The 1,133,001-nt window shown below is 39.2% G+C and overlaps 5 protein-coding genes and 1 pseudogene across 17 annotated transcripts; 3 read left to right on the plus strand and 3 right to left on the minus strand.

The window, feature by feature from the left end:
- The first annotated feature begins 1,091 nt into the window (after window positions 1–1,091).
- Window positions 1,092–119,373, plus strand: VCL (vinculin). Of its 4 annotated transcripts, none has more exons than XM_043983335.1 (22): window positions 1,092–1,459; window positions 44,222–44,292; window positions 61,013–61,163; window positions 61,861–61,969; window positions 63,884–64,006; window positions 72,998–73,158; window positions 81,854–81,947; window positions 83,710–83,857; window positions 86,546–86,699; window positions 87,875–88,050; window positions 93,286–93,476; window positions 99,222–99,421; window positions 100,216–100,344; window positions 103,078–103,227; window positions 105,031–105,139; window positions 106,239–106,541; window positions 107,643–107,767; window positions 109,234–109,419; window positions 112,061–112,261; window positions 114,438–114,641; window positions 115,061–115,165; window positions 116,676–119,373. In XM_043983335.1, exons 1-22 carry the CDS (start codon window positions 1,292–1,294, stop codon window positions 116,820–116,822), a joined length of 3,405 nt encoding a protein of 1,134 aa, XP_043839270.1. In that variant the 5' UTR covers window positions 1,092–1,291; the 3' UTR covers window positions 116,823–119,373. The 4 variants fall into 4 exon arrangements, with proteins under 4 accessions (XP_043839270.1, XP_043839271.1, XP_043839272.1 ...); XM_043983336.1 differs by having other exon boundaries at window positions 1,093–1,459; window positions 81,857–81,947; window positions 116,676–119,372; XM_043983337.1 differs by lacking the exon at window positions 112,061–112,261 and having other exon boundaries at window positions 1,095–1,459; window positions 116,676–119,370.
- Window positions 9,974–10,433, minus strand: LOC122740728 (annotated as a pseudogene).
- A 3,590-nt stretch (window positions 119,374–122,963) lies between the features above and the next one.
- On the minus strand, window positions 122,964–143,092 carry AP3M1 (adaptor related protein complex 3 subunit mu 1). 2 transcript variants are annotated; one of them, XM_043984753.1, is made up of 9 exons: window positions 142,957–143,092; window positions 135,604–135,879; window positions 134,721–134,892; window positions 129,834–129,971; window positions 129,045–129,130; window positions 128,478–128,611; window positions 127,450–127,657; window positions 125,547–125,691; window positions 122,964–125,057 (listed from the first exon to the last, which is right to left on the minus strand). In XM_043984753.1, exons 2-9 carry the CDS (start codon window positions 135,874–135,876, stop codon window positions 124,957–124,959), a joined length of 1,257 nt encoding a protein of 418 aa, XP_043840688.1. In that variant the 5' UTR covers window positions 135,877–135,879; window positions 142,957–143,092; the 3' UTR covers window positions 122,964–124,956. The 2 variants fall into 2 exon arrangements, with proteins under 2 accessions (XP_043840688.1, XP_043840689.1); XM_043984754.1 differs by lacking the exon at window positions 142,957–143,092 and adding an exon at window positions 142,820–142,933.
- A 296-nt stretch (window positions 143,093–143,388) lies between these two features.
- Window positions 143,389–751,412, plus strand: ADK (adenosine kinase). 2 transcript variants are annotated; one of them, XM_043984755.1, is made up of 11 exons: window positions 143,389–143,583; window positions 214,884–214,958; window positions 230,307–230,360; window positions 360,948–361,026; window positions 466,448–466,620; window positions 472,367–472,475; window positions 599,784–599,954; window positions 681,257–681,292; window positions 690,324–690,438; window positions 731,161–731,247; window positions 750,611–751,412. In XM_043984755.1, exons 1-11 carry the CDS (start codon window positions 143,519–143,521, stop codon window positions 750,733–750,735), a joined length of 1,089 nt encoding a protein of 362 aa, XP_043840690.1. In that variant the 5' UTR covers window positions 143,389–143,518; the 3' UTR covers window positions 750,736–751,412. The 2 variants fall into 2 exon arrangements, with proteins under 2 accessions (XP_043840690.1, XP_043840691.1); XM_043984756.1 differs by lacking the exon at window positions 143,389–143,583 and adding an exon at window positions 200,505–200,681.
- A 59,560-nt stretch (window positions 751,413–810,972) lies between these two features.
- On the plus strand, window positions 810,973–1,050,829 carry KAT6B (lysine acetyltransferase 6B). 5 transcript variants are annotated; one of them, XM_043985361.1, is made up of 18 exons: window positions 810,973–811,035; window positions 827,984–828,053; window positions 831,057–831,932; window positions 958,229–958,337; window positions 969,423–969,538; window positions 969,816–969,897; window positions 971,574–971,706; window positions 975,211–976,142; window positions 977,114–977,235; window positions 979,392–979,507; window positions 981,439–981,580; window positions 985,429–985,590; window positions 988,557–988,650; window positions 1,038,294–1,038,525; window positions 1,038,846–1,039,005; window positions 1,039,621–1,039,932; window positions 1,043,124–1,043,412; window positions 1,046,734–1,050,829. In XM_043985361.1, exons 3-18 carry the CDS (start codon window positions 831,312–831,314, stop codon window positions 1,049,229–1,049,231), a joined length of 6,120 nt encoding a protein of 2,039 aa, XP_043841296.1. In that variant the 5' UTR covers window positions 810,973–811,035; window positions 827,984–828,053; window positions 831,057–831,311; the 3' UTR covers window positions 1,049,232–1,050,829. The 5 variants fall into 5 exon arrangements, with proteins under 5 accessions (XP_043841296.1, XP_043841295.1, XP_043841294.1 ...); XM_043985360.1 differs by lacking the exon at window positions 810,973–811,035 and adding an exon at window positions 811,256–811,384; XM_043985359.1 differs by lacking the exon at window positions 810,973–811,035 and adding an exon at window positions 812,326–812,544.
- A 6,813-nt stretch (window positions 1,050,830–1,057,642) lies between these two features.
- Window positions 1,057,643–1,106,653, minus strand: DUSP29 (dual specificity phosphatase 29). 4 transcript variants are annotated; one of them, XM_043986417.1, is made up of 6 exons: window positions 1,106,539–1,106,552; window positions 1,093,604–1,093,648; window positions 1,087,739–1,087,857; window positions 1,086,512–1,086,723; window positions 1,071,079–1,071,299; window positions 1,057,643–1,058,833 (listed from the first exon to the last, which is right to left on the minus strand). In XM_043986417.1, the coding sequence occupies exons 4-6, from the start codon at window positions 1,086,685–1,086,687 to the stop codon at window positions 1,058,592–1,058,594; spliced, it is 639 nt and encodes a 212-aa protein (XP_043842352.1). In that variant the 5' UTR covers window positions 1,086,688–1,086,723; window positions 1,087,739–1,087,857; window positions 1,093,604–1,093,648; window positions 1,106,539–1,106,552; the 3' UTR covers window positions 1,057,643–1,058,591. The 4 variants fall into 4 exon arrangements, with proteins under 4 accessions (XP_043842352.1, XP_043842350.1, XP_043842353.1 ...); XM_043986415.1 differs by lacking the exon at window positions 1,093,604–1,093,648 and having other exon boundaries at window positions 1,106,539–1,106,653; XM_043986418.1 differs by lacking the exons at window positions 1,093,604–1,093,648; window positions 1,106,539–1,106,552 and adding an exon at window positions 1,095,617–1,095,633.
- Window positions 1,106,654–1,133,001: the final 26,348 nt, after the last annotated feature.

The raw sequence follows: 1,133,001 nt of genomic DNA on the forward strand, positions 1-1,133,001 counted from the left end.
GTTTCCCTCCAGTGATTAATATCAAAAGACTGAGACCAGAACAAAAGACAAGGAGATGTGTGTGCACCAATGTCGTGGAAGACGAGAGTCCAACCAGAAAAGGGATTTCCTATAGATGGTGAGGCCCTCCAAACGCTATGTGTAGAGGGCATCCTTAACTCTTGCAGTCTCCTAAATTAGAACTATAATCACCCAAAAGGGTTTGACTTCATCATTCACATGAGAAAAACCAAGGGGATGAGTCTTGTCCATTGGAAGCTGAAGCAGAAGGGAGACTGGGAAGCTCTTTTTCTTGACATGTTTAGTTTGAGGTCATTAGAGCTTGAAGGGACTTTAGAAATTATCTAATAATATTTGACAGCATTTTAAAGGGCCAAAATGCTTGACTCTCACAGCAATCCTGTGAGAGAGGTGTCCTTATCCCCGTTTACAGAGGAGGAAACTGAGGCAAGTGATTTACTCAGATAAGAAGTGTCCGAAGTACTCAGGTCTTCCTCGATCCAAGTTCCAAACTCCAGTTGCTTCTACTGCAGGTATTATTCCTGTTTTACAGATCAAGAAACGGAGTGACCGGTCTTGGGTGTAAAAGGGGAGGGGGTCTGAGGGCGCATTCAAACCCGTGTCCAAGACTTCGGGTCCAGCATTCTATGCAACACAGCAGGCTGACCAATGCCCTTACTGGACAGATTTGGAAATTGAGGCCCAAGTCTACGGGGAAGGGCCTGGTGGTGAAGATTTTATTCAGTAGGAGAGGGCGTAGTCTGAACACGGAAAACCGGGCTTCCCGGCAGGAGCGGCTGCAGCTCCACTGCGCTCCTTCTAGGGAGGGGGAAAGGGGCGGATCCTCGAAAGGGGGGCGGGGCCAACAATCTCCTTGGGCGCTCCGCTCCCACTATGCCCTTATAAGGCGCGCCCCCTCGCCAGAGCTCGGGAATCCGGCCTCAATCCCTGCGGCGCAGCCCCTCTCCTCGGCCCCGCTCCGCCCCCATTCCCGAGGGCGGGGCCGAGGAGAGGGGCTGAGGCCGCGGCGGGAGGGAGGGCGGAGTTTCCTGGAGGAAGTCCAATGAGAATGGCCTCCCGGATCTGAACGGATCCGCGATTGGGTGCGGTGACGCGAGGGGCGGGGCGGCCTCGAGATCGGTTACGCTAAGGGAAGCCTGGAGTCGGCAGTCGCAGCCTACTTCGCCTCCGCCGGCAGCCGTCCCGCAGCACTCTCTAGCTCCTAGTCGCCGCCCGCCGGCCGGTCTCCGTCGCCCCTAGCCCGCGGTCCGCCGCCCCGCCCGTCGCCACCATGCCGGTGTTCCACACGCGTACGATCGAGAGCATCCTGGAGCCGGTGGCTCAGCAGATCTCGCACCTGGTGATCATGCACGAGGAGGGCGAGGTGGACGGCAAAGCCATCCCTGACCTCACCGCGCCCGTGGCCGCGGTGCAGGCGGCAGTCAGCAACCTCGTCCGGGTGAGCGCCGGCCCTGCCAGGGCGGGAAGGGAGGGAGGGAGCGGGCGGCGGGTGGCCCTTTCCCTGTCCGGGAGCGCCTGGGACCCCGGCCCCGCCGCCTTCCCGGCGCACGGCCCCTCCTCTGCCCCTACCCCTGCCCTGCCGGGTGCTGCCGCCTCCCGCCGGATCCGCCTCCGCCCCGATCGCGCTCCTGCTCAATTAACCCTTCGTGTCCCGACCTCCCCTGTCCCAGGCCCTCGCGCGGACACCACCCTCCATCCTGCCACCAAACTTACTTGGAAGCCCCGTTGTCACCCTCCACCCCGCCTCTGAGAGTCCACCCATCCTTCTGGAATCTTGGTCCAGCTTACCTCACTTTACCCTTTATGCTGAGCCACCTTCCCAGGCCCATCCATGGTTTTCACTGCTTCTTTTTCTTCCCACCCCGGGGCTCCCCCTTCTCCTTTCTTCCCTTCTCCTTCTTTTCTTTCCTCCCTCCCCCTCAACTCCCCTTTTCATTTCCCCTCTCCCCACCTCTCACTTTCCTTCGTTTCCTTCCCTCCCCTCCTCCTCCCCCCTCCGATCGTCTTCCCCCCCTCCTTTCCTTCCCTCTCCTCTCCCTCTCCCCTTTTCTTCCCTCTCTCTTTCCCCTCCCTTTCTCCTTTTTTCCTTGCCTCTTTCCTCCCCTTCTCTTCTTCCCCCTTTCCTTCCCTTCCCATCTCCCTCCCCTCCCTCTTCCCCCCAACATCCCTGAGTCAGTTTCACCTTTCTTCCCACTTTGAGCATATGTAGATCCAGTATTGAGTCGGTGTTGAGTATGCAGTCAGCCTGTTCCTATTCCGAGATTCTCCTCCTTATCTTCTAAACCTTCTCATCCAGGTTCCCTTTTACCTGCTGTCAGACTGCTTCCTCCCCCTCACTGGCCTTTCCCAGACCCGGGTCCCTCCCACTGTTCCTCCTCCTCCTGGCAGGAAGCAAGATGGAGCTGCTTGGAGAGGCCTGTGGGAATGACCAGCGAGGCTCCCTGAGAGCAGGAAGGAGGGGAGCCCCTGGGTTATAGCAGCCCTTTTGCACGGGGGAGCAGCCCACCCTCTCAGCTAGCGATTTGATTTTTCCAGATGCCATGACTAATTCCCCAAGTGATCGCTGTGGGAGGCTGAGCCCACTTAGGAAGGGGGGTGGGGAGAGCTGTTGGCTGCATGACACACAGGCACTAGTGACTGATGGGACCAGGGTTCCATAGCCACTTGCACACTTTGCTCTCTCTTGTGCCAGAGAGGATAGATAGGTTTTTCGATTCTTGTGAAAAACCGCTATGGACAAAAATGAACTCTCCCACAGAGGGGTGTGTTTGAACAGCCCTATAAATGCTGAAGAAGAGCCCAGGGAGGGTAGGCAGGTTGAGAAGCCTGGGAGCTGGGTGGGGCTTTGATTACTTATCTGATGGGGGATACTTACCCACTGTTTGTGTCAAGACTGCCCCTGATGCTGGTTTAGTTAGGGCAGTACTGTCCCTTTAGCTGCTGGCAGTCCTGTCAGTAAATATGAAGTGCCTACTATGTGCAAGGCAATTTAGTGACGATCTCTGAATTTAAACAATTCAACACAGCAGCATCATAACTAGGAAGACTTAAGTGGTTACCATGTGTGTAAGCCAAAGTTCTGAGGTGAAGTCCTTATTTAGCCACAAACTCTTAGTGTATCGATGAACCAAGAGTTCCAGCATTTGGTGAGGCAATTGGGGTTAAGTGACTTGCCCAGAGTCACACAGCTAGTAAGTGTTAAGTGTCTGAGGCCGGATTTGAACTCAGGTCCTCCTGAATCCAGGACAGTGCTCTATCCACTGTGCCATCTAGCTGCCCCTGAACCCAATTTGTGTACACAACCTAGCTTCCCAACTAGATTGAAAGCTTTTGAACAGCAGAGACTGTGTGTACTTCATAAGACTCTGTATTCCCCTCAGCACCTCATCAATGAGTATTTAATTACAGAATGAATGGACTAGAGGCCAGGGGAACCACTCCAGAAGCTTTGTAAGGAGATTTCACACAAAGGAAGACAGTGATGTGGAAATGGAAGAAGATTGAGTCAGAAACTGTTGAAGAATTAGCAGGATTTGGGGATGAATTTGAGAGTGGGCAGAAGGGGTGCTTAAGTTTTTTTAAGGAATAAAATGCATGTGATTACTTAGAAAGTAATGAGACTTTTTCTTTGTCATTGTTCAGTCATTTCAGTCATGTCCAACTTTTTGGGATCCCATGTGGTTGCTTTTTGTTGTTGTTGTTTGCAAAGATGCTGAATGGTTTGCCATTTCCTTCTCCAGCTCATTTTACAGATGAAACAACTGAGACAAACAGAGTTAAGTGACTTGCCCAGGGTCACACAGCTAGTAAGTGTCTGAGACTGGATTCGAACTTGGCTCTAGGGTCAGCTTTTAAAAAACACACGTGTGCCACAACTCCTTTATGCAAATTAGTAATTTTTTAAAGGATTCACCTTGGGGGAGTATAAATATGTAAGTGCTACAAAAGTTTTTTGGAGTTCCTTTTTTTTCAATTGCCTTTGGACCAGTTTATGAACCACACACACACTCTCACATTCTCATTCCTTTACAGTTAAACCTAGTTTTTTATCCCAAAGGATGTTAGTTTGATCACCCTCCTAATTAACCAGCTTCAAAAGACTTTTTGGCTGTTTATAGGCATCACATCCCCTAGAAAAGGATGACAAGTTTTCTGACTGGAACAGTGCTCATTTGGATATTGAAGTCACTTATTCAGTCACTTCATAGTAAAGCTATGAAGAGACCTCTTGTTACTTCTCTTTGGTTCTTTACTCCAGCACTCAGGGAGGAGGTGGAAGAGGAATATTTATTTACTTGTTCTTTTCCTCAATCCCTGTGCGGTTTTAATTTGAATAGTATTTCTAATGGAGCAGTAAAAAATAGCAGGGGGAGGTAGGAGTGTTCAGAGTAGGGTGGGCAGAAAAGAATGGGTGCAGAAACCTGGGAGGGGCAGCAATGTCTAATGTCACAGGCCTCCGTTGATAATTTACTACTGTGTTTTGCAGTGTGGCATATATTGTAGTTTTGTCTTTTTCCTCTGAGGAAAAACCCAACAACCTTTAGCCATTAATCTCTGTTTTGACAGTTTTAATTCATAATTCAGAGAATTTAGAGCTGTATGAGCCCTTCAGAGGCAGCTAGGTGGTGCTGTGGGTAAAGTGCCGGCCTGAGTCAGGAAGACCCTGAGTTCAAATCCAGTCTCAGACCCTGGGCAAGTCATTTTACCTCTGTTTGCTTTAGTTTCCTCATCTGTAAATATGGGGATAATAATGGCACTTATAATAATAGCACTTTCCAGGGTTGTTGTGAGAATCAAATGGGATAATAATTGTAAAGTGCCTGGCATATTGCTTGGTACTAAGTAAGCAGATAAATGTTAGCTGATACTGCTACTTCAGCCTTGTCAATTACAGATCATTGGACCATACATTTATTTCAAGCTAGTCATTCTGTCTAGCCACTTCATTTTACAAATAAAGAAACTGAGGCCCATACAGGCCAGGTGATTATTGAGACAGTAACTGGGTTTGAACCTTGGTCCTCTAAATCTGGTGCTTTTTGCCATAAGCTACTGTTGAGGCTCAGGGAAGTTAGGTGACTTCCCCAAGGTCACTGAGTATCTTCTTTCCTGATTTAGAAATTTAGAAAGTCCCTCCCAGAGGGCAGGGACTGTCTTGCTTTTCTACTTAGCCCAGTGTTTGGCTCAGAGACAGCATTTAATAAATGCTTTTACATTCCATTCTGTCCTGACTCCAAATTTTGTATGGTTTTTATTCGTTTTAAGGCATTTTGCTTTACATCTTTGTATCTGATATCGTGTTTTAATTTTAACCCTCTCTAGACCCAGGACATTTTAATTTTATTTATTTTTTCCTTTTGGTCATGACTTGAACCACATCCAAAATATCTAGTTTTCTGTTAGAGCCAACTCTGGGATAAATGACTGCCATGCCATACAACTTTAGGGAAAGAGTGCTTATTGATTTTGTTTGTTTGTTTGTTTGTTTTTGCAGGGCAATGGGGGTTAAGTGACTTGCTCAGGGTCACACAGCTAGTAAGTGTCAAGTGTCTGAGGCCAAATTTGAACTCAGGTACTCCTGAATCTAGGGCTGGTGCTTTATCCACTGTGCCACCTAGCTGCCCCCGCTTAATGATTTTTTTAATAAAAAAAGCAGAGTCGGTTGTTTATTACCAATTTAAAAACCTGAAGTTATTTTAGTTTCAAGTTGTGCTTTCTTGTTAGGGGAAATAGGAGAATTTATGCTAATTCCAAAGTTATGAGAGTTTTTGTTGTTGTTGGGTTTAGAAGTGGAAAAATAGGGGCAGCTAGATGGCACAGTGGATAGAGCACCAGCCCTGGAGTCAGGAGGACCTGAGTTCACATCTGGCCTCAGACATTTGACAATTACTAGCTGTATGACCCTGGGCAAGTCACTTAACCCCAATTGCCTCACCAAAAAAAAAAAAAGTGGAAAAATACATTGCTAGTCCAGTCATATTTTTTGTTCCGGTTTTGGCTAGTTTACCTGTTCTGAGTCAAGTTTTGGCGTGGCATAAAAATTACTATATGAAGGGAATTATATTAAAGTAGCATTCTATTTTATTTCCCTTCCCTTCCCTTCCCTTCCCTTCCCTTCCCTTCCCTTCCCTTCCCTTCCCTTCCCTTCCCTTCCCTTCCCTTCCCTTCCCTTCCCTTCCCTTCCCTTCCCTTCCCTTCCCTTCCCTTCCCTTCCCTTCCCTTCCCTTCCCTTCCCTTCCCTTCCCTTCCCTTCCCTTCCCTTCCCTTCCCTTCCCTTCCCTTCCCTTCCCTTCCCTTCCCTTCCCTTCCCTTCCTCCCTTCCTCCCTTCCTCCCTTCCTTCCCTCCTTCCCTCCTTCCCTCCCTTTCTTCCTAGTTTTAGAGTGTTGAGGCATGCACACAAGCATTTTAAGCCTGCATGTGGTTGCTGAATTTGACACCTTTTAAAACTTTGTAACACTTACATCAGATATGTTGTGACTTTACAAATCAGGGAAGTTAAAGCTTTGGCCCAGAGCTAAGAGAGAGGTGTTAGAAGAGCTAGATGGGTTCCACATACTCCTTTAATAACCAAAATTCACTTATGTGGATAGATACTTGTGGGAATTAGGTTCATTTAAAAGTTTCCTACAAATTAAGTGTGAATTTAAAAGTTTGTTCATCTTGATCTTATTATAATGCTGTGCTCTCCTAAAGCTATTTCATAGATCAGCATTTCCCAGATGAATCTGTCCCAGAATAATTGCGGACTCTTAAATCAACAGAACCTTTTCCTCATGGCCTGGGTGTAGATTGTTTGCCTCTAGCATAAATCTGGGTTGGGAAAACTCTGATGTAAAAGAGAAGAAATGAAGTCTATTTTCAGTCCTAAGAATGACTTCATGTATTTTTGATATCACAAATTCATATTGTAGTAGGGAAAAAACCCACTAACTTGACATTTTCTCACAAAGCCCCCTTCTTATTGCATGAAATGCCCCAGGGGGCTAGGAAGCACAGAGTCTGAAAGGATGACAAAGCTGGTGATAGGGGCACAGTGCTGTGGAGCAGGGCCAACGAGCTGGAGGAAGAAGCACCATGGCCAACATGTAGTAGCAGTGTTGTTGCCTCTGTACGTGCACCCATATGTGTTTTCTCCTCTTTACATCATAATGACAATTTCTTTATATATATTTAAAGTGAGGCAATTGGGGTTACGTGACTTGCCTAGGGTCACACAGCTAGTAAGTGTCAAGTGTCTGAGGCCAGATTTGAATTCAGGTCCTCCTGACTCCAGGGCTGGTGCTCTATCCACTGTGCCACCTAGCTGCCCTGCAGTTTCTTTATAATAAACTTTTTGCAGCCCAGACATTTGATACCATCACATTCTAGCACAGCTAAGAAGTTTTAAATTTGACATGTTTTACTACACACACACACACACACACACACACACACACAAAGACACAAACACACACGGGTTGGGCTGTCCAATATTGAGGATTTTAAAAAGGGTCCAGTCTATTTGGAGTTGTGGTCCTTCATTTCACTTTCATTCCAACTCTGAGGGGCACTTATTAAATTAACAACAGGAGAGTATCTGAAAATGCAGGATTCTACATCTTCTTGATAGGAATGTCTTTTTTAGGGTAAAGAAACATAAGCCAAGTAACTTTTTTTTTTTTTTTTAGTGAGGCAATTGGGGTTAAGTGACTTGCCCAGTGTCACACAGCTAGTAAGTGTTAAGTGTCTGAGGCCCGATTTGAACTCAGGTACTCCTGACTCCAGGGCCAGTGCTCTATCCACTGCGCCACCTAGCTGCCCCCAAGTAACTCTTGATAAAGATATTAGATTCCTTGAATTTTGTGTCAGGAAACAAACAGAAAGATTGGGTATTTTTTTTTAATGTCAGCTAAGGCATTCTAGCCAAATGTGGCCAAACTTATTCATTAATCTCTGTCAAGAGGATGATAGTGGGGTGAATTTCTGTGTAACAAGCTATCATTAGCATTAGAGCAATCTAAAAGACTCAGTAATGTTCAGTGAAGCATATACAGGTTTTGAATTGGCAGTGTCCCCAGGTTTGTCCCTAAGATAATAAAACATATACTCATAGGCTAAGTTTAGGGGCAGGAAGGAACCTGGAAAAATCATCTAGGCAGTCACCCTACATTTAGGTAGGGGCCCCATAAACTAGAATAATACTACTAGCTGACATTTATATAGTGCTTCATGGTTTGCCCTTTATATAAATCACTTAATTGGCTCCTTTCCACAAGCTTGTGGGCTAAATACTATGTATATTATTATCCTTTTCTTAGTTGAGGAAAATGAGGCTTAGACAAATTAAATGATTTTCCCACAGTCAAACAACTGGTCAGTGTGTAAGGCAGGATTCAAACTCGGGTCCAGCCTGATTAGCATTGGAGTCCTTGGGGCAGCTAGGTGGTGCAGTGGATAAAGCACCAGCCCTGGATTCAGGAGGACCTGAGTTCAAATCCGACCTCAGACACTTGACACTTACTAGCTGTGTGACCCTGGGCAAGTCACTTAACCCTCACTGCCCCACAAAACCAAAACAAAACCCAAAAAACCAAACAAGCAATGGAGTCCTCTTTCCGTTATTCCACTGTGCCTCTCCTTCATAAAGATCTCTAGGGAAAGGGATTGCATAATTATCCTTGCCAATCCATCCTAATGTTCAGCCAGCCCACATACACTGTTAGGAAACTCACTTGGCATTTAGTTCCAGTCCTTCATTGTAGGCAGGATGAAAGTACAGCATGAGACTCAGGAAACATAGAGAAGAACATTGACTCAGATGTTTTTTGTTTAGGTTTTTTTTTTTTGCAAGGCAGTGAAAGTTAAGTGACTTTCCAGGGTCCACAGCTAGTAAGTGTTAAGTGTCTGAGGTCGGATTTGAACTCAGGTCCTCTTGAATCCAGGGCTTGTGCTTAATATACTGTGCCACCTAGCTACCACTCAGATGGCTTTTTTTCTACTTATTTATTTTTCTATTTACTTATTCATTCATTCATTTATTTTTGTGGGGGCAGTGAAGGTTAAGTGACTTGCCCAAGGTCACACAGCTAGTAAGTGTCAAGTGGCTGAGGTCGGATTTGAACTCAGGTCCTGGTGCTTTATCCACTGTGTCACCTAGCTACCCCATCAGATGGCTTTTTTAAAAAAAGGAACACTTCTGTTTTAAAGTCTGTACTTCTCCAACCATTGGGACTCCAGGGTTGGCTTGGCAGCTGCTGATCATACAGGAGTGTTCGTGGTTTATCAGTATTGGGGCTGCTTTTCCTTTGACTGCTCTCCATGCATATGGCCATTGGAATGGAGCATGCCCATTCCATCAAGAAGAGTGGGGAGGGAAAGGAAAGCTGCCTCTTTTTTCTTTACAGTTTTAGAAGAAAATGAAAACTAATAGTGAAAAGAGAAGTGGGTGTGGAATGAGAAGACCTGGGTTCATTTCTTGGCCATGCCACTTTATGCCCTTGGATAAGGCACTTCTCCAGGGACGTTAGTTTCTTCATCTGAAATCATCTCATCCTACTTCAAAGAATCCTCATAATCCTATGATTATATGTGGATTAAAAAAAACTTAAAAGAGAACGTTAAAATATACTAAATAAACTATACAAATCAAGCAGCAATATTCATCTGCCATTAGGAAGACATGAGTTCTTTTTCTAGAGGTGCTGGCCATTACATATACATACATACATATATATGTGTATGTGTGTGTGTGTGTGTGTATACATATATATACATATATATATATATTAGGAGCAGTTAGCAAATTTAATTTGGTGAAAGCAGAGAGCAGGTAGGCCAAAGAGGACATGTGGTGGGGGTTGGAAGGAAGGATGTTGGTAACCCTGACAATGTAGTTCGATGCTTCAGGGGTGAGAGGATCATTTTCACACTGAGAAAGTTAGGGGATTCTTTGTGGAAAGGGGACTTTTGTTCTTAGCTGTTCAGCACCATCCAGACTAGCTCTTCATAGTGGATACAACCATTGCTGTTCTCATGCCCTGCCACCAACACTTCCACTTCTTCCTCAGTCTTCTTCTCACACAGAGTGATGAGGACATGCCGTATTTCAGCCCCCATGACTGCCGTTCCCTTCCTTATCAAACACCCGAAGCCCCTCTACATAGTCTTCATATGTGCCCTGGTCCTTATTCTTTGCTATGGTCTGCAGCATTGGCAGAAAGTGTTCAAAGTTCAGCACCTTCACATTCATCTCATCACTCTTGGGATTCCCTAAGACCTTGAGCACCTCAGCATTGGTGGGATTCTGGCCCAGGGCCCACATCATGTCCCCACGCTCACACTGACTGTATGAAATCTTTCCATCCCCCGTGCGGTCAAACAGATAGAAGGCCTCCTTGAACTCAGCAGTCTGGTCCTCCATAAAGTCACACATCTTGGCCATGCAGCTCTGTCTCCATTGCTGCCTCTGCTGCTGCAGCTTCTGTTATATATAATGGCTCTGTTGGCTATTATATATTCTTTTTTTTTTTCATTTTTTTTTTTTTTTTAGTGAGGCAATTGGGGTTAAGTGACTTGCCCAGGGTCACACAGCTAGTGAGTGTTAAGTGTCTGAGGCCGGATTTGAACTCAGGTACTCCTGACTCCAGGGCTGGTGCTCTATCCACTGCGCCATCTAGCTGCCCCCTACTATATATTCTTAACTGGACTTGTTTGGAGATATAGCCTCTGAATATGGAGTTAAGTAAAGCTAAGGTGAATAGGCCTTAACAACTGTTTGCCCTCATCAGCACTGTGTTTTTTTGTTTTTTGTTTTTGCTGGGCAATGGGGGTTAAGTGACTTGCCCGGGGTCACACAGCTAGTATGTGTCAAGTGTCTGAGGCCAGATTTGAACTCAGGCACTCCTGACTCCAGGGCCGGTGCTTTATCCACTGCGCCACCTAGCTGCCCCTAGCGCTGTGTTTTAACTTACTATTATCCACTCTCAGGTTGTGAGCTTGCTGTGAGAAAACAGATAGAATATTACTTTCCTTTCCTTCTGGACTTTCAACCATAGAGTTTACAAGTATGAAAATAAAAACATACATATACATATAAAACCATGGACACACGCCAACCTAATTTCCTTTTTTTTCTTTTGGCAGGGAAATGGGGGTTAAGTGACTTGCCCAGGGTCACACAGCTAGTAAGTGTCAAGTGTCTGAGGCCGGATTTGAACTCAGGTCCTCTTGAATCCAGGGCCGGTGCTTTATCCGCTACGCCACCTAGCTGCCCCTAACTTCCTTTTTCTGCTTAGAATCTCATTAAGAAAAAACCAAATCCCAAACTATTTCATTGGCTTGGTCAAGAATTGACAAAGAGGAGTGGGGAAATCCATCCAGGCTGTTGCTACACCTAAAGGTTATTTTTATGATGCATGTTGGAGAGCCAGTGCCCTAACTTAAAGAAACGCCAGTTGGTTAGTGCCATACAGAGTGAAGTAAAGAGACATCTAGGCTCTCCTGGAACTCCCAAGTCATTGGGCTGGTTTAAGATATTCATATTATCAAGCCAATCTGTCTTGAGCAACCACGCAAAATGTGCAGCCTTGTTCAATGTAGAGTATATACATATAATAGAGGCAAGGGAATGAAAATCCAAGTGAGTGTTTAGTTCCAGACCAGTTGAGACTGGAAACAAATTGTCACTTCATTTTCACTTATTTGGAATAGGCTGACTTTTCCAACAAATACCAGACTGAAAAATTCTGGTTGTGCACTTTCTCAGATAAGTTATCTGGCTATTTAAAGAAGAAATATTTTCGAATCTGGGCAGTTGTGATGACAATAATAATACCCTAGAGTTCTGAAGATGGAAGCCATTACAAATAACGGATGCTACCAGGAGACTTGGGCCAATATAAAAAACCATTTGGCTGGAGCTTCTAGACCATCGGCCCATGTTTCTGAGCTACTTTGTCAATCAGCTTTGTTGTCCTTGAGTCATTTCAGTCGTTTCTGACTCTTCATGACCCTATTTGGAGTTTTCTTGGCAAAGATACTGGAGTGGTTTGCCATTTCCTTCTTCAGCTCATTAAACAGATGAGGAAACTGAGGCAAACAAGATTAAGTAACTTGCCCAGGGTCACACAGATGGTAAGTGTCTGAGACTGGATTTGAACTCATGATAGTCTTCCTGAATATCCACTCGGCCACCTACCTAGCTGCCCATGATCAAACGGTTAGCCATCGTATAATTGAGTATAGATTTGGAATTATTTCTCAAAGATGAGAGTAGCATACCTTTTTTTTTTTTCTTTTTTTCCTTTTTTTTTTTAGTGAGGCAATTGGGGTTAAGTGACTTGCCCAGGGTCACACAGCTAGTAAGTGTTAAGTGTCTGAGGTCGGATTTGAACTCAGGTCCTCCTGACTCCAGGGCTGGTTCTCTATCCACTGTTCCACCTAGCTGCCCCCAGTAGCACACCTTGAAATGTTTAATCTCTCTCTCTCTCTCTTTTTTTTTTTAGTGAGGCATATGGGGTTAAGTGACTTGCCCAGGGTCACACAGCTAGTAAGTGTTAAGTGTCTGAGGCCGGATTTGAACTCAGGTCCTCCTCACTCCAGGGCTGGTGCTCTATCCACTGCGCCACCTAGCTGCCCCATGTTTAATCTCTTTTGCTACCACCTTCAGATATTGGTATTAGAAGGTAATGGGAAAAGGACTGAACTGGGTTGTCATAATTATAATAGCTAGCATTTATATAGTGCTTTAAGATTCATAAAAGTGCTTTACAAACATTACATAATTTGTCCTTATGATAACCCTTGGAGTAGGGGCTGTTATTATCTCCATTTTATAGATTGGGAATCTGAGGCAGACAGGTTAAGTGACTTGCCTAGAGTCACACAGCTAGTGAGTGAATGAGGCTAGATTTGAACCTGGGGCTTCCTGACTCTAGGCCCAGGGCTTTGCCCACCTGGTATTGCCTGGCTGCCTTAACTATATATGTGGTTTTTAGTTTCAGCTTTTCCACAATCCAGTTTCTTATCACCTTGGGCAAATCACTTTACCTCTGGGGGTCTGTTTCCTTATGTGCCAAATGAAGGGATTGGATTAGATGATCTATAAGGTTTTTCACAGCTCAAAGATTCCATGATCCAAATGCCCATATATGTTCCATAGTCATTAGTTTTACTAAGCTCCTGCTAGTTAGAGAACATTGCTTTCAATGAAATCTTATTGTTTTGTTTTTGTTTCTCTAAGACTTAAAACATTTTAAGTATATCCCAACAACAGCTAACAAAGTGTGGCCCACAGAATTGTGGGGAGGGAGAGAGAATCTTAGACCTTAAATGTTTTATAAATATTGTCAAGTTGTAGGAAATGGAATCCATGGCCTACTGTATCAAAAATTTTCCACCCTTGTAGTTTTCCACTGAATGACTCAGTGGGAAAGTGGTTAAACTCTACTGTGACGAACACCCCCCCCCCCCAATAATCCAAGTCAAAGCCATAGCCTCCCTTGAAATAAGCTTTAGTTGATCTCTTGAGTAAGGATTACATGGAAGAAGGGAAATGGCCCACATCATTTCTAAAAATGGAGGACCTCTGTTCTGACTTATCCTCATTACAAACCTCCCTCTTCATTTGAGGGAACTGTCTCCTCACCTTGGGAGGCTGGACTCTGTGATAGATACTTTAAGTAGTCATTGCCAAAGGCAGTATTTTTAAAATGGCAGGTACAAGGAAGAAGAAACCAAATTCAGAGGAATTAAGTGATTTGCCTGAAGTTAGTATTCAGTCACTAGGACTAAAAAGACAGACTTGGCTTTCCCCACTATCTCTATTATTTGGAAATGAAATGAAATACATTTCTCTAGTTGTAACTCCTAATTCCAGGAACCTATGACTAAGGTTAAGTCACTTATCCAGACTCTTTAGTAGGCCTGAGTTGTCAAATAAAATAGGCAGGTCCCCAAACCAAATTAAAATGTAACGGGGAAATATTTAGCAAAGTAAAAATATTGTAGAAAATAGAGAATGTTAATGTGATATCACTACACCAGGCAACTCTTTTAGACTTTTAAGTTACAGAGCAGGGGCTAACCCACATTGGTAGAGGGAGTTTGCTCAGCTGGTAATTCCCTGTACTAATGAAAGGATAGAACTAATTCTTGTCTTCTGTCCAGAGATATATTATTTAACTTAAGGAACAAGAATTGTCCAATGCAGTTGTCGATCGTCCAAATTACCTGCCTATTGCAAAAACAAACAAGCAAAAAATCCTGGACATCGCTCCCTCCCGATCTAGCCTCTTTTGGAACACTTACATTGGTGAGGCAGCCTCTGGTTATTGAACAGCGGGGCAGCTAGGTGGCGCAGTGGATAGAGCACTGGCCCTGGAGTCAGGAGGACCTGAGTTCAAATCTGGTCTCAGACACTTAACACTTACTAGCTGTGTGACCGTGGGCAAGTCATAACCCGAGTTGCCTCACCAAAAAAAAAGAAGAAGAAGAAGAAACCATGGTTATTGAACAGCTCTGATTGTTAGGAAGTTCTTTCTCTTGAACTATACTTTGACATACCATTTTTACCCATTTGACCATATTTTGGATCACTAGAAATCTTTTCCCTTGTTTATTTGAGAGACAATTCTTCTAGTAATTGAATATAACCATACTATTCCTCCTAGATTTTCCCTTTCTCAGCTTCTCATATGCCTAAGACAGCTTTTTAACTTTTATCCAGTAAAGCAGATTGCCAATGGAAATTTTCAGCAAAGTGGCATATGCTGTGGGATAGCAGTGTAGAAAACACCATTCAGCCTTTTCAGGATTACTCCTTTGCATGGACCAATGGAGGCAATACCCACACTAGGATTGGAGTGCTGGTTATTATTCACAGTAACTAGCCTCATATAATTGTGAGTGACTCTCTTCTGTGGAGCACTTGCAAGAAATGTTTCCCCCCCCCAAATTGCTGTTAGATGTCATTTTGGGGGGGCAGGGAGGTGGGGTTGGGGCAGCTTAGAATTTTTTTTTTTGGTGGGGCAATGAGGGTTAAGTGACTTGCCCAGGGTCACACAGCTAGTAAGTGTCAAGTGTCTGAGGCCGGATTTGAACTCAGGTCCTCCTGAATCCAGGGCTGGTGCTTTATCCACTGCGCCACCTAGCTGCCCCTTATAACTTTTTAAAGGAATTATACCTGATGGATGATTTAAGGGATCTTAAAGAGTCAGCAGGACTACCCACAATTTTCTTATACTCTGATCTAGAACCCTATCTCCACATAAGATGTGACTGCTATATTAGAAAAGGTCAGCTTTAGGTAATATAAACTTCCAGAACATGTGGTCTTTCTCCCCTTAGATTTATATTAGGCTCCCTAGAACCTTCTGGTCTTGGTGTTTATTTACAGGTTCATGGGTTTAGAGCATCTCAGAAGTGGCCTCTGAGGTCATCTAATTCAGCCCCCATTTGAACAAGAATCCTTTCTTTGATACCCTCAGTAAGTGGTCTTCTGCCCTTTGCTTCAAGAGCTCTCTACTGAGGGGAATCCACAAACTCTCAAGGCAGCCCTTACCATTTTTGGACACCTCTAAGACAAAGTCTTTCTTTCAAGTGGAATTGTAACTTTGACTCATTGTTCATTATTCTCCTTTCTGAGGCTGAGTAGAAAATGCCTCATCGCTCTTCTTATGTTTCCCCAGTAAGACCTTTTTTCCAGTTCCTTGAAGGGATCCTTAGATGGCATGGTGTCAAGTCCCTTTGACACCCTGGTTGCTTTTTTCCTTCCTTCCTTAAGGGTGGTACCCAGGACTGAAGACAGTATCTCTAGGGATGATCTATCCAGGGCAGATTCACATGGAGTGGGACTGAACATCATTGCTTGACTCTTTTTTTTTTTTTTAATTTTTTGTGGGGCATTGGGGGTTAAGTGACTTGCCCGGGGTCACACAGCTAGTAAGTGTCAAGTGTCTGAGGCCAGATTTGAACTCAGGTACTCTTGAATCCAGGGCTGGTGCTTTATCCACTGTGCCACCTAGCTGCCCCTTGACTCTTTGTACTAACTTTTTTGGGGGCTGTCCTATACTGCTAATTGTGTGTGCTAGGGTATGAGCTATCCCTTACCACTTTGTACCTTCTGCAAATTGGATAGACAGTCCATCTCTGCATTTATCCAAGTTAGTGACAAACAGGTCAAAAAGCCCAGGACAAAGGAGAGGTTCCTGGGGCATTCTACCATCCACTTTTCTAGTTGACATCGAGTCTTTCATGACAACTCAGGATCCTTCTGGTCACGCCATTCTGCATCCATATACTAAGGCTGTTTAGATGTTACTTCCTTTATTTCCTTTGTGAAGCCACCACGAGAGCCTCTGTCAAAAGATTTGCTAAAATCTGGGTAGACCTTTGGGCTTTCCTCTGATCTGCCTGTTTTGTAAATGTCAAGAGAACAAATGAGGCTGGCTAGTCTGACCTGGCTTGTTCTTGAAGCTAAGCTAGCTGTTCATGACTGCTGCTCCCTTAAAGCTGTCTCTTTAATAAGAGACTATTTTTTTTTCTTTCTTTGAATCAAAGTTAAGTTCGCAGACTTCACTTTCTTCCCTTATTTGAGAAATGGCCAGTTTTTCCTTCTCAATTCCTGTAGCACCTCTCCCATCCTCTGTGATCTTTCAAAGATCACTGGCAGTGGTTTAGCAGTAAAATTCACTCATTCTGTTATTTCCTTGAGATGTGGTATGTTTGGGGTTGGTGATGTGAACTCCTGGGGAAGTTAGGTGTTCTGTTACTGTCTCCCTAAGCCACATATGTCCTTTCACTTTCAAAGATCATTCTTTCTGGTAGAGAAAAGAGAAGCAAAATGAGTTGAATTCTGCTTTTGTTCTCTCACCTACTATGATTATGCCATCCATTCCAAGCAGTGGTACTGTCTTTTCCTTATTTGGTCCTCTTTTCTTTAATAGGACTGAAGTGCCTTTTTTTTTTTTTTCCCCTCCTTAAAGCATTACTCAGCAACTGTAGCTCTTTTGGTCCTGACACTGGCTTTATGTGCTATGCTATACTTCTGTTTTCAGCTTCAGTTACTTGCCTTTCCTTTCATCTTCTCTATAAGTCTTAAAAACTAATCTATGTTGGTTGAGTTCCAAGTGTATCCACATTTATCTATTTGTCTCTTTGCCTAGCTTCCTCACTTCCTCCTAATTACAACTGTTTCTCCTTGGGTCTTCGGAATTTCATTTATGAGAGCTTTCCATCCATCTTGGGCTGATGGCCCTGAAGAATTTTAGGCCATGGGATCTAATAATAATAGTAATAATGATAACAATAATTAGCATTTATGTAGTGCTTACTATGTGCTAGGCACAAATATTATCTCTTGTTATCCTCTGTGAGGTAGGTGCTATTATTATCCCCATTTTCCGGTTTAAGAAGCTGAGGTAGACAGTGGTTAAGCGACTTGCCTAAGTGTCTGAGATAACTGTTTCAAGGGGTGCAGTAATGATGATAATAATAGCAGAGGCCTTCTCACTGCCCTCAATTCTAGTGCCTTCCCCCTGTTGTTTCCTGTTTATCCTGTATATAGCTTGCTTTATATATATTTGTTTGTATGTTGTCTCCCCCATTAGATTGTAAGCTCCTTGAGGTCAGGGACTGTCTTTTGCCTCTTTTTGAGACCCTGGCACTTAGCACAGTCCTTGGTACATGATAAGAAGCTTAATAAATGCTTATTGACTGATTGCTTACTATAAGCCAGGCACTGTGCTAAGCGCTTTACAATTACCTCATCTGATCTCACAACAGCTCTGGGAGGTAGGTACTGTTATTATCCCAATTTTATAGATGAGAAAACTGAGGCAAACAGAGTTAAAGTGACTTCTCCAGGGTCACACAGCTAGCAAATGTGGATTTGAACTTGGGTCTTCATGATTCCAGGCCCGATGCTCTATCTACTGTACCTCGTGGCTCTTCAGAGTATGCAATATACTCTTGCCTTATTTCCGTCTTCTGAACAGAGGGAGGTGTGCTTCATTACCTCTTCTTGGTATAGGTTTTTCATAGTTACTTAAGAGTTTGGCTTCCTTTAAGTGTTTTTAAAATTTATGTTGAAGTAATTGTGTATATTTTGCTTATTTCATTCTGCATCAGTTCAGACATCTATCATTGTTAAATTTCTCTTATTCAGCCCTTGTTACATAGCAGCGCTGATTTGACCCTTCTCAAAATAGGATTTGAATCACCAGAAATGGGTAATAGGCCTTGGGTTTGTCAGGTTCTCGAGAGATGTCCCTGGAAGACAGCCGGCCACTCTCTGGTTACTATCAAGTGGATGGATAACAAGCAGTCGTTCCCCCCCTCCCCCAACCCTGCCCAATTCCTCAGCACAGGTGCAGACCCCTGGCTGCTCTCCTTTCTTTCACTCTTGCAGGGTAATTTATCTCTTGAGGTCATCTGTGAATCCATAACATTATTCTTTGGAATGCAAGCAGCTGTTTCCTTCTCTGAAGTCCTGGTTTTCTCCCCAGTGGAAAGAGCTTCCTAGTTTTCATTTATCTCCAAATGTGCAGTTCTTCCTCTTCTTTCCCTTCCTTTTCTATGTTACATTTTCCCCTCCTCCTCCAACCTCCTGATATAGGTTGAGTTTTCCCCTCTGCTCCTTTCTTCCACTTTTAAAACAAGGAACACCATTCTCCCTGATAATCCGAAGAACAAAGAGGCCGTTTACCTTCTCTTTTAGGTGGTAGACTAACCTGTTCTTCCAGCATAGATTGTACTTGATTTCTGTATCCTAACAATATTTAGAATTACAGTATACGAGTGGTAATTTACAAATACCATGATTTCTACTAACAGTAGTAATCTGACAAGGCAGGAAAAGTTAGGTATATATTCTGACTTATTAGCAGTAAGATTTTCAAATTCTAAGGAATGATATATGTTTCTAATTTTAGTTCAGAGAAGGCTCTGATGTCTCTCTGTCTTCAGATGAATATGTTTTTTTGCTTATTTGGGATGACTGCTGACAATTTCAAAGGTTAAAAAAAAAAAAAAGCATGGTCAAAAATAGCCAGTGTCTCTAAAACCATAATTTCTTTTGTATGTCTGCAGCAGAAACATAAATGCCACATAATGAGTATTAAGAAATTGATTTAAATGAGTTCATTTTACTTAACAGGCATATTGGAGGGTTAAGTTCTTGGATTCATATTTCCAAGATAGGTGATCAGTCTTCCTTGTACAGTTCTTCAGTCATTTTGTGTAGGGTTGTCCTCCCTTCTTAGAGTGCTCTCCTTTCTCATTGAATCCCTGACTCCCTCGAAAGCTCACCTTGCGTGCCACCTCCCATACCAGGCTTTTCCTTAACCCCCCCTCTGCATCCCCTGGTGACTAGTTCTCTCTCTGGGTCCTGAAATTACTTTTTCTTTGCTTATTTGTGTGTATTATTGTTCTTTCCAACACTCTTCCACCCCCACCCCCCCCAAGAAAGGGACTGTATCTCTAGTGTTTGGTCATTGCTTTAGGACATAGTAGGCATCTACCATTTGTTGGTTTGAATTGATGTAAATTTCAGCCAGTTGTTACTATCTGCTGTGCTCTGGAATTCACACCATTTCTCCATCTCTCCATTGCCTTTCACCCCCTCCCTCCATCTTAGGATCCTTGTCTTCCTTTGAGGCTTAGCTCTCAGATGCTTGCCTCTTCCTTGAAACCTTTTCTGATTCCCCTGATGGCTGGTGTTTAAATTAGCGTTATACAATATTGAAGTGTGTGAATGCTACATTCATCCCTGTGCATACTTCTTGAGGGCTGGGACTAATTTGCTTTTTGTCTTTTGTGTTCTTAGATAGCCTAATAGGCAACCTTTGATTTCATTGGGCAGTTCTCTATAATTAATAATAAAGAGCAGTGATTCTCCAACCTTTTAGTCTCAGGATCCCTTTATACTCTTTTTTTGTTTTTTTTTGGTGAGGCAATTGGGGTTAAGTGACTCGCCCAGGGTCACGCAGCTAAACTGTCTGAGGCCAGATTTGAACTCAGGTCCTCCTGACTCCAGGACCACCTAGCTGCCCCCCCTTTCTTTTTCTTTTTCTTTTTTTTTTTTTTTTTTTACTTTTTAGGGCAATGAGGGTTAAGTGACTTGTCCAGGGTCACACAGCTAGTAAGTGTTAAGTGTCTGAGGTCACATTTGAACTCAGGTACTCCTTAATCCAGGGCTGGTGCTTTATCCACTGCGCCACCTAGCTGCCCCACCCCCTTTCTTTTTAGAAATAAATTTAAAAGATAGGTTTTTGTTACTATTGCCTGTTCTTAAACTGCCTAGATTGCCCTTTGCATTCCTCTTCCTTCTCTCTTCCAGAGTCTTATCTCTTATGACAAAGAATTTTGAAGAAAAAAAAGGAAGAGAAAAAGGTTAAGTGAAATTGATGAACATTTTGAAAAAATCTGATGTATGTAATGTTTGCCACCATTGAACCCAACCTCTGCGAGGAGGGAAAGAGGACATGTCTTCATATATGTCTTCTTGGGGGCCAAACTTGTTCTTTATTATTTTACAACAAAAGTTTTTGATTGTTTTGTGGTTGTTTTTTCTATTTACATTATGTAAATTATTGTAATGAGTTCCAGCCCGGTGCAGATGTACTGCATGACCTGGAATAATGCAATTGCCTGATAGGATTCTTTGTTTGCACTAAACTAGACCTAACTGTACCTTGTTGTAGTCATGTTTGAGTATTCTCTTGGCTCTGCTTATTTTACTTTGCATTGATTTATGAAAGTTGATCCATGCTTGTCATATCTTAGAGCACTGAAGTACCCCATTTATGGTCACGTGCCACCATGTATTTCTCCATTCCCCATTTGATGGACATCTGCTTTGTTACCACAAAAAGGGCTTCTATAAATACTTTGGCACATAAGGAGTTGAAAAAAAAATTTTATTGTTCTTTTGTTTCTCTATTGTCTACCTTTCTCAATGAAAGGATCCTGATGCAATCCCTTGGGGCCATATTAAAGCTTAGCTACTCACTGATGAAGTTGACTTCCTTAGTTTGATTAATGGAGTGGATTCATTCAGCCTCTAAGAAAAAAAGGGGCATCTTGGGGCTACCCGTAGCTGTAGTACTCAAGGGCAGGAAATGATAGTTTAGAGTTATGGTAAATTCGACCTTAACAAGAATTGTGTCCTTATATTAAATCCACTATCTAAATATCCTTAGGAAATACCTGAGTAATTTAATCTCTTGGACCACAGACAAACTGCATCTGTTGGTTTTCTGAGGTCTGGCCTAGCTGTTAATAATAATATTCATTTTTATATCACCATAGGTTATTTTATTTCATCCTCGCAACAGCCTTGTAAGGCAGGACCTGAGCATATTATTTCCATTTTATGGAAGAATTTAAGAATGAGAGGTTGTGTCTTGTCCATGGACACACAGCCAGGCAGTAGAAAGCAAGATTTGAATTGAAGATTTTCAGACTGCCTACCGAAGTTCAGAGAGGCTTATCAACTGGTTGGCCACATTTAGTTATAGCCACTCTAGGAGACTAAATTCCAGAGTGAGTGGGCTTTGGACCTGTGGAGTCAGTATTTACATCCATGAAACTGAATAAGTTAAACTGTTGTCATTTCAACTATAATAATTAAAACTATAATCAACTCTTAGTTATCTATGATTCCCTTTTTAAAGGCTACTTGTTGAGTTGTACCAGGCACTAAAGTGATTAAAGAGTATGGATGGGTCTCTTCATTCCAAAGCTGTTAAAATAGTCTAAAATTGGATTGCCTTCATGAAATTTACCCTCTACCTTCTGTTAGCATGAATGATTTAACATTGATTGTGTACTGTAATTGAAAATTTTAAATTAGTTTTCTATTTAGAGGAAAATGGAGTTAGCCCAAAGTTTATTCTACCTTTGTATATGTAAGCAGCAATACTATAACTTCACATATAAATTATAGACATAAGAAAGGATTTGGGGAAATAGCTTATTTTTTTTCTTTTTGCCTTCAGATTAGGGTCTATTTAAGCCTACAGAATAGAAACTTTAGTTATTTCTCACAGTGTTTCAAATCTTTTCACTGTAAGTTTACTTAGAGGAAACACTACAATTCTGTATAATTAGTGGATTGAGTACTGGAGTTTAGCAAGGAATTTGATATTGTGAACAAGATTAAGAGGTAAAGTCTAGATGTTAAATTATGGGCTATATTTAAGTGAAATCAAGATTGGTCAAACACTTGAACCCAAGGAATGTTGACTAATATAACCCCTAGAGGAGAGTGCTGCAGGGCTCTGTCCTTGGTCCTGTTCTGATCAATGTTTTTGTAAGTGATTTAGATGAAGACATGACTGGCATGTTTATCAGATTAACAAATGACATGAAGCTGGGGTTGGAAGGCTACTATATTGGACAACAGAATCACTATCTAAAAAGATCTCAACAGACTAGATAAATGAACCACAGCTAATAAGATGAAATTTAATTAGGAATAAGGGTAAAGTCTTGTTTTGTTGTTGTTCAGTTATTTCAATTATGTTTGATTTTGTGGTCCCATTTGGGGTTTTCTTGGCAAAGATACTGGAGTGGTTTGCCATTTCCTGATCCTCCTCTTCTTACAGATGAGGAAACTGAGGCAAAACAGGGTTAAGTGACTTGACTAGGAACATACATAGCTAGGCCTGATTCAAACTCAGGAAGATGAGTCTTCCTGCCTCTGGGCCCAGCACTCTAAGTGTGTTACACTTTGCTTCCAAAAAAAAAAAAAAATCAAGTGCCTGATGGGCAAGACATGTCTAGGTTCCTGTAAAAGAACTAAGGTTTTTGGAGGGATGCAGGCTGAACATTGTGATGGCGGCACAGAAAAGCTAATGTGACAGACTGCATTAAAATAGGCCCAGTCTTCAGAATGAAGAAGATCCTCTGCTTTGGTTATATACAATCTTGAGGTATTGTGTTCGGTTTTTTTTTTTTTTTTTTTGCGGGGCAATGGGGGTTAAGTGACTTGCCCAGGGTCACACAGCTAGTAAATGTCAAGTGTCTGAGGCCGGATTTGAACTCAGGAACTCCTGAATCCAGGGCTGGTGCTTTATCCACTGCGCCACCTAGCTGCCCCTATTGTGTTCATTTTTGGGTGCCCTCTTTTAGTTAGACCTTTGTCAAGTCGGAACATGTCCAAGGGAGCATCATCAGGATGGGGAGGTGACTGGAGACTATGCCACATGAAGATCAATTGGGAGAACTAGGGATATTTAACTTGGAGAAGATATTTAAGGGAGACATGCCAGCTCTCCTTAAGTATTTGAAGAGCTATCATGGAAAAGGGATTAGATTTTCTTCTTGGCCCCAGAAAGCCAAATTTAAGCAATAGATGGAAATTGCTAGAGGTAGATTTTGGCTTGATTTACGGAAAATATTTCTATTATTTAGAACTTTCCAATAATGGCTGGGGCTGCTTCAGGAAGTGGACAGTTCCCTTTAACTGCAGGTCTTCAAGTGGAAGTTAAATGGCTGGTTGCCTGGGATGTTGTAGCAGGAATTCTTATTTAAACTTTGGACTTGATAACCTTCTGCTTCTTCTAACTGCAATTCTGAACCTCCAAGTCTGAAGTCTTTCCCAGGAGTATCTAAATGGCCCATGGATTAGGTGTCATGATGGAGACCTGGGTGTAGCCCACACTTAATGTATTGATATTTGTGACTAAAGCATAAATTGTGTTTTGTTGTTGTTGTTGTTGTTTTTGTGGGGCAATGAGGGTTAAGTGACTTGTCCAGGGTCACACAGCTAGTAGGTGTCAAGTGTCTGAGGTGGATTTGAACTCAGGTTAAAGTATAAAATTTTAATAAACAAAGGCAGCACTGTGTGTATGTGTGTGTGTGTTGTGTGTGTGTGTGTGTGTGTGTGTGTGTGTGTGTGTGAGAGAGAGAGAGAGAGAGAATATAAAATTTGAAGTAGGAAAACCCAAGTTTTAATTCTGACTACCAATTACTACTGCTGTGTCGCAGGTTTCATAACAAAAAAAGGAGGACTAGATGATCTCCATGTTCCTTTCCAACTCTAAAAGTCCCTCAGTTTTAGTTCTTTTTGTTGGTCATTTAGACATTGTCTTTATATAGGTCTCCCTTGCGTAGTGACATTCGGTATTTTTGTCACTGATGATTTGTGTTTTTCTCTTCCTTGTTGCATCATTGGACACTCAGGTCTAGCAGAGATTATAGTGAGAGAAATGATTATTCATTTTTTTTTGGGGGGGGCAATGGGGGTTAAGTGACTTGCCCAGGGTCACATAGCTAGTACATGTCAAGTATCTGAGTCCGGATTTGAACTCAGGTACTCCTGAATCCAGGGTCAGTGCTTTATCGACTGTGCCACCTAGCTGCTCCCCGGAAATGATTATTAATAACCAGTGATTTAGGGAGATTCCTATTTCCCCCTTTTTCTTTTATCCTCATTTCAAGACCTCAGTATCTGAAGGTTGGGCTAACCTTTTCCTCTATCCAGACCCCAAGCAGGTGGGGAAACCATTGTTCTCTGTTCAAGTTTGGGTGGGAATAAACTCTTGAAATAAATGACATAATCAAAGTTCAGGCCCAGCCCCTCATTGTAGTGTTCATTCTCTCATTAACTGTTATCCAATCATAGTTGATTGCCACCCTAGGGAGCACCCCTTTTTCAATATAAGTTGTGAGCCCACTGCCATGATTGTCTTTGGTCTGAGAGAGATGGCCAAATGACCATCTTTTTATTAAAATGCTGACATTAGTAATAAATAACATGATAAAATTACCCAGAAATTGTCTCTTAAACCTTTTAAAACACCACAGCCACACGTTCACACCCTTTTGATTTTGTGCAATTCTTGTCCATGTCTTTATGTACATCTTCAAGAGAGGATCTACTTAAGAAGCCCTATGGGGTTTTTCATTTTGTTTTTTTTTGCTTCTATAGTAACTATGTAGATCATTTTAATAGGTTTAATTCGAAGCCTCTCTAGGGATAAGGATCTATGATATAGACATAGGAAACTTCCATGGGAGGAAACTCCATCTACCAGTGCACTTTCTCTGCAATTTATAATCTTAAGGAATTGCCTAGGGTACTCACAAGAGATGTGTCCAGACACATAGCCACTATGTATCCTGGCCCTGAGGCCAGCGCGCTCGCTTTCTCTCTCTCTCTCTCTCTCTCTCTCTCTCTCTCTCTCTCTCTCTCTCTCTCTCTCTCTCTCTCTCTCTCTCGTGCCTGGCTGCCTTGCCTCTAGATAAGCAGGTGGATTTCTTTGACAGTTTACAGAGAAGTAAGCTGTACAACTATAATCTTCATTGAATTTATGGGCTTTTTCCAGTTCCGAATAATAACATGCTATATTATGAATAAAATGATAGTTTACTTTTGCATATCATTTTATGATCACACTGTGCTTTCTCAAACACCATCTCATTTCTCTTCCGAACAGCTTGATGAAGTAAATAGTGCCAATGTTACCATTCTTTTTACAAATGAGGTAACTGAGACTCAGTCCATTGAAGGGCCTTACCTCCAGTCCCATGGCTGGTGGGGGCTTCCTGTTCACAAGTCAGTGCTTTCTCCATGCCTCCACATTGCAGCTCTTTATAGCTTTCCCACCATCTATTGAAGATTCTCTTTCTTGGGTTTTGGGATTAATTTTGACAAACTTGGATGTGCCAACCATCAGCTTTCACAGCTCTCAAAGGCATGTGCATACATTAAGTTGATATTACTCCCAAATGTTTGAATGCTATTTTTTTCTACGCTTTTTCCAGGAATACATTATAGAAGCAGACTGCTCAGATGTAAAACATGGGCATTGCTCTTTTATTTATTGTGAGTAAGTAGTGAGCATAGTTAGCATGTTATTATCACCTTGCCCTGGTAGATCACCAGAGTCACTTAGTAGATAGCCAACATGCACCAGAAGTAGGGGGCTCAGCAATGCTTTGGGCTTCTTTTGGCTGGGTTTCTATCCCTTTCTTCTCTTCCTCTGAGCCCAGTTTTAGAGCTTACATGATTGCATCAATTTTATAAATAAGTCCTTTTTTTTCCTTAGTGATATTTTTTCAGGTATAGTCCTAGTAATGGGATGCCTAGGTCAGAGAATGTTCACTTTTTTAACTCTTATTTATAATAATATTATCATGACATATTAGGATATTGCTCTCAAAAATAGTTGCCCCAGTCTGCAACTCCCACCAAAAATAATACATGGCAGATTTTTCTGTCGCACGTGCCAAGAATGCATTTTATCTTTTGTTTCTATTTTTATCTAGGAAAGTGATATTTTGAGGTTGTTTTGATTTGCATTTCTCTGACTATTAGAGAATTTGACCAGCTTTTTATGTGGTTATTAAGTGTATTTCCTTTAAAATTTTCCCTTTCCTTTCAGGGGTGCATAAAAGGGATAGCCATCCCTCTTTAAAGTTTTTTGAATAAGTTTTTATTGAGGTTTCTTTCAATCATCATAGTTATTCCAAGTATCCCTCTCCTCCCCCTCCTAGGGGGCATTCTTATATAACAAATAATATTTTTGAGAGACGAAAAAAAAATCAGCACAATTGATTGCTACATTGAAAATGTCTGAAAGCATGTGCAATGTGTAGCACCTGTTGACTCCCCACCTCCAGGAAGGGGTAGGTTGGGGGTGTCCTCTCATATTTCTTCATTTGAATCCTACTAGATCTTTATAATTTTGTTACATTTACTTTTGATTTTTTTTTGGCATGTCATTTTCTACATTTATGTTGTTATAGTTACAGTGTATATTGTTTTCTTGGTTCTGTTTACTTCACTCTGCATCAGTTCATAGAGATTTCTCTAGGGGTAGCTAGGTGGCGCAGTGGATAGAGCACCGGCCTTGGATTCAGGAGGACCTGAGTTCAAATCCGGCCTCAGACACTTTACACACTTACTAGCTGTGTGACCCTGGGCAAGTCATTTAACCCCAATTGCCTCACCAAAAAAAAAAAATGAGAGAGAGAGAGAGATTTCCCTGCTTCTCTGTATTCATCACACACATCATTTCTCTCGGCACAGTAGTCTTCTACTACATTCATGTACCACAATTTGTTTAGCCATTCCCTAATTGATGGACATCTCCTTTGTTTCCAATTCTTAGCTACACAAACAGTGCTGGTCTAAATATTTTTTTTAGATAAAAGTATTTTATTATTTTCCAGTTACATGTAAGGATAGTTTCCAACATTTGTTTGTTTTTTCTTTTTCTTTTTTTTTGGTGGGGCAATGAGGGTTAAGTGACTTGCCCAGGGTCACACAGCTAGTAAATGTTAAGTGTCTGAGACTAGATTTGAACTCAGGTCCTCCTGAATCTAGGGCCAGTGTTTTATCCACTGTACCACTTAGCTGCCTCCTCAACATTTTTTGGGGGGGCAAGGCAATGGGGGTTAAGTGACTTGCCCAGGGTCACACAGCTAGTAAGTGTCAAATGTCTGAGGTCAGATTTGAACTCAGGTCCTCCTGAATCCAGGGCCAGTGCTTTATCCACTGCGCCACCTAGCCACCCCCTCTCTATTAAATTTGATGATCATTGTAAGGTTTCTTTACCTCAGCTCAGCACCTGAGGAAATGCATGAATCCTGAGGAGAGAATTTAGATGTATGTTCTAATGAAGGTTCCCGAATTATGTGATTTAAAAAAACCCCAAAAAACCAGAACAATAAACCCCAGGTATCCTTGTTTAAAGGGATTTCTAGAAAGGCATCTGTTAAGGAATGCGTTTGAACTTGAAATTCATGAAGCAGCTCCTGACAATGAAGTTTTATATTCTTTATTAGTCTCTAAGGATTCTCTATTGTTGTATCCTTCATCTGAGCTCCCATCTTATAAGTTTTTTCCATATGTGAACCAGTTATTATATAGCCTTTTGCTAGATAATTAGCCATCTGGAGTAAGCTAAGGAGTAAAGATAAAAAGGAACTTAGTCTAGTGAATAAGTGCTTTGCTGGTATTAACCTTAATTTTTTTGTTTTTTGTTTTTTGTTTTTTGTTTTTTGTTTTGCAGGGCAATGGGGGTTAAGTGACTTGCCCAGGGTCACACAGCTAGTAAGTGTCAAGTGCATGAGGCCATATTTGAACTCAGGTCCTCCTGAATCCAGGGCTGGTGCTTTATCCACTGCGCCACCTAGCCGCCCCCAACCTTAGTAATTTTTGAAAATTTTTCGTTTACTAAAGGCTTAATGGATTATCAATTTTGGCTAATTTTACCCATCTTAGAATTGGCCATTCTTTGGCCCTCACTTTTGTGTTTAGTTGTTGTTGGAACTGACTGCTCATCCTCCAGTCTTCAGCCTTGCTCTTCTGTTATAATAAGAGAAATTGAAGAAAAGAAAACCCCACAATTGTTTCTTCTACTTTAGGCTAAGGCCGGATTTAATATTCAGGTGTTTGACTGTAAAGCAGTGAGACAGCCTAGGCAGCGTCAGGCTCAAACACAAGTTGTTTTGGCTGGTATGGCTTAGGGCCTCTTAATTTGTACATCTCTGCCAGTTTAGACTGTAAATGTCGCAGCTGTTCTCTGATTTCACTTTGCATCAAGTTTAGAAGTGGGCCTGCTTTCAGTCTGGTTGTAGATACAATGTGTTTGTGTATGCAGCAGTTGAAAAGGAAACAATAAAGGTCTTAAAAATTGTTCCCACCTTCCTCCCCTTCCTTCTAAGCAGGATAATTAAGAGCAAAAGTCTTGGTTCAGCATCGGTTTAACAGATAGGAAACTTGATTTTCTGAGTAATAGTCTGTGAAGGTTCTTCATCCTAAATCCCTAATTCTGTGATTAATGATCTTTGCTCAGCACAGGGAGCATTTTGGGGTGAGTTGGGGAAGCCATTGACATGATGTAACATAATAGGACCCAATTTCATGACAGCCTATTTGCGAGAAGGGTTTGCTGGCACAAATCAGGAAACCAGCACTAATAGTTATATATTTTTACTGGCATGGACCTAGGTGATGGGTCAAGCTACTTGTTAAAGCCTGGAGCCAAATCCACTTAATATATTGTGAAAGTGGTACTCAATAGCCTCTAATTAGCAAGTAAGGGCCTTCTAAAATTAGTAACAGGAGTTAAATTAAACCGGAGTTTGATCCCTTTGGGCATTAAAAAAAATTATACCACATCTGTAGTAGAAAAAGACATATGTTTTGTCATCTTGTGTCTGGTCGATTGGCTGGATGTATGAATAAGGAACTTCATTCAGAGTTCTAGTCCAATACTTAAAGTAAACAGCCATGTTTTTGCTGAGCTTAGTATAATAGACTGTAGTTGGTGTCAGAAGATCTGAGGCCTTCCTCTGCTACTTGTTCATTTCATTGTTGCATTTCAATCATTTTATTGAAAGGTCTGTTCCTTTATCTAAGCAGAGTGTACTTTATTCCATTTCTTCTGCCCACAGGAAGTTGATATTGCTGAATTGGGAAGGAAATTCTTCACTGAATCAGGTGTTTGAGAGTAATAGAAGGGTTTGACTGCAAAGCAAGTTGTCCTTTGTCCATTATCTTAAAAGGGATGTTTGACCTGCTTAATAATAGCGACCATTTCTATAGCACATGAAGGTTTGCAAAGCCCTCTGCAAGCACTTCCCATTTGTAGTCATTTTAGAAGTTACATTGTACATTGCACTGATGCACCATTTGTAACCCTCTCTCCCTATCTATAGAGGTTCCATCCTTAGATCTTCAGCTAGATGCTGTCTTTATCATCATTCAGTTGGCAAACGGATGTTTGTTGATCACTACTACGTGTTGGATATTGCGGGGGGGGGCCGGTACAAAACCACAAATGAAACAGTCCTTGCCCTCAAAGCACTTCAATTCTGTCCGCAGAATCAGTAACATTTTAACTTACCCTTTGCTCGAATTCAGAAAAGCAACACCCACTTTGGTCACTCTAGGTTGTTTTTTGGTCTAGCAACATGGCTGTTTGTTAACCTTATGGCAACATTAATCTATGATTAAATACCCCACCTGTGTTCCTTTAAGTGTAAAGCTCTAAATGAAAAGGTTGTTTCACACTCAATAGTAATCGTTTTATAAAAGCTCTACTATTAACGTTAGCATTTGTTTCTTGAGCAGAGTCCATTTGAAATTTCATGTGGGTAGAGTGACAGTTGCTTATACAATGTCGATTTTTAAAAAGGGTTTAGAGATTGACCATACAAATTTTTCCACATAGAACTTTGTTATTCTGACAATGATAGGAATCTTGTTTCCTAGGATAATGTCTGAAGATCACCTAAATTGAACAGGTTGATTAATACCCTTTATAGGATCTTGCAATAAAATGTAAATGTCATGTGTCCAACCAAACTAACAATCATCATCGAATGATTTAGAGTTAGAGCCATGAGGTAGTTTATGCTGTTGTAAGGACTCATAACCTCAACTTTATATGGAAATATATAATTTTGTTTTTCTGAAGTTGATTTGCTTTGAAGGAAACTTGCATCCCAACTCAAATCATACTGAAGCTTGCCTTGTATCAGTTAAGTAAATCAGACTTTGCCTTCAAAATCACCTAAAACCTATAACCTCATCCAAATGCAGGTCTAAGTTCACTCTTGTTTTTCATCTCTGTCATTCTAATGTTAAACTTTCACATTTGTATTTTAGCTTTGACACATGCTTCAGAGGATCATGATTTAGTTCTAGTAGTATGTTTATGACATATCAGTTTCTTATGCTGGTCCTACCAATCCGAAAACAACAGTGTTAACTTCCTTGCTATGTTTTAGGCTTCACAGTCTAAATAGAATCTGGTTCTTCACTGTAAGAATCCTGATGAGGCCCGGTTTCAAGAATTTCTGTAAGATGGGCTATTTTCTAACAGTTCATCAACTTATGCATAGTATGTCTAAACACCATCCATTACAACTTCCAAGCAATTGGCAGAGGGAACTTGTTTCGGTATTTAGTTAGGCTCTTGCGACAAGTTCCTGCCAGAAGCTCAGAGCCTTGCCCTTTGTTTTGTAATGTTTTTGAAGACATTTTCCTGAGTGAATTTCACATTTTTGCACTTGAATCCTTAGCTATAAACAGTGCCAACACAGAACCATGAGATGATACTATCCTTGATGATGGAGAGAAGGCAGCTCGCTCAGCCTTTGGACTGTTGTCGTTGTTGTTGTTCAGTCATTTCAGTTGTTCTGACCCTTCAGGACCCCCTTTAGGATTTTCTTGGCAAAGATACTGGAATGGTTTGCCATTTCTTTCCCCAGCTCATTTTACAGATGAGGAAACTGAGGCAAATAGGGTGAAGTGATTTGTTCAGGGTCACACAGCTAGTAAGTATCTGAGGCTAGGTTTGGACTCAGGAAGATAATGGATCTTTCTGACTTCAGGCCAGCACTCTGTCCAGTGTGCCACCTAGCTATCCTAGGGGGTTGGTACCCTAGATAAAAAAGGAGGTTGTAAGAGACTACTTGCTTGTCCTTGATGAGTTCAGAACACCTAGCTTAAATATGCACCACATCCCTGAATTGGTCAGATGGTGACGGCTGAGCCACTGTCAACAAGCTTCCAAAGATGGTAAAGAACAGGAGAGAGACGTCAGGATTGGAAAAGGCCAAATGTTTATAGTTCAGTCCCCTCGTTTTCTGGATGAGGAAACTGAGATCTAGGAAGGTTAAGTGACTTACTTACTCAGAGGTACACTAGTTAGCAAGGAGAAGAGGCAGACTTTGAATCCGGGTCCTCTGATTTCCTATCCAGTGCGCTTTTCATTGTGCTTTGAGAATGGACTCTAAAAGTCATGGGGTAATATGTATGACATTGATTCCTGGCAAAATTCTAGAACTTCTTATTAAACGGCTCGGGTTGGCAACATCTAGAAAAGGAAGAATTGGTTACAAAAGGCTAGCATGCTGTCACAGACGAGTGTAACGATTGGAATGACGCCACCTGCTGGAGACTTACTGTAGAAGAGTTCCACCCATGAAGCGAAGGTTTTTGAGGGCAAGACCAGGAGTCTTTTCTTTGGCGTCAGGAAGTGACGCGGGCGAGTGGGAGGAGGAAGGAAGAGACTGGCGCTCGGTCTCACGCTCTTTCCTAAGGACTCTGGTGGAGAGCGGAGCTAGAAATGTGCTCTCCCTTTAATAGATAGGAATCTAGGCCTTTCTCTCTCTTTACCAAATTCTTATTCTCCTTAATAAATGCTTAAAAGTCTAACTCTTGCTAAAGCTTATAATTTATTGGCGACCACTCATTAGATATTTTAGACAGTATAGCTAGAATTTTAGCCCTTAACACAAGTCATGCCAGACCAGCCTTATTTGCTTTTCTGATTACTCACCTTTTCAATCTGGGGAATGTTGTAGGTCAGAGGTATCAAGCACAAATTGTGACCCAAAGGGGAACACACCCTAATCAAATTAAAATGTAATTGGGAAATATTTAACAAAATCAGCAAAGATACAATTGAACATAGACAATATTAGTGTGTAATTTTCTTTTTTTTTCTTTTTTTTCTTTTTCTTTTTTTTTTACATATAAGGTATTTTATTTTTTCCATTACATGTAAAGATAGTTCTCAACTTTTGTTTATACAAGCTTTACAATTTCAGATTTTTCTCCCTCCCTCCCCTCCCTCCCCCCCTCCCCTAGACAGCAGGTAATCTGATATAGGTTATATCTATATATCTATATACATATACTTATATAGATATATATATATATATCTGTACACACACATATATATATAGTTTGTGATTTTCTAACAGGAATTCTCATGTGTGGTTCAGTGGCCCTGTTTCTCTTTAAGTTTGACATCACTATTTCAAGCAATGTTTAATTAGGTTTTAGCAAAGCATTTGACAAAATAATTTGATTCTTCTGGAAAAGATGAAGAGATGTGGGCTAGACGATAGTATAATTGGGTAGATTTGGAATTGATTGCTCAGTCAGACTCTAGGAAGAGTCATTAATAATTTGATGTTAGCCAGGAAAGAAATCTTTACTACAGTGCTACTAGTGATCCATACTTGGCCCTGTGCTATTTACCATTTTCATTAAGTGACTTAGATAATGGCAAAGATGGTGTGCTTATCCAGTTTACTGATGATCTGAAGATGGGAAGGGTTGTTATCATAGTAGATTGTCAGAAGCAAAAAAGATCTTGAAGGTTAAATTAATAAGCTTACCTTGAAACCAGAGGCTATTTTCATCTTTTTGTCTCCAGTGCCTAGGATGGTGTCAGGCATAGAGGTATTTCATAAATCCTGATTGAACTGAATCTGAGATGAAACTTAATGGAGATTAACTTAAAGTCTCACCCTTTAGTTTTACAAAGCCAATTTCCCAAGATTAAGATGGTGCAAGCTTGTTTGGCTCATCTGAAAAAATCTGGGGGGGCTTTACCCCCATATGTAATCCAGTTGAAGGAACTAGAGATGTTTAGGCTGGAGAAAAGATTTGAAAGGGTATGGAAGGGAACTAGGCATGATAGTCGTCTTCAGTATTTGAAGGGTTCTCCCATGTAAGAGACATTGATAATGCATGGGAGTTGCAAAGAGACAAATTTCAGTTTGATGTGAGAACTATCCCAGAGTGCAGTGGGCAGCCTTGGGAGGCATTCGATTCCCCTAGCTGGCAGATCCAGTGGATAAAGCCCTGGTCTCAGAGTCATGAGGACCCAAGTTCAAATGTGACCTCAGTCACTTACTAGCTGTGTGACCCTGAGCAGGTCATTCTAAGCTCTGTTTGTCTTAGTTTCCTCACCTGTAAAATGGGGATAATAACAGCCCCCAGCTCACGTCTGCTATCTTCTCTGAATTACAGATGGAGGAAAGCTCTTTATTTCCTCTCCAAGAGAAATTGTCTAAGATTTCAGGTGCACAGGAGCTACCACAGGACACACAAAGCACTGAGATAACTCTTGGCACTTATGCCCCCATTGGGAAAGGACCACTTGGGGGGATGGCACCATGGATATTTTGCATCCACTGAGTTTCATTTGCCAAGCAAGTCATAAGACCTGTCAGCCAGGGCATTGCTTGTGTTCTTTTCTTAGGAGAAATGTGTTGTTGTGGAAATTTAGCCTCCCCTCCTGTCCCCGGGCAGCGGGTACCTGATTTAGGAACCCTTCTCCTGACGGAAAGGGCCATTTTTCAGGGCTGATTGTTGCTCACCTATACCCAGGGAAGGAACAGAAAGGCAGAAGCAGGTGGCCAGGGACTTGGCCTTCTCCAGGCAGGCACATACTTGGGCTACAAGTTGCCATTACCATTAGAAGGGAGGATGCCGAAGAGAAGTCTTCTCTCTTTCTTGCTAGAAGTCCAAGGAAGAGATGTATACAGTGGGAGAGTGGTCTAAAATAGTGAGCAGAGCCATTTCCAGAGCTCTTCTAGCCTGATTAGAGTCTCTCCTTCTGATTCTTGTGTCCCATCATCATCTCTGCCAGCAAGGAGCCAGAGAATGGGTGGCCATCTCCATGTCTTCATGAAAGATGACCCTTTCTGACAAAGGACTGTGCCCCGGAATCTCATCAGGTGAATAGAGGGGCTCCTGATAACCAATTCCTTTCTCCCCTTCCTACTCTCCCTTCCAACCCTGCCCCCCCCCCCAGCAAAATTAGGATGCTAAGTGCCACTGTCCCATAACAAGAGAAGCCTTTGGGTTTTTGTGACATTATAAGAATATGGTCATTTTTTGTTTTCTGTTGGCCATAGTTGCAAATCATTACCATGGCAGAGCTTGAAACTGATGATAGATGCTCGCCTTGTGTGAGGTTGCAATCTGAGGCTGATAGGTCAGCAGCCCGTATTGTCATGTGAAAATGGAAGGCAGCATATAGAGTTTTGTTTTTTGTTTGTTGTTGTTTTTTTGCGGGGCTATGGGGGTTAAGTGACTTGCCCAGGGTCACACAGCTACTAAGTGTCAAGTGTCTGAGGCCAGATTTGAACTCAGGTCCTCCTGAATCCAGGACCGGTGCTTTATCCACTGCACCACCTAGCTGCCCCCAGCATATAGAGTTTTAGAATCATAGAATGTTAGAGTTGAAAGGAATCTTAGAAATGATATTATCCAATTTTCTCATTTTATAAATGAGGAAAAGAAGGCTCTGATGATATTTGCCCTCAAAGTCACATGGCAGAGTTAGCACTAGAACTCAGATCTTTGTTGGAAAGAAACCAAATCACTCTTCGTTATTAAATCAAATCCAATAAAATAGAGGTAAGGTTTATATTTGAAATATCATCAGCAACAGAAGATAAAAGGCTTCTTATTGAATTTTGATGATAAAGTAAAAATTACAAGGTGTCTTTTTTAGAAGAGTTGGGAATCATGATCTTAAGCTTAATCCATGCTACTTACTGTTAGTTTATATAATGAGAGGCCACAGCAGGGGATTAATGAGGCCACAGTTGGTTCAGTCTTTTGTAGGCCACTTATTTAGCTTGGCACTTTCCATGGTCACATTCTCCACACCTAGATCTGGCCAGCTGCCTTGCAAATGTATGCTCTGGGAGCAAAGGTGGCTCAGTGAATATAGTGGTGGGGAACAGCAATCTGTCACATCACTGCTGCTGATTGGTAACTCAAGCACTTGTTCTATTGCTAGTGAGACAGTAGAACCCCCTTCTTAAAAAAAAAAAAAAAGCTTCCATTCCTCTTCTTGGATCAGGCCCTGCTGGATAGGGGACAGTTTGTGTTTAGGGTAATTGATTTAGGGCCTGAGGTTTGATTGATCATTCTAATCTGCAGTTGACTACATTCATCTTTTGTTGTACCAGACTCCTGAGCCAAAAGCAGGCAGGTGATCTGCAGGCTCCTTTAGCCAGAGAGTCTGATGGCCTTTTAGCTTGATAGTGATTGTGCTTGGGTAATAGTGCCAGACTAACGGAAGGAGATTGAAGGCTTGTGGGTAGAATCCAATTCTGTTGTCTGAATATGTCAAGAAGTCTCCCAGTAGAAGAATTAAACAACTCTGGGCATCCCCCTATTCTTCCCTGCCCCAGCCCTCTGCATATTTTTTGTTCATCATATCTCTCATTTTGGTTGTCTACAGTCTGATGATAACCAATATTATGCAGGTCTGTAACTTGAGCTGCTACTTCTGCGTTTTGTGTTACTGTTTTCTGTATTCTCTGACTGAGGAAGACATCTACATTAGCATATTTTTTAGTCTGGGGAGAGGCTTAAACGAAGCCAGACTTTGTTGGAAGGAAACCAAGTCACTCTTTTTTACTGAATCAAATCCAGTAGATAGGGGTAAGGATCATGTTGGGAGAAGTGATAACAGCCACAGAAGACAAAAGGCCTTTCACGCTGAATTTTGAACTAAAGTCACATCTTGAACAAAAAATATTTAAATGAACTGCTCAGCCAAGCCGGAGCCCTTCCAAAGAAACATGGGTTCTTGCCAAGATGCCTCCAAACTTCTTAATCACTTGGTACCTTCAAGCCATTTTAATGTTTCTTTACAAGCACCAAAAGGAACTAACTCTGCAAGCCTAAGGACTTTGTTATTTCCCACATTAATCTCTTTTTAGGTTTCAGAGTTATGAAGGCAGTTCTTTGGAGAAGAGAATGAAGCCACAACAATGGATCTTTGACTTAGAAGTGCACAGAACCAGTAACTCTGGGTTTCCCTTGTCACTGGTACAAAATTTAAATGCACATTTGCATTACCATTGATTGAATCCCTCAGAAAAGATTTCTTTTTACTTATTGTGATTAGTCTCTATTGCTTAACTTGGTCAGAATTTGTTTTATTAACTGACCTTTCCCTTTTTTCTTATGGGCCCATTTCCCTCTTAACTCCTAGGTCTGCCGAATGTGGGAATGAAAATGCTTTTTTTTTTTTTATCTCTTTTGGAGTTAAAGAATTAAATATTCAATTTTTAGTTGATTAACATAATGACAGGGTACAGAGAAAATATACAAGAAATAAGCGTTATAACTGAATGTGATGATACATTTCAGGAACGAAGGAAGGAAGGAAGGATGGATGAGTGAATGTGGCTGAAGTGAAATACTCTTCAGGAATACCACTAAGGCTACAAGTTCAATTCCTCTAAGCATATGTTAAAAGTATAATTTAACCAACACAAACACTTGATCTGGAAGCCTGCACAGTGATATGTACTTTTGAAAATTGATGTGGACCTGTTTCAACACAGACCTGTATCTCATATTACATATCATGCTTCCTCCTATCCCTTATGATACTTAACCTAATAAAATATTTCCCCACCTGTCAACTATGGTGACCTATACATGCTAATTCAGTTATCAAGATTATACCAAAAAGTATTCAAAGAATGAATTTCTCTTGGTTGTTTGCCACACAACCTTTTGTTTGGAAAAGAGAGGTGCTATAGAAACAGTATCTGTTTTGATAGTTTTGGAATACGTATAGCATATGTTTCCTGGCAGCTAATAACCAATTGGATTAGAAGTCTGAAGCTCGGCCTTGGGTGTCTTATAACACTTCTGCCAGTCAGTAGCAGGGAGGAAATCTCCTTCCTTTTTTGTAGGTCTTCTGAACTTGGCTCCTTTGGGAGTTTTTGACTTGGAACTGTTAGTGATAAGACAAGATCTATATTTCTTAGCCAGTCACATTCTCTTATAAATAGAAAGAGTAGCATATGCCAGGACCTGTGGAAATCTTGGGCATGCATGCCTGCCGAAAATGGACAATATTTGATTTAGGATTTTTGTTTTAATAAACACTCCTGAATGAAACAATTTTTCTTTCACTTTAGTGAAATGAATTTCACTAAAAATGAAGAGATGTGGCATAGATGACAGTATAATTGGGTGGATTTGGAATTTATTGCCCAGTCAGACTCTAGGAAGGAATCTTTAGTACAGTGTTACTAGTGATCCATACTTGGCCCTGTGCTATTGACCATATTCTTCTTATTTATTTTTTTTTAGTTTTCAAGATTTGTTTATATAAGATTTCAAATTTCAATTTTTTCCCTCCCTCCCCTAGACAGCAGGCAATCTGATATAGGTTAAATATACATAATAACATTAAACATATTTCTGCATTAGTCATGTTATATGAGAAGGATCATAGCACAAAGGAAAAACTTGAAATCAGAAAACCAACAGCATCAAAAACAAAAGAAATAGTATGGTCCAATCAGCATCCATATCCCACAATTCCTTCTCCTCTTCCCCCCCCCCCCCCAGGATTTGGAGAGCCTTTTCCATCATGAGTCCTTTGGAACATTCTTGTTCCATTGGATTGGTGGGAAGAATCTAATCTATTACAGTTGGTCCACACATAGTGTTGATGATACTGTGTATAATGTTCTTCTGGTTCTGCTCATCTCACTCATTATCAGTTCATGCAAGTCTTTCCAGGTTTCTCTGAACTCCTTCTTCTTATTTTGTATTCTGCTTTTAAAGTGTGCTATCTCTCTTGGTCCATCAATCGGTGGATCACTCCAGTTACTGGAGGAACTGAATTCCATTCAACAAACATTTATTCAGTTTTTATCATATGCAAGGTATTATGCCAAATGAGGAGGATATAGCCAAAAAAATGGGAGTCCTGCTCAAAAGTCTTTGTGCTACTTTGTTGTATAGCCCCAAATTTAAACTCTACCTGGCATTTAAATCCTACAGTCTGGTTCCTACCTGCCTCACTTAATTCATAGTACTGGCCTTGATGTTAGATATGTTTTACACAGACAAATTCTCACTTGCTTCCTCACACTTGGCCTTCCATCTCCTCCCTCTGCTTTTGCACAAATTGTTCCTGCCCCCCCCCCCCCCGCCCCCAACAACTTCCTTGTCATCTCTGACTCTTGAAAATTACCACCTTGAATGTTCAGGTGTGTTCAAAAAAGTCCTTTTGGCTACGTGTAGAACAAGCTCAGCAGTCAACAGAAGAGTGGCTGCTTGATTATGGCACCCTCACCTGGGAGTCAGGACACTTGAATTGGGGACCTGCTGCTGCATTAACTATGTTACCTTAGGCAGGTCACCCACCCCATAACCTCAGTCCAGGGTCTGCACCTTGGTTTCCTACATGAAGAACATTCACAGAAGTTTGCAGAGTTTATAGTTTTATAGCAAATAATACGTGTTAGAGGTATAGAATAATACTAATAAAACCAAAATAAGTAAATGTCAAGGAAATAAACAACTCTAGGAAATTATAATAAATTTTCATCTTTTTTTGTTTTGTTTTGTTCTTTACTGAGTCAATCAAAGCAAAACAAATGCTATAAATTTTCTGCTCATATGTGACAACTTTCAGGTGACTGGGTGGGGGAAATTCACAGGTTCTTTTGGAGAATGGCTGGGGCTTGGTCCAGTTCTGAAATTAGGTCATTCCAATCCAGGGAATTTGAGGCCACTTTTTAGACAAGGGAAATCTATGTGTAAGTCCAGGGCCAGGAGAGATGAGCAACAAGCTGACCTAGGGTGGAAGAGAAGGAGGGTTTGCCAAGGCTGGCGTGCTGTCATTGTTCACTGAACTGCTACCATGTCTGGGCTGCTCCTATCTTTATGGAGCACCTCCCTCTCTCCCTTAGCTCTTGACTTCTAGGACAGCTGACTTTTGGGACAACTGGGCTACAACATCTTTCATTACAGTCCTTGTTCACTTTCATCAATCAATGTAGCAGGACAGGGTTAATATGAAAATATATTTTGGAGATAGAGAAAGGTTTTAGAAGTATTATAATCACTTGAACTTAACTATTCACAAATGAGTAATTTCACAAAAACACTGAAAACATTCCACCTTTGGTGGATCTTTTGAGTTAGAGGATATGATTAGAAAAGTCACGGTCAATGTCACACAGCTAGAGAGGGAAAGGAGGGGGAGAAAAAAGAGTGAGCAGCTAATGCCAAGCAAGGTACAGCTGCTACAGTGTAGAAGAGAAAGCAGCAGAGATACCCATACATTCACAGGATGAAAAATCTAAGAAGGAAGCCAATGACAAAAACCCATCAGTGGTAAGCAGGGTGGGCTAGAGATCCCAATTCAAAGAAACACACTTAACCTCATTTTACTGAGTATTATTACTGAAATATTACTGAAGCTTTGAGGGATGAGGCCTATGACTAGTGCGGTTTGCCTTATTTATAGGTATTAGGGTTGTTACTTGGATTTTCTTTTCTTTTATATGGGGATTGGGGGGCAGGGAAGGAGAGAAAATAATGCTTGCTATTTCCCATTAGTTGTGAGCTCCTTGAAGGCAAGGGACTATCTTTTGCTTCTTTTTGTAACCCAAGTGCTTAGCAGAGTGCCTGGCATATAGTAGGCACTTATTAAAGGTTTATTGACTGTCTGATTGTTAATTGAAAATATAAGTAAATAGGGGGCAACTAGGTGGTGCAATAGATAAAGCACTGGCCCTGGATTTAGGAGGACTTGAGTTCAAATCTGGCCTCAGACACTTGACACTAGCTGTGTGACTCTGGGTAAGTCACTTGACCCTCATTGTCCTGGGGGGGAAAAAGAAACATAAGTAAATTTAAAAACCATGAAAAAAATATGAGAAAATTTAATAGAGAATCAAAAAGTTTATCAGGAAATGTTGAGAGACAGCATGGGATAGTGGATAGAGAGCTGGACTTGGAGCAGAAAGACCTAGGTTCATGTCTTGCCTCTTAAAACATCTCATCTGTGTGACCCTGGCAAGTCACTGAACTTTCCTCTGCTCCAGGCATCACAATAAGATTTTTTGATACAATAGTTGTTGATTTGAATTGGTAGAAAGAATTTCATCGAGCTTCCTGCACCAATGAAATCACAGGTCCAGAACCCTAGACTAAGAAAAGGGAAAAATTAAAGGAATTGGCATCATTTAATACTTTAGATCAAAAGGAGAGGAATGATGTTATAATTTCAAGTGTTCCAAGGACATTTGCAGACATCACTTTTTTACATTTCTACTTTAGACTGATTATTAAGAAAAAAATTTTTTTTTGAGGGGCAATGGGGGTTAAGTGACTTGCCCCCAGGGACACACAGCTAGTAAGTGTCAAGTGTCTGAGGCCGAATTTGAACTCAGGTCCTCCTGAATCCGGGGCCGGTGCTTTATCCACTGCGCCACCTAGCCGCCCCAGAAAAAATTTTTTTAAAACTATACTGAGAGGGATAATGCCAGTGAGATATAAAGAATACTTTTATAGTAGTCCAAATTGTCAACTAGTGGAAGGAGTTACCAGAGGAGGGTGGGGAGTCTGCTTCTCTTCATATCTTAAAAATCTACTAGGTTTTAATTTGTCTAGAGCTGATGCATGTGTCCTAGTTGAAACTGGGAGCATGAACTCGATGACTTTCATGTTTCCCTCCTGGTCTTCTAATTTTTAGAAGTACTTTTTAGAATAATTCTATTTGGTATGCTCAATTTCCATCTCAGGGTCAAATATATTACAGAGACAGAGAGACAGAGCAATTCCTTTGGGAACAATAGAACCATTTAGGTACAGAAGAAACAAAAACTTAATAACTTACCAAGAATTATATTATGTTACTTAAAGCAGACACTCTATTTCATGATTTTGCTGATATCCATTTTAAGTTTTCAGAAGCTAATTATAGAATATAGATTGAGGAATCACAGGATTTATTTTTCTTCTTTCCCTTATACCAATCTCCTGTCCTAGTAAAACAACATTTTTCACTCCCAAATACTCCCATTTTAAGTGTATCACTTGATAGCATCATTCATCTTATTTAATGTACTACTAGGCCAAGTCTATTAAGGATGGACAGACTTCTTTTTTCTATCACAGGCATTCTTAGAATTATTAGGTACCAATGGATTATTCAACGTTTGCCTCAAATTTAGTGTTTAGCACTTAAGTTTTTTGTTTGTGAGGCAATAAGGCTTAAGTGACTTGCCCAGCCAGTAAGTGTCACATATCTGAGGCTGGATTTGAACTTGGGTCCTCCTGAATCACTGTGCCACCTAGCTGCCCCATTTAAGTTATTTTTTAAACAGCCTTCTAAATAAATACCTCAAGTAAAATAACCTCTAAGTGTAGTCTTATTCTTTCTCTTTCCTACCACACCCCATTCCCAAAGACAGATAAATAATGAATTAAAAGGATCATAATAATAACTTACATTTATGTAGTGCTTTAAATTTAAAAAAGGGTTTTTCTTACAACAATTCCATGAGGGATAATTATAGACTCCCATTCTCAGGAGAATTAAAAATTACAGATAATGTAAAGAGCAATGGAAAGACACCTGGGCTTGAGTAGGCTGAAGTATATTAATAATGATAATGCATGTGAGAAACCACTTGTGAGATACTGTTGAAGAAATTCCTATCTAGAAAAGGAGGCAGGTTGATCATATAATGAGAATGAGAGACAGCAGATTGGATAACTCCAAAGGGGGCAGATGGGCAAGTGGTACTAAAAGTGCAAAAGGAAGAACAAGATGGGCAGCTAGCTCCTCCATAGAGGATTTATGAGAAAACAAGCATAAGAAACCCATAGGACAAGAGAGCATGGAAAAGTGGAGATGTGCACTGGTGGAGGGAGCTCCAATACTGCTGTAATCATCAAATAATGCATTTCCTCCCCATTCTGGGCCAGTAGCCCTTTGAAAAACTTCTAAAAGTATTTATTTCAATATTGGTTATTTTCTTTTCTTATTTTTTAAAGATCCATGCCTGTGAGTTCATTACTATAGGGAACTCATAGCTTGGAAACCCCCAGTGAATGGGCAGCTTATCCAATAATATTCAATGTAAGAGACTTGCTTGGGCTCTCTGATAAGTGATATCTCCATGTGCCTTAGTCACATAGCCAGTATATTTCAGAGGCAGAATTTGATCTCAGGTCATATTGACTTCCAAGGTTGCCCCCCCCTTATTCACTAGACTGTTTTGTTTGTCAATTGTTTTGTAATTTGTTAAAATTTTTATCTTTATTATATTTGAGTTTTACCACTTCTTTAATCGTTCAGCAAATACTTAAGTGACTATTTGGGGAAGAATTTGTGAGATAAACATTCTTTCATGTAAATAATTCTTTACATGCATACATGTCTTTCTTGGTCTACTCTGCTTATGATGAAGCAGTGATTGGTATAGTCCTTTATACTTTGTGTATGAAGTCAGTGGTCTCTTGAGTGGTTTATTTCAAGAAACTAGAGTGAACAGTACATTTGGAAATACTGTGTCATCTTTTGGTCTGGGAAGCTCTGAAGAACCAGCTGTTGACTTGAAAGGCTTTCATTGTGACACAAAGGCTCTGTTGTATATGAGAGCAATGGATATCACACAGCAGAATATGTCTGTTTCCTCATCTATTTCTAAGATGTTCATTTAGGAGATAAGAACTTGGATCCATTGACTTACACATGACTCATATTGCCCAAGAATGGTTGGTTATGAGTGTTTTAAAGATAAGATTGCTGTCCATTTTAAAATGTCATTTTTCTTTTCTTCTTCCTTCTCTCTTAAAAATCATTACTAGGCCATATGGTTCAAGTGGCAGATTTAAGGAGTATTGACTTCAGGGATCAAAAGCACCATAAGTCTGTGCCTTAAAAAAAGTTGCATTCTTACTTTACATTAAATGTATTATAACTCAATTATTTATAAGATATTTGTACATTGTAGTAATTTATTATTATACAGGGCTTTGTACAGTAAAAGGTAGAATCCAAATCCTACATGGCTGTATCATAATATTCTTGAATAGAGTAAATTTATAGATATCATATGTTTAATAAATACCTTATGGTTGGGTTATCGTGGCTTCTAATCGTTTGGTTTTAGTGTTATCTAAATTTATTATTTATGGAATTGGTGGGTCACTGATATTTAAAATTCATGCTGTTACCTTGTTGGATAGTTTGTACTTAGCTTACAAGTGATAACTTATCATAATTTAAAAATTAAGTATCCATATGGAAATTTGGCTATGTGATACAATCAAGGACCATTATTTAATATGACCAACTCACTGATTTTGAGGTAAATTGGTGGTAAGAGACATTAAATGTTTCATTGCTGTTAAACCAAACTAAGATTTCATTGCTTTTATAGCACTCCCTACCTCTTCCCCATTTCCATGCTGAGTTTTTATGGGAAGTGTTTATATACAGAGACTTAACAATTTTAACTGATTTTACGGAAGTTTTCTTTGACTTGAGAGCCGTTCTAACGCTAGAAATTTTTATATTGCCCATGGAATGTGTATGTGATAGTCAGATTTTTTGAGGATTTAGAATTCTAGATCTGAAGGGCTAACCAGTGCTCTTTATTCCTCTCTCGCAGGTTGGAAAGGAAACTGTTCAGACTACCGAAGATCAGATTTTAAAGAGAGACATGCCGCCAGCATTTATTAAGTGAGTGACTAAAAGTTCTACTCTGGTCTAAATACTCTTGCTAAGTGGAAGCTTCAATCTTGGCATTCTTAGGAGGTAAAAATAATTGACCTAAGAAGCAAAAATTTCTTTCAGTAAGTCTTGTGTTGAAAATAGGAGTCATAACTTCTTTTGATTCTCAGGTTTGATTGCAGTCATTAACATTTTTACCATTCATGAGTTTCTGTGAGTTTGTTTTTCAGCTCAAACTATGCCAGAATCCCACTTGGTGTCATGAGTAAAACCTGAATCCTACACTAAGTGCTTTTGCAGATGGTCTGCTTTGTTGTAGACATATCTTAGGAAAGCTGACTGAAGCTCTGGAGACTGCAGAAGAGCTTTATATTGTTGGTTAACATTTGCCTTGTGACTCTAATTTGTAACATTCAGATTGTCTATTGTCCCATTGTAGACAAGACTTAAAAACAAGAGTGTATATGTCTTCTTCTACACTGTCGGACTTTAGTTCCGATTTCCCATGGGCTGTGGAGACAATACGCATTTTTCCAATAATTAAATAAGAATGATTTTTTTTTACTGAGAATAAATTATTTTTGCTTGTTTGAATGGGTCCTTCTGCAATATCATACTTAAGACTATTTAATTTCTGCAAGCTTTATTCTTCATGTGTTAGAAACTAAGATACAAAAATCATTGGTTTTTACTGAATTCTTTTTTTTTTTTTTTGGTGAGGCAGTCAGGGTTAAGTGGACTTGCCCAGGGTCACACAGCTAGTTAAGTGTCAAGTGTCAGAGGCCAGATTTGAACTCAGGTTCCTCCTGACTTCAGGGCTGGTGCTCTATCCACTGCACTATCTAGGTGCTCCTTTTTACTGGATTCTTTTGACATTCTGAACAGTGTTCTTTGGTTGGTCTCTTTAAAGAGATTTCTTTCTGTTCTAACATTTTATGATTCAATTTTTTTATGTGCTGTTCTGTCAGCTTAGTAACTTTTAAAAATGGTCCTTGGAGTCTAATAGATTGTAATTTAATTCAACTGAACAAGTATTGATTAAATACCTGTATATGCAGATCACTGTGCTGTGAAGTGATGAGGTGCTGGGGGGTGCTGGGAGGAGGATGTGAAGATGAATAAAACATAGTTCCTGCTCCCAAGGAGTTTATAATCTAGTGGGAGATGTGTACAGCATAGTCACAATACAGAGTAGAATGTGGTCATTCCACAGGAGAAATTGGAAAGTGTTATAAGAGACAGAAGGAGGAGGGATAGCTTACTTTTGACAGGGAAGGTATGTGTGTTGTGGGGGGCAAGGTGGAAGATTAAAGGAAGCTTCATGAAGGTGGTGGCATTCATTTTGCATCACATACCTTTCCATTGTACCCGGGGGGTGAGTCTATTTTAATTTAAATTAAATTAATTAAAGCAAATTAATTAACTAAATTAAAATTCTAAATCAATTAAATTTAAAGTACCTAAAGCAAAAGCTTGGTTTAAGAGACTTGCATTTTATCACCAAAATACTACAAATGCAGAAGCTGTTAGTAAACTGCCATACCGAGTGGTGGCTTATTTGCAGGCCTTTTGCAGAATTTAAAAATTGTTTGTACCCTAAAAATTCTCTGTGAAGTTATTCTGTATCTCTCTAATCATGTCATTGCTTTGAGGCAAAAATCTTGGCTCTTTTTGTCTATTGACATAAAGTTCCTATTTTGGCTTATTGGCTTTGGAAGCCTACATTGCTTCCAACCTAAAACACCTACAGGAGAATGGTCAGGGGGCTCAAAAGCCTGGAGATGGAAGTATCCCTTTGAGGTTGACAGATGTGTATATCTATGCCAAGAAATGACAGAAGGGATTGTTTCAGCAAACTTGGGGAGAGTTGTATCAACTGATGAGGAGTGGAGTGAGAAGAACCTAGGGAACAGTTTATGCAATTACACTAACAACAATGTAACAACTAACAGCCTGGAAAACTTTTAAGAACCTGATCAGGACAGCACATGTATATGCAGGATACCGAAACCATCATTTCAGGGAACTGATGGTGAATGATGATGATGAGAAGAAGTAGAAGAAGCCCTCCTGACAAAGAAAGTGAGGGACTCAAGAGGCAGGTTTGAGCCACATTTGTGAACTCGGCTGATGTGGGAATTTGTTTTGACTATTCATGATTGTGTGAAGGGTTTTGGTTTTGAATTTTTCAGTAGGTGGGGGAGGTTGGAAGAAGAGAAAATAAATCCTTATTAATTGAAAAAGAATAAAATTAATAAAGAAAAAATGCAAAGAAAACCATGTAAGATACTTAAAATCAGAACCCAAACTTGTATCATTCCTAATATTAGGGAAAGATTTATTTATTTTTTATTTTTTGGGTGAGGCAATGGCGCGTTAAGTGCTTGCCCAGGGTCCACAGCTAGTTAAGTGTCAAGTGTCTGAGACAAAATTTTGAACTCAGGTACTCTTGAATCTAGGGCTGGTTGCTCTATCTACCTAGCTGCCCCAAGAATTCTTTTTTAAAAAGAATCTGAAACTAGGGGCAGCTTAGGTGGATCAGAGATGGGACTTGAATCCAGGTCTTCCTGGCTTGGAGGCCAGCTTTCTGTCTACCATACCATACCTGTCTGGGTCTTATCTGCAAATAGATGATGATTCAACCGATAGGAGCTGATGAGGTCTCTCAGAGAGTGTAGAGAGAAAAGAAGATGGCCCAGGACAGAGACCTTAGGATGTGAAGGTGAATAAAAGTACGCCCGTAATGAGGAGTCATGATATGGATTGTACTTCAATAAGGCAGGCTATGGAATGGTCAGACAGGAGGAGAACCAAGAGAGAGGATAGTGTGAGCAACTGTCCCAGTGCAAGCAGAAAGGTCAGAAAAGATGAGGACAGAGAAAAGAGCCTTGGATTTGGAAATTAAGAGGTCATGGGGGGGGCAGCTAGGTGGGCGCAGTGGATAAAAGCACTGGCCTTGGATTCAGGAGTACCTGAGTTCAAATCCAGCCTCAGACACTTGACACTTAACTAGCTGTGTGACCCTGGGCAAGTCACTTAACCCCCATTGCCTTGCAAAAATTAAAAAAACAAAAAACAAACAAAAAAAGAGGTCATGGGATGGGGGGGGGGCAGCTAGATGGCACAGTGGATAAAGCACCAGCCCTGGATTCAGGAGGACCTGAGTTCAAATCTGGCCTCAGACACTTGACACTTAATAACTGTGTGACCCTGGGCAAGTCACTTAACCCTCACTGCCCTGCAAAAAAAAAAAAAAAGGTAACTTATAATAAAGTCAGAAACCAGGTTGCTGAGGGTTTTCAGGAGAGGGGAGCAAATAGAGACAGTATCACTACAGCAACAACTTCCTCACCAACTCACTTATCAGCTCTTGACCAAAGCAAACTTTCTTCAATGATCTCTTAATTGCTAAAGCCAAGGCATCATCCTTCCTTGACTTCTTCCCCATTAGAATGTAAGCTCCTTGAGGGCAGGGACTGGTTTTTTGCCTTTCTTTGTAGCCCCCAAGTCCTTAGCACTGTGTCTGGCACATAGTAGGCACTTCATACTTATTAACTTGCTGATTGACCATTTCCTCTTCCCATATGCTTTCTCTTCCTGTCACTGCTCTTTTTTGGTCCTCCTCTTACCTATCCTGACTCTTCTGCTCCTTCTCAGTCCTCCTTTGCTGGATCATCATCATCTTCCTCAGTGCTGCTCTGTATTAGCTACTCTTCTGTTTTCCTTCTGCACTCTCTCTTTTGATGATCCCGTTAGCTCCCATTGGTTCAGTCATCATCCTTATGGAGATGACCTACAGATCTTTTATACCAATCCTGACCTTTCTCCTAACCTCCAGGTTTGCATTACCTACTGCTTGTTGGGCATATTTTGCTTGATGTCCCATAGGCATCTCTAACATAACATGTCTAACAGAACATATTCTATTTTGCCCTGATTGTGTCCTTCCTCCAGACTTCTACTTCTTTTAGGAGCAACCACCATTTCCCATTTGTTCTGGTGGGCAGTCTTCTTGACTTCTTCTTGGCCTTTGGCACCCCTCCCTCAACATCCAAATACTTGCAAGTCTTTCAGTTCTACCTCCGTAATATCTTTTATGAGTCTTCTTGTCTCTGCCACTGTTTGTCAGATTTTCATGATCTCCCCTCTGGTCTACTGTGAGAGATTCCCAATTCATTTTTCTGCTTAGTCCCCTTCCTCTCTATTCCATTTTCCACATAACTGCTAATAAATAATCTTCCTAAGGCACAGGTCTGACTTGTGTAAAACATGACCTTTACTAAGGCTAAACTCTTCACATTGGGGCTCGCTACCAAAGTTTTACTTTTTATAGTCATCTTTCTCCCCCAGGTATGGCTCTAGCTGGTTCAGCTTCATTTGATCAGTAATTAATAAAATCCTTATTCAGACAAAAGCTGTCATCAACTTTCTTGTAATTATTATAAGAATTTATTATCTCTTCTACCAATTGTTTGCCAACAAAAAAGAGAGGAAGAAAGAAAGAAAAAGAAAACCTTCATGACAAACATAGTTCAGAAAAACAAAATCCCACATTGTCTGTATCCAAAAAATGTATGCCTCATTTTGCAAAATAAGTCTATAATGTTTCTGTGAAGAGGTGCAGATGTAGCATGCTTCATCTGTGGTCTTCCAGAGCTGTGGTTTATCATTGTTATTGGTTAGAATTAAAAAGCTTTTCAAATTGTTTTTCTCTGTAATGTCATTGTATAAATTATTCTCCTAGTTCTGTTAATTCTGCATCGGTTTATAAAGGTTTTTTCCTGTTTCCTCTCAAATTGTTCCATTTCACAATTATAATTAAATATCTCATTACATTACATATTATTTTTCTATTCCCCAGCAGGAGGACAACCCCTTAGTTTTCATTTTTTGCTACTATGAAAAAGAACTATATAATATTGTACAAATGGGGGACTTTTCATCTTTCTTTGGTCTCATTTGGGTATGGACCTAGTAGTGGTATTGCTGGGTCAAAGGGTATTGGGCAGTTTACTGACTTTTGGCCATAAATTTCAAGGTTGCTTTTCAGAATGGCTTAGATGAACTTATAGCTCCAGCAACAGTGCATAAATTTGCTTGTTTTCCCACAACCCCCTCAAAAATTTGTCATTTGTCTCTTTTGTCAATCATTTTAAGCCAATCTGGAGGTGTCAAGTAGAAATCTATCTATGGGTTATATTACATCTTTCACCTTTTTTTTTTTTTAAGTGAGGCATTGGGGTTAAGTGACTTGCCTAGGGTTACACAGCTAAGTGTTAAGTGTCTGAGGCCGGATTTGAACTCAGGTACGCCCTGACTCCAGGGCCGGTGCTCTATCCACTGTGCCACCTAGCTGCTCCTCTTTCACCTCTTTTTACCTTTTTTCCTCTGATTCAGATTTCATAGACCTCCTCCCATTTGCATCTCTGCTGTATTGCCTATATTCTCTTTATATAATCAGCAATCAAGTCTTATTAATTCTATCTCTACTTTCTTTCACATCCTTTTCACTTTTTCCTCCTTTTCCTTTCAGGTTTCATGATCTTTGTTCAGGTTTTCTCCCTCTCCTTTTTTCTTTTCGTCCCCCTCGTCCATCTCTCTCTCTTTCTACCCCTCCCTCCCTCTTCCTCTCCTCTCTCTCCTTCCACCCATCCTGCACATCTCTGCCAGAGTAATGAAGAGATATGATCACATTACTCAGTATTCAGAGCTGTTCAATGGCTCCTATTAACTTTAGAATAAAGTATAAATACTTCAGTTTCAAGATTTTCCAGTTTGGCTTCAGCCAGATCCACCATTTGTGTATCTCAGACAAGGCTTTATTATCCTGCTCCCTCTGGCTTTCCACTAAAGGCTTTGAAGTTTCACTCTATCCTACACAACTTGACTTATCATAAAAATAAATACTTAATCATAAAATAAATGCCACGGAGAAAAAAAGTTTTGTGGCATTACAAGTAAAAGGAATCTAAGGAAGGATCCCATGTCCCCTTGTATGTTGTGCTGTCAGTGTCCGGCCTCTAGCCCTGGCTCTAGTTGGAACCTGACATTCCGGTTTATTTCCAACAATTCTCCACATCAAATTTGCTCTTCCCCCAGCAGGCTCTTTATTCTCCACTTTCTTACTTGTTTTTTGTTCATGTTGGTCACTGGGCCTTAAATGTACCTCCTACCATCTCCTATTAAAACTACCCAGTCTTTAAGGCTAGCAAATTATATTACTATTCTAAACTGTAAAATGCTTTCATTTTTAGCCTCAATATTCCTCTAAACAGTGTCAGTTGATTCTTTCTTGAATTATTCTGGCTGTTTGATAAAGGATTTTACTGAATGTTTGGATTTATAGAGTATATCACTATTGAATGATGCCATACATAAGCTACATTTCCTAGTGACTGGCCTATTTCAGACTTCTAATTTTTGTTTATCTTTTAACACGATTACAATATAATTTTAAACCATCGTATTTCCATTCTTCAGTTGCTAAGAGAACCTTGTAACAGGATTAAAACATACTTGTTTTGGCTTTCTTTTAACTTGAAATAATAGCCAGTTTTCACATATCTTAGCTCCTGCTATTATCTTTTTCTTCTTTCAGTGAAATCATAGGTCCAAACTAAATAAACAAATTGAAATTAATTGTGGCGAAATTCACATTTTAAAATTCTCCTGTAGGTTCTTTTGTAAAAGACAAGGGAGTGTCTTTATTTAGAATTCATTCTCATGGCCCCTATAAGCACTGGCACTTAACTGTGTGCAGAAAGAATGTGCTGTACGTGTGTGTGTTTAATGTGAATCTGTGACCTTTTCTGTTACTGGTATAATAAAAGATACTGTCCCCAAATTCCTGTGGCCAAATTTTCCTTAAATATTCATTCATGTTTGACAGCTGCTTCTGCATTTTTTGACCTGGAGCAAGCTCTCAGGCTTTAAATAGTTCACCTTTGAGCTTTCCGCATTGAGCCCAGTTGGATGCCATTGCTTTTCACAAACTTCCCCAAATAAAACAATTTATGAAATCTTAAATATGATCTTCCCTCTGGTGAACTCTGAGTGATCTGAACAACTTGGAAAACATTTCTAAGTAGCTTGGTGATGAAGAAATCATTCCTGGCTTATTTCTTCTACTCTTCACTTTTAAAAAAGAACCTTTGGTGGAGATCTTTAATAATTAGGTTTTCAGAGCAAGGAGGCACAGAGACATTTGATTCCTTTGAAATTTAGAAGGACTTGGAGGAAGACTTCTAGGCTCATCAATTGATTGATCATGCAAAACAAGAAAAGTTGGAGAAAACTCACCATTGAGAGGCAAACACAAACTCAGATGAGGACAGTACTCCCAAATTGCCTCAGTGTGAAGCCTCAAGAAGGAATATGAATTGGTTTCAAGAACAAAAAAGCCTTCTTGGAAGAGCTCAAAAAGGATTTTAAAAATTAATTGAGAGAAATGGGGAGAGAAATGAAAGCAACACAAGAAAATTATGAAATTATGAAAAAAGAAATCAGCAGCTTGCAAAAGGAAGCACAAGATTGACTGAAGAAAACAATTCCTTAAAAAATTCATTTGGCCAAATGGAAAAAAAGTGCATAATCTCACTGAAGAAAACAATGCCTTAAAAATTAAAATGGCAGGGGGGAACAGCTAGGTGGCACAGTGGATAAAAGCCCTGGCCCTGGATTCAGGAGGACCTGAGTTCAAATCCGACCTCAGACACTTGACACTTAACTAGCTGTGTGACCCTGGGCATGTCACTTAACTCTTACTGGCCCCAACCCCCCCAAAACCCCTATTATTAATAATTTGGGGCAGCTAGGTGGTGAAGTGGATAGAGCACCAGCCCTGGAGTCAGGAGTACCTGAGTTCAAACCCGGCCTCAGACACTTAACACTTACTAGCTGTGTGACCCTGGGCAAGGTCACCTTAACCCCAATTGCCTCACAAAAAAAAAAATTAAAATTGAACAGTTGGAAGATAATGAATCCATGAGACACCAGGAATCAGTCAAGCAGAATCAAAAGAATGAAAAAATAGAAGAAAATGTGAAATACCTCATTGGAAAGACAACTGACCTGGAAAAACAGATCCAGGAGAGACAATCTGAGAATCATTGATTGTCTGAAAGTCATGAGGCAGAAAAAGAGTCTAGACACCATATTCCAGGAAATTATTAAGGAGAACTGCCTTGATATTATAGAATCAGAGGATAAGATTGTCTTTGAAAGAATCCACTGATCACCTCCTGAAAGAGACCCCAAAAGGAAAACTCCAGGGAATATTGTAGCCACATTCCAGAATTATCAGGTGAAGGAGAAAATACTCCAAGCAGCCAGAAAGAAGCAATTTAAATATCATGGAGCCACAGTCAGGATTGCTCAGGACCTGGCAGTTTCTACATTAAAGGATCACAAGGCTTGGAATATGATATTCAGGAAGGCAAAGGAGCTTGGATTGCAGCCAAGAATCTATTACCCAGCAAAACTAAGCATTCTCTTTTGGGGGAAAAGATGAAATTGGGGACTTTCAAGGTTTCCTGATGAAAAGACCAGAACTGAATAGAAAATTCAATCTTAACATACAAGACTCAAGAGAAGTTTAAAAGGTAAACAGGGGGGAAAAAGTTACTCAAAAAGGTTAAACTGTTTACATCCCTACACGGGAAAATAATACTTATAACTCTTGAGAACTGTATATGTATTTGGGCAGACAGAAGGATTATACACAGAGGATATAAATATAAATTGTCTTTGATGTGATGATACAAGGAAAATTAAGGGGTTAAAAAGGGAGTTTATAGAGAGAAGAGGAAAGGGGAGTTGGAATGGGGTAGAATTGCATCAATGAAGAGGTGAAAAAAACCTGTTACAATAGAAAGAAGGGGAGGGGTAAACATTGTTTCAACCCTACTCTCACTAGATTTGATTCAAAGAGGGAATAACATACGTTCATTTGGACAAAGCACTCTGTGTGTGTACAATATATAAAGTGTCTGTGTGGATATACATTATTATATACATGTGTATATATATACATATATGTTCCATTTTCATCTTCATAGGTCTTTGAGGTAGATAGTGTGGTTGGCCCAGTGTTTCTATTTTGCAGATGAGCAAACTGAGACACCAAGAATTTCAATGACTGGCTTGTGTTCACTCAGTTTCTAAATGGCAGAGCTAGAGTTTGCATATAGGTTTTCTGATTAAATTCAATGCTTTATCTACTGATTTCACAGGTGAGTTTATATTATAGAATGTTGTTTCTTTTTGTTGCCATTTCTTTCAGTTTGTCAGGATCAGATGTCTTCCCTGGTTGAAGCAGTTTCTAGGGGTTTTTTGTTGTTTGTTTGTTTTTTCATTATGGCTGTTGAGTTATATTGCTTAGACTTAGGAAATGGTGAGTTTATATGTCAATACCCATTCTTTTTTCATTTCTATTGTCAGTACCAACAGCTTGTTTATATCTTGTTAGAGTTGCCTCAGTTGCTTGCCATATATTTGAATTTTTTTTCTTATGGTTGGTTTTGATTTTGGCCATTTCTTTAATAAATCAATGGTTTGCTTGTATATAGACAGTTGATTTGTTACTATCAGCTAGTCAGCCAGTCATTTCCTGTGTAAGGGCAAAATTTAGTATGGGAAGAGTTAATTGGGCAGGCTCGCTGTAGTATTGGGGTAAGAAAAAGAAACAGCCTCTTTCCAAAACAAAACAGGTTTATTAATGGGAACACAAGTGAGATTAATAGAGCTAGGGTCAATGGGAAAGAATTTAAATCTCTGGGGTTAAAAAGGCCCCAGGCATCCTGAAACCTGCTCTAGCCTAGCTAGATCCAAAAGAGCTAGCTTTGCATAAAAAAACACAAACTCACCACCAACCTGAAATCTGTAGCTCTAATGAGAATTAGCTTGCAGTCTCTTCTGTTTTTGTCTGAAGATCAAACACCAACAGCTCCTCTGTCTACCTTCTTTCCTTCCCTGTCTCAGAACACTCTCTTCTCAGAATCTAACTGCCTCTAACTGTCTCTCCCACAGGAAGGGGCGGTTTCTTAGTCATGCTGAGTCTCCAGTTGGCTTAGCACACCCACATGGGCTGTCCCCATTATAATCTGGTGAGGCCCATGTGGGTGTGGGGGAGCTATTAGGGGAGGCTTAGTTACTTAGTTTCAATAAATGTTCCCTGTGGTAGAGTTCCTCTTGTTTGCTCAATTATCTCCCAAAGTACACACTCATCCTCTCTTAGGCTTTTCAAGCCTACATTTTTTTTTTTAGTCTGACTATAATGAAGCAAAGACAGGGCTATGAAAACCCCAAATCACAATTAATTCCTTACACCTGTATGTTAGAATAAGATTAACTTGAACTTTTGTGACATTATTCTTTATTCAGTGTGTCCAGTGTGTTCCAATTCTCCCCTTTCCCCACTCCACAGCTTTCTTTAAGTGAGTATTTAAAATATATGGGAAGGAGGTTTTTGTATAGACTACAGGCTGTTTGCCACTCTCCTTTCTTATTCCTGAACCATACTTTCACCAAATACATTTTTCAACATTTTCCCTTTGCAGTGAAGTAATTGAATATTGAATAACAACATGTTGATTTATTGTGGAGGGTACAATCAAGTTCTTTCTAGAATTCCTCTACTTCTCTATCCTTGGTAACAGATGTTTGTGTAAGCTGACCTTTTTGCAAATGCATATGCCGAGCCCTGTACTTATGATGGAGTGCCTCATGTTTCCTTTTGTCATTGGAAGCCCAGTAAAACCATCTCTATCAGCTTTTTGTTTGTCCTTCCTTCCTTTTATGTTCTGATTTCATTAATAGTGAGAATGTCCATATCAATAGAATTCGGATCCTCCTGTAGTATGTATGTTGGTTAGTCGCTAAATTAGGATTTCACATTGACAGTTCCCCCAGTAAAGCAAGCAGATATTCATTCATAGTCTGAAAATGGTGTGATTATTAGTGCCTTCTGCCTCCCCCTTTCTACCACTGGAGGGGGTCACACAAGAATGAGAATCATTTTGTATTTTTTTCTTTGTTTCATGGGTTGATGTGGCCAAATAATTTACCACTGAGTTTACTGATGAGGGCCTACACTGCTTCCTGCCCATCTTATGCTTTACTTTACTTAGACGCTTAAACCAGATCTGTCTTAAGAACTTGTTCTAGTTTGAAATGAATTATTTTGATGTAATTAGTGGTGGGTTTTTTGGTGGCTTTTGTTTTTTTGTTTATTTTTGTTTAGGTCTGTATCACCATGTACATGTCTTGGCAGGGAGAATGAGTTGTGCTCTTATGTGGTTTTGGATGCTTTCAGTATGACTCACTGCTTTTTTTTTTTTAATTTCTTTTTTTTTTTTTTTTTTGGTGAGGCAATGGGGGTTAAGTGACTTGCCCAGGGTCACACAGCTAGTAAGTGTCAAGTGTCTGAGACAGGATTTGAACTCAGGTACTCCTGACTCCAGGGCCGGTGCTCTATCCACTGCGCCACCTAGCTGCCCCTGACTCACTGCTTTTTAATTCTATTTCCAAGCGTACACATACAGGTCTTCCCACTATCACTGTTTGACATTAATAGAATGAGGCCTCTTTGCAGTGTACTGTACAGTTTGAACAAATCAAGAAGATATTCACTGATGAAGCCAATGGTACTTTTAAGTTTGAGAGCAAGTAGGCTGGAACATTTTGTTTTATTTGTTTTACATGTTACTGTCTGTCCTGTTGAATCTTGTGTTGTACACTTGCTACATGGTAAACTCACTCAAAGCCTATCAAGTGTATACATACACCATGTTCCCAATTACTTGTGGGCCTTGTTTCTACAAATTATAACTGTCTTAGTGACTAACTCTCCAGCCACCATTTCTGTGAATCATAACTGTGGGGGTGGCTCCAGCTCAGATTTCCAGATGACTAATAGGCCAAGATCTTTGACCTTTTTCAGAATGGCATCTTCTTCTGGAGTCAAGTATGTCGGTTGGTACTATAATACCAACAGTACGATTTAAGTGTTTCTGTTAAAATAAGAAGATAAATACTAACTGGGAAGGATACAGTGTCAGAAGACAAGAAGTAATTTCTATATGGCTTTGTTCACAGCTGTCCTGTGAGCTAGATCAGTGGTCTCAAACTCAAATAGAAAGAGGGCCTTGAAACTGTTCAGAAGGATTTCTGTCAACCGCATATTTACTTAGAAAACCACAAATTAATCTTAGGTTGTATGTTTATTTTCATTTTGACTCTTGTCCTGCCATTGGACTTTCGTGACTCAGGAAGAGAGTGAGACTGATGATTCTAGCAGCTCTGCCTCCCTTAAATCCAGTTTATGCACAGGTGTTAAACCTTTTCCAATGACAGTTTAATTTGGTTGGGCCATGCTCTATCCTTTAACTGGCTACTTAGCCCCTGGGCCTTAAGTGTGACACCTCTGAGCTACATAAAAAAGTACCATTATCACCATTTTACACCTGAAGAAAACAAGATTCTATGAGGTCTCTAAGGGTCATATCCAGGGTCCTACACTTCCATCTGACTTAGAACTCAGATTGGCTTCAGCACCAATGTTTTTTCTTATTTTATTCTGCTTTTCAATGAGAAAATATAATTTTATATTCAAATGGCTACTTTAGACTTTTAAGATATTTGTCTGTTATTTATCTTCTTTAAATTTGAGGTAGACATAATTGGTCTCCCTGCTTCATATTTCCCCTTTATAAGTCATTCTCCAGTCATCTGCTAAATTGATTCTCCTAAAGCACAGATCAGACTATGCTGCTACCCCATGAACTTCACTGGCTCCCACTTGCCTCTAGGATCAAATGTAAACTTTGTCAATTTAAGCCCTTTACAGCCTAGCCCCAGCCTATATTTCTGGCCTTATTATCAATGATTCCCCTTCATGTCCTTTACATGCCAGCCAAACTAGCCTTCTTGTTTTTCTCCCTGCTGCATGTGTCTGTGTGATGTGCACTGCTCCTCAGGCATGCAGGGAAAGTTCTCTCCCCACATCTCAACCTCTTGGAGTCTCTTGGTTTTTTTGTTTTGTTTTTTCCTCCTCAGAATTCAGCTTCAATACCACTATTTCCACAAAAACTTTTCTGAACCCCCATGCTACTTGTAGATTTCTTACATTGTATTTTTTTTTTGGTGTTGTTACTTAAATATGTATGTGTCTCACTTGAAAGACTCTGTGCTCATGGATAGCAGAGACAATTTCATTTTTGTCCCTGTAAGCCCAGTACCTGGCACATAGGTGCTTAAAAGATGCTCATTGGATGGTTGAAGATTACATATGAAATAGGGATTGAGAGGCATTTTGATCCAGTGTAAAGAGTGCTGGATTTAGAGTCATGGGACCTGGGTTCAAATTCTGGCTCTCTTGCTTACTGTCCATGAAAACCTTGGGGAAGCTTCTGAGCCTCACTTTCCTTATTTGTGAAATGAATGAAATAGTTGATCTCTAAGGCCTCTTCCATATCAACTCTATGATTCTGTCATCCTTCTGTCATTCTGAGTGGGTACAGGGTAATGAACTAGGTAGCCACTCATGATTGAAAAGGTTCATGGATTGACTGTTGACTGGTTGTGGATGTCTGAAAATCCATCAGAACTCCATTCCCAGAACTTCCTGCTCTCTGTAAGGGGCAACACAGTAAGCCTCATCAGTCATATATATATTTTAGCATGAATTAAATCATCAGATCCTTTCCAGAACTTGATCCCAGGTTTTGATAGAAAAGAAGACAGAAGCATTTGTTTCCAGAATTAGGAGGAGAAGGCTACAACAAGGGAAGAGAAGGCTGCTGAAAGACAAGATAGTGGCCCCCAAAGACAGATTTCACCCATTTAACAGTTTTGCCAAGAATGGTCCTGCTTGGAAGTGTTGGTAAGGCTAGTAGTTGGTAGGGCTAGTTGGAGTACAGGGTACATAACAGCAAGGAGAATTATCTCTTGCTCACACTTTTCCCCTCCTTCCCTCCCTTCTTTAATTCTGCCCTCCCCCTTGCCCAACAAAGTCTTGCTTTTAATTAAAAGCAGTATCTAAATGAGTAGTTATGATTGTTATGATGGTGTAAAGGGATAAGTATGCACGCTGACAGAATTTGTATAAAGAAGAGGTCCCAAAGTATGAATACCCTTTGTTCCTGGGAGTATTTGACTTCCATGGACTTAGATTTTGATAATGTTCCTCTCAGTAACACTTTTGTCTCTTACAAATATTTTTATGACAACATCTGTAATCTAACTGGATAGAAAATAAATTGTCAGTTTTGAGCTTCTTCTCTCCAATTGTTTACCTCAGATCCCTCCAACACTATTCCTTATTCTATCCTCCTTTGTTCCAGTCTTGAAGGAAGAGATTGCTTTTCTTGCCAAGACACGCCCCCCCATTTGTGCTTTTGATGTGAGCTAGAACTACCTCAGTGTCACAGGGGTCCCACCCTAGATACCAGCTTCCTACCCAGCCTAACAACTGGGCCATTTCTTTCTATCTTCTGCTCTTTCCTCTGGTCTCCACCTTCTATCCTTCAGTGATCATTCAGCCCATTTACCTATTAACCTTTTCATCAGGGTAGGGTCGGGGCAGACCCTTCTCTCTTTCTCTTTGCTGCCTCCTACTCCCCATAGCCTCTCAGCGTTTCTTGGCCTGGGGACCTGCACCAGCCAGGTAGCCTTCCCTGTCTGTTACTGTACCAACCCAATACTTAACTCTGTACCAGCCTAGTCAGGATGTTTTTCTGCCTTCCATTTTCTTGTCTTGTCTGGAACTCTCCTCTGTGTGGGGCTGTTGAAAAAATTGCTGAAGTTAGAATCCTGAAATCGCCTACATCTGAATCCTGGCTCTACCACTTAACCCTGTGAATGGCTCACTTCATCCCTGTGGGCCACAGTTTTCATAATTCTGTATAAAATGAAGGGCCTGGATTAGGTCTTGTCCAGTCCCAAATCTACGATCTAGATCTCATGTTCTTTGAGTTTTTGGTATTTCCCGATAGGGAGCTTTCTCTTGGGCAGACCCCCTGACATGCAGAGCCAGGAGAGGAGCTAGTATGCTCTTGGCTCCTTCATGATACTTTTAGCCCTCCCCTTGCCACTGTCACCTGGAGACCACCTTTACAATTCTTTCCATCTGTCCAGATCTTTGTTATTGTGCCCTATATAGACGTTCAGGTTGTTCCTCCTTCCTTATAGGTACAGTACCTGACTCATACTGAACTTAGTGTGGTATGAGCTATGTTGGCATCTTTTCTGCTTCGTACCCTGTTCCCTTCAAATGTGTTGGTCTGTCAGGTTTTTTTCCCCTTTTTTCTTCAGCCTCCTCAACTCCCATGAACCTCTGTCTCCAGGTTATCTCAGCCATAGACAAGTGGTCATACATTACATTCCTTTTTCCTAGACACCTCCCCATAGAGACACACTGAATTAGCACTAGATACTAGAATTCCCAGTTACAGTGTTGCCCTTGGCCTTAATCCTCTTCCATTTGGGGGAACTTACCCCTTTCATCACTCTAATTGTATTTTCAAACTCTCTTTATCCATTGGCTCCTTCCCTGCATCCTACATACATGCCAAATGTCTTCTATCCCTTAAAAAAATCTTCACTTGATTCTTTCACCCTCACAAACTGTTATCATTTTTCTCTCCCATCCTCATTGAAAGTGTTCTCTCTCGGGAGGTAGAAAGAACCATTATTAAAACTCACAGGATGGTTCATGGACATGGGCAAAAAGGCACCAAGCACTTAGCAAGATTCAGGATGCTAGAGTGGAGACTCATAGGCTGGCCGAGCTAGAAGAGACATCTGAAGGCACCACTTTGTCTGTGCCCGAATAAGAATCCTCTCTTTATAGTAGCCTATGACAAGTTTACCAATATCTCAGTGGCTAAATTCTTAGTCATCCTCCTTTTTATCTCTAGCTTTTCACACTGTTGACCTCTCTCCCCATTTCCCCTTCAGATATTGCATCCTTCTTTGGTTTTCATGACAAAGCCTTCTTCTGGTTCTCCTGTCTGTTTGATTGCTCCTTTCTGCTGAATGTTATTTGTGTTATCATCTATGCCCTGCCCCTAGCTTTGGCTGCCCTCCAAGACTTTGCTGTCTTCTTTCTCTCCCTTGATGGTTTCACCAGTTCCCTTGAACTCAATTATCTTTGTGTACATGACTTCCAAATGTGTATATTCACCCCAGTCTCTTTCTTGAGCTCCATTTCCGTATGAGTTTCCTGCTTGACCTCACCACATGGATGTTTCCTAGGCATCTCAAACTCCACAGGTCCACCTAGTCAACTAGGTATAGTTTGTTTTGTTTGGTTTTGGTTTTGGTTTTTGTGAGGCAGTGAAGGTTAAGTGACTTGCCCAGGGTCACACAACTAGTAATGGTCAAGTGTCTGAGGCCAGATTTGAACTCAGGTCCTCCTGAATCCAGGGCCGGTGCTTTATCCACTGCACCACCTAGCTGCCCCCTATGTATAGTTTCTTGACAGAATTAGTCACCAGTTGTGTTGTGGTACCTACCATGCTTCCAGTTTCCCAGGTTTACAACCTCAGCCATCCCCGAGATGGTGCATGAGTAAATGTTTGTTGAATGAATAAATGAGCAAAAGATTGACTGTTGGGCTTTCTTTTTTCTTCGAGTGTACAGTAAAAGAATGAATGATCATTTGCATTTGCACATGTTCTTCCTTTTGGCATCAGTCAGAGAGTATTATTAATTGCCATTCTACTCTACACAGGGTTGAAAATGCTTGTACCAAGCTTGTCCAGGCAGCCCAGATGCTTCAGGCAGATCCTTACTCCGTGCCAGCTCGCGATTACCTGATTGATGGGTCAAGGGGTATACTTTCTGGAACATCTGACTTGCTCCTCACCTTTGATGAGGCCGAGGTAGGTATCTTATTCTTGAGAACATTGTATATTTTCTTCCTCCATAGCAGAAAGGGTGAATTATTAGTGTCCATAGCAGGAACTCAGTACACCAAACAATTAGAAATATTTAGGTCCTCTCTCTTCCCAGCTCCCTTAATTAGCTATTTGGGGGTCAAAGCCCTTTTCTTTTTGACCTCTGATTTTCCAACAAAGCAGGGATTATGTTTGCCACCCACTTTCTAAGGCGCTGTGAGAATGAGCCGATTATACACACCCACTCCGAAGTTGATCTTAAAGTTATTGGCTTTATTGTTAGGGAATTTAAGTTTATTTAATGTGGTGATGAAATGTTAATATCTATATATCACTATCATCATCTGTTTAACTTAGTAGCATTTCTTTGCTTAATTCAACACACTGACTTTTCTTTGAAGGGCTCTCAGTTGAGACAAGGTTAGACTCGTTCTGATTGGTCATAGAGGAATAGTTACAAAGGAAAGCTGTTTCAGGGAGGCCTATTTAGGCTTGCTATAGGGAGAAACTTCCTTACAGTGCCAGCTATCCAAACATGTGGTGGGCTGCTTTGGGAGGGAGTGTATTCCCTTCAGGAGAATTTTCAGGTGAAAGCTCAATGACCACTTGTTTGGGATTTGTGGCCAGGTCTACACTGAATTAGGTGGGTCTCTGAACGAACCTTCTGTGATTCTCTTTTTAGGTCCGCAAAATCATCCGTGTGTGCAAAGGCATTTTGGAATATCTAACAGTGGCAGAAGTGGTAGAGACAATGGAGGATTTGGTCACTTACACTAAGAATTTGGGACCAGGTTTGACACTCATAGTTTTCTCCACATTATCTCTGTTTGATCAAAATGTGGTAAAAAGTTTTTAACAGTCAGTTAGCGATAATGGAGAGACGCCAGTTTTTGAAGGACCACCCTTTCGGGGAGGAGACCGTGCCGTGTACTCCAAAAAGAAGATTGGACTCTTTCCCTTCCCTCTCAAGCTATTTGTGAAGAATGTGAAAATGTAAAAAGCAGAAAATAAGGGTTGTATGTTGCATTCTGTTGGGTTTCCATGTCTTCTTATTTTGATGATGGAACCGCTGAAGATGGTTCACTGTGTCTGAATGCTGAATACATTTTTTTAAAACCCTGCTCCCGTTTGGTGAAGTTACCTTAAACCACACATGGCAAATGTAGCCTGAGAATGTAGGAAATAGTTTTCCATTGCTGTAATGCTGAAGGCCACCCTGAATTTTGACCTCTCCACTCTACATTACATAGCATTCCTTCATTGTTTGCCAGCTGGCCCGTGGCCCTTTATGACTCTTAGCTTACTAATGAGTCCTCCTACCACCAATGGCTCTTTGGTAGCCCAGGATTGAATAATCTAATGAGACTTAAAGAGAACTGTGATGCGGTGGTTGTCAAGGTTTATAAAAAAATTCCCTATGCAAATAAAAATGAAATTTTAGAATAATAAACCAAGGAGGAGGAAATTACTTTAAAATTAGAGCTTAAACACTCATAGTATGAATCCAGTTTTACTTGATGACAGGGATTTAAGCCTAGAGGAGAGACCCTGCCTGCTGAGGTCAGTTATATTACACAGAAGCATTCACATCACAAACCCCAAATCTTGAAAACTGGACTGATGTGACATTGTCTACAAGCGTTTTCTTTTCAGCATAACTCTGCTCTTGGGAGTCATGTCATGTAATGAGATCCTTTGGAGATCTAAGTAACTAAACTTCCCTTTGTGCAGATACCCTAGACTGAATGGGCTTGATAAGTGTTACTTTGAAGTTAAAATGTTGTAATTATGGAAATTTGTGTCTGTGAAAGATTACCATAAAATGTTTTTCTACTTTGAATTATCCTGGAAGAGTATAGGCAGAGATTACTTTCCTTAAGTTTCTTAGTGACTTAAGGAACCAAGACATTCTTTTGATCTATCCCACCAAAATGTAAAATGTTAAATTGTAGATGAAAAGATACTGGGTGTCTCCTGGTATTATCATTATTTAATTCTTAACACTTTTACATATGAAATAGGAATTGAGAGGCATTTTGATCCAGTGTAAAGAGTGCTGGATTTAGAGTCACACGACCTAGCTAGGGTCAATGGGAAAGAATTTAAATCTCTGGGGTTAAAAAGGCCCCAGGCACCCTGAACCAGCTCTAGCCTAGCTAGATCCAAAGAGCTAGCTTTGCATAAAAAAACACAAACTCACCACCACCTGAAATCTGTAGCTCTAATGAGAATTAGCTTGCAGTCTGACTATAATGAAGCAAAGACTGGGCTATGAAAACCCCAAATCGCAATTAATTCCTTACACCTGTATGTTAGAATAAGATTAACTTGAACTTTTGTGACATTATTCTTTATTCACTGTGTCCAGTGTGTTCCAATTCTCCCCTTTCCCCACTCCGCAGCTTTCTTTAAGTGAGTATTTAAAATATATGGGAAGGAAGAGAAATTGTATTATATTGAGTCAGTGGGTAATCAGTATTTGTAGAATTTATTATATGTTTGTATATTGTGTATATATTTACATAATCATTCAAGAATTAATTATGCATACACATATACAATACATCTATGTGTTTGTATCTGTAGAGAGATTGCTTGATTCTCATTATTATTGCATTATTTTCATGAGAATTGACCTGAACCTAGACTATGAATCTAGGGCCCATCCAACTACGCCTAACAGATGGTTTGCTTTTATGAATTAGGAATGACGAAAATGGCCAAAATGATTGATGAAAGGCAACAGGAATTGACTCACCAGGAACACAGAGTGATGTTGGTGAATTCAATGAACACTGTGAAGGAGTTATTGCCAGTCCTCATTTCAGGTATCTATTTTCTGTATTTTCATTAGAGGAAATTTTAAGTGGATGATCTGAGCCTTTAAGTTAATTCTGTTGTGTGTGTGTGTGTGTGTTGGATTTTGTATTTTTCTTTTATATTTCCTTAACTGCACACCACTAACTGCCTTCCTATCTGTCTACTTGTACAAAAGCAAGAATGATTGATTTGGTAACTAGACTTTGTTTCCAGCCAGGTGGCTACAGATTCAGTTGGTGCTACTAGTGAGTGTGGAAACTCAGTTGGCTCCTTGTTTTCTCCTGTCTTTCTCCCTCAGCTGTTACCTGAAATCCTTTTACCCTTTGGGCCAGGGATATTTTCTTAACTTCCATAAAGACTGCCCCAGCAACTGGTACTTTCTACACTAACTGGTAAATATCAGATACCCTGGGCTCAGTTTGCTGGTTAGCATCTTTCCTTATTGACCTTCTCGTGGAAACACATGGTTTTTTGTTGGTTTTTTGGTTGTTGTTGTTGTTTTTTGGTGAGGCAATTGGGGTTAAGTGACTTGCCCAGGGTCACACAGCTAGTGAGTGTCAAGCATCTGAAGCTGGATTTGAACTCAGGTCCCCTGACTCCAGGGCCGGTGCTCTATCCACTGCACCACCTAGCTGCCCCGACACATGTTTTTTATTAGAGATCTAGATTAAAAACTATAGAGCAGTATATGCTAATATACTCTTCTGAAATTTTTTTCCAATTAAAAAAAATTCTGAATTTATCAATTAATAAAAAGAAATATCCATATAGAAAATAAAACTGAAAAAGAACATTGTACATGAATCTCTCTTGTAAAATCAAATGCTGCTTGCTTTTCCCTTTAAGTATGTAGTAAATTCAACATTTAACTTTCAAAGCTATCCTACTTGTCTGTGTTTCCTTTTGGCCTTCCTTCTATGCTTTTTGTACATTTAAAAAAATATTTCCATAGCACATGCACTGTATCTCACTGTCTCAACTCCCATTTGCACTAGCAGGTTGAGGATCCAGAGTTTGGGTGGCTTTTTCTTATCCCCTCAGAGTCTAGGAGCATTAAAAGGGTTGAGGGGTGGTTTTCTAATGCTTTATAGCTAATGAGCCTAAAATGGTGTGCTTCCCCCATGACTGTTAGTTGACATTAATTAGCTAGCCAGACTTAATTATTATTTAGAAAAGGGTATTTTACTAACTTGATATGGTAAGAACAGTTGGTTCAAAACATCTTCCCTCAAAACTCTGGCACACTCTCTTACTAGTACATATAGAGTCTAGGGAAAAGTACTCAGGTTTAGCGAGCACATGTGGTAAAGAGGTAACTCACTTAGAGTCCTTTTCTCCCTCTCATGAGGCATTTATGCAGCTTCTGTCAGGTACAGTCGAGCTTTCCTGCTGGATTTCATGTGGAACTGTGAAACTGCCTTCCCTGAGCATCACTAGTTTATCCTTAGCTTCTGAGGCAGATGTTATTGGCAGTTAGTGCTAGGATGCTGAAAAGTCCAAATCCTCAGGTTCTCTAGGTTCAAGAGGTCTCCTTCTGGTTAAAGTGTGCGGGGGTGAGAAAATGGGGGGGTTGAGGTAAGGGAAGATTTATCCTCTCTTCTGTCCCTCTCCCTCTAATCAGTTCCTTCTCATTGACGTGGCTGGAGGGCTTCTACTCCTAGCTTAGTGCCAAATGCTCCAATCCCCTGGGTTCCAAATTGCCTCGTTATTTATTTTAAAAAGTAAAAGACCCAGGGCATTACCAGCCTCCTCAAACAACCTGAACACAGTCCTGTGTGACATAATTTCACTTCATCCAGTGGCTTTCAAGGACTTCTTAATTGATCAAGGACTTTTCACAGTACTTAAAATGTCTTTGATTGATTAACTGATAGATTCAACAGAGGTGTTCTCACTGGGCTAAGGAAATGGAATGCAGGGTCTTGTCATTTACTCTGTATGAGGTGCAGGTGATTGGAATGACACTTCAATTTTCCGTGAAAATTATTTGAAGTGTGGAGTTAATTCATGTCTACTGAAAACAATTGTTGCTAGGCTAGATTTGTAACAGATCTAAAGTAGACATATCAGCTAGGTTCATATCTCCTTAGAAATTCAAAATCAGTGCCTGCTTTGTTGCATAAAATACAACTTAGTGGCATGAAGGCCTTTGGAATTGTGATGGAATCTGGGGAGAAGAGGAGGGATTTGAGAAGGAAAAGGAGGATTCTGGGAGGAGAAGAAAAGTACTTGAGCAGATGACCTATGGAAGGAGTCAGAGAGAAGGGCTCGAGGTGAACAATAAGAAACACTCAAAGAGAGAGAAATGGAGGAAGAGAAGGACTCAAAGAAGAGCTGTTGTGAAAAATAGGCTAAATATTCTCACAAGAAGGGTCTCCAAGAACCAGAGGAGGGAAACACGGTGGGCGAGGGCCAAAGGAGGCAGAAGCAGAAGTGGTGTTGTCATTGGAGCAAACTCTAGATCACCTGGACTGAGAGAAGAAATTGGTGGAGAGTTCAGGAATCACAGCATAAGCCTGATGCCTAGATAGGATATAAAAGTGATGGGGATCTCTATTATCTGGACTTCAGCAGTGACTTTCTCTCTGTCAGAAACAGCAGATAATAATATCTTGCCTTTCTTTCATGATCATTTTATCCTTCAAGAGGTATAGGAACTAACAAAGAACATTTTGAAGATTTTTCTCATCAATATGAAAGAACTAGTTGCTGGGGTAGTAAATATGGGAACCTTTAGGGGGAAGTGATTGTCCTATATTTGTTTTGTTTTTGATGAGGCAGTTGGGGTTAAGTGACTTGCCCAGGGTCACACAGCTAGTAAGTGTTAAGTGTTTGAGGCCAGATTTGAACTCAGGTCCTCCTGAATCCAGGGCTGGTGCTCTATCCACTGAGCCACCTAGCTGCCCCAATTGTTCTATATTAAAATTCATTATAGACTACAAAGGGAAAACCAGGAATAGTCTGACATACATCCTGGATTTTGGGAGAGCAAATTTCAAAGGATTCAAAGAAATTATTGCATAAATAGAATTCCACAGATTACAATTCTACAGGAAAGTCATTCACTTGGAAGAGATCATAGAATTATGGATTTAGAGCCCATGTCCTTCAACCTTTTCATTTTACAGATGAGATAAATGAGGCTCAGGAAAGGTTCAGTCATACATCCAAGGTCACTCCAGTAATAAGTGGCTGAGCCAAGACTTGAGCTTATGTCCCTTGATTCTAAAGATATCCAAAAAAATGGAAGCAAGGGCAGGTTAAGGGAGAAGAAATATGAAAGCATTGACACAGATGTACAGGAATAGTGTTAGGTGCATCAAGCTCAGAATGAGCTAAGGAAGACTTAAGGGTAATGAGATTCTTGTTTTAAAGCTTTTTTTGGAGAACATTTTTTGTGGGTTGGTAAAATAGGATTACAAAAAGAAAAATGGAAAAGATTTTTTGTTTTGTTTTGTTTTTTTTAGTGAGGCAATTGGGGTTAAGTGACTTGCCCAGGGTCACACAGCTAGTAAGTGTTAAGTGTCTGAGGCTGGATTTGAACTCAGGTACTCCTGACTCCAGGGCCAGTGCTCTATCCACTGCGCCACCTAGCTGCCCTGAAAAGATTTTTTAAACTTATTTTAGCAAACTTTTCATAATCAAGGATAATGGAACCATCACACTTGGGCCCATCCATCCCGGACCCTGAGGTGCTTGCAGAGAAAGTAGAGATGATGCTAGAGAGAACAAAGTAAAGCAGCCTCATTTGGAGCAAGTATGTAATGAGTCTGGAGGAGAGATCTGTGCTGGAGGTGATAACATTGTGAGGGCATTGAGGGAGCAATTTTCTAGGTATCTAAAGGAGTAGAAGCAAATACAGCTTTTTTGGAAACTGGAAGCAAAAGAAGAGTGCAAAGCAAAGAGTGGAAGCAAAAGCTAGCAAAGGAGTGGAGAAAAAATCGTGTGCCTTATTGATGAAGAAAATAACTACCACCAACATGTATATGTGTGTACTCACATTTTTCTTATCTAGACAAAAGCTTTTTGAGGGTCATATGTACAAAACTGAGTGCATCCCTAATGAGGATATTAGTAAAGAATAACCAGAAGGCTTTTGCCAACAGTGTTCAACTATGGATTGCATCTTCACCACTTTGCAATTGATAAAAGATGTAGAGAATAGGGCAGCTAGGTGGCGCAGTGGATAAAGCACCGGCCCTGGATTCAGGAGGACCTGAGTTCAAATCCGGCCTCAGACACTTGACACCAGCTGTGTGGCCCTGGGCAAGTCACTTAACCCTCATTGCCCCATCCCCCCCAAAATGTAGAGAATATAAGATCCCATTGTGTTTATTTTTTGTTGATAATTCAGAATCAGACAGCTCAGTAGAACAAAATGCTCCTTTAATAGGCTCTTTTACAAGGTTACTACCATCCTTATATCAAGATCACTCAAGATTCCTTGGAAGATGGAACAGTGGAATAACCCTGTTCAGTAACTGCCGATAAGCATCAGGTAATAGATGTTCACCAGAAGTATTCATCACTATCATGGAGGAAATCCGACACACTGTCCAGGTCAAAGAAGGATTCCTAGTGGATGCTGAGTCCTCCATATGCTCCTGTTTATGTATGAAATTATGCCAATTGCATTAAGCCTCAAGACATTGGAGAGTCTCTTGGAAGAGATCTGTGATCACTCAAAGGAGCTTGGTCTATCTGTCCTCCCATGAATGAAGAAGGCTTTTTGCCCAGATTTCAGCAATCATCCAGTAGTGCATATATCCTGGACAGACAATACAGGCAGATCCAGAGTTTAAAAGGAGGAGAAGGCTGAATTGCTGTGAGGAAATTGTAAAGCACTTTAACATACTCAGAAGTGCCAGCTCTATAGATATCGATTTTCTTGGTGTTCTATATGCTTGTGAGACCTGGAACACTACTGCCTTCAAGGAACTAAAGATGAGCATTACATCCAGAATAATGGAAATGTGCATGAGAAAACTGAAGTAAGATGAGAAGTAAAGTGTGTTATTGGGAATTGTTGGTTGCAACAGTGACAGGTAGAGTGCCAGCTAGCTCCACAGGGACTTTTTGTGATGCTGAAAGAAAGTGGGGAGGGCCTCCGTCATGCTGGGTGGGTCTCCTGTGGCTGTCTTTTGGGTGAACATGGTCGAATTGCTCAATCTGGGCAGGCCTGGGCGGTTTAAAATTTAAAGTGTTATAGAGAAGTCCTGAGTCACTGAGAAGGAAGAGGTCAAGGAAGGGAGGTAACAGAGAATGCAAAGCTGCCTCCTTACTTTCCTTCTGTCTTCTCTGCCAGTACCTTTGTACTGGAGAGCACAGGCCAAAATGCCTGCTGGATAGGGAGTTGGTATGAAATGGGTCATCTGTAATTTCATCAACTTGGGAGCTCTCTCCAGTGGTTCAGGGAGTGGATATTTAGCTAAGTAAGGAGATAGTAAGGGAGTGTTACGATCAAGAAAATATAAGTATAAGAATAAGGAGAAAGAAAAGGGCATAAGGAGAAAGGAGATAAGAAGAATTCAAGTTGGCTCAGATGAACTCCAGCCCTGGATTTTAAAACAATTGAGTTCATTATCATCCATACCTGAGAGATTGTGGAGAACAAGAGAGATACTACAGGATAGGGGAAGGGCAAGTGCTTTCCTTATTTTCAAAGAAGGGAAAAGATTGGAACCTGCAATCTATATACCAGTGAACTTGTCTTTGATTTCTGACAGAATGCTAGAGCCTATTATTAAAGGGATTATTAGTGAATATCCAGAAAAGCAAGTGATAACCATAGAATATGCATAGTCACTGGCTATTCTCAGCAATACAATAATTCAAGACAACTTTGAAGGACTTATGATGAAAAATGTTATCCATTCCCAGAGAAAGAACTGGTGGTGTCTGAATACAAATTGAAGCCGACTTTTTTTGGGGGAGAGGGGGCAATGAGGGTTAAGTGACTTGCCCAGGGTCACACATCTAGTAAACGTCAAGTGTCTGAGGCTGGATTTGAACTCAGGTCCTCCTGAACCCAGGGCCGGTGCTTTATCTACTGTGCCACCTAGCTGCCCCCCAGACTTTTTTTTTTTAACTTTATTTTTCTTGGTTTTTTTTTTTGTTGTTGTTGTTTACATTTTCTTTTTCAACATTACTAATATGGAAATGTTTTGCATTACTACACTTGTGTCAAATTGCTTGCCTTTTCAGGGCAGAAGAGTAAGAAAGGGAGAGAATTTGGAACTTAGGAGTTTTAAAAATGAATGTTATAAATTATTTTTATATGTAATAATTGGGAAAAACAAAATACTAAATAAATTTAAAAAAGAATATTCATAGTCACAACAGACTAACTTTATTACCTTTTTTTTTTGGGGGGGGTACAGTTTACTATTCTGGTCCTAGAAGGGAATACTATAGATATATTTTAAACTAGATTTTAGCAAAACATTTGACAAAACACTCTCATGCTGATCTGCAGAATATAGAGGGATGTAAGTGTAATGATTGGAATGACACCACCTGCTGGAGACTTACTGTAGAAAAGCTCTGCCATGAGGTGAAGGTCTCTGAGGGCAAGACCATGTGTCTTTTTTTTGGTGTCAGGAAGTGACGTTTGCTTGTGGGAGGAAGAAGGGGGAGCTGGGCGCTCTGACTCTCTCTCTTTCGTGTGCACTCTGGCTGAGAGCGGAGCTAGAAATGCTCTCTCTCCCTTTAATAGATAGATGAATCTAGGCCTTTCTCATTCTCTTCACCAAATTCTTATTCTCCTTAATAAATGCTTAAAAGTCTAACTCTTGCTAAAACTTATAATTTATTGGCGACCACTCATTAGATATTTTAGACAGTATAGCTAGCATTTTAGCCCCTTATATAAGCCAGATAATGATCTAGTTAGGTAGCTTTGAAATGACTTGAATGATTGATTGGAAACAATAAAGTAGTCTGTAGTTCAGTGCCCGTTTGGTGGGAAGTCTCCAGAGATGTATTTCAGGAATATGTCCTTAGTTCTGTGTTAGGTAACATGTTGAATTAGCTACTTGGATGAAAGTATAGATGACATGCTTATCAGAAAGTTGGGATGATCAGAATTCAGAAAGGTCTTGGCAGGCTAGAACATTGGGCTGCTATTCTAGGAAGATGACAGTAGGAATGAATTCAGAGTATTACACTGAGGTCTTATGAAGATGAGAAAGGGAAATCCATATGGCTGGACATCAATGCATTAAAAAAAAAAAATCTCCAGATTTTAGTGGGCTGAAAGTTTCAAATGGTCAACGTCATGGTGTAGAAGTCAAGAACAGTAATTGCATTAAGAGTGGCATAAGGTCCAGAACTAAGGGGGTGATGTGATTAATTTTACTTTGCCCTTTTCAAACTACACCCAGGAAGAGCTCTGGTAAGCTTCAGAGAATAAAGAGGCGATGGTTGCTTTGAGTTTATGTTATGAAGATGAGTCAGAGGAGCAAGGATGTTTAGGTTGGAGAAGATAAAGCTTGGCTGGGGAGGGGTCAGGAAATAATAATAATTGTTTAAAATTTTTGATTAGCTGCTGTAGAAGAAGGAATAAATTTGTTCTGCTTGGCCCAGAAGAACAGAAGGTAGAAGTTGCCAAGAGCCCAGTTTAGGCCTAATTTGTAAGGAAACAGCCTTCCTAATAATAACTCTGCAGGAGTGGATTGGGCTCCCCTTCATTAGTGGGCTTCAAGTAAAGGCTGTATAGCTGCTCTTTGGGTCTGTGGTAGAGGCTCTTCTTGGTTAGGTATGAGTTGGAACAAATGGCTTCTGAGGGTCTTTCCACCCCAGAGCCTCTGTAATTCCTGTTTTCACATTGACTTACTGGGGAATGTGTTCTGACTCTGGCTACACCTCATTCCAAAAGTTTTCACAGTAGAAACATGGCATAGGGGTTGGAGAAAAGATTCTTTCTCTTCTGAATATTGTAATGAAGTACTAATTGTTATTATTGTTATTATTATTATTTATTCATTAATTAATTAATTTATTTATTTTTGTGAGGCAATTGGGGTTAAGTGACTTGCCCAGGGTCACACAGCTAGTAAGTGTTAAGTGTCCGAGGCTGGATTTGAACTCAGGTCCTCCTGACTCTAGGGCCGGTGCTCTATCCACTGTACCACCTAGCTACCCCATTTTTTTGTTTGTTTGTTTTAAAGTAAAAAAGTTCTTGTGGGAGAAATTCTATCTACCCCATTATTCTACATCATTATGCTTTATTGTTTTTAAAAGGGTTGAGGAAGCCAGGGAATAGGGAATGGAGGAGAGACCCTAGATTTATAATCTCTACTATCTTATCTCTGGCTTCATTCTTTATGAAGCTCAACTGTGGTTAGGATCAGTATCCTCTGGCTCTCTTCAAGGAGGCCTGAGTACTTTGTGGCTGTGAGTTTTGGAGTTGTACATACCAAATTATTTCCTTAATTTATGAGTGGTTATAGTGACATTTTGTATGTTTAGTTTTCTTGTGATGAGGGATTTCCAAGCTGGAAATTTTTATTTACCCTACTTCTACTCCTTTTAAAGGTGATTATTGCACATCCTTAATGTCTTTTGCACTTGGTGTGTCTAATCTTATACAATGGAATTCAATTTCAGGCATAATTTTCCAACTTCTTTTTTTTGTTGTTGTTGCTTTTTGTGGTTTGGTTTTTTTGACAGGGCAATGAGGGTTAAGTGACTAGCCCCAGGGTCACACAGCTAGTAAGTGTCTAGTGTCTGAGGTCGGATTTGAACTCAGGTCCTCCTGAATCCAGGGCCGGTGCTTTATCCATTGTGTCACCGAGCTGCCCCTGTAATTTTTTTTTTTTTTTAGTGAGGCAATTGGGGTTAAGTGACTTGCCCAGGGTCACACAGCTAGTAAGTGTTAAGTGTCTGAGGCCAGATTTGAACTCAGGTATTCCTGACTCCAGGGCCGGTGCTCTATCCACTGCGCCATCTAGCTGCCCCACTGCCCCTGTAATTTTAAAATTTCTAATGTGTTTTTACAGCTATGAAGATTTTTGTAACTACGAAAAACTCAAAAAACCAAGGTATTGAAGAAGCTTTGAAAAACCGCAACTTTACTGTGGAAAAGATGAGTGCAGAGATTAATGAAATCATCCGAGTGTTACAGCTTACTTCCTGGGATGAAGATGCTTGGGCTAGCAAGGTAAGTATGAATTTGGGAGAAAACTGGTGACTAGTCCTGGTGGGGAAGGGGAGGGTTGGTTAATTTGTAATTTTTTATATATATTCTTGAAATATTTTCACGTGTAGTACAAGACATGTCAGTTTTTTATTTAGGTAACTTCTTTGCTTTTGAGGCCAGCTACTTGTTGTTGTTGACCATGATAGAATGAATATACAGCCCAGAGTAATATTCCATTTACTTCAAGACTTCAGGCCATGACTCCCTCTGGTGTCCTGGATGGGAGAATGCTTTTATAATGGATACTTCCTTCAGGGAAGGATGGATGAAAGAGTCCTCTTGGAAATGGTTTTTATACCACTTTTTACTGGTAGCTATTGCCATGAAGCTACCATCTTGGTCTTAGTCAAGGCCAACCTTGAATATAAGATGCCTCCCCAAATGACATCTCTTTGAGAGGAACCTTTTACATAGGTATGCCACTGAAAATCTGATTATAGCTTCACTAGGTCTCCATGTAAGCCAGATTTGGAGTGAAAGTACAGCTTCTATTTGAACCATTATAATAAGTTAAATCAGGATGCATCCTATTCAGGAATCTCATGGAAAACTTTTTCCTCCACTAACCTTTGATCTTGAGGTAATAATGAAAAATTTTGGCATGTGTCCTTCAATCCTAGTAGAAAAAATGTAAAACTCAACTGGGAAATTTATTTTCATAAAAACTCTCTGGTTTTAGGGGTTTTCTGGCATCTCCTTTTTTTCTCTTGTTTTCAACTTTGTAGATAGATATTTCCCCTGTGCTTGTTAATTGTGGCCTTGTGCTGCGGATTGTCCTGTTTCTCCTTGTAGTGACTATGACAGAGGCATCTGGACTGGGGACTAGCAATATGTTTGAACTTCCAGAGCCTTCTTACTGCACAACAGATACTTTTGACCAGGGTCCTGTAGCCCACCGCAGAATTGAATTGAGAACATCAGCCTGATTCCCAGGTGGAATGTCTCATCTTTTTCCTAATGGTGTCAGTTCTTTCCTCTCCTAAGCAGGGGCCTGGAATGGACTGCCCACCCCCCCCTTTGGTGGTGCGTTAAACTGAACAGGCGAGGCTAATTTTACCTGAAGATTTGTTGAGGGAGGTGTTTGCCCAATTCATAATTAGATTGTATTTAATTTCTGTATTGAAACCGTTGACATCCTTTAGAGTTAACTTATCTTTGCCTTGAAGTACTTTACCACTCTGACTTCACTGTTATGACTTCTTTCTGCCTTTTGTTTTTGTTCTTGTGTTTGTTTTATTCTTTTCTCACGTTTAGAAGGTAAGCTTTCTCCTGCCATCTAGTCTATTTTGCATTTTTTTCTTTTTTCTTTTTGGCTAAAAGAGAAAAAAGCATGTCTGTGAGGGTTTGTGTCTTGTGCTGGCTGTGTGCAGTGAGTGCCTCCTTCCGCGTGCCAGTGTGTGGCACTGTGCTCGAGCACGCTTTAGAATGCTGTTTAATGAGGATCTCTGGGCTGTGGCAATCTAGGCAGTTCTAATCTGGGTGTTTATTTTACGTTGCTCATTTAAGAAACAAAGAAAAGGCAACACTGTGGTGAATCAGACTTTGTGGGTTTGGTGGACACATTGGGAGAAGGTTCCAGCTTCCTGTTTTGGCTTGGTCATTTCCATTATTCATTCTTAGAGTACAGGACTGTGTGGGAGAGCAGGGTGTCATTGGAGTTATCTGTGGACTGGCTGTTGTGAAAAATTCCCCTTGGTCATTTATGCTACTTCTTTCCTTCCTTCCTTCCTTCCTTCCTTCCTTCCTTCCTTCCTTCCTTCCTTCCTTCCTTCCTTCCTTCCTTCCTTCCTTCCTTCCTTTCTTTCTTTCTTTCTTTCTTTCTTTCTTTCTTTCTTTCTTTCTTTCTTTCTTTCTTTCTTTCTTTCTTTCTTTCTTTCTTTCTTTCTTTCTTTCTTTCTTTCTTTGTTTTTTACATTTTTATTTAAAGTTTTATGTTCCAAATTCTATCCCTCCCTTCCTTTTTTCCCCTCTTCCTGAGATGGTAAGCAATTAGATATAGGTTATACATCAGCAATTATGTAAAACGTTTCTATATTAGTCATTTCGTACAAGAAGACTGGAATAAAAGAAATAATAATGAAAGAGAGAACATGAAAAACAGCAGTCTTCAGTCTGTGTTCAGTTGGTATCAGTTCTTTCTCTGGAGGTGGATAGTATGCTTCGTTAGTCCTTTGGGATTGTCTTGGATCATTCTGTTGCTGAGAATAGCTGTCATTCACAGTTCTTCATCATACAATATTGCTGTTACTGTGTACAATGTTCTTCTGCTTCTGCTCACTTCACTTTGCATCAGTTCATGTCTTTCCAGGTTTTTCTGACGTCATCCTGCTTGTCATTTCTTATATAGCTATTTCTTTCTGTTACTTTCTCTCTCATCATTCTCTTCTGGAAGGACTGGAATATTGCTTTGCTAAAGCTCTGTCTTCATTTTAAAATGTGATCTATGGTTACTAGAAGCAGCATAGTTGAGAGTTGAGTGTTGGGCTTAGAATCAGCAAGACCTGGGTTCAGATATCAGCCCTGAGACTTACTCACTGGGTGACTCTAGGCAAGTTACTTAATCTAAGGCAATTTCCTATGATTTGTCTTCTAAGATAGGGTTGGGATGCTGCTGGATAAAAATCCTATACTCGGAGTTCTCTACAATGAGAAGACTTAATGAATTTATGTTTTGAATAATACTGTTCTTAGTATTGGCCCTAGGCTTCAAAACCTAATAGTCAATGCAGCAATATCAAAGAAAGGATGTTTCCAAACTTTAATTGAGCTGTGAACATCCTGTATGTCCATACTGGAAGGAGGATTCTAACTACCTTTGGTATTCCCAAGCTTCGTCCCTCTGGTCCTCACTGTTAACACTTCTCTGCTTCTTGAAGGTAGCAGACATGGTGGGAGGGAGCAGACCTTTCAATCTCTGCCTTTTCTTTTTTCCAAGTAGTAGTTGAAAGACCTTGTGCTGATGTGGATAGTAATCAGCGAAATTGCCCAAGCTAATTGTGGTGGAGAAATGCAATGTGGAATGATAAAAAGTGAATTAGACCAACTGAGCTAATTCACTGATGTCATCATGGACAAAAATTGTTTATAGATGTTTTTAGCCCAATGTTTCACCTCAATGTAGTTCCTTTAAATAGAAAATGGCGAATAGGAAATGCACGTTTAGTACATTTGGTATCTCTCATTCTCCCCCCCCCCCCAAACCAAAAGTAATTAACCTTCTCTTGCCGTACATGTTGCCTGCTTCTCCATTAGCACGGGCTTCTTTCTCCTGGACATTGATGGTTCCTCCAAAAAGTGGAAAAATTTATTGGGGGTCAGAGTAGGTCTTGCCTAATGAACCCATTTTTAGGGAGACTCTACTATGGTTAGTCATTGTGCCTTTGAATCTGAATCACAATGACAATACTAAGAATTTTCAAATGATTTCCCAAGCTTATACAATCAGTCACTCAGAAATTCTACCCTTCTTTACCGATAGCTTCTTGTTGAACACTGTAGTTAGTAAAATTGTTGGAACACTGGTCAAATCCAGCTCTTTGAAGCTTCTCTGCACTGACCTCGCTCATGTTCATAAGGAATCATCTGAGTGCTGCCAGTCTTCGTTGTGACCAGTTTAACTCATCCTACTGGGGAGGAAGTGAGAGGAAAGAAAAGGCAGGCCCTCCATGACCAGGAGTGCCCACCCCCTCTAGGCCCTTCTGTTGGTCTCACTCACATGAGGCTCTTGGTACTGTTATGTGGAAGCTTCTGCTGCAGTACTTTGTCATGTGCTACGATTGATACTGGCCGAAAGTGGTGATGAAACCAGTGGTCCTGCCAGACTTCACTACACATGACCAAAAGTAGAAATATCAGCTACAAGCTGCATCACTAGAATACTTACCCTTGCTGCAGAGATTAAAAATCCGAGGGCCAAATTTTACATGAAACCCCCCTCCCCCACCTCCCAAAAAAGTGTGTATATTTCTACAAACCATTTAGTACTTTTCATTAGAAACACTATTATGCAAGATAATAGTGCATAATAGGAATTTGGGTTAGCCACTTCATTTGTTTGTTGTATTTTATCACTAGGAGAAGAGAAACCATTCAAATGTTAGTGAAATCGGCTTTTTCCCCAGACCAGAATGAACTCTGAACATCTAGTTGTTTGGTCTTATTATTTATATCCTGCCTGTTATAAGAGCTCATTCTAGCAAAAGAATATCCTTTTCAACAAGTCTCTTTGTTTTTTTAAGCCTTTTTTTTTTTTTTTGAGTAAGGCTGGACAGGAGGTATTGGGCCAGGGGCAGGATGAGTGGTAGTAGGTGGTATGGGGAGGTAGAGTGGCAACAGGGAGCCCTCCTTTGGCCCATTTGTCAAATTATCAGGCACCTTGGGGGTCCTGATGATGTCTCTGAGCTCAGTCTTTGGTTATTTTGGGGTGAAGCCATTTCTACTTTAAAACAGTGCTGTGACTGAAAGTGAATTTCATTGTTACTGGAAAGGTATTTTAAAGGGCGTCTTTCTGTCTTCTGCCTTTTGCTAAGTGGGAACAATGCCAAATCACCCAGACTTTCCTTTTTTACACCATCTTATATGTTCATGTAAGGAATTTTTGAGAGAGGGAAGAAAAGCCAGCTGAAAGGACCCTGCATTTCCCACCTATTTCAGCCTTCCTTTGACAGGAAGTTGAAGGGTGTAGGTGGAAGGTAATTGGATGCAGGTGTAGCTTTTTACTTTATTTAATTAGAGATCCTTCTAGCTTATACCCAGATCCATCTTCTTGAGTGCATATACTAATTATTCTCCTTTACCATTGCTTTTCTTCCATTGTATCTGAATTTTTATCTTCTATCTAAATATAACTTATACTATAGACAATGCTACTGTAACACGTCATACCATAAATGGAACATGGGATTCTTGGGAGATTAAAACACCAAGACCTATAATGACATTAATTTTTTTTTATAAAAATTAACTTTTGAAAGTTTGTTCTTTTCAAGTAACTGCTAAAAACTGTATGTGATCTCCAGACACCTGCCCCTTTAGAAGCTTTGTTAACTAAGCTTCAGAGCAGTCTCCTTCCACATTTGCCACGTATTTACGTGAGGGAAAACAAGCCGCTTAATTTGAACATCTTGATGCTGCTATCTCTCCCACTCAGTTGTAAATTACTCATTTCACAAGCATAACATTTTCCTCTTCCTTCTCCCAACATATTCACTGTCCTACTTTATTAGGGAGAGGAAGGAAAGGTTTGTGAGGGTATTGAATAGCTCTCTAATTGATGTTTTGGGGTTCAGTTTTTTTTTTAAGGCAGTGGATACAGAAATCAGTCATCTCTCTAGGTCATTGATGATTAAGCGATGGAAATTTGACTTTAGAGATGAATAATTCAGGGCAATGTTCTTATGTAGGTATGTTTTTGAAGCTGAAATTAGCCCAGTAGAAAATTGTTGGTGATTCTCATACAAAATCATTGTAAGCCCTGAGAATTCCCTGTCCTTCATTCCTACAAGTATGCAGGCTCCTAAGTTCTCATGGCCTGGAGCCCCTCAATATGGTATATGATACAGTGCAATACAACATGAGGCTGGGACTAAATAGTTTACTTAACTTTCAAAATGTGGCTTTAGGCCCCTGATACATTTAGATAGCCATAGGTCTCTTACTGAATACCTCCATTTATTTTAGTGAGCAAATGTGTTTTTACACTGGCAGAAACTCCTATCCTAGAGAGAATGCTTTCCAAATAAACTGTTGAGAAGCTCTTTGGTGGTGTAGAGAGAGCATAGCTCTTGGAGTCGGGGGCTTTGCTTCAGATCTCAGCTCTTCTGTGATTAGGAGCTGGAGACAAGTCATTAATGTTTTCTGAACCTCTGCTTCAACATTTGGAAAATGAGCACATTCGTTATTTCTAATTTTTATTTTCTGCCTTATTTCATTATCTATCTCACTGGGCTGCTGGGAGGAAGACACTTTGCAGACTAGAAAAACTGTATAAAAGGGAAATTTATCATTAGTTCTGTTCTCGACTTGGTTAGATTGGCCTTTAATAAAGTTGAAACAATTGAATTTTTGAGTTTGAAACAACCTTTGTTGTTCAGTTGTGTCCGATTTTTCATGACCCCATGGACCGTAGCATACCACTACTGTCCATGGAGTTTTCTTGGCAAAGATACTGGAGTGGTTTGCCAAACAGAGGTTAATTGACTCACCCAGGGTCACAAAGCTCTAGTGAGTGTCTGAGAACAGATTTGAATTCAGGTCTTCTTGACTCCAGGCTGAGTGTACTCTCTACTGAGCCACTAGCTGCCAAAGAACTTTAGAGATGGTTTAAGCCAACCCTTTCTTTTTTTTTTTTTTTGGCAAGGTAATTGGGGTTAAGTGACTTGCCCAGGGTCGAACAGCTAGTAAATGTTAAGTATCCAAGGCCTGATTTGAACTCAGGTCCTCCTGACTCTAGGGCTGGTGCTCTATCCACTGCGCCACCTAGCTGCCCTGCCAACCCTCTTTTTATGATGAAACTGGGGCCAGGACTTAGGCAAATTAATGGCAGACTCAAGACCCAGGCCTCCTCTCTTTCAATTTAGTGCTTTTTTCACTGCTCTGCTGCCTTCCCAAGTTGTAAAGGGCCTTCACAGCAGCTCATATCACAACTACATGTCCTCAGGAGCACTATGAATTTATAACATAATTGAGGTATAGGTTACCTTTTTACTAGGAATGAAAGAGAGACTTTGCTACGTGAGTGAACAGTGTAAACAAGATTAGAAGAGTGACATTTGCATTATTTAACAATAAAACAAGGTTTAAAGCATTTTACTAGCATATATTACTTCCTATTAATGTAGTAATTACTAATCGGCCCATTAAGTAGGCCTCTATTCATCCTCAGACCTCTGCCTTTTGTTGGAGTAACGTAGGTTTTTGGAAGTAACGGCTGCTTTAAGAAATTGTTTAATTCATTTTAAATATCACAAACTCAGTATTTTGTCATCTGTAATTAGTCTTAACGAATGAGACTTTGCTATGGATGATTACAGGGAGAAGTAAGTGGTGCAGTGTAGATGGAGGGCACTGCGTGGGGATAGCAGGCTTGAGTTGTTAATGTGGAAAAGGGGATGGTGAGGCAGTACCCCCTGTGCCTAATTGAGATTTGCAGACTTGGGCTTCCCCTGGTGCTGTTGGCTTGCTTACACAGGTTTATAGTATGAGGCCTCTGTTGGGCAGCGCCCCCGTGTGGTAAGATCCTGCAGAACAACAGGGACAGTGAAAGGACTGAGACCATTAAGGATGAACATTCTCTGGAGTGTCAAGGACACCTTGGTTCCTCTGGGGGAGCTGGGATAGCTAGGCCTCCTCCTACAGCAGAAAGAAGGTGGATTTTAAACAATGCTCTTAGAGATACTGACGATAGCTTTAAAAAATGACTTGTCAGTATCCTTATAGAATAGCCTGAAAGATGAAGTTATCATTGTTATTATTCATGTCGTCATTGTTATTATGGGTAACAAAATGTTCAATATTGTGCATTCAACCCAAGATTCCCCACACAAATGGAGAAGAACTGAAACTTCAATGCCTGAGGCATCTCAGATTATAATATCTGCATGGAGACTCCTTCCATTCTTGTAGAGTTTAGCTTCTGTACAGCACCTAAGCCACTAGGACACTTACTAGTGTCTGAATATCATTATTAATAATTAGCATCAACAGTAATTATACTATGAACTTTTATCTCGCACCCACGGAGCTAAGTGCTTTCCAATTATTGTCTCATTTGATCCTTACAACAATCCTAGGAGGTTAGTGTTGTTATTGTCCTCATTTAATAGATGAAGAAAGTGAGGCAAACAGAAGTTAAGGCACTTGACCAGGGTCATGTAGCTAGTGAATCGTGCTGGATTGGGACTCAGGTCTTACTGGGTCTTTACTGGGTCCAGGCTTGGCCCTCTATCCACTACCCCGCCTTGTTGCACAAGTAATGCTCATGTTACTTAGTGTGAATTTCTAGTGGTGGGCAATTCATTGAAACCTATTTTAGCCTTCCCCATTTTGGGGGTTGGAGGTAAGGAACCAGTGGTAGATGGGATTAGGGGATGAGGAGAAGGGGAGAGAGCATGTGAAACACCTAGATCTTAAATACCCTTTCTCTTACGATAACTTTCCACTAGAGTTTAGCATTTTCTTCTGTAGAATTCTACAGAACCTGTGAAATTAATACTTTAAATTTTTAGGAACCATTCATTCAGGTTCTTGTGGTTTTCCTAAAGCACAGCAAAGGCTTTTGTGTTTTAAAATGCAAGATGTAAAAGAAAAGTTTCTGTGGCCCAACATAATCATGAGTCTCCCTTCGATTGGAAAGGCTTCTAACCACCAGGACTGTGCAAGGTGAATGTTGTCAGGTAGAAAGATTGCTAATAAAGATTGTGGCAGCAGGATTTTCCCAGTAAGGGATAGCAGGAAATTGAATGTAATTAACAGAAGATTTGCATGCAAGGTATGCTGCACTTTGAGGACTGAAGTAAGAGTTGTTGTGTGAGCAGTATCTCTAAAAAGTAGAGCTAACGCAGGAGTCTCCTCGCTGTGTTATGTTACTGCTGTATCTGTCTACTTTGTATTGTATGAACCTAATTTTGGCAAGAAAATCACTAGGACTTTCTCTTCTAAGGACACTGAAGCCATGAAGAGAGCCTTGGCCTCCATCGACTCTAAACTGAACCAGGCTAAAGGCTGGCTCCGTGATCCTGCTGCCTCACCAGGTAAGACTTTGGTTGTACTTTTGTAGCTTTGGCAGTACTGGGTTGAAAAAAGAATCATAATATTTGTACACTCAGCCCAAGAGGTCCCACAAAATTGAGAGAACTGATTATGGACTTCCTTTCATGTAGCTTTTAGCTGCTCTGTAGCACCTAGGCAAATAAGTGGCACAGTGGATAGAGCTCCCAGCCTGGAGTCAGGAAGACCTGAGTTCAAATCCTGCTTCAGACTCTTACTGGCTGGGCGACATTGGGCAAGTCACTTAACCTCGATCAGTCTCAGTTTCCTCAACTGAGAAACGGAAATAAGAATAGTACCTACCTCCCAGTGTTGTGAAGATCAAATGAGATCATAACTGTAAAGTGCTTTGTAAACCTTGAAGTACTGAGTGCTAGCTATTCTAGATACAGTACTCCAGAGCAGATGGTCTTCAAGAGCTGCCATGTCTGAAAGTTTCATTCCGTGGCAGCCCGAGTTTTTCCAGATGTTCCTAGGCTGGTCCTCCAATAATAGATATGGTTTCTTCTAACTAGGTCAACACTCTTAAGTCTGTCCAGTTTGGTAGGAGTGATCTAGTTGTCCTCCTTATAGGAATAGTCTTAGACTCATAGACTGCTAAAGCTGGCATGAGCTTTACAGATCACATATTTAATTTGTCCATGACAGAGCCATGGTCTACACAGGTGAATTGTCTTCTCAGACGTACACAGCTCATCAACTGTGCCTAAGACTCAGGTGTCCTTCTAAGCCCAGGATTCTCTCCCCCGTGAGGCACTATCTCTTTCATTCACCTGAGACCTAGTTTTATCCCTTCCTCAGTCTCCTTTTACAGTGCCTGACCCAGGAACAGAATCAGCCCATATGCCCTTCACCTTATGCCCGAGTCTGTTCATTGTGAATCTGTGTTGTATGTAAAATTAAGGTCACTGATTTGATCATCTTACTCCCCTGCAACTTTTAGTCATCCTGGATGGGTAGCCAAATAAGAGGACGAAAGGACTGTTAGAAGCAAACATCCTGATAGCAGCAAGAAGAGATGGTACACACTGAGTGAGGAAATAGGCCATAGACCAGCTAAGGAAGCCCAGTAGTATGGCATTTTCTGATGTAATGCCTAAAGAACCTCTTTGGGCATCATTGTATCATAGTATAGTTCAGTAAAGTAATTAGTGTTTATAATGATGCCATGGAGTCATCAAGAAAATACTCAGTATACTCTGTTTTTCTGAGGCAGGGAAATATGTGTTTTAGAAAATGTTCCAGTAAATGCTTTTGTCGCTTCAGTTATGTGGGGGATTAATTTATTTGGGGCAGTGCTTGAAGATTCCAGAAAAATGAGACACGACTCTACAGAGCCCTTAAACAGAGTAGTTGAAGTCAGTGAGAAATGGGAGAACTGGTCGTATTTTCTATAAAAGTAGGGGCCGAATAGGCCGTTGAGCTGGGCTTCATGGATTCCTTAAACCAGTATTTATGAAGAAGATTGGTGTCCCTAAATGTCCCCAAACAGTCACTCCAGTCTTGTCATCCCCAGTCTTAAAACAGGCTTCTATATGTCTCCAAGTGCTTTTGGTTTTAAGAACTCCCCACAGGAATCCCTGTGGTTCCAAGGACATATTTGGCTACTAGCTATTGGACTGATAGCCCTTTCTCCTCTAGCACCAGTGGATAAAAATATAACAACAAATGTTTCATCTTGCCAGTGAATGAAGTGACTTGTGACATCATCAGTGTAAATATTGACTATCTTGTAATTGCCTATAGGCGATGCCGGGGAGCAAGCGATCAGGCAGATCTTGGATGAAGCTGGCAAAGTGGGTGAACTCTGTGCTGGGAAAGAACGCAGGGAGATCCTGGGAACCTGCAAAATGTTAGGGCAGATGACTGACCAGGTGGCTGAACATCGAGCCAGGTAATCCACTTCTGCTTTCAATAAGCAGCTTCATGGAGAAAACCCAGTAAGAACTCTTGGCTTATTTGGTTTCAGGCTTTTCAGCATAATTAGAAATAAAGTGAATTTCAGTAGGATTAATAAAGAAAGATACCTTTCCACAGGCCAGACAACACTTTAGCTCTTACACCAATGCTTACTGGCTCTTCATATAGCCCGGGGCGGGGGGGGGGGGGTGTTCAGAAAACAGTTATAGGCTCTACACACCATTAAAGTTAATGCAATTGTAGCTGAGCTTCCTGCTTAAAAAGAAGTTTCTTAGCCTACAGATGTTCTGCAGTGAAGTCAATATGCAGCTCTGACTTTACCTCTAAATGCAACTTGGAACTGAATTGAGACTTATTGGGACTTTTTCAATTTCTAGATGAAGATTTAAAAGAACTTTTGTAAAAAGGAAAAACTGCATTGCTCCAAAAGCCAGGGAATGGGGGGGGGGGTCTTGAGTCCTCCTTTAAGAAGAGGGAAAGGGATCATGAAGAGAAATGGCTCTGGAATTACTTTCCTGGCAGTTTTCTTCCTAAGCCAGTGTCCTGGTTACACTGGTTGGCATTTTCTGATTCATCACTTCTTAAACATTTTTCTATACTACACCCTGTCAGCTTTCATTTGATTAGGTGATTGTCCCTTTTCTGCTTCCCTATAACCCTCGGCTTTTAAGGGGGAAAAAAGTATAAACCTGGAAATAACCCTGTTTTCTCAGGAACAAAATTCATTGTAAAGCACTTCTGTTTTGGAGCATATCCAAGGGAATATATAGGTACTGAAGTACAGAAAAATTCTTCTTTTAAGATCATTTCATCCATCAGACAGTAGCTTGGGCCGAAGCTCTAGTGTAGGGCGTTTAATCACTAATTTTGTTATCAGAGTGCCTTGAAAGACGATGTAAAATGTCACCAAACAGGCTAGGGACCATCCTAGGTATTATACAGAACTGGAAATGCAGTCATCACAATGTATTGCTTACTTCATTTACACGATAGAACCAATTCTTTTGTACCTTAAAGGGAATAAAGGACACGGAACATAAATGTAACCTCATAAATCTTAGCAAGCCTTTCTTTTTTTTCCAAAAAATCACTTTTGTGTCATGAATGTAAATGGATCTTTGTATAAAGGACAAAAGTAAGTCCTTTTTCAATCTTGAGAAGTGCTAAGGAGGTCTGGAAGAATTGTGGGCTCCCCTTTCTTTCCTTTTGCTAATATCAGATCTTTCATCTCCCCCCAAAAAAGATTTTGATGTGGAGTTCTCAAAGGTGCTCTTTTGTGGCTGAATGTGTATATTTGGCTTTTTCTCAATAAGGAGAGATTCACAATATCGAGTAATCTAACTGTTACAGGAGGAAAAACTGAAAATATCAAGATTCTTTCATTTGGAAAGATAAAAGCTTTAGAGGATTGATTTGAAAGATCAGAGTTTAAATTACAAAGACTATTCCCCAAATCCTGGAATACTAGAACAAACCTTGTATATCCTCAAGATTTGAATGAAAGAATGGACTATTTTACACAGTAGATAATAAATTTTTCAAATATACTGTTCAGAAACTAATACAGTGGAATGTAGAAAAAGTTCCCAAAAAGTTGTGATCACTTCATAAATGACAAATTCATAATAAATTATCAAGTGAAACCATCCTGTTAGAAAAGATGGGACTAGGGGCAGCTAGGTGGCACAGTGGATAGAGCACTGGCCCTGGATTCAGGAGGACCTGAGTTCAAATCTGGCCTCAGACACTTAACACTTACTAGCTGTGTGACCCTGGGCAAGTCACTTAACCCCAATTGCCCCACACACACACAAAAAAAAGAAAAAAAGAAAAGATGGGACTAGATTAACCAAAGATCTGAAGCAGTGTGGTAGTTCTTCTGACCTGAAAAATTCTCCTTGACCTGCTAAATGTAACTACTCTTTATCCTGGTCTTGCTGAAAAGAAATCCTATCAGATGAGTTTGGGGCCCTTTGTCACTTTCACTGTTTTATCTAATAATAGTAAATGAGAGTTCTTATGACAGTAGCACCACTGAGCTGTGAGAAAATACCGGTTGAATAATTGCTTCTTTAGGAGTCCTCTTAGTAGAATAACCTAACGTCTATTTAATGGTGTCCATAGTTTCCTGCAGACATGCTCACTTTTTTTGAACCACATGCCTGCTGACTGGCCTTGCTTGGTATGTGTAGGTCACATAGAAGCAGAAAGTAGAGATTTTTAAATGAGACTATTGACTACTTTATCAGAAAAAGTGAGGTCCTCTGCAAATGTACACTTGCTAAAAAGTAGACATTTCTCCAGAGTGCGCCGCTATGGTAACAAAGACCAGTGTCATTGGGAACACACTTTGGAGTTTAGAGTGGATTATGTAGTAATCACCAAGAGAAATTAGGATTTCCTAGCGTTTCAGGGTTTTTTGAGGTGATTCCTTTTGTGGCCCTGGTTTTCCGAGTAGCTTTACCTCTCCTCTGAGCTGATGATGTATTCTTGAAAGCAGATGCCTTGTTTTGTTTATGATGATTGCTCTTCCAGATTTATTGGAGAAGGGGAAGGATACAAGTACATGAACAAAAATGACTCGTACTTTTCTGTTGAGTGGAACATTTTGCTACAGCGTATTTGCGGGGGCACAATAACAGCATGTCTCTCTCTTGAATAGAGGACAAGGAGCCACACCCATGGCCATGCAGAAAGCCCAGCAGGTGTCTCAGGGTCTAGATATGCTCACAGCAAAGGTGGAGAATGCAGCTCGAAAACTGGAGGCCATGACAAATTCAAAACAAACCATCGCAAAGAAGATTGATGCTGCCCAGGTACCAATGATGGTTTGGGGAGTAGGGGGGTGGGATAGAAATGCATTCTGTAATTATTCCGGGTTGTCCTTTCTCTTTTCCTCACAGTCAGGAGAGGATGATTTATCTTGTTATCAGTCACAAGTTGGAGGGGTATGTTCCTGTCCAGGAACTGATTCTTAGCTTCTGAAGGTTAACTTTGAAAAGCACACAGCTTTAAACTAACGCTTTGATATTTTAGAATCAGAATCTTTATTTTAAACAGTTTATATTAAGCATTGTACTGGGTGCAGAAAGAATATAGTTTTGATGTTGAATAGAGTAGACATATGATCTTTCATTCCAGGAAATGTTTCTGTATTTGTTCAGAGTAAGTGATTTTTAAGGAAGCATTTAACAGGGGCAAGCAAATGTAAAATTTGTATGATTGCAAAATTAATCAGGCTTGCCTGACCCAAAGGCATGTTAACTCTCATGAAAATACTCTATTCTCTTTGAAGAGGAATGGTACTATTTTTTTCTTTGGAAATACGAGGGATTGACTGGTTCTTAGCAAAGTACCCTTGTAACATTGTATGGAAAAATGTTAGGTTTTTTTTGGTTTTTTTGTGGGGTTTTTTGGGCGAGGCAATTGGGGTTAAATGACTTGCCCAGGGTTACACAGCTAGTAGGTGTTAAGTGTCTGAGGCCGGGTTTGAACTCAGGTCCTCCTGAATCCAGGGCTGGTGCTCTATCCACTGCGCCACCTAGCTGCCCCAAAAGGTTAGTTTTTTAAAAAGATGACTATGCTTGTAATCCTATGGAAATAGGTCCTGTAGCTTTGCTAGACACTGTGGGTTTTTCGTTTTGTTTTGTTTTGTTTTTGTGGGGCAATGAGAGTTGTGACTTGCCCAGGATCACACAGCTAGTAAGTGTCAAGTGTCTGAGGCTGTATTTGAACTCAGGTCTTCCTGAATCCAGGGTCGGTGCTTTATCCATTTCACCACCTAGCTGCCCTTTTTTTAGAGTTTTTTTTGTTTTTGTTTTTGTTTGTTTTTACGAGACAATAAGGATTAAGTGACTTGCCCAGGGTCACGCACCTATGCTAGACACTGTTAACAAGGTATAGTAGTTCTTAAGATTCTTTAAGTAGCTCACTGTAGACCTCATTCATTTGTTGATTTTGTTTTTGTTTTTTGCCATTTCTTTATATGAAGAATTGGCTGGCAGATCCAAATGGGGGCCCTGAAGGAGAAGAACAGATTCGAGTTGCTTTGGCTGAAGCTCGGAAAATTGCAGAATTGTGTGAGGATCCTAAGGAAAGAGATGACATTTTGCGTTCGCTTGGAGAAATCTCTGCTCTGACTTCTAAATTGTCAGATCTGCGGAGACAGTAAGTAATAAGTTTCTATTTGAAGGAGAATTTAGCATTTAATTAATATGTGTGCACAAGCTTTTTCAAAGTTAAGTAATTTCTTCCAAACAAAACCAGTTATTCAATGAACAGAACAGAATCATGTCCAAACATTCCCATATCCTTTAAACAATTAAGCAAAACACCTTGAACAAGTGACAGTGAATGATTATAGATGCAGCTCCAGGCTTCTGTTATTTACTGTTTGATAAATGAAGACCACGTGCATTAACATTAGTATTCCTGTTTTCCTATAGCCCTTTCAACAATTGTAATTTTCCTTTTTCAAAAATCATTGTTGATAGATTTCATCCTGTGGGGTGGAATTTAAGAGTTAGTTGCTTTAATTCACATCTCTCTATTTATAAAATTATTTGGAGCATTTTTTCCCATATATTTGTTGATAGCTTAGATTTCTTCCTTTGAGAACTGCTTGTTCATGATTTATCTATCGCATAATGACTCTTTTCCTAATATATTTGCGTTAGTTCCTTATATATTTAGGATACCAGACAATTATCAGAGAAGTTTTCTACAAAGATATTTTTTCCCTTGTTAACTTTTGCCCGTCCAATCTTGTTTTGTTTGTGTAAAAACTTAAAAATTTTATGGAATCAAGATTGTCCATATTTTCTTCCATGATCTTCTCTATTCCTTGTTTGGTCTTCAGCTTTTTCACCATCCATTGATCCAAGGTAATTTTGTTACTTGTTCCTTCAAGTTGTTTATAATGTCACTCTTTATGTCTATGCCATGTATCTGTTTGGAGCTTAGATGATGTGAACTGTTGGTGTACCTGATTTATGCTAGATTGCTCACCAGCTTTCCCAGCAGGTTTTTTTTTTTTTTTTTTAGTGAGGCAATTGGAGTTAAGTGACTTGCCCAGGGTCACACAGCTAGTAAGTGTTATGTGTCTGAGGCCGGATTTGAACTCAGGTACTCCTGACTCCAGGGCCGGTGCTCTATCCACTGTGCCACCTAGCTGCCCCACCCAGCAGTTTTTTTAAACTAATCCTTCAAAAAAGGAAAATGGGGGCAGCTAGGTGGCACAGTGGATAGAGCACCGGCCCTGGAGTCAGGAGTACCTGAGTTCAAATCCGGCCTCAGACACATAACACTTACTAGCTGTGTGACCCTGGGCAAGTCACTTAACCCCAATTGCCTCACTTAAAAAAAAAAAAAGGAAAATGTTAGATGTTGGAGGGGATATGGGAAAATTGGGACACTAATCCACTGTTGGTTGAGCTGTGAATGGATCCAAGCATTCTGGACAGCAATTTGGAACTGTCCAAAAGGCTATAAAATTGTGCATACCCTTTGATCCAGCAAAACCGCTGCTAGGTTTATATCCCAAAGACATTCTCTAAAAGAGAAAAAGACTTTATTTGTACAAAAATATTTATAGCAGCTTTTTTGGGGGATGGCTAAGAATTGGAAATCAAAGAAATGCCCATCAGTTGAGGAAATGGCTAAACAAGCTCTGGTATATGATTGGGAAATGACAAACCGGATGATTTCAGAAAGGCCTGGAAAGACTTATATGAATTGATGCATAGTGAAGTGAGCAGAACCAGGAGAATGTTGTGCACAGTAACAGCAACATTGTCTGAAGAACTATGAATGACTTAGTCTCAGCAATTCAAGGATCCAAGACAGTCCTAAAGGACTAATGATGAAGCATATTATCCCCCTCCAAAGAAAGACTATTATTGATTGAATACAGACTGAAGCATGCTGTTTTTCACTTTGATTTTTTCTTTTATTCAAGTTTTCTTATAGTAAATGACTAATATGGTAATATTTTACATTTTTAAAAAAGTGAGTTCTTGCTCCAGAATTTGGCATCTTTGGGTTTATCGAGCCCTGTGCTCCTTTGTTCTTTTATGCTTTTGAATGTTATATTCTTTGAGATTTCTGACTTTTTCTTTTTTCTAGATGAATTTCCATTATTGATTTTTCTAGCTTCAAAAAATAATCTTTTTGCATCTATTGGAATGGCACTAATAAATAAACAAATTTAGGCTATTTTTATGCAGCTAGATGGCATAATAATTCTACGAAGGAGGTAAGATATGGTCATCTCCACTTTGCTGTGGGGTAAAGAGAAGCAAAGATAGGCAACAAAGATTGGCCCAGTGGAAAGAGCACTGGATTTTGAGTTGGGAAGACCTGAGTTCAGATTCTGCCTCAGCTTACTGGTTGTGTGAACCTTTCAGGTGACTTAACCTCTCTCAGCCTCCATTTCCTCATCTATAAAATGACGATGATAATAGCACCCACCTCCCAGGGGCTGTTGTGAAGATCAAATGAGATAGCATAGGTAAAGGCTTTGTTGACCCTAAAGAGCTATATAAACACTGGCTATCTTAGCTTGGCTGCCCTATGAGCAACAATATTTTTCCAGCTATTTAAGTCTGCATTTCTGTAAATGAGTGTTTTGTAGTTGCATTCATATAATTCTGATGTGTGTCTTGATAGATAGACTTGGAAGCATTTTAAACACTCTCCAGTTATTTTGCTTGGCTCTTTTGTTATTTCAAAAAAAAAAGCCAAAATTTATGTGTGCTTTAAATTTTGCGAAAAAAAACCTTAATTTAAGTTGTATCATTTGATATTTTCCATGATCTTAGGACATAGGGACCAAAGGTATTAGTGTCAGAGACAGAATTCAAACCAAGGTCTTTCCCACTTCAAATCTCATATCTTTGCAGTAGATCTTTTCCTTTCTCAGCATCATGAGAAGAATAGAAGTTGTATGGACGTACCTATCGGCCAGATGTAAGAACGGCCAACCTCTCCTTCCTCGGCCTGCCCAGTCTTTAGTAACAATTGTAAGAAAATCTCAAGCTTTGTTTTCCTGGGGGATATCTCTTTTAACAGCTTCAGCATCTCAGTTTCTTCCCTTGAAGGACCACATCTCCCATGAAGCTCTTTGTGACTGTCTAGAAAAGAGGTCTTACTCTTTTTTCCTCCCTTTTCTTGAGCATGAAATTTATTTCTTCCAGCCTTCCTAATTAGGTTGTGTCAGTTGTCCTGGTGCCTTCCCCATCGAGCAGCTATTTGTATTTACCTGAAGTACCCTGAATGTGCAGGGTTTCTAGTATGGGGGCAATGGAGGTGAAATCAATAGTTGGTAAATAGCATTTTTGTGTGCCAGGAGAAATACTGTCTCTGCTGTTGAGCTTACAACCTAATGGGGAAAGACAGCCCACAAAAGGAAGCTGATAAGAGGGGGAAAGTACCCGGGGAAGGGCCATGGTAGAGAATCAGAACTGAGCAGCCCAGTGAGAAGTGAAGAGATGCTGTAGCTGAGCTCTCTTCCCAAGTGAGAGGTTGGCATTCTTGGCTCCACTTTTCAATCAGAGGGGCAAAGGGTGGTGATGAAGTGGAATTCAACACTGATGGGGTCTTGCAGGATGATGAGGCTTTCCCAGTAATGAACTTCTTGGTGCATGGGGGAGAAGTAGAAGAAAGGAGGTTTGGAAAGAGCTGCTTGTCAGCATGAGAGGATGTAACAGCTGTAAACGGCTTTGAAAAGACAAGTGGTGCCAGAATACTGGACAGAATGGGATTATTTTCATTTAGCACAATAAAGTAAAAGCAAAATCTATTAAATGCCTTACCGACACCCCTGTCATCCACTGCAGGATAGGTAAATTTTCCAAACTATCCTCAACTGTGTGCGCCATGGCCAGCTGAACACCCCTACCATATACCCACACCCTTGGATATCTCCATTTATACCTAGGAGATGGGTGTGCTTTCTCAGCTGTGTGGTCAGCCTCTAGGATTTTGACCTGATTTGTAGTTTCACACATCAGTGTTGGAGGCTCCTGGTGAGGAACTACCAATACAGAGCAGCACCTTTCAGGCAACTTTAGAGAGCTGTCTGGGCAAGACAACCCAGGTTATCAACTGTGCCCTGTTGCTTCTCCATTCCTGACTTTAAAAAAAGTTATCCCTGTTAATTCCATCACTTTCATGTTGTCAGCTATTGTCAACACATCTGCTTATCAACATAGGGTTATGCACATGTGGTCACATACAGCACAGTGTTTCTTATCCTGACATTGCCAGGCTTTTCACCCTCTTGGATCTGATCTACCTTTCTAGCCTTATCTCCCAGTATTTCTGTACATCATTCTTTACTTCAGACCAACACTGGTCATGTGCATTCTCTCTTATGTATCTTGACTCTCTCTCTTCCCCCTGCCTGAAATGCCCTTCTCACCATCTCTCCATTTATAAAAATCTTATTCATTCTTTAAGGCTGAACCCAAATACCTGATCTCGTCAGCCTCCAGTGTACTCTCCCTCTTCTATACTCATGAAAACATGTACTATATGTCCCATCCTTGTGACACCAGATTCTACTTCAGGTTGTTATTTCTCTTTTTAGGTTTATATCCTTTGTCTTCCACTAAATTAGAAGCTCCTTTGAGGGTAAAGATCTATTTGTATCTCCTCTAAGTGCCAAGCATAGTTTCTTGAATATGGGTGGCAATCATTAAATATTTCTTGCTGATGATACAATGTCAAAGACAATATTAGTGAGTGTATGCCTTCTCTGTGATCAGTTATGTGTATCCATTCTCTACCAAAATCTGGTGCTGAGAACATAACCAAATACTTGGGAGCCAACGTGGTGGGTTTCAGAGAGTAAGATGAATAACTTAGAGATTGCCTAGACTTCCAGTGAAGAAAGTTACAGAATCCTAAATCTTAGTGACCTTAAGTAAGCAAGCGACCTTAATTGGAACCTCTAACCCATCCCTCTGCCTTCAGGTTTTTAAGGCATAGGACAACCTCTGCTGAAATTGTGTCTTCCTAATGCTGACTTAGCTTTAGCTACAGAGTGGATCAGGATCTTCAAGTGTGATTAGAAATTAAGTTATCTCTAATGAAGTTAAGTGATTAGAAATGAAGCCTCATGAATGGTTATCTGCTTTTGACTGTATTGTGAATATTATTTTATTCCCATATTGTTGTAATTCTTTAAGTAATGGCCTGGTGCTGTTTATAAACAGCTTAGTGTCCTGGGCTATATGATGCCCATGATGGTAAGGATGAGTTCAATTTCTTAGTCTTCTTGGGAACTCCCCTTCTTTTGGGGGGGCAATAGTTTATGTATTATTTTTAACTATGGTCAGTAGTGGTTCATTGTCTTAATTTATCTGGAATTTATGACTTCAACAGCTATTCTTTTATCTTCAGGGGGAAGGGAGACTCTCCTGAGGCCCGAGCTTTGGCTAAGCAAATTGCCACAGCCCTGCAGAACTTGCAGACCAAAACCAACAGGGCTGTGGCCAATAGCAGACCCGCCAAAGCAGCTGTCCATCTGGAGGGCAAGATTGAGCAAGCTCAGAGGTGGATTGACAACCCCACGGTGGACGATAGGGGTGTAGGTAAGGCATTTAGTAGATTTTCTTTTCACTCTATTGTACAAAATGAAAACTAACCCATTTTGTCTCGAATTCTGGTACCATTTGTCTTTAACAAGGTTTTTGTTACCATTGGTTAGTGTCATTAAACTTTGGCATGTTGTTTGTCTTAACACCTCCTCTTGTTACAGTTGAATTGAGGGGAAATGGGATAAATGACTTGGCAGCATATAGGCCATCACAGCACTGTTCATCTTCTCCAAATGACAGTTTTGATCCGCAGTATTGAGCATTCTGTTTTTCATCTCTTTACTATTTAACTCCTCCTTGTCTTTGCAAAGTGTCCACTTGGGTATAATTTTGGTAAATGGAAACCAGGCCTGTGGACTTCTAGGAAGTAGCAGCAAGAAGTTAAAAGGACCTGTTCAGTATCCCCCTGAAAAACAGTAGTTATAATGCCAAAATGCCAAATTGGACAAAGAAAAGTTTTAAGAAATTATTCTAGACATAGTAAACACCAACAAAAACATTCACTTTTATATATAGGAATATATGCTGCCATAGGTTTGTATCATTTACAGTTTTTAAAGGTGTTAAGGGCTAAAATTCTAGCTAAACTGTCTAAAATATCTAATGAGTGGTCGCCAATAAATTATAAGCTTTAGCAAGAGTTAGACTTTTAAGCATTTATTAAGGAGAATAAGAATTTGGTAAAGAGAGAGAGAAAGGCCTAGATTCCTATCTATTAAAGGGAGAGCACATTTCTAGCTCTGCTCTCCACCAGAGTCCAGAGGAAAGAGCCTCAGAACAAGCGCCAGTCTCTTCCTTCCTCCTCCCACTATCCTGCCTCACTTCCTTTTCCAAAGAAAAGACTCCTGGTCTTGCCCTCAAAGACCTTCGCTTCATGGGCAGAACTCTTCTACAGTAAGTCTCCAGCAGGTGGCGTCATTCCAATCGTTACAAAGGTATATGTTAGCTTTTTTTTTTTTTTTTTTTTTTTTTTTTTTTAAATTTTTATTGATGTCTTTTATTTTATTTTATTTTATTTTTGCAGGGCAATGAGGGCCAAGTAACTTGCCCAGAGTCACACAGCCAGCAAGTGTCAAGTGTCCGAGGCTGGCCTTGAACTCAGGTCCTCCTGAATCCAGGGCCGGCGCTTTATCCACTGCACCACCCAGCCGCCCCTCCATATGTTAGCTTTAAAAAGAGAGTAATGAAAACATCCCTGTTTGCCTCCTTATCCCCATCTGAACTCATTATATTCTATGTATCTTCCCCCTTTTGTTGCCTTTTTTTTTTTTTAAACTCTATCACTTCCTATGTAACAGCATTTCTTTGGAAGAATAAATAGACAAGACTGTCAAGGAGAATAATGGGGAAAAAGAGGAAAGGGGTCTCTGACCTTGCCATATCCAATATCATTAAATAATGTAGTAATTATCAAAATTATCTGGTTCTAGATAAGAAAAAATGGGAAAATGGATCAAAGGAACAGAAAATAATCCAAAAGTAGAATCAGAATACTAGTATCTGATAAATCCAAGACGGCAGAACAATAAGGGTTGAAATTAGCAGTTTTTTACACCTGGGTAAAGTATATTATGTGAAGAGAGAGCGAGAGCGAGAGCTAGAGAGAATGTGTGTGTGTGTGTGTGTGTGTGTGTGTGTGTGTTTGTAAAGCCCACCTGGGGACTAAGTTCAATTGTTTCTATATTGCTGAAGGCCTGAAAATTCTATTTTCACCCTTCTGAGTCTGCCATCCTGGGGCTATGCCCTAGTGGGCTCCATTGTAGTTTACTACTCTTGGATGTATTGCTTTTAAAAAACAAACAAAAACTGTTGGGAAAATTGGCCAAGAATATGGCAAAAAAATAGATTAGAGCCACTTCTCTTGCCAGATATCATGATGCCTACCAAATGGATAAATAATATAAATTTTTTTTAAAAAATCATTAAAAAGAAGGAAATGAACAAAAGTTGAGAACTATCTTTACATGTGACGGGAAAAAAATAAAATACTTTATTAATTAAAAACAAAAAAAAAAGAAGGAAATGAGAAGATTAGTTTTATTGAACATGAGAAAACAGAATCTCTTTCCTATTCAACAAGTAGAAAAAAATCATTGGTAAGAAGATTTTATTATATAAAAATAGTCTTTTTGCACAATAGAAAGCAATGCAGCTAGAATAAAATGGAAAAGATTGGGGAAAAATTAGCCATATTTTTCATAAAAATCAGAAATTAAAAAAGAATTTATAAAGAATTATCACAAATGCATAATAGAAAGACCATCACTCAGTAGATATAAGTGGTTAAAAGATATGAACCAGGTAGTTCTTTAGAAAAATAAACAAGAATTATTAATAACCACCTGAAAAATCGTTCACACTTTTATAATCAGAAACATAAATTAAATCTGAGAAATCACCTTACATCCTTTACATTGCTAAAGTTAGTTAATAAAATTCCTTGCTATTGCAATTTTGTTAAATGAAAACTAGGCCTGGTTTTGCAATTGTAGCAAAATAGGCATATTACCATACTTTCTGGAGATGCCATAAATTTGTGTAGTCATTTTTTCTTTCTTTTCTTTTTTTTTTTGGTGGGGCAATGAGGGTTAAGTGACTTGCCCAGGGTCACACAGCTAGTACATGCCAAGTGTCTGAGGTCAGATTTGAACTCAGATTCTCCTGAATCCAGGGCCAGTGCTTTATCCACTGCACCACCTAGTTGCCCCCATGTGTAGTCATTTTTTTTTTTTTTTTAGTGAGGCAATTGGGGTTAAGTGCCTTGCCCAGGGTCACACAGCTAGTAAAGTGTTATGTGTCTGAGGCCGAATTTGAACTCAGGTACTCCTGACTCCAGGGCCGGTGCTCTATCCACTGTGCCACCTAGCTGCCCCTGTAGTCATTTTTTTAATACTATTTTATTTTTTTCAGTTACATGTAAAGATAGTTTTTAACATTAATTCCTATAAGATTTTGAGTTCCACATTTTCTTTCCTCCCTCCCTTCCTTTCCCAAAGATAGCAAGCAATCTGATATAGGTTATACAGTACAATCACATTAAACCTATTTCCACATTAGTTATGTTGTGAGAGAAGAATCAGAACAGAAGGGAAAAACTACAAGAAAGAAGAAACAACAACAAAAACAACAACAAAAAAGGGAAAATAGTATTCTTTGATCTGCTTTCAGATTCTATGGTTCTTTTTCTGGACGTGAAGAGCATTTTCTATCACGGAGTCTTTTGGAATAGTCTTGGATCATTGTATTGCTGAGAAGAGCTAAGTCTGTCACAGTTGATCATCTGTGTAGTCGTTTTGTAAAGCAAAATGGTAGTATCCAGTAAGATCTATGAAACTGAACTCTTGTACTCAATGTTCCCATTAGGAAGCTCTTTACAGAAACATCTATCATAACATTAATCATATTATCTAAAACCTTGGAAGCAGCTCATGTATCCAGTAACTGGGGAACAGCCGAACAAACTGTAGCACATGAATGTATTACAATATGTCACAATATTACAGATATTAAAAATGCACAGAATATTTAGAATTTAGATGAAGAATAAGCAAAGCAAAAGACAGCAGAGGTTTATAAGAAGGAATGGGAAACTAGCAGAAGCTACCTTGGAGTCAGAGCAGCTTCAAGGAGTAACTGAGCAGTAACCAAGGAGAATTTTTTCAAGGTGCAGTGAGATGATAATAATACACTGAAGGAACTAGAGGAAGAAATGGAATTAGCCTTCCCTCTATCTCCCTGTCCCCCCAAAAAAGAAAAAGAATAAAGAATTGGACTTACCTGTAGAATTTTAGAACAAGATAATGATGAAATTGTTAACTAAAGGACAGAATGGCAAAAGAAACAAGAGCAGAGAAACAATCCCAGAAAGTCATCAAGTTGGAAAAAGGATTTGGGTAGAATGCAGATGAAAGGGAGGGATCTGGGCAAAGGGAGAGTAAATCTAAAGGTTACTGAATTTTCCCAAAGTGTAAGAAGACTCTTACCATTTTATTAGGATTAATTGACCCTACACATATTAAGCTGTACTGTATTTAGACCAGTAGGCTGGTTACTGGAGATCCAAAGAAATGGCCCCTGCTCTCAAAGAACTAACCTTCTCCTGCAAGATACCCCTGATCTTGTGTCCAGATAGAGAATTAGTCATTGGAGGTGGAGGAGAGAAGGTGGTAACCAGGAAAGGCACTGTGGAAGAGCTGGCACATGAGTGAGAAGCTGAGGTGTTAACAGGAGTGCATTCCATACATGGAAGATGATGTGTGTAAATTTATCTAAGTGTATGGTTGGTTACTGAGCAAAGGGAAAACTTATTTGCATTTGCTGGAAGGAAGCATGGGAGCCAAACTGTGTGTGGAGAGTCTTAAGTATCAGTATGAGGAGCTTGAGTCCCATCCTGGAGACATAATAAATAGGGAATGACTGAAGGAAGGCATTTGAGCATGTGATGTTTAAAATCTAAATTGTGGTCGCTTTAAATTAGAAGCTTTAGCACCAGTCCTTGGACATTAAACATTTATTAAAGCATACATATATTTACAAAGAGTTCAGAAAGTTAAGAAAAAAGCCTATTTAGCCTAGAGTTCCAGCCTGGTCTGGTTCTTCCTCAAGTCCTCTGCCACAAGCCTGCTTCAATCACGAACTCTCTCCAGCAAACTGATTGTGGAAGCTTTTTATAGCTCTGGAACAGAGGCAGTCCTTACACACTGCTTCAAGCTGATTGGTTGGCATCATCCAAATCCATTGGTTTTGAAGGTGTTCTCAAGTTGAGTTCACAGTCTAGCTTCTGAGAACAATACCTTCTTAAGGGCTGGCCAGGTGTGATTACAATCCAGTTAACTTGAAGTAGGCTAATCAGCAGTCAATCACTCTCACTTGATTCAATCAGTCTAGATTAATCTCCAGGTGGGTCTTTGAGTATCTGCGAAATCCCATTATTTCATCACAAGCGGGAGAGTGCTACTGGTAACATCTAGGCCTTAGGAATATTACTTTGTCAGCTCTTTGAAGGATGGATTTGACAGAGAGCAGACAAAAGCAGAAAGACTAATTTGGATATATTTAAATAGTTCAGGTAAGCTATAAAAGTCTGAGGATGGGGCCTTTGTGATTAGAGAGAAAGGAACACATGCAAGAGAGATTATGGAGGAAAGAATCGTTAAGACTTGATAAATGATTGACTGTAGAGATGAGAGATAGGGAAGAGTCAAGGGTGACTAATATAAATCTGGGTAACTGAGAGGGTGGAAGCATCTTCAATGGAAACATGGACGATTGGAAGAGAAAACGGTTTATGAGGGGGAAGATAATGAATTCCATTCTGGACATGTTGGGTTTAAAATGCTGACAAACATCCAGTTGGAGCTGTTCAGCAAGTAGTCAGCAATGAGAAGCTAGAGTCCAGGAGAGGGATTTTGATCCATTACATAGATTTGGAAGTTGTTTTCATAGAGGTGATAACTGAATCCATGTATGCTTCTGAGATCACTAAGGGAAAGAATGGGAAGAGAGGAGAGAATGTGTGGAAAAGAGCCTTGGGAAATGCCTTAGATATTAGGAATAGCACCTCTGAGAAGCCCATACTGCAATACGAAGCCCAGCTCTACTGAGTGCCACTACCCTCTGAATGTGGAGCTGAGGGTAGTAATGAAAAAACACTTGATTGGACTTTCTGGCTACAGCTCCACTTGAGCTCCCTGCTCTCAACTAGTTTAAAGCAAAGTTTATGCTTCTTTTTTGGCTTAGGTCAGGCTGCAATCCGGGGGCTTGTGGCAGAAGGACATCGTCTTGCCAATGTTATGATGGGGCCTTATCGCCAAGATCTTCTTGCAAAATGTGACCGAGTGGACCAGCTAACAGCCCAGCTTGCAGACCTGGCTGCTAGGGGGGAAGGAGAGAGTCCACAGGCAAGGGCTCTGGCTTCCCAGCTCCAGGATTCCTTAAAGGTGAGACTTACAAGTAATACACTGTTGACTTAATATTGGAAAGAGTGGGCATCTTATGATGTATAGCATCTTATTATGGATAGTTTGCTATATTTGATATAAAAAGGCCATGACAAAGGAAAAAAGAAATCTGTGGCTAGCAGAAAATTCTTGTATCTGGCAAGAAATTTGGAAAATTCCATTACAAAATGAATATTAGATGGTACCAGATTAGGTGCTGTAATTGTAAGAAATGACAGGATTAATGAGAGAATAAGGAATTTTTAAGTACCCACTCTGTGTAGACATTCTCCTAGGCACTGGGGATGCTAAAAGAAAAACAACATGGTTCCCAACTGCAAGGAACTTATGGTCTATAGATTGAAACATTATATAAGTAAATACAAAATAGATACAAGGGAAATCCAAAGTAATTTTTGTGTGTGGGGGAATAGAAGCTTTAGCAGCTGGAAGCATCAGCAAAGGCCTCCCATAGGAGATGAGGCTTGAAGGGAAGGAGGGATCCTATGAGGCAGAGATGAGGAGGGAATGCATTCTATCATGAGTCTTAACCTGACCCAAGTATCAGGAGAATATCTAGTTTTACCTGATGTGTCTTAGGTTTTTCCTTTATTAGACTGTAAGCTTCTGGAGGTTGGGAACCATGGTTTAAAAAGTATCCTTTGTAGTTCCTTGCATGTAGCTAGGTGCTCAGTAAATTGTTGAATGAATGATGTAGGAATCTTGATTTGATAAACATGCTTATGGTTGGATAATCCTGGGGGCATTTTCAATTGGAAAAAAATATTTTTAAGGATCTGAAAACAAAGATGCAAGAGGCCATGACTCAGGAAGTGTCAGATGTTTTTAGTGATACCACAACACCCATCAAGCTGTTGGCAGTGGCGGCCACCGCACCCCCTGATGCACCAAACCGGGATGAGGTAGGTATCTCTCTGGCTTTCTCTGTCCTCCTGGTTAGGTGCTGGCTCTGGATAGGGCCATCCCTCGAGGGAATGAAGGACTCTATCTATCTATCTATCTATCTATCTATCTATCTATCTATCTATCTATCTATCTATCCATCCATCATCTATCTATCATCTATCTATCTATCTATCTATCTATCTATCTATCTATCTATCTATCTATCTATCTATCTATCTATCTATCTATCTATCTATCTATCATCTATCTATATCTCCCAGACCACTAAGAAGAAGAAGCCTCTGAGCTTTAATCAGTGAGGGATTAGTTTTTATTGCTTGGGAATTAACTAGACAACAAAAGGTGATACCAATTAGGGAAATAGGAAAGTAGAAATACAAATGAATAATCTTAGATCTAAGCTTTAGTCTATATTCCTTTATAAAACTCACCGAATCCCAAACTGCCTACCAGGCTGAGAACCAGCACCGAACACCAAACGTGTGCGCTGTCACCACTAAGCTGAAAAGCCAGAGCGAGAGAGAGTGCGAGAGAGAACGAGAACTTCCGTTCCTCCCTCAGTTTTAAGCTGGCATGCCAGAAGTTTGTTGTGGACTCCTCCCCAAAAGGGAGGTCCTTCAAAAGCCGCTTCAGTAGCATGCTCTCAACTCTCAAATGATTCAGCTAAAACTTCCGTTTTTTACCGCACTTTGGTTTTGCTAATAATATTTACTCACCCACCTTAGTCATGAGTTTCTCTTCTGCCATGAATGACTGGGAAACTCACTTCAGAGTTTTCCAAAGTCCCAGAAGGACCCATCAGTAGCAGTGATACCGTTGCTGCTAATTCTGCTGCTGCTACCCTGCACTTGTGTGGCTTCGGGCAGACCTTGTGTAGAAAATGAAGAGCTTGCATTGCGTGATTTGTAAGGGCTTTAAGTACTAATATTGTGTGATTCTATAAAAAATCAAGGCAAAAAAGAGGCCATAGTCTAAGCAAAAGGATCTGTGGAAGAAGTACAGGGCACCATAGTAAGAATGGAGCCAGATAATTGACCTACAGGCCTTCTGAGGCTAGAGTTGTTTATGCTTCAGGCTTTTACTGTGTGTGTGTCTGTGTGTGTGTGTGTGTGTGTGTGTGTGTGTGTGTGTGTGAGAGAGAGAGAGAGAGAGAGAGAGAGAGAGAGAGAGAGAGAGAGAGAGAGAGAGAGAGAGAGAGAGAGAGAGATGTCATGGGTGAAAGCTGGTTGTATACATAGTGTTACAGGAGATCGAGGAGACAGAAGCATAAGATTCCTGGGATTGAAGCATTTTACATATCTGCTCTGATGGAGAGTAGTTTTTTTGTTTTTTGTTTTGGTGGGGCAATGAGGTTTAAGTGACTTGCCCAGGGTCACACAGCTAAGTAAGTGTCAAGTCTTGAGGCCAAATTTAAACTCAGGTCCTCCTGAATCCAGGGCCAGTGCTTTATCTACCCACCTGCCCCCTGGAGAGTAGTTTATACATTTTCATATATAGAGGTGTATTCAGTAGAACTCCAAACAGCTATTAAACATATCCTGAATTTTTTAAGCCATGGGTCTGATCATTTTCTTCAAAAAGAAAACAAAGGGTTCATGATAATAGCTGGCATGTCCACTTTGATGTTTCATCCCCCACTGGATCTTCACTACAGTCCTGTGAAGCTATTTTACTGATGAGGAAAATGGAGGTCAGGGAGGAAAAGAGAGTTGCTCAGAGTCTGCTGCTAATAAAGAAATAGGCTGAGACTTGAAACCATTTCTTAGGAATGATCAGACTCCACTATTTTGCTTCCTATTAGTAGGAATTGGAGCTTTTGCTGTGCTCATTTGAGCAAATAACTTGCCTTTCATGGATTGTATAGCCTTGCATCCCAGATGCCCATCTTGCTCTGCTAGACACGAATGAACTTAGATTAGAGAGCTGGACTTTTCAGCAAGATCTTGCTGTTTACTGTCATCTCATTTAACAGGTTAGCATTTGCATCCAGTAAGAGCTCTTGAGCCTCACTGATATTTCAGGCATATCAATGAATACACCCTGTGAAGAAACACATTAGGCAGATTGCTTACATGTTACTATGAGGATTATTTGTGGTAGTATTTTGTATTTTGAAGACCCGAGCACAGCTTTGAAAATCCATGGACCATCCAGAACATGGAGTTATTTTTAAAATGAATTGCATGTAGGGCAGCTAGGTGGCCCAGTGGATAAAACACTGGTCCTGGATTCAGGAAGACCTGAGTTTAAATCTGGCCTTAAACACTTAACACTTACTAGCTCAGTAACCCTGGGCAAGTCACTTAACCCTTATTGCCCCACCCCCCCAAAAATGCATTGCATGATTTGTCTGTCTTCTCCAAACTAGATTATCACCTTCTTGAGAGTAGAGACTATGTCTTCTTCACAATTCTTTTAAGTTCCCTATACAAACAAGGAAGTTAGGAGTGCTTTGAAAATCAACAAGGTAAATTAGGGGCAGGTGTGTGTGTGTGTGTGTGTGTGTGTGTGTGTGTGTGTGTGTATGTACATACGTACATGTGTGTATGCGTGCATGCGCTCCCATATATATGACCAAACTTGTCAGACCCAAAGGAATGAGTGCTAATTTTCTTTTAGGCCCATCAGTCTTATTTATCGAGATTTGGGGCAGTTCTCCCAAACTTTACATTGGAATAACTCCTCACAGGCCTGAAGAAATAAAGGGTCAGAATGTCTTTTCTCCCTAGGTTTTTGATGAGAGGGCAGCTAACTTTGAAAACCATTCTGGAAGACTTGGGGCTACTGCAGAGAAGGCAGCTGCTGTTGGGACGGCCAACAAATCAACCGTGGAGGGTATTCAGGCATCAGTGAAGACAGCGAGGGAGCTGACGCCCCAGGTTTGGTTTGGCTCATTTCTCATTTAAAAATAAAGACAGACTGTGACGAGGCTTCAGAATACTTACTCTTGTCTCCTTCCTCCTCTCCTGTAAACCCATTCGCTTGACATTCTCAAAATTAAACTCTGTTTCATGCCTTGACTCACCCTTTTCATATTACTTTACTGTCCATCCATTAGGTTTTTGGGGAGAATTAGAGAAGACATAAGTCAGGCTGAATTAAAGTCCTAAAATATATTCATGAATCATCAGTTAACTTGATTTAGTGTCTCAGGTCAAGGGGATATTTTCTAAGTTTTGGGCTTTTCCCCATTCTACCAGATTCAAGTTACTTCAACACAATGTTCATTCAATACCTATGGCATGTAGGTTACTATCCTTGCTTCTCGGATTTTATAGTTTAGCAGGAGAGATGGCATAAATAACTGCAATCATTAGCAAGCATTACTATAAAATATTATATTGAAAAGTCCCTTGAATGAGGTGTGGACTAAGAGGCTATGGGGAATACCTGGAGCTGGGATTTGAAACATAGATTCAGCCAGCCACGGGAGCAGCAATGACATTCTGATGAAGAGAACAATGTAAGCTAGTCTTGGAAGCAGTAAAATGTAAGGGCAATTTGGTGTCCCCTTGGAGGAGGGGAGCATCAGATAGGGGCATGGAGAATAATGCCAAATGGAAGAGTTTGATCTTCCCTCTGTAAGCAGAGTGAGGACATGATTTGTTCTGTGTCTGATGAAGATTAGTCTAGCAGTGTGGTGGATGGGTTAGTGAGGCAGAGAGTGAAGACTGTATAGAAGCTTCTGCCCTAATCCAGGCAGGTGATAAGGAGATACTGGCCCAGGATGATGTCGGTAGCAGAGGAGAGAAGATATGATGGCTATTTATTCTAGAGGTGGTATGCTAGCACTTACTTCCTGGTTATGAGAGGTGAGGGGAGAAAGGAGATCCAAAGGTACCAGCAGGGTTTCAGTCATGGAGCCTGACTGATTGATCATGCCACAGACAGAAACAAGGCCATCAGAAGGAATGACAAGCTTATGGAGAAGGGTAAGAGAGTCCTTTGTACTCCAAACCAAAGACTTGAAGATTTGTTTTAGAGTGAATAGAGGGGGTCAGCACCCCCACTTACTGCTTGTAAGTAGCTGCCTTAACCTTTTAATTGGGTTAACACTGCCCCCTCCCATCTGGGCACAGAACTGTCACCTTGTGTTTATGCCTAGCTTTTTAGATCACGTGGAATAGAGAAATTTGTCCGTGTTTAAGATATAGATAATTTCCCTGTTTGTGGTACAGTAGCTAGTTTAAAAATTGAAAGCTACTTCTTAGAAGTTCACTTCATAACTCAGTTCCCAGTGACTTCTTTTTGTGAATAGTGCCTTTCATAAAGCACATGATTGAGTGCAGCACTACTTCCTACTGGAGTTTCAGTAGATATCGGTTTTCTCCTTTTTTCCTTTTCTTTTAAAGGGGTTTGTGTTGACCAGAGCTTATCCCAAGAATAACGTTATATCTGTTGTTAGCATTTTTTGTTTGTTGAAGGGAGACTTTGACTGTAAAATATGGGAGTTAGGGCCTGACCGTAAAGTAGAATTGTGAGTATATACAAGGAAAAAAGTATGAATTTAAGCAAACCATCTGTGTTGTGACTCCTCAGTGCACAGGTTTTGGCTCTCTAGGGTGCACACTTGGAGCAAGAACAGTAACCTATTTCTCCCCTGGCATAAAGCTGCATATCCTTCAGTTTATATCTGGGCATGGCGATCACTTGAGGTTTAAACATGCCTTTGCTATTGGCAGGTCGTCTCAGCTGCTCGCATCTTACTGAGAAATCCTGGAAATCAAGCTGCTTATGAACATTTTGAAACTATGAAGAACCAATGGATCGATAACGTGGAAAAAATGACAGGTAAAGCCTGTGGAAGGTGGTGGCTGTCCTTTGCTCTGTTCCCTAGGGTTTGGAAGAAACCTGAGCAGGAATGGAGATGCAGCCCGGCAGTAACTGGATGAGCGGGGAGTCATGTGCTGGGCCCGCCACTTGGCTGTGCTCAAGCCACTGAGCGGCTGCCTTGCATTCAAACCTCCCTGCTGGGGCTAAGGGGGGGCCCTTTGAGGCTTTCTTGTCTTCAGGCTGCCCCGGGGGTGCGGTAGCCATTGTGGAGGCTCCTGTCTTCTCTTTGAATAGTGTCCCTGCTTGCCTTCAGCCTGGATCTGGTTTCAGTGGATGTGAGGGAGCAGTTTGTGGCTACACTGAGCACTCCTGTCATTTTCAGGGGATTCAGGTTTCATGGAATTACAATAGCGACAGTTTAGCACAACTCATCTCAGTGTTTCATCTGAGCTCTGTAGTGGGTTGTTTGTTGTTTTTTTAGTAACCACCACCAAACCTGAGGCTGCCCAATCGAAGTGGCACCTCCTAGTCGTCTTCATTCTGAGCTGAGGGAGGGATGGGAGAGAAGGGAGGAGATGTGGGCATGAGGGCCTTGTGTTTACCGGCAGCACCTCCTGTGACAGGGTCCCCTAGTAGCCAGAGATGAAAGTGGAGCTCGTGAGGTGTTGGAATCAAGGAAACAGAAACAAGAAGCAGGCTCTTAGGGATATTGGAGCGCTCCTCATGGCTCATCGCGGAAAGGGGGAGCTGCCAAGGAGCAACAGATGGCTGGGCAGTGAGAAGGACAGAGAGACCACACTCTTAGCAGATAGTGTGAAGGTATTGTGGGGATAGTCTCAGATGCATCACTCGCTTCTTCTGGATAGCAGTGTGGTTTGGCTGCCGACATGGAGACTCAGAGGCCATCAATGACTTTCCTTATGGAAGCTGTAAGTTGGTGCGGACTCTTGGCACAGACTACCCTTTCCAAAGGCTGCATTCACTTGGTAGCTTTCGATGCTTGGGAAGACCTTAGAGGAAGAAGAGAGTTTTGAGTGCTGAAACTTCTGTAAAAATTTGTGTGGCCCATAGGACTTGGGAGAGCAGAATCTCATTGTGGTTTCCCTTTCTCTGGTAGGGCTGGTGGATGAAGCCATAGATACCAAATCTCTGCTGGATGCTTCTGAGGAAGCGATCAAGAAAGACCTTGACAAGTGTAAAGTAGCAATGGCTAATATCCAACCTCAGATGCTCGTTGCTGGGGCAACCAGCATTGCTCGGCGAGCCAATCGGATCCTGTTAGTAGCCAAACGGGAGGTGGAAAACTCTGAGGATCCCAAGTTCCGGGAAGCTGTGAAGGCTGCTTCTGATGAACTGAGCAAAACCATTTCCCCCATGGTGATGGATGCAAAAGCCGTAGCTGGAAACATTTCTGATCCTGGTAAGCAATAAGTGACTCATTTCATCTATTAATTTCAGGTGTTATTAGAGTACAACTAGAATCCACTTGCCCCACACTTAATATGCTATAAGCCACAGATTCACCTTGAGGATAAAAGATGGTGCTTTCTTGGGCCACTATCAAGGATCATGTGCTTTTCCTTTCCCAGGCCATCTTTTCTCATGGAATTGAAAAAAAATGTTCTCTCTGCTCTCAGAATATAGAATGCCTTCAGACTAAGTAGCTCTAAGTACTCTGCAGTGATTTTTAACTTTGACCACATTCCCTCCCCAGTAGATACTTAGCTAAAAATTTCATTTGTCAAATATTTACCATATATAATTGATTTGACTTCTCCCACTCTCCTCATGTAGTAAAATGTTTGGATCTCCTTTGCACCCTTTTCATAGAGTCATCTGGCAGACGTAGGGGTGGGTAGTTTATGTGAGATGGCTTTCCCCAAAGGTGCATAACAGTCGTCTTTTGAGCTCATGGGCCTTGTTTTCATTACACAAAATCATGTGACTTTGCCTTAGCTTGGATTTGGTATTCATACCTTCTGCACTACCAACATGGATTTTTAAATATTCACAGTTAGAACTGTATACCCATAGCTTAGATATGTCTGGGTTAGTCTGAGATCACACATTTATGGTCTAGGCAAGTGTAGAGTCTGGTTAATGTTAGGAAAAGAGGCAGGGGGCTGATGCCACAATCTCACTGCTTTCATCTGTCCTTGTCCCCAACCTCCCAGACCTGGGATGTTCTTTGATGCATCCACAGCCAACTCTCCCTTCTGAGCATGCCTGGCTCCAAGCTGGAACCTAGGGAAGCTTGGTTGGGGCACTTCAGGAGAAGAACTAACATGCCAATAGCTAAGTAGAGCAGATAGAGAAATGCGAGAGGGTTGTGGGGCACATCTGACCAATGTGAATCAGACCTTGTATGTCCCTAATCCTGGTGTCACTAGGCATGCTCCACAATCAGGTTCACCTCCTTCAGCTTTCGGTAACACAAACCAGTTCCTCTTCAGGAGATAGGCTGAGAATCCCAGGCTGCTGACCCACTTGTTTGGAAGGTAAGGGTGCTTGTTGTCTCTAGGCCTACAGAAAAGCTTCCTGGACTCGGGATATCGGATTCTGGGTGCTGTGGCCAAGGTCAGAGAAGCCTTCCAACCTCAGGAGCCTGACTTCCCTCCCCCTCCCCCAGATCTTGAACACCTCCGGGTAAGTCAATTCAGTTTTACGACTAGTGACCCCGCAGAGCGTTTATGATTTCAGTGATAGTAGGGAACGTGTGTGCTGTGAGATAGCTCTGGCAGGGAGAGGAACTGTTGGTCGTCACTTTGATTTTGCATAAGGTGGAGTTAGCAGCAGATTCCCTGTGGAAAGGGAGACTAGCTAGAGGGGACCTGTTGTGAGTTTGCTGAATGAACATCAGGTGCCAGGGACTCGTTTTCTAGTCTGTCTCTGGTTGTCAGCAGCACTCATCAAACCTGTGTATCCAGCACACAATCCTTCTCCTGGCTGAATCAGCCTTTCCACGAGTATACCTTGATGAGCAACTTTTTGTTTCCCTTTATCCTCTCAATTAGAAGCCGTAACACTTTAACCTAGCCTCATGGACTTCTGGGAGAGTTGTTTCAGACTAACTGATGGCCTATTGATTACCAACTTGGGGTATCTAAAATTTTTTTCATGAGGACAGAACACAAAATCTGTAGCTGTTTCACTTTGTAACTGGAACCAGAAAAAAATATTAATAATGAAAGTAATTTTTTAAAAACCTGTTGAAGCCACCTGATAGACAGTAGAAATAGCATTCTGTAGGTTAAAACTTTAGGATAGTGGTTGGGCAATAACTTTTCAAGCAAGATAAAGAAATAAGTAAAGTTATTATTTTTTGATACATAAATTCTGAACAGCAGCTTCAGAAAAAGCATCCACTCGGGTTTGGCCCAGTCATTGAAAAATAATAATTTGATTGCTGTCCAAACCCTGCATTTAATTTTGGCATAAAATATAATTTTGTAAACTGGTATAAGTCACATCAGGCTAGATTGAATTGTTTGCTGGCAGTGTCTCTAGGAATGGACCACTTGAATCCTTCCAAGTAGGCTTTTGTCAGGAAGAACTGGGAGAGAAAGGTATTCCTACATGGTGGCTCATCCTAAAGCCCTGACTGTCCTGGAGTTGGAGAATTTTAGAGCAAAACAAATGCTTAGAGGCCATCTGGGCCAACTCTTTCATTTTCCAGAAGTCTGTGAAACCCAGAGGGCTGAGGGAACTCATCCATTCCTTCATGCAGCTTCTTAGTGATGCGGCCGGCCCTGGGACTCAGGTCTCCTGCTTTTAGTCTAATGTTCTTGCTACTAGACAGCCCAGGAGAGCATCCTTGTACTAGTGATGTTGGCGTTGGCATTTGCAGAGCCGAGCTGAACTGAAGCGATTTTTTGGGTTTTTGTGGGGAAATGTGAAAGAAAATTTGCCTCTGCTTTATTTATGTGAGTGGTTATATGGATAGGAGTGAATGGGGGTGTTCGTATGTATGGATGTGAGCGTAGGTCATGTTTGTGGAGTGGCTTTTTCTTTTTGTGGTGAGGGTGGCTATTTAGTCAGCTGGTGGAATTAGAGGAAGGAGAATGCTCTCCCTTGGGACTGCAGTTATAATAGAGTGATTGTCTCTCGCCTAGCTGACAGATGAGCTTGCTCCTCCCAAACCTCCTCTGCCCGAGGGCGAGGTTCCACCACCCAGGCCCCCTCCGCCAGAGGAAAAGGATGAAGAGTTCCCTGAGCAGAAGGCCGGGGAGGTGATTAACCAGCCAATGATGATGGCTGCCAGGCAACTCCATGATGAAGCTCGAAAATGGTCCAGCAAGGTAAGTGTGGAAGGCCCTTCCCAGGCATTCGTAAGGATCAAGATTCATGCTTCAGAGCCTAAGAGAAAGTATCCATGTTGTCAGATTGACTTACATAGCCATTTTCTCTTTCTGATTTTTGTGGTCCTAGATGGGGCCGAATATGCTGAGTAAATTTGAAAGTCTTTGGTGACTATTGGTTTCCTCTTTTATGTGCTGGAGTTGAAGAATGGAATGCATGTAATTTGAGGAGGTGCCTCCTTGGGAGGACATTGGCCCTCACACTGGATAAATCTGGTCCTTCAAAAATCGTCTGTTTATAGGATTATCTTCTTCGTGTGTGTAGGGTGTGCCTGGATTCACTTGCTCATTATTAGTGCCCTGAAACACGGAGCTATTTCTTGGGCTCTTCTGTGGCTGTTCAGATAAGATGGTTCCCTTTTCTTGGGTGTTCTGCAATTGGGGTGGATTGGGCCAGAGAAACTTCTTCTCAACCTTATATCATACATCAGCCAATCAGCTTTAGGCTAGCTTTGGCACAGCAAATGTGGAAATCCAAGTTTTATGTAGTTGATGAGGCTGTGACTGTCCAGTGGACATTCCTGGTAATTAATTCTCGCCTGTTTCCCAACCTATGAAAAGGGAGTCATCTTTCTGGGTAGAAAAACAAGGTATCATTTCTGGCTTGCTGTGAAATGCATTTCTGACCCACATGGAAAACATTAACAAGTCTGACACTGTGGTTTTATTTCATGTCTTGAGGTTTTCATTTTTACACCTTTTCACATTCCTGCCTCTCGAGAATTCTTAGGGAGTCATAGTCCCTCCAGCTTATCCTTCTCAGTTGCTATTCTCCCAGGCTGAGGAAGTGACTTTGTTTTTTTGCCCACTGTTTTCTTAAGCTCCTAGATATGATATCATTGTTGAACAGGCTTCCTCTACCCGATCCTTTGGTTTCCCCAGTGCTGACTGTTGTCAGAGTTTTGGGAGGCAGGAATAGTTGACTTTGAGGTATCTGAATTCTAAGGCTGGTGCTGTTTGCTCTGATTAGGTCATGTGACCAGCTGGGTACATGGGAGGGGGAAGGAGAGCCATAATACCCAACCTGGATACTGATGCTTTGAGAGCCAGTCACATGGTTTTAATTCATGATTTCACTCTTCACAGTCCCTTCATGAAAATGATTCAGCCTCGTTTTTTCCCCTGGTTGTCCTTCATATGCAATACCAGACATTTTCCTAGTGTAGAACTTTCCCTAAACATTCTTTTGCTATTTTGGATTAGCGCCTCCTCTAGTTTGTGGGGACTACAGGCTAATATTTTGTGTTACATTTTTTGTTTTTTTTTTTGGTTTGGGGGGGTTGTTTTTTTTTGCAGGGCAATGAGGGTTAAGTGACTTGCCTAGGGTCACACAGCTAGTAAGTGTCAAATGTCTGAGGTCCGATTTGAACTCAGGTCCTCCTGAATCCAGGGCCGGTGCTTTATCCACTGCGCCACCTAGCTGCCCCCACTACAATTACTTTGGGGGGGGGCAATGAGGGTTAAGTGACTTGCCCAGGGTCACACAGCTAGTAAAAGTGTCAAGTGTCCGAGGCCAGATTTGAACTCAGGTCCTCCTGAATCCAGGGCCAGTGCTTTATTCACTGTGCTACCTAGCTGCCCCTTGTGTTACATTTTTGAACTCTTCTGAGGGCCCTAGTGGGACCTAAACTCATCTGCAGCCTGTTATCAAGCTAATGTGTTGCTTTATCTGTGAACTGGATAGATAAGGTCTGGAAAGAGTGACTTGTCTGTTTTGGACAAGAACAATTTGAGTGACACCTAAACTTTCTGTTATTTATCACAAATGAATAGTAGTACTTGATGTGTTTGCAGATGATGGAATGTGTGTCCCTGAAAATCTTATCTTGTATGACTTAAGTATAGTATGACTAGTATACTTAGAAGTCCATAAAAGCCCAGCTTGGAGTTGGGGGCTCCATGCAGTCCCTTCCAGAGGCATAATGGTTGATGGCATGGTGATCCAAGTCTACCCACGTAACTCTTTCCCTTTCTGCTTTTTTGCCCGTTAGGATTTGATATTTGGTGCTGTCTGATGTGTATATTCTTTGTATTCTGGGCTTCTGTTAACTTCTCTTTTTATTCCTGAAGGAAACAGCAATCCATGCCTGGCAGCTGCTGAGCTGACCTGTGCCTCTTCCTGGTCTTTAATGCAGAACAGTGTCCACATGATCCAATGGAGGGGTCACTTTGTTCTGCTCAGAGCAGCTTGCTGACCAGTCTCAGCCTTCTGGGTGCACTCATTTCTTTCATCTAGTGTCATTTTTGAGTTATTGTTATTTGCTCCTCAGAATGTTCTATTGTGAGTGTTGCCTTTGGTCCATTTAACTCTGGCAATAAGTATATGAAAGATGAATATTGTTTGCTTAACTACTTCTATCAAAAAATCTTACCCTTTTGCATGGTTCTGTAGGGTTGGACGCTGAATGCTCCCTTTCCACAAATCTGTGGTTCATGCCCTGGAAATTCTGATATTTTCTTTCCAACTTGGTGGAACTTTGGTTACTAAATCTGCTGAGGCTCCATTTCACACTAGTCTCTCAAGTCTTCCTGCTTATACTAACTCTGTCCCTGTTTCTCATCCTTCCTGCTACCCGAAAAGCCGGGTAAAGAAGCCTCGGAGAAAGGTGTAGATGTAGCTGAGGCGGATGTTGCTGATGAGGTTGGGTTTCCTCTCCCCTCTGACAATGAAGATGATTATGAGCCTGAGCTGCTGTTAATGCCAACCAATCAGCCGGTTAACCAGCCCATTCTGGCCGCTGCTCAGTCTCTACATCGAGAAGCAACCAAGTGGTCTAGTAAGGTACTCGTTGGTATCCCTCCCAGTGGGGGATTGCTCCAATTGCATCCGGCCATGTTCAGCACTGACACATTGCATCACCTGTGATCTGCGAGAGCCCCAGGAGTCTGGATGGGGTGGTCATCTGTCTGTCTGCACCTCATTGTCAGAACTGAGAGTGGCTTCACAAGTTCATTAGGTTTGCCAGTGCCAGATTAATTAAACTGCATTTGTATTGGGGAATGGGTTGGGGAGAGGCTAAGGGGAGACATCAGCTCACTTTTGAAAGGCTTCCTTTTTCCCATTTTTGTCATTTTTACCCCGCTGACTTCATAGCACTAGTTAGCATTTCATAACTACTTGCAAAGCCATGGGCAAGTCTCTCAATGAGTTTCCAATCAGGAGCCATTGTAGACTAACGAAGAAGTCACTGGACTGAGTCTTGTGCTTTGTGCCTCTGCTATTTTCATCAATGGCTCAGAGACCAGAGTGAATCTGGACAAGGAATGGCTTTGTATGGCAGAGTCTTTGCTGCCTTGCACTTGGCTGTCTTGCAAATGCTGGCCTTGACTGAAGGCCATCCTCCCTTCATTTGTCCACCTATCATTCACTCCAGGGGGAGGGGCTTGATTCTGTAGGGCAGAACCAGCCAAGCCTTGCACCTGGGGGACTATGTGCAGATATGTATTTGAGATACTGGTTACCAACTGGTTTTATTTTCTCTTTTTTCAAACTGTTATGCTGCAAAGTGTAAGGTGTTTGGTATGTGATAACTAACACTTGGCTGCAACATTTCCTAACCAAAGTCATAAAATGCTAGGATGATCATGGGTCTGCATTTAAGAGTTGGCCCCTCTGGTGCTCATCTGACATGTTTCTCTGGTGTAGAATCCATCCTTCCCATGGTCTGTGTGTGAGTGTTTGTGTGTGTGCTCATGCGTGCACGTACTTTTTTTAGCCACCATCATTTGTCTAAAGTGGCCCCCTTTCTAACTTAGATGACCAATCATTGGTCAGTAGAACTTGTGACCTCTTACATTGCACTTACTCTTTTAGGACCCTGCAGTGACATGGCTTGGGTACACAAAACCCAGCTTGAAGACTGAGGGGAAAATTACTAGATCTTGGCTTTTTGGAGGTTTTTAGTGTTAACCTTTCCATTTTTGCTCTTCTGCTATTTGTGGGCATCACTAATGAGATAAAAGCAAAAAATGAATTATTGGGTAAAATCCAGCCCTACTTTTCCTGTAGTGAGTCCCATTGGGTTTTATAGAATGAAGATGCCCAATCCAAGGACTAAGTGTTGAGCAAAGGGTGATGGGGGTCTCTTTTTTGGCAGATGGCAGTTGATCTCTGGGGTCTTTTCAGGACCTGTTTTAATTCTCACTCATGTTATGTGATTCCTGATGAATCTCCAAATCTGATTTTGTCCGTCTTGAGTTTCCCACCCTCTAATTGGACATTTTGCTTTTACTTTCTTGAAGGAACTGTAGGATTGACAAGAACAAAGAGGATTGACCTCCTTGAATGTGGAAATTTAAAAACAGTTCTTTTAGACACTGTGACTGGCAAGAAAGATGGGAGGCAGAGGGGTGAGAGCTGTAGTTGTCTGCTCAGGAGGCAGTCTCTTTCCCCTTGCACAATACCACCCATTGAGGATGCAGAGTTCTTTGAAGTTTTAGAACTTCTGGCTTAGCAGGGAGAGTGCATAACTGCAGCCTCAAAGAGAGGGTCCAGCAGAGCAGGGTCTTGGGTGAATGGTGGCAGGGTTTGAGGCTGTCCTCTCACTTAGTACTTTTCCCCTCAGGTCAGCTCCCCTGTTTAACCCCCGTACCAGGGTGAAGTGCCCCTCTAACCAGTCGCTTATTTATCAGTGTGATTAACTCAAGACGCTGATGTGCTCGTTAACCACCCTCGAAGGGCAGTCCTTGCGTCAGACTAACACCCAGAGATCATCTCTTTTCAGCTGTGAAGCTGGTTCCTTCCCATTGTTGAGTGCTGGGGAGAGGACCCCATCTCACTAATCTCTTTGGTCCATTTCCCCGGTGCTGTGCATGTGGCTCTCGAAAGGTTGATTTCCTTTCCTTCTGTCCCCTCAAGCAGCTGACCGACTACCTGGTCTTTCCTCCGTGTACTCTGGCCTTCTTCCCTGGTCGTGCTGGCTGGCTGAGCTTTACTCCATGCTTCTGCTTCTCCTTAGGGCAATGACATCATTGCAGCAGCCAAACGAATGGCCCTGCTGATGGCTGAGATGTCCCGGCTGGTGAGAGGGGGCAGTGGCACCAAACGGGCGCTGATCCAGTGTGCAAAGGACATCGCCAAAGCCTCTGATGAGGTGACGAGGTTGGCCAAGGAGGTGGCGAAGCAGTGTACTGACAAGCGGATCCGAACCAATCTCTTACAGGTATGGGAGGAGGAACAGGGAGCAACAGACTAACACAGGGTGTGAGAGGAGGAGACATGAGGCTATGAGTCTACCAGAAGGATGGAGAGATTGGGGGAGGTGGAGAAGGATGCACTGAATAGTTTATCAGATGAGGGAATTTAAATGAGTCCTTTTCTGACCAAATGGACAAGTGTCCCAGGCTGAAGGGACATGGTGGGATGTGGGCCCTCCTGCATTTTATTTTGTATTAACAAGAATCTCCCAATCTCTAATTTTAAAAGCTGGAAATCTCAGGTTATCTTTGAGGAATCAATTTGGGGCACCAGCTGCAGGGTAACCGGTGGGTAGGAATAGTCCTGAGCTGTCATTATAGACATTCCTCTTAACTATGGCTCCTAACTGAGTAGTTCAAGTCCATGGCCGTTTTTTCTCTTCAGGTGTGCGAGCGAATTCCAACCATCAGCACTCAGCTCAAAATCCTGTCCACAGTCAAAGCCACCATGCTGGGCCGAACCAATATCAGTGATGAGGAATCAGAGCAGGTGAGTACTAGACCGGCTTCTCTGTTTGCCAGTACACTTCGCCTCTGGAATGATGAATCCTGGAATGTTCTGCCACTGGTTTACTATTGGGGAGGCTCTGAACCTTCTCCCTTCCATGTTGCTTCCACCACAGACCGGGAATGAGGGAGTTAATAAAGAAATAGGGGTTCAGTAATTCAGAACATCATAGCACCTTATTCAGTGACAAAGCACTTGCTGAGCATGTTCTTTAGCTAAGAGCTCTGGGCTGAATGCTGGACAGAGGACGTGTGGCCCTGAGCCTTCATCATCAAGGAGCTCATAGTCTTAGTAGGAAGATATTTTATCATCTTATTATTCATTTTTCATGTGGATTAGAAGGAAGTTTATGAGGACTAAAATGCTCCTCAGCCCAGACAGGGACTGTAGGAATCCAACACCATCACTGAACAGTGTGGAGCCAGTCTTGGGTCTTTCTTACGTAGGTCTTATTGGTGTTGGCCCCGAGACCCCCACTATAGCATAGTGACAATAGTAGGGCAGCAGTAATTATGTCTGGGAGGCTGGGTATGGTGGTGCCAGCAGGCCTGTGATTTTTTTTTCCCCCCATTTTAATTTATTTTTTTTCTGTTACATGTAAAGATAGTTCTCAACTTTTGTTTATACAGACTTTCCCATTTCAGATTTTTCTCCCTCCCTCCCCCCTCCCCTAGATAGCAGGTAATCTGATATAGGTTGTATATATATATACACATAATAACATTAATCCTATTTCTGCATTAGTCATGTTGTAAGAGAAAAATCAGAGCAATGATGAAAAACCTCAAAATAGAAAAAACAACAGCACCAAAAACAAAAGAAATAGTATGGTTCATTCAGCATCTATACTCCACAGTTCTTTTTTTTTTTTTCCCCTTGGATTTGGAGATCCTCTTCTATCATGAGCTCCCTGGAACTCTTCTGTACCATTGCATTGGTGAGAAGAATATAGTCCATCACAGTAGATCAACACTCAATGTTGATGATACTGTGTACAATGTTCTTCTGGTTCTGCTCATCTCACTCATCATCAGCCCACACAAGACCCTCCAGGTTTCTCTGAACTCCTCCTGCTCATCATTTCTTACAGCACAATAATATTCCATCGTATTCATATACCACAACTTGGCCAGCCATTCCCCAATTGATGGGCATCCCCTCAACTTCCAATTCCTTCAGGCCTGTGATTCTTGCTGCGAGGGGAGGCTGAGGCTGTTGGGCTACTTATGTTAAAAAGTTCCGAGGTATAATAAGGCAAACCCCAACACTGCTGCACCCCTGGGAGTGGAGCTCTGCCTAAGGAGGAACAGATGTGCCCCTGGTTGTAAAGGTGGTTTTCCTAACCAATCAGCTTTGGGATCAGGCCTTTCTAGTCCTGGGTGAGAGACTAGTCTGTGTCTCTCCATCTCCCTTTCCCCATGTAATCACACCTCAGGATCGTGCTGCTAGGTTGTCATCTCTGAACTGAAGGGCACTGTCTCTCTTTTTCCAGGCCACCGAAATGCTGGTTCACAATGCCCAGAACCTGATGCAGTCTGTAAAGGAGACTGTCAGAGAAGCGGAAGCAGCTTCCATTAAGATCCGAACGGATGCTGGATTCACTTTGCGTTGGGTTCGAAAAACTCCCTGGTACCAGTAGCTCCAAGGGCAGCCATCACCCACCTCCCTCTCCCCCATGCTCCAGTACCCCCTTCCTGGCTCATAGACTCTTCTCTAAGCAGGAGGGAATGTGTCCTGAGGCCCTGGCAGCTGCTGGGGGTGAGGGCTTGGTATCTAAAACCCAACATTTGGCCTTTCCATGTTAGATGTTTGTATTCTCCTCTGCTTTGGGGGATGTATGTAATGTCTCCCCCTAGAAAAAGTCTGTATTCTATTCTCAGACACCCTTGTGTACTCTTCTCCCTGTAACCAGCCTGGGACTCTGGCTCTTGGACTATTTACGTAAGCTCACAATTCAAGTAGGAACACTACCCTTGCGTCCTGCCGGACTATCCCTGGATAGGAACCTTCTTTAATTGCAGTCCCCCTACCCCAAGCCCTGTCCCTGTACCTCACTCACACGCTCTCCTCTCTGAGGCTGTGGGGCTGAGCAGGCAGCCCACAAGAAGGAAGTCACTCTGCCTCTGACGATGTGTTTGCTGCTCTGGAGACTGCTGGTGATCCCATTCAACCCCAGAGCCGGTGCTCTTGTTCTGCGTTCTGTGGGGATACGAAGCCCTTCTGAACGTGGGCTGGCTCTGCTGTAGGAGAGGAGCCCGGGCCCTTGCAGAGACCCGAGGCAGATGGCCCTAGCGCCATTCCCTTCCCCCTCCACCTTTCCTTTGCTAGTTTCCAAAAGCACAAACTTTACGATTTCTTTCTCTTCTGAGTAAATCATGGAATCACATGTAATGGTATGAATCATGCTCTGAAGTGACCCATCTATTCCAGGGAATCTTTGGAGCCATTCCAGGGGGTGGGGGGTGGGGGCATGCGTTTTCCCCTCCCAAACACTGTGTGTCCTGATGCTCTTGACTCTGCTGTTTTGGGGGCAGAGCAGCCAGGGCATTGTCCAGTGGGGCCATACCTGGGCACTGCATGCTTTGTCACTGCCCCGCAGAGGACTTTGCTGAGGCCTTAATGAAATGCTGCATTGGAGTGTTTGGCCTAATCGTGTTCCCTCCACTAATTTTTCTCCCTCCCTGATGGATGTGGAGGACATTTAGGTGCTTGTTTCTGGAACTCTGAAACATCCCTCTTTCCTAACTCAACCTCGGACTGACTCTTTTTTGCCCCAGTGTCGATTAGTGTGGAAGAAGGGCCGTCTGTGCTGGGGCCTCTCCAGCTTGAGAGATGAACCCACAGACTCAAGCTTTTTCTGGTCTGGCTGTGCAGGAGGCTGACAGTGAATTACTGATGGGTGTCTTCCACACCTAAAAATTACTGCTATGACTAAACCGGAAATAGGTCTCCAGAGGTGCCTTCAGTGCAGGTCAGGGGACATAGCAAGAGGGAGTGTGTGGATGAAGAGCCAGCCCCTTCTGCCTCCCCACTTTGCACTGTGTCCTGAAGAAGGAGCTAAGTGGGTAACATTTCATTCATTACCCGTGTCACCTGTTTCCTGGGATCCCTGCTGAGTATCGAAACACCTGCCTGGTACATGAGAGAAAATCAGATGGTGAAAAGGACTGAGTGAGAGCTTTAACCTGAAGGTCCTTGCTTTTCTTCACTTGGGTTGGATCCCAATGTCGAATGTGTAAACTCTGTCTTAAGTTAGTACTGTACATTTAAGCTTCCTCTTTTTTCTTTTTAACTAATGATGATGGGTGTTCTTGAGGTCCTAAGAGTACTTAGTACTCTTAGCACAGTGCCTGGCACATAGTAGGCGCTTAATAAATGTTGATTGATCGATTGATGGATTGATGATAGAATCTTAGAGTTGGGACCTCAAGCCATTTATCTAGTCCAGCTCCATAACTTCTTTAGTTGCTTATGTGATATAAATGCAATATTAATGCCTTTAAAAATGACTCTATGCCAAAGATCACTTTTTGTTTTATTAAAGAAAGATTGCTTAAAGAAACTAGGAGAGATCATGTTTGCCATTTCAGTTCCAGGGTTCTAGCCATGCTGCAGGATACTTTGTGCTGGTTGTGGTTTTCTCCCTGCCGGGGTTCCAGATTGGGTGAAGCAGATTCAGAAATATCCCCTGAACGCTGGTTAGAAATATTACCACTAAAATAACTGTGTTTATATAAACTAGGATTTGTTATATGCAAAGATTTTCTGCCACCTCTTTTGTTCTCTTAAAAATAAATAAAATGAATTTGTATAAATAACTGAATAGATGTGTTATTTTAGTAGTACTAATTTTGAGGTAAGGCCATTGGGAGATTTGCACAATTAATCTGTAAAGTGTTAATATTCTGGGTTAGATTTGAATTTATTTAATTCTAATACCTCATTGCAGTATGTCTAGGAACCAGCATCATGTCAAACGAAAGTTTGAGCTAAAAAGCACAATGCCTAGGTGGTTGTTGGTTCATTAAAATGGACAGTTCTTGAGTTTGTTACAATCATAAAGTGTTAGAAAAGGTGGGAATGATGGAGATTGGCAGCTGGGGGAAATCAGCTGGGAACACTATAAAGCCAGTTTATTGAGGTCTATTTCTACCCAGGAGGTTTGAAATCCCACACTCGATTGCTTCAGTTTTTACAAGGGATTTATGTTAACAATTGGTTCAGGTATCATGTAAAAAGATTTCTGAATTCAGTCCCAAGATCTGGGTTGGGAGACTCAAGTCTGCCTTACGAGTTTTATTAGTTGGGCAAATGTCAACCTGAGCCTGTTTTATTTGCAAAATGGAGATAGTAATATTTCTACTATTTGACTGCTAGGGTGTTTGTAGGATTAAAAGAGACAATAATGAGATGTGGATTGGCTTTTGAAATTGCAGTGTTAGATGCTATTTTTCATAAACAGGAAGTGCAGGATTTGAATGAGCTGGAGGGGAACTGGGCAAACTCAGAAAGGAATTCCCACTTTAACATACCCAACAAGTGATCACCTGGCCCCTACCTGAAGACCTCCGAAGAGGAGGAGCCACTGCTGGTCTGGGGAACACTCTTGCTCCCAAGACTTTTGAGCTCACAGTCCTGGACCATCTCCATCAGGATCTGTGGGAGGAAGTGGTCAAGATGGTTGTGATGGTTGACCGGCCTGGCACATTCTTGTCTTGCTTTGTAGGAGGCAGTGGGTGGGGATGGCTGACCCCTTTTCCACAGAGGGAGGCGGTGGTGGTGTACCTGGCACCTTACTACCGCCTGTCTCCAAGGGTACCAGCTGCTTCAATTAGGCTGACCTGCCTTCTCTGTAGGTGACTTTTAGACAATTATATCTTCCTGGTCCTTCCTGTCTTCTCTTCTCCTGATGAAATATACCAAACTCCTTCAGCTTATCCTCTATTACATAGATTCAAAGCCCTTTGTAGTCTCGGGGCTGCTCTCATCTGGACAATAGATGCTTGTGTATGTCATTCAGTAAGTCAACAAGCTAGGGCACTGGATAGTAACGTTACTGTGTGCCAGGCACTGGTGCTAGGCTCTGAAAATACAATTACAAAAAGAGTCACTGCCTTCAAGTAGTTTGCCTTCTAAGGAGGGAAGACGACACACAGAAAGGTACCAGTTAAATGAGGGGAGAGGGAGATGGTGCAGGGTCATGGCAGAGGAAAACTGGAGCGTAGCCTAGAGAATGAGATATGGCTATCCCAGGCATCCTCCTTAAATGGAGGTTCTGGGAAAAGCTGCAGGAGCAGAGGGTGCTTAGAACATGTGAATTCCTGGCCTGGAATGAAGTGTCAGGATAGAAGAGGGAGTCTGGAATGCAGGCTGGAGAGGAATGTCCTGCAGCTGAGATGTGACTGGGGCCTAGTACAATGGGATCATCACCTTATTAGCTACTCCTTGATTAATCAGGCCCATGACTGCAGGTGTTTTGGATGCCACATTATACTGAAGTTCATTCAATCTCCCAGAACTCCTTCAAACTGCTAGCTATATCTCCTCCACCCTGTACTTATGAAACTGACTTTTCACATCACAGAGTTTAATTTATCCCCATTGACTTATCTTACTAGATTTAGACCAATACTCTAGCCTGCCAAGACCTCTTGGATTCCTAAATCTATCCTCTGGCATTAGCAATGCCCTTCAGCTTTGGGTTGTCTGTCCGCACATTTGAGAAGATACCATCTATGCCTCAATCCAAGTTATTGATAAAGAATGCTGAAAAGAGGACCCTGAGCTATTCTACTGGAGAACTTCTACCATGATGACTCTAACCACAAATGACTACCTTCTGAGTGTAGCCTTCCAACTGGTTTTGAATCCATATAATATTAGCTACTCCTGTAGTAGTAGTGAGAATCAGATCCAGAACAGCCCTTCCACTTTGTGAAAGAAGCGGTTATCACTAAGGGATGCTACTAGCTCTCCTTTGGTAGAGAGCTTTAGTGGACACCTGGATAATGGAAGTTCCTCAGAACTGCTTTTATCATCCACCAAGCTTGTGATGTGTTTCTCAAACCCCTCTATTTCCTCTTTCTGTGCAGTTTGTCCACAGTATACACAATGACAAGACTTTTGTTTGTCCCTCTGCTGACTTTCATCCCAATGCTAGACTTCCCCACTCCTGGCATTTTTCCTACATCAGTACACCTTGGTATATATCACTCCTCCCACCTCTTTTTAACTTAGCCTGTTTTTTTTTTGTTTTTGTTTTTGTTTTTTTTGCAGGGCAATGAGGGTTAAGTGACTTGCCCAGGGTCACATAGCTAGTTAAGTGTTGAGTGTCTGAGGCTGGATTTGAACTCAGGTCCTCCTGAATCCAAGGCCAGTGCTTTATCCACTGCACCACCTAGCTACCCCCAAGCCTGTCTTTTTTTTTTAGTGAGGCAATTAGGGTTAAGTGACTTGCCCAGGGCCACACAGCTAGTAAGTGTTAAGTGTCTGAGGCCGGATTTGAACTCAGGTACTCCTGAATCCAAGGCCAGTGCTTTATCCACTGCGCCACCTAGCTGCCCCCAAGCCTGTCTTTTTTAAGAAAGTCTACCCCTCCAGAGCCATATTCGGGTGCTGTGTGATCCCAGTAAATATGCACTACCTAGGAGGTCAGATTCCATTGTACATTGCTTCTGGACTTGCCTGGGGCTAGCAGAAGTGGCTTCCTCTAGGATATGAAGGAATCCTCAGTCCCTTTTAAATCAGCAGAAACAGCACTCCCTGCTGCGCCGCCGCGCCTCCCCCCCCCTCCCCCCAAGAGTTGGGCCTCCAATGCTTTTACCTGACCAAAGTGCCTTTCCTACCAATGAGTATAAGGTTGAGAAGAGTGGATGGAAATGACCCTCTAGCTGAGGCTCTTGATGACGAAGTCAGAAGGGTGTCTTCCTGTGAGATTGTTTTTGTCTTCTCTGCTTCCTGTGCTGACTCCTGTATACTGGAGAAAGCCCTTCCAGAATGATCTTACTTTTGGCCTTTTCCCTCTGGGCTTGAAGTTCATCTGGACGAGGGGCTTGGAGGAGAACTTGAAGACAGACACCTTTCATTCATTTCTAATCCTGTGATTCTGATGCTACCAACTCAACTCAAGGAAGAAAGGAATTCTTTACTTTTACTCCATGTACTCTGGTGCTTACCTTCAGCTAGAGGTGTGGTTTGGTTACTTTGCTAAAACCATCTGGTGCCTGTATCTTTCTAATCAGAGCTGTCTGTCCAGATGACCCTAGTGTATCACAGGAGTGTACACAGCAAGCCAACCTTTCTGGGAAGTTGTGAAGCTAACTCTGTAATCTGTTGGAATCCGTGTTAGGAAAAAAAATATATCTATATACTAACTACAAAGAGCCAACCCATGATTTGTTTTCAGGACACACTCCTTTACAAATATCAGGAAACTGAAGATTTTTGGCTTGGTTTGAACTATGTGCTTTAGAAATCTAAGTGCTATTTTTAAGTTCTGAACAGGGCTTTGTATTTTGTGGGAAGAGTGGTTTTAATTACCTTCCACTACTCAAATATCTGCGGTCAGAAAGGTGACACTTGTTTTTAGGAGAGATAATATGCATGGCTGTTGACATGTCCAGAACTGGTGTTGGCTAGTGAGAATTGGGCAGGAGGGGATGTGTAGTTCAATTTGACAGCTCTGAAGAATGAATTGAAATGTAATCCTGTTTAGAGCAAAGCTAGCCCTGAAGCCTGGCACATCTGAAAGTTCAATCAATGCAATCAGTCTGTACAGTCATCTTGTTGCTTTCGTCTCTTTATTAATAGTGCAGCCAGTGCTGGCAAGGTATGTAGGAATCAGATCCCCCACCTGAAGAGTTTCTCCAGTTCTACCAAACAGTACAATAATTAAATAAAACAAAAGAGTCCACCAGGGAAAGGTTTGGCAGAAGGAACTTCTAGAAGCAAGGAAACTGCTTGCATATCATGGGATTCTATAGAAGAGATGCCACAGAAAGAAAAATGCCTAGTTCCAAGTTAGAGAAGATGAAAACTAATTAGGAAGGATTCCCATGGAAGAAAGGAGTCCAATTATGGGACTCTGACAAAGGATGAAAAGAGGTTTGAGGGATGACTGGACAGAGAAGCTGGAAGAGGCAATTGAATTGAGGTAATCTTAGACATGGCAAGCAGATAATTATGATTTGGCAGTATTGTGATCACCTTAGAAATTTAAATATAAAGATGTAATAAGTCTGAACTAGCATCTATGGTGCCACTCCCTTTTCTAGCTAGCTATCCTACTTTTGGGTTGAAAGTCAGGTTGGAAATATGAATGTACTTGTCCTCAGAGGACCCCAAGGATGAGATGAAATAGCTATGTGTCACCGTAAAGTTAGTTAGTTAACCAAGTTAGTTCCATGAGTCAACTCCTATCCCTAGATGTTGAGTGGCAAAAGTACTGTTACTGATGGGATAAGGAAACAGTTGGGAAGCTGAGAGAGGAAAGAATCCAGAGGGAGGTGCAGTCTGATTATACAGTTTGACTGGCAACATGTGAAAAACAAGCAATAAGACCACAGCCCCTGAAACTTCCTCTTCCTTCAAATTTAATAAAACAAAACACTATGGTTGGGTCTTTCAAACCCTTATTGTTAGACAAAACTCTACTTGGCCTTTGGCAGCCTGAGATGTCAACCACATCAACTCATGTCTGTAATATAAAAGACTTTTTAATCTCAGCTGAATGTTCGGCTAAATAAATAAAAAAAGAAGTTTAACTTCTTCCATGACAATTTCCATTTTTTCTGGGAAGAACTTGATGTGGTGGACATGAGGCATTCGAGGTTAATTGTGGCACAAGGGTTGTTTTGATAAGACTTAGGAAATATGAGGAGTGACAAATGTTACAATTTGAGTTCTCTGTTGCTATTTAGTTTCTAGTTATTAGTTTGCTCAGAAGCTTGAAGTCTTGTGCTTGCTTTAAGTAGTATTCCCTTGTATTCTCATTAAAGCATTTGTCCCCTTTAATACAAATGATTTCTACTGTGCTAAGAGCTGAATCTGTGGCCCATAATTCCAGTGGCATTTACTGCAGCAAGGTCCCTGTAAATCAAAGTCTGAGCTTTACGTAAAAATGTCCTTTATAAAAATACAAAACCCAGTATTGTGAAAATGAAGCTGTCGTGCTTCCCCCCAGGGTTGTATGGGAAGGGGCTTTGCTACCATGCTTGCTTAATGGCACAAGTGAAAAGCTGAGTAAGGCAAACACTTGAAGAGGCAGTCTGCTGTAAACTGTTTGGGGAGGGAGAAGACTGATTTGGGATGATCAAGATCAGTGAGGACAACATTTGGCTACAGCTATCATATGACAACAGAGTCCAGCCATTGCCCTGGGATCCTCATGCCTCCTGCAGGCCAAGGTCAGGGCCAGAAGTCAGGGAGGTCTGAGGATGATCGCCCGCCTGCCTTGGCTCTGCTGAGTGCAGCCTCCAAACCATTCTGTGCCTGTGCAAACAAGCGCTGTTTGCTTGTTGGCTCCGAAACATTTCTTAATGACAAGTTTAAAAATAAGCTAAGTTATTAGAAAAGAGTTCCTTAGCTTAAAGCTGTTTAAGAAATCTATTCCAACCACTAAGCTACCTTTTTAGAGAAGGCGCTCTACACAAATGCTGTAAATAATGAGTATTTCCCACCCACTTGGTACCTAACAGCAACCTAAGTCACTAAGCAGCAGATTGTAATGACACTTGGAAAACAGACACTGATCTTATGGGATTTATGGCCTCTTCTCATGTCCTCACTTGGAATTTTCCAGCTTTCGTGATGTATTTGACTCCTTTAAATGGCTTATATTTCTCTCCATACATGTCAAGGCGATTTACTTTCAAGCCTGTGTGAAGAGGAAGAAGGGAACGGAAAGAGAGTGACTATCATGTCAACATTCCCTCTTCATAAATGTGCAACATGGAATAAATACCAAAAAAAGCAGTTTTTATAGGTTTAAATAAACTGCACCCTAGGTGTTCCCCCACCCCGCCAGCCCCTCAGAGATGATGCAGCCTCAGCTGGGCATTTGCTATTCACTCACAAAGTAAATAGGGTTTTCAGAAATATATTCTTTGCTTATTTGTTACATATTCTGCTTTTAGGTGCTTGAGCAACATGGACAGGTCAATTATTGTGATAGTCCTCCAAAGAAAAACTAAGTTGCTAATAGCGGTGTTGTTACTTATTTGTGGTACCTAAAAAATTACAGTATACAGTTTAACTTAAAGAAAAATTGAAGTGTGACACATTCTGGAGAAAGCCATCTCAGCCATTGATAACTGAGCTTAGCATCTCTCACCTTCCCCAAGACACAGGACAACTTGACCCTGACCTGAAATGGCAAGTTGCTGAATCTTGAATTGAATGTTGAGGCTTGGATTTTCTTCTGGTTTGGGGGCTCCGGACTGTAAATTCACCAATCCTTTAAGACTTGGAAGCTTCTGGGGGGTGATTTTCCCAACATCCCATGTTAACACCTTGTTTAAAAAAACACCAAAGTACAATAGCCATGCATCAGTCAGAGATATTCCCAAGTCAGAGTAATAATGCCAGAAACCTCCTTTGTATAAGGGTACATGCTCCCTGAAGTACAATGCAGGGGATGGAAACCTGGATTCTAGACCTGGCTCTGTCACAAGCAGCTAGACCTGAAACAAATGTTGGGGGTTGTGGGCTACTTTGTTCATCTGTACAATGAGGGAATTGGCAGATGTGATCTTTAAAGCCTTCCTACATCATTCCTATCTTCAAGTCTGGCAGCTCAGTGACGAAACTATTGAAATGCACCAGACTCCTCATAAATAACATGAGGCAATGAATCATTTTTATATTCCCTGTTACTCATACGAAAACCACATTTCTACAATAAGGGGCTTCATATCTCAGAGGGGAAGAAAAGTATACTCTGTGGCAACTGATAGAAATGACTGTAATGAAGTATTGTGAAAATGAAGCTGTTGTGCTCCCCACCAGGGTTGTATATTTACACAGTACTTTTACATCTTAACAGTGTGGCTTTCATGTCTATTATTTTAATCTAGTGAATGCTGGAAATCTGGGGAGTCAAATGGTTTTAAGTACAGGTATTTTGTCTAAGGACCAGCTTTACCTCCATAAGGCTCAGCCGTACCTCTGCCATTTCTTCTGCTCTTCATTTCCTCTCTGCTTCCACACTGCACCCTGCCCCCCTTTCCTCTTTCTGCCAAGTAGGTGCTTGGCACAATGTGAACTCTGGCCTTAAAGGAGGAATAACATGCTTCCTTATAGCTTTCTGGAAACTGACACATTTGTATTTCTAGGCTATGATAACTGTTATAGTTAGAGTTTCATTTAGTGAAAAACTGGATTTGTAATAAATCTCCTGAAAGAAGACATAGTCACTAGCTGTGTGACCCTGGGCAAGTCACTTAACTCTCACTGCCTGGAAAAAACAAAACAAAACAAAACACCAAGTACAACCTTCTTTGGGGCAGCTAGGTGGCGCAGTGGATAAAGCACCAGCCCTGGATTCAGGAGGACCTGAGTTCAAATCCAGCCTCAGACACTTGACACTTACTAGCTGTGTGACCCTGGGTGAGTCACTCAACCCTCATTGCCCCACCCAAAAGAAAAAAGAAAAACAAACAAAAAACCCCCCAACATAGTCACATTCCTGTTTCTCCTTTGCATTTACTAAGGCAGTTTTCATCAACAAGTAGTAAAGGGGGGCAGCTAGGTGGTGCAGTGGATAGAGCACTGGCCCTGGAGTCAGGAGTACCTGAGTTCAAATCCAGCCTCAGACACTTAACACTTACTAGCTGTGTGGCCCTGGGCAAGTCACTTAATCCCAATTGCCTCACTTAAAAAAAAAACCAAAACAAGTAGTAAAGGAATAAAGTTCAAGTTGAATCTTGCTAATGACCAAGGTTTTCTCTCCTTTCTGTAAATAGTTTTTGTTATAAGCCCATAATCAGATTAGTAGATGTTAGCTACTTTGAAAATGGTCACAATTTCAAGCAAAAATAGCCCAAAGAATAGACAAAGCATGGATTCCCCTCAGGTCCCTCAAATAGTTCAGTCCGATAAGCACCTTTTTTCCCCACAGAAGCTTCTGTGGGCAGCAGCATTCTCAGCTTACACAGAGGCCAAAGAACTCAATGAATGAGAAATTTAGGTTGGAAGAAGATGCTGCCATGGGAAACATCTTGGTGCCTAATCATTCATGACTATGGATGAATTATAGAGAAGCACCTTACCTTGGTGACTGGATCAAATGTGTAGCTGCCTTGGGTAGGAGTTAAGTTCATGTTCAAGACGACTTTGGGCATGTGCACAGTCACTGTGATGCCTTCAATGGTCTTCCCCATATTCTGCTTTGGTCCGATTGTAATATCAAATCTGCCACAAGAGCTGTTCTCCTTAAAGCTGATGTTGTGTTTCACATACACTGGAATTGCCACTAAACTAGAGGTGGGAAGGGTGGGGAAGAGTAGGGGAAGAGGGATTATGTGATCACATGAACACATACCCAAGATATCTTCCTCTGCTACCCACTGTAGGACTTTAACTCCCAGAACTTCGACTTCCTCATCTATGAAATGGGGTAGTTTGAATGGCAGCTGCTCTTGTACTGCAGTGCTGGGGACCATATTGGGAAATAAGAGTCAAGAACAAACCCAGTAACTTGGGACAATGCACCCATCCCCATCCAGTTCAAGGACATGTTGATTCCACAGTCAGGCCTTAGAATTCTAAATGTAAAAGCTCTCCCCTCACATAACAGGCAAGTCCCTGTTAGCAAGTTCTGTCCTGATGTTTCTCATTTATCTTCTGCTACTTTCAGGGGAGGAATCCCTGAACTAACGAACTACCCAGAACCTTATTTCAAAATATTTCATCTCAAACTTAGCACAGGGGGAAATATTGGGAAGTTTGTTCACCAGAGTCTTTTTGGGGACACTTCAGGGAATCCAAGCTGCTGTTAGCCTGCAATGGGAAAGGATGCTAAGGGACCAAGGGAAGACTCTCAAGATCTCCTCTGCCTGTTATACAATTAGAAATATTAATGCCCATGTACAGACTTTTTGAAAGCCTTATTTTCCCTTGGTTTTGCTCTTGATAAAAACTAATCTTTCTGACTTTTCCCAAGTCTTGCTGCTTGCTTCCTCATAGTGCATGAGTGAAAGGAATCTTTTAACACAAAATATCAACCAGCAGATTGAAACAAAAATGAGTTCAACCCAGGCAGATTAGTACGCATAAAGTCCCTGTTAAAACAACATACTTTTGTGAGCTGACACGGTAGGAAATGAGTCGGAAGTTTCCATCTGGAGGAATAAATGACAGGACTCTTTCTGACTCCCAGCGTTTGAAACGAATGCAGGGGTGGAAGCTGACATCATCTAGAAGCCTTGGGTTCTACAAGAAAAACAGAAAGATATTTTATATCCATTAATTCCTATAGATGAAAATATAAGGATGAATTTTAGGGAGAAGTGAGAAAAATTAAGTGGTTCTAAGTAATTCAAAATGTCAAGCATCTTTAATGAGTAGTAAAGCTAAATCATTATTACATAGTGAAAATGACACTTAAAAAAATCCTGTGGGGCTCCATAGCCAACTTCAATTATGTCTAAGATTCTCAGAACCTTTTTCTTGAAGGCCAGTAACCAGGCAGGTAACTACTTTCTGAGGAGCTGCTCCAGAATTATTTCAGTGAGATGCCATTTGTAATTACTGCTGCCAGGACCTGGGAACCACTCTCAATATTTCCTATTTCACACGTCAATCTGGGTACATTAGGATTGCTTGCCAAGGACACAAGACTTTGGATAAGGAAAATAAAACTTACCATGAAGGAAAGGGAGAGATCAGGCATTCCAGAAAGCTTAATGCAAGCATCAATGACCCCCTGAATTTCTGCAAAGACTGTGGAACCTAAAGCAAGGGAAACAGACTAAACAGCACAGTTTTACTAAGATCCTTTGAATCTGGGTCCATCCGGGGGACATTACTGTATCTACAGTAACTGGAGATACCCTATGGGTGACAGGCTCAATGAAAACTTTACACCTCAATAACCAGATCAATGAAAAGAAGATCCATCACATGGCTTCAGCTTCCTGAATGCCATGGCCTCTTCCCAACTTTGTCTTGGAAGCAAATGTTTCTGAGGAATATCATACTTATCATTTTATTCCACCATAATTGTATAGGGCTGTTCTACATGGGGGTTACAAATCATCTTCAGAACCAATCTCTTCATAGGATGGGTTATACTATCACCTCATGAAGCCAATGGTCATGAAGTATGAAGGTATCGTAACAAGTAGCCCTTAAAAAAACAAGTCTGAGAAATGGAGAAGAAAGACCTCAGGGAACACTTGGGAGAATAGAGAGGGACAGGGTCATATTAAAGCTAAAAAAGCGTAAGGTAGATACTAAATTACTCATTCTCAATAGCTTTTAACTAATGATTCACTAAAATTAAAGTAGAATTCTAATAAAATAAGAATGGATTTTTAAAAATCATTAGAATAGGATCAATGCCTTTTACCAGATAGCCTGGGGCATCCCAATTCTGCATTCCACTTATATCGATTGCTTTATTTTCCTTCTAATTAAGTTCAGAGGCACTTACCTGATTTGTCTATAATTGCATCTATTTCTTCAATCACATCAAAATAAGCTTCATTGTTTGTGTATTTCACACCTGCACGACGCCATGGGATGTTGGAAAGCTGCCCTGTGGGGAGCGTGTCTCCAACGTTACTACTGCCTGGAAATCAGGGGAGAAGGTTAAAAGTACCTGCACAGAACTGTCAGCAGAAAAACCTTCTTCCACTTTACTTTACAATAAACTATTAACAGAACATATACTTCAGCATTTAATCCGTGTGTGTGTGGCCTCATGAGCTAGGGAAAAAATGAGGGGAGTTTTTGGAATGATTGTTGAAAACATCCATAAATAAATATTGATTGATTGATAAAGTAAAAAAAAAAAGAAGGAAAAAAAAGAAAACATCTATAACATGGATCCGATTTTGAGAGAGCAGAAAGAGGTCATGTGATCCTCTGCCCTCTGCCAAACAAGATTGTATGCCTTTACTTTATATCTCCTCCTTCCTGAGTTTAACAGTAACCCTAATCTGATTCCTGGAGCTAAACAAAATTAGTTGTGTGATTAGTCACTGAACCCTGTTTGCCTCACTTTCCTCATCTGTAAAACGAGCTGGGTGAAATGACAAAGAAATCACTCCAGTAACTTTGCCATGAGAACCCCAGATGGGCTCATGAAGAGTTGGACATGACTGAATCACAACAACAATCCTGATAGTTTGAAGCGCTGTTGCTGTTACTGGCAATGTGAAATTTAATCACTAGATGACTTGGAGTCTGAAGTACATTTTTCTTTTTTTGTTATGCCAATTTGTAGTTTCTTGATCAGTGCTGTTTTTATGTGTATTTGGGAGTTGTAAACTGCAGCTAAAGCTAATTAAGCTAGCTAGCTCATATCCAACCTAACTTCAGTCAGCCAAGCTAGAAGTGGGGAATATTATGAAAGGTTTAATAATGAACGTAAACCCAAATATCAGAACACATACTCTCCAGATAGGAACTACTTACTGTTCAGTCATTTGGAAACAAGCAACATCCAAGGACCAACATGTAACCATCTGTAATTTGTTACTGAAGTTTTTCTTGGCCTCATACTGAACAAGGAATTTCAACATTCCTTCTCTTGTGTCCATTCCTTTTCTTCCCTTTTCTTCTACCCTTACCCCTCTTCAGGCCATTATCAACTCCTCACATCAAGACCAAGACTTCTGCTTCATAACTGATAACTGGCCTTCAATCTCCCCAAGGCATCTCATCCTATTGCCAGAACACTACTCTGATTGAGAAATGTTTCTGAACTAAAAAAAAAAAAAATTCCAAAGGGTTTCTGCTGCCTTTGGCCAGGGATTGACAACTTTATATGGGAGAAGAGACATTATTTATCCTATTCTTAGAATAAGTCTACCTCTGTGAAGTGTCGTTTTTTTATTCGTGGTGTGGCACACACTGAGATTTGAAGGTGATGCTGGCTTCTCTAAGGCTATGCCAGGAGATCACAAGCTCTGAAAGGGTTTACCAGAGTGGAAAGACTCCAAGTGTGACTTTGGACTGTATGCTTATTGTCTGAAGACCAGCCCAGCTAAGTTCAGAGAAGCTCATTGTCAGGTTAGATGCAGGATGATATGGGGATTTTTTTTTTGTCCTTAACATCTCCTGAATAGTATTTACTGAACTGTAAAGATATTATGATCTACACTGGCAGAAGTATCCAACATAAAACCACAGATCCTCGAAATACACTATTTATTAACATGTGCTTTTCCTTTCAATTGATGTCAAAGGTGTTTGGGATCACTTGGTTTATACTTTTTAAAAACTGCATTTATTTTGTACACATTAACATAACCCACAATTACTGACTCACATGTATACTTCTGTGCACCATCATGAGGAGTAAGTATTCTGCAGGAAAGCCAGGAGAGAAGGGACTGGCTTATGAAGGCCATTTTCGATAGAGAATCACTAAATCTTTAAAGTCACACAATGACAAGTAAAATTGTTTGTAATTGGTTTTTAAAAAGAATGACCCCAAAGAGCAAAGTGCCACTGTGAAGAAGGGTCTCCTCAGACAAGGTCTAGCTTATGGGACCTTCCACATTACTGCAGACCCTATGATGAGGACATTGCCAACTCTGCTCAGCTCTCCTCTGAGTACAGAGCTCATGGGAGGTGCCAGAGAAGGAAATGGGACACCAGTATTCCCCAAGGTCATGGAGAAGATCCTACATATGGTTCAAACAAAACAAGGATTTCCTTCTGGTGGTGAGGGTCTCTAAATGCTCCTATTTGCCAAAGACATAGTAATTACACTGAGAATTCAGAACCCTCCAAAGACTCCACAGTGAAAATGAAGCAAAAGATACTACTCTGTCTACATTTGAGAAACAAAGATGAAAACTCATGCTGTTCAGACTGTGACATGCAGCTGGACACAGTGTACTCAGTCCGTTTATCAATACATGTATCTTAGGTAAGTGCTACAGATGGATAATGAACTAAGCCTGGAAGAAATGATACTGGATTACAATATGGGATACTACCCACACAGACGCAGACACACACCTCTTTTAATGATTCCCATGGTGTTCATACTACCAAGTTGTTTGTTGTTTAGTTGTTTCATTGTATCTGGGGTTTTCTTGGCAAAGATACTGAAGTGGTTTGCCATTTCCTTCTCCAGCTTATTTTACATATGAGGAAACTGAGGCAAACATAGGTAAGTGACTTGCCCAAGGTCACACAGTTAGTAAGTGTCTGAGGAGATTTGAACTTAGCACCCTGCCTGGGTGCTCTGTCCACTGTGCCTCACTACAAATGTACACCTTTAATGTCAATTTGTGATGCTATAAAAATAAACAGCAAAATCTCAGAATAATCAACATTTTAAATAATACAAAGGACAATGGAAATATCCACCGTGGGTCTTAAGCTGGCTATCGGATTTACTAATCAATACATATGCTCCATGTCAACAAGTGATGTTATGCTAGGAAAAGGAGATAGCCTGGTCATGTAGTGAATGTCTTTTTTTTTTTTTTGTGGGGCAATGAGGGTTAAGTGACTTGCCCAGGGTCATGCAGCTAGTAAGTGTCAAGTATCTGAGGCCACATTTGAACTCAGGTCCTCCTGAATCCACGGCCAGTGCTTTATCCACTGCGTCACCTAGCTGCCCCCTGGTCAAGTAGTGAAAATGAGAAACAGAGGGAACTGGAGACATTTTTTTCCCTAAGCCATTTTTACATTATCAGAACATAAGCTCCTTTTTGTGATTGTGTCTATCTACATCATACATATGCATATACTTATGAATATGTATTCAAGTACTATGTTAAGGCTTAGCAGTAAATAAATGCTTTTTCATTCACTTATCCATCCTATTGCAATTTTGAGTTTAAAAAAAAAATCTCATGTTGCTAATTCATTTTTAACATGTTTATGTCTTCCTTATTAGATTTTAAACTCCTCTGTGTAAGAGATCACACCTTAAAACTCTGACCCAAATACAGTGCTTTGAACATAGCGGGTTATTAATAAATATTTACTGACTGATCAGGCCAAGACTTTTAAAAATAACAATAATTTTAGCCCAAGGTACCAAGAATACTTTTTCAAAAAGTGCTTTCACAGTGGTCTAGCATATTCAGTATGACATATGCTGCTTGATGAAATCCTTGTAGAGGTATCTAGGTTTCAAAACCCTTTTGTGAAAACATTTCCAAATGAATGTAACTACCTTTGCCTACATACAAGAGTTAAACTAATCAGATATAAAAGCTTCTAACATGATTAGGGTCTCAGGAATGGAACAAGGTTCCTATTTATTTCTTACTATAACTTTTGCAAGGATAAAACACTGTATTAACTATAGCATACTAGTATATTATAGATAGGCTCATTAAGTATTCTAGTGTAGTGAGTATTTAATATGGTGCCATGAGATTAGGATGTCTACTTTTTATACAAATGAAAGAAGAAAATATTAAGAGCCTACTATGTGACAGGCACTGTGCAAAGAGCTTTATAAATATTATTTCATTTGATCTTCACAACCACCCTGAGAGGAAGGTGCTTGCTTTTATTATCCCCACTTTACAGTTGAGGAAACTAAGGCAGATAGAGGTTAAATGACTTGCCCTGGGTAGTTTTGAACTCAGGTCTTCCTGACTCCAGGTCCAGAGTTCTAACCACTGTGCTACCTAGGTGGAAATACATTATCTAATATTTCTTCTAAGAAGTCACATACTATAAGGGGCAACTAGATGACAAAGTAGATAAAGCACCAGCCCATGATTCAGGAGGACCTGACTTCAAATTCTGTGTCAGACACCTGACACTTACTAGCTGTGTGACCCTGAGCAAGTCACTTAACCCTCATTGCCCTGTCCCCCCCAAAGTCGCATACTATGACCTACATCATCCTTAAATGCACTCTCTGAAGTTCTCCCATAATAGTTCTAATAAATTTATATAATAGCATATGAAGGAGAACAAATGAATTTTACTTTTGATGGACTTTAATGAACTGCCTATCTAAGGACTACAATATGGTGCCAATAGTAATTAGTGCTGTAATGTTGGAAGAGACTAGGATGGATAACATCCAATTTTACAGAAACTTTTAAAAAGAAACACCAAAAATATTTGGTCAGTATGAAAGTAAGCTCCTTATACAAGGTATAAGGATGCTGAATTGAATTAATTTCATTCAATACAACACAATATTCCTAAAAAGATATCTACCTCTGCTATTGCGTATATAGGACCAGTATTTTGGTCAAAATATATTTAGCTTAAAAAAAAATATATATATATATATATATATATATATATATCTTTAATACTGTTCTATGTTTCTTTATATTGTAGAATTTTTTCATTATATACCTTTTAGTAGAGTACTTTAACATACCTGTAATAGAATTGACAACAGAGCGAAGAATTGTGGGTGGTTTAATCAGTTCTTTCAAGATGTTGGATTCAGTCGCCAGAGGAAATCCATTGTCTAACATTTCTTCCAAGAGCTCATACACTATGACCACATTATCTTTAATTGCAGCCTCTGAACACTCCCCAAAATAGTCCTAATAAAATTAAAATGTAGACAATAATGTAAGAAGGAAAACAAATTCATTTTACTTCTAATAGATAAGCTTACTTTAATGAACACAAATCCCTTTCTGAGGAATGTAATAAAATACAAGACAGATGAAACGCCTTTAGTTATGATTCTATGTACTGTTCTCATCACAAGTAAAATTTTTGTCGTATTTTCCAGATGAGTTAAGACAATTAATTTCCATTAAACCTCACAAACTATATTCAAGTTATATTTTATATATAAGTAAAGGCTCATATATAAACAATATTCATGCTAAGGGTTATTTTTTTGGGGGGGAGGGGTGCACATAAAAGAAGCGCATGTATAAGCAGCCTTATTTGCTGGACTCTTTAATAGACAAGAGGGATAGGGCCTTGACCTGTGATTCCATTGGTGTATGGAGCTCTTGGTGAGAACCTTGGCTACCAGTACAGGTTCGCATCTTCTCTGTCAACTTAGAACTTTAGAAAGTTGCCTAAATCACAAAAATTTTAGATGACTGGGTTGGAATGCAAGCCCTCCTGGGTTTATTGCTCACTAAGTCTCTAACAGAAGGTATAAATAAAGGTTAAACAAGACTCTAGAGCAGAAGCTTAATAACTGAGGAACATTACCAATACTTAGCTGTCTGTATAGCCCGCGTCTATAAAATCCTCACTATAGCAATTTAGGACAGAAATGATCAATAACCAACCTGAAAAGTGTCTGCAACTCGATGTAGAAACTCGATGACAAAGAGTGGTGGCACCTCAGTCTGTATGACGGATACAAAGAAGAGTTTGTCCCTGTAGATGCTGATGAGGTAGTGGTGAGGTGTTGAGATGACAGGTGGCACATTCTCAACATCAGCAGCTTTTTCCTGGGCTTCAAAAAAATAGTCACAGACAGACTGGCTCACGACACTCTTCCAATGCTTCTCCAGGAAGATGTCCCCGGAACAGTTTATGAGGAACAGACTGTGGATCATGTTCTGGGGGAGGAAGGTTTAAAACTCTTTTCATCAAATGAAATTTACTGAGGGTTTACTTTCTTTTTTCTAGCTGAAAAATCCCATTATTATACAGACCCTTATCTTGTCCAGTTATTTTATGGGACATTATCTACCTAGGAAATCACATGAAATATAATGCAGGTTTCTCAGGAAGGTCTTAGGAATGGGACAACAGTCCAGTCATTTAGCTGAGCATTACTGAATGTTAAATCACAAAATATTTAGCACCAGGAGGGACATTATAGATCTAGCCTAACCCTGAGGCCTCGGTAAGTAGAATAAAGTTGTTCACATAAATTTTGTTTCGTTTAAACAATACTACTTCATTTTTGTTGGTCCTTATTCATGATTTCACTGATAGGGAACTCCCTGTGAAAATTCCTTCTACCAGTGAAGGTTGGCAGACTTTTCTGGTGGCACTGAGTCATTAATTAACTTGCTCAGGGTCACAGAGTTTATGTCAGAGTTAGAACATGAACCTTCTGATTCTAGGCTATTTCTATTCACTTTCCATTCACAATATGGCCTAGCATATTTTGAATAGTTATCAAGTAACACTTAACAGTACAATGACAATTACAGCTTCAGTGACCATGAGATGTTAATACATATGTATAATAGCAACTAATAGTTTAGAGGGCTTAGCCATTAAGAACAATGGCTTCATCAAAGCCTGTAGAATGGAAGAGATTAACATCAGCTACCTGCTAAAATTTTCCACTTGATCCAGTCAGAAGGTTTGTCTCTTAGGCTTGCTTTCAGATAGAGTCTCACATTTCTGTTTGGGTGTCAAAATACTAGAGTGGCTCTGGAATACATAGGCTTAATGCAGAAACTAATTAGTCAAGAGTTTCTATCAAAAAATTTATGGTTCATATTTTTTTCTTTGTGGAAAACCTTGGTTGATGATTATTTCTGCTTTTTGTTTCTTTAAAACAAATATTCTTGATGAAAGATACATTTAAATGATAAATTTTATAAAATCTTTTGATGTAACACATGCTAAATCATAGAATCAAGCTAGAAAGGAGTTTGGAAGACCTCTTGTCTAAATTTCTCATTTTAGAAAAAAAAAAAAACAGAGGCCCAAAATAATTCACCCCCTGTATATTTTAAAACCATACAAGATTACTTCAAAGATGTCATAGGAGATTACTTTGACAACTCATTCATTATTCATCATATCAAGTCAGGCACAAAACAGACATGAACTTGCAAATGATATTTGCCAGCAGAGTCCAAGTGGAAGAGAAATTCTCTATAAAAAGTGAGGCCCTCTAGATATTCCTTATAGCAGATTATACTTGGTAGATTCAATGAAGACCTAGAAAAATGCAGAGCATTTTCAAACCATAATCACTCAAAAAGAGTATAGCTAGAACATGCACCAGGAAAAATCAAGTGGATGTAGAATGTCTCTTGTTCAGACTGACACTATTTTTTTTTTGGTGAGGCAATTGGGGTTAAGTGACTTGCCCAGGATCACACAGCTAGTAAGCGTCAAGGGTCTGAGGCCACATTTGAACTCCGGTCCTCCTGACTCCAGGGCCGGTGCTCTATCCACTGCGCCACCTAGCTGCCCCTCAGACTGACACTATTGACATGCAATAGCACATTCAGACAAAATGAACTGGTCTATCAATATGTATTAAAATGGACAATGAACTTGGCCTTAAAAAATGGAGAAAGAGAATAGACTAGATTGTCTCTGGGCCCTCTGGAGTCATTAAAAGTACGGTACAAGATAAAAAAGATGCTCAATTGGCATCTTTTGTTCTTAAATCAGCTACATTCCCACCTACCACTCTACCCTCTACTCTGGGGCTACCTCTTATAATAATAAACAATAAGAAAGAGAAATAAAAACAACTCAACAAAGCTAATCATTAAATGAACCAAGTTCAACATTATATGAAGTGTTCCATATCCAAATCTCCTCCCATCTCTCCCAAGAAGGGAAGGAATGCTTTCTCATCTTTTCTCTGGGGTTGGGACCAAGTTTGTTCTAATCTATAATTTCATATTGTTTGGTTTGTTATTATTATTGTGTTTTTTATAGTACTTGCTTGTGTTACAGCCTGATCATTTTACCACCAACATCCAAGTGATGTCATATGCCTACAAAGCATAGGATACTGTATATGAAGTCAAAATTAGGGTTCACTCGGAGATGCGATGGAGAAGTGGGTGTAGATGGGCTGTGGCATACTAGCTATAAAGAAATATACATAAGAAGTGGCATAATAATATCATTTAAGAGACATGTGACCAGAAGAAGATATGCACTCACTAGTCATGTAGTGAGAGGAAGGGAAAGGCAGATACAGAACTCTCGTGTTCACTAGTACACAAGGAATGAGTGATTCCAGAGCAAAGATTCTTAAATCATCTCTGTATCACAGACCCCTTTGGCAGTCCGCTGACACCTATGTAATTCTTCTCAGAATTTTTTTTTAGTGGAAGGAAAAGCTCAATTTCAGTTGTAGGATAATGAAAATAAGTAAGTAGGGCCTTCCCCCCATCCATATTAATGGGCTTCATGAAATCTATATTAAATGGATCCTATCAACAGAACCCAGGTCAAGAACCTCTGCCCTAAAGGAACCTTCCTCCCCCCCCCCCCAGCCCACCCCCAATCATGTTGAATACTGAAGCATGTTGTTCTAGCTTCCTTGGTCCTAATGTGGCTGGAAAAAATAAACCCTCCTGAAGGTCAAAGAAGTTCAGATTTGGCTTTTATCCTAAACATGGTTGAGAATCATAAGAATGATGCTTTAAACTTACTACTAAGGATAACAGTGATAAATCTGGACTGTTTGGCTGTATTGTACTCTGCAAAGACCCTGAATAACTGCCAATAAAAACAGCTTTTATGTTAGGAAGATTTCCCAGGAAGGAATCCTTTCACTACAAGATTAAAGTAAGAGAGACGATAGAGCTCTGACCCTAAACTGAGAAACTCCAGAGTTTCTTTAGTGCACACTGTGGTAAAAGAAGCATGGATCCATCTGAAGACCACAGTTTGGTTTATGTTGAGTGGTTAAGCAGATATACCATGTCAGATTTTGCAAGTATAATTCCCACTGGAGAATGTATAAAAAACCTAACAAACACCAGAGGTTATGTTCCAAACCACCTGAACATCTGTAAGATAGATTGCTGTAAATCTTAAAGTGAAATGGCCACAGTGAAGAGTATCTATGGTAACTGGCTATTTTTCACTCAGCTGATTTTTCTGGTGAAAATAATCAATGAAATAATTCTGTGGAGAACTAGGCTCCTCAGAGCCTATGCTGATACCATGTCATGGTGTAGAGGTAAGTCTGGGCTCTTGCGTGCTATGGTAACAGGGCACAAACTTCGGGAGGTCTTACCAGGCTGGAAAGGTTTGGGGCTTAACAATGTCCATCTGAAGGTGAACTTAGCCAAGTCTGGAGTGGATCACCTCAAGAAGGCTGGTAGGTGATACCTTTTTTTCAGCTACAGAAACATATGAAGATGGTATATGGTATATGAAGATGGGTGAGGGCTTACAATTTGTGTTGGTAAATAGGAGTAACCACATCACAAAAACAGGATTTTTGAAGTACTGAGTTGGTATCACTTAATAGAATCAGCAGGTCCTCATCTGTCTAGAAAGGTGAAATCTACATTTTCCACTCCTTCTTCCAGGCAGTTATCTCTCACATTAAGTGATACTGAATATCCCACTCCAGAAGGAAAAATGTTCAGATTATCAATTCACCAGATTTTCCCTAATTCTCTCTACGGATTCTTTCCCTCACATGCTCTCCAGTAGATTAACTTTCCAAAGTTCTGTTTTATATTTTACAGTATCGCAAATAGGAGCTCACAATTTTGGTGTTCTAGAGTTTAAAAACCAATTTTAGCCAAGGTTCACAAACAATTTCTGTTAACAGTTCATAAAAGTTATATGAACTTGATGGGGTACTTGCAATTTTTATCCTTTGAAATAATGTTGAACTTGGAATCACAGAACTTGAATTTGGATTCAAACTCTGTCCCTTATTAACTTTAAGATCTGGATCATCCAGATCCTATGGGGGGGAAATCGAATAGTGGACACTTATAAATTAGAAACTGTACAATAATCTTGTGGCAAAGGAGAGTTTAGTCATTAAAGATAGTGAACAAGATGACATGACACATAATTGTGCTGTGAGAGATAAATATGAAGAATTTCGAGGTATTTAAGATTCAGATAAATGAGAGTTTAAAAAAAGCATACCCAAAGAAATATATACATTGACTAGAACCATATGAATGAAAAATAGCAACAAAACTCAAACAAGGGACAATGCTGATACTATTTATTAAAGTCTTCCTTTCTTTTCACAAGTGGCAAATTACAAAGATGTATGATTGTTATTTTGGTGTTGCTTTACTGAACCTTTTAGGTGTATGTATTTCTCTTTGTGCCTCTTTCTTTACTCTGTTAAAACAGAATATCAATATAAAGGAAGATTTTTAAAAATCCTCTTGCAATGTCACTTATCTCTTTTCTATTCCAACTGCCGCCACTTTTCAGTTCAAGGCATTAGCCTCCCACTTAGTTTCCAAACATGCAGTCTTCATACAGACCAGGTCCATCTTCCCAAACACAACTGTAGTCACATCACTTCAATGGCTACTCAGTGCCCATAAAATAAAGTTCAAGTTCACTAGATATAGAGTCAGAAGACCTGGACTTAAATATCAGCCCTGTCATCTACCACCTACATGATCCCGAGCAAGTTATACAGCATGCTGTCCCATGCTGGAACTGTAGCATTGGGGTAGTAGATAAAAACACTGGATTTGGAAGACCTGGGTTTGATTTTTATTTCTGACACTCATTAGTGCGACCTTCTAACATGAAACATTCCTGTGATCTTACCTTTCCAATTTCTACTCTGATCACTCCTCCAAAAAGAACTACTAGCACAACCTTGTTTTCCCCTGTCTCCATTCAAGAATAGTTCCCTCCTCTTACAAAACTACCCATACTTCAAAGGCTCCCTCTGAATCATTTAACAGGGTTCATTCACACTGCATACAGGGCACCTAGCATATCCTGCCTAATACTACAAAAAAACACAGCATTTTAAGAACTTGAGTGCAGAGCACTATGTACTCAATAGGAAGATATAAACTTTAGATAAAGACAAAGCCTGGCCTGCAAGGAGTTTATAGTCAAGGGGATAAAAGAGTAACAGACAGACAGAATAGGCCATACAGTAGAGTAGAAAGAATGCTGAACTCAGATGTATGAGAAGTCACTTGTCTGAGCCTCAGTCTCCTCATTTGTAAAGCAGACATAAAAAATACTTCTAGTACTTTATATGTTAAAATATATAAAAATATTTTGTAAAACTATCATAATAGATAATTATGTAATAACTGCATGTAATGTTTGAGAACAAAATGTTTTTGATAGGCTTTTAAAAGATGGGTGAGAATTCAACTTGGGAAGTGGGGAAGAACTTTTCTGGTGCCTAAACAAAGGTACTTCGTTCTAACAGTGCAGGTGCCTTTGGATATGTGTGTGTCGATGATGCTGGGTGTCAGAATTGTCCGTTGTGTGTGTGTGTGGGGGGGCCTCGGAAGTGGGAGAGACTGAATTTTCCTTCCCAGGAAGATTTTTGAGCAGAAGAGTGCATTCCGGCAGTCCTATTTTAGGTCTTGGGAAGGAAAAGTAAAGATCTAAAGGCCAGTATTGCAATAGTTCAGGTTTTCATATCCATCCAAGCATCTAAGGAAAGCTTACCTGTAAGGGCAGGTTGCCAAGTCCCCTGGGGATGCCCTCATTCTCCCCATGAGGAGCAGGCACTACATTCCTCTGCTCATCCTACCCCCCCCCCCCAGGCACTCTGCCCTGGAGCTGGGCTGCTTTGCTGGAACCCAGGCTACATCTAGTCACTTCCAGATCATGCTTCACATGTCACCCTGCCATCCCCAGGACCCCAAGTACTTCCACGGCTGGCATCCATTTTCTTGGAGTACGGACAACCCTGTTAGTCGGTCAAGCATTTGTCACGGGCTTACTCTGTGGAGAACCTGCTTCTAAGCGTAGTACAAGTATTGGCATAACATCGAGCAAGCATGCACCAGTACCAGCTAAGCTCTGTGATTTTGGGCAAATCACTTAAGATTCTCTGAGCCTCAGCATCTCTATAAAATGGAAATTCGGCCCCAACCCCCCCCCCCCCATCCAACAATATAATTAACGTGCTGCTTCTGAAACTGTAAAACGCTGAAAAAAATGTAAGGTGTATGTAGGGGTTTTACATGATTTCAAGGGGACTCGAGAATGACTCGACTTAGCATGGGGCAGTGGAAAGAGCCCTTAGCTGGAGCCAAAGGGATGAGACGGACATCACTGAGAACCCTGGCTGGGGATACACAGAGAAGCACAAATTAAGGGCTCCTCTGGAGCTTCCCCTCGAAGTCCCCAGACTACAAGACCTTCGGATCCCACCCCTCTAAGGCAAGAGGCGGCGCAGGGGAGAGAACGCTGGCACTGGCCTTGAGTTCTAATCCTCCCGTGACTCCGAGCAATCCCCGAACCTCCCAGCTTCCTCGTTTGTAAAATGAGGAATATAACAGCATCCATCACCCGGGGTTGTTGCTCTGTAAAGCCCCGTATAAATGCGGCGATAATGATAAGGGCGAGAAGAGCTGTCAACATAGTCCCCCATTGCCAGCCTGACTTCCGAACCGTTCTGGTGCCCCAGGAACCGCGCCCGGTATGCAGTTGGCGCTTAATAGGCGCTTGCAGGTTGGCTCATTGAGGCACAGAGGTCGCGGGAAGCACGTCCCCTGGCCGGGCGGGCCCGGAGGCCGCGTCGATCGGCCGGAGCCCCGGCGCTGGCCGGGAGGAGGTAGCCACGTCCACAGCCTTCGAGACCTCTCTCCTCACCTTCCCGGGGCGCGGCCCTTCCCGGTCCCGCAGGAGCCGCCCCGCCCTTCCCCGGAGGCGCTGATGAGGGAGTCGGAGGAAGGGGCGCCGCCCCCGGCCCCGCTACCGCGAGCCCTGGCCCGAGCTGCTTCACTTACCCCGAGGACCCGGGCGGCCCGAGCTCAGCGCCGGACCCGTTCCGGAAGGAGGCCGCCGGCTCTGAGGCTGCTGCTGCGGCGGCGGCAGCGGGGACCTCACGGCCCGGGGTGTCCTGTTCACTGCCTGAGGGAGGGCTTCAGCGCCGCCGCGCTCGGATCACCTCCTGTACTGGATGCCTGAGCAGAGCAAAGGTCTCCGAGGGCCTAGGGTGGGCCCCATCCCGAGGCAGAGGCTTAGGGACCAGAGTCCGCATGACTCCCTGCGTTCAGGCGCCATAGGCTGCCGGTCTCAGTGTTCCTGCCCCTCTCCAGCCAAGGCCCCGCTTATGGGGGGCGGGGCCAAGACGGCCCGGGAGGCCTCCTGACCTGGGGGCGGGGCCAGCGCCGCGGGGCTGGGAAGGGAGGGGCTCACGCTCCGGGCTAGACCGAGAAGAGGGCACCCTGGGCCGGCCCGCGGGAAGGCCGGGGGAGGAGGGAGAAAGGGGCGTGACTTGGGCGTGGCCTCGGGGAGGTGGGACGCTTCTGTGGCGAGGGGCGCGGGAGACCAGGAGTGAGCGCGAAGATGGCAGCGGCGGACGAAGAGCCTCAGGCTAAAAAGCCGAAGGTGGAGGCGATGCCTCAGCTGAGGTGAGCGCAGCCGGGCAGGGAGGGCTGGCACGTGGGGGCCGGGATGAGCCGGGCCGCGGGCCGGCCCAGCGAGGCCCCGGCCGGCTCCGAGCCAATCAGCGCGGCCGTCCGAGGGGAGGGGGCCAGGCCCGGCCCCACGTGGGCGCCCCCGCACAGCGTCCAGTCCGGGCCCGGCACCCCTGAACTCCGCGGGAGATCCGCTGGTTCTGGGACCCCGGGGGAACGGGACGGGGACGCAGAAGAGCCAGAGGACGGTCCGCGCGTAGTGAAGGTCGGCGTCTGTGCAGACCCCGGCCCGCGCTCGGGTGCCTTGGGGCAGAGTCGAGGGGAGCGTGCGGAGCAAAGTTCATTTCTGTTCGGCCGCAAGTCGCTGTAGTGCTACACTTGTCTCCCATGTAATCATGGTCTTTGCGAAAAGAAAGTTAGTTATTCACACGCTCTTCAACAATAAACGGGATGTTTGGATCCTAAGGCTTCTCCACGTCGAGCTCCCTGTGCACCGGGGCAGTGACTTGGAGCTAAAAACAGGCCCGCCTGACTATTAAGAATTATCCACTCTTCAAGGCCTGTACATACGTGTACATGCATATATATGAATGAATGAATGAGAGGAGACTTTACAGACCCCCCTCACCACCACTCACCTCTATGCTCGTCATCCATTTAGCCACCCATTGTCCCTCAGGCAAAACTCTGAACTGGCAAACTTCTGGGCTGAAATATGTTTCCAAGCAAAGAGTGCACTTCACAAGCGTGTTCTAAGTCCGTGCTAAGCATCGTGATTTTGGCAAGTCGATTAATTTTTCTGAGCTTCAGTAGACCCCAGATGGGAATGCAGCCTGCTTCCCTCTCAAGAGGTGAGGGTCCAACGAGAAAAATGCCAAAGCACTTGGAAACCATATGCCTTACAATTGTAATCGTTCAGTCGTTTCAGTCATGTCCAAATCTTTGTGACCCCATTTGGAGTTTTCTTGGCAAAGATGCCGGATTGGTTTGCCATTTCCTTCTCCGGCTCAATTTTATCCATGAGGAAGCTGAGGCAGTGACTTGTTCTGGGTCGCACAGCCCGTGTCTGAGGCTAGATTTGAATTCAGGAAGATGAGTCTCCCTGACTCCAGGCCCGGCCCTCTAACCACTTGAGCCAAAGAAGGAGGGGCAATGTTAAATGATTTGATTTTTGTAGGCTGTGAGGGTGATTTTGAAAACTTAGCGCTTGGGCCCATTGGAGGTGCTTAATGAATATTCATTGACTGATTCAGTATAGGGTCATTGGAAAAGAGCACTGAACCTTCCTCTTGAGCACAGAGTTATTCGGGTCTCCCGAATTAGAATCTTAGTTCTGCAGTGTTTTTTAATCTTTCTGGTCACAATTTCCTGTTCCTCAAAATGAGGAGGTGTGGACTAGGTGACTTCTTATGGATCTTTACAGTATTAAGGCCTTCTGCGGTGTGCATTTAATATTTTCGATTAACTTTTTTTTTTTTGTGCAGGGCAATAAGGGTTAAGTGACTTGGTCGCACAGCTAGTGAGTGTCAAGTATCTGAGGCCTGATTGGAACTCAGGTCCTCCTGAATCCAGGGCCGGTGCCTTTATCCACTGTCCCCTAACATTTTTCGTTGTCATGAGCCTCTTTGGCAATCCGGTGAAGTCTAGGGACCTCTTCTTAGAATGATGTTTTTAAATAATTGGAAACAAATGCTGAATTACAGTTACAGGTTAGTGAAAGTACTTAGATTTTTTTTTTCCTCATCCAAGTTAACAGACCTCCTGAAATTTATCCATGGACCACTTTGGGTGGGGAGGTCTGTAGACCCCAGGTTCTGAACCACTGATTTAGAGAGTTCCTATGCCTTGCTTACACCCGGGGAAAAACTGCCACCATCCTGCAATATTTTTTTAAAAGGATTTGGCCAAATACATCCCCATAAATCTGATACATTCTAATTCTATTAGGTTGTGGGTGGTCTGGTCTTCTTCATATTGTTCAGGGTAATGCTTCTATGCTTGTAAAGCCTTTCTGTGCATATGGCTGAACCTTATTTTTTAGTTCCCATCTCACAGAAAGATGCCTGGCAATGACACCAAATCCCTATGACAGTTACACATAAATCTACCAGACAGAGTTTACAAAGGCCACGCCCTGGCTCTGGTTCGAGGCCCTTGTCATGCAAAAATAAGAAACAAACTTTGAATTTTATTTTAAAGGGCAGTTTGTTTCCAGCACCCTTGTGTTCTCCCTATGATGGTAATAAAGAGCTTTTTGTGTGGAAATTTGTCTTTAACTGCTTCTTTTTTTAATCCACATCAGGGTTTCATCTTTTTGAGTTTTTTAAAGTCAGTGTAGTGTGGAAGTTTGCCATCATTGGTCTGATTATAATGCTTTCTTCTGTAGGGAGGCTTCTCAGTATTGCTCCCTCCAAACCACCAGTGATCTCAGTATTGTTCTGACTCAGTGCCTTGGCCTGGACTTCCCCATCTTCCTACAAAGAGGCAGCAAAAATCTCATCAAATGCAGGTGGCTTTTTCCATTTCTCTCCCCCACCTGCCTTGTGCCTTTCCTCTGAATTTACTTCCATCTATCCCCTATATCTTAGATAGCCATCATTGTTTGCATGTTGTTTCCTCTCTTAGAAGATGAGCTCCTTGAGGGAAGAGACTTGTTCTTGCTTTTCTGTGTGCTTAGCACAGTTTCTGGCCTTCAGTATAGTATCTCTTGGTTTTCTTTAGTCTGATAATTAAACTCCTCCAGGTATGTGGCTGCTTAGGGAGTCTAGCTGCCAAGGTAGCCTGATAAATTTGGGTTTGTTAGGACATTTGAATTGTTCTTCCAGAGCTTAGCCTGATGTGGAGTAAGTGCTTAAATGCTAGTTGACTGTTTGACTTGGCCATCTTCTCTTTTCTCTCAGTTCTCTCTCACTTGGTGATCTTCAATGACATGTCCCACAGTGGAACGAAGTCTCTTTTCCTTCCCCACACACCCCACTGCCAAACTTCACCATTACTGCCAAGAGCCCCCTCATCTTCCCAGTCACTCAGGTTCCCGACCTTAACAACCTCCTTGACTCCTTTCACTTACTCTATCTAGGCAGTTGCCAGATCTTGTAATTTCTTTCTCTACAACATTTCAGCATTTACAACACAGAGCTGCTGAAGAGATTGTACCCCTGGCACAGGTCTGCCCTTTTCTCTTTTTTCCCTACCCTCTTCATAAATTCCAGTGGCTTCCTACTACTCCAAGGGCCAAATATAAAGCCCTTGGACATTTGAAGTTCCTAACAACCAGGCCCTCCCCACCTTTCCAGGCTTCTTACTTCCTGCTTTCTTCCATATACTCTACAATTCCGCCATCCTGGTCTGTTTGCTGTTCCTTGACTGTGAAGCCTCATTTCCCAGCTCTGTGCCTTGCACTGTCTGGCCCCCATGCCCTGAGTGCTCTCCTTCCCAACCTGCAATTCTTGGGATCCTTGACTTTCTAGAATACTCAGCAGAAATTCTACTTTCCTATTTCTCCCTAGCTGGTAGTGCCATTCTCTCTAAGGTTATCTTCCATCTCTGTTCTAAACTTGTACATATTAATGTGTGTGTGTGTGTGTGTGTGTGTGTGTGTGTGTGTGTGTGTGTGGTTGTTGTTGTTGTTGTTGTTTCCTCCATTAGAATATAAACTCCGGGCAGCTAGGTGGCGCAGTGGATAAAGCACTGGCCCTGGATTCAGGAGGACCTTAGTTCAAATCCAGCCTTAGACAGTTGACACTTGCTAGCTGTGTGATCCTGGGCAAGTCACAACCCTCATTGTCCTGCTCCCCCCCCCCCCCAAAAAAAATAATATAAACTCATTGAGGGCAGGGATTATTTTTGCTTTTTTTTTTTGATGGGGGGAGGGTCAGAGGGAAACAGTCATTTATTAATCAACTAGTATGTTTCAAGCACTGTTAAATGGTTTAAAAATATCTCATTTGATTCTTACAATAACCCTGGGAAGTAGGTGCTATTATCATCCCCATTTTATAGTTGAGCAAACTGAAGTGGAAGTTAAGGAATTTGTCCAAGGTCACACAGTCGGTCAATATCTGAGGCCACATTTGAACTCCCATCTTCATGATTCTAGGCCCAGCAGCTCAGTCCACTTCTCTACCTCTTTGTATCCCCAGAACTTGGCACAGTGACAGGTGCCATAGTAAACACCTAATAGAAGCTAGGTGTCAAAGTGGGTAGAGTACCGGGTCTATAATCAGGAGGACCTGAATCCGAATCCAACCCCAGACACTTACTCGCAAATCACTTAGCCCCGTTTGCCTCAGTTCTTCATCCATAAAACGAGAGGGAAATGGCCAACCACTCCAGTATCTTTGCCAAGAAGACCCCCAAGGGGATTTACAAAGAGTGGGACATAGCTGAAAATGACCAAACAACAAAATGAAAGCTTGTTGGTTGAGTTATCATCATGATGAAGATCTGCACCCTTTGCTTCCAGAGATTTCACTTTATTCCAACTTAATTTCCCTTCCCTTTTTGCCCATTCTCCTTTCTGCTAAACTTAGCGTGTCATTGTCTGGTCTTGTCTAGCCTATTCCTGCCTCCCAGATTCCCCTTCTATTTAGAATGATCTCCTTGATTCAGCCTGCCAAATCTTCTGTCTTTAAACAGTCTCTTGAAATCCTACCTCTTCCCCAGGGCATTTGCCATCTAATAATAAATAGCTGCCATGTGTATATGGCTTTGTGACCCTGGGGATATCCCTTAACCTTTAAGTGTCCCAACCAACTTTAATACTCTCAGTTGCAAAACAGTTTTTGACCTGCTTTGGTAGAGGAAATTTCTTTATCCGGAGCTCACTGTGAAATCACAGTTCTAGTCTCTCTCTCTCTCTCTCTCTCTCTCTCTCTCTCTCTCTCTCTCACACACACACACACACACACACACGAACATCTGTGCAAATGTGTTTACAAAGTACTTTGTGTCTGCTTTTGTTTGGATCTCACAAGCACCCTGTAAGGTAGGTACCCTATTTAACAGAAGAGGAAATTGAAGATAGAAGTGGTTAAGTGACTTGCCTAGGATCACAGAGTAAGTGTCAGAGGTTGCTTTTGCTCCCAGGTATCTCACCTGGCTAGTCTGACACCTTTTCTATTATGCTGTGGTGCCTTTAAGCAAAAGACGGTAGTTTTCACCCCTCTCTAAATTTTGCAATTCCTAAATTTTCATTGTGGTTCAACACCCCAGAATTTTCTCTTTGCTTTTATGTAATACTTTAAAAGTGTATTTTGAGTGTGTTTATTTTTTAATCTTTTTATGTCTTTCACTGTGCTGTCAAGTTTTAGACTTCTATGCAACTGAAATGTAATTCATTTTCTACAACACACCCCATAATTCCACATGCAGAGAGGTACTGACATGCTTTCATGATGAAAATAGGTTAGAATGATGTATTAAAGAAGAAAAATCCCTTTATTTAGTGGAGAGAACACATTGGCTAGTCCTACTTCCATTCAGGAGAACTTGACAACTGATGGTAAGGAATACTGAGAGAACTGTTTATCACATGGTTTATCAGTTGGCATCTTGCTTGACAGTTAAGCAATGGCCCTCAGGCTTACGTGAATTTGAGAACAATGGTTCATGATGACAGAAGGCTTTTTAGCTAGTATAATCCTATCCATTTGGCTGGTAAATCCAGTATAGAACACGTGCAGAGGAATTGACTAGGTATAAACATAGCTGACAAAGGAAGAATTTTATTATTTCTGTGGTGGTTGACTAATCTGAGCAGTGTAGGGAGGCAAAGCTAGGTACACTTACCGGGTTGTCCCAGTAATTTTCTTCTTGTCCAGATTGCACATTTAGATAGAGCAGAAGCTAAATTACTCTAGGGAGAAAAGAAAGCTCTTGAAAAGGTACTAAAAAATTGGTCCTCTGAAGGTCAAAGGACCAGGCAGTGGGCAGCATGTCAGGGTGAATAGAATACTGAATTTGAAGTCAGAAAGAACTGGACTCAAATCCACTCTCAAATAATAACTAAGTTGTGCAATTGTGGACAGATTACTTTTGAGCCCCAACATCATCATCTGTGAAATGGGGATAATACTAGCATCTAACTACAAGGTGTTTTTTTTTCTTTTCTGCAGTTTATTTTTTTGGTAAATGATATTATCTTTTTTTTCCAATTGCATGTAAAAATCATTTTAAACATTCCTTTTTTTTTTCCAGTTTCCCAAGTTTTATTGCATACTGTGGGTGACCACAGAGAGAGAACCAGAATATTGGAAAGGTATCTCTCCTAAACATTCCTTTTTTTATGAGATTTTTGAGTTCCAAAATTTTCTCCCTTCCTGCTCTCCCTACTCCCAAGACAATAAGCAATCTGACATAGGTTATATATGTGCAATCATGTTAACCATATTTCCATATTAGTCATGTTGTGAAAGAAGACAGAGCAAAAGGGAACAGCCATGAAAAAACAAAAAATAGTGAAAATAATATAATTCGATCTGCATTCAGACTCAATAGTTCTTTCTTTGGATGTAGAGAACTTTCTCCATCGTGAGTCTTTTTGGAATTGCCTTGGATCATTGTATTGCTGAGAAGAGCCAAGTCTATCATAGTTAACCATGGTACAATGTTGCTGTTACTGTTTACAATGTTTACTCAGCATCAGTTCATATAAGTCTTTGCAGGTTTTCCTGAAATCTACCTGTTCATCATTTCTTATAGTACAATCTCACTAGGTTTTTGTAAGGATTAAATGAAATAATGTCCATAAAGCACTCTATAAACCATAAACCATTCAAAAATATGAGTAGTTATTAGTGGAGTAAATTTTTGGTACCTTTTACTAAATTATATCAACTAAATAATGTTACGTTCATATGTAATGCTACTCATCTGCCATTGGTTGTAAGGAATATACTACAGCAGTTTTGTTGTTGTTTTTAAGTATTAATGGATTTTCACTGAATTAGGTGCATACTCCTGCTTGTATGATGTGCATTTTATGATATCACCTGACCACTGGGATTAGTGAGACAGCTTATGTTCATGTATTGGTATAGAGCTAAATGAATCCCATGGACATCAAACCAGTATTCTTGGACTTTAGGTAACTCTACACAACCAGTTGAAATAGCTACAAAAATAATACCTTATATAAATCGATCCTAAATTTTGATTTAACAGCTTGAGTACTCTTGTAATAGGCTAGTAGGACTGAGTAGGACCGAAGTCCTTTAAACTGAAGTCCTTTACAACCTCACCATTAACTACTAGGTTCTTGAAAACCCCAAACTATCCTTTGCCGTCCTACTGAGGGGAGCAGCTAGGTGATGCAGTGGATAAAGAAAGCACTGGCCCTGGATTCAGGAGGACCTCAGTTCAAATCCAACCTCAGACACTTGACACTTATGAGCTGTGTGACCCTGGGCAAGTCACTTAACCCTCATTGTCCTGCAAAACAAAACAAAAAAAGAAAGACTTCCTACTGAGGCTCAGAGAGCTTCAGCAATTTGTCCAAGTCACATAGAGCCAGGATTTGAACTGAAGTTCTGTGATTCCAAATCCACTGCTCTTGACACAAAACTATGTTGCCTTTCAGTCCTCCAGGATTACTCTCATTCCTTTTTGAACTGTTTGTTTGGTCAGTCTTGAGGTACAGAGGTCTTCCTCCTGAGGATTCTCCAATGAGGGGAGCTAGTGTTAGACCTCAAACAACCTCTTTGAATACCTTAGGAAGGCCTTGAGTTTGAGTATATAGGGAAATAATCCTGGACTTCTGTCTCCTTCCTGAGTTTATGGATTCAGATTGTGTATCCTCTCAGATGTTGTCTGCCAGACGTAAGTCTTGTCACTATAATAATAACATAATTTTTTAACACTTTATGATAAGCACTTTTTTTTTACAACAACTGTGTAAGGTGTTCAAAGTCACATGTTGAAGAGCAGCAGAGCTAAAATTAGAACCATTGGTCTCATGATTACTAATTGAGTATTTTTTAATCATAAAAGTATTTTATTTCCAGTTACATGTAGAGATAGTTTTCAACATTTGTTTTTATAAGATTTCTAGTTTGAGATTTTTCTTTCTCCCTCCCTCTCCTCCCTCCCCCCTCCCCAAGACAGCAAGCAATCTGATATAGGTTATATATGTACAATCACATTAAACATATTTCTGCATTAGTCATGCTGTGAAAGAAGAATCAGAGCAAAAGGGAAAAACCTCAAGAAAGAAAAACAAAAAAAGTAGAAATAGTACGTTTGGTTCAATCTGCATTTAGATTCCACAGTTCTTTTTTTTTCTGGATGTGGAGAGCATTTTCCATCATGAGTCCTTTGGAACTATCTTGGACCATTGTATTGCTGAGAAGAGTCAAGTCTATCACAGTTGATCAACACACAATGTTGTTGATACTGTGTACAGTGTTCTCCTGGTTCTGCTCATCTCACTCAGCACCAGTTCATGTAAGTGTTTCCAGGTTTCTCTGAAATCTGCCTGCTAATTGAGTACTTTTAATAATGGGCTTTAGCTAAAACGTGATTTCATTAATTGGACTGATAACTGAGGCAACATGGTATAATGGAAAGTGCTCTTTTGAACTTAAAAGTCAAGAGGGAAGTGAATGTAAATCCATTCCTTGACATTACCTGTGTGACTGTTATAAATCATTGAAACTTTTTGAGCCTCAATTTCCTCATGTATATAATGGAAGTAATACCCCAAATAACTATTCTCTAGAGGGTTGTTGTGAGGCTTTAACAAGAATGCTATTTTAGTAGTTATGTAGTTAGCTATGACTTAACTAAAAAGCTTCCTCAAATTTGTCCCTTTCATAACTTCCCTCTTTTTTTGTTTGGTTTTTTTTTTTGGTTGGTTTTGTGTGTGTGTGTGTGTGTGTGTGTGTGTGTGAGGCAATTTGTGTTAAGTGACTTGCCCAGGGTCACACAGCTAGTAAGTGTCAAGTGTCTGAGGCCAGGTTTGAATTCAGGTCCTCCTGACTCCAGGGCCAGTGCTCTATCCACTGTGCCACCTAGCTGCACCAACTTCCCTCTTTTTTAATGGGGTATTGTCAGCCATTGAACTACCCAAATTTGGAACTTCTGAGTCATCTTAAGTTCATTCTCTTCTTCCCACATTCAGTAACTTGCCAAGTTTTGTCAGTTGTACCTTGGCAATACCTTTTCTTTTTTCTTTCTTTCTTTCTTTCTTTCTTTCTTTCTTTCTTTCTTTCTTTCTTTCTTTCTTTCTTTCTTTCTTTCTTTTTTTGCGTGGGGCAATGAGGGTTAAGTGGCTTACCCAGGGTCACACAGCTAGTAAGTGTCAAGTGTTTGAGACCAGATTTGAACTCAGGTTCTCCTGAATCCAGGGCCAGTGCTTTATCCACTGTGCCACCTAGCTGACCCCAGTAATACCTTTTTCATCCATGCTTCCCTATCTGCTTATATCACTAATACCCTATGTTCAGATCTTCCCTGGACTTAGTACCTCCTAATTGGTCCCCCTTCCTCATGTCTCTTTTATCTTTTATATAGTTGCCAAAATTATATTTTTAATATACCTAGTCAAAAACTTTCAATGGCTCCTTATTACTTATAGGAATAAATTATGAGTTCTGTAGCCTTGTGTTTGAGGTTCTCCAGTTTGTCTTCAATCTATCTTTCTGAATTTCTCATTTATTTTCATGAATGAGTGATTGCAGCCAAATTGAACTGCTAGCTGTTCCAGATCTGGTCTATCCCTTTTGTTTTTAGACAGACAGATCATCCCCTGTATCTTGAAAGTCCTCCCTATACTTTGCTACCTCAAGTCAATAAGCATTTATTATGTGCCTACTATTTGCCAGGCACTGTATAAACACTGGGGTGTTGGGGGATACAAAGAAATGCACAAAATAGTCCCTCCCTTAAGAAGCTTACTTTTTTTTTTGGTGAGGCAATGGGGGTTAAGTGACTTGCCCAGGGTCACACAGCTAGTAAGTGTCAAGTGTCTGAGGTCGGATTTGAACTCAGGTCTTCTTGAATCCAGGGCCGGTGCTTTATCCACTGCACCACCTAGTTGCCCCAAGAAGCTTACCTTTTAATGGTGACAACATGTACAACAACTAGGGATATACAAGATATATGTATAGTAGATGTAAGGTATTCTGAGAGGGGAAGGCATTAGCAGTTGGGAGAGCCAGAAAGACCTTTAGAAGTTGAAATTTGAGCTGAATCTTGAAGGAAGCTAAGAGGTGGAAGGGAGGGGGCAGAATATTCCAGGTATGGAGGACAGCCGGTCCAAAGGCATGGAGACAGTAGATGGAAAGTTGTGCTGGTATGCAAGTATGCAGGTTTTGCTTGGTTGTAGAGTATGTGGAGGGGGCTAAAGTGTAGGAAAGTAACAAGAGGCCAGATTCTGAAGAGATTTAGTGACAAATAGAGGAGTTGATCCTGGAGATGGTAGGTAGAGCCGCAGGAGCTTATTGAACAGGGCAACAGAAGCCTCTCCCTTTGAAGCTACCCTGACTCCCATTCCCCAAAATGGAAGTGATTTCTCCTTCATGTTCTTGTACCACTTTGTACCTCTCCTTTTCCCCCATCACAGTGTCTTATTTGTTTACTTTTCTCTTTGCTCTATTAATTACATTGTTTTCTGAGAACAAGACTGATGTTTTTTCCTGTAGAATTTCAGAGGTAGAAAGGACCTGTGAGATCATCTGGTCCAACTGATTCATCCCTAAGGATTCCCTTGGCAGTAGCCCTAACACATGGCCATCTAGTCTTCATTGGAAGACCTCTCTTGATGAGGAACTCACTCACTCTTTAGGGAGAAGATTCCACTTTGGACAGGTTTAACTGTTAGATAATTCTTCCTGACAAAATTGTCTCCCTGTAACTTCTAGTCTTTGCTCTGAGCTTTGTGCTCCAGAGTGAAACAGAATGAATGTAAATCCTCAACATGACAGCCTTTTAGAAAGGTGAAGTGCCTTACTAGGGCTACACAGTTAATATGTGTTGGAACCTGGATTTGAAGGATAGGGCTTCTACTACAATAGGCCTATTGTATACCATTATCTTTCTTTCTTTTTTTTTTTTAGTGAGGCAATTGGGGTTAAGTGACTTGCCCAGGGTCACACAGCTAGTTAGTGTTAAGTGTCTGAGGCCAGATTTGAACTCAGGTACTCTTGACTCCAGGGCTGGTGCTCTATCCACTGTGCCACCTAGCTGCCCCCTATTGTATACCATTATCAGCTACCTCCTTTCCTCAGACAGTGGAGAGGGACCTTCTCACTAGTCTGGACAGGTGGCAAGAAATAGGCTAGATTGGGGGCAGCTAGGTGGCACAGTGGATAAAGCACCAGCCCTGGATTCAGGAGTACCTGAGTTCAAATCTGGCCTCAGACACTTGACACTTACTAGTTTTGTGACCCTTGGCAAGTCAGTTAACCCCCATTGCCCCACCAAAAAAAAAAAAGAAAAGAAATAGGCTAGATTTTAACCAGAAGAAGATTTGATAACACAACTAGCATTCATTTGGCACCTACTGCATGCCAGACACTGTGCTAAGTGGTTTATTATCTTATTTGATGCTCACAACAACTTTGTGAGGTAGGTGCTGTTGTTATCCCCATTTTACAATGATGGAGAGTGAGTCAGATAGTGGTTAAATGACTCTGGTGAAAAGGGGTCACAAGTGGAAAAAGTTTAAGAAGCCCTGTTCTAGACTATGGCTCCCCTGCCTTCCTTTGACCTCTTTCTCTTTGCCTTTGTATATTTGCCTAAAGACCAGCTGCCATCTTGTTCAGATTGGTTCTTCCTTTGAAGGAAGCTCTTCAGGTACCTCACTAATGATCATAGGATCATAGATTTAGAGCTGGGAAGGAACGAAAACATCATCTAAATTAGTGATTCTCAAACTTCTTGTTTTCATGATCCTTTAATTTTTTTTTTTTGTGGGGCAATGGGGGTTAAGTGACTTGCCTAGGGTCACACAGCTAGTAAGTGTCAAGTGTCTGAGGCTAGATTTGAACTCAGGTCCCCCTGAATCCAGGGCCAGTGCTTTATCCACTGTGCTACCTAGCTGCCCAAACAAGTGATTTTTTGGTGGGGCAGGGCAATGAGGGTTAAGTGACTTGCCCAGGGTCACACAGTTAGTAAGTATCAAGTGTCTGAGGCTAGATTTGAACTCAAGTGCTCCTGAATCCAGGGCTGGTACTTTATACACTGCGCCACCTAGCTGCCCCAATCTTTTTACATTCTTAAATTTTTTTGAAGACTTTAAAGAACTTTTAGTTGAGATTTATTCATTTATTTATTTATTTATTTTGTGGGGCAATGGGGGTTAAGTGACTTGCCCAGGGTCACACAGCTAGTAAGTGTCAAGTGTCTGATGCCGGATTTGAACTCAGGTACTCCTGAATCCAGGGCTGGTGCTTTATCCACTACACCACCTAGCTGCCCCAAGAACTTTTATTTACATGGATTATGTCTAGGCATGTGCTGGAGCCATCTCATACCAGCTCTGATTGTTAAGTTTTCAGTGTGAAGATTTACACTTCTGCAATTGGCAGACATTACAAATTAGGAAGAGCTTGATTTATTGTTTTGTTGATTGTCTAGACTTTAAAAAGTGGTAGAGAAAATACCGATAAAGTGCAAATTAAACTAAAAAAATATGTCATGCATAAATTCTTTTCCAGAGAGCTTGTTGTTAAACATTTATCAGCATGTCCTCAGTTATATGTATTAATATTTAGTGTCTTAGAAATTAAACCTATTAAAAATTTAAAATATTTATTAATTCACTTAAAAATAACAACAAACCCATTACAGTTTAACATGACATATTTTTATGAAAAACAACTATAGTTGTGCAAAATCTTGTTGCTTCTATATCTGTTCCACCCATCCCCTTTTCTCCACTGACAGAGCCATCACCGTCGTTTGAAACCTCATTGACTCTTGCCCAGTTAGTTGGTCTGTGGCATGTAAGCTGCCTTAAGACGGTCCCTACTCTGATCTGTTCTCTACACTCCCAAGTAAAATGCTGAAGGTACAGATCTGACCATGTCACTCCCTCAGTAGACTCCAGAGATTCCCTATTGCCTGTTTGATTAGATAGAAACTCTGCCCAGCAGAACCAAGCCCTATCCTGCCTTTCCAACCTTATTACATCACTTTCCTTTATTTAGACTATGGTCTAATCACTTTGTCCTGACACAGAGCATTGGGTCTCCTGTCTCTGTGGTCTTTGGGCTTTTGATTTGGGTGCCTCACCCCTTCCCTTCCCCCCCAGCCTGGAATGCATTCCCTCCTCACAGTCACCTCTTAGAAAATCCTTAGCTTTTCAGATTTTAGCTCAGCGGACATGTGAAGCCTTTCCCGATGCCCCTAGTTTCTAATACTTTCCCCTTTACATTATTGTCTATATAATTTATATCTATTTTGCATGAGCGTGCACACAGACACAGACACACACACACACTATGCTGTCCCTGTTGAGGAATTGATAGCCCCATTGATATTCCAAAATGGACATGTTCTCTCCTCCTCAATAGATTTGTAAGCTCAAGAGGGAGAACTGTTTTATCTTTCGAATTAGTGCTTTTTGGTTAAAGTCAATAGTTATCGAGCTTTTATTAAGGGCTTATTGTGTGTCAGGCACCATGCTAAGTGCTGGGAATATTAATATAAGCAAAACCAAAGCTAGTTCTTACCTTCAAGGACCTTACATTTTATTAGGGGAAGACACCACATAAAAGGGAACTCAGAGCAAGGGTGGGCAGGGAAGGTACCTTTGGAACATGAGTTGGGACATGGAGAAGTCTAGAATTAGGAATGGACTCTGGAGAAGAGTGAAGGAGTAAGCTTGAGCCTGCCCTGGGCACTTGCTCAAAATAGGTATTCTGGTAGGAACTCATCAGCTAAAGGATGGGCCACAGGGTAAAGGAATCTTCCAGAGTGAGAAAACTATAGCTTTAGAGGCATCTTCCAGGGTAATGTTAAGGGCTAAAATTCTAGTTAGTCTGTCTAAAATATCCAATGAGTGGTCGCCAATAAATTATAAGCTTTAGCAAGAGTTAGACTTTTAAGCGTTTATTAAAGAGAATAAGAATTTGATAAAGAGAGAGAGAAAGGCCTAGATTCCTATCTATTAAAGGGAGAGCGCATTTCTAGCTCCGCTCTCCACCAGAGTCCAAAGGAAAGAGCATGAGACCGAGCGCCAGTCTCTTCCTTCTTCCTCCCACTAGCCAACGTCACTTCCTGATGCCAAAGAAAAGACTCCTGGTCTTGCCCTCAAAGACCTTCGCTTCATGGGCGGAACTCTTCTACAGTAAGTCTCCAGCAGGTGGCATCATTCCAATCGTTACAGTAAGAAGGTTGTTGGAGAAGGGAGGAGAAAGCTGAGAGGAAGGTTGAGTGAGTGAGGAAGAATTGGGGAAGGAAGAGACTCACCTTAAATCACACAGAGAATAGTGGTGGAGCTGGGATTTAATATGACAGGTCATCTGATATGACAAAACTCATGTAATTTTCATTGTGTTGTTCAGTTGTTTAGTCTAACTCTTTTTGACCCCATGGGCCATAGCTTGCCAACACTGTCCATAGGGGTTTCTTGGCAAGATACTGGAGTGGTTTGTTATTTCTTTCTCCAGTTGATTAAGGCAAACAGAAATTAAGTGACTTGTCCAGGGTTACCACACAGCTAGCAAGTGTTTGAGGCCAGATTTGTTTGTTTGTTTGTTTGTTTTTTTGTGGGGCAATGAGGGTTAAGTGACTTGCCCAGGGTTACACAGCTAGTAAGTGTCAAGTATGTGAGGCCGGATTTGAACTCAGGTCCTTCTGAATCCAGGACCAGTGCTTTATCCACTTTGGCACCTAACTGCCCCACCCCCACCCCCTCGGTCAGATTTGAATTCAGGTCTTCCTCACTCCAGACCCAGTGCTCCATCCATTGAGCCACTTAATTGCCCATTTTACTTGTACCATTGCCGATTTGCCCAGATTTGAGCTTAATATCTGTGGATGAGACCATTTTCCTTGGAAGTTGAATGCCAGTTATCAGTTCCCTTGTCTCTTCCTATTTTCACTCAACAAGTTCTTATTATTTCTCTGAGGCATTCCTTCAAACTGTAGCTGGTGGTGGGGCAGAGATTTCTGACAGGAGACTCAGTCCTCACCTGACAGAGGTGAGTAACTTTGCCAGGCCCACTCTCATGAACCCACAATCCTTTCTTGCAATTTTAGCAGCTCTGGGTTTGAGGAGATAGCTTTGGTAGGTGCTGTCAGTGAGGAGAAAAGAGCCTTCCCATAAGATTTTTAAGAAAAAAAAAATTTTGATCTGTCTGTCATTTGTTGAAGGGCAATGACTATTCGTTGTTGTTGTTTTTGTCTCTGGAAGAGGCAGCCTATTCCAGTGGCGATAGCCCTGGGTTTGGGGGGTGGAGGTGCCCCTTTTGAATGTTGGGTCCACCATTTGTAGTATGGGACATGGGGCAGGTCATGATAAGCCACAGTTTGCTCTTCTGTGAAATAAGAGGCTAGATTAGATGATGTCTGAGGTCTCTTTGAGCTCTATATCTATGAACCTAGGAGTCTATCTCTAGCACATACCAGGTGCTTATTAAATGCCTTTTGAATTCAGTGGAATGTATATTGAACCTTCATTATTCTTATGCCCTATCCTTTTATTCACCACCTTCTTGCTGGGCATCCTGGAGCAGTCAGTCAGTTACAGATAGCTCCTTCTCTTTCCATCTTTCAACTTCCCACTTCTTTCTGACATAGTCCCAAACATAACTCCCACAGAAAGATATATTAGAGAGGAAGAAGGAAGGAAGGTCATAGAGATAGCCTCCCTCTCTGACCCCAGGTTCTACTTCCTTCTCTCCATATGTTGCTTACAGACATACTACCCATACAGATACTGTTGACTGAGAGATATTACAACAGCTGAATATTGTAGATATAATTTTAAAAAACATTTATTTATTTATTTTTCGGTTACATGTAAAGATAGTTCTCAACTTTTGTTTATACAAGCTTTCCAATTTCAGCTTTTTCTCCCTCCTTCCCCTCCCTCCCCCCTCCCCCAGACAGCAGGTAATCTGATATAGGTTATATATATGTATATATTAGATATAATTTTTTAATATTGAAGTCTGGAGACTCAGCTTTTAAGAGATACACACTGCAGAAAAGAACTGAGCAAGGGACTAGGACTTGTAGCCACTAGACTGTGGCAGTTACTCTACACAGTTATTGGTGGCTCTAACGAGCTACAAGGTGTCATCAGTTGATAGGTTAGTGGAGATATTACACACTTTTCTATTGCTTATCTTTGAAATATTTTATTAAACACAGCAATAATTAAATAATAAGAATAGGACAAATTTAAAAAGATGTCAGCAGCCTTTTTTTCACCAATAAAAAGGGTATAAAGGTAAAGAAGAGAGACAGGGGAGGTGGTGGTATCGTAGTCCTGAGAGGCCAATGATAGAAGGTTAGGGGAGGAAGGGAAGACTAGGGCAGGAGGGCGTGTGTTTGGTCTGAGGGAGGGAGCATCATCTTTGTATCCTCAATGTCTGGCTCACTGGCTCACGTAAAGTATGTGCTTAAGAAATGTTTATTGAATTGAAGACAACACAGTGTAATCAAAAACAACCCAAAATATCATTTGAGCTCATTATAAAAATATATATATATTTTTTTACATTTTGATTTCCAAGTTGTCTCCTTTGCTCCCTCCTAACCTGCATTAGGGAAGCCCCAAATTTGATATTCCTTTGTATGGGGAACCATACAACACATATTTCCATACATCAGTTCTTTTTCTGGAGATGGATAGCATTTTCCTTCCTGTCTTGTGTAGTTGATTTAAATGTTCATATTCCTCAGAATAGCTTAGTCATTCACAGTTACTCTTGAACAATATTACTGTAATTGTATACACTATTCTCATTTCATTCTGCATTATTTCAAGCAAATCTTTCAGTGTTTTTCTAAAATCAACCCACTCATCATTTCCTATAGCACAGTAGTATTCCACCCCATTCATATATCACAGCTTATTCGACCATTCCACAGTTGATGGATATCCCCTGTTTCCAGTTCTTTGCCACCACAAAGAGACTGCAGTAAGTATTTTAGAATGTATAGGTTTTTTCCTTTTTCCCTGCTTACCATGGGAAACAGACCTAATAGTAGTATTTCTGGGTCAAAAGGTATACACAGTTTTGTACACTCTTTGTACATAATTCCAAACTGCTTTCCAAAATGGCTAGTTAGATCAGTTCTCAATTCCACCAACAGTGTGGGTGGGAGATGACTCATATTCTTGTAGATTTGACTCAGTTCTCTATATATTTGATATAGGAGACCGTTAATGTATTCAAAATTACCCATTTCTATAATGTTCTTTATATCTTGTTTATTTATGAATTCTTTTCCTATGCATAAATCTGAAAGGTAATATGTTCCATGCTCTCCTAATTTACTTATGATATCTCCCTTTATGTCTAGATCATATATCCATTTTGACCTTTTCTTGGTAAATGGTGTAAGATATTGATCAATACCTAGTTTCTGATAGATTTCGTTCCAGGTTTCCCAGCAATTTTTACTAAATAGTGAGTGCTTATCCACAAAACTTAGATCTTTGTGTTTATCAAATACAAGATTAATATAATCATATGCCACTGTGTATTGTATACTTAATCTATTCTATTGATCCACCATTCTTTTTCTTAGCTATTACCAGATAATTTTGACAATTATTGCCTTATAATACAGTTTGACATCTGGTACTGCTAAATCTCCTTCCTTTATATTTTCATTAATTCCTTTTATATATTTGACTTTTTGTTCTTCCAAATGAATTTTGTTATTATTTTTTCTAGCTCAATAAGATTTTTTTGGGGGTATTTTAATTGGGATGAAATTTTATAAGTAAATTAGGTTAGGTAGAATTGTCATTTTTATTATATTGGCTTAGCCCACCCATAAACAATATTTTAAAAATTATTTAAACCTGATTTTATTTGTATAAAAAGTGTTTTATAATTGTCTTTCTATAGTTCTTTGGTTTTTCTAGGCAGGTATACTCCCAGGTATTTTATGTTGTCTATGGTTATTTTAAATGAAATATCTTTTACTATCTTTTGCTTTGGGGCTTTATTGGTGATGTATAGAAACGCTGATGATTTATGTGGGTTTATTTTCTTATTTATTTGTTTATTTACTTTTGGCAGGGCAATGAGAGTTAAGTGGCTTGCCCAGGGTCACAGCTAGTAAGTGTCAAGTGTCTGAGATTGAATTTGAACTTAGGCCCTCCTGACTCCAGGGCCAGTGCTTTTACCCACTGCGCCACCAAGTGGGTTTATTTTCTATCTTGTTACTCTGCTAAATTTGTTTCAACATTTTTTTAGTTGAATCTCTAGGATTTTTCAAGTATATCCTCATACATTTGGAAAAAGAAAGTTTTATTTCCTCATTTCCCATTCTGATTTCTTCAATTTCTTTTTCTTTTCAATGCTATTGCCAACATTTTTAGTACTATGTTGAATAATATTGGTGATAATGGATATCCTTCTTTTACTTCAGATCTTATTGGAAAGGCTTCTAGTTTATTCCTATTATAGATAATGCTTGCTGATGGTTTTAGGTAGATGTTTCTTGTAATTTTAAGGAAAAATTCTTTTATACCTATGCTTTCAAGTGTTTTTAATAGGAATGAGTATTCTAATTTGTCCAAAGCCTGTTCTGCATCTATTGACATAATCTTATGCTTTTTGTTGATTTTGTTATTTATGTAATCAATTATGTTAATAGTTTTCCTTATATTGAACCAGCCCTGTATTTTTGGTATAAATCTCACTTGGTAATAATGTATAATCTTTGTGATACATTGCTGTAGTTTCCTACTAAGTATTATTTAGGATTTTTGCACCAATATTTAGTAGTGAAATGGGTCTATAATTTCCTTTATCTGGTTTTGCTTTTCCTGGTTTAGGTGTCAACAACATATTTGTTTCATAAAATGAATTTGGTAGGATTCCTTTGACTGTTATCCCAAATATTTTTAAAATACTAGAATTAGTTAATCTTTAAGTGTTTGGTAGAATTCGTTTAATAAATCCATCTGATCCTGATACTTTTTTACTTAGGAAGCTCACTTATGGACTATTCAATTTCTTTTTTTCTAAAATAGGCTTATTTGGCTATTCTATTTCTTCTTTTGTGAATCTGGGCAGTTTTTGTTTTTGTAAATGTTTTTTCTATTTCAATTAAATTGTTCAATTTATTGGTATATATTTGGACAAAATAACTCCTAATAATTGCTTTAATTTCATCTTCATTAGTGGTGTAGTCACCCTTTTCATTTTTGATACTTGGTGATTTGGTTTTCTTCTCCATTTAAAAAAATCATATAAACCAATGGTTTATTTTATTAATTTTTTTCATAAAATCAGCTCCTAGTTTTATTTATTAATTCAATGGTTTTCTTACTTTTAGATTTATTCATCTCACCTTTAATTTTCAGAATTTCTAATCTGGTGTTTAATTGGGGATTTTAGATTTGTTCTTCTACTTTTTAAAATTGCATACCCAATTCATTGATTTGCTCTTTCTCTATTTTATTGATGCAAGCATTTAAGATATAAATTTACCTCTGATTACTATTTTTGTTGCATCCCATAAGTTTTGGTATGCTGTCTCATTATTATCATTCTCTTAAAAAATGATTTATTATTTCTTTGATTTGTTCATTGACCCATTTATTCTTTAAGATTAGGTTATTTATTTTCCAATTAATTGTAATCTGTGTTTTCACGGTCCTTTATAAGTGTATTTTTTATTGCATTATGATCTGAAAAGGATGTTTTTAATATTTATGCTTTTCTGAATTTCACTAGGTTTTTATGCTGTAATAGATGGTCAATTTTTGTAAAGGTGCCATGTACCACTGAGAAAAAAGATATATTTCTTTCCATTCCAATTGAGTTTTCTATCATATTTGTCATATCTAGGTCTATTATATCTAGTTTACCTAAGATTGTATTCCTCTCCTTGACTTTCTTTTACTTATTTTTTGGTTATGTTTATCTTTTTCTGAGAGGGGAAGGTTAAAGTCCCCCTGTATTACAGTTTTGCTATCTATTTCAATGTATAATTCATTTACCTTTTCTTTTATAAATTTGGATGCTATAGCATTTGGTGCATATATGTTTACTATTGATATTATTTCATTATCTATGGTACCTTTTTTTTTTTTTTTGCAGGGCAGTGAGAGTTAAGTGACTTCCCCAGGGCCACACAGCTAGTGTCAAGTATCTGAGGCCGGATTTGAACTCAGGTCCTCTTGAATCCAGGGCTGGTGCTTTATCCGCTATGCCATCTAGCTGCCCCCTGTACCTTTTAACATAATGTAGTTTCCCTGCTTATCTATTTTAATTAAATCCGTTTTAGCTTTTACTTTGTCTTTGATTATGATTGCTATCCCTGATTTTTTTTACACCAGCTGAAGCATAAGTTCTACACCAACCCTTTATTTTGCTTCTGTGTATGTCTCTCATTTTAAAATGTGATTCTGGTAAACAACATACTGTTGGGTTCTGGTTTTATATTCATTCTGTTATCTGTTTCCATTTTATGACTAAGTTCATCCAATTCACATTCAAAGTTATAATTACTAGTTGTGTATTTTCCTCTATTCTATTTTCCTACACGGTTTATCCTTCTCTTTCTCTTTTTACCCTATACTTCCTTGGAAGTCTAATGCACTTATTTTTTTTCTTAAATTTTTAAATTCATTTTTTCTCTTAATATATTTTCCCCCAGTTACATGCAAAAATAATTTAAAATATTTTTTAAAGTTTTGAATTCCAAATTCTATCCTTTCCTTCCTTCTCTCCTCCCTTCTTGTGATGGTAATTCATCTGAAATAGGTTATACATAGACAATCATGTAAAACATATTTCTATATTCCAATTTACTTCTGACCACTGCCTCCCAAATTGACACATCCTTCTGAGTCTCTCCCCATATCCTATCCTTTTGCCATCCTATTTGTCTGTAAGTTAAGAATTTTGTACCCAACTAGATGTATATGTTATTCCTTCTTTAACCCAATTCTGATGAGAATAAGGTTGAGCTCATTTTAAAGCACACTCTTCCTAGTCAAGGAAAGTTTCAGTTTTAGATGAATAATCAGATTTAGAGTTGGAAAGGATGAGCCTTACAGATCACTTAGTACAATCTCCTTAGTGGATTGATGTGGTCAAGAGAAGGGAATTAGCTTGCCCAAAATCACACAGGTAGTAGAGGCATGGGTATGTTATTCATTATAAAGCAGATACAAAATTTCAACATTACAAAGTCAGTAGACAGATTTGTTTGTTTATTAAAGTTAGTTAAGGCAGATACTTGTAAACTCCTTTAGGTCAACTATCTCCAATTCAACAGGTTAACATTTGTGGAGGATGTCTGTTCTATTAGGTTAGTAGCAACTATGCCGAAGGAAGGAATTTTGTATTTAAACTTTAAATGGCTAGTAGAGTATAGCTATTTTGTTTTAGGAATAAACAAAAATTTTTAAAGCAAAACAAGGATTTCATAAATAACATTTGTTTCTTAAAAACTTTCAAGCAGGTCAACAGGAAAGACTTAAAATATTGGGCTGTGCAATTAACTTTCAGCCCTTTTGTTTCTGTTTATATATGGGTCCCAAAAGACAATTCAACTTTTAACTCTAATAGCTTTTTCTGCAGATATACAAAGAAAGCCTGCCCCTGCTCCTTTGAAATAATTCCTTCTAAATTGAGGCAGTCTGATATTATGGACTGCAGACTAAGCTTGGAGTTAGGAAGACTGGGCCCCAGACACCTACTAGTGTGGTGACGGGTGAGGTGCTTCACTCTTGTCAGCCTCCATCTCATCTGTAAAATGATGATGTTGGACTTGATGCCTCTGAGTACCCTCATAGCTCTAATCTATGAGAGTATGAGCTTTCACCAAATATTTTTAAAAAGTAAAGAAAGCTTTGTCCAACCCTTCATGGACTAAGGAATCTAAATCAGGGAATCCATGGATCCCCTAATGGGACTATGAGTAGATTTTAGGTGGTCTGTAAAATTGGATGTTGGAAAAAACACCACACCATTATTTTCTTTTTTTCTTTCCTTCTTTCTTTCTTTCTTTCTTTCTTTCTTTCTTTCTTTCTTTCTTTCTTTCTTTCTTTCTTTCTTTCTTTCTTTCTTTCTTTCTTTCTTCTTTCTTTCTTTCTTTCTTTCTTTCTTTCTATGCAGGGCAATGAGGGTTAAGTGACTTGCCCAGGGTCACACATCTAGTGTCAAGTGTCTGAGGCCAGCTTTGAACTCAGGTCCTCCTGAATCCAGGGCTGGTGCTTTATCCACTGCGCCACCTAGCTGCCCCCCACACCATTATTTTCACTAACCTCTAACTGAAATTTAACGTTTCCTTCAAGTAACATAGATTTTTTAAAAAGTCATTTATCCTGAGAAAGGTACATAGGCTTCACCAGACTATCCAGTGTCTGTGACACAAAAAGGTTAAGAAATGATCAGAATGCTTAAAAAACCTTTTCCAGTTTGTTGGAGTGAACTTTTTTTTTGTTTGATTGTTTGGGGTTTTTTGAGAGGCAATTAGGGTTTAAGTGATTTGCCCAGGGATATATATGGGAATATATATTTGCCAGTAAGTGTTAAGTGTCTGAGGCCAGCTTTGAACTCGGGTCCTTCTGAATCCAGGGCCAGTGCTTTATCCACTGCACCACCTAGCTGCCCCCTGGAGTGAACTTTTAAATACTATCATCAACATTCTTTGAATGGTTCATTCTTGACATTTGACAGTAGTTGCTATCATGGGAAGAATTGTCAAATGGTGAATGCCAGTGTTAATTCAGTAGATAGATTAAGCACTTATCATGTGCTAGGTACTGTGTGTGAGGTTCAGGGGTCACAGAGGCAAAACTAAAACATTTCCTTGTCCTCAAGAAGCTTCTGTTTTCTTCAAGGGGATCACTACTCTGCAGAAATGGAACCTTCACATTTGTAATTCTGACATAAAAATATTTCCAGGGCTCTCTTTGGAATAGGGAGTCTTTATTCTAAACAGCTACAGAGAACAGAGCTAGGGCCAATGTATGGAAATCACAGAGCCAGATTTTTAGCCTAATCTAAGAAAACTTTTCAGTTGTTTGAACTATTCCAAAATGGTATGTACTGCTTTGTGAGGGAGGGAGAACCCATTATTGGAAGGTTTTAATTAGAGTCTGGATGACTACTTGCCAGAGATGTTACAAAGAAAATTTATTCATTAGACTTGATGACCTAAAGTTTATCCCTGCTCTTAAAAAGACCCAAGGGAGAGGGATGCTCAGAAACAGGGACAATGAGCTTTGGGTTAGAATGGGGAATGCAATTAGAAGTTGAAGAGATAACCCAACCTTTTTCTTCTCCCACTTTTTCAAGCCTCTCCTTAGAGGGAGAGGCAATATAGTATAAAAAATAGAAATATGAATATGGGAATATATATAAATAACATAAATAGAAACATGAAAGAGCCATACATTCTACTAGAAGAAAATTTGAATTGTTTTAGGGAATACTTGAATAAAGTATAGCATATGAATGTAATGAAATATTATTTGTCTTAAATAGGGACAATGAAGAATTCAAAGAAATATGGGAAGACTTTTGTGAAGTGATGCAGAGTGAAGAAAAAAGGACCAAAAGAATTTATATATTGGCTTTGTTGTTGTTCAGTTCTTTCAGTTGTGTCCAAGTCTTTGTGACGCAATTTGGGGTTTTCCTGGCAAAGATACTTTGTGATTTGCTATTTCCTTCTCCAGTATATATACTGGCTGCAATTATGTAAATAAAGACAACCTTAAATAGCCATAAAATCTGTCTTAGAATCATTGGACAACTTTGTTACTGCCTTGTTAAAATGAACAGACAAGGCTTTTGTTGCTTTTAGTAATCAATAAATAATAGAATAGATGCAATGATAGATGACTGGCTTTCAAGAAAGGAAATCTTGGACTCAATATCTCTGATGCACACTAGTCACGTGACCTTGGACAAGTCATTTACCTCTCAGTGATCTAGGCACTGTCTTTATTTTGGATGTAATTGGGATTAAGTGACTTGCCCAGGCTCCTAAGTGTCTGAGGCCAGGTTTGAACTCAGGTCCTCCTGACTTCAGAACTGGTGCTTTATCTACTGTGTTACCTAGCTACTTCTAAGGCACTGTCTTTTTAAGATAATAAGTTATGGGTGTTTTCCATCTGAACTGATGGAGGGAGCATCCACATTGAGAGTTCCCACCCAGAAATGAAATTATACATATAGACAAAGACCTCTGCCCCTCATGTCCCTTCTTATTCCTTTGAAATTGAAGATTAATCCCAGTAACTGGAATTTTGGAATAATGGTGAGTAATAAGTTGAAATCATTGGGTGTTTGAGTGCTTCATATAGGTTAGATATTGTCTGAGTTCATATGACATTTTCTCACTGAAGGAGTTTATAATCTTATCTATGGAGAATGGGAGTTGAGATGAGGAACATAACTGGGAAATGGATAACAGTATAAGACATCAAAGGAACAGTTGCCAACATGGATGATGTAGAGTCCTTTTTGGGGGTCAGAAAAGGAAAAGACAATTGGAAGTCATTGAAAAACCCTTCAATGTTATTTATTATTTTGTGTCCTGCCCTCCACCACTTTTCAGTATTTCTTTCTGTTACTTCGAAACTGTTAGAGGAAGATGGAGAACAAAGAACAGAGAGAATGGAGGGAGGAATTGGGGTTCAGGTTAGGAAGATGGAAGAGAGGACATAGAAGGAAAACAGGGGTGGTTTGTTGTGGTAGGGGGAAAGAGGGCAGTATCAGAGGGACACTTTCATCTTAAACAGTGGGGAAGTTTACATATTTATTTTTAGCTAGCATTTATATATTGCTTTAAGACTTGCAAAGCATTTTACATGTTAATTCATTTGGTTTGCAAATATTTGTAAAACAGTGTTAGTTATATAAAACATAGGAATTGTGTTTAGTGTTTGTTAAGATAATTTTTAAAAATAGGTCCTGTTCCCTTCTGACAAAACAGTAATTGAACAAAGTATGATAAGATAATGGGATGCTACATCTCTTACTATGGAGAAATGGAAAATTCTTAGCTCTATGACAAAGAGAAGAAATTATGTTTTTAAAAAAGCTAGATATCAAGGAAGCACATAAAGTTAAAGAACTTTTACACTGTGAGAAAGTAATGCATACAAAATTAAAAGGAGACAGGAAAAATCAGTACTAAAAAGATTTATAGTAAATATCTGACATTTAACAACTATAAGGAACTAACAAATTTATTAATCATTCTTTTTTTTTTTTAGTGAGGCAATTGGGGTTAAGTGACTTGCCCAGGGTCACACAGCTAGTAAGTGTTAAGTGTCTGAGGCCGGATTTGAACTCAGGTACTCCTGACTCCAGGGCCGGTGCTCTATCCACTGTGCCACCTAGCTGCCCTAACAAATTTATTAAAGTGTAATGCATTATCCTGTAATCAAAGGATATGAGTTAAAAGGTAAATAATCAAGGACCATCTGAAAATGTTTCCAAGCTCCTGATTAAAACATCAGATTGTAAATCAGTGATACTGCTGTGCACCCATTAAACATGCACTGACTGCTAAAAATGAAGATTCAGTGTTGGCAGGGCTGTGGGGAAACAGGGGCACTATTAAACTTTTTGGTGTCCCTGTGCATTAGTGAGATCTTTTTGGGAAGCAATATGGCACAATTCAGGAAGCATTATAAAGCCTCATGATCCAGTAACTCCCCTCCTACCACTGCATCTTTTTTTTTTTTTTTTTTTTTTTTTTTTTTTAGGCAACAGGGGTTAAGTGACTTGCCCACGGTCACACAGCTAGTAAATGTCAAGTGTCTGAGGCCGGATTTGAACTCAGGTACTCCTGAGTCCAGGGCCGGTGCTTTAACCACTGCGCCATCTAGCTGCCCCCCTACCACTGCATCTTAAACATGTTTTTGGCAGCAGGAAAAAGACCTCTCTGTATAAAATATTCCTAGCATCATTCTTAACAGCAACAAACTGGAAACAATCCATATGCCTGATGATGGGAGAGTGACTAAACAGAATGTTATTTTATTTTTTAAAAGAATTTTACATAGCCAGCTTTGCCCCAACAATTAAGGAAGCATCATCACATTTCCATGGTCATATCATAGCTTAATCATTCTAACTTTCAATTCGTTGGTTCCTACGTAACCATGATGGATGCTGACATCCCAAATTAAGGTCTGCTTGTTCTCTAACAAAGCCAGGAGGGGGTCACTTGAGAACAAAAAATAGCAAAGTACTTACCTCACATGCCCTCATGGTCTCTTTTGTCAGGTTTCTGAGGGTAAGCTATATTGTCCTTGTATTGAAGTGGCTATTAAAAGCTTCTGTGTCTCTGGGTAAACAAACTAAATGAAAATGGTCTTTCCTAAAGGTAGAGCCAGGGAAATTTCATGTTCTTTGTAGATATAAGCTCATTGTAAATTGTCCTTTCTCAACAGTGCAGGGATCTAATGTATCCTTTTTGCCTTGTGCTTGTTTTGCAGACTTAAGTTATTGAAAGAATAGATTTGTAAGATAGAAAATAGCCGATCGTGTGTGCATATTCCAATTTTTGCTATATACTTTACCACATGCACGTGATCCTTACATCCTGTGAGATAGATAATGCAATTAGTAGTGTCACCATTACAAAAATGAGGAAACAACGTAAGTAACTTACCTAAAGTCTCATACTACTAAATAAGTGCAAGAAGCTTCAGTTGAACCAGGTGCTTTACTCCTCATTCTGGACTCTTCTCCTTATGTTACTGCTGTCTCCTTAATGACCTGTGTCTTAGACCCTTTCTCAGAATCAAATTTTAAACATATAAAACAAAATCATTAGGATTACAAGGGAAAAGACATTGAAATACAGTTATCAAAATATTGGTATTTTATTATAAAATGTATATGAAATATATTTATGTAAATATAATTATTTAATATAAAATTTATGTTAAATATTTTAAGATTCATGGTCTCTCAGTTAAGAACTCCTGTAGAGCAGTTGAATTTAAGCTCCAGATTTCTAGAATTGGGGTCCCTTTTAAGCCTGAATTATATGATATGATCATATTGGTCATGTTGATGATACCTACTGCTTTATTCTGTTTGTTTTACTTAGCACTTGGTTAACTTAATATGTAGAAATGGTTTGTCTGGATTTTTTTTTTAAGTGAGGCAATTGGGGTTAAGTTACTTGCCCAGGGTCACACAGCTAATAAGTGTTAAGTGTCTGAGGCCGGATTTGAACTCAGGTACTCCTGACTCCAGGGCCGGTGTTCTATCCACTGTGCCACCTAGCTGCCCTGTCTGGATTTTTATGTGAAGATATTGGGTGATTAAATTAGATAATACTAAATATTTCCCATTTTTGGAGTGGCATTTGACTTAAAGAAAGGGAATATTATATCCTAATTAGCTGAAGGGTCCTCTTAAAAATTTAACTTTGGTGCATTCATTGCTGTATTGTTATGTAAAGCACTGAGCCCAGTGTGTAGTGCATTTGTTATGATTGTTGTTTAATCATTTTCAGTCCTTTCTGACCCCTTGTGACTCCTTTTTGGAGTTTTCTTGGCAAAGATACTACAGCAGTTTGCCATTTCCTTCTCCAGCTCATTTTACAGATTAAGAAATTGAGGCAAACAGAGTTAAATGACTTGCCCAGGGTCACTTAGCTAGTAAGTATCTAAGGATAGATTTGAACTCAGGTCTTCCCTACTCTAGGCCTGGTTCTCTGTCTACAGAGCCACCTACCTGCCTTTATATCATCATCATCACCGCCACCACCATCATCAACCAAAAATCCTATTGAATGAGATGATTAGTTGGCTTATAGGCTTAAATCATAGAATCTTCTAATTGGAAGCTGTTTCATCTGTTTCTTTCCCTGGTTGATTGAAGGCCTTCCATAGCATCCCTAGGAGAGAATCCTCTAACCTGTACTAGGTAAGGTGAGACTATACAAATTTACAGAGAAGGGTATTGTTGGCTTTTTCCGTTAGAAGAAAGAACATCTGCCTTCAAGAAATAAAGGTAGCTATAAAATTCACCAGAAACCTCTGATCTAAACCCCAACCCAAAATTAGGACCCCAAATCTTGAGAGAGACTGTCAAAATTCTATGGCTGCCAAGTCAGGAGTAAAATGCTTTCAATGTTTTATAATGTTAAAGAACCAATCTTGTGTGGCTAGAGTTACTCACCAGTCTAGAAATCATCTGACACCTTCCTGTTGAGGAACTACTTTTGATTTCTCCAGAGTTTACAATTCACAGATTAGCAAGGATGGGGAGATGCTGAGAATGCAAGTTGGTGATGAGGAAAGGGGAGGGGGTGTTGTGCAAGTCTTTATATTCCCTGGAACCAAAGAGGGTAGCTGAAACTGACTTAGACATTGACCAGATACAATTTTAAAGCCTCTTGATAGATCGTGAGCAGCATTCAGGGGCTTACTGTGTGTCAGGCACAGGTGCTGGTTGTAGAAAGACAAAAATAAAAACAGTCCTTTTCCTTGAGGACCTGACATTCTAAAGGAGACCTGTGAGTTGGAGACCCTTGGACTCATAAAGAACATGTTTGTGCTGTATGGAAAAAGAAATGTCAAGTTCCCTTTTATTCATTCAGAAAAAAAAAAAAGTTTTCCATTGATTATCTCTGTAAATGTCATTCCCTCAAATGATGTATAATTAAATTTGTTTAAATCATTTAAAATGGAAGATGGAAGGATTCACCTTAAGGATAATGTGTTTTCAGGGGAACAGGATAAGCATTTATATCACACCTACTATGTTCCAGGAATGGTGCTATGTGCTTTACAAATATTTCATTTGATCCTCACAACAACCCTGAGCAGTAGGTGCTGCTAGTGTTCCCATTTTACACTGACTTGTCCAGGGTCACAAACCTAGTAAATGTCTCAAGGGTAGATTTGAATTCAGGTCTTCTTGACTCCAAGCCCAGTACTCTACCCACTGCACTACCTAGCAGCACTCAAGGGCCACTGAGTAATGTCTTTGATAATTATAAATTGGGATTTTCTTCTGTCAGGTTTTCTTTAAAATATTTCACATATGTAAGTAATTTCTTCCTCTGAGAAGCCATCTGTCAGACTATATGTTTGGAGATGCTTTTAAATGGATTGCCTAATTGAAGTTGAGTTCTTAACAATTTAGTCTTCCCAAAGAATTTTAAATTTAGATAAAACATTTTCACTTTTCTTTGTGTTAAAAATGTTCTAAGCAAGGAAAAAAAAGTATAATTAAGTTAATGGATTTTATTTACTATATTGGCCTGTATTTTTCCCCTAGCTCCTTATTGTACAGCAGAGGTGTTAAACACTGGGCACCTGAAACATATGAAAAGGTAATTGGGAAATATTTAACAGGATAAATAAAATACAATAGAACATAGATAATGTTAGTATGTAGTTTCATAAGTCCGTATGCTGCCAGCAAGGATTCTTATGTATGGTTTAGTGGCCTGTTTCTATTAGTTTGACACCAGCTCTCTACAAAACCCAAGTGAGGCACTAATTCAGAGAGTGAGAGAACAGAAACTCCAGGGATGAAAGTTGAGAGTACAGTATCAATGGTGAAAAAAGGGAATAAGATATTTGTTTGAATTGGAAGAAATGTGAAATAAAACTTTTGATATTGAATATTTATGTATTTTATGTTGTAATATAGAATAATTGTGTTTCAGTACATAATGTATTTTTTTCCTCTCAAAGAGAGAGTTTATGGGTTTCACCTGTATTCAGGGTCAGCCTAGAGTTAAGTCAATATTGCTGTTTTTGTTATTTCATTGAATAAAGAAAACAGTGATACAAACTACATTTATCATTTGACATGATTTATTTTTATTGTAGTGTAGTAAGATTAACACTGTTACACAGGTCACTAACCTTACTTGTACAATGTTCTCCTGGTCCTATTCACTTCACTTTCCATCTGTTCATTTAAGACTTTCCAGGCCTTTCTGAAATCATCCTCCTTGTCATTTCTTAAAGCACAATAATATTCCATTATGATCATATACCACAGCTTGTTTAGCCATTCCCCAATTTATGGTCATTCCTTTGATTTCCAATTCTTAGCCACCACAAAAAGAGCTGCTATAAATATTTTTGTACAAATATGACCTTTTCTCTTTTTGGGGGATGTCTTTGGGATGTAAACCTAGCAGTGGTATTGCTGGATCAAAGGATATGCACAGTTCTACAGCCATTTAGACTTAGTTCAAAATTGCTCTCCAGAATGGTTGGATCTTTTCACAGCTCCGCCAACAGTGGATTAGTGTCCCAGTTTTCTTGCATCCTCTCCAACATCCAACATTTTCCTTTCTTGTCATATTCAGGCTTTTGTATTTTTAAAGCAGCAGTAACAATTTCAGTACCCTCTGTTGGATTCTGGAAACAAAGGACCTATTTCTCTTGGAAAGATACAATGGAACACTGCTAATAGTAATAATAATTTTATCAGGTAAATATAATATGTTAGTAATACTATTATCCCTAATTCAATTATAATTATTCTAATAGAAGAATAATACATGTATAATATCAAAAAGTTCAAAACAACATGCAATTCAACAGTGAATTACAGATAGCTAAAGGAGTAACCACTTCAGCAATATCATACTGTGAACTATTTATAAGTAGGAAGGTTCTAATTCTCTTTTGACCAATTCATATTTCTCTATCTGTACTTATTGATGTCATAGGGGTGAGCTGTTAATGTTTTAAAATTTGATGGACTGTGGTTCTAGGCAAGAAAGATCCCACATCTTGGTTCTGCACCTTCCCCTTACCCCCATCTGAGCAGAGATCAGCATCCCTCTGACTTAGGCAAAGTGATTGCCTTTTTCTACTGAGTATCTAGTTTATTTGAAGCATCACCTTTGTTGAGAGTTCTCTGTGCTGTCTAGGAAACAAACTGGTTTTCAACCTTCTTGAGTTGTTTCAATGTAGCATTTCCCTTTAAAAAAAAACTTCAGTGTAGTTACTTTGTGCCAAGCAGATGGCTTGTTTCATTTCATGTAAAAGTAGGATTTTGTTCAACATCCTTTCTCCATTTCCTTCTTCAGCAGAGATGTTTCACATTTAAAAGCCCTTTTATCTGTTTACCAAAACTCTGTTTAATTTCTGTTTTAAATCTCTACAATATTCTCTAAACACCAAAGTCATTTAGCAAAACTTTGTCATCTTGTTTCAATTCTTGAAAACAAACTCAGGCCTCATACTGTTGCTTGCTTCTTGGGACTGGTGCTTGGGTATCAGCTTCCTTCAGTGACAATTCTCCTCAAGTGCATTTGAAATATTTATGGTTTTCAAGTCCACATTTTTCTGAATTTCTTAATGTTACTCATATCAAACTGTGTGATCTAAATGATGATAAGGTGATTCTTACTGCTTGGGGGAATCCAGGAAGAACCTCTTACCTAGCCAAAGCTTTGTTTCTTAATGTTGATTCTTTGGAATTTATCTTCTTAAAATAGCAGTCTGCCATTCCTCTTTTTAATGCATTTGTAATAATAACCATAATGATGATGATGATGAAAATGATGATAGCCAACCTTTACTTAGCACTTTAAGTTTTGCAAACTTCTTTATGAATATTACTTCATTTGATCCTAACAAATGGTCAGTGCCATTATGATCCTCATTTTACAGATGAAACTGAGGGAGGTTAGGTGACTTGCCCAGGGTCACATCACTAGTAGGTGTTTCAGGACAGATTTAATCTCAGGTCTTCCAGACTCTAGGCCTGTGGCTTTAGTTCTCTGCACCATGTAGCTGTATCTTCATTGAGGCCAAAGTTGTAACAATATATTTCTGCTCTTTTGCTCATGCTGTTCTCGTGCTGCTCTTAGAGCTTACTGTTGTAACTTTTGTTCTCTTGGTCATTTATTTTCACAAATGGAAAAATTTTCTCTACTATTCTATCTTTCTACAAATTGTTTGTAAATGTTTGTCTTCAAATTTGTGTCGTTAGTGTAATTCTCTTGCTGGGTGACTTTAATGCAAGAGTAGACACAGACTACCAGACATGTCAGGGAGTCCATGGGAGGAGTGGAGTAGAAAACAGCAACAGCAATGGTTTCTACTGAAGACTTGTACATCTCGTGACCTTCTCATCACCAACACTATTTTCCATTTACCTAAACATAATATAACTTTATAGATGCACTCTCACAACAAACATTGTTATTTAATAGACTATGCCGTTGTAAGGAGAAGAGACAGACAGGATGTGAGAGTGACAAAGATGACGTGTGGCACAGAGTACAGGACCAATCATAGACTTATCCTGTCCAAGCTAAACATTCTCATTAAACAAAATTAGTGGCCTCAAGGCAAGATTATTACTAATATTACAATAGAGTGCTTCTTCATGTGTGAACAGTTCCTTGCTAACTTGGAAGGAAAGGTGAGCCAACACATCATTGACAACAGTGGAGTAGAAAAGGAGTAGGCAGTTTTAAGAGATTTGGTGTACAGCACGGCATTTACTCAATTGTGCCAGAACAATCACAAATATAAAGATTGTCTTTATGAAAATGATGGGGAAATTCAGAAGCTACTAAGGACCCCCCTCCCCCAAACCAGAGAACTCCACAGTTACAAGTAGGATACTTTGTCTGTCTATAAGAAGGCAAGATTTAACAACATTAAAAGTAAAGTGCTGGTGAAGCTTAGAGAGATGCAGGATTTGGGGCTCAGTAAGAAGGCAGATGAAATTCAGTTTTATGCTGATAGTTAACAATTCAAAATGATTTTATGATGGCTTGAAGGCTATTTATGGACCAAAGATCTAAAGTACATCTTAACTACTTGGTGCTGATAGAGCCACATTGATTAATGATAAGGACATGATCCTGGAGAGATGTGATGAATACTTCCACAGTATTCTCAACAGACTGTCATCAGCCAATGTTGAAGCCTTTGACCATATACCTGAGGTTGAAGTCAATTCCTCTCTAGCTGAATTTCCAACTGAAGAAGAGTTTTTGAATACCATTTGGCTCCTCTCTTGTGGCAAAGTGTGTGGTGCTGAATCTATTACAGCTGAGATTTACAAGGCAAGGGATCCACTGATCATACAAAGGTTGATTGAAATCTTCTGGGTTATATGGCAAAAGGAGGTAATTCCCCAGGAGTTCAAAGATGCCTCCATTGTCCATCTCTGTAAAGGAAAAGGAAACAGGTTGTCCTGTGACAATCACAGTGGGGTCACTCACTTAGTCATTGTTGGCAAGATTCTTGCCAGAGTCCTCCATAATAGGCTAATCCTCATTCACCTGGAAGATGGTTGTCTGCCTAAGAGCTAGTGTGGCTTTAGAAAGGGCCATGGACTGTTCAATATGGTATTTGCTATCTGGTATCTCCAGTTGAAAAACCAGAAGCAGAACATTCATCAATCTGACCAAGACCTTTGATACTGTCAGTTGTGAGGACTTGTGGAAGATCATGACAACATTTGGTTGCCTAGAGAAGTTCATGAATATCATATGCCAGTTCCATGCTGGCATGTTTGCATAGGTTCTATATAATGGACCATGTTTTTGTGCCTTCCCAGGCACCAATGGAGTGAGTCATTGCTGTGTGCTTGCTCCCTTGCTTTTTAGTTGAGGTTTTCAGTGATATTGTCAGATGCTTTCAACAAGAACAAAAATGGCACCAAGGGAAGTTACCACACTTAGGGTAAATTATTTAACTTGAAAAGGCTACAAGCCAAGACTAGAGTGGAGAGAAAGTTGGTACTCAACTTTTCATTGGCAGATGATTGTGCACTCAATGCAGCCTCTGAGGTTGAGGTATGACAGAATGTGGATCAGTTCTCTGTTACTTGTGCTAATTTTGACTCGACAGTTAACACCAAGAAAACACAGGTTCTCCACCAGCCATTGGTTATAGTGAACGGAGATTTTTTAATGCTATCACTTAACTTGCCAGTATACTTTCCAGGGATGTACACATAGATGATGAGGTTGATGTATGCATTGCTAAAACTAGCTTAATGTTTGGGAGGCTCTGAATGAAAGTGTGGGAGAGAAGAGGTAGTAGGCTGCCTACCATATTGAAGGTATACAGGGCTATTGTGCTGACCTCATTGTTGTATGCCTATGAAACTTGGACAGTATGCCAGCACCATGCCAGGAAAGTGAATCACTTCCATTTGAATTGTCTTAGGAAGTTTCTGAGGATCACCTGGCAGGATAAGGTACCAGGCACTGAAGACACTTGTTTTGACCTGAACTGCTAAGCATTCAAACTCTACTGCAGAGAGCATAACTCTGATGGTCTGGCTATGTTGTTTGAATGCCAAATGTACATTTGCCTAAAAGACTATTTTATGGAAAACTCACATAAGGGAAGGGCTCACATGGAGGACAGAAGTGATACAAGAACACTTTCAAGGTCTCTCTAAAGAACTTGGAATTGATTGTGAGACATGGAAGACACTGGCACAGGACAGCCCAGAGTGGCATGCCTGCATCAAAGAAGGCATGTACTCTAAAAGTAAAGCAGAGGGGCAGCTAGATGGCGCAGTGGATAGAGCACCGGCCCTGGAGTCAGGAGTACCTGAGTTCAAATCCGGCCTCAGACACTTAACACTTACTAGCTGTGTGACCCTGGGCAAGTCACTTAACCCCAATTGCCTCACTAAAACAAAAACAAAAAAAACCAAAACAAATAAAAGTAAAGCAGAATTACAGAAGCTCAAAAGAAACATGAGATGTGCAAATTTAGAGACATCTACACTCCAAATGTTTATATGGACTATTTGTGCTGGACCTGGGATAGAGACTTCCAACCTCATATTGGCCTGATCTGTCACAGTTGGATACACTACCTTGACCCCAACATATTGATGTCATTTTGGTTCTCTTTGAGTACAAAGGTCAACCACCAATCTTTTCCCCTTCTCAGGTAAACTCCTTGAAAAAACCATCTACACTGGGTACCTTCTCTTCCTCTTCTCAACCCCCAACAATCAGTTTCTCTTGGAACCTTCATTTTAAAGAAAGTGTCCAAGTTAGCCAAGTTTACATTCACTCCTTCATTTCTCTCTGGGCTCTGTGGCTGACTTTCCAGGCTTCTTTCTCTGACATGAATCCACCCCAGTACCTTTCCCCTTCATTTCCCTTTTATGTTACTTTCTTCCATTATAATGTAAATCCCCTGAGGGTTATGGCCACCTTTCTTTGACCTTACATCTGTGTTTCTAGAGTTCAGGCACAGTGCCTGGCACATATTAAGCACTTAAATGCTTGTTGACTTGACTTGAATCTGGCTTTTGGCATCATCACTCAACTGAAAGTGCCTTCCCTAGAGCTGCCAATGATTTCTTAACTACCCTTTCTTAATCTTCCTGTGTAATATGAGGTGGTTGAACTAGATCCTTCGCAGTTTTACACCCATGATTCTATGGTCCTATTTAATCTCTGGCTTAAAAAAATTACCTTAAAATTTACACACAGTCTTGTGTATACACTCATATATTCTTTTTTTCCTTCACATTAAAGTCTGATTTTAGTTATTATCCCTGTGTTCATTCTTTCATTACGGCATTGAAGCATGGTGTAACCCTTAATCTGTACCCTTTAATAACATATTAACTATCTCTAATTGTGCCTATACATGTTGTATCTGACAGGCACTTGAGGCTGGTCCCCCCTTTTTTTCTGTTTAGAATTTTATTTTCCAAATTACATGCAAAAACAAATTTTGACATCAATTAAAAAAAAAAGCCTGTTCTTGGGGGCAGCTAGGTAGAGCAGTGGATAAAGTACTGACCCTGGTTTCAGGAGGACCTGAGTTCAAATCTGGCCTCAGACACTTGACACGTATTAGCTGTGTGACCCTTGGCAAGTCACTTAACCCTCATTGCCCTGCAAAAAAAACCCCAAAGAACCCCACAAAAAAACCCCACAAGCAAACAAAAAAACAACCCCCCAAAAATCTTTGTGTTCCAACTTCTCTTCCTCCTGCCCTTCCCACTCCCCACCCCCAAGAACTCAAGCAATTCAATATAAGTTATACATGAGCAGTCATGGAAAACATCTCCACATTAGCTAGGTTGTGAGAGAAAACAGATAAAAACAAAACTTCAGATTAAGGAACTGTCAAAAAAATAGATGCTTCGCTCTGTTTTCAGATACCATCAGTTCTTTCTCTGTAGATGGATTGCAATTTTCATAAGTCATTCAGAGTTATATTGGATCATTGCCTTGCTGGAAAAAAACACATGCTTCCAAGCAGATCATCTTACACTATTGTTGTTATTTTGTATACAGTACATTTCACTCTGCTTCAGTTCATGTAGGTCTTTCCAGGTTTTTCTGATAGCATCCTGTTCATCATAACTTTTATATAGTACCTTAAACTTGACAAAGAATTTTCTTCACAATAGCCCAGCAAAGTAGGTACCATACATTTTGCCATTATAGTCAATCATCATAACCATTTCCTCTATCCTATTCCCTTCCCATGATATTTACTCTATTTTCTATCTTCTTTTTACCCTATTCCTCCTCAAAAGTGTTTTGCTTCTGACTGCCCTCTCCCCCACTCTGCCCTACCTTCTTTCACCCTTCCCTCCTTATCCTCTTCCCCTCCTACTTTCCTGTAGGTTTAGATTACTCCTCCCAATTGGGTGTGTGTGTTATCCCCTCCTTGAGCCCACTCTGATGAGATTAAGGTCTTTCAGTTAATTCTGTGTTCTAAATTTTCTTCTTCCCTCCCACTTCAACCCTCCTTATGAAATCAAGCAATTCAATATAAGTCATACATGTGCAGTTATGCAGAACATCTTCACATTCCTCAGAAGTGTTTTGCTTTTTGCTGCTCCCTCCCCCAATCTGCCCTTCCTTCCCTTCTTCTCCCCCCAACTATCTCCTTCCCCTCCCACTTTCCTTCAGGGCAAAATATATTACTATACCCATTTGATTATGCATGTTATTTCCTCTTTGAGTCAATTCTGATGTTAGTAAAGTTCACTCTCTCCCCAACTTCTCCCAAGTCTCCCCTCCATAAGCTTTTTCTTGTTTATTTCATGTGAGCTACCTCTTCCCAGTCCACTTCTCCCCTTCCCCCTCCCCCATTCTATTCCTCCTACCCCTCAACACTATTTTAAAGATGCCATTATGGGTTAGCTAGGTGGCACAGTGGACAAAGCATCAGCCCTGAACCCAGGAGGCCCTGAGCCCAAATCTGGCCCCAGACATAAGCCACCCCACCCTGCCTACCCCACAAAAAACAAGGATAAACAAAAAAAAATAAATGCTTTATAGATATCACCCCTTCATATTCAGTTCAGACCTGTGTCCTCTGTCTAAGTGTATTCCTTTCAGCTACCCTAATACTGAGAAAGTTCTTATGAGTTCAGAGTATTATCTTCCCATGTAGGAATGTAAACAGTTTAATCTTTTAATATCCCTCATGATTTCTTTTTCCTGCTTCTCTAGGGTCTTTTATTTGAAAGTCAAATTTTCTATTCAGTTCAGTCTTTTCATCACAAATGCCTGAAGGTCCTTTTTTTCATTGAAGTCCCATTTTTTTCCTCTGAAAGATTTACGTAGTTTTGCTGGTTATGTGATTCTTGGCTGTAGTCCCAGTTCCTTTGCCCTTTGGAATATCATATTCCATGCCCTCCGGTCCTTTAATGTAGATGCTGCTAGATCTTGTTTTATCCTTATTGTAGCTCCACAATATTTGAATTCCTTTTGTCAAACTGCTTGCAATATTTCCTCCTTGACCTAGGAACTCTGGGATTTGGCTATAATATTCCTGGAGGTTTTCCTTTTGGGATCTCTTTCAGGAGGTGATCAGTGGGTTCTTTCAATTTCTATTTTACCTTCTGCTTCTAGAATATCAGGACAATTTCCCCTGACAATCTCTTGGAAGATGCTCCAATGATTTTCAAATTATTTCTCCTGGATCTATTTTCCAGGCCAGCTGTTTTTCCAAGGAGATATTTCATATTGCCCTCTTTTTTTCTTCTTTTAAAAATTCATTTGGATTTGCTTTACTGTGTCTTGGTTTCTCATAAGGTCACTAGCTTCCATTTGTTCAATCCTAATTCTTAGGCAATAATTTTCTTCAGAGAGTCTTTTTATCTCCTTTTCCATTTGGTTTTTCAAGCTATTGACATTTTTCTCATGACTCTCCTGCATTGCTCTCATTTCTCTTTCCATTCTTCCACCTCTCTAAATCTTCCTTCTATCTCTCTTACTTTCTCTTCAAAGTCCCTTTTGAGTGCTTCCATGGTCTGAGATCAATTCATATTTTTCTTGGAAGCTTTGGATGTAGGGGCCCTGAGGTTGCTATCCTCTTCTGAGGGTGCACCTCAATCATCCTTGTTGCTAAAGAAACTTTCTATTGTTCTCAACTTTCTTTGCTTGCTCATCTTGCCATCTTTTACTTGACTTTTAACTCCCTCTTACAGTGGGGCCCTACTTCCAAGCTACACTGTCCCAAGATTCAGAGGGTCCCAGGTGTTTTGGTTTGAGAGAGGGCAGGTTTTTCTCTTGCCTGGCCTGTTCTCTGGTCCAAAGATAACTTCAAGCCTACTTGCTAATTACCCAGACAGCAGAACTTTGTGTGCTGTGGATTTTAGTTTTGACAGGCCTGTGCCCCTCCCCCAACTGGGCCTCCTGTCACTCAGGATTTCTTCCTGGTTCCCTGCTGGGGTGGGATAGCCTAATTCCTCCTTAGGTCCCACAGACACCTCTGTATTTTGCTTCCCGCCGCCCCCCCTCCCCCCAGCCAGCTGTTCAGCCTTCTCACCTGACTGTAAGCTTAGTTCCAGAAGATGCTGGTCCTGCAACTGATTTGGAGGCTGGGGGGTAAGTTCCTCTTGCGCAGTGTGTCTGGGTTCTGTGTTGGTGCAATTGTGGGGTTGGACTCTTCTTGCAGCCCATCATGGCCCCCTCTAATCTGTCTTTGGCTGGAAAATAATCACAACCCATCTTTTTGTGGGTTTTTCTGCTCCAGGAGTTGTTTTATTGCTGTTTTGGGGGTAATTGTGTCAGGAGCCCCTTGCATTTAATGTCTTTCCTTTGCCATTTTGGCTCTGCCCCGGAAGTCACACTCATATATCTTTTTTTTTTTTGGTGAGGAAATTGGGGTTAAGTGACTTGCCCAGGGTCACACAGCTAGTAAGTGTCTAGTGTCTGAGGCTGGATTTGAATTCAGGTCCTCCTGAATCCAGGGCCAGTGCTTTCTTTATCCACTGTGCCACCTAGACGCCCCTCTAGCTATAATTTTTTTTTTTTTTAGCGTTAACTTTTTAAAGGAATTATACTTTACCCTGATGGATGATTTAAGGCATCTTAAAGAGTCATCCGGACTATCCATAATTTTCTTATACTCTGATCTAGAACCCCACACTCATATTCTTTTTAAAAAATTTTTTTTTTTGCAGGGCAATTGGGGTTAAGTGACTTGCCCAGGGCCACACAGCCAGTAAGTGTTAAGTATCTGAGGCTGGATTTGAACTCAGGTACTCCTGAATCCAGTGCTGGTGCTTTATCCACTGCGCCACCTAGCTGCCCTCCCACACTCATATATATATATATATATTTTTTTTAAGTGAGGCAATTGGGGTTAAGTGACTTGCCCAGGGTCACACAGCCAGTAAGTGTTAAGTGTCTGATGCTGGATTTGAACTCAGGTCTTCCTGACTCCAGGGCCAGTGCTCTATCCACTGCACCACCTAGCTGCCACACTCATATATTCTTAATGAGTGTTTGGTAAATTATATTGAATATCATTAACCAAAGTTAATCAGTGAGGAGAAGGTGCTGATGCTATGATGGTTCAAGGAGAGTTGTTTTAATGAAGGAAAAAGGAAGGAGAAACTGAAGCTTTGGAAAGAGGAGTGATTGATAGAACTAGGTTTTACAGTAAGTAGCTGAGGAGGTAACAGGTACAGATGAAGGGGTTGCCCTTTGCAGGGAGATCAGCCTAAACATATAAGAAGGCAAAATAAAAAAAGCAGTTCTGATTAGTATAGTCTTAAGAGGAGATGTTTAGAAGAGATATAAATGATTTACTTGGCCTGGAGGTTATATTTCTGATTGTGATTTCTAGATTTTTCAAGATACCATTTTGGAAAATGGAGAAGTACCATGTGGGTGTGCCTGGGAGGGAATTAGGCTAACAATTCCTTACTAAATAAAGTTCAGTCAATCAAATGTTCCTTCTCTTGTCAAATCCTCTTTAGAAATAAACCATCAGATTCAATTTAAAAATTTCATTCCTGTTTGCATATTCAATGCTAAGGTGAAGAAAAAAAATCATAGAAAATGCAGTTTTAATTAAAAATGAAATCAAGATTAGAGACTTACTGTTAGATCTTTGGCAAAAAGCATTCATAAATTTAGCAAAGACTCTCCTTGCCCAAACTGAGAGCTGATTAAATTTGTATGATATGCAAACAGGGTAGCTCTGAAAAGGACATAGATAGGACATAAAACATAGCCAGAATGTATTTACTCTTCTAGTGTCAATTCATTATTCTAAGAAGAAAAGAATTACTAAAGTTTTGCTCAGAAAGTCCAGGAAGACAGAATTACTTACTAGTAAAAGCTGGTAGTAGATTGAAATCCTGTTTCTCATCCCTACTAGCTGTGGTACCCTGGGCAATTTACTTAACCCCTTAGTGCTCCTGGCAACAACTCTGAGACCAAGCAGATGATCTCTCTGATGATGGGTTTGGCTTACGAGCATTTCCATTCACTGATGAAATCACAGGTCTGGAACCAAAATATGGTGTTGAGTGTGTGGGATGTGTATTTGGGGAAATGGTGGTGAATCAACTCTAATATCTTTCAATGAAATTTTTCTAAAATGTCATCTCTAAGGTTCATTAAAAGAGACTCTCAGAGATATTGTCTTGCTAAAATAACTTGCAAAGGTATTTTATCTTCTGGAAAGGCTGTATTTATTTTGAAAAATAGAAATTTTATAATCTCCCACATGAAGCTATGCCAGAAATGTTGCAACCCCATACCTTCCATTTTACAAGACAGAGAAGTGACTCTTGGTAATATTACCCACTCTCATTGGTCCAATTGGTATTTACATAAGTAATTCTCCTCCAAATGTAAGGTCCATGTTAGCACCAATAGGGACTGTAGCATTACTAAAATTAATTTTAGGATCATTGTAGTCAGGAAAACTTTTAATAAAAAGAAGGGCCATAGCAGCATGGTTTCAAGACAACTCAGGGTTACTCATTTTCTTCCTTCCTTCCTTCCTTCCTTCCTTCCTTCCTTCCTTCCTTCCTTCCTTCCTTCCTTCCTTCCTTCCTGCCTGCCTGCCTGCCTGCCTGCCTGCCTGCCTGCCTGGCTTTCTGCGGGGCAATGAGGGTTAAGTGACTTGCCCAGGGTCACACAGCTAGTAAGTGTCAAGGGTTTGAGGCCAGATTTGAACTCAGGTCCTCCTGAATTCAGGGCCAGTGCTTTATCCACAGCAGCTGCCCCCAGGGTTACTCATTTTTAGCAAAATCCATTAATAAATAAATCACCTGTTCTGTGGACTTGGTCATTATATTCCTGATGAAATTATGTCTCTTGGATATGTTGTATTATTTAGCATAGTGTAGTAGAAAGAGTCCTAGACTTAGAATTTAGAAAGGCAAAGGTACAAATTTTGTCCCTGTAACTTAGGGTAAGTCACTTAATCTCTCTATGTGAGCCTCAATTTCCTTATCTGTAAAATGGAAACCTGCCTTCAAAAACCTTAAAGTGCTATTGTCATTTACCATTACCTATTGTTAGAGTATTGGCTATGTCAAAGGTATTATCTTTGTTGTAGGTTCTTCATCATGAGTTCTATGGTGTCCCCTTTAATATTTACTTAATATTCATCTGTGAATGGTAAGACTAGTGATGGTAAAATAGCCTGATTTTCAGAGGGAAGAAGACGTATTCTCTAAAATATTTATTTCATAAACTGTGCTACAAGGAACTCTAACACCTCAATTTTTTAAATGAATAATATATTATTTATTAATAGGCAGCCAGAATAATGATTTTTAGCAGATTTTTGCCATAAGGGTTTTGCCCAAGTTTTGTTTAATATGAAGGATTTAAATTATTTAAAATTATTATAATGAAGAAGGTAAGGCTAAATTAACACCTTTGTCATAGCCTACCTCCTAACAATAAGTAATAGTAAATGACTGACATTTATTTAGCACTTTAAGTTTCTTGAAGGCAGGCACTATCTTTCACCTTGTCTTTGTACATCCAGCACTTGGCATAGTACCTAGCCCCTCACAGCAATCTTATGAGATAAGTAGTAGAGGTGTTATTATCTCTGTTTTCTAGATGAGAAAATTGAGGCTCATTCAGAGAGTTTAAATGACTCACTCAAAGACATAACATATGTAACTGGCTGTGGAAAATTTTGAGAACCACTGCTTTTAACTATAATTGATATACAATGGATCATTTAGGTGAAGTTGGATAGGCAGTGGAATACGTGGCAACTAGCATTTTGGGAGAGATATTTGGGTAGATTATATGGATTTGGGAGTCATCTGAAAAGAAGTAATCATTGGACCCATGGGGGCTCGGTGATATTACCATGGGAGAGGGCATATAAAGAGGAAAGAGGACCTAGTACAGAGCCTTGGGGGATGCCTATGTTTGGGGGCACAAGGAGGATTGTGAATCTGTGAAGGAGGCTGAGGAGTGGTCAGATAGCTAGGAAGCAAAGGGGAAAAATACTGGGTGATAGTTGGAGAGGTCAGCTGGCTAAAGGGAAGGTTTTTTAAGGATACAGCAGGATACATAAGCATATTTTTAGAAAGCAGGGAATGAGCCAGTTCAAGGGAGTGGTAGCAAGGGCAGGTTAAGGCTTTAGACTTGGCAAGGAGAAGGACCACTTTGTCCTGAGTCTTGAGCAAAGGAGAAAAGGATAGCTGAAGAGATAGAGTGGTCTTGAGATGTGGAGGGCGAGAAGTGAAGAAGCTTACAAAGGATCTCAGTCTTCTCCTTTAGGCAGATGAAGTCATCTGCGGAGACAGAGTGAAGGTGGAATAAGAGGTTGAGAGGGAGTGGTTTGGAATAACTACTGTGGTGAGTGTAAGGAATGATCCAAAATGAATAAAAGAAGTAATGTAAAATGTAACTGATGTGCAGCCAGGAGGATCTAGTTAATTATTGTTTCACTGGGAAAGAAAAACTTCCTAAGAATTAGGGCTGTCCAAAATTCACTGTTTCAGGGTGTGGTAACTTAACTATTAGTGAAAGTCTTTTAAGTGAAGAGTGTCCAAGTATTTGTTGGGGATTTTGCTGGAGGATTGCTGTTCAGATCCCTTCTAATTCTGAGATTTTATGATAATGATATGTACTACTCTCAATTGTTATTGTTGAAGATTGTAGGTCATATAATTCCATGCGTCCTGCCTCAATTTAAGGAAGTCTTATGTACCAAAGTCTCAACTCAGAATAACAAATTATGAGGCAATTATATAATAAAAAAGATTCTTATTTTATAAAAGGACTTATTGCAGCATTTCTTTAGAGAGTGCTCCATAACTCTCTCAAAATATTATTTTACTTAACATATTTTCCTTAGAAATTGTGTTCCAGGGGCAGCTAGGTGGTGCAGTGGATAGAGCACTGGCCCTGGAGTCAGGAGTACCTGAGTTCAAATACAGCCTCAGACACTTAATACTTACTAGCTGTGTGACCCTGGGCAAGTCACTTAACCCCAATTGCCTCACTTAAAAAAAAAAAAGAAAAGAAATTGTGTTCCAAAAGATAAAGTACTTGTGTACATTATTATATGTAGTAGCTCATAACCTTAGGAAAACAGTGTTTGTACAAGAAAATAGTGTAGAACAATAGAAAAGGCAATTGTTCTGGAGTCAGGATTTGAGTTCAAATCTTGCTTCTGGTTATTATTACTTGTCTAGCCTTGGACAAATCAATCAACCTGCAGAACCTTAGTTAACTTATCCCTCCCAGTCTTATCTATGATACTGTTATTTGAAATTCCACAGTTCCCATTGTTATTAAGACATCTTTGGGAACAATATGGCAGATGCAGTAGTTCTACATCCTTGTATTATTACTAAGTACTAGGGGTACAAAAAGAAAGTTGAGTCACTTTCTCCTCTTAAAGAACTCATTCTGTTTAACTGTACTAACTGAGGTAGCTAAGTTGTGCAGTGGCTGGAGTACTGGGCTTGGAGTCAGGAAGACCTGACTTCAAATCTGACCTCAGACACTTATTAGCTACATGTCACTGGTCAAGTCACTTAACTTCTGTCTGCCTTAGTTTCCTCACCTGTAAAATGGGGATAATAACAGCATCTACCCCGCAGGGTTGTGAGAATCAAATGATGTAATAATTATAAAGTGCCTAGCCCAGGGCCTGACACATAGTAAGTGCTTTTCAAATGTTAGCTATTAGTGCCTCCCAAATAGTGGGCATTTAATAAATGCGTATTCCCTTCCCTTACAGACATAGTAGGGTTCAGCTTCAGGGTTGATAGAAAGGCCAGGTAGTCTTTAGGATATAGTGGCTAGCATGGATTAACAACAGCAATAGAGTCTAATTGATTTTTCAGTGGAAGAGATTGCTGGATTTAAATCCAGAGGAACTGGATTTAAATCCTGGCTCTTCCACTGAGTGCAAATTTGACCTTGGAACTTGACCACTGTGGTCCTCAGGTTCCTCGTCTGCAATATATGGATTTGATGACCATCAAGCTCTTACATTTGTGACCTGCCAGCCCAGGATCTTATAAAGATGGATGCTTTGTTATAATTGACCTGGATATCTTTTTGACATAGTTGTTTTGATTTCATTATTGAATTGAAGGACACTTGGGTTAAAATTTTAAAGAGATTCATTTTTCCCATATGGTCCTTTGTCTAGTTGTGGAAAAATACTCCAGTTCTTATAAAAAGAACTGATATTGTAGTGAATTACCGACAGAATAAAAATTGTTAAATATTTTGACTAACTCTATAGGGGTAGAATGTATATATGTGGGGATGCGCGTGGCCACACAGAAGTGTAATACAGGAGTTGGGGTGTGTGGCGGAGTAGAAAGGGAGCCTTTCTTTACCTGGAAAAATGAATACTCTAGAGTTGGATCTCTGTTTCTGCTATAAATCACGTCAAAAACAGATTGACCACAAAATTTCTTCTGAATATTTTCTTTCTCCAAATTCTGAAGTGACCATTCTTAAATCCACTCTGGCCAAGAAAAAAATAAGCTTTTGAAATTTTTGTGTAGACTAAGGAAGAATATTTGTAGGAAGAGTATTTGAGTGCAGCGTATCCTCCCAAAAGTATGTTTGTGTAGGCGGGGAGAGGTTATTTAATTTTTTTCTGAGGGGAAATGGCTTCAATTTGATAAATTTTTTGAATATTATGCACGTGTATTCTCAGATTTAATGTTTATTTAAAACAATTTTTAAAGAGTACAGCTTCTCTTTGCCTTTTTTTTTTTTTTTTTTTTGCTTCTCATAATGGTAACATCTTGGTTCTCATTTCTGTAGCACTCAGGAAATGGATTTTGTCATCCTAACAAGAGTAATGCTTCATAAACTCTGAGGAGCTGATTTATTATTACTTTATAATGGGATTAGAATTTATATTCTTTCTCTTGAATTTGTAATCTATCCTTACAGTGATTTAATGTTCATGGCCACCATATAGTGGATCCCTTATTCATTGTCAGAATATTTGGGGAAATTTTATATATGTGTGTGTGTGTGCGTGTGTGTGTGTGTGTGTGTGTGTGTGTGTATAGTCACATATAGAAGTTATATATTACATATAATACAATATATTTCATATTATACAAGAAATGGAGTTTGTGCATAAAAATGGAATCATTAACCAGAAAATGTGCTTTGTGAGCATGAAATCAGAATAAACAAAGTGGGATGGGCTTGAGGGTGATTCATCTAGGCTGTGGGTAGATCTTGGAAAATTCTTGATTCAGTCAGTCACTAAGAATTGATTAAGCATCTGCTATGTGTGAGGTACGATGCTGAGCCCAGGGGATACAGAGCAAGGCAAAAGATAATCCTGGATCTCAAGGAGCTCTCAGTCTAATGGGGGAGTCCATGCAAAGAGCTACATACAAACAAGATAGACCCACCAGGATGACTTGGAGATGATTCCTAGAGGGAAGCCACTAGCAGGAAAGGCTTCTTAGAGAAGAGTGCATGTTAGCTGGGACTTGAGGAGAGGAAGAGGAGGGAGAACACTAGAGAAGATGCCTGCAGTTGGGAGATGAATCTTTTGTGATGAATTGCAAGCCGACCATTGTCCCAGGATCACAGAGCACATGGGAATCTGGACATCTATGTCTGTCATAGAAATTTTCTCTCTTTCTTGAATAGTGCTGGATGCTTCCATGTTCTTCCTCTTGGAGAGTCTATCCGTTTAGAGCAATGTGATCTTGGCCAGTACCATATGAGAAGTAGGGCATAGATTTCTTACAGCACTTACACTTTTTCTGAGAAAATACCCTTGTTCTTCTTTGGAGACTGTTTAATTGAGTAGTCAGAATTTGTCAGTTACTCATAAAACAATTTGATCTCAAGTTATAATACAAATCACAATGTCTTTTTCCCTCTGTATGCTTTAGAATGATTTCTCCCTGAGAGTGGGGTGGGGAGAGCTATGGAAACACTTTAATCCTATCATCAGACCCATTGTTCCTGCAGGTATTTTGGGGGTGGATTATTTCTACATCTGGCAAAGTTTAATTTATGTTCAATTGTAAACATTTAAGTGTTTGCTATATACTAGGTACACAGAGTGCTGAACTTGGAGTTAGGAAGACCTGAGCTAAATTCTGTCTCAGACATTTAACAACTCTGTGATTCTAGTCATTTAATCTCTGTCTACCTCATGTCAGTGTTCTCATCCATAAAATGGGAATAATGATAAGCTATCAAGAAATTTATAATCTGACTGGAGATGTATGCTGTGTACACAGACTTATTTATTTGATAAAGGACAGTATGTGATAAAGGTAAAGACATTGTTTTCTTTAAGCTGGACCTTCAAGAAAAGGACTCAACAGGTGGGGATTTTAAGAAAATAGCACAGCCATGGAGAATGGCCTACTTGAATGGATAGGCGCCATCTAGGGCAGGAGGATATGAGGGAATAGTTACCAATCCAATTTGGATGGATGCAAGAGTGTGAAGAGGAGGAATGAATGTAAAATTCAACCTAGAAGGATAGGTTGGAGCCTGTTTGGGAAAAGAGAGATTGTAGAAATAAAATGCATAGGCCTTGGAAAATAACAAGCTATGGGGGGGCGGGGTGAGGATGACCCTAAAGTTTTGAGCTAACTGGCTGGGTGAAGATGAAGAGCAAAAGCATTACTGGCATTAGGGAAAGCCAGTAAACACGCACAGTTGGAAGACAGAGTCTGTCCTACCAGAAATAGCAAGGAGGGGGTAGTATCACAGGAGGGGAGGGAATAAAGTGTGAGAAGAGTAGAAAGGAAGAAGCTAGGTTATGAAGGGATTTAAAAACCAAACCAACAGTTTTATATTTGATCCTGGAGATAATGTGGAGCCATTGTAGTGCAGGTGTGTATTGGGGGGGGTTGACATGGTCAAATGTGTGCTTTAGGAATTACCCTAGGATCACTTTGGTAGCTGAGTGGAGTATAGACTAGAGTAGGGAGATACTTGAGGCAGAGGGGCCAAGCAGAAGGCCACTGCTATTGTGCAAGAGTAAAGTGATGAGGTGCCACACTAGAGTTTGTAGTGGCAGAGGAGAGAGTGGGGGATATATAAGAGAAGTTATGATAGAAATGATAGGACTTGGCAGCTTGGATAGGGGGTGGTGGTAAGAGAGTGGAGAGTCAAGGATTGCACCTAGGATGTGGGAGGATGGTGGTGCCCTCAGCAGGTATAGGGAAAACAGAAATAGGGGAGGGTTTGGGGAACAGGTAATGGCTTCTGTTTTGGACATGTTGAGTTTCATATGTCTATGGGACATCCAGTTTGAGATGTCCAATAGGCAATAGGAATTTTGGTGGGAAGAATGAAGGCACTAAACAAGGTGGGGGAGGGGAATTAGGGTCAGGAAATAGCTCTGGTAAGAAGTGTCTCTTGATCTGAACCTCGAAGGGATCCAGGGATTTAAAGAGAGATAGCATTCCGGGAGGATGAGACATCCCAGGCTGAGGCACAAAGAAGGGGAATAGGGCGGAGGAAAGAAAGGTTTTTGTGCAGGGTATGTGAACAGGAATAATTCAAAAAATTAGTCTAGAAAGATGATTTGGAACCCGATTATGAAGGGTTCCAATGATGTTCTCTATGTTCTCTGTGTTCCTACTTCATGCTCACTGGCATGGTTGCACTTCATAACTAAACCACCTGTAGGAACCTTAACTTGGAAATTCTACTCCTTGACTACAACTGTCTGTGTTTTGACCTCTCTTATTTTCACTAAACCTGCTTTTCAACCTCATTATTTCACATCATTCCTCTTCATGAACTTTACTTTCCAGCCAAATTAGCCTACTTGCTATATATCTTGAAGTCAGCATTTGAATCTCCTGCCTCTGTGCTCTTTAACATATATTAATATATTTGTATGCATATTTAATATATGTATGTCTATATGTATATGTATGTATATATGCACGTATAACTAGATAATTACCTTTTGTGTTTTAACATCCCTTCTATTTCCATACAGCATTTCTTACACTCAAAGAACCATCCCCTCATATTAAAGATTAAAAGAGATAAAGCAATTCAGTGAAATTAATCAAGACATCACCTGAACCGAGTGTGTGCAGTGTTCTAAAATCAGTCTCTCACCTCTGCAAAGAAGAGAAAGAGGCATGGTCTCTTGTTTCTTTTTGGGGAGGCTGTTTATTCTTTATAATTTCCATGGCTTTGTTGTTGACCATTTCCATTGTTGTAGTCATTGTGTATTTTATTTTCCTGATTTTGTTTATTTCTGTATCATATCATTTAAGTCTTGCAATGCTTCTCTGTTTGTTTCATATCTCACAATCCCCAAAACAAAACATTTAAATTATTCCCTTTGGCTTTATATTAGTCATTTCCCATCCTTCCCCTATGACAAAAAAACAAACAAACAAACATTGGAGCAAAAATATCTCATACCTATGCCTCACTATTCTGTGGTGCTCGTCCCCTGCTTCTCTGTGGTGAGGGCATCACCATCTTTGCAGTCCTTCAGGCTCACAACCTAGCAGCCATCCTGGACTGCTTCCTATCCTTCTTCAATTTGTTTCCCGAGCCTGGTGATTTTATCTTTGCAACATCTCCCAAATACAACCCCTTCTCTGCTCTGACACCATTACCCCTCTAATGCAAACCCTCATCACCTCATTGCCTGGATTATAGCAATAGCCTGCTGTTGACTCTGCCTCCCTCAAGGCTCTCCTCTCTCCATTTCATCCTCTATTCAGCTATCAAAGTGATTTTCCTAAAGTGCAGGTCTGACCATGTCACCTCCCTACTCAATAACCTCCAGAGACTCCCTCTCACTTCCAGGACCAAATACAACATCCTCTTTGGGGCAGCTAGGTGGTGCAGTGAGTCAGGAGGATGTGAGTTCAAATTTAGCCTTAGACACTTGACACTTAGTAGCTGTGTGACCCTGGGCGAGCCACTTAACCCCAATTGCCTTAAACATCCAGGACCATCTCCAGTTGTCCTAATGTATATCTTGCCACTGGACCCAGGTGGCTCTGGAAAAGACAATGAGGCACTCTTCCTCACTTAAATCTAATTTGGTGCAATCATGATATCACCTCCTATGTCATGGTCCTCTTTTGAGAACAAAGGACAAAAAATGGCATCCTCTGTTTGGCATCCAACCTTTCATAACCCAGCCCCCTCCTACCTGTCCAGCCTTCTCTCTCTCTCTCTCTCTCTCTCTCTCTCTCTCTCTTTTTTGCTTTCTTTTTTGTTTGTTTACAGGGTAATGAGGGTTAAGTGACTTGCCCAGGATCACACAGCTAGTAAGTGTCAAGTATCTGGGGCTGGATTTGAACTCAGGTCCTTCTGAATCCAGGGCTGGTGCTTTATCTACTGTGCCACCTAGCTGCCCCCAGTCCAGCCTTCTTACATTTGACTCTTTGATATGTCCTCTTCCATTCAGCAGCATAAGCCTCTTGGCTGGTACACAGACAATATATTCTCTCTCTCTTGGCTCTGGGCATTTTCTCTGGTTGTTCCCCATGCATAAAATGCTTTCCCTCCTCCACTGTGACTACTGACCTCTCTGGCTTCCTAACTAAATCCTAACTAAAATCCTGTCTTCTACAGGAAGCCTTCTCTAACCCCTCTGAATTCTAATGCCTTCCCTCTTTTAATTACTTCCTATTTAACATATATATGTATCTTGTTTGTACATAATTGTTTGGCTTCTTGTCTTCCCCATTCGATTGTGAGCTCCTTGAAGGCAGGGATTGTCTTTTGCCGCTTTTTGTATCTTCAGTGCCTGGTATAATGCAGGACAACGCCAGGCACGTAGTAGACACTTTATGTTTACTGACTGGTAAGAGAGAAATTGTTTCCTTATCTCTCCTCCATGCTCTCAATGAGCTTTTCCATTACTCAGAGTTAAGTTTGCTTTTAGTGAGTTTTCATTTATGTCATTGTAATAACTGCCCATTTGTTCTTTTGGTTCTCCTATCCATGCTAATGTTGTTAGAGAAAGTTACAAATAGAATTAATTTTGCTAGCTATGAATTTATGGTGCTTACCACAACCATTAGACCTTCATCACTGCTGCTTAATCCTCCTCTTATTAAGTCACAAACTATAGTTACCAACCATCTCCTCTGTCCTACAGTCCCCATTCTCACTATCAACCCTTCACATTTACAGTCTTAAACTTTATGTAGAAGATTTCCCTCAGTGTCCATCCCTCATTCCTTTCCTTTGTTCATAGAAGCATTCTTGTACCTTTTATTAGAAAAAGCTTATCTTGCTATTTATTTGATCCTCCTTCCTCATCCTGGAATCATCTTGCTTCTAGCAATCATCCCTTTACATGTGTCTTTCTCTCTCCACAGGCTTCTTCCTATCTTCCTATAAACATGCTCAGGTCTCCCTGACCCTTAAAAGACCTTCCTTTTACCCTTCCACTAGTTAATGCTCCATCTTTCTTCTCCCCTTTACCACCAGACTGAAAGTCTGCCTCTACTTTTCACCCACTCTCCTCCACCATGTAAAATTCAAAGGCCCTAAATCTACCTAAACAGACATTGAAGTGCCTCCTTTGTGCACTGGTCCCAGTCCACGTGAATCTTAATGGAGTGAGCATTCAGCTGTGCTGAATCTTTTTGGATACTTTTTTCTTTCTAAGTGTCAAAAAGACCCTATACTTTTTTCCTTTTAACTCTCTGCTTCTTTTCTATTTCCTTTGCTATCTTTGCCTCTTCCCTCTCTTTAGCTTTTCATAGTGCATCAATTAACAAATGCCTTCATTTTTCTCTTCAGAATCTCTCTTGCACCTGGCCTCTCCTCTTAGCGAGCACTGCTGGCTCATTACCATTTGCTTTCCTCCTAAATAGTCTTCACTCTCTCCTTTTTCCTACCTAGCTTTCATACCATATATATATATTTTTTTAGTGAGGCAATTGGGGTTAAGTGACTTGCCCAAGGTCACACAGTCAGTAAGTGTTAAGTGTTTGAAGCCGGATTTGAACTCAGGTACTGCTGACTCCAGGGCCAGTGCCCTATCCACTGTGCCACCTAGCTGCCCCTGGAAGAATAATATTTTACATGCTGAAATCTGCTGATGTCACTCCTTTCCTCAAAAATTTTCAGTGGCTCCATATTGCCTTTGCAATACTTAAAATACATTCAAGGTTCCCTTTCACCTGGCACCATTCTACCCTTCCAGTCCTTTTATCATATTGGCCTTCTCCACATACTCTAGGCTCCAGCCAGAGAGGACTACTTTTTGTCCCAGAAATATCTTCTAGAATTTATTCAGGAAGGACAGTACAGTTTGCATATCTTCCTTTCTCTTTACCTGTTGACTTTTTAACTTTCTTTTGAGTCCCAATCCAATGTTTCCTCCTTCATGAAGGAGATCTTCCTTAATTTCTTTCACTCCAACTATCATTCCCTCCTCCCCACCAAGGATCCTTGGACTCTCCCCCTGTAATTTTCCCAAACTCTGCCACTTGAGCTTTTGTCTTATGCCTGGAATCCATGCTACTTCCTGGGCTCCAACTTTAAATCCTCTCCTTCCTTCTAGCTCCTCTCTATTTATTACCCTCCCCCAATTTCTACCTTTCAATTCCCACCTGTGGTTCTGGGATTCCAGTGGGAGCTCCTGGAGGGGGAGAGACTGTCTCCCTTATTTGTATTTTTATTCCCAATGCTAATTAGCACAGTGCCAGGCATAGAATAAATGCTTAATAAATGCTTTATCCATCTACCTAATCACAGCACTAGATAATGCCCTCTCTCATCACCTGTCAAGAGGCAGCTAGATGGCTCAGTGGATAGGGCACTGGGCCTGGAGTCAGGAAGACCTGTGTTCAGATGTGACCTAAGAAACTTACTAGCTTTGTGACTCTGAGGCAAGTCACTTAACCTCTGTTTGACTTAATTCACCACTCCAATATCTTTGCCAAGAGTTGGATATGATTGAACAACAATGCCCTATCCAGTATTTTAAGAATTATAATTCTGTGTATGTCAAATATTTATAGAATGTAAATTCCTTGAAGGCAGGGGTCATCTGATAAAATTTTGTTTTCCTCCAAACAGCTATTGCTCAGTGTTTATTGAATTAAAATAAAATATCAGAAGTTCAGAGGAGAGATCAGGGCAAGAGAATTCATTAAACAACAAGTATTTCTTTTTCTTTCTTTCTTTTTTTTGCAGGGCAATAAGGGTTAAGTGACTTGCCCAGGGTCACACAGCTAGTAAGTGTCAGTGTCTGAGGCTGGATTTGAACTCAGGTCCTCCTGAATCCAGGCCCCATGCTTTATCCACTGTGCCACCTAGCTCCACCTAGTTGCCCCCCCTCCCCAAGTATTTCTTAAGTTCTTACTGTGTGCAGATACTGGGTTATCAAACCTACCAGAGTGGATGATATTGTCAAGAGAGTGAATGTAGAATGAAAAGGGGGAAATAGAGTCTTGGAAGATGCCTACACTTAGTGAGCTAATAGAAACGTTGTCTTTACATGCTCAGTGAATGAATGAGCAACTAACTAAATAAACAAATAATTAAATAAATGATTAAATAAGGATCGTTGAACCCAACCAAAAAAGAGAGAAGTGATCATGGAAGCCAAAGGATAAAATAAGATACCAAGAAAGAGGGGAGGGATATATGAAGGGATCATAGTTGAATCTTATCCTTTTAGAGTTGAAGAAGGGTCCTACAGAAACCCAAGGTCACACATATAGTAACAGGCAGGATTTGAACACAAGTCTTCTGATTGCAAATCCAGTACTTTCTTCTCTGCAAGGTCAAAGAGGATTAGACCTGAGATAACATTACTGATTCACTTCTTTTTTTTTCTTTTAAAAAAATTTATTTATTCATTCATTCATTCATTTATTATTTTTTGTGTGAGGCAGTTGGGGTTAAGTGACTTGCCTAGGGTCACACAGCTAGTGTCAAGTGTCTGAGGCCAGATTTGAATTTAGGTCCTCCTGAATTCAGGGCCAGTGTTTTATCTGCTGCACCACCCCTTGGTTCACTTCTTTCAGATAAGGTCATTGTTCAACTTTGAGGGAGTAGTTAGAATTTAGGGAGTTGAGGAATGTGGATAGGGAGGAAAATGGAGGCAAGACCTTAGACTGCCGTTTTTAGAAGTTTAGCAGTAACTGGGAGGGGATAAAATCATAGCAGGAGGGGACAGGGTCCAGGGAAAATTTCTGGGAATAACATTTACCTGACCTCATATCCAAATTCTAGGGGTACACCCTGGTTGGGCTCTGTAGCCCTCTAAATGCTGTGACTCTTTTTTTTTTAATTTCAGTAACCTTTTATTTCCTTTGTAGTCCTATGATTTTTATTTTATGGATTTAAAACCTTCATTAAAAGAAGGGGTCCATAGGCTTCACCAGGCTGCCAAAGAGCTTCATATCACAATATTGTTCCTTTATAAAGGAGAGTTAAAACCTCTCTCTCAAATACAGAAATGGAATTGTAATCTCACTGATTTGAGATTTCTCTTTGAATAAAGCAGATCACAACTCCTCTATGAGTGCGTATCTTGTGTGACTCTGTTACATGTCTTCTTATATAACTGATAAAGGAAAACGGTCTACCCAATGTGGTAGAGGGCTTCCTTCTTTCTCTCACTGCTTACTCTGCCTACCTGTCATCCTTTCCTCTTGCCACATGATCGTATCATCTTCTCTTGCCATTGTATAATTCCTGTTTTTCAGAGTTACTTTAAATATTCCAAGTTAAAAAAAAGTGTTGCTTTCAGCATTTTTGTTGCTTATTCATGTCTAAGTTTTTTTTCATTTATATATATTTTTTATTGAATAGAATTTTATTTTCCAAAATATATGTAAAAACAAATTTTAACATCGATTTAAAAAAATCTGTGTTCCAACTTCTCTTCCTCCTCCATTCCCACCCCCCACTCACACTAGAACTCAAGCATTTCAAAATAAGTTAGTTATACATGAGTAGTCATGGAAAACATTCCCACATTAGCTAGGTTGTGAGAGAAAACAGTCAAAAAAACCAACCCCCAAAACTTCAGATTGAGGAATTGTCAAAGAGGAAAAAAAATTTTTTTTTAATGTGTTTCCAGGGGCAATGTTGTGACTCTTTAGTTCTATAATTAGCTGTTAAAATATCTTCAATTGCTGTAGGGAATGTTGGAACATGTACAATATCAGCCAAAATACTTGCTTCATTTTTCTGGAGTCAGCTTTGTTAGTCTTTTGGTAAGTGAAATAATATTTTTAATAGACTTTTTTTAATCAAGCCTGATCATATTAAACATTAACACTTTAAGAATGGTTCCCAAGGATTATTAGTCAATAAATTTTTATCAACATGGATCCTACTTTAATATCACCCAGAGACTTAAAATGGAAGCTTAACTGAATTACTTGGCATCTCTGCTTTAAACTACTATTTGATAGCTCTTTGGTTCAGTTCCTGTGTCTTTGTTCAGAAAAACAACTGACTTATTTGTGGACAGTTTGGTTAAGCTTATGCCATGGTTAGCAAGTCTAGCTTAGTGGATTTCCACCCATTGTCCATGACTTTATTCTGGGTAGATATTTTCTAGAAGAAAGGTAAGTAACTATGCCCAAAGCAACATTTTCTGAGGAAATTTGGAATGTTGGATTATAATGTAAAATTGATGCTTTAAGTGGTTAACAGTGAACCCCAGGATTGCGCAGTCTAAGAGGACTCTAACCTCATGGCTATTTGTGAGACATAAGCATTGAGTCACAGTTCCTTGGGAGTCTAGAGAGGAGTAGCTTTTTTGGAAATTAAAAGGAAATTTAGATTTTCTCATTCTAGGTGCTAACAATTTCGTTCAGACTTGTTCCTTATGCCTAGAGTTCTCTCCGTAGTTCTGCTGGTTGTCACCTCTTAAGGGGATTGGCATTCTGATTTCTCTATCCTCTAAACCCCACTTCAGTTGTTAGCTCTTCCCTTGGAAAATTACGTTGTAATTTAAATGCATTTTGCATTTATGAATTACCAGTTTCGGGAGGCAGGAAATGATTACCTTTTTTGCGTGTCTTTTCCTCCTCCCTTAGGGTCAATTACTTGGTAGGTGCTTGGAAAATGCTTGTCTAATTGAATTGGTAAAGTAACTTGAATAGGCCATACCGGAGGGCAGGAACAGGTGGTGCAGTGGATAGTGCTAGGCCACAAGAGGTACAGTCCTGCCTTGGATATTTTTTTAAAAATATACATTTTTTAAAAAATCATTTTTTGGGGCGCGGCACTGAGGGTTAAGTGACTTTCCCAGGGTCACACAGCCAGTGTCAAGTGTGTAAGGCCCGAATTTGAACTCAGGTCCTCCTGAATCCAGGGCTGTTGCTTTGTCCACTGTGCCACCTAGCTGCCCCCCTGCCTTGGATATTAACTGGCTGTGTGACCCATGACAAGTCACTTAACCCCTCCTTGCCACAGTGTTCTCTTCTATTAAATAGGGGACTTGGCCTCCGCATGTTTTCTGAATAGTTCTTTCTTCTTACAAGTATCCCTAGAGCCTAGCATGGTGCTGGGTTCCCAGTAGGCGCATAATAAATCTTTGTTTGACTGATGGGGAAGATGCGGGGAGATTGGGGTTCTAAATGGGGTCAGTCCTTAGCCCACTTTCTGGAATTGAGAGTCCCCCGCCCTGAGGTAGGAGGACCCTCTGAATGGAGGGTGGCGCCCCACGCTGGCTCTGTGCCTCTACCCTTCCCAGCTCTGGCTGGAGCGAGGTGCGCGTGCAGGTGTAGGATGAGGCCACGTGATCCGCGAGACCATTGCCCAATGGGGCGGCCATCTTTGAGGCGGGCACACACCTTAGGCCCTCCACGCAGGGGGCAGCGAGAGGTTGAGGGGGAGGAGAGCAAACCCTTGCCAGCTTCCAAGATGGCCACCGCGTATCCTAGCCACCGGCTCGCCCGCGGGCGGCCGCACGAGGTCGGCTGGGCTGCGAGCCCAGGCTCGCTGGCTCCTAGAGCTGGTTTGTTGCTGTTGTCCCTCCCTCCCCCCGCTTCCCCTCCCTGACAACCGCGGGCCCGCCCCCTGAGGGCGCAGCCAATCAGCGCGCGGGGCCGGGCTCCGCGGGGGCTGCCCGGGCGGCGGGCGGGCGGGCGCGAGCGTGTGTGAGCGCCAGTGTGTGTGTGAGCGTGTGTGTGCGCGCGTCGGTGGGCTGGGGACTAGCGCCCGGCCGAGAGTGCCTGAGGACGCGCCGGCGGTAGCCGGGGGAGTAGCGGGCCTGCCGCGGTGGGGCGCTGCTGCACTTGGGGCCGAGGGGGAGCCATGCAGTCCGTCAGGTAGGTCACTGGGTTGTTGGGGGGCGCTCTCCGCGCGGGGCAGCCCCGATCGCGGTCCCCCCCCCCCAAACCCCAGCCCGACCTGGGGAAGTCGCAGGGGGCACCGGGGCCACGCGCCCACGTGTTTGGGTGCGGGGACAAACTTCGCTAGGGGCCGTCAGTCAGTCCGTCTGTCTGGGCGGACTCGGGCGAAGTTGGTCGTGCCGGGTAGGCACCCCTGCCCTTGGGCTGGGACCCGGTGCCCCCAGCGTGTCCGTTCGCACTCGTCTTCGCACCTCCTTTTTAGCGGGGCGTCTAGGAGCCTAGAGCCGGGGGCTTGGGGGAGATGGTGGGGAAGCCAGCGGATGGAGAGGTTGGAGCGGGGAATGGGCGGGGGTCGGAGGGGGGGCCGCCCCTGCTCCTGTGGGCATCGCAAAATTCAGAACCTTGATTTCTCCCCCCGCCACTCACAGAAGTCAGACAAGGATCTAGCCCACCCATTTCGTTCTGCAGAGACGAGAAACTGAGGCCCAGAGAAGTTATGCAACTTGCCCTAGGTGATAGAGCCTGGACCCGAACCCAGGTCTCCTCACTCCCACCCCCGTGCCCTTGCCGCCAGTGCCGGACATGAATGGTTGTCTGTCAGTCTCTCCCTCGTAGACGGAGACGCTGGAAGGAATAGATCAGTTTTCCCCCTTCTCCCCTTCATCTGATTGCTTCTGCAGAGAACAAAATAGAAGCATTGAGAAGATGATTATGAACTTACCGTACGTTTACATAATGGGGACGTATAAGGCTTGTCTCCTATGGTTCAAAATATGTTACTCCAAGCTGGGGTTGACTCCTGCTGTCTCTAACAGTAGGTGAGTTTCCCTCCCACTCCTAGCCCATTTCCAGTTACTGAAGCTGTGAATTCAGCTATTTATGGGGGAGGGAGGAGAGCTGGGAATAAATAGAGAATTTAGGCTAGGGTGGTGATCTCTTGCCAATTAGCAGGCAGCAGGACAAGGTTCAATTTATAGGTTGTTAGAAGTTAAAAGTTGATTTTTAAAGAAGGAATTCAGTTCATCTCGAGTTTTGTACCTTTGGTAAATCTGCCTGAGTGTGCACACGGTTGGAGATGGAGGGGTGGTGGTAGAATCTTAGCTCTTTTGAGCTGTAGTCACAAAACCACCTGTCCTTGTATAAACAGGCTGAAGGCCTTTTCTGTTGAACAATCTGATAGAAGGTGCTTTTTGCGTGCTTTCTAAAGGCATATTTAAAACTTGGGAACTACCCTGTTCAACTTGTAACATTCAACAAACATTTAAGCATCTACTATGTCTGAAACGCTTTACTGTCACCTTGAGGATACCAAGGCAAAGTTAACCATGTCCTGCCCTCAAGGATGCAACATGTGCACAGACTAGTAAATATAAAGTGATTTTGGGGAGGAGGGCACCAACAAGTGGGAAGATCGGGAATGACCTTGAATAGGAGGTGGCGCTGGAGTCGAGTGATTCTAAGGAGCCACAAGTTAAGGGGCAAGGCATTCCAGTTTGGGGGGACAGCCTATGTAAATACACAGAGGAATGGAAGGGGCTGAGAATTGCAAGTAAGCCAGTTTGGCTAGATTGGACTTTATAAAGGGGTATATTGTGAAGTCAGTCTGTCAAGTTAGGCTCTAGCTAGACTGTAAAGTGCTTTAAATATCCCATAGAGGGTTTGTTTTGTTGTGTTGTTCTTTTAGAGCCATATTGGTGTGATTAATAGAGTTAGGACCCTGGCCAAATCCCTGAGCCTCAGTTTCCTCACTTCTAAGGGGTTAGTCTGAATGACCCCATAGGCCCTTCCAGCTCTGAAGCTATGATCCTCTGTGTTTGATTTTTATTTTAGAAGTATTAGGGAGCCACTGAAGCTTCTTAAGCAGGGAAATGACATGCTTGGTCAATATCGCAGAATATTAATTTGGCATCTGTGTGGAGGATGAATTGCAGAGCCAAGGAAGAGGAAGCAGGAAGAACAATTGGACTGCTATTCAGGCATCAGGTGATGAGGACGTGGCCATGAATTTGGCTGGGGCAAAAGGGATAGTAGAGAGTAAAATACTGAACAAACCAAGTAAGTGCTATAGATCTTGTGGAAACAATTGACAAGACTTGGAGACTTAAATGGGGGGAGAGAGCAGGAAATCAAGGGTGACTCCAGAGCAGTGAGCCTAGGACAGGGCAGTAGAACCCTTTACCCAAATGGGGAAGTTAGGAGGGGGGCCAGTTTTAGGGGGAATTTAGGGACATGTTGAGAAACACCCCACCCCTTGAGGAGCTTACATTCTATTTATAATGTTTCATTTTTTATATAGGATTACCCTCCAGTGGTAGTCTGAATCTTAGCTAGCAAAGGGTCCATAGATCATAGGATAGATTTTTTTTTTTTGGTGGGGCAATGGGGGTTAAGTGACTTGCCCAGGGTCACACAGCTAGTAAGTGTCAAGTGTCTGAGGCTGGATTTGAACTCAGATACTCCTGAATCCAGGGCCAGTGCTTTATCCACTGCGCCACCTAGCTGCCCATAGGATAGATTTTAAGCTGGCTGTAACCCTCAAAGACCATCTTCATCTTGTTCAGTCCCTCATTTTACAGGTGAAGAAACTGAAGCTAAGGCATAGAGATGGGAGAGCTGAGATTTGAACTTGGGCCCCTTACTCTAAATCCAGTGCTATTTATACCATGTACTTTTTTTTTTTTTTTGGGTGAGGCAGTTGTGGTTGTGACTTGCCCAGGGTCACACAGCTAGTAAGTGTCAAGTGTCTGAGGCCAAATTTGAACTCAGGTCTTCCTGAATCCAGGGCCGGTGCTTTATCCACTACACCACCTAGCTGCCCCCTATACCATGTACTTTTTACTTCCTGCCATGGCATTGGAAAAGCTCATTTTGTGAAGTTTCCAAAGATATTGAGAAGAGTCTCTTCCATAAATGCATTTAAAATCCAGTTCCACAGCATGTCTACTGATGACTTCTTAACCTTTCTTCCTGGTATGGGTGCTTGAAGGGCCATTAAGCCAATTGGCATATGAAAAGTGTAATTATAGACTGCCCTTAAATTTTTTATAAATTGTATTTGGGGCAAGATTAGCCTATATTCAGATGAATATGGCCCATTCCCCCCTTATCCTCCAGAGTACCTGTTGCCTCAAAGATGAGGGATTTCTGATGTATAAGCACTTTTTGATGATTTTCAGGAAATGTATCTTGATCAAATCATAAAATGTCACATTTCACAGTATGGATTGGATTTCAGAGCATTTTCATACATGTGAGAAGCACATTTTTCCCCAAGAGCATTTTCTTACTATTTAAAAAACAATTTAGCATTGTTTAAAAAAAATCAGTGATTCGTAACTGCAGTAATATATGTACTCCTTGTATGTGGTGAATACCAACAATGTAGATGGGAAAGGTGGAGCTCTTTTTTTCTCCCCCCCTTTAAAGATCTTTCCTCAGCTTTCCAATTTGGGGCAGGATTGTATCGACAGCAGGATCACTTGGTGGGGTTTTTGTCTGTATTTTACCATTTTGAGTTTTGTTTTATAGGCAAGTCTCTTAAAGTCCCTGAGTCTCAGTTTTCTTAATTGTAAAATGGGGGTAATACTTCTCTTCACTACCTCAAAGTATTTTGTGCAGGTGAAATACAGCCCATTACAGATGTCATTCTGCTGACTTGATGTGTCCTTTTCCCTTACTGTCTTAAAGGATTGTGGTTGAGTGAAAGCTCTCTAAGCTTTCTAGAGAAAGATGTATAAATAGAAATGTTGGAATCATAGCCAAAACTTCAGAGCTGGAAAATGACTCTAGAGATCATTTATTCATGTTATTTATAGTTGTCCATGTTGCTTCTTCTCCAGTAGAATGTAAGCTCTTTGAGAGCAGAGACTTTAATTTTGTCTTTGAACTTTCCACTCCTTAGCACAGTATCTAGCATATAGAAGATGCTTTAATTCATGCTTGTAGTCCAGTTCACATTTCTCCCCTCTCCTCTGTTCTCTACAGTAATGGTCACTTAACCTTTTAATAGCATTTTGGCAGCTAAGTAGCACAGTGAATGGAGTGCTGGGCCTGGAGTCAGGAAAACCTAAGTTCAAATCTAGCCTCAGATACTTACTAGTCCTGTGACACAGGGCAAGTTACTTAACCCAGTGTGCCTCAGTTTCCTCATCTACCAAGAAAACCCCCAAAAGGAGTCATGAAAAGTCAGACATAACTGAAAACGACTAAATAACAAGCAAGAACAAAATCCTTGTCAGTAAACATTTTTTGAGTGAGTGCCCCAATATGTGTATATGTACTTTTTTTTACTGTATTAATTACTATGCACATCATAACATTTAGAGAAAATGAAAGTTAAAAAAGGATGAGGTAGAGGTGAACTAATATTTGATCTTAGGGACATTAGGAGCCTCTGCAGCTTAATGAATGGGGGAGGGACATGGTTAGACTTGAGCTTTAGGCAGATCTTTTTTGACATCTGGGTGGAGGATAGTTTAGATCAGGGAGAAACTTGAGCAGGGAGACCCGTTAGTTTAATAATCCAGTTAATAGATGATAGAGACTTGAATTGGGGTGGTTACTGTGTGATTAGAGAGAAGGGGACAGATTGAGAGAGGCTATAGAAGTAGAAATGACAGAATTTAGCCACTGATGGGATGTTTGCAGTGAGTGAGAAGTTGAGGGTCACACCAAGGTTATGAGCCTGCATGGTGGTGCCCTTGACTAATAAATAAATTCAGAAGAGGAGTGAGTGGAGTTGGGGAAAGAAAATAATGAACTGTGCTGTACACTTCAGATTGTAACCTATGCAGGCCTACTCAATTCTGTGTGATTCACTCTGCTCACAGAAAATGAGAAGGTGTGGGCTCTTTCCATCTCCTGGCCCAGAGCAAAAGAACTAGCCAAGGGGCATTGAGCCAGCTAAAAGGTGTCTGCTGAGGCCATGCTGGGATCTGAGGTTGGGGTTGGGAGGAATGGAGAATACTCTGGGATAGAGAGGATTTTCCCAAGGGCATGAAATTGACTTTGCACAGTGGGGAAGGGGGGCAAGTGGGATAGTGTTGGTTTGATAATGGATGACGAGGGTGGTATGGATATGTTGCAGATAAACTCCACTCAGGTGGGTTTCCACCCCTTTCCCCATCTGTCAGTTGGTTGATCTGAAAGCTCTTAGAGTCATGCCACGATTCCTTAATTTGGGGACCACTACTTTACTAGCCCACATTCACCATGTCTGATGTTCTGGATGACATACTGCACTTCTCCCTACTTATGAATTTCCAAATGCTGATTTAATATAAGTAGGCTCATAGTTCATAGCATCATAGATTTATAAGTTTAGAGATTATCTAGTTCAACCCCCATGTTTTACAAATCTGGTTGGTGAGGCACAGTCTAAGTGACTGGCTTAAGGACACAAGAATAGTAATTGGTAGATGGGGAATTGAACTCTGCTGACTAAATGCAACATTCTTTCTAAATGTATCAACACTTTTTGGGGGAGGGGTGAGGCAATGAGGGTTAAGTGACTTGCCCAGGGTCATACAGTGAGTAAGTGTCATATGTCTGAGGCCAGATTTGAACTCAGGTCCTTCTGAATCCAGGGCTGGTGCTCTATCCACTGTGCCACCTAGCTGCCCCTATCAACACTCTTTAAAAAAAAATCTCTCATACTTAAAATGAATTTAACTTAAAATGTTTAATTCTTGTCAGTCTCTGTGTGTGTATGTATATTCTTCTTCATCTGATAGTTATCAGAGGAAAGTCTAAAATCACAAATTTCATGATTAATTCTTCAAGAATGACCATTTCATCCTTGTCCTTAAAGTACACCATATCCCAACAGTGACTTTAGGAATCCTAGCAAACCAATTGTTGACAGAATTGATGCCGTTGTTGTTCTTTGGTTGGTCTTTGTTGCTGGGCAAAGTTAAACCATGAGAGAGACCTCTATGCACAAAAGGAGCCTGAATATTCCTTTGTTACCCTAACTGCATTTTGTAGTCTGTTGTGACTTTATGCTAGGGAGAGCTGTGAAAATTGGAAAAACTTACTTTGATCAGGTGTGGCCCTGGTGCTCCCTATAGATCTGTGTTAGGGCAGGACCAAAAGTAATCAGTAATCTTTGATCTGAGATATTCCAGACTCAAGACCTTATGCTGAAATTTTGGGGGTCTCATAAAAGTAGAGCTAGATATATCCCTGGCCCTTTCCCTTTTCCTCTCAGTATCTTGATTTAGCTGTCAATCAGCATTAGGCTATTCAGCAAGAGTATGAATTGGTTGTTAAGCCACGATGACTGCATTGATGTTTATTAACAGGTCGACCAGTAGGTCGGTGGGGATGCTTGGATTTGAAAGGAAACTAATCTGCCCACCTCCCTTTCTCTTCCACTGATTCAATGCCAGCATAAGGTCCCTGGCAGATGTCAGAGGAGGCAGAGTATAGGCTGTTCCTAAAATGCTCAACAAAATACTGTTGACTCCTGAGACCACTAATTAGTGTCAGTCTCACCACTTTGGAAGGAACTGGGTGGGAATAGACTTCCAGCTGGGCCAGGGCATCTCCAAAAGGGACAGTTTCCACAAATGCCCCGTTGTGATTAGGCTTCATGTTGATTCTGCTTACTCTGTAGGCTCTGGATGATGAAAGATGTGGTTCAGACCAGACCAGACTTTGCAGTTAGTCAAAGTTCTTGGGTCCTGGCCACATCCCTGTTTTAGGCTGGGCCTAATTTGCTAGGTTTCTTTGGGTAGATAGATGGGTGTGGTACTATTGGCTGGAGTATTTTTCTTCGAGCTCTTGAGGCTTTTAAGTTTTGACCAATGCATGTTAATGAGGAATAAAGATCTCAGGAAATAGGAATATAAGACTGAATAATAAATGAATTAACAAGTGCCATTTATTTCTTTAAGATTTGCAAAGTACTTTATGTTGATTATCTCTCTGAGCCTTCCAGGAAGCCTGAGAGGTAGGATCTCCAGATGATACTACCTCTATTTTTCAGATTAGGAAATTGAATTTCAGAGGCTGATTTGATCATGATTATATTTTAAGTGTCTGAGGCAGGATTCTAAGCTAAATCCATTGACTCCTGAGTGTAGTGCTCCATACCCATCTTCCTCTCTAGCTGAATGGCCTCCTTATGATAGGCAAACTTGAAATTTGGAATTTCTAGACTATGTTAGGACATTTCTTTAATGAGTACTCTGTGTCAGACATGGATGGGATCCCCTCTTTTTATTGATGAGGGAACTGAAGCATAGAGAGGGCGAGTGACTTGCTTCTCAAAGGTCATACAGCTAGTAAGGGGTCAGGGATGAGATTTGAACTTCGGTTTTCCTGACTCCATTATACCACACCGTACTACTACTTTTTAAAGTGTGACAGAAAAGTGATGCAAATTAGCTTTTAACATGAACTGATTTTTAAAATTATTTCTGAACTGCCATAGAGTTCTAAAGTTAGCAATCTTTCATGGCATTATCATGCTATCATTTAGCTATTAATGCTCATATTTATAAGCAGGCCATTGCTGAGGAAGTCTTTTTTCTTTTAGAACTCCAAACTTTATGAGTTATATCCATGTTTGCTCTTCTGCTAAAACTCTGCTTAAATCTTTTGGAATATTGTGCTTAATCACCTAATTGATGTACTGCTCTAGATGAAACCTTTCAACAGAAATATATAAAGCCTTGGTCAGGTAAGCTTTAAATCCAGAGTAAAATACAGCTTTTTTGGGGGGCGGGGGGAAGCACCAATGTAAACCAAGTTCATATACAGGGGTGTCCCAGAAGTCAACTCTAATAACTTAAAACCTCTCTAAGATTTTTGGGACACTCTGTATGCCTGAACCCCTTTTCAAAACTTGGCACATAAAACCCAGGAACATATATTAATGAATGAGTAGGCGAAAAGCTTTTATTTAGTTCTTGCCAGTGTGCCAAGCCTTGTGCTAAGCACTGGGACTACAAATATAAATTCAAGACAGTTACTGCTTTGAAGGATCATTCTAATAGGGGGTAAAACTATGCTTACTGATGGACAGAGAAGATAGTTTTGTTTTGGGAAATCAAGGGATCAGCTAGTGGAACATTAGGAGAATTAACTGACCTGTCCTTAAGTGCCTACTATTTGTTGCGTCATGTGTTTGATGCTTGCAAAAAGATTAAAGTTAGGGGCAGCTAGGTGGTGCAGTGGATAAAACACCTGCCCTGAATTCAGGAGGACCTGAGTTCAAATCCAGCCTCAGATACCTGAAACTTACTGGCTGTGTGACCCTGGACAAGTCACTTAACCCTCATTACCCTGCCTCCCCCCCCAAAAAAAAGATTAAAGTTGTTTATTTAGTGACTCTTTACAGGAGAATTCAATCTTTTACGTTTTTAAAGTTAGACTTTTGTCCTAGGATTTCACCCATACTTAGATTTCCAAAAGACTATCCACATTGTTTTATTGTATCAGATGTTGCTTGAAATCTGTAAGCTTTTGACTAAGTTTAGAAATCTTTTTTGTTTAGGGATTTTTGTTGTAGTTAGAATTGAATTATACACCTCATTCACCTTTGTTTATCAACAGATCTTGTACTGAAATTTTGGGTCTTTTTAAGTGGTCCAAGAGAGATTGCTGCTTAAAGGAATACTATTATGAAATATTTTATAAATTGCCAAGGTCACCTTTTTGTATAAAATTGGATGCCCATAAATGGGAAATTGTGACTTTTGCTGAAAATAATATTTTGGGCATCTGTAAATTTTGGTTGCATCTTATTTTCTTTTGACAAAGTAAATGCTTTAATCGACTTAATACTTTTAATGACTTAGAAGGGTCCTTAATTTTCCCTGCTAATATTATTTGATTAAAGAGGTTCATCAGGGAATGTTTTTATTCTAGGATTTCATCTATTGCTAGTTGTTACAAATGATAATGTTACTAATTAATACTTAGTTTGTAAATGCAAGATAAGTCCTAGTTTCATCAATGGAAATTTAAACTTGTTCTCATGTATCTTGTAACATCTTAATAACAACCAGAAATCAAGCCAATGTGGTATGGTGGGGGAACATTGGATTTAGAATTGAGTTCCTGGGGACTTGGATTTGAGTTCCAGATCTGCCTTTGTGACTTTGGGCCAGTCCATCCATTCTTTAGGCCACAGTTTGCTTATCTGTAAAAAGAATGGGTTGAAGTAGGTGATTTATATTTACATTCCCTTCCAAAATCCTATGTTCTTTACTAAACTAGACTGTAAAAGTCCCTGTTACTTTGTTACAGGATTGTGACACAGGCAAGGGTGATAGTGTGTGTATTACAGTCCAGTTAATTTTTAGTTACTTTGGGGTTAAAGTCTCCGTTTTCTTTGCAGATGTTTTTGTTTTTCAAATCCTTCTTTCTTCAGGGTTCCTTTCCTGGTCACCCCTGCCCCTTGCCCCTTGCCCCCAATAGTGCCTTTCATCTGAAATTGCTCGTGTACAATTTTTTGCATATTTTCTCCATTACATTGTGAGCTTTTTTAGGGCAAAGATTATGTTTTTGACTTTCTTTGTACTATCAGTGCTTAGTGTAGTGCCTGGTGCCTAGTAAGTGCTCAATAAATAAATGGTTGTGTACTGTGTTTTTAAAAATTTAAGCTAAAACTGTCTTTTGTGAATTAATTGCTATTGCTGTGTTTTATAAGTTAATTTGCTATTTTACCAGTTTTGGCAGTAAGCATTTATTATTAATTAATATTATATATACCAGTAAAGGATTGATCACATGGCAGTTAGTACGAGTTTTAGCTTCAAATCCTCTCTCAAGGAGAGTTCAGAAGACCTACAAAACCTAGACTGTCTTAAGAGGAAGAGCTCACCAAGAGATCCAGGCCCTGGTGTGACCAAGGGTTTTAGCCTCTTGATAGAGGCAGGTCATTATACATTGATCAAAGTTAATGGTTAGCATCATTCAATTCCATTGGTTGACATGACTTGAGGGTGGTCTGAATTAAAATGAACTCTACAGATGATATCAGGGAAAGAATGTAAAAGGCCCTTCCTGAAGGGTAAAGGCAGAAGTCCAGTATCTAGGTGTGGTTTGCTCCCCAACCAGTTCTTCACTGAGCTAGGCCAAAGAGTCTATCTCCATTTCTTTTGTTCCTTTGGGTTTATCCCAGAAAAGATCTGCTGAAGTTCCTCAAGAACTGAACTTTATGGAGGAGGGAGGCAAAGGGGGGAGGAGAAAGGACTGAAACAGATTTTTTGATTCCCCCCAAGAAATCCATTATTAATAATTATTTTCTTTCCTCGTTGTATAAGAGTAGTGGGTTATAGGAATTTAATATTAATTGGCACAGTGCTCTGGAATTTTAAAAAATGTGACTTGCATTTATTTATTTATTTATTTATTTATTTATTTATTTATTTATTTTTTTTAGTGAGGCAATTGGGGTTAAGTGACTTGCCCAGGGTCACACAGCTAGTAAGTGTTAAGTATCTGAGGCTGGATTTGAACTCAGGTACTCCTGAATCCAGGGCCGGTGCTCTATCCACTGCGCCACCTAGCTGCCCCGACTTGCATTTATTTTTATCAAATTGTTGTTGAACTTTGTATTCAGACAGCTCACAGTTATGCACACATTAGTTTTATGCGCAGATCAGTTTTCCTTGCTTCCTTGGACACTTCCTGGACCACTTGCCTTGATTTATGTTCTGTTCAATATGTTTTCAGGGGGTTCTAGACCAATCTTAACAGTTTTAGAAAGACAGAATTGGGATAGCAAAGTTTTAAAAATCATTGACTTAAAGTCTTAACTTGGATTAAAACAATCTCCATAAATGCAAGAGAGAGAGAATTGGCTTGGAGACTCATGGGACTGCAGTGGGTTCAGTGTGAGCAAACAGTGTGATATGGTAGGTCAAGAAACTACTGCTCCCTTGAGCTTCAGCAAGAGAGACATAGTTTATAGGAAAAAGACAGATAATCATTGCACTCTGACCTAGTCAGACCATATCTGGAGTATTGTATTCAGTTGTAGGTGTCCCAGTTTAGGGAAGATAATGACACTCTAGAGTGTCCAGTGGAGGGCTACTAGGAAGGTGAAGGGGGTTTTGAATTCATGTCAGGTGAAGGCTTGTGGAAGGAATGAGGTATTTTTCTTGGCTGAAGACTGGAGAAGAAAAGACTCAGGTAGACTATCCTCCAGTATTTATTTGAAGGGCTGTCATGTTGGAGTGTGATTCCATTTGGCTTCTTAGGGCAGCATCAGGAGCAGTGAGTAGAAGTTGGAAAGAGCCAAATTAAGGCAAGATTTCCAAAAACACTATCTCATACCCAGAATTATTCAGAAATGGAATTTGAGAAGGGAGTAATTCCCCCTCTTGTCTTCAAACAAAGGTTGGATAATCATTTAGTTATGTGGTTGTAGGAATTCTTTTTTGGGTGGCTTGGAACAGATGGCTACTAATATCTCTTCCAAGTCTGAAATCATGTGATTCGATGATATAAGTATCTCAGGGGTTCTTAATCTTTTCTGTGTCAGTGACCTTTTGGTGGTCTGGTGAAGCTTACCCCCTATTTTACCCCCTATTAGAATGATCCTTCAAAGCAGTAACTGTCTTGAATTTATATTTGTAGTCCCAGTGCTTAGCACAAGGCTTGGCACACTGGCAAGAACTAAATAAAAGCTTTTCGCCTACTCATTCATTAATATATGTTCCTGGGTTTTATGTGCCAAGTTTTGAAAAGGGGATTCCTTCTCAGGATCATGTTTTTAAATGCATAAAGTACAATGATTATAAAGGAAAACTACGGTTAATAAAAATAAAGATGTACCTTTTTTCCCCATCCAAGTTCATGGACTTCCTGAAATCTATCCACACAAACCCAAACCCCAGATTAAGAACCCCTGGTATATTGTAAAGTTAATTATGGATGACTTTGATATATCCATGTTACTTTCCTGTTTGTTACTGTGAATAATTGGGAGATTATATGTTTTTTATGATGTGTTTTCTGTTAGAAGCCATAATTCTTTTTAACTCAGCAAAATCCTCATATAAGAGCTTGACAGTCTTGTGGTCAATTGTTGCTGTATTATATCTGCCTTTCATGGGCTCAGGTGCATCAGCATTGCAAGTGCTTTGTACTATTCTTCCTGCAGTAGAGATGGGTTTTTGCTGCAGTCAAGGCTACATGTAAGCTGTGGCTGTGTAACAGAATAGTCAGTGGATCCATGGAGGAATCATTATTTTGTTAGAACAGTTGACAGCTTTTGGATCGGGGCAAATAATGGATTTATTGGAGAATCTTTTTATTTCTTAGTGATTTTTTTTTTTCAGAATGTCTCATTCTTAACAATAGTTTTAGATCTTTGGTAAGCATGAATTTAAGAGGTGTTTTGTAGTTGTAATATACTTATTGCCTAAATTTTGCACAAGTGTGTACAAGGGCTATTAATGTTTGTTTCTCAACAGATTGACTCATATAGTTAGCATATGAGTGAATGATCTTATTTGCACTAGCAATGTTTTTCCATTTTAAATTTATTTTTCCAAATTGTTTTGCATTTCCTTCATTGCTTGGCAATAGATTTCCACAATTTGGACTGTATTTCCAGCAATTTGTACTCATCCCAGTTATTTCCCTGTGGAATTAGTGGTAGGCCACTGGCCTAGTCTTATAAAAACTGCTAATGAGTACTTAGTAAGATGCTAAGAGGTTCTTTTGCTCCCATTCCCTTGGGCAGGAGACTTTGGTAGTATGGGACAGTTTGAGGGAGTGGCTATTTTGTGGAAAATTATCTTCTCTGGTCCATATTTCTGACTAGAATGTTATTATACAATGTACCAAGACTATTAAAATGTTATTATATAAAGTACCAAGACTGTTAACTAACTTCAAACCCCAGAGAGATCTCCACACTGAGACCCTGCTTTAGAGATGAAGGGTTCTGGCCAGTTTAGTAGGAGTCCCATCTATGCTCACTTTTTAAATAGCTGTTTTGTTAAGCCTAAATCTCCTTTCTAACTTTCAGCTCTTGATCTTTCTTCTGTCCTCTTGGACCAAATAGAACCAGTCCCCTCTCTCTTCTGAGAAAATGGAGACCTTGATTTACTTGAGTCTCCCGGTTATCTTCTTAACCAGAACAACTGGATGAGAACTGGCTGCATTGGCTAACATATCAACAGTCCTTTGCTTGACCAAGAGTAAACCTGGCTGAATCTTCTGGGAATCAGTAACTCAACCAATCAAAGACTTATCTGACTGTAAATATGGGACTATGGATATATCCAGTTTATGGTCTTTTTGGAGGCAAACTTATCTTCAGCCACTCTCTTAACTTTGGAATAATCCTTTTTTTTTTCCTGAGGGATCATCTTATCAAGACATCTCCTTACAGGGCCTTGAACTGAACTGTGGAGCACTAAGAATGCCTCCTGATTTGTGTATCAAAGGCCACATCCTTGACCTCTGGAATTCCTCACTTCCCCTCTCCTTGGGAATGGGACCCACTGACTCATTCCTTTCCAAGCCCACCTTTCCTCGCAAATTCCTCACCTGCCTTTGTTTAAACTGTATATAAATCCCTACAATCTGTTACTTGGCATCCCCTTCATTCTTGGACTGCATAGTACCCCATGCATGTTAAATTTTCTTCCCTGCTTAACAAAATCTTTCTTTAATTTTCACATGCATTGTCTTTCTCTGGTTTCCTTTCCTTTTAGGAAGAAGTGGATTTAAATTTTGAAAACTGGCCTTTGAATTCTGTTCTCTGGAGAACTGGCTTTTGTGTTCTCTGGTCTTCCACTTTGGGGAAAGAGAGATCTAAATTCCATTAAGAGAGTGTTTGCCCCAGTTTACACTTAGAACCCATCTCCAGCCTCTCAGTCCTGCATTACTTCGCTTCCTGAACTCATGGGTCCAGCCAAGCCATCCTCTGTACTGTTTGTTACAAACACCAGTCTATCTCCAGAATCTTTACCATCATCTAGTTGTATTTGTCCAAAGGCAGATTTGATAATACCAGCTAACCAGTGCATCTGAGTAATTGATAAAAGTCTAAAGCATCACTAGGCCAAGCGCAGATACCTGTGGACTCCACAAGAGACCTCCTTCCAAGTTGACATAGTTTTCATCTGGTTTTGAATCTACTTACCTGTTTTATTGTTAGATTAACTGTGCTACAGAAATGTCTAATTTGTGACTGTGCTTCCTTTTCAGGGAAAATATTCTTTTTGGAATGGGAAATCCTCTTCTTGACATTTCTGCAGTTGTGGACAAGAATTTCCTTGATAAGTAAGTATCAAAAGCTTTGTATATGATGTGAAAAATGGACTAGAGGAAAAATGTGGTCAAAATTTAGAATGGAATGTGCTATACAAACAACCAAGAACCCCTGCAGATCATGGGGACTGGCCCTGATGACACTGATGCTGTAATGGCTCAGTAGCTGGTCCTGCTTCTTGCTGATGGAAAGCCTTTGTACAATTTCATTTATAGTTTTATTCTAAATGAAATGAGTGGTTTCCTTAATGTATTATTTTCCACAGACTTGTTACCACTACTGACCTCCTATGATATCTGTATTAAAATGATCTCAAAATGGAATTCAGGTCAAACCTTCTTGTTTGTTTTATATTGACTAATTTTCATCTAATATTGGCTAGCCATTGTTTCATTTCCTTTGCTTCAATAAATATATATCTAGTATAATCCTTGATATTGTTGTTTCACATTTCTGGAAATTAATGCAAAATAAACTACATTTGACTTGGATCTGATTGGTTGAGCAATAACTTAGTGAGCTTCCTTCCTTCCTTCCTTCCTTCCTTCCTTCCTTCCTTCCTTCCTTCCTTCCTTCCTTCCTTCCTTCCTTCCTTCCTTCCTTCCTTCCTTCCTTCCTTCCTTCCTCCCTCCCTCCCTCCCTCCCTCCCTTCTTCTCCCCTTCCCTACATCCCTCCCTCCCTCCTTCCCTCCCTTCTTCTCTCCCTCCCTCCCTCCCTCCCTTCTTTTCTCCTTCCCTCCCTCCCTCCCTCCCTTCTTCTCTCCTTCCCTACATCCCTCCCTCTTAATTTATCCTGCTAGTTCTTGACTAAGCTTTGTTTAAAATAGAGGATTTGGCCTAGGGGAAAATTGGTTAGTTTGGGGTAACTTGCCGAAAAGGACTTGGGAAACAGGTTGGTGAAGAGGAAGTGTGTAAAAGCTAACTGCATAAATCTTTTTTAATGCTAAGAATAAATTTATATCAACTTACATCATTTTAATTTGTATACCGACATAACATGATTTTTTTGGTAAATAAGTCTCCCAGTGTTTTTTAAAGGCCACTTAAATAGTAGTCTGGGGATTGTTGGCCTGGCATCTATGTGTTGGCATTGTTGGGAGCTCCAAGCAGCTTCTTTGTCTTAGGCACAGCAGATCCCAAAAGGCTAGCTGAAGGGTTTTTAATTGTAAGCTGCCAGAAAGCAGAGAATGGGTGGCACTAGTGGTGTGATGTTATGGGCAAAAACTTGGCCATCAGAATAATGGGAGCAGGATAAAAGAAACAGATTAAAGATGGAAGGCTTTTAACCCTTCAGGATTTGGAGGGAAAAAATAAGCTTTGGGCATTTTAGCTATGAAGAATAGACATTTTTCTTAATTTAAAAAAAATCTCTTTATAGTTGATCTTAAAATAAATTGGGTCCTGATTATTGTGAAAAATGAATCCCATGAAATGGCTGATTTGTAGCAATTTTGTACTGTATATTTATATTGGCCTGGAGGAACAGTGACCATATTTTACATAATTATAACTCCAAATTGTGCAAACTCAAATACATCCTACTGCTGTTCAGAATTCGAATTTTTTTCCCCCAATCAGGATCTGGCTGTACATTTAAAACTTTTATGAGCTGAACTGGTTTAACTGGCTTTTCAGCCAGTCTTAAGGAATGTATAACAGGAAAATGTAGAATTATCATGTGCATGATTTAGGAAGCTCTGGGGTTTGGAGCCCTCCAACTCTTAATACTAATTGTGTAACTATGGGGGGAAAAAACACAGTGTCTTTGGCCCTAAGTTTCCTTATGTGCAAAACAAAACTAATTCTTGCAGCATACACTTTACTTCAAATGAGATAATGTCCTTAAAATCTTTTGTAAATTTTAATGTGACATAAATATTAGACCTTCAGTGAACTCCTTGACAAGTGAATTGTGTTAATACCACAATAAATTGCTAAGAAACAATTGACTACTATACATAAAACACCAAAAGATTTGTACTTAATGTTTAGGAGCTTGCACAGTGTTTATGACAAATAATTTTTGGCAAAATAAGTACAAGTTAAAAACATGTAAAACATTTGTGCAGTAACAGGAAAAACATAAAATACGTACTCAGAATTCTAGAACTGAAAGGACTTGGTTTAGAGTTAAAGAAGCCACAGCATAGCTTGGTTACTGGTCTTGCCCATTGTGACCCAGCTTGGGGGTGGGGGTGGGTGGGGCAGGGGGTGGTGGCAGGAGGGTCCAATTGGGCTTATCCTGCCCTTCTCCCCCTTTTGATTTCTGACCCCAGGTTCCAGCTTGCCTCACTCCTTAACTAAGTACTGTGTTTAAATGTTCCTACTTGTTAATATGTTCCTATTCCAGTTTAGGTTAAATCTAGGGCTTTAAATATACTTAATCAAATCCTCTGGTTCCCACCCTGCTCTTAAATTAAAGTTGCTCACATTCTTACCCTTAGTTATTTTCTTAACAGTTTATAATTGAAATTGAATGTCATAGAAAAACAAGTGCCTTATTTGTCCCCTCTTGTTTTCTTCATTCCCATTAGCTCTTTTCTGTTCTTTGTTACCCTGTTATTTAAAATGAAAATCATCGGTGTTCCTACTATACTTATGATTAAGTATTTACCATAGAAGAATCACTGCATGACATTAGTAAACATTGATGAAGAGAAAAAACCAATTTGGTCATAACGTCCTTTCCTATTGAACTGTTGAAACTTGATGGTAAGCCCTTTGTGAACAGAGGTCATTTTTAATTTTTTTGGCCATTAATACTTAGCATGGTGCTAAGCATATAGTGAGTCTTCCATGAATAATTGTTGGTTGATGCAAGTAAACTGTTGAAAAAAGATATTTAGCAAAATATATGGTGAAAGTTTTCAAGATTTAAGGGTGGTTGGGAGGCAGTTGGTGTGTTTTTCTTTTAAAATTGTGTTTTCTATCAAATTTTCAGAATTATTCTCTAAAACTTAAGTTATACTGACAGCAGGCTGGAATAATTTACCTCTTGATAATTTAAGTTGCATCTGCACAGAGATCAAGAAGAAAAAAAATTCACATTTTTATTCTCATAACACCCTGAAGTTGAGAAACACATGGATTTTTAAAAACTGATCTCCCCTTCCCTTCAGTTGTGTTTAGACATCACCCAAGTGAGAGGGGAGAGAGGCAGTTTCTGGTAGTTATTTATGCTTCCCAAACCATCAGGAAGTTAGTTTAGTTCCTAGTAGACATAAATAAATCAGCCAGTCCCTTTATTAGGATTTGGGAGATGCAGGAATTTACTTGTTTAATGAGGGTAGAAAACAAGGAGAGCCTGAATTAGAAGAGCTTGGTCTGTTGCCTAGAGCTGGACTAGTTCCACCATGTGGAGAACCTTGCCACCATGCAGCAGGATCCTGAGTGCAGAGCATTTATCTCCAGAACCCAAGGCTGTGGGATGCTGTGGAGCATCCTCTTTTGTTTCCACAGAGATTGCCAAGACCAGTTTCTGCTTTGAAGAATAAAAATGAAGAGATTCCAATGAGAACCAAAGTCTGTCAAAGAGATCCATGCTGTTTGTGAGAGTTTGCAGGATTTTAAAGTTAGTTTAGGTACGGTGAAGTAGTTAGGAGAATTCTCCTCCAGGGATGTGGAAAAGAGAGTCCTGTTGTATTTATTCTTTTGGTTTCAGCATTTTGTGATTGCCCACTTCTTATTTTGGTTAAGTAGTCCATTGCTTTGGCAATAATTTCAAGCCAGCCATTTCCTTGATCAAAACCCCACTGTCAGAAGGTACCCGGTATAATCTGCAAGGGTTTAAATTAACATGCACCTTGAAAATCCTTATTGCTGACCAGAAGGGGAATATACTCTTCAAGGCAGTAGCTGATGAAAATACCAGATGTTGAATAAAGGTCAATTAGTTATTTCTTTTGCAATGTTGTACTGAGGGGTGGATGCAGCAGCCTCTTTTGTACTTCCTCACCTAAGCTTTTGTTGATTGATTGTTGACTGGGAAAAGGAAACAGAAATGTGTGTTATCCTTGTATTACCTTGTCTTTTGTCTTTATGCTTTTCTGCCCATGAGATGATCAATTAATTATGTGGTTCACTATGGCATTCCATCTTTGGCACAGTGATTGTGTGATTTCACTTATTGATGGCATTTCTACCAAAGTTCATCTTGTTGAGGACTGAAAATAGAGGGTTCCTATCCGTATTCTAAAATCAAATTGAAAACAGGTTTCAAACAACACAGTTCCATAGGTCTTAGTGAGGGATAAGTTTTAATCACTTTTGAAAATAGGAAAAGAAAAGGAGCTTTCGTGATTTTTATAAATACAGATACTTCCTTACCATCTCTTGCTGCAACTTTCCCAACGAGTAGTCACTGAATGACTGGCATGAATCTCTGGCAGTCACAGAAAGGAAAATGAACTAAAGGGAAAAAGTGAAACCCTAAGTGGCAGGCCGAGGGAAAAGAACATGGATCTGCATCCAACCTTTCCTGCCTTCTTCCTGACTTCTGTAAGCCACTTTGCTTGGGCTCAACAGAACTCTAGACCACAGGAAAAAACATTTAAATTCTCTACCACTGACCACTTGGATTAATGAGCTAGGAGGAGGCGGGGAGAATGGGCTGTAGAGATAAGGAATATGTTTTTTAAGTTTATAGATTTTTTTTTGGTGGGGCAATGAGGGTTAAGTGACTTGCCCAAGGTCACACAGCTAGTAAGTGTCAAGTATCTGAGGTCCGGATTTGAATCCAGGGCCAGTGCTTTATCTACTGCACCAACTAGCTTCCCCCTAAGTTTATAGGTTATAGGTTTTAAGAAGATTTTATTACTTTTATGTGACTCAGGTTTTTCAGATAGCTGACTATTTGCTACTGACCCTGTGGTTAGGGAATGTGTAGATCACAGAGTAGTTAAGCCATATTGAAAATATTGTTTCTGGGGCAGCTAGGTGGCGCAGTAGATAAAGCACCGGCCCTGGATTCAGGAGGACCTGAGTTCAGATCTGCCCTCAGTAATAGCTGTGTGACCGTGGGCAAGTTACTTAACCCTCACCCCCCCCCCAAATATTGTTTCTTCCCAATTGAGGTATTGGGGTGCTTTGGTTGTTGCATTGCCCAAGTGCCTCCAGGGGTAGCCCTGTGGTGTTCTTGGGGCAGAAGCTGCCAGGGCCTGCTACAGGAACCTGTGGTAGCCTGACCGTCACTCACCAGGCACTGGTTCAGTAGTTAGACATCCAGGGAAAATCAGGGATTGTACACTTAGGAAAGCCACTCAGAGTTACAGAATGGACTCAGTACATTCTGTACCAAGCCTGAATTTAAAGGACTTTTAGCCATGCTGGGTATAGTTTTGTTATGTTGGGGTTATTTGATGAGAAGTGATGGCCACAGTCCATCTACTGCTCTAAGGAAAGTGAAATACATTTTTCCTGGAAACGAATTACTTAATTATGTGATATGAATGGCATCACTTAGTAATACATTCTGTCTAATGAGATCATTTCACTCATAGACAGGCAAATAATTTCCTAGGTAGAAGCTTATGCTGTTAAATTGTACTTCTCATAGAATGAGTTGTTATTTTAAAATATAAGCATTGCTTTTTAACTGCCTCACCCCCCTTTCCCCTTCTCCCCTTTTTGATAAAGAAATTGGCAAAGGTACCAGCTCATTAGATGCTTTCATGGCAAGGATGCAAGGAAGAAGGAATATACAGGGAGGGATGAGAGCTATGAGGAGAATCTGATTTTCTATAACATTTAAGTGTGTTGTAATTCTTTTGGGATGACTCACGATCAATTTGAGCCTAAACCCATCCCACATCATTTTGACACTGATTGGGAAACAATTTTAAAGAGGGCTGGAAAAATTAAAAATGAAAGTGAGGCAAAGGGAACGGAAAACCACCATCAAAAGCCAAAGACTCACATACCTTGTGAAGAAAAAGTATAGTAACTGAAAGCCTGGTAGCACCTCTTAGAGGCCGTGGCAGAACTATGACTCTCCTTAAGATCAGAAACTTTCTTTTAATGCGATCGTTTTTTCTTCCAAGTGTAACTGTGTGCAAGAGTAACCATGGATAAGAGAAACTAACCTTTTGTTAGTTTCTGCTACCTTATTTTGTCAGAGGAGTTGGTTATAAGTTTTAATGTCCATTGTTTAATGTTAGTAGTTTACAATACAGGAGAAGCATAGCCCTCCTTGGAATTAGGAAGACCCTGGATCAAGTCTTGTCTCCATTATGTGCTGCTACCTATGGGACCATGGACTAGTCACTTAACTTCACAGTACCACAAGGCAAACTTTCTAAGACATTAAATTACAGAGGAGTTAATAACTAGTTGTTAATTGCTCTTATGAACGAAAGTACATCTATACGTACATAGTTGTGAGTATGTTGGGGGTACTTGTGACCTGGATTGGGGGGCTAGCTCATCCAAAGAATTTTATAAAATAAAAAGAGATTAGGAGATAGGAATATATGGACTGGAAAACTGTCCTACCTTTGTGAGAGAAGACAAAGGGGAGGGAAGGGCAAGATAACTGGGAGGGGATTTTTGAATAATGGGCTATCAGTAGGATATGCAACATTAATCCATATTCTGCATATCACCTTGCATACCTTGGTATTGCTTATTAGCATACCAGGGGCTTGCTAGGTAACACTCATTCCTGAGCTTTCCCTCCCCCAGGAAAGTTAAAGGATTCCTTGGGTGTTGGGGTCCATCATCCCACAAGAAGTATGCATACACATATATACATATATGTGTATGTATGTGTGTGTATGTATGTGTATATATATATATATATATGTATATATACACACACACACACACATACACATACACACACATATAAAAAGGGGAAAAGTCCTTTAGGTTGTATCAAAATGGAATTTAGGGGGCGGCTAGGTGGCACAGTGGATAAAGCACCGGCCTTGGATTCAGGAGTACCTGAGTTCAAATCCAGCCTCAGACACTTGACTTACTAGCTGTGTGACCCTGGGCAAGTCACTTAACCCCCATTGCCCAGCAAAAAAAAAAAAAGAAAAGAAAAAATGGAATTTAGGAGTTGGGAGGTATGATCCCTGTAAGATTCAAGACCAGAATTTGTTTAAAATGAGTGAGTGTGGGGTATTTCAACACTTTCTAAATTAGCTAATTGTATTAACCAGTTAATATGTTATGTGGCTGCAAATCATTGAATACCTTGATCTCAGAAAAAAAGCTGAAATTTCAGGTGACCTTAAGGCCAGTTTACTTTCGCATGATAGATGTAAGTAGGCAAGCAGTAACATCTTACTAATTATGATTTGCATACTAGAAATGGTGGAAAAGACATCATCAAAGACAGGAATGACAAAAACAGGAGGACGACAAAGTGTAGTCCTATATAAAACTTATTATGACTAGAACTTTTAGATATGCCCAGAAGGTCATTAAAGAGTGGGGGCATTGGGGGAGTCTCAAGAAGTTGATGAATCAGAAAGGTAGCCTAGGCTATATATGTTTACAGCAGTACACAAAATCCCTAGAGGAAGACAGAGCACAGTTATATGCAGTTCCTTTTCCCCCATTTTCCTTTCCAAGGGTTGACTTTCTGGGAATACTTTTGAGAAATCTTTATAATGTAACTCTACCTCCTTTCTGAACCTTGAAAATTTATCTAAACTTGAGTTTCTATAAGCAACTAAAACTACCACAGGGCCACACAATTGCAGCTGGTCTATTATTACTGACATTAGGTTTTACTTTTTCTCTTCCTTAAGTCCCCTCATATGCTTATTCCCATGATGGTGGCAGAATTCTGTGGTTTAACTGTCAAATGAATGGGCACTGCTTTTCGTCATATTGCTGATTCACTTCATGGTGCCAGCTGTGTGAAGGATAATAGAGATGCCAAATATTGCACTGGTATCCCCAGCATATTAAAAGGAAGCATGGAGGGGGAAACCTAAGAGCAGAAGAATGAAGCAACCAGCCTTTGTTGGAACAATCAAAGGTTGGAGTCAAAAAAGATGTTATCTATCTTTAGCAAACAAAAAGGGACTGGATTTTGTAACTATGCTGGGGTAGAAAGAGTCCATGGTCTGTTTTTTTGTCTTTTGTTTTTTTTTCCATGGTCTGTTTTTATTTTAAGATATTTGAATGTTGGAAGTTTTAGCTTTGTTCAGATCTTTGAACTGAACATCTTTTTTTCCTTTCCAGTTTAATTTTTGTTTGAATCATCTTCCAACTGATATTTGACCAATAAATAGTTTGTTAAATGTTGGGGTATCACTAATTTCTGAAAATGATGGAAAAAAGTTCTAAATAGCTATTGATCAGAGAAATGCAAACTAAAACAACTCTGAGGTGCCACCTCACACCTATCCAGAGTGGCTAATATAACAAAAAAGGAAAATGTTGGAGGGGATGTGGGAAAACTAGGACACTAATGCATAGTTGGTGGTATTGTGAACTGATCCAACCATGATGGAGAACTATGTTTAACTATGCCCAAAGGGCTATAAAAGTATTCATACCCAAAGACATCCAAAAAAAGGGGAAAAGACCTATTTATATAAAAATAATTAAAGCAGCTCCTTCTGTGTTGGCTTAGAATTGGAAATCAAAGGGATACCCATCAAATGAGGGATGGCTAAACAAGCTGTGATATGATTGTAATGGAATATTATTGTGCTATAAGAAATGACAAGCAGGATGATTTTAGAAAGGCCTGGAAAGACTTCTTTGAACCAATGTAGAGTGAAGTTAGCTGAACCAGGAGAACATTGTGCACAGTGACAGCATATTATTTAATGAAGAACCATGAATGGCTTAACTGTTCTCAGCAACACAATGATCCAAGACAGTTTCAAAGGACTAAGGAAGCATACTATCCACCTCTAAAGAAAGAATTGATATTGATTGAACACAGACCGAAGCATGCTATTTTTCACTTTCATTTTTTTCTTTTCTTCGAGTCTTCTTATACAAAACAACTAATATGGTAACATTTTACATAATTGCACATACACATTCTATATCTGATTGCTTACTATCTCAGGAAGTGAGGGAGGGAGAGACAGAATTTGGAACTCAAAACTTTAAATAAAGGTTTACTAAAAAAAAACAAATAAAATGGAGATAATATTAGCCAAAAAAAAAATTTATAGAGATTCATTTTCACCTCCAAGATTAAAGTAAACACTCCTTTGGCAATGAAAATCTGGCACCAGCCCACTTTTCCATACCAAATTTCATGCTATTCCATCTTAGACACTCCACAGTCCAGCCATAATTGCCTACTTGCTCTCCTCAAACCCAAAGTGATGTCTTCTGTTTCCCTGTTTCCTTCCAAAGGCTGTTCCCTGAAATGCTCTTCCTCCTTTTTGCCTTTTGTAAACTCCAACTTCCTTCTGGGCTCAGCCTAAGGTGCTGATTCTTGTGGGAAGTGAGAGGCTGCATGGAACATTTGCTAGAGAGCTGTTCTTTTTTTTTTTTTTTAAGTGAGGCAATTGGGGTTAAGTGACTTGCCCGGGGTCACACAGCTAGTAAATGTTAAGTGTCTGAGGCCGGATTTGAACCCAGGTACTCCTGACTCCAGGGCCAGTGCTCTATCCACTGCACTGCCTCTAGAAAGCTGTTCTTAAAGCCAGGAAGACCTGGGTTCAAGTCCTGCCCCTGCCACCTACAGACTGTGTGACTGGGCAGATCATTTAACTTCTCGGTGCTTTAGGCAGTTTTCTAAGACCTCCTCAGTTGTACAAAAGGTGCGGATCTATATACACTGGTAGGAGTTCCCCCATTCATAAATGGCCTCTGTCAGTGAAATTACGGGTCCCTTTCCTATCCCTGGCCTTCTTTTGTGTGTGTATTGTGTTTACTTCTCCGTGCTTTTGTGGTATTCCTGTTGTACAGTGTGAGCTCTGAGGGCAGAAGCTGTTGTGTTTTGTCATTGTATTTCTAGAGGGCATCCCATGCAGTCCACGCTTCATGGATTCAGTCAGTTGTCCTGCCCTGTGAAGTCAAAAGCTATCACATCCTCTCCTTTCCATTTCCTTTGCCACCACCCTAGACCAGCCCCTGACTATTAAGTGGACTATTGTAATAGTCTCCTCACTGTACTTCCTGCCTCTTATCTCTCCTTTTTCACTTCATCTCTCTTACAGCTGCCAAAGCTATCACACTAATGGATGGATTTTAGGGCATCATTTTCCTGTTCCTAAGCCTTCAGTAATGGTTCCCCATTGCCTCCTGAATAAAGTAGAATCTCCTTATCCTTTCATTTAAGGCCTAACCCACTCTGGCTTCTTCCTGCCTTTTCAACTTTATTGTATTCTGCTGCCTGTTGTGTCTTCTCTATTCCATCTTAAATTAGACTAGAGTCAGCTCTTAATCTTGTCCTGTTCCCACCTCCACACATTCACACAGCCATTCCCTCCTCATTTCTTCCTGCTGAAATTCTTTTCTTCCTTTAAGATCCACTTTAGCAGCCACCTCTTCCATAGAGCCTTGGCTCCACATTCGCTCCATTCTCGTTTGTGATATAATTATTTTACGTTCATGAGAGTGTAAACGTGAGTGTAGGGACTCGATTGCTCGTCTTTGTATCCTTAGTCCTAGAACAGCGTGCCACACACACTAAGTGCTTAATAAATCTTCACTTAATTAAATTAGACATTTAGTTCGGTTCAGTTGAACAAGCATTTGTAAAACACCTGTCATATTCCCAGCATTATGATAATTGCTAAGGTACTTGAACAGGTCTAGATTTTAATTTTTGTAAACTTACTGAATTTCATAATAGAGACTGTTCTCTAAGAGATACATGCATGTCTAAGAAGTAAACATGGTAATTGTTTTGTGAGATTCTAATAACTTAAAGAGTAAGTGGCAATATATGTGTAAAAGAAGGAATAATGGGAAAAGATAGTTGGAACTGTTAGCAAATTCACAATGGTTTTTGTACATTTCTTTTGTCAAGGTGAGCCATTACTGCTTTATTCCAAATTGGACCACCTGAAACTTGTGATCTTGGTATAGAAATTAAAACACTTAAACATTTACTTATGGCTATTTAATAACCCTAATGAGGTTGTGCTTCTGATTTAAATAATACCAACAGTTATAAGAGCAGGCTTAATAAATTTAGCAATTACTTCAACGGATTACAAGTGTATTTTTCACAGGCAGACTCCTAGCTGTCACTATAAAGTGTAATGTCTGAAATATGAATAAATACATGAATTTTATTAACTAATTTTCAGAATTTAGGGTTAAGGCTAATATAATGAGAAGAATGCTGAAGTTATGAGATCAAATGAGTTAATATAGACATCTGTTTGTAGACTTTAAATGTCAGCTAATACGATTAGTTTGGAGCAGTTCTTAATTATTTAAGGGTTGTTCTTCAGGATGTTTTTGTTCTTTCCATGAGAATTCTAAACTATTAGAACTTGAAATCAAGTTGTACCACAGTTAGAAATTTTTCTATCATATTACATTAATTAGCTTGCATTTATATAATGCTTTAGGATTTGCAGATTACATTTGTTAACTCATTAGCATTACATATTAATTTGGATTCTTTCATTCTGTCAGAACTTGTTTGAGTGAAAGCCTATCCCAATCCTTCTCATTTTTTCATCAGTGGTACACTTTATGCATTCATAGCTAACTCATAAAAGACTTTTTTTTTTTTTTAAGTGAGGCAATTGGGGTTACACAGCTAGTAAGTGTTAAGTGTCTGAGGCCGGATTTGAACTCAGGTACTCCTGACTCCAGGGCCGGTGCTCTATCCACTGCGCCACCTAGCTGCCCCATAAAAGACTTATTGATAGAGTTATGAAGGTAGGTACACGGTTTGGTAGTTGTTGAAGCCTTAAGATAGATTGCTTTTATACATCAGTCAATTAATGAGCATTTATTAAGCACCTTTTATGGGATAGCCACAAGTATGGAGACAGATACAAAGATGCAAGTCTCTTCTCACCTTCCATGTTGTTGCTTTTGTAGAGTGTAAGTTCCTAAGATGAAGACAGTTTAATTTTTGTCTCTGTCTCTCTAATCTCTAGCACATTGTTATGTGATACGATTTACAATAATTTATTGAGCACAAAGCTTCATCTGTTATAATTCACATACACAGTCTTTCCTAGTTACCTTTTCCCTGGGATGGCCAACTCCTGATAATACCTAGGTAGGTGGTCAGTATGCACGTAAGACTGAAGTTTTAATTTTGATAGACTATGTTGGAAGTCCCAGAAGACCCAGCAGTTCTTATTTGCGCTTGTAGGGCAAGTGAAGATCACACAAAACCAGAGTCATCATCATCTGGCTTTTTGCCCACAGTGGTCCAAACCAATCCTGCATTGTGTCTTTGACCCCATTGATTTGGTGATGCTGTGATTATTACTGTAGTGTGTACAGTCTTATATGGCCTTCCCTTCAGCACATTTTTATGGTTTGATATGTTCTTCCCATCCCCAGAAATCGTCACCATTTAGGTATTTATTCATGCCTTCACAGGATTGTAGAATTTGGATTATGAAACACCTTGGCAGTCATCCTTCCAACCTCTCGTTTTGAAGATGAGAAAGCTGACATTGGGAGAGATGAAGTGACTTTTATCAAGGCCACCGGGGGGGGTATGGCAACAGGTGATGAGTCCTAAGTCCAAGGCTCTCATATCATCTATACTCTTGGATTGGGAAAATTGGATGTATGTGCAATTGAACTAATCTTTGATATTTACACGTCATATAAAAGAATCTGTTTTAATTCGGTGCTGCACTTACAATCACCATGAAAGTACTTCATGATATTCATAGCTAATAATGTTACATACTCGATGTTTCATAGTATAAGTTTCAGTCACTCTCCATTACCTCTGAATGTTTCAGATGTGGTGCTCTCCCCTCTCCATGCCTTCATACAAACTCTCTTCTATACACTTTCTCCTCCCTCTGCCCATCCCTTAGAATCCTTAGTTTCCTTCAAAGCTCAGTCATCTTCTACATGATGCCCCCAGTTGCTAGTCCCCTGCCTTTCTCTGTTCCCTACTCTCCCCCAAACCTCAATCCCCTGTATGCATTTTTATAGAGATAAAGACTGGATAGCTGGATAGTGAACTTCCAATGAGGAAACTCCTTCCACTAATGCAGGGTACCATTTTTTCTGTAATTTATGGTCTGTAATTTACTTTCTGTAATTTACAGAACACTGAGAGGTTATTTTACATGCCCAGGGTCACACAGGTCTTCCCAGCTTCAACATCAGCTTTCCAAACTCTACACCATGTTGCCTCATGTATTTTTATGCACATACATAAACACACATACATACCTATCTATATACGTACACTCATATATATGTGTGTGTATATGTATGTGTATATATATATATATATATATATATATATATATATATATATACATACATACACACACACACATACACACATACACATACACACATATGTTATCCCCGCCTTGAGGTCAAGAACCAGTTTCATCTTTACTTTTGTATCACCAGTATCTCCCATGATGCTTTGTACATAGATACCTAATAACTGCTTGGGTATTGATTAGTGTGTTTAGGATTTTAATTTTAAAAACCTCTTGCCAGTTAAAAAAAAATACAAACACACACACAAACCTAGTATCAGATGTCCAAGGTAAGGAGTGAATTGCTACATGATACACAAACAAGAGTCATTTTATTGGATGTAAGTTGTCAAAGAAAATTGACAGAGGATATGCAAGCTCTTAATAGCTATATTGAAAAAGTTCTCCAAATCACTAATAAAAAGAGATGCAGATTAAAACAAGGCTTCACTTCACAGTTATCAGGTTGGCAAAAATGACAAAAGGAAATGGTAAATGTTGGAAGAGCTTTGGAAAGATAGGCATAATCCTGTCATGTGGTTCAAATTGTGATTTGGGCTGCTCATTCAAAAAAAATAAGAATATTATTACTTGTGAACATCCCTTTTTCAAAAATATTTAAATTAAAAAAACTTTTTTTTTTTTTAATATATCTCACTACTAGGCTTGGACCTTAAGAAAATAAAAGAAAGCACAGACATTCCTATAGTGGCCCATTGCATAGAATGTTGGCCCTGGAGTCAGGAAGATCTGAGTTCAAATCTAGCCTCAGACACTTAGTAGTTGTATGGCTTTGGGCAAGTCACTTAAATCTGTTTGCTGAATTTCCTCATCTATAAAATCAGGATCATAATAGCACCTACCTCACAGGGTTTTTGTGAGGATCAATGAGCTAATATTTGTAAAGTGCTTTGTGCATAGTAAGTACTTTATAAATACAATTATCCAAAAAATATATAAGAAAACTTTTTGCCATAAAAAATAAAATTAAGATAAATAGAAATTAATTTCCAGCATGATGTTCACTAGTAACTAGGGTCAGAGGACCAGAGATCATTTTAGTCTTCTAAACTGTGGATTTCGATGGGGTCATGTAAGTGAATATGGGGGTCGTGAAACATATGGCAACAGTAAAAGGTTATATATACCAATTTTATACCCGGGATCACATAAAAATTTCTGGGGCCAAATGGACTTATGAGTGGAAAAAGTTTAAGAAGCTCTAATGTAAAGGAAATGGCAATTGATCTAAGCTTTGAAAAAACCTGAGATTTCTAAGTGGCACAGGTAAAGAGGGATTGTGTTCCAGGTTTGGTGGACAACCTACATAGAACCATGAAGATGAAACATATTAGGTACTTAATAAATGTTTATTAACTGATTTGGTCGACTGACTAGATTGATAATGTTGTACATGAAGAACTGTGAGTAAGCCAGTTTGGCTGTCTCGATAGCCATTTTCCATTTTTCAGCTCCAGCAGCTTTTTAAAGTAGTTGAAATCGCTTTAATTCAATGCTGTGTTATATATTTTTTAATGTAATAAGCATTTTAATTTATAATTTTGAGTTCAATTTTTTCTGTAACCAGTTGGTGGTCTGACTACAATAGACAGATGATTTAGAAATGGCTTCCACATCAGTAATAGCTCTTTCTTTCCTGTGGGTTAAAAATAATCAGTTTTTTGGGGGTCATTTGGTGTTCACGATATCCAGCACCTACCTTAATCTCTTCTGGTATAAAGTATGCGTGCTATATAGGCAGGGAGGCCTATGTTGTAGCAGTGAAAGGTAGAATGTACCCCAGGACATTTGTTAAAGAAGGGACAGCTAAATAGGATGTAAAAATTTTGTCGGAATACAGTTGTCTTGTCTATGTCCTATAGTGAGATTTGTAAAATACTGTGATCTATCTTTATTCAAAGACTTATTGGCTGGTCTGTTAGACATATATTTGTGTATTTCCATGACTGGTTTTTTAAAAAATAAATTTTATGTCTGTTATAGGTATGGTCTGAAGCCTAATGACCAAATTTTGGCAGAGGAGAAACACAAAGAACTGTAAGTATATGATAGAACATTATTATACTTGGCATTTTGTGCTTGTCTGTAGTTAGCATATTAATGCACAAACTGATTTAATAGTTATATATAGTGTAAACAACACTAGATTTAATTCTATTGGAATCGAATTTAGGCATTCACTGAACAGTTAATTTAACCCTGTATTGGAAATAATTGCTGTCATTGGTACATTGAAAAATAGCTATAGAATGTAATTATATATTTAGTCATTCAGAGTAGCAATGTGGATTGTCACATTCATTTCATTTCCTTTTTCCAGATAAAATGGAAAAATTAGCATTTTTAAAACTGTTAATCTTTTTTGAATGACCACATTTTTTTTACCCTGTTCCTGAAGAAGCATCCACTTTTTTAGTAAATACATTCTTTTTTTTGTGGGGCAATGAGAGTTAAGTGACTTGCCTAGGGTCACACAGCTAGTAAGTGTCAAGTAGTATCTGAAACCGGATTTGAACTCAGGTCCTCCTGAATCCAGGGCCAGTGCTTTATCTACTGCGCCACCTAGCTGCCCCCATCCACTTTTTTATAATTAATTTGCTGGTATATAGAATTGATGATGTGAAGAGTCAGTGTTGCACAGTGGATAGAGAGCTATCTTTGGAGTGAAAAAGTTCTGTGTTCAAGTTTGGACTATGACACATACCATGACTCACTTGAGTGTAACTGGTCAAATTACTTGCAAATTACTGGTGGCACAGTAGATGGAGTGTGGACCTGGAATCACAAAGATTCAAGTTCAAATTTGGCCTCATACACCAAGTAACTTAATTTTTGTCTGCTGGCCAAATGAAAAAAGCTGTACAAAGATTCGCTGATGAGAACTCCTTAAAAAGTAGAATTGACTAGATGGAAAGGGAGGTACAAAAGTTCACTGAAGAAAATATTCCTTAAAAATTAGAATTGTATGACTAGAAGCTCATGACTCCCATGAGACATCAAGAAACAATAAAAAAAAAAATCAAAAGAATGAATTGAAGAAAATGTGAAATGTCTCACTGGAAAAACCAGTGACCTGTTAAATAGACCCAAGAGAGATAATTTAAGAATTATTGGACTACCTTAAAGCCATCATCAAAAAGATCCTTGACATCATATTTGAAGAGATTATCAAGGAAAACTGGCCTGTTATCCCAGCACCAGAGGATAAAATAGAAATTGAAAGAATCTACTAATCACTTCCTTGAAAGAGATCCCATAGGGGCAGCTAGATGGCGCAGTGGATAGAGCACCGGCCCTGGAGTCAGGAGTACCTGAGTTCAAATCCGGCCTCAGACACTTAACACTTACTAGCTGTGTGACCCTGGGCAAGTCACTTAACCCCAATTGCCTCACTAAAAAAAAAAAAAGAAAGAGATCCCAACATGAAAAATTCCAAGGAATATTATAGACAAATTCCAGAGCTCCCAAGTCAAGGAGAAAATATTCAAATATTGTAGAGCCACAGTCAAGATAACACAAGATTTAGCAGCTTCTACAAATAAAGGATCAGAGGGCTTGGAATATGATACGTTAGAGGGCAAAGTAGCTAAGATTAAAATCAAGAAAACTGACTGTAATTCTTCATGGGGAAAAAATGGACTTTTAACCTTTTTTTTGATGAAAAGACCAAAGCTGAATAGAACATTTGACTTTCAGATGAGACTTAAGAGAAACATAGAAAGGTAAACAGGAAAGAGAAATAATAAGGTTAAAATAAATGAGGTTAAACTGTTTACATTCCTATAGATGATACTTGAAACATCTAAGAACTTTATCATTATTAAGCAGTTAGATGGACTATACATAGAGTGCATGGGTATGAGTTGACTGTGATGATATGAGATCTAAAAAATAAAATTAAAGGGTGACAAAGAGGGATAAGTATGATGGGATGATAGCTGAAAAAATTTAAAGGATGAGAAAGAGGGATCTTTTGAGAGAAGTGAGAAGGGAAAGGTAGCATGGGGGTAAATTATCTCATATAAGAGATGTAGAAAAGAGCTTTTATAGAGGAGGGGAACATAGGAGGAGGAGGCGGACAATGTTTGAACCTCATCAGAGTTGGCTCAAAGAGGGAATAACATATACATTCAATTGAGTATAGAAATCTATCTTAATGTACAGGGACGTAGGAGGAGAAGGAGAGCTGATAGAAGAGAGGACAGATTGGGGAGGTGTTAGTCAATAAAACACTTCTGAGAAGGAACAGGGTGAAAGGTGAGAGAAGAATAAATGGGAAAAAATAGGATGGATGGATGAAAACTTTTTTACAAGAAGTTTGTAAGATAAAGGCCTCATTTCTCAAATATATAGAGAAATGAATCAAATATATAAGAATAAAAGTCAGTTCCCAGTTGATAAATGGTTACAGGATATGAATAGGCAGTTTTCAGATGATGAAATCAAAGTTATTTGTACTTATATGGAAAAATGTTCTGGTTCAGCTAGGCGGCACAGTGGATAGAGTACTGACCCTGGATTCAGGAGGACCTGAATTCAAATCCAGCCTCAGACACTTGACACTTACTAACTGTGTGACCCTGGGCAAGTTACTTAACCCCAATTGTCTCACGAAAAAAAAAAGTTCTAAATCCCTAATGATTAGAGAAAGACAGATTATATAAGCCTTGAGGTAGCACCTCATACCTATTAGATTAGTTAATATGTTGGAAAAGAAAAATGAGAAACGTTGGAGGGATGTGCGAAAATTGGCACACTAACTCACTCTTAGTGGAGTTGTGAACTGATCCAACCATTCTCGAGAGTAATTTGGAACTATGGCCAAAGGTCTATAAAACCATGCATATACTTTGATCCAGCAATACCACTACTAGGTCTGTATCCCAAACAGTTAAAAAAAAAAAGGAAAATGACCTCTTTATACAAAAATATTTATAGCAGCTCTTTTTGTGGTGGTAAAGAATTGTTTAGGGGATGTCCATTAGTTCGGGAATGGCTGAACAAGTTGTGGTATAAGACTTTTTAATGGAATACTATTGTGCTTTAAGAAATGGATGAGCAGGATGCTTTCAGAGACACCTGGAAGAACTTACATGAACTGATATAAAGTGAGGTGAGCAGAACCAGAACAATGTGTACATAGTAGCAGCAATGTTGTATGATGATAAGCTATAATAGACTTAGCTCTTCTCAGCGATACAGTAATCCAAGACAGTTTCAAAGGACTCTTGATGAAAAATGCTATCCACCTCCAGAGAAAGAACTAATGGAGTCTGAATGCAGATTGAAGCATATATTTTTTAAACTTTATTTTTCTTGTTTTTTGAGGTGGGTGGGTGTTTGTGTTTTCTTTCATAACATGATTAATATGAAAACAGGTTTTCCCTGACCACACATGTATAAATTGCTTCCCTTCTCAATGAGGGGCGAGGGGAAGGAGAGAGGAAGGGAATGTGGAACTCAAAATAAAAACAAAAACAAAAAAACAACAAATGTTAAAAATTGTTTTTACATGTAATTGGAAATATATACATATATATATATATTTTTTTTAAAGAATAAATATATTTATCTCCCCCACCTATTTTCTGGCCTGCTTATCTTTTTGACAAGATGGAAAAAGAAAATCTTGATATGTGACATTGAAGGTCTTTTATGCCTTTGTACATAGACTCTTAGAACTGGAGACACCTTGTAAGGTTATCTATTTGCCTTTAGGCAAGGCCAAGTTTAAACAAGATCTATCTCACTTTTAATGATTACAGAAAGTAAATTTCATGCCTTTATTTGGGAACTTATTATAATGTTCTCTCACTATTAAAATTTTGGGGCAGGGGCTAGAGTTTAAGTCTGTTCTTTAGATGGAAAATAGCAAGCTGCCTTTTTTTATGGGACAGTTCTTCAGTTACTTAAAGGCTGTTATTATTGTATTGACCAGTTTGCCTTCTCCAGATCCTAGCTTTGTTTTGCCTTAACTGTAGCTCTTATTTTTTAACATTGTTCTTTCCCAAATGACTTCTGGGTTTGGTTCTTATATTGAAGAAACCCCACCTAAATACAATCCTATATTTAGATAGTTTGATGAGTCTGTCATTTTATTGATTTGGGTATTCCCTCCAATAGTAGACAGAAATCCATTCATAGCTTTTTCAACTGGTGTGACTTATGTCTGAGGTGGATTTCTCCAGAATTCCAGGGCCCTTCCTTTAGATCTCTTAACATTGCTTAGATTCTAATGGGGCATGAAAGTTATTCAGCACTTACACCTAATATTTGTTACACATCTGTACCTATCTAGTTACAGACCATTCACTTAAGAATTAGCTGATTGTGGATCTTTAAGTAGTTTTTATGCATTCTAGTCCACTTGTGTTTTTACTTGTTCCACTACACTTTTGATTCATTGCCAGCTCTTGATCTCTCTTGATCCATAGATTTTTGTTATGCCCGTGGTCATTCTTTAGTAAATCCTTAAGTGTCCTTCAGATTCAGTATTATGTCTGTCCTCTTCACTTCCCCTTCGCTCTGAGTCACCACGTACACTATTTAGCAGCTAGCATCTTACTGACTCCTTGCATTTGATTTCATTACATATTCTTACTATTTGGCTCATATTTTACCTAATAGGATCATAAAGCCTCAGAGGCCATCCACTGCAACCTTTTTATTTTACAGATGAAGAAACTGAGGCCCAAGGAGGTTAAGTCATTAGTCCAAGGTTATATAAGCAGTGTTAATGGTCAGCATTTGAACCCAGGCCCTTTCTTCTCAGAGCCAGTGCTTTTACAGTATTGTTGTTACACTGTAGACTTTTGGCCTAGTTTTTGGTGTTCAGTTGGGTTCCATATGTGTAATTAGTGAGTCAACAAGTATTAAATGCCTACTATGTGCCAGGCATTCCACTTAGGTATGAGGTTACAAAGTATGAAACAACTTTTGTAAGCAAGGGGCTTACATTCTAATAGCAGAGACAACAAATATACCCAGGATAAATATAAAGTGAATAAAAACAGATACATATTCAAAGCAGCTAAAATGAAGTAGTTTGGGAGAAGGGTAACCGGTGGCAGGGTCGGGGAGATCAGCAAAGTCTTCATGATGAAGATGGTGTTGTACTTACTAGATCCACTCTACTGAACTTCACATTGTTACATTTATTTACACAAATTATTTGATATACATTATACATGTGTAGTGTTGCAAAACACAGAAAAAACCTTCTAAGGGGGCCGCTAGGTGGTGCAGTGGATAAACCACTGTCCCTGGATTCAGGAAGACCCGAGTTCAAATGTGAACTCAGACATTTGACACTTACTAGCTCTGTGACCTTGGGCAAGTCACTTAACCCTCATTGCCCCCCCCCCCCCAATAAATAAACAAATTAAGATACTACAGCTTGTTTAATCATTCCCCCAATTGATGAATATCCCATCCTTCAATTCTTTGCCACCACAAAGAACTGCCATATTTTGTACAGATAGATCCTTTCCCTCCTCCCTCCCCTTTTTTTGGTGATCTCTTTGGGATATAGACCTAGTAGTGGTGTTGTTGGGTCAAAGGGTATGAATAGTTTTATAACCCTTTGGGCATAATTCCAAATTGTTCTCTAGAATGGTTGAACCAGTTCACAACTCTACCAATAGTACATTAGCATCCCTATTTTTCCATATAGCTTTCAGCATTTGTCATTTTGTCACATTAACCAATTGGTGGCACCTCAGAGTTGTATTAGTTTGCATTTCTCTAATCAATAGCTATTTAGAGTATTTTTTCATGTGACCATAGAAAGCTTTGATTTCTTCATCTGATAACTGCCTATTCATATCCTTGACCATTTAACAAGATGAGATTTTTAAACTCCTAAAAATATCACCTATACTAGTAAACGCAATGCAGTTGTCCTAAGGATAGGTCCAGTTATCTTTTGGAAACTATTAATAAGATATGGGTGTACACAGCTTAAAAAAAATTCATTAAAGATGAGCATGCTCCTTTTTACAGAACCAGTGCTTACAGAACGAGTGGCAAATGTCTGTTGTTGTGTTGTCACTTCCCTCATTGTGGCATCAGTTCAAAATTTGCTCAATTTCTTTGACAGCTGGTTCTCTTTCTTGTGGTTTGCTGCCCACATCCTGAAGAAAAACTCTGGTATGACATGCCACACTGAAAGCAGTATATCCACTCTTTCACTGAAGCTCCAGAGATGTCTGGTTTTAATTTTTAGCAGACATCCTAAAAAGAAAGTTTTGTAGCATTGCCTCATCCTGATCTTTTCCTTCAAATGATATGCTTTGGATATTTTTGTACTTACTTCGTTTCACAAGAAGGAATAATAGAGACCTAATCTAGCTTTAGAAACTATCAAAGGAGGAATTACTTATATATTATGTTAATTACATCAGAGATTTTGTGTTAAGCACAACTCAAGTGAGAACCTGTTTACTAAAGTGCATAGATGTTTTATTCTCATCATCATCATCATAACTAACATTTAAATAACACCTACTGCATTTACATTTTACATATAGCTCATTTGATCCTCACAGCAACTCTGGCAGGTAGGCAGCTAGATTAAATGACTTGCCTAGGGTCACATAGATAGTAAGTATCGGGGGCAGGATTTGAACCCAGGTCTACCTGATTCCAGGTCCAACTTTTTATCTACTTTTACCCACTAGTTGATATTGTGTAAAGATTGTATCATGGTACTGTATAAATAAGTAAACTGGCACTGATTTTTTGGTCTGATGTTCTAAATCCTTGTTTCTATAATTTTAGTGGTGGTTATTCCTTTCAGAGTCACAGACCTCATTGTCTCCTTGCCTTCTTGTCTTGTGTGATTCTTATTGCAGTTTTCCTGTACATCTTTGAGGTCTTCACACAGTGGGATGGAGGTAGTGATTTTGTTCTCTTCAGACTTGGGGATACTAGCACAGCACCTGGACTGTCCATTTGTTATCCTTTCTTCTTAGTAGTGTGACCGGCCTCCTCTTATTTTGGTTCTTCTCTCTTCTCCCTAGGTTTTGGGAACACTGCATTTACTTGTTTATCCTTCCACCTGTCTGACTGCTTTCTCCGTCTCCTTTGGTGGATATTCTTTTAGGTCTCACCAGCAAATTGTGGGTATCCCCCAAAACTCTGTCTCGGGCCCTCTTCTCCCTCAAGATATTTCTTTTGGTGAACTCATCATCTTCCCTGAATTCAGTGACCATCTTTATGCAGATGATTCTCAGGTTTATTTAGTCCAACCCTAATCTGCCTCCTGACCTCCTGTTGGTCATCCCCAACTGGATGCCTCATATATCCAAAACGACTCATTATTGTTCCCGTAAACCTTTCCCCTCTAAACTTCTTTTAGTGGACCACTTACCCTCTTCCTCCTCTTTTCCATAGCCAATCTGTTGCCAGGTCCTGTCTATTTGACTTCTGTAACATCTCATGGAGGCCCACTTCTTTCCTCTGATGCCGTCACTACTCTGGTCATCACCTCATGTGTGGACTATTATCATAGTTCATTGGTTGGTCAGCCTGTCTAAAGTCTCTCTCCACTGCAGTTCATCCTCCACTCTGCTACCAGTGATCTTGCTAAAAGCACAGCTCTGACCATAACACTCCCCTATTCAGTATGAAATCTTGTATTTGTCTTTTAAAGCCCTTCATAACCTGGCCCCTTTCTACTTTTCCAGTCTTCTCATCCCTTACTGCCCTCCACATACTCCATGATACAGGCGAACTGGCCTCATTGCTGTTCCTTGCACAAAATATCTCCCAACCTCAGGCACTTTTTACTGGCTGTCCCCCATGCTTAGGCTTTTCTCCCTGCTCATCTCCACTTTCTCTGTTCCCTGACATCTTTCAAGTTTCAGATAAAGTTCCACCTTCTACCAGAAGCCTTTCCCAGTCAGTCCTCCTTAATTTTACTGCCTTCCCTCTGAAATTATCTCTGATTTATCCTGTGTATGTCTTGTTTGTACACAGTTGCCAATGGTGTAAGTTCCTGGAGAGCAGCGACCATTGCTTTTTGTTTGTTTGTTTGTTTGCCTTTCTTTGTGTACCTCTGTGCCTGGCCCATGGTAGGCGCTTCAGAAATTTTCATTGCCTTGCCTTGACCATACATGTCTTCTATATTAATTTATACCACTGTTTGTGTTCGAGTCATCTTTCTTGATACTCTGCAGCTTGCTTATGCCCACCGTGCATCATTCTGTTTCTTTTTGGTTCACTAGTAATTTTGATTATTTCAAACTGGTAGGTTCCTATTCTGTGTGACTGTGTTGCATCACTGGATGAATACTGATGGTTAAAGAGGGGAGCTTTGTGCAGCAGCCTGCAGTTGAGGATTATTTAAAGCACTAAGCCATTTCCTAAATGTAATCTGACCAGATAACCTCTGCTCCCAAAGATGTGGGCTTAGATCTTTATTTCTTTGTAAAGCCCACTCCAGATGTATTTTTTAATTAGGTATAGGTATAGATACATACACACACTATCTCTATGGGCCACCCATCCCACTGCCTATTCCTGTTTGGGAAAATAGGCATTTTTAAACTCTACATTGGGAGGACAATCTTTCACTTGTGTATTTCACCGAGGAGGCTTTTGTACCATTCTAGGGTTCAGTGGGGTTAGTACAGTGTCATCTTCAAAGAGTAGTTCTTGGAGATCTTTGCCATCAGTTTCAAGTCCTTCTTTTGTTTAAATTCATGTGGAAAATTTTCCCCAGTCACAGGATTATAGAGTTAGGCCTGGAAGGGGACTTTAGAAGTCCCCCCACCCACACCCTTCATTTTATAGATGAGTTAGGAATAGAGGCCCCAGCTCACCCAGGTCATACACGATCTGTATGTGTCTCTTTGTTCTTCGCTTAATTTCATGTCACTTCTCAGAAAACCATGAAACAGAGTTCTCTGCTGTTCCATTTGTCTTAGTTCTGTTTGGGTGAAGAAAACTTTTCAGGATGCATTTTGTTTTTTATCCAAATACTTAAAAAAAAATCAGTAAACTCTAGGTATTAGTAGAATCTTATATTCTCTGCTTGTAGATCATTTGTATGATTGTAATGATCACCCATTGTGGAAAACTATTTGTGAAAAGCTGTTTTTAAATTGACTTCAAGGGTAACCTTAAGGTATATATAGATCATTCTTATAAACATTTTATAAACATCTTATAAACACTGTACTAACCCCACTGAACCCTAGAATGGTACAAAAGCCTCCTCGGTGAAATACACAAGTGAAAGATTGTCCTCCCAATGTAGAGTTTAAAAATGCCTATTTTCCCAAACAGGAATAGGAGATAACAAAATAAGTGTGTAGGTCAGTTGGCCCCAAGTACCTTTTTTTTTTTTGTAAAAGCATCATTAGTCGTATTTCATCTCAGCTTTTCTTTTCCATTTTAAATCTCCATTTAAAATTATTAAAATAAAATCCATTCTTGAGTGTTTTTAAGTTGTGTTATCTCCAGCATGGATTTAATTTGAACTCATTTGGCCAGATATACTCAAGGGTATGCTAGGTAAAATATTTGATAATTGGCTCTCTGAAAAAAAAATATACACTTTTAAGTCTTAATTGTATTAATAACATTTTCTTCATCACTTTTAAAGTTTTACAAAATCAACAAAATAAATTGAACCCTGATTCATAAAGTTTGCTGTTTTCCAAGGTGGAAATACTCATAGTGAAAATTTAAGTCAGCTCCAGCATACATCATTTTAAATGCCATTGCCTCTTCCTTGCATGTGTTTTTTTGTTTTGTTTTGTTGTTTTTCAGGGTTTTTTTAATCATAAAAGTATCCTTACATGGTGTTTTTTTGTTTTGTTTTTTTGGTGAGGCAATTGGGGTTAAATGACTTGCCCAGGGTCACACAGCTAGTAAGTGTCAAGTATCTGAGGCCAGATTTGAACTCAGGTCCTCCTGAATCCAGGGCCGGTGCTTTATCCACTGTGCCACCTAGCTGCCCCCATGTGGTTTTAATACAGAGGTAGTAGGGTACAAATATGATTCTATCCTTGCTGATGAATTAGTCAATCAACAAGCATCTAATAAAAACCCATTATATATCAGTCAATAGTGTTGAGATAGAAATAAAAAAATTAAAACAGTTCCTTCTCTCAAAGAGATACAATCAGGGAGAGTAAGGACAGTAGCTAAATATATACAGAAGAAATACCAAATAAATGCAAGGTAGTTAATTTCCTGAGGTAGCTAGGTGTCACTGTGGATTGAACCCCAGGCCTGGAGTCAGGAAGGTTCATCTTGATGAGTTCAAATGTGACCTCACACACTTACTAGATGTGTGGTCCTGTTCAAGTCACTTCACCCTGTTTGCTTCAGCTTTGTCATCTGTAAAATGAGCTGGAGAAGGAAATGGTAATTCCCTCCAGTATCTCTGCCAAGAAAACCCTCAATGGGGTCATGAAGTTGGACAAGAGTGAAAACAACTGAACAATAACAACTAAAATCAATTTCATCATCTAATCCAGCCCTGAACCTCTAGTCTAAGGCCTTTCTTTAGACCGTTCTTGGAGGATGCTGTCTAGGCAGCAAAATGGAGAAAACAACTGTCTAGTCTCTACTTCTATTTTGCAAAGAGGGAGGTGGCAGCCTCTACACTGACCTGTAAAAAATTGAGGGTGTGGGTCATCGGTTTAACCTCTTCTAATCTATCAATGATTTTGCCTTCCCAGATTCAGGGGATTCTGAAATGAATACTGTACTTCTAACTGATTGTGGCTTGCCTGTCAAGATGAGTGTTAGAAATGGTACAAGACTTTGTGGGCAGCTAGGTGACGCAGTGGACAAAGCACCGGCCCTGGATTCAGGAGGACCTGAGTTCAAATATGGCCTCAGACACTTGGCACTTACTAGCTGTGTGGCCCTGGGCAAGTCAGTTAAACCTCATTGCCCTGCAAAAAAAAAAAAAAAAGAAAGAAAAAGAAAAAAACAGACTTTGGGTGTATTGCCTCTACCACTGATACCTCATTGACCCTCAGTTTTCTCTTCTGTTGAATGGAGTTAACAATATAACATATTTCACAGTACAAGGATCACATTAGCAGTGTTTTGCAAAACCTAAAGCTCATTATAAATGTCAGATACCATCACCGTTCTTTGTTCATCTGATTTTCATGATTTGGGGAGTGTTCACCATAGCCATTTCTTTCCAACTCTCTTCTTGAAAAAAGTATGCATGATAAATAGGTTTGAGACTTTTGAGTGGTCCTTGACTTCTTTGATTTCATAGTATAGACAGTGGGAAGGGATCTTAATCTACTGTTAACCTAATTCTTTCATTTTAGTGGAACGTGGGATGTTTCCAGTGCTATATAGTTAGTAGAAAAGCTCCACAGCTAGTAAGTGTCAAGCGTCTAAGGCCGGATTTGAATTCAGGTGCCCCTGATTCTAGAGCTGGTGCCTCATCCATTGCACCACCTAGCTGCCCCCAACCCAGATCATTTTTACTCCAAATGTGGCTTCTCATTTTCTAGTATAAACCATACCATGCTCCCTGTATGCATATTCATGCTAGCCATCATATAAAAATGTATGTTAACTTAATTTGGAGAACCTTAATAAATTTTTCACAGATTTTATATATTTTGAATTTTGGCACAAGACGTTCAGAGATTTCATGCTGGGCTATTTCAAATGCTCCTCGCAAGCCCTGAAAAGCGAGAGGACCAAATGTATAAAAAATTACTATTTCTTGTTATGTTGGGCCACACAATGAAACAGTTTCTTTTCTTCTGGCTTCATGGATAGCAAGAATGTCAGGACAGGTGGCCTTCACTCCCTCAGCAGTGGGTCAATTACTGGTCAAACACTTGATGTTAAGAAAACTAGTTATTAAAGAATGTTCATAGATCTGTAATTCTTAGCACTCTGCTGCTGCTAGTGTAGAATTTAAAGGAAGAATCCTGTGGACTGAAGGCCATTTAAAAAATTCCTTAGTTTCATGCATCTTCATGCTTCAAATAACCCACCATCTGGTAGACATCCTTCTGGTGATGAACATCCGTACAATTAGTTAATTCAGAGGCAGCCTGATATATTGGATGGAATGCTGGACTTGGAGTCAGGAAGATATGGTGCTGCCTCTGACATGAACAACTGTGTGACCATGGGCATCATGTGACCTCTCTGAGCCTCAGTTTTCTCCTCTGTGGGAATGGGAATAATAATACTTGCAGTGGCTCCCTCCCATCATTATTGTGAGGCTCAAGGGAGATTGTGTATATTTGTGCTCTGCAAACTTTAAATGGCTGAAAGTCAAAGCCTCTTTACTATTATTGTTGCTATTGTTGTTGTAATTCTTAATCTAATCCTCAAGTGGCAAACACTGTAATCAGGCCCATGCTGGGTTTTAAAAAGACACTCACTTTTTGTAGGTAGGTGCCTTAGCTCTAGCTGATAATCATATTGCTTTAATTATTTTGGTGTCTCTGGGTGTGCCAACCATTAAAACCGTTTTAATTAAAGAAAAGAGTCTTCAGTCTTTCACATCTGATGATTCAGTTTCCCCATAACTTTAGTCACTCACAATTCACAGTCCCACTTGTTTTTCCTATATCTGTGGGTGGATGAATATGGAACAAAACAGGAAAACTTTGGTCAGCAATGTCTGGTGATTTGGCCATGGCTCTATTCCTCTAAGCACAAACATCTTTCTTCAAATTCCTGTTTTTCTTTCTGTCTTTTCAAAAATCCATATACACAGAAGACAGTTTTTGGAGACATTTTTTAAGTTGGAAAAGCTTAAGAATTAAAACCATTTTTTTCCTGTATGTTTTCTCATTGGATCCTCACAACCATCTTGTAAAGTAGTTGCTATTCTTACCTCCATTTTATAGATGAGAAAACTGGCCTTTGGAGAACTGAGGTGAGGGCTCCTGCAGCAGCTAATTTTCTGAAGCTCCACCAGAAGTGCTGCTTTCCCAGCCCTCACTATACTGTCCCACACTGCTTAAGAACTCCTACCAAGTGTGTCGTCTCTGTTTGCACTCTGTGCATTTTCAAACATTGAACTGAATTTTCGCATCTTACCTGCTGTCTGACAGCTGTATTAAATGCCAGTCCGTGTCTACAATTACGGCCGATAGACAGGTCTCAGCTTAGAAGACCTGGTTTCAAATCCTGCTTCTTCACTTTCATTGAAATGTTATTTAGATATGCAGATAGAACTTCCCAGGGGTTTGGGGTGGTCAAATGAGGTAATAATGTACCTAAAGTGATTTGCAAACTTGGCAGACTTGACAAAGTTAGGCAAAAGGCCAAATGTCAGTGATTGTGATTTATGACATGAATAATTTTTTTTTTAATAGACATAGCTTTTTCTTTTTTCTTTTTTTTCTTTCTGGGGCAATGAGGGTTAAGTGACTTGCCCAGGGTCACACAGCTAGTAAGTGTCATGTGTCTGAGGCTGGATTTGAAATCAGGTCCTCCTGAATCCAGGGCTAGCGCTTTATCCTCTGTGCCCCCTAGACTTAGCATTTTAAACTCCACAACATCCATGAAAAGTTATGAACCTTCACAAGTTCACAAGAACTCCTCTACTGATAAAAACTTGAATACAGACAGAAATAAACATTAGTCAAGTTTTAGGAATATATTAAGTGAACCTATTTTAAATGATGAACAAGTATTTTTAAATGGAATGATTTTAAATGTATGTTTGAGGCAGAACTTGAATCCTGAGTAAGCACTGCCTCATTTAAAGTTTTAAAGATTCGGCATTGTGGGTAATTGAAAGAACACTGGATCTGGAGTCAAAGCTCTGGGCTCTATTTATCGCCTCTGTGGTCTTCTGCAAGTCACTTAACTTTTGGGTGGGGGTTTCTTCAACTGTCGAATAAGAGAGTAAGAATAGAATCTTGTTACTAGCCGAATTGATAATACTGATATTTTTCAGTGGTGTCTACCAGCAGTTGTCAGAAACAAAGCCCAAGCCAAAGTAGAACACTGGCTGTTCCCTGAATCCAGTACTGCCTTTCCAGATCCTTACACAGGCCGTACCCCTGTAGGGGCCTAAAATGCATTCTGCCCTCATACTGCCCTCTCAGAATCCTTGTGTGGCATTTCACCCAGGTGCCACCTCTTTTTCTGTGAGCCCATCCTTGTTCCCTCTAATTATCAGTTCTCTCTCCTTCCTATTAGACTTGGTGTACATGTTCTAATGTGCTGAAAAAGGTTTTTTGTACAACCTTGGCATTGGCTGATTTCTTTTATCTGTGGATCAGCCTTGTTAGCTCAGTGCAGTTCATCACTAGCAAGTTGGCATCTCAGGGATGAATTCTTTGGTCACAGTAATTTATTAAGTAGAGAAAAATACAAAATGTCCCTTAGTATTACATAATTCCTCTTCACAGTACTCTTGTGGTGGCCAAAAGTGGTTCTTAGTCCATTGACAAACATTAGACAAGCCAAGTCAACAGATGTGTGTTCAGCACTTCCTGTGTGCCAGGCACTGTGATAGGTACTGGGAATATACCTTTCCAGTGCTTAGGAGTTCACAGTCTTATGGTAGAAGAAAACACACAAAAGGAAACTGAAAAGTGAGCAGGTGAAGGTGGAAGGGGGGTGGAGAAGTTTTCTGCTAGGGTCCAGTGGAGAAAGGAGTCTAGTGAGCAAGAGTGGAGCCCAGAGAGGAACAGAGTAGTGAACAAGAGTGACCTGAGCACTTAGAATGGAGATTCTGGGGTAACTGACCATTCAAAGGAAAAAGACAAAGGAATGGAGGGGTCTTGAGAAGGCTGCTAGGTTGTGGAGGACAAAGAAGCCCAGAAAGAAATGAAAAGCCGGGCATTAATTTAACTTGATGCACTTATGCGTCTCAGGTCAAAATTTCAGAATCTCAAATTTGAAAGGGATATGGAGTTAGTTAATTTAACTGAGTAGGAATTGTCATAATCAGTCTTTCCTACTAGTAGTCAACCAATTTCTGCTTGAAGACCTCAAGTGAAGAACACAATTACTTACTTGGCCTACAATATATTACTGTAGCTTGGCATTTTATCTGTTCTTTTCTCACCTTTGTACAAGCTCTTCCTTCTTCCTGAAATGTCCTTCCTTTTTACCTCTATTTCTCTTTAGCTTCCCTCAAAACTTAGTTTAGGTGTTACTTAATAGAAACCTTTCCTTACTTTGTCATGTTCTCTTTGTTGTAGTTCATTTGTTTTAGTTGTGTTGTACTCTTCATGACTCTATTTGGGGTTTTCTTGTCAAAGAAACTAGAGTAGTTTGCCATTTCCTTCTCTAACTCATTTTTGCTGATGAGGAAACTGAGGCAAACAGGGTAAGTGACTTGCCCAGGGTCACACAGCTAGTAAGTGTCTGAGGCTGGATTTGAACTAGAGTCTTCCTGACTCCAGGCTCAGTATTGCCACCTAGCTGCCCTATGTTCTCTATTATCTCAAATTATCTTTCATTTTTTTCCTTCCAGCTGACCCTTCCATTTCTCCATGAAAACCCCTTGTAAGCCAAGAGTTGATCTGTCTTGTATTGTTTTTTCAGAATCATGAGATTTATTTGCCAATTACAAACAGAATGCCAATGAAAGAAAATAAAAACTTTATGTGACAAGAAGGTAAGGGGTATGGACAGAATAAAAAATATATTCTCTCATAGAAACTCAAGCAACATCACTCTGGGCCATGAAGAAGTAACAGAAAACTGTTAGGGATTTAGTGTGAGAACATTCTGACTCCTTTCAACCCTCCCTGGAGGGAGAAAAATTACCTATAGGGTGTATATATTTGTGTTTTGTCTTATATCTTCTATCATGCATTGAATTGTTTGTAGAATAGTTAGCCCAGTTCTTAAAAATACTCAACTATAAGATATAAAGGCTAATTTCGTTTGGAAAGAATCAAGAGATGAGCTTAGGCCCCATTTTTTGATGTTGTTTAGTTGTTTCAGTCATGTCCTACTCTTTGTTATTCCATTTCGATTTTTCTTGCCAAAGATACTGGAGTGGTTTGCCATTTCCTTCTCCAGGTCATTTTACAGATTAGGAAACTGAGGCAAATAGGGTCAAATGACTTGCCTGTGGTCACACAGCTAATAAGTGTCTGAGGCCAGATTTGAACTTGGGAAGATGAGTCTTCCTGACTCCACTGTGCCACTTAGCTTCCCTGGGCCCCAGTTGGTTGTAATTTTATGAAACAATTTCCTTTAAGATTTTGAAAGGATAATGTTATTTAAAGTAATATATTATTGTCATTGTCATTTACTTTAATGTTACAGAGACTTTCATAAGTGATCACTCTTTAGTGTTTGTTTAATTTGTTTAATTGGACATATTACAAGTTTTGTTGATAAAATCAACCTTTTAGCATGTCAGTTAGTTATTGAAAGGGTAACATAAATATAGCTCAGTGAAAAAAGCCATAGACCTTCGAGCCAGAGGAGTTTAATTTAAATAACTGGCTATGCCATATTCTAGTCTCTTCTTGTCCTCAGTTTCTTCATCTTTCAATGAGGGATTTGAATGGCTAAGGACATAGCGATACCTGAATGTGTTGTTATATATTGTGTTGTAAGAAATGAGGAATATAGGGGCAGCTAGGTGGTATGGTGCATAAAGCACTGGCCATGAATTCAGGAGGACCTGAGTTCAACTCCAGCTTCAAACACTTGACACTTACTAGCTGTGTGACCCTGGGCAAGTCACTGCCAAAAAAAAATAATTAAAAAAATTTTTTAAAAAGAAAGAAATGAAGAATATAAGACATTCAGAGAAACTTGGGAAGAATTATTTGGACTATGTACGAACAGAGTGTGAATAAATGGAACCAGGAAGACAGTATGCATAATGACTATCACAATGTAAACAAAAAGAATGATACAGTGAAACTGAATGTTAACATAATTATATTGGCCAATTTTGACTCCAGAGAAGAGACGAGTAAATGGGAAATATTCCTATTCTCCTTTTGTTGGGGGCAGGGGGAAACCAGGAACATGGAATATTATGTATATTATCAGGAATGTAGTTTGGTTTTGCTGAGCTTTTCCCCTATTTTGTGAAAAAAGGAAGGCTCAGTGAGTAAGGGGGAGTATATTTGGAAATGAATGTGATAAAATTTAAAAAAATATTAAAATAAAAACAAAACAAAGTATTTGGACTCAGTGTTCTCTAAGGACCCTTTTATCTCTAGCAATAGTCCTCATCTTGATGAATGAAAGACTTAATTGAAATGGTATTTACAAAAAAATATTCTGTTCTTTAAATGTATTCTTTGATGTTAGCACCCTCTGTAGAGTGTAGTTAACATTGCAGTTTGATTTTCTCTTGTTATCAGCCATACTTTAATATTCTCTGATCTCACCTTCTCTTTCTCTACTGCTGGGTCCAGAGCTGGGAGACCACAAGTTTCAGCCATATGCTTTTTCCTTCATGAGGGTAGTAGCATAGCAACAGTAGTTCTGTATTGTCTTTCTGAGTGGCATGGAAAAGCCAATGATTTCATTCTGTTCCCACCCCTCTCCAAAGATTCTTTTGAAGCAGAAAGTGGCCTTTTTTTTTTTTATTAGAAAAGGCTCTGTTTAGGATGTAACTTTTCTATATCAGCCATGGGATGTTTCATTATAGTTTAATTTAAAAATTGCAACAGATATTTTTTTGCCATTTATGGGATATAAATTTTTCCCCCCTCAAAATGTGCCAATCAATAAACATTATTAAGTGCTTACTTACTGTGTACCAGGAACTATGCTAAATGCTGGGGGTCCTAAGAAAATGCAAAAAAGAGCCCCTGTTGTCATTCTAATGGGAGAGGCAACATGTTTAATCAGAACAAAATAAATACAGAATGGATAGAAGGTAACTGTAGAGGGGATAACACCAGCATCTGGTAGGGGTGGAGGAAACTAAGAAAGCCCTCCTGGAGGCGGTGGCTCTTGAGCAAGTCTTTTTTGGGGCAGGGGGCGGGTAATGAGGGTTAAGTGACTTATTGCCCAGGGTTACACAGCTAGTATGTGTCAAATGTCTGAGGCCTAATTTGAACTCAGGTCCTCCTGAATCCAGGGCTTTTGCTTTATCCACTGCGCCACCTAGCTGCTCCCTTGAGTAAGTCTTAAAGGGAAGCAGAGAGTCTAAGCATTTCAGGCATGGTAAACATCCACTTTGAAGGCCCAGCCATGGGAGATGGTATTCTGAGTGAAGAATACTTAAGTCAGTATGGGCTGAATTGGAGAGAGAGAGAGGGAGAGAGAGACAGAGAGACAGAGAGAGAGAGAGAGATTGATTGAGAGTGTGAGTGTGTGTGTAAGGGCTCTGTTTTGGATACAGTGTTTCTGGTGCCCATGGGTATCTTGGGAATTCTTATCCAGGCACAGGTTGGGCCTCTCAGTGCTTTCTGTGAAGCTTTCACTAGTCTCTCTGTACCCCTCTCCCTCCAGAGCCATTACTCAGTTTCTCTGCCTCAGACCCCATTGAGCACTTTGATTGTACCTCTCTTTGGTACCTGAGTTGTTGGTAATTGGCCTCTTTGCTTCTGGGCTCTCCCCCAGTCTTTCCTCCACAGAACTGCCAAATTGATGTTCTTAAATCATAGGATTCACCATGTCCCTTCACTACTCAAAAATCTTCAATGATTTTCTATTTCCTTTTGGATAAAATACAAACTCAGGCTGGCATATAAAGTCCTCCATAATTTGACTCACTTTTTCAGACTTCCTTCACATTCCTCTTATCTTCCAGTCAGCTTGGCCTACTAGCTGTTCTCCCAACTTGAGATGTCCCTACCTCGATCTAGGCCTTTGTACAGGCTGTTTCCCATGCCTGGAATGCAGTCTTGCCTTTCTCCTCTTGCCTTTCTTCTAGCTTCAGCTCCTCTTTTCTGTTAACCAAGGGAAGCCTTTTTTGATCACCCAGTTACTTAGTGACCCCATTTTTTATTTCTTTTCCATATTTTTTTAAACGTCTTTTAGTGTTGGATAATTTTTTTTTTGTGGAGTCTTTGTATCCTTGGTGCCTGGCATTGGAACATAGTAGGTGCTTAATAAATGCTTAGTGAATGATTAAATGAATTAGCATTGGCAAGGAGAAGGCCCACCTCTTTATAAGAAATTGAAGCAAAGAAGTTGTAGAGTGGAAGGGCTGGCAGGAGGGAGAGAGGCAAAGAGGGAGAAGAGAGAGGTTTAGGTAGGAATCTGTTGGGAGGGAGAGCGAGGGGGAGTCTGAGTATCCAGCAGCTACACAATTTACCAGGTGACTGTGATGATGCTACTTAATGTCTCAGTTTTAAAAGAGGTTTTTAACACTTTAAAAAGCTAAGACTTTTAGGTTGTAGCTCAGCTACTTTAGGCAAATTGATTCCTTTGGGCCTCAGTTTCTCTAGCTATAAAATGAAGGAGTTTAGATCAAGTGGTTAAGAAAGCTCTTTCTTTGGCTGAAAGCATATATTATAATTGAGAGATAAATATAATTTAATTATTCACTTAAATATGAAAATGGATGAATATAACGTGATTTTATATTTAAAGATTTTTGGAGCAAATTTTGAAAGAAATAAAAGTTATCAATTTATTCTAAGCCTCATTTTTTGCTCAGATACTAATGAGGTTGCTTCTTTATAACTCACTCTTTTCCTAGCTGCTAGCTATATAATTCCTTCTGGGCTAGTCCTCAGACCTTCCAGCTGCTTGATGTTCAAATGCCTCTGGCTACTTATCTCTCTGGTGCCAGCCATGTGTATTTCGGTTTAGGAATCATTCCCATATTGCCTTCTTTTATAGCTTGCTGCTTAAGTAATGCCCTACAGATTTTTAGATCCCTTTCCTCAGAGCTTTTTCCTCTTTTCCATTATGTGCGGTGGGAGATGGTGGGGAAGAGGGAGGTAGAGGGGCTGCCTTTTTCCTGAGGAAATGCATATATTATTTTCCATCCCGGCCCTACCCCCATTTTCCCTTGGTTTTTCCACCAGGAATTCTCTTTTTAGGAGAAAAAGGGAAAGACCCTTTCTCTTTTCTTTAGACTAGAGTTGTTTACATTAATTTGTATGTAATTTACTTAAAAGTCTTGACTAAGTTGCCTTTAGAATATTCATCAACCTGGAGATACCCATGATAGATAACCTTTACTAACTGTCTCAAAAACTGTTCCCTGGAAGAGCCTTTTATTCTTGTAACAGAACATATTGAAAACAATTAAGACAAATCTTTTGAACCATGGTTCACTGTTTTTAAAGCAGGAGAGCATTATCTGACCCTCCGGTTTGAAGAGGAAGGAGTATGCATGCTTTTTCCTAGCTGTTTTTTTTTTTTTCAGTGCCATCACAATTGACAATTGGCTACTGATTCCATGTACTCTTTAGTTTCACCAACCACTAATGATAACTTTTAAAAGAATATTACTTGTGATCTCAAAATAGGGGAAAGTGTGAACAATAAAACCGTAGAAAAGCAGTTTTATCCACTGCTTTGGCTGGGGCCTTGTAGTCTTCTGAGGGATGATACTGACTTTCACCAGCTTAGATCCAGAAGACTCCTGAGCAAGGGGCGTGGCAGAGAAATTAGTCTTGCTGCTCCAGCTAACTTAACTTTTCGTTTATTTCATTTCTTGAAGTATTTTGAATCAGAAGCAGCATAATGGAGTGGTAGAATTTTTGAGTTAGAAGGGACTTCTAGTGATCACTTAGTCCAAGCACTCCCTTCTAAAAAGGCCCTGGGAGCTTAAGTAATTTATTATTCTACTGTCTCCTGGCTGGTTTTAACCCTATTGAAATGTAAGTGTAATAATATTCCCAAAGGAAGTATAAATTATTTTTGCATTATTTGCTCTTTTGTATTATCTTTAGTGCTACAATTAGTTAATCAAGAACTATTTGTTGAGTATATATCCACTTTGATCAATAAAAGTCTGTGTCAAGTGCAGTGCTTGGCAGATGTATTTAATTTCAGGTAGAACAAATGACACAGAAGTGTAGCTGTCATCACTTGCTCTTTATTCAGGATCTAGGCAGAATAAATTGCTTTCTTCTTTTTTAAAAATGAAGAGTTAATAGTGATGTTAATTTTTTGCTAATTTTTAAGTTGCAGTTTAAATGAAGCAGCATTGTATAATAGAGAAGAGTTGTAGATTTTCCTTAATGAAGGATATTTCTTCTGGAGATTTCTCCTGGATGTGTATAACATATATACATACATATAACACATATATTCTTTTTGATGTGATTTTGTGGTTAATCCCCTAAATCAGGGGTTCTTTAACTGTTTATTTAATCTGGGGTCTGTAGACTCCAGGTAAAGAATTCTTGCCCTTTCCTGTTTTAAGATGGGCAATTAGCATGTTCTGGTTTGGAAACATCGTTGTTCCAGGAGAAAGTATTTTATTGACTAATTGCTGACTTTAGCCTAGAGTGAGAACTACTGTACCTGTTAAAGTTATGTTTCCTTTGTTATATCCCAAGTTTTAATGATATTGTAAGCTAGGACTTAGAAGAAACACCAGTGAGCATGTTTATCTCTGGTATGATGAAATAGTTACCTTTTTATTAGGACATTTAAGCAATGCCTTTTGAATGTGTTCATATATGTAATAAATTAAGTAAAATACTTTATTGCAGAGAATAAACCTCCTTTGCTCTTGTGATAACTAGTCTGGTCTGGATTACAATCTCTGTGGTGTGGGGTTGGGTTCTATAGTTCTCAGTACCTCAGTTGCTTACAGCCATTTTGCATAAAGACTATTTTGTGTTGAAACTTGAAAATGCTTGATTGGACCAACTCAAAAGTTAGAAAAGTCTGTTATTATTAGATTTATCCATAAGGTGGCGCTTAATCTATGGCTTTCTATAATAGCAAAGAAAATGCTGCCAGCTCCTTAACTCTTTGCATCTGAACTGGAAAGGGCCCTGGTCCCTGGAATCACTTGGTCCTGTGCCCTAATTTTCTAGAGGAGGATACTTGCCCGGTGTTTCATAGCTAGCTAGTGACATAGTATTAGAACCCAGATTTTTGGACTTTTAATCTGCTGTTCTTTTCATCTCACCATGCTTTATGCATTTTCTAAATTTCTGCTCTATTGTATCATATTGACTTTGGGGGAACATTTGCCATTTTAATCAGAACTACAGAATTATTCACTGCTGGCCAATAATGGATGTTCAGATACAAAACAGTAATAACCTTAGATGGATTTTGGACCTATGCCTAGGAACAGATGTTCTGTGTTCTGTCCTAATGATGATCTCTACCTCCCGTTGTCTTGTGACACCTCTATGAGGTATCAGTATTTTCTTCACTGAAAGGGCAATGGCAATAAAGTGACTTATTTAACATCATAGAGTGAGTCCTTGTTAGAAATGGCTATAGTTATAGTCTTAGAATTGTTAATTTGAGGTGATCCTGCATTCATGTGATACTTTCGATGCATGTTTCTGCCTTTTTAAATACCATATTTTTGCCTTCTTTTAAAGAAATCATTATTGTAGCTTTGGCTTACCCTAAAATAATCTGCTTTGTTAGGATTAAGTATTGAAAAAAGGGAAAGATTTTGATGAAATATAAACCGATTTAAAAAAAAATATGGTTGTCTTTCAATTGTCCACAGAAAAGTTTTAGTCTGGAGTGAGCTTTACTTGGTTATACAGCTTTCCTCTAGACAAGAGTTCTTAACCTGAACTTGGTTTAAAAAAATTGATAACTATTTAAGCATTTTTAGTTTCCTTTCTAATCCTATGTATTTTATGAATTAAAGAATGTTATTGTAAGACGGGGTCTGTGGGCTTCATCAGACTGCCAAAGGAGTCCATGGTGCAAAAGGTGAAAAAGCCCTATTCTATGCAGACTTTTCCATGTTGTCATTTGGTTCTTGCTGAAGAAATGGAAACTAATTTTAGAATTATCCTATGTAAAGCACAATTTAGGGAGGTCAGTTGCACATGATGTGTTTCAAAGCACAAATGTCAGCTTTTTATTATCTGCAATATAAATTCCATTTGGTGCCACAAAAAGTGAACAATTATTCATTCTCATAACCCTTCTATGTTAGATAAGACTTGTACCTTCCAGGGAGAGAAGACAAAAATTACCCTTTGTGGGAAAATTACTTTGGCGATTGTTTGGTAGTGTGACACATTGGCAATTTGTAATAATGCCTAATTTCTAAATTATACGGGTAATATTTTATTTTGTACTCAGTATTTCAGTGAATCTGTGATGGCATCACTCTGCCTTTGAAGTGAGGAAAATGGTATCTCCTTGTGGTCATGTTATTCCTTACATTATTGAAGTATGAAATTCACCCATACCTTCATTCTCATCCATCTAATACCTGTGCAAGAAACTGAAAACATTATGGGTCTCGGTGCTATTTTCATGGTTGCCATTGACCCAATGGCAACGGCTTCAGAAGGTAAAGACAAGTTTGGGAAGTGAATTGGTGGTAATCTGCTTGGATTATACTTTATTGGACCAACTCAAAAGTTGGCAGAACTGGATTTCTCAACCATATTTTAACATATATGAATAATTGTCTCTTGGCCAGGTTAGATGAGTGTACCATATAAGGACTGGTAAAAGTATGTTTTCCTGAATTCTTGCTGACTTAATCAAAAGGTACTTTAAATAGACAAAGGAGAGGAGAGGGAGATAACTGCTTCCATATAAGCTAGATACTATTGATAGTAATTATATTATAGGAAGAACAGCAGTAGCTTAGAAATTCACAGGCAATAAAAGCCAAGAAAGAACTCAGTAATGATCTCATGTTCATTTGTGTGTATTTGACTATCCACAAATGAAGAAAAGTATAGGTAATAAGCAAGATGAACTGGAAGACATAATGCAGTGGATCAAATTACTGTCTTTGGTATCACTGAAGCTTGGGGGCTTGTGTACTGTATCCCCAAAAGGCTGTATTTCATTCAACAGAAGCAGAAATGGTAAAAATCAGGGAGGAGAGGCAGAGTAGCATTGTATATTTCAAAAGGTAAACTGATAAGGGAAAAATCAGAGGAAGGAAGCATAATGGGAAGTATAAACATATATGATATGTATACGTGTGTGTGTGTGTGTGTGTGTGTGTGTGTGTGTGTGTGTGTGATAATCTATCCATATTACCTGCATAGAAAGAGGAACTAGATGCTTTGTTTTGGAAACAGTATAAGCCTGGTACTGAGGCATGATACTGCTGCAGTGCCGGGAGGATTCCATTATCAATTGAAATTCACTCTGCCAAAGAACAGCTAATAATTTTTTGGCTTCCCGGAACAATAGTGTCATCTCATAAGAGGTAGAGGACAAACAGATTGCATTGCTATTCTAGGTCAAACAAGGAGAAGCTTGTTATAGAAATAAATATGATGGGAACCTTGTGGGAAAGTGACCACTCCATTTTACTGTTTGTGATAGAAAAGGCAAAGGAAGAAAGTCAAGTTTAGTTTGGTATACACTGTAGGATTTGGGTTCAGATTTCAAAGGGTTCAGAGAAAAGATATAATATCCTGTAGGCCAGAATTCTACCAGGAAAGTTAGCCCAGAAGAAATGGGAAGTCTTCCAGTTTGAAATTCTGAAGACTCAAAGAGATGTGATTCCATTGAGGAGGGAAAAAGGGAACTGCCAGAGGATACTGATGTGAGTCTATAAGAAACTCATCCATTAACACAGATTTGAGATAGATGTACTCAGATGTGAGTCCACAGAAGTGAGGGTGAATAAAATAGTGATCTTGTAAGAATGGCATCAGAAATGTGAATGGTCAACACAAGTGGAATTTGGTGCTGGAAGTCTAAGGAGAGCAAGGGTTTTGTTTAATTGTTTTATTTTAGTTATATTGGAGAAAGGAGAAAGGTCAAAGAAATGATAGGATTGAAGTTTGGGGTGGGTGTGGTGATCATAATTGACAATGGAGAAGAGACCAAGATATTTCAATCTTATTTTGCTTCTGATTTTTTGTTTTGTTTTGTTTTTTTGTTTGTTTTTGCAAGGGTGAATGCTTCTTCAACTGTAAAAGATAGAACAAAAAATAAGAAATTGAAATGTGGGAGGAGAAAGAGAGAACAAATCTAGCTACTTTTGATAAATTAGTCAGTAGGCCTAGATGAACTACATTCTAGGGTGCTGGAAGAACTGGTGGGTATGACAGGAGTCATTGTAGTGATCTTTGAAAGGTAGTTGAGAATGAGAGGAGTATCATGGGACTGGGAAGGGCAAATATCCTCTTACACAAAACTGAAGTGGTAAAGTCTGCAAATCTGGGACATTGAGCTTGACTTTGATTCCTTATAAAATCTTAAAATTAAGGGGATGATGAGTGAATTGTTAGAAAAGGAAGTGGTCATAATAAAGAGCTGGCATATGACTTCATTAAAAATAGCTCATGCCAAACTAATCCCCCCCCCATCCCCCAACAGAACTATTAGACTGTTAGGGGAATTGCAGTAGATGAAGTTTACCTAGGTTTTAGGAAATACCTTTTGCAAAGTGTGTTTCATACTATTTTTTTCTGCGAAAGGAGAAGGAGAGGTAGGCAAGAGGATAATATAGTTAAATGGTTTCAGAACTGGGTAAATGGTTAGACCTACAAAATAGTTTTTGATGCTTTTATATCATCTTGAAAGCAGGGCTACAATTGGGCATCTTAGGGATATATGCCTTTAATAACGGGTAAAGAGGCATGCTGATCAAAGCTAAGAGGGATAACTAATATGTAGGAAGATAGATTCAAGGTCCTAAAAGGTCTTCTTAGGCTTAAATGATGGACTAAATTTAATTGTAAGTAATTTAAGAGAAATAAATGTAAAGCCTTACAAGTAGAAACATGCAAATGGGGATGGTAAGACTTAGCAAATTTGAAAAACATCTGGGAGTTGTAGTGGATTGTAAACTCAATATGTGAGTAGGCTGTGGTGGTGCTAATCCATTCTTGGGGAGCATTTAGGTGGGAGGTCATGCTATCTTCTGCCTGGATCAGACCATCCTTGAACTATTGTGTCCAGTTCTGTTTAGAATTTACATTTACCAAGGCAGTGGCTAAAGCAGCAGTCCTGGATTCAGGAGGACCTGAGTTCAAATCCGGCCTCAGACACTTGACATTTACTAGCCGTGTGACCCTGCACACTTTAACTCTCATTGCTCTGCAAAAAACCAAAAACAACAACAAAAACACCCCAAAAAACCCTTATATTTACGTAAGCTCCTTAAGAGTGAGTAGGTACTGTTCCAGTCATTGTATTGTTATCTCCAAATACTTGTTGATTCTGGTTGCTGCAATTAAGGAAAGAAATCAAAGAGCTGGAGGATATCCAGAGCTAGGACTCTGGGAAGATGAAGGACCTTGAGACAACGCCGTGTGAAAAGTGGGGGAAAGAAATGGAAATTTTTAGCCTGAAGAAAAGAAGACTTAGGAGGGACGTCATAGTTGTTTTCAGATATTTTAAAAGTGCTAAGATTTATTTTGCTTAGTCTCAGAGGGCAGAAGTAGAAGCAGATAAGTGGAAGATGCAAAGAGACAGATTGGCTTTTGAGGAAAGGAAAAATTGAACAATGAGCGATCCCAAAGTGAAATGGGTTGCCTTAGAGCTTGGGGAGCTGGACTTTCGATTCCTGCCAACCAGGAGTTTGCATAGTAAAGGTTGGATGGCTGACGTTTTGTCAGAAATGTAGAGGGATTTATTGCCAAGTCATCGGTAGAATTGGATGCTTCCGTGGTTCCTTCCGGGCCTGAGATGTTTTTCTGTCCTCTTACATATCCTTTATTGAACATCCATCAGAGGTTTTGGATCCCCGTAAAGCTGCCTGCATTTAAAGTTCACCTCATCAATTTATGGGACTTAGGGGTAATTAAGTTCAAATTACCTTCATGTTACAGACTATGCTCAGGGATGGTGTCCCTTGTCCCTGTTCACAGCGTTTAATTGGTTTCTTTGGGGGGCTTTCATATGGGTTCTTCTTACTTCTGTCCTAAGTAGTATTCTTCCTACTATTTGTTGGATTTATATCTCTGTCAGTTAGCTGCTAGGAGTTATAGCATCTCAACAGCATAGCTGAGAACCAGGACATTAAAAATAACAACAAAAAGTTGTTGTTGTTTTTTTAAAAGAACTTTTAAAATATGCCACAAAATCCATGTCTTAATGATATACTTTGGGAAGAAAGCTTCTCAGGCCTTCACTCAGACCATATTTACTCTTACTGGATCTATTTGTCCAACAGATTTTCAGTATAGCAGATGGATAAGAGCTAATCAAGGGTGTGGAGAAGAGGAAGAGAATTCTTTATGGACTGGCACAGTGATCACAATATGTACAGACAGTTGAGCTCTGGACATAAAGCACTGTAAAAAACAGGCGGAGCTGCCGAAATATGCCAGGAGCTCCGGCTGTCCAAGCGATGCATAGCTCTTGTGCACTCCTTCCACTGCTGGACAGTTTGGTGCTAGATACCAGATGATGTTATTATTACATCCCAGTAGTAATAACATAACAGGCCATGAGTGCATGTAAACATGAATAATCAAATAATTGATATTCAATGATAACCCACATTTAGAAAAGATTCACTGCTTTTAAAGAAGGCATGGAAGCGGGAATACATTTTCTAAAGGTTTCCATTTAGAACAGCTTTTGGTGCTTCTACTTGAATACTTGGCCATGCAGCATCTTTGAGTATTCTGAAGAGCCTGGTTTTATACTGTGCTCTTTAGCGTAAAGGGATACATCCCCACTATCCCCACCTCCATTTGTAACAATCATAGCTATTGGCTAAAAACAATGAAGAATATATATTTAGTTGCATTTTTTCCTATCCAGAGTTCTATTTTACATAGTATTCATGCTGGAACTAATGTCCTGATAGCAACGAGCAGTTTCCTTTCTTGTAACATGGGTCTAATTTTTTGGAACTGCAGGGCTAAATTTCCAAATATCAACACTTCATAAATTAGGCTTTCTAGGCTTGAAGATTTAAATTCCAAGAGTTCTGAATTTATGTTCTGTGAATTTGTTTTAAAAAATATTTTGATAATTATTTCAGTGTAATTGGCTTCATTTGCAATCCTATGTATTTTATTTTATGCATTTGAAAATATTATAACGAGGACGGACGTATAGACTTCACCAAATTGCTAAAGGCTTCCATGACACACACAAAAAGATCTAAGAATCGCTTTTCCTCTGATTTAGAATATCGTACCACCAGATGGTGCTGTTTCTCCTTTAAAAAATAAATCTTTAAACCAGCAACTGAAGGGGTGACAAATGACTTCTCTAAAATAGCAATCTTGAGCTAAAGAAAGAACTGCAAGTATTATCAGGCCATGAGACTATTGGAGGAGATGAAGGAGCCTTGGGAATAGTCATTTTACGTAACTCTGCCTCTTAAAGGCTGAACAGAAACCTATTTGAAGGCTATTGATTTGTAAGTTTGCCCAGATGAGATGTAAAGTCTAATTTTCTAACCATAACAATTTGGCAGAGAGCTTTCTTTGATCTAAAAAAATTAAGTGGCTGCTTTTTCTTGGGCTGGCAGGTGGGGATATGTAAATCAGTCAGCCATATTAAAAAAAAACAACACCCAAATCCCCTGCATATTCATAAAAACGAATTATTTTCTAAAAGAGGTGCTGAGTTGTTGAAATTGTGATTTCTAATGCTTTTCTAACAAAGGTGCTATCCTTTCAAAACAGCAGGGGTTACATAGTTATCTATCATTACAGATAAATGTTTTGACTGTTTTATGTAGTTGTATGCATTACCCCATATAAAAGAAAGTCTAATTCAGCTTTGAAAAGTCATTTTATAAAGGCAAAAAGATGATTTTTTTCAGATATAAATTTGAATTTCTAGTAAGCAGTTGCACTGACAGACATTCACTTAAAGACTGTAATGTAATAACAGTCTCAGTTGCAAGTTAAAATGATTCTTGCATTATAAACTAAATATCTCAAGGTGTGAGGTATTAAAAATTCAATGCACCCTTAAGATAAAAATGATTTAGTGCATTTAATGTACTTGCTTAGTCCTTTTCATATTTGAATATGGCCATTGGAAGTGCTTTGTAAGATATATAGCAGCTTCTATATGTATATGCAAAATTGAATAGTTTGTTGCCAACAACAACAAAGAATCAGCAGAGGAACTTCCTTTTAAATGTTTTAGGCATTTCCCAACTCACAGGATGCACGTCTCAGAAGAGGCTTCTTGGTATATTGAATTCAGTCCTCTAGTATTCAGATCACAGATTTCAAAACTTTATGTTTTTGCATTGTCTGCTGTGTGGGGACATATTTTCATTTTTAAAAATAAAATCTTGCTCTTAGAAGTTTTTTCTTTGGGGCCTTGAATCTGACTTCTGATATCTGTTTACTGGTAGACATAATGGGTATTTAAAGGATATTTGTTAAATTTAATTGAATTGTATGTGGAATATTCCATAGAGCCCTGACCTTAGAGTCAGGAAGACTTGAACTGGAACTCTGGGATCATCCTGCCCCTGACACATCCTGGTGATGTGAACCTGACAAAGTAACTTTACCTCTCAGTGGCTCAGGCAACTTTCTGACACTGCAATGTGCAGAACAGGTGTTGAGCAGTTGGTAGGGGGAGTTTCCTAATTGGAGATTTCCTATAGCAATTCAGTCACTGGTCTGGTCCCAAAATCTAAAAAGCATCAATATATATATATATATATATATATATATATATATAAAATTTATTTATTTTTAGTGAGGCAATTGGGGATTAAGTGACTTGTCCAGGGTCACACAGCTAGTGAGTGTTAAGTGTCTGAGGCCGGATTTGAACTCAGGTACTCCTGACTCCAGGGCTGATGCTCTATCCACTGCGCCACCTAGCTGCCCCCGTATATATATATTTTTAATGTGAACACAATGATGGATTCTTCAAGTCCATGTTGTTAAATCTTCCTGTTTTATATATGGAGCATCCAAAGCAGAGGAGAAAGTAACCTGGTCAAGGTCATGCAGTTAACCAGTTAGTCATCTTAATATTTATCTTTGGATTGCTTTGCATTAGCCCAAATTTCAAAATGAACCTATTTAGTATGTTGCTGTCCCTTCCTTCTCACAACTTTCACACTGAATTCTTTCTTAAACAAACTGTACTTTAGTTTGATGTGGTGGCTGTTAACTTTATTAAGTACACGAGTAAATTGAGAACCTAGGTTTTCAGCAACAATAAAATGGTGATAGCTTCCAAGTCATAAAATGTCTAGCTACAGCCCAGCTATAAAGTATGAACTTTCTAACAGAAATGGGGAATTGATACATGAAATAGGATAGCCTTGGTGTCAAACAGTGAAGCTAGAGGCAAGGAAGCAGCCCCTTGTGCTTCGAAGATTTTTTTTAACATCTCCTTTATTTGCTTACAAAATAGACAAGAAAGCAGTGGCCATTTATAGCTCGCCTTTCATAGAAGCACAAGGCTGTATAGGCTTCTGAAGAGTAAGGCAAGAGCACAGTAATTATTTGGTGCCCTTTGGTGGGAATATTATTAAATAGTGTTACTCTTGTGTTGAAGCTGATAGGAAGCACTCTTCTAAATGGCTGCCCACTCAGCCCCTGTCTTTTGTGATCACCCACCTCTCTGCTGAGGTTCACCTTGATGAAAATGGTTAACTACCACCTGTCCTCAGGTTTATGCTGTGAAGCAATCATTTTGTTCCTCTTAGGTTGGTGTTTTATAAAACCGTGGTTCTTGAAAACTTCTTTGCTAGGTAAATTAAAGACATAAAATTTGTGTTAATGTCATTAGAGAATATCAGAGAGACTTATAGAACAAAGAATAGATTGCTGAAATTATCTTTTTTTTGTTGTTTGTTTTTTTGAGGGGCAGGGCAGTGAGGGTTAAGTGACTTGCCCAGGCTCACACAGCTCTGAGAGAGCAGAGTCAAGAGAAAACCCTAATGAGGGTTAAGTGACTTGCCCAGGGTCACACAGCTAGTATGTGTCAAGTGTCTGAGGTCGGATTTGAACTCAGGTCCTCCTGAATCCAGGGTCGGTGCTTTATCCACTGTGCCACCTAGCTCCCCTGAAATTATCTTTAAGGGAATTATTTGGAATGACTAGTATACTAATTGAAAAACTTATTGGATAAAATTTATGTAATAAACACTTAAAACATTTTTTAATTCACCAAGTGAATTTCATTATAATCCAATTCAATATACATTTATTAAGCACCTACTATTTGCAAGGCACTGTCTTAGGTCTTGGTAATTCAAACACAAAAATGGAATAATCAAAATCATAGTTTTGGAGCTGGAAGGGACCTTCGAGGTCATCTAATCCAATATCCTCATTTTAGTGAGACACAGAGTAAGTTACTTGTTTGAAATCACACAGGTAGTTAGTACGAAACCTCGGGTTTTAACCCAAGTCCTCTGACTGACTGTAAGTTCAGCTGTTTTCCCACTGTAATGTACAACAATCCTTTTTATCCTCAAGGAGCTTAATTTCTACTAGGGGGACACAGGAGATAAGGAAATATGAAATATGCACAAAATAAGACCAAGTAATATCAAGAGAGTGTTAGCAAGTGGAGGAGTGGAAGGTGTGATCTCCTTTCTGAGGCAGTTGTTGAGCTTCATCTTGAAGAAAGTTATGGAAGGAAAGAGGGAGCACTCTATAGATTGTCTTTTTAAGAAAGCCGTAGATTTGCCAGAGACAAATACCCTTTTCTCCCATTCACCCATGAAATTGATAAAAGATTCCTCAAAAGATAACATTAAAGAAAATCCCCTTCTCTTCTTTGATCATTAATATTGTTGTTGTTTGGTTGTTTTAGTCGTGCCTGTCTCTTCATGATCTCATTTGGGGTTTTCTTGACAGATACTGGAAGGGTTTGCCATTTCCTTCTCTGATCCATTTACAGATGAGGAAACTGAGGCAAAGAGAGGGTTAAGTGACTTGTCCAGGGTTACACAGATAGTAAGTGTCTGAGGCTAGATTTGAACTCAGGAAGAGGAGTCTTCCTGACTTCAGACCTGGCACTCTATCCAGTGTGCCACCCTAGCTGCCCTTATCATTAATATTAGGGAAACCATAAAATCAAGAGTTGTGTGCTTGCCAAAAGCATTCACCAGTGTCATGAAGAATGTCTATTTTAGGCTCCAAGTGAAGGAATTCTTCATTTTGTGTGTATCATGGATCCCTTTAGCAATCCGATGAAACTTTAGGATCCCCTCTCAGAATAATTTTTTTGAAATTCATAATTTAAAGGAAAGCTAAATCTCATTTGGGGGTTAATGGAAATAAAGATGTGGGGTTTTTTTCCTATCCAAGGTCACATACTCTTTGAAATCTGTTCATGGATTGTAGGTTGAGAACCCTGTGCTATAGATGGTGAAGTTCCCTAGATTCTCTTCTTTGCCTTTGACGTTATTCTGATTTCATCAAGCCTGGGAACATTGCAGAGCCACCTAAATGAGACACATGACCACTCAAAAGAATTTATTCTAAGTGTCTACCTGGGAAAAATGAAGTCGGTAAAGAGTGTCTATTGAGATTATGTTAGATATTCAAACTGTATAGTGTGTGTGTGTGTGTGTGTGTGTGTGTGTGTGTGTGTGTGTGTGTGTCTTGGACAGGCACTTCCAATGAACAATGCATTGGGCCCAGAATTGAACAGGAGAGGGAGAGCAGGCTTTTAGGAATTGATAAACTTCTTTTAAACAAAGGCCCATTTTTATGATACTAGTTTTCTAACATTACACTTTCTGAAGAATTGTCAATGGGTTTCATCAGAGGGCAGTTGAAAAGTGTGCTGGGGACATGAGTAGGCTGCAGCACATTATAAAAAAAAAGTTATGAGAAACAGTAAAGGATGTCATTAAAGACTATCAAGAAACAAGAAGATAAGCTTGAAAAAGTGACAGTTTAGGGTGAAAACAAGTGACCACTGATAGCAAGCCTATGTATTCCACTGGTATTGTCATGATTTCCAGAGAGAATGAAGAGTTTGCAGCACAGCTGGTATGCTGACGGGTAAGCTGATGGGTAGATGTGGACAAGTGTTGCTTAGGATGGGCAGGCATATTTGGGTTGCAGTCTGGATTGCTGGAGCAAACATCAGAGGCCCCTTTTTTTTTTTTTAAAGTGAGGCAATTGGGGTTAAGTGACTTGCCCAGGGTCACACAGCTAGTAAGTGTTAAGTGTCTGAGGCCGGATTTGAACTCAGGTACTCCTGGACCGGTGCTCTATCCACTGTGCCACCTAGCTGCCCGCCAGAGGCCCTTTTTATTTGGGAAGAAGACTCCTTTTCCAGTGCAGCTCTCTTCTAGTCCCCGTGCTTTTGTACAGGTGGTCCGCTGGGTCTGGAATGTACTGTTTCCTCACCTGAATTGACTTCTTGATAGATTTTACCATCCTGGTTCTGTCCTCTGCAGCCAATGGAGCAAGTCTTATTTCCCTTCTTTCTATAGGTCATCTTTCAAGTACTGAAAACATGTTTTATTTTTTCTATGCATCTTTGCCAGGCAAAATATCCCATTCTGGGAACTCTCGTCTCCATGCTCTCCTGCATAGCGATGTCATTCCTATACTGCAGTGCCAAAAGAACTGAAAGTACTGCCCACATGTGGTCTGGATTGGGGAGAGTGCAGCAGGGCTGTCCCTTCTCTGCTCCTGGATGCAGCTGGGTGGTACGGTGGAGAGAGTGCTGTGCCTTGAGTTCAAATGTAGCCTCATACACTTCCTAGGCAAGCCACTTAACCTCTCTATGCCTCAGTTATCTCAACTGTAAAATGAAGATAATAAGAGTACCTAATTTGCAGGGTTGTTGGGAAGATCAAGTGAGCTAATATTTGTGAAGTGCCTGGCATATACTAGGTATTTAATCCTTATTCCTTTTCCTTCCTTTTCATTCCCTCTCTCAATGAGTTTAAGATTGCATTAGCCTGCCCTCCCTCCCTCCCTCCCTCCCTTCCCATATTCCATTGCTAACTCATTGACTAAAAATCCTAGATAGTTTTCAGAAAAACTGCTGTTTAACTGCTTCTTCTTTGTGAAATCAATTTCTTGAACCCATCTGCAAGACTTTACATTTGTCCTTGCTGAATTTCATCTTAATAACTTTAACCCTGTGTCCTTGTTAGGATCTTTTTCAATGCCTATTTTGTCATCCATTATTGGCTGTTCTTCTAACTTTGAGTCATCTGCAGCTTCGATTAGATTATGACCTGTGCCTTTAGCAGTGCCATTAATGCAGATGTTAAACAGTACAGGGCCACATACATATTTGTGGGGGCATCCCTCCTTCCTCATTCATTAATACTTCTATGCCTTGGGGGAGCTAGGTTGCGAAGTGGATAGAGCACTGGCCCTGGAGTCAGGAGTACCTGAGTTCAAATCTGGTCTCAGACACTTAACACTTACTAGCTGTGTGACCCTGGGCAAGTCACTTAACCCCAATTGCCTCACTAAAAAAAAAAGAAAAAAAATACTTCTATGTCTCAGCCACTCCTCCAGTTGTGACTCTATAGCACTGTAATATACGCTGCATCTTTCTGTATCCATAGCACTTATTTGAGTTATCAGTTACACAGTCCTGTCCAAAAGAACACGACTTTCTGGTGTGATTTCTTCTTGAAAAAGCCATGCTGCTGTTTGTGATCCCTGCATCTTTCTCTAGAGATTCATTCAAGAGATGGTTATCTCTTTATAGTTATGCTGGAAATTCACATGAAGCCCACTTCCCTGTAGTTTGTTGGTGATATGGCCTTCTCTTTTTTAAAAGGGACTTATACCCTCTGCTACTCCTGGGCCACCTTTCCCATTCTTAGGGACCTTTCACATACTCCTGCAAGTTCTTTCAGGAACCCATCTGTGCCCAGTGACCTGAATTCATGAAAGGTGACAAAGTGCTCCTGATTTATCTTGGATATCATCTCTGGATTAGCCTTTTTGCTGTCCTTGTCAAGGTCATTCTTGCAAGAAAAAGGATACAGCACAAGGACTATACCTTTGATTTAATTGATAGAGAGAACTCTTGAACGAGCCAGTTCCCTCCACTAAGTCAGGTCAGCACCTTCTAACTGTCTTAGAGACTTACCTAAAGCACTGACAGCTAAGTGACTTGCCTAGGAAAATATCAGAAGTAGGATCTGATCTCTAACTTTTTTGGTTACAAAACCCTGTAATCCTTCATAATGTGCTGCCTCATGTGGAAGTGAAATAAGAGTTGAGATCTTCACTTCATCATGTATCTTATTGTGCTCTTTCCTTCATTCTCTTTTTTTTCCCCCAAACTTAGCTTAAATTTAAAATAATTATTCTTAAGAATAGCTTTCATTTTTACTTTACCTCTGTTTCCTAAAATATCCTTTCCCTATGATGGAGAGCTGTCCCTTAGAATGAAGAATAAAAAGGACAAAAACAACTCAGAAAATCCAATATTGAAAAAGCCTGGTATTATATGCATTGTCCCATACCCACAATCTCCTACTTCTGCAGAGATGACAGGATTGGGCTTTTTCATATTCCTTCTTTGGGGCCACAGTTAAGCATTACAATTTTATAGCATCCAGTTTTGATTGTTTTGTTATTCTTTACATTTATATTTTTGTAATCATTGTGTCTAAACTTTTCCTGATCTTGCTTCCTTCATTTTTTTTTACCAGTTTATGTCTTCCCATGGGTCTCTGAACTTATATTCATCATTTCTTACATTCCCACAATCTTCCATTTCCTTCATGTACCTTAGCTTATTTCACCTTTCTCCATTCAGTGGGCATCTTACATTCTTTTCAGCTGTTTGCAATTACAAAAAGTATAGTCATAAATATTTTTACCTCTTTAGGGCCTTTTTGTGGTTACTGATCTCCTTGGAGTGTATGCCTACCAGTCTCTGGGTATGAGAATTGTAGTCCCCTTCACATAATTCCAAATTGCTTATTAGAATTGTTGGACCAATTCACAGCTCTACCAGTAGTATGCCCATCCCTTCACAATTCCAGCCATGAGAACTCATTGTTTGTCATCATTGCCAATTTGCTCAGTGTGAAGTGAAAATTCAGAATTGTTTTGGAATGTATTTCTTTTATTGTTATTGATTTGGTACATTTTTTTTTCATACAGCTATAGCTTTAAAACACCCTCTTTTTAAAGTCTGGAGTTTTCATTGACAGCCTCAACTCAAACTTAGCATTAGTACTGTTAACACTATTCTTTTTTAAAAACACTATTCTTATGATACCATGTCACCCTTTGTAACCTGCTCTTGCTTCCATTTTCTGTACGCTTTTTGAAAAATATAAGTTGTCAGCAAGTTTTCTGATTATCTGTGGGTCTTTTTAGATACCTCCCATTGTTTCTCTTTCCATCTTAAGAATTTTAATCCTGAGAGTTTCCCATCCCCCTGAACTGATTTTTTCCTGTAGAATTTTATTGGATAATTGTAGTTCCCTATCACCACTATAGCTTACTTTCAAAAAAGCAACTTATAGGATCTATTCCTTTTTTTTTTTTTTTTTTTTTTTTGCTGCAGGGCAGTGGCGGTTAAGTGACTTGCCCAGGGTCACACAGCTAGTAAGTGTCAAGTGTCTGAGACTGGATTTGAACTCAGGTACTCCTGAATTTAGGGCCAGTGCTTTATCCACTGTGCCACCTAGCTCTTCCCTAGGATCTATTCCTAATCAAGTAGAGATGTATTCCTGACCTTTTACATTTTTACACTGTAACCTAGAGCAAGTTCTTTGTTTTGAGCTCCCAGCAATAATTTTTTTCAATCTTAATAGCATTTTATTTTTTCCAATTATATGTAAAGAAAATTTTCAACATTTTTTGGTAAGATTTTGAGTTTCAAATTTTCTCCCTTCTTTCCCTCCTCCCTCCCCCAGAGAGCAGCCAATCTGATATAGGTAATATATGTTAAATAACACATTTCCTCTTTAGTCCTGTTGTGAAAGAAGAATCAAATAAAAGGAAAAACCTCAAGAAAGAAAGAACACAAAACAAAACAAAAATGAAACTAGTGTGCTTCAATCTACATTCAGATTCTGTAGTTCTTTTTTCTGAATGCGGAGAGCATTTTCCTTAATGAGTCTTTTGGAATTGCCTTTGATTGTTGTATTGCTGAGAAGACCTAAGTCTATCATAGTTGGTCATTGCACAGTGTTATAACATTATGCTGTTACTTCTCTTGGTTCTGCTCACTTCACTCAGCATCAGTTCATGTAAGTCTTTCTTCTCCCTGCTCATCATTTCTTATAGCACAACAGTATTCCATCATAATCACATAAAACAATTTGTTCAGCCATTTCCCAATTGATGAACATCACTTTAATTTTCAGTTTTTTTGGCACCACTGAATGATTTTACTACTCACTAAAAGACCTGTTATAAATGTTTTTGTACATGTGGGTCCTTTTCCCCTTTTTGTGATCTCCTTGGTGTACAGACCTAGTAGTGGCATTTCTTGATCAAAGGGTATACACAGTTTTATAGTCCTGTAGGTATACTGCCAAATTGCTCTCCAGAATGGTTGGATCAGTTCACAACTCCACCAACATCTCTTATACTATGTCTTGACACTTTGGTCTTTATAGTTATTTAAACTTTACATTACTTTTCAGTTTTTTATGATTTTATATCATTTTCCCCAACTCAACCCTATACTTCTAGTTCCTTTTCTTCCTCTTTTGTTAGATAGTTTCTAAAATGTATATTATTTTACATAAACAATATGGAACTAAAACCCTGATTGAAAACTACATTACTACTTTGCATTGATTTGTTTTTTAAGCTTATGTTCCTCTTATATCTTGTTTTATATTTTTGACCACTCATTTTTCCTCTATTTCTTTTGTGACTTTATTACAACTTAAGGACAGATTCTTAGAACCGTCTCTCTAATTTTGTAAGGAAAATTAGTGGAATAATATGCTATACAGAATTTTGCTTTCCAGACAATATTTCAACAATGGCTTTATTCCATTCATAGGTGGTTAGATATAATGATAATGGGGATTCTTGTAAAAGGAACTTGTCAAATGACATAGATACTTGAAATCACATAGTACTAGGTCAGGCTTTCTTTCTTACCTTTTTAAAAATATCATTCCTCTTAGACAATTAAAAGTCTTATTTGTGAGGGTTATCATCTTGTTTCTACATTCAGTATTTATATGTGTGAGAGATAGTATATCTTACATTCATGCATACATATACATGCATACGTAGCTGGCATTATAGTCAGCAGGATTTCTGTTTAAGTCTTGCTTGTCTTTGACACATAGCTCCTGACCATGGGTAAGTCAATTAACATTGAGTGCCCCAGATAGCTATTTAATAAATACTGAAAGTTTGAGTTGCCAGTGTGTATCATTTGAGGGAGAGTTCCCAGTAATAAGTCACAGTTTCTGACCAATTTAAAAAGTCTAAATGTATGTGAGCATACCTAAGAGGTGCTCAGAAATATATTGATGTATTAGGAGAGCAATGACTTTGCTTAACAACAGAGATAATATATTCATTCTTTACCTTCTAGGTGAGGATGCGTAGCAGGGATAAACAGGCATATGGAATGCTACATTGTACTACTTTTTCATAAATATTTTAAAAGTATGCTATGTATTTCTAACACTTTTACCTGTTTTCCATAATTTTTTTTTGTCAGGCTTCAAAATATAAAATTACTTGTTAGATAAAGGATAGTAATGTATTTGTACTCACTGAATAAATGAATCTCTCTGGCTTATTCCTCATGTAAAATGTTGTATCCCACGAGTACAGGGATTCTTAACCCTTATTGTATGTAATAAACCCCTTTGGCTATCTAGTGAAGCCTCCAAACATTTCAGAAGACTGTTTGTAAATACATAAAATAAAATACATAGGATTACAAAGGAAATCAATTATGTTGATGTACAATTATCAGTATATTTAAAAAACACAAACCAAATCCATGGACCTCAGGTGAAGAACCCCTGCCATAGTAGAATGTAAGCTCTTGAAAGCAGGGATTCTTTCTTTCTTTCTTTCTTTTTTTTTTAAAGTGAGGCAGTTGGGGTTAAGTGACTTGCCCAGGGTCACACAGCTAGTAAGTGTTAAGTGTCTGAGGCCGAATTTGAACTCAGGTACTCCTGACTCCAGGGCCGGTGCTCTATCCACTGTACCACCTAGCCGCCCCGATTATTTCATTTTTTGTTTCTGGTTTCTGCCTATCCTATTTGGGGAAAAATCTTCATACTTTGAATATTTTTAAAGAAATGCATTTTTTGATATGCACAAGTAGTTATTAAACACAGTAGACAAGCTAATAGATAAATGTTAATTGATTTGAGGACTACCATTGCCTCACTGTGTGACTTAAAATTTTTTGATTCTTAATTCCTTATCTGCAAAATAAGGTGCTTAGAGTAGTTGGTCTCTAAGGCTTCTTCTAGAGGATCTGCCTCTACTCACACCCAGTTTACATAATGTTTATTTTTTTTTAAATCTAAGTCTCCCCAGCAATACCACTGCTATCCCAAAAGAAATATCCCAAAGAAATAAAAAAACAAAAAGGAAAAGGACATATATGTACAAAAATATTTATAGCAGCTCTTTTAGTGGTGGCAAAAAACAATTGAAAATCGAGATGATGCCCATCAATTGGGGAATGGCTGAACAAATTGTTTCAGTATTTGATTTGAAAGGACTAAAAATTTTAGTGGAATAAATTACATTAAAGCTTTTATTCATTAAGTGAGGGATATATTCTAGAAAAAAGGGAGAAACCTCTTTGTATATAAAATTTCTCACCTAAGGATTTGGTATTCAAGATATACAGACAACTAACAGAAACACATATAACAAAAACACATTTCCCAGCAGGTAATCCCCTCAACATGACTTTACCTACTATAATTTTATTGATTTGATTCTAAGTAGATTGTGTCTTAATTTAATTCAACAAGTATTTATTATGTATCTAATAAGTGTTACAGGGCAGCTAGGTGTTGCAATAGATAGAGCACCTGCCCTGGAGTCATGAGGACCTGAGTTCAAATCCAGCCTCAGACCCTTGACACTTACTAGTTGTGTGACTCTGGGCAAGTCATTTAACCCCAATTGCCTCACCAAAAAAAAACAAAAACAAAAACAAGTATTAGGCATTCTTTATACAAAAAGAGAAACAAACCATTCCTTTCTCTCAAGGAACAAATGAATGATTTTGCCAAGAACATTTTACGTACAATGATGACAACAATGTCAATTTTTAAAAATAAAAAACATTTTTATTTAAAATTTTGAGTTCCAAATTCTGTTCTTCCTTCCCTCCCTCCTCTCCCTCCTACCTGAGGCAATAAGCAATCAGATATAGGTTATACATGTGCAATTATGTAAAACATTATCATATTAGTTATTTTACACAAGAAAACTTGAATAAAAGAAAAAAATGAAGGTGAAAGACAGCATGCTTCATTCAGTCTGTGTTCAATCAATATCAGTTCTTTCAAGGTGGAGAGCATGCTTTCTTGATAGTCCCTTGGGATTTTCTTGGATCATTGAATTTCTGTGAATAACTAAGTCATTCACTGTTCTTCATTAAACAATATTGGCGTTACTGTGCACAGTTTTCCTGCTTTTGCTCACTTCAGTATACATTAGTTCATAGAAGTCTTTACAGGCCTTTCTGAAATTGTCCTGTTTGTCATTTCTTATAGCACAATAATATTCCATCACAATCATATACCACAATTTATTTAACCATTCCCCAATTGATGGACATTCCTTTGATTTCCAATTCTTAGCCACCATAAAAATGAGGTGCAATAAATATTTTTGTACGAATAGGTCTTTTTTTTCTTTCTTTGGCTGTCTTTGGGATATAAACCTAGCAGTGGTATTGCAGGATCAAAGGGGTATGCACAGTTTTATAGCCCTTCGGGCATAGCTCCAAATTGTTCTCCTGAGTGGTTGGATCAGTTCACAACTTTATACCAATGGTGTGAGATGTTGGTCTATACCTAGTTTCTGCCATACTATTTTCTAGTTTTCCCAGCAGTCAACAATGTAAATTGAAAGAAGAACAAAAAAGGAAAAAACCCTGAATACTTTTTAATCATAATGATCAGTCTTGGTCCTGCCTATGTCATGAAAAAATGCATCCCCTTCCCTACTTTGCAGGACTTCCTGTTTAACTTTTAAAGCTTTTCACAATATTACTCCAATATCACTCATTCTTCAGCATCACTGCGCATTACTCCTATTTTCCACACTCTAAATTCCAGTCAAATTGGGCTTTGCCCTTCCCTACACAATACTCTTGTCTTGTCTCCATGCCTTTGTACTAGATGTCTCTAGTGCCTTAAATGCATTTGTTTACTTCTGCTTCATGGAATTCCTTTCTTCTTTCAATCATTCCTTATACATGAAGCTTTGCTTGATCATCTTAATTTCTAGTGTCCTTCCACCAGCTACCTTGTATTTACATATTGCATTTATTTCTATTTATTCTTTATAGACATATATATATATATATATATATATATATATATATTAGTTCCCTCATTAGGATGTGAGCTCTTTTGGGTAGGGATTGTTTCTTTTTTTTTTTTGTATTCATATTCCCAGTGCTTCGTACAATGCCTGGCATGTAATAGGTAGTTAACAAATGCTTAGGATTTGATTAATTATTCCTGTGGTCATTATCTACTTAAATATCACCTTCTGCCGAAGGCCTTGCTTTGTCCAGCCCCACCAGCTCCCCTCAATCTTTTCTCTGTTCAGATTTCTTTCATCTCCTTTGTCTATTACCACATTTTTCCTAGCTATATCCATGTTACCTCTTTAGATTGTATGCTCCTTGGGTCTAGGAACTGTTTTTTGCTTTTCTTTTGCTTTTTGTTTGTATTCTCAGCAGTTAGCACAGGTCCTAGCACACATTAAATGCTTTATAAGTGCTTGCTGACTAGCTGACTAGTCCATTTCAGCTGTATATCTATCTTAAGGCTGAAGTTTTGCTGATGTTAGGAGTCAATAGTATTTTAATTTGTTATATTTTAATGACATTTAATGAAGCCTCTAAAGAGATTTTTAAGTATAAATTCTGTAAGAAATACCTATATTCCTTGAATTAGTAGGTCTTCTTGTTGAATTGAAAATCAAATTGTAGTTTATTTTACTGATCTATGTGTTTGCTAATTTTTGTGTGTGTGAGGCAATTGGGGTTAAGTGACTTGCCCAGGGTCACACAGCTAGTAAGTGTTAAGTGTCTGAGTTCACATTTGAACTCAGATACTACTGACTCCAGGGCCAGTGCTCTATCCACTGCGCCACCTAGCTGCCCCTTTGCTAATTTTTAATACTTATATTGAAATAGAAAATTTATATTCATTATCTGTAGGTTTGTCTACTACAGCTCAGTTTATAACTTGAATTCTTATATATTTCACATCTCTTTCTTTCCTTCCTTCTCCAATAAAGAAGTGAAGTGGAATTAAATCCTTCATTGAGTAGGAACCAGGCTATTTCCAGTTTAATAGTACCATACACATTTTCATGTACTCTGTAGCTGTTCTTATCTGAGTTATGTTTTGTACAAATGGAGAAATGGGAAGGGAAAAGCAAGAGGCCAGGATGTACTACACCATCTTTTCTATAAACACTATTGACCTTATTCTCTTTCAGATTGCTTGATTTTCTAGTAGTTTACTGCTGATCAAGAGTAGTGCCTTTTTGATAGCATTGGTCTGGTAGTTATGAAAAATGTTTCCTATTGCCATCCTTTAAATTATCACATGGCACTTTAAGATTGAATTTTGAGGTATTTTTTTAGGTTTGTATTCTGCGTGTAGGAAATAAAGCTAAAAAAGATCGGAGGATTTGAATTTTTGGTGAATTTGTTAAGGCTAAAATTCTAGCTAACCTGTCTAAAATATCTAATGAGTGGTCGCCAATAAATTATAAGCTTTAGCAAGAGTTAGACTTTTAAGCATTTATTAAGGAGAATAAGAATTTGGTAAAGAGAGAGAAAAAGGCCTAGATTTCTATCTATTAAAGGGAGAGCACATTTCTAGCTCCCTTCTCCACCAGAGTCCAGAGGAAAAAAGAGCCCGAGACTGAGCGCCAGTCTCTTCCTTCCTCCTCCCACTAGTCCGCGTCACTTCCTGACTCCTGGTCTTGCCCTCAAAGACCTTCCCTTCATGGGCAGAACTCTTCTACAGTAAGTATCCAGCAGGTGGCGTTATTCCAATCGTTACAGTCCCCCCTGTTGTTCCTCAAGAAACAAAATGTTTCCTTGACGGAACAGTAAAAAGAATATAATAACTATTGCTAACTAATAATATGTGAACAACAATATAGAAAAGGAAGAGAGGAAAGTTTTGTCCAGAGGGGTGATTTTTTTTTGTCCTCATGAACCGACGCTTTGACATTAGTCTTGCAAAGGGAGGGCCTCTGCAGAGAATACATATTACAGATGGTGTATATTATAACAGAAAAAGAAAAGAGAAAAAAACAAAACAAAACTATTCATTTAAAGTCTCTGAAAGTCTTTTCTCAGATGTCCTCTAGGTGTAGTCATGGAATGGAAGTCTTTTCAGGGGTTGAGGTATGGATGCTGGTAATCAGCCAGGAAAATTTCCTACAAAATTGAGCTTAACACAACTTTAAAATAGCTTTGTCAATAATCAAATCAAACAATGAAAGTTCTCAAAAACATGTCTAAGGGAATTCAGAATCTTAGTTGTTACACATGAAACATATAATAAAACAAAAATTGAACCATTCTTTAAAATTATAATATTACTATAGTCCCCCCCTTATGGAGGGTAATTGAGAAGACAATTGCTGCGATATTAATTATTAAAAATAATTTTTTATCTTTGTTTCATCACTTTTTGCATCATCTGCCTAATTATCCTCATGCCATTATGAGAAATTAAAAAATCTAATATAATTGGTAACAGGTGTCAAGGCCAAATTCAACACTGTATTTATCATGACACCTGAGATAATTATGGGGGTTACCATAAAAGAACAGAGAAATGATGGGATATGAGCATTCCCACACTTGAGCAGTATGTACTGTCCATGCAGTATGCCAGGCTTAAAATAGGTGGATGGAATATATGTCCATGCCACCAAACATATTGGAGGAAACTGAGTCAGACTTAATCAGATGCATGGGATTGAGATGTTCCATGGCATCAGGCATATAGGAGGGAGCATAGAAGCCAGGTGTAGAAGTGAGATGGGTGGGATGAATACTTCCAGCCATCTGTACAATATTGTGGGGAAAAATAAAATAAAATATTAAACCAAGAGAATCCAACCTCAACATTTGTCAAAAGCCGTTCCCTTGGCCATACCTTGACTTCATGCATGTCTCCCCTCATGTGACAGTTCAGTGTCTGCTCTTGCATGTATTCCTCTTGTGATTGGATGGCATCTTGGCCAACTGGCATCTGATAACTCAGAATAAAGGCAATTAATGTCTTAAATGATAAGTTCCCATAATCCAAGTCTCATATGGATTTAAAATTGAGGATAATAAATGATTGCAAAAAATGTGAATACATCTTGACTCAAAATATAATATATAATTATGCAACAATTTCAAATAATACCCCTTTTTTGTACTTAGTATACAATTACTTTTGTGAAAAATCTGAACATATTTAAATACAAGTTAAAGCACAACAGAATCTCAAAGAAAACTTTTTTTAAAAAAAGAAAACTTTTACAAATGTTCCCCTCTTTTTTTTTTTTTTTTGGAGTATGCTTATCAAAAATAATACTTCTAGAATCAATTTACACTTGCCATGGCAACCAATTTGCCAGGGAAATGCTTTGAAGAGTTTGATCAAATAATCAGTTGAGAAAAAATAACAAAAACAAACAACTCAGAACATGGAAGCACAATACTCCTAGAATTAACATTGTATTATGAAATCAAAACCATCTTGCAATTTTTTCAAAATTAGATAAATGAATAGAAGAAAATACACATGGAACAATAAAAGACAATGAAATTCAAACTAGGGAAATCTAAATGAATATGAACTTAATATTAATGAGTCTTATAAAATATAAACTTGATCACAACTATAAAAAGCTTTTACAAATATTCTCCTTGTTTTAAAAACTAAGTATAAGACACAATCTCAAAAGCCTGAAAATCTCTATGAAAATAAACCCATACCATTAATTTCAAAATGTATATATAATAGCATAGAAATCCTATGTAACCTCTGAACTGACATTAATACTCTGAGTGAATTCAGAACACTTTTGATTCCGATATCTAAAATCCCCAATACTCATATCAATACCTTGCTGCTTACTTCTACATTTCTGTAAAATATATACCCTTCCATGGCAAAAGAAGCAGAGTCTTGAACTATGTTGATTGTCATTCTTATTCAGCTTAAGTTTTTCTTCTTTAACCCCTCTATATTGTCTGTCGGGCTTTTCACCATACAAACGCTTTATAAGATTACTAATTAAAGACAAAAGCAGGTTAGCAAAATTATGAACAAATCGAGCATATCTGGAATTTAAAGGGTTTTCTAAAGTTGTCTCAGAAGCACAGCCAGGCTGGGGAAGGGCTGAGCCTGAAGCTGCAAATGTAGTTAGAGAAAGTTGCGCATGAGCATTAGATTTCTGGACTTCCCAGGCCAGGGAAGCAATGGGCTTGGCCATGGGAGGAGTAGAGGGTGGGGTCTGGAGAGGAGGGGAGGGACCAGAGCAATTTGAATCAGACTTGATTTTGAACTCAGGCCTGGATTCCTCTTCCCCCACTTTGCCTCCAGGTGCTAGGGGATTAAAAGCTTCAAGAGGGTGGGTCATTGCCTCCAGGCATGCAAAATTAGAGCAACAATTAGTGTTAGAACTGGGAAAAGCTGCAGGAATCTCTTCAGGTTTCTCTGAAAAAGCATGGTTCTGAGAGGGAGAGATATTTCCTTGTGTGAGTAAGTTGCTGGCTCTTTTAACAAAAATAAAAAGAAAAATAGAAAATCCACAAAAACAAAGCATTAACATGATCTTATCTCCCATTTGTCTGGTTAAACAGACTAAAATCAAAAATAGGGTAATTAGGGAGTTTAAAAGTTCCATTCGAAAAAATTTAAAGGGAAAACACAGCCAGTACACCAGTACTTAGTAGGGGAAATTTCTTACCCAACCAGAAGATCAGAAGACTGAGGTTTAGCTTTCCTCTTCGTGGTCAGCCATCTGTTAAGGCTAAAATTCTAGCTAACCTGTCTAAAATATCTAATGAGTGGTCGCCAATAAATTATAAGCTTTAGCAAGAGTTAGACTTTTAAGCATTTATTAAGGAGAATAAGAATTTGGTAAAGAGAGAGAAAAAGGCCTAGATTCCTATCTATTAAAGGGAGAGCACATTTCTAGCTCCGCTCTCCACCAGAGTCCAGAGGAAAAAAGAGCCCGAGACTGAGCGCCAGTCTCTTCCTTCCTCCTCCCACTAGCCCTCGTCACTTCCTGACTCCTGGTCTTGCCCTCAAAGACCTTCCCTTCATGGGCAGAACTCTTCTACAGTAAGTATCCAGCAGGTGGCGTTATTCCAATCGTTACAAATTGTTTTATATTTTTCTTATTAATCATGAGATGAGTTAGTTAAATGATGAAACTTTCAGAAAATTGTAGCTAGATGTCAAAATGTTATATGAAGTCTTAAGCAGTAGAAAACTGACCTACTTTTCATGTAGCTAGAAAGATTGATGGTTTATTTAGATCTTGCAGTGAAGTATAGCATTTTGACCCTTGCCTTTTCTGTTCCTTCTTAAGATTTCCTGAAGGTTCAGTTGTTTTTTACTTTAAACCATTATGTTCTAAACTTGTTTAAATTCTTGGTGTAATCATGGTAAGGTCAGTGAAAAGCTCATTTGTTAGTTTGCTATGGAAAGACATGCTTATCATAAATTACATGCATCAAATTGATTTGAAATTAGCCCATTTGTTACGTTGATTTAAAGTGCCAGAAAATTGATCTAAATTTCATAATTCAAGAATGGAACTAGTTTCTCTTACTTATAGAAGGATGATTTATTTAGAGCCTGGCTAAAACAAATGATTTCGAAGAAAACAACGTATGCACATAAAGGATTTCTCAGTAGAATGAAGGAATTATGTTAATCATAGTATGTTTATAGAATTCATATTTTATTTTAATTTTTTACAATTAATTGTTGTTGAACCACACCTCAAATAGCTTTGCTTTTCAAGGATCAGGGGGCTGTTTTTCAGAATTACAATTGTCAAATTATTGTTAGGCCTTGATATATTTCCATTTATTCTCTTTCCTTCTGTAGAGGATTCAGCCAGTATTATTCAAGTGAAACTCAGTCTTTCCTGATTTTTCCTGCTGTTGTGGTGGCCTTCTTTACAAAATTACTTTGCATTTACCCTTTCTGTATTTTATATATAATTACCTATGTTACTTATAAGCTGTCAGGCCAGATATGTATCATTTTTGTCTTTGTATTCAAAGGTGCTTAGTACAGTGCCTGGCATACAGTTGGGATTTAATAAATGAAGTGAATTATTAGTTCCTTAGCATGAATTCTATAACTATGTACACTAAACCCAATGCAAACAAGCATACATTATGTATTTATTAGTCTTCTTTCATCAGGAGATGATTGCCATCAGATTGATCAGTTCTTACACAGTAATCTCTATAAGTAATTTATGTATCCACTCAAAGGAGTTGATTATTAAAATTCTATATGATTTTTCCTTCCCTCCTCACAATAGCCTTGTGAGGTAGGTACTATTATTGTTATTCCCATTTTGTGACTTATCCAGGATCACCCAGGGAACTAATAAGTGTCTGAGGGCAGATTTGCACTCAGGTCCTCGTGATTCCAAGTCCAGTATTCTAACCATTTGCATTTGAAGAACCTGCATAATATTTTTTCTTTCATCAGATTTGAAATAAAGTTTAAAATAGCAAAATTGCACCATTCCAAGCACTAAGAAATTCTCATTTTAAGTATTGTATTTATTTTGGAGTATTTGGTGCCCCATGTTTTTATTATGGTTGGTAGCTCATTGTACAAGTCACTGCCCCTCCACACTTTCTCTTGTTGTATTACAGCGAGTGTGCTATGAGCCTTCCTCTGCATAGGGAGGAAGAGTTACAGCTTCCATGACTGAGTGGAAAGATCGTCTAAGCTGGAGCCGGAAAGTCGAGCTGAAGTTCTAGTGCTGCACTTAGGAACTGTGTTAACAAACTGGACCACTCTTCAGAAAACCTCTTTGAACCTTAATTTTAAAAAAAAATCTGTAAAATGGTAAAAGTTCTTTAAAGAAAGGCGGTGTGCTGTTACAGAGATTGTGCTTTGGAGTCAAAGACCCAGAAAGCTCTTGAGTTCAAGTCTTTCCTCTCACACACAACTAGTTCTATCAACTTGGTCAAATTAAATTCTTAAACTCTCAGTATTTCAGTCAACTAAATTTTAATTTGTAAAGCAAATGCTGATGTCTACTAGTTGAAAGGATTGCCCTAATGGAAATTCTCTACACCAGTGGACAATGAGGAGGACAACAACAACAATACTCTTAGCTTTTAAGGTTGTGAAGAATCTATTTGTTTAAACCGTAAGACACTGTAGAAATATGAAGTGGCATTATCTCAAAAGCTTAAGTCCTTGTCCTACGTATTCATTGTAGTCCACTCTTCAAATATTTTTGCTTTTTTGTCTAAATTTTTAAATTAAAATTTTCATATTTATGCAAGCACTCGATATGTTTTCTTTATGTTTTTTTTTTACATGAGGGAAGTTTTTTCTGTTGCCTTTCATACTTATGCCACACTTCTTGTGGCATATGCCTTTAATCAAAGATTTCTTATTTCTGTCGTGTTTATATTATTTCTCACTGATTCACATTATAACCCTTTAATGACTTGGCTTTAAAGCAATTCTTTTGGGGGGGGGCGGGTCAATGAGGGTTAAGTGACTTGCCCAGGATCACACAGCTAGTAAGTGTCAAGTGTCTGAGGCCGGATTTGATCTTAGGTCCTCCTGAATCCAGGGCCAGTGCTTTATCCCCTGCGCTACCTAGCTGCCCCTCTAAAGCAGTTCTTTTTTAATTTTTTTAAAGCAGTTCTTAAAGACAGTTTATTAGAGTCAAAAATAATCACCATTCAGCAAACCTGCTAATGAGCCTATCTAGATTTATTTATTTAAATATACCATAGTCTTTGAGAACCTAGTGTTCCTTCTGTGAAGCAGTAAGACATTGGAATAGTCTTCCCTTCCCTTGGACTCCTGTATCCAAGCAATTGTCTTATGTCTCTCTCCACCTGCTGGCAAAATGTTATGGCTGTAGCTTAGTGATAGGGTGGATGGTAAAATGCCAAATGAGATTGGGATAACATGTTCCATGGTTATTTCTAGAAGAGGCTAATGAGCTTTGGCCAAATTAGCTTTTTCCCTAGTTGCTTCTACTTTTGTATAACATGTGCAAGAAAATGGAATATTTTGGACTAAATAATAAAGCATAATAGTGGCTATAAAATAGTTTCAGTAAACGTTTCCCAGTTAATCTTTTCTCATTCCAGTCCATCTTCTACTCAGTTGCCAAAGCGATCCTTCTAAGGTGCAGGCCTAATCGTGTCCATACGTTCCACTGGCTCTCTGTTGCCTCCAGGATTGAATATAAAATCTTCTGTTTGGCATTCAAGGCCCTTCATAATGCAGATGTTTCCTGCTTCCCCCTCTCTGCCTCTTTTTTACACCTTATACCTACCTCTGTACTATGCAGTGCAGTGACACTGGCCTTCTCACCACTCCCTGAACAAGAAAGACCCTCCATCTCCTGACTAGGCATGTTCAGTGGATTTCTCGCACACCTTGAATGCTTTCTTTCTCATCTCCACTTCTTGCATTTCCTTTTTCTTTTCGAGTCTCAGCTAAAGTCTTACTGCTTCAGGACCTCTTTCCCAACCCCCCTTTATTGTGGTGCCTTTTGTCTGTTTCAGTATATCATATCTAAACGTTTTTTTGTACATAGTTTTCATGTTGTCTTTCCTTGGAGTGTTAACTCCTTGACAGCAGGGACTATCTTCTAACTTCCTTTGTGTCCTATCCCTTCACACATTTTCTGACATATAGGAGGCACTTAAATGTTTATTGACTGACTGAAATTAGTGTTCTCGCTGCTTAGAGGTCTGTTTTGATTCAAAGTCACAAAGTTTGCTGAAGCACAGGATGGGATTCCCAGGACTTTGTTTTGTTTTGTTATGAAGCATTCCTCCCAGTTTTAGCCAAATGTTTATATGAAGTCCGTGACCTTACATTAGGGTCAGATCTTTTACATAGTCATTGACCGGTTAACAAAACTTCAGGCAGAAAGCCCTTCATTATATAACATTCACCAGCTTATGAAAAACATCTTGATAAATTCCTTCCTTCCAGCTATTTTCTGCCATACTTACAAGTGGTTGTGTCTTTGTAACATTTTCTCTCATTTGATAGGCTGGATTTTCAACCTAAGTACTTAAAGGGATTTTTATTTTTATTTTCTAGGCAAAAAACAGCTTAGAGATATCAGCTTCTAGTTAGGACATACTGTTACCATGTCTTAACAACATGGTTGCAGTTATTCCTTGGTTATGTTCTTTTCAACTAAAAAGAGCTTTTCGATAGGCCTGAATAACTGAAAGAATCACAGTTGATTTTGTCTACTCAGTTCTTCTATTTTATAAACAATAAGACAGTTATTTTATTGATTAGAGTTAGAAGAGCCCTCAGACCATATCTAATCCAGTTTATACCTAAGACTTCTTTCTGCCACATTTATTTTGCTAATTTCTAATTTGAAAAAAGTACTTAATGCAATACAGTATCATGAAAAATACACTTAGATGCAGGTAAGCATCTTATGCTTTAGTCTTCTAACTGTTAACAATATATGCTTTAACAAATCCTTGTGGTCTCTTAAAATGGAATAGAATGCTTTTTTGGGATTGATTCTTAATCTCTTACCTTAAAGTTGGAAACGTCCTAGGGGATAGAAATTGCCTTCAGGCTTCAGGGTAATTTAGTGAGATGGTACCCTTTAGAAAGGTGTAGCTTCTTTTCATTAATGAAGTCTTTCTTTACATGTGCAGAGTCTATATAGCCTATTTGGCTAATGAGGCTAATTAAATGAATGTCTTTATTATTCCTTTACCTTGTCTATCTCTCCCCCCTCCATCCTAATTTTTTCATGCATAGGCATAAGCATAAACAGGAAATGAAGGGTCACAGTTAGTAGTTATGTGTTTACCATAGGTCCTTGGCAAATTTTTACTGATCCATAAACTATTTACCTCCATTCCTATTTATACTTTAATACTTGAGTAGTTCTCAGTGATATGGCAGTTCCTCCCTCCCTCCCTCCCTTCCTTCCTTCCTTCCTTCCTTCCTTCCTTCCTTCCTTCCTTCCTTCCTTCCTTCCTTCCTTCCTTCCTTCCTTCCTTCCTTCCTTCCTTCCTTCCTTCCTTCCTTCCTTCCTTCCATCCTTCCATCCTTCCATCCTTCCCACCCTAATAGCATTTCTGCCTTTTGAAATCCTACCCATCTTTTATCGTCCCATTCAGATACGCCACCTCCTTTATGAAATTTACCATGATCTCCATAGTCAGTAGTGATCTGTCCCTTCACATAGTACTTCTTTTTTATTTCTCTTATGAGAATTTCTTAGATTATTTCATTACAATGACAGTGTTGCATAGTGGATAGAGTCCTGTGCCAGGAAGACTTGTGTTCATATTCTGACTGACATTTATTGGCAGTATGGGCAAGTGCAAGTCCCTCAGTCCTCCCAAGATGATTTCTTCATCTTTAAAAATACTTGTAATGTAAATACCTGTAATGCTTCCTTCACAAGAGGATTAAAGGAATTAACAAATGTAAAGCAAAACAAAGTGCTGAGTGTCAGCTTATCATTTTTATTATCATCATTTTCATCTTGTTTGATGGAATTCAGATAGCAATGGTACTGTGTCAAGTTGCTATCTTGTGCTTTTAATGTTTGTAATTCTTCTGACTGTTGCATACAGTGACTTTTGTTATTGACATGGATCTTATCTTCTTTGGGCTCACAGAACATACCATCAAGCCAACTCTAGTTCCAGGCAGGTCAGGAGGGATAATCATGCTTTGTTTCTCCACATTGATTTGATTTCTTCTTAGGTCTCTATATTTCCAAACCTCTGACTCAGTCTTCCTCTCTAAGACTATCTTGTGCTTGCTTTCTTTGTATCTTACATACACCTGTGCATGTAACAGGTGGACATCGTGGCTCTTCCCATTACAGCAGAAGTTCCCCTTTTATCTTTGCACCCCTTTCTCAGCAGAGTGCCCAGCACCTTTCAGGTGTTTAAAAAATGGCTGTTGATTGATTTGTCCATTTGTCCTGTCTTCTTACCAGGCCACAAAGTCCATGAAAGTCGGAACTGTGTTGCACTTCTTCTTTGATTGCCTCTTCACGTAGCAGGGCCATCATAAATGTTCTTTGAAATTGAAGTTTTGTGTTTGTCATTCCTGGGAAGAATTAGGCAAACCACTTATTTCTCTTACACAGTTAGGATTGTAATTATTTACTCTTCTGTTTGATGAAGTGAGGCAGCTTTCATCCCTGTAGTGCCATTGATTCAGGACATATGGTCCATTACTTCCTGTCTCTAGAAAACAAGTGGGATAAAGAAAAGGGAGGTGGCTTAAATTTTTCCTTGCTATATTTTTAGCAAGCCAAGGAAGAATTGATGTCTAATTTGAAATGTGAGGTTCTCATCGAGGATGATGATGATAAATTATAATGCTTGAACACTAGTGTTTTTCCTTTTCAAAGGACTTAACAAACATTACCTAATTCATCTTCATAACCCCCTAGTGAGGGAGATAAGATGCCTTAGTGAGTTGCTGTTTTTTTATTTCCAAGAGCTTACTTTGCCAGATGATTAATCTGAGGTCTGAGCTGAATCCCAATCTCCTCTTGGGAGGGGGACATTGATGAAACACCAAATTGTGGAATTCCACAGCTGCACAAAAGGAAGTAAATTCCACATTGAATTAAGAAGGATTCTTGCAGCTGCAGAATTTCCTGGGCCCTTAACCTGTGGATTTTTTCTATTTCTGTATCAGATGCTAAATATTTTGGATGCTGTCCATAAATATGCTGACCTATCTAATACTTTAGTTTTTGTTTTGGTCAGTTATAGATTTTTTTAAAAATTAGCTAATTTATAACCTTGTGGATGATGTTATGTAGATTATATATTATCCTTATTTGGACCTTTGACATTAGAAGGGAACACCTGTTTTTTGGGGAAAAAAAAGTCTTCATAGTTTATTGCTATTTTAAAATTTCATGGAAGATTCTACCCTTTAACAATGCCAACAATTTGTATGTAAAGAGAAACAATATTCATTCATTTCCCCCATGACTACCAGATGCATGTCATTTGGGATGCACCTGCATATTAAAACAATCTTTTCTTGGAGATAAAATGTTTTTCAAAGGCATCATTGTAGAAACACAAAAAAAGAGTAATAGAAGATTTTTACACGACTGATTTAGAGATATTGAGATCATGGTAATTCAGGTGCATGTTGACACAAAAATTGCAGTAATAGGTATAAGTTGTGAGATGAATTATGGCAGCTTTTCACTAGAAACAATCATTTTTAAAAGGTTTGAAATTAATTCATCTCAAATTTGTTAACCTAAATCAAGAAACAGCATCATGAAAACATTATGAGAGTAGGTGAAGATTGAAGACAACCACTTTACAAGTCATTTGATTTGAAGTAAAATTTCTTCGATCTATTGATCAATCAACGAGCACTTACTGAATCCCTACTGTGCGCCAGGAACTGTGCTAAGGCTGAGGATATAAAGACCAAAACAAAATAATCCCTGTTCCCCAAAGAACTTCCATTCCATTGTGGGGAAACAGGCCAAGCAAATCCAAGGTGATTGGAGTGAAGGGCTACTCCCAGCTTCTGAGAGAGAGGTAGCATCTTGTAGGAGGTACTTCTTTTCCTAAGCTTGGAAGGAAGCCAGGGGTTCTAAGAGCAGAAGGAAAAGCATTTCAGGCAAGGGGGACAGCTAGTGGATAGATAAGTGTTTGCATTCTAAAGACCTCAAGTAAATCAGTTAGTTGTACTTAAATGTCAGGTCTTCCTAGTTTATGCCTGTGTTTTTTTGGTTTTGGTTTTGGGTTTTTTTAAGAAGAATGATACTGATTTAAAAAATTTTAGTTAGAAAAATACAAAGGTTGCCAATGTACTTCATGGCTCTTTCATAACAATTTTGTGTAATGAATTTATTCTGAAAAAAAAAAAGTTAAGATAATTAGAACTTTTGTAGAAGACTTTACCCCTGTAGAATAGAACTATGGTTTGGGCAAACTGATCTTCTCCAATTCGTTGTTTCAATATGAAAATTATACTATCAATATGTAAGGCTATGTCTGGTTAACATTATTACCATTTACAGATATTAAATTAGACTTCTAACCTAAATAGTTACTGTTTATTTATGTAGTAAATTTAAACTGTAGAAAAAAATGCAGTGTAACTTGTACTGTAAATAAACTGTTAGCAATGAGCATCACAGTGAGACCTGGCAGTGTATGAATTATTCACTGTAAGCTTATTATCTCTGTGTCATTAGCATGCAAGATAATGAACCTAATTACTATGGTGTTATACTCATGGGAGCAAGCAATTCGTGTGTCGAATGTTCTGGGCTGTAGTTACCACCCACAGGAGTACTGAGAAAACTGCAGACAGTGCTACAGTGTTTTGTGGCTGATAGCTTCTTTCTCCTTTCCTTCTTTGTTAATATATTGTTCCATTTTCTACAACAATAAATTATATTTATTTTCAAGGTAGATTTTCCTCTACATTTAGAACCTTAAAAATGAGTTATTGCAGCATGTTGTGTGTTGATTTGTGCTCATTTTAATGTGATTCAGTATCATAATTGGACAAAACGAAAGGAATATGGTATTGTTTCATTTTGTAGACTTACCCACATAAGTATATAGCCTATTCTAGCAAATTGCCATAAATAGTTTAATTGCATCAAAATCAAGGCTAAAAGGTTAATCATTGGTTTGCCCTTATTAAAAGACCTGGCCTGATAGGATTTGCTCTTTAATTATTTGGCCAGCCTTTAGAATGTAACCCTTTTTAATCTATACGATTGTCGACCTGGTCTTAACTTAAGCTTTTGATGAACCTCTTGCTTCTATTTTCTGTTTTATATTATAGTGTAAATTATCTGTAATAAGCCATCCTAATTAGAGTTGGTAAATCTACAACTGCTTCAATTACACACTAATCAATTACACACTAATTTAATTCTACTTAGCAGGGTACAGTACATCATTAATCAGCTTCAGACTTAATACAACAGATTTAGTCATAATCAAAATTTGGGGGTGGTTACTTGATTAGAGAAAAAAATGAAGGGTTCATAATGTCACATAATGCACACAAATATCATCCACTCTGATCCCCTTAAAGCTCTATCTTTCAAAGGAGCAGCTCAGCTGAAACCTATGCTCCTTAGTGCTGTGGGCCCAAAGTACTAATTGTATAATGTGTTCTGATAGCTCATAGTGCATATTCAGGGCACTCTTCTTAATTACCTGGTGTTGAGAATCGGTTTATTCTTTAACATTGTTCAAGTGAGCAACTGTAAATGTAGTGTCACAGAGGTTACACCTTGGCAGCTGAGCTGTGAAAGCTATTGGTCAGTTAGATTTTATCATATTCATTGTAAATCAAGTACCCTTCCCTTCATTTCTCCTGTGCCTTTTTCTAGGGATTTTGGCATATGTCATATTTCTGGAATTTTAAAGTTGTTTTCTCAATATTGTAGTTTACCTTAATAGCTCTTTTTCATGCATTTTAATGCTGTTAATCGTGGAAGACAACTAGGTTATAAATTAAGAAAAAATGAAAATGAAATGCTCATCAAGAGCTCTCTCCTCCTGTTTTTCAGCTTCTTTTTGTATTTTGTCTTCCCCTGTTTGTAAGCTCTCTGAGGACAGGGACTGTTTTTTCTTATTTTATATTCTCAGTGCTTAGCACAGTACCTGGCACATAGATGTACTTAATAAATATTTGTTGAATTGAATCAGAAACTGGCTTCTTTCTTTGCTTATATTCTTTAAATTTCTTTTAAATAAACATTTTAATTTAAAGTTTTGAGTTCCACATCCTATCTCTTCCTCCCCATGCCCCTCCCTGAGGTGGTAAACAATCAAATATAGGTTATACATGTATAATTATGTAAAACATTTCCGTATTAGCATTATATAAGTATATATACACATATTTCTGCCTTATACATATTTCTGCCATATATATACATATATATAAACAGCATAAGAATACTTGAATAAAAGAAAAAGAAAGTGAAAAATAGCATGCTTCAGTATGTGTTCAATCAATATAAATTCTTTTTCTGGAGGTGGACACTATGCTTCATTGTCAGTCTTTAGGATTGTCTTGGATCATTGAATTTCTGAGAGTAACGGAGTCATTCACAGTTCTTCATCAAACAGTATTGCTGTTACTGTATACAGTGTTCTTCTGGTTCTGCTCACTTTACTATACATCAGTTCATGTAAGTCTTTCCTGGTTTTTCTGACATCATCCTGCTTGTCATTTCTTATAACAATAATATTCCAATACAATCATATACCACAACTTGTTTAGCCACTCCCTGATTGATGGGCATTCCTTTAATTTTCAATTCTAAGCCAACATGAAAAGAACTTTGGATAATCTTCTTGCAGGCCACTTCATCTCCTTTATCCATGTAATTTTTAAAGGATATAATTTTTATTTTAAAATTCTGAACTTAAATGCCAAAAAAGAACATGTCCTTATATATAGTAGAACATGAAAATAAAAAATTGAATATCTGTTTCATACTTCTTGCTTTAAAAAATACATTTCATACATTGCTTTCAAAATTATCCTCTGTTCTGTATTGTGGTTTGTTTTTGTTTTTGTATTGTATATATATTTTTTAAATATTAGTATCCCTGTTTTTTCATCACTATTGTCAACCCCTTCTTTCCTTCCTCATTTAATCAAGAGAAAGAAAGGAAAAAAACCACTTTTTTTTAAAGTGAGGCAATTGGGGTTTAGTGACTTGCCCAGGGTCACACAGCTAGTAAGTGTTAAGTGTCTGAGGCCAAATTTGAACTCAGGTACTCTTGACTCCAGGGCTGGTGCTCTATCCACTGAGTCACCTAGCTGCCCCCAAAAAACACCTTTTAACAAAGGGTTTTGGGGTTGATGGTATATGGGTTCTTAATGTCCCAGGACACAAAACCTTGCAGTTTACAAATATCTCTGCCTTGTCTCAGGTTGGGCTGAGATGTTACTCTTTCTACTGGCTTCTGGCCAGATTAAAATTTTTATTGTAGTTTAGGATTGAAGAAATTATTTACTATTGTTTCTCATTGGGTTTCTTGATCTTTATTTGGTCTAGTATGAATGTTATGTTTTTGCTGGAGTATGTGTGTGCAAGCTGCATGGTCAGCCTCCTGTTGAAGCAGCACTCTTGGCGGGAAGGACTGTCTTCCATGCTTTTGTTTGCTTCAGCACCCCCCCCCCCCCAGCCTTTCTCTCCTTTCTCATTTCTCCTGCTTAGAATTTTAAGTTCACTGCCTCTTTCTTAGATCCTTGTTAGTGTTCAGCTTCTCTTTCCTCCCCAGTTACTTTGTCAATATTTTGTATTTATCCATATATATATTAATAAAAGTGTTTTCTTACTAGCAGAATTAATGTACTTGAAGGCAGGAATTATTTTCATTTTTGTCTTTGTATCCCTGTGCCCTGGTAAATGCTTGTTGAATTACATTCTAAACTCTGGTATTGACCATAAATACAGTAGGCATTTAGAGAAGGGTCAGGTTGTCTTGTTTTAGAGAAGAGAGACTGAGCAGAGTAATTGGTAGAGCTCTAAATTCTGCTTCTGACACTTAGGAGCTATGTGACCCTGGCAAGTGACTTCCCTGGACTTCCATTTACTTACCTGTAAAATGAGAGTCAGACTCCATGCTTTCCAAAGTCCTTTCCAGCTCTATATGTATGTTCCTATGAAAACTTCATGCAGAGCACAAGAATAGACTTTGGGGGATTGGTAGGATTTATCTGGGTGATAGAGTAGTAGTGAAAAGAGGGTAGAACAAAAGTAGGCATTGATGCAGTAAAAAAGTAAAAAAGCCATGGTTTTACTTTTCAAGAAAATAAGATTCAAACATAAGGTTTCATTCTTGATGGTTTTATTAATATATGTAAAAATTTTTCAGAGTCACAGACAATTTTGTGGTGTACATCTTAAAGCAAAATAGAGTGTCTTCACCACTGTATGGGTATATATTTGTATAGATGTATGTAGGGGTCTGTATATATTTGTTTTGGATCTGTATTTATGTCTGTGTAGAGAACTCGGTAAGTGTGAAAACTAGGGACATTGAGAGATGAAATGGCTTTCAGTGTCACACACCTAATATGGCCTGATCCCTACCACTTCTAGTGCCCCACACCCCTTTACTTACTTGCATTTCTTCTCTCTACACTTACATATGTACTTGGTTTCTCTCCAACAGAATATAAACTTCCTGAGGACAGCCATTTTCATTCTAAGTATTTGTAGCCCTAGTGGCTACATGGTAAATACTTAATGTTGGTTAATTGATTGGTTTGTCAGAAGCAGGACTTCTACCTTGATATTAGTGCCTGTACCCAAAGGTACTTTTTTTTTTTAAATCGTGTCTTCATCATAGCCCATTAGTATGTGAGCCGTAGTCACTTACGTGGAATATAGAACTGGTGGAATGCACGAACATTTTCAGTATATTTGTAAAGTTGCATTTTGTTCTTTGGACTCATTGCGTCCTTCAGCAAAAATATTGGACTTCAGAATGTGAAGTGGCTTTAGGTTAGTTATAGCCTTCTTTCTCTCTGCTGCAGGATTGTGGACCCCCCATCAAAAGAGTGTAAAATTTGTTTGGAGACAAGAGAGACATCAGCTCATTTGTCACCTGGATGCCTTTGTTTGGCACTTCTTTGACTTTTCTGACTGCATTCATTTTGAACTTTTATTTTTACTTTTCTACTATGTCCCCAGTAAACATGTCATTGAGAAATCTCATCTTTCAAGATTCAAACACCCTTGGTACTCATACCTCATCAGTGTAATCTCTGCCCCTCTGATTAGAGGGTACAGCCAAGAGTGCTTCAGCCTCCAATTAAGGAGGAGAGAAAGGAGAGACATGGCCTCAGACATCTACTTATAATTTCCCACATGGCAGCACTTATTTTGGATTTTTTTGACCTCTCCACTATCCCCTGTGGGTCTTCCCTCATTAGATGGTAAGCTCCTTGATAGCAGGGCAGGGACCATCTTTCTTTTTTGTATTTGTACCCTTAGCACAATGACTGACATATATTGGGAACTTAATAAATGTTTTATTGACTTGACTGTTGAATGGAAGGCCATATATAGAGCAAAAAGAATGAAAAGAAAACACAACCTCTAAAAATTTTTTTTCTATCTTCTTTTGTGGTTTTAGTAATTCACATACTATAAAATCCAACACACCTAGCATTTATACAGATTTTTGCTATGCTTTGGGTCAAATCATAACTACATAGATAGTTCTGCTATCACATTTAGTCTGAAGATTAGTCCTCTCCCCCAACTAGCTTTTATAGAGTTTCACCATAGTTTGAGATACATGGACTGATTTTAGGCATGTTCTTTGAATAGTTGTGCCAGTTTTATATTGAGGATTAATCAGAGTTATTCCATCCTGTGCCTTGTTTAAATTTTCAAATGAAAGCATTTGCCTTTTCTCCTGTATATCCAATAATGTTTATTTCTGTATTTCAGTGGAGATTTCTTGCCAGTAACAGTAACTCTAGCATTCATTTTGTCTAAGTCTCCCCTCCCACCCTGCCTTGGAATTTAGATAAGCATGCCTTCAAAAAACCAAACCAAAAAAGAGGAGATAGTGATTATTCTAGTTGAATGAAGCCCAGAAATTTGTTTTTTGGGTACTCTCCTGTTTTAGTACCTGTTTGTTTTTGCTGACAAAAGATATATGTGGTAATAAAATATTTTAGCAGCCAATAGGAGAAGATATTTCAGAAGGGAAGAATCAGTCTGAGGTATTGAAAACTTGGCGCAGATCATTCAGTCAGCAACCATTTTGAAGTAACTTTGTGGAAATTGGTGTGCTAAGTGCTAGTGGTGATACAGAGTGTTGGCTTTGCCTCCAAATAACTGTGTAACTTTGTATAGCTCCTGGATTTTTATTTCCTTGGCTGTACAATGACGGGGTTGGACTGGGTGATCTCTGGGGTCCCTTCCAGCTCTGACAATGTATGAATACAAATTTGAACTCCTCTATGAAAGGTGCTTGTGCTGCTGTCATTCATGCTGATTACTCCACTTTCTGCTGACTTTTAAAATTGGATTTTTATATCTGTCTGCTACGTTTAACGTCTCATCATCATAGCCCTCATAGTTTTCTCTTTGTATCTGTTGGCTGAGATAGCCATCCATTCTCTTGATTCTTCACTTTTCCTTAACAGAATTGAAAAATATCTTAATATTATCCTTTCCTGTCTTGTTTTGTAAGCCATTTCCTGTCATATCTTTCCTCATCAATTTTGGGCAGAATATAACCTTGTCAGTTTTTTTTACAAAAACAAACTTTTATTGATATAAAACAGTAACTTCTGGAAGGCCTTTGGTGAACTCACCCGTGTAACAAAGGAATATAGTTACACAGTAGCACCTGATATACAATGACTACCTCTGACAACGTATACAACGTTCTGCCCTCATGGCCCACAGCCTTGTTTCTTGAAATCGTCTCTCCATCTGATATAAGGGTGTGTGTGTGTGTGTGTGTGTGTGTGTGTGTGTGTGTGTGTGTGTGTGTGTGTGTGTGTGTGTGTGTTTGCCAAGGACACATCAGAATAAGGAAAACATCTGAGAGTTCTGAATAATATGGAAAGAGTACTCAGAAGAGGGGTAGGACAGCAGGATTCTGGTTTTAGATCTGCCACTAACTACCTGGGTAACCTTGAACAGATCATTTAACATGGTTTTACCAGGTTGTCAGAAGGATCCTATGTGAAAGGACTTTTGTTCACTCTCAAAGAATTTCCAACGAGGACTGGATTTTTTTTCCACATGTCGTATTTTTAATACCATTGGACTGTTGTTATCTGCATGTAAGAGAGCTATTTAAACTAATAATTCAGTGATGCTGAAAATCATGATAATCCTAATCAGAATTCAGGTTCACAATTTCATGTTTGTTAAAGAGAAAATTATACATAGACTTTCAAGGTCTAGATGTTCTTCAATTCAAATTATAAGCCTATTACTAAGGTGCACTTCTCACTTTTTATGAAGGTTTCCAATTTTTTTTTTTTTTTTGGTTTGGCTTAACACAAATTGGACAGTTTTGTTTCCATCTTGTTTTGTTCAGACAGTGATGCCATTGTGATGATATCACGTAAATTGTTTTCAGAATTGTGTCTTCAGAACCCTTTAAAAATCTCCCTTAGTTGGGAATTCATTGTTCCTTTAGCTTATGGTATTTTTATTAAGTAATCCTTTGTATTACATTTTAAAGAATTTCACAGTTACTGATATATATTTTACTCTTTCATATTCACTTTAGCCTGATAAAATGATTGCAGATGACAATTTATAGTACTTTAAGGTTTTGGGCATGCTTTACACATGTGATTTCATTTGAATCTTAAGTATTGTAATCCCTTTTTGACAGAGGAAGAGCTTGAGGCTCAGAGAGATCCAGTAGTCATAGAGCTGAGTAAAAGTCAGAGACAAGATTTGTTCCCAGGTCTTCCTGCCTCCAAGTTAAGTGTTCTTTCCACTGTACTATACTGCTTCTTTGCACTGGGTGAATAGTACTTCTAGGTACCATAAATGTTGGAAAGATGTTGATCAAGTGGAAGCATATCTAGGCATTTCTTACTTAACACAACAGTAGCCTGTATTACTGAGGATTACAGTTAGGATGGCAAGAAAAGTGCTAGAGATGATGCCATTTGATCTTGGGTTGAAGGAACTGGGGGGCAGCTAGGTGGCGCAGTGGATAGAGCACCAGCCCTGGATTCGGGAGGACCTGAGCTCAAGTCCGGCCTCAGACACTTAACAATTACTAGCTGTGTGACCCTGGGCAAGTCACTTAACCCCAATTGCCTCACCAAAAAAAAAAAGAAGAAGAAGAAGCAGCAGCAACTGGGAGATGTTTAGTCTAAAGAGAGATTGAGTGAGGTCAGGATAGCTGCCTTAAGGTATTTAATAGGTTGTCACTTGAAGGGGGGATTAGAACAAAAGGAAGAGAGAGCTGTTCAGTATTCTTCCTTAATCCTGGGCCCATAGCTGCCTGTCACTTCTCATCTGTACGTAGATACAGAGCTGTGTTGTCTCCATCACTCTTCCAGCGTCATGGAGAAATAAAACTCCCACACTGCTCCTGACATTCCACGGTGCAGGTTTAGAAGACTGGAAGAGTGGGTCAGGGCTCTAGCAGCTGCTTGGCAAGCTCAGCATCTAAAGCTAGAAAAGCAAAGGAGGTCTTCACTGTTCATGCCACCTTCCCATCAGCTGAATCACTTTATTTACCCTGTATTTCCCATACAGAGGAGCTCTATTAAGAAGCTGAAGGAAGAGAGGTGTTGTAGGAGATCCTAGATTCCTGGTCACCTTGTAACCACATGACTTTGAAGAAAATAGAAAATCCTCTCTAGAGAATGAGAGGGAAAATTTCAAAGTTAAATGAAAATTACCTCTCTTACTAATTTTAGATTGAAGCTTTGAGTAGTAAGGAGGCTGAGTAAATTCACACCTGTTAGGAAAGAAAATTCCTTTTCCCTTGTATTTCTTAGGGCTATGCCATGTACAATTGGTTAGCTGTTTCTGAGGCCCTACTACCCCATGCATGTTAGGCTAGTTCCTTTCTTCAAGAGGTATTAAAACTCTCCTTGAGACTTGATTGGCTAAGGGGATTGATTGGCTCAGGAAGTTGACTTGGCTTTGGGTCTTCTATGTAAAAAAAAAGACTTACATGACCTTTATGTCATGTTAGTGCTTTGAAATGGATAGGTTGTAATCTAATGAGTAAATTGGTAATGTCAAGCTTCAAAATGATGGAATCAATGACCTAAGAACATTAGGGCATGGAATATTTTATTCTTAAAAGGGACTGATATCCAATTTTGGTCTCCCCTCCCCCCAAATACATTTAAAACCTTTTTATTTTCAAAACTAGAGTAGAAGAAAAGTTCTTGTGTTGTTTGGCTAAAAAACACAATATGTGGGGGCAGCTGGTGGCGCAGTGGATAAAGCACCAGCCCTGGATTCAGGAGTTCCTGAGTTCAAATCCGGCCGCAGACACTTGACACTTACTAGCTGTGTGACCCTGGGCAAGTATCTTAACCCCCATTGCCCCACAAAAATAAAAAAAATAATACATTAAAAAAAACAACAACACAATATGTCATTCTTGTTCTTTCCTCAATGGCTGTCATACGTAAACTTTTAATAAAGAGTCGGGAAAGGTAGATTAAATATACTTTAAAACTCATGACGATCACTGACTGTATATGATTCAATCTATAGATTCTCAAATCAAGTCAATATCCCCTTAGTATTTGTATAGTGAAGAGCTTTCCTGGCTGAAATGCTTACTTTTTTACTTTCTATTCTTCTTTTAATCCTAAGCAGTGGAAGTCATCAACTAGTTAGTTGTAAAAGAATGACAGTGAGAATCTCTCTTCACTTCCCCCCACCCTGTAGAGCTATGATATTGATTTAGGTTCATCTGACAGTATTGCAGATTGTAACCAATACGAATCAAATCTCTTCATGATTCACTCCTGTCCACATCCTACAGGAACCTCCAGAGCCTTCTTGTCATTTTTTGATAGTATGTACACGCCATTTAAACACCATTATTTCCTTCTTTTGGCGGCTTGCCTGGATCACCTTCTTTTCTAGTTACACACATGTATTGTGATTTCCTTTATTTAATTTTTCTTATGCAGTTCTTAATTCTTAATATGATTTACTTACCTGTACCCTTTATCTTACTGTTGCTTCTGAGTGACCCTCAGCTTAGAATGTTCAGTTTTGGTTGTATGTTTTCACCAGAATCATATTCATCTTAAAAAGATGGGCTTTGTTTCAAAAAGTCTTTGGAGTTATTAAAAGCAGAGCTTAGTTTTCCAAAGGCGCAATCCATTCCTCTTTCGATTTAATTCCTAATTCAGCTCATTTTGCATTTGCTACATGCATCTGCAATATGTGTGCTGATGGACCCCAGTATTTGAGTTATCCATTTAATTACACATCACAGACTGCACAGCAGGGCACTCTGTGTGTTCGTTTGTGTTTTTTTTCTTTTTGAGTAAGCTAAACTCTTTTCGATATTGTAGATTGCATTGAACAGTTTTTATATACTTTGCAACATGATACAAGCTATAAAATGTCATTTAGAAACAAGAACATCTGGATCATCTCATCCTCCGGAGGGCATTCTCTTTTTATTTGGACTTTGGCATTAGATAGGACAGTAGACAGTTGCAAACATCTTTGATAACCACGTATCTCCCATTTTTATGCCCTGCTTGCTAATAATAATAAGAGGTTCATCAGTTATATCTCTTGTTATCTCTATCAATAAACATTTGTAAAGCAAGTACTATGTGCCAAACATAGTACTAAGTCTTGAGGATACAAAGAAATTAAAAAACTTCATTCCTGCCTTCAAGGAACTTACAGTATAATGGGGAAGACATATCAAGAACTGTATGTACAAGGTATTTACAAAGTAAAAGGAAGCACTAGCAGTTGGTGGGGACAAGAGTGACCAGGAAAGACCTCCCACATAAAAGCTGGTATTTTATCAGAGTCTTGATGGAAGCCATGAGGTAAAGGTAGAGATGGAGAGCATTCCAGACCTGAGAAACAGCCAGTGCAAAGTTAGGGAAATGGTCAGTGCTGTGTTAGAGTGGTGGCAGATAGGCCAGTGAGGCCAAGTAGAGTCTGCAAAGGGGAGCCAAGTCTAAAAAACCTGGAAGGGATTAGGTTGCTAAGGGCTTTCCATGCAAAACAGTGGCATGTATGTTTGATCCTAGAGGCAACAGGAAGCCAATAGTTTACCGAGTTCATATGAAAGTGTGTTCTTTGACTACTTCAGATGAAAGTGAGGTTTAAGTGTCAGCTGCTACCCTCACTCCCTTCTCCAGTTTTCACCTGTTCCCACCCTGTACACAGTATCCTGCTTTCAATTTGGAACTTCTCTTATGGTGGCAGGTTAGAGATAAAATGACTGAAGAAGCAAAGGTTCAAGCTTCTGTGCTTTTTGATTTATTAAGCAGTACAGGCCAATTGCTTAACCAAATGCGATCAGTAGACTTCCTTAGTTTTGGCACTGGACCAGAATACAAGGGGAGACAGACTTTTATACATTAAAAACAATTGATCAAATAAGACCAATTAATTAAAAGAAAATGATCAGGATACATTAGGTAATCTGATTTCTAATTAGAGGAAAGATTAGGGACTTTCCAAGTTGGAACAGGTAGGGAGAATGGTGTAATTCCTGAATTTAGTAAAAGAGGTGTCCCACTTCCCCACAGCATCTGTCAACAATCAAAGGAACATGAAAACAATATCTGATTAACTAGTACAGAGCCAGTTTTTAAATAAGACATATGAATTCCTTGTGATTTACATTTATGAGAAAACTCCTTGCATCAATCTTTGGATCTGAGTTTCTGGTTATCATAATCTAGGTCCTTAGTTCAGGGTCTCTAAATAACAGGTAGAGGGGGTTCAGCTTCTCAGTCATGCAGGGCTATGTTCAAACAATACAATAAAGTTTTCTCCCAATTAAATAAAATCTTCTCATGAGACAGAAGTTGGACTAAACTCATAATTGAATAGAAAGGGAACTGAGCTAGCTCCAGAATTCAGTCACAAGATGGAGTCAATGTGGTTCACTCAATTCCCACAATTATCTACTTGCTGTCCTAATCCCCTCAATTTCCCCTTTTGATTCATGGGGGAGTGGCAGCCCCCTGCTGTGCCCCCCAATCACTTTATCTACAAGCCAAATCTATAAGGATTTTCATATATGTATAATCAGGTCAGGTTAAATCTCAGACTACTTAGAGGGCTCACAGTGGACTTATTTTGAGAAGGGTGATATACACATCACCAAGGAAACCAAGAAATTTAAGCATAAACACCATGAAAGAAAAAAATCAAAGCAATACAATAATCATCAACATTAATTAACATCGTCTCTTTATATTCATTCCTAATAACCTGCTTCTCATATTCATTTAATCAGCACATTTTGAGTCCCAGATGTCCCATGTTATCTACTCTTGGTCATTCAGGAGCAGGCCTCATTCTCAGGACCGTATATTAGTGGTTGGTTGCAAGGAATAATGAAACACATAGGAATTATCCAACATATAAATAGATCACATTCTATTAAAAAATGTTATATTTGAGTTTGTAGGTTAGTCAACAAAAACCTACTTAACTTAAAAATATAGCTGGATTATTGACCATTTGTTAGTTAAGTAGTTCGTGGAATACAATATTTATTCATCAGGATGATTGTAACTTCCACTAATGCAGATCACAATTTCTCTAGGCTTTTGAAAATGGCTTTCCTAAAATGGTTTGGCCATAAAAATTAATCACCTGGAGTCCATTCTTCTGTTTTTACCCTCTTCTCGGTTATCTAGACTGGGCAACAGACATATAATTTATTTCTGGGCCCATTCTCCACCTTTCCCATTTGTTATGACCTTCTAGAAATTGGTCTCTACTTTTATATTCAGATGAAGCATTGGTGCAGGAGTTTGCAATGAAAAATAGTAGAAAATTATATTTAATGTTAGTAATTGGGCAAAACTAAAAGAAGCCCTTAATATGAGTAAATTAGATAAAGTCCCTCTTTCTCCTCAAACCACCCCCTTTCCCCTTTCATCTTCAATGGTCATGCTTAAGGAAGAACAGCTTTAATTAGAAAAGATAGGGGAGATAGACTCTTTTGTAAAAGTTCGTGACAGGATTCGGGGTACTTTCAAGGACATAAGAGATTAATGACTTGTTATTATGCTTAATTCCTCTTCAAATATGATGGCCTCTCTTTCCTTTCCTTTCAAGATGCTGCAGCATCTTGATGCAAGTGGCTTACTAAATTTTGGCTCATAGATGGAGCTAAGATGGAAAAACATAATGGACTGGCAAAAATTAGAAGAGATATTTGTTAAAGAGGTTAGATGTCTATATGGAAGAAAACAAATTGCCTCACATTGAATAATTGAATTATGAGCTGTGAGAGAGGAAAAGAAGGGTCAGCTCTCCTGAGAGAGTAATGGGAAAGAGCCAGTAGGGTGGCTCACTTCTTTCTTCAGTCACTAGGTGGTGCCACTGTCCCAGAGAGCGGGGTAGTAGGAGCCTGGTTAGCCAACTAGTTAATATTTTGAGATATGGGTAAGTCAGTTATATATTACTTTGAATGCATTCGTATTTTAAGGCATAATGAATCCACGGGTCATAGCATTTAGAATTCCAAGCTACCTTAGAGATCATTAAAATAACCTCATTTTACAGATGAGGAAACTGAGGATCCTAGAAGAGAAGGGTTTGTCTAAGGACACTGGGGAAAGAAGTTAGGGGACCTTGTTTTTATTTTGTGGGTTCTGTTTAAAATAATAGAAATCTGTTCAACATTGAGATAGGTAGGAGACAATTGAGTGGATGTTCTATGAATCAGCAGAATCATGTGTCATTTTTCTTAAATCTTCTGATGGTGATTATTGGCAAAAATGAGAACCACAGAGCTTCAGAATTGGAGGCTACCTTAAAAGCCATCTAGTTCAACTAGAGCTGAAAAATAATTCCTTAACAACATACACCCAAAGTGACAGATATCCATCTTTTGCTTGAATACTTTTATTGAGGACAATCCAATATTCCCTTCTTCCTACTCACCCTGGTTTTGGTTAGTTTTAGTTGTTAGAAAGTTTTTCCTTACATGAGGCCTAAATTTACTTTTTTTTTTTTACGAATTCTTCCATTGATCCCAATTTTGTCCTCAGGCTTAAGCAGAATAATTCTATGTCTTATCCCTTTTTCATATAATTGCCCTTCAAATGCTTCAAATGATCAATTCAAATCATAGGGAGGGTCATAGAATTAGAGTTGACAAGAGATTGAAAGTGATCTTTTCTGCTAAATCTTCTCTTTAAGTTATACTCTTCCTTCAGTGGATCCTCATAGCATGAATTAGAACACCTTCAAAATCCTGATTGTTCTTTCCATATTGCTTTCCATTTTATCAGTGTGTTTTCTAAAATTTGGTGCCCATAGATGAACACCATATTCTAGCTTTAGTTTCAGTTTGGGTCTATTATATCAGGATTATCTGCTCCCTGTTCCTGTATGTTCTGTCTCACAGTTCAGTATACGCTTGTTTTAACTTTTGTTGACTGCCATATCATACTGCTAAGTTGTTGAGCTAGTAATCCACTAAAACCCAAAGATTTTTGAAAAATGAAATGTTTAGATACATGTCCCTTGCAAAGATTTGTTTTGAACTCAAATTTAAAGGTTTTGCATTTATTCCTATTAGTTTTCATTTTATTAGATTTGGCCCAACGTTTTAGCCTGTCCACATCTTTTTGGATCATGAATTTTATCATTCAATATCTTAGGTATCTCTCCTAGTTTTGTGTCATTTCCAAATTTTATGCCATCTATGCCTTTATCTACATCATTGATTAAAATGTTAAATCAGTACAAGATCAAATACAGGGCCCTGGGCCTTTATAATTAAAGACCTCTTCCAAGTTGACATTAAGTATGTTGGGTCCAATCATCCAACCATTTTGGAATTCCATTTGTTACATTATATCACCCAGCATGCATCTCTCCATTGTGTCCACAGAAATTGCCATTTCTTTTGCCAACATCTGTTAGAGTCAATAAACTTGCAATACCACTGTTAACAAATGTTGTCACTCCCTAGAGTTATGGCTGGTTTATCTAGCTACTAAAGATAGATTTTTGATGATTTTTTTCATGGGTGCTGAATTAAGTCTTCTGATGGAGTCTTATGGATTCTGATACTTGATGTTCACTGGGGAAGAGACTTGTAAGTGGTGTAGTTTATACACGGCACTGGATATGTATACATCGAGTGTTCAACACTTGGGTCTCAACAATAACAGCATTTCTAACTTGCATTGAAGGCACAGTAGAATTTTAGAAATTAGAGCTGGAAGCAACCTTAACAATTATCTAGTCCAACCATCATCATTAATAGATGGAGACATCGAATGAGGTGTCTGAGATCACACAGGTGCAAGTAGTTGGGATCAAAGCCAGTCTTCTAACTTTAATTCCCATACTCCTTCCATCTTACCCTATCCACTTGCCAAATGACTTTGGTATTCTCTGTTAGGCCATGTAGTAGCAGGGCCTGGTGCTCCACAAGCTTAAAGGGAAAATATCCAAAGTCACTGAGACATCTGAACTGTGCACGAATGATGTTTCTTTGTAGCAACCAAGTACTGCCTCTCTCTTTTCTCCTCTCACACCATGAATTGGGAAGTGGCATGCCATAGTGGCATAACACTGCTTTTGTCCTTTGAGTACCTGCCTCTGAATTGCAGCTTAGCTATTTATTGTCTCTTTGACCTTAGAGAAATCACTTAACCTTTCTGGTCCACAGTTCCTTACTTTGCAAAATGAGAAAGTTGGAGTAGTTGACCTCAAAAATCCCTTCTTGCTTTACATCTGGGTGCTTGTCACTACCTCAGGTGGCTTGTTTCTCAAAGCTCTTCCTGGAAGTTGCTGCCTTGCTACTCTGTCCATCATCTCAACTGTCTTGATTGACTTGCTAAGTTTATAGTAGTTCCTAGCAGAAATGAAAAATCAACTCTGTGGCAGTGTAATACTTTGAGGTTGTAGAGGCCTCAGAAATTGGCAAATTCTTTTTTTGATGTTTTGTTTTGTTTTTCCATATAACTTTTTAAAAATCACTTTCCAGTTGCATTTATTTAGAGATGGTTTTCAACATTTGTTGTTATAAGATTTCTAGTTTCAAATTTTTCTTCCTCCCTCCCCCTCCCCAAGACAGCAAGTAATCTGATATAGGTTATATATCTACAATCACATTACAAACATATTTCTGCATTAGTCATATTATGAGAGAAGATTCAGAGCAAAAAGGAAAAAACCTCAAAAAAGAAAAACAATAGAAATAGTATGATTCAATCTGCATCAGGATTCCACAATTCCTCCCCCACTCCCCCCGCCCTGAATTTGGAGGGCATTTTCCATCATGAGTCCTTTGGAACTATCTTGGACCATTGTATTGCTGAGAAGAATCAAGTCTATCACAGTTGATCAACACATAATGTCATTGATACTATGTATAATGTTCTCCTGGTTCTGCTCATCTCACTCATCATCAGTTCATGCAAGTCCTTCCAGGTTTCTCTGAAATCCACCTGCTCATCATTTCTTACAGCACAATAGTATTCCATTATATTCATATACCAGAACTTGTTCAGCCATTCCCCAATTGATGGGCAACCCCTCAATTTCCAATTCCTTGCCACCACAAAAAGAGCAGCTATAAATATTTTTGTACCTGTGGGTCCTTTTCCTTTTTTTATGATCTCTTTGGGAAAAAGACCTAATAGTGGTATTGCTGGGTTAAAGCATATGTACAGCTTTATAGCCCTTTGGGCATAGTTCCAAACTGCTCTCCAGAATGGTTGGATCAGTTCACAGCTCCACCAACAGTGCATTAGTCTTCCAAGAAATTGGCAGATTCTAAGAATTTATAATGACCTTTTCTGTTTTGCCTGTAGCTCTTTCAAAAAATCATTATTTACAAGTTTAAAAGCAATTAACAAATTGGTTTTTAAGGTAGTTCTTTTGAGTGGAGCGAAATTTGTTTGGCCAAAGGTATGATTTAACAGTTTTACCAGGAAATAATTTTGACTCTGTTTTGTTGTTTTGCATAAAATACTAATTTTGTTCCATCTTACTGTATTTCTTGCCTTTTTAAACATAGTTATAGGAAACATAGCTTGGGATTTTATTGTTGTTAAGTGGATATAATTGATGCAGATTCTATGATAAATGAAAATGGAAAGTTAGAATGATTAGTTTAAAATTGTACATTTTCTTTTATTGATTCCTATTTTCAGAGCTTTCCTTGGATACTTGATGGATATCCAATCTATTATTGTCATAGCTGTATTTAGACTTGTCTGGAATGTGCAGATTTTGCTCATGGAAGATTTTCATAATTAATCTGTTTTGGGGAATATGAATTCTCTTTAAAGGGTACCAATAAATATACTGAAACGATGATAAATGATTTCATTGTTTGGGGAAATAATATAAACTGCATCTTGTGTTTGTGAAGAATGGAAAAGAGTTGGCAGCAAACAAGAAAGATGATGATTAAGTACAGTTTAAATTCCTTTTTTAATTAAAGTACTTTATTGTTGTGTATAATATTCAGTATTATATATTAAATATAACATTAATTTTTCAATTACCATAAATCTTTATTAGAAAATATTGCATGTATTCATCATGAAAATGTGTTTTTCACCTGCTAAAATATGGGTTTTGTGCTTAGTTTAGGCTGATATGTGGTTTCAAGAAAAGCCATTACTCCAAATAGTATTTTCCAAAATAGCAAATATTACTTGCTTTGTATATAATATATATTTTCAATAAGGTATTTATTATAATTCACTTGAATTTTTTCCTCTCCTGAGCAGTATGTCGCTGTGGTAGATAGGGTTCATAACCTAGCTCAGATTTCCTTTTCAGATAGATATACATATAGATATATATGAGCCTCAATATTTCTGCCCTGTTACTTAGTTCTTTAGTCACTTTTCCCTTTATTTCAATTTTTGTTGACCTTATCAAAAATAATTATTCTTAAAAGGTTCCAAGTTGGGTAAAGTAAGAAAAATGCTATTCAACTGTACTAGGTATATTTTAAAGCCATTATCTTGCTTTTTAATAGCATTTTTTTCTTAATATTTAGAAGATTCTAAAATTCTAGATTATCTGAAAACTACTTGACATCATGTCATTGTCTTGAGGAAACTATTGATTATGCCCCCCCCACTCTCCCCCCCACTCCACCCCCTCCCCAAATACTTGTTCCAAATAGAAACAAAGTGTATTGTATCATTATTGAAATTAAATTACTGCAGAGATTTAACATGTGCAGAAACTTTAATTATCCAAAATATATTTCTGTTGTGATACAGAGATAATTTGTTTGCTGTACTTAATGTAATTCAGTTGAAATATATGTAGTTATTTGCATAAAGAAGTGTTACTAATAACTTTGGCAATTCTGAATGTTACATGTAAAACAAATTTTCTCTGTAATAGACTTGTACAGAATTGCACAGAATCTGAGTTGGAAGTTCACCCTAGAGCCATTTACTTCAACTTATAATTTAAAAAAACTTCCTTTACAACATTCCCAAGAAGTCATCTAGCCTCTCTCTTTGAAAGCAAGCCTACTACTTCTTAAAGCAGGCCATTCCAGCTTTGGACAGCTCCAGTGTTTAGGAAGCTTGCCATTACATCAAATTTAAAATTTTCTTTTATGACTTCTAGCCCTTTGGGTCCAAGCAGATAAATTCAATTCCTCTGACAGACTTTGAGATACTTTTTCCTCCCTAAGTCTTTTCTCTATGATTAACACTGTCAATTTAGCATCATTCTGATTCCATCTTCTATCCCCTATAGCTTTCTCTGAGGATTCCTCTCTTCTCCACCTCCGTTTTGTCATCAGCCTCATTGCTTCAATTTTCATATTTTCTGATGACTTCAAAATCTCTATATTCAGCCCTAATCTCTCTTCTTAACTAGAATCCCACATTATCAGTTGCCAAAGGACATCTCCTCCTAGGTGTCAGGGACTTCAAATTTATTATGTCTAAATGCAATATATTTCTCTCTATATATATGCAATCTATTTCTCTATGTCCATCTTTCTCTAAATATCTCTATCTTTCTTCATTTCACTATTATCCTTCTAATCACTTAATTTTTTCTTCTTCAGCTCCCAAATTCAGTCTCTTCCCATATCATGCCATTTTTCCCTCCTCCATAGCCTCTCTTGCTTCCTCTTACCTTCCCACCATCCTAGTTTTGTCATGCGAGGCAGAGTTAGTTTCTAGTATAATAATGAGATAGTGGTTGCTAATCAGTTCATGGTCCAAGTCATCTCCATCACTCCTTTCCTAGAGATAATACATTAAGTAGCACAAGAGTGGTTGGCTGTGATTGTTGATGATACTTTGAAGTTAATCCTGTTAGTGTAGTAAGAAATTGATAATTCCCATAAAAGAATCTTGCTTGTGTATGTGTATCTTCAAAATCCCATTTTGAATAAACTTCTTAGTAGGCTGCATGTAAATATGTCATAAACAGAACATTTACTCTATTACTATGGATTTTTGTTTTACTTATAATTTTATATTAGTTTTATTGTAAGTGCTTACTTTTGTAGTCCCCAAATAGAATTTCTTTGGTTCTATTGCTTAGCAAACCCTCACCTCCTCATATCTCAATTCTTGTGATACTCATTTGCTTACTTCTTGAAGACCAAATGGTTCTCCCCATTTCCTGCTGCTTGTTCTTCCTGGATGGGTGCGTTCTAAGGGTCTTTCATGGGATATCTTTTCTTTCTACATTATCTCTCTTTGTAACTGTATCAGCTCTTATAGTTTCAGCTATTGTGCTGATGATTCCAATATCTATAAATCTAATGTTCTATTCTCCCTTCTGAGCTCTGGATATACTTTACCAGTTTTCTTTTGGATGGTTTGAACTACACATCACATAGACATCTTAGAGTCTACATGCACTAAACCGAATTCATTCTCCCCAAATGTTTCCCTTCCCCAAACTTCACTATTTAAAAAATATTTTATTTAAAATAATTTTTAATATTCATTTTTGCAAATTTTGACTTCCAAATTGTCTCCTTCCTCCCCTCTCTCCTCCATGAGACAGCAAGCAGTTTGATATAGGTTATACATGTGCAGTCCTGCAAAACATTTCCGCATTGGTCATGTTGTAAAAGAAAATACAGGCCAAAAACCATGGAAAAAAATAAAGAACATGAAAAATGATATGTTGTGATCTGCATTCAGACTCTTATCTCTTCTTTCTCTGGATGTCCTTGCATTTTTCGTTTGGAATTCCTTCAGAATTGTCTTAGATCAACGAATTGCTGAGAATAGTTGTCATTCATAGTTGATCATCATACAATATAGCTGTTACTGTCTATATTGGTCTCCTGGTTCTGTACACTTCACTCTGTATCAGTTCATTTAAGTCTTTCCAGGTTTTTCTGTTTGTTTGTTTTTTACTGAGGCATTTGGGGTTAAGTAACTTGCCCAGTGTCACACAGCTAGTAAGTGTTAAGTGTCTGAGGCTAGATTTGAACTCAGGTACTCCTGACTCCAGGGCCAGTGCTCTATCCACTGCGCTACCTAGCTGCTCCCAGGTTTTTCTGAAAGCATCCTGCTCCTCATTTCTTAGAGCATAATCATATTTCATTCATTCATATACCACAGCTTGTTCAGCCATTCCCCAGTTCACAAGCATCCTCTTAGTTTCCAGTTCTTTGCCACCAAAAAAAAAAGTGCTGTTATAAATATTTTTGTACAACAGTGGATCCACCCCTGTTTGTTTGTTTGAATTTCTTTGGGATACAGACATGATGGTGGTATAAGCTTCACTATAATTGTTAAAGGAATTTCCATCCTTCTAGTCATGAAAGTTCCCCATCTCATGGTCATTCCTACTTTTCTCACTCTATATATCTGTTCAGTTGTGAGATCTTGTTGTTTCTATTGCCAAAACATTTCTTTCCTGTGTTTTCTTCTTTCTATGCAGTTGGTTGTAATCAGATTAGGGGAAGCAAGGTGACACAGTAGATAGGGCCTTGACCCTGAAGTTTGGAGGACTCGAGTTCAAATTTCACCTCAGACACTTAGTACCTGTATGACCCTGGGCATTTCATTTAACCCCAGTTTCCTCAAACATCTGGGGCCATCTCTAGTCATATTGATATAGATCTTGCCACTGGTCCTAGATGGCTCTGGAGGAGAGAGTGAGGTTGGTGGCCTTGCACAGCCCTCCCTCACATAAATCTAATTCACTACAAGTCATGACATTACTTTCTGATGTCATGTTCCTCTTCAAGAATGAAGTACAAACACCACCAGGAACATCAGATTATTTAGTATGTCGAGGTATTTAAGCAGTTTCAGCCACAATTTCTTTATCAAATGGAGATCACAATATCTGCTTTGCCTTTTTAATACTCCTATTTTAGGAGAGTAATGGAAGGAGTGATGCTGCTTCACTTTGAGCAGGTAATAACTTTTGTTTTCTTTATAAAATAAGTTGACTTAGATGATTTGTAAGATCTGTTTCAACTCTAAAATTACAATGATGATCAGAAGTATAAATGGATGCCAGAGACTTTTCCAGTGGCAAAGAACTGCGGGAGAGTAAGATAACATGTATTAGCCTGAGAGCTCCTTAATTAAGGTCAAGTCCTTTCCCAAATAGGATGTCACCGTCCCTTTCCCCCTTTGTCACCTTTCCTGCCTGGTGACTTGGACATACTTTCTCGACAGGTTTCCTCAGGGCATTGGAGAGCTTGAGTACACTACTTACAGTGGAGGCAGAGGAGGGAACAAGGAAATGGAGGAGAAGGAATGTAGTAGCACAGTGAAGGAAAGTGTTTGGGAACTGTAAAGTAGGGAGGCCTATTCTCCTGTGTGCTTGGTAAAGGGAAATTTCCCTCAAAATGGCTGATAAAAAGAAAAAGCAAAGCTTTGTCAATGTTTACAACCTGCTCCTCTAAGGGAACAGTCGGCCTTGTGACTGAGGGGAATTCAATTCCACAAACATTTATTTGAAGACTTTGCATTTTGTGGATTTAGGATCAAACTCCATTGTGTGCTTTTGAGTTTGTTTACAAAAAATCTTTGAGGCTTTTTGACATATGACAACTGGTGAATCATCAAAGGATGAAAAATTCAGAACAAGGGGGAGCTAGTTTATGCATTTTAAAGACAGGTATGCTTTATGTAAGAACACTATGCTGATGTTGATTAAATGTTGATTCAAAAAAGCAGAATCCTTTCTGTTGGTGGAAGGCCATAGATGTAAATAGTCTGTTTTCAAATGCTTTGCTAATGGGAAAACTTGCAGTGTATAAAAAAGTCCCTGCCTTCAGGGAGCTTACATGATACTGAGCTATTATATGTTATAACCAGTCTACAGATGAGTAAATCTGGGTTAACTGGAGAAATGAAACAGCACACAAGGAATCAGGAAAAGACAGTGCTTGGGAAGTGGTGTCATTGGACTTGAGCTGTGAAGCACATTCTAGATTTTGAGAGATGGAGGTCAGGAGAAGAGAGGACAGTTCAGCTGTGGGGATGACCTATTTTCTGGCAAACAGGCAGTCCTTTTTTTGTTATAGCCTCACAGTCAAAACCCTTATCTTTACTTGAGTAATCTTCATTTATTCCAATGAGAATAATATGAAATCCATGTTCTTACACGAATTTGTGCTTTCAGAAGTAAAAATTGTTCAAGATGAATTTTCATTTTATCCAACATTGGTTAAGATCAATTTGAAGGTATTTCAGTAGTAGTTCACATATTGCTTGAAACTTTTGAGTTTTGGCAGTTCCATGGAAAAGGATCATAAAACATATATCTATTCTGGATGGAACCTTAGTGGCCATCTAGTCTAATCCTCCTGTTTTTGTTTTGTTTTTACGGGGCAGTGAGGATTAAGTGACTTGTCCAGGGTCACACAGCTAGTAAGTGTCAAATGTAAGTGTCTGAGGCCGGATTTGAACTCAGGTCCTCCTGAATCCAGGGCTGGTGCTATATCCACTGAGCCACCTAGCTGTGAGTCATCCCTTCTCTTCTCTCTCCCACCTTTTTCTTTTTACAGAAGAGAAAACTGAGGTTAAAGTGACTTATCCTGGGTCACAGGGCTAAGAGGCTTTAGAGGCTTTAGCATCTAGGAGATTGTATAATGATACTTGGTACTAAGGCAAGCTCTTGCTACAACCTCTTCAAATCAGTGAGGTCAGTTAGGGTAAACTGGCTATGGAAACTGATTACAGGTTGTCCCCCACAAATATCTAGGACGGGTTACTGGGGTGCTAGAACCAAGAGGCCAGACATAGGGGAACTGCTGAAAATGAACCATGCACAGCTCAATCACAGGCAAGCTTTTTTTTTTTTGCTGATGTCCAGTGGTATGTGAACTCTTGCTGCTTATAGTCTGTCCTGCTGCTTTTACCCCTGTGATAGTATGGCAAACTTTGGCCCAGACAAGGTGAAGTATATTAGGTTTATTATAGCATCATTTTATTTTATTTTAATTTTTCTCTTGACCTTGCAAATCTAACAATTTTGTGGTTTAGAGCTAGAAGACACTTTAGAGAGGTCATGTATTTCAGCCCCTTTTCTTTTGTCTTGTCTTGTCTTGTCTTTTCTTTTCTTTTGTAAGGTATAAAATTCTAGCTGTGATGTCTAAAATCTAATGTGTGGTCACCTTAAATTAGAAGCTTTAGCAAGAGTTTAGACTTTTAAGTATTTTGTTTGTGGGGTTTTTTTTTGTGTGAAGCAATTGGGGTTAAGTGACTTGCCCAGGGTCACACAGCTAGTAAGTGTTAAGTGTCTGAGGCCGGATTTGAACTCAGGTCCTCCTGAATCCAGGCCTGGTGCTCTATCCATTGCGCCACCTAGCTGCCCTCTAAGTATTTATTAAAGTGCATTAGAAGTTAGTGAAGAGGGGACAGCTAGGTGGCACAGTAGATAAAGCACCGGCCCTGGATTCAGGAGGACCTGAGTTCAAATCCGGTCTCAGACACTTAACACTTACTAACTGTGTGGCCCTGGGCAAGTCACTTAACCCCCCATTATCCTGTGCAAAAAAACCAAAACCAAAACCAAACCAAAAAAAAAAGAAGTTAGCGAAGAGAGAGAGAGAGAGGTAAAACAGCCTTTGTCAAGCTATCTCTAAGAGCCAGCATGTGTCCTCCTGCCAAGCCCCCAGTCTTGAACTGAAAAGACCTCGCTTCCTCGGTGGCTTCTCCCAGAAGCCTCCTGTGAAACAGGAAACAGGGCCATCCTCACATACAGCTCCAAGCTAATTGGTTGGTAGCACTGATTGACACGACTAACAGGCGGCATAGACGACCTGTTACAAACTCAGAAAGGTCACTTTTGGATACTAAGAACATGCATTCTTTTTATGGCAGAGCTTCCCTGCAGTATCTTTCTCAACAGATTGGTAGCACTCTAATTCTCACAGTCCCCCCTGTGCTTCATGCAATGTTACAGACGCCTGTGACTAACAAAGTAAAGGGAATGAAAAGAGAGAAAAAAAGAAACTGAGTGATGCATTGACAAAGGCTAAAGAGGGCACTCTCCTATTAGCAGCTGGACAGTACAAACAGAAAAAGTAAAGGCGGCACTCCCCTTTAGTAAGTGGACATTATAAACGGTGTATACAGTGTGGAAAAGGGAAACAGGAAACTGTCCATTTAAGTCTTTGGAAGTCTTCTCTGATGATTCTTCGGATGTCCTCTGGATGTGGTTGTGGAATGGAAGTCTTTCAGGTGTCTCAGATGCTGGTAATCGGCTGGGAAATTTTCCTACAGAATTGAGCTTAACACAACGAGAGTTCTCAAAAACATATCTAAGGAAATTCAGAATCTTAGTTTGTTACACATAAAACATATAATAAAAACAAAAAATTGAAACATTCTCTAAAACTTAATATTACTACACTTTTCTGTGTGTGTGTGTGTGTGTGTGTGTGTGTGTGTGTGTGTGTGTGTGTGTGTGTTTTAGGGGGTGGGGCGGGGCAGAGCAATGAAGGTTAAGTGACTTGCCCATGGTCACATTACTGCTGCCCCCTCTCCATTTTATTTTCAAGAATACATTCTCTTGATGCTTTTTGTTTTCAGGAAACTAATGTGATGAAAAAACAAATTAAGTCAAAAATATACAATTATTTAAAAAACAATTCTTTTAGAGATAAGGAAATTGAGGCCACAGGCATTAAGTGGCTTATGCAAAGTCTTTTTCTTGTGATTTGGAGAGCCTGGATTCAAATTTGGTTTCCCTGACTCCCAAAATGGTGCTTTTTTTTTGGGGGGTGTGCTCCCTTTCTTTGTCTTTTCTTATGAAGACTCTGAAAGTTGTTCAAGTGCTGTGTCAAACTGATGATTCTTCTCTTTGCTCAAGAAGAACAATTCAAGAACATGAATTTCATTTGTCTTTCTTCCTCTATAGAAAGGCTTAAATTTACTAACAAATGTTGTGGAGAACTGGTTATTTTAAAGTTAATTATAATTTAGGACTAGAAGGGATCATTTTCTAGTTAAGTTTCCTATCTTCACAGAGAGCCCCATGCACAGGCTGATAGTTTGATTCCAGGGAAGGGCATCAAGGCTAACAAGTTAACCAGTGCCCTAGGGATTGCAGGTGCTTAATGAATGTTTGAGTTAAATTGAATGGAAGGCCCCGACCCTGGATCTAAGATTCTTTTTCTGTGGCTTAAGCCTTTTTCATTTTGCTTAGTCTTCCTGGAAAATGGAGCAAACATGAGCATGCTATGTATTTGGGATAAGAATGCTTGCAGAACCTTAGTGTTAAAAGGGTCCGCCGGCCATCTCATCCAACAAGAATCAGAACCAGAATCCTCTCCACATTATGACAAGTGTTCATCCAGCCTAGGGTAGCCTACTGCTTCTCCAGGCAGTGCATTCCATCTTTGCATAGTCTTGATTGTTAGGAAGTTTTTCCATATAACAGGACAAAATTTACCTCTTTCAAGTTTTCAGTCACTGCTCCTTGTTTTGACTTCTGATGTCAGGCAGCATAAGTTTAATTCACTTATAGGCACAGCCAGCTATGATGCCTTGGCTAAGACTTGTCTTCTTCAGGATAAACATTTCTACTTCCTTTATCTGCTTCTCTTTTGCCATACTCTTAAGGCTCTCTACCATCTTGTGTGCTGTCCTCTGTACATTCTTCAGCTTCTCAATGTTGAGAAGAGTAAATCGATTCTGTTTCATTTTTTGAATTGATCCTATTAATAGTTGATTGATTTTGTCCCATAACTGCCCAAGTAATGGTTCTTTGTCTCTGAACTTAGTGCAGAAAGTTAGTAGTTCTATAATGAGTTAGGACACCTAATTCTCCTGTTTATCACTGTTCTATTCTTGCCTCAAAGAATTTGGGAGGAATTCCTTGGAAGATGCTGTGTGGTGTCAGTATCTTTACACCACCACCAAAGCATGGCTGGTTTGTTATCCAAAGAAATCTGGGCCAGTATATTTGACCTTTCAGGTGAACTCAAACATTCAGCATTTCTGAGGCACAGGAGAAAAAGAGGGGGTTGTTGTTAGCCCCCAATTCCCAACTTCCAACCAATCATATTGTACCTCACACCTCAGCAATGTAATCTCCACTATGTAACCAGTTATGTTGTCCTCAACCCCATGATGTCACCTACCCTGTTTTTTTCTTTGTTCTAACCTTATAAAAATGAGGTTAAGTCTTTATCTTGGGGTCTTTTGGCTAGCTAGGGCAGAATCATTGATCCATTCTATTGACGGGTAATACCCCTGTTAATAAAATATTATTTTGCTCAGAAAATGTGCTTCAGTCCACTGTTTTTGACTTTTACTTGAGAGAATGTCCCTCTTAAAATGCAAACTGAAGATAATACTCCCAAATGTGGTCTGAATGGGACAGAAGAAAGTACCTGGAAACTATGTCTTTCTTAATGAAGCTTAAGATTGTATTAGTTTTATTCTTTGCTCTATCATGTTATTGACTCGTGTTTAGCTTGTAGTCCCTGAATACTTTTAGATCTTTTTCAGCTGACCCTGCCATTCCCCTGCACAGTAAACTATGGTACCTCTCTCTTTTCCTCTAGCATTAAATACAGTCTCTTCAGTTTGACATTTAAAGCTCTTCAAAACCTGACTCTTACCTAATTTTGAAGCCTTATTTTATATTACTCCCCTTCATGTAGTCTATGTTCCAGCCAAACTGGACTTTTCTTTTCCTTACATGAAGGTCCATGTACCCTCTGTAAGTCTTAGGTTTTTCACCAGTTAGTGTATTTTGTGTCCTACTTAGTACCATCTGTTCCCCAAATCTTTTACCTCAACCTTCTTGTCTCCTTGGCTTCCAGAGAAGTTTAGTTATAGGTAATCCAATAACCAATGGGGCAGCTAGTTGGCAGAGGCAGGAGAGTGCGGAATGAGCCTGGAGTCAGAAGTCCCGAGTTCATATCTGGTCTCAGACATTAGCTTTGTGACCCCCAGGCAAGTCACTTAATCCTTTTTGCCTCAGTTTCCTCATCTCTAAAATGAGTTGGAGAAGGAAGTAACAAATTACCATCATTGCCAAGAAAACACCAGATGGCATCAAGAAGAGTTGGATATGACTGAAAATAACTAACCAACAACAATGACTAAGAAAGAGTTGACCGTAGCCCAGCTCCATATGAGAGGGTATTTGGATTCCAGTTCATTATTAATAAGAAGGTTAAGGAACAGTTGGGAAAGGAAGCACTGGCTCTAAAGACCTAATGTTGCCTCATCTTTATAGATCAGGCTAGAATCACTTTATTTGCTTTTTTTTGGTCAGTGTCATTTAAGTAGTAGGTCTGGGGAATGCTCCAGCTATAGTTTTATCTACCTGTAGCAAAGCTTTTGATAAAGTATCTCATGTTGTTCTTGAGGAAAAGGCAAAGATACGGATTAGGTAGTAATTGAATTCCATGGAACTGGTTGACTGGCTAGCTGACTGAACAACAGTCATGAATGGTTCATGTTAGCATTGTAGTAGATGGCTGCTGCAGTTCCTGAGGCCTCTTGGTTTGGCCATGTGACATTCAAAATTTTCATCAGTGACTTGAGATAAAGGTGTAGATGGCATGCTCATCAGTGCTAATGGCTGCAGACAGTGAACACACCAGATGGTTCAGTTCCAAAGATCAGTTTCATAAGTATAAGATAGCAGAAGTGTTTATTAGTCAGCAGTGTATCTGAAAAGATCTAGGTTTCATAGGAGAACACAGGGTCAATGCAAGTGAGCATTATCATGTGGCAGCCAAAATGGTGAATGCAATAAGAGCACTGAGAGTAGCAGTGCTTCCAGCAATAGGGAGATACAACAGTCTTATAGACTCTCTTTGTCCGATGACATTTGGAATACTGCAATCAGTTTTTGGCGCCACAGTATGATAAGGAAATCAATAAGGTGACAATGTGGAGAATACAGGGCCTCATCCATTTTACAGTAAGCAGAAAGAATAGTTTAGAAAAGGGAAGACTCCCTGGGGCATATGGTAGCTATAGCCACATATTTGGAGGATTTGCAAGTGGAAGATGGATTAATATTATTTTATTTTGCTCCATAGGGTAGAACCAGGAATACCATGTGAAAAGAGACAAATTTAAGCTTGTAGTTAGGGGAAGACATTTCCTAATGATATGAGCTGTCCAAAAATAGAGTGGGCTGCCACAGTAGATTTCCCTTCATTTAAGGTCCTCAAGCAGAGCGTGAAGAGCTACTTGATAATATGTTAAGGATTTATTTCTGGCATGGTTGGGCAAGCTGGGCCACTGAGGTTTCTTCCAACTATTAGAGATCTTGGGATTATGTGGTGAATGTAGGCAAGTTGACTTACTTTTCTAGACTCAGTTTTCTTTTTTTGTTTCCTTTTTTTTTTTTTTAAAGTGAGGCAATTGGGGTTAAGTGACTTGCCCAGGTCACACAGCTAGTAAGTGTTTAAGTGTCTGAGCCAGATTTGAACTCAAGTACTCCTGACTCCAGGGCCAGTGCTCTATCCACTGCGCCACCTAGCTGCCCCTAGACTCAGTTTTCTAATAGGAAATACAAGGTTTTTGTTTTTTTCTTTTGTAGAAAAACATATTTTTCACTTAAAGAAATCAATCTAATTTGTTGTTAAAGCAGTGTGATGCTAAGACCTGATAGAACATGGGATGACTCATGCATGTTTGATTGACTTCTCAGTTTTAGCTTGAACAAATGCTTTCAAACATCTGTGTAAATGAATGGATTGATAGATTGACTGGAACAGATACTTTTGCATTTTAAAAAACTTGTCTAAACTAGGTCATTAGCAATGTTGGCCTCTCTGAGTTTGTATTAACCACTTGAAAGTCTTAGCTGCTTGAAGGAAGAGGCTTGATGTTTCCTTGGGCTATTTATAGTACTTAACAGTAAGTGTGCTTAATAGAGGTTAAAAAGTAATCATACTAATCTAAGTGAAAATCCGCTGAGTACTATGTAACTCCATTAAGAATCTCAATTCTTTGCAGAATAAAAATGCAATAAATATTTTTGAGTGCACAGTTATGTTCTTTGTATTGCAACAATGATGCTGTTTCAGTTGGAGAAACTGAGGTTTAATTATATTGCTTTAATAGAAAATGTCTACTGTAGGGGAAAAAGTTAAATATATTTTGAAGATTATGACTGTCCAATTTCTTTGAGTACCAATGATTTTTAATTGGTAAATTTAATAGCCTCTCTCCCCCGCCCCCCCCTCCAATTTCCTTCCTTCTCAAGCTTTCTGTAGCAGTGACCATCACCTCTTTCTGTATATTTGCCCTGCCTTTGGTTTTCTTGACATTATTCCTCTAACTATTGCTACTCATTTGCATTGATAGATTTTCAGTCACGTTCCCCTTTATATGTGCAGGTGTGGCCCCAGGCTTGGGGTGTAGCTGTGTTCAGGTAAGATTAGTACCACTGGTATGAGGGCTGCAGAGCCCTTTTCAGGGCTGCTTTCCACCTTTGGTGTCTACCTGAGCCACCTAACTCTCACCTGTGGCTCAAGAAGAAGCTGTAGCATGCACAGTGGTCACACCCTAGTAAACCATTTTGACAGATGGGCTAAACCAGCTCGAGAGGAATGGAGGAATCTCAAACTCTCAGTGACTTAGTGGGGTGTCTACCCTAATGTGAAGGAAAACAATCCTCTTCTCAATAATTCTCGGGAACCCAGCTTCGATGTGACAAAGGTTTCTGACAAAGGCTCATTTATTTCCTTCTTGTGAGAAGGAGGCACCCTAGTGTGCAGCAAGTGGGTACAAAGAAAGGAGGCTCGAAGGCCCTGTTTTAAACCCTAGTCCCCTAATGCAAATGGAGCCTCCCCTTTTTCATCATTGGTCTGATTACTCAAGGGTTACAATCTATGCACAAAAACTGATCAGAATGCAGTATTCCCATCCCTAATCAGTTCTTCCTTATATGGGCATAACTCAGGAGTGGACCTTATTCTTTCTTATATGGACACAAACTGTGGAGCTGACTTTATTGAGACCAGGGCTCCTTGAACCATGTGATTTTGTTAGCCAGAGTGGGAGGAGGGGATCTGAGATGTCCTAAAAACAGGTCAGGAGGAGTATGATTGACTGTTATTTCCTCATTGAGAGGAGACAACTACCCATTTTCTCACACCTGGAGAGGAAATGGTCAACCACTCCATTATCCTTTGCCAAGAAAATGGCAATTGGAGTCATCAAGAGCGGGGCAAGAATGAAAATGGCTCAACAGCAACAAAGGGATAGGAAGCACAGGGTCTTGGGCTTCAGACACTAAGCAATGACATAGCGTTGTGGGGTGAGATCCAGTGCAGTGTGAAAGCTTCTCCTGGTGGAATGGGCCGATGAGAACAATTTCTTCGCTGGGAGTACCTAGAACTTGGTTAGACATTGAAGATGCCAAAGCCATCCACCACATTTACAACCCTCACCAGTTGTCTTGACTCTGTCTTGCCACTGGACTGGGATAAGTCTTGAAGAGGGAGTGGGGCCAATGACACATGCAGCTCTGGCTCACTTAAATCTAACTTAGGCAGGAATCAAAAGACATCACCCATACTGTTTTACCATTTTTACTTATCAAAGTCCTTTGGTGATAAGCAAGTGACAAAGCAGTAGGTGTGGATACACTGGGAGCTATAGTCCCAACCCTTTACACAGGCAGCCCAGGCCATAGCATTGTTTTCTCACTGGAAGCAGCAGTGGGATTTGGCAGCCCCCTGGGTGTCTGAACAGCCTCTTAAGGACTTCACTGCTCACCTCCTGGTGAGAGGAAAGGACTAGAAAAGGAGCCCTAAAATTTTTCTGCTTACCCAACCCTGGCCAAAATCATATGGTCCATCTCAGCCACCCAGTGTTGATGGAGCCACATTGATTAGTGACAAGGACATGATCCTTGAGAGATGGGCTGAAAACTTCCATAATGTTCTCACACAGACCATGATCAATGCTGATTACCTCATGTTAAAGTCAACCCCTCTCTAGATAAATTTCCATCTGAATAAGAGGTCTTGAATGCAATTAAACTCTGCTCCAATGGCAAAGCACCTGGTGCTGATTCTATTCCAACTGAAATTTACAAGACTGGGGGTCCATTGCTCATACAAAAGTTTACTGAAATCTTTCAACTTATATGGCAAGAGGAAGTTATTCCCTAGGAGTTCAAGGATGCCTCCATTGTCCATCTTTCTAAAGGTAAAGGAAATAGATTGTCCTGTGACAATCACTGTTGGAGGGGGTGCCAGCTTTCTTCACCATTAAATTTCAGTTAATCTGTTTTGAGAAACTCATAGGGGGCAGCTAGGTGGCACAGTGGATAGAGCACTGGTTCTGGATTCAGGAGTACCTGAGTTCAAATCTGGCCTCAAGCACTTAACACTTACTAGCTGTGTGACCCTGGGCAAGTCACTTAACCCCAATTGCCTCTCCAAGAAAAAGAAAAAAAAGAGAGAAACTCATATAATGTGGATCCTAAGTTTTTTTGTTATGTGTGAGGCAATTGGGGTTAAGTGACTTTACCAGGGTCACACAGCTTGTAAGTGTTAAGTGTCTGAGGCCGGATTTGAACTCAGGTCCTCCTGAATCCAGGGCTGGTGCTTTATCCACTGCGCCACCTAGCTGCCCCAGAGAAACTCATATAAATTAAGCAGGCATGCAGAGAGGTGGGTTTTATCCCCCTAAATACTCACCTTTTGTTTTTTTTCTTTTTACTGTAATTCTGTGGCAGAGTCTATATGAAAAGACTTAAACTCTACCTTCATTGTTTTTCTATCTGTTCTTACCACTGTCACTTGCTTGTATAAATCTAATTATTGTTAATCTAATTATGATTGTGTACAGGATTGGTTAATAGGATTCTAAAACAATTTAATCTCCACATTTGTATGGAAGTTATAATGTCTGTACACTGTATTGATTACTGGGTACTTTCAAAGAGAAATTCAGTCAGTCTACTTTGATCTGTATAACACTTTGTGGTTTAGGAGTTGGCTGTTTGAGAGATTGCATCTATCTTAATGAGCCTCTATGGTGGTTGAGAATCATCTGTTATATGTTAGGCTAGAAATCTTCTGTAGAGGGACCACAGCTTGGAGCTTGCTCCTGCTGGTCTAAAAGTCTGTTTCTGTTTTCTTCCACATCATAACACAGGGCCCATTTTTGCTTGGGCTCTTTTTTTTTTTTTTCCCTTTGCTTGAGTGGCAATATTATGAGTCACTCCTACTGAGCATTGTGAATGAGCTCAAAGGGTGTTCTGCAACATGCCCTTGCAACATACACCAAAAAATGGTTGTCTTACAGTGGGTAGGCAAAATCAATCACATCACTCTTCTCTCTTCTCTCTTCTCTCTCTCTCTCTCTCTCTCTCTCTCACTCACACACACACACACACACACACACACACACGCACACGCACACGCACACATGCACACACACAGAGAGCTCAGTTAGGTTATCTCCATCTGCCATAGTATGTGTTACCATTTGTTTTTATATTGAATTTCTTTTTATGGGGCTTTTAATGTTGTTTGTTCTAATCATGCTGTAATTGCTTATGTGCTGCTTTTGGGCACCTTGGGCATGGGAAGTCACTTCATAAATATTAGTCCCCTTAGGATCCATTCAGTTGCTATTCTGACTTATTATCTAGTAGGAGCTAAACTTTTTTGTTCTCTCTGTGGACTCTGGAATAATCTGCCTCATTGCCTTGAAATTTTTGCTTTAAAGTTTCTGTTGTTCTTCCATAGCTGGGCTACTTTCATTTCAGTTCCTTGAAATAAAGAGGTTCTGCATTTATCTAAAAAAAGTAATGTCTGCCAAATTGAATTGAAGATGCACTGGGGGCACTTTAAAAATCTTTGTTTTGGTTTGTTTTTTTTTTTGAAGATTCTTCTTGAAAAAAATTCCCTTCTCAAAGTTTTGATAACTTTTGTAACTGGCATCTTATTGAAATAATTGAATACTTTAGCATGGTGTTTTCACCATTGCAGAAACTCTGTTGTTAATAAAGGGCTGAGTAAATATTTCACACTTTAAAGCTGATGAGTTTTCTCAAGATTCCTCCACCTTCTCAGATCTAGTATCAGCTTCTCAAACAGATGAATCAATTAGTATTAGATGTTCTGAAGACTCTTCTTCATAGTGAGACTTAGGACCAGAGTGACTGTAAGGAGGGAGAAAGGCAACTTCTAGCCATGACACACATTCTTCACTCATGTTTCATTACTGTGTGGTGGGGCTCCACACAAGTCTTCTGGGATTTCCCTGGGCTTCTTGAGCTCTACCTTTTTTAAAAAAAAGGGGGGTGGTGTCTATTGGATTATATCCAATATTCTGTCTAGCTAGGGTCTAACAAGGGCACTAAGAGATGTTGGGTTTATATGTGATCTCATTTAGTAAGGTTTTTTTGTTTGCTATAATAACCTCTGTTCGTGGGTGGCCTTTCTTTTCTTGATATAGACTTTAGAGATTTTTTATCAAAGTTGGCAGGTTCAATAGCAACACCTCATTAACTGCCCAATACTTTCAAGCTTTGGTTGCTTTATTTCTAGTAACATTGAAGTTCTGCAAGGTATTTTTTTCTCACCCAAAATTTTGGAGCAATTGATGTTGCTAATTTGTAATATGAGTTAACAGAAAAAAACATAACAGCTAGAATTTATCTAGCACTTTAAGATTTACAGAGTGTTTTATAAATGCTGTCTCCTTTGAACCTCACTTTAGCCTTGTGAGATAAGTGCTAATTGTCCCCATTTATCAGACGAGGAAAGCTCATCTGACAAATGACTTGCTGGGGCTCACATTGCTATAAAGTATCTGAGGCCGGATTTGAACTCTTCCCTTCCTGACTATGTCTAATACTTATCTCCCTTAGATATGTTTTTTTAACTTAAGTTTTAAAGAGTTTTACAAAAGTGAATAAGTTTCACAAGCTCTTCTGAGTTTGCGGGGCACTTAAGCAGGTCCTAAGTCCTCCATCAAAGGCCTATTCCTTGCCTTTACGTAGTTTAAATATGGACCTTGAGTTCTATTTAAAGAGCATCACAGTTCTAGCCAATTGTAGAAAGTTAGCCTGTTTTCTGTGCCAACCTGGAGTAGGATTAAGTGCTTCTTTTAGGACCACTTTGCCAAGTGTGGCTCATCTCACAAGATGGTGGTCTTTTGGTTGCTGCTTCATGACAAAATAATAAAGGAATTCACTTGTTGGTTCCCATTTCCACTTCCAAGCACAGTTTAGTAAAGGATGGTGATGGCGAATTCCCAGGAAAGAAGCTGTCATGTTCAAACTCTGGCCTCTGTTACTTACTTCAGGGTAAGACTTTTATAAGTTACTTTAAGGTTTACACACTCCTTTTTCCCACAGTTCTATGTAGTAAGAAGAAGAGAAAAGGGACCTTGTCCCTGGAGGGCATCAGTGGAAAAGTGGAGAAAGGAAGAATAGTGAAAATCTATTTGGAAAACAGAGTTCTGGATCTGTAGATGAAAGAGTTCAAACACTTACAAACTACTTAGAAACCTCATGCCTGTACATCATGAATGCTTTTTGAAGAGAGGCAGAAAGCATTGGTTTTGACAAGCACTAAACAATATAATAAAAATTGAGATTAAATAACTGCATCTTAACAGACAGGAAATGACTTGTTAGAAACACATCAGTCACTTCAGAGTTAACTCTTTGTGTGCATCATTGGCATAAGAGGCTTTAAAAGCCCAACAGCATCTTTTTTTCATAGTGGAGGATAGGGAAGCCCCTGTTACTAAAAATAGGGTGTTTGATGAATGTAGGGTGATGTGGTCAGACCTGTGTTTTAGGAATTTTGTCAGCCAGTTGTTAGTCATTTAAACACCTATAATGTACTTGGCATACAAAAAGACGCAAAAGATCACACTTGCCCTCAAGGAGCTCACAGTCTAATAGAAGAGACAAGTCAACAAATGTCTAAAGCATGGGAAAACCTTCCTGTCGAAAATGGCTTTTTGACGAAAGCCAGGGAAGTAGTTAGTAAGTAGTAGTAGTATGGAGAATATTCCAGAAATCGATGATAGCCAGGGAGAAGGCCCAGAGCCAAGAGATAGAGTATCTTGTTTGTGGAAGCAAAGATCATTTTGACAGCTGAGTGGAGAATGAACTGAGGGAGGGAGAGATTTTAAGCAGGGAAAACCACTACCAGATTATTGCAAAAGTTCTGATATGAAGTAATGAAGTTTTGTCACCAGCTTGATGACAGTGACAGACAAGGGAAGTCTGTCTATTGGAATGACATTAATTACTAGGGTAGAATGAACAAGATTTAGCATCTGATCAGGTTTGGGGGTGGTGAGAGAGAATGAAGAGTTTAGACACTAGTTTGTTATCCAGGGTGACTGGGAACTTAGTGATGTGAAAGAGTAATATGAAAGTGAAGAATAGGAGAGAGTTTTCATTAAACAGTATGCTGATCAGGTTAGACACACATTGGCCCCCAACAACTCCCTCCACAACCCCATCCCTCCTCTCTCCCTTCAATATGTGGTTATATTTTAGCATGCCATGTGTATTTTAACTTGTTTTATAAAAAAACTCTCAATGTGAATCATATAGTTTCTCTTTGTAGGGTTGATGGGAATATGAAAAGCACATCAAAATATGGACTTTGCACTAAGAACTTATTTTGCTTAATTTCAAACTTAAAGAAATAAACAAAAATAATTGAATAAAGGAGTTGTCTTACAGGAAAAATCAAATATAAATTTTCATCCACTTTAAAGAACAACGGTTAAATTTGTAAATATTCAAGTTACAGTCTTGCATATGGTTTTCTGTAGCTAGGAATAATTAGGCATACTTAAGGTAACACAACCAATTACTCAGATAGTTAAACTGTACTGCAGCCCGACTTTTCCTATGACTTTGGAGGAACTCGATTTTGGGGGCAGACCAGAGTCCAGTTCACTAAACCTGTGCCCTCTAGGCCCAACCTATCAGGTCAGTGTTGATGTACAAGCTTCTTAAGGACCAGGATCCATTTCAGACTGCTGACAGTGCATTGTCCAGCTTCTGATAATATCATATGACACCCCCCCCCTTTTTGTATATTAGAAATCATGTCACCCCATATTCTGGATTTCTTTTTTCAAAAGAAAAATGGAAAATCATTGCCTACTATTGTTAGTGTTTCATGTGATTCTCTATTAACTTACATTGGATTGGAGATTAATGAATATCCCTTTACCTTGTACTCTTTATTCTTTCTGATGATTCAGATGTTTTCACCCTTTGTTTTCCTATGACAGGTGTTTATTTCCATCCAAGAAGCATTTATTAAGCAACCACTGTGTACCTGAGTCTGCTAGGCATTAGGGATACAAAGATGAGAAACCAAAACAGTTCTGCTTTCACAGCACTTACATTTTTCTTGGAGGGTGAAATACATAGCATGAATGCGTTCTATTTATAGAAATGTGCATATTTCTTTCATTTTTTTTCTATGACCTATATGTTGTCTCTGTTGTTAGTAATTCCAAGGCTATAAGGAGGCATACTTTTTGATACCAGGTTTAATATTTCCAATTAATTTTTAGATTTGAAAGTAGATGGTATAGTTTGAAAGATTATTATGTTTGCAGAATAGTCTTAAAAACAACTTGCAGTTGGTTCCATTTTACAATAAAGGTTAATCTTATATGTTTTCTGTTAAAGTAATGTTACAAAAAATCTCTTATTGAACTATTTGTGGTAAGCTTTTTAAAGATGTTTAAGATTTCACATGCAGTTTAACTGATCACAGATGAAGTTGTAAATTAATACCTCATGAGTGTATTTGACTGCAGGGCATTGTTTGTGATTCAGAACTGCTTTGTTTCTACAAACTATGAGGAATGAAGGTTCAGGCACATGGAGTAAGATTGAATAGTAATTCCAATATACTTTTGAAAGAAAGACACTCTACTTGGACCAGTTAAAATGTATTATACTATTATGAATAGCCAGAAAAATGTAATAATTCTGCCAACCTTAAGCCCTTAAATATAGTGAAACTTAGTTTTATTTCTTTCTCAAGATTAGCCTCTTTATGTTCTGTTGCTTTATAAAGTTGAACATAGTTATAGGACCAACTGTTGAAATAATGAGTAGCAATCACATATTTTTCTCAAGTATTTATGATTTTTCCAAACCATCAGAGTGATTTTGTCACACTAGCTTGTCACACACATTCATTAGACTGATGCTATTATCAGGGAGTTTTGAATGGCTAATTCCTTCTTTGATATTTTCTACATACAATTAACAACTTTGTGGAGATCGGTACGGACTTTGGACCTTTTTTTTTTGGTAAGCACTGGTGATAATCCACATTATAGAGAATTTGTGTTTGTTGTCATGATGATGCCTATTAATTGCTTACTAACAAAATATGAGTAGGGGATAAAATGGTAGCGATAGAGCAGACTGAAGATTGAATAGTGGAAAATCGGCAGGTAGACTTTTGACTTCTAGCTTAAAACTACAAAGGGTTAAAGACTTCTCCTGGGAACGTGACTTACATGTTGACTTAGAAGTTGATTGTGCTCAAGAGAGGATAATGAGAAGCCTTTGGATTAATGAGTGATTCCAGCAACTTGAGTTTTCAGGGTATAGGCCCAAAGCACTTAAGAGTTTATATAGTAAAAACCCTCCCATTTCTATGGTTTCATCACACTTAAAGCACAGGGCTTTCGTGGCCAGAGGTCCAGTTGTTAGTATGGAATGTCTCAGTAAGTATTACTAAGACATAATGCATGGGCTGTATCAGAATGGGAGGAATTTCTTTGAATACTGTTTACATATGAACTTTTGTTATTACTTGTAGATTTCTGGTTCTCCAAGGATGATACCTGCAACAAATATTTGTTCCTTTGTAAGTCTGGTTTGGTCTTTTATCTATCTTTCAGTGCTGTCAGGCTTCTTCCTCAAATTTCAGATCATTGGGCATAACCAGCAATTATATATTTTGGGTTTAATGTATAACAACTCCTTTAGGATTTAAGGAAATAAAATTCAAGATGTCTATAGTGAAATGGTTTCACCTTCTCATGTGATGTAATTTCCTTTTGTTTCATCACGTTCTTTTCTCTTTCCTTAGGCCTTTGTTCTGTCTCTTTCAGTCATCATCATTGCCACTGTGCCTTACTTTGAGGAAACTATACTTACCATATAGAAAAGCAGTGGAAATTAGGTAAAGTAAGGTATAATTATTTTTATTATGCAAGGATTCTTCAGACTACAAAAGTATTTTCCAAAATTTTTTTTGTCTTTTCCCACTAGTGGGCTTTTGTTTAAAAAAACAACAACACCACACTCAACCTCAAGTGAAAAGGAAGAAAAATAAAATTTTAAATCCTGAGTTCCCTTCTGGGATGTGTGATTGGTTTTTTTTCACTTTTAACATTTTGATGAATACTTAGGGCCTCTAGTTTTAGGTAGAACTAGCAAGGGAAGGGGACTAAATAAATCCAAATTGTGAAGTGTTCTATGAACACATGGAATATCTATGAACACATGGATTATGCAAACAGGATATGGATTAGGTATTTTTTTTGTTTATAAATGTTTTTGACTGACGTAAATGTAAAGAAGTTTGCTAACCAGGATGTTGTTAACTTACAGTAGAGGTAAAGAAATCTATTTATGCTAATCCACATTTAAATTTAGCTGTTTGCATTCTTAATAGTACTATTTAATAAAGTTGCTGGTCCTTTTAGCCTGTTCAGGTCTGTGATATTTTACATGTTAATGTCATAGGTTACATGTTACATGGTTTTCTTTTTCTTTTTTTTTTGCCGGGCAATGAGGGTTAAGTGACTTGCCCAGGGTCACACAGCTAGTAAGTGTTAAGTGTCTGAGGCCAGATTTGAACTCAGGTCCTCCTAAATCCAGGACCAGTGCTCTATCCACTGTGCCACCTAGCTGCCCCCTTACATGTTAAATGTTACAAGAATTTCTACTGAACATGATTCTTATACTGGATTATAAATTGTAGAAATTTTGATTGTAAATCAGATCTAGAAAGAATTGGTACTATATGTAAATAATAATAACTAGCATTAGTATAGCATTTGAAGATTTATAAAGCACTTCACATATATTGTCTCATTTATATTCTGTGAGCCAGCTGCTATTATTGTCCTCATTTTATGGAGGAGATCTATCTGGCAAGACTTGGAAATGTTCTCCTTGAATATTTGTTGTAGAGGTTTAATTTAAAGTTGGAAAAATGGAAATACAGTCTAGTAATGGAGTAGTTTGGAATAGCCAACCTTACTCTTTTGGGGGGAGGGGCGGGGCAATGAGGGTTGAATGACTTGTCCAGGGTCACACAGCTAGTAAGTGTCAAGTGTCTGAGGCCCAATTTGAACTCATGTCCTCCTGAATCCAGGGCTTGTGCTTTATCCATTGCGCCACCTAGCTGCCCCCTCAACCTTACTCTTTAAGGTGGATATTTAAAATTTGTAACTGAATATTTGAGATTTCCAGCTCCCTCAGACTTTAAACACTGTATTTCTAAAGATTGTTAGTTTATATGTTTTAGAGAGGATCCCAAAGTTACTAAAAGAACTGGCTTATAAAGGAACAATACATTTACAAACATAAACTTAAGTTTGTACTTAACTGAGATCTCCAGAGTTGGGACTTTCTTATCTTTCCATGTTTGTTCTGTTATACTTGAAATACCTTTCTTCTTCCATCCTGCTTATTAAGACTTTATCATTCTCGTCTCTGTTCAAGGCCCTTCTTGTATATTAAAATAAATTTCTGCAAAATTTGTTAAATACCTATTATATACAAGATGCTATATTATGCTGGAATCAATAATACATAGTTCTTGACCTTATGGGACTTAAAATCTAATAGAAAGAGATAAAACAAGTACCTACAGAGAGATTGTATAATTATAAAAGAGAATTCCAGACAAAACGCAGTTAGATATTTGAGGGGGGAGAGGGTTTTTTTTCACCTTGGTTTCATGAAGAAGATCATATGGCATCTGAGCTGAGTCTTAGAAGAGAAGGATCTTAATAGAGATGTGGATAGAGAGCAGTCTGCGTAAGGGGAGAGACAACATGGTGAAATTAAGGAACAACCAGGAGTCCAAATTATTTGGTCTATAGAATGTGGTAAGGGAAGTTGACGAAAATGATTCTGGAAATGTTAAACAGGAGGCAGATTGTGGAGGGTCTTGAATATCTGGGGAAGGAGGTTATAATTCTCCTGTTTGAATTGAGAGGACCACTGAAAGTTTTCTGTCATGGATGTGACATAATCAGATACATTCTTTGGGAAATCATAATTAGAGACATTTAAGGAAGTTAGAGTAGCATCTAGACAAGAATTAATGAGAGTTTGGAATTATGATGGTGACAATGTGCATAGACAGTAGAGGTGTATATGAATGATGTTGCTGAGGAGTATCACAGAATCATCAACTAATTGGTTGGAGATTCTAAAGAGAATGATCTGGTAGTTACAGGCAACAACATGTTTGTTTTTTAATTTATATTTTGGCTAATTGGGAGGATGAGGATGCCATCAAAAGAAATGGGAAGTTGGTAAGAAGTAGTTGCGGGAAAATGTGATGAGTTCGGCTTGAGACCCTGTTGAGTCTGAGATTGCCAGTGTGACATCCCGGTGGAGATATCTAGCAGGCAATTGGAAATTAGGGATTGTTGCTTAGGGGAGTGATTTGACTGTCATATGCATAGAGGTAATATTATTATTAAAGACATGGACACATGTGGTTTTGGAATTGGAATCAGTAATTGTTATCACTGTGACTATTGCTAAGTCACATATCTCTCTAGGATTTAGTTACCTCATCTAGAAAAGCAAGGTATAGAATAGGTAATTTCTAAGTTCCCTTGTTCCTCTAAATTGTAAAAATTGTGGTTTGGAGTCGGGGTCCTTAGAAACACAAGTAACAATGGCCCAAATCTCTGAATTGTTTGGGGAAATGAGTTGATTAGTGAAATTGATTTACATATCACATATGGAACAAATATTTATATGAAGTGAAATATATTTTGTGAAACATTTGTTAGTCATTTTACCCACGTTGTAGTGTTTGGTGCTAGGTGGATAAAACTTCATAGGCGCTTTACCCAATCTGTTTATCCTTTTCTAGAGCACTCAAGCTTCTGTTATAAAAGGTGTCTATATACTTCTGTTATACTATATACTTCTGTTAAGTAGCCTGCACTCAAATGGTCTAAAAATCTGGTGATATTTTATTTTGATGATCACTTTGAACTTTCATAGTGCTTTTTGTCTGAAAAGTTCATTTTACTTTGCCAACATGGACAAAATAGTAGATACTCTTTTGAGTTTGGGAAATATACCAGAAAGATTCCTTCTCACACCTCTGGGCTGGAATCTGATAACTGTTTAACATAGTAGAGTAGTTTTTCATGGCCTTTGAGGATAGAAAAACACAGTGCCTTTTCAAACTTGAAACTACAAGGGAAAATTAGGTCAGTTGACTGTAATTACTTAAATTGGAATTTGGCCAGCACCCTGTAGTTAAAGCTTCTCTAGTCTCTGCAATCTTCTTAGAAAACAATTGACCTTGATTTTATATCTTATTTGAAAGGGGGCATCTATTCTCATACCTACATGACTGCTTTTACTATGCAGGGTGGTTTGGTTCAAGACTGACTCAGAGGGAATTGGTGGTTAAATTGAATTGCCAGCTCTCTTTAACACCTTTGAAAGTCTTTTCAAATTGTGCCTGTGCTTGATTTTGCTTAGCTAATGGGGGCAAAGGCTGGTGAAAGTCACAAGCAAATTGCTAAATAGCTTTTTAATATCTAATAATAAGTTTTAAGAAACTTAAAAGAGACTATTTGACTTTTCACTGAAAAGGTAACAATTCTGTCTTGCATATGCACACGTATCTTGCTTCTTTAGAAAGACTGTTGATATCTTCCAATTATTTCAGTGATAATTAGAAAATATTAAACTTTCCACAATTATTTACCACATGCTATTTATATATGATATGATAGAGCCCTTGCGTAGATAAGAAAGTGAATGAAATGCCTTCTAATTTAGGGTTTGTCATAGTGTTTTGAATAACCTTGCATAAATCATATGCCCTCTCTGCTGCTAGCTCATTGTTTTCATAAATATAATAAAAGAATCTCCAAAATGATTTCTAAGACCTTTCCAATTAATGGCCAATCCTTCAAAGCATAAAGAAGACTGTTAGCTGGAAAGAGACTCCTGGAAGAATTTGTTTCCTGCATGGCTACAGGGATGACCATTCAACTTAATCCCTTCTCCACCAAAATGGGATTATTTTTGGCAAAGACAAAGCAAAATCGACTTCAGAGCAACATGTCATACCTTCTACCAACACAAACAACATATGAATATGTGACCCACATATAAAAGTTCATGCCATAAATAGATTTAGAGAAACAAGAAAGAAATTCCTTTCAGATATGATAGAAGAGACAGACACACAAGCAAATAATTAGCTCTGAGGAAAAACTTTGCAGCAGTTTCTCTGATAAAAGTCTTATTTTCAAGACATATGAGGAATTTATTCAAATTATAATAATAAAAGTCATTCCATAATTGATAAATGGTTTAAGGATTATAAACAGGCAATTTGCAGGAAAATAATTCAATTTATTAATTCAATCTATTAGTAACCTTAAGAAAAATACTTCAAATCACTAATAATTAGAGAATCTGGCAAATGGCACTGCATTCCGATTGAATGACTGCTTGGGTAAATCTCTTAACATACCTTATAGATCTTCTATTTGGTAATGCTGACCTTGTGTGATAATTCTTTGTATCCATCCACCCACTGATTCTTTATATAGGAATTGCCCCAGAGTTATCACTTTAAAAAAATTACTTATGTCTTGAACATCTCTTAAATTTATGGCTTTTGGTTATGCAAAAAATAATTGCTTATCTGATCATTTTGAAATTCTAATCAAGTTTTCTTAGAATTTGGATAGGTTTTCATAGTGAGGTAACAAATAAAGGTGTTGCAGTCTATTTTTAAGCCTTTATTTCCTATGTACTTTTTTAGCTGAAATCCTTGAACTCACAAGTATTCTTCAGTGATCAGAAGGTTCCTATTCCTGGTTTAATGGAAATGATAACCTCTTCTGTGAAACCTTCCATAATCCTCTCCATTATAGTAATTCCTCTCTTTACTGATCTCTTATGACACTTTGTTTTTTATCTCTCCTACATTCATATCAGATTGTGATTTGTATTGATTTGTAATAGTTATTTCAGTATTTTTCATCTTCTTAACTACTTCAAAATATCATTGAAAGGCATTTCATGATACCATGTTTTTGGATCTAGCACAGTACTATTGTGCTCCTCAGTTTTAGGTTGGTTTGGTTGAGATGGTATCAGAAAAATAGCTATTTGGATTACATGCCTGGATGGCATCATAGCCAGTGGTCCTGTAGACCATTTTGTCCTTGTTTATTTTGAAATATTTCTATACACCTGATTAACTTGTGACTTTCTTTGAGTTAAGTTTATTGATAGATTTCATTTTCACATAATATATACAAGCCCTCTTATGAAATGCATGAGATGAAAACAAATCATTTCATCTCTTATCAGCATACAGGAGGGCTACATCGTTTAACATTGACAGTACTTTATTAAAATTTACTACTGTTGTATTTGATTAGAATTTTGTTTCTTTCCTTGTTGACTTTATTTACAGTGTGTTAGTCTTCATTTCCCATTTGGGTTTTTATACACATTTTATGCACAACATTGAGCATTTAGAGCCAAGTTTCATTTTATTATTTGTAGCCTATTTTGTTTTTTACACCTAAGGGTATTCAGTATTGTAGTGATGGTACTTAAACTTTATTTGTTTCATAACTAATATTTGTGGTGATTGTGTTTATTTGCCAAGATAGAAATAAGGTAAAAAATAGGCAATTTGTTCCTGAATGATGAAGAAAAAATGATCTTGGGGTTCTTGTAATTTATAAATTTAGCTTCTGCTCTTTTTTTCTTTTAATATATTTTCCTTCTCCTTCCATAGTTGTAGATTTTTTATTCCTGGTTTTCATCTAATGTGTTATGTGTGTTTTGTAAAGGTGACCCTTTAAGATTACTCTTATAGAATAAAGAAATGGACTGAATTTTCTAACATTGTGGGAGAAGTTATTTTTAGCCATTGGTATTTCAAGTTGGAACACTTCATTCTGCCATGCGTGTTAATGAGTCATCTGGAGAAAATGGGCTGCCTCTTGCTTTTAGAAAGAGTCTGTAGCAAATAATAATAAGCCAAACACTGTGGGAGAGTTTCTCTTAAATAACCAAAACTTCAAATAGAAAACTTTTATTTAAAATACTTTTTAATGTCCATATGTAAAAATATAAACAAGTAGAGTGACCAGGCATGTACATGGATGTCTTTATCTAATGACAAAAAAACCTTTACTGAAAAACAGTGAATTTAAAAAAATATATATATATATATATATTTACAAGAGTGTAATGGAGACCTATTGTATCCATTGCAAACATGCAAAAATAATAAGGCCCTTAATATTAAAAGCTCTGTAAAATTGCATTATTGGTGGCATTCAGACTAGAGTTCAAATTCGGATCATGAGTGTTATTAGGCTGGCTATGGAATTTTTATTCTAGCCTGTGAGTGGACAGGAATAGTGTTCTGATAATTAACATGATGTTTTTAAAGTGACTTTTCTAAAGAGATTGCCTTTTTAATCAACTTATTTCGTTTTGAATTTGTGCACAACATCTCAGTTTGGTGGCACAGGATTCAGAAGGACCTGAGTTCAAATCCAGCCTCAGATAATACTATCTGTGTGACCCTGGGCAAGTTACTTAACCCTGTTTTCCTTGGTTTTCTCACCTGTAAAATGAGCTGGAGAAGGAACTGCCCCCCCTCCAAAAAAAAAAGGGGTCATGAAGAGTTGGACACAAGTGAAATGACTCAATAGTAACACAGCATCTCTCATGTACTTCCCTTTCATTCACAATATGGTAACCCTAATTCAGATAGTCATTGCTTCCTGCCTGCCTTCTGGTTGCTCTCCCTGCCTCAAGGCTTCCCCCAGTGCGGTCCATCCTCTACTCAGCTGCCATAGTGATTTTCTGAAAACAGGAGCCCAAGCAGGCCCCTTCCTCTGGCTTCCTGAACTGTATTGGCTTCATGTTCCATCTAGGATCAAATCCAAAGTTTTGGACATTTAAAGATCTTAACTTGGCCCCTTCCTCCTTTTCCACCCTTCTTTTACCTTACTCCCCTCCATTCAGTCCAGCTCACTTGGCTTATTTGGGATAGCCACATGACCCTCTGCAAGTCACTTGATCTCTGTTTGCCTCTGTTTCCTTATCTGAAAAATGGGGTTAATAATAGCACCTCCTTCCCAGGGATGTTGTGAGGACCAATTGAACTAATATTGTAAAGATCTTATCCCAGGCCTGTATAAATGTTAGATCTGATTATGATGACGACAACTTGCGTTCTCACACAAGACAGGGCCATCTCCAATCTTGTACGTTTGCCCTGGCTGGCACTCATGTTTTGCTCCCCTCACCCTGGCCCCTTAGTTTTTCTGGCTTTCTTCTAAGACTCAAATTATGACTCCTATTAGGAGGCCATTCCTGATTCCCTCAGCTGCTAATGACTTCCCCTTTCTGGTTACCCTAGTCTACTTTGTATATATCTCATATAGATCCAGTTAGCTGGATGTTGTCTCCCCCATTAAGGTATGATCCTTTGGACTGGGATTGTTTTTTTGCCTTCTTTTCTATCTTTAGTCCTTTTTCGGGTAGCCAGCACATAATCAGCACTTTGGGAAGTGTTTGTTGTCCACTTGGTTTGAGCATATTGTTAAGCAAGGCAAATTGATTAAGGCTTCAGAAGGCCTATATTCTAGTGTGAGGTCTCATGTGAAATGGAAAAACTTGTTTTGTCTTACTTTTTCTCAAGCATTAGTTGGGGAATATAAGGGGGAAGAACGGTTTTCTGTCTTAGAGTGCAAAATCCAAAAAGCCTTTTTAAAATACAGTGGCCAAGTCACCAATGACTATGAAGTCTGCTTTGTCTGGTGAAGACATTCACAGTTGTGACCTAGATGAACAGTTCATTCAGCAAGCACCTTTTGTGAGTTTTTTATTTGTCTTGTTTTGTCAGGACTATAACAAAATGTAGTCTTAATATTATGTATCCACTCATGTACTGATGAGGGGGTCATGGAGAGACTAGAAGGCTTGGGTTCTCAAACTTTGTTCCAGGATTCTGAATTTTGGCCCTCAGTAACATAGACCTGGGAGTAAATAGGTAGATTCATGGCTTAGAATCTTTAATATCTATATTTCTCATTTTAAAAAATATTCTTTGATCAATAGGAGTCTGATTCTTTTTAGTTTATATTACATTAAGGAACAATGATCACAGCAAATTGTGGTGTAAAAGACAAAAGGCAAGAATAATATGTAAAAGGAAAAAATAGACATTAGCCCTACACCAGAAGTAGCTTTCTGTTTTTATTTTCTCCTTCCCTGCTCTATGTAAATAGACATTTAATAAGTTCAAAAGGGGATCAGGGATCTGTGAGCTAAATTTTCAAGCATTTTGCATTTAGAGAAACCTGCAAATGATTTCATGTGGACAGAAGTTATGTTTTAATTAAAATAAATTTTCTCTTTATGATCTAAAGTAGCTTGATGCTTTGGTCAACTTCAACCTGACAATGACCATTTACTATAAAATTATTGCCAGTTTATACTTGTTTACCATGGTGATAATGAAAAATGTTTCATGTGTTATTTCATGCTTATTATGTAATTAGGCTTGAATTCAACCAATATTTTCTATTTTTAAATCTAGTTTCTTTAGATTTTTGAAGAGGCCTTTGTGCCTAATGGGAAGAATGCTTAACTCAGAAGAGGTTTGAATCTCACCTCAAAATTTTATTGGCCAATTGGCCTTGAGGAAGTCATTTCACCTTCCTAAACACTCTTTTGTCAGGAGTATAAATGGTACTATTTAAATTACAGAGCCAGTGTGGGAAAATCATAACCTTAAAAAGTATTTTACCAGTAGAAGTTTAAAAAAAAACAACCCATGCATTTATTTTTTCTCAACAATCACTGTTGTCAGATAGAATTGTGCAGATATAAACTTTTTGTACAGATATAAACTCTGCCCTGCAGGCCTTTCTTTCATATGTACTTTTGGAGGACCTGGGATATTCCCTAGATGTTTTAGACTCCAGAAAATTTGTGGTTTCTTTCTTTGGGATTTTTTTCTTTTAGAATTAGAATAGATGAAAGAATCCCCTTGAAATACTTGGATTTTTGTATATGAGTTTTAGTGCATACTGCCACAAGGAGAGACATAAGGTTTTGTAAAACCAGTCTGATGGACTTCCAGGACCTTGGAATTGTAAGATGAACTATATCAAGTGAAAATTATGTTAACAATGGGAAAAATTCAGCTTGTGTAATATATAATTTTTGCCATTCGATTGGAGTCTAGTCTGTCAACTGTTCTGTGTAGGCAATGGAGGATCTCCTTCCTCCAGGAGCTCACAATCTGATGGGGGAGCAGACATACCACAACTATGTACAAACAAGCCATAGACAATATAAATTGGGAGGGGAGGAGGAAGTCATCTCAGGGGGAAATCACAAAGATTAAGGAGAATTGGGAAAGGCTTTTTGCAGAAGCCTTTAGAATTGGAGTGGAGAGAGATGAGCAAGGAGACCAAACAAGGCTACTACAGGAGTCCAGGTGTGTGAGATTATGAGGGTGCACTGTGAGAAAAAAGAGAGGGACATATAAGAGAGATTTTAAAGGTACAAATGACAGTACTTGACAATTGATTGGATATGAGAGGTGAGAGTGAGAAATCCAGGATAACACCTAGGTTTTGAGCCTACATGACTGTTATGATTTCATGTTTTTATATATTGTGTCAATCATAATAGTGTGAGTAGTAAACCAATGTTTGAATATTTTCCAAATATAGTGATAAAAATTGGGCTATAAATTTTCTTAATATACTGTCCTTTGGTGCAATGTTTTTACAAACCAATTTGATTTTCCATTCCATCAAGTGTGGGGTTTGGTCAAAGTTCTGCACTGTGTTGCTTCAAGAACATGTGGGCAAATTTTATATTTTTGGCATCATTAGAGTATGTACCTAGTAGTGATTTCACAGGGTCAGAAAGTATTATGCTTTACTACCTTTCCTAGTATGATGAGAAATTATTTTCTGGAATTTTTCTTTCAGTAGTGCATTGGTGTGCTGGCATTCTTGGGCCCTTTCATCATTTATTGTTTTCACCTTTTCAGTCTTGTGGGTATAAACTTAAGTATAAAGTTTAAAAAATTATTATATTATTTTGAGTTTGTAACATTCTTTCATATGGTTTATTGATACTTTGCATTTCTCATTTGAAATTTTCCTGTTCATATTATTTGACCACTTAACCTGTTAGGGAATGGATCTTTTTTTAAAAAAAAATCAGTTCCCTTTATATATCTTGAACATCAGAACTTCTTAGAGATTTTCTACAAATATATTTGCACTCAAAAGTTTCTCTTATTCCAGTAGTATTGATTTTGTGTGTGTATGCATGTATGAAAGTTTTTTTTAATTTATTCAGTTGGAATTTTATGTATGATCACTACTATCCTTTGGTTAAGAATTTTTCCCCTGGGGGCAGCTAGGTGGCACAGTGGACAAAGCACCAGTCCTGGATTCAGGAGGACCTGAGTTCAAATTCAACCTCAGACACTTGACACTTACTAGCTGTGTGACCCTGGTCAAGTCACTTAACCCTCATTGTTCTCCCCCCCCCCAAAAAAAAAACCAAAAACAAGCCCATATTATTTCTGAAGTTGTTGGATTCATTTTTTTCCCTGTTGAATCTCAAATAGATTCTAAGTAAAACATAATGTTGACAAATAAAAATAATTTTACCTCATACTTATTTCTCCAATTTATTTTTCTTTTATTTCTACAAGTAGCCTTTGTATAACTTTTTAATATTTATTTATATTTAAAATAATGTTGTTGACAGTGGACATTGTTGTTTTACCCCTTATATTATTGGAAAGGCTTCTATCTAGAAGCTATATTATACATGCATATGTGCTATACTATAAGCATACTTATAAAAAATGCTGTATGTGTAGCTATATAAGTATTTACTAGTTCATTATAATAGATATGTCTATCTATTATATTAAAGGAAGTCCTATTATTCCTAACATATATTGTTAATATAACTGCATGTTCTATTTTGTTGAAGGATTTTTTTTTTGCATCTACTCATTTTTGTTTTGTTTTAATATTAGTAAGATCTCTTTGATATTCTTAATATGAAATATTTATAGTTTTCCTAATGTTGAACCATCTATGTATTCCTGGTATAAATACAGATGATTATAGTGAATATGTTTTGACTGTATTATTTTAGTCTCATTGCTAATATTTTATTTTATATTTTTGTATCAATATTCATTATGATACTAGTCTATGTTTTTCACTCTCTGCTTTATCTCTTCTTTGAGTATCAGGGACACATTTTTCTTATAGAATATAGTAAGGTATCTTTTAGTTTGGTTTTTACAAATACTTTATATAAAATATATATAAAATAAGAGTTAATTGAGCTGTAAGTGTTTGATTAAATTTGTATGACCATCTGAGAGTTTTTTCCTTGTGAATTCATTTATGAATTTATAAGTTCATGAATTCAATCTAGGAGTTCATTTTCAATTTTTGTTTCTGAGATTGAGCTGCTTATATTTTATTATTTTTAATTTTCTCAAGTATTCATCATTTCATATTGTTTTGTTTCTTTGCATATAATTAAGTATACTATTTTAAACAATTTTTATTTTTTGTTGTGTTTTCCCTTTTTTATTTGGAAAATTAAAGTTTAGATCAAAATAATGTATCTTATTCGTAATTTAGATATAACTTTTAGTTTTAATTATCCTTGCAATCATTTTTCTATACAATTTTATTTCTTTAACTTTGAGAATTTTGTTATTTGTTGTTGCTTATTCATTTAGCTATATCTGATTCTTCATGACCCCATGGACCTTCTTTTGGTATCTCCTGACATCTTTCCCAAACTCATGTTCCTTGCTTCCATTACACCACCTATCCTCTGATGTTCCCTTTTCCTTTTGTCTTCAATCTTTCCCAGCATTAGGGTCTTTTCCAAACACTCCTGTCTTCTCATTATATGGCCAACGTACTTAAGCTTCAGCTTCAGTATTAGTGCCTTGAAATGAGTAATCTGAATCAAGTTCTTTAAGTTTTGGAGGATTTGACCTTCTTGCTGTCCAAGGGACTCTCAGTAGCATTTCCCAGCACTTCAATTAAAATCATTGATTTTGAGGTGCTTGGCTTTTCTTGGCCAGCTCTCACAGTCATCGTAGCTTTAACTATATGGACCTTTGTCAGTAAGATGATGGTTCTGGTTTTTTAGCATGCTGCCCGGATTTGTCATAGCTTTACTTCCAGGGAGCAAGTATCTTTAATTTCATGGCTGTAGTCCCTGTCCATAGTTATCTTTGAGCCCAAGAATGCAAAATTTTGCACTACTTTCATTTCTTCTCCCTCTGTTTGCCAGGAAGTGATGGGACCACTTGCCATAATCTTAGTTTTTTCTTTTGTTTAAATGGTGGGCATCAAGCCTGCTTTTAAACTTAATTCTTTCAACTTCATTGAGAGGCTTCTTAATTCTTCACTTTCTACCATTAGAGTGCTATCATTTCCATATATGAGATTGTTCATATTTCTTTTGCCAACCTCAGTTGTGGCTTCTGATTTTTCCAGCCTAGTGTTTTATATGAGGTACTCTGTTAAATAAGGTGACAATATACAGCTTTGTCATATTCCTTTCACAGTCTTAAACTAATCAGTTGGCCCATGTTTGGTCCTAATTGTTGCTTTTGACCTACATCCAGGTTCCTTAGGAGACAAGTATGATTTTCCGGTACTCCCATCTCTTTAAGGACTTTCCACATTTTCTTGAGATCCACACAGATAAAGGCTCACTGTCTACTCAGTGAAGCAGTAGATGTTTTTTCTGGAACTCTCTTGCTTTCTCCATAATCCGACAAATGTTGGCAATTTGGTCTTTAGTTCTCCTGCTTCTTTGAAAAACTTTTCTACTTTTCTGGTCATCCTTGGTTCGTATGTCGCCGAAGCCCAGCTTGCAGAATCTTAGGCACGACCTTTCTGGCATGTGAATACAGTTTTTCAATAATTTGAACATTCTTTGGCATCACCCTTCTTTAGGATTGTAATGCAAACTGATCTTTTCCAATCCAGAGGTCTCTGTTGAGTTTTCCAAATTTGTTGGCATGTTGAGTGAAGTACTTTAATAGCATCATCTTTTAGGATTTTAAATAGCTTAGCAGGAATTCAGTCAGCTCCCCATGCCTTATTGCTAGCAATGCTTCCCATGGCCCACTTGACTTCATCCTCTAAATCAGTAGCCACACTAGCATTCTTTACGTATACTCTTGATCTTTACCCTCCAGTGATACAGCTGGCCCAGCATTCATGCCCTCTGATCTTATGTGATGCTCACATTCCCCCAATATGAATTAACCTTCCAACAGGAAGGATGGAAGAAACCAAGCATTTATTAAGTGCCTGCTGTGTGCCAGGCACTGTGCTAATAGCAGCTTTTGCTGGGTGGTTCTGTTTTGCATTGTCTTGTAATTGACAGCATACTGACAGAATACATAGTATTTCCATTAATTTTTTGTCTCATTATAACAACCTCACCAGAACTTTTTTGGGGGGTGTTATGTTTCTCTTATGACATTAGTATTCATTCATTTCTACAGCAATTCTTTCAAGATTTAGGATCCAGTGTTAAGTGTTTTTACCAGTGAATGGAATCATTAACCTATTAAGTATAACAAAGCTTATTTGCATGTGCCATGCCTGTGTTCTAGTTCACAAAGAAAAATACAAATCTAATGCTTAGTTTAAAAAAAAATTAAGCAGAATTGATTTTCTTGTTTACCACTTAATTTTCAGTTGTGAATCTAATTATTATTATATTAGAAAGATAGTACATATATCTTTAAAATCAGTAGGAAAAACCCGGAAAACTTTGGACAATTTGGAATACCACAGACTTATCAGAGAACATATTCATAAAATTACTTTGCCAATGAAATTAAATGTAGACGTTCGAGTAATGTCTTTAAATCACAGGTCTTAAGAGCTGATATTTTAACTTAGTTTTTTGGAATGACTGTTACTTTTCCATCTTGTTTTAATATACTTAAATATAAACACATGTGGAAAGTGCTCTTTTGGCTTTTATCAAACTGACATTTAAGTGCATTTTTTCAACCTCACTAACATTTGTGGTAAAAGATTTCAAAGCTATGAATCTTGCAATTTGCCTATGCATTTTCTTCTTTCCTATATTAACATTTGGTGTTCATAAGTATAACCTGTTTGGAATTACTGATTCTTTTTTCATATGCTGTTTGCTTGGATGAGGCGGTCAAGGAAGAACTTCATGTGGAATCCTCATTTGCAGTAGTAAATACTTCCAAGAAGAGTCATTATTTTACCCACTTCAGTGGAAGTGGGGAAAATCAAGTATATTGAACAATACTGTCTGCTATCTTTCTTAAAAACTTAGACTTGTTTGCTCTTTTAATTCTATATTGTGGTGATTTTTAATATAACACTAAGCCTTTGGGTCTTTTTCTTTGACTTTTCTGTTCTCAGAACTTTCATTTTTCCTGAAAGTCATATGGGAAGGAGAAATTTTTAGTTTCTATTGAAGTGAAAAATGAATATATCTCCAGCAAAGGCTAGGAATGATCGAAGGGCATCTTACATAAGGTTTAGCTTTTGTAATTCTCATATTCCTCAGATTTTATTTTTGAGAAACTTCCTCAGTCTCTTCATCCTCCCTCTCTCCCCCCATCAAGGAAACACCAGTTGTAAGGTTATAAGCTGATAGTGAGGGAAAGTTCTAAGATAATAATGTGAAATCACAGAATCATTTGTTTCCTATCTTAAGCAGAAATTATTTCCTCAGAAATAATATACTAGAATACTAATTCGTTGTTACTCAACTAGCTTTTTTCTGATGTAATTTCATTTCTCTTATAATCTGCTCTGCATTTAAAAATACTTGTGTCATAGAAGTAAATTGGCTTCAGATGTCTTAATTAAAATGTTATGTGTTAATAACTTTTAAATTTATTTTTGTAGCTCTTTAAGATTAACAAAACCTTACATCTGTGTGACATAGATAGTAAATATATTATTTATTTCCAATTTGTAGATGATGAAACTCTCTCATACTCTTATATGTTAAATTAATTACCCATGATCACATTACTAGTAAATGTCTGAAGAATAATATGGACCTATATTACATGTTTGAACTGCCTCCTCCAAACCGAATCTTTTACAGAAAATATTCTTTCCTTGTTTTGTATGTGATATTTAGACTTTTTCCTTATCAAGTAGGTTCTCTAGTCTTCACTTTGTCTTTAGATATTTGTGTTTTAACCATTTGGGGCATAAATGTTTTTTTTCACTTATAAAATGAATACAATTATTGTTGCCTTGCTCAAGACATTTATGACTATCAAATGCATTAATATGAGAGATTTATACAGATAGAAAGGGAGAGAATATGAATGACCATTTCTTAAGTCCTTACTTTGTGCTCTGAATTAATAGGGATGTGGAAAGTCTTCCTGTAGAAGGTGGCATTTAAACCAGGACTTTAAGAAAGCAAGGAAGCAAAGATGAGGAGGAACATTCCATACGTGAGGAATAGCCAATGAAAATTCAAGGAGTAAAGAGATGGGTATATATTGTTTGAGGCAAGGAAGCTAGCACATGGCAGGAGCAGACATGTACATGCCCTCTTTATCTAAGAGAGGAATCAGTGATTACTGTTTTCCTACATCCAACTTCTATAGAGGAGAATTTTTTTTTTAACTTTTTGTTGTTGTTGAGGCAATTGGGGTTAAGTGACTTGCCCAGGGTCACACAGCTAGTAAGTGTTAATTGTCTGAGGCTGGATTTGAACCCAGGTCCTCCTGACTCCAGGGCCGGTGCTCTATCCACTGCACCATCTAGCTGCCCCCCCCCCCTTTAAACTTTTTAAGCAGCTTAATCTGACAGATGAAAGGAATTTTCTTAGGCATCACCACCTTTGGAAGTTTTTCCTGAGATCAACCCCAAGCATGAGGATTTGGTGACAGAGTCCTCTAGACAGAGAAGGAGATTTCCTAAGCATCATATTTCTTAGAGAAAGGAGATCACGCTTTTATATGGGCCACCCCTCTGTCCCAAAGGCACATGATGTGAGGGAGAGGTGAAATAGCAGATCTAGACCCATGGCACATCCGCTGATATTACAGTGGAATTATTTGGTCAGTGCAGATCTGAAGGGAATGTGGTTGCCTGCCTACCAATTCCAACATATATTTGGCTTCAGGAGGGGGTAGTACAAACCCTAAGAGGAAGTAATGAATTTTGGATAGGGTATGTAAAGATTATATGGAAGAACCAAGGATTCACTGAAATATCAGAGTAGAATCCTAATAATGTTTATTAGTTTAGTTCCTTGTGAGGGGAAATGTTTGTTCTTTCTCTTTTCTTTCCTTCCATTTCCTGACTACTTACAGCTTTCGGGGAATACTTTGCATCTTCTACATTTTCTGTGTAATGAAATAATCCCTGTCCTAAAGTAGATATTAATTTGTTACATTGAGCTATTTTATACACACTAAGTACATTGTTACCCATAATAGTTTATATTTGGTGGAGGTTTTTTTGGAATAAACTCCCAAGTGTAGTCAGTAACTCCAGATGAAAAAAAAAAATTCCTTTTTTGGTCAACTTCCAAGAGTATCCTTGGTCTTTGTGAACCCAGAACCATGGAGAATCCTTAGCATCAGGTTACATTAACTGTATTTTATACAGTTAATGTAACCTAACTGTTCATGTTGCCTCACCTCAGGACAGGAACTGTGTGTTGTTGTTGGTGGTGGTGGTGGTGTTATTTTGTGTCCCTGACACCTCAAGCATTGTCTGATTAGCTGCTTCATAAAATGCTTATTGAATTAATTTAAAGCTCTTCTGAAAACTCATTTTGGGGCTTGGTTCTTTGTCCATCTTCAGTGTCAACTCTGTGTGCTGTTTATCTGGTGTGCCTCTCTTTTACTGTTTTAGTATAGCCAAGTATTTTTCTATGTATTTGCCAAGGATTTCCCTGGCTAGGATTTATAATTTCCCAAGTTCAATGTTGTTAGTATGTTGTAATCTTTGAATGGACCATCGTTATCAATAGTGAACCCTTTTGCTTTGAACTCTACAGCATATCTTCCTTGAAAAGGCCAAACAGCTCAGGTGAACATGTTTAATGTCAGTGCTCAGATTATTGAACAAGATTTTTCGAAGTTTCAAATGTTATAAAAAAATCTCTTATAATTTTATTGTATGTATATGAGAGTATTAGTTTGAGGAGAGTCTTCAGAGTTCTGTTTTGTTCAAATTCTTTTAAAGAAATCAACAAAAAATACACTGTAGAATTTTATATTCTTTACCTCTCACAGTCAGTTTGGGAACATAAAGATGTCTCTGCTGTCGAAAATTGCCTATGGATACATGTCCTGCTTCCCTTCTTGCACTTTCTTCAAGATCACTATTGAGGCATGAAGGGAGAAGTCTCAAAAATTTCAAGAGATGAGAAAATAGGCACATGGTTTGGTATCTTCTCCTCTGTGGTTTTGTTTCGATTTGTTTTCTCTAGCCTTCTCCCTTTATCCTTTTAACAAAAATGTCATTTCTTCTTATTTAGTGTCTTCAAATCATTTCTTGTCTGACCAATTTGTGTTGGTCTTTCTTCTGCTCCTTCCCTTCATGAATTTGTTGATGTTTCTGATTTGGTTTGGCTATTCTTGCTAGTCTCTTCTTCTTAGGTGCCAGGGACTGCCACTTCTTCATTTAATTCAATGAATACTTAGATGTTGTGTTCAAATGTGATTATTTCACTATCGTTGCTAGTGAGAAGAGATCACTGTAGAAAAATGAGTACATCAGATAAATCCCTTTTGAGTTATTTTGGTTTTATCTTCAAATCTGGTTGTTGGTTTGTTGTTGTTGTTTTCCCTTGCAAATGTTTGTGGAATAATCCAATTTAGCTAGATTTTCTTGGCAGGCTTGGAGTCTCTTTGAGTGCATTTCATTGTTTTGTGATCAGCCAACTTTTGAAAAAATATTTTTCTTTATTCCCAATGGCTAGGTAGCCATTGAAAAAAATAAACATTGAAGCATGCAAACAGTAATAAAAATATCCATACCTGAAATTGCTCACTTGTTTCATTTGTTGTAATACTGTACTGCTAGTGCTTATGCACTGCTTGGACTAAAAAACATGGATTCACTTTTATGTTACCTTGAAGATTGAGAGTAGGGTCTCTGTAGACATTTGATGATGATTATTATTATCATTATATTTTATTTTATTTTGGGTGGGGCAGTAAGGGTTATGTGAGTTGCCCAGGGTCACACTAGCTAGTAAGGTGTCAAGTGTCTAAGGCCAGATTTGAACTCAAGTCCTCCTGAATCCAGGCCAGTGCTTTATCCACTGCCACCATAGCTGCCCTGACATTGATTTTATTAACATATTTATGTCATGTTATTATATCTAGGAGAGAGAGTGACAAACAGATGCAGAAAAAGTAAACTGCTTTAAAGATATAGGGTACTTCAACAATGAAAGGTTATAAATATGATAAAGATGGATAAGAAAGATAGGGCTAAATTACTCCAAAACTTAGTTTAAAAAAAGGTTTAGGACTTTCATAAGTAACCCTTATATCTTATTTCACGTTTGCTAGTTTGGTGTGTAGTGTCTGGGCTCTTGGGCTCTCTGGTTCCACTGATTACCTATCATGCCACTGGTATATGGCGCTAGCCTCAGTGACTCCCCCCCTTCTCTGCTCAGAAAAGGAAAAGCTATAGATATATTGAGTAAATGAAATGAAGGAATGCACTTGCTTTTTATCAGGCACTGTGCTAAGTACTAGAGATTCAAATAGGAGCAAGGCAGACCTGAAAAGATATGCCACTGTTCTCATATTATAATCTCAGTAGATTGAGAGGTACCATGGTGTGGTAGATGAATGGCTTCGGGAATCACAAAGACCAGTATTCAAGTACCATGTCTGGTATATATTGGTGGTGATCTGCAAAAGTCACTTAAATTCTCAGTGTCTCAGGTCTCATTCTAAGATTATAAGTTGAAGAGAAGGTACTGGACAGTACTGGTTATGAAAACTCTTTCCTCATAAAGAGTCCTTTAAAAACCAATGAAATCAAAGTCTAGTCCATTCTCCAATATATGTAGAGTACAGTAGGAGCCAGGACAGCTTTCTATTAGAAAATCCAAAAAAATCTGTCTCTGAGGGTCAGAAATAAAAAATTCTCTTTGATTCTGTTAATATTGACCATGTACTTAATGTGATATAATTGCTCAAGATGAGCAGTTTGATATGCTTATCAAGAAATTAAATCAATTTAATTTTCAAAGGCAGAAGAAAATGACAATCTGTTTAGTTACTTGAATTGTCTTTTAGGTATGTAAGAAAATGAAAGCAGCTCTTATTTTCAGAATTGGTTAATAAATTTCCCTAAGGATATCCTCATTTATTTACATTTTCCTTTCATTATTTTTGTGCCAGATGACTGAGTATTGTCAGGAATTGGATAATTTATATAAGGTTCATAAAGATTGGTTTTGAAAGCTAGGGAGCAAACTGACTTGTCACAGGGAGCACTAAGTGTCCTATATGTATTTTCTCTTTTTGACCCCTGCAGATTACTTAACACTTGGGTTTATTAATCTCCAGCACATGGGCTGCCATAATGTTGTTGTTGTTTCTGTGGTCCATTATTATTATCCTTATCCTTCCCTCCTAAAAATGCATTTGTGTTTTTTATCCTCACTTTATAAGCAGTTCTTATTTACTTTCATGTAGCGTGACTGGCAGATAATGTTTAGCTTTCTGAACTGGGCAAACATTGATTCCATGGGATTTTGGTTAAGATTTGTATTCTTGTATATCCATTGCTAATGTTTTCAAACTCACTGAAGAAGCCCTGATCTTTCTTTCCTCACTCTGTAACATGAAACAGTGATAGGAAGCAGTATGAACTGTACAGTGTATTTGAATGGCAAACAACAAATCTACCATCATTCCTCTTTAGTTTGGCACATTACACTACTCATCAGTGTTCTTCTTAATAACCTTAATTAGTCCATATGATGGTTAATGCAATTAAGGTTCTTTTAAAATGTATCTCATGTTAAGAGTTAGTCTGTGGCATTAATTTCAATGAGCAGTTTAGCCCTTGACAAGTAGTACTCAGAACTCTTTTATTTTAAGGGAAGTTCATTTGTTACTTTTCCTTTATCTCATGGTTGAACATGTATTTGTTGAGGCAGCTAGGTGGCGCAGTGGATAAAAGCACTGGCCCTAGATTCAGGAAGACCTGGGTTCGAATCTTGCCTCAGACACTTGACACTTACTAGCTGTGTGACTCTGGACACATCACTTAACCCTCATTGCTCCCCCCCCCCCAAAAAAAAAACAAAAAAAAGAAAATGTGTTTGTTAATAGGGCTGTACTAGACAGAATTTTTTTTTTTAGTTTTGAGGTAGTGATATTTTTTGTCTTGAAAAGAAATTTTACCACATGCAATTCCTATGAAGTTTTGAGATCTTTAATTTAAAATTTTATTATTTAAAAAAATTCTTACACTTAGTGATTTGAATAATAATGAGTAATTAATACTTGTTGGATAGCCCAGTTTTGGTTTTAGCCTCAGTTAAGTATTACTTTTAGTGAGCTGTATGGAAACAAACTGTGTAGAAAAGAGCTGCTGCTTCCTTATTTGGAGGGCAAAGGTATATGGGCTTAGGAGGAAAATTGACCTCTGATAGGTATCACTGAGATGAAACCAGTGACTGGATCATTGATTCTTTTTTTTTAGTGAGGCAATTGGGGTTAAATGACTTGCCCAGGGTCACACAGCTAGTAAGTGTTAAGTGTCTGAGGCCGGATTTCAACTCAGGTACTCCTGACTCCAGGGCTGGTGCTCTATCCACTGCACCACCTAGCTGCTCCTGGATCATTGATTCTTGATATGGGTAGCTTTGTATATGAATAGATATACTCATGCAAAGCAATCCAGGAACCAGGATGGAAAGCATTATGGTGCACATTTGGATATAGGTCATTGGAGGAAGAAACAAAAATGGTGTTATTGTAGTATTCTACAGACTTCCTCTACTGAAAGGCAATTGATGGGATGATTGGGAAACAGATCACAAGTCTGATTCAGAGGTATGAATGATGAATATGAGATCAGGGTGGATACACAGGGAATTCACCAATCAACTGAGATTTTTAAAAAGAAATTTCAAAAGACAAAAGCAAGGCCAGTTCACAGGGAATGAAAATAAGAGAGGCATGGTCATCTCAAAAGTGTTCAGAATGAAAGCCTCATGAAGGGTTTTTTTAAAAGCCATATTGGGACAATGGGATTACAGAAGTTACAGTTCCTTTGCTTGGGATGGATAGAAAGAAGAGAATTCACAACAAAGAGGAGGCAAATCTGCTCAATTTCAGTTTTGCTTCTGGTTCTCTGCAAATGAGAATGACCCTTTATACTCAAAATGACTGATATTAAAAATGAGAAAGGAGATAGTAAGAGAGTATCTGGTTATACTTGATATATTTAAATCACTGTCCCTGATGAACTATATCCTCCAGTCCTGAAAGACATGGAAGATACAATTATTGTCCAGTATAAATGATATCTGAAAAGGCATGGAAAATGGGAGAGGTCTTAGTTTTCAAAAAGAAAATCAGATCCTACAGACTCTAGGTTTACCTTCAATTCCTGGGGATGTTTTAGGCAGTTAAAAATGTGCATGGGATAGAATATTGGACCTGAAGACAGAAAGTTGTTGTCGATTTGTTTCAGTCATGTCTGAGTGTTTGTGACCTTATTTGGTGTTTTCTTGACAAAGATACTGGAATAGTGGACATTTTTTCCCGGGAAACTGAGGAACACATGGTTAAATCACTGGCCCAGGGTCATACATCTGTTAAGTAACTGAGGCTGGTTTTGAACTCAGGTATTCCTGACTCCAGGCTATGCAGTCTATCTACTATGCTACTTAGCTGTCCTGGATTCAGAAAGATTTAAGTTCAAATCCTGCTTTAGATACTTATTAGTTGGCGGATTCTGGGGAAGTCTTCTACCTGCTTTAGTTTCTTCATTTGTAAAATGGAGATAATACTATCTATTTTCTAAGACTGGTGAGGATTGGTTGGGATATTATTTGAAAACCATAATGCATTATGTAAATACCAGCTATCCTTATTATTCATATTTTAAGACAAATCATTAAAGAAATGTCTGGCATATATTTATATAGGAAAATGGTGATTCTAAAGAGCCAGCATGGCCTTATCAAAAACAGATCATACTATGCCACATTCACCTCTTTGGACAGTATTTCTAAAGTAGTCGATAGGGGGAATATTGTGAATATAGTTTACCTGGATTTTGGAAAGGCTTTTGATAAAGTTTATGATTATTCCCATGGAAAAGATGTAGAGATAGGGACTAACTGATAACCTAGTCAGCTGGATTGTTCAGAAGGCCAAACTCAAAAAGCAGTTGTTTGTTAATGGCTCAGTGTCTCCGTGGTGTCCAGTGGAGTGACTTGGATTCCCCACTTATCCATATACTGTCCACCGTTGTTATCCATGAGTTGGTTAAAGACACAAGTGGCATGATCATCTATTTTGTGGATGCTACCAAGCTGAAAGGCCACCAAACACATTGGAAGACCTAAGATCCAGAAAAGTTGAACAGCTACAGTATCGAATTAAATCTGTTAATATAAAATTCAATAATCACTCATGTTAATTCAGTAGGAACTTGAGGATCAAAGAATCAACTTCCTAAGCGTAAGATGAGTGGGCTGTGGTTAGGCAGCAGTTCTGAAAAAAGGATCTAGAGGTTTTAAATAGATTTCAGAGTCAATCTGATGGGGTAGCTGAGGAGTCCTCAGCTACTTTAGGAGGGAAGGATCCCATCATGCTTTGCTTTCCTCAGACCTCATCTGTGTTATTGTGTTCAGCATCTTTAATTTAAACTTTAGTAACTTTACTTTAAGAAAGACAATGAAAAGTTTGAGAATGTCCACAGGTGGCCCACCAGGATGGTAAAGGGCCTTCATTGCATGGCATTTGAAGACCCATTGAAGGAATTGGGGAATTTTAGCATGTAGAAAAGGAAATGCATATAAAGGGGGCAGACCTAATGGTTGCCTTCAGGTATTTATTTAAAGGCCTGTTATGTAAAGGAGAGATTAGATTTGTTCTAATCAGCCTTAGAACACTGAGGGAGACAGGGGCACTGGGTGAAAGTTGTTGGGTGAAAGTTGTAATGAGATGAATTTTGGTTGGGTGTCAGGAAAAAAAACAACAACAAAACTCTTCATAATCAGACCTAGTCAGAACTGGAGTGTGCCACTTTGAAGGTTGGTAGATTCGTCTCTCTTGGAGGTCTTTAAGTACAAAGAATATGTTACAAAAAGTATGTGTTGAGCTAGATGGCCACTGTGGTTCCTTCAAAATCTCAAATTCTGGGACTCTGCCTCCAGATTGTATCAACCTTGTGGACTTCCCCGTACAGGGTAATTTTGAATGTTTCAAAAAATATTTTTCTTGGACTGACTTGTCTGTATGACAGCAATCATCTAGTAACTACTTTCTCGAATAAAGGTAAATGTAAATCATTACTCTGTTTTTATAAATGCTTCATTATCTGAGAAAACTCAGTACTTATCAGGCATTCCTTTTTTAAGGGAAAATAAAAAGCAAGGCTAAGATTCCAAAGACCTAGGTTCTTAAACCCCGATCCTGACACATTTGCTTGTGTGACTGTTGACAAATCATTTGTCACTGGTCCCTAGTTTTAACAGATTAAAAATGAAGGACTTGAACTTCATGATTTCCACAGTTCTTTCCCACTCTAAAATTCTACCATAACTTTATGAATGTTTTGTTATTGTTACAGAACATACTCTTTTTATTTGTTGCATTTCTTTCACTCCTCAGAAAAGAATTGATTTTTCTTTAAATATAATCACATAATAAATTTATACTAATTTAGGTGATCTTAGAATAGTTCTGCTAATTGATAACCTGCCTGGTTGAAGGTGTTATTTTTAGTTTTCTTGCTGCTCATATTTATATCCACTGCAGACTTAAAAGCAGCATACCACCTTAGGATCCTGTGCCTGAGAATAGTGTCTGGATAGATTAAAAATGTAAGTGAATACTTTTTGAGGATTTCTTCAAAATTATTGGCTCGGGTTTTTTTGTGTGTGGGGGGGGTTTTTGTTTTTTTGTTTTGTTTTTTGTTTTTTGTTTTTTTTTTGCTTCTCATTAGAAGCAGCTGTCAAGAAATTTATTTTTACTAATATTTTCCCTCCTTTTTAAGCTAAGCTACTTGCCATCAATTGAGGTAAATTGTCTGACATCAACAAGGTAGATAATTAGTAGTGTAGATATCTGGGAAAAGCAGGTGGGGTAATTTTGTTCTTTTTTTCTTAATTGCCTTCCCAGGGATAGTGTACTATGGCAAGTATTCATACATTAACTAAAATGCATTACAGAAATAAACATTCTCATATCTATTCTTTCCCTTTCCTAGATAGATAAAATCAGAATATGAATTTATTTAACTGAATGGATTATGTGGCAAAGGTGCTAGTGGCTACAAAGAAAGTTGTAGAAATTGACAGATTAAAGTGACACCTCATTAGGGGTGACAGCCTGCCTTTTACATATTTGAAATGCTTAGCAACAAGTATGTGTATATGTCTTTCTATTAAGGCTATAAAAAGCTGCCTGCACTTATTCTACACCCCCACCCCCACCCCCACCCCCTGCAATTCTCACATACTTTTCAGCCACTTCCAGTCTGGTTTACATTCTCATTCCTCACCTGAATCTGCCGTCCCTATCCCCTCATTGCCACATCCTAAGGCTTTTTCTCAAGTCTCATCCTTCTTGTATCCTCTGCAGGACTGGACATTGCAGACCACCCCCACACCTCTTCTCTTGGATTCTTCTCTCCTCTGCAAGTTTTTATAACATTATTTTTTCTTGCGTTTTCACCTACCTAAATGACTACTTCACCTGTCTCCTTCTCTGTACCATCAAGGTCCATATCCCGTCTTCTAACTTTCCCCTATCCATCTGTGACTCTCTCCCTTCCCCATCTCTCTTTTTTCTTCTTTGCTTTATCCTCTCCCCTTCTCTCTTCTTTCCTTTATCAGCTGACATGGATTTAATACTCATCTTTATGCAGATAACTCCCAAATATTTGTATCTAGCCCTAGTCTCCCTCCTGAGTTCTATCTGTCTAGCTGGTATCTCCAACTTCTCATTGAACATTTCAAACAAATAACCCATAGACATCTTGAGTTCTGTGCAGAACTCATCTACTGCTCCTTAGCCCATTTCTTTTCTTAACTTTCCTATACTTGTTGCCATCTTCCATCACAGTAATTTAGGTTAGCAAACTCAGAATCCCCTTTGAGTCTTCAGTAGTCTCTGATCCATATATACAGTAAATTGTCAAGGTGTTTTTCCCCTTTGACAACTATTAGGTCTGTTTTCCAAGATGATCAGGGAGAAGAGAAAAGAACCTTTATATTCTAAAATATTTCTAGCCTCTTTTCTTTGTGGTGGCAAAGAACTGGAATTTGAGGGGATGTCTGTTAATTAGATAATGGCCAAACCAATGCTTCTTGAACTGCAGGGTTGCACCCCCATATGAGGTTATGTAACTGAATATGGGGGATGTGAAAAATTTGGCAGCAGTAAAAGGTTATTTATATTGGTTATATATACCTGGGGTCACCTAAAAACTTCTTGGGCAAAAAGGAGTCATGAGTGGAAAAAGTTTAGCCCTGAGCTAAACAAGTTGTGATACATTCTTGTGATGGAATACTACTGTGCTCTAAGAAATGATGAACAGGTTCATTCTAGAAAAACATAGAAAGACTTTCATGAAATAATGAAAAGTGAAATGAATAGAACCAAGAGAACTTGTATATAGTAGCAGCAATATTGTTTGAAGAAAAAGTGTAAGCAACTAAGTTATTCTCAGTGTTATAAATACCCAAATTGGCTATAAAGGACCTATGAAGGAAGATGCTATTCACCTCCAAAGAAAGAACTGATAAATAGAAGTATGTATGAATTGTATGGTTTTGCACAGGCAGACATGTACACACACTTCAAACAGTGCCTTCTCTAGTTCAGATTAGGGACAGAAGGAGGAAGACAGTTCAGAACTTAAAATGTAGTTTAAAAATTTTTTTTAAAACACCAAAACACTTGGAAAGGGGTGGAGGCCATTAATAATAACCCTTGCTTTAAGGAGTCTCTTCTTGGAGATTGAGGTGGACCCTACCTCCTCCCAATGCAGTTCATTCTACTTTTAGGCATTGCTGATTGTTAAGTTTTTCCTGACATCAAACCAAAATGTACCTCTTTGTAATCTCTACCCAGTGTACATAGTTCTCTCCTCAGAGAAGTCCTTCCCAGAGCTTGATGGAACTTTAGAGGCCATCAAATCCCATCTCATCAAATGAACAGAACCAGGACAACATTGTACACAGTAACAGCAATATTGTATCATGATCAACTGTGAATGACTTAGCTATTTTCAGCAGTACAATTATGTAAGAAAATTCTGAAGGACTCACAGTGCTCCAAAGAAAGAACAACAGTGTATGAATGCAAATTGAAACACACTTTTCTTACTTTCTTTATTATTATTGTTTTTTGGGGTCTGTGTTTGTTTTGCAACATGACTAATGGAAATATTTTGCATGATTACACATGTATAATTTATATCAAATTGTTTGCCTTCTCAGTGGGGGTGAGGGAGGGGAAGGAGTGAGAGAATTTGAATCAGCATTTTAAGAAGTGAATGTTGGGGCAGCTAGGTGGCTCAGTGGATAAAGCACCAGCCCTGGATTCAGAAGGACCTGAGTTCAAATCTGGTTTTCAGACACTGATCACTAGCTGTGTGACCCTGGGCAAGTCACTTAACCCCCATTGCCCCACAAAAAAAAATTAAAATAAGTGAATGTTAAAAATTTTTGTTTACAAATAAGTGAGAAGAAATTAAAATACATTTTAAAAGATTTATTTTTATATTCATTTATTGTCTGTCCCACCAATTGCCAACCCCGCTCTCCAACTGATTTAAAAAAATAAACAAAATAATAAAGTTCTTATGAACATGAATAGTCCAGCAAAAGAAATTCAGCAAAAAGGCATTTTTCTACATTTTCAATCAATAAACATTTTTGAATTTTTAATTTAATATTTTAAATTTTCCAATTATATGTTAAAACAATTCTTGACATTTGTTTCTTGAAATTTGAGTTCCATATTTTCTCCCTTCATTTTTACCTTCCCCTTTATTGACAAGGCAAGGAATTTTCTATAGTTGATACATGTGTAGTCATACAAAATACATTTCCATATTGGTCATGTTGAACCCCCACCCCACCAAAACAAAACAAAAACCAACCCAAGACAAATAAAGTTTACAAAAAATATGCTTTATTCTGCATTCAGACTAATCAGTTCTTTCTCTGGAAATGGATAGTATTTTTTTTTAATAATAAGTCCTTTGGAATTGTGTTGGATTGTTTTGTTGAGAATAGCTAAATCATTCACAGCTGATTACTGTACAATGTTGCTATTACTCTGTATGCTATTCTGCTGGTTGTGCTCATGTCTTTCCAGGTTTTTCTGAGAGTATCCTGCTCATCATTTCTTATGGTACAATAGTATTCCATCATAATCATATATCACAACTTTCTTTGCCATTCCCCAGTTGATGACATCCTCTCATTTTCCAGTTTTTTGCCACAACTATAAGTGCTGCTATAAATATTTTTGTACATATAGGTCTCTTTCCTCTTTTTTTAAATCTCTTTGGGCTATAGAATTAGTAGACGTATTGCTGAGTCAAAGGGGATGTGTGTGTGTAGCCATTTGAGCATAGTTTCATGTTGCCCTCTAGAATAGTTGAATCAGTTCATAACTCCACCAACAATGCATTAGTGTCTCAATTTCCCCAAATCCCCTCTGAAATTTGTTATTTTCCTTTTCTTTTATATTTGCCAATCTGACAGGTGTGGGGTGCTACCTCAAAAATTATTTTAATTTCCATTTCTCTAATAAATAGTGACTTAGAGCATTTTTTCCCTGTGACTGGCAATGCTTTTGATTATTTTGTCTTCCAAATGCCTGTTCTTAACCTTTGACTATTTATCAATTAGGGAATGGTTCTTCTTTTTATAAATTTGACTCAGTTCTCTATATATTTGAGACATGAGGCTTTTATCAGAGTTACTTGTTTTAAATTTTTTTTTCACAGTTAAGATTACTGTATATTTCCCTTTTATCCTGTTTATCCTACACTCTTTCTCCTCTTACCCTGTCCGTCCTCAAAAATTTATTACTTCTATCTTTCCCCATCTACCCTCCCTATCAGTGCACCCTCCCTTTTTCTTATCCCATTCTCTTCCCCCTTTCCTGGAGGGTAACTGAGTGTTTATGTCATTCCCTCTTTGAGCCATTTCTGATGAGAGTAAGATTCAAGTGCTCCTGAATATCCTGACCCCCCCCCCCATCTTCCCCTCCACTGTAAAAGCCCTTTCATGCCTCTCATGTGAGACAAATTTCCCTATTCTACTTCTGCCTTACCTCTTCTCCCAGTTCATTCCTCATCATTTATTTTATTTTTTAGATATCTTTTTTTTTTTTTTTTTTGGTGAGGAAATTGGTGTTAAGTGACTTGCCCAGGGTTACACAGCTAAGTGTCTGAGACGGATTTGAACTCAGGTCCTACTGACTCCAGGGCCAGTGCTTTATCCACTGCACCACCTAGCTGCCCCTAGATATCATTTTATCATATTCAACTTATACCCCAGCCCTCTATGTAAACTCCTCCTAATTGCCCTAAAAATGTGAATGTTCTTAAGAGTTACCAAATATCTTTCATGTAGTTTAACCTTATTGAATTCCTTAAGATTTTTCTTTCCTATTTACCTTTTTTATAATTCTCTTGGGTCTTGTATTCTAAGTCAGATTTTCTATTGAGCTCTGGTCTTTTCCTTTCTTTCTTTCTTCTTTCTTTTTTATTTTTTGTGAGGTAATTGGGATTAAGTGACTAGCCCAGGGTCACAAAGCTAGTAAATGTCAAGTGGTCTGAGGCCAGATTTGAACTCAGAGCCCCCTGAATCCAGGGCTGGTGCTCTATCCCTGCCCCAACTAGCTGCCCCAAGCTCTGGTCTTTTTATCAGGAATGCTTCAAAGTCCTCTGTTTTCACTGACTGTCTAACACAACACCCCCACCCCCACCCCCCACCCAAAATATTATGTATACTCAGTTTTGCTGGGTATTTGATACTTGGTTGTAATTCTAACTCGCCTTTGCCCTCTTGAATGTCATATTCAAGCCTTCTGATCTTTTAATGCAAAAGCTGCTAAATATTGTGTTATCCTGAATTGTGCCTCCACAGTAATTTTACTTTCTTTCTTTCTGACTGCTTGCAGTATGTTTCTCCTTGATGTGGGAGTTCTGGAATTTAGTTATAGTATTCTTGGGTGTTTTCATTTTGGTGATCTCTTCTCAGGAATTGATTGTTGCATGCTTTCAATTTCTACTTTACCCCTGGTTCTAAATATCAGGGCAATTTTCCTTAGAATTCATTTGGGCGGGGGGCAATGAGGGTTCGTGCTTGCCTGGGGTCACACAGCTAGTAAAGTATCTAGTGTCTGAAACCTGATTTGAAATTAGGTCCTCCTGAAATCCAGGGGCTGGTGCTTTATCTAAGGCACCATCTAGCTGCCCCTGATACTGTCTTAAAAGATGATGCATAGGCTCTTTTTTTTTGGCTGGGCAATGGAGGTTAAGTGACTTGCCCGTAGTGTCACACAACTAGTAAGATGTCTGAGGTCAAATTTGAACTCAGGTCCTCCTGAATCCAGGGTCAGTGGCTTTATCCACTGCACACAGTTAGCCGCACCCCCCTAGCTGCTTTGTTTTGAATATGGCTTTCAAGGTAGTTTTCTTAATGACATAGTTTATTATTTTCTTCTGTTTTTCCATTCTTTTGATTTTGTTTTATTGCTTCTTAAGGCTCATGAAGTCATTAGCTTCTACTTGCCTTAATTCTATTTTTAAGGAATACTTTTCTTCCATGAACCTTTTTTACCTACTTTTCTATTTGATCAATTCTCCTTTTTAAAGTAGTCTTTTCTTCACTGAATTTTTGTACCTCTTTTTCATTTGGCCAATTTTGCTTTTTAAGGATGTTCTTCTCTTTATTGGATTTTTGTTCCCCTTTCCCATTTGGCCTATTCTTTTTTTTTTAAGGTGTAATTTTCTTCACTTTGTGCCTTCTTTTACCAAGCTGTTTGTTTCCCTTATTCTTTTTTTTGCTGGGCAGTGAGGGTTAAGTGACTTGCCCTGGGTCACACAGCTAGGTAAGTCTCAAGTGTTTGAGGCCGGATTTTGAAGTCAGGTCCTCCTGAACTCCAAGGCCAGGCTTTATCCGCTGTGCCACCTAGCTGCCCTGATTCTTTTATTCTTAATTTTCTTGCATCATTATCATTTCTTTTCCCAGCTTTTCCTCTCTCTTAAATTTAATTTTAAATATCCTTTTTTGAGCTCTTCAGGGAATTTGTTTTGGGCCTGAGGGCAATTCACATTCTTCTTTGAGGCTTTAGATGTAACAGTTTTAACTTTGTTGTCATCTTCTGAGTTTGTGTTTTGATCTTCCCTGTCATCGTCATAACTTTCTATGGTCAGGATTGTTTTTTGTTATTTACTCATTTTTCCAGCCTATTTTTTGACTTTTAGCTTTATATTAAAGTTAACCTCTGCTCCCAAGATGGAGGGTGTACTGTCCTAAGCTTCAGATTTTTTTGGGCTGCAGAGCTAGTTTGGGACATCTGTAAGCTTTCACTTCTTCCAAGGTTGTATGATATAAGGAGAGATGTGTTTAATACACTCCCTACCTGTGTTCTAGTCTAAGAGTGACCAAAAGCAGATCTTCTCTACTTTGGCATTGTGACCAGGATCTCTACTCCTCTGTAGCCACAAGCTCTAATGTATTAGTTCTTCTCTTCATCCTGGGACTGTAACCCAGGGCTGCACCCAGATTTGAGTATGGGCAATACAAAAGAGTCTTATAGCCAAAGCCAATAAAGGGACTTATGTAATCTCCTACTGACCAGTTACATACTCTCTTAATGTCTGGGAACCAAAAGCTCCAGAAGCCACTGGTGCTACAGCAGATTCAGTCCCCCCTCATGACGTGCTGTTGGTTTGCTGGTGTAAGGCCTGTGCTGGTGCGGTGTGGGGCTGTACTATGCTCCGTTCTCTTCCCATTTCCTGCTGACCTTCTAAGTTGTCTTAGGCTGAAAAAGTGTTTCACTCCATACTTTTGTGTGTTCTGCCACTCCAGAATTACTTTTGAGGCTTTATTTAAATCTGTTTGGAGGGGACTGTGGGAGAACTAAGACAAATCCCTGCCTTTTCTCTACCATAGTCCAATAAGCCTTTATTAAGCACCTTTCAAGATCTCTCCCTCCCTCATTATTATCTTTTGGGCATCTAGGTGATAACATGGATATAGTGCTGGGTCTGGAGTCAGGAAGACTCATCTTTTTTCAGTTCAGATCTTTGACACATACTAGCTATGAGACCCTGGGCAATTCATTTAACCATTTGCTTTAGTATTCTCATCCATAAAATGATCTGGAGAAGGAAATGCTGCAAACCACTCTAGTATCTTTACCAAATGGGGTCATGAAGAGTATGGAAAGTTTAGTAATTTTTGTGGAATAGTTCCAATTTGTTTTTCAGAATGGCAGACAATTCACAGGTCCACCAACAGTATTCTCTTGGTGCCATATTTTAAAGAGCTTTTAAAAAGTAATTATTGTGTTCACTCACATGGTATTTGTAATTAAATACTTAACAAATAAGCACATCATATAGCGAGTTAGGCTATAATTACACAGAATTTACTTTGTCATTTCACCCATATTAATGAAAATAGTCCAGCTTGTTTGCCTTAAATTTTGTGCTTATGTTCTTTTTTTTCTGTTTATATTCTTTAAGTATTTTTCTTTACATCCCCTCTTTTAATTTTATACATTTTTATGGATATATTTTGTTTTTCTATCACCAAAATACTTCCCTTACTTTTCTCTCTCCCTTTTTAGGAGTCATCATATATAACAAATGATGTTTTTTCAAAAGAAAACAAAAATCAGGAAGAATTGTCAGTACATTGAAAAAAATCTGAAAATAAAAAATATTTATTAAATACTGACTGTGTGCTATTCACCGTGCTAAGTGATTTCTTTAATAAATATTATTCCATTTGATCCTTAAGACAACCTTGGATTGTAGGTGCTATTGACGCTTCCATCTCTTAGGACTGTCATCTCATTTAATTTATTTGGGGACACACCTATTCTTTGTAACTTTGTAAGATTTAATTTTTATTGTTTTGTGGTAGTTTTTTTCTTTACTTTTATATTGTTGTTGTTATTGCGTATATGATTTTCTCGGCTCTTCTTCATTTTTCACCAGTTCACGTCTTTCCGTGCTTTTCTGTATTGATCATATTTGTTATTTCTAAAGGTATAGTCACCTTCTATTGCATTCCTATATCACAGTTTCTTTAGCTATTTTGTGGTGGTTGGATCTCTGCTTTGTTTCTACTTCCATGCTTCTACAAAAAGAGCTATATTTTGCTCCATGTTTCATAACAATGGTTGTTGTTGCACATATACCTGCTAGATAAATATGAGTCAGTGGATTTCAACTTTCTAATAACTTTAGTTGAATAATTTCAAATCTCTTTCCAATACGGTTGTACTGATTCACAATTCCAGCAAAATGCATTAGTGTATATATTTTCTCACAAACTCCCAACTTGACTGTTCCTATTTTTTGTCATCTTTGCCAATTTGTTGGCTTTCATCTCCAGCAAGAATGTCATTGTTAACTTAGTCTAGTATTATGTTAACTTATTTGATGTTGTGGAAAGTTCTCCATTAAATGATTTAGCTCTAAACGGTCTGTGGCTGTAATATTGGTATTATGTTGCTTTCTGATAGACAAATAGTGTCCTTTGAAAGATCAAAATTGTGGCTAACACAAAGGGCAATGGTGAAATGCATGGTCGGCATAAAATAAGGTGAGGCATATTGCAACAGTGTGTTGTACACAAGATGATATATAAAATATGCCATTTGGTAAAATGACTAGAACATCAGATGGGCTGGTGATAAAGTAAGAGTGAGAAATAACATGAACAGCTTTAGTATTGTTTTGTTACCCATATAAAGATAGAGCGAAAAACTGCCAACACATGTAGAGAAATTATGGATGGAAGTGAATGGAAATCACTATGGAGGAGAAGGTGTGGATAGGCTGTAAGTTGATGGAAGGGGAGTATCTATATTCATAGTTTCACATTTCCATTGAAGAAAATGTGATTTTCATTAGTATATCTCAAAAAATATATTATGTTGTAGTAGTTGAGGGATTAAAAAATGTGAAGCAATTACAAGAGAAAAAATTTCTTTAGTAGATTAAATTAAAAATTATTTATATTTGAAATGAGACACCTACGCAGTTCAGGATTTTAGTACTAATGAATATTTTAGTATTAGCATGAAAAGGAGATAATAATGGGGAAAAGTATATTATATTTTAAATCAGAAGTCCTGGCTTTGAATCTCTGCTTTGCTTTTTACTTGGTGTGACCGTTGGCACATGGTTTTAACCTATTTCTTTTTGACTGAATTTCCTCCTCTCTAAAATGAAGTTAGGCTAGATCATTTCCAAGCTTCCTTCCAGTTTTAGACATTATGAACCCAGCAGTTTTCCTTTTTAATAATCCAACTTTCAGCACCATTTGGCTAAGGTATGTGTGCACCAGCTTTTAAGGTGTGTTCATCCTTCTTTAGCACTGCAAGTTAGGGGATTGAAGACTGAAAATTTTTGCTGTGCACTCCATATTAATGACTTATTGGAAAATATTGCAAATGATTCTATACAGAAATGTATAGAAGTCAATAAGTGTTCTAGAAGTTTCTGCTATAATATTATTTATGGGAAAATGCATGAGAACATTTTTGAATATTTAAAAATGTGAAGTTGTCTTCATCACAAAGGACAAAAAGCCATTTTCTGACTTTGAAAGTTTATATTGGGTTAACTGTGATATTAGGAGTTGAGCTAAGAGATAAGTATATAAATGACATGAAATTCAAGAATTTTCACTCTTATACACTATAAAATAATAGGAATTGGACTGACTTGCAAATTAAAGAATGTAATAATTTTGTTCCTAAAACATTGGGACCTACACAATAGACATCAGTTTTTCATGTAATATATTTATATATTTATTTATAAAATAATAAACAATATTAGAGAAATGCTTAGACTAGCTTTTCTCTAGATGCCAGTAGCACTAAACTTAGAATGGATTAATATAGAACAATATAGACAAAGGGGGCAGTAAGGTGGCACAGTGGATGAAGCACCGATTCTGGATTCAGGAGGTCCTGAGTCAAATGCGGCCTCAGACACGTGACACTTACCAGCTGTGTGACCCTGGGCAAGTCACTTAACCCTCTTTGCCCCACCCAAATAAAATAAAATAAAATAAAATAAGACAGAATTTAAACCAGGCAGTTAATTGCTGTTTGCTGTGTCAAATTTAAGCATATTAAATTTTGTTTAAAAAATAGAAGGGATCAGAAATTAGAATTATAATCATTACTTTGCTTGTTCACAAGCTATCATGGATTTTATCAATAATTCCTAACTATTTAACTATAGCAAGAAATCTTTCTTCAAAACAAAACTTAAACATTCTAAATTGGGTAGTCAGCAAGGCTGGTTTGTGATTTAACAGGTGGTTAAGATGATTTGGGAAAGTTCCATTGTGAAATAGTAGAAATTTGTCCTAGCATACCTAGAAAGTACTGCAGCAAGAAGAGGCACTTTTACATTTTTCCCAGAAATAAAATCAATCAAGATTTGTGGATAAATCCCATTTTCTCTTCTTCTGGGTACCTCAGAATTGTAAAGAAGCACTCTTCTTTATTTCAAAAGAAAGAACTTTTTCTCAGCATACTTAAATTGTGTGCAAAGAATAGTGACATATTTTGAATAGCCTAATTATGGCACATGTCATCATGAAAATGGAATAATCTCCTACATATCCTTGAAAGGACTGTATCAAGATGTCCAAACCTCTAAATTGATAAAGAATCCTATGTTTTTCTTTTCATTCTCATATAAAGGAAACTTGATTCGCTGAATTGCAAGTTGCTGGAATAATGATTGTTTTGAAACAAGGAAACATTTAATGGCTTCTCACAGGTTTTGATACTATTGCCTGGACATTAGGAAACCTTTGTGATGTTATAAAAGCAGCATGTGCTACTCTAGCAGTTCCAGATTTTGTCGTGGTCATTACATATATAAGACATAGATTTGAAGTCTCTAATGAGGGTTAGGACTTCATAGTTTTTTAAAAGGAAAAGAAACAAAGTGTAGTTATAGATGGAGCTCAGGCTATAGCGATGAAAGAAGGTCTCCTGTTTTAGGAATCTTGTCTGTACCACTTACTTTATTGTGTATATTGAAATGATACTTGTGGGAAAATATATTCGAACCATAAATAGTAGAAGTGAGTTCGTGGGCTTTCCAGACAATTTGTGTGAATGGCTTATCAGTGAAGGAATTTGATTCCAAGTACTTGAAGAATCAATGGTACTTGAGTTCTCAAAGTAGATGGCTTGCTCATGGTGAAATAAGAAATAATGGAAGTACATAGCAATGATGAATTAGTTCTTTCACTTTGTGTCATTTTTGTATATCATAAATGTCCATCTATGGAATTTTTTTCTATGCTCTTTTATGTTTAAACTCTAACTTTTACCGTTCATTTTGATGGGCTTGTGAGATTCTTTTGTGTCTCATCTTTGGTAAAACCCTCAAAGTTAAAATATTTTTGCCCACCCCCAATTTTTGTCTATCCTTTTTATAGATTTTTGGGGCAGGTAGGTGATGCAACAGATAGAATGCTGGGCCTGGAGTCAGGAAGGCTCATTTTCTGAGTTAAATCTGGCCTCAGGCACTTAAAAGCTGTGTGACTTTGGGCAAGTCACTTAACCCTCTATGCCTCAGATTCCTCATGTGTAAAATGAGCTAGAGAAGGAAATAGCAAACCACTCCAGTATCTTTTCCAGGGAAACCCCAAATGGGGCCATGAAGAGTTGGACAGGACTGAAAAAGGACTGAGCGACAAATATTGATTCATTGTTTTCCATTTTACTTTTGGTCTGTGTCCATGACTTTTTAGTGAAGGCATTGCCAGTGCAGAAACTCTTCCTAATTGTGATTAGTTGTCATTCTGGGCCCCACAGGCCGAGTGAGCTGAGCAGACCCCTGCAGTTAAACACAGAACTTGAACCCAAGTCTTTCTGACTTTGAGCACAGCTTTTTCTCCACAATATGGCTGCCTGTAAGGTTGCATCTATTAAATTATAGCTGTTTTAACTAAAGGATATTTAGCAAGCCGTATACTAAGGAGATAGTGTCCTTGTATTTGCTAAAGTCCAGTCTATATTCTCTATAGATCTATATCTCTTACTGACTTTCTGTTCCATTTCCATAACAGCTGTTTTAAACCTTTACCTTAAGCCCATAACTCTCCCCCAGCCACACACAGCTTCCTCTCTTTACTGGGAAGTTTGAGGTCATCCATTAGAAACTATTTCTAATCCTTTCAGTAGTCTGCCTCAAAAAAAAAAAAGTCTTCTGCCTCTATTCTTTTCCCCCAGTTTCATGTGAAGTTCTGATTGTTGTCCTTGTGAAAGGGAACAGCTTCACTCCTACTAGGGATTACTTCTGGTTCCTTGATTATTCCCTTTATTTTATATTTCTTTGTTCCCTCCCACTGTCCTTGAGCTGTCCCTTTGGCCTCTCAAAGATACTTCCGTAGTTTTATAGCTTTAAAATATCAATAGCTAAAAAATATGCAGAAACCTCCTAGAGCTTGCAACTCAGTCCCTCTTTCCCTCCTTCTGTCCCTCTCCAAACCGGGAAGGGGCTGTATGTATTCCCTGGCTGTGTTTCCTAACCAGCTTTTCACTGCTTGGCAATTTAGACATCTACTTAAATAGGTCATAAAAGACCTCATCACCAAATCCAGTGTCACTTTTCCCGTCCATATCCTTCTTCTTTTCTTTCTAGAGCAATACTTCTCAAATTTTAGTCTCAGGTCCCCTTTACACTCTTAGAAATTTTGCCTCCGTCAAAGAGATTTAGTTTGGCTTGGTTTTATCTATGGGCACTTAAATATATTAGAAGTTTAAATGTCTTCATGTTATTATGAAAATAATTTTGACCTTGCAAGATCTCTTCAAATGCTCTTGGGGACCCTCAGGGAGAACTCCAGCTCTTGAGCACTGTATTGGGGTTCATAATTCTTGCTTTTGACAGAGTCATTCACTGCTTAATTTTGGTCTTGAATAAGTACTTCATCCCCGCTAAACCTTCATTTTTAGATGTCAGATGGTGGGTATAAAAACCAACCTTGTGTATCTTCGGGTCCCTGAAAGCAGTAAATTCATGTACAAACTACACACACTTAAGGCATTTTGATTATCTCCCTACGTTGGGAATCTGTTTACAGTGTTGAAGCCCCATTATAATTCTTGGTCAACTATGTCAAGTCTGATACATTTTCTGAAGTCATTGAATGATAATATCGTGCCTACTAGTGCTAAAACAGCTTCCACTATGACACGATTGTATTCATTTGTTATCCAGATTTCCAGTGTGGTATTTCAAGGAACCTAATCCAAGTTTTTCTTCTGTTTTTGTTTTTTTTTAAACAGGTTTGAAGAGCTTGTAAAAAAGTTCAAAGTTGAATATCATGCTGGTGGTTCTACGCAGAATTCCATTAAAGTGGCCCAGGTTAGTTAATCATTTAAATAATTCTGAAGAAAGGCGATCCAAATGAAAAGGATTAACTTTGGCATCACATTTTTCACTGGAATAAGACTTGTCCATGCAGAATGGGTTCTTTCATTAATCTTACATTGAGATTTTTACTTTAAAGGAAAAAAATCTTAATGTCTTTTCAATAAAAATTTTTTCCTGAAGAATTTACAGCTCAGTTTTCACTTCTCAAAATAAATTCTCAGTGTTTACATGTTGCTTCTTAAGTGTCCCTAGCATATCCCCCTGATATCTCATCTTCACAGCTAGGCACGCTCATTTAGAGGTTCCCCTTATAACAAAATCTACAAAGCCTTTAAGGGACCCTGGAGAACCAGACTTTCAGAGCTGAAAAGGGGCTTCCGAGGCCATTTCGTCCCAACTAATACTTGGACAATGTTCCATTCTACAAAATACTTCATCATTGATTATTCAGTATTTGCGCTCTTGTGAGGAGACTATTAACCCCCACAGCATCCCATTCTAAATTAAATAAATACAACTATTGAGCTGTATTCCTTTGTAATAATATTAGCTAATAGCAAGCAGTTATATAGTGCTTACTATGTGCTGGAAATGGAAACTGTGCTAAGTGCTTTACAATATCTCATTTAATTCTCACAACAACTGGGAGGTGGGTGCTAGTATTGTCCCCTTTTACAGATGAGGAAACAAACAGAGGTTAAGTGACTTGCCCAGGGTCAGCCAGCTAGTAAGTGTCTGAGGCTGCATGTGAACTCAGTTCCTCCCAACTCCAAGACTTGTGCTCTATTCACTGGGCCACATAGATGCCCCTTTGTATAAATCTTAAATCTGCCTTTTTACAACTTCTGCTCATCACTTCTATTTCTTCCCCTTCGGGCCAAGATAAGGCTTAATCCCTTGTCTACTTGATATAACCCTTCATCTCCTTAAAAATAGCTATACTAAACATATCCAGTTTTTTTATTTCATGAGTAACATCAGGGGATTGGATGAGGTGGCTTCTGGGGTCCTTTCCATCTCCAGAACTGTGATTGTAGGAACTGATTCTCATCTGGCACTATCTCAAGGCCCACCAACATCCTTGTTAACCTCCTCTTGACTCTTTCCCATTTATCAATGTACTTCCCAAAGTGTGACCTCCACAAATTATGTCAACAAGCTTTTATTTTCTACCTACATGCCACGTTCTAGACTACAAATACAATAAAAAAGAAAGTCTCTCTACTCAAGGAGGTTACATTCTAATTGCAGAAAGTAACACTTAGAAAAAAGTAAAAAAGATTAGGGAGAGAGGAAGTAGAAGGTACTCAGGATGGGGCAGGCAGGCAAATTCCATAGAGACAGTGCAGTAGCTGAGAAGGGAATGAAGCTTGACTGATCTGGGCACATCCCTCAAATGGGAGCCCTGGCTGGAATTCACTCATGGGAAAAGGGTGAGGGCAAGATGGAGTGACATCCCAGAGTGAAAGGTTCTAGGCATCGAAGAACTTTTTAGGGTTGCAACACAGCTGAGTTATGGTGGAAAAGTTGATATAGCCAGGATAAATAGAAAATAATTAACAGAGGGATGGCACTGTAATTAAGAAGGGTTGGGGAAGGCTTCCCGTGGAAGATGGAATTTTAATTAGGATTTGAAAGGACGTCAGCAGGGTTTATACTTGGAGCAGGGGAGGGAGGAGAACGTTTCAAGCATGCAGTACAACTGGCTAGAAGCACTAAGTTTACTATTTTAATTGTGGTATGTCCCAAAAAGAGTACCTTTCCTAGTTAGGCACACTGTGCCTCAATTAATATACCTTATGTTGCATTTTTAGTTTAGCATAATTGTGTTCTATCATCAATCATACATTTGGAATTATTAGAGATTAAGAACACCAGTTTGGAAGTCTAATGCCTAAAAAATAACAGCTTACATATTTTTAAAGAGTGGAGAGTTGGCCAAAATCAATTATGCCATTCTCCTTCAATTGAATGGCTTGAGTAAAGAAAGAAAGCAGTGCAATGAATTTTTTCTAATCTTGAGAGTTTTGATGAGCAAATAAACAAGATCTGAGTAAAGGATGATAGTAGGCAGTGTTTTCTCTATACTTTGAACCTCAAAGGCCAAATGGAAAAATTTAAAGCCATCCCTTTTTTAATGGTGTGATTTTTTTTTTAATTGACTCAAATGTCAATCTGCTATTACCACAAAATCTGGGGTGCTTAAGCGATCTTTCTTTTATATTTTCTTTGGTCATTATTGTCTTTTCATAATGTTTAGCATGAACTTTTAAAAACATTATTTAAAATTTTATTTCCCCCAATTACATTTAAAAACAATTTTTAACATCCATTTTAAAAATTTTGTATCCCAAATTCTCTTCCTTTTTCCTTCACCCCTGCTGCCCCTTTAAGGAGGCAAGCAATTCAGTATAGGCTATACATGCGAAGTCATGCAAAACATTTCCATTATTAGTCAGGTTGTGAAAGAAAACAGACAAAAAGCCCTTCAGAAAAATAAAGTAAAAAAGAAAATATGCTTCAATCTGGATTCAGACACCATCAGTTTTTTCTTTGGGGATGGTAGTATATGTCATCATAAGTCCTTCAGAGTTGTCTTGGATCATTGTATTGCTGAGAATAGCCTAGTCACTCACACTGATCATCTTATAATTTTGCTGTTACTTTGTACACAGTACATTTCACTTTGCATCAGCTCTTGTAAGTCTTTTCAGGTTTTTCTGAGAGCATCCTACTCATCATTTCTTATAGTACAGTAGTGTTCCATCGTAATCACATACCACAGTTTGTTCAGCCAACAGAAAAGAGCTGCCATAAATATTTTTTGTACATATATGTCCTTTAGCTTTTTGTTTTTTATCGCTGGATAGGACCTAGTACTGGTATTGCTAGGTCATAGAGTATACATGGTTTTATAGCCCTTTGGCCATAGTTCCAAATTAGCATGAACTTTTAAAAAATGAACACTAACAACTATGATAAATGCCATCTTCCAAAATATTCAAGTAAATAAACTCATTTTAGAGATAAACACATTAATTCTGTTTACTTCTAAAAGCAGTTTGATTTCATGTTAATGAAATATTTGGGATGTTAAATATAAATTTTTTTCAGAATAAATTCCATACAGATGCCCAGATTTGAAGAATGTATTTATTGTAATTATATCTTTAATAACTTCTACTTATTTTTATATCATCCTGCCATTTGCTTAGTGGCCTCAAGTTTTAAGCCATGTTTAATAATGTTTTCTTAAACAGAGTTTGTTTGTTATAAAATTCTCTGTATGAAAATCTCCAGAAATCCTTTGGGAAGCTGTTAACTACAGGTTTTGGCAAATCTGTTCACATTCTATCCCTATGTTTTATGTTTTCTTCTTATCACTGGACTATCGCAAGTAATCCATTAGTATATCAATAGAAAATGTGAATTGTGTTTGGGTCAGTTTTGATGAAAAGCTCTGTTGCATCAAATACTTACACAGAAAAAGTTACTATTTCATTAATAACTATAATTAATAGTACTCTACAATTCCTGGTGGTTTTGTTTCTTAACAAATATTTCTTTTCTTGTACTAATTTCTCAGCTAAAATCCAGGGTGGGTTTTTTGTTTTATTTTGTCTTTTAAATCTACTTGGTCCCTCCTGGGAGTTGCATTTAATATTAAACAAAAACATGTCAATAGATTAAACACTAAGTATGTAATGATTAGAATTATGCTTGTCATTGGGAAATCTCATTTTTTTTGAGCTTGAATCTCCCAAGTATGCTCACCTCATCAGTATCCACTGTTCTTCTCGTTAGACTCAGTGACTAAGGGCAGGGCCCTCCGTCCTGAGCCTCTGTTTAAGAAAGGGGTTCAGCTCATCTTCTCTCCATTGTCCACCAACTGTGCTGCTTTTGGGCTTCTCCAGAGGACTAAACCTGGGTATCTCCTCCCTTTACTTTTCATCTTTCTTTTATTTGTTGTTTTCCACCTTTGGATTGTAAACTCCTTGTGGGCAGGAACTATGTGTTGTTTTTTTATTAAACTTATATTTGTATTCCCAGTACTTATAACACTGCCCAACATATAGTAAACCCTTAATAAATGTTTATTGACTGAGTGACTAAAAGTATCGTATTGAACTCTGTGTTCTTGCAAATCTTAGTCTTTGGTAAGCATTAAAGTACCTAGAAAGCTACTATAGTTACATTTCAGTTATCTGGCATTGTTGTTGAATGAGGTGTTCCGTTTAAGCTAATTTTGCTAATGAAAGCATTTAAACAGTCTACATTGAATATATTTTTACTCTCATGTTATCTTAGACTCTTTGGAATATCACTTACTATAGAGTTTTGTAACACAATTCTGACCTTATGGCCTAATGAAATGTATTGGGTTGACTCCTCACCCAGTCTCCTCAGACAGCTTAGCCAGCTTTAGTTTTTGTGCCATTCTTTCTATCTTTATTTTATTTTTTCCAGTTACATGTAAGGGTAGTTTTCAACATTCATTTTCATAGGATTTAGAGTTCCAAATTTTTTTCCCTCCCTCCCTTTCCTCCCCCTTCCAGAAGACAGCAACCAGGTTATATATGTACAATCCACAAGTGCTCTTTTTATCAGTTCTTTCTATGGGACTGGATAGTATGCTTCATCATCAGTCCCTTGGGATTGTCTTGGATCATTGCATTGCTGAGAGTAGTTAAGTCATTCACAATTGCTCACTGAGCAGTACTGCTGTCACTATGCACAGTGTCCTCCCAGTTCTGCTCACTTCACTATACATCAGTTCATGAGGCTTTCCAGGTTTTTCTGGGATCATCCTGTTTGTCATTTCCTATAGCACAAGACCATTCCTCCACAATCAGATACCACAGCTTCTTCTGTCATTTCTCAATTGATGGACATTCCCTTTATTCTCAATTCTTAGCCACCACAAAGAGTTGCTATTGTAAGAAATTAATTGGGATTTGGGGTTTCCATCACCCCATCTTTGCTTCATTATGGTCAGACTGAAAAGATGTCATCTTGAAAAAGCCTAAGAGAAGATAGGTGTGTACTTGAAGGGATTATAGAAAAGAACAACTAAGTATCTAAGCCTCCTCTGGTAGTTCCCCATGTCCACAAGCTCCTCTCTCCCACAGGAAGGGGAGGTTCTTATCCACAGCTCCTCTCTCCCTCTCTTTGATATTCTCCTCTGGATAGATTTTGGGGCCACTACTCTTTCCTGGCCTTCTCCTACCTACCTGCTTCTTCTCAGTCTCCTTCGCTAGATCCTCATTCAGGTCTTGCCTGTTAACTGTAGGTCCTCCAAGGCTCCTTCCTAGTCCCACTTTTCTCTATACTGCTTCATTTGGTGACCTCATTGGCTCCCAGGGATTCACTTGCCATATTTATGCAGATACTTCTCAGATTTATTTTTCTACCCTAAACTATTCTTCTGACCTTTAGTCTTGTATCTCCAGCTGTCTGTTGAACTGCTTAAACTAGATGTCTCCCTGACATTATGTTTAGTATGTTTAAAACTGAACTGAACTTTCTGTTTAGTTGCCAAGTTCTGAATAACAAGGACCTTGACTTCTCTTACTGGCCTAAATTTATTTGCATAAAAAGGCTAAGGGAATTTTCAGAATTTTCAACCCTAATTCATATAGTTATCTAGGCAAAAGGACTCTGCTGCCAAGACTCAGGTGTTAATTAAAAAAAAAAATTAATCTTTCCTGGAGGGCAAGGAGACAGCTGTATGGCAGAAGACAACTCTATGTAGTATATAAAATGTTGAATTTGAAGTCAGAAGACTTTGGTGTTTACATGCTCACTCTGTTTCTTCCTGTGTGTCTCTAGTGACGTCATCTCTCTTGGCTGCAGTTCCAACTCTAAATCTATAGTAGAAAGCTTCCCCCCCCCCCCCCCCAGAGTGTGATATCTCTAAACCTTTGGGTATACAAATTGCTCTCAATCAGTCAATCTGCATGAAGCACATAATAGGTACTAGGCATTGTGTTAAATCCTGGGGATACAAAAAGAGGCAAAAGACAGTCCTTGCCTTCAAGGAGCTTTCAATCTAATTGGAAAAACAACATGAAAACATATCTGCAAAATGAGGTATACACAGGATAAATAGAAAACAAATTAACAGAGGGAAGGCACTGAAATAAAGAAGGGTTGGAGAAGGCTTCCTGTGGAAGGTGGGATTTGGGTTGGAATTTAAAGGAAGTCAGCCAGGTTAATAGTTGGAGCAGAGGAGGGAGAGCATTCCAAGCATGGGAGACAACCAGAGAAAGTGCCCAAAGCCAAGAGATGGAATGCCTTATTTGTGGAACAGTCAGTAAGCCATTATCACTGGATCAAAGCCAATGGAGAAATAGGACAGCAGCAACCGTTATGAAGGGCTTTGAATGCCAACATCATTTTATGTTTTCTCCTTGAGGTGGTAGGGAGACACTCAAGTTTATTGAGTAGTGAGTGACATAAATTGAACCTGAGTTGGAAAATCACTTTGGTAGCTGAATGGAGGATGGAGTGGAGTAGGGACACTTGAGGCAGGCAGACCCAACAGCAAGCCTATAACCATTAGAACCAAGTGTGAGGAGAGAAGGGATGTATTTTAGAGATGTTCAGTAAAATCGACAGGTCTTGGTACCAGATTGCATAGCCTTATCACAGAGAGGGGCTTTCTAGGTACCAATACCCCAAGAGAGTGGAGCTAAGATGAATGGTCCTGAAGAAATGAATTCCAGAAACATGTTTTCATTGAGTATGACCAGCAGTAGTGATGAGACCCCCAGAATGATATGCCCGAGAAGGAGGGACACTGGGAATAGTATAGAAACTACTGGGGAGCCATGGAAATTTCAAGCTCAGCATGGAGCAGGCTCAGCAAGAGCAGTGCATTGGAGTCCCTGCCATTGGAGTGCCCAAGAAGGCCTGAGTGTCACTGTATCACTGAGACAGGAGATACTCTTCCCAACGTGTACTGGACACACATCCCTCTCTATGTGATCCCTATTCGTATCCATTCTTTGCATTGATCATATGTGTGTGTTTTGGTGGGATAGTGTGCTTCAGTTTTATTGGAGGAGTTTCCCAATTCCCCTTGTCTTGCTATGCTTTGTTATTAATTGTGTCCTCTAACTAACTAATGAATGTAAATAACTTTGTGGAAACATTTATAGAATTTGTACCCCCTAGACTACCTCGATTCTGGGTTAGGGTGTTTTGGGGTTTTTTTGTTGCCCTCCCCCAACAGTTGGACATCTTGATGTTACCAATTCCCTGTCAAGTCTGGCACTCACCCCACAATACCAGAACGTTTTCCTTCATTACATGAAATACCAAAAGAATATAAACTTGTCGAGCATAGGGACTGGTAATTTTTATATTTTGTCTCCAGCCCTGACTACAATATCTTAGACATGTTTAGTAATTGTTTGTTGAATTTAACTGAGTATTTTTTAAGTGTTAGTTTTCTTTATTACTCTTTTATGTCTGTCAGTCCCTCAAAGCTTATTGTGAAGAGCTTATTCAGAATGCTTTGTCACCTCTTCTAGTGATTTTGCCTAAAGTAAATGAGAGATTGTGTTTGTTGGGGGTTGAGGAGGGATGGGAGAGAGATGGTTTTGGAGCATGATCCATACCTGTTGTGAGGTCATGTGCCTACACAAGGAAGGCCCTAGGAGGTGACTGTACAGCCTTAGCTCTGAGAGTTGGGGTGTAGGGAGAGCTCAACAGAAGGCAGTGGTGGAAAGTTACCAAAGCCAAATTTTATCATTCTGAGAATTTCACCTCTCATATCCTGGACCCAGAAGAGAAAAGACCTTTCTTCTCCTGCCCTTCTTGATCCCCAGTTCTTCAACTAATTCAAGCTAGTAATTGCTGGTATCACAATTTAATTGCATTATGGGTGAAATAGGATTTTGTGGACTGACTTGGTTCTTCACCTCTGTTAATTGTTTGTATTTGAAAAATCTATTCTGATTTTCAAAGTGTTCCACAGCCAAAATTTAAAACAAAACTTATTCTCAAGTTGGCAATTCCTCATATTTAAGGCTCAAACAATTAGTCAAGGCAGGAAGGGGCTTGTGCTTGACAAGAGAATGTTCAATCATGTTATTGGGGTTTGCTTCATAGAAAGGTAGGAATATGACCTAGACTCCAAAGATTGAACAGCTATGTGTTTTGGTTAGGCATTTTGGGGTAAGATATCTTTCATGTTTGCTGTCTGTCAGGATAGCCAGTAAAACTCTTTTGGCCATTGTCATTTAGAATGTAAGGTTCTCAATTTCCATCTGGAAAATTGAAAGGTGGGCAGGAATAACTTCCATCTGCACCCTCATCTTCTAGGAAATATTTTCTATTTCCTCCTGTTCCTGTAATAAGAAAACCTTCGTCTTTTCTTTTTACCTGATTATTGAAATTCATTTCCTTTAGAGCCTCCTATAGTTGTTGTCTTGTTCATACACGTCATAAGTTAAATGTGGTCATTTTCTGACTGTGTGTATAATTGGTTATATATTAATTTTCTAAATTAATTTAGATGTTTGGTTTAAAACTAAATTTTTTAAGCATTATAGTACAGTTATGAAACGGATTTACCATCACATTCCTAAATAGTGTCCAACGGAATATGTTAGAATAGGAATAAAAGTGATTAAGGGTCTTGTCGAATTTCAACTCTTTTTCCTATCTTCATCATTAACTTGCAGTATATGTAGCCTAAGTATTTAACCTTCATGCTTTGCTCCCCGATTTGTAGAAAAGGATAAAATTCTTTACTTAAGTGTGATTATTACCTATATTTGCTAATTTACTAATCTGATGGATTTTTGTAACGGGAATAAAAATGTATTGTGCTAGATGGTATGGTGGCAAGAGACACGAATTTGAATTTAGATCTTGACAAAGTCCTTTATTCTCTAAAGGCTTGTTTCCTCAACTATTATGATAGGGTACAATCACACTTCAGGAAACAAACAATTTTTATCTTCTTTCTACTTAGCTGGCAGAGTCTTTCTGAGACTCAATCTGATAGTGGATCTGTAATACTTTGTAATTATAAAGAACACATTGATATTTTTAGATTTAGTTTTTCCCCCCTCCTGCTTAGGTTTGGACCAGGAAGGCACTAGCTAGATTCCTAGTTCACATCTAAACTGACTTTCCGTCTTCCTTCCCATACTTTGGTACATTTGGGACAATAGTATTATGGCCTGCAGAGACAGGAAACAGACCTGTAATCAGGAGATGAGGGAGTGGGGAAAATAGCTTCTGGACCTCCTTTCATTAACCCTTTATGTGGCAGATACACCCATCGCTTTCTGTTCAGAGAATCCTCTATTGGCAACAGTTATTTCTATTTTAAAGTAGGGGAGAAGGAAAGAGGCATTCATTCTATTAACAGGAAAGTTTGTTCTTTATTTCTGTCTCAAAATGTACAATTTTTCTTCAAAATCTAAATGCATTATTAAGATAATTGTAAGGATTTTATCAAAATATGCAAAATAAAATTTTGTAATATGCTTTTATCAATTTAATTTATTTTACAACATAAAATGCTCACTTTCCTTTTCAAATATAGTCGTTCAAATAAGTTATTATTTTGTAGCAATTGCATTCTTCTGAAATAGTGTTGGTAAGGGTAATGTTAATACTCTCATTCATTAGACATATAAATTCTATGGAATTCTAGTTACCATAAAAAGGTTGTAGCACTGTTGTTTTAACAGCCTCCTAAAAAGAGAAAGAATACTAGAACATGGAAATTAGGTTTACTCAGTTCTAATAGCCCATTACCTTGTTGTTTGTTATCAATGATCGAGTTGTGATTTGGTGGTGATATGGGCAAAAGTGCTTTTTTAAATGTTTAACATCTTGTAACCCTTTTACTTAACTTCTTTGAAGCTTCTGCCTGTACACACACACCACCACACACACACACACACACACACACACACATATCTTACTTTTGATAACTTGTTGCTCCTAGCATTTGTGCTTCTTTGTCCTAATTTCTGGTCAGTTATATGTGTGAATTCAAGGGAAGCTAAAAATTTCTCTCTGAGGATGGTTCTTGTTTTGATCTATTCATATATTCAAACATTTGTATTAAAAAGACTGACTTAAGAACTTGGTTGTTGATGTTTATAGGTTTGGGGTTTTATTTTTTGGGTTTGATCAATAAATATCTTTTCCTCCGTATTAGGAAATATGCTGTTTTGTTTATTACTTTGCTACACTTGAGCCGTTACTGTTCTACTATGACAAAGCTACTATTTGTAGCTTTTTTGTTTCATGTTTAGACAGGAATTACTAAAAATAATTTCGTAGGTTTTTACAACTTTGAGTAATAGTGACTTACCTATTATTTTCTAGTGAAATTTGTTACTATTCATTTGCCCAGAGGTCCACTGCTTTCTCTCTCCACCCCTTTTAAAAGAGTATAACGGTCTTTAAATTCTTTATTAGCTCTTTTGTCATTTCCTCTAGGCAGCAACCAACAGAGGCACTTAGGGGGTAACTAACCAGCTTGACAGGTCAGAGGTGTTATGTCTTCCTGTGTTGCTAGATTTAATAGTCTCAGAGCCTTTATCAAGAAAAGCGCCCACCACGTTGCTTTTAGGCAAAGAACTTAAACGTACACACGCGTGTTTGTGTGCTTCTTACGTACAAACACCACGTGTGTATCTTATTGGAATGAGTGTGTGTTAGAGCCCGAATTCAAACAAATTCCCTGTAAAAATTGAGCATGTTCAGGTCAATGAACTTTATCTTTTTACAAGATGTAACTGACATCATTTTCTTTAGAAAATATAATCAGTGGGTGGGAATATATTGGTTTTGTTGTTGTTTTCAGACTGACTAAAATGGTCTAGTGCAATGCAAACACATCTTTTTCATGCAATCGATAAGTATATTATCTTGTTAAAGAAGTAAATAGTTTAGAATTTCTTGTAAAGCTTATACAGACATTTTGTAGTCCTTTCTTCCTAGGGGTCAAGTTCAACCTGCACTTAGTGTAAGGAATTTCAAGGACTGAGACTTTTCTCTCTGTATCACAAGTGCCTGGCTTAAGGCTTCTTGAATTGAATTGAGCCAAACTAACATAACCATAATTTGTTATAATTTATCTAGCAAATAGATAAATCATTTGCACATCTTAATAGCATCTTCCTTGGCTCAGTCTATGATAAATTGAATATGTAGTACTTGAATGTATCCTTTTTTGTTGATCAGCATTATCATCATTAATATAAATTATTATTATATACAAACCAGGTGGGGATCCTCACAAGCAATCACAAATGTCTACAGTTCTTAACAATGGTACAACATTAATGATGATACCTTACATTTGTGTTGATTTCCCGGCTTTCAAAGGCCTATCAGATAGATTCTGTCTTTGAACTTGACAGTGAAGAGAGGTGGTATTATCCCAGTCAACATTAGAAGAAACTGAAATCCCCTAGAGGGTCAGTGGCTGGCCTCAGGTCCTATGGCTATTAACCCAAGTCTCCTTCATTCATAACCCCGGTCCTACTTCATTGTTCAGTTTGGTTGTTCTTCTGGCCCTTCCTGTATGATCAGCTGTGACTTCCATGTGTTTTGGTTTATAGTGTCTCCTTTTGGAAGATAATTGTTGCTTTTATTATGTTCTTTAGCTATAATTTGTTTTTCACACTGATTTTTTGGTTTGGACCTATGATTTCATCAGTGTAAGGAATTCCTGTTGAGGAAACTCCCTCTTCCAAAGCAAAACTACAAATGTTACTCATTTCGTAATCTTAGATGCGTAGGGCCTTCAGAGATTGCCTTGTTCAGTATGACACAGCTAATATGTCAGATATTGTTCTTGAACCCCACACTTTTCTACTCTGAGGCCAAATTTGAACTCAGGTCCTCCTGAATCCAGGACCAGTGCTTTATCCACTGCGCCACCTAGCTGCCCCTGTTTTTTTGTTGTTGTTGGTGGTGGTTTTTTTCATCTGGTTGCCTTTGAATTGATTTTCCCTAGGCCTGAAATGTTCTTCTTATTCTAAGAATCCCTAAGAAAAATCTCTAGTTTCCATCTCCTTCAGGAAGGTTTTCCTGGTCTCTTCCCCCACCAGCTGCTTCTGCATTCCCTTTTAAGGCAGTTTCTTTCCATCTATTCTGTGTGTATCTTATGTATCTCTCTCTGTCTCTCTTTCTATATATACATACATACATACATACTACATACATAAACATTCTTGTTTTCTCCCCATATGAACTCCAGAACTTAGAATGTGAACTTCATGAGCGACAGGGACTGTTTGTGCTTTTTCTTTTTGACTCCAGGACTTAGCACAGTGCCTGAAACATAAGCACTTAATGAATGCTTATTGATGAATTTATCCTGGAATAACCTGTTTCACTTCCTGTACCAATATCTGTGGCCATGTCTTAAATAATAGAATAAATGTTTGGCTATATCTGAAATAATTTCTTTCTAATAGAATATTTTTTCTTCTGACTTGAAGAGGTGTTAGGGTGAGATTTTACTTCTTTTAGAACTATAGTGCAAATAATTACATGGAGAAGCTAAAATTTGCAGACATTCTCCTCTACATTTTCTTCTCTTCCTTATTTTATGACGATGACTTTCTTTTCCTATTAAAGACTTTCCTTCCTTGACCATCTATTCTTTTTTTTTTTTTTCCAGGCAATGGGGGTTAAGTGACTTGCCCAGGGTCACAAAGCTAGTAAGTGTCAAGTGTCTGAGGCCGGATTTGAACTCAGGTCCTACTGAATCCAGGGCCGGTGCTCTATCCACTGCACCATCTAGCTGCCCCGACCATCTAGTTCTTAACAAATTGATTAATTCATCATTTACATATGCTCATAATCTTTTTATTTCTGCTTTAGACATCACCTGACTTAGACCTAGTGCTGTTATTTAATTTTTAAACTTTCTTAGCAGATCACATGCTCTTCCATTTTTAGCATATCAAACCATTAAAGGAGGCAATCTTCTTTAGCTTACCTTATGAAAGTCTTCCTTGGTTTCTCTTCAATGAATTGTGCATAAATTGTTTGAAGCCAATATACAGAAATAATTTAGGTTTTCGCAGAAAACTTTTTTAGAAAGCTTTTTCCCCGCCTTAATTTCTCTTGACTGAGTGTATGGCAATACAAGGATATAGTTTGAGAACTGTGTCTTAAGCTTTTTTTTTTAACACAAAAATAAATTTTTCTGCTGAAAATCTGAGACAAAAGATTACTTTAGGACAACAGGAAACTTGCTGAATTAAAGTGAACTTTGAATATGATAGAATATGAATAATTTATAACAGACTGTTTTCTAAACAAGTAAATTTTTTTGAAATTCCAAGAACTATTTAAATTCCCTTTAAAATTATTCCAACACCTCTTACTTGTTATATCATAATTCTTTATTTATAAAACAACAGTGCTCAGGCCTAGTTATCTTTTGAGGTGATCTGTTTTACTTGGAAAAATTAGTTGGGGGTTAAAAGTCTTTTTTATTAGGTGTTGTTCTGGGAACTTAGGAACAGGCCAGATCTCCTTAGATCTAAAAAGAACACTAGAATGATCAAAGAGAATTATCTGTTCTAATGGCTCACACCTGGAAGAGTTGTAGAAATGTCAACAGCATAACTATATTTATAAATATCGGAACAGTATGTGGCAGATGGGGATGCAGCACAGAGTTTACACCCTATCTTCCTGTCATTAAACAGAGTGTAATATTTGTAAGGTGCCTGTTAGTACCAATTTTAAAATTAATGAGTAGTTTAAGCAACACCAGTTTCAGGAAATGAAGGCTAAATAGACTGCTCCATTTCTGGTTTCTCTCCTGAAGTTTATATAATTTGAGAATGTAAGAGTAAATACTGAAAATGCTTTAATTATGTTTTTCCTTTTTATGCTTAAATATTTGGATGGAAGCAATGAAGGTGAAAATATCAGTGCATGTTGTCATAAATTCCTATATTTATAGTAGGAATATACTGTGGAAGAAAAGGGAATTTACCATGTCATATCATCATGATGTACAAATGCAAGGTTATACCAACAAGGAGAAAGGCATGTGGAGAGAGTATATCACTTTACAGAGAAGGAAGCTGAGGCAAGCAAAGATGGCGGTAACTTCTCCAGGGTCACAAAAGTCGTTAGTGGGAGAAATCCAGTCTATCAATGATCATCTGAAAAAATGATCCAAATCCTAATATTTAAAGAAATAAAGTTAAAGTACCTCTGAAGTTTCACCTCACTCATCAGATTTGCAGTTGACCAAAAAAAGAAACAACAAAAAAACAAGTGCTGGATAGGCTGTGAAGAAATATGTATATCAATGTACTGTAACGATTGGAATGACGGCACCTGCTGATACTTACTGTAGAAGAGTTCTGCCCATGAAGCGAAGGTCTTTGAGGGCAAGACCAGGAGTCTTTTCTTTGGGAGGAAGTGACGCGGACTAGTGGGAGGAGGAAGGAAGAGACTGGCGCTGACTCTGGGGCTCTTTCCTCTGGACTCTGGTGGAGAAGGGAGCTAAAAATGTGCTCTCCCTTTAATAGATAGAAATCTAGGCCTTTCTCTCTCTCTTTACCAAATTCTTATTCTCCTTAATAAATGCTTAAAAGTCTAACTCTTGCTAAAGCTTATAATTTATTGGCGACCACTCATTAGATATTTTAGACAGTTTAGCTAGAATTTTAGCCCTTAACAGAACTATTAATGGAACTATGTTTTTCTGGAAAGCACTTTGAAACTATGCCCCCAAAGTTACTAAACTGTTCATATCATTTGATGGAGCTATATACTAGAATTATACCCCAAAGAAGGAAGAAAGTATTCATGTACAGAAATATTTATAACAACTATTTTTGTGTACCAAAGAACTGAAAGCTAAACAGGTGCTCATCAATTGAGGAATAGCTTAACTAATGATGGTGTATGCATGTGATGGAATACTTTTTGTCCTGTAAGAAATTATTAAAGGGATTTATGACAGGGCAGATTTATTTGAAATGTGAGGAGCAGAACCAGGAGAATCAATTTACAAAGTAATAATATTATGAAGACAAACAACTTAACCCAAATTCCAGCCAACTCATGATGAAACCTATTACTCACCTACTGAAAGGTTATAGTTTCAGGGTGCAAGTTGAGAATATATTTTTGGATATGTCCAGTGCAAGGATTTTGGTTGTTAGACTCCTCATATTTTTGATGAGTCTTTCTTTTTCAGTGAGGTAATGAGGTTTAAGAGGGTGATTTTAGTTTCTTGAAAAAAATAATTTTTTGAAAAAGAAAGAATTATACATATTTATCAACACTTTTGGCGTATTTGGCAAAAACTGACCATATATTATGGCATAAAGCTTCACAAACAAATGAAGAAAATGGTAAATATTAAACATAGTCTTCCTGACCGCAATGAAATTAAAAAAATATTCATTAAGGGGACAATAAAGAAAGGATTAAAAATTAAAGATTAAGCAATTTAGTCCCTAAGGAATTGATGGTCAAATAACAAATTATAGAAGCAATAGACAATTTCATCAGAGAAAATGACAGTGAGCAAATATACCCGCATTTTTTTGGATACAGCCAAAGTGGTCCTTAAGGGAAAGTTTATAGCACTAAAATCTTCACCAAAACAGATCAATAAATTGGGCAGCATATAAGTTTTTAAAAAAATTTAGTAGACCCACAAAATTAAAAAAAAAAACCCAGAACATAAAATCGAAAATCTGAATATCAAAGATAAAATTAAAATTGACAGGAAAAAAAAATCCTTTGAATTACTAAATAAAGTTAGGATACTTGTTTGTTTTTTTAAAAGCAGTTAGTTTGGGTTAAAAAAAAACAAAAAGGAGATTTCCCAATAAATAATACCAAAGGGAATTATTAAAAACTAATTTTATTATATTTTGGCAAAACCAAAAATGTAAGTAAAAATGGATATTTTAAAAATACAAAATATTTAGATGAACAGAACAAGGAATAGAGAAGCTATATAATCCAATCTCAGAAAAAACAACACACAACCTTCATTCATGGATGAATTCCCCAAGGAGGGGAAGCCAGGAATAGATAGATTTATATACATTCAGAGAGTAATTCATTCTATCATAAGAAAAGGTATAGACCTATCATAATACAAATATGATCTTCATATCTAAATCAGAGAATTAAAACAGAGAAAGAAAACAATAGACATTCCCTAATGAATATTGACAGCAACTTATGAAAAGATTATCCATTGTGACCAGGTCTTATTTATCCCAGGAATTCAAAGTTTATTTAGCATTGAGAAAAGTATAGAAGTATTAGGTCACATTAATAAAAAGAACAATAAAAACCATCTGAGTATGGCAGTAGTTGCAAAAACATTAGAAATCATAGGAATAAACTGACCTTTTATTAACTTAATAAATAGAATTCATATTTAAAACTCAGAGCTAGCATTTTATGGAATGGGGATAAATTAGAGGCCTGTCCAAGAAGATTAGGTACAAGAAAGGGTATTCATTATCACCACCACTCTTTGGTATAGTGTTAGAAACAGTAACTATGGAAATAATACAGAATAAAGCAATTAAGAGAATAAGCATAGGGAAAGAAGAAACAGAATTAATAGTTTTTGTTAGTGATGTGATGCTTTACTTAGTAGAGAGCCATAGAGTCAACTTAAAGATTATTTGAAAAAATAATTTGAGCCAGGTTGCAGGATAGAAAGTAAATTCTCATGAATCTTCAGCTTTTTTGTATAACAACATCAACAAAACCCAGTAGTAAGATTCTTATGGACAGCTTCCATTTAAAATATCTATATAATGTATAAAATGCTTGGACAACTACTTATCAATAAATCCTGTTACTCAAAATAAGATGACGTAAAATACTTTGCAAGCTTTAAAATACTATACAAATGTCAAATCTCATCAATTGCAATCCATTCTTCATGGAAATATTTGTCTTAATAATTAGAGAAATATTATTGCTCATGGGTAGGGCAGATACATTTAGTCAAAAGAACAATAATCCCTAAGCCAATTTGGTTATTCACTAACAGATCAAACTACCCAAGGATTTTTTTTTAAAGAATTAGAAAAAATAATGAAATACTTTTGGATTAAGAAAAGATCAGTAATCTCAAGGTAATTGATGAGAAAACAGTAAAACAAAAGAGTGCTACCCACTCTTTACAGTAGAAAAAGTAAAGGAGAAGAAAGCATGGTATAGTGTAATAGACTCCAGGGCTTCTATAGAAATGAGCATGGGTTTGAATCTCAGCTATCTTCTCCAGTCTATCTTGATTTCAATGCCATCGTTCTCTATTGTACACGCATAGAAAGCTGAGAATAGTTAAGCAATTCTCCTGTGTTCATATAACTGGTGTCAGATAGCAGATTCCTGGACCTTGAGTTCAGTTCTCTTGCCACACTTCCCTTAGGTTATAATGAATACTCTAGCTGATTATATAGAGTGATATTAAAAAGAATATGTAAAGGTTGATGCAAACCCCTTTTCCCCAACACTTTTGTTTGTTATGTTTATTGCTCAGAGTTGTGGGTTGTTTTTGTAATGATACTTATGGTTATTACAGTAGAAATTTCCCAATAAGTACCAAGAGTAAAAGAAGTAAGTATGCACATTCTCTCTTAAATACAGTTATGGTAATGTTGACAAATAAAGCAAGACAAGAAAAAGAGATTAAAGTCGTAAAAATTAGCAGTAGATAAATTATCTCTTTGTTTATGACATGATAGTTTATTTAGAAAGTCCTAGTGAAGTAAGCAATGAAACCTATTGAGTCAATAGCTTTAGGCAAAGTTGCAGGTTACAAAACAACTCCAAAAATCATCACTATTTCTATATAATAATAACAAAATAAAAGAAATAATAATATAAAAGGAAAAAACCTATTCCAAATACCTAATAAATTTATAATAATATTTAGAGATTCAATCTGGCCAAAGAACACTTAACATTTCAATAGATCGTTATTAGTGTGATTTTTGAAGAACTACATAACTAGCCCAAGTATTTACCTGCTCATTTTGGGGCTTTGCCAATATGACAATACTACCAAAATCATTTATAATTTTTATCCTATATCAAATTGTTAAAGAATTCTTTACTTCAATCAATAAAATAACAGAATTATTTGAAGGAACAAAAATTACCTAGAATATCAAGAAAAATATTGAAATGTAGAAATGAAAAGAGAGTAATCCTTGTGGACCTAAATCTGTATTTGAAAACAGCAATAGTGCAAACCATTTGCTCTTGGTTAAAAAGCAGAAAAGCAGGTCAGTGGAACAGACTAGATGAAAGAATCAGAAATATTGCCACTCCATCACTCAATCTTCAATAAACTTGACAGTATAAATTATTTAGAAAGGAAAAAAAACCTCTTTTCATAAGAATTGCTCAAAAAATGGAAAGCAGTCTTGAAAAAATTGGGGTTTAGACCAGGTTTTTCAATCTGAAGTCCTTGCTCTCCCAAGGTGTCCATATTCAGGGAGTCTTTGAACTTGCTTTTGCCAAAATTATATCTTTCTGTTTAATTAACTAAATTTCCTTTTCATTTACTATGTATTTTATTTTAAAGCATTACATGCATGATTCTGAGGAGTCCTAGTCCATATGTGTCACCAGATTGCTGAATACGTCCATGACATAAAAACAATTTAGGACCAGTAACTTAGACTGTATTCCACAAAAAATAAAAATGGATACATGCTCTAAATTAGAAAGACTTATAGTTCTTTTAAAAAATTGAAAGAGAAGCAGATCCTCTACTTCCATGGCACTCATATTCTTTAAAAATATATTTTTCCAATTACACAAACAATTTTTAACATTGTTTAAAAAAAAATGAGTTCTAAATCTTCTCCCTTCCTCTTCTCCCCCCTCCTTGAGATGGCAAACATTTGATGTAGGTTATACAATGTGCATTCATGCATAACATATTTCCATATTAATCATGTTGTGAAAGAAAACATAAAACCAAAACACTCCCACCGTACAAAACATAAAGTAAAAGATAATATGCTTCGATCTGCTTCAGACTTACATGTTTTCTGTTTAATTGATTATAAACTCTTGGACTGAAGCATTTTTTGCCCCCTCTCTTTTGTATCTCTCACACTTGGCACAGTGCCTGGCCCATAGTAGGTGCCATATAATGTTGATTGAGTGATTGATTTGGCTAAAGCCTGTGAGGATACATTCACGGAAGTCCAGGACAGAATCACATGGGACAGAATTGAATGCCTGTCTCTTCTGATATAAGGAATGTTTTTATTGATGAAATTACAGTTCATTCAAGTATATAGTTTTTTACATTGGATTTTAAAAATTGAAATTCTTTAAAACATGTTGTAGCTTATTCATAAAATCTTATATTAAATTTAATTTTGCCTCTGGCAACTAGTGTAAGACAACATGGATCGGTGGCTTTTAGTTTCAAAAAGATCCAGGTTCTAGTTCTGTCTTCTAGTGACGTGGGGAAGTGAATTACCCTCTATCACTCAAATTTCCTCACCACTAAAAGGAAGCGTTTGATTAGTGTCCTCCAATACGCCTTCAAGATTTAATGCTTTGAGCTTAATCAGAGATTGCCATCTAACTTCAACCTAGACAGCTTCTTTCTCATTTTCCTCACCTGTTTTCTGCATCAGTGGAATTACAGTTTCCTTCATTCTCCCAGAAGAATCTTATTCATCATAAATCTCCCAAAATTGTATTTTTGATGAAAATGATATTTTAGTACTTTCAAATCAGAAGGCTCTAATAATAAACTCTTGGAAATCAGATAAGGGTAGTTTGGTGGTGCAGTGGACAGAGTGATGGGCCTGGAGTTGGGATAACCAGAGTTCAAATCTAGCTATATAACTTTGGACAAGTCACTTAACCCTGCTTACCTCTGTTTCCTCAACTGTTAAAATGAGCTGGAGAAGGAAATAGCAAACCCTTCTAGTATCTTTCCAGGAAAACCCCAAATGAGGTCATGAAGAGTTGCATGCTACTGAAATGATTAAACCACAACAAAAGCCAGATAGGGAATGAATCATCATCAATGTATTCGAATAGGAATTTCTGTCTCCTGTCTCTGGTCCCTACTGCTACCATGGGAAAAGTGCTACCTCATATATGCTATCTGTACTCTAAGTGGCAATTAGGAGGACCTAATTTCATGGCTCAGGAAATTTTGAGTCAGACTCAGGTTATTTCTGAAAGGAGAAAGAGGAGGAGTTAGTTGAAGCAATCAATTTAGACAGTTTTTAAAAGACTTTAAAAGAGACGAGTAATACAGCATTTTAGCTTCGAGATCATGATAAGCTGTAATGCTTTTAAGGAACACTTGGATATATTTGGAGGGAATAGGTAAGGAACCTAGTAGTAATGAAAGATTACTAAAGAAACTAGAATAGAGCCTGTAGGGTAGCTTAAAAGAAAAGAGAGGAATAAAAATGTCAAGGATATAATTAAGGCCAAGTGGTGAAGAAAACAAAGGGAAAGAAAACAAATCCAGAAGAAGAAAGACAGATGGCAAATGATCACCATAGGAAAGGGGTGACATCTTGTTTTGCATTATCATAAGTAATATTGTGTAATAGACAGCTGGTTTTGGAATTAGGACCTGGGTTCAGATTCCTACTCTGCTGCTTACTGTTTGTCGACCTGAGTTTGATCACTTCTCCCTCTGGACCTGTGAAATGAGGTATTTTGCTAAACCCAGCTGTAGTGTTATGGCCATATGATTTGTGATTAATTCTGTGTACCCTTTAGTTTTGAGAATTCCTTTATGGAACCTCTATACATTTCTACATCTAGGTAATTTAGATCTGCGTCTTAGATGTGGAAGTTGCTGAGATACCTATATGCAAAGTAAGTTTCTTGCTAGTGATCAGGATAGTTTGCACTGGAGGCAGGAGTCCTCTTTAGATTCAGGCAGCCTTTCCCGAAAACAATGAAGTACATTAATAAAAAGCCAGCCAGATCCTTTAAACATTTAGGGATCAAAGGCACTCCCCCAATCTTCTTAAGTATCTCTTCAAGATTTCCAGGTCATATGACCAATAAAAATAGAGGCCAAGGCATCTTCTTCCATCCTCAAGACGTCTTCAGACGTCTCCAAAATAGGAATAATGCAATAGATACAGAGTTTTTTTTCAACTTCCCTCCATTGTCCAGGAGATCCAAAGAAGGGTAACAGCCTGATGAAACTAACAGCAGAGCAACACTAATCTGTAATCCCTGAATACTTTCTTGGCATATTTCCCGTCCCCTCCCCACCCAGCCCAACTTACTCCAATTTCACAGCCAATCCACAGGCTTAAAATAGATCATATTGATTACTTGAAACTGAATAGTTTTTGCATAAACAAAATTAATGTGCCTAGGATAAGAAGGAAACAATTGAAAGGGGAGAGGTTTTTTTTAAATCAATTTCCTATGATAATGATTGAGTATCCAAGGGTAAGCAGTTAACTGGCATGCATAAATGCATGCATACATATATACTATACCAATATACATCATTTATACATACATGTAAATGGCCAAAATGCATTCCTTAATGATCAAAGAATATATCAGTTCCCCAATAAAATTGAAAAACTATTAACAACCATATAAAAGAATGCTACAAGTCACTAATAATGAGATAAATGTAAATCAAAACAATCTTACAGTTTCACTTCACATACTTCAAATGGCAAAGATAAGAAAAATGGAAAGAGTGAATGCGTTGGAGGGATTTTAGAGATAGATACACCATTGCATATATGGGTGTAGCTGTCAGTACAACCATTTTGGGAAACCATTTCAAATTATGCAAATAATATGTTTATAATCGTCATACACTTAAACTTAGAGATTCTATTTCTATGTTATATTCAAGGAGGCCATTGATAAGAAGAAAGTTCATATTCACCAACATTATTCACACCATCACTTTTCATGATAGGGAAGAATTGGAAACAAGTAAGCCCATCAGTTGGGAAATAGCTAAATAATTTATGCTATATGAATAAAATGGAATACTTCTTTGCAGAAATTATGAATGTAATGAATACAGAGAAACATCTATATGACCTGTTGTAGAACCAAGTAGAGAGCCAAGAAAACAATATACACAATGAAGACAAAAAAGTAAATGAATGAATAACCACACACACACAAAAATGTACCAGAATTACAAAGGACAGGGGTGGCAGAAAGAAAGAATCTTAGAACACTCTAATCTCATGCCCTTTCATAGGTCAGAGATCCACAAGAGATAAGAGCTTTACACTGCACATGTTTTTAAAATTTTTTTCTATCTGTTGATCAGCTTATGCTGATTCTTCCTTCCTCCCCCCCACCCTCCGTATTTGTTTTTTAAAAAATACTATTTGTTCTATGAGATGCTTCTCTGAAGGGGAAGGAGAAGAAGGGTGAATTATGGCTTTGTAAAAAAAAATCATAAAATACTTAATTAAAAAAATATACCCCTTGAAAACTTTCCATCTACTTTTTAATTGTCTCTTCATTAAACCCACTTTTCCTCAAGCTGACAGCCCTTTAAGATGAATAGAAATTAGTCTTTATTGAATTTAATTGCTTTTTTGTTTTATTAATGGTGTTATACCTATATTTTTTCCTACATTTTTCTTCATTGTAATGAAGCAATATTTCCGATACTTTATAGCCTTGTGTTTTTTGTGAACTTGCCTGGGGAAACATAACTATTCACTCTTTTCTGTAGAAAAGCACAGTCAAATTTTGTTGAAAAGTGAAACTGTTGAAACCTATTTATAACCAACAGAGGTTTTTGTGGGTTTTTTTAATAGACTGAAAGGTGTTTTATTTTTATAGTTCTCAGAAAACTAATGTTTTGATTTAGCTTTCATATTCTATGTTTCATATTTTAGTTCTGCTCTGCTTAGATATTGCTACCTATTATAAGAATAAATATATACATATACATAAAGAGACAGGAGGGAAAAAGAAAGATAGGTTTCTTATCAAATTTTTCATTTGACATCCTATGTATGCCATAGTCATATAAGATGGACATATATATATTAGTGTTAAACTTTCCCCCTTGATTATTTGAACAAGCTTATCAGTAAGTCTCTTAAAGAATTCAACACATTGGTGGAAAATGCATATGTCAAGAATATAAAAACATTTTTGGTATTTTGTATAATCAGAAATAATTGCGGCTATTAATTGGCTCTTTGCAGTTGCAGTGTTTTGGCTTTCCTATCTTGAAAAGTCATTTGGGGTTATGATTGTTCTGGGTTCACCCTTCATAAGAGTTTTAGGATTTTCTCATTCCTCGTTCATACCAGTATGTTGTCTAATCTCTCAAGGTGCCCTTTATTCTTTTATATTGTCAGTCAATAAGCATTCATTAAATACTTATTTACATGTAGCTACTGCTGCTAAGCACTGGAAATACAAATGGAAATAAAAAGAGACGAATCGCCTGCCCTCAAGTTGGTTATATACTAATTGGGAAGATGATGCATAAAGGAGGAGAAGAACCTATCCATGCCTTTGCTATGCTGATGAAGTCCTTAGAGTCAGTAATTGGGCCAGGCTAGCCTCCATGCTTCCTCAAAATAGAAGTTCCAGCAAGAACTCCTGGAGCAGAAGGCAGAATGATCTTTCAGGGTGAGATGGCAGCTGTAACATGGTGGCTAAGACCAGAGAGAGAATCAGGAGTGGGACCACGTAAAGTAAGCCAGTATTAATAATAGTATCTTGGAGTTGAACCTGCCATCCATAGTGTAATTAGCTCAAGGGGTTGCTAGAATATCTAATCTAGCAGCCTCTTTATTTCTGGAATTCCCTGCCTCCCATAGGTCCCTAACACACTTTTCCTAAACGTCTAGAGTAGTGACTGTGGGGTGTTTTTTGTTTTTTGTCATTTTATAATTTTATTGGTTTGGGGAACTCCCTAGTCCTTTTGGTTATCCTCTCAACTCTTCTCCCTTGATAATACGAATTATGACCTAGAGATAATAGACATTAATCAGAATAGTCAGATGTCCAGTGAGGAGGTATAAGATGATGCCTATCTTTTAACTTAACGAGACTGAGAGAATTAGAACCTTATATATCAAGGCATTACAATGAGGACCAATAGATCAAGGAATATTGATTTTGGTTAAGTACAAGAAGAAATTATGTGATATACGTATCAGAAATGAAGTGTCTTATCTTTGGAGGCATTCATCATCTTAGTCATTGCTGCAGTAGTATTTAAGTAAAATCTTAATGATCTGTAAGAGATATTGTAGGGCAGATTCCTACCCTTCAGTTGGCTTGGAAGTTTGGCTAGGTGACCTCTGTAGGGATTGTATTTCTATATTCTGCCAGTTTGTGATTCTAGAGGAAGCTATATAAGGACTGTCTCCCTCCTTTGTTTTGAACCCTCACTTTCTGCCATTTCTTTCTCTTGAAAAATTCATATTGCACCTCTGCTTTTTCTTTTTCCTTTTCTCCCTTACTTCCACCTACCTTGTAGTGTTCTAAATTCATGGTTGGAGAGATGTATGAATTTTGATCTATACCTCCAAATGTATATCATCATCATGACTTTTAACCTCCTCTCAAATATGAGTAGATCTTGAGACATAATTTCATTTTGTTTGTTAACAGAGAAAGGATAAAAGACTAGAATTTGAAGCACATTGCTAGCCTTGAACAAATTATCATTTACTGAGGAGTTTAAAAATGTGTTAACTAAATAGAATGATAAATGATTCTTTAAAGTTACTATACTTCAACCAAAGTAGCAAAACCAAAGCAACTTAATTATGTCTTCATAAAACACAGCAGAATATGGTTCACATGGGTTTCAAGAGTAGGACTTTGCATTTGTTTCTATATATTTAACTTGTAATCATTTGCATTCTTTTGTTATTTATCATGCATTATATTTTCCTTTATTTGTAATTTTTGGCAAACATAAAAACCATTGCTGTGTCCCATGTGATTATTAATTTTCCACTGATTAATCTGGTGTTATGTTAAGTAATGTGTAATGACAATGATTTCAGTTGCAGATATATTGTGGAATTATGGTGTGAAATATATTAACATATTATGACATCTCATTTAGTTACAAAATAAATATCGATTTTATGTCTGCCAGCACCTTTTTATAGTAAACATAGAACAAAGAACTATGTTGCTGTTGGAAAGAGCAAGAAAAAGGGGGGTTTTATTGTTGTTTTTGTTGTTTGGGTTGGTTTGTTCTTTGGGTTTTGGATAGTCTTTTAATCTGCCCCTGAATCTATCAGCTCTGGTGTCTTTGGAGAGCTGTGTTGGGGTGTTCAAGGAAGACTAGTACCTCTCATGTGAGGAGTTGCTATGCCCTTTTCAGGGCTGCTTTCCACCTTTGAATGTCCACCTGATTCACCCAGCTCTCAACTGGGGCTCCAAGAAGCTGTAGCATGTGCAGCAGCACATACCTTGGCAAACATTTCAGCTAACAGGCTAAACAGCTTGAGGCTAACCACAGGGTCTCACACCCCTTGATTAGTTAGGGCGGTGTCTACCCCAAGCATGTGCAGCAGATGAGGACCATGTGTTCCAGCGTCCATGAAAGTGATAGAAGCAGACACTGGAGTTCTTAGCGCTTGGTTGGACATTGAAGTCACCAAGGTTATCTGTGCATCCCAAGCTATTACAAGTCACCTTGACTTCTGTCTTGCAACTGGATTCTCGTGTCTCTGCAAGAGAGAGTAAGTCTGATGACTTTGCACAACACTGCCTCAGTATCTCAGTCCTGTGGCAACCGGCAAGTGACAAAACATCAGGTATGGATACACTGGAAGCCATAGCCACAGCCTTGCATGTAGGCAAGCCTAGGCCACTGGGTTGTCTTCTCACTAGGACTGAAGCAGCATGGTAATTTTGGCAGTCCCCTTGGTATCTGAGCATCCTTTTTTTAAGGACCACACCACGCACCTTGTGTGTGTGAGGAAGGTCCTAAAAGGTCTCCTTATTATATTCTTCACCTAAGCTAATCCTGATCTGCTAACTGCAGGAGGTAGGGATCCTACCCTGTGGTTGAAACACACAAAAAATGTACAAAAACTTTGCCAAAGATGATTCCATTCACTCTTTTGGGTGTGACTTGCCCAGGGTCACACAGTTAGTATGTGTCAAGTGTCTGAGGCTGGATTTGAATTCAGATCCTTCTGAATCCAGGTCCTGTGCTCTTTCCGCTGCCCCCCATCCAATCACTCTTGATATATGGAATGTGCATATACCCATATGGACAACATGAAATCTAGTAGTACCCTGTAAGGTTGAATAGCTCTTCCTGCAGAGAACTCAGCAGGTATCACACGCCAATACCATCCTTGAGTGAAACCAGGCTGGCAAATGAAGACCAGGCTTATCAAAGTTAGGAGCTGGGTACACATTTTTTTTTTCTGGGCTAGTCACAGTGATGGTGAGTGCCATGAGGCTAGCATAGGTTTCCCAATCAAAAGTAATCTAGTCAACAAGCTTGTATGCCTTCTAAAAGGAGTGAATGACAGGCTCATAACAATGAAATTGGAATCTGCAGTAAAGTGCAGTGCTGCCATCATCAGTGCCTTAGTCCCATCATGATGAACCCTAGTGAGGGCCAAAGAAACATTTTATGAAGACCTGGGGACCCTCATCATCAGTGTGCTGAAAGGGGACAGGCTTATAATTCTGGGCGATAGTGATGCCCGAATAGCACAACAGAAATCCATGGGAGAAATGGAGTTAGAAACACGCAACAGCAATGGTCACTACTACTAAAGACTTGTGCACCTCATTCTGTTCTTGTCACCAACGTCGCCTCTGTTTACCTAATCATAACAAAATTTCATAGATACACCCTTGCAGGAACATTGACACTTAGTAGACTGTGTCATCGTAAGGAGAAGAGACTGGGTATGACACAAAGGTACGTGTGGTGCAGATCATAGACTTACCCTCTCTGAGCTAAATTATTCTCATTCAACAAAATTGGTGGCCCCAAGGCAAGATGACTACCCTGAAGACTTAATGTCCATCAGATTAGAGTGCTATTCTGTGTGAAATAGATTAACACATTGGAGGAAAAAAGCTGAGCCAACACATGGTTGGTAGACATAGAACAGAAAAGGGAGTGGGTAAACTTTCAGAGATTTGGTGTACAGCACCATATTACTCATCTGGGCCAGAACACTCATAAAACATCAAGATTGTTTAATGAAAATGATGGGGAAATTCAGAAGCTGCTAAGTGAAAAATGAGAACTCCTCAGGGTTTTACCAACCTGAAGGCAGCATTTAACTCCATCAGACAAAGTGCAAGCAAAGTTTAGAGAGATGCAGGATTCTTGGCTCAGTAAGAAGGCATATGAAATTCAGTTTTATGCTGATAGTAATAATCTTAAAGCACTTTTATGATGCCCTGAAGGCTATTTTTGGGCTAAAGGCCTATGGTATATCTCAACTACTCAGTACTGATGGAGGCACATTGATTAGTGATAAGGACATGCTCTTGGAGAGATGGACTGAATACTTTCATAGTGTTCTCAACAGACTATAATTAGCCAATGCTGATGCCATTGACCATATACCTCAGATTGAAGTCAGTCCCTCTCTATCTGAGTTTCCAACTGAAGAAGAAGTTTTTAATACCATTTGGCTCCTGTCTTGTGGCAAACTGCCTGGTACTAATTCTATTCCAACTGAGATTTACAAGGCAAGGGATCCACTGCTCATACAGAAGCTGACTGAAATCTTTTGGGTTATATGGAAAAAGGAGGTTAACCCACAGGAGTTCAACGATGCCTCTATTGTCCATCTCTTTAAAGGAAAAGGAAACAGGTTGTCCTGTGACAATCACAGTGGGGGCATATCTCTTGGGCATTGCTTTTTCCAGGGTCCTCCTTAATATGCTGATCCTTCACCTGCTAGAGGGTCATCTACCCAAGGGTCAGTGTGGCTTTAGAAAGGGCCAAGAAACAGTCAATATGGTGTTTGCTGCCCAACAACTCGAGGAGAAATGTGAAAAGCAGAACAGAGGTCTGTACAGAACATTCATCAATCTGACCAAGGCCTTGATACTGTCACTTGTGAGGACTTATAGAAAATCATGGCAAAATTTGGGTGCCCAGGGGGCAGCTATGTGGCATAGTAGATAAAGCACCTGCCCTTTATTCAGGAGGACCTGGGTTCAAATCCAGCCTCAAACACTTGACACTTACTAGCTATGTGACCCTGGGCAAGTCACATAACCTTCATTGGCACCTCCCCCCCCCCAAAAAAAAAATTGGTTGTTCAGATAAGTTCATCAGTATTGTACACCAGTTTCATGACAAAATATGTGTACCAGTTCTGGATGATTGACAATGTTCTTATGCTTTCCTCATCACCAGTGGAGTGAAACAAAGTTGTGTACTTCATCCCATGCTTTTTGGCATGATATTTTTAGTAATTTGTCAGATGCCTTCAGCAAGGATGAAAATGGTATCAAGGTCCGCTACCACAATGACAGTAAATTAACTTGAAAAGGCTACACACAAAGACTCAGGGTGGGGAGAGGGGGGGAAGTTGGTGCATGAGTTTTTGTTTGCAGATGTTTATGCACTCAGTTCAGCCTCTGAAGCCAAGATGCAACAGAGTATCATCAGTTCTCTGCTGCTTGTATTAATTTTGGCCTGACAATAAGCACCAAGAAAACAGAGGTTCTCCACCTGCTGCACTGCACCATCCATACCTGGAATCATTAGTTACAGCAAATGGAGGAATTCTGAAGGCCATGAATAAGTTCACTTACTTTGGCAGTGTACACACTCCAGTACATATAGATGATGCGGTTGCACACATTGCTTAGTGTTTAGGATGTTCCAAAGGAAAGTTTGAAAGAAAAGAGGTGTTAGACTTCTTACCAAATTGAAGGCCTACAGAGCTGTTGTGCTGTCCTCACTGTTGTGTGTCTGCGAATCTGGATAGTATACCAGGAACATACCAGGAAACTGTGTTGCTTACATTTGAGTTATTTAGGAAGGTTTTTGAAGATCATATGGCAAGATAAGGTTCAGGACACTGACGACCTTTCTCAAATGGATCTGTCAAGCATTCAAACTCTGCAGCAGAGAGCACAATTCCAATTCCAGTGCTAAATGTAAGTTTGCCCTAAAGACTATTTACAGAGAGCTCATGTAAGGGGCAAGCACTCACATGGAGGTTAGAAGCAATACAAGGAAACTCTCAAGGTCTCTCTGAAGAATTTTGGAATTGATTGGGAGATATGGGAATGGCATGCCTGCATCAAAAAAGGCACTGTTCTCTCTAGCAAAGCAGAACTGCAGTAGGTCAAGAAACATGAGATATACAAATTGAGAGACATCTCCTTCCCACATGTTCTTATGGACTCTTTCTGCCTGACCTGTGATACAGATTTCTGCATTCATACTGGTCTGATCAGCCATATTTGGAAACATTATACCTTGACCTCCACATAATGATGTTATTTTGGTTCTCTTTGAGCACAAAGGGCAACAAACAAAAGTTTTTAACGCATACACACACACACACACACAAACATACATACATATACGTATAAACATGAAATGGTTGTTGGCAGAAAGTAAAAAATGCCAGTGGTTTAAAACCTATTTACTTTGGATTTTTTTGAGTGAAGTAAAGGAAATGAACTGAGGAATGATTTAGAATCACTAGCAATGATGTGCATTGAGAATGCTTGTCTCAATAATTTTACAATGAATAGAATATGGCAATTATCCTAGAATCAAATGAATATGGTAGACATAAAACAATAAATTCAATGTGCTTATTCTCTTTACCCCCAGAAAATTATCTCAGTTAAATATTGATGTAAATATAAGAAATAGAAAAACTATTTTTGAACATTTATTAAAATTTGGTTTAATCTAAGATATTATGCATATTGAAAAAAGTACTGGTAGAGTTGACCAATGAAGGAAAAAATATGTAGTGGAATGAAGGTGTGTTTAATTTATAGCCACATTTTCACAATTTTTTAAGTGGTCTGTAGTGCCCTAAACAAATGCTAATACTCCTGCCTTCTCTCTGAACTCCGTGTCTCTTTGGGAATTACAAATAATAGTGTTTTCTTTTAATACTATTGGTAAAGAATTTGAACTTATTTGTTAAGAAGGAAAAAAGAAAGTTTAAAATAAATCTTCTTCAGTTTTCCATCTTGAGGCTTATTTGGAAAAGGGCTTATGGCCGGGGCAGGGAGTATGGTGAGGAAGAAATAACATGCATTGAAAAAATATAAAATTGAAATCATTCATTCAGGTTCAGCAGTTTAAAAAAAAATGTTGATAGGTGGGCTGGGAATTTATAGGAAGTTCCAAAAAATAAACGTAGCTGCGAATATTAAGTACACTTGTGGTTATAACAGAAGTATAGATATGTTACATATTAAAATTATGGTTTCTGGCCTGTAAAGCAGAGAGGCATGTTGAGCCTCAGACAGGGCTGCTCTGGGGACAGAAACAGAGTAGAGCTTCTTAGAAGGCATGAGCATCAAACATTCCATCAGGCGGGTAGAATTTTGTGTCTCTCAAATAACATAAACCAGATGTTACATTACCATTAAAAATTCTCCTTAACTAAAATGGAATGTAAGTTTGGACCACTGGTCAGTCCATTGACTATTAACAGTTGCAATTTTATCTTTTCAGAATTCAGCCTATCAGTTAAGTTTTGGAGGGAAGGGAGCTGTTTTATGGCAGGGGAAGAGAAGATGGCTCATGTTTTTGTATTCAGGTTATCTTGATTCAGGGCCCTTCATGCAAACAGTTGACTGTGTGAGCAGTTCATTTATAGTGTTTTTATTCCCTTCCTTGAAAAATGTTAGTGTAAGTCACCAGAAGTTCTGGAAATGTGAGTAAAATCATTGGTGTTGGCTCTATCCTTCTGAAGAGGTTGTTTAAATGTATAATGTTTCATGAATTCACCTAACATGCTGGAAACACAGATTATGCCAAAGTAATTATGTATAAAGGGGGCCACCCGGGAAGACATCGCAGGGTTCATGTGTTTGATTTTCTTCATGCTTGCTTTATTTATTTATTTTTCATTTTTTCGGATTTGGTGCCACTGAAGACATGAATGAGTTCGTGCCACCTGCAAACCAGTACTAACCTTTCAGAAGCTCTCTGGACAAATACTAAAAGTACAACCTGAAGCACACTTTTGCTATAAGGCATACCTTGATCATAATTATATTCCAAGCCTCTGAAAATCATTGAAATGAAATGAAGTGCAAAACATGGTTGAGGATGGGAAAAGGAGCCACGCCTCCATGTCCTCTTCTTTACTGCTTGCCCCCAGGTAACTCCTGGGTGATTTTGTCAGTGGGTACTTTGAGCCTTGCACTCCTATCCAGAGTGTTTGTTGTGGCTTGGTTCAGCTAAGCAGAGTGCCACAGCTGTAAGGTCTGTGCAAGGCAGAACAACAAAGAACAGGAGAACAGAAAGGGAGCGAAAAAGAGGTGAATACCTTGGAGAGTCATAAAACTGCCATGAATAATTGTTCATGTGACAGGTTCATCATGGTGTAGAAATGAAGCGAGTTAGTTGAAGAATCATTGTTGAATGAAAATCTATGAATAGCTCATCTACAGTTTAACTTGTGCTGTAAATGTTCTGAGAGAAATTACTCTGTAGATGGCTTATAATCAGATACTTTTCATTGAAGACACTCAAATTTGTTCAACTGTATGGAGGTTTTAAAAATATATAGATTTTAATCAGACAAATGATCTACTTATATAAAAGGACATAATACCTTTTTTCCAAAGCCTCCTGCCCAAATAGAGGAATACTAGCAACTTTTTATTACCTTTTTAAAAGAAGGATTTAAAATGTTTTATGAAGATGTCTTGGAGTTCCTTATCTTTATACATAATAACTTTCATTTGTTATGATGAACTTGAAAAATTCAGTTGTATGTTTAAATAGTTAGGGTTTGGGATAAGGGTATGTTGAAACATTTGAATAAAAATATATTCTATATTTGCAGAATATAATATGCACCTCATGATCATTGTATATTGGGATTTTAAAAAATTGCTATCTTTTAAGATAATGCATTTCAGTATTTGAATATCTGCTATTTGCCCAGCATTACTGCAGTCACAGATGCAAACAGGAAGGGATGAACTCTGTTCTAGCTAATATATATACTTGTAGAATCATTTATTTTAGATTTTCACTGATTCATTTCAAAATTAGGGTTTTGTTTCATTTTCTGTGTTTACCTAGGTCAAAATTCTACTTAACTGAACACAGGAAATTCCCTGTGAGATACTGAATGATAACGTTCTGCTGTAATGGACTAGATTTTTTTTTCCTTTAAAACACAGTGAGATGAAGTATTCTTTTGATCATTATTTATATTGACCCTAAATTAGATGACTAGCTATTTCCAGGTGTGAAATTTTTTTCTTTCTCTCCAGAATATAGCCTCATTTATATTATCAATAGATGAAATTGAGTGGTGTAAGGTCAAGGCTTTTCAGTTTGAAGAGGTTAGTATGATGGCTGTCCTGTATTAGGAGCTTCATAAATACTTCATGACTTGGTAGGGGGGCAGCCAGGTGATGCAGTGGATAAAGCACGGGCCCTGGATTCAGGAGTACCTGAGTTCAAATCTGGCCTCAGACACTTGACACTATCTGTGTGACCCTAGACAAGTCACTTAACCCTCATTGCCCTGCAAAAATGCTTACTTACATACATATATACATACTTGATGACTGGGGCAGCTAGGTGGCACAGTGGATAAAGAAAGCACTGGCCTTGGCTTCAGGAGTACCTGAGTTCAAATCTGGCCTCAGACCCATGACACTTACTAGCTGTGTGACCCTGAGCAAGTCACTTAATCCTCATTGCCCTGCCAAAAAAAAAAAACCCATACCTGATGACTGATCTTCTGAAGCAACTCCACTTGGCCTGGTGGGAAAAGACCAGAGCTCAGGTTAGCAGACAGAATCAAAAGAAAAAATGCATTTGAAAAAATTTTGTATGAATTGACACCAACATTTCATTTCATATCAAAAGGTCAGACAAAAACATCTCTCAGAAGAGGAATGACAGACTAGACTGTAAACATTCAGAAACTCCAATGGATTGGTAATCCTGTAATATGAGGAGCTCTTTCCAGTGATTCTGATTGCAACCAACCCTGCTTCCCTGCTGTTTGACTCCTCCCAAAATTTTGCCACAAGTGGTCCATCCAGTATGCTAGAGCCCTTTTCCTTTTTTTTTTTTTTTTCGGGCAGGGGACAATGAGGGTTAAGTGACTTACCTAGGGGTCACACAGCTAGTAAGCATCAAGTGTCTGAAGCTGGATTTGAACTCAGATCCTTCTGAATCCAGGACAAGTGCACTGCAACACACAGCTGCCCCCACCCTTTTCACTTTCTTAGAACATCTCAAAGGTAACAGTGTACCCCTTTTCTATAGGTTGTCCATTTAGATGCATGTTGAAATCTAGAAGTAGAAGTCTTTCCTATTTGGATAGATAGACCAAACTCCTTTGAAAGCTTAGAGATATCCTTCTGGAAGTTCTTCATTGGCTTAGAGCTTGATATGTTCAACACAATGTCATCCATAAACAAGTAGTTTATGGAGGATGTCACTCTCCACAGGGCTTTGAACAGACTTATTTTTTTATCTTTATTTATCTTTGCAAGAACCCTGCATTATTTTAGTATGCTTTAGGAAGTGCCTTCTAAAATAGTTTGTGAGGCAGCGTATTGTTGTGCTGTGTCATCCTTTTTCATAATCAACAAAGGATACACTTACTCGAATCTTATATTCTTTACATCTTTCAATAAGATGTGAGATGGTAAACATGTCCATCATTGAATATCACTTGTGAAATCCTACTTATTCCCTCATCCAGTCTGCCTTCAGTTCACATACAGATGACCTACATTAAGGTTTTGTGTCAATGGGAGAATACTCATGTAGGTCAGTAATTGTTTATATTCTCTTGGTTACCTTTTGTTGTATTTGTAAGGTTCAAGATTGTTTTCCTCTATTTCCTCTTGAATATCAGTCCCTTTTTGCTCAAACAGTTAAGTATATATTTGATCCAATCTGACTTCTTTTCCTATCTTTATTTTCTTTGGTGTCATTTCTATCCTCCCCAGGGACTATAATGTTAGTGTCCAAGTGTAGTGCTTTTATAGTCCTTGACGGAAAAGACACTTTGTTTAATAGGTCTTTGCAATCTTTTCAGTTTTTCTTCTCTTTTCATTTCACTCTTGAATGCTGGGTGATCTTGATTAATCAGGTATCTCACCAAACTTTGTTTGGACTGGCTTTATCCTCCACTGCTGTGCTTTATGAGATGCTCCTGGTCATAATTGCCTCTTATCATTCTTTGCAAAGTTCTACAGATGAACTGTTGTTGCTTTCAGCAGCCACCTCTTTCCATTTGGCAACTAAGTCATATCTGTTGATGAAGGCACATTTTAGATTTTCTTATCTATCTTGATGTAGCAGTTAATTTACATTGATTTACCTTCTAGATCATATTGTTAAATTTGTTGTCCATGTTAATTCTTTTAGCCATTTCCTGATTTTTATTTTCTATACCTTGTTTAAATAATTCAGGCTTAAATCTTAACTGTATGTTCTATTTTTATCTATTAATATTCTTTCTTCTTGTGTATGATAAATTCTGGTCTTAGATCTAATGAGTCAACATGAATGTCTCTGCCCAAACAACCAACTCAACTCTAACTTGTACATGAAAAATAAGTCTATTCCTGGCAGTTAAAATATAATCAGGTGTTTTTTCCTTTTTAATATTTTTTTTTATGTCTTCCAGGTCACAACCTGCCAAGGTGCCCCTAAAAATGATTATTAAACCTGAGAAATGCAGATTTTAATCAATCTTTTTATTTTACTTCAAACCTATTAAACGAGCAAAGATAGTAAAAACTGGGGAAAGTAATTAATAGAAGGGTTTGGGGGAAATTGTATGTTAATTTACTGTTGGTAGAACTCAGGAGTTGTTTCAACCATTTGGGAAAGCAATTTAGAACTATGCAATAAAAATTCTTAAACTGTTTATACTCTTTGATCTAGACTTTTTTTTTTAATGGGGCTATTTGCAAGATGGTTGTGGATAGGAAGAAACAATCCATATGTACAAAACTGTTTACAGTAGCATTATTTGGATCTAAAAACTAGAAATAAAATACATTCCAGATGATTAAGAAATTGCTTTAAAAATTGGGATATAGATTTCATCAAATATTACTGTGCTATAAAGAATGAAGAATTTAAAGAAACATGGAGTTATAACAAGTGTTGGCCTTTAGATTCCAACGCCTGCAATATTCTGTGCTGCTTCCAAGAAATGATAACAGGCCCTGAAACTAAATGAGAAGAAAATTGATCAAATAGGGCCTGCCCTTAACCAACCCTTCTTTGTTCTAGTGCAACTATAGTTTCTAGGTAAAAAATTTTGAAGAACAAATGAAAATTAAGGAAGAGAATTCCAGAAATAAAATATACCTTTGTAACTAACTTTAGCTCACAATTTATTCCTCCAAATTTGGCTGCAGTACAGAATGTTTTCTTTATGAAGTAAGGACATGAAAATCTCATCTAGTTGTGTTTGTGAAAGAGAAGTTTGCCATGTATTAGTATACAGTGAAGTCCATTAGAATTATGTTTTTAGGGCACCAACTTTAAAGTATAAATGTTACATTGCATTGAAATACAAAGGTGATCATGAATTCTTAAGTAAGTTAATAATCATATCATTGCTCTTTTTCCTTGAAACTATATTTTCACCAAGGCAACCCCAATGCTCAAACTCCTCTGTGGATAAATCATGGCTTTAAAAAAAAAAATAACAAAAAAACAACACCACCATTTTACTTTTATAGGGTTTCGCCTTACTAATCATTCAGTAAGTTTCATGCTTGAGTTTAAGAAAAAGATGGCCTTTTTTGTTAAGGAAGCAATCATCTTCATTTATTAAGTCATTAATGCGAAACATCTTTGTCCAGTTTGATAAGACTGCAGAACTAAGAACTGAGTACTGAGTTCCAATATCAGTTTTACCCTATACTAGCACTTTAAATGTTTGCCAGCCTCTCAATCCTAGGTTCAGCACTGGTAAAATGTAGTTTGTAATACCACTCTTTTGTAGCTCATTTACTGCTGGGGTGTTCTGTGTGATGATGTATAGAATAGAATTTTCCAAACTATAGAGTGCTACACAGCTGTAAGATATTATTATGTAGCTTCTATCAAATGTAACAATGGCTCTTGGATGGCATGAACAGTTCCCCCATGTGTCCTCAGAATACTGCATATTTGGAGAAGCTTTCAAACAGATTTTATGCCCAGTGGTACATTTTGAATTCATTAGCAAGGTGAACGAAGGCAGGCAACAAGTTATAATAAGTAGAGATAGCTGGGCTTAAATTCAGCACTGAGGTAGGGGCAGCAATTAGAGCAATGGTAACTGAAACTCAGGAGGAATAAGAACTCTGTCACTGCGTGTATTAAAACAATGTCAAATTAACCCCCTCCATTTTTAGGATTCCCTTTAGAATTGCCTAAGAAAACCAGATAATGCACAGGTTAAGCACATATCACATCCTTAAAGATATCTATGCCAGTGTTCTAACACTAGCCACGTAAAGATTTAGAATATGACTTCCAAATTTTAAATGATTAGTTTTCTTTGGTATACTAGACCACCCAGTTCTAGTCTAGTGATATTTAAGAGAAATAGATCCTTAAATCTGAGAAGAATAATCACTCCCTATATAAAAAATCAATTGGTTTTCATCTTACTCCCATAAAGATGAATCACTCTGGCACATTTTGCAGACTACTTTTTTCTTTCCTGAAAATTGATTTATTCCAGGGGAGGGTGGTTTTCTTTTCTTCTCTCCCCCCCCCCCCTTTTTTAAATACCCTTGTGCTTTTGTGCCATAAATGTGCTTCTGAGTTGGATAGTCCTCATGTCTGGTCTGTGTTTTATTACATTATTATTTTATGAAACTAGTTAACAACACGGCCTTCCATTTTGAAGGCCTATTATTCTGTGATGTGTGGAGCATTTACGCTTCTATATTATTTGGCTTTAAGGATTTCTTTTTGCATAAATTGTCATTACATTTTTGGAAGTCATACATTGATGCAAATTCATTTTGACCTAGTTTTAGGATTGAATTCCTTTGACTAGTAGTCTCTGCACATGGGAGGGTAAACATGGAATAAGTAAAAGGAATGCTAAGTTATTTTAGGTGACATTTACATTTGATAGCTTTTTTGATTTATTAGCCAAAAAAACAAAACAACAAACCCTAACCACACCTAAACCCTGAAATGAATAAAACTTCCAAAGAACAGAATTTACTGGGAAGACACCCCCCCCACACACACACACACACGAACTTTTGAGCCCCTGCAACTCTGGAAATTTAAAAGCATAGGCCCCAATTGTTTTTTGTATATAAATTATATGACTTTGTTTCTTTTTTCTTTATTTCCTTCCAGCGTTCTTTCGTAGCCTTGATATTTCTAAGTAGTACACTATAGAGAAATTTTCAAAGAAATTGTATTGGTGGTGCCCACTATAGACATCCTTCCCAGTAGAATGTTAGCTTGTTGAATGCAAGAACCCCTTTAGTTTGTTCTTAACTCCCTGGCTCCTACTCTAGAACTAGGCACTTAGCTATTGAGTAATACTTGTTGAAATGAATTGAGTTAAGCTAAATTCCAGTAATGGAGCTTGAAGACCAATTTTTAGCCAACTTTAATAGATAGATTTTCCTGCCATATAAAAAGCATCTGATTTTTAAATTAAGAATCATGTGGCTAATTTGTTTTAGAGCTTAAAACAAATTAAACTTAATTTGAAACTAACCTTTTCTATCAGTAGGTGTTACTTCCATTCTTAAAATTAAGACTATGAGATCCTCTGAAACATTTTAACAAAAAGTGGGGGAAACTTATAAGCCCTGACAGCCCAAGGTAAGAATTTAATGAGTTCCCTCAAGATACATGCAATTATTCCTGAGGCATTATAGGGTTTAAAACATGAATCTGTTTCAGTTTGGTTGTTCCACAAATGATTATTTTAAGCCCAACCTTAACAAATATTTCATTTTGATTATGGGAAGGACACTATTCCATGACATATCTCATTGTCCTGATTGAAAAAACATCTATTACCTTTTAACTTTAGTTACAAACCTGTACCTTTTTGAAAAGTAGTTGAGGGAAAAGTGTTGGAGAGAGAATTTCGGTTTGAATCTTTGATATCTATTGTCCATGTGACTGTGGACAATTAATTAAAGTATTCTCCTCTGAGTTACTTAATGTGTAAAATTGCAATATCTGTTTTGTTGTTATTTGTTTAGTCATTTCAGTCATGTCCAACTCTTTGTGACCCCATTTCGGGTTTTCTTGGCAGAGATATTGGAGTGGTTTGCCATTTCCTTTTCCAGCTCATTTTACATTTGAAGAAACTGAGGCAAAAGGGTTAAGTGACTTACCTGGGGTCACATAGATAGTAAGTGTCTGAGATCAAATTTGACCTCACATCTTGCTGACTTCGGGCCCAACCCTCTATCCACTGTGCTGCCCATTGCAAAATGGCAATATCTATAGTATCTCCTAATGTCACATGAGACATAATGAATAGCTGACTTTGGAGGATTCAGTCAGTCTGGAGTTCAAGTTCTGCTTCAGTGACTGTTGCTTCTTTGTTTATTCTTTGCTGCGTTTTTCTCCAGAACTGTGGTAGGCCCCAGGGGTCTCTCCTTAGGTTTTTGTTTTGTTTTGTTTTGTTTTTCAGTTTTAGTGGGTTCCATTGTCTCTATGCAGATGAATCTCATATCTATTTATCCTGTTCTAACTTTTCACCTGAACTCCTTTCTTACATCAGGAATTACTTCTTAGACATCTCATGGTCAACATTGCTATAGACATCTCAAACTGAGTTTATTGAAAAGAGAACTTGTTTTTTCCAGAACCTTCCTTTTTGTTAAAGTTACCTATCCTTGTTGAGGGCACCATCTTTTCAGTCACTTGGGCTTACAACCCAGCTGTCATCCTCAACTCCTTACTTCTTTTGACTCTACATATTCAACTTGTGGCCAAGTCTTTTGGCTTCTAGCTTTAAACATCGCTTGGATCTTGTCCTTCTTACTCCTCTCACAGCCACCACTCTGATACACGTCTGTTTTATCTCCTCCCTACCCTATCACAATAGCCATTTGAATGGTCTTCCTCTCCCAAGTTTCTCCTCAGTCTAGTTAGTCTGTGGTTCCTTCTGCTATAATTTTCCTAAAATGCAGATTGGATCATCTCCTACCCTTATTCTGCAGCAAATGCCAATGGTTCCCTATCACCTAAAATGAGTGGTTTGGAATTGGAATTGGAAACCATTCCTAAACTCACCCTTTTCTACCTTTCCAGTCTTCTTACAAATTTACCTCTCTCTCCTTAGTGTATGACCCGGTGATACTGACCTTGCTGCTGCTCCTTGCACACTCCGTGGCATTTTCATTCATTTCCCCCATCCCTGGTATACTTTCCCCCCTCGCCTTGCCCACCTGGCTTCCCTCTTCAAGATGATTCAGATTTTTAAATTCAGGGTTTCACAGTTCTGAATTCTACTCTCCATTGCAATATATTTTGAGTTAGAGATGGATGCTTTTGCCAAATAGAGACAGAAGTTTTACATAGTAATAATTTCACTGTAAGTTGCATAAACATCAGTAATTTAATTAGAGCTAATTAGTAGGTGCAATATTCTCTGAAATGCCGTAATAAAAAATTTCCCAAATTTATTTTAAGAGACTCGAGGTATAGCTTCTTATGGGATAGTTGGATCAATACATAGTAACCAACTTCATCTTCATTTCTCCACACCTTAATTCCTTTAATTAGCTACACATGTTTTTGTGGCAAAATGATGACGATTGATGGTTAAGGCTGTTTGGTAAATTAGATCATCTGAAATTCATAGGTGAATCGTTACACTTATTTACTGATGGACAGTCAGTGTGCTTTAGACAAACTTAAAAATGGTTAGGGGGGAAAAAAACACCTAACAGTCCAGGCATAAAATAGAATTTCTAGAGTTCAGAGCCACAGATACCTCCAGGAAACATTTAAGAAGAGGCTATTATGTCATTGCAAAGAGCCCTGAATCCCTAGGGGTGAATTTTTGGCAGGACTAAGTTGGAAAGTACCTTCTGTATTCATATTTCCAAATAAATAGTTAGGGTTTCTAGGAACTAGAAGGGGGAAAGTGATTGTAAGGTTAATGTAGAACTTCCTGGAGACATCCTGTAGTTGGAATAGCACTCCATTTCAGAAGAAGTGAAACTGAACTTGCTTTTTCTAATTAGCTTTGTGACCTTGGGCAAGTCATTCAACCTCTTTCTCTGAATTTTTTCATTTCTAGAATGAGGAAGTTGGATTTGCTAACTTCACAGGTCCCTTCTAACTGTGACAGTTCCTGAATCTGTGCATATTTGACCAGATGTGGTCCTATTCCTTTTTTAAAGTGACCTAACTTTACTATAGCTCTCTGCCATAGTGAATACAGTATTCTCTGGTCCTACAATAGGGAAAGACAACGATCAAAATGCTAGATGCTACTGTGAAATATTCCAGACCTAAAGGAAGAATTACAGTAGCACATAGTTGGAATAGACCATAGGGACCATCTTGTCCAAGGATTTTTGCTGTTTTTGCACGTGTTAGGCCTGTGGATTTCACTTTTACAACATTTCTTGAATATGCCCCCTTATTTCCTCTTACACTGCCTCGGCCCCTGATCTCCTCAAGTCTCAATCACCTCCACAGCCTCCTGGTGGGTTTTGCCTTCAAGTCTTTCCCCACTCCAATCCATTCTCCTTTTAGCCACTAAAGCACTAAGCTCAGGTGTACTCATGACCTGTCCCATTCCCACTTCCATCCCTGTCAATTAATTCTAGTAGCTTCCTTTGCCTCTAGGATCAAATGCCAAGTGCTCTGTGACATTCAAAGCCTTTCATAACTTAACTCCCTCCTATCATTCTAGTCTTCTTTACTACCTTAATCTTTGACACATATCCTTCCATCCAGTGACACTGGCCTCTTGGCTGTCCCATGAATAGTAATTTAAAACTACTCTCCTTCTGTTCTGATTACTGAATTCCTTGGCTTTAGGTGCTAACTAAAATCCCACATTTTACCAAAAATCTTTCCCAGCCTCTCAATTCTAGTACCTTTTCTTTTTTAATTATTTCCTATTTATACTTTATATTGCTTGTTGCCTTCCCCCTTAGACTGTAAGCTTCTTGAGGGCAGGCCTCATTTTGTATCTGCAGAACTTGGCACAGTGCCTGGCACAGAGTAGGCAATGAATAAATGTTTATTGATTGATTGTTCATGGACCCTTTGGCAGTTGGGTGAAGTCTATGGAACCTTTCTCAGAATAAGTTTCTAAAATACATAATGCAGTTATCAAAATACACTTTAAAATACTTCAGGGACCTCAGATCAAGAATCTCTGATCTTTCATTTTCAATATTACCTGGGTCTGATTACTTAGAACTAATGAAATATAGGTGTACTCTTATTATTGCCCTACTCATCTTAGGTTTTTACTCTGCATTAACCATTTTTTTTTTATGTCATGTCTAGGTCAAAAATAATTTTCTTACCATTAAAACACATACAACAGTAACGGTTGAGTGTCTTTGCCTTTTCACCATTATAGGTTATGGTTGTTTCATCCACCCAGAGCAACTCCTATCCTCAATTTGATTTTCTTCTTTTCTCCCAAGATAAAAACGCTTTTTTAAAGCTCTTTTTTGTGTTTTAATTTTTCTCTCCAGACTCGGCTCTTTGGAACTTTAGATATCTTGATTCTGAACCATTTCATGGTTTAAAAAACATTATTATTGTTGTTATTATTCATTCTAAATTTACTCCCCTTGCTTCCATCTTTTTAGCACACCCTTTTAAATCCTTAAAATTATTTAAATCTTAAACTTTTAGCATGGAAATGTTACACATTATATTAGTTGTAATTACTATATCATACAATTTACTTAACTATTCTAAGTTTCTTGATGAGAATCAGCTCCAGAACTCCTCTGTCTTTGAAGAATGAAACTATCATTAAGACAAATTAAGAAATTATGTTTCTCTGCTTTGGGCAGAGAGAATTCTAACAGATGTTCAGATAATTGAAGATCCCTCATTATTTCTATATGGGTCCTAGCCTTAATCTTTCTTGGATTTCTTTGGTTAACCATCCAGTCAGGGATCTATTGAAACCAATGTCAATACACTAGGACCATGTACTTTATTAAGTATTCCAAGCATTCTCCATTTGTGGTCATATATTAGTTACCTCAAGATAACACTTTTCTGCTTCCATAAGCCTCTGTCATTATGGTTGTAGAATGAGCAGAATCCATTGTAGTTCTGATTGGTCCTGAAACGTAATCTAGTTCAAACAATTATTTAGTATTTGCTGCTAAAGCAAAAACAAACAAAAAAAACACCACCACTGAACTTGGAGACTAGAGAACTGAGTTAAAGACTTGTCCTCACCATGTACTAGCTATGAAACTAAGGTTGTCATGTATTAGGAAAGACGTTGGAAGTTGCTGAGGACGCCAGAGACCAGACAATATGAGAACTGTTTTAATGACCCAAGGATATTGTGTCTGTAGAAGGATTATTAATAGGATAGATGATGGCCATTTTCATGTGTTTGAAGTGCTGTCATATAAAAAAGGAATTTGATTTCTTCTGCTTGATTTCAGAACATAGTATAAGTATATTGGTTGGGAATTTCAGAGAGACTAGTATGCTACATGTAAGACGAAATAGCCAAAGGTAGGATAGTCTTCTTTGGGAGGCACAGAGTTGCTTGTTATCTGAAGTCCTTAGAAGCAAAGGATGGTCACTTGTTAGATGATGTACAGAGGTTTGTTCTAGTTTGAAATAGTTGGCTTCTGAGCTCTTCTCTCAATGATTCTGTTACCACATATCTACATGCCCGTGATCTCACTTGATTTTAAGTTCATTTTTTAAAAAATGGTTTATTTCCTCTTTCTTTGGAAAAATTATTGAAGGTACTAGAATTTTGTTCCATTTGAGATTTGAAGTGCATGTACTACAAGTAACAATAACGATAGCTAGCATTGATACAGTGCTTTAAAGATTTCAAAACATTTTACATATGCTTTCTTTTGATCCTCACCAGGACCCTGAGAGGCAGGTGCCATTATTATCCCAGATTTAAAGTTGACAAGACTCAGGCTAAGACAGGTTAAGTGACTTGCCAGGGGTCACATAGTAAGTGTGTGAGACAGGACTTAAACTCAGGTCTTTTTGACTCCACATCTAGCATTCTATCCAGGAGGTCACTTAGCTGCCTCAAATGAGTATGTTTAACAACTGTTTACTTGACGAATTTTCCTTTTTCAGTTCTCCTCAGTTAACATTGTGGGTCTCTATTATTTCATGCCTAAATTGACTACTACAAGCAGATTAAAAATAACCACTTGTGGTTTAATGACATAACTATTTAAATTTTATTTATGTATTCAGTTCATTATGTCTGTCATTTTTATTATAGGTCTCCTAACCACTGAAACTGAGATTTATTAAACGACCATCAAGTATTTTAGTTCATTTTGGAATTTTGTCTTATTGATTGTTTTATTTTACATATGCAAAAGTCTACATAATATCTTAAAGATAGCAGTCTATTGATAATAGTGACCTTAAATAAAATTCTTGAGTAATTTCACTTTTCTAATCAAACATTCTTTTTGCATTAACATTTTTATATATTGTATCATTCTACTTGGAAATTCTTTGGGAAATTTGAAATAAATATCTTGAGACTTTTAAATTGAGCATGAACTTCAGAAAAAAAGCAATTTTTAGAAAACTGGAGTAATTTAGTTTCTTTTCAAGCCATATTCATGATAACAGGATTTAGTGTTGCATGTCCCATGGAAATCATCTAGTCTGACCCTTTATTTTATAGAAATGAGAAAAGTGAAGCCCAAAGGGTTTATAATTTTCCCAAGTTTTTTTTGTAGATTGAGGATAGTAGAATCCAGGTTCATGTATAGCTTCTTTGATTTCTAATTTAGGATTCTTTCCACTAAATGTTTTTCTTCTTAATTAGGGGGAAAAAGTCACAACCATGAAATAAAGTTTTCAAAAATAATAATAGCTGGGGGCAGCTAGGTGGCGCAGTGGGTAAAGCACTGGCCCTGTATTCAGGAGGACCTGAGTTCAAATCTGGCCTCAGACACTTGACACTAACTAGCTGTGTGACCCTGGGCAAGTCACTTAACCCCCATTGCCCCACAAAAACAAAAAAACAAAAAAATATAATAATAGCTAATATTTATATAGAGCTTACTATGTGCCAGGCATTGTGCTAAGCACTTTTCAGTGATTAACTCATGTAATCCTGACAGTGACCTGGGAGGTAGGTACTATTATTATTCCCATATACAGATGAGGAAACTGAGGGAAACAGAAAGTAAGTGATTTAATTATGAAAAACAAAACAAAAGTAATAATTACAGGTTTCAAAAGCAATTTGTATGCCTGTTCATAAAAGTTTTCTTGAACAAATCAAGCATTCACTGAAAAGGTTATTATTATTTTTAAGAATGATCCTAAGCAAGCTTGCCTGTTACATTATGGCCAATTAAATATCTTACTTTAGGTCACTATATAGTTGCATTGCAAGGTGGAATAGTGAACTTCAGAATATGCAAGATAGGTCATTGCCAGAGGCAAGACAGTAGCCATCATCTTCTTATACAGTATATTACATTTTATGCAGCCCACAAATGAATCTTCACATGCCCTGATTCACTGACCCTCATTAATAAGCCACATGTCTTTTTTTCCCACAATGTCTGAATGAATTGATTGGTCTGTGAAAGTTGCTTTATTGTAGCCTTCATGATAATTTTTGAAATGCAGAAAAATTCTTCATTGGAATCTACTTAAATTTTTATCAGGCTTGAGATTATTTGTTATAAGTAGTGCTTAGATCCATGTTAAACTGATTTTTGGTGTACATAATATTTTTAAATTGTGAGCATATTTTGTCTTCAACAAGTAAATTTAGGAAGAAAATGGGTTTCTGTTGTTTTCTGGCTATCATAAAATCTCAATGCCTATAGCTTGCTAATTTTACACTGCCACCCAGTTGTATAGACCACAGATAGATACTGGTATGTTAAGGACTAAAATTCTAGCTAGTCTGTCCAAAATATCTAATGAGTGGTCGCCAATAAATTATAAGCCTTAGCAAGAGTTAGGCTTTTAAGCATTTATTAAGGAGAATAAGAATTTGGTAAAGAGAGAGAGAAAGGCCCAGATTCCTGTCTATTAAAGGGAGAGCACATTTCTAGCTCCCTTCTCCGCTAGAGTCCCCAGGAAAGAGAGCCAGACAGAGCGCTAGTCTCTTCCTTCTTCCTCCCACTACCTAATGTCACTTCCTGATGCCAAAGAAAAGACTCCTGATCTTGCCCTCAAAGACCTTCGCTTCATGGGCGGAACTCTTCTACAGTAAGTCTCCAGCAGGTGGCGACATTCCAATCGTTACAGGTAAAGACCTTAGCTATTAGGAACAATTCCGATGAGAGTATAATTAACAGGAATACTGGCCGAGGAATCAGGAGAGCTGAATTCCAGATGCAATTCTCCTGCCTAGTAAAGGTGATATTAAACAAGGCACTTAAATTATCTGGGCCTCAGTTTCTATAACTGTAAAATGAAGGGGTTGGACTAAATAATTTGTTAGCTTCCAACTAAATTCCTTGATTTATTAAAATGCAATAAAGGAAAATTATTATAGAGAAAAGGCCTATCTTCATTTTAGTTATTTTATTTGAAATACCTATTACTGTCTACTGCTTTCTGTTGCTTAAAAGTGATTATCATCAAAGTTATACAGGTCTTATAAGGTAGAGTTTAAATTCAGGATTCTTTAGAAAAGTGAGTTATCATGGTAAAACCCTTTTAAAAAAGCATTAATCTTCCTTGTGCTTTGTTGAATTCAAAATCGACATTTGTATACATTGGAGCTTTTGAGGGCTTCATTTGTTTGTTTTTACAATCAGAAATTATAGGTAGCAATGGTTAAACATTTGAGTTTTGTTTTGATTTTTTGTTTGTTTGCTTTTGTTTTTTTAGTGAGGCAATTGGGCTTAAGTGACTTGCCCAGGGTCACACAACTAGTAAGTGTCAAGTGTCTGAGGCTGGATTTGAACTCAGGTCCTCTTGATTCCAGGGCCGGTGCTCTATCCACTGCGCCACCTAGCTGCCCCTAAACATTTGAGTTCAATGCATTTTTTATTTTGCCTGCCTTTTAATGGATTGTGTCTAAAACATCATACTCATCACTGTAATTTTTTTTCCTAAAGAATTGCTAAACATACTTTAGTGTTTTCTTAGAGGGGGAGATATCATTCTACCCAAAAGTTGTTTGGATGCATTGTAGAGAAATGTTGCTGATATACGTAGCCCTGAATGCAAGCCATCAGAGACCATCAAATGCCACACTGAGACTTCTTTTGGTTCCCATGGATATCTCCCACCTAACCCCACACAAGTTTATGGAAGAAATTAAATCATTAAGGACAATGCAAATTAGTCCCCTTCGATTTTCTGTCTGTTATTGGCTCTCCTTTCTGTGCTCCTATCATCTTCTTACCAATCCATTGTCCCTAATTACCACCAGCATCTTCCTCTGCCCTGTTCCTTCTGCTATTTCATGCTTTTCTTCTTTCTTGTAACTACTACCTTCTGTTGTTTCTTCTACACTTCTCAGCTGGCTTTTTAAAGATATCTGCTCACAGTCAGAATGTTCCCCTTTTTTTTCCTCCTTTGCTGCTGTTTCATCAGAAGGCATTTCCAATTGCTCATTCTTACCTCCTGGAGCTTTTACTCCCCTCTCTTTAAAGTAGAAAATATAATCTGCCTGCATTTAGTGCACAACTCTATCACAATGAAAGGTTTATACTAGCCACTTCGGTTTATTGTGCTTAAGGAAGCAGTTGTTTTGGATATGGTAGAAGTTTATGTGCCAAAATAAATTTTAAAACCTGATAATCACTTTGTGATTGCTTTTCCAGGTTTCTTTTCCTGGTTTCTGAAATTTTACTCTGTACCTGGGCTTTTCCCTAACAGTGAGCCTAAAAGACCTGCAATAAGTACTCTGTTTGGACAGCTACATGGCAAGCTACCTCTCTTTCTTTTCCATCATCTCCTGCTTATACTTGTCTAACTGTAACAGTCAGGAAGTACAGAATGAGAGCATTGTCCAGATAGTCATAAGTAAGTTGTCTAACCATCATAACTGTTTTGACCATAATTAGAATGTAGGTTTCTTTACCAAATTTTACTTCTAAATCTCTGCAGTACCTTCCTATGATATAAATATGGTCTTGATACCTAAATCAGGGAGAAACAAAATAGAAATCTATAGACCAATATCCCCAATAAACATTGAAGCAAAATATGGAGAGGCAGCCAGGTGGCACAGTGGATAAAGCACTGGCCCTGGATTCAGGAGGACCTGAGTTCACATCTAGCCTCAGACACTTGACACTTACTAGCTGTGTGTCCTTGGGCAAGTCTCTTAATCCTTATTGCCTCACCTTCCCCCCCCCCCCCAAAAAAGTGCAAATTGGTTACGACAACATATTAGAAAAACTGCAGTGCCCGATTATTTTATATTTCTTTTGCACATATTTTATTTGCATTATTTTCCTCTACTAGAATGTACATTCCTTCAAGGTAGGGAATTCATTTTCTTTGTATCTTCAACATCTGGCTCAGCCATTTTTAACATGTGGTCTGTGGACCCCTGGCAGTATCTGAGATCCTTGGAGGAGGGGGGGCAGGTGGGTGTCACAAAGTCACAACTATTTTCATAACTAACAGATAAACTACAACTTTTCAGACATTGGTATTTGGCAGACATTTTAGAAAGTGGACAAAGTGAGTTTGTCATTTCAAGGAAAACAAATAGCAGTATTTATCGCTCATGATGAAATTCAAACTTTCAAGCAAAAATTAGATTTTTGGAAGACTTCTATTTGCCACCGTGACTTTTACAACTTCCCAATGCTTAAAAGTCTTTTCTGATGAGATGAGTGTTGATAGTAACATCTGAATTTTGATATCCTATAATTAAATTATCAGCATTTGGAAGAACTGCATAAGTCAACTAACTAATATTTTCTGAATGATCAATGTATGATAATACAACATCATGCATGAATCAGAGACCCATTCAAGTAAAATAGGCATGAGGGTTTTATTATAATAATGCATGAAACATCATTGATAGGGTTTTAGATTCTCCATCGCAACCAACCTTTAAGAAGCTCTTATTTGTCGAATTTTGATATAGTATCAAAGAAGAATATCCGCAGTTATTTGAAAAGCCAATTAAAATGTCCTTCTTTCAAATACTTATCTGCATGAGCCTGGATTTTCTTTATATACTTCTAACAAAACACCATATCACACCAGATTGAATGTAGAAGCATATATGAGATTCCAGCTGTCTTCTATTAAATGACACATTAAAGAGATTTGCAAAAATCACTAAATGTTTTTTTGTTTTGGAAATAGACTTTTCATCAAAATATCTTCTTTAACATAATATAATAATTGTTCTAGATGAATTAATATCAGCACTCTTAATATGTAATATCCACCATATTATATATAGTTATCTATATTAGATATAATTATTCCCCACGCAAACCAAAGCTCTTTGGGGTCTTCGGTAATTTTTAAGATTGGAAAGGAGTCCTGAAAACAAAAAGTTTGAGAATTGCTACTGTAGCCTGGTACATAGTAGGTGATTTGTAAATGTTTGTTGAATTGAACTGAAATCTGAAGATTAAAAAACATCATTCTTGCCCTCAAGATGCTTGCAATAGAACAAAGATGCACAAACTGTATCATCTCCTAAATAATTCTGAGATTGTTGTAGTTTCCACATGGAGACAAGTTTCATTTCATGATGGATGTGAAGTGCAAATGTAAATGTTTGGAGTCGGGATTCTACATGTTGTAAATGTCCCCATATCTTCTGCCATTTCATCCCTGTAGTCTCCCTCTTTGACCTTGATTTGTTACTTGAGGAAACCTAAAACGTGGTACTCTTGCTTCCATTAAGTTTAAAGGCTACGGACTTCAGAATTTCCAGAGAAGTTTCCAGTTGTCAGAAAATAAAGCAAAGACATCTAATTTACTTGAAAGAAAATCCTACTCTTTTTTTCCTTTAAGGTACAAGTTTTTGCACATCATAACAGTAATGATTTTTATGTATTTGGACTAAGTTGAAAACTAAATGTATAGTCACCTTGAAAGAGCAAGCTAAATCGTTCATTGAATGATTCTGTTGAATGACACGCAAAACCTGGAGGGGAAATCAATTTACAGAATTGCTGAAGATCGCCTTTTATAAAACTAGTTAGGTACATAATACTGACCAAATAAATGTAACCACTCATAAGATTTATTTTAAAGAACTTTCATGGGCTAAATCTAAATTTATCTCCTAATTGGAGCATGACAAAATTAGTGAAAGCTCATCTTTTTGCTTGTTATGGACCTGCCCTCATATTCATAAATACTGCTTTCAACTGACAGTTATATTATGTAAAATTCTGGGGATTAAGGATCCTGATAGAGGCATCACTGTGTTTATTGGGTAATAAAATGTAAGTCACCCTCTTGGAACCTTCAGAGGAAATTCCTTAATTCATCATTAACACAAGCTCATAAAACAAATTGTTGATATGGAAGGTTGGGAGGAAAATTACATTCATTCTTTGGATGATTTAACATAATCTGTAGTTAGGAAAAACTAAAGTATGATGCCTATAGTCCATTCTTCTTTTAAAAAAATCCAGTGAGCTTTGTATAATGCAGTTCAAATCTTACTAGGTAACTCACATGAATATTAAGTTTACTTAATTTTACATTGATAAAATTATAGATTAGTTCCATTTTAAACATCCAGAATAAAGAAGAAGCGAATGTTAGGTAGGGTGTTGTCATCCCCTGTGCATGAATATAACTCCCCTCTTCAGCTAAACTTCCTCCTCCAAACTTGTGTTCCTCCAACTGAGAACACTGTGATCTATATGATAGAAACCATAATAATAATAAGTGATGTTTATCTGACCCTTCATAGTTTACTAATACTTTACAAAGCTTCTCTTAGTTGGCCCTCACAACAACCATATGAAATGTAGTTATCTCCATTTTACAGCTGAAGAAAGTGACAAATTTGCCCATAGTATAATGATACTTGTATTGTTCCACAGTTAAGTTACAACAAACTTTTTATATAGATTGCCTCATTTGATCCTCATTTGATCCTCACGGTAACCCAGTGGAAAAGGTAATGCTTTTAAAAATCATTTTCTTTTGGAGGGGGTGGAGCAGAGGAGGAAAAGCCCCCTGTTCAAAAAGTAATTTTTAAAAATAAGGAATGGAGGGGGCAGTTAGGTGGCACAGTGGATTAAAGCATGGACCCTGGATTCAGAAGGACCTGAATTCAAATCCAGCCTCAAACACTTGATACTTAATAGCTGCATGACCCATGGCAAGTCACTTTACCCTCAGTGTCCTGCAAAAACAAAAACAATAAATAAATAAATAAATAAATTTAAATATAAATAAAATAATAATTTTACAAATTACCCCTGCCCTCAGCTTTCATTTATAATAATAAATAAGGAATGGAAGAACCCAAGTGCTGTAAGTAGATAATAGAAAGCCAGTCTTAATGTTAGGAGGGCCTGGCTTCAAGTTCTGCATTTAATAATAGTAGCTATATGTTTCTAGCCAAGGAACTTAAAGTCAGTGCCCCTTCTCTCTAAGGCTATTAATTGTAAAACATTTTGCTGGTTTACTTTGATAAATAGGGCATCAATGAAGTACAGCTGGGTAACTCAGTGGCTAGAGCCCTGGATTTGAAGGCTTTTGCAGGGGGAGGTATTGGTAGCATTTTATTTTTTTCCAATTACATGTAAAGATTGTTTTCAACATTATTTTTTTTTGGGGGGGAAGGGCAATGAGGGTTAAGTTACTTTCCCAGGGTCACACAACCAATAAGTGTCAAGTGTCTGAGGCCAGACTTGAGCTCAGGTCCTCCTGAATACAGGGCCAGTGCTTTATTCACTGTGCCACCTAGCTTCCCTCAACATTCATATTTGTAAGATTTTTGAGTTCTAAATTTTTCTCTCTCCCTCCTTTCCCTCATCTCTCCTCAAGTTGGCAAGCAATCAGATATAGGCTATCTATATAAAATATATATGTATGTATGTGTATGTGTGTATATACATATGTTATACATATTTCCATATTAATCCTATTTTAAAAGAAGAATCAGAATAAAAGGGGAAAACTATAAGAAAGAAGAAATAACAACAAATAAAGTGAAACTAGTATACTCTGATCTGCATTCAGAGTCCATAGTTAAATCTTTTTTTGGATGTTGAGAGCATTTTCCATCATAAGTCCTTTGAAGTTATCATGGATCATTGTATTGCTGAGAAGTGCTTAGTCTATCGTTATTGATCACTGCACAATGTTGCTATTACTGTCTCCAGTGTTCTCCTGGTTCTACTCACTTCAGTCAATATCAGTTCATGTAAGTTTTTCCCCATTTTCCTGAAATCTGCCTATTTATTTTTTCTCATAGCACAATAGTATTCCAATACATTCATATACCACAACTTGTTTAGCCATTCCCCAATTGAGGGGCATTCTCTCAGTTTCCAATTCTTTGCCTCCACAAAAAGAGCTGCAATAAATATTTTTTGTACGTGTGAGTGCTTTTCCCTTTTTTATGATCTCCTTAGGATACAGAGCTAGTAGTGGTGTATAGCTGGGTTCCTTTGGGCATAGTTCTCAATTCCTCTCCAGAATGGTTGAATCAGTTCATAACTCTACCAGCAATGTAATCTGAGTTTAAATCTAGTCTCAGACACCTACTAAATGTGGCCAGCCCCATCTGTAAAATGAGAATGACAGTCGCACCATCCTCTGAGAGTTGTTGAGGATAATGCAAGATAACATTTTTTAAGGCATTATGTAAAATTGCTATTAATCATTATTGTTTACTTTTATTATTAATGGAGTCACAGATCAGTTCCAACATATGTGTGTATGTCTGTGTGTAGATGTATATGCACACACTTGTACATATACATATATAAACACACATGTATCTATCTAAATTTCCCAAATTCTCAGTGCATTTTTAAGCTTTAATAACAGCACTAAGACTTGGGTCACTGTATATATGGAATGGGAAAATTTTTTAAAGTAAAAAGTACGTTTTTTTCATTTAATCAAAACAAATTTTTCTTTTAGAAAGTACTGTTAAGAAAGATCTGCATGATTAACTGAAAATGTCTTTTCAAAGAATCTATAGATTTTTTGTATACATGTTGATATATATTTTATATGTGAAGTATCAGAGCTGGAAGGGACCTAATAGATTATCTAGTTCATCATACTTGTTTTATAGTTTTAATTCAAGAAGCATTTTAAATGCCCTTTGTGTAGAAAATTAGTGACAAAAAACAAAATGAAAATGAATAGCCCCTGCCCTCAAGTAGTTTACATTCCATTTGGGTAAATACCATATACATCAGCACAATATAATTAATTGGAGGGAGAGAATACAAACAATGCAAAGGAATCAAGTAGGCCTTGCTGTAAGAAGCAGTTCAGGAATTGAACTTTTAAGGAGGGAGGATTCTTCTGGGTAGAGATAAGGACAGCAGCATATGGGACACTTGTGCAAAGGCATAGGAAATTGGAAATGGAGCTCCCAATTTAGGGAACAGTTGAAGACGGAGAAACTTAGGCATAGAAAGTTACCTAGGTTACATAATAACGTGTGTACACTGGTGGGGCTAGGACTATAACCCAGGACAGACTGGCAAAGAGTCATCAACACAATGGTTGAAGCAGTGTGGCCTCAAAGAGACTTTTTTGAGGTTGGTTAGTATTCAGAAAGAAAAGGTTTCTTGGAAAATCATTCATTTATAGTAATCATTGTGCCTTTTTTGCATTTCCCAACATGGCATGCAAAAGAATGGTTGTGGCCATAACATTGTTAGATTTCATGTCTTATTTGTATGGAGTATGCCATAAAGTTATTATCAAACCTCTGTGTCCATTTAACTTCTTCTTGAGACTTGGCTATTTTCTTTCCCCATTGGTGATACTACTGTGATTGCTATTCTACTCTTTGGATGAGGCTTATTCTATGGCTTCCATGTTGTTAGGAGAGTCAGTCTAATGTGGAGGGCTATAAAACAAGATAAATTATCGATATTTTTAACTGTGTGTACATTTCTTATTTTGTACATTGTGTACATTTTCTTATTTTTATTTTATATACTTCTCATTAATCAGTATTTACTGTCTCCTTTCATATGGTACATGAAGATTGTTCTAAAACCAAGGGGTTTCCCCCCCTCCCTTTACTAGAATTGATGTAGAGATTTTACTCTTGGTTCCTGACCTGCAAGTGTCAAAATAATGTTAAATTTTCAAATGGATGACTATAATTAGTTATTGCCACTGTCATCATAAAAATCAGACTGAATACACACACCTGTGGTGGTGAACAACCCATCACAAAAGGCCATTGGAATGGCTTTGATAAATGGTTTAAAAATAGAAAACAAACACACAAAACCAAATCAGGTATCTGAACCCTTGGGATAAGCTATTTTAGCAAGTTTTGTGTTGAGAACTTTTAGCGTCAAACTTTTTAATTTTTTAACTTTAAATGATTTGTATAAAAATCCCTTCTGAATTGTATTATATGAATGTGTGGATATATACACATATCTATCCTAAATAATTGATCAATTTTGTTTTCACATATACAAAATCCCATTGTACTACAAAATGTTATTTTAAAAAATGCTTTTAATACAGATATAGTCTTATCTTTTTCTTAAAACAAAAGATTGGTATGTGCTTTATAAGTTCATACCAACATTGCTTAAATTGTTTTTCAGTTATAGAGTTGTGGTCATCGTGTCTATTGTTCTTGGATCTGCTCTGTTCTTCTCCATTACTTCATACAAGGCCTTGAGGTTAAGGAATGTTTGTTTCATTTATGTCTTAGTATCCCCAATGCCTAGCACGGTGTCTGGCAAATAATAGACTTTCAGTGAATGTTTACTGATTGATTGATATTTTTTGTTCTTACAGCACAGAAATACTTCATTACAGTCATATTTCCACAGTTTGTTCATCCCTCTGCTAGTCACTGGGCATGGGGTTTGTTTTCAGCATTTCGCTATTATGAATTGTACTACTATGAATAAGAAAGAGTTTTTTTCTTGCTGTCAGTAATCTTCTTGGGGCACAAATCCCCATAGCAGGCTGACTGAGTTCAAAGATATGAAAAACTTTGAAAAATTTCTTGGATTACTCCTGATTGTTTTCCAAAACAACTTGACCAGTTCAGACTCAACTAGTAGTGCATTAATTTGCCTTTTTTAAAAAACAATGTCACCAAAAAATAAGTCCATTTTTGCCATTTTGATGACTGTTTAGTGATAAAACCAAAATGGTTTTAAATTGCATTTCTTTGCCTCTTAGCAATTATGAGCATATGATGGTCATTGATAGTTCTGTTTCTTTTATTGAGCACTATTTATTCATATGTATTGACTACTTAATTTGTTGGGCAGTAGCCCTTTATCTTATAGCTTTGTGAGAATTCCCTATAGATTTTGACATTTGGGCTTTGGTTAGATGTTTTATGCAGAAATGTATTAATGGTCAATATCTTTTATTTATTGCATCTCTGTTTCCTTTATGCAAAAGCTTTTTGTTTTTATATAACTGAAGAATTCTGTATTGTCTTTTATAATATTTTCTATGTAGGGTCAGGTTGTGAATTTATTTCATATCCAGAGCAATGAGCATTCTGATTCATCTCTAGCTTTTAAATTACATTTACTTGAATTCCTTTCAACAAATGCCTCTATTCCAACTATTGTAATAGGTGATGGGGATAAAAGCACTAACATGAAACAGTCCTTCCCCTCATAGAGTGTACATTCTCTTGGATGTGGCATCAGGAATGTGCTCCTAGTATGGATCAGATGGGACTCAACATTGCCTTTCAAATATAAAATAAATACAGAGTAATTTAGAGGAGCTAATGAGGGCAAAAACATGGAAGGCTCAGTCAAGGCTTCATGTAAGAAGCTGAACTTGAGTTGAACCTTGAAGGGAGTTAAGGATTTCAAGATGGAGCTGGCTAGGTAGTACAGTGTCTGACCTCAAATCAGGAAGACCTGAGCTTAGTTCTAGCCTCAGACACTTATTAGCTGTATGACTCTCTGCATGTCTCAGTTTCTTTAGCTGTAAACGACAATAATAATAATAATAGCATCTATTCCCGAGTGTTGATGTGAAGACAAAACGAAATAATATTCATATAGTGCTTTGCAGTCCTCTGTGTAAATGTTAGCGGTTATTATCATCATCATCATAGGCATGGGGGTAAAAGTCTATCCAATGAAGGTGGAAAATAGAATGCTGTTTATATAGACCATCCCATAGGTCCCTTTGGCTGGAACAGTGAATGCATAAAGAGGAATAATATATAATCGGTTCTGGAAAGGTAGAAAATGTAGCGCTTCACATGCCAGAGAACCGTCTTTTTTGTCCTGTAGGCACTAGAGATCCACTGAACCTTCTCGAGCAGTGGATTGGCATGATCAGACCCCCCCCCCCCGCCACCCCCAGCTGTTAGAGAGTTTAGCTTGAGGCAGCATAGTCAATAAGGAAGCTATTGTGAGCTCAAATAAGGATAACTGGGTACAAAAGTTGTGTTGCGAAAATGGAATTCTAGCAATAACCTGGCTGCTTTAGTTTCCTCAACTGGAAAGTGGGACTAATAATAGTGCCTAACTCCAAGGGTTTTTGTGGGGATCACACGAGAATATATGTAAACATTTAGTATAGTACTGATAAGAGCAATAGCTAACATGCAGATAAGCACTTTACAAATATTTTATCCTCATAACAACCCTATGAAATACATGCTATTTTTATCTTCATTTTACTGTTGAGGAAACAGAGGGTAAGTGACCTGTCCAAAGTCATACAGCTAGAATGTGTCTGAAGCTAGATTTGAACCCAGGTCTTCATAACTGTAGTCCTAGCATCCACAATACCTCCTAGTTCCACCTCTTCCCCCAGTTACATTCTCTTTGATCCCATGACATTACCCTCCTTGCTGTTCTGCCAAGAAGACACTGCTTCTCTTGGCTCTTGGCATTTTCTCTGACTAAAAGAAAGAGAAGAAGGCACCCAACCCATTAGACAGAACTCCTCAAATGAGCTGGAAGAGCTCTATTGTGAGTAGAGTTCTGTGATGGACAACAAATAGCTCATGAATTTTCAGTCATGTTTTAACTCATCAAAGTCCTGGTTTTCACTCTCTTCACTTGTTGCAACGTTCTTGAGAGACAAGGTTGCAAAGGCCTTCCTTTGACATCATGGAGCTCTTATTATAGTCACTATCCTTTCTTTACTCCAATAACTACAATTTGGTAGTTGCACTAATCTAATCTAATTTAACAGCCTTACTTTGACTTTTTCTTTCTCTAGCAGACTTCCCCATATTCACTTTTGTTGTTGTTGTTTTTGTTTTTTGTGAGGCAATTGGGGTTAAGTGACTTGCCCAGGGTCACACAGCTATTAAGTGTCAAGTGTCTGAGATTGGATTTGAACTCTGGTACTCCTGAATCCAGGGCCAGTGCTCTATCCAATGTGCCACCTAGCTGCCCGTCCCATATTCACTTTTTTTTCTTTTCTTTTTTTTTTTTAGTGAGGCAATTGGTGTTAAGTGATTTGCCCAGGGTCACACAGCTAGTAAGTATTAAGTGTCCAAAGCTGAATCCGAACCCAGGCACTCCCGACTCCAGGGCTGGTGCTCCGTCCACTGCACCACCCAGCTGCCCCCCATATTCACTTTTAACTTGAGATAATTCTTGAGGCTGAGTCTACATTAAGTAGAATTATGTTTTAAAGGTTTTTGTCATATTTTTTACATATATTTACAGTTACACATTTAAACTCAATACCATCCACGTCAAGCTACTAATAGTTAACTTCATTTTTCCTCTTTTCAGTGAATCATCTAATACCTTTTGGAAATTTCAGTAACTGGAACATTTCCATTTGTCATTTGTTCACACCCAAATACACTATTCTGAAGTGGGTGTAACTTCCTTTGTCAATCATATTAGCTGTGGATGCTGATTTTTTTTTTTTTTAGTTCTGGCAGCTGTTTCCTTTTTTGTTCAATTTTTAAAAAATGTAAATCCTTTTGCTTGATTGTTAGTACTTCCACAGACATTTATCAGGTTAAGGTGTCAGTTGCATGTCAACTTGCCCATCTTTCAAAGAAACTTTTCCTCTGAGTCTGTAAGGATACCAAATTACACTCCATATCTTTAAAAATGTCATATAGCTCATACAAAGAGCCAACTTGAATATCAAAATGTCATGAATCACTTAAAACCAGTTCACCTATTAATTCATGTAGCTGACTGATCCAAAACTCCATTAGACCCCTTGCCCCACCAAAAATCCTCTTAACTTGGACTGTACATTTGCTTGCTGCTTATTTAGTTTCTGTTTTGTTTTTGTTATTACTGATCATTTTGTCAGAGACAACAAATGGCTTCAGGAACCTTAGAAAAATAAATATATTTTACAGTAAATGGAACTACGTTTTCTTTAAAAAAAAAATCTTGCATTAAGTCCTTTCCTTAGTATTTATGCTGTACGTGTTACTTAGTGTTTGCTGCACAACATTCAACATATATTAAGTATCTACACTTTGGGAGGCAGCAAACACATCTATAAATATATCCTGCAAAAATGTAAAGCAAAAAGATACAAAGAAATACAAAGAAAACTCCAAATGAGGTCACAAATAGTCAGACATGACTGAAAACAACTCAACGACAACATTTATAGAGAAGATAACTTGGGAGTGGGGAGGACACTAGCATTTCTAAAGATGTGTCATGAATAGCCACATGAAGAAGATGGGGTTTGAAAAGTTTCATCTTAAAGGAATCTGGAGAGTCTGAGGCAAAGATGAAAAGGGGGTTCATTCTAAGCATGTGAGCCCTGGTGATATGACACTGGCTATTTTACCAAATTTCAAGATTTAAAAATCAGAAGCAGCTGGTGGTGCAGTAAGTAGTTAGAACCAATGCGACCAGAGTCCTAAGATCGGAGTTCAAATCCAGCCTCAACATTCAAACACTGTGATCTTGGGCAAGTCACTTAACCTCTTTCTGACTCAGTTTCCTCTTCTATAAAACGGGAATTATACTATCATCTCCCTCTCAGGGCTCTTGTATGTGTAAAAAGTTTCATAAACATTAAAGCAATATACAGGCTTTGTCAGAATTCATCTTATATACTGCTTTACGCTTTATGACTTCCTTTCCTTACAACAGATCTGGGACGTACGTGCACAAATATTATTGTCCCCATTTTATACATGAGAAATCTGGCACTCAAGGTGACAAAATAAGTAGACTTTGCATTTGAACCTGTGCCTCTACTGATTGTTTTTCCAGAATTCTCTCCATTGTACAGTGCTGCTTCTCCAAACCTGGAATGATTAGCAAGTGCTGCTACAGAAGTTTACTTGGCAACTTTTAATTTTAAAATTGACCTCCCTGCTGCTATACTCGATTATGTAGAGTTGTTTCAGAGCTGGGGGGCTCTCAGGATAAGGGTAATCTCACGGGTTCTTCTCCAGCTCAGATAATCCTGATTATCTTTTCTCATAACATATTATAACATTACAACGTGATGGTGTGTTGTTCTGTACTCACAGTTCCACACATCAACTACTCCCTGCACAATTCTGATAAAGGCTCTCTCTGTCACTAAGTGTGCATCATGGTCACAGTTTCCAGATCTGCCAGAACTCACTGTTAGCCTTGTTGCGAGCTTCTCTCTGAAACACTCTTCCTCATGATTCTCTGTATGCTGGTGGGCAGAAGCTTGTCTAGAGCATGGCTCACTGGCAGTCCTGGCAGCTGGGGGCTGGGCCCCCTGACAGAAGCTTTGGCTAATGCTGTTCTAGCTCTGAGCTCCAAATTTGTTGTGCAAATAAATATCTTCTTATTTGCTGCTCTAGGAACTAATCAGGTCTGCTCTCTGCCAATAATGTTGCAATGTTTAGTCACTTCAACGTATTGTAATCATTGGGATTTGTATACCATCAGCCTAAATAGATTGATGGAACTTTCCTAGGAGTGTTCTATATTCTATAATTGGGCACCATTAGTAACTTTTGAGAATTCCTGGAAAGTTATGTTTATTGATAATACTGAATCAAACTTTCAATTAGCACTTGGGAAAGATGCCCAAGTATTGCCAGTGAAACACTGTTGGGGAATAGTTTAAAAGCTCCTTTCCTTCCAAATTCCTTGGCTCACCGCTGATGATATATCCCTAGTGTGGAGAATTGGCTTCAGTTGTAACAGTGTGTCTGATACTGGCCTGCATATATCTTGATTAAAGCATTAGCTCATCTAGATACTTTAAGACGGTTTTCGACTTAAGGGTTACATCATATAGAGAACTTGGTTTTCTTCCTTAAATGGCCCCCTGCCTGCGTCCTCCTCACCCTAGTTTCTCTATATGTGCCCAGATCTCCTTTCACGTTTCCCTCCTGAGGTTAGGCACCAGAATTTGTCTAGCAGTTTGGGAGCTATTGAAAAAGTACTTTCAATGAATATATAATGGACAAATTCATGATTAATATAATTTGTTTTCTAATCAGACAGCAAACATTTATTTTATCATCCATTATGACAGGCATTGGGCTTATCCTTGTGGATATATAAAAAACAAGAGGGAAACAGGCCCTGAAGTTGAGGAGCTATACATTTGGGGGGGAGGCGGGGGGGTTGTGTGGGGTTTTTTGGGGGTTTTTTTGCAGGGCAATGAGGGTTAAGTGACTTGCCCAGGGTCACACAGCTAGTAAGTGTCTGAGGCCAGATTTGAACTCAGGTCCTCCTGAATCCAGGGCTGGTGCTCTATCCACTGTGCCACCTAGCTGCCCCAAGCTATACATTTTTACTGAGGGGGGAACTACATATCTAATTAGATACACCGTAAATGCAAAGGAATGATGGAGGGGGGAGGCATGAGGTGCTGGGCATGGGGTAGGGGGCAGGGGGAGGGGTGAGCAGTCCAGGCATTTTGTTGAAAGGGGCTCTGGAGTTCAGACTTGAAGGATGCCAGGGATTCTGTAAGGTGAAAGACATCTGTCAGTGTGTCCCAGACTGGACTGCTGTAGGTGAGGAAGAGTAAGAAGGTCATTTGTTCTGGATGTAGAGTGTATGTGTAATGAAGCCAGAAGTGTTGGCTGGAGCCAGATCGTGAAGAGCTTTAAAAGCCAAGCAGAGAAGTTTACTTTTTGATCCTAAAGGCAATATGAAACCATTGGAATTGATTGAATTAATGGAATGTGTAAGTCTGACCTGCACTTTAGGCAAATCACTTTGGTAGTTATGTGATGGGTGTGTTAGAGTGGAGAGAGACCTGAGGTAGGCAAATCAATTAGAGGCTCTTCTAGTTGTCACGGCTAATCACAATAACTGACCTTTATCCAGGATTTCCAGGTTTTCAGAGGACTCTACATTACAGAGTGGGTCTGAACCAGATGAAAATGTAATTGGGAAATGTTACCAAAATAAATAAAAATACAATGCAACATCAACAAAATTCATCTGTGGTTTTCTAAGCCAGACATAATTAATAATGGAACCCAAAGGAATGTTTCTATCTGAGTCTGACACATTTGCCCTTCAGGATTCCATCATCCCAAGAACTCTGTGAAGTAGGCAATATGAATGTTATTATTCTCATTTTACAGGTGAAACTAAGGATTCTGAGGAATCTGAGATTTAGAAGAATTAAGTGTACTCTATGGACCTAGGAAGTTGTCAGAGACAGGCCTTGAACTCAGACTTTATTCATTCCAGCTCAGTACTATGCCCATTAAGCCATGCCTGTGGACTAAATCTGTATTGTTTTTCTGCCATCTGTTTCCATTCTTTTCTGAAATGATAAAATATGAACTTAAATTAGATTTTTAGTGAATGCATTTTGGAAAGTAGTGTGTTTATTTAAACTTAGCCACTAGAGCAGCTGGAAGGTGTAGTCCATAGTAGGCATGTGGCATTTAATACTGTAGTTGAACAGAAAACTCTAACTTTCCATGAATAAATTTTGATGGCTCCTTAGTGGAAAGTAGAGTCAAATATCAGTATGGACAACAGAGTGATAAGTCAGTCAAGAAAAGCATTGCAATCACAGGCTACTTCAGTGGAGGCATAGTGTCCAAAATGAGAGGTGATATTTTTACTATACATTGTTCTTTGTCGAGTGAATATGAAGTCATGTATTCATCTCTGGGCACCATATTTTAGGATGGACATTAATAAACTGTAGAGCTTCCAGTGTAGAATATCTAGAATGGTGAGAATACTAGATAGAATGTCATGAAGATTATTTTGAGGATCTCGTGACATTTGCTGGGGAAAAGAGAAGACATCAGGGGAATGAAGCATTTACCTCTCTTTAGCGATTTGGATGGTAGTCATTGTACAGAGGAGGGTTCATTTCAACACACAGTAACTAACCGTCAGTATGTGCCAGGCACAGAGCTTAGCACCAAGAGTACAAGGGCACAAACAAAGCAGCCCCTGACTTCAAGGACTGCATTTATCAAATTAGATTTAGGATTGTCCTCCTTGAACCCGGAAGGTCTTCCTAGGAGCAGTCATGGAAGTCAGCATAAATGAAGCCCCCCCAAGGAGTCCTTTTAGAAACTGGGCTGCCTTCAGCACAGCATGGAGTTTGTGTCACTGCTTGTGAACAGTGTTGTCAAGAACATTCCTGTTGAGGTAGGATTGGGTTAGATCTCTTCTGAGGGTTCTTCTAGCCCTGAAATGCTATTAGTGACAGCATTTCCTGCTTTCCCAAATATTAGCAGAATGCCATGAGGAATGAACCCTGACCCACAATGTGAAACATTCCTCTTCAACTTTCTGAATGACTGACTTCAACTAATAGGAACCAACTTCTTTTACTGGAATGTATATTAAATGTGTATTTTATATAACGGAGTGGCAGAGGGGCTCTTAATAAACCTACCTCAAACAGTATTAGTCACCTCTAAAGAAATAAGCTTGGTTTCAGCTTCTTGCCTGGCCTCTGAACATGGCCAGGTAGAACTTCTCTTTGGCATAATGTAGAGTGTGTACTGACATTTTTACCTCACTCTGTGCCTGACAGTCATCCTCTCTGACCTTCCTGCAAAGTTCATGGGTTGCTTGTAGAAGTCACAGGGATTCAGTCCTAGAGAGACAGTTGTGCAATCCAAAGGTCTGCGAAGAAGCACAGAGAAGGAAAGTTCTAAGTAGGAGATGGTGGGGCAAGTAGGTATCATGTTTCTTCCTTTGTTTCAGATAAAACTAATACATGAGGACTGGAAATAAGTGAAGACCCCTTTAGATAGAGACATAGCAACACACACACACACACACACACACACACATGCACACACTTTCCCTCAGTCTGTGTGTTTCACAGCCTATACTCCACTGGCCCAGAGTCCAGTCAATCAGTCAACAAACATTTATTAAGCATATAGCAGTCACTGTAAAGAGGGGAGACCTGAGGCAAGAAGACTAATTGGTTAATAGGCTATTACAGTAATTTAGGCCTGAAAAGTCAAATTCAGATAATATGAATATGTGGTTTTCCAAGTCTGTATATAAACTGTAGGGAGCCTTATATGTTAGTGACCCACTGTTCTAATCGAATTACTGATGTAGGCCATTGTTCTTCAAAATGAAGGCTATCACATGACCTCCAATGGTGTATGATCAATCATGAAGGATAAGAGAAGATGCATTACTTCCATCCTAGCCCTGATATTCCATCTTAGATTTTTCTCTCTCTCAACAACCACAACACCCCCTTCATCCATTATCTCCTCCCCCAACTTCCTCTGTTGCCTCCATAGTACCCATACTCTCCTCCCCATATCACCTCATGTTTGGCTCTGTATCCTCTCTCTGCTTCTGAAGTCCCAGTCAGAGGGCAGTGGCCTGTGAGGAAGCTCCTTGTCACCCCCACTCCCCTTTTCCTTCTAGGTCAGATGGAGTAAGTTTTATAAATAGACAAATACAGTTTGTCAGAAAGCACTTGTTACCATGTGCCAGGCTTGGTGCTGTGTGCTAGGCATGTAGAGCAAGGGCAAGGACAACCCTGGTCTTCCAGGACACCTCTTTGTATTAGAAGAAATCACATACAAACAGTCGCGTACCCATTATTTACTGGGTACATAAGAGAGAGTTTCAGAGGAAAGGTTCTCACATGAAGGGAGAAGCTTCTTGCCAAAGATAAAATTTTACCTGAGTGGAAGCTAAGGAAAAGGTGAATACGTGGAGCTGAGGAGAGGCAGCATTCTGGACACAAAGGACAGCCAGTGAACTTATACATGGGGTATCTTATCCAAGGAACAAGGAAATAAGAACTGGAAAGGTAGGAGGGGGCCAGCATAGATCAGATGGTTAGCATTGAAGAGTTTATTAGGTGCCAGGTCCTGTGTTAAGCGCTAGGGATACAGATAGGTCCTGCCCTCAAGGAGTTTCCAGTGGGTTTAGAGGTAAGAATGGAAGGGAAACACTGGTAGTAGCTTGGTTTGGAGCCATTGACAGGGGAAGGTCTGGCTCCCAGTGAGATGAGATGAGAGCTCTCTGCTCAGTGCTCATCCGGGGTAGATCCAGGGCAGGATTCCAAGTTTCTGTGTTGAGGTGTTGGGCTGATGGCCAGAATGAAAGATGGGCAGGTGCAGAGGAGCTCCAGTTCTGAAATGGGGATCACACTGTGTGTGTCAACCTTCCTCCAAATCCTCTGTCCTCTAAACTTCTTGTTAACTTGCCATCCTTAGAGCCCTCAGGCTCACAACCTTGAGGTCATCCTTGACACTCAGTTCCCATATACAGTTAGTTGACACATTTTGTCCTTTTCTACCTCAGCAGCATCTCTTGCCTTTTTTAAAAAAAATGATAAAAACGTATTTTATTATTTTCCAGTTACATGACATGTAAAGATGATTTTCAACATTTGTTTTTATACGATTTTTAGTTCCAAATTTTTCTCCCTCCCTCCTTTCCCTCCCCCGTCCCCCAGACAGCAAGCAATATGATATAGGTTATATATGTACAATAACGTTAAATATATTTCCACATTAGTTAAGTTGTGAAAAAAGAATCAGAACAAAAGGGAGAAACCTCAAAAAATGAAAAATACGAACAGTATGGTTCAATCTGTATTCAAATTCCACTGTTGTTGGTTTTTTTGGTTTGTTTTTCTGGATTTGGAGAGCATTTTTCATCATGAGTCTTTTGGAATTATCTTGCTGAGAAGAGCTAAATCTATCACAGCTGATCATCACGCAATGTTGCTGTTCCTGTGTACAATGTTCTCCTGGTTCTGCTCACTTTGCTCAGCATCAATCCACTTAAGTCTTTCCAGGTTTTCCTGAAATCTGCCTGCTAATCATTTCTTTTTTTCTTTTTTGGTTTGTTTTTTGTTTTTTGTGGGGCAATGGGAGTTAAGTGACTTGCCCAAGGTCACACAGCTAGTAAGTGTCAAGTGTCTGAGGTCAGATTTGAACTCAGGAACTCCTGAATCCAGGGCTGGTGCTTTATCCACTGTGCCACCTAGCCGCCCCTGCTCATCATTTCTTACAGCACAATAGTATTCCATTACATTCATATACCACAACTTGTTCAGCCATTCCCCAATTGATGGGCATCCCTTCAATTTCCAATTCTTTGCCACCACAAAAAGAGCTGCTAGAAATATTTTTGTACATGTGGTTCCTTTTCCCTTTTTTATGATCTCTTTGGGATACAGACCTAGTAGTGTTATTGCTGGGTCCAAGAGTATGAACACACCCATAGCCCTTTGGGAATAGTCCAAATTGCTCTCCATAATAGTTTGATCTGTTCACAACTTCACCAATAATATATCAGTGTTCCAAGTCTTCCATAGCTTCTCCAACATTTATTATTTTCCTTTTTTGTCATATTAGCCAATCTGATAGGCATGAGATGGTACCTTATAGTAGTTTTAATTTGCATTTCTCTAATCAATAGTGATTTAGAGCATTCTTTCCTGTGAATATAAATATCCTTGATTTCTTCATCTGAAAACTGCCTGTTCATATCCTTTGACCATTTTTCAGTTGGGGAATGACTTGCATTCTTATCATTTTGATTTAGTTCCCTATATATTTTAGAAATGAGTTCTTTATCAGAAACACCAGCTATAAAAAATTATTTCCCAGCTTTTTCCTTTCCTTTTGTTTATACAAAACCTTTTTAATTTAATGTAATCAAAACCATCCATTTTGCATTTCATAGTATTCTCTCTCTCTTGTTTGGTCATAAATTCTTCTCTCCATAGATCATAGAGGTAAACTATTCCTTCCTCTCCTCATTTACCTATGGTATCACCCTTTATGTTTAAATCATGTACCCATTTTCATCTCTTGCCTTTTGTCCTCTTTACTATACTCACATAGTCACCACCCTAATGCAAAGTCTCATCATTTTTTTTATTGGACTATTTGAATAGCCTCTTCTCTCTCATCTCCCTGACTCAAGTCTCTATCATTCTTCCATTGTCCACACTACTGCAAAGGAAATTTTCCTAAAACTCTGGTCTATCTATTTCATGCCTCCACTTAATAAACGTTGGCTCCCTATGGACTCTTAAAATCAATGATCACAATCAATTCATGATACATAAGCAGCAAAAATAAAAATGTAATGATCCAGCCATAAACCTGGGTCACACTCTCTTACCAATCAATGCATATAGTGTCCATCAGAAGAGTAGGTACAGAAATCTGAAGCTTTACTATAAAGCAGCAGTCATCAAAACTATTTGGTACTGACTAAGAAATAGAGTGCTGGATCAATGGAATAGGTTAGGCATAGGAGACACAGTAGTAAATGACTTTAGTAATGTACTATTTGATAAACCCAAAGACTCCAGCTTCTGGGATAGGAACTCAGTATTTGACAAAAACTGCTGGGAAAACTGGAAGATAATATGGCAGAAATTAGGCATAGACCTACATCTTACACCTTATACTAAAATAAGGTCAAAATGGATAAGTGATTTAGACATAAGAGGTGATACCATAGGTAAATTAGGAGAGAAAGGAAGAGTCTGCCTTTCAGATCTTTGGAAAGGAAAACAGTTTATGATGAAACAAGACAGAGAATATTATAAAATGCAAAATGAATGATTTTGATTACATTAAATTTAAAAAATTTTGTACAAACAGAAGTAATGCATCCAAAATTAGAAGAGAGGCAGAAAGCTGGGAAACAATTTTTATGGCCAGTACTTCTGATAAAGGCCTCATTTCTAAAATACATAGGGTACTAAATCAAATTTATAAGAATCCAAGTCATTCCCCAATTGAGAAATGGTCAAAGGATATGAATAAGTAATTTTCTGATGAAGAAACCAAAGCTATCTATTCCCATATGAAAAAATGCTCTAAATCTCTAATGATTAAAGCGATGCAAATTAAAAGAACTCCGAGGTACCACTTGACACCTGTCAGATTGGCTAAAATGACAAAAAAGGAAAATAATAAGTGTTGGAGAAGCTGTGGAAAAATTAGAACACGAATGTATTATTGGTGGAGCTGTGAACCTATCCAACCATTCTGGCGAGCAGTTTGGAATTATGCCCAAAGGGCTGTAAAGCTGTGCATACCCTTTGACCCAGCAATACCACTTTTGGGTTTTTTTCCCAAAGAGATCATGGATAGGGGAGAGGGACCCACATGTACAAAAATATTTATAGCTGCTCTGTGCGTGGTAGCAAGGAATTGGAAGTTGAGGGGATGCTCATCAATTGGGGAATGGCTGGACAAGTTGTGGTATATGAATACAATGGAATACTATTGTGCTGTAAGAAATGATGAGCAGGAGGAGTTCAGAGAAACCTGGAGGGTCTTACGTGAGCTGATGATGAGTGAGATGAGCAGAACCAGAAGAACATTGTACACAGTATCATCAACATTGAGTGTTGATCTACTGTGATGGACTATATTCTTCTCACCAATGCAATGGTACAGAAGTTCCAGGGGACTCATGATGGAAGAGGATCTTCAAATCCAGGGAGAAAAAAAAGAGAACTGTGGAGTATAGATGCTGAATGAACCATACTATTTCTTTCGTTTTTGGTGCTGTTGTTTTTCTATTTTGAGGGGTTTTTTCTTATTGCTCTGATTTTTCTCTTATAAAATGACTAATGCAGAAATATGTTTAATGTTTATTTATATATATATATATAAAACCTATATCAGATTACCTGCTGTCTAGGGGATGGGGGAGGGAGGGAAGGGAGGGAGAAAAATCTGAAATTGGAAAGCTTGTATAAACAAAAGTTGAGAACTATCTTTACATGTCACGGGAAAAAAATAAAATACTTTATTTAAAAAATACAATTTGGAAAGGTTTAACAAAGTAAATAAGAATACACTCCAACACAGAAAAAAAATCAATGATCACTTAATCATTTCTTTAAATTTTTGTATATATATTATGATGCACATAATTATTTTTGCCATAGTACATGATATAACTTATAAATAAATATGAATATTTATTTATAAATAAATATTCACTTTTTATTAATATGAATATATGATTAAAAATTGGGAGGATCTGGTTCTAGGTAAGAGGTGATGAGGATCTAAATTATGTTGATAATTATTTATAGGCATCTAGGTAGCCCTGTAGATAGCACTAGACCTTGAGTCTGTAGCACATGATCTGAATTTCAATTCTATCCTAAATACTATATAACACTGCACAAATCACTTAACCTTTATTTATCTCAGTTTCTTTATATGTAAAATGGGGATGATAATAACACCTACTTCCCAGGTTTTTGTGAGGATCAAATGGAATAATATTTATAAAGTTCTCTGCAAACTGTAGCACACTTTATCAATACTAGCTGCTATGATGATGCTGATGTAGTTGGAGAGAAACAGATGAAAATGAGAAATATTTGGGCTAAAGATGCATCTAGAACTTTTGACAATAGGCCTGTGGACCTGGGCCTTTCTCTGTAACTGTTTTTTTTGGTCATATATTTTTGTAAAATAATATTGCTAGAGATTAGAGGAAATAAATTCCTAGGAACATCAAAATCTGTACTACTGATCATATTTTATCAGGTTAACTTAGCAGTTGATAGGGATTTATTTTTTGTTATTTTCCTATTGTGAGAAAATCATTAATAATGAATTTCTTGGGGGGACCCAGAAATTAGTTTTATTCCTTTCTATCTCCTCCCTCCCCAATACATACACACACACACACACACACACACACACACACACACACACACCCCTTAATTCTTGAGAAACTTCAGAAAATCTTGCCTGGGATAAAAGAAATGTAGATAGACTCTTTTGTCTTGCTCTGTGAACTGATGGTATCAAACCACAGGTAGATACTGGACTTTGCTTTTGCCCTTCAGAGAGGGTGTTTTCATTTTGATTTGGACTACCCTCAAATTATTTCAGCCAATGGAATTGAAGGATCCTAACCAATTAGGTTTGATCATGCCGGGCAGCTAGGTGGTGCAGTAGATAGAGCATAGGCCCTGGAATCAGGAGGACCTGAGTTCAAATCTGGCCTCAGACACTTAACACTTACTAGCTGTGTGACCCTGGGCAAGTCACTTAACCCCAATTGCCTCACAAAAAATTAAAAACCAACCAACCAACAAACAAAAAATAATAATAAATGCTTACTACCCAAACTGGTGTAGTAGCCATTAATATATAAATAACAAGTAATTAATTTACAAAGTACCATAGTAGCAAATAATTTTAGAAAACACACTATGAATGTTTACATTTTAAAATTATTTTGTCATGGGCCTCCTAAAAGTTGTTATATACTAAATTTCAACATTATTTTTGTACTTTTTAGCAAACTTTTTTCATTCAAATCTTTCCTACGTGAGGGCACAGCTAGGTAGTAGTAGGCCTCCACCAGTCACAGACAACCATGGATCAGCTACTTGAAGAGCCACAGGCCACAGTGTGGCTATGCAGTCTGAAACGGGAACCACAGCTCCTGAGTGACTTATAACCGGTAACTGCCTCATCCCGTGTTGTATCTACCCCCTGAGTAGTAGCTGGAGTGTCCTCTCCAGGTCGCTGGCCTGGGCAGATCAATATGGAAAACAAGCTGTTGCCCATGCAATAGGTTTTCCTTCTCTGCAACAGGAGTTGCCAGAGGGATGTGATGCCCAACATCCAACTGCCTAAGGGACTCTGACTCCTGATTTTTCCTCAGGGTTGACTCCTGAAGCCTTTCCCATATATGGGCACAACTAGGTGGCGAAGTGGATAAAGCACTGGCCCTGGATTCAGGAGGACCTGAGTTTAAATCCGCCTCAGACATTTGACACTTACTAGCTGTGTGACCCTGGGCAAGTCACTTAACACTCATTGCCTCACCCCCCCCCCCCAAAAAAAAATCCTTCTTGCTTTATGCTAAGCTTTATCTTTGATCTCCTCAATGTATGTATTCCCCCCATTATGCAGGGGGCAACCCATCCATGCCTTCTTCTCCCTTGGGGACTTTGTCACATATCCATTGATAAATCCTCCCCTCGGATTTACCCAGTGTGCTATGGGTCCTTCTTTAAATCTCTTCATATTTTATAATCACCAGTGGAGTTTGCAGGCTGTCCATCCTTTATTCCTCCCTTTTAATCTGAAATTCACATATGGTCTTATTACTAGACTTTGGGCATTTGATTTGAAAACAGTTTCCATTTTAAAATTATCCCACTTATCGTAATTCTTTCAGGAATAAAAAATGATCTTCTTTTGAATAACTTTAGTATTGAGTTATTAATGTTAGAAGTTTTTGAGCATTCTGACTTAAAAGGTATAAAGTGACAAATGAAAAAGAAAATGTTGCCCCACTCTAGCATCTCCTTTATACACATTTTAATTTTTACCTCTTCAGTCAAGTATCTGTTGAGGACACTATTTGTCCCAGTAATGACTGTCCATACTAAAATAGGAAAACAGCATGGTGTATAGAGACTTTGTTCTCTTTGTCAGCCTAATGAACCAGTAGGTCTGGGCTTGAATTTTAAGGTGCTGGAAATAAGTAACCATACAAGAAGGATGGTTTCAAGGCTCGAGGTATTTATTGAAGGCTATTTGGTCAAGTAGTAACAGGAGCCCTGTGGTACATCCTCATTAGCCCACATTTGGCTTCTCCAAACAGCATATTTGACCCTGAGTGTTCTGTGCATTGAGTGCCACTGGCTTCAGTTATGCATAGTAGCATGTAGGATATGGTGTCATGTTAAGTTATTGTGTTTCCTTTTGTGGTCCACCCCTGTTATAATTGCTGTGTGAGGCAAAAAAAGTGTCCATAAGGACATTGTCAGTTGTTCTAATGGTGGTTGGTGAATCTCCAAGAACTTCCTTCTTTTGAGCTGAGAGTCCATATTCTGACTGTAGCAGGACTGTGTCCACTTGAAGCCTTGTTCCTTACACTAGTGAGTAGTGGGGGGCCCCCTTGTTCCCTTTTTTTCTAGGCATTTGGTAGTTACATACACCAATACATTTTTCTATTACTATTTAAAACAGTGTGAACTCTAAGAAGGAGCAGCGATGTATATTACACTACCAACCATTCATAACTGAGGTTGTTGACCACATCATGATTGCATGATTCTTTCCTCCTGAAAAGTGCGTTACCAATATCACAGCAGAAGAAACTGGTTGGGAGCTAGGGGAAAGCGAGGGACAATGGAAGAGCCAGACCCTCTGTTATCTCAGAAAGGAGGGGGAGGTCCTTTTGGACCCTGATTCCTGCACAATATGTGCTTAGAGAAGACAGTTGCTTTTCCCCTTGACCTTTCAGAGTTCCGGGCTTCTTTTAAAATTCAACTCCAGTGACACTCCTAGAGGGAAGAGTGTCCTGATATCCTGACTCCATCTGTTAGTGTCCTCCTCACCCCAAATTACTTTGCATATTTTTGTATCTGCTTATTTGTATGGGTTATCCCCTTGAAAACAGTGACTTCTTTGTTTTGTTTTTATATAAGGAGTAAGAAGCACAGTGCCTACCTGGCACTTAATAGGCGCTTCATAAATTCTAGTTGAATTAAATTTAATTAAATTCAGGGGCAGCTAGGTGGTACAGTGGGTAGAGCACCAGCCCTGGAGTCAGGAATACCTGAGTTCAAATCCGGCTTCAGACACTTAACACTTAGTAGCTGTGTGACCCTGGGCAAGTCACTTAAACCCAATTGCCTCACTTAAAAAAAATTGAATTAAATTCCATGATTTTATACATATGACCATAATAACCTGCTTTGCTTCTTTAGGATCTATTGTCCTCCTCTATCAAATGACCACTAATGTGTCTCCTGGTTATAAAATCTTGTTATTCTTTGAAACACTTGTGTGAATAATAAAATGTTAAATTTTCTCTCAGTCTTTTTTTCTCCATTTGAATATGGTTTTGTTGGATTTTATGGAAATTCAGTTGGAGCAAAAATAACAAAGCCATGCTGCCTTAGGAATAGTTGGGCATCTGGCACAGTTCACCATCCAGTCCTTTGCTTGCTTGTGCAGCCCACTCTGATACAAAGCCACAACTGGGCCCCCTTCACTCCCATCTTCCCTGGAGCAGGGATATAATGGAGTGTGTGGAGTTCAAAGACTTTCCCTCCTGAATAATAATGGAAGAGCAAATAGAGAATATGACTTGTCAGTAAAACAAGTGATTAAGCCTAGCAGATGCTAACTTTTAATTTCCACAAAATGAGTAATTAAGCAGAGTTTTCTAGGTGTTACCAATGAACTTGATCAATGCAATATATGAATACTGAAACCTGGATAACTCAATTATGTTTCTTTTACAGAATGTGGAAGTTTCATTGCATCTTATGGTGATTTATATAAACATTTTAGATTTGGGTTGGTTTCCCCCAACTAGGAGAACTTGAATCTTTATCTGGCTCAGTCTCTAAAAGTGTTTCCCCCAGCAAAATCTCTCTATTTGGAGTGCAGCCTTCAGTGGCACCCCTTGCTGGGCTTTGATCTCCAGGAAAGGAAAGGTTCCTTATAAGCAAAACTCTGCCAGGGCTAATCCCAATGGTTTGAATTTATAGTCTGGAGGGATTTAGTAATGGCTTTTGCATGAATAAAGTTTTCTCTGTCTGTGGTAGTCAGGTTGGGCTATAATCATCTGTTGGGCCTAAATTACAGATCATTAGTATAGATTTATAAGTGCAAGGGATGACCTCAGGAGGGGATCTATCCCAAGCCTCCATTTCACAGATGAGGAGACTGAATCCCTGTGAAGTTAAATGACTTCTCCAAAGGCACTCAGGTACTGAATGGCCGATGTAGAGTTGAACCCAAGCCCTCATCGTCCACATTCAACACTCTTTGCTTGATAGATGGTGCTGGGCAGTCACTGTTAATGAAGCTGGCAGAGAGTGATATCCAGAACTACCTTTGTAGAGTGCTCACTTGAACCTCTTTATTTACATAACATTTCTCCCTGATTTCCACCTGTCAAAACAACAGTAACCTAACCCTCATTTCCCATTTTTCATTCCCAGTCCCTACTTCTTTACCCAGCTTCCTTAATAAAAGCTAGAAGTAGGAATTTTCGAATTAAGGTGTCCACTGCTTAACTAGATATGACCAGATCATTTTATTTGATCAAGTAATCTGTTTTGTTTATCTATTTATTATAATGGTTATTTTAACCACTTTAAAGGGTTTTTTATGGTTATTCAACATTTGTACATCTAAGATCTTAAAGTGAAAGCAGATGTGCTTAATGGTTAATGAGTTCTGAGTGTTTAATGTAACTATCATTGAACTTATAAATCATTGTTTTGTTTGAATGAGAGCTATAGAACCACTCAGGTTCGCTTTATGAGTATCCTTAATGCTCTTGAAACCATGCCAGAAAATTTCATTAACATTCCTGATGTTCCTCTTCCTCTCTAAACAAAAGAGATAACCTCCTTTTCACAGGAAAAACAAAAAAAAATGGCCTCCTTTCTTAATCTCAAGATTCCTTTCCCCTTTAACAAGATTCCCTTTTAAAAAATAGTTTCTTGGAGATTTTTAGGAAGTTGAGAAATCTAATTGATCAGGGAGGAATATAACTTTAGCCCTGCAAGTATTATTGTCTCAGCTTGGAAATGTGTTCCTTAATCACTTGAAATTAGTTAGCGATAAACAACCTTCATAAAAATTTGCAATAAAAATGCCAGCTTGTAAGAAAAGATAATGATGTGCAGTTTAGAAATGCCTAGAAACAAAGTAGGGGGGAAAAGTTACTTTTTTTTGGAGACTAAAGATTAATTTTCCAAGACTTTTAGCAGTCCATGTAAGAATAATAATTGTAGTACTTTTATCTTTGTAGTTTTAATAATAGTAGGATTTATTGACAGGGCCTCCTGGTAATGCAGCTTAGAATGAAGGGTTGGGGTTTGGGGTTTTTTTTTTTTTTAAGATTAAAAAAAAAAGTTTGCATGTAGTGCCTAAAGCCACTTTAGAGATTCTATTTTAAATAGCATTTACAAGTATTTCATGTTATATTGCTGAAATAAATTTTCATTTGCTGTCATTTCATCAACTTGCCAACTTCTTAATCTACTTTTGCCTCTGTAGAAAATAAATAAGTGGAATTACATGTTGTTCTCTTTGGGAAATCATGTAATGATATAATTAGCATATTTATACACTGCTTTACATGACTTCTATATTTCTCTTTAATATAAAAATCAGAATTTCTTTAACTTCATGTCCCGTCTTCCATAGGATTATACAATTTTTCTATTGCCTTTTGTTTTATTATAAGCTATTTCTCCTTGGCCTTCCTTGTCCCCTCACATCCTACCCCTTTCACAAAGATTGAAATTTTTTTATTGTAACAAAGACAATCATTTAAGCAAAGTCAACTAACACCAAAGTGTTGCTATATTGCCTTCAGCATCCATAGTTCTCACCCTTTTACTGAGAGAAAAAGATATGTGATTGCCTGTCAATTTTCCTGAACTGAAATTATTCCTTTCAAGCTATTAGAGTTTACTTCTTTTTATTGTTATCTTTTATAGCATTATTTATATTGTTCTCTTAGGTCTGCTTTCATTACTGTTCATCTCTTCAAAAAGGACTTCCTATACTTCTCTGAATTTCTAATATTTATTATTCCTTATGACATACTTTATAACATTCACATACCACAATTCGATTCACTATTCCCCAAGCAATGAACACATTTAATTTCTTTCTTTTTTTTGGTTTTTACCCCGTATCAAAAAATAACTAAAAACCTAATTGTAAACATTCTATAAGTTTCTCTTTTGTGTGTGTATGTGTGCATACATTCACTTCATTAAACCAAGCTCAGTTCTATAAGAGGTTTTTTTTAATATAGGAAATTGTTCTGCATTTAATAAAATATATCGACACTGAAACTTTATAGCACAAACAGTAAATAGAGGTCTTGATGAAGATATTTGCTTCTATGTTGTATAAAAACGCCTACCTGTTGACTTAGTACATCGTGTAATTTGAATTACCTTTTCTGGTTATTCTTAACTTGTTGGATTTTTTTTTTTTTAAACATTGTTCATTCCTAATTCACTTGCTATCTTCCTGTTTTTTTTTAGTCTCTCCTGCTGGTTCATTTTCTTTCTCCTGCTCCTAACAATGAGTTTTCCTCTTGGCCTAGTCCTAGACTTTCTTCCTTTTACTTCTCTCTCTCCTTCCTTTATGATCTCATCTGTGGTTCATTTAGCACCTCTAAGAGGTTACATCCTAAGTTTATGCATGCATCCCTGGACTCTTGTGTTACTCTTTAGATTGTCCCTCCACATAGCTATCTAAATGTCCCATCAGTACTTCAAATTCAACATGCACAAAAGTGAATTAGCTTCTAATGATCTCCTTTCCCACCCAATCCCAATTTCACTGTTTCTATTGGTGGCTCTATCTTACTCCTAGTCATGCTTGGGTAAAATTGCAGTCATCATTGATTTTTCTACTTGCCTCATCCTCAGACCTCCCCCACTCAGACATACTTTATCTAATCACTTATCAAGTCAAGCTCTGCTTCCAAATGAAGTCAAGCTATCATTTATAAAGCACCTATCAGATGCACAACAGAGCACTTATGAGGCACTTACTATATACAGATAGAAGGCAGAACTGAAACAGCCCCTCAACTAGAGTGGATTAAGCAGGTCCTCATAAGGGAAGAGGCTTTTCATCTGAGCATGGAAGGAAAATAGCAATTCTCAGTGGTGGAGTTATGGAAGGGGGAGTGCTTTCTAGGTAGGGGAGGACAACTTGTACCAAGGCACAGACACAAGATAGTTCCCCTGTCCGTGGAACTCCTAGTAGGTCTTTAGTTCATGTGTACAATCAGATCCCAATTAGTGCGAATAAGGAATCCCATGGAGTGTTGGTAACATTATTCAAATGTTCGATATTTGACAGAATAATTCTATGCAAATTATGATAATTTGTTCTAATCCAATAGAAATACAGAATTTAAATGTTTTTTTAAAATTTTATGCTTTATTAACATATAAGAGCAATGGATAAGAAAAATGTATTTCTGATTCAAGTTTGTTACAGCATAATAAAAGATAACAAAATTTAAACATTTTACATTACTAAATATAATATTTATAGTACATGATATGAGAGAAATGCCATTGTCATTGTTTAAAATATTTTAACAGCATAGACTGAACTGTCTTCTCTTTTTAAAAATTTTCATTCATGTAGACTCTGATAGGTGTAAAAGTTTTCCACATCTCAACCAGTTTGCCTCCTTACATTCTTACACAATGGACCAGGTGTAGTTTAATGACCTGGAGCATTATCTAATAATCAGTAATGCTGTTTTCAACAGCTAGGCTAATAACTTTAAAAAACAGTCTTTGGGGGTACCTAGGTGGCACAGTGGATAAGGCACCAGCCTTGGATTCAGGTGGACCTGAGTTCAAACCCAGCCTCCGACACTTACTAGCTGTGTGACCCTGGGCAAGTCACTTAACCCCCACTGCCCTCAAAAAAACAAAACAAAAAAACCCCAAACAAACAGAATAAAAAGCAGTCTTTGAAAACATCACTAGTCACCCATGCTTTCTTATTTGACCACCAAAGAACTGAATACAATTGATAGTTATTACCTCTCAGAGCACTAGGATTTTGAGACCAGTAAACAAGCAAGCAATAGTTTTAATTTAAAATCTTCTTCTTCATCATTTTCCAATAAATGTGTTAGGTGATTTCTTTAATACTTAAAATCCAGATTGAGTTGTTTTGTTTTGTTTTTGTTTTTCATTAGAAATGTAAGTTGTAGAAATCATTCATTCCCAGAATAAGCCTGTTTGATCCACATTTTAAAAAATGTTTGATAAGTTCATCAATCTTCCTGTTATTTTTTTTTCAAAACATCAGAATATTTAGCTGAATGAAGAATTCATTCTTTTGTCCATTTTGTTAAAGGCTCTTAAAAAAATTTAACTCAACTCTTGGCAGTATCATATCCCCATACAATGTGAAGAAGTACAGACTAATGTGAGAACAGCCTTGTTAAAGACCCTTAACTAGTTGCATTAATGGAATTTTGGCTCACCTAAACTGCAACCTGGTATCATTTGATAATTTATACTCAGTCAAATTTTCACATTATTTATATTAGATCTAGAGTGTCTGAAGGGGAATCATATGCAATGCCCCTGAGAAGATAGAGTCTGGAGCCAGATGGTGAAGAAGGGCTTTAAATACCTAACAGAAGAATTTGCATTTTTTTTCCTAGAAGCAAGATGGCCACTGGTACTCTGAGTATGAGAATGACTTGGTTAGGTCTGTGCTTTATGATTATCACTTTGGTCAGTGTGGGTAGAATAGATTCTTATAACAGAGAGAGACTTGAGTCAGGAAGGTCATTTAGGAGGAGTTATAGTTGGGGGGTGTGTGTGTGTATAGAAGGAGACAGATGGGAGAGATGTACAAATCTTAATTTAAAGGAGTTTCTTTAAAATGCATTTTACTCAGTATCAAAAGGACTTTGGCCCATTAAACTTAAGTAAGAAAAAAAAATCTACTGTTTGATTTTTAACCAGACTCTGCACTGTCATTTGCAGTAATATGTAATGAATGACCAATTCTCATATACATGGCAATAGTAGAACAGGGACTAGTAGAGCTGGAATGTTGTTACTGTTTTTCTTTTGTTCTTAAAGAGAACCTTGATATCAGAGGTGATGTCTTGACTTGCAGTGAATTGGATTTTTAAATGAGGCAGGGCTGTGCAAAGTCACCAGCCTCACTCTGTCCTCTAGAGCCATCTGGTTCCAGTGGCAAGATATACATCAGGACAACTGGAGATGGCCCTGGATGTTTGAGGCAGTCAGTGTCAAGTGACTTGCCCAGGGTTACACAGCTATTAAATGTTAAGTGTCTGAGGCTGGATTTGAACTCAGGTTCTCCTGACTCCAGGGCCAGTACTCTATTTACTGTGCCACCTAGCTGCCTGAATGAGCTGGAATGTAATGTTGGCAGTAACTTACATACTACTTTTCTTAAGTATGGTATTGAATGGCTATACACTTAGCTAGACTGTTCTTCAGAACACGTTTGATGCTTAGAGTGACTCTGTTTTATATGGTATTCTGTAGATGTTAGTTGATAATAGTATTGATAGAATTGAGTGCCTATTAAGGATCTCTTTATATGATCTATGTCTAGCCATACAGTTGTATTCCAGACCTTATTGATGCTTCAGGTTCAGAACTGGATGGAAATGAGACATATGTAGACTGTCTAACAACTGACAAAAGATTTACTTAGCCGTAACATAGAAATATATTCAGTAATAATATAGCATCACTTCAGTGGACCACAGTTTGTCTCTGTAATGGCCATTCTGGTTTGACGGTCAAGCCCAAGGAAGGACACCAACCTTTGCCTCCTGGTAGGTACCAGGAAACTAGCTTAGCAGCTGGAACCTAAGTCCTCTGAGTCGATGAAGTCTTGAGGACTTTTTAATACCTTTTAAGGGAAAACTATCCTCACTTACATGGCAGATAATTAGTCCTTCAAGGCGTGATGAAAAGTACTTAACTGTTATATACTTAAAAATCCTAGAATTTTAGAATTTTAGGACTGGCAGGAACCTTAGCCCAATTAAGTTGGTATAAGTAGGAAAAAAGAGAATGCTTAAAGGAGGGGCTAGGAATAGAATAATGCTTAACTTTCGAAAGGTCAGTGATTTCAATTTCCACTGGTTTGTCTTTTCTGCTGAGCTGTTTAATACAAATTACAGTAGGGAAAATAAGAATAAAAACACTCATGAGACTTCAAAAAGAAAACAGAAATGTTCATAGATATTGAAGGGTATTGTCATATGTTAAAGTGTATACTACATACATTACAATGGGATCTGTGTATTCGAAGCTGCTCCTTCATTTCAACATTTATTAAGCATCTTACTATGTGCAAAAAACCTAACTAAGGATAAGAAGATAAAAATGAGGGGCAGTTAGGTGGCACAGTGGATAGAGCGCTGGACCTGGAGTCAGGAGGACTTGAGTTCAAATGTGACTTCAGACACTTGACACTTACTAGCTGTGTGACCCTGGGCAAATCACTTAACCCCAATTGCCTCACCAAAAAAAAAAAAAAAGAGAGAGAGAGACAATTACTTCCCTCATGTAGGTTACATTGTACTTTTGGATGGGAAAATCATAATAAATCCACAGATGAGTAAACAAGATAATTTGAGAAGGGAGAGAGCATTAACAACTGGCCAAAATCAAGAAAGGTGTAATGTGGGGTATGAAACCTCAACTGAGATTTGAAGCAAAGCAGGTATAGTAAGAGGTGGGGGTATATTATCCATGGATTTCACCTTCCCTCCTCTGACTATTCAGAAAATTATACTGCTAAATAGTTTGACTGATATTCTTCACATCCTTAGTGAATTACCACAAAACGTCTCTGGGATTCGCACAGATGGTAGCATGAAGTCTGCAGCTGATATCCAAGTCGGCAGCACATTTGGTACACACATCAGACTGTCCTGAGCAAAAAACTGTCTACAAATACGATTTGTAATCCAATTTAAAACTTTTTACCCCATGTTTAAAATTCAGATTGAGTTGTAAGTTATAATAAACATGTGTCACATTCTGGCAGTAATTTAACTTGACCTTAAGCAAGGAGTTTTGAAGAAAGGAGTAACAAAGTATAAACAAAGGGTAGCAAGATATTTCCCTCCATATCTAGGAGTAATAAATATATCACTTTATAGAGGAGCCAATCTGTTATCTTAGCACATCAAAAAAATAAATCAATAAAACCAAAACAAAAAAGCTGATAACCCAACTTAGAAGGTGAAATGTATCCTGTTGTCCATCTGTATCTGTGAATAGTACAGGGGGTAAAGCAGTCTTGGTTGTTTGCACTATGAGGAAGGAAGATCTCTCTTCCCTGTTCCTGGTTCAAACAGAAGAAGGTTGGAACCATTGTTGTTATTGAACTATTGAAGTAACATCCTTAACATTTACCTTAGGTCGTAAAAATGTTCATTTTAGAACCAATTGTTGTTTGCATTCAGTTTTCTATTAATACAAAGATATTTAATAATTCATTTGCTGCCTTCCATTCATTTGATTATGATATTAGAATAAAATTTAGATCCATCTTTTGATGAAAGGTTGACCTTTTCAGTGTTGTTTTTCCGTACATACATATAAAGGCCTAAATACCCCATTCTGTAACTTTTGTAATATAGCGCTATACCAGTGTTGTGAATTCCAAGGCCACCTAGAGGACATTCTTACCTGGTGATGAATCTTTGGGTTTACTAATTCTTATCCTGAGCAGATACCAATCAAAAAGTAGTATAAATGCTACCAGTTGAAGGGGTTTGTTGTATCATGAAAGTCCAAGAAGTAGTTTTGAATTAGGGCTGAAAGTAAGGGAATAGTTGTAGGTAAGATGTATCGTATCAGCAGCTAGCAGGGGTCTAACAAAGATACCCACATAGAAGAACTAGAAAATAAAGAAAATGAGGAAAGTGGATACCAGCATAACGGATGACATTCACAGATAGGGTGTTTTCATATATGTATGAAAAATATTTTGTTCTCATACAGTGGTTTTATTAGCCTTATACACCCTACACTGTGTTCTATAGTAACACAAAATATTGTCCTCACAACATTCTCAATATTCCTTAAATTTCTCAGTTCTTCACAAAGTTCTCATTTATGTTTCTCATTTTCCAGCCAAGGAAATTGAGGCTCAGAGAAATCAAGTGACTTGCCCATGGTCATAAAATCAATGCATTTGTTGTCCTGACCAGATCTTTTTTGAGTAAAAAGCAATTTTTCTTTCTTCCTCACTTCATTCTCTCAAATTCTCTTGTATTTCAGTTTTCTCATTTCAAATTTTGATATCTTTTGTCTCCTATATTTTCCCCTGTGTATCCATTATCCTTTCCCTACCTAGGTAATGATGTCTTCTAATGAACAGTTTAAAAAAAAAAAGAAGATAAGCACTATTCAGCAAAACTAACCAATATATCAAAAAAGTCTGAAATTATTACAGCCAGCATTCCACACTTATATGTCTGCTTGGTTAATCAGTAAAAGATTTTTTTGGTTAATCCGTGCAGAGTGTTACCCTTGAAATTTTATTCTTTTGTACTCTAATATAGTTGTTTGGAATTATTTTCAAGCATTCCCGTTGGTTTGATGAGTCATTATTAATAAAGCTGAAAGATTGAGCTGATGAAAAAGATGTTGAATATCATTGTCTGTTCTTAATTTTTTGCTGACATTAGCATCAACATATCTATGTGCATTAAGAAATGCAGATGTATATTTCTTTGTATAATTCACTTTATAGTTTGCATTGGTAAACGTGAAGGTCTGTGTGAAATCCACAACATTCCAGATTATGGTATTGTAACTAGGAGATAGGAGAAAGGAACAATTAAGACAGGTGAAAAGATATGAAATTCAGATTTATTAAGATTATAGTGGTTTACATACTCTAGCATAGACAGGCATATAGGCACATCACTATATGCTCAAAGATCTTATGTATTCACATGTGTATATAAATAATCTATGAGTTGAAGTGGGAAGTAGAAGGTACTGATAGAATCCTCTTTAACCAAAGAATCCCATTTCACTGGATTTTTTTTTTTTTTTTAAGAAAATGTCTTGGTGGGTATTTTTTAACTCTCTGTGTTTGTTTTGTCAACCAACTTTTTTTTTTCTCTAAGTCCAGCACAGTTTGGGCTCCTATTCCCCAACAGTTTTGTTAAAAGTTTATGTCTTCTCTGTTGTGATGTTAGATGGCTCTGTGTATGTCTATGTGTAACAATTGCTACAGAGCTGTATGTTTAGATATGAAAGAGATTTTTTAAATTCCTGGCTATTAGTCACCCAGATAAAGGGGAAGTTTTTACACCTTCTGTAATTCTTACTTAATTAGACTTTCATTAGTAGTGAACAAGCATTTATTAAGGGCTTACTATGTTCCAGGCACTGTACTAAGGACCAGAGATACAAGAATGGCAAAAACGGCCCTGCTCTTAACAAACTCATCATCTGGGAGACAATAATTATGTTTAGATGAGATCTGTACAGAGCAAATCAGAGGGTATTCTCAGAGGGAAAGCTAAATCATTAAGGGGGACCTGGAAAAGTTTCTGAAGGAAGCCAAGAGATGAAGATGATGAGGGCAAGCCTTCTCAGCATGGGAGATAGCCAGTGAAAAATGCCTGGGGTTGGAAGCAGTAATATAGGAGGTGGGAGTGTTGTGTGCTGGGCATTGCAACAAGAAAGCGTCACTAGATCATAGTGTACTGGTTTGGTTAGAGAGTAAAGTGGAAGGAAGATCACTTTAATGGATGAGTGGAAGATGGACTGGAGGAAGGAGAGACCAACATGAAGGCCTACACTAGGAAGACACGTTTGCTTGCTTCTTATAGTTTGTTTTTGTTTCACAAATAAAATAGTATTTGCATGAAATAATAAATGATAAGATTCTCACAAAACATTTATTTATTTTTAGTGCTCAGCTTAAAAAATGAATTCCAAATTCTCTCCCTCCTGCCCCTCCCCCACCCATGGAGAAGACAAGAAATGTGATATCAATTATACATGTGAAATCATGCAAAACATATTTCCATATTAGCCACGATGCCAAAAAAAAAAAGCAAGAAAAATAAAGTGAAAAAATTATGCTTCAATCTGCACTCAGACTCCATCAATTCTCTCTCTGGAGGTAGATAGCATTTTTCATCATAAATCCTTTGAGATTGGCTTGGATCATTGTATTGATCAGAATAGCATAGTTTATCATTTACAGTATTGCTGTCACTGTTTACAATGTTCTCCAAGAAGACTTATTTTTTGTATAGGGTAGTTATAATAATCTATTATTGGTTCCCTAGTGCCGTATTCATTTAAACTCACTATAAAAGTAATGCTTCATATATCAGTTAGTAAGCACATGCATGTGACAGCGGACCTGCCCAAAGCAGAGAATTGTTTTTGGGAAAATCGCCACCTTTTAAAAGGTGCTTACTGGTATCACTGTGGAAAAGTACCCTTGCCTGGGAGTCGAGACCTTTTTAGCCTTTGGCCTCTTCCCAAACAACTTATTTGTAGCAGGATAAATTACTATTTGGGGGGTGGGTGGAGGGAGGGATGGAGAGCATTTATTATACACAGGGTCTTTTGATTTGAGAAGTCACAAGGATGCTGAGGCCTGAAGGCTTGTTGGTGTAGCTGCGTGGATTGTCTCTAGAACCTAGTGTCAGGTTCTCATAGTCTCAGGAGGCATTATGTTGAGAAAGAGAGCATAGGAAGGCAGATGGCAAAAAGTTATCAGGGTGAATACTTGCATGGACGATGGTCAGGAGCTCTGCCTATGGTGGGCCTTAAGTGTTGGAGCTGACTGACTCCCCATTCAGGTCAGTAGGGTTACAGTGCAGTCTTTCCAAAACTAACAGCCCTAAGTGTTTCGAAGGATCCTCAGTGGACATTCAGACTTGGCCAGGGCTTATATGGTCATTATGAAGGGGGTCGGCATAGTGGACAGAGCTTCTGGATGTAACCTGGATTCACATCTTTCCTCTGACTCTACTTTTATGGCTGTGGATGGGCAAGTTATTTCATGTCTATAAGCTTTATTGTCTGTGATGTAAAATGGTGATAGTAATATCTATATTACCCATCCCATTGGGCTATTGTAGAGCTCAAATGAGATAATCTTTCTTTTCTTTTTTGGGGGGGGGCAATTGGGGTTAAGTGACTTGCCCAGGGTCACACAGCTAGTAAGTGTTAAGTGGCTGAGGCTGGATTTGAACTCAGGACCTCCTGAATCCAGGGCCATGCTCTATATCCACTGCGCCACCGAGCTGCCCCGAGATAATCTTTATAAAGTGTTTTGTAAGCTTGAAGGCACAATAAAATATTAGGAGTTACTTCGCTTACATATATTTTAGTGAAATTCTTAAATTATATGGTAGATTGACAGCCCTAAACTCTCGATTGTTTCCCATTTCATTGTTTATTTTAATTATGGAAAGCAAACATTACATATTTCTCATTCTAAATTATGCCTTATTTGTTATAAAGTATGCTTCTGCTTTGAAATTAAGTATTACTATGTAGTCCACTTTTTAAACTCAGTAGATAATCTAGAGACAGTATGCCTTAATTTCCAGAAGTAGTGGACTGGTATTCAAGTTATGATAGTACCAGTGTAGTGCCCAACTAAAAATGGATCACTTCACATTTTGGAGCCTTAGTTTCCTTAGCTTTAAAATAAGAGGGCTAGAATAGATGATCTCAAAGGTCCTTTTTATGTGATTCTACCTAAGAGAGAAATATGTTCTGAGAAATGAGGAAAAAATAGCTTTTAGAGACATCCCTCCCACCTAGGTTCTTATTTTTTCCTCCTATGAAGCTATTATCTTAAAGTGAGCAGGGGAAAAGAAAAGTCTAGGGTGTGAGTTCAGTTTTACTACTATAAGGGTTTTAGATCAGCAACCTGTTGCCATGACAACAAATGCATGAATTTCAAGAAGAAATTTTTCAGCATATGGGATTGGTAAAATTGCAACCTCCCTGTTCTCTCTTTCCCTCTGGTTCAGGAGAATTAGTCACTGCCAACTTGAAAAAACATCACTTTCTGCAAGGTCTTGCTAAAATTAATTTAAATTATCTGTGATCTTATTTTTTAAATTTTATAATAACTTTTAAATTATAGTCAAGATGTGCTTTAATAGGTCTGTCATACATCGAGTTAAACATTTGATTTGACAACAAAAATTACTTTTTTGAGTCTGTTAGGAGAGCTTTACTAAATGGTAAATAGTTTAATGTATTGGGAGTTCTTGACAATAATAGATGAAGACCTGCCACTTTAAAGACTCCCTTGCCTTCAATGCTTTCTAACTCCAGTAGTGGAAGGCAGTTTAGCTTTAAGTGCTCTGTCATATTTGCAGGCTTTTATAGCCGGAGTCTACAGCAGTCAGTGATGATGATGGAAAAGGGTGGCAGGTAGACTTAAAACACCATAAAGCACAGAGACGATTGTGTGGAATGCCTTGAATGGAATCCTTTTTGAATGAAAAATCAGCCATATGTGCCACCCTTATGGACCCTGTAAGAAGAAAAGAAATGTGCCCTAATGCTAACTGTGCATGAAATTGCAGTGTTAGGAGATATTGACCAGATGTTTCAATCTCAACAAATAGCTTGTTATGTGAATGAGTGAAAATCTCTTTGCTGCTTTGATCACATACACCTTGAAGGAAGAGGTAATTGAATAGAAGCTGTCAAAGTTCATCATTGTCAATAAACTTTGACTTGACCTTTGCCTTTTGTTTTTGATGTTGTTACTGATAGGTGTTGATGGGCAGATGTTTACTCCTTTGAGGGGTTTTGCTCCTTTATAAATTGTCTACTATAAACAATAAAAGACAAGGGCTTTTTGTCCTCTGAATTCTTCTATAGTTTTGGACTGTTAGGCACAGTTTTAAGCTTGTTCAGCTTCTGTCATTTTCAAGAAGATAAATAAGACGGATGTATTTTTGCTTAATAAAATTAAATGGTTTTCTAAGTTTGTAAAGGTTCTGCTTTACTCTTTCCTTATCAGTTCAATCTGTGACAATAAACTGTCATATAGATTTCTTCTAGCTCTAGGGGTCATTATTTATTCAGAGAATGTTAGAGTTGGGAAGACCTTAGAGGTTATTTCATCCAATCCCAATGATTTTTGAGAAAGAAAACTGAGGCCCAGATGGGTGAAGAGGCTTGTCTATCAGGGTTGGTACAGCCTAGTTCTAAGCAGCCATTTCTCCTTGTTAGTCCATCCTTTTTTCACTACTTTGCTTCCTATTCTGTCCATCAATAAAACGATCTTAACTGCAGTCCCCACCTTATATTGTAAGTGATATTTGTACCCTGCGCTGTGGAGTTTTTCCATTTATTTCTCTTTATTATGTGTTCAGCATGATAGGATAGTAGACCGGGAGGTATATAAGGGATGTTAAAGATCACTTAGTCTAACCCACTCTTATTACAGATGAACAAACAGAGGCCTAGAAAAGTTAAATGACTTTGCCAAATTCATACTTGTAGTTGATAATTATAACAACTCACATTTATATAGCACTTTAACGTTTTCCTGACACTTTAGTTTGGGAGTGTTGAACTCACCCTGGAAAGTGGTCCACAGAACTCTTGAGTGCCCCCAATCCTGATTAAATTGAGATTGGGAAGTGTTTAGCAAAATAAATAAAAACACACTACAACATAATGTTCAGTTATGATTTTCTAAGTCAGTATGTGGCCTTCATGGATCTGTTTCTGTTTGAGTTTGACATCACTGTTTACATCAGTTGATCATTACAATGCCACAACTCTGTGTGGCAGGTGCTATTATCTTCATTTTATAGATGAAGAAATGGAGGGAAGGAGAGATGATGTGAGAACTAGAAAGTATTTGAAACCTTCATCTTCATGACTTTGAGACCAGATTCCTGATTTGCTATTATGTTGTTCGACTCTAATTCCAACATTATCCCAACTATATTGGAAAAATCTCCCCAGAATCTATTATTTTTTTGCAGCATATAATTTATAGACATTTTATGTGGGAAAATTTTAAGCTTATGTACACAGGAACTTAATAATAATTTTGGTCATTAAAATAAAAGCATACTAAATGTTTGTCTTTTGTCCTCAGTGGACTGAATTTTATCAAGTAAGCAATTAGGGAAAGCTTGAAGAAGATGGAACTGTCCCTCTTAAATGTATGAATTAATGAGTCTTCTCTAGAGCAGTTATCACTTCCCTTCTCATTTAATTTGAAGTAGCTTGAGGATAGATAGTGCCATGTATTTGAGTAATATCACTTTTGTAGAAAGACTTTCCAGCTTTAATTAGTGATGCAGAAATGCTGGTTTGATTGTAGTTTCTCAGGGTATTGTGACTGGGGGGAGGTGGAAAGGTGGGAACTGGATTTCTTTGAGATTCTTGGTTTGCATTAATCCTATTCCTTTACAGCAGGGATTCTTAACCTTTTTGTGTGCCATGGCCCCTTTTGACAGTAGTCAGATTTGTGGATCCCTCCTCAGAGTAATGTTTTTAAATGCATGAGAACATACAAAAGACTACAAAGAAAGCCAATTATATTGAGATGTAACTATCAAAATATTTTTTAAAAACAAGTTCACAGGCCCCTGGCTAAGAATCCCTGCTTTATTGTCTTTTCTAGCCTATGAACTTTAAGTACTGAGAAAGTAGGAACCAAAATTGGCCTAATTTCACAATTTTGGAGAACTCATAGAAGTTGGAATGACCCTCAAATTTACTATGATCATAATTCTTAGGAGCTTCTGATTAAATATATATAAAAGGCCTGAGCCATATTGTGTACCTGAAAGCATTGTGTTTTACACGGATGCACTATAAGCTTTGTGGGAGAAACTCTCTCTCTCTCTCTCTCTCTCTCTCTCTATATATATATATATATATGTATATATATATATATACATACATATACATATATATATATTTCAAAAAGAAATTATGCCAGTAAAAGTTCATTCTATGCAGCAGTATTAAATTGATCTTTCTTACGTAATGCATGAATTTTTGGAAATTGATCTCTAAGGTACTTTAAAATTTTAAAGGCCTTTGAATATGTGAAGATTTCCATTTCCACAAGTACTTCATGGTGGTCATGCCCCTGCTCATGAAAGGTCAATGGCTCCCTGCAGCATAGAGGATAAAGTTCAATCTCCTTAGCCTGGCATTCAAGGACTCCACATTGGGGCCCAATACAATATTCCATTTTTATCTTCTCTTCCTATATGTCATGAGTCTCCTCATCTATTACATCTGTCTCACTGACTTTCCGATCATGGCATGCTTGTTCTTATGTCCTTAATTTTGAACATTCCATTTACTCAATCAACAAACATTTATCAAATAGCTGTTATGTTTTAGGCCTTGGTGGGACAGAGACAAAAATGAACAGTCCCTATTCTCAAGTGACTTATCTTCCATTCAAAGAGAGATCACGTGTACACATGTAGGTATTTGTTAAAATAAAAAGCAGTGGGAGAGAGAAAAAGAGGTAATACCAGCTCGAGGGGTCAGGAATATTTATATGTAGATAATGGCACTTAAGATGAACTTTGAAAGAAATTAAAGTTTCTTACAGTCAGAAATCATGATGTAATCTGTTCCAGAAGGGGGATAACATGTGCAAGGCATGGGGACAGGCTGGAGTATTATGTGTGAGGAACAGTAATAAGGCCAGGAGTGATGCATGATAAGACTGACACATGAAGTAGATAGAAATTAAAAATGCCTTTCTGTGTAGTAAGTTCTAATTTCTTCTCTGATTGTTGACTAAGTGACCAAAAAGGAGGTACGGGGGGCAGAGGAAGGTGAAAACACACATTACTTATGTTAGGTCATCTGCAAACATAAACTTGTAAAAAACCTAGATTTTTAATGGTCTTTTGTTTTTATATCAACAATATTTCTTCCTCCTCTTGCCTTTTCCCCTCCTAGAACACAGTGCCTTATCACCATATATTTTTTTAATTAAAAAATAGAAAGAAGAAGAAAAACAAAACCACCAAGAAAACTAATCAGGGGCAGCTAGGTGGCGCAGTTGATGAAGCACTGGGCCTGGATTCAGGAGGACCTGAGTTCAAATATGACCTCAGACACTTGACACTTACTAGCTGTGTGACCCTGAACAAGTCACTTAACCCTCATTGCCCTGCAAAAAAACCAAAAGAAAACGAATTAATTCATTTTTTAAAACCTGACATTATGTGCAATGTTCCACCTCATTTTACAAATGAGGAATTTGAGGCAAACAAGGTGAAATGAGTTGCCCAGGGTTATAAAGGTGGTAAGTTTCTGAAGCTGGATTTGAACTCAGGAAGATGATTCTTCCTGACTCCAATTCTGGCACTGTGCCATCAAGCTGCCCATATTTCTGTTTACATTGTTGTATGTTTTTTGTTAGCTCTGCTTACTTAATTTTGTATCAGTGCATGTAAATCTTTCCATGCTTTTCGATATTCATCATTTCAATGCTTTTTTTTTTGCTTTTTTTAATTAACAAAAGTATTTTATCATTTTTCGTTTACATATAAGGATAGTTTTCAACATTTGTTTTCATAGGATTTTTAGTTCCAAATTTTCCTTCAACTCTCCCTTCCCTCCCTCATCCCCAAGACAGAAAGCATCATATTAAACATATTTCTGCATTAGTCATATTCTGAAAGAAGAATCAGAGCACAAGGGACAAACCTCAACAAAGAAGGAGAAAATAAAACAACCCAAAAGTAGAAACAGTATGGTTCGATATTCATTCATAATCCATAGTTCTTTTTCCTGTGTGTGGAGAACATTTTCTAACATGAAATTGTTTTGGATCATTGCACTGCTAAAAAGAGTCAAGTCTTTCACCATTGTTCATCACACAGTGTTGCTGTTACTGTGTACAGTGTTCCTCTGGTTCTGCTCCTCTCAGTCAGCATCAGTTCATGTAAGTCCTTTCAGGTTTCTCTGAACTCCTCCTGCTCATCATTTCTTTTCACATTGACTTTTTACAACTTTGTGTTCTAAGTTTTCTTCCTCCCTCCCTCCTCATCCCTCCCTATGAAATACAACAATTCAATATAAGCCATACATGTGCAGTTATGCAAAACATGTTCTCATTAGTCAGGTTAGACAAAATACCTTTAGAAAGAGGAGCTAACAAATAAAATTATACTTCAATCTGTATTCAGATACCATCAGTTATTCTTCTGTTGATGGTTTACATTTTTCATAAGTCCTTCTAATATCATCCTGCTCATTATTTCTTTCACAGTTACTATTGCTAATTGTATTACCCTCCACCTTATTCCCTACCATCTTTGAATCTCATGGCTACAGTTACTGTCTACAGTGATCTTTTTAAAACTTTTTAAAATTTAATTTAATTTTATTTTTGCGGGGCAATTGGGGTTAAGTGACTTGCCCAGGGTCACACAGCTAGTAAGTGTTAAGTGTCTGAGGCCAAATTTGAACTCAGGTCCTCTTGAATCCAGGGCCGGTGTTCTATCCACTGTGCCACCTAGCTGTCCCTGCAGTGATCTTTGAGCAGAACATAAAAATCTGGCATTGCTTCCATTTCTTCTCCCTCTATTTAGCAGGAAGTGATGAGACCAGTTGTGAAGATCTACATTTTTTTCCATGTTAAGCTTCAAACAAGCTTTTACACTCTCTTCTTTCAGCCTCATCAAGAGGCTGCTTCTTTTTTTTTTCTTTCTTTTTTTTTTTTTTTTTTTTTTTGCGGGGCTATGGGAGTTAAGTGACTTGCCCAGGGTCACACAGCTAGTAAGTGTCAAGTGTCTGAGGCCAGATTTGAACTCAGGTACTCCTGAATCCAGGGCTGGTGCTTCATCCACTGCGCCACCTAGCTGCTCCCCTTCTTTTCTTTTCTTTTTTTTTTTCCTTTTTTTTTTTATCAAGAGGCTTCTTAATTCTTCTTCATTTTCTGCCATCAGAGTAGCATTATCTCCATATCTGAGTTTGTTGATATTTCTCCTGGTAACCTTAATTCCCATTTGTCCAGGCTACCATTTTGTCTAATTTACTACGCACTAAACATGAAACAACTAATTGATTTCAGATGCAAAGGTGAGGCTTCTGAATATTCAACAAACATTGGGCCTCTCATTTTTTATTGCAAAGCACATTTTCTAAGTTTTTTTTTAAATCCTACATATTTCACATTAAAAATTACTAAGCATCAATGCATATTGACAGTTTCTCAATTCAATTTAAAGTGCTAGTGACTGTGCAGTGAACAAACAAATAAGAAAAAGAAAGCCCTTTTCCTCAAAGAGCTTATAATCCAATAGAGGAAGACCACACACAAAAGAGAACTGAAATGGATAGGTGAGGCAGGGAGGAGAAAAAGGTAGCTGGTGCAGGACATGATAATACTCAAGTCATACGAATACCACAGCTGGTGAGACATGACTGGGCTATGAGCCTTCTTTAAAAGAGGGGTTAGGAAGAAGTTTTTCTCCATCTTCCAGTCATCCAATCAGAGGGATAGAGGCTGAGGGTCCTAATGATGTGTAAGAAGCAAAGTTGATGTAATCTCTGGAATAATGGGTTTTCTGGTGATGAGCTTTTCCTAGGGATAATGATGATGGATTTGTATCCAAGGAGTGGGACTTCAATGAAAAAGAGGACTTTCAAGCATTCATGATGAAAAGATGAACTGAATAGAAAATTTGACTTTCAAATACAAGAACCTAGAGAAGCATAAAAAGGTAAACAGGAAAAAGAAACCATGAGGGATATGAAAAGATTAAACTGTTTACATTCCTACATGGGAAGACAATACTTCTAACTCATAAGAACTTTCTCAGTATTAGGACAGCTAAAAGGAATATAGACAAAGGGCACAAGTGTGAATTGAATATGAAGGGAGGATACCTGTAAAATATTTATTTTTTATTTATCCTTGTATTTTTGTGGGGCAGACAGGGTGGGGTGGCTTATGTTTGGGGTGAGATTTGGGCTTGGGGCCTCCTGGGTTCAGGACTGTTACTTTTGCATAACTGATCATGTATGACTTATATTGAATTGTTGGATTTCATAGGGAGGGATGAGGAGGGAGGGAGGAAGAAAACTTTGAACACAAAGTTGTAAAAAGTCAATGTGAAAAGAAATGATGAGCAGGAGGAGTTCAGAGAAACCTGGAAGGACTGACATGAACTGATGCTGACTGAGAGGAGCAGAACCGGGAGAACATTATACACAGTAACAGCAACATTGTGTGATGAACAGTGGTGCAAATCTGTACAGCATACTAAAAAACTGACAAATTGCCTTGCTGACCAAGGTCCATATAGTCAAAGCTATGCTTTTTTCAGTAGCATTGTATGGCTGTGAGAGTTGGACTATAAGGAAAACTGAGTGCTGTAGAAACAAAGCTTTCAAATTGTGATATTGGGGGGCAGCTAGATGGCACAGTGGATAAAGCACCGGCCCTGGATTCAGGAGTACCTGAGTTCAAATCCGGCCTCAGACACTTGACACTTACTAGCTGTGTGACCCTGGGCAAGTCATTTAACCCTCATTGCCCCACAAAAACAAAAACAAACCAAAAAAAAACCAAATTGTGATATTGGAGAAGATATTTTAAGAGATTCCCTTGGAAAATAAGGAGATCATATTTTGAATGCTGTGGATAAGTTCACTTACATTGGCAGTATACTTTCCAGGAATATACACATAGGTGATAAGGTTGACACATGCATTTCCAGAGCCAACTCAGTATTTGGGAGGCTCTGAAGGAAAGTGTGGAAGAGAAGAGGTTATTAGGCTGCCTACAAAACTGAAGGTCTACAGAGCCATTGTGCTGACCTCATTGTTGTATGTCTCTGAAACCTGGATAGTATACCAGTGACATGCCAGGAAAATGAATTGTTTACATTTGAATTCTCTTAGGAAGATTTTGAAGATCATATGGCAAGGTAAAGTACACGACACTGAGGTCCTTTGTTGAGATGAACTGCCACACATTTAAACTCTACTGCAGAGAGTGCAGCTCTGATGGGCTGGCCACATTGTTCAAATGCCAAATGTACATTTGCCTAAAAGACAATTTTATGGAGAACTTAAACAAGGCAGCACTCACTTGGAGGTCAGAAGAAGCAATACGAAGACACTCTCAAGGTTTCTCTGAAGAACTATGGAATTGATTATGAGACATTGGAGAGACTATCACAGGACTACCCAATATGGTGTGTCTGCATGAAAGAAGGTGCTATACTCTATGAGCAAAGCAGAATTACAGTAGCTGAAAAGAAATGTGACGTGTGCAAATTGAGAGACATCTCCACTCTTAATTGTTCCTATGGATTATTTGTGCCCCACCTTTTGTAGAGCCTTCCAAGCTATTATTAGTCTGATCAGCCACAGTTGGAAACATTGTACCTCAACCCTAACGTAGTGATGTCGTTTTGTTCTTATTTGATCACGAAGGACAAAAATCACCAACCAAGGCAACAACAAAAAAAGCTAATGCATTATGGGAAAGGAGAGGTTCATTGTACAGAGTTGCTGTTCAGAGAGTACATTGGGTTCAGTTTCTGGGTGTCAGGTTTTAAGGAAGAACATTGACAAGTCAGAGGAAATCCAAATGACAACCAGGATGATGAGGGGATTGATTACAGAGAGCATCATATAAGGGTCTTAATATATTTTCATTCATTAAAAGATTTAGGAGAGGGCTATGATGATAGCCTTCAAGTAGTTAAAGGGCTGAAGGGTGAAGAAGGATTGTGCTTGTTCTGCTTAGCCCAGAGGGCTTGATTCGAAGTTAAAAATTAATGATTGGCACTGTTGGAAACTAGAGTGAGGTAACTCAGGAAGTAGCATGTACCTTTTCAATGATAGTCTTTGAGCATAGGCAGGATTTATCAGGGATATTGGAAAAGGGATAACTTGTGCAAGTGTGGATTGCATGAGAAGACCTCTGAAGGCTCTTCCAACTCTAAGGTCCCATGATTTTGCATTTGATATGACCGCTCTCAAATAAGTGGAAGGACAAGTTCACCAGTCTCAACCAGATTTGACTGTTTTGTGAGGCAACATTGCTTATAATTTTCCTCTTCTGTCTTTTGCAAACCAGCTTATAATGAAAACCAGTTGTTGAAGAATTAACTCAGTACTGTGCATTCCTCTGGCTTAGCTAAGGAATTTTTATTACTTGTATATATAAGAGAAGAAGTAGACCATGGACACGCAAGCAGGATTCAGCTATGTTTTTCAACTAAGTGGAATATGGCTGACCAATTTTTAGTCTATCAAATGGACTGAGGAGACAAAGAATAAATTAGGAGTGGTGTCGAGTTGAAAGATGAATGGAGGGGCAATACAATACAGGGAGAGTGAAGTATGTAGTTAGATTGATGAAGGTAGGGTTAGCAGGACACAGTGACCGAGTTATGATTGGAAAATTTTAGGGAAAAGCATTTCAAGTAATTCAGATACTTTCTACTGTCCTACCTAAGGATGGTATTCTTTCCAATGGGAACACATTTTTTTCCATGGGTTTTTTTTTTTAAATATTAACAATACCTAGGCAACCTATAGGCTTTTGCAGTGATGTCAAATTCTCTAAGAGCACAACAAAATAAGACACACAGAGGGTCATGATTCTATTCATTACTGTCTTTGACTTTGTGCCTTTCCACATAAACAATAAAACAAGTATTTGCTGGACAATGTTGTTTCTGTAATATTTTGGGCTCCTGTGATGACTATTATACATTGGGAATTTCTAAGAAATTGGAAACTTCTCTAAGAAGTGTTAGTGGTGTCAGCATCTTTATTGTTGTCCATTTCCTATTTTTAGAATCCATACCTTATTCAAATAGTTCAGAATATAGCTGTTATAAAGATCGCCATATTCTGTGCATTCCAATACTTCTTGAAAAAAAATGTTTATGACATGCATAGATGTTATTGTTGTTGTTCAGTCATTCAGCTGTGTCCAGTTCTTCATGATCCCATGGACCATTGCATGCTGGGCCCTTTTATCTTCCACTGTCTCTTGAAGTTTGCCCATTTTCATGTTTATTGTTTCCATAACACTCTCTATCCATCTCATCTTCTGCTATCCCCTTTTCCTGTGATCTTTCCCAACATCAGGGTCTTTCCCAGTGAGTCTCATCTTCTCATTATGTGGCCAAAATATTTAAACTTTAGCTTTGGGATTTGACCTTCCAGTGAATAGCCTGAATTAATTTCTTTAAATATTGACTCACTTGATCTCCTTGTTGTCCGGGGGACTGTCTGAAAAATCATATCAAACATCACAATTCGGAATGTTTCGATTCTGCTGTTGTCCTCAACTTTCCTTATTGTCCAACTCCCACAGCTATACATTGCTGCTGGACAAACCATAGCTTTGTATGGACCTTTGTCGACCAGGTGATATCTCTGGTTTCTTACTGTTAGGTCAAAATTAGCACAATCATTGCAGGTGCCTTATTGCCATGTTGACTCATTGATTTTATCATCTACTAAAACCCCCAGATCATCTGGCCAACACCTCATTTAGTTCATACTTGTGACTGTTTTAAACTGGTATAGGACTTCATCCTTGAGGCAGTCTGTAACTAGGAAGATGGAGCTGAAGCTGTAGATTATGAAATGGAATCTTGTCAGTCACACAGGCCAATCACTTTTGTTCTCGGAGACATAGTTTCTCCATCTGCAAAATAGGGATTATGATGCTTTTGGCTTCTACCTTATGGGTTGTTGGGAGGTATACATGTATGCAATGCACTTGGCAAACCCTATAGTTTCCTATAAATGCCAGATACCATTATTATTATTTTCTGTTTTACATTATTAGATTTGGTTGACTCTTCTAGCCTAACAGTTCTTAAAGTATGTCTTTGGCCTCTTCAAGGTTCCTAAAACCATTTCAGGGGGGTGCATGAGGTCAAAACCATTTTCCTAATAGTACTAAGAATTTTATTTGTGGTGAATATTGATAGCTGTAACTCACATAAACAAAAGCTTTTTAGAGAGGGCCAGAAATGTATAAGAGTATAAATGTGTACCGAATTTTTATTTGTTTTTTTAAAGTTTGAGAACCACTGTCTGAACCTGTGTAGATCTTTTTGGATTCTGACTCAGTTATTCAGTGTATTAGCTGACCCTCACAGCTTTATGTTATCTACAAATTAAATAAGCATGACATTTATTCCTTCAATTGAGTTCTTGATAAAAATGCTCAATAGCACAGCACTCAGGACAAGAGTTTGGAGGGAGGGGAACAGTCTAGCAGATAAAGAAAGAGAGGTAGTCCATGGACACATCACTTCCACACACTAACTTCATGTTAAATGCCAGTATGTCTCTTCCTAAAATAGCTGAGACATCCAGTTGCATACCCAAATAGAATCAGCCTTCAAACTCCAGGCCTTGCTACAGCATCCAGCCAAGATAGCATTATAGTTCAACATCTACAGGTCACTTCTCAAAAAGGGGGTTCACACTGGCATGAGGACAGAAAAATAGAGTGAGTCTTACTTCTTTGTTTATTTATACCCCAAAACTAGGGCTAAATATTTTTCTGAACATTTCTCATTTCCCCCTTAGTTTATTTCCTATAATTATTGAGCCTTTAAGGACTCAGAAGATTATGAATTCATTTTAGAGAACCATGCAAGAGAAAAGATGAATACTTATATCCTTATTCCATAATTAAAGTTGTGTAAAAAGAAACCTCAGTAAGGAATAGTGCTGGTGTCAATGAAAAACCAGTAGGGAAGTCAGGCTGAGGCATGCTGTTGAAATATAGTATCACTAGAGATATGTAACGACTGGAGTGACGCCACCTGCTGGAGAGTTACTGTAGGAAAGCTTGGCCATGCGGAGAAGGCTTCTGAGGGCAAACCATGTGGTCAAGCTCCTTGGAGTCAGGAAGTGATGTTTGCTCGTTGGTACTGTCTCTCAAAGTTACCAGCCAATCAACTTGAGGAGCCTCCCATGGCTGGGAGGAGAACATGAAGTAGGAAGTGGATGCTGGTGGAGGACTGACTTCCTCTTTGGGTTCATGACATTGGCTTGGTGGCAGGACTTCAGGTGGGAGGCTAGGAAGGCCAGGATTTCCATGCTATAAGAAAATCTGTCCTCAATCTTTCTCTCTCTTTACTATCTTATATCTTTTAATAAACCCTTAAAAGCCTAAACTCTTGGTGAATTTATCAGTGATTTTAGCCAGTTTCCCCAAAAAACCGGGAGGGGGGGCAGATTAGAACCCAGATTTAGATTTTTAAACAACACAGATAGATCTCTAATAATTAAATGCTGGGGCAGCTAGGTGGCGCCGTGGATAAAGCACTGGCCCTGGATTCAGGAGTACCTGAGTTCAAATCCCGCTCTAGACACTTGACACTTACTCGCTGTGTGACCCTGGGCAAGTCACTTAACCCTCATTGCCCCACTTAAAAAAAATTAATTAAATGCTAAACGACTTAAGTGGTACAAGTAGAACCCTAATTAAGTTAGGGTGGCCAGAATTTTGCCCCCTGTGCTGAGATGGGCTGGGGGAGATGCATTTCCTCCCAGCAGCTGTCCTAGAGCATACTATCCTTACACCTTGTGGTCCAGTGTCATCTCTGCACCAATACCATCTACATACTTCCAGAATTGATCCTCTTGCACCCATGTCCTCACCTGTGCCTCCTTTTAGGTGTTTGGAGTTGAAGTGCAGTTATCAACTTTTTTTTGATGGTGGGGCCACATTCCTTTCCTAGCTGATACTCATAGTAATTCTCTTACTCAAGAAAAAGAAAGAAACCTGGAGGCTCCATCTCCCTCTACCCACTTCCAGTGTTGGGCTTTGTGTCCTGAGGTCTGTTACCACCACTCCAGCCCCAAATAAATTTGTACTCAGTGCAAGAATTAAATCTCTACCTACTCAACAGTAGTGTGAGATGACTAGATAGCAGTGGTTGGGAGAGAATTCATAGAGATATTGGGACATTTGGGGAAATTGTGTGTCCTGGATCATAGTAAGTTGGTAGAATAACTGGTGGATTAAACTCTGTGAACCTATCCATTGTCCTTTTTTTTTTTAATTTTTCTCATTGTCTGTTTTATCCAACTGTGATTTCTCTCATGTGAAAAATATTGGTATTATTCCTTAGGGATATGAAAATTGTTGAAAAAATTTAACCCACAATCACATTTTAAATGATTGTGCATATTTGATCTCTTCTTGTTTATTATCAATACAATGTGTGTTACTGGTCTTTTCCAGGTTTAACCTTTCATTTCTTCTACTTCTGATATACTCCATGTAATTTTGCTTATTTATTTCCTAGTATAGTACAGCTTCCCTCTTCACACCACCCTTATTCTCTAAAAAACAATAGGTTAAAACTCTTCTGTGATTTACTCAAAACCAGGCTTTCAAAATTCTCCGCTGATATTTCTTTTATCAAATCAACCAGAAGACTTGGTAATTTAAAGCAAAATCCATTTAGTGGAACCAAATAGGGATATAAATGGCCAATCTTCTTCCTTCCTCCACCCCTCCCCTCCTGCCTACACACACACACACACACACACACACACACACACACACACAGTGAATAAGCATTTATATAGTGCCTACTATGTTCTAACCACTGTACTAAGATCTTTTTACAACTGTTATCTCATTTGAACCTCACAACAATCCTGGGAGGTAAGTCCTGTCATTATACCCATTATTCAGTTAAGAAACTGAGGTAAACAGAGGACTTGCCCAGGGTTCTCATAGCAAGTGCCTGAGGTTAGATTTGAACTCAAGCCTTCTTGACACTAGACCCAAAAAGCCTATTGACTGTACCATAGCTATTGTTTTTAATTTTATCATCCCAAGATCTCTTTCAGCTTTTTTTGTGATTCAGATGCAGACTTTGTCATTGAAAGAAGCCCTTATATATTGTGTTTCTATTTTGAAAGCCCTTGATATTAAGCTGCTATTCCCTGAGTTTGATCTGATTTTTTACTTATGGTGAAAATTCATTTGACTTTCATTCCACTACTATAATAGTAATTTGGGGCCTTATAAACCATGTAGTTTAGCCCATTTTGACAAGACAATTTTACTGTGATGTGGCCACTACACGTGCTACAGCTTCTGGGAGCCACAGGTGAGAGTTGGTTGTCAGGTAAACATAAAAAGTGGCTGAGTAGCCCTTACACCAAGGGGGCTAATTTTCACTGAACACCTCAAACACCCCATACTCACTCATTAGTGAGTTAGGGGGATGTCTATACCTAGCATATGAAGATTTCCCCCAGCAGAATAGGCAGGTGAGAACAATTTGTTTCCAGAAGCTATGACTGCAGCTGAAGCAGGCACTGTGTAGTGCTTAGAGCTTGGTTAGAATTGAAGACTCCAAGGTCATCCCTTGCATCCTGGGCCATCACCAATCGTATTACCTTTGCCTTGCCACTAGATTTCCATGACTCTGGAAGAAAGAGTGATGCTGATGATGTTGTGCAACTCTGCTTCACTTAATTCCAATTCATAAACAAGTCAAAATGTCACCTTTGATGTCACTGGTCCTCTTTGAAAACAAGGAAGAAGCAAACCATATCACCACCACCAGCCAACCCTCTTCTCCTTTCCCCCGTCTTTCTCTTAAAATTTTGTGGGGCTGGATGCTGCTGGTAATCTTCCCCAGACTCACCCCCTAATTTTCCTGTCAGTAACAAAGTTTTTGCTTTATACTGGTTCAAAATTTTCTGCCTTTAGCATAGCTAACTGCAGTTTGGGTAATGAACTGTCATTCGGCGGGGGGCAGTGGGGGTTTTTTCACCAATTCCCAAATTTTGTGCATAGAGTTCTTCCAGGGGGATCATTAACTTACATCTTGATTTCAATGTAATTGGCTTTTGTAATCCTATGTATTTTGATTTATGCATTATTCTGAGAAGGGATCTATTAAGTTTCACAAGACTTTTAAATGGGTCCATGGCAGAAAGAAAAGTTAAGGTACCTTGCTTAATAAGGAGGGCCAGTTTTAGAGTAAAAAAAAAATTAGTTTTTGAACTCACTGAGTGGCCTGATCAGATGTTCTGCAGGAGGAGTACCCAGCAATCATGGGAGCCCCCACCACCCCAGAAGTCCTTCAGGTACAGGGCCCAGGGACCAGTTAGAACCCAGAGTCAAACCCTAAGCTCCACCAAAATCTATAGGACTAGCCTCCAAGGCTTCTTGCCAAGGTGCTATACTTCCAGGACCCCAAACACTGGTAAATATTGTCCTCAAAGTTGAATCCCTTTCTTTAGTCATCTCAGCCCTGGGAATAGGGGCACACTCAGTGATGCCCCGTTGGTCTATTCTGCCTGACCTGACCTGTCATAACCAGTTAGCTTAACACTCTATCCAGGCATAATGTGGGGACCATCCTGACCTATGCTCCTGCCTCTCATCTTGGATACCTTCATGCTCCTGGCAGTATCTAGCAAGTACACCGAAGTGCTAGCCAGACTATGTGAAGCCCCTGCACTAATCTCTTGCAGTTTGCCCGAACTTGTCTTATAACAGTGTCCTGAAAAGTCCAGATGCCCCCCAACCCCCATCTGGCTGGTTGGCTATAGGTGCTTCTATCAGGCAATCTCCACATGGAAATGGCTAAAGCATCTGCCTCCACACACAACCCCACACAGTGCTGGGCATGCTATGACCCACTAGAATTTGGCGAGGATAATTCACTTCTGCAGCTGACTCCCACACACCTAACCTCACTGAAGCTTTGCAACCACATGAGGGAAAGACACCTTTCAGTTTTCTGCCATCCCTTGCCCATGCACTGCTTCAGCCCAACTTCACCCAACTCTCTGGCATTCTTGACTACACCATTGGGTGTTACAGATTGTTCAGGTTCTGTCCCCACAGTTTGTCTCCAGATTAAGATATGTGCCCCCAAAGGTCAAACTTGGACTGAGTCAGTAGACTTCCACACTATAGTGGTCACCTGGATAAATCAAACCCAATGGGCAACACCAGAAGGAACATGGTGGGCATGTATACCACCAGTCCCCCAATATATTATCTATACTCATCCTCCATTACCGTTCTTAATTTGACCTGTACTCTAGTTACCATGTGGCTAGGCCTCACATTCTCCAGGGATGCTCCAACAACACCCACCAGAACCTCTAGTCATCTTGTACCATGACTGGCATTTGGTGGGACACATCCTGATAGACCTGGGAACCGTTATTGGCCTTGTACCCTGATGAAATGCAGAGGAGGTCCATAGGAGGCAGAAAGGTACACAAATGGCTACTGAGAACAACTAAAGGACCACAGTGAGGACAGTGCCCAAGGCCATGATCAATTAGCTGAAGGATGGTATAGTCCCAGAGCTGTGGTCATGGGCCCCTGACTGGCTTGGACTGCCTGTTAGCCAGCCCAAGGAGAGCTTAGGTTTTGTAAAGCCCTCCTTTTGCATGTGGATTGACCCCTCAAGAGAAATAGCCTTCATCCTATTCTATATAAGAAGCTGAGTAAACACTCGGTGCCACCATCACAGACATCAAGAACATCTTGCCGGGGCCTGTGATTCTTTTCACTGATCCTATTTCCTAGATTTCTTTCAGGCAGGATTCCTGTAAGGATCCTTTGAGGTGATTGTGCTTATTGTGCTTGCTGTGACTTTTGTTTAGGTTAATCCATACACATGGTGGTTTATGATGGTGGTCAAAGGACCAGTGGGTGGATTGTGTTAAAATCGTATTCTGTTCTGGTCCCCCCTCTCGTCAGTATACTTAGTGTGTTTTTAAATAGATAATATAAAGAACAATAGCGGGAAGTAAGACTGCAAAGGGGAGCGGAGAAGTCATATACAAACCTTCCCAAAGATCAAAGGGATGTAAGTTACAAATTGTAGTAATCTATATTAATCGAAAATCACATCCGGCTAATCTGTACTGAATCAGAGGAAGTCCTTGCCGCCATGGCCTTTTGGTCCTATGATATGTAAATCTCAGTTTTAAGACCAGTCGAATACCAAATGGTGTCGGGTTTGTTCGCTTTGAAGTTTACTGATGACTTTGAGATGACATGGATATGTTACTGAATTAACTCCATGATGGCACATAAGATAGTCTGTTCTCCTCCAAAACTCTATGAAAACGAATCCCTAAATTCCTGCCCCCTGAACATTCTTCCGTATCCTAAGGGTCCATGCTTTCTAGTGCTTTCAGCAGTAATCTTTGGTAACCTGAATGCTGTTCTCTTGTTCTTTCCCTCTCTCTTCTTCCTCCCAACTTCCTTCACCGTCCCATCTTTTGTGCCCAGGCCATCTGCCTCTGTACCTGTTCACTGCTTGTCTGTGCCCTACACCTTCTCTGTCTCTATTAAAGTGAAATTGCAGCTTCACTTCCTGCTTTCACAGTGGTTTTTCATTGCAAATACCCAAAGAACCAGGAGCACCTGTCACAATTTCATAAATTCATTATCAATTCCAGGTTCAACTCTTCCTCTGATACATACTATCTTTGACATGGTTAGAATCAAATGAGCTATGTCAAGCAGCTTGTAGACCTAAAACACTATAGAAATGTGACCTCTTCTATCAGTTGTGGGACCTTTCTCAAGTTAACCTCTTATTGCCCCCAAACAATTATCTGTGACTGTATGTTCTAGACTAGTAATTGATTTGCATTAGTGGAGGTAGTTTCTGCAGTAGAAGTTGCTTATGTCATTGAAATCACAGGTCTATACGCTCCTTCCCATCCACCCTCTAACAAACCTTTGACTCCAACAATAAGCAAAAGTAGCACAATGCATTTTACTTAAACATTGAGCAATCACTCTTTAAGAACTTTTTAATTTAATTTTGATTTAAATGATTATTTAATGGACAATTTCATATTAAAACATTTCCTTTTTTCCCCAAAAAACTTATTAACCCATAGTCTCTTGTACCAAATATTTAAAAAAGGGTCAGCAGCCAATATGTTCTGTCCCTAGACTCATATCTTTCCCTCATTCTATGGCACTGTAGTCTTCCTCTTTCTGACTTCCTAGTTTTCAGGCACTTATCTTGACGAATGGCTTGTATCTTCCTCTCTTACTTTGACTCTAGTACCCAGGGGAGGAGAGAATAAAGGGGGAGGAAATAAGCATTTTTATATAATACCTACTATGTGCCAGACACTGTGCTAAGCACTTTACAATTATTATCTCATGTCAATCTCACAACAGCCTTGTGAGGTAGGTTTAAGTAAATTGAGGCAAACAGGGCTTAATTGACTTGCCCATCGCCATACAGCTAGTCTTTGAGGCAGGATTTAAACTCGGGTCTTCATGACTCCAGACCCAGCATTCTATACACTAGAATACTTAATTTCCAGCCCCTTGATTCACTTCTGACAATTAATTGCCTTGCCCTTTGGATCCCCAGTCCTGTGTGTTGTCCTGTGGGGGAAATATACCTGTAGTTTCTGCTTTGAAAGTCTGATCTGTATAAGGAGATCCTCAACTGCCTTGCCCCTGGTCCTTAGTTATTGAAGACCTGCTTTAAGTAAGATCTTCTACCAGCTGACTTCTGACCCTCTGTAACCCCAGGAGGCATTCCTCTCTAACTCTTGGACTTCTGCCCATATCTTGTATTTACCAGAAAATCAGTGCCCATCCCTTTCCTCTTTTTACTTTCCTGCCTGACTGCCTTCACACTGTGGCCACCCACATCCTGGTCCGATTGTATTATAATGTCAGGAATACATGTCAAAAAAGGTATCCATGTGTACCATCTAAATGATGGGTTTAATTCCAAGTGGGCCAGCTACACTGCCAGCATCTTACATCTTCTTCATGTGTCACAGAATTATCTCTGCAAGTAGGTTGTAAACTTTTTGAGAGCTAGGGCCAGGCTTCCATTTTTCAGTGCCTTTTGTTTATCTCTATGGTGTCTAATAAAGCCCTCTGTACACATTCAGTGCTTCATAAATATCATTTAAAAAAATAGCACCAACTTCCACCTCAAGCTTCCTCCCAACTTCCTCTTCAAACTTTCCAAAGGAAAGTCCATGAGCTTCCATCCCAGTGACATTCTCTGCATTACCAGAAACAAAGATGCCATGGAGTCAGCTCCATCACTGAAGTTCTCAGAGAGAGGAAACAAGTCATACTAGTCAGCTGAGTGAGAGCTAATTCCCAATTCCTTTTGACTCCCCGTGCACACTGCCTTTTTTGGAGTGTTCAGTTCAGCAAAGCAAACCTTTGCCATTGACCTCTGGCTCTGGCGATGTACTAGATTCTGGGACCCCAAGACACAGACAAAGGAGCCCTTGCCCTCCTGGAGCGTTCATTCTCTGGGGCAATACAGCGTGTATAGAAGAAACACTGAGAAGGCACAGAGTGTGGTCGTGACAAAAAGTTAAGGGAAGGTTTCACCTGGTAAAAGGCAAATTAGGAAGGCTGAGGGGAGGAGCCTCCCTCCTGACTCTGAGGATGACATTTGGAAAAGTTAACTGAATATAAATCTGGAGACAGGGCAAGGGTTTGGAGTTCTGCAGCTAGGTGGCACAGGATACAGAGCACCAGGCTTGGAATCAGGAAGATTCCTCTTTATGAGTTCAAATCCAGGCTCAAACACTTCCTAGCTGTGTCCCCCTGGGCAAGTCACTTCACCCTGTTTGCCTCAGTTTGCTCATGTGTATCATGAGCTGGAGAAGGAAATGCCAAACAACTCCAGTATCTTTGCCCCCCAAATTGGGGTCATGAAGAATTGGACACAATCAGAAAGCGACACGGGGGGAAGGCGGCTTGGCTGCTTGTTAAGTAAGTACTCACTAGCTAAAGTAAGTAGATCTTAAGTACCCTCTTGCATCATAGGACCCAAGACTTTAGAATGTGTGTGAGACTACTTTGGATTGATGAAAAGTGTGAATTATGGGATATTTTAAAGAAAATTCCATTTTCTTACTTCCGGCGCAGCCCATAACTGAAACAAAGGAATAATGATTACCTGGTACAGATTCTTTGGGAATCTTTAATGAAGAGATACAAGTAATTTATAATTAGCATATATGCTTGATATTGTCCAGCAGTCTTGTTCACTGAAAAATGGATTTGCTAAAGAAAGGTAACCTGCCATCTCTCTGTAGTAGTCCCATACATAACAGTGCTGGGTGGCAAGGGGTAGAAGTGACACAGTTCTTCTTCAGAAGTAAGGTCCTTGAGGGAGCTACTAGCACATTATCATCATCATAATTGTTGACCTTTATATTATGCTTGAAAGGTTGTTAATGTCTTTTAATACATTAGATGCTACATATATTTTTATACATGAGGAAACTCAGGCCCAGAGAGATTAAGAGGTCGTTGAGGGAGGTAGGGTTCAAACCCAGGTTTCCTGAGGCTAAATCCAACATCCATAAGACTACCCCTTATATTATCATTTAGGTGCTTAATGAATGTCAAATTTAATTGAAATAAAATGAGAGGCCATCTCTTCCTCATTTTGCATATATGGAAACTGAGTCAGGCTTTGTTATTCCAACAAATTGCATAAATTAAAAGATATTCACACTGAAGACAGAATCAGATATATATTATCAAATGATGGGAATATTGAGTGGTAATCAGAAAGATCTGATTCCAGTTCCTTCCTCAGATACTTGCTAGCTATGTGACCTAAGCAGATTATTTAACTTCAGCCTCAGTTTTCTCATTAGAAAAGTGGAGATGAGTATAATTCCTACCTCACAAGGTTGTTGTGAAGATCGAGAAATCTCCTTTGTGAAACACCTTTCACACCTTAAAGTTCTGTGTAAATGCTTGCAATTATTTTTAAAGGAGAGTTTGTGAATGGGATCAGAAGAGGAATACTTAGGTTCTGTTTCTGATAGGGTGGAAAGCACTTGCAGAACTGTCCTTGGACACTATCTTGTCAGGACTCCAAGAGAAGCATCCCTGTTCTAAGTGTGGAATTTCTTGTTTTTGTTTTGTTTTGTTTTCAGTGGATGATTCAAAGACCATTCAAAGCAGCCACATTCTTTGGCTGCATTGGCATGGATAAATTCGGTGAGATCCTGAAGAAGAAAGCTGCAGAAGCCCATGTGGATGCACATTACTATGAACAGAGTGAACAGCCCACAGGAACCTGTGCCGCCTGCATCACCAGTGACAATAGGTCAGATCACAGTTTTCTGTGAAAAGAGTTTTTATAGAAATGTTGGTAAGACAGCAGTTGGGAATTTGGAATCAGAATTCTGTGTTCCTGACCTCTTCATATTGTTGGGGCAGCTAGGTAGCCGAGTGGATAAAGCATTGGGCTTGCATTCAGGAAGATTTATTTTCTTGAGTTCAAATCCAGCCTCAGACACTTCCTAGTTGTGTGACCCTGGGCAAGTCACTTATCCCTGTTTGCCTCAGTTTCCTCATCTGTAAAATGAGCTGGAGGAGGAAATGGCAAACCGCTCCAGTATCTTTGCCAAGAAAATCCCAAAATGGGGTCATGAATGAAAACCACTGAACAAATAATCAACCTGAAAGCTTTTATTAAGCACTTAGTATGCATCAGAGGCTCTGAAGTGATATAAAAGTATTTACTGACCTCAAGGAAGTTACCCTTTAATGACAGAGACAGTAACCCCGTAAACAGATATGTAGAGGAGTAGATGGAGGTAACCTCAAGAAGACAGTGGGAGCTAAGAGAAGGGGAACCAGTGAAGGCCGCCTACAGGAGGCTTAAATTGAGTGTTGAAGAAAACATTTTAAAAGGAAAAGGAGAAAAGACACATGTGCCTTGTGTATAGACTCTGAAAACATTTTAATGAGCCCTGTTTGGTGACGGATTGAAAATCGCTCTTGTAGTGGGGTCATTTTTAGGGTTCAGAGCGCTTTGTCCTACTTGCTAGTCTTATACCAGCTCATGGATTCCTTAAAAAACAAAGAAAATTCTGTGACCTTTTATGTTGTTATAAGCGTGGTCCTGGCTTCTCTACTAAATCTATTAAAATAGAGTTTTCTTCATTTGGGGATATTTTCACCAATGGGTAGTATCATAGTTGGCAAGCTGAACCCATCTTAATAAATTAGCCATTTCATTTGAGATGGAGAGGCAACTAATTAGGACTTTCAGGAACATGAATATTTGGAGAAATTTCTAACTACCTAAAATATAAAAGTCTATGGAAATGACTTCAGTTCATTTTAATATAATTCTTAACAGTAACAGTAATTGTACAAAACATAGCACTATTCCTGAAAAGAAAATGAGCCCAGTTGGTTCAGCGAAAGGCTGAGCTAGCTTCCTGCTTTTTTGCTTGCACATGTGTCCTCCAAAGGGGCCCCTGTTCTCCACCTTTACAAGGGGCGATGGAGAGGGAAAGGGCCCTTGGGAGGCTATTTGTCCTCCTCTTTTGGTCTAGATAGAGCCTCCCTATGCATAATAGAGCAGCCCTTCGCTCCAGGAGAAAAGGGGAAAGGAAGGAAAAGAGAAAAAGAAAGTTTTCAAGATTCTTTTTCTGAATGAGTTGGGCAGGTGGCCACTTGAGGTCAGTTCTTATTCTCAAATTTTATGATTCTGTGATTGAACGACCCCCAGTTACAGAGACCTCATGACTATCTTTAAGATTCAGCCAACTTTTCATGTTAGTTCGTTCACCTGCTTGATGATCTGTGCCCATACCTCACTTCCTTCCCCCTAAAGAATGTAGCCAAAAATACACCTTCTGCCCTGAAAGCTCTTTGCCAGGTCAGTTTGCCCCCACCCCAACTCCCTTTTCGGCACACATCAATTCTGAGTCACGGAGGTCTTCGCTTTTAATAACAGAAAACTGCCTCTTCCATACGGGCACATGACTCATTAGAAGCCTCAGTTTCCTGAGACCTCTTCTGCCTTGAGCTCAGTGGGAAAGGGACAAATTGCTGTGCCTCTCATGCCAAACAACTAGAATGTAATTAGTTGTCAGTTGATTATTATGTTATTGCCAGGATGGTTAAGTAAGCAGGCTCCTAAAAAAATGTCTCGTGGCTTCAGGTTGTACCTTGACTTGTCTAGGCTCTTGGGCACTGGGACATAAATGGTTGCATAATAATGACAGTGTCACAAGGTCATCGACATCTCTCCTATCCGTAATACCTTATGAGCCTTTCTTATTCTCAGGGTTTGGAATCTTGATAGGCAGAAACCTCATTTCCTTTTGTGTCCCCTCAGCATAGATCATCCAGGACAAGTCCTGAAGATAGCTGAGGAATTCAGGGAATATTTATTTATCCATGAGTAAATGAGTGGAATGAATAAATAATATTTTTAAGGGCAAAAAAAGTATAGAATGCTATATCTAGAAGGAACATTAGAGATCTTTCATATTTTGGAACAAAAATTTTTCTGGAAATTCCTTTCTCTTCACTTAATATTTATCCTTCTCCTTGCAAGAGATCTATATAGCTCCTTCCTCTCTTTCTTTTCTCTATTAAAAGTCTTCATGCTGGGCAGCTAGGTGGCGCAGTGGATAAAGCACTGGCCCTTGATTCAGGAGGACCTCAGTTCAAATGTGGCCTCAGACACTTGACACTCACTAGCTGTGTGACCCTGGGCAAGTCACTTAACCTGAGGGTTAAGGTTTTTTGCCCTGCAACAAAAAAAAAGTCTCCATGCTAATCTTTCATAGTTCTGTAATTTTAAAATGTTGATTTTAAGGCAAAAAAAAAAAATTCCAGGCCTTCTTGAATGTCAATAGCAAAACTTTTTCAAAATTCATATTTGGATTCCTGAATATATTTCTTGGAATATATAGGTTAAAATATATACATGAGATACATTTTATAAAGACTTCATAGTGTGATTTCAGGAACATTAATTTAAATTTGCCAGCTAAATGGTCTTATAACGACTTTTCCTAGAAAGTAGTTTCTCTTCCTTTTTCTTTTTCCTCCTTTATGTGTCTTCTGTTCTCTTACCATTCTATACATTTCCCAGTCTTTTCCCCACTATTTTTTCTCTTTCTCCCTTCTTATTTCAGTTAATGCTCTTTCTTTACCTTCCTTTACTGTCCTCTAAGAAGTCCAGGCATCAATGAGTTATTCAATCCGATAATTACACAGTTTGACTGAGATGAAAAAGATGTTTTAGAGATAAGCTTTGCCAAGCCTTTCATTTTACATTTGTAGAAACTGAGTCCTTCAGAAGCAAAATAATTTACTTAAAGCAACTTACTTTATTTTCCTGGAAGACACAGATTTTTATAAATGTGCAAGTGGATTGCCATGAATTCACGAATGTGTATTAAGCACATGTTAGACACAGTATTTAAAGGCACAATTTGAAACAATAGAGAAAAAGGTAAGGAAATCACTAAAAAGAGTTTTCTTAGTTTCTTGCTGTACAGAGGCAGCTAATGGCATGGGAAGACCTGAGGTTGGTGTATCCCTGAGTAAGACACTTATCTTTGCCTTAGTTTCTTCATCTTTAAAATGGAAGTAGTGATAGCACCTCTTTCTCAGGGTTGTTGGGAGAATAAAATGACATAACATTTGTAAAGTGCTTCACAACCTTTAAGCACTATATAGATTTTACTATTATTATTATTAAGTAGACCGCTCATATGGGGAAAATGAGGAACAACAAAATTGGTGCTCAGGAGTGGTGGAAAGAGATGTAGAAGAAGATCTTCAACTCTTTGGGTAGATTGTGTTGAAGATCTTTGGGGAAAAAAACACGAAATGAAAAGACATGAATGGCTTGTAATCAGAGGAATTCCCACATTGAGATCATAGATCTTTTAAAATGTAAACATTCCCAGGAACCGGGCCAACAGTTGGAAACATGCAAGAGTTTCGGTAGGTCAGTGGTCATGCTAGATTTGGAATCAAAAGAACTTGACTAGAATTCTGGTTTTTTCACCTGTGAAGACCTGCTCAGGACACTTAACATCTCTGCCTCTATTTCCCTATTTGTAAAATTAGGACATTGGACAAGATGCCCCCCAGGGCCTCTTCTAGCCCTAAATCCTTGGACCATGAATTGTAAACAATGACTTTTGAGCGTTCCCCAACACTAGTTTTATACTCACTCGAAAGTGGCAAAAACATAAGTTTTTTCAAATGCCACATGATCTGAGCTAATCAAAGGTTATGGCCCTTTCTTCTTAGGCCTTTTTTTCTTTGAATCCTACTTCCATTCAATTATGATTTGTTAAAGTGGTATCTCTAGTGAATGTTCATTTATTACACAGTGTAGTCAGAACTGAAGTCATTTCACACATAATTAGTTCTGAGGCTGGTGGTGTTGGTCTCAAACATTTAGGCCTTTCCTGGAGTTCACGTTTAAGAGTGCTTGGGGCTTCCTTACCCACCCTCTTGTCCTTTCTGCCCTCTTTTCAAATGAAATGAAGCATGTGTGGAGAAGATCAATATGGCTTTACAAATGTGTTGGTGAAGATTTCTGTTTGAATTGACATGATTGCTGCTCAGTGCTCCAAAAATGATATTTCTCCAAACCATGCCCTTTTTTATATAAATGGTGCATTTTTGAAGTAAGAAAACCTCTTGGTTTTGACTCTTAGAAAGAAGTAAAATTTCCAATACATTTAAAAAATATTTGTGATATTTATGTCCCTTATGATATGCATTATATTTGTTTTATCTAACAAAAAGGGAATGGTGTTATTATGGTTATGATCAGAGGGTATGGAAGCTGAGCAGCCATCCTTTAGAAAAAAATTAGTCTGAAGCTACTCCCACTAATTCTTCTTTCTCAAGAAAAATAGGGAAATATTTTACTAACAGTCTTAATGCTTTAGTACTTCTGAGTCGTTTTTTTTCTTTTACACAATACCTCATTTACAGTGAATAATTGTGAAAAGATTTTGGGCAAGTGACTAAGTTGGTCTAGGCTGAAAATAATTACATTTGGGGTTGTAGGATACAGAGAGAGAGATTGATTTATAATAAACTGATGAATGAATGAGTTGAAATGAATTTATTGAAAGAAATTCATTTTTTCTTTTTACAAAGAACTATATAGAACAGCCTGGAGTGATAAGTGCCAAGACAATTACCTTTTTTTACTTGAAAAAGAATTAAAAAATCACGTTCTTTGTCTCAGTTTCATTTCCCTAATGTATTCTATGTTAGAAAAGGAAAGAAGGTCACTCTATGAACCAGTGGACTTTAAAAAACATATAATCAATTTCATTTAATAAAATAATATAAAATATTATTTTATTCTATCTGGTTTGATCATTGGTCCATAATTAAAAGGTCGCTATAATAGTTTGGGCAGAATCTGAGCTGCTGAGTTGTACTTAGGTTTTCCAGCTGTAACACCAGAGAAGCCCAGGGGCTTGGCAGCTGTGGAAACTAATTTTAATTGATTCCAGCCCTTAAAATGTAATGTTTTGCAAATTAATTCCCCATAGTAACTACAGAGTATGTAGTGAAGACATGTGTTGGAATATGAAATTAATCCTAGGTTTGATTTTTAGAGCATTTGGATAAATATACAAAATACAGTCTATCTGTAAATGTTTTATAAACAAAGACATTTTTGCAGTAATTAGGATTAAGCTTTTCATCATCTGCTTTTGCACATTAACATTCCAATATGTTCTTTTCTTTTTAGGTGAATTTTAACCTTTTAAAATGTGTCAGTCATGCATTTCAAATTCCCCGAAAATGCTTTTCATTTTCTGTTTCTCAGCATTTAAGTTAGTAGTTTTAAGTTTCTAGAATAAAGATTTTTCATCCTTATGAATGTCCTAAACCTGCTTTGTAACTTGACAATCTCACTTAAGTCCTCAAGAGAATGAACCTTATGTTCATGTTTGAAACAAAATGAACAACCCATAAAATATTGGGAATCAATGGTCTACAAAAGTATACAACCAGTTTTTCCAATAGGAAGAAAACCTGTTTTTGCTTGGTTATTTTAGGTCCCTTGTTGCCAATCTTGCTGCCGCCAATTGTTATAAAAAGGAAAAACATCTTGACTTGGAAAAAAACTGGAAGTTGGTAGAGAAAGCCAAAGTTTATTACATAGCTGTAAGTATGGATTACTTTATATTTGTGGTACTTAGTGATGTTACAAATTGAGATTTTCAGCTGTTGTACAGGTTTAATAAATTGCCCGAATGTAACCTGCAAATCTTGATTCAAAACATCGGAGTATCACTTTTGCAAATGTTGAGGGAAAATGTAACCATTGTATGTTTGTGTTGTCTGGTTTTTTTTTTGGTTTCCATCTGTTTGGATCCATTCTAGATAGATACTTAAACTGAGCACTGGATGCCTTATTAAGCCAACCTTTTTCTTAAGAGCTCTTGTAATATTTGTTCAGCAAATTTACATTTCACATTTTTAAGGCAAATTGTTGTGAAGGATGCCCGGATTATGTAGAAAAACATTATTAGCATAATTATTCATTGCAAACAATTTGAGCTTATTTGCCTGAAAAATCTTAATTGCTATTTATTCCATAGTAATTACCATGACACCTTATAATTCAATATTTCAGAAACATTGATCATGACAAGAGTCTTGGATCTGGGCAGGGAGGCAGGCTATGATTTGAATTATAAAATCTTTTAGACCATACAATATGTAAAAATGACTGGTTAAAAGTTAATTTCTAAAACTGGATTTTTTTAACTTGAAAAAAATTCTTCTGAATTAATCAGCTACTCTTTTGGTATTGTTCCAATTCTGGCTAAGTAGAGAATTTGTTTCCATCTCAATATGAGGTATCTGTGGTTGATCACAATTAGTACTTAAATATAAGCTTCCATGAAAGATTACAAACCCATAATATGCATATAATCTATGGTTCGAGTATGACAGATGCTGCCATTCTGCTACCTGAACTGTGTGGGAACAGCTGGTAAAAAAGTGTAAAAAATTGATGATCCAGTAGGAACACATTCATTGAAAATATAGTTATTTCTTTCAGCTAGTGTTAATGTCTCCTCCAGCCTGTTAGTGTGCAGTGCTGTAGGCTTAGGTGGCTGTTATTGATTCTTGTGTAGAGCAGAGACTGCCCCTTTTTAACTGTCAAACAAATACTAACACTGAAGGTTATACAAAGGAGAGGCACCCCACAGCTCCTGCCACATGTTTGAAAAAAACATTTCAGGAATTCATGGGTTTGCTCTTAATTTGTTTTTTCCCCCAGAATTATTCTAACTTTTAATTTGTTCCTATAAATAGTTTTAGGTTTTCATTTTCAAATAATGATACCTTTGGCGTTGAATTTAGTTTCTCTCTGAACTGATGATTTGGTATTCCCTTTCCTTCTGGGGCTAAAATGCCATTTAGAAGTTTTATTACATTTATGGATTTTTATTTTATAGAAACCAACAAACCTGGGGGTTTGAGGTTTGTTGTGATCTCTGCTTGACTGCTTATAATAGTTAAGATATATGACAGGGTTTTTTTATGCCAAAGTAGCAGTGTTTCTCAGAGTTTTCTCCATTTTAATACTTCAACTTACGAAGTTTCATGCAAAGCAATGATCTACATTCCAATCCCACAAAATTCTTTTCACATAGTAAGAAAGAAGGGGTCTTTATCACCTCGTGACCAGGCAAATCAATAAATATTTATTGAGCACCTACTATGTGCCAAGCAGTAGGCTAAGTGCTGGGGATACATGTTGTTTGTCCTTCATTCTTGAAGAGGGGTTGATGTCATGACTTGCAGTGAATTGGATTTAAGTGAGTCACTAATCTCACTGTCTCCTCTGGAGTCATCTGGGTATAGTGGGAACATTGATACATCAAGATGACTCGAGATGGCCCCAGATGTTTTATTAAGGCAGTTATGGTTAGGTGACTTACCCAGAATCACACAGCTAGTAAGTGACTGAAGTCAGATTTGAACTCATGTCTTCCCATTCTCAGGGTCAGTGCTCTATCCACTTAGCTACCTAGCTTGCTGGGGATATAAACAAGAAAAGAAAGACAGTCCCTGCCCTCTAGGAGTTTACAATTGATATGGGGAAAATAACACACAAAAGGAAGCTGAAAAGGGGGAGGGTAGGGGAGGTACCAGGCATGAGGGTGTAATGAAGAACTCTCTAGGAATGCAGCCAGGTCAGGAATCGAGATGGCAGGTCTGGTGAGCTGCTTGAATGGAGGCATTGGGAGGAGCTCTTCTCTCTTCCCTTTAATCAGAGGGTACTGATTACCTAAGCTGATTTGATCTTGCAGGACAACCAGGTCCCTGAGGAAAGGCCAGCCGCCGATCCCACTGTCCCTGGTGTCTCTTACGTTCCATCTGTGGTTTTCTCCTTATCTCCTGTCTTTTGCCACTCATGGCGCAGTTATTTCTAATTTGTGTGATTTCTTTATCACACCTACATAGATATCATCTTTAAAGCTTTTTTCTTACCCTCTCTTCCAACTTTTTCCCTATTAACTGAAGAAAATCATTCTTCTTCCCTTGTCTCTTTATCTTTCTCTGTTCTATTTGTGTGCAAAATGGAAGTGACCCCAGTGTGATAAATAAAGGAGTAGGAGTCTGGACAAACCCATGTCAAAGAAAAAGAGAAGCATGAAGTGAAATCAGACATATTAAAGACGTTGAAAGTACTGAGAAATCTACCTTTCAAAATCTCTGTCTCCTTCTTTCTCCTGTTCCTGTTCCTGTTCCTCCTCCTTTTAGGTCCCTTGTCCCCATTCTTGCTCCAGTGAAATTTTTTTCTCAACCAGCAACACTCAAGGTAAATTAGAAAACTGTTACAATTTGGCATTTTTATTGTGCTTAATTACTATATTGAAATTTTTTTATCTAATACTTTTTCATCAGCAGAATATAATAGTGATGTTAGAGGTAAAATCAGCTTTAGTGGATATATCCTGGGAAATCTAGTCACCATTCACTTTTCCCCTTTGGGAGAATACATTCAGAATTCTAAACAACTCACTTTCAGGTTAAGATTTTACACACAACCCATTTGTCTATTAGGGATGTTCCATGTAAGATATTATAAACAGCAGAGATTTAAAAGATACAGAGACATGGTTTGCCTGAAGAATTTAGCCCTCTGTTTTGTGAAACCTTACTTATAAAATTTGTACGTGCGTGCTATTAAATTAAAAAGCGAGCATGGGCAAAAAGTAGACACCGATAAGCAATTTGAATAGAATCGTTTGGGCTTCTTATTATTCTTCATTCAATTCCTTTAAGCAGTTAAGTGCCAGATTCTTTACAGTGGAGAGTTGTGGGACACGCCTCCTGCTTCCCCTCTTAAGTACAAAGTAAGTTTGTTTCCAGAAGAATTGCGCCCCTGTAGATAGCACTGCTGAGGGACCACAGAGGTGGAGACTTTTTTCACCATGGAGAAGAAAACTCTGAAGAAGGGATCATCACCTCCTGTGTTGAACATCCGATTGGTTTATGTGTTCCATTGCTTTGTTTTTGAGACTGAACTTGTACTTTTCCATTGTTCCCCTAGGATCCTTTGCTTACTTACCATCTCTTCCCCAGTAACCTTCTTCCTTTGGGAACTTTCCTTGCATTAGCCTTCTTACCTTCCTTCAAAATGTCTCCTATCTTATGACTATGTAGACCATCTGTGAAATCTGTCTCTTTTGCCTTTTGGAATTTTTGCACCTTGGGTCTCACCTTCAAAGCCTAGAATGACCAGGGATGGGTTTTTACAAGGAACTAGAGTTCATATTTGAGTTGGAATTCTCATCTTTGGGGAACAGGATATAGGGCAAGAGGGGTTTTGGAAGGAGCCACACAGTTACTACAAGGGTAGAATGGGCACCATTCTATCAAGCCACAGATGTTGACAAAATATATATGGAATTTTAAGTAGGCAAGGAAGAGGAAGTGAGCATAAATTTAGGAATAAAGGATGTTTAGTGTTAGGGCAATGGGGAATGAGGTTGCTGCTCAGAGGTGATCTAGTATAGAATCCTCTTCCTTCTTTGTAATCTTCAAGGTTTTTTTTGTTTGTTTTTTGGGGTTTTTTTTCGGGGCAATGAGGGTTAAGTGACTTGCCCAGGGTCACACAGTTAGTGTCAAGTGTCTGAGGCTGGATTTGAATTCAGGTCCTCCTGATTTCAGGGTCAGTGCTTTATCCATTCTGCTACCCAGCTGCCCTCTTCAAGTTCTTTTACTCAGTTAATCTATATTGATGCTAGCTGGTTTAGGTTTTTAAGCTGACAGTGTGTTATAGGCAATGAATAATTCATAGAATTAGGTCTTTTAGTTGTATAGTAGGAAATCACACACATGATATGTCAGTATTCCAGAAACATGCTACTGTGATGCTTCATCATGTTCATCATGTCATGCAGGTGACCCAGGTTTTTCCAAGTTTATTCTGGAGGGCTACAAACTGGCCATTAATTTGATTTGAAAAGCATTTACTAAACACTTGTCATGTGCTAGAAAGTTTGTAAGGGTTACCCTCAGGGACATCCTATTTTAAGGTAGGTGCAGTAGGAAGGAGCAACATATATAATTAAAAACTAAATACACATAAATTAAATAAAACAAATGAGGGTGAATAGAGGTGGTGGCAGAATACTGACAAGTGGGGCAGAGCAGAGAAGTTCTCATCTAGGAGGTAGTAGCACTCCAGAGGAAAGTTGAAGCAAAGGCTTCCAAGAAGTGGTGATGAGGAGTTAGACAAGATGGGCATCCCACACCAAGCCACAGACTTAATTAATTGATTGATGATTAATTGGTTATTGCTTGATGAGCACTGGGCTGAGCCCTGGGTTTACAAATACAAAAGAGAGGCAATGTCTGCCCTGAAGGAAACTTTTTCATAGACAACAGAAATATATAGGAGAGTGGTGACTAGGGAAGTTTATTGGGGTAGGGTATGGGAAAGAGGAATTTCTGAGAAATCACTAGAATCGTGATTCCAGCCTTAGTGTCATTGATTGACATTTCCTTTTTAGAAACAGTGATAATGTTAATTTAATTAGTGTTCTTAAAGCAATAGGCAGAAAAAGGTTAGGGGAGAGCAGATATATAGTGGTATATCAGGGGTTTGGTGATAGCTCCATCTAATGGGTTCTTATCAAACAGGACAACATGGCCCCGGGTCAGGAGTTCCAAATCTTAGTGTTTTAGCTCCCCCATGCTATGGTTTCTTGGAGTATGGTGTAGAAATGGTAGTTACAGAATCACAGTGCCTGGAGATAGAAAGTGTTATAGAAAAAACACTTTGGCTTGAACATAGAATGTGTGAAGCAGAATTGTGAGAAGTAAGTTTAGAGAGGATGACTCCAGATAATGAAGAACTTTAAATGCCAAATAGCAGAGTTTGCATTTGATCCTACAGGCAGCATTGAGCCCTTGAAGCTTCTTGAGCTGTTTAATGGTCAGATAGCATCTTAGAAATACCAGTTCAGCATCTACAATGGAGTGTGGATTAGAGGAAGGAAAGACTTGGAGCAGGGAAACCAGTTAGGAGTCTGCTGCAACAGTTCAGGAAGAAGTAACAAATGAACCAGAGTGGTTTCCTCCACCATGCTAGTGGAGGAAAGGGAACAGAGACACACGAATCACAGGTCAAACTGAAAAGACCTGATAATTAATTGAATATAGACATTAACCTTGGAGAAGCATATAGAGGATTGAGTAGAATTAGTTCCTTCCTGCACTTGAAAGCATTATTTCATTGAATGGTTAGTCACCTTCTCTTCCTGTGCTCATGGCGAACATAAAAAGATGGGTGGCCACAAAGGTAATTGTGGCTTATGCACTAGCATCTATTGTAGAGGACAAAGGAAATTTAAAATTCTGTGAATTGCAAGATCTTTCAAAATAAGTCCATTGATGCTAGGTGACTTCTCTGCCTTGAGAACTACAGAAGACAGCAATAAATGTTTGAAAAAAATACGTGTTTGAAACTGAGAAAATTAGTGATTTCGGTTTCTATATCACGAATATTTTCTTCACAAAGAGAATTAAGAAGTATTGAATATGATGAACACCCAACAAAGCCATAAAAATATGAACTCTATTGTGTATTTATAGCCTAGACAGAATTTACATTGAGAATCATCTCTCTTGGAGCAGTCAAAATCTTTGGAGAGAATAGATGTTGAAATTTATATAAGAACAAAAGACAAAGATTAAAGTTAACCACTATAATTACAAAAATTTCAACCTGGTATGTCTCAACAAACTGTTGAAGCTACAAAATAGGAAATGGATAAAAGCAAAGACATTGACATTCACCATTTCTCAGAGGTTAGCCCATGCAAAATGGTTGCAACACGGAGGAGGCCAAAGGAGCCCTGAAAAAGACAGGATGGTTAAACGTGAGGTTGGGTCTAAACCTTGTTCCCTCATAAACCTCAAAACAACAGAAATATTTTTAATTCCCCAGTTGGAGGATGGCAATACTCAGCATTGCGAGGAGCCAAGTTATTCAAAAGTAGGCTCAACACCCTGTATGGTGCAAAAGTACTCATTTACACACATAACACTGATTATACTATTATATGCTCTCTTCTGTAAGATCCAGTTCTTGTGAGCCGACTTTCAGAGCAGATTGAATTCAACAACTGACTGCCATAATTTGGGTGGAAAGATGAGAGAATGAGCTTTCTTGAGCTACTGGAATCATTTAAAGAATAAAAATAATATACATGTAGGGGCAGCTAGATGGCACAGTGGATAAAGCACCGGCCCTGGAGTCAGGAGTACCTGAGTTCAAATCCGGCCTCAGACACTTAATACTTAACTAGCTGTGTGACCCTGGGCAAGTCACTTAACCCCAATTGCCTCACTAAAAAAAAAAAAAAAAAAAGATTGAGGACAACCCCTCAAAATGAAAAATAATACACATGTAACCAGATTTTATCATCTTCACTGCTTGGTCCTAAGTTACCTGGTTTAAAAAAAAAAAAACAGCCAAAAAAGCTAATGCAGTCCTGCTACCATAAGAGAAGCTTAGTGTCTGAGGACAGGTAACTAAATACTCATCCAAGCAGAAAGTGGGATAGTGAATACAATGGTAGGTTATATAGCCTTACCAGGATACCACCTAATGGAAGTTTAATATCAGGAGTAAGTAGTACTGTTGAAATAAAATCAGGTCCAGAGTACAATTCAGGGTTTGTTTTTTGTTTGTTTTCACTTTTTATTGTTATTTTTTTTTTCAACAAAATGACAATAAATAATGGCCTTTTGTTCCATATCCTACTTAGATGGATGAGTCATACAGTCACTTTTATTATAATATTTTCCATGTAGGTATATAACATATTCATATACTCCAGTGAGCTGGCACGGTGCTCTATTTTTGTAGGAAACTAGCAATGTAGTATGTGGAGATTGGCAGGAGTGGAAATGTCCACTAACTGCTAGGGGTTACATAGATGCCTCCATAATACTCTGTGTACTCTAGGCTATTTTAAATAATCATGTCCTGACAGCAATCCCCAAACCTGCCACTCTTGTAAAGCCACATTTCAGGGAACTGGAACAGGGTACCAGCCGTCCATTCCTGACACGCCATGTGAATTTCCATAACTACCACTCTTGTAGAAGGTTATAGTTCTGAGGCATGTCAGTCAATCCACAAGCATTTATTGTTTCCTGTGTGCCATGCACTGTGCTCAGCATTAGGCTTACAAAGAAAGGCAAAAACAATCCTTGTCACATTTTAACGAGGGAGATAAATGTGAAAATAACTACAGGCATGCATTATAATATATATATATATATATATATATATATAATATATATATATATATATATATATATATTTAGAGAGAGACAGAGAAGTCAGAAGGTAACTTCTACAAAGACTCTAAGTGGGGGGAGAGGTATTGGGAAAGTCTCTTGGAGAAGGTGGCATTTGAGCTAAGTCTTAAAGAAAAACAGGGGACATAAGAGGCAGAGATAAGGAGGGAGGGCATTGCAGGCATAGGAGGTAGCCACTACAAATGCACATGGACTAAAGATAGAATGTCATGTGCAAATTAGAGCAAGTAGATCAGTATGACTTAATCATAGGTTGCACAGGAAGAGAAGCCTGGAAAGGTAGTCAGTGGCTAGAATGTGAGGGACTTTTTATTTAGTGGGGCAATGAGGGTTAAGTGACTTGCCCAGGGTCACACAGCTAGTCAGTGTCAAGTGTCTGAGACCGGATTTGAACTCAGGTCCTCCTGAATCCAGAGCCAGTGGCTTGTCCACTGTGCCACCTAGCTGCCCCTGTGAAGGACTTTAAATGCCAAACAGAGGCATTTATATTTTATCCTGGAGATAAGCAGGAAGCCATTGGAGCTTATTGAGTATTAGGGTGGCCTGGTCAGGCATGTGCTTTAGGAGTCCAGAGTGGGAGAGACCTAAAGCAAGGAAACCAGTGCAAAGGCTATTGCAGTAGTCTTGTCAGAAGAGGTGGGGGCCTGAGGTATAGTGGTAGCTGTGTCAATGAAGAGAGAGGGGTATGTAGTAGAGATGTTGTGAAGGTAGAAGCAATCGATCAGATATTGTTGTTGTTTGTCCTTTTTTGAAGAAGACCAATGACATCAGGAAGGTGATGTCTTGACTTGCAAATGAATTGGATTTAGGTGAGTCAGGGCTGTGCAGAGTCATCAGCCTCACTCTCTCTTTCCAGAGATGTCAGGGACCAGTGGAAAGACAGAGGTCAGGATGATTGGCGATGACCCAGGATGCAGTGGGGGACCTTGGTCTTTCCCAGGTCTCTGTTGGTCTGAGGCAACACCCATCCAGTAGTTAAAAGCTAGATAAGAACTGAGGCAAAAGGTTGCCTAATTTGCCTTCACAAAAGCATCAGTTGTAGGAGTGAAAGACCCTCCGAGATATTTGAGGTGACAGAGTGAGTCATCAAGACTGTGAATGTGGGTGACTGAGAAGCTGATGGTGCCTGTTTGGGGAAGGAGAACAAGTTCCGTTTTGGATATGTTGAGCTTGAGATACATTTAAGAGTCTCATTGGTACCAGCTAAGTACATTTCTGATATACCGTGAGTCACTTCTGAAATACATCATTAGTTACAAATCTTGCTTTTATTCAATATTTTCATTACAAGATACTTACCCAAATATTTGGGTTAGAATACAATGAATTAGATCCTATTTCCCACCTTATTGTGGCCTATTCATGTTGTGAAGCTATATAGAATGAAACCTTATTCTGTCCTCTCACAGTGTATTTACACATACAGCTGTTTTAATCACTTTTGCCCTAAGTGTGGAAAACAGCTGACAGATAACATGAGTTAATTTACTTTCAGAGGGGTGATCAGTGACAACCAGTTGTTTGGAATCTGTGGGGCTACCTTGTGTAGACAAGATTCATAAAGCAACATTTGAGAAATAGTGCCCTTCCCTTTCCCTGTCGACCTGAGAATAAAATATTTATTTGTAAATGTTCACCTACCAATTATTGATGATGGAAGGGCACCTCCCCTCCTTCCTCTCCTCTCTGCCCCCCCCCCAGCCTTTAGATGGTAGATAAGCTTCCTCTGCACAGTAATTAATGGAGCTCAGTCCCTGCTCTCTAGATCATGTGATTTTTCAGAAGAATACATTATTAGAACCCTTGCACAGCCAGTCGAGCTACAGCAGCCCAGGCGGCAGCAGCAGTTCCATTTCTCACAAAGAAAATGTTGAACCCCAGCCAAATGTGTGGTGGCAGTCTGTTGCTAGGGAATCAGGGTCCTGAGGCGATTAATGACAAAGCAGGCAATAACAAGAAGGCAGAATTACAGATTTAAAAGAGAAAAAAGTGGTTGGTGTTATAATTACCCAAAGAAATCCGCACTCATTAAATTGGCTGTTTTTATGATTGACTTTAATTGGAGGTTAGCTCCGATATTTAGCTCCTTTCCCACCCCTTTAAACACACACAGGCACATAATCAGTTGAACTGCAGACTTGTTTTTCTAAGCATTGAGAGAAGCTTGCCCTGTAATTTGATCCCCACTGACAGATGCATTTTCTATGCTGCCATTTTGAATTAACCTATTGTGGAACAATTTTCTTCAGCCCTGTTGAATAAAACATCCAGTCTGATTACCTCCTATGGATTTGATAGAGTAAAAGAATGTACTTCTATTGAAGTAGATTGTTTGCATGGAGTCCACTGATTTGGACTCTATCAATAAGCACCCAGAATTTATGACAGATTTTCAGATTTATGGATACAGTGAAAACACCCTTGACCACCCCCCTTTATTTTTGGTAGTTCAAGAGTACAGAGTACCTGATTCAGGGCTATAGTGTTGGGCAAGGCAGGGCAGCTCCCCCATAGGATTTTCAGATAAGGTGAGTGAAATCTAAAGAGTCTGAATCTTTGTTTGGACTGTTACCATTTTGGATAGTTTTCCACTTATGCAAACCAAAATAAACATTTCTTCCTTCTCCCTTTACTCCCACTCCTCTCCTCCTCCCCCCACGCCCCAAATGTTCAGACAGATTTAGTCGAAAGTTTAAAAGTTGAGTTAAAAACTCTGGGAAACAGAGAGTTTCTTGTTAAATTGACATCTTTCAAGTCTGCTGATATTTTAAAAAATATTTTAAGGTCTTTCAGGTCACACATTATTGCAGATAAATGGATAGACAAACAGTTTTAATACCTAAATCTTTCAAGGTTCAACGAAGCAATTCATATCTTACATAGCAGTGGGGGAGCATCACAAACCATTTACCGCACAGAGAAGCCTGAATTATATAGTTACATGATGCCACTGCTCTCCAGATTTCTAATCAAACAGTGAAACAAAAGAGCCCAGCATATCCTATCCGACAATACACACACTGCTAATCAGATGCCAGTGCCAAGCTGTCTGCTTTGTTAAATACTCAGCTTCCTCCAGGCATGAAGACAGCTGCTATCACTATGATGAAATTTGGTAGCTCGGTCTACTTTTGCTACCCTTGGGCTACCACGATACTGTTAATTTAGACCACCCCAATTGGTACACTTTAGAGAGTGTGGTTTGGGGTTTTTGGGGGGGGTGTTTTGGTTTTGTTTGTAATTAAAATGATAAAACATCATTATTACAGTGAGGACCTTCTCTAAGTTTTTGCATTTGGCAGATACCTCCTGTGATAGCCCCAGCATGTAATTTTCAGTGATGTTTTCAGTGATGGTCTTAATTTCGTTTCGAAGACAAGGAGAAACAGAATGAAGAGCCTCTGTTAGCTTTAAATCAGTTCATATTTCTGTCTTGGCTACCTGTAATAGGCTGCTTCAACTCTAAAATGTGAACAAGATAGTAAAAGATAGAAACTGATTATGAATAATTATCAGTCCCAACACTACCAACAGTGAGAAGACGCTCCAGATTTTAAATCCTCCCAGGATAGTACTGCCTGCAAGCAAATTTTTCTGCAGAGTTCCATGTTCTTGTCCATTTCCCCCAGATGACGTTGCCTTTGGGGACATGATTCTCAAATTGCATGTAAAATCTATGCTGATTTAGCATACTATTTAAATGTAAATTAAAATGGAAACCTCCATACCCTGATCATTTTGGTAAGAAGAGAGTTGAAAGAAACAACCTGAAGATATTTATTGCTTTCCTCTTGTTAGTCAGCTTTCTTAGGAGTTATCCTTCTGAGGAAGAAAGCTCTTCAACTTGTGAAACTCTACTGCTATCAAGTCACATTTCCTAGGACAAGATAATCTAATAATTGACTCAACAGACTGCAATCAATCTCAAAACCGTTTTCTGGTTCATTGTCATTATGATGTATTTGCATTTTTAGACATTCCTCCAGTACAAGATGGCTCTAAACTTTTGAAGATTTGTTCTTGGACCTTTACTTGGGCAAAAGCCAGAAGGTTTCTTTGGGGGAATTTTTTATTAAAAACAGAAGAGAGAGGCAATAGCAACTGCTGCTGTTTGTAGAGGTCAAGAAAAAGCTTAGTTTGTCTTATTGCAAGTGAAGATAATGCAGGGAAGGCAGGTGAAAAACACCCTTAGGATCCCCCCCAAGTGCCTGTCCTTTGCTTAACAGTAACTGACCACACGTGAAAACAATCTTTATCTCTTGAGTAATAATGATCATAGAGCTGGAAGGGACCTCAAATGTCATCTGGTCTATCATGTTATTTTATAGATGAAGTAACTCTGGTGGACAAGTTTAAAAACTTAAGGTTTGATGTGATCTGACTCCAGACAGAGCTAATGTAACAAAAATTGTGCCTGAATTATAACTACTTGCAAGTTCTGCTATTAGACTCATAGAATATACCTATGATCTACCTAAAATTACCTGTGCATTTTGTTTATGACCTGGCATTATGTTTCCTGGGATTTGTTTTATTAATTTCCTTTAGCTTTAATGTTTTTAAAATATATATTTATGTTATTCAGGTTACAGATTTTTAAAATATGTATATAATATTGCCTGTCTCTCCTGTTGCAGTCCAGGTATGTCATCGGGCATTATATTCAGGCCTAGAACTGCTGGGTGCTGAAAAGGAGTTTCTGCATCTTCAAGACTTCACCTAGCATAGTTTTTTAGTCTTTTCCCTATGCCTTCCTCCCCTACCCCGCAGCGATATAGAGTTAGCCTGGAAATTAGAGGTGAGGGGCTAGGTAGGTATAAGCTGAAGATAAAAAGAGCAAGTGCCTTGAGCAGGAGTGCACCATAGTGGGCTGTTAAGCTAATAAGGAGACAGCTATTCTTTTTGCTCCTGAGTATCACAAACTGGTTTTCAGGCAGACCTTGTCTCCCAATTTATAAAAGCCCATAGGTGACTCTGTGAAATTGTAGAAGACCATGGAAAGGAACATTCTCTTGTCTCCAGCCTAGGACAATCGTATTTTTTTCAGCTTTACACTATTTTTTAGGCATGTGCTTTCCTTAGACTTGTAAGTTTCATTCATTCTGATATTAGTAATAATAATAAAAAAATTTGTATAGCACTTACTAAGTGTCAGGCACTGTGCGAAACGCTTTTACAAGTCCCTTTAACAGTATTAAAAGGACTGTCAAGGATGAGAGCTACAATTGAGGATATGTATCTATCTGCATGAAAGTTGGAAATCTTTATTACTCATATATAAGCCTTGATGACCTCTTTTAATAAGTAGACATTGGCAAATGACAAGAAAAAGGCAAAATTGAATATCTTATCATTAATCATTTATGATAATTTAAGGGTATACTTATGATCAGAACAAACCATGATAATAAATTAATATGATTGATTTATATATTGCTTGTGGAATAGGTTTCGTTTCTTTGTGCCATCCTTTCTGTCATGTTAAGTGAAGAAATTTAGCCTTCTGGGCTGACCAATCCTTCCATTAGAGATGCTGTACGTAATGAGAGTTTCATGAAGGTTTCCTGGGGGGAAAAAAAACTACTTCCAGGCCCTGCAGTAGTAGAACTATATGAATTGCCTTGGCCACATTTGTGCCCCACTACTATTGTCCTCTAAGTTTATGCCCACTCTTTCCACATTCTGTGTGTTGGTGAGAGAGCCCACTCCTGGTTTATGGGGAGAATATTTTGCAGCTACCTTTCATGCTGTGTTATCTTATTAAATGTTATTCCTTGAAAGAAAGATATTTAGACTCTTTTGTTCAGCCTATAAAATAATATAATAGAATGTAACTACCTTGAGGGCAGGGATACTTTCATTTTTGTTTTTATGTCCCAACATTTAATAAAAGTAGGTTGTTTTATTTACTTTTATATACCATCAGCATAGGAAATTGGTTAGAATTTAACTTGGCTCAGTGAACCAAACTCATCCAAACTTTATATGCAACAAATCCAACCCCTCAGTTCATGTTGCTTTAGCTCTCACAGTTAGGGATTCCAAGAAATGGATCCTTGTATTTTAGAGCTTGGAACCACCTAGACATCTTACAGATGAGCATACTGAACAGGAAGGAGGCCAAGTGACTTGCTGCTGGTTCACTGGTCTCTGAGTGTTCTAAGGTTTCCAAACCCCTTTGCATGTGTTATCTCATTTGACTGTCTCAAGAACACCAAGAGGTAGGTGCTACTATTATTGTACCTTTTTTAAAGGTGAGGGAACCAGTCACACCTTAAGTGGTTAACTGGTTCTGCCCAGCTTCTATGACTCCCGATCAAGCTTTTTTCCCACCATGCCAAAAATTAGCCTGTTTTCAATATGTAGTGACAAGGAGGAAAGAGATACCTTTAAGACTGTTAGTCCTAGGCAAGGGATATAATATGGATAGATTTTGAGTGGTTTTGTTTGTTTGTTTGTTTTTGGTTTTTTTGTGGGGCAATGCCCCAAATATTACATATTTGTGAAGGTGAGATCTAGAACTGGAAGAGACTTGAGAAGCCACCTCTGGTCCTCCATCTTCTTCCTTTATAGTTGAGGAATTTGAGGCTCAAGGATGTTACGGACTTGACCAAACAAGTGGCAGAGCCAGGTTTTGAACTTGGGTCCTTTGACCATATTGTATCTCCCCACTAGAGTGTAAGTCTCTTAAGGGGGAGACACTGTCTTTTTTAATTTGGAACTCCAGCACCTCACATAGTTCCCGGCACACAGTAAACATTTGATAAATGCTTACCAAGACATGTTTTTTCTTTTTGAAAATTTCATTTTAATTTTATTTTCAGTTTTGAATTCTCTCCCTCCCACCATCTTCCCCCTTGTATGGAGGAAACAAGAAAATGGTTTTTTTGCAAAACAGATTCCCAGATTAGCTATTTCCAACAATCACAAAATATGTTTCATCCTCTGCTCTCAGGTTCATCACCTCCCTTTTTGGGAGTGGAGTGTATGTTTCATCTCGAGTCCTTTGGAATTGTGATTGGTCATTGTGTTGATCAGATTTCCCTAGTCTTTCAAATTTGTTTTTCCCCCGCAATATTGTTATCACATTCATTGTTCTCCTTGTTTTGCTTACTTCTTATCATTTTAGACAAGGTTTCCTATCCTTTTATCCCTTCTTCATTTCTTACAACACAATAGTTTTCTATTACATTCATACATCATAATTTATTTAGCTATTACCCAATTGATGTGCAACCTAATTTAGAAAATTTTGTCACCGGGGGAAAAAAAAGCTTTTCTAAATATTTTTGTACATATGGTTCCTTTCCTTCTTTCTTCAATGGTACAGACCTAATAGCGGTATCCCTATAAAGATGCTCTGTCTATACAGTGATAACCTAGCAGTATGCACAGTTGAATAGCTGTTGTGGCCATAGTTCCAAACTGCATTCCAAAATGGTGTGACTGGTTCACAGCTCCGCATCAGTGCATTAATATACCGATTTTTTCATGGCCCTTTTGGCATTTGTTGTTTTCTCTTTATTTTTTCAATTTTGAATCAGAATTATTTTAATTTGCATTCCTCTAAATATCAATGATTTTGAGCATTTTTTCATGTGGCTATTGATAGCTTTATAAAGATTGGTTTTTCTAAAGAAATGAATTTTGTAGGTAACTTATTTTTTCTTTTCCCTTTTATGTGCCAAAACTTAAAAAAAAAAATTTTAACCATTTTCCGTGAAAACCTTCTGAAATATCATATATTTTCTCTTTATTTACCAAATCTATTGAACATAATCTTTTTTTATGGCCTAGGGTCATAATTATGAGCATGAGTTATATTATGCTACAGCTTCACTGAACTATATGTTGCTATTGCCTTTTATGTTAAATTGCCCCAGACTTCCATCCCATAGCTCTCTCACAGTGTTGTGAGCAAAGGAAAGGGTAAGAAATAAAGTAATCTATTGTCATATTTTTGAGTTCTTATGTTTGCTTCCTACACTGTTCCTGTCTTTTTCCTTTTTATCAGCTGTCAGTATGCCTACCTTTGACAACCGCTATTCTTTTAATTTGTCACTTGTATTTTGCTATAGCCCGACAAACCTGGTAGACTAGCTTTTGGAGAGTGATTCATTCATTTATTCATCTACTGACCTGTATAAAGATTGGGTCATTCCATCTTGTCCAGTTTGGAAGTAGAGGGACCGCTCCTGGGCCAATTCAACTCAGACCAGCATATCGGAGCGTTTACCGTTTCTGATTGTTAGTAGTTTTCTACCCTATAGCATTTGGTAGTCCCCTGTCTCCCAGAGACTAACTATGTTAATGCCAACCTTAGTTGGGACACCCAAATAGCATAGCCCACGATAACTCAGAACTCTTCAGCTCAAGCAGTCTCCAGCCTCAGGCTCCCTGCTAGACTGTTCTACCTATAGGCATTTTGTTAAAATGGGAGTAAGTATGACCTGTGTAAGAGCTGTCCATATACTCAAATAATAATGACTATAACTTGAGAGCACCATATTGGACAACCATTCAGACTTCTTATTAGAAAAATAATTTTCTCTGACATAATAACAGTAACAACAATAGCTAGCATTTATGTGGTGCTTTAAATTTTGCAATGTACTTTACATATATTATCTCATTTTATCCTTATATGAATAAAAGAAGGTGTGGGAGGTACAGAAGGAGGGAAGAAACAAAAGGCAGGGAAATTAAATTCATTTATTACATTCTTACTCTGGGCTAGTTGGTCCCCTTTGAGAACGAAGAACAAACAACAACTCTGGGCCAGTCACTGTGCTAAGACTGTGAATATAAGTAAAAGCCAAAAGAAACAAAAACAGACTTTCTCAACCCTCAAGGTTGTTACATTCTGTTGGGAGAAAATATACAGAAAGGATCTGAAATGGCCAGGTTGGGGGGAGGGGGGGGGCAGACACGAAGTCATCCAGCAAAAGGGCTTCCTTTGGAAATATAGACGATCAGGAAGAGGGCCTGAAGGGGGATGAATGAGGTGTGGGCCCTTCCACACGATGGAGGCCCCAAGAGGAACTCAGCAAATCAGAAAAAGAAAATAGCAGCCCAAGCATGGTGGTTTTGATGTCTGGAAAGTCCAAAACAAGACAGATAGGGAAGTAGTTGTTATTATCCCCATTTTACACATGGAAAAACTGAGAGCAAAAGAGTGTACATCCAAGATCATATACAGACACTCCAACATTTGTGGTGAGATTTGAGCTGAGGATAGAGAATGGAGTCAAATTTCTAACAATATAAGTCACTCCCCCATTGATAAATGGTCAAAAGATAGGAACAGGCAGTTTTTTGACAAAGAAATTAAAGCTATCTATAGTCATATGGAAAAAAATGCTCTAAATTACTATTGATTAGAGAAATGCAACTTAAAACAACTCTGAGGTACCACCTCACACCTATCAGATTGGCTAATATGACCAAAAAAGGAAAATGATAGATATTAGAGGGGATATGGGAAAATTGGGACACTAATAATGCATTGTTGGTGGAGTTGTGAACTCATCCAACTATTCTGGAGAGCAATTTGGAACAGTGCTCAAAGGGCCCTAAAACTTTGCATACCCTTTGATCCAGTAGAACCATTGCTAGGTCTTTATCCCAAAGACATTTTTTAAAGGGAGGGAAAGGACTTATTTGTACCAAACTATTTATACCGGCTCTTTTGGTGATGACCATGAATTGGAAATCATGGGGATGCCCATCAATTGAAAAATGGCTAAACAAGCTGTGGTATACGATTGTGATGGGATATTATTGTGCTATAAGAAGTGACAAGCAAAATGACTTCAGAAAAACCTGGAAAGACTTACATGAACTGATGCATAGTGAAGTGAGAAGAATCAGGAGAACATTGTACACCATGATGGCAATATTTGTTGTAATATGTAATTGGGGGAAAAGAAAATATTGGGTGTTGTGTGTTTTTTTTAAAGAAGAGCAAATTTAAAAAATAAATTAGTGAGGTTATGGGACCATTAAATTAAAAAATATATATTTGAACTGTGGTCTTTGAGTTCTTCTCCAGTGCTTTAAGCACTCTATCCCATAGCTGCTGCCATCACAGTCATGTGATGCTAAGGAGGTTGCTTAGCCACTGAGTATACTGGGCAGCTTCCTGAGATGGTACATTCATTACAGATGAGCTATAATGTACAAACTCTGTAACATCGATTAGGGATATTCAAAGACTCTTTTCATCCTTCTTAACTCATTCCTGTTGCATTCCACTAAGTAAAGCTGGTTCATAATTGACAACCAACAGGCATTTATTAAGTGCTTCCTGTGAGCCAGGCACATACAAATGGGGAAAAAATGAAACAATTCCTGCTCACCAGGACCCTTACATTCTAAGGAGGGAGACAAGAAGTACATATACATATATGTGAAATCAATATGAAGAGAATAAATACAAATTAGTGAAAAATAGTTAAATAAAAATGTTGTTTGGGAGGAAGAACACCAGCACACAGGAGATCAGGAAAGACCTCATCTGGGAAATATGGCTGAGTTGTGTTCAGAAGGAAGAGAAGGATGAGGATGAGGCAAAGACGAAGGGCATCCCAGGATTTGCCTGTCTGACATGGGGAAAGTAACTGAGATAGAAAGAGGTCAGTGTGACTGGATCTCAGAGTGTGGAGAGGGAGTCATCTCCAGGGAAGCTGAAAGATGGATTGAGGCCAGACTCCAAATAGCTTCAAATGCTAAACAGGGGATATTTTATTTAACCTTAAAGAAAATCAGTAGGTACTGGAGTTTATTCATGGGGCTTATGGTCATATGATCAGATCTCTGCTCAAGGAAGATCATTTTGTCAGAAGTGACTAGGGTAGAAAATAAGTTTTCTTTTGATTTTGCTGAGTTTGACATGTCCCATAGGCAGCAGGTGATGGAGACCTGAAGCTTAGCGGAGAGGCTGGGGTTGGAGATAAAAATCTGGTGGTTAACTACATAGTAGTAATAATTAAGCCTGTGAAAACTAAAGATGCTCCCAAGGGAGAGAAGTAAGGAGAAGACGATGAAGGAGCCTAATTCAGAGCTCATGTCCAAGTGGATGTGATATGGAGAGACGTGACCTTCAGGGAAAGTCTCAGTGTGTGGACTCTGAAACAGATCATGTTTATGTTCTCAAAGTTCATTTAATTCTGTGAGTTGCAGCACAAAATTGAACATCAAATAAGAATTTTACATAGACTTACAGCATTGCTGATAAAATGAGGAATGTAGCATACTCACATAGATCACAGTGAGTGTTGTAAAGGAAATAATGCTCTAAGAATCTGATTGCCTAATTTAATTAATACATTTATGTATGAACTGAGTCTTAGAGTGTCTGTATTGAAAGTCCATTTTTACACTATTTTTGTTTAGAAATATTCAAGAGCTGAATATTTAGGCAATTGAAAGTGCTGCTTTCCTTAGCCTTAATTCTATCCAGGGTGATCTTTTTATATTGCTCAAAATGGGCTAAAGAGAGATTCTGCACAGGGCCAGAGATACTTATCTGCCTAATTGAGTCATCATTTGTTGACATGAGGAAAGGCACGTGACTCGCCTTAATGCATTTCTTGGTAACAGCAGGAAGCTTGAATGTATTCTATTGAAGGGTAATCCCAGCAGGAATATTCTTAGACATCTGAATGTAGCCTAGCATATAGAACAGTTTGGGAGAAGGAAGGAAAGTGATATAAAAAGATCATCATAATGATGGAAACAGCCATAAGTGTAATTTTTGCAAAGCTTACAACTATTTTTAGCCCAAGTAGTTTTCTTTGTTAAAACATTTATTGAGCACCACAGTATACTACAAGGCCTTGTTGGACTCTTTGAAGATGCACATGGATGAGAACGGATCCATGGACTGCATGAACCTTCAGTCTAATGGCAAAGATAAGGCATGTAGAGGATGCATAATGGTCCAAAACCAATGTGCTGGACTTGCAGACTATGCCAGAGTTTGCATTCTAGCTCTTGTCACTATTACCTGTGTAACCCTGAACAAGCCTTGACCTTAGCTATAAAAGAAAAGGGGGCAGCCAAGCTAAATGGTAGAGTGTCGGGTGTGGAGTCAGGAAGACCTGAGTTCAATTTTGGCTTCAGACACTTCCTAGCTGTGTGACCTTGGATAAGTCACTTAATCCTGTTTGCCTCAGTTTCCTCATCTGTCAAATGAGCTGGAGAAGGAAATGACAAATCACCCATGTATCTTCGACCCTCCCCCCAAAAAAATAACCCCGAATGGGATCGCAAAGGATCAGACATGACTGAACAACAATAAAAGAAAGGAGGGAGAATATTAGAATAGATGATCTGTAAAGCAATTTCCAAAAGTGTAGAAATCAATTAAACCGAGTTCACTGGGGTCTGAGAGGTTACACCTTCCTTGAGTAGATCAGGGAGGAATTCATGGAAAATAAAATATTTGATCTTGGCCTTAAAGTTTAGGTGCATTTCTGACAGGTCATGACGGTTTGGGGGAAGGCATACTAAGGAGAAAGAAAATAATGCAAAGAAAAATGGGACACATGTTTAAATACAGGCCCAGAGTGCTTTGAGAAATGAAGCTAGGAAGTTTGGCACTGGTACCAGGGAAATCATATTCAAGAGGCCAGAGAGCATGCCCTCTACCAGTGACTACAATAAAGTAATGATAATTCATTTGTCTGGTCTCCCAATTTCATTGCTATGGGAACTTCCAGAGAGGCAGCTCCCTCTCCCAGTGCAGACTGGCACCATTCTGCCATGTATGGGTCACTTGTGTCAGAGGCAGGTTTTCTTGAATCATAGGGCAGCTCTCTGGTCTTTCTGTCCCTTTAATAAATCACATTTACATGGCAGTTGAAATTTTACTTAAAGTTCTACCCTCATGTATCCTCCTGGCTTACAGGGGATTCTCAGTCACTGAAGGCTACATCCACAGAGCACAGACTCCGTGAGATGCTACCAGACCCAAAAGGTTCAGATAAGGGACAGTGATGGAGTTTACCTTTGCTGTACCTGGGACCAGGGAGGCCAATGCTCCGGCATAGTCTTACATGATACTGCTCTTTATATACTGGCATGCAGAAGGGATGGGTGACAGTCTAGAAAACATAATTGTGTCTTAGGGGGCATGTCAACATATACTTCCTATGTCTGGTCTACCTTGATAACATTTCCTTTGTCCCCTCTGTGGCCATGGATCCTCTGACAGCTTTTTCTCCCCCTATTGTGGTGGCAGGCTTTATCCCTATCAGCCTCTGGGCTCGTGGCTCTCAGCTTGTTTATCTGGGGAAGTTCCCGGGGCACATTGACTGGTCAGCCCCCTGTGGGCCTGCTTGCCTCCAGTGCAGCCCTGTTGCCTATGTAGCCCAGCCATCCTATGTCAGGTGCCAGCACTGATGGCTTACATTACTTACAATTACAGTACTGGGGCAGGACAGAAAGGGTGGAGGCATTTGCTTTAAATATGAAATGTTTACTGGGCTAGTTTTTAGAAAATGAGGCAGAGGAACAATATCAAGAACATGGCTCTAGAGTGAGAAGACCTGAGCTCAAATCCTGCCTCTGATAATTGCTGCTTGTGTGGTCTTGGGTAAGTCATGGAACCTCTCTGGACCTAGATTCCTACATCAGTAAAATGTGTTGGATATAATTGAGTTCCTTTGAGGCCCCTTCCTGCTCTACTTTTGTCACCCTATGATGAATAAATGAACAAATGATTTTAAAAAGCATTTATTTCATACTTACTATATGCTATTCCCCGTACTAAGCCCTGGAATAGAAATTTTAAAATTAAGCATTTTCTGCTTTCAATAATGAGGGAAATAATGCATATAAAGGAATACATCTCTATGGTGAATGGACAGAAAGATCCATGCCTTTCATTATATTTTATTTTTCCTCCAATTACATGTTAAAACAATAATTAATGTTTTAAGTTTTGAGTCCCAAATTCCCTCCCTTTTTCCCCCCTCACTGAGACAGCAAGCAATCAGATATAGGTTACACATGTGCAATCATGTAAAATATTTCATCAGTCATTTTTTACAAGAAGACGTGATTAAAAGAAAAAGAAAGAAAAAGTGAAGAATAGCATGCCTCGGCCTGTCTTCAGACATCAGTTTTTTCGCTGAAGGCAGATAGTATGCTTCATCATTAGTCCTTTGGGATTGTCTTGAAGATAAGTTTTAAGGCTTAGCAAGGTAGCTGGCACAACTTAGGGTTCCTTAGGGTACCTCATTATAGTGCTCATGATTCTTAAGACCATAATAGGCAAGGCAGATGTGAGGCTTGGTGGTCCTTCATCTCAGTAAAAATAGTTGGTAACTCATTTGTTGATGAGTTTCACCTCATCCACATGATATGAATAACTATGTCCTTCCTGTCTAACTGCCCCATTGAGCTCTTTGAGTGAAGGGAAGGGCCCACCACTCATGGTTTTTCATTTTAGGCCACCCCACTAGGGCTTGAAAGGGAGGGGCAAAGAACCTAAAACTAGCAGAAGATTTCTTGGGGGATGGAGGGATCTTCCACTATGTAGTCATTTGTACCTGGACATAGGGGAACACCTAACTTCTTATTCCATCCAGTTGTTGCCATCAATGTCTTAAGCATCAGAGGAGGCTCCTCTTACTCCCACCATTGGCATCTCAAGTAGGGTCTTTTAGAAGTCCCTACTATAAATATCCTAGTTGTTTCTGTCCCCAGCAGTATCCATTTCTGACACTAGAGATTTCCTTAGAAGATACGTTTGGGGGAGGTCGTTTTCCTACATTGGTTTGGTCCATTTGTGTACTCCTCAGGTATGTTATGGATTCTTATTCAAGAATGAGTTGGATGGGGGCGGCTGGGTGGCACAGTGGATAGAGCACCGGCCCTGGATTCAGGAGTACCTGAGTTCGGATCCGGCCTCAGACACTTGACACTTACTAGCTGTGTGACCCTGGGTAAGTCACTTAACCCCCATTGCCCTGCAAAAAAAAAAAAAAAAAGAAAGAGTTGGATGGCCTCTGAGGTCCTCCTCCATTATGGAGGTCTTCTGATTTCATGAAGTTTGCATTTTATCTGCATCAGTGTAGGACATATATTCTGTGGAGACCATTTATTGCTTTATTTTTTGTCAGTATCCAGAAATGACTTCTTAAACTTGTTTTCAGAACAGAAAAAAAAATGTGCAAGGCAAAATAAACATGGTTAGTAGTATTAACTAAGACCATAACTGTATTGTAAGGTGATTTGTAATTTAAATTATCATCATTTATTTACTAAATGTAACTGAACCTCTGCTGTGATAGTACCTCACTCCAGCTCCTTAAACTTCTCTCCTCCTGTCTTGTAATCTATTTTTAACAAAGTGGTTTTTGAGGAAGACATAGTTGATAGAAAATCTGTCAACCCCATGGACCAAAACAAGATAAAATGCCTGTTTCTGATCTCCTCGGAGAGTTCCCATCTCATGTAGCCCTTGAATAGAGCCAATTTCTGTTTCAGTGCCCTGGAGATTTTATGCGGGACCTGTGGACTGTAGATCACAGTCTTGACAGAAAGCTGAGCCCTTTCATGAAGTTTATAGCTCCTGGTTGAAATTACATGAGAAAACCCAGCCATGTCATCTCAAATGTTCCTAATGAGGAAGGCATCTGAAAATACAGGCAGGTGGCTAAATGAACTCACATGTTCCATCACACATGTACAAAAGGTTGGAGCAAATTGACATCTTGCTAAGACTAGAGTAGAGTGGCCCGGATCTGCAGGAATCATGTTGGGAAGGCTGAGCCCAAGAATGAGCTGAGATGGGCTCCGCGTCATGCCAATGAAAGTCGTTATGTTCAGGACAAGTAGAGGGAACAACAGAAGAGAGGCTTGGTGCTTGGGGCAGATCAGGTGATATGAATGGATGGGGAAAATAAAGCAGAACCATCCAGTGCCTAATTGGTATCTGTTTTCTTTTTCAAGAAGGAAAATGTTCAGATTAAAAAGTGTAGAATTAACTAAATTAAATGGATATTGGAGCCTAAGGTAGAATAAAAGGTAATGAATGAGAGCTACTGGTTGCTCTTCATGAGTATCCTGGTGTGGGTGATTTACACCTTAGGGTACTTAAGAATTTGCAGAAGTGACAGCTGAGCTCAAGGGCTTTGAGAATGTGTGGGAGCAGTAGGGTCAGGCCTAGAAGATGGGAGATGGGTAAATGCCCTCATTTTCAGAAAGCCGAAGAAAGCTGATTCTGTGCCTTATGCCAGTGAGCTTATTGTCAGTCTATGGAAAACTTGGAGAAAGATTATTGAGCCATTGGTTTGTGAACACTTAAAAATGGAAGTGGCTATTCCCACCAGTCAGCATTTTTTTCACTAAGGATAAGTCTTGCATAAGTAACGTAATTTCCTTTTTCTTGTTAGAAATAATATGTATTAGTAGATAATGTTTATCTTAGGATCTGAGGCATAGAGCTCAACTGAAAGGGGTTTTATAAGTAAGGCTCTTCATTCTATAGATGAGAAAACCTAGACCCAGAAAGGTTGTGACTCACCCAAGGTCTCTCAGTTGCTAAGTAGCAGAGCTCTTAATCGAACTCAGGTCTTCTGATGCCAAAGTCTTTTCCATGATATCCTTACTAACAAGGTAGAGGAAAATCTCCCTGTTTATTTTACTTTTCTTTTAAACTTCTTTTTATTTTACTTTAAATGTTGTTATTGGTCTTATAATCCCACTTTAAGAGTCATGATTAAGATCAGTACCAGTCTAGAAGCCGATTTCTAGTGCTGTCATAGTACGGCTATATTCTCATAACCATTTTATATCAGTGATTTGTTATTAAGCTTGTAGGTGACCTGAAGATGGGAGGGCTAACTAATTTGTTGGATGACAGAGTCAGGGACCAAAAAGTGCTCAGCAGGATGAAACAATCAACTAAACCTCAGAAGAGAAGATTTAATAGGGATAAGTATAAATAACTTAGTTTTTAAAAAATCAGCTGTACACACATAGAATGTGGATAATGTGACTACAAAGTAGTTGAGTTGAAAAGATTTAACAAAGTCTTAATTAACTGCAAGCTCAGAAATTATGTTATTTGGCTGCCAAAAGCTATAAATCTTAGATTGAATTAATAAAAAGCAGACTTCCCAGAGCAAGGGTAACTGTAGCTTCACAGGGCGGCTCTCAGGACACATCTAAAAGATGGCAGTTGGGCATAGGCCTCATATTTTTAGAACATTGACATGCCTACGTGCATGCAGTTACAGATCATTGGAATGGTGAGGAATTTTGTGAATCTTAGTTGTTATTTACTATTTCTATGATACTGGGAAGATAGGGCAGATTTTCAGATATTTGAAGGTGTCACATAGAAGAAATTTTGTGTGGTTCCAGAAGATCGATAGGACTTACAGGTAGAAGCTCCACATCAATTTAAGGAGGAAAATGACTGATAATCAGTTACCTAAAACAGAATCAGGGAAGAGAATAAGCATTTACATAACATCTATGATGTGCCAAGGACTGTGCTAAGTGTTTAGCATATATTATCTCATTTGATCTTCTTATTCTCTTCATATGAATTCAAGAAGTAGTGAGGTTCCTATTGCTTAAAGTGTCCAAACAGATTGTGTCATTATGACACAGTAGGATTTGGATATGCCAACTTTATATACCTTTAGTAATTAGTCCTAAATTATGTGATCCAAAAGAAGAAATGAGATATTTGTTTTAAAAAAAAAACCACTTAGCATAGTGCCTGGCACATAACATAGTAGATGCTAAAAAATGTTTATTCAACCCCTTTATGCCCTCTTCTTCCTCCAGGCTGAATGGCCATTTGTTAGAGTATGTTTAGAGGACCCTTATTCAAGTAGTGTGTGGACTACATCATGTCTCGGTGCCCTACACCTCTGTGACTTCTGAAAGCCCGCTTGTCAGGACTGTGGGTTTGACTCATGCAGAGGATGTGCCTTGGACCGAGTTCTAAGGTTTCTTCCACTTCTAGGATTCTCTGATTATAGCATATTAAGTCTTGAGGCCTAGTGCTTTCTCTCCCTTCAATAGCAAATTAACTTGTCATCAACTGTGCAGGACTTATCCTGCAGACTACTAGGACTTTTTGGTGACCATCATCTCCTCTCCAGGAAGGCTAGCCAAACATGGTTTTCATCCCGTTGGTTTTAGCATAGTCAGTTAGAGGGCATTAAAGAGTTGGCAAGACAACTCTGCTTGGGTTCCACCATCAGTAGAATAGGTATCATTTTGATAACTCCTTGGGGATCATGAAGAGTCAGACACAATTAAAGTAACTGAACATACTAGCGCTTAATGGTGTGCAGAGTGCTTTACAAATATCCCTGTAATGCAGGTTCTATTATCCCCTCCACTCCACCCCCACCCCCCACCTTTTTTTTTAACAGATAAGGAAACAGAGGATAGAAAAATTTATTTATCCAGTATCTTGTACAACTAATAAAACAGGGTCCAAACAGGTTTTTTCTGACTCCAGGTCTAGCACTCTATCTACTGTAGCACCGAGGTGCCCTTAAAATATTGCACCCTAAGGTAGGAAACAAGGAGATGGCAGTATAGGGAAAGAATGGGATCATATGAAATTGATCCGTATTTTCAAAATTGGAAGTGCAGTTATTTTATCTTTCCTACCGATTGGCAGAAATCAATGAAGTCTACTTGGGGATTCTTGTATCTGTTTAAATTGGATCACTAAATGATACTCTCTGAATTTTTCTCATAAGGAAGTAATAATATTTACTATGTAGCCATGTACACATACCCTAGGTGAAAGTACCTTAGTTGATTTGACCAGTTGGTTGGAATATGATGATAATTTGGCCTAGGCTGTGGATTGGATTCTCAGGAAATCCTATTAGCATGGAGAAAAGATTCTTTCCAAGATTTCATCTTTAAACTGAGACTGGGGTCTCAAAATATTCTATTACAAGGTAACAGTGTGATTCCTAACTGCTAACAGAAGAACAACTCAAGGTGTATGTCAGTGGCATCATCTTTATCATTAATTTTTGTGTATAATGGAATGATAGAGTACTTGAACTTTGTACAAGCCAGAGAACAAAAGATGACCTTAATCTTACCTCACATTCATAGAACACTCATACCTTTTTAAGACACTTTCCCATGTTTTACATTATTTTATGTTTATAATAGCACTAGGGATAGGAATAACTGATGGCATCCTCATTTTTACAAATTGTTAGTGGTAACATAGATAATCAGGTTTTGCCTGAGATGAGACAATGGCAGTGCCTGAACTAAAAACTAATTTTTTTCCCATTTCCCAGGGGTTTTGTTACTCCTAGCCCTGTACTTTTAAACAAGCAGATATAAACAAAACACAGAAACTGTAACTGATTGAGGTGGAATACTTTGCTTCCATTTTGGTATTATTTTCATTATCAAATTTTAGTTCAGCTGGCTGCTGTACAATTTTGAAATTGTAAAAATTTTAATGAATAAGGAAAATAAAACTGAGCTTCATTTTTTGTTGTTCCAGTTATTGGCATGTGTGTAGTGTGTATTCTGTAGCTTGATTTATCTCTCCTTAAAGGGCAACACTTGTCTGAAGCCAAATAAAAGGAAAAATCATGATGGTAATGTTTATTCTTTTTGTCATCTGCATTTATGCATTAATGATATTTTTATTGATATGCAATTAAACATTTTGGGACTCCTGTTATTCAGTAAAGACAGTGAACATTATAAATTGGACAGATTAATATATATTCTTTCAAGATTTTGTAGGGTAGTTGAACTTGCTTTAGAAAAAAAACCTCTGTTCAATTTTTTAAATCTATGAAATTCATAAAATATTCATTAGCTTCAATATAAGTAATGTTTGCTAGGGAATATTCTATCTCCACCAAGGTATTTGTTGAGTACCACTTGAAAATAATTGCCCTGTAATTGTTGATGTTTCAGAAAATATGCTTGTGCATGTTAGAAAGTTATTATCTTTCTGATGTCTCCAAAGAATTCATGCCCTAACCCCCTTGTTGCAGTAGCAAAGTGAACCCTCAATAATATTCTCAAGACCAGAGCAACAGGTCCATACTTGGGTTTTTGTTGTTGTTTTTCTTTTTTTTTTTTTGGTGCAGGGCAATGAGGGTTAAGTGACTTGCCCAGGGTCACACAGCTGGTAAATGTCAAGTTTCTGAGGCTGGATTTGAACTCAGGTCCTCCTGAATCCAGGGCCGGTGCTCTATCCACTGGGCCATCTAGCTGCCCCCATAGTATTTCTATTGAAGAGCTGGGAGCTCATGAGATGTTGGCAATGGTTCCTCAAATGAAGGTGCCTTTCTTCATTGATAAGATTATTTTTAAGGTAGTTTGCATTTAGAAATAAGACCAGGAAGCAAAAAAACTATAGAATTAATCAATAAAACTAAGAGCTGGTTTTATGAGAAATATGACTGGGAAATCTCTACATGCTACAGCTAAAAGTAGTATCGAGTGAAAATAATCCTCCCTAATCATTCTTTTCAAGAAGGAAATCATTAGAGGGGCAGCCTGGGGAGTGAGTCAGCAAGCATTTACCAAACCCTTACTATTTGCCAGGCTGACATCCCAAGGAGACTGTGGGACTTCTTTAGCTTCCATCAGCCAGCTGTATGACTCACTGATCAAAAGTCTTCATGTGGGGCGGCTAGGTGGCGCAGTGGATAAAGCACCGGCCCTGGATTCAAGAGTACCTGAGTTCAAATTCGGCCTCAGACACTTGACACTTACTAGCTGTGTGACCCTGGGCAAGTCACTTAACCCCCAATGCCCTGCCCAAAAAAAAAAAAAAAGTCTTCATGTGTGAAGTTTATAGGAAAGTCCTGAATTTCTAGAATCCTAAACAGCAATACTTTTGACTGGGTCAAAGTGTTAAAAGTAAAGAACATTTCTTTTGTACCGGCTAATCAAAAAAAGAAAAATGCAATAAACCGAATTCTATAGTTACCAAGGAAGGATGGCAACAGTCTGTGCTTTGATGGATGCTTGGGGCATTCTCTAGAAACCTGGGGGATAAAGACAAGTCATCATGCAGAGTGCCTATTATGTACCCAGGGTGTTGGTGGGGGCAGCTAAGTGGTGCAATAGGTAGAGTACCCAACCTGAAGTCATCAAGACTAATCTTTGTGAGTTCAAATCTGGCCTCAGATGGTTACTGGCTCTGTGACCCTGAGCAAGTCACTTAATCCTGTTTTCTTCACTTTCTTCATCTGTAAAATGGGCTGGATAAGAGAGAGGTTAACCACTCCAGTATCTTTACCAAGAAAACACAGGATCAGGTACCCCCTGAAAACCAACTGAGAAAAAAATGTGGCAGGCACTGAGCTAAACATTGGGGATGCAAGGAAAGACAAAATAGGCTTCCTGCCCTCATGGAACCCTCAGTCTAGCAGAGGGGAACTTAGTTTCAGATCATTAGATGATCTAAAAGTGGTTTTATTTTTGATGATACATGCATATAGGTTACTAAAAGGTGACTCCTTTAAAGAGCCATTTAAGATATTTCTGTCTCTTGTACTGCCATTTATCTTCTCTTCCTTGTTCATATCTCTGAGGTTATCTTTGAATTTATTTTCTTCTTTATTCCATATTTTTAATCATTTTCCAAGTTCTGTTGATTCTACCCATGAAACATCAGATGCTCCTCATTACTCTTGATGCTAACAGCCTAATACACGACTTCACTACTATCCGCCTTTATTGTTACTATAGTTTGGGGGTTTTTTTGGTTGTTGTTTTTCTACTTTCTACTTTCCTCAGCTTTCAACACATTCTTCATCTTTTTGCCAGAATAATCTGACACCATCTGGTCATTGCCATTCTTCACTAAAAGATCTTTGTGGTTCCCTGTTACCTTCTGAATAAGAACAAATTCCTCATCCTGGAATTTAAGTCCTTCTCCACTCGGGCATCAGCCTGGGCTCATATTATTCTCCTGTATCAAGTTGTCAAGTCAGCAAATTTGTTAAGCCCTTATTCCGTTTGAGGCACTGTGTGTGCTAAGTGCTGATAATATACATTAAGCAAAAAGGAAGACAGTGCCTGCCCTCAGAGAGCTTCTGTTCTAATACAGGAAGCTAATGCATAAAAGGGATGAAGAAGCAGCAGGGGTAGGGAAATGTACTTGCTCAGAAACACAGTGATGAAGCCCAGAGTTGCAGAAGAGCTGAGGGAGGACTAGAGGGTTGCTGGCCTTGGCCCTACCTCGAGACAGAGATGTCCAGCGAGGAAGTCATCACTGGGAGAAAAGAGAACAAAGGTAATGCTTTTAACAAAATGATCCTTGACTTAAGATTTGTCTGAAAAAGAATTGGGATCTTGTACAATTTTCTCATCCCAATTCTTCTCTGTTTAGCTGCCCTGTGCTCTATACTCTTATGTTGGGATGTACAGCATTGAGTAAATTCTCAGAGGAATTTAGAACCATAAAATCATGGAATTTTGAAATCTGCGAGGAACTTTTAAAATTTCTTATTCTCCCCCTTTTACTTCCATACCCACCTTTGATTTTACAAACAAGGTAACATAAATACTTGGTAATAGAGCCAAGATTAGATCTCAGGTCTCCTGACTCTATGGCTAGTGCTTCTTTCCTATACCTTGCTCCTAGAATGTCGGTCTGATTACTTTCTATATAGGCACAAATCCCTAAAGGACTTTGTATATAAACCATTCCAGTGGTGTCAAACTCAAATAGAAATGAGGTCACCAAACCATAATAAAGCTTCCTGCCAGCAGCATATGGATTTAGAAAACCACATATTACCATTATCTGGGTCCTATGGTATGTATTTTGTTAAATATTTCTCCCTGTGGAGTTTTTTACATTCTTGGTCTAATCCTGTACTCTCACTTAACAATTGAAAAAACTAAAGCTTGGAAAGTGAAAGGACAAAGTTTTCTTTGTTTTTGTTTTTGGTGAGGCAATTGGGATTAAGTGACTTACCCAGGGTCACACAGCTAGTTAAGTGTCAAGTGTCTGAGGTTGGATTTGAACTTAGGTCCTCCTGAATCCAGGGCCAGTGCTCTATCCACTGCACCACCTAGCTGCCCCAGGACAAAGTTTTCTTAAGGTCAAATTGTTAGTTATTAATAGGCTGGGATCACAACATAGGTCTCCATACTTCTGAATGCATTTATCATTAGGAATACTGCAATCGCAGTTAAATATGTAAAACCAAAATGCATCCTTATGCATTTTAACACACTTTAAAAATGAATAATCATGATTGCAAAATTGAATAACTCATCAGGAACAGATGGCCTTTGAGTGCTACCAGCAGAAAAAAATAAAAAGAAAGAAAGAAAAGAAAGGACATTCTGATCTGGTACTCATATTTTAAATTGACCACTATATTTCTAAATCTGTCTGTTTCAATTTTTCTTCCCAGGAACATATTGGACTTTATTTTATCTAGATAGATTTAAATTTGAGGAAGAAACATCTGACTATCCTATAATGGTTTTTAATTTGTCATGACTGTTAGATCTATATAAAGTTATGTCTGGTCTTAAAAATAAAACAGCAAAAGGAGTTACATTTAAGTGTTGGCTTAATTTAAATCAGTGGAGGTAGAATAAACTCACTGTAGATCTGTAGTATAAAAGAAAAGCAGCTCAGAAGAGGGGAGACTAAGTCTGTAGACTTATTTCAAAGACTACTACCTCAGCATGAGAGGCAGCCCAAGAGAAAGGAGGTTTTTCAGAAGACAAGCCAAGAGAAGGGAGCTTTTTCTCCAAAAGAGTGGTTTTGCTCTATTAGGGTTGCTATCTAAATCCTTAAGAAGAAGCTGACTAGGGTATTTCTGGTCTAATGAACTGAAAAGGATTATTAACCTGCAATTATCAATGGAACCAACTGTGAATAGGCTGCATGTGAGAGAGAATGGGTCAGACTATCAAACAAGAAAAGACAGTGTGCTCTGAGTACTTAGCATTTGGGGGGGGGGGGTGCTCCGTATTTTCTTATTATGCTAAGCATAGTGCCTTGCCATGCTTTGTACTTAGTAGTCATTTAATCATTGTTTGCAAAATGAGGTGAATGTTTGATTCAATTATTGGCACATCAAATGAATTCCTTGGTAATTATAAGCCATTTATTTTTGTTACCAACAGTATATCAATTCTACAGATGTAAGGCCTAGTCCTAAATTCTCTGCTTTCCTTTCTGCTCTAAGGAGCAGCCCCTTGGAGGAGCGTGGGAAGAGGACTGGTCTAAAAATCGAGACTTGGATTCAAGTCCTGGCTTGCTTCTCATTAGCCTCCTGACCACTTAGTCTCTCTAGACCAGGGTTTCTTAAACTTTTTCCATTCCCGATCCCTTTTTGCCCGAGAAATTTGTACATGACGCAGGGTAAAAAGGTATATAAAATAGGTATACATAACCTCTTTCTGCTGCCAACCTCCACGTTCAGTTATATGGGTCACAACCCAGACTAAGAAGCTTTGCTCTAGGCCCTAATTTCCTCATCTTCAAAATGAGACCTTTGGATCAGTCCTTTCTCCTTCTAACAATGTAATGTTACTAGGAACAATTTGGAGCAAGTCATTTTTCTGCAGCTATAAAGGCAGAGCACTTGGGAGCAATGCACAAGATATTTAGAATGGATTAGATATCTAACTTCCAAAAGAGAACTAAAAGGTCTTTTTGACTTACCTTTCCTCTATGCTCACCTAGACAGGTCATACAGGTGATGGAGTGCTGAACTGGGAATAAGACAGAACTAAGTTCTGAGTTCAAATACTGCCTCAGACATTTATATTAGCACTGTGGCCAGGGCTAAATCAAACTACTCAAACACACTTTCTCTGTAAAATGGGGATAATAATATCACCCATTGGGGTTGTTTTGAGGGTCAAATGAGATGAGATATAAAGTGCTTTTGTAAACCTTGAATACTGCCTATTATTATTATTACCAAATAGATGCAGAAACACAAGGTTTAGACAGTTATCTTTACCCTCTGTGGAAAGAGAAGCTTATTTGCAATTTCCCCACAAGAGAAATGAGCCATCTTTGCAAAGTAACAGTTTCCCCTTCCATTGGGATCTTCAATTGTTGACTATCTAGTGGTGGGGAATGTGGCGAGATTCTCACTTACAATTAGGAGGGCCTTTAAGGACCCTGAATCTCTGTGAAATTACTCACCTTTAAAAAGCAAAATTCAACACTATTGCTTGTATTTTCAGACTTTGGGCAGACAGAGGGGGAGCATGGTATGGTAGACAGTCACTGGTCAGGGAGTCAAAAAGACCTGGGTTTGAGAGCTGCTTCTGATGTGTCCTGCCTGTTGATCCTGGGCAAGTCACTTCAGCTCATAGTACTGCAGGCAGTTCTCTAAAATAGTGAATTACAGAGGGACTTCCTTGCCAGACATTCCTATTGCAGTGAAATCACACCCTTCCTCTCCCCATTCAGGCATTTCAATCATTTACAAAGTCTTCTGATACAAAGAGCCAGTTGGTAACTCTTTATCATGCCTAAAGATGAGCCTAATGACTTTTCTGTTACATTTGATTACAGCCAAAAGTCTTCTCCCTACATGACTGTGTTGTCTGTTGTTTGACCAAAAGCTAAGCTTTATTTCTCCATGATTTGTAACACCTTCTTTCAGATATAATTGTTTTTGGCTTTTTATGAGTACTGACCACAGTTACTTCACAATAGCATTTAAGCAGATACTCAAGCATGAACTTAAATTTGTCACATATCTTATTGGATTTTGAAATTCACTTAAATATTTATGTAATTTCCTTGTGCTTTCTTTAAAAGAGGGCCATAGAGAGATTAATTTTCTGTTATTTTATAAAAACTTAGTATTGGATGTTTGGCAACAGATCAAATAAACCAATTTAAGTTATCAGTGTTTGTGTTAACTTCATTTGTTCTTGTCATATTAATTTCATAGTAATATGTTAAGGTTACACACAACAAGCACGAGAGATAATGAATCAGCTGATTAAATCAGCATTTTTTTCCCCCATGAGATATACCAATAGGAAAGGAAGATTTGTGGATCTAAACAACTTTGGAGTTTTTTTTGTTCTCATCATTTCCATAGGTATTTCATATTTGCATGATATGTGATGTTGATATTAGAGTACGTAGGTCTAAACAGTTTTTTGGACTGATCATTAGTAGGAGTGTTTTATATTATTGTTCCTTCAATAGTTCTTGCTGGAGTTAAGGCTACATACAAGCTGTGGCTGTGAAACAGAGGAAAGTGAACTGATCCACAACGGGATCATTATTTTGTTAGAACAGCTGATAACTTTTAGTGTATTGAAATGGATCAGGGGTAAAGAATACAATTCCTGGAGAATCTCTTTTTATTTTCTAGTGGTTTTTCAGAATGTCTTATTCTTGACAATAGCTTTGATTCTTTTGTTAGCATGAGTTTGTGAGGCAGTGTAATGACAATTTGCTACATGCCTACATTATACCCTTGTGTCCAGGTTTGCAGAAATCTGTACACATAGGCACATATGCATATTTATGTGCACATTCCCAGCAAAGGTTATATGTGATCATTTCTGAACTGGTTGAATCTCTCACATTGTGAGCATATAAGTGATTAGTCTTAGATATATTCCTGTGCTATATTCCCATTTGTATTTTTTTTCAAACCTTTTCTCCTTCCTGCAATATTCTAACTATAGGGTTACCACAATTTGACTGTATTTCCTGCAATTTTTACTCATATCCTAATTGATCCCCTGCAAAATTAACCCTGAAGGTTGGAGGAAGTGGCTCTTAGAAGTGAGGGTGCTTGGAATGGGAGCATGGTGGAAATGCAAAATTTATCTTCCCTGCTCTAGATTTCTAACCCTTAATAAAAGTGATAATGCAGGGGGCAGCTAGGTGGCGCAGTGGATAGAGCAATGGTCCTGGATTCAGGAGGACCTGAGTTCAAATCCAGCCTCAGACACCTGACACTTACTAGCTGTGTGACCCTGGGCAAGTCACTTAACCCTCATTGCCCCGGGGAAAAACAAGTGATAATGCCGCTGTATAATGTACTGACAAGACCAGTCTGCCTCCCATCCTTGAGAAACCGGGGACCTGCTGTCTTGGCGGCTCTTGCCCTTTCCAGAGGATCCCTGGCTAGCTCCCTCCACTCCTGGCTCCTGTTATCTCGACCTTCACCACTTCCTCATCAGCTGCCAGCTCCCTTTTTTCTGGTTTTTGTCCTGCATCAATATGTAAGCTCCTTGAGGACAGGGTTTGTCTTTGTTTCCCTAGCGCTTAGCCCAGTGGCTGTCACCTAGTAAGTGTTTAATCAGTGGGCTTGTCTCCTATGTGATTCGTTGCCCCTGCACCCAGAGCGAGGAAAATGCATGGGCTTCTAGAGAGGGAGAGGTGTGCTTGCATTCCTTTTGTGCTCCATGCTCGGAGATCTCCCCAAGATGGGGAAGAATTAAGAACAAGCAGAGGGGTTACAGAACAGGAATCATCATCTTTCTTCCACTCTGCCTTTCCTGGCATCAGATGGGAAAATGCCCAGTGTGGGGTAAGTGGTTAGACTTGGCCCCTGCATCTTTTTCTTTGATCTCTCCACGTGTTCCTGCAACTCCACCCAGCATTCTCTTCTTTCTCTCAGTGGTGTGGGAGCCTGCAACAGCAGAAAAACCACACTCCTTTTTCATCATACTCAATGGAACAAATACTCCCAAAGAATCAAGGTTATAAATAGTCATTAAGTTCCCAGACGAGCCCATTTATAACCGAAATACTTTACATTTGTAATAGTATTGTTTTCTGCAGTTTTTCATTGCAAATAAGTGTTTCAGGCTACATTTTGGCTTTGACTAAGGAAATCTAACTACCATTTATAACTATGGGAAAGTGTGTAATGGATTGCTAACAAATTAATTTTTGGAACATAACCCATTTGGAAAATTGCTTTGTATTTATATATTTTTAATTTACCTAGATGTGTCTGTGTTATTTCCCCTTCATCCTAATAGAATGAAAGCTCTTTGTGGGTATAGACTTTTATAGTAGGCACTTAAGTTGTTGATTGATGAATAGCTATATTTTTTCCTAACAATCTCTTCTTTAAAACCAAGCCTAGGGGCAGCTAGGTGGCACAGTGGATAAAGCACCAGCCCTGGAGTCAGGAGGACCTGAGTTCAAATGTGACCTCAGACACTTGACACTTACTAGCTGTGTGACCCTGGGCAAGTTACTTAACCCTCATTGCCTTGCCAACAAAACAAAAAACCAAGCCTATTCAACTACCCTATTATCTTCTAGTGGTTGCTCAGATTTTTAGATTGTCTTGAATTTTTTTTCAATGCATTATTACTGAAAACAACAAATGCTTGTGGCAGATAGATAGTATACATGTATGCACACATACATACACATTTTTAATTGAGAATATTTGTACAGTGGTATTTGTATCTTATTAAAGTAGCTACCAATTTCTTTAGACTTGGTTGCTATCAGCAAACCCAGGAATACCTATCTATACAGCTTAGAGGTTTCAGTCATTGTAGTGGAAGAGAACAAAAGGAGAGCAAATGTTGAAATGATCATCGAGGAAAGTGTAGAAAAAAGATGACAATACTGGGAAGACAAAGAACTTTGAAAGCTATAAGAACTATGGCCAATACAGTGACTATTCATGGTTTTAGGGAACTGATGATGAAACAAGCTATCTTCCTCCTAACAAAGAGGTGATAGCTTTAGGGTACAGATTGAGATATAGACAGACAGACAAAAAGACAAATAGCTAATTCTCAGCCATACAGTGATCCCAAAGGACTAATGATGAAGCATTCTACCCACCTTCAAAGAAAGAACTGATATTGATTGAACACAAACCAAAGCATGCTATTTTGCACCTTATTTCTTTCATTTTTTATTTGAATTTTCATATACAACATGATTTATATGGTATTGTTTTATATAATAGTACATGTATAACCTATATCTGGTTGTTTACTGCCTCAGGGAGGGAGAGAGGAAAGGCAGGATCAAATTTGGAACTCAAAACTTTAAAAATGTTTGTTAAAATAACAAAAATAAAATAAAAGTAATAGAAACCTTTAAAAAGACAAATAGCTAGATAGCTGATGAGAAATTTATTTTTCTTAACCATGCATATTTGTTACAAAGAATATAATAAAAACAACCAAAAAAAAAAAAGAAAAGAAAAGACAGGTGCTTATAGTATTGCCGGAATCATTGATCTTCTTCAAATAGCCTCAGCTTTGTCACCACGCCAGGTATTTGAAATTCAGTTATTGTGATTTGGACGACTATGCTATTTATTATCTAAAGACTTAGTTGTAGTTGAAATAAGTATTTCCTGAACACCTTTTAGTGGTTTGTTTTTGGGTTTTGTTTGTGTTTTATCCAATTCTTTGCCTTTTGATTTTCATTATATTGTGAAATTTTTAGGTTGCAATTTATTATATGAGGTAAAATCAGATCATACATTTCAAGGCCTAAGAATAGAAATCTTAGATCATTTGCTTTTTTTTCCTCTCTTGGCAATGGAGCTCCTCTCCATAAGAGACTAACTAATGAATGGGGAGAGAGTGAAGAAGAGGTAAGACACACCAAGGAAGGACAGCTTATTTTCAGTGAGCTCTTGCCACCTACTTTGTCCTTCTCTGAACTGTTATCTTTCCAATGATCCTACCATTTCCTATCCAGCATCCTCATCACATCATTCCATGTAGAAAAACCCACTTAAACTCCCTAGCTACCCAAAATAATGTGTTCCTTTTTTTCATTTCTTTAAAGATCTGTGACTCCATATGGTCACTCCTTCCTTATGTACAGATCACAATCCTTCTGTGTCTTAGTAAATGATTTTGAATTTCTGTGGCCAAAGAAATTTGCATGATGGTAAGCTCATACACTAAGCCTTTCTCTCTTGGTAGAACCATCAGAGCTTGTGCTTTGCATTCAAGAACCCAGGCTCCCTTCCCTGCCTACCATGAAGAATTTAGTGTCTTCTGCCTTTCAGATACACGAAATGTCTTCAGAAAAGTCGATGTCCAGTAGACAACTTAAACTCAACATGTCCCCTTCTCTTAGCTTCCCTCTTACTGTCAAGGGCAACACCATCCTCCCAGTCCCTCAGACTCACAATCTAGGGGTCACCCTAGAGTCCCTACTCTTTTTCACCCTCTTCCTTCTCCCCACCTACCGAGTTGCCAGATGCAAGCTGTTACCAAGGCCTGTTGATTTCACCTTATTAATATCTTTCAAATACACCCCCTTCTCTCCTCTGACACTGCCACTCCACTAGTACTTACCCTCATCTCTTCATGCCTAGAATATTCCATTAGCCTGCCGATGCCTCAAAGCGTCCATTCTCCTGTCAGCCACCAAAGTGATTTTCCTACAGCCCAGGTGCAATCTTATCACTTCCATACGTATTTAACTCCATTGGTCTCTGTTGTCTCTAAGAGCAGATAGAAAATGCTCTTTTTGTATCTTCTTATGCCTTACTTCAAGCTATGTATGCTTATATCCAATGCGACTGGCCTCCTGGCCGTGCCACCAACAAGGCATTTGCTTGACTCTGGACATTTTTTTCTGACTGTCCCCCATGTCTGGGATGCAATCCCTCCTCTTCTCTACCTACTGACCACCCTTGGTGCTTTAAGTCCCAACTAAAACTCCACCTTCTACAAGAAGCATTTCCCAACCCCTCTTAAGCCCCCCTACCCCCAGGCAGTGAGGTTTAAGTGACTTGCTCAGGGTCACACAGCTAGTATCAAGTGTTTGAGGCCAGATTTGAACTCAGGTCCTCTTGAATCCAGGGCCAGTGCTTTATCTACTGCACCACTTAGCTGCCCCCTCCCAAACCCTCTTAATCCTAATGCCTTTTCTCTCTCTTAATTATTTCTTATTTATTCTTTATATAACTTGCTTGTACTTATTTGTTTGAATGCTCTCTCCCCCATTAGATTGTAAACTCCTTGAGGACATGGACTACTTTTTGCCTCTTTTTGTATCCTCAGGCTTAGTCCAGTGCTTGACACATAGTATGTGCTTAATAAAACCTAAAAGCTTTGAACAAAGGATTCTTCAGGCATAATAATACCTAGTTTTCTCATTCTGTTTAAATTATGTGTCAGTTGGGGCAGCTAAGTGGCACAGTAGATAGAGCACCAGCCTTGGAGTCAGGAGTACCTGAGTTCAAATTCAACCTTAGACACTTAACACTTACTAGCTGTGTGACCCTGGGCAAGTCACTTAACCCCAATTGCCTCACTAAAAAAAAATTATGTGTCAGTTCATTTCAACTTTTTTTCATGTTTATTTCCTAAAATGTATGATTTAAGGAGAGAAAAGTTTTAAAACTTAACAATCTTGAAAAGAATGTTAATAGCGTAGTTGAATAGGCTTGGTTTTTTGTTTTATTGGTGAGGCAATGAGGGTTAAATGACTTGCCCAGGGTCACAGAGCTAGTAAGTGTCAAGTGTCTGGAGTCACGTTTGAACTCAGGTCCTCCTGACTCCAGGGCCGGTGCTTTATCCACTGTGCCACCTAGCTGCCCCCTAGGTTTGGTTTTAAAGAAGAGATTGTTAGGAAAAAATATAGCTATTCATCAATCAATGTTTTTGTTCTGTCTCCACCCAAGTTTTTCTGAAGTTCTATCACCTTTTGCTTGGTTTTGTCAGTTTTCTTTCCTACCTTCTTGCCCGCATGCTTTTTTTCCATAGTTTTGGTTCTCCTCATTTTGTTTTGTCTTGCTTTGTAATAGGTCTTTATATGTTTCCATGTATACCTCAGATATATAATTTTTAGTGGTATTCTTCTATAATGTTATGGAAACTAACTTAGAATGAAAGATGTGCATAATATATTAAATCAGTATATAGATATGTACATATCCACATAGCTGTTCATATGTATGCATTTGTTGTTGTTCAGTTGTTTCAGTCATATTCGACTCTTCATGACCCCTTTTGGGGTTTTCTTGGCACAGATACTGGAGAGGTTTGCAATTCTCTTCTCCAGCTCATTTTATAGGCTAGAAACTAAGGCAAACAGGGTGAAGTGACTTGCTTTGACTTCAGGCCTAGCGCTGTATCTACTGTGCCACCTAGCAACCCTATGTGTATACATGCACACATGCCTATGTACATATGTGCATGCATACATATATTTATATTTTCATGTAAGGCACTGAGTCTATAAAAACAAAATTGAAATTATTTTGGCTGTTACTCTCAACATTTTACTTGGAGGTATACAACACGTATTCTGATAGATGCATGATCATTTCAGGGGGAAAGGCTTCACAGTAGTAGTTTGTTTGTTTGTTTGTTTTGGTGAGGCAGTTGGGGTTAAGTGACTTGCCCAGGGTCACACAGCCAGTAAGTGTTAAGTGTCCAAGGTCGGATTTGAACTCAGGTCCTCCTGACTCCAGGGCCAGTGCTCTATCCACTGCGCCACCTAGCTGCCCCTACAGTAGTAGTTTGAAGGAAGCTAAATCCTAAGAGGAAGAGAAGAATGAATATTTATTGGAGCATAAGCTAGACAAAGACATGAAAGTGGAGATCTGATGTCAAGTTTGGGTAGCAGTAGCCAGAAGGGAGAGACCCTTGACCACTCACTTCCAGGGCCTAGATGTATCCTCCAGTTGTAAGAGAAATGGTAACTAAATTAAGTCTAATTCAGAACTCTCTGTGAAGAGAACAGTTTCTCATTTGCATATGACAGGCTGTATCACATGGTAGTGAATAGAGAAAACTGTTGGCTCTAGTGATTTGCATATGAAGATCTGAAAAACTAGAAATTTTTTGGTTCTAGGGAAATATGGATTCTAGAATCATTGTTATGAGTCAACTGTAATATGCCTGATTCTTGACAGAAGATGAAAATTTGGTTTCCAACCATAGTTAAGATGGAGTTGTTCACAGTGAAGATCTAGTCTTAACCGAGTGTGAGGAAATGGGGAATGGTCTCCTCTGAAGAGGAATATAATAGTCACCATTCAAATTACACTCCTGGACCTGTGTGAGGAAAAAGATCTTAGTCCCCCTCCTTCCCCTCCAGCAAACAAGATCATATGATTCAAGGAGCCCTCAGCTGGTCTCAATTAGGTCCTCTCCTATGCTGTGTCCATATAAGGAAAGATTGAAGAAATGCCCCTGTGTCACCTCTCCCATTGGCTAAGAACCCAAAGAATAATTATGGAAATTAGGGTTAGGAACTGTAATGATTGGAATGACGCCACCTACTGGAGACTTGCTGTGGAGACCTCCACCATGAGGAAAATGCCTCAGAGGCATTGTGGCTTTTCCTTGGCGTCAGGAAATGACGCTTGCTCATGGGTGCTGTCTATCAAGTCTACCAGCCAATCAACTGGAGGAGCCTCCTATGGTCTGGGAGGAGACAGGAAGGAGGAAAGGGAGCCTGCGCAGGGAGCGCGGCCCCTTTTGGCTTCCGGACTTGATGGTGGTGGCGGCAGAGGACTTCACAGGAGATTTGAGGAAAGATAGGAATGCCAGACTGTTAGAATTCTGTTCTCAATCTTTTTCTTTCTATTTTCCAATAAACCCTTAAAAACCTAAACTCGTTTTATCAGTGATTTTTAGTCAGTTTCCCCCAAACTGGGGGAACACATTAGAATCCACATTTAGAATCTTAAATTACACAGTTCACTGCGTTCTGGTTAGCTAGTTTTTGTTCATAGGTTGTAACCCTTGAGTAATCGGACCAGTGATGAAAAAGGGGCGTGTCTATTCACATTAGGGACTAGGGTTTAAAACGGGGCCTGCAAGCCCTCATTCTCGGCACCCACCAGCTGCACAATGGGTTGCTTATTCTTTCGAGAGTGACAATAAATGAGCCTTTGACATATCCCTGCCACTGAGTTCCAGAGAATTATTGAGCAGGGTTCATTTTTCCTCACACCAAGAAAATTATTAAGAAAAGTTGGGAGAGCAAAGAAAGTGAAAGGACATATTTCTAAAACGATAGGAACTAAGTTTGAAGCTAGAAGTGATAGGGATTACAGTTGTTGGTGATGAATAAATCTACCTGAGCAAAGAAACAAAAAAGTTGCTCTGTGGATTGACTGGTTTTTCTAGACATTGTACCTACTTTGATGGTAATTTAAGCCTGCTGTGCATCAGCTCAGCTTAGCAATGGAAGTATACTGGTAATATAGAAACTGTACTTGTTAAGGAGATTTTATTAAGAATTCCCCAAAATAGGGGCAGCTAGGTGGCACAGTGGATAAAGCACCAGCCCAGGATTCAGGAGGACCTGAGTTCAAATCCGGCCTCAGACACTTGACACTTACTAGCTGTGTGACCCTGGGCAAGTCACTTAACCCCCATTGCCCCACAAAAAAACCCAAACAAACAAAAAAATTTAAAAAAAAAGAAAAAGAATTCCCCAAAATAGAGGAAGACATTAAGTCAGTAGTTGCAGAATTCTGAGTTTTGGGGACTACCCTACCTTAAGTGTGTGCTCACTCTCTCTACCGGCATTGTGTGCATTGCCAGGAAAACATAATGGAAGTTTCTCTGTGTGTTATATAAATATTATGTTTTTACTTTGTATTTTCACCAAATGTTTTGGTTAAGTTTGAGCATTAGTCACTGATTTATTAATGGGAAGTACTCTAGTGGGAGCTGCTGAGGCATAGTGTTGGTGGGAGTAGTCACTCACAAGGGCTAGGATCTTGACAGTTAAAATAGTGGCTGTGCTTCCTGACCTGTCAAAATAGGTGCATGTGAAGTGAGTGAGCCCACCTCTGCTTAGGAAGAGAGAGAAAGAGCCAAGGGAGAGATGGGGCAGTGTTAGGCCTAGGCCATATAGAGTTCATGGAGGGTAAATAAAATGAAGGAAGTTTTTAAAAGTAGGCTGGAGGTCAGATTGTTAGAGGGCCTTAAATTCTACATTATGGAGTTTGCATTTTAACCTGGGGGTAATCAGAAGCCAGTAATATTTTTGAGCAGGAGATTATCATTTTAGATCAGTTTTTAGGAAGCTTAATTTGGTAGCTATGTGGAAAATATATTTAAGAACAGAAGGATTGGAGGCCAAAAGTTCAATTAATATATTGGTTGATGCCATAGTTCAAGTGAGAGCTGATGAGGGCCTGAAGTAGAGTATTGGCTGTGTGAGTAGAGAGAATGGGAAAATTGAAAGAGTTGTCAAATCTACTTCACTATAAGAAATGGCAGCTGCTCGGCTATATGATGGGCGAGGAAGAGAAGAGAGTCAAGGATGACTCGCACGTTCCAAATCTGTGTGTCTGAAAAGATGGTAGTGTCCTGAACAAAAAACATATTGAGTTCCATTTTGGAACTGCTGAGTCTGCGAAGCTGATCCAAGTAGTTATGTCTAGCAAGCAACTGGCAATATGAGAGTGGAATTGAAGAGAGAGATTAGGTTTGGCTCTATAGATTTGGTACTCATTTGCATAAAAATGTCAGTTGGATACATGATGAAATCACTGAAAGAATTATAGAGAAAGAAGCAAGTCCAGGACAGAGTCTTGAGAAATAGCTTCAGTTGTTGAACAGTAGATGGATAATGATTTAGAAAATGAGGCTGAAAAGAAATAGTTCTGTAGGTGCAAGGAAAACCAGCAGAACATAGTATTTCCAGTGCCAAGGGAAGAGAGTGTCCAGGGGAAGGAATTGGTCAACTAAGTCAAAATCAGCAGTGAAGTCAGTCAATCACTGAATCAAATCAACTGAAGAAAAGGCGATGGTACACCCAGGAGATAGAGAACATAGTAGATGAGGAAGGCAAGGATGAACAGGAGGTAAAACAGAGTGCATCAGAGAAGGCATAATGGGATAGGAGCAAGGAAAATGACATGAAAGAGCTTTGAGGTATTAGGGAATAAGGAGACAGCTAGCAAGGGGGAAAAGTATTTTTGCCCTAGAAAATGGATTCTGTCTCAGAAGAATAAGGGCAGGAAGAGTTTGTCATCCAGAGGCTGGAGGAAGAAATAGTTCCATCAAGCTGCATAGTGGGGATGACTGAGCATGGTTTTGGGGGGAGGGGGCGGGGTGGAGCGGTGTCTCAGTACATTTGCTGGTTTTTCGCTCCCAACACTCAGGAGCTGGGGCGTAGAGACAGTAGGGAAATGGCAGGGAAGTCTTTCTCGGCATCTGCATCAGTAAGTATTTGGTGCTTGGATGCCTTGGGTCGTGTTTTCTTGACTATATTACTGTGGCTATTGATGAGGTGTATACCAACAGTAGCTTGCACATGCAGCAGTCATTTGGCTCTCAATTTCAGCTCCCTAGAAGTACAGGTGTTCTAGCATCCTGAGATCACTAATGGGATCTGCTCAGAATTTCTACTGGACACAGCCCTTTCAGCCTGGCTCTTCTATTGTCTCTGGCTCCCTTTTTCTATAATATACTGTTTATCTTAGTGGGACTTAACTGATATTAAAGATCCAATATATTTCATTTCTCATAGAGAGACCTATTTAAGAATAATCTTTTTTCACAGCTGTGAACAGATTGGTTTATATATGAAAGGCTAATTTTATGTTCAGAGATATAATCATCTTTTTCTAATGTAAGAGTTAGAGTGTGTATGAAGGTTAAAATGTGGAAAGATAATCTGAGGGTGCTATTTTATGATATCCTTCCCAAAGAAAAGTTCAAAAGGTCTATTTGTGCTCTCTCAGGATTTCAGAAGCCCTCTTTGCTCCAGGTACTGAGTTCTTCCATCTTCCCTTCCAAAAAAGCCTCTTATGAAAGTTGGAGATCAGAAAGTGATGTCTTTGAATGTGCCTCCAGCATTTAAGAGATGTCTCCTATGATGGCATTTCTGGTGGTAAGAGATATGGGAGGAATGCCCCCTGCTCTTCCTGTACTCTGAGAGGCTTCAGAGCTCCTTGTTTTCATTGTCTGTTTCCTTGGTTTTCAACTTTCAGTTTCTCATGTTGTGGACATGGGTAGAAAAGAGGCATGGGAGCAGCCCCCAACCCTTGGGCAAGTCCAGTGGACAAGTCTCCCCTTTGTCCTCATCCTTTCATGGGCAGATTTCGGGACACAGAATCTAAGGCTTATAATCTCTGAAAAGGTCCCATCCAGTCTCTACCCTGTGATGGCAATCTCTGTTTTCTTTTAGGGGACTGAGGGATGCAATAGATAAGGGCTTAATCAGTTGAATCACCAGTATGTATCAAACACTTACCTTGTGTCATGTACTGTGCTGAATGCTGGGCATACCAAAACAAAAGTGAGTTTTCCAGGGGCATATATCCTGTAGAAAATTGGCTGCATCATGGTACAGTGCATGAAGAGTTGTAGGGTGCTAGGCTGCAGAGGGGCCTTGTTCCCCACAACATATAGATGTAAGCCCATCCAGGTCTGCTCATCCTGGGCAGATACTGCCCATTACCTCCCCTGGGCTTTCCACAGGAATGTCTGGGCACCCTCTGCCTATCTCCAGACTTCAGAAAGTTGTGAGATGTTATGCCTGAGCTCATGCCTTTTTTTATATCAAAAGTATTTTATTATTTTCTAGTTACATGTAGAGATTGTTTTCAACATTTGTTTTCCTAAGATTTCTAGTTTCAAATTTTTCTCCCTCCCTCCCCCCTCATCAATACAGCAAGCATTCTGAAATAGGTTATATATTATGTACAATCACATTAAACATATTTCTGCAACCATAAATATTTTTGTACATGTGGGTCCTTTCCCCTTTTTTATGATCTCTTTGGGAAAAAGACCTAATAGTGGTATCGCTGGGTCAAAGGGTATGCACAGCTTTATCGCCCTTTGGCCATAGTTCCAAACTGCTCTCCAGAATGGTTGAATCAGTTCACAGCTCCACCAACAATGCCTCATGCCTTCCTACCTACCTTGTACCCTTTCACCCCCAGCAACCACTAATTTGTCCTCCGAAGGGCAGCTGTCTAGGTGTTTCTCCTTTCCCAAATTTTAGGGTTAGTTTTGCACCATTTTACAAATTAGGTAAGTTTGTGATGCTTAACCAGAGGATAAAAATTCCTAGTATAAGAATATTATTAATGATTTGGACAGGTGAAAATGCTGTATATGTGCAGGCATGTACAACATGGATGTACATATAAGATTATACATATAGATTGCACACTTGAAATGGTAAATGGGAAAGAAGGAAACATAATCTGATACAGTCTACAGCCATCTAGATATAAAGAGCTATTATGTGAATTGATTGCTCACAAACTCTCTGATCAAGATACTTTGACCCCATAGCAGGAATTTGAAAACTTAGTAGATTATGGTCCTCCAGGCCATGGTATTTGGAGCTCTTAATAGTTCAGAATACATAATAACATGCTGGATGACAATAGGTGGCTCTCATCTCTCATTATGACTTTGAAAATTCATCTTTCCTACATTTTAAAAGACTATAGTAGATGAGAAACGAGGAATAGGACAGATGTGTCATGGGATGGTTTTTAAATTAGGGGCACAGCCACAGAGTATCCCTAAATTTTATTTTATCTCTAAATTATGAATTTCTTCTTTGGCCTTTCCAATAATACACTGCCCCCAAATTTTCCAAAATGAAAAATGTCAAACTAACAGGAGAATATTTCTGCCCAAAAAGCAAGGACAAGAGACTTTGGGGATCATCAGTGTGATTGTCAAAATGAGAGGAGCCTGTTTTCTTCATGATATTCCCAGTGGTTGAGTGAGGTGCTTATGACAATAATTCAGTTCAATGTTCACATCATAGGAATGTCTTCACTGAGAAACTAGGTCCCAAACCATACACAATAGTGAAGAATTCCTGTGGAAGCATGCCTTCTTCCATGTAGCTGAAGAAGAAGCCCTAGGCTTTTGCCAAAGCTATAGAAAAACTGAAGCACAATGAATTTTTTTATTCATTTTTGTCTTTAAAGATCTAAATCTTTTCATTGTTGGCTTCCTTATGAAGATGACAGTGGACCTTGCTTGGATCAGTAAAATGTACACAGTGAAGTTCATGTGATAAAAAGGATATTGAAAGAAATCAGTAAATTCATAGATTCAGATTACAGTATCAGTTGTAAACTTGCCCCCTTGGGTTCCTTGAATATGAATGAACCCAAAGTGGAACCCATAGTCACACAAAAAACAACCTCAGTGGAGTACTTGAACACCATCTTGGGGTAAATAATTTGTATACATGTTCAAATAGGTCTTTAGAATGACATATATGTATAGACAGATGCATACATATAAAACAGAGACACAGTGCCTGACACACCTTAAATGCTTCATGAGTGCTTCTTGGCTTGTTATGGTAGACAAAGCACCACAGTATTCTCCAGTGGTTTCATTCAGGGAATTAGTTTAAAATACAACTTGTAATAGAAGTGCTAAACTTTTTCAGTATTTACTATGTAAATCATTTTGAAAGATAATATGAAAAAGAATATGATATACTTTTAAAAATCTTAATGTATACTCAAGGTGAGATATGGGGAGGCCATCTCCCATAGTGTCTTAACATCTTATTTTGTACGTTGTAAACAATCAATAAATAATTTCAGAAAGGAGAGAATTCCATTATCTTCATTTGATTCGAAAAAAATATCCATTATGTATTTCTTCATCTGATGCATGCAAACATAAACATACTCGGCTTGGGGTAATCTTTGAGGTTTTCTGATTGAAGGAAAGATGAAAATCATAGGTTTTAAACATTTTTGTAATATATTTTATTGTTTTCAAGATGGTAGTAATGCTGTTAGCAAAAATTTCATATTTAAAAATCCATTATTCAGAAGGAGTATAGTTCTGCTGTTTCTCTAAAGATGAAATTACCTCGTTATTGACAATTGGTATCATAACACTTTTCTCTATCCTGACATTTTGATTATATATATCCTGACATTTTTGATTATTTGCTTCTGGGCATAGTAAAAGCAAAACACTCAGATTGTCTTTACCAACTCAACTATTTAGGGTTTTTCCTGTTCTTCAATTAAAATATGTGTGTTGCACAATGGGACGATAACTTGTACTTTTGTATCCACTAGTGGTTAGCACACTTCTATGATCTGTGCTGTGAAAAGAAGCCTGTTTCTAAGACCCTTTACAAGCAAAGAGGAAAAACATCGTCAAGCACACAAATACTTATATATTGTTTGATTGACTTTCCCCTTAACTTTCATAGGGTCAAGATTTAAAGCTATAAAGGGACCCTTGTGGTCATTTTACAGATTAGGAAACCGAGGCCCAGAGATAGGCATCAGCTTCACCAAAGTCACATGGGTACTAACTATCAGAACTTGGATTGAATTCAGCTCCTCTCCCCTGAGATCCAGCTGGTTTTGCCCCACACTTTTCAGCACTGATTTGTCCAATTATCTGATAGGTGTACATGGCTACTGATTTAAAAAATTCTTGATTTTCTGTTTACTTTTAGTAAGAGAGGGCTACTCTGTTGTATTAAGTACAGTTAAAAGTGCATGCACTCCAGAGTGCACCTGTGTTTAAATTCCAGCAGTGATACTACTTATATAACGTTTGGCAAGACAGTTCACCATTCTGGACCTCACTTCCCCATCTTTAAAATGAAAGGGTTGAACTAGATGTCCTTATCTTTTCTAGCTCTCAGTCTATGATCCTGCAAGATAACCACACTCTGGCAAGCTTCTCATCATGCTATAGGCCCTGTGCTCCTGACCCATCCCATAAGAGTTCACTTTATTTAGGTCCCCAGCCCAACCCATGCCATGTTCTCCACCATGCTACTGTCCTGCTCCCCTCCCTCTGCTTCCTACTGAGTGCTCAAGGAATCATAATCAAATTAGTACTACCATTCCTGGAAGTGAATATGTCAATTAGTTACCCTGTACCTCCACTCACAGTCCCTTAGGCTTCTCGACCACAACACTCCTTCTTCTCCGCTCCTCCACTCTCTATGTTTTGTTTTCCTCCATTAGAATATATACTTCCTGGGGCAGCTAGGTGGCGCAGGGGGCAGCTAGGTGGCGCAGTGGATAGAGCACCGGCCCTGAAGTCAGGAATACCTGAGTTCAAATCTGGCCTCAGACACTTAACACTTACTAGCTGTGTGACCCTGGGCAAGTCACTTAACCCCAATTGCCTCACAAAAAAAAAAAAAAAAAGAATAATATATACTTCCTGAAGATAGAAGGTTTGTGACTCTACTGCATAGACTTGTGTGTGTGTGTGTGTGTGTGTGTGTGTGTGTGTGTGTGTGAGGCAGTTGGGGTTAAGTGACTTGCCTAGGGTCACACAGCTATTAAGTGTTAAGTGTCTGAAGTCTGATTTGAACTCAGGTCCTCCTGACTCCAGGGCTGGCACTCTATCCACTGAGCCACCTAGCAGCCGCATGCATAGCCTCTTTTTATTGAACTATCCTAGTAAATGCTTATTTATTCATTCATATGCCTCCTGTGATCCTTTACTTGCCTTAAAGTATAATGGAATATATTCTTGTGACCAGAAGGTTTTTCCACTTAGTTTCTAAAATGATATTATTTTAAACCTGGAAAAAACCTCAATGATCATCTAATTTTATAGATGGTAAAGATAAGGAAATTGAGGTCTTAACCTGTGTCCTGGCAAGCTGGGGCCAGAGCCAGGATTTTACCCCAAATTCCTGACTTCCTCCTTCTCTCTGATCTGCATTCAAATTCACACCCACTTTTACCATTGACTCTTTTCTTCATTTTCCAATCAGTAGATGCCCCAAACTAAATTTTCATGCATGTAGCATTCTCTTAAGAATGTTTTCTGTTTCTTTTATTCCTTCCTTTCTTTTAAAAAGGGTATTTGGGTTGAATAGTAAGGTGTCAACTGGATTTGCTGCCTAGAGTCTACTTTCTTAGTTGAAATTTAATTCTAGAGCTTGGGGTCAGCAATTTTCAAAGTACACAGAACTGTAATCCTTTAAAAAATATTGTACATAAAATAGCAAACTGTTTTGTATTTGCTAAAAGCTGAGAAAGTTATTACTTTAGCTTTTGCCAAGTAAGATTACTTAGAGAAAAAGTTTATCGAAAAGGATTACTGAAGAAATAGATTTATAGCAGCTGTCTGATACATACCCAGAATCCTCATGTTCAACTAAACCACATTTGCCCTAGGCCTTCTAGATCAGAATGCCCTTAGCAAGTGGCTTTCGACAGCTTTTTCAGGAAGCAATATTTTTCTTCAAAAAGCAGGTCACTCCACTGTTTTTCTCTTTCCTTCTCCTGTCTTATCTTTTGAGTTCAGGAAGTGCTTTAAATTTACAGCCAGCTTTGAAGGCATGAAGCAAGTTCAGCCCCAGAAGTATTTCCTGTTATGGCATTAATCTAATTCCATGAAAGTAGAACTGATTTTTCATCTGTAAAGTAGATAAAGTGCCTGGAGCAGCAGACCATTACTCTGGGTTATCATGATAAAGAGGCTTAGTTTTGACACCAAAGTGTTTATCAGACTAACCAGTGGAAGATTTCATCCTTTTTGTTGAAAGAGATATTAATGGATTATAATCTATCTCTGCTTCATAAAGACAGTTTTTGTTCATATAAAATATCAACAAATACAATATCCATTGTAAAGTATAATGTCATAAATCAAGTAAACCTACTTGGGGGATCATTGTATAATTTAATTCTCCCCAAAATGATGAAACCAGCTTTTTATATTAAAATTGCTATGCTGATGTGAGATAATTATTACAGATAGGCTTCAGAAGAATTCTGGGCTTTCGATATTGACATTTCCACATACATAATGCTCTAGAAGCACTTGAGTCCAGTTACCTATCTTCTCAAACATGTAAACTCCATTATTCTGTCATAGTGTAGAATTAATTGTGACATGTCTATGTAATTATTTTGTAATCATTTGGCTAACATCAATCCATCTTTAACCTAGTACCTTGTAATAGCTGCAAGTCATTTTGCAATCTCCTGGAAGTTCAAAGTGGTTTAGGAGACAAGTCACTGCCTCCTTCTGCTTCCTCAGGTGGCAACCTTCCCAATCCTAGAACAGGGGATTCTGAACCTTTTTTGTTTCGTGGACCCCTTTAGCACTTTGATGATGCTTAGGGATCTATCAGAGTAATGGTTTTAAAAGGATGAAATCAAATACATAGCATTTCAAAGGAAACAAATTATATTGAAATCCAGTTATCAAAACTATTCAAAGAAATGAAGTTTACTGGATCCCAATTTAATGAATTTTGGTGACACCCCCCCCAAAAAAAACCAAACAAACAACCCATCTCCTGATTTATCTCCACTGATCCTTGAATGACAGGCACAGAATCCATCTTCTGGCCTATTCTTGAAGTTTTCCCAGCTTGGTATGACCCGCTAGCACTTGTGTTCTATTGGTCCAGCCTTCCTCAACCTGCTCCTGTGCTATAGAATGACAATAGAGAAGTCAAAGAATGAGCTGTGTGTACCGCACTGCAGATTTGTTATCCAGGCTCAATTTAGTCCTCACTGCTGCAAGGTCCTCCTTCATTGTTTGTCTTTCTCACTTCCTACAGAGGCTGTTGTAAACCACCTCTTTTCTCCTCACCTCCCACACCACCTTCTCTTCCTATTCTCACAATTCATCACAGTGGAGAATAGCTGTCCCATGGACATTTCAAACTCACCTCTCTCCTAAACATCCTTCTGTCCATCAAGCAGCCTCCCAAAGTGGCCATCTTAGTGTTAGCCTTTGATTCCCCACCTCCCTCACACCAGATTGCCAGTCGCTTACCAGATCCTTTCGTTCCTAGTTCTACCTCAAGCTTCAGATGTGTCTTTCTCTCCATTCACGCAGCCACTAGTCTAGGTCACAACCCCATCATCTCTGGCCCAAACTATTGCAGTAGCCTTCTAATGGATTGCTCTGCCTCTCCCTTGTCAACAGGCAATCACAGCGTTACAAGACGTATGTGAAAGCCAGGCTTATTACCAGAGAAAGGAACAAGCCTATAGAACCCAAAGGGTTCCCAGTTCTTACAGAAGTTTACATATTTATAATAGTTGGACAAAGGGAGGAAGGGATACCAGGGAGGGGGGATGCAGTAGTAAGGTGATGGCAAAAGCCATTTTTTCCCCCTTGCAAACTGCTAGACTATGAATATAGGAGAGTCTGCTTATTGGCAAAGGACCCCAGCACCACAAGCATTATCCCTATCTGGCCCCGACTGTCTGGCACCTGTCTTGCCTCCCAATGACTCACAGGGAGTCCAGCTTGGGGTGCAACAACAATTTATGTCAGCTCAGGGGGAGCTTTGTCCTTGACACATTCAGGGCCTCCTGCGTGCTCTGGGTCTGGTGTTTCTGGAAAATATGGCAACTTTAAAAAGACAAGTTTAAGGGACCCCTTAACATCCCCTCCTGTTGGTCAAAGGTGACCCCTGGGTATGCCGATGACCACAGAGAGCACACTGTGTAAAACAGTACTGTGGATACTACCTGGTACAGCCACAAGTGCAAAGTGGGACCATAACCAAGCACAGTACAAGTCATAGTAAGAATGACCAAAATTAGGGATTAATTTGAAGGAGCAAATCAAACCTCAAGAGAATCAAGAGAATTTAGTATATAGATACAGAAAACAAAAACCAAAAAGGTACAATTATGGACATCAATAACAACAGACATTAAGTCTCCCTGCCACTCAGTACTGCTGCCCAATATCCATTCAATTAACACAATTCCTCCTGGATCTCGGATGTCCCATGCAGTCATCAGGCTCATCTTTCCTTGGGGTAGTCTGGAAAATATTGTGTCCTCAGAGGCATCCCTCCATTGGATTTTTCTATTCAGTCTCCAGGTTACTTTCAGAGGCTCCTCATTTGTTCCTGATAGAACCCCTGACAAAACATCTTGATGGAAGTTGGCTCAGACTGTCAAACTTTACTTCACCAATAATAACTTCATGTTGCGAAAACCAACTCAGACCTTACAGTTCTAGTCTAATCAATAACAGAGTTAAAAGGGAAAACAGCCCTTAATAGTCCACACAAGTCATTCCTCACACTGCTGCTCAAGCCATATTCCTTAAATGCAGATCTAACTATATCACTTTCCTACTCAATAAACTCTAATTGCTTCCCTGTCCTAGCAAAAATATAAAAATACCTACATTTAGCTTTTCAGGCCCTTCACCAACTGGCCACGCCCTACCTTTCTAGCCTCCACTTCCTATACTCTACAGTTCAGTCAAATAGGCCTTCTTTCTGTTTCCCATGTGTCATTCCATCCTGTCTTGGTAACTTAACTTAAGCCGTTCCCATTGTCTAGAATATTCTTCTCTCTTCCCCTCTCTTACACAGAATACTTGACTTTCCTTCAAAAATTAGCCCAAACTGTACTTCTACATGAAGCCCTTTCTTATTCCCTGTGCTGCTAGTATAGCTAGGTGGAGTAGTGAATCGAGTGGAGTCAGAAGGACCTGAGTTGATATAGCCTCTGACCAGCTGTGTGACCCAGGGCAAGTCATTTAAACTGTTAGCCTCAGTTTCTTCATCTGTAAAATGAGCTGGAGAAGGAAATGACAAATCAATTCAGTATCTTTGCCCAAAAAATCCCAAATGAGGTTGCAGAAAGTTCACATGACTGAACAATAAAAAAGTGCTACTACTGCCCGTGTTCCCAACTTTATACGGTATATATTTTGTATGTATTTTTAATTTGTTTAATTTGTTCTGTGTGTAATTGTATATAAAAGTTCTGTCTCCTTGTCTGTCTATTCCCATTACCTAACACATTTATTGGCAAAATAGTAGGTTCTTAAAAATGCTAATTGATTTGATTCCAGAACCCAGGAATACCTACACTGGGGTGCCTTAATAAGACTTGACTGGAGATTTATTAAAATATTGCAAGCAAATTGGTTATTTTTCTCAGAAACAAGTAGAGATGTGTTTCATTTATATTACAGATATCAATATTTAAGAAACATTCACGGACCACCTGTAAATGTAGTTCTTAGACCACATTTTGAGATTCCGTGGACTAGTGCAGGTTTCCTTAACCTTTTTTTGTATGCATCATGGACCCTTAAGGCAATCTTTTGAAGCCTTTAGACCCTTTCTCAGAGTGATGTTTTTAAATACATCCAATAGAATTCTGAGAATTACAAAGGAAACCAATGATATTGAAATGGAGTTATCAAATTTTATTTTGCTTACAAGTCCCAGTTCTAGCAGAAGAACCCTAGAATAGGAATGGGTTGTAGGATCAGTTCTATCACTAACTCAGGCGGAGACATGGCATATCACGTAATCTATGCCTATTTCCTTATCTAAAATAACAACAACCAAAAAAAGCTATGTTCTGTGGCCTTTTTCTTATATTTCAAGGTTCCTAGGGACTTAGGAATGGAACAAAGCTGACTGGAGCTATAAATTATTTTTATTGTTAATCTAAATCTATCTTATCTGTATATCAATATATCACATATTTCTACACATCAATCAAAAATGTAATACCTAGCCAATTTCTGCAAAAATGCCCCAACAATAATAAAAGAAACTGAATAAGATACATTGCTCAACAAATTGATAAAATCCATCAATTTGCCATCCTGAGTTTCTCTGTGGTACAACTCGTCTCTCCAAGGTAATAGCAACTGAATGTTAGCTTCTGAGATAGCTGCCTGTAACTCCTTTCTCTGAGAAATTGGCACTTAAAAAGAGCCTTTCACTTGGTTAGCCTAGCAGAGATAAACCCACGGAGGCCCAAGTCAGGAACAAACCCTTCAATTTAAAGGACATGAGATTGAAAATGTTATGAAATTGTAAGGTAGTCTAATTATTGTTATTTTCAGTTTTATGTTTCCTCTTTCTCACAAATTTGTGATTAATTTTTATTCAACATTAGAGGGCCTAGTGTCCAAATATATCAATACTTATGGAGTTGTGATTTTGTCAGTGCAGTTCATCTTCTATGGAACCTTGTCAGCCCTTTCTGCTAGTAGGAGGTCATGGAAAATTGCTGTGTAACGGAAAACTTCATTATCTTCAGAGTAGCCTGATAATAATTCCTTTATCTTAGACATACTGGTCAATCCTTGGAACACCCACATATAGTCCAACATCCGGACCCTATTCTAATCCTAACTTGACTAATGTCTACTCTGATGGCCTATTCTTAAGAAAACAAGAGTTACTGTCATGCCATGGTACAACAGCAGCATAGCACTCATGGGGGTTGGGAAGGTTCTCCAAATACAATACATGAATCTGTTGTTGGAATCTAAATATTAATCTGTCTAGTTCATAAAAGCTCATAATATAGTTGAATTATAATAGTAAGAATATTAACCTGAATGATAGGGCTATCTTGTAAGTTCTTACGAGTAGTTTGACCCATATTGTATAGCCAATTTGATTGTTCTTTTCTAAAATAATTGAAAACCTTTTATCCTGTGTTTTCCTATTAGAAAGTATTTCATTTTCCCCTTTTAGGGGACTTTTCTGATGTTCATCAGAGTGAACCTAATGATCAATAAGTTTTATTGTGGAAAAATAACCAGAAAAGACTGCTTTGAAGAGTTGGCCCCTCTTCCCAGGAGGTAGTCAAAGACAAAATGGCTACTTGGCATACCATTACATTCTAGGATAGCCTTAATTGTTAGGATTTCTTCCCTAATATCAAACATAAGTTTACCTCTTTGAAACTTCTATGCATTGCTGCCTTTCTGTCTTTGGGGACCAAGGAAGATACTTCGCTTGCGTCTCTCCATCTTTTTCCACAAGATTATCATGAAAAGGCTTTACTGAATGGCCTACTCTAATCTCAGGCAGCCTTAATTTGAGCATTCCTATAAGATACAAGTTTAGTAAACCTCTCACGGTCTTTTTTTTTTTTTTTTGGGTGAAGCAGTTGGGGTTAAGTGACTTGCCCAGGGTCACATACCTAGTAAGTGTCAAGCATCTGAGGCTGAATTTGAACTCAGGTCCTACTGAATCCAGGGCCGGTGTTCTATCCACTGTGCCACCTAGCTGCCCCTCTTACGTTCTTTTAAAGAGATTTTAAACACTTTTTTTTTTTACAAAAAATTTTTGTTATTTGAGCAAATTGCTAAATGTAAATCTCAACAGTTATGTGCACAGAGATGTTTTTGAAATCTCATTTTCTTTCTCTGTCTGGGAAGTTAAATGTCAACCATCCTTCAGAGAAAATCTCCTGCCCTTAGCTTGAAATATCAATATAAGCCTTCAGTGATTAAATAGCATTAATATATCTATACTTAATTATAGCATTAACTTTCAAGTTTCTTCAGATTTAACTCAAATAAATTTCATGTGGTTATGGCCACATCATTATCATTCATTTTACTCAACTGAATTGTTAACTGTATAAAAAGTTATTATTTGAATAGCCTCTGTGAAGATTCAAATGTATATTTCTATTCTCTCACAGCTCTGAGCCTATTTATAATATTACAAATCAACCTCACTTTTTTCTTATTGCTTCTTTGAGTGAGATGCTAAAGAAAGCAACTCAGAATGATTCCTCAGTTAGCGAAGTTATACTTGCTTAAAGATAGAATTGGATATGTCCAGAGCCCTCTTAGGGGAACTGACCCTAATCTAATATTTGGGGCTTAACGTTTGATTCAACTTGTTTGTTCTATTAATAGATATCTATAGATATTTTTATTAGATATTGATACAGCTGGCCAGGCTTCCCTGCATAACAGTATTATTTGTTAAGTATGCCACTGAGAGAAGATGCCAAATGTAAATGCTTCTTTCATCCTTGAAATAATGATGAATAAATTATAGGTGAAATAATGCAACAAAATAATGAATAACAATGTTATTTATATCATTCATCTTCCTTTGAATTCAACGTTATTCATCTTACTTTGAAAAACTACTTAAATAAAAATTTTGTTTCACTTGATTATTTTATGTTACTCTAGAATTCTTTGACACAAAAATTCGATATTGGTATCCTGTATATTAAAGTAAGGTTCATAATAGAAATAGAGACCATACCTGTGTCTTTGTTTTCATTGGTATATGGAAGTCCCAAGTGAGGTAACTACTTCTATCAGTGTATGTAGGCTTCTTCTCTATAACTCACGGTTTGAGAGTTTCCTAAATGATATACTGGGGTTCATACAGATATCCCAAGAGACAGGACTTGAACTCAGATCCCTGACTCTGTTTTCATCACAGTATACTTCATTGGTAAGGGTGGTAAATAACGAACAGATCATTCTCCCAGTTTCAAATTGGTTTATCTTAATCTGGCTTTGTCAACTTTGTCTGGCATTAAACTAAAGTTCCCGTCCTTAGTTTCTTTGCCTAGACTATAGGATTATAAAATATTGGGACTGAACTGGATCATTTAATTCAGTCTTCACCTTTATAGGATAAAGAAATTGAGGCACAAGGAGATTAAGTGATTTTGCCCAACGATCATAAAAGTAGAATCAATTTTTATAGTCACAATTACATTTCTATATAATGGTTTCCTTTGTAATCCCATGTTATTTTAGGCATTGAAAACATTATCATAAGAAAGGGTCAGCAAGCCTCACTAGACTGCCAAAGGGGTCACATAAAAAAGGTGAAGAATCCCTGGTCTGGACCTTGTAACTGTAATAGTTACTTTTTTTCTCTAGTTTTATTGGTACCTCTTGTTTCTTACAACATACTCAGTTCCTGAAATCATCCCTTTCCCTCATTGAACCTTTCCTGGTAACAAAGAAAAACAATCAAAAGTGACTCACAAAATATCCATGTCTGAACAGTATATTCAGTATTTTGTACTAATAATCTTGTACCTCTATGCTTCAAGGAAGGAAATGTGTTTCTTCGTGTGTTTTCTTGGAAGAAGATGAGACTTTGCAATTAATGGTCATTCCTATGTTTTACAATTATTGATAATCCTTGTTATGACTTTGTTACCAACTGGCTTGGCAACTTTGGATAAGTCACTTGGCCTTCTTCTACCTCAATTTCTTTATGCTATAAATGTAAATATTGGATTCAATGATCCATTAGCATCTCAAGAGTCTATAATTCTATGTGTCAGGCCAAGAAGGTAAGGACAGGAATTTTATTCTTAAATCACACAAACTCTGACAAAAACAGATTGGGTTATACCTATTTGAACTCAGGAGAAAGAAATGTTATTTATTTTCCTTAAAAACTCATTGATATTCCCAATACAGATGGTTTCAGAGTTTGGACCCAATTATATTCTTTCCCAAGGGATCATAATGATCTAACTTCCTTTCTAGACTGACTGGTTAGTGGTGATCATAAAGACTGCTTATGAAATGGAAAAGATAAGAACAGCAGTTTTAAAAGGTACTACATTCCATTAAAAATGTCATATTTTTCTTCCTTTCACTTGTCAAGTTACTGTAGGCCTTTTGAGGTGATACAAAGATGAACAAAACACAACAGACAAACCCTTAATCACCTTTCATTCCTCTCTCACATCCAATGAGAAGCCAAATTCTGTAGACTCTTCCTCCCTGATGTTTTGAATGCATCACTTCCATTCCATTCTCACTTTTACTATTGTAGTTCAGGTCTTCTTCACCTCTGACCCAGATGATTTCTTTAGGTTTCTAGCAACTATTCACCCAATCTCCAGTTCCTTTCTGTTCTGGTCTGTCTTATACTCTACTGTCAAAGAAATCTTCATAATACAAAGGTGTGATCTCTTCTGCTCTTCCCTTTTTTCTTTTTCTTAAGTCTCTTTAAGATATTGGGCTAGCAGTGGTATTCCTGGTTCAAAGGTTAAAGACAATTTAGTAACTTTGGGGACATAGTCCCAAAATGCTTTCTAAAATGGTTGGACTGATTCATGGCTCCAGCAACAATGTGTTAATGGGCCTGTTTTCCTTTGGTTTTGTCAACGTTACTTTTTTTCCACCCCAGATCATGTTCAGTCTTCTTGACTCCAAGCTAAGTATTCCTACCTCCTTCCACTGATTTCTCATGGCATGAACTTAAGTACCCTCGCCATGCTGGTTTCTCTCTGCATCCATTTCAGCCCATCACGGTCCCTTGGAAAATGTCTTTCCTAGTACCAAACATAGTACTCCAAGTGTGTTTTGATTGGCAGAAGACAGAGTGCTTGTCACCTCTTTACATCTGGAAGTGTACCTAGATTATTAGATCTTGTTTTGAATTTTTTTTTTATGAGACTACAAAATCTCCGAATTATCCTTGTGAATTAGGAGAGGCAGAATCCATAGAACTGTTTTGCATTACATTTCTGAGTTTGAGAGGTTAAGAACTAGGAAACAGACAAACTCTCAAAAACCAGCATGGAGAGTAAAATTCAAAGGTTATTCTTTATTTCCCTGTTTGGTAACATGTGCTCCTTTGCGATTAATTTAAAAAGCACAAAATAACTAAAGTTGATTGTTTGTGTCATAAGACATAAGGTGACTTTCTGTACTGTCATTTTTCAGTTTGGGAAGTCTCCCTAATTGAAACTCTCCCACTTCGTCTTTGCAAAAATTTCTCTGCTTTGATATCTTTCACTGTGGCAGACATCTCTGTGGAAAAGCAATTTAATATGCAGGATAAAGTTTCTTTATTTTTCTCCTATGAAGTACAAATATTTGTTTGGGGATTAGAGGTTTTTAAGATAAACAGTTCAAAGACTAATTGAGTACACTATCTTATTACCTTCTTAACTTATCTTTAGGTCAGTGGTCTGCTAATGCATGAAAATTGCTTTATTTCCCAGTGCGTTTCTACCTCTAATTAATCATGAGAAAAAATGTCAAAAGAGTAACTGGAGTTTCCTTATACTTGTTATAAGAAGATAAGGTGGCATAGTTGGAGCACTGTATAAGGTGTCAGAGGGCCTGGGTTCAAATTGTAACTGCTATTTACTACCTATGGGACTTTGGCCCAAATCACCTCATACCTCTTCAAACTGGTTTCCTCATTTGTAAAATGAGAAAATGGACTAGATGACCGCTAAGGTAGGTAGTGTGTAGTTCAAAATCTAGGATCCTTAAGTTGTGATGCTGCAGCTGTCATATCTGAAGACTTTACATTTATGCTACTAATTTTCAGATGTATGGTATGCCTCTTATGGGAAAACAAAAGCTGTATTCCCTTTGACTCTGGTAATTTTGCTCATTAATTATCCTGCTAATGATGATATCATACAGAACAATAACACAGGGAAAAGTATTTTGATCATAGGGGAGGCATGAGTTGGAGAAATGGTCTACAATGATTATTTTTCTATGATTATTATTAGAAGAATCAATAGATTTCTTATTTATTTTAGTCATTACCATTGGTTTTAAACTTAGGTAACCCGATAAAAATAAAGCACTGCTTGGTTTTTTCCACTTCTTCCTGTAAAGACAATAAAAGTAATGTTCCCATTGGACCCATTTGCTAGTTATACTTTTTTCCTTAGGAACCAGTGGTTTTAATCAGATGATTATGGAATGATCTAATGGAAGATGCTAATAGTGAAAGACGAACATCAGTTCTGTTTCTTGAAATGAGACTTAGAATTTAAAAGGTCTTTCCTTCCCCCCCCCCCTTTTGTGGGGCAATGAGGGTTAAGTGACTTACCCAGGGTCACACAGCTAGAAAGTGTCAAGTGTCTGAGGCCAGCTTTGAACTCAGGTCCTCCTGAATGCAGGACCAGTGCTTTAGCCACTGTGCCACCTAGCTGCCCCGGTCTTTCCTTTTTAAGACAATATTTAGTCTTGTGGCTCATGTTCATCAGCTAGCCTGATCTGCTGTTGTGAGGAGAGAGAGAGAGAGAGAGAGAATATATGAGGATAATGAATGAATATATAGCATGGCTACCAAATACTTATTTGAGGTTTCCATTCCATCTGTCAGAGCTTCATTCTGGGATTAAGTCTTTGGCACAAATGGATGTTGTGCATTCTCCTTCCAGCAAAGACGTATGTGTGCTGAGAACAAAACCACCCAGGACTGAAAGGAGTAAAAAAGCCAGGCAGAGTGTGGGGGAAGAAGGGACCAACACTTTATTTGTTGATTTTGTTTTAATTGTAATATTCCTCTTTCTTTAATATTACAAACTACATCAAGCATCGCTTTTTTTCATGATTTGACATTTGGGGATGGCAGGCTTAAGCAATCTAGGTCACAATCAATACATTAAGTTTGAAATGTCTCTGTTCCCTGTTTGGGTTGTATGCAGCAAAACAGATGTAATTAATTGGTAAGAATATGGATATTCCATACACCACAAAATTTATAATTAGGCATGATTGAGAAAACTCTCCTTATCTTGAACAAATAATGCCAATTATTTCAGCAAATTTGCACGTCCAAATATTATTTCAGATCACAAGTAAACTTGGATAGGTAAATGGGTCTTTTTTCAGATTAGAGTAGACCCTGTTTTGTTTTTTCAGCATGCTGACTATTTCTCTGGTGGTAAAAATGCTTTTTCATTCTTTATCTTTTTTTATTTTCTTACCTCTAGCTAGGATAAAACTGAATCAGGCTAAAAACTTTTAGCTTGCTCTCTCTCTCTCAAACTGGTTGAATTTTGCTTTTTTGTTGTTGGAGGGGAGAGCACATAATTTCTGATTAAACACCTTCAACTGCAAGTAGGGGAAACTGAATGGAGGAAATTTATGTTAGATATGGCTCTATGTGTGTATGCGTGTGCACACGCATTTGTGTGTGTATGTTTAAATAGGGTAGAGTCTTTTAAATACAAAGCATATAAGAAAATGATGTTTCAGCGTTATTTTAATATTAATTCAGTTGTTTCAAATTTTACCAATGTTCAAATGAAATGCTTATTTTACTAGAGAAATAATAATACTTCCATTTATTCTGGTGTTATTTTTAAAGATGATCATTTGTAACAAATGTATAGGTATGGTATTGATTCTAACCAAGTCTGATTTTTCATTTACAATCACAATTGCATTATGACTCTGGTAGCACTTTTCTTGAACTAGTGAGATCTTCATGTTTTTCCATCTACTAAACTTTTATTTTTTTAAACATTCTCTTCTACTTTTTGATCTTTATATTAGCCAAAGGTCTTCAAAGTAGGCCATAGTAAAATGGCCCTGTCCCCTCCCCCCCCAAAAGGAAAATTTCTAGGTTGTGCACTAGGAATAATGATAATAATAACCTGCATTTGTATAGACCTTATTTAAAAAAAAAAAAAAAACACCCTAGCACATGCATAAGAGGACAAGGGCTAATTTGTTTCATTGCCCTTTCATGTTGTAATCATCTTAGCTCCTGGCTATTTCCTCTAGATAGAATTTAACTAGGTGCTCTGCTGTGGGGAAATAAGCATTCTTTGCATCTTGAATTCAGGCAAATCAACAAAAGTTCATTCCTAAAACTGTGTTTAAAATGGTCTCTTATTAAGGGTCAAGAAGGTATTATGATTTAAGTACAAATAGATGTATCTTCAGGATGCATTACAGAACTCTTTAGGGGTAAAACAACAACTACTAATGAATAGCTAATTCAGTCAGAGTTTAAAACAAAGATGCATTTCTGTAAGACTAAGGACATGCATCCCATCTCCTTGACAACATCTCTAATTACCTCAGCTTGGGCTGATCAATATTTGATCTTTTTCCCACCATGCAAACATGTCACTTTAACTCTGTCCCTTTTCTCTTGCTTTTGGATAATTTGCAGCCAAGTGAGAATGGTCCATTCTGTTTGTTCTCCCTGGCTAGAGGCCAAGGGTTCTCTCACTAGTATAATGCAGTTCATTGATGTGAATTTGTTGATCTCCTGGGTAGTTTTTCACAAATTTAAGGCAATTAAAAGCTTTTATTCAGCATTGCACTTGATGTTATTAGTGGTCTTTCAGTGATTTTGCTTTTAAAAATTACTTCATCATTTTATGATCAATTTTCCCCCTGGCTGTAAATTTTTAGAAGAAAGGATTGAAACAACCATTTCGTTTAGTGGTTTTATAAAAGATCTAACAACTTATAAACTTGTAATTTAATAACTCTTAATATTTTAATTAGTATAATTATTTTTAAAAGACTAATGAAAATTTTGGTTATGTTTTATAAGCGCTGGGATGTTTTAAGCCTCTGGACATACATGATAGAAATAGTAATGAATCCTAAGAACAATGGTGAGAATCTTATATAAAAGGGATTCAGTAATTGACCCCAAATCTTAACAGAGCACATATTAAAACATTTTGTTCTGTGATAAACTGCTTCCTTTCCAGCTTATTGGAGAGTCCAGGCTGTGAGTAATTTGTCTTGCACCCTTCTTGAAAATTTCTCTCATCAAGAAACTATTTAACATGAGTTTGTAGACATCTTGGGTTCCCTAATTGTTCTAATAATTGAAAGATTTCTTTAAGACAACAGTAATTTTAAATAAACTCTTGGGAGTTTCCACATTGCTATAGCATTGATTGTACCTAAAAACTTCTTCAGACCAACTGGATACAATGTGACAAAGGAAATCTCTGAATTAAAAGGGATTTCTGACCCTTAGCTCAAGTCCTCCTTATTTTAAGTAATATTTAAGGCATTCCTTCATTTACAGACATGAATAAAAACCCGGCCTCCTAGGGAGATTAAAGTCTAATATGAGAGATGACCTGTACAAGGTGGATTAAAAAGTAGAAGGTGTTAAATGCCTGAAGGTCAGAATGCAGAGGTACAGTTAATTCTGAGTAGAGTTTACTTCTTTCTTCCGCTGGGAGTGAAGGGAAGGAATGGGTTTTACTCTGAAGAATGGGGGGAAAAATTGTATAGGTTTTACTGAAGGAATAGCTTTCCCTCAGGCTCCATTGCAGAGGACCTTGAATATCAGTAGGCCACATGAAAGATTCATCCTCCTTCCCCATCCCTAAACCAGCCCTTTGTCCAAACTATTTCTGAGGATGACACTGTCATCTTCCCAGTAACTGAGGGCCCAAATATGTGATTCTTCCCTTTCTCTCTGGTCATTCAGCTGCCAGTCTAGTCAATTCTCCCCTCACAAAATGTCTCACATCTCTCCCCTTCTAAATAATCACAGTGCCACCACTCTAGCTTAGGTCTTTAGTGCTTCTCGCTTAGACTATTGAATAACCTCTTCAGTGGTCTGGATGCCTCTATCTATCCCCTCTTCCAACCACCCTTCAAATACTTAACAAAACAATCTTTCCAATGCATCAGACTGAAAATGTTGCTTCTTTTTTTAAAAAACAAAAAAGACTGGTGGTGCCCAGATAAAGCCGCGGCCCTGGATTCAGGAGGACCCGAGCTCAAATCCGGCCTCAAACACTTGGCACTAGCTGCGTGACCTTGGGCAAATCACTTAACCCTCATTGCCCCCTCCCAAAAGAAAATATAGTCCCTTCTTAATTAAATTAATATATTGGAAAAATATTTGATTTTTTCCTAATGAAGACTAGCAATTGAGAAACATTTAAAATTAGAGTTTACTGTTGATGAATTTTATCATATAATGATTACATCTACAAAATATAGTCTCATGTAACATCTTTTTACAGAGCAGTTTGATTGCCTATATATTCTGAGAAGAGAATGTGACCAAAGCCTTTAGCATATTGGTAGCACAAATGATCAGTCATGACAAATTACTTGAGTGAATTCTTTTCTGAGGTAGAACCCTTTTGCCTTCGGTAAGCCTTTGGGAAACATATGCCATTATATCCTTCATTTTGACTAAACAAGAAGGTATTGGTTGCTGAAGTAGAATAATGAAACCTTTGTCAAGAATTTGACTGTTCTTCCGTATTAGAATTTGCGATAAGGTAGAAGTAGAAGCTGGGCCTCTTCTGCTGTCCACCCTAGACTGTGGGAGAATAGATGTCAAAGCCTTTCAGTTCTTTTGTTAGGGCTGATTAACCTTTCTTTACAGAAATCTTTGCCAAACTGGTGAGGCTGCTTATCCCTTCTCAAAATAATTTTTTGGGGGGCGGAGCAATGAGGGTTAAGTGATTTGCCCAGGGTTACATTGCTAGTAAATGTCAAGTATCTGAGGCCAGGTTCGAACTCAGGTCCTCCTGAATCCATGGCCGGTGCTTTATCCACTGTGCCACCTAGCTGCCCCCAAACAATATTTTTAAGTGCATAAAATAAAATGCTTAGGATTACAAAGGAAACCAATTATACATTACCTATATGTATTTTAAATTTTCATCACTCCTTGAAATCTACCCATGGACTCCAGTTTTAGGGCCCATGCTCTATGTGAACAGCCTCACCCAAAGAATTCAGTTCAATTCAGATTTTTTTAGAGATGGTCTATGTGCTAGACATTGTGCCTGGTGATAGGAACAGAAAGGCATAAAAAGGAAAAAGAAAAAGTTCCTGACTTCAGGAGCTTACCTTCAATGGCAAAAATAGCCTCAACATTGAGAAGTAAATTAAAATATACAAAATAGCATTTAAATAAATATTTTGGGGAGGAATACAATCAACTGATGATATGAGGAAAGGCCTTTTGTGCTGACTGAGGAGATATAGGATTTACAAGAATGGGGAGGGAGGAGAGAGTATATTCCAAGCTTGAGACACAGCCCAAATTAATGCACCGAGGTAGGACATGGGATGTCTCTTATGGGCGGCATCAAGTGTGACGGCAAGACAAGCAGGAACAAATATTTATAGAGCACCTACCATATGCCAAATACTGTACTAAGCACTTTACAAGTATCATCTCATTTGATCCTCACAACAACCCCCATTGTTATCACCATTTTATAAGTGAGGAATTTACTATTGTAATAATTATTAAATAATAATAATTATTACTATTATCCCATTTTATAGCTGAGGAAACTAAGGCAAACAGGTTAAATGACTTGTACAAGGTCACACTGCTAGTAAGTATCTGAATCTTAGCCAAATACCTGGCACATAGTAGGCATTCTATAAATGCTTTTTTCCCTTTCCTTCCTCTCACTTACATATGTACATCTTGTCTCCTCTGCTTTAATGAAAGTACCATCTACTGAAGACTGAATGCCCCTCTCCCAGGCTTCTCAAAAACCACAGCTCCTCTTACCATGATGCCCAAGATACTGCAGGAGCCTCTCTCTCCCTGCTGTACAAAGACTGATCATGTCAAGGAAAAACAAAAACCCCAAACATAAATAGCTTTTACCTTTCCTTTATTTCTATACTTAATTTTATCTAATGTTCTTTTTTTTTTTAAGTGAGGCAATTGGGGTCAAGTGACTTGCCCAGGGTCACACAGCTAGTAAGTGTTAAGTGTCTGAGGCCGGATTTGAACTCAGGTCCTCCTGACTCCAGGGCCGGTGCTCTATCCACTGCGCCACCTAGCTGCCCCTATCTGATGTCCTTTTAACTCTGCTAGTCTACAGAATCATTAGAGATACTATTCCATTTGTTCTCATACTTGCTCTTCCAAAGGAGCAGATTTTTAGATGTCTTACAATGTACCTCCAAACACCTCAGTGCTTCCCCAATATGCCAAGCGCGCATTAGCAGAAAACAGTTAAGCAAAACCACCCAGTGGAGTGACTGCTTCTGTACATTCATTGAATGTTTGTTAGTTGATTGTGAGTGATAATGAGTCACATCCCTCTTCAAGTAGTGCTGGACTGTTGGAATTGCATGAGTGTAACTGGGCTCTCTACATTCATCTTGCCTTTCCCTAAGCCATCCTTTACACAGTTGCCAAATGAGCACTTCAGAAAGATGGGTCTGACCACCTCACTCCCTTACTCAAGAACCTTCAGTGGCTCCCTGTTGTCGTTGTTTTTTTTCCCCTTTTGTTTTTAGGATAAAATTCCAACCTTTCGTTTAACTTATAGAATCCTTCAAAAAGGGCTCTGGTTTCTCTTTCCAGGTTGCTCACGTGTTACTCCCCGTCACTCACTCTAATACTATAGCCACATTTTCCTAATCTCTGCCCCATCTTCTCTCTCTTTGCCTTTGTATAGACTGTCCACCACATCTGAAATACTCTCTCTCCTGGCTTTTACTTCTAGGACCCGTTAACATTGATTCTTTCAGCTTAAGAACCACTTACTTCAAGAAGCCTTCCCTGATTCTCTCAATTATTAGTGACCTTCCACCGAAAACCCTGGAGTATTTTATATGCATCCTTTAGAAGGCCCTACTTTGAGCAAGAGGACCTGAGTTCAAATGCTGCCTCTTGCACATACTGGCCATGTGACCCTGAGTCATTTCCTTAAACTTTGCCAAGCAATTGCTGGTATACATTTGAAGAGACTTTTCTCATCCAGGAGCTTCTTACCCTTGATAATGTCATAGGTCCAAGTTCTTTTTAACATCCAGTATTATCTGAGAATAGCTTGTATTTCCCCAGGAGATGGCAAGTAAGTTTCTTGAGGGCAGGGATTCTCTCTGTTCTTCAACCCCTCTTAATTCCTATGCCTTTGCTCTATTAATTATTTCCTATATATCCTGTAAGTAAATTGCTTTGCATGTATTTTTATGTCTCGGCCCTCATTAGATTGTAAATTCCTTCAGAGCAAGGAGTGTCTTCTGGCTCTTTTTATATCCTTAGTATTTAGCATACTGCCTGGTACATAGTAGGCACTTAATAAATGTTTATTGATTGGTTGTTTTCCCCAGCATTTGGAATAGTGCCTGGCACATTGTAGGAGCTTGAATGTTTGTGGATTGACAACATTTCTTTTAAAAGTTGGAGTCCCCTAAACATTAATGCCAAATCAGTATTTTTTTTAAAAGGTGGGTAAGAAATGGAGCAGTTCATATTCCAGAGCCGGTGGTTGTTTTCTAACCTTTCTGAACTGAATTCTTTACATAGCTGGTCAAAGAGGCAAAGAGCAAGATTACCTTTCCTGCTCTTACTTGTTCATGTAGAGTTCAGGCTGCCTACAAACATCATCCTGTGCAAAAATGCCCCAAACAGGGTCTGTAATTGACAAGACTCTGTGCTATAAAATTCTCTTTTCCAAATGACACATGATGTGAATATCTCAGTGATGGGACACTTTCATTCCTCGCATACAAACAGTGTCAGAAAACATTTAAAGTAAAACTGTAATGATTAGTCCCAGTAGCCTCCATTTTACTGAGACTTCCTTTGTCAGAAATTATGTCATCACAATGGACTTCTAGCCAGGAAGTTCTGTCTAGCAGATGAATGAATGAGGAGGACTGGGTTTGGAATGAAAGGCACCATTGTAATGTTGAAATGCTGCTGATGGGGGGATGCCAATTTTCTGTCTTAAAACTTACAGGGCATCTTCTGTGTATAAAGCAAGGAATAATTGCTTAGAGTAAACCAGAAACTTGAGAAAATAGCAATGGAAAATGACACTTCCCTTTAATATTGCTATTCAAGCCCTAGCTTCCCCTGGTTCAACTGTTAGGCATTAGTTCTTTGTCTCAGAAGATGTTAGCAGCTAACCAAGGGGATGATTTCCTGTTATTCACCTCACATTTCTCATCTTATCTGCACATCAAGTCTTTTTCTATATCTTCTTACTTTCTAACCTATGTGGCTTATAAAACAGAGCATTCCTGGGAATGTCAGAACATGACATTTCTGTTCTTCATTTTGCCAACACATTCTTTTTGGAAGGCCAGCTTTGAGGCTATAAATATTGTTATTTTGATTGATTAAGTTGAAATAGATTTTTTTAGCTGAATAAAGGAAGAAGTTTGCTACCAGAATTGGAGCCCATGAGATGTGGGAAATAGTGTAGCACAGTAAAAAGTGCATTAGATTTAGAGCCAGAAGACTGGGTTCAAATCCCAGCACCGCCACTTAGCCATGTGTCCTCAGTCAAGTCTATCTACCTAGTGTGCCTTTGGTTTTCCTTACAGTAAAAGAAGGGAGTTGAATCAGCTGATCTCTAAAGACCTTTCCAGTTTATTCTCATTTTGTGATACTCTTTTCTTCTTCTGTAATATGTTTTCTGGTTATTCATTTTATAACTCTTACCATGCATATTGTATGTATAAGTTTGTGGGGATTTTTTTGCACGTAATAGATACTCAATAAATGTGTCTTGATGAAAAGTTCATATTTTTAGGGCCACCATTGTAGATACCATTCTCTTCCTATTTAGAGCTTAAAATAAATGATGTATTCAGTAAGCATATATCCCAACGAATTATCTCACTTGTATATATCACTTATTTTAAAAGGTAGTAAAAATATCTTGCCAAGGATCCTTCATGTTGCCACAAACCGTAATTTCCTGACATCATAAAATATCTCCGTATCAGATCTAGAATTGTGTACATATTGATTACATCATTTTCATGCACCTTATTATAGTTTATTAATTAAGAGTAAATGGGAATTTAAAGTGGAAAATGAAATTAAGCTGTTGCCTAAAATACCCTGACGTAGTTTTTATTACGGGTTGCATATGGTATCCGTTAGAAATTTGAGCCCATGTTGGTTGTTGAATTATTGTGTGGATTAACTGCAGCATTTGAAAGTTCTCAACTTTAAAAGCATGTGTCTGTTTTAAATCTTACATAAATTCCTTACAGTTTTTTAGAAGAGTCTGTAACCTTAATCCGGACTTGGTTTTGTTTTGTTTTTTTCCCCTTTTTCTTTTTTTATTCCTTTCTTTTTAACACTAGAGCTCTGAACTAGCAGCAGGAACAAATCTAAAGCATTGCTTTGAATAGTTTCATAATATCATTAAAAGATTTTCATAATTGGGCAAATATTCTCTCTCTAATTTTTTCAACCATGTTACAGGACAGTATTGGGGGGAAAATTTGATCACTGGAAAGAACACGTGAAAAATACTGCAGGGAATTAAATGGTAAAACTGTTATCCCAGTGTTCCCAGGAAAAATAAAAAATGTTGTAAAATGCATGGTTCTTAAAAGTACATTTCAAGTTTTGTTTTAAGAGCTTTCTAAAACTCTATGGATTTATCCCAGTAAGAAAAATTATAGACTGTGTGTTCTCTCCTAGGACCACTAAAGTTTCCAAGAGGAAGTTCAATCTGTAATATATCTTTCATATGTTATTTTAATAAGAAGCCAACTAGTTTTGGTGTTTCACTAACTAGAGCCTTATTGTTCGGTCACATTTCTTTATATCACTAATTCCAAATTAGACAAATAGAAGGCTGCTACTTCCAGGTAAGGCTGATTAGAATACCTCAAAGAAAAAGTCACCAAAAACTTTATTCAAACCCCACCACCACCCCCACAATCAGTACTACAAGTCAGGGAATTTTTTCAGGCAAGGAAATCGAAAATTATTAATATATGTATAAGACCTAAATCAGCCAAATGAAAAAATATTATAAGAAAAAAATCTAAAAGTGTTTTTTTTGAAACATAAAAACAATGTTATTATGTGTCACATTTGAGACACAGGTGTATAATTCCTATTGATGACTTCTAGATCTTCTAAATGATTCTTCCTCAAAGTAAGGAAATACTACATATAATCATTGACTGACATGATTGAGACACAAAAGATATTAAAGGCAGTAAATATAAAAGAAATTCTATATATTCAACTCCTTTCTCTCCCACCCCACAACCCTTTTTCCTAACATTCTTGATTTAAAGAAGAATTTAGTGTGGCTTTTTAAAGTATATACATATCTTCTCTGACACTTGGAGAGATTTGTTATTGCATTGACATAGGGAATCTCACTAATGGTATAGATTGTAGCCATCCACCACTCATCTTCTGGGAATCTCACCCATGTCAGCCCATAGATTCTCCACAGAGGGTCCACCCTGCTTGCTAAACGCTTTCCTTTAGAGCTCCTAATGTTGTTTGGATACCAGTGAAACATGCTGGCTCTCCATCAGTTGTCCCTAGCTTTCCCTGCATGACTGGCCAAGCTCCTTTTTCAGCCATAGATTTTTCTAATGTCATCCTTTACAATGCTTCTTCTGCACTGTTCTTCACTGCTAATAGGTTGCAGTCTATTCATGCCCACCACGGGTCTTTTTGTTGCCCTTTGGATGACACACAACTTGAATTCTTAAGGACCTGTGGTATTCTATTACTTGCAGCTATATAGCATTTTTGGAAGATTATTCATGGCCTTTTGTTTCTGGAAGTAAAAACACAGAAGAGCTTCCCAAAGGCAGTCCACCTCGTTCTCTTTCTCCTCCTATTTAATTCTGGGCCTAGTCCATTATTTGTCTATAGTGTCTATTCAAGATAGATGGACCCAATGGACTAGCTCTTTGGATTATTTTTTCAATTATATCAAAATCTGGACAACAGACAAACAGACATTCTGCATCTTATGTTTTCATTTATGGATAGTTCTAAATTCGTTTTAGTGCTCATGGAGTCCATTGATGAGGCCTGGTCATATTCTATGGCTTGATGTAATCAGGACAATATCATACACAAATGAAAGCTTCTGAAGGACATTATGACTTATAGGGAATCCCTCTTCAATTTAGACTCTGCACCAGACAGTGCCCATGACAATGAATGTATACACTTTGGGCAAACATGTCTCCCAGTTTTATGCCTTAGGCGATATTAACAAACAGGGGCTCACTGAACAAAGTTATCTCTGTTATAATTTAAAGGATGTTGTATGAGTTTGACAGATACATGTTGGACGAGAGAGCCTTTAATCTGGTAGCCTTTTACTCCACCAAATCAACTGTTATTTAAAAAAAAAAACAAACAAGCACAAAATGGATTAATATTCTGACTTTTTTTGGTCAGTTGCACCATAGTAAAGATGTAGTCTTTTGTAAAATATTGTTTATGAAAATTCACCTGTTCCCTTCTCATAGTTTCATCAATAATACTCTTACTATATATGCATATTATTTTCATGAATATTTTGTGTAAATGTCTAAAAAAAGATTTAGTACTTGGTAGTTATTGGTATTTTGTCATTTGTTCAATGGGGGTGGCTAATATTAAGATCTGGCCTTTTTTTCCAACATCTACTCCTCAATGCCCTCTCTACAACACGGACCTCCTGAATGTATACTTGACTTATTCCAGCTTCTTTGCCTGTGTGAATTTTACAAACTGTGAGTTCAGCTTTCTCATATAGTTATCAGAGACTAGGATGTTGGAGTCTAACATAGTGGTTCTATCATCATTGATGGAGAAAGAGGCTTCTTAGGAAAATTCCGGGAGATCTGTTTCGTTTTCTTTCTAATTATTATCAGGTCCACACATTTATTAGGCACTTACTCCTTGCTAGCCATGGTACTAAACACTTGTACTTTTTCTAGTCATAACAGTCATTATGTCTTCTCCTTCACTGTTTCTTTTGGGTGTTTTTTAGATAGTATTGTTCATAATCTCCTTCCATTTTCTTCCTTAAAATATTTTAAATGAGTTTATTTTCCAAACAAATATAGCCATTGTCTGCTTGTCAGAGTGATCATTTGTTTGTTTGTTTGTTGTTGTTTTTCTAGGAGGTGATTCCTAGATTCTTGGTCACTTTGTTGTAGCATTTTATTTACAACTTCCTTGGGAAAGAGTGACCATCTGTATCAAAGTCTGATGTTTAATTCATTTTACATTTACTTGTCAATTGCTATTTTGAATAGGTCAAGTTATAGTTATTTCGATTGCGCACCCTGTCTTTTTCTTATTTTCATTTTTTATTCTGATTCTATGTTGATTTTCCATCTTTATTCTAAAAAGTCATTGGTCTGACTACATAGTAAGAAGATTTGGAAATAACTCCCATATTAATGAGAAGTTTCCTCTTCATTAAAATGTAATCAGGGGCAGCTAGATGGCGCAGTGGTTAAAGCACCGGCCCTGGATTCAGGAGTACCTGAGTTCAAATCCGGCCTCAGACACTTGACACTTACTAGCTGTGTGACCATGGGCAAGTCACTTAACCCCTATTGCCTAAAAAAAAAAAAAAAAAAAGTAATCACTTTTTAAAATATATGGTATTTGATGCTCACTATGTCAACTACCTTCTATCTTCACCAAGAACATATTTTATATATATATATATACATATATATGTATGTATGTATTTATATACACATGCATGTGCACACACATAACTTGCGGCTTCTCTATTGAGTATAAGACTGGCTTCTCTTGTTTTTTGACTCCTGAATCTTGTTTCCCAACATTTTTTTGTGATCTCCCTCTCTGCCCACCTTTGCATTATGGGCAATTGTATCATTTATTAAATTATATGTTAATTTACTTCAGATGATTTTATCTAGTTCATCATAGAATTACTGTGCCTTTTCATGTTCTGCCACAGATGTTGACACAGAACCTACAATTACTTCTTCATGGTGGTCTTTTTGCAGATGCTTATCATGAGCACTGTAGTGTAGTATGACCAAGTATACCATGAAATGATTGCTCTTGTTGTCTTTGTACATATAATAAAACCAACATTGCCAACTCTTTTACATATTCAAGAAAAACCTATAAACCATCTTTCCATTGTGATGAAATTTCCTTTAGTCTGTTGGCTTTATTGATGGTGAGATTAACAAGTTTGTTTGAATTACTTCTTGTAGAATTTCATATTTTCGATGCACAATTATCTTGCACTTGGAGAACCAACAGCAAGTTAATGTTTTCATATGCTCTAAAAATTTTTGTTCTTAGTCTCTGTCCCTCCCCTCCTCCTCTTCACTGTCATTGTAGAAGCAGGAGACCACCTAGTACTGAGAACTTGTAGTTGTATTTATTTCATGGACTGCCGCAGCCCAAAATATTCAAAACCAAATGGCCAACCTAATGGTGATGAGCTGTAACATATTTAATCAAGCTGTCCTTGGAAAACTAGTTCATTTCCAGGAGAGAGTTTGAAATCTTCCCAGCATGGTGGCTTAGCTTGGTTTCAGCCATTTCAGTCCTCGAGAACTTCACAAACCCAGGCTACTTCCATGCCCCAAAGAGGTGTAAGAGTGGCACTTTGTGGAAAAAAACATCCTCAACCCCATTAAATGAAACTTTTCCCCCCAAAAATCACGGATTCACAGAACTGTTTAACTGAAAAGCCCTTTGAGTTGAGTCTTCTCGTTTTACAGGTGTGGCAGTTCAGACCCTAAGAGGTTAAGTAGCTTGCCCAAGATTACACAGCTGGTGTTACTGTCAGAGCAAGAACCAAAAATGAACTCTCATAACTTGGAGTTTGTTTTTCTTTCCATGTTTCCATGCTGGACTGAAGGACTTGGAGAGAGGAAGACAATAGCATTAGTGAAATTGGATGGGCCTGTGGAAAATTTGGTGGGCTTGCCTATTGGTATTTATGAAATTATTTCAAAACTATATATTACACCCCTCTCTGCATTAGTTGTCCATTAAATAGTAATACTGGATGGAATTATTATTAGCATAATAAAGGTGTTTACATTTTAAAATATTATTTTAAACACAGGTTTAAGCCATTTGCAACAAAATTTAGTGGCAAAATTATTTAGGCATTTTCTAGTAGAACTACAGACGGAACAGATCCTACAAAAAAAAAATTTGATCAGTGGGATAAAACAGGCACTTATTTGTATTTTAACTATTAATATCCACATGGGTGTGGTTCTTACTTAGGAAACCATAATAAACAGCTGGAGCCTGTATCCTAAGTTTCCATTATGACTTGAAGGAATAACCTTTCAATTTGAGATTATTTCTATAACTAGAACGAGTAGGGGTCCAAGTGGTACAAAAGTCATTTATAATCTTGGCTTTGAAAAAATGGTTGTACTGATATACAAATGTGAATATATCCTGGAATCATCCACATTTAAAAAAAAAAATCAATTAAACAGTGAAAGAGCTAGGTGATGCAAAACTTTGTAGAAGATTTTAATCATTCATTGATTGATGATGATTGGATGAAGATGGGATTTGATTGATGATAATGATAAAACATATGGTACTTACTTTGCTGGGCTATTGTGAAGAAAATTCTTTGTCAGGTATAGGGTAGTGTAACGATTGGAATGACGCCACCTGCTGGATACTTACTGTAGAAGAGTTCTGCCCATGAAGCAAAGGTCTTTGAGGGCAAGACCAGGCTTCAGGAAGTGACGCGGACTAGTGGGAGGAGGAAGGAAGAGACGGGCGCTCGGTCTCACGCTCTTTCCTCTGGACTCTGGCGGAGAAGGGAGCTAGAAATGTGCTCTCCCTTTAATAGATAGGAATCTAGGCCTTTTTCTCTCTCTTTACCAAATTCTTATTCTCCTTAATAAATGCTTAAAAGTCTAACTCTTGCTAAAGCTTGTAATTGATTGGCGACCACTCATTAGATATTTTAGACAGTTTAGCTAGAATTTTAGCCCTTAACAGATGGCTGACCACGAAGAGGAAAGCTAGCCTTCAGTCTTCTTCTGATCTTCTGGTTGGGTAAGAAATTTCCCCTCCCTCTCCCTTTAACTGCTAAGTACTGGCGTACTGGCTGTATTTTTCCTTTGAATTTTTTCGAATGGACCTTTTAAACTCCCTAATTATCCTATTTTTGATTTTGGTCTGTTTAACCAGACAAATGGGAGATAAGATCATGTTAATGCTTTGTTTTTGTGGATTTTCTATTTTTCTTTTTATTTTTGTTAAAAGAGCCAGCAACTTACTCACACAAGGAAATATCTCTCCCTCTCCCAACCATGCTTTTTCAGAGAAACCTGAAGAGATTCCCGCAGCTTTTCCCAGTTCTAACACTAATTGTTGCTCTAATTTTGCATGCCTGGAGGCAATGACCCACCCTCTAGAAGCTTTTAATCCCCTAGCACCTGGAGGCAAAGTGGGGGAAGAGGAATCCAGGCCTGAGTTCAAAATCAAGTCTGATTCAAATTGCTCTGGTCCCTCCCCTCCTCTCCAGACCCCACCCTCTACTCCTCCTATGGCCAAGCCCATTGCTTCCCCTGCCCAGGAAGTCCAAAGATCTAATGCGCATGCTCAACTTTCTCTAACTACATTTGCAGCTTCAGGCTCAGCCCTTCCCCAGCCTGGCTGTGCTTCTGAGACAACCTTAGAAAGCCCTTTAAATTCCAGATATGCTCGTTTTGTTCATAATTTTGCTAACCTGCTTTTGTCTTTAATTAGTAATCTTATAAAGCATTTGTATGGTGAAAAGACTGACAGACAATATAGAGGGGTTAAAGAAGAAAAACTTAAGCTGAATAAGAATGACAACCATCAACATAGTTCAAGACTCTGCTTCTTTTGCCATGGAAGGGTATATATTTTAGAGAAATGTAGAAGTAAGCAGCAAGGTATTGATATGAGTGTTGGGGATTTTAGATATCGGAATCAAAAGTGTTCTGAATTCACTCAGAGTATTAATGTCAGTTCAGAGGTTACATAGGATTTCTATGCTATTATATATACATTTTGAAATTAATGGTATGGGTTTATTTTCATAGAGATTTTCATGCTTTTGAGATTGTGTCTTATACTTAGTTTTTAAAACAAGGAGAGTATTTGTAAAAGCTTTTTATAGTCATGTGATCAAGTTTATATTTTATAGTACTCTTATTAATATTAAATTCATATTCATTTAGATTTCCCTAGTTTGAATTTCATTGTCTTTTATTATTCCACGTGTATTTTCTTCTATTCATTCATCTATCTAATTTTGCAAGATGGTTTTGATTTCATAATACAATGTTAATTCTAGGAGTATTGTGCTCCCATATTCTGAGTTGTTTGTTTTTGTTTTTCTCAACTGATTATTTGATCAAACTCTTTAAAGCATTTCCTTGGCAGATTGGTTGCCATGGCAAGTGTAAATTGATTCTAGAAGTATTATTTTTGATAAGCACATTCCAAAAAAAAAAAAAAAAAGAGGGGAACATTTGTAAAAGTTTTCTTTTTTCAAAAAAAAGTTTTCTTTGAGATTCTGTTGTGCTTTAACTTGTATTTAAATATGTTCAGATTTTTCAAAAAAGTAATTGTATACTAAGTTAAAAAAAAGGGGTATTATTTGAAATTGTTGCATAATTATATATTGTGTTCTGAGTCAAGATGTATTCACATTTTTTGCAATCATTTATTATCCTCAATTTTTAAATCCATATGAGACTTGGATTATGGGAACTTATCATTTAAGACACTAATTACCTTTATTCTGAGTTATCAGATGCCAGTTGGCCAAGGTGCCATCCAATCACAAGAGGAATACATGCAAGAGCAGACACTGAACTGTCACATGAGGGGAGACATGCATGAAGTCAAGGTATGGCCGAGAGAACGGCTTTTGACAAATGTTGAGGTTGGATTCTCTTGGTTTAATATTTTATTCTCTTTTTCCCCACAATATTGTACAGATGGCTGGAAGTATTCATCCCACCCATCTCACTTCTACACCTGGCTTCTATGCTCCCTCCTATATGCCTGATGCCATGGACATCTCAATCCCATGCATCTGATTAAGTCTGACTCAGTTTCCTCCAATATGTTCGGTGGCATGGACGTATATTCCATCCACCTATTTTAAGCCTGGCATACTGTATGGGCAGTACATATTGCTCAAGTGTGGGAATGCTCATATCCCATCATTTCTCTGTTCTTTTATGGTAACCCCCATAATTATCTCAGGTGTCATGATAAATAACAGTGTTGAATTTGGCCTTGACATCTGTTACTAATTATATTAGATTTTCTAATTTCTCATAATGGCATGAGGATAATTAGGCAGATGATGCAAAAAGTGATGAAACAAAGATAAAAATTATTTTTAAAAATTAATATCGCAGCAATTGTCTTCTCAAATACCCTCCATAAGGGGGGACTATAGTAATATTATAATTTTAAAGAATGGTTCAATTTTTGTTTTATTATATGTTTCATGTGTAACAACTAAGATTCTGAATTCCCTTAGACATGTTTTTGAGAACTTTCATTGTTTGATTTGATTATTGACAAAGCTATTTTAAAGTTGTGTTAAGCTCAATTTTGTAGGAAATTTTCCTGGCTGATTACCAGCATCCACACATCAACCCCTGAAGAGACTTCCATTCTACGACTACACCTAGAGGACATCTGAGAAAAGACTTTCAGAGACTTTAAATGAACAGTTTTGATTTGTTGTTTTTGTTGTGTTTTTTCTCTTTCTGTTATAATATACACCATCTGTAACATGTATTCTCTGCAGAGGCCCTCCCTTTGCAAGACCAATGTCAAAGCGTCGGTTCATGAGGACAAAAAAAAAAAAAATCGCCCCTCTGGACAAAACTTTCCTCTCTTCCTTTTCTATATTGTTGTTCACATATTATTAGTTAGCAATAGTTATTATATTGTTTTTACTGTTCCGTCAAGGAAACATTTTGTTTCTTGAGGAACAACAGGGGGGACTGTAACGATTGGAATGACGCCACCTGCTGGATACTTACTGTAGAAGAGTTCTGCCCATGAAGCAAAGGTCTTTGAGGGCAAGACCAGGCTTCAGGAAGTGACGCGGACTAGTGGGAGGAGGAAGGAAGAGACGGGCGCTCGGTCTCACGCTCTTTCCTCTGGACTCTGGCGGAGAAGGGAGCTAGAAATGTGCTCTCCCTTTAATAGATAGGAATCTAGGCCTTTTTCTCTCTCTTTACCAAATTCTTATTCTCCTTAATAAATGCTTAAAAGTCTAACTCTTGCTAAAGCTTGTAATTGATTGGCGACCACTCATTAGATATTTTAGACAGTTTAGCTAGAATTTTAGCCCTTAACAGTAGTATATAAATCTATTTATCTATTACTGCTGTTGCAAAAATCAACCTCATGGGTTTATTGTATGGACATCTCTCTTTAAAGTATTATGTAAATGTAGTATACTATTAAAAAAAATGATAAGCAGAATACTATCAGAAAAACCCAGAAAGACCTACATGAGCTGATGCAATGTGAAATGTACTGTATACAAAATAATAGCAATACTGTAAGATGATCTGCTGTGAATGACTTGGTTATTTTCAGCAAGGCAGTGATCCTAGACAGCTCTGAAGGTCCTATGAAAAATGCAGTCCATCTACAGAGAGAGAACTGATGGTATCTGAATACAGATTGAAACATAATTTTTTGTCTTGTAGTTCCTTTACCAGGAAAAAAAAAATAAGTTTATTTATTTTTTAAAAAAGAAGATTTGAATCTATGTGAAGAATACAGAGAAGCCTGGAAAGAGCTATATGAACAGATGCAGAGGGAAGTCATGAGAGCCAAGAAAATAATATACAGAGTAACCACAGCAATGTAAATGAAGAGAACCCACATACATACAAAACCAGAAGTAAATGTAACAATATTATAAAAATCAAGCAAGACTAGAATATATGAGAAGACACTCCCACCATGCCCATTTGTGTGTGGGGGAGCTTTATGGGTATTACACATCATGTGTTTTTACTCTTTTTCAATGTATCAATCAGTTGCACTGGTTTTTTTTTCCTCTTTAAAAAATACCATTTGTTTTATGAGATGGCCCTTTGGGAGGGGCAGGGGAAGGATTCTGGGAATGACTACCATGGTGTAAGATACAGAAAGCAGCAGCAAAAAAAAATATTATTTTTTAAAAGGTTCAGATATCTAGAAAAATTGACTATATAGCTTTGCCCCCTATCTTTCCCACAAAAAATTTCTTCCTATTTCCCCTTTTCCTACTGCAGTTAGATAATGTCATCACATCCTTTATCATTCACATTTATATGCTTATGGGATTGCAAAGCACTTTCCATATATAATCTTTTTTTTTTTTTTTGATGAGGCAATTGGGGTTAAGTGACTTGCCTAGGGTCACACAGCTAGCAATTGTTAAGTGTGTAAGGCCAGATTTGAACTCAGGTCCTTCCGAATCCAGGGCTGGTGCTCTATCCACTGCACCACCTAGCTGCCCCCCATATATAATCTGAATTTGTACCTACACAAAGTAATTATGGGGCCTGGGAAAGTATTAACAATGAGGGAGATTAGGGAAAATGAGGGAAAGACCTCATTTGGGATGGTGACCCTGACAAAGCTGCACCTTGAATGCTGTTAGCTAGATATTCTAGGAGAGGAGGGAAAGGATTCCAGGCATGAAGGGAATAGCCTGTGTAGAAGTGACTTGGTGGGAGCCTGACCTTTGGTCATTTATGATTTTGTGGGTATGAGCTTGTTCTGGCCCATTGTTTTATTAGTTCTGGAAAAACCACCACATTTGGCATGATGACAAGATGAGCACACAGTTAATGCTAATGGAAAATCACATGATATTACAGTAGAGATTTCAAGACTGTTTGATGGATTTTATTATTGTGCATTAATTATGCTAAGTGGTTAATGAGAAATTATATGTGAAGGAAAAGGCACGTTACCTTTTCTTTGGACATCATACCAACTTGGTCCAGGTCCTATTTAGAATTTAAATTTCTTTATGAGGAGGGCCATTTCCTTTTTTGTCTTCATATCCCCAGTTCATAGGACATAGGACAGTGGAGGACCAGAGTTCAAATCCAGCCTTGCCTCCCAGGGTTTTTGTGAGGATTGATTGAGATAATATTTGTAAAGTGCTTAGCACAGTACCTGGCACAGAGTACCTGCTATATAAATGCTAGCTGTCTTATTTATTATTATCATCATCTTCGTTTTTTCTTCGTTTTTATTGGCATTTAATGCTTGTTGAAGGAATGAATGAATGAGCTGGGGAAACTCTTCTAAGCCTCCCCCAAGGTGTTGGGCCCATTGTAGTGCTTTATCCACCATGATTGTTTGATATACTGTTGATAAATGCTGTGGGATAACTTCTCTTCTCTTTGAAGTCTCTTGAGTGTGTGTGTGTGTGCATTTAGAATCATTGAGTTAATTCATACTTTACTAAAGATTATATATATTATGTTCGTTGGTCTTGATTGTTTGTGTTTATCATTACATTGAAAAACACATGAGAGAAAATGCCACTGAGGTTCTTTTTGCATGTAATTTTCTTTTTCTTTCCTCAGTAACATATTTTCCTTTTTTGATTGTTGGCAAACTTGTTTTAAAGTGCTGTGTTACACATTATGTCATGGGTATACTGAAACACATGTGTCCAACACAGTACATAAATGGAAGCAGCTGGCTTCCTCTGCACTTAGGAGAATGCATACACACAGCTGAGATCTTCCCATCTCTGTATTCCTTGGATTCAGTTCCTATCCTGTGTAGGCATGCTGTGATTTCAATTAGTGTAAATGTGCAGTGAGCCACCTTATTGGCTTAAAAAAAGAATTCTTTTGTTTCAGCAGTGGAACCGCTAAATCTGGTTAATGTTACATTCCCTCATTCTACCTCCCCCAACTTCCACCCTCCCCTACAAAAAAATAACATTACACCTATAGTATTAGTCCTGTTCTCAGTATCTGAAATGGCCTTGGCAGGAGAAAAAAGTTATCATCTCGAAGGGAAAAGCTGAATTCATACACAGGAACTACAGGATTACTTTGACTTTTTACTAGTCCCTTGTAACACTAGCAAGTCCCATAAATGCCTAATGGAAAAACAGCAGAAAATGAGATCTGCAGCAGGCCTTTTGAGATCAAATTTATGTTGCTGAACATTTTTTTCAGGTCGAGTGTAAAGGTCAAAAGAAAGTAGATAGATTAAACTTGCTGATTTTTGCAAACTTAAGGGTGCTTTTAAAGGTTTCCCTTTCTAAAGCAAGACAATTTCCAGATAAATGGCTTTGCTTCATTAGCTGAAATGTCATGTCTTCATTTAATTTCTGTTACCTGAGACATTTAGTGATTTAATAGTATTTACATGTCATAAGTACTTTAATCCCCCATCTGATGAAAAACCAAGATATAGAATCCATTTATGAAATTACAAGTCTTTCTGAAAGGGTCTTCTGGTTACTTGGTCTCTACTGTCTAATTTTCCCATTTAAGGTGGCATTCTTCATTTACCACTTTGAATCTTTCTACATTTAGTGACTATTAAATTTGAATTTAATTATCCAGGGCAATTCCATTTATACTGCAAGATACCATAAAATTATCCAAAGAAAATTAATTTTAATCCATTTATATATGCACATAAATGAATTATTAGCCATTGTACTAGAAATTTGAAGACCTGGGTCACATACATACATGCATACATGCATACATGCATACATGCATACATGCATACATGCATACATGCATACATGCATACATGCATACATACATGAGTTTGGGCCAGACTTATGATCCTATTAGTATGGGGAATTTCTTATGAGGAAACACCTTCTAATGCAGATCAGAAATTACCTGAAACATAGAGTCCTGGTGAGTTGCCTGGGCACTAAATACTTAAATAATTTGTCCAGTGTCACACAGTCTGTATATGCCAGAGACATTATACCAGTCTGCTTCTCTACTACTTCCTTTTACATATTTAACCTTGGTTATCAATTTCATATTTTTTTCTAATTTCTGCAGATTGACAACTCATATATAAAAGTTTTTTTGTAATATATATTTTTAACTTAGTTAATGTTTAAAAATGTTTGCACAGGGGCAGCTAGGTGTCACAGTGGAGAAAGCACCAGCCCTGAATTCAGGAGGACCTGAGTTCAAATCCGACCTCAAACACTTGACACTTATTAGCTGTATGACCCAGGGCAAGTCACTTAACCCTCATTGCTCCGCCCCCTCCCTCCCCAAATAAAGCTGATATGTAGACCCTCAGCCCTATTTGACTTGTACTGCCTTTCATCTCTCTTCATCTCTCTTTGTTCTTTGGGAGGCCCTTCTGTGACTTCTTTTCTTTGTTAAGGTTTCCTTTGATGGTTCTGAGGCAGAAAGAAGACAAAGAAAACTAGATAATGAGAATTGCCTTATTCCTCTGATGCTTTATCCACATTACCTTCCTTTCTACAGTCTTGGAAGTGAGAAGTTAAGGTAATATTATCACCATTTTACAGGTGAGGAAACTGAGGCTCAGAGATTTGCCCCCTCCTTACTACATAGCTGGTTAGTAGTAAAGCTGAGACTTGAAGCCAGGTCTCCTGCCTCCAACGCCTTCATAGTTTAGGTCCTTTATGGTACAAACAAGTAGTTATATCTGTAATTTCATTGGTAGGGGTGTAGATTTTTAGCCCTATTATTTACTAAATGGTCTTTGAGCGATGATATGGAGAAAAGTTCCATTAGGTGCCTCCCACCTGATACCAAGCCCTTTCCTGACTTAGCCTCAGCTTCTTTATTTGGTCCCTTACTAACTTTTTATTCAGGGCAGCTAGGTGGCACAGTGGAGAGAGCACTGGCCCTGAAGTTGGGAGGACCTGAGTTCAAATTTCACCTCAGCAAGTTACTAGCTGTGTAACCCTGGACAAGTCACTTAACCCCAATTACCTTAAACACAGGCCTATAAGAATTAAAGTTGTGTGTCATCAAAAGGGCCATCTCCAGTTGTCCTGATAGGTATCTTGCCATTGGACTCAGATGACTCTGGAGGAGAGTGAGGTTTGGTGACTTGCACAGCCCTCCCTCACTTAAATCTAATTCACTGTGAGTCATGATGTTACCCCCAGTGTCCTGATCCCCTTTGAGAATAAAGGAATGACAACAATGACTTTTTTTTGGTGAGGCAATTGGGGTTAAGTGACCTGCCCAGGGTCACACAGCTAGAAAGTATCAAGTGTCTGAGGTCACATTTGAACTCAGGTCCTCCTGAATCCAGGGCCAGTAGCTCTATCCACCACACCACCTAGCTACCCCCAACAATGACTTTTTACTCTAAAGTTTTTCCAGATTTGAAGAAGTTATCAGAGCATATGCTCCCTTGACATAGAACTCAGAGCCACCTGTATAGAATGAGATATAGCAAAGGACTTTATATTGTGGTGGGAAAAAATAAGGAATTTTTTTTTTTGCATATTTCTGTTCAAATCAGAGAAACAATTTTAAAAGCCATCAGCTTACATTTCCCTGCTCAGTTTTTGGGTTGTTGTTTTTTTAAAGGGTGATGATGATATGGTCTATCCAAACCATGCTCCAAAAGCCTTTCCAAATTCCGAAAAAGTACAGTCATTGTTAAATGTTTAAGGCTTATTATCATTGTGATTTTAGTTGAAATTTATGGTAATGTAAAATAGCATTTTTAATATGCTATGTAACCATTCTTTTGTACATTATACCTCTTTGATCAACATAAATAGGTGATTTATATGACATTGTCTTGGAGACAGTATGGTGTAGTAGAAAAATAGTTGGAATAGAAGTCAGGAGATCTGGCTTCCCAATTAATTCATATTTCTGAGTCTCAGCTTTCTCACCTTTAAAATTAAATAAATGAATTATACCTTCTCTAAGTTCCCTAATTATATCCATTAAAGTTTACTTTACTATTTTAAATGATTAATTATAAAGTATTAGATACTTGATTTTGTGATGTCACTTACCATACCTGGGTTATATGGCTTTCTGAGTTCCTGATCAAAAATGCAACACAAAAATATGACTATATTCTTATGACAAAATATATCCCATGTGACCCATTTTCTGAGTCTAAATTTATAGCAAAAAGCAGGAACAAACTCTACTATAGATCTAGAAAGTATATTGGATTTAATTTATACTGTTGTCAGGGTATACTTTAGAATTTACTTTTTTTAAAAAATCTTGTATGAATTCGTTCTATTCCTGGGAATGGTGATGCACTCCTGTAATTCCTTCTCTGGAGTAGACTGAGGCTGGGGGATTGTGTGAGCTTGGAAGTTCTGAGCTATATTATGCTAAGCCATCTTGGTGTCTGCACTAATTTTGGCACAAATTTGATGAGTCCTCAAGAACAGAGGCCTACTAGGCTTCCTTAGCAGTGAAGAGCAGGTCCAAGCTTCATTGGGATCAGCAGGGGGATTAGGCCTGTATGTCACTTCTCTACTTATACAGTAGGTAACATAGGAAGGCCTCTCTCTCTCTCTCTCTCTCTCCCTCTCTCTCTCCCTCTCTCTCTCTCTCTCTCTCTCTCTCTCTCTCCCTCTCTCTCTCCCTCTCTCTCCCTCTCTCTCTCTCTCTCTCTCTCTCACACACACACACACACACACACACACACACACACACACACACACACACACACACACTGTTATAGTATGTCCCTTTTTCTTAGAAGTAGATTAAAGAGGACATGCCTGCAGGGAGGGTGTGGATCTAGTTTTTCAGCTTTCTGCTTAATAATGAAAAGAAGTCATCTCTATGACATTCTGCAGTTTATTCAGAGTATCATAAAATTTTAGAGCTGGACAGAACCATAGAAACCATTATTCAACTCACACTTGAATAAGAATTCTTTCTACATCTACATCTTTCTACACAAATTGTTATTAAGAATTTCTTTAAAGATTTCTGGTTGAGACAGAACTCAAAACTGCCCATTTCACTTGGGTATAACATTAGTCATGAGGGAATTTTTACTTGAACCAAGCCTAAATTGTCTTCTTTGTAAGTTCCACCTGTTTCTCCCATTCTTTCCTTCCAGGAGATAAAGCAGCACAAGTCTAGCTCCCTTTTCTATGTCCTTGAAGACAGCTCTGTTTCCATGTTAAACACCCTCAGGTCCTTCAAGCAATATTCATGTGGCATGAATTTGCATCCCTTCCACATCCTGTTTATCCTCCTCTGGACACTCTCCAGCATCTTTGTACTTCCTAAAAGATTGTGTCCTGAGCTGAATGCTGTAGTCCAGATGTGGTCTTGGAAGGGCATAGTCCAATAGAACCATCACCTCTGCAGTCCCAGATATTATGCCTCTCTTAATAGAGGTTAAGGTTACAATCTCTTTCTTGGCTACAATAGTTCCCTATTGATTCCTATCGAACTTGCAGGCTACTAAAGCACCCAAATATTTTCCCGATGGGCTTCTCTCTGGTCATCCTTTTCCTATTCTATACTCAAGAAGTTGATTGGGGTGGGGGTGGGGGGTAATGAGGGTTAAGTGACTTGCCCAGGGTCACACAGCTAGTGTCAAGTGCCTGAGGCCAGATTTGAACTCAGGTGCTCCTGAATCCAGGGCCAGTGCTTTATCTACCGCACCACCTAGCTGCCCCCTAAAGTTTATTTTTAAATAAAAATATAGTGCTTTTTTCAAAACATCTCTATCGTAACTAGTACAAGTCTAATTATAACCATTTTGTAAATTTAAAAATTGAGTCTAATTGATTAGCTGGTAAATTGTGTTGTGATTTGTGTGTGTGTGTGTAGATCATTGTTGCTTGCATCACTCTTCCCATGGAGAGTTCACTACATGGCTCTTATACTTCCTCTCCACTCTACCCTATGGCCTCAAATTCATCAGCCCTTCAGCTTCTGTGACCCATATCTACATATCACCAGCCAGGGGTGTCTGTAATTTGAAACTTAGCCTCATTATAAACTGTGCCACCTCCATATGAGCTCTGAGTTTCCCTCTCTCTAATTATGTCCCACCATCTTTCTCTCTGCTTAACTCTTCCAAAATGTATTTGACCTCTTTCCTTCACTGTTCTCCCAGGCCATCCACCCTTTTCTGGTCTTACCTTTTCTCTTTCCTTCAGAGTTTTGATCTTGTTGACTAATTCAGCTCTATCTTGTGCTCTGCCCTTGAATTCTGTATGTAAGCCAACAGTGATTTGTTACACAATTATTATATGCCAGGCTTGTGCAAAGCAGTTGAGATCCAGAGAAAGGGAGAAATTAATTGTTCCTTCTGTTAAGGAGTTTACATTCTAATGGAGGAGAAAGCATGTGCACCCAAGATATAGAGAAAGAACAAATGGAACATGATTTTAGAGTGGAGAGGGGCTATCAGCTAGGAAGATCAGGAAAGGTCACCTAGTGAAGAACAACTTTCAGTCTGAGTCTTTAAGAAAATTAGGGAAACTGAGGAGAGAGAGCATTCCAGATGTTGAGACAGCTAGTGGAAAGCCTTTGATGTTGTGTCAGAGGAAGGGCAAGGAGGGCAGTATGGCTCTGGATCATAGAGTACAAGAAGAGGTGTCAAGTCTAAGAACCCTGGAAAAGTAGAAAGGGGGCAGGCTGTGAGTAGCTTTATATGCCAAATTGGGGGGGGGGGGCTATATTTTGTCCTGAAGTTACTAGGTATGAGTGACATGGTAAGTCCTGTGCTTTAGGAAAATCCCATTGCCAGCTGAGTGGAGATTGGCTTAGAGAGACTTCAGGCAAGGAGACTAAGCGGAAGGCTAAGGTGGCCACTTAACTGTAAAGTGATAAGGGCCCAAACTGGGCTGGTGGAAGTTTTAGTGGAAAAAAAGGATGTGGGTAAGAGATATGAAGGCAGAAATGAGAAGATTCAGTAAGAGATTAGATACATGGTGTGAATGTGAGTGAGGAAGTCTTGGTGATTGGGAGGGTAGTGAAGCCCTTAACAATGATAGGCAAGTGTTGAAGAGGGGAAGGTTTATAAGGAAAAATATTGTTCTCTTTGGAACATGTTGAGTTTGAGGTGTTTATGAGATACCTAGTTTGAGATGCCCCAAAAGGCAGCTGTTGTTATAAAAATATAACTCAGAAGGGAAACTAGGACTGAATATCTAGTTTCAACAATCATCTCCATAGAGATAACTGAACCCATCATCAACTGAAATACTATATATAAAGGGCAAAAGGAAAAGGGTCTAGGATACAACCTTGAAAGAACACCGATGGTTAGTGGGCATGACTTGGATGAAAAACCAGCAAAAGGATATTGAGATTTCAGTCTGATAGAACTAAGAGACCAAGAGAGGAGAGAGTATTCAAGAGGACAGGGGCAAACGATAAAAAAAAGAAGAAGTCAGGAAGGATTGAAAAAGTTGATTAGATTTGGCAATTCAGAGATCATTTGTGACTTTGGAGAAGGCAGTTTTAGTTGAATAATAACAGGAGCCAAATCTCAGAGATGTTAGAAGAGAGTAATAGTATAAAGGAGATGGCATCTAATGTAGACAGATGGAAGGGATTTAGATGAGGAGACAAGAAATAAAATAGAATGATTGTTAGCATAGGTGGTGGGTTAAATGATGGGTTTTAATTAAATGCAAGGTCATATAAGGAGGGCTAAGAGCATTAACAAATGGGGTTGTAATCAGGAAAGCCTTTGCCTAGGACTTGACGCCATTAAAGAAGATGAGCACTCTAGGTGTCAAGGCGAGCCTGTCCAAAAGCCCAGAGGTGGGAGATGCCAATTTCAGACAACAGTTTGGGTGCAGTATAAGTGCAACATATGAAATTAGTATGGAAAGGCATAGAAATCTCCTGATCATGGAGAATGCAAGGCTAAGGAGTTTGTGTATTGCCCTGAAGCAATAGAGAGATACTATGGATTTTTGAGCAGGGAAACATGTTCAGACCTGTGCCTGAGGAAGATTAATTTGGCAACTGTGTAGAAGGTGGTTTGTAGAAGAGACATATTAGTAGCAAGGAAGCCAGTTGGGGATACTCATAATACGTATGTCAAAATGTAAAAATCCGTCCATTTAGACGTGCTCCAGATTATGATGACACGGTCTATGAAAGGTAATTGACTCAAAGCTAAAGAACTAAATATTTTTATAATACGGCATAGAACGAATTTGGGCAGCCAGCAGTTACACTTCTGCTAGAGGTTATCAGGAATAGAGGAACATTATAATCATGGCTCATTCTGCCTGTTCTCTAGGACTTAGTGCTAGAGAGCCCATGGGAGGTGTTACACAGGCATTGCCTTTTCCTTTGTATTTAATTTTAACATTTGTTGGGAGGAGGGATTACACTTAAGCAGACATACATTTTACATGTGTGTGAAGTTGGGGAGGGGAGAAGATTAAGCAGCACTAGAGAAATTCACTGCTGCTTAAAGTGTTAGCAGTAAGTTATGAAAACTATTGATTATGTTGTCTACGCTGACATACAAACAAAGTGACAACTGCTTACATCTGTACAGGTTGAAGAATGGCTGTGTCAGATGGTGCGGAGATTAACTTGAGAATCTGACATCTTTAGTGAACATTTATAATTACTTTTGATGCCTTTGGTAGAGATTGGGGGGAAAAAAAAGGTGAAATTTCCATAAGTAATTTTTTTGTTTTTAATTCTTGTCAGTACTGACAAATGTTTAACTCTTTCTTTAGCAATAGTAAGCCTCAAGGAAAACAGAACTTGTGGAATTCTATTATTCCAGGAGCATCTACACTGTCTTCCATTATGACACCTGGGTAGACATGAGAGAGTATCCCAATTATTGGTTATGGGATGATCTAGCTTTTGGAAACTTACCATTACCATGTTTTGCTCTTGGCCTCATAGAATAGTTGGATCTTCCTTGTATACTGCAAAGGTAGCATGATTATAGTTTTGACAACGGATCTGCTGCTGCTGTTGATTTCTGTGTGTATCCTGACCCAGTCTTTTCTGAGTTCTAGTCCTGTATCTCCACCTCCATGCTAGACACATGGACCAGAATAGCATTGTGACACCTGAAGCCCAGCGGGTCTAAAACAACTCATTCTGTCCTCCCCTTAAGAAGTCTGCCTGGTGAGGTGCTTCTCTTCCTTTAAGGCTTAGCTCCTTCTGCTTGCACCTTCCCTGATTTCCATATTTGTAAATTTTCCCAGACTCCTTTTCTGTGACTTTCCTGTCCCTGTGATCCCCTACCTCACTTATTTTATATACATATGTACATACACACATACACGTGCATATGTCTATATAAATATGTATGTATGTCACGTCCCCATGGAGATGGGCATTCTCTTGAGGGACAAGGACTCTTTCCTCCCCCCCCCCATTTTTATATTCTCAGTGATTAAGTACACTGATTTGCAAATATTATGCATATAATAAGTGTTTGTTAAATTGGCTATATGACAGGACCTATGCTGCTAAATCCTGATTTATCTTATTTCTGCGCTTAGCGATACAGTCAGTGAATGTTCATTCAGCTTTAGCTTACTTGAGGTTTGTTGACGTGGGGCCATAGGAAAAGATAAGTTTACTGGAAAGTTAGAGATATGGGCTAGAACAGTATTCCAAGAGCACCAAAGTTGGAGTCAGAAGGCCTAAGTTTGACTTTTAGCTATGTGATTGATTGTTCATCGGATGTGACAGGAAGAGCACTGTCTTTAGTGTCAGAAGAAGGGATAGTAATACCTACCCTGTCAATATTGTGCATTCTAAACCTATATAAAAGTAGGGGTGGGGAGGTGTTATTTAATATGAATTACCAATATTTTCATTTTTAATAATGAGAGGAAAAAGAACTGGTTATGGGATGATCTAGCTTTTGGAAATCTGGTTCAAAGTTGGATATATAGTTTAAGGACTTGTAGTCCTCAAATTACCTATCTGACCTCCTTTTTATCCCACATAACAAAGTTTATTTGAACAGTTCCTGCTATTTCCCAAACGGAATTAACAAATTTAGTTAGTTTAGAAAAGAAAATATATTTCACTGTGAAATAGCCAAATTAATCTCTCTACATTAATCATATTCTACAGGGCATGTGCATTTTAAACATAACCATTCAACAAACATTAAATGGCTACAGTTGCAAATCACAAGCCTGATGGAGAAAATATAAAGTGTAGTTAATACATGCTTGCCCCTCACCCACATGGGGGTTTATTGGTGGCATATAACTTGTCCCATAAAGGATGGGTCAGAATTCACCAGACAAAGAGAGGGAGAAAGACAGACCAAGTAAAGGGCACAGAGCTTGAACAAAGGCACGGAAGAAGAAAAGTCTGTTTATGGTAAGGTCCTCTACATTCTTCTCCTTGTAGATAATATTTTGTTGACCCATTTTCCTCAACTAACTAACTTTTTCCTAACTTTGGAACACCAGAGATCCTCCCAAATAACATACATAAACACTCAAGAGAACACTAACTTCTTTTTAACCACATATGAAAAACTAAATAGATAAAGAATATAGTTGTCCCAACTCTGATACAGTTATATAGACAAGCCTTAGAATCAGTCTTTCATGATATATAACTTAGATAAACAATAGGGATGTGATAATGAGTAAGGTCCATAATAAAATAGGTGGATGAAAGTGAGCTAAGTTGCCACTGGGAAGCTGTGCAATGCTTTTAGTAATTTCAAACTTCTCCCCAAAAGAAAGGCCCATTTAAAAAATATCTATAGGGGCAGCTAGGTGGCACAGTGGATAAACCGCCGGCCTTGGATTCAGGAGTACCTGAGTTCAAATCCAGCCTCAGACCTTAACACTTACTAGCTGTGTGACCCTGGGCAAGTCACTTAACCCCAATTGCCTCACTAAAAATAAATAAATATATATATATATATATATGTATGTATCAATACATGTATGGTGATGATGAATGGCTTCAAGTCATAGAAATCCACAGCCTCCAAAGCATTAAAGTTACAGGTCACCCAGAGGACAGTAAAGAAGATGGTGGTGGGTATGAGTAAGCCACAGCTGATTTCTAGTGAATGATTGTGGAAGAGAAGCAGTCCAGATGTACAAAGTGGGTCCAACATGTGGGAGAAGTAAAGGCTAATGAATTGTGCAGTTCCCGGTTTCTGTGCAGCTTCATGAACTCTAGAGGAAGGTATCAGACCCATTGCATAGCCTTCCTTTCCCATGGATGAGTGACAGAAGACACCCGGAAGGAGAAAGTAGAGATTCGTTATTATGTGAGTTGTTGAAAGCAGTGCCCCCAAACAATGTGATCAAAGATCTGCTGATCACTGAGGGAGTCTACCCAGAATTGTTGTCTTTTTCTGTATTGATCTTGTTTATTCAGCTACAGTGCAATTTCTTTGTGAGCAGTTACTTTTCTATCCCCAGAACTTATACATTTAAGTACAGCTGTAAAAATGTTTGTTTATGTCAATGGCACTCAATCCATGCAACACAAGCCAAAGGTTTGCAATGTAATGTATCTTAGCAATATTCTTGCCAGGAACCAAATTTTGAACATTAATCGTAGAAAACAAAACCCAAAAAATCTCCATGTCCTCCCAGCATAAACTCCAAAGTTATGAAAGTTGCAAAAGCATGAGAATGTAAAGATATTTCTTGCCTTTAAAAACAAAACAAAACCTACAGTGAAAATCCAAGTCAACACATTTGATAAATTTCAGAATGTCATTCTTCATATTACAAAGGTGTTTGACAAGATTCAGTGCATATAGTCATGATAACTTCCACTAGCTTGTTTCAAAATGAGTTGATTTTTAAAATATTCCCTTTCCCCTCTAATTTTTAACAAAACAATTCTTTTACATATATAATCTTTATTGGTCAACAACAAAGAGTTTATTTTAGAAACTACCTTTGGGACAAAAATACCAGAGGAAGAGCCTCTTTTTCCATTGTGGAACACTAAAGACACATTTCTCACAAGGGAGGGATTAAAGGGGAAAAAAAAGCCAGAATGTCACAAAGCCCATTATTGAAGACAAAAGCAAATCAACAGGTTTCTGTACTAAATAAGTCCCTGCAAAGCTTCGACACTTTCTTATCCCTTCTTATCAAATGGAAGTTTATTTTTTGAGTAACTAAAAACACCTTGGCTGTGGTTCAGTATGTTTTCAGGTTAATTGAAGACCACACTGAAAACTCATCAAGGCCGCCCCATGAGGTTAACCCCAGGAACAGGGTGAGAAAATGTGGGATTTTTAGTCTGATCAGTTTCTGCCTTACTTTTATTTTCTTGTTACCTGCTCTCTGTGGAATAGGGATTAGATTTGTTTTGCTTGGCCCCAGAGGACAGAACAAAGACTAACATGTGGGAATTATAGGAAGGCATATTTTGAGTCAATATAAGGGAAAATTTTCTTAGCCATTAGAGCTGTCCAGAAATGAAATGGAGTAGCTCAGAAGGCTCCTAATCTTCCAAAACTTTCCCTTCCTGAACTTTGCATAAATCTGCTAACAGGTTTTCTCACCTCCAATCCAATTCCCTTGAACCTACCTTTTTGTACCTCTTTGAGAATATTATTTTCTCCTTTGTAGATCTGAACTGGTCACTCTTTTGTCCCCTCTCACCTACTGAGTCAAATTATAATGGCTTTCTTTGCCAGGCTGGCACCAATCTGCCTTTCCATGGTGATCTCATATTATTCTATTCAACCTGCTTGATGTTCCAGCCAAATTGGGGATTATGTGTCCCCCCAAATATGTTCTTCCTTATTCAAACTTCAGGCAGGAGTTCTAGGAATCTACCACTTCTTTCAGCTAACTCTTCAATTCCCTCTAGTCACACTTCCCTTTATTTGTTCAATATACGAAGCCTGATCTTTCCTCTTTTCAGGCCTTGCACTGTTTGTGATTATGGTCCTTCATAAAATCTAACAAAAAAGCAACAAACATCCTTTTTCCTAAGTTCATTGAGCTGGACTTCAGGTCCTGTCAGAAATACAGGAACAACTTTGTCAAGGGATTGCTTGTAAACATTTAGGAAAAGAAGAAATGATTAGCAAAAACTTGCATGGCATCATCAAGAACACGTCATACCATAATCACTTTGTTTTCCTTTTTGACAGTGTAACTACACTGGTAGTTTAGGGGGGTGTCGTGAATATATGCCTGGATTTCAAAGGAGCAGTTGACAAAGCCTTGCCTGTAATGCTCTGTTCCTTATAGGTTTGTTGCAGAGTTCAGGCTCACAGAAACTGCTATTCCAAGAGACCATTGCCGAGGGTTGAGTTTGACTCAGGGTTCCCACTTCTTCTCCTCCTTCTCCTTCTCCTTCGCAATTGGGGTTAAGTGACTTGCCCAGGGTCACATAGCTAGTGTCAAGTGACTGAGGCTGGATTTGAACTCAGGTCCTCCTGAATCCAGGGCTGGTGCTCTATCCACTGTGCCATCTGGCTACCCCATCTCAGTTCTTCTTGCTGCTGAATTTTTAATATTAAAAAAAACCAAAACCAACTATTCTGTATTGTGGAGATGGACATGAGAACAAATATATAGTTTTATTTTAACCACTCAGCAGCATTTTCTATGTGATTATTATGTGCCAGGCACTGTGGTAAATGCTATGAATACAAAGAAATGCCAAAAAAAACATCTCCAGCCTCAAGGAGCTTGCATTCTGGGCTACCATAGTTCTGCATAGGATTCTTGGCAAGGTACAGGTGGTAGTCAGGAAGACCTGAGTTCAAATCCAGCTGCAGATAATTTCTAGCTGTGTGACCCTGGGCAAGTCATTTTTACCTATGTTGCCTCAGTTTTCTCAACTATGAAATGGGGATCATAATAACAATAATAATATTAATAATAATAATATCATAATAATCCTAGTGTTGTTAAGAAGATCAAGTGAGATATTTGTAAAGAGCTTGGCATAGTGCTTGGCAGTATTTAGTACCATGTATAGCAAATAGTGCTATAGAAATGTTAGTTATTGTCTCAGTTAGGCTTAGATTTCCCTTCCAACTCAGATTCTTGGAATCTCTAGCCAAAACAACATACAGATTCTTTTTTTCCTCTTTATAAATTAATAAATTGCATTAGAATATGTGAAGGTTTAGGAAAAGGTGTCATGGTCTTAAAATGACCAGACTTTCAGAAAGATTTTAATTTCTCTCAGTATGGTGTTTCTTGAATACATCCAGAACCTCTGATGACTTAATCCGTGCAGATACTTCCTCTCCCAGTGTGGGTTGCAACTTTTCATGTGCTAATAGACAACCACATGTATTATTATGTACATTTCTACACCTGGTGGCTAGTCCTTTGATGATCAGCCCCACTGAACTTAGTGAAGTTTGTCTTTACACAGCAGATATGCCTCCAGTGCTGGACCCAAACTTAAAGCTTTCCAGCTCAGTGCAAATACTATGTAGAGAGGAGCATTCAGAAACCTAGGGTCAACTTCCAGTGCTCCAGGAAGCCATTACTGCAAGCAGAATCAAAGTAGATGAGGAAAAAATTAAAATTATGACCCCAAATCCTTTTTTTAATGAAATTAAATTGTCTTCACTTGTCAAATTTCTCACAATTTTAAAGAGCCTTTAGGTGTTTAGTTATTGTTGAAGTTTGTTCAGAAGGAATATTTTCCTTAACTCTATGCAAATACATAACAAAATAAAGAATAGTTTATAAAACAAAGAATAAAGATTTTCACCCGAGGAATTATTTTAACCACTTTAAAAATATTATCTATAATAAATGCTGTAATTTTATCCCTTAAAAAATCACTCTCTCTCCTTGAGACCCTGAATCACAAATCAGCAAAATTCTTAATTGTAAATATTATATTTAGCATGAACAAGCAATTAGGTCCTAATCACTTGGATTAATTACCACAGCAGGGTTTATAATAAAACATTTATTGCTAACCCTTTTTCCACACTAAACTGCATTATTTAAAAGAACATTAATGGTTTGGCTTGGGCTTTTAATTTTCATTATGCTATGACAACCCAGGCTTCTCCAGGCCCCTTCTGAAGGTGCAGCAACAATAAGTCTCCTGTACAGTCACAAGGGTTAATCATGATCCAAAGGTCTCTGGGAACACAAAGCCCACCAAAACAACTTATGTCAACGACCTAAAATAATGCGACAACACAAACTCTTTTGATTAAAAGGGAATTCACGGGGCAGCTAGGTGGCACAGTGGATAGAGCACCGGCCCTGAAGTCAGGAGTACCTGAGTTCAAATCCGGCCTCAGACACTTAACACTTACTAGCTGTGTGACCCTGGGCAAGTCACTTAACCCCAATTGCCTCACTTAAAAAAAAAAAAGGGAATTCACTCTTACCACAACTTTTCAGTTTTAGGTGCCATATGCATTTCAAGACAATGTATATGTAAACTGCTGTGCCAGGTGTTGATGTCTTATTAGAATTTTACAGCACACACAGCTGAAAAAGAAAAATACTCATAATGTTCACCGTCAACCTCTGCTCTTTGAAGAACAAAACACTTAATTGGCCACACAGACTTCACTTTAGTCTCTGTCCTCAGCATTGGACACAATGCATTGCACAGAGCAGGTGCTTAAGAAATGCTTATTGAATTCAATGGAAAGGACTTGGCTCTGCACTTCATCTTCCTCATTTTCCAAAAAATCCATTCTTTGTCTAAAGACCTCTAATGAAGGGGAAGTCACTGCACCTCTCAAGGTCACCCATTCTACTTCCACATAGCTCTTTGTGCTAGGATGTTTCTTTACTCTAAGCCTAAATTTGCTTTTTTTTTTTTTTTTTTTTGGCACCTTAGTTCTGTCTCTTAGGGCCAAACATCTCATGCTTCTTCCAGGGAACAGGTTGAAGGCAACCAGCATGTCCCTCAAGTCTTTCCTTCTTCAATTTAAGTACTGCCAGGGCTTTCAACAGTTTCTTATGACAACTAGTGCTGTCATTTGACATACCCCTAAAACCAATTCTCACGATCATGTCACAGTATAAAATAAATGCTCACATTTCTAAATATCTTAACATTTAAGCTGTGTATGAGTTTAAATACCTCCACATGTTAAATAGGTCTCTATAAAAATGCATATAAAGCAAAAAAACAATTAACTTATTTTATGAATGAGAAACTTCCCGTTGAAAAATGATAAACAACATGCTGAAAGTTAAAGGGTAGGTTGACTAAGACTTATATTCAGTAATCTCTCCTTCTCTTGGAATTACAGGGAGAGGAAGTAGGGTTAAATAAACAAGTGAAAAAGGCCAATTTTTCCCCCCAAAAGTCACATCTAACAACAAAGTACATTCATGTAGATTGATATAACCTTAATACATATTCTTCACCATAATCTTCTGTTCATTTATCTTCTTGAAACTTTTCCTAAAAGGTCACATCACTATATTTTCTCAAATGCTATAAAACAGATATGTATAATTCACATTCCATGCTGATGTATTAGAATTCTGACCAATCTTAAACTAGTTTCACATAGATGTTTTAACAAAAATTTAAATAAAAAAAAAATTTGTTTTAAAAATCTAGTTTACTCTATTTTTTAAATGTTGGCTTTCTCTAGCCTGGTTGAAATAATTTCAGTTCATTTTACGTTGTGTGATACTAAATATTCTGGGCTTCAGTTTCCTTATCTCTCAAACAGAAGGTTTGGGTTGGGTATCTAAGTTCAGTCAATCAAGCTATAAATGTTTTTTAAAGCATCTACTATGGGCTAGGTGCTCTGCTAAATGATGAGAATTTAAAGAAAGGCCAAAGACAGCCCCTGTTCTCATGGAATTCACATTTGAGTGGGGGACATGACTTACAAACAATTCCATACAAATAATATATATAGAAGGTAAACTGGATGTAATCCAGAGTGGAAAGGCACCACTAGCCTTGAGGGAGATCAAGAAGGGATTCTTATAGAACGTGGAGTTTTAGCTGGGATTGGAGGAAGCCAGAAGGAGAAGATGAGAAAAGAGAGAAGTCCAGGCTTGAGGATAGCCAGTGAAAATGTCCAGAGATGGGAGGTAGAGTGTCTTCTTCAAAGAACAGCAAGGATGTCAGTGGCACTGGGTCAGAGTCCATGGGAGCAAGATGTAAGAAGACTTGGAAAGGTAAAAGGGGGCCAGATTATGGAGGTCTTCAGATGCCAAACAAATGATTTATATTTTATATTAGGTAAAGTCCCAGCTTTCAATCTATAATACTCTCTCTGAATACTTTACTAAATAATTTGGAAATTCTAATAAAATGTATTTTCATTAAAGAAATTAATGATCCATGTAAAGTTGGGCGTCTGTAAAGAAATCTCCCAGCCAGACAAGGAAACAGCATACCAAGATGAACCAGACCGAACGCCACAATTCTTATGTTTTCTTTATTCAGAAAGACATTTTTACCTTCTTTCTACCTAGCACACTCAGTCCCTCAAAGAGCCTACCCCATTGCCTAGTAAGTAATAAATGTTTGGAGAGAGTTGAATGGCTGTTAATGAGAGAGCCATATGGGAGCAGGAGTGATTATAATCAACACAATAATGTAAATCATCCCATTGGTAAATTTCAGCATTCCTTTCTACTGTTTCAGTTTCTCTTTTTGGAAGGTCTTTGTATCCCCACTGGGGAGCATAGTGGCTGTCACATAGTAGGCATTTTAATAAGTGCTTGTTGGACTGACTTAAATTGAACCTCCATAGTTTTGAACTTTAATTCTAAAAGAGGCTAACAAGATGAGGTGCAGGAAAAATGAATGAAGTAAAGTAGACATCAATGACTAAAGGGCAGGTTTCTGAGAAACCTGGGAGGACTTGAATGAAATGAGCAGAGCTACAAGAATTGTTTATGCAATTATAACGACATTGTAAAGATAAACAATTTTTAAAACTTCCAAACTCTAATTAGTGTAACGATCAACCACAGGGCCAGAGTACAGATGGTGATTCTGTCTTCTGATGGGGAAGCAACGGACTCAACCTATAAGATGATATTGAGCTCTAAATATATGTATATATTTCTATATCTCTGTAGAGTGAGAGACTTCCTAGGCTAGAAGGTTTTTTTCCCCCAGTTGTAAATTGGGAGGTGAAAAGATGAGAAAATAATTGCTCGTAAATTGAAAGAAAAAGTAAAATAAACATTAAAAAGTAATGCATAAGGGGCAGCTAGGTGGCGCAGCGGATAGAGCAACGGCCCTGGAGTCAGGAATACCTGAGTTCAAATCCAGCCTCAGACACTTAACACTAGCTGTGTGACCCTGGGCAAGTCACTTAACCCCAATTGCCTCACTTAAAAAAAAAGTAATGCATAATGGATAACTCAATCATCAAATCAACAAGTATTTATTAAATACCTACTGTGTGCCAGGTGCTGTGCTGGGTATGGGAAAATATAAATACAGTGAATGAAACAACCTCTACTCTTCAGATGTTAACAGCCTGATTTGTGCCCCTACTTAGAGTTCTTACATGAATTGAAAGGGGAAAAATATCTGCCCTTTGGGACTTATTTGACAATTGAATGAAGTTGATGAAGACCTCTCTTTCTTCTCCCATCATTCCTGGGAGGAATCCCTGGAAGGAGAAGGTTTTCTCCTTTCCTATAAGGTTCTTATATAGACCTACTAGGGACTTACTTTCCTGTCAGATGAATAAGAAAAGCCCACATTAGCTAATGATCAATAAGCCATCTTAAAATCTACTGACATTTCACCTGGTAGGCAAGGCTTGTTTCACAGCCATCATTTCAGAGAAGGGAAGCTTCTCAAGTCTGTGAAGAAGACAGCCTTCCTGTGGCTTGGAACAGGCCCATATCCTTCCTCTTATCAACCATCTGATTACAGGGAAGGTGCACTGAGAAACCTTTCGTTAACCCTTCAAACCCCAAATCTCATTGCTCTTCTGGAAGCACCAGATTGTCTGCCACTGTTGGCTAAGTAGACTGTCCACTTAGTGATCGGTTCTAGGTAATATTTGATGATAGCTTACCTGTACATAGCACTTCATATCAACTAAGTTGCTGACCACCGTGGTCCTGTGTAGTAGGGAGGAGAATATAGCCTACCCACTTGGCACACATTGAAAGTCAAACTCAGCTTAAGGATACACAGTTAGTAAATGGCGGAGCTGGAATTTGAACCCAGGTCTTTTGATTCCAGGCCCAGTGTTCTCTCCCTATACATACTTCTCCCTAAATGTCCTATACAACAGGTCCTTTAAGACTTCAGAGGACAAGTGATTACTGTGAAGGGTTGCAAAGTCAAACAAAACTTCATAGAGAAAGAGAGGCAAGGCTTCGGCTGAACTTTGAAAGCTGAATAAAACTTGGAGAAATGGAGAAAAAGAACCCTGATATTCCAAGCTAAGAGAATCACAAGATCTCTGAGTTAGAAGTAACCAGAGAGGGCATCTCTTCCCAGGCACACCTGGATCGAATTCCTACGTACTAGGTCTCATCTAACCTTCTCTCAAAGATCTCCAGTGATGAGCAATCCAATACCTTTCAAGGCAGCTCAGCTCTGGGACAGTTCTAATTATTAGGAAGCTTTTCTCTCTATTGAACTGAAATTTGTGCTGTCACTTTCCATATACAGGAATTCTGCCCTCTAGGGCCCAGCAGGAACACAAATCAGAAGCAAACACAGGCACATTGATTGAACGACAATGAGTAGACCATCTGAATTATCTTTCCTTCCCTTAGCTCTCATCCATATTCCTGATTGAATGATGCGCTTAACTTTATACTAGATTAGTCAGAATCCTTTCATTCAACTATTTAGTGTCAATTATTTTGCCTAGAAGTTTTTTACTTTCCTGGGGCTTCCTTTGAGGCCTGGACCTGAGAGTAATGCCTTAGCTGGGATACAAGCAAATCAGCTGTTTGTTTTCTAATTTTTCTTTAATTGACTGGTGGCCTGCCTAACTACTTGCCATGACATAATCTTTATTAACAGAATTAGACCAATCTTCATTTTTATCCATGTCCCAATTTAAAATGGAATTTTCTTTCAAACCTCCAAGGCTTATTTTTATGTCTAATTCATTGTAACCATCAAGATGTCAGGGAAAAAAAGTCTTGTATATGCAGAAATAACATACTAGGGTTTGCCAGTGCTCTCTTAGGAGACCTTTTAAAATCATGTAAAATGATCCTAGTTTTTATTAGCTCTTTATATATATATATATATATAGAGAGAGAGAGAGAGAGAGAGAGAGAGAGAGAGAGAGAGCCAGTAGTGATTTTATCTTGTAATACAATAATGTATAGGCCAGCTTTTTAAAAATATTAGAGCATTTATCCAGCATTTCTAAAAATGAACCATTTGGCCCATCATAAGCTATATAATTTAACATTCCTTCTCATCACTTCTTTTCAAGACCATGGTATCTGAGTCTAGAGTAATTTTTGAATAAACTCATTTCTAAAATGTTTAGAAAAGAGCTTTCAAATTAGATAAAAACAATATTTGAAGCAAGAAAGGCTTCTTTATGCATTCGTGGCAATATTGATTTTTATCAGTGCTGTTCTGTAAATATGCCGTACGTACCCAAATTGAATGGATCCAACATATGGTATACATTATGTAATTAATGACAGTGCAGAATTATGCTAACCACAGAAAGAAAAAATTGCCAGTGCTACATCAACAGCATGAATTCAATTTAATCCTACAAAAGAAAGGAAATTACAGTTGAAATTCCAGGCTTCTACAAGCTCTCATTGTACCTAGGTAATACCTCAGATATCGGATCCCCTTTTGTACTCTTCTCAAATGTAAAGGTATAAACAGGGCCATACTTCAGAACCTCATTTGCACCTTAATGTAGAGTTATATTGTACAATCATGTTTTATTACTGTGTTTCTGATGCCTACCAGAAATCCTTTGGAGTCTTTTTTATTCATTCATTGACTCTCTGAATTATTTTGAGAGTTAAAGAATCTCAGTTTTAGTCCCAGCAAATCACTTCTGTATGCCTCAGTTTCTTCATCTCCTTTGCTGGATCTTTATTCATTCATAGTGATATTCCCCCAAGTGATATGGTTTGAGCCTTCTCTTTTTCTCCCAGGAGTTCTGTTTATTTTGATATCCTGGAGCCCTCTGGCAATGTCATGTGAAACCTATGGACTTTTTTTTATCATAGTAATGCTTTTAAATGCATAAAATAAAACAAATAGCATTACAAAGAGAGCAAATCATATCAAAATTGTTTTGTTTTGGTTTTTTAGTCTAGCTATCTTTCTTTTTTTTTAAATTCACACACCTCTGCTGAAATTGAAGACCATAGTCCCTAGGTTAAAAATCCCTGTCCTTTATTAGCTCATCTGGTGGTTTCAATGATCATCTCCATGTAGATGATTCTCAGCATGAACCTCTCCAAAATACTAGCTTTGCATCCAAAACTACCTTTTGGACCTCTCAAAACGGATTTCTCATAGACATTTCAGATGTAGTCTCTTTCCCTTAAAATCCTCTCCTCTTCCTTTTACACTTTTCCATTACTGGTGAGTACACCAGTATGCTTCCAGTTACCTCGGCTCACAACCTCCATGTCACCCTCAGCTTCTCACTTGAACTCACATACTGAGTACCTTATAAAGGCTTATCATTTCTACCCTCACGATATCTAATATGTGTGTGTGTGTGTGTGTGTGTGTGTCCTTCTTATCTCTCATGTATATTTCCTCTTCTTTCCATTAATTTTATGCAAGCTCTCATCACCTCATGCCTGCGTTGTTTCAGTAGCCTTTCCAGTTGGTTTCCCTACCTTGTGTTTCTCCCCCACTCTGCTGCTATCTCCTGAATCTAGGCTATCCCCTTTGCCTTGAATTCTCTCTCTCATCTCATCTTCCTGACTTCCCTGACTTCATTTAGGATTAGCCCAAATCCCACCTGTTCTCAGAGAGCTTTGCTAGCCCTTCTTCCCTTTTCCCCTTCTGTGTTTCCTCATTATCCCCACTTTCTAATATTACCTTCTATTTATACCAGAATTTCTTAATGTGTCATGGATCTCTTTCACATACTAGCGAAGCCCATAGATCCCTTCTCATAGTAATGTTTTTAGATGCACTAAATAAAATACCTGTAAAGGAAACCAATTATACTGAAGTATAGCTATGAAAATATTTTTAAATGACATTAGGTTAAGAACCCTTATTTACATTATATAGATCTGGTATATTCCTGGTTCTTTGCATGTCTTCTGACTATCCTTAAACTTGGTTTTCCTAAAGTTATGCCTTACTGACCCTCAGAATACCTCCCAATATGAAAATAATGAAACATACATAAAAATAGTATAATTTTTGTTGTTGTTCATTTGTGTCCAACTCTATGTGATACTGTGGACCATAGCATGCCAGGCCTTTCCATCCTCCACTATCTCCTGAAGTCTGTCCAAGTTCAATTTCATTGCTTCCATGACAGTATCTAATCCATCTCATCCTCAGCCATCCCCTTTTCCTTTTGCCTTTAATCTTTTCCAACATCAGGGTCTTTTCCAGTGAATCCTCTCTTTTCCTTATGTGGCCAAAATTTTTAAACTTCAGCTTTGCTATTTGACCTTTCAGTGAACAGTCTGGACCAATTTCTTCAAGTGTTGATCTCCTTGCTGTCCAAGGAACTCTCTCAAAATGCTTCTCCAGCATCACAATTCCAAAGTGTTGATTCAGTGGCATTCAACTTTCCTTGTAGTCCAAGTCTCACAGCCATACATTGCTACTGGAAAAACCAATGCTTTGACTATATGAACCTTTGCTGATAAGGTAATGGCTCTGATTTTTCGTATGCTGCCCAGATTTGCCATAGTTTTCCTTTCAAGGAGCAAGCATCTTTTAATTTCATGGCTGTAGTCACCATCTGCAGTGATCTTTGAACCCAAGAATATAAAATCTGACCCTCCTTCCATGTCTTTTTCCTCTGTTTGCCAGGAAGTGATGAGATCAGTTACTGAGATCTTAGGGTTTTGTATTTTTGTGTTAACCTTCAAGCCAGCTTTTACAGTCTCCTCTTTCACTTTCATCAAGAAGCTTCTTAATTCTTTTTCACTTTCTGCCATCAGAATGGTATTGTCTGCATTTCTGAGATTGTTGATACTTCTCCCAGCAGATTGACTTTTGATTGATCCAGCCTGAGGTGCTCTGCATATAAGTTAAATAAATAAAGTGGCAATATTTGGTCTTGTCATACTCCTTTCCCAGTCTTAAACCAATCAGTTGTTCCGTGTTTGATTCTCACTGTTGCTTCTACTATACAAGTTCCTTAGGAGACAAGTAAGAGGGTCTGGTACTCCTTTCTCTTGGAGGACTTGCTACATTTTATTGTGATCCACACAGTCTAAGGCTTTAGTGTAGTCAATGAAACAGAAGTAGATGTTTTTCTGGAACTCCCTTGCTTTCTCCATAATTTACTGAATGTTGGCAGTTTGGTTTCTAGTTCCTCTGCCTCTTTGAAAACCAGCTCTTCTAGTAATTCTTAGTTCCCATATTCACATATTGCTGAAGCCTAGGTTGCAGTCTTAAGCATAACCTTTCTGGCATGTGAAATCAGTGCAATGAGCAGTTGTGAATGACTTAACTACTCTCAACAATACAGTGATCCAAGACAATCCCAAGGGACTGATGATGAAGCATACTATCCACACCCATAGAAAGAATTGATAAAAAGAGCACTTGTGGATTGTACATATATAACCTGGTTGCTATCTTGTGGAGGGGGGAAGAAAGGGAGAGAGGGAGAAAAATTTGGGACTCTAAATCTTATGATAATGATTGTTGAAAACTACCCTTACATGTAACTGGAAAAAAATTAAATAAATGTTTGTTGCAAAAAAAAAAGAAAAGAAAAGAAAAGAAATTTTTAAAAAAAGAAAATGAAGGACAAACAATGACAGTACAGCTCTAGTGACATTTAGCTTTTGACTATCACATTACACTTTTAACTGAGGGTCTTGGTTTCCACCAGAAGTCCCAAAGTACTATCTAATAATGCTTCTTCTGTATCATACTTGTGAAACTGATTTTTGGAACCCAAGTGTAAAAATTTGTATTTATGCCTGTTGAATTCAATCTTTTAAAATTCATCCCAGTGCTCTACACTATGAGAATCTTTTGTGATCCTGACTCTGCCATCCAACATTAGCTTTCTCCCTACTTTTTGCCTTCTGTGAACTTGATGAGCATTCTCTTTTTCTAAGTCATTGATAGAAATATTAAGCACAGGGACAAGTAGAGATAGATCCCTGAAGCCCTCCACTGAAGACCTCCTTTGAAATTGTCATTGAATCACTAAGGAGACCACTCTTCAAGTATAGCATTCAATCTTTATGTACAAAGATGTCTTCTTTGTTATATTAAATTCAATTTCAAGTCAATTCAATACACATTAATGAGACATCTGCAGTACAATGACAAAGACCTATCTTAATCCATCTAAATATTTCATGGCATGGTTTACTTCTCTCCAACTTTTTTCTAAGAATAGGCATGTGATATTTTATTAAATACTTTTATAAAAACTTAAATAAGCTCTACATATCTATAGCATTTCCCTGATCTACTAATGTAGGAACCTTTTTAAAAACAGAAAAAAGAAATAAAGTTAATCTGGTTTGACATGTTCATGATGATAACATGAGATCTTTATTTACCATGACATTCTTTATTGTATGAAATTCAATTTCAGTTCAACTCAGCAAACATTAATTAAGCACTTTCTCTGTAATAAAAAGACACAGATTTATATTCATCCTCTTATGTTATTTACAGGAATTTAAAATCCTGTTCTAGATATATTCCTACATCAAGACTAAGAAACTCAGAATGTAATGAAGTCATAGTAAATTATATCTTCATTGAGTGTAATGAATAGTGGACTGGAGAGAGTTAATATGAGCATTTACACTGACACAATTTCAACCCTGGGAACATTCAGTTTCTCTAATATCCATCAGCAAAATTTCTTTCTTGCAAACAGATGAGTCAATAGTCATGAATGGGAATAGGAAATGAAGACTTCTTTAACCTCTGACTTTAAAATCATTTAACCCATTTAATCAAGTGTTCTGGGATCAATAAGCTTGGGATGGACTGAGATGTAGAATACAAGATTTCAGCCATAGCAGAATTATCACACACCATAACAGAAATCACATACCCTGAACTCTTAGCCCTTTATGGTAACATTAATGTTAATGATTGTCTAATACTAACAATTTTTGTAACGTGCAACTTTCTGGTGTCCCTTTTAGATTAGCATATGCAATGCAGTGTCAGAGTAGGAGAGAACGCTTTGTGAAATTTGCTACTCATAGTTGATTAATTTGGCTATGTACAGTACCAAATCAGAAGGATTAGTAGTACATTTGCCATTTATTGCAAAATTTGTCCATAGCTGTCAAATACCAAGAGTATGCTTTTGGGCAAAATAAAAAACTGCTTTCCTGGAAAATTATTATATTGACTCACAAGTGACATTCAATCAAATAATTGATCTTTTAATTTATTATGTGACTTTAGGTTTTGGTATTACTTTAAAAATTTTACATATTTATTTATTTATTTATTTCTGCACTCTTGGGTTAACTGTTGTTGTATAGTAAGTGACTTTCCTGGGTTTGTATGAATACCATGAGCCAGCTTTAGAATGAAAATGGAAATACATTGTGTTTGCTAAAACCAAGGAATTTTTCTTAAATGACTTCCCAAATTTAGATCTTTCCAGCTCCAAGGTTCCATAAAGTGTTTTGCAAATGAAGTTTGGCATTAGGTAGGGAAGCTAAGTGGTATACTGATCTTAGACACTTATTAGCTGTGTGACCCTGGGCAAGTCACTTAACCCTATTTGCCTCAGTTTCTTCATCTGTCAAATGAGCTAGAGAGGGACATGACAGACCACCCCATTGTCTTTGCCAGGAAAACTCCAAACAGGTTCATAAAGAGTTGGATATGTCTAAAAAACTATTGAACAACAAAATTGACATTAGGAGGGCAGCTAGGTGGCACAGTGGATAGAGCATCGGCCCTGGATTCAGGAGGACATGAGTTCAAATCCGACCTCAGACACTTAACACTTACTAGCTGTGTGACCCTGAGCAAGTCACTTAACCTCAATTGATGTGCCAAAAAAATGGCATTAGGTACATTTTCAAAATTATGTGGGGTTTTTGGTTTGGGGGGGGGGTTGTATTTTATGAAATTAGTAAAGCTGAGTCCCGTTCCTTTCTTTTCTATTTCAAATTGTATTCCCATCTTTACTATCTTCCCTCAAATGTAACCTAATTAACATGATTATAGGTAAGAGATTCAGAATTGGAAAAATTAAAACCAATGTATTAGAACTGGAAGGGACCTTAGATGTCATCTAATCCAACTCCAAATGAGACCCAGTAGGAACAAGAGTCACACAGCAAGTAAGTGTCAGAGCTAGGATTTGAATCAGCATCTTCTCACTCCAAGTTCAATGGTCTGTTACACCTGCCCAAGTCTTGCTCCCTACCAGTGGAAAATGTGTCTTACCTTGACCTAGATATGTAACATTATTAAAAAGAAAGAAATTGTTGCAGCCTCTTCCAGCCATTCAGTAAGCATTTATTAAGCACCTACTCTGAGCTGATCCAAAGAAAGAGCTGGCAATCTAATGGGGCCAACCCCATGTAAATAATTGTGTACAAACAAGCTAGAGATAGCATTATAGGTTGTAATCAGTGGAAGGAGGGCAGTGGACTTAGGACTGTTCAGGAAAGGCTTCTTCCTATAGAAGATGTGAGTTTTGCTGGAGCTTGAAGGAGCCAGGGTAGCTAGGAGGTAGAGATGAAGAGAGGTAAGCTTTCTAGTTAGCGAAAATGACCAGGGTCAGCAGAGGGAGTATCTTATTCAAGGACCAGCATGGAAGTCCGTTGTTCCTGGATTGAAGAGGACATGGGGAAGGGAGAGTAATATGGTGGAAAATGAAGACTTTGAATGTCAGAGAATTTTACATTTGATCCTAGAGGCGACAAAAAGCCACTGGAGGATATTGAGGGAGGAGGGGGGAGGTGTGGTCGCACCTGGTCTTTAGGAAGCCCAGCTGAGTGGAGGATGGGAGTGGGGAGAGATTTGTGGCAGGCAAGCCAGCAGGTTATTGCAAGAGTCCAGACATGAGGGTCTACACAATCAAAGGAAAGAACAGGGCAATATGCAAGAGATGTTACCAAGCTAAAACTGAAAGGTGGGGTGAGAGAAAGTGAGCAGCTGAGAATGGCACCTCACTTAGGAGCCTGGAGAACCGGGAGAATGGTGATTTCCTTGGAAGGAGGAGATAAAAGAGAATGATTTCACTTTCAGGCATGTCGCCCGGATACCCAGCTGAGATGTCTGGTAGACAGCTGGAGATACAAGACCAGAGGGCAGCAGAGAGATTGGGAGCTGGATGTTCAGATTTGAGGATTGTTATCCAGGAGATGATCATCGAAGCCACAAAGATGGATGAGATTACCAAGTGAAATAGACTAGAAAGAGAAGAGGGCCCAGCACAGAGCCTTGTGGAATATGCAGGGTTAGTCTGCCTGAACTGGATGAAGACTCAGCAGAGGAGCTGTCAGATGGATAGGAAGGTCATGAATGCCTAGAGAAAAGAGTGTCAAGTAGTTTCCAAGTCTGCAGAAGAGTCAAGAGTGGGGAGACCAGAGGGAAGGTGGGCAGTAAGTAAGAGATTGTTAGTCACTTTGGAGACAGCAGTTTGGGTTGAATAATGAGGCTGAAGAGTTTAACCACAAAAGGCAGGAGCGATCTGAGAGGATACTTAGCAGAGATGGATGAATCAGGTGAGGGTTTTTTGAGGAAGGTGGGAGGCATGGGCATGTTCTTTGGCAATAGAGAAGGAGCCAGTAGACAGGAAAAGAGACTGAAGATAAGTGAGAGATTGTAGATGATAAAGGACGCAAGCTTTTCAAGAAAATGGGATGGAATGGGATCACTCGGGCATCTGTAATTCTATTACCCTCGAGTTCATTTATTAATTTATTATGATGTCAAACACCTGCCCTATCCTGTTCCATGAATCTTTGACTTCAAATTTATTTTTTGATTGTTGTTTGCCTTTCCCAAACAATTTAAACTTCATGTCAATCAAGGTTCTTTCCCAGGAGTTGTTTCTTTTTTGTTCTTGAATAGAAAGATTCTATGACTATTGATCCTTTGAAAAACCCCTGTCCTGAATATTTGGGTGAGTAGGGCTGATCTTACATAGAGGCCTAGGATTCCAAAGATTAGAATTCTGCCATCTGCCTCTGCCTGGCTGGCTTCAGCAGGTCACTTCATTATCCGGGGCTTCAGTTTCTTCACCTGTAAAATGAGATGGATGAGCTAGATAATCTCTAAGCTTCCTTACCTCTCTAAAAGTCTGATTCTCTAATTGTATGGACAACACCTCATTTGTGATGCCAGCCCAGCCGCGAGGCTAATCCAGGTTTTAGGTTTCTGGCCAGGCAGGTTATTAGAGCTGCCTCCTGGGAAGCCTATCAGTACCTTTTGTTCTCTCCCACATTTCAGCCTGCAGAGCCTGGAGGAACAGCCTAGCCTCGCCCTCCCCATGAAGACTTTGAGGTTGTCTGGGGTGGCTGAAAGTCACAGTGGCAGGGCTACTGGCAAGCAATTGACCCATCTTTTCACATCTCAATCTCAGATTCAGCTTTTAGTTCCTACGTTTTCTGGCTTAAGGAAGTATTCTAAATATGTCCTTCCTAACTTAATGAAAGCCTGGAGTCTAACAATTAATGTCGGAATGATGCATGACTTACCTGGGAAATTGTTTTTAATTAGGATACAAAGCTTCAAATGTCAGTGAAAGAATTGTGGAAAACAATTCCGTATTTAATGTCAAGGACTCTACTTGCAGGTCTTCTTCTGCTCCTGTTGTTATGGGCTCAATACTAATACGGCAACAATCAGAGTTTGCTTCAGCAGCAACAACAACAACAAAAGCCACTCGAGTCCGAAAGCAATGCTCTGCTTTTGACAGGCTGGCAGCATCTTAGAAGAAAATGTCAGGGTCAATATAATCATATTTACTGACAGTTCAACCTTTTCCCATGTTATAGAAAATGGTTCGAAAGTTGGCTTTTATCAAAAACAGAAATGTTGGCCACTTAGAATGATAAAACAATAGTAGAAAGCTTAGTCATTTTCCAGTTATAAAGTGATACTTTCATAAAAATAAACAATGCAAACTTCAGAGAGCCAAAGCAATTACTCAGAGAAATAGTTGCATTTTTTCCATCCTAGTGCTCTGATTTAAAACAACTGTGTCCAGTTGGAATTGGGGAGAAAGCAATGGTCTATATTCCATTCAATAACCCCTTCCTCATCCCAACAGGACAGAATGTAAAAGGAAAGAGCTAGCATTGCGTAGGTACTTAAAGATCACTTGGATTCTTTCTTATTTGGAAGCAATGATGGCAGAGAGGGAAGTCCTCTCTTGCATACCAAATTAATTTATTCTTAATCTTTTTTTTAAATGGTTGCTTACTTAATTCTGTTAAGTTCTTAGGAAAAAAAATGTCAATTCATTATTTATCTTAGATTTATTTTACTTGCAGTTCGTAACTTTCCTTGTCTTTTCCATTCTGTCACCTCTTCCAAGTCTATGAAACCTCAGTTAACCAACATTTTTGGGAAATGAGAAATTATAAAAATTCAGGGTTTGTTTTACTACAGATTATTAGCAACTCATTTGTAAGCTCTGATGGGGCAAGAACCGGTATTCTGGGTGGCTGTAATATATAGTCAACTATTTAGTAAACAAGCTCTTGTTAAGGTCTTACTATGTGCCAAGCATTGTATTAAGTCTCAAGGATATAAAGAATGGTAAAAACATGGTTCCATTCTTTAAGGCATTCATTCTATCAGAGGAGAGAACATGAAAATCACTATGTGCATACAAGATATATGCAGTGTAAATAAAGGCAGAGGGAGAGGGAAGTGGAGTGGGCATTGAATTTGATTTAGAAAATTAGGTTTTAAATCCTAGCTGGTCCATGTATGTAGTAGAGAGAACCACTCTACCTTGGACAAGTCATTTACCATCTCTGGGCATCAGTTTTCTTCTTTGTAAATTGAGGAGATTGGATTAGGTGACTTCTGAGGTCCCTTCCAAAGTGAAATCTATGATCCTATGATTTAGTGTTGTGCTTTGTCCAAAGAAAAGGCTTCTATTACTGACTTTGCTAAATGAATGAACACAAGACCTTTTTTGGTTTAATACTTAAAAAAAAAAAAAAAAGCTTTCTGAAAGGGTGGGGGGTGGAGGGGTGTGCAGACAGGGTCCTACATTAGTAGATTCAGTTTATTGTGTAGAATTTAGGCTTTGATGATTAAAAAAAAAAATTCCAAAATCATTGTGTACATTGTGTACAGGCAATCTGCTTAGTGAACATAACACATAATTGCAAATGGAAAAATTGTGGGCCATTGTATTGAATATGTTCAATCGTCACAATAACTCTTGGGAGTCTTCTCTTTTGCCTTTTATATACCTTTTCTTTTTTCCTAAATAGAAAGGGGAAAATAGGATGATGCTTAATTGCAGACTGAAAGAGTTTCAATGTGGTCTGAAGAATGTTTCAGAAGTGGTGAGACTTTAGATCATGCTTTGCCTAGCACCACTTTCCCTATACCATTTTACAGATATCAAACCCAAGACCCAGAGAATTGAAGCGACTTCCCTATATATTTTTTTGATGATAAACCTTTTTGTTTATGGTTTGGGGTTCCAATTTTTATCCTTCTTCCCCCCCCCCCTTCTCCCTTCCTGAGGTAGCAAACAATTAGCTATGGGTTATACATGTATGATTATGTAAAACATTACTGTATTTGTCATTTTGTATGAGAAAATTTGATCGATAAAAAAAATGAAAGAAAGTGAAAAATAGCATGTTTCAGTCTGTTCCATCAATATCAGTTCTTTCTTTGGAAGTGGATAGTATATTTCATCAATAGTCCTTTGGGATTGTCTTGGATCATTGTATTGTTGAGAATAGTCAAGTCATTCACAGCTCTTCATCAAACAGTATTGCTGTCTCTGTGTATAATGTTCTCTTGGTTCTACTCACTTCACTCACTATACACATTTCATACATGTCTTTCCAGGCCTTTTGGAAGTCATCCTGCTTGTCATTTCTTATAGCACAATAATATTCCATCACCTTCATATACCACAGCTTATTTAGCCATTCCCCAAGTGATGGGCATCCCTTTGACTTCCAATTCTTAGCCACCACAAAAATAGCTGCTATAAATATTTTTGTACAAATAGGTTTTTTTCTCTTTTGGGGGATGTGACTTGCCTGTATTCACCAATCTGCCTAGTAAAGAGACACTAAGTTATGATCAAAAGTGTGCTGGGCCCTCATTCTCTGTAAACTTATAAAGCAAGAAAGAAGCATCAGCTAATTGTAGTAGTAGCAACAGCAAAGACAGGAGGAGAGCCTAGGTCACTTAGGTGCTTTGTCTTGGCTGTCTTCCAAGCCTGGAAAGACTTTTTAGTTGCCCAGATTTTCCTTTAAGATTTAGTTCAAAACTCACCTCCTAGGTGTTTCTCTTTAGAATGGGAACTCATTGAAGGCAGAGAGTATGGTTTTGGCTATCTCTGTCTCTAGGGCTTAGCACAGTGTCTGGCACAAAGTAAGTAAGCTCTTAGTAAATGCTTGTTGACTTGACACATTCCACTAGCTGATACTGCTTTGTATCCTCTGAATTTAAATGTTTTAAATATAAGATAGATTTTACATAAGAATAATGAAATCCAACTTTATTTGTGTCACTTTTATGGAGAGCAAGGATAGAGAGTGTTTATTACATCAATATTATTTTGCCAATAAACAGTCCCTTTCCTAAACTGAAAATGCCTTAATCCCTCTAGTATGTTGCCATTCTGACTAAGCAGGTATGCTGTATTTTACTTTCACTTCACATCTGGCTGGTTTATGAGGCCCAAACATCTCCCATGGTTGTGATTGAATTTTAAAAACACAAAAACTTCAGTCTTTATTATGCTTGGGGATTACAGTGTGCAGATAAATTTGTCAGCCCTGTTATCTAATCATTGGCACATCCGGGCACTCCACAATGAATTGTTTTTCTTCCTCAAAGACCGAAATTATAATTATTATGTGTACTCTCCCCATCTTGTAGGGCTTATGGTCCATAAGGTGAGCCTGAGCTCTTAGCAGCAAATAAGAAGGAACACCAGTTTGTAAGAAGATAGATGAGAGACTCGGCATTTGAGCTTAGACTCTTGGATTCCTGGATTGAGGTTTTAAATTTACTTTTGATAATATGAGATTATTGCCAAACACCGTCATTCCAAGACAGAAAAGAACAAATGTGATGTGGTGCTTCACATTTTTTATGCAGTTGATGACTCTTGGCAATTGCCATCATACTCAAGATGGCTTCTTTCTCCGCCTAGAAATTGATCCTTGTCTTCTCCCAGGCTCCCTATGCACATCTCCATATACATTTTTTTTTTTTTTGCAGGGCAATGAGGGTTAAGTGACTTGCCCAGGGTCACACAGCTAGTTAAGTTTCAAGTGTCTGAGACTGGATTTGAACTCAGGTCCTCCTGAATCCAAGGCCAGTGCTTTATCCACTGCGCCACCTAGCTGCCCCACATTTTTTTTTAATAAACAATTTTATTTAAAGTTTTGAATTCCAAATTCAATCCCTCCCACCCTGAGGAGGGAAGCAATCAGATACATATACTTTTTGAAATGTATTTACACCACCCTTTGCCTGTTGGTGTTCTTTAGTTACTAACCAAAACAATTCTGCCACTGTTTTGTTTTCTCCCTGTGGGAAATGCCTTGAAATATTTGTCCGTTGAGTTTGAGATGTGATTACTTTGTTGTCTCCCCCACCACCACCACCACATACACACAAAGATTACATTGATATGATTACATGAATCATTTTTAGACACTTCTGATGTCTACAATCCTGTTATTATTTTGCTGTTGAAATTTAAATCCAGCCTTTGCTTAGTAATTAGTCATTTTCCAGTTCAATTATCTTTAGTAGAAGAAACTTCTTTCCCATTGTTAATTTGTGTATAAGAGGCCCTACCTAGTCTTGACCTCTTAATTGTCATTCAGTCTTTTCAGTGCTGGCCTACTTTTCTGGACCCCATTTGGGGTTTTCTTAGCAAAGATACTGGAGTGGCTTCCCTAACTCATTTTACAAATAAGAAACTGAGGCCAATGGGGTTAAGTGACTTGCCCAGGGTCACACAGCTAGTAAGTGTCTAAGGCCAGATTTGAACTCCAGAAGGTGAGTCTTCCTGATTTCAGGCCCAGCACTCTATTCACTGTGCCACCTAGCTGACCTCATCTTTTGGAATACCTGGAAGTTTTGTGGATCTCTAAAAGTCTTTTCTTTTGGAAGAGCTTTTTCAGAATTTCTGAGTAGCTAGGGAATTTGGGGTAGGGGAGATCCATTTTCCTCTAATTTGCAACATATTGTGCATTATACTTCTTTCATCAATGGTACATCCCAGTACTCCACCATAAATTGTTTTTCCTCCTCAAAGACAGAAATTATGATAAATTTCATAACTCACCCCATCTTGTACCTGTAGGGTACATGGTTCACAAAGTGAGACTCAGCTCTTAGCAGAGGCTGAGGAGGACTACCATTTGTGTAAGAATAAATAAAACACTATCTTGATAAGACAGCATGGTGGCTTAGGTCAAAGCTTCTTAAACTGTGTGTTGCAACCCCATATGGGGTCATGTAACTGAATGTAGGGGATCACAAAAAATTTGGCAACAGCAAAAGCTTATGTATACCTACTTTTATGTGCCTATATACCTGGGGTTACCTAAAACTGTCTCTGGCAAAAAGAGGTTGAGAATGAAAAAAGATTAAGAAGCCCTAGCTTAGGTAGGCAGGTCTGAAGTCAGGAAGACCTGAGTTCAAATTTGACCTCAGACACTTAAATAACTGCATAACCCTTGGTAAGTAACTAAAACTCTGTTTGCCTGATTTACTTCAACTGCAAAATGGGGGTAATAAGAACACCTACCTGGCAGGGTTGTCATGTAGATCAAATAGTTCCTGGCACATAGAAGGTTCTATATAAAAGTTCGATGTTGTTATTCTTTGTGCTTAGACGGATAGATCTCAAGCTGGAAGGGACCCCAAAGACCATCTAGGTCAGTTCCTCCCCCAAGGTGGTTAAGTGCCTTGTTTAGGGTTATGTTAAGTCACCACCAGTCTTGGAGTTGAACCAATGTTCTCTGGCTCCAAATCTGAAATTTTACAGATTAGTCAACTGAGGACAGAGATGCTAAATTGCTTTTCTGAGTGCACACGGGTTTCACCTAGCAAAGCTGGGACTTACAAATCCAGCAGTGCTTCCTGCCCTGAATCCTGTGCCATGTGCATTGTTGGGCCCTTTAGATCCATGATGTACTTCCCCTTGGCAGCTTACAACATGACTATAGAGTTGTAGTTTCGCAGTTTAACAACAGTATGTCTGGAAGAGTTGAATCTGGAATTCAGCTCTGGTGAGAGCAATTAAATTCTTCCCATCAGTAATCCGTCCCTTGATTCTTTAGGAATCAAGAAAGTATTCTCATTTTTTTCTCATATTTCATGAAATATGGTATTCCGTTCTTAACATTTTCTCAGGAAGATTATTTGCTGATTTTTAGGATACTTCAGCAACTTTTATCCTCTAATTCCATCATTTAAAAATATTACTATTTTAAATTTATTTTGCTGATTATTCAGCCTCTACTGATTTTTTCTTCTTCTAGCAGATCAATTTGGTTTCTTATTGAAGAAATGCCATTTTTTTGTTTGTTTGTTTGTGGGGCATTGAGGGTTAAGTGACTTGCCCAGGGTCACACAGCTAGTAAGTGTCAAGTGTCTGAGGCCAGATTTGAACTCAGGTCCTCCTGAATCCAGGGCCAGTGCTCTATCCACTGTGCCATCTAGTTGCCTCCAAGAATTCCCATTTTTATGTCAATTATCCCCACATAATTCCAAGTCAGTCAGTTAATAAATATTTATTAAACACTTACTATGTTTCTGCCACTGTAGTAAACCCTGCAAATACAAAGAAAGTGAGAAGATAGTCCCAGTTCTCAGGAAGTTCACAATCTAATAGGGAAGACGACATACAAATAACGATATACAAACAAGCTTTTTACAGGATAAAGTAGATATAAACATCAGAGGAAGAGCACTAGTTCAATTCCTTTATTAAGTTTTGTCTTCATTTTACCTTTTTCTTTTTCTTCTTCTATTTCCTTACTTATGTTAGGTCCTTTTTAATTTCCTTTGCAGCCGTTGTTAATGTTATTTTTTTTTTCTTTCAGATTCTCACTTTTACTTAATCCAAAGTATTTATTTATCCTGTTGGAGCATTTTTTTTCTTGCTCATTTCTCTTGTTTAGGACATTTTTTATTTTGAGGTTTTGTTTTGATTTTGTTTGTTTTGATTTATCCTTTTTCTTTAGCATGTTTATTTTTGTTTTACATTTCTTTCATTTAGGGGTAGAGGAGAGGTTGGTTGGGACTGGAGTTTATTTTGACCTCTCATTCCAACACTTAGGTGCTCAACTTTGCCAAAAAAAACTTTTTGCCAAGTCATCTTTTACTTTTCAGTTCCTTAATTATGGATTAATAAACCTAGAAGAACTTTTTTTGAAATTATAAATCATGTCAAGCATAATCTGAGGTTATATGACTAAATTACCAAGCAAGAAATTTGAAGTAAATAAAAATAGAATTATACCTTTGAATTTATTAAATAGGCAGCATGGAATATTTATTTATAAGTCTGAATAACAGCCCTATTCAGAACTATTATGATGATCATTTCAACTTGGGAGACAGTGGAACAAGTGACACTCCTTCAAGTTCTGGTGTTAGAAGGTACAGTACATCAGAACAGATCATAAATACTAATAGCCCAACTGCTAGAAATGCTTTGGGGCCAATGACACAGCATCATAGCATGAAAACCATACAGGCACATAAAATCAACTAATGATATGAGTGATTTCATAATGTACCAGTACTATATGTGCCATAACAAAATTGGAAACAAACCCAACCAGTTACAGATAAGGGCACTCCTATGCTTTTTCTCAGTGATAGCCTCAGCTCCAAGTTATATCACAATATACTGTAGATTACTGAGGCAATAATAAGAAATAACTTCATACCCAGAGTAGATAGAAATATATTGGGAATTGATGAGTTGCTTAAATTTGAAAATGGAACAGTTAAATAAAAATTTGTATTTAACACAAACTACAGAAATGTTGCCTACTAATGAAACAGAGGACAAAAGTAATGCTGGTGTCTCCAGTGATTTTTGAAGAGAATTTGGACTTACTTAAAATGGATTTTTGAAAAGCTATTTTTGAATACAACTAATAGACCAGCTTTACCAAATTAGCATAATTCAAAAAACCTGCTATCTGCTATAACCATTATTAATGAATTCATTTAAGTACAATATTTGACAGAATAGAAAAAAACTACTTCAGGACTTGCACACAGTGCTATTTTCAATAGGTGTTAACAGACTAAAGACATTGTAGGAAACTCTTAAGTATATAAAATACTACCATAGCAGAAGTGACTTCTGAAGACTATTGAAGACATGCAGAAACACAGTGGTAGATTACCTCATTATCTAGCCATTATTTGAAGCAGAAAATGTGAACAATATATTGCCTGATTAAAGACAACAATGAAACTTGTAGAATGGATCCCAGAAAATGAAAGTATATCAGAAATTCTTGATACTATCAATGAATAATTAAAATCAAATGACAAGGGCAGGTAGGTGGTGCAGTGGATAGAGCACCAGCCCCGGATTCAGGAGGACCTGAGTTCAAATCCAACCTTAGACACCTGACACGTACTAGCTGTGTGACCCTGGGCAAGTCACTTAACCCCAATTGCCTTACCAAAAAAACAAAAAACAAACCAAAAAAAAAAAAATCAAATGACATGGTTATGGTTATACAACAGTGCACAGAAGAATATAAACAACTCCGTTTAAATCAATTTAAAACTATACTATGTTGCCTTTAAAAAATTAATGGACACACAGAACCCCCAAAAGAGGATATGGAAAATTTCTGATTGTCTCTAAATTCCAATGAAATCCAAGACAATGAAAATGAAATCTGGATCAAACATGAACTAGCAAGCTTATGTTACCTTTAATATAATGAATCACAGAGAATCATGCCAAGAGAAGTGACTGGAATTCTACCATCTCTACAAATGGAAAATCAGCAGGTCAAGATAAGGTCCATAATTATTTACTTATGTTTCATAGTAGTGCATTAATTACTAGCAAAATTCTTTAACAGATCCCTCTCTGATTCAAGGCTGATCCCAGCTTTCTTAACAAAAGGCATCACACATTTAATAACAAAAGATTAGTATGCCATCGCCCCTCCAAATATAGGCCAATTATATGTGTATCTTATATAAAGCTTTCACAATTTGTATTACTCAAAGAAGTTTATATGCACTGAAAAATAATATATTGGCTGAGGAGCAAAAAAGGTGTGCCAAGAAGTGGCAGAGATACAAAGTTCAACTTATTATTGATGCAATAATTATTGAAGTAGCCTCCCAAAAGTTCCATGATATTGTTATTATAATTTTCTAGTCATGTCCGACTTTTCATGACCCCATTTGAATTTTTTTGGCAAAGGTACTGAAGTGGTTTTGCCATTTCCTTCTCCAGATCATTTGGCAGATGAGGAAACTGAGGCAAATAGTTATGTGACTTGCCCAGGGTCACACAGCTAGTAAGTGTCTAAGGCTAGATTTGAACTCAGAAGATGAGTCTTCCTGACACCAAGTCTGTCACTCTATCCACCGGGCCACCTACGTTACCTTTTTGCTCAGTTCCTCACTCATCTTTTGTTCATGTATTTCAGATACATAACAAATTCTGACATCAAGTTGTGCACCTCCATTCAGAAGCACATTAAACAACTACTTTGTCTTGTTTTTAATTTTTATTTTTCTTGTTGTTGTTGTTTTATGGTGCAATGAGGGTTAAGTGACTTGCCCAGGGTCACACAGCTATTAAGTGTCAAGTGTGTGTGTAATTTAAGATTCTAAATGTGGATTCTAATCTGTTCCCCCAGTTTGGGGGGAAACTGACTAAAATCACTGATAAAACGAGTTTAGGTTTTTAAGGGTTTATTGAAAAATAGAAAAAGATTGAGAACAGAATTCCAACAGCCTGGCATTCCTATCTTTCCTCAAATTTCCTGTGAAGTCCTCTGCCACCACCACCACCACCAACAAGTCAGGAACCCGAAAAAGCGAGAGCTCTCCGCTCAGGCTCTCTTTCCTCCTTCCTGTCTCCTCCCAGAAAATAGGAGGCTCCTCAAGTTGATTGGCTGTTAGCCTTGATAGACAGCACCCATGAGCAAACGTCATTTCCTGACGCCAAGGAAAAGCCACATGACCTTGCCCTCTGAGGCATTTTCCTCATGGCGGAGCTTTCCCACAGCAAGTCTCCAGTAGGTGGCATCATTCCAATCATTACATGTGAGACTGAATTTGAACTCAGGTCCTCCTGAATCCAGGGCTGGTGCCTTTTCCACTGCGCCACCTAGTTGCCCAACTACTTTGTCTCATGGAAATTTTCTCCCTTGATATCAAAATGTCATCTGGATTCAATAAGTCTACCATTCTTAATATATGCTGTTGTTATCAGATGAGTCATTTTTCAGTAGTGTCCAACTGTTCATGACCCGATTTGGGGTTTTCTTGGCAAAGATACTAGAGTGGTTGGCCATTTCCTTCCATAGCTCATTTTTCATATGAGGAACTAAGGCTCCTCTATTTCTCAAAGTTGGTACAAATTCATGTTCATTGTTACGACACTGTCTATCAATCTCATCCTCTGTCATCTCCTTTTCTTTTTGTCTTCAATATTTCCCAACATCAGGGTCTTTTCTATTGAGTCTGATCTTCTCAATATGTGGCCAGAGTATTTAAGCTTCAGCTTCAGAATTTGACCTTCCATTGAACAGCCTGAATTAATTTCTTTAAGTATTGATTGATTTGATCTCCTTGTTATCCAAGAGACTCTCTAACGTGTTAATTCTGTGAAACTTAGCTTTTAGAACATAAAATAAATGAAAATGGATAGAATAGCATGTCTTTAAGGAATTAATTAGACTTGCTCTGTTTGACCCCAGAGGGTAAAACTATGGACAATGTGTGGTACTGAAAGACAAATTTAGACTTGATGTTAGGAAAAATCATCTGTCCAAAAATGAAATGGGTTGCCTTGAGAGACTTGGATTCTCGCAAGGATAACTTAGTGGTTACATGATAGTGGGCATTCTTTTTATGTATGTGTTGGACCAAATGTTTGCCAAGGTTCTTTCTAACTCTTAAAATTTATGATCCTGTTTTTTCTGCTGTTAATGGTTTTAGTTAAGAACTCTTGGATACTTGAGTTAAATAAATAGTAACATTTAAAGAGACACAAAAGCAAAAGTATTATTAAATGTAGACTCTGGTGAGGAAACAAATATCCATGAACTTATAAATAAAAGATAAAAGTATTAATAGTAGCCATCTCCAAATTTGGTTAGCTTTTAGTTAGCCTCATGCTGAGGTGCCACATTTTTTAAAAAGATGAATAGTAATTCCAAAATCCAGATCTTTGGTTTCAGCAAAACTACAAACCAAATATTGAAAACTTAAAAAGCAAAATGCCTTGATTTTTTTAAAATGGAAAACATGAAGAATCTTTATGATTCTGTGAACTAAGACAAACCCAATAAATAATGACTTAAGTTAATAAATATAAGAGAAAATGAAAATTGTTGTGAAACATTTTATAAAGTGACCTCCAGAGTTGTCCACAATTATAAAAATTTATTGATCAAAAACATCCATATCCCTAGGCAAGCTTGTTCATTATATTGTTAGATTTGGAATAAGACTGATCTGAAAATATGCCTTTTACTTATTATATAAGCGTTGATAAAGGTATACAAAGCATTCTTACTAATTTATAGGTTACACAAAACAGAGAGGTTAACAGGCTGGATGACAGAATTTGTTTTCAAATGAATCTTGATGGGTTCAGACATGTTGCTTAATCTAATTAGATGGAATTTCATAGGGGGAAGTGTTGTAGTCTACTTAAAACTCTCAAATCTTTTAGAATGAAATGCTTTCTAGTCACATCTCTCCAATCTTAGACTCATCCAATTAATATTTTTGAACTTAGATTTTACTATTGTTCTGTAAGAAATGATCAGTAGGAAGATTTCAGAAAAACCTGGAAAGACTTACATGAACTGATACTGAGTGAAGTGAGCAGAACCAAAAGAACATTTTACACAGTAATAGCAACATTGTGTGATGATCAGCTGTGATAGACTTAGCTCTTTTCATCAATACAACGACCCAAGACAACTCCAAAAGACTCATGATGGAAAATGCTCTCCACATCCAGAAAAAGAACTCTGGAGTCTGAATGCATACTGTTTCTTTCTTGTAGTTTTTCCCTTTTGTTCTGATTCTTCTCTCACAACATGATTAATGTGGAAATAAGTTTAACATGATTGTACTGTATAACCTATATCAGATTGCTTGTTTTGGGGTAGGGGGGAGAGAAAAATTTGGAACTCAAAATCTTACAAAAATGAATATTGGAAACTATCTCTACATGTAATTGGGAAAAGTAAAATAAATTTTAAAAAGAGCATTTTGTCTTATAGTGTGGTGTATGTATGGTAACACTGAAATTACAAATACTTTTCTGTTTTAAGTAAGTAGCTCTGTGTATTACCATAATCATTTTAAAAATAAGCCTTGTTTTTCTTATAAACAGATATGATGCCTATACCTAGGCTGGATTTTATTCCCTTTCCTACCAGGAAATGTGTTTTTTCTAGCCTGTGAAAGGCGGGGACACAGGTTATCCATTCACAAAACAACATTTAGAGCACATTAAGAGGAAGACATGCAATGTGTGGTTGGGTTTATTATTCTTCCTTTGTTTCCTAATTTATTCCTCCTCTCAACCCCAGTCTCTGGCTAGTGTTACTATGGCACCTTAGTTGTGGCATGGAAAACAAGCTAATTAGTTTCTTTGGAATAGACAATAGTTGCACATCTTGAGGCACAAGCATCTGGCGCTCTCAGCCCCCATCCATGCCTGCCTGAGGAGGAGTGGGGCCCTGGGGTTGTCTCACAGTTTTCCAAATATTTTCCTGGTATGACACAGCCTTCTTTATGTTTCCCTTTGCTTCTGTGAATGGTTATTTGTGTGGTTTTTCTTAAAAAATCACTAATCCCACACTCAGCTGGTCCCCTTTCTGTCTTCTATCTCCACACAGTCAGCAGCGGAGAGTAATTTGGTGCTATTTCTGCCCTCTTACTTCTCTGACCAGGCTTCTTCTCTTTCTGTAAGCAACGTTTATCTTCTTTATTTTAGTTAGATATTTATGTGTTTCAAGCAAAGAAGAATATTTTTCAGAACCAGAGGATATCCCTTATCAACATAGAAAAAAGCTTGATAGTTTGATTTTCTTTGCCTCTTTGGATGTGACTACATTTAGTAGACACATTATGTGTCATATTACCATTATCTACCTATAATTGCTTGTCTAGGTGGAGATTTACTACAAGGAGTTGTGATCACTAAAGCATCTCTTTTTCTACCTAATTTTCTTTTCCAGGTGGGGAGTACACAGGGAGGTAAGTCAGGACCTCTGATTTTATTGATAAAAGATACTTCAGATGAGAAAATTTCTATCAATAGACTAGTACCTATTCTGAACCCAATAGTTTTTTTTTAAAGAAAATTATTTTATTAAATATTTCCTGATCACATGTAAAAATAATTTAACAATCATATTTTTAAAATTTTGAGTTCCAAATTCTCTCCTTCCCATCCTACCCCTAACCCCTTGAGAAGATAAGCAGTTCGATCTGCATGTGAAGTCACATAAAACATGTTTCCATATTACCCATGTTGTAAAAGAAAACACAGACCAAAAAAAGAAAGTTTTTTAAAAGTATGCTTCAGTTTGCATTCAGAGATCATCAGTTCTCTCTCTGGACAAGGAGAGCAGTTTTCATCATGAATCCTTTGGAATTGTCTTGGATCATCTTCTTGATCAGAGTAGCCAGGTCTTTCCCAGTTGATTATCCTTACAGTATCTGAACTGGATAGTCTTAAAGAGTTTCCTGAGAGTTTAAGTGAATTATTTGCCCATAGACATACAGCCATGGTCAATAAAACATTGGAACCCACATCTTCCTGACTTGAGGGCTCAATCTCCACCCACTACATCACATTAAGTGGTTATTTGTAAATGTATCTAAGTGTAATACATACTGATCCAGACTAGCCCACAAGAAATCACATATAAAATAAATTCTTAGTTAGATCTGTGTTAGTGCTCCAGTAGATGCCACTAGGGTACAAAGGACTTCTCTTTCTTTTATTGAATTACCATCATGGCCTCCCATCCCAGGGCCATGTAGAAAACTACTCTGGGAAATCCATGGAGAATAGTATCCTTTATGTCCTTTGTCTTTCCTTTCTCTTAGCCGGACTCTGATGAAGTAACTTTTTGGTGATGACTCACTTCACTGATAAACTGGAATTATATTTATATAGAATCCATACTTACATCCAGCTGATAGAATCAGGCTTGCTTTTGTTTTCATCAGGACACCGAAAAGAATGACATGGATAATTTTGTCTAGAGCCAAATCATTCCCCTTCATTGATTACATTGCCCAAGAGTGTTCAATCAAACAAAGTTCTTTTTAAAGTACTAAGGGGTGAGACCACTAATAGGGTCTCGTTTATTACATTCATAAAGACTAGAATATGTTAGCTACAAACTTGGCACTTCTTTTTCCAATAATATTGCATGCCTTTTATTGTTTGGGAGTTTTCCTGTCGTCTGGAACATACAGCTTAGTAAAACTAGATATATCCAAAAAAATTAGGTTTGGTATCTATTTTTAAAATCTTTCCAATATAGCTTAACACAAATCTCAAAAAAAATATTTAAACACCGAATATTTCCTTTAAAAAAAAACAAAGAGATAAATCAAAATGGGATGCATTTAAATTATGAACTTGCTTCATTAAAAAAAAAAAAAGCCTGTTGTTTTTGTAAGTTCATGGCCTTCAGTACAGAGAACCCAAATGCATGTCATAGTATCTGCATCAAAATACCCTTGTGGCGCATTTTAAAGAAAAATACACACAGACACATATCTTGGAACTGGGCCAGTGTTACTCTCCAGGGGAATAATGTTCTGCACCTTAAATTACAATCAGATGGATTTTAGCACAGATCAAGTTTTCAGTCTAAAATTGGTGAGAAGCCTAATTATTTGACCAGGTTACTATTTATATAGACCGCTCCACAGCTATCTGTGGTTTATCCACAGCTGGCAATGTGCTAGCTCTGGAAGGTTTTTATTTTATGCTAGAACTTTTTCCTTTCTTTTTTTTTTTTAAGGAAAGAAAAGAAAAGAAAAAAAGCTTTAAGCTCTGCTCATTAGATGAAACACTAAAAGCCAGTACATATTACTATGGAGACAAGATGTTATATAAACTGTTCACTTTAATTCTACAAGTTACCAAAATAGCAAAAGAAGCAGCTTGTATGCTCGTTGTTTTCAAGTGACATGGTATTTGGTGGGCTAGGGGATGAAAATATTTTTTTAAATACTTTGGTTCTATGACCATTGCTCTTTACTTTCAAAAACATCTAAACTTATTTTAGGTAAATTATGGAGTAGATCATGAATATAATGATAAAATGATATTATATACAATAGCAATAAGGAACTGTTGTCTTAATCATTATTTGAAATAGTTAATGTTGTTATAGTTTAAGACTACTATTTCTATTATAAAATCTGTTGTCAATTTCTTGGCATTTGTAAGACATTAAATCCTTCAAAGGATTGGCACAAATGACCTCTTCATATGAATGAGCTCCTAAACAGCAAAGTGAATCTCATTCTTCCTACTTCAGTACTTTGATCATCAATAGACTATTTTATTGACATTTTAAAAGAATTGCTCCTCTACATCCCATTGCTTTTTATTTGATTTTGTGAACTTATTGGGTATGCCACAAAAAAATGAAATAGACTTTATCGTAACAGAGAGGAAATAACTGCTTACCAATGTGCTTCTATCTTTATCACTCTATTAAAACTATTTTCTCAAGCATTACAGTGACCTCCTAATTTCCAAGCCTAATGGCCTCCCCCTTTTTACTTTAGGGATTGCATTATCCTTGATCTTTCTACAACTTTCCATTCCACTTTCTCTTACTAGTTCCTGCCCCTCTGGCTTCTGAGACACCACTTGTATGGTTTCTTCTCCAACCATTTTGCAAAATCTTTGTTCTCTTCACAATTCATTAATATATTGGTTGTTCCTCAAGGATCTGTCCAGGTGTCTTTTCTCTTTAAATTCCCTTGCTTAGGAATTTATTTGCTTCTGTGGCTTCAGTGACCACCTCAACAGTCTCTCTCTTCCTTATCTCCAATCTTGACATATCTTTTGAACTCCATACTCAAATCAATCATTGCCAGGACCTGCATGTCTGTACCAGCACCTCAGATTCAATAACCTAGCTTATTATCCTTCCTCATAACCCTGCTCCTTCTTCTCTGACTTTATTATTGCTCTGTGTCACACATCCAGCCAACCTCTCTTTCATGTTTGTAAGCATGGATTTATCTTTGGCATCACCTACATTTCCCAGTGTTTTCCTTCCCTTTTCCAAAGAATCATCTTTAACAGCAAAGAATACAAAAAAAAAAAAGGGAGGAAAAGACAGGTTAGTGTAACAGGCATAATGAAGAATAAACATTATGTTCAGTGTTCCACACCCATATTCTTGACATGTAAAGAACTGGAAGGGGGTGCTCTTCCCTTATTAATAATATAATGACGGCGATAGTAGTGATGATACTTGAAATTTATATGGAGCTTTAAAATTTGCCAAATGATTGACATACATTGTCTCACTTGACCCTCACAATAGCCAGATCAGGTAAGTATTATAGTTATTTTTTTGCCTCATTTTGCAGGTGAGGAAATTGATTCTTAGAGAAGTTTTATGACTTTCCATGATCACACGACTAGCAATTTCACAAGTAGGATTTCCAGGATTATCCAGTAGGTCACATTGCTTATCGCCTTTACCTTTCATATCTAGGTAGTTACCAAGACCTGTTAATTTTCTTTCTATAAAATTTCTCCTTTCTTGCCACTGCTTTTTGTTCCCAGTGCCCCTCATCCTGGCACAAACCCTACTTTGTACCTGTTTGGCTCTTTATAAATCTTTCTGCCTCTATTCCCCCCTTGCTACCCACCTCCCATTTTATCCTTCATATTGCTTTCAGTTATGGTTATGTTATTACTTTGTTCATACATATTCAGGGGCTCTCACTTTCTTACCATGCAAAGTTAATACTCTTCTGTATGGCATGAAAGGCCTACTATAATCTGGCTTCAACCTTTTTTTCCAACTTTGTGTGATATAATTATTGCCCATGTATTCCATGTTCTACCCCAACCAAACTACATTCTCCTCTCCCAAATATATTCTGAGCTCTCCTGCCTCTTTGCCTCTATTTGTGCTATTCCATATGCCTGGAATGCCCTCCCTACCCTTCTTTCCCTATTTAATTCCTAATCATAGCTTAAGGTTTTTATGAAATAATTTTTTTCAATTTAAAAAAATCTACCTTTCTCCTATCTACCTCTCTATTGAAAAAGAAATAAAAATAAAACCCTGTTAATATGTACTCATAGTCAAGTAAAATGTAACTCCCACTATGACCATGTCCAAAAAAATGAAAAATGTCACAACCTTAAGCCCTGAATCTATCTCTTCTCTGTCAGGGGCCACAAATAAGGATCTCATTATTCATTCTCTAGAACCATAGTTGGTCATTGTATTGAGCAGAGTTCTTAAGTCTTTCAAAATTGTCTTTAAATTGTTAATTTTGAATAAATTGTTCCCTAAATTCTCACTTCACTCTCCATCAGTTCATACAAATCTTCACAGGTTTCTCTAAAAAAAAATCCCTTTAATATTCCATCACATTCATGTGATAATTTGTTCAGCCATTCTTCAATTGATGGGTATCCCTTTAGTTTCCAGTTCTTTGTCATCCAAAAGAACTGCTTTTAATATTTGTGAACCTATGGGTCTTTTTATCCTTTATTTGATTTCTTTTAGCTCTAGGCCTGGTAGTGGTATCTCTGGGTCAAAGTTGAATAACTTTTCAGGCATTTTTCCAAAGTGTTTTCCAGGATGGTTGGATCTGGTTAAAGCTCCACCAACAGTGTATGTGTTTATTCACAGACCCTTCAGCATTGATCTTTGTCTCTTTTGTGTCAACTTTGCTAATTTGATGCCACCCACCATGTGAGCCAACCCAAATACATCCAAAACTTTCCTTAATCCCTTCACATCATACAAAGCACTATATTAACAGATTTCTTATGTAATATTATCTGCTGTAGCCATTTGTTAATATGTCTAGCCCTCCTCTTAAGTTCTGAGCTTCATGACAATTGGGAATAAGCCACTTAATAAATGTTTATTGAATTGAATCTTTATCGTTGCATACTTTTTTGCTTTCTGCAAAATAGGTACTTAATAAATGTTTTTTGGTTATTTTTGTACCTGTGGCTGCTCCACTGCCTATGTGGTTTCAAGGCTGTATTGTGACACAGAATGCTGGTTTCATGTTTCTTAGATATTGGAGAACACCTGTGATTTCCTTGCTATAGGGACCTCCCAGTGAGGAAACTCTGTCCACCAGTGCAGATCAGTAATTGTTCTTTACTTTCCTTTTTAGAGTGTTTCCTGGGGCGCTGAGTGGGTAATGACTTGCCTTCAGTCCCATAGCCAGTATGGTTAGCACAACATCCCTTATACCGTATTGCCTCTCAGAATAATTGCCAGAGGACCTTTAGTAAGAGAGAGGGTCTCCCATCTCTAGTTTTCCACTTAGCAACCCATAAAACAGTGTGAAAAACTGCATCAAGTTTGGACAACTAGGACGATTGGCTCTGTGACTTATACTTATTATCTGTCGCATTTCTGAATTTATAGGTAACTCCTGCTTCGAATCAGACATTACAAATTTTTTATGTTTCTTGTATTTTGACCACGTACTTTGGACCCCAACCACATTTTAACCGATATAGGAAATAAGAAAGGTTTTATACTGTGAACTGTAATCATGGAAAGAATTTGCCCTAACAAGAAGTATTCAGGTGTTCAAATCTGCTGCCAGCTTTGACTCCCCTGTAACAGTGTGGTTTTAACATGTTTTGTGTTTTGCATAGGCTATGAATCTGATGGCTCATTCATTCATTGGAAGTGCCATTCTTCATGTGGTGGTTTCTAACTTTTTTCCCGTTTTTGTTTTTGTTTGTTTTTTAATCTACAGGGCTTTTTTCTTACCGTTTCACCAGAATCTATATTAAAAATAGCTCGCCAAGCTTCTGAAAGCAATAAGATCTTCACTTTGAATCTTTCTGCACCATTTATTAGTCAGTTCTTCAAGGAACCAATGATGAAAGTTATGCCTTACGTTGACATCCTTTTTGGAAATGAAACCGTAAGTTGTCTTCCCCACCCCCACCCCATAAATCTGTTGGTTTGGTATTTTTTTTTTAATTTTCCTTCAAGATTCTTGATATATTGTGATAAATTTACCTTAATTTAGTCTTTGCTACTTCAAAATTTTCTACATGTATTATGCTTCATAAGTTGTGTGTGTGTGTTTGTGTAAATGCCCATTTTATTTGGTATTTGTCAAATTCAGAAAACCAAAAAAAACCCTTTTCTCTTTTTTTTCAGTTTATACAAAGTCATTTCAGTAGGGAGAGAACATAAGCAACTGTAAGGGACCAGGAAAAACCTCATGCAGAGAGTGACTCTTGACCTCTGCTTAGAAGGCAAACAGATATCCTGTGAGGTAGCGGTGAAGAGAAGAGAACATGTCAGACATGGGGGACCACCTGCCTGTACAAAAGTCACACAGCTGAAGAAAATGAAAGGCCAGGTACAGGGAGCATCCTCCGGGCCCGTTTGACCAGTACAGAGAATGTTCAAAGGAGAGGCCTAGAAGATTGGCCACATAGTTGGGAGCTTGGCAGAAGTTTTTCTGTCTTTTACCCTGGAGGTAATAGGGGACCACAGAAGGTTTTTTCAGAAGGGCTCTGAGAAGGCTAGGTCCGTATTGAAGACCAGGAGAAGGCTATTCCAAGAGTTCAAGGAGGAAATGATTAGGGCTCGAAATCAATTAGAAATGGAGAGAAGGTTATGAAGGTCAGATGTCATTGAAGGAAAAACTGAAAAGACTGTTTAGCATGAATTTTTAGGAAATTCCTTGTGGGTAAGGGCTCGTGTGATCATAGGTTCATATATTTAGATACAGAAGTTAGTCCCACCTCCTCATTTTGTGGATGAGGAAATTTTTGTCCAGAGAGATTGTGACTTGTCTAAGGTAAAACAAGTGGTAAATGTCAAAGCCAGGATTCAAACCCAGATTTTTCAATTCCAAATTCAACCTTTTTCTGTTCAACTACTCTGCCAGTTGAAATTAGCTAGCTACCTCTAAGCTAAAATCTATTAGGTGTTGTTTTTGTTGTTTTTGTTTTTTCTGGGCAATGAGGGTTAAGTGACTTGCCCAGGGTATCAATTGCCCACCTAAGTATCAATTGTCTGAGACTGAATTTGACTTCAGGTCCTCCTGAATCCAGGGCTGGTGCTTTATCCACTGTGCCACCTAGCTGCTCCTATTGGCTGCTTTTTTTTTTTTTTTTAATTTTTGTAAGGCAATTGGGGTTAAGTGACTTGCCCAAGGTCACACAGCTAGTGTTAATAGTCTGAGGTCAGATTTGAACTCAGGTACTCCTGACTCCAGGGCCGGTGCTCTATCTACTGCGCCACCTAGCTGCCCCTATTGGCTGCTTTTTAACGTGGGGTTTTCCAACTTCTTAGTCCACCCATTTTGGTTTGCTGTATGTTTATGAATTAATCCAGCACTAGTAGAACCTAACAGTTTGTGGTTCTGGGGCAGATCCTTCAAGAGTTCATGTTCTCGGGGTGGCTAGGTGGCGCAGTGGTTAAAGCACGGGCCCTGGATTCAGGAGTTCCTGAGTTCAAATCCGGCCTCAGACACTTGACACTTACTAGCTGTGTGACCCTGGGCAAGTCACTTAACCCCATTGCCCCATAAAAAAAAGAGTTCATGTTCTCCTCCATGCTGTGATGAGACATCCATGTAAGGCTCTTCAGAGTTTATGAGGTTATGAATTTCCATTGAATTTCTTCATTTTCTTTATTAGTATTCATTTGCACTTGAGTTTGCATACTATAGCCGAAAGTAATAAAACAATTTCTTTTCCCACTGGCTTTTCAGGCTGAACCTCCTCCACTATTTCAGATCAATAATTGAGCAGTATGTATTTTATATTTGTTTTATAGTTCATATTTAGATGAGAGGTAATGTGGTATTCTGGAAAGAGTACAGGTCTGTGTGGGCAACTGCCAATGACCATGAGGCAACCAGTTTACCCACTAGGCCCCAACTAGCTTTAAAGTGAGAGAGGTGATCTTAGATGATCTCTAAGAGTGATTCTTAAATTTTTATCTTTCCTGTGATATATCTTATATCATCAAATTGATGTTTGTTTAAAAAAAAAAAATCAGGGCACCTAGATGGCACAGTGGATAGAGCACTGGCCCTGGAATCAGGAGTACCTGAGTTCAAATCCGGCCTCAGACACTTAACACTTACTAGCTGTGTGAGCCTGGGCAAGTCACTTAACCCCAATTGCCTCACTTGAAAAAAAAAATTTTTTTTTAAATCCCCTTTAGATTGTCTTAGATGCTGCCTTAAAAGCCCCGTTTTGGAATAAGTAGAATAATTATTCAAAGATTTGAGTAATGATAAGACTTGATATTTCCCTCCCTATACTGTTCTTCCTTTTCCTCTTACTTGGTTTGACTTTCAGTCCCCAAGAACAATAGATACAAGTGGTCACGTTTTAATCTATATTCTAGACATTTTTTTTCTGCTAGCCTAAAGATGAAAGATTTTGTGTATCATGCAATTAGATCTTAAGGAATGCCACAAAGTTCTGTTAGTAGTGGTGGTATTAGTACAATTGATAAAGTACCACTGGGCTTTGCCTATTAGTTCAACTGATACCAGAAGTGTTTTAGCTAAGTACCAGGAATCCAATAAAAAGAACAAGTAAAGGCCCAGCCCTTTTTGTCTTTTAAGTTGTTAAATTCTCTTCCCAACTTGCCCATCATTATTGAGGCCACCATCATCCTCCCAGTCACCTAGCCTTGAAGCCTCAGTGTTACCCTCAGCTCCTTGCTCCCATTCACCTCATATATCCAACCTGTTGTCAGATCCTGTCCTTTCCACTTTTCCAGCTTCCCACATATAAGACAGGCCCCTGTCACCTCTGGACTGTTTTAGTAGCTGCTGGTGGCTCTGCCCGCCTCAGGTCTCGGCCCACTCAGATCCATGCTCTCCTCAGCTGTCACAGTGCCGTTCTGACCATGTCACCCTGGACTCAGAAAGTCTTTCTTGTGCCTTTCTTTTACTCTTGTGTTTTTACATCCCCGGAGCTTAGCACAGTTCCTGCCTCATTCCGAGCACTTGTAAAATGCTTTTTGACTGAATGAACAGTTCTTTATAACTTCATTTTTACTTTATATCCTTGCAAATCATTTTTCTTTTTTTTTTTTTTTGTTTTTGTTTTTGTTTTAAGGAGCTGCAGGAGATAGGTATGTGTTGAGTTTTTGTTTTTTTTTTAAAGTACCCTCCAAGGGGGCAGCTAGGTGGTGCAGTGGATAAAACACCAGCCCTGGATTCAGGAGGACCTGAGTTCAAATCCAACCTCAGATACTTGACATTTACTAGCTGTGTGACCCTGGGCACCCCCCAAAATTGAGATATGCCCATTTTTAGTCTTCTTAGAAATTCAAAGCAGTCTTCTGTTGATTTCCACAAAGATCTTTTTAATAAAATAATTAAATTTAAATTACAGGTTTACAGAAGTTGGAAGTAAACATAATATTGTGCAAAGAACTTAGGTGACTTGGATTCTAATCTGCCTTTAATTAAATTGCGCAATTTTATGTGCTTGTTTGTATTTAAACCTGTCTCTTCATCTGTATAACATGGTCTGAAATTATCAGCTTTAAAAGTTCATGATGCCAAGTAATCATTTACTCAGAAAACCCAAGGTCTAGAAAATTATCCCTTCACTGTATTCTCTGTGAGCAGATCACATATTCATTGTCTTCTTGTAGTCACTCTTCAGTTAGGTCATTCTTTCGCATTGTTATGCCCCCTTCTGCACTTTGAAGACATTCACACAGCACTCCTCCCCCACTTGTCTTTCCTAGGGAACCTCAGAGCATAGAGAGAATTTTGGTTGGTAATACTCTGAGTCAAATCTGAAGTAGCCTCAGGAAAAATAGATATTGAACTCTATTCATTAACGCTCTATCAAATTTGAACATTTGCTACACATTAAATAGCTTACTATGTATGTCAGTCAACATCCAAGTACTGCAAGATGACCCAGTCCATAGATTATCATGTGAGAAAAACATATGGGAAACCATATACCCAGTAAGTGCTTAATTAATGTCTCTTGAATTGAATTAAAGAGTGATGGTTACAGACAACCTCTATATTAATTATTCCTTGTTCTGGATTAAGTTTGAGCCGTCATCATACTTGGATGAGGTACAAAGATGAGGAAAAACAGGCTTAGCCTCTTGATTTGTGACTTACATCTTTGTAATTCACAGTCCAAATTTACTTTGCCACAAGTCACCCACTTTCTAACTAAATGCCTATATAGTAAATTTCTTTTAGGACATGAGCACACCTATGGAGAATTATATTTCCATTGGTGCCAAGAAGGGTAACACAGCTATGCAGTCATTATCCAGTAATACATGACTAGAGAACTTGATTATTTTCCTTGCCTTTAATTTTTATTAAATTAAGAAGTTTTTTTAGTAGTCTCATTTTGTAAATGGTTCTTAGCAGTAATACCTTTCAAAGCACTGTAATCACTAGATAATTAACCTGCCTGGATTAAGTACACTCAACTTTGCCTCAGGATGCTTAAGTCTCAAATAAGGTCAATTATCGCATGATAATAACTGCTTTGTCACGAGTTAGTGCTTAATTCCTCAGTGAAAGTTCACCTTACAATGCACTTTTAAATAGTTTGACTAATAAAATATGGTCGAAATTGGAAAGAGGAATTAACTTCTAAGTGTCCCAAGTAAATGGAAAGTGATAGGTTGTGTAGAAGCCCTCTTCTTACAGAGCTGGTGCAATGAATTTCACAAATTAATCCGTGTTGTAAAGATGATGTGTGGCCCTAGTTCATCTGGCCTTTTTCTGGCAGCATTCCCATTCATTTAGTACGGGAAATTTTCTTACAGAAAACCCATTAAAAGCCTTTTTAACCTCAAAAAAGGGACCCTGATATATAAGGACACCAGCAGTACTGTTCAAGGATACCAAAACCTCTGCATCCTTGAGTGATGCTTTCACTTTTCTTTAATGTATAGTTTATGAAGAAATTAATTAGGGCCCCATGAACTGGCTTCTGCAATTACCTTCAGTACAACACCAATCTTACTGGGGCATTGATGCCATTGGTGTAGCAGCATGAGCTAAAAGGAAAGGAGGTTACTTGACAGATTGGTACATTTGAAAAAGCAGCAACAATGGCTTTCATAATGGCTCTGCCATCATGTCTCCTGAGCTTTAATGAATGGGTGTCTCTTTCTGCAAATACAAAACAATCCTATATCATTTTTATTGTACCTAACAGTCATCCCAAGGTGCTAGAGTTGGCTTCAGATTTTACAGAGTATGAAATAACCTTCTACAAAATAGACTCCCCTAGTTTACACAAAGTGGCCTGAAAGTATCCATTTAAGTCTCTCTTTTAATAGGAAAGGGAGGGAAGAAGAAGGAAGGAAGGAAGGAGTTTCTCCTTATTAATAGCTCCTAATTCCTCTCTTCAATGACAAGACAGAAACTTCTCATTTGAAAACTATGACATAGCTTTGAGTTGCAATGACTGGTAATCTCTCCTCTCATGTGCCTGATTACTGATTGCAGGTCTTTTATCAGTGCACTCATTTTAACTGGTATGTACAGATATATTTTCCTGACATCTTTTGGCATAAAACTAAGTAGAGTAAAAATCATGTATAAATCATTTTCTAATACAACTCAATCAGGAATGATTCTTCAAGTAACCTTTGATGCTATGTTATGTCAGAAGTAGTTCATAGTTTCATTTCATATCATATTAAATATTAACCACTTATGCTTTTGAAATGAAAATGTATAGAAACTAATCTGTTTGTTAAGATCTGTACAGAATACCGTGGGTATTCCCTGTAGACACACCCAGATAGTGGTAGTTTTTATTAGGTTCTTTGGGCAAGCCTTTTTATTTGTTAATAATGCTTTTTATTCCTATGTATTTAGGACTTATCCAGTGATTCTGGATCACTGGTCATAAAATATAGGATACTATGATCTCAGGAGAATTAAAGTTGCAGTTCCCTGCCATAGGCAATGGAAGGACAGTTGGTGGGCAGAAGTAGACTACTGCATATTTCTGCTGAAGAAGTGTGCAGGGAAATCAGAATAAGATCTATCTAGTCAAAGATGTCATGGGGCAAGTGTCACATTCAGACCTAGAGCAGGGACCTCACTCAGCACGTGGAGTGAATGCCTTGTGGTATATTTATAGGCAGACCTAGATAGAAGTCACAGAGAATGACAAGGCAAGGGTGGGTTGTGATATACACCATTGAAGGGAGTACCACTCGTCACTGAGCTCACAGATCCATCTCTAGCAATTAGAGCTAATTTATTCCTATTTATTGGGAATAGCTTGGGAATGTATATGTGTTTGAAGGGGGGGAGGTCCCTTCTCAAAACAATCCATCAACCTCCAGTACCCCAAGCTCTTTTGGCACCACTGGATAATGTATACTTGGTTTAAATCACATCTTTTCTTAGTGTCTGCTTTGTATCTAACACATCACAGTAAATAATCTCCAGTCTGCACAGTGCCACTAGGCTGACACAGAGATCTATATTCTGCTACTTCAAGAGAGAAAGAGACGGTCTTTCCTTTTTACTTTGGTCACAGTATCACAGCTTGTCTTTATGGGATAGGAGTAGAGGAAAACATTAGACTTAAGGGAAAAAGAGGGTCCCTTTCTCAACCTATCCAGAGACTTTTTTTTAACCTCTTCCATAGGTAAGAAGTATGCCCATGGACTAGATTTAAAGGTTTTATAAGATCAATTACCAGTTGTTGGGGGAGAAGACAGTAGAGAATAGCTTTCAAAGTAATTGTCAGGGGGCAGGGGTTACTAATGTAAAAACAACAACAACTTAGGCCCTCTCTCAAAATCTCAACACATTTTCCGGAGAGGATATTGAAATTTCCATTATAATCTAGCTCTGGCATCACCATATTGCTGCTAAGCTCATGAAATTAACTTTCTCCTCAGGGCCTGACTATCTGATAAATCGTACTTGAATGAAAAAAATGAGTTTCACTGTAGCACAAGGGAGGTTTTTAATGTCAGTGGCATGTTGCAAAGATGTGTTATAGGAAGGATTCAGAAATAGCTGAAGGCTATTTTAGCTACATGCTATGAGTGTCTTTCTCCTCTTCTAATTCCTCTCCTTTTCACCACGTCTCTGTCTCTCTCCCCCTTTCTGCCTCCTTTTTTTTTTTCTTTTGTAAGTTGCAATGGATTTCTGAGGATGTCATTCTTTAAATCATTTCCCAGCCTGGCATCCATCATGGGTAAATGCCCTGTTGTTTGAAACAACTGGATAGCTATGGACTTTATCAGACCTTTCACTATAACATTTTGGGGGTGAATCATTCTGTTTCCCCTCGTCTTAGGTGTCTTCACTGTGTCAGCTGCCACATTGCAAATTCCTAAGTGATTATTTTACTATTTGACTAGTATGTTATGAATGGAAAAGTATTTCTAGATATTTAGCTCATTCAATATTTTAAAATTACTAGTCATTAAAATCATTTCAGAGCCTCAGGTTCCCTTTGGAAATCAAAAATGTCATGCTTGAGTTGAAAATGTTGAGCACCCCAGTTCCAGTTACTGCTCTTCCAGCACATACTGAGTTGTCTGCATGTTCTCTCCCCCATGAGAATATCTTAAGGCCTGTGGCTGCACTTTTGCCTTTCTTTGTATCCCCAATGCTTAACAGCAAGCTGGACACATATTAAGTACTTAATAAATGCTTGTTAATTGACTGACTCTGACCAGCTCTGTGATGCTGAGCAGGTCACTTAGCTTCTCTTTGTGCTTTAGGAGCAGGAACGTTAGAAAAGAGTGCGCCAGCTGCCATAGAGACGGGGGGTACAGTGCCCACATTCTGCCTGAGGAAGCATCCCCTGGGCATCCCGCACTTAGAGGCTCATTAAGGATGATCCTTACAGGCAGGTGTCTGAACTGGCAGGCATGATTCTGCAGTGGCAGCAGCAGAGCAGCTAAAACTTTAGAGATCAGCCAGTTCTGCCCCTTTTGCAGATGGGAAAATAAGGGAAAGAGATTAAATGACTTGCCCAAGTTTATTTAGATGGTAAGTGGCAAAATCAGAATTTGAGCCTGCATCCCTTTACTATTATTTTAATGCTGTTTTCAGGTTAATTAGAAGACAGGGGTCTCCCATGAGTGAATGCATAAAAGAAGGAATAAACATTTATTTCATTGATTAAGTGTCTGATACTTGCCAGGCATCATGCTCTGCAATGGGAAGAGAAATACAAAATGAGCCATTCCTTTCCCTCATGGTGTCTCCATTCCAGTAGGGAAATATAACCCACAATAAAGGAAGGGGAGTCATGGGATTAAATTGCCACAGAGCAGGGGAGGGTTCCATCTTTTCCAGTATCAATGGCAGATTTGAATGGATTATTATTAAGGGCAGTGGGAAGGGGAAGGAAAGAGTAGGGTGAGGCACATTTCAAGGTGCCCACTGTTTCATCAAGAAAACACCCTGTGTTTCTTGAAGAAACAAAGGGGGCCTTAGTTTCAAGGGAAATAACTGGACAGGAGGTGGTTATATTATATATTATAGTACAATCTTTATGCATCCCCAGGACTTAGCACAGTGCCTGGCACATGGTAGGCTCTTAATAAATGTCTGTTGATTGATTAGAGGCTCTTTTTCAACAAAGCTAGATACAGTGGCTTATCTGAGTTCTCACTCCCCACCCACCCACCAACCAGGATAGCTTAACTGCAGGACAGAATGCCAAAGCAGAGGGAATTCAATCTTCCAGAGTTGTTGGGAGTTATGGGAAGAGTTGATGGGGAAGGGTGGTCTCTAAAGGTCATATCTAGAGGGTCATTATCGTTCTAGAAGGGGAAGAGCAGCTGGTCAAGTGGCCAGACATCCATGATGGTTAGGTTTCCTGAGGGATGGTCAGATGGTATGGAAAGCCTGATCTAAGACCAGCTAAATAGAGTTTGTGCAAGCAGACATGATCACAGGCGTTTTAGAGGTTCTGGGGGTTCCTTTTCTTCCTTTTAAGTTGTCTCTATCTTGCAGTAGCATGCCTTAGTTGATTATGTGTTTTGATCAGATATAGTCATGGAAACAGTATTTACCTTTTCCATCTGAGACCATGGCAGCATTCAGACAACCACATGCCAAGAAGAAGCCACCAACAACGATATGAATGTCTGAGAATCAGACTACCCTCTTCTTGGAAGGCATCTATTTTCCTGAAGGGTGTGCCTATTTTAATGGTCTTCACCACTAATACCTTCCCAGTTTAAAGTACCATCATTCAGTTTGTGTCCTTTGAAAGAGTGTATGAGAAGAGGTCCAAGAACGAAGATGGTGTTCTCTTCAAACTGGCTTATGTAAATAATGTAAAGCAGTCAAGATGCCTTTTGTTTGCCTCCTTGTCTGTAAGCCTGATAAAATCAGTGCAGAATCACCTCCAAACAAGAGCATCTGGAGCACCTTGTGATGCACAGGGAGTCCTCCTTCCATTTGGATTTTTTTTTGGACAGCCTCTGTGACCGTAGCAGACAACTATAGGAGGAGTCTATCCTTCAGTTTGAGCCTTCTTTTGACAGGAAGAAGCAGTAGGTCATCAAGCCAGATTGTCGCTTGTTGTTTCCACTTTTAATGAATCTTACAGGATTTTAACAGATATAAGGGTGGGGGGGCTTTAACAACTGAAAAACAACCTTTCATCTTATCCAGTAATTATTTACTCACTTGTTATTTTATGAAACTAGTTAGCAGCAGAGCCAGGATCCAGAACTTGAGGTGTCCCAACTCCTCCCGATCTCTCTCCACTTGAGTGCACTTGCCTCTATTCTGTTTTTGAGAAGAAAGTGCTGTAGTCTGTGAAACAGTATGTTATTGACTCAAACTAATTTGAATGAACATTGAATTCTCATGAGCCTATTGTTTATGGTTCACCATTGGTCAGATTTAATTCAATGGAATGCTGTACTTTGCTAGCTAGAGGGTCTATCACTCCCAAGAGTCTCCTTTCCTCCTCTTTTTTTTTTCACATGCAGTAATAAAACAGAAACTTTTTTCAGCCCCTACATAACTAGTTAACACTAGGGCTCGTTCATTCACCTTGGAATTTGAGTATTGTCACTGTGACTGATAGCAAAGAAAACCAATGTTCTTAACCAACAAGAATTTATTAAGTGCCTTCCATGAGCAAGATACTCTGTGTGTGTGTGTGTGTGTGTGTGTGTGTGTGTGTGTACTATGCTAGAGGTAAGAAGGCAAAACAAAAAGCCACCTTTACCCTCAAGGAATTTACATTCTCCTGGAAACTTCAACTTTTGTAATCAACAAACATTGTAAACACATGGGATCTTCTTTCTCTTTACCTTTTAGTGAGTTGAGTGATCTTTAAAGATATGATTTCCCATAGACTCACATTTTTGAAAATGTGCCTGCTTCCTTCTTATACCCTTTTCAATATGTCCTTGGTGCATTCCCTTGACCCTCTACATTGTAGAGCAGCAGGACACCTGAAGATCTAGAAATGGAAGGGACATGAAAGTCATCTAGGCCAACCTCATCCTTTTACAGATGAGAAAACTGAAATTCAGAGAATTTGAATCCCTGTCTTCTGATTTCATTTTCAGTGCCATTTCTCCTGCACTATACAGTCTGTGCCTAAATAGCCTAAAAAAACAAACAAAACAAAAAATTTTTTTAAAAACAAAAACAAAAAACGTTATTTCCAACACAGACCTTCTCTGAGTATCATTGGTCTGGTCCAGTTAAAACCCCGAACACTCCAGCTCCTGCCAAATGAGAGTTCCCAAAAGAACATATCCTAACTATTCACACTTCAAAAAACAAGTGGATAGAGAGAATGCCCATTGTCTGAACATTGACATACAAGTGGGATGGAAAACCCTTAAAGCTGGTCCATCACTGCATTTGTCTTAGACACTGTACATGAACAATGAAATTGTCCACAATTTGAACAGGACAAAAGAATCACTGAATTGCCTTTGGGAAATTGTGCAGTGATTTTAATGATCCTATACTTCCTTAAACAGCAATATTTTTCCAGTAGTGTTATGTGGCTGCATATCATGGAAGAGCACCGTCATTGAAGATTTAAAGTTATGGATCACCCAAAGGACAATGAAGAGACAGGTTGCTACTTGTTAGGAATTCTGTAAAAGACTTGAAGGATCATCAGATCCTTTTCAATACCAGGGTTCTGGGATACTATGTGTGCCTTCTGTCATTGAATTAACATCTTATTATGGCAAGGTCTGGGGGGGGGGGTGTTCTTTGGTTTTTTTGTTTTGTTTTTAAAAATCATTACTCAGATAAGATCATAGATTTAAATTATTATTTTGCAAAGTTTTAAACACTGCATGAATGCTGTTACTTTTACCAGGTTCAAATGGTATACCCTTAAGTATAAAATGTTGTGTGGTTTTAATAGATTAGGAACTAGGGGCAGCTAGCTGGTGCAGTGGATAAAACACTGGCCCTGGATTCAGGTGGACCTGAGTTCAAATGTGGCCTCAGACACTTGACACTTACTAGTTGTGTGACCCTGGGCAAGTCACTTAACCCTCATTGCCCCACCAAAAAAAAAAAAAGATTAGGAACTAAAAGGCATTAAATAGCTAAAAGTGTGGCTTCTGTCTCCTGCCCTATAAACCAACCCCACTCTTAGTAAAAAGACATTCTTTTTTTCTTTACCAAGTAACTTTGAATCAGTACACATAAATTATATTGTTCTTCCCCTACATGTCATTACAGTATACTGAAAATAAAAATGCCTTGTTTATTCATTTTAAGCCTGAATCTAAACTGTTTTCTTACTTCTTTTAAACCCTTCCCCCCCCAAATATACTTCTATTGGCAATGAAATTTTGACAACCTTCTCTCTTCTGTAGCACAACCCCAGAACATAGGTAACCCATGGTTAAGCATGTGACTATGATTCTGCCAGGTGAATCCCAACCTTCATTTTCTCCTCATAAAATTAGAGCTTTGAACATTACAGGCAGCTGCAGAAATATATATCAATGACAACTGTAAGAATTGTACCTTTTGCTATAAATCAAAAATTCATGGTGTGGGGGGAGACTGAAAGATGACTACTCTTTGTCATAATGGGCAAAATTATAGACCTTTCCTGTAGTAATTGCTAGACTAAAGTAAGGGGTTGTGGGGGGTGGGGGGGTGGGGAGAGAGACAGAGAGTGAGAATATGAGAACTTCATTTTTTAAAGAAATATTTCTTTCAGTTTTGAAGTTGTGGATTTTATTTGATCCAGAGTTGAATGGGTTAGTTGTTACTATAATTAAACTCAGCTTGTGATAAGGCTTTCCAGTAGCAAGGATATGATTCCTAGAAGGTTTGGAATAGTAGGGGGGGAGGAAGTTGACTGATTTTTTTTTTTTTAGCTATGGGACAAGACTAAATGAGTTATGAAGTGTCAATATGCAGAAAGAGACAAAGCTCAATGACAGATTCGTTTGGCATAAGTATGTTAAACAAGGTAATCATTGGTATTGGTATTATATAGTTGCATAAATGGGATAACAGTTCTAAAATAGACAGAAAGAAAAAAGGGCAGTGACTAGAACTGTGATTTCATTACTATATGCAACTTCCAGGTGAGGCATCTCTTTGGATTCAGGAGGACCTGAGTTCAAATTCAGCCCCAGACACTTGATACTTAAAAGCTGTGTGACCCTCATTGCCCTGCAAATCAATCAATCATTCAATCATTTAACTCTCATTGCCCTACAAAAGCTCCGGGGGGGGGGGGGGGGATGGAATATGATGTATTCATTGTGGGAGGAAAGGAAAGCAAGGAAACAAGCATTTATTAAGTGCTTTGGGTATTCTAGATGCTCTGCTAAGCACTGGGGATACAGATATAGCAAAACAAAGTCAAGCTTCCATTCTAATGATGGGAGATGACACACAAAAGGGAGTGGAAAAGAATTGCTGGTTGGAGACGGTGTGAGACAGAAGCCTGAAAACTCTTGAGGCAGAGGTTGGCCAGCCTGGGATCCTCTCAAAATGAGGCTCTAGGAAGGGCTCCCCATTGAGAGAAGGGGGTGGGCATGGCAGGAGGATGTTCTGAGGGTGAGGAGGACCCAAGGGCCATGGGAAGTTCTGGCTGAGACTGCAGCTGAGCTATGTTGGTGAAGTCCGGAAAACCAAGCTCCTGTAAGGTCAATTTCAACTGGCTGGAACATCGAGAGGTTCCCCGAATAAATTCACAAAGACATTCATAAGTGAGGTAGAATAGAATATTATGTTGAGTATTAAGTTATTAGTATTATGTTGAATATTAAGTCTGAGGCCTTCACTGACAAACTACTGCTGTTGGTGCAGACCAGATTGTGCAGTTACCTGCAGCTCTACTAAGGATTCTTGGGGTTTCTCTTTCAAAAGATTAATTGCTTCATTACTTTTACATATCCCTTCTACCAGCCAGTATAAATTGCAACTCCTTTTCCACTTAGTAAATAAATGGTTTTCCAGAGTTGCTGTGACTGGGCACAGAGGCCGACTGAAGCTGGTGGATCATCTGAGTGCAGGAGTTCTGACTTGCATTTTGCTAAGCCAATCAGGGGTCAACACTGCCCCCAATGATGTGAGCATCTAGTTCCTAAGGGCCACCAGACTGCCCGAGGAGGAGGAAAGACAGGGTAGATTAAAGCTTCAGTGCTGAGATGAGGCCTTTAAGTGCCTTCAGCACTTCAGCCTGGGTGAGATGGAGAGACCCACTCTCCTCCCTCCACCACCACCCCCCTCCACCCCCCAAAAAGAAAGAAAAATGTTGCTGTGGCTGAATCTCAGCAAGCCTGGTAACGAGACTTGCAGAACTTTCCTAGAGCTTACCTAGGTTGGTTCTTAAGCCATACGCCTGAAATCCTTCCCTGTAGAAATGTTTGTCCCATACGGAATTGCTATCCGTTTGTTGTAAGACCTTTCTGTTCTTTGATAGATTAGCTAAAGGATCCTGATTTCCATGCCATGCCCCTGTAAGGTATCAGAGGAAGACCTTAATGGATCGGCTGTGCCTTCTTACACAAGGATAACTTTCTGCATAATTTTCATTTGTGTTTAGATTTCTGTAGTACTTCCTGTTGCCAACATTTCGCGTTGTAGAGAAGTTGAATATCTCAGCCCAGTCCAGCCATTCATCCCACTATATTTCATCATGGATAATTGATTGGTCTTGCTGACCTTTCTCCTATTCCTACAGCTTCCTCACTTTGGGTGGGGATATGTTATTAGTACTCTGCCTTCCATGTCAGAGATATGCTTCAAAATAATAAAGGTGCTAGTCTCCAGATGGCTTAGAGACCTCAAGTCTCTATCCAGCTCTTTCACTGTCTTTGGAGAGTCATCACTTCATCTCTGAACTGAGGACAAACTAGTTACTTAACCTTGGGACTGGGAGAAATGTATTTTGTAAACCTTAGAATAATATGTAAATGTGAATTATGAAAATGGACTTCTTGGCTGACTATATCATTTAACCCCTTCTTCTGCTTTTTTGATTGTTGATATCAGAATTAATACCGGGGGCAGCTAGGTGGCACAGTGGATAAAGCACCAGCCCTGGATTCAGGAGGACTCGAGTTCAAATTCAGCCTCAGACACTTGAGCCTTACTAGCTGTGTGACCCTGGGCAAGTCACTTAACCCCCATTGTCCTGCCAAACAAAACAAAAAAAAACTGATAAGAATTAATACCAGTCCTGCCTATCTCAAAGAGGGCCTTGATATTGAGAGGTGATATCATGACTTGCAGTGAATTGGATTGAAGTGAGGGAGGGCTGTGCAAAATCACCAACCTCACTCTCTCCTCCAGTACCATCTGGGGCCAGTGGCAAGATATACATTAGGATGACTAGAGATGGCCCCAGATGTCTTAGGACATTTGGGGTTAAGTGACTTGTCCAGAGTCACACAGCTACTAAGTGTCTGTGATGAAATTTGAACTCTTGTCCTCCCAACTTCAGGGCCAGTGCTGCATCCACTGTGCTAACTAGCTGCCTATTGTTCTTTGAGGTAAAGACAGTACAAAGAAGCCCAAAAATGTTCATAAAAGGTTGTCTACTAGTAGAGAAGTCTTATCTAGTGGAATGCTATCCCAGTTTTCATTTTTTAATTTTATTTTATTCTAAATAATTTTCATAATATTTTTATCACAGTCATTGCCAAGTATCACATTCTCCCCCATCCAGCATTGGCCCCTCCCTAGTGACCAAGGAAAACAAACTGCTATAGAGGCCACACCCAGCACCATATGTAGCAAGCTGCTTCTTAATCTCTCCCCTTTTTGCCTGGGGCTAGGGGCGGGGTGAGGGAGGTGAATATGTATGTTTCATTATCTGTTCTCTGGGATCAAGGCCAAGCTTTACTCTTTGGAGTTTTGCTTTCCTTTAGTGTTCATTTACAGTGTGGTGTTTTGGGGGGCAGGAGGAGGGAAGATACAGGTGAGGGTGTGTCCATTCTGGTCTGCTTGCTTCATTCTGCATTATTTCATAGAATTCTTCCCATCTTTCTCTGAATTTTTCATAATCATTTTTTCCTGCACAGTAACATTCCAGGCTTATATTCCAGTTGGTTGAATCAGTCCTGAATCAATGAGCACCACTTTGTTTTCAGCTCTTTGTTACCATAAAGAGTGCTACTATGAAGAGCTCAGTAAATGTGGGGCCTTTCTTTCTGTCTTTAACCTCCTTGGGATAAATGCCAAGAGTGAGATCACTGGGACAAAGGCATAGACAGTTTAGTCACTTTTCTTGCCTAAATCCAAATTGTTTTCCAGAAAGTTTGAATCAGTTCACAGCTCCACCCATAGTATATTGTTCCTGTCTTCCCACAGCCCATCAGACGTTGCCATTTTCATGCTTTTTAAAAATTCATCTGTGACAGTTTCTTGGATGTGATGGGAAAACCTCAGATTTGTTTTATTTGCATTTGTCTTATTATGTGTGCTTCAAAGCATTTTTACTTGTTGGTTGCATTTTTCTTTTTAAAAACATATACACTGTGTATAGGAAATGACAAGCAGAATGATTTCAGAAAAACCTGGAAAGACTTACATGAACTGATGTATAGTGAAGTGAACAGAACTAGAAGATTGTAATACACGGTAACAGCAATATTGTTCAATGAAGAACCATGAATGACTTAACTATTCTCAGCAATACAGTGGTCCAAGACAGTCCTAAAGGACTAATGATGAAGCATACTATCCACCTTCAGAGAAAGAACTAATATTGATTGAACACATACTGAAGCATGCTATTTTTCACTTTCTTTCTTTCTTTTTTTTTCGAGTCTTCTACAAAATTGCTAATGTTTTACAGAATTGCACATATATAACCTATATCTGATTGTTTACTGCCTCCAGAAGGGGAGAGGAGAGGGAGAGAGGGAAGAATAGAATTTAGAACTCAAAACTTTAAATAAAAATTGTTTTTTTAAAAAAAGAAAAAATATATCCTTTGACCACTTATCTATTATGGAATGGATCTTGGTCTTATATATTATATATAGATATTCCCTATATATCTTGAATGTCAGACTTCTACCAATCTTGCCAAATATGTTTAGTAATAACATAGATCAAGACAGATCATATGGTAGTCCCAAACTCACCCTTCAGACACTTATTAGCTGTGTGACCTTGTGCAAATTACTTAACTTTTGTTTGCTGTAGTTTTCCCTCTGTAAAATGGACAACTGGGTACTACAGTGGATAGAGTGCCAGGTCTGGAGTCAGGAAGACTCACATTTGTGAGTTCACATCCAGTTTCAGACACTAGCTGTGTGACCCTGGATAAATCACTTAGCCCTGTTTGCCTCAGTTTCCTCATCTGTAAAATGAGCTGAAGAAGGAAGTGGCAAACCACTCCAGTATCTTTGCCAAGAAAATCCCAAATGGGGACACAAAGAGTCAGACATGACTAAAATGACCAAACAACAACAAAAATGGGGATAACAATAGCACCTATCTCCTGGTATTTTTAGGAAGATAAAATGAGATGTTGGTAAAGTACTTTGCAAACCTTAAAACTCAATCTAAGGGACAGCTAGGTGGCGCAGTGGATAGAGCACTGGCCCTGGATTCAGAAGGACCTAAGTTCAAATCCAGCCTCAGACACTAGCTGTGTGACCCTGGGCAAGTCACTTAACCCCAATTGCCTCACACCAAAAACAAACAAACAAAAAAATTCAATCTAAATGGTAGCTATTATTATCAACTATTTTAATAGAAATAAGCATTAGACTTTATCAAAGCTTTTTCTGCATTTATTGATATAATCCTATTCCCTGAAAGATTTCCTGCTCTCTTGCCTCTACCTCCTGAGGAAACAGGAACCCTCCCCCCACCTTTGCATATGACACAAAGCTGCAAGATATAGGTCATGTTGTATGACGTTATCAAAAACTTCTGGAAAGTGGGACAAATACAGGTTACAAGAAATATAACTAAAATAGCTCATGTGAAAGACCTAGGTGTTTGTTGATCAAGTTAAGATGACACTGTGGCAAGCTAACAACAACAAAAATAAGAGACCGTCTTAGCCTTTATTAATAGGCATAGTGTCCAGAGAAAAAGGGGTTATAGTCCCACATGATTTTAGGGGGCAGAGCTAAAAATCATTGGATAGAATCGACAGTGAGCTAGATTTCCATTCACTATGAGGAAAAACTTCTTAATGATAACTGTACAACCATGGAATGAACTTCCTCAGGAAGAAAGGAGTTTGCCGTTACTTTTTGTAGTAAAGAATAGGCAGAATGGCCTCTAATGTCTGTTTTGACACTAAGATTCTATGATGTGAAGTATGCTGCATTTTTTTTTGCACATGAAACTGTAAATCTATTATATACAGCTTGCTTTTCCTCTTAAATATACAGTAAAATTATCATCTAACTTTCTTTTTTTCCCCCCCTCCTCCTCCCATGGCTACCATTAGACACAAATATGTATATTTCTATATGTAAATCCATACTTAACACACTTCTATTTATCAGCTCTTTCTCTGGATTCAGATCACATCTTCCTTCATTGGCCCTTTGTAGTTAATTTGGATGTTTATAATAGTCAAAATGACTTGGTCATTCAAAATTGTTCTTAAAACAATATTGATGGGGCGGCTAGGTGGCACAGTGGATAAAGCACCGGCCTTGGATTCAGGAGTACCTGAGTTCAAATCCAACCTCAGACACTTGACACTTACTAGCTGTGTGACCCTGGGCAAGTCACTTAACCCCCATTGCCCCGCAAAAACAAACAAACAAACAAAAAAACCCAATATTGATTTTACTATATACAGTGTTCTCTTGGTTCTGCTCGTTTTACTCTTTATTATTTCATGAAAGTCTTTCCATGTTTTTCTAAAATCAGAGCTAATCGTTTTTTATAGAACAGTACTATTCCATCATGATTGTATACTATAGTATACAAACTTGTTTAGCCATTCCCCAGCTGACAGGCATCCCCACAATTTTCAGTTCTTTGCCACCACAAAGAGCGCTATAAATATTTTAAAACATATAGGGTTTTTTCCTTAATCATCTTGGGAAACAGACCTAATAGTGGTATTGCAGAGTGAAAGGATATAGGCAGTTTTTTTGGTTTTGTTTTTGGTTTTTTGGTTGGGTTTTTTTGGTTGTTTTGGGTGAGGCATTTGGGGTTAAGTGACTTGCCCAGGGTCACACAGCTAGTAAGTGTCAAGTGTCTGAGGCTGGATTTGAACTCAGGTCCTCCTGACTCCAGGGCTGGTGCTCTATCTACTGTGCCACCTAGCTGCCCCGATATAGGCAATTTAATAATTCTCTGGAATATAATTCCAAATTGTTCTCCAAAATGGTTAGATCAATTCACAGTTCCACCAGCAGTGAATTAATGTCCCAAATTATCCACATCCCCTCCAACATTTGTTGCTTTCCCCTTCAATCATGTTACCTAATCCAATGGGTATAAAATGATACCTCAAGATTGTTTGAATTTATATTTCTCTAATCAATAATAATTTAGAATTTTTTTTAATATGAGTACAAATTGTTTTGATTTCTTCATCAGAAAACTGCCTGTTCATATTCTTTGACCATCTATCAGTTGGGGAATGACAAAGTTCTTTATATATTTGAGATGTGAGAAAATAATGGATTTTGGGATGCCCAGAGGCCCCCACTCAAGGGGATAATAGTAAGATTGATTGGATTGACTTTACTGCTCAGCTCACTTAAAGTTTACTTAATTAAAACTATACCTACCTGAAACCCTGGCTTATAATTCCCGTATATAGGAAGCAACCGAGGTATCCCCCCACTACTAATGATGTATATACTGGGGAAAAAGGTTTACTTGGATGGGGAGGGGGTGGCCAAAAAGCATCTCAAAAGGCCATATATGTAGTTCTCCTCTTGGCCTGCTGTGCAGAGAGAACAGTGCCTAGGGTAGAACATCAGGCCACTTCAAATAAGTTTCAGTGCACAGTTTGCCGATCATCTGTCCCAACATATAATTTTAAATGCCACAGAAAGATGAGGCCATTATCTGAGAAATTGTAAATTTCTTCCTAATTTTCTACTTTCCTTCTAATCTTGGCTTTTATCTGTATAAAACTTTTTAAATTTAATGTAATCAGAATTATCCATTTTATACCTCATAATGCTATCTTTTATCTGTACAAAACTTTTTAAATTTAATGTAATCAGAATTATCCATTTTATACCTCATAATGCTGCCTATCTTTTATTTATAAATTGTTCACCTATCCAGAAATCTGATTAGTAATATGTTCCATGATCTTAAAATTTTCTTGTTAATATCTCCTTTTATATCTAGGTATATATTCATTTTGACCTTATCTTGGGAAATGGTGTAAGGTCCATGCACAGTAGAAACCAGACTGCTTTCCAGCTTTCTCAACAATTTTTACCAAATAATGAATTCTTATCCCCAAATCTTAAGTCTTTATGCTTGCCAAATAGCAGGTTACTATAGTCATTTGCTCTTATAGATTGTTTGTCTACTCTGTTCCATTGATGTACCTTTCTGTTTCTCTGCTAGTACCAGATAGTTTTGATAATTACTATCTTATAATATAGTTTAAGATCTGGTACTTCTAAAGCTCCTTCCTTTACTTTTTTATATTAGTTCCTTTGATATTTTTGAACTTTTATTCTTCCAAATGAATTTTGTTATTACATTTTCTAACTCAGTAAAATTTTTTTTTGGTAATTTAATTGGGATGGCATTGAATTTATGGATTAAAGTAAAATTGTCATTTTTATTATATTGGCCCTGCCTATGCATGACAATTAATATTTCTACAAATATTTAAATCTTATTTTATTTGTATAAATTTTTTTTTTATAATTTTGTTCATACAGTCCCTGTGTTTGTTTTGGCAGGTGTACTCCCAGGTATTTTATACTGTCTAGAGTTGTTTTAAATGTTGTCTCTTTTACTGTCTCTTCTTTCAGAACTTTGTTGGTGATATATAATAATGCTAATGATTTATTTGGGTTTACTTTATATTCTGCTACTTTGCTAAAATTATTGTTTCATTTTTTTAGTTGAGTCTTAAGGATTTTCAAAGTATATTATCTGCAAAAAAAGAAGATAGTTTTATTACTTCATTGCCCTTCTGATTCCTTCTATTTCTTTTTCTTTTATTGCTATTGTTAGGATTTCCAATGCAATATTCATTAATATTGGTGACAGTGGGCATCCTTATTTTACACCTGATCTCACTGGGAAGGCTTCTAGCTTACCCCCATTACAAATAATACTTGCTGATGGTTTTAGGTAAATGCTTACCAATTTAAGGAAAAATCAATTTATACCTATCCTTTCAAGTGTTTTAATAGAAATGAGCACTGTACTTTATCAAAAGCTTTTTCTGCATCTATTGATAGAATCCTATTTCATGCCAGGCTTCCTTCTCTCCTGCCTCTACCTCCTGAGGAAACAGGAGTCCCACCTTTCACCTTTGGCTCTGATTAATAAGAAATTAATTTTGTCTTATCTTGTATGATCTTAACCACATTTCTTTGTGCCTACCACATTACTTCCTGGCCGACCATCTTTGTGCTAGACATTTCCCCTCCCCACCATACACATACACTTGCCACCTCTTTCTTCCATCTCTACCACCCTTTCCTTCTCTCCATCCCCCTTCCCCCCTTTTCTCTTCCTTTCTCCATAGACACACACACACACACACACACTCCAAAAACAATAGTCAATTCAACACTGATATTTCTGGTAGAGACATGGTGGAAACTGGTCAGTTTCCCCAGGACTGCAATTGCCAGTGTCTGTGACTTCCCTATCTAAAACACTCCTTCCTGGCCACCATTCTCTATATATGCTACCTTTCTCCATTAGAAGAAAAGTTCTTTGAGGACAGAAACTATTGTACTTGCTTGTATTTGGATTTCTTGGGAAAACCTTATTGAGGAAACGGTACCTGAACTGAACCTTGAAGAAAAACAGTAATTATTTAGAAGTGGAGATGAGAGCTCACAGCATTGTTCTCTTTCACAACTCCTGCCCTCATACCAGGGGACTTCAGCATACATACTGACAATCCCTCAAAAACCGCAGCCTGCTCACTTTCCATGACCTCCACCACCACTCCCCCACCTCAGCCACACACACAGTCTTGTCATCACTCACAAATGCTCTACTTCTAGGTTTTCCTTAACTGATCACAATCTAGCATCATTCTACCTCTCCTCCTTTCTATGTTGTAACCCCAACCCTGTTCTTCAAGCACACTATGACCTTCAGTCCCTTGCCCCCCCTCCCCCTCACTTATCTTCCATGCCATCACCTCTGCACTTGTAATATTCTCCTCTTTTCCTCATCTTGACCCCTTGGTGACCAGTTGAACTAGACACTGTCCTCTTCTCTTGATCCCTTTACCTCTTATCCCTTTGTCAATCTTGCCCTGCCAAGCCTTAGCCCTGAATCATTCCCACCCTCTGCTGACTCTGCTACTAAACGTTGCTGAATGAAGGTGGAGAAAATCATGAAACCATACTGACTGGGCTCACTAGAGTTGGTTACATAACTAAGTGTACCCTCTCAGCTACAAGGCAATCCTTCTACACTTTAACCCACTATGCCCTCACCACAGCAGCTCTTCTAAACCTTTTCATTCTTATTCAAACCATCGCATGGCTCCTCTTCCCCCTGCCTTCCAGCTGATAACCTACTGAGGCCATTTGCCAAGAGTTCCTTCTTCACCTCATCTCTTGTCACCCAAATGCCTCCTGCTACTACCTCTTCCTTCACCCATCTCCATACCAAGGCCAACCTCTCTGCATAAACAAGCGATCCCATTCTGTCCTGTCTTCTTCAGCACACTGACCTCCCTTTCATCCCTCCCCACTTATCTACAATTTCTACCTCTCTATTGACTACTTCCATACTGACTCCAAATATGTTCATGTCTCCCCCATTCTTAAAAAACAACTCGATCCAACCAATCCTTGCTAACTAGCATCTCTCCTGCCTTTTGTGACTGAAGTCTTTGAGAGGGTCAGCCACATTAGGTGCCTCTACTTCCTCTCCTCACTGTCTTCTAAACTCGATATTTTTGTCTTTTGATCTCATTTAACTGAGCTGCTCTCTCCAAATAGACTAATGATCAGGGCAGTGAGGGTTAAGTGACTTGCCCAGGGTCACACAGCTAGTGTCAAGTGTCTTCAGCTGGATTTGAACTCAGGTCCTCCTGAATCCAGAGCCAGTGCTTTATCCACTGCACCACCTAGCTGCCCCAACTAATGATCTTTTGACTGGAAAACTGGATAGCTTTCTCAATCCTCATCCTTCATGATCTCTTTTGGGCTCCTTCTTCTTGATTCTAAGTAGAAGTCTTATTCTGGTCCTTTCCTCCTAAAGTAGGAACACTGCTCCCACGTATTGGCAAATTTTTGCATTCCCATTTTCCTTAATGTTTTCCTCTTCTTCAGTATAGAAATCTGAGTATTTTCTTATCTCTTCTCTGGTCAAGCATTTGGACTCCAACTCATTTGAGTAATTCTGACTGTGTCAGCTTTCCAGTGTTACTTGGCTAATTTAGCGAGCCCAGGGAAGTCAGATGTGGTTTCCACCAAAAACACTTTGATCTCATTTAAATGTTTTTTCAAAGTGATTTCCATCTCTCTCTTACTTGCAGGAAGTGGATATTTCCTCCCTTGCACATTTCTGATGGTACAAAAATATTTTTAAATAGAAATCACTAAAAGGATTCATGTTTTGTCTCAGTTATACCTTGTAGAAAGAGAATGCTATGGGGCTCTTTTGATCTGTTCCAAAAAATAGAACTGACAATTTCCTTAGACTGGATACACCCACATTCTTATAGAGAATGAATTCCCCTCCTCAAGAAAACATATGCGTGGTTTTTTAAATAAAATGTTTTACCCATTTATACCATGTGTTTCCTCAATAACTAAGTTTTCTCCTTTTTCAAGCTTTGAAGATTAGAATCCAGAGTTTGGCTTCAAATGCAGCCTTTTGTGAACCTTCTCCATTTTAAAAGGCAAAGTTTAGCCTTCTCTGCACCCTTCGTAAGGCCTCCCTTTGGCCTCCTGCCTTACTTCTTTGACCAGGCAAAGGTAATCCAGGTGCCAGTGACAGTCTTCACTCTCCCAGGATAGCCATTCAGCTCAAGCTCGGTTGTACACTGCCAGAAAGCAAGACATTTTTATTTCTTAACATTGTGCTTCACATCTCCTAGTGATACCACTATAATCTGGCCAGGGGCCCTTAGAGAGCTCAGATCTCAGAGCTGTCTGGCTGGGCCATCACACTCCATTGTCCTAACTCAGATGAACCATTTTAAAGAAATTCCAAGGAGAATTATCTTATATCACCAGAAAAATGCAAACAGGCTGTGCTTCATAAAAACTTCTTGTGAAGTTTAGAACAATAGTAACTTAAGCAGTTAAAATCAATGTAGCATTTTGGATGTTGCTGAGTAGAAAAGTAGTGGGTGTAAGGCAAATGCAGGGCAGAGGACACTGGTGACGGCACAGTAGGTCATGATATTGGCAATTTTTCTATATCTTCCTGCAGGTTTCTAAGATAAGGAATAGGATGTTGGGTACAGCATTCATTAGTTGTTTTCTATACTCTTGTTAGTAGCAAAGAACAACTTCTCTTTTGAAGCCTGTCAGCTCTCTTCCCCTCTGGTCTCATTCCAAGAATGAGAGAATGAAAAACTAGGAGATTCGGCCCCCACTATTGTAAAATTCTCTTCCCTAGGAAATGAAAGAATAGAATTCATGATCCTTTACATACTCAGCATAAGTATTCAGGAGTTGGGTGATTTCCCTACTTTCTAATTCCTTTTCCTTGCTGGCAGATTTAGAAGGGTGTTGTCTAGTTCTGGCTCAGAAAGAACCCTTCTCACAGTATTTCCCTTCTGTTGAGTTGGTTTCAAGGCCAATTGGTATTCACACCATTAGTTTATAAGTGAATTACTCTTTCCTTTGAGTGTTAATTAATAGTTCAATGCACGGACAGAAATTTATACATGCATATATGTGTGCAAGCTACACGTAGATTACATATGGATGCACATACACGTAATCATATGTGTATTCATACATATATGTGTATGTATTACCTGGCCTCATAGAAACACAAATCAGCCTTTGATGTTAAGTATTTGCACTCATTTGTTCAATTTGGGGTGAATTTTGGTGTTCATTGAAAAACTTTCTATCAAGCTAATGAGAACTGACAGTAGTATTCTATGTTCTTTTTCCTCATGGGGTAGATAATGTTTTTCTTTCAGACAGTTTTGTATTAAGATAAAACTGACCAGTTGGGTTTGTGCCTCCTCCAAGGAAGAGCATGCTACTTGGGAGATGAATTCAGTGACACCTTCTTAATCAAGGTTCAAAGCCATTATTCTTTCTTGTTATGTGGAGCCTGGACTCTATGGAATCCTTCTCTGCAGCATAAATGAGCAGAGAGCCACCCCTGGCTGCAAGAGGTCATTCAGACAGTGTGAGGGAAGGAGGGCAGAAGTGTGGAATCAGAATGCTGTCACACTGCTTAATTTGGTGGGGAATTATGCAAGTGTCCCTCTGCTGCTTTAAAAAATGATGAACAGAAGAAGCTAGAACACTCATGAAGCTGGCCTGCAGCTAAAAATAGTGGATTTTAATGAGTTAAAAAGTGCTGTGTGTGGGAGGGTCATGGGAAGGAATGGACTACTCCCAGAAATAAATATTCTTACCTTCATCTTCCCAGTCCTTCTTATGGAGATTTGTTTTAAATGGGATTTGAATTTTTATTGCTCCTTTTAGCCCAAACAATAGAAAAGCTTCCATAGGTGGGGCCTCTAGCTTACTTCTAGTGATTGAATTTTTCCTCTGAAGTGACTCTTGAGATGAAGTTCTTGCAACTCACAACTAGACCAATTCCAAGCTATCAAATCCTTCAAAATACTGTCCTTGTAAACTATGTGAATGCTTAGGAAAAAGATGATGGGGTCCAATGTAGGCCAGAGTGGGAGAAGGTGCATGTCTAGGGAAATCAAATTGGCACTTACCTTTGAATGCCTAGCATCTGGAAAGAGAAAGATAAGAACGAGCTGAGGTGAAGGGAAATGTGAAAGCTGAAGGGAATTTATTATCCTACAACCTGAAGAAATGCTGTGACTGGCAACCCAGAAGGGACATCAGAAGGCATCTGACCCCAGATGTAGAACTTTTTTCTGCTTTTTTCTCTCTTAACTGCCTTTAGTGATTGCAGATTTTAAAATACAGTTAGAATTAAGACTTTTTTATCTTTCAGGTAAGGTTTAACTGCTTCATAGTTTTTTAAAAAGTATTTAAAGTCACTTCTTTCTCTACATATTTTCAGGGTATTGAGCATCAGTAGCTATTTTTTTATTATTATTATTTGTTTATTTATTTTTTGGGTGAGGCAGTTGGGGTTAATTGACTTGCCCAGAGTCACACAGCTAGTAAGTAAGTGTTAAGTGTCTGAGGCAGGATTTGAACTCAGCTCCTCCTGACTCTAAGACTGGTGCCCTATCCACTGTGCCACCTAGCTGCCCCCATCACTGCTATTTTAAACTAAGAAGGCAAGAAATTAAAACCTTTGTCAACATGCCTACAGTTTCTGAAGGAATCAATCAATTAGGTATTCACTGTTTGCTTACTACATGTCTAGGGACAGATAGGTGGCACAGTGGATGGAACACTGGCCCTGAATTTGGAAGGAAGTGAATTCAAATCTCACCTCAAACACTAGCTGCGTGACCCTGGGCAAGTCACATAAACCCAAATGCCTTAAAAAAATCACCCAGGGGCTGTGTGTGTGTATCTGTGTCTGTGTCTGTGTGTATATGTATCTTGTTACTGGACCCAGATGACTCTGGAGGAGTGATGTTGGTAAACTTGCACAGCCCTTAAATCAAATCATTGCAAGTCATGATATCACTTCTATGTCATGGTCCTCTTCCGAAACTAAGGACAAACAACTCTATGTTCAATACTGTGCTAAGTATCACTGGGGACATAATTGGAGGTCTTGATAATGTGCTGGAGGATTTGTGGATAAAGGGTCAGCAGAATCCAATAAGTATTTATTAACTGCCTGCAATTGCCCTCAAGGAATTTATACTCTAATGGGGGAGAGAACACACAAAAGGAGGCCTGAAAGGAGGGGAGAGAATGAGACCAAGGGGCATCTTATTTAGCAGCAGATGCCAAGTGGAGTGAGCTGAGCTGTGAGTTTGGTTTCTGTCCTCTCTAGAGGAAGGTATTGGGAGGAGTTAGTTGGTGCCCCACCCTCTAGTCAGAGGGGAAAGTATGCTGAGGAAAGTGGTGTGAACATGAGAGCTTAACCTGGGAGAGGCATGTTATCATGGGAAGTTGAAACCAGGCAAAGCCATAGATGTAGAGTGGAGACACGTACTCTTATGTGAAAGTCACTTAGCTCTTCCTTGCCATTTTCAACTCTCAAAAGTGTTAAGGGTTAAAATTCCAGCTAAACTGTCTAAAATATCTAATGAGTGGTCGCCAATAAATTATAAGCTTTAGCAAGAGTTAGACTTTTAAGCATTTATTAAGGAGAATAAGAATTTGGTAAAGAGAGAGAGAAAGGCCTAGATTCCTATCTATTAAAGGGAGAGCACATTTCTAGCTCCGCTCTCCACCAGAGTCCAGAGGAAAGAGCCTGGAGACTGAGCGCCAGTCTCTTCCTTCCTCCTCCCACTAGTCTGCGTCACTTCCTCCCCGCCAAAGAAAAGACTCCTGGTCTTGCCCTCAAAGACCTTCGCTTCATGGGCAGAACTCTTCCACAGTAAGTATCCAGCAGGTGGCGTCATTCCAATCGTTACAAAAGACAGTAAGTTATATAATAGTTGTTGACTCAAATCATGTAGTGAATGTTTCCTTACCAGGAGTCCCTAGTGCTGGTGAAGTCATAGATCTGTAGCAAAAATAAATTAACAACTTATATACATATAACAATTAGAAGTTGAGGAAGTGTTTCTCTTCCTTGCCTCCCCATACTGTATGGTCCATGAAGCCTGGGAGCCTCTCCTGTCTATTCCCTCACCACCCCCCTTCCTGTGCACCACGCAAAATGATCATGGCTGTTTGCTGAATTGTGGTATGGATTTGAGCCACCACCCAAGTCAGACAAGGACAAGTGGACAGGGAAAGTCATAACTTGTACCCAGGCCCTGAAGATCAGTAGCACCTGGTGAGGCACAGAATAGAACTCTGGGGGTTAAGGGAATAGTGTGGCCCAGTGGGAAGTGTACTGGACCGGAAGTAGGAGATCTAGATATGGATTCTCATCTCACATACTCACTAGCTTGGGGGCTCTGAGCAAATAACTTAAACTTTGAACCTTGCTTTTCTTTTCTTTTCTTTTCTTTTCTTTTTTTTTTTTTAGTGAGGCAATTGGGGTTAAGTGACTTGCCCAGGGTCACACAGCTAATAAGTGTTAAGTGTCTGTACTCCAGGGCCGGTGCTCTATCCACTGCGCCACCTAGCTGCCCCGAACCTTGCTTTTCTTATCCGGAAAATGGAGATGATAATTCTGTTTCTACTATCTATCACTCAGGGTTGTTCTTTTTTTTTTTTTTTTTACATATGAGGTATTTTATTTTTTCCGTTACATGTAAAGATAGTTCTCAACTTTTGTTTATAGAAACTTTACAATTTCAGATTTTTCTCCCTCCCTCTCCTCCCTCCCCCCTCCCCTAGACAGCAGGTAATCTGATATAGGTTATATCTATATATCTATATACATATACATATAGATAGATATATATACACACACACATATATATATATATATACACATAATAACATTAATCCTATTTCTGCATTAATCCTGTTACAAGAGAAAAAATCAGAGCAGTGATGCAAAACCTCAAAATAGAAAAAAAAAACAGCACCCAAAACAAAAGAAATAGCATGGTTCAATCAGCATCTATACTCCACAGTTCTTTTTTTTTTTCCTTGGATTTGGAGATCCTCTTCTATCATGAGTTCCCTGGAACTCTTCTGTACCATTGCATTGGTGAGAAGAATATAGTCCATCACAGTAGGTCAACACTCAATGTTGATGATACTGTGTACAATGTTCTTCTGGTTCTGCTCATCTCACTCATCATCAGCCCATGCAAGACCCTCCAGGTTTCTCTGAACTCCTCCTGTTCATCATTTCTTACAGCACAATAGTATTCCATTTTATTCATATACCACAACTTGTCCAGCCATTCCCCAATGGATGGGCACCCCCTCAACTTCCAATTCCTTGCTACCACGTAAAGAGCAGCTATCAATATAGGGTTGTTCTGAGAAAAGTATTCAGTTAACTCTAAAATGGACAGGCTGCCTATTACCTCCAAGATCAAATACAAAACCCTTTGTTTGATGTTCAAAGCACTAAATAACCTGGCCTCTTCCTATGGGTCCAGTTTCCTTACACTTGACACCTTCCCCCCCATACACAGATGCCCCATGCTCTGATCCAATGACACTGCCCTCCTTGCTGTTTCTCACGCACAGCTCTGTGCACTTTCATTGACGATTTCTCCTGCTTAGACCTCCTTTTCCTCTTTATCTCTACTTCTTCCTTGGCTTCCTTCAAATCTCATCCAGTCTTAGCTTCTTCGTCTTCTTTTTCTTCTTTGTTTTTTTTTTGGGGGGGGGGGTGCAGCAATGAGGGTTAAGTGATTTTTCCCAGGGTCACATAGCTAGTTAGTTGTGTGTCTGAGACCAGATTTGAACTCGGGTCCTCCTGAATCCAGGGCCGGTACTTTATCCACTGTGCCTCCTAGCTGCCTCCCAGTCTTTCCTTCTAAAGAAACTTTTCCCAGTCTTCCTTGATCTTGGTGTCTTCCTTCTGAGACTGGTTTCAATTTATCGTCTCTATATCTTGTTTATATATAGTTGTTTCCATGTTGGTTTCCTCTTTAGATTCTGAGCTCCAGGAGAATATTTTTTGCCTGCCTTTGTATCCTTAGCACTTAGCCCACTGCCTGGGATAGACTATGTTGATTAATACTAGCCAGAATGACTAACTGCAGTGTAAATTATCATTTTGTTTTTGTTTTTTTGTTTTTGCAGGGCAGTGAGGGTTAAGTGACTTGCCCAGGGTCACACAGCTAGTGTCAAGCATCTGAGGCTGGATTTGAACTCAGGTGCTCCTGAATCCAAGGCCAGTGCTTTATCCACTGCGCCACCTAGCTGCCCCTAAATTATCATTTTTTAAAATGTTTGTGGAATTTTTTTGTGTTTTATACTTCATTTTCTTCTAAACATATACCACCCCACTCCTCTGCCCAGAAAGTATCATTGTTAACAGTGTCAACTAGATTAGAGGTGTGATGTTTTAAATATAAATGTGTGGTCACCTTAAATTAGAAGCTTTAGCACCAGTCTTTGGGCATTAAGCATTTATTAAAGCATACCAGGTATTCACGTGAAGTTCAGAAAGTTAAGAAAAGGCCTATCTAGCCTAGAGTTCCAGCCTGGTCGGATTCTTCCTCGAGTCCTCCACCACGAGTCTGTTTCAACCATGAACTCCTCAGCAAACTGAGTGTGGAAACTTTTTATAGGTCCGGAGCATAGGTGGTCCTTACACACTGCTTTGGTAGCTGTCATCCAAATCCATAACTGGACTTGAAGGTAGTCTTGAGTTGAGTTCAAAGTCCTTAGCTTCTGAGAACAATACCTTCTTAAGGGCTAGCCAGGTGTGCTTACAATCTAGTTAACTTGAAGTAGGCTAATCAGCAGCCAATCACTCTTGCTTAATTCAGTCAGTTTAGATTAATCTCCAGGTGGGCCTTTGAGTATCTGCTAAAGTCCATTATTTTATCACAGAGGAAAGGGAGAGGTAAATTAAGCAGAGACATTTGGACATGATAGGTTAGATACCTAGTTACTATTTCATTTTCTCTCCTCTCCTCCTCACCACCCTACTTTGTATGTATTTTGAATTTTCATAGATTGTTTTCCCAAACAGAACGTTAGGTCCCTCAAGAAATAGTTTGTCTTTTTATCTTCAGTGGCTAGCACAGTGCCCAGTGTAATAAATGTTTGATAAATAAATTGGTAGTAGAGAAGAGTTATAAAAATCCAGTAGTCAACACTGTTAGAGACAGCTATGTGGTATGGTGGATAGCACACTGGACATGGAGAGAGGATAGACCTGAATTCAAATCCAGCCTCAGACCCTTACTTGGTCTGCAACTCTGTCCAAGTCACTTTTTACCTCTATTTTCCTCAGTTTGCTCTTCTGTAAAATGGGGTTAATAATAACACCTACCTTTCAGGATTATTGTGAGGGAAAAATGAGATAACATTTGTAAAGTGCTTTGCAAACTTTAAAGCTAAGTATGAATGTATTGTTATATCAAGGCCCTTTTAGTTTCTGAGCTTTATTCAGGTGAATGTACTTGTAAGAAGCCACATTTTTATCTTAGTCAATGGATATATATATATATATTGTTCTTAGTAGTACCCAGTGATAACATAACTGTCTTTATTTCAGAACTTTCCATCATTCAGTCTAATTCAGACCATTTGCTTCCAGGCCTTTTCCTGTCTCATCTTTTCACTCCCATCCCTGAAACCCCCAATAAGCTATAAACTAGGGGTTTTAACTGTAATTGATATGCATCTAGTGAAAGAGGCCATAACTCTAAGTATGGAAGGTTACTGCTCTTGGGAAGAGGATGCTAATGTTCTTGAAGAAGCTTGTTCAGGTTACTCAGCTTTAAAGGTTTTTACTGAAGGTGACCAATTTGGACTCTTCATCCCAAAGAATCAAGATTAAATGTTGTATGGGCAGCAACAATAGTGGAGTGGCCTGAGATTTAAGATCACATGAGAAGGTAATGAATGTCAAAGTGCTTTGTAAATTGTTAAATGCCTTTTAAGTCCACATTCTTATCCTTATTAAAGCTATCATGAAGAAGGATATCTCTTTTAATGGAGAAACTAAAGTATCCTTCTATCAGTGTGTCTCTCTGTATTTTAAAAAAATAACCTTTTAAAAATATCCCTCACAGATATGTATTGATTATCAAGAATGCCTTCTTAGCATCTAATCTCTCTGATCCTTTAACTAAATATTCAAGGGGTGCACTCTTTGTTACATTGGAAGCTGCAACTGCTGTTAGTTAATTCCTTTTATCAGTCAGTTAATCAGTAAGCATTGATTGAACACCTGCTGTATGCCAAGCATTGTGTAGACCCCAGGGATACAAATACAAAATGTATTCTCAATTATCTCTACAAATAGCAGAGAGAAGTAACCCTAATCTTATAAAATAGTGGACAATCCCCCGATAATCTTTATTAAATTTTGAAATACAGTGAGAAGCCTGAATTGTCAGACTGTGAAATCACATATTTACTATAAAGAAATTACCTCAGGCAGGAAGAAGAAAGGGTAATCTGGGCAGAACCCTGTACCCACCTTTCTTGTGGCTTTCCCTTTTCTCCAGTAAACCTGTATTTCAGAATTGCTTTTGAGACTGACAGCAACCTCTACTCCTATTACCCGTTCAAGCCTGGTTTCTGGGTATTCCAAATCCCCCCATCTCTTAGTTTAGCCTTGGACAAACCTTTTCGGAATTCACCGAATAATTGTTTAGTTGTTCAGATACACGTGTTGGGGGTAGAGGAGTCATTGCTAGCAACTAAGGGGGAAAAGTCCTATTGCTGCAGAGGACAGAACTGAATTTACAAAACTCAGAAACCCCAGGCTGAGACATCCCCAGTACAGCCAGACCCGACTGACAGTGTTCGGTGTAAAACACTGTGAGTTGCCATCCATTTCACTTTTTGGCTTTCCCTTGTTATGTAACCCATCTTCTTAAATCCCTACAGATGGCCCAGGTGAGCTACATACTTTGAGGCTCCGGCCCCCATTGCTCCTTTTTCTTCCAGAATCAAAGCTATCTCCCTCCTATTGTCCCTTTTTCCAGGTCCAGGGTCAGGGCACTTTGAGTTCACAGTCCAGCTCGATTTTTGAAGCTAAGAAGCCCACTGTTCCTGTCACCCCCATCCCAGGACCGTTGCCGTGTCACCCACTTTGTTCACAGGCTGACGTGTCCACGTAGCCCACATTAGAAGTGTTCAGGGTAGGGGCAGCTAGGTGGCTCAGTGGATAGAGCACCAGCCCTGTAGTCAGGAGGACCTGAGTTCAAATCCGGCCAAAGACACTTAACACTTACTAGCTGTGTGACCCTAGGCAAGTCACTTATCCCCAATTGCCTCATAAAAACAAACAAACAAAAAAACAATAAGATTTTGGGGGCAGCTAGGTGGCGCAGTGGATAAAGCACTGGCCCTGGATACAGGAGGACCTGAGTTCAAATCCAGACTCAGACACTTGACACTTAGTAGCTGTGTGACCCTGGGCAAGTCACTTAACCCTCACTGCCTTGCAAACAAAAACAAAAACAAAACAAAAAAAAGAAGCGTTCAGGGTGTCATTGGTTTGGTGAAAATCTGCTCTAAGCATAGCAACTGGAAATAATTATCTGATACCTATCCAGACAGGCTGGGCAAGACTATGTCTGATATCACAGCTTCATCATCACTTGCTGGGTTAGGGGAGGAAAATACTGAGTAGAAACCGCAATCATGACCTGGCATGACACAGACCCTTTCCCCTCTGTAACAATGGCCACCCCTGCATCTGCCTTCTTCCCCCACCTTCCCATCCTCCATTCATCTTTCCCCTTCACTTGCTTCTCACTAGAGGATCTACCTACACGAAATAATATGCCCACCACTCACCCCATCCTACAGAACAAACTCATGGCCAGTCTTCTGCCACTCCTACAGCAGCCATCGCCCCACTTCTTGTTAGCCCAAAGAGAAAATGCTGGCGTTGGCCCAAGCCCAGAAGGGAACTGCCCCTGTCCCTTTCCCCCTGCCTCCTGAGGCAGCACCTGCCAAACCCGCCTGATGCTATTGACCCCAAGAATGGGCCTGGCCAGAATAAATGTGCATTGTTTGCACAATCTCCTGAATAGTTACACTTTCATAGTATTTCTAATATATGCAATGGGAAATTTCATTTCATCCTATTTCTATGGCATTTTCTAAAAATGTGGGTAGTAACTTCATGGCGCCTTTGAAAGGGCCTTCCTGTTGGGGAGAGAGTCCTTTAAAATTAGAATCGTCAGGATCTTTACCACAATTATTAGAAATATTGAGGCCTGATTTTTATCCTGCAGGGCAGTTTTATCTAATATGATATTAAAAGTAGGAAATTCCACATATGACTAAAGGCAGAAACAGTGCAGACCCCAATTTGTCATGATTTCATGCTCTTTGAGAGACTGCTTAGACATTTTTTTATCATCTGTGCATATTTTAGGGTCATTTTATGGTAAATGAATAGCTCTTCTAAACCTGGTTTTGTTCATTTATAATGAACTATGAAATGTGCCACTTTCACACTGAAGAGCCTGTGAAATTTATTATCCTTTTCCAAACAAACTGTACAACGTTAGATTCACAAGACCTAGCAGTGAGGAACAAAAGTTAGATGGTGATGGACCAACATGGAAGGTAGTAGAAGACATATCACCGTCCTTTTCATAAAGTAGTTTTTTCCTTTTCATTTGATACTTTTTATAAAATGAAAAGATGACTATGTCTTATGTTCATTTAAACATATACACATCCCTCTTTAGAAGCTATTTCTTTCTTTCACTCATGCATCTTGCAGTTAAGATAACAACAGACAGGGGAAACAAAACCATGGGGACTTGCGACTGAAATGAACTGTGAAGCCTGGTGCACAAGAAAGACTACAGAGGACGCCCAGACAGACTGAAGGAAGGATGGAAAGAGGGCAAAGGGAAACATGAAGAAAGACAGAAGCATGCTCCATGTCTTTGGATGCTCATGCTCCCAGATGCCTTGTGAAAGAAATGTTGGATTGAAGTTAGATAGTTTATTCACTTACTGGCAGCATTATTTAACATCTGTCACTATGTATACATAATCTCAGAGCTTCAGAGAATTAGAGCTAAAAGGGACCATAGATATCACACAATCCAAATCCTTCACTCCTCCATTTTGTAGATGAGGAAATAAGGCACAGAGAGGTTAAATTACTTTACTGAAATCATACAGGCAGCAAACAGCAGCACTAGAATTTGGGCATCTAGGTGGGGCAGTGGATAGAGTGCCAGGCCTGGAGTCAGGAGGACTCATCTGTGAGCTCAAATCTGGCCTCAGATACTGACCATCTGTGTGACCTGGAGCAAATCACTTCACCCTGCTTGCCTCAGTTTCCTCATCTGTTAAATGAGCTGGAAAATGAAGGCAAACCTCTCCAGTGTCTTTGCCAAGCAAACCCCAAATGAGGTCAAGAAGAGTCAGACACTACTGAAATGACTCAACAACAATAAAGGATTTAAATCTACATCTTTTGATTCTTTGTCTTAACACTTTTCCCACCATACCTTCCTACCTCCCTAAGGCATCTAAGGTTATCCATTGTCTATGCAGATTACCAAAAACACTCCCAAGGGAGGGGAAAAACAGCGAGAGGCCATTTTAAAAATCCTCCTGCATGACGTTCAGGATGAAATGCCTGGTGGACCTTCTGAGAGTGACTTTGTGGTGCCCATTTTGTGCTGGGGCAGCAGCGTTAGTCATGTCTTCTTTCCCTGTCCCCACTTGTAGCTTCTGAGAAGGGGGCTGACCTTAGCAAAGGTGACTAGGAAAGATAGGAAAGGGGAAAAAAAATATTTTTTCATTCAACTTTTAAAGTCATAATTGGATTCTTTAAAAATTAGGATATTTATTATGTTCTTATGACAGCTGCAGGATGGAAAGTTTTAACACACTAGAGCGAGCTATATCTTGGACACATTCTTGATATCTTAAGTTCAACATGCTCCATATGGTGCCACTGAACCAGTGATTTTAAAGGAAATGCTGTAAGATTGCTGAAGCAGCATAAAGGACAAATTATTCTCCCTTACATAAGTAAAAATCTACCGTCAATCTTCTTCACTTACTTTCTGCATGGATACTTCTGAAGTGGGTTTTGTAAAGAAAAGTACATATGCATATCTCTAAATATACATATATAAACGTACTGTTTATAAATATTATATAGACACATACACATTTGCTAGATACACATGAAAGCCAATGTGACTTAGTGGAGTAGGAGCTGGCCTCACAGTCAGCCAGACCTAGGTTCTACTCCTACTTTTGATACATTCAGACTGTGTGACCTTGGACAAGTCACTTAATTTTTCAGTGCCCCAGAAGGTGCTCAAAGACCATAACTTAATGCAAAAATCATAAGAGCAAATGATTTTATGGATTGGTAGAGTGTGTTCCTCACCAGGCTCTTCCTACAATGAAGAAATCACAGGTCTGATTTTATATTTATATTTTATACACACACAGAGATAGTCTCTCTCTGTCTTTCTCTCTCTTTCCCCCCTCCTTCCTGTGTCAGTACTTCAAGGAACCATATTTTCCAGTGTGAGTACTCCCTCCCTCCCCTAATGCAGATAGGAATCCATTTATAATTTGATAGATGATCTTCGATAGTGGCCCTGGCTGAAAAATTGATCAGTATTGGCTAAGCTGGTAAATATATGGTCCATCTGCAGGCCCACACTCAAAACTAGGCCCAGAGACAGCTAGGTAACATAGAGGATAAAGCACTGGACCTGGAATCGGAAAGGCCTGAGTTCCAATTTGGCCTTAGGTACTTAACTAGCTGTGTAACCCTGGGCAAGTCAATCAACCTCTGTTTGCTTCAGGTTCATCATTTCCAAAATGGGGACAATGATAACAATAGTACCTCTCTTCCAGGGTTATTGTGAGGATCAAATGAGATAATGTTTGTAGTCTGCTTTTAAAGCTCTATATAAATACAGGTTGTCATTGTTGTTGTTACTATCCTGTTTGTTCTCAGTTAGCATAACTTTGAAGAACTAAACCACAATTACTCTGATATAAGAGTAGTGTTAAATCACAAAGCACATTTTAGTATCTGCAGACTTCGATAATGGTAATAGCCCAGGGTCCAAGTATAGGCATAATGGTTTGGTCCCACAATAAAAACATGGTCATTCACAATTTTGATACCAAGTAGCAGGAGCAGTTCCTTTGCTTTCAATAAAAAGCTTGTCTGGGTTTTTGTTTTTGTTTTTGGTGCAGACAATGAGGGTCAGGTGTCTGAAGCCTGTTTTGAACTCAGGTTCTCCTGAATCCAGGGCTGGTGCTTTATCCACTGTGCCACCTAGCTGATTCATTACTTGTTGTAATGTAATAATTTACTTTTCCTGAAGGACCTGATTCGTTCTATAGAAACTTGCTGTTGTATATACGCAGATAGCTCTTATTCCAAATGTGAAAACTGGTTGTTATTCCCTGCAATAAGCAGGATAGTTAAGTTAGTATACAGACTCAAGTTAATACAAACTTCAAATTCAATAACAGCTTTTTAGAAAGGTGACTTCAAGTTGCTGATGTTTTCAGTAAAAGCTTTCAACTTGCCTCCTTAAAAAAAATGGTGACAGTAAAGCTTGGATCCATTCACCTCTCTCATTAGCTGAATAAATGGGGAGGGGGAAGAGAAAGCCCCACCAATTTCAAACAATAGGGCTTCATTTACTTTTCTTGTTCACTGCCAAAGGAGCCTGCCAAGTTCCTTCCTCCTAGGTGATAACATGAAAAAAATTGAACTAGATGCAAGAAAATGATGGATGTTCCATTGAAATACAGTGTAGCTAGAGGCGCTGTGCTGTGCCTTTTGTGTGAGTTCAAGTGCGAACGGGCCCAGATTGCCTCAAGTCCATCTTCCATTGGGTCTTAACTAGTCCCAAGCCATCTCTTTTCCACAGAGCACCAAGGTGGTAGGGAAATGCTTATGGGACCACACAAGGTCTTAATTGAGGACAGACTGTTATTGAATTGGATTTGCCCTGAAAGGATCTTCAGACTCATTGGGAAGAGTTGGTGTCCCCATTCCATGTCATGTGAGTATATGCACATTCTTTACAGTACCCAGGTACTGGCTCCTAGCCATACCAAGTCTTCTTCATGAGTGAGGCATCCCATATGCTGAATTGGGGTGCTTCTGCTTGTTCTTTGAGAATTGAGTGAAGTATAAGGAGAGAGGTCACAGACTGAGACCTTGATAATTTTTTTGGTGGGAGGGAAAAGGGATACCTTGGTAGACCTGAATTGAGATGCAATGTGGTGCAGAGTTTTTTTTTTAAAAGAAAAGAAAAACCTCTGAATTAAGGGTCCAGAGAGACAGCTGCATTTGAATCCCAACTCTGATATTATATGTTAATGGGCAAGTCTTTTAATCTCTTTGAACTTCAGTTTCCTTATCTAAGAAATGGGAATAATTATACTTGTACATATGCCACAATATTATTTTGAGGAAAGACCTTTGTAAATCTTAAAGCCCTATATACATGTGAGTTTTTATTATTGTTACTCCTCATTTATTAAACTCCTAATATCGACAAAGCATTTGGCTAGGTGTTGTAGATACAAAGGTATAAAATAACATAGGTATTTGATCCTGGGTGAACTTGACTCTGCTTTTTCCACTGATGCAGATAGTAAGTAAGCATGCCCCCCTCACTCCCTCCCCCTGCCAATACCTTCATCTCTCTTTTATAAATATGTATTAATGGCTGTGTTGCTTTGGGTTGTTGTTGTTGTTGTTGTTGTTTTTGCAGGACATTGAGGGTTAAGTGACTTGCCCAGCGTCACACAGCTAGTTAAGTGTCAAGTGTCTGAGGCTGGATTTGAACTCAGGTCCTCCTGAATCAAAGGCCAGTGCTTTATCCACTGTACCACCTAGCTGCCCCAGCTGTGTTGCTTTGAAAGACACAAAGACGAAAAGTAAATGGACCCTCCTTCCCCTCAGAGATTTCACGGAGATGGGATTGACTTTCTCATTCTTTGAAATTCTTATTGGTGTCAATCTCTTAAATTCTCCTTGGACAATCTACCAAATATACCAGCGACTTCCTTTTGTTTTATTATCATCTTAAAGATACCATTGTTGGTATAAATCTTAGATGCTCCTTTTGTTCTTTTTCATTAAATGCTGGGCCCTCTTCCTTTAAAAAATAATGTCTGTCGGGGCAGCTAGGTGGTACAGTGGATAAAGCACCCGCTCTGGATTCAGGAGGACCTGAGTTCAAATTTGGCCTCAGACACTTGACATTAGCTGTGTGACCTTGGGCATGTCACTTAACCCCCATTGTCTCACCCCCCAAAAAATGTCTGTTACACCATTTCTCACATTCAGATCATCCTTAACCGAATGCTGCAGCTTCCTTAGTCCCCCTGTGCCTCCATCTATTTAGTTATTTGTAATTTTTAAAAATTGATTTGTACTCACATACCACTAAAAGAATATGGTATGAGAGTTAGTTTTGTAACAGCAATGTCAATCAGTTTTCTAGATACATTTTAGCTGAATTTCCTTCTCTTGCTCAGTTTTAGATTCAGCTATTTCTATTCCATAATGTACACTGTGCCCATCCCATCCATCTGCACATCAGTCTGGGTAAGAGGTGGGCTTTTTATAAATTCTGGTTTTTTAGTGTAGATGGTTAGATGAATCTTTTGCAGTGTTCTAAGACTCACATTGCCATTAAAGTAGGCCTCCATCAGTCGCAGATGACCATGAATCAGTGCCTTGAAGAGTCACAGGCCACAGTGTGGCTGTGCAGTCTGATACAGGAGCCGCAGCTCCTGAGTGACTTATAGCCGCATCCCATGTTGTATCCACCCCATGAGTAGTAGCTGGAGTGTCCTCTCCAGGGCTCTGGCCTGGGCGGATCAATTGGAAAACAAGCTGTTGCCCATACAGCAGGTTTTCCCTCTCAGCGACATTGGTGGATCCAAAGTAGAGGCAGAACCAATATAGTTTGGCACCAGTGCCGCTGCAGGAGTTGCCAGAGGGATGTGATGTCCAACATCCAACTGCCTAAGGGACTCCAACTCCTGATTTTTCCTCAGAGTTAACTCCTGAAGCCTTTCCCATATATAGGTATAGCCACAAGGCAGTGGAGGTTTAAAATCAGGGTTTCCTTCCCCTAGGTGGCTTGCCTGCCAAGGCTAACCAGCTCCACCTGCCAGAAGTGACTGGTTTTAAGATGCCAGTGACTCGCCTTCGCTCCTTCTCCTGTTAATGGAAACAGTTCCGCCAGGAGAAGGCCAGGAGTTGGGCTTCAGTTGTCAGAGGCTATTTGAGTCGCACACTATTGGAGCATGTTATAGAGAGTGGGAGCTTATCCCCACTCCCACCGCATTGCCATTAATTGTAGTAATAACTAACATTTACATAGCTCTTTCAAGTTTACAACACGTTTTACATGAACTATCTCATTTTATCCTCACAAGAACTGTTAGAGGTTATGTGCTATCACCATCTCTGCCTGACAAATAGGGAAACTGAATTACACAGAAGTTACACAGTGACTTGCTCAGCATCTCACAGTCAGTACCTACCTTAGTGTGGGATTCAGACTCAGGCCTTTGTGATTCTTAAGTCTAGTAGTGCTCTATTAACTACACCCACCTAGCTTCTTCATGTATAAAGAAAACAATTTGTAGGATTTCTCCATTAGCACCTAATCCTTTTATCCTTTTTGTGGTTGTTTAGACTTTGCACAGGATATTTTCTGTGACACTGGTGAATACCTTATATGAATGAGTCTGCCTGTTTGATATTTCTCTTGATGTCAGTACCTGACTAATCATTGAACAATATTATCTCTCTTGTCAAAACTGACATATAGCTAGACTTGTATAATTTTAATGTACATGTGGGAGAAACCTTTCCTCAGAAGAGCCTTTGAGGCTACATTTTGTTCTACAAATTCAAATCCTTTTTTTAAAAAAAATCAATAATAAGCTCCGTAGGACCTTATGTTTTCTATATCTTTCAGGCAGTTATATGACTGGAAAATAGTCTAATCTAGATAATAATCTGCAAAAGCATGCCTCTTCCCTCATATTATTGATTTATTAATCTTCAGTTTCCCTGCATATATTTTATGACAGCTTTTTTTACAGAATGTCTTATTGATGCATTTCATTTTTTATAATATTATCAATTCCCAGTTGCCCACTTCTCTCTTTCATGATATCCTCCCTTACCAACCAACAAATAAATAGTTAAACAAACTTTCCAAAACAATGACTGCTATTTACAGATTCTTTTCATTGTTTCACATATCACTTTCTGTCCAGAGTTGGAATAGTTCAAATATAGTGAATCCTATAATCAAGGATGATAATAGATTGCTGTTGAAATGCTGCCAGATCTGCCCCATTTGTGTCCCTTTGTGGTCCTCATACATTTTGATCTAAAAATGCTTTGAGGACTGTCTGGATTTCTCAGATCTCATACAAACTTTCCTACAGGCTCATTTCCTCCTGTCCTTACTTTTCCTTATAGATCTATCCATATGTGCAGGAGGAATAGTAAAAAACAAACAAACAAAAACAAAACCATTTATAGTGTCAGGTTGCTTTGCCTTTTTGTACTTGTTAACTTTTCTTTTAAGAACTTGGATATTGTACCATTTGATGAACCTATAAACTTAATGCTTCATTGCTTGATATCTTTAAGGATAATTTGTTTCTCTGTTTTATCTTCCTTAAACAATATCAAACTTAACTGTTTCTTTATCTATGATTGCAAATCCTGCTATTTTTAGGATCTCCTGAAGCATAATAAACTTTGATTCATCCCCTCATTCTCATTTTGAATGTGTCTGTACGGACTAAATAAAAGAAGGCTAGGTGAAGCAGTGGATGGAGTGCAGGACTTAGAGTTAAGAAGACCTGGGTTTGAATCCTACCTCAGTGTCCCCATTTGTAAAATGGGGCTAATAATAGCCCTGACCTCACAAGACGGTTTTGAAGAACAAATAAACATACATAAAAAGTTTTTCAAATGTTAAAGTGTTACATTATTGACAACTATCTTCATCATTAGTATCATTATATGTGCATATATCTTGCTTGCAGAAAATTACTGGGATTCATTTTCTTATCCATTCCATCATTCTTTTTTTGTAAGCCTATTTAATTTATAAAGGTTAACATTCTGTTTTCTTCTATTAAAGTTGGTTATGTTGTTTCCCCTGTTTTTAAGCTGTGCTAGCTAGCCCCTTGACATTTGTTTATGATAATGTGATTCTAGTTTCTCTCCATACAGCTTCCTCAGTACCTTCCCATTCCCCTCTAATTACTTGAGGCTACCTGTATTGTGGTCCCCTTCCTCTCTTCTCCTCCGCATTCCCCCACCCTCCCGATCTTGGTATTCAGATGGGAAAGAGTAAGTGGATGAAGAAAGCCTACTCCCCAGACTGACATGCTGTTAGCTGATCAGCTTATGAATCTTGTCTATCAGTATTTATATCTGGAACACACAGTACATATGGATAGTGCAGGTGGACAAGAGCACACTAGATTGCCTTCAAGAACTGCAGCTCTTTTAATAACCCAAAAGCCTTCCAGAAACTAAGGCCCATCTTTTTTCACACCAGTATCCTATCAGTATTATATAATGGTTCTGGAAAGGTACCAGCAGTCTCCAAAGAACTGAAAATGGATAATACATAGAGGACTGTGGCTCTGAAAAGACTGCCACATATAACTAATGAGGAACTTGATAAGTGAACAAGAGTAAAAGGTATCATCAGGAAACATATGAGAAGAAGAGAAGATGGGCTAGTCATGTGGTTAGGGCAAGGGGTGACAGGTAGACAGTGATATCCGCTGAATGTCCAAAGAAATCAAGGAATACCAGAGCACATTGGGTGAACATTGACAAGCATCATTCGAAATGAGCAGATGTGGATGGGTTGTTGGGAGGATCAAACGTGAGATAATAATTATAAAGGCAGTTAGGAAGTGTGTTATGAGTATTCGTTATTATTACTTAGAACTAAGACCATATAATTGTTTTTGGAAGTGCCAAAGCACATTCAACATTGTCATCTCCAGCACAGATAACCTCTATATGTTTGGTCAGTTCCAAGACCCTCTTCCTGATTTCGTCTTAAGTGCTGTTGTCCCATTGTCACATCATCTATTAGGTGCTGAAGTGGTAGTAGATTCCAAATTAATCCTAACTACAAAATGTTTCCTAAACCCATTAGAGATATTCATATTGAGAAGAGTGTAGAATGGTCTCAAGTTGCATATAAAGTCCATTTGTAGAAAATTGACCTTCTTTTGCCCCTAATCAGAATAACTCCCTGTTTTAAAAAAAAAATCAGCATATCGGTTCCATTTGTTTTTGCATCTTTTTGTTGTCCCTGTTCTGGTTTTATCAGCAAATACCTTTAGGATGATCTGACTTAGCTGCATCTCTTCCCTAAGCTCCCTGCAGGCTTGTTTTCTCTTCAACTGCTTTGGATAATTTATAAAGTAAAACTACTCATAGGCTTCCATTATCCCCCATAATGTTTGCAAATGAGCTTATTAGACTCTAAACCAGTGATCCTTGACTGTCTTGTGCCTACACATAACAGAATTAACTGTTTACTGTCTCAGGGGCTTTCTTACTGGTCATTTCCAAACTTTGCTCTCTGTGCTCCTATCATTGTCCTCATCCTTCTCATCATGCTCCCAGTAGAATTTTGGACTCTGCCTCTTGGGACCACTTGGATCTCTGCTAGGTAAGCTTTTGTGCTTTCTTTCCCAGAACTAGGCTTCCATGTCACCCTGCTGCTCTCTCTATGCATCACCTCCATCTCCATTTTAGCTCCCCTTTATGTGTTGTCATCTCCCATTAGAATGTAAGCTCCCTGAGGGCAGAGACTACCTTCCTTTCTTATATTTGTATCCCCACTGCATATGCATACAGTGCCTATCCTTCCGTGAATGCTTAATAAAGTGTTTTGCATTAGTTAAGGATAAAACGGTGATAGTTAGTGTCTTTACTTTTGTTCATTTTTCGTTTTGCAGGGTTAATGGTTTGTTGACAATTTTTTTTTTAAGTGAGGCAATTGGGGTTAAGTGACTTGCCCAGGGTCACACAGCTAGTAAGTGTTAAGTGTCTGAGGCCAGATTTGAACTCAGGTACTCCTGACTCCAGGGCCGGTACTCTATCCACTGCACCATTTAGCTGCCCGATAGCTTGTTTAAACACATCACATTGGAGATACTATAATTGTGTTTCATGTCATTTTCTCATCATAACTTTCCTCCTAGTTTGGTCTTTACTTTGACCTTTATAGATGTAAGTGTCAAAGGTCAAAGCAGGGGCCTAAGTATCCCAGAGAACTAAGGACCATTTTGCATTTTTTGTCTGATTCATAGGCTTGCTGTGACCAAAAGTATCTCTGTGTTTATCTATCCTAATTTAAGAATAGCCAGCACAGATCCATGCCAGTCCCTTAGCCCAAGCCTTTCTCATCTTCTCCATGCTTCTACAGCTTGCATGGTCCAGGGCCATGGGCTTCTCAAGCCCAGGCATCCCCCCAAGGCATCAGAGAAGGAGTCCTATACATGTCGTTAACCTTAGACAAGGAAAAACAAATTGGAGAGGGAAATAACCTTCATTCCAATTATTTATGCAGCAATTTAACTCTTAAGAGGTGGAGCAGAATGCAAGTTATTACAGCTCCGGGGCAGCAGTTACTTACACACAGACAACTTGGACATGTTTTAGGGGCCAATTTGCTCCACTGTTCACTACTGAAGTGTAGTTACCATAGCAATGGACACATCACATGGTCTCTGTGCTGGTTCTAAAATAGAGAACAACAACATGCTGTATAAACTATGTTTATTTTCTACACAAGGACTACATATACAACTTGAGGCTCCTCCACACTCTTCTCAGCATGGATAGCCATCATTGATTTTGAAAACATTTCAGTGAAAAGCACTTGGTGGGAGTAGATCTCTGTTCTTCAACTTCCCTTGTACCGTGTACCACTGAGCTCAAAGAACAGCTTCACTAGCTCTGACCAGCAGGGACCCTGTTACTGTATATTTAACCAAATATCTTCCATAGAATATCAGTGCCATTCAGGCGCCTGCCCAGGGGGGATGGGAGAGAGAACGTGTACAGCATTCACAGAAACATTTTCTTGGTTATATTGACCAATTTTTAACCAATCCTAGATTTTCCTCCTACTGTCTTCTTTTATGTATTAAAGAAAAAAAAAATACAGGCGTCTGTTCTGAAAATTTAGGAGCGGTAGATGCCAGACACAGCTGGAGGCTTGCTATTAGTTCCCTTTTAGGACCATTACTGCTCTGTAAGACTTAAGCGTAGGCTGCACAACAGTGTGTCTGTCTGTAGGAGCCAGGACTTGAGGTTTCTGTGAACACTGCTGTCAGGACCCTACTCCTTCCTTATCCTTGTATGTTTTTAAGAACCTGGCACATTGTCAGCCCTCAAGAAATGGAATAGGAACACACCCTTTTCTTTCTGTGGCTCCTATCAAACATATTCCTGAAATAGCCTGAACATTATGGTGTGCGGAGATCTGTTCCCCTATAGCCATTTCAGAGAACATTTAAAATGCTGGACTGGTACCTATACCATACCTTTTGGGGAAACAAAAAATAAAACAAACCTGGGAATTCTGCCACTTTATTAAAAATCACTAGGATCACCTAGACTACAGTAGAGAAATCCAGTGGTTTGTTCCTCTACCTCCTTGTGGGATCTGGATTTAAGACTATCACAGCTCAGTTATATCTTTTCCATCACAAATCTGAGAAGTGAGATTCTCCCAGCAGCTGGGACATCTTGTTGGCTGCTATTGACAATGCCTTGGACTTTGTGGCTTCTATAACCAGCCTTGAGTTATTTTGTCCTTTTCTTCTAATACCATTTTAAAGAAATAAGCTTGCAATACATTCTAACTGGAACAAGATTGAAAAAGCGATTAGGCAGTGGCCACGGAGCCTGCCAACTTGTGCTTCTTTTCTTAATGTTATAGCCTGTCTGCATGACTATTACATACAAAACAGTGCTGCCTGCAGGGTAGAAACATGAAGTGGTCCTGTTTGCTCTGGTAGAGATGGATACACCCTTCAGAGATTAGGAGCTGCTTCTGGATATCTGCATCCAATGTTTTGTTCCTTTAATCTCTGAAGTTATACTTGCTTTGAATAGATCAATTCAAGTTTCTTGCATACCTTTGAATTTGCTACCTTTTCACTTTCATGGTTCAAAATGTGTACATAGCTACAAGTCAACACCTTGTTGTTATTTTGGAAAGCCCAGCATCATTCTGGTTTTTGTATGACATGACTGCCAGGGGATAACGAATGGACAGTCCTCCTTCACCACTGTTTTCCAGGGAATGTCCAACATTCTCTGGATAAGGAATGCTAGCTGGGCTTCTGTGGAAGATTTATGGGAGGAAATAGAAGTTGCACAGGATGAGAAGGCACAGGCAGGTTGCCATCTCCACTCCTGGAGGGATAGATTCATCAAACTAATTGAGTGCTAGGGTCAATTATGGAACCTAGGATTCACTTACCAGGAAGTCAGACACTAACTTCAGACCCCTTTCTTCACCCTAACTCTTAGTATGTTATTCAATAGAGATCAGTCAATCAGCAGACATCCATTACTGGGCACTGTGGTAGGCACTAGGGGTACAAAGACGCAGAATAAAAACATCCCTGCTGTCAGGGAGCTTACATGTTCATGGGAAAGACAACAAAGACACATCTAGGTGTATAGGGAATAAATATGAAGTGAAAAAACTACAAAGTTGTTTGGGAAAAACAGGAAAGGCTTAATACAGAAGATGGTATTTAAGCAGCATCTTGAAGGAATAGGAAAGGATTTTATGAAGGCAGAGAGAGGTAAAGAGAGAAGGCATTGCCTGTGAAGAGGAGGGGGGCAGGGAAGGTGGGGCTAATGCAAAGGCACAGAGAGGGGAGATTAGAGTATCATATGTCTGAGAAACAGAAGACCGATTTGGCTGGATCGCAGAACATAGTTGGAAGACTAATAGCCATTGAGGCCAAGATGGTTTGGGGCTAGGATATGAAACATTTTCAAAGCTAAACTGAAGAGTTTACATTACATCTTAGAGGCAACAGTCAGCTACTGATTGAGTAGGGGATTGACATGGTCCAGTTGGCCTTTAAGGAAAATTACTTTGGCAGCAGTGTGTAAGATGAAGTGGAATGGTGAGAGAATGGTGGGAGGAAGTAAGAAGTGATGAACTAAGGTGCTAGTAAAGTGTTTTTCTTTCCTTCTTTCTTTCTTTCTTTTTTTGCAAGGCGATGAGGGTTAAGTGACTTGCCCAGCTAGTAAGTGTCAAGTGTGTGAGGCTGGATTTGAACTCAGGTCTTCCTGAATCCAAGGCCAGTACTTTAACCACTGCGCCACCTAGCTGCCCCAAGTGAAGTGTTTTTAAGGATGGTGGGAAATTCAGGCTCAGTTGAAGGCACTAGGGAAGGCACCAGTAGATAAAGGTTGGAGATTCTAAAGACAGAATGATTGAGGATGCATTTGTGGAGGACTAGGGAGGGGTTGGAATCAAGTGTGTATGTAAAAGGTTAGCCTTGGCAATACATGTTAAGGAGTTGTTTTTGTTAGAGGCTGGGGAAAGAAAAACAATGTAGATGTCAAGGAGTTGTGAAATAAAGAGTATGAAAATAGAGAGCTCATGTTGAATAGCCTTGCTTTTTCTCAGTAAAGACATTGACAGGATCCTCCCTTTTTACAAGAAGATGGACTGTTAGTCCCGTGGAAGATTTCAAAGCACAGGACTTCAGTCCTTTGAGGACCTTCAAGGAGTTTAAGAGTTTGCTGAGAAAAAGCATAATTACCTAAAAAATTCAAGAATAAAGATAAGAATGTAAGAGGCACAGTGAAAATGGTATTCCCTATACAGCCCCTCTTGGCTGTGCAGACAAAGAAGATATGCATTGGTGTCAGAATTCTCTCGCTGTTCCCCAAGCTGGATGGGCTTCATTCCTTATCCTTTTACAATCTGGAGAGATACCATGGACAAGCATACAAAGAATCCCATCTGCAACCTAGAGCTCAGAAGTTGATTTTCTACTACTGGATGAAGAAATTCTAGAGTAGAAGGTTCCCAAATGCTCACTTTCCCTAGGTAGCCGGGTATTAAGTGGATTCATATTACTGCGTGATGAACTTTGTCTACATTCATTGTTTTCCTTTTGCCTCCTGAAAAAAAATTGGTAGTATCTAGGTGTAAAGAAATACTTGTCACAGTCTCCTTAATTGTCTGTCTATTGGGCCAGCCTTGTGAGATAGTAGCCAATTACATGATGCAATTTCAGGGTTACAAAAAAATACACCATTCCCATTCTCCATGCGTGTGGACACCACCATTAGAAAGTACTTCCTTTGGCTTCTGATTTTTTTCCCCCATTACAGTCTGAATGCCCCATGCAAGTGATAATAATGTAAGACTTCTCAGCCATTTATGCTATACCATACATGAATCCTTTCTTGATAGCAGATGTGAATTGGAGGGGAGACTGGTGTAGACAGGAGAGAGTATAAGAGATAAGCACCAAGAAGATCTTTGCAATAGTAGTGACATCAAGGCAATAAGTAAACTGGACATTTGAGGTCATGAGCTGGAAAGCATAGGTCACCATGGAGGGGGAAAAGAGAGCAGGAAAGGGAATCAAAGACACCAGGCCTCAACTTCATCTACTCCACAGTTTTCTCAAGGGCCAGCTCTATCTAACATGTATTACTCAAACCCCAAAGTCATATATATTCGGTTCAATTCCAAAATAAGGCAAAAATACTAATATATAAAACATGTCAGTATTTCAAATCAAAATTTCAAATTTCAAAGATATGTCTTTCAAGAGATATATCTCTTCTTCCTGACTTTTAGGAAAGCAGTTTACACATTGTATGGAGTCAAAAAGACTTGAATTCAAATCCAGGTTCTAAGACATATTAGCTGGGTGACCCTGGGAAAGACACTTAACCTCTGTCTACTTCAGTTTCTGTCATGTGAGGATAATTATACTTAGCTCTCCGGTGATTGTGGGGACAAAAATAAAATATTTGTGAAGCTCTTTGCAGACTTTAAAGCATTATATAAGTATCATTGTCATCTTCATTCTTGTCATCATCATTATTATTATTATCATCTATACAGCACATGCTTACTGTGGATTTGTTTTGCTTAGCTATGCTTATTTGATTACAAAGTGTTTCTTTTTCTTTCTGATTTTTTTTTAGTTCAGAGAGGTTTGCTAGGGGGAGAGGATAGGCAATAAGATTGACACCCTGCCCCCTCCCCCCCAAAGCCCCTGAAACATTTTAAAAATTCTCAGAAGGTAGCAGAATCAGGACAGTTGCAAAAGTAATTGTGTAGAATTTGTTATCTTTTTTTTTAATGGCATGAAAGTAGGATTTATAGTTTTCCTGAGAAAGAAGTTGTTGTTCAAGAGGAAGAAGAGGAGGAAGATGACTGAGAGGGAAAGGAAAAGACTACCATCTATAGCCAAACACTTATAGCTATCATTCAAAGACATCTGGAAGCAGCAATCAACTCATCAATAATTAGCCAAGCATCCTGATCTCTTTAAGCAGATTAAGCTGGTCCATTTAGCATTAAGAAGCAGAGAAACATGATTTGCCCACAAAAAAAAAACAAAACAAAACAGTGATGTCAAAGTGAATCATATTTTAACTGTAATCATTCTCACAGAATCATTTGTTCCCTCTCCTTGTGATGCCCAAATCGTTTTCAGTTAATTACATTCCTCTATCCAACCATCCTCAAAGAAGAAACTACATATCAGGACATCAGTATTTGCACTGCTAGGAACATTAAGAAATTGCCTGGTACCAATCTCTCATTTTACAAAAAAGGAAACTGAGGTTCAGAGAAGCTGCAATTTACTAAAGGCCACACAGCTAGCTGATAGCAGAACAGTGACTAACTGCAGGCTACTACCCTCCCAGTCTAGTGCACCACTCAGCTAGGCCTAGGGCCTAGTACTGTCCCTCCACAAGGAAAAGGTCAGCATGGCATGGTACATGAGGATAACAATTGTCAAATACAGAAGAGAAGTGTATACTATCCATTTTTATTTTACCATTCCTTGGACACCTCCCTTCCCTTTGTGTTTTTATGCATTTGCACACAGTTTAAAGGCAAAAGCGCTGACTGTGAAGTCAGAAGACATGTATTCACATATTGGTGGCCTAGTGGCTTCACTTTCCTGGGCCCAGATGCCCTCTAAGGTCCCCTCTGGCTCTAAATCTATGGCATACTATTCTGGAGGGCAAAAGAAAAGGTTTAAGAATGTATTCTATTTCTCATTGCTATTCATATGGATGCTGGAGAATGAAAATAATTGTGTAAGGCCTTCACCATGAATTGTGGCACGATTGAGTCCAAGTAATTAAATGAAATCTCATTTCATATGCACTTAGTACCACCTTCCTGCTTTTCTTTTATGGGTGAGTGAAAATGGAGCCATGCTGAAGAGTGTGGGGCTCCATAAGGCATGTTTAGGGCAAGGCCCTGAACTGGAAACAGCCAAACCAGGAAATTTATGGGCTGTGTAATAAAGTGATCTTCCTCTGTGTACTTCCTTGTAAAGATGTCTTTTTTAGAAGCTGAGCTAGTTTAGGAACTGGGATGTGTTGTAGGTTCTTAACCAATAAGGACTGTAAGATGCAGAATATGAATGGGAAGAGAATTATCTAATTTAATGCCCAGCCAAACAATGAATCCCCTCTACAGCACTCCACTCAAGTGGTCAGCCAGCCTCTCCTTAAATACCTCCAATTAAGGGAAACTCATGACATTCTTGAGGCGGCCCATGACATTTTTGGTAGCTCTAATTCTTTTTTTATTAGGTTTTCCACTTCTACACCAGGTTTTTCACCCAGTCAATATTGGGCATGGTTTCAAGTCCTCTCCCTAGCCTGGCACTGAGTTCTCCAACTTATCCATATCCCTTCTCCAGTGCAGCACCCCAGACCAGACCCAGCACTCTGTGTGCAACAGACAAAGCGATATCGGCTCTCTTGGATGCTTCTTTACGCAACTGACTAAGCTGCACTTGTTGTTCACTAGAACCCCTGAGCATTTTTTCACCTTAATTCCCATCTAAACATACTCTGCTTCTTCCTCCTTCCCTCCCTGCATCCTAGACTTGTGTGGGGGCAGGGGAGTAAGTTCAGCTTATTGTTCCAAACTATCGAATTTTCTTTGGGTTCTGATTATGACATCCACTCTATTAATGATCCTGCCCAACTTTATGCCATATGCAAATATGATAAGTATGCCACTCCTGCCTTCATTGATAGAGTTCTTAAACAGGAACAAGGACTGAGTTGTGGAGCATTCACATCAGACAGGAATCAGTTCTATTTCTTTAGAACTCTATGGTCGAGGGCAGCTAGATTGGGCAGTGGATAAAGCACCAGTCCTGGATTCAGGAGGACCTGAGTTCAAATCTGTCCTCAGACACTTGACACTTACTAGCTGTGTGACCCTGGACAAGTCACAGCCCTCATTGCCCTGCAAAAAAAAAAAAAGGAAAAAAAGAACTCTATGGTTTACAAAATGCTTTCTTTATAGAACTTTTCTTATCTCCATTTTACAGGTAACTGCATGGTCATATAGGTAGTAAGTGGAGCTGTGAATTAGACCTAGGTCTTTTAGTTCCAAGTTCAATACATTTTCCACTGAACCACTTGTTGTAGATAAGTTAAGAAGTTCACAGGTACATTGTATATAATAACTACCTTTCTCTCCCTTTTTGAAAATAAGAAGTTTTGTCCATCTCCAGTCCTGAGGAACCTCTTGGGTTCTCCCAAGATCAGATTTAGGATTTGTAGTTCATCTACCATATCCAACAGGTCTCTCAGTACCTTGAGAGTTCATCAAGACCAGGTGCCTTGAACCAATTTAGGTGATATCTTATCATCTCCTCACTTATCTTAGCTTTCAACTCCTTGTTGAACAGTTTCAACTGTTTATCATATCCATTAACATCTTCCTAACTCCAGCAAGCAACATCCTATCCCTTCCTTGATTTTCCTCTTGTACCCAGCATAGCTAAATTTTTCCTTTAAAAAACCAAACCCAAAACCAAAGCACTTTTGTTGGTCTTTTGTATTTAAGACAAATCTCTGCTTATACACAGGTCTTTGTCTTTCCTGGTATTTTTCTTACCGGACCTTTGGGAGAACAGCTGGGTTGTACAGTGGATAGAGCACTGGGCCTAGAATCAGAAAGAACTAAGTTCAAATCTGTCCTCAGACACTTACAAGCTGTGTGGTCCTGGGAAAGTCACTTAATCCCTGTCTGCTTCAGTTTCCTCAGCTCTAAAGTAGAGATGATAATAATACTTACCTCCCAGGGTAGATGTTAGGATGAGATGAGATAATATTTGTAAAGCACTTAGCACAATGCCTGGCAGAAAGTAGATATTTAATACATGCGTGTTCCCTTTCTCTTCTTTTACATTAACTTTTTTTGCCCTCATTTCCATCTCTTATTTATGTCCTTTTAAAGTCTGAGTTCACCTATAAACTGCCTATTCAGTAAATTCTCTCCATTGCTCTAAATGCCCAGAAACGCATGTAGAAAATGGATAGATTTGTAGTAGTTTTGGCTGCCCTTCTTATCCACCATAGATTTTCTTCTCTTCCTCCTTTGACACTTAGTGTCATGGATCCTTACAGTCCATTATTCCAATATTCTGTTCCAAGGTTTGTTGGAAATACAGTTTGACAATCAAGGCTTCGCTTTTTGTTTTTGACAAAATGAAAGTATAGAAAGATCCCAGCAAATTAGAACTTGGGCAAAATGTAAAAAGATGAAATTTAATGGGGATAAATATAAGTTTTTATTTGGGTTTAAGTTTTACAACTTTACAAGTACAAGATGGCAGAAATGTGACTACATAGCCTTAAAGATTTTAGTGAACTGCCAGCTTAATATAAATCAGCAGTATAATCAGAAAGCCGCCCCCTACAAAAAAAAAATCTAATTTTGCTCTTAAACTGCATTGATAAACATACTGTTCGGGAACAAAGATGCTAATCACACTGCCTTTTCTCTTAGTCTGGGCTACTATTTAGTTCTAGGTGTCACATTTTTAGGAAAGACAGTAACAAACTATAATGTAACTGATGGAATATAGTCAGAGCGATCAGGGATCTGATCCCATTTGAGGATTGCTTAAAGGAAATGGGAATATTTAGCCCTAAAAAGACTTTTCTGGGAAAATAGGAAAACCATATTATAAAGATGTCACCTGGAAGAGGGATTACATTTGTTCTGCCTGGCCTGTGTGAGTCTGCCAGGAAGGTGCCAACAACAGTGCCCTTCCCCTGTGCCCCAACCCTTCGAGCCAGTCTAATCCCATTCAGGGCAGCCTGAATGGTCAGCATGCCTGTTCACTAGATGAACTGAAAGTCCTTCCATTAAAATGGAGGACGATTAGGCCTTCCCATTTACTCTGTAGATCAATCTTTAGGACTTTCAGCTCTTTCCATCAGCACTACAGCTGAACTTTCTTATATTCCTTGCTCCCCCCCCCCCAAAAATGGTTAGAACTCCCTGAGAATAAGGACTGTTTCCCTTTTGCTGTTTGTATCCTGAGTGCTTAACTCACAATAAGCACTTAATAAATGCTTTTTTATTCATTCAGGAGAACAGTGGGTGCAAGTTATAGAGACTCATTTGATGACTGTTAGTGTTGCCAGTGGGTTTAAGGATGGCCATCACTATCATAGGGTCACTGAAGTTGGGCACCCATATATAGACTTATAGACGTCAGCATTCGGTGCACTTTTACTTCATTGATTTTTGCTATATGTCTGTCAGCATTTACTTCATTTCCTTTTGCTTTTCCCCTATTCTTGCCTTTCTTTGCATTAGTGCATCTCTTTGCACTAATCATCATTGCCAGCTATCGACTGAGTGTGACACATCAATATAAATGACAGAAGAATGAGGTCCTTACTATGCTGCTGTTCCATTAACCCCAGGCTTCCAGATGAATGCTAGAAATATAAATTAGAATGGAATCTCTGGTCAAATCTAGCATATAAAATTTTAGGGTTATTCCTAATGTACCGTATGTGCCTTGGATACCTGCCATCTTTGAAAAGGCTCAGACCAATAAATATTCTTGCTGGATTGCAACACTCAGCATATCTGCTCTATAACTTCCAAACATTGCCCTTGTGTACAAGGGCAAGGGCAAGAGCACCCTTGCTTCCTGTGTATTTTCATTTTTTATACTTCAGTCTCTTTGCCTATAGTGAATAATACCTAGTGCTCCATGCTCACTGGGACAGTTGGGAAGGTGCTGCTGTCAGCTCCATTTTCCATTTCGGGGTCATCCATAGCCAATGCATTGCCAGGCTCTGCCAATCCTTCCTCTCAAATTTCTGTCATCGTTACCACTAGAATCCGGCTCTTTGTCCCTCCACTGCCACACCACTATATCTCTGCACTCCTAGGTGTCTCCCTCTCTCCAGTCTCCTGATACTTGGTCCTCTCCTATGTAGCTCTCCCAGATTGATTTTTTTTTAATTAATAAAGTATTTTATTTTTTCTGTTACATGTAAAGATAGTTCTCAACTTTTGTTTATACAAGCTTTACAATTTCAGATTTTTCTCCCTCCCTCCCCCCTCCCCTAGACAGCAGGTAATCTGATATAGGTTATATCTATATACACATAATAATATTAATCCTATTTCTGCATTAGTCATGTTATAAGAGAAAAAATCAGAGCAATGATGAAAAACCTCAAAACAGAAAAAAAAACCAACAGCATCAAAAACAAAAGAAATAGTATGGTTCAATCAGCATCTATACTCCACAGTTCTTTTTTTTTTTTTCTTCGATTTGGAGATCCTCTTCCATCACGAGTTCCCTGGAACTCTTCTGTGCCATTGCATTGGTGAGAAGAATATAGTCCATCACAGTAGATCAACACTCAATGTTGATGATACTGTGTACAATGTTCTTCTGGTTCTGCTCATCTCACTCATCATCAGCTCACGTAAGACCCTCCACGTTTCTCTGAACTCCTCCTGCTCATCATTTCTTATAGCACAATAGTATTCCATTGTATTCATATACCACAACTTGTCCAGCCATTCCCCAATTGATGGGCACCCCCTCAACTTCCAATTCCTTGCCACCACATAAAGAGCAGCTATAAATATTTTTGTACATGTGGGTCCCTTTCCCCTTTCCATGATTTCTTTGGGAAAAAGACCCAAAAGTGGTATTGCTGGGTCAAAGGGTACCAGATTGATTTTATAAAACACCATTTTCTTCATGGTGCTCCCTTGTTCTAGAATCTAGGAGTACATTTCCCTATTTCCTAGCACACTGTTTTCCAACCAGCATATTATGACATGCAATTTGTATTTGTCACAACATCTTGAGAATTTTTTTTTTTACCTCTCCTCAGCATTTCTGTCTATGTGCTACATTTCTAGCTTCTAACAATCACTGCACTCACATTCCTATTTTCCTTAACTTCTGAACCTGAGCCCATTTGGGGAAAAAACAACAACAACAACAAGTTAAATAAGAATCTAAAGATTAGGAGAGAGACCACTGGTCTCCCACCCATCACCGGGACCTGTTTTGAAGGCTTTCTTATATAGTAGTATCTGTCTTGGCTTGTGCTCTGTTCCCTCCCTATCCTAGTGAAACATTAGTGGTAGAATAATAATCATATTTTATAGTCTCTGAAATTGTACATTGCACTTTTGCTGAGCTACACCATAGGGTAACACACTTGCCTATGTGTTGCTTTGAAATTATTATCTTCTTGGGGGCAGCTAGGTGGTGCAGTGGGTAAAGCACTAGCCTTGGATTCAGGAGTACCCGGGTTCAAATCCGGCCTCAGACACTTGACACTTACTAGCTGTGTGACCCTGGGCAAGTCACTTAACCCCCGTTGCCCCGCAAAAAAAGAAAAAAGAAATTATTATCTTCTTGCTTTCAAATTAGAATATGAAGTTCTTGATAACAAAGGCTTTGTCCTTGTATATCTTTATATTCTTCCATAGCCCTTTATCAGCAGTCTATAATGTAATTCGGGTACTGTAATGGAAAATCCTAGGGTCCCAAAATATTCCCTAGCCCCTGCTACAGTGTCTGATATTCTACCATTAGAAATTCATTCTTTTAAGTTAATTCATTGCATCTTCTTTATATTTAATTTTTTTTCAAATAACTTAAATTTACCTTCTCTCCCTCCTCCTTCTGCCTCCTCCCCCTAAGCACCAATGAAAAAGAAAAAGGAATCCTCCTAAAAGACATGTATGGTGCAGCAGTACAAATGCATACATTGCCCACATCCAAAACCGTATGTCTCAGTCTCTAAACTGACCTGTGCATCATCTTCCTTTAAGGAGACAGGCAGTAGGCGTCATCCAGAGTCCTCTGGAATTATGATTGCTTATTGTGTTGCTCAGAACTCTTAAGTAAGTCATGATATCTTAAGGAATCTCCCATTTAAATGTAAATATTAACACATCAGCAGTTATCATCCTGTCACACTTTAACGTGCATTAACGGATCACATTTGCCTGGGTCTTTACCTAATGAAACCCGGAACTGGCCAATTTTACTGAAAGGGAGAAAGGATAGATTTAAGAGCAAGGGGAGTCTAGTTTCAAAGAGCAGACCTGGTAGAGAATCCTAGTGCTGCGGGCATTAGCACAAAATCACTGGGCAGACTTTGGCAGAAGGAGGCAAAGGACCCCATGTCAGGAAGGTAGAAGGTTCTCAAAATAAACCACTCCCCTCATGTTTCTATGTTGACTCAATTCTGTGGATAAAACAGATCGCCACATGCTGGATGTCATCTTCTAATAAGTGTTTATTGAGTTGATGAAACCACATGTTCATAACAATTCTAATAATAATAGAAGGGCAGAATCAAGGCTTTAAACAAAGCTTCTCTAATTGGCACTGCTTATAGCACAAATGATTTTTTTTTTAAACAAGTAGAGAAATATTTAGAGACAGAAATAAAGCACAAGAGGTTGGGAAATTGAACAAACTAGAGCCCAACTTAAAAGAATGCTCTTTGTGAATTGCTAGGTTTGATTACAAATAAGATAGGCCAGAAACCAGAAAAAAACAATAAATAAAAGCCAATCTGGTCATAGAATCCAGGTCACCCTTATTTTCAGGTAAGCGACATGCATTTCCATATCACTTAGAGCTATCCTAACTTTGTATGTAAATTTTTCCTGTGCATATTCTGACATAATTTCCTTCCTTTAAATAAGAAGTACTTCATGTTATTATAGAATTTTAAATCCCAGTGGTCCTATAAGGTGGTTTAACTTCATTATGCCACCATTCATGGACAAAGCTGTATAGCTACTCAGTCTTCTCTTTGGCCTCCAGGCTTCCCTAGGGCTCCAGATCTTAACACTCGTCCTTTCTTCCAGTTTAAGAAGCGAGCCATTTCGGTATCCCATAGCTTTTGTTTTAAAGTAAGAATGCATTTAAATTCTATGTGTAAAATCAGAAATTCTTATTGAATCGGAGTTTAATTTTAACTGGGGTTCAGCAGCCATTTGAAATAGCAACATAATTAGCAAATGTGGGTTTTTCTACCGGTGATGATTCACATTTTCCGAAGTCTATATTTTACAATTTGTTTTTCTTGGCAAGAGTTTGTTTTAAGTACCAGGGAATAAGGAGAAAGGTTTCTTAAATTCTGGCTTTTAGAAAGAAATGTTGAATCTGTTTCCCCAGTCTTCCATGAAAAAAACAAACTTTACTTTTTCACATGCAAACATGTGAAACGCAAGCAAATGGCAATCCCTAGCTATGAATTAGTCATTGCATTAATCTAGTGGACATTTAGCTGCAATTTGAGGAAATATTTGAGAAAATAGAGGCAATGAGTGGTTAAGTAGAATATAAGTTTTGTGAGGGCAGTCACTGGTTGGTGTTCATCTTCGTCTTCATTCCCTAGCATATCCCCCTGCACATAGCAGGTACTTCACACATATCTGTTCAGTTGAACTGAATTGAATTGTGCCTTTGTTAAGTTCTATAGCTGGTTAATGTCAGAGCCAAGAGATCTTAGGTCTCCTGACTCTGTCTCATGTCCTTTTTTACAACTCCTATGCTTTCTAGAATGTCTGCACAAAATCTCTTAGTTGAAAGGAACCTCAGAAGCCATGTTGTCCAACCAGATGTCAAGTAGATTGGTCACATCTGTCACATATCGCAAGAAATCAGGATGCTTAGAATGGAAAGGGACCTTTATGGTCATGGAGCTGACCCAAACCTAAACTAAACTCCTCTATAGTATTCTCAAAAAGTGACCACCTAGCCTGCTCTTGAAGACCTCCAGGAAGGGGGAGCCTACTGCCTCCCAAGGTGGCTTTTTCTACTGTTCAGTAGTTCTAAATTTTAGGAAGTTTTTCTTCCTCTTTTAACTTCGACCCATTGTTCCTGACTCAGCCCTTTAGGCCCAAGCAGAACAAGGCTAATTCCTTTTCCAGACAGGACAGACTGCCTAGTATTTTTAGAGCTGTCATGTTTCTGTTAGGCCTTGTACTTTCTGCAGTGTTTTTCATCTACTACCTGATGTGTAAACATATTGTCTTAATTGCTAAAATTCCAGAAGTAGATAAAGTTAGATAAAGTTAGGTGTGGACAGAGAGGTGTGTCTAGTTCCTTCATTATCACACATAGGACAAGGGAAGACATGATACTGTGGGTTCCTACTTCAGTTCTGTCATGGCAATGAAAATGGAACCCTGGAGAGAGGCACTACTTACCATTAGTCAGTCAAGTATAATACTGAACACTTGTAATGCAAGTTATATAGCTCATTAGTAATAAAAATAGGACTGGAACCCAGGTCTCCTTACTCCCAATCTAATACTATTCTACCACCACTCTGTTCTTTGGCACATAGTTATTTGCATGTTGTCTCCTTTATCAGATTGTAAGCTTCTTGGGGGTAGAAACTGTCTTTTGCCTTTCTTTGCATTTGTAAGTGCTTCATGAATGCGTGTAGTTAATATGACACTACCATGCCTCTTGTTTTGTGGAATTGTTTTCCTCTCTTTTATGGAAGAAAAATAAACAGTAACTTGAGATCCAGCTGTGTTATAGTCGGCAGTAATGTTGAGGCATGATCAGTATTCTGTAGAAATGGAAGTGCTTTTTTTAACAGTAACTTTTATCATAAAACCTAAACCTCTCAGAAGTACTAATAAAAAAACCAACAAGCAAAATATGGGAGTGTGTTAGGGGGGACTTAGCATTTGCATTTTGATAAAATAAAAATCGACATGTAATATAAACTTTACCATAATAATAACTGATAGTTTATCAAATGGAGGCAGCATGGCATAAAGGTTAGAGAGCTGGCCTTGGATCTTGGATTCCCTGGATCCGTGTCTCACCTTTGACATATACTGGCTTTGTGACACTAGTCAAATCACCTAACCTCCCAGTTCCCTCAGGCCTTGGTAGAGCAAGGTCCTTACCCTAAGATTCCTGTACCAATGAAATAGCAGGTCCGCTTTTAAATAATTTTGATGATGATGATAACAAAAAATTGTATTCCATTTGTATCTTTCTTATTTCTTTTCTGAGTCCCCATAAAGTATGTATATAGCTACTTGTATCCATCTAATTACATTTATTTATGATAGACCCAAAAAAGGGGTAATTTTAAAATCCAGAAGTAGAGCACAGTGGATCATTGTTCATTGTTAGTTGGTTTCGACTTACATTAATCACCTACTTGCTGTAGTTTTACTTATTAAATTGTGTGTCAGCAAAGCAAAATAGTGGCCTGTCTTAAGTATACTGCTGGTAACCTACCAAGTCTTCATACTGAGTTGAGGCTCATTTGTTTACTGTCCTCATTTCATAAGCCACTTTTGCTGCTGATGCTGCTTCTCCTCCAAACCTTTTGACTCTTACTCTTTTCATGATGCCATATGTCCTCTTTAAAATTCAGTATCTGTCAGTAGTGTCCATTCTGCACGCATCTGTGGAAACATCATTATAATGAAAATTCAGTGTGAAATACTTTTTGTTGGAAAACCGTTACAATGATTATTTGCATGCTCTTTAAGAAATAAATTAATGTTATTCCTCCCTGGGATGACTGCACAGAGCAGGCTAACTATAAGCATAGATCCAGGCAGAGATCACACAAATATCTTGAAGGAACAAATTAGAAACTTAGTTAAAATTTTCTGTTAAATCATAGCCTTTCAGTACAGGGGTTGTATATATCCTATACACCCCACTGGCATCCATGTAGTGTCAAGAGATCAAAGGAAGAAGGGGCAGAACCAAGATGGTGGATTTAGGGGCAGCCACCCAGCTGAACTTCCCAAGATTCCATTTCAAACAACTTTAAAATAACATCTCAAATCAAATTTCAGAGCAGCAGAGCCAACAGAAAGTCAGGGTGAGACATTTTTCTGGCCTAAGTAAACTTAAGAGGTTGGCAAGAGAATTCTGTGGCATTGGGGTAGAGGCCTGTCTGGAGCCCACACACATGGCAGTAACAATGGCTGCATCAGCAGCAGTTTTGGGAGCTCTCAGCCCAGAGACGTTGGTCAATCACAAGGGAATAGGTCCCTGGTCACAATACCAAAGCAAAGAGGAATGCTACTGCTGTAGCTGCAGTGGACCTGGATAAAGACCAGAGTGCAGACCATGAGAGCAGTGACCACATATCTCCCAGGGTCATACCACCTTAGAAGCACCAAAAACTTTAAGACCCCCCAGAACTAGCTCTTAAAACAGTAGCACAAAAAAGCCTGAACTTTGGGAGAGTGCCTCCCCATCCCTGGGTGAGAAGAGCCCAACTATAACATAAAATTCAAACAACAAGAAGAATTGACCATAAATAGCTACTATGGTGATAAAGAAGACAAAAACAGCCACCCAAAAAAGCCTCAGAGAAAAATGCTGATTGGACCCAAACACAACAAGAATTCCTAAAAGAGTTAAAGAAAGAGATGAGTGATAGAGGAAAAATTGGGAACAGAAATGAGAGTTATGCAAGAGAATTAACAGCTTGGTAAAATAGGCACAAAAACTTACTGAAGAAAGTAAGGCTTTGTTTGTTTTTTGGGTCACACAGCTAGTAAGTGTTAAGTGTCTGAGGCTGGATTTGAACTCAAGTACTCCTGACTCCAGGGCCGGTGCTCTATCCACTGCACTACCTAGCTACCCCAGAAAGTAAAGAGAATTGGCCAAATAGCAAAAGAGGCACACAAATTCACTGAAAAGAAGAACTCCTTAAAAAGCAGAATTAGCAAATGGAAAAGGAAGTACAAAATCTCACTGAAGAAAATAATTCCTTAAAAATTAGAATTGGGGGGGCAGCTAGGTGGCACAGTGGATAAGCACCGGCCCTGGATTCAGGAGTACCTGAGTTCAAATCCAGCCTCAGACACTTGAAAATTACTAGCTGTGTGACCCTGGGCAAGTCACTTAACCTTCATTGCCCTGCCAAAAAACAACAACAACAACAAAAAATTAGAATTGGGGCAGATGAAAGCTAATGACTATGTGAGGCATCAAGAAATAATAAAAAGTCAAATGAATGAAAAAAATAAAAATGTAAAATACCTCATCAGAAAAAAACTGACTTGGAAAACAGATCAGGAATAGATGATTTAAACATTGTTGTTGTTTTGTCCTTCATTCTTGAAGAGGACCATGATATTGGAAGGCAATGTCATTACTTGCAGTAAATTGAATTTACATGAGGGAGGGCTGTGCAGCGTTACCAACCTCATTCTCTCCTCTACAGCCATCTGGGTCCAATGGCAAGATATAAATTAGTATGACTGGAAATGGCCCCGGATGTTTAAGGTGATTGGAGTTAAGGGACTTGCCCAGGGTTACACAGCTAGTAAGTGTCTGAGGCCAAATTTGAACTCAGGTCCTCCTGAATCCAGGGCCAGTGCTTATCCACTGCGCCACCTAGCTGCTCCTATTTAAGAATTATTGCTACCTGAAAGCCATGATATTTTTTTGTGTGTGAGGCAATTGGGGTTAAGTGACTTGCCTAGGATTACACAGCTAGTAATTAAGTGTCTGAGGCAGAATTTGAATTCAGGTCCTCCTGAATCCAGGGACTGCGCCACCTAGCTGCCCCTGCCATCATTTTTTTAAAAAGAGAGAGAACCTAGACATCTTATTTCAAAAATTTACCAAGGAAAACTGCCCTGTTATCTTAGATCCGGAGGATAAAATAGGAATTAAAAGAATCCATCAATCATCTCCTGAAAGAGATCCCAAAATGAAAATTCCCAGAAATATTATAGCCAAAATCTCAGCTCCCAGGTCAAAGAGAAAATATTTCAAACATCCAGAAAGAAACAATTTAGATATTGTTTAGCTACAGTCAGCATTACCCAAGATTTAGCTGCTTTCATGTTAATGGAGTGGAGGGCTTGGAGCATGATATTCCAGAAGATAAAGGATTTAGGATTACAACTGTGACTCACCTACCCAGCAAAACTGAGTGTAATCCTTCAGGGGGGAAAATGTATGTTTAATGAAATAGAAAATTTTTTTCCTGATTGGAAAAAAACAACACAGAGCTGAATAGAAAGTTTGACATTAAACACAAGACTAAGAGAACCATAAAAAGGTGAAAGTTGAAGAGTAATAAGAGATTCAATAAAGTTAAACTGTTTACATTCCTATTGAGAAGATGATGCATGTACTCTTGAGAACTTTATAATTATTAGAGCAGTTTAAAAGAGTTTACATGGATAGAGGGTATTGTGAGTCAATTATGTTGGAATGATCTGCAGAAAAAATTGAGGGGTGGACTGCAATAAGTGGGAAGGGAGAGGTAGAATGGGGAAATTTTTCCCAAATAAAAGAGACACACAAGGAAGAGCCTTTATAACGGAAGGGGAAATGGTGGGGGTGGCAGACAGTGGTTGAACTGCCATCTCATTGGGATTGGTTCAAAAAGGGAAGAATATACACATCCAGTTGTATATAGAACAGCAACTTACCCAATAGGGAAATAAGAGGGCAAAGGGATAAGAGAAAGAGGTGGAGGGAGGAATAAAAGGGAGGGCTGATTAAGGAATACAGTTGTTTGAAGCAAAATAAGAGTTTTGAGGAGGGATGAGAAGGGGTGGGGAGGGAGAGGGGAAGAAACAGAAGAAAATGGGATACAGGCATATACATAGTAATTGTAACTGTGAATGTGAATGGGATGAACTCACCCATAAAACAGAAGCAGATAGTGTGTATTAGAAACCAGAATCCAACAATATGTTGTTTACAAGAGACACACTAAAAATAAAGACACACACAGTTAAAATAAAGGTTGGAGCAGAATCTAATATGCTTCAGCTGAAGAGGAAAAAAAAGAAAGAAAAGGGTAGCAATCATGATCTCAGACAAAGCAAAAATAGAACTAATTAAAAGAGATAATCAGGGGAACTTCATTATGCTAAAAGGTACCATAGACAATGAAGTCATTTTTTAAAATTTAATCAAGTTTCTATGATAAAGGCCTCATTTCTCAAATATATACTGAGTATAGTACTGATGTCAAATTTAAGAAAATAAGAGCCATTTCCCTATTGATAAATGGTCAAACAGGCAGTTTTCAGAAGAAAAAAAATCAAAGATATTTTATAGTAGGAAAAAAATAATCACTATTGATTAGAGAAATATAAATTAAAACAATTCTGAAGTACCACCTCATATCTATCAGAAATGACAGATGCTGGAGGGGATGAGGGAAAAACAGATACACTAATAACTACTGGTAGAGTAGTGAACTGATCCAAACATTCTGGAAAACAATTTGGAACTATGTCCAAAGGGCTATAAACTCTGCATACCCTTTGACCCAGCAATTGCACTTCTAGGTCTGTTTCCCAAAGAAATCAAATAAAAAGGAAAATGACCTAGATTGTACAAAAATGTTTCTAATAGCTCTTTAACTTTCTCACTTTATTTTTCTTGCTTTTTTGTGGGAAATATGGCTAATATGGAAGTTTGTTTTACATAATTTCGCATATATAATTGATATATTGTTTGCCTTCTTGGTAAGTGGGTGAGAGGTGGTAGGGAAAGAATTTGGGAGTCAAATTTTTTAAATAAAAAAGAATACTAAAAACAAATAATAAATTGGAATGTTAAAGGCAAAAAGGATCAAAGGAAGGCCCCCAGCTTGTTGGGTGGGCTCCCTATTTAGGATGTTTGGGACAGCATGGATAGATTGTGAATGGAGTCATTAGAAATAGTGTCTGTATCACCGAGATTATAAATGACTTGACTTTTCCTGACAGTACAGGGCACAATTCAGATACCTAAAAAGAATTTGTTAAATGACTGAATCCTAGAACCATTCTATTTTTTTTTTTGGCAGGGCAATAAGGGTTAAGTGACTTGCCCAGTGTCACACAGCTAGTGTCAAGTGTCTGAGGCTGGATTTGAACTCAGGTACTCCTGAGTCCAAGGCCAGTGCTTTATTCACTGCACCACCTAGCTGCTCCCATTCTAGGAAGTCTTAATGGTACAGAGAAAGAAGATAGGTCTGCTAAGTTTCTTTAGGAAAGATTGTACTTAAAAACTAAAAAAGTAACATAATATTGAAGATGTAGAAAGAACCATCTGTGACCCAGAGCTAAGCCTTGAACCCCCAAGGGGTTCATAGGACCATTGATTTAGAGCACAAAGGGGCCTTAGAAGTCAAGTCTAACAGAAGAGAAAATTGAGGTCCAGAGAAGTAACTTGCCTATAGCCATACAACTAAGAATTGGACAACTCAGGTGGGGCAGCTAGTTGGCTCAGTGGATAAAGCACCCGGCCTGGATTCAGGAGGACCTGAGTTCAAATCCCACCTTAGACACTTGACACTTACTAGCTGTGTGACCCTGGGCAAGTCACTTAACCCTCATTGCCCTAAAAGGGGGGGGGGGAACAATTGGACAACTTTCTTCCATACACAGGTAAAAACGTGTGACTCTGTTATTAAAGCTCATGATGCCTTTTGTGTTCCTATTTATTAAGAAAAAATTTTCCTGAATACCTGCCTACCATGTCTGAGTTACTTATTCTAATGGATTTGCAAAATAGAAAAATAAATAAGTAGTCCCCTGTGCTCACCCCCTTGAAAAAGTTTATCATTTGAGAGAGGTTAAAATGTCTATTCCTTGCAGTACAAGGTGTTAAGTAATTAAGTATCATGAGACCAATAGAATGTCACCTATCAGAGAGTGGAAACAATTTCATTTTTGTTTTTATGCTGCCTGCTCCTTGAACATTGTAGCTTAGCAGATAACCTGTTGATTGGAATGAGAGGAGAACGGGGAAGCAGTTCATAGGATTTTGAGGAACCCTTTCAGGTAGGAAGAGAAGATCAGGTGAGGAATAATAGTAGGAGCATTTGACTGGCTCTCAGAAAGTGTGCAGTTTAGACAAGCAGAGAGATGGGAAATTTTAAAAGTGCATTTCAGATGTGATGGAATGAGCACATTGATGGGAAAGTATAGGGTCTGTTTAGGAAACAGTAAGTGGTTCAGTTTGTTGCTGTCAGGAAAGTTGTAAGAGATAAAACTGAACTAAATAGTGGAGGGCCTTAAATACTAGACCAAGAAGTTTGGACTTTATTCAATAGATACTGGAGAGTCACTGATATTTTTTTTAAAACAAGGTAGTAAGTATTACAATTGGAAAGAAATTGAAGGAATTCAAGTACCTGAGGAAAATAGAGGAAATGAGTAATTGATGTTACACAATGGAGAAGCTCTTGGTTTAAGAAACCCGGAAGAAAACATACAGGCATTAAATATGTTTATAACTCACCACGAATATGGCTATTCCTTATACACAATATCTCTGTCTTTGTACAAATAGTCCTCCTGTCTATGCCCTTACCTCCAAAGAGAATCCTGAACTTCCTTAGAGCACAGCTCAGATTCCAGAAAGATTTTCATGATTTCCCTAGTTGTTAATGCCCTGACCCACTTTAAATTACTTTTAGTTACTTTCATAGATGTTTTATCCCCCTCAGTATTAGGCTCCTTGAAAGCAAGGACTTTTTTGTTCTTGTAGCCCTAGTGTCTGTCATGGTACCTAGCTCAAAGTAAGCATTTAATAAATGCACACAGATGAATTGAACTGAAATCATTCTTCCCTTGAAAGCGTAGCTCAAATTTCATAGATCTCTACATCCCCATGTCAGTCACAATCTCTTTATAATGAAAAGATCTCTACTCCTCATCTCTTTAAAAGCATTTCTCAGTATAGTAAAATTCCAATGCAATATAAGAATTGTGACTGTTTTTTGTAAAGACAGGTTGCTTTTATTCTTCCATCCATCCTGTTTATACATTTTATTGAAATTAAATAGCTAGTTTCTGGGATTAGTACCTATGTTGGGTTATATGCAAAGCTGAACACACTGTTGGTGCCAAATAAGTGTTAATCATCTGACAAGGAGAATACACGGTACAAGCAGACATTAGGACAAGTGACTTTGGCTGCTTTGTGCCATTCTGGTCTCGACAACTGTTCATTGTGACAGCTGGATGGCTGTTTAGATGTCACGTTGATTAGGCTTGTTTGCAGAGTCAGGCAGTGCCAAACCATGAGACCTCTTCCACCCATCTGGGATATTTAGCCTTTTCCATTGTACTTCCATTTCACAAAAGAAATAATTTCATTCTTTTGATCACTGTGCTTCGTCATTCTGTTAAAGTTGCCCAAACATTAGCCTTTCAATGCTTTCTTTTTCTTAGGCTCTGCTATTTCTTTTTTTCAGCTTGTTCATGGAGATTTCCAATATAGATTTCTGTTCATTGTTAATTTCATACTTGACCTTACTATGTCCCCAATGCCTTTTGTTAATTCTGAGCTTCACTGTGTCTGGCTTTGGCAGTCTTTCTCAGTTAGCTCCACAACATGTGCACATTGAGGTGGGAGGATCAAGAGAGAATGACCTTGTTTTTCTAAAGAGCCTTGTACAAAGGGGTTACCTGCCATAATGTGTAAACATTAATTTATTCATTCTCTGAACATTTGCTACCTGCCTATTTATTAACTCTGGCTCTTTTTGTGAATTAGGCTTTTCCTGCTAGTTAAGCTCATGTACCTCAGGGTCTTCTTTGACTTCTGTATCTAATCAGGCATCTATTAGACATGCCACTAAAGTTTCAGAGGCAAGGCAAATCAACAAGCGTTTATTAAGTGCTTAGTATGTGCCAGGTACTGTGCTGAGAGTTGGGAATACAATTCAAATACATGTAGAAAGAAAAACCATTTCTCCCCTCTAGTAGCTTACATTCTAACATAAGGGAGCTGAAAAGTATGGGCAGGGAGGAAAGATGAAGGTTCTGGTGCAGGGATATGGTATAGGGAATTTGTGAGTCAGTTGTACAGCCTAGAGAGGAATGAAGACATGACTGACCCAGACCTCCTGGGAAGAATCAGCCAATCAGAGGGAAAGGCTCTAGGGCCCTAGGAGCAGAGGATACTTCCAGTATGAGAAGTAGGCCAGGAGTGGAGTGAGTTTCCAAGGTTAAGAGTGTTCTGGGAGGGGCAGCTAGGTGGCGCAGTGGATAAAGCACCGGCCCTGGATTCAGGAGTACCTGAGTTCAAATTCAGCCTTAGGCACTTGATACTTACTAGTTGTGTGACCCTGGGCAAGTCACTTAACCCCCATTGCCCTGCAAAAATAAATAAATGAATGAATGAATGAATAAATAAATAAATAAGAGTGTTCTGGGACATTATAGAAAAGGTGCAGGAGAATTGGGAGCGCTGCCTGGAGAGGACTTGAACATGTGTGTGAGAGAAAGAGACAGAGAGAGGAAGAGGGAGAGAGAAAGAGGAGAGAAGGAGAAAGGAGACAGACAGAGAAAGAGACAGAGAGGGAGAAAGAGACGGATTCCATGTTCTACTTTCTAGAAACAGGCTTTTTGATGACGCTGGGTAGGTGCGTTTTAGGAATGATGATCTAAGCTATTTACCCATAATTTCTAGAAACATCTTAATAAAAAGCCCCCTTCCTGCCTTTCCAGTCTTTCTCCCCACTTTCTCTGCGATCCAGCTTCATTGACTTCCTTGCTGTTCCTCCCCAAGGATACCACAACTCCCAGTTCTGTGAATTTACACCAGCTTTCCCCCGTGCCAGAGTGTTCTCCCTCTTCTCCAAGCCTCCTTCAAGGATCAGCTCAAGTCCTAACTTCTGCAGAAGGCCTTTCCTGGCTGTCATGAGTCCCTCCTCTCCAAATTTACCTTCTATTTCCATTATCTATATGTTATGTTACGTAGTTAGTTCCATCTTGTTTTGCCTGTTTGAATATGAGCTCCTTGAAAACAAAAATCCTGTTTTGTTTGACTTGGTAACCCTGTGCTTAGCACATTGCCTGTCACATTAGAATAAATGTTCAGTAAATGCATCTGGACTGACTGACATACTTTGAGGATGCAAATGGCAGTACTCAGGGCTAACCTGATAATGATCCCTTTCCCCAAAGCTCTTATTTCCTAACAACTGGTATAATCATATTTGCCTAGAATTTTGCAAACCTAATCAAAATTGTTTTAAACTGAAATGGGAAGAGAAAGAAGGAAAAAATTCCCCACATAGATTTTGACGAGCTCAGTACCAGAAACAGTTCCAGCTACGACGTTGTACAAGAAGAGAAGAGAAGACTAGCAGTAAAACTCCATTGCCTCAGCTAGCGCTATACAACACAATGTGTATAATTAAAAGGGCCAACCAGAGATCTTAATACATAAAGGTAATTTTGGCCTCAAAAGTACCACTAAGACTTTGTAGGATTTTTCCTCTGGAAGTGTTTGTACCTTATTCAGTAGGGAGAGAACAGATAAAATGAAGGATGGAATGGCCTGGTATATTAGGACTGTATTCGCATGAGAGAAAAACTGGAAAACAGGAAAGATACGGTACAAAACATTTGGTTGATGATCAACAAAGAAACAGCCCACATGGAAAGAAAGAGGAATTAGATAAGACGCTTGAGGAAGGGGTCATAAACATAGCTCAAAATACTACCTGTAACTCAGATTTATATGTAAGTTTTCTAAGAGCTTTACAAATATTACCTCATCTCATCTTCACAACAACCCAGAGAGTTTTCACCGTTGAGAAAACTGAGGTAAATAGAGATAAAGTGACTTGCCTGGGGTCACAAAACTAGAAAGTATCTGAGGCTAGATTTGAACTCAGGTCTTCCTGACTCCAGGCCCAGCGCTCTATCCACTGGACCACCTAGCTATGTACAAAAGCACAAAAGTATAAAGTGGGGAATTTTAAGTATCAGGAAATACAATGGTTCTTTATCAAAATCAGAGTAGCAACTACTTTCATGACTTGATTTAAAGGAAATTTCATCCTTCAACAGTTGGAGGAAAAGATGAGGAAAAATATTATTCTGGCCCTGATTCCAATAAACAAGGATTACATAGTTGTGCAGCAGAAATGACAAGAAACTTTGGGGCAAGGATCATAATTCTCCAATGAAGTTGGTGTCAGTGAAGGGGGAAAAGGTGATGCCCAGTCTTTGGTTATGAGAAGAGTAGATCCCAAAACATTTCGAGAGGTAAACAAGACATGATTCAATAGCTTAGTACTGTGAATGGGTTAAGTGGCCCAAGAGGAAAGATGAATCCTCAGAAATCAAGTCCTAAAGACTAAGGTACAGATTATTCCAGTGAAGAAGAAAAAAGAGAATTCTCTGAAAAAGCCAATAAAGGTGCACAAGGAAACCATCAACAGATTCAGAGATCTAAAAGAAATATCAAAGACAGAAGCAAAGATGGACTGCTGAGGATCAATATAGAAGAGCAACATTGACCTATGAGAATTCCATCAGGTATACAGACGTTGGCAATGAATGTGAAGGACAGGGGGGAAATGTGAATGTTTAACTGTCCAAAGACGAGAGTGGATTCTGTAAACAATAACAAATTCTATCCCAAGTAAAATTCTAGAACACATTGTTAAGCAGATGATAATGTGAGCCCAACTTGAGAGAAGGAAGAGTTTGAAGGTGATAGATCAGCCAGTCAACAGTGCTTATTGAGCATCCTCTGTGCTCAGCCCCTCCGTTGGATGCTGTAGATGAATGTAAACATATATGAGACGTGGCTACTTTCCAGCTAGATATTATAAGATAACTGGAGAGCTAGAAAACATTTGTGAAAATGCTTACAAAGCAATATATTAGTTGTAAAATGATTTGCCATGCAGAATCTGCAATATTATTACTTCACATAAAAGCCCCTTTAAAGACCATTTTATTTTCTACTTTAGATCCCCAACACCAAGACAGTACTTGGCCAATAGGCCCTTAGTAAAGGCTTGTGGAATTTAAGTCAATATATAGCACTTTAATTACAAGACTGTTAGGCAAAGAGGCCAAGTATTCATACCCCCATTTTACTGATGACGAAGAATAAGGTTCCAAGAGTTTGACAGCTCATAAGTGTTGGAGATGGGACTTCAAAGGATCACACAGTCAAAAGGAACCTCCAGGTTACCTAATCCAACCCAAAACTGAACAGCACCCCTAAATAGTCTTCATCGAGCATGTGCTGGAGAAGTTCTAATGAATAGAAACTCAAGACCTGCTGAGGCAGCTCATTCTGGTTTTTAGGTAACTCTTAATTATTAGTAAGATTATCCTCATATAAGTCCTAAATTTGCCTTTTCACCATATCCTTTTGTTGCTCTACTTTTTTCTTAGAAGCCAAGTGGAACATCAAATTCCTCTTCTCAAAATGTGATAACTTCAAATTCTACTCTCTTTTCAAAAAAAATAATCCAAGTTCCTTCAGTCAGTACTGTAATGATATAGTCTTCAGTCCCCTGTTCTCCTGGTTGTTCTGTTTTGTGCACATTCCAGTTTGTCAGTGTGCTTTTTCTATTGTGTTTCATGGACTTGAACTCACTACTTGAAGAAACCAGCAAAACACATGAAACCCTCAAGATCTTTTTCACAGGAACCATTTATTGACTTGCCACACCTCCATATCCTGTTTGTGAAGTCCATTTTGACCTTAAATGCAGGGCTTTACAATTCTTTTGATTAAATTCCATCTAAATAAATTCATCTCATCATTCCAGTCTGTCAAGTACTTTATGGAGGCAAATGCTTTCTTAAAATGTAGGTATACAAGGGGATGACAGCAATATATCACAAAGATCATACACTATAACTAGGTGGGATTTATACCAGGAATGCAGGGTTAATTCAATATTAGGAAAACTATTAGCATAATTGACCACATCTATAATAAAACAACAAAAATCACATGATTATCTCACTAGATGACCAAAAAGCTTTTAACAAACTATAACTCTCATTCCTATTTTTTTTTAAATAACTGGAAATCATAGGAATAAATAGAGCTTTCCTTAAAATGATAAATAGTATCTATCTAAAACCATCAGCAAGCATTATCTGTAACAGGGATAAGCTAGAAGACTTCCCAAGAAGATCAGGGGTGAAGCAAGGATGTCCACTATCACCACTATTATTCAATATTTTATTAGAAATGATAGCTATAGCAGTAAGACAAGAAAAATAAATTAAAGGAATTAGAATAGGCAAAGAGGAAACAAAACTTTCACTCTTTACAGATGACATGATGGTATAGTTAGCGAATCTTTGATAATCAACTAAGCAATCAGTTAAAACAATTAACTTCAGCACAGTTGCAAGATATAAAATAAACCCACACAAGTCATCAGTATTTTCTATATATTACCAACAAAATCTAGCAGCAAGAAATAGAAAGAGAAATTCCACTTAAAATAATTGCACTCAACATAAAATACTTGGAAGACAAATCCAGGAATTATATGAACCCAGTTAACAAAACACTTTTCATATAGATAAAGACAGATCTAAACAATATTGGAAAAAATATTAATTACACATGGGAAGACTGAGCTAATATAATAAAAATGACAATTCTACCTAAATTAATTTACTTAGTGTCTTACGAGTCTACCAAAAATATTTTATAGAGCTAGAAAAAATAATAGCAAAACTCTTCTGGAAGAACAAAAGGTCAACAATATAAAGGGAATTAATGAAAAAAAAAAAAAACGTGAAGGAAGATGGCCTAGCCATACCAGATTTCAAACTATATTTATTACAAAGTGGTAATCATCAAAACAATCTGATACTGGCTAAGAAACAGAGTAGTAGATCAGTGTTTCTTTAACACTTTTTTTTCCCTTTTGCATCACTATCACTATGTCTCCTAGTCCTCTCTCTCTGTATTTTATCCCCCCTTCAACATATTAAAGTCCTCCCTTTGCCAATAAGTGAGGTGTATGCTTTATTCTTCATCATATGTGGTAATGCTTTGTCATTTCATTTGTCAGAATTCTTAATTCTTTCATAGTTGTTACCATTATTGTAATTTTCACATGTATTTTTTTTCTGGTTCTGTTCATTTCACTGTTCTCACAGTGTTCACCATTCACGGGAAGGAAGAACATAGTATAATGGAAAAAAACACCAGACTTGGAATCAAGAAGACCTGGGTTCAGATGCCACATTAAATATTAGGTGCATGAACCTGGAAGGGCATTTCACCTTTCCATGATCTCATTCTCCTAATCTGTAAAACAAGGGCTTAGACTCATTAGCTTCTAAGGTCCCTTCCAGCTTCAGGTATATAATCCTGTGGTCCTATGCACATCTGCCCAGGACCCTCAGAAGTTGTCCTTTCATCATTTCTTATGGCAGTATGATACTCCATAACAGTCATGCACCATTTTTTTTCAGTCTGCCTTCCTCCAGTGGGTGGGCTTCTACCTTGTTTCCAGTTCTTTGCTACAACAAAAACCACCCAATACTCTAGATATTTTCATACATTCGAGTCTGTCCTCTGTTTGAGCTCCATTAAGTATGTGACTGACTATTAGTGGTATCACTGGATCAAAAGGCATGAAGTTAGACAACCTTTTGGTTCTGATTTCAAACTGTTTTCCAGAATGGCTGGACAAGTTCTTAATTTAACCAACATGGTATTAGTATGTCTGTCCTTTCATAACTCCTCTAACAATTGTCATTATCCCTTTTTCTCATCCTTGCTAATATCTAAGACATAGAACCTCAGAATTGTTTTAATTTGTATTCCTCTTATTGCTATTTATCTGTAGTGTTTTTTTATATGGTTCTTCATAGCTTGACATTTGAAAATTTCCTGTTACTCATTTGAAAAATTTCCTCTTCATATCCCTTGACCAATTTCTCTATTGGGAAATGGCTTTTGTTCATATAGATATATATATATATCACTTCTCTATATATCTTGAATATCAGAGCTTGCTTGGAGGTTTTGTTTTGTTTTGTTTTACAAAGATTTTACCTCATTTAACTGTTTCTCTTCTAACGACATTGATTTTGTGTAAAAGCTTTTCGATTTTATGTAATAAAAGTTGTCTATTTTCTATCCTGTAATCCTTTCTGTCCCTTATTTGATCAATGGCTCTTCCATAGCCATAGTTGCAAATATTAGCTCTCTCTGTTCTCCTCTCTAATCTATTTATGAGAAGATCTTTTATACTTAATGATTGTATCCATTTGCATTTTTTTGTGGCATATGTTGAGAGGTGTTGGTCTAAAGCTAATTCCATGCTGATCACTTTCCATTTTTCTCTGTTTTTGTCTAATAACGAGGCTTTATCATATACTTTTTTCATATGTTTGATTTATTATTTTTCTCTGTTCTATAGATCAGTCTTTCAGTTTTTTAAAACCAGGATCAAATAGTTTTATCATTATGTCTTTGTTATGTAATTTGAGATATGGGACTGCTAGCTACCCCTTTCTTTCCTTCTCACTTTTTTCTTATATTTCCCTTGAGAGTCTTGATCTTCTGTTCCTGCAGTGACTTTATTATTTCATTAAATTGTATAAAGTAAGACTTTGGTAATTTTAATCAGCATGACACTAAATCTACAAATTAATTTAGATAATGTCATTTTTATTATATTAGCACAGTCCAACCATGAGCAATTAATATCCTTCTAGTTAAGTCTTCTTTTATTTCTGTAGAGAATGTTTTGTAGTTTTATTCACATAATTCCTATGTGTATGTAGGTAAGTGGCCTCCTAGATATTTTCTTATCTTTTAGGCATTTTTAATGGAATTTCTTTTTCTATCTTTTTTGCTGGGTTTTGTTGCTAAGTATAAGGAAATGATAATTTTATCATTTTTAATAATTTTTAATAATTTTACTAGTTGTTTCAATTAATTTCAATTGTGTTTCTAATGTTATGCAATTAAACTGTTATATCTATAAAATGCAATAATGTTGTTTCTTCTTTGTTTATATTCCTCAATCTCTTTATCTTCTCCCATTGCAACAACTAGCATTTCTATAACCAGAGCAGAGAATAGTGATGATCAGTTGTCCTTTTAAAACCTTAGTTTTTTAATAAGTTCTCTAAGCAATCATATCATTTTCTTTCAGAGTTCTCCCCTTTCTTCATCATTGACATTGATAAAGATCTAGGTGCCCCCAGCTCCAAATATAGTGCCATTTCCATTACACTGTGCTAGCTTTCTTAGCAAGATACAGATAAAAAATGGGCCATAGCTGAGTGGGCTTAATCAGGGACTGTAATTGACAACATTTTCATCTTTATGACTAGATGGAGAAAATGTAAGATCCAAGTTAGCAGCCTCGATTCAAAGAGTTTCTAGAAGCATGAGGAAGCACAGATATGGAGTGCTTCAGGCTTTTCCAGACATCTAGTCAATTTGAATTTTCTATAACCAAGTTAATAGCCTTCTGATACTAGGTGTGATGGTTTCAGACTTAAAGTAACAGTATTGTGTGGGTTTGACTTATAGTGCTGTTATTTCAGCAGATTTTTAAAATCCATTTTAATGTGACCCATGTGAAACAAGTGCCTACTGCTACACAAGACTTGAGTTAAATCACTGTTCTTGTACTTCTTTCTGGGTAATAATAAATGTAACCTCCTGGTTATATAAATGATAAAATCCAGAAACTCCAGAATGTCCTTCATTGACATCATTCATCCCTGTATCTGTTTTTTCCAAGTTAACATGGCTTCAGACATGACCAAGAGAAAAAAACAGATCCAGAAAGATCTCTTCCTGTCTTTGCAGCTGAAATCCAAAGCTGAAACTCTTAGTATCTCCTTTCTACATTGAATCGCTTCTGTGTTTCCTAGAGAAGTTATACTGGATATGCTCAAACTCAATATGGTCTAGTAGTTCACAATTTGATAATGTATTTTCTCCAACATCTTGTTCCCCTTCCACTTCCTCAAATGTGAAGGAAAAAAACTTCAGGATTAAAAATTAACTATACTGTGGGCAGCTAGATGGCACAGTGGTTAAAGCACCGGCCCTGGATTCAGGAGTACCTGAGTTCAAATCCGGGCTCGGACACTTGACACTAGCTGTGTGACTGTGGGCAAGTCACTTAACCCCCATTGCCTTAAAAAAAAAATTAACTATACTGGGGCAGCTAGGTGGAGCAGTGGATAAAGCACTGGTCCTGGATTCAGGAGGACCTGAGTTCAAATCCAGCCTCTGACACTTGACACTTTCTAGCTGTGTGACCTTGGGCAAGTCACTTAACCCTCATTGCCCTACCTAAAAATTTAAAAAGAAAAATTTCTTTTAAATTAACTATACTACAGACCAAGCCTCACTTTTTGGCTTTGTATCATGGCTCTCCGTATAATTTTTATTACCAACCTACTTTATTTACACCACTGTCTTTATACCTATATATCACTGAACACAGTTTTGGCACTCAATAAATGTTAAATAATATTTCTCTTTGGCATTGCTTAGACAGGAAATGTGGTAGTAAATGTCAGAGTGCGAGATAAAAACCTCCAAAAAGCTCTCGATTACAAACATTGAAAAATGTAGTACAAACTTTTTGGGGGGTATGTGAAATTGTTTAAGGATTTTCCTGGTTGTTTTTTTTCTTCATGAGCTTGCTCTGGTCTTTGTTTATTTTGCTTGATTTTCAATTTAAATTTTCTCCCTAAAGTTTTTCAAAGAAATACTGTTTTTGATGCATTCCCACTAGAAAGTGCATAAATTAAGTCACATTTTCCATGACCAAAAATTCATCCCAATTATGAAGTCCAGAATGAGAAAATATGTTGAAGTGTTGAATCTTCATTGTGATATATAGATCAATGGATGGAGATAATGTGATAGACAGAAATTAACAATAGGTAATTCTCTTTATCCATAATAAAATTTCAAATTGACCTAGAGGTATTTCATTGCTGCGACTATTGCAAAACTTGCTTGTAATGACATTAGACTTGGAGTCAGTGATTTCTCTTTTCTGAAGGATTCCGACTGCAGCCTAAAACCACTGCTGTTTGAGATTAAGACACACAATATGCTGTTTCAGACCTGAACTTGTTGCAAAAATAAAAATAAAAAGGCATAGCTCCAAGGGGATTATTTCCTAATGACTGAAACTTCTGTGGAAGAAATGATTAACCATAATCAATCCAAAAGCGTAAAGATAGGGCAGTCAACTCTAAATCATCCTTAGGGCGCATCGTCAACAGTAAGGATTATCTATGTGAAACCTTGCTTCACATTCTTTTTTTGACATCATCAAAATGGGATGCCTTTACTGACACGATCTCTTTGTTTTTGCGATTAAAAATGTGGCCTGTCAGAGGAATTTTCCAAATAAGGTCCTCAAATCCATAGCAGTGCAGAGAAGGTATGAGATACAGGTGCAGTAAGCTTAGAGAAAGGAGACTGATTACTCCAATTAGATTGGACCTTGCCTGCAATCTCTGAGAGGTGATAATCTATCTCTAGTACATATAATGGGAAGCAAGGAAGAATTCTGAAGAGAAAAAGTGTCTACTTTCTAAGTCAGACCTTCAAGGAATTGCTTTGGCATCATTCCTAACACCTGGGACCTCAGATTTGTCTTCTGACTTGAGTGCGGAAACAAAGTCCAAGGACAGAAAGAAAGGATTTGGCAGAAAATATTCAAGTGCATATTGAAAACCTGGGGAGGGAGCAGGGCACATTTTTAGAGTTGAAAGCCTAGAAAATCTCTGATGGTCATTCACCTACTCCAGGGTCTCCTCCATTGATACAAATGGTAGAGTTAATGGCCTTATCCCCCAAAGTAGAGTATCTGACAGCTTCCCATAGTCCAGTCTTCTGCTGTGAGATTTTAAAATGTGTAACCCATGTAGTAGTAGTAACACATTACTTCCGGGAAAAGGATAGTACTTATCTTCAAGGATAAGACCAGTCCCCACACTGTTTTCAGGAAATAACAGTTGCTGAAATCAAGGACCACCAGTCACTGGATACATTCCCAGTACTCAAGAAGTTGTTCAAGGTTTTGAACCCAACTGGCAAGTATCTCCTGGCATTCAAGGGAGTTCAAGGGTAGTAAGCCTTTCAACCATTGTCACATCCCTGAACTTGGGCATTTGGAGCAGAGTATGCATTGCAGTTGTAGCAGCTGCTGGCAGCTTGTCTTACAGGAAGTGAGTTTGAATTTTATGCAATCCCTTCACTCACTGGTATTGTGTATGTTCCCTTGGTGTTCTCTGGGGAATTTAAATCTTTACTCCCACCAAGATGATCTGAATTATCTAGAGAGATATTTCTGAGAAAAACATCAGATGGAACATATTTCCAGGGACCTGGAATTTTCTCTGTGTAGGGGTCTTGTCCCCTTAATTTACTTTCTTATACGCTTCTTAAGGTCTTCTTTATCCTCACATGCCCTCTAGCCCCTAGTATAATTAGTACGTTGCAGCTGGGTGGCACAGTGGATAGAATGCTTAACTTGGCATCAGGAAGACTTCAATCAGTAGAGTCCCTTTTCAATCTCTCATTAGCTATGTGACCCTGCCCAAGTCCTTTAGGCTCTCTCCTGGTCATTTTCCTTACCTATACAATGAAGTGTTGGATTTAATGACCTAAGATTCCTTATAGTTCTAAGTCTGTGATCTATAAGCCAAAATTCAGAAAGTCGGGTAATTGTAGGTCTCAATCTGTTTCTCCAAAACAGCAATCCTTGTCTTAGGGCAGTTTGTTTTCCCTGCTCCCAACCAGCATTGCCAGGCTGGCATGACCACTTTGAGTCAGCTGCCCCAGACAGCTCATAGACCATTATTCTTTGAAGGTGTTTGCCTGTGCTTTCACTAGGAGAAGTTCTAAGTGATGAACTTCCTCTGCCGAGGCATATCAGCACCTTGTCTGCAGCTTAGTCTTTGAGGGTGGCCTAGGGGCACTGAAAGTGACTTGCCCAGGTTCACACCGGCAGCAGGTGTCAGGCCTTGAATCCAGGGCTTCCTAAGTCAGAGGCTAAATTCTCTATCCACTACTCTACATTTCATCTCTGGTGTTTGATTACCTAACTTCCCAAAACAAAAAACCTTTTACAGCCCAGAGGTAAGAAGTTGCCTTATCTATGTCAGAGGTAGTTCTGTTTTTTGAAATAAGCACTGGAGTATTATCTGAAATGCATATAAAAGCAATAAGAGGGTCATATTTTTTTTCCATTTTATACTAGTGGAAGTTGTCTTTACATATATATGTGTATATGTGTGTGTGTGTATATATATGTATATATATATTTACTTGTGTGTGTATATATCCATATGTATGTACATATATACACACATATATAATGAAGCTATCTCCTTTTCTCTCTCAACTAAATGATGTTATTCTTTAAAAGGCTGTGTCTTCTATTTAATAGTGGTATGCTAATCCCTTTAAAATAGCTTTCTGTATAAGTATGCATACACAGTTTTCACTTACTACTAATTTTCAGACATTCTCTTTAAAAACCAACCCCAACAACCACCACCACCTCAGTTTGGCTCTTCAGAGCCCGTGCTTTGTCTTTGGTTCCCCAGTGCTGTTTTCAGCCTGGTCTCAGAGGCAGCAAACCTACTAGGATGTATAAGTCCTAAATGGTATGGTATAGATGAGGGTCTAAGGCATTAATTATATGTCATTTTATTCACAACAGTCAATTCCAGAAAGGAAAATAATGTCTCTGTTGTTGTGAAAGCCATATTACCGGGATAGCCCTCTTTGTAACCCCAAATGATACTATATTACAGCTTCAATGACAATGGGCGCTGATTCCGAAAATGTGACCTGCCTGAGAGAGGGATGAAATCATAGGGAAAGTTTTCAAAATGGAAATTCAGCCCCCTCAGAAAGGCTCTTCCCTGGCCTGCTCAGCTTTGCTGTTGTCGCATGTCACGCATGGATAGAGCTGCTGCTCTCCCGGGGGAGCGGGAAAGCTTCTAGGGAGCTTGTTTATTTCCTTAATCCCTCCTTCTTTGTGATTTTTTTTTTTAATGTCAGATCCAAAATGGAAGCCCTGTAAATATAATGATTATCACATGGATAATCACCTCCATTAGGAACCGCCCTGCTTCCCTCTCCTAACCTCAGCTATTCTCCACATGTCACGGCCACTCCAAGGTTGGATTTCGACCTGACTGCTTTATTAGATATGGGAAACTCAGTCTGTGATGCCCCGGGCAGCACAGATGGGGACCGCTTGTTTCCTTTTCTCACTCTTACTATGAAAAGACACTGGAAAGCCCTGTTCATTATGATCTAGTTAATTCTCTTGGAGGGGCCCCTCATGCTTGGAACCTCTCTTCTTTGCCCAAAGTTACAGCCCCACCCACACCCCCAGTACCCTGTGGCCTTTGATGCCCAGAAATTATAATTCTGCTTCAAATCCTCACTATGCCAAACTGTCCCAGTGTTTCTGAGTTTTACTGAAAAGGAAAAATAAAATAAATGTTCCTTCCCTAAGCCCAAAACACCTTCAGATCAGAGTTAGCTATGGGAAAGTCTGCAGTGATAGGAGCCATCTGCCTTCAGACCCAAGATCAAAGGAAGGTGGGAGGAAGTCCAAAGATAAGATTTTTTGAAGGCATAGAACAAGTGCTGAAGCATTCTGATGACAGGGCCCATAGTCCTTGCCATTTCAGGGGACTCTGGGATGGAAGATTGAATTAACCTTCTTTAAATACCTCCCGTCCCCAATGAAAAATATATTTGTATCACTGTTCCTTGCATTTGTTTACTGTTAATTTTATTTTAGCTTAGCAATGGTTAAACAAAGCTATAAATGATTTGTTGAAATAGAAGAGGTAATGCTATGATACAAGTGGTCTCCTGACTTCTCCAATTTTGTATGGCCCTTGTGTGATTTTGTGTGATCCTTTCTCATTGATTTACTTTTGAGCATTGTGTTTTCTTACAGTTTTATCCCCCTCCCGACTCCCCAAATTCCCCCTCTTACCTTTGTGTCTTAGTCCTCTGGAAGTCTTCCATGCCCATAATGAAGTTCTATGTAAATAAATAGTTCTAATGGGGTCTTTCAAGTTGTCTTTTTATACGAGAATGAGCTTTAGCTAATCACATGGCAGCTTGGGAAAGCATGGCATTGATAGAGTTTGATCCTTACACTCTTCCTGACAGCTAGGCCAGCAAGTGTCATTGACTGTGTGATGTACAAGAAGGAATGCTATTGTAAATAAATTGTCCAAGTGGCTAACCTTGCCTGGACCCACTTGTCAAGGCCGTGATTCAATTTTTTTTGGAGGGGGGGGGAGGCAGTCAGCATCAGCTTAGGCTAACCTGGTCAGTTTCCAGTTTCTCTAGCAAGCTGCCTGAGGAGTTGTGCTTTTCAGCTTATCACTTTTTATTAACTTCAATGTCCAGCTGTAATCATCCATTTTGCCCTTTCCGAATGCTCAAAATGGCCCTCCAGATCCAATCTGTATGCTTCTGTTAAGGGGGAGCAGGGGTGCATGCACATACTCCCTCCCACTCAAGGTTTGGCTAGTGTGTTATCTAACACATAGGTAGTACTGCAAGTGGTGATCTAAACCCAGACTCTCCTTCCTCCCTTACATGGCTTGGGGAAGCAGTTATTTCAGTCGCGTTGGATCTGCTCACTACCCTGTTAGGCTCAAAGCCCATCCTTCTATTAATATCTCTTGGCAGAGATAATTTGGAGGAATGTAAGTTAAGATGTAAAGGCTCTTGACAGTTGTCTGAAATATTTTTTCATATTAAAGAGAGAAGCAGATTGGGAAGTGAAATTGCTACCATTTTTTATCAGCCTTGGATTTTAAAATATGGGCATGAAACAAACAGGTTTGATCAGTAATAAAAAGAAAAGGGGATTGACTGCCTGGATGCATTTCTGCCATTTGTTATATTGCTTTCACCTGTGGTTAAGGTAGTACATATTTAATAATGTCCCTTACATTGTGCCATTCGCATTAAGATTTTTTTTTTTACCTGTGAGACCTCAGGTTATTTTTAGGTTTCACTTCTGGGCATCTGAGGTCACATAGTACAGCCATGATGGTGGTGTTTATGATTAAAGGTGTAGCTGTCAGTCCGTTTCTCGGGCTTGAAGTGCTTGTCTTCACTGACTGAGGTCAGATCACCTGCACTCAGTGTGGCATCCACGTGAAAAACACATCCTGCATCTTCTTCATTTGAACTTGTGAAGTCCATGGCGGTTATGTTGCCTTGAGGGGGTGGGGGGATCTTTTCAATACCAGCATCAAAATGGCACTCTCTGGGTACATGGAGATAATTGTGTCAAAGGAAGATGGCTTGGACGCGCTTCAGCATGGGTTATTTCTTCATTATCTAGCACTTTATAATTAACTGTTCCTTTTTTTATTTCAGGAAGCTGCCGCTTTTGCTAGAGAGCAAGGCTTCGAGGTGAGTTAACCCACAATTGCACACTAAACAGATCCTAAAGGTTTTTTCTTGCTGATAATGAAGTTCTTTTGGACAGTGATTGATGTGCTATTATACTCCCTGAGCTGCACCGCCGTTGCCATGGAAACCTGGCAGTCGTCATGGTTTCTTTGTTCTGCCAGCACAGTGTTATGACGCACTCTGCTAGGTCTGCACCCAACATCGCCTACAGATGTTATTTATTGAATTTTGAAAAGCCTCTTGGGAAGCCAAGAGGTTGGGCACGATTTCAAGCTGCCTCTGCAGATATGGGGCCTGTCAGTTGGCTCAGTTAAAAAGCTACCTCATTAGCTGCATTACACTCCATGAAGATCCTCGGCTGCAGCAGTGGCGGGGCAAGACTAAAGCGTGGAACAGGACGCTGTTTAAATAACTTCAACCCTGCCACATATGCATTATCATTATGCAAATTAATTTCAGAAAGGTTGTATTTAAAGTTGTTAGGAACTGATTAATTTAAGCCCCCACTTACATAAACTGCCTGTTTGGGGTTTGGGAGAGGGGGCGGAGTTACATAATATAAAATATTCAGAAATAGGATCACCACCACCACCCCAATCATAGATTAACTGAAGTAAACACTGGTGCTCAGGAATGATGTACAAAGCCCCAATTCCACTTGCCTGTGAGTTTTTAATCTTGACAAGATATTCCTTTAAGAGGCTCTCTGGGGTTGTTATTGACTCCAATCAGATTGCAGTCATTGCCAAATGATTAGCTGTGGAATATAGCCTCACAATATGATGTTGGAAAACACGGCTCCTAATTTGAAGCCAGGTTAACTGAGGGGGTGGAAATCCATTCTGACTGTCAGATTGAGTGGGCAGGTCTATGTATAATTCTGTGTACTGTACAATACCTTAGTATGCCACTCAGCCCAAACGTTAAATAATAAAGAACTTGTTTAAATCTGAGCAGTGGGGGAAAAGTAGGGGAGGATACACACACCCTCACCTTATATCCCTACCACCCAAGGAAGCCAACAGAGGGTGACTGAGTGATATTGGTGTAGCCTAGATTGAGCCTCTGAGAAGGTGGTACATGAATTTGTATTGATTTTTATTTAAAAGATAGAAATGGTTAATTGTTTTTGTTACTGGAAACTGCACTCCAAGGAAGCACATGTTTCACCTGTGTCACTACACTGGATGACCAAACCTTTTGGGCCCTTCACAGATGAGGATGATGAGGCCTGGAGTGTAAGTAACGACTTAGATGCCAAAGGTCACACATTAGCATCCTGGAGGACTCCCTGGGGATTCTGGTTCCAAATCCTGGACCCTTACCCTGGGTCACTGTCCTGGTGAGAACTGTGGTACTAGTTTAATAGGTGTTTACATAGGTGTTTCAAGGTAGTCTCCTTGATGGAAATGAGAATTCCCTCTTTTTTTTTTCATATTTTTTTTCACTTTATAATTTCTGAAACCAGTAATAGGCCAGCAAGATTAATGCACCCGGGAAAGTGTTCACCTGAGTAGACAAATGTTTAGATCATAAGAATACAAATATTCCTGATGCATTTTTTAAAAGTTGAGATGATGGTGAGGATGATGAAAAATTGTCATATTAAAAATAGATGTCCCAGGTTGCTACATACATCGGAAATCTTTAACAGAGAGAAGCTTATAGAATGCAGATCTCTATTCTCTCGCAGGCTCCTTTTCTGTTACATCTTGTGTTTTTAAAAATGTATTTTGAATTTGTCCTATCAAATGGAACACTTTTATAGATGCTTGGAAATGTAATGTGTAGCATAAGAAATGAATGTGATCCCAAAGTAGCTAGACAATAAAAAAGAGGAAATAGTTTATTAAGCTTGCCCATTTTCTATCTTTATTGCCCTCTTGAGCTCCAGTTCTGGATGTGTCTGGTTTAAATTCAGCTTTAGTGACACACTGCTCTTGCTGTTGTCTGCTAACCACTAGCATATTAGCTTTTCCATTAGTACTTAGAGATGCCAGTGTGGCTTCCTCTGGTCACCTTACATCTGCCATATTTGATTACAGCATCCAGCAAAGTACACAGTGATTACATTCCTTTGCCAGATTAGCTCTTTACAGGACAAAAACTGACCTGTCAATTATGTTGACAGTGATGTGTAAGATTGACAAATGTACAGTACTATAGGTGACAGTTTCTCCTGTGTTCCCTGGATTTGCAAAAAAACTGAACTGTGTAAGCGATTAGGCATTTCATTAATAAGAACACTTATTGCATATGGGGGAAGCTCCGTGATTTCATAATGCTGTGTCCAGCAAACAGTATTAGCTTAAGGGCTTGGCCCTGCTGAGAAACAGACAAGTAGAGGCCACTCAAACCAAACAGTCTTGAACCTATGAGACCTTATCATGGATCTCAAGCCTTTTGGGACTCTGGACTCTCCAACCAAACCCTCCTTCCCTTTTCCTCTGAATTTTGGAAGAGAGTAAAAATTGTAACTTATAGACTCAAGAAGAAAGGGAAGAAGGAAAGCAGTTATCCTTTTGAATACCACTGTCTCTGTATCCTCCTCTTCAATTATAATCTGTAATCACCAAGAATTGGTCCCAATTGGATCCCAAAGCTATTGAGTTTGGCTGCCACTGATCTGTCTGTTGAGAGAGCCACTCAGATAATAAATAAATAAATAAATAACCCATGTTCAATCATCAGGAAATGTCCATAATGTTATTATTCCTGACATTCTAGTTAGCATCTTAGTAAATTTGGGATAATGCTTCTTTAAAAAAAAAATCTTCAATTTCTAAAATGTATTCAATAATTTACAGCAAAAAAGAGGCAGCTAGCAGGGTACTGGAAAATGAGATAAAACTGGTTCTGGGGAGAGCAAAAAGCAGAAAAGAGAGGGTATTTTTAGGGAAGTGATGGAAAATTGCTTGGTACCTGATTTAAATGACAGCCCTGCTAAGAATTTAAAATGACAATACTTAGGGGTAAAGTTTCATAAGGTCTTTTATTATTCTAGACACTCAGTTCAAATGGGAATGATTTTTAAAATATACCTTATTTTGACGATGTAATGATTAAAGATTTATATTTTTAGAACTTACATCAGATAAAATTAGGCAATTTAAAAGTATGCTCCATTTATAGAGGCCCTTAAATTTTTTATTAAAAATTATGTTAAATAAAATGAGAAAAGGGGGAAAGCCCACAAAAGCTCCTGTACAAAAGTAAGAAATATCATCAGTCTGTGAAACAGAGCATGTGCTGAGTGATTAAGAGAGGTCAGACTTTCTCTGCTGGACAATTTATTTTCTCTTGCTCTGAGCCAAGTCTGTCTGACTTGGTTGATGGCAGTGGTTCTGTAAGATATGGCAGTATGCTTTGTGGATTCACAGTATGTAGTTTCATGACCAGTACAGAGTCTTTCTGACCAGAAACCTTCCCGCTCAACCACCTGACCATACACCTGAAAGAGTATGGGTCAAGAAAAGCCAAAGAGAGCCCCGAAGAACTGTGATTCAAAGAATCCTAGGGAATTCCTGAGAGAAGTGCCCTGGCCTCCAGAAGTTTCCCCCCCAAATGGCAGGAAAGGAATGGCCTCAAAGAGTTACTTGATGCCTGTAGAATGATGGAGTAAATTCTTCTAGCCTCATTTAAATCCACAGAGTGCTTCTTCCCAGGGAGTTCCAAGGACCACATTCCCATTCTTAGTTCGGCTCCATATTCCTTAACAAAACTACAGTCCAGGTCCTCCTTGAAGACCAGAGTGTTGGATCCTTAGGCAAATTCTCATAATGTGAGGAAGAATCCATCCTATTCAGAAGAAGTGAAATGGACGTTTGCTTGTTTGTTTCTGATTCCATCTACATATGTTCCCTGAGATATTATTTTAACATCATATCTCTTAAATAGATTCCTGTCACTTTGGAAAACACTAAGTATTATGATTAATTGAAGCAGCACTTGGGGAATATCAGAAATGGTATTCTGCTGGTGTTGGTCTTCAGCCCAGTAGTTTTCAGGTTTTGTACCTGTGACCAAAATCATGGGATGGAAAGGACAATAAGTTTGCAGATGAGCTAAACCATAAAGTGCATGTCAACATAGTGAAAGAAGGTATTAGGCTTCACAATGATCTTGATAAATTGGAGAACTATCTAGCAGTCCAAAGAACCCTGCTCATTGGGGAAATGTGCAGGCATGAGCACTTAGGGTAGGGGGTCATAGAGAGGGGCCAACTTCATAAGACCAAGATAAGAAATTATTTCTCTGGATTATAACAATAAAATCAAAAGTCCTGGCTGAGCACAAATGAAACAGGAATCAGCCATGTAATACTTCACTTTAAAAGAAAAAGGTTGAGGCAGAGTGTTTCTAAGAGGTGTAAATTCATTCTGTTATACACATTCCATATGCCAATTCTCCATAGTCATTGCTAGTGAGAGATCCTTTGCTCTGTAGAGGGTGGATTCCAAGTTCTAGATGTGGAGAAATCAGGGAGAGTTTAAGGAGAAGTTATGCGGCCATGTAAAGGTCTGCAAAACAATATATACAAGGAAATATGCAACGAACTAGGATTTAGCCTGGAGAGGAGAAAGCTGAGGAAACCCTTAACAGTCCTGTCTGGTTTTATGAAGACTTTTTATATGAGCATAAGTAATGACTGCTTTATTTTGTTTTTATTCTCAGTTAAGCGGGAGCTAGAGGAAATGTTCTGAAGCTGCATTGTGAGGAATATGAGTTAGGCACATGCCAATGGCTGACATTGTTAGGCCCTAGAAGGACTGACAGGTGTAAGCATTTTTCTAAATGTCTCTAAATATAAAACAGCAGAAAGCTGTGTGTATCTTTATCCACTGGCCTATCTACAGGCAGGGGAGGAGATTAAATGGCCACAAACATTCTTCTAGCCTTGTGGTACCTCTGTTCTAAGATTCGTCCTGAGTTCTTTGCTGTGACCTAAGAAAAATGACTGTGAAGAGAAGATCACTGGGAGTGGAGTTAGGACAGCCAAGTTCAAAGCCTGACTTTCATTTTTCAGCTCCCTGACCATGCCATGGGGAAGTCACTTACTGTCTCTGAGCCTCCACTCCCTCGTCTATAAATGGGGATAATAATACTTGTATTCTCCACTTCCCTGGGGTTGTGGTGAGGGAAGTGTTTTGTATACTTTTAAGTTCTATATAAATGTTAGATTATAAAGCCCTTGAGGACAGATAAGGAGTTTTAGCTGAATTTTTCATCTCTCCCAGCACTTGACCTAAGTGACCTGTACATTCCAAAGCAGCTAAGGGGTACAGAGGATGAGAGCACCAGGCCTGGAATCAGAAAGAACTCAGTTGAAATGGGGCTCCAGACGCTAGCTGTGTGGCCATGGGCAAGTCATTGAACCCCTCTGCCTTGGTTTCCTCATATGTAAAATGAGGACCATAATAGTACTGACCTCTTTCTGTGAAGATAAAATTAGATCATATCTGGAAAGCCCTTTATAAACCTGAACGTACTTCATAAATATTATCAAGTGTTTATTCATTGTTTGTCGGACAAATGAATGAACCCCTCTAGGCCCCCTCAAGAGACTTAAAATGACTGGTCTGCTCTTTCCCCTCTGCCAAACTGTTGAAGTCAATCTTTCATTCAAAAAAAAAGGAGTCTTGGCCCCTTAGCTGGATAATCTTTTCCCTGTTATCTCAAGCAGATATTTCAAATGAGGATCAGAGAAAAATCCTCATTCTGGAGAAGAGATTTTTAAAATTTCAGTGGAAAAGTCTTCCCTCCTACTGCGCAGTTATATTCTTTCTCATCATTTCATTAGTGGGCTGCCATCACACCCTTTTCCATTTGTCCCTTGTTCCTCAACACCGCGGCAGTGGGAGTTAACCATTGAAAAACAGTCTCTTTCCTGCTCTGTGAAGACTCGTGTTGACTCTACTTTCAAGCACATGTCAAGAGACTCAACAAGGACCGTGTGCTACATCTAACAAGTACATAGGCTGTGTGAGAGCCCCAGACTCGTTCCTGAATCTGTTCTCAAAGTGGTGGTGTCAGATTTCATGCCAAGGCAGCAGCCCGTTGAGGAAATGGAGGGCTTTGAGTGGATGGATCACTTGCATCGTCACTTGCATCGTCAAAGCTCCGGCTTTGAAAGGATGATAATGAGGATGAGCCTGATTTAGCCAACACGTACTCTCCAAAGAACTGAAGGCTAATGCTCCACGGCCTCTGAAATCTACTCATGAGCAGCAACTGGAAGTGAAGCTGAGATGGCGCCCAAACCAACAGGCCCCTCGCCACCTTCCCTGCCAGTCCTCCCTCCCAGGATGAGCTAGTCGGCTTGGAATGGACCAGGGGCCAGAGCACAGTGCGGGTTGTCCTCCTTCATCATTCTGGGAATATCACCTCTCACTTCCTTACATGCCAACCATCCCAGACTTCCTCCTGCCTTCACTGTCATTGGTTCTCTTCCTAAACAAAGGACAAAAAACAACAACATTAAGTGCCTACTTCATACCAGGCACTGTGCTAAATGCTAGGGTCACAGGAACAAAAGTAGAATATTCTCTGTATACCTCTGTGGCACCCTAGGAGGCGCCCTAGTGTATAGAGCACCAGACTTGGAGTCCAGAAGAACTGAGTTCAAATCCAGCCTCAGACACTTAGTAGTTGTGTGGCCCAGGGCAAGTCCCTTCACCTCTATCTGCCTCAGTTTCCTCATCTGTAAAATGGAGATAATGGTTCATTGTAAGGATAAAATTTGAAAATATTTGTAAAGCATTTTTTCCCAGCCCCTTGTTTCCCTAAGTATTAGGGAAGTCTTGGTAAGGTAGTATCTAGGTAGATCTTAAACTGTTTCTCAAACAATAGTTCTTAGAACATTGCCTGAGGTACTGAGATGTTTGGTGATTTCTCTAGGGTCATACCTTATGTTTGTTTGGTTTTTGTTTTGTTGTTGTTGTTGTTGTTTTCAGGGCAGTGAGGGTTAAGTGACTTGCCCAGGGTCACACAGCTAGTAAGTGTCAAGTGTCTGTGGTAAGATTTGAACTCAGGTCCTCCTGAATCCAGGGCCGGTGCTTTATCCACTGCACCACCTAGCTGCCCCCAACACAGTATGTTCTGAAGGGCTTGAACCCAGGTCCTCCCAACTCCAAGGCTAGCCCTCAATTCAATAAACCATGTTGCTTTTCAAATGAAAAATAAATTCAAAGCAAATATGGGAGGGGAGCATGGTTTTGGAGGCCAGTAGAGCCTGAGAGGATCAGGAAAGGTCTTGGATAGGAAGGAGATGGTGCTTCAGCAGAATCTTGAAGGAAGCCAGAGATCCCACTGGGAAGCAGGGGGGGGGGCAGTTATGGAGTACATTCCAAGGATGGACTCGAGAACAGTGAGAAGACTGTCCTTGGAGTGTAGAGGGTGGCTATGCACAAAGTCCACAAAGGGAGGCTGGAGCCAGACTGGGAAGAGCTTTAAAGGACAAACACATGAATGTGAATTTTATCTTAGTGGAAGTAGGGATCCACTGAAACTTCTTGAGCAGAGGAATAACATGGTCAGGTCTGAGCTTTAGGAATATCACTATGATATCTGTGGGAGGGGAGACACTGGAGGCAGGAAGACTGATTAGGAGGCTGTTAACCAAAGTAAACTTGCCCATTTTGCATACTTTGCTCCTTCCCAGTCATCTTACCTACAAGTCATCTGCCTTTAAAACCTCATTTTTTGTTGTTCAAATGTGGTGGGACTGGGAGAGATAATAAATCCATGTAAAGAAATAAATAAATTCCTGGAATGGCTTCTTCCCTTTACTGTCCTATTGTCCTTCTAACTTTAGTCCCTTTCTCTTCTAAATATGTTAGCTTTGTACTTCATTCTCCCCATACCTAATGATAAAATGTAAAACTACTCCCTGCCCCCTGACATTTCCAGTCTAACAGTCTTTGTGATGAAAAGGATGTCTGAATTGGGAATGGGAGGGGGTAGGAGTGGGCCAAAGGCTCTGTACCTTCTGGAACTACACATAGAATGTTGGGAGGAACAGGCAGAACCAGCTGGAGCAGTTATTTCAGCTTCATATTAGAGTAGTTCGTTTAGCTACAATATTATTTCCAAAATTAAACCATGCCCAAAGGGCTATAAAGCTGTGCATACCCTTTAACCCAGCAATGCCACTATTAGGTCTTTTTCCCAAAGAGATCATAAAAAAGGGGAAAGGACCCACATGTACAAAAATATTTATAGCTGTTTTTGTGGTGGCAAGGAATTGGAAATTGAGGGGATGTCCATCAATTGGGGAATGGCTAAACAAGTTGTGGTATATGAATGCAATGTGCTGTAAGAAACGATGAGCAGGCGGTTTCAGAGAAACCTGGAAGGACTTACAGGAACTGATGCTGAGTGAGATGAGCAGAACCAGGAGAACATTGTACACAGTATCAACAACACTGTGTGTTGATCAACTGCGATAGATTTGACTCTTCTCAGCAATCCAATGGTCCAAGATAGTTCCAAAGGACTCATGATGGAAAATGCTCTCCAATTCCAGAAGAAAAAAAAAGAACTTTGGAATCTAGATGCAGATTGAACCATACTATTTCTACTTTTTTTGTTTTTCTTTTTTGAGGTTTTTCCCTTTTGCTCTGATTCTTCTTTCACAGCATGACTAATGCAGAAATATGTTTAATGTGATTGTACATATATAACACATCAGATTGCTTGCTGTCTTGGGGAGGGGAGAGGGAGGGGAGGGAAGGAGAAAATTTTGAAACTAGAAATCTTAAGAAAACAAATGTTGAAAACTATCTCTACATGTAACTGGAAAACAATAAAATTCTTTTATAGAAAAAAATTATTTCCAAAATTAAAGTCAATAGCATCATTATATTGGATAAACCTTTGAGAGTATGAAATATCCCCTCGCCCTTTTCAAATCACCTTAATAGATGCCCAATCTATTTTATTCTCCTCATAAGCAGCAAGATCCTTGATCTGTTAATAAAGTTCTATTTGCCTGTACTGGTTATAAGAATTTTCTTTTCATTTCTATTAATAGACTGAAGAAATTAAAGAGATAGCCCGGAAGGCACAAGCCCTGCCAAAGGTGAACTTGAAAAGGCAGCGAACTGTAATCTTCACCCAAGGGAAAAACGATACAATAATGGCTACAGGTATGTGCGCATATGGGCGTTGTGTGATATATGCCACGTTATATACATTAATCACATCTTTATCATTTGCCACAAATTTTTATTCTTTCATAATATATTCAAAGTAACATGCCTACCTTAGTTTTTTTTTTTTTAATAAATAGATCTTGCCTTCTGTTTCTTAATGACAAACATTTCTTTTGAAAAGGTGATATCTTACTAAAATAGAGGAGACTTAAAAGTTATATTTGCAGGGCCAACCCTGAAGCTGTGATTTATTTCGATCTTTCTGATGTGAGATTTTTTTTTTCATCCATCGAAATGTCTTTGCTGAAAAGGAGAAACACCCTTTCCTGGGGAAGCAGTTGTAGCTTCTTTAGTGTGGTAAGTTTGAGCTTTTGTGAAAATGAAGGAGTGAAATCCAGGACTAAGTGAATTCCCAGGCTTGGTGCTTTAGAGTCAGAATTCTCACTTTTCTTTTCCTCCGCTATCTGTTTCACAATGTTTTTGTGAAAAAGCAATGAATAATCACAGTATGTCCAGGATGATGGCATTGCTCCTTCATTTGCATTTGATTAAGCTTCTGGCCTGATACCACGACTTGCTTGAACATGGAGTAAGTCCTCTAGGTAATAAGAATAGTTAGCGTTTATATAATGCTTTATGCTTTACAAAGAGCTCTACAAATATTATCTTAGTTGATCCTCACAACAACCCTAGGAGGAGTGCATTATTATTATCTCCAGTTTATAAATGAGGAAACCGAGGCAGACAAAGGCTAAGCCTGGCATCGCCCAGCTTGTTTAAGTGTCTAAGGCAGGATTTTAATTCAAGTCTTCCAGATTCTACGTCCTGGGCTACCTACCCATTATTATAGGTGATACAGAATAAATGGTCCCTGCCCTCAAGGAGCCTTCAGTCTGGTTGGGGAGGGGAGACATTGGAGGCAGGAACACTCATTGAGGGGCCATTTATTACCTGTAATGTAAAGTTACAAATAATATAAGACACAAGTTTATAAATAAATGTTAAATTATATTCACCCAGACTCAGGGGACCAAATGAGACATAAGCTGTTTAGAAATATCCAGTGATGGCATTTGTTTTGTTTCACTATGCATAGATGTTACAAGAGGGTTTTTCTTCCTTCTTTTTTTTTTTTTAATGGGAGTTGGGGCAGGAAGGAAAGAAAATAACTTTTTGTTCACTTTTTTAAAATAAATTGATCTAGCTGCCCCCTGCTCTTTGGTCAGACCACTTTAGAGTATCCTTTCCATTTATGGATGCTGGGTTTTAGTATCGACATTGACAGATGGGAGGGCAGTCAGGACAATCAAAGTAGGTCCTGGAAAATGATGCCATAGGAAAATCAATGGAAAAATCTAGGGGTTCTTGCTTTAGAGAACAGAGAATTTGTGGAGGTGGGGAGAATAAGGAGAGTCTCTTCAGGTATTTTTTTTTTTTTTTAGTGAGGCAATTGGGGTTAAGTGACTTGCCCAGGGTCACACAGCTAGTAAGTGTTAAGTGTCTGAGGCCAGATTTGAACTCAGGTACTCCTGAATCCAGGGCCGGTGCTCTATCCACTGCGCCATCTAGCTGCCCCTCTTCAGGTATTTGAAAGTTGTTTCATTTCGTTGTGGTTGGTCCCAAGGGGGAAGAAGGTGAGTGAAAGGAACTCATAGATCATTTTGGAAACCAGTCTTCTGAGCAGTCTGGACTTCAGCAGTGGCCCTGATGTGGCCTCTTTCAAAAGAGCCCCAGTTCCTGTCTTTTATATTGGGGATCTTTTTTTTTCCCAATGAAGAATTAGGTGGTTTTTATTTTGTTGACTCAAAGTCAAGGTACACTTATGAAAACTCTTCAAACAACATATGTATGCTAAATGTGAAAGGATCCACCCTCATTTTTAGTTTTCCCTATTTAAAGAATAAAATGAAAACTTGGCATTAGACTTTAGAGGGACTTTATGTTTTGGGTAGCTTTTAGAGGGGAGTTTGAAAGTTGTCATATGCCATTTGTTCCTGATCATAGACTGTGTCCTACCATACCATGATTGTTTATGAAAAGTATCTTTTAAAAAGTTTTGGGGGAAACTAAGCCAGGTTTCCAAGGTAGCCAAACCCTTCCTAATCATGGGCACCAACAACAATGGAATGGGCTTTGTAAGGGAGTGACTTTTCTGCTCTGCGTGCAGGATCCACTGTTTGGAATGACATGTATGAGATTCATAGTTTGCTTGGACTAGATGACCTTGGAGATCTCTTCCAAGTCTGCAATTTTCTGGCTCTTAAGTGCCCTGGGGATTCAGAGAAGGGGGAGATCAATGAAGGCTTAAGTGGGGGAGGAAAACGTAATAGAGGAAGTAAGATGAGCCAGGCTTTCGAGAATGGGCCAGGTGCAAGAGGAGAGGGAGATTCCATACAAGAAGAGCATAAGCAGAGTCACAGGTGCCATGTAGCCTTTTATCATTGCATGGGATGAAAAATCCCTTTAGTCTGTTGACTTCTGCAGTTGAAGGGAAGAATTCATAGTGCAAGGCTATCTCTCCTGACTATAATAACAAGTAGAACAGTCTGAAAGGTTTCCCCCTTTATCAAGTGGCCTACTCCAGTTGTTCAATCAATACAGTTCTAAAAAATAACAGCACCTTGCTGGTCCCGCCCTCTTCTGTCCCTCTCTTCGTCACCCACCCAACCCCATGCAGGCCTCACCTTCTTCCCCCCCCACCCCGCCCAAACTCCTCATCTGATAGGAGCTATAGTACTAACTCTTAAAGTCAGTAAAATGCTCTCTGGTTGATCTATATGAAGACATTCCTTTTAAAGGCTTTGTGTACTTGAATGAGGCACACCACACTAACAGCGGCTCTTCCAGTGCGATTTTGCAAGTCCTTTCCAAAATTGAAACCTTTAAAATTTCACTCTTCTCCAGCGACTGCATTTGCCTCATGCACTCATTTTATTCTTTAAACTGATCTTGTTAACAAATCTATTCATCCACCCTTGGAAATGTTTACAACCAGGAGCTTATTTGAAGGACATTTGCTAATCCTTGCTGTTCTTACCATATGAAAATGAACTTAAATTAGAGGCTGCACTCTATCTGTGCTGCATGATAAATACAAGATGGATCGAGAATCTGGGCGGCGGTGTCAGCGACAAAAGCAAACATGATAAATGTTAATGCAGTTTTGAGCCCTGGGATAAGCTATTCAGTGCACAAGCAGGGCTGAATCTCTTTGCTATGTTGTTATTCATGGCAGCCAAATAAATGTCAATAATAAAAGAGAATTAAAGATTTTCATTTCCCAGAGGCAGTCCTCTAATACGGCTTGATCTTTCATTTCATTTGTAATGCGTTCTCATGTCAGGATGCAATCATTCGCCAGGCTCTGGGTGTCATGTTAAGTCATTTAATAATGATTAAGAACATAAAAATGCTTGGCCTGTGGGGCAATTCTCAGAAGAGATGCCAATTTGTTATTGTTTTCCCCTCCTCTCCTCCTGAATATGGATCAGCTTTTCCCCACCTCCTACCATTAAAATACTAATGAAAAAAGATGGGGGGGGGTGGCAAAAATGTCCCTTAATTTACTATACTCTGGTATTCTAGAATGGCACAGGGCAGAGCTAACACACTTATTAAAACACTAATTAGTACTCATGCCTTAAACCTTACTCTGCAGACTGCGTAGAAATCAGCACTGCTAAGTGTACTGTATTTAGTAATAATTGTTCAGTCAATCCTTCCTTGTCGCCCCCCCCTCCACCCTGAATTCCTAGCGCAGTACATCTAGAGTTGAACTAGATACCTTACAGTTATATCCCAAGTAATCCTTTCTTAGGAGAGAGAGTATTTAAAAATCATTTTCTCCAGCATTTCCATTCCAAACTGATTTAAACTATGTAAAACTAGAAAAAACCTATGTGTATATAAAGTCTACAAGGTAGGTTGGAGGCAGCATAGCTGGCGATGGCCATTTCATGTAACAGGTGACTCTCATTGGGAGTGGCAGGCGGGTGCTTGAGACCAAGTTGGGGCAATGAAGGGTCATCTTTGGAAAGGTTTACCAGAGGTCTGGAAGTCCAAGCTCCCAGCGCTGTGGGTGTCTTGGGATCCCATCCACATTTGCTGCTCAGACTCAGATTTGCATCTGGAGGCTTTTGTTGGAATTGAGTCCCCACCATTCTGACCCCAAACTGTCCAGTGCTTATGGCTCCTGGAAGCTCCCAGCTGTACTACAACATGTGAGATGACACATCATTGAGGCCTTAAGGTATTTGTCCTGTCCACCCTGTTTCATGTCATCCCACTTCAGCTCATCCATCATCCATCATCCAATGAGCTGTTCCAACATGTTGGCCAAGGAACAGAAACATTATGGGGATCAAAGGCGAAGAGGGGAAAAAAGGGCTGGTGATTGGATTTTACCATTTGTTTTCAGTCTTCAGGATTGAGCACCCTGACTAGTCACATGGGAATTCATTCAAAGAGATCCATCCAGTTCCTCCAAATGGAAAATGAAGGCCATCATAATTTACTTGTTCATAAAGAGCTTTCCCTTCCACAGCTCTGTGATGGAGGCATTATCGTCTCAACTTTACAAATGAAGAAATTCAAACTTCAAGAAGTTTGTGACTTACCCACAGTTACCCAGCTAGTAAGTGTAGGTCCTAAGACTCTAACTTAGGTCTTTGACTTGAAGTTCAGTGTTCTTCCTACTAAAAGTCCCTGACTCAAGAATTAGAGTCTCAGCTTACTTAAGTAATCTTCAGTTTAGGGCCATGGTGCTATTCAGCGAGCCTGTTGTTAAGCGAGTTAAAATTTCCAAATCTTGACATCAAGCAAGTGATTAATAAGTGCTTTTTCATTCATACATTTGTTCATCTCCCTGGCCTGATTAAATTGTAGCTTTAATAAAACACATCCTGTGATCACAACACTTTGTTTGTCCTCTTGTGCCCTTATCACCTTTCCTATGTTATTTATCTGTATATGTGTCTTATCTGCCATGGTAAGCTCTTAGAGAGTAGGGGCAGAGTCTTATTTGTCTTTATTTATAGCTCTCCTGTTGACTAGCATAGTGTTTTGCGCATAGAAGGCACTTAATAAATGTTTATGGAATGAATGAATAAATGAGTGGATCTCAAGAACTTATTTCAGTTCTTAGGAGAAAGGGGTCATGGAAATAGTGTTTCTCAGCAATCACAAAATGGCAGGAGGTAAGTGTTGCTTAATCAGATAATCAGTCAGAACGTATTAAGCACCTATTTGCTCTGTGTTGTAATCTACAGATCTTGCCAGATGGAAGTGATCCCTGACTTGGAGGAGCTTTATCCTTTGAGGCAGTCGATTCGCCGTAACTTCTGTCATTTCAGTAAAAATAAACAGTGAGGATTTGGCTTAATGTTCCTAGGCCTTCTGGGAAGCTTGCAGCCGATTGACTAGTGAGGTTGTTACATTATGGGAGAGACCAAATACCAGTGTGTTTTGTAGGTCCAGGGAGATGCAAGTATAGGAAGCTCCCACCAGAAAATATGAGCTCTCAAAGGAAAACAGTCTCAGTTGATAGAAGAATAATACCATCCCATCATAATGACTCCTGTTGCTACAAAGTGTTATTACAAATCCTTCTAAAATCAGGTCTACACCACAATCAAACCAATTCTAAAAGCTGTTCTTGCTGGTATAGATTGACGGCGGTATGGATAAAACCAAATATCATTTATCCCAGATGTCTGTGTTAGGCCTTTATGAAACACACACACACACACACACACACACACACACACACACACACACACACACACACGGCATTTATCAGATGAGACTTTAAATGGAAAACCTTCTTTGCCTAGGACTCAATTCTCAGCTTATGTTTCATTTTTTTAAATGCTCCCCCTCCAAAGAGACAAAGCCCTTAATTAGCCAAGAGGCAGTAAATACTATGCATAGAGTGATAGACTGAAGAAGTCCCCTTTCTTGTTGGATTGGTGAGCTTGGGAAATGGATGCTGGAGCCGGCACACCCAAAGGCTAGGCTAAAGAGTGAAAGAGTGGAGTCAGTCCTTTGGTCTTGCGCCTCAGTGTTTTGTTTCTTTTTTTTTTTTCAGTGTTTCTAACCATGAGTAAAATGAGAGGACCTTCAGGGGGCAAATTTATTGTTATTAGCAGCAGTGATAATAAGTTATATTTATAGAAAGATAACGAGTTTGTGAAGGGCCTTCCTCACAGTAACTCTGGGATGGAAAATGTGGCGCCATGGGAAAAGTTCTTCAGAATCAGAAAACTTGGGTTCAGATCTTGCCCCTGGTGATCAATACCTGTGGGACCTTGGGCAAGTTTACTTCAGCTCCCTCAGCCTCTGTTTCTTCATCTGTAAAAGGAGGAGGTTGGGTTAGATGACTTATGAGAGCCCCTCCAGCTCAGGACCATGATGCACGAATTAAGTAGTGTTAATACCTGAAGAAAGTCCAGAACACTTCAGCCACACAGTCCTAACCTGTCAGCTGCACATTGCCTAGTATACAGATAAAGTTCAAGTAAGAACTATGCCATGAACTTTAGACTATAACTACTGATGTTGGGCTAGTGCCTACCCATTGACTTGTGTTTAGAAAGGAAGGGAATTGGGGGGCTCACCACCAAAGAATGTATTGCAATTTAGATCTGTAGGAGACTCTGGAAATCATTCAGTTCAGCCAACTCCAGTGTTTAACAGTAAGGAAACTGAGGCCCAGAGAGGTTAAATATTTTTGTCAAAGTTACCCTGAAAGCAAGTGACTAAATCCCACATTTTCTCCGTCCAGTATTCTTTCCACTGAACCATGCTGCCTCCTCTACTCATTGTTCCTCAAGGTATAGATCTGAAGGAATGTTGACGATGGCTTCTAATGTATAGCCTTGATGGTAGGGTCAACAAAGCCCCAGTTGAATAGGTAGAGGTGCTAGCAGAAATATGACTCAAAATCCCTCTTCCTGTAGAAAGACCCTGGAGAGTCCCATAAAGATCTTCCCCACCCCCACCCCCGGCACCCAGAGCTAATGCCTCCTCTCCAGTCCAATGAACTTTTCCACTCTTGCTATCTCTGAATGCCTTGGGTCTTGTGCCAAAGAGGTTTCCACAAGCTGAGGCTGCTCAGGACTTAGACTTTCTAAGAATCTGAAAACTTTATGGTGTCAAAGCATGTCTATGCTCCCATGCAGGCATGTGTGTAGAAAATTACATGCATCTACACGTGTTTATAAATGTATACACACATTAGCCTAAATGATTCTTAGAGAATTCATTTATTCATTTCATTTTAAAACTCTAAATAATCAATTGCTGCAATTCAATAGCTCTTGAAATTATGGTTATAAATTGATATTTAATTAAAGTGGCACATTACTAACTTTTTGAGGATAATTACTGTTTGTGACTGGTGAGTGTTCCTTCTGCATTTCAATTAGTCGCTAAAATACATCTTTTTTTTTTTTTTCAGAGATTTACAACTTGGCTGCAAATTTTTCTTTTGGCTGAAACATAGAGTGTTAAGTTTTCAGTCCAGATGAAAATCTTTGGGGGTGTGGTGGAAAAGTCTGATTCAGACAACTGAACAGCTAAAAATTTCCTCCATTTAAAGAAAAAAAGAGATTGCCTACAGATTATTAAAATGAAACTTCCTTGGTCCGGCACAAATTGGACTCTTTTGCTTGGGCTTCAGTCACGACTGTTAACCCATACTCAATGGCTATAGAAGTACAGGGCAGCTTTAAGGCAGTTCACTGTGGACCAGGACTCTAGGGTTTTTTCTAATCATGGCCAAAAGTCCCCTAATTTCTCTGCCTTTGTTGACCAGTTTCTACTGACCCTTAAAATGATAGCCTTTTTATATTCCCCACTGAAGAGTATTCGACTGGGCAGGATTTCATTCTACCATTGTAAGTCACATCTCATTGCAGTCAACTCCACTGGTCCATTGGGACTCTTTTTTGTTCTGTTACTATGCCAGTAAGACGAACAGAGCCTCCGAGACAGGGCGATGTGTAATTGTGTATAACCTGCACTGTTATTTATGTACTATTATTCCTAGACGTTTTTAGCCTTTGGTTTATTAACCTCTTTAAGACTATAGGTTATGGGGCAGCTAGGTGGTGCAGTGGATAGAGCACCGGCCCTGGATTCAGGAGGACCTGAGTTCAAATCTGGCCTCAGACACTTGACATTTATCAGCTGTGTGACCCTGGGCAAGTCACTTAACCCTAACTGCCTCCCCCCAAAATAAAAGGGTAGGTTTACTCATCTAGGGATAAAGTCAGAGGTGTGTGTGTGTGTGTGTGTGTGTGTGTGTGTGTGTGTATCCTACAATCCTTGAACCAAGGTTGCAGACTGGAAGGAGCTTAAGGCTCACATTTGCCCCCAGAGTATTTCTTCCCTCTCCTCTCAAGCCCTTTCCCCAAGGTGATTCAATGTGAGTGTCCCCAGAGTCTAAGTATTCCAACAACCTCAACAGCCACATTGGTACAAGGCACCAAACATATTCAAAGAGCCCAAGCCATAGATGGTTATTCATCCCCTCTTCCATCTTTTCATTTATTCATTCATTCATTTATGCAGCAAGTATTGACTGAGTACAAGGGACACTGCCAGGCTCTGTGGGGGAGACAGAGACGAATTAAATACAGTCCCTGTCCTTGTGAAGCCCATGTGGGAAAGAGAAATTCACTGTGCCCTCGCCAACAAGTAAAGGAGAAGGGGACACTTCATTCAGATTAAGGCTATAGCCGTGCCATCAGCCAAGATTTTGAGGAATCCAGGACTCCTAATTGTAGGGGAATTCCATAAAGCTTCTTAGGTAAGAAGTAGCCATGATTCTAGCATTTTCTCTAGCCTTTCCCTGAGTGGGAAATGAGAAGTCCAGTGGCCCACAGAGAGATCACCAGTTGTTGCCAGGGTGGAAAATGCACCTCTGAAAAGGGAGTGGTCAGCAAGGACATCAGGCTCAGGGACCTAGAATTGCCCAACAATTTGAGGGTGCAAGGAGGAGCAGCATCCCCTTCTATATTCTTGTCCTGGTAAGAGGCATAGAAATCAAGCTGAGTTGTCCTCTGTTGTCATTCAATTGGATTTGCTCTAGGCTTCCCTGCTGCCCATCCTGGTGTTCTTTTATCGTGTGAGTGACCTCTTTTGTTGGATCCCCTAGGCCCACACCCATCCTACTTTATCACAGAACACGTGCCCGTGTTGTGTGGTCATCCTCAAGCTTGGGTTTTATTTTTCCATCCCAGCTCATGCCCTCAGTCAGCCAGCACCAATGAAGCACTTACCATGGGTCAGCCATGGTGCTAAGAATGGGGGATACCAAGCAAACAAGCCTCAGACCTTAGCAGACTACATTCATTCCTTCCTCATTGGGACATGATCATTAGAAGATGAGAATTGGGCAGGGGATTGGGGGAGGAGGGAGAGAGAACGAGCCATTCACTTAACTGCAGTCATGGGAAGGGCCTGTCCTCCTGTGCCCTGGACAGAGGGGCCCCTTGTATCTGGGATGCCAGGTACCTTTCTGAGTTCCCCATTAGAACTAGAACATCCAGTGGACGGCAGCCAAGGTGATGAAAAGATCTTGAAAAGTCTCAGATGAGGAATAGGAGAAAGGGAGAAGCCATGTAGAGGAGAGGAGAGATTTCATCCCTGTTGCTGTAGCAGGCAGAAGGTCAAGGGCTGCTGATTTTGCTGACAGCTAGGCCAGGTCAGCCAGGGAACGTCTCCTTCAGGAGGTATCAGAGCATCGCTGTAGGGCAGGTGCCCAGCACAGGTGAGGTGAACGTCTGTTGTGGCTGCTACACAAAGGAGAGATCCACTCCTCCCCTCAGGGACCTCTGAGGCCCTTTTCAACTCTTAAGAGTCTGTAACTGCAAAGCTGGCAAGTGTTAGAGGAAGAATTTTACTCAGGCCTTCTGATTCCCAGCCTAGCATTCTATCGCCTACATAAAATTGCTCTCAGTACAGGATTGAATACCAGAACAGTGAGCGTTGGTGTCGTGCTCAAAGGTACGCAGAGCACTTTACAAATATCTCATTGGAGCCTCACAATAGCCCTGGGAAGCTAGGTACTAATACGATCCCCATTTTACAGATGGGGAAACTGAGGCAGGCAGCAGTTAAGAGATTTTCCCATAGTCACCTAGCTAGTAAGTTTCTGAGACTGGGTTTGAACTCAAGTCTTCTTTAAACCCCTTCTCTACCTGGCTGCCTTAGTACTATGAATAGTGATTACTAAAAATGCAAGAATTTAGAGGGAGAGATCATATTTGGGCTGGAGTGTTCAGAGTAGATTTCAGAGAAGAGGGAAAGTTTGATCTGGGCCCAAATAAACACCCGGGCCAGCCATGCAACTTTTGGTTTAGATTTGTAAGGAAACTTAAAGATCTCACTTACCCCCTTTCATTTGACAGATAAGGAAACCAAGACCTTGAGAGGTAAAGGGACTCCCCCATGGTCATATAAGTAATAAGCGACAGTTAGAATTTGAACCCAGGTCCTCCACCTCCAAATCTTATACTCTTTCCCTGGCACCTCGCTAACTGTGATTCTTTTTTTTTTTTTTTTTTAGTGAAGCAATTGGGGTTAAGTGACTTGCCCAGGGTCACACAGCTAGTAAGTGTTAAGTGTCTGAGGCCGGATTTGAACTCAGGTACTCCTGACTCCAGGGCCGGTGCTCTATCCACTGCGCCATCTAGCTGCCCCTAGCTAACTGTGATTCTAAAAAAGAAGGGAGGCCTTTTTGTTTTCCCCAGAGCAGCACAAAATACTCCAACCCCCTCTTCTTCCTGAAATAGGAAGGAAAAGTGGCAAATGTGTGAGAATGGGAATGTATTTCTTAAAGAAAAAAAGGAACAAATACTAAGATAAAGAGCCAAACTTTATACATTATTCTAAGAGATCATTAGTAATAAACAAGCCCGTGGAGTTTTAGAGAAATTTTTAACAGGGTTAAAAAAAGAATTGTAGGGAGAAAGAACTCCATGACTCTCAGTGAAAGAACTAGAGACAATCCCTTGAAAGATTCAAGATTGGTTTGGTTTAAAGATGATAAATAGAGTAATGCAAAAGGCTAATGAATTCAGTTGAGGAGGAGGTTTGTAGCATGGTGGCCCAGAAGTCAGTGCCGAGTGGAATCTTATTAAGCATCTTTTTTAATGATCGAGAAGAGGAAGTAAATAGCACATTAATGAAATTTGCAGATGATACTAAAACAGGAGATATTATAGTCACTGGTGAAAACACAAGAGTGCTACTAATGGGCCCATAGAGGTTAGAAATAGTATTTAGAAAAAAACTGCTCCCCGATCCAGGCTGTCAGCATGGGAAATCTGAAATGTGTATCTGTGGGGATGTAAATGTGTTAAGGCACCTAGCTTTGGAACTTCTGCTCTGGGGCTGAGCTGTCTTGATTGGTGAGCGAGTAAGAAAGCACAAACTCACATGGTTCTTTATATGTGACCAGCCTCCAAGCAGGCCTGGCTTCACAGCCCATCCAGCAGCCTACCCCAGCCGTCTTTGTCATCCACCCTGCTCCCACCCTTTTGGGTTTTTACCTCTCACTCTAAGAAAGGAAATCAGCTCACTACTGCCATTACTTCTGGAAAGGGAACGTGAATCAAGTACCCTTCGGATCCACTTCACCATCCCTGTGTGTAGTACCTCTCTGTTTAGAATAGAAGGTGCTTGAGGACAGGGTCTGGCTTTTTGTATTTTTGTATTCAAATCCCCAGGGCCTGGCAAATAGTAAACACATAATAAATTCTTTTCATTTGTTTATTCTTTGGGAGTTGAATTATCCCCACTTCTAAGACTCTAGAATATAGACTTCAGGAAGAAGAAAGGGACAGAACAGCTGAGGGAGAATTTGCAGGCCAGCGAGGTGGGATAAATGTGCCTGAGCCAAGATCCTACCTTTGTATAATAATATATAATTAAGCCCTTGTGTCAAATGTCTGTATTGACCCCCATAGGGCAGACTTATAAGAGGACACAGACCAAGCTGGCATGGATGGGGAAAGTGCCTGCTTTATTGAGATCACTCAGTTCCCTTGGAGTGTTAGAGTGGTTGGTTGGTTGGTTGTTTTAAAAACATCTTCAGAGTAAGTAGTTTACACTGACTTGAAAAACACTGTTCCTATGAGTAATTAGAACCACGAAATTATTAAAAAGTTAACCTCGGGGCAGCTAGGTGGCACAGTGGCTAAAGCACCAGCCCTGGATTCAGGAGGACCTGAGTTCAAAAGCGGCCTCAGACACTTGACACTTACTAGCTGTGTGACATTGGGTAAGTCACTTAACCCTCATTACCCTGCCCCAGCCAAAAAAGTTAACCTCTTTTCTGTCAATGAGGTAGAAACTGTACCAAAGGATACCATATCTTGAGAGAGACTAGCTAGCTATCCAGGGAGGGGTGCATTTCTGAACCCAGATGCCTGGCACAGTTAGTTAGATCCCTGTAGTGTTTGACTATAGCTCTCTAGTCTAACAGGGGTTGGATCAGGTTTTGGATCACTTGAATATCCCCATTTACTTTATAAAATTACAAATAACCCATTTTTGGCTTTTAGGGGCATCTGATTTTGAGTGGTTTGCTTGCATTTTTCTAAGAGTTAGGAAATATGACTGTGGATTGATAGACAATGGATTTACCGCTGTGTGTGAATTGTCTTAGTACCTTTTCTCTGCTCGCTTATTTATACAGGCAAAAGGGAAAGATTGAGAGTTCAAAAATAGGGGAATCACTTGAGTCAATCAACTTAATTGAGAGAAGAAGCTCTTAGGAAAGCTGCTAACAAGGGCACAGCAAAGCAAGGTGGGATTTTCCCCTCCCTTCCCCTTCCTACCTTCATTTGGCAATGGTGTCTTCGAATGGAAACATATAACTATTGGGTACCTGTTCTTGAACACAGCCTGAGAAGAAAATTCAAGGATATTGCTTCCTGACCTCCACCCTTCTGTATAGAGAGTCAAGAAGAGAGTATGACACTTGGAGCTGGGTTCTTGCTGGATCCAGGCTGGGAGACTGCAGGCCTCAGGGCTTAGAGCTTCCTACTGGTTCTAGGGCAGGGGCTCTGGGCTCTTTCTGAAGGAGCCAAACCAAGGATTTTAGCTTAGTTGGAACCTAAAAACTGCAAACTGGCTAACCGGAGGGGGCAGAGGGGCCAACAATGTGCCTAGCAGAGAGCAGACCCAGTGAACCCACCCAAGGAATGCACCCACCAAGAAACAGGATAAGGATGTCATGAAAGGACATCAAGGCCTTTATCACAGATATGAGTTCCATGTGTGTTCACCACATGTGGGCCCCTCTCACATATCTTTTCTATTTTCTCCCTCCATTAATGGTTTGTATTTTTGTGGGTGAGCATATAATCCAAGTTTATTGAAGGTGGAGGGATGTTCTATAAATCTTTTTACTGTGCTATTCTAGTAAATGCCTTTGCTTTAAGCTAATTGTGTCCTCTGATTAATTGTAGAAAGGTAAACAAACACATCGATAGGGCCTCATAAGCTATAGTTTTAGGAGTGCAGACCCACAGAGTAACCTGAACCTGGGGTAGCTGTCCTCCAGAGAATCTACCCTAGTCGTGGAGAGAGCTACACTTGAATGACTGTTATTCTGAATGGGTAGATGGCTCCTGGAAGGTAAGTGACAGTCATGTCCTGCACCTCCTCACAATAAGACTCATCATTTACCTCTCCGCCCAGTGAGTGGTGAAGCCTTCATGCCAACAGTTCAGCTCCTCATGCAGTTATTTGGAAGTAGGGAACCCATTAGGTAATACTTCCTTGAGTCAGCTTTACTCTGAGAGCCATTAGTGATTTGGGGCCTTAGCCCTGTGGCAAATCTCTAGGGGTGTTTCACAATTCTTTTGACCTGAAGACATGCATGAAAGAATTTTCATCTAAAATGGATTAATATTTATCAGCTTGTGTCTTAACACTGTTCCACAAAGGATAACTGTATTCAATTTGGGACATGTAGAAGTGCTCCATTTGGGGGTCAACTGAAACCTGTTTGTCGGTCTTCTAGCACATGAAATAGTTCCTGGTGGGCATCTTTAGGTTTTCTTTGTCAAGTGATACCAAGCATACAGCCCAGACAGCCAATCGTGGGCTTATCTGTAAAATGTAGAGGCATTTAGCACTATTGTCAGTGCTGACGCTGAGTCTTAGATCTCTTCAAATTAAGACTACCAAACATGGAAAACTGTATTCCTGCTTCAGACCATTACCATCTCTTTCCTCCTCGCATGCTGTTTTGAGCTAGTTGGAGAAGCCTATATTAGCCAAAGGTTTTATCCGTGTAAGCAATGCAGGCAGGACATGTCCTTGGTATTTTCTTGTGCTGTTCTGTGTACCAGTCTAGTCAAAAGCAAGATTTTGAAAGAGTTATTCTCTATTCTATGGAAACTTGCTCAATTCCTGCTCCACCAACATAGCAAACAGAATCCAGGAAGATACTCTACCCACATACATTAGAGCCATCTAAAAGTCCCAAACAGAAATAGAGGCCCACATTTCATTTGAGAGGGAAAAATCAGTCAAGGATGAAATACTCAGATTATTGGGGTTCAGGAGTTGCTTTTTTTCCCTTAAATCACTTTACATTTCCACTTTTGTTTGTTCAGCACATTTATTGAATGTTCCAGTCGCTATGGAGATACAAAGATGCATATGAGGATATGGTTCTTGTCCTCAAGAAACTTAGAGTCTAATGGGAGACATAAGATAGGTTATGGCTCAGTAAAACACCAAGAGGCATTAATGAGTGCCAGAGGAGTGATGCAAACAGGAATTCAGAGAAAGGAATCACTTCCAGCTGGGAGATTAAAGAAGACTTGGTCACCTGGGGGCCATCAGAGCTAGAATTTGTAAGGGAAGGGGAGTTTCCTATAAGTAGAAGGGAAGCCTTTCTAGGAGGACAACATGAGCCAAGACAGAGGCAGAAAAGGGTTTGGGAAATGGCAAGTCAGCCACCCAGTTTGGCTAGAACTAGAAGGTTCTTAGAGGAGAGCAATGAATAATAAAGCTGAAAAAGTCTATTGGTGCCAGATTGTGAAGGACTTTGAATTCCAGGCAAGGGAGTTTGGGCTTTATTCAGTAGGCAGTGGGAAGCCCTAGAAAGGTTTGGAGTGAGGGGAGTTCAATCAAAGTTTGACTGAGCTGTCAGCCCTTGCCATGGGGGAAAATGAAGGGAGGCAGCCAACCTGTTAAGAGCATCATCTAGGATTTAGGTAATATGAGCCTGAACTTGAGTAGTGACCATTGAAAGGCCTGGATTCAAGAGATATTTCAGGGAAGGAATCAATAGGATTTGGCAGCTGATTAGATGTGAGGTTCAAGGAGAAAATGAAGTCAAAGGTAGCTTTGAGGTTTTGATACCTGGTGACTGGTGAGTCACAATTCAGGGCACAGTTAAAGCACCCGTTTTATGCTAGCAGCATCTAAGAAGCCACTTTGAATGTCTGTTTGGAGTGGTCCTAGCTTTCTCAACATTCCAGTCTTTAACATGGGCTCTTAAGACCAAAGAAATTCTTATCATTCATTTATAATTACTAGGACAGTCTGGTTCAAAATTGGTATCCCCTGAAAGAAAAGCAGTCATCCTCCTGAAGATTTTTCTGATCTCAGCAGGAAAAAATTCTTGCACACATGTGGAACACTCAAGAGGCCCTGTCCTAATTATTTAAATTAATTTCTTTTTCAGTTGTTTTAAAATACTGTTGTTTGAGGGGACCACCGAGCATCAGCTAATGCTGAAAGTCTATAATTATGTGTTAATGAATGACAAGGCTGGCAGTCTCCACACAGGACTGGCATCCTCCAGAAGGCTCTCGGGCTGAATTTTCCTAGAATGTTCCCACTTGGTTAGGCCAAGGTTCCATCTCTTTACGGAGACAGAGACCAGAAGCTTCAGTCAGTGATACCTGATGATGAGGAAACTGACGGATTCATACTGTTAGTTATAATAATGATAAATTCACGATTACATTTAGGTTCAACAGAACTATACTCCAATCCTGATATCAAAGTGGAATTGGAAACTTATTCTGTATGATTCTTCTCATTCCATTTGTAGATAACAACACCAAACTTGGCTGTCTGGTTTCAGAACTTGGCACAAAAGTCAGTCCCTTTCCTTTCTCACTGATGTGGCAGCTGAGATATACAGGCCAGTTGATTTGGTGAGCCTGAGTGACTAGTTGTATGCCAGAGTCTAAGTCACTCATGCTTGTTCCAGATCTTCTTTACACAGAAAGAGACAATGTAGCCTGGAATCACTCTGTCTTTTAATCTTCACCATAGAGTGGATGGTATCTGGTGTATGAGCAAGACCACAACCATTGAGCCACACTATCTTCTGGCACTTACTAACTGGTGACTTGGAGTAAGTCATATCACTTCCTATGGCCTCATAAATGAGAATATTGGACAAGGTTATCTCTTAGATACCTTATAGTTCCAAGATTCCGTGAGTCCTTGATTCTCATTTCTCAGGTGATAATACCTCCCTTTCCATTTGGTTTCATTTTGGGCAGCATAGGCTTTGTGCTGATGGCACAGTCTGGCGACTTCCTCCCCAGCCAATTATTTCTGTGCCATATGTCAGGGGTCAGTAAATCTCCTTAAGGCCGGTCAAAGGCAGCTCTCCTGTATTAGAGAGACTGTCACTTTGAAATGGAGTCATAGCAATGAGAATTCCCTAGGGGGTCTCTCCATGAATAAGGACTCCTGACCAATCCGGTCACAGATGCATGGAACATCAGTTCCCTGAAGACCCTCTAGCACCTGGGTCACAAGCAATAGCACAGATGTCAGGCCCAGCTGCTGCTGGGGAGCACAGCTGGTGGAAAGCCCCTCTCTGTCCTGCTCCCCACCCCTCCAAGGAGGCTCTCCACCTGCTACCCCAACAACCCAGTAAACCAGAGACAGAGGATGAAACTAACTAACTCAACCACCGACAATTTCTCTTGATGTATCTGCTGCTGTCCGGCCCTCCAGTCCAGCGACATGGGCTTATCACTTTATTACTGGAGAGTTATAAATCCTCAAACACAAGTGACTTACCCAGAGGTCTTAGAGGTCAGAAATGGGAGCATCCAGATTCAAACACCCACTTTGTCTGACTCCAGATACTGGCCTCTTGAAACCCTCAAAGTTCACGCCTGTATGGGAACAGCATAATATCTGTCAATTCCAGGCTAAGATCTGAGATTTGTTGAGCTGTGTCTGCAACAGCCCTCCTTAGCCCCCTCTGATGCCCCCCCAAAGCATCTCCTTAGGAGAAATACCTCTCCTGCCTTAAAATAGCTCCCAGGATAGGCTGGCACTCCCCAAGGCTTTTCTGGACCAAGAAGGCAATCCTGGATCTTAGTGACTTTCTGGTATGAAAGGCCCAAAGAGACCCCATATGCACTTTAAAAGGGCCCTTCATCTAACTCAACCTCACACAACACATAAATTTGAAACAACAAAGCCATATTCTTTCTAAAGGCAGTAAAGACCCCCTAACAGGGGATCTTCTTTGCCCTTTTATGATATTCAGAACCAAAAGTGACCTTAATAAACATTACAGGAATACTCATCAATATTGTATCTCATTAAAAAAAAAAGAAACCAGCCTGTGCACCAGTCTTCCAGATACTGTAGCAACACTCATATTAAGCCAAGTGATCTTTACAACACTTTGCTTAAATAGTTAGCATGGTGGTTTGGAAATAATGAAAGGGTATCTGAGTTGTAGAGGGCATCCGTGCTTTAGATAAAGAGTGGACCTCCACCTCCAACAGTGAGATTCTATGGCTCAGCCACTGAATGCTAAGATTCACTGTGCACGTTGGCTTGAATCAGACTTAATACAATTAACTAACCCAATTAAGTCTTATCTGTGTGTCTCTGTACACCAACACACAGAAACATGTACATATATGTTTGTGTATCTGTAGAAATACACATAGAAAGCATGTCTGTATAATAGTGCTAATTCTGGATGATGATTATTCTTGAGGTTTGCTACTTCTGAGCTGGCTATTGAGTAGGTTTCACAATAAATCAATACCATGTTGGTTTGAACATTTTTTTCCTTGTGAAGGATGCAAGAAAATCAATGTCTCTGGTGCCCTAGGTCATAATCAATACTTTTAATAAAACTTCCTCTTTTTTTTTTACCTTTGTACACTTTTGCTCTTATTAATGAGCTTTTCTTCTAGTTTCAGACCATTAATGGCTTTCTGATAATGTCATCCTGACCAAGGTGGAGACTAGTATGAATTTATAACTCTGGTTATCTGTGATTAAATCTGTGGCTTGGGGTTGGGGTTGAACATGTTAAAAGGAAAAGGAATCAGAATACCTCAAGGAACGTTTTACACAGAAGTTCCAGGAGAGGTGAAAGAAGGAGAAGAGAGAAAAGAAAAATCTCAAACATGTGGACAATTAGTGTTTCCAGGGGAAGCTGTCATCTGATATGGTTAATACCATCCAGGGGACAGGACAGAAGCCTAGGCCTAATCTCTGTCAAATTCAACTCAAACATTAAGAGCCGGGGATGTACAAAGCATAGAATTCTCCTCTGCATGTAGGCCCATCTCATCTCCTCTCCACATCCTCCTGCCTATAATATACTCCTTTCTCATCTCATCTTAATGAAATTCTTCTCTGACTCTTTCTACCCTTCCCCCTCAAAAGTACCCTCTCTCACCTTTTACTAATGACTTCAAGTCACATTCCCCCATACTAAGTTGTGCATGTGTCATGTCCCCTTCCTTCCAATAGACTGAAAGTGCATGGAGGACGGCAATTGTGCCATTTTTCATCTTTGAATTCCCAACTTTTTGTACAGTGCTTTCCACATAATAGACATAGGCACTTATGTTTTGTGAATTAAGTTGGTAATATATTTGACAATTACTTTTTTCCACAATTCATCCTCTTTTTTAAGAGATTTCACAGGGGCAGCTAGGTGGCACAGTGGATAAAGCACCAGCCCTAGATTCAGGAGTCCCTGAGTTCAAATCCGGCCTCAGACACTTAACACTGTGTGACCCCGGGCAAGTCACTTAACCCCCATTGCCCTGCAAAAAAAAAAAAAAGAGAGAGATTTCACTATGTAGAAAATGTTATTTTAACAACATTCTTTCTTGCCTGGGATAAGTTTTCATGTTCTTATGTTTATGACGTATTCCAGAATTGGTCATACTCACTTTTTATTGTTAAAGGTTGGACAAATAATGGTTTACTCTCAATCCAAAGCTTCATAAGCAGGGCCAAAATTGCACTAGATTTTTGCAATATTTGTGCCCAAATTACTTACAGTGGAATGAGCCTAGGGCTGCTGGAGGCAAGGAATGAAAGGGATCCTGATATGAATTTGTTGGAGCCCTTTGAAGCCATAGATGCCTGTTAAGCTTTATAGGAGGGGCACCCTATTAAATGACTTGAAAAAAATGGCATATTTGCTTTATCCCTATAGAAAAGAAATCACATTTTATATCAATTCCTTAGCCTGCCTTCAAGATAACAATGCATTTGTTTGAACCTTGCTTTCATTAGATTTGATTCAAAAAGGTCAGAAATTTTTCTTACTCTATAGGGAAGTAAGAGGGGAAAGGGGAAAGAAAATGGAGGGGGAAGGCCGGTAGAAGCATAGATTGAGGGAGGTGGTGGTCAAAAGCAAAACACTGGTGAGGAGGGACAGGGTAAAAGTATAAACGGGGAGAAAATAGGATGGAGGGAAATACAGTTAGTAATTATAACTATGAATGTGAATGGGATGAACTCTCCCATAAAAAGGAAGCAAATAGGGTAGATTAAAAACCAGAATCTTACAATATGTTGTTTATAAGAAACATATCTGAAGCAGATATACACAGAATAAAGGTAAAGGGCTAGAGCAGAATATATTATGCTTCAGCTTAAGCAAAACAAAGCAGGGGTATCCATCCTGATCTCAAACAAAGCAAAAGCAAAAAGAGATCTAATGAAAAGAGATAAGGAAACTACATCTTGCTAAAAGGTACAATAGACAATGAAGTAATATCAATACTAAACATATATGCACCAAGTCCAGATTCTTAGAGGAGAAGTTAAGTGAGGTATAGGAAGAAAGAGACAGCAAAATTATACCAATGGGGAGCCTCAGCCTGCTCTATGCAGAACTAGATAAATCTAACCACAAAATAAACAAGAAAGAATTTAAGGAGGTGAATAGAATTTTACAAACATTAGATATGATAGAGCTGGAGAAAATTGAATGGGAATAGAAAGGAATATACTTTTTTTTCCTCAGTGGTACATAGCACTTGCACAAAAATTGAGCATGTATTAGGGCATAAAAACCTCACAGTTAAATGCAGGAAAGCATAAATATTAGATATATGCTTTTCAGATCATGATGCAATAAAAATCACATATAATAAAGGGCCATGGAAAGATAAATTAAAAATTAATTGGGAAAAAAATTAATTGGAGGGGGCAGCTAGGTGGCACAGTGGATAGAGCACTAGCCCTGGAGTCAGGAGTACCTGAGTTCAAATCCGGCCTCAGACACTTAACACTTACTAGCTGTGTGACCCTGGGCAAGTCACTTAACCCCCAATTGCCTCACTAAAAAAAAAAAATTAATTGGAGGGGGCATCTAGGTGACACAGTGGATAAAGCACTGGCCCTGTATTCAAGAAGACCTGAGTTCAGAGCTGGCCTCAGACTCTTGACACTTACTAGCTGTGTGACCTTGGGCAAGTCACTTAACCCTCATTGCCCCACCAAAAAATGAACCAAAACAAAAAACCCAAACAATTATTTGGAAACTAAATAATCTAATCCTAAAAAATGAGTGAGTCAAACAGCAAATTCTAGAAAAAATGAATAAATTTATCAAAAAGAATAACAATAATGAGACAACATACTACAATTTATAGGATGCAGCTAAAATAACAATGAATTTTTCCATCTTCTATCAAAAAGTACAAATTGTTCTTCAACTCTTATAAAGACATTGTCCAGGTGAGCAAGAATTGTGAATAACCCTCAAATCATTTATATTTGACTTTAGGTTTTTATTTTATTATATCTTTGAGGAAATCCATGATACATTAAACTTATCTAGTGATACTTCATTTTTAGAACATACAAATAACTGCATCTTGATCCCCATGCTGAGCTAGAAACAGACATCAATTCCTCCCTCATTCAGTTGGTAGCACTTATCAAGTGTCTATTCATTGCTCAGCATTGAGCTGGGCCCTGTAAGGAGCACAAAAAAGTGTGATTCCTGACCTCATAAAACTTGTCAAAAAGACAAAACTTACATATACAAAAAGTAGAAAACCAATATAAGTTCAGGTGGAATCCAGTGCAACCTTTGGGTCAGAGAGAGAACTTGAAGTATGGGAATGAATGGGGTAGGTAAAGAAGGAATGAGAAGTCAGCACAGAGGGAGGAATGAGAAGGACCTTTGTGAAAAGTCAGTAGGTCAGTCTGACTGGGATCTAAAAATGTCTGTTGGAGAATAGCAGGAAATAGGAATAAAAAAGTTATCAGGTGGGAAAAAGCAGTGAGCCATTTGTAGCATGACAGACTGAAAGTGATGTGAATACTTTGAGAGAGACGGAGACCCAGAAGGCCTCCAGTTTACTAGGTAAATTATCTGATGAAGAATGCTGTCAGCAATCAGTCATACAGGTGTGAGGGTGTGGATGACTCAGGATCTACATGCTGACTGTAGGCATAACCATATTGGTGAGATCATGGATGGATTAACATACTAAAGCATGAAGTAGTGTCAGGCCTTCCTTGAAAGTCAAGCTGGAGAATTTAGAAGAAGTAAGAAATAACAGAGGACCATTGTAGATTCTTTCATAGCACATACCAGCCTGACCCTGCTACCTACTCTGTCTTATTCATGGTTTCCCCAGTGGGTGGCAGCAGTCATTAAAAGGCCTTTCCTGGTGACCCATCATGAATGGTATGGGGAAATGAAGCTCCAGCCTCTATTCCTTAGATTCTATTAAGCAATATTTGGTATCAGGTAGGTGATCACGTTACACGTGACAAACAAAGCAGTGTGGCTGATCTTCCAGCCCATTCCTCAATTTAAAAATTCCCTCACTTGGTGAGTCCTCAGCTTTACTCTAGTTATTACTACCTCCACATATCCGTGCATATGCGTTTGAATTGTTCTCCCTCTTTACTTCACAGCACTTCTGGCTAAACACTAGGATGTCTTATTAAGCTTATTCGTTTTTCTGTCTGGAGTTGACATGGTTCCATTTATAGAGTCTTAATGCTGGAAACAACTTCAGAGGAAGAACAACCTGTTCTTTTTCTGAATTATCAGTAAATTGGGGGTTTAGCGGGTTGATTGAGCTGAACTCTGAATCGCCGTAACGTGCACCCATTGGTCCTCCAGATGCTGAAAAGACTGGGTCTGATTCTTCTATTTCCTGACGAGAAGGGAGAACCAGCCTGTTTCTCCCAAGGCTTCTCTTGTGGGTGGTTATTTCAGTGGTCTTGAGCTGTTGCTTATCCAAACAGTACGGTTATTTCCCTTGGTTCTCATAAATCAGACTTTCTATTCCCTTAATGACTATTTTTTCTCTTGCTCATTTATCATAAGTTCCTGGTGTTATGACTGCAAACTCTGTGCCGTGTGCCAGCTCACTTCTCAAGGAAGTGAGTACTGGGCTCCACCCTGGTCAAACACACACGTTTCCTACAAGACCCCAAGTAACACTGGCCTTCCTCCTACTACGTCATAAGAGCATAGAAAGTTAGAGCACCTTCACGTAATGGAAGAAGAAAAGGAGGCTCAGAAGGGTCACATTAGTCAGTGTCTGTCTGAGGCCCAGCAGAAAGAGCACCACCTAACTGTCCTGTCCCTCTTTACCTTCCATTCCATCCATTTACTTTCACCTTTATCTGGTAATGTGACAGCAGAGTGGATGGAAGAGAGAGGTAGCAAATTCATCTTTGTGCAGTTAGTTGTTCATGAGTCCATTTTCCTTTAAAAGTTTCTATATTTTCTCTTACCAAATGAGTTAGATGCTCTAGGGTATGGTATAGAATGGAGTCCATTTTCTCAAAGACCATCCCAGGAGAGCACACTTCTTGGCAAGACTGCCCAAGCCAGAAGGTCTTCAAATTAATGGCTGCTGTATGAGAGCCCGCCTTTCCAGTCTAGTTCTTGGGATTCTTATCACCAGAAGGTTGACCACCTGGGCATGATTTTTTTTTTTTAATCCTCAGCAACTCATAAAAGGAAGGTTATTTAAATTTTATAGCAGTGTTTCAATCTGCATTAGTAGAAGAATAGATCACTAACTATCCCTGCACTGATAAAATCAGATCCTTAGAAGTTTCAAGGTTTACTAGTATAGAACCAAAATGAACTGTTAATAGGTCATATTTATAAATTGAGACATATAGTGAACTGTGAACCAAAAGCACAGTTTAAGTTACATCATTTGGGGTTCAGGTCAGTATACTTTTCCACAAACCTTAAAAAATATCCCAAAATGCCTTTAAGCCACCTAGTAAACCAATAAATAGTAGTAATCATTCTCCCTTTTTCCCTCTTTTGAGTTTTAATTCCATTTATGCCACAAGCTGTCTGATATTTTTCTAGGTTTCATCATATATGTTAGCCTCAAGAGTTTTCTAACCTAGATATCATCAAGAAGTTTGCTTTGGATATGGTTAAATTTGAACTAGTACTCATTTGAGTGTTCATCTTTTATGTAAACTTGGATGTGTTCTCCCTTAATTACCTTACAACTAACTACATTTCCCAGATTGATTTTCATGATCTTTTATAAAGATCATTTATAATATCATCTACTTTAGAGTCTTAAATTCCACTTTCCCATTAAATTAGATATGATAGGTCAAAAGGAAAGGAAAAAATGAATTCTTCTCAAAAGAAGATTTTAGGTCTTTTTTTTTTAATTCCACAAAAGACAAACTATTTTTAATGGAAAGGTACATAGATTGTCACTTGTGTTCACTATATTCTAAAACCCTAGATGAAAAAATTGTACAAAGCTCTGAAATTAATATAATTTGTTGGTTCAGTATTGTTTCTTAAATGGGGAAGTTGGAATAACACTTTTTAGTTTTTTCATCATCGTTTTATTTGTCTCACTAAAACTGTACAAGTACACCACCTGGTCTTATGGCCCCTTGTGTGAGATCTGTCCACTCTGTACTTTGGTAGATAGCAAGTGACCACAGAGGAGTTCATAAAACTCCTGGTTGTTGCTTTTAGGATAAAAGCTTCAAAGAAGTGATGCCCCCACCTGTGTGGCTATTTTGCTAAGACTGTTTATCTCACACTTTGTCGTCAGTGACAACTGAAAAAGAATTTTTAGGAGCAGTTGGTTATCTAATAATGGCAAATTTAAAGGCTATGCAAATTGTGCCTGTCCAGCCCAGCTCTTTTCTCTATTATCATATCAATTGAGTCAGCTCATAGTAGACAAAGCAAGGTTATGGGAACCACCTAGAGTATCATGCACCATTAAACATCAATACAGCTTACATGAACATCTGCAATGTCGATCTTATTAACAGAGGATTGAGCGGAAGGCAATAAACAGTTTTCTTCATCATTTAGTTGTAAAATATTAATATCCTAAAGTATGCATTGTTTATCAACAGTGGCTTCATCAATAATTGTGTAATTATAGTTGGCTGGATTATAATACTCAATGCATATTATCTGTTATTACAGAGATCTGAATTTTAATCTGAAATCAAGCATATGATTCTAGGCAAATAATACAAACCCCTTGTAATGTGACTTGCACAATGTAGATACTCTGTCTTCAAAGAGTGACATTTTATCATTCTTTCATTGTAGAGAATGAGTGCTAATACAGGAATAGGGCAGGTTCAGTTCAGAAATTACTTTTGACTTTTCCCTAGGCTTTTAGTCCATGATGAGAAGAAACCAAGAGATAGGACCAGATGTGTACAAAAAGAACAGATTACATTCTTCAGAATCAATCACAGGTTAAAGTTGTTTGCCCCTGGCCTGAGTTGGACTGAAGTAAAAGGAGGTTATCCTGAGGTCTTCACAGTCACCCACCCCCAAGTTCCCATGTAGGCCAAACACACCTTTGGAAGTTAGCAGTAAGAATAATAACGAATGAGGCACAATTAAATAATCCAGCCTCAGAGATAAAGACTGACTGACCCTTCCACTCAATCCTTACCGCCTTTTCTTCTTAGCTGAGGCCTGGCAAAGCCACGGCCTGTGATCCAGCATCACAGAGCAGCCACAGGTCACCTCACTGCTTCTGCTGCTTCTGAGGAGGGAGAGAGCTTCTCTTGGCACACAGAGCAAAAATATCCAGGAAGCTGCTGGCAAACCATACATGAGCTATCTCAGTAACTGGTGTTGGTGTCAGTAAGTGTCGTCTAAATAGTGAAGAGAGAAAAAGAGAAAAAACATATATATATATATATATATTTAAAGGAAGTATGGCGGGGGATTGTCTGAGCTCTGCATATGACAAGCTAATATTTTCACTTGAATCTGGTTTACATTTAGGGGAAATTGTTACCCCTATTCATAAAATTGCACTTGAAATATTCCAGTCTGTGGTTACAGTTTCTTTGAAAAGTTTTATTTTAACTTGGATAGTGAATGAGCCCCATTTGGATTAGATAGCTTCTTCCCAATTGATTGACGCAGTCATTTCCTTTTTTTTTTTAACTTCAAGGTAGGCAGGTTTTTTCCCCTTTCCCCTAACACAGGTTCAGGACACCTGTATTTATGCATTTAATAATACTCTATTTATGCTATGACAGCAGACTTTGCTTCCCTTCTCTGACTTTTCATAATAAATTGCTAGCAGCTGCAGCAGAGAAGTATCCCTCAGACTGGAGGAAGATGCCACAGAGTCTTTCCTTTTTATTGTGTTTCTTTGGCATAATGGGCACAGCTTGAGTTTTCTTAATATGATGGTTGAACTTTGATTTTTCTCCATTTAGGTGATGCTAAGAAATGGATTATTAAAGGCAGCAATGTGTTAAATGGAAGATATAGTTTGTTCCTAGCGTGGGAAAAAAGTAATTAAGATGGGACAGCTAGGTGGCGCAGTGGCTAGAGCACCAGCCCTGGAGTCAGGAGTACCTGAGTTCAAATCTGGCCTCAGACACTTAACACTTACTAGCTGTGTGACCCTGGGCAAGTCACTTAACCCCCATTGCCTCACTAAAAAAAGTAATTAAGATGACAGCCTCCAATATAAACTTGACAGAGTTCTAGCAGTGAGGAGCAAGAAGTCTTGGAATACCTTAGGCCCCTTGCCTGGTATTGTAGTTGTATGAAATGACCAAGTTTTCTATCCTAGGGCTTGGCTATAAATGACAGGGACTTGAACATGCCTGTCTGCATTTTTTAATTCAGCCTCAAAGATAAAGCCTAACCCCTTCACTCAGTCCTCACCGCCTTCTCTTACATGCAAACATGTGATTCAAGTACTTTTGCTGGGAGCTGTCTGTCAGAACTGTTATTCTAACAACTGTGTCCTAATGAGTCATGGTCTCTGTTTAGGGAGTAATCGATAAACTACAAATTAATGTACCATAATTTACATTACAATGCGCATGTAATTATTTTGGAGAGGTAAACCCTATGCACTTAATTTACAACTGTAATTAAGTAAAATCATTTTATACTAATTAGGTCATCCTAAAAGGATCATAGGTTTGTGTAATTAATTATCAAAAGACAATCAGCCACTAATCTAGGAAAAGCTTCCCAATATTGAGTTTACCACTAATCTTAGTTCATGTTGCAATTTTACTTTCTTCTATATAAAATCTGATGTGTTCTTCAAAAAATACTTGTTAAACTATCTCTATATTTTTAAATGCATAAAATTTCCAGTTTAGGATGAGCAGGCATAAAACAGATTTTAGAACAAGGTAGAGGAGGAAATGAAAGCCTCCCAAAATGTGCTTGGTAGCTAGTTTAGAAATAACTAAGTAATCCTTTTAGTCAATCAATAGCTAGTTATTAGGCTAGGTATTATACCAAAATTATCCCCTATTCAATACCTGAAAGTTAGTCACTTGCTTATTCTCTTATATCTTCAGAATAAAAGTTCCTAGTATTCAGAATAGTGAGCCATGGTAATATCATGGATGAAGCCATCTCATTCTCAGGTGCTCGAAGCCACCGTGATGACGTAGATATATATCCTGGTACTGCCTGTGTCCTGACACTCCTAGGATCTGAAAGCTATTCCCAACTTTACCTGTCCTCATTTGGTTTTCTCCTAAAGTCAAGGCAGCTAAGTGTGTGAGGGGGCACCTGGTGGGGGAAGAGGAGGTCCTCTTATGCGCATTACTTTCGGAATACCCTACTTCCAAATTGGACACAAGACTTGGTTCTGTAACTTGATTAAGACACTGACATTAATTAGGCTTTTTCAGATCTGGGCTCACCAGAACACAGCCCCTCCTTTTCTTGATCACCATCCAATGTTTACAAAGGAAACAAACAATGTAAAGCAGGTAGATGAACAAATTATTAAGATGAATAGATAAATGAAGGCAATAGTCAGTTACCAGACGTGATTGGGTGCCTGCTAGGTACCTAACAGAGTACTGCTAGACATTACCTGTTTTTTTTCTTCACTGTATCTTATTTTTCCATTAACCAGCATTTTCTTCTCTCCTCACCCCTACCTCCCAGTTGAAAAGAAAAAAAGAAAAACAAAACCCATGTAACAAATAAGGATAGTCAAGCAAAACAAATTCCCACATTGACAATGTCCAGAAGTATACATCTCATCCTGCATCTTGAGTCCACCCTCTCTCTCAGGATGTGGGTAGTCCTCTGCAATCATGGTTGGTCATTACATGGGTTAGACATTATCAAAGAGAGCCTGGAGGAATACTTTGTAAACTCATGTTTAGAAGGAAATAGATCCCCAAAGCTTCCAGAACCATATATCCACTCTAGGAATAATGATGGCTCTTTAATCCTCTTGCCTAGGTCATAAGAAACTGTTGTGCTGGTTGTGGTTGTGATTGTGGTAGTTGTTGTTGGTTGTTGTTCAGTCATGTCTGACTTTTCATGACCCAATTTGTTTGGGGTTTTCTTGGCAAAGATACTGGAGTGGGTTCACCATTTCCTTCTCCAGCTCATTTGACATATGAAAAACTGAGGCAAACAGGGTGGAGTGACTTGCCCAGGTTCACACAGCTGGTAAATGTGTGGGTCAGATTTGAACTCGGGTCTTCCTGACTCCAGGCCCAGTTCTTTATCCAGTGCTCTATACACTGTGCCACCCAGTCACCCCAAGTTTTTATTGAAAACTTTTGGTTTTATGTTCATTTCCTACTAGATTTTTACTCAGAGAGAATCTTTTCCTAAAAGAATAAGCCCAACAATATACACAGTGTATGCTTGTATTTTTCTTCACTTCATTCAAGTAAGCAAAGCAGTGAATAAACATGTATTAGGTTCTTACTCTGTGCCAGGCCCTGTGCCAAGCGCTGGCCAAGCTTCTGCTTGGGGTGCACCCAGATTTTCAAATGGTATGTTAAATAACAACATGTTCTTTTAAATGTCCATCGTTCCTCCTGTTGGTTGCCTTTCTCTTTGTATACCAGCCCACCAGGCTTCCTGCCTTTGAATTTATCTCTGGGCTGGACACAGATACACAAGGACCAAGGTAGACTAGGCTGAGAACAAGGCAAAATGCAGGACAAACACCCCCCTACTCCCACCCCCACCCCCCACCAAAATGTGAAAAAAAAATCAGATTTTTAGAAGTAAGTAATGGCTTAAATGTATTAGGATAGCTTGCTATTTAAAAGAATACCAGGGATGGCCCAAGTCTTCTGGAACAGAGAGAATTCTAAAACAAATAGTTACTTCCAATTTGATTTACAAGTTTATATTTTTGAATACAGTTTATCAACTGCTTCAAAAGTTAAGCACAACTACATTTTGGAGTACATTTCTCTCCACTGAGGAGACTTTTCATAACCCCAGAAGTTTATTGCTCGGCACAACCAGTTCTTCTCCCATCCCTTCCTCCCATGTTGATTGTGTAATTATTGTCACAGAGAAGAAATCCCATTTTTCCAGCCACGTTGATGAAATTTCCTTGTGTTGCCCATGAGTCCTAACCATATTTGGCTTTTGGGGTTATTTGGTTCGCTGCTCCTTCTCCTTTGATTCAGGCCTAACCCTGGTTCTGAATGCTGCCTCCCGGCTCTGGTGGGCATGGTGACTCAGCTGGGCCTCTCCCCGAAGTTCCTGGCATATGGGCTAGGGCCCCAGAGGAGGCATCCCAGGACACAAATAATGAGACTCCACTTAGCCAGGAGAGACTTGTCTATTGAAATACACTGCAGTTTGAAATTTAAAGCATCTGACTCGGGTATATGTGTATCTCTCTGTCTCAGTCTCATTCTGCTTCATCTGTTTCTCTGTCTCTCTCTCTCCCTCTCCCCCGCTCCCCCTGCCCCCTACAGCTCTTTAGTGGAGTCGTATCAATTTCCTTCTCTTAGCAGTCTGTAAATCCATGCTTAGAGGTTTCTTTTCCTCTTCTCCACCTTATCCTTCAAACTAGGTGTGAAGCATAATTTCTAATCCTCCCACACCTGGTATAAGATTCTTGGATCGATCCAGCATGAAAAATCTGGGCCTCAAACTATCTGGATTCTTGTTTGTAGATTTGTGGCCCTAGAAACAAAATTATTCTAGTCCTAAGGAAAAAGGGAAACCCCTTTTAGGTCTAGGAAAAACTTAAAGGGCCCCAAATCACTGCTTGAATCTATTCTCTGCTTATATTTATGACTTGTAAGAAGAACATTCTCTGGGGGTATATGGCTCATCTTGGATATTCTTCTCAGATGCTTTCAATGTGCTTGACCTTGGCCTCTCTGCAATACTGAGATGAAAGGCACTGTGTGAATGCCAAGTGTTATTAAAGTTTTATCAGTAAGTGACAAGGGACAGAGAGTGGATCTGTTCCTTAGCAAGCTGCTGGAATTCTTCATTGTAGTTACTGGGAAAAACGGAGAGAAATAGAATTCAGTACCTGAACTAATAGAGATGCCTTTAAAAATACATGTGTAGTTACATGGTCAGCCACTGTAATATCATGTTGTTTGATGATCAAAGGGAGAGGCCAGAACAGTCAGGGGCTCTGCTTGGGGTAGGCCTGGTCCTACCCTAATCTGACTGGGCCTTGGAACTGGTGGGTTTTTATTGAGGGCTACTGTGATGGAGAGAAAAGAAGGCCTCCATCCTTGGGAAGTCCTGGAACCAAGAGCTTCTGCTGTGTGATTGTGTTGGTAGCAAATTAGCAAGGTCTTCAAGGACAATGGGGAAAAGGAAGAAAAGTCAAAGATTCAGTTAATGGATTACAAAAGTTTTCCTCTTCCCCAGAGTACATGACTCCCATCAAAATGTCCTTCTCCAATCCAGCTCACTTAGGTGGGTGAGAACATTGAGAAAGGAAGGAAAAATGAAGTCCCGGCTTTTTGCAGAGGCTTTAGTCGCCTCTATAGAATACTGTTTAGGTCAGAAATGCTGAAGCACACCCACACCACCTTTGTCTCTGAGCGGCACTGTCTATGCAGGCGTGCCAGCCGCTTCGGCTTGTTAGGGGTTAAATCTCTTTTCTGAGGTATGTGATTATTCTAGGGGTTTTACTAAATCGCATTAGGACACAGCTCCAAAGTACCCATCTCAGTTCCTGGGTAATCCTCAAACTGTTAATTTCTAAGACTCTTTTTGAACCTGATTCTGAGACTTGACTCTATTTACAAAGTGTGCTGAGGAGTATAACCAAGCTTTTAAAAGCAACATGAAGTGTTGTACTTAAGAGTTTTGTTACAGGTAATTAACTGTAAGTTTACACATTTAATCTACTTTTAAGAGCGAGAGAGATTGGTAAATGACCCAGTAAAGACAAGTGCTCAGCCTAATTGGATGTAATGGTTGTTTGCTGGTGTTTATTACTGTACTCCAAGTAGACAAGTAGTCTGCGAATCCAATTTAGTTTATTGGACAATCTATAGTACTCATAACTACCACCAGTGTTTGATTATATCAAGGAGCCTGATTGAAATGTCCTCTTTTGGTTGGAGAACTTTCATTTCATTGCATAATATAGAACCAAGAGAAATAATACATTTCTGCCAGGGTTATCTAAGCATCACCTCAAGGAAGCATTCTGCCTACACGCCAAATGAGTTGCACTAAATATCAGTCGAGCTTTCAGCAAGTCGAGGGCAAAGTTTTACAACCAAGCAAGCATACCAAACAGATGAGAATTTACTGCAGTGCTGTCTTGCTCTAAGGTCCCATCCGCTCCATAAAGAAGGAGCCGTGTTAGCCCCCTGGTGTCTAACGGCCCTTTTTTCAATACCAGTTCTAACTCATTTACCATCCCTGCTATCAACAGCTCAAGCAGGACTGCTGCTTAATGGCAGGAAGTCCAGCACTAGAAGTGGTGTCAGCAGCAGCAGCAGCATCTCTGAGCACAAATGAGAAAGAACTTGGTGTCCGTAGCAAAACCCATAGCTGTTGCAGCATGAATGAGAATGGCCGTGTTCTAGATCTAGAGGGATCACAGAACAAAGCAACAATATGGAGGATGAAGAAGGCAGGATATGTGCATAGTGATGGACTGATGAAGAGAGGAGTGGTCCCCACAGAAGGTTAGAAACTGGAGTGCTCAACTATTGAAACTTCTTTGTGTCCATCAAATGAAGATGCCCATTTGGAGGAGGTGGCTTGACCTACAACAAGCAGTGACCCCTGGGTGCAGTGGTGGGGAATGCCCGCCATCCCTGTGCTAGGGAGTCTGTGGCTGCTCAAACACCGGAGCTCAAAGACTCTAAGCTGCAGAAGTTCCTACTATAGGTGCCTGCATGACTTAGCAGAGCCCCAATATGGTGCAGCTCCCAAACAGCAGCAGCAGTGGGAGTGGGCCTGAGAGTGGCCACTTTGCTTCTAGCCTGTCAGCAAATGAAATCCAGGTCTCAGAAAATGAAAGGAAACAGTAGAGTTGCCAGATTCAGCTCCAGCCTCCCCTTTCCTCACTTTCTGAAGTCCCCCGGCCCTCTGCTACCTCCCTCCCCTAATTCCAATTTTTTTTTTTTAATTTTAATTTCATTTATTTTTTTTTTAGTTCTCAACTTTTGTTTATCATGCTTTACAATTTCAGATATTTCCCTCCCTCCACCCCTCCCTTGCCCTCCCCTAGACAGGCAGGTAATCTGATATAGGTTATATCTATATTATCTCTATACATATCATATAGATATATATATACACACACACATATATATATACACATAATAACATTAATCCTATTTCTAACATTAATCCTGTTACAAGAGAAAGAATCAGAGCAGTGATGCAAACCTCAAAATAAGAAAGAAGAAAAAAAAAAAACCAACAGCACCCAAACAAAAGAAATAATATGGTTCAATCAGCATCTATACTCCACAGTTCTTTCTTTCTTTTTTTTCTTGGATTTGAGATCCTCTTCTATCATGATTTCCCTGGAACTCTTCTGTACCATTGCATTGGTGAGAAGAATATAGTCCTCACAGTAGATCAACATACAATGTTGATGATACTGTGTACAATGTTCTTCTGGTTCTGCTCATCTCACTCATCATCAGCTCACGTAAGACCCTCCAGGTTTCTCTGAACTCTTCCTGCTCATCATTTCTTACAGCACAATAGTATTCCATTGTATTCATAGTACCACAACTTGTCCAGCCATTCCCCAATTGATGGGCACCCCCTCAACTTCCAATTCCTTTGCTACCCACGTAAAGCGCAGCTATAAATATTTTTGTACATGTGGGTCCCTTTCCCCCTTCCATGATTTCTTTGGGCAAAAGACCTAAAAGTGGGATTGCTGGGTCAAAGGGTATACACAGCTTTATCGCCCTTTGGGCATAATTCCAAATTACTCTCCAGAATGGTTGGATCAGTTCACAGCTCCACCAACAATGCATTAGTGTTCCAATTTTCCCACAGCCTCTCCAACATTTATTATCTTCCTTTTTTGTCATTTTAGCCAATCTGATAGGTGTCAGGTGGTACCTCAGAGTTGTTTTAATTTGCATCTCTTTAATCATTAGAGATTTAGAGCATTTTTTCATATGGGAATAGATAGCTTTGGTTTCTTCATCAGAAAACTGCCTGTTCATATCCTTTGACCATTTCTCACCCTAATTCCAATTTTAAGGAACAAAGGACAATAAGACACTTTTCACATTGTCGATATAAAGAAGTGGAAACACATTCAGTACTGGGAAATGACTTCTTACAGTGTTTATAAAAGGTCGTTGTGGGGGCAGCTAGGTGGCACAGTGGATAAAGCACCAGCCCTGGAGTCAGGAGGACCTGAGTTCAAATCCAGCCTCAGACACTTGACACTTACTACTGTGTGACCCCAGGCAAGTCACTTAACCTTCAATGTCCCACAAAACAAACAAACGAAAGGAAAAAGGGGGAAAAAAAGTCATTGTAAGACCTGTTGTAATGCTTTCTAGCTCCCCCTCTCCTCCCTCCCCGATTTTTCTGATTAAAACCTGAGTACCACAAATGAATTTTTAAACACCCATGGTTAAGAAAAATAGCATAGATTTGCCCTTTTAAGTGTGATCCTTCCCCACACAAAAAGGGGAAAACACTAGAAGACCTCAGAACTCAGATCACTGCAACAACCACTTGTGACCCTCAGAGGCTGATGTGAAGAATGGCTCCCCACCTCTCAACAGAGGAGTGCTAAATGGACGTGTATTTTCAGAGATGGCCAATGTGTCAGTTTGTTCTGTTGATTACTTTATGTGTTACAAGGGAAGGTTAGTCATTAGGAAGTGGCCATGATGCTGAGAAAGAGAAGGAAGAGAAGTAATAATAATCAATTTCTGCCGTTCTTCCAACCCTTGAAACTGGAGTTGAAGTTCCTTCTCTGCCATTTCCTATTTCAGCAATGTCCGGCTCGCCATTTAATGTCTCTGAGTCCCAATTTTGTCATCCATAAGGTGAATATGATCTTATCTGACTACCTACCTCCATGAGGTTATTTTGAAGATGACATCATTTATGGGAAGCCAAGCTCACAGGCGGATGGATGGTGGTGAGAACTAGATAACATCTGCTTTCTCATCAAGCCAAAGAATGTGAGAGTTGGAAGGGACCTTAAAGATTTTCTAACCCCCTTATTTTACAGAGGAAGAAACTGAGGCCGAGAAAATTTAAATGACCTGCCCTAGGTCAAACAAATAGTTCACAGGACAGCTAGAACTGGAACCTGTATCTCTCATTTCCAAGCAACGAAGAGGGAACCCTGCCTATATCAGTGGCACCCAACTGGTGGCCATATTCTTCTGGATTACAACCTTGAAGCCTAGATCCAGAGGTCAGGAAGGACTATCTCCAGCTCCTTTGGAGTCCTGAAGAGTTCTTCATAGCTAGGATAAACTGTTGTATGCTGTAAGATGCCTATGAAATCACAATTTCCATTATGTTTTTCAGAATGCATATGTTTAGCCCAGTTGCATCAGAAATGTTTCCATGGAGGGTGTACTAGGTTGGAATTTATTCACTTTGAAACTATTTGTTATCTAAAAATAGCAGCACAGTGGTTTCCTGCCACAAAGAGCTGCTCTCCGATTTTTCAAATACTTGCATAATGATTCATTCTTGCATAAGCTTTTAGAATGATAAATAAAATTCCAGCTGGCTTTGAAACAGCAAGGTCAATGACAACTAGGACCCTTGGTCTACTTGCTCCATTGGTTTTCAGGGTTGGGCATGAGAGATTCATTTTACTGGCACTGTACCACACACAAACCATTTAAAGCAACACACACTTCTCCAGGGTAGGAGACTTCAGCTGGGATTTCACTGCTTTTCAAAGGCCTTCAACAATCAGGACCTGGCTAAACCTGAGGAGTCAGGAGGGAGTAGGTGGTCTTGAGCTGTCATGTGACTATAGCGTTTGACTCTTTAGGTGGTTTAAACTGAAATTACTCATAATGTAATAATTATACAGTAATAAATGTAATATTTTTCAGTGTATGATAGTGATCAGATTTTTAATACATTTTAATTAATGCCTTATTCATTGATAACCTTCCCCCGCCCCAGGACAATGAGGGTTAAGTGACTTGCCCAGGGTCACACAGTTAGTGTCAAGTGTCTGAGGTTAAATGTGAACTCAGGTCCTCCTGAATCGAGGGTCGGTGCTTTATCCACTGCGCCACCTAGCTGCCCCCCCCCTTTTTTTTTTTACATCATATGCATTTCTCAATATACCATCCATGGCTAACCCAAACAGGGAGCTTTCTTCTGTATTAAAGAAAAATACTCAAGCAAAACCAAACAGTACCAACAACAATGTCTAAAAGTCTGTGCAATGTTCTGCACTTGTAGTGCCCCCTCACTTATTAAAGGGAAGGAAGGGGGAGTACATTAATATCATCTTTGAGTAAACTTCAGAGATCTGGAAGTGGGAAAGGGAAATAACATGCTATTCAGAACTCCTAACTGGAATTCCTTTTCTATAAACTTCCTTTTTGGAAGTAGCACCATCAGTTTGTAGTGGTCTTACATAGAAAACCATGGAGTCATTTTTTGGTTCTTCCCACTCCACCCTCCATATTCAGCTCAACATAACATTTATGGAGCACCTGTTAAGTGTAGAGTATAAGCTCACTGTGAGAAGGCTGTTTCTTTTTGTCTCTGTATCCCCAGTACCTAACACAATGCCTTCTAGGCTTCATGAAGAAACTGGCATTTAAACTGCAGTAGGGACAATGAGTAGGCATTAGAAGGGCTAAAAAGAGAGGAAAACTCATTCTGGGCACAAAGATGTTCTAAGTCCAATTTGGCCCAAGTGTAGGATTCAGGTACAGAAATAATAGGGAATGATAAGTATGGGCCATATCATTTAGGATCTTGAGTTCTAGGCTGAGAAGTTTGAACTTAATTCCATAAGAAATGGGGGGGGTACTTTTTTAGGGGACATGAAGGATGAAGGAAGTTGTGCTTTAGGAATATTAACCTGGCATTTGTAGGATGAACTGGGCATGTCAAACTCAACACATCCAAAACAAAACTCATTGCCTTTTCCCAAAAGATCATCCCTCTTCCAAATTGCTTTCAAGAGTACCAGCATCCTTTCAGCCAATCCCTATCTTGGAGTAATCATTCTTACTTACCCCATAATAGTCAATCAGTGGGAGCAGCTAGGTGGCACAATGGATGAAGCACCAACCCTGGTTCAGGAGGACCTGATTTCAAATCCTGCCTCAGACACACTTACTAGCTATGTGACCCTGGGCAAGTCACTTAACCCTCATTGCCCCACAAAAACAAAAACAAAACACAGAACCATATAGTCAATCAGTTGCCAGATTTTGTTGAGGCTATCCCTACAACTTGGCTCACATTGGACCCCTTCTCTCTATTGGCAGCCACCACCACAGTTCAGCTCAGATCCTCACTGCTTATCTAGATTATTCAAATGGCTTCCTACTTGGTCTCCCCACCTCAGGTCTATCCTCTACATAACTATCCCCTAGAGCTTTATTTGCTTGTTGTCTCCCCCATCAGATTGTGAACTCTTTGAGGGCAAGGTCTATCTTGCCTCTTCTTGTATCTCCAGTATTAGCACAGTGACTAGCACATAGTATGCATTTAATAAATGCTTATTGGCCAACTAACTGTCCTAGAACTTATCTTCTCTCTGTACACTCTTTTAGTGACCACATTGGCTCTCGTGGTTTCTCTGATTTTCTCTAGACAAATGACTCTCAAATCTATATTATAGTTTTCACTTCTCTCCTGAGTTCCAAGCCCACAAATCACTTAATCCCTTAGTGCTCTGAACAGCTCTGAGACTTATAAATTGTAGAAAAGGTGCCAACCTGAACTAGTAGAGAGAACCTCTTCTAGGTAGTTCTCTATATCAATGAAATCATAAGTCTACTCCCTTTCCCTATGTACAAGGCACTTTACTAATAGCTAGGAATACACAGACAAAAATAAAATATTCATTGCCCTCCAGACCTTACTCTGTTTACTTAGGGGATACAACAAATACACAGATTAAATACATATAAGAGAGAGATAGTGCATTTAGTAAGCAGTAGGTATCAGGTGTCAGGCACTATGCTAAGCATTGGGGATACAAATAAAACAAATAAGACTGTTCATACTCTTAAGGAGCCTACATTCTAACTCTAAAGGGGTTCTGGAGGTGGAAGGAGGGGAAGAAGTGCTAATACCTGAGAGAATCATGAAAGGCCTTTGCACTGTGTAAGTGAGGGACCTTGAGCTATGTTTCGAAAGATGGTCTTCTAACAGGGAGAAGGGACCCTTCGTGAATATCAAACTTTTGATCTAACATGCTTCTCCTTCCCTAATATTTCTGTGTTTTGCCTCTTGCTGAGGGCACTGATACTCTCAACTTAGAATCATCAGAAGCAAGTGGGAAAAGGCAGAATGGGTTTCTGTTTTCTTCAGTCACAAGCTACCCTGTTGATCTATGTTCTTAGATGTTGCTGGAACGTGGTGAGCTGGATCCAGATTTATGACTATAGCAGCACCACACCCTAGTAAAGGGGAACTGTCCTGTTCTTTGGCACTGTGGTGTTTCTCTGGCAAGTAGAATATTCCAAGTTTGGAATATTATATGAGCTTATGGTAAGGACAACCAAGTCCATGAGGAAATCTCTTTGGTAAGAAGATCATTGCTGTTACTTGGTTTTTAACCACATCTTAAAGGAACTAGGAAGCTGAGAATGAGTTCAGTTGTAGCTTTCCCTTTCCACCAGTTGACAGATACTTTTAAAAAGAATGTCTCTTTGCAAACAATAAACTAGTTAAGACACCACTGATACAGAGGACTATGACTGAGCTGTAATTCTATTTTCCTTATGGCTATTTTTTTTTATTGCAGGAAAGTACCTAGCTCTTATTAATTGTATGTTTTAGATTCCCAGTGCTTTAACTTTAACTTTATTTCCTGAACTTAGAGATGTAATTATCAGGGAAGCAACCAGACTTCAGCATCCGTACAAACATGATTTTCCCCTTTGTTTTTGTGCTGTTGATGTACTCATTCCCTCTATCCCCCTTTGGGAGATTTCCCATGATCTCCTCTTTCCTTCTCATCTTTGGTTTCTTTTTATCTACTCTCTCCTTCCCTCCTGCTACCTAAAAACATATCTTCCACCCTTAAAAAAGTCTTCACTAAATCCTGTTATGTTTTCAAGCAATTATTATCCTATAATTTTCTTCTCTTTCATAGACAAACTCTTAGAAGAAGCCATCTACACTCAGCATCCCTCCTTTCTGACTTCCCCACCATTTCTCAGCCCCTTTCAGTCTGTCTTCTAACTTTACCACTCATAAGGCTAATACATGTTAAATCCAGTGACATTTTCTCTGTTGTCATCCCTCTTAGCCTCTCCTGATTTTTGCACTGTTGACAACCTCTCTCAAATTTTCCTGACATTGTTCTCTCCTAGTTCTTCTGCCTGTTTAGCCATTCCTTCTCAGCCCCACACTTTCTGCTTGGGTATATGAGGCCCTGTTCTAGACTGTTTTCTCCTTTCTCTGTATGCTATCTCTCGAGGAACATATCAGCTCTCCTGCTTTCTGTTACCATCTCTGTGCAGATGATATCATCTGTAGTCCTGCCGTGATCTCTTTTCTAATTTCCAGTACTACATTAGGACCTGCCAACTGGATAGTTCTACCTGGGTGTCTTATATATGTCTCAAACTCTACTTGTCTATTCCCCCCTGAAACTCACTCCTCTTCCTAGCCTCCCTGTTTCTGTTGTGGGCACCAGTATTCTTCCATTCACCTGAGGTCACAAATTTGGAATCATCTTCAACTCTTCCCTCTTTCCCCCAGTAGTCAGTAAGTTTAGAAAACTTGTTTCCACTTTCAAATTATTTCTCCTTTGTGTCACCTCTCAGCTGCCTTAGGTTAGGCATAGACTCTCACTGTTTCTTGCCTGAACTATTTCAATAGCTTTCTAATTAGTCTTCCTGCCTAAAGTCTCTCCCTGTTCTAATCAGTTCTCTTCACTGCCACTAGAGTGATTTTTCTAAAGAACAGGTCTGATCCCATAACCTTTGTTGTGTGAACTATTACTTTTAGAACCAAATACACACCTATCTGGCCCTCTCCTCCCTTCTCAGCCTTAACTTCCCTTTTTTGCTCAGCAACATGGTCAGTCTGCTCTTGGGGTTCTTTACACCTCATACACATCACCCTCCATCTCCCATCTATCTAGCTTTGTGGGCATAGTCCCATGCATGAAAAGCCTTCTCTCCTCATCCCACCTCTTAGACTCTCTAGTTCCTTCAAAATGCAACTCAAAAGCCACTTTCTCCATGTGGCCTATGTTCCCTTAACTGCTAGTACCTCTCCTTTCAAGGTTATCTCGTTTCTGTTATGCACAAACCTTTATATGTGCATCTTTTTCTCTTCCATTAGAATTTTGATTTGTCTTTGTAAGCCTGACACAGAGTAGGTGCTTAACATAAACGTTGATTGATGATTGATTGATTGATTGATTGAAGCAAAATTTGGCAAAACATAACAGGTATGGGTGAGTTTTCACTCACACATCATGGCAGCTCAGCCTCTAGGTAGAGTCCCAAAGTTGAATAGGGGAGGAATGATTTATGGAGGTTCTGGTCAGTCAAGAGGGCTGCTATTCATTTGGGGGGGGGCAGGGCAATGAGAGTTAAGTGACTTGCCCGGGGTCACACAGCTAGTAAGTGTCAAGTGTCTGAGGCTGGATTTGAACTCAGGTCCTCCTGAATCCAAGGCCGATGCTTTATCCACTGCGCCACCTAGCTGCCCAAGGGCTGCTATTCTTGATGTGGTATAGTGGACCTGCTGCAAGACAGATGGCAAAAAGTCCATACTGGCTAGACTCCACAGGCTTGATTCGTTCTCATTTCCTCTCCAGTCAGAACAACTTATTCCCCAGGGTGGCATCTTAAACTTTTCAGCATTTTTAAAGCTTTTCAGAATATGGCCCAAGCCTCTGCTGTCAGTCTTCATGTTGTCCCTTAGATGCGTGCGCACACGCGCGCGCGCGCGCGCACACACACACACACACGCCAAATTGCTCTCTCTGTTATTCACTCTACATACATCCCACATCTCTAGGTTGTCCTCCTTACCTGGAATACATTCCCTTCTCACCACTACTTCTTATAACGCCTATCTCCCTTAAAGGCTCAAGTCAGCAGCCACCTTCCCGATGAAACCTGTCCTGAGACCACTCAGTTGGTCATGCTTCTCCTCGTAGCCAAAATATTTTGTATTTTCTTTTTGTATCTTTTTGTATTGACTTGTTTCTATTCTGGTCCCTCTCTCTGCACAGCATACCTCTCCCCCATCAGCCTCCCCCCCCAAAAAGAGTATGTAAGATCCTTGGTCGAAAGAACAATTTCATTTTTATTTTTGTATCTTAGCCCCTAACACAGTGCCTTGCACATAGTAGGCCCTTTACAAATGGTTGTTGGATTGCATTGAATGGTTCTACAGAAGAGCACTGCTTCAGGTGCTCATGTGTATACTCTATTCCCAGTGTGTTAGAGGAGCTCTGATTTCCACCGGCCGGTTCTGTAAGTTGTTACATGGACAACTCACATGGTTTTCTTTGGCTCTCCTTGCAGCAAATGAAGTCAGTGTTTTCCCTGTCTTGGATCAAAACCAGAGTGAAATAGTTGACACCAATGGAGCTGGAGATGCCTTTGTTGGAGGTACAGAATCATTTATTTTATACTTATTTGGAATTTAAATGTTTTCTTTAACCCTCATCTCTATTGCACTCTAAGATTTATGAATTTAATGAATTTCAATTTCTTCTTTTAAGTAACTTTTAATGTTCTCACCATGCACTTGTGTCATTGTGGATTTTATGAGGTGCTTATTATTGCTGGGAAATGTGTGTGGTATGACTTTAAAGATAATTTGCTATTATGCTCTACCCAGGTCATTTTCACAAGATTAATTGTATCTGTCAGAATGTTGCATAAACAAGCTGCATCAAATACAGTATATCGTGTATTCCGATCCCTCCAGGCTTAAATGTTAACACATTGTTGTTCTTTAAAACAGGTTGTGGTGAATATTAAACAGTATGCTAATAAGTGAGGGTGATGTCTTTTGATTATGTCATTTGGGTAGAACATCTGTTTCTAGCACAATAGTTTGGTGCTTACTCTACCATGAAGGGTTAAATTTTAGACCGATTCAAGCTCTATAAGAATTGGCAATGCTTATGAGGACTTAATTGTTTTTGAAAGAGTGTTTAGGGGAAAAAAAGGAAAGACAGACTATTGGGAGATTTGGGTTTGATGAGTTAGATGAATCTAAAATCTGGTTCAAAGGTTCTTGTGATCATTCTAACTTCTTTGTAGTTGCATACAGTGATATCTGGGAAACTCCAGATTCCTAAGCAATAGCCCTGAGGGCTCCATCCTGACCTTTGTTTCTGTCTTGTAGCATCAAAGAGGGTCAGGTAAGCACAAAGCAAAAGAGATATTTGAGATACAACCTGCTGCTAGCCTATCATAGGGATAATAGTGTTCAGTCCTTGGCTAGTAACCCCAGCCCTGGGCAGGAGGGACCACCTGCAGGCAGAGCTTGTGGGGGCTTGAGGAGGATCGCTGTTGTATACCCCCCCCCTTCATCCGTTTGGACCACGTTTGGGATAATGGCCACAGGCTCTGCCTCCTCCTAGCAATGCTAAGGCCCTTCTCTTCTCACCCTCACTTGCTTAGCTTCTACCAGACACACCATTGAGTGGGAGGAGGGAGAGGAGTACCTCAGCCATTCACTGTAGTGATCTGCACCATTGAGGACTTTCACGTATCATTTAGAAGCAAATGTCCCAACAAACAGAAACTGAGTCTACCATTCCATTCCAGTAGCTAGGGACACAGACAGATCTCTCCTGCCTCTGTTGGTATCATTTGTGACACCCCCTTGGTTCCTTAGAGACATCCAGTGGCCAAGGAGTCAGGAAGATCTGGGTTCACATCCAGCTTCAGACACTTATTAACTGTGTCACCTTGGGCAAGTCACTTACCTGCTCTCTGCCTCAGTTCCCCTCAACAATAAAATGGGGACAACAGCACCTACTTCCCAAGATTGTGTGAGAATCAAATGAAGTAGTATTTGCAAAAGCACTTAGCATAGTGCCTAGCACAGAGTAGGCACCACATAATTAATAATTAAATGATTATTTCTTTGTTTTCCTTCGCTTCTTTTTGGAGAATCAGCTCAGTGCTGTGTAAGGCTTGTCCTCTCTCTCTGTCCCCAGACAACCCTAACAAGCCTGGGCCTTTCCAGCCATTCCCTCTTAGAAGCCCCAGGGCTAGGACTCTGCCCTGGGAAATGGAGACAATTCTATGATCTCCAACTAAACATGATTTCCTAATTTCCCAGGTCAGAAGAAAATTCCTTCCTGTTGTCCTGCTGTGCTCTGTCACAGCAGGTATGCCTTTTCATTTGGAGCCCTCTTTGTCACTGCCATAGTAACAAATGAAAACATTGAGAACATTTTGTGACAGGCACTGTCATTGTTCCCTGTGAAATCTCTTCCCCTGTGTCTGCCCAGTAAATGAAACTGAGAAGAAAAATCATAACAAATAACAAGAAAAGGGCCCCAATCAATATGTTCCCACTGGGCTGTCAATATCAGCCTGTGTTAATCTAACAAGATTTAGTTGTACATTGTATGGCAGCATTTGGAATGGGGACAAGAAGTGCAAACCATCTTTCAAAGGGGAGTGAAGACACCCTGGACAGACTGTGCCCACTCCCACACTTGGAGCCCGCAGATAAAGGCCAGGGGCCTTGGGGAAGAGGGGCATTCTTAAGATAAAGGCAGCTTGGGGGCAGCTAGGTGGCACAGTGGATAAAGCGCAAGCCCTGGATTCAGGAGGACCTGAGTTCAAATCTGGCCTTAGATACTTGACATCTACTAGCTATGTGACCCTGGGCAAGTCACTTAACCCTCGTTGCCCTGCCCCTCCCCCCCCAAAAAAAAGATAAAGGCAGCTTCAGTGCAAGCCTCAGCCCAACTCTCAGCATTTCCCTGGGGTTGATGGTAAAGCAGGAGTCACTGGCTCAAAATACTTGCACTTTCCCAAACCCTCCAGACCCCTCCACCATATAAAAATTACTCAAAAAGCACCTTAGCATATATAGCATAAATACTGTCCATTTCTTACCTAAGGAAAAACAGCATTCAGCTTACTCTTAGCTAAGTGGTCTAAACAAACTTTTGGAGCAAAGTCATCAATTTGGAGCATGAGGATGAGCCTGCCTTTTGATAGATGGGCCTCTGGGCATCATGGAAACATCTGCAGGCAGAGCGTGCTTATACAGGTCCTCACAGCTGGGCCTCATGCTTCCTAACTGTCATATTACCTTGGTGTGCAAAGTCTTAGAACCTAGCTGGGTCTTCCAAAAGCCAACCCCTTCACTGTGTTACCATGGAAAAAGCATTCATCCCAAAGTCAGAGGACACAAGTTGAAATCCCACCTCCGGTAGTTCTAGGTCCTTTAGCCAACAAGCTCGTATTCAGTGCCTGCCATGGGCCAGGCATTGGCCAAGTCACGGAACTTCTCTGGCCTTCATTTCATCTGGGTAAAGAAGAGGCTTGGACTTCTTGGCCTCTGAAGTTCTCTCAAAAAAAAATAATAAATTAAGTTTTTTAAATGATAATTTTTTAAAATTTAAAAACAAAATAAAGTCCCCTTTAGGTCTTTGGTCCTATGATATCTTAAGAGGGGACTTACTTAGCTAGTGACTAGCTGCCTTTCCCCAGACTTTGTTCCTGTTCAGTTGTTTTTTTATGTCCACTTCTTCATGACTCCATTTGGAGTTTTCTTAGCAAAGATATTTGAGTGGTTTTTCCATTTCTTTCTCCAGCTCATTTTATAGATGAGGAAACAAAGGCAAACAGGGTTAAGTGACTTGCCCAGGGTCACACAGCTATTAAGTCTCTGAAACCAGATTTGAACTCAGGAAGATGAGTCTTTCTGATGCTAGGCCCAGCACTCTGTCTCCTGGGCCACCTAGCTGCCCCACTCACTGCTCCTCACTAGGAGGAAACAAATGTGTATGACTTTATCCCGTTTCTTTCTCAAGAATTTTCTTCCAGAGTAATAAGGTAGACACCTGTTCTATATGAGCAGGGCTTTACAAAGAGTTGCAGGTTGTGAGAAATGTAAAGGCTGGGCTCTCTAGAGCGGCACCCCCAAATAGGCGTGGCAATGGGGGAGGAAGGACCCAGCTCCTTCACACCTGGAGAAGCCCCTCAGAACCTCTTTTTATGCTGCTGGGGGGATGCCAATAAACTGAAGCTAGAATGGGACCCAGCTGAGTAGGACTGACTTGATCCTGCTCTACTCTCCACAAGATTTTGTTGGCCATGGGAATTTAGAGAGTCACTGAGAAAAAGTTCACCTTGGTTTCTCTGAAGCCCAGGCTGGTTGGTGAGGAGACCTAGAGCTTCTTCTCACTGCACCTCAGTGGTCCGGCATCCTGGAAGGCTTCCATCATAAGCGGCTGCACAGAATGAAGCCAGGTGAGAGGACCTGCCTGATGTTCCAGGGGCCTGGGGATGTGGAAAGCACCAGGCCCAAGGCAGTGCCCAAATGTGAAGTCAAAGACTGACCCAAGTTTTCTGTGAAAAACATAACTGAAGAATATTCTAATTTTGTCACCAGATTGTGTGTACTTACATAACTAGATGAAGTGACATAAGTGCTATTCCTAAAGGTCACTGGCGTGGAGAGGATCATGACAAATTAAAATTCACATATTCTCATTTCCCTATTCAGATTATTTCTGAAGGTTACTTAGTGCTTAACTCTAGACCTCTAAGAGTCTGAGGAATAATAGCACATCTTAGTTTAGCTGCTCAGGACACTTTTGGATTAATTAAATGTATGTCTTACCCACTGTACCTCATTAGTAAATGAATGCACCCTGGGCCAGTCACTTGAGCTGTGTCTACTTCAGTTTCCTCATCTGTAAAATGAGGATAATAATCGTGTGTAACCTTCCAGGGTTGTGGTGAGGATCGAATCAGAAAGTATTTGTAAAGCACTTACCCTAAAGCGCTAATATTGTCAGAGATATGCTAGCGAGTTGTTATTATTACTGTCGTAGAATAAGCCAACCAGTATATTCTCCATTTGTAGGACGTGACTGGCCAGTAATTAGCACAACTAATGCTACTCTTTTCATTATATTTCTTGTTCCGAAACACATCCCAACTTTACCTTATTTACGTCATCCTCCACATATGGGGGACTCTTCTTAATCCACCTCTGATCCGCAGCCTCCTTTCCTTCAGGAGCCTGCTCAAAGGTGTCAGTGATTCTGAGGCTTACATGAAGCCAACTCTGAGAAGCACTTGGAGCATTATCTCTTCGTTAACTTGTAGTGGTATTATTAGCTCACATTCATATGGTTTTTCTTTCTTTTTTTTTTTTTCAGTGAGGCAATTGGGGTTAAGTGACTTGCCCAGGGTCACACAGCTAGTTAAGTGTTAAGTGTCTGAGGCCAGATTTGAACTCAGGTACTCCTGACTCCAGGGCCGGTGCTCTATCCACTGCGCCATCTAGCTGCCCCATTCATATGGTTTTTGAAGATTTGTGAGCTACTTGCCTCGCAGTCACCCTGGGAAGTAGGTTTTGCAACTTGTCTGTTCGCTCATATTAAAAATTTCTGACCAAAAATAGTACAAAAAGGTGGGAAACTGAGTCTGGCAGCAGCCTTAGCTCAGTAAGGCAAGGACTCACTCCAGAGCACGCCAGCTCACTATACCCTCATTCATTTCAGCTCCTGCCCTGGGACCCTTTATTTTCCTCACTGGTGAGAGTTCTCCACTAACCCACCTCCGAGCCACCCACTCCTGTGCAGGCCATCCCTCTGCCCCTCCCTCAGCTACTCTCCTCTCTGTATCTGGCAATAGTAGTGAAACAGCTTCTAGCACTGTCCCCGTGGACTTCCCAGACCAAAACACCCTCCTTGGCCACTACTCCCACGTGTGGGTTGTCTTCTCTTGTTAGAATATCAGCTCCTTGAGACCAGGGACTGCCTTGCTCTTTATTTGTATATTCCCAGGGCTTTACCAACACAGTGCCTAGCACACAGGAAAGGTTTAATGAATAAATGCCTTTTCATTCATGCATTTATTCACACACCACTATATCATTAGCATATATAAAAGGTATAAAATATTACCCCTGGGCCACACAACACCAGCAGAGAAATCTGCTTATCAGCTTTCAGAAGAACAAACAGAAATTAGCAACATGCTCACTAAATTAACACCAGTAAAGACCAACAATTATGAACACTTCTAGGATGTGGGCCGTACCTCTTTAAAGCCTAATAAAATAAGAAAGTCATCTCAATTTCTTCTTCTTAGGGTTATCCCGCGAATGTCGACATAGGCACAATTTGGATTAATACATTTTGTTTTCATCTCTAACATATAAATGGCAAGTGAACAATTGCTATATTAGCAACAGCCTGTTGGAAAGTAAGAGCAGTGTTCCATTCAACATTCTTTGGTGTCCTTTCCCAGCTGTCCCTAGAAATTCATCATTGCCTTAACACAATAAATTATGAGCTGCCACCATGCACTTTATAGTACTGGGTCAGGTACTATTATGTTGTGTTATCCTACTGGATGAACTTGTACATAAACCCAACCAGCTTACTTACCACCCCCTTGTTCCATCTGCTAACACTTTTTGTTAGTACTTATGTCCTTGCTTCAGCCACACATTGGGGCATTGAGGCAGCACTGTGGATGGAGCACCCAGCCTGCAATCAAGAAGTTCAGAATCTGGCCACAGACACTTACTAGCTGTGCCACCCTAGGAAAGTCACTGTTTGCCTCAGTTTCCTCATCTATAAAATGATCTGGAGAAGGAAATGGCAAAGCATGAGGGCACAGAGAATCCGGGTATAACTGAAACAACTGAACAAAGAAGTGAATTTAATGAGAAGTTGACTTTATACTAAGCAGTCTACCATATTGGTGGCTATAGTAACAACAACAAAAAAGGCCAAGCAACAGCACCCAGAGCTGTATATATTGTGCTTTGGCCATTGGGTTTTCCAAACTGCTTTGACTTGTTGACAATCCAGAGAACATGCCCTACCTTTGTGCTGAGAAATAATATTTCCTATCAAATCTATAACAAAGGTAGGTTTAAGAGACTAGAAAACAACCTGTCTTGTACAGCTTTCTTTTCCTGAATAAGAACAGGGTGTGCGTGTGCGTGTGTGTGTGTGTGTGTGTGTGTGTGTGTATGTGTGTAGCATTTTCCTATAAAGGATCAGAAGTTATCCCCATAAGTGAATGCCCTTTCCATATAACTTTGCAGTAAAAGTCCAGTATGAGATAGTTTTTTTTAAGGTTCCACTAACAGATACATCTTGAGCTATCTTTGTGTCACATGTTGGCTTTCAGTTCTTAACCATAAAGGACAGGAAACTCTAAGTCACTGTTCTCACAGCCATAGCCCAGACAACTTGCCCATTGCTGCTTATTTTGCGCCAGAATGATCGCCGATTTGCGGCCAAGGTGTGGTTTCTGAGGGAACCTTTGCTCTAAATTGACTTCCTGCTCTTGTACAGTCTCAGCCACTGTACCAACCAATCTGAGACCATTTGGGGTTTGGAGCTTTCTGAGCATAAACTTGGAGAGATATGCATTCCCTACCATGGCAGGCATTATCTTTTAAGCTATTAAATTTAAAGTTAATGCTTATTGATTTCTTTTTCACTGAAAAAATGTTTTCCCACATATCTAAGTCACTAGCCCATATTAATGATTGGCCCACAGCTAAACTAAATAATCTCAAGTGAAAATAAAGTTGTAAAAGATCTTATTAGGATAATAGTGAAAAGAGGGGAAAAACAGGATTGAGGGGAACAGATATCCAAACTTTTTTCAGGGAACCAGCCCAGCCCTTCTCTATAGCCAAATAATCTAACCCAGGGGTTCTTAACGTTTTGTGTGCTGTGGACTCCTTGGGCAGTGTCTGGTGAAGTCTAGGGATCCCTTCTTAATCGTGTTTTTAAATGCATAAAATAAAATACATTGTATTACAAAGGAAAACAAGCAGTGAGGGTTAAGTGACTTGCCCAGGGTCACACAGCTAGCAAGTGTCAAGTGTCTGAGGCTGGATTTGAACTCAGGTCCTCCTGAATCCAGGGCTGGTGCTTTATCCACTCTGCCACCTAGCTACCCCCAAAACAAGTATTTTTTAAATTAACTCATAGGTCCCAGTCTAAGAACCCCTGGTCCAATCAATAAACCAATCCATAAGCATTCATTATGTGCCAACTTTGTACCACCTGTGCTGTGTGCTGCAGACCCAGCAACAAAAGTAAAGCAATCCCTGCTCTCCAAGGCCTTAGGCCTCTTCAGGGAGACAACATGTGCATGTGCACACACCCAGCATAAACACAAGTACTTAGGGAATGAGGAAATGAGCAATTGCAGGGACAAGAAAGGCTTCACATAGGGAGGTTATACTTGAACTAGGAATTGATTCTAAAGTAACCAGGAAGATTTTCTTCCTCACTTCAGTCCTCCCTCAAAAGGCGACATCTGGGACTGTTTGAGGGTGGGAATTGTAATCCCTTTGTGAACCACTGACATAAATGTTGCTTACAAACACTTGGCACACATTGGAGTTTGTTCAACCTCGGGTCTTGTGGGGCTATTTGCTTTTAAAAGAAGTTAAAAACCCTAACTTGGGGGAGAAAATATCAGATTCTCATTTTTGGAAGATGGGATTGATGCTCTGAAATGTCAAGATCCTCCTTAAGTATCCAGTGACATCCTCAGGTTTGATTATGGGAATAAGGAGGCTTCAAAAGTTGGGTATGCGCAAATCAAATGGCAAAAAAAAATTAATTCATTTATTAAAAAAAACACAGATGTGACATAATTACCATTTACTGAATCCAAACAACTTGAACCGTGATCTATATGAGAATGATCCCAGACTCTGAGATGCTCGGCTTGCAGAAGCCTTAGTGAGGACTTGATCACTGACTCCAGTTATCAGAGGGGCTGTTATGCAGAAGAGGGAGCCCAATGACTGTACTGGCCCCAGATGGAAGATCTAGGACTAATGAGGACAACTGATGACAAGGCAGACTTTGGCCCTGCTGGCTGTACCATCTACCTCTTAGCTTCCCCTGCTTTCTTCTAGACTCAGCTCTTATATTGTCTTCTGCAAGAGGTTTTTCCTGGCTCTCCCCTCCCCCCAGCTGCTGATGCCTCCCCTTTTCACATTACCTTCCATCTAGCCTACCTACACCCTGTATGGACCTAGTTACATGTTTTCTCCACCATTAGAATGTATTCTCCTTAAAGGCAGAGACTAGGGGTTTTTTGGTCTTTCTTTGTGTCTCCCGTGATTAATGCCAGGGCTGGCATATAGGAAGGACCTAATAGTGTAATGATTGGAATGATGCCACCTGCTGGAGACTTACTGTAGGAGAGCTCCGCCATGAGGAGAAGGCCTCTGAGGGCAAGGCCATGCGGCTTTTCTTTGGCCTCAAGAAGTGACGTTTGCTTGTGGGAGGAAGAGGGGGTGAGGCTGTAGCTCCCTGAGATAGATAGATGAATCTAGGCCTTTCTCTCTCTCTTCACCAAATTCTTATTCTCCTTAATAAATGCTTAAAAGTCTAAACTTTTGCTAAAGCTAATAATTTATTGGCGACCACTCATTAGATATTTTAGACAGACTAGCTAGACTTTTAGCCCTTTACAATAGGTACATGTTGACTGACCTTCTAGAAGAGCTGCTCAATAGGACTCCATCCAGAAGTGGTGAGTTCTCCATGTCCATTTCTGGAGGAGTTTGGTCAGGGGCACCGTGCCCATTGGTTGGGGATATTGCCTTAGGAATCCATTCTTCAGGTGGGGGGGGGGTGAATTAGATGGACTTTGGAGGTCTTTTCCACCTCTAAGTCACTAAACTCCAAAGAAGTCCATAATATTAAGGAAAATGGAGACTCAGAAATGGCAGTGAGAAATCCAAGTGATTGGCATTAAGTGTCTGCTTTGTGAGAGTCATTTACATGGGTGATAAGAAGAAAAGTCTCTTTCTTAACGGCTTATGCACCCATTTGAAACAAGAAACATTTTTCAATCGAGTAAAACAATAGGCTCTCCAGAGCTCTCATTCATGATCTCACTGTTTTGTCATTCCTTGGAAGGAAAAATATTGACATTTACCCGGCTGCTTGCTCCAGCTTTCTGATCTCCTGCAGTTTATTTTTATAACAACCTTATCGATGGGCCTCTTACCCAGCTCTCTAGGTTTAACTGAGTTGAGTCGATTTGTTACCACAGCTTCAAGTAGCTGTTACAGAACAAGCAAGACATCCTAATAAAGCTGTAAACGTGTTTACTCAAACACAGTATTGATTTTACTTGGAGAGGGAGAAGCGGGCGCTTAGCTCGGTGTCAGGGTGGATGAATTTAACTGCAGTTTTTCATTGTCATCTGTCATGGTTGTGAAACACTAAGTAAAGCCACCAGAGGATAATTAGAAGTGCCAGAAATTTAGCCCCTAAAATCAGTTAACCACTTGAGACTTTTGTAGCTTAATTAGTTTTTATTAAAACTTTCCTCTAGTAATATAGTCAGGCACTTTTAACTGTGCTTTCAACTAGAGCCAGATTTCAAGGTTGTAACTTGGTAGGTATATGAATTTTAGGACTGTGGGTTTTTTCAGACTCTTTTTCCTTTCTCTGGTATTTAGGCTAGCACTATAGCATCATTAGAATGAAGGCTGATTTAAAGAGACAGCTATCAATGCATGTTCCCATTGTAGAAATGTGATTTTTCTGAAAGGCATCTCTTAAGGAGCTGCTGAAAAGATCCAGAGATTTGTAGTCCCAGGGCCTGAATTTGAATCCTAACCAGGCCACTTAATCCCCAGGTGACCTTGGACACATCCCCACCACCACTGTCCAAGATGACCTCCGACATCCTTTCCAGTTCCAGTTAGATAATCCTGTAATTCTCTTTATTGTTCAGGGTTTGTGTGTGCTTCTTGGAAAGCAAGAAAATGTGTTAGGATTTTTGTAGTACAAACTTAGCCAGTCGTATGAAACTTAAATCCTTTTGAACATTGTCCTTTGAAAAGGGCTAAAAGTTACCAAGCTAGTTCCTGTTTAGCCACCTGACTCCCTGAGGCCTGGGGTACTCATTTCCACTTGATCAGTTGCCTATATTGGTCCACAGATCTGTAGAGAGGGCCTGAGTTAAGGTCCTAGTCTTTAAGGAGTAGGGGTGATGAGGAACAACTTCAGACTCTTTTTTCTTCTCTGGAAATTCATTCAAGCATTGTATCTCATGAGGTAAGTACTCTGTACTTTACTGTGAAAACTGTTGGAAAAGAACAACACTATTTTAGGTGACAACCCCCAACTCCAGCACAATGAGCACAAAAATGTGAATCTCTTTACCAAAAGAAGGTTTGTGAGTGTGAGATTTAAAATGGGATATAAGAGCATTAAACTCCCCTTTAACCTTTCCCTTATATATCTCCCAGACCAGTAAGAGAAAGAAACCTCTGAGCTTTGATTAGAGAGAGATTAATTAGCTTTTATTGTTTGGGAATTAATTAGCCAACAAACAGGTGATACTGATTAGGGAAATAGGAAAGTAGAAAATACAAATGAATAAGCTTAGTCTATATTCTTTTATAAAACTCACCGAATCCCAAAGCTACCTCTCAGGCTGAGAACCAGCGTCAAGCGCGTGCTGCCACCGAGGACCAGAGCCGATCACCTGAACATGCCGTCAAACCTGAGCCAGTGTGTGTGTGCCGAGAGCCCACTTCCATTCTCTCCTCATTTTTAAGCTGGCTCCCCAGAAGTGGCGTGCTTGGCCACGCTCTCCTGAGCAGCAGCAGGCGCACGGCTGTTCGTCACGGTCTCCTCCCTGAAAGGGCGGTCCTTCAAAAACTGGTGGTTACATTTTAGTTAAAAACTTTCATTTTTCTACCACATTCCCCCACTTTGCTTTCATTTGAAAAACGAATAAATTTGCTCAGTGAAACAGCCAAAAATAATATCCTATGCTATCTAATAATATGATAATATCAATATAGAAAAGGAGAGAGAAAAGTTTTGTCCAGAGGGGCAGTCCCTCATGAACACGACACTTTAACATTAGTCTTGCACTCCTGGTCTTGCCCTCAAAGACCTTCACTTCATCGCGGAGCTTTTCTACAATAAGTCTCCAGCAGGTGGCGTCATTCCAATCATTACAGTCCCCCCCTTTGTTTCCTCAATAAACGGGACGTTTCCTTGATGAAACAGTCAAAAATAACAGAATATAATAACCTATGCTAACTAACAATATGTTAATAACAATATAGAAAAGGGAGAGAGGAAAGTTTTGTCCAGAGGGGTGATTTTTTTATCCTCATGAACCAGCGCTTTGATGTTAGTCTTGCAAAGGGAGGGCCTCTGCAGAGAGTACATGTTACAGATGGCATATATTATAACAGAAAGAGAAAAAGAAAAAACAACAACAAAACAAAACTGTTCATTTAAAGTCTCTGAAAGTCTTTTCTCAGATGTCCTCTAGGTGTAGTTGTGGAATGGAAGTCTTCAGGGGTTGATGTGTGGATGCTGGTAATAAGCCAGGAAAATTTCCTACAAAATTGAGCTTAACACAACTTTAAAATAGCTTTGTCAATAATCAAATCAAATGATGAAAGTTCTCAAAAACATGTCTAAATGAATTCATGTTACACATGAAACATGTAATAAAACAAAAATTGAAAAATTCTTTAAAATTAATATTACTATATGAGATTCCTTGTCTCATTTCCAAAATCAGTCAGCAAATGCCTTAAAAATGTCTCCCAGACCCTCTCTAACTCCAGCCCCCATTGACCTTTGTGTAATGGGAAGACAGGAGGCTTAGCAGGATAATTATAGTTTCTAACCACTTGGGATGACAGACCCTGGCTGTAAAGAAAGTCCATAGCCTTTTAAACTCCACATCAAGCTTTTGGTTTGCCTTTTTGTCATTCGGCTTGGTGTTTGGGCTTTTTTTTTTAAGCCACTACAAATTCTAGCAAGTTCAGTCTTTAAGTCATGAATCTTTGAATTACTCAGCTAGTTGCAGGTTTAAGAGTGTGGGTTGCCAGGGAGGGCCCCACGAGCAATTTCCTCTCATTTTTCTGAAGGTGGAGGAGGAAATCGGCATGATGCAGTCGATGATGGCTCCTTCTACTCCAAGTCAAGTGCACAGAAGAAGTCAGGTTCCACACAGTGGAAAAAGTGACATAAATGGGGAGTTTTTTATGACAAGACAACATTTTATTGGAAAAGGATATCATACAAGTCAGAAGCCTCATAATGCATTATTTAAATGACTTGGTTCCATTCAGTATCACTGAAAGTAACAGCTACTTGAATGAGGAGTGCTGAGGTAGAGGAAAAAGAGGCAGTAGGAGGGCAAATCCATACATACTTTAATTCCAAGATAACTTGACCTGAGTTTGATATAAACTTAAATGTTTACGTGGCTAAGCCAACAACCAGGCAAACTGGTTCACAGCCACCATTCATTCACAGTACAAATCTGTATGACCCAGAGACAGATCAAGAGAGGACCAGTTGGGGGAAGTAATCAGTCAGCTAGGGAGTAGGCATATCTGTGTTGAGGGACAGCAAGGAAGCCGGTGTCACTGGATTGTAGAATACTTGGAGGGAATGACCAGAGAGCCAGGAAAGGGCCAGATTATGAAGGACTTTTAAGAGAGGATTTTTCTGTTTGATCCTAGAGATAACAGGGACTATAAGAAGTAATGTGGTCAGACCTGTTCTTTAGGAAGCTGAATTGAGTGGAGAGACACTTGAGGCAGGGAGACCCCTCCGAAGGCTAGGGCACTAGTCCAAGAGTGAGGTGATGAGGACCAAGGTGGCTTCAGTGTCAGAGGAGAAAAGGGACCATATACAAGAAATGTTATGAAGGTAGAAACAACAGTTTGATAGCTGATTGGCTGGGGGGGAATGAGGCATGGAGAGCAAAAACAAACAAAACCCTGAAGGACACCTTTCCTATTTGGTCTTGTTGGAAATTTAAAGTGTATTAGTCCACTGTACCTCCTTCGTCAGAATAACAGAGTAAGGATGGTTGAATTTTTATAGCTAAGACTCTTGTAGCGCCTCCTTCTCCCCGTTCTAAAGATCAGCCCTTCTTGGGTCTGTGTGGAGGGCCTAAGTAGGGACTCCACTAAGCACATCGGCATCCGGTGGCTGTCCAACTTAGCACTGACTCCCGTCACCCCCACCATTTCTAGTGGGGAAGGGAATCCAGCCAAAAAGAGCACTTCTCCCCTCACTGGAGTGAGTCATTGACTCTAGTCAAATGACTGGAGTCATTTTGTCTCCTCTGTTTTCCCCAGTCATTTCAAGGCTTTTAGGAAAATGAAAAGTAGCTCTTCTCATCCACCTTCCTCAAGAAGTCTCCCAGTCTTCAGTCCCTTCCTTCCATCCATTCTGTATCTCTCATGTTCATAGTTATTGGATTGATGTCTCCTTCACTGGAATGTGAATGCCTGGAAGGGAGGGACCTGGGTTTTCTTCCAGGCTGGGCATCCAGCCTGGGATTCAAAAAGAGCCTGGCACATAATAATGTCTTAATAAATTGTTAACTGACTGATTCAGAAAAAAGGTTGGGAACTCCTGGTATAGAAAACTTGAAGTGAGTGTAGATTGACCTCAGGACATAACCTAGGAATAAGTTGGGTTGTTTTTTGTTTTTAACTAAATTCCTTTCATTATCCTGCGTTCTAATCAGCTATCTCTATATGATAAAGGAAAATTATATGAAGAATTCCAACGAGTTGAAGATTTTGATTAGTAAGAGTTTTGTTGTACTTTTTTTCTTTTCTTTTTTTTTTTTTTGGTGGGCAATGAGGGTTAAGTGACTTGCCCAGGGTCACACAGCTAGTAAGTGTCAAAGTGTTTTGAGGCCAGATTTGAACTCAGGGCCTCCTGAATCCAGGGCCAGTGCTTTATCCACTGCGCCACCTAGCTGCCCCCTGTTGTTGTTCAGCCCCCATCTACAGAAGTTAATGAAATTGTAGCCAACAAAAGGAGTAGCTTACTCAGGCTATATGTGAACCTGGTAGAAGTCAGCACAGATGGTTTAGAGCAGAAGGGTCAAACTCACCAGCCTGCACTACTGCCTTACCCAAAACCAGATTTTAAAAATTATTGGGAAATGTTTAACAAGATCAAATTATGATATCATATAGATAATGTTAATTCATGGTTTTCTAAGTCAAATGTGAAGCCAGAAAGGATCAGGATTTCTTAAGTTTGACAGTATGGGTTTAGAGGGCATAGTGAAGGTGGCTAATTTAAAAAAAGAAATCATCCATCCCATAAAAATTAATAAATCTAGAAATGATTAAAATTCAACAAAGAATTGAGACATTAAGTGCTGACCTGAAAATGGACAAGAGCAACCCAAAGGCTGCCCTCAGGATTTTATTTTCTTTAATTGAAAAATAGCTAATATGGTTATTGTTAAGTAGGACATGCATTTTGTTTTAATTAACATCATAATTCCTCTGAGGACAATTATAATCACATGATACCTTATATTCTTGTTCTCTTACTGTAGTGACAATTTAATTGCACGTCTTATTGGGAGATAAAGTTTTATATTACCAGTGCATAATGAATTCCATTTCCAATACCTCATCTCAAAGTGGAGGTGACCCAGGGTGCTAGGAAGCGGTACCAGCAGAGCACAAGGGGTGGGGGGGAGAGCCTTGGCCAAGGAGCCCCAACGCCAGCTCTGTTACTACCTAGGAGGCCAGAGATAGGCAAGCCCCTTAGTCTCTCTAGAAACTAACTTCCTTCTTCTCTGAGAAATGACTAGATGACCTTTGAGGTTCCTTTCAGCTCTAAAGATATGATTCAGCAATCCTTCTAGTGATAAATCCTGTGCTTCTGAGCTTACCAAATGCAACCACACTTTAAAACAGGCCCAGGCAGGGTTAGGCTGTGTGTCAGACCCCTGAGGACTAGCTTGGGAAAGTTATTCATTAGAAATGTGGCCATCATGGGATCATTCACTCAATAAGCATTTATGAAGCACCTATTGTTTGCCCAGCACTGTGCTAAAAACTGAGGATGCAGAGAGGCAAGAGGTAATCTCTGCTCTCAAGGAGAATTGGCCCCAACAGCGCATTGAGTGCCTCACCTTGAGATATGGAGCAGTAGTTGTCTTGTCATAGTCATACCCAGCCTAGTACAATCAAGGCTCTTTTGTGGTATTAAAAAATAGGCAAATTTTAGAGATAAAAAGAAAGAACCGTATATGGTTCTGAGAATTAGCAGTAAAAAAAAGATTACATTCAGCCCTCAGAATCTGAATTAGAAAAACTGTTAATAAAAGCAGAAAGGCATAAAGTAAATCACTTACTGTTTTCAAGAGAATAAATATAAGGCATAAAATCAAAGACAGAAAGTCCAGGGCACCCCAGCACTTCTATGGCAGCAATGTAGTAAAACAAATGGTGGCCCATGAATGAGATGGAATGTTAGCATGATGTAAGAAACCAGGAATACGAAAACTGCAGGGGGGTGGGGAGACCCAGATGAACTGATGCAAAGTGAAGTAAGCAGAGCCAGCAAAACAATATACACAACAACCACAACAGCGGAAGAGTAAATTAAGAGCAACAAAACCCCAAACCTGCCTGGACCCAGAGAACTACTACAGGACGCATCTCCCTCCTCTCTTTGCAAAGTTGGGAGACTGTGCAGGTAGAAAACAGCCTATAGTGTGAAACTTGATCCTTGGGCTAGTTAGTGTTTCTGGGATGCTTTTTTCTCTTTCTTTTTAATTCTTTGTTATAAGAGATGCCAGGGGGCAGGAGGGGGGCAGGATATATTGGTGAATGAAAATAATAGAAAAGCCAAGAAGAGGAAAGATAACATCTCATTTCTCAATCTCATCTCTTATTGTGTTATCATCTGCCTATGATTCCATTCCATATATACTTCCACGGCCAGTTAATTCACCTCTTATTGGAAAGAATTCACATCATCATCAGAAGTAGCCCCTCTATGTAGTCATGGTTCATATATAGATATACTTTTTGCCAAATTCTAACACCCGAGATTGCTTATGTTCTTCCCAGTGATGCTGAGCAAAGTATTTGGATTTGTGGATCTTGGCTTCTAAGACAGAATACTTAGCTAGCATCTGAGAATTTCATTTGGAGCTACTCTCTGACATGGGCACAACATGGAAAAGAGGTAAAAACTCAGAATTATCACGGCTGATTTTTCTTCCCTAATCCAGCCCTTTAGAATTCTTTGTGCCCGAGACCTCAAGCAGCTCACAGCCCAGCCCAGCAAACAATACAGGAGACTTCACCAAACCATTCAGCCAAGAGCCAAAAGTTATGTATGGCTTGTTCTGTTTTTATCTACTGCCTTTATTTATTTTTTTTTTTAAGGGGCAATGAGGGTTAAGTGACTCGCCCGGGGTCACACAGCTAGTCAGTGTAAAGTGTCTGAGGCTGGATTTGAACTCAGGTCCTCCTGATTCCAGGGCCAGTGCTTTATCTACTGCACCACCAGCTGCCCTACTGCCTTTATTTTTAGTTCAGTTTCTTGGATTACAAGATGAGCACCCCTTATACTTTCCTGTCCCGCTGCCTCTCCCTACACTCTGAACACCTTTCTGCCATCTCTACCTGTTGCAATCCCATGCCCCGCCCCCCGCCATTTTTAAAACATAATTCAGTTCAACAAATATTTATTACCGAGCTCAAATGCCAGACCCACCAAGTCAGAAACCATCTTATCTTCACATCTCACAGAGCACTCTGGCCCTCCCCTGTTATTCTGTAGTGCTGTTGTTTGTCTGTCTTTTCTTACTTGGTTAAAGATTCCTTAAGGACTTGGTAATGTCCTTAGGGGCATACACCTGGCAGCGTTATTCTACACACAGCAACAATGTCCATGCTACCTTACCAAGCACACCTTGCTTTTCCTTTTAACATGAGGAAACCTAATCTGTATTTACCTGGTCACAGGTGCTCTCGGCAGCTCTGTTACACTGTGTTACTGCTTTCAGGAATTGTACCCTGTGTGGGAAAGAGTGCCCTGGGGTCTTGTGAGCTTTATCCTTCATGACGGTAGCTCTGCCATCCAGCTCTCATGTGAGCTGCTACCCCACTCCTGGGTCACCTTTCCTGTTTGCTAGTTCTTGGTTGAGGCTGTATAGATTTATGTGGATCCTTTGCATTTTCTCTTGACATGATTGAGCTGATTTGCCTTTCATTAGCAGTTACCAACTTCCTGCCATGGCCCAGCTGCCTACAGGAGGAGCCTACCTGGTCGACCCTCTTTTCCCCTCCTCTTTGTCCCCAGTACCCAGATTTTGGGAGGCTCCACCCATCTCATAGCTCTGCTGCTGTTTCTGTTTGCATTGGCCCTCTAGCAAGGCATTATAAAAAACAGACTTCCAGAATGAACAAACCTAAGCCAGAAGAACAATGTACACCATTATCATTGTTATACCAGTGACAGGCAGCATGGCATTGTGACCTGCCACCCAGTCTCAGAGTCCCAAAGACCTGTATTCTAGTCTTGCTTCTTACTCATATTGGCTGTATGACTGTGGGGTGAGTCACATGACTTCTCCATGCCCCCAGAAAACTCCCAAAGAGAATAAGTTACAAAACGTTGACGGGTGTTACGTGGTGAAGTTTTCTTCTGTGATGTGTCCATCACAGCCAAAGTTGGCATCCAAGGGCCCTGACTCGTAGAAAGCAGGCAAACGCACAGAGCACGTCACCTCCCACACCAGCTCTTCCCTTGGAGCGTGGCGAGGTGATGTTGCTCTTTACTCCTCACAAAGGCCATGTCCAGGGGAAGGAACAAAAAAAAGATATAAAAATACCTGTTAATATCCTTGTTCCCATTTCAGGCGGAACAGAACAGAATAGGCAGGTACAGAGACAGCATAGTTTAACTCCTCCAGTTTGTAGAAGCCTTTGGGATTTCACCTAGATACTCCGTGGCAAGCTCCTGTTATTATTCCTTTTGAGGGAGTGATTGCAAAGTCTTAGGAAAGTTTCCACAAAATAAATGTCAGTATAGAGAACCACTTAGTGTTATTCTTCAGTTGGGAACTATGATTAATTTTGCGTGATCCAGATGCTCCCCAAGTCTGGCAGGGCCAAGCCTGGGTGGTCGGGGTGGTAGGAAATGAAAGGCTGTAAATCTCCCAGGGAGCTCTCCACAGGTCACTAGACTACTGCTTTTCCATTAACCTTTACCTCCTGGGCAGTACAGGGCCCAGGAAGAGGCAAAGAGTCACACTCCAAAACAGTTTCTCATTTGTCATCTGTTCTTGGCCAATCTCCCTATCTCACATGATAGCAGCAGCCCACATTCCCCTTAGGGAATGGACCCCAGATTCCTCAGTTCTTGACCCCCATCGTTCATGACAGCAGTGCTTCTCTCCACCTTTTCACAATCTCTCTTGAGTGCCAGGTCAGCCTGGAGTTCCTACTTTAGAACCCCAGCATCACAATCCTGCCGATACCAGCAGCAGGAAGGTTGAATGAAGGCCTGCTCTCCCTCCCTCCCTCTCTCTCTCTCTCTCTCTCTCTCTCTATTAATTTAGCCTGCAGGAATGACGAGAAGTAGTCCATCTTAAAAAGACTTAATGAAACAACATGGAAGGATAGATTGGCATTTTTTTTCTCCTACTTCTAATCCCCCATAATTGCTTTTGGGGGCTTTCATGGGCTTGATGACAGTCTGTCATATTCCAGACTATAAGCAACACATAATTCAGCATAAATCAGTTCATTAGATGAGTATTTAAAGGAAAGCATAGAATCCATAGACAACCTTTAAGGACATCATCCTGGGAGGGCACATCCTTTTGTCTAAAGCAGGAAGTAAGAGTCTTATGGAACCCTGGTCTGACCCAGTGTCACAGTGTTTCGGATGATCTTATATAACACTTAACTCATTCCATTTGATTTGTGCTCTAGGTTTTCTGTCCCAGCTGGTTGCTGACCGGCCCTTGACCGAATGCATCCGCGCGGGCCACTACGCCGCCAGCATCATCATTAAGCGCTCTGGCTGTACCTTTCCAGAGAAGCCAGACTTCCATTGACGAGCAAAAGGAAGCGCCCAGGTGGAAAGACAGTGCCCAGATCGATTCCCGCTCATCTCCTACATCATGGCTTCCATACTCATATTACTAGAGAAGAACCTTTTCCTACTACAATGATACATACTCTTAATTTAGGGGTACGATGCTTAAGTAGAAGCTTTATTCTCTCATCAACTTGAAAAAGTACTATTATTTACATAATTTGGTAGTCTTATTCAAATGTCAGTTACTTAAACAGTGTTATAACATTTCATCTTATTCATTTTCAATTACTTTGTCAATTCATGTGTCTAGGAAACTGGCTAATTTTTTTAAATTTCTGCTTTGAACACAGACATTTTCATAATTTCATAGATATAAAATGTATCAATCCTAACATCAATTTAAGCTTTTTTATGGGTATATTTAATTTAGGAGCATATATATATATATACACATATATATATGCAAAGCATATATATATTTAAAATTAAGGTACAGAAATATTTATGCAAAGCATCTTACCAAGATATGCCAAATAGTCTCTTCAACGCACACTTCAAATATATAATGGACTTTGGGTAATTTAACAATTTGCCAAATTTTAGATTATATTAAAATACTCAAATCATAACCTGACACTTCCTGATGGTACTATGTCATTTGATACTTATAAAATAAACCTTGTCAAATATGAATTATGTCTTTCTTTCCTTGCCTTGCTGTCAACAATTAAGAGGGTCACTTCACTCTGGGGACGGCATTTGGGCCCTGGAGAAAGGGGAAAGGATGGGTCCACTGAGAAAGATCTGCTTTTGGCTCCTGAGCTTTTTATGCCCAATGAGGCATCATCACATCTTTAGGAATATGGTTTAAGGATCAGAGTTTCTAAAACGGCCATTCTCGAACCACAAAAGAAAGTTACTAAGATGAGACACAGTTAGAAAGAAATCCAGATATGTCCATATCACATTTGGATTCACATTGAATAAAATATCCACTGAAACCCACAGATCTTTTTCAGACAACTTCAAACTCAACAACAAAAATTTGTTAAACGCCAACATTATGCAGGGCACCGAGGACACAAACATTTTAAAAGCATCAAATCCAAAGACAGTTACTTTATGACAATTTGAGGAGAGAACAGCCAGAGTATATGAAGGAAGACTTCACAGAAGAGGTGATCTAGGGCTGAGGCTTTGCAAAAGGCGGGAACAGACGAGTGACAAAGGAGCCCGAGATCCAAGATGGAGGACAATGGCCTGTTGAATTGGTTGACAGTTATTGTGATCACAAAACAAAGCATTTCAGAGTTGGAAGGAGCTGGCTTTAGGGAAGACAAGTCTATCTATCCCAGCTCATACCTCAAAAAGAATCTCTACTGTGATATATTCAACACAGTCATAAAAACCTCCAATAAGGATGAGTTGAGCCAATAAAATAGGCCATTGTCCTCAAGCGGCACCTTCCACATGAAGTTTTCCCTAATCTCCCAACCCAAATGACCTCGCTGCTGTTTTTATATATGCTGCATATAAATGTACATGTATTTTCACACAACACAAACCTGTGCAAACACCCTGATAGTGTATAAGTTCCCTGAGGATGGACCATTTTACTTTTTTTTTTTTTTTTGGGTGAGGCAATGGGGGTTAAGTGACTTGCCCAGGGTCACACAGCTATTAAGTGTCAAGTGTCTGAGGCCAGATTTGAACTTAGGTCCTCCTGAATCCAGGGTCGGTGCTCTATCCACTGTGCTACCTAGCTGCACCCAGGACCATTTTACTTTTGTCTTTGTATCTCCAGTACTTGACAGGGCCTGTTTTATAGGAGGTGCTTGATAAATGCTGGTTGACAGAGAAATTACTTAAGAATATATTTCATCAGGGCAGCTAAGTGGTGCAGTGAATAAAGCACTGGCCCTGGATTCAGGAGGACCTGAGTTCAAATCTGGCCTCAGACACTTGACAGCTGTGTGACCCTGGGCAAGTCACTTAACCCTCATTACCCCACCCCCAAAATAATAATAATATATTTCATCTGCCGCATGTGACTTGAACTCATCATAGCAATTCCTTAGTCACCATGTGTGTTCTCTCCTTCCCAGTCTAAACGTCATTCTCCCTGGCACAGAAGACAGAATTGAAATTAGAATTAACAAACATTTCGTCCTTCTTTCTGTCATCAGTTCTTGTTCCATCTGCTCTGAGCACAGGCCTCTCAAGTTTAATTGGGGCAACTACATTGTTCTCTCCAAATATTCTCATCAAAATGACTTCTTTTTCATGCCTTGAGAAGTTCATTCTTGAGAACTTCCTATCCTTTTGGGGCTGACTTTCTCTGTAGAAGTTTCATCCTTGGGATGCTATTTATCCTTCCTCTGAACCCTAAATCCTTGAAAATCTTGCAAAATGTAGAATGCATATTAGACTATTCCTGGCTTTTCTCATGTCTACCAACATCTCTAGAACAGGAGTTCTGAACCTTTGTTCCACCCTGGACCCCTTGGGTTCAGTCTGGTGAAGCCCATAGTGAGTCTGGTGAGGCCCCCTCTGCAGAATAATCTTGGGTTGTTAGGTTGTTTTTCCAATTCCACAAGCATTTACTAAGTGTATACTGTGTACATGGCAATGTGTCAGGCACTGAAGATACAAAGACAAAAATGAAGCAATCCCGGCCACGGGAGCTTTGATTCTAAAGGTATTTATTGAGTCCTGCTGCGTGCCCAGCCCTATACAAGGCACCATGAGAGGTCTGCAGAAATATAGCACAGTCTTCCTTTAGGGAGTTTACAGTTTAATAGGAAGACAATATGCCAGAAATGTGGCTGTGTGGATCTGAGCCCAGGAGTGGAGCAGTGACTCGGTTCTACCCTCCAGCCTGGTATGTAAGTCTGTAGTGGAATAAGCAGCCCAAAGGGGAGCCAGCATTCAGTCACTCTGACCCTGCAGAACCTCCCAGATAACAGTGACTGAGTCCAGCAACAGTCTACTGCATAATTATGCAAAAGCCAACAGAGCCAAACCAGGCTCAGGAACTTGCAGAGCTCAGACCAGGAGGGTAATGAACACATCTCTCCCTGGGTGCACTAAAAACTTGCAGGTCCCCATACTGAGCTCTGAAAGCAACAAAAGGATTGAAACTGTGCCCAAACATCCCCCCAGAAGTCAGCAGAAATTAGCACTAACATAATGTCCAAAGTTGAGAAGTAGACTGGAAGAATAATAAGCAAGCCCAAAACAAAAACAAAACAAAACCAAAAAAAAAGCTCCTATGGTGACAAGGAAGTTCAGGACATGAACAAAGAAGGGAATAACTCAAAAACGTCTACAAGCAAAGCCTCAAAGAAAAATGGACACAATCCCATCAAGAATTACTATATAAGCGTTCGTTTTGTTGTGGTTTTTTTTTTCTTAAAAAAGGAGCAAAAATTTTATTTTGAAAACAATGAGCTAGGAAAGAAAGATATAATAAGTGAATTAATAGTTTGGTTAAAAGTACAAAATCTTACTGAGGAAAATAATACCTTGAAAATTAGAATTGGCCAAATCAAAGCTAATGACTCCCTGAAATATTAGGAAATAGCAAGACAAAAGCAAAAAACTGAAAAAAAATAGAAAACATGAAATTTATCATAAGAAAAACAACTGACCTAGAAAACAGAGCTAGGGAAGATAATTTTAAAATCATTAGATTACCTGAAAGCCATGAACAAATAGAGCCTACACATCGTATTTTTCAAGAAATGGTTGCAGAAAAGTGTCCAAATATCTTTGTATCAAAGGGTAAAGTAGAAATTGAAAGATTCCACTCGTCACCTGAAAGAAACTCCAAATGAAAACTCCCAGGAATGCTACCGAACCAAAATTCAGAGCTTCCAGATCAAGGGGAAAAACTGCAAATATCCAGAATTCAAATACCAAGGAACCACAATCTGCATCACACAAGATTTAGCAGCCACCAATATAAAGAAAAGAGATGTAAAGCTTGGACTATGAGGAGGCAAAGCCAAGAACAACCTACCCAGAGAAACAGTATAATCTTACAGGAGGAAAAAAAAGAGATTTTTAATGAAATAGAGGAATTTCAAGCACTCCTAATGAAAAGACCAGAACTGAGTAGAAAATTTGACATGTAAACACAGGATGCAAGCATAAAATGGTAAACATGAGTGAGATCATAAAGAACTGCACAAGGTTAAGCTTTTTATATTCCATATGAAGAGATGATCTATGGAAGTCCTCAGAACTTTATCATCACCAGGGCTTTTAGAGGGAGTTTAATTAGACAGGTGCCATCTCCAGATCTTTATGGGAGGAACACCAACAATCTTTATGGTCTTCCCTGACTAAGCCAGAAGTGCAGCATATAAAGCTGGACTTGGAGTCAAGAAAACCTTGGTGTGAACTTCCCCTTTACCACTTCTCTGCAACAAGGGACTAAGTCATGGAAGCGCTCGCTCTCTCTCTCTCTCTCTCTCTCTCTCTCTCTCTCTTCTTTGGTGGGGCAATGGGGTTTAAGTGACTTGCCCAGGATCACACAGCTAGTAAGTGTCAAGTATCTGAGGTCAGATTTGAACTCAGGTCCTCCTGAATCCAGGGCCGGTGCTTTATCCACTGCACCACCTAGCTGCCCCCTCACTCTATCTCAAACACAGATTTCACAGGGTAGTTGTAAGGCTAATGTGAGATAATATTTAGTGAATGCTTTAAAGTACTATATCGGTATCAGCTATTTATTGACTACCAGCAGTGGTCATTCAGAACATTATTGTCTTCTCTTGAAGCACCAAATGACACTCTTGTTCTGGGCAGAGTTAGGAGTTTTGCTTTAAAGAAGAGAGAGGAATAGTAAGGGGGAGTGGAGCTGAAACCAAAAGGAAGGAGAAAAACTAATTCTTACAACTAGGTTCTTACTACAAGCAGATGCCCAAGTGCCTGCCCTACATGGGCTGTTAGTTCAAGCTGCTCTATAGGTTCTCCCACTACCTATTTCCATTACCTTCCCTGAAGCTTTTGAAATTTGGGTCTCTCCTAAAAGGACAGGGTGACAACCACAGCATCAGTGCTACCCACATCATCTTAATCCCATCCCACACAAATCATGTACCTACAGGAATGTGGCCCAGAAAACAGCCAAGAAGGGTCTTTGGAGGATACTTGGGCCCCCTCTGGCCCTGGGACAAGAAGGGCATCAAACTCCCATGCCCCCAATGATCATCCTCTACCCCCTATGTTTTTCTCATCAACAGATTTTGGCCAGAGATTCTGGGTCAGCTGCCTCTTTCTTCCAATCCTTTTCAAATCCAAGCCCCACCAGTTTCTAGGGGACAGCATCTCGCCAAAGAACCATCTTGCCCAAGGTTGATCTCTTAAGGGTAACTAAGGTACATTGCACTTTCCTAGCTCCACCCCTTAGATAGTACCAATGAAGATAACGCTTTAAGACCTTAAGAGGGGGCAAGGATAGGAAGAGGGCACACTGATCATTAGTGGCCACAGCAAACAAACCTAAACCCAAGTGCTCGTTCACCACTCAGTCTGTATGTGGATCTCTGCCTTTCAAATATCACTTCTTTTTGTCAAATGTCTGCCTTGAATAAAGAGCAGTACTTTGATGCTAGATGATATGTCTCTGCCTCAATACGAAGATTCTACTTAGGTAGTTCACACACAGTAGGTGATGAAGCAGCCCATTGTGAATTCAATTACTACTATACAAAATCTACATAAATGGTACCTAAGTTTTTCTGATATTTCCTTGATGTGATAGAATTTGAATGGTTAAAAAAATTAAAATTAAGAAAGAGGGAAGAGAATGCATAGGAGAGCTTTAGGCTTCAGCTCATGCTAAAGAATCATTGTTTAAAGGAAATAAGATAACTGTTTTTTCCCAATATATTTTTATTTATTTCATTAAATATTTCTAAATTGCAGGTGAAATTTTTCAGCATTCATTTTTTAAAGTTTTGAGTTTTAAATTATCTCCCTCTGTACCTCCCTTCCCTCCCCCCTACTTAAGAAAACAAGCAATTTGATATAGATTATACATGTGAAGTAATGCAAAACATTTCCACATTAGCCAAGTTACAAAAGAAAACAGACCAAAAACAAAACAAAAATAAAGTTTAATAAGTATGCTTCCATCTTCATTCAGACCCCATCAGTTCTTTCTCTGGAAAAAGATGGGATTTTTCATCATAAGTCTTTTGAAATTGTATTGGATCCTTATATTAATAAGAATAGCTGTCATTCACATTTGATCATCATACAATGTTGCTGTTACTATGTACAATTTATCCTGATTCTGCTCACCTTGCATCAGTTCATATAAGTCTTCCCAGTTTTTTCTGAAATCATCCTTCTTATCATTTGTTATAGCACAACAGTATTTCATCACAATCATATACCACAACTTGTTCAGCCATTTTCCAAATGAATTTATCTTTTATTTCCAATTCTTTGCCTCCACAAAAGGAGCTGCTATAATTATTTTTGTACATGTAGGTCCTTTTCCTTATATGTCTTTGGGATAAAGTCCTACTAGTGCTATTGCTGGGTCAAAAGTTATACACAGTTTGATTGGCTTTTGGGTATAATTCCAATAGTTCCCATAGCTCTCCATAATGGTTAGACAGGTTCACAACTCCACCAGCAATGCATTATAATGTCCCAATTTTTCCATATCCCCCCCAACATTTGTCATTTTCTTTCTTTGTCATATCAGTCAATCTGATAGGTGTGAGGTGGTACCTCAGAGTTGTTTTACTTTCTATTTCTCTAATCAATAGTGATTTGTAGCATTTTTTCATATGACTAGATAGCATTGATTTATTCTTGTTCATATCCTTTGGCCATTTGTCAATTGAGGAACGAGTCATATTCTTATAAATTTGACTCAGTTCTCCATATAGCTAAGAAATAAGGCCTTTATCAGAGAAATTTGCTGCAATTTTTTTTTTACCAATTTCTTGCTTTCCTTCTAATGTTGGCTTCATATATTTGTGTAAAACCTTTTTGATTCAATGTAATCAAAATTATCCCTTTTATATCCCATAATGATTGATCATAAACTCTTCCCTTAAGCCATAGATCTAACAGGTAACATTTTCCATGCTCGACTAATTTGCTTATGGTATCATCCTTTATGTCTAAATTGTGTGCCTATTTTGACCATATCTTAGGAAATGTGAGGTGTTAGTTTATACATAGTTTCTGACATTGCTTTCCAGTTTTCCCATCAAAAGTCAGTTATTGTCCCCAAAGCTTGGATCTTTTTGGGGTTTATCAAGCATGGTGTATGCCAGAGGAGGTAGCTGGTGGCTCAGTGGGTAGAGTGCTGGGCCTGGAGTCAGGAAGAGCAGAGTTTGAATCCAGCCTCAGACACTTACTAGCTGTGTGACTCCGGCCAACTGACAATCTCTATTTGCCTTAATCCACTTGAGGAGGAAATGGAAAACCACTCCAGTACCTTTGCCATGAAGACCCCATGGATAGGATTGGTGGACTGTGGTCTGTGGGGTCAAGAAGAGCCAGATACAACTGAAAGACTGAACAACAACTAATTAGAGGACCTAGATGGGATTCTATTATGTTTTGATGATCATTAAAAAAAAAAAAGAATGGAAGGATGGGGAAGAGGAATGTACCAGGAGAGAAGGGAAAGAATGGAGATAATGATCTCATATAAATGATATTCACAAAGAAGAGTTTATATAACAGGACAGTGGAAGAAGGGAACCTCGCATCTAAGCTGGTTAAAGGAAGTAAGTATACTTATACACATATGGTTAAGTATAGAAATTCATCTTACCTAATAGAGAAGTAGGAAGAGAAGGGAAAGAGAAAGGAGCAAATAAGAGGGAGAGTAGATTAAGGGAGGCCTTAGTCAGGAAAAAAAGATTCTTAAAGAGGGAGCAGCAAAAAAGAAGGTAAAGTATCAGAATCGGATGGAAGGAAATTGTTAGCAGTCATAACTGTGACTATGAATGGGATGCACTCACTCATAAAATGGAAGAGAATAGCAAAATGGATTAGAAACCAGAATCCAACAATATGTTGTTTACAAGAAAAACGCTTGAAACAGAAAGATACACACACTCATAGTTAAAATAAGGGGCTAGAGCAGAATCTGTTATGTTTTGTCTCAAAAAAAAAAATTTCAGGGGTAGCTATCATGATCTCAGACAAGCTAAGAGCAAAAGCAGACCCAATTAAAAAAGAAAAACAGGGAAACTAGAAGGTACTCTAGACAATGAATTAATATCAATACCTAATACATATGACATAGTATCTAAATTCTTAAAGGAAAAGTTAAACTAAGTTACAAGGAGAAATGGACAGTAAAACTATAATAGTTATTATTCAATCATCTCAATTGTGTCTGACTCTTCATGGCCCCATTTGGAGTTTTCTTGGCAGAGATAGTGGAGTGGTTTGCCATTTCCTTCTCCAGCTCATTTTACATGTGAGGAAACTGAGGCGAACAGGGTTAAATGACTTGCCCGGGGTTACAGTTAATAAGTGTCTGAAGCCAGATTTGAACTCAGAAATGAATCCTCCTGACTCCAGGCCTAGCACTCTATCTATTGTGCCATCTACCTGCTTCAACTGTAATAGTGGAGGACCTCAATTTATCCCTTTCAGACTTAAAGCTAGTCAACAAATAAACAAGAATAAATTTAAGGAGATAAATTTTTAGAAAAATGAGATATGATAGACTTCTATAAAATACTGAATGGAAATAGGAGCATACCTATTTGTCAAATGTGTATTATACTTTCACAAAAATTGATCACTTTTTGAAGCATGAAAACCTTACCAACAAATGCAGAAAAGCAGAAATATCAAATATATCTTTTTCTGATCATAATGCAATAAAATTATATTCAATAAGGAGATTTTGAAACATAGACTAAAAATTCATTAGAAACGTATTACCTTAACCCTATAGAATGAGTGGATCAAAGAGCAAATCATGGAGACCATCATCATTAAATTAAAAATAATGACAACAATGAGACAACATATCAAAATCTGTAGAATGCAGCCAAAGTAGTACTTAGGGAAAATTTCATATCTCAAAACACATACAGCAAAAGGTGGAAAGCAGCAGATCAATAAATGGGCATACAACTAAAACAAAAAACCCTCTAGAAAATCAATATATAAACCTCCCCCAATTAAACAACAAAATAGGCATCCTGAAAAATCAAAGGAAAAATTTTAAAAGTTGAACTAATAAATAAATAAAAGTAGGAACTGGCTTTTTTGGGGGGGAGAGGGGGAAATGAGGGTTAAGTGACTTGCCCAGGGTCACACAGCTAGTAGGTGTCAAGTGTCTGAGGCCGGATTTGAGCTCAGGTACTCCTGAATCCAGGGCCGGTGCTTTATCCACTGTGCCACCTAGCTGCCCCTAGGAACTGGCTTTTTGATAAAAAACAACAACATTAAAATAGATAAGTCATTAGTTAATTTTATTTTTAAAAAGAAGAAAACCAAATTATCAGTATCAAAAATAAAAAAGGCAAATTCACAACCAATGACAAATAAAATCAATTATTAGGTGTTATTTCCCCCAACTATAGGCCAATAAAACTGATCACCTAAAATAAATGGACAAATATTTACAAAAATATAAATTGCCGAGATTAACAAAACAAGAAATAGAAAACTTAAATGACCTTATCTTAGAAAAAGATATCAAACAAACCATAAATGAAATCCCAAAGGGGAGAAACCACTAGGACCAGATGGATTTATAAGACATTCTACTAAAGATTTGAAGAACAATTCCAATACTATATAAACTGTTTGAAAGAATAGCTAAAAAGAGTTCCTACCCAATTCATTTTATGATCCAATTATGGTCTTCATATTTAAACAAGGAAGTTTAAAATTTTTAAATTTTTAATTCATTTCTCTAATGAATACTGATGCAAAAATTTTCAAATACTAGCAAGGAGATTATAGCCATATGTCACTAATATCAAAACATATAACAGACCAGATTTATACCAGGAATGCAAGGCTGCTTCAATATTAAGGAAACTAATAATTGACTATATGAATAACAAAAAATATTAATACTATTTCAAAAGATACCAAAAAAGCTTTTAGTAAAATGCAACATTCATACCTTTTTTTTAAAAAAAACATACTAGAAAACATAGAAATAAAGATTTCCTTAAAATGATAAGTAGTATCTATATAAAACCAAGAGAAAGAATCTTTGTAATGAAATCAAGCTAGAAGCCTTTCCAGTAAGATCATGAGCAAAGCAAGGATATCCGTTATCACTATTATTATTCAATATTGTACTAGAAATTATGGCTATAGCAATTTGATGAGAAAAAGAAATTAAATAAGCATAGGCCAAAAGAAAACCAAACCATCACTTTTGCAGATAATATGATGGTTTTATTAAAGAATCCTAGAGAATTAACTAAAAAACTAAATGAAATAATTAATAACTTCAGCAAAGTCTCAGGACATAAAATAAACACATAGAAATCATCTGCATTTCTCTATATTACCAACAAAATACAGCAGGAAGGGATAGAAAAATGAATTCCATTTAAAATTACTAGAGACCCTTTAAAAATAATTGCTTATTTACCTACCAAAGCATATACAAGAACTTTATGAACACAATTACAAAACATCCTTTACAGAAATAAAGGTAGATCTAAATAATTGGAAAAATATTACTTGTGAGTAGGCCAAGCTAATATAATAAAAATAACAGCATTCCCTAAATTAATTTACTTATTTAATCCCATGCTAAAAAAACTATCAAAGGTCTACTTTCTAAAGCTAGAAAAAAAAACGAATCATCTGGGGGAATGAAAGGTCAAGAATATAACGGTAATTAATGAAAAAAAGTTGGCGGGGGGGCGGGGAGAGAAGGAAAGATTCTTAATAGTACCTGATTTCAAACTGCACTACAAATTCATAATTGTCAAAAACTATTTGGTACTAGATAATAAATATAGAAGTTGATTAGTGGGGTAAACTAAATGTATCATATTCAGAAACAAAACAGCATAAAAATTGCTAGAAAAACTAGAAAACAATTTGGTAGAATATAGGTAGAGGTAAACATCTCGCACTGTATATACCAAGATAAGCTCCAAATAGGTACATGATTTAGACATAAGTGAATTACAGGAGCAAGAAAGAAATGACTTGTCAGATCTATGGATATAGGTTCATGACCAAACAAGAGATACAGAAGTTCACAGGAGGTAAAATGGGCAATTTTGATTTCATAAAATTAAAAAGGGTTTGCACAAAAAAACAATGCAGATAAAATTAGAAGAAAACAGAAAAAATGTTTGCTGCAAGTTCCTCTGATAAAAAACTCATTTCGAAGATATATAGGGAACTTAATCAAATGTATAAGAATAAGAGTCATTCCCATACTAATAAATGATCAAAGGATATGAATAGGCAGTTTTCATCTAAGCTATCAATTGCCACAAGAAAAATGTTCTAAATCACTAATAATTAGAGAAACACAAACTAAAACAACTCTTAGGTATTACCCTACAGGGGCTGTTGGAGCTATGAACTGGTTCCACTGTTCTGGAAAGCAGTTTGGAACTATGCCCCAAAGCTATTAAGCTAGATACTCTTTTGTCCAGCAACTAGTAGATGTATACCCCAAAGAGATCATAAAGAGAGAACCGATTCAGATCTAGAAAAATATTTACAGCAGCTCTTCTTGTGATGGTAAAGAATGAGAAATTTAGAGGATGCCCATTAACTGAGAAATAGCTGGACAGGTTATGGCATATGAATTGGATAGATTATTATTGTGCTGTAACAAATGATAAAGATACTGCTTATCATTTTAAGGAAGGCATATATGAAATGACACTGAGTGAAGTGAGCAGAACCAGGAAAATAATTTCTAAATAGCAATATTGTAAGAACATCAACCTTAAAAGACTCAGGAACTCTGATCAACACAATGACCTACCATAATTTCAAAGGTCTCCATGATGAAACATGCTGTCCACCTCCAAACTGAGTAATGATGGACTCAGAGTACAAATCAAAACATTTTTCCTTCTGTGTGTGTGTGTGTGTGTGTGTGTGTGTGTGTGTGTATGTGTTTGTGAGGGTTAGGTGGGCATGGCTAATGTATGAATTTATTTTGTATGACTGTAGATATTTTTAATTGGCTTTTTCTTTGCCTTCTCGATGGTCAGGGGCAAGGAGGGGAGGGGGGAGTTTGGAACTGAAAATAAAATTAAAATTTAATTATATTCATTATTAACTGGTCTGCTTTAGGCACTGAGAAAACTCCAGCAGATGCCTAGATAACCAAAGTCCCACCCATCATTACTATATCAAGCTCTTGTACAAGATTTGTTATCTATTTTGCAAACTCCTCATCTATTTCCTTCTTCTGTCCAGGTGTTGTATACAGCAAAATTGCTATTTCTTCTCTCTTCGTTGATTTTTGCCCAAATGTTTTCTGCCATACATGCTTCTTCTGGCTACTGGATTTCCTCAAATGATATTTTACTTCAACCTGTTTCTTTTCTTTTGGGGGGGGGGGGACAGGGGCAGGGCAATGAGGGTTAAGTGACTTGCCCAGGGTCACACAACTAGTAAGTATCAAGTATCTGAGCTCGGATTTGAACTCAGGTCCTCCTGAATCCAGGGCCAGTGCTTTATCCACTGTGCCACCTAGCTGCTCCCAACCGGTTTCTTTTAAATCAGAAATACCTATCCCAAACAATTGTTTAGTCAAGAGTCTCATCCTTCCAAGTCTCCATGATACCAATGAGTTCAAATTAATTTCTTTGTGTTAGAACCTCTATTTTACCTTGGTCATTGTCTAAACTTTGTGCACTTTTGTATAGACATTTGAAGCTGTGAGTTTTATTAGTGGCTCCTTCTTGAATTTCATGTCCTATGAACTTTGGGGTATAACTATCTTGGTAAATATAAGAAGTGGGCAGCTATCTTCTCCTCCACCCCTCCCTTTTCAGTTTCCTTTAAAATTAGTTTTACAGGACACTAGGCAAATGCAGCTTTTGTTAGGCACAATCAATCCCTGGACAGAAATGGGGCAGCATAAGATAGTAGATAAGGCACAGCACTGGGAGTCAGAGACTTACATGGATAACCCCAGGAAATCCCTTCACCTGCCTGGAGTTCACCTTCCTTATTTGAAAAATGAGGGAGTTGGACATGATGGCCACTAAGTCCTCTTTCAACTCATGAAATCCTATGAATTTAGGGGTTAGAGGTCTTGGAAGCAGCACTCACCATAATACCTGGAAATTGAGTACAGTGGGGTTTTTTGTTTGTTTTTTGTTTTTGTGGGGCAATGAGGGTTGTGACTTGCCCAGGGTCACACTGGGCTGGTAAGTATCAAGTGTCTGAGGTCGGATTTGAACTCAGCTCCTCCTGAATCCAGGGCTGGTGCTTTATCCACTGAGCCACCTAGCCGCCCCTTGAGTATAGTTTTTTAATGGCTTTTGGAATGCTTGTGGATCGTCAGCATGGATCAATCCTCAGAGAAATGAATGTCTGGGATCCGTACATCTTGATCCATAAGCAGCAGCAATATGGACTCATATCCTGTCCTTTTTTCTTATCCCAAAGATAAGTTGGACCCTTGGGCAAAAGAGAAAATTTAAAAAGAAAAAAAAATGAAAGGGTTTTATCTTCCCTTGTGGCTTAGGTTTTTCCATCTATGGACAGAGAATATTCCCAGGCAGAGTGATACAGAGGGTTTGCTGACAGTCAGATCTAGGTTATGATCCCAAATCTAGCATTAATAGCACAGTATAGGACCTTGCTTAACCTCTCTAAGCTTTACTTCATTCATCTGCAAAATGAAGGGCTCAAACTAGAAAGTCCCTACCAGCTCTGTCATTTCATCAACTTTATTTTTAGCTCTTTGGATCAATACTAATAATAACTAGAATTTTAGTGATGTTTTAAGGTTTGCAAAGCAATTTATAAATATCTTGTTTTATCTTCACAACGATAATGGAAGGTAGGTAATATTATTATCCCCACTTTATAAATGAGGAAACTGAGGCCCACTGAGGTTATATAACTTGCCCAGGGTCACACAGCTAGGAAGAATCTAAGAATGGATTTGAACTCAAGTCTTCCTGACTCCAGGTCCAGTGCTCTATCCATTGTACAGTAGATTTGGAGTCAGAGGGCCTAAATTCAGATTCCAATTCTGCCAGACACTTACCAACTTGGTCACCTCAGGTGAATTTTCAAGTTCTCGGGGTATCAATTTTTTCCATCTATAAAATGAGTTTCAGTAGATGAGTTCCACAGCCCCTCCCTGTGCTAAACCTCTGATCCTATATCTAATCCTTGACCTTTTCTCTAAATAGTAACCCAGGAGGAAAGAAGAGGACAATTGTATTTCTAATAGGGAGCAGTTGCATCAGACAAACTCATCTACCTTTTGATGTTGTTCATCCTTAAAATAAGCATCCGCTTTCTCTGAAAGGACTAGAAAAAAAATATTGATATGCTACCCACTATTTATTTTTCTTGCTGGGTGGCCAGACAAAGTCTGCCAATTGTGCAGTGCTATAGACTTCCATTCTTTGAATGATCTCCAAACAGCCTTTGTTTACTTTAGTTGTACAAAAGCTGTTATTTGTGACAGGCTGGAGAAGCAGGTAATGAGTTATATCTTTAACCCTTTCAGAAGGGAATAGTGTATAGCATTAAAATGCTGTGCAGAGCACTTGGATGCACACACATGCTAAGCCTTTATTTGGATAGTAATCTAGAAAACACCGCTAGTGGTGTAAGCATTAAAATATGTAAACCTTCCCTGGATTCCTCTTCCTCCATCACCCTCAGTGAATTCTGCCATTGGTTCTTTTTACACTGGATAAAACCGTTAGACTGTAAATTGAAGTGATTTCCATAGTTAAAGGAAGAATGATAATTCTGTGATATACAGCTATGGTGGCCACATCCTAGTAAAACCTTACAGCGGATGGGATAAACCAGGCTGAGGGTAACTGATAAGCCTCAAACCTGTCAGTGAGTTAGGGGAATGTCTACCCCAAGCATGTGAAGACTTTCTCTGCTGGAATGGGTTGATGAGAACAATTTCTTCTGACAGCCATGAAGGTAGATTACTTAGAGCTTGGTCAGACATCAGGGCTTGCAAGGACTCTAATCCACTGCATTCCAAGCCATCACCAGTGGTCCTGTCTTTTGCCTTGCCACTGGACTTTGATGACTCTGGGAGAGAGAGTGAGGCTGACAACTTTGTGCAACTCTACCTCACTTCATTCCAATATATGAGGAATTCAAGACAACACCTGTGGCTACTTCTAATTTCCCATACTATTAGAGATGAGGGGTGGGGGGAAAGTGGCTAATTCAAAAGAGAAAATAACAAAACATCTTTTCTAAGATTTGGCTTGGGGATGAAACCACTAGTGTCTTCACAATATCAAACTTAACAAACTTTAGACCTAGGAAAGGTCAGTAGAAGTTGTTCCATTCTATTTCTCCTCTCTAAAAAGGAGGATGGGGATCTCCGATTTCTTTGTATGTCCTGCATAATCCTTGCCTCAAGTCCCCAGCCACTAGAAATGACTTGGGCACTTGGGAGATCTAGGGGATTTCTATGTTCACCAAAATTTTAGTCCTTAGTGCAATTACACTGGTTTAGCCCCATATGATTTTGACCTTATTCACATACCTTTTCTCAGTTCTGCAGGGCTGGTACCCAGCTGGGCAGTTAGGAAAAGGAATAACCAGGTCAACATAGATTGGCCCTTCATATTATATTTGCCATGTGACCTTGACAGATTACTTAAGCTCTCTGGGACCCCATTTCTTCATCTGTAAAATAAGCATACTAATATCTGCCTACCCCTCCTCAGCAGGTTATGATATAGATAAAATAAATTTATGTGAAAGCACTTCGTAATGGTAAAGCTTGTTGATGAAATACTTAAATGGATTTTTGAGCTCATCAATTTGGATGTTCCCTCTAACTGTACAGGCTGCAACCCATCCACATCTGCCCATTCTGTGTTACTTGACTATATTCTCCCACAAGTTTGTCACTGGTGGGTAGGGGGTCTAGCCACCATGTTGGGGACACCTTCCTTGCTTTTTCCTGCTGTTGTAAGGATACCAGTAGAGCCTATGGGCTGCCCATTGGTTATCCCTCTCTCTCACCACTTGAAAAAACAATCTTCTTCTGATGATCACACATTTCCTTGATGGCCTCCTTTATTCTGGTTCTTCAAGTTCCTTGTTTGTTCTAGGTTGCAGCCTGCTCACATACTCTTCGTCATTTTTATTTCTTCAGAGAGGTGCACTCTATATCTCAAAGGCATCAAACTGTACTAGTAGATTTCTGGTATTCAGAAGCTGTACCTTTATTTCTGGGAGAAGTTTAGGGTCACTTGAGGAGCTTTACAAAGAAAAATCAAAAATGGTCATTCGGTTCTGTGTGTTCCCCCTTCGGCTTCTTCAGTAATCGTAACAGTCACAGAAAAGAAAATCACAGTTTTTAGATTGTCCATAAACTTTCACTTCTAGAGCTAAAGCATTTTTATTGTGCTTAGAAGAAATCAGTCAGCAGGCTTCATGAGAAACATAAAATATCTACCCCTCCTTCCTATTGCTTTAGTTAACTATAGTTTAAAAACTCCCTATAGGGGAACTTTGGAGAAAGTGAAGTCTATGTTCTCCATCTTGATAACTGAAAGAACTGGGGTAAGTGGAGATAGCTGGAAGGAGAGACGTGAGAGCCATAGAAAGAATCTATTCACAGTTGTCAGAATCAATACCTTTGTCTCTGACAATTTCATAGAACATGGCATGGTGTAAAGAGTGTTGCATTTGGCGTCAAAAGATTTGGATTCAAATGGTGCTGTCATCATCACTATCTTAGTGACTTTCAGGAAGTCACACACTTGGAGCCTCAGCCTTTTCGTTTGTTGAAGTCCTGTGACATTTGAAGATTCTTCTGTATTAAAGATCTGACATTACACTCCATCTCTTCCCCAAGTAACAACTGGATTATTCAGTACAATTCGGTTCAACAAATGTTTATGGAGCTCCTACTGTGTGTTGGAAATACAAAGACAAAGAAAACAATCTTTTCTTAGTAGCTGATATTTGACACCAGCAACCGAACACGCACACACAGCATCTGTAACTGAATTCACACATTTAAAAACAATCTTCAAGTCCAGGCTAATGTCCATCCATGAGTATTTTCCTTCCTCTGATCCATCCTGGCCTTCATCTCAAAGGCATCCCATCCTCCTGTTCATCTTGTCTTCTGACTGCTGCCTGCAGGAAGGAAGTGCAGACAGAAGCTCACTTTCTAATCAAGTTCTACTTAAAGATTTGTCAATATTCATCATGTCTTATTGCTTCAGATCCTTAATCTCCCAAATGAAGTGAACTGCTCACATCAGACCTCCAGTACCCTCAAGCCAGAAGGTAGATGCTGGGAGGGAGCAGAGAGAACAGTGTTACAGAGACGAGGGCAGGCGTGATGGGAAGTCTCTGCTATTTGTTTGGTTTTTAAGGACAGAAAACTGTTTATTTCCTGTTTGGGAAATAAGACTGGCCTCCTAAAATATCCTAAATGGATAACTCAAAGATGAAACCTATTTGAAAGTGACCAATTCCAGAACTGCCCAGCAGAAAATGCTTGAATTCCAAATTGAGATGACATTATTTGAGGATTTAAGTAAAATCTTTCTGCAGAGGATTGTAGTAAATCCCAGAGCCAAGGTGTTGGGGGTCACAGATCTGTCCTGATGTTGCTCTGCAGCAAGCATGTGATTGGCTTGCTAAATATAGCTACAGTTTAGCAAATTCAGAAACAGGCACAGGAGAGAGAAGGATTGTGGCCCATGAGAAAACAAAAGTTAGAGGCGTTGTTACCCAAACCCTTTGGCAGACATTCACTAAAGCCAGTACCTGGCTGATTCCACAAGACACAAAACTGGAGGGGTTGTCTGCTTCTTGCCCAAGGCTCCAGAGGAAAGACATTCTGACTGGGAGTGATAGGGAGCCACTCCCTTTAGGAGATGTGGGGCTATTACCCCCACCTTCATTAGTCACCCTCTTGAAAGGAACAAGCTGGGGAAAGCTAGAACGTTTTCTTGGTGCATTATGTCAAAAATGGATATAACCCAACCCCAATATGAACTGTGGGGTGGGTGGGTGGGTAAGAAGTATCATGGGGTTTTCAGGAAGTATGGGAAATTGTGTGTCCCTAAGATGAATTCCTTTCCACAGGCTTGTCAGTTGGCAGTTTGTTTTTTAATATACAGACTTCTCTATTAAATCTGCTCTCTGCCAACACACCAGGGGAGTCCCTAAATACCCACACCTCCCACTTCTGGGGCCACAAGCATCAAATAAGGACTACTGCCTGCTCTGTCTGGCCAAGGAGCATTATCAACTCAAGTCAAAATTCTGGTGGAGAGAGGACAAATGCCACCAAATGCTGCATGGTATGAAAGACAAAGCTAGAATACAAAATATGGCTAATTGCTATGTTAATTATCTCACTAAAGTCTCAATGTTGTTCTTCAGCATTTATTCGTCCCCACCCCTCGAGTTGTTTACTTTTATCAGTTAGAAAATTTTTAAAAATCAATGTCAAGAAAACCAGAATTCTATTCAGACTAATCCAAAGTGTTTTCTCATGTAAGGCCTGCAGCCGTATTCATCTCATCACTTTCCATCAGAAGATACTGTTTGAAATTGCCAACATAAAGCTTCCACTGACAGGCAGAGCCAAGCACACCACACACAAACAAGGCTCCAAACCAATCAAGCCTTATTTCTAATGCCAAACAGAGCTCTGCCATTGGGCCTTAGACAGCGCATGAATTGCTGGTGAATAATTGGTTCAACAGGATCAGCTCATTAAGGTCCAAAGGAGTAAACACACTCTTGCATGTGAATAATATGGAATGATTGTGTATGGATGAGCCCCATTAAAGGGCTGCCTTCCGTCAGCCAGGCAGAAGTTGACTCTTTCCTTGCTGAAGTGTGAAAACAGTTTGTAAACAGCTCGACCAACTCCACGGGGTCAGACCACTACACAACATGACTTGTCAGCGCTCCCAGTTTCCGGAAATCGTTGAGTGTTCCTCAGCATCGTCCTGCTTTCCCTTTTTGCTGGGAAATATCCCATTCTCCCAAATATCACCACTCATTTTGTCACACCTTGCCTGAAGCTGGAAAAGGAAGCCACTCGGTGCTCCTAGGGGCCCCAAAAGCAAATCAGCAGAAGGGGAAGTTCCTCCATCCTTCAACAATAAAACAAGGCCATCAACAGGCAAAGGAGGTGACAGTGCATCCCCAAACTTGGCATACTTTCCTCCAAAAGAATTTAGGTTGGATAGGAAGTAGGGGCAAGGTAAGAACAAGAAGCAAAGTCATCCAGGAATAGTGCTGCGAGCTAGTACATCGGACTTTGGATCTGAGGGCGACCTGCCCCATGTAGGAGGGACATTCTTCCCACACAGACCAGAATACTGAGTTAGTTCACATTTGTAAAACACTGCAGTTTTGGAAAGCACTTTACCTGTGAGGTAAAGGCAAGGATCATGATGCAGATTTGTGGGTAAGAAAACTGAGGCTCCCAAAGGCACGGTGGCTTTCCCAGGTGGCGCAACAGCCCAACGATCACAAAGCACTCCCAGATTACTGCAGGCTCAAAGCAGAGCTCCCTATCTTCACCTATGTGCTCCTCGCCTTTACTAATTGGCCAGAGGACACCATCTTTCCAAGTGAAAGCACTTACTGACATAGCCTAGTAAAAACAGCAAGGAAACATTTCCTCCATAAACTTCGGGCACGCTCTTCCTCTAATAAACACCCCATCAGTGGAATGATGCATGTGTGCAGAGTGGCACATACACAGGCATCAAATGAGGCTGGGGCTCATATTTGGGAGGGTACACACATAGGAACCACGCATGTAGAACAGCAGCTTGTGCCCCCAGCCCTTCAGAGTCACCGGTGTCTTCTGGAGATGTCATCATAGCACTCCAGCTTTGCTTTTTCCTTGTTGGTCTTTATTATATAATGTACAGTCAGGGGCAGCGAGGTGCCGCAGTGGACAGAGCCCTGGAGTCAGGAGGACCTGAGTTCAAATCTGGCCTCAGACACTCACTAGCTGTGTGACCCTGGGCAAGCCACTTAACCCTGGTTGCCTCCAAAATAACTAACAATAACAATAGCAGTAATAAGGGGCAGTCTCTACCAGGTATGTAATCTCCGTTGGGAATATTGGCATGGTATATGGTTTCTGCTTAGCATTGCTCCCTATTAGTCTCAGATGCCTATTGGTTAGCAGTGCTTTGCTGGTCCATTGCTAGTCATTGCCAGATGACTAAGCGTAAGACTCAGGTAGCTAGGTGGTGTAGTGGATGGAGCACTGGACTTGGAATCAGAAAGACCTGAATTCAAATTTAGCCTCAGATACTTACTGTGATGCTGGGCAAGTCACCTAACTGCTCTCAGGCTCAGTTTTCTCATCTGTAAAATCGGTTGCTTTGGGGTTCCAAAGTTCTTGGTTCCTAAGACAAAGAATCATATTTTACCCCCAGAGATTTCCCTTTGGTCAAAGTCCTCAGAATAGACAGATTCCTCCTTCTGGGGAGGAATAATAGCATCTACCTCACAGAGTTTTTATGAGGATCAAATGAAACCTGTGTAAAGGGGGTTGAAAACCCAAAGAGCTATAAAATACTAGCTAGCTGTCATTCTCATTATTAAGGCTATAAAGCCTCTCTCTGCTTCCAGCTTCTGGGTTCTGGCTTTGGGTGAAGTCCTCATCTGGGGTGATACTTCTTCCCCATAAAAGGAAGCATTGGCTTTGCCATCCTTCTTTTGCCTTAGAGACTAGTAGTTTTCAGCTATAGCTCTTTTAGAAAGGTAGGGCCTTCATACACCCAGTTATTAGACGAGGGGAAAAAACCCTCAGAGACATTTCTTCCTAAAAGGAGGATCTGTATGTTCTAAAAACTTTAAGTATGAAAGGGCATGCCTTCTGTAAAACATGATTTCTTGGCTCAGGAATCAAGCTCTTTGGAATTCAGAACAGCCAATTTTAACTAGTGCTCAGAAGCTTAAGGCTTTTAAAAAAAAAAACCACCTTAAATTACTGCTCAAAAGGGTCAGAGTCTCTGTCAGAAACCTTGATCTGACTCAGGGTTAGAAATTCCATGTAACTCCCTGATTAATGTCCAATTCCTAAACTGTACCCAAACAGCATTGGTTTTAGAGCCACCTTTTCAACAAGCTGCCAAGGGGTCTCTGCATCTATGGTCCCTCAATATTTTTTCAGCGGTAAGATTCTTTTGGTCTCCCATGCAAATGAATAGAAGGAAGAAAAGCACAAGAATAAAATTCTAAGTTGAGGAGACCAGATCTTTGTCTTCTTCCTGTCTTTAATATGTTTATGTTGCAAGCTTAACTACCCTACATAGTCAGTCAACCAGCATTTATTAAGCACCTACTATGTAACAGGCACTATGCTATATATTGGAGCTAGAAGTGGCATTTTGTGACCTATGGTTTGGTGGGGCAGTATACAATACAAAAAGAGGAATCTCTATAGACATGTGCAGCCAGATTTACCCTCTTTGGGGTGAGGCTTTGCTTTCTTTCTCTGGCTCATTGCATCCACATCATTACACTCTTTATAATCATACCCTCCCCAAAAGTTAACTTTTAGTGGAATTGCTAAATATATATTTCACACTGATATTGTCTTCAGATCTGAACTGCCTGAACAACTCAAAAGATCCAACCAGAGCTTGTTCTGAATTTAAAAAAAATTATTATTTAATTTTACTTTTTAAGGTGTTTTTATTTTTATACAATTGAATCTTTATTATGTATTTATTATGTATAGCTTGATTGTTTTTTTAAAAGTAAACAGAGGGGCAACTAGGTGGTGCAGTGGATAGAGCACCGGCCCTGGATTCAGGACGACCTGAGTTCAAATCTGGCCTCAGACACTTAACACTTGCTAGCTGTGTGACCCTGGGCAAGTCACTTAACCCCAATTGCCTCACCAAAAAATAAATAAATAAATAAATAAATAAATAAATAGAGACTTTAGCTTGGTAGCCCTAGCTACAAGCAGAGCTTGTCTATATCCTCTTCAGAACTTTGTCCTCTGTATATTATTGTTTCACTGAAACTTTTTTCTTCTTTTTATTTGTTTATTGCCACTTTCCCACCTCCCAAAGAAAACAAATAAAAGCCCTTCCTTGTAACAAAGAAACATATTCAAGGAATGTACATTCTACCTCCTTGTGTACCTTTAGTCCATCATCTCACTGATGGGAAAGAGATATGGGAAGCAGGAATCACCTTATCACTTCTCTCTGATCATGACCAGGAACTGCACTTATTAGAGTTCCTCAGTCTTACACAGCTTATTTTTCTTTACCATGTTATTGTATAAATTATTCTCCTGACTCTGCTCACTTTACTCTGCTTCAATTCATATAAATCTTCCCACATTTCTCTGATTCTGAGTCTTTTGTCATGTTTTACAGCACCATAACATCCTAGCACATTCATGTGCCATAATTTGTCCAGTCATTTCTCAATTAATAGGCACCTATTCTGTTTCCAATTATTTGCTACAACAAGATTTTTTAAAAGCCTGACATAAATGAGTTACTTTGGGGGCATGGTTACACAATGGTTGGATCCGTTCATATTTCTACCAACAATGTATTAATGTACCTATTTTCCCACAGATAAGCCAGTTAACAAACATGTATTAAGTGCTTGCTGTCATTTTCCTTTTTTGTCATCTTGACCAAGCTGAGGGGTATGAGATTAGGACATCAAAATCATTTCACTTTTTCATTTCTCTTATTATTGGTTATTTGGAGCATTTTCCCCATACTATCATTGATAGTTTGCTTTTCTTCTTTGGATAACTGCCTTTTCCTATCCTTTGACCATTAATCTACTGAGACTTGGGTTTACTTTCATTGTTTGGCTATAGGATGATCTTTCAGGAAGTCACCTACCCTGTGAAGAAGATTTTATGCCTCTGGGCTAATTCTAGAACTCTGGAAATCTCAACCCATGAGGTTATTGCGATGGCTAGAAGAGTCAGCTCTTCAAGATCATTAGTCAATGGCTAAGAAAATAGCAGAAGAAAGCTATGAGAATCTCAGTCTCCCCTGGTAAATGAGAGAACCTCCTCCTACCTATTAGACATTCAAAGGAAAATCAAAAGCATCAAAAAGAGCTCCCAGAGAAGGAGCTGGAAAGCAAGGTGATACATTTCTCCTTTTCCTCTAATAGGCCAACGAGTGAGCAGCTCTGCCTTCCTCAGGTGTCAGTGATCTCGGCCATGAATCTCCAGTCACAGGAACTCAAAAAGATTGGAAGTCACTCTGTTGTCCCCAAAGGGCATATGTCACTCAGTAAAGAGTCAGAGTATTGCCCAGCTCCACATGAAGTTTCTTTATGACAAAGGTTCACATCCTTGGATTAAGAGATTCAGTTGAGAGGACATCCTTTGATCAGTCACCTACTACACAATCAAGAAGTGGGCAGCTAGGTGGCACAGTGAATAGAGAACTGGCCAAGGAATCAGAAGGATCTGAGTTCAAATCTGGACTCAGACACTTATTAGCTGTGTGACCCTGGGCAAGTCGCTTATCCCCAATTGCCTTAAACATCCAAGGCCATTTCCAGTCATCATAATGTATATCTTTCCACTGGACCCAGATGGCTCTGGAAGAGAGAGTGAGGCTGGTGACTTTGCACAGCCCTCCCTCATTTCAATCCAATTCATTGCAAGACATGACATCACCTTCCAATGCCATGGTCCTCTTCAAGAAAGAAGGACAAACAACAACAAAGCAAAACAATCAACAAGCACCTACTATGTGTCAGGTACTGTTCTAGTTTCTAGAGTTAGAAGACAAAAAATAAAATGGTCTCTATGGAGCCTGGATTCCATCAGATGAAACAACATAAACACAGACAAATAAATACAAAATGTATACAGAGTAAATACAAAATCATAAAGAGGGGAGTGGTGAGGAAAGTCTTGACTTAGGAGATGGTATCTGAGCTGAGCTTTGAAGGAAACCAGGGATTCTGAGAAGTCAAAATGAGAACACAGCCCTGGTGGACCAACAGCCTATGCAAGACTACAGAAGTAAGAGTGTCATGAATGTGCTGCACCTCGCTATTTCAACAGCATGCAGCCAGTTAGTTTGTCTGACCTCAGATGAGAAGAGGAAGAAGACCTCAGTCTGCATGTGCCTCCTGTCTCCTGCTGCACGTGTGCCCTGGGGGGAGACCACCAAGAGCCCACTGTGGGACTCCCATCTGGGCCAACTGGAAGCTACTTCGAGCACTTCCTGCTGACAGACTGGTCTTCCCCCACTGGGGTGAAGAGCCTCCTGTGTGGAGAAGAGCCACCTTCTCCTTGACCTCAGGCCTTCCATGTCCTCTGTGCTAGGCCAGTGGGGAGCAGCCTCCTTTCTTCCGTGTCCATCTCCTGCTGCACCTTTTCCTCCCTAATCTTCCCCCCTTTCTCTAAAGGAAGAGAAGCAGTGAAATGGAGCCTCCTGCCTGGTCTGCCTCCTTGCTGGGAAGAGGCCTGGTGCCTTCCATACTCGATGAATATTCTCACACCTGATCAGACTCAGCGCATCCCTGTAGGTCATCATCCCGACCCTTTTCCCTGTCCCCTACCACTGCATTCCTTATTCCCAGCTCCCTCACACCTCCCACTCAAGAGTCCCAACCAAGCACCATCTATCCAAAATGCCTGTTCCTTGGGAAACGATTTCTCTTCATCCTAAGTCTTTTTCTCTCCTACCCCTTCCATCTTCTAGCAGCCATTGAAGTCTGGCTCCCCTCTGACAACACAGCCTCCCTGGTCACCCTTTCTAGTACTAGCTACATATTCAGTCATTACCCTCGGGTAACTGCTCAAGGCAGGGAGTTAGAACACTCCTTGCTCCCTATTGCCATTTACACTCCTCCCCCTCCCTCCCTCATACAGTAATCTCTCCTCCTATGAGGTTCATGCAATTTATATCTACCACTGGTCACTGTTGTCCACAGATCACCAGGACACTCCCCTTCCTGAATCAGTTTAATGCCTGGCTTACAGTTACTTTTCTCCCCTCCCCAGTTTTTGCCTTCATACTACAGGGGACTTCAGTAGACACACTGATGCTTTCTCAAACACCTTAACCATTCATTTCCTCAACCGACTCACTTTCCACAACCTACTCCTCCCCACCCCCCCCTCAGTCACACAGTGATGGTCACATCCTTGATCTTGCGATGGCCCACAAACATTAGCACCTCCATTCAAGAATTCTGAAGTCCCTTTATCTGACCATAAGAGGCTTTCTACCGCTCCTTGTCTCTCCTTACCAAATCCTCCTCTTCCTCTAGGTCCTGTCCTCCAATCTCCCCTACACTCACTTCTCTCCCTTTTCCCAGCTTGACCCCTTGGTGAACCAATTCAAGTCCACACTGTCCTCTTCTTTTGAGCCTTTTACGTTGCTTTTTAGCCCCTGCCAGGCCCCAGTCTTGGATGACTACCATCATTTGTTATTGTTAGACATACAAAAGTGGGGGGAAATCACACGTTCATTCTATCACACAACCTCAACTGGATCCTCACCTACTGTCAGGCAGTCCTTCTACACGTCCCTTATCCATTCACTACCCTACTTTCCACAGCAGCTCTTCCAGACCTTTCCATTCCTACCCAAATCTCACTTACCCTCTCAGTTTAGAACCTTGCCTCATATTTTAAAAATCAAAGCCATTCTTTGTGAGCTCCCTCTTCTCCCTCTTCCTTAGCTATCACTCAGATGCCTGCTACCACTTTCTCCTCCACCCCTGTCTCACAAGAAGAGGTAGCCAACCCCTCTCTACCTATACAAGTGACCTCATTACATCTGATCTTCTCCAGTAGACTGTTCCCTTCTGTCATTCCCACTCTTTTACTTCTGTTCAATCTCTGCCTATCTCCTGGCTCTTCCCCTACTGCCTACAAATATGACCATATCGGGGGCAGCTAGGTGGTGCAGTGGATAGAGCACTGGCCCTGAATACAGGAGGACCTGAGTTCAAATCTGGCCTCAGACACTTGACACTTACTAGCTATGTGACCCTGGGCAAGTCACTTAACCGTCATTGCCCCACAAAAGAAAAAAAAAATATGACCATATCTTCCCCATCCTCAAAAACCCTTCACTTAATCTGTCCATCTCTGCTGATTATCATCCTATATCTCTTCTGCCCTTTGGTCTAAAGTCCTTGAATGCAGTCTACAATAGGTGCCTCCACCTTCTTTCCTCTCACTTTTTAACCCCTTATAATCTAGCTTCCCACCTCATCATTCCACTGAAACTGCTCTCTCCAGCTTCCAATGATCTCTGAAATGACAAATTCAGTGGCCTATTCTCAACCTCATTTTCTTTGACCTTTCTGCAGCCTTTGACTCTGTTGATCACCCTCTTCTCCTTGCTATTCTTTTCTCTCTACTTTTCAGAACAGCACCTTCTCTCCTGCTTCTCCTCCCACCTATCAAACTGCTCCTTCTCAGTCTGGATCCTCATCTAGATCAAAGTTTCTTAAACCATTGCTCTATATGTGGGGGTTGTGAAAATTTTTTCAATAGTAAAAAATTATGAGGGGCAGCTAAGTGACACAGTGGATAAAGCACCAGCCCTGGATTCAGAAGGACCTGAGTTCAAATCCGACCTCAGACACTTGATACTTACTAGCTATGTGACCCTGGGCAAGTCACTTAACCCTCACTGCCTCACAAAAAAAATAGTAAAAAATTATGTATACCTATTTTATATACCTATGTACCTGGGGTCACACAAAAATTTCTCAGGTGAAGAAGGGTCATGAGTGGAAAAAGTTTAAGAAGGCCTGATCTAGATAATGTCCTCTAAGCACAGGTGACCCGCAGGGTTCTGCCCTGGACCTCTTCTTCCTCTATTGCCATTTGTCCTTCATTCTTTTTTGTTTTGTTTTGTTTTGTTTTTGCAGGGCAATGGGGATTAAGTGACTTGCCCAGGGTCACACAGCTAGTAAGTGTCAAGTGCCTGAGGCCGGATTTGAACTCAGGTCCTCCTGAATCCAGGGCTAGTGCTTTATCCACTGTGCCACCTAGCCGCCCCCTTGTCCTTCATTCTTGAAGAAGACCATGACATCGGAGGTGATGTCATGACTTGCAGTGAATTGGATATGTGACGGAGGTTCTGTGCAGTCACCAACCTCACTCTCTCTTTCAAGGTTATCTGGGTCTAGTGACAAGATATATATCAAGATGAAGAGATGGCCCCCAGATATTTAAGGCAATTGAGGTTAAGTGGCTTGCCCAGGATCACACAGCTAGTATGTATCTGAGGTTAGATTTGAACTCAGATCCTCCCAACTTTAGAGCCAGTGCTTCATCCACCGCACCACCTAGCTGCCCCACATACTAGCTCCCTCTATACTCACTTGCTTGACTCTCAGGTATTTAACTGCCACTTCTATGCCGATGATTCTCAATTTGATCTTCCAATATTCTATCTCTGTCTTAAAGATATCTTTAACTAGATGTCCAGTAGACGTCTCAAATTCTATATGGCCCAAACTGAACTCATTCTCTTTCCCCGAAACCCTCCCTTCCTCCTAACTTTCCTATCACAGTAGAGAGCTACATCACTTTCCCAGGCCTTCAGGGTTACAACCTAGGTGTCATCCTTGACTCTTTGCTATCTCCCTCACCCTTCCCCATATCCAGTATATTGCCAAGGCCTGCCAATTTCACCTCTGCAGCATCTTTCATATATTCCTCCTTCCCTCAAACATTGGCACCACTGTAATGCAGGCCCTCATCACCTCACACCTGGGCTACTGCAACAGCTGTTGGTGGGTCTGCTCGCCTCCAGTCTCTCCTTACCCCAGACCATCCCCCATTCAGCTGCCGTAGTGATTTTCCACAACAGAATTCTGACCATGTCACTCCCCTACTCAGTAAACTCCCTATCACCTCCAAGACGGAGTACAAGATCTGATATTTGATGTTCCAAGTTCTTCATAACTTAGTCCCCCACACACACACTTTTCCAGTCTTTTTACACTTTTTACACTTTTACTTCCCACCATGTATTCTTCAATCCAGCAACACTGGCCTCCTTCCTATTCCATCTCTTGGCTCTGGGCCATTTTTTTGATTATTCCCCATGCCTGGAATATTCTCCCTCTTCATCTCTATCTATTGCTTTCCCTGGCTTCCTTCACATCCCAAATAAAATCCCGTCTTCCACAGGAAGCCTTTCCTAACCCCTCTTAATTCTGATGCTTTCCTTCTGTAAATCATTTCCTACTTATTCTGTGGATAGCTTGTTTGTACATATCAGTTTATTTGTTGTGTCCTCCACTAGGTTGTGAGTCCTTGAGGAGAGTAACTATCTGTTGACTCTTTATGTATCCCCAGTGATTGCACAGTGCCTGGCACGTAGTAGGTCTTAATGTTTACTGATTAACTTTCTTAACTAACTGAATCCATAGAATGCACCAAGGGGAATAAAACATAATAAACCTACAAAGGTAGGCTGTCAAATCTCTAAGAAGCCTAGAAATCTCACCTGCCAGAGCCTGTTTAATAGGGCTTTAAATGCCAAAGAGCAGAGCTAGCATTTTGTCCTAGAATCAATAGGGATCTACTCACTAGGGCTCACTAGGACGAGAGGGACATACCTAGATCTGTAGTTTAGGACTATCCCTAAGGTAGTTGGGTGAAAGGTGCATTAGAGAAAGGAATGCAAGGAGACAAGGAGACAAGGCCAGGTAGGAAGCTAGTCTAGATGACAAGGTCTTAAGCTAGAGTGGTCATAGTCTAAGTGGAGAGAAGGGGAGTGATGCAACAGCTGCAGAAATTCACCTATTAAAAAGCTGTTCTTTCATCAATCTGCTGGCCTTCAGCCCCCCTGATAGGACTGAGTTTTTGCAGATGCAAATGCAAAAGCACTGAAATATTTTCAGTCTTACTGAATGGTGCAAAGTCACAAGGAATTCTAATCTGGAGCATGAAACCTTCTGAAAGGGATATTTTATTAACACCTTCATGTAGAAAAAATGAGTAAAGTGTTGCCAAGGACAGGACCGTCTACATTAGAATTACAGTCAGAGAATACTGGACCTGGCAGTGCCCAGAGAGATCATTTAGTCCCGTTCTCACCTTCTAGATGATGAAGCTGGGGCTCCAAGAAGGGGAAGGAGGTGCTGGCCTGAGGAGACAGCCTGGGGTGGAAAGTCCAGGGGCCTGTGTGTCCCTGGGCAAGTGCCTTCCTCTCTTGAGGCTTTGTTTCCTTACTGGAAGCCGAGTTTGAATAGGTGAGCTCCAATGCTTCCTTTGGGTCCTCCTCTATGATCCTCCACATGGCAACCAGGACTTAGAACCCAGACATCCTGACTCATGGGGTCAGGGTTCTTTTTGCTACCCCCACTCCATCTACTTCATTATTTGTATCAGGAGTTACTGCTGTTCAGAGCTTGCAAACAGTTTGTTCTCTTAAGTAGGTTAACTACTCCCCTGACAGTCTTCTCCAGGCCTTTAATTTGTCTCACACACTCATTCTTAGGAGAGAGTGCAAAGGTCAACTTCAGCCCAACGACATCTGATGTACCACAAATTCTGAATGAGTGTGGTCTAAAATAATGAGCTCTAGCTGGAAGGATATTCCTAGACCTAGGAGAAGTTAGTAGCAAGCATTCAGAAAAGCTTCTTTATGACTTCTGTTTCATTAGCCTTTCATATTCCCTCACAAGGAACTGTGTTCCTTCTTTGAGCAAAGACGGTTTGGCCTCGAAGCCTGGACTACATGGAGCTTATTTCACAGCCTTCACACACATTTGAAGGAAACTTTCTGCCCCATATTATTTTCACCTGATAAGGAAATTTGCATTGGTTAAGGCAATCCACCCTCAAAAAAGGTTTTTATTTTATTCACAGAGAAAGCAACATATCTCCTAAATATTCCTGTTTCAAAAGTCCACATGCTTAAAGGGGAAAAAATGTTGAACAGTTTTCCGTAAATATGTAAGTTGGGGATTAAAGAGGAAAATGAGTTATTTTTGGTTAAATCCCAGGCCCATAAGGTAGCCCTGGCTGCTCCCCTCAGGCTGTCACCAGACTAAGACAATGGCATTGGTCCTGCTGCTCTGTGTCCATTGGCAAGAGAAATATGTAGGTATAATGACACGTTTAGTTTGGTTTTGGCAAGGGAGGGGGAAAATGTCCTAACTGGTGAGAAAGAACTTCAACTTCTAATGAAGAAGTACATAAAATGTCCCTCTGAAGATCAGTTCGGATTTCAAGGTACAGAAGAAAGCTTCCCTTTGTGACTTCGAATTCCCCATTTCTCTGCCAGCTCCCCATGCAAGCACAGAGACATTCTGTACTCACAGGAAGGTAAAAGGCCTGCCTAACAATGAGAAGCCAGAGGCTCTATCCAAATCCTACCCATCTTTAGACTAGATCAAGTTCCATCTTCTCCATGAAACCTTCCCTGACAACTCCTAGGCCACAGCATTCTCCTCCTCCAGCTTGGGGGTTCTTAGATGGGATCTGTGAACTTTGGTTTGTTTGTTTGTTTGTTTTTGGTGGGGCAATGGGGGTTAAGCCACTTGCCCAGCCTAGTAAGTGTCAAGTGTCAGAGGCCAGATTTGAACTCAGGTCCTCCTGAATCCAGGGCCGGTGCTGTATCCACTGCACCACCTAGTTGCCCCTCTGTTTACTTTAAAAAAAACAATCAAGCTATACATAATAAATACATAATAATGATTCAATTGTATAAAAATAAAAACACCTTAAAAAGTAAAATTAAATAATAAATTTTTTTTTAAATCCAGAACAAGCTCTGGTTGGATCTTTTGAGTTGTTCTCAACTTTATCCACTGCGCCACCTAGCCGCCCCAGATCTGTGAACTTTTGAAAAAATAATTTTGATAACAGTACTTCAGTATAATTGGTTTTTCTATGTAATCCTATGCATTTTATACATTTAAAAACATCATTCTGAAAAGGGGTTGATAGGCTTCACCAGCCAGCCATGACATAAAAAAAACCCCAATTTAGAATATTTAACATTAACTGTTAATTGTTATTTTGTATCATTTACTGTTGTTTGATTACATTTGTTAGTCTTGTGTCTCTGATGAAATCATAATCTCTTTGAGGGCAAGTTCTGTGTTTAATGAATTTCTGATCCCCCTCCAGCATATAACAAACAGCTAGATGGCACAGTGGATAGAGTGCCAGGCCTGGAGTCAGGAAGACCCGAGTTCAAATGTGCCCTCAGACATGTCCTAGCTGTGTGACCTTGGGCAAGTCTCTTCACACTGTTTGCCTCAGTTTCTTCATCTATAAAATGAGCTGGAGAAGAAAAGAGCAAACCACTCCAGTATCTTTGCAAGAAAACCCCCAGTAGGGTCACAGAGAGTCAGACATTACTAAACAGCAATTAGCCTGTAGCATGAAGATGGGTATACAGTCAGTACAAAAAGAAACAAAAATATCAAAGCACTTGATTTGAAGACAGAAGACCAGACCTGGAATCCTGGCTTTGCTCTTTTATTTCCAGTGAACTTAGACCAGTCATTTATCTTCTCTCTCTCTCTCTCTCTCTTTTTATTTTTCAGGGCAATAAGGGTTAAGTGACTTCCCCACGGTCACACAGCTAGTAAGTGTCAAGTGTCTGAGGCCGGATTTGAACTCAGGTACTCAGGTCCTCCTGAAACCAGGACCAGTGGTTTATCCACTGTGCTGCCTAGCTGCCTCCCCTTTTTTCATTTATCTTCTCAGTCTCACATTCCGCATCTATAAAATGAGTGAATTAGACTAAATGATCTCTAAAGTTCCTTCCAGCTTTAAATCCTCTGATCCTATAATTACTGTACGATTCATTTAAAAATTCAGATTAAAAAAAAGCCCTTTTACTGCTACTCATTTTCATATTGGGGGCCCACACACAAAGTCTCACTTTGGATCAAAATAGCTATTATGACTAATACTATGAGTCAGGATATAAATAAAATGCTAAATGAATGGCAGAGTTGTATGTCATGTAGTTCAGAAAGGGGAGAAATTGGCGGACTGCAATGGCCAGTGATGATTTCATGGAAAGAATGGAACTGAGCCCTCTCGTGGCACAAGCGCCTGCACCCCATAAGGTGCAAGTTCAGCCTTCGGCACCAGAATATTGTTGAATCATGTGATTAAGACAGCAAAGTCTCAGGTCAGCTTCTTAAAACAACATCAAGTTAGGAAGCTAACCAAACAGGAATGTTAAGTTGCCCGTTTCTGCAAGCTTACAGGGAAAACAGTTTCCCCAACTGTGGGAACTGCTCAGAAGACAGTGCTGGTAGTGACTTGCTAGACTGTTAAGTGCTTTCTGACCTATGAGCTCATTAAAAATATTTGTGTATATTCAGCCATATGCTAGTAACTAGGGGAGAAGTTTAAGACTACGTCAAGGAGATTACATTCTAGTGGGCAGAGGGGGCAGTTATACATGCAAACAGCTCACAATGTAAAGCAATGTATTATAATAAGCACCAGATGAATAGCAGAGATAATAAGTACTATGAGTTCAGAAGAGGAGAGGAAATCACCCAGCTTAAGTAAAAGGAAGCCTTCTTGGAGAAGGTGAGACTTGAGCTGGGCCTTATGGGATGAGTTTGAATAACTAGAGAGGGAAAAGAAGTTGGGATGAGAAACAGGAGCCAAGTTGAAGACAAGGACAGCAGATCCTGGGAGGGATATGTGAGTCTGGTTTGGGGCAGAGGGTTTGTGTGGAGGACTGGTGTGAAATAAGGCTAGAGAGGTAGGTCATGGCCAGATTATGGAAACATGGGGGCTAAGACCACATAATTACTCATATGACTAAAGTGCTTTAAAGTTTATAAAGTGGTTTTACCTGTAATAATCCTATGAGATCACTATGGACTTGGTGCATACTCCCTACCTATCTTAATCTGCCTATTACAATGGTGCCATTCCATGCACATATTGGGATCCAGAGAGGGAAGCTGATGATGAGGATTATTCCCAGAGTCCTAGAGTAACCCTGAGAGTTTGTGGGATTTCTGGTATTATCACTCATAGACGACACTAGTGTGTTTCCCATTATCAATCAACCAAGTGAACTCCATTAGCTTCTAGGAAAGGAATAAGCAAGAACAGGTGGTATAAAACATTGTCTCCCCATGTACTAACAAGGTACCTGGGAAAAGCAGGCTTGAACTTAAAAGTACAATTTCAGATAGGCACCCACACAAAGACCACACATTGCAAAGGAGTTTCTTTCAACTCCTGACCCCGGAAGTCCTTTTTTCCCCCCTCTGTGGAGTCCCTATGAATTTTATTGTGAAGTGGTGATGATGAACAAATTGCTCTATTATTCAGCTGGGCTGGCTGATTAGAGGGCACAGGTAGCTCAGCTTTTCATAGGGTTTGGACTGAGACAGGCAGGTCACTCATCTGCAGTACTGGTTCCTCACAAGGCTCAGCCCCTGTTTAGCCAGGCCACTCAGAGGCTACACTGTTATTCTGCCAGACTGTAATGCTCAGCGGGGCGAATCCATCACATGGTTGCTGATCGGTCACTTCCCATTATCCCAACTGTTATTAGCTTCAGTAGACTCTGCTACTAACTCTAGTCCCTAGAACCTTATGATCCCCGGAACTCACATGATCTCTTGGTCACTTCCTTCTTTCAATATTCACTCCTGTTCAGTGAGAACAGGAAAGAACAATGAGATAAAGGCACTAAATACTCATGGACACATGGAAACGACATGGCAGACTATCATCAGCTGCCCCTCCTCATCAGGTAATTCAAGGCAGTTCTGCCTCAATCCCAGGGAGGAAAGAGGGTGAGGAACAGGCAAGGCATACCTTTGCAAGCAGGCACTCTTAGCTCCATCTCATCAGCTCCTGAAGCATTCCTTCTTTTGGCTTCACAGCCAATTCAAGACTTTTCAGCATCATCTATTACCAACCCTTGAGTCACTCATGGCCAAGAGCCAGCTCCCCAAAGTTTCCATGTGGATGGATGAGAAGCAGGCGGAAAATCCCCATGCATGTCATCAAGACTGATCCTTCATTGGCCAAAGCCCTCATTACATCTGTACTGTGGTGAATATTATCATCCCAATTTTAAAGACAAGGAAACTGAAACTCAGAAAGGTGAAGGGATGTGTTCAAAGTCCCACAGGTGGCAATGATTAAAGCCAGACCTAACCCTGTCCCCTGATTCTGAGAGGCTTTCTTCCCTGTCATACTGTCACAGAATATTGACATCTGGGGCTTCATTCAGAGGAGGAAGAGTCGCTTGTGTCTCAGCCAAGCAAAAAGGGAATTGTCCTTCACATGATCACTACTGACTTAGATCCATGAAAGAGATGTTCTCCTTGATATATTAGAATGAGTAAGTGAATAGAAAGGGATTTGTTACGTATTGACTCTGTACCAAACACTGTGCTAAGCACTGATGATATAAACACAAAACACTTTACTGGGGGAGATAGTATACAGAGGATCGCTGTGGTGGGAGAGGTGCCCTTTGATCTGGAGTGTTACAGAGATGGGGAATGGAGCTACTGGGGGTACAATGGCAGAACAGATTTGTTCATGCTTCATGGTTCCAGAACAAGGAGCACTGGAATAGAGAACCAATAACCAATACAAATGGCATCTGGAGCCATTGTAGGCGCCCTAAGGAAAGGGGGGAAATGGGTAGTCATAGCAAAATCACTGGACTTTTTCTAAGATTCAGCCCTATGGCCTTCAATTATAGGCTTTGGAGTTGGAATGGACCTTAGAAGTCATCTATTTTAACCCCTTATTTTTACATATGATGGTCCTGAGGCCCAGAGATACTCTTACTTGTCCAAAGTCACAACCTAATAAAAGACAAAGTTGGGATTTGAATCCATGTTTTCAACACCAAATCCTGGAGTCTTTCCACTATTATCACCCTGCAACAAGTTAGTCTGAATAGGATTTTAAACCTAATTCCCTTTCTGCTTGTCTAGGGGTATCAGTGACTCATTCCTCACTTTTGAGGAAAAAATGGACAGAACGTTGGGCTAGGAAGCAGAAGATCTGGGTTCTAATCCTAGCTCAGGTCATTACGATCTCTGGGTATCAATATTTTCACCTGGCGGATGAGAAGTTTGGACTATCTAGATATCTCGGGTTCTACAGAGCTCTTGCATTCTAGGATTCTTTAAAAATCACATAATATTTGCTTGTTGATTTCTCTTCTTTTTCAGGATAAAGGCCTGGGCAAACATGTACAAATGAATAACAACTAATACAGCCATGATTTAGTGAGTTGATATGCTGAATAATCCACTTGGGTATCGTAAGGTCTTTTTTTTTTTTTTTTGGTGGGGCAATGAGGGTTAAGTGACTTGCCCAGGGTCACACAGCTAGTAAGTGTCAAGTGTCTGAGGCTGGATTTGAACTCAGGTCCTCCTGAATCCAGGGCTGGTACTTTATCCACTGCGCCACCGAGCAGCCCCCTATCTAAGGTCTTAAAACAAATTAAATTAAGTATGAACTAAGTGCTTTTGTCTGTTGATTATGGAAAAAAAGCATTTAGTTTGGTAGAGCCAAATGTCATCTTAAAGGCTCTTTTACAACAAAGTATCACCCATCCATACATCAATATCATTCAAGATTCCTTGAAAGATATAATGCTGACCCCAGGTCAAGACATAAAACAATAGGATGTATCATCAAAGGTATTTGCCACTTTTACAGAAGAGTCAGTGAAAAATACAAGTTGAAGAGGATCCTCCATGAACAACAAGGTCCTCCAGATAGTCCAGTTTTATGCTTGGCATTATGCTGATTATGTCAAATTCCAGATTATGGCAGTCTCTTGGAAAAGACTTGTATCCATTCAAAAGAATTTACTCTGATAATGCACAGAGAAAATATGGCTGAAGCAGATGAAGATTATCTCTTACCTGGATGATGAGATGCAACTTATAGAGTGGGAATGGGTAATGAGTTGGGTCTAGAATTAAACAGGAGCAAGAGAGAGAGAAGGTTAGATTGCCTTCAGGAAATTGCAATGCTCCTTTAAGAACTCTGCATATCTCCTAGAAACAAAGGCTCGGATTTTTTTTAAAGTACCAGTATTCTATTGATGATATGGATAACTGTGAGAATGAAACACGACAGTTTCCCCTAAATTAAAAATCAGTATCATGAAGAGGTCAATAGAGTAGATATTTAGTAGGTCAATAGTAGATTGTAACATAGAACCCATAAATAATTTTGTGAAAGAACAGGAATAAAAGATTTCAAAGAAGAAATGACAGACAAGAAGAGAAGATGGGCTGGTTATGTAGAAAAAGGAGGCATAAAAAATGGATAGTCCAAGCTGAATGTTCCACTGAAAAAAAGTCCTCACTGGATGGACCTCTCTGTGGTGAACTTACAGGAGAGTGTCTACAAAAATCAAAAAGAATTAGTAGATTTGATTGAATGATGATCAGCATCATTGGAAGGAACTCAAAAATTGAGGACAACACAAGTTAATTTATTGCAGTGAACCAAGGACCCCCCCCCCAAACACACAAAGAACCCAGGGGGTGGTTACAAGACAAATGTTTAAGTCACTTCCCAGAAGCCCCGTAGAATCCCTTGACTGGTCTAGTGATAGCGATGGCTATCTCATACCACAACACTTAACTAATCTGCCCAAGCCTTGGCAGGTTGCTGGGCCAGACTGGAGAGACCCCCAATCCCAGGTTAAGACACTCACCAGAAGGAACTCTGTTGTTACCTTTGTAAAACACAAATTAGCACCACTTCCTAAAAGTCTAACTTCTACAGTTCACTTGACTGACCTCCTATACTTCATTCGAGCCCATAGTTTCCCAATAGGCAAAACAAACATTTCAGAAGTAGTGAATTCTGGTTTTCAGAGGTGGCTATCCACATGAAGGAGTGTACCTACTAAACTTCATCTTGTAAAATCCACAGCTGTGGGTGGCAGGAAAACTCAAAAGTGTCTGAACCCATTTCCAAAATGTAGTTTTTGGAATCAGAAACCCTCCTTGATCTAAATAAAGTAACTTAACAAGTTTTCACTTTATTTAGAGAGAGAATTTGCATCCAATCCAACAACTTACCTGCCAAGTAGCAGTTTTATGGGAACTAAAACAGACGACTTCTGAACCACTCAGCATACTTGTTTATAATGGAAATTGCAAATAAGAAGCAATGATATAATTATGAAGTTATATTTCACATGAAAGATTTTGACTAGAATGTTTTAGAGATACTTTGTGTTCTACAGGATAAGATCCTGATCCTGAACTAATTAGGAACAGTTTAATTGCATAATGTAACTATGATACATGCTTCCCTTTTCAGAGAGGTTCAAGCTGTTAACTGGGCCCTTCTAATGCCTGGCGTTGTGTTTGAAGAACAGGATTTGTACATCATAAAATCCAATGCTTCGTGTTCACAGGCAGGTCCTAGACTCATTCACCCAAAATGCCAGAGATAGGAGAACCCAGAAAAGGAAGATGTGTGTATAGAACTCCAGAGGAAGCAGTGGGCACAGTAGCACATGCCTGTGCCTAACCTTCACTGTTGTGCTGCCTGGGGATGCATGAACTCCCCTCAGCCCAGATCCTAGGAGACCACCAGCATTTCTGCCTAAAGTTACTTCACTTGGCTGAAGAAAAAAAGAAGGCACTCACGACATTGGCTGTCTCAACCTTTAGCGGAAAGGGAGGATAAAGAAAACCTGAAGCTTCATATGGGTCCATTCAATGGCAAGTCTTGGAGCCAAAAAAGATGCTACAGAAAAGGTCATATGTATACCCTCTCCCTGCTGTCCAGGAGCTTCTGTGCCAAAGAAGAGGAAACAGGTTTCCAATTTGGATCAAGAGAGAAAGCAAGTAAATGGTAATTTGCACAAAGGCTGGGAATCCTGGAAAATAAGTAAAAAATGGCACTTACTAATGGCCAATAAATACCTGAGGGAACCAGTCCTAAGTAAAGGAGCTACTTTATGTAACAAGAGGGACATAGGGGGCAGCTAGATGGCTCAGTGGATAAAGTACCAGCTCTGGATTCAGGAGGACCTGGGTTCAAATCCAGCCTCAGACACTTGACACTAGCTGTGTGACCCTGGGCAAGTCACTTCACCCTCATTGCCCTGAGAGAGAGAGAGAGAGAGAGAGAGAGAGATAACATCTCAGAGAGGAAAGAGATGTTAGGGACAAATTAGTCCATTGTCTTTATTCACTTCAGACACTTACTAGCTGTGTGACTCTATGTAGCCCCAATTGCCTTTAACATCTGGGGCCATCTCCAGATGTCCTGATGCATATCTTGCCACTGGTTCCAGATGGCTCTGGAGGGGAGAGTGAGGTTAGTGACCTAGCACAGCCCTGCTTCACTTAAATCCAGTTTACTGCAAGTCATGACATTTGTCATGATCCTCTTTGAGAATGAAGGACAGATAACAATAAACAAGAGAATAAGAAACTTGCCCAGGTAAATGGAAGTAATTAGTCCAAGATCACACAGAACTGGAACACAGGTCTCCCAATTCCATCTAGAAACAATTGGGTTTTATGTATTCTAAGGTTATCTTGAAAAGTGATGGCAAGGCCAGAACTACAATAGAAATGAACCGCACATGGGGCAGCTAGGTGGTGCAGTGGATAAAGCACCAGCCCTGGATTCAGGAGTTCCTGAGTTCAAATCCGGCCTCAGACACTTAACACTTACTAGCTGTGTGGCCCTGGGCAAGTCACTTAACGCCAATTGTCTCACTAAAAAAAGAGAAAGAAATATTCAAACATAATCAAAAGACTGAAAAAAAAACAGAAGAAAATATGGAGTACATACTTTAAAAAATAAGAAACACAGAAATCAGTTCAAGGAGAGGTAATCTTGGGATCATGAACCCTGCCCCCCCCCAATACCTGGGTCCCATATTTTTAAAAATCCTAAATGAAGGGCAGCTAGGTGGTGCTGTGTATAGAGCACTAGTCCTGGAATCAGGAGGACTTGAGTTCAAATGTGACCTCAGACACTTGACACTTACTAGCTGTGTGACCCTGGGCAAGTTGCCTCACTCCCACCCACCCCCCCCAATCCTAAATGAAAACTGCCTAGAACTAATAAAACCAGAGAGTAAAGTGAAAATAGAAAAAATACACCAGCCACCTTCTGAGAGAAACCCCTAAATGGAAACTTCTATCATAAATGAAATCCAGCCTTTTGGCAAGTAAAGTATTTTGTATCCATTTACATGAGATTTCATCTCATTCCGTTTGGTCTGATGTTCTAGTTGGTCACAATCTCTCTGCATCTCGACTCTGTGGCTCAGTCAGCCCTATCCCACTCAGCTCTCTGTCCTGTGATCTATGGGGTCTGGACTCTGATGCTACCATCCCAAATATGCTTAACAGAAGAAGCAGAAATGGCCATCATCCGAGTCACAGTCAAAAATGCTGAACAATACAAGGCCAAGGACAGATCCTTGAGACTCTCCACTAGTGACTATCTTCCAAACTGACACTGAACCATTAATGATTTCTTTTGGGGCCAGTCTTTCAACCAGTTCCAAATCTAATTAACCAATGCAATCATGTAGCCTACATCTATTTCTGAATCAGCCTGAATTGCGAATATTCTTTACTCCTTCCTTCCCTCCCTCCCTTATTCCTTCCTTCCTTCCTTCCATCAGCATTTATTGTCTACTACATGCCAGACACTGTACTAGGCACTGGAAATATAAAGGCAAAAGTTAAATAGTTCCTGGGCACTGGTAACTGGAAGACTCAAGATTAGCTATATGCAAGAGGTGGCACTTCAACTGAGCCTTGAAGCAACCCAGGGATTTTAAAAGGTAAGGGTGAGGAGGGAAGGCATACCAGGATGCCTATGCAAAAACCCAGAAGTGGGTGATGGAATGTCATGAATGAGGAACAGTGAATGGGCTAGTTTAGCTATACCATAGAATATAAAGCAGAAGGATCTGGAATGGTCCTGGAAAGTAGGCTGGTACTAAATTATGAAAGGCTTTCAATAGCAAACAGAAAAACTTATATTTGATCCTAGAGTCAATAGGGAACCATTGGAGCTTCTTGAGCAAGGGAGTGACTGATCAGGTCTGTAATTTTAGAAATATGTAGATGGTGGATTGGAGATAAGAGAGATTTGAGTCAGGGAGACCAATTAGGAGGCTACTGCAGTAGTACGGCAATAGGTGGTACAGACCTGAACTAGAATGATGATTGGGTGTAGAGAGAAGGGAATGAATGTGAGAGAGGTTGTGAAAGTAGAATCAACAAGACCTGTCAACTGGTTAAGATGCAAGGAGTAAGGAAAAGGGAAGAACCAAGGCTGACTCCAAGGTGTGAATCTGAGTGACTGGAAGTATGGTGGTATCCTAGATAGAGAGGCAGTCAGATCAAGCAAGACAGTCCCCCAAGGAGCTTACATTCTAATAAGGGAGCACGATCCCTAGAGGGGAGTAGTACCCAGGAAGGACGATTTTGGTGGCGTCGATTTGATTGCTGTTCCCAGAGCTCCCGAAGGAAGTGAGGTGGCACATGTGATGACATCCCCTGAGCATGGGTGGGGAAGAGTGTGGTGCTCTGGGTCCAAGCTATATGTGGTGCAGGGTCCCAGGCAGAGGGTGGCTTGAAGGTAGAAGCTGGAGCACAGCAGCACAGCAGCATGAAAATGGCTAAGGAAACATTTTTTTCCTGCCCTTGCTTCATACATCCCATACCTAGTCAAGAGTCCATCATTCCTCTAATCTAAGCCTTCTTCCACAAATCCAAACTGTCTTCTCAGGTGCTATTTTTTTATCCAAGTATTCATTCCCAAATCCTTCTTTTCATTTCAAGACTTTTATCTTTAATCAGAGGCAGTAGTGAATAAATGAATGGATTATTAAGCATGTAACTCTGTGCCAGGCACTGTGTGCTAAATGCAAACAAGTAGGAAAGTCTCTACTCTTGGGGAGCTACCTGCTAACCATGGGGAAAAAACATTAAAAAGGCAAAGGGGAAGAGGAGGGAGGGGATACGCCCACAGTCATATGGTTTGGGAATGGCCAGGAAGTGGGGTGGCTTTTCTCAGTGCCCAGGGTCTCATTAATTATGGTTAGTAAATAATAATGGTGACAAGGGTTTGCAAAGTACTTTACATACATTGGCCCATTTGATCCTCACAAAAACCACTCTGAAGTAGGTACTATAAGTATTCTTATCCCATTTTACAGAGAGAGAAACCAAGGCTTAGAGAGATTAAATGACTCACCTCATTAAGTGACTTGCCCCTGGCCACTGAACTAATAAATATCAGAGGCAATATTTAAATTAATCTTACTGATATTAGGTCCAAAGCTCTTTCTATTTGGACAACACTGATTTTCTATTCTGAGGAAAATACTGCCTGTGCTGCTGTCTTCAGCACCTTAGTCAAGACTTCATAGGACCTGGAAATGTTTTCTAGGTTCTTTCCATGTATAGCCTCTGTCCATATGTAAATTGCCAAAACTATCTATAGATTTAGAGCTGAAGGGATCTCAGAGACAATCTGGTCCAGCCCACTTCCCGCCCCGACACATCCCTGGCCCATGGCCACGGTGGAAAAGTGAGGCCTGCAGAGGTTGTGACCTGCCTAACTTCTCACAAACGTCGAAGGCAGGATTTGAACATAGGTCGCCTGACTCCAGAATCAATGCCCTGTGCACCCTTGCCACTGCCTGGTTCTTAATCGTATCCTTAGTATGGGCCTCATGAAAGCAACATGGCTTTCAATCTCTCTCAGGTCAGGTCAGCAGAGTCCACATGGCAGTGGGAGGAGCCCTGGCTCTGGCCTCTGAAGGCCTCAGTGTGAATCCAGACTCTGCTTCACTGAGAGCTCAGGCCCTTCATCTGTGAGATGAGGGAGGGACACAAAATGACTTCTAAAGGTGCCAACAGCTCTACAATTCCACTGTACTTGGATCAGGAGCCCTCGGCTCAGAGTCACCAACTCCTCGGCCTTGACTCTTGCTTGGTCCATGGCTGTCTGATCTCTCTCCTGGTCGTGCAGGTAAAGCCCTCACATCCATCCTTCCAACACCAGAAGCTGCCTCCTCCAGAGGTGGTCCTCTTCTCCAGGCCTGTGGGCAGCTTCAGATCTGCTATCAACTCCGAATAGTCTTACATGGCTCCATTGTATTCTTTCACCCTCCAGCCTCCTGATGCATGTGAGGATTCCTCTGTTCCTCTTCAAACTCCTCTTCTGCTTCACTTCCTTCTTGAAGCACTTCTTCAGTTCTTTCTGGAGACAGTGCATTCTTCCTGAAAACCTGAAGAGAATGAGAGAGATGGAGTTTTTCATCTGCTATTGTAGGGCACGATCACTTTCATAAATACAGTGCAATCTATGCACCTAATAATAATGATGACAGCTGCTAGCATATCCTAGTTCTTTTTGGTTTACAAAGTTCTTCACATATGTTATCTCATTTGATCCTTACAACAAACCTTGCCATTTTACAGACGAGGAAATTTAAAATCAGTTAAGTGATTTACCCAGAGTCACACAGCTTCATAATCCCTAGATAAATAAATGCTTACTACAGAGAAGATACTGTACTCGAAGCCTGGGATACAAGTTAAATATAACACAAGCCCTGTTTGCTAGGAGTTTACAAAATCTAATACAGAGCAGAACAAGCATACAAATAACCATGACATGAGGGAGAATAAGAAAAATTCAAAGGAGCGGTCTGGATACAAGATGATGAACATTTTGGGGAAGAAAAGATGAGGGATGTGTGTCAGGAGGGAGCACTGATGTCACAATTTCAACATTATCATCTTGTGGTTGAATTTGATTAAAAAATGAGAATATTTTTTATATGCATGGCACTGCTTAAGCAGAGGAGAGTTTGGGACTTTGATCTTTTTCACCCACTTCCCAAACTGACTTAGGAGAATTTGGGGCAGGTGCTCAGGGCATGCACTCTTTTTTTTTTTTTTTTTTTAGTGAGGCAATTGGGGTCAAGTGACTTGCCCAGGGTCACACAGCTAGTAAGTGTTAAGTGTCTAAGGCCTGATTTGAACTCAGGTACTCCTGACTCCAGGGCCGGTGCTCTATCCACTGCGCCACCTAGCTGCCCCATGGCATGCACTCTTTAGGACTGCTAAAGCCTGGACCTGTTGGTACAGCTGAATTGAATCATTCCACTCAAGTGCACCACGACAGTAAGTGGGGAAACAACTGGAATACCTTTTCAGCTTCAGTATCCATAGGTAATATTCCTTTTTGCAGGTACTGTCCTACCCAGAATCCTGAGGAAATTGGGGGTAAGGATGAGAGTTCAGTTGCCTTGTACTTAAAAGGGTCAATGCTCCTTTCTCCTCCTTACCCCTACAGGAATGGTGCCCAGTGTTTTCTTTGGCTCTGGGGTGAGGCTCTATGTGCAGACTGTAGTCAGAGACCTGTGGACAGTAGGTTAGCCTCAGGAAGGGAAAATCCCTCCTCTCTCACTGCTACAATTCCAGATTCTGTAGAAAAGACCCAGAACCTCTGGCTAGGCCTTTCCTTACCAGTTCAAGAACAGCTTGGAGTGGCTGGAAAATCTACCATTTAAGTAGCTGGGGTCAGTACTACAGTGATGTCAATAGAGAATGCATGGATTCCTTTGGAGGGAGCAGATTTCATTTGTCCCCCACGCCTAGTCACAGAGGACACCGTTATAAACATGGGGAATGTGAGTGAATGCTGGAAAATACACACTGTGGTATTCTTTGTATTTCTCTATGTCAGCTGTTGTGGACTACATTTGTTAGTTTCCTAGGCCTTTGGGAAAGCTTTCCTTTCATCCATCATAGACAGCTCACTTGGAAGTGTGGAATCATAGTCAACCTTTTGGACCATCAAGTAGAGAGATTTTCCCAAGCTTCTGGGTATGGCGGTGGCTTGAGCTTCATGAAGTATAATGCTTCCCATAAAAGGCAACCCAGGGGCTTTCTGGTACAAGTGCCCTTGGTGCAACAGTTAGATGTGGACTGTGCATTCGCTTAGGCAAACCCAATTGGAATACATTTATTACTAGCTGGCAAGGGAATGCTTTGAGAGGTAGTGTGTTGTAGTGGAAAACAGGTCTCCCTTTGCCTTTTGCTGGCTATTTGACTCTGGTCAAGTCACTTGTCATCTCCCAGTGCTTCGGGAAACTCTCTAGGACTTTAAATTTTCTTAAAAACTTTCATTTGTTTGTTTGTTTGTTTATTATTTTTTTAGGAACTACAAATTTTCAAGACAATTTATAGGATCATAGACTTGGAGCTGGAAGTGGCTATCCAAGCCCCTCAATCAGTAAACAGTAATTAAGTGCCCTCTATTTGCTAGACACTGGGAATGCAAAGGAAAAAAAATGAGACACTTCTGGCTTCCAAGTTTACATTCTGTTAGGGAAACAACATGACCTCCTAGAAACAGATACAAAATATAAACTAGTAAAGAAAATGAAATGGGGGAATAATAGGAGGATTAGTGAGGCGTGAGGATGGAGGAGCTCACACTTAGGTCCAAATATGAAGAAAGTGAGAGGTTCTAGGAGGCAGAGCCAAGGAGAGGAGGGCATGCCAGGCACAGGGAACAGTCTGGACAAAGGCAAAGGAGTGAGAAATGGAATGATATGTTTGAAAAACAGCAGCCAATCCAGGAACAATTAAGTTTTTTTAAAAATAAATTTTACTGATATCTTTTTTCATCACCTCCTTTATGCCTCCCCATTCACCCTCCCAGAGGGCCATTTATTATGACAAAGGCCTTTTTTTTTTCCAAAGAAAAAGAGGAAGAGGTCAACAAGGAGTTACTAAGCATCTACTATGTGCCAAGCACTGTGCTAGGTGCTGCAAATACAAAAGCAATGAATGAAGCAATACTTGAAAGAAGCTAAGAAGGCCAATTTTTCTGGAACACAGAGTTCACGAAGGAGAGAAACATGTAATAGATTTGGGAAGGCATGTGGAACCAGGTTGTGAAATGGTTTAAATACCAAGGAGGAGTTTGTATTTCATCTTAGAGGCAAGAGGAGGGGTGTGGTCAGGCCTGTATTATAGGATTGTTGCATTTGCAGCTGCTTGCAGCAGGGATTGGAGATGAGTGAAATGACTTGCCCAAGGTTATACATGTCATAAATAACAGACCTTGGTTGCTAATCTGCACAGTGGTGAGTTTTCTCCCTGGAGGTGTCAAATACGAATGAAATCATAAGTTCAGGCCTAAAATAAAGATAATTTTATAACAAAGGCATTTCTTGGGCTATTTGCATATTTTAAAAGTAATTACCTCCTTCATATAAAATAACATGTACATTCATGTCTAAGTTTTAGTAAAACTTAGAAATAGAAATTTGGTGTGTAATTCCTATTCCCAAAATGTGGCCTTCACCCTGCAAATATTATTGATAATAATGGGGGGAAGGTGCTACATTCAAATAGGAAAGATATCAGGAAGGGACTAGACCTGAAGCTTTTCTTAAAACAATTCACATTAAACTATGTTTAGTAAGTCAGTGGAATGACCATTTTTCTTCTGTTTGATTATTAATGCCTGGGTTATAAAGGAATGTGGGATCTCTGTACTGAGGAGCACTAGAGAAATAGGTATTATCAGTGTAGAACAGAGCTGTGTCCTGAAACTAAGGATGATGTACTGAGGACTTTCTACTCCCCCTGCCCTTCCTTGGTGGTTTCACTGAGGTTCCCTTTTCTCCTACGGGGAAATGGGAGGCTCTTTTCTGTCAGCTGGAATCAGAGGATGGGCCTCTGGGAATCCTGTCCAATTCTTGGTGTCAGTTTATACCTGCCGGTGAACCTGAGAGCTATACAGAGGTGTCAGCCATCTTTCAGAAATGAAGGAAGTGTGCGGCTGCACCCCACCTCCAACAGCAGGAACCCGAGTCCTGCCCCAGAAGGGAGAAGGCAGAGCTGGCAGCTCTCAATAGAAGACGCATTTAAACAAGGAGGAAAAATGGTGGTCCCAAGTTCTGGACATTGGGCAAACTCATTCATAGAGTGACCGAAGCAGTCTAGGAGGTAGAAAGGAAACTGGTATGATTAACCAGGGCATCAGGGAGGGAAAAAATGAGAAGGGACCTTCTGTAAAAGCCTAATTCATTGGGAGAGTTTTGTGTGCCTGACAGCAGCCCTTCTGCAAGGTGAATTCTTTCATAAAGGGCCTCATTCACAGTCTGCCAAGACATCCATGACCTATTCTCGAATTCACACAAAAATTAAAAGAAAAACAACAGCCTGGCTAATTTAGCGACTTGCAAGATGCAGCTGGTGCTACTGTTTGCACAAAAATTGGCCTACTCCTCACCCCCACCCCCACCCCTAGCAGTCCAATTGCCTACACCTCCCCACCCCCAACCTTTTCGATATGTTTTTCTTAGTTATTTTGTATCCTCCAGCACCAGCATGATTGTGACAACTGACTGACTTAGCTGGCACTGTGGGATACAGAATAACAAAGGCGTAATGTATCAGGATGGCAAGGGACGGGGGCCTGTGTGGGAAATGCACACAGAACAGCAACGGGGTTGGCCGAAGCCAGCCGAGAGATCTGCTGAGAGATTTGGAGCATTTAAAAATAATCATCATTTTAGTACAAACTACATGAAAGGCTTCTGTAGGCCAAGATGCATTTCTTCTTAGTGTCCTGGTGGGCTGGTGGCTTTGTACCTGCCAGGGGCAGAAAGCTCTTGGGAACCTGGGCTTGGCCATCTTACTGGCCTGCCCTCTCCCCTTGAACGGTCTGAGATACAGAGTCCGGTGTATGTCAGTTACCTTCAAGTACCTTTCAGCACTGGGATTAAACAATCTCGTTTCGGATCCCTACCTTCACCGACTTTTCCAGGCCCCAACTTGGGGAAGACCCACGGCACCTTCTGTTTGCCCATCAAAGAGCTGTGTTTTTGGCCCAGTAAGAGATCAGGCCTGGTGGGTGCTACTTTCAGCTGCACAACAGACTTTCTGATGGCCCGGTTGGGGTATAAAGACAGGCAGCTCTGCCGGGCTTCATTCCTTACGGTGGTCACCCATGAATGGAAGCTCAGACTGCCTAGCTCTCTTTTTCTAGCAAAGGCTGTGTTGATACTGAATGAATATGCACTGGCTGCTGGGGAGGGGGAAAGGGCAGAGGGCATTTGCTTCAATTACATGGCTTATTTTGTCTCCCTCTTTACAAACTCATCTTCTGTGGAGCTGGGCCCACGGCTGGCAGCTTCTGCAGCTTTTAAACTTACTTAGCAGCTGCCTGCCTGCCCTATCAACAAGCTTGGGAGGGCCCCAAACTGACGGGCCACAAGCCCAACATACACATAAACTGGCATCCCTTCTGTCAGCCAGCTCCAATCCCACTCTTCCCCACCTTTACTCAAGATCTGAGTTTTCCTCAAAGCACTCCAAAGGTAAATACGTGGGTTGTGGTGGTCACCAGGGCCAGATCCTTGTGAAGTTGACCAAGGTCAACAATGATGACCACAGTCCTTTATAGTCCTGTCCCCATCTAGGTTTCACCCTGCACAGCATGAAGCCTCCAAGCTCAGCCTCTGCTCTCATTACCCAGGGAGTCAAAGGGAGGCAGATGCAGCCTAGAGAGGGCAGCTGTAGGATCTGCTTGTGGTCGGGTCTGGAGAAAGCAGTAAATGCAGAATCCACTTGTTCATAAACAAATTCCAGTCTGATCAGTTCTCCAAGATCAAGGAATACGGTTTAGAAGCTGTGAAACAGGATTTGTTTGGACTCTGGGCAGAACTCTCTCCCCTTAAGACCTGACAACTTGATATGCCCAAAGGAAACAAAAGGACGGAAACTTGAACCTAGAAAAAAAGTCAACTGATAATGAAGGGAGAGTTAATTACTTGGAAGCTAACAAGGCCAAGCTGAGATGGGAAAATGGCTCTGGCTTCCATTCTCCTCTCCTTTCAGGTGGAAAACCCAGCAGGGCTCTAGCTAGATTCTTGGATGCATGTACAGTTCCCAGATTATAGCAGCTTTTATTCCAGTGGAGAAACTGATCCCCAGTCACTTTCAGCCTCATTCTTTTCCTCACGAGTGGTTTTTAGCACAGTATTATTATGGTTAGTGTTAAAAAAAACAACAACCCAAAAACTAAAGCAAGAGGAAACTAGAGCTAATGTTGATGACAGATTTACATAATATCCCCATGTCCCCAAACCCAACATTTCCTAGAATCAGAACTCAGGTCATGGGCAAATTCAGCTCTAGTACTTATAGGAAAGAGAGATCTGGATAGAATTGTTCTTGCCAAGATGTCTCCAGCCTTCCCTGAAAACTGCCTTCCATTGCCTCTGTATGCATCTTCTATGTACCAAGTTATTCACATGTAATCTCCCCAACTAGAAGGCAAGCTTCTCAGGAGCAGGGACTGTTTTTGTCTTTCTTTGTATCTCTAGCACTTAGAACAAAGCCTGACGTATAGCAACTATCTAATAAATTTTGTCATCTGGCTGATGCAAGTAGGGGCTCACGAGCTGTGGTTTTGAGTAGGTGCTGACACAGAATAACTAAAATCTAGTTTTCCTCCTACTATTCATAGTACTATAGAACAATTCAGAATAAAATAAATGCTCGATGAGAAAAATCATTCTAGTAGATACCTGGGGGAGGAGACGCAACTGAATAAATTCTTGTTGACTGACTAATCACCAGCAATCATCTATTAAGCACTGTAACGATTAGAATGGCACCACCTGCTGGAGAGTTACTGTAGGAGAGCTCCACCATAAGGAGAAGGCATCTGAGGGCAAGCCATGCAGTTTTTCCTTGGTGTCAGGAAGTGACGTTTGCTCATGGGTACTGTGGAAATATTTTTGAAGACTAGGCCTAACTTGGGGGGCTAATCTGACTGGGGTACTTAATCTGGGACTGTTGACTACTTGGCTATCTGATTGTGTTTAATTTAATATGGGCCGTTTATAAAGTTCCACCACACTGCTCCGCTCCCAAAATATTAAGAAGCCTCTTAACTAAATAATTAAAGCAGAGTTTATTTATGAGATACTATTTAAAATTAAGAATACAGGGAAATAAAATGTACAACCTGACTGTTTTCCTGTGGTCTCTTTCCACTGCGTCTCTTTCCCACCTGCTGCACTTCGAACTTTTGGAATACAATAAGGGTCTTAGCCACAAGAGGCCTTAGGGCACTCAGGTCCTTTATTCTAACTCCGAGGTCCTTTATTCTAACTCTGAGCTCCTTTCACTTTGTAAATCCCCATGCTTCTAACTTTCCTCTCCTTACTGCCACTGCTGAACCCCTGTGTTTCTTTCTCACCGACCTTCTGTCTGTCTGCTCCGTCAGTCTGCTCTCTGCTGCCTTTGCCGCCCCTCTAATCTTGTCCGCCGGCCTTTCCTCCTTGCTCCTAGTCCTGCATTACTGTTCGTCTCGTCCCCCTGCTCAGCTCTCTCTCGTCTGTCCAAACCCTTTCTAATCTCGTCAGCCGCCTCCAGTCCTCTTCTCAGCCCCCTGTCTCCTTGTCCGATTGAACTTCTCTAATCTCCTCAGCTCCCGCTCCCTTCTCTAGTCAGAATCCCCCTGAGTCTAACTTCCAGGTCTATATATACCTTTTCTTCTCTCCACTCAAATCTCGGGGCTTTTTGCACCCACCCACCAAGCTAATCCACCAGCCAGGGCTGCGTCTGGGGCTGGGGGCACGCTCAAGCATTCTGTGCCTCAGCGCAGGCTATCCGGGATCTTTCAGATAGCTCTTCTCAGGTCGAGGGAGCTGGGGGCTTTTTTTTTTCCCCAGCTGTCTGACCTGGCGTCTTGTACAGCCCATGGGGCTTTTTGGCTCAGCTGAAGCAGAGGGGGAGGGGAAGAGACCCTGAGGGCCTAAGGCTTTCTAATCTCAGCCTAAAGGTAGGGTCCCCAAATCAAAATAAATTTCCACAGTACTGTCTATCAAAGCTACCAGCCAATTAGATTGGAGCTGTGTGTGTGTGTGTGTGAATGGGATGTTCCCAGTTTCACAGGAGGCTTCTGGAAGGAAGAAGGAAACATTGGGTCTTTTTGGTTCCTTACCTCACTATGGCAGGTTGGATGATGGGGTCTCTTAGAAATAGTTAGATTTTTACCTTTCTCTCTGATCCTAATGCTCTTTCATAAATACTAAAATACTCTTGCTAAAGCTTCTAATTTATTGGCGACCACTCATTAGATATTTTAGACAGACTAGCTAGAATTTTAGCCCCTTACAGCACCTACTATGTGTAAATCATCTTACTAGGTGCTAGAGATACAACGGCAAAAATGAGAGTCTCTGACCTTTTTTCAAACTCTGCATTCCATATAATGTCTCCATACTTTTGCACGGATTTTCCTTCTTTCCATGCTTGGAATAAAATCCTTTCTTACTTCTACCTTTTATACTCCTTAGCTTCTTTCATGGCTCAGCTCAGATGCTGTCTCCTGTGGGGAGCCTTTCCTAAACCCCCTAGTTACCAGTATTTTTTGTTTATTTGTTTGGGGGTGGGGGTTGTCTTCTATTTGTCTCCCAGGACTTAATACAAATGTCTTGTACATGATAAGGTCTTTTTTTTTTTTTTTTGGCGGGGCAATGGGGGTTAAGTGACTTGCCCAGGGTCACACAGCTAGTGTCAAGTGTCTGAGGCCGGATTTGAACTCAGGTACTCCTGAATTCAGGGCCGGTGCTTTATCCACTGCGCCACCTAGCCGCCCCGATAAGGTCTTAATTGAATTTAAACAGGGGAGGAGGAAAATTTTACAAAAAGCAGGATAGATCATCCAAGAGCATTTAAAGATAAAGTTGAAAGACCAAACCAAAAAATGCAAAAGGTCTTTTAGGATAGCAATAAACTTCTGCCAGTGATTGGAGGAGTACAACATTTGGACTCAAATATCACAGTCCCTGATATGCTGCATGGGGAAGTTGAAATGGTACTGACAATGTGGTATGTGCTGCTTGTGTGTGCACACCCACAAGGCCACACTCAACAACTTGTAAATTAGTTAAAATTTTGCACAGCTCAATAGTGATATCTAAAAATTTCAAAAGAATACTATCCATTGATGAGCACAGTATACAGTAAAATGGAAAAATCACTGAATATAGAACTAAAGGACGTATTTAAATCTTGCCTCTGTCACTTACTACCTGTATGACCTTGGACGAGTCAATTAACCATTCCAAGTCTCAATTTTTTCATCCATAAAATGAAGGGCTAGATGGATTCATGTCTTAGGCAGGTGGGTGGTACAGTGAGTGAATAGTATGCTGGGCCTGAAGTCAGCAAGACCTAGATTCAAATCTGGCCTCAGCCATTTACTAACTGTGGGACCCTGGGCAATTCACATAACCTCTCTCAACCTCAAACTCCTCATCTGTAAAATGGGATAATGACAACACCTACCTTGCAAGGTTGCTGTGAGGATCAACTGAAATACCATTTGTAAAAACGCTTAGAACAGGGTTTGGCACATCATAGAAACAATAAAAATGTTGATTCTCTTCCCTTACGACCCTACTAGCTTTATAAGTCCATGACTTTAAAAACTTCTCATTATCAAAATGAGAAAATTAAAATGGAAAAAAGGAGTTAAACTTGATCAAATATGCCCGGAGGAGGTTCAATGAAGGTGAAAAAGTTTGGGGACATTGAAGAATCAATTCTGTTTTAAAATGAGAGTAGAATATATCAATTTTTTAAAAATCCACAGTCATTATTACTACCAAAAAGGGGCAGCTGTGAGGGTATCAGTAAGTCAAGTCAATAGTCAACAAATGTGTATGTCAGGCACTGTGCTAAGTGCTAGAGATACAAAGAGGCAAAAGACAGCCCCTGCCTTAAAGGAACTCACTGTATAACGAGAGAGACAACATACAAACAACTACATATAAACACACTATATACAGGATAATCAACTGAGGGGAGGCACTAGAATTAAGAAGGGCTGGGGAAGGATTCCTAAAGAAGGTGAGATTTCAGTTGGGACTTGAAAGAAACCCGGTGAAGCCAAGAATTAGATGTGAAAAGGGGGAGAATTCTAGGTTTAGGAGACATCCGGTAAAAATGCCCCAATTATAGAGATGGAGTGTCTTGTCTGAGGAACAGAAAGAAGGACACTATCACTGGATCAAAGAGTATGTAGGGGAGTATAAGGTGTAAGAAGACTGGAAAGGATGTGGGTGGGGTATATATGAATGGTTCTGAATGCCAAACATAGGATTGATATGATTAGACAAAAATCTAATCATACAGATTCAGAACTGGTTGTATAGCCAGATTGAAGGAGAAATTGTGAATGATTCAGTGTCAATATAGCAGGTGCTTTCCATTGAAGTACATCAGGAATCTGGTGGCTCTTTACTATTGAATATTTTTATCAATGACTTCAATAGAAGGTATAAATAGTATGCTAATCAAATTTTCTGGGAGGGATAGGGAACATAAAAAATCCAACATAGAAGCAGGATCAAAAGGATCTTGTCAGGCCAGAGTATTGATGCTGAACATTAAAAGAAAAAATTAACAGGTTTAAATGTAAAATCTTGCACTTAGGTGTGAAAGCATCCTCTCTACCGGTCAGTTCACTTAACCTTCTCAGCCTTAGTTTCATCATCTCTAAAATGGGCATAATAATAGTACCCACATCAAGGGGTTATTGTGTATACCAAATGAGGTAACATGTAAAGCACTTAGAGCCCTTATGTAAATATTAAATACTATTATGGTGAGCACTTAAAAATGCTTGTTGAGTGAGTGAATCCCTTAAAAAGCCTGACTAACCATAAAGCACAAACCAAATAAGTGGAGAATGCCTATATAAATGAGTAAAGAGAGGGATTCCATAGAGCTGGTCATCTTGGAGTGACACTCTGGAATGGAGCTTCTTAAACTTTTTCCACTTGCAACCCCAGGTATATAAGTATATAAAATAGGTATACATAACCTTTTACTGTTGCCAGATTTTTTGCAGCCCCCACATTCAATTACACAACCCCATATGGGGGGCCCACAGTTTAAGAAGCTTTACTCTAGATAGTCAATGAGCAGAGATCAGAATTGGAGGAAGTAAGTAGGTTGGACTGCATTTGGGAAATCGTGCAGAATTTTCAATAACTGTAAGTGTCTATTTTTTTCAGGGAGGGAGAATCAGACCTATCATTTCATTAGTATTGGGGGCTCCTGATAAGGAACTCGCTCTCCTAATGCACGTCAGCATTCACTCTGTAATCTGGAGTTTTAGAGTGTTGCCTGCAGCACTGAAAGACTGTGACTTGCCCAGGGTTGCATGCCCAAGAGGGAGCAGAGTTGGGAAGTAAAGCCAAGTAAGGAAAACTTTCCATCCACTACAGATCCTGAGTTATACCAACAAAGAATCCTCTGTATCTTATGCTGCCTCTTTCCCTAAAAAACAAAAAAAGGAAAACTTATTCCTTTAACACTGATATCCTTTTAGTAATTCTAATTGGCTGCAATCATGGACTACTATAGTTTCTGAAGAATCAAAATGGCAAGTTCACTCAAAGGGCAGTGGAGGGATACATGGGACATACAAGAAGATCGTACCATATTATCAAGGATGAATTTTTGTGTACAAAATGGCATCAAAGACACCAATGAGACATATGACTGGAAAAAGAAGAGTTGCCTATGTATCTAGATCAAGGAGCTACAGATGCATTGAAATAATGTATTTCATGATACGTGAGTACCTGTGTAATTTTTTTACAGCAAAAAGATTAAATAATGTTTAAAGAAATTCAAACTTCTGTTTTACTAATTATAATTTGTAAAAATTGTCACTTATTAATAACTTATTTAAATTTCTTTGCAATCAACCTCCTCTTTAGTAATTTTTGCTTTTCCTTCACCACCATTTCTGGCTTCCCTTTCCAACTTGGTCATATTTGCCAGTAAAGAAGTTTCTCAGTATGTGGAGTGAGTAAAAGTCTTGTGGAATAGTAATTCTCTAATTTTTTTAGTCTTAGGACCTCCTTACAGCTTTTGTTTATGTGAGCTATGTCTATCAATATTTGCCATATTAGAAATTAAAATGAATAAATTTAAAAATATTTATTCATTTAAAACATCAATAATAAATTGATTATGTTAGCATGTAAATAACATATTTTTATGAAAAATAGATTTTCCAAAATAAAAATATTAGTGAGAAGTGGCATTATTTTACATATTTTTACAAAACTGTTTAATGTCTGGCTTAATAGAAGACAGCTGGATTCTCATATATGCTTCTGCATTCAATCTGTTGTGATATGTTGTTTTGGTTGAAGTATATGAAGAAAATCTGGCCTCACACAAATATGTAGTTGGAAAAGGGAGGACTATTTTAATAGACAAATAGCATCTTAGTATTATTATGAACATTGTTTCGACCTTGTGGACTTCCTGAAAGGATTTCAGGAAGGGGGGGCAAGGTTCTATGGACCACACTATGAGAACTGCTGTTGGGGGATATATGAGGACAAAAAAAGACAAGATGATGAGGACATGCATTAGTGGAAAAAAGCATCCACATGGATCAGATCCCAGAACCAATGAAGAACTGTGATAACTAACTCAAGAGTGTTAAAGACATGGAGGACAATAGGAGTATTCACTCTTGAGAGAGCATCAACTTTGATAAGTTCACAGATCTTCAAAGTATACACACATATACATATATATGTTTGTGTATACACACTGTGCACATGTACATGCATACATACACATTTCCATTTCCATTGAGGATCAAACAAGAGGAAATAAGGTTAGAAAACAATTGAATGAAAACAATTTTTAAAAACAGATTTTTATTCATTTTGTTTTTTATCATTGCCTAGATTTCTCTTTGTATTCTTCCCCCCACTCTGAGAGAGCTATCTCTTTTTGGTTTTTGTTTTGTTTTACTTATTTAGAATTTTCCCCACCTTAAATGTAAAAATAAATTGAAACATCAATTTTTATAACTTTGTGTTCTAAATTCTCTTCCTCCCTCCCTCTCCCCCTTAAGAACTCAAGCAATTTAACATAAGCTATACATGTGCAGTCATGCAAAACATATCAGACCAAAAAATACCCTTTAGAAATAGGAGCTAACAACAACAGCAAAATATACTTCCATCTGTATTCAGATACCATCAGTTCTTTCTCTGTAGATGAATTGCATTTTTTTTGTAAGTCCTTCAGAGTTGTCTTGGATCGTGGCACTGCTGAGAATAACTAAGTCATTCACAGAAGATCATCCTATAATATTGCTGTTATTTTGTATACAGCACATTTCACTTTGCTTCTGCTCATGTAAGCCTTTCTAGGTTTTTTCTGAGAGTATCCTACTCATCTCATTTTTTAAAAATAGTAGACTACATTTATATAGTACTTTAAAGGGAGATTTCCTTACAAAACACCCATGAGGTTGATTTTTGCGACAATTATAGCCAACATCTATATAGTACCTTATACCTGATAAAGAATTTTCTTCACAATAGCCCAGCAAAGTACCACCACCATCATCTTCTTCATCTTTATCTTACATTGTTCTTGCCTCTGTTTCAAATTTTTTCCGCAGCTACTTTTGCTAACTGTGTTTCCCTTCATCAAGAGCTATCTCTTATAACAACAAAAAAAAAAATTAAAGAGGAAGAGAAAAAAAAACACCAAAGCAAATAAACACATCAAAAACTAATTCTGATATCATCTGTAATGTTCTGAATCTGTGGAATCCCACCTCTCAAAGCAGGGTAGTGTGTGTGGGGGTAGATTTTGTTGAGGATAATTTAATAATGATGAATAAAATCAGCAGCCTATCTCTTCTTCCTAAGGAAGAAAGTGAACTGTCACTATAATAGGCAGATTCTCAAATATGCCAAATAGGTTTCGACAATGAGAGGGAGAGAGGGAGAGAGAGGGAGGAGAAAGGGAGGGAGGGAAGGAGAGAGAGAGAGAGAGAGAGAGAGAGAGAGAGAGAGAGAGAGAGAGAGAGAGAGAAGTTTTCCTAGAGCCATAGCCAATTCTTAACTAGATTTCAAACTCATGTCATCTTCCCATTCCCTTCTGTTAGACATGAGTAGTTTCTCCCATCTGCTGAATTTTTCTTTAGATACTGTGAAGGGGTGAGAATCTAATACATCCTTTATCTAGAAAGAGTTACACATTCATCATGTTGATCGAATGATAAGGCAGTTAGGTGGTACAGTGGATTGAGTACAGGACTTGGAGACCTGACTCCAAATTGTCTCAGACATTTGTGTGTGTCCCTGTGTGTTTCCTCATCTGTAAAATGGAGATAATAATCCCATTTATCTGCCAAGGATGATGTAAGAATCAAATGAAATAGCATATAGAAAAGACCTGGCAAACCTTAAAGTGCTATATGTAAATGCTATGATTATAAACTGGTCAGTTCAATGAAATAACAGGCTTCAATAACTTTCCCCCTTGAAGTGACTGGAATGACCAATCTGAATTAAATTCTATTTTGACTTGTTATAGACATAGCCTTGTGGTTAAAGAGATTAAATTTGACATGGAACTCAGATGTAAGCTTTGGACAAAACTCCTTTAAATAACTAGTTGAACTTCATAAAGTATTATTGTTCCACTAGCATGGCACCATGCTGAGCACTAAACACCAATTTAAAGCTAGCAACCCCCCCCCCCTTCTTATAAGGTTCTAATGGACCATTTGTGCCTGATCTGTGGTAGAGCCTTCTGAAATGAGCTGGTGTGATCAACAACAGCCAACACTGTCTATTTACTCCAATATTGTGATGTCATTTTGGTCATTTTTGAGGATGAAGGACAGACAACAGGTTGGGCTCTCTATTGACAGATTTTCTATTTAGGGAGATGACAAACTGTGGATTTGTTACTGCTCCAATATTTATCAGATGGTTGTTTGCCTAACATACCCCAAAGCAAATAAATCCAAACTGAAAAAGATCAAATCATTACTATTTCCCCAGGAGACTACTTCATTGTCTTCAATGCATTCTGTTTACTACTCAGGTCTCTGGTACCAATATAATGCAACACCTAGGGCCAGACAAGAACTTAGTTCAGGGCCCTTTGATTTTGCTGGTGTGGGTACCTGTTCCACAGACGGACTGCATTTCAAGAAGGCCTTGAGTCACCATTCTGCCCCAATCTGCTAATGAGTTGCTTTGAACTTAGCTGGGCTGGTCCCTTGAATAACAGATCATCCTTGAGTCCAAAACCAGAAAGAAGCCTTTGCAAGTTGGTAGCATATACAAGAACTTGCACAACACTGGCCTTTAAGAACCCAAGGGTCATTTCTACGTCAGAGCGAAGTAATGAGTAGGATAAAGGCAGAGAAGAAAAAGAAATTTTCCATTGAGTGGGTTGAGTAACTTGAGTTATAGACCTTGTATCAAGAATACAAGAGAAGCAGGGTCAGAGTAGAATAGACTCCTGGTTTCAATCTTGGGGGGGGGGGGAAGACTTCAGACTTGAACCTAAATTTTTTTTTTATTCAAATTAACACAAGCTATTTTGAGGTTTCATATGCTAACTTCCTAATTATGTTGTTCAGCTCAGCAAAAGAGCTGAGATACAGCTGATAAGCAAGGGGCTGCACAAAATAAAGGACTAGCATACTGCATGTCTCTTACTCTTAGACTCTTTTCTTATCCTATTTATCTGCTAAGCCAGTGGAGCCATTTTTAAAAGGCAACAAAGCCCGAATTTATGACAAAGTATCACTCTTTTTCCTTGCCACAATTGTGATAGAAGAACATTGTAACAAACACTGGAACCACATAAAGTCAGGTGAAAAAAAAATCATCCTATGCTCATGTCTAGATGAAGAATAATGGTCCATTTATGCTAATATGATCCACTAAGGTGTCTATTTGCTCTAGATGCACTAGGAATCCATGCAGATAACTAGTGATGAGTGTTGGATGCACATAGATGCCCACAATTCAATGAATAAAAACAGCCTATATTTGTATTTCTTTGGTTTTATTGTTTTTGGTTGTTTCTTTAATATTCTTTAGCTGGTTTACAGATGTTAGGATTTATTGTCTTGTTTTTAAGACACTTTATTTTTATTGAAAAACAAAATTCTGTCTGGGATGGGGGAAAGGTAATTCACTAAGTAAACTATCTCTAAGAATTCCAGATGAGAAAGAGGAAGGAAATATAATGTTAAGGCTGACAATTCAGTAAGGGTCTGTTTACTTTAGTGACCTCTTGTAGTATTAAACATTCCAGCATTTGCACTATGAAAAAAAAAAACCCACAATCTCCCAACAACCTTATAAATACCTTTGTCTTTAAAATACCTAAATGAACTAGCTAGAGTAATGAACTAATAGCTTGTAACACTTCACCTTAAACAAGATACTAGATATATGAAATAAACTGAGTTGGGGGCAAATATCAGGGCATAAAATCTGTTTGCTTTTATCATTCATGTAACTCAAAAGTAGTCACGCAGATTGTTGAGCTTTTCCACAATGTTTTGTTTTCCAGACAGCCTTTGAATACCAAGTTTCAATCTAAAGAGTTTGGTTGGTTTGTTTTTTTTTAAACCAGTAACCAAGTAATAAACTGCCTATATAGGGAAGGGGGGAGGTTTATAATGGAAATTGTGACAACATTGAGTATAGTATTACAGCTCTTACACCACCTCCTCCCTCTTTCTACACACCCTCACTCTTCTCATTTACTACACATTTTTTTTTTCTCCTTTGTAACACCTTTCCCGTCTTCCTTGGTAGTATGGAAGAAATAACCTTTTAAAAATAAAAAAATAAAAAATTTAAATAGATAGTGTATGTAGTATGTATTCTGTCTTTGGTAATGTTTTGCTTTTCTCTCCCTCTTCTGAGGGTTTGAGAGGTGAGATTAAGCTTCTTATACTCTAAGAAGCCCCACAACACGATAGATACTTAATGAAGACAATTGGGTCATGAATTGATGGAACAAACACGTCTCTTCGACAGTAGATTTGTGATCTTTTTCAGGACATGAAAACTTAACAAAGGGCAACTAGAGATATGCAGCATTGTCCTCGACATCTCTTCCACAATATCTACACGATCACACCGACTCGAGATTCACCATTACATACGTGCTTCAACTTCTGTCTTCAATCAACAGGTGGCATTCTATCTACATAACCTTTCTTTACTTAACTTCTTCCCCCCGCCCCCCCACGCCCCTTTTCATTAAACCCATCCTGAGGATGCTTACTCAAGACTTGACCAAACTTCCGTAAAAAACATTTTTTTTTGGGGGAAAACCCTTTCTGAGTTTCGTGTTTCCCCCTCAGGAGACAGTCCCATTTCTGAGAGCACCTGGGAAAAATCAGTGCCGGAGAGAGCTCCTCCGAATGGTAAAAGCGGGTCAGGAAGGAGAGGGAAGTAATGTGGGCACAGTGGAGAATGACCTTTTCCTAGTTGTCACAGAACACCTCATCCCCTTCATTGTGTGCAGGGCTTCAAGTTTATGCACAGCAAACCTTGACTTCTTAACCGGCCTCCTTGCAGGTCCCGGATTGGAAAGGGAGCGAGGGACATAAAGGGGCCCCACAGCTGCACAGTTCACCCCAAGCTCAGTCAAATCAGCCTTTCCCCCTCAACGGTGCCCCTTCGGTAAAGCTCATTCCAAACTGAGAGCATCTGGTGCGGAGGTGGGGCGGGAAGGGGAGAGGGGCTCCCCAGCCGCTAACAATCCCAAGAATAACAGGGCCAGAGTCCCTGGGTTGGAATTGGAGGCGTGTGTTGGGGGGGTATCTCCTTCCAGCCCCAGATTAATCTGCACGCCCCCCCCCCCCGCCCCGCAGGAGATGCCGCCAGGGCGCCCTTTCCGCAGTTGCTACATGTCATTGCTCCCTCCCCCGCCTGTCAAAGCAGACCCGGCGCCCCAGTTCCCCCGGCGCCCCCAAATGCCCATAGCTCCCCCCTCCGAAGTTTTGGGCGCGAGGGCCGCTGGGGGTGGGTGGGGACGGCGTCTGTCACAACCCTGGCCCGGCCGACCAGCACGTTCACCTCTCTCTCGGTGGCTCCGGGTGTCCGCATCCTCCCGCTGGCACCAACCACCCTCCCTCTCCTTCCCTCCCTCCTTCCCCTCCCCCCCCCCCGGCTCCCCCCCCCCCGCAGGCCGGCCCAGCTCCCCGAGGCACAGGAGTGAGCGGAGCCCCCGGGGCGGGGAGGAGCGGCCGCAGGTACCCCAGGGCGGGCGGGGACGGGGAGCGAAGCGGGCGGGGTCCGGGCTGCGCCCCCAGCCCGGCCAGGCGGGGGGAGCGGGGCTGGGCGGCGCTGCCTCGGGCTCTGTGCGCTGCAGCCCGAAGCCGAGGAGCAGGAGGAGCAGGAGGAGGAGGAGGACAAGGAGGAGGAGGAAAAAGAGGAGGAGGAGGAGGAGGAGGCGGCGGCGGCGGGTCCCGGGTGGGGGGAGTGCAGCGCTGCGGACCCGGGCGGCTGGTAAAGGACGAGGCGGAGGCTGAGGAAGGAAGCAGGGAGACCCCGGCTACAGCAACAAAGGGCAGCGAGCGATTGGCCGGGGCCGGAGGCGAGGTCAGCTGGGGGCTGGGGTGGCCAGAGCCCGCGATGGCGATTGCACGTGCTTGCAGACACGGGCGAGTGCCGAGCTGGAGGTGCACGCCCGGAGGGCTAGGGGGGCGCGCCCCCTCGGGAGGGGACGTGGAGAGGGTAGTGACATCGCTCCGCCAGCACCCAGTCTGGGGATAGCAGCTCAAAGGGTGTGGGGGTAAAGGATGCGAGCCCAGAGGCGGGCGAGTGATCGCCCAGGACCGGAGGGGGGATTGAGGGGGGGGAGGGTGGCGAGTGTAGAAGGGGGCGGGTTGGAGCGCTCCGGAAGGCACGCCCGTCCGCGCGTTCCACCGCAGAAGCTGGCGCCCGAGAACCTCGAATTTTAACTTCTCGTCCCCGCCCGCCCGCGCGCGCGCGCCCGCCCGCACCCACCCCTAAATCCTGCGGCCGCCGCCAGCGATCAGCTCTCACACAAACTTTAGCTGCGGGCTAGGGGGATTGTAGGCGAGCTGGAGGGGGTGTGGTGTAGGGGGGAATGGGGAGGTGTTGGTGGAGGTGATAGTGATTGACGTCTCCAGCAGCCAATAAGGTCAAATACTCCTCCTAAGAGATGGCCTAATCTGTTTCTAGTGTTGGAGGGGGCGGGGAAATGGAGACGGAGGTGGTGCAGTGGCTGGGCAAAAGAGAGGGGTTCGGCCAATAGGTGCGGGCAAGAGTGGCCCAAGCATGCTGCTGATTGGTGGTGGCAGCAGATCCTCCCTGGGGGTGGTGCCCAAGGGAGGAGACGATGGGTCGAAGGGCGTGCCTATGCGGGGAACAGATGACCGGCAGGAACCTGCCCCAATGGGCTGCAGGTTGTTTAGTGGGCGGATGATGGACAGGCACATAGGCCAACGGGTGGCCTCGGGAGTCAATGGTATTGTCCAATGGAGCGGCAGCGGGGCGGGGCGGCGGCGCGGGTTTAATGAGACTCCATTGGGCTGTAATCAGTGTCATGTCGGATTCATGTCAACGACAACAACAGGGGGACACAAAATGGCGGCGGCTTAGCTCCTACCCCTGGCGGCGTCGGCAGCGGTGGCGGCGGCAGTGGCACTTCCCTCAGGCAGCAGCCGCGGCTTCTTCCTCAGGCAGGGGCAGCGCCCCCGGCAGGCGTGGTGGTGGCGGCAGCAGCAGGCGGCCAGGTCTGTCACCCGCCCCCCACTCCAGCGCGCCCCCAGGGGGAGGAGACTTGGGGGGGGGAGGGAGAGGGCGCTCGATGCCCCTCCCACAGGCCCCTGCGCGAGGGTCACCGCGGGGCCGCTTGAGGTCAGGCTGTCCCCGAGCGTGACGGTAGGGGGCGGGAGGACCCGGGAGGGAGAGGCCCCGCCCTCTTGCATGAGCCTCAGGGGCGGGGCATTTACCTCGAGGGGCGGGGCGAGAGCCTCGGAGGGGCGGGGCGAGAGCTATGGGGCGGGGTTCTGGAGTCCGGGAGGCTGGAGCTGCTGGCCTGGGAGGGTTTTTTGAAGAGGAGCGTGCTGGGGTGTTTGGGGGACCCTCCGCGGGGCTGAAGGCTGGGAGTGGGGGGTACGAATGTGTGTGTGGAGGGGCGGCATATGTGAGAGATACTTACTATTACCCTGCCAGGTCGTGATGAGCCAGGTAACCCCAGGACTGTGTAGGGAAACTTTCCAGAAGATTTAAAGACAAATGGTGGGGAAGGGAGGGACCAGGCGAGTTAGCTGGATGCATTCAAGATTTTGGGGGAGCAGGGTGGAAATAACAACATTAAATAGCAATAATGATAGCTGTAGCATTCGTTTAGCGCATTCGAGTTTGCAAAGCTCTTTGCATCTGTGATTTCATCTGGTCCTCACAACTACCCTGTGGAGGAAGGTGTTCTTATTAGTCCCACTTTACAGATGGGGAAATGGAAACTGAGATAAGTGAAGGAATGTTATGTCCAGGGTCACACAGCCGCTAAGTAGTGTCTGAGGCAGGGGACAGACACCCTACTCCACGGCTGCCACCTAGCTGCCTACAGTTATGAAAAATGGCATCTCGGAATAGGGTGAAAGAATGCTTTTGGAACAGTGGATGTAACCCTGGCTGGTAATAACCCTGGGTGGGAATGGATGTCAGCCATTGACACTTGTCTCTCCCTAGTTAGAACGTGAAATCCTTGAAGGCAGGAACTGTTTCATTTTTGAAGTAGGTGCCTAATAAGGTCTTATTGGTTCATTGATTGCTTTCAGACCATTAGCAGGTCCTAGATCAGAGATCCAGAAGGAGCAGATTCTACTTGCTGAACCCCTTCTTTCTATAACAGAGGAAACTGGGGTCCAGAAAATTGAGTAACTTGCCAAGGGTCAATGGAACAGTCAGACAGAAAAGCTGGCGCCTCCTTATTTCCCACATTGCTGCTATACCAAGAGAATGTTTATCTGCTGAAATGGGAGAGACAGGTAGGGAAGTGAGAGTTGTCCTTGGCTGAGGTTAGGGTTGAGACGGAACGGGTTAGGGCACACGAAGTGTTTCCACAGTGAAGAAGCTTCTGGATTATAGCTGGTAACATAGGGAGACACAGAAGTTAGTTTTGAGGGACTTTAACAAACATGTTAAGTTCCTAGCAACTCTGTGCATAGAGAAACAGTAGAGGAAACAATGTGGGAAATAAGGATGCCCAGCTTTTCTGTCTGACTGTTACATTGACCAGCTTGTTTGATTTTGCAAAAATCACTTCAGGTTGCTGAGTTATCATTTCTTCACCTGGTTTGCCCTAGGAATGGGGTAAGGCTCCTTCCACTATTCTACACGATTGTGTTTTGTTTTTTGAATTAAAATACATTTCCCCAAAAAAAACATGTAGAGGAAGTTGATGGACTAAGTGTGTCTTGGTGGGAAAAGCAGAGATCAGAGCAGGAAAAATTGAGATGTACATCCTGGAAGAGAAACAAGATAGTTGCAAGCTGGATTTGCTACTGGGATCATTGAGTTACATGGAGAAATAAGGGTGAGAGTTGGCAGAATGTGATTTTTATGAATAGGACAAAGAAGGATGGACACTGCAATTTGGGGTAGTGGACAGAGGGCTGGACTTCAAATCAGGAAGCCAGGGTTTGAATCCTGCTGTAGACACTAATTTGCTGCATGACCTGGGGCACAAGTTCCTTCATCTTTTGGCCTGAGTTTCTTGAAATGTAAAATGAAGGAGTTGGATTCGGAGCCACCAAGATCTCTTCCAGCTCTGAATCTAGGATTCTGGGTCTTGATGGTAATAAAGACAGTTCATAAAAACACAGTATTTGAAAGTTTATAAAGTGTTTTACACATCTTCTCATTTGATGCTCACCACTGATATCCTATGATACAAGTGCAGTAGTTTTCATTATCTTCACATTACAGACAAGGGAGGAAGCTGAAGCTAAGAGAGATCAAGAGAGTGGCCCAGGGTCACACAGTCAGTGAATACTTACTAAGCACTTTCTGTGTGAAAGATATAGTTTCAAACACTGTGGAGACCAAGATGAGCCTAAAACAGACTCCAAGTCTAACAACACTCTAGCCACTCTTTCTTGTTGCTTCTCATGTATGTGGTTTGAGGGGAAAGGAGCACTGTCGATTAGACTGGAGAGGACAACATTTATGAGGGACTTTCTATTGCAGAGTCCTGTGCTGGACTCTGGGCTAGAGCAAGGTGTGTCATATGGCCCTTGATGGGCTTACAAGCATCTTGACAGTTCTGTGCCCCTGCGTATGTTGGGGGCAGGGAGATACAGAACAGACACAAATAATATAAAATGGAACATGGTAATTGCACAAGAGAGGTGTAAGTCAAAAGGACTGGAAAGATAATTTCTGAAGTGGGGTAAAGAGAGGCATGTTAGTGGGAAAGGTCTTATGGAAGAGGAGGTGATATTTGGTCTGGGTCTTGAAAGATGGTAAGATTTCAACAGGTGATGATGTACTGAGGTCATTCCAGGTGCAGAAGAATCACAGAGAATGGAGAGGGTATAATGTGTCTAAGAGGTACTGAGCAGGCCAGTTCTTTAGCATCATATAGTTCACAGAGGGGAATAATATGAGATTAGGCTAGAAAGATAGGGTGGGAATATACAGTTCACAGATATGTGAATTGTTAAAAATGAAAGTGTGTCTTGAAGTTTGTATGTGGGGATGAGATGATTTGTGAGGAGGTGGACAACTCAGGGTCAAAACATTGGCAAACATATTAGGGCAACTCTGAGGGCTCATGAATCTAGATTAAGTGAGTTAGAAGCAGCATAGTTTAGTGGATTGTGTACTGGATTTATTTACAATAAGGAAGACCTGGGTTTGAATTATGCCTCAGACAGTTATTAGCTGTGGGGTCTTGGACAACTTGTGTAGTTTCTCTGGGCCTGTAAAGTGAAGAGAGATGGGCTTGATAGTCTGTCTCTAAAACCTCTATCAACTTTAAAGACCTTATGACAAGAACAGGAGGTGGATTGACAGTAGGTGATTATGTGGTGTTGCAGTGTTTGGGGATGGGGAATTAGGTCAATAGCTCTCTAATTTTGAAAGGAACTTCCTCTTCCCTCTCCTTTGTCCTATATCTGTGAAAAAAGGGCAGCATTTTCACAGTTTAAAGAAGTGAAGAATTAGTGTCTTTGTCCATTTAAAAGAAATAATAGTTTCATTAACATGGTCAGGGACATGAATTTTTGCTAATAAATCAGAATTTGCCTCTCAAGGGCACAAGTATGTCAAATTGTGTTTCTCTTGCTGAAGTCATCCACTCCACACACACTGTAATGTAGACATGAGAACGGGGAAGGTGTCCCTTAGGAGAAATTCCTCATAGGAGGTGCAGAGTTGGAAGAGATAGTCCATAGTCAATAAGAGGAAATCTTCCCTTTCCATTGAGGCACTTCAGAAATTATCACCTGTCTTTCATATCCTAGTGGGAACAAGAAGTACCTAAGTATCTGTTGCAGCTGTTTTAGGGGATTTTTTTTTTCTTGGTAGCATTTTATTTTCCAATTACATGGTGTTTTGTTTTTTGTTTTTTTGTGGGGCAATGGGGGTTAAGTGACTTGCCCAGGGTCACACAGCTAGTAAGTGTCAAGTATCTGAGGCCAGATTTGAACTCAGGTCCTCCTTAGAATACAGGGCTGGTGCTTTATCCACTGAGCCACCTAGCTGCCCCTCCAATTACATGTAAAAATTGTTTTCAACATTCATTTTTGTATTTTGAGTTCCATATTTTTCTTCCTTCCTTCCCTCCCCTCCCTCCTCCTAAGATGGCAAGCAATCAGATATATGTTTTACATATATATAGTCATGTTATACATATTTCCATATTAGTCATGTTGTAAAAGAAGAATCAGAACAAAAGGGAAAGACCACAAGAAAGAAAAAATATAACAACAACAAATAAAGTGAAAATAGTATACTTTGATCTGCATTCAGGCTCTATAGTTTTTTCTGAATGTGGAGAGCATTTTCTATCATGAGTCCTCTGGAATTGTCTTAGATCATTGTATTGCTGAGGAGAGCTAAGTCTTGCACAGTTGATCATCACACAATGTTGCTGTTACTGTGTACCGTGTTCTCTTGGTTCTGCTCACTTCACTGAGCATAAATTTATGTAAGTCTTTCCAGGTTTTTCTGAAATCCACCTGCTCATCATTTCTTATAGGACAATGGTATTCCATCACATTCATATACCACAACTTGTTCTGCCATTCCCCAATTGATGGAATTCCCCTCAATTTCCAATTCTTTGTCACCACCATATGTGGATCCTTTCCCCCATTTTTTAAATGATCTCATTGGGATACAGATTTGGGGGGATCTTTTGAGACTACTGTGATAAGTCCAAGGCCATCCAGCAATAAGGGTTTGGAGTTGTGTGTTTTGGTTTGGTTTGTTTTTTTTTTTTGGCAAGAGAAAAATAATTGTGTGAAACCTTTCACCTTTTTGAGGTGAAGAAGAGGTGATGGCCAAGCCTTTAAATAACCAGTCTGCTTAAAAAGTAGTTAAGTGATAGCATAAAGTATGATGAAATTTTAAAAAGTTTGCATTTCTGTAAAACCTTTCAAGTGGCTTATTTTTGCATCTTCTATTAGTTGTAATCTTGTAGCAAACACAGTATCATGTGTAATTGTGAACAATCAATGAATCAGCAAGTGAGTGCCTACTATGTGCCAAGCATTAAGCCTGACCACTAGGGCATACAGAGATATAAATGAAAAATTCTGTCCCACATTGTGAAACAAAATGTACACATACAGGTTAACACTAAATATATACAAAATAATTATTAGATAAATTTGTTATTGTTGAGGAGGCACTAACAGTGAGGGGGACCAGTAACATCTCCTGAGACCCTCCTTCAGCAGGGACCATTTTTACTTTTCTTCTCTGCACTCTTTTTCCTCAATAGATTCTTCCTTAGCCTTGAAAGAGCCAGGTGTTGTCTGCTCTTGCCATTTAGGTGATGGTGGGCAGATTAAAAGGAAGTCAGAAAAAACATACTTTGCAGGTTACCAGTAGGTTTTACATACACTGTCTTCTAATTAATTTGATTTTTTTAAACTGCATCAGAATTTTTAGAATCCTGATCTTAATATGTACACCAATGATAATCATTTTGTAGTCTTATTTCTATTATGAATTGTAATTTAACAGATTTAATGAGCATTTGTTAAACACCTGCTATGTGCAAGGCACTATGCTAAGTTCTGGGAATAAAAAGACTTTAAAAAATGAACAGTTCCTATTCTGGATTCTTATGGTATAAGTCGAAAGCAGAATTTGTTGTTCAGTTGCATCCATCTCTTTGTGATCCAATTTGGTGTTTTCTTGGCAAAGATACTGGAGTGGTTTGCCATTTTCCTTACCTCATTTTACAGAAGAAGAACTGAAGTGAATGTGGTTAAGTGACTTGTCCAAGGTCACACTGCTAGTAAATATCTGAGGCTGGATTTGAACTCCAGAAAGAGGAGTCTTCCTAACTCCAGGCCTAGAATTTTATCCACTGCATTACCTAGCTGGAATAGTCTGTTAGAATTCACCTGCTCCAATCTCTCGATTTAAAATGAGGCAACTAAGACCCAGAAATGTTTAGTGACAGCTTCAAGATCTCATAGGTGATAAGTGTCCAAATCAGGATTTAACATCAGGTGCTCTAATTAGAGACCTAGTATTCTCTCTGCTATGTTAAGCTTTTTACTAAAGAACTTAAGATTCTGCTGGGCTTTCAGTATACAACATGAACCAAAAACAAGTGAAAGATAGTTTCAGGAGGAAAAGAACACCCAACAAGTTAGGAAACAAAAAAGGCTTTGGGTATCCTAGAAGTGGCATCTGAACTGAGGAACTCTAGAGATTTTAAGATGTGATGGAGAGAATAGACTGAAACAGGCAGGGAGAACAATAGGAAGCCATTGGCATCATCCTGGTGAAAGCTGATAGTAGTCTGAAAGGGGATATATATGTATGAATAGAAAGGAGATGTGGGGGTAGATTTGGCAGTTGATTGGATGTGTGATGGTGAAGGAGATGGGAAGGTTGAGACTGATGAGGGTTTGTGAAGCTGGATCACTGGAAGGGGTAGTGGTATCCTAAATAGAAATAAGAAAACTAGGAATTTTAATACTAATAGCTGTTAAAATCATATGGTATGGATGGTATTATCTTGTTTCTTCCCAGCTCTTAGAGAAACCTAATTTGGTTTTCTCTTTATTTCTGAAGATACTAAATTGAAAATAGCAACTAGTCACAAATTAGAAATGATAAATAATTTCAAAATCATCTTTTAAAAAAATGTTGGCTTATGTTGGTTCTTTTGTTCTAATTGTCGAGTACTAACTAATCACAAGATGGAGTAGGTAATTTCACCTTCCCATAACAATATACTTTACCCCAGTTGATTATTTCTAAAGTGGAAGTGTTTAGTAGGAATATATCATCCTTGCTGATCACGCACCTCGTCTCCAAAGTTCTGATGACTTCAAATGACTTTTAAGATTTTCTCTAAAATACTGTTTTAGATGGGATTACATTTCTCATAGTATTCTTAGAAGCATGGTAACTTTTAGAGATCAGAACTTGTGGACACATTTGGATCAACAATCCAAAGAGAGGAAGGTGGTGTGGAAAGAGCACTGGACTTGGTGGCAGGAGAACTGTTTTCTAATCATTTAAATTGAAATTTTTTGGTAATGGACAGTTACCTCCAAGCTTAAATTTCTTCATCTGTAAAATTGGGATGATAATTCTTGTACTATCCACCTTGAAGACTAGTTGAATGAGTGTCAACCTTAAAGCAGTATATAAAAGTGAGTCATTCATTCATGGGCATCGTCAGAAGTATAATGAACACAAACCGGCTGTGTGACTCTAGACAAGTCATCGAGCCTCTCAATGCTCCATTTACTCCCTAAAACTGTACATTTTCCAAGTAGATGCTAACCTGCCTTGGTAGAAGGAGTCAGAATGTTAGTCAGTAAATTTTTTTCTTAAGTGCCTACTCTGTGCTAGGCTAAATGCTAGGAATACAAAGAAAGGCAAAAGATAGTCCCTGCTCACCAGGAGCTCACAAGCTGATGGGGAAGGACAACATGCAAATAACAATGTACAAACAGCCATATACAGGACAAATTAGAAATATTAAACAGTGTCAGTAAAATGACAGTTCAGAAAAAAATCACCAGTAGATTTATGAATATTCCTAATTTAGGCTATCTAAAATCATCTTTGCTAGGGATTATAGAAATAAGATTATTGATGGTTTTGTTTTGTTTGTTGAAGCAAATTCACACAGTTATGGTTTAATGACATAACAAGGAAATTGTCAATTAAAAGAACATTTCATAATAAAATTAAGCTACCAATTTACATAATACCCTATCCTAGTTGAAGTATTTTTCATGGTAGTTTAGGTTTAGAATTGGTAAGGAAATTTTATTAGCATGTGCCTTTAAAAACTTTAGTATGAATAGTGATAAAATTGATATTTTTTTATTCTTTGCTCCGAAAGGATTTTGAATTACATTTATATTTTAAATGTAAAAATGTATTGTGGTTGAGTGCTGAGAGACTGATGGCTGCTGCCTGGTGTTCCTGCCTACAATCCTGGCTACAAACTCTTGCCAGAATTCTCTTCCTAAAACAACATTTTTCATGATTGCTTTAGGACACTTTCATTCTATCACTCTCCTGCTCAAGAAATGACAGGAGCTTGTTAACCACACATCAGCTCCAACCTTTTCAAACATATCTACCTTTATTTTCAGCTGCTCCCTATTACATACCACTGCTTCAGTGAGCTAAATGTAATGATATCATCTTTATATAGACTTTTAGACATTTATAGAGAGCTTGGTAGTTCATTTTCAGATAGAATTAATTTGATTCTCAGGGCAAGAGTTATCCTGATCATGCAGATGTGCAAATTGGTGTTTAAAGAAGTTCTTCTGAATTCTCTATAGCAGTGTATGTGCTAGAGTCGAGACTCAAACCCAGGTCTTTTGAGCCTTGGATTAGTGAACTTTCTAATACAACAAACTGACTGCTTTTTTCCTGTTCTCGCGTTAAACCTCCCACCAAATACACCTTGCTGAAATATCCGTGACTAGGCTTTTTCTAAGTTCTGCTTCTTATGATAAGAAGTTCATGACTTCACTAGGGAGTCATTCCATTTTTACAATATCACAAAATTTTTTAAGTAATCCTTCCTTGAATTCCTGGTCTGCAGGACACTAGGTCACAAATAGTAGCTACCTTATTCAATTCATTAAGCTCTTATTGTTAGTGACTATGTACAGCACTGAGGTAAAAATTAAACAGTCCCTGCCCTCAAGGTACTTACATTTTATCGGAAAGAAACAACAGGTATATAGAAAGCTAAATGTAAAATGTAGCAAATGGTGGGATCAGGATAGATTTCCTGTGGGATGGGGCACTTGAGTTGAACTCTGAAGAAAATTAAGAATTCAGTGTATGAGGTGAGGTAAGGAGGGGGTGCATAGAATGGGGGACAACTTGTACAAAGGAATAACAACAGGAGATGAAACAGCAGAGTCCAGTATGGCTAGAACATAGAGTGTGTGGATAACACTGTGAAGTAAATCTGGAAAGGGAGGCTGATGTCAGCTTGCTTGTGAAGAGAATAAAAAACCACAAATTAGTTTGTATTTTATTCTAGAGGCAAGAGGAAGCCATTGGTCTTTCTTAAGAAGAGTGCCATAGTCAGACCTACCCTGTAGGAAGGTCAATTTGACAAGTGTGTGGAGGATGGGATTGGAGGGAGAAGAGACTAGAGGAAAGGAAGCCAATCAGGAGGCTATTGCACTAGCCAGGTGAAAGGTGATAAGGTCTAAATTAGGGTGGATGACCACGTGAGTTACGAAAAGGGGACGGATGGGAAATAGATGGTGGAGATAGAAACAGAAGAGTTGGCAACTAGTTGGCTGTGAAGGGTAAGAGAGAGGGAAGGGTTTAGAATAAGAGTTCTTCACCCAGGGTCCATGAACTTGTTTAAAACGGTTTTAATAACCATATTTCAATATAATCCTTTTCCTTTGTAGGCCTTTTATGTTATGCATTTAAAAACTTTTTTTTTGAAAAGGGTTTCACTAGGCTGTCAAGGAGGCTGTGACAAAAAAAGGTTAAGAACCCCTTCTCTAGGATGACTCTAAGGTTGTTGGCCTGAGTGTTGAGAAGGGGTGCTGCTATCCGCATCAGAACCAATTCAGGAAGAGGAGTGATAGGAATGAGAAGAAGTTTGGTTTGAGATATGTTTGTTTTGAGTTGGAGGTGTCCAGTAGGCAGCTGGTGATGTGGAACTACATTTGGGGGGTGGGGGGGAGAGGGAGAGAGATTAGGAAGAGAGGGGGGAGGAAAAAGTAAGGAGGGAGAAATGGAGGAATGAGGAGAAGTAGGGGGAGGAGATGAGAGTTAGTGTGTATCTAGGGCAAAGCCCAGAGTTACATCAGCATAAGAAGGTGAGACAAGAAGGAATGAACAGGAAAGGGAGCTGAGAAAGCGCAGCCAGACTGGCAGGAGAAGCAGAATTATCTTGCAGCCCTAGGGATGAGGTGGTGTCCAGGAAGAGAACTTGGTCAGTGTGTCCGATGCTGTAGAGGGGTACATGAGAATGAAAAGGGAGAAAAGACGTCCATTGTATTTGGCAATTCAGAGATCACTGGTAGCTCTGGGGCAGGATGCAAGGAGTTGTGCCTTGATTTTGTGACACAGGAGGTCATTTGAGGGATTAGTAGAGTCAGGTGAAGGTTCTTTAAGGATGGGGGATGTTTACAAGCAGTAGGGCAGGAACCAGTGGTTAAGGAGAGATTGAAAACCATTCTTGACATTTATATATTTGGAATTTGGAACACAGAACTCTAGAGTAAATATACAATTTTTCCTCATCTCATCACTTACCTTAATGGATATAATTGAAATAAATTTTTTTGCTTTTACATTCTATGTTTAACTGGAAATCTCATGGGCTGTTTTAATGCTAACCATAGCATTTGCTAATTACAATCAACATTGCTACATTTAAGATAGACATTACTTTGTGTGCTAGAGCTACAAAATTCAATTGATATATGCAAGTAAAAATTGATACATAAAATGACACAGTAATGTAAAATAGTTTAAATAGATGAAAGATGAGGCTTTTAAAGTAAGAATGTCACCGACACCTTTCCAAAGTTATTAATAATGCCATATTTAAAATGCTAAAATAATTGAAGGAATCATTAGCCAGTTGTGAAATTTTATAATGTGATTGACATTTAAATGTTGTGTTACCATTAATTCTTAATCATCCAAAGTAATGGGGGCCAAAATAGATCATTTAAATTCACAAATAAAAGAATGCTAAAGCTTCATTTGCTATCAATAAAATCTACTAGATTAAGTAACTGAAGTCACTAATTTTTGTTTCATTTGTTCCGCAGATTTTCTCAAGCAGTCCATAACTTTATTAACCCTCAGTATAGGAAGTCTTGTATTTCCTCTAAGATGCTAGAGTCGTTGAAGTTAAAGGAAGGCATCTGGAGATTGCTTCCTACTTACCTTCTATACTTCCCCTCCCCTCCATCTCCCAGTCTAACCCTCTTCCAATGGTTTCCTGTATCTTCTCAGATGGTAGGCTTCTTGAGGACAGACTATTTCTTGGTTTTATATCTCTGTCACTACTAAGGCACTTAAGAAATGCTAGTTGGTTGATTTATATCTTTTAACTTCTCTCTGGTTTCAATTCCTGTGGTCTTTAAGGGGGAAGTAGCTTGTCAGGGAGAATATGAAAGTTAGCTGGTGAGCTAATCAGGTAGCTGTCTGCCAATGAGCATTTAATTGTATGCAGAGCGTTGTGGGGGGGGGACTGAAAAAGGAAAAAGGGGACCTTCCTTTCTGAAGCTTCCCTGGAATTGGAAAGATGTGATGAGGTTTTGTTGATCCTCATTTGGCTATATAACAATAATACTCTATTAGCATGCATTCAGGGGCAGCTACCTGGAGCAGTGGATAGAGTACCCAGCCTGGAGTCAGGAAGACTCCCCTTCTTTGAGTTCAAATTTAGCCTTGGACTCTTACTATGTGTGTGACCCTGGGCAAGTCACTTCACCCTCAGTTCTTCATTTGTAAAATGAGGACACGCTGGAGAAAGAAATGGCAAACCACTCCAGTATCTTTGCCAAGAAAATCTCAAATAGGATCAGGAAGAGTTGACCCTTGACATAAAATGGCTGAACAACAAAGGAAGCACCCACTAAGCATCTAGCATGTGACCCAAGCTGTAAGAGGTGCTGGGGATACAAAGACAAGAATGAAACAATCTCTGGAAAGGAAAACTCAAAATGAGAAAAGAACAGCTTTTTGAGTGAATTGTGGTTTTCTTTGCCACTGTTTTTGGTGGAACCATATTCTCCTGACTCGTTATGAAATGTTGATATGATGTAATTTTTCAGTAAAAGCTGAGGAGATCTCCAGTAGAATTTATGGCCAGCTTCTTCTTAGGTGAACTTTTCTGCTGAGAATAGTGTTGATTACTTAGCATACTGAAAGCTTAGCGTCAGACCAGGCCTTTCTATAGAACTCTTTAGAATACTTTATTAAAATTATGTAAATAGTGATTGTTAGAACCATGAAAAAATCTCGTTATAAGCACATCATTATTGATAGGATTTTCTAATAAAAATTAGTAAAATTAGGGGCTTTTTTTTTTGCTTATCACAGGGTTTCTTTAAAACCTTATAAAACAAGGTAATTTATTTTGATTTGTTACAAATCCACAAGATTAATTTGAATGCTCTCATCTTTGATGCTCTTTTGGTCCAAGTTTTAAGTTAATGTGCTAAAAAAAATCCTTCAAATGCAAATAAATTTAGAATTGGAAAATGCAAAGAGTGTGTGATTTGGATTTTTTTTAATCCTGAATTTTGGAAGTGTTATTTCATTGTCATCCTCAATATAGAAAATTTTCATTTTAGAAAGAACTATAGAATTCAGGCCTTTGTCCCCCCTTTGCTTGGACTGTTGAAAGTTTCCTCTCCTGATCTCCTTGCCTCAAGTTTCTCCCAGCTCCAGTCAATCCTTCACATAGCTGTCACACAGATCTCCCTGGAATGCAGGGCTGAGAGTCACATCCCTCCTCCAAAACTGCAGTGGCTCCCAGTTACCTCTGGGATCAAGTGTTTGACCTTTAAATATCTTCACAATCTGACCCCTTCCTACCTTGTAAGCCTTCCTACACTTTTCTCCATTTCAGTACACTCTGGCCTTCTTTCTGTTACACACTTCTACACTCACATCCTATTCCAGCCCCCCCCCTCCCCCATCTCTGTCTCTGCCTCTCTGTCTCTGGGTCAGTCTCTCTCTCTGGGTCTCTCTGTCTCTCTCACTGTTTCACTCTCTCTCGATGTGTCTCTCACTGTCTCGCTTTTTCTTCCTCTCTTTCTGTCTCTTTCTGTCTGTCTCTGTCTCGATGTCTCTCTGTCTTCCTGTCGTTCTCACTCTTTCTTGCTGTCTCTCTGTCTCTCTCCTGTCTCGCTGTCCTGCGCTGTCTCTTCCTCATTCTCTGTTTCTTTGTCTCCCTCTCTTTCTGTCTGTCTCTCTGACTGTCTCTCTCAGTCCCTTGTCCCACACCTGTAGCTCTTGGAATCCTTTCAAGGTTTATCTTTTCTACGTGAAACCTTTGTCATCCCCCTACCTCAGGGATCCGTAGCCTTCTTTTGGCCATGGACCTCTCTGGCAGACAGGTGAACACTATGAGCCCCTTCTCAGCATTGTTTTTAAATACATAGGATGACACACAAAAAAGTCAGTTACATTGAAATACAGTTATCGAATTTTTTTTAATAAAAGTTCATGGAATTGGAAATTGAGGGGTTGCCCATCCATTGGGGTATGGCTGAACAAGTTGTGGTATATAAATGTAATGGAAAACTATTGTGCTGTAAGAAACGATGAGCAAGCTGATTTCAGAGAAACCTGGAAGGACTTGCATTAACCGATGAGTGAGTGAGATGAGAAGAACCAGGAGAACATTGTATACAGTATCAACAACGTTATGTGTTGATCAACTGTGATAGACTTGATTCTTCTCAGCAATGGTCCAAGATAGTTCCAAAGGATTCATGATGGAAAATGCTCTCCAAATCCAGAAAAAAAGAACTGTGGAATCTAGATGCAGATTGAACCATACTATTTCTTTTGCTTTTGGTGCTGTTGTTTCCCTTTTTTGAGGTACTTCCTTTTTGCTCTGATTCTTCTCTAATAACATGACAAATGCAGAAATGTTTAATGTGATTGTACATATATAACCTATATCAGATTACTTGCTGTCTTGGGGAGGGGGGAGGGAGGGAGAAAAATTTGAAACTGGAAATCTTGTAGAAACAAATGTTGAAAACTATCTCTGGATGTAACTGGAAAATAATAAAATATTTCTATGGAAAAAAATTTTGAAAAGAAAAAGAAAAGTTCATGGAACCTAGGTTACAAACTTCTGCCCTCCCTTCCAAACTACCCTGTACCCCCCCCCCCCCATACAGAAACACATACATATATTTCCATTGGACTGTGAGCTCCTTGAAGTCAGGGACTATTTAATCACTTTTGTGCTTCTATCCCCACATAGCACAGCACCTGACATGGAGGAGATTCTTAAAAAATGCCTGTTAGTTGAATGATTTAAAGTGAAATTTTTATTCTGGAAAAGTTTGAACCTGAGGTGAAACATATTGTAAATTCTCCATATTCCCAAGGGAATCAGAGGAATGGGGGTAATACTAAAAGGAAAACCCCCTAAACTTTATCTATTTGCAACTTTGCATTCTATGCTTCATTTTTACTGCAGACACTTTTCCGTATATGTTGCTTAGGTTAACATTAAAATTAGTTTGTATTACATTTCCTAATCATAAATGATGTAATGATGGCGGAAGGGAAGCCAGGAGCACATTGTATTGCATTAAAGAAAAACTTGCCTGAGATTAAAAATTTGTCATGGTTATACCGCAATGTGGCTAATAAACACTTGCATAATGAGAGTTGTTTAGAGATGGTTTTTTCTTCTCTTTATGCTTTTAATACAGCGATTCCACCAGTAGCAGAGCTACATCTGCTCCTGCCTAATTAACTCTGCTGGTTGGTGTCAGATGAGAGCTAATTTTGAGATTAAATTGAGGAGGGAGGAGGGGGAGAGAGAGAGAGAGAGAGAGAGAGAGAGAGAGAATATGAGAGAATGAGGAGGAGTTAGGGTTGTTTGGTTATTTTAAACAGGACTAAAATTCAGTTCACAATAATCACTTTTTAAAATTTACTTAGTACTTTTGAGAAAACAATCACTTTTTACTGGAATATGGCCAATGAATATGCCATATTTATAAGTAGTTGTATTTCTGAATGAGAGATTTATACATGCTTTTCTTAGATTAAAGTTCTGTGGCTTATTTTTAAGAGCATTTGAGTATGGGCAGCCTTTGGGACCATGTATTTTATATGGGGCAGAATAAAGGAAGCTACTTGAAATTAATGATCACATTATTTTCCAAAACTCCTTGACTTTTCTCCTGAAAGCACTACATGCATTCAAAATAAAGCATCTTGAATAAAATTGAAGTTTTTTTTTTTTTTTTGGCAGGGCAATGAGAGTTAAGTGACTTGCCCAGGGTCACACAGCTAGTAAATGTCAAGTGTCTGAAGTCAAATTTAAACTCAGGTCTTCCTGAATCCAGGGCCAGCGCTTTATCCACTGCGCCACCTAGCTGCCCCCCATTGAAGTTTTGTTGATAACCTTTCTTCCTTATTCCTATCTTTTAACCCTGACCAATTTTATCTGCTTGTATCTGTTCTTTTTTTTCCCCTTTCTCAGAGGATAGGGATAGGAGGGGAGCAAGTATATAGAAAAACAGAGATGATTTTTTAGATGTCTTCTTGAGTATTCTACTTACTTTCCACAATCCATAATTTAGTAAATGGATTGTTGAAGCCTGAAATAGTTAATAATATAATGAATCCTGTGCTAACAGGTGCTTATGTTTATTGTTTTCTTTGTACTTGTGGATGTTAGTAGATATTTGCTGAGTTTTATTGGGATATTTTTATGCCAAATTAAAGTTTACTTTTTTCCCCCCCTTTGGGCAGATTTGTCTGAAGAGCTGGAGAATCTTCTGTTTTGCTACAAGCTATTGTACTTTGAATTTCACTACATCTGGTAAATCTCTTTACTTTCTCTTTTTAAAGATATAAATGTGAGTCCTAATTAGATTTGCTAGTAGTTAACACAAGGAATTATTTTAATTTATGCTACAGAAAGCTTTTTAAAATTTAAAATTTGGTGTTTTTGTTTGTGAGGATACATTTATAGAAGTTCACCGATTACAGATTGCCTTTTTATTTCATTACATTTTCATTTGTTTGTGTGATCAGAGTACCAAAATTCATATGCTCCAAACCACTTTTTAATGTGTTTTGACGTTAAGACACCATTTTGGTGAGCATTTCCCCATCTCTTAGAAGTTCTGTTTTGTGCAATTAAATAAAATTATTTGTGATTTATGCAGAATATGTGATGAAAGATGAAATAACTAATAGGATGCTTTAAAATTTCTGATTAATTTTTTGCCTACACCACTATACATGGAAAGTTTAGCTACCTTTCTGACTATTGATAATTTTAGAACAATTGGTGTGTGATATTCCAGGCATGCATTGTAAGATGCATATTAGAATATATTCATTATAATGACTAAATAATTTATTACTAAACAAAATATATTTTCTCTGTCAAAAACTGGGATAAAAACATTAGAAAGGTTTATTAAATCTTCAGATGAGATGCAAAGTATAAAGAATAATTAATGTGTTTGATAGAATCAAGATTTAGTATCATTAAACTGGTTAGGATAAAGGGACTTAATTATCAAGGTGAAATTTTACTTGGATATATATAATGCCTATGTTAGTATTTTAAAGAGCAGCTATACAAGTATAGGTTGGGGGATCAATAGATACCTGTATTTCAATGGAAAATAGACCTGGGAACTTTTATTTATTTATTAATTTATTCATTCATTCATTCATTCATTTATTTATTTGTTTTGCCATGGAAGGAATTATTTTATCAGTATGTATCATCTCATAGTCTAGGGTTCGGCGGGGCTGAAGTGGACCTCATGATCAACACCTTATTCCAGGTTGCGAAGCAGCCCCTAAAAGTATTTATTTATTTTTGTTTTATTTATTATGAACTAATAATATGACTAGTCTATAAAACAAAAAAATTCAGTCTTCATTAATAGAAATATTTTCACTGGCTCAATCAGTTGTAGTGGTAAGGCTGTTTTGAATATTATGTTGAGCTCCAGGTACCACATTTTGAGAGGGTCATTGAAAAAAAGACTTGAGTTCCTGCCTAAGAAGAGGGAAGTCATAGGATCTAATATGAGGGGCCACTGAAGAAAGTTGATCTGTTGAACCTGGAGAAGAAAAGGCTTAGCAGAGGGGAGGTAGCCATGAGAAATGTCTTCAGGTATTTGAAAGTCAGTCATATGAAAAAAGTGAATATTCTTGGGTTTTTTGCTGACCCAGAGGTCAGAGCTAACATTCATGACCAGAGGTTATGTGGTGGCAAGTTTTTACTTTACATTAGGAAAGGATTTCATAGTCATTAGCAGAGCCTAAAGTAGGTGTTGGCAAAATAGTCACCTAAGAGCTGCATACAACTGGGGATATTTTTAAATTTATTCTTTGTAAATGCATATATTTTAATACCAGAAAATTCCTCTTAATATAGTATGTCCATATTATTTTTTTTGATAAGTTTACTCTCATTTGTTACAGTGAAGGTTAAAAGTCTGGTGGATAATAACACACAGGAGGTAACAATTTTCACACCTAACTTTAGGTTTCACAGATCCAGTGCTCACAGAATTTTCTCACAGTTAGAATGAGCTGCTTCACAAAGTAGTGAGCTCTCTGTCACTGGAAGTGTTCAAAATTGGTTTCTTGACCATTTGTCTAGGACAGAGATGGAAAAGATTCCTCTATTGAGTAGTAGATCGAATTGGGCAACTTTCCATGACCCTTCCAATGCCAGTTCTATAAATTTAAGGAAAAACAATTCAGATTTTAGTTTAGATTTATTCTATTAGTTGAGAGCTATAGACGACTTCAGATGTACATTTTCCTCACTGTATAAAGTTGATTTCTTTAACAAGTATTTTCTAATTGACTCAGTGTATTTTGGGATTGCTTCTCACTTCCTATCACACTTCAGTTTTGAAGTGTGTGAAGCTTTGAACTTTGTAGCTGGGTAAAGTTTGGAGACAGATTGTTTTTTCCTCTTTTGGTAAAGCCATCGGAGATAATTTTATCTGTTTTTATGAGACCTCTTTCAAAACATATTGATTTGATTATTGATAGTTTGGTAATTGGATTGACACTTTATGATGTTTCTAAGACTATATAGTAATGCACAGATGACTATTATGGAGGTAAATAAGAGTAAAATTGACTTCTCATATCCTTGTTTGCCCTGAGCAATTTTACCCCAAAATGGATTAGTTTAATCAGGAAATGAAATTAACCAGAATACTCCATTACCTCATGGTGATAATTATTTTACATTGTTGCTTTATTATTCTCATTAATAAGCCTGATTTTTCAACTTGTGAACTAGAAACATGTTTATAAACCCATGTCAATAAGATTTCTGTTAACATAAAGATTAGAGAGGTTGATATCAAGTACAACTGGAGTTATAGTTATTTTTGTATGTCATAGCCATTCTATTGCATTATTAGCTCCTCAATGCAAGGGGCCAAGTCTTATGTCAACTTCTGATCCCTAGAACAATGACATTCACAAAGCAGTTACTTGAAGACTTTTTTATTGAATCACTTTTATATCGTTAAAGATAACATGTTTATTATCATCTATATATTTTGAGATATACAATTAGGATCACAGCAGTGATTATTTTGATGAAGAGGAGCAGAGTATTCCTTAATAGTTATGGAAAATAGCCACATAAATATTTCTGGCCCTCAAAGATTATTTCATAGGATTGTAAATTTAGAGCTTTGAAGACCCTTATAGATTATCTAGTCTATCTATCCACTCTGTTTTACAAATAAACTGACACCCAGAAAGATGAAGTAATTTGCTTTGCTTTTATTCATGCTGTATTGAAAAACTTTTCTTTTTGCCTTTTAAGGTCTTGCTTTCCTGATTAAAGATGTCCCTAACTTGAATCCAGTATTTCCATTTGGTTAAAAAAAAGAAGAATTTTCACATTGCCTATTCGTGACCTTTCGAATCACTAAGGAGGGATGTTTGTAAGATGTTGCTTCACAGTGCTTGGAATCCTCTCAGTATTTTGCTGGTAAATGATTCCTATATTTGCAAATATTGTTAAAAATTTAAGAACCTCTATGGGTAACTCTTGGCTGGAAGAAAGCATTTGTCAACCATGGTAAAACTTGCAAACCCACTTTACACAGAGTGGATTCTTGAAGCGATACAGAAAGTCAAAAAACAAAAGCAGAGGCCGTCTGAGGAAAGAATCTGCCATGCGGTATCGGCCTCCCATGGACTGGATAAGAAGACTGTTTCTGAGCAGCTAGAACTGAGTGTTCAGGATGGCTCTGTTCTCAAAGTCACCAACAAAGGCCTTGCGTCCTACAAGGACCCAGACAATCCTGGACGTTTTTCATCCGTTAAACCAGGCACTTTCCCTAAATCTGCCAAGGGGTCCAGGGGATCATGCAATGATCTCCGCAATGTCGACTGGAATAAACTCTTAAGGAGAGCGATCGAAGGACTTCAAGAACCAAATGGCTCCTCCCTGAAGAACATAGAAAAATATCTTAGAAATCAAAGCGACTTAACAAGCACCACCAACAATGCTGCCTTTCAGCAGCGATTACGACTGGGGGCCAAACGTGCTGTCAATAATGGGAGGTTACTGAAAGATGGACCTCAGTATAGGGTCAATTATGGTAGTTTAGAAGGGAGTGGAGCTCCAAAATATTCCAATACTTTTCCATCTTCCCTTCCTCCTGTCAGCCTTCTACCCCATGAGAAAGACCAGGTAAGTGTAGAAAGAACAATAAAAACAATTATCGTGGTTTGTTTAGTGTTAATTGAGAAAAAGAAAATGATGAATTTGATAATTCATTTGCTTTTTTTCTTTGGTAGTTTTTTTGTATTCTAAAACTTGCTGGTTGATAAAATTGAACGAAATTGTTTGAATTATATTTTCAACAAACTAGAGGGACACTTCACATGATTGAGTGTGTATATTTGTGGGTTTGTTGGGTTTTTTGAACTGTAAGGAATGAGTTAAAATCATGGAACTAGAAGTCATTGTGAGACATCATTAAGTTCATTCTTCTGTTTTATGGTGGACAACATTCTGAACAGCCAAGAGAGATAATTTTCTTCTTTTTATTTTATAATTGCAGAAGGAGATTCTGTACAGTTTTTGTTCTAGAATTTCATATATCAAGATTTAAAAAAAAATCCCAAATCCTTTTACCTCCATTTAAGTCTACATTTATTTTTGTTCCATCCTCATTGGAACAAATTAATAGCTGTTCACTATCAGTCATGTTTTATCTTTTCATATGTTTAAAGACTGTAGAAGAACCAGGGGCTCTTAAACTGGTGTTTGTGAACTTTTTTTTTTTTAATACTTTGTTAACTGCATTTCAATAGAATTAGTTTTCTTTGTAGTCCTCAGTATTTTTTATTGTATACAGTTTTGAAACATTTTTCTGAGAATGGGTCCATACCATTTCACCAGACTGCCAGAGAAAGGGGGTGTGGTGTCCACAACACAAGCAGGGTTAAAAACTTGCTCTAAAGCAAATCTCTTGGGGTTTTCTTGGATTCCTACATACTGTAGTAATACCGTATATTCATAACAGAATCCCCTGTAACTTGATGCCAGAGCTTCAGATTTTTCCATTGGTTGTGTGGGGATTTTCTTAGAAATTTGGTCTCAGAAGGACTGGCATGACCACCAACAGCAAAGGTACAGCATTGTTCCAATTTGTGGGCTGTCTAGGACACTTGGTTTCCCCTCCTCATCCTGTTATCTACCATTAGAACCACTCTGCATGAGATGGGCAGGAAGTTGGAAAAAAATTATCATTTTTTTTAGATTAAGAAATAATTGGAGACCATTAGCAGTATAAAGTTTTTATTTACAGTATAAAGTATTTTATTTGTTGTTTTTGCGTGTCTTGTGCTATTTCTAGTGGCAAGGTAAATCACATGGCGGTTATTAGAAATTATTAAATCAATAAGGTCCTGAAGTTACAGTTCCTAGAATGTTTTACACATGGAACTCCTCTTTTCCACACCAGTTATGTTTTATAAAAGAGAGAGAAGCATACCACGAGGAAATTATCCTAGGGAATCCAAAATCATTCCTCCCCGGGCACATAGTAAGCTCTTAACATGTTTACTTACTGACTGGCTAGCTGGCTGGTATATAGGTCTTGAAATTATGTTTTCCATTCTTATATGTTTCAGCATTTTAAAGTTAATGAACAAGAATTAGATTAAATTTTTTTTTGGTGGGGGGGAGTTAAATAATTCCATCATGAGTTTCTTTGTTATTGATTGCCCACACAACTGTTTGCTCCCATTGAGAATCACTTAATATGGTGCTCTGAGTGGAGCCTCCACAATCTTCACATGGCTCTGCTCTCATTTTTCTTTAACCTTAATTATTCTTTATTACCTTCCTTATTATGCACATCTCCATTCAGCAACTGCACTAGTGCTTTTAGGCCGAAGGAGAATTCCTGGTGAGATGTGACTCCCACTGGTAGTAGGGCTTTCAGGTCAAAGGATCTGAGTTTGAATCCTAACTTTGCTGCTTCCTACCTGGGTGACCCTAGGTAAATTGTCTTATTTCCTTGGCCCTCAGTTTTTTAATCTGTAAAATTAAGGGATTCAATTAGGTAGATGACCCCTAAAATTCTTCTTAGCTCTAAATCTCTAATCCGGTAATTCTTTATGGCTAAAATTAAGTAATCTATTTCTTCACTTGCAGTTATTACTTTTCTTAAAATAATGATGCTTAAAATTATTTAATTATTATAACTAAATAATGACAATGCTATATTGGGAAGTGTGTTTTGTAATTGTGCTTTCCAGTTAGGTTAACAAGGATCTAGGCTTTTAACAACTTAATAATGGACAAATGAATTGTCAAAGTCTAATAAAGTCACTTTAGCTGCTTTCTCTCTTGGCATTTTACCAGGAGAGTTTACATTAATTTTTTTTTCCTGATCTAGTTAAAAGTTTTACTGATACACTTTGTTTCAACATGACAATCACTTCCTGGTATACAACTCCCTTCCCCTGAGTAGTGCCTTCTCTTTTAAAAAAATCAGTGAAGCAAAACCATCCAATAGTGCAATTATGACTGGAAGAACATGTAATTATTCTACACTTGAAGTTTAATATTTCTTAACACTAAGGAGGAAGGATGTTTTAATATTCGTCTTGAAGAACTAACATCACATATTTTAATTAGATCTGAATTCCGTTATCTTTTACTTTGCTCTAGTCATTGTATATGTTCTCCTGCTTGTGCTTTCTTCTCTCTGTAAATGCAGTTTTTGTAACCCTTTACCTACAGAGAATGAGTGATAAACATTAAAATAGTGTGTCAATAAATACTATACATTTTATGGCATCCCAGGTAAATATTTTGATACTATAAGAAATACTTTCTTGTTCACGTATCAAAACCCTGACATGCTAGTTGTTTGATTATTTTTTGTGTCATTCTTGTTTATTTTTCATTGTCATCAAGGTGGCAGCTTGAGAGGACTGTATTTCTTTAAGCAGTGGTGTAGTCTACACTTTGCAGTTAGGTTGTGATGCTAGCTGAGGTGCTAGCAATACTGGTGGAAGAAGAATTGAGTCCATACAGCTGTGCATCTGCATTATATGGTAGGAAAGTTATTGTGATGCAGGTGGAACACAGAGACCTCATCCCAGGTCATTCTAGCAGCCAGTTGTCTTTTAAGCCAATTCTCCCACTAGGCTTGTCTAGTGATTTCTTTTGATTTGTTTGATAGAGCTTTTCGTTAAAAGACAAAGTATGGGGTTTTTTTTGCAGTAGAACTTAGGGCAGGGAGTATCATTTTTGGTTGTCACTTCCACTCTTGGAATATTTGTTAAATTTGATGTTTTTCCACACTTCCTGACTCATAGAGCTAGAAGCATTCACTCCTTACCTATGTGTCTCACGTGTTATTTATTAAGTTTTAAAACTTCATGGTTGTGGTCAGCTAAAGCAGGAAACCAGTAAAAAAAAAAAAAAGGAGTAATCTGTGACCAGTTGGATATAACATCATTATCGTTCTTGTGCATGGTTGTATTAGGTGATACACAGTGCAAGCTAAAACAGGCAGGGTGCTTGAATCTCTAGAATATAATAGCAAATCTTATACTTGGGAATTTGTTAGATAGTTAACTCATTGATTCCTTACTACAGGAATTCCTAAAGGAAGTTGTTAATGTGATTGTCTTTCTTAAGATGGTATAATTCAAATAAACTTGAGTTTTGAAGACTTTGGGGGAGGAAATTGATTCATTAGAGAGGGACTTCTACCACTGTAATTTCTGGCATTTTACAGAATCCATGTAGGTTTTATTATAAAGGACTCTTGTGTATTTCACAAGGATATCTTGCTAACATTTCTCATCTGCAAATCTTGGTGTATTTTCCAGTGTTATTCTGTACATGAAAACTCCCATTCAAGACTCCTGTAGTTGGAAGAGAATGATAATAATAATAACTGTCATTTTTATGGTGCTATACTTTGCAAAGTGAATTACACATATGACCTCATTTGAGCCTTACAATGACTTTTCAAGGTAGGTGTTACAAGCGTTTTTATTCCCATTTTGCAGGTAAGGAACCCAGGACTCTGGATGTTTAAATGACTTACCTCTGTTGGTTTAGCTAGTGTCAGAGGCAAGATTGGAATCTAGGCTTTCCTATAATAATACACTATAATAAATAGTACTTTGTACCACATATTAGTAATAGCATCATTACTTTATATGGTGGTAAATAATATCCAAGAAATGGTTCCTTCCTCCCCTGTCAAAATGTCTTTCTCTAAAAGGATGAGAGGACTGTGCAAGAATTTTAAAAATATGTTTTCCCAAATAGCCTTATGACGTAAAAAAATTTAACAGTGGAATATGGTAGTAAAGAAAGTATGAGAATTAGGAGGAGAAATAGATAAAAGAGGAGAGCAGAAGAGGACTGAAGAAACTGACCCCCCCAAAACACCCGACTTTGGGCTGGCTCAGATGTATGAAGTTGTATTTTCTTTACTATTGCTTTGTTATTATGCTTGTCCTAGAGTCCATATTGTTTATTAATATGGCTAGTGCCCTTCAACCCATTACCCTTGGGTGGATCTCAGGGTTCCTCATTCTAGACTGCTCTGGGTTGTTTCCTTTTGGAAGTATATTTCTTACTTGATAAAGATTGAAAGACTGAATCCTGTCCTTGCATAAATTGAGACACTTCCATTTTCCTTCACACTAGTGTTTTTTGTCCTGCAGATGCCACATCTTTAAAGGTCAGTATCACCTTTACTGAAAATTGCAGGGAAAACTATATAGTTTTGTTTGTGTAAAGGTTTCCTGGACCCAATAGTCAGAATAATGTGAATTTTCAAATTGGCAAAAGCCAACTTCTGAATGACTAAAGGAAGGCCTGCAGAAATCTGTTAAATTGTGAAAGGCAAGGTAGATCAAATGCTTAACTTTCTATGCTTGGGGAAAATTTGTGTAGTTCATGGTTTTTCATCATATTAGACTTCAGAAGTTCCATAAAATGGGTATGCACATGAAGAATGCTCTTGTATGTGTGTAGTTCTAATTGAGCCATTCTTTTTTTTTTTTGGGGGGGGGGTGAGGCAATTGGGGTTAAGTGACTTGCCCAGGGTCACACAGCTAGTAATTGTCAAGTGTCTGAGACCGAATTTGAACTCAGGTCCTCCTGACTCCAGGGCCGGCGCTCTATCCACTGCGCCCACCTAGCTGCCCCCCCAGTTGAGCCATTCTTAAGCAGGCAGTTGGACTGTATCAAATATTAAATGCTTGTTGTAATGTTATTGGGTTAAGAAATAGCTAAAATTTACTAGCTGTGTGACCCTGGGCAAGTCATTAAACCCTCCTTGCCCCACCCAAAACAAAACAAAACAAAACAAACAAAACAAAACAAGAAATAGCTAAAATTAAGAGTAAAGAACATTTTATTGCACACTGAGTCAGGACAACCTTTTCCTCCCCTGAGCTTTTATCAAGACAGGGCATGTTTCGTCCTCTAATGAAGGGGGTTTCACACCCAATTTTAACTGTTAAAAGTGTGTTAGCCATTCATTTTACCTTGGTAGCTCTTCAACTTACTTTAATATTCTGGCATTTTAATTCAGTGTAAAGGCCTATTTGGAATAATGCAACAGATCCGAGTCTGCTCTTTGATTTTTTAAAAGAAAGATGGTGTTTTCTTCCATATCGGAGTTAAAGCTTAGTAGGTGTTGTGATTGCTGAGGTTGTACCTGCCTGATTTTGAGATTATTTCCACAGCTTTCACAGTTTTGTTTAGTGGAAGATATTGTTTACCCTTTGCCTTTAAATCTTATGTAGGTGGCACACCTTTATGTTTCTTGGCATCTTCATCTACATTCTTTTAATGATCTTCCCTTTGTATATTGTTTCTAATGGACTGGAAAATCTGGTTGTCTTTTATATCAGATTTCTTTGTAAGTTGAATCACATATTTAAATTGAATGCAACGCTCGTGATTTTTTTTTGCTTTGTTTTAATTGTTTTTTGATGTTAGAGTTAAATTCTGCTACAGGCTTCATGGGAGTCAAATCAATATTTGAAATTCTGGTCTTCTAAACAGTTTTAGCTCTTAAATTTATTGAGGTTTTTAAATATACAAAAATAAATCTTCTGAATTGAAGTTAACAAGCGATTTGACTGTGTGATTTGGTTGTGACATTATAAATTAGTTATGGCTTGAGGAAAATGTTTTTATTCAAATTAGTATGATAATTCTATTGCTCTTGTTCTAAGGATGTCTTTTCCAAATAAGGCACTCCTGCTATTCCCAACCCCTTTTACTATTACAGATTTTCAAATTTGTTTCTCATTATATGCTGTCAGTAGAATAAAACATATTACATAAAATCAGTAAAATTTTCAGTTACATTAAAACTAAGTATGTGTAGTATGCTTGTTTTTTAAAAAATAAAAGGAAATATATTGAAAACTTAATAAAACTTATGTTGTAGAAAAAGTAGAAGCCATCATTTTTATTTCCTTGCATGACATATTTGGTAGTCTTATTATTGGACCCATCTGTAAAATAAGAAAATCAGTTATTGGTTTCCTCTCTTAGACAACTCTTCAAGTCTCTCTGGAGAAAATAAAAACACTGTAGTTTATATAAATTTCAAGAAATTTTGTAATAATCAAACAAGTATTTAGAAGTCATTAGTTTTACTTCTTCAGAAACCAGTTTTTGTTTCTAATTTGTCTCACCTTTTGATCATTGATAAAACAAACTCATTTTAGTTTGATTAACAAATTTAACTATTTAATAAATGTTGATTTTGCTTGTTTTATTTCTCTTCTATGAGAAACAGCATAGGCACATATAGAAACTCTTCTAGAACCTTTTCTGTCTATAGTAAGACAAAGCAGCTTTGTGAGAACAGCTCAGTTTTCTTTGGAAGTTCCATTTTAATCCCTCTCCTCCATTAATGAATTCCATTACAGAATGTAAAAGATTAGTCTTTGTTGCCTCTGAAGAAGGTAGAATTTGTATTCTCCTTACCTATCCCATATGCCCATTTTATACTGCAAGAACATAGATTTTTTGGGGTGGGGTGGGGCAGTGGGGGTTAAGTGACTCATCCAAGGTCACACAGCTAGTAAGTGTCAAGTGTCTGAGGCTGGATTTGAACTCAGGTCCTCCTGAATCCAGGGATGGTGCTTTATCCACTGTGCCACCTAAGCACATAGATTTAAAGAAAAGGATGTAATTTGCAGAAATGGCCATGTGGAAATCTGGTTTTTATAGTTCAAATGGGAAAATGGAAGTATCTCATTAAATTTAAACTTTCCTCTATCCTTTGTGATAATACCAGTTTGCCTTATCTCAAACCAATAAGCTTTAATAGGAAGAACAGCTTAATTGTGGAAATATATTGAAGGTTCTCTAAGGTTTGTCCTAGAACCCTTATCTTTTCTCACTGTCCTCTCTTTTGGTGACCTCATCAATTACAATGGGTGTAAATATCATCTCAGTGCTGATGACTTCCAGTTCTACCTATCCATTCTCACTATCTTCCCTGAACTTTAGTTCCACATCAGCAATTGTTTCTTGGACATTTCAAACTGGATGTCTTGGAGATGTCTCAAACTCAACATATATCCAAAACAGAACTCATTATTTGTTGTTGTTGGTTATTCATTTCAGTTGTGTCTGATTTTTCATGACCCCATTTAGGGTTTTCTTGGCAGAGATGCTGGAGTGGTTTGCCATTTCCTTCTCCAGCTCATTTCACAGATGAGGAAACTGAAGTAAACAGAATTAAGTGACTTTCCCAGGGTCACCCAACTAGTAAGTGTCTGAGGCTGGATTTGAATTCAGAAAAGAGGAGTCTTGCTAATTCCAGGCTTGGCACTCTATCCACTCTGCCACCTAGCTGACCAGAGCTTAATATCTTCCCCCCTCCCAAATCCACCATTTTCATTCTTTCCTTATCCTCTATATCCATTTAGTTGCCAGATCTTGCTGTTTCTATCTCCACATGTCTTGAATCTACTTCTCTCTACTCACATAACTATCATTACTACTTTCCTAGATTATTGCAACAGACTTCTAGTTGTCCTGCCTCATCTCTCCCTCTTCTAGTTCATCCTCTAAACTGCCGCCAAACTGAGTTTCCTGAAATAGAAATTTGTCCTTATCACTCTCTTTGTTAATATATTCCATTGGTTTTTTGGTTTAGTTTCTAAATCCCTTCACAACCTGACCCGAGCTAGCTTTCTAGCATCTCTGTATGATTGCTTTTCCACAAGGACTCTGTGATCTAGCCAGATGGGCCTTCTGGTCTCTGTACCTTTGCCCATGATGTCCTCCTTCCTCACCTTTGCCTCATCGAATCCCTCTCTTTGTTTAAAAAGCAACTCAAGAACCAGCTGCTACACAAAGCCTTTTCTGATCTCCTCAACTGATCCCTCTTCAGCTAATTTGTGTTCAACTTCTTCCTCTTCTGTAGAAACCTATGCAGGCAATTGTTGCCCCCCTCTCCTGAGAATGAATGTAAGCTCCTCACAAGGAGAGACTTTTTCATTGATCCTACATGTATCCCCAGCATATCGCACACCACATGGCATATAGGAGTTACTTAACGTAAATATTTGTTGATTGATCTGAAGATGAAGAAAAGCTTCAAGAAAGAGGCTGAAGGAGGCAGACACCAGGCCGGCCCATTTGTTGGACTTGGGCTTAGCAGAAGGGTAGCATTGATAGAGTTTGTGTAGGCCCCTCTTTTCTTTTTTTTTTTTTTTAGTGAGGCAATTGGGGTTAAGTGACTTGCCCAGGGTCACACAGCTAGTATGTGTCAAGTGTCTGAAGCCTGATTTGAACTCAGGTACTCCTGACTCAGGGCTGGTGCTCTATCCACTGCGCCACCTAGCTGCCCCCTGTGGAGGCCCCTCTTTACCAGTCCTTGCTGTGCTAGGTATAATCCTGTTTTGACAGTAGACAGAGGTAAAAAAGGTTGTTTTAAAAAAATTTCATTAACATCGATTTTGACATTACCTTCGTTTCCAAGAGTATTCCTCCTGCTTAAGTCATTCCCTTACAACAAAGAATAAAAAGGAAAGAATGAAAAAAGCAGTTTAATAAAACTGACCCAACATATTACCCAAGTCTGATACACTGCAGGGTTGGGGGTAGAGAAATCATAGAAAAAGTTTGGGATGAAGATCTTATGAAATGAGAGAAACGGGGGTTTGGGGCAGAAGATAGTGAGATGATCCCTACTTACTACATACAGAGAAAGGATTGACCAATCAGCCCAATTTCAAATCAGGTACAGAGCAAAACTTCCATTCTAGGAACAAAGCCCAGGTTAACTCTAAGTCAGCATGGTGTTACTGCTAGGATAGCACAGGGATGCTTGCCACTCTGGGCTTTTGTAGGGAAGGGAAGGAGAGAAGGAAAAGACCTCAGATGTTACTAATGTGCTTTAGTCAACAAGACAAGGATCCTTTTCTTCTGAAAAGCTGTTTATGGTCCTGGTATTTTCTAAGAGTGCACATTCTTGGGAAATTGAGGACTGACAGGAGGAAAAAGTCAGTTTGTGAAGGGGAGTTGGGGAATATTGGATTATCACAGAGTGTAGTCAGGTCTTTAAAGTAACCAGTATCATTTCCAAAGTAATGGTTGATTGAATCAAGAAATGAAAAGCATTTATTAAGCACTGACTGTGTGCTAAACCCTCTGCTGAGCACTGAGGATACACACACAAAAATGAGATTGTCTCTCTTATCAAAGAACTCATACTCTATTGGTAGCATAAAAGGGAGCTGTGTTGAGGGAAAGGAGTTATTATCTAGGAAGTCAGAAAGATGGTGAATGGAAAAATAGGGTAGCCACTTGATAAGCCCTTTCCAAAGGAATGGCAGTGTTGATTTAATTGCAGCTTTCAGAAAAAGAGGTGGAAAGTGGGGGTGGAAAGAAGGAGTGTCCACAGGGCGGAAAATGACTGAGGTGAAGATGAGGGTACTTGGTCCCAAAGGTTGCCCAGCTGAGACATGCTGACTTTGTGAAGATTTCCCTGACCTGCTTTGCAGTGGTCACACCCCAGTTTATGATGTGGGATTAACAGATTAAAGTGTGAAAACAACAGTGTGGGAACAGAGGACACAAAGATTATTGGGTTTTTTGGTGCCTCTGATACAGATTTTTAGTTCTTGAGAATTCTTGCTCTCAGAAGAAGTCCATTGTATGTGAGTAGGAACAACACTAATCCTGGAATCCTGAGACTTGGGTTCTAGTTCTGATTCTGACTTCTTGAAATTATTTCTGTTAGTGCAGAAAGGAGTCTATCATCAGTTCCTGGACCACTTCCTGCCCTGAGCAGTGACTACTTTCCCCACTGACTATAGGCTTACAGCATCAGTCGGTTCCAAGGAAACACAGCTTTAGATGGAATGACATAAATGCAGGATATTTAAAATACTTAAAGGGTCTAGTGCTATTGCAACGTGAGAGCCTCCTCTACAATTTAATAGATGATCTTTGAGAGTTGCTATGACTCAGACATTCATTCCCCTTTGGACAACCTGGTGAGAAGCCTGTTCCAACTTAGTGAAGTTGGTCCTTGGACAATAAGTATATTATGCTTTGTTGGTGGACCCTTGGTCCAAGCAAGCCCTTCCATCTTGGTGGATTATATGGGCAGAAGCCCCACTGGCATAGCCTTCAAAGACCCATGTTACCTCCATGGCCCAATGAGGCATTGGAATTGGGTGTTAGTGGAGCACATTGTGAGCAAGTATTCTATATGAAAGGTGTGTTGGAGCGTGGATGAGGAGCATTGGTGAGGTAGCTACTCAAACGAATGAGGACAAGGGAGCCAGGAGAGAATTTGGACTGGTAGATCTGGCTGCTTTACAGCAGGACTGAGTTGAGTGGAGGAGGTTGGGTGGCTGTCAGGACATGGGAGCCCTGGGAAAGACTGAGGTATAGAGCTGGGACAGGGATGCTGGTAGTCAGAGCAGAGTTGGGCTTCCCTGGTAGGGGAGGGAGTGAAGGCTTGTGAATCAGTGGGACCAGGGTAGAGTATTCCAAAGCTGAATAGGGTCAAGAACTCTTGGCAGTCTAAGGGGTATAGCAACTGGGGTAGCCCTAGGCAAGGAGAAAGCAGTGAGACCTTGAGAAGGCTTGCTTAGGATGCTAGGGTAGTGTAGGACAGAGCAGCCCTTGGCTAGGATACCTTTGGGGGTTCTGTGCAGAGGGTGGCCCATGTTGGATTAGTGTCAAGTGATTGAATTATGACAGTTCTTTTTGCGTGTGGTTTTGAGTTTGGGGCTGTTGGGGTGGGGTATGGTGTGTGGGTTTTTGTTTGGTTTTTGGTCCGGACCTGAGATTTCATTGGTGTAAGAGAATTCCAGGAAGGGAAGGGCCACCAGTGCACAGAGCAGCAGTGTTTTACAACTTATGTTCTTTTTTTTTTCTTTCTGTTTTTTTGGTGTGTGGGTGTGTGTGTGTGTGTGTTTTGGGGGAAAATGGAGGTTAAGTGACTTGCTCAGGGTCACACAGCTCATAAGTGTCAAGTGTCTGAGGTTGGATTTGAACTCAGATCCTCCTGAATCCAGGACCTGTGCTTTATCTACTGCACCACCTAGCTGCCTCAACTTAGTGAATCAACAAGCATTTGTTTCAGGTGCTGGGTAGACAAAAACAAAGGTGACCTCCTTTCCTCTCAGGTTGTGAAGGGCTTGAAAAGTCAAGCAGAGGAGTTTATCTTTGATCCTATTCTGTGAGGGGAATGACTTGGCCAGCCTTGTGCTTCAGGAAGAGCACTTGGGCAGGTGTGTAGAATGAGCATCTAGGTGGTGTAGTGGAAGACTGCAAGGCCTGAAGTCAGGAAAGCTCATCTTGAGTCCAAATCTAGCTTCAGATGCTAACTGTGTGACCCTGGGCAAGTCACTTAACCCTGTTCACCTCAGTTCCTCATCCGTAAAATGAGCTCAGTGACTGAAGGCTGGTAGTGCCCTTGACTGAAAGAGGGAAAATCAGAAGAGGGGTGTGTGGGGGGAGGAGGGCATAGAGATGAGTTCTGTTTGGGATATTTATTGGCATTTGAGACTCCTATAGGACACATCCGGCTTGCAATATCCAGAATGCAGCAGGAGATGTGCAACTACAGCTTAGGACAGAGGGACCAAGAATGTAACTAGATCTAAAAGTTATCTGCATATAGATACAATTATTAACAACCGGTGATTTTCTTGATGTAGAATGTTCCTGGGGAGGAAGCTCTCTCTAGCAAAGCAGGGTCAGCAAAGTCAGTGCAGATGAGTCTGGTGGCCACTCTTGCACTGCTACAGCAGGCTGACTCTTAAAAAAATTAATGGTATTATTGTGAAATGATGTTTGGGAGCTAATTTTATATGTGTTAGAATAGTAGCTCTAGAAATTTTAGTAATAAGGGGAAAAGAACCAACAATCAGTAAACAAGTACTTATTATGTGCCAGGCATTGCTAGGTGCTGGTGATACAGGTACAAAAGATGAAACAATGTCTACCCTTTCATCGGAGTGGGAGAAACAAGTAAAAGGGATAATTGAGAAGCTTTAAAAAAGCATTTGGCAAGGCTAATTCAGCTCTCCTTTCTTTTCCCTAATAGGTAGCCCAATGGTCACATAGTACGTGACCCTATTTTAAAATTGAATAAGTAAGGCCTCCAAATATTTTTTTACAAAAATCTTGAGCCCTTCTTTGCCTTTAGTAGGCCTTGGCCACACTAGTTACATTTCTGATATCTCACCTTGCTCAGGGTTGTACTACCTCCCAGAGCTGACTGTTAAATTTTCAGTGTGAACATTTATACTTTGAAAATCAGCAAACACTAGAAATCAGGTCTTGATTTATTGTTTTACTGTTTAAACTTAAGTACGTGATAGAGAAAATGTTAATGATGCAGATTAAACTTAAAAGCGTACCATTTGGGGGGTGGCTAGGTGGCGCAGTGGATAAAGCACCGGCCCTGGATTCAGGAGTACCTGAGTTCAAATCCGGTCTCAGACACTTGACACTTACTAGCTGTGTGACCCTGGGCAAGTCACTTAACCCCCATTGCCCCGCGCAAAAAAAAAAAAAAAAAAGTGTACCATTTGAACTTTTTATTTAAAGAGCCAGTTATCACACAAAACTTTTTAAAAAGAGCCAGTTGTGTTTTGGGTTTTTTTTTTTGCTAGCATAACCCTCCCTGCTTTTTGATGGGAAAAACCCCAATAATTTAAATATTTAACAATTTTTAAAATCCTTATCAAAATCTTTTTATATGAAAAGTGTGTTTTAAAATGTGGCTCCTTTTTGCTACTTTTTTTCCTTTACCTTTTGAGCAGTGCAGTCAAGATCGATTTGAAAGAGAGATAATTAAAGTGCTAGAGAAGGGTTTTTCATTTGAGTATTCATCTGAGTACATGAAAATAAGTTTCTTGATAAGATTTAGCCTCCACTGTCAGAAGAATTTTATAACTATTACTTAGAATCCTTTATTAGAGAACCAAAAAAAATTGAACTGAATTGTTTGAAAAAGAAAAACATAATGAAGGCAGATATATTGAATTTTTCCAACTCCATGTCAGACTACAGAAAGAACCATACAAATTTAGTAAATAAATATTAGATCAGAATTCATAAAAACAAATTAATAGCTTTAGATTTCTTTATTAACCTTCATTGCATAATGTTTTAGCAAAACCTTCTACAATAATCGCAATTAGTGAGAATGCCTTGGAAATAGTTACTGTTTCAACTGTTATAAAACAACTGTTTGCTTATTCAAGTCTACTAATGTGCTTTTTAGAGCTGATAAAAATGATCTCATCTAATGAGCTCTATCTAGCCTCTTATAAAATCCAGTCTATTTCATTTTTTACTTGCTTTTCAGTTCCGTCCCTAAAAAGGACATAAATCAATTTATAAAATAACCTTTTATGATCTGTTAATTATGTTATAAGAAAAATTACAATTTAGAATGGTATAGTAGTTGGCACCACATTTTACTAGCTCATAGTTGCCAGTCTATAGACACTTATGAGGATGTTGGTCAGGTGCAACTTCCTTACTTTTTCTGACTTCTAAAAGCTTCACAACAAAATAAATTTAAAAAATGACTGTAGAGAAAATCAGTTGTTCAGTTTTGCATTTGATAGATTATTCTTTTACACATCTTGGGGAAAAAGTCTTCTTATATTATCTCATATACAGTATAGACATTGTCATTACCTCTCTTGAAATACCATAAGATGATCTCAATTTGTCATTGATTTTTGTGATGAGCAAAAAGAGGAAAAAAAGTTCTGAAAACATTGGTTATATCTTAATTAACACTGGTTAAGTATCTGCTATAAAAACTGGGTGATGGAAGGGTAGAATATAGCTTGTGCTTATATGGCAACTTAAGATTTGCAGAGCTCTTTATCAGTATTATCTTTTGATCCTTCCAATAACTCTGGAAAGTAGGTTATCCCCATCATATAGATGAGTAAACTGAATCAGGCAAAAGTTAAGTGACTTACACAGGTTCCCTCAGTTAGTAAGTGTCTGAAGCTGGATTTGAACTCAGGTCTTCCTGATGTCAGTCCCAGCACTGTGTACGTTGTCATCAGGCTACCTCTAAGATTTTGCCTTGCATAGAGCACCAGGTCTCATAAGTGTACATGACATAAATAACTCAGGGTGATAGACGTAGAGCCTGAGGACCTGAGGACAATCCTGGCTTTGTGGCTTTCTACTTGTGAAACCTTTGACAAGTTGCCTAACTTCTCTGGGCCTCTGTGTCTACATCTGTGAAAGAAAAGGTTTGGGCCTAATGATTTTTAAAACGCTTTCTAACCCCAAATCTATGATCTGTGGATGAATGAAGCTTTTTTTCAAAGATTATTAGCTGGGGGGTGCTAGGTGGTGCAGTGGATAAAGCACCGGCCCTGGACTCAGGAGGACCTGAGTTCAAATCTGATTTCAGATACTTGACACTTACTAGCTGTGTGAACCTGGCCACACCCTCATTGCCCGAGAGAGAGAGACAGAGAGAGAGAGACAGAGACAGAGAGAGACAGAGAGACAGAGACAGAGAATCATTATCTGTAAAGCACTAGGCATACAAATAGAAAATGGAGCAAGCCCCTGCTCTCAAAGGGCTCATGTTCTTTTTTAAAATTCAGTTTTATTTTCAGTACAAATTCTCTCCTTCCCACCTGCTCTCCCAGCCATTGAGAAACAAGAACAACAAAACCCATCATAAATATATACTGTATCGTCAGACAAAACCAAATTTGTACATTAGCCTTGTCCGAAAAGATAGGTTTCATTCTGCTCTCTGAATCCTGATCCTCTTTCTGAAGGTGGGCAGCACGTTTCATCATGAGTCCTCTGGTGCTATAGTTGGTTCCATTGGTTGATCACTAATAGCGCACTCATGTATTTGTTTTCTGACAGCCCCTCTATCGTTTGTCATTTTTCTTTTTTTGTCGACTTTGCCGATCAGAGGGCTATGAGATGGAACATCAGAGTTGTCTTAATTTGTGTTTCTCCTATTTGTTGATTTAAAACATTTTATATAACTTTTTAATAACTTTGATTTATTCCTCTGAATACTGCCTGTTCATATCCTTTGACCATAAATCAATTGGAGAGTAGCTCTTCTTTTTTAAAAATAATAAACATTTTTATTTAAAGTTTTGAGATCCAAGTTTTATCCCTCCTTCCTTCCCTCCCCTCTCCCCTCTCCAAGGCAGCAAGCAATCAGATATAGGTTATACATGTGTAATCATGGATGACATTACCATATTAATCATTTTGCATAAGAAAACTTGAATAATAGAAAAAATGAAAGTGAAAAATAGCATGCTTCAGTCTGTGTTCAATCAATATCAGTTCTTTCTTTGGAGGTGGATAGTATGCTTCATCATTAGTGCTTTGGGATTGTCTTGGATCGTTGTATTGCTGAGAATAGTTAAGTCATTCACACTTCTTCAAGAAATATTGCTGTCGCTGTGTACAATGTTCTCTTGGTTCTGCTCACTTCATTATACATCAGTTCATACAAGTCTTTCTAGGCCTTTCTGAAATCATCCTGTTTGTCATTTCTTATGTCACCATCATATACTATAGCTTGTTTAGCCATTCCCCAATTGATGGGCATTCCTTTGATTTCCAATTCTTGATTAACTCTTATTCTTATAAATTTTAATCTGTTCCCTATTATCTTAGAAATGAAACCTTTATCAAAGAAACTTGCTGCAAAGATTTCCCCCCTAATTTCCTTCTTTTAGTCTAATTTTAGCTGCATTGATTTTGTTTGTGCAAAAACCCTTTAATTTTATGTAATCAAAATTGTCTGTTTTACCTCCAGTGAACCTCTCATGAACTCTAGTCAGAAGGGTACTGCTACTCTCAGGTCTTCTGCACTTATTTTCCAACCAGCATCTATTGCTGGTGGTGATAAGGAAGGTGGGCCTCTTCTCCACAGTGATTTCTCTCCTCAGTGATGGCTCTGAGGACTAGAGTGGAGACAGATCCAGTGGCCTGGAAGAAACTTCACTTCCCAAGGCTGTTTGGTTCAGGGTCCTGTGCTTTCTCCATTAGGGTCTGTGGGGAGGTGGCTATCACAGTGGTGATGGTTTTATCTGCCAGGTGCTCACCTGGGCTGGCTCTCTTGCCCTATGAACCCTAATGCAAGATGGATCACATGTGAATGAGAGAGTGAAAACACTGTAGAAAAAGATCGTTTTCATCTTGGAGTCATTAGGAAGACTTTGAAGCCATTTGGATGAAGTCTTGCAGGATGGGTTAATTTCTTTTCATTTATTTATTTATTTCTTATTGAATAAAATTTTATTTTCCAAAATATATGTAAAAACAAATTTTAACATCAATTTAAAAAAAAATTGTGTTCCAACTTCTCTTCCTCCTCCATTCCCACCCTCCACCCACTAGAACTCAAGCATTTCAAAATAAGTTATACATGAGTAGTCATGGAAAACATTCCCACATTAGCTAGGTTGTGAGAGAAAACAGTAAAAAAACAAAACCAAAACTTCAGATTGAGGAATTATCAAAGAGGAAAAAAAAATTTTTTTTAAATGTGTTTCCAGGGGCAGCTAGGTGGCGCAGTGGACAGAGCACCAGCCCTGGAACCAGGAGCACCTGAGTTCAAATCCAGCCTCAGACACCCAACAGGATGGGTTAATTTCAACAGATGAGAGGAGGAAGACATTGTAGGGAGAGGGAATGACAAGAGTAAAGAAAAAAAAGGCGTATCAATGGGATTGTGTGGGATGAGGGATGTGTGGAGAAGAGTAGTGAAAAGTAAGACCAAAAATCTAAGTGGGCACCTAGCTGTGGAGAGTTTGATTTGCCAAGGTAGAGTTTGGGCTTTATTTGGTAGGCAGTGAGGAGCCACTGGCAGATTTTTAATAGAGGAGCGATACTGTATTAGAAAGGGAATCACATCTTTGAGGGAGGTACTTAACATGGCAGCCGTGAGGAGTGTGGTTTTTCAGTAGTGGAGAGGTATTAAATGCAAGTGGAAAGACTAGCTGGAAGGCTTTTGCCATAGTGCAGACAAAGGTTCTTCTAATTTGGTGACAGTGAAGAGATGGATGGAGTAACTATGAAAGACGGAAGGATAGTAGAATAGGGGAGGGAAGGGGGTGAGAAGAATAAAAAACATGGCACAAGGGTTTGGGACCTGAGTGACTAGCTGAACAGTGAGGGGGTTACTGGCAGAAATAAAGTCAGAAGGAATAATATTTTGATCAAATACACCAGCAAATATTTACTGAATGCCTTCTTTGTCCAAGGCCCTGTATAAGACATTGGGGAATATTCAAAGATTAAACCAAATAAAAATATGATCTGTTAGGAGGAACGCTGGATTTGGAGTCGGACAGCCTGTATTCAAACCTCTCTTTCAGCTCCTTTGGGCAAGTCACCTAATCTCTCTCTGGAACTGTTTCATCACCTGAAAATGAGAGGCTGGATTAGACCAAAGCTTCTTAAACTGTGGGTCTCGACCCCATGTGGGGTCACATAACTGAATGTGGGGGTTGCAAAAATTTGGCAGCAGTAAAAGGTTACGTTTACTTATTTTATATGCCTGTATACCTAGGGTCGTGTAAATATTTCTTGGGTGAAAAGGAGTTGTGAGCGAAAAAGGTTTAAGAAGTCCTGGACTAGACTACTTGGGCCCTGGCTCTTGAATTTAGGACCTCAGGGAGCCATATCGATGGTCTGAGCCTTTGTTCCCTTGAGCTAATTAAGTCTCAAGGTTGGTTATAATTCCTTTTAAGAAAAAGCTAGCCCTATGCTGGGGTCCAGTAAGTTATCTAAGAGGTCATCACTGTTTTTCATGCAGCCACTTTCAGGGTTGATTAAGACTGAGCATTCTTCCTACCCCCACCAACCCCCTGCATTGTTCCTCAGCTCACCAGCCAGGACCTCCTCCTCCCTAGGAGCCCCATGGGGAGATGGGGAAGGAGCACTAAGTCTTTGCCTAGTGACCTCTCCTTTGAGATTGATCTCTCCCCTTCCACGGGGGCTTGGTACAGTTTGACCTCCTCCATGTCATCAGAAAGTAAACTATCTGCTACAGTGCTACACTACCTGACCCTCCAAATGCTCTCTGGAAAGGAGTCGTCCGGTAACTCCCAGATACCCTTCTAGGCAAAATGGAGAGGCCTCGTGCTTACTAGAGTAACAAAAGGCTAGGCCAAGCCTGCCTTGGCTATTGCCCATGACAGTGCCCATTCTATTGGGGCCATTGCCATCGCCCCTTCTGTTGCCTTTGGCCGTTGCTTCCCACTCCGTTGCTTGCTGCCCATACCCCCTAGAATGGGGCCCGGTGTGGCTCCTTCTGCCTGGGCCTGAGTCTGGCTGCAAGGTGCTACCACTGTCCACTGAGGTGAGTGCTGCCTCTGTTGGGGCCTGACCTCTGTCTCCTGCCTTAAAGTGGGTTCAAGCAGTGCCCTCCTCTCCCTGTGTTGAGCTTGGTGCTGTGCTTCTTGCTCCCAGTGCTGCATGCCAGACCCACCACCTTGATGCGATCAGGAATGGCCACACAGGATGGCTTGGGCAACTGCAAGGGCTTGGCTATGGAGGCCAGAGCTTGGGCTCCTCTTTCTGGATGGGGTTTTTATTCTGATACAGGAAATGCCTCCCGTTGTTAGTCAGCCCTGACTGAAGGCCCCGGGAGCTCTTGATGTCCTGAAGTCACAAGATTCTGCCAAAGCTAGAAAAGCACAGTGCTGCAGCTCTTATCTGTTCTTGAGGAAGGATGCAGAGCAAAAGAGCTGGCCTGGCAGGGCTCGTGGTCACTAAAGGCTGGGTTCAAGCAGGTGCTCTTTCTGCCAGGGCACCACAGCCTGCCTGGGCCTTGCTTTCTGCTGGGACCCCTCACCAGAAGTCCCGGAGAGGGAGGAAAAGGAAGGGATTTAGCACATTTGTCCATATCCCCAGTCCCCCAAAAGTGGGCTCCTTGGGGAGGCTCAAGCATTGACATTTAGTACTTTGAATCCGTGTCATAGTTTCCAGCAGCCTCCCAGTTGTCATTTAGAAGTCCCGGACTGTCCACAATTCTTAGATAGTATTGTCAAGGGGGTAGGGGTTGAAGGGCCCTGGAAATCACTTTTTTTCTTTTTTCCTTTTTTTCAGTGCAACAAACATTTATTTTATTTTTTTCCAGTTAGATGTAAAGGTAGTTTTCAACATTCATTTTCATAAGATTTTGAGTTCCAAATTTTTGTCCCTCCCTCCCTTTCCTTCCCCTTCCACAAGACATCAACCAGTCTGATATAGGTTATATATGTACAATCCACAAGTGCTCTTTTTATCAGTTCTTTCTATGGGGGTGGAAATCGCTTTTAACCCCTTACATAAAAACTATACAGATTTAACTAATGACAGGTTACACTTTGATCTTCTTCTGGGCATGATTCTTAAAGTTATAGGACACATTCATTCGCATCTCTACTTATTGAATTCTCATCTTGCTCTCTAATCCTCCTGTGGCAATGGGGTGTAAGTGCCCTAGCCAGAAGCCCCTCAGTTGGATGCACTGCTGTAAGCGCCAGACAGGCCACTCAGGGCTCACTCTCCTGTGCTCTGCCCCGCCCCCTTTTTATCTCAGTAAAGCCTTTCTGGTCAAGTACTACTGAGTATCAGACGATTACTAGCTGTGTCCCTGGGTAAGTCACTTCACCCTGTTTGCCTCAGTTTCTTCATCTATAAAATGAGCTGGAGAAGGAAATGGCAAATCGCTCCAATATCTCTGCTAAGAAAACCCCAAATGGGATCACGGAGAGTCTGACACGACTGAAAAACAACTAAACAGTAACTGCTGCCTATCACCCGATAGAATAGTCCAGCTTGACTCAAGCAGGCCTGGTCATATAGGGTCTAGATTAGAACAAAATTAGACAGGCGTCCTCAGGCCTCTAAAGAGGGAGCCAGGTGACTGCTTTGGCCCGGACTCTTTATCTTGGGGCATCAGAGTGCAGTGTCAATGGCATTCAGTCCCTTCAGCCAATTATACCTCAGAGACAGTTTCAATGCCTTTCAAGGGAAAACAAGCCTAGTCTTTGTAAGGCAAGGACCGGGGACTGTGCTCCTACCACATTAATAAATGATTGTTGAATCGAATTCAACCATTTCAAAAGCATTTGTTTGCAAAGCACTGAACTAGGCCTTGGAAGAGTTACTTAGATAATTAAATTGTAGTCCCTGAACTTATGGAACTTTTCATTCTAACTCTTTAAAACATTACAGACTGACCTCCTTTTTACTTCTTGTCCTGATAAACAGTCTCTAAAACAAATCAGTGATTAATTGATCTTGAAGTTTAATTTTTTGAGATGAAAGGACCAACATCCTTTAGTCTATATGCGATATTATTTTAAATATCCTCAATATTCTTTTCCCTTTTGTGGTAATTTTTCTACTTCAAACTATTAAGAAGCTATTTTGAATTTCAAATACAACTTTATAGCTAGAAGGGAGTTGTTCTGCTTCATACTTTTAAAGTAGCAGTTCTTTGAATTTAGATGTAAATTATAAATCCTTAGTGATTAATTGATTGATAATGGAACCCTTTCTATCTTATATCTCTAGTATGGAGCTTGACTTAGTATTGGGAAGGAAGAGGGGAGAAGGGGAGAAGGTTCCCCTAGAGACTACCTTCTACCTTTTGAAAGGCTGGGTCCAAGCAAACAGCCGACATTTATTAGGCCCCTTCTCTGTGCTAAGCTCTAGCTAAAACCATGGCTAAACTCTTGCCAAAAAGAGGCAGAAGACTGCCTGTCTTCAGGGAGCTTGCAATCTAATAGAGGAGACAAAAGACAAACAAATACATCCAATGCAAGCTATATACGTGATAAACAGGAGGGCTTCCTATTGAAGATGGCATTCTATTTGGGATTTAAGGGAAGCCAGGGAGGTCTGTGGTTCTTTAGGACGAGGGAAAGCGTTCTAGGTATGGGGGAGAGCCTGAGAGGATGCCCAGAGCATCTCGTTCTTGGAAGGACCAACAGCCCAATGTTTCTGGACTAGAGAGTAGATTGTTGAAGTCTAGGGCCATTCTCCCATAGCACAATGTACAGGATGCACAGAAAGGCAGAAGCCTTCACCCCTCTAAAGAGCTCGTAGTCTCATAACACGTAAGCTATTATGTACAAGCAAGATACATCTATGTATGCCCATAGAGATAGAGATATGCAGGCATACTTAAGAGAGATTGCAGGTTTGGTTCCAGACAAGTGAATATTGGTTTCCCAGTGTGTATAAAAATGATGTCTCTACTATACTGTAGTCTATTAAGTGTGCAATTATATCTAAAAAATATACATACCTTAATTAAAGAATATTTTATTGCTGGAAAATACTAACCATTGTCTGAGCCTTCAGCAAGTCGTCATCTTTTTGCCAGTGGAGGGTCTTGCCTCAGTATTGATGGTTGCTGACTGCTCAGGGTAGTGGTTGCTGAAGCTTGGGGTGGCCCTGGCAATTTCTTAAAATAACACAGCAATGAAATGTACCATATCAATTAACTCTTCCTTTCACAGCAACACATAGAAGCCACTGCAGGGTTATTAATTGGCCTAATTTCAATGTTGTTGTGTCTCAGAAGAGGGAGAGAGTTGGAGGAATTTGATAGGTGGATCAGCCAGAACATATACAATATTTATCTATAAAGTTTGCTATCTTATATGTGTGCAGTTCATGGCACCCCAAAACTATTATAGTAGAGACATCAAAGATCACTGATCACAGATCATCATAATGGATACAGAAATAATGAGCAAATTTGAAATATTGTGAGAATTACCAAAATGTGGCACAGAGATGTGATATGAGTATATGATATTGGAAAAATTATGCTGATAGCCTTACTCAATTACAGAGTTGCCACAAACCTTCAGTTTGTAAAAAAATGCAATATCTACAAAGTGTAATAAAGAGAAGCACAATAAAATGAAGTATGCCTTATGGAGATTTATATATATATATATATATATATATATAGGCTTATACCCCCAATGTATCCTATACATATATGTATAGGATAAGTAGGATAAGATATATCTATAGGATAAATGGTGCACGCATGTATATATACACATGTATGTATATATAATATAAATTGTGGGTATATATGTATATGTGTATGTGTCTATATAGGATAAATTAGGAATGCATACATGCATATTTTGGAATATTTGCGTATATTGGGGATATATATATATATGATAAACTGGGAGTATATGTGTATATATATGCATGCATGTATAGTATGGGTAGTATTAGGTGACACAGTGGCTAGAGGGCTGGACCTGGAGTCAGGAAGACTCATCTTCATGAGGTCAAATCTGGCCTCAGCCACTTAGTAACTGTGTGACCGTTTGACTCAGTTTCCTCATCTGTAAAATGAGCTAGAGAAGGAAATGGCAAAGCACTCCAGTATCTCTGCCAAGAAAACCCCAAATGGAGTCACGAAGAGTTGGACACGACTGAACCACAACAATGTATAATAATATAAATTGGGGGTTTGTGTGTGTATATGTATATATAGGATAAAGAGTGTGTGTGTGTGTGTGTGTGTGTGTGTGTGTGTGTGTGTGTGTGTGTGTGTGTATAAAATAAATTGGGGGTAGTCTCCGAGGGAAGGCCTCTTGCAGAAGATGAGGCTTTGGCTAATGCCTTAAGGAGACCAGGGAAGCTGGGAGTCAGGAAGGAGGCCGGAGTGTCTGGCTCGCAGGGGCCAGGCTAGCAAGGACTTTAAAAGCCAAATAGAGGATTCAGTGTTCGTGACCCGGGAGGTGACAGGAAGCCCCTGGAGTTGATTGAATTGGGGGAATGAGGCATGTGACATGGCGGATCATTGTGCTTTGGGGGTCAGTTGGACACCTGAGCGATGGATAGACAGCTGTGGGGAGAGACTGCCGCCGCTGGGGGCAGTCATTGGTGTTGGCCACGGCTGTCCAGCAGGAGGGGTCGAAGTGATGCAGGGGCCTGGCCCCCTGTGCAGCCCCCTCAGTTCAGCGGTCTTGCTCCCACCCAGCCCCTGGGAATGCCTCCAACCCCCGGCCAGGGTGTCGCAGCAGGGCAGCTGGGCCCCCAGGGGGCAGTGTGGCGCCTGGCCTCTGGGTGGGGGGGCCTGCTGGGAGGCGCCCTCTGGGGGACCGAGCAGCATCCTGTCGCAGCCGGGGCCGGCCCTGCTGGGCCCTTTCCAGGCCCAGGCCAGTTGTGCCCACCCCCGGGGAGCCTGGAGGGTGTCGGACTCAGGCTAGGGAGGAGATGGACAGGCCCGGGCCCTTCCAGGTAAGGCCTGGGCCTGGGCCTGCTGGACTGAGCCGGGCTGGGGGAGCAGGCCCGAGAAGGCCCGGCAGCCTGGGGAGGCCCAGGGAGTCCTTGTCTCCTGAGGAGGCAGGCAGGGTGGGGCACTTATGAAGCTGTGTGTGTGTGTGTGTGTGTGTGTGTGTGTGTGTGTGTGTGAGTGTGTGTGCGCGCGTGTGAGCGCGCCTGGCCCTGAGTTAAGTGCTTTCCAGACAAGCCCTTTTTGGCTTCACAGCACCTGGAACACAGGTGTTGGGTCAGGAAATTGAGGCAGGCCCTGCCCCTATGGGGTTGGGGGGAGAGATGGAGAGTGCCTTGGTATAGCTGCTTCCCTGGTTCAGGGAGCCCCTTCCCTTCCCTCCCTTGGACAGAATTCTCAGCCGGGGCTTGTGTTCTTCTTGTGACCATCAGGAACAGCCAACTTTTTTTTTTTTTAATTTTTTTTGGAGGGCAATGAGGGTTAAGTGACTTGCCCGGGGTCACACAACTAGTAAATGTCAGGTGTCTGGGACTGGATTTGAACACAGGTCCTCTGGACTCCAGGGCCAGTGCTTTATCCACTGTGTCACCTACTTGGCCTTGGCTGAAAGCTTTTGTATGTGAAGGTACCTTATCTGGTCCTCAATGCAACCCTCTGAGTTAGGCACTGGAAGTTGTTTTTGGCCAAAATGTGATCAGGGAAACTGAGGCTTAGAAGGATTGAGTGACTTATCCTCAGTCATAGATTCAGAAGTGGACTTTGAAACTAGCTCTATCTGACTCAGCCCAGCATGCCCCCCCTTCTCAAAAAATAGAAAGTTGTTTTGTGGAATTTACTATTCAATAGACCTGACATCAGCATTTGAATAGTTTTGAATTATTATGTTGATTTGACTATGTTAGAAAACACTATCAAAAGTAAATCAAGAGCATACTATTTCAAATACCTTTTAAGTATTTGAGGACCCTGGAGTAATGGTGAGCATTGTTATTAACATTATTATTAACTCTACACTTTAGTGAAATGTTGTTTGGCCTTCATTCTCAAAGAGGATAGGGATGATGTCAAGACTTGCAGTGAATTGGACTTAAGTGAGGGAGGGCTGTGCAAGGTCACCAACCTCACTCTCCTAGAGCCATCTGGGGCCCTTGGCAAGATATACATCAGGACAACTGGAGATGGCACTGGATGTTTTTTGATTTTTTTTTTAAAGGCATTTGGGGTTAAGTGACTTGCCTAGGGTCACAAGCTACTGTCTGAGGTGAGATTTTAAGTTCAGGTCCTCAAGTTCAGGGCCAGTGCTCTATTCACTGCGCCACCTACCCTTCCCCTCAGTGAAATAGGCCTTCCTTTAAGAAGATTAAACAAAAAATCTGTAACATACAAAACAAAATCAATAAATTAGGTATTATTATTTGTGTAATAAAAGGATGCTTTCCTCCCCGCCTAGTTCCAGATGACACTGGCGCTGCAGCTGATTTAGAGGCTTCTGGGGGTCTCTTTCCCTGGCTCAATCTGCCTAGGACTGGATCTGTGTCAGCATGACTGTGGGGTTCGGCTCCATTTCTGCCGGGGCCAGATTTGAATTCATTCAGATGAGTCTTCCTTACTCTAGGCCCTGGTGCTCTGTCTGTTGCACCACCTAGGTATCCCCATACTTTATTTTAGAAGATGTGGTCTGATACATGGCACATCCAAAGATATATAATTAAAAGCCATGATATAATGGTATTTTTGTGTTGTAATTTTAACTTGTATTTCATCAAGGAAACACCCCATGTTCCTTGAAGAAACAAACTTTTAAACTAAATATTCTTTAGCACTGTGTTTGGACTACATATTTTGATGTGCAGTATTTCCTAAGCTACAGACTTGTGTTGATACCTTGTTGGTCATTGATGAAGGGAACATTAAAAATTAAGCAATATGAGATATTTGAGAAAAATGCATCACTAGTAGTTTCATTGGTTGTTGTGAAGGATACTTTAAAACACAACCACATTATCTAAAAACAACCCTTTTAATTTGCCCTTTCTCTTTGAAAATCTTATAAAGAGAAAGGTCTTGCATCGTTTTCCTTGACAAGTTCTTTTTAGTATCCCATAAATACATTTATCATATTTCAAGAACAGGGTGCTGTACCTTTCATATACTTGATACATCAGTTTTTAAGTCAATTTCCCAGTCAGTTTAGATTTAATGTTATAAAGAAAACTAAAAGGCTGTTTTTATCATAGTTTATAATATCTGATATTTATTTTTGCCTCATATACTGAAGTGACTTGGGCTGGGGTTGGGGGTGGGTATCACTACTGGAACATGACAGCCTTAAAAATGATAAAAGAAATTGTAGTGGTCATTATTACTTTCTTGTTCAGTTGCTAGTAACTATATTTAAAGTTCTTGGTGTTATTAGGATGGGAGCAGTCTTATTTGGGGGTAAATTTTCCCCTTGATAGGCAGCTAACATTTTCTTGGCCTACATTGTATTTATTTAATATATTGATAAAAGATTTGTAAAAGATATTATCCATCTGATTTGGCCATCAATAGCACTCAAAATACGTAACTAACAAGTTGTTGGCTCATTATGATTTAAAATTTTCTGCAAGTTCAGCTTCTTTTTAGCTGTTGCTAAGAGATAACTATCATTGACACAAGGGGCATGAGGACATATCAGCATGCTGCCAGTTGTTTTATAGGCAGTTGGCTCTGCCGCCTTGCAGATGGTTAGAAAATTCTTGGTAGTGGATAAATGTGTGCTGATTATCTTATTAAATTAAGGTAACCTTTTGTCATTCATTGAACTTTGCAGACCAGTTGGCCAGTGAGCAGCTGTTTGAGTGCTATTTAATTTTGGTTTGAAGTATACAAAGAGCATTTTAAAGTGTGGTCGGCCAGATTTCAGATATTCAGAATAGCAACATTGAAAGGATTATTTTTATTTGATACTGCCTTTAATTCTAATGGAAATTAATAAAGAGGACATTTTCTACTCTTTACTCAAGTAGCCAAATGATTTAAGCAATGGCTTTTATAAATGTTTACCTAAATGCTTAGCTCTTGTAAGTATTGGGAGTATTTTTCCTAATGTGTCTAAATGGGGAAAGTACATTTTCATATTACATGGTAGCTGATAAATCAGAAATGGTCAGATTCCAGAGTAGAGTTGGCATTTGATGTCATAGCATTAACTAATGTTATTATTTTCTTCATGAGCCTATTTTCAATTGGGTAATTTTTATTTATAGACAATTTTATTTTTAATATGTCAGTTGTTTTATGCAATTCTACACAAGATTTTTACTTTGCCATCAGTTTCCCAGGAAATGTTATTTGATTCTCCTTCTTGTATCAGTGTAATAATGATGAATTCCTGAGTTGTTTTTAGTAAATGGTTCAAGAGGTTTGCCTCATTGCTTCATTAATAGAATCTTGTCTGTATTTTTTTGTGTGTGTATTGGTCAAGGTACCACTTAGGGAGAGCTCAGTGAAGTCACCTTCTCTTTGCCAGTTAGCTCAGAGATAGTTCACTTCCTGAATTATCAGTTAACTTTACTAGGTGCAACTTCATGTTTAAGATGAGAAGCTGACATCAGGCCCAGTATATACATAAGCAACTTTCATTTAAAAAAAATTTAAATTCCAAATTCTCTTTACCTCCCCTTCCTTAGGAGGTAGGCAATTTGATGTATATTATACATGTGAAATCATGCAAAAGATATTTCCATATTAGCTATGTTGGAAAAGACCTTCATTCAGACTCTATCAGTTTTTTCTCTGAAGGTGGTTAGCCTGTTTCATCATAAGTTTTTCAGAATTGTCTTGGATCATTCTATTGCTGAGAATAGCTAAGTAATTCACAGTTGATCATCATTCAATATTGTTGTTACTTTGAACAATGTTTTCCTGGTTCTGCTTCTTTCACTTTGCGTCAGTTCATATAAGTCTTCCCAGGTTTTTCTGAAACCATTCTGCTTGACATTTCTTATAGCACAATAGTATTCCATCACAATCAGAACTTGTTCATCCATTTTCTAATTGATGGGCATCCCCTCAATTTCCAATTCTTTGCCACCACAAAGACAGCTACTATAAATACTTTTGTACATATAGGTCCAGATAGGACTGGGAGCAAAATAGAATAGAATGCAAAACTGAGGGATTGAGGATTCAGTGATGATATAGTACTGCAAATAATAGAAATAGTGATAGCTGACATTTTATAGCACTTTAGGGTTTTCAAGGTACTTTTATCTAAATTATGAATTTGATATCCATAACTTTCTAATGCTGGATCTAACTACAATAGGTTTACAGTTTGCAATTACTGGGGGAGCTTGAGGAAGTCAAATTTATTACAGGACTGGGGTTGAAGATAATTATTGCAAGGCTTCCTGATTTTCTTTCCCCTGCGTTTTTGGTAGGGATTTTCAGTTATAAAAGTAAATTATTTGGATTTACTTGAATGAATGAATTAAAAATCCTTTATTAGGTAAGCACTTACCAATGCAAGGTACTCTTAAATGCTGGGGTTACTATTATAAAAAGCTAAAAAGCCTTTTCCACCAGGGTGTTTGCATCCTCGGGTGGCCTGGATGAATTATTTGTCTAGGAAGTTTCTAGAATAGTGATTGAAGTCACAGATCAGCTGAATGACTTGTCCTTTCTACACATGGTAGTACTGATTAGTTTCCTATGAGATATGATCCTCTCTGTATGTAAGGAGAATGGGTTAGGAAGAGTTTCAGGCATCACAGGGAGATGGATAATGTGAGACTTACTGGTTCTGTTGGCCTTTAAATATGGTGAACTGTCACCAATCTGGGTTGCAGATTCGCAGAATGGGAGCTGGTGAACCCCATTAGAGGCCAAGAGTAGAGCACTATAACATGCTTCTTGTTTTTGTTGTTTGTCCTTCATTCTCAAAAGGAACTATGACATCAGGAGTTGCTATCATGACTTGCAGTGAATTGGATTTAAATGAGATAGGGATGTGCAAAGTCACCAGCCTCACTCTCTTTTCTAGAGCCATCTGGGTCCAGTGGCAAGATATATATCAAAATGACTGGAGATGGCTCCAGATGTTTTGAGACAATCAGGGTTAAGTGACTTGTTCAGGGTAACACAGTATGTGTTAAGTGTCTGAAGCAGGTTTTGAACTCAGGCCTTCCTGACTCCAGGTCCAGTGCTCTATCTAGCATACTTAGAACTTGGCCAGAGTGCCTCTGTGTGCAAATTGTTTCCTCCCTCCCAAGGTGGATATAAACTCCTTGAGGTCGTTGTTTTGTTGCTGTTGTTTTAAAATTTGTATCCCTAGCACAGTGCACAAACATGTAGTAGGTGCTTAATAAATCCCAGTTTAATTGAATCAAGTTAAACTTGATTGGTGCTGAATATCCAGGATTCAATAAATATTTGTTTACTAATGTATTAAATGCCTATAGCCATACAAATAAATATATGAACTCTACCTAACTTCAAGGAATTTATAGTCTAATTGGAGAGATAAAATCAGCATTTAAATAATTCAATATTTGATTAAGTGATCAAATTAGTAGAGTAATTCATTAAATGACAGGACTTATGAGAAAAAATATCAGTGTGGGTCAGCATGGTTGGAAGACTTCATGGAGGAGGTGGAAATGGTTGTATTTCTAAGCCAGACCAAGCACTGCCAATCTTAAAAAGGAAACCATACAAGAATGGAGACATGTTAAGTGGTTTGTAGTCATCTGTGAAGAAAAAATTATTTTAAGGGCATTAAAAATAAGTAAAAGCTACTTTAATTATCATTTACTGTGTTTATTAGCTCTCAGGTGATATTTGTAAACCTGTTAACAGGTTGTATTTAATTTAATTCCTTCCCTAATCTTCTAGGTTAATACCTTGATTACTGAATTGTCTAAGAATGAGATTTCTTCATAACCAAGTGCCTGTTTTTAAAGTGCTTAATAAATCATGCAAAGCAGAGCTGTATTTGCAGCCACACATAACAGAAATATTTCCCTGAACAGCTCCTGTTTGTCTCTGTCCATTTGAAGGGAAACAGAACCAACCCTAGGCAAAATTGTGTAATCTTCCAAGTTTTTCTTCTGCATTCCTAGCCTCCCTTTCTTAAGCCCTCTTTCCACAACAAAGTGGCAACCTTTACCCTGCTACCCATAATCCTATTCTTTCCCAATCAAATTTTAGAAGGCCCTGATATTAGTCATTGATACTTTCTGTTTAATTGTCTGTATAAACTATGACTAGTTTTTGCATTATAAGCCTTTTGTATCTAATTATGGAATGAAACACTTTGTCCTATTATAGATGTTTCAGTCATCTCAGTAAGCAGGTGGGGAGATATTTTTTGACCTGGCATTCTCCTGAAATTGTGCTGGACCTACTTTTATGGCCCGACCTGAGGATAAACCTGATATAATCCTTTTAGGCTTCATTTGGGTTATCATTTGTGTGTTAGGATGATCTGGGATTTTCTCAACTTTTTTCCCCTCTTTCCTGCCTCCACTGCCTATTCCATAAACCAAGGGTTGGTCTGGTTACTCCTGGGAGATACCATGGATAATATTTCCCTTTGTTAATGTTTTTGTTGTTGTTATTCAAAGACCTGGAAGTTAATTTCCCCTACAACAGTTCTGTCAGGAGGTCTCCTCACTCCATATCTTTTCTATTCTTTTTTTTTTTTTTTTCATCTCAGCATGTACCCATTACACATTAACCTTAACCCCCCTTTCCTTCTTGAAACTCTCAGATACATCTTTCATGCTTTCTGGTCTAACTTCAGTTACTAGTAAAATTTGCTATTGTAGAACTCTGGTTTTATGTGAGTTTGAAGACCAAAAATGACAGTCTCATGTTAGCTAGTGGTGTCTTTGTGCAAATAGCCATATCATTGGCTTTTCCAGAGGTTTTTTCCAATCTCTCAGATGGTCCTTTGCTGTCCCTTAGGAGCCAGTCAGTTGGTTAGAGACTCTATTGTTCAAATGACAGACTAATTCCAGTAGAACCCTTGAGCTTCTTTATCTTTCCTCTTTTGTCATATGGTCCAGCAGATACTTTAGACATTGTTCTTTCCATTGCAGGCTGTGTGACCTGGAGTTTCTGCTTTTCGTATTTAGTTTTAGCTTGGCATTCTACTATGTAGATTGTTGCAGGCAGCCCTGTGGAATTAATAATTTCTCCCCTAATCTTTATGAGTACCCTTTATGAATATAGATGTGGCTGAAATAATATAGGTGTCATTGAGTCTTCTGGTCTGTTTCAGTGTCCACAGGATCTTGACTAAAGTACACATATTCTACTAACCCCCCTTTCCCAAGACATCTCAGAATACTGTGCTATATGGACAATATTAATTTCATTTTCACTTTTTCTTTTTTAAATTAAGGCTCAACCCATCAGTTTATGTGCCTCTCTGCAAGTTGTTTTAGCTTTCCTTTATTGTTATTTAATGATATTTTCATATTATAACTATCCCTTATCTAACATTCTGGAATTCATTCGTATATCTTCTCTGTGGTTTCCACCCCTGTTCATGACATTTCAGACAAAGAAATGTGTTGCAAGTATATTACCTAGACTCTTTCATTTTTACATGTGAGGAAAAGTAGCAGGAGTGGTGTGCTGGTTAGGTGTTTAACAACAGTCCCTCTTTAAAAAGAATAATCTACATTATTAACATTTTTCTCTATCACTTTCCTTAAGTCTGGACAATCTACAAAACTATAAATTAAGCCCTTCTTCCTAATGCTTGCTCGTTTCTAAGGTATGAATGCAAACACCTCTAAGAGGAAAACTGACTTGCTCTGGTTCAAATAGGTAAGAAGTAGCAGAACTGGGCCTTTCCAAGTTCTTGTGACCCTATATCCAATGCTCCTTCTGTTCTACCATCCTCAATGCCAAAACCATCTTCATTATTGAGGAAAGCTTTATAGTAATATGTGAAATATGGCATGAATGAAAAATAGCCCTTTCTGTGAATTGACAAATATAACCTGAAAGTCAAGTAACCTGTCATTGTTATCCTGAGGTGAATTTGACATGGCCCACACAAGTTTCTCACTGGTTTCTTATATATTTCATGGGAAGTTTTTGGTTGTTATGTAGGTTAATGGAGATACAATCAGCATTATTCAGTTATTAGTAAAAGTCCATATTTTGCTCTATTGCAGATTTTGTGGTGCCTGTAAGCAAGACTTCAGTTATCTTTCCTAAAAAATTTTTTAATCAATCTTTTGTTTTTATACCAACTTCCTATCAGCTTTAGTTATTATATTCATTTCTCTTTGATGAGGTTAATTTAAATATAAGATGAATTTTAAACCATTTAAGGCCAAATCGTTTCTATCTGAAACTTGTATTTTTGTAAATTTCCTTTTATTAATTTTTTCCCTGAGATTAGTGAAATTTACTGAGTCAGTAACATGATAAATATATATGCTGCATCTTTCTCTATGTGGAGTTTTATTAATTAAAAACACTAATAAGAGCAGAAGTTTTACTGTGAGTACAGCACTGTATATATCATCATTTATGTACTCTACTTATGCATATCCACATATATATGTTAACACAGCTGGAGGCTAAAAGACTAAATCATTCAATAATGATTTTCCATTGGGTACAGTAAAAAAAAGACTACAAACACTTAACAACTGTATTGAAAAGTAAAACAGATGCCAAAAGGGTTAAAAAAAAGAAAGCAGTTTGCCTTTATACCTTTTATTCCACAATTAAATTGATCCTATAGATTTTTATTTTGTTTTACTAAGTTCTGTGTGTGTGTGTGTATGTGTGTGTATGTGTCCCAGAGAAAGGAGGGTTTAAGTGAGTGCCAGACTTTTAGCAAGTTAAAAATTAACTGTAGGGGGGGCGGCTAGGTGGCACAGTGGATAAAGCACCAGCCCTGAATTCAGGAGTACCTGAGTTCAAATCCGGCCTCAGACACTTGACACCTATTAGCTGTGTGACCCTGGGCAAGTCACTTAACCCCCATTGCCCTGCAAAAAAAAAAAATAATAAAATAACTGTAATGGATTATAAAGTACCATATCATATTATAGGATGTAAATTCTGAATAAAAATGCTCTCTGATTTCATACTTTTTCCTATATAATAGTACATTGAAGTGTGAAAGGCTTATCATTCTCTTTTAGAGAAAAAGAGATGGTTTGGATGGAAATGTGGGAAGAAAGAAATCAAAGTTAATTTTCAGATATTCATTAATATTAGTCTGGTTATAGAAATATAAACCTATTTCCCCTTTAAATGATCACTAACTAGAAATTTTATCAGCCTAGAAGATTTAGCATTGCTAAATAATGTATATGTTAACCTTAGTACTAAAATATAAATTTGGAAAAATAGAAGGTAGTTGAGACATTGCTTTTAATATTTTCGCCATGTGATGAGACAAATCTATTATTTTAAATGTCCTACAATTTGATGAATGTCTAATTATATTGTTTGAATTATTTACATTTATGTATAGTGCTTCGAAAATATAAAACTTCTTGGCCATAAAGATTTTTTCAAATCTATCAACACTGGAAGTAAACTGTTGGTCACTGTGTCTGTTACCTGTTTTAGTGATTGATAAAAAATCTTTTAATAGTTTCCCTGGAAGTCTTTAAATAGAATCATATAAGTTTGTTTAAATTTAGGTATGTTTAAATTTTTCTTTAAGGCTGCTTAGCGGCAAAGTTTCTAAAATATATGTAAGTGGATATGTTTTAAATACAGACTTATAGTACTGTAATATAAAATAATGTTTTCTTTTTATCTGTTCATGCATTTGCAAAAATAACCACTTATCTTTCACTTCAGATCATAAGAAATGCTTTCATTTATCCCTATTAACTATTCTTGAAGAGAAATGGTAGCAAAAATATGCTCATCTCTGAATGAGAAGATATGAAATTGAATACAGAAATCCTTACTCAGCTAAAGTGGTAGAAGGTGGAATGGGGGAAATGGTTATGTTATTAAGAGAGGAAAAAAGAAAGAAAACAAACCAGAATTCTCCCATTTGTTAACTTCAGAGAGTTTTGTAAATGGTCCACTTTTCTTGTCTCCTACTTTAACCTCTTTCTTTAAATGTCTCCTACTTTAATACCTTTCTTTAAAGACATAGCTGTATATATACTATATACGTACACATATTTTTTTTTTCAGTCAGGAGATATCTGCCTTTTCTGCTGCCCACCTCACTTATCTCCCCCCATTAAGAACAACATGAAAACAAAAGACTTGTTACAAAGATATCTAGTCAAGCAAACACATTTTCTCATTGATCATGTCAAAAAAAGCGTATCTCATGCTACATTATGAGTCTTTCACCTCTCAGGAGGTGTGTAACATGTTCCATCATTAGTCCTCTGTGATTGTGGTTGTTATTTATACTGTTCAGAGTTCCTAATCCTTTCAGTTGCTTGTCTTTACCATATTGTTATTGTGTAAATTGTTCTCTTATTCCTCTCACCTTACCCTGCATCAGTTCATACGAGACTTCCCAGATCTCTCTGAAATCATCTGCCTCATTATTTCTTACAACATAGCAGTATTCCATCATATCCATATACCACAACTTGCTTAACCATTCCCCAATTTATAGGCACCACCCCAAAAAGAACTATACATATTTTCATATATCCTTAATTAGAGTTTGTTTTGCTTAGGACTAAACCCCTGTAGGATTATGTTCATTTTTTCTCACTAAGTTATTCTTTCCATTGGAAGTAACCCTCCCTCCCCCATATGTTTTTGGATAAATATTGTATAGACTAGTAAAAATGCCCACATCTTACAGGCCCACCAGGACTTCTAATGTTGGTTTTGGTATTACTTTGAATGAAAAAGAGAATTTCATCAGTAAAAATTAACCTGTTTTTCTAATCTTGTCTATGACAAGGTTCCCCTCCCCCCCCCCACACAGAGCAACTGTTTTCCCCCCAACCAGCTTCTTCATCCTTTTCTTCCAACCTTAAGAAATGTGTGCTTTACTAGAAAAGAATATTTAACTATCCCTCCAACTGCCAAAAACTTCTGAAGGTCTTTGTTTATTTTCTGAGAACTTGTTAGGTTATTTAGCAACAATAATTTGTCAGTCCTTACTTTTTTCTTTTTATTTTGGTGTAACTGTTTTGTTATGGATTTTAATCTTCTTTAAAATGTTTTATTTCCCCATGCCAATATCTGCTGCATTATTATCTCTTACCATTTTTGAAGGGTTCTCCTTAAGATCTACTTTTACTGGCTTCCTTGAAATAATACTTATTCTTAAAAAACCACAGCATTAAAAATACAACAGGAGAGCATGACTTTATGTATAGTCTCTTTTTATTTTATTTGTATATTTGTATGTTTTTGTTGGTAAATAGTTACTATAGAATAAAATAAAGTACTTTAAATCTTAACTAAAATAAGTTGGGTCACAGTCCAAACTATTTCATTGTAGCTTTATATTGAACCAGTGTTGTAATGAGTAGTTTTATCAAGTGATAAAGTCCCTTGAAGGTTTTTGTGCAACAGTCCAAAAGAAAATTCATTGACCTTGAATTTAGTGTCATTTGGGTGTCCTGATTATATCATTCAGATACATATTAGAAGGTGGTAGAAGATGGTATTCTATTGCAATTTTACTTTGTCTTGAATTTTTTTCATTATTAACTAGCAGTATTTCACCTTAGTCGTTTGGAATGTCAGAAAGAATACTATTACATTTTCCAAAGTATTTTTTCCTTATTCACCTTCTATATGAATAAGAAAATATCCTCAACAGTAATAACTTCTTTGATTTTCTGATTATTAATATAGAACAAGGCATAAAATATAGATGTGTGTTCATCAAAGGTGTTTGCTACCATCACGAACGATATCCAGCACAGGAACCGGTTCAGAGAGGGATTCTTTATATATCATGAGGTCCTGCAAGTACTACCATGTGCATCAAACTCTAGAACATTGTAGAAATTCCTTAATGAGATCCATAGTTCCTATAAGAGAGTTGCCTAACTAGCTACATAGGAAATGCCATGGAGATGAAAGATTCCTGTTGTTCAGACTGTGATTACAGTTCAGCAGCCAACTATGGGTTGGAGCTTTTTACCAGTATGTCGATATTGGATATATAGCAGGATCAATCACTGATCTAGGTCTGGAATATAACAAGAGAAAGAAAACAGACTTCATTGCCTTGGTGAAGTTTTTCAATACTTTTAACAACCCCAAACTTCTCCCTGAAACCAAGAACCATCTTTTTAACATCAGTATTCTTCTAATGATAGTGTATGACTGCAAGCCCAAGAAGGCCATGATGCATAAAAAAAAAATAGTGATAGATTGCTAAAGCAAAATGGAGACACACCTAGTGGGCATGAGTAGACTGCACGGTATCACTAACCAAAGCAGGTATACTTCTCCAAAGGGGCATAAAGGATGTCACTGGAAATATGTGGAAGTGGAAAAGAAGGTAAGTCAACTATATTATTAGTTGGGATGAATAGCCTGTGTACTCCATTAATTTCCTCACTATATGAAACATGTAAGGGGCTAAAATTCTAGCTATACTATCTAAAATCTAATGAGTGGTTGCCAATAAATTATAAACTTTAGCAAGAATATTTGTTTAAGTATTTATTAAAGAGCATTAGTATCAGAGAGAAAGGTAAAAATCTAACTATTTCTAAGAGACCCCATCATCCAACCCACCATGGCGAGGTCAGGAACCGAAAGAGGAAAAAGCCCTCTGCCAGCGTCCACTTCCTACTTCATGTCCTCCTCCCAGCAATGGGAGGCTCCTCAAGTTGATTGGCTGGCAGCCTTGATAGACAGTACCCACGAGCAAACATCACTTCCTGATGCCAAGGACATTCCAATTGTTACAATCAGCTTCTACACTGTACTAGACGGAAACATCAGAGACAACATAAGGATAATATAAGGCTGAATGTGATGGGGGCAAAGGAAAAACCCTGACAAAGTACTCTAAGAAAATTTAAGGGAGATGACACTTTAAAAACTGGGCTAGTCAAGGGAGTCTTCACCAAGGGGGAGGGAGCATTTCAGCTAAAAATTAAAAGTGTATTCCTTGAATGGAGTGGCCTGAATCAGTATACAAAAGCTTAGGACAGCATCCTGAATTTGGGGAATAGTTTAGGGCATTGTCTGGATTGCAGAGTGCATGATGGGAATATGAAATATGAAATAAGGCTGGAAGTGTGGGTTGGAGCCAGATTGTAGAGGACTCCTAATGCAAGGCTAAGGAGTTTGTATTTTACTCAGTAGGCAGTAGGGAGCCCCTTAAGATTTATTGAACAAGGGAATGATGTGGTTAAGAATTGTGTATTAGACAGATATTTTGGCAGCTATGAATAACCACTGTGGTTCAGACTCTCATCATCTCTCTCCTGGAGTATTGTAATGATCTCACAAACCACTGAGTCTTTGAATGAATATACCTAATTCAAAAGAAACAGATAAGTAAAAGGGGGTCAGGAGTAGCATTATATATTAATGTTCACTGGTAATGAACTCTAGGAATCAAAGGGAGGAAGCTTGGTGAAGAGTAGTATTTGGGTGAAATTCAATGGAGGGAGAGACAAGTAATTTTTTTTTCCATTGGATTGTGCTATAGACCATCAATGTCTGATCAAATTATGGTATATTAATTTAATGGAATATTATTGTTCCATCTTAAATGACCAAAGGGATGGAGATTCAGAAAAACCTGGAAAGACATGTGTGGACTTAAGCAGGGTGAAATGAATGGAATCAGGAGAACAATGTATTCAGTGACTAAAACATTGTAAAGAAAAGCAACTTTGGAAAACCGAAGAGTTTTGAGCAATGATATGGCCAACCATACATGACTCAACCATGCTTTCTACCTCCTGTCAGAGAGTCAGTGGACTGGAGGTGCAGAAGAAGATAGACATTTTTTGACATGGCCAGTGTGTGAATTTATTTTATTTGACTGTGCCTATTTGTCATAAGGAAGGGTTTTTGGGGTGCAGGACAAAAATTAGAGAGGGGCAATGGGAGCTAGTGATACCAAAAAAAAAAAAAAAAAGAGGAAAAGAAAGAAAAGGGCAGGAATGACATATTTCAAAGAATACCCAGAAGAGAACAGGAGGTTCAGGGACCAGCTAGACAAGCAGGATAGCTTTTACACTCACATGTTTGGAAAGGAAACAGACTGGACAGACAGGGGAGATTTGAAATGACATGTGCAATCCTCTTCTGTTCTTTGTATATGAAAATGTTCATTTGTATGTTTGTCATATTGAGAATAACAAGGAAAATAAGAAGTCAAGTTGGAGTTGCCTCAGTTGGATGTACCTTATTTTCTCATTTTCATCTTCTAATTTGCTAATTGTTTTTTTATCTTTGCTCACATAAGTTAATGGTCTTACACAGACAAGATATTTGGAAATGACCCCTGTATTTGCTGACCAGTCATTTCCTTTATGGTAAGGTACAAGGATTTCATCTTTGGTGATGTTACTTGGTGTTCATTATATCCGGGACTTCTCATCTTGAAGAATGTATTTGTCAGTTAGGCTTCAGTGTAATAGAACATCGTAGAATTTCAGACGCAGAAGCCATCTAGTCCAATCCATATCTGAAAAAGATCACCTACTACATCATAAAAGACTCCACTTTAAAGCCTCTAATGAGAGGGAACTCACTACATATGGCAGCAGTTTTTTTTTCTGAAACTGAGCCTAAATTTCTCTCTTTGCAGCCTCCTCCCAAGTTCTGCCTTCTTGGGCCAAGCATAATAAATCTATTCTCTCTTCCAAATGACAGCCTTTTGTACACTTAAAGGGAGATATCATGTCTCTCCTTGGTCTTCTCTTTTCTGGGATAAACATCCCATTTTCTTCAACTAATCTTCATATTGTATGAATTCAGGATCCTGGGGCAGCTAGGTGGCACAGTGGATAGAGCACTGGCCCTTGATTCAGGAGTACCTGAGTTCAAATCTGGCCTCAGACATTTAACACTTACCAGCTGTGTGACCCTGGGCAAGTCACTTAACCCCAATTGCCTAACTTAAAAAAAAAAAAAAAAGAATTCAGGATCCTGCTAGCCTACTGTGGCCACACTCCAGCTTGTGAATGCCCTTCTTAAAACACCAAGCCCAGAACTGAGCACAGCCTCTCCAATGTGGTCTGACCAGTGGCATTGTCACCTCCTTATTTCCTAGAAGCTATGCTGCTTGTACCACAAATCACATTAGCTTTCTTGGGTGCAACTTCATAATCTTGACACATTTTGAATTTGTAGTACATCAGACACCTCAGATTTTTTTCAGTTAAACTTCTGTCTAACTATGTCTTTCCAATTTTGTACTTGTCAAATAGGTTTTTGAGCCAGAGTGTAAGACTTTCCATTTATCTCTTAAGTAATTTCATCTTGCCTGATTTGCCTCAGTGTTCTTGCTGTTTTTAGATTCTGAGTGCCAGTCAGAATGTTAGACACTTCTCCCAGCTTTTTGTCATCTAGAAACTTGATATGGATGCCAACTATGTGTTTATCTCCATTACTGAAATGTTAAACAACATAGGCTCTATCCCATATCACAGCATTATAAATCTAAAGTTGTAAGGGATCCCAAAGCCATCAAGTCCAGCCTCACATTTTATAGATTAGATACCTGGAGCCAGGGAGGAAAGGTGACTTACCTAAGGTGACAAAGGTCATCAGAGACAGAATTTGAACCTACATTCTCTAATTCCAACCAGAATCAGTATTCTTTCTACTGTACTATGCTGCTTGTGGGGTATTCTATTGGCAATCTCTTTCAAAGTTGATATTAAGAGAGGGGAGGGCAGTGAGGGAGTGAGAAAATTTGGAACTCAAAACTTTAAAAATGAATGTTAAAAATGGTTTTTAAATGTAATTGGGGAAAAATAAAATACTGAATGGAAAAAAACCTGGCATTAAATTGTTGCTGATGATCTTCAACCAGCTCCATATCCGTCTAATTAGACTATCATTTAGTACAGTGTCAGAAACTGGGGGTTCTAGGACCCTTGAGCTAACAGTGACTTTTACATTTTAAAATAAAGTTTCTTTTAATTTAAAAATGTAACAACTGTTCTTCACTTGGAGTTGTACAAATGTGTTTGACTCTTGATCTAGCTATAGCCTTTCTTTGTTTCTATGAGAATGAGATATTTTAACACACTTTTTGCTGAAAGCTAGTAAACTATTTATCCTTCATCATACCCCGATCTATCAGTGCAGTAGCCCTGTCAAAAAAGGAAGAAAGGCTAATCTGGAATGACCTGTTCTTGGACCTAAACATATTATTCGTCATCAACTCTGCCCCCAACTTCTCCATCCCTCTGTACTTTCCCAAGCCATTATCCTTTCTCTAACTTCACTCTCCTCCCTTCTCAATCTCAACCCCTCAGTGAACTCTTTTAGCTCTACACTATTTTCTGCTTAGAAAAAAGGCCAAGGTCTCCCACAGCATCCAGGGTCATCTCCAGTCTTCCTGATCTATCTTGCCACTGGACCCCCAGATGGCTCCAGAAGAAAGAATGAGGCTGGTGACTTTGAACAGCCCTTAAATCCAATTCACTGAAAGTCATGGTATCAACTCTCAATGCTATTGTTCTCTTTAAGGTGGCACAGTGGATAAAGCATTGGCCCTGGATTCAGGAGGACCCGAGTTCAAATCTGGCCTCAGACACTTCACACTTAATAGCTGTGTGACCCTGAGCAAGTCTCTTAACCCTCATTGCCCCCCCCCCCCAAAGAATGAAGGACAAAGATCAACAACAACATCTTCCCCCAAGCCTAATCCTTGCTCATGCCTTATCACTTCCCAGTCCTGGATATTCCCACATTCGCCTCTTTCACTCAGGAATAGGGGACAGTCATGCAACTGTGCTGATTGAGTCCACTGCAAAATTTGTTACCCAGTTTCAACTGGGCCCTTCAGACTACCAAGGCAATCCTTCACTTCCTCCCTAGTTGGGTTTCTATTCCATTCACCATTGTTACTCTTTGAAACAACTTTTTTATCAGCCACTTTTAAAGTTATCTTTCCACATACATTATTGTAGCTAGATGGCCCCAGGGGCTAGAGCACAGGACTTGGAGTTAGGAAGACCTGAGTTTGAATTCTGCCTCAGACATTCCCTAGCTGTGTGACCCTAACCAAGTCACTTGACCTCTCATGTCTCAGTTTCCTCATCTGTAAAATGGGGACACTAATAATATCTGCCTCACAAGGTTATTAGGAGGATCAAATGAGTTAACCTGTGTAAAATGCTTTGTAAGCACTATAAATATAGCTATTCATTTTGTATGATGTTCTTTTGGTCCTCTTTTCTTCTTGAATTAGTTCATGCAGATTTTCTTATATTTGTCTGAATTCCTTTCTGTTTTGTTTTGGGGGGGGCGGGGCCAAGAGGGTTAAGTGACTTGCCCAGGGTCACACAGCTAGTAAGTGTCAAGTGTCTGAGGCCAGATTTGAACTCAGGTCCTCCTGAATCCAGGGCCGGTGCTTTATCCACTGTGCCACCTAGCTGCCCCTTTCTGGTTTCATTTTAAGGGAGAGAGTCAACATTCTTCCAACAACTTCTCCAGTAGCATTTATGCTTGCTGGTGACTGAACATGGATATCCCATTTAGAATACTGAGATCGAAGTTAACACGTATAAATCAACTAAGAATGTGACTATAGCCCTTTCTGCTCTTTTTTTTCTGCCATTCTTTCAAGATCACTACAGAAATGGAAGGAGACATTTCTGAATGAATACCATTTCATTGGGTTCCTGTGGCTAAAGAATTCATTATCTAGTGCCTAGCCTACTGGTGATGAGCCTCTCTCTCCTAGCTTTAGGAAGACAACACAGTCTGTTTACTGAGGACATAGGCAAAGCCTTTCCAGCAAGGTAGAGCCTGCCGTGACTGTAACTTTCACTCTGTGATGAGGTGTGAGAGCAGGGTTTTGTGAAATGCTTTGCACATAATTTAGTAAATGCTGAGTGATTGGAATGTTTTCATTGCTTTTATTAATCGGTACCACTGTTATTGATGAGTATGACATTTCACCAATTAATAATAGCCTTTCCCAAGGACCTGCTCTCTTTTTCTTACTTCTAATGTATTCATCATGTACTTAGATCATAAACTCTTGTGGGACTTGGGTTGGGTTTTCTATTCTTTTGTTTCCCATGTAGAACTGAACAGTAAGCACACAGCTTATTGGTTGGTTACATTTGATTATAGTTACTTAGGTATGTGCCATATTACTGTAAAAAAAGAATGTAATACTGTGAGTCTGTGGGCTGTGTCTCTTCTAGAATTTATATCTAGGTCAATAGTGTGCCCAATAGGAACTTAATAAATGATTGTTGAATTGGATAGGAGATTGTGTAGTGTGCTATCTTATTATGCGGATTCAGAAAAGAGAGAATCAAGAGGTCAAGGTACATCAAAATTGTCAGAGAAAGCTTTGTGGAGGACTTGCAATTTGAGTTGGAACTTGCTGGCATCAAGGCTCACTTCAGGTGTTATCCACATAGTAGATAATGTTAGCTTTAGCCAGACCCTATAGTGATTATCCAGGAAGATATTGCTGATTTTTAAAAAATAAGATATTCTATTATAATAGTTATAAACGAGCAATTATTAATTTTAAAAAGTAGTAACTAAGCTTAGCAACATTTTCACTTGCAAATTGGTAAGACATGCTTTCAGTCAGAAATAACAAGTAGTTTGGTCTTCGTATCTGATTGAGGTTAGCAGGCTCTTGGGGGTGGGGGTAGGGGAGAATGAGCCTAACCTAGCCATTTGTCCTTGAACTTGAGCTACAGTGTAGTATTTGAGAAATGAAAATGCCGCTATTCCTTTTCTACATAAAAATTGAAATAGAGGGTTTTTACTCATTAAAATAATGTGTTTTTTAATGTTTGGTTTTGGTAGCTCCCTGTAGTGAATCTCTCTCTATTTTGACCCCGTGGTGAATGATTCATTTCGACTCTGTACTTGAATCCCTTGTCCTTTTGTCCTATCACAGATCATGGCTTGCCAAACTCCAACCTTGGATTACTCTCACCATCTGCTTCCTCACTTATACTCAATAAGTTGATCAAAACTGGAGAAAACGATGAGACTCTGCTGGCTGATTCCACTTCAGATTTATTTTATTGAAGCAAAGCTCTCCTTTTACACCTCTCTAGTCAGTTTATTATCTCACTCACCACAGTGGCTATAATAGATTTTTCCATCCATCCTCAAACTTCCTATGGCACACCTTCCTGACCCTTAGCTAAGTACCCCCCATACTTCACCTTGTCCAAACCACTAAACAATTAAGGCCATTCATTAAATGCTGCTGCTTCTTCCCTCCGCCCTCCCCCAAATCTCTTTCAGCCTTGTCTTACTTGGAAAGGTAGTACTTCTCTTTTGGCCTGCCAAAACATGTGCTCTTCATCCCATCCCATTCCATCCCATCCTTATCCAGCAGATTTTCCCTACCATCATTCCTACTTCTCTCTAAAATTGTAAAACTCGACTGCCTGCTTCCCTGCTGCCTAAAACCCACCACTCCTGTGTCTTCCATATACTTAAAAAACCCTCACTTGATCTCTAGTACTTTATTCCTGTCTCTCTATTTCTCCTCACTTCTTTTTGGACTAAACTCCTTGAGGAGGATTTCTCTCACCTCCTTAAGTTGTTTTTTCCAATTCTCTTCTCCCTTAGTTCAAAACTTTATACCATCTGGCTTGCATCCCTATCATTCAACTGAAATCTAGTGATTTCTTAGTTATCCAATCTATTGGCTTTCTCATTCCTCAATCTTCTTGACTTCTCTTGCAACCTTTGATACTGTTAATTAGCATCTTCCCTCCAATACTCTCTCTCTAAGTTTTCATAACAATTCTCTCCTGGTTCTTCTCCCAACTCTGACTGTTGCCTTTCATTCCGCTTTGCCTGATCTTCACCCAGGCTGCCTCTACCCTTTTCTCTCCTCCCTTTACAAGGGTTTTTTAACCCGAGGTTTATGAACCAGTTTTAAAATCTTAATAACTATATTTCAGAAGAATTGATTTTCTGTGTAATATCATATATTTTATTTTACCGTTTAAAAAACATTCTGAAAAAGTCCACAGGCTTCATCGGACTGCCAAAGGAGTGCATGACACAAAACAGGTTAAGAACCCCTGCTCTGTAATATCTGTCCGTGATCTCATCAGCTTCTGTGGGTTTAATTATCATCTTTGTGCAGTTGATTTCCATCTCTTATATATCTAGCCCTTATCTTTCCCCGGAGCCCCTCTCATATCACTAACTGCCTAGTTAAGATCGTGTAGTAGGTGTACCATATGTATCTCCAATTCATCATGTCCAAACCACAACTCATTATCTTTCCCCTAAATCCTCCCCTCTTCCTAACTTCCCTGTTGCTATTAAAGGCACTACCATTGATCCTGTTACTTTATCTCCCAACTCTAATGTCACTCTTTACTACTCCCTTGCCCTCACCCCACACAGCCAATCTGTTGTCAAGTCTTGTAGTTTCTATTTTAACATCTCTCATCTAGATAGCTTTTTCTCTCCACTCACATGGCCACCAGGATGATGCAGTCTGGACTATTGTAAGAGCCTTTTGGTTGGTTTCCTTATCTTAAGTCTTCCCCCTGACTCCAATCCATCCTCCACTCAGCTGCCAAAGTAATTTTTCTAAAGTGCAGGTTTGACCTGTTACTCCCCTACTCAGTAAACTCCAGTGGTAAGAGTAAACTATTACCTCCATGATAAAATATAAAGTCTTTTTTTATTAAGCGCATTTTATTCTCCTTTACATACTCTTTGATTCAGCTACTTTGGCCTTTTTGCTGTTTCTCATGACATGCCATCTCTCTATAATATAGAGTAAGCTCTCTAGAGGTGCACTATCTATCGCTTGTGCCTGGAATACTCTCCTTCTTTATCTTTAACTTGAAAAATTTTTTTTCTTCTTTATTTTTTATTCCTAGTTCCCCTGGCTTCATTATAGTTTTAGATAGGTCCCTGGAGCTCTGAGAAGTTAAATGGCTTGCCCACGGTCATTTGGCCATTTGAGAGGCAGAACTTGAACCCAGATCTTATATATAAGACCAATCTTCTGCCCATTAAACCATGCTGCCTCTTCCTTCCAAGGACCTTTCAGACATTCTCTTTTATTTTCTAGTACGTTTTTTTAAAACCTGTGATACATATTTTCCCAGAGAAAGTACATGAATCTTTAAAAGATGTTCCTGATGTGTCTATTATATTCCAATTACAATTTGTTCCTTTACAAATTAAAAAGTACCTCTCCAGATTTCTGGTGGGTTCCTATAGCCCTATAAACTTAAACAAAAATAATTACTTGTGGTTCAGAATTTCTTCTCAGTGCCATTACTTAACAAAGAAAATGAAATGAATCATTAAAAGGTTTAGATCAGAAGCAACCAGTTTAACTTCATGAATGTTTTTATCCTTTAAATTAAAATATATCCATATCTTGATTATCTCCCACATTTGTAAAGGAATATTGACATCCTGCTAAAGCATGTAGTGACCTCACTTCTAGCTGTGTAGTGCAGGTTTCACTGCAGGCACTCTGAAGCATTGATATTCCTGTAACCTTTGAGGGAAGATGTGTGTAGAGTGTATTAATGAGCTGGTTGAAGTGATGTACAGTAATTTCATCCTTGGGTAAAAACAGATGTGAAAGATTTTGTTTTAATATTTAATCAGGCTGCAAGCCTCTGTTGGCTTGTTTAAGTTGACCTGACAGCATTATACCTGGAAACACTTTGAATTAAACCCTGAGTGCTTGACCTTGTTCAAACAGTTGTAATTTAATAAGGCTGCTGTCTTTGTGGAGATAGCATGGCTAATAGGCAAATCCTTTACTGGCTAGGATTGCTCTCTGTTTGTAAATGTCAGTAGCTGAGGAGAATTGTAGCTTCTTATCAGCTTTTAGGAAAAACTATGATTTGATGACATTCCGTTATAAAATTATAAAGAAATAGACTTTTAGAGATTTATTATTTCTTTTTGTTTTCATTTTTTATAATTTTGAAGATGTTTTGTTTGTTTTTAAGGCCTTAATCTTCATTTTCCTTATTGATTTTTCATTTGTCACCAGTAGCATAAACTTTCATGGCCTAAGAGTAGATCTTGAACTTTAAAAAGGTATTTTGGTTTGATTAATTTTCTGTCAGGTGTTTGACTTCTCTTTAATCCATGATTCTTCAATTAGACTGTGAATTCTCTAAAGTCAAAGATCATAGCATACACTTTTTTGGTAATCTCTCATCCCAGCATCTAGCAGAGTGCCGTACTTTGTGCTCAATACATTTATGTATTTTCTTTCACCTTGATTCTTATGGCTTGGTAAAATGTCGTAATACGGGTTCAACAGCTAAAGGATTTAAGTGACAATATTGTCTTTTGTCATTTTGGTTTTTAATTTTAAGGGTTTTTGACTACTATTCAATTATTCTTCATTGTGAGGTATGTGATCTACCATCCTCAAAATACCTGTAATTTGTCCACTTATTCTCCTTTATCGATGGAACGTCTGAGAAATAGAAATAGTATAGTGGAAAAGATTGCTGGATTTGGAGTTAAATAACCTGTATTCAGATTTTGGTTCTTTTACTCACTTAGGCTCAGTTTTCTCATTTATAAAATAAAGAGGTTGAATTAGATTGCCTCTAATGTCACTGCATGGTCTTCTTATGATCCTGTCAGTTGCTTGCTTCAGTTAAATGATCTGCCAATAGAAGGCAGAGGAGAATGCATTCCAGGTTGTGGTGGGCAGAGAGGAACAACAGGATTAAAAATACAGTGGTCAGAAGAACAGGGAATATAGAGAATAATATCCTAACTGTGTAACTGGAGCAAGTTTGTTGATAACCAGCACTGGTACAGTGCCCTCAATAATAAAGGGAAGTGTGGAAGACCCCACAGACTAGACAGCATTTCAAAGGATGTTTAGTATGTGCCACTACTTTTGTAAATATAAACTTTAACTTAGTCTTATTTTCTACAATCAGTTAATTCTCTCCAGATCGTCAACCTCGTTCTTTGTCCTTCTGCACCATATTACCTCTGAACAGTACTTCTGGGGAAACCTTGTTCCATATGGATACACCTAGTTCTTTTTTGGGGGGGGATGGGGCAATGAGGGTTAAGTGCCTTGCCCAGGGTCACACAGCTAGTAAGTGTCAAGTGTCTGAGGCAGAATTTGAACTCAGGTCCTCCTGAATCCAGGGCCGGTGTTCTATCCACTGCGCCACCTAGCTGCCCCTACACCTAGTTCTTCTGACCTCTGTGCTTTTGATCATGCTGTTCCCTTTGATGTAGAATGCCTTTGCCTTACATTCTTACCCCTAATTCACATTCTGTCAAGGCTCAGCTCAATGGCCGTTCTTTCATTCAATTTATCTTAGTTCAGTGTTCACTAAGTGCTCCCTATTTTGGTACTAGGGATATCAAGATAGGGAAAAACCTCCAAAGGTCCTGCTTTTAAGGAACTTATGGTCTGCTGTGGTTGTGTGGTCTAAACTGGGCAGTAGGATTCCAAGTCACATATGATCCATGCAGATGGAGGAGGACCTTAAAGTGCCATAAGGTCACTTGGAGCCGGGGGGATGAGATTTGCCCCCTGCAGTCTGCTCAGGTACAAAAAGGTAGGCTCAGCTTAAACCATTCAGCTCACAGCTCACTTTGTGCAAGAGGCCCTCCCCATTCCCCTTCCCCCGCCTGCATTCCCATGCCTTTCCTAGGGGATGACACTGCATTTACAATGTCTATCTGATGCGTACATAATTGTTGGCATGTTGTCTCCCTCATGAAAATGAGCTCCTTGAGGAGAGGGGAAAGTGTGTGGGGTTTTTCCATCTTTCCTTATATCACAAGTGCTTAGCACAGAGCCTGGCATGTGGTAATTACTTTTAATAAATGTTTGCTGATTCATGAGTGGACTAAGAAGAAACACATGACCAGGTGGCTAGACAGGAGACTTTTAGAATAGTCTAGACAAGAGATGATGACTTGAATTAGTGTTGGTGATGTGGGTGAAGAGCTTGGGACCAATGTGAGAGGTGTTGTGGGGGTGGCAACTGATTCAGCAGTGGAGATGAGGGAGAAGACAGAAGGAAGTTTTGATAGACTTGGGCATCAGTAACAAAAACAAGGAAGTGGAAAGAGGCAAATTTTAGATCAGATAGATGGAGTTCAGTTTTGGACATGCTTCTTTCAAAGCTCAGCTCAAGAGCCTTCTACAAGATGCCTTTCCTGTTCTCCTTTCCTCACCAGCTGCTGTCGGTCATCCTTATTTTGCATATATTGCATTTTGTCTCCCTCATAGAATGGAGGGACTTTTCCCCTAGTGCCTGGCATGGGGTCTGGCACATAGTTGACATTTAATTTTTATTAATGTGCTGATTGATGCATTTGAAATGCTCCCTAGGGAGTGTAATGGTTGGAATGACGCTACCTGCTGGAGACTTACTGTAGCAAAGCTCCTCCATGAGGAGAAGGCGTCTGAAGGCAAGACATGTGGCTTTGGCGTCAGGAAGTGACGTTTGCTTGTGGGAGGAAGAGGGAGCGAGGCTGGCGCTCTCCCTCCTTTTTGGTCAAGACTCTCGTAGAGAGCTGAGGAGGAGAGCCCCGAGATAGATAGATGAATCTAGACCTTTCTCTCTCTCTTTACCAAATTCTTGTTCTCCTTAATAAATGCTTTTTTTGGTATTTTGTTTTTGTTTTTGTTTTTTTGGTGGGGCAATGAGGGTTAAGTGACTTGCCCAGGGTCACACAGCTAGTAAGTGTCACGTGTCTGAGGCTGGATTTGAACTCAGGTCCTCCTGAATCCAGGGCCAGTGCTTTATCCACTACGCCACCTAGCTTTCCCCCAATAAATGCTTAAAAGTCTAAACTATTGCTATAGCTTATAATTTATTGGCGACCACTTGTTAGATATTTTAGACAGACTAGCTAGAATTTTAGCCCCCTACAGGAGTTAGTAGTCAGTTATAAAGGGCAGTCCTGAAGAGAGAGATTTAGGAGTTATCTGTATAGAGGTCATAATATATCTAATGGGAGTTTATGGTAGAAGAAATTTAGAGAAACTTTTTCAAATTACTTCAACCCACTGAAATCTTTCCTCCTGAACTCACAGCATTTATTTTCTAATACACTCATTTATTTGGCATTTATGTAATGCTTTCTTACATCTCTTTATTGTTGTCTGTTTCTTTAACTCTTCTTTGTAATTCCTCTTTTATCCTTGTTCAGTCAGTCAATTAATATAAAGCAATATAATACAATGCTATGTGTAGGCATTGTGCTAAACAGGATACAAAAAGATGCAAAAGACAGTCACTAACCTCAAGGAGCTCCCATTTGAATGAGGAAGACAACAAGCAAATAAATATGTACCCCCCAAAAAACTATGTACCAGATAAATAGGAAATAATGAACAGAGAGAAGGCACTAACATTAAGAGCGACTGGGAAAGGCTTCCTGTCAAAGATGGGATTTTAGTTGGAACTCAAAGGAAATGAGGAAAGTCAGTAGGAGGAGTACAGGAGGGAGAGCATTTTAAGCATGGAAGATGGTCAGAGAGATTGTCACTGTGGAGAGATAGCCAGGAGCTCACACCGTCAGTGGATCAGCTAGAATGTGGAGTGCGGTGCAAAAAGACTGGGAAGGTAGAAGCAGGCCAAGTAATAAAGGGCTTTGAACAGGGAATAGAGGAGACACGGAGCCACTGGAGTTTATTGAGTAGGAAGGTGACAGAGTTGGATCCGAGCTTTAGGATAATCACTTTGGTGGCTGAATGGAGGGTGGGTTGGAGTAGGTAGAGACTTGAGGCGAGCAGACCCACCACTAGGGTATCACAGTAGTCCAAGTGTGAGACGATGAAGGCCTGTATCAGAATTGGGTGTGTCCGAGAGATATTGTAGAGGCAAAATAGATAGTGCAAAGTTGAATATGACACTTGGAGTGCTAGCCTGGGGCACTGGGAGAATGTTGTTTTCCTTTACAGTCATGTTAAGGAGTGGGGAGGGATTAAGAGGAAAGATAATGACTTCAGTTCTACACATAGAGAGTTTGAGATGTCTACTGGACATGTAGTTGGAGATGTCTGAAAAGCAGTTTGAGATGGGAGATTGTGCCAAAGCATGCAGAGAGGTGGAGAGTGAGGATTGGGAAAAGGCCATTGGATTTGGCAAAGATCTTCAGTAACTTTGGAGAGAGCGCTTTCAGTGGAAGGATGAGGTTGGAAGTGGGATTGTATAGGGTTGAGAAAAGAATGAAAGGAGAGAAAGTGGAGGCACCAATTGTAGATGGCCTTGAGGAGTATAGCCACAAGGGCCAAAAGAGATACCCACTAATAGTTCTGTTCCCACCTGCCTTCAAGCCTTTAATTGTTCAGTGGGTGTTAGGTTTTCTCTTTTTCCCCTTAGCTATATTGTAAGTTTGAATTGAAGGACCATGTGTTAGGACTGGTTTATTTCCAACACTTGTTGGATATACTGTTGTCCAACACTGTTCTATGCATGTAACAGGTGTGGAATGTAAATTTACATATTAGTTTGTACAGTGGAATCACTTTAGGTGGGGCGTGTTTAGGTTCTAAAATTATCAGGGGAGATGAAAATTGGTTATAGTAAAAATTAAAGTCAAAGTTATTCTGTCTACAGCACATCTCTAAAGTGAACAGCCTCTGGCAAGTAGGAATAGCATAGACAGGACAAGCTGATGTGTGGATCGTATTTTGGGATGTAGATTGAACCTCCAGTCTGAGCAAGTGGAGCTGCTGGGTGAAAGCAGGTTTGGCAAAAATCTCAGTTGATCTAGGTCTCTACTTATTCCAGCCTCTTCCCTCCTCTTCCTCATTGATATACCCTGCTCCAGAGGGGGTGAGGAACAAGACTCATGTCTTCCCTCTAACTGTCTCTTTGGAACTTTGGGGGACAAATACTCATTTAGTGTAATGGTGGTATAGTTTTTAAGTCATTTTTCTAATTCATTCTCTCACTCTCTCTCTCCTGATTTAGTATGGTTAATTGCACATTAAATATGCATATCATGTCAGTCGATTATATTGTCTCATGACTTAAACAATAAAACTATAATTGTAGTACCCACTGATAATACATATTTTAATCCTCCTTATATAAAGTAATGGGATCATGCTGTATTACTGAATATTAGGTCATATCCATTTAGCAATACTCTGAACTGATAAACTTTGGTCATGCTTTACTATATAAAATAAACAAGTTGATAAGAAATAATACACTTAAATGAATTTACAGTGTAAGGCAGCCTCTAATTCAGTGCTTATATTCTAAGTTCCCAAAGAAGTTTCAGCTATCTCCCCCAAAGGGAGGATTTCCTGCCGAAGAGAAAGAACTTTATACTCAGTTTTTGAAGTTTTGTTATGGTCCTTTTAATTGTGTTTTTAAATAGATGTCCTCGAATAGGATGTTTCGGTGGGGCTTTTTTTTTTCTTCATATTTTAACAGGAAGCAATTTCTGTCAAATCCAGTGAGCTAGAACTTGTGGATATATATCTAGAAGGCACAAAACAAAACAAAAAACCCACAGGTGGGATGGGTAAAAATATAGAAGCTTCATAAAAAAGAAAAGATAGGTCCAAACCTTAATTCTGATAGAGGAAAAAACAATCATAGATTTTTTTGTAGAACAGATATATGCTGCTGCTATATAACATTTTTCTCCAGGACAGTGTAAGTTTCTTGAGAGCAGGTAATGATTTGTTTTGTCTTTTTTCCACCCCCTGCACCTAGCACAGTGCCTTGCATAAGGACCCCTAATGATTTTTTAATTTCATTCCCTTCTTTTTCTGATTCTAGAATTTGAGAAGAAATGAGAGCCAAAGGCAGTCAATTTAGGGTAAATAAAGATCATTCCTCTGGCATTTTTCAAGGAGGCTGGTAGAACTCTTCTTACTAAGGGAATTGATGTTTATCATAGAAGGTTTGCTGGGTCTTTAACTTTCAGTACAAATGCTGAAATCCAAGAGTGTTGCTAGAGTGATGACACACATCCTGGGAATGTAATGAGGCTTCTTTTTCTTTCTTTTTTTTTTTTTAACATGTTAGGGTGAGGTAATTTCTTTGTCTTGAATCACAATTATTTCACCTCCTAAACCAATTAAATCTTCCATTATGACAAAGAAAAACAGTTAAGGAAAATCTCTTGATAGGTCGACTATATCTGAAAATGCAGACACTATTTTATCCTTGTAGTCCCCCACCCCTGTGTTATGGGGAAGGAAGCATACCTAATTGGCTAGAATTAGTTCCTTCATTTTCTTGTGTGGGGGACCCCCCTTTCTCTTAACTCTCTACAAACTGGCTTCTCATCATTCAATTGAAACTGCTCTCTCTAGAGTTATCTATAATCTCATGAAATAGTCTTTTCTCAGTCCTCTTACTTCCTGGCCTCTCTGCAGCCTTTGATAGTCACCTTTTTCTCCTTGATACTCTTCTTTCTGGTGCAGTCTTTAGATCTTTGTCACCTAAGTGTGGAGGAGAACTAGACTCCAATGCTTCCTCTCACTCCACCACCACCAATATTGGCTCTGCCACATCCACTTATTATTGGGTGCATATGCTATCTCCAGCTACCCAGGCTCTAAGCCAGGTGTAATACTAGACTCCTCATTCTCTCTCCCATCTCCATATCCAATCAGTTGCCCAGTCCTGTCATTTCTACTTTTATAATGTCTTGTATACTCCTCCTTCTCTCCTGTGACAGACACTGCTACTGGCCTGATGCAGGCCCTCATTACCTCATGTCTAGAGCATTGCAATAGCTTCCTACCTTGTCTCCCTGCCTTATGTTTCTCCACTGTATCACTTAATCCTTCACTCAGCTCTGACCAAAGCACAGGTCTGACCATGTTGACAGATTCCAGTGGCTTCCTCTCACCTCCAAGATCAACCATAAGTGCTTAATAAATACTTGTTGACTTGACTTGTTCTCCCATACCAGTGGTTTTTTTTTTTCATTTATTTGCTCAGAATTTTATTCCCTTTTAGTAGTTTTTGTATTTAGCGTTATCATGCAAATTATTCTCTTGACTTTGCATATTTCACTCTGATTCAATTCATACCAGTCTTCCCATGTTCTCCACATTCCTTATATTTGTTATTTCTTACTAGTCAGTCAGTCAGTAAGTATTTATTAAGTGACTACTTACAATGTGCTAAACACTGAGGATACAAAAAGAGACAAAAGACAGTAGTCCCTGCTCTCAAAGAGCTCACACAATAATAGTAATGCATTACATTTATATACCATGTAAACACATTCAAGGACCCCTTGAAATCTATCCACGAACCCCTCCAGTGTCTGTATCCCAGTTTATGAAACCCTGCTCTGACAAAATAAAAAAATCTTCAACTTAGCATTTAATACTTGCCACACCATTACTCCCCCCTTTGCATTCTTATTTCATATGCTATCCACACATTGTCTAGTCTAGTCAAGCTGGCCTGCTGTTATTTCCTATACACAATATTCCATTTCTTCCCACTGTGCTGTTGCATATGTCTAGAATGTGCCCCCTCTTCACCTGTGCATTGTAAAATTTCCTCGGTTTTTAGCATTTTCAGCCTCCTGAAGTTGTTTTGCATATGCAGTATATTTACTCATTTGTGTGTGTGTTATATTCTTTCCACTACCTCTCCCCTGCCACCTCCGGCAGAATGTAGATTCATTTTTTTAATTCAAATTTATTTTCAGTTCAAATTCTCTCTTTTACCCACCCCTCCCTCTCCTATTGACATAGCAAGAAATACAAAACCTATTACAAATATGAAGTCATGAAAAACAGATTTCTTCATTAGCCACGGGAGGAAAAAAGGCAAGAAAAAGAAAGAAAAAAATACACTTCAATCTACACTCTGAGTCCATCAGTTCTCTATCTGTAGGTGGATAGTATTTTTCATCATGAGTGCTTTGGAGTTGTGGTAGGTCACTGTATTGCTCAGAGGTATTATCATTCATAATTGATTATCTTTTCAGTATTGCTTGATTGTTTTCCTGATTTTGCTCACTTTGCTGATATTAGTTCATATAAATCTTCCCAGGTTTTTCTGAAACCATTTCCTTCATCATTTCTTCTTCTTCTTCTTCTTCGAATGAGGGTTAAGTGACTTGCCCAGGGTCACACAGCTAGTAAGTGTCAAGTGTCTGAGGCTGGATTTGAACTCAAGTCCTCCTGAATCCAGGGCCAGTGCTTTATCCACTGTGCCACCTAGCTGCCCCTCCTTCATCATTTCTTACAGCCCAATAGTGTTTTCTATCATGACATTCAAATGCCATGATTTGTTCAGCCATTCCTTAATTACTGGACATCCTTTCAGTGTCCAATTCTTTGCCACCTTCAGAAAGAGGTACTATAAATGTTTTTGTACATATGAGTCCTTTTCCTCATTTTTTTGAGGTATAGACCTAGCCCTGGTACTGCTGGGTGAAAGAGTACCCATGGCTTAATAGCTTTTGGAGCATAGTTTCAAATCCCGTTCCAGAATGGTTGATCTACTTCATAGCTTCACCAGCAGTGCATTAGTGTACCTATTTTCCCACATTGCCTCCAACATTTGTCATTTTACTTTTCTGTCCTCTTGGCCAATTTGATGGATGTGAAGTGATACCTCAGAGTTGTTTTAAGGTACAATTCACTAATTATTCGTGATTTAGATAATTTTTTTCATCTGGCTCTTGATAGCTTTGGTTTCTTCCTCAGAAAACTGCCTGTTCATATCCTTTGATCATTTATCAGTTGGGTAATGGCTCTTGGAAATTTGGCTCAGGTCCCTATATATTTTAGTAATGAGACCTTTCTCAGAAAAACTTGCTACGGAGATTTTTTTTCCTCCAGTTTCCTACTTTTCTTTTAGCTACATTGGCTTTATATATGAAAAAAATTCTCTGTAATCCAGATTATTCATTTTATCTTCAGTGAACCTTTCTGTCTCTTTTTGTGGTCATGAACTCTTTCTCCATCCATAGATCGCACAGGTAATTTATACTATGCCCTGCTTTTTATATTATATATCATATATGTAAATCACATGCCCATTGTGAGTTTATCTTGATATACGTTGTTAGATGTTTGTGCCCAATTTCTGCTAGACTGTTATCTAGTTTTCCAAAAAGTTGTTATCAAATAGTGAATTCTTGCACTGTAGCTCAGTGTTTATAAATCACTAGGTTACTGTGCTAATTTGCTTCTGTATGTTGTGGATCTAATCCGTTCCATTGATCAGCCACTATTTCTTAACCAGTATCAAATTGTTTTGATGATTACAGCTCTGGGTTTATCAAACACCATGCTACTGTGCTCATTTGCTTCTGTATATCATATACTTAATCTATTCCATTGATCAACCATTCTGTTTCTTATCCACTACTAAATTGTTTTAATGATTACTGCTTTGTAATATGGTTTGAGATCTGATGCTGCTATGTCCTATTCCTTCCCATTTTTTTCATTGATTCCCTTGATAATCTTGACCTTATGCTTTTCTAGATGAATTTTGTTACTATTTTTTCTAGCTCTATAAAGTAATTCTTTGGTAGTTTGGTATGGTACTTAATAAGTGAATTAATTTAGGCAGTATTGTAATTTTATTGTATTGTTTCAGTCTACCCTTGAGCAATTAATATTTCACCAGATATTTAGATGTATCTTTATTTGTGTGAAGAGTGTTTTGTAATTGTGTTCTTATAGTTCCTGTGTATGTCTTGGCAGAGAGATTCTCAAGCATTTTATGTCTATAGTTATTTAAATGACATTTCTCTTTCTGTCTCTTCCTGCTGGGTTTTACTGGTAATGTACAGAGATGCTGATAATTTGTGTGGGTTTATTTTATATCCTGCAACAGAATGTAAGATTCTTAAAAGCAGGGAATTTCTCTTTTTTTCTATCCCCAGTGTAATGTAGTGCCTTGTACATAATAGACAATAAATGTTTGAATTGAAATACAAATAGCATACTTTCTTTTTCTATTCCTTGAAAAAATACAGGGCAGCTAGGTGGCACGGTGGATAAAGCACCGGCCCTGAATTTAGGAGGACCTGAGTTCAAATGCGGCCTCAGACACTTGATACTTACTAGCTGTGTGACCCTGGGAAAGTCACTTAATCCTAATTGCCCTGCAAAAAAAAGAAAAAAAGAAAAAAAAAGAAAAGAAAAAATACACACAGTATTTTCATCTGTATTTTATTTGTTATGTGTAGTGTAGCTTTTCATAATTTGTTATTACTTTTCAACTGTTTATGTTAAGTAGTTTATTTAAGTCTCTATAGTTATTTAGTGTTATATCTGAATTAATACCTTATATTGTTCCCACAAAATGATCAGTGAACCTCATATTGACTATGTCATGACTGAATCTGTCTAAGGTAATTTTCTCTTAACACAAAGCCTAGGGGAACTAGTTGCATAAACAGTAGTTTACCTTTGACAACAGAATGTCCTTGTTGGTATTGATTAGGCTATTGAGTCAAGTGTAAAAAAACAAAACAAAACAAAAAAACCTGATCTAGCCTGAAACTGGTAGTTACTGGATTTCCTTGGAAATAAATGAATGTCAAATGAAGTACTGCTTGAATTTTGGGTTTAAATGAAGTGGTATGGGGGAACAGAGACAAGGCCCCTTCAATATATCAAACTAGTAACCCCAGTTTTTTTAGTGAGGCAATTGGGGTTAAGTGACTTGCCCAGGGTCACACAGCTAGTAAGTGTTAAGTGTCTGAGGCTGGATTTGAACTCAGGTACTCCTGACTCCAGGGCCGGTGCTCTATCCACTGCACCACCTAGCTGCCCCACTTATATATTATTAAACAAGACTCTTTTGCTTGGAATTTTAGGATTCAACATGAAACAGATTTCTAAGCATTGCCGTATTGTCAAAGGTACTTGCAGAGCTCTATTTAGAATAGTAGCAGAAAATGCAATAACTTCCTCTTGACTGCACAGTTTAAAAAAATGTCCCACCAGGTCCTTTGACTCCAATTCTAGTAATGTGTTACTTTCACATGATGCTTGCAGTAAGTTTTGTCCTTCTGAGCATGTTGGTAGGTAGTCGTTTGGGTTTTTTTAAAGCATAGGTGAATGAAATTTAAGATCAAAGGAAAACATTACTAGAACTGTTTCAGAGGGGCGTGAAGTGACTTATTTAAGATCAACCATTGAATTTCAAAACAGAGCTAGGACTGCAGCTCTAAGCACCCGTTCCTTTTGTTTCCCATTCGATCCCTTTCTCTTAGACTATAACAGGACTTGACTCCAAACCTCAAATGAGCTGTTAAGTACTATTTAGCAATTCTGTAGCATTTTTATTTATGTAATGCATCATTATGTCTTGTTGCCATTTTAAAATATAATTACTTAGTCCAGAAATTAAAAGCATTGTGACAGAAAGCAGATGCTGTTCTCACAGAAATGACAAATAAAATTTAAGCTTCTGTTATTATATAAGTGAATTCTTAAACTACAGAATCATCATGTGGTATCATCTTAGTTTTCCAAATATAATTTTTCCTTATTAAATAACAAATTATAAGAGTGATGTGAATGTTCAAATACGATAAAACTTAACTTATTTGAACTCTAATTCAATGTTTCTCTTGACAGTTTTAGGCTGAAGTTAAAACACCAAAGAAAGTACTTCTCACAGTACATTCACGTACCTGTTTTCTCACAGCCCCTCCACATTTTTTTATCAGCATTCCCAGTCTCACAGATGTTAGTTGGAAGCTTGGATTTCTTTTAATTTGCACTTTCCAATGAGTAATTTAGGTCATTTAAATATATGTCTACTGATCACTTGGATTTCTTCTTCTGAAAACTTCTTATTCATATCCTTTGGCCATTTATCAATTGAACAAAGGCCCTTAAAATTTGAATCAGTTCTCTATATATCTTAGAACTGAGATATTTATTAGGATAACTTCTTGCAAAGATTTTTTTGGGTCATTACCTGCTTTCCTCCTATTTTTAACTGCATGGGTTTGGTTTGCACAAAAACATTTTAATGGATACCAGCATACTTTGTTTTATTGTACTTTGCTTTGTTGCACTTCACAGATATTTCAGGGATTTTTTTGGTTTTTACAAATTGAAGGTTTGTGACAACCCTGCATTGAACAAGTCTTTTAGTGCTATTTTTCCAGTTGCATGTGCCCACACTGTGTCTCTGTGTCACATTTTGATAATCTGCACAATATTTCAAATTTTTCCATTGTCATTATGTCTGTTATGATGATCTATGATCAGTGAACTTTGACATTACTGGTTTTATTGTTTTGGGGCACCACAAACCATATCCGTACAAGATGGTGAAGTTAATTGATAAATATAGTATGTGTTCTGACTGCTTCACCAACAGGCTGTTTCCTATCTCTTTCCCTCTCCTCTGGCCTTCCAATTCCCTGAGACACAACAATATTGAAGAATATTACACTAACTTAGTTGAGAAAATAGCAGCAGGGTTTGAGAGGATTGACTCCAATTTTGAAGGAAGATCTACTGTGGGTAAAATGATATTAAACAGCATCACATGCTACAGAGAAATCTTTCATGAAAGGAAGAGTCAATCAATGTGGCAAACTTCATTGTTGTCTTTTTTTAAGAAATTGCCATAGCCATCCCAGCCTTCTGCAACAGCCACCCTGTTAAGTCAGCAGCCATCAACATTGAGACAAGACCCTCCACCAGGAAAAAGATGACAACTTGGTGAAGGCTCAGGTGATAGCATTTTTTAGCAATAAAATATTTTTATTAAGGTATTACATTGTTTTTTATAAATAATACTATTGCACACTTAATAAACAACAGTCTAATGTAAACATTACTTTTACATGTACTGGGAAATGAAAAAATTTGTGTGACTGGCTTTATTGCGATATTAGCCTTATTGCAATGATCTAGAACAGCCCTCAACATCTGAGAGGTAAGCCTGTCATCACATTTATCCATTTGATCTTTTGTGATCCTGTCCATCTTTTGTTTGGTCATCAGTTCTTTCCTTTTCCATTCGTCTGAAAGGTATTTTTTTCTCTGCTCCTATAATTTACTTTGGGGGGGGGGCGGGGCAATGAGGGGTTAAGTGACTTGCCCAGGGTCACACAGCTAGAAAGTGCCAAATGTCTGAGGTTGGATTTGAACTCAGGTCCTCCTGAATCCAGGGCCAGTGCTTTATCCACTGTGACACCTAGCTGCCCCCTATAATTTACTTATGAGTCTAGTTTGGAGCTTATGTTCCTATGTGCTCTGAGGAATTGTATTTTACCTGGTTTCTGATAAACTTGTGTCCAATTTTCACAGAACTTTTTGTTAAATAATGAGTTAGGGGCAGCTAGGTGATGCAGTAGATAAAGCACCAGCCCTGGATTCAGGAGTTCCTGAGTTCAAATCCAGCCTCAGACATTTGACACTTACTAGCTGTGTGACCCTGGGCAAGTCACTAAACCCCCATTGCCCCACAAAAAAAAAAATGAGTTAGTACACAGTAGCTGAGATCTTAGGGTTCACCGAATACTAGGCCACAGGGCTCATTTGCTTTTGCATACATAATCTGTTCCATTGGGCAGCTTATTTTTTAGCCAGTACCAAATTGTTTGAATGATTGCTCCTTTGTAGCTACTGTAGTGAGAACTGGCATTTCTAGGCCCTCTTTCTTTCTACTTTGTTTTCATTTTGTCCCTTCATTTTTGACCTTTTGTTCCTCCAGGTGAATTTTGATACTATTTTTTCCAGCTCTCTTAACCAATCCTTTGACAGTTTGATTGGGATGGCACTGAATAAGTTAATATATTATAAATTAAGAAGTTATTATATTGGTTTGCCTACCCATGAGCAATTAATATTTCTCTAGATGTTTAGATCTATTTGTTAAGTAGTTCCTCCTAGTTACATTCATACATGAATTTTGTGTGTGTCTTGGCAGGTAGACTACGAAGTATTTTACACATTTTGTAGCCGTTTTAAATGGAATTTCTCTTAGTTTGCCTTTCTGCTAGGTTTTTTGGTAATATACTGATGGTTTGCATGTATTTCTTTGTTTTTTGTATCCTGCAACTTTGCTACAGTTATTGTTTCGTTGACCCTCTTGGGTTCTCGACATTAATCCTCATATCATCTGTAAAAAGTAATAAGTTTGTTTCATCTTTACTTATGCTTGATTTCCTTAATTTCTTACTCTTATCTTGCTACTATAAGCATTTCCGCTCTATAGCAAATAACAGTTATGATAATTAACATCCTTGCTTTACCCCAGATTTTATTGGACAGCCTTCTAGTATATTCCCATTTCATAGGATGCTGACTCTCTGTATTTGTTATGTATTACTTATTGTACTAAGAAAAGGTCCATTTATTACTGTTTTCCAATGCTTTCATTGTTGTTTTTGTTTTTTTTTAAAAAAAACAGGAATGGGTTTTAAATCTTTTCAAGGCTTTTTTCTGCATCTCTTGATACAATCATATGCTTTTTGCTATTCTTGTTATTATGTGATCCTTCATACTACCTAGCAGTCTCTGAAGTAATCTTTTTTTTTATCATTTCTTATGGCAAAATGATATCCCATTACATTCCTATACCTATTCAGCCATTCTCCAATTTATGGCCTTTCATTTAGGTACATGTTAAGTTTTTTTTTTCCCCTTTTATTCTTTCTTTAGGATCAGGAAGTTTGTTTTGCTTCTGACTATTCCCTCCCCCATTATTATCTTCCCTCTTAGGCCCTTCTCTTCTATTCTTTTTTTTTTCCTTATTGAGTTTGACATATTTATACATACACTAGACTCTTTGTGTGTATATTCAGCCCTGCTTTGTCCATTTAAAATGAGAGATTTATGTGATGCCTATTCCCTTCACCCCTTTCTCCACTTTTCGCATATTCTTCTCACTCATTCTAGGCATGAGAAATAGGCTACTTCTTCCTTTCTATACTACTGTGATTTCTTTTGTCCTTCTTTTTCTTTCCATTCTTCAAACCCTTAGAAAAGAACCAGTGAATCTCTGGGTCCCCTTTTTTAAAAAAATAAAATTATTTTTAATTTATTTCAGCATTAATTTTTTTTTTTTTGGTGAGGCAATTGGGGTTAAGTGACTTGCCTAGGGTCACACAGTTAGTAAATGTCAAGTGTCTGAGGCCGGATTTCAACTCAGGTTCTCCTGAATCTAGGGCCGGTACTCCATCCACTGTGCCACCTAGCTGCCCTTTCAGCATTAATTAAAAAAAAAAAATTAGTTCCGTCCAAATTCTCTTTTTCTCTCCAGTCCCTCTCCCACCTAGTGAGAAGGCAAGCAATATATCAGTTATACATGTTAACCATAAAATATTTTCATCTTATCTGTCTTGCAAAAAAAAGCAAGAAAAATAAATAAAACTAAAAAATTATACTTCAGTCTGCCCTCATAGTTCGTCAGTTGTCTCTCTGGAGATGGATAGCATTTTTTGTCGTGAATCCTTTGGTATTTTGGATAGTTGTATTGATCAGAGTAGCAGAGTCTTTCATAATTGATCATCATTATTGTTGTTACTTTTTACAATTTTCTCCTGGTTCTGCTCACTTTACTTTGCTTAAATTAATATAAATCTTCCCAGGTTTTTCTGAAACTATCTTGCTTGTCATTTCTTAGTACAGAATATTATTCTATTACAATCATATACCTCAACTTGTTTAGTCATTCCCCGTTTGATAGATATCCCCTTAATATCCAAATCTTTGCCACCACAGAGTTACAATAAATATTTTTGTATATATAAATCCTTTTCCTTTTATCTCTTTGAGATACAGTTCTGATAGTAGTATTGCTGGATCAAAGGGTATGCACAGTTTTATAGCCTCTTAAGCATAATTCCAAATTGTCCTCCAGAATGGTTGGACCTGTTCATAACCTCACCAGTAGTACATTTGTGTCCCAGTTTTTCCACATCCCCTCCAGCATTTGTCATTTCCCTTTTCTATCATCTTAGACAATCTGATGGATATGAGCTGATACCTCAGAGTTGTTTTAGTTTGCATTTCTCTGATCAATAGTGATTCAGAGCATTTTTCATATGACAACATCTTGGATTTCTTCTTCTGAAAACTGCCTGTTAATATCTTTTGATCATTTATCAATTGAGGAATGGCTCATGTTTTTATATATTTGGCTCAGTTTTGTATATATTTGAGAAATGGGGCTTTTATCAGAGACACTTGCTGTAAATTTTTTTTTTACCAGTTTCCTGCTTTCCTTCTATTTTGGCTACATTTAGTTTGTTGGCAAAACTTTTAAAATTTATTATAATCAAAATTATCCATTTTACTTCCAGTGACCCTTTCTATCTCGTTTAGTTATAAATTCTTTCCTTATCCATAGATTTGACAGGTACAATTGCCCATGGTCCCCTAGTTTGCTTATGATATTACCCTTTATGTCTAAATCATATAACCATTTTGACCTTATCTTTTTTTATATAGTGTGAGATGTTGGTCTATGCCTAGTTTCTGCCAAGTGGCTTTCCATTTTTCTCAACAATTTTTTGTGAAATAGTGAGTTCTTGCGCTCTAAAACTTGGAGTTTCAAGTTTATCAAAGTCTAGTTTATTGTGGTCATTTACTACTGTGTACCCATTCTATTCAATTGATCCATTTCTTAGCCAGTACCAGATTGTTTTCATGATAATAGCTTTGAATTATAGTTTGAAATCTGATACTGGTTTGAAATCTGGCCACCTTCCTTCAATTTTTTTCTTTTTTTATTCTTTTGATCTTCTTGATCTTTTGTTCTTCCAGATGAATTTTGTTATTATTTTTTCTACCTCTGTAAAATAATTTTTGGTATGTCACTGAATAAGTAAATTAATTTAAGTAGAATTGTCATTTTTATTGTATTGGCTTGGCCTACCTATGAGCAATAAATGTTTCTCCACATATTTAGATCTGTCTTTATTTGCATGAAAAGTGTTTTGTTTCTTGGCAAGTTGACTCCCAGGTATTTTATATTGTCTTTTCTTTTGGATTTTGTGGGTGATATATAGAAATACTGATGATTTATGTGATTTTATTTTATATTCTACAACTTGGCTAATGCTGTTAATTGTTTCAACTTGTTTTTTTAGTTGATTCTCTAGGATTCTCTAAGTATGTCTTCATATCATTTGCAGAGTTATAGTCTTGTTTCCTCATTGCCTATTCTAATTCCATCAATTTATTTTTCCTGTCTTATTGTTATAGCTGTAATTTTGAATGATAGTGCTAATAACAGATATCCTTGCTTCACCTCCAATCTTATTGGGAAGGCTTCTAGTTTATCCCCATTATAGATAATGCTTGCTCTTGGTTTTAGATACTACTTATCATTTAAAGCAAGGCTGTATTTATTCTTATGCTTTCTAGTGTTTTTAATAGAAATGAATGTTATTTTTTGTCAAAAGATCTATCCGTATCTATTCATGTATAGTCATATGATTTTTGTTGCTTTCATTATTGATATGGTCACGTATACTTATAATTTTCCTAATATTGAACCAGAGCTGCATTGCTGACATAAATGCCACCTAGTATATGATCTTTGTGATATATTGTGTATTTTATTTGAAAACATTTTATTTAAAAATTTTGCACTGATATTCATTAAAGAACTTGGTCTGTAGGGTTTTTTTCCCCTTCTGTTTTTGCTCTCCTTGGTTTAGGTATCAAAGACATATTTGTGTCATAGAAGGAATTTTGTAGGACTCCTTTACCTATTTTTCTAAATAATTTATATAGTATTGGGATTAATTATTCCTTAAATGTTTGGTAGAAATCACTTGTAAATCCATCTAGTCCTGAGGATTTTTTTCCTTAGAAAGCTCATTTATGACTTGTTCAATTTCTTTTTTCTAAGATAGAGTTTATTTAAGTATTCTTTTTCTTCTCCTTTTAATCCAGGCAATTTATAGTTTTGTAAATGTTCATCCATTTCACTTAGCTGGTCAGTTATATTTGCATACAACTGGACAAAATGACTCCTAATAATTGCTTTAATTTCATCTTCATTGGTGGTACATTCACCTTTTTCATTTTTTGGTGCTGGTCATTTGGTTTTCTTTTTTTTTTTTTGTATCAAATTAACCAATAGTTTGGTTTTTTTATATATAAAAGTAGGTCATCATTTCACTTATTAGTTCAATTTTTTAAACTTTCAATTTTATTAATGGCTCCTTTGATTTTCAGGATTGCCATTTTGATTTTGAATTGGGGATTTTTAATTTGTTCTTTTTCTAGGGTTTTTTTTTTTTAAGTCACATGCCCAGTTCATTGATCTGCTTTTTTTCTCTTTTATTGATATGTGTTTAGAGATATAAATTGTCCCCTAAGTACTTCTTTGGCTGCATCCCAGAAATTTTGGTATGTTGTCTTATTATTGACATCTTTAATGAAATTATTGATTGTTTCTGTGATTTATTCTTTAACTCACTCATTTATTTAGGACTTCATTGTTAAGTTTCCATTTGTGTTTATGTCTTTTGTTTGTGATCCCTGAAGTGTTACTACTTTTCTTTTATTATGGTCTGTAAAGGAAGTATTTACTATTTTCCTTTTTTGTTACATTTATTTATAATACCATGTGCCGTAACACATGGTCAGTTTTTTTAAAAGTTACATGTAGTGCTAAACAATATGTATATATTTTTTGGCACTTCCACTTAGAAGATGCCACAAGTCTTTTAGCTCTAGTTTTCTGTGGCATTTTGTTTAGTTCTATATATTTCCTTTTGTTTATCTTTCTCTTACACTTAGCTAAAGTTGAAAGAGGAAAAGGAACACTGAAATCTGTCACTATACTATTGTGGATTTTTTGTGTTCTTCTAGCTTTATTAATGTTTCTCGATGGAGTTAGATGCTAAGGCTTTTGGAGAATATAAGTTTAATATTGATATTGGTTTGTAGTATATTGTTCCTTTTAGCTTTATGTAGCTCATTTATCTCCTTTTAGGTTTTAAATGTTTGTTTTTGCTTTGTCTGATTGCATGTTTGCGACTCACTTTTAGAATTCACTTAATTCATAGTACATTTTTTTCTAGCCCCTCATTTTTATCCTATACGTCTTTACATTTTAAATATATTTCTTATAAGCAACTGATTGTGGGATTTTTTTTTTAAGTAGGATTTTTTTTTCCTCCCTCTTCCTTGGTAAACACAGTGCTATGTCTCTTCAGTTACTGCAGTTTAATCCGCTTTAAGGCAGTCCCTTTCTCCCCTCGCTCTTTTCCCCTCACCCTAAATTGGTTACCGCTTTCAATAGTTTTGGAATTTTGCTGTTTAGTTCCTTTTCCTGATTGCTTTTATCTACTTATCTAATTCTTCCCCTGTGTTTTTTCCTCTTAACTAAGTAGTCAAATAGAATCTTTCTTCACCTCTCCTTCAACTTGTTTTATATGTTAGTTTTTAAAATTTTTTTCATTTTCTGCATCTTTTTCTAAAAATAATTTCTTTCATTATTTATCTTCCCTTTCTTTCTATTCTAGACTTTAATTTTTTAATTCATGGCTCTTATACTTATCTAGTCCTTTTTTATTCTCTGTATTCTTTATGGAATTAAAACTTTTGAGAAACCTATTTTGGGTTCCCATTTCTGAACAGTTTCTGTTATTGCCTTTTAAATCTTTCCCCATAACCGTCTTTTTCCTGTTGTGCCTCACTCTTAAAAACACTAAATTTCTGTTCTTAATGAGAGGATATTGTCCTATGGTAAAACTAATCCAATGTCACTGACTGTTAAGTTTATTATTGACCTTTGTCTTCCCCCTTGATCATATTTTTTTTGTTTGTCTCAAAATTTCATCCTTGAGCCATATCCTCCCACTGTTCTGGGCGTCAGTTGTCTTTAGGAGCTGATTTCTCTTCACTTGAGACAAGATGAATGATCTCTTTCTCTAGAGACCAAATCTCTGCAGGTAATTCCCATCTCCTTTTATAGAATATCTTTCTTCTCTCATAAAAATGTTCCTCAGCGGCGCCCCTTCCCACCACCGAAATAAGACTCCTCTGTTGTTTCCATCCCTTTTAACCCTTCCTTTTGCTTCATCACTCTAGTAGGTTGTTTTCTTCCTACTAGACTGACTATAGGGGTTTCTCCATTCCCTTCTGCTTTTTCTCATTGGAGCAGAATAATCTCATCTTACTCGGATTTACTTCCCTTTATATTTGAAGATATCTCTGCTAGTCACTCGGAGAACTTGTTGTCTATCAGTAGAATTGTTCAATTTAACCCCTAGATGTCTCAAAGATTGTAGCACTGGGTTTTTGTTTTCTTTTTTGTTTTTTTTCTCCTGGCAATCTGTGAATTCTTTCAGTGGATGCTTTGCCTCTGTGTTCAAAAGTTCTATGCAGGTTTCTTATATTCTTGCATTGTGCTGTTTTGCTTTTCTGACATGTTATGTTCTTCATGGATAGCTATAATTCTTAATTTTTCTCTAAATAGCCTATTTTAGAAATCAGTGTTTTTCTTTTATGAAGGTCATGCTTTCTTTTAATGTTATTGCTTTTTGACTCTCTTCTTCCAGATTGTCCTTTACTTCTATGTGTATTCCAATTAGTTTTCCTCTCTTTTATTTCTTTGGCGAGACTTGCCACTTTGGATTCAAATTTTTCTTCTTATTATTTCTGCTATGCAGTCAATAAATTCTTTCTCCATTCTTAATTCTCTTTTAAGCCATTTAGAAACAGCCTGTTGTGGTTACATACTGTCTTCAGAATCCATAGGGTCCTCTGCCTCATTAGGTATTGATTCAATTTCCTTTGTCTTCTAATACTTATTTCAGAGTTTTCTGAACTCTTTTACTTGATCTGGACCAGCATTTCCTTCTCTTATTAATATTTCCCTCTTGGTTTATCTGACTATGCTCAAGGTCTTTTGGGGTTTTACCCCATCTTATATCTTAGGTAATTTTAGTCTCCCCCGCCCCCCATTTTTCACTTTCTGATTCACTCCCCTTTGCTGGCAATTTCCCTGGGGGTAGGATCTCAAGGAATCCTAGGTTTCTCCCATACTGGGCATTTTACAGTTCACTAGCCTCAGTCTCTGCCAAGTGACTTCTGAGGGGACATAATGGCCCCAGTTGGATGCTGGGCACTTTCTCCCAGGCTTAGTGGAGTGCCATGAAGACCTATCCCGTCTTCCCACAATCACACTGGTGTTCTGCCCCGATCACAGTCTTCCTTAGTTTTTGGGCCCAGTGGTACTGAGCGTCACCATACTGATATCACAGCCTGAGCTGAGGATTGCAAATAGAGTTGACTTCTGTTGCAAGAATAGATAACTGGTCCTGGTCTGCATCCCCTCCACTCTCTGGCTGAATTTTTTTGGAGCACAGTATTGCCTTGCTGCTTTCACAGCCTGAAAAGACTTTGCTAGTTTTCTCTTCACAGCACTGGGAGAAGCCCAGAGTGGGGATTGGGGGTTTCAGCTGTAGTGTTGTTTTATTGCAAGCCAGGGGTTGTCTCGTGTAACACTGTTAAAAGTGTAGTGGGGTGAAACAAGTGAAATTGCTTTATCTCTGGCACATAATTCCTATTATGGAGAGGTATGAGAAGTTATTTGGGTCTGTCTTGTTGGTTACATGTCTCAAAAGCCCTGGAATCTTTTTTTAATCATTTAAATATCCAGGTGCAGCTAGGGGGCACAGTGAATAAATCACCAGCCCTGGATTCAGGAGGACCTGAGTTCAAATCCAGCCTTAGACACTTGACACTTACTACCTGTGTGACCCTGGGCAAGTCACTTAACCCTCATTACCCTGAAAAAAAAAAAACAACAAAAACCAAAACAAACCAAAAAACCCCAATAATTTAAATATTCAAATACTTTTTACTGTAGGCACACAATCAGATGTCTTATTAATCTATAGATAGTTGTAGTCAATCTTTTTTTGCTTTCACTTTCCCTATTTTTTTCCCTTTCCCTATTTTAAAATAAAGATTTACCAGTGCTTTTTACCTACCCAAGAAAATAATTATTTAACCTCTCTAGTCCTCAGGTCCTTAATTATAAAATAAAATAGGCAGATAGGTGGCTCAGTGGACAAAAGCACTGGGCCAGGATTTGAGAAGACCTAAATTCAAATTTGGCTCTCAAACTTTCACTAGCTTTGTAACCCTTGGCTAGTCACTAGCCTTTGTCTGCCTCAGTTTTCTTTTTTTGTTTGTTTTTGTTTTTTTGTTTTGTGGGGCAATGGGGGTTAAGTGACTTGCCCAGCTAGTAAGTGTCAAGTGTCTGAGGCTGGCTTTGAACTCAGGTCCTCCTGAATCCAGGGCCAGTGCTTTATCCACTGTACCACCTAGCTGCCCCCTGCCTCAGTTTTCTTACAGTAAAATAAGAATCATAATAGCACTTACTTCCATGATTGTTGTGATGATCAAATGAGATAATATTAGTAAAGTGCTTAGCACAATGCCTGGCACATCATAAGAAGGTGCATAATAAATGTTTGTTCCTTTGCTCCTTTCCTCTGTAAAATAAAGGTTTTGTGGTCTTAATGGTGTCTAGAGTCCCTTTTAGCAATAGGTTTGTGATCCTATGAAAGTAATTGAGAAAAGTTATAAAATATTGAGATGATAAGATTCTGAGAATGGCAGCTGCCATTTTAATATAATATAATTTGCCACTTACTGATTTTAAGAACTAAATAAGCAAAACAGCACCATGTTGAATGATGGTCTGACCCATAATAGCTTCTACTTTTTTGTGGGTGAGTTAAAGTAAAAGTAGAAATTAAAGTACCAGAACTCACCCACCAGTAAATCTATCTATTTTACTATTAATTAACTACAAGTTATTCATCATAAACTGATGACTTCCTGTTTTTGACATAACCATTTCTTTCACAGATACTTAGATTACAAAAATCTACTAAAGAAGATCTAGGCCTTCCACTCTGCCTTGTAACATGATGATGAATGTACTGCTGGCACTCAATGTGTGACTAATGGTAACATTGTCATTCATTTATTTTCAAAGTGCATTATGTTCCCTGAAAAATCTATCATGTTGCTTCTCAAAATTCAAAAGCATCTGTAACAGGGAAAACAGAGAGCTTAGAAACATCCGCCAAAACTTAGGTAGCCAATATTTTGAAATTTCTTGGCAAGCAGAGGAAAAGGGATATTACAATTTGGGTAGGAACTAAAATCCTCTAATAATAGGTAAGAAGAACTTAAATGCATAGTAACAATACCAAGAGGAAAGTCATGTTCTTAGATAGTTGGGAAAAAACCTTAAGTATTATCTCATACAATACTATACTATATCTGCATCTATCTATATCTATCTATCTGTCTGTCTATTTAATATGTTGATTTGTCAAGACTCCAAGATCTCTAAGATTTGACTAGATTAAATCTTTATACTTTCCCAAATTTTGAGTACCATATTCTAAATTGTCTGACAAGCTACAGTGAATGTGCTGAGTTTTTGAGATAAAGAGTAAAAATTAGTCTACATTTAGACTTCACTAAGCCAATTCTTCAAATCCTTCTACTTGATTGAATATTACTGATATATAGGAAACCAATAAACATTCAATTCTTTATGTCAGTAGTTTTACCAACTATACCAGCATCTGTAAAAAAAAAAAATTTAACAAAAATCTATCTTCTCTCCTTTCCGTCTTCTACCCCCACTAGAAAAACCCCAGAAAAACAAAATCTTTGTAACAGATATGCATAATTGAGCAAAACAAGTCTTTGCTTTAGGAAAAATATGTCTTGTTCTATACCCTAAGTCCTTGACCTATCAGGAGATGAGTAGCATCATTGGTCCTCTGAAATCTTTGTTGGCCAGTGCATTATCAGAGTTCTTAAGTCTCTTAACATTGTCTTTACAATATGATTATTATTGCATAAATTGTTCTCCTGGTTCTGCTTACTTCACTCTGTATCACTTTATGTTTCTTCCCAGTTTTTTCTGAAATCATCACCTTGAGCATTTCCTATTTGTTCAGTTACTCCCCAATTGATGAGCATTCCCCTACTTTCCAATTTTTTGCAGCTACAAATATAGCTGCTGTAAATATTTGTGTATATATAATATGTGTATATATACATATATATGTATATATATGTATGGTTTTTCTTTGATTTCTTTGGGATACAGGTTTAGTATATATAATTATCTTTTCAGGTATCCATATTTGCAACCTCAAAGTGAACCTGGATACTTCCCTTTCCCTCACTACCCTCCCCCCATTCCATCAATTCTCAACTTTACCCATAAATAACTCTCATATTCTTTCCTGTTATACAGCCACTTCTCTACATCATCTCTCATCTAGACTATTATAATAGCCTCCTAATTAACCTCCCTAAACCAGTCTTCCTTTTATCATACATATTCCACAGAGCTGCCAAAAATATTGCATTAAGGCATAGATTACTCCCTTGCTGAAAAATCTTCAATGGCTTCCACTGTCCCTAGGATCACATGTAAATACTTCCTTCTGGCATTAAAAACTCTCCTATAATTTAACTCCAGACGATCTGGCTTACTATATTTGCCAAACACATCCCATGTCTGCATCTTTGCACAGGTTATCCCTCATATTTGAACATATTCCCTCATCCCATTTGCTTTTTAGAATCTTTACTGCCCTTCAAGGCTTTGCTCAGCTTCCAATTCCTACAGCAGTGGTCTTTGACCTTTTTTGTGTGGCATGGACTTTCTGGCAATCTGGTGAAAACTACGGATCTTGTTTTAGAATAATGTTTTTAAAAATTTATAATCGAAGGAAGTTAGTGAAAGTAAAAAGGTAATTTTTTTCTGTCCAAACTGACAAAACTCCAGAAATCTATCCACAGACCTCTTGGAAGTCTGTGGACCCCAAGTTAAGAACCCTTGTCAAATAAGAAGCCTTTTCTTATCTCTTCTGCTATTTCTGTGTGTGTTCTCTCTCTCTCTCTCTCTCTCTCTCTCTCTCTCTCTCTCTCTCTCTCTCTCTCTCACACACACACACACACACACACACACACACACACACACACACACAGTGTCGATCACTGCTTATTCACATCGCATTCTGTGGAGAGTCACCCATTCCCTGTGCTGAGGGCTCTCTTCTACATTTCTAACACGACACATGAACACTGGTCGCGATGCAGCCGTCTGTCCGTTGTTATCCCCTGCTGTTACTACAGGACCAGCCTATAGCCTTTTCTAGGAGTAAATATACCCCCCCACTAACATCCTTTAGACCATTTTTCCTGCACAATTCTTCTAGCACTGCATTGCAGCCTACTCACTCTCATCCACTGCACTTGTCTGTTGCCCTTTGGGTGATCCATGACTTTCATTCTTGTGGTATTTGTGGTATTCTTCCTACAGACTGGAATTGTGTGATTGGTTAAGAACTGTGGGGGGCAGCTAGGTGGTACAGTGGATAAAACACTGGCTCTGGATTCAGGAGGACCTGAGTTCAAATCTAGCCTCAAACACGTGACACTTACTAGCTGTGTGAACCTGGGCAAGTCACTTAACCCCCATTGCCCTGCTAAAATAAAATAAAAATAAAAAAGCTATTATTTTTTAAAAAACCTGTGCTGAAGGAATTGTTTGGGACTTTTTGCTGGGATTTTTTTTTGGGGGGGGGCAGGGAAGTGAGGGTTAAGTGACTTGCCCAGGGTCACACAGCTAGTAAGTATCAAGTGTCTGAAACCGGATTTGAACTCAGGTCCTCCTGAATCCAGGGCCACTGCTTTATCCACTGTGCCACCTAGCTGCCCCATGTTTGGGACTTTTTGTACGGCTTTTGAGTGGTCACCATGCTATATGGACCTTTTTGGGACTTGTTGGTACAAAGTTCTGGAAGAAGCAAATCAAATCAGTAAGCACTGAAATACTATGTGCCATAGCACATTCCTATGTGCTAAGCATTGGGAATACCAATAGAAGCAGAACAGGAAACATATAATAGGGAAGCCAGGAGTGGAAGAGATGAAGATACCCAGGTCAGGGACATAGTAAGGAAAGTGCTGTGTAGAATCAGGAGTGCAGCCTGGAGAGGGAGGAAGCATCTGCCTTGACATGGAGGCTCTGGAAGGGGGCAGCCAGTAAGAGGAAGAGGCCACAGAGGCAGAAGTGACCCAGGGGTGGAAGCAGTTCCCAGTATGAACAGGGTTCTATGGCATGGGAGAGAAAAGCTTTTGGAGGGTCTGCAGAAGAGTCTGCAGACACACTTGAAAAGGAAAATGCTTGAGATTCCTCAGGAGCCAGAGATTTCCCGAGTTGGGGATAGGGACAGATGTGCCAAATGCCTCGTTTGTCTGCTGAGGATTGGAGGACTGGGAGCACATCAGTTTAAAAAGTGGTAAAGGAGAGACAGTTTCTCCTCCTGCTCCTCCTGTGCACTGTAACTCCATTTCGGTCTGGGACATCCAGAAAGTGCAGCTCTAGTTTCCCTTTCTTGTCGCCCCTCTTTCTTCTGAGGTGTTCTCACCACTTTGGGCATCGCAGCCATATTGTCTAACCTTGTGCAAGTTAAAATGTACTGAGAAAAGGGGTATTGCTTTGTGCTGAACGCTTACTCTCGTCTTCCACAAAGCTTTCTCCAAACCTCTAAACTACTACAACAAATTAGAGAGCCGGTCCACCAGCACACATTCTAAGAGAGACCCTGTGGATGAACAACAAACTAGATGCCATGTACATTACAGGAGCTTCTTAACTAAGTGTATGTTGAGTTGAATTCTCCTCGATTGTTTTTGTTTTGGATGTACTTCTAGTCCTTTCTAGGAAATTATTAAAGGGCAGGACTGTCCTATGTTTTCTGGTTTCCTTCATAGTGACTAATGCAGTATCGGGGATGTAAAAGATTCCTACTAAGTACTTGTTGAATGATTAAATGATGTGTCTCACTCTTTTGCATATAGCATAGGCAGGGAAGAGTAAGTATCCCGGTTATCCAAGTGCTCTACCGAGCAGAGGATTATTACTGATTTTCAAAGAATCTGAATAAAATGTTCTTTTAAAGAGAACATTTTAGAATTTCTTTAATTAATTTTTAATTTAATTAATTCTTTAATAATTCGAAAAATATAACAATATGGTGTTGCAGGTACTCTATTAGTACATAGCACAAAAGTGACTTAGAATATTTCTGAATGTCAGAATGTCAGTTAAAACTATTTTCAAAAGAGTTCTTTATGAGCCCAATTTTCTGAACCATGATCAAGGCTTGAGTCCAATTTCCTGACCTATGTTCGGAGAGTTAAGTCCACATAAAATTGTTGAGGATTCCTCTCTTGTGGAAGAATGGAACAATGTTCCTCACTTCTGTTTAAGTGAAAAAGGAAATTCTCAGTAAATCTGCCCATTTCCTATGTTTAATAAGACATGGGCTCTTTAAGCATAGACTATTTTCAGGCAGATAGCCTCCTGAATTCATAGCAATGACCCAACTGATCCATTTTTTTAAAGGCACAGGAAATTTTCAATAAGGATAGTAAAAAATATTAATATCAACTAATGTACATTGTCATGTGCTTGTTGTAACAATGCCGTGAGGCAGATAATTCACATATTCCTATTTTACAAATAAAAACACTGAGGCAGAAGGGTGAAGTTATTTGCCCATGATTAAAGAACTAGTAAATGTTCAAGGCATTCAAACCCAGGATTGTCCTAACTCCAAGTCCAGGACTCTTTCCTTTATACATGCTGCCTCTCTCAAAGTAAAACTCATTGGAGCAGGCAGCAGGACAATTCTTCATTCAAACTAGGTACAAGAAATAAGCAAATTGTACAGAAAGTGAGGTAAAAGGAAAAGAAAAAGGGCAAATATAACCTAGAACTCCCTGAAGCACCCTCTCACCCTCAGAATAACCCAGCACAACATTGATTGCTCCAGTTTCAGAAGCATTTTGGTTTCTAATCTGAAAAAAGGAGATTTCTGATTTCCCCAGCATGTTTGTCAGGGACAGAAAAGGTTTTTTACTTTAGGCTCTAGTCATCCAAGTAGAGGGGCCTCCTGCAGAGCTGGCTGGCTCTCTGCTTCAGATTTCTTGAAACCCAGAGGCTCTCATAAGAGGTTTCTTTATACCCACACAAACAGCTAGGTTTCTCTCAGCAGGGATCTGCTCTTTTCACTCTCCCACCAGTTGATAGATATGACTACTACTGCGTTAACAGTCTGGAATACTGGGGGCTACTACTGTGATCACAGTCTGAAGTGATGCCCTGAAAGGAGCCCATGCCCATCTGAAAGGTAGATGTACTACAATCTTAGTACCTATAATTCTAGCACACTGATGAGCCCAGAATTGTATGTTTCATTGACATGAGGGTCAAACCTAGGACAGCTAGAAAGATGGGCTGGAAAAACATGAGCTACTCCTTTTCAGAAATTCGTATTTCGGAGTACATTCACACTGTTTTATTTCATCCTAATAAACAGAGGGCAAGCACAGTAGAATGGGTAAAGACCTGTCCCCCCCCCCAAGCCAGGAGGACCTGGGTTCAAGCTGCATCTCTTGACATGTGAGGGTTGTGGGTCACTCAACTTCTTGGTACTCTTGGCCAGGGATGTCAAACCCAGATAGAAACAAGGCCACTCTCCTGTACATAAGGAACCCTGCTGGTGTACAGTGATTTAGAATACCATATATTATCATTGTCTATGCTTTATTGTATTTTTTGTTTTATTAAATATTTCCCAATTGCAGTTTAATCTGGTTTGAGCTGCACTTGAGAGTGTTGCCTTTGGGCTGCATGTGTGACCCCTCCAGTCTACACAATTCTTTAAGACCATAAACTACAGAGAAGTTGCCCACCTGCTCTAGTGAAGAAATGTTATCCCTCAGGAATCTCTTACACCAATGAAATCACTGGCCTCATCCCTATCCCTAGTACATGTCCCATAAGGAAAATAGAAGAAATATTACTGCCATTTCACAGCTGAAGAAGCTAAAACTTGAAAAGGTTACGGGGCTGGCATAAGGCGTAATTAGGTGCTGGAAGACCCAGGACTGATACTCATTATGCCTTCAACTTCTCTCTGTGTAAACTTAAGGTAGTCTTAATGAATAAAATCAGAGTTTAAACACTCAGATTACCTCTGGTTATACATCTGGTAAGAATTGGAGTGATGTGTTGTTGAACCTAAGAATTTTTTTATATAATATTTGCAAACTTGGGTCTTTCACCTCCACATTTTTATCACAAGGTCCATAAACTCATCCCCTTAAATGGTCTAATGCAGCTTACATGGTATAGTGGATGAAGCACTAGCCTTGAAGTTGGGAAAACCTAGGTTCAAATTCCACCTCAGACCCAAGCTAGGTGACCCCATCGAAGTCACTTAACATGAAAATCTCTGTGCCTTAGTTTCATCTTCTATAAAGGGAATTAAGTTCAATGGATCTTAAAGTTCCTCCCAGCTCTAAATCTATGATACAATGATATCAATTTGGATTCTAAACTGAGAACTGGAGGAAATCTTAGAAATTATCTAGACTAATCCCATCTTTTACAAATGAAGAAACTGAGATCCAGAGAAGTTAATAAGTGCCTTACTCAAGATTACACAAATAGAAAGTAGAAGAGATGGGATTTTGACCTAGGTTTACTGACTCCACATTCAGTGCTTTTTCTACCATTCTAAAAATTATTCTAAAAACTTCCAGTTTTGAGACTGCTAAATGCCCTCTTCTCTTACACAGCAGCTATTTCTATAATATTTTTCAAAGGATAAAATTATCATAGTGAAGCTGATGTAAAGAAAAATCATAATGAAGTTAACACTACCCTCCTATTAGAATTCTCTTTATTGGCTTTTGTTCGGGAAAAAAAGAAAAGTGGAATATTTTTACCCACAGAGAAGGGAAACACTACTTTTGGCATGGTTATGGAGACTAAAAATCGCCCTGAGATTGCAATTTCCCTTGGCCTATATATATTTCAAAAGAGAAGCAGTGGGGCAGCTAGGTGGCGCAGTGAATAGAGCACTGACCCTGGATTCAGGAGTACCTGAGTTCAAATCTGGCCTCAGACACTTGACACTTACTAGCTGTGTGACCCTGGGCAAGTCACTTAACCCCAATTGCCTCACTTTAAAAAAAAAAAGAAAGAAAGAAAAAGAGAGAGAGAGAGAGAGAGAGAGAGAGAGAGAGAGAGAGAGAGAGAGAGAGAGAGAAGCAGTACCAGAGTCTCAGGTTTGGTCAAGACTTCATAAGCTGTCAGGTCCAACTCCTGACTGATTGACTTCCCTGGGTCTTATTTTCCTCATATATAAACTGATAGGATTGGACCAAATGCCCTTTAAGGTCCTGTCCAGCTTCAAATATTAGGAAATAATGAAGCAATCCCTTCTATAATGTCCCTGAAAAGTAGTCATTAATCCTTGTCTTGAAGACCTTGCTTTTGCATCCAGAATGTTAGCTATCTCTTCTAGCTTTCTATCATTGGCAAATTTAATAAGGCTCGGGGGCAGCTAGGTGGCTCAGTGGATAAAGCACCTGCCCTGGATTCAGGAGGCCCTAAGTTAAAATCCAGCCTCAGACATATGACACTTACTAGCTGTGTGACCCTGGGCATGTCACTTAACCCTCATTGCCCTGCCCCCCCACAATTAATAAGGCTCTTTATCCAAGTTATGATAGAAAATGTAAAACATCCATCTCATGGGCGAGGACTGTGGGATGACCAGCTAAGTGAAGAGTGTGAAAATCTCCCTAGAATATCTAATCATACAGGGCTTTTCTCCCACCCACCCCCAAAAAACCTCACCAACATCTTTATCCATTATAATGCAACAATCCTCAGTTCTGACTTCTCACTGCAATTCTGCAAGCCCCCAGCCTCCTTTGCACCAACCAACATTCCTTTAGGACATTTATAACCTAACTGTTACCCAATCACCAGCAACAGCTGCATGGAGGTAATGAGGAATACCTCCTCCAGCCCCAAATATTGCCACACCTCTTTCTCCATGGGACTACTTCCTTGCTGTAAGGAGCACTCCAATTGATTTTGTATAGGTTCTCTGGAGCAGTGGTGAGTGAGTCTTGCCTCCCACCTTTCATTTTCAGTAGGAAGGATTGAATAACACAAGATGAATAGGCATGGATGGGCTGTGATCTATAGCACACATCTCCCCTCTTCCAAAGTTCCCTCTTTCTGTCAAGGGTGGACCACCCTTCCATTGACCTAGGCTTGTAATCTCAGTGTCATCTTGAACTCTTCACTTTAGTTCAGTCCATATATCCAAGTAGTTGCTGAATCTTATTGTTACAACTTCCACAATGCCTCTTGTATCTGTGTTCTCTCTCTACTCACACAACCATCACCCCAAGTCCTAGATCTCAGTATCTCTTACATACATTAGTTTCTCTGCCTCCTCTCGCCTCTCTAATATGTCTTTCATATAGTTGTCAAGGTGATTTTCCTAAAGCACGGCTCTTTCCCTTCTCAATAAATTCCAAGTGATTCCCTGTTGACTGTCACGTCAACTCTAATCTTTTTGTCATTTGAATCCCTTAAAAGCCAGGCCCCAACCTACCTTTCAGCCTTTTCACACGTTCCACCATGCCGCCCACCTAGCCTGTCTTGATTGCCATATACTTCCAATATCTGTGCTCCAGATCTGGAATGGACTCCAACCTCACCCTGTGTGCTTCAAGACTTTGCTCAAGCACCACCTTCTCCATGAAGCACCTCTTGAATCCTGTGCTTCATTTGTATTTATTTTGCATATGTTTTCTGTGTACTCATTTATCTATATGTTGTCTACTCCTGATAGAACATAAGCTCTTTATGGACAGAGACTGTTTCATTTTTGGTTTCGCATCCTTAGCACATAATGGTGCCTGGAAACAATGCTTGTTGCCTGAGTGATTATAGGAAGAAACTTGTGAATCAATGAAATCACAAATCCATTTGAGTATTTGAGAGATTCCTATACTTAGTTTCAACTTAGTAGCTAGATGGTGCAGTGGTGAGAGTACTGGACCTGGAATCAAGAAGGTTTGAATTCAGATTCAGCCTTAGACACTAATTGTGGGACCCTTACTTTCTTGTTGTTCATTCCTTTTAGTTGTGGCCAACTTTTGGTGACTCCATTTAGGGTTTTCTTGGCAAAGATACTGGAGTGGTTTGCTATTTCCTTCTGCGGTTCATTTTATGGATAAGGAAACTGAGGCAAGCAGGGTTAAGTGACTTGCCCAGGATCACACAACTAGGAAGTGTCTGGAGCCTGATTGGAGCTCGGGAAGATGTTTTCCTCCAGACCAGCACCCTATCTACTGTGCTACCTAGGTGCCCAGACCCTTACTTACAAGTCACTTAACTTCTATCTGCCTCAGTTTCCTCATCTATAAAATGGAAATCATCATAATCCCTACCTCCCTTTGTTGCGAAGCTCAAATAAAAAAATATATGTTAAAATGTTTAGCATAGTGCCTGACACTTAGTAGGCATTTAATAAATGTTTATTCCTTTACCTTCTTTACTAAATTCCCAGATTCATGGAACAAGTCACAGGAAAAATAATTGAAAATATGATACAATTCAAAACCATTTTTAGAGTTTTAAATTCAACTATTGGCAAAAAATGTGAATATCCCACTGTGAAGAATTTATTTGAAAAGAACTACTAAAACAAAAAAACTTCTAAAAACCTTAACTCCAAAAGATGCCAGCATTTTCTTCACAGAGGTTTGCTGGTTTTTTCCTAGCTAAGTATTTAAAAGAATTCTCAAACTATAAAATGTTATACATTTTTCTTTTTTCAAAAACTGGTTGAGTATCAAATTTGCTGAACTCTTCTGCAGTACAAGTGATTATCAGTATTGTGTTAATCTAGTGGAGAGTTTCCTCACCCAAAATCATACTTGATTTTACCTTCAACGTAAAAGTGGCATTTAAAAATTGTATTGGGTGGGGGTGGCTAGGTGGCGCAGTAGATAGAGCACTGGCCCTGGATTCAGGAGTACCTGAGTTCAAATCCAGCCTCAGACACTTGACACTTACCAGCTGTGTGACCCTGGGCAAGTCACTTAACCCCCATTGCCCTGCAAAAAAACAAAAAAAAATTGTATTGGGTTTTTTATATCACTTTCATTTCTCATTAAGAACCCCCCCCTTGCTCAGAAAACCAGCTCTTATAACAAAGAAGATAAAAATACAGAAAATAAAAAGTACAGAAAGACCAACCAACACATCAGTCAAGTCCAATAGTACAAGTGTTACATACCCATATCCACCCGACTCTACAGAGATAGGAAAGTGGTACATTCTTTTACTTCTCCTTTAGGGCCAGGCTTGGTCAATATCATTAAAGTGCTCAGTCCCATTTTTTCTTTTCATTTATATTGCTGTATTCATTGCATATGTTGTTTTCTTTTTCTTATTGCTTTACAATTCTTAAAATTCTCCCAGTGGCTTCCTACATTCTTCATATTTATTTCTTATAATACAGTAATATTCTGTCACATTCAAAGAGCATAATCTGTATAGCCAGTCCTTAGCTGATGAGTAACTACTTTGTTTCTCATTCTTGGATACCACAAAAAAGTGCTTCTATAAATATTTGGAAGTATATTAGACCTTTCTATCTTAATCTCTTTGAGACATATGCCTAGCAGTGGGATTTCTCAGTCAAAGTATAAACATTCAGTCACTGTCTTAGCACAATTCCAAGTTGTTTTCCATTATGGTAGGATCGTTACAAATCCACCAACAGTGTATTGTCAATTAGTCAAAAAACATTTATTAAATGGTTATATATGCTAGGTACCAGGCTAGTTGCTGGGGATACAGATATAAGAATTGAAACAATTTATTGTCAAGAAGCTTACAATCTAATAGAATAGACAGCAAGTACATATATAAATATAAAGTTAATAAATTATAATTGAATACTTTAGGTATTAGGTATAAAAAGTAATTGAATAGGGGAGGCTAGGTGGCACAGTGGATAAAGCACTGGCTTTGGATTCAGGAGGACCTTAGTTCAAATCCAGCCTCAGACACTTGACATTAGCTGTGTGATCCTGGGCAAGTCACTTAACCCTCATTGCCCTTAAAAAAAAAAAACAACCAGCAAACATTTATTAAAAAACAAACAAAGTAATTGAATAACTTAGGACAACTGTTACTAGAGGTTGGGGCAGGCATTAGCAAAAGTTTCTCGTGTAAGATGGTGTTTGAGTTGTGTCATGAGGAAGATTGAGATCTGTGAGGTGCAGATGAGGAATAAGTGTATTCCAGGCATGGGGGACATCCAGGGCAAAGACACAGAGATGGGAGCTAAGTGTCGAGTATAAGAAGGCAAAAGAAGGCCAGTCTGACCAGGTGACAGAGTATAAAGCCTTATGAGCTAAACGAAGAGTTTGTACATGATTTTATTCTAGAGGCAAGAGGGAGCCACTGGAATTTGTTGAGTAAAGGAGCAACATGATCAGAACCATGCCTAAGGAAGATCAAGTTCAAGGCTGGGCTACAGTGTGTTAATTAGGAGACCTCTGTAATAAGCTAGATCAGAGATAAAAAACTCTGAATAAAGATAGTGGCTGTATAAGTAAAGAGTAGGGCTTGGATATGGGAGGTGGACGATTTTAAACAGGGAACTTTGTTCTTTTGATGTTCCCATCTCTCTACAATCCCTCCAACATTTACTATTCCGTCTTTTATTGTCTTTGCCAGGTTACTTGAATGTGAGGTAAAGCCACAGATTTGTTTTGATTTTTCTTTCTTTCTTTCTTTTTTTTTTTGAAGGGCAATGGGGGTTAAGTGACTTGCCCAGGGTCACACAGCTAGTAAGTGTTAAGTGTCTGAGGCCGGATTTGAACTCAGGTACTTCTGAATCCAGGGCCAGCACTTTAACCACTGCGCCATCTAGCTGCCCCCTCTTTCTTTTAAAAAAGAAAAAGAAATGGTGCTTTGGAGCAGTCTCTTATGGTAGTGAATAGTTTGTCATTCTTTTTGAGAACTGTGTTTTCATATCCTTTGACCACTTATGCCCAGGGAGTAACTTTCGGCATTATACATTTTTGGTAATTCCTATACATCATGAAAATCAGTCAAAGGTGACTTTTTAACAGTGAATAATAAAGTAATTGCTTTTTAAAAGAACAGTGCTATGGAAAAGGCATTTTGAAAATGTTTAGAAATGTTTGCACAGGGGCAGCTAGGTGTCAGATACTTGACACTTACTAGCTGTGTGACCCTGGGCAAGTCACTTAACCCTCATTGCCCTGCAAAAAAAAAAGAAAGAAAGAAAGAAAGAAAAAGAAATGTTTGTACCATTATGTGATTTGGTTGCCCCAAAAGATGTAAGACTATCACCTACAAATGCTTTCAAATATGCAGACTCTAAAAAGTCTGATACAGAATTTCTATGATGTTTAGAAATCTATCAAATTAATAGGTTTGATGTATTTTGAGTGCATATATTGAAAATTATTAAAATGCAACATCTTTGGACATCATAAAAGTTCAAAATTTACTAGCAGAATTTCAACAAAAGCCATTGCAAAATTGCTATCATACTCATTGCAAAATGAGTATCATAATATGGTATGTAAAGCCAATAATGCACTTTTTAATGTACTTTTCCTTGTGGATCTAGCTATACAAAATATCTATTTTATTAATAAATTCCATTAAAACCACATATGAAAATCAAGTGAACTTAGAACCACATATATAAATATAATTTGCAAATAAACATACAGATGGATTGGGTGCAAGCTCTTTTTTTTTTAAACTGTTAAAAGTCATGTGATTTAAAAAGTTTGGAGATGGCTGTGCTGGGATTCTCCATCTATTATACAAAACTTACAAGAGAAACTGTAGGGGGCAGCTAGGTGGCACAGTGGATAAAGCACCAGCCCTGGATTCAGGAGGACCTGAGTTCAAATCTAGCCTCAAACACGTGACACTTACTAGCTGTGTGAACCTGGGCAAGTCACTTAACTGTCGTTGCCCTGCAAAGAAAGGGAGGGAAGGAAGGAGAAAGAAAAAAGAGAAGAGAAACTATATCAACAGAATTTTCCTAATTATCATTAAAAAAGGAAATGAGGTCAGTTTGGCATGACTTATTCTTGAAGCTAAGTTGACTCTGTGATCTTGCTTCCTCTTCTAGACGTCAATAAATCATCCCTTTAATAAGATGTTTGAAATTTTGCCAGGTTTGTGAATTCTATTCTTTTTTTTCTTTTTTTGAAAATAAGGGCATTTGCCATTCTTTAGAAAGAGGAATTGTTCCTATTCTCCATGATCTTTCAAAGTTGTGTGGTATCGCAGACATAATTTTCTGCTTTTTATCATGAAGACCTGAATTCAAATTCAGCTTCAGACACTGTGTGGCCTTGGGCAAATTATTTATCCCTTATCTGTCTGTTCCTTCTTCTATTAAAGAGGGATAAAAACAGTACCTGCCTTACATGGTCACATATAAGCATCAAATGAGATACTATATGTAAAGCTTGTTGTAAACCCAAAGCATTCTGTTACTTATCATCATCATTATTATAATGGTGGTTGGTGTTGTTATTATATCACTGACTCCAGTGATTTTGCCAGTCACATTTGCCAGTTCTTTCAATATCCTGGGATGTAGTTCTTCAGTTCTTCTGGGTTTGGTAACTTTCCAGGGCGACTAGGTGTTGTCTGCTTATTTGGGGTTTTACCTCCTTATTAGCCATTTTTCTTCTGTTATTCCTATTCAAAAGAACATTCTGCTTAGCAGAGAAAAAAGAAACCAACCAAGTAAGAATAAATACTTTTGCCTTTTTAAACATTTCAATATTACTTTTCTTACTTTTAAATTTTCTTCTTTCCAACAGTATACCTCAAAACAAAACAAAAAACTCCCGCTAGCCATTTATTCTGAGCTTTACTACTCCTTTAGCTTTCATTTGGGAGAAAAATGACCAAAAGACCCAATAAATATAAAGTTAAAGTGAGAGTTTTCAGTAAATTGACATTTCATTGTGTGATTTCATCTCAGAAAAGTGAGACATATTTAACTAGTCTACTGAAAGGAAGGAATGCATTCTACTAACTTGTGAGGCATAAAATCCTAACTTAGTAGAGATTGCAATATCAGGGATGGCAAGGTGTAGGTCTTAAACAAAATAGTCACTCCATAAGTGTCTATTGACACCAAGTCATGGAAGATAATTTTTTTAAAGTTAGTCAATATGGTAATGAACATTTAAAATTATAAAGATTAGTGCCAGCACCACTATAGAAAACCTATCACAGAATTATTACATTGATTCATGATGCTGTGAAATGGTACGCTTCTTAGAAAGTAATGTGCAATTAATTATATAGTGAGAAATATAAAACTGCTTATACCCTTCAAACAAGTGACCACCCTTACTAGGGTGGTGACTGTCAGGAGAAAAAAAATCATACCTTGAAGTATTAAATGTCACCATAAAAGTAGAAACAAACTACCTGTGATCTCTGAATACAGTGGAAAATAGTACCAAAATTACACAGATATGAAAAACATAGTAAGACTATATAAAGACTAAAGAGAGAAGAACCACATCATATATAGAGACAACCATGTAAATAATAATAATCACCTCAAAACTTGGACAAATACATAGGAAAGATGTTCAGAAAAAGACAAAAAGCACTTAAATATGCACATAAATATACACTTAATGTTGTGCACTTAAAAATAAACTATAAATAATAAACATATTATCATGTTCCATTGTTAACCAAAAGGCCCCACCATACTATTCTCAACTACTCAAGGGCTCAGTCAATTTAAGAATTACAAAGTGATGCTGGGTTAGTAACACAGCAGTTCCACAGTTGTGCATTTTTTAAAAACCAGCTAGACTGTATTAACTAAAAGAAGAACTATTCAGACATTTACAAGAATAGTATTAAAAATGTTTAATATCCACTTGGCCTATAATCATGTCTTTTAGTCATCTTTTTTCCTGGAATCTGCCCAAAGCATGCTTTCATTTTAGCTCTGCCCTTCCCATTGATGTTTATAAAAATAGTTCTTTCTATTAACCTCCAATGCAGTTGGCCACTAAACTAGATCAATAAGTTGTCATTTGGACATGGACAGTTTAGAAAATGGGTAAAAATGTTTCAGGATAATGAGCTATGCTGTAGCTAAACTCTTTTAAGGTTTTAAATTTCAGAATGCAACAGAAACAAGTATCAAGTCCAACAAAAAATAATTCCTGTTTCATTTGATGAGTTAGATTTTCTGTGGAAGTCTGCAAAAATAATCTCTTTTTTTTTTTTAATTTATTTTTTAGTGAGGCAGTTGGGGTTAAGTGACTTGCCCAGGGTCACACAGCTAGTAAGTGTTAAGTGTCTGAGGCCGGATTTGAACTCAGGTACTCCTGACTCCAGGGCCGGTGCTCTATCCACTGCGCCACCTAGCTGCCCCTATAATATCTCTTTTACATATAAATTTTAATTTTTTTCCTCTGTATCCCTATTATCTTCCTGTCCTCCATTCTGTCATAATAAGTTTCAGAGGCCTTGAACTAGCCTACTTTTGACTAGACTAGTTTTCTCTATTATTTTACCACCATGGTCTTTGATATTGCCAAAATTCCTTTGGCTCTCTTTTCCCACTTTCATCTCCCTGCTTTTCTACATATGATTCTTAATAGCTGAACTAGCTTCTCATGGCTCACATAAAATTGCCTTCCTTTTCTCATTCATATATCTAGTCTAATTTTGCCTCTTGCTTAATCTAATTAAATTGAAGCTGTATCATCATCCAGTAATAAGGATGCTTATTTTAGGTCGTTTGAACAATCAGACCATCACTCAGACCCTCCATATGACCAAACCCTGCTATCTACATGGAATACAATTAACCAGATACTCAGAATACCCACATATCCAAAACCCCTTAAATAAAATTCTCAATTTCATAACTAGGAGATGAAAAAATAACAAAAAGAGACAGTTGAATATGGTCCTTCTTTCCTGAGAATATTGTAATATCATATAAGGAGAATTTCATACATTGAATCAGTAATTTGGCTTTTTGAGTGCCAAAGGCCAAAATATATTGGTGACAGGGAACATTATTTCAGTGGAATAACTCTGCTTTGGTGAGACAAAGGGACTGGACTCTGGAAAGGGTTTTTTTGGGGGGGGAGATGGGGGGGGTTGGGATGAGCCTTACTTTTGAATTTTATATTTTTCTTTAACTTGGAAAAACTGATGGTTTTTAATCATTTAATTTTTTGAGGTAGACTTTGTTTTTTTGTTTTTGTTTTTGTTTTGTGAGGCAGTTGGGGTTAAGTGACTTGCCCAGGGTCACACAGCTAGTAAGTGTTAAGTGTCTTAGGCCGGATTTGAACTCAGGTACTCCTGACTCCAGGGCCAGTGCTCTACCCGCTTTGCCACCTAGCTGCCCCGAGGTAGACTTTTAATATAAGAAAACTCTCTTAGGAATCAGCTGACTAAGAATAATAGGTAAACTCAATCAATCAAGTACTTAATAAGTACTTAATGTGTGTAAAGCATTGTACTAAATGCCGAGGAAAAATGGAAAAAAACAACCCCTATCCTTGAAGAACTTATATTCTAATTAACTAAAAAGATTTCTTATGAATTAAAAAATTATTTAATATAACACTGGGGGGGGCAGCTAAGTGGCGCAGTGGATAAAGCACCGGCCCTGGATTCAGGAGGACCTGAGTTCAAATCCGGCCTCAGACACTTGACATGTACTAGCTGTGTGACCTTGGGCAAGTCACTTAACCCTCGTTGCCCATGTCCCACCCCCAATAATAATAAGATAATACTCAGGAAAAGATAACGCTATGTCATAGTACCCCCATTGGAAGTTGTGTTTCCTGCCAATGATGATGAATATATACTGTTTAATTCATATTCAGTTGTCTGTATAGTCCTGGCCAGTGGCATGAACTTTCAAGACTGCTGGCAAGGATTACCAGTAAAGCTTTTGGTCATAGAAAAGAGAAAGCTAAGTCTTAATATCAGCATTTTTTTATCTATTCAACTAACTGGTCCTAACAGTAAAGGTTCCCCAAAAATGACCAACAGAGGCAAAAAGCCATCACTTTATAGACAAGCACCAAAGGCCCGCCTGACAAGCAGTAGTTCACACAGCCTCTTGGGGATTCACCCTAAAGGTGATGTGAAATACACTAAGTAGACACAAACCACTGCAACCCACTTTTATGAGACATAACAGGGAGGCAATCATGGCACGAGAGGACTTGAGCTGTTCACATAGGGAAGTTTGGCCAGTTTTAGGTGCTCAACACGAGGAAGGAAAGAAGGGAGGTAGGTACCGGGGTGGGGGGTGGGGTTATTAAGAGCCTAAATGTGGATCAGAGTCAGGATGGTAGAGCAAGGTGAGCATTGTGTACATCTGCCAATACACTCCTCTAAACAACTTTAAAAAGCACATCAGAGCGAGTCAATACTGGGGAGCCATAATCAGGATCACACAAGATTTAGCAACTACTATAAAGGAGAAGAGGAGGACTTGGAATATGCTATTCTAGAAGGCAAAGGAGCTAGGGTTACAACAAAGAATAACCTGCCCAGCAAAACTGAGCATAATCCTTCAGGGGGGCAATGGCTACTTAATGAAATAGAAGATTTTCAAACGTGCCCAATGAAAAGGCAAGAGTGGAATAGAAAATGTGGCATTCAAACATAAGACCCAAAAGAAGGATAAAAAGGTTAACATGAGCAAGAAATCATACTGGGCTTATGAAAATGGGAAGATGATACATCATTAGAGCAGTTAGGAGTATACTTAGAAAGAGGGGATAGATGTGAATCTCTTCTATTGTGAGGATCTCAAGAGATTCGTGGAATGGTGAAAGAGTGTGATGCATTGGGAGATGGGGGAAGGGAGAGAAAGAATGGGGAAAATTATCTCATTTAAAAGAGGTAGAGTAGGGCAGCTAGATGGCGCAGTGGATAGAGCACCAGCCCTGGATTCAGGAGTACCTGAGTTCAAATCCGGCCTCAGACACTTAACACTTACTAGCTGTGTGACCCTGGGCAAGTCATTTAACCCCAATTGCCTCACTAAAAAAAAAAAAAAGAGGTATAGAGTTTTTACAATGGAGGGAGAAATAGGGGTAGGAGTGGACAATGTTGAACCATACTCTCATCTGCACTGGTTCAAAGAGGGAAAAGAAAACACACACACACACACACACACACACACACACTCACACAATTGTATATAAATTCCTCTTATCCAGCAGGAAAGTGGGAAGTAAAGGGGAGAAAAGTGACCAAAAAAAAAGGGTAGATTAAGGAAGTCAGTGGTGAGAAGCAAAACAGGCTTTTGAGGAGTGGACAGGGAAAAAAGAAAGAAAAATAGAAGAGAATAAGATGGAAGGAAATAGGGGGCAGCTAGGTGGCACAGTGGATAAAGCACTGGCCCTTGATTCAGGAGGACCTGAGTTCAAAGCCAGCCTCAGACACTTGACACTTACTAGCTGTGTGACCCTGGGCAAGTCACTTAACCCTCATTACCCCACCAAAAAAAAAAAAAAAAGATGGAAGGAAATACAGTTAGCAGTCATAAATGTGAATGTGAATAAAACAGAAGCAGAGAGCAGAATGGATTAGAAACCAGAATCCAACAATGAATTGCTTACAAGACACATGCTTGAAGCAGAAAGATACATAGAATTAAAATAAAGGAGCTAGAGCAGAATCTATTATGCTTCAGCTGAAGTGAAAAGGCAGGCAAGTAGTAATGATCTCAGTCAAATCAGAAGCAAAAATAGACCTAATTAAGAGATATTCAGGGTGCAGCTAGGTGATGCCATGGATAAAGCATCAGCCCTGCATTCAAGAGGACCTGAGTTCAAATGTGACCTCAGACACTTGACACTTAACTAGCTGTGTGACCCTGGTCAAATCACTTAACCCTCATTGCCCCACCAATAAAACCCCCCCAAAACAAAAAGAGAGAGTGAGAGATAAGGAAAGTACACTTTGCTAAAACGTACCATAAATAAGGAAGTAATATCAGTACTGAACATATATGCATCAAATGGCATAGCATCCAAATTCTTGAAAGAAAAATTAAATGAATTACAGGAGAAAATAAAGTCAAACAATACTAATGAGGAACTTCAATTCCCTCCCCTCAGACTTACATAAATCTAACCATAAAATAAACAAGAAAGAAGTTAAGGAAATGAACAGAATTTTAGAAAAATTAGATATGCTAGGAATCTGGAAAATACTGAATGGGGATACAAAGGAGCATACTCTTTTCTCAGCTGTATATGGTGCCTTCACAAAAATTCTCCTGTATTGGGGCATAAAAACCTCATAAATGCAGAAAAGCAGAGATATTAAATCCACCCATTTCAGACACCATAATGCAATAAAAAATTTCAAACAATCAATAATTTCATTATAGAGAATTATAACAATGAGACCACATACTAAAATTTGTGGGATGCAGCCAAAAGAGTTTTTAGGGGAAATTTTATAACGCTATATGGTTACAACAATAAAAGAAAGAGTGAGCAAATCAACAGTTGGGCATTCAGTTTAAAAAAAACAAAAACCTGTAGAATGTCCAATTAAACACTAAAATGGAAATCCTGAAAATCAAAGGATAGATTAATAAAATTAAAAGTTAAAAGGCCATTAAACTAACAAAAAAGTAGGAGTTGGTTTTGTGAAAAAAATTAAACTAATTTTTAACTAATTTGATTTTTAAAAAGAAAGAAGAAAACCACATTACCAGCATGAAAAATGGAAATGGTGAATGTACCACCAATGAAGATAAAATTAAAGCAATTGTTAGGGTTTTTTGCCCAGCTATGTGCCAGTAAAACTGACAATCTAAATAAAATGGATGAATATTTGCAAAACTATGAAGTGCCCAGATTAACAGAAGAAATACAATACTTAAATAACCCTAGCTTTGGCAAAAAAAATTAAACAATCCATAAATGAGCTCCTTAAGGGAAAAAACAAAAAACGGGGATCAGATAGATTAACTAGTGAATTCTACCAGACATTGAAAGAACAATTAATCCCATTATCATGCAAACACTTTTAAAATAGGTTAAGAGGCGGTCCAGCCAAGTTTCCTCTTTGACATAGATATGGTTTTAATACCTAAACCAAAGAAAGCAAAACCAGAAAGAAGACTAGAGGCCAGTTTCTCAAACGCAAATTTTAAAAAAGGTTTAAAATAATATTTTACTTTTCTTGAGTTACATGCAAATACAATCTTTAGCATTTTTTTTTTAATTTGGTGAGACAGTTGGATTTAACTGACTTGCCCAGGGTCACACAACTAAGTGTCAAATGCCTGAGGCTGGATTTGAACTCAGGTCCTCCTGAATCCAGGGCTGATACTCTATCCACCTTAGCATTCATTTTCTTTATTTTTTTTATTTTTAAGTGAGGCAATTGGGGTTAAGTGACTTGCCCAGGGTCACACAGCTAGTAAGTGTTAAGTGTCTGAGGCCGGATTTGAACTCAGGTACTCCTGACTCCAGGGCCGGTGCTCTATCCACTGCGCCACCTAGCTGCCCCCTTAGCATTCATTTTCAAAAAAATTTTGAGTTCCAAATTTTCTCTCACCTTCCCTCACCTCTCTCCTCCCATCAAATTGCTTATTGTCTCAAATTATTGATCAAATTATCAAAATATTGACTTGTTATACATGTTCAATCAAAAAGTAAAAAATTTAAAACAGGAAAAAACCCATAAATAAATAAATGAGTGAATGAATGAATGGATGGATAAAACAGGAGCAAGAAATTACAGCAGTATATCACAAAGATCATGCACTATGACTGGGACGGATTTATGCCAGAAATGTAGAGTTTGTTCAATATTAAGAAAACTGTAAGCATAACTGACTGTGATCTGTGAAGAGGGGGATTGTTCATGACCAAACAAGAAATAGTGAGGTTCACAGGAAGTAAAATAGATAACTTTGATAATTAAATTTAAAAAGTTTTTGCAGGAAAAAACCCCCAACACACACAAAACTAGAAGAAAAGTCGGAAACTTAGGGAAAAATTTTTGCCACACATTTCTCTGATAAAGGCTGCCTTTCTCAAATATATAGAGAACTGAGCCAAATTTATACAAATAGGAGCCATTTCTTAGTTGTTAAATGGTCAAAAGTTATAAATGGGCAGTTTTCAGAGGAAAAAATCAAAGCTATTAATAGCCATATTTTAAAAGGCTCCAAATCACTAACAATTGGAGAAATACTAATTAAAACAGCTCTGGGGACAGCTAGGTGGCACTGTGGATAAAGCACTGTCCCTGGATTCAGGAGGACCCGAGTTCAAATCCGGCCTCTGACACGTGACACTTATTAGCTGTGTGACGCTGGGCAAGTCACTTAACCTTCATTGCCCCGCAAAAAAACAAAACAAAACAAAACAAAAAACAGCTCTGAGGTACCTCCCATCAGATTGACTAAGATAACAGAAAAGGAAAATAAAAAATGCCAGAGGGAATATGGGAAAATGGCTATACTAATGCACTGTTGGTGGAACTTCTGTGAACTAGGCCAACCATTCTGAAAAGGAATTTGGAACTATGCCCCAAAAGTGATTGTATATAATGAATATCATTTCTTGCCTTCTCAAAGAGTAGTAGAAGAGGGAAGGAGAGAATTTGGAACTGAAGATAAAAATATTTTTAAAAAGAACCTAGTATGTAGCAGGCAGTGTTCTAAGTGTTTTATAAATATTAACTCATTTGATACTCTCAACAAGCCTGGGAGGTAGGTGCTATTATAATCTTCATTTTACAGTTGAGGAAACTGAGGCAGACAGGTAAGTGACTTGCCCAGGATCAAACAGTTATTAAGAGTCTGAGGCAGGGCAGCTAGGTGGTACAGTGGATAGAGCACTGGCCATGGAGTCAGGAGAACTTGAATTCAAATCCAGCCTCAGACACTTGATGCTTACTAGCTGTGTGACCCTGGGCAAGTCACTTGGCCCCAATTGCCTCACCAAAAAAAAAAAAGTGTCTGAGGCGTATTCGAACTCAGGTTTTCATGACGCCAGGCCTAGTGCTCTGTCCAGTTGCCATGTTTGTTCAATAAAAGATGCATGGGAAAGAAAAGGCTACTCTATAGTGTATAAGCATGCCCTTTTCCCTTAATACTTCACATTTAAGGTCTGGATATTTCCAAATGTGATGTGTAGGGAAGAAAGACAAGGTTATCTTATGCTCTGGAAACTAAAACTCTTTATAGAATCATAGGATCAAAGATTTAGAACTAACAGGTATTTAAGGACTTGTTTGGTATAACTCATTTTACAGGTAATGAAACTCAGATGCTGAAGGCTTAAGTAACTTATCCTTAGTGACCTAGGTAGTAAGGAGGAAGGATTTGAACCCAAGCCCTGCATCACCAAATCAAGGATTTGACCTACTCCATCACACTGCCCAAAGTCAGGCATGATCTAAGGAGCAAAACCAGGATTCAGACCCAAGTTTTCTAACCCTAAATCCAGTGACTCCCTTTCACAGTATTACACTGTTATACGAAGCCATTGGTAGCTTCTTTGCTCCAGGAAATTGAAAAAAAAAAGTCTATCTGTAATCAACTTTGGAAGGATCTTAGAATCATCGATTTAGAGATGGAAAGGCCATTAATGTCACTGAACTTCAGATACAGCTTCTTTGTTTTATTAGGAATCCGAAGGATAGAGACCTAGCTTGCCCAAGTCACATACTTTGTCAACAATCCTTTATTAAGCAAGTGCTTATTGTATGCCAGGCACTGGGCTAAATACTAAGAATACAAGGAAAGGCAAAAACGATTTCCTCCTTGTGAGAAGCTCATCTTCTAATGGGCAAGACAACATGGCAACAACAATGTATGTACAAGATGTATACCCAGCAGATGAGAGCTTACTAGAGTGGAAAGGCACTGGGGACACAGGGTGGGGGTGGGGGTAAGCTATTCCTGTTCTTTCTTTTACCAGGAATGCACATCCCCTATGCACTGCTCTTCACCGATCTATCTTTCATAGATCAAAACCCACCTTTAGGAAGTATCAACACAACTGAACCCATTTGATTTCTACTTAGCAGCCCTTAGGCCCTCACTGCAGCAAGGCCGTCCTTTTATGTGGCTCCCCAGTTGATTCAGTATCACACACGCTTTTCTTCCTTCCTCAACTTCCCATGGCTCCCCCTTTTCCCACCCTCTTGGCTGAAAACCTTGTCTCCAATTTTACCAAAAAAATTGAGGCCATTTACCCAAGAGCTCCCCCTTCTTCCCTCTTCTTCATTTCATGTCATTCAGATACCTTTAGCCACTCTCTCCTTCTTCACCCGTCTCACATGAAAAAGTGGTTCTTCTCCTTGACAAGGAAACCCCTCTACATGTACAAATGATTTCATTCCATTTCATCTTCTCCAGCAGGTTGCCCAGTCTCTCTCATCCCTGCTCTCTCACTAATTTTCAATCTCTTTCTGTCTACTGGCTGCTTCCCTGCTGCTAACAAACGTGCCCCTGTCTCCCTCATCCTCCAAAAACTCTCATTTGATTTGTCCATCCCTGCTATCATCCTTTACCTCTCTTTCCTTTTGTATCTAAACTCCTTGAAAAGAACATCTACAATCATTGCCTCTCCTTCCATTTCTATCACTCTTCTTAACTCTGTACTCTAGCTTCTGACAGCATTCAACTGAAATTGCCCCATCCACAATTACTACTGACCTCTTAATTGACAAAACTAATGGCTTTTTATCAGTCCTCTTCCTTGGATTCTCCTCTTGGTCACTTGGTCTCTTCCTTGGTCACTCTCCTCTTCTTGATATTCTCTTCCCTCCAGGATTTTGAAACCCCACTCATTCTTGATTTTCTTCTTCTTTCTTTCTTCTTGTCTAACTATTCCTTCTCATCACTCTATTTAAATTATAATCCAGTTTATATGATATGTGTGCCTCTTTTTAAGCATGTGAAAGTATTTTAATCTTAAGTTACTTTATTAAAAATATAACTTTTTGGTTTTGTACATAAATGCTATTTAGCTAGGTTCTTCTTTAGTGAAGTATTCATGTATGTGATTTCTTTTTTGTTACCTTTATCCCCTATGACATTGAAAAAGCAGGGGGGGCAGCTAGGTAGCACAGTGGATAGAGCACCGGCCCTGGAGTCAGGAGTACCTGAGTTCAAATCTGGCCTCAGACACTTGACACTTACTGGCTGTGTGACCCTGGGCAAGTCACTTAACCCCAATTGCCTCAAAAATAATAAAAAAAAAAAAGAAAAAAAAGAAAAAGCAGGGGTATAGTAAATTCACTTATTTCACTGAAATCTCCTTAGAAAGCATAATTATTTGAGCCCTTAGGAAATTTCAGGTATAGTGGGGTTTTTTGGGGGTGGGGCAGTGAGGGTTAAGTGACTTGCCCAGGGTCACACAGTAGTAAATGTCAAGTGTCTGAGGCCAAATTTGAACTCAGGTCCTCCTGAATGCAGGGACAGTGCTTTAGCCACTGTGCCACCTAGCTACCCCCTCAGGTATAGTTTGCTAAGTCTTTGATGGCAAATGAAATTCCTCTTAACTGAGGCCAAGAAGTTAAAGCATCAAGAGCCTCTCACAGAGCCTTTCGGAGAGATGTCCTTCAAAACAAACTAGTAAAATGGTGTCTGGACCCAGGTGATTGTCCCCTGCATTTGAAAGAATGCAAGTCATCTGATGACTACCAGAGAGGAAGATTGGCTACAAGTAGAGCTGCTCCTTTCCTGGGTTCTGACACCTGAACAAAAATGGTATTCATTAAGCTTTCAAAAGCCTTTCGGGTGTGTGTGTGTGTGTGTGTGTGTGTGTGTGTGTGTGTGTGTGTGTGTGTGTGTGTGTCTTAAAAGGACAGTTGTCGGTCTGTTTTCCTCCAGGAACTTGTAGATTACTGCCCCTTCTGTTTGGTGGTTTGGCACAGAGTGAGCCTGAGATAGCTGCTCATCTAGGAAGAACAAATGGGCTTTTCCCTCCTAATATAATCTGCATGATCATAATTAGAAAGAAAAACTGTACCTTTTACAGCCTATGAGGAAAAGCTTCTGCTTACATACCATTTTTCTTACTGCCCCTTATTTCTCCCACCGACGAAGGAACACTTCACGTTCCTAGTGGATAGAATGAGCAGTTGAGGGAAGAAAAGTTCAGTAGATTCCAGGGTCACATTAGGCCTGTGTGGCCTTGGCCAAGTCCTTAGACTTCTCTCAATTGGAGGTTTACCCTTTGTGGGGAAGGTATTTTTATTTTTTGTTCTAAATTTGAAAATCGTCAACAAACATGATGAACTGAAGAACAGGTAAAGAGAATTATATATGAAAATGAATTTTATTCAGCTTGTTTTTTAAAGGTATATAATAAATTCAACACAGTTTTAAAGCTGCCTTTCTTATCTGTGTCTCCTTTTGTACTTCCTTTTTTTCTCTTCTACTTATTTTTTTTTTAGTTTTATTGATGCCCATTTTTTTTTGAGGGGGAAAGACATCACTATCACTAAACATACTTTTATCCCGAATACTTCTTCAAAATAACACCAAACCCTCCCTGTAACAAATAAGCAAAGTCAAGAAAAACAAACTATACATCAGCCATGTCTAGAAATATATGTCTTATTCTGCACGTTTAAGACATCAATTCTCTGGCAAGAGGTGGGAAGTATGCTTCATTATCAATCTTATAGAGTTGTGGTTAGTCACTGTTCTTAAGCCTTTCAGAGTTTTTTTTTTTTTTTATACAGGAATTTAGTTGTATAAATTGCTCTCCTAGTTATATTCACTTCACTCTGCATCAGTTCATATGTCTTAGGTTTCTCTAAAATTGAACCTTTGTTTAAAAAAAAACAAAACTACCATTTGTCATGGTTGCTAATTTTCTATTATATTCATGTGGCATTTTTTTAGCCATTCTGCAATTGATGGATACTTCCTTAATTTCTAATTCCTTGATATAATAAAAAATGCTGCTGTGATTATTTTTTGTATATTTGGTTCCTTTCCCTCTTTCTTTTGTCTCTTTGGGGTAAAAGCCTATTAGTGTTATTGCTGGGTCACATCTTAGTGTCTTTTTGGATATAGTTCCAATTGCTTTCCATAGTGGCTGGACTAATTTGCAGCTCCCCCAGTATTCCATTAGTGTGCCTGTCCTTTCATATTCTCTTCAGTGAAAACTGTCATTCCCCCCTTCCCTCTCTTATTATCTTTGCTAATTTGGTGAATTTTTCCCAGTGTAACAAATAGCAGTAACACTTTTTATAGTTTTGGGGTTTTGGGTCTTACTAGACCCATGATTTCATTAGTAAAGGGAGCTTGAAGTGAACAACTTTCTCCACTCAATCAGATCTGCATCGTCTCTGCAACTTGCTTATAGAGGCTTAGAGTTTCTGGGGTCATTGAGAGGTTAAGTGACCAGACCTGGGTTAAGAACCAGTGTGTGTCAGAGCTCATGTCTTCCTGCCTCTGAGTCCAGTTCTCACTCCTGTGTGCCTTGCTGCCTCTTTATCCCAAGGCTATGGAGGTGTTGAGAGACTGTTAATAACAGATATTCCTTGACATAGGCAGCACAGAGATCTGTGCATTGCAGAGACTTCTACCCCTTTCTCCATTAGGAATGTGTTAAAGAGATTTCAGCACTCCAAATCTGTCAGTCCAATGCTCTTGGGGTCACCTTCTGTCATGACTAGTACAAGCAATATCAAAGGCTGAACTGCCTAAGTAAAACACAGTTTTGCTCAAGGGAGAGATTTAATGGGGACTTAGATGTGAATACATCAGAATTAATGCTCACTTAGTAGTAATTCTATTGAATTTTACTCCTCAATAATATCTCTATCCAAGTTTGCTGTTCGATCTTACAGTCATAATCATAAAGAAAAAATTTAAGGGCAAAAACCCCACCAACTTAGTAAGCATAAAAATGAAAGACATCCAAAGGATCATAGATTCCTTTGCCTGTGACCCATTAGGGGGTCCTGCAGTGAAGCCATTCAGACTTTCCAAATCCTAGCAGGAAGAAAAGGAGAGAAAGATTTTTTGACATTCTTTCCTCTGTCTGACAGAGCCCTCTTGTCCCTACCCACCCACCCAAAGAGAGGAAAGCAGACTTAAAAAAAAAAAACCCACACCTCTTTGCCTGGAAGAGCCTTCTGCTGTATTGCTGGGGCCCAAAAGTGTGTCCTTAGATAAGCTGTGTCTTGAAGTCCTGCTTACAACTTCTGTTCAAGTCATGCTTCATTCTACAGGACTCACTTCTGTTCAGCTTCCCTTCTTGAGGATTAGAGACTCCATCTTCAAAGTTCTGCCTACCAGAAGGTCATTAAAGGTGTCCTTTTTCCAGGGAATGAGTCCGTTTTGACTCAAAGTGGTCCTGCCCTGTTTTATAAGATAAAGTCACCTCCTCAGTCATGTCAACATGACTCATTGGGGCTCTCTTATTGTTGTGACTGAATCTGAGTCGGGGAAGGGCAGGTTATTCTGCTCTTCATTCCAAACAGCTAGAAGGTAACTGGCCATCAGTTAATAATCGTGATATTGTCAAGCATCAACAAGACTCTTAAGACATGATCTTATCGGGGGGCGGCTAGGTGGCGCAGTGGATAAAGTACCGGCCCTGGATTCAGGAGTACCTGAGTTCAAATCTGGCCTCAGATACTTGACACTTACTAGCTGTGTGACCCTGGGCAAGTCACTTAACCCCCATTGCCCTGCCAAAAAAAAGACATGATCTTATCAATGTATGGAGGGAAGGGCAGCATCTGTTAGTTGAACTAGTTCTGGGTTTAGAGTCGAGATATTTACCTCTCATACTCAGAAGTTCTATGAGTCTCATTTTCTTCATCTGCAAAATGAGGGTAACAGTATCTGTAGTATCCATCCCCAAGGTTGTTGTGAGGATCAAATGAGCTCATGTATGTCAAGCCTGTTATATACCTTAAAGCTCTAGATAAATGTCAGCTGTTAATATTAGTCACTGTGCAGGTGCATATTTGCATCCTTTTCACACCTTCTTATCTTAGCCTTTGTATATTATATCCTATAAATCCTCCATAGAGATTTACCCAGTGTACTGGGGGCCTCCCTCCAGGTCATTTATGGGGGAAAAAACCCTATATTTTTTGCATTTTATCTAAAGGCTGCAAAAGACAATTTTATTAATATATAGGCATTCCTGCTTCGACAAAGATCCAAAGGGGCAAAATTTCCCTGGCTAATCGGAATTCTCTCTCCCCCCCCAGTCATTTCCACTTATATTTTATAATAATCCTAAAACAAAAGACAAAATCTCATAGCAAAGTAAAATGTACGTAGTTTAAGTTCAGTTTTTTTTTACTTAGCAAAAGAAAAAATAGTAATATCAATCCTGCAGCACCCTTTAACAAAATATCTTCCTAAAACCCGTCAGTTCCCCTTTAATCCCTCTTCATTCTGGTCAGTGGTGAACGAGAAATGTCTCTCTTAATTGAATTAAACAAGGACATTTCCACTCTTAATTGGTCATCATAAACAGGACTAATTAAATATTTTGGTTTCAGGGAAATAAGATCTCTCCCTGCAACTGATTGTCTTTTTTATTCGGTGAAGACTGATTAGGTCTTTGATTCAAGTGAGTCCAAGGACTTCAGACTAGGGCACTGTCATAATATTATATCTTAATATTTTTAACATAACTGATGTCTTAGCGCTACATCCTTCCACAGTGAGTGTCATCAAAGCACTCAGGCTATGTCAGTTTGCTATTGTTCACTCTTGCTCTGTTTTCCTGAGCCACCTCCTTGTCCAGTGGTATATTGCCTTGATATATCTTCAGTTAGGCAACAAGAATGTGTTAAGTAGCTACTTTGTGCCAGGCACTGTCCTAAGAAGTAGGAAGACAAAGAGGGGGGAAAGACCCTTCTTTCAATGATGGGGGAGTCTTCTGGGGAAAGAACATTCAGACAATTAAGCATTGGCAAGATATAAAGGGCATACATTACAGATCATCTCAGAGAGAAGGCACTAAGATTAGGGAAGAATGGGGAAAACTTCTTGAAGAAAGTGGAACTTTAGCTGAGACTTGAGGAAAGCCAAGAGGTGAAGGTGAATAGGTAGAGTTTTCCAGATGAAAAAAAAATGTTAGAAGATGGAGTGTCTTGTGTGAGGGACACAAGGTCAGTGTCTCTAGATGGCAGAATATGTGGAGTGGAGTAAAATGTGAAAAGACTGGAAAGGTAGAAAGAGGTCAGGCTATGAAGGGCTTTACAATTCAAGTAGAGAGTTTTATATTTATCCTGGAGATAATGGAGTTTACTGAACTGGGGGAGACATGGCCAGAGCTGAAATTGAGGAAGATCAGTCTGACGGCTGAGCGGAAGATGGATTGGAATGTGGAGTGACTGGAGGCAGGGACACCAAACCAGCAAACTGTTGCCATATCTTTTATTCCACTTGTTGTACACTCTTCATCCTCCCTCCACTGTCCTTTGAATTAGAGTTGATGTTCTCTGGAGATTGTAGCTGATCTATAACTGGCAGGCATATACCTTACTCGGAAGATCTTGGTGCTTTTCTGTCAGGGAGTAGCTTTGGAGTATAAAATTTCCCAAATCAGTCTGTACCATTCCTGCTACTTCTAGACCTATTTCTTATATATCTTCACTACTTACCCACAGACATAGTGATAAACTGACTCAATAAGTTGTCCATTCACTACATGTTTAATCTGGGCAATATCCATTCTTTTTTTATTGTGGGTTTTTTTTTTGTTGATTTCTAGATCAATCTGTTTAAATTACAGTGGATTTCATTGAGAAGGCCCTGTTCTTGTAGTATTTTGAGGCTTAATACAATCAGCACTGTTATTCCCAAAAAAGAGGAGGACCAGACTTTGGGCAGGACATGTTCTTTGGCAATGACATACACCTTTGGTGAGCATATACGTCTGTTTTACATTTCTTTGATATTGATAATCAAAGGATATTTTGGGGGGAAAGTGTAAATTTGTCTCTCTCTCTGCGACTCTAAAGGACTCTAATGTGATCTTTTTTTTGGCAGGGCAATGAGGGTCAAATGACTTGCCCAGGGTCACACAACTAGTAAGTGTCAAGTATCTGAGGTCATATTTGAACTCAGGTCCTCCTGAATCCAGGGCCAGTGCTTTATCCACTTCACCACCTAGCTGTCCCCTGTAATGTGATCTTAATGTATATATTAGCATTTCTTTGTTGGAGGACAGTTTTAAAGATTTTGTTTTACCTGACCAACTCCCATGCTTTTGTGTGTATATGTGTGTGTGTGTGTGTGTGTGTGTGTGCGCGTGTGTGCAAAAAGCAATGAGTTTTGAATCTTGTAATCCTTATATATCTTTTATCTGCTATAGAAACCAATCTATAAAAACCTGTTATCTTATAGTTTTTCATTAAAGATATTCCCACTACATGTGTAGACCATTCTTATAAAGATTTTTTAGAGATAAAAGAGTGAATCTACACTTATTTTGCTTGCTGGAGCAAATGTATTTTTATTTTGCTTACTGCAAATCACAGTATCTTCAGAGTTGAAAGGGACCATGGAGGCTATATATAGTACAGCTTAAGCCTGAATTTGACATTACCTCTAGACATTTCCTGACAAGCAGTCTTTTAGCCTTTGCTGTTATTTCTATTTCCACTATCTAGGGCAAAGTAGCACAATTCAAATCCTTTCATATGGTAGTCCTTCAGATAATTGAAATTGGCCATCACGTCCCCTAAATCTTCTCTCCTCCAGAGTAGAATCCCCAATTTCTCCACCTCACTTTATTGCATGATTTTTGGTTCCTTCACCATCCTGGTCACCTTCCTCTGGGCATTTCTATATGTACTTCACAAAATATCAAGTCAAATCAACAAGTACTTACATTAAGTATTTACCGTGTTCCAGGCACTTTGCTAAGTATTGGGGATTAAAAACAGGGCCTTTCCTTTCAAAGAGCTCACTTTCTCATGGGAGAGACAACTTGCAAATAACTGTGTATACAGGATACATACAGTATAAATGGGAAGTCATCTTAGAGGGAGGGCACTAGCAGTAGGAAGACCTGTAAAAAGCTGTTTTCAGGAAGTGGGATTTGAGTTGAATCTTGCCGGAAGGCAGGGTAGCCTAGTGACAAGTGGGAGCATTCTGGGCATGGGGGACAAGCAGAGCAAAGACTTGGAGTGTCCTGTGTGAAGAGAATCAAGTAGGCGAGTGCGACTGGATCATAGCTTACATAGAGGGGAGCAAAGAAGGTGTGAGAAGACTAGAAAGGCAGAAAGAGTTTACACGTCAAACAGCATCTTATATTTGGTCCTAGAGATAACTGGAAGCTGCTGGCATTTTTTGAGGTGGTGAGTGGGTAACATGGTTCAATATGTGCTTATGGCAAGAGCAGTTTGATAGCTGAGTAGAGGATGGATTGAAGTCGGGAAAGATTTCAGGCAAGAGACCAATTTGAGGCCTATCTCAGTAATCTAGGCAAGAGGTGGCCACTTTGCCTGGGGGAGTGGGAAAGAGGAAAAATAAGAGGAGGTAGATAGTAGGGTTAGTCTGGGCTTGGGGTTGGAGAGAGGATTCCAAAGGAAAGGACAGCGTAAAGGTCAACCAGCTAGCTCAGTATTAGGATCTGGGAAGAAGGAAATTGAAGCTAGAACAGGGGTAATGGCCGAGGAAATCACCAAGGGATAAAAGGTTAGAGATGAGAGGGTTGGGCTTAGAGTTAGGAGACCTGGTCAACAATCCAGCCTCAGTCATTTTAGTAACCACGTCACTGCCCGCACATTACCTGAGGATGACAGTGCTTCTCCTACCTACCTCTCAAGATGATTGTAAAGGAAGAGCTTTTGTAAAGTTTAAAGTGTCACAGAAGTGGGAATTAGGAGAGTCATGGGATGTTTGCTAGTGTTAGAGCTGGACAGAATCTGGAGGCTTCAGCAGGTCAGAGAGGGGAAGGCTGTTCTCCAGCCTTCACATAGGGTTGAGGGCCTGGAGTCTAAGGTTCACACAGTGAGTTTGTAGTAACAGAGTTCCATGTGGATCTGCCAACAAAGTTTGGAAGGAAGGAAGGAATGGAAGAAGGGAGGATTTATTAAGCACTTACTATATGCCAGACACGAAACAAGTGCTCTACAAATAATACTTCATTTGATCATAGGTAGTGTTATCTCCATTTTACAGATGTGGAAACTGAGGCAGACAGCGTTTAAAGGACTTATGCAGGGTCACACAGTTAATAAGTTTGGACTCAAGTATTCTTGACTCCAGGATTTTATCTGCTGCATCACCTCCCCACCCTTCATAGTCCAACTCCCTCATTTTACAGATATAGGAACTGAAATCAGAGAGAGGTAACTGTTTTGCCCAAGGTCACACATCTGAAACTTGAACCCAGATCCTCTGACTTTCATCCTAGTCCTTTATACCATGCTGTATCTGTATAAATTTCTTTGTCTTAAATTGTCAGCTCCCAGAAGTCTGGAACCATTTTCTAGACTTTTCTTTCTTCAGCCCCAAGACCTACATGTTATTGAATACTTAACTACTTTTCGATGATGAAGGAAAGGATTCATCTTCCTTCATCATTGTCAAAAAGTGGTTAAGTCGGGGGCAGCTAGGTGGTGCAGTGGATAGAGTGCCAGCCCTGGATTCAGGAGGACCTGTGACCCTGGGCAAGTCACTTAACCCCAATTGCCTCACACCAAAAAACAAACAAACAAACAAACAAAAAAGCGGTTAAGTCATTCTGGAGAGCAATTTGGAATTATGCCTAAAGGGCTATAAAGCTGTGCATACCCTTTGACCCAGCAATACCGCTTTTGGGTCTTCCCAAAGAGATCATGGAAAAGGGAAAAAGACCCATATGTATAAAAATATTTATAGCTGATCTTTTTGTGGTGGCAAGGAATTGGAAGATGAGAGGATGCCCATCAACTGGGGAATGGCTGGGCAAGTTGTGGTATATGAATGTAATGGAATATTATTGTGCTGTAAGAAATGATGAGCAGGAGGAGTTCAGAGAAACCTGGAGAGTCTTGCATGGGCTGATGATGAGTGAAATGAGCAGAACCAGGAGAACATTGTGCACAGTATCATCAACATTGCGTGTTGATCAACTGTGATAGACTAGATTCTTCTCACCAATCCAATGGTACAAGAAAGTTCCAAAGGACTCATGATGAAAAAGGCTCTCCAAATCCAGAAGAAAATAAAAAAGAAACTGGAATATGGACGCTGATTGGACCATGCTATCTCTTTTGGTTTTGGTGCTGTTGTTTTTCTTTTTTGAGGTTTTTCCTTCTTGCTCTGATTCTTCTTGTATAACATGACTAATGCAGAAATATGTTTAATGTTATATATCAGAATACCTGCTGTCTAGGGGAGGGGAGCAGGGAGGGGAGGGAGGGAGAAAAAAATTGAAATTGGAAATCTTATCTAAACAAAGGTTGAAAACTTAAATAAATAAATAAAAGTGGTTAAGTATCATATATATGTATATATGTATGTATACAAAAAATACATATATTCTTCTCAAAAGAAAAATATGTACTCCATACCCTGAATTTTACAAGATATAGAATACAGAAGGAAGTAAGAGAGTATATATGATGTTTGTCAAAAGTAGTTTGATAAGTTTGTGGTCTTTCAAAAGGAGCCAAACATCATTGGAAAAGGTAGGGTAAGAAAAATTAAAAGACATTGTTGGGGGCAACTAGGTGGTGCAGAGGATTCAGGAGGACCTGAGTTCAAATCCAGTCTCAAACATTTGATACTTACAAGCTGTGTGACCTTGGGCAAGTCACTTAACCCTCATTGCCCTGCCCCCCCCCCAAAGAAAAGACATTGTTTACTGGATCCATTAATTTGAAAACCTCTTTTGTATTCTTACTTAAGCCACTTTAATAAGAGATCCATAATTTCCTAATTTCGTTTTATGTAAACATTTTATGGCAATATATTATAAACATGTTGTGTTGTAGTTGATACTTCCTTCCTAATGTTGTTACAGTAAAGAGTATCACTGAAAAATCTAATGCCACTGAGCCTTATGTTGATTATTTATATTTGAAAATTTTTGACTGCAGATATTGGCATTGAGTTTTTTCAATTATATCACTTGCTCCTGATTTACTAAGCACTAACCTTTTCTTTAACTACTTTACCACTTCAAGGGATCTGTGGTGTCATTGTGGATATTCCCTTCAATGGGAATCAGTACAGATCACATAGTCCATGTGAGAAGTCACTGTCACCTTATAAATTTTTACAGGTGACCCAAGTTACTTAAACTCTTAAAGAGGCTTAAAGCCTCAGTTTTCTCATCTGTAAATCTCACATATATCACATGATTGTTGAGGATCAAATGAGATGTTTTTCAGGTCCTTCATAAACTATACAGTATTAAACAAGTACATAGTTCAAGAAACAAAATTCACAGGTAATATTCCCAGTATGCTGGGGCCCTTCCTCTAGTTCTTCGGACATCACAGGTCAGTGTGCAGATTGCCTATCTTTGTCCCCTCGATCCCATTTTTCTCACATGACCAGCCCACCTTCTTTTCTGATCAAATATCTCTTTAATGACATACTTTGCAACTTGTTTTTTTCATTTGAGAGTCATCAGTTAGAATGTCACAGAATCACAGGATTCAGTTGGAAAGGACTTCAGCAGCCATCTGGTCCTATCTGCACACAAAAGGAATTCCCCCTATAACACACCCAACAACTGGTCATCCAGTTCCTGCTTGAAGACCTCCAAGAAGGGGGAACTCACTACCTTGGACAGCTCTAATTGTTGGGATAGTCATTCTAGCATTAAGGTTGCCTTACAGTTGCCTCTTTGCCATTTCCATTGTTTACCCCTGCTTCTGCCCTCTAGGAACAAATAAATAAAACCAGACTAATTCCTATTCCACTAGTGCCTTTCAGATACTTAAAGGCTGTTGTCATGTTCCTTTGGAGTCCTTTTTTTTCTCCAGGCTAAAACTGCCCAGTTTCTTTGACTCATCCTCATATGATACGGATTTCAAGCCCTTCATCATCTAGTTGCCTTCTTATGTTTTCTCTCTCTCCTGCTCAGTGTCCATCTTAAATCATGGTGTGCAGAACTGAACACAATACTAGATCTGATGAAGGCAGAGTATAGTGGGCCTCTCACTGTGCCCCTTGTAATGCAACCCAGAGTTGGATTAGTGGTTTTTTAAAAAAAATTGACACATTACTCTGCTTACCTGCTGTATACCAATATCCCCTGGTCTTTTTTTTTTTTTTAAGAATGACTCATATTGGGGGCAGCTAGGTGACACAGTGGATAAAGCACAGGCCCTGGATTCAGGAGGACCTGAGTTCAAATCTGACCTTAGACACTTGACACTTACTAGCTGTGTGACCCTGGGCAAGTCACTTAAACCCTCACTGCCCCACCAAAAAACAAAACAAAACAAAAAAACCAAGAATGACTCATATCTTACCAGAACCTTCTTCATCTTGTCCAGCTGTGAAGTTGATTTTTAGGTGTCCATGTGTATCCCTTCTGGATTTAATTTTTTTAGACTCAGCCCAGTGTTGTAGCCTATCAGGATCTGTTTATATTCTTACTGTGTCTTCCAATGAGTTACCTATCCTTTCCAGCTCTGTGTCACCTGTAGACTTGAGGAGCATGCTGTTATTGTTCAGGCATATCCAGCTTTTTGTGAACCTGTTTTGGGCTTTCTTGGCAAAAATTCTGGAACGGTTTTGCCGTTTCCTTCTCCAGATCATTTGGCAGATGAGGAACTGAAGCAAACGGTATTGAGTGACTAGCCCAGGATCACACAGCTAATAAGTATCTGAGGCCAGATTTTAACTCAGAAAGATGAGTCTTCCTGACTCCAGACCTGGTACTTTATCCACTGTACCACCTTGCCGTCCTTGATGAGCACAAATACACCTTTATCCCAAGTCATCCATTTAAAAAAAAAATATTAACAGTACAAGGCCATGTAAATATCTTTAGCTAGAAATATATTTAGTTAGAAAAAGAAATATTGGGGCAGCTAGGTGGCACAGTGGATGGGGCACCAGCCCTGGATTCAGGAGGACCTGAGTTCAAGTCTGGCCTCGGATACTTGACACTTACTAGCTGTGTGACCCTGGGCAAGTCGCTTAACCCCAGTTGCCTCACCAAAAAAAAAAAGAAAAAGAAAAAGAAATATTTTAGCTTAAAAATGTTACTCCTTTAATGACATATTCTTGTGTAAGATTTGTCATTACTCTGGTGTGTTGGACATTCCTTATGGTGCTAATCATTCCCACTATCTGCTCCCTTCACTCCTTCACATATGCTGTTGAAGGAAGGTGGAGAAAATCATGCAACCATAATGAATTCACTACAGATTTATGTTACACAACTTCAAGTGGGCCCTCATCACTGCCCATCAATCTGACCATACCTCCCATATCAACTCACTCTCTGCTCTCCACAGTGGCTCTTCCAAACCTTTTCATTCTTGATTAAACCTCCCATGAGAACCTTGCCATTCGCCCTGAGCTCTCTGCTTCATCTATTATCACTCAGATATCTTCTACCACTCTCTTCTCCCTCACCATTCTCTCACATGATGAAGTGACCTTACTCCCTACCAAGGCTAACCCCTCCATTCCCTACCATCTCCTCTGATTGCTCCCTCTGTCATCCTCACTGTAGCGATTATTTTCAGTCTATCTCTCTGTACTCACTCCTTTCCTACTGCCTACAAACATTCTTGTGTATCCCCACCCTGAAAAAAACCCTCACTTGATCCTTCCATCCCTGCTATCATCTATGTATATCTTCCGCCTCTTTGTGAATATACTTGAAAAAGCAGTTGGTACCTCCTTTCTCTCCTCTCATTCTCTTCTTAAGCCCTTACTATCTGGCTTCATCATTTCACCAGAATTGCTCTTTCCAACTCTTAGTTGCCAAATCTAATGACTTGTTTAGTCTCCTCACTCTCTTCATCCTTTCTGCAGCCTTTGACCCTTCTGATCACTCTCTCTTCCTTGATACTCTCTTCTCTTCAGATTTTTTGATATGCCACTCCATCCTGGTTTTCCTGTCTATCTGACCAATCCTTCTCAGTCTCCTTTGCTCAGTCCCCCTCTGGATCTTACCCTCTAACCACAGGTGTCTCACAGAGTTCTGTTCTGAGTCTCCTCTTCTCCCTCTATACTCCTTCATTTAATGATCTAATTACCATCTCTATGCTGGTGATTCTCAAATCTACCCACATTTCCCCCATCTCTCTGCAATGAGGAGTAAAAAAGTCCAGAGAGACATAATTTCTGGGTAATTAATATTCAATTTATTAACTATAGCTAGCAAATAATTAATAAAATTAGGTCAGTGGCACTCTCAGAACCAAAGACAAACTTTGTGGGCTGCTGGACATTTAAATATCCTTGAAAATTGGGTGTTCCCAATAGGTGAAAATCAACTCTGATTGGAGAACAGTTAACGAGGGAATGAATATTATAATGAGAGATAGGGTTATTTTAATGAGGGCCTGGGAGACATGACTTTGATTATGTTACTACTATTCATCTCTACCCAGACAATCTAGACAAAGGGATCTAGTTCCACCCAAGCCACTTACATTCCATTTGGGTGGGGTCTTGCCCAAAATTGAGGAAAATGTTAACCCAGGCTGGCTCTTGCTGTTCCTTTCGCCCTATACTACTTTCAACTCTGTGCCTCCTCACTGGCTGACCTCTATTCTGGAATGTTCTGCTGCACTTCTGCTTGTTGGCTTCCATAAAGGCTCAGCTCATATCTCACTTTCTTTAAGAGGCCTTTCCCATTCCCATTCCCCTACCTGCACTCCCATGCCTTTCCTATGTGATGACATTGCATTTGCAATATGCTTATCTTGAACGTACATAATTGTTGTCCATGTTGTTTCCTTTATGAGGATGTGCACTCCTTGGGGAGGGAAAGTGTGGTTTTGGGGGGTTCTTTCATCTTTCCTTATATCACAAGTGCTTAACATAGAGCCTGGCATATAGTAATTGCTTTTAATAAATGTTTGCTAATTACTGAACTGAGAGAAGAAACTCATGACCAGATGACTAGACAAGAGACCATTAGAAGAGTCTAAGGGGTGCATGGGGTTTTTAGCAGGACTAGCACCTCTAGAGCCCTTTTCAGGGCTACTCATCCATGTTTGGTGTTCACCTGTCACCCAACTCTCACCTGTGGCTCCAAGAAGCTGTAGCATGTGTAGTGACCACATCCTAGTAAAAAACCATCTCAGCAGACAGGCTAAACTAGGGTGAAGGTAACTGACAGGCCTCAAACCTGCCAGTGAATTAAGAGGGTGTCTACCGCAAGCATGTGAAGACTTCTGGTAAAATGGGCAGATGAGAACAGTTTGTTCAGATGGCCATAAAGGTAGCACTAGAGCGCTTAGAGCTTTGTCAGACGTTGAAGATGCCACGGTTATCCACTACATCCAGGGCCAACAGCGGTCAGCCAGTCCTATCTTGCCACTGAACTTCTGTGATTCTGAAAGAGAGTGAATTCAACCACTTTGCACAACTCTGCCTCACATGCAGTCTAATTCACATGCAAATCCAGGCATTACCTGTGAGGTCATTGGTCCTCTTTAAAAATAAAGAATGAACAACAGATGTGTGCAGTATAGAGGTGGCATTTTTCAAAATAGTTTGAACGTTGACAGTATTGTGTAAAAATTTCTTTCATTTTACTCATTTATTATAACTAATATCAAGTTAGGTACTTTGATTATTGTGGAAGTGGTTAGAAAAATGGTTAGAGGAATCTTTTGGAAGGGTTAACAAAGTTGTGTTTTTCTCATGTTTGTCATTTTCATTCCTTTTCAACTCTAGATTTATTCCTAGTGATACAAATTGCTGTTTTCTTTGGCAGGCACTCGAAGCAAGTCTGCGTGAAATTATGTAATGTCTGAAAAGTTATGTTTGTGATTAATTAGCTTATCCCAGAGTGGTATGTTATGTGTGGAATAAGGAGATCATACTTTTTTATTTGGCAATGGAGTTAAAATGCCCCTGCTCAGATCATGTTACTTTCCAGTGTTTTTCTACTATATGGTTAACCTGATCTCTAAAAAACATGAAATGTAGTTTCATTGCCAAATATGCTGGCATTGGTATTGTATTCCAAGCTACTATCACAGAATGAATTTAAAAGCAACCTTTGCCTAGTAATCACATCTTACCTAATTAATGGTAAAAGCCAAGAAATGTTTGTTATAAAATAATCAATACCTAAATCTCCAAAGTAATATGTAGTCAACTTTTGCTATGCAGTAATCAATTAAGGTCTTTGTAAACCTATTTAGAATCTTTGTTTAAAGTAGTCCAACAGAAGCTGGGTGAAAAGACATTTTAAATCTGAACAATTAGGGCGACTAGGTGGCACAGTGGATAGAGCACCAGCCCTGGAGTCAGGAGGACCTGAGTTCAAATGCGGCCTCAGACACTTAACACTTACTAGCTGTGTGACCCTGGGCAAGTCACTTAACCCCAATTGCCTCACTAAAAAGAAAGAAAGAAATAAAGAAAAAAAGCAGAAAGAAAGAAAGTCCGTCCAATTACATCCTTGTTCTAGTTTAATAGAGAAGACCCATCTCTATTGTTGTGAGCTATGGTTTTATATATAGGCAGCTAAGTGGCACAGTAGATCGAATGCTAAACTTAGAGTCAGGAAGAACTGAGGTCAAATACTGCCTCTGACATTTGCTAGTTGTTGGAACCTGGGGAAGTCTAGTCAACGAGTCAAATAGCATTTATTAAGTGCCCAGGCACTGCACTAAATGCTAGGTTTATAAAGAAAAGCAAAAACAGACCCTGCCTTCCTTAAGAAGCTCATAAGTCATTTAATCAGTCCTTGCCTCGGTTTCCTCATTTGTAAAAAGGGGTTAATAATAGCATCTACTATTTTCGAGCTTATTGTGAGGATCAGATGAGATATCATCTAAAACATAAATAAATCTATAAGTATTTGCTATTGTTATTATTAATAGGAATATTATTCCTAAACCATTCTTAACTTAAACTGGGCACTTCGTGAAGAGTTGAGCAAAAGGAATATGATGTGAAAACTAGATAGCTTTTCCCACAGCTTCTCTGGACTTACTTTTTACAGAGTGATTAAAATATTTTATGTGTGACATGTTAAAATTTTTCCAACATTAGATATAGATGTTCATGTTGAAATATAAATATTAATTTCCTTGGATAGACTTCATTTTAGTTTAGCTGTACCACTCTTTTTCTTTCTCTCCTCTCTTTTACCCTTCTCCCCCAATCATGTGCAATACTACAGAAAAGGAAAAAAAACAATTTGCAAAGGCAATATCTTAATGCTGCCAGTTACCATTTAACCTAGGACCTAAAAACAGGCTACTGGCTAAGTTAGCCATTTTCAAAAAATGGATAATATATCTTAATAATCCTAATACTGTGCTGCTATAGGTTGCCAGTATGAGATGTTTCCTTGTTTTGACTCTGATAAATGTGGGGAAAAGTGGTGAGATTTTATAGGTTGGTAAAAATTTTTATGTGATCCAGCAAGTTTCATCTATTAGTAAAAACTTGAGACTTTTTAAATGCATGTAAATTAGTCCACTAGAATTTATTCTACATATTTTTTCTCAAAATGTTTAGACTTTTTCTAAATTTGTTATATTTTAATTATATTTTTCGATCCTAGGGCTGTTATTGATTTCATTCTTCCCTGTGTCCATTATTTGACTCGTTCCCACCTGTCTGCCTTTAAGCTTCATTTCTGTGGCTGTAGTGATTGTGAGGATGTTTGAGGACAAAATATTTTGTATTTCCCTGAAGAAGTAAATATTCAATAGAAAATCTCAATGACAGTAGAATTATGGTTTAAAAATTTTTATTACTGGTACTACTATGATTTCTATTTAACCTCAACATCCATTTCACAAGGTTTCCTCATCATTGAGAAAAGTTACTGTTTTTAACTTGGTCAACAACTGGGGAGTTATTTAGATCTCGAAGTTTTTTATTGTGTTTTTTTTTAAAGAGTGACCATCCACATAGAAGTTAAATCCATGTTCTTAGTAATTTTTAGATTGTCTGCCAAGTTTTATTACCATATACTTACTTCTGGTGTAGTGAATTGAATTTAATACTATTCACTTTTGGGGAGATTGAATGATTAACAATTGTGGGTTAGAGTTCTATATTCCTACATGGGGTGTCACAATTTGTTATTTTATACATACTTAAAAAAATTTTTATGTTTATTCTTCTTTCTTCATGTAAGCTATCATCTAATCCAAGGCTTCTTAAACTTCATCCACTCATGACCCCTTTTTGCCCAAGAAATTTTTATGCAACCCTGGGTATAATTTTTGGTCATTGCACCTTCAGAGACCTTTTACTGTGGCCAAATTTTTTGCCACCCCCCACATTCAGTTATGCAACCCCATATGGGCCACAACCCAGACTTAAAGAAGCTTTGATCTATTTAACTATCCCTCTTTTTGCTTCCCAGGAATGGTATCCTCTCTTTAGTCTAGATTACACACTAAAAATATTTTAATTGCAGTAATTAGTAGAATGAACAATAGTAGTAAAAAGTTGTGGATACTCATTGGGACAAAGTCAAGATTCTAGAACAGCTTCAAACATAGTTTGGTGATGTTAAGAATAAAGAAAAATAAGGGGGCAGCTAGGTGGCACAGTGGATAAAGCACCAGCTCTGGATTGAGGAAGACCTGAGTTCAAATCCGGTCTCAGATACTTGACACTTACTAGCTGTGTGACCCTGGGCAAGTCACTTCACCCTCATTGCCCCGCAAAAATAAATAAGTAAATAAACTAGCCATTAAATAACATATCAGGTTTTTTACTTGAAAAAATGGAGCGGGAGCAGCTAGGTGGTGCAGTGGATAGAGCACCAGCCCTGGAGTCAGGAAGACCTGAATTCAAATATGGCCTCAGACACTTGACATGTACTAGCTGTGTGACCTAGGCAAGTCACTTAACCCCAATTACCTCACCAAAAAACCCCACAGAAAAACAAACAAAAAAATGGAGTACCCCTTTTACATGGAGCAATATTATGTCTTTTGCCCTTATATTAACAAATAAGTTAACAGAAAAATTACAAGTCAACCCTCCTAAGTAAACACAGGCAACCAATTACAAATAGGAAGAACGTAATTTTTTAAAAAGCAACTTCAGTGATGTTGTACTGAAAGTACTTAAAATCATGCCTATTTTACCCACTCTTCCTTAGGAATGATGTTAGTCATTTTTCTCCTAGCCTGTTAAAGAGAGTATCCTTTTAGTATGTGAAATACTTTTTAAATAGTTCAGTTTGAAGGTAAAATTGAAGACTTCGGGCTAAAGTTATCAGCTGTCTTATTAAACAGCACTCAGCTCCATTTAGTGTCACTTATTTTTTTCTTCCCAATTTGTCATGTATGTTGTTTTGTAATCTGTACGTTATTGTTTCTCGCTCTCCTTAGTTTCTATGACTTTTAGATGAATTGCAATTTAGTTTCAGCTAGTATCACACATTCTGTTTGTTGTTTTTATGCCAGAGATTTGTTATTTGTTTTGTTCTTTCTGTCATCCTTAGGATATGGTTTCTACCCACTTTGTCTTTCCCATTCTCTTTAAACATATATTAGTTCTGAAATTTTCAGCTTTAGCCCAAGTTGTTGCAGTATTCAGCCACAAATTTGTCGAGGGACATTTTTTCAGTTACCTTTTTAACAGAAAAATTGTACTCCTTGAAAATTTTTATAGTGTTGCTTTCCATTTTTTATTTTCCTAAGTCTAGGCTAGGGTTTGTATTGCTTCAGTCATATTATGTTTGATGATGATGGTTTACAGACTTCCTGTAAGTATGTGTTGAATTTTCAGTGGGGTTGAAGCAGACTGATTCTCCTTAAGAATATAAATGCATTTGTTCAGTTTCTGATGATGTGGATGCAGGAGAATCTTTCAGATGAAACCTTAAAAGCTTATCCACATTAGAAATTGAAAGCTCTGTACTTTTTCTAAAAAAGGAGGCTGCTTCATTGTCCTTTGCCAGAATTTGTAGGCTTTCTCTTAAAAGTTGACAAATGAGAAGCCTCCGCCTCCTCCTTAAGGATTTGTATCTTTCCAGGGAATCTCTACCCCTGATCAGTACACTTATAAATGACACCCCTGCCTAATTAGAACAAGTTCTAGACTGCAGATAAGGTATAAGCATTTCAATTAACTTTAAACAATGGGTTATGTTTGGTGATCTGTGAAAACCAACCTTCTCCCCCTTTGTAGTAGTTAAGTTTACATTATCTTAAACATGCTAATTGGCTTTTGATTGTGGGGATTTCCCTGTGTAATTCTTGATAAATTTTAGCTTCTAAAGGAATAGAGGAAGAGAATTAGGAAAAAGGAATGATTTATCATATGCCTACTAGAAAGCTTAAAATGCTTTATTTTTATCACATTGTGTTTAGTTTATTAATATGCTGTTTTAAAAAAAAACAGACCAAGAAGACTAGATGTGAAATACAGTTGTCTCATACAGAATCTCAATGCATCAAACTAATAAATCATATTTCACTAGTTATGTAGAAACTCAGTCCACAGAGGGTTGATATAATAGTACCTTATAGAACCAGTTACCCACAGAGAAGCATAATGAGCAGGATAAAGCAATAAAATAAAAGGAATAAATTATCTGCCAAAAGACTTGTGATAAATAAGTCCTATCACCAACTGTTATGAAATAACTTTTCTGAAAATTATCCACTTGTCTACTCAGGGTCAAACTTCATGATGGAAGTTCAGGAGCACCCTTAGAACAAGAAAAAAGGGCCCCTGGTTGGCCAAGAAAAGTAGGGACAGACTGGTTATACATTGATGGGAATTTGTTTCACCCAGTAGTCTTTGTAGTAGATCTGATTTTGTGGTGGCAGATGATCACTTGGGTTGGCTGCCAGCTCCAGACTAGGCCATTTGACCCTGGTAGTCGTCCTCAGATCCTCCCAACAGTGATATTTTGGATTCCTCGCCTGAAAATCCCTGAGACTCTGCAGTAGGTGACATTTGATCTTATCTCACCTGGAAGCAGGCCACTACCTCAACTTGACTGCTGGCGGCCATTTACAAGCCATGTTGCCCCTGAAGAACCGTGCCCAGTATGCTTTCTGTTACGCCATTGGAGTATAAACTCCTTGAAGGCAGAGCCTATCTTGCATGCTTGTAGCTGTATCCCAGTGCTCATCTCAGTACAATCCTGGCACAGAGTAGGGGCTTAATAAATGCTCATTCTGTCTTTCCATGTGTATGTCTGTTCCAGAGAAGTGTGAGCGCCGAGGAAGAGGAAGACAAAATTCCTAAGAATGAAGTGGTTGATTGATTAAGGTAACCACTGTTTTTGGAAACCAAGTGATCCGAAAGACCGCAGCTTAAAGCAGATTGCCATGAAACATTTGTGGATGGCTGCACTGTTGCCTTTTTTTTGTTCATACATCAGTGGAGATCATAGGATGAAGAGATAAAGTCAAGAAATGAAGTAGAATTATTTAATTAGACAGCGGGGTGAATAAATCTTTTAATGTATAAATGCAAAATAATACTTAAACAGCAGCATAAACTGCTGTAGAATTGTTTTTGCGTGGCTTGGTGTGCTCATTTATATTTAAAGAAAGTGAAACAATATTTGATTGCTTGCTGAGCTAGTCAGTATATGTGAGATAGAAAAGAAAGAGATATAACTCCTAACCAAAAGACTGCTTATCATATACTGGAAAATGCAGAATGTGCTTCCATGAAACAAAAACAAAATAAAGTATCCCTTTCATAATATGTATTTGGAGTGAGGAGGGTTCATTCTTCAAGTTCTCTTTGTGTCAAAATTTAGAAAATAGTCTCCACAATTTTGCTCCGTAAATTAATTTTATGCCACCTGACTTTATTTCAGTTTGGGATGTCTGATAGTATAGTTTTCATTTTAAACTTGTGCCTTTTGTGCCATGCAATTCCCTTTTCTGATTTTTGTGTTTATATTTCCTTTTATTAAATGAATAACTGCTTCTATTTTAGAGATACATTTTTATTCTAAAATTGACAAAATTGTTGATATCTTTCATTTTTATATCTATTTCTACAGATATCCCTCTTCCCCTATTTAAAGAATCATCCTTTGATGCAAAATAATAATAGCTAACATTTGTGTCGAGCCTTTGTTTACAAAGTACCTTACAGGTATTATCTCATTTGATAATTGAATTAAACAGAAAGGATATTGAAGCTCTACCTCATACTCAGCAAAATGGCAGTGGGAATAGCTGATGATGAAGAAGTTGTGGAAAATCAGGCACAATAATGTATTGTTTCTTTGACTATGAATTGGTGTGACTGTCCTGGAAAGGAATTTGGAATTATGTAGATAAAGTGACTAGAATGTCAATTCCATTCAATCCAGAGATTCTACCGCTAGGCGTCATATGAGGAAGTCAGTGACGGAATGAGAGGCTTCATAGATGCCAGAATATTTATGACAGCTGTTTTTGTGATAGCACAGAACTAGAAACAAAGTGGATGTCCGTCAACAGGGGACTAGCTAAACAAATTGCATAGTACATGAGTGTTTCAGAATATTGTGGTGCCCTAAGAAATGAACAGGACAAGTAGAGAGAAATATGGCAAGACAGTGAATTGACCCAGGGAATGAAGTAAGCAGAACCAGGAAAGCAACATACACATTGACTGCAACAGTAGGGAGGTAAAGAGCAGTGCCAACAAAATAATCCAAACTGTATGCCACCCTGTTTGGTCCCCCCAGAAGATAGGGAAGAGAGCGCCCCACTCTTCTTTGCAGAGGGGAGGGGACCATCTCTATGGAACAATGAATAGAACAGCGTTTTTTAACATGTTACTTTTGTGGAATTGTTTTCCCACCTTTTGAATTATTTATAAGAGACAGAGGTGGTAACATAGTGAAATGGGTAGAGAGCAAAAGCCAAGAGTACTTGTGTTCAAGGCCTGCCTGTGACATGGTCTAGCTGTGTGACCTTAGGGAAGTCACTTAATCTATTCTTGACTCTCCACCAGGCCCCAGCAGCTTTCTCACCCTGGAAGATCTCCGTAGGCACCTTCTTCTCATTGGCCAGTTCCTCCTAGAACCTCCATTTAAAGAAAGGGCCAAACAGCCATGTTTATTCCTTTCCTCCCTGGGCTCTGTTTCTGACTCTCTCTGCTTCTCCACCATATCTTAGTATGTGCTGAATAAAATGCTTGTTCTCTGTGACTATAAATTGCAGAGAAAGTGCCTACCTGCCTTCTTCACCTAAAAGTTCCCTATAATAATGAGGTCCACAGAATAATGAAATCATTATTGATTCAGTGAATCATTTTGATTTAGTTGTATCATTAATGAATTCATGAAAAAGGTCCAATCCCTATCTCCTAGAGACGACTCTCTGGGTAGAGGTAAGGGGAGAAGGGATATATTGGGAAATGTAGATAATGTAAAAACAAAAGATAAATTAAAATTAATTATTTTAAAGGGAAGATAAAAAGTAATTCAATAAAGCTAACTAAAATATTAACTGAGTTTGAAAGATATGCAGTGTTCTACAGCCCTAGACCCTGTGCCTAAAAGGAAAGAAAATAAAACATTTCCTGATTCAATTAGCTCTTAGTTCCTTTCCCGGATGAATACCTTTTATTTCTTTTGAATGTACTTATATGTGTACTTGTTGTTGATAGTCTGTAGATTCTTTGAGGGCAGGGAGTGTTTTTGTTTTTTTTTAAACTTTGACTCTCTGGCACCAAGTACAGTGCACATAGTAGATACTTAAAAACTAATAAATGCCCTTTGACCCAGCAATACCACTTTTGGGTCTTTTTCCCAAAGAGATCATAAAAAAGGGAAAAGGACCACATGTACAAAAATATCTATAGCTGCTCTTTTTGTGGTGGCAAGGAATGGGAAATTGAGGTGTTCCCCATCAATTGGGGAATGGCTGAACAAGTTGTGGTATATGAATGTAATGGAATGCTATTGTGCTGTAAGAAACGATAAGCAGGAAGAGTTCAGAGAAACCTGGAAGGACTTCCATGAACTGATGATGAGTGAGATGAGCAGAACCAAAAGAACATTATACACAGTATCGTCAACATTATTTGTTGATCAACTGTGATAGACTAGATTCTTCTCACCAATACAACGGTACAAGAAAGTTCCAAAGGACTCATGATGGAAAAGGCTCTCCAAATCCAGAAGGAAAAAAAAAGAACTGTGAAATATGGATGTTGATTGAACCATACTATTTCTTTTGGTTTTGGTGCTGTTGTTTTTCTTTTTTGAGGTTTTTCCTTATTGCTCTGATTCTTCTCATAACATGATGAATGCAGAAATGTGTTTAATGTTTTATATATATATATATATGTGTGTGTGTGTGTGTGTGTGTGTGTGTGTGTGTGTATATATATATATATATATATATATATAACCTATATCAGATTACCTGCTGTCTGGGGGAGAGGGAGGGGAGGGAGGGAGAAAAATTTGAAATTGGAAATCTTATATAAACAAATGTTGAAAACTATATCTACATGTAACTGGAAAATAATAAAATACTTTTATTTAAAAAAACAAACAAACAAGGGACAGCTAGGTGGCGCAGTGGATGGAGCACCGGCCTTGGATTCAGGAAGAATCAAATCAAATCTGGCCTCAGACACTTAACAATTACTAGCTGTGTGATCTTGGGCAAGTCACTTAACCTCAGTTGCCTCACCAAAACAAACAAACAAACAAAAAACTAATAGATTATTGATTGAGATATATTTCCTCATGTCTTCTTCTGGGCCAACCTTGACTATTTTAATTACATTTTTGGTTTTTTGTTCCTTCCATTTCCAGTGTTGTCACTGTGTATGTTGTCTTCCTAGTTCTGTTTGTTTTACTCTGTATCAACTCATACATCTTTGCATGCTCCCACAAATTCCCAAATTTATTTTTTTAATGGTAAAGCAGTATTCAATTATAGGCATGTACCACAATTTGTTTATCCTTTTCTCATTTGCTGGGCATCTGCTTGCCATAAAAAGTGCCACTACTAATATTTTGGTTTATATTGAACTTTTCAGTATATGACCTTCTTAGAACATATGCCTGGGCAGTGGGATCTCAAAGTCAAAGGCTGCAAATGTTTCAAACTTCTTTAGCATAATCTCAAATTGTTTTCTAGTTTGCAGTTCTGCCAACCATGAGAGTGCATGTCTTTCTGCAGCCCCTCCAAAACTGTTTTGCTGTTTTGATATCTTTGACAATTTGCTAAATGTGAGATGAAACCTCAGAGTCGTTTTTTATTTATCATGTTATTAGTGATTTGGAGGTCTTTCAAAATGGTTATTAATTCCCATTTCTTTTTTTGAGGATTATTTATTAAATCCTTTGCTCCCTTATCTTTTCAGAAATGGTCTTGTTCTTATGTATTTGAGTTAATTCTTAAAATATCTTGAATATGAGATGCATATTAATGACATTTAATATAAAACTTTCTTTCCCCCATCAAGAACTTCCTTTTTTAATCCTAGTTGCAATGATTTTGTTTATGCAAAAGCTTTTCATGTAATAAAAATGAGCTCTTTTATCTTTTATGTTCTCAAGAAAGAATTTTCTACTCATCTTTTCCACTTCGCAATTAATTAATCTTAAAGGAATCTTTTTCAGAGGGTATATTCATCATCAGCATTGTAAATTTTACATAGTACTCCAAAAATCCGGCATATAATTTGTTTTGGGAGGTCATGGTGTTTTTTGTTTGTTTTTTAAGATAACATATTTCTGTGATCCAGAAGTTGTTAGGTCTTTTTGTCTAAATAGTAAGCGGTTCTTTTTTTTTTTTTTTTAGTGAGGCAATTGGGGTCAAGTGACTTGCCCAGGGTCACACAGCTAGTAAGTGTTAAGTGTCTGAGGCCAGATTTGAACTCAGGTCCTCCTGACTCCAGGGCTGGTGCTCTATCCACTGTGCCACCTAGCTGCCCCAATAGTAAATGATTCTTAAAGCATGAGTCAATGAAAAAAGATAGGTAGAAAATAACTTATCAATATGTTTGAAAAGAGTCCAAATAAATTCAAATATTATAGTTATTAAGGGAAATCTCTGAATATAATATCATGGAGAATGTCATATATAGTAAGTTCTCACAGAAATTGCTGTTTGGCAGTCTTGTCAGAGAAAGAATATGGGTTCTAAGGACCATGGATCTTATCTGGTGCTTTAGACATTACCATACATCTAAGACTTCTATGCATAAGATATAATCTCAGTCCTGGCACAGCCAAACCAGTACCAATACCAAGGGTAGAAGTATCTTAAAGTAGAAATATGCAAAAAAAAAATATCTTTATACATTCTGCCCAGACCTTGTGCCCCAAGAGGCTGACCAGGACACATAGTGACTCTAAGTGCATATTATTGTTGAGTTGTTTCAGTCGTCTGATTCTTTGTAACCCTTTTCTTGGCAAAGATTCTAGAATGGTTTACAATTTTCTTTTCCAGCTCATTTTACAGATGAGGAACTGAGGCAGACAAGGTTAAGTGACTTTTCCAGGGTCACACAGCTAGTAAGTATCTGAGGTCAGATTTGAATTCAGGTCTTCCTGACACTAGGTCTGGCACGCTAAACTACTGAGCCACCTAGCTATATGCATATTCTCTTACTCATAGTTTAAGAGAATGGGAGTAGGCTAAATGCATTAAGGCCTAATCCTATTCTTTCCCTTTCACTTAATTCTCCTCCCCTCTGTCTTCTTTTACCGAGTTTAGTCAGTTTTACTTTTATTGCTCATTTTTCTAAGGAGTATTTTCTTTGCATTGTTTCTTCATTAATTCTCTTCCTTTCCAATCTGTTCTGAGATTTATTTTTCTGATTTGGTGGCTTTACCTACATTTATTCCTTTTAAAATCTCTCTTGTATTTCTCATGGGATTCGTCAACATTTCAGAAGTACCAGCTTTGATCTCCTCTTCTAACCAATTTCTGTATTATTTCCTTCTTAGGTCTTGCCCCACCATCCATTTCTCTGCTGCGTCTCACTCTTAGAGAAGTATTGATTTATGAGGAAAATGATGTGATATAGAAGCAGGGCCCCACGGTAAAGCTGTGTCCCAAATCATTCAGTCCAATTCTACTCTCCCCTACCTAGATCATTTTACCTCTTTGTAGATTTGCCATCTCATCTCCTTCCCCATTTTGCGTGCCAGATGACTTTTAGAACTCAAATAAGACTTTTTTCTCAACCAGGAAGTTGTCATCTGTCATGGGAATACAGCACTCTCACAGCAGGTAGCCTCCCCATCAACTTAAATCCATCATGAGGTTCCCGCCCCTCCTCATCATAGGCAGAGGATGCTTTCTCCATGAAAGGTCCTTTCAATGGGTTTTTCTCTCCCGCATTGAAGTACAGCCTTTCCTCCTGTGATCCAGCTTCCTCACCCAAGACGTGCCTCCTTCTGACCCAGTTTTCACTGACAGTACCTCATGCCCGGGATTTTCCCTGTCCTCACCTCTGTCTCCTGGCTTTTGTTGCTTCCTTCAAACTTTAGCTAGCGTCTTATCTGCAAGAAGCTTCTCACTGCCCTTAATGCGAATACCTTCCCTCTTCAATATGGCCAGTCATCTTGTACAAACCTTGTTTGTGCATAGGTGTTTACTTGGCTCCACTTACAGAGGGATCCCTTTGACAGCAGCTGCTTTTGCTTTTCTTTTTATCCCCAGGACTTCCTGGCACATAGTAGGCATTTCATAAGCAGTGCTTGTCAACTTAATTACTTTTCCCGTACTTCTGTTATTTGGAATATTTGCACATTTTTTTTTTTGCTCATACTTATTTTCCTTCCTTAATAGAATGCCTCAGATGTTTCTCTTTAGCTGAATGCCCATCTTTTTCCTTTGATAATTAGATGACTATTTTCAAAGTCTGTCATTTGTTTTTCAGCTGGAGCTGCTTTCTTTTTTAAAAGCAACATTTTATTCACTTTTCTCTTGAAATCTTTGGTGACTGTAGAATAATCTCGAGTCAAATGTCCTTTCTTTTATATTTGAAAGCCTTTCTCCTGGTCACTTGCAGAATTTGTTGTTTGAAATCGAAATTGCTAAATTTGACCTCTGCTTGTTTTGGTATTTGAAGTATGAGATATTGTTGTTATTCTGGTTGTAATTTGTGGATTCTCTTGATTAATGCTTTGTTTTCTATATTCAGAAGTTCTGGGCAGTTTTCTTATATTATTTCATACATTATAGTGTTTGGGTTTTTAAATTTTGTTATGTTCTTTTCAGAGACCTTAAGTTGTCTCTGAGTATCTTCTAAAGGTCACTTATTTTGGTATATGCAGAATTCATGTGTGGTTTGGTTGTTGTTGGGTTTTTGTTTTTTGGGTTTGTTTTTTTTTTGAAGAAAACTTTTTTTGCAGTTTTTAATGAAAAATTCCTATTTCTTTAGATGTTGCCTTTTTGCTTCTTCCAGTTTTCGCTCTAGTTCAATATATTTTTGTTGTAAATCTTTTAATCTTTCATGTCTTTAGAGAGGTTCATCATTCTAAAGTCATGTCTTCCCAATCTCCTGATTAAGTTTTTAAATTCTGCATTTATTATCCTATTGTAGGGATGATTTTTGCATTATTTATACTTTATCTGTGTTGAGAGGTCAAAGTTCTGACCTATATTTCTTTCTGATTTATTTTATGAATTTCATTTTTCTACTGAATCATCCTGGATTTTCTTGTTATTCCCTCTTCTCTTGGGAATCTACAAGATTCTGTGTTTCATGAACCATTGGTTCAGTTTCCTCTGTCTTATAATAAGAGTTTTATATTGTTTTTAAGGATTTATTTTTTCCTTCTCGTTTTAGGATCTACTTTTTGAGCTCTGGGTTTTTTATTTATCTTGAAAATTTTGATAATTTCCTGTCCTTGCATTTTTCATTCTGCTTCACTCCTCCTAAACCTATTCTACTTCCTTGTTGAAATTTTCAGTTTGTCTGTCTTTCCCTTTTTCCCAATCTATCACCCCTGCTCTGACCTTTATTTCCTTTGAATATTGACATATTCAACTGTATTTTGTCCTCTACCTTTGGTTCCTTGACTCCTTTGTTCAGATACCATTCGTTCCCTGCTAAACTTCAACCTTTGGTCCCTTCCTTCATCTCTTTTCCTTTGGTACTCCTAAAATGTTGAATTAAAAAAAATTTTTTTTGATGGGGCAATGAAGGTTAAGTGTCTTGCCCAGGGTCACATAGCTAGTAAGTGTCAAGTGTCTGAGGCTGGATTTGAACTCATGTTCCTGAATCCAGGGCCGTGCCTTATCCATTGCACCACCTAGCTGCCCCAAAATGTTGAATTCTTAATGGTGGAAGTCCTGCGTACTGGATCAAGCACAAAATTATATTATCTAGCCTCACCTGGACCTACATTACTGCTCAGGAAAAGGTTTATTTTTTTTTATCTTCAACAGCTGCTACAAACTCTTCCTTCCCGCCTAAAGTCCCCAGTTCTGCCTCTAACCCCATCTCTTAGCTGAGATCCTTGCCTTACCTTACTGTGAGCAACAGTAACAGTAAAAACAACAATGGCTTGCATTTATATAAGACTTTGTGGTTTGCAAAGGACTTTACATAGATTATCTCATTTGGTCCTTTCAACAATCCTGTGAAGTTGGTAATATTATTATTCTCATTTTACAAATGAGGAAATTGAGAGAGATTAATTGACTTGCCCTAGATCACTGACACAGGAGGTGTCTGAGGAAGAATTTGAACTCAGATCTTCCTGACACCAGGTCACATCTTCACCCACTGTCTTCTCCTTTACTTCTTTCTCTGAGGAAGAGGTTTGCCAAAACTAGTCTCTCCATGTGTACTCTCCACTCTTCCTCTCTTCTTCATTCTCTCTCCATCTCCAGTCTGCCAACAATAGTCTTCCTTAAAGAACAATTCTGATCATTTTGTACACTTGAAAGAACACTAGGTTTGGAGTCAGAGAATCTGATTCCTCTTCAGAGTTTTGCTCATGACTGCTTTTGAGACCATGGGAAATTAATCATTCAACAAAGATTTCATCAATGATAGGTACTAAGGCTACAAAGACAAAAATGAGATAGTCTCTACCCTCAAGGAAATTATATTGGGGATGTGCAATTTATACACATGTAAGTACATATACCAAAAAAAAGGTGTACAAGCTAATTTGGGGAGAGGCTTTTGTGCCTGGGGGACTCAGGAGAAGCCTCCTGACCTTTGTAGGAAACTTAGGATTCTAAGAGGCGGGAAGGAGGGAGTGGAGGAGATACAAGAGCAGCTGTTGCCAAGGCAGTGGGAGATGGAGTGTCATGAAAGGAGGGCCAGTTGCATTGAGCCACAGGATGTGTGAAGAGAAAAAATGTTCAATAATTTTGGAAAGGTAGGCTAGGGTCAGGTTGTAAAGGATTGAAAATGCCAAAAGAAGAAGTGGTGTTTGATTCTCAAGGAAATGGAGTTTATTTTGAAGTTGAGTCCCATGGTCAAGCCTGTGCTTTAGGGCAAGTCATTCAGACACGACCGAAATGACTCAACAACAACAGTCTGTTCAGCCTCTTAGGCACTGTTTGAATCTTGATTTTGTCATCCAGAATACTAGCTATACAGCTCTGAACTTTTTGCTTACAGATTTGCTAAGCACGCCATCTTTGTCTTCATACGAAGCCCTAGTACAGCCTCTTCTAACAAGCCACTAGAGATTTCCTTCTATCTTGGCAACAGTCTGTTACTATATCAGCTGATTACAGTGGTACAACCTGTGAAGAATTCACCTAACTGGGGCAGCTAGGTGGTGCAGTGGATAGAGCACAGGTCCAGGATTCAGGAGGACCCGAGTTAAAATCCGGCCTCAGACACTTGACACTTCCTAGCTGTGTGACCCTGGGCAAGTCACTTAACCCTCATTGCCCTGCCAAAAAAAAAATTCACTTAACTGTACCACCACCTAAACCTTTGTTCTCTGGCTTGTGGACAAGTATTTAAATAGTCACTTTGTCAACTGTTGGATTGAAATCTGAGTATATTATATCTATGGCATTTTACTGATATAAAATTTAGCGATCTAATTTTTTAAAAGGAAATTAAATTAGTTTTGTGTGACTTCATTTTAATGATCCCATTTTGACTCCTAGTGCTCATAAATGGTCATTTTAACATTTCTAGAATTTTGCCAAGGATCAGCATCAATCTCACTCATCAGTAATTCTCAGAACCTACCTTTTTGAAAGCCAAAATACATGTTCTTCCACAGCCTTCTAACTCTCCTCCTGCTCTCTTGCTCTCTAGGATTTCTCATAATTACACCCCTACTCTACTTCGTAGATGAGAAAACGAAAACTTGGCAAGATTGCACAGCAAGTTAAATGTAGAGCTGAGACAAGATCATAGGTCTCATGGCACCCTAATACCCTCCCTCTTGTGTCACTAATGAAATTAGTGGCAGGGACATGGAGACCTCTTATCTCCCCCCCCCCCCCCCCCCCCCCCCCCCCCCCCCCCCCCCCCCGTCCTTCCCATCCTGATCTTCAAAACAAAAGAGAAAAAAGTAACCATTGTTGAAAGAAGGTCTCTACTCCAGGTCACGGTTCTTGATTGTGCCATGGGAGTGGCCAAGGGAGCCACTGCTTCTGCCTCCTTCCTCAGAGGCAGAGTATTTCTAAGCTGTACATTTAGCAGTCTTTTCATGTGAGTTGGTATCTCTCGAATGTTACAGGAATGTAGATGTGATGGGGTAGCAGGTAACAGAGACAAAACCTTGGAAATGGAAGTTCTGTTCCTAGTTCCACTTTGAGGCCATTTAGATAGGATTCCTTTCAATGGAAGAGGTCAGTTTAAAACTTTTGTGAGGAAAATCCATTTAAATTTATTAGAAAGGATTATTTTTTTGAAACCGCCTGTATATGTTCTAAGGATAGTGAGTCAATTCTTTGACCCATTTGCACACATTACTTTAAAAGTTTTATTCTACAGAAGTGACAATTTTTTTTACAAGTTAATTAAAATCTGCTATACTGAAATTGGAAAAAAAAGAAAAGAAAAAGGTGCCTTGAATTATCAATAATTTAGTTTACTGCACTGGTTTGTTGTTGCTGTTTTTTGAAAGTATTGTGAGTTAGTTATCCTTAAATAAATGGTTTTAAGCACACATCAGCATCATGGGGCTCTCTTAAACATAGCACGAAGTGACAATATCTCTGCTTTGTATTATTGTGTATAGTAGGGGACATCATTCTTTCTAGCCATGAACTACTAGCAACCTTTGTCCTTTATGTTACCTTTAGTTAAAAAACGAAAATGAGCATGAATGCTGGCTGATGGCCATGTCTTTCTTGCAGCTAAAAATTCATCTGGGAAAGATAAATGGGATTGTAGATTTGGATTTGTTTCATTGCGTGAATGATATGTGACATTTCGTAAATTATTTAGCACTGCTAGGATGGCAGAAATGGCTTGAGCATTGTTATATCAAATGAAAGCAAGAATCCCATTAGTGCAAAGACTGGGTTTTAGCTAGAATCTATCAGGGGAATGTTGTCACTTTAAAATCAGATTGTTCTTTTAATTGCTATTTAAAGGAACAAAAGTGTTCCCAAGGTACTGCAGTTGAACACTCACAAGTAATAACTATGGATCCATAATTATGTGGCACTGATTATCTGGCATTTTAAAAACTGGCAAGAATCAGTGACCAATTTGCAGTACTCTGTATTTTTTTATTTTTCTAGTAGACTGTGCTCAGTTTTCTAGCTGTGACTAGAAATAAAAATGCATTTTCATAGTTACTTTGCTTTCTAAAGAATGAATATATTAGAAGTATAAATTAAGTTGAAAGGAAGAACATAAGAAATGTCCAAATTGTAAAATAATGCTAATAATCATTTGTGGACAGCGTATGAATACTCTGTTAGAGCATTCCTTAGATGCAAGATTAATTCTGGTTTTAGAGATATTGCAATATATTAAAGAAAATTGTTGAAATTAAGTATAGCCCTTGGAGGTGAGAAAATACTGTTTCTTTACTTATTTTAAAATTGATCTTTTGAGTATCTTTTTAAAAGTATCTATGTAGGGATTTTTGTAAGTTTAACACATACGTGGCTTTAAATTTTCTTTAACATAGTGTGAAATGTTTCTATATGACCAGATACATTTATAAATTTAGGCCCAATGATTATTTTTCTCTGGTGTTATTATGGGGTTGTGTTTCTAATAGATTTTTGGTTTATGAGATTAAAGTAAACAGATTGGAAGATCTTAAAGTAAAACATTCAACCTGCTAAACAACTTTAAAACCTTTAGATTTCTGCTGAAAATTTATTTTTCGTGCACTATTATTGTATGTTCAGACTGATGCAAAGAAACCTCTTGAGTTTGGAGTCACCTATTCTGTGGATAAGAACATTAGAGTTGCTGGGAGTGGTAAATAGCAATTGAGAAACCTGAAAATTTATGCAGATTTATACATTGTTAAGAGTGATTTCCATAGTGATCCTAATAGGGTGCTAGAGGTTAGACAAATGTTTTCTTGTTTCTTTTACAAAATGGTAATGTCAGAAATTGAGAATTCACCTTTGTTTAGCACGGTTTATCTTTGAAGTTGGGTGTCAAAAAGAACATATTTTTGAAGCTGTTAATGGTGGCCTTTTCGTCCTTTCTGGTGATCCCACCAAAATACTTTATTCTTATTTGGTGCATGTCTTATTTATGTCACTTGTAGAAACTAGGCCATTTTTGTGGTTAATATTTAAGAAATAGATAAAAATTAGCTGTATTTAAACATTTTAGCAAAGCAGTGGTCTATTTTAAAAATTTCACCCTATTTAAATTACATTCATGATCTCATTCATTCCAGTACCTTGAAGAGAGCATTGCTTTAATAGTTATGAGATGTTAATTCAAACTCCAGCCACTTTTGACACTTAGTAGCTTTGGGGCCTCTGGCAGTCACTTACCCTCTCGGTGCCTCAGTTTCCTTATTTGTACATGAAAGTAAGATAATAATACTGTTACTGCTTAACTTGGTTATTATGAGTAAAGCATCTTATGAACTTTTAAATTCACTATAGAAATGTACATTGTTTTCTCATTAATCATTAGATGAATGATTTTGTTAAAGGTGTTGTTTATGGTAACAGTTGGGATCTCAAATAAATTCCTCATAATAAATGTTCTTTGTTGGCTGCTTTGTATATAACTGCCTTCCATGTTAGTTTTGATGATCGTATTGTATTTATGTAATATAAAGAGCTTGCAGTATTAGCCATTTACTTTTGACTCTAATTAATAGTAATGGTCATCTTAAGTGGATGCCATTTCCTTGTCAAAGACATATATGAAATTTTTGGTTTGGTTTTATTCATTTCTTTTCTTTCTTTCTTTTTTTTTTTTTTTTGGCAGGGCAATGAGGGTTAAGTGACTTGCCCAGGGTCACACAGCTAGTAAGTGTCAAATGTCTGAGGCCGGATTTGAACTCAGGTCCTCCTGAATCCAGGGCCAGTGCTTTACCCACTGTGCCACCTAGCTGCCCCAGGTTTTATTCATTTCAAAGTATAATACTATAGTACTATGTGGTTATGGTAAAACTAATCATTTAAAAAAAATTTTTATTTTGTTTTAGCCTCGAGCTGATCCCATTCCAATATGTAGCTTTTGTTTGGGGACAAAAGAATCAAATCGAGAGAAAAAACCAGAAGAACTCCTGTCTTGTGCAGACTGTGGCAGTAGTGGTAAGTTAGTGTATTTTTGTGGTTGCTAATAGTTGTCTTTTGTGATAGGACAGATTCTTCATAAAATTTAGCTCTTTATCCAGTAAAAAGTCTTCCCTCTTCAAAGTAGTTTTTCCTGACATCAGTCATGAGCTCTAAAAATGTTAGGAAGGGAATATATTCTGCCAGATATCAGTAATAGTTGTGTTTAAACAATATTTTATAGTGCACCTCAGTGAATAGGATGCTGGTCTTGGCATCAACAAGGTTTAGGCTCAAATTCCATCTTTGACTTTATATTTGTGATTACCACATGTCCCCTTCACCTCTGTGGACCTTCATCTTTAAAGTGGGGATAATGGTACCCGTAGTACTTACTGCACAGGGTGGTAATAATACTCCAGTGAGATTTTTCTAGGGTTTTTGCAGATCTTAAAGCACTGCTGCATAAATGCCAGCTGCTAATAATATCAGTATTGTCATCATTGAAATCCCACTGGATATGGACTAAACAGAAACTTCTATCCAAGCTCCATGAGGCCATCAAAAGGCTCGATCTTGGTATTTGATCTTGTCCCATAGTCACTGGTGTGATACTTTGCTCGTATTCTTAATGAATATCTGTAGGATGGATCTGTGGGTGAATGAATTACACATTTACAAACTCTATAACAGAATGAGCACATTTGTTTTAAATAACCCAGAACTACAGTTTAGAGGATTTTTCTCCTTAGAGCACCTCCTGGTTTAGATTGTGGCACCTACTGGTGAATTGTGATATTTTAATATAACTCAAATGAAAAAAATGAAGGACCAAGTTATGGACCTGCAAAAATAGCAAAGAAATATCCAGAAATGAGAGAAATTCCTGTAGTTTTAAAGCTAGGCAAAGCGTTAGTGACTGATTATTCATGGATAGAGTCAGTGTTTTCCTCAAAAGGCATTAGTAAATTGAAATGCTGTTCTCTTAACAATGAGAGCTGGGGCAGCTAGGTGGCACAGTGGATAGAACACTAGCCCTGGGGTCAAGAGGACCTGAGTTCAAATTCGGCCTCAGAGACTTAACACTTACTAGCTGTATGACCCTGGGCAAGTCATTTAACCCCAATTGCCTCACCAAAAAAACCCCCAGAACCCCCCCCCCAAAAAAAACAACAATGAGAGCTGCTAAAAGAATAGATAAGAGGGTAGGTAACCTTCTTAAATAAAGAATAATGAAAATTCATTGTCTTCTATCTTGTTTAATAGGTATTGCCACTATTAAATGACCGTTAGCTTGTGGCTGAGAAGGAAGAGATGAATAAGACATTATATTCTTCATGAATAATATACTTATAATGTTTGCTTAAGAGACCTTCACAATCTCTCAGATACAGTTTCATTAAAACTCATCGGTCTGGTTATGGTGTCATATGTAATGATAAAGACCCAGTGATGTTATCAGTATGTTCCATTTTGTTAAACCCAGTGATAGAGTGTCATTGTTTTATGTTGGGACAGGTGGTGTCCTATTCATCCTTAGAAACTTTGATTCCTAATTCTCATTTATGCAAGTATTCAACAAAAAAATTTTGAGCGACCAATCAATAAGCATTTATTAAGCATTTACTATATGCCAGACACCATACTAGACACTAGAAATACAAAGAAAGGCAAAAACCAGTCCCTTTTCTTAAGGAATTTGAATTTTAACACTAGAAACAACATGTTAATAAATACTTTCATACAAGATACATACAGACTTGACAGAAGGTTAACCTAGGGAGGAAGGCTTAGCAACCCGAGGAACTTAAAGTGACCTCCTGAAGAATGTGGAATTTGAGCTGAATCTTGAAGGAAGCCAGAGATTCTAAGAGATAGATTAGAGAGACCATTGCAGGTATGACTACAGTCAATGCCAAAGCACATAGATGGGAGGTGGGGCGTTGTACGCAAGGAGCCACAGTCTAGGCCAGTATTCCCTAGAGCAGGTGGATATCAATAGAGTATAAGAGGACTGGAAAAGCAGGAAGGCACCAGATTGTAGAGAGTTTTCACTGGCAAAGAAAGTACTTTCTAGTGATTCCTGGAGATAATAAAGGAAAATTCATTGGTCAGTTAAGTAGAATATGGATTGGAGTAGGGAAAGACTTGAGATAGGGAGGCCAGATGGAAGGCTGTTGTTAGAATATTCAGGTGAGAGATTATGATGTGAAGTATGGTGTTAGCAGTACAAGAGAAGAGATAAAGAGAGATCTGACAGATATTGTAAAGATAAAAAGGATAAGATTTGACAAGGCATTGTATATGTGGAGCGAAGGAGTGAGAGTCAATAGTGGAGGATAACACTAAGGTTGCAAACTTGGGTGACAAGGAGGTATTGGTGCCCTCGACAGTAATAGTGGAGATCTGAAGAGGGGGTGGGTTTTGGAGGAAAGATAATGAATGACTTCTGTTTTGGACATGTTGCATTTGAGACACCTCTGGGACATCCAGTTTGAAATATCCACTAAGCAGTTGATGAATTGGGATTTGAACTCAGAAGAGATATAAAGGCTGGCTCTGTAGATCTGAGCATCTTCTGCATAGAAGTGATGATTACTAAACCCATGGGAGCTGATGACTTCACCAGGTGAGGTCATGTAGAAAGAAAAGAGATGTAAAATATGATGGTAGATTCCATCAGCTTCTGAATTTTCTCACACCACAGCTTCTCTTTGAATGCATTATTCTGCTGTATATCAGCCTCACAGTTGTCTAGCTTTAATTTGTTCCCAAGCCAAGTCATATGTCTGAAGGACCTAAATAAACATGGCGGGGGCACCAAGGGGGGGGATCATTTCTTTTTCAAATATTTCAAATGTTTCTTTTCAAATATTCCTTTGATTGTAGTGAAATATATTTGAGTGGTGAAGACTTGAAGATTTCTTTTTGGCTTATAAGCTCGAAACTTCCTGCATAAAGAATAAAAGTACTCATTCTTGGATATTTTTAATGAAGTCCTCCTTTCTTCTTGCTCAAATCAGAGAACTGAGAAAGGGATATGTTGGTCTATTTTGTACCTTTTCATTTCAGTCTATCAGAGTTTTATCTTTTTTGGAGAACATAAAGAAGTGTTAGTTTCTTTTCATTTGGTTTAAGGGAGTGATGTTTAAGAAATGATTTTTTAAAAATAATAAACATTTTAATTTATAGTTTTGAATTCCAAATTTTATTCCACCTCCCTCCCTGAGGAGGTAAGGAATCAGATATGGGTTATACATGGGCAATATATGTAATACATTACCATATTAGTCATTTAAGACACGATTTTCAAAGAATTATTTTAAACACCTTTTATTTACTTTTAATAATAAAAATGGTGCCAAACTAGTACCTGGACAGCTTGTGCAGCAGGAATTAGTTTATGTTCAGATGAATTTAGCCTCTTCTTCAGGTAGAGAAATCTTAAGGCTTTGAAATGAGTATATGTTTCATGGCTGAAACCCAAGCCCTAGGGATCTTCATGCTCCTTTGTTTGGCATTAGAGGATAGATCAGAGTTTCTCTTTGGGCTCCGCAACTGAATCCTGTCCTAGTGTTCAGGATAACTTAATCTTCCCTGTAGTGCTCTGTGCCAGTCTGGGTTTGGCTGCTTTAGTCAAAAGCCCATTGTTCCTAACACAGGGAAATGCTTTGTAGACATCCAGTTTATAGGTAAGATCCAGTGGGCGGGGTTTTTTGTTTGTTTTGTTTTGTTTTGAAAATTGAAGGTTCAAAACCAAATACAATTTACTTTTAGGAGCTGTGTTATGACAGCCACTGGTGGTAACTACAGTAGAGAAAAAGCTCCCCATGAATAGCTCAACAGTGCCCTCTAATGCCAGTGGACCTACTCCAGAGCCATTTCAGGCCTTTTGTGGCTGCTTGTGTATATTTGGTGACCCCAGACCTGGGGTTCTTTTGCTTTTATTGTGTCTGGGATCTCTGGCAATCTGGTGAAGCCCAGGAACCCCTTTTCAGAGGGATGTTTTTAAATGAAAAAACAAAAACAATGAAAAAACCATTTAGGGTTACAACTGTATTGAAATAAAATACATTTTTTGCCCCATCCAAGTTCAGAAAAGCCCTGCAATCTCTTGGGGCCTAAGCTAAGAATGCCTATTCGAGCATGATGATGTGACAATGGGGGCTTTATTGAGCTGAAAAAAACCCCACTGGTGACATTTAAGGGTGAGGAAGATGAGTTCACAGGTTGCATTGTGACTGTTTAGATTGATCAAAGGATTCCTAACATAACATGTTTTCATGAGAAATACTGTAAGTACTATAAAACCAGGAGAAACAATAGATGGCAACTCATAAGGAGAATTGATCTTAATGTGTTTGCCATATGTGTCAGATGCTTTTAGTAATTGCCCACCTGAAGTCTGTTTTGTATGATGCTGAATTTACAATTGATTGAGAGATTTCATTTAGAATCTACTTAGATTTCATTGGCATGTGCAATAAACATCTCCCCTTGCCTGACTTGATAAAATAACCACATTTGGAAATTTCTCTTTTCCTAGGATAATCATAGTGCCAGCAGGGGCATTTTATTTAACTATGTTATAAAATACTTCAGATTAGTTCTGTTCCACATGTGAGTGGCAGCTAGCTTTTGTAAAAATTCCTTTTTTATAATATGGATACAGTAAAAATTGGCTATCCCCAAGTTTATAAATATGTTAGAACTTACTGAAGTTTTACTTGATTTTTGACTCCTCATACTTTTGAATTAACGTTTACATTAGTTTTGCTTCATTGAGATCAAATTCTTCTTACCAAAACTCAGCTCAAATGCTAACCTTTTACTTTTTAATGCTTTCCTAATTCTTCCTCCCCCCCTCTCAAAACTCTCCCGCCTTTGTTTTGTGTAAATTCTTGTAAATGTATGTTTTGCTCGCCCCGCCCTGCCCCCCCCCCCCAATGTGAGCTCCTGGAGAGCAGGGACTGTTTCACGTTGTCTTTGTGGTCTGTTCTTAGCACGGGCTTGGTGCGTGGCACTCACTTGGTAGCTGTTTGTTGGTTGATTGGTTGAATTAATTAGTTTGCCACCAAGAGTAGAAATAGAGACTAAATCTGTGATTTCATTGGTATAGTAGTGAACTCTCAGATGAAGATATTTCCTCTACCTTGGTACCTTTGTAATTTATGGACTTTAAAAGTTACCTAGGGGCAGCTAGATGGTACAGTGGATAAAGCACTAGCCTTGGACTCAGGAGGACCTGAATTCAAGTCCTGCCTCAGAAACTTGACACTTACTAGCTGTGTGACCCTGGACAAGTCACTTAACCCTCATTGCCCCACAACAAACCAAAAAAAAGTTACCTAGATTACTTAGAGGATAAATTGAATTAACATTGGTGACTTAGTCGAGTGGTATTAGGGTTTAGAGTCAGGAAATGCTGATTCTCAATCCTGCCTCAGATAACTGAGATTTGTGAGCCTGGGCAAGTCCATCACTCTGCCTCAGTGTTTTCATATGTTAATGGGAATAATAACAACGCTCACTTTCCAGGGTTGTTGCAAAGATAAAATGAGATGATATTTGTAAAGTATGATACTATTATTTTTATTTTTATACATTTTAGAGAATAGAACTGAACCAGGCGCATTACTGGATGGTTAAATCTCATTACTCATAAGCTGTGGTAGTGGTGGTGAAATTAGCTAAGCAAAGATAAATGTACAGCTCTATAATGCTGTGGAAAAATGATAGCATTGTTCTCATTTCAAGCTGACTAACCAAAAGCAGTATAGGGAATGCGACAGTATGCTGGAATGATTCAGTGTTCCCTCCAGCAAGGAAAGAGAGCTTGAGCTGATGACCAAGCACATGGCTTACATGCGGGAGACCTGAGTTATTTCCACAGGTTTACGAATTGTTTTTTGTTTTAACTACACCTTGTACTTTCCCTCAGAAGTTTTTGCTTGTGCTGCAGGGACACTGAGAAAGTTAAGTAATGTTCGCAGTGTTTTTAAAGCTCCGCTACAAATATTATTTGTACTTTAAATTTTTGTGGTTATATGGGTGCTTGTTCATTGTAAATAAACCAAACTATTTTGACTTTACCAAATAAATTCACATTTCACATCAGGTTAGCAAATATTTATTAAGGGTCTGCTATGTGCCAGGAACTAGGCTTGGCCCTGAAAATACAGAAACAAAAATGAAAGCCCTGCCCTCAAGGAGTTTACATGCTAGCGAAGGAAAGAACACGTACATGAAGAAGTAAATAAGAGACTAAGTAAAAGTAAAATAAACCTCAAGGAATTTCAAGAGGGAAGAAGCACTAACCACTGGAGAATCACTTGAGCCAAAGCTTTAAAAGGAAGGGAGGAGTTCTAAGAGTCAGAGGCAAGGAGGGAGAGCCTTCCAGCCATGGACACACTATACAAAGCAAGGAAGGCCATATCCATTAGGCTGCTTTGGATAGAAGGATGTCTGGAGAGGGTAAGTAAGTAATGTGTCATCACCTTAGAAAACCAGATTGGAACCAAATTGTGAAGGGCTTTAAATGTCAGGGGGTGAGAGGTGTGGGGTCGGGGAGACAAGTCAGCCATTGAAGCTTCTCAGGTTGGGCTGTGATGGAGTCATACCTGTGCTTTAGGAAAATCAGCTTGGCACCTTTATAAAGGATAACTAACTGCTAATCCTTCAGTAAATAGTGAAAGATCTTTTGTCATCTTTGAATCAGATATATTAGCAAACATCTAAAACAAAAAAGAGAAACTATTACAAACTGCATAGATTGCCAGAATTTTAAAAGGAATTGAGGGGCAGCTAGGTGAGGCAGTGGATAAAGCACTGGCCCTGGATTCAGGAGTACCTAAGTTCAAGTGTGGCCTCAGACACTTGACACTTACTAGCTATGTGACCCTGGGCAAGTCACTTAACCTTCATTGCCCCCCCCCCCCGAAAGGAATTGAAATAAGAATTAATGATATCCTGTTACCATAGGTCACTAGTTATTCTATAAAACTCATTCACTTGAATTAACTGGACTATGAGAAAGTAAAACTCAAATGTTTCTTCACCCTTTAGCATTCATCAAATTATTTATATTATGCCTTCTCTTTAGCTAACAGGGAAATTTATACTTGAAGTAATAAGGGAAAAATTGTGGAATATTGGAAAGTGGATAGGTTATCTAAAGAGTCATAACCTGAGGAGTAGTAGTGGTTGAGTTGAAATATTCTTGTGGAAGTTAAATAAGGAACTGAAAGAAAAATACAATTCATTGCATTCAGCAATCTTTGGTTCCTTTCCTTGTTCTGCCTTTCATTTCCCAAATGAAAGGTGAAGTTCCTTTGTTGGTAATTTTATTATTATTATTACTACTTTTAATTATCTCTATCTGTACTCACTGCCATAGGCTAGCTTTCATAATGGCTAATAAGCATAAAATATGTTTTGTTATTTCAGTAACTATTAACTATTTTTTATTTTTATCTATATTGTTCATAGGGTAGATTAGCTGTGTGACCCTGATCAAGTCACTTAACCTTCTTTGCCTCAGTTTCCTCATCTGTATGTGAGATTTAAAATTGGATATAAGAGCATTAAACTCCCCTTTAACCTTTCCCTTATATATCTCCCAGACCAGTAAGAGAAAGAAGCCTCTGAGCTTTAGTTAGAGATGGATTACTTAGCTTTTATTGTTTGGGAATTAATTAGCCAACAAACAAGGTGATGCTGATTAAAGAAATAGGAAAGTAGAAATACAAATAAATAGTCTTAGATCTAAGCTTAGTCTATATTCCTTATAAAACTCACCAAATCCCAAGGCCACCTCTGAGACTGAGAACTTCGTCAAGCACGTGCTGTTACCGAGGACCAGGCCAATCACCAGACCACGCTGTCAAACCTGAGTTAGCGTGTGTGTGCAGAGCGAGCGAGCAAGAGAGAGAGAGAGAGAGAGAGAGAGAGAGAGAGAGAGACCACTTCCGTTCTCTCCTTGCCTTTAAGCTTGCACCCCGGAAGTGGAGTGCTCGGTATCAGCAGGCACACAGCTGTTCGTCAGGTCTCCTCCGAAAGGGCAGTCCTTCAAAAACTGGCGTCCTTCAGTTATTGTTAACCAACTCTTTTAAATTTTAGTTAAAAGCTTTCATTTTTTACCACATGTAAAATAAGCTGGAGAAAGAAATGGCAAGCCACTTCAGTATCTTTGCCAAGAAAACTCCAAATGGGGTCATGAAAAATTGGATGTCACTAAAAAATAATGGAAGATTATGTTAAAAACTGTTTCAATAAGTGAATCTCAAAAGCTACAGTGAACCTGCCCATCCTGTATTATTCTTGTCATTGTCCTCCTATAAATCTGCCATAGGAATCCACCTACGATGACAAGGCTATCCTTGAGTTCTCTTAACATTGCTTGGATCTTGGTAGAAAACATGGCTACCCATCTTATGTAGGTGAACACCTCATCTTTTGAAGGGGAGAGAGAGTCATACCTTTTTCTGACCTCATTCATGTCACTTCTTTGTAATTTCCTGTACCCTATCTGTAGTGCTCCTTTTAGTCTGCCCTTTAGGTTATCTTCAAATAGCAAACAATAAAAGATGAGGAAAGAATTTAATGGAGACAATTGAGCTCATATCTTCATAGAGTGTAAGATTTCAAAACAAAAAAAATTATTTAAAAAGGCTAGGTGCTATACATAGGTGCCATTTTGAGTTTATAGAGTATTTTTGGCATTAAATTTTTGCTAGTTTTATTAGTAGGACTTCTGAAGTTCTTAGTTTACTTCTTTTCCTATTTAAAGACATTGATCTCCTTTCCATCAGAGTACACTTTTTTTTTTTTGGTGAGGCTATTGGGGTTAAGTGACTTGCCCAGGGTCACACAGCTAGTAAGTGTTAAGTGTCTGAGGCTGGATTTGAACCCAGGTACTCCTGACTCCAGGGCCGGTGCTCTATCCACTGCGCCATCTAGCTGCCCCCAGAGTACACTTCTTAATGACAGGATTCTGACTTTACTTGATTGTTCTTTGCTAGACAGAAAGGTTTTGTGTTATTTATATAGATATGTATATATCTATATATATTTATGTGTGTGTTTAATTACTCATTTGATATAGAAATACTTCTAATAAAATAGGGTCACAAGTCAAATCGATATGCTTGGATGTCTGTCTCACTGGCAGAGATTGGCAGCTGCCTGGGACAACAGTTTATTTTCTTTGTATTTTAAATACAGATGTTTAGTTACAGTTTTTAAACTCAAAAATAATGTGCTTTTATTCATAGTATTGATGATTGATTTTGAATGTTTCACTTAAAAATAACTACATCTTGTGGTAGGTAGAATTTTATGAAGCACCTGTTAAGCTTTAGAAAGAAGGGACAGTTTGGCATAAGTCCAAAATACATATTTAAACAATGAGCCTGCCACAGTCAGGAAATTATAAAAGTTTTAAAATCTCAGAATCTGCTTTTTTATTACACATTCAATTTTCAATTACATTTTGGTTATAACTTCTTTCACATGGGATTTACTAATGTTCTTGCTGGCTTAGAGGCAAGGTTTTTTAAAAAAAATAAGTAGAGTTTAAAATCTCCACCAGTATGTGGGATAAAAGCCCACCATATAGAAAGATTAAGTGGCCCCCAGTGGTTGTTGACACTGTGCACACCCACTTTGGACCTTTTGAAATAATCAGAAATAATCAGGCCAAAGCCTGTATGATTTCTCAACTGTCTAAGATGGAGTTGCACTTAAAAGATTCTGGTTTTTCTTTTGGAAATAGACAGCTATCCAGTAGTATTTGAAATGTACCTCTTGTAGGGTGAGCCTTTGGTCTGGCCCAAAGATCTGCAGGGCACAGGAAAATGACCTACCACGGCTAGCTCCGGATAAGCTGCAGTGGGATGGGGGAGGTGCATGATCTTCACTTTATGTGAGTTATGCACCATCTCACCTGGCTCCAAGTGTAATTGAATATTTATATCCGTTGTCTCAATATTAAACCTTGGGTCCCAGAGATAAAAATGGCCTTAACTTGGACCCTTACTGGCACTTCTGCCACTGTCAGATTGTGCATTGTTTGACCCACAGTAACAATCATCTCATTTTATTTAGGTTGGGTTGAATGAAATGTGCCGTTTGGGCAAGTTTCTTTTGAATTTTATGCCTCCAATCATACCAGCAAGTGTTTATGGTCTCAAGGTGTGTCTATTGAATAGCATTTCTTTCAAATTACATGTTGTGGTTTTTTTTTTTTTTATTGTAGTACATGCTTGGTAAGAATGAATCTGATCTCCATTTTAGCCACCAGCCACCTCCTCCTCTTATTGATAGGATGCTCTTGTTTTAGAGCATATTTTTTTAAATGAAGTTTTATAAGTTTCATGTAAAATTTTTCTAGCCCGTCTTTTTACCTTGGAAGAATGAGAACTATTTAAGTAAGTTCCCTTTTGTATTTTTAGTCTAGGATATATTTTCATTCCATATGTGCTTGGAAAAAACTAATCAGAATTTCTTAGGCTTTATTGACTATATTTTTGGCATGTTTATCTTTTTTGTCATTTGCTTATTATGTTATGTTATCCTACTTTTAAAACTTAGCTAACTGTGGATTTTGGTTTACATGCAGTCAAGGGAATAGTTTCAAAGGTTATCCTGAGTCCTTTTTCTGAGCACTGTCTACAGAGCAGTGCAGCTGATAAGCAATCAATAATTAAATGGTGCTGGTGGTTTATGAAAGCTGCAGGAGTTCAGACTTCAGTGAAGATAGCATGATATAGATATTCACTGTCAAGTTTGTAAAGGCTAATAGTGAGAGGAGCTGTAATGTTCTTCAAATTAAAAAAAAAACACCTTGACCAGATATTTCTATTGTACCATAAATGGGCATTCCTTCACAGGAAAGAATTTGTGTAGTCATCCCATTTCTTTTTCCAGGAAAGGGAAAGACAAGACAGCCCATGATTCTGTGATTTTTTTTCCAAAATTATTAGTCTTGTATTCTGCTGATCTGATTCTAAAACTGGCACCATTGAATGTCTACTAAGTGTACATTAGAAAATGTGAGTCAAAAATTAGAGATAGGGGATGCAGCAAAAGTTTCTTAACATCAAGCAATTTACATTTTTTTTATAGGACACCCATCATGTTTGAAATTCTGTCCAGAATTAACAACAAATGTAAAGGCCTTAAGATGGCAGTGTATTGAATGCAAGACATGTAGTGCATGTAGAATCCAAGGCAAAAATGCAGTAAGTTCATATTTTAATAGTTAAATGATCTTTTATTAGTATTCACTTTTTTGTGAGTGGGAGAGGGGAAAAATCTGTAGACCAGTAGCTGTTTTTCACTTTAAATGTTTCACTGCTATAATTTATTGATATTTTTCTTTTTCATTCCAGAATGCATGGAGATACCTTAATACTTAAACTAGTTTTGTTGGTTATTGTTAATTTGCTAATACATAGTTTGAATGACATTTTCCAGTTGGGTTAGCCATTATTCAACTTATTTTGTGTTGCATTACAGGATAATATGCTTTTTTGTGATTCTTGCGATAGAGGGTTCCACATGGAGTGCTGTGACCCACCGCTTTCCAGAATGCCAAAAGGTGAACTTTTAAAATCTTTGAAACCTTTCTTTAAAAGTTTCATAGGCATTCTCCAGAGTCATCTTTATGTTAGAGGTCTTAGAAGTAGGCATAATGAATGATTAGTCATACAATTTACCCCTTGACCTGGTATCTTAGAGTTTAGAATGGAATATGAGTATGGACTTCATTGGTAGGTAACATGACCAATAAATTTGTTCAGTTCAACATAATTAAGAAAAAGGAACTCCAAAGAGCTGCTTACAGCTGTTGAGAGCAGATCTTTTAATTGTTGCCCTAAAACTATTCCCCCTTCCCCACAAAAATGTCTCAAATCAGCATTCTAATTAGGTGAGGTGGTTTTCCATGGTAGTCTAGCGTTTTATTGGTCAAAACTCATTTTCTGGAGGCAGCTAGGTGCAGTGGATAAAGCACCTACCTTGGATTCAGGAGGACCTGAGTTCAAATCTGGATTCAGACACTTGACATGTACTAGCTGTGTGACCCTGGGCAAGTCACTTAACCCCCATTGACCTGCAAGACAAACAAACAAACTCACCTCACTTTCCTCAAGGATGAAAGGTTAAAACTATTCTGTATTGCACACCACAAACAAACACAGGGAAGTGTGGACCAGTGGAAGGAATGTTGGATTTGAAGTCAGAGAACTTGCTTTCAAATTTCAGCTCTGCTACATAACACCTGTGTGACCTTGGAGAAGTTCCTTGTCTCCTCTGGGCTTCAGTTTCCTTGTCTCTAAAAGACAGTGATTGAACTAGATAACCTCTGAGAGGCTCTTGAGCCTCTTGAGGTTCTAAATCTGGAATCCTAAATATACATTAAATATCTTCTAGTATCAATAATGACAATATATCATTGTGTCTTTGGTTCCTGCAAAGTAAAGAGGAGTTGAAGTTTCCAATCAATTTACTGGTATTTTTGGATCATAGATTTGAGCTAGAAGAGACCTCAGAGACTCCCTGGACCAACTATTCATTATTATAAATTAGTAAACTGAGACCTAGAATGGTTAAATCATGTGTCCAAGGTTACATAGGTAGTAAGAAGGGTGAATCCTTGTCCTCTGACTCCAGATGCAGTACGCCTAAACACGATGGTCAAGTTTGTCTCATATGACATGAGCATTCCTCCATCATAAAGAGATACATAGATGATTACTTAGCCCAGCATTCCTTCTATAGCTGTACTTTCTCAGTTTGTAGTAATATGAAGATGCAAATATGTATGTGTTTTGCTGATCTTTATTTGTTTATAATTTTCAGTGATAAAGCAGATATCTATATAAACTCATTAATCTTAAGGTACCTTTTCTACTCTCCCCCAAAAGACTAAAGGCTTTTCATTTCTGATGAGAGAGGTAGGTAGGGAAATAGGATAAGTCTGAGAATAAGACACAAGGCATTGGGAATGAGATCATGATGGCAGTTTCGTGTAAGTTCAGACTGTTGCCATCTCTTCACCAGTATTTCTTTTTTTAAGCTGGGAAAATTGACTTGATGGTGGCTTCTTTCTCAGAAATGTGAAAAGGGACAAATGTTCTTTTTTTCATTTTTCCTGGAGTAAAAGCTCCCCACAGCAACCACCTTGTGTGCAACATGTTAAAATTACAGTCACTGTGTAATATCAACAACCTAAAATAAGTTATATTTATTTTTTTCTAATATATATATATCTAGGGATGTGGATTTGCCAAGTCTGCAGACCAAAGAAAAAGGGAAGAAAACTACTTCATGAGAAAGCTGCACAAATTAAACGACGATATGCAAAACCTATTGGACGGCCGAAAAATAAACTAAAACAACGAATGTTGTAGGTTGAATTCTTATGAGAAAACAATTTTCATAGTGTGCTTTCCAGAATCTCACCCTTTGGGGATCCAGGATAGATTAGTATAACTACCTTAGTACCCACCTGTTTGTTTCAGTGTCAGTGCCTAAAACCTTAATACAAAATATTGTGCATCATGTATAAACAATGAAATAGTTTTGAAAATAATGAATATAATTACAGTTGGCATTGGGGTATTTTGGCAAAAAAACATGAGGCCTAAGTAATATTTTTAAAACAGTGAGAGAGAAATAGTCCAAGAAGATTCAATAAAATAAGCTGCATCGATCAGCTTGCCTTATCACTGGCAGGATAAGGGAAGAACTTAATTCTATAAACATTACTGTATAAATTTTAAATCAAGGTCATTATCTGGACTGAGGCCATTCTTCCTGCTAATACTATATCTGCTTCTGATCCTAATTTCCACAAATAAGTGTTTCCAGAAAGCTTCAGATGCATCACAGCAGATCCAGAGCCATCAAAGAGCTAGACAGAACTGTTTGGCACACCATCCGACATAGAGTTCCCCTTTGTTTTAAGTTCCCTAAAATCTTGACTGGTTTTAGTTTCCAGATGAAATCTTCACATGTGCTCTCCTGTACTGCCTCCAAATCATGGCACAGTTTCTAGTAAAGATATTTTTTTATTTTATGGTATTCTATATTGGTTTCTAAATTCTTATATGGATTCGTTCTGACTTGATAGGCAGTGGCATTTTTTAAAAACCTGATTCTCCTGTAAGTGTTTTGCTGCCTTTAGATTAAATGCCTCATTCGTTAGAGTGTTATTCTATGCAGGGAATTTGATCATAAGGGACAATTGACACATAAGGGCTAAGAACAGGAAACAAAATGTCAAAATCTTTTTATTCATTTGCTGTCTGCTCTTCTGTCTTGATTACATTTGGGGTTCATTCAGTATAGCTAGTCATTTTCAGGAGACTATTAGAACCCATTGACTTTTCTTCTGAGTGTAGTTTTTGCCAGATTCTAGATGTAAATATAATATATTTTGAAGAAAATCTTCCTTATGTTAGCATTATTTGAAGCAGAAATTATATGTTTTTACATTCATCTTTCAAAACCATTGTTCCCTAAATGAGACTGTGTGCTAAGACTGCAGTTTAAAAAAATAGGATCTCATCTTCCTAAAGAAAGGATATAACTGAAAATTATATTTGGCACCAATCCTAATTTGGTAGAAAACTGTCTCATGAGCTCTCAGAATCTTTAAAAATAAGCCAGTGTCTCCACTGATTAATATTAAATAGTAATATTTTAAAATTGGCTTATTTCAGGGAGAGAGATTTTAGGAAATCTGAAACAGATTTCCAGTGCAAATTTGGGGGTATCTTTGACAGGATCAGTTATTTATCTAACATTCCTAGTACATTTTCTAATACTAAAACTGATCTTCAATATTACTTGTATTTGATTTTAGAGGGGCAGTCAAGGAAGGACCACTTAAAGGGCCCAGAATAATTTTACTTCAGTACAGCTCAGGCAGGAATCCTAGACTGTTCCCATCTACAATCATTAGAACTTATTCATTTTATCTTCTCATTTCAGATAATAATCTTAGTGGAAGCTTCTTTTGGGGAGGGGAGAAAATGTATTGTTTTCTCCACTCAGACAGCTGTAGTTTAAATTCTCATCTCCTGTTGCCTGGTTTATTGAAAGAGCCTCCTAATTGTTCCCTGTGTCTCCTGTATATCCTCTCGCCAATCTGTTCTCCACATTGCTACCCAATTAATAACCCTAAAACACATGACCATGTTCCCTCTCACTGCCCCAAGCACTCATTTTTTCAGTGTTTCCCTGTTGCCTCTAAGACAAAATACAAATTCATCAGCCTGGCATTGAAAGCCTCCCCACCTTTCCAGACTTGACTTCATATCATTCTCCTTTGGATACTCTGTTGTGCTATGAGGCACTGTGTGTGCACTGCAAAGATCTGTGGATGTTTATTCCAAGGTCCTGGCACTAAATCTCAGTTCTGCTGTTTAACTCTGCCAGTGGGGACTTAGGCAAGTCACTTCATTTCTCTTGTCAGGCTCAGTTTGCTCATCTGTAAAAGAAATGAGTTGGCCGAGAAGGACTCTGTGGTCTGGCCTGGTATCTGTGTCTGGTGTAGGGCGTTCCATCTTCTCTATCAGTGCCTTTACACAAGTCATTCTCCAGGCACTCCAGGAGTGCACATAGTAGGCGCTTCATAAGTATTTCTTGACTTGAATTGTATTTACATTTATTTCAGTTTTAAAAAAAAAAAAGGATGCTCTAGTGCTTTCTTTATTCAAAAGACTCCAGCTAAAGCAGTAATTCCTTTTAGAGTAATATGATATAAAAACAAAAAGTATCAATAAAAAAATTCTTAAGAGTAAACTTCGGCATTCACAGCACCTTTGGCTCACTGCTTGGCTGTGTTTACATATTTTGCAGCAGACTTGTTGTGGGATAGAATGACCCCACCATTATGTAAAGTGGAACTAATTATCAATTGCTGGTCGTGTGCACAGTGGTGTTGTTGATGTAGATCTCTATGGATCACGTGATGCTAAATATGTGTGGAAATCATCTTTGTTAATGGATTACTCCATCAGATTGTCAATGTCATGTCTGGTTTTCTGTAGCTTGCTTCTCTTAGAAAATTGCTTCAGAGTTTTCTGTTCTTATATATATATATATATATATGTGTATATATGTATGTATGTATGTATGTATGTATATGTATATATACACACATATATATGTATATATATATATAATCAACATTTTGTGCCAAACAATCAATATTTTCTCCCCAAAGGGAGTTTTATTGGTTTTCTTGTCCTGAATAGACTTTATTTGCCATTTTTAATTGTTAATGATTTCTTTGTTTTAGAGTAATAAATGGATGGACATGTTCGAATTATGTAGAATAATCAAAGTAACTTTGAAATAGCAGGTTACTCAAAATTTCAAAAATTCATCCTTTTGCTTTTGGAGAACACATCTGTCTTCCTCAATACGATAATACAGACATTTCAATGAGATCAAAATATCTCATTTTGTAGTAGTGGAAAGCATAACTCTATTTAGTGACAATTAAAATGTAGTTTTCTGTCAGTTTGCTTAGAATTATTTTTACTTATATTACCCTTAGTGTTTATATGGTCACATATGCTGAAGACTTCCCTATCTTTTCTTCTTGGATATATGTGTGTGTATGTGTGTGTGTGTGTGTGTGTGTGTGTGTGTGTGTGTGTGTGTGTGTGTGTGTGTGTGTGTGTGTGTGTTCCCTGGGGAATTGTGGTGCTTGGCAGTTGTTTATCTTTGCTTTTACAGAAATGTCTGGTTAGTGGTAAAGAAAACGTTTTCAGCGTTCTAGTTCAATTTTTAATTTTGAGCATATAAAACACATATAGGTTATATTAGAATTATTGTTTACTCTTTTTGTTATTTGTTGCTTTTTAATATTGATTTTGTTTTCCAACTTTTTACCCAGGTCTGTTACCAGTGATGAAGGATCCACGAATGCATTCACAGGAAGGGGGTCACCTGGTAGGGGTCAAAAGACTAAAGTCTGTACCACACCTTCATCTGGTCATGCTGCATCTGTGAAGGACTCAAGCAGCAGATTGGCTGTTACAGACCCCACTCGGCCTGGTGCCACCACCAAAATCACCACCACCTCCACCTACATATCTGCCTCTACACTTAAAGTTAACAAGAAAACCAAAGGGCTCATTGATGGCCTTACTAAGTTTTTTACACCATCACCCGATGGTCGCAGATCACGAGGTGAAATAATAGACTTTTCAAAGCACTATCGTCCAAGGAAAAAGGTCTCCCAGAAACAGTCATGCACTTCTCATGTGTTGGCTACAGGTACCACACAAAAGCTAAAACCTCCACCTTCTTCACCTCCACCCCTAATCCCCATCTCTGGTCAGAGCCCCAGCTCACAAAAATCCAGTACTTCCACTTCTAATTCTCCCCAGAGTTCTTCTAGTCAATCAAGTGTACCCTCCTTTGGCAGCCTTACTAATCACAGTCAGCTGAAGGGACTTTTTGATGGACTTTCTCATATTTATACTGCTCAGGGACAGTCTCGAAAAAAGGGACACCCACGTTATGCACCACCCAAACGTTTGCGTCGTAAACCTGAATTCTCTTCCACAACAAAATCCAATGCCCATTTCTATGGGAAGAAAGATACTAGAATTAGGTTTATTTCTCACTCCTCCGTGTCCTCTGGCTGGGGACTGTCTAGAGGACGTATTTTTAAAGCAATTGCTCACTTCAAGCGAACAACTTTCCTTAAAAAGCACAGGATGATAGGCAAATTAAAGTATAAAGTGACCCCTCAGATGGGGACCCCCTCACCAGGGAAGGGGAGCTTGGCAGACGGAAGGATTAAACCTGATCAGGATGATGGTAAGCAAAAGGTCAAAGCTCCAACCAAACCTACGTCCTGTCCCTCTCCTCCCCACTGGAAAAAAAAATAATAAACTAGTTCTTATTTGTCACATAGGCCTAGCTATTTCTCTTGTTTTGACTTCACTTTCATAAAGAAGCAATGAAATGTAGACCTGTTTCTGCCGCTAACTAAACCTCCAAAATGTTTGTCCAACTAATACTTTCGTACATTCTGTTATTTATTTTCATCTATAGTGACACAAGGACCCCCCATCCCCACCCCATGCCCTCATTGCATCACTTATGGCTTTGTAGTAGTCCTGCATGAACAGCAAGTGTCATTGCCCTGCACCTTCCCCTGAGAGGTTGTGCAGGCCTTAGCTCTGGGTACTGCTGCTGCTTCCAGGCGCGTGCTTCAACTCAGCGTCTTTCTCTGTTCCGTTGTCTTTTCATGACAAATTCCATCCTGCTTCATCTATGATAACAGGAAATGTACTTTGGGGTATGGTGTTTTTTACTTTGGGTTTTTATTTTTTAAAGAAAAGTGTTTTCATAAATTTCAGCTAACATATTGACGTCTTAAAATTTTTGCTAATTTTTCCCCAACTTGCCACTTAAGGGAGTATTAAATTTGATTGTTTAAAAGGTAACACTAGAAGTATATAGAGATCAGTATAGCTACTGATCTAGAATAATTTCATATGTTTTTCCAAAAAAATCCCAACCAAATAAGGTAGGGAAAAACAACAACAGGAAAGGTACTGGACAGTTCAAGCAAAGTTTGGATAAAACAGGTAAAAGGGTAAAACTGTTCCTGAATCTGTGTGCTATACCAAGAATAAAATCTTATACACCTCAAAACAAAAGGGACAAGTTAGAAAATACCGAAACACTGCTTACTATGCTGATTGAATGCCATTCTGGTAGTTTAAGGAAGGTTTTAAAGATTCAGATCAGTGAATACCCTTTCTGCTGGTTTTTAATAACAGATACTGAAATCAAAATAAGCATCAAACAGGAAGGTACAGATGTAAATGTGGTTGGAAGCAAGGATTCTGTTACAGAAGAAGATTTGGATGTTTTTAAACAGGCCCAAGAACTTTCCCTGGAGGTAAGTTGTAGGTGGCATCACATCACCCACAAATGTCTGATGAGAAGTAGCAGCATTTATGGAGTGTTGTTATGTTCCAAGCACTGTGTTAAGCAGCTTACAGATATTATCTCATTTGATACTCATAAAAGCCCTGGGACATAGGTGCTTCTCATCCCCATTCTACAGATGAGGAGACTCAGGCAAACAAAAGGGAAGCGGCTTGCCCAAGGGTCATAGAGCTAGTAAGTGGGAGAGATCAGATTTGAACTCGGGTCTTCAGGCCCAGCGCTGTATCCACTGCCCCATCTAGCTTGCCTTGGTGTGGTTTCAAATTCGAGTTTCACCTTTTGATGTGCATGTCTCCAGGATAAATTACCTTCAAACTCTTCTTCACTTCAGAACAAACTATTCATTTGTGCTTTTTGTGTGAACGGTGGTGGCAGTGTCAGATTAGACCGGCACCCTGCCCGTGTCTGTTGAAGGAGGCCAAAGAAGTGATAGACCAAGCAGAGGCGAGGTTAGCTGACAGGTTCCTTTTTACCAGAGGAAAGAGGATATTCCATCTTAGACACCAAAGAATTGCATAGCAGAGGTACTGATTCCATGCTGATGGAGGTGGTCACCGTGAAAAGTGTCTCTTACATCCAGCTTTCTTTGGATTTAATTGGTATTTCGGGATTATATTTCATTACCAATTACTGTGTAATAATCACAGTTCACAATTTATGCCTAGCACTCAAGAGTTTACAAAGTGTTTTCTGTGCAACAGCCCTGTAACGTGGCGAGTTCCCATGGTACGATCCTCATTTTTCAGAGGAGGACACTGAGGTTCAGAGAAGCTCAGACAACAGCCAGGCAGCTGAGTTCAGGGCTCCCTCAGCTCCACCCTGTTATTCTGGAAGATCAAACCTGTGACTTTCCTGGACACCGCCCAGCCAGAGGCTGACACTTGTCACACATCAGTTTTATAGTTTGATGTTCTTCAAACAGTAAACAGTGGTCCACTGTGTAGTGTGTATTTTTATTGACACCTACCAGGTTTTATTTTCAGATATAGTAGCTAACATTTATGTAGCACTTAAGGTTTGCACTGTGCTTCAAATCCTATCTCATTTGATCCTCACAGCTCTGTGAGATAGCTGCTATTCTTATCCCAGTTTGATAAATGAGGAAACAGACTGGAATAAAGGGTCTCACAGACACGGGGACTATCAGAGGCAGGATTTTCCAAGTCTCACAGTCTATTGTCCCTACTGCTACCTAAAAATTCAAATGAATGCTTAAAGCACATGTCTTGTCAAGTTTAGACTTTTCTCCATAATTTCTCCTTTAAATATTTTCTTTTGATTCAGTAAGCTATTATTATTCCTAAGCTTCGTTATTTGGTCTGTATTTCCCTAACTTGCTTGAGTAAGTTCTGCCTTATCACAATGATTGTAGATGTGTCAGGCATTTGTACGTCCTTGAACTATTCTTTAATGTTTCTTTTTCACCTTGCTTCTCCTCAGGCTATGGTATTACTATCTCTTTGGATAAGATAAAAGCAAATTTTCCCTCAAACTAGCTCAAATTTTGCCATCCTATACTCTGATCAGAGTAGCTCTAGTTGTTATATTTCAATATAATATAGAGATGAAAAAAGATTATTCTCTATAAGATGCCCTTCAAACTGACTTGCCCAACATAAACATGTGTGGCATCATCCACACCATTGTATCACCTCATCTTATTTAATATATATTGGCATCGTTTGCACCCATTTAATACAACATCAGCACTACAGCAGAACACTTTACTACTGTTTCCTGGGGTAGCAGGTTTTTTTCCCCCATCATTATAACTTCAAAAGAATTTGTAAACACATTTGACAGTATGAGAATTCCAAAAGATGATTTTCTAAAAAGAATAGTGGGTACCACGTTCTATATTCTTTTAAAGTAGACCTCAGTAAATTTTTCTGAAAAACTTATAGATAAGTGAAATAGTCCTCTTCTTTATTTTAATTGCCCCACCTCCTAGTGAGGTAGGAGGATTAAATGAGATTATGTTTGTAAAGCTCTTAGCACAGTGCCTGGAACATAGTAGGCACTTACAAAATGCTTCTTCCCTCCCTTCCTTTTTAAATCCCTGTTGATATTTACATTTAAACTTTTAATTTTCCTTCCTCCTAACAGAAAATAGGATGTAAAAATGGTGTGGAATCCAGTGGACGGTATCCTTCAGTAATAGAATTTGGAAAGTATGAAATCCAAACCTGGTACTCTTCGCCTTATCCACAGGAATATGCAAGGTAGTATAGAATAACCTTGATAAATATGCTTTGTTTAAGTAAAAGAAGAAGCATCATGATTTTAAGAAGGTAGATGCCTATAGAAAACCAAATCAAATTTGGTAATTGATTCTAGCAACTCTCTTACCTTTTCTGACACCCTTTTATAATATTTTAAAATCTTATTTAAATGACTTGTACTTATTATTTACATATTCATTGTAAACCATATTTTCTGGCTACTTGACCATATTCTTTCTATGGTTTTATTGGACAGGTATCTCTTTGACATGAAACAAAGTATAAAAAAATGTTTTTACCCTTGGAAAAATCTTTGAAAACATATTTACCACCTTCTAATTTACCACTGTCTAGGAAGATTTCCCTTCCTAATTAAAATGCTTATCTATGGGGAGAGAGAGAGAGGAGGAGAGGGATAGACAGACAGACACACTTAATGTTATGTTTTCTAGATGCCTTTATTGAGATGTAGCCAAAAAAACCCCACCCAAACATGAAGAAAGAGCAGTATTAAACACCTTCCCCAATTTTTATTCCTAGAACCACTTTTGGTCAAGTAGTTTAAGAGAAAACACTGATGTTGGTTTTAGGTATGGTGAGCTTTAAGACTCCTAAATAACTATTGCTAGGTAGCGTTTAGTGTGAATAACAAATGCCTGATGTAGTCACATGTATTTGAATTTGCACTATTCATAGTTATAGTTCTGTAAAATATAGTGATTTTTTTCAGCCCACTGAAAATATTCAGTGCAAATTCAAATAATGTGACCACTTCTGGGGATTTATTATTTGTATTAATGAGGGACCTGGCTGTAGAAGAGTCTGCCTATACACTAGTAATATACTTGGATTTCTTCACTCATGCTGTTCAAGAACTTGCAATTAAAACAATCTTGTGTTCCTTCTGGATTTCCACCTTATTTCTCTCTACTACATCAGCATCTGCCTAGTCACCTAATTGGAATGAACTGAAAGTGTGTATACTAGTACTTAGAGCATCAAATTGAGTGAAAAGATCTGACTTTTCTTCCTGGCTTCCATTAACTGGTAGTATTATCTTAGACAATTGTAATAAACTCCTCCAGCCCCTGATTTTCCCACTCTTGACATCAGGCTAATCATATGCCTTCTCCTTTGAGATTTCTATGTAAAAGGTACCATATTAAGTACAGGCTTTGAAATTTCTACTATTTCTGTCACTACTGTCTCACAGTTCTTGAACTTGGAAGTATTTGAGTGCTTTTTGTTTGGAACTGGGGATATCCTTATGTTGTAGGTAGAATACAGGTACTATGGTTGTTTGTATTTGCAAGGTGAGCAATAATGATCCAAAGGGGAAAGAAAACTTGTCCAAAGTCACAGGAAGAGTGGGTAGTAGAATTATAAAATAAAGTCAGGTCTTTGGATTCTTATTTCTTCCTTCTCTGTATTAGGCTAAATAGATTCAGGAAAGTTATCTTCTCTAGTGGTGGAAATAGAGACATGTCAATTTTAGAAGCTCCTCAGTTATACACAATATTTAATGAATTCATTAAAAGCCATTCCCACAGTAAAAAACAATCACATTTCCACCACTAACCTTTTTAAGCAAATAACAACATTGATGTGTAGTTTGGGAATTTGAAAGAGTGTCGCTATTGACAGAAGCTGGCCTCTGACTCAATGTTGCCCTTCTGGCATTACGGTGGCTTAAAATCTGCAAATATCCTTTTGTCTAAAACATTTTTAAGAAAGTATGTGTTTAGTTTGAATAGTAGAGATGAGAAATATTATTAGTTATGTCATAAATGAGTTAACATTTCCTTTACCTCACTGTCTATCTGGGTATCATTTGTTTAGACTACAATGTAGAAAAGCCTTGAGAAAAAATGAATATTTAATTTTTTAAATTGACCTAAAATGCTAACTCTCTAATTTTTAAACTTCAACAGATTACCAAAGCTTTACCTGTGTGAATTCTGTCTTAAATACATGAAAAGTAAAAACATTTTGTTAAGGCACTCAAAGAAATGTGGATGGTTTCATCCTCCAGCCAATGAAATCTACAGAAGGAAAGATCTGTCAGTATTTGAGGTAGGCATATGTAAAATGAAAACCCCATTTTAAAACAAAGTTAAACATGTACTTGTTTGCCTTCTACAAGGCAAAAATTATAAGGAACTTTGATATTGAGACTCATATTTTTCTCTAGTGGTAACTTTTCCACTTTCTGGAGTTGTTCTAGCATTTAAACCAGTTCTTCCCAGCTGCTAGAGTACCTTTTTACTATCGCAGTGACTTCTTTCCCTTTCCTGAAGTAATTATAATTCATGTCCACAAAAAATCAAATTCACCAGTGAATTGGTGACCTCAATAATCTTTCCATTAATTGCTTCTTTGGTGATAGGAATTAGCCTTAGCCAGCAGCTGTAGAAAATCTCTGGTTAATGTTGCCTTTGAAGATATCTCCCTCTCCAGAGAGTTATGCAGCTGTAGACATCTCCCTTATCCGCAGCCACCTGTGTTCCCATCCATTTCTTGGCAGCCTGTGTGGCCTTCTTGACAAGAATGCTGCAGCTGGTGGAAGCTCTCCCATCTCTCCGGATGGCCACCCCATCAAGAATTCTGTTGGTCCCAGTAATCCCATGTGACTATGTAGCTGTAAACTTAGGTTGTTCTAAAGGTATTTGATGTTTTCAGAGTTGACTTGATGAAGAACACTTTTTAATCCTATTTTTAGGATGTCAATAATATAGGGAGGTTTGAAGGAGGATTGAGTTTAGGGGGAATGATAATCATTTTGTTTTGGACATATTGAGTTGGAGGTACCAGTGGTACATGTATTTGGCAGGGTACACCAGACAGTAACTGGAGTGCAAGAGAGGGATGAGAGAGAGAAGTGAACAGGCAAGTATCCAGAGGATTTATACACATTGCCCAGGATCACACAGATAGATAGATGCTAAGTCAAGTTTTCAATCCAGTTTCTCTGACTCTAAATTCAACATTTTTCAGGGTCCTTCACTACTTAAGAGAGAACATAGAGAAAGTGATAGGTCAGGGGTATGGCCAGATCAGGGAAAAGTGGACCTTCGACATATTTTTAGACAATGAAGGAGGAGTCAATAGCTGGAAGCAAAGTGAAGATGAGAGAAAGTGAGGGAATGATTAAAGAAGCAAGATCTTGGAGGGTATGAGGCCAGTGATACAAGTCGAGAGATTGGCCTTGGCCAATGGAATGGAATGAAGTAGGATAGAATGGAACATGATGCAGAATGGTGTTGAGGCCTGCTGACAGCAAATGGTCTTAGTTTATTAAGGGAAGCAGCAGCTAGTATAGGAAACTTTCAGAGAGAAGAGAAGGCTTGGAATAACCACTGCAGGGAGTAAATGAAATCATCAGTTTGGGAAGATACTAAATATCTGCTGAGCACTAGGGTTACAGATACAGAAGTAAAGAAATCTCCTGCCCTCAAGGAGCTAATTTTCTAATAAGAGAGACAGTATACATAGATAGGGAATTAAAGGTGAGCTAGTGAGAGCAGGGATTTAGGGGGACTAAAATGTCATATGCCTTCAAGGACAAATGGTAGTGTTGATTTGAATGTGGTTCCAGTACTGAGGGGAATTGGGTTATCAGGAAGTTGAGTAGGGAATATAATGGACCAGATGAAGTATTCACCAGTGGGAGGGAAATGGTGGAAGAAAAGACCCAAGGTGGAAGTTTATTAGATGAAAGGGTTAAAGTCTTTAGGGCATTATCTATATGTAATAAGGAAGGAGAGAGAGAGAGAGAGAGAGAGAGAGAGAGAGAGAGAGAGAGAGAGAGAGAGAACTCTAGGGCAGAGATTCCTTAGAGGGTTGGACTGAATAATTTTTCAGTTCCTTCCAACTCTAATGTCCAATGATTCATAGTAAAACTATAATCTGTTAAAAAAAAAAAAACAAACAACAAAACAAAACCCAGCACCTTTTTTGTAACAACTTAGTAATAACAATAGCAGCTAATATGTAGCTGAGAGAGCCAGGCTTAGAATGGGGATGGCCTGGCTAGGGTCCAATCTTGCCTCAACACAGGCTGCTCTGCGACCTGTGGCTGGTCATTTAACCTTTCAGATTCCTAGACACTGTCAGTCACCCAATAAGCATTTACTAATCCTTTCTATGTATCAGACACACTTCTGAAGGATTTCCGAACCAGGTGCTTGATATACCCAAGGCAATCACAAAGAAAAAACAAAACAAAACACCAGATATATGATAATTTAAGGTTTGTACTGTATTTTACCTATATCATCCCTTTTGATCCTCACAGTAACCCATTGAGAGACATTACTCTTATACCCATTTTATAGTTAAGAAAACTGAAATTGAGATTGAGTTGCTTTTCTTTTCTTTTCTTTTCTTTTTTTTTTTTTTGCTGGGCAATGGGGGTTAAGTGACTTGCCCAGGGTCACACAGCTAGTAAGTCAAGTGTCTGAGGCCGGATTTGAACTCAGGTACTCCTGAATCCAAGGCCGGTGCTTTATCCACTGCGCCACCTAGCCGCCCCAGAGTTACTTTTCCATAGTCATACAGCTATGAAGTATTAGAAGACAAATTTGAACCTAGTTCTCCCCTGACTCTAAGAGTAGCACACTTTGCATTCTACCAGACTGCCCTTTACAACTTCTTAAACAACTTTCGCCACCTGTCAAGGATGCTGACCTTTTTATCTACCACTCTCTAACATCCATTACCTCATTCATTTATGCCATCACTGCAAAAAACATTCATGTTCCCAGCATTCAACCAACACTCCTGTTGTACATCAACACACCTCTAGTGTTCCTCCTGCTGTAAGGTGCTCTGGCTAATAATAACTCACATTTCTGTAGTACTTTGTAAATATTATTACTATATTCGTCTTCTAGAGGAGAACCTAGATTTCTGTCTCGCACACTTTGTTCTGCCTTGTGCTGCCAAAGAAAGAGCTGTCCAGCCAGATCAATAAAGCCTCCTCTAGTTAAGGAGCAAATTGTCTCCTCTATGCCTGATGCCTGATACTTAGATCTGATTATGTCGCTCTCTGTATGAGCTGGGTCTTCTCGAAGGTGCCCTTCGAGCCATTACAGGAATTCTAAAAATAATTTCTGCAGTCTGAGAGTTTGTATGGTCCACTAGAGACCACAGAATGGTCCAGGTCACTGTTAAAGACCTCTGGTTAGCAAATACCCGTTCCTCTCAAGAAGAGTGCCGGGGAAATTTGTAACTCCATTTGATCTAAGAAATTGGCACCCTTGCTTAGCCTCCTGTCCATAACCGTCAGTATCCCAGCATGATTCTTTTTATTTTGAACAGAAGTAGACTGTAATCATGGTACTTATTCTAGGTTGAAATTCATCTCACTTTCTCTGCAGTATTATTCCCAGAATAGAAGTTTTATCTTTTCCAATTATATTTAAAATGATGCTTGGGATAAGACCAAAATGGAGGCCTTTTTTGTGAAGCCACCCCTCAGGGAATCAGAATAATACAGTTCATTTATTTCATTTTGGTGTGAAACCCATTTTGGAAATAGCACAGAGATTAACTTCCCTGAAAGTATTTTGATGTGTTTACATTTCCTATAATTCAGATGTGTTTGGCTCAGATAAGGGGAAGGGAGCATACTTGTATCATTTTTGGACCATAAAAAAATAGAAAGCCAGAATTACTATATTGCCAGTGGTTTGCATTACATTAAGCTAGTTTAAGAAGAAACTACAAATGCAAAGACTGGGAGATGCTAGGCAATTTCTCTTCTATAGTTAACCTTGTGCTTGCTTAATGGAGTGTTTTCATCTTGTAATTTAGGATGTGAAAATACAATTATATGCTTCCTAAAATACGTTAAACAAGAAACAATGTCATTTTCAATGGTACTTTTTGTGGTAAATAATGTTGTCTGTTTCTTTTGCTAGGTTGATGGGAATGTGAGCAAAATTTATTGCCAAAACCTTTGCTTGTTAGCCAAGCTCTTCCTGGACCACAAAACCTTGTATTATGATGTTGAGCCGTTCCTTTTTTATGTTCTGACAAAAAATGATGAAAAGGGCTGTCATCTCGTTGGATACTTCTCTAAGGTAAAACAGGAGCTATTGTGCGCTCCTTTCCTTTTTTCAAAAATATTATGTGTAGAGCCTCTCAGGGTAAAGTTTCCCACAATTGTAACTTGAAGAAGTGACACCTGTTTCTGAAAGGCCAACACCTCCCAAACAGGGTGCTTCAAGGAAGGTGAGGGAGGCACCTTGCCAGCAGTGCTGGGCTGCATGTCAGGCTCCATCTCATGTTCCAGGTGCAACCTTCAGACTTGAGAGCACTTTACCTGAACTTTCTGCCACTCACACCACTGCTTTTTCCATGCTCAGTCCATGTGAATCTCTGCCTTTTGATGCAGGGCCTAAGAATCTGTCCTCTGGCACCTTTCAGTGTTGCACTGAAGGCTCCTTTCCATTCACCGAGGGCCTCAGAATCCTCAAGAGAAGGGAGTTGGTCACTTAGAACACTCATGATTTGTCTTACTGGTGTTTCCCACGTCCACCCACATTGGCCTGCACCGTCCTGCTCCACCCTCACACTCTCACTTTGCTCCGTGAATGCTACTTCCTAATTTTTTACAAACTTCTCTTCCTCTTTGTCTCCTTGAAACTGCAGAAATCTGGCTTTCTCCTTGAACTACCTCATCTAGCATTGACTCTACCTTTTCTCCTTATCCCCAGCATGCTGGGTCAGGACAGAGAAGGAATATTCTTCTTTCTCACTGTCATTTCCAGGTCCTTTTCCCATCACTTCCACTCAGCAGTCTCTTCTGCTTTGAGGTTCTAAAGTTCAGACCTGATCTGATTACTCTTCTCCTCAAGACATTTCAGTGTCTCCGTCTTGCCTGTAGAATAAAATACAAAATCTTCTTGCGGCTTGACTAGACCCCATTTTTTCTTGATGGCATATTATTCCCCCTCACACTCTCTGTACTGTAGCTAAATTGGCTTGCTTGCTCTTCAAGGGGTGCAGCATTTCTTGGCACAGACTGACTCCATGCCTCCAATGCCTTCCTCCTTCCCCACCAGCCCCTATCCCTGAGAACCTCTAAGTCTCATCAAGGCTCAGCTCAAGCACTGCATCTTTCAGGGCCTTGTAAATTTATTTCGTGTATTTATATGCCTTATACTTTTTATCTTTGAACAAGCAGCATCTACCCAGGAGAGTGCAAACAAGGCTTCTTTCAGCTGGGTGTTACTGTCCTCAGCTCCTAGCACAGGGCTCAGGCTTTCTGATTGATGTGTTCTTGCTCCAAGAGAATCTCAACTGTGCAAGAAGTCTGCATTTTAGTTGTCTTGGGCTAAAACAGTGATTGCCTGATGCATCCCCTGCTGCCCCCGCCACCCCTTCAGTTCTGCTCTTCTCGTCTGTCATGGTTTATAACATCCCCATATGGGGTGGACACTCGGGCACAGCTGTCTCACCATGCTCCCTCTCTTTTTCTGGGTCACACGTTGAATATCATCTTCTCTTGCCTCCACTCAGTAATTCCAGGCTCCTTTCTGCTTCCCTCATTATCTGCCCATAAAATGCTCTGTCGTGTGATGGCCCAACACTGAACCAATGTATATGCACACTGTTGTTATTTTATCCCCTGACCTGGCTCGGCCTCTGTGACAGTAAATACTTGGGCTTTCTCCCTGCTCTTTCTTCTCTGCCCCCCGGTCAGTTTCGAGTGGCCAACACAACAAAGGAGCACTTGGTAAATAGCCTACAACTTCAGCCAGCTCTGCCAAGCTGCAGAATCATAACTGTTCATTCTTTGCGTGAGTCCTAGATGAAAGTGACTCAGGTGATAAATGGGTCAAAATTATGAAGTAAAGCTATTCCCAAAGTCTTTGAATGTTGAGATGTTTGTTAGATGATTGCTTATCAGCTAAATCAATTCTTACTCTTAATCTTAAGACTCTGAATACAGAAGATGCAGACAAATATCTCTTCACAAAAAGTCTTGTATTTAAGAATTTTTTTTCATCCCATATACTATAAGAGGTTCATTAAGATCTGGGTATTCTGAGTTAGTTCCTTGATGCAATTATTATAATTTGTGATCAGTCTCATTCCTGGTTTGTACTTGGCCGGAGTGTTCACAATCTCATAAGCTTTTTCCTCTGTGGGTATTTTCTGGCCTCTTTTTTTTTTTTTATCCTTAGTAAAAAATTGATGCTTTGATGCCAAAACCCATAAAAATTCCAAATTCCTCTTAAGTTTAAGAATTATTTTGTAGGGGCAGCTAGATGGCGCAGTGGATAGAGCACCGGCCCTGGAGTCAGGAGTACCTGAGTTCAAATCTGGCCTCAGACACTTAACACTTAACTAGCTGTGTGGCCCTAGGCAAGTCACTTAACCCCAATTGCCTCACTTAAAAAAAAAAAAAAAGAATTATTTTGTAGTTTACATTTTCCAATTCCTACTTCCATTTCTAGCCGTGTCTCTGTGCTTCCTTTGTAATTTGGAGGGCTTAGAGGTGTTTTTTCTTTATTTCGTTTTCAGACTTCTGAGACATTTTCACTTTTTATGCAAAGGATAAAAAGTACTTGGTCATGGAAAATCTCCCCATGCTTCAGATCCCACTTTGGTTATGCCAACATTAGGAACATTTGCTCCAAAGTAGAAAACAGAATGTTAGAGAATGGAGCACGTTACTTATCATGCTTCCAGAAGTCTGCATGGCTGTCTGGAGGGACCTTGGGCAGCGCTTTCCTCTGTCTCTCCTTGACAGACCCAAGTCGGTTAAGTGTGGAAAGCATTTCCTGACTTTCTTGACTTCCTCTGGTGAGGTTGGTACATCCCTACATTCTGCCCGAATGTAGTTCAGAAATGTGCCCAGCTCAGATGTTTTGTTTTAAACTGTTGACTAAGTTAGATACCAGACTTCTTTGCTTTGGTCTTGCCCTGACCTTGCTGCTCCTCCTCACCTTCCTGAATCAGCGTCCAAGGGTGGCGAGTGCAGGGAGGGGCCCGTGCCAGCGATGCTTTGACAAACTTGATCTGCTTCTCCTTCCCTCAGGAAAAGCTTTGCCAGCAGAAGTACAATGTCTCCTGCATAATGATCATGCCCCAGTACCAAAGGCAAGGATTTGGAAGGTTTCTCATTGATTTCAGTAAGTGAAGTGCTTTATTTCCATTCATGATCTAGAGAGCCTATGGCTGTTATGGGAAACAGTAACACATAAAACTTTATTTAACCTGCTTTGTTATTTTTATCGATAGATAATGAGATTTCTATTTATATTTACATTGGTTAGAAAAGCATCCCCAAGTGAAAAATGTACTACTTCCCTGTTATCATACTCTAGGAAATTGAGACAAGATCTCTCTCACACAAAGCTATTATACTGAATGAACTGGCTAAATTACTTTCCATTTTGTGATGCTCATTAGCACCAAAAGAGGTAATTATTTGTGATTAAAGCTAAAAGAGGTATTATTTCAAGGAATTCTCAGTTTTCTTTAAAAAAAAAAAAAAAGGCCTGTTTTCCTGAAAGGAATATAAAGGTAATATTTCTATTTTAAAATAGTTTGTCTTTCAGAAGATCTCACTTATAAAAGTGACTAAAATTCATATTTGCATCCTTTTCATTTTAATCTGAAAATTTCCTGTTTTTTAAAGATCTGCCACAAAACATTTGCTTAATATGTGTTTATTAAATTAGCCACCCTTCTCAATCATATGACTGACTAATATGTAAATAGACTTGCACAAGCAAATGTTGAGAAGAAATGTTGGGAGAGTTGTTATAGTTCATTGTCATCACTGTTACTCTTATTGTGGCTTATTAGGTACCCATGGTCATTGAAGATAGTAAAACCCAGATGCCCTGAATTATGGGTATTCCTAGAATGAGGAAATTCCTAGCCCTATAAAAATTTAGTCAGCAGTATCTCTGCATCTTATAGATCACTGCATTTGCCCGAAGGCAGAATGAATCAGTCAACCACCAAGCATTTATTTTAGTACCTATTGTGCACCTGGCAGTGTGCTAGGTCTGGAAAAATAAGACACAAATGAAACCGTTCCTGCTCCGTCAAGGAAGAGAATGTGTAACTGTATATTTAAACTAAACCCGAGGTAATTAGAAAGGGGAAGCACACTGGGAATTGGAAAGGCTTTGGGTAGAAGGTGATACTTGATCTGTGTCTTAAAGAAAGGAAGGAATTATATAAGGAGGGGAATGCATTCCATGAAAGGAAGACAGCCAACACAAAGAGATGAAGTGCCATACATGAAGTAAATAGAAAAAGCCAGTTTGGCTGGTCTGTAGAATGTAGGGAAGGGAATAATGTGTAATGAGGCTGCAAAAAAGGGTTGCAGCCAGGGAGTGAAGAGTTTTAAAAGCCAAAGAGAAGTTTGGATTTACCCTGCTGTCAAGAGGGACTTGTTGAGGGCAGCTAGGTGGCACAGTGGATAGAGCACCGGCCCTGGAGTCAGGAGTACCTGAGTTCAAATCCGGCCTCAGACACTTAACACTTACTAGCTGTGTGACCCTGGGCAAGTCACTTAACCCCAATTGCCTCACTAAAAACAAACAAAACAAAACAAAAAAAAAAAAGAATGACTTGTTGAAGTTTAGTATAGAGTTTAGGGTAGTCACATGGTTGGGTTGGTGCTCAATGAAAATCACTTTGGCAGTTGTGTGAAAGATGGATTGGAGTAGAAAGAGACCTGGACACCATTTCAGTAGCCTAGGCAAGCAATAATAAAGGCCTGGACTTGGGTGGTGGCCTTGTGAGGAGGAAAAAAGAAATCAGTTGTGAAAGATCTTGTGGCAAGATTTGCAAGTGAATGGATATGTGGGGTGAGGGAGAAGGAAGAGTGAGCATAATGTCTAGTTTGTGAATATCAGAAAACAACTTTCTCAGAAACTAAGAAAATTCAAGAAATAACCATGTAATAGCCACTTAGTGATTACTCATTAAATGGTAACAATCATAAATGTGATCAAGAAAACCATGATAAAATATGATATGAAATATGTCTATATCACTTAATGTTGAAATATTTAATATCTGGGAAATATCTATTCACTAGATTGACTAATGAGGCTGTATTCTTTTGTGGGGGATATTGTAGTTGTCTGTTTTTATGTTTTTGTCAGTTTGCAACAGGGAATGTATCTTTGGGAGGCACGATGGTACAGTGCAAAGAGCCCTGGATGAATCTGGAGTTAAGGACCTGGGCTATTACCTGTTTGACCTTGGGGAAATCGCTTGCCTTCTTTCTCTGGGCCTTGTTTTCTTTGCCTGTAAAATAAAGTCTGTGATCCTTCCCTTCCTGTCCAATCTAGAGTCAGTATACAGTGCTAAAATGTACATGTAGCTATTCATGAAGAGGCCTTCTCTCTGGCAAATATTGTTTAGGTGCTTTGTCCTGAAACTTTATGTCAGCACCATGCATGAGGTAATCCAGTAGTTATCATTAAGAATGGTAGTGGGGGGGCAGCTAGGTGGCACAGTGGATAGAGCACCGGCCTTGGAGTCAGGAGTACCTGAGTTCAAATCCGGCCTCAGACACTTAACACTTACTAGCTGTGTGACCCTGGGCAAGTCACCTAACCCCAATTGCCTCACTTAAAAAAAAAAAAAAAAGAATGGTAGTGGGGGCAGCTAGGTGGTGCAATAGAGCACTGGCCCTGGAGTCAGGAGTACCTGAGTTCAAATCCGGCCTCAGACACTTAACACTTACTAGCTGTGTGACCCTGGGCAAGTCACCTAACCCCAATTGCCTCACTTAAAAAAAAAAAAAGAATGGTAGTGGGGGCAGCTAGGTGGCGCAATAGAGCACTGGCCCTGGAGTCAGGAGTACCTGAGTTCAAATCCGGCCTCAGACACTTAACACTTACTAGCTGTGTGATCCTGGGCAAGTCACTTAACCCCAATTGCCTCACTAAAAAAAAAAAAAAAAAGAATGGTAGTAATAGTCACTGATTGTCCAGCATATATGGTACTGGGTCAGTCACTATAGAAAGGTTCATTTGAAAAAGAACAAAGTTATTTCCCTCATCCTTCCACCCTTAAAGCCTAAAGCAATGACGATTTTGATATAGACCAACATTGTTTTATCCAAATATAATAATGCCTTGTTTATAAGCATTTTCAGAGAATGAATGGATTCACCTAAGTGAATTTTCAAGATAATTAAATTTGTACTTTTTAAATAACAATTTTTGCCCCTTTTAACCATTTGGATGGGAAATATAAAATGTCTTAGACTTTACTGTATTCTTAAATATCAGATTTAACTGAATATAATTAAACCTTTTCTTGATGATATGGACTCAGTTATTAAGCCCCAAATGCAGGAATAAAGAGCTGGAGATGCACACAGAATAGTAGGATAGTCCCTGGACAAAGCAGGCAGGGGTGGGGGGAACCTGCCTCCAGGCAACTCCCTTAAGACTGTTGTAGAGCCTTGCTTCTTCAACTGTGGGTCTTGACCCCATATGGGGTCGTGTAACTGAATGGGGTGGGGGGGCACCAGTAATAGGTTATGTCTACCTCTTTTTTTATACCTGTATAGCCATGGTCATGTCAGAATTTCTCAGGTGAAAAGGGGTCATGCGTGGAAAAAGTTTAAGAAGCCCTATTGTAGAACATATGGACCTGACCTGGTAAAGGGAGTTTCCTAACCAGGGATGCCCTGTATGAAATAGCAGGTTCAGTCCAGAAAAGACAAAAAAGGACCAGATGATATGCTGAGGGACTGGGGATGTAATTTTTATACTGTGAGGTAATTAGTTCTCTGCATTCTTTTTATTTTATTTTCATCTCTTTCCTCTTCCCAGACTCTTAGCTGGCAAGGGAGCTCTTGTGTTGTTCGGCTTGCCTCCAGCATTCCCTCCCCTCCCCCGTCCCCCAGCCTGGAAAAGGGGAGAACTCAGGTTGTGGAGAATCTTTTGTTAAGTAATAATAAATACAGCTTCGTAGGAGGTGTCAGAAGTAAAGTGTGTAGTTTTAGTGGAGGAGCTACACAGCATTATGGGAGAAATCTTTCATAGCTCACAAGCCTTTTTCACTCTCTCGGAAGATTGGGGTTAGAAGATGGGTGTCTAAATAAACAGTTGCTAATGGGAATGGAAGAATTTTTATGATTGAAAATAAAAAGAGAGAAGGAAATGTTGGGTCATCTGATCAGTGGGCTAGATAAGAAACTGATGAACAGGTAACACTTAGGATTGGCCAGGCACCAATGGGCAGCTGGGCAGCACAGAATTGGATCTGATTGAAGTTTTTAAGCACCATAGATGCATCAGGAGCTATCTCATGTCCCTTGGCCATGCCTTTGCTTTGTCCTAGCTACACAGAGTTTTAGGAAGAGGGAAAGTGATCCCTATGAAGGAGTTAAAAAGAATTGTTAATATTCACTTGAAGTGGAGCAGCGAGGTGGCGCAGTGGATAGAGAACCGGCCCTGGAGTCAGGAGTACCTGAGTTCAAATCCAGCCTCATACACTTGATCCTTACTAGCCGTGTCACCCTGGGCAAGTCACTTAACCCCAATTGCCTCACCCCCCCCCCAAAAAAAAATTCACTTGAAGAAGATGGCGTGAAGGATGGAATTTAACAACCCTCAAAGCAAGAGAAAATGGGTTTAAAATACGAGTAAAAATGGATGTGTGGTGGCATAGTGTGACCTCTATAGTTAGAAGCACGATTCAGATCTTGGCTCTGACACTTAGTTTTGTGACCCTGAGCAGGTCACTTAAACTGAGTCTCAGTTTCCTTACCTGTAAAATGGAGATAATGATACCCATTTAGTCTACAAAGGCTATCTTGAGGATCGAATGAAATATGTGTGGAAAACATTTTGCAATTCTTAAGCCACTATAGAAATGCCAGTGTTTAGCATTGAGCTCAGAAATTAAGGGTTTTATGAAGGGAGCAGAACCAAGAGAACGTTGTACACAGAGACAGCAATATTGTTTGATGAAGAGCTGTGAATGACTTGGCTGTTCTCAACAATACAATGATCCAAGACAATCCCAAAGGACTATGGATGACACATACTATCCACCTACAAAGAAAGAACTGATATTGATGGAACAGGCTGAAGCACGCTATTTTTCACTTTCTTTTATTTTTTCCTTTTAATCAAGTTTTCTTGTATAAAATGACAACTATGGTCATGTTTTACATGATCATACATGTATAACCCATATTTGATTGTTTGCCACCTCAGGGAGGGGGCAGGGGAGGGAGGGAAAGAGGGATTAAAAAAATGGAACCCAAAACTATAAATAAAAATGTTTATTATTCAAAGACATAAAAAAATTAAGGGTTCTCTATGGGAAGGGACAGGAGAGAGATACTGGGGATAACTATGGTGATATAAGAAACAGAAGACATTAATAAAAAAAGAAATTACAGGTTCAATCCTAGGTTCTGCCATTTAATAGCTGTATCCCTGAGCAAGTGGCTTAACATTTTTGAGCCTTACTTTCCTCATATTTATATTGGAGGCAGTGATTAATACCTCACAGAATCAAGTCATCCCAGAGTTGGAAGGAATGTACAACTTAAACCTGAATAAGATCTACCTGGAGGGAAGTGAACACCTTTCCTGGAAGCCATTCTCTCCCAAGTCAGCCCCTTCCATCTTGGGTGAGGGAGCTTTTCCTCATCCCCAGCCTAAATAGGCCCCTTTGCAGTTCCCACAGATTGTTTCCAGCTGTGCCCTCTGGGCGGCACTGGTCTCACTTTGATGCCCTAGTGCTTCTCATGCTGGAAGACAGCCTTTTCTGCTGGTTCCTTCAGCTCATTCTCATGGTGGGGCCGGTGGGGAGGGGGTTGCTCAGCAGTACCCTTACCACCCTGGTTACCTTCTATGCTACCTACACATAGCACCCATCCCCAAGGCTGTTGTGAAGATCAAATGAGGCAATGCATTTGAGAGTAATTAAGTAAAAACTTGTCTTTAATGGCATGAAGCCAGTACAGTAGGTTGCTGAGAAGAATTATAGAATCATTTTCTTTGGAAATAGTCAGGAAAAGAGTCAGCACTTGCCCTTTCTGTAATGGTTAAGATGTGGTTTTTATACAGGCTGGGGAATTAATTCAGTGACCTTTCAAAATTCCATTATTTGTTGGAATTCTAAGCTATTGGAAGACAGATAACTTAGGGAACATATCTTCTAAACTATAATCCTCTAAACCTTTAGAAGAGAGTTTTAGCTTCTGGATTTCTTTTATTCAAGTTTTTTACATGGGCCCCAGAGCTATCTGGGTAATGGGGCATTTTCAGGAAATCAAATAAGATTGTTAGGCAGAAAAAATCTTATTTCTTCTAAAATAATTTGTTAGTTATGCTAGCTGAAACAAGGTCCTGGTGGAGTATAGAGAAAGCTACAGTTGCCTACATCCCCCAATTGCACATCTGAATTGCAGCTATTAATATAATAGCTTTCCTTATATTTGTAGAGAACCTTTCTTCCAAGAGTCTTAGAACACTTAAGACATTCAGACGTGTTCTGCCTTTCTCTTTCAGGAAAACATTAGGTGAGTAATGAAGATGTCAGTCCAAATTCTCCCAAAATACAAAGGGATACCTTTATGGTAACTTGCTTTTCTCTTCCACACAGGGAGGGAAACCAGCTTCGCCAAGCAGCTGATTTGCAAAGCCTGACCTGTTCACTTCTGTCACATCATCTTTCCTCCTTCCCCCTGTTGTGGGCTAGGCTGTATCAGTACTTCAGATTTGGAGTTAGACACAGACCATCCGTCAGTTTTAAAACAAGCTTTACTTAGCCATAATGAGGCAAAGGATATTCAATAAGGATATAATATTGATTCCTTTGAGCATAGCTTTCCTCCCTCTAGGTTGGCAATGCAGGCTTACTGGTCAGTCAGGCCTGAGAAAGTGTAGCTCTTGCCTCTTTGTAGGTTGGCTTTTGTTGCTGAAGCACTAGAGATGATGGCCAGCAAAACATTGCAGGACTAGATAGTTACTGAACAGGCCAAGAATCCAAGGCTTTCGGGGCAGCTAGATGGCGCAGTGGATAGAGCACCGGCCCTGGAGTCAGGAGTACCTGAGTTCAAATCCGGCCTCAGACACTTAACACTTACTAGCTGTGTGACCCTGGGCAAGTCACTTAACCCCAACTGCCTTACTAAAAAAAAAAAAAAAGAATCCAAGGCTTTGGAGTATGTCTAATTCCATAGTGTCTCAGTCCTGCTACTGCTGCTCTTGCTCATGGTTTTGTTTCAATCCTTCTTTTACTCACATTTCTTATTCTTTACCAGCTAGTACATTCTTTTCGAGGCGGAGAAGGAATATTGTCCTCATGATCAAAGAATATTTGAGAATGCTAAGGAAATAGCTAAGTTGGCAGTGACAAGATAGCTTGCAGTCACATTTACTAGCCACCACATGACTAATAAAATAGGAAACCACTCCTGCTGCTTATCAAGTACTGAAGCATCAATCAGCAATCCCCACATGGCTGTCAGGAACATGTCGGAAATACATGTGAGCCAAAAGTGCCATCCTAGTGACAGAGCCTAAAGCAGGCCACCAGAATGGTGCATGGTGTAGACTGCTAAAGACATTGATGTGATTCATTAAGGCCTGTCATAGGAGTAACACAGTGGCACCAGAACCTGTGAGCCCATGACTCACAGCTCAGCCAGAAATGTCCATAGAGCAGCAGATGATGGAGAGCCCTCCCTTTCCTGGAATATCACAGAAGTGCCCTGTGATGCTGCTGTGCTAATGCAGTCACAGAACAGGTGGTTGTCCCACAACTCTCTGAGTCAAGGTAGCATGAAACAGTACTATTGAAATTGGTTTAATAGGAGTTGTTCTAAGACGAAGTTGTTATTGAATGCCAAGGAAAAAAATAATGGAAACACCAAAAAAAAAGAATGGATGGTAAAGAATATTGTGTGTATTGCAATACATGGCAGCTCATTTTGCAGATATAGCTGCCCTGAAGATGCTAAATACAATCAAACTGTGTAACTGTTTAATATTGTCTCAACCTCCCTCTTACACCTGTACATTCTAACTTTCCTTACACAAGCCTTTGTGACAATGTGCACGTCAACTTTTAGCAATATCTGACAAGTGGTGAAATACCAGCACTGATTAAATCCAGGGTTATATAGACTGCCATGACATCAAAGAAGCTATAATCAAACCATTTGTGGGATTTTTATAGACTCTTCTCACACTTGAAAAATACGGCCACCAAGAGAGAAGGAATCCCTTATTAATATTTCTGTCATTTAGCTTACATTCCCTGAACCCACCCTCAAGTGGAGTTTTTTTGTTCAAATTTAGAAACCAGGTATTCTCCCATTCTAGTCAGAGGTCTGACGCTCCCGCCTAATCTTTGTATCTTGCTTTGACTTTATTTTCTGATATTTTAAGTAGTGATAGTACCATATAATAAGGTAGTATGAAGTTTGGAATGATTGATGCCTTTTTAGAAGCTAAAACAAATTAGCTAAATTTCAAATTGCTCAAAAGCAGAGATTCTTAGCCCTTTTTTGTCCTGAACCCCTTTGGCAATCTGATCAAGCCTAGGGACCTTTCTCAGAATAATATTTTTAAATATATAAAATAAAATACATAGGATTACAAAGGAAACCAATTGTGTTGAAATACTGTTCTCAAAATAGCACTTCAGCATTCAAACTATACCAGGTAAATGGGAATCAGTTGGCATGTTGAAATTCTTTCCTCAGTGCTGCTGAGACTGTACCGATAAAGACCTGATTGGGTGGGATAGAAATCACATTTCCTTCTTGAAAGTGGGTCAAGAAAAGCTACGCTAAGGAAATCAAACTGCTTTTACCTTCTGACTGCAGTGATTTGGCATCAGCATCCTCAGAGATGATGTGAAAATCAAGCTATATAAAAAACATTCAGAAATTATTTTTTTAAACCTCATGGGGAATGAGAAGGATAAGAAGATCAAGTTACTCCTTGGAGTTAAAAGCAAATGGCTTTTGGATTACAAGCTCTGGGTTTTCTGCTTCTTGTCACTCTGTATTAGTCTTGGGAAGTGCTAACTCCAGAAAGAATATTGCTAAGGCAATAAAAAGTAGATGGAAGGGGAGTTTAAGCATTTGTAAACTGAGAGACTTGGATACTATTTGCCAGCTGGGAAGTAGCTAGCAAATTAATCAGTTTAAGTAAAAAATGGCTTATAATACTCAATAATTGTGGTACTATTTAATTAGATATTAACCAATAAATTGTCTTTTATTTTGACATTTTTGTTGCACATTTTCCCAAAACATATTACTTGACTGTTTTGTCAGAGCCTCCTTCTCATGTACTAACAATGGAGCAGGCTCTGTAGCTGGTTGTCTCTCCTCCCAGAACCACCAGCCTCACCATGCTCAAAAAGGTTCACCACCAGTAGGTTGGTCTCAGGGCAATGCATTGTTCATCCAGTCTTCTTTTCCAAAGACCATATTCTGAGAGGGGTCACAAGTTTTGTTGGGCAAGGATAGGTTATTCTGAGGAAATCGTGGGTCCTAGAAGAAATGAACAAATCACTTTTCTCAGCATTTAAGTTGCTTCCAGAAAACTGCAAGTTTGATAGACCTTCGGGGTCACTCAAGTGCAGATCATTCAGTGGTGGCAGGAATCGAGTGAGAAGTGTTGGCTTTGAAGTCAGGAGAGAACTGAGTTTGAATCCCACCTCTTACACTCTGTGACACTGGGTGGTAAGTTGTTGACCTTCCCTAAGTCTGTCTCCTCTTCTGTAAGATGAGGAAGATAAAATATCTATCATGCTTCCCAGGAGTGGCATGGATCAAATAAATTAATTTTTGTCAAGTGCTTTGTAGATTAAAGCATTACATAAATTTCAGCTATTATTATTTTATCTTAAAAATTTTAAGACTAAAATCTTTGTAAAATGCCGGTTAGATACAACTTATTCAAATTTAAATGTTTTTTATCACAATCTGGAACTTGCATTGGGGGAAATAATTCCTGTTGCAAGACTTTTTTTTTATAACTTCATACACACACATAAACACACATGCGCACACACGCGCACACACACACACGCACACACACATGCACACACACCCAAAAACATCCAGCCATTGAGAATTCTGGTTAGTTGAAGCTTCCAATAAATCCAGTCTTTACCAAATGGACTGTTTGTAACAATTTCAGAACCAAGAAGTGCGTAGAGATACTAGCTTTCCATAAAAGCATGGTATGGGACTTTGTGGGAAGGTGGCAGAGTTAGAAGTTACAGGGAAGCCGCCATGTTCTTTGTAGCTACCTCAAAAAAAAAAAAAAAATAATGAGAAGTACTAAAGAGAATAAAATAGTTTATAGTCAGCATGATAGGGTTAAACAATACTGAGAATTGTTGGAACGATGTTTGTATTGCCAGATGCAGTTGCTATATTATTCAGTTTTGCTGAACTCTTTTTTTTTTCCCTTTTAAAATTTTTGTTATAAGAAATGACTTGCTGGATAGTGTAAGAGGTATGTTGAGGCTTGCAACTTTTGTAGAAACAAAATATATCAGTAAAAATTTAAAAGAATAGGAAGGAGTCATTTTATCCTTTAACAAGAAAATCTTTGGGGTGTAGCCAAGTCAGTAATCAAAACACATTTATAGAGTTGAATGCCTATATTAATAAGAAAGAGTAACTTAACAAGTCTGTATTTTAAAAACTTAAAAAGGGAACAAAGAGATCTATTAATAGAAAATAACTAATCAAGATAAACTATACATTAACCAAACTGAAATGTTTAAAACAATTTAAGTGATAAATAAAACTAAGTCCCTTTTTTTCCAAAGATAAAATTGATAAATAGAACATCTAATTTTTTTAGAAGCAAGAGGGCAAACCCAAATGACCAGATCTTGAAATGGAAGGGGAAATATCACAATGAATATGTAGAAGGTATATGACCAGAAAGAGCTTATCAAACTTGACAGGGTTTAAAGATGAAATGTTTGCTATAGTTTCCCCTTACCAGGTAAAAAACAATCTCCCTTAATGCGTTGGAGACTTATATTGTCACCTTGGCTTGGGGTTTAAATAAGTACCCTTGCCTTTGATCCACTGATTCCATATTATGCTTGAGTTATATTTAATATACACTTTGACTTAATCTTTAAAAAGAACTAATAGGAATAGGTTTTCAGAGATGAGAACCAGAGTCGAGACAGGGAGAAGCTAGTTTGACTCACACAGTTGCCAGTTCTCTAGCTAGATGGTCCTTTTAGACCTGGAACCCAGGAGAAAAGGGAACTATGTGCCCCTTAGAAGAAGATGGAAATATGTAGCCCTGGAACACACAGAAGCCAGAGGCAAGAATGGAACAATGAGAATCCCTGGAGAAATCCAAACTTTTTGTAGAAAGAAAAGGGAATTCCTGGACTAAGCAGAGGGGTTCCCGTAGCCAAGGAACAGAGCCACAATATAGCAAATCAAACCCACAACTTGCTTTCTACTGTTACTGTCAGTTATGTAACATATGCAGGCCTTTGGAAAGGGGCTAACTCACTGCCAATTCCAAGTACTTTTCCCTTTCCAGTGGGCTTCAGTTATAGGGTAGTAACATAAGTCTAAAGATTGTATAATTCTATGAGAAGAGACAGTTGTTTTGACTGGTTGTGTACTCAGATGAGTCCTTTTTGTTTTTCATTTTCTTTTCAGTGAAATAAAATCTATACTGTATTTTTAGCCTGATTACTTGAATGGGAGCTGAGATCCCGTAATTAGACAGAAAAATTTGGAGGAAAATAGGAGCAGGCAAAATGACATTCTGGGCAGGGCAACAGCATGAGCAAAGGTGCAGTACTTCAGTACTACAGGGTGGGTTCAAGGAATAGCAAGTAGTCTGGAGTATAAGATTAATAAAGTAAATTGATGAGACTGGGGAAATTGTTTGGAGCCAAATTATGGTGGGCCTTTAACATCAGGCTTAAGCACTTTGAATGTTTTCCTCTATGTAGTTGAGACCTAGAAAAGGCCTTAAATGATATGATCAGAGAAAGATTTCTGTAACAGAAATGTGTAGGATAAACCCTAATGAAGAAAGCCTAGGGGAAAGGAGCTCGTTTAAGAAGCCATTACATTAGTTCAGGCAAAAAATGACAGGGCTCGAGTTAACATGTTGATGGTAGTAATGGACAGGAAAGTATACGTAGAATGACGAAGGACTAGTGTCTAATGTGTATGTCCAGCTAGGGAGTAGTAAAGGTGGCTGATATTTCAAACTGGCTGGATTAGGATAGAGATTCTTAATCTGGCATCTGGGAACTTGGTTTTTCGTGTATTTTTTATGACTCTATTCCAATATAATTTGTTTCCTTTGTAATCCTATGGGTTGTCTTCTTTTTAATTTTGCACCTTTAAAAACAATATTCTGAGAAGAGGTCAGTGGTCTTCACCACACTGCCAAAGGAATCACTGACACAAAAATGGTTAAGAACACCTGGATTAGGAGAAATTAATGGAACTAGAGGGATCAGAAGGAGGAGGAACAGATTTTTTGGGTAGAACAAGTTAATTAATTGGTATTGAATATATGCTACTGACATGGAAACCAAGAGAAGATTTCCAGGATGCAGCTGGAAATCTTAGTCTAAAACTTAGGAAAGAGTATAGGGAGGGAAAAACATTTGGGAGTCATCTGCATAGAAGTCATAGTTAAAACTACAGGATTAGATGAGATTACAAGGTGCAACTAGCAGATGCCAAAGAATAGAACTCTATGGGGAATAATACCATATAAGGGGCCAGGAAGAACAAGAACACAAATAGAGGAAGAGAACCGTTTTATAGTGACAGAAACCAAGAACAGAGGGAATTTCCAGAAGTAGGTTATCACTAGTGTCACATGTAGAAGAGGGAGATTGATGAGACGGGGTTCCTAAAATGGTAGGAGAAGATGGGATCTGGGACTGAAGTGAAGAAACAACTCTGCTTCCTCTGAAGTGGGAGAGAACAAGCTGAGATTTAGTAAAGATAATGAAAAATTCTGAGATATAAAGGAAGGAAGCTTAAGGAACTTCCATTTGATGACCTTAGACTCCCCAACAAAGTCAAGGTAGGTCAGGTCTTTGGCAGAAAGTGAGATGAGCAGTATTGGGAGTTTTGAGCAGAGTTTAGGAAAAACCTCATTGAGGATGTCCATAGGTAGTACAGTAACAAAGCCAGTTAAGATAACCAGGACATCATGAGAACCAGGCAGAAGTTAGCCTAAATTTGTAGCAGAGCTGTCTACCTAGTAGCATGACTCTTTGAGGACTCTTGGCAATCTTAACATCAGAGGATAAAGAGGAGAGAGGGGTTGGGAATGGCTAAAATGGGTACAACAGAAGGATGAGAGGTCCCTAAAAGGTGGTGTTTGCCCCCACATAAGTCTTTGAGCAAATGCTAAAGAGGGCCTTAGGGAAGCTAACAACATATTTTATGGTGAGAGAAAATGTAGTGGTTATCTGTACAGTCTCAAGGTGTAGAATGCCTCTCTCCTGGTGGGGTTCAGGACCATAGGTATAAGGGTGTCTTTTTTCATGATGTTAACCCCACTCCCTAGGCATAAAAAGTTGGAAAATGCCATGTAGCTGTGCTGACTGCAGCCACTCCTGTTTTATGTGTCACAGTTTCAAGCAGGCCCTCTCCCACTCAGTGTAGTGGCTATTCCATACCTTTTATCCCTCCAGAGCTTCTCATGAAAACCCATCTCTTACCCTCTCAGCCAAGGACTTCTCCTCATACTTCTTTCACTGAAAAAAAATGGAGGCCATTCCCCAAGCTCACTCTTCTCCCCACCTACTCATTTCACCTCATTCAAATATCTCTTTTGGGGCAGCTAGGTGGCACAGTGGATAGAGCACTGGCCCTGGAGTCAGGAGTACCTGGGTTCAAATCCGGCCTCAGACACTTAACACTTAACTAGCTGTGTGACCCTGGGCAAGTCACTTAACCCCAATTGCCTCACTAAAAAACAAAAACAAAAACAAATATCTCTTTCACTCCTGAGTCATCAAAGAAGTGGCCCTTCTCCTCACAAAGGCAGACTCCTCAACCTTGATGCTTGATTCTATCCCATCTTCCCTGTCATCTCTACCCTTTCACTCATCTGCATTCCCTATTTGCCACTACTTCTCTGCTGCCAACAAACATTCCCATGTCTTCCCCAGCCTTCACATCCTTCTCTTGACCCCTACCAAACCCCATCATTCTACCTTCACTCTCCTCGGCTAAAATCTTTGAGAAAGCGCTCCAGATCAGTCATTCAGTCAGTAAACATTTATTAAGTGCCTACTATGTGCCAGGCATTATGCTAAGTGCTGGGGATACAGAGAAAGGCAAAAGACAGTCGCTTCTCTCAAGGAGCTCACAGTCTAATGGATGAGACAGGATGAAAACAGCTATGTATAGACAAGCTATGGACAAGATGAATTGGGGTAGTCAACAGAGAGAAGGCACTAGAATTAAGGGTTTGAGAAAGGCTTCCTGTAGAAGGTGGGCTTTTATCTGGGATTTGAAGAAAGCCAGGAACTAGAGATAGGGAGGAAAACCTTCCAGGCGTGGAGACAGTGGGTGAAAATGCCTGGAATCAGGAAGTAGAGTGTCATGTTCAAGGAATAGCCAAGAGGCCAGTGTCACTGAATTGAAGAGTCATTGAAGGAGAAGAAAACCACTGGAAGGGGGTAAGTTATGGGGGTTTTGAATGCCAAACAATTTTATATTTGATCCTGGAGGCGATAGGTGGTAGGGAGTCACTGGAGTTTATTGAATGGTAGGGATTAAGGGTAGAGGTGGGGGGAGTAGGTGAGGGAGGAAGGGGCAGCGACATGGACCTACAATTTAGGAAGATTCCTTTGACAAGTCAGTGGATTTGGCAAGGACAGACTGCAATGGGGAGGGGCTATGGAAGGCCAACCAAGCAGAAGGCTATTGCCGTAGTCTGGGTATGAGGCAATAAGGGCCTCTGCTGTGGTGGTGGCAAGCATCAGAAGAGAAGAGCGGCATATCTAAGAGATGTTATGGTGGTGAAAACTGACAGGCATTGACAACAAATTGGATGTGGGGAGTGAGAGAGTGAGGAGTTGAAGATCACACCTGGACTTCAAACTTAGATGACTAGGAGGATCAACATTTAATAGGGAAGTTAGAAAAAGGGGAGGGTTCAAAAGATAATGAGTCCAATGCCTCCCTCCACTTCTACTCTTCCCTTTCTTTTACAAACCCTCTGCAGTCTGGATTCTGACCTCATGATTCAACTGAAACAGCTCTCTCCAAAATGACCCATAATCCCTTCATTGCCAAATCTAATGCCCTTTTCTCGATCTTTATGCTTCTTGACCTCTCTGCAGCCTTTGACATTGATTACCCTTTTCTCCTTGAGACTTTCTTCTTTCTGGGTTTTCAGATACTACTCTCTTGAAGTAAACCCACCTTCAAATGTTTTTCTTCTGACCTCTCCTACTTGATCTTTGCTGAATCTTCTTCCATGTTATACCCACTAACTAGATGTCCTCCAAAGCGCTGTCCTGGGTCCTCTTTGCTTGGGAATCTCATTAACTCCCATGGATTCAACTATCATCTTTATGCAGGTGATTCTCAGATCCCTGTCCATCCCTAACCATTTTCCTAACTTCTTGTCTTGCGTCAGCAACTTCTCATTTGACATCTCAGACTGGATCTCCCTTCCACAGACATCTCAAATTCAGCAGATCCAAAATGAAAGTCAACCCTCCTTTCTTCCCAGCTTCCCCATTATTATAAATGATATTACCATCCTATCAGTCACCCAAACTTTCAGCCTGAATGTCATCCTCATCTCCTTAGTCCCACTCACCCCATATATCCAGTTTCTTGCCATGTCTTATCATTTCTACCTTGACAACATCTCATATGTGTCCCCTTCTTTGTATCCACAAAGCTACCGCCCAGGTGAGTACTTTCATCATCTCAGACCTGGACCTGTTGTAGTAGTTTTCTTCTTCTTCTTCTTTTTTTATTTGGTGAGGCAATGGGGGTTAAGTGACTTGCCCAGGGTCACACAGCTAATAAGTGTTAAGTGTCTGAGGCCGGATTGGAACTCAGGTCCTCCTGAATCCAGGGCTGGTGCTCTATCCACTGCGCCACCTAGCTGCCCCTTGTAGTAGTTTTCTTGTTGGTCTCCCTGCTACAAGTCTCTCCCCTCTCTAATCTATCTTTCACTCATCTCCCAAAGTCATCTTCCTAAATTGCAGATCCGATCACATAATACTCAATAAACTCAGTTTGCTCCCTACCACTTCCAGGATCAAATACAAAACCCTCTGTTTCGTTTTTAAAGCATTTCACAATTTCTACCTTTTCAGTATTCTTATACCTGACTCTCTTTCATAAACTCTACGATTCAGCAGCTTTGACCTTCTTGTTCTTCTTCACATAAGATACTCCATCTTCCCAGCTCTGTGCCTCTATTGTCTGTATCTCATGCTTAGAGTGCTCTTCTTTGTCCCCTCCACCTCTTCACTTGGACATTTGGCTTCTTTCTAAATGGGGCTCAAACCCTACCTTCTGAAAGAGGCTTTTCCCAGTGTGGGTCCTATCTCTCCACCCTCTTCCCTCTGAACTTAACTCCCATTTACACTTGTTTTGTTTATACATAGTTAATTGTATATCGTCTCTTCCATTAAAATGTCAGCTTCTTGAGAGTGGGGTCTGAGTTTTTGTCTATATCCCTAGAACAATGTCTTTTAGGGAAGCTGTCAGTTACTGACAAGCCTTTGCATCTTACTGATTGGAAAACTTGAAATAAACTTCAAATTCCCAGTGAGAACTATTATATGTAATATTTATTTGCTCATTCTTATGTTTTTATTATTTAACCTTCCATTTTTATGGTTCAAGGGCCTCTGGATAGGTGTTTGGTCACTGTTAAACTTGTATCTGCATTAATTTTACATATATATTTTTTCATATATTTCTCTTCATTATTCTTGTTATACATAATAAAGACTGGAGTTTATGGCCTACTGTGCTGAATTTACTTGAGAAAGTAGAAGCTAGAGGCAGCTAGGTGGCACAGTGGATAGAGCACTGGCTCTGGATTCAGGAGGACCTGAGTTCAAATCCAGCCTCAGACACTTGACACTTACTAGCTCTGTGACCCTGGGCAAGTCACTTAACCCCAGTTGCCTCACCAAAGAGAGAGAGAGAGAGAGAGAGAGAGAGAGAGAGAGAGAGAGAGAGAGAGAGAGAGAAAGTAAGTAGAAGCTATTAGGTAACATTCTCCTTTGAATTATTTTAAGGGAAAATTTTCTTAACTTTCCTTCAGTATTCTTTGCAGTTCTGAGCCAGGGTTTTGTTTTAATGGGCAAAGAAGAAAACACTTTTTTCCCTGAGGCTGTGAGTCAGCCTGCTTTTCAGGAGTGGCATTTCTGAAGTTCCTGATCTTTTCTTACTGAGGAAATTTTATTATTGTTAAGATTAAATTCGGGGGGGGGCAGCTAGGTGGCGCAGTAGACAAAGCACCAACCCTGGATTCAGGAGGACCTGAGTTCAAATTTGGCCTCAGACACTTGACACTTACTAGCTGTGTGACTCTGAGCAAGTCACTTAACCCTCAGTGCCCTGCAAAAGGAAGGAAGGAAGGAAGGAAGGAAGGAAGGAAGGAAGGAAGGAAGGAAGGAAGGAAGGAAGGAAGGAAGGAAGGAAGGAAGGAAGGAAGGAAGGAAGGAAGGAAGAAAGGAAGAAAGGAAGAAAAGGAAAAAGGAATAATGGGTGTTAGGAGACAGCTAGGTGGCACAGTGGATAAAGCACCAGCCCTGGATTCAGGAGGACCTGAGTTCAAATTCGGCCTCAGATACTTGACACTTACTAGCTGTGTGACCCTGGACAAGTCACTTAACCCTCATTACCCCACCCAAAAAAAAGATTAAATTCAGATTTGGGCAGCTGCCCATGATGTTGCTGGAATATGACTGCTTCCTGGGCTCCTGTTTCTGCACTCACTGTCCTGGCCATGTCCAAGAAGGAGGAAGACAAGCCAGGTAGTGGATCACTGAAATTTAGAGAAACAAAACAGAACTGAATGTTGTCTGCTAATTTTGCAGGCCCAAGTGACTTGGACCAAAACCCTGAGTTTTATCTTATAGGACTAATGAACTAAGTGCTAACCTCAGTCTTTTCAAAGGCAGTGGAAGCTGCCTAACCTAGGAGAAGATTGTAGCTGACTCTGCCACATGCTTTATCATTACTAATTACAGAAAGGATTTAAAGGACCTCAAGAACCAGAGGGGGAAAGGAATTCCAACTGAAATCATTCCATTGGCTTATATCCCCATGGCCAGAGCCCTAACTAGAATGTCTGGTGGAGTGGCTGAACTGCAGTGGTCATCAGCAAGGCAGGCTGATAGTGATGGATAATGCAAACTTTCTGATTTACTGGGAAATTGGTTAAGTGCTTTCATGAAGTAAAGTGATCACAGCCTCCAAAATGAAACCAGGAATCATGGACACAAATCTATTTATCAGCATGACTGAGAAAGATGGGTCAGTTTAGGGGAGAAGCAAGTCCAGGGTCGGACATAGACCCAACTTGTTACCAAGTTAGTGATGACTCTTGGAAGAAGGCTTTGCCTTCACTTATTGTTCTAGGATGGCTGTTTGGAGTGTGAGAGGAGGCTGCATCCAAGTCTGCTGAAATGTTGTCTAATGTCTTTATTTTTTTTTAATAAAATAGATAAGCATATATATTTTTCCATCCCAAAACACTCCATTTTATTATATTTACTTTTTTTTTTTTGGTGAGGCAATTGGGGTTAAGTGACTTGCCCAGGGTCACACAGTTAGTAAGTGTTAAGTGTCTGAGGTCAGATTTGAACTCAGGTCCTTCTGAATCCAGGGCTGGTACTGTATCCACTGCGCCACCTAGCTGCCCCTAAAACACTCCATTTTTAAAAAGCAAATAAGATGGAATTTTATTTCATATCATGTGAAATGCTAGCCACTCCCCCCCCCAAAAAAAGTAACAGTTCTTTGAGCCCTTGACTTGAGATTGCTGCCTTCTCATTAAATTTCGAAGTATTTGGTTTGTTGTCTGAACAATCTATGAAAGGCCTAGCCACAGCCCTCACAAGCCTTACGGGCACTTTTGCAGTTCTTATACTTCACCCCCTCCCTTTTAGTTTACATTTTAATAGTGTACTATATTTAGTCAAATTTTCAGATCGGGTTTTACAGGTGTGCGTGTAGCCAAGTAATTCCCTAGACCATGAGTTTCAGTGACAAGCCATTTTGACCCCAGTTTAATCACCCCTCTGTTGAGGCCAGACAACTTACAAAAACTGGAAAGCACATGAACCCATGGCCTCCTTGCTAGAAATAATTTACCCAGTGTAACCCAAGTACTGCTCTGAGATACCTTTTTAACATGGTAGCTTTTTTTTTTTTCTTTTTAGTGAGGCAGTTGGGGTTAAGTGACTTGCCCAGGGTCACACAGCTAGTAAGTGTTAAGCCGGTGCTCTATCCACTGCACCACCCAGCTGCCCCAACATGGTAGCTTTTTGTTGTTGTTGTTTTCCTCTGTTTGTCCTTTAGTGTTTTGCACAGTTGTACACCAGAAGTTATTTCCTTTTTTTCATTCTGAGTATGTCAAAATAAAATGACTAGGTACCAGTGAGTTTTTTCTCCAACCTCCACCTCCCCCCACCAATTTTTAAAATTTAGTTAAACATATCAAGTATCTACTATGTGCAGGGTACTCTCCCATGGATTTGAAGGACATGTAGATGCTTCCCAAGGTGCTCATGATTTAATGGAAGTAATATACAAATGCATACACAAAATGATACAACAGAAATGAGCTAAGTCTAAAAGAGAGGTTCAAGCAAAGTGCTCAGAAAAATAGGAAAAGACATAACTTAATTGGACATATCGCAGAAAGCTTCATAGGGAAAGTGGCACCTGAGTTGGACTTTGAAGGAAGGGCACTAAATCAACAAATGGTAGAGAGGGGAGTCTCCTTTTAGCTGTGGTGAATACTGTGAATATAGACAAGAATAAACGAGAAAATAGGATGAGAATAAGGGACAAAGTGGGCCAGTTTAGCTAGAAGACCATTCTGGTCAAATCAGCAAGGATTGCTACTATCTTCAAAGCTTGGAGGGGGAAAAAACGTGCTTTTTTTTTTTTTTTCAACTCAAAAATCACCACAAGTTTGTAGAGGAAATTCTTGTCATATCCTTGTTTTTCCTCTCCTATTATGTTTCACTTTTGGGTGTAAATTTTGAACAAAATTTCCAACTTAATAAGTAACATACTGGGGCAGCTAGGTGGCACAGTAGATAGAGCACCGGTCCTGGAGTCAGTAGTACCTGAGTTCAAATCCGGCCTCATACACTTAACACTTACTAGCTGTGTGACCCTGGGCAAGTCACTTAACCCCAATTGCCTCACCAAAAAAAAAAAAAAGTAACATACTGTTAAGCGGTTTATCTTATTGCTAGAGTTTATACATATTCCACATATGTGAATATAACTGGAGTAATCATTCTTTTAAAAAGTTCGTGCTTTTTACATATTTGATGGTTTTAAAGTCCAATGTGGCTTTTTATTATTTAGAAAGTCCCATTATAGCACCAGTGTTTGGAGTGAGCGATCTGCTACCTTGTCATGCATTAGACTGTTACTATACTTGATCACTATTGTAACGATTGGAATAACACCACCTGCTGGAGACTTACTGTAGAAGAGTTCCGCCCATGAAGTGAAGGTCTTTGAGGGCAAGACCAGGAGTCTTTTCTTTGGCGTCAGGAAGTGACGCGGGCTAGTGGGAGGAGGAAGGAAGAGACTGAGTCTCTTTTCCTGGGGAGTCTGGCGGAGAAGGGAGCTAGAAATGTGCTCTCCCTTTAATAGATAGGAATCTAGGCCTTTCTCTCTTTACCAAATTCTTATTCTCCTTAATAAATGCTTAAAAGTCTAACTCTTGCTAAAGCTTATAATTTATTGGCGACCACTCATTAGATATTTTAGACAGACTAGCTAGAATTTTAGCCCTTAACACTATGTTTTAGTGATAATAGTAAATTATCATAAGAACACTTGCTGTTTTACCAATCTTCTTGATATGATTTACTAAAAACCTTTGTTGTTACCAGTCCATTTTATCAGGTTGGAGCACAATATACTTTTATATGCTTAAGATAAAACCAAAGTTCAGAATACAATTCCTGATTCAGAGGTTGGTTGTTTCTGGACACAATGAAATAAGTTGCACAGCTAGATCTTCTTCTATGTGTCTTTTTTTTATTCCACTTTGCTTCTTATTAAAAAAGAAAACTAGTTCTCATAGAAATTTTTTTCTTCTTAGAGAAAATACATACAGTTTATAGATTTTGGATACACAAGCTTTGTGTTTGGTTTCTTGGGTTTTTGTTGTGTTTTGTTTTTGAAAGGCAGTGTTTTGTAGCTACAAGGTTCTTGCTGTTGTTCTTTCCATCTTAGATGGCTCAGACTGTTCCTGTGTTTCAGTATCTCAGTGGATTTGTTACAGCTCTTTTGTCAGCTTGGATTTCTAGAATCACAGTGATATTCATAGTGAGCCATTTGAAACCTTCTTTGGGAGAATGTCATTCATGTATCTGAGAGTCATTTTTAACTAGTATTTTAGAGGAGGAAGAGACCTTAGAGATCATCTAATCCAGCCACCTGATTTGACAAATGAAGAAACTGAGAACCAGAGAAGTTAAGTTATTTGCCCAAAGTCACAGCTAACTGGAGACCAAACTAGAAATAGAATGTAAGTCACCAAGACCCAAGTCCCAATTCAGTGTTCTTTCTCATGTGTCCAAATGTGTATTTAAATTAAATATTTTTTTCCACACATAAAAGAGTAGTCAAAGATGCATTGTGGAAAGTTGAAATGAGTGCTGTTTGACCCTATTTTCAGGGGAAGAAATGCTTTCCAATTTTTTCAAGACATTAATTGTGTGGTGGGTTTCTTATTTCTTTTAAAACCTGAATCCTGAAGCAAATTGTTGGAAGAAACATTACGTTAACCCATTGTCATAGTAGTGTACTTCTCATTTTTTTATTTATTTTTATTCTGAAATTAACAAACACCAGGCAAAATGAACATTTCTATTCTACAAGGTATAAGAGGAAAAAAGGATTGTATTTAAACCACAATTCTGTACAGTACAAACTGCACTGCTTCTCTCTGTTTCCTTTCATCCTCTTCTGGGCATTTAAAAAAAATGCTTATGCATTTAAAAAGCAGCCCTCTTGTTCTTTTATTTATGACAACCCTATCACTAGCTTTTTCTTCTTCCAACTTCTCCCTCAACTGAAAAAACAAAAGCGAAATCCTTGTGACAAATATTCATAGACAAAGGAAGTTCCCACACTGGCCCTGTCCAGCAACCTATGTCTCATTCTGTGCCTTGAGTCTATCATCTCCCCTCAAGGAAGTATATTTATTCTTTAGTAATTTCGAATGAAAGAAATTTTGTGATGGTTTTGTAATTTAAAAAGTCAATTTAATCGCATATACTGTCAGACTTGGTTGATATATTGCTTAGTGTTGCTGAACTGCTTTTTTTTTTCTTTTTTTTGTTACAAGCGGTGACTCTGTGCATAGGGAGGGGTTATGTTCAGAAATAAAAGTCATATGCAAGCAAAAGATACCAAAAAAAATTAAAGGTTTGTAATTTCTTTTTGCTAAAATAAGAGCTTTTCTCCAGTTTATTCAGCATTCTGTTGCAGAAGTATACTAGTCAGATATATCCTTTTTTTTCCATAGACCCTGTGGCTAGCAGATTGTACTCTAATATTTGTACCACATTTTAATGTGTACCAATTTAATGTATCCTCTGGCCTATAACTGAAACTCTAGGTTTACATGGACCAGGTTCAGTCATGAAGTCTTTTCCCAAATACTCTCTTGTTGGCTCATATCCAAACCCTTTGTTTCCTCTAGGGACACCAGATCTTGGCTCATGTCTGGGTTTCTATGGAAAAGACAAATGGCCCATACTTTTCATGTAAACACTAAAGCTAAAAATATCTTGAATATAGGACATGTTTTATTTAACATGACAGAAAATGGGAATCAAAAAATACCTGCCCTTGGGCCCTCGATCAATTGAAATGACTCTCTTTAGTGGACCTCTACCTTGCTCAGGCACTCAGTCACATAATGATAACACTATCCTAACACTATCACCCCTGTGGTGAGCCTCACTTCTCCCATGGACCTCTACAGTCACAGATTTTCATGTTGAAGGGAACCCAAAAGGCCATCAATTCCAACTTCCACCTGAACAAGAATGCCTTTTGTAGCACCTCCTACATGTGATCATCTAGCTTTAGCTTGACAACCTCCTATTAGAGGGAACCACTTCCTCCTAGAGCAGTCTTTTACTTCTGGATAGCTCTAATTGTTAGTTTTTTCTTATACTGAGCCTAAAATTATCTCTGAAAATGTCCCCTCTGTTTTTTGTCCCACCTATGGGCCCAAGCAGAACTAGGCTAGTACCTCTTCCATCTGACCTACCTTCACATATGTAAACATGATTATATTATTTTCTCTTTCCCATACTAAACATCACCACTTTCTTCAGTTGATCTCCACGTGGCATGATTCTTCACTGTCTTGATGACCTTCTTCTGCTTGTTCTTCAGTTTATTAATGCACATCCTAAAATGTGGTGCCTGGACCTGAACACAGTGCTCCAGAGAAGTTGTCTTACCACTGCAGAAGATAGCTGGAGTATTACTTCCTCAGCCCCTGCTGCCATGCATCTCTTAATGCAGCCTACAGACCTAGAGTACTTGCCCTCGCTGAAGATGCCACCAAAAGAAGAAAGCACTTAGAGTCACTAGAAAGCAAACACTTTACTCCATATAAGCCCTACCTTGCCCAGGAATCTCTGTGGGCCCCTCAGCTTATTGTACTATCCTAGGACTGAGGTTTCTCTTCCAGGGAAAGAAACTGGAGGTCATTCGAGAGACACTTGCATTAGTCTTTATAACCTTCAGTACTGGCAAAGTACAAGGCCCCAGATTTGCTCATCCACTTTGTGATTCTGTCCCTTGCTAATCTTTATTTCTGGTTTCTGTTTGGTCCTCGAACTCTGCATTATCCAAGAACTCTGTATCCAAGCAGCTTAGTCATAGAATTGCTCTATTTCATAGAATCACAGAATTTGCCGTCACCTAGACCAGCTTGTATTTGAAAAACAGAGCCCTCTGCAACATCCCTGACACGAAATTCTCCAGCTTTTACTTAAAGACCTTCAGCATAGAGGACCCCTTTCCACTTCTGCATAGGCCTCATTATTAGGGAGTTCATTCTTAAAGCAAGCCTAAATTTTCCAATTTACAACTTCTACCCATTTTTCCTAATTCTCACTTGGGCCAAATAAAATAAGTAATTCCAAATTCCCTTCAAATTTACTTTTGAAAATAACTCTCATTGGGAGCAGCTAGGTGGTGCAGTGGATAAAGCACCAGCCCTGGATTCAGGAGGACCTGAGTTCAAATTCGGCCTCAGACACTTGACACTAGCTGTGTGACCCTGGGCAAGTCACTTAACCCCCATGCCCCTCCCCCCAGTTCTAATTTTGCTTCTGACACATCTTGGCTGTGTAACCCTGGGCAAATTATTTAACTTCTCAATGCAGGAGATAGAAAGAAAGAAAGAGAAGGAAGGAAGGAACGAAGGAAGGAACGAAGGAAGGAACGAAGGAACGAAGGAACGAAGGAATGAAGGAAAGAAAAAGAAAATAGCTATCATGCCTCCCAAATCATTTCTAGTCTAAATATCCCCATTTTTTTTCAACCAATCTCCACATGGCCCTTCTGGTAATTATTCTCTGCAGTTTGTCCATGATTCTTTGCAGGTCTACTTTTTGCCTGCATCTAATACCATATTTAAGGCTGCTTGTCTGCCTCCTGTCCTGGAAACCTTGTAGTTCCCTGGAGAGGCAATGGAGATATGCAGGCTTTCTGTCCAAAAGAGAAATATCTCTATTTTTTACCGCATTTGAGGATGATGGACTTATATCTAGTCATACACCTGAGCCAAAGCCATACCCTTGGACTTGGTCTTTAAAAGGAAAAGCAGTCAGAGAAGGGTAGAAGCAAAGCTGAGACACTGAAGTAATAAAGGGTCTTCGCACATAGACTAAGGCTCAGTTCTATAGAAGAGAAGCCTAGGGAGAGAATTTAGAACTCAGAATTAAAAAAAAAAAATGTCACAAAATTGTTTTTACGTATAATTGGGGCAAGAAATATTAAATAAAAAAGAGAGAGAAGCCTGTACTTCTACAAGGCCTTTTCAGGGAACTGCATGGGCCCACGAGGAAGAACAGAGCCCTAGGATAGGAGGTAACCACATTCCTGAATAAGTAAAGGAATTCCATGACCAGAGCCTCCTAGTCAGAGAACAGTTCTTGGACAAAAACGAGAAGAGTTCCCAGGCAACTCTTAAATTCCTGGACCCACACAAAGGAGCTCTACGATAGTCTGCTCCAACTAGGTGTTCAAACCATGGAGCTGCAAGAGACAGCCACTATGTGAAAGAACTAAGTTGGACCTTGCCCCTCACTAGTACCATGAATTATGTGAACTGTACAAGTCTAAGAAATAGGAGAGCCACTTCTCCAGTGATACCCTCTCTTCCCCCCATTTTCCCTACTGTTTTACCCATTTAAGAGATCCTTAATAGTAGGGTAATGCTAAGAGGTGGAGACCAGGCAGAGGCAAGGTAGAGGGAAGGAGAGCTATCATAACTGTTTATGAGCTAGCTAGTTTACAACTAAACTTGAAACAAATTCTAATGTTCACAGAGAGGAAACCCTGTGGTGGGGACATGTGCCAAATAGAGCATTTTTAAAGAAGCTGTCAAGATTTAACTAGTTCATTTAAATCCAGAGCCTTCAGTTCTGGGTCATTGATTATATAATATAGCCTCTACTTATGTAATTGTTCATTTGGAATTCTTACTAGAATTTATATCACTGAATCATTGTGCATTTTCAAATCAAGAAACCTTCAAGTTAAAAATAAGGTGTTTAAAAATAATTGAGGGCGACTAGGTGGCACAGTGGATAAAGCACCGGCCCTGGATTCAGGAGTTCCTGAGTTCAAATCCGGCCTCAGACACTTGACACTTACTAGCTGTGTGACCCTGGGCAAGTCACTTAACCCCATTGCCCTGTAAAAAAATAAAAAATAATTGAGAAATCAAAGAAATTCAATTTCATATGTATCCATTTTATTCATGTTTAAATAGTATCTAGTGAAATAAATTGATAGCCAGTATTTAAGTTTTAAAGTCTTATTAATATAATGATGGTATATTGAATTTGTCATGCACAAGAGATGTGTTTCTAGAAAGTTGGGGATAAATCAATGTTTTGTATGGATTGAATAATATTAAATTTATTATTTAAAGGAACCATGTGCTGAGCTTTTTGTAAATGAAGGATCTTTTTTAATGCAAAGAAGCACTCTGTGTTTTATTTGTTTACAAGTCTGTGGTTTATTATATGAAGTTTCCTTAGTACAGGGCTTACCCAGAAACTTAATATATATGAGAATATTAAGGCACCTTTTCTTTTGTAAAGATAGTTCTTCAAAGGAGCAGGCCAACATTTTGGCAATCAAAAACATTCTAACATTTATTAGAAAGATAAACCATTGCAGGTTTCCTGCTGTACTGTTTTTAAAAACCAAAATGTGTAACCCTTTTATTGTGTGATCACAAGCGTACTTGGACGTGTTGACAACAGCCAGGTGTCAGCCTTTTCAGATCTTTTTTATGGGAAAGCAATGAAGTGAAATTTCCTAGAATCCTGTCCTCTGAAGTGCTGTGCGTCGTGCATTAGAGAGCAGCATTCTTGTAAATTTTGCCTCCCTACTTAAACTGGAGAGTAAATGTCGATGTTAGTTCAGCGAATAAAATAACAATAATAATGGAAATAATGTGGATAAGAGCGAAATGGTGATGAAATGGAGGAATTGGAGAAGCAGCAGCATTACAGAATAAGAATGTATTGAAGACAACACCCCCAAAGGAGATAGATTGACTCTAGGTGTGGAGATGAACAAAGAAAGGAAAGGAGACCATCAAGATTAAGACATTCTTTTTTTAAAAATCACACCATGCCATTCTACAGTCATATTTGTGTATGTGAAACTTTTTTCCCTTTTTTTTTCTGGTTTCCTGAATATTTAAAATATTTCAAAACCTAAGACAAAACTTTAGTTATGAGTATGGGTTGAAAGATTATAGAGAAAAAAGGTTACCAAAAAAAGATCTAGAATGTCAGAAAGTGTGAGAAAATGGACAAGCACTGAAGACTTAGTCCATTGAATTTTTGCATGAAAGAGACCTTCTCTTCAAGGAGGGCATCCCTCTGCTCTTCCATTTGAAGTAAATTCTGTCTTTTGCTTTGTGTTGACAGCGTTATCGTGAATCCCAGAAATTTACACAACTGCATTCCACCAAGGCAGAAGAGTCTAAATAATCTAACAAATTTGCTCCTCTGGAGTATTTCTGTTTAAAAATTTGCAGCCCTAAGATGCCTTAAAATCTCTTGACGGTGAACAACATACCTATTAGAGGAAACGGAATAAGTAGAGTTTAAGAAGGTCCAGTGTTAAACTGGTACTTTTTTACCATAATCTCAACCAAAAAGAGAAAGAGACCACCAGATTCCTCTTGTGATTGAGAATTTACTTCATTTTTCTTAGGTATAAATTTTTTTTCCACCCTATCACATATTATACTATTGAAGAGTTAAACCCAATTTACTCGAAAGTCTGTAAATTGATCTCTACTCCCTCTGCAGAATAAATGCAGGAAGTTTGTGTTTCAGTTCTCAAGCAAGCTAATTACAAGAGACAGTTTTGTAATTTACCGTTTCAATCTGCTTGTCCATAATCACACACTTCCACGTAGTTATACGAATACCCACATGGTTGTCTATGTTGCACTTTGATTTGTAGATGGTGATTGCAATGTGATTGTTTGCAATATAGCATATTGAACTGATTTTTCAGTATTGAACTTTCGTTGTTAACATGTCTGTTTTATTTCCTGTTACTGATATAGTCTCTGGTTGCAGAGTTCAACAGTTGCATTATGGTTCACAAATCAAAATCTCAGGACTTTTCCCATTATTAAATGTGGAATTTGAGTGACAAGCTGTGCCAGTAATTTTAGCTTAAATTAAGATAATACAATTAACTGTGATAAAGACTTTACAGTATGGCAACCATAAAAAACAATATTTATGTCTTTTATTTTTATTTAACCTTCAATTCCAAATATATTCCTCTTCATCCTGCAGAGAGCCATCTCTTGTAGCAAAGAATTGGAAAAAAAAAAGAGGGAGAAAAAAAAATTGAGTAAGACTAGCCCATGTACTAAGTCTGACAGTATATGCAATGTTCTATGCCCATAGTCACTCACCTCTGCAAAGAAGGAAGAGAGATGCATTTTTTCCTCTTTTCTTCTGGGCCAAGCTTGATTTAATAATTACACAATATTTCCCTATGGGCTTTTTGTTGTTTTTTCCACTTAAATTGCTGTAGTCATTGTGTATTTTTTTTTCTTGGTTATTTTACTTCACTTTGCATCAGGTCGTAAAAATTTTTCTCTGCTTCTCTATTCTTCCTATCCATCATCCTTCTCACAGGGTAATATTCTATTATATAGTACAGTGAAAAAAGCACTGAATTTTCTAATTGGTCTGGAGAAAATATTACCCACATGCTGAAAATGGTAGTAGTCAATGGCTTTGGATGATACTAATTTACCACCAGCCATGGTGGAGATTTCTTTTAGTTCTACTAACATTAATAAAAGCTTAGCTAATAACGAAAGCTTAGCAATCTGGACTTAAGCTATAGCATAATTGTAAGCTGTGGCAAAACAGCAACAATAATATCTGTCACTTTAAAATATACAAAATACTTGCAAAGTAGATAATGTGTATAACATTACCTCCCTTACAGATGAGTTAATTGACTTTTTTTTTCCTTTTTCTTTTTCTTTCTTTCTTTTTTTTTTGGGGGGGGGGCAGGACAATGAGAGTTAAGTGACTTGCCCAGGGTCACACAGCTAGTTAAATATGAAGTGTCTGAGGCCAGATTTGAACTCAGGTCCTCCTGAATCCAGGGCCGGTGCTCTATCTACTGCACCACCTAGCTGCCCCAAGTTAATTGACTTTTGAAGGGTCACATAACTGGCACACTGCTCCTAATATTAATAGACTATTGGGGCAGCTAGATGACGCAATGGATAGAGCACCGGTCCTGGATTCAGGAGTACCTGAGTTCAAATCCGGCCTCAGACACTTAACACTTACTAGCTGTGTGACCCTGGGCAAGTCACTTAACCCCAGTTGCCTCACTAAAAACAAAAACAAAACAAAACAAACAAAAAAATAGACTATTAATAGTTCTCTCTATGGGGATAACATGGTCATATAATAACTATTTTGATCCTGAAAGGCCAGTAAAGGCCTGTAACTTCATAGTAAGTATAAATCATAAACCATGAACCATGGTCATAGATAATATTATTTATACGTAACTTTCTTGTTCTCTCTAAGTCTCCAAAGACTGAGTTCTGATAATAACCATTTATTTGTGGTGCATTAACCATTCACTTTACCTTTGGATACTTCCATTTTGTTACTTAAGTGATAATACTGTAATAGTTCCCACTCCCCACCCTCCAAAGAAGTTTGGCTACTTAAGCAGCTTCTGTACCGGCTATATAGTAAAAAGCTGGCTCTACTGATTTCTGGTCAGACTGATGCAGTGGAAAAACACTGGTTTTGAACATTGAAGACCTGAGTTCCCTTCCTGGCTCTGACGCTGTCTATGTGAGCTTAAGCAAATTACTTCACTTTTCTGAGCCCGAGATTCCTCACCTGTAAAATGAGAGAAGTTAGACTAAGCAAGCTCTATGCATCTTTCCAACTTTAAATCTTTGATTTTGTGATCCTGACCTCATACTTTGTTTCTACTCATAGGCCTATAGAGAAACATCAGACATGGAGAAGAGTTGTGAATAATGGTGAGCTTGGGGGGAAAATCCCTGTTAATTTATATCCTGAGCTCCTTCTAATCGCACCTTTTCCATTCAACATTTATCCATTCAACAAATGTTTATTGAGTTGCTGCTCCATGAGTACTTTCAGAGAAGTCCTGGGGGAAATGAAAAGATAGGGCTTGCCCTAAAGGAGTTACAAGATAACAGATAGATATCATACGTTATAGAATGTAGTAAGGACATGAGAGGTCTGTAAAGTGCTACAGGACTGAAAACTTCCAGCCTGGGAATCAGGGAAGGCTTGAGCCTAGAAGGACGATGGATAGAATGTCAGTAAGGAAAAATGTCAGACATCATTCTGTGTTCTATAGCGGATAGCACAGAACAAAGAGAGCAAAGCACGGTGCTAGATGATTGTGAGATGTGTTTTAAAAGATGTGTTTTAATGAGCGGGGCGGCTAGGTGGCTCAGTGGATAAAGCACTGGCCCTGGAGTCAGGAGTACCTGAGTTCAAATCCGGCCTCAGACACTTGACACTTACTAGCTGTGTGACCCTGGGCAAGTCACTTAACCCCCATTGCCCTGCAAAAAAAAAAAAAAAAAGATAATGAGCAATTGAGTGAGCGCATCAGTGATGAGCACCAGCAAGACAGTCCCGCCATATGATTTACCAGTCGCCTTCTTGTGATATAAACAGGTAAAACAAATATTCCAAAGGGTCTTAGGGTTAACTGGAAGGCAGCTCTGTTTACCCCATTATATTGCATCTGTAATACTCTAGTATTATAGCAGACTCCTCACATAATCTAGTAGTGAGGTGGGATGATGAGAAGGAAGACTGCTAAGTTGCTGCTATATTTTAGTGAAAGAAGTTGAAATCTGGGGCAAGGAGCTTGCTCTTTATTCAGCAGGCAATGGGAAACCATTGAGATTTTGAGAGTGGAATAAAGTGATGAGATTTATTTACTTATTCATAGCATAATGGCTCTAGAACTGGAAGGGATCTCGCAGGCCATCTAGTTTACAGTCTTGGCCTTCTGCCTGTGAGGACACTTGTCCCTCCTTTAAACAGCGAGAGGCTTCATTTCTAGAATCATCCGTTGGAAGCATGCTCTTCAGACTTCCTTTGGTTCTCCCCTGCCCCCAGAATAAGAACGTACTTCTTACATTAGTGAGAAAATCGAGTCAACGCATCATGATTTCCGTTATTGTGAACCTCAGTGTTACTCTCTCTATTCACCTGCTTCATTTTCAAAGAGTATGAGGCCTGAGAAAACGATATTGGATGTGACAGTTAAGAAATCATTTGTAGTCTGAGAGAATGGAATTTAGTAGATTGATGAGTCCAGAAAGCAGATTGCAAGGGCTGGAGAAGTGAATGGTGAAAAAGAAGAAGTCGATTATTCTTTCTAAAAGTATATCTGTGCAACCAAGGGAACTATAACTTGAAGATGATTACAGGGTCAAGTGAAGTTTTGTTGTTGGGCTTTTTGGGGGTTAGAGGTACTTTATTTTAAGGATTAGAGAGACCTGACTATGTTTTAGGTGGTAGGGAAGGAACCAGCAGATAGGAAGAGAATAAAACTAAGAGAAGTTGAGAGAAGTTCTTAGAGAATGTGGTAGGAAAGAGGTGACTGGAACTTCCAAAAAAAAAAAAAAAAAGGAGACATTCTTCTCTCTCTCCAATTCTAGGCCTAACTCATTGTCCACTTAGGCAGAAGCCTACAAAAAATAGAAGAAATAAACTCTGACCTTTGCTTTTAGTAACAAAAACCCATATTCTAATTTTTTTAGCAGCAGGTAAAAAGTCTTGCATATTAAATGTCACAAATAAAAGCAGTGATTTGCTTCAGGCAGTTACTTCTTTCCAGGCTGTTTGTGTTTAATACAGTTGAATCCTGTACACAATTCGTAGCCTAAAATTATTGTGACTTTTCCACTGTAAATTCTTGTTTATACGATTTTGTAACTTAGATGTGAAAATTCTATCCAGGCCCCAACTTGGATAGCAGACCCAGAGGGCAAATTTTTTTAATGCTTTTTTTGCAGTTGTAAAATGAAGAATTAATTTGTTTTCTGAAGCATTGTTTTTTTGGGTCAAGTCCCTTATGTGAACTTTTGCCTGTTTATAAAAGGAAATATTTTTTAAAGGAGTTATTTTTCAACCAATTTTTTTCTCTGCTAAAAATTCCAGAATGACAAGTAGAATTGACCTTTATGGAAAATTGAAAGGGTCAAAGAAAGATATGTTATTACCCTATTATGTTTGTCTAATATCTATGTCTTGGAAGACAGAGCACTGAGTAGCCTGGCTAAGTTATGTAAGGGAGACTGCTACAACAGTAGTGCAGGGATTGGTTTGTTCTGCTTTAACAATTAAACAGTTATTAAAAAGGAGAAGAGGACTTGGAGATTTGAAATGGTTGTTGAAAGGAGGAAGGAGCTGCAAGATCCAAATTATAGTACTTGAGAAATAATACTGGATGGTGAACTTACAAAGCCAGAGATTTTACTGCACTGCGATGGGCAATGGGTTTTAGTGGAAATATGTTTATTTTAAATATCTTCAAGTATAATTTTTAAATTCTCACCCAGTCCCAAGTAATTATTTATCAGTAACACAGGTTGTGTGGACAGATTTTGCTTACTTTTGACACTTCTGTGTTAAGAAGTGTTAGCATCTCTTTTTCCTAAAGAAACTTTGTTTCCATAGTCATTCATTTTAATGAAACGAGCAAATTTTATACCCCTGATAAACATTGTACTGACCTTGCTTGGTGTGCATCTCATTCAAGAACAGCTGTTTCACTACTGAATGATGAGCTTCATGTAAGTTGAAAGATGATTAAATTCGGATGACTATAAATTTATTATTGATTTTTATGACTGATTCAGGGATATTGTTTTAGCTTTACTATGAAGATTTCGAGACTTAGAAAGTAGAATTAAATCATGGATCATTTTAGTTGTCCCTTTAGCTCCTTCTGAGTCAATCTCCTATTATTTATCTTTAAGTACTTTTCTGTTCATTCCCTTCAAACTTCCTTATTTTTTCTACATCACTTGTCTCTTGTCTTTTATTTTTTAGCCCCCATATGGTTTCCAAGCAATTAAAAAAAAATCTGGGATCAAGCAGCACTTTATGCCACATGAAAACAAATAATTTTAACTTTAGCCAAAACATTCATCATCTGGAATTCCAAGAAAATTAAGAGAAAAAATGATAAATCATTGAGGTGTCTTAACAATCCTCCCCATTTTCACAATATCTTAGTCCTGCAGAATCCTACTATAAATTGAATGTAAAATTTAGTTGACTGCATTGTTATCTTTCTTGGAGAGGAAGATAAGAATAAAAGAGAAATGCTGTACATTTGCAACTATTTGCATAAAGATTATTGCAGCCAGTTGGGATTTCTGAACATGCAAAAGTAAGGAGGATATAGTTACACAAGTTATAAAATATATAGCTAGATTTTTCACTATAATATCAGAACTACTATTTGTCCCTAGAATTGCTTTCCACCATTAGCCAGTTTTCTTTTCTGCTTGACCTTCATCCTTTTTAAGTGTAAGACCTATCACAAAAGAAAAGCTCAACGTTCTCTGGCTTTTGTGTATGTTGCCGCCCAACACACAGAGAAATCAATGAGGGAAGAGTCATTTTGACTATTTTGTGATCAGTAATTCTAAATGAGAGCTTTGTATTTAGTTCATTCGTGGCAACTATCAGAAATTGAGTCAAAGTATTTATTAGCTTTACAGAGAAAGCTAAAGAATGTGATCCTGCACAAAAAATATTAACTACTAATCTACTATGAAAATTGTATATATAAACTCCATTTTAAGGGTAAATAGTTGTAACTGCATGCTTATTTGTTTTAGTTTAAAATAAAGGCATGTCCCTCCTACTTTCCACCCTCCATGACCAAGGTGGTTTGGGGGGAGAATATGCCCTCAAGATAGTGGGGAAAATGTTTGTATGTTTGTCCTTGCTATATCTTTGAAGTAAATATCTCTTCATAAAGACTTTCTTTAAAAATTAAGGACATAATGAATTTGTTTATTTTTGGAAAAGAATATAGTCCTAATTATTTCCTTTATCTCCGTTAGGTTGAGTACATTAAAAAAAAATATGTTTAGAGAGCATGAGAAATCTCAATTTTTCTCATGTCAGGGGATGTAATAAAGTGAGACCATAACATCAGTACACAAAAACACAAACGCAAGATCCAGTTGCTGCTTTGAATTGTATTTAGCTTTTTTACTTTTCATAATGAATTATGGGAGTGACTGTCAAATGGAAAAGAAATTTGCAGTTGCTGAATCTTTGGCATTGTATAGGAATGAAACCTTTTTGCTTAAATTTACATCCATACATACATATGCAGTAGGGGATAGATACTTAGGGATCATATTCTACTTATAAATATGAATATTATACCTTCAGGTGACCCTTTCACTTTAGCTGAGTGACAGTTTTGGTTCTTTCTTAATTTATAAATGATCATTCAGTACTTATATAAGTGTGCTTTGGGACCATCTTCCCCATGACCAGTAAACATCCTAAGAACAGAATTGGTTTCAGTGGACATTAACTGTTTATAATTATAGAAAAGAACATTGCATTGACTTGTGTATATAACTCTTATCACCTTAATTCTATGCATTTCTGTTTTCCCACATATAAAATAGAACTACCGATACTGGTTTCTTATCTAGTTCACATTTTGTGTGTGTGTGTGTGTGTGTGTGTGTGTGTGTGAGAGAGAGAGAGAGACAGAGAGACAGAGAGAGAGAGACAGAGACAGAGACAGGAGGAGAAAAACAGATAGATTGAGAGAGTCATGACCTCAATAATGTCTTTAATTTCCTGACCTGCATTTTACCAAGGCAGTCCTTTTATTCTTCTCTAATCGATTTCCTGTCTCACTCCCCACAGAAACTATTCCAAAGCTTCTCTTTTTCTTCTCAGACTTCCCACAGGATTCTTGGCCATGATAACCTTCTCTCAGCTGAGGACCTCACCTCTCAGTGTATTAAGAAAATTAAGCCATGGGGGCAGCTAGGTGGCGCAATGGATAAAGCACTGGCCTTGGATTCAGGAGGACCTGAGTTCAAATCCGGCTTCTGACACTTAACACTTACTAGCTGTGTGGCCCAGGGCAAGTCACTTAACCCCCATTGCCCTGCAAAAAAAAAAAAAGAAAGAAAAGAAAATTAAGCCAGTTGCCAGTCTCTCATCTCCCTTTCTGTTCCTCTCACAACCCCTTGGCATCATCCCTTCCTCCTTTCTTCCAATCTCTGACAAATAATTGGCCTGTCTCCTTGACAGAGCCAACCTCTATCCCATCCTCTCAAAAAGATTGTCACCTCAGTCACCATGCCCTATCTTTAATCTTCAATCTCTCCCTATTTCCTAGCTTCCTCACTCTCTTCAAACATGCCAGTCTCCTTATCCTCAAAAAGATAAAACTAAACAATAACCTTTACTAGGCCCTACTATTCCTTCATGTGATCATCCTATATCTCTCTTCCTTTTCTCAGCCAAACTCCTAGGAGGGAAAACTGTCTATGGTTATTGCTTCCCCTTCTCTCACTCTTCAGTCTTTTGCATTCTGTATTCTGACCTCATCATTCAACTGAAACTATTCTCTCCAAAGTGACCAGGGATGACCTCATTGCCAAATCCGATGGTCTTTTCTCAGTTATTCTTAGCCTATCTGCTACATTTAACACTCCTCCTGCACACTTTTTCCTCTCCAGGTTCTCCTGTCTCACTGTTTTCTTCAGTCTCCTTTGCTCTGGTCACTTCCCCGAACTTCTGCCCCACACTACACACTGCCTGTTGGGCACTTTAGCCTGATATCCTGTAGGACTCTCAAACTTACCTTATCCAAAACAACTTATTATCTTCCCCTCCCCAGTAATCTTTCTTCTTCCAAACTTCTTGCTTTCTGTTGAAAGCACCAATTTCTAATCTTTCAGTTTTAGAACCTTGGAATTATCCAAAACTCTCCACTCTCTATCACCCCATGTATTCATGTAGTTGCCACATATTTCCATTCCTATCTCTCTACTCACACAACCCCCACCTAGTCCAAGCTTTTATTAACTCAACTCTTACAATGGCCTCCCTGCCTCAAGTCTCTCCCTGTATCCTCCACAGAGGAGCAACATGATTTTCCTTAACCACGGCTTGCCTATGTCACTCTTCTATATAGTTAACTTTAATGTCTCCCTGTTGCTAAGCCATATGGTAGAGAGAGAATTGGGCCTGAAGTCAGGAACACTCACCTTCCTGAGTTCAAATCTGGCCTCAGACACTCACTTTCTGTGTGACTCTGGGTAAGTCACTTAACCTTGTTTGCCTCAGTTTCCTTATCTGTAAAATGAGCTGGAGAAGGACGTGGCAAATTACTCCACTATCTTTGCCAAGAAAACTCCAAATGAAGTCATGGAGAGTTGGACATGACTGAAATGACTGAACAACAAATTGCCTCTAAAATAAAATATAAACTCCTCTGTGTAGCTTTGAAAATCCTTCACATACTAGCTCCAAACCTCTCTTTTCCATCTCAGTTGTGTCAGATGTCTCCCCTTCCTGCACTCTATGATCAAGCCAAACTGGCCTCATCTATCTTTACTTCACACAAAGTACTCCAGCCCTCACCTCTTTGCCTTTGCACTGAGCCAACCCCTTTGCCTAGAATTGACTCTTCACTACCTGCTCCCTGCCTATAGTTCATGTATTCTCTTGTTTCCTTCAAGAAGCATCTCGAGTATTGTCTTTTACATGAAGTCTTCCCTGAGTCTTCCAACTGCTGATGTCCTCGACCCTTGCTGTGTTGTATTTATTTATGTTTTTTTCATTGTATTCTCTTTATATAACTTACACATGTGCTTGTTATCTCCCTAATATGACGTGAGCTGCTTGAAAGTAGAAGGTATTTTTCAGCTACTTGGTTCTAAAGTTTCTTTTTCCTTTATTAGAGTTAACACTACCTTATCCGATGTCTCTTTCCCAAGGCTTACATAAATTTCCAGTTTTCTCTAGATGCTTGCATTTGTGTTTCAGAGTGCCTATTCAGCTCTGTCCTTATCAGAAGTGCTTGAAAGTCCTCTAGTCCATTCCAGGCTGTCTTTGTCCCAATTCATTTTTGGGTGGGATGATCAGCCTTGTTTAGTGTTTTTCTGGGTCCCCTGAGTTCGTTCCTTCTACCTCCTGAGGTTAGATATCCCCAGAACTTTGAGATTCAGAATCCCAGACCTTTAGGGTCTTCTATGGCATCACAGAAGAGAGTGCTAGGCACCTCTGACCCCCTGGCTTCCTGGGCTGTTCCAGTTTGAGTGACATAGCATCTTCATTGATATAGCTGCAGTTTCCTAGAGCTCCCAAAGACCCCACCCTAGTTCTTTCTTTGGGCAATCCTCTGATCTTACTACTTCTAGCCACAAGTGTCCCACCTCTGGTCATTCTGGTGTTCATTTTCCTTCCTCTTGTCCCTAGGCTTATAGCTGAGTTTTCGTGCAGTTTGAGGGTGGGGGTGGGGGGAAATCACTTGCACCTCTTGATCATTTTTTGGCCTGGCACAGACTTCATGGTTCTGCTGAAGCAGATGTGGAAGTTAGTCGATCAGCCTCCCTTAGGAGGAAGTCCGCTTTGTTGTCCTGTATGAATGGTTAGACAGTTTTTCCATTCTTGTGAATTTCATTGAGGAATGTTCTCTATCATTCCAGGATTCAATACAGTTGATGCAATGTCTTCTGAAAATTCACTTCTACAAAAATTTATTAAGTATCTACTATGTGTATAATTAAGGCACTAATGCTGGAATTATAAAAACTAAATAGAACATTTCCTACTCTCAAGAAACTTGCAATCTACCCGGAAGATATAGTTTGCATGTAGATAGGTAAATACAAATTCATTTGAGGAAGGAGAGAAGACTTTAAAAAATGTTGGATTGAATTAAATTGTGAATAAGAACATTTGGAGAACCTTGTTACCAAAAGAGAATGCTCTTTTGGAGATTTTACTCATGATTCCTTTCATGAAACTGTATACTCTGGGCATATTCATATTTCCCTATTTAATACTCAGCTTAATGTCAGTACTTACCAGATCATTGAACATAGTTTTGTAGTCACATTTGTCATAGTCTTTTCTGGTTTTAAGGCATCGAGTGGCATCTTGTCAGAAGAACCTTCAGGTTGCATTTTACTCTACAAAGTCGATGCTTCTTACAATCATTAAATAATAAACACGGGAGGTTCCTGGAAAGCTTTTGTGAGCCTTATTTTCCTCGTCTGTTAAGATGAAGGGGTTGGACTAGATGCCCTCTAAGGTCCCTTCCGGTTCTGAGTCTCTGATCTTGAACTTCTTCACATCTTTCCATCATTTAGGATAATGAAGATGTCTGTCATCTTATATTTTGTGTTGTTGGTGAGGCTCAGAAGATAGACGGGCATGGTGCCTCTTATGCTTCCCACTGAAGAAGCTGTAACTAAGCTCTTTTTAGGTGGGAAGAGAATCTCCAGGTATTTCATCTCTAATCCTGGCTTTACCACTGACAGAGCTATGCACGGCCCTTCGTGTTTCTGACACTTGCTATTGCCACCTACCTGATTCTGTAGCACTCTCACAGGGATGTTTTCATATCTCCTTAAAATCTCAGCATAAAGGACACTCGAAAGCAAAATAATGTGCATTTAAGTTACTGTATCATTACCTCCTGCCTGTACCCCTAGGAGAGAGATCTCTTAAACCTGCATACAAAAGCGGGCAGTTGGAGAGAGTATAAGAAATCTAAAAAAACAAGACTCATTTCCATTTACACTAGAGAAGCATCTCTAGCTGCTTCTTATACAGGGAAAGGCATTGGGTTTTAGAAAGGCTAAAGAGGATGGTTTGCAACTTTTCTTTTTTGCACTTTTAATTTTAGCTCTGAAAACCAGGAAGCTCATCAGTATGGAGTCTTTGAGGGTTTCCCCAAAAACTGACTGGGTTGACTGTAAGAATACCTATTGGATCTATTTGTGGTCTGGAGTCAGAGCATCTAGTGGGTTTGAATCCTAGCTCTGCTATTTAGTATCATTGTTCCCTTCAGCAAATCAGTTTCCTCCTAATTTATCAAATGAGGGGATTGAATTCTATGACCTCTAACATCTCTCCCAGCTCTAAATCTATGAGCCCTATGAATGTATGGTACAATTTAGAACATGCCTGCCTGCCTTTTTGCTAAAAACCATTTGAGTATACATATTAAATTCCTTCTCTTCTACTTCCATAGCAACAAAGCGTAACCCAAGAGACAGATAACTAGAAAGGACAAAATCATTTTATTTGCAAGATTGACTATTTAAACTGGAAAAAGTAATTCAACCTGTTTGTCACAGTGTAGCACAGTGCCAGAAATCACTAAACAAAACATAAACATTAGTTCACTGACTCTGTGGCATCAGTCATCAAGACAACTTGGTCACGACCATTTTCCTGTTCAAGGAGAGCTGCCGTAAGTCCCAAGTTGGGTGTCAGTTTCCAGACTGGCAAATTCAGGTCAGGACCTTTCAGCACCGTCTGCTGAGTTAAAGAGGCGGCGTGTAATACTGGAGGTTAGCTTTCTGAACCGATCCAGCAACCCCAGACCTAAGTGAGCCAGACCAATGCAAGCTGATTTTGCTTTTCTAAATTTTACATTTGGCTTTTGAATTAATTCACATGATAGGAGTGGGGGGAGGGGCGGGCAGCGTAGAGGCTCTTCTTTCAACATCTAGTGTCCATCCTTCACAAAGGGCTTCATTTTGGTGCCATCTGAGGCTTTCTTGTATGGAGTTTATAATCTTCATATATAGTGAACTTGGAGTTCTTACCCTAAGAACTCTACCTGTTTGGAATTTGGGCCTAGCATTTGGTGATCCAAATTAATTTTTTCTTTCTTTCTTTCTTTCTTTCTTTTTTTTGTGGGGCATTGAGTGTTTTGTTTTTGTTTTTGTTTTTGCAGGGCAATGGGGGTTAAGTGACTTGCCCAGGGTCACACAACTACTAAGTGTCAAGTGTCTGAGGCTGGATTTGAACTCAGGTCCTCCTGAATCCAGGGCCTGTGCCCTATCCACTGCGCTACTTAGCTGCCCCCTGATCCAACTTATAAAAACAAATCTTTTTTTAAAAAAAATCTTGACTATTTCTTACTTAATCCTAATCGGAATTTTCAAAGTCTGAAAATTCTACCACCTCTAGGAGAGAAGTAACCAATTGATATAACGTGGATTTGGAGCTCACTTAATATGAAGACACATAAGGACCAGGTTTCAGGATAGTTGAGGAACATTTTGGAAACACCTGTTGTTATAATCTCACTCCAATCTGTTCCATTAGTTACTAGATCTAAACTTCAAAGCCATGAACCTGAATTGCTTGGGACAGTGTTTTGTTATGTGGATGAAAAAGATGCCATTTGTGCTAAATTAAAATGTTTTACAGATTATTCTCTAATGTGGGTAAATTTGGTGCTTTCAGGCCTGTCAGAATGTATTTAAGAATATCCCAGTTGATGCCAAATACCATTCACCTATCAGATTTGGCTGACAACTTGAAAATCAGGTTTTGAACTTCTGGGTCACATGAGCAGCAAGATGAGAGAACTGGACATGCAATCCCCACAACCCCTCAAATGTTGTCGAAACAGAAATTGTACACCAAAGATAAAATAGTTTCATCTCTCTCCAATCCAAAAGAAGGTTAAAAAAAACAGCCCACAAATCCATGAACTGACTTTGAGCTTACCTGACACCCCTCTCCCACTTCCATCCTACTGACTTCAAGCCTACAAGAACAGACCCAAGGACATAACACAGACTTACAACAAAGCCTACCCCTACATCCCAGTGCCCCCTCCAGGGTCCCCCAGACCTCAGCCCTAGATTGAGCAGAAGTTTGCTTTAGTCTTGACGGCCAGCTCGGCCATAACTCTTCAGGAGCAAAAGCCTGATAAGGACTGCATACCAGAAACACCAGCTCTGCAAAGCACTGGATAAATTCTGAACTGCCGGTGCTGAGCTAGGGAACTGAGCAACACAGGGAGTGGGACAAGTCACCCCAGACACAACACAAGATGCTTGGGGAGCTGTTCAGTACTCCCCAAGCCTGAGGGAAGAACACAGCCTCCAGCTGGGGAGAGGAGTTGCTTCCAACCACCCAAAAGTCAGTCGGGGCAGAAACTTAGGCTTGGAAACCATGAATTGACCAGGGTAGGAGGACGCTGAGATTCTTTGAGATCCAGCCCCCCCAAAAACCACAGTCAGATGGGAGGAAATCTGGAAGCAAATGATAAGGACAATAAGAGGGGGAAGAAGACTGAAATTACTGAAAGTTTTATGAAGAAGACTCCAAGCCCTTGGACATACACAAATAAATCTAAAGGAAAAATAGTAACAACAGAAGGAAATATGGCCTCCAGGTCTAGTAAACAAGTTCAGGCATTTATGAATAAAATACCACAGAACAAAAGAAAATTATTTGACACTTGAGACAGAGGACCTTATAGAATTTGAGAATATGAAAACTAGTTTTTACCAATGTTAAATTATACTATTGCTACTGAATTTGTCCTCTATACTTTATTGATATCATTAACCTGAATACTGTGGGTTTTTAATTGGTAGTTTCTAGAATTAAGGAAGACAGATATCAACAAGAGAATCTCCTATCATTAATATGCTTTACTTCTTTTAAATGTTCCTGGATAAATGCACTGACTTCCTGAATAAGTGTTTTCTTATTTACTGGTAACAAGTTAATTATTTTAAATCTTTTCAATAAGTTTAATTTAAACCACCTTACCTCCAAACACAATCCATATTACAAAAGTCCTAGGGGCAGCTAGGTGGCGCAGTGGATAGAGCACTGGCCCTGGAGTCAGGAGTACCTGAGTTCAAATCTGGCCTCAGACACTTAACACTTACTAGCTGTGTGACCCTGGGCAAGTCACTTAACCCCAATTGCCTCACTTAAAAAAAAAAAGTCCTAACCTACCTTACCCTCACTATAGTAGAGACCCAGAGCTTTCCAAGTTTTTATCACACGAGCATGTTCTAACATTCTGGAAAGATTTCCAAAAATTTCCCAGCCAAACAGAATCTTCTTTCTAAGGACTAACTTGCTGTAAATATGAAGAGGCATGTTAGTAGTAGTCTAGACACTTGGTGGAGCATTCTTTGGCCATAGTAATCCATAAAACATAGACAAATAAAAAATGCCTCTATGCTGAGTGACTGCAATCTTCTTATGTAATGACAGTGGCAGAAAAGCCATCAGAGGGCACAAAGATCACACTTTTTAGAAAATCTACAAAATATAAAATTAGGTGTTGATCTTCCAAGTGTGAGATTCTTATCCAGTAATCAAGTAGACCTGCTACTAGAATGAATGATATTAATCTTGATATTTCACTATCGATGAAACCAGAAGACAAAAGAAATTACAGCTAAATGGGAAGTCACTTCCAAGTTCTCCTTGGAAAGGCAAATAAAGGAATTGGCAAAATTGGTTTTATCATGTGTCCAGAAGCAACAAGAAACATCATTTCAAAGGAATATCTAGTCACCTTGTGTTATAGTACCCATGATAAATATTTGCACAGTTATCACCATGAAAATAATTGCAGTTTATACACCGTTTTGGGGACAGGCAAGGGAGGTCAAACCAAAAAACTATCAGCTAAGTGAGCATACACTTTGAGATTTGTTAACTTCAAGGCAAAGGTGGGCATCAGAGGAGATGGAAAATAACGCATCAGTAAGAAGCGGGAGCCTAAAGTCTTATGGACTGCATAGAGATCTCACACCATAATATAAGTGGATGGAAAGGAGAGTCAGAAAGCATCAGACTTACTAAGCACAAAATGACGTCTTTGTAAAAAAAATGCTATTGATTGTATTTTAGCTGGTAGGAAATGTCTCATTATTGATATGAGAGTCATGCCTGCTACATTGAGACCACCACCTTGTTAGAACAAAGATAAAAATGAATGCAGAACCAGAATAATAAAAATGTTAAAAGACTGTGAGTAAAACAACTCTCTCCTGACTTACCTTAGTAGACCGTTGGTGCCAAAAACCAGGAATAGAACAGCCACAGTTTAGGAATGATTTGCTAAAGAAATTTAGTTCATGTAAATGAATTGTCACAACAAGGAGACTAAAAGATCTTGGAAAGGGAAAGAGGAAGGGGACAAGTACTTATTTTGGCACCTACTATGTGCCAGGCACTGTGCTAAGCACTTTACAAATGTTATCTCATTTAATCCTCACAATAGCCCTGCAGGGTAAGTGCTGTTGAAGCAGACGGAGGTTAAGTGACTTGCCCAGGATCACACAGAGGGTGAGTGGGGCCAGATTTGAACACAGGCCTTCCTGACTCAAGGCCTGGCACTCTATCCACTGTGCCACCAGGCTGAAAATAGCTGATTTCTTGCCAAGTGGAGAGATGGCAGCTAAAGCAGCCCTCATTTAGATTATAAACTCATTTATAAAACTATTATAAAGAAGATTATGAGCAGTATTGCCTCATAAAACAACAAGAAACTGTCAGCAAAAACAGTTTACAGTAAATTTGGCAGAAGGCCCTACTAAGCAAAGTCATCCGAGGTCTTTGAAGGGTGAAATGGAAAGAAGACAATATGTTTAAAAATAGAAAAGGTCTATAAAGAGCTTTTTATAATAAACTCTCTTTGACATCAAGCATAATAGGGTCTACACATTTGGATTCCAACGTCATAGTCCCTGTTATATGGCATGAGAATATCGAAGTGGAATTGAAGCAAACAAAAATGCAAAGAGAGGCTGGACTAGACCAATAGTTGTGGTGATAATCATTTTGGGGGGGGGGGGTGACACAGTTTTAAGGACTTTGAGCATTTAATTCCCGGGATATCAAAAACAGGAAAAGATACCCAAAGCATGGGGAAATCCTGAATCTTATTAATACAAAGGGAAAAAAGGCAACCAAGAGAATATCAATAAATACTGGCCCATATACCTACTTTCCATCTCTGAAATTTTAAGAGAATAATATACACATTCATCAAGGACATTCTTGATGGCTTGAGAAGGAAAACTGATTGGCTATCACAAATTCTACTCTATTGAAAAAAGACATTTTTATAATTATATCAATTGATTGAAAAGTGTAGGAAATACAAGTTCCCACTGTGTTTGTTATTGTTGATTATTTTTTTAAAGCACACTGCCTTTAAAGTTCTGCTTCAGCAAGGTTTATCTCTCAACAAATGTCAAAATCATAGAATATTTGACAAATGTTGCAGAGATTAATTTGTGTGATGATCCTCTGGTCATTAATATCAAGTAGTGCTTAAAGCAAGGAAATGTATGTTTTCCAAAAAGGTTTGTTGCTGTCACAGAGCGTGTCCAGTACAAATAGGAGAGAGAGTCCTATAGAAAGTATAGTTGTTAAGAAGTCTCTTTTTTTAGATAATGGTGTGCTAATTGTATCAGACCTGGAGCATTGCTAAGCCTCCTAAATAAGATCAATAATTACTCAGAAGAGTTTGGCATAATTATTCACACAGTAATATCCAAGTGGATGAAGAATGCCTTTTGGTCCACACTCTGAAATGCAGCTGGATGGACAACATAAGAAGCTTCTCTATCAGTAGAAATATTCTAGACAGATACTACAAATGGACAGGGAAGGGGAGTGGGGTGGACAGAATAGAATGGGAGGGGGAAAAAGTCAGGCTTGGTTGCCTTTTGAGTGCTCTTAATGACCCCAAGCTTTTCCTTGGATACTAGATTCCCCAAAGAATTGAAGTTGAGAATCACCAAAGGGCAATAAAGAAATGCCTGGTAAGCATGAGTTGGCTGTAATCTATTACAATTACAGCACAAAGGAAATTTTAAAAGTGGGGGTGGGGGGAGATGGGCTGGAGCAAGGTCAAGAGATAACCTTTGGACAGTTAATGAGCTCTCTTGGTATGCATGTAATATAAATAGGAAGTCCTCAAGCATACTGGGGGACTGTATGCTGGAGAGGCCCCAGTGCTGGAATTTACAAGAAGACATGAACAAAGAGTCATACAGGATGAGATGAATAGGTTAGATGGATTGTAATCTGCATTGTTGGAGGTAGTACCCACAAGCGGTGAAATCACATCCATAAAAGTAAAATGTTGTTCAGTCATTTCAGTCATGGGACTCTATTTGGGTTTGGGGGTGAGGGCGGCATTTCTTGGCAGAGATACCAGAGTGATTTGCCATTTCCTTTTCCAGCTCATTTTACAGATGAGGCAAACGGAGTTAAATGACTTGCCCAGGGCCACAGAGCTATTAAGTGTCTGAGGCTGGATTTGAACTCATGAAGATGTGTCCTAACTTAGGCCCAGAGCTCTATCTACTAAGCTACCTGGCTGTCCCTAAGTAAATATTGCCACATTAAAAATTAATCTATCAGGGGCAGCTAGGTGGTGCAGTGGATAGAGCACCAGCCCTGGATTCAGGAGGACCTAAGTTCAAATCCAGCCTCAGACATTTGACACTTACTAGCTGTGTGACCCTGGGCAAGTCACTTAACCCTCATTGCCCTGCAAAAAAGAAGAAGAAACAGCAGCAATACTTTTCCTGATAACTACCGGTTGTCAACTGAGAGTGGAAACCCAGATTTTCATAACCATTTCTTTTTTTTTCAGGTCTTTTTCTTTCTTTTTTAAAAATTCTCAATTTTATGAACACCAGCTAGAAGCATTCTCTGTTCAAAGTAATACAGAAAAATGGGCTTATATGTAGAACCACATTTCTACTATGTATAGCTTGGTTTTCTCTTCAAAACTATATAAAAGGGGCAGCTAGGTGGCACAGTGGATAAAGCACTGGCCTTGGATTCAAGAGGACCTGAATTCAAATCCAGTCTCAGACACTTGACACTACTTACTAGCTGTGTGACCCTGGGCAAGTCACTTAACCCTCATTGTCCTGCGCCCCCCCAAATATATATATATATATATATAAATATATATAAAACATGTTACTTTCAAAGCTATTTTGCTTTTCTGTTTCCTTCTGAGCTTCTTTCTGTTCTTTTCTGGGCATTTAAAAAAAATGTTTCCATAGTTCTCTTTTTGGGGACAACGCTATTGCTAATCATCTTTTTACCTCCAGTCCCAATTAAGAACCAAAAGAAAGGGAGTGGTGGGGGAGACCCTTATGACAAATAAGTGTAGTCAAGCAAAACAAATCCACACAGTGGCCGTGTCCAAAAAGGTATGTCTCTTGACCTTGAAATAGGCACCTTTCTGTCAGGAGGTGAGTAACATGCTTCATCACAGCTCCTCTGAAGATATGGCTGATCCTTGCATTCATCAGATTTATTAGATCAATCAAACACCATCCCCCTTCTCCCCATAGCCATCTCTTACAGGGTATAATAAGTGTACATATATTTGCCAAATTTGGTAGCTGTCAGGAGCTGAAAACTCCTATACTGTTGTGGATCAGGCTATAAGCATTTTTGTGTAACAGTTGAGTGAAATATACCATTTATGGGGCACTTGGCACTCTTATGCCCTCCTGTCACATACTCCAAATTTCAGGACTTTCATTATAATATCAATCATAGGAAAACTTTGATGTTCTCCCTTAATGGAATTTAAATAGCAGACATTTTTTTTGCCTTAGAGGTTTTTTTTATCTTTTTAAAATATTTTATTTTTTCCTCAGTTACATTAAAAACAATTTTTAACAGATATTGTTGAGTTTTGAGTTCCAAATTCTACCCCTCCCCTCCTCTCTTCCCCTTCCTGAGACAGACAGTAAGCAATCTAATACAGGTTATACATGTGTAATTGTGTAAAGCATTTCCATATTGGTCATTTTTTGGGGGGGGGGACTCAAAAGACAGAGAAAGAAAGAAAAGAAAGGGAAAAAGAAAAGAAATAAAGAACAAAAAGTAGTATGCTTCAGTCTGTATCTGTCATCAGTTCTTTCTCTGAAGGCAAATAGCATTTTTCATCTCGAGTCCTTTGGGATCATCTTAGATCATTGCATTGTCGAGAATAGTTAAGTCATTTACAGTTGTTCATCATACAGCATTGCTGTTACTGTGTACAAGGTTCTCCTGGTTCATGCAGCCATTTTTTAGGACCCTGAAAAACCCACCTATCTATAAGTAGTCCCTGTTGTCATCTTCTAAAGTCGCCACATTTTTGCTAATGGAATCACTCCTTTGAGTTATCATGCTCCTGATAAAATATAAGAATAAAACATTAACATTCTAGCTTAGAATTAGTCCCTCACATTATCTACCTGTTACCTTAAAGAGTGTAGGGACCTGAAAGACTGAAAGGACAGAAAAATCAGGAGCATGAGATGCTCTGGAGAGAGTAGACAGGTGTGGCACAAGAGACATCCATGAGGACCCTGGGAACTTGGTGAGAGAAGATGTCAGGAAGGAAGAAAAGGGTTACCGAAGGAAAAATGCCTAGGATTTCAAATGTAAAGGAAAGAACCTTAGACCTAAAGCCAGAAAAGAAGGATTCAAATCTCATTTCTAACAGGAGCTGTGGGACTCCAAGTACTAACCTCAGCTTCCTGTTCTTTAAAATACAGGTCCTGATACTCATACTACATCCTTCACAAGACTGCTCTGAGGAACTTAATTGGTATCCTATATAATACTATTGCATCAGTGAGAGCTGTTGTTATTCTAAAGACTCCCTTTGCTTTATTAACAGTTTCTTTTAGGTCATTCATCCAGCCTGAGAGAGATTCTTTCAATTCTGGATTATGGCGTGCCTGGGGATTTCACAGCTAGCCCAGATAGTTGTCAGTCTTAGAAACCTCAGGAAAGAAAGGCAGTTCCCAAACTTCCCACTTGGTTCTTCCTCCATGTGAATTCCAGACAAAGACCTGTTGGGTGACTCTTAACTTGAAACAAATCTCTTTCGGTTACTCCCCTTTCGATAGATACTTGTAAGTCTAACATATGGAGTACTTTACAGCCATCCTAGATGGGCCAAGCACATAGTGGGTGATTGATCTATTGATTAATAAGGTGAATATCTCTATGCCAAGAGGTTTTCACAGCTATAGGAGGTGTTCTGTTATCACTGAGCCATTTTTCTATGTTGGTGACATAAATTCTCTAGGTAAGATATGATAAGTTAGCATTCTTAACACATTGTATATCAACAGTTTCTATGTAAAATTACATCAAGTCTTTTATCTGTAACATGTTTGGGTGTGTTATCTGGTTGTCTTAAATCAAATACATTAAACTTGAGTGGGAAGATAAGTAGACAAGCCAGAACAAATGGCATGTACCATAGCTAACGTTAATTACTCTTGTATATTCTATATTCTCAGCAATAGTTCTGTGATTAAAACAGGATGATGAGGGGGAGGAATGGGTAATAACCCTTGGTTAGCTATGCATTATTGGTTCAACATTATGACTTTGTATATTTTTAAACCTTTCTTGTAGTAGATTTGTGGATGAGGAAAAGATACTTCAAATTTGGGTTTAAAAAACACTCAGTTTAGGGGCAGCTAGGTGGTGCAGTAGATAGAGCACCGGCCCTGGATTCAGGAGGACCTGAGTTCAAATGTGGTCTCAGACACTTGACACTTACTAGCTGTGTGACCCTGGGCAAGTCACTTAACCCTCACTGCCCCACAAAACAAAACAAAAACACTGAATCTCCCAATATGAGATAACCTCTGAGAATGCAGTCATTTTGGAAATGTAGATGAAGAAGAAAAATACCAAAGTTTGGGATGACTTGTGAGATAGTGTAAATTACGGTTGCTGCCACTTATTTTATGTGGTCCACATGTATTTAACTTTAGGGAGTTCATAAAGGTGAAACTGGTAATCATAGAGAAAAGTTTACCTTTCTATCCAAATTATCACTAGTTTGAAGCATTTATTCTTTGTTGCTTACATGACTCTTAATTGCATTGATGACCACCAGTTTTCATTCATTACCTACCTTCAGATAGATGTATTTTTCCTTTTTTAAGTCTCCCTTGCTAAATGAAACATAACATAACATGCTCAAAAGTTGAGTGCTTTGAGACTGGATTACCGCACTAAGCAACAACACATGCTTATTTCCCTGAAATAATTGAAAATAGAGCTTATCGAGTTGATATGAGTTGTATTCTTTGATGTAAAAGACATGCCTTTTATTAGGCCACCTAAACAAAGCAGCAGATCAACCCATTAGTTGAATATAACAAGTAAAATAGGATCTAGGTAAACAGAGACTTCTTAAGAATTAACAATACACAGCTATCAGGGGGTCATCTTTATTGTACAACTGCCTGTCTAGTGTTCCCATTTCACAGATGCTGAAGTCCTATGAAAATGAGGACCAGGTCTGTGGCATCTTTCTGTTTCTCATAGGATTTTATACCTATAGGCATTCAATAAATACTTGTTATCTGGGTAATGAATTTCTCAGTAAACAATGAATGAACTGTTGAAATATTTTTTGGAAACATGATCAGGGATCATTCCAACTCCCTCATTTATTTTGCTGATGAAAAAACTGAGGACTGAAGAGGTCAAATGATTTGCCTGAGACCACATGGCTAATTAATAGCAAAGTTGGGATTCGAATCCAGTTCTCTTTCCCCAGTACTAGCTTGCCTCCCTCAGGTATTGTTTCCAGCACCTCTCATGCTCAAATTTCAAGACACCATAATGAGGTTTTTCCTTCTCTTTTCTGCACTAGGCTATTTGCTCTCTAGAAGAGAGGGACAAGCAGGATCTCCTGAAAAGCCACTGTCTGATTTGGGTCGTCTCTCTTATCTGGCCTATTGGAAAAGTGTTATTTTAGAATACCTTTATTACCACCATGAAAAACACATCAGCATCAAAGGGATAAGTCGTGCTACTGGCATGTGTCCTCATGATATCGCCACCACTCTGCAGCATCTCAGTATGATTGACAAGAGGGAAGAAAGGTGAGTACTCCAAGCCACTTAAGATGTGTGCATGTTTTCAAAAGGATCACAGGCTTATGGTCCAAAAAGGTTGTTGTGGGTGATGGGAATAGAGAGTGCATGAGGGTAGAGGAGATGGAAAAAATTTAACTCTAATTCACCACAGCCTTCCTTATAAAGACTGCTAAAACAAGAATGTGCTCTGCTTGCAGGTAGTTATGCCTTTAAGTGATATCTTCTCAGATATTTCCTTATCACAATTATATTATTGAGTTAGAATATTGAGGTAAAATATAAATTCAGCTTTCGATTCCATCTTGTTCTGGTTAATCTTATTACAGATTTGTGATAATTAGAAGAGAAAAGCTGATATTAGGCCATATGGAAAAACTGAAAACCAATGCACGTGTGAATGAACTTGACCCAGAAAGTCTAAGGTGGACCCCATTGTTAGTTTCTAATGCTGCAGTTTCTGAAGAGGAACGAGAAGCCGAAAAAGAGGTAATAATTGGCATCATCGTTTTCCGTCGCTTGGCTCTAATCTTATGGCATTCAGTAATAGGGTAGCTTAAGTAAGGCATTAACATTGTGAAATGCTTTGTTATAGAGAAGAGAGCTTGTGAAATGACATGGCACTAATTTGTCCTAACTCAGGTTGTGTTGTAAGATGTGATCATTTTACAGATTGAAATTTGAAAAATAAAACATTTATCCTCGATCACAAAGCTGCCTTTTTCACTATTGAAGTAGCATGACAGCGTATGATCAGATAAAATTTGGTGCTGAGCTCAAAGGCTGGGATGTCAGTTGATTCTTTGTGTTTATGAACTTGCTCAAAGTGATCCATACCAGTGAGCATGTAATGTAGTGATAAAAGACTTAAATCAATTCGCTGCATCATTAATAGTGCTAAATACCCCATGAAACACAATCTTCTTTGGTTTGTTATCCTAACTACTGCAAAAGAGTCACTAGATGATTCAGCTGAAGTATCGCTTGGCTCGCTAGCAGTGCTAATCAGAGTTGACTTAGAATGACTATTTCATTGAACTTGAAAGCTTATCACTAAGTAAATGTTGCTTCATGGGCCCATCATTTTAACCTTCTCTCCATCAGGCTGAACGTCTGATGGAACAGGCTAGCTGCTGGGAAAAAGAAGACCAAGAAATTTTATCAACTAGAGCTAATAGTAGGCAATCACCTGCAAAAGTACAATCAAAAAATAAATATTTGCGGTCCCCGGAGAGTGTGCCCATGGCAGGAGACCGAGGGCAGTCCACAGAGCCGACTAAAGATAGCAGTGAAGAGGAAGAAGAGGAAGAAGAAGAGGAAGAGGAGGAAGAGGAGGAAGAGGAGGAAGAGGAAGAAAATCACCGAAGCTCTCCTCCCCGGTTGACAAAACCACAATCACTTGCTATAAAGAGAAAGGTATACTTTCTGTTTGGGCTTTGGGTACTTCAGTCAGTTTCATTCACAGTCTCCTTGTGATTTCAGACATCCCAGCCGCTAGCCTTTGCTCTTTCCTTAGGAGTAATAGCTTCTTTGTGCACCAGCCTTTCCCATTCTATTCCGTAATTATTTGTGTCGCGTTCGTGATTCTGTTTACCCTTTGAGGTTTGGGCCGCTGCAATGATTAAACAAACTGCTGACAAAATCTCTGACTTAGAGCTTGGTAAAAGTACTGCCACCTGCTGGTGTAAAGTTGTCTGGCCAAGATAAGTCACAGAAAGGACCTTACTGATTGATTGTCTGATCAAATTGATTTTACTGATGAGGAAGATGACACCCAGAAATGTTCATTTGCTTAAGTTCACATAGCTCCAGAGCTGGGACCAGAATGCAGGTTTCCTGACTCCCAGGCTGATGATCTTGATGTTCCCTCTTTTGCTTGATCTCTACTCAGTATTGTAGAACCACAGTTTGATTAGAGGTGTTTGACAGTCATAGAATGATACAGTTATGAAACATCGAAGTTCCATAAACTCCTCTTTGGTCTGTGCTGTTTATCCTGACTTAATAGTCACCAGAAGTTATAAATAAACTAACAATAAGATTTTCTCTTTCTCTAGCACCTCTTGAGATTGCTCACAGCCTAGTATTTTTCTTATCCCTTTCATCAGCATGCCCAGTATCCCTGTGCCAGTGAGGCCACATACACTTTTATCTCTATTACATAGATTGAGGAAGTACCTTACCAATTAAATGCCCTTCCCAAGGTCACCCAGAATTATGGCCATGATCTGTCTGACAGGCTGATGACCAGAACTTGGGGCTTTAATTCCCATCGGAGAGTACTTTTCATGAGACTATGCTTTTTTTTAGACCTAAGTAGAATTTTCTCCTATCTCCAGAAAATCCTGCAAAGACTTGACTACATAAAGGATTTAGAACAGAGAGAAAATTAGTTCCTGTTTACATGTTATTTACTTGTTTGGAAAATACTTAAAATAAATTAGATTTTGTCTGGTAGATTCGGAATTTGACATCTATAAATGTTAGATTACAGAGTGGGATTAGGAGACAGACAGATAGCTATGCGTCCGCGAACAATTGGGGAATATTCCCTGATCATTTTGCCTTCATGTCAGGAGACCACAGGCCTTTGGAAAATTTGTTCCTCTCTAATTTAAATCTTAAACATATTGAATTCTTCCTCTGCTTCCAAAAGCATAGTAAAGCTGTACATCACAAGCATTTAGAAGCAACTTCAGTTTTTGCTGGTTTTCTATCAAATGTTACCAAAATCTTTATCTGTGTCTCATTTGTCAGTGAATTGCATCTTAGCAGCAGGCTAACCACTGTATGTGGTTCAGTGGAAGGAACATTGGTTTTGGAATCAGAGGACCCGAGTTCAAATCCAACCTCTGGACCTCAGTTTACTCATGTATAAATAAAGAGGTTTAACTAGTTGGCCTCTATGATCATTTCCAGCTCAAATCTATGAATCTGTATCAATCTCTTATTTCAGTTTATAATCTAATGGCTTTTATTTTGGGGGGGGAGCCCATATAATCATGGTTTAGGTTTTAAAAGTTAAAGCTTTTGGGCCAGTATAGTCTGTCAGAAGGTATTAATGTAACAATAAATGAGCTTTTTTTTTTTTTAAAGAAAATCTTAATTACAATCTAGGATGCGGAAGGAAAATAAATGAAACAAAAGCATCTCTTGGATATAAGCAGTACCAGCTTTGGGGGAAAAAATAGTATACATACACGTTCCTTAAATATTTTTCATTTAGGCTGCTCCTCTGTTAGTAAGCAAAACAGCTTCCAAGCTACCTCAGTGCCCAGATTCCAACAGTGGATGACATGTGGCTTCGTAGATTTCTTTTTTATTTTTAGATTCAGTCAGTCAATAAACATTAAGTGCTTACTGTGTGTCAGGCACTGTGCTAAATGCTAGGAGACAAAGAAAAGTAAAAGTTAGCCCCTCCTCACAAAGAACTCCCAGTCTAATGGGCGAGACAGTGTGAAAACGACTATGTGCAGACTAGCTCCATAGAGGGTAAATGGGAAGTAATCGGCCAAGGAAAGGCACTAGAATTCAAGGAGGGGATCAAGAAATACTTCCTGTAGACAGTGAGATTGTGGGTGAGAGACTTAAAGGAAGCCAGGAGGTAGAAACGGGGGACAGCCAGAGAAAGTGTCTAGAGCTGGGAGACCAGGTGTCATGTTCAGGAACAGCAAGAAGGTTAGTGTCACTGGATCATATGGGGTAGGAGACCAGCAAAGTTGGAGGTGGGTGGCAGGTGATAAAGGGCTTTGAATGCCAAACGGAGAATTTTATATGGAATCCTGGGGGTGATAGGGAGCCAGTGGAGTTTATAGAAAAAGGGGGAGGGAAGGAGACATGGACAGATCTGCAATTTAGAAAGATTCCTTTGACAGCTGAGTGGAAGATGGACTGATGTAGGGAGAGACTGTGTGACCTGGAGACCCACCGGCAACTCTTGCAATAGTCTAGGCAAGAGGTAATGAGGGCCTACACCATGGTGATGGCAGGGTCAGAGGAGAGAAGAAGGAGTAGAGGAGAGATGTTACAAAGGTAAAATTGACAGGCCTTGGACCTTTTTTCCCTACATATTTATTGTACAACTGCCTGTCTAGTGTTCCCATTTCACAGACATTGAAGTCCTGTGAAAATGAGAGCCAGTTCTGTGGCATCTTTCTGTTTCTCGTAGGATTTTATACCTATAGGCATTCAGTAAATACTTGTTATCTGGGGAATTAATGTTCTCAGAAACAATGAATGAACTGTTGAAATATTTTCTGGAAACATTTGACTTCCCATAATTCCTCTAAAACTAAAATTTTGGGGACCACAGTGATTGAAATCAGTATTTTCATTTGGGACGTGTGCTGGAGAAATAAAGCTTTGCTTTTGCGATTCATGTTTGGGCCATTAAGATTTTTCTTTGTAAGCATTTTTTTAAAATACAGTTGTGTATTTGGAAAATCTTCTCCGTTGTGGCTGTGGCCTAGAAAGACTGCTAATAGATGTCAAATGGAAAAGCGCAGCATTTTGGCCCTCTTAACATATACTGGGATTGACGTGAATGTTCTTTTCATTTGTCGGTGAAGGTTTCATTAATTCTTAGGCATTATGTTTCGAATTTCCAGAGACCTTTTATACTGAAGAAGAAAAGGGGCCGTAAGCGTAGAAGGATCAATAGCAGCGTCACAACAGAGACAATTTCTGAAACCACAGAAGTGTTGAATGAGCCGTTTGATAACTCTGATGATGAGCGGCCAATGCCTCAGCTGGAGCCTACCTGTGAAATCGAGGGAGAAGAAGATGACTCAAAGCCTGCCATTAGAAAAGTATTCCAGTCTCAATCTGGGAAACAAAGACAGACTGAGGAAGAAGAGAAAGACAATCATTGCTTTAATAATGACGGCCCTTGTAGGAGTAAGTAGAATTGGCTCTTTTGTTTCACGAAATCCTTATGGGTGAATTTTCATGACTAGCTGAAGTGCAAGGAGTAGCATCTTAAAGACTAAGAGACATCTATGAAACTGCATTTCTCTCCTTCACCTAAAACACTTCTCACCTGTCATATTCTTTAAGACTTCCCAGGGAATGAAGAGTCCACCTCCTCTTCCTAAAGTTCAGTTCGGTGCTGAGTAACCTCCTAGAGTAAGAATGTTCTTTGAGATATGCCGACCCCCTTCTCCAGATTTAGGGCTAGCCCTGGAACCTTGATATTCCTCACTAAAAGCCATTTATAATAACTAGAACCACGTGGCCATGCTCTCTCTAGTGGTCACGGTTTGGAGGCTTGTTAAAGAGATTCCCTTTTCTATTAATTTTTTGTGTGTGTGTTGCGCTTCTCTACTTTGCTTTCTGCCACTCTTCTATTCAACAGTATGCTGATATACTATTCAAAGCAAGCGTTTTTCCTATAGTATGTGATTACAGAAAACAAGAGGACTACATTCATTTAACCTTTGGATTAGTTGGGTATATTGGTTCTTCCTTCAATCAGAAAGATAAGAGAAACAGTTGAGCCATAAGTTGAGTCACAGAATCTCAGAATAGAAAATACATTAGAGGCCATTCAATCCAACCCACACCTGAATAATAATTTCTTCTATAATATCCCCAATGACTTCATCAAGCCCTCTCTTGATGATCTCTCAAGTGAGAAGGGAAATAGTATTCCTTGCTTTGGTCAAGCTGGTCTAATTCAAAAGTGTTAATTATCTATGAACGAGAAATCTTGCTAAACGCTCAGTCAACATTGATTGTTGCTTATGGTACCCTGTGTATTGAGTGCAGCCCAATTTCTTTGGTGGAATGAGGCAAAGTTTGGGACCTCATGTTCCCCCATAAAAATCTCTCTATCCGTTTGTTTGTTCACTGCTCTATGCATTTAGGAAAGCTGCTCCTCCACTAAATGTAAAAACATGAGGATCGAGCTCCTTAATAACCCTATCTTCACCCCCCACAGCTAAAAGGACTGTACTTGGAAGTAATCAGGGAGGGATGAGCACATCTCGATACCCTCCAAAATAACCCAAACCACTCTGCTTTTTATTTTTTGAAAAAACAGGTTTTAATATCAAAAGCAACTAAATTTTTTAAACTGTTAAAATCTACTTTGCTGAGGAATACCCTGGGTCAGAGAGATGGTTTTCTTAAGAAACCTGAATGTATTTCCGGTTCCTGGCTTGCTGCTTCTCAGTGTCCTGTAATAATCCTATCATTTTCTATATGACCAGTATTGTATCTTTTCATTCTCATCTTTGTCCAAGTTGTCTTTCAAAAGCTTCAGTGATCTTAGATTTCTTTCTGAATCTCATCCTTCCTCCTCTACAAATTACTTAAAGGCTCGCTTTCTGTTTTGGAGAAGTAATGTTTCTATATTAGCTAATTTGGTTGTAATAGCAGGTAGGAGGAGAAAGTGGAAGCTGACAACGTCAGCATTGTTATTGCCCGCCTAAGGTGCAGAGAAAGAGATTGTGTGTAGACCTCAGATCATGATTAGTATAGACTTTTTATATTTGATGCTACAAAATGAACTATTTTATATCATTTATACGTTCTCTCCATGTAGCCAATTTGAAAATAATACTTGCTGGGTAAGTCTACCTATCATCTTTTTATCATGCACATAAATGAAGAATTTATCTGTCATGCATTGGTTGAGTGGGAGACAGGTATAATCTGGCAAAGAAAATCTGTTTACCATCACCAAAATGACACGTCCAGTAGAGCTGTTAATGAAATTTTTCTTACCATAAGTTAGTTCTTACAAGAGTCTGATCCACAAGAAAACAATAATGATGGTGATGTTAGCTAGCATTTATATAGTGCCTCCTTTGTCTCAGGCACTGTGCTGATTGCTTTACAAATAGCGCATTTGATCCTCACAACAACCCTGGGAGGTAGGTGCTATTATTATCCCCACTTTACAGATGAGGAAACTGAGGCAGCCAGGTTAATTGACTTGCCTGTGGTTATATGGATAGTGAGGTCAGATTTAAATCCATTATAAATTTCAGTTTTAAAAAGAGTTAGAAATTTTTAAAAAATGCATCACATGGCTATGCATACAAACTGTTGTACCCAGAGTTTGGTACTGTTTTTTTTTTTCCTCTGATCCTGTACAAGAAAAATAAATATAATTAAATTTTTTAAAAAACACATCAGGTAATGAACCACAGTGATAAGCTCCTCAAATAAACTCACTTCTGGTGCCCTAGGTATTCCTTTTGGCAGTAACTGATCCAGAATATTGCTGGTAGAATTTCTGATAAAAGCCCAGATACATTATAACTGTTCAAGTAAATGTAAAGATAAACTTATTCAATTTATAGCATATAAATGTAATCATCTTATGAGAGACTACATACAGATGCATCTGTGAATTCAGTGTGTATATAGTTATTTACTAGTTTATTTCACTGCTTATAATTTATTATAGGAAGAACCTGTAGGTCATATTCATGTCATTTGAGGTCATTTTAATTCCGTAAGTGTCAAAATCTAGAGTTTTTAAACTATCTGTCTAAATTATCAATAGATTTATATTTATGAATGTCACTTTAAATAATTTTATGTAAAGAAATGGTCTGTTAATGAAATCTTTATGTAAGGGAGCTCTTGCAATTAATCAATCTTTGAGTCCTATTTGAATAATTTTGCAACTGTCTGTGTTTTAGAGAAAAAACACAAAATTAAGAAAAACAGAAGTTAAGGTTTTCTTAGTAACCCTAAGCCTTTAAAATAGTTCTCTGCAGTAGCATGTAGGGATAATTTGGGTTAATATAAACCTTTTTAAATGGTGTATTTCCTGAATTTTCATGGATAAAATTGTTTTTTTCTTTTAAACATTGTAGTACTAGGGACAATTACAGTAGGGGAGTTTTATCTCTTTAAATGTCATTCTTTATGAATATTGCAGTTGCATATATTAGCAACTATAACTGTATAGATATTGCCCTTATTCTTAATGGCAGAGAGACAGAGAAAGAAACAGAGAGAGAGGGAGTGCAAAGAATTTGTGCATGTGCACCTAATGTAATGCTCTTGTCATAGTTTCTTACCTCATTTAAATGAGAGTATTATTATTAATAAGTCTTTTTTTAGTATGTCTTAACCTTTAAAGTATTAAATTTAAAACCATGTTTTATTAATTAATTTGGAAAAGGAAGTTCAAGATATTAATGATCATGCCTTCTAAGACTCTTTTTTTTATATTTTTCCCTGTTCTGTTACCTCACAAAGACAACACAGATAATTCAAATAATTTAAAAGAAGACAGTGTAGACAATCCAGAATCTCTAAAGTGCAAACAAGGATGGCCAAAAGGAATGAAGCGTGGCCCATCTAAATGGAAGCAAAACAAAGACAGGAAGACTGGCTTTAAACTGAACTTGTATACTCCACCTGAGACGCCAATGGAACCTGACTACCCAGAAACAGGAGAAGAGCAGAAGGAGCCCATGGCGGACAAACCAAGCCATGCCCCTGCTGCGACAGAGGAAGAGGCAAAAGAAACTGAGCAGCCCATGCAGCCCCACAATGAAAATGGAGAAGAGGCATCTGTACTGTCAAGCCCAGATAAATTACCTTTTGAGAAATCAGAGAATGACATGATGAAGCCTGAGGAGGAGGAAGAGGAGGAAGAAAGGACTGTAGAGAGAGACCCAGGCCGTGCTAAAAGCCAAGAAAGGGACCGAGCAGAAACCTTTGTGGGAAGAGCGGATCCCGAGCATTTGGATGATCGTGAAGAGGATGAGGAAGAGGAGGAAGAGCCCTCCCATAATGAAGACCATGATGCAGATGATGAAGATGACAGTCACATGGAGGTTACTGAAGCAGAGAAAGAGGCGCTCTCAGGAGAAGCCTTCAAGGAGGTGTTGGAGAACCAGGAGACTTTTTTAGACCTCAGTGTTCAGACGGGTCACGCAAACCAGGAAAACTTAATGGACTGTGGCATCGACTTGGCGGCTTCCTGCAGCAGTGAGCCAAAAGAGCTTCCTGCAGACACAGAAGGCGTGCCTGAGTCTGAAGAGAGACATCCCGAAGGACCAGCAGAGGGTCAGGACCAAAAGAAGAGGGAAGATTTGAGCTCCGAATTCAAAGAGGAAACCCCAGAAACCATGGAGATCGACTCTGAGACTGTACAGGCCGTCCAGTCTTTGACCCAGGAGAACACCGGACAGGACGACGCCTTTCAGGAGTGTACTGAAACTCAAGAGGCCTGTCAGAGCCTGCAGAGCTATTCACAAGCAGACCAAAGCCCACAGATGGGCACTCTGGACGACTGCCAGCAGTCCAACCACAGCAGCCCTGTCTCCTCCGTCCATTCCCATCCCAGTCAGTCAGTCCGTTCTGTTAACAGTCCGAGTGTTCCTGCCTTGGAAAACAGCTACACTCAAATCAGCCCTGATCAAAGTGCCATCTCTGTGCCGTCTTTGCAGAACATGGAAACCAGCCCAATGATGGACGTGCCCTCCGTCTCAGACCATTCCCAACAGGTCGTAGACAGTGGGTTTAGTGATCTGGGCAGTATTGAGAGCACCACGGAGAACTATGAAAACCCGAGCAGCTATGACTCTTCCATGGGCAGTAGTATCTGTGGAAATAACTCTTCACAAAACAGCTGCTCCTATAGCAGCCTCACGTCCAGTAACCTGACCCAGAGTAGCTGTGCGGTCACACAGCAAATGTCCAGCATGAATGGCAGCTGCAGCATGATGCAGCAAACGAGTATCAGCTCTCCCCCTACTTGCAATGTCAAGTCTCCTCAAGGTTGTGTGGGGGAAAGACCCCCCAGTAGTAGCCAGCAGCTGTCTCAGTGCAGCCTGGCTGCCAATTTCACCCCACCTATGCAGCTAGCAGAAATCCCCGAGACTGGCAGTGCAAACATTGGCTTGTATGAACGAATGGGTCAAAGTGAATTTGGGGCCGGGCATTACCCTCAGCCGTCAGCTACCTTCAGCCTTGCCAAACTGCAGCAGTTAACGAATACTCTGATTGATCATTCATTGCCTTACAGCCATTCCGCTGCTGTAACTTCCTATGCAAACAGTGCCTCTTTGTCCACACCTTTAAGTAACACAGGGCTTGTTCAGCTTTCTCAATCTCCACATTCTGTCCCTGGGGGGCCCCAAGCACAAGCTACCATGACCCCTCCCCCCAATCTTACTCCTCCACCAATGAATTTGCCACCTCCTCTTTTGCAACGGAACATGGCTGCATCCAATATTGGCATCTCTCACACCCAAAGACTGCAAACTCAAATTGCCAGCAAGGGCCACGTGTCCATGAGAACCAAGTCGGCGTCTCTACCACCAGCCGCAGCGGCCCATCAGTCCCAGATCTATGGGCGTGCTTCACAGACTGTAGCCATGCAAGGCCCCGCGAGGACTTTAACAATGCAGCGCGGCATGAACATGAGCGTGAACCTAATGCCTGCCCCGGCCTACAACGTCAATTCCGTGAACATGAATATGAACACTCTCAATGCAATGAACGGGTACAGTATGTCCCAGCCCATGATGAACAGCGGCTACCACAGCAATCACAGCTACATGAATCAGACTCCCCAGTACCCTATGCAGATGCAGATGGGCATGATGGGAACTCAGCCATATGCACAGCAGCCAATGCAGACGCCGCCCCACAGTAACATGATGTACACTGCTCCTGGACATCACGGTTACATGAACGCCGGCATGTCGAAACAGCCCCTTAATGGGTCCTACATGAGAAGGTAGGCTATGTGGGGAGTCGCAAAGCCTAACTGGCATCACCGTCGGATTGATCTGCACAAATGTCTTTGGAAAGTACGATTTCAAAACCAGCAATTGGTGTGAATGCAAAAACATTTGTTGGCACCATTTATTTAAAAAAAAAAAAAAGCTGTATGCAGCAGAAAGCCTTATACACGCTGTTCTCCTTTGTTTCATTTTCCTTTTTGTGGTACCTCTGTTTCTGTTCGTTTTATATGAAGTTCTCTGGAAAGGAAGGCCTCTCTCTTTGGACTGCAGTTACATGGCAGCCACTTGACGTGCCTGCTCCCATTTAAATGAATAATGTGGATGTTCAGCCCCCAAATTATCTGTTATAATACTGAACCTTTAGCTTTTTTTCCCCCTTCTCCCCTTCAGCTCCATGTAAATGCCTTTAGCATTTCAGTTATTGTATATTTTGTTTAAGGTGACACTTCCGCATGCCGCTAAGGTCTTTGTTAGTGACAGTGCATTTCGTAGTACTGTACAAGTGTTGTGCTAACAGTAAGCCATTTCTTAAGTTTTTTGCCTTGATTAGCGTGCCCTAATTTGAGGGTTTACAAAAACTATATTTTTGTTAATTATAAAACTGTAAAAAGCTCTAAAAGCTGTTCACATTTTGTTAGTTGAAAGGGTTTTATTGCTAAATGTTTGGTGTAAAGTTAAGACCCTTTCCCATTTTGGTGACAGATTTCTTTGGGGAAAAAAAGGCAGCTTTCTGTTTTATAAATGCAGACTTCTGTTTATGGAATGAAGCATATCTCAGTGTTTATCTGTCAAGTTTTGAAACATTTCATATATGTCCAAATACTTGGCAGCATTTAAAAAAAAGTGAATTTGGTGTAAAGTTGCTATTTTATGGAAATGCCTCTAACTTTACATTTTCATTCCATCTGTAGATTTTTCTATCTTTATAAAATATTGGAGTTATTTTTTAAGGAAAAATAGAGCAGTAGCTTGTGAATAGCCCACACTAAGCTTACAAATCGCATGTAAAAAGGCAAAAAGTGATTTGTGTCTGTTGATATTGCTTCCTTTTTTTGTAGCCTTTGTACAGGGTGACTGTAAGGGCCAAGCAGAAGAGGCGTGATCCATGTATAAACTAGGAGCCAGCGACACTCTTGTATTTATCTGTTCTCTTTTTAGTCAGTCACTTCAAAAAGAAAAAAAAAAAGCTGTACATTTTAACATAAAATAAATTATGATGAGCCATTTTTAGCCTCTTGTGTCTTGTCATATTATGATGATTAACAGAAAATGACCAACTGAGCTGTATTATTTGTTACATCTCTGTAGCTTCAACACTGCCTTCATCTCAGAACACATACACATTTGGGGAAAATAAGTTATTATTTAGCATAAATTTGGAGTTCTGGGTTGTTAGGGGTTTTTTGTTTTTTTAAAAAATACCACTAAATAAAAGAAGTAATATCTAATAAAAGCGTGACAATACCAAATATCTATTTAATAAATTAATTTATATGAATTTTAATGCTTTTCATGAAAGAAGTTTATTTTATGCTAGCGCATACATTCTGTATGCCAGTCATTGTCTTTAAAATAAAGTTACTTTGTTTTCTTTCTTTTTGACTTCGATCTTCATTTGCAAAGGAAACCTGTACATGTAGATGTAGATGCTTCCATTCACCCAGCCATCAGAAATACACCTCACAGCAATGTCATTTTAACAACGATACATAAAAACTCACACAGAAATGCAGCTGCTTTGAGGGCTGTGTTCTTGAAAAGGAAAAGATATTCTTCTCTCCCCCCCTCCCCAGGCAATGAGGGTTAAGTGACTCGCCCAGGAACACACAGCTAGTAAGTGTCAATGTCTGAGGCTGAATTTGAACTCAGGGCCTCCTGAATTAACTTGCTGAAATTGTCACTACAGGATGTTTTTTTCTCTTCAAGACCCCAAAGTATTAATCATTGACCAACAGCAACAAAATATAAGCAAACATCATTTCACGTAATCAGCATAAAGAAAGTTCTTCTAGCAACATTAGGAGATTAATTAGTGATTTGGATCTTACTATCCCATTAAACACACTCCAAATGGACTTCCTCATAGTTAGCATTGGTTGTCATAACCAATGTGTTCCTGCAAAGTAATTAATCAGATTTGTTCTTGTTTGATTCAGTAACAGTAGTCACTGTTATTCAGCAGAGTACCACATGCCACATAAGTGTCGTAATGTCTGTGCCAAAGCAAAATATAAACAATAAAATGGGCAGCATATTTATTCGACAGACATTTATTAAGCACCTATTTTGATGAAGGGGGCCCGAGTCTCATCCTTAACAATTTTTTGTATTTTAATCAGAACTCCTGAGTTCACTCCCTCCGGTCATCATTTGAAATTCTTGTGAGCCTTCAACAGTTTGTTGTCCACAAGTGTTGTTGTGGGAGGAGCCAGCTCTGTATCTGATCAAAGTTGGTAGCTATCTAGAACGTGCATACTGGGTCCAAATACATGAGGCAAGGAAAGTTTTCATTTAAGGGAGGCATTGCTGGATCACTCACTGGAATCTCCTTCGTACATACCTATACTCATCTACCACCTGCCTATCTCATGGTGTCCAACTTGCTTGAGGAAATCAAGACTTCCATATGTCCAGGCTGAGGAGCCAAGAAGTCTGCGATTTGGATTTGTGAGCATTTGAAAATGTTATGTTCAGTACTTGAGTTCAAATCCGGCCTCAGACACTTAACACTTACTAGCTGTGTGACCCTGGGCAAGTCACTTAACCCCAATTGCCTCACTAAAAAAAAAAAAGAAAAAGAAAATGTTATGTTCAATTTAATCAGGAAAATAGACCTAAATATTTTTAAACAGGTTATATGTTCACTTTTTAGCAAGTTTAAGTTGCCATGCTCATTCAATAGCTGATGAACCCACTTGTTTTTCTCTGTGACTTCAACCTCTCAGGGATAAGCAAGAAACCTTTTAGCAATAGCATTCATACCAGGAGGGTTTACTTCAGGGGAGGTGCTCGAAATTGAGAATGAAGAAGTTAAGTTTAAAAATGAACTTAGGGGGAAGCTAGGTGGCGCAGTGGATAAAGCACCAGCCCTGGATTCAGGAGGACCTGAGTTCAAATGTGACTTCAGACATTTGACACTTACTAGCTGTGTGACCCTGGGCAAGTCACTTAACTGCCCCCCCAAAAAACAAGAATACAAAAATGAACTTAACTTCATGACCTTGGAAAGGAAATATGATCATTCCTAGGAAAGAGTGATGGCAAAACAAGCTTCTTCCTTAGCTTTAATAAGCGTTCAAATGTTTTGTCTTATCCTAATGGGTTTGCTTGAGATACCTTTGATGAATTCAAGGCACCTGATCCAGATGAATTTACATCCTTCGGTCTTGAAAGAACTGTCAAACCACTGTCAGTGTTAAGTTTACAATCATGGAATGTAGAAGACATAGAAAATGGGAAAACAGCAAATGTCCCAATTCCTACATGCCCCCCCAACACCCCCCCAAAAAAACCTGATAGAACAATCTGCAGACTATAGGCTAATGAGCTCGATTTTGATTCCTGGGAAATTTTTAGAATATATCATTAAAGAAATGGTTGGGAAACATCTAGAAAGAGAAGTAGGGATTCCCAAGAGCCAGCATGGCCTTAATCAAGAATAGATCATGCCTGAGTAACCTCATTTTTTTTTGGCCAGGATTATCAAATTAGTAAGCCATGGATATATTTTACCTGGAGTTTAGCAAAGCCTTTGATAAAATGGACAAAGATTCAGAGATGGTTGGATGGCGACTCAGAGTCATCATGACGGGAGTGCCCTAGGGATCATAAGCGGTATGCTTGTTACATATGCAGGTGATGACTAGCTGGGAGAGATGACTTGGATGATTGAGGGGGTCAGGATCCAAAAGCCTCTGGACAGGCTAGGGCATAGGGTTGAATCTAACGAATTTCAATTGGGATAAATGCACTTGGCTACAAAAAGAAAAAAAATCAAGGTCACAAGTATAAGACTGGGAAGGCAAGGTTAGATAGAAATTGTTCTGGCAAAGATCTGAAGGTCTTAGTGGGCTGCAAGTTTAATATGAGCCAGCTGTATGATGTGGCAGCCAAGAACACCTGACCAACCTTCAACTGCATTAAGGACACAGCTTCCAGGAATGGGGAGGTGAGAGTCCCTCTGTAGTCTGCCCTTCTCTGATCTCATCTGGAGTACTTTTATTCAAGTCTAGGCACCCCAGTTTAAGAAGAACATTCATAAGGGGGAGAGCGTCCAAGGGGAAAGTAAGCAGGATGGTAAATGGCCTTGAGTTCATGTTGTACTAGGGGTAGTTGTAGGAATAGACATGTATAGACAGAAGAGAAACTAAGAGGGCTGCATGATGACTGCCTTCAAGTATTTGAAGCGCTGTCATGTGAAGAAGGGGCTGGGCTTGTTTGATTTGGCCTTGGAGAAGCCGAAAAGAGAGCAATTGAGGACCTAATAATCAGAGCCGTCCCAAAATGGAATGGGCCACCTCACTAGGCAGCGGCTTGCTGGGGGGGGGTCATATTGGGGATTCAGCTCTATTGAGGTCTGATTCTGTGGCTCTGGGAGAGTCTCATTTGCTAAGCAAGTTTCATCTTCTGTGAAATCAATGTTTTTGTATCATCGGTGAAGTCATTGCTTCTGAAAGAAAGCACGTGTTTTTCTTACTAGGAAATTTATACACATTGCAGTGCAGAAAGTCCTCATGATTCATTTCTGTTTAGGATCTTTTTTTTTTTTTGAGGGATCTCAAAATAAAAAGCCACAGATGGGTGTTTGGAGTCCCATTTATCTAATGGCAGATCTATACGTGTCTGCATATTGTCATCCAGGTATAATCGTCTCATGGGGAGATTCCTGGACTTTTAAAGATCTAAACTCAAATACCATCTCTGACATTTCCTACCTGTGCGACCCTGAGCAATTTGCTTCATGCTCCCAGGCTACTTAAGACTAAGTTGAGAATGATTACTGATCTCTGTTAATAATCAACGAGCGCTTATGAGGTGCCTACTATGTGTTAGTTACTGTGCCGGGCACTGGGCATATAAAGACGAAAGCCCTCTAGGGGTTGGGTAAGTCGAGAGAATGGGAAGTACAACATGTAGATGTCAAGGACATCAAGCCTTTAGTGCTGATGTTTTTGCTCTTTTATATGCTTAGCCAACTCAGATCCACAACTCACAGCAGAAGGAAGAGGGGCTCAGGACTTCCCACCTTCCCTTCAGACTCGTGTTTCTCTGAACAAAGGGGGAGTAGAAAGTCAGACCCCACAGACTATACGGAGGGCACAGAGATAGAAGAACCAAGGGTGGACATGAGGCCTCAACTCCCTCTTCCTCTATTTTCCATTCCTTTTACAACAAAGTGCAAAGATTTTTTAAAAAATTAATAATAGCTAGCATTTCCATGGCACCGGTAAGGTTTGCAAAGCACTTTACACATATTTCATCCCCACAGCAGTTTTTTGAGGTAGGTGCTATTCTTTACCCCCATTTTATAGATGAGGAAACTGAGGGAGGAAGAGGTTAAGTGACTTGCTCAGGGACACATAATGTTTGAGACTGGATTTCCACTCAGGTCTTCCTGACTCCAGGTATAGTATTCTGTGCACCATGGCACCATCACAACTGGATAGTTGAAGTTCATTACCTGTTTTCTTCACAACAGCCCCTAAAAAGTAGGCATTGCCATTTTCTGTATGAGGGGATTGAAGTTCATAGAGGCTCCATGACTTTTCTCTGGTCACATAGCTGGCAAGCAGCAAGGTTTCACTCAAACTCAGATCTTTTCCCTTTAAGTCTAGTGCCCTTTTCTTACCCTGCCACTTTAATTACCTAACATTTGTATTTGTCCTTAAAATCTGTTTAGGATTGTTATGCTATTAAAGTGTTTGGGGTTATTTTTCCCTTCTCTGGATCATTTTCAGTTTTAACTCATCCTGACCGTACATATTTAATAATTGGATACTTCATCATTAGTTAAAAGTTTGATTCTTTTTCCTCTGTAGAAATCCTGTTAAGGTTATCATGTGTTATCCAGCTATTCCTATGCTCGGCAACATTTGACAAATTTCCGTCAGTTTTCGCCCTCTTAGATTCATGTAAAAGTGACTAGTTTATTGCGCATATTCAAATTTTCATTTCCCAATGTTTGGCTTTCAGTTGGTGACTTTTTACAGAGTAATTTCCACTTTAGAAATTATTTTTAAACCAGCATTCTCATAAAATCATAGTAGGGTATTAACAACCTTTTCATACGTGTTCATACTGAAGTGCATTCTATGTGCCCTACTTCTCTATGATGAGACAATTTTCGCCCATCAGGTCAGGCCCTTTCCTAGGAGAGCAGTATCCTGGGGCTCAGGTCTCTGTTGTTTTTTCCCTTCTAAGAACCAACCAGCCACAGAGGTCTGCCCCAGAGTTCCCAGGATGTACCTTGACAGCATATAAATTCAATCCAAACCCCCCCCAAATCAGGAACTCATTTTATACTTCACTATATTCTCCCCATTTCAGAAAAGGTCCCATTCTCTTCTCAGGATTTTTACAGGAGATCTTTTGTGAGCCTTTTTTGTTTGTTTAATTGTTATCATAGGGTATGCTTTCTCCCACATCTTTTGTTTCTGTTTTCAATATATGGTGTCCCAGATAGTGTCTCCCATTGTGTTCCCAGTTGAAATCCCCAGTATCTCTTATCAGCTGCAGTATCGCTATTGTCATATTTTCCCCTAGAAAGAAATTGACTGGTACTTTAAACCCATCTACTTGACATTCGGGAAGAAGACTTTATTGCTTGCTTAACAAAGACCTAATATGGGCTGTATTCACTTCTTACAAAAGACAAGCCAGCTCTTTTGGTTGACTCCTTTCATTGCAGTTCTATTCAGAGTTCCAGTTTCCAGAAGTCCCTCCCCTCCCTCTTCCTATTTTCTCCTAAATTTGTAGGTCCAAGGTCTAAGATTATTAGACTTATCAGATTTAATTATTAGACTTAATTTTCCAACCTATAGAAGGTAGGTAGTTCTCAAGTCAATGGCTAAAAATTTTTAAGCCCAAATCTGTTTGTGCCTCATTGGATAAAACTTTTTGGGTGCCTGTTGGGGGAAACTTTTATCCAAGTAGGTCCAGACTGCCCTCTAATTCCTTTAAATTTTGATTGTTTCTTCCAATACATGGAATTCCTCCATATGATAGCTTATAACCAACCGATTCCAGAACTCTTAGTAGAATAGGGTATATCTGCTATGCAGATTAGAGTGGTCTTACAGACTATGAGTAAAAAATTTAAATTGTACCATCCCAGCATCGAGCAACTTGTTATTAGTAAAATTAATTAGTATTAATCCACATTTATATAGCGCTTTAGGTTTTACAAAGTACTGTCCTCTTAACAACCCTGTGAAGTAGATAGTGTAAGGATTGTTTCCAGCTCATCGATGAAGCAAAGAACTTCTATGAAAGATATTCTTTTAATTTTTTTAATATTTTATTCTTTCCAATTACGTGTAAAAACAATTTTTAACATTTTGCTTTTAAAAATGTTGAGTTCCAAATTCTCTCCCACCCTCCCCCTCCCTCCTATTCCCCCTCATTAAGAAGAGAAGGCAAGCATTTTGATATAGTTATACATGTGCAGAGATGGAAAACATGCATATTTTGCAAAAGAAAACAAAAAAAAAACTTCAAGAAAAATAAAATTTTAAAAAATGTATGCTTCAATTTGCATTCAGACTCCATCAGTTCTTTTCTGGAGATGGACAGCATTTTTCATCATCAGTCCTTTGAAATTGTCTTGGATCACTCACTGCATTGGTGAGAAGAGCTAAGTCTATCACAGATGATCATTGTTACAATATTGTTACTGTGTCTCATGTTCTCCTGGTTTTGCTCACTTCACTTTGCATCAATTCTTGTAAATCTTAGCAGAGATATTCTTGCTAGGGCAACTGAAAAGTTGAAGACAAAATAAATGGGAATTTACCTATCTTAGAAAAGTTAATCGAGGCATAGCTCACAACTAGAACCCAGGTTTCTGACCTCTTCATTTTAATTTTTGTTGTTTTTCAGCTGTGTACAATTCTTCATCACTCCATTTGGAGTTTTCTTGGCAAAGATACTGGAGCAGTTTGCCATTTCCTTCTCCAGCTCATTTTACAGATGAGGAAACTGAGGTAAACAGGGTTAAGTGACTTACCCAGGGTCGCACAGCTAGTATACGTTTGAGACCAGATTTGAATTCAGATCTATCCACTGTGCCTTCTCTCTGGCCCCTGCAATAAATTGTAACCCTAATTTTAATGCTAGTATTTTAATATAACACATTTTTAAGAGAAGTACAGTAAAATGGGAAAAATAAAGAGAGATCTAGGTTGCAGCAATTGCTATTCCACCAGTTTATTTGACCTTGTGCAAACTGGGCCTCAGTTTCCCCATCTGTAAAAAAGACTAGATTCATTATCTTGAAGATCCATTGAAGCTCCAAGGTTTCCATATATGAGATAGGAAAAGGTCTCTCAAAAAAAAAAAAGAAAAGAAAAGAAAAGAATTGACAGACGGTTTCTGCTCTTGCTTTTGTTCTGCCCTGACCCTTTCAAACTCATCTGTTCTTTGTAACTGTAAAGAGCCTGAGTGAATCTAGGTATTGGTGTCGGGCCTATCAGAGGAAGCATTAGGAAGCTAGGTTGTAAATTCAGGCAACAGCCATTTCACACGTGCATCAGCCTGTGCAGGTGATCAGTCCTCAAAGACAGCATTAATGAATCCTGAGGTAAACCTACAACAGGACCTGGGTGGCCCAGCCCCAGATGATGGAAGGAGAGTGCTTGGTGCTATGAACAGTAACAACACAGAAGAGGTGATGGGTTAATGTGACACTCTTGTAACATACCCCTAATGCCATCAGCCAGCCCACCTTTTGGGTGCTATAAAATTTGTGTTATAAAAGAATGGCCTGTGGGAAAATGTGCCTCTCCTCCATGACACAGCACCCATCATTCCCACCTCCCCATGACAGACTGATGTTTCACTAAAGCATTACACGTTCATCTGCAATCAATTCCACTCTATAGTCCTTTTCCTTTTTCTCTTGCTGTGAAACAGTATCGGACCCCAAAGGGGAGCAGCTTAGGGAGTCTAGGTTTTCTATGATCCCCTAATGTGCTCCACAGGACTCCCTGCGATGCTCACAGCTATTCCAAAGAAATAGAGGCTTCCAGGTTTTCATGCCAAAGAACTTTCAGGGACTATTGGTTTTTTGTTTGTTTTGAAAATATTTTTCTCCAGTGCAAAGTATTTGGGGGCAACTCTGTGTGAAGGGGTCTTCAAGCCTTAGATTTCCTTCTCTTCCAAGTTCTCTTCTTCATTAGACTGAGCATTCCGCCTCTGGAGGAGCAGCTGTTTGTCCAATTCCCGGAGCTGTTTGAGGAATCCACGGTTGGGCAGAACGCAGCGATTCTTGGCCACTTGCTCAATCGCCTCCACCACCGTCATGTTCCTGTAAATCATCAGGTATGCCAAAACCAAGGTAGCCGAGCGACTACGGCCCATAACACAGTGAACTAGAATCTTATCTGCACAAAAAGGAGAGAAGAGAGAAAAGTCACAAGTGTCAGAAAATGAGAACAAGAGCTTTGCAAATAATCCTTTTCTCCTACCCCCCCCCCAATGGCTTCCAAGTAAGGTTTTCCAAATGACTAGGAAACTAGTCAATCAGTCAATAAATATTAAGCACCCATTAGGGGCCAGGCACTGTGCTAGCTGCTAGGCTACAAAGGCAAAAACAAAATAATTCCTGCCCTCAAAGAGCATGTATTCAATTGAAGGGCCTAGCAAGAATTTCTTTCATAGACTCTCTCTGTTTCTGAGATATGTGTGGACATATATGTACATATATAATACCTACATATACATACACATATACCACAAGTGTGTGTGTGTGTGTGTGTGTATATATATATATATTAAAACCTGCAAGAGAGATCTACAGGATAACCTTGGTTGGGAGGCAGGTACCAGCATCTGGGGCTGCTAAGAAAGACCCCATACAGAAGGTGATACATAGAGTTGGAGAGGGAGAGCATTCCTGGTATGGAGAACTGTTAGTGCAAAGCAAAGAGAGAGGAGATGGTATGTTGTATGGAAGGAAAAGCAGTGGGGTCAGTTTGGGTGGGTGGCTGTAGAAAACATGAAGGGTGGAGCAGCTAGGTGGCGCAGTGGATAAAGCACCAGCCCTGGATTCAGGAGGACCTGAGTTCAAATCCAGCCTCAGACTCTAGACACTATCTGTGTGACCCTGGGCAAGTCATTTAACTGTCATTGCCCCCCCCCAAAAAAAAGAATACATGAAGGAGAGTGATGCATAATAACTCTACAAGGGTAAGATGATCTGTTTGCAAGAACTTTAAATGCCAAATACTGTCAGTGCTCTTCTTGTTGTTGATAATAATAATAGCTGGTGTTTATGTTGGCTTTTAGATTTACAAAGCACTTTATGTTGATTTACTCATCTGAGCCCCACAACCATACTGTGAGGTGGGGACTGCAGTCATTATTATCTCCATTTTTATGGATGAGAAACTGGAACTCAGGCTCGGTGACTTGCCTATGGTTACATAGCTAGTAAATCAGGTGAGATTTGAACCCAGATTCTCCTGCTTCTGAGCCCATTGGCTTTTAGCTAGGACTCATTCGTTCTGTGACAGTCAATGACATGGGCATCTTGTTTACAGAATGGGAGAGGATGAAATGGATGGGCCGGGTGTGGTCCCCTTCACATATTTTCACAACTGCTGGATGGAGATCGGCAACTAAGTAAGAGGGAAAAGCTCCCTGCATCAGGCAAACCACCTTTAGTTCTTGTGATTGGCTGTGTGGGTGATCCCAAGCTCCTGGATTGAAATTAACTCCCAAAGGGTTAATTAGCTTCTCTTTCTGGCCACAGGCTTACCCTCACCCTGGCTAATTGTCACAAGTGTCAACCTCAAGAGAGACAGGATAATGTCATGGAAAGAGCCATCTATCAGAAGCCTGGAAACCTGCATTCTAGGGGGAGCTCCACTTCCTAGCTGTGTGACTTTGGGCAAATCACTTCACCTCCCTGAGCCTATTTCCTCACCTGTCAAATGAAGATATTAAGCTGGAACATCTCCAAGGCCCATTACCGTTCTCCCTAATTCTGCAGAGAACAGGGCAAAGAAATATAACTGATCCATGCAAATCTTGCTAACCCTGACAAAACAATTAAAAATCAATCAGTTTTTGGGTTTTTTTTAATGTTTACTATGTGGCAGGCACTGTGCTGAGTGTGGCACAGGAAGAAAACACTGCTTCAGGGTCAGAAGACTTGGATTCAAATTCCCCTTCTGATGCTTACTTTGAGACCTTGGAAAAAAGTCTCTTAGCCTCCACCTTAGTTTTTTCATTTGCAAAATGGGGCAGGGTGGGGAGGCATGATGAATTATGCAGTTCTCGTGCACCTTTAGAGATGTGTAGGAGCCAAATGTGACCAGCTCATGAGAGGAGATTGTTACATTTTCATTGTGAGCATTTATACCTCAGAAATCAGAAAACACCATAAATCAGAGCTTGATTGTTTCATTCATTGTCTAGACTTAAAGCAATGGAGAACAAGAGCAGTAAATAATGCAAATTAAATTTTAAAGTGTGTCATGCATACTTTTGGAGAACTATGTGTATATATATATATATATATATATATATATATATATATACACACACACATATATATGTGTGTGTGTATGTATGTATATATACATATGTGTATATACACATTCACATGTGAGAATCAGAGCACCACCACCCTGCTGAGAAAGACATCATGAGAACCAGGGCAGCTCCACCCTGAGGAGAAACCATATGACTGCCTGGCGTCTGGAAGTTAAGTCTATTCATAGGCCGCCTGTAAGTCATATCAATCAATGGACCAGCCAATTAGCTTGGAACTGTGTGTGGGGACTGCCCTGCTTCCTGTTCCACAGGGGCCTTCTGGGAGAAGCTGCTGAGGATCTTCCCTTTTTTTGTCCGGGACTTCGGTTTGGTGGCAGACAGAGAAAAAGAGGAAAGTAGATAGACTTTTCTTGTGTTACGGGACCCCATGTGTTGTCTTTACTCTTTAATAAATACTTAAAAGCCTAAATTCTTGCTGAATTTATTAGTAAATCTTAGCTAGTTTCCCCCCAAAAAAGGGAGAGGGGGCAGGTAAGGACCCACATTAGATTTTAAACATCACACACACACACACACACACACACATATATGACCACTCTATAAATACTTGTGTATACATTATGTGTGTGTTATATATGCATATATCCATATAGATATGTGGGCATAGGTATATAGATAAATGCTTCAGTGTGTAATTGGGCATCCATTGAGCAGAACCTTCCTGTACCCAGCCCATGCATGAACTGTTTGATTACCTTTCTAGGATGCCCCTTCAAGTGCCTTACATTAGCCTCTCAAGTTCACTAGCTTCTGCCAAAATAAAATACGTCAAAGTAGTCAACTTCTTATTCCATTACCAACCCAGCCAAATCCGTTTTCTGCTTTCATTCTGGGTATTTCTTTGCTCAGATAGGAGACGAGATTATTCCTAGTCAATACCTCCTTGATTCAGGGGACTTGGGGCTGAGGCAGAATCTAGGGTCTAGTTCTCAATATGGACCCTACAGCTGAGTAACTGACAAGCCCAGCTCCAAGGATGAGTAGCTTCCATTTCCCTCTTAATCCCCCAGAGTGCTCCAGGGGCCCCTGATAAGTGCAGTGCCTCTTCCTCTCATGGAAAAAAAGGGTAATTCTTTCATGACCTAATATTTGAAACAGATGAAAACTGTAGTTCATTTAGCCCTCCACTCTGCTAGTACAAGTTCTTAGCATAGGAAAGAGCGGCAGCAAGATCTGCAGGGAGGAGAGAAGAAAAACTTAAATATTAGACCCTGGAGCTAAACTTTGTTTTGGAGAGAAAGGTATTACTACTCCCCTACGCTGTTTGCTGTGTTGATCTGCTAGGAACAAAGGACCTGTCCCTTCTGAGGCAGTTAGGGATTTGACCCAAGGTCCAAGGACTTTTTTGGATTAGGCCTGGGGAACATCTCTTTCACTCCCCTCCCCACTCACCCATCCCCCCATCCCCATTTTATTAGTCACAGAAACAAACCGTTAGGGGCATCATGATATAGTAGAAACAGCCCTAAACTGAGAAGGGCGAGAGACATGGTTCAGGGCCAGTCACAAATTCCCTCATCTTTTCTTCACTGAGCTGTTGTAAAGATCCAAAGAGACAATGTATGTAAATCACTTGGTGAGCTGACAAATGCTATACAAACACCCCTGATCAATAAGGCCCCTTCCAGGGGATTGCCTACTTCTGCCCAGAATTAGGTTGAGGCAATGATTTCTCTTTTTTTTCCCAAAGGGCCCCTGATTAATCAGAGATCTTACAAGATCCTGCATAATTTAGTTGCCAGATGGGCCTTGGGGAAAATACTAAACCTTTTAGAATTGCCATAATGAGTCTAAATGAAACATTTTGCTTCAGGACTAAGATCAACTTCTTCACTTTTATAAAATGACGAAGTCTCTGCCTCTTCTTCATTTCTCTATACCACCGACCACCGACCAAAGTAAAAAAAAGAAACTTAGAGAAAGACCAGTTTGGAAGGAGCTCTCCCGTGGATTCTCCAGGAATCTGGGCTTGTCGACTTAACATTTTTATCAGCGACTCAGATAAAGATATAGATGGCATTCTTAACAGATCTTCAGATGACACAGAACTAAGAAGGGATAGCTAACACACTGGATGACAAGATAAAAAACATATTGAAAAGCTAAAGCATCGAGCTCAGTCTAATAAGACTCATACTTCCAAGAGGGGGATGGGGGGGGTGGCCGGCAGAGATCTCTACACCAGTGGCCTGGGTTCTAGCCAAGCCCTCTGCACCTCACTCTGTGACCTGGATCGAGTCACTTCATGTCCTTGGGTTTCAGTTCCTTGTTTGTCACATGAAGAGTGTTGAACTAAATGCATTTCCTGTTCCCTGTGATTCTCCTAAGTGATTTTTATTATCTGGGACACTTGACCAGTCCAGATATAATAAACATGTGCCGTTAGGGTGGGCATGATGGGATTTGGATGCCTCATTCTGGGCATTGTGAATCCAGGAGCTACTAGGTCTGAAGCACTGTGACCTGGCTATCGTGTCATCTGGGGCATTATTCTGAATCCACGCGCTGTGAGGCTAAAGTGCTATGACCTGGACATTCTCTGCATGCTTACGAAGATTCCAAAAATAAGTCAGCATGACGCATTTCAAAGAGAGTGTGGGTAAAAGAGGCAGAGGAGGAACAATACAGAGGCTTGAAGGGAGATGGGAGGCAGCAAAGGACACGGTAACCTAGAAGGGAGAAAAGAGTCTTGGCTTTTGGACATGTTCTCCATCAACACTTGTTACATCAAGGGAGTATTAATAAATGGTGACTGATCCCACGCTGAGGTTGCTGGGATCCAGTCTCTGTGGAACTCCACCTGGAGCTGGTGAACAGGATGCTCTTAGGACCCCCAGCGCATCATGAGGGTATCTTTAGCAGACAGAGCTGAGTAGTAAATACAAGCTGGCTAACTACAGAGAGTGCTCGTTTGCAGGCACCAGAGAGCAAAGGAATCATGCTGACCTTGATCTGGCCATGTCATTAAGCCCTGCCTTCTGTCTCCCAGCAGGCTGATCTATCTAATGGCCTGATCCATCCTACACCATGCGCCTTATCTGACCCGCATACGTCCTTCCACTTTCCCCCTTCCATCATGTGGGGGCCCGCAGCAACAGCTCTGGGTGCTCCTAAAAGTCAGGGGAAGGCAGAAATGACACATCTTCCCTTTGTAAGCCTGGCATAAGCTCTGTCCTGAGATGCCACAGCACTGAGTCTGTTGATATGGTAATGAGCCTTCTATATGCAAATGGCCTTTAATTCGGGTCTTCTCTGAGGGAGGGGGAGATGACAAGGTGTAGTGTTTAGGGAGCTGGGCTCATAGTCAAGAAACCTTGGGTTCTGGTCCTTCCTCTGGGCACTGGCCCTGTGACACTAGACCAGCCATTTACTTTCTCTGTGTCCTAGACAATTCTCTCAGACTATAAAATTGCAGAAGGGCCATAGGGGGAATTTCCTCATTGAGAGGGCCCTATACCAAATGAAATCATAGGTTCAATCAACAAACAAAAATCTATCTTTCCACTATTTTAAAATGTGTGTGTGTGTGTGTGTGCGCCTGCGTGCGTGCGTGCGTGCTAACCACACTCTCCATAACAACATCTGACACTTTGAAAAACTCCAGGAGCAAACATTTTGGAGCACCATGCTTGGAATCAGAAGACTCCAGGTTCAAATGCTACCTATCTCTGTGATTCTGAACAAATCACTTAAAAGTCTAAGAGGCTCAGTTACCTTATGTGTAAAAGAAGGGAAACAATGCTTAAACCATTCAGCTCACTGGGTGGTTGTGACATGGAAAGTACTTTGCAAACCATAAAACACTCTACAGTTAGGAATTATCGATATTATTGTGATTTTTCCAAGTGAGAAACCTGACTCCAGTTACTCTCAAGGACAATCACTCCTTGTGATACGCTGACCCCTCTCAAGGTTATTTTTGGTTTGGTTTGGTTTTTGTGGGGCAATGAGGGTTAAGTGACTTTCCCAGGGTGTCTGAGGCCATATTTGAACTCAGGTCCTCCTGAATCCAGGGCTAGTGCTTTATCCGCTGCGCCACCTAGCTGCCCCACCCCTTCAAGGTTCTTAACCAAGCATCCACAAGCTTGTTGGGTTTTTAAAATATATTTTGAAGGGGCAGCTAGGTGGCGCAGTGGATAAAGCACTGACCTTGGACTCAGGAGGACCTGAGTTCAAATCTGACCTCAGACACTTGACACGCACTAGCTGTGTGACCCTGGGAAAGTCACTTAACCCCAACTGCCTCACAAAAAAAAAAAAAAAAAATATATATATATATATATATATATATATATACACATATATATTGATAACTTTATTTCTAAATAGCTGGTTTCCTTTGTATTTTTTTTGACATGTTTAAAAACATCATTCTGAGAAGGTAGAGGAGAGAAATGGGAGCATTTATGAAACACTTGCTGTATACTAGGCACTAGACTAATAAAGCACTTCCCAAATATTATCTCAATGGATCTTCACAACAACCTGCAAGGTAGGTGCTATTAGGATCCCCATTTACAGTTGAGGAAACTGAGGCAAACAGGTTAAGTGACTTGCTCAGGATCACACAGCTGGGAAGTATCTAAGGATTTGATTTCAACTCAGGTCTTCCTGACTCCAGACCCCTATAGAAGAAGGCCATAGACTCCACCAGACACTGCCAAAGGGATCCAGGATGCTCACACGAAAAGGCTAAGAACCCCTATTTCTTTTCTTTTCTTTTTTCTTTTTTTGCAGGGCAATGAGGGTTAAGTGCACAGTTACTAAGTGTCAAGTGTCTGAGATCAGATTTAGACTCAGGTCCTCCTGACTCCAGGGCCAGTGCTCTATCCACTGCGCCACCCAGCTTCCCCAAGAGCCCCTATTTCTACTTAAATTTCTCACCGGCTGAGAGTTTGGATTCTGCCTAGGGATCCAAAGCTCTCACTCATGCTTAATTAAAGGAACAGCCTACGGTTAGTGATGACTAACGCTGTACTAACATTTGGGTTGTGTTGTTGTATCTTCTTTGTCCTACTGAAAAGATTTGCCCAGCTCTAACATCAGGACCACGTGGGCATCCTGTGTGACTGGGGAGCCTCACACCCATGTTCCATGAGAGCCCTAATGGCTCTTAGTCACATGTTTCCCAACGTGGATCCAGCCATGAGGCTTCTCTGGCTGCCCCGGAGGCAGACTGTGCATGGGGATGAAGAGGCTTAGTAACTGGAGACCCTCAGTTATGGGACATCCCCACCAAAAGATGTGGCTCTTGGGATGGATTGGTGAGGCAAGTGAATAGAAGAAGTCTGAGCCCCCACCTATAAAGATGCCTTCAGCTGCTGGAAATGCATAGATATGCCACCAATCCATACCACACTTCACATTGTCTTAATGGGTGATGACCTTTGCCCTGCTCTCTCCTTCATGTATACCCAGAGGCCTTTGCCCGGGTTAGCAGCTACTGTAAAGTCCCATTTGTGATCAGCTTCCAAGCCTGTGCTTTGTAAGAGCTGTCATTATCATCAGGAAGAAGCTCTCCTAAAAAAAAAAAAAAAAGAAGCAGCTCTCCTTCGATCTCACCATGGGCACCAAACGTCAGCCTGGAATTTGCTTCCCTTCTCGGATAGCTGAGAAAGCTTAGAAAACCTGTCTGTTCCCAGGGTCTCCTTCCACTCTCTTCTGAGCAACTTGGTAGTCTGGCTTCCAACTTTGTCATCCAACCGAAGCTGCTCTCTCCAACCTGCAAAATCTGAGGGCTTTTTCTTAGTCCTCATCTCCCTTGACCCCTCTGCAGCATTGGCTGCACCCTCTCCCCTCCTGCACACTCACTCTCTCTCCTCTCAGTTTTCATGAATCTGTTCTGTGTTGTCCTACGTGCTAGACCACTCCTTAAGTCTCCTTTGCTGGATCTTCATCCATGCCATGCCTTCCAATTGTGGGTGTCCCCAAGGATCTGCCCTAGGTCCTCTTGTCCCTCTATATTATCTCACCTGGTAAACTCATCCCCTTCCATGGGTTCAATTATTATCTCTATGTAGGTAATACCTACATCCCATGTCTCCCCTGAGCTTCAGCCCCATGTCACTGACAGTTGACACTGACATTTTCAACTGGCTATTTCATAAGCATATTAAAGTCAACATGTCAGAAATAGAACACACCTTTGCCCTCCTTCCACAAAAACTTGCAATCTTTTTTTTTTTTTGATGAGGCAATTGGGGTTAAGTGACTTGTCCAGGGTCACACAGCTAGTAAGTGTCAAAGGTCTGAGGTTGGATTTGAACTCAGGTCCTCCTGAATCCAGGGCCAGTGCTCTATCCACTGCACCACCTAGCTGCCCCTAATTATTATTATTTTTTTTTTTTGCAAGGCAATGAGGGTTAAGTGACTTGCCCAGGATCACACAGCTAGTAAAGTGTTGAGTGTCTGAGGCCAGATTTGAACTCAGGTCCTTCTGAATCCAGGGCCAGTGCTTTATCCACTGCACCACCTAGCTGCCCCTAAAAGCTTGCAATCTTGATGCTATCTTTCATCACTTATTCTACATATCTAACCATTTGCCAAATCTTAGGGGAAAAATGTTATAGACAGTTTCTCAGATAAAGGCCTCATATCTCAAATATATAGAGAAGTTTGCCAAATTTATGTGTATAAGTCATTCCCCAATTGATAAATGGTCAAAGGTTGTGAACAGGTGATTTTTGGAAGAAGAAATCAAAGCTATATTTAATCATATAAAAAATGCTCTGTCATTACTGATTAGAGAAATACAAATTATAACAACTTTGAGATACTATCTTGTGATAAAATAATGGAATTTGGCAGACACCTAGGGACCCCACCTGATTGATTTAGTATTGTTTGAATTGGGTGAGAATGAGAAACTGACTAAGTACCTACTTGGGGATGATTAGATGGAGGCCACACCTGGCCAGCCCTGAATGACATGTTGGTGTGCTACTGATATCAGCAGGGGACCACTCTCAGCCAACCAGCTTAAAGGACCTCCCCTTTGGGGGAGGGAGAGAGAAAGTAGGAAGGGGAATGCTTGCTCGAAGAAGCTCTCTTTTCCTTTTTGGTGAGCTTCAGGAGTGTACCGGAGAGGGACTACACAGCTGACTCTCATTGAAAAAACTATGAACCCCAGGTGGTGAGTGGAAGTAAAGCCAGCTCTTCAAGCTAGCTGAGCTGGAAGCAAGTTTGGGGTTTGAGTCAGTCTTTGCTAGAGCCAGGGAGCTTATTCATTTTCTCTTCCTCTATTCCCTTGTCCCTGGCTTTATTAACTTCACCTTTGTTGTAAATTTTGTTCCCATTAATAAAACCTGGTTTGTTTGTGGAAAAGAAGCTGTTGATCTCCTTTCTTATTAGCCTGGGAGAAATAACTAAAAAAGGCAGTTTGGAAGGGAGAAAACTTTGGACCTAGAGGTCTCTCATTATTTTCTGAACCCCAATATTATGGCGAGCCACCCAATTAACTCTCCCCATAATAAATTTGGCCCTTACAATCTCATACCTATCAAATTGGTTAAAATGATAGAAGTGGAGGGCAGCTAGGTGGCGCAGTGGATAAAGCACTGGCCCTGGATTCAGGAAGACCTGAGTTCAAATCTGGCCTCAGACACTCGGCACTTACTAACTGTGTGACCCCTGGGCAAGTCACTTAACCCTCATTGCCCTGCAAAAAAAAAAGAAAGAAAGAAAGAAAATGATAGAAGTGGAAATGGCAAATGTTGGGTAGCGTGTTGAAAAATTGGCACACTAATACACTGTTGGTAGAATTGTGAACTGCTCCAACCATTTTGAAGAGAAATCTGGAATTATATACAAAGAGTTATAAAACGGTATATACCCTTTGACCCAGCAATACCACTATTAGGTCTGTTTTCCAAGGTGATCAGGGCAAAAGGAAAAGAACATATGTGTTCTGAAATATTTATAGTAGCTCTCTTTGTGGTGGCAAAAACAACAACTAGAAATTGAAGAGATGCCCATCCATTGGGGAATGGCTAAACAAGTTGTGATATGTGACTGTGATGGAATACTATTGTGCTGTAAGAAGTGATGGCCAGGTTGATCTTAGAAAAACACTTGCATGAAATAATGAAGAGTGAAATGAGCAGAACCAAGAGAACAGAAATATTGTTTGAAGAGTAACTGTGAATATCTAAACTTCTTTCCACTCACACAGCCATTATGCCAGGTTAGGGCTTCATCACCTCCCACCCAGACAATTGCAATAGCCCACTATTTGGACTCCCTGCTTCAAGTCTCTCTTTCTTCCAGCCCATGCTTCACAAAGCTGCCAAGTGATTCTCATCAGACATAAATCTGACCATATCTTCCTTCTCAGGCACTCAGTAAACTCCCATGGCTCACCATTCCTTCTAGGATCAAATATAAACTCATGACAGCCTGGCCCCTTCCCATTTTTCCAGTCTCTGAATAGATCCCTCCCCTCCACATACTCCATAGCCCAGTTATACTTGTGTCCTACACAATGCTTCATCTCCCATCTCCCTGCCAGGAATGTTCTCCTTCCTGACCTCTTCCTCTTAGAAGCTCTGGCTTCCTTTATTTTATTTCATTTGGGGGTGGGGGGTGGGGTGGGCAATGAGGGTTAAGTGACTTGCCCAGGGTCACACAGCTAGTAAGTATCAAGTGTCGGAGGCCAGATTTGAACTCAGGTCCTCCTGAATCCAGGACTGGTACTTTATCCACTGCGCCACCTAGCTGCCCCCTCTGGCTTCCTTTCTTCCTTTAAGACAGCTCAAGCATCCTCTCCCACAGGAGGCTCCCCTTTCCCCCATGTGTTAGTCCTTTCCCCTCTTATGCTGCCCTCCATCTACTCTGCATATATTGTGTATGTCCCAATTCATCCACCTGTTGTGCTCCCCCATCAGAATGTAAAACCTCTGAGAGCAAGGACGATTGTTACATTTTCCCTATGCCCTCAGTGCTTAAGTGCCTGCCACATAATCGATGCTTAATCAAGGCTTTCCAATTGATCAGCTGATTGGTTTGGGAACTTGAGCATCAGCAGCTCAAAGCACAAAACCTTTAAGAAGAAAAAAAAAACGGGGCAGCTAGGTGGCGCAGTGGATAGAGCACCGGCCCTGGAGTCAGGAGTACCTGAGTTCAAATCCGGCCTCAGACACTTAACACTTACTAGCTGTGTGACCCTGGGCAAGTCACTTAACCCCAATTGCCTTACTAAAAAAAAAAAGAAGAAGAAGAAGAAGAAGAAGAAAAACCCCAAAGCAGCAGTAACATGTGGTCTGTCTGGTAAGAAGGCAAGGGGTGGCAGCTAGGTGGCGCAGTGGATAAAGCACCGGCCCTGGATTCAGGAGGACCTGAGTTCAAATCTGGCCTCAGACATTTGACACTTACTAGCTGTGTGACCCTGGGCAAGTCACGTAACCCTCATTGCCTCGCCAAAAAAAAAAGGGGGGGGGAGAAGGCAGGGGCCCTGCCTACCTTCCACAGTTGGAACTAGTCAGGGATAGAAGAGGCGACTAGAACTTAGGAAGGAACCCCCTAGGTACACAGAGGTTTGGAAGTCAACAGAAAAACCTGAAGTTTCTCCACTGGCTCCCTCTGAAGCCACCTCTCAGTTTTCCCCATCGCCTGCCAGTTGCCTTGGGTCCAGATTTCATAGATTATATAACTGCTCTTAAAGCTCTGGAGAGGGGCCCTCCTGCTAGGAGGTCAGTGAATAACAAATTTCAGTCATCAAGCTGGGAACTTAAAAAGCCACGAATGTTTCCAGCTATTTTCTGTCGGGGTTCACAAGCCCCTGCTATCTTGGGGATGGCTGGGGCAGAATCCTTATGTTCTGAGTTCAATCTGCTATTTATCAGATACAGATAAACAGTATCCCATCCTCTCTTCCCCACCAGTGGCCGCCATGTTGGAATCTGCACCACCCAGCCCCTGCCCTGCTCCATCATCCCTTCTTGAAAGACACCTTGACGTGTGGATTGGGAATACAGCAACCTCAGCCTTCCCCACCTGCAGAGGTTTCCCACCGTGGTGCTCACTGCCGATGGCTCATCAGCAAACAGTATACATGGGCCCCGACCCTTCTTACTCCTATCACTTTGGAGAGCAGCATCGATGAATTCTGCAGCCGAGTAAAAGAACTCGCTGAGGTTGAAGGTGGGGAGGTCATCGGCTTCCACTCCATGGTATTCGATGGACATGTCTCTGTAGTACTCTGGACCTGTGTCTACATTCCATCGGCCATGGGCAGCATTCAGGATGTGGGTGAAGCCAGATTTCTCCAAACTGTACCGGTCCAGTGCTGTGGCCCTGTTAAGTACAGTAAAAGATGTTGTGAGCTGCTTTCTGCAAATCCAAGGAGCAACTCCTAGAGGCATCATAGCTGAAGAAGCATCAAGCCCAGGGAATCACAGAACTTGGGTTTTGCAAGGGCCCTCAGCAACCTTGAAGTCTAACCCATACCAGAAAGGGATCTCCACCGTAAGAAATGTTCATCCAGTGGAGAGCTCCTCTTTGCAACGAAGCACAGAACTTGGCACACAGCAAGTGCCTAATAAGTGCTTGTTGACTGACAATAAGGGCATCCACTATCTCCCAAGAAAGTCCACTCTACTGATGGCAACCTCGAATCATTAGGAAACTTTTCCTTACATAAAGTCTAAGTTTGCCTGTCAGCAGCCTTCATCTGTTGTTCTTAACTCTCCCATCTCAGGCTAGACAGAACAAATTGGATCCCTCTTCCATGACACAACCCTTCAAATACTTGGCGTCCCCCATCCAAATCTTCTCTAGGTAAACATCCCCACTTCTTTCAAATGGTCCTCACTGCCCCTCCTCTCTCATCAATGTTTTGTTTTTTTAACTGTGGTGTCTATATACCGAATAGTGTTTCCATTCACAATGTTTTTATTTGAGAATCCCTGGAAAATTCTTCTTGTGATCACAAGTTTCTGCAGTGCAACAACTTCCTTCAAAACACTGAATATTTGATATGAGTAACAAATTTACCAGTCCAGTGAAGGAACTCTTTCTAAATTCTAGGCCAAGATCAAGAAGCAAAGTCATGCCGTTTGGGGGGACCAATCAACATAGTGAAAAGAATTGGTGGTATTGGCTCTTTTCTATCCCAGTGTGGCCCAGCCACCCAAAAGCTCACATCTCCTCTCCCTTGGGTCCATTTCCATCCAAAACTGCCTTGTCTGTGAATTTCTTCCTGCTCCATCAAAGTTGGTTCCAGAGAGTAGGGTGTTTCACACAAGAAGAAACACAATAGTGTTCACTGAGCATTTAAAGATATTTGCAAACAAATGATTAAAATAGTGGCCCAAGGAGAGGACAGACCCTGCCAGATTTTCTCTGGCCTGATCTCGGCTCTACCATAGAGTCCAGGGAGCTCCTCTTCTGCTTTTAATTTTTCTTCTTAAGAAACCTGGTTTTCATTGTTTAGATTTGTCCCTAAGTGTACATACAACAAACAATAAAATAATTCTGTTTTCAGGTCACAGATCTGTGCTTAATTAAAACCCCTGCTAATATCATCCAACTCACTGAGCAGGCAGTGGGCGGCTTTGTAGTAGAACTCAGTGGAAAAATGGGACTAAGCTGTCCATGAAAGGAAAGATCCTATAAATCAGAGAGCCTTAAATCTGGCGTCAGCAATTGCATTGGAACCAAATAAAGGGCAGTTTGGTCAATGTCAAAGGGCCATGTCAAAGACTGGGTCACATGAATGACAAATGTCAGTGTTTGATGTGGCCACATTTCAGTCATAAATTTAACAAATATCTGCCAAGCGCTGGGCACTGGGGGAGATACCAAGGCAGACACGAAGCAGGCCCCACTCTCCAAGAATGTTCAAGCCAACAGAGAAAGGACACATGTAGCACCAACAAAGAAAAAGGAGATGGATATGAGTGCAAACGAAAGGGCCAGGTGCATGATTGTGCTCCCCTGGGAGTGCCAAAAAAGGCATCATGGTGGGATTAGCATCCATGTTGGGCCTGAATGAGAGGGACCTCAACAGACAGATGAAGAGGTGGTTCAGTAGGAAGACAAATAGATGTGGAATCAGAAGACTGGGGGTACAAATCAGTTACTTATTACCTGGGTAAGGTAACTAGATGGCGCAGGGCTGGGTGTGGAGGCAGCAAGACCCATGTTCAAATCTGGCCTCAGATATTTATTAGCCATGTGATCCTGGGCAAATCATAGAACTGCTGCCTGCCTCAGTTTCCTCATTTGAAAAATGAAGGGGTTGGGGGCAGCTAGGTGGCACAGTGGATAAAGCACCGGCCCTGGATTCAGGAGGACCTGAGTTCAAATCCGGCCTCAGACACTTGACACTTACTGGCTGTGTGAGCCTGGGCAAGTCACTTAACACCCCCATAGCCCCGCAAAAAAAAAAAAAAATTTTAAATGAAGGGGTCGAATTAGATGACTGTAGATTCCTTTCAGCTCTGAGCATATGTATGATTCTATGAGCTGAATTGATAGATGTGAAATCAGGAGACTTAGGCCCAAATCCTCTCCTCCAATACTTGTTAGCAGTGTGACCATATCCCCATCATGTAACCTCTCTAAACCTCAGTCTTCTTATCCATAGAATGGGGATGATATACCTGTATTGCCAGCGTCATTACCTCCATGATTTGGAACTCTGAAATTACCTTTTCTGAGAAAAATCCCCTCTCCTGCCCCACTCCTTCCATTTTTTCTCTCCACCAACTATAGTTCCCTCCATTCTTCTGGTCTCCCAGTCCATCATTCATGCTGTGGCCTAACTTTCCTCTCTTCAGGATCCCAGTAGTTGGCCAATTCAACGTTATATTGTCTGTCACCTTTGGCCCCTTTGGCTCTCGTCCTCCCACTATTCCTGCTCTGACAAAGAGCCATAACAGTGACAAGGCAATGAAACATTTTTCCTAGGGTGCTGAAATATAGTTACTGTTTTCTCCTGGTTTTCCTCTTACTTATATGAACACTCTTTCCCGATCTCCTTTCCTAGATCATCATCCATCTTGGTATGAGTGACCTCCAAACCTCAATCCTCAGTCTTCTTCATTCTCTATATTGGTTATATTAGTCTCTGGCAAGTATCATGTCTATTAACTCCAAAATTAACAGGGTCAGACCTACTCTCTCTTCTGAAATTGAGTCCTGAATCTCCAACTGCTTGCGGGACATCTCCACTTGGATGTCCCATAGACATTTCAAATTCAACATGTCCAAGACAGTAATTGTTATCTTCTCCCCTAGGCCTACTATTTCTTCAAGCTTCTCTGTTCATGTCAAGGGCACCAACCTGCCCTCAGAGTCACCCAAGTTCATACCCCAAGTCATTCTAGATTCTTCCTTCTCTCTAACCCCCCATATCCAGTCAGTCACCAAATCTTGTTGATTTTGCTTCCTCATCTCAAATCTGTCCCCTTCTCTCCACTCATGCAGGGACCATTATAGTTCAATATCCCATCAACTTACCCAATAGACTTTTTTTCTTTTTGTTTTTACACAATCATTTTTTTTTAGTGAGGCAATTGGGGTTAAGTGACTTGCCCAGGGTCACACAGCTAGTTAAGTATTAAGTGTCTGAGGCCGGATTTGAACTCAGGTACTCCTGACTCCAGGGCCAGTGCTCTATCCACTGCACCACATAGCTGCCCCCACAATCATTTTTAATATAACCTTGTCCTTCCTCTACTCAGCAAGTCTTCCCTTTTAACAAAGATTAAAAAGAAAAGAAAAAAGAATAAATGTCCGATTGGATTGGGTGGCAAGGCTAAGCACTAGGGACACAAAGTCAAAACAAAAAATGCTCCCTACACTTAAGGAATTTAAATTGAGCATAATGTAAATGATGACATATGCATAGGCAGGTACATATGTGATCATTTGAAAAGGGTGGTAATACAATTAACAAGGGATATTGGGAAAGGCTCCCCATAAGAAGTGACCCCATAAGAAGTGACCCCGTAAGTTGACCACTGATGGAAGTTGGTTCTAAGAAGCAGAGATGAGAAGCAAGTGCCCTCTAGGCCTGGAAGACAGACAGCGTGGATAAAGGCAAAGAGATCGGAGATGGGATGCTAAGTTTGGGGAACAAGTGAGTCAGTTTGACTGAAACGTTGAGTACATAAAGGGGAGAAACCTATAGTAAGCCTGGGAAGGTAAGCTAAAACCAGGTAGGGAAGGTCTTCAAGTGCCAAACTGAGTTTGTCTTTGAGTTTGATCCTGGAGACAACAGGAGTCATAGGTTTTTGAGCAGAAAAATAACACATTCAAACTTGGACCTTTTGAGAACCTTTTGGCAGCTATGTGGAGAGGGAAGAGAGCCCCATTAGAAGGTTATTTTCATAGTCCAGATGAGAGATGATAAAGGCCTGAATATGGTGCTGGCTGTGTAAGTGAAGAGCAGACAGACAAAAGAGATGTAGCAGATAGAGGGAATTGGCAACTGATTAGATCTAACAGGGCAGGGGTTGTGGTGAAGTGAGGTAGAGCTGTAAGTAATGAGAAAATAGATTATTTCAAAGAAACTTGGAAATACGTATATGAACTAATTCAGCATGAGGTGAGCAGGACCAGAAGAACAATTTTTATTAGAACACCCATACTACAAAAAATGAACAATTTTGAGGGCTTTAATAAGCTGATAAAGGATGAAGCAGAACCAGGGGAACAATTGACACATTAACAATAGCACTGTAAAAAACAAATTCTAAAACTATAAAAACTATGATTAATGCAATAGCCATTCACGATTCCAGAGGACCAATGATGAAATATTAATACAACCAATGAGGGAATTTGTTTTCCTTGACTATGCATTTTTCCTATAAGAATTTTCTTTTCTTTTTTCCCCGGTGGACTGGGGAGTGGAAGGAAAATAAAATAATTCATTTGTTTTAATTAGGCGGACAGAGGGTACTACAGATGTGAAATGCTTCATGTACTTTCAGATGAAGTCACTGTATTATTAGTTTTACTTGACTGTTTTACTGTGTTACAAGAGCCCTCTCATTAAGTACATGTTTGTAATTTAAAAACAGAACATATCAATAAACCTTTTTTTAAAAAATTCAGGATATGGGTGAGGATAAGGGAGAGAAAAGAATCAATGATGACCTTGAGGATTTGAACCTGGGTTCAAGATGATGGTTCTCTCCAAAGAAACAGGGGAGTTTGGAAGAGGGAGGGGTAGGTTTTAGGGGGGAGATAGTAAGTGTCATTTTGGAAATGATGAGTTTAAAATGTCTACAGGATATCTAGTTGGAGATTTCTAGCAGACATTTGATATTGTGTCATAGGAGCCCAGGAGAGAGACATGGGCCAAATATGTAGCCTGGGAGTCATCTGTGTAAAAATGATAATTTTAGCCCATGGGAGAGCAGATCACAAAGAGAAAGAAGGTAGGGAAAACAGAGGGTCAAGGACAGAATCTTGTGGGATGCACATGCTCAGGGGACAGGACACAGATGATGATTCAGCAAAGGCAACGGAGTTGCCTCTCCTTGTACAAAGGAGACACTGGACAAATATTTGTTGAGTTGAATTGAGTTGAATCCTCAAAGTTCAGTAGCTCTTCTTATCTCTCCCAGGGTTCATATTTATTTACACAAAGAAGAGGTTGTGAAACATAGGGTCACCTGACTCTAAAAGCTCTCCATAGTCCTCTTGGCCCATCCCTCACTGAATAGGAATCCTCTCTCCAAACAACATTCCAAAACCAGTGGTCAACTCAGCCTTTGCTTGAATACCTCTACTGAGAGAGAAACTGCCAAAGGCAGTCCATTCTACTTTGGAATAATGTGATTCCTGGGTAGTCTTCTTTTACTATGACTTAGTCTGTCTTTTTCTGCTAGGGAAGCATCCATAGCTCCTAAGCAAAAAATATCTTTCCCATAATACCAAAGTCTACTCTTTTCTAAGCTAATTTTCCCTCAGCCCCACCCCAATTCCTTTAATAAAACTTAATAAAGGGGCAGCTAGGTGGAGAAGTGGATAGAGCACTGGCCCTGGATTCAGTAATACCTGAGTTCAAATCCGGCCTCAGACACTTAACAATTACTAGCTGTGTGACCCTAGGCAAGTCACTTAACCCCAATTGCCTCACCCCCCAAAAAACCCCAAAACTTAATATGGCATTATCATCAAACTCTCTCTCTCTCTCTCTCTCTCTCTCTCTCTTTTTGCAGGGCAATGGGGGTTAAGTGACTTGCCCAGGGTCACACAGCTAGTAAGTGTCAAGTGTTTGAGGTCGGATTTGAATTCAGGTCCTACTGAATCCAAGGCCAGTGCTTTATCCACTGCACCACCTATCTGCCCCTCACCAATCTCTTCTTAATATTGATCTCCCTTCTCTGTACCCCTTCTTATTAATATCCTTCCTAAAAAGTGGTAGCAAAACCAGAACAGAATATTCCAGAATATAATGGGATTATCACCTTTTTTGTCCAGGGCACTGCGCCTCTCTTAATGTAGCCTAAGCTTACATTATTAGATTTGGGGGCTGCCACGTTATACTACTACTGACTTGATTACCTTTCTCCTCTCCTAAAAGGGTATATTTGTTCCTTTTGTCTCTGCTGTACTTAAATTTCCTATTTCTGACTGCCCTGCACAATCATGCTGCTTCTCTGCGTGTGGCACTGGCATTATGGCCTGGACATCTAAGTGGATGAGAAGGGAAGACAGAGGAAAGAGAAAGAGAAGTTTTCCTAACACTTGGGTCAAGGGAGAGGCAGTCATCAAGACCAGTGGTGTGGCCAGTTCTCTGAGTGCATTGCAGTCCTTCCAGCATCCAAAGGCCCAGGGTTTGGGAGAGTTGGACTGGAACACAATGGAACTCAATCAATCTTTGCCGTCCAAACTGGATAACTAATCTCCATTATAGGAATACAGCTTTGAAACTTCCTTCCTGGGGCCGTGATGTCCTGGTTGGTGAATGAGTGACTCACACATAGCCTGCTCTGTCTAGCCAACCCCAGACCAGACTAAGCTTCATATGCTATATGACCTTACAGCCCGACCATCTTAGTGTTAGCCAGCTTCCCTCCTGATCCTCTTGCTCTGAGAACTATAATCCAATCAATACACAATTGTTCTTGGAAAGGGCATGTCACTTGACTCCCCTGCGGATCCACTCACCATCTCTGGCGTTTTCAGAACCAACTACCCTTCCCTGGCCACCAGGCCCCAATGAGTAGCCTCTCTCTATTAGAATATAAACTCATTAAGAGCACAGATTGTCTCACTTTCATATTTGTATACAACACATTTAATCCAGTGCTTGGTGAAAAGCAAATATTTAATAAATATTTGTCTTTCGCTCATTCATTCAGAGCTGGAAGGGAACTTAGAGGTCATTTATTCCAACTCCCTCATTTTACAGATGAGGAAAATAAGGTCAAAGAGATGACCTGTCTAGGGTAGAAAGCGGCAGAGCCAGGATTTGAACCAGGCCCTTGGATTCCAAGTCCAAAACACTCTTTCCACTGCTCCATAAGGACCCTCTAACCCTTATAAGCATTGTCACTTTGGAAGCATCCATACTGCAGAGAAGAAAGAATAGTTTTGAGGGGCAGCTAGATGGCGCGGTGGATAGAGCACCAGCCCTGGAGTCAGGAGGACCTGAGTTCAAATCTGGCCTCAGACACTTAACACTTACTAGCTGTGTGACCCTGGGAAAGTCACTTAACCCAAATTGCCTCACTAAAAAAAAGAAAGAAAAAAAAAGAATAGATTTGGCAATTATCAGGTTACAGTCAAACCTTATTTATGGGGCTTTGTAATTTGTGAAAACTTACAAAATCTGGACTGAGCCAATAATTCCATTTCTGTATTACCAAAACAAAAAGTCTCACTAAGCTGAATGAACAAGATTGGAGGGAAAATGCTTAAATTATCTAAGGAAAGAGTTTTCAAACACTCTTGAAGCACAAATTCTTGTGCTAATTACAAATCATCCTTACCCAATTATTATTAAAGTTATCAAGCCCTGGACTTGCAGAAATCAACTTTTTGTTCCTCTAATTTGAGTTACCAGAAAGTAATTAAACTTGATTTCTTTGAGAATATACTCTGAAATTCAATCTTTTGACTAATTCAGACTGGCCTCACTAAATAGGCTTAATTAATGTGCTTTGGCTATAAATTGATCATCAAACTGAAGCCCAGTAAAGATAAGCCAGTCTGAATTAGCTCTCTTCATTAATTCAATTAACTGAGTAATGGTCAGATATTGGCTTCGTTATCTGCTGCGGAGACCCATCAAGTAATTCTGAGAAGGGTAAAAAAAAAAATCTTAGAGCAACTTTTTTTGGGAGAGGATGATACCCCTTGATTGAGACTGGAATGGCGGAATAACTGCTTAATAAATGCTTGTTGAATAAAGGAATAAATGAATGAACTTGAAGCCAACAGGCTCGGGGGTTGACATTACTGCTGCTTTGCCTCAAAATACCTGGCACCTATTTACCTTCATCATGAGGAAACAATGACATAATTGACCTAAAAATGTAGGACTGTTTCCCACTGCTCTGGGGGTTTCTTTGGAAGGTCCAAAGGTGAACGTGTGTGGTAAAGGGAAGAAAAGAATGGTAGAGTAGGTCCAGAAAGAGAATTTGCTGCAGTTACTTGGCTTTGAGTTGGGGTAGGAGAGAGAGGGAGGACTTAAGGAAGAGAATAAGTATTTATTAAGTTCCTACTCTGCACACATATATGAAACACTTTACCAATATTTTCTCATTTGATCCTCACAGCAACCCTGGGAAGTAGGTGTGATTATGATGCCCATTTTATAGCTAAGAAAACCAAGACAGACTGTGGTTAAGTTACTTGCCCAAGGTCACACAGCTAGTAAATGTCTGGGGCTAGATTTGAACTCAGATCTCCCTAACTCCAGATCCAGCACTCCATCCATTCATTCAATAATTTTTTTTGTTTGTTTTTTGTGGGGCAGTTGGGGTTAAGTGACTTGCCCAGAGTCAAAACAGCTAGTAAGTGTTAAGTGTCTGAGGTCAGATTTGAACTCAGGTCCTCCTGAATCCAGGGCTGGTGTTTTATCCACTGCGCCACCTAGCTGCCCTATTCATTCAATAATTTTTAAGCACTATATGCTGGAACTGTATAAAGCACTGGGAATGCAAAAAAAAAAAAAAAGAGGCAAAAGATATCCTCACTCTCAAGGAGCTTGCCATCTAATGGGGGAGACAGCAGGCAAACAAATATATACAAAGCAAGCTTCCCCAAGTTCCCAGAGGATGCATTAACCCCCAACTCAGTTTCTTTTCTGGTTCTTTCCCTCTGAATATTCAACTTCTAGACATTCTACCAAGGGAAGGTTTTGTGAGAAAAGTATGGCTATTGTTCTTCAAGAATAATACCTTCGGGGGCAGCTAGGTGGTGCAGTGGATAAAGCACCAGCCCTGGGTTCAGAAGGACCTGAGTTCAAATCTGACCTCAGACACTTGACATTTACTAGCTGCGTGACCCTGGGCAAGTCACTTAACTCTCATTGTCCCACAAAAAAAAAAAAAGGAAAAAGAAAAAAAGAATAATACCTTCATACTTTAGAGATAAAATAACATCTCAAAGATGCATTTTGGGGGGCAGCTAGGTGGTGCAGTGGATAGAGCATCGGCCCTGGAGTCAGGAGGACCTGAGTTCAAATCCGACCTCAAACACTTGACAACTTACTAGCTGCATGACCCTGGGCAAGTCACTTTACCCCAATTGCCTCACCCCGCCTCCCCCCACCAAAAAAAAAGAGAAAAAAGAAAAGATGCATTTTGAATTTCTCCTTGATAACCTATGAGAGATCCTGGAATTACAGGATCGTAGATTTAAAGCTGGAAGAGATGAAAGGGTCCCTGGATCATCTTTTATACCTCCCCCACTAGCTCTAAGGGTGTCCCCGAGGCTCTGTTCTGGACACTCTCTATGTCTCTTGATGACCTCATCAGTCCCCCAGGGATGATACTTTGATCTATATATCCAGCCCCAGTCTCTCTCCTGAGCTCTAGCCCCTCATAATCAAGTGCCTATTAGACATTTCAAAATGGATGTTCCACATGTCCAAATTGAAACTCATTATCTTTCCCCAAAAGGTCACCCCTCTTCCAAACTTTTGGGTTTTTTAAAATAAATTTTTATTGATACCTTTTATTTTTTACCTCAGCTAAATTTCCCCTATATAACCCTGTTTTCCTGAGTTTGCTCATCTGCAGAATGAGCTAGAGAAGGAAATGGCAAACCACACTCCAGTATCTTTGCCAAGAAAACCCCAAAATGGGGTCATGAAGAGTTGGACGTGACTGAAGTGACTGAACAACAATTCTCCCTCCTCCACGCTTCCTAAGAGCCATCTTTTATAGCAAAGAATCTTTTTTAAAAGCTAAAAGTAGTAGAAGAAGGAAAAATAATCAGGAAGCCAATCAGTACATTAAAAAAATCCAACAGCATATATTACAATGTCCTACACCCATGGACCCCTCCACCTCTGCAAAGGAGTAGAGGAAAGAGTTTTCTGGTGTCTCTTTTTTGGGTGTAGGCTTGTTCTTTGAAATTTTACAACTTTTATTTTTTTATCGTTTTGTAGTTGTTTAATAGCTCAACTTTATGTAGTGCTTTAAAGTTCTCAAAGTACTTTGCATAGCAGACAGGTTTGGCATGTGCCCAGACCACCTACAATGGCCTCACCCATCTGGCAGATGCTTGAGACCTGCTCCTGGGGGTTCAGAGGGCTGGTCTGCATGTGGACGTTCTGTGTTGTCCTACCAGGAGGTTGGGAACAGCCAATTTCCTTTGGCTGTGTATCAAGAACTAGCTGTGCCTTTGAAACTACCTGTCTTTCACTTTTTCCTGTGTTCCCAACTAAACAACTCCCAATACCCAGACATAAGTGGGGGGAGTGGGAGGGAGGGGCTGAGGACCACTTTTACTCCCCCTTAAGTCAGAAGGCCCTAAGAAACAGACTTGGGGCTTACGTCTTTTCAGTCCTAGGAGGAGGGAGGAAGTCTCTGACCAAGTAGCATGAGCTAGGGGGATACTGGAGCTCAGGACCACCACCAAGATGGTGCAGCTAGCCCAGCAGGAAAGCCCTGAGAAGCAAGGCTGTGGGGTGTTAGTGGGTTTAGGATTTCAACGTGGTAGACTTAATGCTATGGAGGAATTGAGTTAAAATGTGAGCCAAATTCACCTCCTTTCCCCAAGGATCAAAGTGGTGCAGGCAAATTCTGCTCCCAAGTGTTGAGGGAAAGAAATGTTTACATCTTTCTAGTAAATAGTCCTTTGTAAAAGCTAATGGGGGGGGGGGGGCAGCTATGTGGTGCAGTGGATAAAGCACTGGTCCTGGAGTCAGGAGTACCTGAGTTCAAATCCGACCTCAGACACTTAACACTTACTAGCTGTGTGACCCTGGGCAAGTCACTTAACCCCAATTGCCCAGCCCCGCCCCCCAAATTGTTTTAAATAAAATTAAATTTAATTTAAAAAAAAAGCTAATGGGATGCTAAGTGATTAAGGGGAACTGGGGTGCTAGTCGCTTGTGTCCTAAAAAAAGGGAACAGTCTCAGTGGTAGCTTGAACCAATAGCAAAAAAAATAAACAAACCCAGAGACTTCCCAACCCCTTTAGGGACCAGAGAACACTGGGTGTTGGGGGAAGGAGGGGGAAGGAGGGGAAACATAACAGACCTGACCCTTTGGGAGGGCCAGACAAAGGCCGTGTTACAAGACTCATTTCCAGGTGCTTTGTGCTTCTTGTTTAATAGCTAGCATTTATATAACGCTATAGAACAAACCTGGGGTGTAGGTTCTAGTATTATTCCTATGGAATATGGAAAAACCAAGGCTTAAAGAGGCCCAGAATGGCACAGCTGCTAAGTGAGACAGAATCTGAAATGTCTCCCTGACTCCAGGCCCAACCCTCTATCCGCCATGCCACCTATCTATCAGCTCTTTCCATTTACACTGTAGTCATTGTGTATGTCGTTTCCTTGGCCTTCTTCCCTTCACTTTGCATTAGTTCATCTGAGTCTCTAGTGCATCCTCCACAAGGCACCACACAGGTCACAAGAGGCTAGGATCATAAATTTAGAGATGGAAGGGACCTCAGATATCTAGTCCTCATTTTATAACTGAGGAGACCAAGGCACATAAAGGGTAAGTGACTTGCTCAAGGTCACATAGGTAGCAAAGGCAGGTCCAGGATTTGATGCCAGGTTCTCTAACAGGGTCTTCAGCTCACTTACCACTGCACCATGCTGCCTGAACAGGTCATTGTCTTGCTCTGTATGCTCTAGGATCAAATATAAAGCAATTTTTATGTTTGGTATTTAAAGCCTTTCATGATCGCCTGTCAAGGAAGAGCTGTGGTACATTGGAAACGTCCCAAGTCCCAAGTTCAAATCCCATTCCCTCCGTTTACTACCTGTATAACCTTAGGCAAGTCACTTAAATTCTTTGGGCCTCAGTTTCCTCATCTGTAAAATGAGAGGATTGGAATTCCAGCTTGAAATCTGGGATCTTGTAATTCTGGTTTTCCCCCAAGGCTCCTCTTGGCTGCTTTGTTGACTTCTGGGGGCCCAGTGCTCTTAAAGTCTTTGGGGATTTTAGTGAAAAAAATTTTTTTCAATCTGAGCTGGGGGAGAAGCACATTAAACTCGAAGCTTTCATTAATCAGGGCCTGACGGAGCCAAAGCCAAGCTTTCATTGCCTCTGGGCAACATCTGCAGCAAACCCAGGAAACAAAGGGATGGAAGAGCTGAAGCAGGCTCCTTGGCAGCCTTTGCTCCATTATGACCACCGTATGGAGGGTTTCGTAGGCAACATAATTAATTGCCATTTCAATAAACATTTGCAAATCCTGTTAACCTTATTAAGTGTTTGGAGTGGGAGTGAAACCTGAGCACATTTGCAGAGATAGGGTACAAATGGAGAAGGGCGGGCAAATTTATGTCCAGCTCAACTAATCTGTGTTTTTAAGTTCTTTCTGCCTGTATCATGGCAGAGATAGAAAACCCACCTGACATCTGTAGCCTGGCCTTGGCAGGTCTCCATAACTAAATAATGTATGTGTTTCTTTCTGTTGGACACAGCCAGGAAAATTGCAATGAACTGAAAAGACAACGTGAAGTTTCCCTGGTTGTGAATGGAATGTAGTCAGCTCATTGCAACAAACTCTGTTCTGTCCGTGTTTTCAGTGACAGAGACATGTAACTAGGGCAGGGCAAAGATTTTCCCATGGGTACCCAAACTTTGAGGGTACTAATGGTACCTGCCAATGACCTTCAAAAGAAAGGATATTTAGTCAATATAATTTGAACTCACACCCAGTTCTATCCACTCTTCATTACGTGTCACTTCCAGCAAGCTCAAAAATTGCCAGTTATTCATGATTCTGATGGACAAGAACTTTCTACTATCTGGTATGTCTGCATATTACAGTGCATCAACCAGGCGTGTCTCACTAATATCAATTCTATAATCATCCCTGGTGTCTTCTTTTTACTGTACTTCTCAAAAAAGCGATACAATTTTAAGAGTACTAAAAAAAATTTTTTTTAAAAGAGAACTTTAGATCATCCATCATACAAAATAATAAACCAAGAAGAATGCCATTGAATATTCTAGCTCCATTCTGGAAAACCTTTCACATAGCTCAAGTCTTTGTCTTATTGACGCTTGAAATCCACAGAAATCTAGAGAAGTGTTTTTGTCAAAGGTTTTGTGTAGTCTTGGGTTCTCAATAAAAAGCCTTCAAAATATTTCATTTTCTCCTATGCCTATTTTACCTTCACAGAATATCTATGAGGTTTTGTTGCTGTTGTTGTCCATTCGTTCCAGTCATGTCCAACTTTTTGTGATCCTATTTGGGGTTTCCTTGGCAAACATACCTGAATGGTTTGCCATTTCCTTCTCCAACTCATTTTACAAATGAGGAAACTGAGGCAAACAGGGTTAAGTAACTTGTCCTGGTTCACACAGCTAGTCAGTATCTGAAGTCTGATTTGAACTCAGGTCTTCCTGACTCCAGGCTGGATAATCTGTCCACTATACCACCTAGCTCCCCATCTATGAGGTAGGTAAGGCAGATATTATACCCTGCTTTATCATTGTGGAAACTGAGGCCCAGAATATCTGAAAGAAGACTGCATTAGATTATAAAAGACATGGGTTCAAATCCCATCTCTGCTATTTACTACCTCGGGCAGGCTATGCCCTCTCTAGACCACCATTTCCTCATCCCCAAAATGAAGAGGTTGCATTTGGTGATCCCTGAAGTCATTTGCAGCTCTTAATCTATGACCTAACCAAGTAACTCACTGAGGCACCAACGTTAAGCCACCAGCCTCCTGGCTCCCTCAGCTGGTGCTTTCTCGGATCTTTTCCAGAATTAATATATATCTTTGCCATAAATCAGGGGAAAGAGATTTAAAAGACCCATAGCTGAGAACCAATTTGATGAACCTCTAGGAAAAATCCAATTCAGGAACTCAGCCACACAGGGCACATCCTTGTTTTTGCTTTTTAAGATCATCAGGATTGTTATTCTGAGTCGGACCAGGAGTACAACGTGAAAGGGCTGCCTATTAGAATGTCAGACTCAGAAAGTCAGAGTGCTTCCTTCACTTGGCCAGTCTTTTGTTAACAAGCAAAATCTTGAAATTTTTTAAGGCAGAATAATGATCTTCACTCAGAGCCAGCCATACTTCCCAATTCTAATATCTAGAGCAAATTCAGCTGGGGAAAGGGGTGTGAGGGAAACCTTAGAAGGGTGGCCTTGTGAGCAAGACAACACAAGACAAGACTGTGCCACCTAGCTGCCCGGAGAAGGGCCTCTTTTAGGTCCTAAACCACAGGTTCATGATAGCAAAGACCTTTTGTATATAATATATCATTATTAGTGCTAATTTGTCTAAAATAAATAAAGTTTATAAGCCAATGTGATGAAATTGATATAAAATCTCTACAGTATCCACTGGGGGGATAAGTACACATCAAAAAATTACTTTCAAAGAATAGTACCAGAGGGCAGCTAGGTGGCGCAGTGGATAGAGCACCGGCCCTGGAGTCAGGAGGACCTGAGTTCAAATACAGCCTCAGACACTTAACACTAGCTGTGTGACCCTGGGCAAGTCACTTAACCCCAATTGCCTCACCAAAAAAAAAAAAAAAAAAGAATAGTACCCAAATGGCTAGTCTCCCTTGAAAAGATAACCTGGCATTGTACCCTTGATAGTAGACCCTTGACAGAAATGTTTGAGACAAGAGGGATGGTAACTTCTCTATGGGAAAGTAGACACTTATGTGCAGAAAATTCTAAGACGAAGGGAGCTGTATCTCATTTTGATAGACCTCAAACATGTTTATTAGCATGCAAGCTAAGCTGCTTCCCCAAAGAACAGAAACAATCAAAATACATTTTTTTCTGCCTATATGCTTAGAACCATTTAAGACAGACGAGTTTGCTTTCTCTTGTGGGCCTGTAGATGGTTTGAATTTGGGTTTAGTCTCAGCACTTACTCATCTCCTATGTAGAGTTTGGGCCAGACCTCATTGACGTGGGTATACTGGGGACTGCCCTTCCAAAAGAGACGCTCCAGCTCAAAGGCTCCTGGTGTGATGTAGTCATCTTCTGGTTCTTCTTTGCTAGATCCATAGGCCTTGTTCAGACTGGTCTTTGACTGCCCCGAAGTCATCTTTTTGCTAAGAGATTTTTTGAATCTCTTCACAGTCTATCAAGAGAAAAGGACAGGAATGGTGCTAGCAAGGTATCCACCTTTGGTAAAACCCTCTTTCAGAAAAGGTATGAGACAAATTTGGGTGGGGGGGGGGAGCTGAATTTAAGAGCTGGAAAGGTTCTGTCCCAACCTGGTATTCCCCTTCTCAATCCACTAAGTCATTCTGATTTGAGGTCTAAATAAACAAGGAAGGCCATTATTGGCAGTTGAACAGTGTTCTCTAAACATTCCAGGCTCTTCCTAGGTACAAGGGCATAAGAAACCTCATTTGCATAATGGAACATAGGCTGAAACTTCAACCAAAAACTGGGGAGAGTTAGGTCCAAGAAATCGTAGAAGATACCATCTCTCTCCAGCTTTTATCTTTGTTTTTGCTACTTCTTCAAATTGGAGGAGACTCAACTGCTCATCCCAAAATTACTTGACACTCTCTATACCTTCAGTAAGTCTACAAAGAGAGCAAAAGGAAGGGAAAGTGTAACAGTCATTTATTAAGCACCAACAGTGTACCAGTCAGCAACCTGAAATTCTGGTTTTGCTTTTGTTTTTTTTCCCCAACACCTAGGGAGTATGCATATCCTGTCTGAGAAGCCATGCAAATTAGCACAGGCCCTTAGTCCCACAGATAAAAGGAAATTAAATTGTGAATTAGTTCTTTTTTAACATCAGTTCCTTCAGGTCTTCTCTCTGGGATATTAGCTACTCAATTCCAAGGAAACAAAACCTGTTTTCAGACTGAAAATCTATTTAAATGTCCTTGTCAGATCAACAGTGGAGCTGGGAGAAAGTATGGGCTCTGCTGTTTATTTCCTGTGTGTCCTCGGATCACTTAAGCTTGATGGATCCTAAAAGTTTTATCACCTGCAAAATGTTAAATGTTGGATTAGAGAACCTCTGAGGTTCTTTTAAGCTCAAAATTCTATGTGTTTGTGTCATATCACTAATATTACCAGAGAGAAGCCGTTTCCCCAGTCAACATTCCCCACCCCACCCCACTCCCAACACTCACCCTAGCAGGACAGCAGGTCAGCCCCTCAGACAGAGGACTTGGCCTCTGGAAAGTGCTGCTCTTCACCACACAAGAGCTGAGCTCTAGGTGAGTAAGGAGCCCTTCTTTCAGCCATACACCTTTGGGAAGGAAGAGAGAAGTTCAGTTGTGGTCCTATTGTTATGGGGGAAAATGGGGTTGGGGTTCTTAGGAATTCCTCTTTAAAGAATTACACCCTCTTGCACACAAAAGCAGTTAGAATAAGATGGTAGTTTATTTAGGGGCAAGGGAAGGGAAGGGGGGGGGGAAGAGAAACCATGAAAGAAATCCTCAGACTTCTCATGGGGAGATAGGTATGGAACAAAGCAGGTGGCTCTGAGGTATCAATCTCCTCGAGCAGGAGACTGGCAGATACTTTTATAGAGGACTGATGGGGGGGAGGGGAGACCATTTGACTATGGAAAGTTCCTTTAGTGAGGGAGGACCATCCCCCACTAGTGGTGGCTAGAGGAATTGGGTGAGGGGTGACTGCAGATCTCTCAAGCCATCTCTCTCTTCAGGACACAAAGGCCGCAGCCACACCCAAAGTCATCTCCTCAGGTGTAAGGGGGATCAGAATGAAGGGTGGAGGTCCCGAAGCTAGCTCAGTCCGATTTGGTTCCGCTTATCTCTCTAGGCATATCCGTCCTCTGGTTTAGTTTCTCAAGGAGAAGATTCCTTGATGTGCCCCAGAGAACTTCTGGGGGTCCTCTGGGCCCCATGACACTATGCTTTGTTATGCTGTAGCAGGCAATAAAAAGGAATAACTAAATGGTCACATTGGAAAAGGGTAGAAAATAAGAGGGAAAAAATAAAGTAAGTTTTTGTTATCTAGTCTAGGTTAATGTGGAGGGTAGTTTCGATAAGGAACGCTTTTCATCCCCTTTCCTAAGGAGAAAGTACTTGATTCCACCCAACTGAGGTGGGTGGACTGAGGATGTGACCTGATCTTCTTCCTCCTTGGTCTCACCAGTCTACATAAGGAAGGATTTGACAGAATCTCTTGTTATATGCTTATTGAGAAAAGGAAGCTGTATGGATAATAGATTTATGTGAGTTTGGAACTGATTGAATGACCATGCCCGGTGAATGATGGCAGCTTTGGAAGGAGTTTGCTGGAGGATAAACACCCAATTTTGTCCTTAGCTCTATTCCCGGAGATGTTTTAGTCAATACCATTGTCAGTGGCATAGAGTCAATTCAACAAACATTGGCTAAACCTACTATTTGCCAAGCAGGGTACTAGGTAGGCCTCAGGGGATTCAGAGACAAAAATGCAGCAATCCCTGCTCACAAAGAACTTCCATCCTGTCAGATGGAAACAACATCTCTGTAAAAAACTAAATACAAAACATACAAAGTAATTTTTTGAAGGGAGGGCACAGATCTAATATGAAGGGCAATCTGTCAACAAACTCCTGACTCTGAGCCTTTTCACTGGCTGTCTTCCAGGCCTTGAAGGCCCTCACTCCTGATTCCCTTCAAGACTCCAATCAAAACCATCTCCTGCAAGAAACCTTACCTAGTCTCCTTTAGCGCTGCCCTATCAGACCACCTTCGATTCACCCTGTATATGTGTTGTACATATATAGTTGTTGGCAGGCCAACTCCCTCAAGCAGAGACTTTTGGGGGTCTTTCTTTGTGACCCCAGTACTTAGCACCATGTCTGGAAAATATTGTTGACTGACTGAGAGTAAGAAGTTCAAGAAAATGCAATGGAAGACCAGGGTAGAATGAGATAAAGCATGTTGTTTATCAAATCTGTAATGAGTATGAAGCCAAGAGGAATAGCTAACACATTGGAGGACAGAATTAAGATTAAAAAAGATGCTATGGGGCAACTAGATGGCGCAGTGGATAAGCACCGGCCCTGGAGTCAGGAGTACCTGAGTTCAAATCCGGCCTCAGATACTTTACACTTACTAGCTGTGTGACCCTGGGCAAGTCACTTAACCCCAATTGCCTCACTAAAAAACAAAAACAAAAACAAAAAGATGCTGATGGGGGGCAGCTAGGTGGTACAGTGGATAAAGCACCGGCCCTGGATTCAGGAGGACCTGAGTTCAAATCCAGCCTCAGACATTTGACACTTACTAGCTGTGTGACCCTGGGCAAGTCACTTAACCCCAATTGCCTCACACACACACCAAAAAAACATGCTGATGGGGGGGGGGCAGCTAGGTGGCACAGTGGATAAAACACTGGTCCTGGATTCAGGAGGACCTGAGTTCAAATCCAGCCTCAGACACTTGACACTTACTAGCTGTGTGACCCTGGGCAAATCACTTAACCCCCATTGCCCTGCCAAAAAAAAAAAAAAAAAGATGCTAATAGACTACCACAATGGACCCAGTCTAATAAGATGAACTTTAATAGAAATAAATGTAAATTCCTACCCTTAGGTTAAGAAAAATCAATTTTACAAGTATGGGATAAGGAAGTGATAGCTCAATGAAGATTCATATGAAAAACTGGGGGAATTTAATGGAAATTTAACTTGCTCTTTCTCATTATGAGTATTTTCCTCCAATAAAGCTTCCTAACTTTACTTTCTCCCTGCTGGCTCCCATCATGCTGTGTTGTGTTTGGTGGTTCGGCTTCCCCCTACCCTGCCAGTTGATGCTTTAAAAGCATCAACCATCATCCAGAGCTGGCATGAATGGCCTTGGGAGGTCTCCTACTTCCCAAGTCATCTATTAGGGAACATAGAAAATGAGACCAGGACCAGGTTCCTGGGCCCAGACCCATGCCCTGGTAGTGCCTCTCTACCCTCTCCCCTACACCAGGGGTGTGACTGGAATCCTGCCCCAACCAGACTCCTTGGGCTCTTGCCCCTGGCATATTACATGGTGTACAAGGGAGATTGCATTGGGCCTTGAAACACTGAACTTCTCTCAAACTACGTGAAGCCAAGCCAGTCACTTAACCTCTCAATGTTCTTGGCAATGCTCTAAAACTATAAGTTAAATTAGTAGGGAGTTTCCTCACTTGGGAGTTGTTTATGTAAAGGGTGTGACAGAAGTAGTGGTATCCCAAAAGATTTCAGCTTTAATAGCTTCAAACTGCACTAAAGGCTTTTGGGACACCATAAATTAAATCACAGGTCCACTCCTCATCCTCATTCATTGAAAAGTATGATAAAAAATATGATCTGCCTGTTATTGTCATTCTCTCAGTCACTTTTTTTTTTTAGTATAATAATAAGAACAGGGATTTTTTTCACCCCATGCTCTTGGTTTCTTCCCTTCTTTCATAGATACCTTGGGAAATGATCTCTCAGCAGACTCAAAATTTTCTGCTGTGTTTACTCGGTCGGTTGAGTCCAGCTGCTTCTTCCATCTTGTTTCTCTTTCGTGCTATTTCCATTTATTTGGCTAGCACGTCTGGAACTAGCATGGGAGTGTCCGCCATCCTTTCAAACCCCTACTGGCTACCCCATTGGGTACATATTATCGAGACAAGGAGGGTATGGGGAGGATGGATTAAATATCATTTCCCCCAAACCTCAGTCTCCTTCCCTTGCCAACATTACCCTCGGTGGGGTCATATCTCCCACTCTGTACCGTGTATGGGATGGAGGGAAAGGAGGGTGAAGGAAGATGGAGAGGAGAAGAGAAATTTCCCCATCCCAGTGACTGAAATACTCAGCTTAATTTCCAGACAGAATAGGAAGTAATGTGGTTTAACCAAAACAGGATGGCATGCATTGGAGTTCTGGAACTCATTACCATCAAGTGTGGGGAATCTGAGGGGGGGAGGGGAGCACACCACCTAGCCATCCAGAAACCACAGACCTCCGATTCCATCTTAAAAGCTGCTTTGTATGAATCCCACTGAGAGGCTCCCAAACCTCTGACTCGCAGAGAGTCAAGTAAAGGAGTTTTTTGGTTGTTTTTGTTTTTTTTTTCCTGAAACACGGCAAAAATTAGAAAGGGAATCCACTGGTTTTGTTTGGTTTCCATAGACTGGGGTCTATGCTCCACAAATGGCGCAGAGAGCTCAGTCTTCTATGACAATAGACAAGTATCATAAGAAAAAGGCAAATGTCTGGAAAAGGCCTTGAGGTTGCTATCATCTCTCCATACTGCAGGGTTGGGTCTCAAGAAACCCCATTGCAGCTGCAGAGGCCGCCCTGTGAGTATGCGGAATGAGTCTGTTTTCTTACTGACCTCTGTGGCCACACTTTTCCTTTCCTAGAATTTCTCTTCTCTCTGCCATCATCCTTTTTCTGGTTCCCCTCCTACCTTTCGGACCAATCTCTCTCCGTCTCCTGTCTCCTTCCCCACTCCTCTCTCACTTCCTAATGATGTGCGTTCCCCCAAAGTGGGGTCCTTGTCTCTCTGCTCTACATCTCAATGTACTGATCAGCATCTCTCTGTTACAGCTGCCCTTATACTGTTACTTCTCTAGTCTCTTATCTCCAATCCTCACTTCCAACCTAAGATCCTGTAGATCCATTTGCCTTCCGGTCATCTCCATAACTTCAAAATAAACATGTATAATATAACATAACATAACATGATATAATATAATATAATAACAGAGCCCATCCTTGTTAGGCTAAGACTGGCATTTCAGAGGCTCCTTGGATACTCTTTTTAAAAAAAAAAATGCTTATTGAATCTAAGGAAATGTTGCTGCAGGAGACTGGGTGGCGCAGTGGATAGTGCACTGAACCTGAAGTCAAAAAGGCCTGGGTTCAAATTCTACTTCTCAGTCTTACTCTCTATGGGCAGGGTATTCCACCTTCACACCTGAGCCCCAACTGACCTTTCCAGTTTTATTATATATATTACTCCCCCTTCCTGCACTCCACAATCTGGCCAAAGTGTCCTGACTCTTGGCCCTCATATGCAATACTGTCTACCCAGACTTTGCACAGGTCCGTCTGTCCCCCATACCCAGAATACCTTTTGACTGACTACCCCTCTGCCTCTACAATCCTTCATTTCCTTCAGAACTCAGACCAGGTCCGATCTTCTACATGAATCTTTTCCTGATCCATGTTTATTTATGAGTATGCATCCCTCTAATAGAATGTAAGCCCTTCAAAGGCAGGGACTGTTGCATTTTTGTCTTTGTGTCCTCAGGGCCTCCCACTGTGCCTTAAGCATACTTGGCAAGTTAATAAATGCTTATTGATTAATCAGTGAACCTCAGTGAGCCTCAGTGTCCTCATCTATAAAATGGGGATAATAGTACCCCAATTACCTACCTCACAAGGTTGTTCTGAGGTTCAGATATGATCATGAGTCTAAATCACTTTGCAAACCATTAAAAAAACCCAAAAAGATACTTGAAGTCTATCAAATAGATAAGCCCAGTGTCCTGACTGGCTGAAAACCGCAGTGTCATGCCAACACATTTAAACCCAAGACCATTGTCAGGAGAACTGGATATGATTGGACAAGGGGATCAGTAATGAGATGGGGGAGAAGAGGAGAGAGAAGGGGATGGGGAAAAAGAAACCTCTCTCAACCTCAAAGGAGTGTTGTGAGAATCACAACAAATGAGAAAACAGGGCTTTGTAGGTCTTAGAGTGCTATATAAAAGCTAGCTATTCTTATTAAGAATTAATTCTGGGGGGTGGCTAGGTGGCGCAGTGGATAAGCACCAGCCCTGGATTCAGGAGTACCTGAGTTCAAATCCGGCCTCAGACACTTGACAATTACTAGCTGTGTGACCCTGGGCAAGTCACTTAACCCCCATTGCCCCACCAAAAAACAAAAAAACAAACAAACAAAAGAATTAATTCTGGGGGCAGCTAGGTGGCGCAGTGGATAAGCACCAGACCTGGAGTCAGGAGTACCTGAGTTCAAATCTGGCCTCAGACACTTAACACTTACTAGCTGTGTGACCCTGGGCAAGTCACTCAACCCCAATTGCCTGACCTAAAAAAAAAAAAAAAAAAAAAAAAGAATTAATTCTGGGGCAGCTAAGTGGCTCAGTTGATAGAGTATTGGCCCTGAACTCAGGGGGACCTGAATTTAAATCCAGACTCAGACACTTACTAGCTGTGTGACCCTGGACAAGTCACTTAACCCTATTGCAAGAAGAAGGAGAGGGAGGAGGAGGAGGAAGAGGAGGAGGAGGAGGAGGAGGAAGATGAGGAGAAGAAGAAAGAGAAGGAAAAGGAGAAGAAGAAGAAGATGAAGAAGACAAAGACGATGAAGACGATGACGAAGAAGAAGAAGAAGAAGAAGAAGAAGAAGAAGAAGAAGAAGAAGAAGAAGAAGAAGAAGAAGAAGAAGAAATTCTACATGTACAGAGGCAGAGGCACCAGAAATTAGTTATGAGGAATGGGGACCAGAATATTGTCTTCTTCAGATGAAGAGGTATTTGTGCCTGCCCATGACCAGTGTCCTACCAGAAGTAACAAAGTTGAGCTGGGCTTAGCCCACACACTGACTCCCCTCTGTTTCCTGTCCTAATTTCCTTATTTTTGTCAATGGTACCACCCTTCTCCCAGTCACCCGGCCTCAAAAATGTCAGTGTGGCTTCTTCTTTAATTCACCTTCACATCCTACATCCAAGCTAAAGCCAAGTTTTAGCCCTGCGCTATCCCTGGCATCTGCCTTTTCCTTCCCCATTCCTTCTACTTCAAAGGCCCCAACATGCCAACAGCCTCCTTCCTCCCTCCTCCCTGCCATTAGTCCTGCCTTCTGTCAGTCTACCCAACACAACATGGCCCGATGAGTCTCTCTAAAATATCCATTTCACTACATTGAGCCCCTGATCAAAAGCCTTAAAAGGTTCTTTGTTGCCTGGGGCATATCTCAAGTGCTCAGTTTGTCCTTCAAGGCTTCAAGTTCTCATCTCATCCTATCTACCTTTACCTCCCACTACTCCCTAACACAGTGTGGTCAGGTTGGGAAAGAACACAAGATTTGAACGCAAAACACCTGGGTTGGAATCCCACCTCAGACATTCCATAGGTGGGTGAAAAACTTGGTAGGTCATTTACCTCTGTGGGTCTCAGTCTCTTGATCTGTAAAATGAGAGAACTAGATTTGATGACCTTTGAGGTCCCTTCTGACTCTGTGTCTATGATCCTGTTATTAACTGTCTGTGTAAACTTGGACAAAGCTCTGGCTCCATTTCTTCCTCTGAAAAACAAGGGCTTGGGACTCCTTAATTGTGAAGATCCTTTCTAGCCCTAGACCCCATTCCTGCACCCTTTACGGCAGCCAGACTCCTCCCCGCATTGCCACCCAGTCTTGTTCCTGCTGGCCTTCTCCCTTCACTCTCCTTCCCCATCCTTCTGGACCCATTTGGGTCCTGCCTTCTCCACAAGGCCTTCGCAGACTCTCAGCAACTGTGTCAAGGTTAGATTGGAGAGGGAATAAGAGTGGGCTTTAAACCCAAGACCTGTGATGAAAAATCCATTTTTCTTTCCAAAGGTCCAATTCCAACCCCATCCTAATTCCAACCCCATCCCCCCTTCAGGGTATCAGCTCATAAGTGAACAGATATAATTATCCTCCTTGACTTGGTTCTCAAAAGTTATCTTGATCAGATATGATCATCCTTGTTTGCACAGGACAAGAGTCAGAGACAGTTTTTCTTGTTTCCCTTAATAATCTATTGTGGGAAGGCAGCTAGGTGGCACAGTGGATAAAGCACCAGCCCTGGATTCAGGAGGACCTGAGTTCAAATCTGGCCTCAGACACTTATCACTTACTAGCTGTGTGACCCTAGGCAAGTCACTTAACCCCAATTGCCTCACCAAAAAAACAAAACAAAACAAAAAAACAACAAAATAATAATAATCTATTGTGGGAGGGGCAGCTAGATAAAGCACTAGCCCTGGATTCAGGAGGACCTGAGTTCAAATCCAGCTTCAAACACTTGACACTTACTAGCTGTGTGACCTTGGGCAAGTCACTTAACCTCCATTGCCCTGCCAAAAAAGAAAAAGAAAAAAGAATAATCTATTGTGGGTCTGTTATTTGAAGCATATTTTTCACTGAAGTTATTTGGCACTGGACACTATCCTGGAGCCAGGGGATTTTGGTTTGTGCATATAAGCTACTTGGAGCTGCTTTTCTTTCCCCATCCCTTGCTACCACCCAAGTTGGGCCTGGAACATTCTTTTAAAGAATGGGAAAAATGAAAATGTTATTATGGTTAGGTAAATTCCTTTACTGCAGACAATACTTCTTGAAAGCAAGTGAATTGAGTGAATGAGGGTAATGGTGAAATATACCCAAACATTCATTAAAAAAAAAATCACTCCAGTCAATGCTTTCCCTCATACATCTTAAATCTGTAAAGATTATTTCAAATGTGAAAGAAAAGTTACTCTGAGGCTTTTTTTTTTTCATTTTTAACCCAGGAATTTTAAAATGACATTTAATTTAATTCATGAGATGTAGACTGTCATCCAAATTTGACAGATTTTTTTTCCCCTTTTAGATCAATGGTCCTTGCAGATTGGTAACAGAAGAGAATTACATGAATTAATTTTAAATTTCTCTTTTTTTTAAAGCTCTTCATTTAGAGTGGCAAGAATTGAATATTGCCTTAGAAGGCTCCAATTTCTTATAAAATGTGTTGACGTCATTAACTTATTTGATTAACTCTTCAAACAGTGTTTGGGAGCTTTAAAATGATGATTTATGAGCCCCTAATTGATTTCCCCCCATCCCAGTTTTGGGGACAGGTCCAGGACTTCCAGAAGCCAGTGGGTGCCTGAAAATGACATCCAAGACCTCTAATTGCATTTCCTTTTCGGCCGTGATTCAGACAAAAGTAGAGTTTCTGGCCATCCCCTTGCAAGGAGCATTCTGCATGTGGCAAAGAAGAGCAAAGGGCTCAGGAGCAGCTGATGAGACTCCTTTGTTTTTCTTAATGCTCAAGTGGCTGGAATATTTTTCCTTGGTATTTATGAAAATGTTGCTGGTGGGTTTCACAAAGTGGTAATTCAGAAATAATGGCCAATTAGTCCTCTTCTCATTAGAGTACCACTTCAGAAGGCACACTGCCATCAAGCACCCAGGGAGTTTTAAGTCTCTCAGATGTTCTATGTTATAAAACACAAGGGGATGGGGCCCAATGGGGGTGAGGGGGACCAACGTTGAAGCCCGGCTATTGGAGAGAATCTGAAGAGCTTGGGAGTGGGCGCTGAGCAGCTAGGCTCTAGAAAGCCATTCTTTTTTGTTCACGCCTTTCCATTAAGATGTGATCTCCTTGAGGACAGAGAAAGGTTTTACCTTTCTTTGTTTCCTAAGAGCTTAGCGCAGTGTCTAGCACTAAGAGTTCCCCCAATACTTCTTAACTGACTTTCCCACCAGCCATCTCTTCATTTGCCTGCATAGTTTCTTGCTTTGTTCTGGCTCATTTTCATTTCTCACCAAACCAGTCTTTTCAGCTGATAGATATGCTGTGGAGCAGGGATTCCCTATCTTATGAGCCAAGAATTCATTTTTGGAGGGAGTAGTAACAGTAGGGTGGAGTCGAGGAGTTATTATAAGGGCTCCATAAATCCATTTTGTACACTAAATATGATAACTTTGATGATAATAAAAGCTCGTTTGTGGGGTCAGCTAGGTGGTGCAGTGGATAAAGCACCAGCCCTGGATCCAGGAGGACCTGAGTTCAAATCCAACCTCAGACACTTGGCAGTTACTAGTTGTGTGATCTTAGGCAAGTCACTTAACACGCATTGCCCCCCCCCAAAATAAAACAAAAGCTCATTTCTGCAAATAATATTTATGTAGCACTTTGTGGTTTTGCAAAACCCTTTATATGGACTATCTCATTTGGTTCTCACAACAGTCTTATGAGGTAGGTTGCTATTATTGTCCCCATTTTACTGATGAGAACACCAAGGCTCAGAATAATTATGTGAGTTGCCCAGGGCCATCCCACCAGTAAATGGTGTCACAGATGGGAACTGAACCCAGTTCTCCTAGACTCCAAGTACAGCTCTCTAACCACTGGGTCACATTGACTGTTTAGATTCAATAAAATATGCAACATTATTCAGTATAATAGATAAGTGAGTACTTTTGTGTAGACCAAATAAATAGCTCTGTACAAATGCATATTACTGTTTTTTTTAAATGTACATAGATGCTATTGTGATCAATAAAACCAATTCATTTTAAAGTGTCATCTAGGGGCAGCTAGGTGGCGAAGTGGTTAGAGCACCGGCCTGGATTCAGGAGGACCTGAGTTCAAATCCAACCTCAGACACTTAACACTTACTAGCTATGTGACCCTGGGCAAGTCACTTAACCCCAATTGCCTCACTAAAAACAAAAAACAACAAAAAGTGTCGTCTAATTTTCAGCAGCTTTGTGTCATTAGGGCAATGTGGGATGACCAATCTAGGCTCCAAAAAGCCCTTGACACACTAGAATGTTAAAGCATATCTAAGAAGGACATCCAAGTGCCCTGCCAGGACTCTGACACCCATACATGGCTTCATTTGACTTTTTTCTTCCTAGAATGCTGAGCTCCTGGGGTAGAGCTGATTGTGCTGATGCTGCCAATAATAGGGTGATAGTAGGTGATGATGACAGGTAGTGACATAGATTCCATTAGGGAGAGGGATGGAGTTAGGCAGAGGAATGGCCACCAACATTTCTGAAAGCCCCAACTATCTATTTGGGGGGGGGGGAATGAGAGTTAAGTGACTTGCCCAGGATCACACGGCTAGTAAGTGTCAAGTGTCTGAGGTCAGATTTGAACTCAGGATCTCCTGAATCCAGGGCCAGTGCTTTATCCACTGTGCCACCTAGCTACCCCCTTTTCTTTTTGCCCCCAACTATCTCTTGTAGCTTCTCCTCACCCAGGAAGCTTTATCACCCCTCTCTATTGTGTCCTGACAAGAGTTGTGAAGTCAGCAGGAGAGTTCAAACCAAAGCAGAAGAGGAACTTCTCGGTTCCTGCCCTGCTGAGACTGAACAGTGCCCGCCAGAACCCCAGGATGATGGAGGCAGTCATCCTGATCCGTTCCAACCTCTGTGGAAATAGCAGTGACATTAGGGCTTGCTACACTGTTGGATCACCTTTGAACAGCCCCTGGGTGGAAGTTGATCACCTGCTTCCCTAGCAGCTATTGCCAGTGATGTCTAGCATCTTCTCTGTCCCCCTAATGGTGAGAGACAGGGGGTAGAGAGTAAAGAGGTGAACTCTGGGATGTCTCCTGTATGAAGGAGGATACAGAGCCTGAGCGAGGTTAAAATGGACACCAACCTGAGAGATGGAATTTCTAAGGAAGGCCAGAGCGGGGAAGTGTTTGGAATGTCATTTTTTTTTTTTTTTTGCGGGGCAATGGGGGTTAAGTGACTTGCCCAGGGTCACACAGCTAGTAAGTGTTAAGTGTCTGAGGCTGAATTTGAACTCAGGTACTCCTGAATCCAGAGCCAGTGCTTTAACCACTGCGCCATCTAGCTGCCCCAGAATGTCATATTTTTTAATGCCAATGTCTAGTGTTTTCTTGATTTTACCATGCATTTTCTAATCCAATTTACCTGTTGCTTATTCATGATCATTTAAGTTTCAGTGACTGAAACAACAATCTAGCAGCAATGGTATTGGTTGGTAGGGGCTAAGACATTGACTTCTCTCTCTCTCATGATTGGTAGGCACTTTTTTTTTTTTTTTGCAGGGCAATGAGGGTTAAGTGATTTGCCCAGGGTCACAAGCTAGTAAGTTCAAGTGTCTGAAGTGAGATTTGAACTCAGGTCTTCCTGAATCCAGTGCCAGTGCTTTATCTACTGCGCCACCTAGCTGCCCCTTATTAGGCACTTTTAATTAAACGAGGCTAGAACCCAACAGAAGGGGGCAAAGTACTGATACAAGCGAATAGAGATAAATGTAAATGTGAAGTCTTTCCTTTGAGCTAAAAAAAAAATCATTATAATTCTAGGCCTGGCTAGACTTCAAGTTCACATGTGTGTTTTGTGAATTGCAAGCTCTTGCCCTTGGGGAGAGAGGGGAGTGGGAGGAGAAACAAGAGAAGGCTTTGGGATGGAGCAGAATTATAAACAAGGAGGTTTAATAGTAGTCAGAGATTTAATATGGGGAAGGAAATGTGGGAATATTTGAGAAGGAAGAAAGGCAAAAGAAAGGAAGAAAGAAAAGAAGAGAAAAAAGAAAGAAAAAGCAAGGAAGGAAGAGAAAAGAAGGAAGAGGAAGCAAGCAAGCAGGAAAGGAAGGAAGGCGGGAAGTAAGAAAGCTATAAATTCACAGACACCATCAAGTGAGGGATCATCCTGTAAGGATCAGAAGAAAAAGATAAGCAGTAGAGGTTGGTGATTCCCTGAGGAAGAGTACAAAACTTCAAAATCAATATTCACAAATCTCAGGACTGCTCATGTTACTCTGTGCTCAAGAAACCTCTGTGGCTCCCTACTGTCTCTTGAATCAACTACAAACCTATCTACATTTACAGCCCTCCACAACCTTTCCTTCCAGAGAGTTCACCTCGGGGCAGCTAGGTGGTGCAGTGAATAAAGCACCAGCCCTGGATTCAGAAAGACCTGAGTTCAAATCCGGCCTCAGACACTTGACAGTTACTAGCTGTGTGACCCTGGGCAAGTCACTTCACCCTCTTCGCCCCACACCAAAAACAAATTTTTAATTAAAAAACCCACAAACAAACAAATAAACAAAAACCAGAGACTTCACCTCACTCTCCTCACATTCCATCCTATGAGCCTGCACCACCTGCTGTACCTTGTACACAAACGTTGCGTTTCCTGCCCCCTGTGTTTTACCTGGAAGGCTCTTGCCCATCATATTCACCTCCTGGCATCCTTAGCTCCCTCTGAGACTTAGCACAAGAGCTGCCTCCTGCATAATGATTTTCCCGAATCTCTTCTTCCTGTTGTCAGCATTCTCTCTTCCCTCACTTCATCCAAAATTATTTTGTATTTGTTGGGGGGACAAGAGTTGCTTCTTATCTAGTTGGTTTCCCCCACCACTAAAACCCCTAATGCCCAGTCAGTTGTTGAAATCACAGGAGACAGGTGAGAGACGAGGTGTTAATGTGTTAAGAGAAGTGCAAAGATGTATCCCTTTGGGGCAGCTAGGTGGCGCAGTGGATAGAGCACCGGCCCTGGATTCAGGAGGACCTGAGTTCAAATCCGGCCTCAGACACTTTACACACTTACTACCTGTGTGACCCTGAGCAAGTCACTTAACCCCAATTGCCTCACTTTAAAAAAAAATAAGATGTATCCCTTTACAGAGAGCAGAGGGGCAGCTTGCCATTGGCTTGGTGGCTGGGTGGCACAGAAGATAGAGCACCATGTTACTCTGTGCTCAAGAAACCTCAGTGGCTCCCTACTGTCTCTTGAATCAACTACAAGCCTATCTACATTTACAGCCCTCCACAACCTTTCCTTCCAGAGACTTCACCTCGGGGCAGCTAGGTGGTGCAGTGGATAAAGCACCAGCCCTGGATTCAGGAGGACCTGAGTTCAAATCCGGCCTCAGACACTTTACACACTTACTACCTGTGTGACCCTGAGCAAGTCACTTAACCCCAATTGCCTCACTTTAAAAAAAATAAGATGTATCCCTTTACAGAGAGCAGAGGGGCAGCTTGCCATTGGCTTGGTGGCTGGGTGGCACAGAAGATAGAGCACCATGTTACTCTGTGCTCAAGAAACCTCAGTGGCTCCCTACTGCCTCTTGAATCAACTACAAGCCTATCTACATTTACAGCCCTCCACAACCTTTCCTTCCAGAGACTTCACCTCGGGGCAGCTAGGTGGTGCAGTGGATAAAGCACCAGCCCTGGATTCAGGAAGACCTGAGTTCAAATCCAGCCTCAGGCACTTACTACCTAAGTGACCCTGGGGAAGTCACTTCACCCTGTTTGCCTCTGTTTCCTCATCTGTAAAAATGAACTGCAGAAGGAAATGGCAAACGACTCCAGTATCTCTGTCAAGAAAACCCCAAATGGGGTCATGGAGAGTCAGACATGACTGACTGGCTGAAGACTAACCAACCCAGATGATTCTTGTTTTTTGGGGGTTTTTTTGTTTTTTTGTTTTTGTGGGGCAATGAGGGTTAAGTGACTTGCCCAGGGTCACACAGCTAGTGTCAAGTGTCTGAGGCTGGATTTGAACTCAGGTCCTCCTGAATCCAAGGCCAGTGCTTTATCCACTGCGCCACCTAGCTGCCCCCCAGATGATTCTTTAAAAAAAAAAATGTCACCCCTGATAGACTTTGAAGGTTCTAGGAGTGTGATCACCTTTCCTGAATACCAAAGGTACCAGGTTACCTATGACAATTTTATAAAATGATGGGGGGGGGGGTTTAAATCGTGTGTGTGTGTGTGTGTGTGTGTGTGTGTGTGTGTGTGTGTGTGTGTGTGTGTGTAAACCAGGGACTCAAACCCTATTTATATAGAATTCTTCTTATTAGTGGAGGTAGGCTCTCAATGCTTGTGTGAGGAGTGGAGAGAGAAGAGAGAAGTCTTCAGGCCTCCACCTTTGATACAGAAGATTTGGGGTTCTAGATTGTCTTCAGGAAAGAGATCCCTTAGAGGGAAGGCACCGATACATCCAGTAGCCAGCACCTCAGTCGTATTCTATCCCTAGCTTACTACACAAGAGTCTTTTTCTCCCTTCGGGCACCTCTCCCTGAAGATAATCTGGAACCTCAAAGCTAGAAGACAGAAGAAGATCAGTCTCTTCTCTCTAGAGCTCTCATGCAGACCCTGAGGAATCCTTCTCCACCAATGAGAAGAATCTTATGCAAATGAGCTTTGAGTCCCTGGTTATGTTTATAATAATGAATTTGGGGGTGAGTCTAGTCCCTGGGGGCTCAACAGCCATGGTAGGCCTAGACTCTCATGGAAGAACATTAATTTGGTTAAGTTGGTTTAAGGACTGTCGCAAATGGATTGCAATAAAGATCTCAGCTTATTAAAATATTCAAAAGGAGGCCAGCTAGGTGGCGCAGTGGATAGAGCACTGGCCCTGGATTCAGGAGGATCTGAGTTCAAATCTGGCCTCAGACACTTAACACTTACTAGCTGTGTGACCCTGGGCAAGTCACTTAACCCCAATTGCCTCACCCCCCCAAAAAAAAAAATTCAAAAGGACAATGTTTGGGACAGCTAGATGGCGCAGTGGATAGAGCATCGGCCCTGGAGTCAGGAGTACCTGAATTCAAATCCGGCCTCAGACACTTAAAACTTAACTAGCTGTGTGACCCTGGGCAAGTCACTTAACCCCAATTGCCTCACTAAAAAAAATAAACCCTAAGGAAAAAAAAAGGACAATGTTTGAGCCTCCTCAAGTCATTAGAGAACTATCTAGTCTGGGCAACTGATTGAATATGGGGGATGATGGAAAGAGGGAAAAGTGAACTTAACTCTGAATTGGCAAACCTGAGTAACTAGAGGTAAATAGGCAGCCAGAGCATCCATAGAGGTGGTTTCTATAAAGGCTCCAGCCCCTTTATTTGATGAACTTCACTCAGTGTCTGGGCAATGGAAACATGTCATTTTCCCACTAGCCTGACTAGTGACAGGTTCCTTCATACGCTGAGCAGACCCTCTGCAGAGGCTTAGGAGAAATGTGGCTGCATTGGGGTCAGCCCAGTCTAGTTGAGAACATGTTGAACTGCTCACTGATGATGGAAATTCACCTGCAATGCACCCTCCAGACTTAGTCCCTAATGCCTTAGTGCCCTCTATAGGGGCTTCACAAAACCCTAGATTCCATCCTAGAATCTTAGCTATTACCTTCTTGTTCATGGAGGGGGGTCTGCCCTCTGGGCCTCATTAGGGGGTCCTTAGCAAAAAAGCACAATGAGCTCCAAGCCCCCATGTGAGGGCTATCAGAGGCCAGAAAGCCTTTCTGAATCCAAAGAGCCTGATCCCTGCTCTGGCCTTCTCTGTCATTTTCTGGGACTCAAACCTTTAGACCCAAAAGGAGGCATAGTGAGGCCCAGGGAGCAGAGAGATGACAGAGCAGCCCCAGGGAGTAGGTATGGGCCAATTTCCCCCTCTAGGCCCAGGCAAATGAGACTAGCTTCCTGTGGCCAGCACAGAGGCTGCCTTCATCAAAGGGGCCCTCGGCACTAGCTTTGGAATGAGAGGAGGACCTGTGACCAAATCCTAATTCTGCCACTTAATACCTAGGGGAATCTGGGCAAAATATTTAACTTCAACTGGACCAGATCAAAGGTTCTTAACCTGGGATGTAGTGGTTCCTAAATATATTTCAGAGAGGGCATGAACTGAGTGGAGAAAAAAAAAAGACATCTTCATTTCAATATAAATTGGTTTCCTTTTTAATCCAAAGCATTTTATGTTGTACATTTCAAAACATTATTCTGAGAAGGGAGCCATTGGCTTCACTAGACTTCCAAAAGGGTCCATGACCCAGATAAAAAAGAGTTAGGAATGTCTAGACTACATAACCCCCCAAGGAGCCTTCTAACTCTGAATCCCATGATCCTTTGCTCTTCATGCCAGCTTAACGCCCATATAATGTCCCTTCTCTTAGGCCCCATCCCTAGAGAGGAGGGCCAAAGCTCTCCAAAACTGATGTCCTTGTCTTCTGAGAGCAATGTTATTTTACAGGGAACAGAGTGATTTTCTTCAAGGCAGAACAGAATTCAGTTCTAATTAAATTCTGCTGAAGGAAAAAAAAAAAAACAAAAACAAAATATACAACACATCCAGTGTCTGTATCTACTCACATCAATTGTTTTAAATAAGAGGGCTTGCTGTTCTCTTCTTAAATGTTTCCCTCCTTTTTCTAAACATCATTACATTCATGAGCTATGAGACAATCCCTTCGTGGTGGCTATTGGGCTATAGGTACAGGAGTGCTTTGAAGTCACAGTTGAAGGGACACTGTGATCTAATGGGCTGGGAACAGGACACCGTCCTGGATAGGACAGTCAGGGAGATCTGGCAATGGAGAACAAAAAGCAATTTTGAAGCCTAGGGCAAAGTAGCAGGATTGTTGTTGTTGTTGAGTCACTTCAGTCATGTCTGACCCCATTTGGGGTTTTCTTGGCAAAGATAATTGAGTGGTTTGTCAATTCCTTCTCCTACTCACTTTACAGAAGAGGAAACTGAGGCAAACAGGGTTAGGTGACCTGTTCAGGGTCATACAACTAGCATCTGCTGACAAGTAGCAGGAAAGAGTCCTCAAACCATCATCTTAAGACAAATGCATGTGGGAAAGGACCCTGGGACAGAAGGCCCGGTGAGAGAAAGCCCCCAGGAAAATGCCTTCTGGTGGGGAAACAGGGATTCCAGGACACCTGTCTCCCAAGAGCTGAGACCACAAGGATTCTGATAGAGGGGTAATGAGGAAAGAGAGGAGAAAAGGGTAGGGATTGGGAAGAGCAGTTCTGAAAGCTTCCTGATTGAATTAATTATTCCTGAGAACCAGGTGCCAAGCTCAGGTGTGGCTACATGGTTAGAGTGCAATGGTCCTTTCAGGTTCTACTCTGCAGCCATCAACCTATTTTTGTGACCTCAAGAAAGTCAATTCTCCCCCAAGCCTTAGACTCCCACTATGTAAAGTGACCAGGTTAAAATAAGGTCATCAGGGGGCAGCTAGGTGGTGCAGTGGATAAAGCACCAGCCCTGGATTCAGGAAGACCTGAGTTCAAATCTGGCCTCAGACACTTGACACTTACTAGTGGTGTGACCCTGGACAAGTCACTTAACCCCCATTGCCCCACAAAAAAAATAATAATAAGGTCATCATCAGAATAAAGCTTTAGGAGTAAAGGCACTGTACAAAAAGCCCTCAGATTGGGGCAGCTAAGTGGTTCAGTGGATAGAGTACTGGCTCTGGAATCCGGAGTACCTGATTTCAAATCCAGCCTCAGACATGTGACACTTACTAGCTATGTGACCCTGGGCAAGTCACTTAACACCGATTGGAGCTGGAAGGTACCTTAGAGCCTGTCTGAGCCTGCCCCTATTCATTTTACAGATGAGGAAACTGAGGCAGGAGGAGGTGGGTCAGTGGCTTCTGCAAAGTCATACAAATAGTAAATACCAGATGTGGGATTTGAACCCAGGTCCTCTGTTTTCTTTCTACTGTACTATACATATATAAGGTATAACAATAAGGTATCTAAGGTATAATGATCGTCCCAGATACAATTATTTTAACTCTTATTTACTTATTTACATTTGGAATTCAGTAGCACTCATGTTAAAAAAAAAATTCCTTGAATCTATTTTAAGTGAATCCAATTTAAGGAAACAAAGTGTAAAGGAGAGCACAGGAATTTGATATGCAGAATGTTACCTCCCATGTCTCACAAGGTCCCATGGAACTTTACACTACAATCTCATCCTGGAGAAAGGGGGATTGAACTAAAAGGATCCGATTTGAGGGGAGAGAGGAGGAAGGAAGAGAAATATTCGGCCCCAAAGAAAGTCTCAGCTTAGGACAATGCCACTGGAAAGAAGCAGACTCAGGGCTATGTCCAAGGGGACTCTGGCAATGGGATCAAAGTAATAATACTAGTAGAAAGGTCTGGTTCATTGTGACAGCGTTCTCCTGTTTGACAAAGAACCTCTGAATGAGCAAGAGTTTGAGCTCCCATTGAGCCTTATACACCTACAGTTTTGAACCCCTGATCCTCCTATCTTCTCTGTTCCTGAGCCGTCTATTACTTGGGTGTTGGGGGGAGGGGGTGTCTCCACATTTTACCTCTAAATTCCCTTAGAAAAAGTGACATTTGTTCCTTCCCTTTACCTCCCAGCCCCCTGAGGAAATGCGCAAGTGGTGCTGGACAGAAGCCCTGCTGAGCCTTCCCCCCTGCATTGGCTTACCTGTGAGAACTAGGAGCACCGGAGGGAGCAGGTATCCCGATTGCATGTCACAGAGCCCCACAGGCGACCTCACCAGCTTGGAAACCAGAGCCTATTTTTAGGGGTGGATTTGCTGACTGACCTTATGTGCTGTCCAGTCCAAGAGGAGCCCGCTCTACATCTGTTTGTGAAACTATTCCCGGATGCCACCTGAAACCTTAGAGCCAGTGACTCAGGTACCTGGTGCTCCTGGGGCATTCCCAAGAGTAGCAATGGGGGGCCGCTCCAGTTCTTATCCTAGGAGAGGATGAAGGGACTTCACCTTAAAGGCTGAACAGTTTAGTGGAAAAAAAAGTGAGGATCTGGAGTGAGGGGACCTGGGTTCAAATTTCACCTCAGCTGTGTGACTCTGGACAAGTCTACTTAACCTCTGTCCACCTCAGTTTCCCTAACTGTAAAATGGAAATAATAATTGCACTAACTCAGGGTTGTTGTGAGGAACAAATGAAAGATTTGTAAAGCACTTAGCAGGGTGCCTGATACATAGTAGGTGTTTAATAAATGTTTCAGCTCTAAATCTATGATCCTATGATCTTACTGTTTAGCTTTTGGGAGGTCAGGTTTCTGAGGGGCTCCTAGTTGTTTCTTTGGGTAGTTGAAGGCTGCCAGAGAGGGCACATGTTAGAGCTTAACTAAGGAAGGGTAGTTGGGACTTCTAGGTCGCTGAATTTTGATGGTGCTCATAATGCTTTGCAACCCTTCAGCAGTGTAGGAACAGCTGAGGTTTTTCACCAGCTAGCAAGAAAAATTAAATAGGCAGAGGTGAGCTCCTTCCCACTTCAGCACACTTGATGTTGAAGTTTTTGGTACCTATGCTGAGATTCTGAATTCCATCCCTGGCCTACATTGTAAGTGCTGAGCATAAATGACGCAAAGCTTCTCTGAGAGGTGGTTTACACCTGTAGCAATGAGGAATTTAAATCTCTTTGTTTCAGCCTTTGCTCTGGTTCTATGTTGTAATCTCTCCCTAAGAGAGGGGAGCTCCATCCCCTGGGTCAAGGGAGAATGTGTATATTTTCTTTAAGTCTTGTTTTCCCTTGTCCCAGGTGATGGAGTGTACCTCCTGTAGAGAAAGATAATACGAAATCTGAGAAAAGACTGAACCAAAAAAATTTGAAATTCTCGACTGTTAATAAATTATGTATTGGAGTTGCTCAGGACCATTGGGAGAGGAAGTCCACTTTTCTTGGGATGGCAAATCCACACCAATCAGAGCATCCTTTGTAAGAAGCTAAGAGCTGGCCAACGCAGGAATTTGTTTTATTTTATTATCTATGGTTATAACAGAGGATTTTGTTTTTCTTGCTTTCTCAAGTCAGTGGGGGAGGGGAAGCGAGGGGGAGAAAGTGGGAGGGAGGGGGCAGCTAGGTGATGCAGTGGATAAAGCAGGGGCCCTGGATTCAGGAGGACCTGAGTTCAAAGAAGGCCTCAGACACTTGACACTTACTAGCTGTATGACCCTGGGCAAGTCACTTAACCCTCATTGCCCTGCAAATAAATACATACATACATACATACATACATACAAAAATGAATGAATGAATAAATAAATAAATAAAAAGTGGGAGGGAATGAATATGGATCTGAAAATAAAATAAAACTTAATTTCTAAAAGAACAAAGAGCTTAGTGATGTTTTCTGTCCATCTCACCAGCACTCCATGAAGAGATGTGTTTGAACTGGGTCTGATAAATCAGCCTGCCAAAGTGGGTAAAATACAGAACTTTACATCGAGAGATCCTTGGTTCAAATCCCATCACAGATTATCATCTGATAGTCTCTCTGAGACTTCTCAGGGTCTCCATTTTCTCTCTTAGAAAATGAGGGGGGCAGCTAGGTGGCGCAGTGGATAGAGCACCGGCCCTGGATTCAGGAGGACCTGAGTTCAAATCCGTCCTCAGACACTTAACACTTACTAGCTGTGTGACCCTGAGCAAGTCACTTAACCCCAATTGCCTCACTAAAAAAAAAAAAAAAAAAAAAGAAAATGAGAATAGGAGCAGCTAGATGGCGCAGTGGATAGAGCACCAGCCTTGGAGTCAGGAGTACCTGAGTTCAAATCCAGCCTCAGACACTTAACACACTTACTAGCTGTGTGACCCTGGGCAAGTCACTTAACCTCAATTGCCTCACTAGAAAAAAAAAGATAAAAATTATAAAATAATAATAATAATAATAGAAAATGAGAATGGGGCAGCTAGGTGGCACAGTGGATAGAGCACCGGCCCTGGAGTCAGGAGTACCTGAGTTCAAATCCGGCCTCAGACACTTAACACTTACTAGTTGTAGGACCCTGGGCAAGTCACTTAACCCCAATTGCCTCACTTAAAAAAAAAAATGAGAATGGGGTGGCTAGGTGGCACAGTGGATAGAGCACCGGCCCTGGATTCAGGAGGACCTGAGTTCAAATCCGGCCTCAGACACTTAACACACTAGCTGTGTGACCCTGGGCAAGTCACTTAACCCCAATTGCCTCACCAAAATTAAAACAAAAACAAAAAGCCCAAAACCGCAAGAAGACATTAAGAAAAGAAAATGAGAATAACATCTACTTTCCAGGGTGGTTGTGAGGAAAGGGCTTTCCAATTTTTTTTAATAGAAGGGAAGGTGCTTGAGGGGAGGAACTGTTTTTTGCTGTTGGCATTATATATTCAGGAGTCAGGAAGTGCCCTGTACATAGTAGGTAATTAATAAATGCTTCTTGCACTGTTTCACCTGTACTCAATTGTGTTTCCACGATGCTCTCTAGTTTAATTTAATTTTTTTAAAAATTTGTGTGTGTGTGTGGGGGGGGGGGAATGGGTGTAAAGTGACTTGCCCAGGGTCACACAGCTAGTAAAGTGTCAAGTGTCTGAGGCAGGATTTGAACTCAGGTCCTCCTGAATCCAGGGCCGGTGCTCTATCCACTGCACCACCTAGCTGCCCAAGGGTCTTTTTTTTTTTTAAACTAGAGAGCATGGGGCAGCTAGGTGGTGCAGTGGATAGAGCACCGGCCCTGGATTCAGGAGGACCTGAGTTCAAATCCTGCCTCAGACACTTGACACTTTACTAGCTGTGTGACCCTGGGCAAGTCACTTAACACTCATTGCCCAACCAAAAATAAATAAATAAATAAATAAAATTTTTAAAAACCCCTCCCAGTTGAGAGATTCACATAGTCCCTGCAGAGAAGACATGCCCGAGTCATGTAACACTTTGTCCTGAGGGCTTAACAAGATGAGCTGTGAGAGATGAGCTAAGCTGTCCTCAGTGCCAGAGGAGTCATGTGACTCTGGGGGTGGTCACCTCCCTCACACAGCTGCACCTCATCCTGGAATGCCCTGTGGGGCTGACGCCCTCTCCCATCTCTTCCCTTGGGCTACCACCATCTCTGTCTCCTTGGCAGCCTCCCCAGATCCCAGCTCTGAAGTCTTTGGGTGGGAGCAGTCTGTGCAGGCTGACCTTCTCAGATAGACAATATTACTGCTGCCTCAGGCCCGCTGCTGCTGCCAGTCTGCCTGGCCCCACATTCTCAGTGGAAGCCACCAGTTCAGAATGCCCTCTTTCTGCCCCTTCAGCTTCCTGCTTGTCCCAAGCCGGGGCTGCTCCTGGTCATGCACGTGGCCAGAGCGGCATCTCTCTCTGACCTTGAACAGCTACCTCCAGCATCTCTAGTGGACTCGGTTCTTCTGGGCATCTGATAGTCATCAACTGCCATATCCCTTCCTCCCATTCAGGAGCACAGTCCTGAGCCTGGAGCACTTACTGTGATTTGACTCAGGCAGGGACTTTGGAAGACAATTCAACATCCCTAATTCCGCTAATGTCAGAAAGAGATCGATCTAAAATAGTAAAGAAAACAAACTAACCCCCTGAATTATTGATTGGTTTTCAAAGGAATTTTGTTATTCCTTTTGTATAAAACAAACCCCCAAAAGCCCCCTATTAAGTGTGAGTGTATTTCTGGGGTGAACCTTTGGCAGAACATAGATAAGATTCACAGGGGCTGGAAATAGCTTATGACCTTTATTGTTGGGAATAACACCCGAATCCCTAAGATCCCAGATCCATTAGAATATGAAGGCCCAGGCGCTCTTCACAGACTCCTCGGAGCTGGCCCAGGTTCAAGACACAAGTGCATCAGCAGCCTCTCGAACGTTATGGCTCACAAGCCGACACTGGTTATTATTTTACCAGACCAGCCAGAAGTGTGGACGGTGAGGTCCTCTAGATGTTTCGCCTTGTGGATGACACTGTGTCAATTGCGTCAAACCTCAGAATGCTATAGATCTTCCTGGCAGATATCTGTAATCACTCAAAGGAGTTTGATCTGACCATCTACACAGTAAATTCCAGGAGGATGAAAAATGTCCATGGAGGAGATTATAGCCTTCATTTGGATGGACAACCTATAGTACTTTCCTATTAGTATAGACAGATAATACAGATGGATAGGAGGAACAAAGTGAATTAGATTGCCTTTAGGAAATTACAAAACTTCTCTAATTACCCCCAAACTTTCCAGAAAAGCAAAGATCCATCTTTTTTTTTTTCAGGGCAATGAGGGTTAAGTGACTTGCCCAAGGGCACACAGCTAGTAAGTGTCAAGTGTCTAAGGCCGGATTTGAACTCAGGTCCTCCTGAATCCAGGGCCAGTGCTTTATCCACTATGCCACCTAGCTGCCCCCAATCCATCTTTTTTAATGCCAACATCCTACCAATGTTGTGCCATAGCAGAGAATCACAGAATACAGTAATCTCTGAATAAATAAGAATATCACAAAGAGGCAGTAGAGAGAGGCACTGGGTGGATGTGAACCAATGAAGAACTCTGAAGAACAGGAATAAAAGACGTCACCAAATAATGATTATATGATAGGAAAAAGAAAATAGTCTGATTATGTAGCAATAGAAAAGGATGGGGGCAGCTAGGTGGCGCAGTGGATAGAGCACCGGCCCTGGAGTCAGGAGTACCTGAGTTCAAATCCGGCCTCAGACACTTGACACTTACTAGCTGTGTGACCCTGGGCAAGTCACTTAACCCCAACTGCCTCACTAAAAAAAATAATAAAAAGAAAAAAGAAAAAAAAAGAAAAGGATGATATGGTGGAAGGAGTGCCAGAGTACTCTCCTGATATTCTCATAGGATGATGAGAAAATGAAGTCCTCCAGGTCATTGGGTTGGATTCCCCTTGGGGACCTTATGGGAGGACATGGACAAGAATCATACGGGATGGGCAGACATGGATGTGTTAAAAGCTCCATGGTTGGAAGAAATTTCCAAAATGATGAGATCACAAATATAGTTGAGCATTTTATATTAATATACTACAGTATACAATTAATATACTATACTATACAATAATAAGAGCACCTACCTTGAAGGGTTGTTGTGAGGATCAAATGAAGCAAGTGATGCTTATAAAATGCTTAGCACAGTGCCTAGCATACAGTAGGTGCTTAATTAATGTTTGTTCTCTTCCTTTTCTTTTCCCCCTTTTCCTTTGACTGTGATCTTTAAGCTGGTGTGGGAAAATCTTGTTTAAACTTCTTATGCCTCTGTTCCAGGAAGCTAAGTGGCAGCATAGTGCACAGAGCACCTGGCCAGGAGTCAGGAAAACCTGAGTTCAAATCTAGCCTCAGACACTTACTAGCTGGGTGACCCTGTTTGCTTTGGTTTCCTTATTTATAAAATGCAAGTCACCCTGGGAGCTTTACTTAGAAAGGCTGGCTGGAAGGGGGCGGCCAACCTTTGTCCTACTTTCTTACCAGCAGGGAAGTGCTCTCCCTATACTTGCATGTACATATAACACAAATTAAGGTTCTTCTACTTGTCATCTGTATGACCTTGGACAAGTCACTTCTTGTCTCTAACCATAATAACAATCACTAACATTTACTAACAATCATTAACTTGTGCCTGGCACATAGTAAGCATTTAATAAATGCTTTGAAAACAAAACAAAACAAAAAACAACAACAAAAAAAAGATAAAGGGGCGGCTAGGTGGCGCAGTGGATAAAGCACCGGCCCTGGATTCAGGAGTACCTGAGTTCAAATCCAGCCTCAGACACTTGACACTTACTAGCTGTGTGACCCTGGGCAAGTCACTTAACCCCCATTGCCCTGCAAAAAAAAAAAAAATTAAAAAAAAAAATAAATGCTTTGTTGCTTTACCTTACAAGGAAGTCTTGGGGGAAGAGAAAAGAATATATCTGTAAATAGCTGATATAAAAACAAAATGCATGCATCTATCCATCTCTCTCTGTCTCTGTGTGTGTGTGTCTCTCTCTCATTATCAGCCTCATCCATCCATCCATCCATCTATCCATTTATCTATTCATCTATTTTTAAGTGAGGACGTTTGCCATTCTGTGTCTCAACTTTCCCTAGTCCTTTGAGTCAAAGCCAGCATTCCTCTCTTCTCACCTGGTCTGGATCATAACTCATCTAAACTAGGCAAGTGACCGTTTGCCACTTGGCTGTGTTTGCTCTGAGCTCCCTAGTCTCTCACTTGCACCAAAGAAGGGCTAGGTAATTATGGAGTTCCAGGCCCCAGCAGGAAGCCAGCCAAAGATAGTAACCATGCCAAGAGAATCATCTTCACTTCCAAATTGCTACCATCTTCCATCTTCCATCTTCTCCCCACCTCACTCTCCCTGCCTCCACCATGTCTTTGGATAGGATGTACCAAGTTTCCCCCCCAAATTGGGTGTGTTCTGGAATAAAGTGTCTAAACTGTTAGCCCAGGTCCCACTCAACAGCCACTGCAACTGTGAAATAATATGGCCTGTGGCACAAACCATAAGTTAGAAATCGGAATGGAAATTGTCTCACAAAAAAAGAGGAAACTTTAAAAAAAAAAAAAAAAGGCCCAGCAGGTAGAATCAGGCAGTGGTCCCCTGTGGATGACTGTACTCTGGTTGTTCTGTCCTTTGGTCTGTTTCCTCTCTTCCTCTGTGTATGGGGAGATGCTGGTCATTTAGCTCTCACATACCATCTCCAGGGACCTGGGTTCCACCCACAGACAGAGGGGGTGGAGCACAAGCCTGCACATCTATTGTGTGCTCCAGTAGATGTTTTTATAATAGGTAAGGAGAGAGTGGAGTCTGTGGGAATGTTGAACAGGCTTTTTTGATGTCTGATCGATGTGATGACAAAGTATTTGGAGTGAAATCTTGAGTGCTTTGGATCTTACAGTGAAATAGATACCTCTGTTTATCTCCCCAGCTGCCAAAACAATTGAAGCACCTGCTATCTTTCTCCTGTCAAAATGACTGCTTGGGACTTTATTTCAACCTCCAGAGACATTTGGATCGAGGGTGTTGGCGTGTGCCTCCCTGCCTTAGACTCTGCCTTTGCTCCCCTCCTTTCTGCCCTCTCCCCACAATCAATGTCTGGGATGATCTGATCCAAAGTGATCTTGTGCTTGTCTCTGCCTTGGTCCTGGTGTGCCCCTCTCAGTCGAACTCCATAAATCAGCTAATGTCCATCAGTGGCCAGCCAAACATTCAACTGTGTCAGTTCTTCTGATTCGAGAACCAAATGGTTAATTTTACTAAAGCAAGAGGTTTGGGGATTGGGTTTTTTTTTAAACTAACTTTACTAAGTGAATTCTCCTTTCTCCCCATAGAAAGAAGGGAAGGCTATTAGGATATCAAAAAGATGTCAATTGAGCTTGACAAAAGGATGAGGAGTGCTTGTGTTTGTTCTTTTGTTCCTTTGGCTGTTTTAACACACTTTTGGAAAGCAGGGTCCCTAATGCGGACACCAGCCATCAGTTCAGTGGACCAGCGATTAGGTTGGGAACAGAAGTGACAGCATATTCACAGTCTAATACTTTGCTGACCACTGGTGAGCATTAGCCACTTCACACTTTCACGGATACTTTAGCTGTGACCCTTACTTTGAACCAGTTCCATTTGACACAGCAGCTGCATTAAGAGAGGGTTGGGTTGTTGTTGTTGTTTTTTCCAGCATAATGGAAAGAACCCTAGACTTAAGAGTTCAAGTTTCACCTTTGACCCTTTATTAGCTCTGTGGCCACAGGCATCGATTCATTTAATTTCTCAGAGCCTTGGGATAAGGGGGGGTGGGAAATATAATACAGAATTAATGTGGGGATCAAATGAGTCAGTGAACGGAGAGTACTTTGTCGACTTGAAAGCACCATATCCATGAGTCATTTTTAGTTATTATCATTATTTTGCCTAAGAGGAGGACAGGACATAAAACAGAATGAAACCAGTTTTGCTTCTGCTGCCCCCAGAATGCTACTCTTCAGCTATAAGACATGAGGGATCAAGGACTATGCCCCTTTGAGCCTGTCCAATGTCATATGGTGGATGGAGTGGTGGATTTGGGGTCAGGAAGACCTGGGTTCAAATCTCACCTCAGATAGTTACCAGTTGTGTGATCCTCAATAATGTCTCTCAGTCCTAATTTCCTTGATAAAAGAGGGATAATAGTATCTGAAGAACCTAACTTAGAGGGATGTAAGGATCAAATGAGATAATAATGTGTGTAGAGCACTTTGCAAATTGTAAAATTTTATGTCAATCTCAATTAGCATTATTATTATTATTATTTCTTGACTGTCATTTGTTGTTCAGTCATTTTTCAGTTGTTTCCAACTCTTTATGACCCTATTTGGGGTTTTCTTCTCAAAGATACTGGAGTGGTTTGCCATTTCCTCCTCTAGCTTATTTTACAAATGAAGAAACTGAGGCAAACAGGGTTAAGTGACTTGCTCACAGCTAGTGTCTGAGACCAGATTTGAATTTGGGAAGATGAATCTTCCTGCATCCTGGTTTGGTACTCTATCCACTGTGCCACCTAGCTGCCCCGTTTCTTAACTAGACCTGTGAATTTCTCCAATGTGGGGGAGATTCTGTGAGGAACTTCATTTACCACTGCAGGTCAGCACCTTCTCTACAACTTATAATCTTAGAGAGTTGCTTGGGGTGGGTCCTAAAAGGTTCAGTGTCTTGTCTAGGATCACACAATGAGTTTGTGTCAGGGATAGGATTTGGACCCAGGTCTTTTTTTTTTCCCTTTCATGGATTTTTAACAAACATTATCTCTCCTTCCCATTGCCCCCTTTGAACATTTTTTAACCCTTTACAACAAACACCCATAAATGAGCAAAATTAATTCCCACATTGGCCATGTCCAAAATTATATATCTCATTCTAGATTTTACATTCATCCCCACTGCTTCATAATAAAGACTTTCTGAATATAAAGAAGAGCAATACTCAAGTGAGACATCAGACTGCTTTAGTATCTGTAGATGCTTTAACTTGGGCACCCCACTTCCTTACTAAGAAGGTGAAACTGACCCAATACCATAGTAGACACATCTCTATAACCTTGGACATAGCCACCAATTGTGAGAATGCAGAATGCTCATTTTGAATGTTTGAAAGAGCTGAACACAGTCTTATTGGAAAGATGATGGGAATAAGAGGTTGCAGGGGAGCTGGGTTCCCTTGAATCCCCCATAGCAACAGAAACACTGAAAAGAAGACAAATAGCTAAAAAAAAACCAAACAACAAACCACATAAGAAAATGACTTGCCAAAAAAAGACCATGAACAAAATGAAAAAGAGCTTCAGATACAATTTAGAAAACTCCATGAGCAAGCAAAACAAAGACGAAAGCAGCAGAAACAATGCTGATGGAAAAAGAAACAAAGTGAGATATCCCAAGAGATATCTTTGAATGGATAAATGACACATTTAAAGAATTTATGGGAAGAATGAATACTGGCAAGAAAATCAGGAGAGGGTATAAATGAGGAACTTATAACAGTTAAAAGAGCCTCAGAGGAACTCAAGCTAGAACTAAAAGATCAGAGAGAGAGAGAGAGAGAGAGAGAGAGAGAGAGAGAGAGAGAGAGAGAGAGAGAGAGAGAGAGAGAGAGATCAGGAGGAAATAATGAAAAAAAATGACCCATATGGAGAATATAATAGAAAACCTGGAGAGATCAAGAAAGGCAACCAAAAATAGACTTATTACAGCTGAAACAAAACTGCTGACAAAAGAAGTGGGAAAACAAGCTCAGAAAATAACTCAACTGTTAATAAAGTTAGAAACCATGCAGATACAAATGATAAATTTAGAAGATAGGTCATAACACCTTAGCAGTACTGACATCCTTGAAAGTATAGAAGAAAATAATCTGAGCACATATTTCAGGAAGTCAGTCAAGAAACCCTTTCCAAATTATTTTTTTTGTTCATTTTTTGCGGGGCAATGGGGGCTAAGTGACTTGCCCAGGGTCACACAGCTAGTAAGTGTCAAGTGTCTGAGGCCAGATTTGAACTCAGGTATTCCTGAATCCAGGGCTGGTGCTTAGTCCACTGTGCCACCTAGCTGCCCCCCCTTTCCAAATTATTAAAAGCAAGCTACAAATTCCAAATAGGAAGAATTCACAGATACTAACAAGGAAAAAACCTTGAAATTCAAACCTCCTAGATACATAATGTAAAGTCCCCTAAACATTTCAATAACAAGGAAGAAATCCTGTGAGCTGCAAGAAGAGAGGCAAGAATGGCATACCTAGTGACATCAATTAGGATCATTGAAGAATCTCCCAGGTGGACCATGGACTATTGGAAAAGTTAAATATGCCATATGCAAAATTAAAAAGCATGGATCAGGGACCCAAAATCTTCTAATAATAACAATAGCTAACATTTATATAGTCCTTTAACATTTGCAAAGTCCTTATCTCATTATTATCTCATTTGATCTTCATAACAACTCTGGGGTAGGTTCTATTTTTATCTCCATTTTGCAGATGGGGAAACTGAGGCTGATAGAGGACAGAAGTGTCTGCATAAGAATATGATCTCATAACTTCCTAACTCCAAGTACAATATTCTACCCACTATGTCACCTAGGTGCCTATAAAACTGTACTGTTTTAAGGCAAGATATTTTCCAATTGGATAAACAATTTCCCAATGTAATACAAGCTGAGAGACAAAACTCAGACTATCAAAATGAGAAACAAGAAAGGGAAGGTTGTGATGAGCCTAAAATAAATCAAGGAGAATATGAAGACAACTATATACATCTCTATGCAAATTAATTTGAGGATTTAAAAAGAAATGAGAGATAATGCATTGTAATGAAAGGAGAAATAAATAGCCTTGGAAATAGGAATCCTGGGTTTGAATCTTGCTTCTTAGCCATAGTTGAGTCAATGACTTTTTCTGATGTTCAGGCATTTTTGTAAAACTATAAATTATGATCTGTATCAGTAGAAGGGGTTCACTAGCCATCAAAACTTAGGTCCTTGATGTTACTGAAGTAGAAGTATGTTTAGGGTGTATTATGGGAACCAGGAAAATAGCTACTATCCATTCTGAGCCTTAGTGTTCTCTTGATCCATCCCTTTCCTTGTACCATTTTTCTACAATGAGTAAGAATGACCAAAATTAACAAAACATAAAATGGATACTGTAAATCAATCTCAGAATAAATTATACAAATAATTAAAGCTCTATTTTGCAGAAGAAGCACCAGGACCAGATAGATTCAGAAGTGGATCTGCCCAACTACTCCCACCCCAATTCCTGTACTATAAAGATGACAGGCTGAACCTGTCACTTAATCCTGTTTATCTCAGTTTCTTCATCTGTAAAATGAGCTGGAGGGAAAAAATATGACAAGTCACTCCAGTCTTTGCTAAGAAAACCCCAAATGGGGTCATGAAGAGTCAGATATTACTGGAATGATTGAACAAAAAAGATAATAGACTACTTCTGTGAGGCAATATTTTTGTCCTTAAGCCTAAAAAATGATTAGTCTGAAAAAGAAAATTATAGGTTACCGCTAATGAACATTGGGAGGGGGGGAGAATTAAGAAAATACTTGCAAATAGAACAGTACATCCAAAAATTATTCATTATAATCAAGTAGGATTTATAACTGGAATCAAAGGATAGGGAGGATACCAAGAACTATGGGAAAAAAATCTCAGACCTTATTAATACTGAAAAATACTACCATGAGGACAACAACTACTACCAATCTATATGTCTTCTTTCCCATCTTTACAAAATCTTTATGAGACTCATCTACGTATTGACAGAAAGCTGCATTAGGGTATTAGTAGGGGGAAAGCTGCCTTTCACAAGTAATATTTTATAATAAACCAAATCTTTTCCATCTGGAAATAGACACAAAAATTGAGACTACAGCATCCCACTGCATTTATTGTTAATTATGAAAAAAGCATTTTACAATAAGGAGTCTGCCATCCATACATCAAAATCATTCGAGATTCCTTGAAAGTTATCCATATTCAATAAACCTCTGAGCATTCATATCAAATAAAGCATAAAACAAGGAGATATAAATTCACCAAAGTTCATTACCTCTGTGATGAAAGAAAACCTGGGCAGAGATTAAGCTGAAGGGATTTTCTGTGATTAATGAAGTCCTTCCTATACTCCTATTTTTGGATGACATTAGACTGGTTGAATCAAACAACCAGAATATTACATAGCCTCCTGGAAGGGATGGGTAATTATCAGGAGAATATTGACATAATAAATATAATTTTTAAAAAGGGAAAGAAACTATCCTTACATATCATTTGGAATAGAGAAAGCCTCAAATACTCTATTCGTTTGTGGGGTTTTTTTGGTTTTTTTAGTGAGGCAATTGGGATTAAGTGACTTACCCAGGGTCACACAGCTAGTAAGTGTTAAGTGTCTGAGGCCAGATTTGAACTCAGGTACTCCTGACTCCAGGGCCGGTGCTCTATCCACTGTGCCACCTATCTGTCCCTCTATTCGTTTGTGTTTTAAAAAAATCTTTTTTAAAAGTGATCTTTTTTAAAAGCTAAGCAGAACAATACATACATTAGCTATAATTAAATAGGTTTTTAAAATCAGGGCAATGAGTCTTTACAAATACTAGATATTAATAAAGTACAGAGAGTAAATTAATTGTTGCTTCATTTTTGAAATTTCAGCTGTTCTGTGATTTTTTTATTGTGTTTTTTTCCTGTACTGGGGAGGATTGAAATCTATCCCTGCCTTCTAATCCTATGTGAATCTCATCCATGTCTTTCTATAAATTTTCCCTAGAAACAGAGCCAAGATGGCAGAGAAAAGGCAGAAACTCTCCTGAGCTCTCCCAAATCCCCCTCCAAACAACTTGAAATAACACCTCAAAATGAATTCTGGAGCAGCAGAACCTACAAAAGGATGGGATGAAACAATTTTCCAGCCTAAAACAACTCAGAAGATCAGCAGGGAAGCTCCATCAAACTGGAGTGAGAGTGGAGCATAATCCATCCTTTGCTGTGCTGTGCAGAAGCCTTGCCCCCAGTAAACCAGCAGCAGGCCTTAGGGACAACTGAATCAGTTGTAGCAGTAGTAGATTCTATAACTCTTAACCCACAGACTACTGGTGTGGGACAATGGATCACAAGGAGATTACAGGCATCTCCTTGCTGTCACTGGGTGCAAGACTATTTTGCACTACCCATACTCAGATCTGAAACACACAGTCCCAGGGCAAGGAGGAGCACTAGCACACCAGAGCTTATGACAATAAGGCAGTGGGGATGCTAGTCAGAGTTCTAGAGTAGAAAAGAAAAGTTGTGGTCACTCACACACTAGAACACAGGCCAGGAAAATAGTAAATACACTTCTCCTTAGATCATACCACCTTGGAAAAACTGAAAACTTATAGACTCCCAGAAGATACTCTGAAAATAGCTGCACAAAAAATTGAAACTTGGGACAGTGCCTCCTCCACCACAGGAGCAGAGGCCAACTTTAACATCAAGTAAAAAGTTTAAAAATAGGCTTGAGGGGGCGCGGCTAGGTGGCACAGTAGATGAAACACCAGCCCTGGATTCAGGAGGACCTGAGTTCAAATCCGGCCTCAGTCACTTGACCCTCATTGTCCCACAAAAAAAAAAAAAAAAGGCTTGAAAAGTGACCAAAAACAACAACAACAAAAGAACCTGACCATAGAAAGTTACCATGATGACGGGAAAGATCAAAACACAAACTTAAAGAAGACAACAAAGTCAAAATTGCAAAACTTCAAAGAAAAATTAGAGTTGGTCTTAGGCCAAAAAGAATTCCTGGAAAAGCTCAAAAATGATTTTAAAAATCAAATTGCGGAATTGGACATAAAATTGAGAAAATAAATTACAGTGATGCAAGAAAATTATGAAAAAAAGAATTGACAGCTTGATAAAGGAGGCACAAAAATATACTAAAGAAAATAACACCTTAAAAAACAGAATAGGCCAAATGGGGAAAAAAAATCCACAAAAATCCACTGAAGAGAAGAACTCCTTAAAAAGCAGAACTGTCTAAAGGGGGCAGCTAGGTGGTGCAGTGGATAAAGCACCAGCCCTGGATTCAGGAGGACCTGAGTTCAAATCTGGCCTCAGACACTTGACACTTACTAGCTGTGTGACCCTGGGCAAGTCACTTAATCCTCACTTCCCTGCCCAAAAAAAAAACTGACAAAAGAAAATCATTCCTTAAAAATTAGAATTGGGCAACTGGAAGCTAATGACTCCATGAGACATCAAAAAACATGAAAACAAAATCAAAAGAATTAAAAAAAAAGGAAGAAAATTTGAAATATCTCATTGGGAAAACAATTACCTGGAAAATAGATCCAGGGGAAATAATTTTAAAATTATAGAACTACCCAAAAGCCATAATAATAATATAAAAAAGAGCTTACACATAATCTTTCAAGAAACTATAAAGGAAAGTTGCCCTGTCACCTCCCAAAAAAGATCCCAAAATGAAAACTACCAGGAATATTATAGTCAAATTCTAGAGCTCCCAGGTCAAAGAGAATATATTGTAAGTAGGCAGAAAGAAACAATTTAAATATCATGGAGCCATAGTCAGGATAAACCAAAATTTAATAGTTTCTGCATTAAAGCACTGGAGGATTTAGAATATGATATTCCAGAGGGCAAGGGAGTTATGATGACAACCAAGAATCACCTACCCAGCAAAACTGAATATAATCTTTAGGTGGAAAAAATGAAAATTCAATGAAATAGAGGACTTTCAAATATTCCTGATGAAAAGACCAGGGCTGAACAGAAAATTTTACTTTCAAATACAAGACTCAAGAGAAGCATAAAAAGAGAAGTGGGAAAGTGAAATCATATGGGATTCAATAAAGTTAAACTGTTTCTATTCCTACATGGGAAGGTGATTCTTCTGACTCCTAAGAACTTTTTAATTTATTAGGGCAGTTAGAAAGAGTGTATATAGATAAAGGGAATTAGTGTGAGTTGAATATGATAGGATATCTAAGAAAAAAGGAGGGGAGTGAGAAAAAGGAATGCACTGGAGGGGAAGATGTGAGAGGTTGGGATAGGGAGAGTTCTTGAACCTTATTCCCATTGGAAATGGCTCAAAGATGGAACAATATACATACTCAGTTGGCTATAGAAACCTGTCTTATATTACAGGAAAGTAAGAGAAGAGAAGCATAAGAGAAGGGGGGAGATGACTGATAGAAGAGAGGATAGACTGGGGAAGGTGGTGGTCAGAAGCAAAATACTTTTGAGTATGGACAGGATGAAAGGAGAGAGAGTAGGATAAATAGGGTGAGAAATAGAATAGAGATAAATACACAGTAATCATAACTGTGATGGGTAAGATTTAAAATTGGTTATATGAGCATTAAACTCCCCCTTTTAACTTTTCATATATATATATACATACATACATACATACATACATATACATATATATATATATATATGTCTCCCAGACCACTAAGAAAAAGAAGCCTCTGAGCTTTAATCAGTGAGGGATTAGTTTTTATTGCTTGGGAATTAATTAGACAACAAAAGGTGATACCAATTAGGGAAATAGGAAAGTAGAACTACAAATGAATAATCTTAGATCTAAGCTTAGTCTATATTCCTTTATAAAATTCACCAAATCCCAAACTGCCTGCCAGGCCGAGAACCAGCACCGAACACCAAACACGTGCGCCGCCATGGCTAAGCTGAAAAGCCAGAGAGAGAGAGAGAGAACTTCCGTTCCTCCCTCAGTTTTAAGCTGGCGTGCCAGAAGTTTGTCATGGACTCCTCCCCAAAAGGAAGGTCCTTCAAAAGCCGCTTCAGTAGCATTCTCTCAACTCTCAAATGATTCAGCTAAAACTTCCGTTTTTTACCACAGATGTCATAATTTTATAGCAAGTTTCTCTTATAAAGACCTCATTTCTCAAATATTTAGAGAACTGAGTCAAATATAAAAATTGGAGCCATTCCCCAATTTACAAATAGTCAAATGGTATGAACAGGTAGTTTTCGGGTGAGCTAATCAAAGTTATCTATATTCATAGGGAAAAAATGCTCCAAATCACTGTTTATTAGAGAAATGCAAATTTAACACAACTCTCATGTACCACCTCACATCTATCAGATTGGCCAATGTGACAGAAAAGGAAAATGACATATGCTGGAGGGAATGTGGAAAAATTGAGACACTAATTCATTGTTGGTAGAATTGGGAACTGATTCAACCATTCTGGAAAGCAATTTGGAACTATACCCCCATACATAACCATTGACCCAGAAATATCACTACTAGTTTTATATTCCAAAGAGATTTTTTTTAAAGGAAAAAGAAAAGAAAAAAGTCTATGTGTACAAAACTATTTGTAGGATCTCTTTTTGTGCTGGCAAAAAAGCAGAAATTTAGGGGATGCTCATCAATTGGGGAATGGGTAAACAAGTTGTGGTATGTAATTATGATGGAATACTATTATAATAAAAGAAATGATGAGCAGGATGCTCTCAGAAAAACCTAGAAAGACTTACATGAACTGATGCAAAGTGAAATCAGGAGAACATTGTAAACACTGTAATAGCAATATTGTATGATGATCAACTATGACTAACAATTATTCTCAACAATACAGTGATTCAAGAGAATTCCTAAGGATTTATGATGAAAAATACTATCCATCTCCAAAGAATGAATTAACAGAGTCTGAATGCTGATCAGATCATACTTTTTAAAAAAAAACAAATTTCTTTATTTTTCTTTTTGGTCTGTTTTATTTCACATGACTAATATGAAAATGTTTTGCATGACTACACATGTATAATCTATATCAAATTGCTTGCCTTCTCAATGAGGGGGGATGGAAGGGAGAAAGAGAATTTGGAACAGTATGGTTTTTAGAAAAGAATGTTTAAAATGTTTTTACATATAAATGGGGGAAAAGAAAATATTAAAAATGTTTAAATTGTTCAAATAAATAGATTTTCTGTAGAAGATTTCACCAATGGACTAGAAGGAGGCCTTCCTCTAAATTATTTAATGTTTTATTAATATCAATACAAGATTTGGATTATTCATTAGTTTATGTTTGGCTTATCTCCTATTGTGATGTTGTAGTAGTAGTAGTAGTAGTAGTAGTAGTAACTAGCATTTGTAAAGCATTTGAAAGTTTGCAAAAAGCTGTTTGATCTTTACAACAACCCTGAAAGGTAGGTGTTATTATCCTCATTTTATAAATGAGGAAATAGGCTGAGAAATTATTTGTCCCAGGATTTGAACTCAATCCAACATTAATTCCATTGCACCACTTAGCAGCCTCATACATATGGAATGAGTCCTCAGTGATATCTTTTACACAACTTCACATGCACAAGTCATCATTGGTTAACATGCTTCCCAACCTACTTACACCCATCAAGTGTCTTTCCATTGCCCCGTGGATCACTTACAATTTGTCTTCTTTTGAGATCATAGCGTTCCCTGATTTACAGTTGGACAACATCACTGGGTATTAAAAAGATGGTCTTTTATGGCTGGGAACAGCTTGTGATCATTGAGAGTACTTCTCAACTTTCCAATTTGGTTGTATTTTCTTAAAACATACACGATAGTATAATTGTTTCTACTTAGAATATAAATAGTTTATATTTTAAGGTAGGGTTTAAAAAAATTTGCTCAATATTTGGTTTGATGCTTTGCCTGTTAGAATTTGATGGGAATGTTAAATGAACGATGATTTTAAAATTTCAAAAGAAAGTCACTTGAGGGACCCAGAAATCACTTTCTCATTGTTTCCCCCCCCCCCAACCCAGAAAGTCCAGTTCTCCATCAAATCTCCTCTGGGACAAACCCAAGGGAATAAAAGGAATGGAGGTAGATTCTTTCGTCTAGATCAGTGAAGGACTGATGAGATTAAACCACACCTAGATAATAGACTTTGCCTTGAAAAAAAGAAAAAGAAAGAAAGTCACTGACCTGATCTTGTCAACTTCTTGTCCCTGTCACCTTTTCTTTTAGATGACCAGGCAGACTGCTCCCAGAGAGCATTCGGTTGTCACTCTCACTCTTTATCTGGTTCCTTTTCACCTGTTGTTTTTTGTACACCAGCACATCATGGTCTCTGTCCCCAAAGAGCTACCAACCTCTCAACCCTGATCCTCCCCAAATGGGACCCTGTATCTGACCAGACTTCTCTGAAGACTGTAGCCTCTATTAAATTTCATCCTTATCCTGTCATGAAGTAATTGTTTAGTTAGGACTTTGACAAACCCTTTTCTATTGAACTGCAACTCGCCCCCCCAAAAAAAAAACCAACCTTAAACTTTCCAGATTCTTCTCAGAAGCTTCCTGAGGCTCCCCAGGTGGATGAATGTGTAAGGGAAAAAACCATGTACACTTTTGCTAGGCTATAGTAAAGCTTTCAGTGAAAAATCTTGGAAGGATATTTTTAAAGGGTCGAAAATATTTCTCTACAGTTTTTCCAAGTAAAGCCTTAGAAGAAAAAAGAGTTATGAAATTGGCACATCAGCAATACAATTTTCATTAAAGAGATATGACTGTATTTGGAGGAGTGAATCTGAACATGGGAAGACCTCATATGTGGCTAAAATCTAATAACCCCATCTAAGTTTGCAGCCTTGTTGAATTTATAGAATATAGAAATTATTAGATATAAAGTTGCTTAGCAAAATCTAGATGTGTATATATATGCACACAAGGGGGCTGGCCAATTTAAAATGAATTCTTTGGCCATGGCAGCCCATGAAGCAAATAAGAATACAAAATAACTCTCTGTCCCATACTGACCATTTCTGCTTCTGTAACAATAGTGGCAGAATAGAAGAAGAGGGGTCAGAAGATACTAATAATCCATTTTTAGAGCATCTATAAACTTGACTGGGCTATCACAAAATCTTTATCCAGTGAACAATGAATGGGCTTAACTGCTAGAGGAGCTAAATCACATTCATCTTGACATTTGTGCTTTAAATGAAATCAGAAGTCAAGGAGTTGTAGCTAAATGGAAGGATGGTTTACAGGTATCCCTTGGAAGGGCAAAGAAAAAAGTTGATAGTTTTGGTTTTATTGTATACCCAAGTAAAACCACAACAAAAAAATTTATGTGCTATTTGGTCATTGCACATTGTAGTAGTCATGATAAATATTTACAAAGTACTTATTATGAAAATAATTGGTTTACATGCCAACATCAGTTGTAGAGGATAAAGAGGAGAATTCCTATGAAATACTAGATAAAACCAAATTAAATCGGGGGCAGATAGGTGGTGTAGTGGATAAAGCACCAGCCCTGGATTCAGGAGGACCTGAGTTCAAATCCAGCCTCAAACACTTGACACTAGCTGTGTGACCCTGTCTCATTGTCCCATTAAAAAAAAAATAGTTCCAAAACCAAATTAAATCAACTCCTATCAAATCAACTCCAAATTGAATTAACATATACTATGATACATCCAGAAAAAAGTCATTCAAGAGCCAAAGAAGCAGTCAAGGTCACATAAAAATGGTAACTTCTACTAAAGACCCAGAGGAAAGTTTGAAATACAATATTACAAATGGTACAAGAGATAAGACTTACAACCAAGAATAATTTATCCCAAAAAGCTGATTACCACCTGATAGGAAATATATATATTTAATGTAATAGAGGACTTCCAAGAATTTCTGATGAAAAGACCAGAGCTGAGTAAGAGCTTTGAAATACAAACCCAAAAGTCCAGAGACCCCTAGAAAAGTACATTTAGTTGAGCAATGGGATGAAGCTATGATATAGTCACAACATTCTAATGGGGGAGAAGAAAGTGTCCCTTCTGAACCTCAATGCTTTCAAAGAATATTGAAGAAGTCATATAAGGAAAAAAAAGATCCTGAGACTGTATTGGTTGTGTTTTAAAGTTTGAAGAAGAGAGAGGGGAGGGCTAAAGGAGGAATCCACTAGTGTAAAGAAGGGAGAAAGAAGGGAGTGAAACTTGGTATTTCTCATAATTGAGATTTGTGAGAAGAATATACAAATGTGGAGGAAAGGGAAGGAAAAGGAGAATCAGATGAACCTCACTCTTATCTAAAGTGGACTGTGATGTATAAAATTTAAATTGTGGTCACCTTAAATTAGAAGCTTCAGCACCAGCCTTTGGGCATTAAACATTTATTAAAGCATACAGGTATTAACATGGAGTTCAGAAAGTTAAGAAAAGGCCTATCTAGCCTAGAGTTCCAGCCTGGTTGGGTTCTTGCTCAAGTCCTCCTCCATGAGCCTGCTTTAATCAGGAACTCTCTAGCAAGCTGATTGTGGAAGCTTTTTATAGGTCTGGAACAGAGGCGGTCCTTACACACTGCTTCAAGCTGATTGGTTGGAGTCATCCAAATCCATTGGTTTTGAAGGTGTTCTCAAGTTGAGTTCACAGTCTAGCTTCTGAGAACAATACCTTCTTAAGGGATAGCCAGGTGTGATTACAATCCAATTAACTTGAAGTAGGCTAATCAGCAGTCAATTACTCTCACTTGATTCAATCAGTCTAGATTAATCTCCAGGTGGGTCTTTAAGTATCTGCAAAATCCCATTATTTCATCACAGGACAAAGTAATATTGAACACAAAAAGTACACACAGTTTAATGTAGAAATACATCAAACTTGGGGGGCAGCTAGGTGGAGCAGTGGATAAAGCACCAGCCCTGGATTCAGGAGGACCTGAGTTCAAATTTGACCTCAGACACTTGACACTTACTAGCTGTGTGACCCTGGGCAAGTCATTTAACCCTCATTCCCCCACCCCCGACAAAGAAATACATCAAACTTAACAAGGAAATAATCTGGAATGGGGTGGGGGGGTGGGGAGGAAGTCAGTTAAGAGGGAAGTTAATACCACGGAGGGAATGGTCACAAACAAAATAAATTTCTAGAAGTGAGTATTTAAAAGGGGGGGGGGGGAGAAGAAATGCAATTTAACGGATACCTTAGATTTCCTCATAAACAATGGATGGACAAATTGTGGCATATTAACAGAATGGAATATTATTGCACTATTGCAATGATAAAAGAGATGATTTCAGAGAATCCTGGGTAGAATGAACTGACATGGCCACTAGCATGGATTCATATTTGCTTGACTATGCTTATTTTTATAAGGTTTCTCCCTCCATTAATGGTAGGGGACAACATTGAGGAGGTAAAGGGGATTAGCAAGTGATTTTTTTAAAAAGAGGACTACCATAACATTTAAAAATATTCAGAAGAGAACAGAAAGAAGTTTAGAATGAATCACAGAAAAGCAGAACAATTTTGAAAGTAATGTGTATTTGAAATTGTTGCATAATTGTATATTATATTCTGAGTCAAGGTGCATTCACATTTTTTGCAATCATTTATTATCCTCAATTTTTAAATCCATATGAGACTTGGATTATGGGAATTTATCATTTAAGACATTAATTGCCTTTATTCTGAGTTATCAGATGCCAGTTGGCCAAGATGCCATCCAATCACAAGGGAAATACATGCAAGAGCAGACATTGAACTGTCACATGAGGGGAGACATGCATGAAGTCAAGGTATGGCTGAGGGAACAGCTTTTGACAAATGTTGAAACTGGATTTTCTTGGTTTAATTTTTGTTTTGTTTTTTCTTTTTCCCCACAATATTGTACAGATGGCTGGAAATTTTGATCCCACCCATCTCATTTTACACCTGGCTTCTATGCTCCCTCCTATATGCCTGGTGCCATGGACATCTCAATCCCATGCATCTGATTAAGTCTGACTCAGTTTCCTCCAATATGTTTGGTGGCATGGACATATATTCCATCCACCTATTTTAAGCCTGGCATACTGCATGAGCAGTATATATTGCTCAAGTGTGGGAATGCTCATATCCCATCATTTCTCTTTTCTTTTATGGTAACCCCCATAATTATCTCAGGTATCATGATAAATACAGTGTTGAATTTGGCCTTGACACCTGTTACCAATTATATTAGATTTTTAAATTTCTCATAATGTCATGAGGATAATTAGGCAGATGATGCAAAAAGTGATGAAACAAAGATAAAAATTATTTTTAAAAATTAATATCACAGCAATTGTTTTCTCAATTTACCCTCCACAAGGGGGGACTATAGTAATATTAATTTGAAAAAATGTTTCAGTTTTTGTTTTATTATATGTTTCATGTGTAACAACTAAGATTCTGAATTCGCTTAGACATGTTTTTGAGAACTTTCATTGTTTGATTTGATTATTGACAAAGCTATTTTAAAGTTGTGTTAAGCTCAATTTTGTAGGAAATTTTCCTGTCTTATTACCAGCATCCACACATCAACCCCTCAAGATGGACATGGACAATATAGGAATTTATTTTGCTTGACTCTGTATATTTGTTGAAAGAATTTTGTTTTTCTATTTTTCTTAATGGAAGGAAAGTGGGAGGGAGAGAAAATAAATGTTGTTAATTGAAAAGCATTTAAATAAAAAGAAATACTTATATGTAATAAATTGTCTCTGACAGATTTTGGCTTAAGATGGAGAGTATAAAGTTTGCCTTCCAAGCTTGTTCAGAATTTCCCAGGTAAGTTTAACTTCTTTATGGAATATAAACCATGGGATACTTCTATGACTCTTAGGGTCAGGGGAGCTATATGACTATAGCAGGAGGGGGGGAGGATCACCAGAATGTTCAGGGACCGTCCCAATAGCAAGTTCAATTTGCTTCTGGAACAGCTGATGGGCTGAGAACCCCATGTGTTTTTACTCAAGTTTCCAGGTTTCTTACACCTTTGTTATTGTTATTCAGTTGTGCCTGACTCTTTGTGACCCCGTTTGGGGTTTTTTTGGCAAAGATGCTGGAGTGGTTTGCCATTTTCTTCTCCAGCTCATTTTACAGATGAGGAAACTGAGGCAAAGTGATTTGCCCAGGGTCACACAGCTCGTGAGTGTGTCTGAAGCCAGATTTGAACACAGGATGAAGAGTCTGGATTGTTTACAATCTGGATCTGACGCAGGTGAGCCTGTCAGACTGGGGAAGGCTCCTGAGGGATCCCCACATCCCTTCTTCAGGGAGGCAGCTAAAAGTAAAGGTGTGTGTCCACGTGTTCTAATCTTCCCCTACCTGCTCTCAACCAGGCATCTGGCGTCCTGGGATGATTCCGTGCTGAGGTCTTTCAGAGATGGCTTTGTCTGCATTGCTGCCAAGGTTCTTCTTGAGTAGAGGCTCGGCCTCTACTCAAAGGGAAGTCTCAAGTGGAGATTGAAATATCAATAGTCCAGGAAGGGTTCATTACATTAGCCTAAGTATTCTCTTCCTGATAGCCTAGGACCACAAAAGCTGGACCCCAAGTAGCAGGAGGAAATGTCTGGAGGTCTGGGTGAGTCCCTGTTTGCCGGGGAAAGGTAGGAATGGACAAGCTGAAGGACGCGGGGCTCCAAGAATGCCAATCGCAGGCTAAAAATAATAGATCGATGAAACTTCAAAACAGAAATGGTAAGCAAAACATCCTGCTGCCCCACTCTCCTCTTTGTTACTAGGATGTAGGAAGAGCCAGAATGAAAACAAGCTGCCCTTACCTATAGTGAAGTGTTAAAAAGCAGGCAGAGTGAAAACAGATGTCCCTTGGAACACTGTATCAGAAGAATTCAGGAAATCGCGAGTTATGGTCCACAGATGTAGTGATGGAGGGGCTGGGTAGGGAGGAGCTTCCCAGGACTTTTCAAGTCATCCTGGGACAGAGATAGCCCCTTCCCTGTGTCTCCTTCTCCCTCTCACTTAAGTCCCTGTGTCTTAATGAACCAGAGAGGAGGCTTGGAAATGTAATCCCATGCAGGTCCCCTTCTCTTCTCCCTCCTGGCCATCTCCCTTGGTGTGAGGAGGGGATGCCATCTTGATGGCAATTTATCATTGGGAATTGGGTCAGAATCTCACATCAGGCACTCGCTAGCTTTGTGACCCTGAAAGTCATTTAGTATCTCTCAAATTTCATATCTGTAAAATAAAGGTGTTGGATTCAATGACCAGCTCCAGAATGATGAATGATGGTCCCTCCTGGACAATTTCCTCCCTATCACTTAAGGGTGTTCTTTTGGGGAAATCATTAGGGGCTATTTAGGAGAATCAGAACTGGCTCAGGACTTTGGCAGCATAGAAGGGTTGACTTAACATTTGAGGGGCAGCTAGGTGGCACAGTAGATAAAGCACTGGCCCTGGAGTCAGGAGGACCTGAGTTCAAATCCAGCCTCAGACACTAAACACTTACTAGCTGTGTGACCCTGGGCAAGTCACTTAACCCCAATTGCCTCACCAAAAAAACAAAAACAAAAAAAACCCAAAAATAATGCTGATTAGATTGGATTGTAAGTTACCAGATGATATAAAAGGGTGAGCTCCTTCCCTGCTTCTGACATTGGCATCTCTGCCTCTCCTCTGCCCCCACCTTTTGCTGCCTCTTGGGATAGGTACAAAAATCCATCTGTCTAAGAGACTGTCAGAGAGATACAGAAGGGAAAAGGGGAGGGGGGAGTGGGAATGGGGGGGGGCGGGATGTGCTAGAACTGGGCCCAGCACAGTGGTAATCGTGGAGGGGAAGAAACAGATCATTAGGGTTTGGGCACAAAGGATCTCTGATGCCAAAGAAACAGATTGGCTTAGGAGCTAGTGAAATCCAGGTTTGGTGCCTTGAGGTGGGGTTCAGGTGTGATTACAAAGCAGGAAGAGATGAAAAGCCCGGGGGGCGGCGCGGGAAGAGAGGGGACCAAAAATTACCATCACTGCACTGAAGAAAAGGAGCTGGAATGTTGTGAAATTGGTACCTTAGTGATTCCTAGCCCTGGGAATAGATTCTTCCCCACTGACATCTGGGTATAATTCCTCTGCCTGGCCTATGAGGCATCCTCTTTCCCTAGAGGGCATCTGTATCATCTCAGCTCCCTCTAATGGCTAAAACATACACTTCTTGTCTCTGATTTTAAAACATGGCCTCCTCTCGGACTGCTCACCGAAGTCAGGCTTCCAGTCCAAAAGGAATGGCTAATTCTCTGCTTATTCACTCAGAGAACAGCCATGCCCAGTAAGCTCAGTAAGTGCTGCAAGCTCAGGTTAGCAGCTCTTCCCAGTTCCTCCACTTCACCCCTTAGGTGCCCCCCAAGAATGTGATCTTCCATAATTTTATCAGTACAGTCATTTTATAAAAATCACTTGATGTAACAGAAAGGCGGTGTGGCATAGAGGATAGACAGCTTCCTAGAAGCAAAAAAGACTGGTCTTTATGTTCCACCCATACTGGCAGGGTGACCCTGGTCCTACATGACCTCTTATCAGTTACAGGTAACAGGGGCAGCTAGGTGGCACAGTTGATAAAGCACCAGCCCTGGATTCTGGAATATCTCAGTTCAAATCTGGCCTCAGACACTTGACACTTACTAGCTGTGTGACCCTGGGCATGTCACTTAACCCTCACTGCTCCACCAAAAATAAAAAATAAAAGTGTTTTTAAAAAATCAATTACAGGCAACTACTAAGACAAATTTACAGAGAAGGTGCTGACCTGCATTGGTAAAGGGAGTATCCTCACTTGCGAGCTCCCTACATCAGTGAAATCACAGGTGCAGCAGTCCCTAGCCCTGTCCTACCTTCCAATAATAATAACAGGTCATTCCACCCAGAGTAAGAGGGTCAAGTAACCTCCTTTGTACACAGGGTAAAAAGCCATTCACATGGGGATCCCAGAGCATGGCAATTTATGGGTGCTTCATTGGTTTCCTAGAACAGCAGTCTGGGTCGCAGCGTGCTAAGCGTTCTCTAGAGGTCTTTTTTTTTTTTTTTTTTTTTGCAGGGCAATGAGAGTTAAGTGACTTGCCCAGGGTCACACAGCTATTAAGTGTCAAGTGTCTGAGGTCGGATTTGAACTCAGGTCCTCCTGCCTCTAGGGCTGGTGCTTTATCCACTGCACCACCTAGCTGCCCCCCTAAGCCTTCTCTAGAATGTAGGAAGCCAAAGGCCTGACCAAAGCCCATGGAACACTGAATATCTATAGGCTATACTAAGGAAGGCAGAGATCCAATCCTTTCCCTGAGGGGGCTTACCAATTATTAGAAAACGGCTCGAGCCCACCTGGTATTCTTGCTTCTGTTTAT

Source organism: Dromiciops gliroides, chromosome 2, assembly GCF_019393635.1.
Source record: "Dromiciops gliroides isolate mDroGli1 chromosome 2, mDroGli1.pri, whole genome shotgun sequence".
NCBI classification, from domain to species: Eukaryota; Metazoa; Chordata; class Mammalia; order Microbiotheria; family Microbiotheriidae; genus Dromiciops; species Dromiciops gliroides.

Coding starts and splice junctions, on each gene's coding strand:
- DUSP29 (XM_043986415.1), bottom strand. CDS start 1,106,584: ATGCAATCGGGATACCTGCTCCCTCCGGTGCTCCTAGTTCTCACAG. Junction 1,086,724..1,087,738: donor TGACCTGCTGTCCTGCTAGG/GTGAGTGTTGGG, acceptor TTCTCTTGATAG/ACTGTGAAGAGATTCAAAAA. Junction 1,058,834..1,071,078: donor TGCTCTCCAAAGTGATAGGA/GTAAGAAGGGTC, acceptor CTTTTTGTGCAG/ATAAGATTCTAGTTCACTGT.
- KAT6B (XM_043985361.1), top strand. CDS start 831,312: ATGGTAAAACTTGCAAACCCACTTTACACAGAGTGGATTCTTGAAGCG. Junction 977,236..979,391: donor CCCAAGAACTTTCCCTGGAG/GTAAGTTGTAGG, acceptor TCCTCCTAACAG/AAAATAGGATGTAAAAATGG. Junction 1,039,933..1,043,123: donor CACTTGCTATAAAGAGAAAG/GTATACTTTCTG, acceptor TCGAATTTCCAG/AGACCTTTTATACTGAAGAA.
- VCL (XM_043983335.1), top strand. CDS start 1,292: ATGCCGGTGTTCCACACGCGTACGATCGAGAGCATCCTGGAGCCGGTG. Junction 44,293..61,012: donor ATGCCGCCAGCATTTATTAA/GTGAGTGACTAA, acceptor TACTCTACACAG/GGTTGAAAATGCTTGTACCA. Junction 103,228..105,030: donor CGAGGGAGCTGACGCCCCAG/GTTTGGTTTGGC, acceptor TGCTATTGGCAG/GTCGTCTCAGCTGCTCGCAT.
- ADK (XM_043984755.1), top strand. CDS start 143,519: ATGGCAGCGGCGGACGAAGAGCCTCAGGCTAAAAAGCCGAAGGTGGAG. Junction 466,621..472,366: donor TGCATCACCAGTGACAATAG/GTCAGATCACAG, acceptor TGGTTATTTTAG/GTCCCTTGTTGCCAATCTTG. Junction 472,476..599,783: donor CCAAAGTTTATTACATAGCT/GTAAGTATGGAT, acceptor TTTAATCTACAG/GGCTTTTTTCTTACCGTTTC.
- AP3M1 (XM_043984753.1), bottom strand. CDS start 135,876: ATGATCCACAGTCTGTTCCTCATAAACTGTTCCGGGGACATCTTCCTG. Junction 127,658..128,477: donor TACCGTGTCAGCTCACAAAA/GTATGTTGTTTT, acceptor TCCCACCTCTAG/TTTAGTGGCAATTCCAGTGT. Junction 125,692..127,449: donor CATTTGATCCAGTCACCAAG/GTAAGGTGCTTC, acceptor TTTTTAAACAAG/GTGTTAACATGGGATGTTGG.